Source organism: Leopardus geoffroyi, chromosome A2 (genome assembly GCF_018350155.1).
Source record: "Leopardus geoffroyi isolate Oge1 chromosome A2, O.geoffroyi_Oge1_pat1.0, whole genome shotgun sequence".
In the NCBI taxonomy this organism is placed as follows: domain Eukaryota; kingdom Metazoa; phylum Chordata; class Mammalia; order Carnivora; family Felidae; genus Leopardus; species Leopardus geoffroyi.
The window spans coordinates 80,031,584-81,081,226 of NC_059331.1; the positions used below are offsets into that span (position 1 = coordinate 80,031,584).

At 40.5% G+C, this 1,049,643-nt stretch overlaps 3 protein-coding genes, 4 long non-coding RNA genes and 1 pseudogene across 14 annotated transcripts in view; 4 read left to right on the plus strand and 4 right to left on the minus strand.

The window, feature by feature from the left end:
- Positions 1–34,064: 34,064 nt before the first annotated feature.
- Positions 34,065–35,555, minus strand: LOC123606334. Its single transcript, XR_006716236.1, has 3 exons — positions 35,454–35,555; positions 34,509–34,643; positions 34,065–34,265 (listed from the first exon to the last, which is right to left on the minus strand). It is a non-coding gene; the product is annotated as an uncharacterized LOC123606334 (long non-coding RNA).
- A 36,695-nt stretch (positions 35,556–72,250) lies between these two features.
- LOC123607636 lies at positions 72,251–74,550 on the plus strand. Its single transcript, XR_006716826.1, has 2 exons — positions 72,251–72,299; positions 73,863–74,550. It is a non-coding gene; the product is annotated as an uncharacterized LOC123607636 (long non-coding RNA).
- Positions 74,551–83,401: 8,851 nt separating this feature from the next.
- Positions 83,402–653,550, minus strand: LHFPL3 (LHFPL tetraspan subfamily member 3). Of its 3 annotated transcripts, none has more exons than XM_045494536.1 (4): positions 653,109–653,550; positions 257,037–257,273; positions 138,716–138,743; positions 83,402–84,420 (listed from the first exon to the last, which is right to left on the minus strand). In XM_045494536.1, exons 1-3 carry the CDS (start codon positions 653,548–653,550, stop codon positions 138,727–138,729), a joined length of 696 nt encoding a protein of 231 aa, XP_045350492.1. In that variant the 3' UTR covers positions 83,402–84,420; positions 138,716–138,726. The 3 variants fall into 3 exon arrangements, with proteins under 3 accessions (XP_045350492.1, XP_045350491.1, XP_045350490.1); XM_045494535.1 differs by having other exon boundaries at positions 138,696–138,743; XM_045494534.1 differs by lacking the exon at positions 138,716–138,743.
- Positions 88,057–89,239, plus strand: LOC123606338. Its single transcript, XR_006716237.1, has 2 exons — positions 88,057–88,193; positions 88,688–89,239. It is a non-coding gene; the product is annotated as an uncharacterized LOC123606338 (long non-coding RNA).
- LOC123606339 lies at positions 176,326–219,635 on the minus strand. The gene is made up of 2 exons (XR_006716238.1): positions 217,871–219,635; positions 176,326–176,512 (listed from the first exon to the last, which is right to left on the minus strand). It is a non-coding gene; the product is annotated as an uncharacterized LOC123606339 (long non-coding RNA).
- LOC123606335 lies at positions 203,814–205,778 on the minus strand (annotated as a pseudogene).
- A 100,876-nt stretch (positions 653,551–754,426) lies between the features above and the next one.
- On the plus strand, positions 754,427–925,282 carry ORC5 (origin recognition complex subunit 5). Of its 4 annotated transcripts, XR_006716239.1 has the most exons (15): positions 754,427–754,621; positions 758,015–758,107; positions 759,271–759,471; positions 768,337–768,411; positions 771,797–771,908; positions 777,110–777,240; positions 786,333–786,381; positions 786,470–786,560; positions 790,508–790,560; positions 791,910–792,022; positions 793,149–793,196; positions 799,942–800,052; positions 831,444–831,556; positions 907,034–907,168; positions 925,128–925,282. XR_006716239.1 is itself a non-coding variant. In XM_045494537.1 (14 exons), exons 1-14 carry the CDS (start codon positions 754,550–754,552, stop codon positions 840,699–840,701), a joined length of 1,308 nt encoding a protein of 435 aa, XP_045350493.1. In that variant the 5' UTR covers positions 754,427–754,549; the 3' UTR covers positions 840,702–841,451. The 4 variants fall into 4 exon arrangements, 3 of the variants coding, with proteins under 3 accessions (XP_045350493.1, XP_045350494.1, XP_045350496.1); XM_045494537.1 differs by lacking the exons at positions 907,034–907,168; positions 925,128–925,282 and adding an exon at positions 840,656–841,451; XM_045494538.1 differs by lacking the exons at positions 831,444–831,556; positions 907,034–907,168; positions 925,128–925,282 and adding an exon at positions 840,656–841,451.
- A 38,145-nt stretch (positions 925,283–963,427) lies between these two features.
- Positions 963,428–1,049,643, plus strand: part of RELN (reelin) — a 531,804-nt gene continuing 445,588 nt past the window's right edge. For all 3 annotated transcript variants that reach the window (XM_045494541.1, XM_045494542.1, XM_045494543.1), the window contains exons 1-2: positions 963,428–963,935; positions 1,040,058–1,040,168. In XM_045494541.1, the coding sequence (XP_045350497.1) occupies positions 963,710–963,935; positions 1,040,058–1,040,168 (337 nt within the window). In that variant the 5' untranslated portion in view covers positions 963,428–963,709. The remainder of the gene's footprint in view (positions 963,936–1,040,057; positions 1,040,169–1,049,643) is intronic.

The window sequence follows — 1,049,643 nt, forward strand, 5'->3', positions numbered from 1 at the left end:
AGTAATTTATTTTCCTAGGTATTTTCAAATTGGATCCTACTTTACCTTCATTTTTTATATGAATCTAGTCATTTAATGCTTATGTTAAATAAGTCCTTTCTGGGTTTTTAAAAAAAAAAATTTTTTTTTAAGAGAGATAGAGTGGTGTAGGGGAGGGGCAGAGAGAGAGGGAGACAGAATCCAGATCAGGCTCCAGGCTCTGAGCTGATAGCATAGGCCTGAACTTGGAAACTGAGTTCATGACCTGAGCCAAGGTCGGACACTTAACCAACTGAGGCACCCCCATTTTTGTTTTCAATACTTCTGTATTCTCTGTCTTGATCTCTTGGGTGATCGTTAACATATAGTGAGCACCTTAATTTTGAGTTCCTATTTTTACTGCCCTCTCCATTTTTTCTATCTCTGTACTCTACCGGCTTCCCTCTTAACAACTACACAATTTCAGTAGTTAATGTTAACAGTGTATACTCTTCTGTAAGTACACATGTATCGGTGTTCCAAGTTTGTTATCCTTGCTTCTGGAGGCAAGAATGAATTTTATTTATAATAACACATCAAAGTTTTGTATTATAGAAGTGCTCAGCCTCTATAAAGATGACCAGGAGTTAGCTTACTTAAATTGAGAAGGAAATCAAGACTCATACTTTCCTCATATTAAGCTACAAAGTAAACTGACCTCTTAAGTTGCATGTAGGTAGCAGAGTACTTCCTAATTCATACCTTTAGGCCCAAATAGCTGTCTCAGAAACTAAAAACAAACACTAAAATCATAAGAGTGAGGTTTAGGTCATAAAAATCAAAATTATCATTAGATTTTTTTTTTTTTTAACATTTATTTATTTTTGAGAGAGAGCAGGAACTGGGGAGGAGCAGAGAGAGAGGGAGATACAGAATGAAAAGCAGGCTCCAGGCTCTGAGCTGTCAGCACAGAGCCCAATGCTGGGCTCAAACTCTGGATCCGTGAGATCATGACCTGAGCCGAAGTTGGGATGCTTAACTGACTGAGCCACCCAGGAGCCCCTATCATTAGATCTTAATAGCTATGACTTACAATCGTTTCTGTGTAATCTCTGCCTTTTTTCTATCAGCTAAATGGCAAAACAAATTATGGTCAAGGATTAGGACTAAACTCAAGAGTAGTTTAACTGGAGGACTAGAATAAAGTTATAGTTTTGTTTTTAAGATTGAACTCTTTAAACTCATAGTTAAGTTGTCTGTGCAGCTGATTGGTTTTCTATGCATAAACTTCTTCCCTTACCAAACCTTGCCATCATGCTTTCCCCTGAAAATTAGACAATACTTAGATTATGTTTTCCATTTCTAAAACAGTCAAACAAGTCATATATTCCCTGGAATTAATTTTACATTGGTAAATAAACTGTAAGAGTTTTTCTATGCCATGCATTTTTATGAAATAACTGTAATTTGTAAATTAAAATATAATCATTCTAAGTATGAATTAGCAAAGTAAAATGAAGGAACCAGATTGTAAAAATCAAGTCATGGAACAAGGCTTGGGGAGATGGGAAGAAGACAGTTAAGCATTTGTGCATGGAGTTTGAATTTAATACTCTGGAAAATAATTTGCAGTGGAAAGGATATCTTTGTAACTATTATAAAATTTGGTATTTTAGAACTCAGTAAGTACAGTCAGACCATTGAACTTTTTTTTAAAACTTAGGGCTCTGTTATAATGACCAGATGAAGGTAAATGTGTAGGGTATTGGCTCTCTGGATTGAGAGAGGAGTAGGAAAAGTTTTGACATCACAAACTGTTTAGACTTAAAGCTATGGATTTTTGTACACCTGAAGCTACTATAATGCTGTATGTTAATTACGTATGAACTTAAATAAAAATTTTGAAAAATCTATGAATCTGAAAGTAGTTTCATTATTTAGAGTTTGGTTATTCATGCTCTTTGTAGCCTCTCCTTCTTACTTGGCAGGCCTTATTTTCTTGCTCATTCAGTTGTTACTGTTCATCAAGGAGGCATTGTATACCAGAAGGCTTTGAGCTACTTGAGAAAAAAGTGCTTGTAAGAACAGAGTTATAATTATTAATCATAATAAACAGTCTTTGTCAAGGTGCCTGGGTAACTCCCTTGTGTATTAGAATCTGTCAGTGACTAGATCTAGCTTCTCAACAAGCAGGTTAGATTTGTTCCCTCTAAACCACTAACTTCATAATGTAGGTCTTGTGTTTCACATGAGCTTAGAATGGTTAACATGGAAAAGGTTCACATTCTCTATCCCTTGAATATAGAGCCGCTGTTTGAAAACAGGATAACTTCAAAGATTTAGGACCTATCAAACAATTTGTGTTACCTAGATCTCTAGGATATGAATCAACAAAGCAGTTAGGAAACTCTTGTGTGTGTTTCTTTTGGTAGAATGTATCAATCTCTTTTATAAGACAGACGAAAGAGTTGGCAGGGTTTTCAAGCTAATCAAATCCATTGGTTCCCAGATTTTGGGATTTCTTGAATGAATCAAATAAGGGAAAATGGAAATCAACATGGTTGCCAGTTTTAGTTCTTAAAATAGTGACAGTGTGGTCATAGTTGCCAGTTTTAGTTCTTAAAATAGTGAGTGTGGTCAGCACTTGGTTTTAAAATAGTTATTAACAGCAAATAGGGACATATGATTTTAAAAATTAATTTGTCGTAGGGCACCTGGGTGGCTCACTCGGTTATACCTCTGACTCTGGCTTTGGCTCAGGTCATGATCTCCGGGTTCATGAGTTCAAGCCCCATGCTGGACTCAGCCTGCAGAGCCTGCGTGGGAGCCTGTCTGTCTCCCTCTCTCCGTCCCTCCCCTGCGCACTTGCACACGCACTCTCAAATAAACTTTAAAAAATAAAGTTAATGTCTTTTTGAAAAACTTGTCACATTGTTCTTTTTGTTTTGCTGCGGAATAATGAAAAATTGTTCAGAATTCATTTTGGATTATTTAGGAATCACTCCAGTATCTCAACTCTCATTTTGTGACAAGTCATTCTTAATAGTAAACAAATGTGTAAAAGGCTTACCTAATTAGGGTAAGTCCATAAATAACAGCCATTAAAATTATTTTCAAACAATCATTTTGAAGTATTACATACTACAAAGAAATGGTAACAAAAATAGGGTTATGATTTTGTGGGACTTTTGTACATTGTAAGTATTCTAGAAATAGGTAAAGTAGAATAGTTTCACTGAGTCTTTCTGGGTTGTAGGCTTACGGATGGATTTTCTGCAACAGGCATGTACTACCAGAAGGTGGTATTTTAGATATTCTAGTTTGTAGTATCAGAAAATGCTTGTATATTAACTAAAAAATGAGATACAAACTAAAGCCAGTTATGGTCTTAGCTTGTCAGAAACCTAGGAACCATCCTCAGTCCTTTAACACCATATGCCCATTATGTTCCTAAGTAATGTCTACTTTAGTGTCCACTTTATTTCTTGGTCTGCCTGCCCTGGTCTCCTGTCACCACTGCCACTACTTCAGGCCCGGCATTGAATAGATGGTCACCCTGAATATTTGCCAAAGAAATTAATTATTTTATAACCATGTAGTGGCCTCCCTTGCTTATCCTGGCTATAGTCGTGTCCCTTCAAATTCATCTGTCATCCTACAAAGTGATTTTACTAAAATGTGAATCTGATATTAGTAGAAATGCCTTAATGAAAAAGAAAAAAAAAAAGGAAATGCCTTAATGGAGTACTTGTTCCTTAGGATGGCAAACAAGGCCTCTGTGATCTGGCTCCCTTTTTTCCAAAGATTCAGTTGCTCCTTCTTTTGCTTCCACCCATATTACTACTGCTTTCAGTTCCCCAAACATACTTTATTTTCTCAGACCACCTTTTGTGTGATCATCTCTTCCTGAAGTGCTCCCTCCCTCTCTCCTCCCTCTGAATGCACCCTTCAGTTCAAGTGTTTTTCCTCTAGGAAGCTTTCTCTAGTGTTTTTTCCGAGCAGTCCTTTGTTCTTTCAAATTCCATGTACCTTTTATCCAGCTCTATTATAGCACTTACTGTAGTTTGTTACAATTATTTAGAATCTGCTCACTCTGTTAGAATGTGAGTCCCTGAAGGCACTTTCACTTTCATAGTGCTTGCATTAATACCTAGGGCAAACCTTGCCATCATGCTTTCCCCAAGAATTAAACAATGTTTAGGTTATGTACACTTGGCTTAATTAGGTATCTTCTCTCTGTTATAAGTATAAATCTGCAAAATATCTCTTGACTGTGAAGAGAAGGAAGGAGGATTAGAGATGAATTTTTGTAGTTAAAAGTTAGGAAAAACAAAATTGCAAATGATTTGTGCCCAAGGGCAAAGTCATCCTTATCCTTAAAATTATCTATTCCTCTTGGGTTTCTTCAGGTACAATTAATTATCTCCAGAAATTAATTCTCCCAGGTCAGACATCCTGGTACTTCTATCATTTGCAGATAAAAGCCTCTGAAAAGAGTGTTAAGTTGTATTAGGCATATTGAAAATTCCTGTCTTTCCTCTGGTGTTTGATTATAAATTCTTATTTTTCACATTTAATCTCCCTCTCCAGTGCATAAAAAAGAAAAATAACTGTAAAGGTACTTTAATTAAAGAAGAGAACTTTTCCATCACTAACTTTTTTGGACAGTTCAACAACCCCCTCTTAACAGGATGGAAGTGCCTAGATTCTGGCATCTTTTTTCAAAAGAATGGCTGTGGACCCAGAAATACAGATGGGAGATCCACAAATGCTTACCAGTATGCACAATATCCCACAGTGGCATTGGTGAAAATATATGTTTATCTCTGCTGGAAAGTTATTTAGCCTACATTCTGAATGGTTTACAATCAACAGATTACTGTCATTCCCTTAAAAAAAAAATTATTTGTAGGAGTGCCTGTGTGGTTCAGTCAGCTAAGTACTCTCTACTCACAACCCCATGATCAAGAGTCACTCCACCAACTGAGCCAGCCAGGTGCCCTGTTAGTTCTCATTTTTATAAACTTGAATCATTAACGTGCTAACAAATCTCCTGGAACACAAGCAATTTTATATTCTTTGGGAAGGTGTGGCACTAATTTAAAAATCATTTCTAAGATTTGTAATATTAAGTATGGAATGCTATGTGTTACATACCATCAAATTTATTTTCCAAATTGTTAATTGTAGATACTACATAAAGAACTAATAGAAACATAAAGCAATTCTCAAAGTAAAACTTAATTGGTCGTCCATTTCTAATAATCCATTTTTCATTAAAGGCAAGTTTTTTAAAGTTTATTTTGAGAGCCTGGGAGGGGCAGAGAGCGAGAGACAGAAAGAGAATCCCAAGCAGGTTCCTCGCTCACCACAGGGCTCGAAATCATGACCTGAGCTGATAATCAGTCTGCTTAACCAACCAAGCCACCTAGGCACCCCCTGGTAAAGGCAAATTCTTATGCCCAGGGTTTTAGGTCATGACTACCAAGCCTTTGTAAAAAAATCCACTTTTTAAAGTTAGTTTCCCTAATACTGGAATGTTAAAATGCTACAAGTCAGTGTTCCCAAGCCAGTTTGATCACCATAATTATCTGGGAAGCTTATTAAATTATACATTCCTAAGCTCCACACCCAAACTTCCCCCAGAACAAGATGTTAGGTATCCTCATTCATAATTTTCGTAGGATGTAGCAATTCCTGATGAACCATATGCTGAACTACTGTCCCCCAGGAATCTGCATTTTTGACAAACCTCCAGTACTTTTCATGCAAATGTCTATTTAATAAATATAGATATATGAAAAGTGTTTCACTAAAATGCCTATGTAAAGCTACCGTGCAAAAACAATATTTTTTTCACTTTTTTGGGAAGTGTTGCTGACATTAGATCTCTCCAACCTAAGAAGCTTGGAAGTGCTATCATCATGAACCATTTCTTATATTTCTTCTTCAAGACTTCATCAGTAACAGCAGCAACAATTTGTTTTCAAAGAAATGTAGAATATTCTGATGGACTGAACTTTTTTTCTCTAGTAAGTAAGAGCCAAATATTGTTAGGCTGCAAACCAGTCTGTGTGCTTTTTAGTTTTTTGTTTTTAAGGGTGGTTAGGTTTAGTGCCTTATTTCTCAACTCCCCACCTTTAATATATATGAACATCTTAAAAGGGGAGGAACTTTGGGGAACCTGTCTGGGTCAGTTGCTAGAGCAAGGGACTCTTGATCTTGGGGTTGTAACTGAAAAATAATAAAATAAAAAAAATTTAAGGGGGAGAGGGATGCCTGGGTGGCTCGGTAGGTTAAGCGTCTGACTTTAGGTCAGGTCATGAACTCAAGGTTCCTGAGTTCGAGCTCCATATAGGGCTCTGCGCTGTTACAGAGCCTGCTTTAGATACTCTGTCTCTGGTCTCTTTGCCCTTGCCCCACTCATTCATGTGTGCTCTCTCTCAAAAATAAACATTTTAAAAAGGGGGGGGAGAAGCTATCAACTGTTAAACAGTGACATTTCATCCTACTTTTACAAGGAATCATTCTGAGATGTTTAGACAGTGTGATCTTTTAACTAAGGTTAATGTTTTCCCTTAAAGCTCAAACCAGTAATTTTAAATCCTAGAAGTACAACTCAGAGTAGAAAGAAGCATTGCCTCATTTAATACTAGTAATTTAAGAGTAGTGGATCTTAAGTGTAGAAGTCATGAGCTAGGACTTTTCAGGATGCACTTCAATATAAAAAATTCAGTCCAGGGGCACCTGGGTAGCTTAGTTGGTTAAGCGTCTGACTCGATTTCTGCTCAGGTCAGATCTCAACGTTGTGAGACTGAGCTGGATATATGGAGCCTGCTTAAGATTCTCTCTCTCTCCTTCTTTTGCTGCCTGCCCCCCTCCCCCCTCCCTGCCGCCCTCTCTCTAGCTCAAAAAAAAAAAAAAAAAAAAAAAAATCAGTCTTAATGCCAGTAAATATTCTCATTCTATAGTTCCATATTTGGGTATCCTGTTCACCAAGTAACTTTATGAGTATAATTAGACTTTGTGTAGAGTCATGGAGGTAATATACTGACCAAGAGGTTTAAGTTTCTTTTCTTCATAAACTGATAAATTACTTTTCTTTTTCAAACACACCTGTCTCTTGGTTAGTATGCCTTCAGCCTGAGAGACATCAGTTTGCTTAAGTCTGGTGTCTTGAGCTGTATGTTTGAGGTCCCCACCTTAGATTGGTAAATAAGCATTGTTTTGAACTTAACATTTTTAAAAGTTAATACAAAGAAGTACAAATTGCTTCAGAAAGTCAATAATACAGCCAGAGCATACGGAGATACATATGAAAAAATAGAGTAAATACAAAAATGTCTTTCATCAAGCTGGCAATAAACATTGTGTGAGAGAGATTGTTTCTGAACATGTCCTTTAGTTTGGAGTAACTTCCACCATGGTCACTATATTCAGAAGATTAACCAGGAAGAAAAAATAAAATTTAATTTCCCTTAGATCAAAGTTAAATTCAACCAGGCCTTTCCCTTCTGATTCTGCCAAGCTAGTTCCTTGGTTGCATTTCGCTGAATACTAGGTAGGAATAGTGGGGATCTTGTTCCTCTATTCATAGGCATCATGATGAGGTATTTGGCTACCCTGAGAATTATACTTACTCCCTGATACCCTCCCTCACTTCACTGAATTTCTTCACTTTGACATTCAGAGCACTGGGCAGAAATCACTTACTAATTTGGGGGACTTGGGTATTTTTTTTCAAGTTAAAGCACTGGGTTTCTCCAAATTAGAAAACGTAGTAGTCCACATCACTAGCTATGGGATTTTTTAACGTGAAAATTAAAAGACAACAGAGTTGCATTTAAGAGTAAATGAATAGGGGCACCTGGGTGGATCAGTTGATTTAGCATCCAAGTCAGTTTGGGCTCTGGTCATGATCCCAGGGTCATGGGATTGAGCCCCGCCCAGGTTGGGCTTTGTGCTGAGCTTGGAGCCTGCTTGGGATTCAGTCTCTCTCTTGCACATGCGCTCTCTCTCTCTTTCTCTCTCCCTCCCTGTCCCTCTCCCCCTCCCTCCCCAGCTCATGCCCATGCTCTAAAATAAAAAGTTTTTTAGGGGCGCCTGGGTGGCTCAGTGGGTTAAGTGTCCAACTTCAGCTTAGGTCATGATCTCACAGTTCGTGGGTTCGAGCCCTGCGTTGGGCTGTGTGCTGACAGCTCAGAGCCTGGAGCCTGCTTCGGATTCTGTGTCTCCCTCTCTACTCCTCCCCCATTCATGCTCTCTCTTTCTCTCTCTCAAAAATAAGTGAAAGTTAAAAAGTTTTTTAAAAAGAATACTGACATTTTTTAAAAAAGTAAATGAATAAAATAAGCAATTATGTGGGAAAGAAATTTTTCAATGTTTATTTTTGAGAGCATACGAATGGGGGAGGGGCAGAGAGAGGGAGACAGAATCCGAAGCAGGCTCCACGCTGCCGTCAGTGCAAAGTGCTCAACCAACTGAGCCACCCAGACACCCCATGAAAAAAATATTTTTAACAGGACTGTATTTTAACTTATTCTACCCAATAAATTCATGGCTGAAAGGATAAATGAGGTGTGGAATTTAGTCCTTCCAACATTCCATTGTGTAAATCGTTCTTCCTGTTCGAAGAGGTATTGAGTAATTTGAGTGGCTGCAGTTAAAAATAGTGTGTTATATAAGCACTCAAGGGTGGAGATAAGAATGGAGTTATAGTTGTCAAAGAGAAGAATTTGGCCATCATTCTTTTTTTTTTTAATATTTTATTTATTTTGGGAAGAGACAATGAGGGAGGGTCAAGGTGAGGGGGAGACAAAGGATCCAAAGCAGGCCCTGTCCTGACTGCAGCAAGCCCGATGTAGGGCTTGAACTCAGAAACCGTGAGATCATGACCAGAGCCTAAGCCAGATGCTCAGCCAACTGAGCCATCCAGACACCCCTTGGCCTTCATTCTTTGTTGTCTATCATTTGACGGTCTCTGTTGCCCCTAGAGTGTCATCTAAGGTATCACTATTCCTTGAACCAGAGTTTACAACAAGTGCCAAATATATGAACAAGAGAATGCCTCATTAAAATTCCTTCCGAATATTGCATATCTTTTTTTTTTAAGACTTTATTTTTAAGTAATCTCTACCCCCAACATGGGGCTCAAACTCAACCCCGAGATCAAGAGTCTTACTCTTCACTGATAGCCATCCACCAACTGAACCAGCTAGATGCTCCTTAAGCATATGTGTATTTTGAGGTGCCTAGGTGGCTCGGTCAGTTAAGTATCTGGCTCTTGATCTCAGCTCAGGTCTTTTCTCAGGGTCATGAATTGTTGGGCTCCATGCTGGGCATGAAGCCTACTTTAAACACACACACACACACACACACACACACACACACACACACACAGGTACACATATTGTATATCTTAAAAGAGCCAGGTGTATCTTTGGGCTATCAAAATGGTCAGTCTTGCTCCATTCAGCATAAACTTAACAAATATTAGTGGAGACTGATAGAATTTGGGATTAACATAAAAACCTCTGAGGTATCCAATGTTAGTTACTTCATCTCCCTCATCACGCAAACATTAGTTTGCCTAAAAAGTAATTGATTTCTGTTTAAATAACCACTATGATGTTGGGGCAATTTACTGCACCTTTAGATAGCTCTTTTTTTTTTCTGGACCTGTAGAACTAAATACAATATCCTAAATTGATTCTGTCCCACAAAAACAAAAGTAAAATGAGGAATTGCGTAGGTAAGTGGCACACAGTGGGTTATTAGGATATGTAACTCACTCCACAGGTAAACTAACCACATAAACAAGAAACTGAGAAATTTAACCTTACTGGGGTTTTTTTTTGTTTTGTTTTGTTTTTGTCAGTGTTATTTTCAAATACATGGGAACATTTTCATAAAATAACACTACTTTCCTTACGTTAGCTACTAGAATTACAGTGGCAAGTTTTAGGAGCTATTTGAGATGTAAGATGGAAACATGTAACACTAAAACTATACATTTAAGTATATGATGGTACCATTGTTGCAGTAAACTTAAATCTTTGTTTCGATGATTTCTTACTTTAGTCATGAAGTTTCTCTATCCCCAGGGTATAGTATGCATGTATTTTAATACTTGCTGTTTTATTTGGCCAAGCAGAAGCACTCAGTGACAATGTGAGATGCCATAAAGCATTATGGGAAGACCAAATTGAATTAAATCTCTAGCCAGGAACTTTTTAAGTTACTATGATCATACATGCATGCAATTGAGATGTACCCTTTTTTCCCCCAAAAAGGACTAGGGTAGAAATGGACAAACAACACACAGCAAGCACAGGCTGGGTTTTTATAGCCTGGGAGTTAGAGTTTTATATAAAATTATGAAATGGTTGAGGGGGCCCCCATGTGACTGAAGACTGTGGCCTGAAAAGGCTAGAATATTTTCTGGGTGGCCCCAGACAACAAAGTGGAATCCTGGACTAGAGCAGTTAAAGGAAAGGAAATATTTTGAACATAAAACTTCTAAAACCAAATAATGCTGAAATGGCAACTAGTTTACCAGAGAGCCTGCTGTTGATGGAGGGATCAGGTGGTACATAGAAAAAAGGGAAACCAGCTTAACCAGATCAGAATACAAATAATGTAAGAGCTAGCTAATGAATAGGTAAATAATTATATATATCCTGTCACAGCCAATACATGGAGTAATATGTGATCATTAAAATGAATTTATAAGAACATGTAAAAATTGTTTTGGTATGTTTAAACTATTAGGATAGGGCTTTATACCCAATTATGTTAGAGGCATCTAGGAAGAAAACATAATTATAGAAGATCCATCACCACATATAGCAAATACAGACATACCAACTTTGATTTAATGCATACTTCTCTAGGAGGTTTAATCTCACTCTTAACCTATCGAGAGTTAAGTAGTTGGTTATACAACAGTATTTCTCTCAAGTATCATGTTGGCAGTACCCTATTTTGGAAACTACTAGGCTAATAAGTAAATTGTGAGCCCAGGCCTGTATTGTACTCAGTATTCAAACAGAATAAACTGATAGAAGTGACATTAATTAATGGAAGGAGATTTGCCTCCTTGCTGGAAAAACTTAACCTTCAAAATACGGCACTACTAAGTAAGTTTTTACTACAGTGGAATCACAAATTACTATGCTTTTTTATTATTATTTAACACTACCAGTGAAGTTAATATGACATAATAAACATTGTAAAGATTTTCTTTTAAGATGATGGGACTCTTCAGTGAGATGTAAGCATTTTATAAAGCAATTACCAAGACTGTATTGGACTTAAAAATTGGTCATCCATGCATGAAACACCCTAAATATAGCTGCCCTCCATGGGCAGCCTTTGACTCATGCCAAAATGTAAAACAGGGTTGGTAAACTTAATCACATTTCCCAAAAAGAATTTACTTCATGAGGCATAAATAAGCAATGTTTATTTTACTGATGATTTCACAAGATAGACTGAGTAGGAGTCTAAATTGCAGTATACCCTGGGTTGTCCATAAAATCTCATACTTCTGTTTTGTATTTTTTTAATTGCAGTGAAACACGTGAGCGCTACCCTCTTAGATTTTAAAGTGCACTGTACAGTATTTCTCCAGCTTTTGTTTCTCACAGCTGCCTAGTCTTGCTAAAGTTTCCTCCTTTAAGTCTTACACAGAACCGTTTAGCAGTTGTGGACACTATATAAATCTAGCAAGTATTTTCTTGCTTAGGATGTACCAGATACAGTCAGATTTTATGTTCTGCCATGTAGCGCTGATCCTTAATGCAAGGTCTCACTCAAGAGTCCTGTAGTTGCAGGGCGCCTGAGTGGCTCTGTTGGTTGAGCATCCCACTCTTGATTTCAGCTTAGGTCATGATCTCACGAACCTGAGAATTGACCCCACTTCTGTTGTTAGCACAAAGCCTACTTGGGATTCTCTCTCCCCCTGGCTCTCTGCCCCTCCCCCACCTGTGCTGGCTCTCTCGCACGTGCACTTTCTCTCTCTCAAATTAAAAAAAGAACCCTGTAGTTGCTTGTCAGAGACACCGCTACAGAGAAAGTACAATGTCTAACATCTTTGGGGAATGTCTTACTGGGTTAGGCCAGTGAATTTTGCCAGGTATATGGCATTTTGATTCAAGTCCTGTGCCTCAAAGTCTCAATTTCCTAATTCCAGCACTTTCCCTCAACCTGTAGACCCTTAGCATTAACCAAGGTAATAAAGAATTGTAGGGGCGCCTGGGTGGCGCAGTCAGTTAAGCGTCCGACTTCAGCCAGGTCACGATCTCGCGGTCCGTGAGTTCTAGCCCCGCGTCAGGCTCTGGGCTGATGGCTCGGAGCCTGGAGCCTGTTTCCGATTCTTTGTCTCTCTCTCTCTCTGCCCCTCCCCCGTTCATGCTCTGTCTCTCTCTGTCCCAAAAATAAATTTAAAAAAAAAACGTTGAAAAAAAAGAATTGTAAATTTTAGCCACAAATGGATATAGAATTAGACTAGTTTAATAAATTTGGAATATATAATATCTGAGCCTGAACATCTTGAATAAATAACAAAGCCTTTGTGAAACAGGTTTTTCTATGGGAAGGCCACAGTTTCCATCTAGCACATTTCATTTGGCTGTGTTCCTTTATAATACAGCACAACCTAAAGAATTTCAAAAACTATTTGCATTTTTATAGGTTATTTGGTTTTCTGGCTACCTCTGTAGATATTTTCCATCTGATTCTACAAAATCTACAAGTCGCCAGAATTTGGGGACCAACCACAGAAATAATTCCAAGCAAGCATGGTCTATTTGCCTCTAAGCCAGTGGTTCTTAAAATATAGATCCTGCGTCAACCCTGCATCAGAATTATCTGTGATGCCTGTTTATAGAGTTCAGATTCCTGACAAACCTACCACATCAAAATCAGATCATGTCTGTATTTTGAAAAGGTAACTATCATCAAAAGAAATGCTTCTTTTTTGAGATCCTGAAACTGCAATGCAGAGCTGGTCTCCTCTTTTAAAATAAATGAGGAACAATACCATAATATTAACGGGATGTTTTATGAAACCCAGGTCAATATTTTAACAAGCCTTTAGGAAGGGGAAAAAAATATATAGCATTACATAAACAATTGTAAAGTGGAATGTATTTTGAGCAATCATGGATATTTTTTAGGGAGCTTTGAATTTACAGTGGAATTCTACAGGGAAAAGGGAGAGAAAATGCTATATTGAGCTTCACACAGAAGAATTCCACCATATCCGAGATTTGATAGTCTCTCCCCTCTCTATTCCTGTTAAACAGGAAAACTGTGATTAAAGGTAACTTGATATAAAAATATTTAATTGTAGGAGAAGAAAGAATAATAAAATAACACTCTAACATTGGTTGTCAGGGGAGGGGGTTTGCTTGACCAAATGAATTAAAATAAAGGGATTAACAGTCATCAAGACAATTTTTTTGTAAAAAGAAGTTACCTATTTATATAGTAGGTTCGACATAAATTTATTCTGTAATCCAAAAGGCCATGTGTTGACAGGCTTAAAAAAATGTTTTTAGAAGTTACATTACTACCTTGTGAACCCAACCATAACTCAAAAATAGTCCAGGGTAATCCAGGAACAAAAATCAGGTTCTTTGTACCTTACAGAATAAAGCTTTAGAGGCTATGTGTTAGCCCCTAATGGCTAACATCGTAAGCTTCATTTGTTTGGTTGAAGCTCCCAGAAATGACCTTTACATGAGTTAGTTTTAGTTCAGAGATTGCTTCACTTGCCACGAACTACACAGATTCTTTAGTTCCGTGCCATGGGCCTTTGGCCCCTTAAAACCTGTACATCCTTTCTCAGGTATGTTTTAAATGAGTATTACATACCGCACACACAACTCAACCTACTGACATCTAGTTAGCAATTCTTTGCCCGGTATTAAAATTCTGAGTGTAAACTCAGTTAATGAAGACTGTAACCAGTGTTATTTGAGCACCCTGTTCAGGTTGGGGGTACACTGTCATTCCATGTTTCTGGCTGGAGGATCCCTTCTCTCAACGGAGAAACAAGCACACTTAAAAGTGGTTATGGTGAGAAGTAAGGAATTTTTCTTTAGTAAGAAACACTAAGAAAAAACTTAAGTGCGTTTCAAACATTCTGAACAGTCTAGAGGAGAGAGGGGTTCCGCAACCCAGTTTTGACCTTTTGTGGTAGTAGTCTCTAGTTCTATACACAATAGGTAACTGGCTTACCGCGCGTGACTACGGACACACCTAAGATCCTCTTAAGGGCCCACCACCCTCTTTACACTTGAGAACTCTTGAGACCTCTCTCGCGCTCTCGGTGGGGTGGTTTTTTTTGCTCTCGTGAATTCTACCAAGCCGTCCAGACATTTGCCTCGCGTCTGGAAGAGCGAGTTGTGGGTGGCTGCCAGTAGATGCACACTCGTGGCTTGGCCGCTGGCCCAAGCGAGTCCGGACCCGGCGTTTGTGTCGCGGCAGCGTGCTGGCCCGCACTCTAAAGGGCGTATCCCCGACAGCTTGCTGCGTCACGGGGCGCCGCCCTCCCGGCGAGGGAGGGGCCGGCGCGCCGTGTCTGTCGGCGCCTCACCCTGGGGTCTCCCGGTAAGCCGTTCTTTCTCTCCGGGGCTAGAAGTCCCGAGGGCCCAGCCGGCCTACGGCCTCTAGTACTGCGGGGACCGAGGAGCGAAAAGGGTCGGCGAAGAAGCGCCGCTGCTTTCCTGCCCACGCCATCTCGGAGGAGCGCCAGAAACGCACTTCCGCCGTGGCCGAGCGCCCGGGCGGTGTTAGATTGCCTCTGCCAGGACCGCTTCCGCCCAGCGCTTTCTGCGGCACTTGGGATCCAGGGCTTTAGCTTTTTCGGTATTGGGGACCTTATTTGATTTCCTTTCTCCCTTCTATCCTCTCTGCCCGTCGTTTTCTACAAAAAACGGTATAGTGTCACTTCCGGCTTCCCCTGGCCGGCGGTGACGCACTAGCTCAGGCCGTGAGCCGGGAGCAGCCGCCATCTTCCGGAAATGCTAGTGGCGGCCAGGGCGGCCATTGTCCTGTGTGCTCAGAAGAGGGGACTGTCCGTATTGCTGATGCTCTGCTGCGGGGGTGGGGGGGGGGGGGGAGTAACAGTAGCCCTGCGGTGGGACTGACATGTATTTGAGTTCTCACCTCCCCACACTCCTTAACCTGGTGTGTCCCAAGTTTAAAAGGACTTAATCTCTGAGCCTTTGTTGGTTGATCAAATGAGGTAATGCATACAAAACCCTTAGGGACAGTATCGGGCATAGAGTAGTATCTGGCATAAAACTAAAAATAAGGAAAAGCTATGAGGGTTTATTGAGCACCTGTTTCCTCAAGGCATGTTAGTTGTGTTAGGTATGTAGAGTGCTTTTGATTCTTCATCCCCACAGGAATGGCCTTCCAGCGCCTGAAAGAGAGGATGTTTGATAGCTCCTGAGTTTGCTTGTATCTCCCACGCAGCCCTTCATGCTTCTAGTTCCTAAGAAAGTTTCTGCTTTTACTTGACCTGCCTGTTGTTGCAGCTCTTTGTAGTGGATGAATATTTTGTAGGGATGGTGGACAAGCATTGGTTTGATTGTAGCGTCATGTGGATGAAAAGGTAGACTAGCCTCTTCCAGGTATTTTAGGCCGCTGCCTGACAGCAGGCCATAATGCTTCCCTACACTTGATCCCTTACTATTTGGAACCAAGTATAGAGTGGCCACGGGACGGGATGGGGAAGGTTCAGGTCTTAAAAAAAGAATGAGAGATGCTAGATAATTTTGGTGATAATTTATAAGGGAATAAAAGAATTAAACATACCAAAGATATTATTATCCCTACACAAAATGGAGAGACTTCACAAACTGGTGGCAGACTCATTGGTGATCCACTGAGTCTTGAGAGGTTAAGGAATACTTAGCAACTCAGCCCAGAAGGGAAGAGCTCTAACTTAATTTTCTGGTTAGTGTCTGTTGTCCTTGCAGGACTCAAGTTTTTGCCCCTTCGAACTCTAAGCAGCCCATAACTCAAACTGAGTAATACCTTCCAACACCACAATACCCACTGTGGAGTGAAATTATCTGATCCCAACTCAGTTGAACAGTTGGAAGCTCCTTATACTTTAGAACATTTAATTTGTATGTAAGTTAAACTACAATAACAAAAACCAAAATGGAAGACTACTTAAGGATATGGAAGTTATTTTGTTAACTATGATTTAGATGTCTATTCTGTTAGCTATCGCCTCAATTTTCAAAGAGCATAATGTCAGTTTGATAAGTCAAAAATATAAACATTTAAAAATCTGGAGTTACCTCTAAAAGACGTTGCCTCTCAAGTTTGAGGTTGAAAATGGTGTCTTCTTCCTTTTCATTTTAAGCTCTTGGATATGGATTTTTTTTCTTTTAAAAATATATGCGTGTTTTACTCCACGAAATTTTAAAAGATTAAAAATTACACTGATGTATATTTTAAAATTTATGTTCATCTTGATTAACCTGTTCTTTCCAAGCTTACTCTCTGCTTCACCACCCAGCAGTCAGAGCAAACAAATTAAACAACTAGCTGAAAGGTACTTTGAATAACAGTATCAAGTAGAAACACATTATGAATTGCTTAACATAAAGCATGTGTTTTTTGTTTTTTTGTTTTTTTTTTTTTTTTTTTTTTTGAGGGAATGAAAACACAGCTTATTTATCGTGAAGTACGTCATACTCTTTTTGGGATGGTCTTTTGGCCTGAGTCCACTACTGATTATAGATCTTGAAGCACTGTGGGAACTGCATTACTAAAACAGTTTCAAAGTCAGTTTTTGTGTTTGGCGCCCTCTAGTGCATCATTTTAAGTGACAAAAGCCAGCTTATCCTTGCTGAGCTGTTAGCTGGAAGATAAAATGTGATTTTCCGTTCTCCCTGCGGCACCTGTGGCTGGCTTAGTCAGTAGAGCATGCAGTTCTTGGGCTTGGGGTTGTGGATTTGAGCCCCACGAGGGGCACACAGACTACTTTAAAAATAAGTAGAAATAAAATAAATTGCATTCCAGTGTGATTGATCTTGCTTTTCATGACATCCTAAGAGATTTACACCTCCTTGAACCTACACATTATTTCTTAGCCATGACACTAGCTAGCCTGTGACCTTGCACCAGTTGCTTAATCTCCAGACTTCAATTTCCTCATCTGTAAAGTAAGGATGACAATCACAAGGACTGTATACGGTTTCCCTGAGGACTAAGTGAGCCATTACTTGTCATGTGGATGCCCTATACATAGAAGGACCTCAATAATTGCTAGCTTTTGAAAATATATAAATAGATTCAGCCAATACTAACCATGCTTGGAGAGAGTATTCAATCTTGACTTGTGTTACAATCTACTAATTTGGGAATGTGAAGAATGTTAAAGAGCAGTGTGAAAATAAAGAATAAAAGCCTAGGTATGACTCTAATCTCTGGCCCCATCTTACTGAGTCAGTTCATGCCAGTTCTCCAGTCTGGAAACATTTTTCACATTCTTCATGGTGCCTATAATTACACACCCTTAAAAATATTCGTTGTTTTAATGTTGAAGGTAAATGGTTTTATGGCAAATCTTAGAAAATGTAAGATGAAGAGAGAGAGAGAAATAACAGTCTAAAAATTTGGAGATGTGGATTCAAACTTTAACCTGGAAGCTCCAAATTCCTTTTTCTGGATTAGTTTCTGAACAAGCTGTGGACAGTATTTGTGTGATCTGTGTACAAGTCTGAGAGAATAATTGATGCTAATTAACCCATGTGAATCAGGATTTACAAATCATTGAGAGTAGTAGGTTCCAGAATGCTCATCCATTCTCATTTAATTCCAGCTTTGCTTAGGCTATACTGCTAAAATTTATTTCCTCCAAGGCACCTGGCTGCCTCAGTTCAGACCATGCAATTCCTGATCTCTGGGTCAAGAGTTTGAACCCCACACTGGGTATGGAGATTACCGGAAAAAAAAAATTGAATTAAAAAAAACTTTTCTTCTGACACAGTCTGAGAAATAGTTTCTCTTTCCAGACATTGTAGGAGACTACCTGTATTTCTTTGCCTGCATTGACAGACATGGATTTTGATGCTTAACATCTACCTCCTGAGTTCCCCTAAGAGCCCAGTTACCTGAAGAAAAAGCATTGGGTGCTTCTGACTCCCCTAGTCAAGCCCCTCTGGAACTTTTGTTTGGTCTTGCATATAATAAATGTCACCATGCTGGAGTGCCTGATGGCTAATTGGTTGAGCGTTCCCGTTCGGCTCAGGTCATGATCTCCTGGTTAGTGAGTTTCGAGCCTGGTGTCTGGCTTTGTGCTGACAGCCTGGAGCCTGCTTCGGATTTTGTTCCTCTCTGCCCCTCCCCTGCTCGCACTTTCTCTTTCTCTCAAAAATAAATATTAAAAACAATTTTTTTTTTTAATAAATGTCACGATGCTATTTTTCCTCTGTGTCTACTAGACAAGTCAGTATTGTTTCTCCTTCCCATCCACTGCCTCAGTGCTACACCAGATGAATTTTCTCATGAACTACCTAACCATTATGGAGCCTCTATTATAAGCTTGGACACTTTGAGGAGTACTTGACATACGTTACTTCTAACTCCCACAACCTCAATCCAGTAGAGGGTATTACTCCTATTTTCCAGAGAAGATCACACTAGGTCACCCAGATAAGTGTTAAGAGTCAGACTTCCAACCTGAGTCAGCTTCTAGAGCCCATGGCCTCAACATCACATCGGAAGCACTTTCCAAAAAAGGAGAACTGCGAGTTATGCAACCTTCAAATGTGCAAGGAGAATCTTGCAACTCCCTTCAGGCACTAAGACATCAGTTATGAGACTTCCTCCTTTTCAACAATGCCCACCTATCTAGCCCTGCTGTAATAATTATTAGAACCAGGATGGCTCGCATAGGCTTGGCACCTTGCAGTTTTCCAAGGTTGACCCATGGGGTCTCTCATTGTCTCTTCCAGAAAACCTTTTGCATTCATCATGCAGTAAACCTCCAAGCTGGGGCAGTGAGTTCTTTTCTGGCCAAAGATTGCATCTGCTATTATTTACCCCATCCCCCAGGGAAGATGCTGCAAATCCCAAGCCTTACAGCTGGGAATACGGAAATCTGGCTTTGCAAGCATATAAAAGGAATCTTGACAAAGAGGGGGAGGGGTGTTCACACACTGGCCTTCCTGGTCATAGCGCATTGGGCAAGTTCTTCCCACCAGAGGTTGTGCTGTGGAGGCAAAGACATGGTTTTGGACGCCAAAACCACATTCAGCAGCCCCGCATCAGGCAGGCCTTCCACCACTTGGGCTCATTCACGTGTGCCAAGCATGTGGTCTCCTAATTGCTTTTACTCTCTTTAACTACCCCCCACCCCCAGCCCTTCCCCCACCTCACCCTTGTCCTTAAATGATTTTCCAGGTTCACACCTTAACCTCATTATAGGATCCCAGTGAATGCCAAGGCTTGCGTGGGTGGAAGATTATAAATCAAAGATTATAAATCAAAGACGCAGACACCGGGGAGGGGCGGGGCGGTCCCCAGAGGATTCAAGGGCCACAACTTGGAAACAAATGAGCCTCTTTCATCCCAGTGGAATTTTTGTTGTTTTTCTAAAGCCTGCTGTTCCAGCAGGGCACTTCACCAGAATCTATGGTTTCTGGAACTTTTAGAAAGCAGAAACGCTATCTGTGTCCATGTGTGTGTTCTCTGCAAGAGTTTCAACAAAACTGGGAGCCTAAAGAAGTTTGACTAAACAAGCCTCAGTTTCTCCCACAGAAAAATAGGTTTCCTATTGGAAAGGCAGCTGAAGCATATCATCAACCATCGTTTTCTTGGTAACTCAGAAATTTCACGAAATGACAGAAGGGGTCAGATTCGAAAGATCTGACTGTAATTTAAGAAAAATTAAATCTTGTCAGTTCACCATGATCCATGCTAGGGAAGGGTATCCCTAGACAGAATTCCAATGGGACTTCAATTTACATTTGGTAAATGTACATTTAGCCAGATTTCCAAATGTACATTTGGTTCATTTACATTTGGTTTTACCAGGCATTTTGATAGTTGATATTTTTATATGAGTGTGTCTGCGGTTCTGGAAATTTACAATTGTTTACAGCAAATAACAAAGCTACTCAGTGAAGATGCTGACAGGGCTGGAATACTGTCCAATGACTTTTTCAACCTCTGGACCAACTCTGCTGCTTGAGGGCTGCAAACAAATTGGGTTTTGCCTCAGAGGAAGGCTTAAATCCTGATGCTGCTGTGTGAGTTTTAGATTCCTTTTTTTGAACACCAGGAGAAATGAAATACCAAGTGCCTTGACCACGGATGGCATTAGAGAATAACCTTGGAAGTTGTGAGGGAATTCTCAGACACATCTAGCATTTCATGAGCAGACTGGAGCTGCTAATTAATTTGGGTTTAGGAGAGCTTCATCAACCTTCTAAGTTATGACATTTTCGATATAGATTATTAAGGGGCTCAGCATGACCCAGGAAGGTCATAGACTTGAGTCTGTGGCTGGAATCCAGCCCCTGAGCAACTCCATTCAGAAGGGAAGTCTATTTTGTGCTCCCAGGAGAGGAATTTACCATACTGCTGGAGAGGCTTACGGCAAGATGATTTGTTGAGGCAGCCCCTCCTACAAAAACCTTTGGCACCATGTGCACAAATTCTGAACTGGGTAGGGGGAGAGCCCAAGTATCCGTGGTCTGCTGAAAATGCTAGATGAATTTCCACAGCTTTTTCATCATCCTTATAAGCATGTCTTAACTGGATTAAGGACTCACTCTTGATCACTGAAGTAAAATTGGACACTTACACCCATAAACACAAAAAACTTGACTAACTCAGTTATGTGTTCTTTCCAAACAACACATTTGTTTTCAGGCCAGAAAGTTAGAACACAGATTCCAACAATGTGGATGTTGTATATATCAACTTCTACTTGCAACTTAGGCCATATCAAGCTGCAAGGGAAGCTGGGAAACTGGGGGTGATCATGTATCTGGCTACAAATTGTTATTATGTAAGAAAAGTACAGAGTAGAGAACATCTAGCAGTTTCTACGATTCCCTACCTATGGTTTTCTGCCCCGAACCTACTTGATTAATCATTCCAAGCATTGAGCTAGAAGCCCATTGAATTCCTTATTTGTAAAAGACATTGAAACTAGAGGCAGTTTTACTCTCTTATTTTTAGATCGCATAGGTAACACATGTTTATTCTTGGGGAGGGTGGAATAGAAAATACAAATCAGCAAGAGTTTTAAGAATTAGCATCCTTATGAAGCACTATACTGTACACCTGAAACTAATACTACACTGCATGTTAACTGGAATTTAAATAAAAACTTGATGGATGGGGCACCTGGGTGGCTCAGACAGTTAAGCGTCTGACTTCGGCCCAGGTCATGATCCCACAGTTGGTGAGTTCAGGCCCCGCATCGGGCTCTGTGCTGATGGCTCAGAGCCTGGAGCCTGCTTCGGATTCCGCATCTCGCTCACTCTCTGCCTCTCCGCCACTCATGCTCTGTCTCTCTCTCCTTCAAAAATAAATGTTTAAAAAAAAAAAAAAAAAAAAACGATGGAAAAAAAGAATGAGCATCCTTAGACTCTATCCTCTGGTGATAAGGATGTCCAGATTCTGAGGCCTTTCCTGATAGACTTGTCTGATGCAAATGTAGATGTTGAATCTCAGGGTGGGAACTTACATTACATGATGGTGGGAATGATACATGGTCTATGTTACTGTGTGGGCTGGGGTGGGGAGAAGACTTTAAATCTAACCTGCCCTACAATTGAAAGAGAATAGAAATTGAGAAGCTTGGGTTTTAGTTCTACCTCTTAGTTGACCCCTTTGTGACCCTGAGCAAGTAACAAATTCATAATGTTTCCATTTCCCCATCCGTACAATGGAAATTTAAATATTTTCTCAATCCTCATTACAAGATAGTTCTAAACATCAGGTCTTGCTGCATTCCTTCAAATACTCTTGGGTGCCCTCTGCATAACAGATGTTGAGAATAAGACAGACTTGTTCCCTGACCCCTCCCCTGGAGTGGAATCTAATGGGTGATGCATAGCAAAATCTTTTGAGGACTATGGGCTGGGAAACGTCAAGGATTACTATCCAGGAGTGCCTACTAACCATCATAGTGTTCCTTGGCCCTTCACACCTCTCGCCAAGGCTAAAGTGGAGGAAGAGGTAGGAGATAAAGCTGTCAGATGGGAGGATGTGGTCTGGCCTGGGCAGGCTGTCATTTTCTTCTCTACGTCTCCTCCAAACCAAACCACCAAACCAAATATCCTACTAATCAGCATTTTTTAGTTACACCTACTCTTCTCTGTGCTCCACCTTCTGACAGGGAAGTAGGAAAATAGAGATTTACAGAAGTTGGTAAAAACTAATGTCAGAAGGCAGAGTTCCATTTCTAGATCCAAGAAAAACTTCCTGTTTTGTTAAGACCCGTCTTAGGAGCGGAAACTAGCTCACTCAAATGGAAACCACAATGAATAATTTCACTGATTTGTACCGTATGTTAAGCAAGCCTAAAATCCCAAGAGAAGGTTGTGAATAAGAAGAGAAACTACCAGAAGGGAACTGTCAGATGTCAACCCCCCACTGACTAGAGCTCCTCCTCACTTCCTCTTTCACCAGTCCCTGAAAAACAGTGACCCAACAATGGCGCAGAATGACTTTGGGGAGTACATGACGCAAAGACAGTCTGGCAAAGCCTCAGGGGCTTGTTCAAGAACTGCATAGCTCAGATTGCTCATCCTCTCTCCAGATGGAGTTTCCTTTTCTACAAAAAAGATCTAGAAGAGCAGCTTTATTAGCCTAGCCTGTGCTGCAATTAACAAATTAAGTCCAGAATCTTCGCTTAACACAGTAAAATGCATTCTTGCTTTCAGTACATGATGGATGTGCGTTGGTGGTGGAGACCATGGGATCCTGCTCAAGAACTCTGGCTGATAGACGCTCTGACATTTGGAGCTGTATCACTGGAGTCTTAGGTCTCCAGCATCCTGGCAATAGAAAAAGACAAGGCATGGGGAATTCATACATGCTCTTCTGTGCTTCAGCCTGGAAGTGACCTGTGTCACTCCTTTCTCAGTGGCTGGACAGAACAAGGTCCGGAGGGTCTGGGATTGATGGAAAAATACAAAGATAATGCTGAACAATAAATGCCTCTGCCCTAGCAGCACTTTAAAGCCAAGTGCATGCTACAACATGTAATGGCAGCTCAGAATCCCAGACCATGAAAAAGATCATGTGAGTCCAAATCTGCTGAAATGTCTCATCTAAACATCTTTCTTCTTAATAACTTCCTGAGTGTGTCTAACAGGCAGCTCTCCGGTCAAAAACAACCTGCCCCATTTAAGGTGAGTTCTACATCAGGGTTTTACTTCAACCCACTCAACACCCTCACACTCCCCCCCACCCCACCACCCCCCCCCCCCACACACACACACACACACCACTCCCATTTTTTTATTTACCTAATTAGCTAGCCTCATAGTGTTGTTGGGAAACTGACATAGCTTGGTGTCCCTGGTCAGTCACTGGAATCAAAGCGGAGTTTTTAAAAATCATGGAATTTTAAACTATTCAGATTCCATGAAAATGGCAACATAAAGCTGGAAGACTGTTCTCTGAAAGACTATTGACCAAATTGTTCAAAATGTATTAAGAGTCAAGCCTACTCTTGCTGTTGACTCATGTCTGATTCTTGTCCATTGTTTTTATGCCAAGGGAGGATGCTCTGTATTCACCATCATTATCGATCATATATACTTACAAATCACACACACATGCATGCATGCTCATGAATGAACTTGTATGCCCTTGCCAGGGGGCAAGAAGTTAAGTGACAGCATATCCAGGATTTGAATTTCTTTGCCTTCTCCCCCTTGCTCCTTGCTCTGGGGACATTCTGCAATCCACCAGAAAGGCAGGAAAGAAGCAAGGGAAATACAGCTCAGTTTGGGGGGGGGGGGGGGTGGGTAGACTGACTTCACAGGGTGGTTCTCCACCCATTTGTTTTACTTGGCCTGATTGGGAGCTGTTTTGGGACTTAGGTGGTTCTCCAACCACGAGGCCCTTTCCAGACCTGATTTTGCCTTGGAATGACACATCATTCTCCCTTCAATGTAGCAATTGTAAATTCCTGCCTGGGGAGCAGCAATTGCTTTCAATTACACACTATTTGAATAAAACAGTATGGGATTAACAAGGCCCCATTGTTCTACAATCCTTTACTGAAACTTGCTATGGCAATTTCTGGTGAGGCTGTATTTCCCTGCCTAGCATTGGACTCTGCAAAGGAAACATTTCCCACACTTTAATTGGTCCTTTTTAGTTGTATGTAATAAAAACCTCTGGTTACCATTTTACCAACAACACTGAACAGGAAGAAATAATGCTGCCAGGTTTTCTTGGTTCACTTTTTTCTCTTCCTTTCCTTCTCTTTGGCATCTCTACTAGAATTCCTCAGGTGAGTGAACTTAAATATCGCTTCATGACTGATACGTACACATGAAAATACACACACTGTACACACATGATTTAGGGTTCCCTCCTTTACATTGTGTGTATATGCTATTTTTAAAATAGATCTCAGGAGGGGGACGTGGCTAGCTCAGTCAGCGAAGCACGCAACTCTTGATTTAGGGGTTGTGAATACGTTGGGTGTAGAGATTACTTAAACAAAATCTTTAAAAATACAAAAATAAAGGGACACCTGGGTGGCTTAGTCGGTTAGACGTCCAACTCTCGGTTTCGCCTCAGGTCATAATCTCATGGTTCATAGGATTGGGCTTACCTTGGCTCTGTGCTGACAGCCTGAGAGCATGGAGCCTGCTTGAGATATTTCTCTCGCTCTCTCGCTCTCTCGCTCTCTGCTCCCCTCCCTACCCCCACCCCTGCAGCCTCCCCCCCCCAAAAAAAACATTTTAAAAAATTAAAAATAAATTAGACCTCAGGAACACAGAATGAAAATCAATAATCGTCTCTGGTTTATGACCCAACTCTTAATCATTGGTCTGGAAATGCGATTATAAACATGTTTTTTAACTCAAGGAAAAAATTTACATTTACTCTAGTCCATTAATAAAACCACACACACATTTCTTGCTCATTCACTTCATACTCAATAACCAAGAATAAATCAACCAATATTTACTTTCTAACCAAAATTGTTCGTTAACAGAACCAACCAAAAGGGAATGTTTTTATAATGAAAGGTTGTACTCATAAAAGTGTTGAGCCCACAATATGATTTACCTACAAAATAGGCCTTTATAAAAGCTTCTGACTCAGTGAATGTGAAACCAATAAATCAGAGCTACAACAGAATCTTTTCTAGCTGGTTTTAGGCCAGTTCAATCTAATAAAGCTCATAAACATAGAAAGCCAGTGTAAAGCCAAAATTACTCCTGAGAATGTTTTATATTCTGTTAATAGATAATCAAATTAAATCTGTGCAAATGCTGAGTGAAATTTTTAATTACTTATTTATATAAAACTTTAGACCCACATAACTGTCAGTCCAAAAAAACTATTTTTTATTTTAAGATCTTTTGTTTTAAATAATCTCTTCTCCCAACATGGGGCTCAAACCTAAAACCCCAAGATCAAGAGTCACACACTCCACCAACTGAACCAGCCAAGTGCCCCAACAGCACATTTTTAAAATAGGCTTTGACGAAATTCACTAAGTAATCATCTTTACCCATTTGTTCCCAAACCATCTTCTCTGATCTTGTACCTACACTGAAATTTTGGTGCCAGAAGGGAGTTGGATGCTATTTCAGATATAGTTATAAGAAGTATGATAGGAGTGCCTGGGTGTCTCAGTGGGTTAAATCTCTGACTCTTGATTCGGGCGCAGGTCATGATCTCACGGTCATGAGATCGAGCCCCAAGTGGAGCTCCACACAAGGTGTGGAGCCTGCATAAGATTCTTCCTCTCCCTCTGCCTCTACCCCCCTCTTAAAATTTAATTTGACAAAAGAAATATGATAAATTATTTTCTTAATCACCAGATGACCATGAAGTCAACTTAAAAAAGCCAAGTCTATAATCCACACTGAAAGGAATAATCTATAAATATTTTTAATCCAGAAAATATGAGCCACTTTCTCCAATTTTTCAAACCTCAGACTTTGAAGGCTTTCCTCTTAGAAAGAAATAAAAAGAGGGGCGCTGGATGGCTCGGTTGGTTAAGCGTCCAACTCCTGATTTTGGCCCAGGTCATGATGTCACAGTTTGTAGGATGGAGCTCCATGTCAGGTTCTGCGCTGACCGTGGGGAGAATGCTGGGGATTCTCTCTCCCTCTCTCCCTGCCCCTCCCCATCTCTCTCAAAATAAGTAAACATTTTAAAATCATAAAAAGAAATGGTTGTGGCTACTGTTAATTGCATCAGCAAAGAGAGCTCATTCCTTTAGAGAACTCATTTCAGAGTTAAAGCCTGGATGAAATCCTGTGACACACAACTGAAGTTAAGGAAGCCTTATATGGACACTTGTCCAAAGGCAGCAGAAACAACAAGCTTACTAAGCTCAAAGCAGAGGCCAAAATCACGCAGGGATTTGTACAGGAGCAATAAATATTTGGAACTGTACCATAAAGAGATGTTCAACGAAAATCTTAGGAGCAAGTAGAAAACCAGTTTAGAAAAACTGCCACCTATCCCAGATGTTGATCCCCACCCCCTCCCTGTGAGTAGAGCATGCCTACACACAAGTGAGCAGGAAACAAATGACAGGAAATTTGCAGCGTAAGCTTACAGGCTTCTGGCAACACAGTTTATAACAGGGTTCAAGTATTCAGGGTTGCTTCTAAATTAAAAGAAACAAACAAGTCCCAGTTTGAGCCTGAAACATTTTAAACTTGGTGAATGATTTGGGGAAATTCCACGAAATCTGCAGGCCAAGTAATTTTACTTCTTACATTCAAGCCTTTCCATTTCGTTTTTCTCCACAAGTTGTTAAAAAGTGGTGTAGACCACTGAGAAAGAGGCAGGAGCTCTCTTTTCTAAGAGCATACCAGGTTTGATCAGAGATACATGTTTTTCTTTAGGAAAAGTCTTTTTATTCCAAGCTCAAGCCCTTATCACTGTTGACGAATATTCTTGCTCCTATCTCCCTCAAATGGTTGTGCACTGACAGCTGGTCTCCCTGGCCATCCGATGACCACATTGCTAGAAGCTGTGCTCAGAGTGCTGGAGTCACTGGTGGCCAGGACTGGTTGGGCTGGTAATGAGCTCCTGAGCTACAGCAGGGCTCTGAGAGGCTCACAAGGTCTCCCACATCACAACTTTTTCTCCCCTTCCTTCCTTTACTCCACAGCCACCTTGTGCCTCAGTTTCCCTCATTAGGACTGAAGACCTGCCCCTTAGCTGGGGTGTAATTACCCTGTCTTGCTCTTTGCCAGCTTTTCTTTCCACCCTTCCCCTGGACGGTGGGACTCTGCTGGAGTAAGTCAAATGCTCAAGAGTCATGACTTTGTTCCACCATCTAGATACAATTATTCCCTGCTTCCTTTGCCCCCTGAAGGTACTGAGAATTGCCTGAACCTGATCCTAGCTTGCCTTGTCTAGTGAACCCACCTGATTATCTTTTCCAGAACCAGCCTAGGCAAGCCAGTTCCCCTGCCTCCCTCTTCCCACCAGCTGACACTGTTAAAATGCTGATGATAACAGTAATTAATGTTAGGAGCTTAGTCTATCTCAAACTGTCTTAGGTGCTTAATGTACTTAAATTTATTTAGTACTGACTAGAATACTTGGAAAAATGGATGCTGGGAGAGGTTAAGTGATTCATTCAAGATCACCCATAGAGGAAATAACACAGCTAGAATTTGAACCTAGATCCTTCTGATGCCAGGTATATTTCTGTTCCCAATCCCAATGTATGGGCTTTTCCTCCACACCAAGCAATTGTCAGCCACCAGCTAGATGTCCTACAATCCAACTCAATTCTGACACAGTCTACCTGGAAATAGCATCATATCCCACAGGTTAAGGATTCAGTCCTGCAAGAATGCTCTCCTCCCCTCCCCCTGCCCTGCCACCTTTAGATGACAATCACAAGCAAGTATAGGTTGTCACTTGTGCTTCTGACCAACTATGTATAGATTGGAAGTTCCAACTACCCCCTCCTTGTGTTCCATTAGTTTGCTAGAGTGGCTCACACAACTCAAAAAAACATTTTACTTACCAGATTTTGACTTATTATGTAACTCAGGAACAGCTGGATGGAAGAGACACATAGGGCAAGTAGGGGGAAAAGATGCAGACCATCCATGCCCTCTCCGAGCACCACTCCCCTCAAAACTCCTCCTGCTTAGCTAGAAGCTCTCTGAACCCCTCCTTTTGGGTTTTTATGGAGGCTTCATTACTTAAACATGATTGATTACATCATTAGCCACTGGTGATTGAACTCAATCTCCAGCCCCTGTCCCCACCCCTTAAATCAAGGTGGGTGGGACTGAAAGTTCCAGCTTTCTAATCGCTTGGTTGGTTCTGGCAACCAAACCTCATCCTTAGGTAGGGATCCCAAAGTCACCATGTTAATATAACAAGACACCCTTCTAGATCTTACTGCTTAGGAAATTCCAGGGGGATTTGGAGCGCTGCATCAGGAATGGGGCCAAAGACCAAATATATTTCTTACTGTGAATTGCAATATCCCACCAGCTAGGTACTCTTTTTTTTTTTTTTTTTTTTTTTTTTTTTTTTTCTCAACGTTTATTTATTTTTGGGACAGAGAGAGACAGAGCATGAACGGGGGAGGGGCAGAGAGAGAGGGAGACACAGAATCGGAAACAGGCTCCAGGCTCTGAGCCATCAGCCCAGAGCCCGACGTGGGGCTCGAACTCACGGACCGCGAGATCGTGACCTGGCTGAAGTCGGACGCTTAACCGACTGCGCCACCCAGGCGCCCTCTTTTTTTTTTTTTTTTAATGTAACAATTTTTTTATCTTTTTAATTAGAGAGAGAGAAAGAGTGTGCACGGGTGGGGGAAGGGCACAGAGACAGACACAGAATCTGAACCAGGCTCCAGGCTCTGAGCTGTCAGCACAGAACCCAACATGGGGCTTGAACTCACGAACCCTGAGATCATGATCTAAGCCGAAATTGGATGCTCAACCAACTGAGCCACCCAGGTGCCCCCCACCAGCTAGGTACTCTTAAACATGGGCCAAGTGTTGTCAATATTCACTTTGCCTCCACGTCGTTCCCAGACACTGTATGTTTGGGGTGGGGGGTGTGGGTGAGTGGGGTCTCTGGGGCTGTGCTAAATCTCAACTCTGCTGCCTCCCAGCATAGAATGGAAAGGGCAGATTGTTGCTCTGCCTCTCATATCCATGCTTCCACTACTCCAGCTGGCTCCTGCCAGTAGACAAGGCTTATTGGTGATGACTGAACTTTACACCTGAGTGCGTCACCCATCAGCGCTGAGCCTATGCAGGTTTCCCTGGGATCTAGGAAGCCCCATATCTTAGGGTTCTGGCCCAAGCCTTTAATTTCCCTGTTTATAACGGAAGCTTAGAGAAGTGAAGCAACATATCCCACATCACGCAGCTAGTTAATGGCTGGGCCAGGACTGAGGTGTCATGGCTTGGGTTGGAAACAAGGAAAGAGTCCCATTTCACAGTAGACCTTCTGATGGCAAGGTAGATGGCTTGAATGTGTGACTTTCGCCTCTGTGTCTTAATCTCTGACGTGGAGCAGCAAAGGAGACCTAACTAAAAGGATGATGGGGCACCTGGGGGGCTCAGTCGGTTAACATCTGACTCTTGATTTGGGCTCAGGCCATGATCTCATGGTTCTTGAGTTCGAGCCCCACACCCAGCTCTGTGCTGACAGTGCAGATCCTACTTGGGATTCTCTCTCTCTCTCTCTCTCTCTCTCTCTCTCTGCCCCTCCCCCATTCTCTCTCCTTCTTTCTCTTAGAAATAAGTAAACATTTTTTTAAAAATAAAAAATAAATAAAAGGATGACAAATGTTGCTTACAAGGAGCAAATTGTTGTGCAGGAATTGTTGCTATGACTCATCATTGGCAAGGACCAGGACATTGTGATTCCATTACCACTCTGGAAACCAGAAAGGTATTCATAGAAGTATTCACACATTGTGATCTAATTTATGCCACAAGACCAATAAGAATAGCAAGTTTAATTGAGCATTTACTACACACCAGCGACTGCTCTAAAGTAGGCATTTTATATGTATTAACTAATTCAATCCACCTTATCCACCCTATCAACCCTAACCTTATCAGCCTCGTTTTACAGGTAAGGAGGCTTAGCCACAGAGAGGTCAGGTAACTTGCTCAAGATCACACAGCTAGGAAGAGGCAGAACTAAGATCTGGAGAAATATATATTTGGTCTACTTCTAGTATCTGCACTCCTAACCCCTGCACCAGACTGGCTTTCATGGGATATGGAGAATGGAAGTTTTTGAAAATACTCAGAAAGACACGGAGATCTGAATTTTTTGGTTCAGGACGAAGAGCAGGAACCGGTTATCACAGATATCCATATTCCTAGGTTCAAGGTTTACCTGCCCATGGACAGATCATGTATGAGTATGATAGCCTACAGTTAGCTTTTCAGAGCTCTTCACTTGGCTTAGCTTTTTTCACTGTTAGGAAACTGTTATCTAGCCCCATGTGGCTTCTGGGCCACTCTCAGAGTGCTATAAAGTCCCTTCATTTCCTAGGTGAAGGTTCAGAGCAGATAAGGTGCACAGAAACAGAGAAGGAATCAAATAAAACTACCAATAAAATAAGGGTTTGGCAATTTTCAGGTCTTGTTGCATAACTCTTTGCTTGGGAAGAAATGTTCAAAAATCAACAAAAGGAGGAAAAACAGGATGTTAAAAATCACTTTTATTATGTTTTTAGAAGTTTATTGCCAGACTTTTTCTGCCAAAAAATAACATGCCTCCTCCCTCCAATCTACACAATTTGGGGTTTGCTGGGAATTTTGTGGGATTTTTTTTTTTTTTTTTTTGGAATAAAACCTAAGTTCCCACCAAGTTCATTTTCAAAAAGAATGTCCCAGAAATGAACAAATGTACAGGGAATGAGCCTCTTGGATGGAAAACTGGTCCTGCTGTCCCCACCATGAGTGACACATCCCATAAAGCTCTGGCCCAGAGACTAACACCTACCAGGACCAGTGCTCACACAGTGATTGCAGGTCTCCTGCTAAAGGTCTCTGTCCCCCGGTCTGGGATGCAAAATGATACCAGATCATGAAGATGGGGGAAGGGCCCAGAATCAGAAGCCAAACAAAGCTGGGATCCAGTCCTAGACTCCCCAACTGCCAGTGGTGTGAACTCTCTGAGTCCTCCTGTCCTCGTCTGTGAACTGAGCACTAAAATCCCCTCTGGCGTGATTGCCAGGAGGGCTACAGGAGATGTGTGTATACTGCTCAGCACTGTGTCTGGAAGTAGTAGCTTAGGCCCTTCCACATGGGAGAAGACTGGATAGAGCCAATGACTGTCAGGAGCAGAGAGGAAAGAAGCAAGACCGAGGGCCAAGCAGGGTGGTTAAGAGAGCCTGGAGGGTCCGTGAGGGAGAGGAAGGGAAGAAGGAGGAAAACCAGGGAGAAAGAACTCAACTGTTCTGGAAGCACCAATTTCCCTATATTAATTTCTTTTGTGCTTAAAACCTAGTCTGGATTTTATTTCTTGCACAAAGGATATACTACCCTTCCCAGCCCCAAAGTCTGCCTTTAAATTAAGCACCACCCTTTCAAGCATTAAAAAAGCATAGCCAAGGAGTTATATATTATTATTACTGAATGATGGCAATGTTTTGACTTTGGAAACATTTTTTTCCTCTCCCCAATTTTTCGTTCCCATTGCCCCATCTCCCCGATCTGAAGAGTTCAGCCATTCCTTCCTCGTGCCTTTAGGGATGGGAATTGAAAACAGAAAGTACAGAATGGTGGAGTTTCAAAGCCTGAGCCAGTGGTTCTACCAGTGCAACATCGGAGTCACCCGGGTGTCACCAGGGTCCTTGTTAGAAAGGCAAATTCTTGGGCCCCACCCAGACCCAGCAGTCTGTGTCCTAACAAGCCTTCAGGTGATCTGGGTGCAGGCAACCTTTGAAAACCATCTTGGTCTTGGCCTTTGGTGGACTGAAGTGCACCGACAGGCAGCAGACGTAGGAGATAACATCAAGAGTAAAACCAAAACTCCTCACCTAGATCAGCAAAGTATTCCCCAGACTGAGGGAGATGGAAGGGAGGTAGGTGATGAGAGAGAGGTGGGGTGGGCCATGAGGACAGAACTGAATCTGAATAAGCCCTATACTTTTTGCCATGGAGCTATGACACTTGCCTTCTGGCAGGTGTCTGGTGAGGACTTCCCCTTGACAGCAACCAGTCTTTCTCCATTGCCTGACGGGCATGAGAAATTGTTGGGTTTCTGTCCTCTCAATTCCATATGCATAAGCCCTCCTTGCAACATGCTTGAATGTTCATCAGCCTTTGAGCAGGGGGTGGCACGGGAGGTAGTGGAGAGAGAGTAAGCCTTGCATTTGATCTTGAGGGTGAGGGAACAGAAGGAGCACAAGTTTGCTCCCGAGCCAGGGCAAGCGTAACACCTCAGTGACAATCACCACTTGTGTTGGAAATTCATTGGCGTTGAGTATCCATTCCTACCTCTTCCTGGGGTGCCTTTCTGTGTTTCAGAGGCTGGAAAGTTTAAAACCCCATTTCCCAGACTCCTTTGTATTTGTGGATGTGCAACTTCCTGATTGTGCAAGTCTCAGAAGAGAGAAGTAGGCAGAGGCCATCGGCTATCTTTTGTTGGCTTGCTGGTCAAGTTTCCTGATTCCAACTTCCACACTGCCTGAGTACAGCAACTGCAGTGTATTCATGGGCTCAGTAGTTCCAGCAGCAGCCTCCGGATCCTTCACCCTCCTAATATGGGTAGAGGCCGTAGCTCCTGGGGAAGAGGGGGTGCGAGTCAATTCTTTGGTTTTCAGGTGGGCATTCCAGAAGGCCTCAGGCTAGATGACTGTTCCTTCAGTATTTCCAACTGTTTCATAAGCATCAACTTTCCTGTATTAATTTCCCTTGTGCTTACAACCAATTTTTTTTTTTAAGTTTATTTATTGAGAAAGCAAGGCAGGGGCAGAGAGCAGGACAGAGAATCCCAAACATGCTCCATGCTGTCAGCGCAGACCCCAATGTGGGGCTCAAACCCACAAACCGGGAGATCAAGACCTGAGCCAAAATCAAGAGTTGGCCATTTAACTAATGAAGCTACTCAGGTGCCCCAAGTTAGAACCTGTTCTTTTTTTTTTTTTTAATGTTTATTTTTGAAGGAGAGAGAGACAGTGTGATGTTTTTTTTTTTTTAATGTTTATTTTTGAAGAAGAGAGAGACAGTGTGAGCGGGGGAGGAGCAGAAAGAGAGAGAGAGAGAGAGAGAGAGACAGAATCGGAAGCAGGCTCCAGGCTCTGAGCTGTCAGCACAGAGCCTGATGTGGGGCTCGAACTCACAGACTGCGAGATCATGACCTGAGCCGAAGTTGGACGCTCAACCGACTGAGCCACCCAGTCACCCCTAGAACCTGTTCTTAAACTAAGAACATACCACTCCTAAAAAGAAAGAAAAAGTCTGCCTTTGCATTTAACTGAAGAGTCAGGACCGTTAAACAGAAATGCTTATGATTCCAGAAAACCATGCCATGTGCCAAAGGAGCAGTGTGGACAATGCATGTCTCCAATGCTCAGAGGTGACAGCACTCGCCATCCCAACACTGGTTAGGCTTTCGGGCAAGAGGGAACTTGAAGGAAATGTCTCCAAGACCGAGCCACGTGCTTACTGGCTGATGTTCCTGTTTCACTTGGCCTCCGTCTTTGCCTTGCTCTACGCTGCCCCATTTCCTCCTCCATACCTTCTCTTGTGTAATGTCGTTCACAGGGAGCTCCCACCCCTTTGTCCTAAATATCAAGCCCCTTTCTCCTTTTTTTTTTTCTTTTTTTACCAGCATGAGTCTTGTTTCAGAGTATGCATGTGTCTGTATGTTTCAAAGAAGTGTATAGTTTGTAGGAAGAGTGACCAAGTGGACGTCATTTATTCCAGAGTTGAGAGCCCCTGTTGACTGCTAAAGCATTATCTTGTGTGCATGAGGACTCTCGAGAATTGCTGTTATTTGTTAGGGAAGCTTCAAGGGCCAGCTTCTGCCATCCAAGGTGGTTCCTGAGGCTGAACTTGGACATGTCTGTTGTTGTCTTTGCCCAACAAGAAGTTGATGACCTATGTCCACAAAGAACAGAAATTTGAAGCAACCCTGTCCAAGCCTGAAGAGCCAACCTGGGACTGACCATCCCTAGAAGAAGCACTTTCTATATGAAGACTTGGCAGGCAGGGCTTGCTTTAGGATGTTAGTAAGCCCACGTTTCTCCAAGCTCCATAAGCCATGGGTACATCTACAGACACGGGTCTCCTAATCCCCTCTTCTAGCTGGAGACTCACGTGTTTTTCACATGGGTCTCTCACCGGCTATGCTCTCACTAAATTGCCGCACAGAGGCCTCAGCTCCTACTCAGGAAGCTCCTGTCCCTGGTTGGCGGTGTTTCAGTCTCCTTTTGGTGAGATCAGAGCAATATTTCCTTTTTGTTCCAAGTGTCCCTCCTGAAGCCAGAGAAATATGGGCCTGTATTAGTCAAGGTTCTCCAGAAAACAGAATAGGGTATACATATATATAAAGAAATCTATTTTCAGGAGTATGCTCATGCCATTGTGGCGGCTTGGCAAGTCCAAAATCTGAAGGGGGAAGCTGGCAGGTTGGAGACTCAGGAAACAGTTGCAGTTGGAGTGTAAAGGTTCTGCCAGCAAGCCAGGAAGAGCCAATGTTGCAAATGAAGGCAGTCTCCTGGCAGAATTCCCTCTTACTCAGAGGAGGGTCAGCCTTTTGTTCTATTCAGGCCTTCAACTGCTTGGATGAGGCCCACCCACATTATGGAAGGCAATCTGCTTTATTCACAGCCCACTGATTTAATGTAAATCTCATCCAAAAACACCCTCACAGAAACATCCAGAAAAGACTTAACCAACTCTCTGGGCACTGTGGCCTCTCCAAATTGACACATAAAATATAACCAACAGAAGGCCTTGTTACTAAGTGATGGAGAATTGTCTCATGTTCTCGTGCTCTACAGTCACTTCACTACAGATGTCCCCCCCCCCCCACCAGCATCGCCATCCTCCCAATCTGGTATGGTTTCCCTTGGGGATCAGGGATGGGGCAGTGAAGTGGAAGAAGGGTGCTGGGCTGGAAGTTAGTTAGAGAAATGCTGGGCTCAAAATGAGCTCTTCTCAAGAATCCCCAGTCTGTATGTCCAGGCCAAGCAAGAGAACTCTTTTTTTCCCTCAGGATTCCTTCCATAGTAACATTCCACCTCCAGGTCAGGAGAAGACATTTTTTCCAGCCTGTACCAATACCTTCCTCTGGAGCTCAGGTCCAGCCAACCACTGTCTCTCCAAGGAGCCGAATCTCCAGCTGGTCATCTCCACTAGCCCCCAGCACATCTCCAGAACTTCCTGAATCCATGTTTGTGGTTGAGTTGAGCCATAGTGACATCAGTCACGTTATTGTTGATCAAAAACAAGGGTAAGCTGTAACCAAGGCCTTTGTGGTTTTTGACTTAACTGTTGCTCACTAACTGTAATACAACTATAAAAAGGCCCCAAATAGAAACTGTGTATACAGTAAGGGTAGACAGGATAAGAGCCTAGACTCTTCTCCTTTAGTGACAGAAGGTGGTTTGTCTCCTTCACTGGAACAAATTCAAGTACACACCCAGCTCAGTGTTGCCTGTGCATTTAAAAATAGCCTCTTTATTGAGATAAAATCCACATTGTATACAATTCACACATTTAAAATGTATGACTCAATGGTTTTTAGTATATTCATAGAGTTGTGTAACCATCACCACAAACAATTTTAGAGCATTTGATCACTCCCCAAAGAAACACCATATCCATAAAAAACCACTCTAATTTCCCCACCCCAAACTCCCCAGACCCTAGCCAATCACTAATCTACTTTCTGTCTTCTGTCCACATTTACGTATTCCGGACACTTCATATAAATGGAGTCATAAAACATGTGCTTCTGACTCATTTTTATAAAGGTAAAATAAGCTTAGGTGTTGTCATGACAACAAGATAACCAGACGAAGCACTCACTTCCAAGGGATATTGGTCACACTGCTCAGCTTAGTGAATTCGGTGGAAAAAGCATCTATGCAGTAAGAAAGACAGAAAGCCTGGATTTTAGCAACACCAAGCATGTAGAAATTCTGGATTCTATGTAAATTTGACTTACAATTCAAAGAATTCCCAAGAGGCTTTTAGTGGAGGAGGCACAAGAGCGCATTCAACAGTCTGGAAGGCCAGGAGGCAAATTTCCTGGAGTCCCGCTGCACCTTTAGCTGCACCTTTAAGATGTGTCTCTTGGGAAAGTTCCTCCCTTACCACTCGCAGCTGTCTTCCCAAGGGGAATCAAGTGAGTATCAGACAGGCATTTTTTTTTAAGTGTTTATTTATTTATTTTTGAGAGAGAGAGAGAGAGAGAGAGAGAGAGAGAGAGAGAGAGAATCCCAAGCAGGCTCTGCGCTGTCAGCACACAGCCTGACCCGGGCTTGAACCCACGAACCACGAGATCATGAGCTGAGCCGAAACCAACGAAATTAAGAGTTCGGCATCCAACTGACTGAGCCACCCAGCCACCCCAAACAGGCATTTTATTTTATTTCTATGCCTTGGTTGAATAAGGCAAGACACAGAGGGTACAGCGTCAAACGTGCACTTTGGTGGAGGCGGAGGGTTGGGGGATGGGGGTCAGAGCATCGGAGTCTAAGCCCAGGACCAAGGATCCAGAAGTGCTGTCTTGCAGTGCTGTGCATTTGGCGGGTTATAAGCCAGAAAATGCCAAGAATGAAAGCCAGCACTTTGAAATGGTGTGACAAGCTAGCTTTTTAAAACAAAGAGAAGGGGCTCTTCGGTGGCTCAGTCAGTTAAGTGTCAGACTCTTGGTTTCCACTCAAGTCATGATCTGACCTGTTTGTGAGTTCGAGCCCTGAATCGGGCTCCTGGCTGACAGTTTGGAGCCTGCTTGGGATTCTCTCTCTACACCCCTCCCCTGCTTGCATGCGCTCTCTCTCTCTTTCTCAAAATAAATAAACTTTAAAAAAATAAAAATAAAACAAAGAGAAGATGAATTGGCCAGTTCTCAGACTCTCTCTGGGCCTTGGGGTATGGTTTTGCTTTCTCAGACTTTGGGAATTATTAAATGGTGCTTACAATTTTTTAATGTTTATTTTTGAGAGAGAGACAGACAGACAGACAGACAGACAGACAGAACATGAGCAGAGAAGGGGCAGAGAGAGAGGGAGACACAGAATCTGAAGCAGGCTCCAGGCTCTGAGCTGTCAGCACAGATCCTGACACAGGGCTCAAACTCATGAACCATGAGATCATGACCTGAGCCGACGTCTGATGCTTAACTAACTGAGCCACCCAGGCGCCCCAGGCATTATTAAATGTTGCTTAAAAATAAATGTACATGAGAGCTAAGGATGTTTGGGGCAGTACGTGATGTGTTTCAAGGGCCCACATTAGTGACAAAGCTCACTGAAGACTTTACAGTGTGGAGGTCACTGAAGGCTGGCCCACTGGGGAAAGGTACTCCCAGATGAGTGGACTTGAGCTGGAAGGGAAAGAGTGACCCAGCTGACATAACAGCCATGATCGAGGTGAGAGAGAAGGGGAGGAGGGTGCAGAGTGGCCCTGGCTGTGGCTTTTTCCAAGCACTGCTTGGAAGTCAGATTCCCTCTCAGTAAAGTATTCCAATGACGCCTAAGCTTTGTGCACAAGTTCTGGCGACAGAAGGGCCATGACTGCTCCCTTCTTTTTCTTGCAGGTTCATACATAGCTCAGGTGGTTTCACAGCCCCCCCTGAGAAAGTGCCAGATTGCTTTCTCTGATAGCTCACATGCTTGGTCAGAGAGGGCTGAAGAAAACTAACCACTCAGTCTAGCTAGTCAATGAAACCGGCAGACTAATAAGGGCACAGCTTGGAACACGGTCATTCCTATATATTCTGCTTTATACTGTTTTATAATCTCTTGTGATTGCCTTATCTCCCCATCTGCATTTTAATCCTAAAGGTAGGGAATGTGCTTTTGCCTTTTATGCTGTCATTCAATGTGCCTGGCACACAGAGGACAAGATGCTCATTTTAGGCTGGTGATTTGAAGCAGGGAAGCCACACACAGGCAGGCAATGGCAAGATGAGAGTGAAGGAGCAAAAATTCCAACAAACCTAAAAATCAGCTTGAAACCCATTCCAAGACCTAAAAGTGTTTTAGAAATGAATCCCGGGGCACCTGGGGGGCTCAGTCGGTTAAGCATCTGACTTCGGCTCGGGTCATGATCTCGTGGTCCATGAGTTCAAGCCCCGCATCAGGCTCTGTGCTGACAGCTCAGAGCATGGAGCCTGCTTTGGATTCTGTGTCTCCCTCTCACTCTGCCCCTCCCCGGCTTTGTGCTCGCGCGCGCTCTCTCTCTCTCTCTCAAAAATAAACACACAAAAAAAATAGAAATGAATCCTGTGAAATGCACTGCACATTTCAGTGAACTAAAGCAAGGTCACAGTTTTAGGACAAATTTACATTCTAATAAATCATGTGTGTAATTCCTTGAAACAGTCTAGAAAATTTCCTTTTTCTTGAGTGGGTGCAAAGATGGTAAATAAAGTTGAAAGACCAGGAATTAAAATACTAAAGGCCTCTGTTGACGAAGAGGTTTCTCCTTCTGGAAAGAAAAGAAAAATCCCCAAACTTCATGCTGCCTTCCAAAGTCTTCAGCCAAAGAAAACAACATAAGCCTAAGTTGGATTAACTCAGATGAGTACAAAACAGTGAGCATGTTCAGATGTGGGTGATTATGACACATGGAAAAATTAGTATCTGCCCAGGAGAGAAGGTTGGGTGCTAGGACCCAGCGTCAGGAGGTTTGTTGGTCATCAGTCCTTGAACTATGAAAGCAAAAAAAAATGTAAGACACATCTAAAATCAAAACTAGAAAATAGGGGTGCCTGGGTGACTCAGTTGGTTAAGCATCTGACTCTGAATTTTGGCTCAGGTCATGATCTCAGGGTTTGTGAGTTTGAGCTCTGCACTGGCAATGCAGAGCCTGCTTGGGATCCTCTCTCCCCCTCTCTCTCTGCCCCTCCCCTGCTGTCTCTCGCATTCTCTGTCTCTCTCAAAATAAATACATTAAAAAAAAAAAACCAAAAACTAGAAAATAGAAATTGGGGCATGGAGGTGGGGAAGTTGGGTGAAATAGGTGAAGGGGCTTAAGAGTACATGTATCATGATGAGCACTGACTAATGTATAGAACTGTTGCATCACTGTATTGTACACTTGAAGCTAATAGAACTCTACTAGAATTAACTATACTAGAATTAAAATTTAAAACTTAATGAAGAAAATTTTAATTAAAAATAAAAAGAAATTGGGGCATGGAAATACTTACCTTAGGAAATTTAATGTTTAAGTTGCTCCTTCCCCAGGCATGGGTGCCCCTAATAGCCTGGCCAGTTTTCAGTCAGTGGCTCATCAAGGAGGTCCAAGAAAATGATCAGGAAGCTATTAAAGTAGATGCCAGGGCCCAACTTGGCCCTATTGAATCTGGGGCAAAGTTTTTGATATTGAGTATTTAAAAAAAATTTTTTTTAAGTTTATTTATTTTGAGAGAGAGGGAGCGAGCATGTGCAAGCTGTGGGGGGGGGGGGCAGAGACAGCGAGGGAGAAAGAGAATCTGAGGCAGGCTCCTCACTGCCAGTGCTGAGCCCGATGAGGGGCTCAAACCCACGAACTGTGAGATCATAACCTAAGGTGAAATCAAGAATCGGATGCTTTAGGAATGCAAGCTGGTGCAGCCACTCTGGAAAACAGTATGGAGGTTCCTCAAAAAACTAAAAATAGAACTACCCTACGACTCAGCAATTGCACTATTAGGCATTTATCCAAGGGATACAGGTGTGCTGTTTCGAAGGGACACATGCACCCCCATGTTTATAATAGCACTATCAACAAGAGCCAAAGTATGGAAAGAGCCCCAATGTCCCTCGATGGATGAATGGATAAAGAAGATGTGGTATATATATACAATGGAGTATTACTCAGCAATCAAAAAGAATGAAATCTTGCCATTTGCAACTATGTGGATGGAACTGGAGGGTATTATGCCAAGTGAAATGAGTCAGTCAGAGAGGGACAAAAATCATATGACTTCACTCATATGAGAACTTTAAGAGGCAAAACAGATGAACGTAAGGGAAGGGAAACAAAAATAATATAAAAACAGGGAGGGGGACAAAACAGAAGAGACTCATACATATGGAGAACAAACTGAGGGTTACTGGAGGGGTTGTGGGAGGGGGGTTGGGCTAAATGGGAAAGGGGCATTAAGGAATCTACTCCTGAAATCATTGTTGCACTATATGCTAACCAATTTGGATGTAAATTTAAAAAAATAAAAAATTAAATTAAAAAAGAAAAAAATCATATGGCAATTCAAATGTCATCTGATGTATTTACAAGCATATATAAGTTTTCATTTTTATTTTATTTTTAAAAAATTTTTTTTCAACGTTTTTATTTATTTTTGGGGGGACAGAGAGAGACAGAGCATGAACGGGGGAGGGGCAGAGAGAGAGGGAGACACAGAATCGGAAACAGGCTCCAGGCTCTGAGCCATCAGCCCAGAGCCCGACGCGGGGCTCGAACTCACGGACCGCGAGATCGTGACCTGGCTGAAGTCGGACGCTTAACCGACTGCGCCACCCAGGCGCCCCATGTTTTCATTTTTAAATGTCAGTATTGATAAAATGTTGGAACTTTTGCAACTATTTAAATTTATGATGAGTTTAATCAAAAACGTTTTACGGAATAGTTCATCAAAAATAAAAACGAATGTTCATGATTAAAAAAAAAAAAAAAAATCAGATGCTTACCAACTGAGACACCCAGGTGCCCTGATACTATTTTTAAAAAAGCAGGGGATTCTGATGTCATTGGGTCCGTGGGTCACATCTTGAAGACACACGGAAGCCCTACCCCCAGTGTGATAATATTTGGAGATACCACCTTTAGGAGATTAGGTTCAAGTGAGACCCTGAGGAAGGGGCCTTCATGGTGGGATTAGAGAAAGACACGGGGGCCGCTCTCTCTCCACAAGTGAGAACACAGCTGGTGGCTGCTGTCTGCGAGCAACGAAGAGGGCTGTCATCAGGAACCGAAATGGATGACACCTTGATCTTGGACTTCCCAGCCTCCAGAACTAGAAGCAATAAATGTCTGTTGTTTACACCACCCTGTCTGTGGCATTTTGTTATGACGACGGGAGCTGACTAAGACAACTCTGAAGTAGATACACGAAGCTGACCGCCTCTGTCATGTCAGGAAAGCTGTAGCCACCAGGACACAGAGACTTTTTCAGATAGTTTCAGGTCATATTTTCCACACAAGTTCAAGCCTATATTAGGTCAGGTTCTGGGACACTTGGGTGTAGATGCTGGGTAAAGTTCTCAGTCATTGTTGTGTGGGACTGGATTCCACGAAGATATACTCTTCCCCAAAACTGTCCTAGACAGACAGCTTATTACTTTCTGCGGCTAATAGCAGGCTTTTCTCCTTATACTTCATTTGTGTGCAGTTTTTTTTTCCCCCAATGTTTATTTATTTTTGAGAGAGAGAGAGAGACAGTGTGAGCAGGGGAGGGGCAGAGAGAGGGAGACACAAAATCTGAAGCAGTCTCCAGGCTCTGAGCTGTCAGCACAGAGCCCTATGAGGGGCTTGAACTCACATGCCGTGAGGTCATGACCTGAGCTGAAGTTGGACACTTAACCAACTGAGCCACCCAGGCGCCCCCGTGTACAGATTTTCTTTGCCACTAGACCATGAGATTCAAGGAGGCAGTATCTTGACTGATCCATTTTGGTGGCCTCAGAGTTTAGTTCAGTGCCTGGCATACGTAAGTGCTCAATATATGTTGAATGAAATGCTTATTTGTTTTTTGTTTGTTTAAGTAGGCTCCATGCCCAACATGGGGCTCAAACTCACAACCCCACGATCAAGAGTCACATGCTCTCCTGACTGAACCAGCCAGGCACCCCTGAAATGCTTATCAAGTGAATTAAACCTTCAAATATTTTGAAGAATAAAGTTTGCTGCTCAAAAAAAAAAAAAAAAATCCTTGAGGCACCCAGCTGGCTTAGTCAGTGGAGCATGTGACTCTTGATCTCAGGTCTATGAATTTGAGCCCCATGTTGGGTGTAGAGATTACTTAAAAAATAAAATCTTTAAAGGGCTCCTGGGTGGCTCAGTCGGTTAAGCATCTGACTTTGGCTCAGGTCATGATCCAGAGGTTCGTGGGTTCAAGCCCCACGTCAGGCTCTATGCTGACAGCTTAGAGCCTGGTGCCTGCTACAGATTCTCCTGGCTCACACCCTGTCTCTCTCTGTCTCTCAAAAATGAACAAACGTTAAAAAAATAAAATCTTTAAAAAAAAACACACCTTTTTTATTATGGACATTTTCAAACATACAAAATTAGAGAAAACAGTAAAATAAAGTCTCACGCACTCATCACCCAGCCCAGGACCAATCATATTTCATCTAGATCCCTACACACCCTATCCCCTTGCCCCCCTCTCCCACCCACCCCCATTTTCACTCACCCCCCCCCCAACTCCCACAACACTCATGGCATGATTATTTTGGCAAAACCCCCATACATGACATCATTTCATCCATTTCCTTCAGCATCTATCTCTGAGATAAAGACTTTTAAACTAAACAAAATATAACCACAATAACATCAAACTTAAAAAGATGGGCCATAATTTTAATACCATCAACTATTCAGTTAGTATCCAAATTTTCCCAATTGCATCATAAACAACATTTTTGTTTCAGTTTGTCACTATCCAAACAGCCCACATGTCAAACCACGCCTGGTTGATCTGTCTTTCAAGCATTTTTACCTACAAATTCCCCTTCTCTTTTCCTCCTCTTGCAACTTTTTTTGTTGAAATAGCCAGATCATCGTCCCACAGAGATTTCTACATTCTGGACTTTTCGGACTGTATTTCTGTGGTGTCATGTTCCTCTACATGTTCCTTAATCCTGCAAACTGGTAGGTGGAATTATACCTATAGGCTTGGTAAGATCCAGCACCACCCCCCCACCCCATTTGGAGGTGGGTGGATACAAAATACTTCCGTTCTGGTTAGTATCATGGCATAACAAATTATCCCAGACTCAGCAGCTTAAATTTTTTTTTTTAAATTTTTTTTTTAATGTTTTATTCATTTTTGAGACAGAGAGAGACAGAGCATGAACGGGGGAGGGGCAGAGAGAGAGGGAGACACAGAATCGGAAACAGGCTCCAGGCTCTGAGCCATCAGCCCAGAGCCCGACGCGGGGCTCGAACTCACGGACCGCGAGATCGTGACCTGGCTGAAGTCGGACGCTTAACCGACTGCGCCACCCAGGCGCCCCAGCAGCTTAAATTTTTTAAAAAATTTTGTTCAGGATTTTACAGGTCAGGAATTTGGAAAGGGAAACAGGTATGACTTGTCTCTGCTTCGTGGTATCTGGGGCCTTAGCTAGGGGTAAAACTCAAACGTATAGATGCACAGAGGGAGACCATGCGAAGACGGGGGAGAAGACAGCCATCTCCATGTCAAGGAGAGAGGCCTCAGAAGAAACCAGCCCTTGCCAACTCCTTGATCGTGGACTTGCAGCTTCCACAACTGTGAGACAATAAATTTCCTTTATGGGAGCCACCCAGTCTGTGGCATCATGTTACAGCAGCGCTGGCAAATGGATACACAGTTTTTAGCCTCAGAATGTATCATAGTAGGGATACAGTCAGTTAACTATATATTAAAATTATTAGAAACAATTCCCCTCAGGGTGCCTGGCTGACTCAGTGGCGCATGTGATTCTTGATCCCCGGGTTGGGAGTTCGGGCCTCACATTGGGTGTAGAAATTACTTAAAAATAAAATCTTTGGGGCGCCTGGGTGGCGCAGTCGGTTAAGCGTCCGACTTCAGCCAGGTCACGATCTCGCGGTCCGTGAGTTCGAGCCCCGCGTCAGGCTCTGGGCTGATGGCTCGGAGCCTGGAGCCTGTTTCCGATTCTGTGTCTCCCTCTCTCTCTGCCCCTCCCCCGTTCATGCTCTGTCTCTCTCTGTCCCAAAAATAAATAAATGTTGAAAAAAAAAATTAAAAAAAAATAAAATAAAATCTTTGAGGAAAAAAAAAAAAAAAGAATTCCTCTCTGTGTAGTTAAGTGACTAATTCAATACACAATTCGATTCATTTGTTTCTTTTGCTTTCAATTTTTGGGAATTTTTTTTTTTCTTTTTTAAATGTTTATTTTTTTTTTTAACATTTTATTTATTTTTTTAACGTTTATTTATTTTGGGGACAGAGAGAGACAGAGCATGAATGGGGAAGGGGCAGAGAGAGAGAGGGAGACACAGAATCGGAAACAGGCTCCAGGCTCTGAGCCATCAGCCCAGAGCCCGACGCAGGGCTCGAACTCACGGACCGCGAGATCGTGACCTGGCTGAAGTCGGACGCTTAACCGACTGCGCCACCCAGGCGCCCCAACATTTTATTTATTTTTGAGACAGTGAGAGACAGAGCATGAACAGGGGAGGATCAAAGAGAGGGAGACACAGAATCTGAAACAGGCTCCAGGCTCTGAATTGTCAGCACAGAGCCCCACGCGGGGCTCGAACTCACCGACCGCGAGATCATGACCTGAGTCGAAGTCGGACGCTTAGCCGACTGAGCCACCCAGGCGACCCTAATTGTTTTCTTTTAACATTTATTTATTTATTTATTAAAAAAATTTTTTTTTAATGTTTATTTATTTTTGAGACAGAGAGAGAGCACGAGTGGGGGAGGGGCAGGGAGCTAGGGAGACACAGAATCCGGAGCACGCTCCAGCCTCTGAGCTGTCAGCACAGAGCCTGGCATGGGGCTTGAACTAACAGTGAGATCATGACCTGAGCTGAAGCCCAATGCTTATCCCACTGAGCCACCCAGGCGCCCCCCACATGCCTCTTCAAAATCAATCACGTCTCCGTCTTAATTTTGCATTTCTTTTGCTTTGGACTCCCCAGTTCTTTTTATAACAGCAACTGTCACAAGTCATTGAATACTTACTATGCTCCAGGTGTTGTGCTAAGTTCTTTACACTTAAGTCATGTAGTCTTCCAAGTATTATTTTAGAGGAGGACACAGGCTTAGGGAGATTAATAACATGCCTGAGCTCACACATCTAATAAGGACAGACACACAGAAATCACACTGGTGAAGGTAGAGAGTCTCTGGTATGACTCATAGGTAACAGCCAGAATAATAGTAGTAACACCTAACTTTTATTGAACACTTACTATTATACCAAGTACTAGTGCTTATTTATTAGGGTCAAAACAATTTCCTCCTCGGGGCGCCTGGGTGGCTCAGTCGGTTGAGTGTCTGACTTCGGCTTGGGTCATGAACTCAGGTCTGAGTTCAAGCCCCGCGTGGGGCTCTGTGCTGACAGCTCAGAGCCTGGAGCCTGCTTTGGATTCTGTGTCTCTCTCCCTCTCTCTCTGCCCCTCCCCTGCTCATGCTCTGTCTCTCTCTCTGTCAAAAATAAACATTAAAAAAAATTTAAAACAACAACAACAACAATAACAACAACAACAAACCAATGTCCTCCTCTGCCCTAATGTTCCTTTCCACAGAGGAAGCTCTTCTGGCCTAAGATTTCTGACCTCTCCTCTACTCCTTGAGTCACTCCTCCCTAGGAGTGGGGAACAGCAACTTCTAAGGGGTGAGCATGGGGGAAGGAACCTCAGATGCACCCCTCCCTTCTCCTTGGCAGCTGGCCTCCTTCTGAACAGGCCCTGTGCTTCAGGGTTTACAGGGACAGGTCCCAGTCTGGAGGCCCGCCTGTGTGGGTACCTGCCTAATTCCGCTCACTTCCCTACAAATACAAACCACTGGCTCCAGTATAAAATGTATCAGTGATAACGTTAATATTTTTGATCCCGTAGGTTTGATTTCTTCTTGCCCATCTCTTAATGACTCAGAGCTTTTTAAAGGATCCTCTTTACTTTATTATATCCTCTTGAATCCCCAAACGATTCCCTAAACGTTTAATCCTAACAAGAATTCATGAGAAGACTACCCTTCACCCAGATGAGGAAACTCAAGGATGCGTATTTGCTCTCAGTTCAGCATCGGGTGAAATGAGAGCACGCGAGAGTCGGCAAACAGGCACACGGCCCCGGGGCTGCGGATCCGGCTTCGCCGCCACTCCCTCCGCGGCAGACGGACCCTGAACGAGTGCTTTCCGACCTCCGTCCGCTTACCAGTTCCTTTACCGGTAAAGCGTGGGGTCCGACCGGCTGCTCCCCGCAGCTCCTTCCTGCTCTGAGTTCTGCGGCCGTGAGTCAATGATGACCAGCCACCGACTGTCTCTCCCCTGCCTTCCTCTGCGTCACTGCGGATTTTCGGAGGCTAACTTCTCCCCTGCCTGAGCGAGGCCCAGTCCCGGAGGACACGGGGTGCTTGAAACTCCCCCTTGTTTAATAGGGCCGGGCCCTCTGTGCTCCGCTGCTCCCTGGCCTTTGTTGCCATAGCAACAAAACAGGCGCCCACACTTCCGTTTCCGAGGGAGTGACGCAAGCCGCCGGGAGGGGCTGCGCTGCGGCGGCTCTCCGGGGTCCCGGCTCTGCAGCGCCCCCCAGCGGCCTCGCAGGGGCCCGACTGCAGGGACAGTGTCCTCTCCCACTGCCGCCCCCCGGGCCATTCCTGCGGGGTGGTGCAGGCGGGAGTGAAACCACGCGCGGGTTTTTCCAGAAAAAAACGCACCTGTCCGCCAGGTCAGCCTAAGGAAGAATAACAAAAATCTCACGAAATCCAGGCTCACTCGCATAAAAGCCGGATTCAGAACAGCGAGTTCTCTGCCACTACAAAAGCCTGCCCTTTGGTTTAGTTACCACGGCACGGGGTCGGTGGAGATCTTGTGGCAGGCCTTGACTTCTGATGAGTTTCATCTGATTCCGAAACTCAGCGGTTTAACGCCGGAACAAAGCAAACTAGCAAAGAACAGGAAGTGGAAAAAACATTTTGCCTCCTTGGAAACCACCTTTTGTTCACCTGCATCCCTTCCAAACAGCAGTCAAATTAGCCCAGATACCTGCCTTTCTGGGGTGTATCCCCAGATGGGGCGTCCCCCAAAAGGCCTTTGTCGACGAATTTGATGCTCCTGCTTTTCAGAAGAGGGTTCAGTAGGGGAACTGGAGGTTGTATCTCCCTGCCTGCATAACGAGGTAGCTCACTCTTTTTTTGCGTTTTCTAAAAGAAATTGCTTTGGCAGGGAGGACACAAGGTGTAAGACAAGCACACGTTTTGGAAGTGCAAAAAGGGTGGAGATGTCAGTGTGTACCAGAGGGAAAAGGGCAGGCGGCCAGAATGTGAAAGAGTCCTCTGGCCTTCTGACCCTTGCCCTCACAGGACCTGTCCCCACCGGCAACCAGCAGACACTTCCTCACTTAGGTGGGGGAGGGTGGCTGTGGCCCTCAATGGCATTGTTCCCAGAATGGAAAATGTGGGTGTTGGCAACCATATCAAAGGCCTTGGATTGTTCAGAAAACTTTGCATCTCTGATCAGCAGACTTCAGAGCCCAAGTGCTGTTCAAGGTCTGTGGAAGCTTTGGAACAATAGACTTGGCCCCCTGCCTATCTGTTTGCATGACTTTATGAAAGAGGTAAATGGGTCCCCAGACCAATTACCATCCTACCAACCTGCTTGAAGTGGCTCTCAACAATTAAAGTCAGCGCTAAGGCCAACACCAGTTAGAGACCCCAACTGGACCTTGGGGAGACAGACTTAGGATGAGGTGAGTAAGGTACTCACTCCAGCACAGAATTTAAGAAGGTGCCAAAAAACTCAGTCATCAAAATATAGTTTTTCTTTTTCTTTTTTTTAATGCTTATTTACTTATTTTGAGAGAGAGAGAGACAGCACAAGCAGGGGAGGGCCAGAGTTGGGGGGCGGGGGAGAGAATCCCAAGCAGGCTCTGTGCTGTCAGCCCAGATCCTGACTCGGGACTCAAACTCACAAACAGCGAGATCATGACCTGAGTGGAAATCAAGTGTTGGACGCTCAACTGACTGAGCCATCCAGGTGCCTCCAAAATAAATAATATTTTAATGTAATCCTAATATTAAAATAAATTTTTTAATGTTTATTTTTGAGAGAGCGACTGTGAGTAGGGGAGGGGCAGAGAGAGAGGGGGACAGAGGATCTGAAGCCAGCTCTGCACTGACAGCAGTGAGCCCAATGTGGGACCTGAATTCATGAACCATGAGATCGTGCCCTGAGTCCAAGTCTGACACTCAACCTACTGAGCCACCCAGGTGCCCCTGTAATCCTTAAAATTTTTGACACTTTGTTCACTGTGGATTATTTTGCGTTAATTTCAGTTTTTGAAATTATTACATCTAAATATTGTTTATCTTTAAAAAAAATTTTTTTAACGTTTTATTTATTTTTGAGACAGAGAGAGACAGAGCATGAATGGGGGAGGGGCAGAGAGAGAGGGAGACACAGAACCGGAAGCAGGCTCCAGGCTCTGAGCCATCAGCCCAGAGCCCGATGCAGGGCTCAAACTCATGGACCGCGAGATCGTGACCTGAGCCGAAGTCGGATGCCCAACCGACTGAGCCACCCAGGCGCCCCTAAATATTGTTTATCTTGATAATGGAGTTTTTTGGCACGCCCCGCCCCCCCTTAAATTTTGCACAGAGGTGAGGGCCCCACTGGCCTCACCCTAGTCTAATCCCTGGTCAGAAATGGCGTTGTTCACAAACACTCAGAAACAGGAGACATTGAAAAAGCCCCATGGTGATCAATCAGGAGACGAGGGTCCAGTGTGGCCCAGATTATCCAGGCCTAGATACCGCACTTGGGCAGAGATGTGAGAAAAGTCAGCTTTGTCACAGGCTCCAGACACCTAACAGTTCTGCCAGGGAATGCAGCTGGAAAGCTGCCTCCAAGAGCCCCAGTCCAGCCCACCTGCAGTTTTCCACAGGGAGGCTGGGGCAAGCGTTAGCAGTGGGCGGTTGCCCAGTCTTTCCAGTCTGAGAAAAACTGGAAAGCTCCTTTTCCCTAAGAGTCATGGCAGGCATGCTTTCAGCAGAGTGGTCAATCCTCTGGCTCTTGAAGTTATCTTGGTTCTAAATAGAACCTTCCATTGAAATGCAACCATCTCTGCAGAAACCATTATCAGCAGAGCTCTTAGCAGAGACTAACTTATGTCATTCATTCATTCATTCATTCATTCAACAAACATTTACTGAGTACCACACCAGACGAGAGTAGGATCCATCCTGCCCAGTCTGATGACAGAAATGTCAAGTTCATGTACTAAGGTTAGGCTAGAGGCCAGGGCAGGATGGTGGAAGAGCCCCCCAGTCAGAGCCCCTTCTAGCTGGGATTGCAACTGAGGAAGAGCAGGACTCAGGGGGAGCTCCTGCCTGGGATATAAGACAGGAGCGTAGAATGGGACGAGAAAAATCTCCTGTTGCTCTGATTTGCCTGGGCTATGCAGGGCCAGAGGAGGTAGCCAGCAATTGGCTTTGATTCATGGAGCTCTCACCACACAACTCCAGAGGGCATCATTTTCAGAATACAATGTATGCCTCATGGCACTGGGCAGATTTGGGAGTGTTCTGTCCTGCCCAGTAAAGACAGTCTCTAAGAGGGTAGGTGAGTTTTTCCCTTAAAATATATGTCTGTGCATGTGGGGACCTTGCACAAGGAATCCTGTCCCTTGGGGTGGGGGGAGAGGAGCCCAGATGGACCCCGCCTCTTGGATCTCTGCCCAGCCTTGGCCTGACATTGTGGGAAGTTGCTTGGCATTGTGGCCCTGGCCCAAGTCCTCTGGTGAGCAATGGGCTGTGACCCCAGTGAGGCTGCCTCCCTGGGAGAGATAAGCCATTCCACGTGTGCTGCCTTTGATGTGCCTCCCAGGAAGGTGTCCCAGGAGCTAATCATTGATGTAGAAGCCTGGGAACTGACAAGAGAGGGAAAGCCAGGAAAGTTTCTGGATCCTGCAACCTCTCTTTTTACTTACTAAAAAAAAAAAAAAAATTCCCCTCTTTTTAATTTTTGAGAGAGAGAGCACACAAGCAGGAGAGAGGGGCAGAGGGAGAGAAAGAGAGAATCTTAAGCAGGCTCCAGGCTCAGTGTGGAGCCCGACGCAGGGCTTTGTCCCCAACCCTGGGATCATGACCTCAGCTGAAATCAAGAGTCAGAAGCTCAACCGACTGAGCCACCCAGGCGCCCCTTTCTCTCTATTTAAACAAAATATCGATGCAGCACTTTTATATACATCATCTTATTTCTTTTTTATGACAACTCTGTTAGGAGAGGTTCTGTTTCTCCCATTTTCTAGCTGAGGAAATTGAGCCCTGAGCTGTGATATAACTTCCGGATAGCACAGTCAGTAAATGGAAAAGTTAGGACTTGAGCATTACATCCGTGCCCTTTTCCTGTGTAACTCAGCCCCGTGACCCCAAATGCTCCTGTGCCTCAGGTGCCTGGAGTCATCCTTTCCTCCTCCTCCTCACAGCTTATTCCGAGTATTGTATCTAAGAATAGATCTCAAATCTGCCCATTTTTCTCCATCTCCTCGCCGCCATCCTAGCGTAAGCCCATTCTCACAGCTCACCTCCTGAAGATCTCTCAGCTGCTACTCTTGTGCTTCCTTGCATTTTTTTCTCTTCTTACTACTGTGTGTCCTTAGGCAAGTTTCTTAACCTCTCAGGGCCTGAGTGTTATCTCTGCAAAATGAAAAGAATAGCGCCACCTCACAGGCTCTTGCTAAGGATTTGGCAATCATGCTGTGCTTAGAGCAGCCGGAGAGCAGTGCCTTCCAAGAGAAATACAGTGCTCTACTCACAAGCCATTTAAACCTATCTAGTCACTGATGAGGGAGCGTGGGGCAAGCTGGGGGCAAAGTACAGGCTAACAGCACCCCCTCCCCCCTCCCCCCACCCCAGTGCACTATGTGTGATATTCCTCGGACACTCCTGGCTACCTAAGAACAAAGAAAGACGGTTTAAGTGCCATGGTAATGTGGGAAACCAAGGCAAGCGAAAACAACTTCCCTTACTGCCTACAACCCATTGACAAGTCCTTGAAACAGGCAGTGACCTCCTTCTAGGAGCTCAGCTGCCTCGATGATGACGCTTTGCTTGGGGCAAAAGAGAATCTTCGCTTCACATTATCCTGACAGCCACCCCCCGCCCCCCTCCAGGAACCTGTAAGTCTACTTTAACATATAAAAATTCCTTTAGAAACTTCCTTTATCTCAACTCCCCCAAGATATATATGCTGGCAATCATACTCCAAGCTTATGGCCCCCTCATATACATCTGAAGGGTCTCATGACTGAGGTTTTACTAAACGGTAATAAATGGCATTTCTCTAGCAACAGCTAGTCCCTCAAGGTCCTAGAAACCTCGCTTCCAAAATTCCTTAGAGACTCACACTGTCCCTAACCCCCACTCCCAACCTGAGGGTATATAATGAGTTACCCGTCACAACCCTAGTGCAGCATTTGCTGCCCATCGGTCCTGTCCCCGTGCTTTAATAAAATCACCCTTTTGCACCAAAGATGTCTTCAAGAATTCTTTCCTGGCCGTCGGCTCTGAACCACCCCACCATCACCCCAAAACCTCATCAGTCACCATATTAAAAAGGCAAAAAGAAGTGAAATTCATTTTAGTAGTATAATCGATTTAACACAACACATAAAATAGCATCCATTTAACATGTAAGCAATATTTTGAAAATACTGGTGAGATATTTTATATTCCTTTTTTCATACGAAGTCTTAAAGGCCAGTGTGCATTTTACACTTACTACATGTCTTGGTTTTAAGTGTCTAGTAATCACACGCGGCCAGGGGCTGGGGTACTGGTTCAGAGTGCTCTAGCAAGGCGTGGAGCCTAAGCATTTGCTCTTAGGCTGGTTGTTCAGGGCCAGAACGCCAGGCAGGCGGTTCCTCCTGAATTCATTGTTCATTGCTCATTGTTCGCACCCTCAGGCCTTGCTCTCGCTTTCCCCTGCCTCCTGCCTTCGCTAGGAGAGGTCCCGGGACTGACTCCAGGGGGCAGGAGCTCTGGCTTCTGTAATGTGAGGCCCGCTGAACCTTCGTTTTCCTGTCTGTTAACGGGAAGCACTTACACTTCGCTAACCTAATTATATGGAATCCATCTTAGTATAATTAGCGTGTCTGTTGGGGCTCCCCAGTGGTGGGAGGACATATTTGGGGTTCAGGAAATAGTCCCTTAGAGTCTGGGGGAAAGGCATTTCCACATCCCTGACCCCCTGTTGAGAAGGAGGGAGGCACCGGGAGACAGAGTGGAAGGTGGTAATTAGGGAGGAGTTTCCAGAGCAGAGCCAGGCATCTCTGCAGAATTTAAGACGTCGTCCCTCCTTTTTATTTTTTTATTTTTTATCTTTTTTTCATTTCAAAAGAGTTTGTCTGGAAGCCCTTAGAGCCTGGAAGGAGGATCTGCCCTTAAGTGGGGTTTCCTGCCCCCATCACTACTGCCACCCTTCCCTGTCCAAATACAGAAGCAAAACACTCCTTCAAAGAGCTGTGTCGGGCGGGCCAGCTGCTGGCCTTGCCCTTGGAGGCGGACCACTGCTGCTCAGCTGTGGCATGGGCTAATTACTGCCCAGGAGATCTCACAGACTTGGCTTTGCCCTCCTTGTGTTTCTCAGGAATCCAGCTGCAATAGTTTGCCGGGGCTGCTCTAACCCAGCACCACACACTGGGTGGCTTAGTACAACGTCTCACAGTCTGGGAACTAGAAGTTGGATAGCAAGGTGTCCGTACTGTTGGTTCCTTCTAAGAGCAGTGAGGAAGGATCTATTCCAGGCCTCTTTCCTAGCTTCTGACAGCCTCCGGAGTTCTTTGGCTTGTAAAGGATACTCTTCCTGGATCTTCATGTTAATTTTGCTCTATGCAAGTCAGTCTCTGGGTCCACAAGTCTCCTTTTTGTAAGGACCCCAGTCAACTTGGATTAGGGTCCACCCTAATGATCTCATTTAATTTGATTGCCTTGGTAAAGACTCTATCTCCATATAAGGTCATATTGAGGGTTAGAACTTCAACATATGGATGGGGGTGGTGATGGTACACATCAGCCTAAGCTCCATAACAGTAGCCTAAGCTCCTTTGGCAAGTGTAGGCATCTGCTCCCATGCTTGGGAATCCAGGAGGTGGGTGAGCCTCTGAGCCTTCCAGGATCAGTAGCCATGTCTTCAAGTGTGTGGTGTATCTGACACAGGGTAATTGCCGGTAATTACCAAGCCAGCTCCCAGAAACGCACAATTTCCTGGGGCTGCACGCAATACTGTGACCAACAAAACTCAGCCTCCACCCTTCAGGAAATGTAATCCAATAGGAGAGATAAGACATTAACCATATAATAAAATACAGGGCAGTGAAAGGTACAAAGAATAAAGCAATAGAGGAGGGAGCGCTTTCTTGTGGTTGAGAGATAAGTGAAAGATTCACAGAGATTTGCTTTGAAGGGTCATTCTGATTCCAAAGGTAAAGATGACAAAGGTGAGGCATTCCAGGGGTAGAATTCCAGGGAAAGATGGACATCCCAGGGAAGACCAGATGGCTTGGCATGTTTGGGAGATGGATGGAAGCAGCTAGGGAAGAAAAGGGTGTGAGGGCAGAGCAAAGCCAGTTGCAGTGGGCTCTTCCTCCCAGGCCATGGGGACCCACTGAGAGTTTTCTAGCAGGAGGACAACATAACGTGTAATTAGGGAGTTTAGCCTGGCCGTGAGAATGGGCCAGGAGGAGTTAAATTTTGTTTTTTATTTATTTCATTTTTTATTTACATTTTTTAAATGTTTATTTATTATTGGGGGGGAGAGAGAGAGCACACAGGAGGGGCAGAGACAGAGGGAGACACAGAATCTGAAGCAGGCTCCAGGCTGTCAGCACAGAGACCGAATCGGGGCTCGAACTCACAAACTGCAAGATCATGACCTGAGCCAAGGTCGGAAGCTCAACGGACTGAGCCACCCAGGCACCCCAAATTTTGTTTTTAATGTTTATTTATTTATCTTTGAGAGAGAATGAGAGCAAGAGCGGGGGAGGGGCAGAGATAGAGGGAGAGAGAGAATGGATCCCAAGCAGGCTCCACCACAGAGCTGCACTTGGGGCTTGAACCCATGAACAGTGAGATCATGACTGGAGCCTGAAACCAAGAGTCAGCCGCTTAACCCACGGAGCCACCCAGGCGCCCTTGGGTTAGGAGGAGTTAATGAGGTGGAGCGGGAACAGAGGGGACCAACAGGAGGCTGGGTAGTTGTTCCAACGGAGCGGAAAGGCCTGAGCTAGGGCGGTTGCTATGGAAACGCAAAGGCAGCAATGGGAGCGTAGAAGTGGGAAGAAAGAACCCACAGAAGTCGACAAGAGCGGATGCTTAGGTGTGGGAGAAAAAGGAGGAGAAGACAGGGGGGCTTCAGCTTGTCAAGTCTGGGCGATTTGGAGAGGGTGGGTACCATTAGGAGAAGGAAACTGGGAGGTGAAGGGTGTGGCTGTTCCGCCCCGCTCCGCACTGCCGCCAGAGCGCCTCGCCTCCGGGGAGGGGTGGCCCTCCTTGCCAGTTAAAGCAAAAACAGAAGGGCCTCCCCTGACTCGTACCCTAGCACCACCCTCCCTTTTTTTTTTTAACCTCAGAGGCTGTATCTTAGTCATTTAAAGGCACACGGGTGTCTCGAGGGTGTAAATGTCACAAGGAGGAAATGAGAAGGGAGAGACCCTAAAGCACTATTGTGGAGACTAGAAAAAACGCAGAGATGGCACTGGTGTGACATGTGTATCCGACAACACAATCTCAGCCCTAAGCTGGCTCAGCACCCGAAGGATGTCTCCCACACGGGCATCCCTTCTTTGGGGGCAAGATGGACGCTTGCATTCAGTCTCTAGGTCCTGGCTTTTCTCCCTCTGAAACGCGTAAGATACAACTTTTGTCTCCATATGAAAGCTTCTCATCTCCTATTGCAAAGGGTCTGGAGTGTCCCTTGTGTGAGCACACCTGTGTGCGTGTGCTTATGTGTGCCTATATGTGTGCACTTGTGTGTATGTGTGTGTGCTTATGTGTGTGCGCACCTATATGACTGTGCATGTGCCTGTGTGCACCTCTGTGTCCATGTGCATGTGTGCCTGTATGTATGTGTATTTGTGTGCCTGTGTGTGCACCTGTGCGTGCCTCTCTGTGTACCTGTGTGTGTATGTGTGTGCCAATGTGCGTGCTTGTGTATGTGTGTTATGTGTGCTGTATGTGTGTGTGCTTGTGTTTGTGTGTGCACCTCTGTGTGCATGCCTGCATGTGTATTTGTGCGTGTGTGTGTGTGTGTGTGTGCGTGCGCTCGTGTGCACTCCCTACTTGGCATCTCTTCCTCCCTACCCTGTCTCAGCCCTCTGTCCCTGCAGGAGCATTTTTACCCCTCCCTAGCCAGTTCCAGGGCCCCTTGTCTGATGGGCCAGAAACTTTAATGTGGGCAGACAGATGACAACAGTGTAATCTGGAAGTCACTGCCCACTAATAAAATACAATATTCTGGAAGCAGGATCTAGCTGAAACGCCTTTTTTTTATGACCTATTATCTCCAAGGGTGAAGAGGGGAAAGCCAAAGTGAGAAATGATGCCATGGCCTCTATGACACGTGTTCCTGGACAGGGCTACCCAGGAAAGGATCTGAGGTGGATTGTAAAGGAACACAACGTACAAAATGCAGAGTAGTGAGGTTGCAGTGGGACAGTGAGTGGTGTGGATGACGGGGCCGGAGCTTGAAGAGCCCAGGACATCACCCCCTCTAGTGTCAGTGTCTGCTATTCTACAAAAGAATGTAAATCCCAACCAGTAACGATCCAAATGCACAACAGTAGGGGATTGGCTTAAACCTTTATCCTTTATCCATATAAAGAAATCACACGGTCAGGGGCGCCTGGATGGCTCAGGCGGTGGAGCATGTGACGGAGCATGTGACTCTTGATCTCAGGGATGTGAGTTCAAGCCCCATGTGGGGCTGTAGAGATTACTTAAAAATAAAATCTTGAATAAAAAATAAAAAAGAAACACATAGTGGCCCCCAGAAGGGAAGTGTCAGGAGCAGCTATCCTGACCTGGAAAAATGTTCTCGATCTGCTTCTGAGGATACATAAAGTAGCATCTAGTTTTTCATGTGAAGAGCGTATATGTATTAAATGTTGGAAGTGGCTATGTCCTGGTTGAATTATGGGCGACTTTTCTCTCTTTATTTTTTAATTTCGAAGTCATTTTTCTTCTTTTTTAAACCATTTTCTTCTTCAATGAAAATATACTACTTGTGAAATTTAAAAACGAATAACATTTAGCAAATAACACGTGCCCTCAGGAATATTTCTTTGGTGTTGGAGAGCAGAATTAGACGTCAGTCTTCTCCTGACAGCCAGAGTCAGCCCTGCTCCCCACCCCCACCACTTTCCATCTCAAAGCTACTCGGAGCCCTGCTGGGAACAACCAACCGGGTGGGGGAGGTGTGGGAGGAGGGCTGTGTTAAGCACCACTGCCTTTAGTAGGAGAGGGAGGGCTCTTAGGCAGGTCTAGTGACTCTTGCTCCGAAATCCCCAGTTAATCGGGTCCCGTAGAGGGTTAAGAATTGGCCTTCCTTTCTCTCTCCTTCTGTTTTCCAGCAGCCAGCTGCTCCTCTCATGAATAAGTTTTCTTCTGGTTTCAGTCCCGTGATTCTGCCTTCCAAATGCTATTGTACCCGGGCCAGCTGGTGAGCAGGACTGGTTTTTAGGGGGACAGTCTTCAGGTCACACAGGGGTTAAGTGCCATGAGAAAGGCAAAAGTAAAGTTAGAAGGTCGCCGGGGGCAAAGGGGAAGGACCAGGGCCTCCCCGCATTGCCGGGCGGGAGGAGGGTCCAGGGGGTAGACTGGGTGCGGTTAGGGACTTGAGCAGAGAGGGTCCCAGCAGCAACACTTTCAGGGCCACCAGCAGGTCTGGGCGTTCCTCAGACAGGTGTGCAGACTTTTGCAGCTGCTTTGAAAGGCTAAATGAGTCATCCCCACCTGCTCCTTCCTGCCTTGCCCTCCAAGGGATAGCACAACTGCAGGTGACGGGTTCCTCTGGAGTTCCAGCAGTTTCCCTTGCAAAGGTTTAGAAAGCTATTCGGTTGCAGGACTGCATGCTCTTTGTGAGTTTTTACCATGAGCTACCATCTCTGTGTTTTCTTTTTATTTTTTTTTATTCCTTTAAAGATTTTTAAAAAATGTCTATTTGTTTTTGAGAGAGAAAGACAGAGTGTGAGCCGGGGAGGAGCAGAGAGAGAGGGAGACACAGAATGCGAAGCAGGCTCCAGGCTCCGAGCTGTCAGCACAGAGCCTAATGTGGGGCTTGAACCTACAAACTGTGAGATCATGACCTGAGCCGAAGTCGGACACTTAATGGACTGAGCCACCCAGGCGCCCCTCTTTTTTTGTCTTAATGTTTGTTTATTTATTTATGTATTTCGAGATGGAGAGAGAGAAAGAGAAAGCGTGTGAGCACAAGCAGGAGAGAGGCAGAGAGAGAGAGAGAGGAAGAGAGAATCCCAAGTGGACCTCACACTATCATTGTGGAGCCTGATGCAGGGCCCAAACTCACCAACTGTGAGATCATGACCTGAGCTGAAATCAGGAGTCAGACTTAATGTATTGAGTGAGCCACCCAGGCGCCCCTCTATCAGTATTTTCAGAGGGGGAGATCTTATCTGGAGAAAAGGGGAGCCCAGAGGACACCCAGACTCCCCAGGACCTGGGGCTGCAGCCTCTGAACTCTTCTTGGCTGCTTGCTTTTTCTTGTAAGGATAAAATAATTCTGACATACCAGTTCCAGGACGTACAGTCAGAAAATACGGAGCAGTGCTTTCAAGCTCTGCCTGTGACTTGGGCTAATTGCTTAATTTCTCGGAGCTTCAGATTCTTCACATGCCAAAGGAAATAGGAACAGAAAATACTTGGGAGTTGTTGTGGAATAATGCATCCTAAAGATTTTAGAAGACAGTGCTGGGAGCACACTAAGCGGGGATGAACTTGAAAAGCATGTCACAACTAGCAAGGGCAAAGACAGCGTCCTTCTCGCCAGATTAGAGGGTAAGACTGTTGGAATAGGTTCTGGAGGACCTTTCTGTGCCAGGCATTGACTGGCTAGCTACTGGACTGTGGGGAATTTCCAGAGAGGGACTGGGGTGATGAGAAGGGTAATGCTGTTTATCAGCAAGTGTGAAGTTACATAAATATTTTAACAATCTAATTATGGCAGCTTAGCTCCCGAATATCAATTGTAATTCTAAGTGTTAAATATCAATTATTAATTAGTATAAAGAAATGTTACGGGTGTGCACCTGGGTGGCTCAGTCAGTTAAGCAACTGACTTCGGTTCAGGTCATGATCTCACAGTTTGTGGGTTCGAGCCCCGAGTTGGGCTCTGTGCTGACAGCTCGGAGCCTGGAGCCTGCTTCGAATTCTGAGTCTCCCTCTCTCTCTCTGCCCCTCCCCCGCTCATGCTCTGTCTCTCTCTCATTCTCAAAAATAAATAAACATTAAAATTAAAAAAAAATAGTATAAAGAAATGTTAGCTACAGGGCTTTTAAAGCTATGTCTCCTCTTCTCCAATGCACACACACATGTACACTTCTTAATTTTTAAGACAGAAAGACCAGAAAGCACTTAGGAAAGGGAGGGGAACAACAGGTGTCAGATTTGGGGACTGCAGCTGTTCAGATGTGCAGCTCTGGGACCTGGAGTGTATGTATATACCACTCAGGACAACCGCTTTCTGACGAGCCAGATCTCCGTTTGCCAGGTCGACAGGGCGTCACTGTCATGCTCTGTAGTTACCAGACTGTAGCTTCAGGGGGACAGGGCTGGGTGGGCATATGGGAAAAGACCCTGGGCTTTGGTGACGAATCAAGGAGCTCTGTATTAGTTTGCTGGGGCTGGGTTAAACAACAGAAATGTATTTTCTTCCAGTTCTGGAAGTTTGAGATCAAGGTGTCAGCAGGGAGGGCTGATTCCTTTGGAAGGCCAGAAGGGATGGATCTGTTCCAGCCTCTCTCCTTGGTTTGTCCATGGCTATCTTCTCCCTGTGTCTTCACATCATTCTCTGAATGTGTCTGTGTCCAAAATTCCTCTTCTTGCAAGGATACTAGACACATTAGATTAGGATCCAGCCTACTAATCTCATTTTAGACCCTATCTGCAAATATGGTTACATTCTGAGATACTGGGGCTTCAGACTTCAACATACAAATTTGGGGGGGCAGGCATAAGTCAGTCTTATAACAATTTCATTCCTCCTGGTCTGGTGTGCCCAGAGGAATCTACAGGCTTTCCTCTCTGGTACGTGTAGGGTACATGCACCTCTGAGATCTTCCCCTGAGTCTCCTTTTTCTCACTTCTGATTGTGAAACATTGGTTATCATTTTGTCAGGTATCATTCATTTGTAGGTACCTATTTTTGGAACCATTTCAAAGTTGCTTCTAAATACTTCAGGATACATTTCCAAAAATAAATGAAGGGAAAAAGGGCATTTGTTTACACAGCCACTCTGCCATTATCATACCAAGCAACAGTTCCCTGTTATCACCTAATAAAAGCCCGTATTCAAATTTCTTCACCAACTAAGATGTATGCATTGAAAATGGTTATGTCTCTGGGGCGCATGGGTGGCTCATTTGGTTAAGTGTCCAGCTCTTGATTTGCGCTCATGTCATGATCTCATGGTTTGTGAGATCGATTGAGTTCCGCCCGAGTTGGTCTCCGTGCTGACAGTGTGGAGCCTGCTTGGGATTCTCTCTCTCTCTCCCTCTCTCTCTGCCCCTCCCTCGCTTGTGTGCTCTTCCTCTCTCTCTCTCAAAAACAAGTAAATAAACATTTTAAAAAAGAAAATGGTTATGTTTCTTCAGGGTCTTGTATCTTTTAATCTTGAGCATGTTCCCCACCTTTTATTTTCTTTTTTTAAAAAAAATTTTTTTTTCAACGTTTATTTATTTTTGGGACAGAGAGAGACAGAGCATGAACGGGGGAGGGGCAGAGAGAGAGGGAGACACAGAATTGGAAACAGGCTCCAGGCTCTGAGCCATCAGCCCAGAGCCCGACGCGGGGCTCGAACTCACGGACTGCGAGATCGTGACCTGGCTGAAGTCGGACGCTCAACCGACTGCGCCACCCAGGCGCCCCCCACCTTTTATTTTCATGATCATTGACTTTTCGCAGTCATGAAGCTACATTAGAATGTCCCAAATCCTGGTGTTCACTGATCATCTCCCTTGAGGTGTTTTATTTCAGGTCATTATGATAAGTAGCCACATGAAAACCACTTATTTACTGTAAAACAGTTGAGGACAGGAACTGGCATGACTCCACACTGTCAGTGCAGAGCCTGATGCAGGGTTTGAACCCACCCACTGTGAGATCATGACCTGAGCAGAAATCAAGAGTTGGAAGCTTAACTGACTGAGCCACCCAGGAGCCCCTAAGTTTATTAATTTTTTAAAGTAATCTCTATACCCAATGTGGGGCTTGAACTCACGACTCTGAGATCAAGATTCCAAGGCTTTTCCAACCAAGCCAGTCAGGTGCCCTCAAATTCTTTTTTGTTTCTTTGCTTTAAACATATTGGATATAAATAAATCCAACTGATTTCCTCAAGGCCTTTCCTTTACCTCCAAGCTCAGAGATGAAGACCTCACCCAAAGGTGCTTTCAGGGAACCAAAGGACTGGAGAAAGCCTCAGAGGACCAATCCTCTCCTCTGGCCACAGCGCTCTTCAGTGTTGTAGTGATTTAACACTGACCAGGTCTTCTGACCGTGAACAGGAAATCTGCTCCACTTGTTAATTTCCTACGGTGATCCTGGCTCTCTGAGAGTACCTTCTGGCCCACGTGTACTTGCCAACGTTTAATTGTCCACCAAGCTCTGTGCCAGGAATGGTGAAAACTCGAAGGAAGCAGTTATGGCCTCTGACCTATAGGGTTTAGGATTTATGGATCATTTATATTTCCTTGAGATTACAACAGCTCTTGATTTTCAAGGATTTAAATACACCCATCTAAGGGGGGTTACTAATCTCAGTGGAAATTTGATAGCCAGAAGTTCCATGAAGTCCGATTTTAGTGTCTGCTCATTAAGTGCTTATTATGTGTCAGGAACTTAAGTGTATTATTATTTAATCCTCTGAAGAATTCTGGAATATAAACATTAGTGTCCACATTTTCTGGGCTAGAAATCAGAGGTCCCAAGATGCTAAGCTAAGTTCCAAGAGTACGTGGCAAAGTTAGGATTTGAACCTACGTCTGCCCCTAAACTCATTCTTTTTTTTTTCAATGTTTATTTATTTTGAGAGACAGAGAGTGTGTGAGTGGGGTGGGGGTGGGGAAGCGCAGAGAGAGAGAGAGAGAGAGAGAGGGGGAGGGAGAGGACCCCAAGCAGGCTCCACACTGACAGTGAGGAGTCCCATGCGGTTCGTGACATCATGACATTAGCCGAAATCAAGGGTCCGACGCTTAACCCACTGAACCACCCAGGCACCCCTGAACTCATTCTTTAGTGTTTAAAGTTTTCTGAGTTTTGTTCCTTGCACAGAAGAAAATTAGGAGAAAGACACTGCTGCTAAACTCAGAGTTAGGGGAGAGAAACCATTTATTATGCTTTTGACCTGCCCCAATGCACAGGGGGCTGAACTGTTTGAGGACGGGACTGGAGGTGGGTTCATTCTGGCTTTTTCCCGGTCCTTTGGCTGGAAGTGGTTTCTCCCCACTCCAGCTGCCAATGGCACCTGACAGTGTGTGCAGCAGCAGCAACACCATCTGGTCACACAGGCTCCCTCCAGAAGGCTCGACCCATAGCCAGCCCCCCTCGTACTGGCAGAACAAAGGCAACAACAGTCCCACGCCAGGAGGCCTGCCAAGAACTCAAATGCTCATTCAATAAAATGTATGTGCTTGAAGAGAAAGTTTGTAATTTGAATATGTATGCAGGCAGAGCCACTTCCTGCCCCAGCACGGTTGATGATCTCTCCTAATGAGGACATTGGGACCCGGATGTGACACTCCCCACATAGCCACCACCACCATTCGGGAGGGGCTTGATCTCCTCTGGAAACTGTGAGGTCAAGAGGTGTTAACTCAAGTTTCCTCCCTGGGCTTCAGGGAAATCCCTGAAATTCTGTGCACACTTTATATTTGTGTACATATGCACATCTTTCCAGGAAGGGGGATTTTAAGTGTTAAGATTTTCAGAGGGGTCCCCAACTCCTAAAGGTTAAGAGTCGTCACTTCGGGACAAATTGAGATAATGTTTTGTTGGCTTAATATTAACTTGAGAGCTAATTTAAAATTGCTTTACCTTTCCTAAGAGATTTCTGGTCAGTTGTCTTGGGATTTGGCTAGGTGGTGGGAAAATGTTAAGTAGGGTGAAAAATGTGTCACTGATTAACCAGGGAATGCTGAACCCAGCAGTTAGGAGAGCAAGGTTTGCAGCAAATCGGGGAGGGGGGGGTGGGGGGGGCGCAGGATGGAGGGGTGGGGGTTCAGGCCCAGCTTTGCTGCTCAGTAACTACAAGATCGTGGGCCCACTACTTCAGCTCTGGGCTTCAGTTTCCTCTCTGTAGAATGGGTTGGTAACCATATTGCTACCTCATAGCACTGTTGTGAGGACTAAGAAGGCTAATCAACACAGAGTCTTTAGCACGACGTAAAGTTAGCCATTATGATGATTTGTTCTATTATTCCTTATTAAAGAGTGGAATCATTATTGGTGGCAGTATCTTTGTGGCAGGGAGATGTCAAGACTGTCCTTCCAGTTCCCCCACATGCTCAGAACATGCTGGCTTCTCCTACCTCACCCCCCACCCCCGCTCCCTCCTCCCAGATCATTTATTTTTTAAAGTTTATTTATAGTTTAGTAATCTCTACATCTAACGTGGGGCTCGAACTCACAACCCCCAAGATCAAGAGTTATACACTGCTGTAACTGAGCCAGCCAGGTGCATCTCCTCCCAGATCATTTAAAGCTGGTTTGGTCTTAAGGTCAAATCAAGAACCACTTTCTCTGTAACTCCCAGCACATTCCATATTCCAGCCTGGTTTATTGCTTTGTTCTTAATTCCCTGTAACCCATATGTTAGAAATGGAATAATATTCTTTCTATATCAGGTTTCTGAGAGTCAAGAGCCCAGGAGTGCGTAGATGGGGTTGCAGCCAAGCTGTTCAGTGGGGCTACAGTCCCTGAAAGGCTCGCCTGGGGCTGGAGAAGCTTCCAAACTCGCTCATATGCTTGCTGGTGGGCTACAGTCCCTTGCTGGCTGTTGGCTAGAGGTCTTGGTTCCTTAACGTGTAGGCTTTCCATAGCCTTCCTGAATGTCCACAAAACATCATGCCTGCTTCTTCTATGAGTGATAAGAGAGCTTAAGACAGAAGTCATGGTATTTTATTTAAAAAAAAATGTTTATGTATTTGAGAGAGAGAGAGAGAGAGAAAGAGAGAGAGAATGAGTGGGGGAGAGGCAGAGAAAGAGGAGGACAGAGGATCTGATGTGGGCTCTATGCGGACAGTAGAGAGCCCGATGTGGGGCTCGAACTCATGAGCTGTGAGATCATGCTTGAACCCAAGTTGGACACCTGACCAACTGAGCCACCCAGGTGCCCCAGAAGTCATAGTATTTTAATGTAATTTAATTTTTATTTTGTTTTAATTTAATGTAATTTGATTTATTGTTATTATTTAAAATTTTTAAAAACATTTTTATTTATTTTTGAGAGACAGAGGCAGAGCACGAGTGGGGGAGGGGCAGAGAGAGAGGGAGACACAGATTCCAAAGCAAGCTCCAGGCTCTGAGCTGTCAGCACAGAGCCCGACGCAGGGCTTGAACTCAGAACCATGAGATCATGACCTGAGCTGAAGACGGACACTTAAGCAACTGAGCCACCCAGGCACCCCCGATTTATAATTTTCTAAAGCTTATTTATTTATTTTGAGAGACAGTGTGAGCAGGAGAGGGGCAGAGAGAGAGAGGGAGAGAGAAAATCCCAAGTAGGCTCTTCGCTGTTGGTGCAGAGTCCCCCAGGGGGCTCAATCCACAAACTGTGAGATCATGATCTGAGCCAAAATCAAGAGTCAGACGCTTAGCCGACTGAGCCACCCATGCAACCCAGTCACAGTATTTTAAAACCAAGTATTGGAAGTGACATATCATCACTTTTGCTGTGTGCTGTTGGTCACTTAGACCAACTCTGGTAGAATATGGGAGGGGATTATGCAAGGCTGTGGATACCAGGAGGCAGGGTTCATTGGGGGCCGTCTTACAGGTTGGCTACCAGAAATAATTGGACTAATTTTGGGGGTCAAGTGGACAAGGTCCTAGTGGTGGCAAATTCATATGCCAAGGGCACTGGCTGTTTTGTGGGGATTCTTGGGTTTATTCTTTGAAGGCACAGAAAGCCCTTCATGTCTCCTTTGGGCTACATGTAGCCATATAATATTCCTACCCAGCCTGCCCTGAACCTCCAACCTTGAGCATAGGAGCAGAGAACCTAATATTCCTGTGACAAAAAAAAAAATTGGGGGGAGGTGCCTGGGTGGCTTAGTTGGTTGAGAGTCTGATTTCAGCTCTGTTCATGACCTCATGGTTTGTGAGTTCGAGCCCCACATTGGGCTCACTGTTGTCAGTACAGAGCCCGCTTCAGATGCTCTGTCCACCCCCCCCCCCGTCCCTTCCTTGTTCACACTCTTTCTCAAAAATGAATAAACACTAAAAAACATTTTTTTTTCAAAGAACTTGTACATATTCATACAGAGACCTGAAACTTGAACTTCCAGCATATACTTGTAGATACGGCAATATAACCTCTAGCAGGAAGGGGAAGTTTTGGGGCTAAGGGCTTGGACACCGGGGTCAGGGTCCCTACGCTACCCCTTACTAGGTATCTGACATTAGAAAGTTTCTTCTCTGAGCCTTAGTTTCTTGTACTGTAAAATGGGGCTAATAATATGTACTTGATAGTTTTTTTGTTTTGTTTTTTTTAAATGTGTGTATGGTAGGAGTGGTTAGGATTAACTGAGATAAAGCACAATGTGGCAAGTTGTATTTTCTAAAGATGGTGACTCCAATATGTATGGATACATATAACATCCATAGTGCTGTTTTTTTTTTTTAAATGTTTATTTTTGGGAGAGAGAGAGCAAGTGGGGGAGGGGCAGAGAGAGAGAGAGAGAGAGAGAGAGAGACAGACAGACAGAGGATCTGAAGTGGGCTCTGCATTGACAGCAGAGAGCCCGATGCGGGACTTGAACCCACAAACCTAAGATCATGACCCGAGCCTAAGTTGGATGATTAACTGACTGAGCCACCCAGGCGCCCTTACAGTGCTCTTCTTACGCTGTGCTAGGGGACGTGAGGTCTAGTTCCCACCTCTTGTAAACTGCACCAATCGATGGAATGAGGCCAACGTGAGGCTATGTGATTTCCAGGGCCAGTTCATAACAGGCATGAAGTTTTCACTGTTTTTCTCTCTTGGGTTGCTTGCCCTTTGATCCCCGCCACCACGTTGGGAGGAAGCCCAGGTCACATAAGGAGGCCACATGTGGGTGTTCTGGCTGGCTCTCAGCCAGTAGTCAGCATCCACCGTCAGATATGTGAATGAGCAGCGCTTCAGGTGATCCCAGCCTCCAGCCTACAAGCTTCCAGCTGACGTCCCACGGTCTGGAGCGGAGAGGAGCCATCCCTAAACAGGTGCAGTGCCCTGTTTGAATTCCTGGCCCACAGGAAATGTGACAGATAATATGTAATTATTGTTCTAAGCCACAAAATTTTGGGGTAATTTGTTATTACTCCAATAGGTAATAGACATAATAATCCTCCCAATACAGTGTCTGAAAAATAGGTGATCAATGAATTCTGGGTTATACATTAAAAAAACATGTGTGCCTCATTATAAGATATTTTCAAAATGCTGGGCCAAAATGTTTTTTTGTTTTGTTTTGTTTTTTGTTTTTTCCAAGCAGACTGTGTCTTAATAGGGTTTGGAGGAAGGGACTTTTGGTTTTGTTTTTCCCTGGCTCCTTTCATATACACATTTACTTAACTCAGAGTATGAAGCATATAAGAGCAGGTTTTTAGCTCTCCATCTGCTGAGCTGTCTCATGAACTTCCAGTCCTGTGCTGGGGGTTAGAGCCACAGCTGTTTCTGGATCTGGCTTATCTTTTGGTTCGCTGGTTCATTTAAGCTCTTTCTCGGCATTAATCAATAGGCATTGAGATCGTCCACATTTACTCTTTGCTCTGCCTACAAATGAAAGTTAGAATCATATGCACTTTTTTGGGGATATTTTTGTACTTTTAAAAGCCTAACCTCAATTTACCAGGCCGAGGTAGCCTCAGGGGAAAAGGAGGGCCCAGGTTAAAGAGCCACTGTCCCACAAACCCTGGCAGCTTTCCAGATTCCAGAGTGCTGCCTCTTTGTCCTCCCTCCAAGAGTCAGAAGGTAACACAGAAAAATATCTGCGTGCCTGTGTGCCTCCGTGTGTAAATGCGTGTGTGTGCACGTGTGCGCGTGTGTATGTGTGCACGTGTGCGTGCGTGTGTGTGTGTGTGGAGGTGTAGTCAGTCAGAAGGCTGTGGGGCCTCCTTTGAGGTCCTGGTGCACCCTGTCTTGGATCCCTGTCCCGTGATGGTGTCCCAGGGTGCTGAGCCCAGTGCTTGTATGTAGTAGTAAAGACTGGGGAAGAGGAACTTTGTGTGGCCAGGTTTCTGGCCCTGCCTATTTTGTTTTATTGTGGTAAAATAAAATATACACAACATAAAAGTTCCCATTTTAGGGGCGCCTGGGTGGATCAGTCGGTTAAGCGTCTGACTCTTGGTTCTGGCCTCAGGTCATGATCTCACTGTTTTATGAGTTGGAGACACACGTCAGGATCTGCGCTGGCAGCTTGAAGCCTGCTTGGGATTCTTTCTTGCTCTCTCTGCCCCTCCCCCACGTGCACTGTTTCTGTCTCTCTCAAAATAAATGAAAATTTTAAAAAAAGTTACCATTTTAACCATTTTTTTAAATGTTTGTTTTTGAAAGAGAGATAGAGCGTGAGCAAGGGAGGGGCAGAGAGAGAGGGAGACACAGAATCCGAAGCAGGCTCCAGGCTCTGAGTTGTTGGCACAGAGCCCCATGTGGGGCTCAAACTCGGAACGGCAAGATCATGACCTGAGCCGAAGTCAGAAGCTTAACCGACTGAGCCACCCAGGTGCCCTACCATTTTAACCATTTTTAAGTGTACAATTTCAGTGGGATTAAACACCTTCACACTGTTGTGCAGCTGTCTCCGCTATTTTTTCTACAGAACTTTTTCATCATCCCCAATTAAAACTTCCTTCATTGAATAACAACTCCACATTCGTCTCTTCCTCCAGCCCCTGGTAACCACTATTCTACTTCTTGTGTCCATGAATGGGAATATTCCCCATATTGTGGAATCAGACTTTATTCTTTTGTGTCTGACTTATTTCACTTAGCATAATGTTTCCAAGTTTCATCCACACAGTAGCGTATATCAAAATTTCATTCCTTTTTAAGGCTGAATAATATTCCCTTCTAGGTATAGATCTCATTTTATTTATCCACTCATCTGCTGATGGACATCTGGCGTGTAAGCTATTGTGAATAATATTGTGGTGAGCTTTGGAGTAAAAATACCTGTTTGAGTCTCTGTTTTCAATTCTTTTAGATATTTATCTAGAATTGCTGGATTGTATGATAATTCTAGGGTCCAGAGACCTGATCTTGGGTCCTGTTGTGTCTAAAGATCTATTTGCTAATGGAATACAACAGGGGGCTCTTCTATTATCTTGGCATCCTGAGGGGCTATGCAAATTAGGCTCCCAGTGATCTACTGATGTAATGGCACCTTGTTCCCATTGGTTCCCATTGGGCATTTACTTTGTGCTAGTTTCTGGGCTGAGCATAGTGTCTCTTGTACTACTCTATGAGGTATATTTGATTATTATCACTGTTTGGGGCGCCTGGGTGGCGCAGTCGGTTGAGCGTCTGACTTCAGCCAGGTCACGATCTCGCGGTCCGTGAGTTTGAGCCCCGCGTCAGGCTCTGGGCTGATGGCTCGGAGCCTGGAGCCTGTTTCCGATTCTGTGTCTCCCTCTCTCTCTGCCCCTCCCCCGTTCATGCTCTGTCTCTCTCTGTCCCAAAAATAAATAAACGTTGATTATTATCACTGTTTTACAGATTATGAAACTGAGGCATGGAGATGTTTTATAATTAGTCCAAACGTACACGTGATTGTAAGTTCTGGGCTAGGATTTGAACCCAGGCAGCATCAGCACAGCTGGGTGGCTCAGTCACTGAACTCAGAGTTAAGTATCTAACTCTCAATTAGTGTCTAACTCTTGATAACTAAGGTCATGATCTCACTGTTCTGGGATTGAGCTCAGCATTGGGCTCTGGTCTGACAGTGTGGAGCCTACTTGGGATTCTCTCTCTCCCTCTCTCTCTGCCCCTCCCCCACTTGCTCTCTTTCTCTCAACATCAATAAATAAAGTTAAAAAAAAAAAGAATGAACCCAGATAGTATCATGTGAGATCTCCTGTGTTCAACCTTTACACATTTCTGCCTCTCCAAATAGAGTGGCCATTAAATCAGTCAGCGAGAATTGTATGTATTTATCTAGGAGAAAGCAGCAGCTTATGTGGGATAATCATGGTGAAAATTAAAGATAAGTAAAAAACAAAACTAACATTAGGCGCCTCAGTGGTTTAAGAGGATCTCTGTTGGGCTCTCCCTTCCATATTTACGTTAATTTTTTCTTAGCCTATAAGGTATATGAGGGGACTTGTATATGGCACAGAGGAAGTAGTTCTATTTTTGCAAGCATAAATCCTTGATTTTACGACGTTTTTAAGGTAACCCAGTGGACCTACAAATAATGCACTAAAGGGTGTTGAAATTTGCAATGAAGTATACCACAAGATGGCAGTACAAATCAATTTAAAAAAATCCAACTGCTTTCTAAGTCTGTACAGTAAATTAAGCTCTAGGAAAGCAACTTCATCATTTTTGACATGATCAGGGCAACTGTATTTAATTCCAAATGGTTTTAATCACCTAGAAGAGAATTCACAAGCTTTTTAAAATCAAAATACCTGAAAAGTGTAAAGGCTTTGATAAGGAAAGCTGCTTCTAAAATTTTAGAAATTCCTGCTTTGGAGGAAGCTAAAGTTTGAAGTAAACGTTTTGACTCCAGAAACTGTTGGCAAGATAATGTCACATTCACATACTTCCAGGAACCTTACTGTTCGCCATCATGGCTTGGCCAAAGATTAGCCTTTAGTCCATAACTGCAAACATATTTGCCAAATTGGTCCTTAGGGAAAGTTCCTTTCAGTTAACGCCAGAGGAAAGGACAGTATTTAAGTAATTCTGGAAACTAGGATTGAACCACAGGCTGGTCTGACATCTGAGACCTGGGGCCTGTTGACTTATGGTTGAAATAATGAAACAGATATCACCCAGTAGAAGGGGATTCCCATTCATCCATCCATTCATTCATTCATTCATTCATTCATTTATTGTAGGCTTCACACCCAGCGCAGAGCCTAATGTTGAGCTTGAACTCACGACCCTGAGATCAAGACCTGAGCTGAGATCAAGAGCCGGGCACTTAGCTGACTGAGCCACCAAGGCACCTCCAGCTTTTTAAGAGAGCGAGTGGCAGGAAGTAAGGTAAACCCATTTCTTCATCTCAATTTACCAAGAATTGGCTATCATAGGATCAATTTTAATGATCTAACTGGTATACTACATTGGAGAGAGAATTAATGTTTTATTTCAGAGAAGGCATTACATTTGTGCCTTGATGCTAAATGTTCTCAAAATGAAAAACTGACTTAGAAATGCATTTTCTTTTTTTTTCTTTTTAGCTATCATATGCAAACTATTAGTCTCTTCTAGAAGGATCACAGGGAACTAGCACTGAAGAAATGAAATCCAGCTAATCCTTCCAAGAAACTGAAGTTTCAGGACATGACTTTTGAAAGGCAAATGCAGGCTGACTCCTGCCCACAGACCAAGAGCCAAAGTGTATCTGAAAGCCATTGTCAAAATAAGGAGTGAGGACATCTGTGGTGAAGACCATCCTCTGTGATCTTTTTTTCTTTTAAACATTTATTTAGTTTTTAGAGAGAGAGACCAGAGTGTGAGCAGGGAAGGGGCAGAGAGAGAGGGAGACACAGAATCTGAAGCAGGCTCCTGGCTCTGAGCTGTCAGCACAGAGACCCATGTGGAGCTTGAACCCACGAACCATGAGATCATGACCTGAACCAAAGTTGGATGCTTAACTGACTGAGCCACCCAGGCACCCCTAAATTATTTATTTATTTTAAGTAATCTCTGCACTCAGCATGGGGCTTGAACTCATTACCCTGAAATCAAGAGTCACAGCCTCCTCTGACTGATCCAGCCAGGCTCCCCTATCCTCTGAGGTCTTATGGGCAAATCATTTAGCCTCTCTGAGCCTCACATCCCTCCTTTGTTAAATGGGCATGATAATACCTTAGAGGGGTGTTGTGAAGGCAAATGAGACAATGGACGTGAAAGCACTTGTAAGCTATATGGTGCTATGCAAACATTGGCTATTATTGCTGTTACCACATCAGCCCACCCAACCTCATTGTCACCTCTACCCCCTCAACACCCTTCTAATAATAATTTTGGTTTTCCATCTCTCTAACCTCCTCCTCATCCTCCTCGTCCTCCTTGTCCTCCTCTTATTCCTGTTTCAGGAACCAACTTCCCTTTTCAGTAGCTCTCTTCATCTTCCACATTCAATCCAACAAGTCTTATATCCCCCAAACACCTGTCTGCAGTAGACACTGTGAGATGTCCCCAGGGCCCCCCTCTTCAGAACTAGGCCTTATTCCCACAGCTGCTGGGTGGGTTGCCACCTCACAGCCCTCTGCCCTCTCTGGAAACTGCCCTCAGCTGAAGAGACCCACCACATCCAAGGTTACACCCCCTTCTGGGGGCAAGCACCCACATACAGTGACCGATGCTTGAGGCCCGGACTCCACATAACGCAGGACAACCCTGAAAAGCCATCCCAGCATCTGCACTCCCTGGGGGTCAGCTGGGACCTCCGTGAGCCTACTTGCCTCATCCCAGCCCGCCTTCTCGTGCCCACCTGCTGCTGCCTCCCTTTCACAGGTGCTGATCCTGAGAACCCTGCACAATACACTTCTTTCACCCCGATCTTTCTCGGTTGGCTTCCCAGGAAACCCAATCTACAGCACCATCCTCGATTTATTCACCTCCTTCTGTCTCCACTCTGTTCTGGTTTCAGCCAGCACCTTCCCTCAACAGCCTCCCTCCTATCTCCCTGCCTCTGCTCTCAACTTTTTCTTGTTTTTAATAATCTCTACACCCAACGTGGGGCTTGAACTCACAACCCAGAGATCAAGAGTCCCGTGCTTTATAGACTGAGCTACCCAGGCACCCCTGCTCCTGACCTTCCTGACCCTCCCTTTTCCTCACAATTGTCAGTTATCTTAAAATATTCAATGACTTTTATTTCATTAGATAATATTTGATACAAAAATATGACATATACATAATTTAGGAAACCATGAGGAAAATGAACCTATGAACCCTTCACTCCATTAAGATCTGGATCTGTTGGGGTGCCTGGGTGGCGCAGTCGGTTAAGCGTCTGACTTCAGCCAGGTCACGATCTCGCGGTCTGTGAGTTCGAGCCCCGCATCAGGCTCTGGGCTGATGGCTCAGAGCCTGGAGCCTGTTTCCAATTCTGTGTCTCCCTCTCTCTCTGCCCCTCCCCTGGTCATGCTCTGTCTCTCTCTGTCCCAAAAATAAATAAACGTTGAAAAAAAAAAAATTAAAAAAAAAAAAAAAAAAAGATCTGGATCTGTTAAAGTTGCCTGTCTGCCTTTCCTTGATTATAATCCTTCCCTACTCTCCACGAGTAACCACAATCTTTTTTCTTTTTTTTTAAGTAAGCTCTACACTCAACGTGGGGCTTGAACTCACCACCCCAGATCAAGAGTCGCATGCTCTACCAACTGAACCATCCAGGTGAGCCAAGTAACCACAATACTGTGATTTGTTTTTATTATTCCTATGCTTATACCTTTATAGTTCTACCATATAGGTATTTATTTCTAAATAATATATAGTTTAGTGTTGCTTGTTTTTATATTTATAAAAATGGAGCCACAGTGTGTGTGCTGCAACTTGTTTTTTCCCCTTTCAACATTACGTATCTAATCTAATCTAATCTAATCTAATCTAATCTAATCATTCACATAGATGTTTATGAATTTGGTTTATTCATTTCCCTGTTTATAGTAATAGTAAATTAATTAACTGAAAAATAAATTTTGAATAATTCACTCTTTATCTATTCTCTGTTGATGGATATTTGTGTTTTGCATTTTAGTACCTGTTTGTTTGTTTGCTTGTTTGTTTTTGCTTATGTGCAATATTTTCTCCAGCATATATAGCTAGGAAGAGAATGAATGAGTTTAGTATATACAAATGTCCAGTTTTACAAGAAAACGCCAAGTTGTTTTTCAAAGTGATTATACCAGATTTTACTCTCACCAATAGTATAAGAACTCTCACTGCTGCACAGCCAGGCTAACAGTTCTGTCAGACTTGTGATTTATGCCAATAAAATGAGCATTATCATTTGCAATTAATTTACATTTTTTGACGACTACTGAATATCTTGTCATGCTTGCCATTTGTGTGTGTGTTTTGAGAGAGAGAGAGAAAGACAGAGCATGAGCAGGGGAGGGGTAGAGAGAGAGAGGGAGACACAATCTGAAGCAGGCTCCAGGCTCTGAGCTGTCAGCACAGAGCTCAACGCGGGGCTTGAACTCACAGACTGTGAGATCATGACCTGAGCTGAAGTCGGACGCTCAACTGAGCCACCCAGGCGCCCCTGAAGATTTTATTTTCAAGTAATCTCTACACCCACCATGGGGCTGAAACTCACAACCCTGAGGTTAAGAGTCACGCTCCACCAACTGAGTCATCCAAGACCCCGGTGTTTTATTTTTTGTTAAATTCCTATACATATCTTTTGCTCATTGTTTTTGTTTTGGCTTTTAGGAAATTGATTAAGATTTCTCTAGGCATTCTGTATTGTTAACCTTTACCAGTAATATATTTAACAAACATCTTCTCCCAATTCATGGCTTTTAGTTTTCTTTGTGGAATATTTTGTTGAACAGAAGCCTTTTATTTCAGTCTAGTGGAGTTTATCAATGATTTCCTTTATGTTTTCTTGTGTTTTGTTCAATAAATCCTTCCCATTTCTGAGATCATCCGTATTTTCTCCTAAAAGTTAAAATTTTGCCTTTCACTGTTAAGTCCTTAATTCATCTGGACATTTTTGTGTACAGTGCGAATCAGGTGCGTAATTTCCTTTTTTTTTTCTTTTTTTTTTTTAATGTTTATATATTTTGAGACGGGAAGAGAGAGAATCCCGGGCAGGCTCTACACTGTCAGTGCAGAGTCCGATGTGGGGCTCGATCCCATGAATGGTGAGATCGTGACTCGAGTTGAAATCAAGAGTCAGACGCTTAACTTACTGAGCCACCCAGGCACCCCTAATTTCCTTTTTTTTTTCAGGTGGATAACTGAAGCACTGTGACCGTAACCCTATTTGCAAACTAAGAAGCTGGACTGCCATGGTCTATGGATACCGGCAGAACACATGAGACTCCTGGTCAGAGAAAAAGGACTTCATCACCCACAGCCCCGGCAAGCAGCGTGTGGGCATTGGTTCCCTTTGTCACATTCCCAGAGGGCTATGAGAAGAGGGCTGGATGATACCTGCATTGCAGGAGAGGAACCCTGAGCCTTAGAGAACCTGCATCTTTTATAATTGGGCAATAAATTATAAATTTATTTGTAGTCAGGCAAACCTGATTTTGCCTTACCGGGAGATTCTATCTTTATTAAGGAACAATAAACAAATCTACCTTTTGTTCTGGAGGGAGGCCTTATCTCTGTCTTCCCAGGCTGTTTGCTATACTAAGAATCTTGAAAAGACAGCCTGGAATAAAGGCAGTTAGTGTCTCTGCTTGCAAGACGTGCAGAAACATGAGTCTCAAGTAGAATCATCTCCCAACAACAACCAAATGTTCTAGCACCATTTACTCCCTAATATATACTTTTCCAACCAAGTTATTGTGCTATCTCTTCTGATATTAATTTTCCAAAAAATACATTCATATACTTCTAGGCTTTGTATTTTGCTTCATTGGTGTGTCTATCTTAATTATTAGAGTTTTATAATAAATAAATATCTGATTGAGCAAGGCTTTCCACCTTGTTCTTTTTCAGAAGCATCATGGTTATTTTTGGCATCTGGTATGTCCACAAAAATTTATATCTATATCTATCTGTCTGTATGTATGTATCTATCATTTATCTATCATCTATCTATCTATCTATCTATCTATCTACATATATATGCTTATTTTAAGTAGGCTGCATGTCCAATGTGGGGCTTGAACTCACAACCCTGAGACCAAGAGTTGCATGCTCTACTGGTTGAGTCAGCCACGTACCTCAGGCCTCCACAAAAATTGGGAATCAGCCAAATTCCTCAGCTCTGATGGAATTTTGGTGGGCATTTCTTGGTTGTACAATTTGAGGAGAATCAGATCTTAATGATATTGAATTTTCCTATCAGTGAATATAGTGTATTTCTATATTTTTAAAGATCTTTAAAGTCTTAAAAAATTTTTTTTTTAATGTTTATTTATTTTGACAGAGAGGGAGACAGAGTGCGAGTAGGGGAGGGGCAGAGAGAGAGACACACACAGAATCCGAAACAGGAGCCAGGCTCTGAACTGTCAGCACAAGCCCGACACGGGTCTCAAATTCAAGAGTTGTGAGATGAACCTAGCTTAGGTCGACGCTCAACTGACTGAGCCACCCAGGTGCCCCAATCGTTAAAGGCTTTCAATGAAGTTTTCTCATTTTCTCCCTTTAGATTCTATACACATTTTGCTAGAGGTATTTCTAGGTATCATGATTTTTGTTGCTATTGTTAAAGATATTTTTTGACATTATGTTTTCTAATTGCTTGCTGCTATGCTAGAGAAATGCAACTTTAATACATTGATTTTAAATCTAGCCATCTTGTTACTTTGTTACAGATTCTAATAATTTTTATTTGTAGCTTTGGTTCGTTTGTTTTTTATGAGGGCAATTATATATCACTTCTTGGCCTTTAGCACGATCAAGTGTAGTATCTGTTCTTATCAGTTTAGTATAAGGGTAATTACAATCCTAAAATGGTGACAGTTTTGTTTTTCTCTTCAAATTCTTAATCTTATTTCTTTCTGTTGTTTTACTGTGTTGCCTTCAGTAATGTGGACAGATTTACTGATGGGGGGCTTATTTGTCTTGTCCTTCATTTTAAAGGGACTACTTTTAATATGACACAATTATAAGTAAAAATATATTGTGTGGTAGAAATTGTTTCTTAGGAATATTGTCCTCATTCCTAGTTTGTAAACAGTTCTTGTTATTGTAGATGACTTTAAGTTTTATCAAATGATTTTTTTTTTTGTATTTATCAGGCGATTGTACGGCTTTTATCTTTTAGCCTCTTAATGTGGTGACTTTTGCTTGAGTGTATTTCAGAATGATGTTTGTATCAGGATTCAGTTGGCCTGTACTGTTCCTTTTTCTTTCTTTCTTTCCTTTTTTTAACTTTTTTAAAAGTTTATTTATTTGAGAGAGAGAGAGAGTGAGCACACCCATGTGTGGGGGAGAGCCAGAGAAAGAGAGAGAGAGAGAGAGAGAGAGAGAATCCAGAGCCTGATGTGGGGCTTGAGCTCATGAACCATGAGATCATGCACGACCTGAGCTGAAAACAAGAGTCGGACACTTAACCAACTGAGCCACCCAAGTGCCCCACAACCTTAGAATTTTAATATTTTGTGGGTGAATTGAAGCTTTCATTATCATGTGAGGATTGTTTGGATTGCTGAAAATATTTTTTATTGTTTATATTTGGTCTGCTATTAATATAGCTTTCTTTTGGCTAATATTTGCCTAGGATATATTTTTCTATTCTTTTATTTTCAATTTTTCTGTGTCCTCATGGGTTTTTAAAAATCCGATCTCACAATCTCCTTGACAAATTTAATCTATTTTTATTTATTTTGTTGTCTGATTTGGTTTTATTTCTTCTGTCTTACATTGGGCCTTTTATTTGTTCTCCTTTTCCTACACTTTTCTCTCTCTCTCTCTCTCATTCTCTCTCTTTTTTTTTTTTTTTTAGCTTTGAGGCATTTGATCATAACAAGCTGGCACTCATATACATAAACTAACAAGAACTTAAAATTCATCACACATTTACTTCATTTTTAGCCTGACTTTCTAGTAAATCTTTAGCTTTATTGATTTGGGCTGCTATATAAGGAGATCCTTGTCTGGGTTATTTAAAAGCATAATTTATTGAGGAGCATCTCTGGTTTTTCCTTTATGGCAGTAGGGCTTATGGCTAGTATTAGTGCTGCCTCTCACTTTGTCATTTGGGGTCCAAAGCCCAAACCCCTATAATAGCCACCACCGAAGGCAGATTTTGGAGGACTTTGAAAAATTTGTTTTACTGAGGCTCCATGTTTCATGGGTTGCAAAACATAATAGCCTGCAAATCTTGCAGCAGCAATGGTCAGTCTGTTACCACTGTATTGGCTGTAGCTTTGGCTCAGTTCCCCAGCCTCCATGGAGAACGTGTTTCATCCACCCCAAAGACAGCAGCTGCCAATTCCATGCCTCTACCAGACAGTGGCATGGCCACCACCCCCTGATTTCTTTTTATTTTTAAAATGCTTATTTATTTATTTTGAGAGAGAGAGAGTGCACACGAGCAAGCAGGGGAGGGGCAGAGAGAGAGGGTGAGAGAGAATCCCAAGCAGGCTCCGTGTTGTCGGTGCAGAGACTGACACGGGGCTTGATCCCACAACCCTGAGATCATGACTTGAGCCAAAATCAAGAATTGGATGCTCAACCGACTGAGCCACCCAGGCACCCCACCCCCTTTGTTTTCTTATTCCACTTCCCCTCATTGTTTTAAAACTATATCTTCTATTGTTCACTTTAAAATTTATCATTTATGTTGAACTTTAAAAATTTTATTACTATTATATTTTTAGTATTTTAGAGAGAGAGAGAGAGTAGGGGAGAGGGGCAGAGGGAGAGATCGAGAGAATCTTAAGCAAGTCCATGCTCACCACATAGCCTGACATGGGGCTTGATCCCACAACCTTGGGATCATGACCTGAGCCAGTAAGAGTTGGAATGCTCAACTGACTGAACTATCCAGGCGCCCTTATATTGAACTTTTTTTTTGAACTTAAAAAAAAAAAAAAGTTTACTTATTTATTTTTGAGAGAGAGAGAGAGAGAGAGAGAGAGAGAGAGAGAACACAAGCAGGGGAGGGGCAAAGAGAGAGGGAGACACGGAATCTGAAGCAGGCTCCAGGCTCCAAGCTGTCAGTACAGAACCCGACACAGGGCTCGAACCCATGAACTGTGAGATCATGACCTGAGCCAAAGTTGGACCCTTAACTGACTAGGCCTTCCAGGCGCCCCTATACTGAACTTTTTAAAGCAACAGAGAGGGTAGTAAAATAGATTAATTGTAGAATCATGTTATCTGGGTTTGAACCCAGCTCTTTGCTACTAACTGTATGACCTTGGGTAAATTATTTAAAACCCTCTGTGCCATAGTCTCTTCATCTGTAAACTGAGGATAACAACAGTATCTCACTCATAAGGCTGTTGTGAAGATTAAATGAGTTGTTACATATACCTGGCCCATTATAAATAATCAATTGCTAGTTATTACTATCATTAATCTATATCTTAACTCTGTTCCCAATTAACATAAATTCCTTAAACTCTGGTCATCTCATTGCAATTGACATGGTATTGTTATGCATATCCATAAAATAAGACAACTACTTTATTACTTTTTATTAATTTATTATTAATATATTTTGAGAGGGAGTGAGCACTTGCATAACCAGGGAAGGGCAGAGAGAGGGAGAGACAGAATATTAGCTGTCTTATTTTAATTCCACACATTAGATGTTTGTACAATGTTTGTTTAGCTATACCAACATGTGTACCAAATTCTCTACTCCTTAGTCTTTTTTGCATCTCAAACCTTACTTCTTGGCTCATTTTCAGAAATTCTTTCTGTGTAGGTTTCTTGCTGGTAATCCCGTTAGTTTTGTTCATCTCACAATGACTGTATTTCACTTTTGGTCTTAATAAAGACTTTTGCTGAAACACAATTTTATTCTCTTTTTAGTTTTTAAATTTTTATTTTTTTAAGTAGGCTCTACACCCAGTGCACAGCCCAACGCAGGGCTTGAACTCACAAGACCTGAGCTGAGACCACAAGTTGGATGCTTAACCAACTGAGCCACCCAGGCACCCCTGAAACACAAGTTTAGACTGGTAGTTATTTTACTTTGGCCCTTTGGATACATGTGCTAAGGTCTCTTCTATTTATTATCAGGCTAGAAATCATTCCTTTGTGGGTGGTATGTCATTTCTCTCTAGTTACTTTCATGGTAGGTCCTCTTTCTTTGGTCTACACTTTACTGTCATATTTAAATATACTTTTTATTTGTCTTGCTTGATATCTATTGTGCTTCCTGTATGTGTGGATTTATACCCTTCATTGTTTGTGGAAAAATTTTAGCCAATTTCTATTCAAATACTGTCTTTCCCTTATTCTATTTCTCCTACTGGAACTGTGATTAGACATATATATCTTCTCTATAGCTGAACTTCTTTTCATTTTCCAATCTCTTGGCTTCCCGTATTTCATTCTGGGTAATTTCTTTAGATCTATCTTCTAGTTGACAACCTCTCTGTTTAGTTATACCTAATGTATATTTAAATGACACATATTTTAAATTTCAATGATTTTTTAAAAAATGTTTATTTATTTTGAGAGAGAAAGAGAGAGAGAGAGCAAGCAGGGGAGGGGTATAGAGAGAAGGAGAGACAGAGAATCCCAAGCACTGTCAGCGCAGAGCCTGATGGGGGGCTTGAACTTATGAACCATGAGATCATGACCTGAGCCGAAATCAAGAGTCAGTCACTCAACCAACTGAGCCACCCAGGTGCCAAATTTCAATGATTACCTTTTTCAATTCTAAGAAAAATTTTTTTCTTCAAGTATACCTGGTTGGTTATATCTACTGGCTTCTCCATATTGTTCATGTTTTAGATCCAATCATTATTTCTTTTACATATAAAACATGATTTTATATTCCATATGTAGTAATTGCAATATCTAAAATCTGTGGGGCAATAAATGTATTCTTAATGATTTCTGAGGATTCTCTCTCATCACTTATTTTTATGTTTAGTAATTAAAAGATTGTGAACACATAGTTTGTTGAGCTTAATTGGTGAGATCTACGTTAATAAAGATGCTTTCCTTCAGAAAAGATGTGTATTTGAATCTGCCAGCTACCTGGGCTCTGGCAAGCTCTTTAATTTCTTGGTTTGATGTTTCTTTGACCATACAAAGAGTGTAAGATTGAATTCCAGACTTGGGGGTGGGGGCATATCCATGGCTTAACATTTTCAGAGGGTAATGATGCCTCTTTTTCTTTCTCCCCCTGACATCTCCCACCAACTCCATCTAGATTGAATGTGGAGACAGAATTCTTGACAAGGCTTCTTTTGTTTGCGAGCATGAACATTTTTCCTGGACCACCCTTGTAGAAGGTTGAAGGTTGCAGCCATTTTCAAGCGTCCTGCTTTAGGGTGGGACTCTCAAATTTAACTCATCCACTTTCAGTGGCCCAAGGCTCAGCCTCCTACTCTGTCTTCTGATAAATGCATTTGCCTTCAAGCAATCCCCAGTTTCTGCATTTGCTTACACTTCATGCTCCATTTTCAGTTAATTCTTCTTCTTTAATGCCTTTGGGATTTCTCTTACTTTCTTGCAAGCTAAGCTGTGTATTAAAAATAAGCTTATTGTAATTTATCCAAGACCTGGGAGTATCGTGTAAGTAAGGCGTTTCAGAGTATCTAGTTTATACTGCTAGAAGCAGAAGCCGAGTAATCCTTAAAATAATAAAATAGCTTGCATCAGCCTCCCTGAAGACCCTCAAATGGCTTTTCCTCACACTTAAAAACAGTATCAACCATCCTGGCCCACCTCATCCTTGGCTGAGCTCACGTCACTGGCCTCTGCTGCCTCGCTCCTCCTCAAGCACGGTGACCTTATTCCTGCCCTAGAGCCTTTACACTGTGGCTCCCCCTGTGTGGCATGTGATCTTCCCCCTTCCTTCACATGGCTGTCTGGTTCTTATTCAGATCTCACTTTAAATGCTGCCTTCCTTGATCAGCCTCCCCATTTCTCCCCCACATCACCACATTTTAATACTCTCAAGGGCATCGATTCTTAGCTGTATTTTCCTGCTTATGGTCTCTTTTCTTACTAGAACAGAAGACCTCTTATGAGAGCAGGGACCTTTTTTGTCTGGTTTACCACTATCGCCTCAGGCTTTAGAACAGTTCCTGGCACATAGTAGGGATTCACTACATATTTGGTGAAGGACTAGAACTGAGTATTGGCTGTTTATTCTCTTTAGACGGGACCTGGGTTTTCTAGTGCCCCATTACCTCCTATTATCTCCCTAACCCAGCTTGCTTTGCTTTGTCAGTTTATTTGTCTACCTGGCCCCTGTAGGCATCTGAATTTTCAATCCCTGCTCATAAATGTTACTCTAATTATCTTCAGCATTTTGAAAGAGGCTGTATTTTATGTTTCATTTCATCCTTCGATGTCTTGCATGTGGTAGGAGGGCAAGGAATTAACATTCATTGAATATCTCTTACCTGTCAAGCATAATAACACTATAATTTATGTCCTCACAACACTATGGGGCCAGGTATTATTGGGTCCATTTTTTTAAAAGTTTTTTTTAATGTTTATTTTTGAGAAAGAGAGAGCGTGAGCAGGGGAGAGGCAGAGAGAAAGGGAGACACAGAATCCGAAGCAGGCTCCAGGCTCCGAGCTGACAGCACAGAGCCCAACACGGGGCTCGAACTCATGAATTGTGAGATTGTAACCTGAGCCGAAGTCAGAAACTTAACCGACTGAGCCACCCAGGGGCCCGTGGGTCTTTTTTTTTTTTTAATGCTTATTAAAGAGAGAGAGAGAAAGAGAGAGAGAGGAAGAGAGAGAATCCCAATCAGGCTCCATGCTGTCAGCACGTAGCCTGACTCTGGGCTGGATCCCATGAACTGTGAGATCATGACCTGAGCTGAAATCAAGAGTCAGAGACTCAACCGAGCCACCCAGGCGCCCCATATTTCTGTCCCCATATTTTATAGATAAGGTCACTAAGGCTTAGAGGTGTTCAGAACCATATAGTAAGTGAAAGATCTGGCATTGGAACTCACCTAGACAGCACACACTCAATATGAACAGTTGCAAAACGGTTGCTCATGTCTGAGAAATCAATTTGCAAAGTGGAGACTGAGCAATTAATTGGATATTTCAGGTCACGTTTTACTTGAATAGTCTGGCTATTTACTTACTGATTTCACTCCACTGAGTATATGAAGATTTAGCTTGATCTATGTCCATATTGGCTGGAAGAGGTTTGGAGATGTTAATCATGCCTTCTACACGAGAGGCCTGGATACCTAATAAATGTCTGCTGTTGGTGAATATTATGGAATCTGACAGAAAGGAGATTTCCTGAGGATACCGATTTTGGTCAAATCCTAACTTGCTGCTGGATCACTGGACAAAGACACTGAGTGGACTGAGCGTGTGCCACATCACCAAGCCATCTTCTAAATAACAAAATCTTATTTTTATTTTTATTTTTTACAGAAATTCAGATATTCCAACAAATTTCTTTACATTTCCTGGACCTTAAAAAAATTACACACAACTTTTTGGACGCAATACAACAGAACAGAATGAGAAAGGGAGTCACTTTTTTTTTTTTTTAAAAAAGATAAAAACATACTTCTTATACTTAACACTTAGTGATTTACATGTGTATTACCTATGTACAAATGGTACATCATCAATGACCCATCTTCAGAGCACTGTGGTATGCTAAATTACACTTAGGTTTCATGGAAAAAAATTTTTGAAAAACATTTGTGTGTGGATAGGAAGCACTTTTTCATTTTCATAAACACCACTTCTAGTGATGCAGGACTCCCAATGCAATCTGTAATTTACATGGATTAGAGAAAACCAACACCTTCTAATTTTATTATAGATAGAGAGGTACCTCCCTTTAACTAAAAGATGAATTCTTGAAAAGTTGTGTGTAATTAAATTTAGTAAGTAGGGTGCTTTGAATGCAGTGCGAGAGCTTCTATTTAATGCAACACGTAACTCCCAGAATGACTAACACTTTAGAGATAATAAGTATTCCCTTAATTTGGTTCTTTAGAAAATCCATAGCTTCGTGATTTGGGGGCTCACTCATTTGAGCATACTTGTAATATACTCTTGGCCATTTAGAACATAATCTCCTTCATGGTGTAAAGATAGCTACTACTAGAAACATTTGGCAAGAATGAGAGTGTTGTCTTAATAGAGACAGGGTACGAGACATCGACTCTGATCTGTATCACTTCTTGTCTTACCCTCCATCTGGTATTCCAGTGATGGATGCTAATTTGATCTTAATTTTGAGTCTAAAAATGAAGGCATTCTACACGTCCATGTTTTCTGCTCACGTACAGAACGTGGTTTAGTTCACACCAATTACCCCCTGCATATACATTTTAGCTCGTGTTCATTCTCAAGCAGTTGGCCAGGTCAATATTACATATTTTTCTGTTGTTGCATATTGGCAGGATTTGTGATGAGGGTGATAGTGGGGGAAGCCCGGGAGCAAAAGATTGCTGAAGACAAGTGACCAGTTATAACTATTTCCAAATGTCAACCGACAAAAAGAAATCTGAGTATTCTTGAAAAAAACCAACATTAGTAAACAAATAGGCAACTTACTCCTACCAAGTTTCTTGACCTGTATAAGTATATATTCATTTATTTCTAAGGCTATTAAATTATTATTTGTTAGTACCACTTACTATAATTTAGAAATAGGTTTAATGGAATGATTTTTTTTCAAAACAAAACAAGTACCTATTAGTAAGGGTAAAAAGGATATGGATTTCTGATGACATGTATGGCAAAGAAATAGAAAAAAAAGGAGGGATTTTAGATGCCTTCTTATGAAGTATATTCAATTCCTATGCATATACTAGGGAGAATTAGAAAAAGGTATTTATTTGATAGCAGCCTATATATTACATGTGAGCATCCAAGGTGAAAATGAGCTTTCTATATTTTTCAGAGTTCCTTGATACTGTTTCCTGGAAGATAGGGATATCTATGTTGCTTGGGAACTTACGATGTTAAGATGTACTTCCTGTAATATACATCTCGATGGAGTTATAGTATATGTCAAAAACACTTTCTCATTAATAACTTGTACAGACAGATTAAACTGAACACAGACTCTGTAAAAAGCTTGAAGTGTTACATCTCTTAACTGAGCAGTTGTAACTAATTACACAGTGAAAGAAACACACGGCAGAGATGGGGAACCAAAGATCATGTGAAAACACGCAGAGGCATTTTCTAAGATGCTTCCTCCATGAATGATGCTTGAGAAGCCTCTTGGCTATTGAGATAGGAATAATTTAGGATTGACTGCCTTTTTTCAAATAAGGTTGAAAGATTAAAGCTTTTTGTTTTCCGTTGGATTAAAAAAGGACAGTTTACAAACCTCGGTACATATATATTTTACATGTTAATTCTAGCACATTTATACTCCTCTTCCTTAAAATATTTCCTGAATGTGATTTCTCATGAATGCGGTCTGATCTTATTCGGTGATAGTTTCCAATGAGCTGGTGTTTAATCCATTATCACATCTCCTTCCAGAAAATCACTCCCATCTCTGCCAGTCCAGATTTAGAAAGTGCTTTGACAAGTAGATGGTTCACTCTTGTCCAGATCCGTCTCTGTACTCTGATTTCTCCCAAGAGTCTTCCTTCTTGATGTTGATGTACAAAAGCTCTTATTCGATTTGTTTAGCTGTTACTTGATTTGTTTTGTGCTCATTCTAGAGAATATTGGCTTAGCAGAACTGCAGAAAGGGGCAGGGGGGCAGGGGAGGAGAAAGAAAAAGAGAGAAAGAAGAAAATGCATCATTTTCTGTCGGCAAGATTTTTATGCAGGGTTGTCACAGAAAAACCACACCAGCAAATGGTTCAGATGCACTTTAGGTTTGTTAACAAAGAAGACTGAAAAGTTTGAGGCTCTTGTTCCATAAACAAATAGCATGGTCATCTGGCAAGGGGGCCCCCCATAACCCAGACATATGTACTCCCCACATTTGGGTGAAGATTACAGGCTGCTTCGAAGGAGCAAGGAAGGATGCAAAATGATCCCAAACATCACTGATTTTTCTGCCTGGCACAGAAAATGTCTCACTGGAGCGTTTTCCTTTTCCTTCCAAGTGTTATTTATTTTACAATCAACATTATAACAGCTGCAAAAGAAATGAGACACTGTTTTATTCCCATGTGTCTTTCCATTCTTTATCTAAATGTGCACTTATTTTATACAGTTGGAATCACAGTACAGATGACATTTTTAACATTATATGAAAAACAGCTTTCTACATTTCCACTCTGCAGCATCAGCATCTAATTTCTAATAGCACCAGAATATTCCATTTCATTCTCATTCCTTTCACCCCGTGCTCAGTATCCCATCTTGATTGTTTGACGGTTGTCAGATTGTAGGTAGGTTTCCCATTAAAATTTTTCTTTGAAAATGTTTATTTATTTTTGAGAGAGAGAGAGAGAGAGAGAGAGAGAGAGAGAGAGAGAGAGAGACAGAGCATGAGCAGGGGAGGGGCAGAGAGAGAGGAAGACGCCGAATCGGAAGGAGGCTCCAGACTCTGAGCTGTCAGCACAAAGCCTGATGCAGGGCTTGAACTCATGAGCTGTGAGATCATGACCTGAGCTGAAGCTGGACGCTTACCCAACTGAGCCAGCCAGGTGCCCCATAGGTTTCCCATTTTTTAAAAAATGTTTATTTTTGAGAGGAAGTGTGCACGTGCACACGAGCCAGGTAGGGGCAGAGAGAGAGGGGGGATCAATGGATTCGAAGCAGGCTCTGTGCTGACAGCAGAGAGCCCAACGCAGGGCTCGAACTCACCAACTGAGAGATCATGACCTCATGATCGGACGCTCAACCTAACCGAAGTTGGACGCTCAACCAATTGAACCACGTGGGTGTCCCAAGGTTTCTCAGTTTTTTGTTATCAAGAATAAATGTTTTTGCATATAAAGTTCTATTTGTTCTTTAAAATTCTTGGGGCGCCTGGGTGGCGCAGTCGGTTAAGCGTCCGACTTCAGCCAGGTCACGATCTCACGGTCCGTGAGTTCGAGCCCCGCGTCGGGCTCTGGGCTGATGGCTCGGAGCCTGGAGCCTGTTTCCGATTCTGTGTCTCCCTCTCTCTCTGCCCCTCCCCCGTTCATGCTCTGTCTCTCTCTGTCCCAAAAATAAATAAATGTTGAAAAATAAAATAAAAAAAAAATTCTTTCTTTAGGACAAATTCTCAGGGCATACACTGCTTTTCCTCTTCTCCAGCATGGTATTAGGGACTATGCCTGTACTGATACAACTAGACTACAAATAGTACAACCACCTCCTTTCTTTGGATGATCTCCACAGACTTTGGCACTGTTAACCAGGGTGTAAGAGTCCCTTAGAACCTGTGAAGATGGGCAAATGTACCAACTGGCCAGATTTGGGCTGAAAGGAAACACCCTGCTGGGTTTGCATCACAGAGCACTTGGAAACACAAACAGTAAAACAACTGGTCGATTATTCCGTGATGGTCCTCATTCCACATCACAAGATTATAGTTTCTGAATGAGTGCTAGAGAGACCTCTGGAAGATTCTGTTTTTTCTAAGATAAATGCTTATAGTTTTCCAGTACACTTTAAAATACCTTAAAATATCTAATACACATAACGATTTTAATGAACTTCTCTCCTTGAGAACTCAGTTACTTTAATGAACACAGACGACACAGGGGACAACTGAAATACGATGCCGTCGTAACGATGATTAATCTGTAATGATTCTCTGAGATTGCATCATGCTAGTAGAAGCCCTATGGAAGGGAATGCTTTCTTTTGATCTTATTAAAAGCAGCATAAGCAATCCATGGGTTTTACACACAGCTACAGGTGCTTCTGAACCTTGAGTGGTCTCTGCTTGCTGCCCTGGAGATGGTCTTGTTTGATAGAATTCAAAGTCAGGTGTGTCGGTCCATAATTCCACTTCTCTAGCATTCTTCACTCTGAATATTTTTCTTTTTTTTTTTTTTTTTTAATTTTTTTTTTTTTCAACGTTTATTTATTTTTGGGACAGAGAGAGACAGAGCATGACCGGGGGAGGGGCAGAGAGAGAGGGAGACACAGAATCGGAAACAGGCTCCAGGCTCTGAGCCATCAGCCCAGAGCCCGACGCGGGGCTCGAACTCACGGACCGCAAGATCGTGACCTGGCTGAAGTCGGACGCTTAACCGACTGCGCCACCCAGGCGCCCCCACTCTGAATATTTTTCTATGTAAAATTCACAAAGCTCAATGTCTGGGGTTTCCAGTAAGATCTATGAAAGGTGCTAGCTGGGATGGGGGAGAGGAAGGAGTGGGTGTGAGTCGTAAATACGTGAACGAGAACAGGGTAATGGGTTGTGCAAAGTGGCTATGCATATGGAAGAGAAGGTAGTGATGAGGGAGCATAAGGCAGGCTGAGGACAAAGCACAAGCTAACTCCCCGCCCCCCAACCACAGTGAGATATGTGTGATATTCCTCAGTCACTTCTGACTGTCCAAGAACAAAGGAGAGGAACGAAAACAAATAGTTAACTGATAGAGATCACAGTCATACAGGATGTGAGTCTCCATCAGTTTACAAATGTCTTAGTAAATTACAAGAAAAAGGCCATCTTATCAATCGCCAAATCTCCAGAAACCTGTAGACTCAGTTTCCTGGAATCCCAACATCACTCTCCCCTCATGTGGGGAACAAAAGTAAGAAGGAAATGGTAGGTAAAATCAAATTTCTTTATAATCTGCAAATACTTGAGGCAAATTCGGAGTATAACATTTCTCCAGGAACTCCCTACCATCTTAATGTTAATGCCTTACTAGAGGGAAAACAACCTTAGCCTGACAATAGCAAGGCCTCCAGTATCTTCTGAGCCCTCTTTAGCATATGAAAGTCCCTTTGGAGGCCTCCCTTTTGCCCTTACCTCCCCCAAGTCCAAAGTGTATAATCAGTCACTCTTCACAACCCCAGTGCAGCTCTTTCTGCCCATAGGTCCTATCCCCGTGCTTTAATAAAATTCCCTTTTGCACCACAGGCACCTCAAGAATTCTTTCTTGGCTGTCAGCTCCAGACCCTCTCATCACTCTAAAATCCCATCAGTAGGATATGGAAGTGACAGGGCCATATATGTGTGATGCAGGGGAAGAGGGAGGCAAGAGGGTTGTCCTCATTTTCTTGATGTTTGCAAATAAATATATCCCTGATTTCATGACAGAAAGCCTGCTTTGGTGTGAACTATTTCTTGGCATCCAGGAACCAGTGATTCTTCCTTTCCCTGGCTCTAAGCTGTCTAAATTGGCTTTATGACATCACAGTGGGCTGGGAAGAGAGCAGACCACGGAGGTGGGCTGGGGCTGGGGGTGGGGGTGGGTAAAGGCTTTAATCAGCCCCCAGAGCACCGATACCCAAGCCTGAGGAGGAGAAGGACGCTTCCTGTAGGATAGGCATCTCCCTGGGAAGATCCTGAGCCTTCTTGTAAGAAGGGACATCTGGAGCGAATCTCACAATGTTCCTGTCTACACCTTGCCATTTGGGGTCTCACCTGTCTAGGGGCCGGCCAAGATGAGTCATTCATCACCAACCCTTCTTGGATCTGCTGTGATCTTGGGTCTCCCATATCCTCCATTGTGACCAAATCCCTCATCGGATCCCTCACTAGCCTTACCATTGATTGTTCAACCTTTCCTTCTGAAAGCTCTCTTCTTTGCTGACTATTGTTAGCACTGGAACTACACTCCCCACCAGCAGTGTCAACGCTGGGCAGGGAGCTGAGGAGTGAACGGGAAATGAGAGAAGCCACAGAGTCAGGCTGGACTAGGAGGAGGCCAGTGAGGCTCATAGGGTAGAAGATTTATGACTGAGTGCCTCCTGACATTTTGCACATGAGATGCCTCATTTGCCTTCTCCTCGTGCGGGCTGCTGATCATGAGGCGTCCTGGGAATATGTGCTTGGAGTCTGAGTTACTTGGACATTACTAACGCTGTGTATTTTTTCTTCCTAGTGCACGACACCACCATGCAACAGGAACCCCAGGGCACTTGAGAATTCTGCAGACTGCAAGGCTAAAAATAACCAGCATATTCCTTCTGGTGGTGACCGGAATACAAACACTCCCCACACCATAACAGGAAAACACTTTGCTGGGAGTGGTAAAATTAGAATGTCACCATAATGACTTAACTAGGATGCACAGTGAGGAATCTCCCACCTGAAGGCTGGGAAAGGGTTGGCCCTCCAGACAGATTTGGGGAAACCAGCAGGCGGAAGAGGATAAAAGGCAGGGTTTTTTCCTCTCTGGATGTGGCCATTACTCGTTCAGACCAACGACTATGAGATACCGGGGTAGTCTGCAGAATTCCGTGGAAGCACTAGTGTGGTTACACTGTGATCTTTGCTTTGTAAAACATCGGTTTTTCCCCCTTTTTTCCGGAATTTTGCTAACATTTCCCATGCACCATGGCTATTGCATAGCTCAGGGGAGGCAATTTAAAAGATGTCATATTCTCCTAGGTTCGTACAGAACAGGACTGAATAAATAAGCCATTCAACACTGCTTTGGATCTTTGTTCAGTCGGGTTTGTCCTTGTAACACGTCATGGGCTCTGAGTTGCCCATGTTCCATTTCTAAAGGGCTCTTTGCAAATCCTTTTCGAAGCTGTCATTTGAATCGCTGCTCATGAGAGCGGCATTTATAATGGCCACATTGTCCAGACTATCTAAATGCTGCGTTGTTGAATTTTCTATGTGTTTGCGGGCTTTGAAAGGTCTCCTGTGGTCCGCTTCTGCTGATTGTTCCTATCAACCTATTCAATTAGGGCCCGGAGCCCCCACCGTCAGGAGAGCTGGGGGGCAGCCTGTCTGAATGAGAAAAACGCTTGGTGGGAGCGGTCAGGCTTTAGTAGAACGGCTTGCTGAATCTTTGTTGTGAAAATGAGGAAGGGAGGCATTCCAGGCCATTTTTTCTCATTGGCTATAGAAGCTTTGCCATTTCTTCCCGCTCCATTGTTTCAAACTGCACCCACCTCTAAGAGAGCCTTCCAACATCCTTCCTCTCTGGGAGGCTGAAACAGCCCCCTGGACATAATATGTCACTATCTGTGTCCGCAGGTGCTCTCCACGTGGTGTGCTCCATGGTGGGCACATTAAAGATGGCTGCAGATTCTTTACCTTTCTTCTCATTGAGAGGTGGCCTCTATGTTCCCCTTCCTTTGAATCTGGGCTTTAAGAGTACTGGCGGTTTATTTTTTGTTGTAGTGGCAAAAAAAAACACATCAAATAAAACTCCCCATCTCAATCGCTTTGAAGTATACAGTTCGGGAGTGTGGAATACCCTCACATTGTTGTGAAACAGATCTCCAGAATGTTTCCATCTTGCAAATCTGAAACTTGACACCCATTAGACAACAGCTCTTCTTTTCTCCCTTCCCCTATCCCTCAGTAACTGCCATTTTCTTCTTCTATGAACTGGACCACTTAAAATTTTTTTTTTTTCAACATTTATTTATTTTTGGGACAGAGAGAGACAGAGCATGAACGGGGGAGGGGCAGAGAGAGAGGGAGACACAGAATCGGAAACAGGCTCCAGGCTCTGAGCCATCAGCCCAGAGCCTGACGCGGGGCTCGAACTCCCGGACCGCGAGATCGTGACCTGGCTGAAGTCGGACACTTAACCGACTGCGCCACCCAGGCGCCCCAAGAACTGGACCACTTTAGATAGCTCCTACGAGTGGAATCATACAGCATTTGTCTTGTTGTGACGGGCTTATCTCACTAGCCTAAGGTCCTTAAGGTCCATCCATGTTGTGGCATGTGGCAGGATTTCCTTTGTTTTTAAAGACCGAGTAATATTTCATTGTATGTATATGCTACATTTTTCCTATCTACTCACCTGTTGATGGATATCTGGGTTGTTTCATCTTTTGGCTACTGTGAATTTGTGCTGCTGTAAGCAGAAAGAATTAGGGGTCTCCGGAAAAAGAAAGATGAGACCTAGCTTTTGAAGGGGTTCAAGATAGCCCTCCCTCCCGAATGTGCCATTTTGGCATGGGGATTATTTTGAGCTGAAGACACTTGAGACTCTGTAGGCTCAAGAGAACATTTTGTCCCTTCCTTAACCACTCAAAATCTAAATTGGGGGTCTTTCCCAGAATAAGCGTTTTTTTTGTTTGTTTGTTTTAATTTTTTTTTAACGTTTATTTATTTTTGAGACAGAGAGAGACAAAGCATGAACGGGGGAGGGTCAGAGAGAGAGGGAGACACAGAATCAGAAGCAGCCTCCAGGCTCCGAGCCGTCAGCCCAGAGCCGGATGCGGGGCTCGAACTCACAGACCGCGAGATCGTTACCTGAGCTGAAGTCGGACGCTTAACCGACTGAGCCACCCAGGCGCCCTGGAATAAGCTTTTTTAACATAGATCAATTTTATCTGAGTGACCCATCTGTATGGTCACTTAAGGCAAACATCTAATTACCAAACATCTGCTCCTTCTTATTGCCCTGTATGCATATTCCTCGGATATTCCAGGCCCCTACCCCCTTCTCCTTAGTTCAGAATGACACACACCCCATTATGCCTGACTGTCTTTGGGCTTTCCATGTCTATGTGGATCCCTGAGCATACATCTATGAAATTTGATTTTGTTGATGTGGATTCCCTGCATACGCCTATTAAGTTTGATTTTCTCCTGTTAATTTGTCTCATGTCAACTTGATTTTTGGTCCAGCTAGAATGACCTTTGAGGGGACAGGAATTCTTGCTCCCTGACACTTTCTTGACATAAGAAAAGTCATTTTAGACCCCTAACTATTTTGTGATCTATGCTTGACCAGCACTACCTGCCCAAGCATTCTTGCAGAACTTTCTGGGTTATGTTAAAATTTTAGAAAAATAGACTTTAGTATTTGATGATTTTAAGGGAACAAAAGAATGTAAAAACAAACAGCCACTACCAGGCCAGGAGAGAACCTAAAAAAATTAACCTAACACACATTCTTGAGTTGTTTTTTTGCAGTATTTAAACCCCTTTGAGGACTTGGAACACTGGACTAATTCCAGTCAGAGAATTAATGATGCGGACCCTTGCTGGCCTTGCGATTTCAATCACCTGGGACTTCGACTCTGTTAACCTAGGGTAACTTTTGACCCAATTCCATATGGACCACTCCTTTGCGAAGCCCTTCCATGCACATACCCTTGGCTTAAAACGTCTCCAATTTTGTTGTTCAGGGAGATACTACTTTGGGAAATATCCCTGGTGTTCTTACTTGTTGCAAGTACAACCCTTCCTTTTCTCCTCTTTGGCTTTGGTTGTGTCCTTTGGCTCAACACCTACCAAAAAGCCACACCAGTTTTGGGGTATAGTGCTATAAATATGGATGTACAAATACCTCTTCAAGACCCTGCTCTCAATTCTTTTGAATATATACCCAGAAGTGGGATTTCTGGATCATAGGGTAGTTCTATTTTTAACTCTTTGAGGAACTTCCATACTGTTGAGCTATCTCACAATCCTACCGAGTGCATAAAAGTTTCAATCTCCTCATGTTTCTCTGACACTTATTTTCTATTTTTTTTTTTTTTTTTGGACAGCCGTGTGAAAAATAAAACCACAGGCCCAAAATGGCATCAGTTTTTTTAAAATGTTTATTTATTTTTGAGAGAGAGAGAGCATAGGCGGGGGAGGTATGGAGAGGGGAATGGACAGAGGATCCAGATCAGGCTCTGCACCAACAGCAGAGACCCTGATGTGAGGCTTGAGCTCACGAACCCATGAGATCATGACCTGAGCTGAAGTCCGATGCTCAACTGACTGAGCCACCCAGGTGCCCTGGCATCAGTTAGGTTAAGGCCCCAAGTCAGTAAACCAAGAATTAATACTTCATCTAATTGCAGTTTTTTTTTCATTAAAGATTTTATTTTTGGGGGGGCACCTGGGTGGCTCAGTTGGCTGAGTGTCTGACTCTTGATTTTGTCTCTGGTCATAATCTTATGGTTCATGGGTTCACAAGCCCTGGGATGGGCTGTGTGCTGACAGCATGGAGCCTGCTTGGTATTCTCTCTCCCCCTCTCTCTATCCCTCCCCCAGTTTCTCAAAATAAATAAACATTAAAAAAATGGATTCTATTTTTAAGTAATATCTATACCCAACATGGGGCTTGAACCCACAACCCTGAGATCAAGAGTTGCACACTCCACCAATTGAGCCAGCCAGAAGCCCCAACCTAACTGCAATTTTAACCTTTAATCAGTCAACATGCGAATTGCCTGTCAGCAGAAGGGAATTTACTGACAGACCGCCTCTGTTCCCATTAGGAAGGTGACCTTGCCTAAAACAATGGATTCTTTGCTAATAATTTCCTTTTTCCTGCTCTCTCTCTTTAAAGACATTTTCTTTTCTGTATGCTTTGGAGTTCTCCTCTACTTGCTAGATGAGATGCTGCCCAACTCATGAATTGATAAATAAAGACAATTAGATCTTTAAAATTTACTCAGTTGAATTTTTGTAATTCAACAGTAGCCATCCTAATGGGTGTGAGGTGATATCTCATTATGGTTTTGATTTGCAGTTTTCTGAGCATTAGTGATGTTAAGCATCTTCTGAGTACTGGCAGGTTTTTTTTTGTTTTTTTGTTTTTTAATGTTTATCAAGTGGGGAAGGGGCAGAAAGAGAGGGAGAGAGAGAGAGAATCCCAAGCAGGCTCCGTGCTGTCAGCACAGAGCCCGACAGGGTGGTGGTGGGGGCGGGGCTTGAACCCACCAACCGTGAGATCATGACCCAAGGTGGAGTCGGATACTTAACCGACTGGGCCACCCAGGCGCTCCTTTCCAACGAAACTTTGACAAAGTTTTAAGCCGCTAAGTTTTGGGAGAGTTTGTTAACACAGCAATACATAACTGGAACAGCGGGCAAAGCCCTTTCTCCAGTTGTGGTTTAGATTTGCTGTATTAAGTATGCTGTAAATGACACGTGTGGCTGGACAGCAGGCACAATACTCACAGGTCAGAGAGAGTCCTGCCATCTTTGACTTGTTTTTTCCTTCCTGACACTATTTCTAGAGAAGCAATACCTCAAACCCCAACCTCCAGTTTATTGTTCTATCCATAGTCTCTCTTAGGGCAATCATTAGTTTGTCCCTCAACTGGTCTAACTGCAGGGGGGTTGAATTTGTGCTGAAGGTAAATGCATGCTCACAACATACTCTGGGGCTGAATTCAGAAAAAAATCTAATACTGATTTTGGTTGCAGTGTGATTACCACTAACTTTGTAAGTGATTAGAGGGTTTGAGTTTGTTAGAATTGTTTGCTGTGTAATTGACCAGTGGGTTGGTGAAAACCAGGGTCTAATTCATCTTTACTTGCATGCCACCCTCCCACTCATCAGCCTCTACCAGGACAGTCCCTAACCCCGACTGCAGTGCTGCAGGAACACAGCTGGATAGGAAGCCGCCTGCCAGTTACCAGTCTATCCATGCTCTCTAATGTCTTCTTACTCTAACCGGACAGGCAACACCAGTCCTTCTTTCTGGGTGCTATAATTTACTTTGCATCCAAATTTTTATTTGGGATTGAGCTAGTGCATGTGGCTGTGTCTGCCTGGAGGCGTCTGTAGTTTTAGTGATCGCTGCTGAGGCAGAGGGATGGGGAGCCGGGAGAAAGGAAAGAAGGAAAAGGTACAGGAGTGGCCCCTCATCCGTGGTTTCACTTTCTGTGGCTTCCATTTCTTTGGAAGCAGACGATTGCCCTCTGACATAGGGTCAGGAGGTCAATCATGGCCTAACACTGGGTCACAACGGCTGCGTTTCTCATGTCACTTCATCTCTTCATGTGGGCATTTTACCAGGTTTCATCATCACAAGGAGGATGAGTACAGGACAACACGATACTCTGAGAGAGACCACATTCACATAACTTTTATGATGTGTATTGTTGTAATTATTCTATTTTATTAGTTACTGCTATTAATCCCTTACTGTGCCTTATTTATAAACTTTATCACAGATATATAAAATTAGGAAAAAACACATATATGTATTTGAGGGTTTGATACTATCTGTGGTTCGGTGGTTTCAGGTATCGACTGGGGGTCTTGGAACATAACCTCTGCAGAGAAGGGTGTGGGGGGACTACTAAATTATAATCTTTGGCTCTTTTCAGGTAGGACCACTGACTGTTTACCTTTGTAGAACAGAAAACAAGATACAAAATGGAAATAACTTACTCCTGAGGTTACCACTCTCCCTGTTAGAGTTCATTCTGGTTTCTTTCTGTTATATTGATAGTTTATTTGCTTCACAGAACTGCTCACAATCTATCCACCTATTTTCTTGTTTTCTATTCTTCTCCCCTCCCCCAATATTAGAATGTGAGCCCAGGCTCTCAGGACCTCCTCTGTCTTGCTCACCAGGGTACCCGTAGCTCTTAACTCAGAGCCTGATCTATGACAGGTGATCAGTAAATACTTCTGAGACAATTATGAAGGGAGATTTCAAAATGCAGCCAGCAAGCCTTCAGGAGGCCAAAAGGGAGAAGGAATTTGTGCATCGCAGGAACCATGAATCGCAGGAACCATGAACTTCTTGCCAGCCACAAGCCCTCAGCCTGGACTTAACTCCCTCCTCACCATGAGACCTGAATCCTCAGCATTCTTCCAAAAGGGACCAACTAATCGACTGGTTTCCATCCTTCATTTGCATGTTATCCCAACCAATCCTAGTTAACCTACTTTCAGTCTCTGTTTTGTATAGAAGACCTGAATGAGAACTGGACCTATGACCTTTAGGCTTTACAATTCTGCCCCTTCTGTTGTCTACCTCAGAACAAGAGTCAGGTTTCCACCCGAGTCTGTGTCTCTTGAATTGCAATTCTAATGCCCACATAAATGCCTGTTGGCTTAAATCTTCAGGGAATTCTTTCTCGGTCGACACAATGGAGAAGTTAAGAAATAGAAAAGGACTCCTCTGTCCCTGCTAATAATCCAAGTCAGTGCTTCTCAAACTTCAATATGGCTAAGAATCACCTGGTGATCTTGCTAAAAATGCAGGTTTTGATTCAGTACACCTGGGGTTTATAAAGCCTGAGACTCTGCATGTCCAACTATCTCCCAGGTGATGCCAAGTGACCCCCTGAGTCAGAAACTATGTCCCTTTCATCTCTGTATTCCCAGCTTAATGAGGCGCTCGGTAAACCATAGGTTCTCAAACACTGTTTGTTAAAGAAATGAATAAAACCAGACCAGGCACAGGAATCTATGAAAAACCTGGCCAAACAAATCTTTAGCGACTGGCAGAGGTACTCAGTGACCTGCAACCTCAGTGTGGACTTTTAGAGGCTTTCCATTCCTTCCGGCACCATGAAGGAGCAGAGGTGTGGGAGGGGCCCTCTCCTCCTGGGCCCTGAGCCCACAAGATAGAGATTTTAAAACTCAGCTGTAAATATACATTTACGTGTGTAAAGAGGTATCTGGGAAATCAAAAATGTACAATCTGAGACAGTCCTACCACATTTCCTTCATTTCTTTCCCTAGATTCTTAAAACAAAACACTTTTATATTCTCTGCCTTTCTTGCTATCTCTTTTTTTAATTTCCTACCTCCTTTTCGATACGACATATTGATTTTAACACAGGAAAGATATTTGCTAAAACTGTTCTCCTGGCCAAGATCTTCTTGGCTGAGGAGGGGCAGAAAGTGACATAAGGATCAGGTGCTGATAATTCTGTGCTATTCTTGTAGGCAGCAGACAATTGGACTTTGATATCAGGCACGAGGCTTTCCTGTGTGACCTTTTCTAGGAACTAATTCATGAGAAGGAATTTTGATTGTTAATTCACGAACATTTCTTTTTTTCCTCTTCTTGGCCCCATAAAGAAATACCGTAGATTCTATTACACACCAAGAAAACAGGCACAATTCCTCGGTAGATGTGTTGACGATAGAATGCTTGTGTTGATGTATTAATCCCAATAATATTCACCATACAGTTTTAACATGAAGCCATTCCATATTGTATACAGGCTGAAAGGCTTTTACTAATGAAGCCCCCCAAAAATATGCCTGGCAGAGTAAGAGTGAAGCATCCTGAATTCTCAATGCACTTCACAAGAATACACCTGGTGTCAATCTTTAAAAAATTTTTTAAAAATGTTTTTTAATGTTTACTTACTTTTGAGAGAGAGAGAGAGACAGAGCATGAGCAGGGGTGGGGCAGAGAGAGAGGGAGACAAAGAATCCGAAGCAGGCTCCAGGCTCCGGGCTGTCAGCACAGAGCCCGACGTGGGGCTCAAACCCACAAACCGTGAGATCATGACCTGAGCTGAAGTCGGATGCTTAACCGACTGAGCCACCCAGGCGCCCCATAACCTGGTGTCAATCAATATTAATGTGCCATCCCCAGTTTAGTGACTTCTACGCGATCTTCTGAAATTTTTCATGATTGGTTAGCCTTTCCATTTTATGACCTAGCTCATGACTAACACTTCACTATGTGGTCATGACATCCTTTAAAAATATAAACAAAAGCAGGGTGCCTGGTGGCTCAGTCAGTTGAACATCTGACTCTTGATTTTGGTTCAGGTCATGAGCTCACAGTTTTGTGAGTTTGAGCCCCACATTGGGCTCTGCTCTGACAGTGCGGAGCCTGCTTGGGATTCTCCCTCTCTCTCTGCGCCTCCCCTGCTCACGCTGTCTCTGTCTCTCTCAGAATAAATAAACTTAAAAAGTAAATAAATAAATAAAAGCAAAACCAAATCGAGTATTACCACACATGAAACTGCAAATCACGCAACCCAACTATGTGTTGGCTTCACAAAATAATAAATTTGTCTCTGTTGACGTTGAATATTCAGCCTCACACACTTTCCTCTAAGCTGCTTCTCCTTCCTGTTCAGGGAAAGACTGATAATTTGCATCATTTTCCTGTTCTTTGCTTCTGTCCATACTTCTCTTCCCTGAGGTGTGCTCGCTCTCTCTCTCAAGGTCAAATTCACAGGTGTTCTCTTCTCCAAACACTATCTTGAGAGTCAACTGGCCTTCCTTGATAATATAAATTTCCTCATTTTCTTGGAGGTATATCGTTTATTGATTAAACGTATGTGTTCTGAAGCCATTTTCTCTAGCTTTGAATTCTAATTCCACCATCTCTTGGTTCGGTAATTTTAGAGAAGTTCCTTAATCTTTCTGTACTTCATTTGAAGGCTGTCCTGAAGACTGACCAAGATGATGCTTATAAGGTTTTTATGACTTAATGGGCAAACCGTGCAAACAGAAAGAGCTCAGTAAATGTTGGCAGGTTTTTTTTTTTTTTTAATGCACAATAGTTGGGGCACCTGGGTGGCTCAGTCGGTATAAGTGTCTGACTTTGGCTCAGGTCATGATCTTATGGTTCATGGATTCGAGCCCCACATTGGTCTCTGTTAGCACAGAGTCTGCTTTGGATCCTCTGTCTCCCTCTCTCTCTCTCTCTCTGCCCTTCCCCCTCTCTCAAAAATAAACATTAAAAAAATGCACAATAGTATAAGTAGCACTCTGTCATTCCAGAAATACTACACACACACACACACACACACACACACACACACACTAACCAACAGTAAATCATGTAAGCAGTTACTTTTCCCTGAAACAAGATGGCCCCAGGGTTCAGACTGGGGACGATGGCCACAGACTGTCTGGGTGTGGACTACAACTTCACTACCTATTGGCTCTGTGACCTTGAGCACAGGATCTGGCTTCATTTCCTCATGTGTACAATGAAGGTAGACAAGCCTTGCATACAGAGCTGTTGTGGGCATGAAATAAGTTACCACATGGTGAGTACCATGTTAAGTATTTGCACTGTTAGTTGTTATTGCAATTGTTATTGCTGCGAAGTGGAGTTTTACTGGGTCCCCACCTAGCCCCTCACTCTACTTTTCTTAGAGGATTTTGAAATCTTGCAATTGCAAATTTTCTCTGTGTCTGAAACGTGTGTAAATCTTTTTAGAAACTAAATAAGGCTCTTGACAGCTTTAGGACTCAGGAATGTCTTTCTCAAGGACGGGAGCCATGTCTCTGAAATGTAAACAGCAGGGGCGAGCACTGTCCTGTCTCTGTGTTTCTGTGAGGGTAGGGGGCCTACCTCAGCAGCACCTGCTCTATGTTGCAGAACTACCTCTGTCATAAAGGGGAGCTTGTTTTTCCTGTGTATAAAACCAGTTAATACAGATGGTCACCCTCAACCAGCTCAATCTAGGGTGAACCATCTATAATCAGTGGTCTTGAGGACTAGTTACCATTTATCCTGACACCATGCATGTAATGGGTTGTATCTGCTTGGCTACATAAAAAGGTGAAATTTCACTCTGTCTTCGCAACCTCTTAGCAGGCTACATGTGCTGTGTGTCACATTCCGGTTTAATGCTTATTCAGTAGTAAAACCCTTTTCTTTTTCTACTACTGTTATGGAGAAATTTTCTGGGTTGGGGGAAGATTTTGTTTTTAAATATATTACCTGAATGACATATATTGATATGTCCATATTTGGGCATCAGATTGCTTTATTTAATGCCTGTACTCTTTTAGCACAGAATTTATAAGAGGAAAGGGACTATTTTAAATGTTTTATTTATTTTTGAGAGCGAGAACGTGAGCAGGGGAGGGGCCAGAGAGAAAGGGAGACAGAGGATCCTAAGTGGGCTCTGTGCTGCCAGCAGAGACCCCAATGCAGGGCTCGAACTCACAAACTGTGAGATCATGACCTGAGCCGAAGTCAGAGGAGGGGACTATTTAAAAAAAAATTCTTAGGGGCACCTGGGTGGCCCAGTTGGTTGAATAACTTTAGCTCAGGTCATGATCTCACGGCTGGTGGGTTCAAGCACCACATTGGGCTCTGTGCTGGTGGCTTGGAGCCTGAATCCTGTTTCGGATTCTGTGTCTCTCTCTCTGTCCCTCCTCCGTTCACACACTCTGTCTCTCTCTGAAAATAAATAAATAAAACATTTAAATAAATAAACAAATAAATATTCTTAGTGCTAAAATCAGTGTTATCAGAAGGGATTTGCTAATTATTACCTAATAAAACCCAACTGATGCTCTCTTGTCTTCTTTCATACTAATCTACAGGCTTCTGTGAAATTATGGTAAGGCACCACTCTTCAACACCTCTCGCTTGTTCTTCAGGATATGGACCTATGGGCTTGAGGGAGACTTTAGCAGGCAGAGAGTTCAGGATCACAAGGCTTTACATTGCCATTATTGCCACAAATAATAGCCCTGATCCTAATTATCCATGTGGGTTTTTGCTGTACTGAAGTAAGACATTCAAGTATGATGTAAGCTTCCTCTCTAGACCAAAGGGAAGTAGGCTGTGGAGTCTAGAAGGCAATCAAGGTCTAATCAAACATGTGCACATGCATACACACACACACACACACACACACACACACACACACACACACACACATTCACCGTCCCCTTTAGAGAAGTAGCCAAGAATGAACGCATTTAGTAAATATGTGATCCATCACTGATTGGCTGACATTGGTTAGCCATGAATGACAGAATGGTAAGGGAGAGCCACAGATCAGTTGGACTGCAGAGTTTTAGGGCTTTCTATAATACAGAACTGAATAGGTCGTGCTCTGTTTAAAACTTTTCAGGGGAGACTCTTTGCTAATGGAATGGACCTTGTAGCTCAACATCACCCACGAGGCCTTCCATGGCCTTTCTTCACAGCTCCAACCTCCCCTTACTGGTTCCTCACCTCAGACTGTGCTCCCCTCACTTAATGTGACCTGCAGGTCTCGGAATGGATCCTCCTGGCTTTCATCCCTTCTGCTGGAAATGCCCTCCCTCCATTTTCAAGCTGCTGAACACCCTCTCATGTTTCAAACCTTATTTCAAGTCACTTCCCTGGAAGGCCCACAGGGTGCCCCATTCATCCCTTATCAGAGCCTAGTCCTTCAATACAGTGGGCACTGTGAGTGCAAAGGCCACTGCTGGTGAGCCTGTGTCCCAAACACCCAAGCAGGGTTCAGCATATAATAGATGCTCAGCAAACTTCTGGTGCTTCTTTATCCTTTCCTTCCCTCTTTCATTTCTCTCCTCCCTCTTTCCCTCCCTTCCTCCCTCTCTCCTTCCCTTCCTCTTAGAGAGAGAGAGAGAGAGAGAGAGAGAGAAAGAGAGAGAGAGAGAGAGAGAGAGAGAGAGAGAGAGAGAGAGAGTCTTAAGCAGGTTCCACATTCAATGCAGAGCTTGACAGGGGGCTCGATACCATGACCTTGGGATCATTACCTGAGCTGAAGTCAGAAGATGGACACTCAATCCACTGAGCCACTCAGGCACTCCAAACCTCTGGTGCTTCTAGAAAAGAGCCTTACGCATAGTTATGGAACGAATCATGTCCTCCAAAGTTCACATGGTGAAGCCTTAACTTCCAAACGTGACTATATTTGGAGATAGGGCCTTTAAGCAGGTAATTAGGGTTACATGGGGTCACAAAGATGGGGCTCTGATCCAATAGGAATGGTGTCCTTTTAAGAAAAGAAAGTGACACCAGGGGCATGAACTGCATAGAACAAGGTCATGTAGGGCACCTGGGTGACTCAGTCAGTCGAGCGTCCGACTCTTGGTTTTGACTCAGGTTGTGATCTCATGGTTCGTGAGATCGAGCCCACATTGGGCTCTATGCTGACAGTGCCGAGCCTGCTTGGGATTCTCTCTTTCCCTCTCTCTCTGCCCTCCACTTGTTTGTGCTCTCTCTCTCCAAATAAATACATAAACATAAAAGAAAAAAAAAGAACAAAAGCCATGTGAGGACATAACAAGAAGATGGCCATCTGCGAGCCAAAGAGAGAGGATTCAGGAGAAATTAAACCTGCTTGCACCTTTGATCTTGGGCTTCCAGGCTCCAGGGCTGTGAGAAAATTGCTGTTGTCTAAGCCACCCACTCTGTGGTACTTTGTTATGGCAGCCCAAGTTAAGACAGGTATCCACAAATCCATCCTTTTGTTTTTCTTTGTTGGCAGGTAAGCACTCTGAGGACCAAGGAGATAAAATTTGCCCAAAGTCATCCAGCTAGTTAGCTGAAGACCTGGATTAGAATTCTGGGCTAGGGGCGCTGGGCTGGCTTAGTTAGTGAAGCTGGTTAAGCATCCTATGTGGGCTCAGGTCTTGATCTTGCGGTTCCTGAGTTGGAGCACTGAACCCAGCTTGCTGCTGTCAGTGTGGAGCCTGTTTCAGATCCTCTACCCTACCCCCACCCTGCCCCTTTTCTGCTCATTTGTCTGTCTCTAGAAAGAAAGAAAGAGAGAAAGAAAGACAGAGAGAGAGAAAGAAGAAGGAAAGAAAGAAGGAAAGAAGGAAAGAAAGAAAGAAAAAGAAAGAGAGAAAGAAAGAGAAAATGAATGAATTCTGGGTTACACTAGTGTTCTTTCTCCACTAGGTTTTCTGTTTCTTTTCCAGAGGAAAACTTTTTTCAAGTTACTCTTTTAGGAATTCCAGTTCTAAATATGAAACAGAATTGAGGTCAGCCGCCTCCGCCTAGGGCTCAGAAGCCACCCTTCCCAGGTTTTCCCCTACTCCCCCGCCCTCCTCTGTATTGTACCTCAGCAGCTCTCTAAGGATTCATGGAATTGAGTTTGGAAACTATTGCTGTACCCCCATGCTGCCTCAATTACATATACAAAATCATAAACCTTCCCAATTCACCATGTTCTCTCACACGAACATGAAGCATTAAAAACCTGATGTGAAGTAGCAAAGCTGCCTGGGTCAGTAGGGGACAAGTTCAGATGGCACAGAGAGTGATGATTACGGTTCCAGAGAAGGAAAGACCACTGCAATTGATTTGACTCTAACCTAGGGAGATGATAAAGACAACTGAAACAGAGAATATAGAATCATCCAGAAACCAGGTGTGTCCCAACCATGGTCTAGGATCCATGGTCTAGGTTTCAGTAAAGCTGCTTTGGTGATGATTGGGAGGAAAAAAGTCCTATGGTCTTAGAGAGCCCTGCCTCAGACCTGGACTTCTGTAAATGGTGTATGGCCAAGGGCACTGCTTCTCCAGATGTGGCCTCTGGATCTTCTTGGATCTCAATCACTTGGGTATTTGTGAACATGTAGATTCCAGGATCTTGGCTTGACTTACCCCCCAGGTGATTCTTGTTTACATTCAAGTTTAAGGTTGTTAGTACCTGGGCTTTGGAATCTTCAAAAAGTTGGAATCCTGGGTCAGCCACTTCCTAGACGTAGCCAAGAAATTTTACTTGCCGTAGCTTTGGCTCATTTGTGAAATGGACATTGTACATATTTTATGGTGGTGTTTGAGAAATCAAGGTCAGCATTGAACACTCAACTGAAAAAGATCTTAGTTCTAAGAAGTCCAAATAGTTTCTAAGCGCTTATTTGGAATTAAGCACTTTAAAATAACTCTTGAGGGTTTTATGGGCACTAAGGATGATCTCCAAGTGCTGGAAATACAACTCCATTCTGGGGAAAGTCTTTGGCTTGGGGGAGGAGGGAATGGCCAACAGATTTAACCCCAGGGGAGGACTGCTTACTGTTTAATGGATGTGATCATAATCTGAGTCAAATCATGTCCCCAGTAAGGACATCTTCCTGACAAGCCTAGAAATCAACTGTGATCCTTGTTTTCCTGTAAGAGTATTGGCTGGGATTTTAAGGTTTCTCTACGATGATAACAGTTACTTTACTGAGCACCAACTGTAGGTCAGGCACTGTGCTAAGTACTTTATGCACATTATGGTGTTCAATCTGCACAAGCACCCACAACTGGCAGGTAATCTCATGAATTCCATTTTGCCAATAAGAAAACTAATTCAAGGGTTCTGACTCTGGGTAGTATTGTAAGGATAACAAATAGCAAAGGCAAACAGGATCCTGCTCTGATGTTTTCATGAGCATCCTACTTTGATATTACTTGCCTAGACAAGTCTGAGTCTAGAGATAGCTCCGTTCCTTTCTCTGCCTTATACAGATGAGACAAGGGTCTCAAATAATACCAGGTTGTGAGCTTGAAGTCCAATAAATGGCATTTAATGAGCATCTGGAAAATATGCTCTGAATATACTATGATAAAAATAGGATAAAGTTGTACACATAAAATTATTTATCATACCAAAAAATCGCAAATAACCTTAATGCCACAAATACAAGCTTGGATAAATAAGTTGTGGTACTTTCATAGAGCAAAAAATGAATGTAGGGGTACCTGGCTGGCTCAGTTGGTGGAGCGTGTGGCTCTTGGTCTTGTGGTTATGACTTTGGCCCCGCATTGGGTGTAGAGATTACTTTAAAAATAAAATCTTTATTTTTTATTTTTTTTAATGTTTATTTTTGAGAGAGAAAGAGAGACAGAGTGTGAGTGGGGGAGGGGCAGAGAGAGAGGGAGACCGTAGAATCTGAAGCAGGCTCCAGGCTCTGTGCTATCAGCACAGAGCCTGACTTGGGACTCGAACTCACCAACTGTGAGATCATGATCTGAGCCGACGTTGGACGCTTAACCGACTGAGCCATCCAGGTGCCCCCCAAAATAAAATCTTTTAACAAAATTAAATAAATTGAATGTAGATCTACACTAAATAAGTAACATCCATAACATATTAAATGAAAACAGGTTATAAGTGACATCCATAACATATTAAATGAAAACAGGTTATTAACAGTGTGATCCTATTTTTGAAAATGAAATATGTTTATGTACACATAGAAAAAAACATGCATCTACCCCATGATATGCTAATTAAGTTCTGAATGATAGATTTAGGATGTTTTTCACTTTCTGTATTGTCTGATTTTTCTTTTTTTTTCCCCACAGTGAGCTGAGCATGCGTTATTTTTGTAATTAGGAAAAAAAGCGCTATTATCATTTTGAAAATTAAATGCCTTGGAAAGAAAAGGAAACTAAACATTCTGCCGTCTTCAATGTCTCCATGGATTTGTGTTGTTTCTCGAAGAGGGTGATTAGGAGATGGTCTGAAAAGTGAGTACAAAGAAGGGATAGCCATGCGTGTGTTTGTAAGCATGCCTTTTAGCACCTCCACATATCCTCAATGCATTCCTCAATTTATCGCTTAATACATTCCTGTTAAATGAACATGCATTGAAAAGAAAATCTGTGATCGATACACAAAGTATTGCAAAAAGAAGAACACTCTCAGAAGGACTGGAAGAAGTCCTAACAATGGGAAAGAAAAACTTCCCCTTTCTTTTTCTCAGATTCCTGGTAGCAGGATTAGCTTGTATTGCTAATACGAGTCTAGCAGATGGATGTCAGAATCAAGGCAAAGCAGGGCAGGAATTGAAGTCACTGGGAGAGCTGCACCCCCCTGCCCCCGCCCCACCCTTGGCAGACATTTCCCAACAACCTGTCCACACTATATCTCTTTTCTTCATTATTGTTGCCTTTGGTGGCTGTCAGAGATAGGAGGGCTGAATAATGCTCCCCACAGAATATGCCATTTCTCCTTTGTCCGTTGCTTGTTCACTGTAATAGGACATTATTCTTCCACAGATAGAGAACAGGTTTCTGGCTCTTAGAAAGGCTTCCCAACCTCCAACCAGGCTATGATGATTTTATTTGTGATTCAGGGGAATGGCTCTTGGCCAGGACAACAGAATGCCAATCCAGGGATCGTTCAAAACAGACTCTTAAAAACAAACAAAAGAAAACAAACCCAAAACTCCTCCAGACTCTTACTTTGGCAGTTGGAGGTCTCTGACAGGAGAGGAAAGTTGGGGTACAAGCAGGCACGGCACCCGATCACCAGAAAGGATCGACAGATTTGTCTTTATGGCTGCACCAGGTGCTTTAGCAACCGTGGTAGACACAGACATGATCTACCATGGGACATTAAAAAAAACTTAAATCAACATCCAATGACCACCTACTCTGCTGAGGCACTGAGCTGGTGGTGAGCTTCCTGGCGCCTCATCCTGTCCTCACCAGCCAGAGGCAGGAGAGCAAGAGCAGCACCCCCTACAGGCCTTCCTGGGAACCACGTTCAACCTCGATTTCAGGTAAACAATGGAACAAAGTACAAAGGCACTCATTCCCGCCTCAACCTGGTTGGCTGATGAGGCAGTGTGGGCAGAGTAGGGTTCCGGCTGGTCATTCTGTGGCCTCTGGCTTGAAATCTCTTCCTTCCTGCTAGCAATATATCTCCGCTCTGGGCAGTGAGGTTCTCACCAGGCAAGTGTTCAGAACGCACTGAGCGAGTGGGGAGGCACCGACTGTCAGTTCTAAAGGGACCAACACAGCCAATTTAGGGGTATCGTTTCAGCCCCTATGTGTAAGCCTCAAGCCAGGAGCGGTGGGCCGGGACTACTCTGGAGGCAGCAATTGAACATTTACCCCTGAACTCTAAGGGGGTTGTAACGCAGAGAAGGAAGTGGAGGGGACCCAGATTAAGAAGTAGGTCTAATGGCCCGTGACTACTTAGAGCCTTCCTTAGGGTCCCTGTTCAGCTCTGCAGGGGTAGGGCAAAGGGATGCTTTTGGCACTATTCTGCTGAGCTGTGAAATATTCCTTTTAGATGTTTCCAGAGCCCAAGGACTGAATGAGGAGAGAAGGGAGAAGGCAAGAACACCTTTTGGAAATACAATTAGGACTGCGCCTTCCTAAGAAAAACTGATTGAACTTACCTAGCTTTGAGGTGGGTGCAATAAACCAGGTAGAGTGTAGCAGCTTGAATTTTTAAATTTCTATTTTTTCAAGGCACTATGTGCATCTTGTTAGAAAAAATCAAACCATGTGGATGGTCCTGTGATGAGAAGAACTGCCTCACCTTACCCCTTCTCTACTCTTACCCCCTCAAGGAGACACTCTGTTTTCATAGCTTCCAGTTTTAGCACATAGCTACTTCAAAAGTCGAAATAATATGCTAATATCCCCCTACTTATTAATTTGTCATGTTTAGACAATATCTATCGAGTCTCTTCTAGAAAAGTGAGAATTTGGCTCCATTCCTCCTCACCTCTTTTCTCTCCCAATTTTTAGTGGGCTGCCTTTATGAGTTTAGATAATATGTATACTTTTGCCTGTTTTTCTTGTTCTGTTTCTGACTTTAGTCAGACTCGTCGTCTCCATTTGAGGTGAAGCTATCATGTATTTAAAAAAGAGACAGTCCAAAATGGAGCCACTTGTGCTAAGCCCAAGGCACCAAAGACATGATCCCTAACTTCATTTCAGTTTTGGCCTCTTCTAGGAGTGGAATCTTAAACCTGCCAATCTGGAATTAACTGGTCAGTACTGGTGAGGTAATCTGCCTGACAGACCCTTTTTTGGCCCCTAAAGAATGGTGACCTTGCCACAAACAATCTACTTGTTGCTAGGAACCTCCTTATTCTGCCTCCTTCTCCCTATAAAAGTCTTTCATATTGTATAGCTCTTCAGAGCTCCTTTCTGTCTCCAAGATGGGATGTTGCCTGATTCATGAATCATTGCAGCAAACCAATAATATCTTTCAAAATACTTAATCATGTTTCTTAAAAAATATTTTTTAATGTTTATTTATTTTGGAGAGAGAGAGAGAGAGAGAGAGAGACAGTGTAAGCGGGGGAGGGGCAGAAAGAGCAGGAGACACAGAAGCTGAAGCAGGCTGCAGGCTCTGAGCTGTCAGCAGAGAGCCCGACACAGGGCTCGACACAGGGCTCGAACTCACGAACCATGAGATCATGACCTGAGCTGAAGTCAGGTGTTTACCCCCCAGGGCCTCTGAGATAACATTCTTATAGAATAAGTAAGATGGTCACCTCCCTTCGATTCAGCTATTTCCTACAAAGGAATCATTTTTGCTTTTTGCTTTGCTCTACGGAGCACCTACTGATGTTGCCGCCGGTGGCGGTGATGCCCATCTTTGTGGCCACCATTTATGGGAAATGGCTGCCGGCCTAGCAAGCTTTGCGTGAAAAGAGAAAATACTACAAATTTCTTTAAGACACAGGAAGAAAGCCACAAAGCTGATTCTCCCATCCACAGTTAAATGTTGAGAGTAGTAAGCTGCTTTGTGAGGCTGCCCTCACAAGCAGGGCAGGGGAAGGCTTCCCTTCCCTTGACCCCCCGAGACCCAGGGAGGCCTGAAAGAGTTTTAATGTGATTTCTGGAATGTGCTTAACTTTAAGAGCAGGAGCAGCTGAGACCCTAGGAGAATCCCATTAATGTAATGTCGCAGTAGAAAAGCTTCCTATTGCCTAATCTCATTAACTCTGTTTTATGTACAGTAAGTGGTAAAAGCTGAATTTGTGACTTGGTAATTGTGAATACATAATTTTTGAGTGCTTAGCAGAATAAAGAAGAGCTTTTCATGTGTGCAAAAAGGAGGTCCAGAACTCCAGAAATGACCACTTATTGAAATAGGGAATGAGGGGCGCCTGGGTGGCTCAGGCGGTTAAAAGTCCGATTGGCTCAGGTCATGATCCTGCGGTCCGTGAGTTTGAGCCCCGTGTCGGGCTCTGTGCTGACAGCTCAGAGCCTGAAGCCTGCTTTGGATTCTGTGTTTCCATTTCTCTCTGCCCCCCACCCACTCATGCTCTTTCTCTCTCAAAAATAAACATTAAAATAATAATAATAATAATAATAATAATAATAATAATTAAAAAAAAAAAAAGAAATAGGGAATGAAAGTGGGACATGCCTTATCTTCGAGTAGCCACCATAAAATAACCCAAGGGTGAGAGGAAGAGAGGGGCTAGTAACCCCATTCTTTCCTCCAAACTCTCCGAATAAATAGGACCTTCAATGTAACCTGAAAACCATGTCAGGACCCATCCTTACATCTGTGGTTTTGCTTCATTCATTTAACAAATATTCACTGAACCCAGTTGATGTATCAGACACTGTTCTAGGCACTAGGTGGCGGGCAAAAGAGCCTAAGTCCCAGTCTCATTGAGCTTACATTCAAATGAGGAGATAAACAACAAGCGACTACATATATACTATAATATATCGAGTAGTTTTAAGTGCTACGAAGAAAAAGAAACCGGGGTAAGAAGAGAGTTGCTCTTTGGGGGCAGGTGGTCAGGGAAGGGTTCTCTGTGCGAAGGGAGAGAACAAGATATTTGAGGGATCTCCGCCTTCCAGGTGGAGCTGTCAGCAAAGGCAAGAGCAGGAGGAAAAGAGGGAAGCCAGGGTGGCTAGAGATGCGTCCACAATGTGGATGGGGCAAGTCCTGTAGGACTCTACGACCACGGTAAGGTAGTTTGATTTTATTTTTCATGTGATCCGAAGTCATTGGACGGTTGGGAAAAGGGAGGGTGGTGATGAGAATTATGCTATAAGACGTTCAACTGTGGCTTTGTGTGGCAACCAGACCGTAGGGGTACAAGTGGAGCCTAGGAGGACAGGAAGCAATGAAGTGTTCTGGGGGAAAGGCGATGCTGGCGGACAGGCTGGTATTTAGTTGTGGAGGTGGTGAGAAAGGGGTGGGAATAAAGATGCATTCTTTTCTTTTTTTTTTTAGTTTATTTATTTTGTGGGGGAGGGGCAGAGAGAGAGAGGGAGGGAGAGAGAATCCCAAGCAGGCTCTGTGTTGCCAGCACAGAGCCCCACACGGGGCTAAGATGCATTCTTAAGGTAGAGAAGCAGGATTTGCTGATAGGCTGAAGTGTGAGTGAGTGAGAGAGACAGAGAGAGAGAGAGAGAGAGAGAGAGAGAGAGAGAGGCAGAGAGATATTGATTGATGGATGGATGACTCCAAAGCTTTTGATCCATTTGGGTGAGTGTGGTGCTATTTATAGAAATGGGGAACACTGGGGGAAACATTATTTTGGAGAAAAGTCAGGAGTGTAGTTCTGTACTTGTTCAAAGTGTGAACCACTATGAGACATCTAGGTGGAGATAAGAATCTGCAATGAGAAGGATCTAGAATGCAAGGCAGAGGTGAGGACTGGAGATACCATGCTCTAACCCACTGAGCTAACAGGCCCATCTGGAGATTCATATTTAAAACCATTTAGACTTCACTCAGGAGCTGTGAGAGGGAGGGGGGAAGCCCAAGGGCAGGGGTGGATGCCAGACCCACCTTTAGAGGGAGGAGGAGTGGTCTGGGAGCAGCAAAGAGGAACAATGGCACTACTGCTCTGTTGCAGCTTCATATTAAAAAATTAAACTGAACAGCAAATAAAATTGAAGTCTCAGTCGTGATTGTCTCTGGAACAGAGTGGAAGGGACAGCAGCTGGGGCCTTTTTCCATCAGTGCGTTCTGCCCTTCCATGAGACTGGAGCACTGAATGCTGTGGAGGGGAGATATTTGAGAGGGTTCTTCCTGTTCCCTCTCCCCTTCCCCTGGCCCCACTCCCCTCCCAAACCTTCCTCAATTTCCCATTCTTCTTCCTTTGCCTTCCACTTCTCTTCCTCCTCTTTTCCCTCCTCTCCAGCAGCCAACAAGCCAGGCACTGAACTCCAGGTGGAGGAGGCTCCACCTGGGCAGGAGGAGGGCGCTCCTACGTCACACACCCTTCCTTTCCGTGTGCATGTGAAGGCTTCCCCTGAGGAAGTGGGTCACAGGTAAGGTCGCTTTTTTTTAAAGTTTATTCATTTTGAGAGAGAAACAGAGGGAGAGGCAGGGGGAGAGGGAGAGGGAGAGGGAGAGAGAGGGAGAGAGAGAGAGAATCCTAAGCAGGCTGTGCATTGTCAGTGCAGAGCCTGACGTGGGGCTTGAACTCATGACCGTAAGACTGTGAGACTCTGACCTGAGCCGAAATCAAGAGTCTGATACGTAACCAGCTGAGCCACCCAGGCGCCCCTCAGTTTTCTTTAAACATCCATCCCACGTGGTTCACTAATTGGAAATTCGTTAAGGTTTGCAAAATGTCAGAATGCAAATTCTCCTGAAAGGGGTGTTTATTTGTTCTTCACAGTTCAGTGTGAATTACTTTAATCAGATAATCAGCTAATTTCCCTCCTAACAGCTGGTTGAGATCAATCTGCACTTTTAACTCTATTTTAAAAAAAGCTCACTAAGAATATGGTGCATAAGATTCAGTTAGGAAATACTAAAACGCACAGTCCTAGGTACCATCTGGAGAAACTCCAGCTTTGTAGGTCTGGATGATTCTGGTGCAGGTGGCTTGTAAGCCACACTGGGAAATCCTGGAACACAGAAGAGTGAATGAACTGTGAGGGGCACAGGGTATTTTTGGCAAGCTGCCAGAATGAAGACCTTTGAACTGACAGAATGAAGTAGGTCTTAGGGTGTCCCTGTGGAAGGACAGAGGAAGGGGAAAGAGACCCCAGTAGGAAGGGAATAGAAGGAAGCTGATGTCTTCTCTCCGATGTGAGCACCTGACCCCACTCTATGACTTCCAGGATGTACTGAGGAAGTGAACACTTAAAACGCATCAGGTACAAGATTGAGTTTTGACAACTTTCCAGGGCGCCTGGCTGGCTCAGCTGGAAGAGTGTGTGACTCCTGATCTCAGGGTCCTGAGTTCAAGCCCCACGTTGGGGGTATAGATTACTTAAAACAAAACAAAACAAAAAAAATGAACACTTTCCAGGCACGATCTCATTGAATTCTTACCACTTTCATCTGAGGGAAATACTTTATAATCCCTGTGCACGAGGCCGCAAAAGTTTTAAGTGGGAGAGCCAGCTCTGTCTGGAATCACCTGTGTCCCAGGTGACTCCAGGTCCACGCGCTTGAGCACTGTGTTGCACTGTTGAAGTGTGCAGTCGGGGCATGGAAGCTCAGAGGGAAGGCTGTCATGATCACCTACGGGCTCAGGAGTGAGCAGCAAAGGCTCAGTGACTCGCACGCTCTCCTCTGGCAGCTTTGGCGCCCCCTAGTGGCCCCTAACCTGGTGTGCTGAGAAATTCCAGGGAGAACTTTGACTAAACTGCCTCTGAGCCAAGTCATAACAGAGGGAAACGGGAGGTCTACAGGACAGATACATAAATGATTCTTAAAATACCAGCCTCTCACCTGATCACACACGCCAACCCTCTACTCCCAGCACCTAAGCATTTCCAGGGAGCTTGAGTTAGAGCTATGTTCCCATCCTCTGCCTCAGTGACACATGACACCTTAATTTCCAAATTACAAGCCACAGCCTTTTAACCTGATCACAGATGCACACACCTTCCCTCCAACCATTAGGCTCAGAGAACTGGCTTCATTTTCATTAATCAGTGAGGAAAATCTCCGCAGCTTCTCTACTCTATTAGGTCTCCTTCTATTTTTAACCGAATGTCTGCCAAAGCACTAGTGGGCTAAAAATAGACTTACTTATAATACAATTCATCGTGTACTCAGCTGCCAGGAGGAAGCTTAATTTAAACTTCATCTAAGGTGAAATACCTTTAAGAAACACATTATTTCATGTAACTATTTATTAATATAATTTTTTTAGGAGTCCTTGACATGAACCCTTTGCTATAGATCTTAGAAATGTAGAGAACTTTAGTCAGGTTTGAAAGAGGTTCCCACAAAACTATTTTGCTATAGTGCTGGCCAAGGTTATAAAATGCTTTGGGAGCTCTTTTCCTTAACTTTAAACTCCTTTGGTGCTTCCTCAATTTTATTTTTTAATTTTTAAAAATTTCTTAGAGCAGGGGAGTGGGGAACAGGGAGCGGGGAGAGAGGGAGAGAGAGAGAGAGAGATAATATCTTAAGCGGGCTATGCCTGCTGAGCCACCCAGGCACGCTCCTCAATTTTTTTTTTAATAAAGTATATTTTTGAGAGAGATAGAGACAGTGTGAGCAGGGGAGCAGCAGAGAGAGAGGGAGAGAGAATCCCAAGCAGGCTCTGCACTGTCAGCACAGAGCCCCATGTGGGGCTTGAACTCACGAAACCATGAGATCATGACCTTAGGCGAAACCAAGAGTCAGATGCTTAACTGACTGAACCACCCAGGGGCCGCCCCCCCCCCACTCCTTGATTTTTAATCAATTTTAATTCTAGACCTCTGCTTCAACTTGATCTAGGTGAACTGTATTGTTGCCAGATTTAGCAAATACAGGATTCCTAGTTAAATTTAAGGTAAATACTGAAAGGTTTTTAGTATTTGCGACATACCCCAATATTGCATGGTTTGCCTAAGACTTTCCTGGTTTTAGCCCTGAAAGTTGTCTGTTCGAGAACACCCTCAGTCCCAGGCAGAGAACCCTAAATATGACACAAATCATACTCCCATCTTGAGGATTTATCACCCACTGAGAAGTCCTATGGGAGAAAAAAAACTTTTCTTTTTATAACAGCTTCACTGAGATGCAATTCACATACCATAAATTACCTCTTCAAGGACACAATTCATTGCTTTTTAGTATATTCATAGAATTGTGCAACCAGCACTGCTAATTGTAGAATATTTTCATCACCACAAACACCCCATACCTCCCCATTCTCCCCTCTCTCCAGCCCATGGAAACACTAATCTACTTTCTGTCTCGCTGGATTTGCCTGTTCTGGACATTTCATACAAATGAAGTCATGTAATATGTGGTCCTTTAGGACTGGTTTCTTTTCATTAGCAGGACGTTTTCAAGGTTCATCTATGCTGTAACATGATTCAGTGCCTCATTCTTTTTTTTTTTTTTTTTATTGCCAAAAATTTCCTTTGTATGAATATAGCTCATTTTGCTTATTAATTCTTTAGCTGATAGTTACTTGGGTTGTTTCCACCTTTTGGCTATTATGAATAATGCTCTATTAAATGTTCTAGACATTCGGAGGTGCCTGGGTGGTTCAGTTGGTTGAGCATCTGACTTCAGCTCAGGTCATGATCTCATGGTTTGTGAGTTTTGTCGGACTCTCTGCTGACAGCCCAGAGCCTGGAGCCTGCTTGGGATTCTGTGTCTCCCTCTCTCTGCCCTTCCCCTGCTTGTGCTCTGTCTCTCTCTCTCTCTCTCAAAAATAAACATTAAAAAAAATTTTAGGGGTGCCTGGTTGGCTCAGTTGGTTGAGCATCCAACTTCGGCTCAGGTCATGATCTTGAGGTTCACAAGTTCAAGCCCTGTGTTGGGCTCTGTGCTGACAGCTTGGAGCCTGGAGCTTGCTTGGGATTCTGTGTCTCCCTCTCTCTGCCCCTCCCCCACTAGTGTTCTGTCTCTCTCTCAAAAATAAATTTAAAAAATACTAAAAAAATTTTTAAAGGCTCTAAACATTCTTGTGGGAGTTTTTGTGTGTACCTATGTTTTCGTTTCTCTTGGGTATATACCTAGGAGAATTGCTGGCTTCTACTGCAACTGGTTAACTTTTTGAGGAATTTCCAAACTATTTTCCAAAGTGTCTGCACCAGTTTACATTCCCATCAACAATATAGGAGGGTTTCAATCTCTCCACTTGTTATTGTCTCTCTTTTCGAACACAGCTATCATGGTGGGTTGGAAGTGGTCCTCCTCCGTAGGTTGATCCGTATTACTCTCATGATTAATGATGTTGAGTAGTTTCTCATATGCTTATTTGCCATCTGTATATCTTGTGTCTATCGTTTGGAGAAATGTCTATTGAAATTCTTTGTCCACTTTTTAACCGGGTTGCTTGCCCTTTTATTGTTGAGTTTTAAGAATTCTTTATATATTTTGGTAATTTCTTTTATTATTATTATTATTATTATTATTGTTATCATTATTTTTGAGAGAGAGGGAGAGAGCAAGCAAGGGGGACAGAGGTGAGACAATCTCAAGCAGACCCCACGTTCAGCACAGACGTGGGACGTGGGACTCGATGCCACAGCTGGGGGGATCATGACCTGAGCTGAAATCAAGAGTCAAATGCTCAATTGACTGAACCACCCAGGCACCCCCAGAATTCTTTATATATTTTGGATATAAGTGCCTTCATAGATACATAATTTACAAATGACTTTCCCATTCTGTGAGTTGTCTAAGAAACTTTTTAACCCAGTGTTCCCCAAATGTTATTAGACTGTAGAGTTCTTCATTTCAGTCATCTATTCAGTATTGAGTTTAAACTCTGTGCCAGGCATTGGGGCTCCCAGGATGGAAAGGAACTGCCAGGAGGAGCTCACAGTCTGGTGCAGGAGAGAGAAGCATGCAAACAAATGGTTTTAGGGAGACCGGGGAGGGAAAATTTTCATAAATTTAGAGTGCATCTTCATTTATCTCTAGCCTTTGGTGCTATGTAGGATACACAGTGGGGATCAATAAATATTTGAACTAAAGATTGAATCAGTAGCTTCCTAAAGTGGAAATCCTCCTGCCTCTCTTTATTGTGTGTGTGGAGTTGTGATGTTTTTGTTTGTCACGTAATTTAAAGAATTCTAGGAGTGCCTGGGTGGCTCAGTTGGTTGAGCGTCCGACTTCAGCTCAGGTCATGATCTTGTGGTCCGGGAGTTCGAGCCTCGCACTGAGCTCTGTGCTGGTATCTCAGAGCCTGGAGTCTGCTTTGGATTCTGTCTGCCTCTCTCTCTGCTTCCCCGCCTCTCACAAATGAATAAACGTTAAAATAAATTATATAAAAAAAGGAATTCTAAAAGGCTTGTTAAGGTCTGAAAAATCTCCTCTGTCTGCCCCTAGCAAGTAACATTTCCATCACCATTAAATATACCTAAAGCTTTGAAGATCTTGGTTAAAATATAGCCATATTATCTGGGATTATCTGGGAGCTATTATCAGTCAGGTAACATTTTACTCTGAATTAATTCATCTAGATGGCCTCTAATGACCTGCCAGAACTCAGGACTAGTAAATTTTCCCGACTGTGGAGCTGGCTTACATCTGGTGGGCTGGAGGGAGCATGGCAGGAGGTGTGATTGGGGTGGGTGCAGGGAGGTACTGAGAAGGTCAAAGTAAAGAACATGAGGGGTGCCTGGGTGGCTTAATTGTTGAGTGTCTGACTCTTGATCTTGGCTCAGGTCATGATATTATGGTCATGAGATCAAGCCCTGCATTGGGCTCCCTTTGCCCCCCCCCCCCCACTCATGTGCACACATGTGTGCGTACTCACTCTAAAAAAAAAAGTTAAAGAGAAAGGAACATGAACAGCCCCCAAAACAAATTTTGGGTATACACTTGTGCGAGGGCCTACCTTTTTTTTTTTTTTAAATTTTTTTTTCAATGTTTATTTATTTTGGGGACAGAGAGAGACAGAGCATGAACGGGGGAGGGGCAGAGAGAGAGGGAGACACAGAATCCGAAACAGGCTCCAGGCTCTGAGCCATCAGCCCAGAGCCTGACGCGGGGCTCGAACTCACGGACCGCGAGATCGTGACCTGGCTGAAGTCGGACGCTTAACCGACTGCGCCACCTAGGCGCCCCTTATGCCTCTCTTATGAACAGAGAGAAAAATTCGTATAAAAGTGTTCCCTGCAAGAACCATCAAACTACAGGATTTTGATGTCATGGAATTAGGGGTGATGGATGAGCCCGAATTAACACGTATGTGCTGTGACGCTCAGAGCCTCCTGACACCCAACTCATTTGAACATAAGAAAGAATGACCTTACTGTAAAAAGCCTCCCTTCTAGGCCCCAAAACACTGTCAGCAGAAAGACACTCTTCAGAAATCTCTCCCATCTCTTTTTATAGAAATCAAATATTACTTAAAGCAAATAAATTAGATGGCAATTATGTGCAATTGTGAATTGTAGTATTAAAAGAAAATGCTCTTCAGTACAGTTAATTGGCATCAATTGTGATTTGTCCAAATGAATTCAATATCCAGAGTGAGGTTAATATTTTGAACACTTTAGTGATAGTGAGAGTTAGAGGAATAAGATTCGAGCAGCTGCCAGCTATATCCAGATGACCTGTCTTGGGAGTCCTGTCACATTTCTGGGCTCACCCTGTGGTCCCACCAGCATGCCTCTGTCAGTGAGGGAGGGCCCCACAGGCCAGTTTTCATCAGGGATCTCCAAATGCTTGCTCACCTACTCACCCCCGCCCGCCATGTTCCCATGCAAGCGTTGTCAGACCTTCCCGTGACCTTCTGAGGGCTGCAGGGACCAGCCTTGTAAGTGGCCACAACCGCAAGCCTTGTAGGGCCCTTACGCCATTTAGGGATCTTCCCAGTCTGTGAAGCCAGCTTGCAAAGGCAGTGTGCTGTTAGTACCTCAAGTCCCTCCGGAAATGTGGGATAATAAAGAAGATGTGTGTGTGAGAATGTATGAGCACACTCAAATATTGTTAAAAATCAGAATTTGAAAAATTAACATGCTGGTTTCAGGTGGTTTTTTTTTCCCCCCTCAATAGGATCATCTGCCACTGTTTTTCTTTTAGAAGAATCTTCCTAACATATTTACTTGACACATACTCCTTTCTGGAAGATGAGCTGAAGACCAAATAAACCTGACGGAAATACTCATATAGACACACACGCCTACTTTGTCTTCTTTTGACAAGTTAAAGCAGCCCAGGGCTTTCACCTGCACTGGCTGGAAAGAGGACTAAGGCACCTTGCCAAGTATGTGGGTGGCTTGGGAAATGAGGCCCATTAGCCTGCCCCTCAGTCAGGTGCTGTCACTTGCTCCAGTTCACACTGAACTAGTCCCAGGGACCTCCCGGCACTGGGTACATCTGCACTGTCTATATGGGGCCTCCCCCGCTCTCACTGTGGTGAGGAAAAGAGGTCACAGTGGGACCCTTCCTTCAGGATCTTTTTTTGAGGCTACCGTGCATCTTTCACACTGGTGGATTTGGGGATGGGGGAATCTTCTAGATACCCAGATCCTGCAGTCCAGTTCGGATCTGCCTCAGGGTGAGCTTCTCGGAAGAAGTCAGAGTCCATGGAAAAACCGCCCAGAGCTTCTTTCCTCCATATATAAATGGGGCCTTCAGTCTTTGGTGAAGTTGCTGCTGTCACAGGCCATCGCACTTTAGGGGTGGTAGAGTTTTCCACTTTGGCTTCCCCACCTGGCTGAAAAACTCCATGAAGTCACTTTCTTCTTGGCTTTCTTGTCTGTCTCTCCTTGGAAGGGAGTAGGTGATTGAATACATGTTAGGTAATAAGCTAAATGCAACTCCATCCACCCATTTCTCGACTGGGCAAAAAATCAGTGAAGAGGGAAAAAAAGGAGGTTGAGAGATGATTTTGGAAATGAGAAGGAGAATGATAGAGGCTGAGGGGGCAGATGAGGACGGGGTTGTGGGAAAAAGAACAGTAGGGACAAGACTAAGAATAGCACTAAGTTAAAAAATGGAGATTTGGGGGGCACCTGAGTGTCTCAGTTGGTTGAGTGTCTGACTTTGGTTCAGGTCATGATCTCACAGTTTGTGAGTTCGAGCTCCACATCGGGCTCTGTGCTGACAGCTCAGAGCCTGGAGCCTGCTTCGGATTCTGTGTCTCCCTCTCTCTCTGCCTCTCCCCTGCTCACACTCTGTCTTTCTCTCTCTCTCTCAAAAATAAATGAACATTAAAAAAATTCTTTAAAAAAATATGGAGATCCCCCCCACCCCAACCTTAGAAATACATCTGTCTGCATCAGGATGAGACCTGATCAGCACAATACGAGATACCTCTTCTCCAGGGCTGCTTGCCCATGGTGAATGACTGCTTCCAAGTTTATGGACTTTGGTGCCTGATTCTTCCAGGGGTGAAATGGAGTGGTGAGTATGGCAGAAGGAAGAGAAAATGGACTTTGTGATCAGAGAGAACTGGCTTCAAATCCTGGGCTGGCCAGGGACTCACAGTGTGAGCCTGAGTCAGTTACCTGATGTCTCTTGAGTGTGTGTTGTCACCCATATGATGAGGACAGTAACTCCTGCCCAGTGGGGTTATGTGACAACTAAAGGGTGACAACTGAAGGACAGTGGCTTGTGTGCAGTGGGGATTCAGTAAACGTCAGCTGCCTTTTCAGCTGCACCCTGCCATCTTGACCATGAGCTGCCACCGAGGCAGCCTGGGGTTTTTGCCACGCAGATCCCAGCCGGAGAGGAGCCAGTATAAGAGAAAGGACCCTAAAAACACAGCACTTGTGTTTTGGTGCCTTTGATGTCACTGAAACAAACACCGAGGTTTTAGAAATGCTGCTTGATTTGTGATCGGTCAGTGACCACAAGGTGTTGGCAGGCGCTCGTGAAAAATGCAGGCGAGAGAGTCTATTTTGTTTGGCCAGAATGCAGTTCAGCACACCCGTGGGAATAAATCAGAATGCCTCCAATCAGAAGATCCAGCTCCTCACCCATCATTTTTGCACTGTTCACTTTATAGGATTTTGAGATGAGGGAGATTAAGTCAAATGGAGGTCAGGGAAAACAACGAAAACTATGACCTGGAATCAATAGCACAAAGCCATTGCTATTCTTAATTTCTTTTTGGGGCAGGTCAGGGCTCTCATTAGGAGAATCCAGTATGCCAAGTATGAAGAAGGGCAATTAACAGAGCATGACTCCAGCTCAGTGTGATTGGGCTGTGCCGTCCACATCTGAGATAGCGTAGGGATGCTTAGAGACAGTTTCTCGGCTGCACAACATCTTCCCACACATACTTGCCTAGGACTGGCCAGTCCAAGCAGCTGGACTCTCCTTCCAGCTCTGACATGGGCAGGTAGGGGTGTAGGTGTGTGTGTGTGTGTGTGTGTGTGTGTGTGTGTGTGTGTGGCAGCTTTCCTCTTTGATTCTCCCGTAATGAGTATTATATATCAGGCTTTTCCTACTTCTGGGTTGTTGTAAGGGCCAATAGGAGGTGTGGCTAAAGCTCCCTGAAAAGCTGACCCCACAGGGTGTGGCAGGTCCGTATGTGTGTCTAGCTTTGAGCTTTGCAGGGCGAGGGGCAACTGGGTCTGGGACCCAGTCAGGGCCGGGGACCCAGGCAAGATCTCACAGGCAGCCAGGGAGCCCAGACCTGCCCTTCTCCAAATCACAGAGGCCACGCATCAAGCCTTCTGCTGCCTGGAGTGGACTGGCATTGTGAGCCTGTTTCGGGTCAGAGAAAGCTGGACGGAATGCAGCTCTCTCTGTGTGTGACCCTGGACGACTGCTTATCATCTCAGAACCTCATTTTCTTATCTGAAAAATAAAATGGAGGTCATTCCATCTACCCAAAGGGTAGTAGGTAGGATGACCAGAGGTAATGTTTTAAAGTGTTTGGTGCTTGGAGGTGGTAATATGTGACAGTTCCTACATTAATTCCTTTCCGGTTCACCCCTGAAGTTCATTCTCATCTCCTTTCGCCTGCATTAAAACGCAGGGGATAGAGGACTCTAACTAACCCTGGTCTGTAACTCCCAGCAAAAGCGAGAGGTTGATTCTGCTAGCAGGTACACCGTATGCCATTTCCGGGAAGGTGTATTTGAAGTTTATATTCAAAGGAGGTGAAACACAGAGAGTATTTTTTTTTATCCCTGAGTCAGTTTGTCTCCTTTTCCCTTGAGAGTTGAAAACAAAGTGCTGGAAGATGGGGGAAGGGAGGCACTGAGGCGTCACTGGCCCAAGCCAGTTCTAACCTGCTGCCTGCAGAACATGCCATCTCCAGGAGTGAGAAGTTACAATGCTGTAGACTGTCCTCAGCCCTACCACCTGCTCTGTTCCTCAAAGCCCAGGAGTTCCCTCCATCAGTCCTGTTGGACCCTGGCATTCATTGCAGACCTTGATGGAGAGAACAACTTCCAGATTCTGTGCCAATCAAAAGCCCGCCTGGCAGAAATGCTAAGCCGGAAGGTTGGTCTTGGTAGGAACTCTCTCTCCTCTTCCCTTAGATTCCCTGAGGTCACTGTGGACCACATTAGAACACCAGGAAGCTTTATGCTGGGACATTACCTCAGCTTCTCCTCTTCCAGAATCATCTTCACTGACGTATACTTTAAATGTTACACTCTGGGGGCACCTGGCTGGCTCAGTCAATAGAATAGGCAACTCTTGATCTCGGGGTTCAAGCCCCACATTCGGTGTGGAGATTACTTAAAAATAAAATCTTAAAAAAAACCTCCCAATATATGTATCTTTTGTTGTATGTATATCCTTCCTTATAAGTCAAATGTAGATAGATAAATGCATATATGTTACACACGCCCATCTATACTTTATTTTACACCTTTTTCTGGAGGTACGACTTTCTCCCCAGTGGAAGTAGCTGACTGCCGGTCACGTTTAGGATCCAGTAGTTCACTCAAAGCGTTCATGGTCAAACAACCTCTGTCAGCGTCTGTGTCTCTGCAGCTTCCTGCAAATCTCATGAATCTGGGCTATAGCCTTGGACCTACTGTGGTCTTTGAAAAGACATTAATCTCAAGCTTCAGTATAATACCACCTGCCCCATTTACCTAATAAAGCGCTACGGGGACCAAATAAAAAAAATGAATGCCCTGTGAATGGAGCCTTTTTGAAAAGGTCTAAGAGTGCCTAAAACATCTCCGATTTACAAAGCAGCATCGCTTGATGAGCAAAATGCACCTGGTGGGAGCCAGGAAGGAGACTGAGATCTGTGAAACACTCTGCTTGCCCCTCCAGCACCATTCCCCAACCTCCTCCACGGGGCTCTGTCTAGACTGCAACAGCTGGGCTATTTTGCCTTCAGGCTTCAGCCACAGGAACAAACAGCAGGAGGCGGGGCGGGGTGGGGGGGGGGGGATGGAAGCAGAAAGAGCTCGAGTGCCTTCCTTGCTTGGGGCTGCAAGCTGGGGGTCCCCTCCCACAGCCGGTGCTGAGAGGGCAAGTTACACTTCTCTCCAGCTTTTGGTCACCACTCCCGCAGGTAATGGCTCCCTCTGGCTCCCTAACAGTTGCTTCATTAAACATTCCTAAGTTACCCTCTTGGAAGGTGCCGTGTTTTTCCTGCTGGGGTCTGGTTGTGTCCCCCAACCCCTAAGGCTCAACCCTCACACAACCTCCTTGAGGTAGACATGACTGCTCATTTTACAGAGGAGAAAAGGATATGGTTAAATAAATCTCCCAAAGTCATATAAATTCTAAGCTATAGGTATCAAACTCAGATCTGTCTTATGCCCTTTCTATCTGTCCCACGTTCTCTTAGGTGGGTAAAATGTTTTTGATACTATATTTGCTTACAGCTTAAGCTGTATGTTTAACTGACTGAGCCACCCAGGCACCCAGGTTTTGAATGATTGTTGTTGGTAGACAAGCACACTATTAATTTTTGCATATTGATTATATGTTCAAGAAATGTTGCTGCACCATTTTATTGGTTCTAGTAGTTTGTCAATAGATATTCTTAAATTTTATGTAAAGATAATCATACCTTCTGTGAGTAATGAAATTTTGTTACTTCTTGTGCAATTCTTACATCTCTTATTTATTTTCTTGTCTTATCTCTCTAGCTAGGACCTTCAACATAATGTTTTAATGGCAGTGATGGTGGAGGCATCTTCTCTTGTTCCTGATTTTCAAGGAAGGAGGTCTAATGGTTCACAATTAGGAATGATGTCATGGTAGGCAAGGAAGGCTATAGTTCCAAGGAGAAGGGCCAAGTAAGGTTCAGAGAAGGTTTGAGAAAACAGGTTGTGTGTGTGTGTATGTTTGTGTGTCGAGGGGTGCCTTGGGGGGATAGTGGTGGAACATTAGTCGCAAGATTAAATCCTAGTCCAACTCTGAAGGGGGTCTATTGGTAATGCTTTTTTCCAAGAGAAATGGTAAGTAAATAGGTGTCCGTCACACGATTATTTATAAGTTTTTGAACGTAGGAAGTATTCGCAATAACTTTTTTTTTTTGTCAGAAAGAGTGAATAGGTAGTGTGGAAGTAGAAGCTCCAGGAACAGATTAGTTTTAAAAATGAAATGGTAGCGATGAAAGGGCAAGAGAAAGAGTAAAAGCTCATGATGCAGAAGGTGCAAGTCATGGTCTTGAGCGCACTTAGAGTTGAAGGGAAGATGCCAATGGAGAAAAAAGGGTTTCACTGTGGGGGAAAAAGAAAGTAACTGATAGACTACACTCCAGAGTAGTAAAAGGAGAGGTGATTAAGGACTCAGGAAGAACAATACTTAAAATGTGGAAGCAACTCAAGTGTCTATCAGTGGATGAATGGATAAGCAAAATGTGGCATAGATATGATAAAATATTATTCAGCTTTAAAAAAGGAAATCCTGACACACGCTACAACATGGATGGACCTCAGGGTGCCTGGGTGGCTCGTTGGTTGAGCGTCCGACTTCGGCTCAGGTCATGATCTCACAGTTTGTGGGTTCGAGCCCCATGTTGGGCTCTGTGCTGACAGCTCAAAGCCTGGACCCTGCTTCGATTCTGTGTCTCCCTCTCTCTCTGCCTCTCCCCTGCTCACACTCTCTCTCTCTCAAAAATAAATAAACATTAAAAAAAAACATGGATGGACCTTAAAGTTGCTATGCTAAGAGAAATAAACCAGTCACAAGAAGATAAATACTGTATCCACTTATTTGAGACTCCATCCCACTTATATGAGACACAGTCAAAATCATAGAGACAGAGCCACACAGTTCTACCTCAAGAAGCAAGAAAAAACTCAAACAACCTAACCTTACACCTAAAGGAGCTAGAAAAAAGAATATAAGTCCAAATCTAGGAAAAGAAAGGAAATAATAAAGATTAGAGTGGAAATAAATGGTAAAGAAACTAAAAAACAAACAACAGAACAGATCAATGAAACTGGTTCTTTGAAAAGATCAGCAAAATTGATAAACTGTAGAAAGACTCATTTAAAAAGAGAGAGAGGACACAAGCCAAATTACTAATAAAAAAGGAGAAATAACAACAAACACCAAAGAAATACAAGCAATTTTAACAGAATATTATGAAAACTATATGCCAACAAATTGGACAACTTAGAAGAAATGGATAAATTCCTAGAAACATATAACCTACCAATTTGAGCAGACCAATCACCAACAATGAAATCGAATGACTAATCAAAAAGTTCCCCCCACAAAAAAAGTGCAGGACTAGACGGCTTCACAGTTGAATTCTACCAAACACTCAAAGAAAAGTTAATACTCATTCTTCTTAAACAATTCCAAAAAATACAAGAGAAAGGAAAACTTCCAAATTCATTCTATGAGGCCAGTATCACCTTGGTACCAAAACCAGATAAAGACACCACAAAAAAGAGAACTACAGGCCAATATCTTTCATATATTCATTTGAATATAGATGTAAAAGTCCTCAAAAAAAGATGAACAAACTGATTCCAATAATATATTAAAAAATCACTCACCACTATTAAGTGGGATGTATTCCTCGGATGTAAGGGTGGGCTAACAGTCATAAAACAATCAACATGATATCTCATATCAATACGAGAAAGGATAAAAACTGATATGATCATTTCGATAGATGCAGAAAAAGCATTTCATAAAGTACAATATCCTTTCATGATAAAAACCCTCTGCAAAATAGGTCTAGAGGGAACATATCTCAACATAATAAAGACCTTATATGAAAACCACACAGCAGGGGCACCTGGGTGGCTCAGTCAGTTAAGTGTCCGACATTTGATTTTGGCTCAGGTCATGATCTCATGGTTCGTGGGATTGAGCCCTGCATCAGGCTCTGTGCTGACAGCATGGAGCCTGCTTAGGATTCTCTCTTCCTCTCTGTGCTTTCTCCTTCCCTGCTTATGTTCCCACCCCCCACCCTCTAATACATAAATTAACACTAAAAAAAAAAAAAAAAAAGAAAGAAAGAAAAGAAAACCACACAGCAAACATTATACTTAATGCGGAAAAACTAAGAGCTTTTCCCCTATGGTCAGGAAGGGAACAAGGATGTCCACTCTTACCACTTTTATTCCACATAGTACTGGAAGCTCTACCCACAGCAACCAGACAAAATAAAGAAATAAAAGGCATTCAAATTGGTAAGGAGGAAGTTAAACTCTATTTGCAGATAACATGATACGATATATAGAAAACCATAGACTCCACCAAAAGTTTACTAGAATTGATAAATTTAGTAAAGTTTCAGGATAAAAAAATCAATGCACAGAAACCTATTGCATCCCTGTACACTAATAATGAAGTAGCAGAAAGTGAAATTAAAAACATAATCCCATTTATAATTGTACCAAAAATAATAAGATATCTAGGAATAAACTTAACCAACAAGGTAAGACCTATACTCTGAAAACTGTAAGACACTGATGAAAGAAATTCAAGGTGACACAAAGAAAGGGACATTCCATGTTATGGATTGAAAGAATATTGTGAAAATGTCCATACTCCCCAAAGCAATCTACAGATTTAATGCAATCTCTATCAAAATACCAATAGCACTTTTCATAGAACTAGAACAAACAATCCTAAAATTTGTATGGACTCACAAAAGACCCAGAATAGCCAAAGAAATCTTGAAAAAGAACAACAAAACTGGAGGTATCACAATTCCAGATTTCAAGCTATATTACAAAGCAATAGTAATTAAAACAGTATGGTACTGGCATGAAAAAAAAAACACTTAGATAAATGGAATAGAACAGAAAACCCAGAAATAAACCCACAATTATATGGTCAATTAATCTTTGACAAAGGAGTAGTGAATATACAATGGGGAAAAGATAGTCTATTCAACAAATGGTGTTGGGACAACTGGACATGACGAAGAATGAAACTGGACCACTTTCTTTCACCATATACAAAAATAAACTCAAAATGGATCAATGATCTAAATATGAGACCTGAAACCATAGAAATCCTTGAAGAGAGCACAGGCAGTAATCTCTCTGATATTGGCAATAATAACATTTTTCTGGATATGTCTCTTGAGGCAAGGGAAATAAAAGCAAAAGTTAACTATTGGGACTACATCAAAATAAAGCATTTTTGCACAGCAAGGGAAATAACAAAACTAAAAGGCAACCTATGGAATGGGAGAGGATATTTGCAAATGGCATATCCAGTAAAGGGTTAGTATTTGAAATACATAAAGAACTGATACAACTGATACAATACTCAAAAAACAAACAACCCAATTAAAAGGAAGACATGAACAGATATTTCTCCAAAGAAGACATACAGATGGCCAACACACACACGAAAAGATCACTCATCATCAGGGAAATGCAAATTGAAACTACCATGAGATATCACCTCACACCTGTCAGAATGGGTAAAATAAAAAACACAAGAAACAACAAGTGCTGATAGGACATGGAGAAAAAGGAACCCTCATATGCTGTTGGTGGGAATGCAAATTGGTGCAGCCACTGTGGAAAACAGTATGGAGTTTCCTCAGAACGTTAAAAATAGAACTACCTATCATCCAGGAATCACAGTTTGGATGTTTACCCCCTCTCCTCCAAAAATAAAAACACCAATTTAAAGGGATACATGCAACCCTATGTTTACTGCAGTATTATTTACAATAGGCAAACTATGGAGGCAACCCAAATGTTCATTGAAAGATGAATGGATAAAGAAGATGTATGTGTGTGTGAGTGCGTGCACCCCCACACACTGGAATATTATTTAGCTATAAAAAAGAATGAAATCTTTCTATTTGCAACAACATGGATAGCACTAGAGAGTATAATGCTGAGTGAAATAAGTCAGAGAAAGACAAATACCATATGTTCTCACTCATATGTGGAATTTAAGAATCAAAACAAATGAGCAAAGGAAAAAAGAGAGAGACAAACCAAGAAGCAGATTCTTAACTATAGAGAACTGTTGGTTACCAAAGAGGAGGTGGTGGAGAGGGGATGGAGGAAATGGGGGATGAGGATTAAAGAGTATACTTATCATGATGAAAAACACAACGAAATAAAATTAAATGATTAAAAAAAAATCACAGAGACAGAAAGCAGAATAGTGGTTCCCCGGGCTGAGTAGGAGGATGGAAAGTAGTCTCTGGGACATAAAAAGGAAAGAGACAGAGATGATTGAATAAAAATAGGGTGACGATAAAGAAAAGATTTGGGGTGGACAAGAAAGAATTTGAAGTTGACATTGGATGAGCTTCATCTCCCGGAGGGGCTGGTGGGGTCCACAGAGGGTGGGGGTGTGTTGCAGAGTTGAACAAAGAGGAGGAGGTTTGGAACCACGTGTGGGAGGGAGGCATGAAGGGTGAGCTAGGAATGAATGAAGGAGGCAGCATCTGGCCAGGAATGCTCAGCAGAGGTAAGTCGTATGGACGTGCAGAAGATGCATCACCAGGTGTGGAGTCTTTCTCCAGCAATGCTCGGCTACCTAGGAATGGAGAATCCTGGATCGAAGGTTCTTGAAGTGAGGGGAAGCAGTTTGGGGTGCTGGCAAAATCTAAGCAGGGCAGAGCAAGACACATTCTCTGTCCATATTTATATTTGGGAAGGGGTCTCTGGAGATAGCTTTGCTTTTGAGGACCAAATTGTGAGGGGCTGGGAGGCCCGTGAGTTGTGTTTGCTGTAAGATCTGAGCCCGTAACAGAGCCCCTAAGCAAGTCTCCTGCAGGAGTGGAGCCCCTGTAATGTCCGTAATGTAAAAGGGGCTGAGGAACATTCTTCCAGATTGATTGGTTTGGGTGAAAGATGTCTGCAATGTTAGCTTTCAGAGCAAGTCTGTGGGGTCTTCAAGATATTTTTAGGCAGTTTCAGACTGACAGTAAGATATTCTGGATTGTATTCGGCCTTCACAGCAGGAAGTAGCCTGGGACACAGCTAGAATTTACCAACTTATTTCAACATGACTTTAACTGCCACAGAAGCCGCTACATGGTAATGACTGCAAACCACATGCCCTATTTCTCTCCTGCAGAACCTTCAGCTAGAAACCGCTCTGCTGTTCTAGTGCACAGCTTTGCTCTTTATTATTGGGGATTACACAGAAGGGGCCAGTCTTGGGAGCCCAGGAAATTTTTACCAGCATTCAGAAAGAAGAAAAAGACTGAGTTTAACATGTTGAAAGGTGTTAAAACATGCTAATTCTCCAGATGGCATGACAAAGAGGATTCGGTTCCAAATTTACTGCCCCCCAGGAGTGGTTTCGCTGGAGTAAGACCAGCCAAACTGGCAGAGTTATTCTGACATCACAATAATGCAGTGGGAGGTGGGGCTCCTTTTCCTAGGAGAATTTTAGAAAGGCAGGCCAGGCAGCTAAGTGGCCTTAAGATTGCTCAAGGAAGTTGGGGATTCTCAGTTGTAATTCTAGACTTTCTATCTGACTGAATGACCTGGTAATCGGGCGTCTCTTGAAGCACACATCTATTTGTCTTGTATCCCCAGAGCCTGGCATACACACATGCTTCAGGGATTTAATATAGAAGGAATCACCAGTGGATTTGAAATTAGGTGGCCACGTGGTAGTATAAAATATTCACATCTGATAGTATCACCTCCTGGTTTCCGTCTTCTTAGGGAAAGGTAAACTACTCCGAGGGCTGGAACAGTGTTAAATAAGAGGCTGCGTTCTAGAAGCAGACTGCTGGCAGGGAATCCCTGTTCCGCTGCTTTCTAGTTGAATAGCCTCACTGAGCTATCGTATTGTCGTCTATAAAACGGGGACGATATATTCGTACTTGCTTCACAGATCACTGTGAGGATGAAATGAAACAATATAGGCAAAGCCCCCGGCACACAGCAAAATCACAGTAATGTAAGGGAGCTGGGAATCACTCTGCTGTCAACACTACCTTTAGGCTTAATCTTTTTTTAATGTTTATTTTTGACAGAGAGAGAGAGAGAGTGAGAGTAGGGGAGGGACAGAAAGAGAGGAGGACAGAGGGCCCGAAGTGGGCTCTGTACTGACAGCAGAGAGCTGGTCATGAACTCATGAACTGTGAGATCATGACCTGAGCCAAAGTCAGACACGTAACCAACTGAGTCACCCAGGCGCCATCTTTTTGCCTAATCTTAGGATTCACTTCTCATCCCTCTCTTGCAGCCTGGGGTCTTCCTAAACATACCAAACATGCAGAGTGTTACTGCTCATAGAGAAGCTGTGAGGGTCAGGGAATTTCTAGAACCTAGTGCAGTGCCCATGTCATAGTACCTCCTCAACACATGCTTAGACAAAGAGTGAATGTTGAAAGAAATTTGCTCTTACCCTCTGGGAATTGCAAAACACACAAACTAGTCTTACGAAGCAAGTATTTACAGGTTCCCATGTATGCAATAGAATTGTTGGACCCTTCAGTTTTGGAACCAAATAATTCACTGAAATTAATCAAAGTGTCTGGAGGTCAGTAGCTCTCAAATTTTACATAAGAGTTCCTGGGTTAACTTGAAAATTCTCAGAGTCAGAATCTGAAGATCTGGGAAGAGGGTTGTCTTCAGCATTTTATTTTTATTTTATTTTATTCTATAGTTTTAATTTATTTATTTTGAGAGACAGAGAGAGAGAGAACAAGCTTGGGATGGGCAGAGAGGGAGAGAGAGACAATCTAAGCAGACTCTGCACGGTCAGCACAGAGCCTGAGGCAGGGCCCGAACTCATGAACCCTGAGATCATGACCTGAGCCAAAATCAAGAGTTGGATGCTTAACTGACTGAGCCACTCAGGTGCCTGTTTGGCATTTTATTATTATTTTTAAAAATTATTTTTAAGTTTATTTGCCTATTCTGAGAGAGAGAGAGAATGAGAGCGAGTGAGCATAAGCAGGGTAGGGGCAGAGAGAGGAGAGAGAATCCCAAGTGGTCTCCATGCTGTCAACACAGAGCCCCATGCGGGGCTTGAACCCACGAGCCCTGAGATCATGACCTGAGCCAAAGGCAAACCCTTAGCCGCTTAACCCACTGAGTAGCCCAGGTGCCCCGCCCCTCTGGCATTTTAAGCAGTCTCCCAGGTAGTTCTGATGCAACACTTCAGGGCAGTCTGAAGGCCTCTGTTGAGAAGCTCTTAAAAATGTTGCTTAAAAATGTGACGGCTGCTCATCTAGAAGCTAGAATTTGTGTGGTCTTTTACTTTTATGGTTCCTTCTTTTTTCTCCAATGGGCGAAAGAATACTAGGATTGAAATTACCTTCAGTTCATAGATGGGGCTGGGAGAATATGGTGTTGAGCAAGCATAGACACGCTTAAAGGATTTGGCATACAGATCTAGAGTCCTCTGGACACACTCTATGCCTGGAAATCATCCAGAAGGGTTCTACTTTCAGATTGTTAAGGTAGGAGCCTATCTGTTTCTCAGTCTGACATTTCAGGAGGACTGTATTTTCGCCTTCAGGATTAAGGAAGAAATATGCTGCGCTGCCAATATAAATAATTCAAAATCTAAGAGAGCATAATGTGGACCACAGCATACTCCAAATCCAAGAAGAATGCATCCAGATCAGCATTAAAAGTCTATTACTAGGACATAAATGCTAGGCCCATCACTTGGCAGGGGAGAAGTTTCTGTGCATTTCCATGATTTTTCTAAGGAATTAAACTCCCCCAGAGTCTGGACTTTGCATTTAACCTCCATCTGAGGTCATCAGTCTGTTCCATCGCCACACGGTGCCACCTGGCATCAACTCCCCGCCCCCCCCCCCCCCCCCCTTACTAATCTGTTGTTGTGAATGTTGCCTTGAAAGGGTCTTAAGATTCAATTATTAATCAGAACCAATTTAACAGGCTGTTGATGCCAGGAATGAAATTTTTTCAATTTATAAAGCTGGGATAAGCTGATCAAGGAGAATGGTACGATTTCACAGGAAATACATTAAGCTTCCCACGCCTGCCTAAAGAGCTTACTGAGGTTCACAAGAGTGCAAAGAAAGGTGTGTTTAGGTGGATACGTTACCAGTCAATGGAGAGTAATTATGGGGAATTTATAAGCCATAGCAACCTCAGTTTAGGTAAAGTTTTCTTAACTTGCAAGCAAGGGTCATGTTGCTATACTCTCTCTTTTTAAAATCTCTTAAAATTTTTTTTAATGTTTATTTATTTTTGACAGAGAGAGAGAGACAGGGAGGGGCAGAGAGAGAGAGAGAGAGGGAGACAGAATCTGAAGCAGGCTCTAGGCTCTGAGCTGTCAGCACAGAGCCTGACGCAGGGCTTGAACCCGTAAACGAAAGATCATGATCTGAGCCCAAGTCGGACGCTTAACTGACTGAGCCATCCGGGCACCCTTTTTAAAAAAATTTCATTTAAAAAGTAGCCCCAGAAATTTTACTTAGACAAAAGGTGCTTCAGAAATGATATTTTCTGCACTTAAATCTGCTTTATTCTTCTTTTTCACATTAAAGCTATGAGAAGCCACAAGCTTACCAATTATCTTATGAGGTGCCAGACTTCAGACAGGATGGTGATAAATTACTTAAATAATTTGCAATATTCTGGAAGTGCAGACGATTGTACTGAGTGTGAGAAACCACGCTCTTGAAGAGGGTCACTCATAATGAATGAATTGACCTCACCACGGAACCTCACACTGCCCTGGGTATGGATGGATCACCTAGACAGGTGATGGGTACTCATCCAAACATAAGAATCTTTGTGTTTTTTTTGAACTTTTACATTTCCTCCTTTTTTTTTTTCTCCTGTAGATGAATGGATACTAAGGTGGAAATTACCTTCAGTCACAGATTGGAAACGTTTTCTCCCCACAGGCGTAGAATTTCACCTGTAACGCTGTGTAAGAATCTGATTATCTCCCGGTCAGGGGAGACGGTGAGGTACGGGCAACCAGTTGCACAACTTACAGGCCCAGGGCTAGATGAAAATTGTTCAGAAAGCGAGGAAAAAGTGCCATTAAAGGCATTACAATACAAAGCTTTTTCCTTTTTTCTTGTGGTCTTTCTCTTGCCTTGTCATGGTTTTTGCTTGCGTTTACTTTTTCTTACTGTAAAATGTGTATAACATAAAATTTGCCCTCTTAACCTTTTTTGTATTTATGCATTACAGGTACATTTTGTACATTTTAAAAAAGTTTATTTATTTCTTTTGAGACAGACAGAGGTGTGCCTGGGTGGCTCAGTAATCATCTGACTTCAGCTCAGGTCATGATCTCACAGTTCATGGGTTCTAGCACTACATTGGGTTCTGTGCTGACAGCTCAGAGCCTGGAGCCTGCTTTGGATTCTGTGTCTCCTTTCTCTCTGCCTCTTTCCCACTCACGCTCTATCTCTGTCTCAAACATAAATAAAACATCAAAAAAAAAAAAAAAAAAAAAGAAAAAGAAACAGAGATAATGCAAGTGGGGGAGGGGCAGAGAGAGAGGGAGAAAGAGAATCCCAAGCAGGCTCCACACTGCCAGAGCAGAGCCTGACATGGGACTCGAACTCATGAATCCATGAGTTCCTGACCTGACCTGAAGCCAAGAGTCAGAAGCTTAACCGGCCGAGCCACCCGCGCACCCCACATTTTGTATCGTTCGAGGTATACAGGTTGGTTGTATTAAATACATTCATACTGGTGTGCAACCACTAGTCATGGGGCCTTTTTTTTTGCTATGTAATGTCACTCTAGGTAAATAAAGTTAAAGTTTTTCATTATTAGCATGCATTTTATCATCTATTATTACATTGTGCAGTGCTAGTTGTAAATGTCAATGTCAGAGCATTTAACTTGTTTGTGTGATCACTGAAATCACACAATTTGTATCTTGCTCCAGGAGGATGCCTTGAACTGGCCAGAAAATGCTAACACAGTTTCAGGAAGGTTGGGAAAGAAGAGCTGGTTCCCCTAGGCACAGAATGGGCTCGAGAAAGCCGGCTGGGAGCATCTCACAGGTGCTTAGGGGCCCTTGCCCTGTGTGCCCACTTAGGCCTGATGCCTGCTGGGATTATCCCTCCCACCAGCTGATGTGCCGACACATTGTTCCCTGGCTTGAAGCAGGCCTTGGGGACTCTCCCCTTTTGACAAGTGGTATCCCCAACCAATGGTGGATAGGTTACCCCCCAGGGTATTGCCACCTCTGTGCTAGGTAACAGGATCACGAGTCAGCGATAGGATCGCCCCTTACTGAGTTGTGGCCTCCTGCCCAATATCCACCAGACACGTTGCAACACTGCCACCCTGGGCCAGGTGGCCACTGCTATGTCCTGCCCCAAAGTGCCACAGGACAGGTGCACACCCAACCAGGACCTTCCCCACCCATGCACTGGCCCTTCCTGGGACAGAAGGTGGCAGTGGTCACTGGGAAGGCACAAGGAGGGGAGGCTGGGCAGGGCCCAGGTTCCAGGGGATAGAAAAGTGGGCTGAGAACCCTCCCGCTTCCCTCCCCCACCAGCTGGGGACATGTGATGGGGGCGGGAGAGGTACTGGGGGAAGGCAGCAGGAAACAAGGCACCATAAGCAGTCTCCAAGCCCCCCACCCTCCTTGCATGTTCCAAGGCTCCATTGTCCCATCAGATTTCACTTACAAAACACAGTTTCAAGACTGTGGCTGCACAGCATTAAACCCCAAGCACCGGGCCCTTCAGAGCTTGGGACCCTGTAGGACCACACCGGTCATGCACTCTTGTTGCCGGCAAAAAGCTGGGTGCAGGAGCAAAGAGCAAGCAAGCCAGAGGAGAGTCAGAACCTGTGTCAGCAAGGCCAGCCCATTCCTTGAGCCCAACAGGATCCCCCCTAACCGACGGACAGTTCTGTGAAGAGCGGATTTGTTCCTCAGGCAAAGCCTTCTCTTCTCTTAATAGTGTCCTTATTTCTTCCCTGCCCACTCAGGATTCTAAGTATAGTGCTTTGACCCGACCCCTGCTGCTGGAGGTGTGGGCTGCACTCCTTCTGGACACAAAGTAAGTTTAAAATTCAACATCACTTGTGGCTTCTTTTTGGGTTTTCCTTTGCTGCTCTTCTCTTTCTTGCTTCTTTCTCTCTCTCTCTCTCTCTTCCTCTCTCTGAGTGAGGGGAGATGGGAAATCTGTCTTTTAATTATGCTCTACAGTAAATTAAGGGGGCAGTCCCTGCCAGGCAGAATGCATGTGGCTCCAACAGCCAATGCTGGTATGGCCCTTGAGCTCCTTGGTGGGGTGGGTGCCTGCTTTCCAGGATTAAGGGAGGCCCAGCAAGAAGAAGGGAGAGAAAGGGAGGGGAAAAGCTACAGAAAGTCACAGAAGCGTAGAAAATATGGGAAAGGGAGCATGGAGAATGGATAAGGGGAAGACGATGGAAGGATGGAGGGAAGGAAGGGAATCAGCGCGTGGCCCCAACATATTGGAAATAGAAGCTTGACCTGATTAACCTACTGCCCCCTAGCAGACAATATCTGGAGACAATGACTATGAATCCTGGACGGTGACAAAGAGTGTCTTTTCCAAGTCTCCTGCTCTGCTCAGCATATCCTTGAAAATATGACTCTGCATATTAGTCTTCTCAGAACACATCCCAAAGAATTAGTGCTCCCTGAAAAAGTGTGGGTGCTCTGGAAAGAACTGGGCTGGGGAGTGAAATGGGACAGCAAACAATGGCAAATCCTTTTCTGGAGTTCCCAGTAGGGCTTAGAGTTGTGTTGAGGAGAGCTGAAATCTCCTGATTTCATTCAGGAGAAACTTCACAGAAATTAACTCTATGCTTCCAGGGTGATCAGCGCAGAGGCTGCATGAGCCAAGTGTATTCATAACCTCAAGTTTTGAAAATTCTTTCTTCCTGACAGTAGTATAATGAACTAGCCTCGTAGCACCATTAAATGTCTCACTCAAGAAGTGAGAAGAAAGGCGACTTGCTATCTGATAGGTTCACGGCCTAGAGGTGACGCACAGCTTCTTGGTGGGCCCTGGCATGCCACCCCAGACTCGTAAGCAGCCACAGGCTTCCTGTTCTTATTGTTTGCTCAGTAATTAACATGACGTTCCAGAGACAGATTTCACTTTTGGATTATGATACAGATTGCTCACCATAGGAGCAAAAATTAATTCGTCAAGGGAACAAGACAAAAGACCTGGAGTACGCTGATCTACTTACTGAGATCCCTTTCAGTGAGATGTGAAGACAATATTTATCTCTAGGTCAAAAGAGGAAGTGAATCTGTGCTAGTGAAAGATGGCCTTACTCTTTCTGGAGAATTTCTCAAAATGGTGGTCGGTGGACCATCCACATCAGGATTACATGGAATGATGGTATAAAACCAGAGGTCTGCATCCCCACTGCAGAACGACTAAATAAAACTCCATGGGTAAGGGGTCAGAATCTACATTTTACATAAGCTGAGAGTTTGTAACCACGTATAAATTGACAGTTATGAATCAATGCTTGAAGTGGTGGTTTTCAAATCTGAGGAGGCCTCAGGATCACCCGGAGGCCTTGTAAAACCAGGATGGCTGGGCCCCCTTCACAGAGTTTCTGATTCGGCAGGTCTGGGGCAGGGCCTGAGAAGCTGCACTTCTAAGTTCCGGAGTGACGCTGATGCTGCCGGTCTGGGGACCACACCTCGAGAACACCACTGGGTTAGAACAATTAAAACAATTTAGCCTTGCGTCTGTCAGGGGTAACCTACTTACCGTTCTTGGGAAGCTCTGAGGATCACAGTGTGGGAGGCAGTGGTGGCGGAGGGCTTGTTCCCTGTCCCTCTGGGAGGTGAATGCCTGGGAAGGCCCCCAAGCCAGGCCAGTCTACACTAGGACCTCAGAGAGCAAATGTGGGTTGGTGTGTTTATCAGGCTTCTGGTGGCTGGCTTTTCAGACTCTAGGGAGGTCAGTTTGGTTTCAGGTGAAAATGGAGCTACCAGTCTGTTCTAGGGCAGGACAGGAAGGATCAGCCAAGGCTAGCACTTCCAGTTGGTCCCAGATCTAAGCTGGAATAACCCCTGCACAAAAGAAACCTAAGTCCTCATCACATGGCTAACAGCCCTCTGGACGTGTTCACATGGTGACAGGCCACCAGGCCTCCAGGCTGGTATTTCAGGGGTCTCAGGCCACAGATGCTCCATCTATGGAGCAAGATGCACCATCTTTAACGTGCGTCAGGCTGCGCCCTCCACAGACCACCATGGACATGCATGCAGCCCACAGGCTGTTTGGTCCCTGCTTTTCTTAGATACCGGCAGTTACCAATATGGCCACTAGAGGTCTCGGCAGGACAATGATTATCCTAGGAAGGGGCTAGGAAGGACCTGGAAAAAGCTGGGAAAGGGCCTCCCCCGCAGCCCTCGGTCTTCTCCAGCAAAGGCAAAAGTAATGTGAGGAACTCACGACCTCTGTCTGCCTGTCCAGTATCTTCAATGTGACAACCCAATCTTGCAGGGCTGCTCTGGGGGCCATTTTCCTCTTCAAACTGTGCTAATGGTTGTCACTGGAGAAGGGATGGTGATACTATGACAATGGTGATTGCCTAGAAGGGGCCTGCAGGCCATTACCATAATTTTCAACAGCTTCTCCCTCCAAAGGACATAGTGGATTGACACTCTTCAATCCAGTATGAACTACCACGCAAACATGGCTTTAAGAGTCCTCCGGCACAACTCCTAAAGTCCCCACGCCACCCAAATCCTGGAGCTGAAATTCTATCCCAGTGATGCTTTCTGAGGTCACACATTTCCGCGGCGCTACATTTTTGTCCAGCAGCATTAGAACCTAGCAAGTGCATAGGCAATTATCCATCTCCGTGATTTTCCCCTCCCTGCCATATCCTGACCTGCCCCTTCCCATCAAATCTGAATCAGTGGCATATCCAAGGAAGATGGCTGCAGACTAAATGGGCTGCTTCGAAAAGATGCACTGAAGCTAAACTCGATATATGGAACCAAAATGGGCCAAATTGTTAAACCACGTGAGGATTCTTTGCTTCATAAAAAAGATTCATAAAAATGCCATGGACTTACTATGGAAAAAGAAAGCCCTGTAAAAATGACATTGCATATTTAGTTACTATCTGTATTTCCATAATTTTGTGTAAGCAAGGGGTATATCTCAAAACTTTGCTGGAAGCCGGCATGTGTGGGCCTCTACTCTCGCCTTATTGGCTTTTAAATGATTGTTGGATTGCCTCAGAGACTTCCCTGGCCCTGTTTACTCAGAAAGCAATACATTGAAAAGAGAAAATGTAGGGGCACCTGGGTGGCTCAGTCAGTTAAGCGTCCAACTCTTGACTTTGACTCAGGTTGATCTCACAGTTTGTGAGTTCAAGCCCCACATTGGGCTCTGCGCTAACAGTGCGGAGTCTGCTTGGGATTCTCTGTCTCCTCTGCCCCTCTCCCATTCACGCTCCCTCTCTCTCTCAAAGGTAAATAAACTTAATAAAAAGAGAGAAAATATAACCTTGTTCACATACTGGGTCTGGTGTCTTGCTAGATAGCCCCCAAAATGCAGAAATTGGAGATGACCAAGTCTAGGGTTTGCCATGTCTTCCTCAGTTTCACAGGACAGCGTGAGGAGGGCAGGCTACTCACTTCTCACCTGCACCTTCTCCCTCCTTCCCTTGTCCCCCTTCAGTTCTTAACAGACTCATAGGGCTCTTGCTCCTATTTGCACAGCCCGACTATCACTTTTTTCATCATCCTGTAGTGGGAAATCACTGAGAGGACGCCACATGAAAGCAGCTGGAAATTCGTGAGCAAAGTTAGCATCAGGTAGTTACTCAACTCGGCTGTTCCCACACTCACTTTGCAGGTGAGGAGCCTGAGGTCCAGAGGAGCATAGTAACTTTCCCAAGCTCGCCCAGATATTTAGGGCAGAGCCAGGACAGGGACCCGAGTCTTTCCGTAGGATGTAGTCTCCTTTACTTTCACTCACTTTTAAAAATAAAAGTTCAGGGCACCTGGGTGACTCAGTAGGTTAGGCGTCAGGATCCTGACTTCAGCTCAGGTTACGATCTTTCAATTTGTGAGTTTGAGCCCCACGTCGGGCTCTCTGCTGTCAGTGCAGAGCCTGCTTGAGATCCTCTGTTACCACCCTCCCGCCCTTCCCCCACTTGCACTCTCTCTCTCAAAAATAAACGAACATTAAAAAAAGAAAAGAAAATATCTTCTGGCTGTGTAGGGGGTTCTCTCCCAGAGAAAAATGAGCTGGGACAATACATTGATAAGACACTTGGATGGAAAGAGGAGGACTGGGTTTTCATCCAGCCTCTGCCCCCTCCCAGGCAAGTTACTTTCCCTCTGGGAATTCAGGGGTTTGGAATGAAGGACCCATCTCTAAGGACTCATCAGCTGCAGAATTCTGTGCATGTCTAAATGGTGGGTTGGCCTCTTAACACTGAGGCGACACATCTCATGAAGAGCCCCTCTAATTTTAAGTTCTTATCATTTCTGACAACTTGGAAAGTTTCCTCCTAACTAATTCCCATCGGACACATACTGGAAACTTCGGTGAGCCTGAGCACAAAGGCAGATCCAGCCCTGAAATCACTGGCAGGTGGGGATGGCTGTGCAGTTAAGATAGGATATTTTAAATGCTCCAGATATTCTCTTTGTCAGGCACAAATTCCTCCTCCCCAATTTATTTATTCTGGAAGTCCAGTTTACCACATATATATTTCATATTAAGTAATCCCTATGCCCAATGTGGGGCTCAGACTCACAACCCCAAGATCAAGAGTTGCACGCTCCACAGATTGAGCCAGCCAGGCGCCCCGAGTTTATCACATTAAATTCACTCAAAGTGGAAACATAGTTTATGTAGATTCAAGGAACACCAAAAGCGAGTGTGTGTATGTGTGGACAATGAAGGGCCTATCTATAGAGCCCATTCTTTGGCTTAAAAACCATGATCCCATCTCCTTCGTTATAACAGGCTTCATATACATATGTGTGCCTATCACATACATCTGTACAGAAAGAAATAATAAACGAGAAGATTACCACTTCTCTCCACGGCTCATTTTAGCCCCATCACATGGCACGATGGAATTTATTTTCACATAGCCTCCACACCTACAAGGACTCACAGAGCAGTGATCTGTCTAGGCTGGTGGCCGCGGAAGACCACTGCAGAGCAAAGGTGTGCCGTCGGGGACCACGACCGGCATGGAGAAGCCCACAGACATCTTTCCAGCCTGGGAAGCAGTATGTCACTGCAACAGCGCGGACACATGCCTAGAATCCTAAAAGCTGACAATCTGAGGGCTCATTGTCAGAGAACAATAACCATAGGAGTCTCCAGCTCCTTCGTGGAGAGGTGCCAAGCTCACAGCTGCACGTGCTCTGGCCCTTACCCAGGTGCCGGGGATTGTGGGAGAGAGAAGCACAAATATGAAACCAGGAGCAAGACAGAAGATCTATGGCTTTAAAGTGACGGTTCATGCGGCCCAAGCGCCAAGCGGCGGAAGCGGGAATCGGAGGACAGCAGCGGAGAAAACATGCGGGGACAGTAGGCAGAAGCGCACAAAAACACAGCTGGACCCACAAGGAGCCATGCTCACACTTACATGGTGTGGTCTCACACTACCTTAGTTTGCTTTAAGCATTTCCGTCGTCTGAGAGTTTGGGAGGGAAAAACAGAACGGTTAAATAAATTAAGAGCTTGCACTGTATTTTTAATGGTTAAAAATCACAACATCATTCCTGGCCATCCCAGTCATCGCGTGCAGAAAGACACGCGTGGTGAGTCATAGGGATGAAGGGCACAGTTCTGAGAGCCAGACTGTGGCCTCACATCTCGTTTCTGCCACTTGCCAGCTGCGTGACCCCGGCAAGTGACCTATCTTTCTGTACCTCAGTTTCCTCATCTGTAAAATGGGTCTAACAGGAGCACTTACCTCATAAGATCGTGGTAAGGATGGAACGAATTAATACACGTGAGATAGCAGGAAGAGCCCTATTTACCACAAAGCATTATCTAAGTAGTGGACATCATTGATGTTGTCATCATTTTTACCTTTGGCTCCCTCAGGCGACACCACCCAGACTAGATGATCAAATGTTTACGGAAAGCCAAGGACTCTCAGAGAATTTCAGATGCTCAATAAGAAACAAATCAAAGCATTCAGGATAAACAGACAAAGTTAGAAATGCACGGGGTGGGCAACGGTTTCATGTGTTGTTATAATTCTTTGAGGGCATTTATTTCAAATTCCAAAGCAATTCAGAGTAGCTTTTAAAGAAACATAAATAAAAATCAATCGCATACACACAGATCAATTAGAACCCTGAGGCCTGGTTCATGTTGGACAATTCAAGGCTACGTACACATCATCAGGGATTACTCTTTGGACTGCGGCATCTCATATTTTCTAACTTGTTTCCACCGGTGTCTCATGCAGAGAATTGCTGTAAGTCACCAGGGCAAGGATGAGTAGTACCAAGTGGTTTACTAAGTCATACAGAAGAACAAACTTCTTTCCTCTGCTCCTTCCCAGAACCCTTCGGTCAGTTCTGAGCTCACTTGGCAGGATATACGGTCTAGCAGGAAAGATGGGACTCTGGCACTCTTCTTGCTTCCTTCTGTTGCTTGTTACCTATGTCACTTCTTATTCATCACTGGCCCGAGGAAGTTTCCCAGATGGAAGCTTTTGGTTTCTCCTCTGTCACTCCAAGTTTTCCCATATTCTCAAAGGCGTGGAGAATTGTATGGCCTCTCTTTGCTATGTGAGCGTCTAGATGAAGCGATTTGGTTATTACAGTTGGAAAGGTGGGCGCTAAATTTTTCAAAGGCAAAACTAAAAAGCAACATCGGGAGTCTTCAGCTGGTCGCATACAGAAGGAAAGAACAATCAGGAATATGGTAGCATCCGTTTAGCCTAACTGGCCTTTGCCGGAAAGCGTAAGTCACAGGCTGCCCCCTCAGGCAGCATGCTCACCCCCTGAAGCACAGACACTACAATGGTATTTGGCTTTCAGCTAGGTGCAGGGTGTGTGTGTGTGTTTGTGTGTGTGTGTGTGTGTGTGTGTGTGTGTGTGTGTGTGTGTCTGTGGTGCCCAGCCACAGATGGTTGTGCTCCGAGAAGGCTCCTGTTTTAGGCAGAGTTTTAACCTGGATAATATTCTTATGTGCAAATGTTCTCCAGCGTTGAATTCTCTGGCTGCTAGTTGGGGTGCAGGTTCCTGAAGGCTGGACCTGGGTTTTCTCATTTCAGGCAGCCTTTCACTTTGTCAGGTACACCATGCCTCCTGCCCCAGGAGTGGGTTAGGGTTGCCACTGAGAGCAACTTCGTTTGGCAGGGAACCTGGCTTTTTAAAAACACAGTGTGAGATCTTTCCCAATCACAGGTACTATTTCAAGGACAACAGAGTACAGTGCTTGGGCTTTTGGAATACTGAGAGGCACCTGGTCTGTTCGACACCTTTTCGAAGGGATGCTATGTACGTCATCAGAATGTTGCTCAGGCAAAAGTACAAATGGGAGAAAGGGGCCAAGGATTTTTAGAGAAGCAAAGAGATTTCCAACCAGGAAAAGGAGACCTAATGAATTGATGTTTGCAGAAATGGAGACATTTAAACAGAATTATTAAGCAATTAGCCAAATTATAACTAGGATGGGAAACACGAGATGATCTCAAAGGCGATCATTTCAAACAAGCCATTCTTTTGCACTGGAGGGCTTTCATTCTAAACTGTCTGAAGGTCATTATTTTAGCAGAAGAGAGAGAGGCAGTCATGTTTTTCTGGCTGATGGGACAAGCATGTCGTGTCTCCAGGAGGGTCAAGGAGGCCATCAGGACACAGGCCCACATCTGGAGGGCTGGAGCCTTTGATGCAGTGAAGATGGGCGCAGCAACACCATTCTGCGGTGTGAGCTTCAGTATGATTCAATGGCAGTAGCTTCTAAGCTCTACTCTGTGTCCCAGGGTCTCATCCTCCCCAAGGCCATACAGATATACCCAGGTGTATGTTGTCAGGCCAAGTTTCAGTGGGTAGCCCATGTAGGAAGAAGGCCAAAAGAATCGGTTTTACCACTGCATTAGGGGCTGATGCTGGAGTCATTTTTGGAGTATTCTGATGTTTTCTGCTCTCCTTACCTCAAGGTAGACCTCCTCTGGATCTCTCTGGCCCCTGAGAATTGTCCCCCAGACCATAGGTATCATATTCCAATCAAGGCTGAGGCAGGGGGACATACTTCACGTACATCTTTCTATAGCGTCGGAGAGGGTTCCTCGGAGGAAAGGTCTAGCATTACACCTCCCAAAGGGTGGCTGCGGCTTTGTGGTTCCAAGCACACGTGTGTGTGGCATGCTTTTCTCTGCCACAAACACACCCTGTATCATCATATTCCTACCGGACACCAGTGACTGTTCGGAGGGCTCACTCAAGACATCAGTCACTCTTACAGTGGTAGATCAACTAACAGCCTGAGACTCTGCTCATTAAATAATCTTATCTACAATACCCAAAACACAAAAAACAGACCTGGCTTTTATGTTTCCATTTGATTTACTCACCCTCGAATGAAGAGCTGTCTCATTCATTAGAAACTTTGTAAAAATCCAAAAATGTCCCTCTGAGTAAGTATTGCTTTCATACCTGGGTGATTTGCACTAAGCCCTAGGAGTCTGGGTTCGATGGTTTAATTTCCCACTTCCTAGGTGGTAGCAGATAATAGGTGGAACCCTGAGTGTTGACGGATTTTCCTTCAAATGCACCCCTCCTGGGCCTTTGGTGCTCTGTGGTGGAGGGTAGCAATGAAAAGAACAGGAAATAGAGTCCTAGTGAAAATGGTTTTTAGTTGAGAGGCCTTTCACGGGAGAAATGCAAGATGGCACTCGTTTATTGTTGGAATCAGATACCTACGCTGGACATGACCTTAGTAATTAATGACCCTGTCTGCTGCTTCGTGTTACAGATAAGGAAATGAAGGCTCTGAGAGGGCCAGCGTCCCAGCCTGCTGGAAAGGCAGGGTTAGTGGGAGACCCCCCGCGTCGTGGTCCAGGACTCCCGCACCGTGCTGCTCCCCAATTGCAAGAGAAGAACATAATTTTCTAAGCACTGATGTCCATTAGGGAGTAAAATATGAACACTATGCCCAGACTGCCCTCTGAGTTTAGAAAGGTTTAATCTCTTCATAAGCTAAAGGCTAAATTAGGAAATTGCTTTAATGACCCCAAAAAGATAAAAATCAAATGGTGTGTGTGTGTGGTCTGACTGTAGGTCACACTGATCCCCAAATGTGAATCTACTATAGACCCCTTTAAAGCAAAACAATCCTCTAAGACCTATGATATACTTCCTTAGCCGGCATTTGAGAAACACTTTTTTTTAAACCAATTTTTAAAAAATGCTTATTTTTGAGAGATTCAGAGATTGAGAGCACGAGTCGGGGAGGGGCAGAGAGAGAAATGGGGGCGGGGGACAGAGGATCTGAAATAGGCTCTGTGCTGACAGTAGACCGCCCTATGTGGGGCTCGATCTCATGAACTGTGAGATCATGACCTGAGCCGAAGTCAGATGCTTAACTGACTGAGCCACCCAGGTGCCCTGAGAAACATTTTCTTAAAAAAAAAAAGCTGGGGCACCTGGGTGGCGCAGTCGGTTAAGCGTCCGACTTCAGCCAGGTCACGATCTCGCGGTCCGTGAGCTCGAGCCCCGCGTCGGGCTCTGGGCTGATGGCTCAGAGCCTGGAGCCTGTTTCCGATTCTGTGTCTCCCTCTCTCTCTGCCCCTCCCCCGTTCATGCTCTGTCTCTCTCTGTCCCAAAAGTAAATAAAATGTTGAAAAAAAAAATTAAAAAAAAAAAAAAGCTAAAATCTCATTCTTTGAACACGATTTTCAATTGAGTACTGTCACTGAAAAAAGACAGGTTATATTTGGTAAAATGAAAGCATAAAACTTAAACATCCTTACTAAACCCAATGACGCCCACCTCCTTGCAAGAATATGTCCCTGAAATTCAATTTGAGAAACACTGTCTTGGCTCAAAATTCGTCTCTGCTGTCTTCTCTGGTCCTGTTAATGAACTTTTTTCTTCAGTTTATGTTGCTTTCCACCTTTGCCCCTATGGCAGCTACCTTTTGCACAGAATGGATTTTCCTAGTTCACAATTTTGTAATGGACCCCGTAGGTCCCGTTATCTTGTCACCTGATCTCTCTCTCTCCGAATCCTGGGTCCTTTGTGATTTCCTTAATATTTGCTTTAGATGAAAATCCAGCACAATCCTGTCTTCATGGAATGGTATTTTTATTGAAAATGCTAGTTTTGTAGAAAGAAAGAGATAGAAGTCTCCAGTCGGCCGTCCAGCCGGCATCAGCCACCGTCTGGATTTCAGGAATGAAGTTCCATCAGCTAAAATGCACTTTAAACATCTCAGCTGGCCTTGTACAGTAGTTAAGTTCCGTGTTTTACAATCTTGCCAATTTAACATCGCCATCCTGTCCTCCCTCTGGGGTGACAGGTGGCTAAAAACACATTTAGATTTTCCTCTGAGGGGGAATTACTCTCTCCTTGACAGGCTCTCTCTACTCCATGTCTCACAGAAGACTAGGAATTTGCCAAGGACCTCCCCTTGGGAATGTCTCTTCCTGCCTATCTGCCTTCATGTACTCCTGGGTCAGAATTCTCTTCTTTTTTTTTTAAAAAAATTTTTTTTTTTCAACGTTTGTTTATTTTGGGACAGAGAGAGACAGAGCATGAACAGGGGAGGGGCAGAGAGAGAGGGAGACACAGAATCGGAAACAAGCTCCAGGCTCTGAGCCATCAGCCCAGAGCCTGACGCGGGGCTCGAACTCACGGACCGCGAGATCGTGACCTGGCTGAAGTCGGACGCTTAACCGACTGCGCCACCCAGGCGCCCCAGAATTCTCTTCTTCATTAAGAATTCATTCCCCAGTGGCAATGTAAGCGTGCTGGAATTTCTTCTCACCTTTTACAGTTACTGTTTTTGTTTTGGATTTTATGGAAGGTGGTTTAAAAAAAAATGGAATGGGTCTCGGTTCTGCATTATTTTGGTTAAAAAAAACTGGAAGGATGTTTTTCTATACTTGCACGTTCCAATACAGTAGTCACCAGACATGTGTGACTATTTAAATTTAATTAAAATGAAATTCAGTTAAAAATTTAGTTCCTCAGTCTCATCAACCACATTTCAAGGGCTCAAAAGCCACATGTGTCTAGGGCACTGTATCGGACAGAGCGAAAGAGAACATTTCCGTCCCTGTTCTTTGGCAGAGTGCTGTTCTATAACATTTATTATGCATTAATAAAATTTGAATGCAAGATGTGTACTATGAAACATAAATATGTAAGACAGTTTCAGTCAAAACCCATCTGTAAAGTACGGAGGAGAATTTTTTTTTTTTTCAACATTTTATTTATTTTTTTGGGACAGAGAGAGACAGAGCATGAACGGGGGAGGGGCAGAGAGAGAGGGAGACACAGAATCGGAAACAGGCTCCAGGCTCTGAGCCATCAGCCCAGAGCCCGACGCGGGGCTCGAACTCACGGACCGCGAGATCGTGACCTGGCTGAAGTCGGACGCTTAACCGACTGCGCCACCCAGGCGCCCCGAGGAGAATTTTTTAATAAACAATACAGTTGGAAGTCTGGGTGTCTTTTATGTTCAAGTCAGTCACACGAAGCCTCGTTATTTAATTTAGATTCTAAGACCAGCCTTTATGTAAATGAAAAGACAGAACTGACTTTCCCTAAATGGAGGTGTGTACACAAGGATGGGTAATGGATGGATGTTATGCACTGGGAACTTGTGTCAACCTAGACATTTTCTCCCTGACCCAGATAAGACTAGGAGTTTTTGGGGTGAGGGAAGGTGCTATAGGTGGAACTTCTGGGGTTTGAAAAAGCTCCTCAAGTGGTTCTCGTGTATTCTCTCCATCTCATCCCTCTAGCTGGGAACCGATGCTTCCCCAGATAGCTAAACTGTTGGGGAGATGTGCCTAAATGCAGAACACCAAGGACCATTTATGTAATTTAAGCACATAAATCCTATAGAGCTTATATTAGAGTTCTCCAGAGAAGCAGAGCCAATAGGATATATTGGAAATATATGTATTTTTTCCGGAGAACCAGGAAAGCCATTGGTATAATTTGGTCCAAGTCCAAATGCCTGAGAACCAGGGGTTCTGATGGTGTAAGTTTCAGTCTGAGTCTGAAGGTATGAGAACCAGGAGGGCTAATGGCAAACCTGAGGGAGGTGTGATGTCCCGTCTTAAGTAAGAGAGCAAATTCAACCTCCCTCTGACTTTTTGTTCTATTCAGACACTCAGTAGAACACCCACTTGCCTTGGTGTGGGTGATCTTTTTTACTCAATCTGTTCTATTTTGGAAATACTCTCACAGATACGCCCAGAAACAATGTCTTACTAGTTATCTGGGCATCCCTTAGCCCATTCAACTTGATTCATAAAATTAACCCTCACATTGGTTAGGTTATGACTACAGGGCTGGTCTCATGGGCAATTCTGCACAAAGTCTAAGTAGAGTCGGTAAGCCTTCTGGTTAGCAAGGTTATACTGCTTGTCCAAAGTACATGGGTAAATGCTGAAGGCAAGTTAGCAGAGCATTAAATACTTTTTCATTCAAGAATGACTTATTGAGCATTTAGCAATATCTGCCAAATACCTTGGTACATATTGTAGAGTATGGTAAGACAAGTAATGGCGACAGAGTGTGGCAGTTCAATTGCTGCATGGGCCTTGGAGTCAGCCTGAGTTGAAGTCTGGTATACTCTACGTGTGTCCTTAGGCAAATTAGTTAACTTCTCCAAGATTCCGTTTCCTGCATTAAATTGGGGATAATGCTTACTTCATGGCGTTACTCTGAAGATTGAATGACATAAGGGGAACACCCAGTAGAATCTAGTGACTATGTTATTATCAGAGCATGTAGTTTGGCGAGGAAGATAAACTCACTGAAAATCTGTACTCCTCCTGACTGCACGAATGGCGGGTTCAGCTGACAATGAAATGGTCCTAAAGAAGTCTGAGGTGGGGATGTGATCCCTATAGCATCCGATCAGCTGTAGGGTAGATCAGATGCCCCTGACTTTAGCCCTGCCATCTTGCAAACGTGGGTCACTGAGTAATGACGGTAGTATACAGATGATCAAATGGGAGAGCTAAGAATGATCCAAGATGGAGTCAGTTCAAATTCCTTCCTTCAGAGAGGAGCAGACTAAGTTTCAAAGTACTTTCCCCAAATTTAAACACAACGCTTTGGTGGCAGAACTGAGGTCAGAACCTAGGGTTTCGGATTCCTTGCCAAGTGTTGTATACACAACAATAGCCTCCAAATGGAACAGAAATCTTCATCACCATGAAATACTAGGAAAGATGCTGGTCTTAGTATCACTGGGCTGTGGGGTTATTTTGAAACTGCTTTAACTTCAGGACCCAAAAACCATACTGGGTGTAATTTTCATTTTGCCCTCAGAGATAAATTGATATCCTATGAGACACAGCTCCTAGAAGGAACCCTACTGCAGACTCACAATCTCTAAGAACCAAGAGTTCTTGAGATCTAGTTAGTGGTACATCCCAAAAGTTAACCTAGCATATCACTGCTCAGGCAGGGTAAACCTTCAATTCTTTCTGGAGTATGGGAACGGCTAGGAGAACACAGTGGACTCTTGAAAAACAGGTTGCTGGAAGGTAGGGACCCAACTTTATGCTCACCACAGCCCTGATACTATCTTTCTTGGTTTTCAATTCTCAGGGCATGTGGCCAACTTCTTGCTTAATCTTTGCTTTTATCTTGTCACCTCCTAAAAGCACAAAGGGTGCAAGAAGTGTGGGCTTTTCTGATTAGGACATGGTGGCCTCTTGGTCTTCTGAGCACTTCTTTCTGTGTGGCAGTTGTATAGGATAGCTTATTCCACGGACAATAAATACCTTAGCATACAGGGCCAGCCATGCCCAGGGACAGTAACGAGAGGAGACAGTCAGGAGACACCTTTACAATTTTAAGTCAGATTATATCACTCCCTGTTCACAGCCATCCAATGGTTCCCGTCACAGTTGGAATGAAATCCAAACACCTTTCCCATGGGATCTGGCCCATGCCTACCTTCTAGCTTCATTTCACACCGTCCTCCCTCTCACTACCATCCAGCCAAACTGCTTTTCAATCTCATCTTTGGATCTTTGCACTCGCTCTTCCCACTGCATGAAATTCTTTCTCACTGGCTGTTGTTGCATCAGCCTCCAGATTTTGGCTTCAATGCTGAGGCTCTCCCTGAACAAACAACCTGGGGAGCTACTCGGTCATGGTCTATCATATTACTTGGTTTAAATTCTCTGCATAGCGCTTTCCACTCTGATATTTTCTTGCCTTTTAAATTTATTTATTGCCCATCTCTCCCCATCAGAAAACAAACTCCAGGAGACGTGGGATTTTGTTTCCTTGATTCACTACTTTATCTCCACCTTCTAGAACTGTGCTTAGCACATAGTAGGTGCTCAAAAAGTATTTTGTGAATGAATGAATGGATGAACAAGTGGTGGCCACTGCAGGGTCATATCTCATCTAAGCTTACCTTCTTGCTAGTGCTATTCGTGCCTGCAGGGAATCTCTTAGGCTCTGGATGTTGCCCTACCTAGATGGAAAGGGTGCAGCACCATGGAGAACAAATCTAAAAATCACTCTTACTAGGAAAACACGCAGCAAATGTTGGTTGACTGAACAGTATTTCATGAGTACTTACTCTGTGTCTAATACTAGGGTCGTTATGAGGATTAAATCGATTAATCTCAATAAATCAATCTGGCAGGCTCTATTCTCATTTTCATTAGTTAGGATCAGTAAACTGAGGTCCTAATGGTTAAATGTATCACCCACAACCATACAGATGGTAAACTGAAGGGTCAAGATTTGAACCCAGGGCATCGGACTCTAGTGGCCACACTGCAAACTGTCAGAGAAAATTCACAATGGAACCCATACAAGGGGTCCCTTCCATGCAAGGAACGAATGAATGGCAAAAAGAAAATGCTAGAAGGGTGCTTGGTGGCTTAGTCAGTTGAGCATCTGGCTCTTGGTTTCAGTTCAGTCATGATCCCAGGTTTGTGGGATTGAGCCCTGAGTCAGAGTCCACATTGAGCATGGAGCCTGCTTAAGATTTTCTCTCTCCCTCTCTCTCTCTCTCTCTCCCTCCCTCCCTCTTTCTCTCTCTCTCCCTCCCTCTCTCCCTCCCTCCCTCTTTCTCTCTCTCTCCCCCCCCCCCCCCCCTGGGCTGTGGGGTTATTTTGTCTCCTCTCCCCTACTTGCATGCACTCTGTCTAAAATAAAAAGAAAGAAACTGCTACAGAGTATGAATGTATGTGTTTAATGAATATAAATCTGGCTGACAATTGTGTCCTACCTGCATCAAAATAAAAGGTATTTCTACCTTTCCAAAGCTACAATGGCCTTTGGTGATCTAAGAACATCAATTGCTCATCTCTGTTGAGATAAACAAGCTTTTCAGCCCTATAGAGATCTAACAAAGGAACTCCTTGGGCATCTTTTATCCAAACCATCACAAATCTGAAGCTGCCATCTCTGCCCCCCCCCCCCCCCCGCCAGGACCTGAGCAGACCGCATCGAGTAGACTGTGCACATGCATGTTGATTAGCTAGTCAATGGAACACTGGAAGCGTGTCAGCTGGCTTTTGGCCCTAGCTCTTCCTTCTGTCCACTTCCCACTGTGCAAGTGTTTGTCTGTACTGGACAATGGCAACTGTCGCATCTTATCTGGCATCTGGGCTTGCCATCTTGGTCCCTCTCACCCAGCCAGACCCCACTGATGTCTAATAGGTCTCAACAAGTGATTCCAGGAGGCGAATGATACTACAGAGTATTTAAAGTCAGGAGGCAAAGGCGTTGGCGATATCCAAGTACATCCAGAAGAAACAGAAGAGGGAGACAGAGGTGAAGTTTCGGGAGGAGTCTGACTCCCTAATGGAATCCAGAGATGGGAAAGTCCTCCTGAGGATTTAGTTATTCTAACCATCTGGTCTGACCTTTGCATCAAGTAGAAATACTAAACAGAATGATCCCAAGACAAGGTAGCGAGCCATGACAGGGAAAGAGCTTCTTGAGGTGGATGAAAGAGTACTCTAAATGAGAAATAACAGAGCAAAAGAGATGCTTTAAGACTCAATTTGCTAGGTTAAATATGCTTTACAGAAGTATTACTCTGTGATACATTTAGACAGAATGAACATGGGCTGTGAAGAAAATTCTCTCCTCAGATATATGCACTCAAACCCTTTGAATTAAAGTCCCTGAATGTGCAGCTGGGAGCAAAATTTGGTCCTTCATAGTTACCCTTTATGTGCTTTATGCTCAACGGAGGATGTGATGCTATGGGTATTCATAGTGCCTGATAGAGTGATGGACAATACAACTGACTTTAGATTTTCCACCACAAGGGGCCAGGGAAAATCATCTGGTGCACCTACACCCTCAAATACTCCAAATATTCAAGTCTGTCTTCTGTGCCAAGCTCTTTCAATAAAAGCAGAAAATAACAAAGGGCAATGCTTTGATTTCTAGGAGCTTCCCTCCGTTTCAAAGTTTTCTCACTGCTCCAGCTTGGCTTTCACAAATATATGCTGGAACAGCAAAAGACAGAGAAATGGGAGAAGCAACAGTGATGGAAAAATTTACATTATACACAAGTCATTAGCCCCCAGATACCTGAAGGGCTAATCGGTGAGAGGGACTGAGAGAGTCTACTGTATGACAGGCATTTCCTTATGCTGTCTTAGTCCATCTGCATGACATCCTGGGCAGGTGTTCCCAACCCTCCTTCTACAGATGAGGACAGTGATGCTTTAGTCCCTTATCCAGAGTCGTCTGAGTGGTGAGCAATAGTGCAGGTTTGGTGAGGATTCAAATTCATGTTTAGCTGCTCTGAAGACTATTTAGTATCCCACCTGCATCATGGAGCATTTGGAGCCTCTTTTTCTGATGTATTAAGATGTCCTTTGTGACACTGCTTCATTAATCCTCACCATCTTTTCATGACGCAGGAGAATCCCACTGCCTCTTATTTTTCAAATGAGACAATGGTGCTGCACGGTAGCTCCTGGAGAACCTGGCAGTCTTGTTGGGGTGTCTGGGGGTTTGGAGTAGTTAGGGTCCATGTGGGGACTGTGAGTGGAAGGAGCACGGTGAGGGCACACTGCAGGAAGGGGGGCTGCAGGTTACTTTCTCATCGTGGCAGTGCACTGTCCTAGATTTTCTCTGATACAGGACATGGTTACACATAGGCTGGCATATAACTCCAGGCTCTGAATGTTGCTTCTTGCTTGTTTTTTTTTTTTTTTTTTTTTTTTTTTAATAATTTGTTTTTCCTTCAAAAGAAAACAAACCCAGTTTTTCTTAAAGAAAAAATACTTGTAAGAATAGAAAAGTTGTGGGAGCATGACTAGTTTCCCTTCAAAGCTCTCTTTACCTAAGTTGGAACTGCCTGAACTGAATTTTCTAGCAATCAAGGGATGAAAAACTGTGTAGACTGCACTTTTGTCAAAACTCTCTCTGGTTATTTTAACTATTGTTATACATGTACAGTGTATATGTGTGTGTGTGTGTGTGTGTGTATGTATATACACACACACACACAAATACACACACATATTACACACACACATATATATTGTACATACAGTATGCACAGTATATACATATATGTAACTTTAGAGGAGAGAAAATGAGTGAGAACACACATGCAAATGGGGAGGGGGCAGAGGGAGAGAGAGGGAATCTTAAGCAGGCTCCACACTCAGCACAGAGCCTGATGCAGGGGCTCAATCCCACCACCCTGGGATTATAACCTGAGCCAAAATCAAGAGTTGGGACACTCAAACCGACTTGAGCCACCAAGGCACCCCAATATATATATATTTTTATTTAGAATAAAAATGCAACTTGATTGGGATGCCTGGGTGGCTCGGTTGGTTAAGCATCACGCTTCGGCTCAGGTCATGATCTCACGGTTCACGGGTTCGAGCCCTGCGTCAGGCTCTGTGCTGACAGCTCAGAGTCTGGAGCCTGCTTCGGATTCTGTGTCTCCCTCTCTCTCTCTGCCCCTCCCCTGCTTGAACTCTGTCTCTCTCTCTTTCTCTCAAAATAAATAAACATTAAAAAAATTTTAAAAAAGTGCAACTTGATTAAGCTAACTTAGCTTGGATATGAATAAAATTTTTATTTTTATTTTATTATTTTTTTTTTAAATTCCAGTTAGTTAATATATAGTGTAATATTGGTATCAGGAGTAGAATTCAGCAATTCATCACTTGCATATAGCACCAGTGCTCATCATGACAAGTACACTCCTTAATCTCCATCACCAATTTACCCCATTCCCCCACCCACCTCCCTTCATCAACACTCAGTTTGTTCTCTACAGCTAAGAGTCTCTTATGCTTGGCTTCCCTCTATTTTTTTCCCTTTCCCTATGTTCATCTGTTTTGCTTCTTAAATTCCACATGAGTGAAATCATATGGTATTTGACTTATTTTGCTTAGCATAATACACTCTAGCTCCACCCATGCCGTTGCAAATGGCAAGATTTCATTTTTGATGGCTGAGTAATATTCCACTGCATATATACACTGCATCTTCTTTATCCATTCATCAAAATTCTTAACTTGTAAAGCTGAACATGATCCCATGGTGAAATGGTCAATTTCTAGGTATCCATATATTATGAGTTACAGGGGAAAAGTTACCAACAGAATAATTTTTTTATTCTTTCTAGTGCCTCCCCAAAGTTGAGCCACGTCATTTGTTGTCCAATCAGGTCACTCTTGAGAGTGACACTGAGTGCCCTTAGTAATTATATCAGGTCAGCAGGCATAAACTGGGACTCCTGGGGAAGCCAGGATGGACACTCATGCAACGCAAAGGGAAGCGACTCTTTCTTCTTTCATATATTCCATGAGCAGTCCAGCAATCCATGATTTAAAAGGCACCTGTGACCTCTAACATTCCCCACTGCAGGGATAAGTCCTTTTATTTTTTTCCTACTCTCTTCCTTTATTTTTACCCACTTCTGCTTGCCTTTGATGGTAGACAGGCCAGGCTGTAGACCCTTCGTGACAGTCGAGCCCCCTGGGAGGCCTTCCTGGGGGTGCTGTGTCTCCTCTGGGGAGTGAGGGCTGCGTCTAGGTCCTGAGACCAGTGGGCCAGACTGCAGCCTGGACCTTTATGAGGCTTCGGGCTTTGAGAGTTGGTATGTTTGGGGACAATTTTTTCCTCTCACCTTCTTACTTATTCCATTTGTCTGATCTCTTTAGCTGCTCTAGCCTGGGGAGACTTTACCCAACACCCCTGTGGGATGTCCAGCTGACTGTGTTCTCCAGAACCCTAGTTGCCTCACTCCCTGAGAAGAACTGTCAGGCCAGTATCTCCTGAGCATATGTCTTGCATCCTTGGGACATCACTCCTTTATGGGAAGAAGTCTGAGCATCTAGGTCCATTGGCTTCAGACAAGAGGACAGAGGAGGGGGCCAGATGTGAGTTACTGAGCTGTTTCCTGGGGCAGGGTCTCTCCCCTCCCTATCTTGTGAGGCTATCCCCTTGACCTTTTTCCTGCGAATTCAGTGAGCAGCAGCACCCTCCCGCCTGCCTGTGCTTTGAGGGGGGCTGGGGATAGATACCCAGGGGCCCTGCATCTCTGCTCTGAGGGCACAGAGCCCAGGGAGCTTGGCTATGTTTCTGAGAACATCCCATAGGAAAAGGCCTGGGGCTGTGTCAGAGCCTCTGGCGAATGAGGTCTCCAGGGCTGATTTATGAGTTAGGCATGGCAGGAATGAGCCGCAAGGAGAGAGTCTACAACTAGGGAACTGATGGCCCATTTCTGCTTCCTCTTGGGTTGCCCATACCTGGATCATTAAGTTCTGCCGTGGGAGCCACAGCTGAAGAGAAAGCTAGTTCAGGGAAGAATGTGCAGGATTTCGACAGTACCGTTTGACTAGAAAGGCCTGGGGGTGGACAGTGTGGAGCTGAGATGGCCTGATGGGCACGGGACAGATGCTTTCAAATATGCAAAGGGCTGTGGTCTGGAAGAGGATCTAACTTCCTCTGTGAGGTCCCCAGAGGGTAGTGGAGGCCCCTGAGAGATGGGCCTTCACCCAAAGATGGGAAATGCCTTCTGAGGGAGCCAGTATGGTGAGATGGGCCAAACATTTCCAAAATAGCTTTAAGAATAAATCAAATAAAATAGCTATTATTCATTGAATATCTTCCATTTGCTAGGTGCTTTACATAAGAGGAGAGAGCCTGCTAATTAATTACTTACTATCTACTCTCCCCTTTTGCCGTAATCCCCTATATTGTTGGGGGTGCTAATATTTCCAGCTAAAATCCTAACTTTTCCAATCTCCCTTGAAGATGGGGATGGCCAATGAATTATAAATGAATTATAATTGAATGAATTATAAATGAATTATAAATAGTTGGGTGAATTATAAAACTTGTTGGGGTTAAAAACTCAGCTGGGAGGCAGGCTTTTTTGTCCTTCCCTCTTCTTCCTTCTTCCAGTTTGAAAGGCAAATGCGATGGGTGGAGCAGCAGCACAAGGTAATCTTAAGGATAAAAGCCTTATCTTATGACCACAAGGTAACCTTAAGGATAAAAGCCACATAGTAAAGACAATACAGCACAGAAAAGAAAGAAACGGGACCATTCTTGATGTTATGGAAGCTTCTTGTCTACCTAAACTGCTACCATTAGACTTCATATTATATAAAGAAAAGCCAACCTCTATTGGGTTTAATGCATTTTTATTTGGGTTTTCTGTTCTATGCAGCTGACTTAATCCTAAAACACACATTATTTCATTTAATCCTCACAAGAATTCGAATGATGGGTCTTATCACATCCATTTTATAGGTAGGGAAATGGAGGCTCCTAGAAGTTAAATGACTTGCCCAAGGTCACACAGCTAGACAGTGGCAGAGTTAAGATTTCCTGCATCAATCTGACCCCAAGTCCCTCATATTTCCATACCGCTTCTCTTTTCACAGAGTAGCTAATGTGTGATGGCAAATTCTGTGCCAATACGTTGGATGTGGACTACTCTTGCTGTCGACACGTGCACCAGTCCATCAGGCTGACTGTTGGTACACTTCACCCATGCCAGCTGAGTGGAGAAGTGAAGGGAACGCTTGTATCCTTCTGACCTCAGTCCCAGTTCTATCACTCTCCTACCTTCAAACATACTCTCTTTCTCTTTCTTACACGTGCCTGCTAGAAATGGATAATCAAAGCTAAGTCCTGTTCCATCTTGAATTACTACACCCTCTGCCCTCAGTGTCCACTCTGTGTGTCTAGACATCACCTGAGTCACATGCACATAATTCAAAGAAGGCAAGTCACAACTGGGGCCCTGTGCTTTCCAAGCTCCTAAATCTTGTTTGAATAGTTTATTAGCCACCTCTTTTTTTTCTCCCAGCTTAGTGGCCGTATCAGCAAACGTGGAGGTTGATTTACAGTTTGTCCTTTGTGCACTCTCTGAAGTGGAGCGAAAAATTGAAAGGCTTATGTCGAGCCCATTCATTCACAGACACATTCAAGATCAAATTAATTTTAAAGCTCTTATGGGCTAATTTAATGTTTCTAAGTTTTGCTTTACAAATCTATAGTGATTTTTATGGCATAATATATATTTCAAGCTAAAGCTATTGCACACTTGGAAATACAATTTTTTATATAACACATTCTGGGATGAAATACGTCCTAGGAGGAGAAACGAGGCTCAGAACGGAGAAGCCCAAAACTGCTTAATAAGTACAATCACCGGGAGGCAATTATCCAAAAGGGCTCCAAGTCAGGGAATGTTAGAGCTGGAAGGGACTGAGGAATTACCCAATCCAGCCCTGTCATTTTAGAGTTGGGGAAACTGAGACCTAGAGCAGTTAAGGGGCTGTCAGGGGTCACATTGCTGGTTACGATGGAACCAGGCCTCCAACCTGGGCCTTCCAAACTCTTCATTCAGAGAAAAGATACTCACAGAATATTTGGGCAATAGACTTTTTTTTTGGAATGAACTCATCTTCCTTTTCTGAAATTATTTATCAATCTCAGGAACTATCAGTAATATTCTCCGCATACTGTGCTGCAAGACTGTCTGTATCCAACAGCATATACCATCACGTATCACCATTTTTGTGTCTCATATTGCTACTGTCTGTAATCCTGTTGGACACGTCTCTGCTCACCTCCTCATGCAGATTATAAAGTTCTGCAGGCCTGGGACTCCATGTTACTTTGGTTTTGTATCCCTTGCAGGGCACAGCCCCACGCCAGTCACACTGGAGTAGACATTCCACAAGCACTTCTTGGTTAGAATGAACAATGAAAACAAAGCAGTCTCTGGGTATCAGCCCACTCTCCTTTCGAATTCTATCTTGACTTTTTCCTTCCCACCCACCTCCTTTCTCTCTGTGTTAGCCTTTTGCTGAAGATCACAGCCATTTGAACCTCTGTTTCATCCAGGATTCCCCCAAGCTGAAATGGCTCATTTGGTCTTAGGGGTGGATACAGACTGCTTTGCTAACGGGCCACTGTCAGCCCACAGGATGTCTTTGTGTCAATTAGAAAAAGTAACTCCTTCCTCTAGGCTGGTGGTTCTCAGCGAGGGGAAATTTTGGATCCTAGAGGACATCTGACAATGGCTGGATATATTTTGGATTCTTACAACTGAGGGGTGTTACTGGCATATAGTGGGTAGGGGTCGAGGATGCCACTAAACACCTATACAGGAAGACTCCCCTTCCCCCCAGAGAACCAGCTGGTACAGAATACTAATTGTGGTGACAATGAGAAACTGTGTAGCAGAAGGAAAACTTTCAAAATTAGACAGGATGATTTAGAGACTTCTTTTTTACCTGATAAATGTGTTCAACTAAGCATTTAGCATTTCCTGCATCAAATACCTACTTGGACCACGACTGAATACTTCTGGACATTTGAATTTAGAAACATCGTGACTGCACTAGAGTTGCATTTAGGCTCTATGTTTTCCACCTTTGATAAAGACCCTTCAGATAAAGATCACTTCTGGAACACGGCCTGATCCCTGGGTTACTGAAACCCTAGACCTAGTCTCATGGAAACCTTCTTAAGCGATAAAGCCCCATTTATGGTCATTAGGTATGAATCATTGAAAGACCTTCCCTGACTTTCCTCTCTATGTGAGACTGTCACCAAGCTCTATGTTACAGTCCCTCATGCTTTGCTAAATAAGCTCCTTCTCTCCCCGGTGTTGATGCCCTCTTAATATATGCAGCCTGTTATCATCTCCACCCTACAATTCAGGGGAGCTAAGTACCTCTCTAAAACTCTTGGTAAATTTACCAACCTTTGATTACAGTACTTAATCTGTGTTTGCAAAGTACTTCACCTATATCCTTATTTGTGCAATTTATTGTATCTAAATGAGTTTCACTTGGAGCTGGTTGAACTGGTGATTTTATTCATTTCTGTGGGAACTCCTGTTTTGCAGCTCTAGAAGCTCTGCTACTTTAGCCTTTAAAAAGGGCAAAACGAGGGGGCACCTGGGTGGCTCAGTAGGTTAAGAGTCCGACTTGGGCTCAGGTTGTGATCTTACGGTCCGTGGGTTCAAGCCCCACTTTGGGCTCTGCACTGACAGCTCAGAGCCTGGAGCCTGCTTTGGATTTTGTGTCTCCCTCTCTCTCCCCCCCTCCCCTGCTCATGCTCTTTTTCTCTCAAGAATAAATTAATATTTAAGAAATGGCCAAATGAGGTTACAAAGCAGTGTAGTGAGGTGGTCACGCTGTAGGTTAAATAAGATATCCTGAATTCAGTGTCTCACCTCATTCACATCACATGGAATACACATCACATGGACCTTTAAGAGGTCCAGCCTTTGTCTTCCAGAACCTTTTGGCCCACACAGTTTTATCTCCTGGAACTTCAAGATTTGGTTCTAAGGAACAGGGACAGGTAAATGTATTTAGGGGATAATTCAGTATTCCATTTCAGAATATTCCCCACCTCAGCCCTCACTTCAGAGTGAATCTGCTTTAAACTGCCTCTTGCCCACAGCTGTGAGTGCTTCTGCATCGGAACTCGTACTTCCTTGCCTCTTTTCCACGTGCAGAGGCAGCCCTGCCATGCTGTGGGATGGATGCTGTCAGCAGAAGCCTGCGCTGTTGACGAATGGTCCACAGAACCTTGAAGAAGGAAGTGGGGCAGCCTGCTCAGACTCTGTTTCCACTGTCCTCATGGACACTTGCTAAAACTCACGGAATGGACTTTCTTTGGCAAGCACTCCTGGCACACTTATTAAAACATTCAACACCGCATCATTTCTTTTTTTTAAGGGCAGAAAACAGGCAATAACGATCAGTCTAGGTATTCAGAAGAAGTGATGCCAGCAAGATGGCAGAATCAGACGTTTGTCACTTGTATCCCCTCCTCAACAACAGCTATTTGGAATCTACCACATCCACTAAAAGTGTCTTTGTCGGAGCTTTAGGATCCAGGTAGAAGACTGTGATACTCTGGTGTAGTTCAAGAAGGAGGAAAACTGTTTTAGGAGACAGGACTGCATCCAGGAAGCTGAATCACCAACCATGGTCCCAACCACAGACCCAGAAACAACTCCATACCATCGAGGGGTAGGCTACAGGCCCGTCTGGCTTTGGTTCTATCACCAGCACCGTATGCCAAGGGATCTAAGTGGAGTCTCATTCACCTGTGTATCAAGTAAAGTAATGGGCACACAGACCTTAGTCCTGGCTGTGGACCTTAAAGTGCCCCATGAACCAACTCTAGTCACTCTTGGCCGTGGTCCAGGAACCCTGGAAGAACACTGTCTTAGACCATCACCCAGGGTTGAAAGAGCATTTGTGGAAATCTGGGAGCCCAGAAGAGAAGTTCCAGCACATGGGTGGAGCAAAAAAAAATTTGATATTGGAAACACTGAGGAGAGTAAGAGGAACAGTTGACTTTACCTGCATCACCCTACCCCCAAGGTGGCAAAGTTCAGGGCTCAGGGAGCCCTTCTAGGCCTGTAATTTCGACCCATGGAAGAAAGTGAGAATGTGAGAGCTCAGCTTCTCTAGTTGCATGAGGCACTGCCAAAGACGCTCACTTCTTTCTTGATGAATCATGGGCTGCACAACTATGGGCCAAAACAAATCAAGGTGACATGGATCCTACTAGCCACATCAGGGAGTCTACTGGAAACCATGAGAACAAACAATCTGAATTACTAGAGATCCAGAAGGAGAAGAGAGGGAGAAGAGGACAGAAAGCTTTTTAAAGAAATAATGGCAGAGAGCTTCCCAAATGTAGGGAGAGATTTGGACATCTAAGTTCATAAAGCTATAGGTCCCCAAACTCAACTTAAAGAGGTATTCTCCAAGGCACATTGCAGTAGTTCCCCCTTACCTTCAGGGGACACTTTCTAAGACCCCCAGTGGATGCCTGAAACTATGGATACTACCCAACCCTATGTATAGACCATGTTTTTTGCAATATATGCATACCTATGATAAAGCTTAATTTATAAATTAAGCACAAAGATTAATAACTAATGATAAAACAAGTATAATAATATACTATAATAAAAATTATGGAATGTGGTCTCTCTTGTTCAAAATATTTTATACTCACCCTTCTTATTGTGATGATGTGAGATGATAAAATGCCTATATGATGAGATGAGGTGAGGTGAAGGACACAGATTTGTGACATAGTGTTAGGATGCTACTGACTTTCTGAGGATATGTCAGAAGAAGGATCAGGTACTTCTGGACCACAGTTGACTGTGAATAAGTGAAACCGTGGAAAGCAAAACCATAGGTAAGGGGAGAATACTGTATAATAAAACTGCTAAAGAGAGAATCTTAAAAGTAGGGGAGAAAAGAAACTTGTAACTTATAAGAAAATCCCAATAAAGCCAACAGTGAATTTCTCAGCAGAAACCATATAGTCCAGGAGAGAGTGGGATGATATATTCAAAGTGCTGAAATTTAAAAACTGCCAACAAAGAATACTCTAAACAGCAAAGTTGTTTTTCAGAAATGAAGGAAAGATAAAGAATTTCCCAAACAAAAGCTGAGAAAGTTCATCACCACTAGACATGCCTTAAAAGAAATACTGAAAAGAGTTCTTTAAGTTGAAATAAAAGGACGATAATTAGTAACATGAAAATGTGAAAATATGCACCATGCTGGTCAAGGTATTACATACACACACACACACACACACACACACACACACACACACATATATATATATACACACACACACACATATATATAGTCAAATTCAGAATATTCTAATATGGTAGGGGGTTAACAACTCTATTATAAAGGTTAAAAGGACAAAAATATGAAAAAATAACTATAGCTACAATAACTTTTTAATGAATACATAATATAAAAAGTACTAAGTTGTGACACCAAAAGTATAAAATGGGGGAACTAAAACAGTAAAGTTTTTGTATGTGATTTATGTTAAGTTGTTATCAGTATAAAATAGCCCGTTATATCTTTAAGGTGCTTTATGCAAATTTCTTGGTAACCACAAAGCAAAACCCACACAATAGATAAGGAGAAGGGAATCAAAGCATACTACCACAGAAAATCATCATGTCACAAAGGCAGACATCAAGAGAGGAAGAAAGAAACACGGGAACTACAAAACAGCCTGAAAACAATCACTGTGATGACATTAGTCCTTACCTATCAATACTTATGCTGAAGGTAAATGGATTATATTCTCCAATCAAAAGACAGAGAATGAATGAGTGGATATAAAACAAACCCAGTCACATGATGCCTACAAGAGACACTTCAGCTTCAAGAATACACATAAATTGAGGGGCGCCTGGGTGGCGCAGTCGGTTAAGCGTCCGACTTCAGCCAGGTCACTATCTCGAGGTCCGTGAGTTCGAGCCCCGCGTCGGGCTCTGGGCTGATGGCTCAGAGCCTGGAGCCTGTTTCCGATTCCGTGTCTCCCTCTCTCTCTGCCCCTCCCCCGTTCATGCTCTGTCTCTCTCTGTCCCAAAAATAAATAAAAACGTGGAAAAAAAAATTAAAAAAAAAAAAAAAAGAATACACATAAATTTAAAGTGAAGGAATGGAAAAAAATATTTCATCCAGTGGAACTTCTAAAAAATTGATTTCAACTCAAAATCTGTAACAAGAGATAAAGGAAGCCATTATAAAGATGTGGTATATATGTGTGTGTGTGTGTGTGTGTGTGTGTACATATGTATGTATATACACACATATACATGCAATGGAATATTACTCAGCCATCAAAAAGAATGAAATCTTGCCATTTGCAACAACATGGATAGAACTAGAGTGTATAATACTAAGTGAAATAAGGCAGGGAAAAACAAACACCATATGATTTCACTCATATGTGGAACTTAAGAAACAAATGAACAAAGAAAAAGACAAACAAAAAAACCAGATTCTTAACTATAGAGAACAAGCTCATGGTTACCAGAGGAGAGGTGGGTAGGGGGATGGGTGAAATAGGTAAAGGAGATTAAGAGTACACTTATTGTGATGAGCACTTAGTAATGTATAGAATTGTTGAATTACTATATTGTATACCTGAAACTAACATAACACTGCATGTTAATTATACTGGAATTTAAATAAATAAATGAATAAATAAATAAATATAAGGCCATTATATAATGATAAAGGAATCAATTTATCAAGAGGCTACAATGATTATAATATATATGCACCCAACATCAGAGCACCCAAATATAAGTAAATACTAACAGATTTGAAGAGAAAAACAGACAATACAATAATTGTAGGGGGCTTGACTACCCCACCTTAAAACAATGGAGAGACCATCCAGACAGAAAATCAGTAAGAAAACATTGGACTTGAATTTTTTAGACCGATGGACCTAACAGACATATATAGAACATTTCATCTAAAAGCAGAATACACATTCTTCTCAAGCACACACAGAATATTCATCATAGTAGAACCTATGTTAGGTCACAAAACAAGTCTTAGCAATTTAAGATAGAAATAATACCAGGTATTTTTTCCAAGTATGAATCAATAATAGGAGAAAAACTGGAAAACTCACAAACATGTGAAAATTAAACAATACACTCCTGAACAATCAAAGGGTCAAACAAGAAATCAAAAGGAAAATAAAAAAGGTGTGCCTGGGTGACTCAGTCGGTTGAGTGTCTGACATTGGCTTGGGTCATGATCTCATAGTTCATGAGTTCGAGCTCCTCTGTGTCAGGCTCTCTGTTGTCAGCATAGAGCCCACTTTGGATCCTCTGTCCTCCTCTCTCTCTGCTCCTCCCCGTCTCTCAAAAAGAAATAAACATTAAAAAAAAAAAAAGGAAAATAAAAAGTATCTTCAGACAAATTAAATTGGAAATACAACATACAAAAACTTATGGGACACATCAAAGGCAGGTACCAGAGGGAAATATATAGGGATAAATGCCTACATCAAGAAAAAGACAGATCTCAAACAACCTAACCTTACACCTCAAAGAACTAGAAAAAGAAGAACTAAGCCAATATTAGTAGAAGAAAGGAAAAAGCAAAGATCAGAGTAGAAATAAATGCATTAAAGGCTAGAAGGACAATAGGAAAGATCAATGAAACTAAGAGCTTTTTTTTTAAAAGATGAAATTGACAATACTTTAGCTACACTAAGAAAAAGAGAGAAAAGATTCAAACAGATAAAATCGGAAATGAAAGAGAAGACATTATAGCTGATATCACATAAATACAAAGGATTATAAGACTACTATGAACAACTATACACCAACAAATTGGATAACCTAGAAAAAATTCCTAGAACCATACAACCTTCAAAGACTGAATTGTGAAGAAATAGAACAGATCAATAGTAAGGAGATTGAATTCATAATCAAAAACTTCCCAACAAATAAAAGTCCACTACCAGATGGTTTCCATGGTGAATTCTACCAAGCATTTAAAGAAGTAATGCCAATTCCTCTCAAACTCTTCTAAAAATTGAAGAAAAGGGAACATTTCCAAATTCCTTTTATGAGGCTGGCATTACTCTGATACCAAAACCAGATAAGAAAAGAAAACTATAGGCCAATACCCCTGATAAATATAGATGTAACAATCCTCAAAGAATGTCAGCAAACTGATTCAATAGCATAGTAAAGGGCTCACATGCCATGACCAAGGGGGATTTCTCTTTGGGAAGCAAGGATAGTTTAACGTAAGCAAATTAATTCCACATTAATAAAATGTAAGATAAAAATCATATGATCATCACAGCAGATGCAGAAAAAGCATTTGATAAAATACAACATTATTTCATGATAAAATGTTCAACAAATGAGACACAGAAGGCATGTGTCTCAACATAGTAAAGGCCATATATGACAAATCCACAGCTAACATCATACCCAGTGGTGGCAGTTTGAAAGCTTTTCCTCTAAGATCAGGAACAAGAACTGTTGTTCCTGCTATTCAGTATAGTACTGGAGGTCCTAACCTTAGCAATGAGGCAAGAAAAAGAAATAAAAGGCATCTAAATTAGAAAGGAGGAGGTAAAACCACATCTTTTTGCAAATGATATGATCTTACATACAGAAAATCCTCAAGACTCCATCAAAAAACTGTCAGAGCTAATAAATTAATTCAGTAAAGTTGCAGGATATAAAATCAATATATAGAACTCACTTGCATTTCTATATGCTAACAATGAACTATCAGAAAGAGAAATTAAGAAATGCTGTTTACAACTGCATCAAAAATAACACCTAGGAATAAATCTATCCAAGGAAGTGAAAAATCTATATACTGAAAACCCTGACATTGAGGACAGAAATTGAAGCAGCAGCATATAAACATAAATATATCCTGTGCTCACGGATTAGAAGAATTAATATTTTAAAAATGTTCATACTACCCTAAATGATCAATAGATTCAATGCAATCTCCATCAAAATTCCATTTTTGGTGGCATTTTTCACAGAAACAGAAAATTTTCATGGAATCACAAAAGATCCCAGATCGCCAAAGCAATCCTGAGAAACAGAAACAAAGCTGGAGGCATCACACTCACTGATTTCAAACTATCTTACAAAGCTATAGTAATCAAAGCAATGTGGTACGGGGATAAAAATAGACATAGAGTAATGGAACAGAATCAACAGCCCAGAAATAAACCCTTGCATTTTGGCAACTGATATTTGACAAGGGAGCCAAGAATACTCAATGGGAAAAGGATAGTCTCCTCAACAAATGGTGATGAGAGAACTGGGGAATCACATGCAGAAGAATTAAACTGTAACTCTATGTTACATCACTCACAAAATTAACTCAAAATGAATTAAAGATTTGAGCACAAGACTTGACATTGGGGAACAAGACCCTTGACATTGGTCTTGGCAATGATTTTTTCGGATATAACACCAAAAGCACAAGCAACAAGAACAAAAATCAACAAGTAGAATCACATCCTTCTGTGCAGCAAAAGAAGCAGTCAACAGAATAAAAAGTCAACCTATGGAATAGGAGGAAATACTCGCAAACCATTATCTGATAATATCTTAATGTCCAAAATATGTAAGGAACTCCTATAACTCAATAGCAAAACAAAAGCAAACACACTCTCCCAAACCAAACAGTTTGATAAAAAAATGGGCAGAGAACTTGAACAGACATTTTCTCAAAAAGACATTAAAAAGGCCAATAGGTACATGCAGAGATGGTCAACATTACTAACCATCAAGGAAATGCAAACAAAACCACAAGGACATATCACCTCATACCTGTTTGAATGGCTATCATCAAAATTCAAGAGATTATAAGCATTGGTGAGGATGTAAATGAAAAGGAATCCTTGTGCACTGTTAGTGGTAATGTAAGTTGGTGCAATCCCTATGGAAAACAGTATGGATGTTCCTTAAAAGACTGAAAATGGATCTACCATATGATTCATCAATCCCACCTCTGGGTATATATCCAAAGGAAATGAAATCCGTATCTTGAAGAGATATCTGCAGCCCATGTTCATGGCAGAATTATTCACAATAGCCAAGGTGTGAAAAAAACCTAAGTGTCCATGTGTGGATAAATGGATAATGTGAGATAAATCTCACTTATTATATATGAAATTTTAAAAAGCCAAAAAGCTGAATTCATAGACACAGAGAATAGAATGATTGTTCCAGAGACTGAGTGGTGGGAGAAATGGACAGATGTTCGTCAAACTTCTGTTTTAAGATGAATAAGTCTAGGGGCTCCTGGGTGGCTCAGTCGGTTAAGCGTCTGAGTCTTGATTTCAGCTCAGGTCACGATCTCACAGTTCATGGGTTTGAGCCCACGTTGGGCTCTGTGCTGGCAGTGCTTGGGATTCTCTCTCTCCTTCTCTCTGCCCCTCCCCTGCTCATGTACTCTCTCTCAAAATAAATAAATAAACTAAAAAAAAAAATAAGATGAATAAATTCTGGAGATCCAATGTAAAGCATGGTAACAATAGTTAACAGTCCTGTATTATACACTTGAAAGTTGCTAAGAGAATAGAAAATAAACGTTCTCACCCTCCCCCCACCAAAGATAACTATGTGAAGTGATAGAAGTGTTAACTAAACTTCTGTTGGTAATCATTTTGCAATAGATACGTGTATCAAATCATCACATTGTACACCTTAAACTTTTTTTAAAAAAAAAAAATTTTTTTTCTCAACGTTTTTATTTATTTTTGGGACAGAGAGAGACAGAGCATGAACGGGGGAGGGGCAGAGAGAGAGGGAGACACAGAATTGGAAACAGGCTCCAGGCTCTGAGCCATCAGCCCAGAGCCCGATGCAGGGCTCGAACCCACGGACCGCGAGATCGTGACCTGGCTGAAGTCGGACGCTCAACCGACTGCGCCACCCAGGCGCCCCTGTACACCTTAAACTTATACAGTGTTATATGTCAATTATATCTCAATAAAACAGGGGAAAAATTGGATAAAGATTAATCTTATTGAGGTGATGCTTTGAAGGTTCCATTTTGTAACTCAGCACTACAGAGGCTATTGTTGAGAAGAAAGCACCTGGGAGGTGTTTGCAGGAGAAATGCAGTCAAGATAGAGTGGAGAATCCCTGGGGGTGACCCTCTAGGCTCCTGTTTAAGATCAAATCCTGAGAATGCTTAAAATCAATGTCAGGACAAACTGGTTGAGAAGCTAACTGGGTTGGCAGTGGGCACATTGCAAAGCAATGGGAGGCATTTCCTTTTCCTCCGGAGAGGGTGTAGCTGGGTCTCTGCTCTTTTTGCCTAACAGTGAGTTAAGGTGTTTGCCTAAGTCGGTGCTCAGTGAGGTGATCCAGAGTCAGGTGCACTGGCACACCAGAGGGAGAAATAGGTTCTGGGAGCACACTGTTGCTGCATGGCCTGTGTGGGAGCCTCAGCAAAGATCCCTGGAAACACCAAGTCATCTGCCTCATGATTTTGTCAAGGACCTCGGCCTGGCTTGGAACCCCTGCCAGCGTTCTCTCCCTACTGATGTGCTAGGATGGCTGGCTTATGAAAGTGTATCCTGAGCAGCTCACATTTCTTTGAGTATCTTCCTTTTCCTCATCAAAACCCAGAGAAGCATTTCAGCTTCTCAGATGCTGAGCAGAAGCACTGACACTTTAATCCACAGCCGTGGTACGTTATTAGCACTCTCCTCACCCTTTCATTCATTTGCTTCTCTTGCAGAAAAAGCCGCCTGTACAGTTTTTTCACTGGGAATGATAAATGGGCTCGGCGTTTCCCGCTCTCATTTTTTGCATGGTCTCTGGATGCACTTGCATTTTCCAATTTTCAAGATATAACATGTCCAGATGTGTATGACGGAGAAGGTGCAAATGTCCCAATAAACCCAATTTTCCTGGAGAGAACTCGGCAATGTTATAAATATGGAGCCCAAATTGTTAAGCACACAAGGAAATGGAACAGAGACAGCTTTCTTTCTCTCTAAAAAATGTGACAATCAGCTCATTTTGCACATTGCTTTGATCCTGGTTCTTCTTCTGTCAGAGGCCTGGCGACAGTGGGGACCACTGTGGCCACTGACACTTCCCTACAGTCACGTCTGTCTCGATGTAACTTTTGAAACTGATTGTCCCTTGACAAATTGTCCATGTGCCTTTAAAAATACAGGCTGCGGTAGTGGATTTGTAAAGATGGTGTGGCATCTCTATTAAAGTAGGCTAATATCAACGAGCTCTAGTATAAAAGGACTGGAATCCTGAGTGGTCATGATTACTTTCGAGCAAAGGACCTTCCTGTGAACAGCGTTTAAAGTGATTAATTTGGCTGCTGTGGGGTACTAATACACGGTGTATTAGTGCTGAAGGACATATACTTTATATTACAGAAGTAATATAACCACTGCTTTTTATGAGAGAAGAAGAAAAAGGCACAGGCTTCCTACTGCAAATTTTTTTTTTTTTCCTGCTGGGATATTGAGAAATCATTCAGAAGCAAGGGTCAGAGTTTTTTGTGTGTAATCACATTGGAAGCTCCTATGCAAGGCTGAATAGTTGCGAGAGCAGGGTTGTTTCCCTCCTCACCCCCAGATCCAAATGGATAAGAAGAATATATTCTTTTTTTTTTTTAATTTTTTTTAACGTTTATTTATTTTTGAGACAGAGAGAGACAGAGCATGAACGGGGGAGGGTCAGAGAGAGGGAGACACAGAATCCAAAACAGGCTCCAGGCTCCGAGCTGTCAGCACAGAGTCCGACGCGGGGCTTGAACTCACAGACCGTGAGATCATGACCTGAGCCGAAGTCGGCCGCTCAACCGACTGAGCCACCCAGGCGCCCCAAGAAGAATATATTCTTTTGGAGACAGATAAAGGGCACCAAAGATGTTAGCATAAAACTGAACTGTGGTGAGAGCCACGGTAGAGTCCTAGTGGTGATATGTTAATTGTGATGGTTGTAAACAGGGACCATCTGTTTTAGAATTATTATTAGAAATGCAAGCACATTCCCTATCATTCATGTGATTTACTACTTTCTTAGCAGAATCAAGAAGAAAAAAATTTCAGCTGCATTTACAGGGATCAAATTAAGCTGGTATTAAATCTAGTTAGCAACACTGGGAATGGTTTGGGCTTTGCCTAATGCTTGAAGGCACGTAACATAAACGTTGTGAATACCAACAGGGGGCCATGATCTATTTTCTCATAAAGTCCTACGTAGCTATGAATTGTATAGGAATTTCTTCCATGTAGCAGATATATGATGAGAGAAGAGAATCTCATGGTTGGGGATGGCATTACCAGACTTAAAAAGGTGAAGAAGCCTAAAAATGAGCACTTAGATGAACTCACAAAGATCTTGAGTTTGCATAGAAACGCCTTCTTTTGAAGGAAAAAGAGAGAGAGTACTTGAGAGAGAGAGAGAGGAGGAAAAATTTACTAAGACAACAGATTCCCAAACCCAATCCACGTAAAATAAGCACGTTATAGGAAAAGTGAAATGTCTTCTGCTTTGCTGGCTTTGCTCCAGGTTTCACTCTCTGAGTTCTTGTGAACATCTGAAATTCAAGTTATTGATTATTTTACTCATAAACTTGAATCCATAATGCTATGCTCACCCCAGGGTCAGGTACAAAAGAATCTCAGTAGAGTAAAGCATAAAGCTGCAAGTGCAATGCCTGGGATTTAAAAAAAATCAAGAAGGCAGATATTTAAAGATGCAATGCTACTGGGTTGCCCAGGTCAGCGGCTTTAGGCAGGCAAGGAGTTCCACAAGCAAGGCAAAACATTAGGGAGAACTTCCTGGCCCTGTCGGTTGTGACAGGTTTGACAGATTGCCCAGGGGGTGGTGGAAAGACTCGCCTTGAAATCGACAGAAGATAAAACAGAACGGGAAAATGAACCATCATATTCCTCGGGGAGTTCAGGCACACTCATCCCGAAAAGCTGTGAAATGAGCCAGACGACCCCCTGCTGGCTTAAGACGCCCTCCCTTCTCCTGTCTTCTCCTCAATTCTGCTTCTCTAAGTTTCTTAGAGAACTTTCTGTGATGCTGGAAATGTTCTAGACCTGTGCTGTCCAATACATTGGCCACGATTCATTATTTGAGCTGTAGCTAGTACAACCCAGGAAATGAATTTTGATCACCCTCAATTTACATAGCCAGCATGGTCTAAGTGCTTGGTATTGGAATAGCATTTCAATTAAAGACTTTATGATATAAAGTCAATGATGGGAGGATTTCAAAGGACAGCTGATGGAGGGGCTGTTTGGAGCAGGAGGGAGTAATGGTGTGGATGAGGGGGTTCGTATGGGATGAGGATGAGCTAAGGTGCTGTCCGGAGAGGAAGCTTCTATACCTAAAACTGTCAATCAGCCAATCAGGAAAGGCCTCAGAGTTTCTGTAGGATGTGAAGCCGTTGGGGCTGTGTAATAAAGCATAGGCATAGTTTTGGTCCTCAGTTTTGTTCCCAGTCTAATGGAGAGAGAGGTACAAGAGCCAAGAACTGACCTAAACACCAGCAAATAAGTATCTCAAGAGACTGGGCAAAGGATGGATTCCAGAGACTGTGTTGGAAAGCAGGGTTGTTTAAAAAAAAAAAAAAAGGTAGCGTTTAGTGAGCAAACTTCCTAGGGAGTAGGAAAGCCGTGCTCTTTCTGACTTGGGGTTGAGCTGGGTCAAGACAAAGGTTAGACCTGGTGAATCAGGTGAAGAGGAAAAGGGGAGGCATGTGAAGGTTATGAGGGAAGGCTAAAAAATCAGAGCCTTTACTCAGCACATCAGTATTGAATACACGGCACAGCAGAGTGTCAGTTGTGCACACAAGTTATTGGACAGGGTTCTTCCCTCAGGGAAATTATAAGAAAGACAAGCAATCCAGCCCTAAACAGACAGAGATAAACAGCAGTACAAAGCAATACTATGTGAAGAGCATTGGGAGGCAGAGTGGGGGAGCTCCTAACTTCAGAGCAGGGAGAAGTCCCTGAGGCTTGGGGTAGTCAGGCCACAGTCGGACTGGGTGGAAAGTGGATGAGAGAGGAGAAGAAGAAGTTGGAGGGGAGCCACAGAAAGATTGGGCGAGCTAGCTGCTCAGAAGTTAAGGTGGTCATTGCCCGAGGTGTGTTCTTGACCCAGATAGAGGACTCTGGAAGGCCAGAAGATGGAGAGTTAACGAGGCAGGCTTGGAAAGAGCATTTTATTAAAAAAGTATAGTGGTGTTAAGCAAGCTAAAGACTGGGAGGCTCCAGGTAGAGGTGATAACTGGAACAAGATGGGATGTTTCCACATGGGGCAAAGGCTGTCTAGGCCTGAGCGTTCTGCCATGTTGAGGGTCCTGAAAATGATACACTCAGCTCTGACAGCCTCTGTCTGCCTTTGAAAGCAACATCTGAAGTTCATTTTATAAGTGAGTTGCCACCCAGCCCCGTGCAGAAATTTCAGAGGGGGCTTAAGAGATTAAACCCAACATCCCTTTTATGCAACAGCTCATAGTAATTGAAAGAAGGATTCTGAAACCATGGTTACCACAGAGGACTAAAATTAAGATCAAAGGTGATGATTTCAAATCCAAGGAAATAGAATAGGTTCAAGCTAGAGCTCACATTTATGCTTTGTATAGACTATCTGATTATCTTTGGCAAATGCATCCTTTTATGAAGCAACCTCAGGAGACAGCATAGTGATTCACACAGCTCTGAACCTTCATACAGACCCTGAAATGCTGGGTAGCAGGATGGGATCCTGCTAGGCTGAAAGGAAAGTAGGTTTGTAACAGCTATGAGAATTTTAGACACAATTCTTACCCAAGCTGAGGATTCTTGTGGTCCATGGTGGGCCTAGTTGGGGAAAAGCTTGGCGTATACTAGCAGAGATGGTTTTTGTAAAAACGATTTTTCCAGGAACAGTTAAGAATAAAGATGTTCCTATAGCGCTCAGTTCTTCAAATTGTTCTTTTAGGCAGGGATCTGTCTCCTACTCAAGAAGGGTCAAGACTATTATAGAATGTCCCAGAACAGGTGGGGTGTCTGAGTGGCTCGGTGGGTTAAATGTCTTACTCTGATTTCAGCTCAGGTTATGATCTCACGGTTGTGAGATCGAATCCTGCATCTGGCTTTGTGCTGACAGTACAGAGCCTGCTTGGGATTCTGTCTCTCCCTCACCCCTGCTCACTTCCACACATGCGTGCTCTCTTTCACAAAATAAATAAATAAACATTAAAAAAGAATGGCCCAGAACAGGTAACAGAAAGTACACCATGGGGCTAATTCCCCTCATTGGAAAGGGGGTACTGGCCTATATAGAATATTATGATCAGCTATAAGGAGGGGTTTGGCCTCTCCATTCTGAATGAGCAGAGCAGTTCCATGCATAAATCCATCATTCTTCAAAGAGGGGGATACATTGCCCATACTGTAAGTTTGGCAGGAGGCCATTCTTACTGATGAGCCTCTTTTTCTCAGTAGTGCTATGAGGTAGTGTGGCACTTTTCCTACATCCCCCAATCATCATAACTGCAGTCTGCCAAGAGGTGATCTCTCCTTGTGTCACAAACCAAGAGAGAGTCCAGGGTGTGAGACCCTGTGGGTGGGGCTGGGGGACAGAGTTGAGTGGAACTATGAGAAAGGCCGGTCTGAGATGGGGCGGCATTGGGGAAGCACTCTGAACAGAGGGAGGAAAGGTAGAATTGGAAGAATTCCTGTTCCCTTTGGATACGTTATTATAATTAGCATTTTAAAATGTACAGATTTCGGCCTTCCCGCATCTACTACTCAAGTAGTCTCTTCAGCTTATTTAACATTAGCTCTTAATGTTTTTTTTGGTGAAGTACAGCACACATTCAGACAAGTGCAGAAAATACAAATGCGGTCTAACCATTATAAAATGAACACTCATGTAACCAGCACCGAGGTCAAGAAACAGGACATTGACAGAATCCTGGAAACCCCATGTGTTTCTCCCCAATCACATGCCAACTCCTTTCCCTGGGAGTAACACTATTCTGATATTGGTGATGATCACTTCCTTACTTTTCTTTATTGGGTTATCAGGTGGGTACACATCTCAACAATATTCCGAGTCCAATTTTTTTAATTAAAAAAAATGTTTTTAATGTTTATTTTTGGCAGAGAGAGACAGAGCATGAGTGGGGGAGGCGCAGAGAGAGAGGGAGACACAGAATCTGAAGCAGGCTCCAGTCTCCGAGCTGTCAGCACAGAGACCTATGCGGGGCTCGAACTCATGAACCACAAGATCATGACCTGAGCTGAAGTCAGACGCTTACTGACTGAGCCACCCAGATACCCCCCCCCCCCACCCCAAGGCCAATTTTCAATCCTAGAATAATACTGTATACATTCTTTCATATTTTCCTTCTTTTACTCAACATTGTACATTTTAAGGCTTATTCATGTTGATGTGGGTAGCTGTGGTTTTGAAATTTCCATTGCTGTATAGTATTCCATTGCATGAATATACCAATTTATTCATCCATTATACCAGGGAGGGCCATCTGGGTTATTGCCCTTTCTTTTTTGAGATCACTGCTTTCTCAGAAGCTGCTGGGCTCTCTGTCAGCAGTGGTTATGCCCAAAAAATAAAGTTCTGACAGAGAGTTTCTAGATTGTCATGAAGAAAAGTGTTATCGACCACTTTCCAAGTAAGACAGCAAATATGACAAAAGGGTTCATGGTGGTTCAGACACTGGGAGAAGCCTGAGTCTCCATACTGGCCACTCTTGAATTTTAACTTGCTGCAATTTTGTTATCATTAGAGAAATAATTATTGCATTTAAGTTAACAAATTGTCAAATAATAACCTAAACCTTTATTGTTTGTGGCATATTTTAATTCTGCAGACTTAACCAGCCAAATTCTTCATTGTTGTGTACCTTCTCTAGAATAGTTTTCTCTCTTTTTAAATAAATGTTTATTTATTTATTTTGAGAGAGAGAAAACGCGCGAGTAGGGGAGGGGCAGAGAGAGAGGGAGAGACAGAATCCCAAGCAGGCTCCACACTATCAGCGCAGAGCCCCATGCAGGGCTCAGTCTCACAAACTGTGAGATCATCACCTGAGCCAAAATCAAGAGTCAGACGCTTAACCAACTGAACCACCCAGGCGCCCTAGAAAAGTTTTCTCTTATGATGATACAATCAGTGAGTAGGTGACAGCAATAAATGTCTTCATGTTATTTCAGGGTGAGGCTTCAAAATGAGAATGAACTAAAAGTGGAAAGAACTTTAATATATGCATTCATTTATGCTAGCGTTGACAAAGACTAATGCTTAGCATCAGTGTGGCATCTGTCATAATAATAATGATAATTGCTAATGATTATAACAACCACAGCAACAACATGCTGTCACCCAGATATAAAATGATGCCACGAATCCAAAGTCAGTAGACTATGTTTTTTGAGCTTTTTCCCCCTGAGGTTTGGGGATACACATGTGCTCATCCATTCTTACTCTCTTAACTGACCTCCGCTAAAGTCTAACCTTAGGCAAGGTGCCTCGATCACATTCATCCTGACTCTGACTTCAAGCTGGAGACATTTCCCCTGGGCCTACCTGATATGAGATACACTGGAAGGAAAGGATAGAGCAAGGATCCTTAGCTGCCAGTTTATTTTGGCATGTGCAGTGAAAATAGTCATAAAATGTGTCTTAATTAAGTACCATAAAGCAATTGGAAAAAAACCAACCTCCTAAAATGTGTTTCCCTGTTGGGAAAAGTCTTTGGTCAAGAATTTCACCTCAAGGTTAGACACATATATCTACTGCCTGCTTGATATCTTCACTTGGATATATTATCGCTAACTCCAACCTCAATATGTCCCCAAACTAGAATGACCAAGAGTCTGGTTTGCCAGGTATAGCCTCAGTTTATGTTGTTGTCCCAATAGCACCCTTCACGCCTCCTTCTATTTTCAAATGTATGTCTGTCTGGACGATAAATGATGTGGTCATCCTAGCAAAAACAACTCATGTCCTTCCTTCTCCAACTTCCTCCCATGTCTCCACCTGACTACTCCACTATTCTACTGATGTTCCCTTTCTCAGTTATAGGCACGATCATTCTTCCTGTGGTTCAAAGTGGAGCCCAAGAATGACCCTCTCTCACCAAGTCTTGTGAAACCTCCTCCAAACGAGTACGTCTCCATTTTCCCGCCACTGTACTTGCCCATATGTCATCATCTCTTGCCTGGGCTATTCCATGAAGCTTTCTCACTGGCCCTCCTACCTTTAGTCTTGCTTCTCTACAACTTGATTTCCACCCTTTGAACCATAAGTGGGATCACATCACACTTTGTGTAAATCTCTGCAATGACTTCTCATTGGCCTTGGATGAAGTCCGTGGCTCACAGGGTTCACCATAGCTAACCCCCTGGCTGCTCCTTTTGGCATTCCACATATTATCCTTTACCCTCCAGGCATTCAGGACCTCAGCTCCATGCCCACTGTCCCTCTGGTCCCTGCATATACACTTTTGGTCTGTGATGCTCCTTCTCTTCACCTGGTTGTTGCTTCCTCCAAGAAGCCTTCTCTGGCCCTTCTAAACTAGATTCATTCCAGGTATAGCCTACATCTTTCCTAGTGGAGCACTTACCACAATTTATTCTAATTGCTTTCTTTTAGACTCTGAGGGGCTCTGAGTGGCTCAGAACTATGTTCATCCTGCTCATCATTGCATCCCCAGCGCCTGGCTCAGTGCACACAGCATATTGTTGTGCTCAGAAGAGTCCTCAGTGAAATGACTAACATTCAAATCCAGGGTGTCTGAGCCACAGGAGAATGAACTTCCTCTGTGCTGTTTGGGTCAGACTCTTCTTCTCTTACCTTTCATAGTGAGCTCCTTAAGCTATTGATTTGGTACTATGTATATGCATATGTATACGTATATGTGTGTGTGTGTGTATGTATAAGTGTATGTACATGTGTATAAAATAGGACTTGTATGTTATAGGACATAAGATTATTTATAGAAAATACTATTTATCAGTAATCCAAAATTAAAAGCAATATATTTTAAGAAGAATTGTATCAAGAACTAGAGAACACAGTTGACCTTGGATCAAGGACTTTGGGATATTTCCTAATAGAAAACCTGTCCTTGTGTCTAAGCTCAGCCCCTCAAAGGCAGATGCGGACGGTTTCTCTGGTACCCACGGCAACATTCACTAGTCTGCTCTCCTAAGTGGAAATTGGAAAGAACTCACATTTTGTTCACTCTTTTCAGCACACGTCTTAAGAAAAGAATCTGAAGGCATATGTACCTCTCCTGCCTGTCTATGGAAGCTGACATTTAGGAAAAAGATGTTAAAAGATTTATAAACTTCTGGAGAGCCCTAGGCTGAGGGACCTGCACTTTACTTTTTATTTTTTTAATGCCCCCCACAGCTTTATTGAGACATAACTGACATATAACACCGTGCAAGTTTAAGGTGTACAGTGGGCTGATTTGATATACTTATATATTGCAAAATGATTACCACCTTAGGTTAGTTAACTTCTCTGTCACATCACCTAATTATCATTTCTTTTCTGTGGTGAGAATATTTAAGATCTACTCTCTTGACAAAATTTAAGTATGCAAGTATTTCAAGTATAACACAATATTATTAACTATGACCACCAAGCTGTATGTTGTATCCCCAGAACTTATTTGTCATATAACTGGGAATTTGTACCCTCTGATCAACATCTCCCATTCTCCCACCCCCAGCCTCTGGCAACTGCCATTCTACTCTGTTTCTATGAGTTCACCTTTTTTAGATTCCACATATAAATGATATTTTCATCTTTCTCCAAGATCTACATTTTATTTTTTTTAATTAAATTAAATTAAATTAATTTTTTAATTTACATCCAGGTTAGTTAGCATATAGCGCAACAATGATTTCAGGAGTACATTCCTTAATGCCCCTTACCCATTTAGCCCATCCCCCACTCCCACAACTCCTCCAGCAACCCTCTGTTTGTTCTTCCTATTTAAGAGTCTCTTATGTTTTGTCCCCCTCCCTGTTTTTATACTATTTTTGCTTCCCTTCCCCGTGTTCATCTGTTCAGTGTCATAAAGTCCTCATATGAGTGAAGTCATATGGTAGTTGTCTTTCTCCGATTGACCAACTTTGCTTAGCATAATACCCTCTAGTTCCATCGATATAGTTGCAAATGGCAAGATTTCATTCTTGTGTGTGTGTGTGTGTGTGTGTGTATTCTGCTCACACCCGTTTTTAAGACTTGCTGGCCTTAAGGTATCTAATAAATATTGCCTTCCTGTGTGTGTAATCGCTACAAGTTGGTTAAATCAGCCATTAGTAGAACAAAAAGAGTATTTATCTCTCCATACCCAGACTTCTGTTACCCAGAGCTTTAGCCTTGAATTTCTGTCTTCTCCAGCTCTTCTGCTCCAGTTTTAGAGAATTTTACCATGTTGTGGAAAGAGTACAGGCTTTGGAGTCATTTAGGCCACGAAATACTTATGAGCACCTATTATGCACCAGTCACCATTCCAGGGTCCTAAGCAGAGCAGTCACAGAGACATAGGTTCAAATCTCAGCTCTGCCATTTCCTAGCTGGATGATCTTGGGCCATTCAGACACTTGTGAGGGGGGCGGCACTTTCAAAAATGGGAATAACGTTGCTTCCATGCTGGAAGCAGGGGTTGGTGGGATCAATTGGAATAATGAATACAAAGTAGGCATCTGACCATGTTTTGAATATCTAGCAGTGCTTGATAAATGGTACCATTTACAATAACCTGGGAACTCTGGTTCCTGCAGGAGAAGGGCAGAGTTTGCTGCTTTATGCTCCTTATCTCTGTCCGAGAAAGAATGTGGCTGACGGGGGAGAAGAGTAGTCAGAGAGAGCACTTAAATCACAGACGCAACCCTTGTGTGCACATATCATATCACTTTTTCCCTCTTCTACTTGGATGGAGGCTAGTGCTGGTGAATGAGGCAGAGTTCCAGACTACCTGACCACAAATAAATACATCTGGTGAATGAACAAGGGGACCAGGAACTGGGTGGGATTTCCTCTCAAGGGTATCTATCCATTAGTGATCAAATACCAGTGCCCACCAATGTGTTCAGCGAGAACAGACATTCAGAAGATTCAGTCATGAGTCTCTTTTATACTCTTTGGGTGGGATGGGAGTGGGGGTGGGGGAAGTACAAAGATAGAAAAGATAAACATCTTGCTGAGATTGTTTACAACCTTTTATTTCACAAAGAGGTGCCAGGCTCAGTGGATTCATGCTCTTTTTTCTCCTGCTTTTTCTCCTGCTTCTCCCCCTTCTTCCTCTGCTGCCTCACCAACATCATCATGCTTATCTTCAGCAGCAGCAGTAGTGAGAGGAACACCATTACCTTTCACTGAGAACTTGTTCTGGAATAAGCATTGGGCTAAATAAGTCCTTCACATAAGTTTGAGAAGCCTGTGTCTCCCTTGCCAATTAGGCAGTTTTGTAGAAGGTTTTGAGGTGGAAATAAAAATTTAGGAGTTGAGATCTGTATCTATTTTCTAGGGCTGCCATAACAAAGTAGCACTGACCGAGTGGCTTAAGGTCTCAGAGTTCTGGAGGTTAAAAGTCTAGGATCAAGGTGTTTGGCAGGGCTGTTTCCTTCAGAGGGCCATGAGGAAGGATGTGTCCCAGGATTCTTTCCTCTGGAGGCGTGCTGGCCATCTCTGGTGTTCCTTGGCTTGTAGAAGCATTACCCCAATCTCTGCCGTTGCCTTTATATGGCCTTCTCCCTGTATGTCTGTCATGTGTCCAAATTTCCCTTTTTATAAGGACACAGTCATATTGGATTAGGAGCTAATCTGTGACTGTATTTTAACCTTATTACCTTTGTAAAGACTGTACTTTTGGCCTGGGTGGCTCAGTTGGTTAAGCATCCAACTTCAGCTCAGATCATGATCTCACGGTTTGTGAGTTCGAGCCCCAAATCGGGCTCTGCGCTGACAGCTCGGAGCCTGAAGCCTGCTTTGGATTCTGTGTCTCCCTCTCTCTCTCTCTCGCGCTCTCTCTCTGCCCCTCTACCAGTTGTGCACACTCTCTCTCTCTCTCTCTCTCTCTCTCTCAAAAAAAAAAATAAACATTAAAAAAACAAAAGATGGTACTTTCAAACATGGTCACATTCTAAGGTAGTGGGGGTTTGGACTCCAACATGTCTTTTTTGGGAGGGGGGGGGGGACACAGTTCACCTCACAACGTGGTCACAGAAATAAATGAAGTTATTAGGAAGAACATGTAGAAGGAGGAGAGGACTGAGAAAAGAAGAGAACTTGCAAAGGTAGTGTTTAATGCCTGAGAGGCAATGCGAATAAAATGAGGCCACTGGCTTTGGCAGTTATGAGGGTGAGGGCAGATAGTTGATCTCGGGCATGGCCTGTGGCACGAGTTTGTTGGGGACCCTTTCCTCATTCCAGGGCCCAGCCCTACAGGGGCTTGATAAATATTTCGTTTGCAACTGAATGAAGGCAAAAGGACCCCTTGCAGTAACAAATAATTAATTCTCATTCTAGAAGGTGTCAAGAGAATTTAATCATTTTGGTTTGTTTTTCATGTTGAAAACATTCAGATGATGTTCAGATCAAAGAACACAACAAACATCCAAAAAAGATCCTAAGTGTTCTTTGTTTTAGTACACACTCCAAAGAAAATGTTCACAGTCACGGAGAGAACACGAACCAGTACTGGAAAGAGATTTTTGATACTTTGGTTCCCCGAATCCAGAATGTGTATATTTACCAAAAACAACTTTGGGATCCACGCAATCCCTTTATTGGTTTAGGAAAAACTTCAGAGGTCAAGAGCCATTTGTGGATTCTTGGGATAAACGGTGGCAGAAAAATTCCCCCTAACAGAATGGGTTTTATCTTGAATTAATAATTCAAAAGATGTAACGCATCTCTAAACAGTCTACGAATAGCTCGGTCCTGTACAAACTGAAACTTAAGTATGAGTGAATCATTATGCTTTGTAACATATGGCAGCAGAACTCTAGGAAAAAATGCCGAGTGAAACAAATGCCTAGCATCTTCAAGCGGTTATTAGCCAAATGACCCAAACGTTAATTAGAAAAAAAGTAGTGAGCTTCCCCCGATTCTGTTCTTTGTCTGAAAGCTCGCATGTAGCAACAGCCACGTGACAGGCAGAACAGTTTCTTCACCCAGGATTGCTGTAATTCCTGCACTGTCGGTCTCATGCTTTATAACATAGCCTACGGCAGCTTTAATTACCCGCAAATGCGCCACCTGTTGCCTCTTTAGTGCTTAATCATGAAATGTATTCTGCATGGGTTACTCTGCAAGGAGATTCAAATACTATACGGACTTGCAGAATCAGAGTCCACAGAAGAATAAAGCTCAGCTTTCAGATGAAGCAATGTGCCTAGGGTCAACCTGGTCCCTGAAGGGTAAGGGATCCAGTCTAAAAAGTACGGATTGGGCAGAGAGGAGACGGGTGTGAGCAGAAAGGGGACTTGGGGTCAGTCTCAAAGGCCCCATAGGGAAGAGGAAATATGACTCTCCATGGAAGATTATGGTTCTCTGAAGAACTGAGAGACCCTGGACCCCGACTGAAGGAAAGGCTTTGTGCTTTGGTGGCCGGAAGCTTTTGTGCAGCACTGTGAATCCTCCTTCAGTGCAACTGCGGTCTGGGCTCTGTGAGGCTGCAGCTGTGCATCCTGAAAAGCGTTACAGAGAAGAAGAGGAAGGAACTGAAGACAGAAAGAAGGCTGGGGTGAGGCCACGTAGGTCAACTCTGGCCATTCATGGTGACTCCAGATAGGAGAGGACTTCAAAGACAGTAACAGGTGAGAATTGTTCACATCATCACAGGCAGTCATGACTTGCCATTAGCGAGAATGACATTTTGAGTCATCTCTGTCTCTCAAGGAGGAGTTATTTTGGGGTCCAAAATGCTTCCTGACCCTTCAGCTCTGCACTTATGTGTGGAGCTGACTTCTGTACAGAAGAACTTAAGGGATGCCCAAAGAGACCCAGATATTATCAGTGAAAAATATCACTAAAAGTCCTTTCCTTTGGGTTAAAACCTGAGGAATCTGTGAAAATTGGCTCAGATGCTTTCTCTGAACCTAAAAATGAGGTGAGGGCCCAGTTGAAAGAGGAGAGTGCATGGGAGACTCTTAAATACAGAGAACTGAGGGTTGCTGGAAGCATGTTGGGTGGGAGGTGGGCTAAATGCGTGATGAGCATTAAGGAGGGCACTTGTTGGGATGAGCACTGGGTGTTATAGGCAAGTGATGAATCACTAAATTCTACTCCTGAAATCATTATTTCACTATATGTTAACTAACTTGGATTTAAATAAAATTTAAAAATTAGAAAAAAAAAGAGAGGAGTGAAAGGGAAGCAGAGAACACTAGGCCTTTCCCAGGGTATATAAGCTTCTACTGTTCAAGATTGGCATTGCATTCTGGATGGGAGGAGCAAGCAGATCTGGGAGAGATTCTGAAAGACATGTGGGAAGAAAAAGGAAGGCATTAGTTGTTTATTGCTGCATAACAACAGTACCACAAACGTAGTGGCTTAATATAGGACACATTTATTATCTAATTTCTGTGTCCTCTGTCTCAGTATCTCTCACAAAACTGCAATCAAAGTGTTGGCAAGAGCTGAAGTCTCATCTGAAAGCCTGCCTGGGGAAGGATATACTTCCAAACTCATGTGGTTGTCAGAATACAGTACTTTGAGGGCTATAGGACTGAAGGCTTCAGTTCTTATCCAGAAGCAATCTTCAGTTTTGTCCCATGTGGGCCTCTTCAATATGGCTGCTTGCTTCATCAAAGCATCAAAGCCACAAAGGTCATAGAGAGAGTCTACTAGTAAGATGGAAGTCATAGTCTTACACCTTAATCGTGGTAGTGACATTCCATCACCATTTCCATAGTCTATTGATTAGGAACAAGGCATAGGTCCCATCAACACTTAAGGAGAAGGCATTATAAAAGGGCAGAAAGCCAAAAGTTGGGGATCAGTGGGGGAGGCTACCACAGGGAAGAAAGAGGCGTGGCAGACATCTGTCCCCCCCCCCCCCCCACCCCCTGCCTTTCTATCTATTCGTCTTTCCTCTGGTAATTATATCTAGATTTTCCCTTGAGGGAAAGCCCTTTCCATCATTTCTAAAGTAATTCTGGCACTCTCAGCTCTAGAGGTGGACACATTCAAGTGTGGTCAATCAGAATGTCACATGCTGAGTGATAGTGACTGGCTGAGACTTGGAAATATGATCCAACAAGAGTCAATGAAAAACAACAAAACTTTCTTGGGAATCCTGGAAAGATATGCCCTATTTTTCAGAATGATTTAAAGCTAGAGAGGACCTAGGGCCTGGAGTTGCTACTCCATCTGCTATGACATAAAGCCCAAGACTGAAGGTAACATAGCAGAAGGAGAAGAAGAGATGAGTCCTGACGTTATTGCTGAATGCGCCTTGAGTCAGCTGTGCCTTAAGTGAGTTATTTCTAGTGTGCTAAATCCAGTTTGGGTCAAGTTTTCTGATTTGTAACTGAAAAGGTCCTGACTGACACAGAGGAAGAAACTAACATTCATTTGACACATTTTAGGGTCATTAACATTCCATAGCTTATTTGAAGGGAACTTTTGAATCCTCCACAGTTTTATTTGGAGTTGGCAAATTATTTTACCTATAGTGATAAATACTTCACCTAAAATATGTAGCCCATAGTGAACTGTCTTAATGTGAGGTATATAAGATTAGAGATAAAGGAGGTGGTATCACTTTACTTTCATCTTTGTCTCTGTGGTATTTTTAGCAGCCTAGAGAATCATAAGAGTTCCGAGATGCTTATATATCCTGCATAGGAATTTGTAGTGTCTTCTAGAGCAGATTTATGGCTAATATACCTTATTAAAAAAATCAAAGTATGTTATAGCACAATGTCTTTAGTGACATGCACTGTGGCCTTTGTAGATCTAAAATTCTCTTACTCCCTTCTCTATCCTCACTCCAGAAATGAAGGGATATGTGTTAACATTTCATTTTACCTCAACTTGCACCAGAGTTTTTGGTTGGCTTTGCCTGGACTCTAGGTTAGTTTGGACATTGAATTTGTGACTAGGCTGTGTGGGGTGTGGGGCCACACACCAACTGGTGGGGTGTTAGAGCCATTAGTAAGAGACAAACACACCTATAGTTTGATAAGCCACCGATATCCCATTAATGTTCAGGTTGCTGTTATTTTTATGGTGCAGTTAATTGGTACCTAAAATCCAGTCTCTGAATACAGTTCACTTTTTTTCAGAGACAAGATGGGGATAATGGTTATACTGTACCCATTAAAGGAACTGCAATACAATTTCAAATATTAATGTCAGTTTTATTTAATAAGCATTTACTGAGTACCTGTGCTGAGCACATAACAAAATGTTGGTAAATAATTAATTTTTCAATGATGGTGCAAATATCATAGCACAAGTTTCTGTGGGTAAGCCTGACATTAGTTTATCAATGGCATGCTGAAGAATGTTTGATTATTGGATATAGTGTGATATAGAAACTATATAAATGACAGAAATACAATTCATGTAACATAAAAAGGACAAAGGTAGAGGGGCTATTTTCTAAATAAGTTCATTCATCAACAAAGATTTGTTTTGCTCTTATTACACCTTACATGTAGGGCTATTGCATACAGATGGGTAGTTTGTGCCCTGCACGAAGATATCTAGCCAACAGGGTAAGTGGGAACTGAAACCAATATTCCTTCTATTTGTCAGTCCTTTAAGCTGGTGTGGAAGTCGATCTACTATGGATGAGGGGAGGGAGCAGGAGTTCTGATTTGTGAATAGGTCAGCTGTCCCTCTGTTAAGGTAAGTAGGGTGGAAGGAGTGAGCATGGTAGAAACGTGTGGCTATAAAGATTAATCCACATATGGTTCCTGACCTTTAGGAGTTTAATTCAAGTGTGGGGTTAGATATGCAAACTGAAGATCATGATACAATGCAATAAAGGCTAATAATGATGTTGGCACATATGGCCATGGCCTTGGAACTGTAAGTTTAGGAATGTGATCCACAAACGAAGAAAGGTCACCCTGAGTGGGGGAAATAGCAAGTGCAGAAATTAGTGGAGGGAAAGCACTTGGTCTATTCTAGGAATGGTAAATAGTTGTTGCTTGAACTTGCAATGTGTGAAAGAGGAGGTACTGTAGTAGGGCAGGCTTGCCTAGGACTAGATTAGGAAGGGGCTTCTAGGACAAGATTGAACATGGAGTTTGAACATCACCCATTAGTCATGGGGCACGATCATAGATTTGAAAGCTGGGGAGCCATGTGAATGAGGATGGGTTGGAAAGAGGGGAGACAGAGTTCTGTCACACCATGTAGGTAAGAGATGGCCAAAGTGAATCTCAGCATTGACACTGGGGATGGAAGAATGGAACATCCATGTGAGACGGTTTTGGAGATATAAGCTGATGCTTGAGCAACGTAGGGGTTTAGGGCGCTGACCCCCTGCACAGCTGAAAATCTGTATAAATTTTGACTCCCCTAAAACTTAACTACTAATAGCCTCCTATTGACAAGAAACCTTACTGATAACATAAATACTTGATTAGCATATTTTGTATGTTGTATGTATTATATACTGTATTCTTACAATAAAACTAAAAAAAGTTATTAAGAAAATCGTAAGGAAGAGAAAATACATTTATAGTACTGTATTTTGGGGAAAAAATGCGTGTATAAGTGGACCCACACAGTTCAAACCCATGTTGTTTGAAGGCCAACTGTAGTCTGCACGTTCTAGTCTACTTCTAGATGGTGGCAAAGGGCCGGACTGGGGGTGAGATTAATAGTGATGATTTATTTTTTTTTATTTTTTTTTTCAACGTTTATTTTATTTTTTGGACAGAGAGAGACAGAGCATGAACGGGGGAGGGGCAGAGAGAGAGGGAGACACAGAATCGGAAACAGGCTCCAGGCTCCGAGCCATCAGCCCAGAGCCCGACGCGGGGCTCGAACTCACGGACCGCGAGATCGTGACCTGGCTGTAGTCGGACGCTTAACCGACTGCGCCACGCAGGCGCCCCAATAGTGATGATTTTTGTATAGCAGTGTCAAAAATGTACTACTACAACTCAAATTTCAAAAAAAAAAATCACAGCTTTTTTATTGTCTATAATCAGTTGTTCATTTTTGATAGCTCTCAGCCAATGGTAAGGGAGAAAAAAATACATGTGAAAGAAACACCTTGGTACCAACTAAAGAAATCCCACTAGGGGCGCCTGGGTGGCGCAGTCGGTTAAGCGTCCGACTTCAGCCAGGTCACGATCTCGTGGTCCGTGAGTTCGAGCCCCGCGTCAGGCTCTGGGCTGATGGCTCAGAGCCTGGAGCCTGTTTCCGATTCTGTGTCTCCCTCTTTCTGCCCCTCCCCCATTCATGCTCTGTCTCTCTCTGTCCCAAAAATAAATAAAAACGTTGAAAAAAAAAATTAAAAAAAAAAAAGAAATCCCACTCTTCCATACATCCTGTCAGGCTAACTCTACCTCTTCTGGTTAGACTCAGACTTTCAGGGTCTTTCCTCTGTACCCTGCTCTCTAACCTCTTGTTTTATGAGTCTACAGATTGTCCTTGACTTACAGTGGGGTTACACCCTGATAAATGCATTTTAAGTTGAAAACATGAAAAGTTGAAAGTACATTTAACACACCTAACCTACCGAACATCACAGCTCAGCTTAGCCAAACTGACACATGCTCAGAACACTTACATTAGCCTACAGTTGGGCATAATCATCTAACACAGCCTATTTTATAATAAACTGTTGACTATCCCGTGTAATTTACTGAATATTGCACTGAAAGTGAAAAACAGAAGGGTTATGTAAGTGTACCGGTTATTCATCCTCGTGGTCCCATGGCTGACTGGGAGCTACAGTTCGCTGCCCCACCTAGCAGCAGGAGAGAGGATTGTCCCGCATGTCACAAGCCTTGGGAAAAGATCAAAATTTGAAATACAGTTTCTCCTGAATGAATATCACTCTCGCATCACTGTAAAGCCAAAACACAGTAAGCCACACCATCGTAAGTTGAAACCCTTCTGTAGAGGAAAGGTTCTCATGGTGATGGGAGAGGCCTTACTGGGTCTGGGCTGGTCCCCGTTGTGAGGGCCCTAGCTGGGCTGCACTGGTCCTGGGGCCTGGGTGCTTTGTACTGGTGTTCCTGCAGTGTACCCAGTCATGTTTGGCGACTGGGTCACCAGCTGCTTGCATTCACTATTTCAGCTATATCCTTCCAGTTCCAAGTCCTCACACTCTTGTGGCCTCTTTGTCCAGATCCCAAGGCTCTGCCTGGACGCTGTTTTTTTCAGAACCTCTCTGGTCCCCTCTGGGACTAGCAGGAACTTCCGAGGCCCCTGGAGCAGCTCTTGGGAAACCAGAGACCTTTTTAGGCTCATCTGCCTGGTCACCTCCCTCAGTTTTTTCTAACCTGTGGCTCAGGTGCTGGATTATGTGGATTTCTGTGTGAGGCTGGTAGTCTCATAAAGGGAAGCTAAGCCAGGGTTTTGTCTGCTCTGGGTCCTTCAGAACCTATCTGGAGCTTCTATTACACTCTTGCTTCCTGTCTACTCCCTGGTTTTGGTAACAGAGTTGGGGCTGTGTATAGAAACTCTATCATCTCAACACTTACCCCTTGCCCCAGCTCCTCCTTCCCATGCTGTCTCCCTGGTTAGCAAGGAAAGGAACTTGATCATTGAGGAGTATTCCAAGAGGTGTTTGGGTGGGTAGGCTGATGATAGTGGCGGGGCAAAGGTGTGGGGAGATAAAGGGACAATTTGTTCATTATAGACAGGGTAAATTTGAGGTGTCTGTGTTGTTCTAAGGCATCCTGCATTTGGCAGTTGGAAATAGGGTTTGGAGACAAGAATGGTTGTGGCCAATGCGGGGATCCTTTGTAAGAAAAAGGAGCCCCAGAAAGAAGAATATATTGTATTTACTTATTCACTCAATCATTCAAAAAACAGGAATTGAATGCCTGCTACATGTCAGGGCCTGTTCCTGGGCTCCAGATAAAGCAGTTAAACAACAAAAATCCTTGCCCTCACAGAGCTTACATTCTTCTGTGAACCCAATAATGCCAGGGTTATTACTTTGCAAGTCATAGGCTCGATATCATTCTAACAGAAGAGAATGTATTTCTCAGATGAGAAGAGACCATATTATCATCAGAAAAAAATTATTTCACAATGAAAAATAAAAACAGTAGCTGTGGTCAGTGTTGCCGGTTAAGGGTGGTTAAAAGGGAAGGAGTGGAGGGGCGCCTGGGTGGCTCAGTCGGTTAAGTGTCCCACTTTGACTTCAGGTCATGATTTCCCAGTTCATGAGTTCGAGCCCCGATCCTCTGTCCCCCTTTCTCTCTGCCCCTCTCCCCTCCTCCTCTTCCTTCCTCCTCCCTTCCCCACCATCGCTTGTGCTCTCTCTCTCTCTCAAAAATAAACAAACATTAAAAACAACAGGAATAGATGAAGTTAAGGAAGGCAGAAGAAAGAGAGGGAGGGTAGGAGAGGCTTGAGGATGAGGAGCCTGGAAGGACCCTGGCAAGGAGTGGTTGGATAGGCAGGTGGAGGGAATGAAGCCTGAGCCCATCACACATACAGATCCCAGAGACCTTGAGGCCTCTTGGGAAGCTCACAGAAACTCCCTTCAACAGTCATACTTAAAGTCCATTTTGCCTTTTTGCCTTTCAAATAAAGAGAAGTATATTAGGCAAGCTGAAATGTAAGCTCAATTATCAATGAGGTAGGTTTTCAAAGGGAACAGCAACAAAGGACAAAAGCTAGAGCTGGAGTCTGGCAAGAAGGAAGGTCACCTGAAGAGCAGAACAGGAGACTCCGGCCCCTACTGGCTTTGGGTCAGGAGGAAGAAGGATGCCAACGCGATTGCCAAGAAAGAAGATGGAAAACAACTCCGGAAGATCAAGACAGCGCGTGCATGCCAGGGCAGCAGCTGCGGGGTGAGTCGTGGGAAGGCAAACTTATGAGGGGCGTTAATCAAGGTAAAAGCAAAAGGAGAGCGAGGTGCTTCAGGGCAGAGTGTGTGGGAAGGACAGCGTGAGGGAAATCATTAGGAGAGATGCCCACGTCTCCCTTGCACAGCAGGCTCTTTTGTCAGAGTGTCTGCTTGCAGCTCCTGGGGTGGGGCGGTGGGGTCTAAATGCCCATATCATCAGTGCCAAGGGCAGTCCTAGAAGACCCCGCTCCTCCCCCACTGTGCCATGGAAGAGGGAGGCCAGGGCCTGGGGGCTTTGGCATGTTTTCTTCTCTGCACTGGGTGGGGCATGGGCAGTGCTTGCACTTCACCAGTCCATGGGGAGCAGCCAGACCTGGAAGGGTCATTTATCAGAGGAGAGGGAGTCTCTTCTCCAGGTGAGGCTGGCATGGCTGCCCAAATGTAAATGTGCCGCACACCTTTGCCGTCAGTAAGTGTCTGAGACTCACTCCCATCCAGACTTTGCTGGCTTGACTGTGAGCCAGCCAGGACCCAAGCCCAGAGCCCAGACCTTCTGGTTCCTGGACCAGTGCCCTGGCAAAAGCCAGCACACAACCTGAGAACAATTTCTGTGCCTTTGTGTTTTCATCTCTGAAAGGAGGATAGTAAAAATAGCTCTCACACAGGGAATTATGACTGCATTTTAAAACAGGGGCAAAAAAAAAAATTGAAAAACGAGCATCCTGTCACTAGGCAATTGTACCCTATTTTGAAGATTATGACCTAATCAAAATTACCCGGCATTCTGCTCTGCAAACTCTCGACAACCACACAGGATGTTTTTGAATGCAGTAATAAAAATTATCTACAGGAGAAAAACCCTACTGAATCTTCAATGTTACTCTCAGGGAGAAAAAAAAAACACAACTTCCTCCAAATCATTTTCAGATTATACCAAGGAATTCCCCACAGTGTGTTTTTGTGGAGGTCATGAGAAAATTTTTACCATATACCCAGGTCAGAGCCAATCCCCCCAAAAGCAGTAGCAAACACAGAAGTTGGCTTTTAAAGATTTTTTGAGAAAGAAAATATGGGTGAATATATGGAAGAGGTATTTTAACTATTAATCACTAAAAAAAATGAGACTTTTTCTGTTTCATTTTCATTTGAGAACTGGGCTGTAAAAACTCACAAAATATTCAGAGACTTAGCAGCACTGATCATTCTTGGTTCCAGGATAATTTATATTATCGCTACTTGTTTATACTTTAGAAATGCTGTCATTGTAGAAAAAAGGCAGTTAAGAGTAGAAAGATGGTTAGCAGGGACTGGGTAGATGGGGGAATTGGGGAGACTTTAAGGGTATAACTTTACAACCAGTACGTAGTCCTGGAGATATAAGGCACAGCATGTGATTATAGACAATAATATTATATTGCCAAGAGACTAGATCTCAAATGTTCCTACCACGAAAATGAAATGATAATTATATGGCATGATAGAAATATTCACTAACACTACAGTGGCGGTCATGTTACAATAGAGAAATGTATCAAATCAACACACTGTATACCTTAAATTTACACAATATTATGTCAATCATATCTGAATAAAAAAGCCAATTATAAAATGAAATTGTACTGAACTGTAATGTTTTGGAAGACTACACATCAGAGCAATAAACATTGCCTATGTGTAGTTATAGATACATAGCAATTAGTGGTAACCTTCATATTTCAAATGCATTTCAAAAACTAAAATTTATTTCGATGAGTGTGAGACTTAACATTTTTATTTACTTTGCAGGTTATTTTTTCCATAAATACATTTCAGATCTTAAATAATTGTTTACAAGAATTCAGATTTCCTTGATCTGGGTAACTCTTTTTTCCAAATTATGGACTAATTAATTTAAAAAATTCAGTAGAGGCACCTGGGTGGCTCAGTTGGTTGAGCATCTGACTTCGGCTCAGGTCATGATCTCACAGTTCATCAGTTCAAGCCCCGTATTGGGCTCTCTGCTATCAGCACGGAGCCTGCTTTGGATCCTGTCTCCCTCTCTGCCCCCTCCCCCCTCACGTGCTTTATCTCTCAAAAATAAACATTAAAAAATAAAAAAAATTCAATAGAAAGTAGGTTCCTTTTTATTTGTTATATGCAAGGCATGTATTTTTGCCCTTAACATCATTAGACTCTTTTTTTTTTTTTTTTTTTTAAAGATCATTAGATTCTTTAAAAGGACAAATTAGGAATAATTTTTTTCTTTTCTCTTGAGGACAAGAACCATAGTGGCAGCTCTGTGGATAGGAGGGGATTCTCAGGAAAACTTTTCTTTTTTCTGGCTTGAGTATATACTTGCTCCTTCTGACCAGGCCACCTCTACCTGATATGTGACTGGGGTCCTATGCGAGGTGACTGCGGTCCACCTTACCTGGCCTCCCTACCTAGGACAAGATGTCAAGTGCTAAGATGATAGGAAAAATATAGGATAAAATAGGCAGAGAGAGAAAGGATTAGGACCTGAGGTCCCTGGGTGGGGAAAGACATATTTTGGAATAATGCTGGGAAAGTCTGACGATAGGAAACCCTCTCAAGTGTAAGGTCCCTCTTAAGAATATAACAGATACCACCTACTCCCCCTCAGGTTTCCCTCAGGAATTTGACAAAAGACCTAACTAAAAGTAGGTAGTAGACCATACAACCTCTGATCCACAAAGAATGGTATGGTCATATACCACCCCTCATACAATGGAAGTGAGCCAGTGAGGAATGGACAACCCAGCACCTAGAGCTATCCAGCTAATAAGGGTAGAACCTGAGAAGAAACAAGGAGGGAGGGCAAGGAGGGGGGGCGGCCAGAACCTTATAAAACAAGGACCCTTGCCTATAGCTGCCGGCATTCACTCTCGAATGTCCCTTCTCTCTAAAGAGAGCTTTCCTACTATTCCTCCTTTCTGATCTTATACTCTAATAAACTGTTGCTTGCCGCTCATTTCGTGTCCACCTCTTCATTCTTCAAAGCGGCGAGACAAAGAACTCCAAGTACTGAGGTAAAACATCCTGTAACACTAACCTCAGCTGTTGCTGTGTGTGCCGTTCATGGCATCAAGGATAGACTAAGATACACTGGGGTAAAAAAAAAAAATCTTAGTGGGTTTTACCAACAAAGGTTTACTTCTTGTTCATCTCCATCATGGGTTCTGCTCTGTGGGGCTCTACTTCAGGTCTCCTCGTTTGGGATATATACTGAAGCAACAACGCCATCCTGAGCAATCACGGGTCTCCCAAGCAGAATTAAAGACAGGTCTGAAGGCCTCACATTGGCCATTAAAGTGTCTGGCTGGGCAGTGACACGTGTCACTTCTGCTCACTACCCGCTGACTGAAATGAGTCTCATGGTCTCAGGGAAGTAAGATCCCATCATGTGCCAGGAAGGTGGGAAGCCAGAAATACTTAGTGAGCGGCATGGATGATTATTTGGATGATTATTATAGCTATTCACACAGTGTGCACATCCTTTTTCTCTTTCTCAGGAAGAAGGTGACTTTGATTAGCTATCTATCTCTCCTCCATGATGCCCATTAAGTTAGGCAAATCTGACCCTATTTTCTTGTTCCCAGAATGGACTTTTGCCAATCAAAACAATCTTAACCTGGTTGTAAATGGTTCAGGAAGGGAGACAAGACATAATTCAGGCCAATGAGAGGTTATGAGAGGTTTGCAGGGGCTTTGGGGAAGGTTTCTTCTCATTCTTCAAGGACAGCTTCTAAGACTCACTCCTTCGCTTTCCCTGGATGTGAGGAGGAAAGCATGTAAGCCCAAATGCTACTTACAGCCATTGGGTGACCCACCATGGTTGTCATTTGAGCTGAGAGATGGAAAAAAGCTCAGTCCTTGATAAAATAAATGGCCAGGGCAGGGTGGGGTGGGGGGAGGGTGGTCAGTCAAACCTGAAGCTTCTCCTACCTTTGGACTTCCAGTTATCCTTGCCAAAAAATGTCCTTATTGTTTAAGCTACCTTGAGTTGAAGTTTCTGGTACTCGCTGCCGAAGCACCCAAAGTGATCTATCTGCTTATCTATGTTTCCCGTCATGTCCTTCCTGCTGATTTGTAGTCCCTGACTCCAGCTTGGCCTCCTTATTCTCACTCGACTAGCTGCTTCTCCCTCTTGTCACAATTCATCTGAATATAGAATATAGATTTGCCTCTAACTCCCAATATCATATGAATTCCTCCCTTTGCTTACTGACCTCATGACCTTCCCACGTGGCCTGCTGATCTTTTACTCTCTATCTCCAATGGCTTGGAGTATTCCTGGCCTTCCTTGATGAGCAGTCCCCACACCAATACTAAGAAGGGGGCCAGCTTCTCCAAGACATTTTTGCTCCTTTAAAGCATGTGAGTTGTTTTATTAAATTATATCTTACCTCTACACTGGTTGAAACTACAGCAGCCCGTGTGGTCAAATGCTATAAAATACAAAAGGTCAGTGGAATTGTCCCTCCACTCTGTCAGGGGCACATAGTATCACAGAGCTGTGTGCTTTGCGATTTAATAATGGGCTTGCTTGAGTCCTAAATTGGGGCCGCACTATTGAAGCCTCGGCAAGTGGATTTAAAGCTGTCATTGAAACATGCCATCACATCCCATACATGAACTGAAGGGTGACAGTAGGCCCAGTTCCGCAGCACTTGTCATAGCAAAAAGCAGAAAGCTCAGCACCAATGTGGGCAGGGGTGTGCTTTTTAGATCCAGATTTTAATGGGCATGTTTTAGGTGAATTCTAATAGGCATGAAGTTAATATCTTTTGCATGTCTCTCAGCCTGGCTCATTTACCACCATAAATATAAGTAGTGACGCCACGTTGACTTACCTCAAATAGTTTAGAAGTCAGGGACAAAGCAACGCTGCGAGCAATCTAAGAAACAGGAGTATTTTAGGAGCTGTGTGGGGGTGGGAGGCATGGTGTTACTGATGTGAGTAGACACGCAGGATCTGAATTGGCCCTTTTCTGAATTATTAATACTTTCTAAAACCATACTAAGGAAGACCTGGACCTTTTAAATTTACTGCCCTTGTATTGAACAGGGATGAGTCCAGAGAGATTTCTGGCAGGTTCCAGGAAAATATTCTGAGACTGACAGTTGCTTTGGGGAATAAAGAGACAGCATGTATCTGCTTACCACCCCCGTCCCCCCGCGCCGCCCCCCCCCTCCCCACTGCAACTCCTATTCCTTTTCTTTAACTCATTTTATCAAGTCATGCAAAGCCTTCACGAATACAATTGAGGCTTACAAACTGTTAGAAGAATTGCTGTCTTAATGAACATCATTTAAGGAAGAGAGGAAGAAAGCAAGCAGGGGAGGGTTGGGGAGAGAGAACAGAAGGCTGTTATCTAGCTGGTTTGGCTCCCTCTCATCCAGAAGGCTGACTTTCCGGCAGGGGGAAGGAGGCGGGTCAAATTATGGTAATTAGGATCTTATGTGACAGCTCATGATTTGCATTTCCTTCATTTCATTGGTTCCCTTCATGTTTCCTGGAAGACTAAATAATACACTTCTATGTTTGTACCAAAGGATTATTCTTGGGCTTCAGAAGAGGAATGGCCATCAGAGAGCATGGCCTGGTTTTCCAGAATGGTTTTCAGGGGAATGAAGGCAGGTGGCTTTGTAGAATCAGGTGATCAGTCTCTAATGGACATTAAAGACTTTAGAAAAGGATCATAAGATTTTAGGAATTTCCCCGTGGCTCTATTATCCAGGTGCTGACTACCTAGTTTGATTGTGCAGTGGACTATCAAAGTCATTTATTTTTCCCTTCTCTGTTCTGCTGAATATATTTTGCCTTCTGAGAAACTCAAATTGTAGGAAAAGCCCACAGGAATTTAGGTATAGCTATTTTCTCATCAAATGGAAGTCACAGTAATTTCTCCTATCAGTCCAGCAAATGCCCTCTAGCCTAGGCCCTGGACTTTCCTCGTCTAACATATGATGTGATTGGCAACTTCTCACTGATGACAGAGATGCTGACTCTCCCCAGCTGCCAGTCAACCACTGTACAGATCACCTTTAAATTCACTTTATATTAAATAAGGAAGGAAAGGAATGGCTTGGCACACCGAACTGCAGGATTGGTTGGACGTTCTCGGAGCATATTTTAGCAGAATCATAATTTCCAGCAGCTACTATGGAGAAGAAACTATTACAGAAACATTGGCTCTCGAATTTGATGTGACCACACACATCACTAGCTGTGTGATGAACATCTGCTTTTAAAATAGGGGCCCACACGGACAGCCATCCTAGTTCTACTTCTTTGCTATTGACATGAGTCCTACAGTTCCAATTATTCTACATCATTCCCCACACAGCAAATTTACAGAGCCTTTCAGTTCACTGCCTTTTCTGGGAAGGCCTATGGAAACTTTGCTCATGTTCTGATTATTATTCAAGTCACTAATAGCCAGAATATCAATGCTATGCATTCATCATGTGCCAATGATGACGGCACTGAGAAGCTTCAGGGCTGGGATCATCTGGGCCACCTTCTCATTTTGCAGAAGAAACCAGGGTTCAATTGACCTCCCCCAAGTCCGTTGGCTATTTAGAGTGGATCTGGCGAGAGAATGCAAAGGCTTTTTAAAATAAATGCTTTACTGAAATACGTGTATTCTATTTTTGTAGTATATAGAGAAAAGTATGCATACCACACGTGTGAGTTCAGTGAATTCACAATGTGGGAGCACCTGTGTGGACAACACCCAACTCACAAAACAGAATCGGTCCCTTTATGCTTCCTTCCCAACTGTGCCAGACATCTTAGACCCCACATTAACTTCTAATGCCTTAGGCTAATTTTGATTTTATATTAATGGATCTAAAAGCCTATAAATCAGCACTCTCTCCACCACCAGTTTCTTTGGATTTCACATTCTCCTAAAGGAGATAACATAAAACAGTTTAGGAGAATCAAATGCTTTTATAAGGTCAGATTTCCATCATATTCAAGTTGGTAGCTCTGTAGGGGCACCTGGGTGGCTCATTCGGTTGAGTGTCCGACTGGATTTTTAGCTCACGTTGTGATCCCATGGTCGTGAGATCGAGCCTCATAATGGGCTCTGCCCTGACAGTGTGGAGCCTGTGTGGGATTCTCTCTCTCCCTCTCTCAAAATAAATAAATCAACATTTAAAAAAGAAAAGTTGGCAGCTCTGTCATCTTTCACAGGTAGGGACAAGGCCACTTCGTTGGAGACAATGTGTTAAAAAACCAAAACAAGCCTAACTCCACTCCTGTCCAGTCAGTGAAGATGCAGGGCCACCTAGTTGGTTCTTGGCCACTCTGGTGACAGTTATAATTCTGTAAGTGTGAGTTCCAATCATTATTTTGAAAAATTTATGACCGTTTTTGTGGCTGCTATTGATTTTCATCCTGATATATTACTATCCTTGATAATATTGCTTTTTCAACACCAACTTCTTCGTAGATCTAGAGAAAGAAATATCATCTGAGTGCTTACTAAATTCCTTCACAATGAATAACCGACTTTCTACATCTCCTTTCCTATAACAACATTAGTCTTTTTTAAAAAAAGTTTATTTATTTTGAGAGAGAGTACAAGTATGGGAGGGGCAGAGAGAGAGAGGGAGAGAGAGAGAATCAGCGGGCTCTGTGCCGATGCGGGGCTCAATCTCACAAACCGTGAGATTACGGACCTGAGCTGAAATCAAGTCAGTCGCTTAACCTAGTGAGCCTCCAGGCGCTCCCAACGCTAGTCTTTCTATTTGTTTATTTTCATTTTGGTTGAAATACTTAGTTTTCTATGACAGACATTTCCCTCTCTTTCCTCTGTTTTCTCCCTTTTTTCCGAGCGGTAATGTAAACCTACATGCTTCATTTACTATCCAGTTGTGTAGCTGACTGCGTCTTATAACTGCCAGCAAATAGCAGGATCTGATACAGACGAATGGTCAGCTCACAGGATAGCTGGGAGATCTGCATCTTTTGGTCACACGTCCCTCTTTGCACAGTCAGATACTTTCCAAAGCAGTTTATGTCCTTAAATATAAGTGGCTGCAGAATTGGGCCTACCAGCTGTCCACACTCTTGCAGCGTATCTATGGATCACCTTATTTTTCTGCTCTATAAGTTACGGAATGTGGGAAAAACAGAAGAGATCTTCCTTGTCTAGTAAATGAAGGGGTAAAGTTACAGTAGTAAAAACAAGGTACAGAACAAAGTGCTTGGGTTTGCTCTCCAGAGGGCATTTTATACAGCCACGTGCCTTCCTCCCCAGAGGCAGCAGAATTCTTTTGATATTGGAGTCTAAAAGAACGATAAGAGCCAAAAGTGAAAAAGCTATTTAGTCATGGATAGTACCATGTCAAGTGAACTGAAATAAGTAGCCGTGACGGAGGTGATGAAGTCATCTGAAATAGAGTTTGGACTCAGAGAATTCTAGCAATTTTTGGATTCAGATGAGAGAGCGACATGTTGTGGCTTCCGGGGAAGAAGCTGGTCATAAAGAGGTATCTCAGATTAAAAAAAAAACATTGAAGAATCCCCCCAAAACATAGTTTGCCAGCATGCTAGCTAATGACGAGGCTGGGGGCACACTTTCCAAAGCATTCTATCCATTCTCCTTCCTGGGGTGTCTACCTGTGTATCTCTCTACCCTTTGGATGCCTGGAGGCAGCAAGCCCCTGCCTGTGGAGGGAGGGAAAGAGGGCAGGGATAACACTGAGGGGGAAATGCTCTATCTCTGACTTAATTAAACTCTTTTTTTAATTGTGCCAGAATTAGCCCTGTCAATAAAATGTTGCCTACAGGCTTCGTTCCCAGCGTTTTGAAATTTCCTTTGTACTTCTGTGTTTGTTTTGTGAACAAACAGAAAGTTTCCTGAAACCATGGAAGTCTAAGCCAATGACCCCTCCCCTTCCTCAGATCAGATTATAGTGGTGACAGCTTGGTTACTGGAAAGGAATCAGATCAGAAAGACAGTTCCAATTACACCAACAATAATTATGAAGAAAAAAGGGGGCAGTTGTGGAGGTAATCACGGAATATTAATCACTGAAAAACGATGAGAAAGTCTAAAATTTATGGAATGTCTTCCAGAAAGTTCAAGATGTTCTATTCATGCTTTTCATTTATGTCAATGACATATAGAAAGATCAAACAGCTTGATAATAGAACCACACATCTAAATAGTATTTTTAGATATGAATTGCTTTTGCTTACCCTTTCTCGTTTGAATCTGGCAAGTAGAGAGTTACATAATATATTCATTTTGTATACACAGAAATGAAGCTCCAAAAGGTTATGTGACTGGTTCAAAGTCACAAATGACTAGAAATCTGGTCGTCTAGCAACCGATAAAGTGTGAATTTCAGTGCATTAGAATGTCCTATTTAACATATTTCAGGAGGGTAAGTTATAGAAGATGGGCTGGGCATCCTGACATAATCAGATAATAACTGAGATTACAATAGCCTCTTTTAGGCACCACGGGCTTCAAAAGGAAGAAATGATCTGATTTTGTTCACAGGTGCTTTATAATCTGGTTGGGGAGAGTGGCCCTTATATCAGGACTAAACAGGACACTGATGGTACCAAAAAAAAAAAAAAAGCATCAGCAAATTCCAGAAAGGGGACATGCAATGCCAGGCCAGGCAATGCTGGGAAGGTTTTCAGATAGGAGGCAGGATCGAGATGGACTGAGCATTGTATGGAAGCAGTCTCTGCCTGTGGGGACAGCAGTGGGATGCGTGAATCTGTTCGCAGGGAGCCAAAAGGCTACTCACGAGACATCCTGATTTTATTTACATACAAGAAGATCTGGGAAATTGTGGGGAGAATTGTCTTGGGTGGTGAACAGGCCAGGCTATGAGGACCCACAATTAAAGCTTCAGAAATTGCTTTTGGAAGCGACCAGGCAGTCAGGCTAGAGCACAGAGCCCTGCAAGCACATGGGTCCGTTTGGTTTATGCTACTCAGCAATGTTGTCACCAGCTTTCTTCTTGTCCTGTAAGGCAGTTTTGAATATAGAAAAATAGGATAAATCAGAACATTCAGAAACCCAGAGACAGATTTGGTTGGCTGGCAAATTCTATACTATATAGTATTAGTGTAGTGCCCCCATTATCTAGGAAATCTCTCTTCTAGAAAAACTCCTAGAAAAAGTTAGGGCCTACAACTAATATGAATGTTGACAAAGACTCTTGTTAAAGACTTCACTCCTCCATTAAGATGCCTACGGAGAGGAATTCTCTCAAAAACATCTAGGTTAGCCACAGGGCTGATACTAATGGAGAGAAACAAAGCTTATGGGTGGATGACTACACCAGGTAATTCTTCTGTTTTCCTACTACTCTTTAAGGTGTCCAAACAATTTTTAAAGTACATATGGATTTAGCAGAAAATCCATATGGGGAAAGAATGATTGATGCCTGATAGGAACCAAAGTTTCTTCTGGTAGGTTGGGTAGTGGGACATGCACCTTGAATCTAGGTTGCTCTGTTAATTTTCTTTTCCTCATGGTGGCTTCCTGTGCAGAGTTGAAGGTTGGTTGGAACATGGAAAACCCCAGAAACCCAATGAAGTTAAAAAATTCACCATTAGCATTTCTCTCAACTCCAGGGATCCATTGGACTTTATTGACTTATTCAAGCCTTAAAACTGACTTATTCCCTTACCTCTGTCTTCAGGACTGACCTAGGTTCTCTCTATACATTTACCAAGTACACCATGTACTCATTAGCTGTAGTATGAGAGAGTGAGTGAGTGAGGGAGGGAGAGAGTGTGTATGTAAAAGAGGGAGAGAGAGAGAATTTAAGGAGTGCAGGTTGATTAATGACCTCCATTATAGTTAGGGGAGGCAAGCTGTCAGTGGGCATGTGATAGGGGCTGTGAATTTATCTTCATTTGGACCTTCTCAATTTCCCTGTACTTTCCATTCTGTAAGCATCTTGCCATGTTGTGTGTTCTAGAGTTTAAAGGCATTATTTTTTTAGTTTAATTTTTTAAATGTTTATTTATTTTTGAGACAGAGACAGACAGAGCACAAGTGGGGAAGGGGCAGAGACAGAGAGGGAGACACAGAATCTGAAGCAGGCTCCAGGCTCTGAGCTATCATCACAGCCCGATTCGGGGCTTGAACCCATGAACTGTGAGATCATGACCTGAGTTGAAGTCAGATGCTTAACCGACTGAGCCAGCCAGGCGCCCCAAGTTTATTTATTTTTGAGAGAGGGAGAGAGAGAGTGCAAGCAGGGGAGGGGCAGAGAGGGAGAGAATCCAAGCAGGCTCTGCACTATCAGCATGGGGACAGACTCGGGCCAAACTCATGAATTGTGAGATCATGACCCCAACCAAAATCAAGAGTCAGATGCTTAACCGATTGAACCACCCAAGCGCCCTTCAAGGTATTATTTTTTTAAAGACATAGTCCATAAATGCAAGAATGGTGCTCAACCAAGAATCAACAATTGTTTACCACAATGGTGGAATGAAAAGTTGATATGTTGGACATAGAGAAATGTGGTGCTTTCCTAAAGGGATTTTCAAGGACAATTCTGACTATACATAATTTAAAAAACAAAAATTTTTTTTTTCAACGTTTATTTATTTTTGGGACAGAGAGAGACAGAGCATGAACGGGGGAGGGGCAGAGAGAGAGGGAGACACAGAATCGGAAACAGGCTCCAGGTTCTGAGCCATCAGCCCAGAGCCCGACGCGGGGCTCGAACTCACGGACCGCGAGATCGTGACCTGGCTGAAGTCGGACGCTTAACCGACTGCGCCACCCAGGCGCCCCAATTTTTTTAAAAAATATTTTTTAATGTTTATTTTTGAGAGAGAGAGAGAGAGAGAGACAGACAGAGGATCCCATGAGCTCCATGATGACAGCAGGGAGCCCGATGCGGGGCTCAAACTTAGAAACCGTGAGATCATGACCTGAGCCAAAGTTAGAGGGTTAACCAACTGAGCCCCTCAAGGTGCCCCATGGCTATACCTAATTTTTTCCCTGCCTCTGACTTTAACCACAACTCCTACAATCTTGTGGAAGGATGAGACAGAGAATAAATGAAGGTGAAGAGAAAGACAGTGGTAGCAGCAAGTGTGACTTAAAGGACACTATAACCAACACCTCAGGAACCCATGTCCTTGTCCATGAATGGTCATATGCTGCAAATGTTCCAGTAGCATCTTTCTCTCTGGCTTCAGCAATTCTCAGGGCATTCACAGGAGGAAGGCAGGGAGAAGACAGCCTTGCCCTCTTGTTAAAAAAAAAAACAAGAAAGTCAAGGTATTGACTGGCCTTAGCCAGTGAGAAAGCTTTAGACTTTGAAAACTGGATTCAGTCTGTCTTCTTACATGTATAATTTAGGCACAAAATAGACCACTGCACGCTTTCTCAATAGTGAGAGAGCAAACGTAACAGAAAAAGGTTTTTATAGTCCCATTGGATGAAGCCCTACAATAGATTGAAAGGATAAGATGTGAAATGGTGTGTGAAGAGGATGAGCTAAGTTAACGAGGAATCAGTCTGAAGAGCTGTAGCTCACAGGATTCGGGATGGAGTGTGTCGATGCCTTCTGGAGAACACGGTCTTGAATAGTCTGTTCATATCCCTTGATACATGCTGAGCTCTCTAAAAGTTGGGCTGTAGGTGATTCTGTTCTGCTTATCAGACTATAAATTAGTTGACCCACATCATGTGTCAGAGATTATAAGAACAGAACCAGGAAATCTGCTGGGAACACTCTTCATGGAGGAATTACGTTTTCTTCCACATGTGAACAAAGATATGATTCCTACTCTGCCTGTGGTACTACGCACGATTTATAAAAGCATCACTAGGGATAGGCTGCATGGTGCAGGGTTTAAAAAATTCAATAAGAAAGACCGTAAGGATGATGAGCATCTCCAATCTATTGTTCCTATGCTTTCTATTGTTTCAGAACACGTGGCTACACTGGGAACGAGCTAACATTAATTGGGAGCCTCACAGCTGCTGTGTTTCAACAAGTCGCCCAAATTACACTGAAAGCACTCGCAAGACTTTCCTGTACCTGAAGGGCTGAGGGCATTGTCTGGATAACACGAGGCCTCGGGATGATGCTAGGAGTGTTTCTCAGTGGTTCCCAATGCAGCTGTGAGAACAAGCTCATTTGAGAAGTGGAAGGACTTCTGTCTCACTGTCCGGGGATGAAAACATTTAAAGGACAACAAAACAGGGGCACCTGGGTGGCTCAGTCAGTTAAGCGTCTGACTTCAGCTCACGTCATGATCTCTCGGTTTGTGGGTTCAAGCCCTACATCGGGCTCTGTGCTGACAGCTCAGAGCCCGGAGCTTGCTTCACATTCTGTGTCTCCCCCTCTCTCTGCCCCTCCCCTGCTCATGCTTTGCGTCTCTCTTTCAATAATAAATAAACGTTAAAAAAATTTTTAAGAGACAACCAAACAAAGCATGAAGGTCAGTGGCTTGCAATAGCAGGCTGCAGCAGAATAATTAAAGATTGTAACTGAGCCTAGTCATATACGGGGCACGATAAGAGAATGTTTTCGTTTTTTTAAGTAGGCTTCATGCCCAGCACGGAGTCTACCACGGGGCTTGAACTCATAACCCTGAGATCAAGACCTGAGCTGAGACCAAGAGTTGGACACTCAACTGACTGAGCCACCCAGGTGCCCGGTAAGAGAATTTTCTAGGACTGTCTTATTGATTCTGAACAAAGCTGGGCTTTTGGTAAATATATTACAGTGTCTCTTTAAAAGTTATTTTCTAATAATACAAATGCATTCGTATGATCTGGGTAATTAAACTTAATTGTATAATTAGAACAAATGAGCAGAATTAGATTGCATTAACCATATGTAACAACATTATTAGGTACATAAATCTTTTCTTCAAGGTTTGTATGGAACTCTCCCACTCCCATCCCACCCCATACACAGAGTAGTCTTACCCCCCAAGACCGGGAACTGTCATCTTATGTTGTTCAGGATGGCACCTATTATTTCAATCCCTCTTACTTCCCTGCCTACAAGGAATTATATGGTGGCACTAGAGATATTAATGAGGCATGTTAGGGATAACCCATGCCTCAGTAGCAGATTGAGAAATTTGATTCTATGATAATAATAATAGCTGCATTTATTAAGTATTGCATTATACAAGGTATTAGGGCAATCATTTTATATATCATCTCATCCAAAATTTGATAACAGTATGAGGTAAATGTTATGCTTATTTGACAGGTAAGGAGGCTGAACAGACAGCAACCCAGCTATGGATAATTGCAAAGTTCAGCTCCTAGCCATTATGCTACTTTGACTTTGAAAAAATTGGCTATTTTTATATATTTTTAATGTTTATTTCTGAGAGAGAGAGAGACATACAGACAGACAGACAGACAGAGACAGAACATGAGCAGGGAAGGGCAGAGAGAAAAGGAGACACAGAATCCAAAGAAGGCTCCAGGCTCTGAGCTGTCAGCAGATGGGGCTCAAACCCATGAATGATAAGATCACAATCTGAGCTTAACCAACTGAGCCACCCGGGTGCCCCTAAAATTGACTATTTTCATTCTAAATACTGCCAGTTAAAGAAAGCTTCCACTCCCTGCCCTTATATCTTTCTCTGTGGATAGGTGAATTTTATATAAACATTTTAGTCTATAACCAGTAGCTAAGCTGGATATGGACCATTGAGCTGAGGTGGGAAAATTTTCAAAGTGAAATTGTTTCCACCCAACTATATTGCTCCTTGCTGACTGTTCACTGAACACCTATGGAGCATGAGTTGTTTCCAAGAAGAGAAGGTGAGGGTGGGGAAGGTGAGGAGAGTCTGTCCACAGAGAGGGTCTGGCATGGACACAGACACAGAGTTATAGAGGCCCAGTACGTGAGGGGAAGTGTGTCTGTGAGTGGGGGGATTTGGGGTCAGAGAGGAAAGACTGGCAGAGCAGGTGGGGGCCAGAACACAGAGGCATTGTTGGCCTACCAATGCTTGTGGAATTAAGTCTGTAGGAGATGGGAGTCTATGGACATGCCAGTGGGGTTAAAGCTTAAGCAACATACACTACATAATGAGATTTGTTTTTTAGAAAAAAAGAAAAACAAAAAACTAGCACTAGCATGGAGAACTTCTTGGAGGAGCAAACGCAGACAAGGAGAAAGCTACAACGGTCCAGTTGAAAGAAGATGAGGCCCTGGGGAAGGACAGAAGTGGTCAGATTCTCTAGACATTTCCAGTTTAAGATCAGCAGGATTTTGATATTTAGTAAAAGCAGGCTAGGAGACTTGAGGGGTGTGTGTGTGTGTGTGTGTGTGTGTGTGTGTGTGTGTGTATGCATATATAAATTAAAAAAATATATATTTAATTTTAAGTTTATTTATTTTGAGAGAGCATGAGCATGCACACACATGAGTAGGGAGTACAGACAGGGATAGAGAGAGAATACCAAGCAGGCTCCATGCCATCAGTGGATAGCCTGATGCTGGGCTCGAAGTCACCAACCATGAGGTCATGACTTGAGCCAAAACTAGGAGTTGGACGCTTAACCAACTGAGCCACCAAGGTGCCCCTTGAGGACGATATTAAGCAAGATCACAGGGAGAAAATTCTTTGTTCTCCCTAGAAGAGGTTCAATAAATTAAATGTTGGGTATGTTGAACTTGAAAGAAATGTAGGACAGTTAGCTGGAGGTGTTCAGACAGTAGATGGAGCTGGGTAGGGGCTAGAGATCTAGATATTTGTTTACTTACATGTATTTATTGAATGCCTACTAAGCTCCAGTCCTGTTTCAGAGACTTGGGATAGAGCAGTGAAGAGCCATCAACATGTAAGTGGCTGGTAAAGCTGGAGGAGTGGCTGAAATCCTTGGCAGTGTGAGAACAGGAAGAGAGGACAGCTGAGGACAGAACCCTAAGGAATCTGGACACCTAAAGGGCAGGTAGGGAAGTAGGGGGAGGAGGAAGCAAAGGGGATTGAGACAGAGTGGTGAGAAGGGCAGGAGTACATGGCATTAGTGGGAACAAAGGAAGGGAATAGGGCTCATCATGTTTATTAAAAAATTTTTAAATGTGTTGGGTATCTGGGTGGCTCAGTCAGCTGAGCTTCTGACTTTGGCTCAGGTCATGATCTTGAGGTTCATGAGTTTGAGCCCTGTGTAGGACTCTGTGCTGACAGCTCAGAGCCTGGAGGCTGCTTAGGATTCTGTATCTCCCTCTCTCTCTGCCCCTCCCATGTGCTCTGTCTCTGTCTCTCTCAAAAATAAACATTAAAAATTTTTTTTAAAAATACTTATAAAATGTGGTAAAAACAACCTAAAATTTACAATTCTAATAATTTTTTAAAGTTTCTTGTTTAATGTTTATTTATTTATTTTGAGAGAGAGTGAGGCAGAGAGAAAGAGAGAGAGGGAGAGAGAGAATCCCAAGCAGGCTCCACACTCAGCACAGAGCCTGATGTGGGGCTCGATCTCACAAACCGTGAGATCACGACCTGAGCTGAAATCAAGAGCTGACACTTAACCCACGGAGCCATCCAGGTGTCCACCATCTTAACCATTTTTAAGTATACCATTCAATAGTGTTAAGTATATTCACATTGCTGTGCAACAGATTTTCAGAACATTTTCATCTTGCAAAATTGAAGTTCCATATCTATGAAACAACAACTCCCCATTTCTCCCGCCACCCAGTCCTGGAAGCCAACATTCTACTTTCTGCTTCTATGAATTGGATGACTTCAGCAGTGTCATGTAAATGGGATCGTGAAGTATTTATCTTTTTGTGACTGGCTCATTCTCTTAGTGTAATGTTCTCCAGGTGCACTCACACTGTAGCATGTGACAGGATTCCCTTCCTTTTTATGGGTTAAATTCCATCATATGTATATATCATATCTTATCTATTCATCCATCAATAAACACCCAGGCTGCTTCCACCTCTTTGCTTTTGTGAATAATACTGTTATGACATAAGTGTGCAAATACCTCTTTAAGACCCTGCTTTCCAATGAATCACGGGAATCTACCCCCAACACCAAGTTGATAGCTAACTTGACAATAAATCATAAAAACAAAAACAGTAACAAAAACCTGGAGTCCTACATCCTCGGAGATTCTGATTCAGTAGGTCTGAGGAAAGGCCTGGGAATCATTTGGTTCACAAAGCCCACCACAATGAGGCTTTGGTTTGGGGAACGGTTTTGGGAACCACTGCTCCTGAGCAACTGTTCTGTAGTGCAGGGCTCTTCAACCATTGCAGCTTCATTGAACCACCGAGAAGTTTTTATAAAGATGCTGATGCCTGGATCCCATCTCCAGATATTATGACTTCATTGACTTGGAGTATGGCCTGGGCACTGGATTTTAAAAGCTCCCCAGGTGATTCTGATATGCAGCCGAGATGGAGAACCACTGTTCTGGTATATTCCTATTATTCAGTGCCCTGAATTGTTAATTTCAGCAATAAATAACAGAATCCTAGCTCAAGGGACATGATAGAATCTCTCATTGAGTAAATATTGCCTGACTGCCCCTGTCATCTACTTGCATAGCCCTGTACAGTGGACTTTACGTCGTTATCTCATGGAATCCCTCGCATACACCTGTGAAGCAGTGTGAGTAGATATTATCCCCATTTTATTGATGAGGAAGCTGAGATTCACCATTTTTTAATAGCACACTTGTAGATATAAACACAGATTAGGTATATGTGCTTCCCTGAAAAGACACCATTGTCGGGGGGGGGGGGGGGGGCGGGGCGGGGCATAAGACAGAAACAGGAATTTGGTTGTAATGAGGTGCAGGACAGATCTGAAAATATATGAAAATTCAGAGAAAGAGGTTTAGGAAGAGTAATTTGTGAAGAGGAGGGATTCAGAGAAGGCTCTTCAGAGGAGGTAGCCCTGGCTCCTCTTGGAACTGATGAAAGTTGCAGAATTTCCTTTGAGGGTCTGAATGGAGGGCAAATGACTGTGGCCTTGGCGCCGTGATCCAATTGGTTCCCTTTATTGGATTTTGATAGTTCTGTAACCCAGTCTGTGTAACTCCCTTAGCGCTTTCAGTATATCGCATTTATAATAAACTCCGTTTTTCTTTAAAAAAAACAAAAACAAAAAACCCCTGCTTTCAATTCTACTGGATATACCCCTAGCAGTAGGGTAGTTAGAGTATATGATAGTTTCATTTTTAACTTCTTGAGGAACCACATGCTGTTTTCCACAGTCCACTTGGTTGTTGTGGTTTTATTTTAGAAACGGTTTATTTCCGGTCAATCTCATTTCCATTTTGTTTGCCTTTGTGCAAGAGCGGCTGAAGATGACTCAGTGGTTGCTCCTGCCCGTTCAGTGGCCTGAGCAGTGGGAGCCGCACACCAGTCTTCAGGGGCAGGCTGAGCGCTCAGGTCTTCAGTGGGGGAACTGCTGAATTGGGCCCCGAGGGCCCCGCACACTTGCAGACCAGTCTGAGACTTGGGGTTGAGTAGCCCTGAACTCAGGAGCGGGAGCAGTCCATTCACCCTGAAATTCCTCCTTGGTCACGGCCTTTTCAGCAGCGGCCTGCTCTTCCTTTTCGATGCTTCAGGATCTCTGTAGAAGCAGAGATCGGGCAGGACCTCCCGTGGGTGTTCACGGAAAGGGAGCCGCGCGCGCAGAACTTCCCGGGCCAGCAGCCACGTGGGACCCACCGAGCGAGCTCCCCCGTTGTTGCAATGGCTGGCAGCGCCCACAGAGGGCAGAGGCGAGTCTGTGACACAGAGCGATGGGACGCAGGTGAACGGAAGACGCCTCCGTGAGAGGCTGGCGGTCAGCCCTGGGATCGGTTACCACCAGAAGTCTCGGCTCCCGGAAGGCTGCCTGGATCTGGGTTAGTGAAGAAGGTTCCAGAAGTGAAGTGACCAACAATAGGAGTGGCTCCAGCAGCAGCAGCAGCAGCCGCAGCAGCAAACCTCAGCACAGCTCACTGGCCAGTACTCCTAGATGATGTGGCACTGACATCAGCTGGGGTTTCAATGGCAGCAATGGCACGAGCTGCCAGCAGAAGCTTCTCCCAGGTTCTCTTCAGATTTACCATGTAGCTGCCACCACTTTTCCTCTTGTATATGTACTGTTCCATTTGGAAGTCAAGGTTGATGCCACCTAGGTGGGTTCCTGCTGCGGGGAATTTAAGGACATCCTCCTCCTTGCATTTGTAGGACATCAAGGGCTCCGGACATCATGAAAGTTTCCCTTTAAGTTGTGACAGGAATGCAGAACAATGCTGTATGGACCCCTCTCTGGGTAGCACGGAAAGGCAGTCTACTTGGTTTTTGATATCGCTAATTCTGATGAGATAGAATAGAAATGATAGCTATTTGGCATATTACCTGCCTGTTGAGCAGAAATGTGCATTATCTTATTTAATCCTCAAAACAATATTCTAAAGAGGTATTATTAGCACATTTTGCAGATGAGGTACAGAAATGTTAAATAGGCCAAGGAGCTAGTTAGGATATGGGAATCAAAATCAGGTCTCTCCTGATTTTCAGATGTAGCCATTGTGACGTTTTATTTCTGAAGAAAAGGGCTCATTTTCCCAAGTTCCCTAGCTATCTGTGGCATATTTTTCATGAGTCAGGTAATATTTAATTCTTTAAAGTTTTTTATTTATTTATTTTGAGAGAGAGCAAGAACACGTGCATGTGAGAGAGAGAGGGGAGAGGAGAGGGAGAGAGAGAATCCCAAGCAGGCTTGGTGCTGAGATCAGGGTCAAAATCAAGAGTCAGACACTCAACCAACTGAGCCACCTCGGCGTCCCTCACAAGGTAGGATTTAAAAGGACTGGAATAATTATACTTCCACTCTCATAATTCTGACCCCGAATTCTTAAATAGTCACATCTCTCCATGAACAAGTAGAAGCGGGTCATTCCTACGCACCACCAATAGCTCTCCAGGTCAACACCACACTGAACCTCTCTTCCTCAGCTTGGTGTCTGCATTGTAACCAGTTGCTGTTATTGTTTGGAATTAATGAATAGTTTGCAAACTAGCATCACTTCTGTGAAAGTTGATGGACATATTAATTATACCTTATTCAGATTTCACAGTTGTGCGACCCAGATTCTTCTTTTCTGCCAAATTTCCAAAGATGCAGTGGCATTTTAAAAACTCCAGTGAAACACAGATAGTGTATTAAAATGCAAACAAGGAAGGAACTGGCCATGCAGAAATGGGAAAATGATGAGCTTGGTTTATCTGACTTCAGGACTACAGTCAGATGGTCCATTTTCAGGGTTTTTAGGCTGATTCAACAGTGCACATCTTTCCCTTCTGGGGCTTTACTAAAATCTTTTGTAGGCACTGTTATCTACTCAAGTGTCTCCTCTCTGTTACGTAAGGATCAAAGCATTTACTTGAGGCCTGAAACCAGCTGCTGATTACCAGTATCCTCAATGCATTAGATCTCTTGTGTTTGGTGTTTATAGTCTACATTCATAGAAGAGTGGGATGCATACAGGCTTCACTATTACTTATTGAGCTACTGCCACAGCAGGTGTTATGCAGGTGCTAAGGATACAGTAACACGTAAGATACAGTCCCTGCCCATGTGGACTCAGAGAGGGGGCATTGGAATTAGGCAAGTAAGTAGGCAATTATAGTACCCTGTGACAGGGATGTAATCGGGGGAGGGGGTACTGTGGAAATATACAGGAGCGATTCCTACTCCAGTAGTTGGGTAGAGAGGTCAGGGAAAGCTGCCTGGGGAAAATGTCTAAACTAGTGTCTCTCAGACTTTAGCATGCACCAGAATCAGGTGACTGAATCAGGAGATTGTCAAAATACAGATTTCTGGAATCTCTAGAATTTTTGATTCAGTAGGTCTTGGGCCTGAGAATGTACATTCATTCATTCATTCATTTATTTATTTATTTATTTATTTATTTATTTATTTATTATGTTTATTTTTGAGAGAGAGAGAGAGAGTGTGTGTGGGGGGAAGGAGGAGCAGAGAGAGAAGGAGACACAGAATCCCAGGCAGGCTCCAGGCTCTGAGCTGTCAGCACAGAGCGTGACGTGGGGCTTAAACCCACAAACCGCAAGATCATGACCTAAGCTGAAGTAGGCTGCTCAACTGACTGAGCCACCCAGGCGCCCCGAGAAGGTTTATTTCTAACAAGTTCCCAGTTGATGCTGTTGCTGCTTTCTCTGGGACCACACTGTGAGAATCACTTGTCTAAAGCCAAGATCTGAAGGAGACTGAGAGTGGAAAAATGTGTGTGTGTGTGCGCACGCACGTGCTTGTGCTCACTCATGGGAGGTGGGGCATGGCGAGTGCTGGGTCAAAGGGTATTCCAAAGGGAAAGAATGTATAGAGGCATGAAGATAAAAGAGAGCATGACAGGCTTGGGGACATCGATACTGTAGGGCTGAGAGTGTAAGAAGTGGTGAGAAGTGAAGGTGACAGTGTCACGAGTGACAAATCACAAAGGACCAATTGGCCATGCTATGCTAAGGAGTTTAGTTATGGCAGTGGGAAGCTGCTAAAGTGGTTTGGTCAGGACAGTGATGTGATGTGATATGCATTATGGAAAGGTCTCTCTGGCTTCATTGTGGATGATAGGATGGAAAGGGCAACACAGGAGCAGGGAGACCAGTTAGAAAGGCATTACAGTAAGTCAGAAGAAAGATGATGGCTGTGCAGAGACTGCTTTGTCAAGGAGAGAGCTGCAATGGATTGAAGATGACCCCAGTCTTGGATCTCTCTTCCCATTGAGAGGTGAGGTTTATATGTCCTCCCCTTGAATTTGGATGGGCTTATGACTAGCTGCCCAATAGAACAAGGCAAAAGTAATGCTGTGCCAGATTCTAGGCTCAGGTTCTGAGAAACTGGCAGCTTTCTCTTCCTGTATCTTAGACCACTTGTTATTGGATCGCTGACCTGCCTTGCAAGATGACCAACAGTCTTGCTGGAGAGACCCCCTGGAGAAGTCCAAGACTACCTGGGGACGGAGGGCATGCCAGCTTGCTGGTTATCCCGGCCAAGTGCCAGGCATGTGAGGAACACTCTTAGAACTTCCAGCCCAGCCACTAGCTGACTATCACGGAATGACCCCGGTGGATGCCACACGGAGCAGAAGAATTGCCCTGCAAGGCCCTGCTCAAATTCCTGACCCACAATATTATGAACGTCATAGAATGGTTGCTCTATGCTGCTAAATTTTGGGTAGTTTGTTCTGTAATAATAGATCACTAAAACAGTTTCAGTAATTGAAACACAAAGAACATCAACATTTAAGGGGCAGGCGGGGAAAGAGAGTCCCTCAAAGCAGAATAAATTTTCAGGAAGGAGAAGAAGAAGAATATGGTATCATGGAAGCCAAAAGAAGACAGTGCTTTAGGCAGGAAGGAGTGGTTATTGGTGTCAAGTCCTGCAGAGAAGGAGAAAAGACTACGGACCAAACAATGTTCTTTATATTTAATGGCACAGAGGTCCCTTGGTGGTGACACTGGTGAAAGTGTAATAAGCCAGAAGACAACCCGCAGTTGAGGAGACAGAAGCTGCAAGTAACTGGCCAGAAGCTTCCTGGTGAAGAAAGGGGGTAGACCTGGGGGTTTGTAGGGTTGAGAAAAGGTTTTTATTTTCACATTATCAGACTTGAGCACATTTCAGTGCTGATGGGAAGTGTGCTGGGAGCGGGTGAGGAGAGGTACTGGGGCAAATGGATACTGGAAGGTTCTGTAGCATGCAGGGTGGCTGTGGTCCACATACATGCAGAGGGATTTGCTTAGGATGGAAGGCGGGCCCCACTTCTATGACAGGAGAGACCGGGGAAAATGAGGATGAAGAGGAAGATAAATGTGGAAATGTGTAGCAGCTGTAAGGTGACACTTCATCTGATGGCACCTCTTTCTCCTGTGAGGTAGGAGACAAGGCTGCGGGTTTAGACACGTGGGGGCTTGGGGAGATAAGACTTTTATTCAAATGGGGAAGACTCAGAATAGCCACTGTGGGGGATAGCAGGGGACCAAGCAGAGAAACATGGAAGGATTGCATCTGTGGTAGCGGCACCTCCTTCTACACTTGTGTGATTTTTTTTTCCTTTGGTACTACTGAATGGTCCAGGGGTAGAATCAAGGAAGGCAGGCAGTTGGGTGAACGCAGGGTTGAAAATTTGGTGGACTTGTTTAATGACACATGGCAAAGGATTTCAGGATGCTGGCAAAGAAAGGACTGGAGTGAGGGTGCAGTGGTCAGTAAGCAAGGAATGACAGAGAAAGTCAAGTCTGAGGGATCAAGTTCTTGATCAGCTTGAAGGACAGAATGGATACCTGGTTTGGTTTCCCAGAGGTTCTAGGTAATGGCAGAGTCTAGGGTCTATTGGTGGCTAATAGTGTGCACAGCAATCAAAGTGCAAGAATGTAGAGAAAGTAAAGGAACTGAGAGTTTACATTTATGTAGATGATCACTGATGAGGTCTCGGAAGGTGGCAGGGCTTGAGGGTGAAGGAAGACTGGGGGGCAACTGTCAAAGTGTTCAGAAAGTGTGCAGGCCTGGGAGGTTCAATTATTATCCCCATTCTGCAGAAGAAGAAAGTGAGGCATGGAGATCACACCCAATAGCTATTGGGTGGTGGAACCAGGCCTTTTGACCCAGGTGGTCAGGCTGCAGAGTTTGTGCTCTACAATATGAAGCCATTTGTACTCACATTATATGACAGAATAGCTATAGAAGGCTCATATGTAGGGGGCAAAGGAGGAAAGGGTAGGTTCCCAGAAGACACATGTGGCATTCCAGCTGGATCTTGAAGAATAATAATAGTTCATGTTTATTTGGCCGGGCATTATGGCAAGTAATGTGCATGAAATGGTTCCACTGAATTGAACTCTCCTGACATCCTTCTGTGGTGGGCTGGGCTATTACCACCCCATTTTATTTTATTTTATCTTATTTCATTTCATTTCATTTCATTTCATTTTTATTCGAGATTTTATTTTTAATTTTTTTAAAAATACTAAATTTATTGTCAAATAGGTTTCCATACAATGCCCAGTGCTCATACCAACAGGTGCCCTCAGTACCCATCACCCCCCTCCCCTCCCACCCCCCCGTCCCACCTCCCCGTCAACCCTCAGTTTGTTCTCAGTTTTTAAGGGTCTCTTATGTTTTGGCTTCTCCCTCTCTAACCTTTTTTTTTTTTTTTCCCCCTCCCCCTCGGTCTTCTGTTAAGTTTCTCAGGATCCACATAAGAGTGAAAACATATGGTATCTGTCTTTCTCTGTATGACTTATTTCACTTAGCATAACACTCTCCAGTTCCATCCACGTTGCTACAAAAGGCCATATTTCATTGTTTCTCTTTGCCAAGTAGTATTCCATTGTGTATATAAACCACAATTTCTTTATCCATTCATCAGTTGATGGACATTTAGGCTCTTTCCATAATTTGGCTATTGTTGAAAGTGCTGCTATAAACATTGGGGTACAAGTGCCCCTATGCATCAGCACTCCTGTATCCCTTGGGTAAATTCCTATAAGTGCTATTGGTGAGTCATAGGGTAGATCTATTTTTAATTTTTTGAGGAACCTCCACACTGTTTTCCAGAGCGGCTGCACCAGTTTGCATTCCCACCAACAGTGCAAGAGGGTTCCCGTTTCTCCACATCCTCACCAGCACCTATAGTCTCATGGAGGGAGAGAGAAGGGCCTTAAAAAACAAATACTCTTAAGTTCAGTATGCTGTATGCTGTATGCTGATTTGTTTATTTCAGCCACTCTGACCAGCGTGAGGTGGTATCAGTGTGGTTTTGATTTGTATTTCCCTGATGAGGAGCGACGTTGAGCATCTTTTCATGTGCCTGTTGGCCATCTGGATGTCTTCTTTAGAGAAGTGTCTATCATGTTTTCTGCCCATTTCTTCACTGGATTATTTGTTTTTCGGGTGTGGAGTTTGGTGAGCTCTTTATACATTTTGGATACTAGCCCTTTGTCCGATATGTCATTTGCAAATATCTTTTCCCATTCCGTTGGTTGCCTTTTAGTTTTGTTGATTGTTTCCTTTGCAGTGCAGAAGCTTTTTATCTTCATGAGGTCCCAATAGTTCATTTTTGCTTTTTTTTAAAAAAATTTTTTATTTATTTTTGAGACAGAGAGAGACAGAGCATGAACGGGGGAGGGTCAGAGATAGAGGGAGACACAGAATCAGAAGCAGGCTCCAGGCTCTGAGCCATCAGCCCAGAGCCCACGCGGGGCTCGAACCCACAGACCGCGAGATCGTGACCTGAGCTGAAGTCGGACGCCCAACCGACTGAGCCACCCAGGCGCCCCAGTTCATTTTTGCTTTTAATTCCCTTGCCTTTGGGGATGTGTCAAGTAAGAAATTGCTGCGGCTGAGGTCAGAGAGGTTTTTTCCTGCTTTCTCCTCTAGGGTTTTGATGGTTTCCTGTCTCACATTCAGGTCCTTTATCCATTTGGAGTTTATTTTTGTGAATGGTGTAAGAAAGTGGTCTAGTTTCATTCTTCTGCATGTTGCTTTCCAGTTCTCCCAGCACCATTTGTTAAAGAGACTGTCTTTTTTCCATTGGATGGTCTTTCCTGCTTTGTCAAAGATTAGTTGGCCATACTTTTGTGGGTCTAATTCTGGGGTTTCTATTCTATTCCATTGGTCTGTGTGTCTGTTTTTGTGCCAATACCATGCTGTCTTGATGAGTACAGCTTTGTAGTAGAGGCTAAAGTCTGGGATTGTGATGCCTCCCGCTTTGGTCTTCTTCAAAATTACTTTGGCTATTCGGGGTCTTTTGTGGTTCCATACAATTTTAGGATTGCTTATTCTAGTTTTGAGAAGAATGCTGGTGCAATTTTGATTGGGATTGCATTGAATATATAGATAGCTTTGGGTAGTCTTGACATTTTTAACAATATTTATTCTTCCAATCCATGAGCATGGAATGTTTTTCCATTTCTTTATATCTTCTTCAATTTCCTTCATAAGCTTTTTATAGTTTTCAGCATACAGACTTTTTACATCTTTGGTTAGGTTTATTCCTAGGTATTTTATGCTTCTTGGTGCAATTGTGAATGGAATCAGTTTCTTTTTTTTTTTTTAATTTTTTTTTCAACGTTTATTTATTTTTGGGACAGAGAGAGACAGAGCATGAACGGGGGAGGGGCAGAGAGAGAGGGAGACACAGAATCGGGAACAGGCTCCAGGCTCTGAGCCATCAGCCCAGAGCCCGACGCGGGGCTCGAACTCACGGACCGTGAGATCGTGACCTGGCTGAAGTCGGACGCTTAACCGACTGCGCCACCCAGGCGCCCCTAGGGATCAGTTTCTTTATTTGTCTTTCTGTTGCTTCATTATTGGTGTTTAAGAATGCAACTGATTTCTGTACATTGATTTTGTACAGAAATTTGCGACTTTGCTGAATTCATGTATCAGTTCTAGCAGACGTTTCGTGGAGCCTGTTGGGTTTTCCATGTATAATATCATGTCATCTGCAAAAAGTGAAAGCTTGCCTTCATCTTTGCCAATTTGGATGCCTTTGATTTCCTTTTGTTGTCTGATTGCTGATGCTAGAACTTCCAACACTATGTTAAATGACAGCGGTGAGAGTCGACATCCCTGTCGTGTTCCTGATCTCAGGGAGAAAGCTCTCAGTTTTTCCCCATTGAGGATGTTATTAGCTGTGGGCTTTTCATAAATGGCTTTTTATGATATTTAAGTATGTTCCTTCTATCCTGACTTTCTCAAGGGTTTTTATTAAGAAAGGATGGTGAATTTTGTCAAATGCTTTTTCTGCATTGATTGACAGGATCATATGGTTCTTATCTTTTCTTTTAGTAATGTGATGTATCACATTGATTGATTTGCGAATGTTGAACCAGCCCTGCAGCCCAGGAATGAATCCCACTTGATCATGGTGAATAATTCTTTTTATATGCTGTTGAATTCGATTTGTTACACCACCCCATTTTAGAGAAGAAGGCACTGAAACACAAAGTGGCTCAGCACTAGCTCTCACATGTTGGAGCCTGGATTTTAACTGAGGCAGTCTGGTGCCAGACCAGGGTACTCAACCACAGCCCAGGAGCTCCAGGGGGATGCCGGGAGGGGAAAGGGGGCCTTGGGACAGAGTGGAGTGTGTTGGCCAAGGCAGGAGGAGGTGTGTGTGGGAAATCGGTGGATGTTAGGACTTAGGGAGCTCCTGCAGGAGTGTACGTAATGGCTGGAAAACTGGAGAAACAGAGCAAGGGATTTAATTCCAATGGGGAACCGGGATAAACTTTCCTTCCATGTGAGCATGTAGAGCTCAGGCTGCCTTTTGGGTAAATTTGTGGAGTGGTGAAGTCTGTGGTGATAGGTTCCTGCCTCCCCTCCCCCTGTGCCAGATTCCACACTGCTCAGCAACAGTCAACTGATTCTGGCATAGTGATGCAACAGCTCATCAAGGCACTAGGGCCTAAGGCAGTGTGGTCACCACCTCTACCCGAGGTGGAGGGAGAATGGGCTGATTCACAGTAGGGTTGGGCTTTAGATGAGTCAAGGAGGTGGGGACCATTGAGAGCCCCCAACAATGACAAATCTAAACCACACTCAGTCTTGTGGTTTCAGCAGCATGTGGAGGATATTATGAGAAGTATGTAGGACTGGGGGTATCTCAACCATGGTGCCTGGGGCTCCACCATCTTGATAGGACCTGGGTCTATTCCTTCTCAGTCCTTCTCCTTCCTCTAAAGCAGGGTTCTCGCCCCAAGAAGTTAAGCCCAGGTTGTCATGGAAGGAGCTTGGGGAAGCACTGTTTGGGGAAGGAGAAAAGATTAAGTACATCCCAGATTCTCTCCTAGACATCAAATCCTGCACAGCCCAACAAAGCAGCTGGTGAAGTAAGACTGCCAGAATGATTTACTTAAATTACAAGGGATCCCCGTCTTCCCCTTTCCTTTTACTTGGAGGAATTTCTCAAAAGAACATGATTTCTGCTGTTTCCATTCCAAGTTTGCCTCCAGGTCCGTCACTCAGATTGGGATGGAGAGAAAACAACAGGTTAATCCACAGCAACTGAGCCAAATACCAGCAGCCAGGGGATGGTGAGCTGGGGACGTCCCCAGTTTTGTGTGGTGTAATTAAGTAAGACAAGCCGTTTTCTCTGAAGTGCTGGTGATGAGGTACTGGGGATTTCTGGGAAGGTTGCCTTTGGGAGTTTGGATCAGGCCAAGGGAATAATTAGCTGCAAAGGGAGTGAGAAACTGCAGACATAGCAAATGGAGGATATCCTCGGGAAAAGCCTCATGGCTCCTTATTCCCATCAGACCCTGTGCCTGCAGCAACAGAATCAGGACTTATGGGGGTTTCCGCCAAAGGGGTGCAGAGCTTACGTGAGTACTATTCCCTGGCTCACCTCTTGATCCCTATTTTCCAGGAGCACCAGGAAGGAAAATACCAACTGCTCAGGCCTGAGCGCTCATCTCCAAAAATATCAAAGAATGTACAAAGATCCATTAAAACGGATACGTGGAACACCATCCTTTCATGGCAGAAAAGGAAGACGAGAGGCAGCCTCTTTCTCTCAAGGCCACGCTGTCATCTAAGGGGCTACAGCTGAACTCCCTGGGACTCTTTCCTGTGGCCGAGACAACCTGACACTCCTAGGGGGTCACGACACGCAGAACCACATAGCACTGTGCCCTCTGGAAGACACTGGAACAGAATGGTCCTTCCCAGGAAGATGGTCAGAGCTCCCTAAATTGAGCACTTGTTTATTTCTCAGTGGGGCTTTTCACAGTTGAATCCTGAGTGAGGGGTGCCCAGACTTAAGTAGCTGTGTTTGTTCCCCTTGCTGTAAAAGCCTGTCACTGTTTTGTACAACGTGAAATTAGTTACCCTCCCGTCTAACAGCCCAACCACCCAATGTGATCCTTACAGTCCCTGTGCTGTAAAGTAGGAGACGAGGCACAGGGGAAATAGACAATGAAACAAAAACCCATTTAAATGTCAGTATAAATATCTGGGACATGATAGCAGCACTTTCTTGTTTAAGAGCAGAGAGTCTCCAAGTGTGGTCCTGGAGCCAGCAGATTCCTATCACCCCAGAGCTTGTTAGAAATTCACCTTCTTGGCACCTCCTCTCCTACCCTAGGTATCAGAAATCCTAGGGGTGGGGCCCAGGAGAGGGGGAGGCTTGGAAGGTGATTCTGAAGCACATTGCTTGGCGGGAACCACGGGTTTACGCTGACCTGAGTAAAAGAGGGAGCAGTCAGGGGGGTCTTGTGCCTGGACTAGGACCTCAGGGTATTTCAGACACAGGATGGCTTTGCCAGAGGTTGGGAGGAGGGCCTGAGGAAGAGGATGGAACTGGCAGTGGGGGTGGGGAGACCTGTAGGTACCTTGGTAGCACAGGTTTGGGGCATGGTTTAAGAAATTTGCTCTGTTTGGCATTATAGTCATGGCAATAGGCTAAAGTGCCATATCTCCAAATAATTTCTTATTAGTGTGCGCATGCGTTTCAGTTGTAGCCTAGGTGACTTTGGACTCACAGAGGTGACTTACTTCCTAGTCCTTCGTGTCTATGATGTTCACCACAATGAAGCTTTGATGTTGTTAGGAATACATTTAGATTTATATCCACTGGATCTACATCCCTCTTTGGCTTTGGTCTGGTACCAGCCAGTTCACACCTTAAACCCAAACTAGAAAATACAGACAAAGGCTATTTTTGGAATTCCATTTTCCTTCTCTTCTTCTAAACAATGCATTCTGAGATTCTGATACAAATAGGATGCATTTTGAGGCATATGTGGAAAATCACGACTTAAGAAAAATGTGAGCATTCATTTTTATGTTCTGATAAGCTAAGAAAAAAATATGGAAGAGAAAGTTCATAGAGTCTAGAAATAAGCCTTTTAGCCAAGAAGAAAGATTGTTAGTTGTTGGGTATATTCAGATTTGCATTTTTAAAGTTAATGACTAATATAATAAAAGGTTCCAGTTAAATTATGACAGTGGCTGCTTGCTTCAGGGCAAGCAAAAAAACTTTGAGGTTTTAAGTCACATTCTTCAGTCTTCAGGAGAGGGTATTTTAAATTCTTGCAGACTATTTCTTTAATCTCTGTAACTTTTCTCTACCTGGTCCCTAACACTCATGTACCTAGCAGGAAAATGAAACCAATGTTGGTACTCAGGCACAAATGGGTAATATTAAGAGAACTGAAGCTTCCATGGAAATAGTTTGGTTAGTAACCTATGAAAAATGTATAGCTGTATTTAATTGCCTAAAATGAAGCATACTATGGTTATCCTACTTTTGAGCCTTAGTGTGATTCAACCTTTGGCAGGTGCATTGACAATGACCCTTGAAATCAAACCCGCCCTAGAAAAAGCCAGCAGTTTGTTTTAACTGTGACACCAGTGCTGACGGCTCAGCATTTGCCTTGAGTCAAAGAGGCAGGGCAAGTGGAAATTTCACAGTATGGTTCTGCTGTAATGTAGAAAGATGCCAAGACTCATATATTTTGCCTCCTGACTGAGGCCTTTAATCCAGCATGCTCCTTGTACAGCAAACAGAGATCCTCAGAGCAAAATTCTATAAAAGGAACACGATCAGATAGAACTGAATATACAAAGTACTTGAATAAAACTGACCGTATCTTGATGCCCAGAATAGAAGTAATCAGAACATTCTTTTTCTATAAAGCTTAAGTTCTGGAAAAACACTGGGACACAGTGATGAACATTAAAAAAAAATTTCTTTAACATTTATTTAGAGGCTTTACTGGGGTTTCAGCTTTGGAAAAGCTAAAGGCTTTGCCTGACTGCAGGTTGCAAAGACCCTTTCTCTCTACATGATCTGAAGGTATTGAAGGGGATAGCAAAGCAGTTAGAATTGGGTTCTGGAGACCGGCTGCCTAGAATCAGATTCTGGCTCCATCACTGATTAGCTGCGTGACATCGGACAAGTCATCTAAAAATCCTTGCTTTAGCTTCTTTGTCTGTACAATGGGGATAATAGCAGTATCGGGCTCGTTGTTAGGGTTAGGTAATGTATGTAACATCTTAGAACCATGCCTGGCACCATAGTAAGTGCTCAAGAAATTTAGCTATTACTACCAATATCATGTTAATTTTTTTTAAAAAGTTTATTTTTGAGGGAGAGAGAGAGAGAGTGCCCGTGTGTGCACAAGCAGGAGAGGGTCAGAGAGAAGGAAAGACAGAATCCCAAGCAGGCTCCACACCATCAGCACAGAGCCCGACGCAGGGCTCAAACCCACAAACCGTGAGATCATGACCTGAGCTGAGATCAAGAGTCAGACACTTAACCAACTGAGCCACCCACGTGCCCCCACTTTAATTTCGATGAAAGAGGGCCCTGTAAGAACAGGAAGAGGAGAGGAAGTGCCACTGTTTTCCTGCCTGTTTTCCTTTACCTTTCCTCCCATCTCCCTTCCCATTTCTATGTCTTTGCCACATTCCAAGAGGGATCAGAAGCCGAGGAATGAACGTGGAGCATCTCTGGTGTTGTGTGGTACACATGATGCTTTTCCAAAGGTCAGCAGGGGGAATTCCTTTCCTGGCTTTACCACTAACTAGCTGCGTGACTGCAGGCGAGTTTTCTTCCCTTCTGTATTAGTGCGCTAGGCCTGCTGTAAGGAAGGACCACAATCTAGGTGGTTTAGAATAACAGAAATGTATCGTCTCATGGTTCTGGAGGCCATGAGTCTGAATCAAGGTGTTGGTCTGGTTAGCTCCTTCTGAGGCTGTGAGGGAGAATCTGTTCTGTGTCGCTCACCTAGCTGCTGGTGGTTTGCTGGCCGTCTTTGGTATTCCTTGGCTTGTGGAAGCATCAAACTGCTCTCCGCCATCATGGTCCCATGTTGTTCTCTCAGTGTGGGTGTCTGTGTCCAGATTTCCCCTTTTTGTAAGGATGAGATTAGAGGCCCACCAGACTCCAATGTGACCTCATAGTAACTAATTATATCTGCAATAAGTCTCTTTCCAGATAAGTTCACATTCTGAGGTACTGGGGGTTAGGGCTTTAACATGTGAATACTGGGGGAGGGGGGAACACAATTCAACCCCTAACACCAAGAGACAGTTTTCAGAGTCTTCTGGGTGTTGCTATGTGCCGTGATTCTCCAGGAGAGCCGTGAAGTCTATGTGGTATTTCTCAAACTTATCTAACCGGAGAGCGCTTTTGATATGTGGTGGAGAATCATGACAGCCTGGTGCTAATCGTGACAGCCTTCTGGGCAATGTTGATGGGGCTGTTATTTCTCTGTCATGAATATGGACAGTCAGGGCTGATCGGAACCACGCACAGAAAGTCCTCCCTCCATCTCAGGGCACGGCCTACCCTGACTCTCCTGCAGCAGCACCCTGCCTGTCTGTGGTTAGCTCACCAAGATGATGGGTGCAGCGAAGCCAGCAGCCCCTCATGGCCCCGTCAGTTCCTGGGTGGGTGAGGAACCCCCCCTCCACCCCACCCAAGGGAGCCTCTCTGGATCTGAGACAGCTGCTGTGGATGACAGGGAGACGGGGCAGCCACATTTACATTCAAGCAGCTGTGATCTCACATAAACTAGAAGGGAAAGCCCACAAGGGAGAAAATGACTTACTCATAAAATTTTAACAAACAGGTTAAAAGAAAAACCTGCCTCAGTTTCTTTTTGTGTTGCTTTCAGCAAGCCCATCTCTTGTAGTGAGCTGACATTCGTGTCGACAGGGCTGTTAAGAGCACTCTGAATAAGGTAATTACCCAATAAAGGTAATATTCACCAAATTGCATGGAACTTGAATTAAAAATATATATGATCGCAGGATTGAAGCCCAAGTCATGTGTCATATCCGCTGCACATGTGGTGTGCCTGCCTGGAGAGTAGGAAGCGTCACGGGAAGGAGGCTGCCATTTATATTCTGAAGGTGAACCTACTCTCGGAAGGAGGACCTCCAAAGATGCTTTATTCTCTACTTCAAGGCAGCAAGGGAATGAGGTTTCTGCTTTCTACTTTATCTCTGCATGATGTTTCCGTTCACTTTGCAGGGCAGCGGTGCCGGTTAGCACAGTCTGCCCTTTCCTGTGAAGAGTGAGCTGAGGTGGCATCAGAATGGGAAAGGGAATTGCTTTGTGAGTTTTAGTGTCCTTGTAGGGTTGGCACGAGGAGGCAGTCTGAGCTACTGTCTGAGCTCTTCTGTCAGCACACCCTGGGACTGCATGGCTGCAAGACAGCTCACACAAAGGCCATTAGGTTTGAGCAGAAAGAGTGCAGGACCTGGGGTCAAAAGAATTGAGTTTTAATAGTCTCTGTGTCATTAACTAATTGAATGATTTTTGGCAAGTCAGTTCCCTTCCTTATGCCTCATTTTTCTCATCTGTCAAATGATGGTAAAAAACTCATTCTGTTCCTCTAGGGTGAGAGAATAAAAAGAATGATAGACACAGATGTATCATTAATATAATACCTATCATTAGCCTTAAATGATTGGTCAACAGGGAAGTTGCCATTTTAGGGTGTTAAAAAAAAACAAGAAAAAACAGAAACTGATAGAAATCAAAAATAAAACTAAGGAAACTCCCAACAAACAAAAGTTCAGGATGAGATAGTTTCACTGGTGAATTCTACCAAATGTTCAAAGAAGAATTACCACCAATCCTGCTCAAACTCTCCCAAAGAAGAGAAGAGAAGAGAAGAGAAGAGAAGAGAAGAGAAGAGAAGGGAACCCTTCCAAACTTACTTCACAAAGCCAGCATTACCCTGATACCAAAACCAGACAAGGATGCCACACAAAAAAATTAGAAGCTAATATCTATGATGAGTATAGATGCAAAAATCCTCAACAAAATATAAGCAAACCAAATTCAACAATGCATTAAAAGGATCATACACCATGATCAAGTGGGACTCTTTCCAGGGATGCCAGGGTGCTTCGACAACCACAAATCAATGTGATACACACATTAACAAAATGAAGGATAAGATTGCATGGTCATCTCAATAGATGCAGAAAAAGCATGACAAAATTCAACATCCATTTATGATAAAAACTCTCAACAAAGAGAGTACAGGAGGTAATACATGACAGGCCCCAGGTAACATCATACTCGACAGTGAAAAGCTGAAAGAAAGCTTTTCCTCTAAGATCAGGTAGAAGACAAGGCTGTCCACTATCCTCACCTTTATTCAACATAGTATTAGAAGTCCTAGCCAGAGCAACTAGGCAAGAAAAAGAACTAAAACACATATAAATTGGAAAGGGAGAAGTAAAACTGTCACTATTTGCAGATGACATGACATTATATATAGAAAACCCTAAAGACTGCATCAAAAAACTGTTGGAAGTAATAAATGAATTTGGTAAAGTTGCAGGATAGAAAATCAATGTACACATTCTGTTGCATTTCTATTCATTAATAATGAAGTATCAGAAAGAGAAATTAAGAAAATAATCCCATTTACATTTGCATCAGAAAGAATAAAATACCAAGGGATAAATTTAACCAAGGGGGCGAGAAACTTGTACACTGAAAACTCTAAGACATTAATAAAAGAAATTGAAAAAGACACAAATAAGTGGAATTGGAAGAATATTTTTTAAATGTCCACACTATCCAAAGCAATCTACAGATTCAATCCAATCTCTATCAAAACTTCAATGGCATTTTTCACAGAAATAGAACAAACAACCCTAAAATTTATATGGAACCACAGAAGACACTGGATAGCCAAAGCAATCTTGAGAAAGAAGAACAAAGCTGGAAGCATCATGCTCCCTACTTCAAACCATATTGTAAAGCTACAGTAATCAAAACAATATGGTACCGGCATAAAAACAGACACATAGATCAATGGAACAAAATAGAGTCCAGAAATAAACCCATGCAGATACGGTCAAATCATTTATGACAGTTTAGCTAAGAATATAAAATGGGGAAAGGACAGTCTCTTCAATAAATGGTGCTGGGACAACAGGACAGTGGTCCATGAAATTGGACCGCTATCTTACACCATACACAAAAATTAACTCACAATGAATTAAAGACTTGAATGTAAGACCTGAAACTGTAGAACTCCTGAAAGAAAACATAGGAGGTAAGCTCCTTGACATCAATCTTGGTGATGGTTTTTTTTGGATTTGACATGAAAAGCAAAGGCAAAAAAGTAAAACTAAACAAATGGGACTACATCAAACTAAAAAGCTTCTGCACAGCAAAGGAAACCATCAACAAAATGAGATGGCAACCTACCGAATAGGAGAACATACTTACAAATCACAGATAAGGGCTTAATATCCAAAATACATAAAGAGCTCATACAACTCAATAGCAAAAAAACAATCTGATCAAAAAATGGGCTATGCATAGACATACAGAGGGCCAAGAGACACGAGAAAAGATGCTCAACATCACTAGTCATCAAGAAAATGCAAAAACCAAACCCAAATGAAATACCACCTTACACTGGTTAGAAGGGCTTTTATCAAAGAGACAAGAAATAACAAATGTTGGTGAGATGTGGAGAAAAAGGAACCATTGTGTACGGTTGGTGGGAACATGAATTGGTGCACTATGGAAAAACAGTAGAGAAGTTGCTCAAAAAATTAAAAAAGAGAAATACCATATCATCCAGTAATTCCACTTGTGGGTGTTCATACAAAGAAAATGATAACACTAATTCAAAAAGATAAATGCGGGGCGCCTGGGTGGCGCAGTCGGTTAAGCGTCCGACTTCAGCCAGGTCACGATCTCGCGGTCCGTGAGTTCGAGCCCCGCGTCGGGCTCTGGGCTGATGGCTCAGAGCCTGGAGCCTGTTTCCGATTCTGTGTCTCCCTCTCTCTCTGCCCCTCCCCCGTTCATGCTCTGTCTCTCTCTGTCCCAAAAATAAATAAACATTGAAAAAAAAAATTAAAAAAAAAAAAAGATAAATGCACTCCCATGTCATTGCAGCATCACCTAATAGCCAAGACATGGAAACAAGAGACGTATCTACTGATGGATAAATGGATAAAAAAGATGTGGTCTATGTATACAAGGGAACATTATTTAGCCATAAAAAGAAAGAAATCTTGCCATTTGTGACAATATGAATGGACCTTGAGGGCATTATGCTAAGTGAAACAGGTCAGACAGAGAAAGACAAATACTGTGTGACCTCACTTGCATAGGGAATCTAAAACAAAACAAAAACACAAGCTCATAGATACAGGAAACAGAATGGTAATTGGGAGGGGGTAGGAGGTGAGGGAAATAGTTGCAGGGGCCCCTGAAATACAAATTTCCAGTTATAAAATAAGTCATGGGATTTAATGTATAGCACGATGACTTTAGCTAATAATACCATATGGCATATTTGAAAGTTGTTAAGAGAACAGATCTCAAAAGTTGTCATCATAAGAAAAAAAATTTTTGTACCTATGAATGGTGGTGGATATTAACTAGACTCACTCTGGTGATCATTTTGCAATATGTACAAATATCAAATCATTACACTGTATGCCTGAAACGAATTCAGTGTTATGTGTCAATTACATCTGAATTAATAAATAAAACTAAGGGTAAATTCTGAGCCTGGGGGAGGGGAAAACAAAGTCTCCTCTTTTCTTTAGAGAGTAAGAAAAGGAGTAGAATAAGCAATTTACTCAGGGTTATGAGCAGTACGAATTAGGAACTACAAAACAGAGCTAAAATATCAATATTCATTAGGCTTAAAAATTCATTTTCTTTTTAAAAATCTAGCTAAATGCTCAAAATGTATCCTAACTGCAACTATATAACTGGTATATATTTGCAAAGCTATAGAAATGGAGAGTGTGGATATAGACTCACTCATGCAAATGATACAAAAAATGGCAGCATCCTTGTGGAAACAGCACTGAGCAGACAGGTGCTACCTCTGAGATGAACAAATCATGAGAAAACCACCTCTGTGCCTGTGCTCCCACAGGAGATAATTCCTGTCCTATTCAACTCATAGGGTTGAATAAAATGAAATACGTATCTGAAAATGTGCAAGTACCATATACCTGAGAAGTGCCATTATTTTAATTATTTGGTCAGGTCTCTGTTCTTCTTGTAATTCAATTAAATAACCATTGATTGAGGGGCTACAGGCCAAATGTGGTAAGTTTGGTCAAGAAGTTACTCATCCTGTGTGGTTCTGTGAATCAAGAGGAGAAAGGGGTGGCTTCAGGCTGGAAGGACTGAGAAGGGCTTGTTACAGAGGTCATGTGTGAGCTGCCCCCGAAATGAGTGTGACCAAGCAGAGTCATTCCATCAATATCTTGTGGGGCTCCACCCCTGTACCAAGCACTATCCAAGGGTCTTCAGCATTCATAAACAAACAGAAAGAAGAGGCCAGCACTTTAAGAATTTACATTCTAATGGAAGAAGGTGGGAGCTAGGTGAAGCAGGTTGTCAGGGTGAGGAGTCACCATATGGGAGGAGATAGTGGTGTTAACAAAGACACAGAAGAGGAACACAGGAAGGGAAAAGAAGCTTCATTTCTGGCTCTACTTTGGATTACTTGGTAGTGGCTGCCGGAGTCTGTGTTGAGAAGGACCCCGAGGCTTCCTTCTGGCTCAGGTAGAAACGTCTGGGCAGGATCAGTAAATAGTGTCTGTAATGGTGTGGGAAGGGAGAACTGCCACGTGTGTGCCAGAGATTTGCCATTCCGAGAGTGGTCCCACATGGCTGGATTACACCCTGTGCCATTATGGTCTGCGCCCTTCCACTCTCCTAAGACAGTTACGAAGTTTGATAAGCAAGTATTATTGAGTCTAGCATTTATGTGCACATGGAAAATTACTTGAATATTCCCAGAGAAAGGCTCTTCTACATAAATGGAAGCGTTACTGGTCTACTTCCCCAGTCCTTTCTCTCTTCTACATCAAGACCACAAGTAGTCACGTAACTCAGCTACGTTTCGTAGAACGCGTCTGTTTGTGGTTCCACTTCTTTACTTCCTGGACCCCAACTCAAAGTGAGGTTCAGTCTCTTAGATTCTCAGAATTTTTAGTTCCTTATTAGCTATTTTTATTTTTCGCTATTTGTCTTCTGTTTGGAGTTATCTAATTCATCCTCCTCACAGTATTTTAGAAGGAGAAAGATCTACTTCTTTGTCTCCTGAGGAAACCATACTGTCCCCTGGTGATTCATTTCTCCCCTCATATATCTTACAGTGTGGTGAGGTTCTAGAATGTCTCATACGAGGATGACTCCAGCTTTCTGACTGGGCCTTAAAGGTAGATGGAAGGAAACCCTATTACTTGGCCTTTGATAAATCAAATAAGCAAACTTAGCACATCCTTTCTCTGTTGAGGCTGTGTTGCTTTTATGCTATCTTCTTAGTGCAAAATTTATTTTGTATGTCAAAAGTAAATTGTTAATGTTTCTTCTCTTAGGTTGAACTGTAGGAAATTGTATTTTTGGTCAGACAGTTGACTGTCAGCAATATCCTATGGCTCAATCAAATATTTTTAAACCTTTTTTAACAACCCTAATCTTGAGTATATGGGCTTTAGGGTGTTTTTTTAAAATTTTTATTTTAAAAATATAATTCATTGTCAAGTTGGCTAACATACAGTGTATACAGTGTACTCTTAATTGTGGGGGTAGATTCCCGTGATTCATCGCTTATATATAACACCCAGTGCTCATCCCAACAAGTGCCCTCCTCAATGCCCAGCACCCATTTTCCCCTCTCCTCTGCCCCCCATTCCCATCAACCCTCAGTTTGTCTGTATTTAAGAGTCTCCTATGGTTTGCCTCCCTCTGTTTGAAACTATTTTTTTCCCCTTCCCTTCCCCCATGATCTTCTGTTAAGTTTCTCAAGTTCCACATAGAAGTGAAAACATATGATATCTGCCTTTCTCTAATTTCACTTAGTATAATACCCTCCAGTTTCAACCACGTTGCTGCAAATGGCAGGATTTCATTTGTTCTCATTGCCAAGTAGTATTCCATTGTATATATAAACCACATCCTCTTTATCTATTCGTCAGTTGATGAACATCTGGGTTCTTTCCATGATTTGGCTATTGTTGAAAGTGTTGCTATACACATTGGGGTACATGTGCTCCTATGAATCAGCACTCCTGTATCCTTTGGATAAATTCCCAGTAGTTTTATTGCTGGGTCGTAGGGTAGTTCTATTTTTAATTTTTTGAGAAACCTCCACACTGTTTTCCAGAGCGGCTGCACCAGTTTGCATTCCCACCAACAGTGCAAGAGGGTTCTCGTTTCTCCACATAGGATGTTTTAGTTTTTAATTTTTTTGGGGGGGAGCATGAGCTGGGGAGAGGGGCTGAGGGAAAGAGAGAGAGACTGGGGGGGGGGAAGAGAAAGAGAGAGAGAATCTTAAGTAGGCTCCACGCTAACTGTGAAGCCTGATGCAGGGCTCAATGTCATGAGCCTGGGATCATGACCTGAGCTGAAATCGAGAGTCAGACACTCAACCAACTGAGCCACCAGGCCCCCCACGGGCTTTAAGATGTTTTGTGGAGATTGCCTTATACTTACAAAGGCAAAGGGAAACAAACATTAATATTTTGTTAAAACATGTCTCTCTGTTTTCAAAGCCCATTCTTCCTGTTGCCTCCTTAAAGACAGTAAAAGAAGCTGTGTGAAGGCTTTTCTTTCCAAACTTGAAGAGCTGGATACTCTTCAGCTTGGCTTTTAGACATGACATAAAGCCAGAAGGCAACTTGTCCCCTGTAGTATTCACTGTTTCAATGGAGAAAGGAAGCATTTCACGAGAAACTCTTGGGATGTTTAAAATGATATCCATACTTCTATTTGCTTTTTGAAAGTCTGAGGGCAATCTAGTTTCTCAATTAACTACTGAATAGCATTTGTCTTTAATCTGATGGAAGGTTCTTCCAGGAAGCCAAAGCTGGTGTTCAGAGAAGTTTTGTCTGAGCATCCCTTTCCACTTCACTTGTGCAGTCCTGTGGCTGGCTGTGTGTGCACGCGGGTGTGGTGTGGAAGAGGAGGACCTGAGTGTTTTCACATTTGTAGGAAGGATCGTGGAGTAATGCAAGAGAGTAACAGAATAGCCTAGATGGAGAGAGGACTGTTTCCATTTGATAGAAGGTAGCGCCAAACCCTCTTCTAAAAGGGGGGGATGCTGGGAATACAGTTCTGTTCCTGGAAGTAAAAGTCAAACTCATCTTTTTTTACACCAGGGGCTTTGTTCACCGGGCCTGTTTCTCATTATCTGAAAACTGTCAGTCATAGAAGTAATGCAACCAGTTAGCTAATTAACAGGGACTCTGCTTCTGGGAAGGGGACCATCTAAAGATAACAAAGGCTGGGGCACCTGGGTCGCTCAGTTGGTTCAGCGTCCGACTTCGGCTCAGGTCATGATCTCACGGGTGGTGAGTTTGAGCCCCATGTCAGGTTTTCTGCTATCAGCACGAAGCCTGCTTTGGATCCTCTGTCTCCCTATCTCTGCCCCTCCCATGCTGTCTCACTCTCTCTCTCAAAAATAAATAAACATTAAGAAAATAAAAGGGACACTAAGAGGCCTTAGTTCCCTGCACTGCCATCTCATACCATTTAGTCACACATGTACCTGGTGACTGTGGGTGAAGGAGTAGGCTCAAGCCCAACTCTGCTGATTTCACTAATAAAAATGACAACACCGGGGCACCTGGGTGGCTCAGTCAGTTAAAGTGTCTGGCTCTTGACTTTGGCTCAGGCCATGATTTCACAGTTCGTGGGATTGGTCCCACAATGGGCTACATGTTGGGAATGCAGAGCTTGCTTGGGATTCTCTCTCTCTCTCTCTTTCTCTCTCTCAATAAATCAATAAACTTAAAAACTAAAAAGACAACACTGAGAGTGGTCTTCAGTCCCCAGAGATAGGAGTGTGAAGTCAGTTCACAAGAGGCCAGTGAGATGTTGCCCTGTGGGGCCAACTTTGTCTCACTGAGCCAAGAAAAGTGTTCTTAGCAAATTCTCAGATTCCCTTCACAAACTCACCAGGCTGCTGTACTTAAAAAATATCTAGAACATGAAGATCAAAACTAGAGAACTGAGATATTTCCAGTATGAGGAAGGAAGAAAAAGACAATGTTTCTGTCTTTTTTTTTTTCTTTTCAAGGAAAGAATCACAAGAGTGTTTGGATGTCTTCTTCAGTCTTTCCTGCTTCGCTCGGAGGCTGATGCAGAAGTCGTCAGTAGCTGCTTTTTCTTTCCTGAAAGGGTCCTTATCTCAGAGATTTAGGGATGAGAAAACTGGGGATGCCACGCGGTAGGGATGAGAGGTTAGAGTATTTGCTCTGAGGCAGAGATAAAACCCCCTGTTCTATCTCTCTGCTTTGCTTTACCGTTTCCTTAAAAGTTATGTCATATGCAGATAATATAAATAAAAATTATCTTATAAGTGGGGAAAGACCCCAAATATGGAGAGTATGATTGTCACCAGAGGGAGTCAGAAGTGACTGAACTCTGGGTTTTTATTCTCAAGCCAACCCATGGATTTATAATATACTTTTACTATCCCCATAATATACTTTGGCCAATCCACTTGACTTCCATGATTTTTGTCAACAAACTCACTTCCTGCCTCCTGTGGAAGCTGCAAGGTTGGTTTAATTAAGGTTAGTACTTTGAGGGGCTCAATGGAAGAAGCTTAGAAATGCAACATGGCATAACAAAGTAAGCTAAGGACACCTTAGGAAGGAAAAGTGTACACAGCACCCAACACCCATTTTGGGGGTGCCTAAATGCAAACTTTACAAGAGACTGCGTATACACCAGCTGGAGAGAATCAGATCAGCTTCCACATCCCTCATTGGACCAGAAACTGGGTGATTCTGTTAATCCTGTCCCTCTGGGGATTATCTGAATTTTCAGACCTCTCTCTAGGTCCTCTCCAGGGTGGAAGCCATCTGTCAGAGGCACCTCTGGGTTTACAGCTCCTCCAGCATTCAGACTCCACCTTCCAGAGCTCATTCCCTAACTGCTGGGCCAAATAGCCTGTCTCAGCTCCAACTAACCCCCAGCTGCTCTAGGCCTGACAGTATCCCTCGGATCTCTACGAGTCTCCTTGCTGGGGACACTAAACTAGAAGACTGCAGGGCCTGTACATGATGGTTATGTTGACAAATATCAACCAGCTTATTCCATCTGACTTTAATCTTTTTTTTATTGGTTTGGCATTGGTTCTGATTATAACTTCATCATTCACAATTTGGAGACATTCAGTTTATTTTTATTTTTAACTTTTTAAAAAGTATTTATTTTGAGAGAAAGAGAGACTATGTGAGTGAGTGGGAGGGGAGGGGCAGAGAGAGGAGGAGACAGAGAATCTCAAGCAGGCTCTGAGCTTTGCAGAGCCCCATGCAGGGCCCAACTCATGAACTAGGAGACCATACCCTCAGCTGAAACCAAGAGTCAGACACTTAATTGAATGAGCCATCCAGATGCCCTTGTTTTTAACTTTTAAAAAAGAAAATGCAAGCTTCTTAAGATAAAGACAAGCAATTAAAATGCTTCCCATGATTGTAAGCTCTGCTAAATACAAATAATAATGACAACTAAAAGTATAAACTTGGTATGCAAACCAAGACTAAGCCACTTTGGATTTGGTGCCATTCAGAGATATCGACTAGAAACCCCTGAAGTGGGTTTTCCTTCCCAAAACATGATTCTATGTGTTTTGAGTATGATTTTTCTGGGACATTTGGTATGGCTTTTTGAGCCCACAGTTTGAACTTTGCCATAGATTGGCAGAGTGACAGAGGAGAAAAATTAAGAAGGAAATTAGGAGGAAAAATTCAGAGTGGGAAATTGAAGAATGAAAGAAGGAATGTTTGCTCTCTTTCTCCTTCTCTGATGTCAAACTTCTGACACGCATCTGAGGGGCCCAGAATTACAGGATCATACACAAGTGTGGAAGTATGGTAGTGATTTTCAAATCATGTATCAAGGAATCCCAGAGTTTTTTTTTTTTTTTCAGGGGCTGCCTCACAGATGAGGAAGGAGAGAAAGACTCCGGATCCTTTTCCCCAACTCTTTTGTGGACTTGACAGTTAGATGGAATCCTAAAGGGAAGACCAACTATAGTTTTCTTGGCCCATTTAAGCACTTTAGTTTTTAAAATTAGAGTCATCATAAAATGAGCAAGATGGGGGTGCCTGGGTCACTCAGTTGGTTAAGCGTCCAACTTCGTCTCAGGTCATCTCGCAGTTTGTGAGTTCAACCCCCATGCCGGGCTCTGTGCTGACAGCCCAGAGCAGAGCCTGGAGCCTGCTTCAGAATCTGTGTCTTCCTGTCTCTCTGCCCCTCCCATGCTCACACACTCTCTCTCTCTCAAAAATAAACAGTAAAAAAATAAAAAATAAAAATAAAACGAACAAGATGGAGAAAATCAGCAAAGATCACAAGAGAGCCAAGTGAAAGACTCTCTTCTTGTTATTGGTTCATGCCCCTAACTGTTGAGCTTTCTAAATTCAGGGCCTTGACAAAGGGCACTCTCATATTGGCCTCTGCCAAAGCTTTGGTCCTGTAGCATTCAGACTTCCAAGGAAATACAGCTTAGCTTTGGATCATCCCACTCCTCAGGCTTCAGACTGTCTCCCATATCTCCTAAGTTTCTTTTGTTCTCTAGAAAACCAGGATAACAACAGAGCTCAGCTTTACCAATCACAGAAATTATTTTAGGGTCATTCCAGATAATCGTTATGGATTTCTTTGCCAGTTCAGGAACAAAGAATTTTGTTATCCAACGATGATCTAGCAGAAAAGAGACTGAAGCAGGCCACAGAGCAGGATTTAGAGAACTACGACAGCTGACTACAAAACAGGGAAGAACATGCTGGAGTTTTAAAACAGTTCTTTGGTACTGGTCAGAAGTGAAGTGGGTTGGATTGAGCCTGATGGTGACTGTGAAGGGGCTGCCAGAACGTTTCCAGACGAAGGGCAGGATTTCTGCACAAGAGACTGGAGCCTAGACTTCCATGATGGTGCCACAAAGTAATCAAACATCTGCGTTGCACATAAACAGTAGGAGTGGAAATGCCTGCTGAAACCTCTGTTGAGAGAGAATTACAATAATTGAGCTTTCTATCACAGGGCTCTGCTCTGCAGCCACAAGGTCATCATGGAAGAAATAATGGAGCAGTCTGCAAAAACCTAGAAGTATTTGGTCTTTTGCATGCCCTCCATTGCACTTTGTGCATGACAGCAGCTCAGTAACTATTAAAGATGGTGCGGGAAGTGCCTTTGTAATTTCTCTTGGGAAATGTCTTTCTTTGCAAAAGTTAGGTTAAAAAAAAACCTACTTCTCAAAGTGATGGCAAGAAGCAAGGATGAGTCCTTCATGCTAATCCTGTCCCTTGACAATAGAGATACTTTGCTAGGTGTATTAAAACTGCAAGGTCATCTAGGTATCTCTTTGAAGTACAGCAAGACACTATAGCAAGGTCTTTGGCCAAATACTGAGCTCAACAGCACTCTGGAGTCCATGCTGATCTTTAAGCTGTGAAGAGAATCTGCAAATTCTTTTGAGTTTCATCAACTCCTCAGGAATCAACTAAGGTCATAACGTTTCCTGTTGTGCTGAGGAGGAAGTGGGGGAGACTCTTCCTTTTAGGTAGCTGAGTCCTTCCCTTAACGTTGCCATTTATTTAGGTTTATTGGATTTGGGGACCCACAGAATTTCCACCAGTCACCTCATCAAAAACAGAACAAACAAAAGCCAAAGTGTCATCTTCTGGTTGCTTGTCTTACAACCCGTTATAAGAAATGGCTTTGAAGTATCAGATCTGATATCCTCTGAGACTGAGCCCCATTCCAACATGAATTCCTCTGAGAACCAGAAGATGGAGGGATCAGTCTTGGCACTAACTTTCATGAAATGGATGACAAGTCACCTAATGTCTGTAGCATCAATTTTCTTGTGTATAAAATGGGGATAACAACAATGGGACTGTTGGAAGTATCAGATGAGTTAGGGGATATAACAACACAGTGTAAATTGTTAAATGCTCCAGAGATATAATTATGAACACTAGAGAGGCAGTGATGGTACAGTGGAATGAGCATCAAATTTGAGGTCAGGAGACAGGGGTGTAAATCCTGAGTCTTCTGCTTAACTGTTGTGTGATTTGGGGCAAGACACATAAGTTAAGACCCAGTTGTCTTCATTGTAAATGTGATTTATTGAACTACCAAAAAGCTTCATAGGGTTTTGAAACTGAAACAATAGCCAAATGAACTGGTGGTAGATATCTAAACTATGCCACTCAGTTTTTCTCCCTTGGGAATTTGGGATTAGAATTAAAGGACCGTCCGTTCTTTCTGAACAAGGATGTCAGAGCAGAAGAACTCAACATGCCTTGTGTGAAGGGATGATTAGTAGAGGAAATAGGTGTACTGAGAAGGAAGGATGAAGTAGGTGAGAGAGAGATACACACATAGACAGCAAAAGACTACTCCCTGATTTCTTTACTATTCCATTTCTAGGTGACATCCCCAAATACCCTTATTGTAAATTCCTTCTGGATTAGTCAAGGCTCAGTTGCAGATAAGGGAATCCATTCTAGCGGTTTAAGTAGAGAGGGATTTAATGTGGGAATTGGGCATTTACAACATTGCTAGAAAGGAGACAGGCTTTAGGCTAAGCTTTCAAGACAACTCCCCCAAACAACCTCACAGAAGTGGCCTATGGAGGGAGTTACTACGCTTCCAGAAAGCTGGGAAAGAAGTTGTTCCCATAGCCACTGGCTTTACAACCAAACTGCTAAGATCCACGGCAGGAAGATTCTTGACACCCGTGAAGCCAAGACCTGACCACAGAGATACCTGCTACCACTCTCAGCCTCCACCAACACACATCCCCTCTGTGGGGCACAACTGCAGCTTTGGAGGTAAACTCTGCTTGGTGGAAGCCAGGCGATGTGCAGGATTGTGCTCTAAGGCGTCAGAGCAATGCAGTTTCTTTTTTTTTTTTTTTTTTTTTTTAATTTTTTTTTTCAACGTTTTTATTTATTTTTGGGACAGAGAGAGACAGAGCATGGATGGGGGAGGGGCAGAGAGAGAGGGAGACACAGAATCGGAAACAGGCTCCAGGCTCTGAGCCATCAGCCCAGAGCCTGATGCAGGGCTCGAACTCACGGACCGCGAGATCGTGACCTGGCTGAAGTCGGACGCTTAACCGACTGCGCCACCCAGGCGCCCCGAGCAATGCAGTTTCTACTGTTCCAGCATGTGGAGCAAACCATGCATGGGATAAAACGTGATCCAGTGAATCTGTATATGCCCCCCATATCTACTTTGCTTTCTTTCTTCTCAAAGTAGGTCCAGTCAATTTCTGTTCATTTCAGCTGAAGAGTGCTCATCAACACACTCACGTGACTGACATCTTGAATATGTTGCAGTGGAGCCATAGATTCCTTTCAACGAGATGTTCAGGGATGGCCACTTCAGAGACCAACATAGAGAAATAAGGACAAGGTCTGGCTAAGGTTGGGACACCGGGGCCGTACAGTGTTACTTTTTGTGCTGAATTATTGTTGACAAGCCCTGAGCTTAACATAAGGTACTTCCTATAGGAAATTAGATAACCGCAGAAGTGTTAACAAAGAGACTATTCTTGGCATAATCACATCCGTGGATTGTGGTCTTAGTAAGCAGCACGTCTTCACGATGTTCCCCAGCACCTGGCACCTCACCTTTTCCTCCTTCTTCCATCTTTAGTCAGACCACCCACCACACTGAAGTCCCACTTCCTTCCTTGGATCGGGGCAGACTGCAGGAACGCTAGGTTAGCATCAGGTTACCTCATCAGTGTGTTGGGAGGCCAGCATGAGGTCACAAAGAGCATAGAATGTGAGTTGTCTGGTTAAGCAATTATTAGTAAGGGACCTTAGGCAAAGTATAGAATCCCTTTAAACCTCAGATACTTGTCCAAAATGGAGTATTGATGCCTGCCATAGATATTTGTGAAACTTACAGGAGATAGTACAAAGCCCTTTGCAGCAGTTTCTGGCACACAGACCATGCATATTACATACTAGCTTCTTTAGGAAAGAGTCTTTATACCTGTAGGCTGAACTACGTTTTTGAAGCTATGCTTTTGGTAAATGGATCCTTGTCTTGAGGTCCTTGACTTGACTCTATGTCTCAATTCCCCACCATCTTCTTGATCTTGCTGAGACCTGTATCACCCTCTCCCTCTTCTCCCTCAACCCTTTGTCTCCTCTTCCGTATTTAGTTCTATGGCTGGATATCTGTGACTCAGCTGCCTGCTTGCACAGATATCTGATATTTTTGAGATTTCCTCACTGCATACGTTACCCTTTCGATGATCTTCATATCCTGGACCACCACTGCTTGCCTAGATACCACCACCTGCTGTTTGTCACGTTACTCTCTGGATGACAAGTTCCATCTGCCTTTCTCTGGACACTTGTAGGTGGGCGCTTACTTTCCCCCCTTGTTACCTGTGTTTCTTCTCTTCCCCTCCTGCTCCAGTGAATGATCTACTCTCAGGTCCTGGATATTAACCCTGTTATGCCAGGCAGTGTTTTCATAAATAAAATAGAGCCTTCTAGGTTCTTGCTACTCCAAGTGTGATGCAATGGCATCATCTGAAGTTTCTTCAGAACCAGAATCTGTGTTTTAACAAGATCCCTAGTTGACTCACAGGCACAGGGGAGCTTGAGAAGCACTGAACTATAGCAAGGAAAGATGGCTAGGTTAGAAAATCTTTTGGTGGTGCCTGGCAAAATCTATTAACCTTCTTCCTTGTGATGTTCTAGAAACAAAACGCTGTTCCCTAAAGGAAAGGACTGCAGTACGGAATTCTATGTCTCTTCCTCCCGGGAATGGTTGAAGGATGAAGTCCATGCTTGGGAGAAGATGCAGTTCAATGACAATTCTAGTAGGCTATTTATTTGAGAAAATTCACTCTAAGGCACTTCTACTTGCTTCTGACCCAAATCCAATGAAGGCATCCTGCATTTATGAACTATATGCCAGCCTTTCCCAAATCTACCTTCTTGGCTCCAGTTGTCCTGGAACCAGCACCCAAGCACAGAGCAGAGCCCAGCGGTCATGGGGGAAACGGTGGGGGCGGGGGGGGGAGGAAAGCTTTGAGAAACTGCAGGTATTTTCGGTGACATGACCGAACGAGTGGCCCTTCCTCCTAATGTTTTTGGTCATAGTATGTCTTTGTGATATTGGGGGTATTAGAACGTTTACTCTTTTTCACTTATTCAGATACACCAACACCCCACCCTTTTTTCTCCTTAAAAGCTCCCAGTGCTGGAAGGGTGAACTATGCTAAATTTAAAACTAAAAACCCAGTCACTCTATCTATATTCAGATAAGGAAACAGGCTTAAATTAAAGCATTTGTAAGTAAAGTGGAGAGACCTCATGGCCCCTCCAGCCTACCTGCCCCACGCTGCCTCCCTTTCACCTACATTCCCATCTGATGACAGGAGGAAACACGGCCTGCTGCCCTTTGCTGTTTGGAACGCACAGACGTTACTCAGATTTCAGATGCAGCTTCTAGTGAAGGGAACTCTTCCATTCTCAGCATGGGTATCACTGTGACCTGATCCTGTCCAATCAGCATGCCCGGGACTGCTGTCGTCTTGTGAAAATGATGGACCGCATGATACACAGAAGGCGATATGGCAGGGTTGGGGAGCTGGGGTAGAAGAGAGGGCTTAAAAGTCATTAAAAATAAATGAGAGGTATGGAAAAGGTCCTCTGTTGCAAGAATGGAAAGGGCTAGAGGTCAATGGCTAGAAAGATTGAAAGCACTCCTAAGCCACTTAGCATAGCAAGAGGTTGGGGAAAGAGGTAACTAATTTCTTGCTTTTTGAGCACAGCAGTGGTGGTTAAAATAGAGTTAAGTTAAATTTCAGACGCAGATAGGATTTTCTTTAAGTTTACTTATTTATTTTGAGAGAGAGAAGGAGAGTGCACATGAACAGAGGAGGGGCAGAGATAGGGAGAGAGAGAATTCCAAGCAGGCTCCATGCTGCCAGCACGGAGCCCAATGAGGGGCTTGAGCCCAGGAACCGTGAGAACATGACCTGTGCCGAAATCAAAAGTCGGACACTTAACTGACTGAGCTACCCAGGCGCCCCCTCAGATAGGATTTTTCTAAGCTGTGTGTGGCAAATGCACAGTGATAATCAGTTGCCTTCTAAAAATGCCACTGGGAAAATACTTGATAATGTAACTACATCTTCAATGAAAGATACTGTATGAATTTTTCAAAAGGAAGTAGTGATGACTTAGAAGTGTGTGTACTTTAGGGAAGACTCTACCCAATGTTTACATGGTATCAGACATCCACACGTATAATTTCCTCTTCTCTGCAGGAACTGAGTGAAGAGGTATTTGCTTCCCCACTTGCAACAAAGAACTTATGTTCAATGGTTAATTATAAATGAATAAAAATGTTCAGAATGAGGGGATCTATTCCTGTCTGTAGTATGTGGTAGTGAACTTCAGCTGTCTAAGGGAATAGCAACGTTTGGTTTCTGGTAGGACAGGGAAGCGTCATTATTAGTTTAAGACAGACCTCTGTTAACGGCATCAAATCCAGTCTCCACGACAGAGGTTCTGAAAGTGTCATTTCTAGACCAGCAGCATCAGCATCTTCTAAGAACTTGGAGGCCCCACCCTGACTTGCTGAATCTAAAACTTGGGGGGGTGGGGCCCGGCAACCAATGTTTTAAAAAGACCTCCAGGTGATTTGGAAGCTCACGGGTTCGAAAGGCACCTGCTACCCGGTGATGCCTGGGAGGGAATATGACAGAGTGGTAGGTAGTGCTAGGGCTCAGAGCCAAGGCCAAGTTCCTGCCCCACTCTGCCAGCATTTGCTGTGTGACCTTGGCAAGTCCTTGGCCTCCCTGAATCTCGATGTTCTCTTCTACGAAATGAGGACCATTTTCCTCTCCTCACAGACCTGCTGTGGAGCAAACGAAGTGACCTGACTCCTTATTTGTCCCGTAGCTTAGAAAACAAGGATGCTTTTCCACTTCTCTGCCTGAAGCTGGGTTCCTGCTGGGAAATCTAGCAAGTAAGGTTCATCAATATTTGTGGAAAATTAAGAGGATTTTCAAATGGATGTTCCTCAGGGCAAGTCAGATGTCTTGTATTAAGTGGGCTGTCTGCCGCTGAGGCCTGGGCTGTCCTCTACAGGAGCCACTGGCCATGTGTGGTCACTGAGCACTTGACATGTGGCTCATCTGAGTTGCGATGAGCTGCAGGTATAAAATATACATTAGATTTTTAAGACTTGGTATGAAAAAAACCAAAATATAAAAATGTATAATTTTTTATATTGATTCCATGTTAAATTGAAAGTCCAGATAGATAAATATAGTCATAAAATTGATAAAATTAACTTTACCTTTTAAAAAGTTAAAACGTGGCTACGAATGGCAAAATTTGTAGCCTCGCAAATTTCAAGTAAACAACACAATATTTAAAAAAAAATTTTTTTTTAATGTTTATTTTTGAGAGTGAGTGAGCAAGCAAATGAGCAGGGGAGGGGCAGAGAGAGGGGGAGACACAGAATCCAAAACGGACTCTAGGCTCTGAGCTGTCAGCACAGAGCCGGACGTGGGGCTCGAACCTATGGACTGTGAGATCACGACCCGAGTTGAAGTCAGACACTTAACCAACTGAGCCACCCGGGCGCTCCTCAAGTATGCAACATAGTATTATTGTCACTGGAAAAAAATGCGGCTACAAGAAGATGTAAATATGTGTTTCCCATGACATTTCTGTTGTGCAGCGCTGGTCAAGGCACCCCCAGGGGCCTGCACTGTCCTCACACCAGACCCAGGGAACCAGGGAAGAGCCTTCTGATAAAACCTGCTCGTTAGCTTCTTGGCTACCAAACTTCTGATCTCTGTGAAATTTTTCCTCATTATCATCTGTGCAGCATTTCGTAGCTGTAGAGGATTCCGTAAATTTTTTTTATCAGCTATTCCTTGTGACACAGCCTGGGAGGCAGGTCACTGCGAAATTATGAGACTCTTTATAATGATCATCATTCAAAGGCCAGTGGAGCCTCCCTCCCCCCGCAGACGCACACTCTCCCAAAGTGGGGACAGGAGAAGTACAAAGCAGAGGCTGCCCTACAGTGCAAGTGTAGACAGAGCTAGCTCAAGGAACTTGGGCTTGTTAATAACGCCCACGCCCAAGGTAAATTCACCGAGTGGCCCCGTCCCTTCTAACATCACCCCTCCCCCATCCCACCACATTTTCTTACAGGCAGAATTTGGACACTCGCTTAACCCTTCAGACATTTTTAAAGCGTCAGTTTTCATGAGATGAGAGTTTCTTGAGCATCAGCCCACTCTATCCTCCCTTGCTTAACAAAAGACAACGGAAGGCAATTCCCTCGGATGTCTACTTGTCCTCGGTTCCATTTAAAAATCAGCTCAGGAAACCATCTGTCAATCAAGTATATTACAGAGAGAAACATTCACGGAATTACCTGAGTTGAGATGTTTCAAATGACAATTTCGTATTTGCACCTCTTAAATTATTCAAGACGACATAAGCCTGCTCTAATCTTTGAAAAAGACAGGAGGATTAAGGAAACTTGGCACTCTGGGTTTTACATGTTTAGTCTTATTTTGAGACCCCAACTCTTACAGGATACTGAGAGAACATTCTAATAACAGGAAGAAGCCATCGGTGTGAGTACCTAGGACAGATTATGTGCGCCTGTTTTATAGCTTGTTTGGGTGATATTTCCCCATGAAAAGCAAACAATGACAGGTGCAGCGGGTCAGGCGGTACAGACAAACGAATCTACGCCTGTAAAATTGCACATGTAATTCGTGTAATATCTGATCACTCTTTCATTTCAGATTTTTCATTTTAGTGGGGTGCAGAAAGTTCCTAGTTAAGTTCAAATAAGTATTGAGCACCTGCTGATGCCAGGCACTGAGAGTGCAGAACTGAGAGAAACATGGTCCCATTTGCAGCTTGGACTAAAACAGAAATAAATGATAACCCCTCTACACATCCATGACTATTATTTTATTGATTTTCATGTATTGGGCTCTTCGCTTTCTTTTTTTTCTTGCTTGCAGGGGGCACCAGGCACTTGGCACAACATCCTATTTTTTAAGGCACATTTAAATTTAATTTTGACAGCAGAGAAAGGGATATTCTACACAGAGCAAAAAGCCTTTAGAATCTGTGGTATAAATGCTTCTTTAAAGGTAAAACTATTGTGTTTATAATGTAGTATGAATATACATTTCTGGGACCAAGGGTTTATTTTTCTCTTAAAAGAAACTTGTGGATAATCCTGTTTCATTAGAAACTGATAGTTTTGTATTTAGATTTTATATACACCACTGCATTGGACTTTGTGCTGACAGCTCAGAGCCTGGAGCCTGCTTTGGATTCTGTGTCTCCCTCTCTCTCTGCCCCTCCCCCACTTGCCCTCTGTCTTTCAAAAATAAATAAAATGTTAAAAAAAAATTGAGATTTTATATACACCAGACGGTAGCTGCTGATATTAGTATGAACAATAACATCAGGCTATGATAGTAAGTCTGTCACACAATCAGGGCAATATACCGTTACTTAAAGGTTAGGAACAAACTTTATACAAACTTGCAATTTAACTTCAGTTCTTAAACATCTCTACCATTGCTCTGGATTCAGGGAAGTTTTCCCTTTCTAAAAATATCCCAGGGCACTTGGGTGTCTCCTAGGTTAAACATCCGACTCTTAATTTCGGCTCAGGTCATGATCTCACAATTGTGAGATTGAGCCCTACATCAGGCTTGAGCTGAGCACAGGGCTGCTGAAGATTCTCTCTCTTCCCCTCTCTCTGCCCCTCTCCTGCTAGAGTGCTTGAGCACATGCTCTCAAAAAAAAAAAAAAAAAAAAATCCCCAAATAGCCCTGTTGATCCACTTGTCTGCTTCTTTAAGGACAGATCTCCACCCCCACCCCCACCCCGCACCTCCCACTTCCTGGTCCACAGTAAGACCTATCCATCTTTAGCTACTAACTGACTGTATTAAAATGAATACTACACTGGTCACTAGGGCTTCTGCCAGAATGTGTGTGGTTATTTCCTGGAGTCAGAGTACGCTAGTCACTACTGCTAGAATGTGGATGGGTATCTCCTGGTGACTGAGACAGACATTCTCAGGTCCACTTTTTACACTAGCTGAACAGTTTTCAGTTTTCCTGCTTTCCCAGCTAGGCTGTGTTCTCTCTCTCGTCACTCACAATAACGTGGCTCCCTGTGTGGATTGCATCAGTGGCTCCAATTCTTCACCCTTCTCTGCTCTCTGTCTTATAATTTGGCTGTGTCTTCCTCCTGTGGGTGAGGTATAACTCCACACCCAGGATGACTTACTTTGACCATTGGGATGTCAGCAGATGTGACACAGGAGAGGCTTCAGAAGTCTGTGTGTGGTTGAGCTGGGTTTCTCTGTGTCGCCGTCATCACTACAGGAAGGACATCCTAGCCTATTAGTCCCAGGAAGAGGATGAGAGACATGTGGAGCAGAAACACCCCATACAAATCGAATCCAGATACTCCGACCACCAGGTAACACACAGACTTGTCAGGAATAATACGTGACGGTCTTAAGGCACTGATGGTTTACATACAACAGTAACCAAATGACATGTTCCCACTTTCTCATCACCCCACACCCCAGGTCCTCCTCTTTTCTACTCCTTGGGCTTCTTTCCCACCTAACCTTAATCTGTCCTAGCACCTGGGGGAAAAAGTGGGACCTTCCATGGTTCTGGGAAAGAAGGACAGAAAATCAGGGAGGAAACAGGGCAAAGGAGAGAAGACTAATGCCAACCGTGCGGTTCCCAGGGGGAAAGATGGAAAACTTAAACGTCACCATGCCCATCCTGCTCCTGCCTCAATTCTCCCATCTCCTTTCTCTCCCAAGCCCTATTTCCTGCCCTTAATTTTTTTATGTTCCCACAACCAGTCCTTGCAATAAGGCTGGAGTTCTACTATAATTATTGCTAACATTTATCGAGTACTCACTATATATATTAAGCACTGAGCTAAGTACGTTACTTGGATTACATCTTGTAGACCTGCTGTAAGATAGATAATATGATCTACATCTTACACAGAAGAAGCTTAAGAGAATCAAATGATTTGCCCAAGAGCCACAGCTAGTAAGTGGTGGAGCTGAGATTATCACCCTGGCAGCCCACATTCTCTACCTCTGCACCACTGCCTCTTCTTGGTGAAATCTCCTCATCCCCATTTCCCACTGTCATTCTGCTTCCCCATCCACAGGCAACCATTAATATATATTGTCTTTAAAAAAATTTTTTTTAACGTTTATTGATTTTTGAGAGACAGAGAGAGACAGAGTGCCAGCAGGGAGGGGCAGAGAGGGAGGGGGGGAGGGGGAGGGGGGGAGAGAGAGAGAGAGAGAGAGAGAGAGCCAGTGAGCGAGTGAGAATGAGCGGGGGAGGGGCAGAGAGAGAGGGAGACACAGAATCCAAAGCAGGCTCCAGGCACTGAGCTGTCAGCACAGAGCCCGATGTGGGGCTCAAACCTACCAACCATGAGATCATGACCTGAGCCAAAGTCAGATGCTTAACCAACTGAGCCACCCAGGCACCCAACTTTTTTTTTTTTTTTTTTTTTTTTAAAGTAAGCTCTGCACCCAGTGTGGGGCATGAACTCACAAACTTGAGATCAGGAGTCACATGCTCTACCAACTGAGCCAGCCAGGTGCCATTAACGTATACATTTTTATTCAAATACATTTTTGCACAATGCAGATGGTTGTTTGGTTTGCAATAATTTTAACCTACATTAATGATAATTTATTACCTATCTTATTCTGTTCCCTTGTTTTTCACCAGGCATCCTGTTTTTAAGATCCACCCATGTTGCTATGTGCTCAATCTAATCTGTTGTCTCTGACCTGCCACATAATAGTAAGGTTTTCACTCACCCCAAATTATTTAAAATTTTTCTTTCTTATTTTAGAGAGAGAAAGTGTTCACGCAAGCAGAGGAAGAGGGCAGAAGGAGAGAGAGTGAGAATTCCAAGCAGGCTCCCTGTCCAGTGCAGAGCCCCACATAGGGCTCAACCCCACAAACCGTGAGATCATGGTCTGAGCTGAAATGAAGAGTTGGACACTCAACCGACTGAGCCATCCAGGTGCCCCTGAAATTATTTATTCAGCCTCTATAACGATCACTCAGATTTTCTGCAACTCCCCACCATGAATAATAGTTTAGTAAGCATCCTCATGCACAGTCCCTAAAGCTCTAGTGACAAATTCCTGGATATAAATTCCCGAGCATAACTATTAGGTCACAGGATATGCTTAACAATTGGACTAGATTGCTCTTTAGAACAATTGATTCAGTCTATGCTCCCGCTAGCAATGCACAGAGGCAAATCCCCCCGTTATCTTGTCTAAATTCCGTGAGCCTACAAGGTGTAAGTTGACAACTCATTGCTGTTTTAATTTACATTTTTCTAATTACCAATGATTTGGGACATTCTTCAAATGCTAGTTCTGTTTTTGAGTTTCCTTTTCTACAAGCTGTCTATTCATTATCTTTGCTCATTTTGTAAATGATTTTAATTTTTTTCCTATTAATTTGGAGAACTTCCTTGCTTATTCTAGATACTTGTCTGCTTGAAACATTCCAGACAACTTCTCCCAATCTGTCACTTAGTCTTTGTCCTTGTTGTCCTTCATGAACAGTAGTCCTATTTTGATGTAATTCAATTAATACATATATTTTTTGCCTTATGGTTTGTGGCTTTGAAGTTTTATTTGAAAATCCTACCACCCGTCCAGTTCTCAAAGACTTTTATTTTTATTTTAATTTTTTGAAAGAGAGCACGCTTGAGAAAGAGCTCTTATACATGCATATGGGGGGATGGCAGAGGAGAGAGAATCTTAAGCAGGCTCTACACCCACACAGAGCCCAACGTGGGGCTCAATCCCACGAACTGTGTGATCAAGACCTGGGCTCAAATCAAGAGTCGGACGCTTAACCAACTGAACCACCCAGACACCCCTCAAAGATTTTTAAAAAAATATTAACTTTATGGGTTTACATTTCCCTTGCTTCCTTTTAAAATGTGCAGTCATACCTATGAATGAAATAAGCTTTGAAGGGCAGGTCCAAGAATTTGATTGTTGTGTACATCAATTCTTTCTGTGAAAAAATATGTGATCTGAGTTCCAAAACACCAATCTAGAAGTAAACTTTTGGAATAGAGCCTATTTACACATGGAAGATTGCCAGGATATTTATGAAAAGGGACTCTAAAGCAAGGATGCTGGTCTGGCTATGGTCATTGGCCTCTGTTTCATTGCATTATAATATGTGTTAGTATGATTATAAATGACTTAGAGCAGCATTGCTTAAAGTGTGGTCCTCATATCAACTGCATCATATGTACTTGAATGTATCTATTAAAAGTAAAGATTCCAACCGTCAAAGCCCAGAGAGTGTACAACACAAAGAGTGAACACTAAACTATGGACTTTGGTGTCAATGTTGGTTCATCGATTGTAACAAATGGACCACAATGATGTTGTGGACCACAATGGGATGTTGTTGGCAGGGGAGGGTGTGTGTATGGGGTAGGGTATGTGAGAACTCTGTACTTTCTCTCAATTTTGCTATAAACCTAAAACTGTGGGTTTTTTTAAAAGTTAATTAATAAAAGATTCCAGATACCAGAATTTCATTTCATTTAAAATAAGCATCCCAGGGGCACCTGGGTGGATCAGTTGGTTAAGCATCTGACTTTGACTCAGGTCATGATCTCACAGTTTGTGAGTTTGAGCCCCAGGTCAGGCTCTGGGCAGACAGCTCGGAGCCTGCTTTGGATTCTGTCTTCCTCTCTTTCTGCCCCTCCCTCACTTGCACGCTGTCTCTCTATCTCTCAAAAATAAATAAACATTAAACAAAATTTAAAATAAGCATCCCAGGTAAATATTGTACTCATTGAAGTCTGACAGCTACTATCTGAGAATTATTATTATTTGAATTATAATAACAAAGATAAAGCTTGCTATAGGTGTTACCTAATATGTGTGAATGAGCTGGTGACGGAAGGGGTCACCTCACAGAGGGCAGGAGACACAGCCAGGGAGAAATGGGTTTTTGAATAATGAGGAAAGAGTCCCTCACAATTTATTTTAACTTCAAATAAAAAGTTTATTGCTTATGCTTGTTTTATATGTGGATATTATTTGCCATGTTTATGATGAGGGAAATAAAGATGAGTTCTGACCCAAACACAGGGACCTGCTAACCCAGTGGCACTAAATATTCATAGCTCTGTGAAAGAACTAAAGTGATCACATTCTCCTACATTCAGGGGATCGTCTTTATTGCTTCTTCTGCCAGGGTGGGATCCCTTCCCTCCATCACTTCTGAAAAACACCTCTCACAGACATGTTGAAGGCATTGGGTTTGTCCTTCAACTGTCCAGCAATGTAGCCATGGAATAATTCTTAGCCAGGTTGAAAATAGGTAACATTGTAAGGAGCAAGTGACATTTCCATCAGGGAGCCACGGGCTCTCACTGGTGACTGTCACTGAATTTATACAGCCAGCTCTACAGTGTGAGCTCTCTGGGCAGCAAATATTAGGGAATAAGCTCCCCACCCAACTCATCCCAAGATAGAGGCATATGTAGGAAGGTTACAAACAAAACAAAAGCCCCAACCAACCCACTGATTAACCCGCATCAGTCTTATTAAAAGCATTCACAAAGCTATCAGATGAAAAATTCAAATTTTGGCACATGGAGGAAGCAATCTCTAGATCTTAACAAGGCCTTGATTATGCCAACACCAAGTTGCAGGAACAAAGGGCAGGGAAAGGTGGTTAGGGCACGTGCTTTCACTGCATGAACATGGGATAGAATACGCACTATATATGTTTGTCAAGTAAACTCAAAGCTCTGAAAACCACCACAGTTGACATGTGTCAGAGATTGTGACAGTTTACATGCATTATCTTATTTTCACAAAATCTCTACAAGGCAGTTGCTATTAATGTCTTTACAGTGGGGACACCGAGGCTCAGAGGTTTGCCCAAGTTCACAGAGCTCGTAGGCGGCACAAATCAATTTCTCAGGGCTAGAAGAGGGCTCTATCTCCAAAACAGGCAGCAGTGGAACTAAATCAGATGATGATTTAGCCTATTACAGAATGGGACTGGATTACTGTCTTGGGTTACCTGCTGATTTCTAATGATAATAATTCAAACTTTACCTTCCCTTTCTGGGCCTTGCTTCTTTATCTGTAAAAGCCGGGTGTTGGGTGAACCCATTGGTCCTTGACCTCAGCTGTGTGTTAGAACTTCCTAAGCAGTTTTCACACCTGGACCCACCTCATGCCAAATGAACTAGAATCTCTGGGGTGGGACCCAAGCACTTGTGAATTCTTCAAATCTCACTAGATGATCGTACAGAACCAGATTTCTGGCTCTAAATGTCCTCACTCTGTGATTGTCGTTCAACGTTCCTTTAACTTGATCCCCAACAGATATCTCCAACAGGTCATTATCACCCAACATCTGAAGAGTGATGAAGTCTACCATTAAGCTGACAAAACAAAAATAAAACATCAAAACAGTCGCTTCCGGTCATGGGATGAATGTCACGGGCATAAAAGGCACAGCATTGGGAATATAGGCAATGGTATAGTCAATGGCATATACAGTGACAGTCATTACATTTGTGGTGAGCATAGCATAATGTATGGACATGTCAAATCACTATGCTGTACACCTGAAACTAACATGACATTGTGTGTCAACTGTACTCAAATTAAAAAAAATTCATAAGAGGGGCACCTGGGTGGCTCAGTTGATGAAGCATCTGACTCTTGGTTTCAGCTCAGGTCATCATCTCATGATTCATGAGTTCGAGCCCCACATTGGGCTCTGTGCTGACCATGCAGAGCCTGCTTGAGATTCTCTCCCTCTCTCTCTGCCCTTCCCCTGCTTGTAATAGCCAGAAACAGGAAAAAAAAAAAAACCCAGTTGCTTATGGTTTTAGAAGATTTTCCTAAAAAAGGGGACTTTAAGACAACTTCATCGATCTACACCTGATCTTTGGGGCTCCCCTGCCGAGAGCAGGAAAGGTTTTTTTTTCCTTTTCTTCTGTGTGGGTGAATTAGAAACAAAGCTCCCAGAGAGCTCCCAAACCATTGCATTTCTACTACCTGAACCATCAGAGAACATCTGGTTCATTGTACACACTGGCACCAAATACCCAGCCTCTGGGGAAGAACTATCAGGCCAACAGATGGAGCTGGCTCATGTGACTTCTGGGCTTGTCACCTTCTCTGGGACACGGGAGAGCTCTTTTAGATTCCCTCTGGAGAAGCTGCCCCTTATGAGGGCTCTCCTTCAGGGAGTGTTGCAGACTCACCTACCACCATGATGGGCAGTCTCCAGCTGCCCTTGCCTGTGCTTTTCACCAGCCCGTCAGGTGGCTCTGTCAGAACATGTCGGGGTGGCTAACACTAACACCACCACTGCTTTTCTCCCTGGTTGAATTCTGCCCTCCAGATCTCTTGACAACATTGTCACTCTCATCTTGTGGACTTTGACAGCATATGAACTTGCAGACAGCATTACTGGGGAGCTGCCAGAATTCCCATTTCACCTCCTGATTATTCCAGGTGCATCATCAAAGGTGACATGGTCAAATTGAGTTAGGGAGATGATATCTTCTCGGGCCAAACTGATTTTCTTCCTGTTAAATGCGAGGGCCAGATTACGTGTGCAGCCAAGCAGGAAGAAAACGTCAGTGAAATGCATAAATACAGCACTTTGCCGAGGACCAGCTGGCTGACAGACTGTAAAGACGTAGTTCAAGAGTGATGATGTTAGCCGTTATGAGTGACCTTTCCCCCAAAGCCATTTCTGGAGTTTAGATTTTAAATAGGCTGTTCTAAAATTTATGCTTTAGTGAGAAGAGATCTCTCTCATCTTTCTTGTCCCTGCTTCACCTCGATCACATTTTTCATTTCTTCATAGTTGTTCATTTCTTCATAGTTGTTTTCATTTCTTCAAAGTTGTTCATCTCTTCAAAGTTGTCCTCCTTTGTTTATTTAATACTAATAGCCTCGCTGATGTTTTCCACAGCTGAGTTTTCTAAGCCTCTCCGTGGATGAAGCCTTCTATGTCAAACCGTCCTTGGGAAACGGTTTCTGCTTATTACCGCATCAGCTCTCACTGGTGCTGGAGTGAGTCGGCTGTCAGGCAGGGGCTCGCGCTCATTTCGGCACAGGTGGCACCGACATCGCGAAGCCACGGATATCAGAACGGATTGGGCCTCAGAAACATAACCTCGTACCTAACGCTAAGTGTCCTCCTCAAAGAGACTTAGGGCAAAGCCTCTGCCACTCATTTCTGAGCTCCCAGTGTCCATCACTTGGCTTGACGTGCATGAGGCACGCCATACATGCCATAGTGAGTTGAATGCAGTAGTTTTGGCCATGACTTGGCACACAGTAAATGCACAGGGCGTTTTTGTGGCTGTTGAAATAAGGCTGAAAGAGGTGCAGTAATTTGCCTGAAGCGGCAGTTATGTCATTCTAACATACTGCTACTCCTTGTTTCTTTTAAAATAGGTATCTGTGTATAATGTGTAGACAAATTTATTTCCTTTGCAATCAATGAAGGGACAGATTCCTTCAAGTACAGAAGATATGTGAAGTGGGGACTTTTGAAGTTTATTTATTTATTTTGAAAGAGTGCACGCAAGTGGGGGAGGGCAGAGAGTGAGAATCCCAAGCAGGTTCTGCACCGTCAGCACAGAGGGCAATGCAGGGTTCGAACTCAGGAACTGCGAGATCATGACCTGAGCTGAAGTCGGACACTTAACTGACTGAGCCACCCAGGTGCCCAAGTTGGGGGCATTCTTAAACATTTACACATTTTGTCATCAAACTGAATCAATGAAAATAAGAAGTGCTGAAATTAAGCACTTACTATGTCCCAGGATCTCGGATACCAGAGATAACAGATAAATAAGACATAGCCCTTGTTCTTAAGACTTAGAATTAAAAAAATGAAATTTGTATGGTTTGGGCAGTTATATTTTGTGGAGCATTACAGAGGCAACATCTATTCTGCAAGTAGTCTCAACACGTATTTACCTCAGCAGAGTTTTGCTTGGTGCCGTGTTCTTACTCACTCCACCGGATGTTAAGAACAACTATGTTTCTCCTTTATGAGGACAAGTGACAGGTTACATTTTCACTGTGTTCTTTGACCTTACAATGGCATCACTGAACATGTAGCAAGAATATAAATGTCCACTCTGCTAAAAAATTGTTATGTACCTTAAAAAACAAATCTGAGTAGGGAGGCTGAGGCCCAAGGAAATTCAACTAGAATTATGTCAAGACCACTAACGTTTCACTTGGTACCTGTTCTTCTCCGGTAGGGCATATGGAAAAGAACCAGATGCTTCAGGATGGATAGGAATAGAGGGGTTCAAGGTTGGGAAGCTACAAAAAAACAAAAACAAGAAGAAGATAAACTACTTTTGGTATCTTTATGCTGGAGAAAAAATTTTCAGAAGTATATTTGTGGTTTACAAGTATAGATCAATGGATTCTAAACAACAGATTTGCGGGGAGCCTGGATGGCTCAGTTCAGTGAACAACTCTTGATTTCCGCTCAGTTCATGATTTCACAGTTTGTGAGTTCCAGCCGCACATTGGGCTCTGCACTGATGGTGCAGAGCCTGCTTGGGATTCTCTCCCTCTTCTCCCCTCCCCTGCTCATGCTCTCACTCACTCACTATCAAAATAAATACTCAAAAAAAAAAAAAAAAAAACCACCACAACAGATTTGCCCTGAAATAAAACCAGTTTACTTTAAAAAGTCTGTATTACATGTTAAAATAAAAACAGATTTAGATAATTGATCACTAATTAACTTCAAATGCTGAGGTGCCTATTGAACCTATCCAGAGTATATAGATCTGAAATTAGACCCAGTCTTATAGAAGAAAAAGAAATTTGCCACAGATCTGTAATTTAGAAAAAAAAATACGATCCTTAAACCTGGGCTATGTCTCTGAAGGTCACGATTCTCTGTGTTTTCAACTCTCATAATATTACTGTTAAAAGGGAGGAGGCAAGGGGTGGGAGGGTGAAGCTGATAAGTTTTGACTTAATTATAAGACTTCATTTAACGTTATGCCAGAACATTGAAAATTTATTGGGAAGGTTAAATCTTGGACACCATGGCTCTGTTATATAACAGAGTCATTTTCTATTGTATATTTTTTTCTATTCCTCCCCCTACCACCTTTCTTCTAATATTTACCCAGAGATCCTTTCTCAGGGACTGAAAAGATCATTATAACATTACAATTATTTTGGCTATTCGAGTATAGTGGATAATAATGGAGCATGTGACTGCCATTCAAAGTTAGCATTACCTGTGGCCTCTAATTCATAAACTAATTCTGCTTACAAGTCCACTAATTGGGGAAGGCTGGGAGGAAGATGCTGATTTTGAGGGTATCATCTGAGGTTAGGTACTGATCAAAGAGAGAGCTCCCTCTTCGAGCACACCATGGTACATTTATGACCTCAGTGTGTACTTGTTGAATGGACTAGAGTCAATCTCATAAGCTCAGATGTTCTCCAAGTTACCACCAGGCATGGAGGGTAAACCGAAGGAGACAATCTCCAGCAACATATCCATGAGTGACTCCTGTAGAAGTCTCTTCCTTCCACCACACTTCTGGATGTCTTCTCTCTCTTCTTCCCACCGGGGGTGGCCCTCTGCCCTGGGGCCCTGGGTGAGTAGTGGACAGCAGTGACAACACAGGCATCTCCAGATGCCCAACAAGACATGGGGAACTATGCCCTTTGGCAAATGTGTAACTTTAGCCATTACAGACATGTTAACTCTAAAGAAGTCAGTAGCTTAAAGAATAAGAGGGAATACCAATGGGTAGACATTACAAGGGGATGTATTTCAACCTAACCAAAACCAAAACTCTCTGAGGTTAAGATCTGTGCAACAACGGAATGACCTTCTCATGAAAGAGAAAGATCAGAATAGACTCATTCTTTCATTCAATCATTTACTCATGCAATGCATAATTGAGTGCCCACATATGCCAGGCATTATTCTAGGTACCAGGGTTACAGCTGTGAACGAAAGAGACAAAAAGCTCTGGTGGAACTTTTCTGGAGGAGGACGATTAACAACAACAAAGAAAGAGGTAAACTACTTAGCGGGTTAGCTGAACTACACGGGTATGTGAAACTCTAGAGAGGTTGGCCAGGGAGAAGGTGATATTTGGGTAAAACCTGAAGGAGATGAGGAAGCAAACTATATGGTTTGGAGGAAGAACATCTCAGGCAGACAGGACACCAAACACAAGAGGCCCTGAGATGGGACTGCCCCTGGTGTGTTTGAGAAATAGTAAGGAAGCCAGTGCGTCCAGAGCACAGGAAATGAGGGAAAAAAACAGGGAGGAGGTCAGAGCGCAAAGACGGAGGCAGCTGTGCATTATCTTGTAGGCGGTACTCAAGGACTCTGGCTATCACTCTGAGTCAGGTCATGTAGTCACTGGAGGGTGTGCAGCTGAGGAATGGCATGGTCGGACTTACCCTTTAACAGGATCACATGGGTGCTCTGCTGAGATCAGACCGAAAGGGGGCACAGCTGGAATCAGTGAAACTGTGTAGGGGTGTCTTGCAATGATGGCCTGAACCTGGATGGCAGCCACGAGGAGGCTGAGAAGTCGGTGGACTCTGGCTATATTTTGCAGGTAAAGCAGACATGAGTTTTGGATGGGCTAAACAGCAGTTGTGAGAGAAAGAAAGGGGTCCAGAATGATCGAAGTTTTGGCCTGAGCAGATGGAAGGATAAAGCTGCCATTAACTGAGATGAGGAGGACTGTGCGAGGTGGCAGCTTTGTGGGAAAGAAACGTCAGGAGCTCAGCAGGCCCCACGCTGTCAACGCAGAGCCCAACGTGGGGCTCGATCCCACAACCCTGGGGTCATGACCTGAGCTGAAATCAAGAGTCGGACACTCAACCTACTGAGCCACCCAGGTGCCCCACGAGGATCAGTTTCAAACTTTGTGGCGCTAATTAGATATTGAGAAAGGGTATCAAGTAGGCAACAGGGCATAGGAGACCAGACTTCATTGGAGAGGTGGAGGTATTTAAACTTGGGGTGTCATTAGTGTGCAGAGGTTTCTGAAAGCCATGGTGCCCAAGGAGATAATCTACAAAACAAGTGCAGGTGGAAAGAAGGCAGAGATAGGGAGGCAGCATAGGAGGCTCCACAGAAAGAGCCCAGAGAGGGAGAAGGGAATCTGGGCAAGGGCAGCTCCTGGGAGCCAATGAAGGAGTTCCAGGATGGCTCACTGCAGTCAACTGTGAAAAGGCAATGTAAGAATTGAAAACGGACTGTGAAATTTAGCACCTGGGAGTGACCTTCATAAGACAGTGGCAGGAAAATGCTGGGGGTGAAAACCTGAATGGAGTGAGTTTATGAGAGAGTGGGAGGAAACAGGAGCAGCAAGGACTTAGAACAACTCTGGGAGGGCCTCCGAGGTCTGCACCAACTGTCAGATTAACGAGCCCCTCTGCAAAAGTGCCAGCATACAGGCAGTTTTAGAGACATATTCTGAAATGCTTTAATGACTGTGTTTGTTCAACACTAACCCCACTGGGAAAGAGATCGTTCACTGTGACCTTATTAAAGATTTAATTCAAAGCACTCGGTGCTTTTTGCCACGGCTTCCTGATCTTCCTCTCTGGGTTTTCATAAAGTTACACAATCAAGAGGATCAGTTTTAGAGATATGTACTTTTTTTTTTTTTTTTTGAGAAAGAGAGCACACACAACCTGAGCAATAAACAGGCACAGAGAGGGAGAATCCCAAGCAGGCCTCACGCTGTCAGCACAGAACCTGATGTGGGGCTTGATCCCACAACCTCGGGGTCATGACCTGAGCTGAAATCAAAAGTCGGACATTCAACTGGCTGAGCCACCCAGGTGCCCCAAGAGGATCAGTTTCAAAGACTACTTCTCATTTTTGCAACTAAACAACAGGCTACCCAACAATCAGTGGGTCAAAGAAGAAATCAAAAGAGGAATGAAAAAAATACCTTACAACAATGAAAATGGGAATACAGGAACAGTCTATTCTCAAGTATATTAGATTCTTGATTAAGCGACATCATCTAAAATCTACCAAGTGAAAATAAGACTAAACTCTTTAGTTGTACAGGGCTCATTGGTCAAGTTGAAAGCAACAGAATCGGCATATTTTTAAGAAATTATCCCAACATCTTGTATGGTAGAAAAAACTTGAAAGTTTGAGTAAAACGACTGTGTTTGAGCCCTGGATTCATTCCTTCACAGCCATGAAAATTTAGACAAAATGTTTAACTTTTCTGAGCCGCAGTCTGATGTGTAGAGGTAGAATGATGATAGCTTTCTCACTTAGCATTACTGCAAAGATCAAATATCATATGGGAAAGATGATTAGTTACTAGTAAAGCTTATCTAGATATTGATTATAAATTGCTTTCATACACATGCTTTCATTGGACTCTCTCAACCCTATGCAGGAGGCAGACCTGGGTAGTATCCTTCTCATTTTAGAAAAGGGGAAACTGAGGCTCTGGGATGTTAGGAACTTCCTTAAAGTCATAATGACTCTTCTGTGCTGGAGTTGAGAACAGAAAGTTTTCCTCTCTGATCTGGGGTTCTGTCCACTGTCGAGGTGTCCACATGGATGCCACATAACATGGTAATTAGTGAGGCCAGCAGGCTCCTGTGCCCCGGACCAGAATTTCTAAACCTGACTCCTTCCACTTGGTGGTGTGAATGATGGGGCCATGACAGTGCTATTCAGGGCAGCCTAGAGCTCCTTCCCGTTGACCTCATCTTTCCCTTCTCTTACTCTTCTGTTGCTAACAAGTTCCTAAGAGCCGTTAGTGTATTCACTGCTCTGAGGGCACGAGCTCTTACTGCCCTTAGAGCAACTTCAAGGAACATTTCTGAAAGTGTCTCCAGAATTAGAGCTGGAAGAAACCTCCGGTGCCATTTAGACAAGCCCTCACTGCATAGATGAGAAAGTTTAATTCTGCAACTATCAAGATCTGGGGGCAGGGCGCTCAGGTAATGTGAGAGCCCACACTGGCTCCAGGCAGTGCACGCTCTCCTCACTCCCCCACACTGCCACTCACAGTGGGGCTGTGGCATGGCATGCCATGGCACCTTAAATCAAAATACCGAAGGGCTTCTCAATTAGTTACTTGAGTAAAATGAATTTAACTCCACCTATTATAGCATTAAAAAGAGCTTAAGCCACTTAATAAATGGTAGCTAGAGTCACCTCTTAATGGATAATCATATTTTCTCATTTGCAGTGTAAGTGCTAGAAGACAGAATGACTTTAAAACTGTTCATGAGAGGACTCAATTATCTGATAAGCAATTCCAAAGACCATACACACAAACTCCGAAACATGGCTCTTTATGAACGGCATCTCACAAGGAACGAGGTATTTGTGGCACGGGAGTTCTGGAAAATGTAATTATTTATCCTTTCACAATTAATGAAAGAAATTGGAAATGAAGCTTTCATTTCAAATCCTTTTTATCTGGATGAAACTTTAATTTTACATAATTAAATTGACTTCACAGTTCAGTGTGTTAAAATACGCAATTAGGCGGCATATCAAGGTGAAATGCCTCCTGTTGTTGGCTCATTTAGAAATCATGCTGTCGAGCTCCCAAACAACAACGAACACCTGCCCACCTGCTCTTATCCCCAGAGCCGGGGATGGCATACAGCCTGCGGGGCTGGCTTCTCAAATTCACAGTCGAATTTTCTTGTAAGTGCTAACTCCTGCAGAAGTTAGTTACATATTTAAAATAGTTTTTGCTTCTGTTTTTCAGTGGAGTTTTTTGTTTTTTTGATTTTTTTTTTCCATGAGAAAATATTGTGGGACTTTGATGATGCAACATAGATGATTCACTTTCTCTCTCGGAGAAGCTCCTGCTGAGGTAACCCTTGGATTCTTCAAAGTTGCTGGTTGAAATTCCGTGGAAACTCCCTTATTCCAATCTTGCCATTTTATAATTTGTGGCAAACTTCAGCTGAGACCACTTTCAAATTATTGTTGCATTCCTGGAAAAGGCTTAAGAAATATTTGTAGGTGGTACTGAAGGGTGACATACACTCTAATGGGATTGGGGTGAGTTCCCTGGAAAGTTAATTAATTAGAGAGAGAGCGAGCAGGAGCAGGGGAGAGGAGAAGAGAGAGAATCTTAAGCAGGTTCCACACTTAGTGCAGAGCCTGATGCGGGGCTCAATCCCATGACCCTGGGATCAGGACCTGAGGTGAATTCAAGAGTAGGACACTCAACCGCCTGAGCCACCCAGGCACTCCTGGACATTTATTTTAGGGGGCGGTGGTTTATCGAGGTAGAAAGCTCACCTATGTACCTTCCCCTTGTTTTTCCTTTGAACAGTACTTTGTGATGGTTAATTTATGGCTCAGTAGTGTCCTATATTCCCTTAAGGAATCTGTGAATGGAACACAGTTCAACAATTAGAATGGAGTTCTCTTCCCTTTTTTGATATAGTCTACAATTTACATAACAGTGATTCTTGTTTTATCCATTGGGGAGGTTGTTAGGAAGGATTCATGGATCTAAGCAATATCCTTACTGTAGCAATACATGGAAAACCTGGACCCCTTTTGTGGCTTTTCCAGATAAACACAGAAGCGTGTTGCTACATTCATTATAAAAGCCACAAAAAGAAGATGATCCTATCATGAGACTGGACAGGACAAACTTGTTTAAAATGGGGGCATATGCTCCTCTTGTAGGTTTATCCTCTGTATAGTACTCTTGCTACTTATTATAGGATGTAGGTTGTTAGGATGATCAGCAGACCATGAAACTGGAAGAAGACTGTAAAATGTATTAGTGTGTAGAGTACTATCATGTATATCAGAACATATGAATGCTTTATTCTTTTGAGCCAAGACTTGAGATATGGTATTGTCTGCTTTTAGGATACCACAAGCCATTAGGGAATTAGTAAATTCTTCTAAAATTCCGTGAGCTCCACTGGCCTGTCTCTTTGCATTGCCCTGGAATCCAAAGGAGGACTCAACTACCAAAGGACAGAGGAAGAATAGTGAAAACATAGTTTTAGTAAGTGAAAAGGTATATTAATGTAGCCATGCAAATTGTAAAAGCACTTATTCAAATATAATTTCATATTTACAAATTATTCTCATCAGATCTCTCCTCCATTAAGATTTATAGAAAGTAACACTGGTGGTATTTAGTTTTGCTTATTGCATACACTAGAAAGCAAGTAAACTACTGTTTAGTGAAATTGTTTATATGCACACATACACAATCATCGACTGGTCTCCCCAAGTCTGCAAGTTTCAACACTGAATACGTGTTTAAATAATACCAAACAATAAAAGCTATTTTGCACAGCAACCATAAATCTTTTACCATTTCTAAGAAACATGCAGGTCTGATTACATTTTCTATAATCTGAGTTTGATTTTATACAGATCCTATCGTATGAGAATCTGAAATGTCTACACAGTAGAGCTGTTGATACATTCTCAGGATTCAGATAAAAGAATTCTGATTGTGTGTAAGAATGTGGTACAACTGACACGTTCCTCAGTATGGCCCGATGCTCTCGGCTACTTTACTGGATCGGATTTCATGCAGAGGAACTGCTACTGATCTGGGTCCTTCAGAACCAGATGGAAGGAACTATGGACACAGGTAAATGTGATACAAGCAAATGAAGATAATGCACACAGAACAATCATGCACAGAGACTCCCTAAACCTTATACTGGCCTCTTTTGACTTCCTTCTCCATCAACACTTACCAAGGCGTTGGAGTGGAAAAGATGCCTTTTAAAAATGAAAACCTAGACAGAAGGGATCAGATATCAACATGAAACCAATTCCAGTGAAAGAAAAGACCCACTCTGAAAACTGTTGAGAGTTACCTTCTAATCCTAGCTGTTACCTTCCGAAGCATGAATTCAGAATTGTCACTCATTTGTGTGGATAGAACTGACAGTTCTCCACTGCCAAGTGAAAAATCTTCCTGATTATTATTTTTTTTAAATTTTTCTTGATTTCCTTATTTGGGGTCAACAGATGTCTGAAAAGTTTAAAGGTTCTTGGTATAACTTTAAATATTTATTTATTTATTTATTTTTTTGAGAGAGCACTAGCATGGGACGGGCAGAGAGAGGAGGCAGAGAATCGGAAATGGGCTGTGTTGACGGTAGTGAGCCTGATGCGGGGCTCCAACTCACAAACCATGAAATCATGGCCTGAGCCCAAGTCAGATGCTCAACCAACTGAGTCACCCAGGCGCCCCTCAGTATAACTTCAAATTGTACAGTGAATAAATAGCACTCAGTCCATTATTACGTGGTGGTAGAAATCAAGCATTTGCAGAACAAAATGATGTTTTCTTTAAGTCACCCTTTAGGGAAAGGCAACTTATTCTGACATTGAGCTATCCTTATTATTCGCTTTGAGGTGAAGCTAACTGGACAGAGACCTGTATACATGCACCAAATCACAAAGACAACAACGGACAAGGACTCCAAATCAATAAGCACTTGTGAAAGCACTTTAAATCTGTAACATGCGTTATGAGGTACATCATCATTTAAATCTAGAAAGGACAACCGTGAGAGGGAATAATTGTGTTTTTAGAAAGCACTGCTCCCTTGTGCAAGATTTTTGTGTTTAGAACATTTTTGCTAACACCAAATAAACTAGTGCGTGTTCTGCCCATAAATCAGGGAGATAAAGAACTCAAGGATGACTGCTTCCCCAGACCGCTTGATTTTCTTTCTGTAGAGTTCATAGTTTACAAGCATCACCAGTGATGGTCTAAATATAAAGCTTGCTACACTGTCATTACCTCCTGTAGTATCCTGTAGATACGAATCTATACCTCGATTTGAGGCCCGCTGAAGCACTCAAGAGCCACTACCTGAAACAGTAAGCTACATTTCCTAATTCAAGGATGGATTTAGTTTCCAATCAGAAATGGGAACTACCAACAGCAGCCACCCAATTGAAGGTGCCAATGTAAGTCCAAAGTCTTAAAATTAAAAGTTACCTAGAGATAAAACAGCGAAATAAATCTAAGTCTGCAATGAACAGAGGTAGTAAAATTCTATGCCCCAACAACTGGTTTAAAAATCTGGAAGGAAAATTAATATTCCTCTTGAATAATGACTTGCTACTTTTTATTGGCACTCTATCATTTGAACATTTATGTATCATTCACCAGCCAGTGCTCTATTTTTTTATTCTAGTCTCTTTGTGTTTCAGAAGATATTTTCTTTTTGAAAAGAAATAGAAGAGCTTTTTCACTACCCAGATAACACATTTCAAATTCAGTTAATTAGGTAACTGTTGAAATCTCTAACTGCAACTTGTTAGGGCCAGTATCATGCCTTCTCTCTGAGAGGAGGAGTCTGAATTCAAATACAATGATTGTGAACAGTTTAATAAAGACCTTTGTAGATGATTTTAGGAGATTCCCCAGACATTTATTTCAGCCTGGAAAATAGCTGAATACATGGAAATGATGTACTCTCCATTTAACCAAGTAGACAAAAAAAAAAAAAAAAAAAAAAAATTACCTTAGCCATGAACTTTCAGAGAGAGGGAAAAAGAAACTGGAAAAATGCATTTAAATAATAATGGACTCAGAGTCTTAGAAAGGTAAGTATGAAAATCCTGTATTTCGATTGCATAAACTTCTGGAGTTGAGTCTAGGGGAAAGTCTATGAACTAGACAGCATTAAAAGATGCACGAAATTAGACCCACATGCGAAGCACTGGTATTTGATGTGCTTGAAGTGTCCCGATAAGAGTTCCCCAAAGCAATCTTACCTTTGTTTTCTGCCTTCAGTTCCTCTGCCATCAAGCTGTCTTGTCGGTTACCAAGCACAAATGCCAGAAATGAGAGGATCAGGGCATCCAAAATCCCAATAATGGCCAGGATGTATGCCCAGCGGACTGAACACGCCCCAAGAGTGTACTTGTCTGTCTTTTCTCCACACATCCGTTTGACTTCATCTGAATCCCAGCCATCAGGGAAAATCATACAGCCAAGCACAAGGCAGGCAGCTTGATGAAGAGAGAAAAAGAGAGAGAAAAAAAAGTAGTTAACATAGATGTTATTTTAGCAAATATTGCTACTGGGTGTCAAAACATTGCTTTAAATTCTTGATTTAAAAACTAGCAAATCTTACCACTGTACTACCCTGAATGGTTTTTTTGTGTGTTTTTTTTCCTGGTTTACTTAAAAACAGCCTAGTATTGCAGTGAAAGGTCTGGGAACACTATTTACAGCAAGCCTGAGCATTCTGAGAGAGGTCGAGGTTTGTTGATCTATAAGAAAATACCAAAAAACTTGAATTTTGGTTGCATCTGTGGGAAGGCTTCCATTGCGAATAAGCTGTAAGGAATCAGAACACAGCAGAATGACAATTCAACACTGGCTTTGAAGAGCTAGGACAGCAGCCAGATGAGGGATTAGGATAACATGGAAAATACCAGAGTGTATATTGACTGAGTCACAGTAAAAAAATAATTTTCTATTGCATCCTCCTACACACCCACATGTGCGCGTGCGCGCGCGCGCGCACACACACACACACACACACACACACTCTGAAGTTTCTTGAAACCATGCCTAGTAGATTCAGCACATCATGGTATTTTCTAGCTTCTGTTCTATTTCATTTTTTAAAAGGCTGAAAAATGTTGCAGCATGGTGTGGTACCAGAGATTTTATGGAAATTCAGGAACTTAAGGAGAATACTTATATTTTATTTTCCAAATATCACTGTGGGAATCATATGAATGCTTTTTATAGAGTATGTTACTTTGCAGATTAAAGAAGATTAGTAGCTATTTGTTGCCACTCTTTCTATTTAATTGGATTATTTAGGAATAAGTGAGGATAGTTTTAGATTATACAAAGCTTTCTTAAAAAATTTTTTTAATGTTTATTCATTTTTGACAGGGAACAAGCAGGGAGGTACAGAGAGAGAGGGAGACACAGAATCTGAAACAGGCTCCAGGCTCTGAGTTGTCGGCACAGAGCCTGATACAGGGCTCGAACCCACAAGCTGTGAGATCATGACCTGAGCTGAAGTCGGATACTTAACAGACTGAGACACCCAGGCGCCCCTAGCTTTCCTTTAAAATATATTTTTTTTAATGTTTATTTTTGAGAGGGAGACAGACCACAAGCAGGGGGATGGCAGAGAGAGAGGGAACCACGGAATCCAAAGCAGGCTCCACACTCTGAGTTGTCAGCACAGCCCCCAATGTGGGGCTCAAACTCAAGAACTGTGAGATCACAACCTGAGCTGAAGTCAGATGTTTAACCGACTGAGCCACCAGGCCCCCCTATACAGAGCTTTCTCAACAGGTGTATTCATTCATTACTTCACGAATGTATTCGTTCACTCACTAAATCAAAAAGTACTTATTGATTTTTTATGATGGAGTGCCAGACACAGTTCTTGGTGCTTAGAGATATAGCAATTAGGAAAAGATACATGGCTTATGTTTTATCAGGGAAAGAGGCAAAAAAAAAGAGTAACATGCAAATAAAGTAGTCGGAAATTGTAGTACTAAGTACATAGTCCTAAGTACTGGGTAGGAAAGAAACAAAGGACTCAGATAAAGAATAATGGTACATCTATTGGAGAAGTGGGGATATTTAAGCTGAGACCAAAAACAGACAAGACACTAGACCTGTGCAATTGATGGGAATAATGTTCCAGGCAACAGCATGTGCAAAGGCCTCAGTGTTGGAAAGAGGCCTGGGGTATTTGAGGAGCAAACAGGAGATCAGCCACTGGGATGGAGAACGTGATCATGTTGAGGCTGCAAGGGAGGCAGGATGATGCATCCAGAAAGGTTACTGTTTCTAGGGCATGTCACTTAAAAAGACTGATGGCATTACCAACTTAGAGTTGTGTGATGGTCAAGGCCAAACACTTCGTGCAACTGTCAAAGCTGCTACTTCTTGAACAAACCAGACACCTAATTTCCTATGTTTTTAATAGGAGCATGACTCTACAAGGCAGGTGTGGAGGACACAGAACCCAAAGGGATGACACACAGGGAGAGCACCTGGGAGAACTTTGATTTAGGGTTCCTTTTTCTTTTACAGAACAAGATTTCAAAACTTTGGGTCACACTTGATTCCTCTTTTCTTTGCCCCCCTATCCCAAATGTTGCCTTGCTTCTCTCATCCATGTAGGCACTATCTCTGCATAGGTGTCATCAACACGTCCATACTTTAAGCCTCATATGTCACAGAAGGAAACTAACTTCCTTCCGCTTTCGGTTCACCCTCACTCCAATCCAGATCACATGAGACCGCTGAGCCCATCATGCTCAAAACCTATGGTGGCTTCCCACTGGTACTGAAGAACACTCAGACATCTCAGGTACCCAAAGGCTCCATGATCCAGCCCCCACTTACTTTCCCAGCCCCTCTTCCCTTCATAATCTCCATTTCACTTGGGTTGAATGACAGCCGACTTCCTGTCCATGCACCAAGTTTTTGGACCCTTCTCTTTCTTCTTCTACATGGAATATTTGCTACCACTGTCCTTAAATGTTCCACTCTTCAGTATCTTTCATCGGTCAAGTCAAATGCAATACCTTCCACAAAGCAAGCCATCTCAAATTCTTCTTGACCTATGGTACTGCCCTTCTTGGAATGCCCGAAGCTGTTGACTGTACCTATCAGAGTCCTTGTAGCTTTTTACATTTGTTACTTATTTACAAGTATTATTTCAATTAACAGAGTGTAAGCTTTCTGAGGAAGGAATCTTTGGTTAAGTCACCATATTCATAGCACCTAAAACAGTGCCTTGTAGACCTCTAGCACTAAAATATTTTTGAATGGGAAAGTAAAACGAATGAATAAATCAATTATCACACCTAGACAGTATACTCTAAAATACAGTTTATAGGGGCGCCTGGGTGGCTTAGTCGGTTAAGTGTCTGACTTCGGCTCAGGTCATGATTTCATGGTTAGTGGGTTCGAGCCCTGCATAGGGCTCTCTGCCATCAGCACAGAGCCTGCTTTGGATCCTCTGTCCCCCTCTCTGTCTGCCCCTCCTCCACTTGTGCTCTCTCTCTCTCAAAAATAAATACACATTAGAAAACAGAAAGGTTTAAAAAATATATAGTTTATAGAATTCAATATCATTACCACCCAATGTCACAAATCTAGTTTAAGACTCATCTTTGAAAGGTGACATTCAACAGAGACACTTTTGTTATGATTAGACAACAGATTCCAAGTACTCAGGAGAACAATTTGAAAAAGTTGACTATTTCAAAATTCAAATTCCCACTTCTTCTGGAACTCCTAGCATTCCATTCCAACATGCTCTCTGAGGTATTTCTAGCAATAATGATCTGTGTATTTTTTAAAAAGATGTGGTTTCCATTAGCAAAAATTAACTTTACTTGGGAAGACACACAGTGGTTTGAATCCAAACCACAGTTGAGAAAAATCTCTAAAAATGCTATGTTACATGGAAGATTTTAAAGATATTCTCAATTTTTTTCTTACACATTAAATAATGTTTATGTAGGAGTAAATTACTTTCTTATACAGAAAAAATGAAAACCAAGTATTTTTCCTTTATGAATGGCAATCACTTGGAGAAGGACACTATATTATACTACTTAAAGCTTTAGCAAAACTTAATAGAAATCACCAAGTGACACAAGTTTGGGAAGGTTATTAGATATTATAGGACAAGTTCTCCGCAACGGGGTATTTGTGGAATAGTGACATCAACAAAGACATCTTTTCTCAAAGTCTTTCTACACTTAAAAGTTTCCGTATCTGGAAACTGAGTTACAAATGAGGATAAAAACAATAGAGGCAGAATTAACCAGAAACTAAAACCACATGAGAGTATGAGTGGCAATACATCGCTCCCTGTCTTCAAAGCATAGGATTTCCTTAACCCAATGTTGAGAGAAATCTGAGAAGAGAGAGGATACGCAATTGTGTTTCATCTTATGCAATGGCTATTTTGCTCCAAGTTACAAAAATAGAATTTTTGAAATACAATTCTTATTTTCGATAGTCTAAGGGAGTGACTGTTCAGAGAAATCTTAAGATAAAACCAGGCTAACAGGGTTGGGCTCTGGCCTCCTACAGAAAATGTTTAGGTCCCCCCAGCAAGGTTACTCCAGGTATCCTGCAGGCCACAAGGCATTGGGAGACGTACTGGTTGCCTCAACCACTTCTCACTGGACTCCTCTTAAACTTAAACATTTGATCTTTTTCTAATTGATGTGTTTTTAAAAATCTGAATGGTTGTATAATAGTAAAAATGAGATCAACTGCATTTAAAAGTTTTTAAATCTTTGTAAGTGAAACTTGAGATAAAAAGTAAGTAAAATTTGGATTTTAAAGTTTATTTTGAGAGAAAGGGAGAGAGAGAGAGAGAGAGAGAGTGCACACGCATGCGCATGGCAGGGGCAAAGAGAGAAGGAGACAGAGAGAATCTCAAGCAGGCTCCATGCTGTCAGTGTGGAGCCCAATGCAGGGCTCAATCTCACGAACTGTGAGATCATGACCTGAGCCAAAAATCAAGAGTCAGATGCTCAATCGACTCAGCCACCCCAGGTGCCCCTAAAATCCAAATAAAAAAATTTTTTAATTCTTATTTATTTTTGAGAGAGAGAGACAGAGCATGAGCAGGGGAAGGGAAGAGAGAGAGGGAAACACAGAATCCATAGCAGGCTCCAGGCTCTGAGCCGCCAGCACAGAGCCCAATGCGGGGCTCAAACCCGTGGACTGTGAGATCATGACCCGAGCCGAAGTCAGACACTCAACGGACTGAGCCACCCAGGCGCCCCAAATCCAATTTTTAAGGAAATCCTATCCCTTTGAAAGCTGTGCTTCTAGATGGTCATTACACGATAAAAATTGTACTTTCTGACAATGTATTATCAAAATATACATTTTCTTCTGCCCCTATCCAAATTTCCCCTATTTGGCTATTTTTGAAATGTGAAGTCTCCCCAAAGTTATAGTGTGTTTAGGATTAAATGGAGCCATTAAAATAGTTTAGGCTCTGTTAGTTTCTTTGGAAAGGCATTACTGTGTTTTGCATTAATGAGTGTGTGCTATAATAAATTCTGTTTCCTGGCATCCTATTAATCAGAACCCTATTCACCTGCATGATGTGGATAGCCAGCAGAAACCAACAGCTGTTCCTAATCCAAACTAAGCAGTATCCGTAAGAGCCTAGGCTAATGTCTCAGTCAACGAACGATTAAACACTATTCCTTTTGGTTTTGTAATTATTTCTAATTCTTTACAAATTGATCATCCTATAAGATGAAGCAGCATCACTATACTCAACAGTAGAGAACATAAATCACCAGAACATTTGATTAATTTGGACATGCTATTTCCTGACCACAAGGGATAGTGGAGAATTAGTTCCAATTGGGTTATTATCCCCAAATGGGTTTCTTGGTAGAAAGTCACCTAGGAAATGCCTAGCTGACTTGCAGCTATCTATTCCTTCACTTCAGCAGTGGGTTTTCTGGAAGACTATCAGGGAACATTTTTGAGTGTTAGAAATGAGAGCTCACAAGCTGGAGGTGAGCAGAGAAGGATGCTCTCTGCATGCCAGCATGACACCTTCCAACTTACAACATATAATAAAGGCATCCTTGTGAGGAGAGGCCCGTTGATTTCCATTTTAAGCATGTTCCAAATGGTTAGGAAGCATTCACATTCTAAAAGGCCCCTCGGTCTAGAAACTGATGCCCCACAGTGGGTTCCTCTGAAATAGTACACAAACAGCCAGTGGTTCCCTAGAGCCACTAATTGCTCTGGCAATTTTCTGGCCAAAGAGTTGAATGTAACCTCTGTGAAGGAAACGTCCTTAGAAAAATCTACCAATGTTTTTAATTGGTCTTTCTCCAAAGGAAAACGAAGCAAGATGAAAAAAGCAACGGGGGTGGGTGGGTAAGAGGGAGGTTGTCTATGATTTGGGTCATGTGTACAGGCTGATGCTGCTGGGCCAACTGTCCCGGTCAGGCCAATGAATGCTGCGAACCTGAGAACGGCTTTTTGGACAGTAAGAGGAAGACTAAATTCATTCTCTAAAAAGTCTATGCACTGTTGCACAAAAAGCATGATAAATTGCCTCATGTTGCTGAAGCACTCATGGGGAACGTGGTGAAAAACGAACCTGCATCCACTTAACTCTATCAATTATTCAGGCACGCAGTAAGGGAAGGGATTGACTCCAGAGAGCTGCCGCGCCGCGCTCTGCAAGGGGAGCGTTCACCTGACTGTCACTCTAAACACCTGGTAAAGAAGAGGCACGCATCCCCAGCATCTTCATTAGCACACAGCCCGCAAACCGGAACTACCCTATTTACACATCTGGAAAAGCTGTGATGCCTACACCTCAGTCTACCTCTGGAAAACGGAGTTGCTAGGTAATCCGGGACATGAAATACTGCGGTTGACAGTCTGGTGGAGAACAAATGATCTCCCGATAAATTCTGGTTCTAAATCCAGTGTAATTTTACGAGCATTTCACTTGAGGTCATAGCACGAAAGGTGCAACATCCCCTAGAGAGCGGGGGGGGGGGGGGGGGGGGCAGGTGTAAACAAACTCTGGGCTCTCAGAAGGGTCAGACGGTGATGTGTGAGGATGATAAAAGATCCTGTGCTCTGCCTCGACGCTCAGCCCTAATTGCCTGAGTAAAGAGCCACACATCTCTCGGTACCTTGTGCTGAATCAGCTGTGAGCCCTGAGCATAGCTGAAAGGGGATAATCAGGAGTCTGCCCACACCGGCTCTTAGGAGCAACACAGCAGAGAAACAACTTTCATGGAATATGATACAAGAGGAAACACACTTAAATGGTACAACATCACTTGCTAATTTACCCAAATGTTGAGGCTTAATAACGAAGTATAATACAAATCAGAATTTAGAACTTGTTCTGATCTCTAGAATGTTTGCTAGGCAGTTTTATTTATTTATTTATTTTTTACATTTATTTGAGAGACAGAGGGAGACAGAGCATGAGTGGGAGAGGGGCAGAGAAAGAGAAGGAGACACAGAATCCGAAGAAGGCTCCAGGCTCCGAGCTGTCAGCACAGAGCCCGATGCAGGGCTTGAACTCACAAACAGTGAGATCATGACCTGAGCTGAAGTCGGACGCTTAACTGACTGAGCCATCCAGGTGTCCCTAGAAAGCTTTTGATACAGATCTTGGATCCAAATTTCATAAACTCCTGATAGTGACACAGTTAATAATACTACATCTCATAACAATAGCTAATAATTGACACTCCCCTTGAGTGGGGTACACAGCACATCATTTCATCATTTCAATTCTCAAAGCCAAGAGAAACAGGAGAGCACATATTCCTGGCTTTTCCGGTTTCCACAAAGAGGGATTTTTCTCGAAAAGCCCTTGGCCACTTATCCCACTTCTCATTCCTCTCTGTGGAGATGGAGGGATTTCCCCGAGGGAACCTGGGCATAGTGGCCCAGCCCCTTCCTGACCTTACCTTAGGAGCTGCTGGCCTACACGAGGCCTGTGTTCCACTCCTCTGTGCTGGAGATTTCACACAGGGCGGGCCTGATTCTCCACTGCTGTCTCGGAGTAGGAAGGTAAGAAGGCCTCATTTTGGGGGAGCAACTTAGAAAGTCCTTTTGGTTAAGACACCCAGAGCCATCTCTTCAACCCAATCTTTCTCATAATAAAGGAGATTTTTGGTTTCCTGCTGCCAATTCTCTCTCTCGGGGGTTCAGAGCTTAGGAGGGCCTCCCAGTTCAGAGACTGGAAGCCTTGATTAGAGGACAAACATGGCTGGGTTGTGGTGAGGACACTCGTGTCCTCACAGCGTGGAAAGAAACCTAGCCTGCTCTCTGCCCCTTCTTATACAGGCACTAATTATCCATGAGGGTTCCATGCTCATGACCTAATCACCTCCTTAAAGGCCCCACCTCTTAATACTATCACAGTAGGATTAGGTTTTCAGCCTCTGAATCTTGGGGAAACATAAAAATCCAGTCCAGGGGCACCTGGGTGGTTCAGCTGGTTAAGCAGTGGACTCTTGATGGTGGCTCAGGTCATGATCTCATGGTTTGTGAAACTGAGCCCCATGTTGGGCTCTGTGGACAGCACAGAGCCTGCTTGGGATTCTCTCTCTCCCTCTCTCTGCCCCTCCCCCATGCATGCTCTCTCAAAATAAATAAACGTCAAGAAAAATCCAGTCCATTGCAGAGGGGGGGGGGTGTCAGAGGGCTTTCATGCAATGCTTATCTGTCAACCCCAACATTATTTATTTATTATTTATATATGAGGAAGTGGAGGCACAGAAATTTCAAACAGCTTGCTGAAGGTCATACAAAGCCCATGAGTGGGACAACCAGATTTGAATCAGACAGTCTAGCTTTGGAATTTATGCTTTTAATCCCAACTATACTATTACCTTTTACTTGTCAACAACAGTAATGCACATGAAATCACTTTAGAATATTGGTTTTGGTGCTAAGAATACTTAGAGAATCTTGGCAGTGCTTAACATGGTGTTTATAATTAGACATTTATTCTTTGAGGACAAGAGCCACTACCAAAAGGATGCTTAGAAACTGTGAGCTTTTATATGTATAGATATTTCTGTTGTTTACACTACTTTTTCACCTAATCAGTACTTCATCTGCTTTGTAGTGCCAAGATCATTAGAGTAATTATAAAATCTAAATGCGTGGAATGGGAATGAATGTGGTTTTCCTGCACAAATACACATATATCTGGATTTATACACATTTCACAAGAAAATCTGCCCTTAGTTTTTGGCTTGATATTTTAAGTTGGCTATGTGTCAGCCAAACATTTTTATATGTTCTTTAAATGCTTATATTCCTTTTGAGATTATATATATATATATATATATATATATGTATATATATATATATATATACACATATATGACTATGAATATATATGTACCTTTTTAATTTATACATGGTTACTTATATGTAAGATAATATCTGCTTTGAGAAAAAATAAAGGTATAATTCAATTAGGTTCTTTTTAAGTTTTTGTGTAGCTTCTTTGGATTTCAGTGGACACATTTTTTTTAAAAAAGTTTACTTATTTATTTTGAGAGAGAAAGAGAGAACACAAGCGGGGAAGGGGCAGAGAGAGAGAGAGAGAGAGAGAGAGAGGGAAAGAGAGAGAGAGAATCCCAGGCAGGCTCCACACTGAGCCAACACATGGCTCAATCCCATGACCTGAGCTGAAATCAAGAGTTGGACATTCAACTGACTGAGCCACCCAGGAGCCCCTCGATAGGGGCTGTTTTAAGGAACATTTCAATAAACAAAACTGATAGTGCTGGTAGGTCACAAACAGGTCTGAAATTGTTTTTGTTTCTTTGTTTGCAGGAGAGCCCTTGACTCAGGCAACATTTTCGTGTGCTAAAATCTACACTGCATTTCAGACACAGGGTCTGAAGACAAGATTATCTTTCTCCATGGCCCTATGAACAGAGAGCCCTTTGTGGTACACCTGTCACCAACCTCCCAACAAAATCCGCTTGAGCTAGGATAACACCCCAAACAAGGCAACACAGACTAGTAACTACCCAGCCAGCAGTTTTCCTTGTGGCTCGTTGTGCCATGGCTATTTTATCTATAAAACAAGGAGCCCAGTCTAGATCACTGAACGTTTCCTGCTACTTACCTTATATTATTCATATATAGGACTAAATTTGTACTCATTTGATGCTCCAAACCTATATATATTATGGGAAATAATAGGCTCGTAGAAATGCTTTACCAACTGACCCAACGTCTTCCTGCGTAGCAGGTGGAAGGAAGGGGCACCCTAGCTCTCCACCCTGATTCATCACGGAGCTTACAGAAAGTCACTGTTGGCTAGAATTGGACAAGGTCAGGTGTCTTATGCCAACTGGCTACTGGTATTTCATTTCTCAGTACAAGGGGTAACTTTAGAAGCAACTAAATTCCTTCTCAATGAGGATGAGCTCTCCTAACCCTGCTGGACCTCCTCAAAACCTCCTGGAGTGCCCGTTTCTACACACTTTCCTGTAGGAGAATTTGGCACCAGTCCAGCTTTATGGTGGCAAGCTTTTCTTCTACACAGCTTCCTCACTTTTTTATGTTTATGTTTTTTTCAATTTTAGTACAGTTGGCATATAATATTATATTAGTCTCAGGTGTACAACATAGCGATTTGACATTTATGTATATTATAAAATGCTCACCTTGATAAGTGTAATTACCATCTGTCACCATACACAGATATTCAGTATTACTGACTATATTTCCTATGCTGTACTTTACATTCCCATGACTCACTTATTTTATAACCGAAACTTTGTATATCTTAGTCCCCTTTTCCCATTTCACCCATCCCCCTCACCCACCTCCACTCTGGCAACCGCCAGTTTGTTCTTTGTATTTATGAATTTGCTCACTTTTATTCTCCTGAAGTAACAATTTAATGCTTTAAAAACTTCAAATGGCAAAAATTAATTGTTCAAAGGAAACGTGTGTAAGAACTAAATATTGCATACTAAAAATGTCAGAAGTGGAACCAAGCTCAAGAAAGATGAATGCTACTCCAACCATCCTTCGTATGGAAGGATCTTACTTCCGGGGGGGGGGGGGGGGATAAGATGTACACATTTACACATGTCTAACAGGCTCCCAGCCTATGCTTTTTCATAGTTTAGTTGATCAACTATCCATTATCTATCTATCTGTCTATCTATCTATCTATCTATCTACCTAACATCTACCTACCTTTATCTCTATATATATCCCTCTGCACCAGTACTGGTCCTTACACAGTTAAAGAACAGCTGTATAAAGCTATAGAGTGCTGGGGCGCCTGGGTGGCTCAGTCGGTTAAGCGGCTGACTTCGGCTCAGGTCATGATCTCGCGGTCCGTGAGTTTGAGCCCCGTGTCGGGCTCTGTGCTGACAGCTCAGAGCCTGGAGCCTGTTTCAGATTCTGTGTCTCCCTCTCTCTGACCCTCTCCCGTTCATGCTCTGTCTCTCTCTGTCTCAAAAATAAATAAACGTTAAAAAAAAATTTAAAGCTATAGAGTGCTGTCAATGTCTTTCCAGAAAAAGGACTCATAATATCATTCAGGACAGACATGATCTAGACTAGGAACTGAACTCAACATGCTGAATCAGAAAAATACACAGTCAAGAATTCTTTATCCAACAAGGCCGTCATTTAAAATAGAGGAGAGATAAAGAGTTTCCCAGACAACAACTAAAGGAGGTCGTGACCACTAAACCAGCCCTGCAAGAAATTTTAAGGGGGACTCTTTGAGTGGAGAAAAGACCAAACAAAACTAAAAAGACCAAAAGCAACAAAGACAAGAAAGGACCAGAAGAAAGCACCAGAAACAACAATTCTACAGGCAACACGATGGCACTAAGTTCATATCTTTCAGTACTCACTCTAAATGTCAATGGACTAAACACGCCAATCCAAAGATATACGGTATCAGAATGGATAAGAAAACAAGACCCATATATATATATATACTGCTAAATTTTAGACCTAAAGACACCTGCAGATTGAAAGTAAGGGGATAGAGAACCATCTATCATGCTAATGGTGGTCAAAAGAAAGCTGAAGTAGCCATACTTATATCAGACAAACTACATTTTAAAATAAAGACTATAACAACAGATGAGGGGCATTATATCATAATTAAGGGGTCTATCCACCAAGAAGAGCTAACAATTGTGAATATTTATGCCCCATATAACACCCAAATATATAAATTGGTAAATCACAAACATAAAGAAACTCATTGATAATAATACCATAATAGTAGGGCACTTCAACACCCCACTTACAGCAATGCACAGATAATCTAAGCGGAAAATCAACAAGGTAACAATGGCTTTGAATGATACACTGGACCGGATGGACTTAACATATATATTCAGAACCTTTCATCCTAAAGCGGCAGAATACACCTTCTTGAGTGTACATAGAACATTCTCCAGAATAGATCGTATACTGGGTCACAAATCAGCCCTCAATAAATAGAAAAAGATTGAGACGTACCTTGCATATTTTCAGACCACAATGCTATGAGACTCTAAATCAACCAAAAGGAAAAAATTTGGAAAGACCATGAATACTTGGAGATTAAAGAACATCCTACTAAAGAATGAATGGTTAACCAAGAAATTAAAGAGGAAATAAAAAGTACATGGAAGCCAATGAAAATTAAAACACGACAGCTGAAACACCTCTGCGATGCAGCAAAGATGGTCATAAGAGGGAAGTATATACCAATCCAGGTCTCCCTAAAGAAAGAAGAAAGGTCTCAAATACCCAACCTAACCTAACACCAAAAGAGCTGGAAAAAGAACAGCAAATAAAGCCCAAAACCAGCAGAAGAAGGGAAATAGTAAAGATTACGCAGAAATCAATGATATCAGGGAAAAAAAAAACAAACCAGTAGAACTAATCAATGAAACCAGGAGCTGGTTCTTTGAAAGACTTAACAAAATTGATAAGCCTCTAGCCAGATTAATCAAAAAGAAAAAGGAAAGGACCCAAATAAATAAAATCATGAATGAAAGAGATCACAACCAATAATACAACAGAAATAAAAACAATAATAAGAGAATATTATGAGCAATTATATGCCAATAAAATGGGCAATCTGGAAGAAATGGACAAATTCCTAGAAACGTATGAACTACCAAAACTGAAACAGGAAGAAATAGAAATTTTGAACAGACCCATAACCAGTAAAGAAATTGAATCAGTAATCAAAAATCTCCCAAGAAACAAGAATTCAGGGCCAGATGGCTTTCCAGGGGATTTCTACCAAACATTTAAAGAAGAATTAACACCTATTCTTTTGAAGCTGTTCCAAAAAATAGAGATGGAAGGAAAACTTCCAAACTCATTCTATGGGGTCAGCATTACCTTGAATCCAACACCAAAGACCCCACTAAAAAGAATTACAGACCAATTTCCCTGCTGAACACGGATGCAACATTTCTCAACAAGATACTAGCCAACCAGATCTAACAATACATTAAAAGAATTATTCACCATGATCAAGTGGGATTTATTCCTGGGATGCTAGTTTAATATCTGCAAATCAATCAATGTGATACATCACATTAATAAAAGAGAAGATAAGAACCACATGATCCTCTCAATAGATGCTGAAAAAGTATTTGACAAAATGTAAAAAAAGACAAAATGCAAAAAAAAAGAAGGACAGCATCCTTTCTGGAGAAAAACCCTTAAGAAAGTAGGGATAGAAGTATCATACCTGATGATCATAAAGGCCATATATGAAAGAACCACCGCTAATATCATCCTCAATGGGGAAAAACTGAGAGCTTCCCCCTAAGGTTAGAAACATGACAGGGGTGTCTGCTCTCACCACTGTGTTATTCAACATAGTGCTGAAAGTCCTAGCCTCAACAATCAGACAACACGAATCCAAAAAAAAAAAAAAAAAAAAAAAAAAAAAAAGCCTCCAAGGGGGAAGTCAAACTTTTGCTCTTTGCAGATGACATGATACTACATGAGGAAAACGCAAAAGACTCCACCACAAAACTTCTGGAACTGATCCATGAAGTCAGCAAAGTTGCAGGATATAAAATCAATGTACAGCAATCAGTTGCATTTCTATACACCAAAAGTGAAGCAGCAGAAAGAGAAATCAAGGAATCAATCCCATTTACAATTGCACCAAAACCCATAAAATACTTAGGAATAAACTTCACCAAAGAGATGAAAAATCTATACGCTGAAAGCTATAGAAAGCTTATGAAAGAAATTGAAGAAGACACACAAAAAATGGAAAAACATTCCATGCTCATGGATTGGAAGAACAAATATTGTTAAAATGTTGATACTACTCAAAGTAATCTACATATTTAAAGCAATCCCTATCAAAATAACACTAGTATTCTTCAGAGAGCTAGAACAAACACTCCTAAGATTTGTATGGAACCAGAAAAGACTCCGAATAGCCAAAGCAATTCTGAAAAAGAAAACCAAAGCTGGAGGCATCACAATTCTGGACTTCAAGCTGTATTACAAAGCTGTAATCATAACAGTATATTACTAGTACAGGAACAGACACATAGGTCAATGGAATAGAATAGAGAACCCAGAAATGGACCTGCAAAAATGACCAACTAATCTTTGACAAAGCAGAAAAGAATATCCAATGGAAGAAACACAGTCTCTTCAGCAAATGGTGTTGGGAAAACTGGACAGCGACATACAGAAGAATGAACCTGGACCAGTTTCTTACACCAGACACAAAAATAAACTCAAAATGGATCAAAGACCTAAACATAAGACAGGAAGCCATCAAAATCCTAGAGCAGTAGACAAGCAACAACCTCTCTGACTTTGGCCACAGCAACTTCTTACTTCACATGTCTCTGAAGGCGAGGGAAACAAAAACAAAAATGAACTATTGGGACCTCATCAAAATAAAAGCTCTGCACAGTGAGGCAAACAATCAACCAAACTAAAGACAACCGATGGACTGGGAGGAGAGATTAGCAAACAACATATAGGATAAAGGGTTAGTATCCAAAATCTATAGAGAAGTTACCAAACTCAACATCCAAAAAAAACAAATAATCCAGTGAAGAAGTGAGCAAAAGACATGAATAGACACTTTTCCAAAGAAGACATCCAAATGGCTATTGGACACATGAAAAGATGCTCAACATCACTCATATCAGGGAAATACAAATCAAAACCACAATGAGATACCATCTCACACCTGTCAGAAAGGCTAAAATTAACAACTCAGGCAACAACAGATATTGGCGAAGATGCAAAGAAAGATGAACCCTTTTGCACTGCTGGTGGGAATGCAAACTGGTGCAGCAACTCTAGAAAACATTGTGGAGGTTCCTCAAGAAATTAAAAGTAGAACTACCCTATGATCCAGGAATTGCACGACTAGGTATTTATCCAAAGGATACACGAGTGCTGATTCGAAGGGGCACATGCACCCCAATGTTTACAGCAGCACTATCAACAATAGCCAAAGTATTGAAAGAGCCAAAATGTCCATTCACTGATGAATGGATAAAGAAGATGTGGTATATATACACAATGGAATATTACTGAGCAATAAAAAAAGAATGAAATGTTCCCATTTGTGAAAATGTGGATGGAACTAGAGTGTATTATGCTAAATGAAATAAGTCAGAGAAAGACAAATACCATATAATTTCATTCATATGTGGAATTTAAGATACAAAATAGATGAACATAAGGGAAAGGAAGTAAAATAATATAAAAACAGAGAGGGAGACAAACCGTAAGACTCTTAAATACAGAGAACAAACAGGGTTGCTGGCGGGGTGTTGGGTGGGGGGATGGGCTAAGTGGGTGATGGGCATTAAGGAGGGCACTTGTCAGGATGAGCACTGAGTGTTATGTAAGTGATGAACCACTAAATTCTATTCCTGAAATCATTATTACACTATATGTTAACTTGGATTTAAATTTTAAAAAATAAAGAGAAAAAAAGAGAGATAAAGAAAAATAAGGGCAGAACAGCATGATGGGGCTCTGGATGACAAAATCTTCAAGCTGACTGTTCCTTACATCTATTCTGCTCCTCTTTAGTGTCACTTCTGCCCTCCCACCCCTTAGCCCCTCAGATGCTTAAGATAAAGGTTATGTGGACTCAGAAGGACTGATTTATGACATCTAAAACAAACACACAAAAAATCTAATGAAAAAGACAACTGTGGCAAATTGTTTGAATTCCCTTTTTTTCCCCCTCTTTATTTCGTGCTCCCTTTCCCCATCAGATTTTCCTTCACATCTGTTTTTAGGCTTCCATCCTCTTTGCTACTCCTTCCAGATAATTTATTCAGACTATGGAAAAGAAAGAAACGGAGATATGTTAGGCTTCAACTGATCTATGGCAAGTTCTTCTGGTAATTTATGTATTTATAGAGAATGCTGCTACTTCAGAATGAGAAACTTCCCAGAGAGATGGAATTGGAATTGGCAGTAGGTATCAAAAAAAGTGTAGGACAAAAACCAGGTCAAAAGAGGGGAAAAGAAGTCAGGGTGTTAAATGTTTTGTCAAAAGATTTTCACACATCTTTCAACTTCAAATTCTGAAAGCAGTAGCCAAAAGTTTATAGATAAAACCTTGACCAGTATGACATTTGAACAATGCTTGAATCAGAACAATGACTTCCCTTGACTAAAATGAAATTTAACCCAGTCTTCACCTGTCAGTGAAATGCCCAGAAGGTAGTTTTGCTTTGAACTTGGGTGCTACAGAGTGGCCCCAGGCAGGGCTGAATATAACTTCTAGAACCTGAGCAGGAGTGTGGGCTTTTGGCTTTTGCCCTTGGGGATCTTCCCTCCCTTCAGGGCTCTGTACTTGCACCGTTTATCCACAGGCTCCAGTTTCCTTCTTGGCATAAAAAAAAAAAAAATCTGTGGTTCTGCTGTGATTCATTTGCTACTCTCATAATTGAGGCTCGGGTTTGCCGATGGCATTATAGTATTGTGATGATCTACAACATTTTACGTTCTGGGATGATGGCCATGTGAATTACTGATAGACTCTGCTAGTTAGAAACTTTCAATAGTGATAGGATGGTACACTTGTTCCAGTATGTTTCACTAAAGAGTTTCCTTGTTCTTCTTTTATTTATTTTTTTTACCACTATCTGAATCTAGAATACCAGTTACCTGTTTGCCCAGACAGAGTAGGAGATATTAGTTCTCGTTGGAGACAAGTATGTGACCTTGGGCAGAACTTATAATTTCTTCTTCTTTTTTTTTTTAATGTCTATTTTACCTTTGAGAGAGAGCACAAGCAGGGTGGGGGAGGGCAGTGAGAGAGGGAGACAGGATCTAAAGCAGGCTCCGAGCTGACAGCAGAGATTCTGACGTGGGGATCGGACTCACAAACCGCGAGATCAGATGTGAGGTGAAGTCGGACTCAACCGACTGAGCCACCTAGGCTCCCTAGCTTACAATTTGTGAATGGAAATTGAGAACAGTCTAAAATGGCCATGATCCAGGGTTTGGGTCTGGTCCCTATCTTTATTTGTGCTCAGCCCTAGTGAGTAAAGAGAAGATGAATACACATTCTCCACTCTGCAACATTGCCTGCTTCCCTTCTTCAAGGTATTATTTGTATTCTTCAAAGAGAAGTCGATTTTTATATGTAAAATAAATATCCTTTGGGACAAATTACGGTTTTGTTGATTCTAGAGTCAATCGCAATCTAAACGTTCCCTTATCCATAATGTTTATTTATTTTCTATTTTTACTGCAACAAATCACCACCGCAGACTTAGTGGCTTAAAACAACACAAATGTATTATAATACGGTAGATCAAAATTCTGACATGGTCTGACTGGGCTAAAGTCAAGGTGTTGTAGGGCTGCATTTCATTCTGGAGGCTCTAGGGGACAATTTCCTCTCTTCCAGCTTCAAGAGACTGCCGGCATGCCTTTGTTCATGGCGTCTTTCCATCTTCAAGGTCAGCAATAACAAGTTGAGTCCCTTTCACGTACCATCTCTTTGATCCTCTCGTTTGCTTCTTCTGCTTCCAGTTTTAAGAATTCATGTGGGGGGCACCTGGATGGTTCAGTTGGTTAAGCGTTCGACTTGGGCTCATGTCATGATCTCACGATTCATGAGTTTAAGCCCCATATTGGGCTCTCTGCTGTCAGCACAGAACTTGCTTCAAATCCTCTTTCTCCCTCTCTCTCTGCCCCTCCCCTGCTCCCTCTCCTTCTCTTTCAAAAAAAAAAAAAAAGTGAAAAAAAGAATCCATGTGATTAGATTAGGCCAATCTGGATAGTCTCCCCATCAGAAGGTCAGCTGATCAGCAAACTTAACTGTGTCCATAACCTTAATTCCCCATTTCCATATAACCTAACATATTCACAGGTTCCGGGGGCTAGTGTGTGGACATCTTTGGTAGACACTGTTCTACCTACCTACCTAATGTTATACACAGTCAGTGTGTTATAATCTTGTTTCTGTTTTCTGATCTGTAGTTACTGGGGTCCACATCGAGGCACAGAAAATCCATCGTAGATCTAGTGTATGGGATAAATGCTGAGCACCTGTGCCTCCCAAGCCTGGCCTTCCATGGATCACTGATGGTTTTTCTCAGTGTATGACATGGTTCTGTCTGGTTTCCCGATTAGCTTTATTGTTTCTTGTTGGGACCAACATTTGATCTTTTTTTTTTTTTAAGTTTATTTATTTATTTGAGGGGCACGTGGGTGGCTCAGTCGTCTGACTGAGCCGAGCGTCCGACTTTTGGCTCAGGTCATGATCTCACAGTTCTGGGTTCGAGCCCGCGTTGGGCTCTGTGCTGACAGCTCAGAGCCTGGAGCCTGCTTCGGATTCTGTGTCTCCTTCTCTCTCTGCCCCTTCCCTGCTCATGCTCAGTCTCTCTCTGTCTCAAAAATAAGTAACACATTAAAAAAAATTAAGTTTTTTTATTTATTTGAGAGAGACAGAGACAGCATGAGTGAGGGAGGGGCAGAGAAAAAGAGAGAGAGAGAGAATACTAAGCAAGCTCCATGCTGCCAGCGCAGAGCCTGATGCAGGGCTGGAACCACGTAACTGACAGATCATGGACCTGAGTGGAAACCAAGAGTCAGATGCTTAACAGACTAAGCCACCCAGGTGCCCTAGATCTTATTTTGAGTCTGCTTGTCTGGAGTTCTGATATTTTGCTTGGCTCTGGCTGTGTAAATTGTTTTTCTTGAGCCCTTAAAGCAAGCCTGAGTTATGTCACAAGAAGGTAGATCACCTTGACCAAAGCAAGCAATGTTTAGAAAGGCCTGAACTTGGGGGCTTTCTTGCTGCAGGACCCAACCCACTGCTTGCCCACCGTCTGCCTTGGATATTACCCCCAGCTTGAATCAAGCCTAAGTTTGGAATCCTTTGAGCCACTGGCTATTCCCAGTGGTGGTTCAGTGTAAGATCATTTCTGCTTGTCCCAATTTTCTCCCTTTCAGCACTGGCTTCCTGTTGGGGTTACAGCATGCTCTCTGACTAAACCCATCTAAACTGCAGCCAACAAGGCCATCTCCACAGCTTCAGTCCTGTAGAGGCTGTCATCAAAGACTGCACTGTCTCCATTCTTTCTTAAAATGTGAGTGATCAACCTGCAAAACTCTGATGTCTGCAGACAGAGCTAAATAAAAGTTTCCTGAAACTTTTGCCACATGATACATTAGGAAGTTTGAATAAGAGTGCCTATTCATTCTGTCCCTTTATCTCTAGGTACTAATGCACTCAACTCAGGTGTGGCCCACACACCTCTGAAGTGTGTTCACAAAGACAGGCAACATATTGGAGGCCCAGAGGTAACTGCATGGAGTCAGTTATAGGTCTATGTGCAGGATGAGCTCTGTATCTCATTTCTTACCCATTATTCCCACGTGATCAGTGCTGATCTCTGGACACTAATGATACTATTTTTCTATAAAGCCAGAGTCATCATCTAGGCTTCTGAGAGTTCAGAATCCCCACTGAAATGAGCAGTTTGAGCAATTTTGAAGAAAATAAAAGGATTTGTCAGGGAAATTGGAGCAAAAGCCTGTAGTGCCTTCATTTTCCTAAAGTATTCTGAGAATGTAAAAATAATAGCAAACCATATTGAATACTTGTACCAGGCACTCTCTTATATGAATCAACTCATTTAAACTTCATTACCCCACTATGAAATAGGTACTATTATTACCTCCATTTTATACAAAATGAAACAAGAAGGGAGATCTTAAGTAACTTGAAAAGTGTCACAGGTAGTAAGTGAGGTGCCAGGATTGACACCTTGGAGTCTGACTGCTGTTCCATCTCTTAACCATTATTCAGTTATAGAGTTTCATTTCTTTGATTTTTTTATTTCATTTTTTATGATTTTTTATTATTTTTTTATGATTTCAGGAACATATAGAGCTTTCCTCTGACAGTAAAATTGGAATACTAAAAAGAAGTAGATTCGCCTAAGAACTGGTAAGACTGATGTAGATAATCTGGCAAAGGCTAGTCTGTGGCTTCATTAAATACAGTCAACAAGTAAGGTCAAAACAGGTTGGAAGAAATGCAAAATTTGGACTCGCCAACAAATATGTGTATTGCAGTACATGGCTGGAAGGCTTTTACTGAGAAATTATCTTATGGTAGAACAATATTAGAGTTCCCGTGAGCATTAAGAAATGGACCAACTTACCTCAAAGTACTGGCATTCTGAATTGTCAAAATGACATCCCTGGAAATAACTGGCAGCAAAATCTCGGTCAACTAAATGTAGGAAGTTCATTGATTTTTGTTGTTGTTGAACTTTAGAGCAATGTATTCTCAGCTAAGGGAGTTCTTGTCAGTGGCTGATGAGAGTCTTAAGAGGTGCCATTTTTTGAATGGCCAGACCTAAAGCAATTTTACATATCCTTGGCAAAAAGCCTCTTCAGTCAGGTAACTATTATTTATGTCTCGGGTCTGGGCATACTGGTGATTAAGATAAATCTAATTCCCTTTTGTCAAGGGACTTGTAATTGAAAAAGGGACCCAGTCTAACTGCTGTAATGAGCAACCAAGTGAGGACAAAGGGAGACACAGGCTACCGAGTGTAAATGAACTTATAATTTTGAACCGCCGACTTGTGCTTTGGAATCTCAAAATTATTGAAAAGGAAAATTTAAGATTCTTTTGTTTCAGACCATTATTCTTTCAACCAGATCTAAGATTCAAAAGAGGACTGGGCACAGAGGATTGTGATTTGGAGGAGGAAGTAAAACAGTGTCTATGTGAGGGGGGCATGCCTATTTAATTACAGTATATAAATATTCAAATATAGGTATAAATATAACTGCTAAGAATAGGAAGGTAACTGGTATCAAAATAGAAATATGCAGTAGAACTTACAATTACCAGGGAGACAAAAGAGATTTTTAAAAAGGTAATAACTCTAGAAAAAGAAATGTGAACTTGGTTTAGCCTCAAGCTGAAGGAGGTCTGGGGCTCTCTCTGTTATGTTACAGTAAGATTCAAACTCAAGCTCCCTTTATCATCAGTAGTGTGGTGTGGCATTCCTTTCTTCTACTGAAGTACCGTAGATACCAACATTGGATGTTTCCAGAGTAAAAGTTATGTTTCTTTGGAAGAGTCCAAGGAATCAGGGAAAATGACTTACTATTCCCATATCTTGGATGAGGGCACCTCATATCTTCTTCAGTGGCAGATCCAAGAATGCCACCTAGAAACCTGAAGTGATCTGTGGACTACAAAAGCTGGCGAGAACCTCGCTCTTGGGCTTTTCTGTATTATGATGGGTGTTTGGTTGTTTCTACCAGCACTCCAAGCTGGCCCTTGAAAGTGAGGGGAAAGAGTCGTAGGTACTCACACCCCTGTTGTCCTCTCCCCTTTTATTTCTGACATACCCCACGTTTTTGGCCTTTCTGATGTCCCTCTGGACTTCCCTCTTAGTATTTTCCAGAATTAAGCACCATTTCATGGTTTTAGACTACTCTTGCTTGGTGTAGATTGGCTTGGCTGGTAGTATCATGGCCAAATATATTCCCCTAAACCTCACCTCTTCCCCTTTTAGGCATCCCCTTCCTGCACTGGGTAGGAGATCACATTGGTTCCTTCAATTCTGCACGCAGTTTTTTCAGTCATGCAGAACTCGGCATGTCCTTTAGAAGCCAGAATGGAGCCAGTTAGAAAAATCTAAACAAAAAGAGGTCCTAGAGAAAATGGAAAAGGCACAGCTCTATACTTACAACTCTTCATGTATCTGAGGGAGAGGAGGAACACCCACTTTGTGGTCCAGCAGGACTTCTATCAGGGAAGGTTAATTCCTTAAGTCAACTGAGGTTCCTTGAGGTTCCAGTTGACACGTGGCCATTACAGACTGGTCTTCCTGTGACCTCACTTGCTGCAGTATTACAGCCTACTCTCATCTGGTTGGTGGCTAGTGCATCCTCATGGTTCCCACATGGTTCCAATTATGCACATCAAACGTGACCAGGACATTTGCACACCTGGCAGGGAGGTAGTGTTTATTTTATTCATCTCTGGCTGAGTCAATTCTAAATTTGACAGAATATATTTTTCACCGAGCAGCTGGATAGGAAACTGAAGCCTCTGGCTCTTCCCTGATTGAACCCTACGTACTCTGGGAAGTGGTGTGGTCTAGAGTGAATTAAAGCTAATGGAGCATGAACATAGGTCTCCATCCATCTGTTGTCAGGCACATTCAGATATTGGGTTTGACTGGAGGTGGTGCTTTGGATGTGCTTGAGTGATGATGCAGCCATTCCTCTGGCTCACCCGGGGTACTGAAGGTTTGGTGTCAAACTGAGAATGAAGATCAAAAGCTTCTTTTTGTTTTCTCCTTATCATTCACCAAGAAACTAGGATATATTGCTCAGCATCGTACATCAGTGTAGCTGTGCTTCAGAGCTTCTAGCTGTCATCCCTCATCATCCACCCCTTGGACAATTGCCACTACTCATGTTTACTGGTTTTAATTTTTTTTTTTAAACAGATGTAGCCAAGAATGAGAATCGTGGCTGGGCCACTCAGTCTGGAATAATATTAACATCAATGCTGACCACTGAAATTTTATTGCCAAGACATACATCACCCATACATCTGACCAATGATGACCTTTCTCCTGTTTGAAGGGAGGAGGCCACATAGGGTTCTCAGATACACTCTACTAACCTGAAAACTGACTTCCAGTGAGCAGTTAATACCTACATTTTTACCACCATAACACAGTCAGTTCATATATCCTCAAACAATATGGTAATGGAACACGATCGTTGCTGAATTTAAATTTTAGCTTTGCCTCAACCTGGAGAAAGAGCTACATCATGGATGCATGATATCTTGCATGTGAGACCTTGTTGGTCAGGAAACTGGGTATACTGCCCATCTGGCCTGACCTGTCCAGCTCTGACAACGTACAGAGGTGCTGGTGATTCTCCTATCCAGTGATCTCCTTGGATGCTGAGTCACAGGCCAGGGCTACATACTACATAGCAGGGTTCTTATCAAGGCCTCCTTGTGAGTGATGCCCCTGTCTGGTTCATCTGCTGGTGGTATCGTTGGCTGGCAGCGGTTGATGGCCTAGAATGTTTTAGGTAATGACAAGTACCATGCCGGTCATTGCTTTGGTCTGATCATGTGTAATGGCTACTATAACCTTGAAATAGGGTCAGACTATAGGCCTATAACACAGTCAGTTGCTTTGCCACCAAAAAAATGTACTGGGAGATAGAGGCCTGAGAACGCATCCCTGACTCATTCCTCCTCTGAAAACACAATGAGCAAAATGAGGCTGCCAGCCGAGCCCGGGAGCCCTGTGCCATCCTGAGAGTGAAGGTCTTTGCTCCCTGTGCTGTCGAGGAGGAGTGGACAGAACTGTGGTGTGAAGGCCCTATATTTCCTGCTCCTTCAGAGGGCTGGACAAGCAGAGTTCAGTTTGCACGTGCTGAATATGCTCCTCAAAGAAGCTGCCAGACCTCACAGCCTGGAGGAGAGATGCTCTGGTGGGCAGAGACTGCTGCCTGTTCCCTCTTGCCTCAGTGTAGGGACAGCCAGCTCAAATGCCTATCAATTGACAAAAGCAGAAGTTTTCATGCCCAACATCATGGCCTGGGAAGCCTCAAAGTCCTGAGTGCTGAAGGTCAATGAACCATGAGGAGGCAAAGGAATAACGATTTCTTTAGGAACAGTCAGAGACACAAGGGAAGAAGGCAGAGTTGAATTGGACCTGGGGACTCCTGTTGTCATAGAACTGACAAAAAAAAACCAAACAAACCTGGAAGAGAACACTGCACAGTATTGGGGCTCCTCGAGGAAATGCAGCTAGAATGTACAAGACATCCTCAATTAAAACAAAAAAGCCCAACCAACTAAAGATGGTTGTGGTTGAGAACTGAAATAATGGTTTCAGAGGGCACAAAAGAACAAAATCCCAAGGATATGAGGGAAAAGACAGGAGGTTTGGAGGTCAGAGACTTAACATGTAAATACAGTGGTCCCTGCCTTTTCTCCCTGTATCCACAGGGGATACGTTCCAGACCCTCAGTGGATGCCTGACACTGAAGATAGCACTGAGCCCCACGTACACTGTGTTTTCCTATACTTATGCACCTGTGATAAAGTTTAAAGTATAAATTAGGTGCAGTAAATGATTAACAATAATTAATAATAAATACAGGACAATTATAATAATATACTGTAAGAAAAGTAATGTGAATAGGGTTTCTCTCTCAAAATAATTTCTCATCCTGTATTCACCTTTCTTCTTGTGATGATGTGAGGTGATAAAATGTCTCTGTGGTGAGGTGAATGGCATAGGCATTGTGACACAGCGTTAGCCTATAATTGACCTATTGATGATTCATTGGAAGATCATCTGCTTACAGACTGTGGTTGGCTGTGAGTAGCCGAAGTCACCCAGCAGTGAAACTATGGATAAGGGGGACTGCTGTATGAAGAGCTCCAGGAAAAGAAAAAAAGGACTATATGGAGAAATAAATTTTTAAAAAAGAGGGCAATTCTCTGGAGAAAGACAAGATTTTAGATTCATAATGGTTGCCAAGACTCAGGTGAGACTAATGAAAAAGTAATTATGTACCTAGCTCTATCTTGGTGAACTTTATAAATTCCTCAGATAAAAAAAAAATCTTACAGGTTCCCACACAGAAAGTGACAACAACGACAGATTAATTAAACAGATTAATTAAAGCAATAGTTACTGTGTGTTATGGAGTTTTGAAACAAAACCTATACCGAAAGGGTAGATAATATCCCCGAACTAAGATTTTGAAGCCCAGCAAAACCTACACACTTGAGTGGAAACAGAAATGCAGTCGTGTACTGGGAAATGATTAATGGCTCACTCTATGGAAAAAAGATAAACAAGAACTAAAGCCCTGTTTTGGAGTGCTTGCCAATTTTCATGGTATAAATACTCCCTTTGTGGCCAATTTCAAGCTATCAAGGTGATGTCTCAGAGAAGAGTTGGTAGGAACTGGTTTTAGGACACCACAGTCAAGAGGGGTAATGTCAATAGGAAGAAGTCATAACAGACCCCAAATTCCATCTTTGTGTAATGTGGGGTGGGTAGGCAATGAAAATAGGACACTTTTAATTCTGATCTGTTAATAGAGAAATACAAGCGTGACTACAGCTGTTTGAGGGAGTAGGTAAGCCTTTTGGAAGAATTGAAAACAATTCATTAGTACAGGTGCTTTGAAATTAACAGGGCAGAAAATGCAGTGAAGAAACTGACCAAGTTAAAAAAGTAAGGATAGGGACTTCCAGTTTCCTGTCCATCATGGAAGGAGCTTGGAAGTGACCTCTCTATCTCAAATATAAGTAAAAAGCTAAACAAACTAAAAATCAACAACTTCTCAGATCTGTCGGGGAGGTGAGGTCACGGAGCAAACCTCTGGCCTCCAAATTGGAGAGACAGGCAGACACAACTTACTGGAGCAGAGACCTTGGGAAGCAGTGCTGGGGCAGGAGTAGCTGACCTGTAACTGATGAATTGCTGGAGGCTCTGTGTGGACGAGTCTGAGAGTTAAAAACTCCAGGGGACCCACTAATAGTGTGGCCTCCACTTGGCCATGAGTTTTATCTCCTGGAGCTCTGCCAGGTCCTCAGAGAGATGTGAGAAAAGATGGGAGAAAAATCTCCTCCTGTTTCCAGAAGGGGGAGGGAAAAAGGGACCATTTTGAATATACCAGAGCATTCTGTTCTTCACAAGGCCTTACCTCAAGGGAAACTATTTCACCAGAGGCTAACCTACTGGGATTTTGTGAAAACCTAATGAACCTGGGAGAAGGGAAATGCCCAAATGCAGCCCCTGCTAGCCATCCTGTCCCACCTAAGCAGGGAAAAACTGAGAAGCACTTGTAAAGAAAAGTAAGTGGAGGGGAAAATAAAAAATAAAGTGTGTGAGGGGTGCCTGGGTGGCTCAGTCTGTTGAGTGTCTGAGTCTGGATTCTGGCTCAAGTCATGATCTTAGGGTTGTGGGATCAAGCCCTGCGTTGGGCTCAGCGATGACAGCTTGCTTGGGATTCTCTCTCTCCCTCATTCTCTGCCTCTCCCCCAACTTGTGTGCACGATTTCTCTCTCCCTCTCTCTCTCAAAAATAAATAAATAAACTTAATAAAAAAATATGTTAAATATTAAATGGAATAACACAAAGAATATCAGTTATCAAAATAAAGGTGAAAATTCTTACTTTCCCTATCAGAATACATTATCATATTCACTTAGACAAAATCCAACTGTATGTTAACAAGAATCACAGTTAAAGTGACAACGAAAGATACAAAATAAGGGTATGGACAAAGATAAACCTAGTTAATTCAAACACAGTAAGCAGGAGTAACAGAATGCAAAGTCAAAGGCATTTAATGGGACAAAGAAGTTTATATACCACCAAAAGATGACATCCATGAGAAAAATAAGCTATAACCAAGTTATGCACAAACATAAGAGACAATATATAAGGCAAAATTTGGTAAAAACTTGATGAAAAAATGATAAAATTATAGGGGGGGATTTTAATAAAAACTAATGTAGGGAAAAGAATAAAATTAATAAAACCCTTTCAGAATTTGACAGATAAAATCATCTAAAAATAAACAAACTAAAGGATTTGAATAACAGAATCAGCAAGGTCAAGTTAATTGACATATATAGAATTTTTACCCTACAAACAGAATAGATAATCTGAGTCATCCATAGAATACTTACAAACATCAATTTGGTGATAAAGAGCCTAAAGAAATTCATCAAATTGGGATTTTAAAAGCTACATCTTGATTTGAAAAGACCAGAAATCAACAATAAAGAGATGACCCAAAAAACAACTTGGAAATTAAATAGATACTAGAATTAAAAAAAAAAAAAAAGATCTAGAACAAATGGAAAGAAGTCTTTATATCAAAACCTATAGGACTAAGCTTTTCCTTTCAACACAGCAGAGTGATGACACATGTTTATTTCATTGTTCTGGGACTCTAATTAAATTGACAATACAGGAAAAAAGATAATCCCAAAACAAACAAGAGAGTAGATGAAGGGGAGGGTTGTTACTGGCAGCTGAGACTTTCCAGAATTATACAGAAACATGGAGCAGATGGAGAAGTGAATGATTAAACAAGTTGGAGGCGGCCATAGCTTCGAATATGAGATGAAGGGACCAGAGCTGAAGAAGAGACCCTAGCAGGATGCTAGAAAAGCCAGGTAGAACAAGGATGGGATATGAAGAAGAAAATAGGAGTTAATTTTCTGGAAATGTTGGCCATTCCCTTCCTAGGTGAATAATACCCACCAGGAGTTTATGTCCTGGGCAAAAAAAATTGGAGAATTTTCTCTAAAGAAATTGAACTAATTGGGAAGAACTGAGGCAACTTTAAGAGAAGAGTATCCTGTTTTGGTGTTTTTGTTTCTTTTTTTTTTAAATGTTTATTTAGGGACACATGGGTGGTTCAGTCGGTTAAGTGTCCGACTTTGGCTCAGGTCATGATCTCATGGCTTGTGAGTTCGAGCTCCGCATCAGGCTCTGTGCTGACAGTTCAGAGCCTGGAGCCTGCTTCAGATTCTGTGTCTCCCTCTCTCTCTGTCTGTCCCCCGCCTCAAAAATGAATAAACATTACATTTTAAAAAATGTTTATTTACTTATTTTGAGAGGCAGAGAGAGCATGTCCAAATGGGAGAGGGGCAGAGAGAGAGGGGGAGAGAGAGAATCCCAAGCAGGCTCCTCAATGTCAGCACACAACCTGACACGTGGCTGGAACCCACGAACCGTGAGATCATGACCTGAGCTGAAATCAAAAGAGTCAGATGCTTAACTAACTGAGCCACCCAGGCGTCCCCACACAGAAATTTCTAAATAATATCCTCTAAAGAGTAAGAATGGGATGCTATAGGGACGCCTGGGTGGCTCAGTTGGTTAAGCGTCTAACTTTGGCTCAGGTCATGATCTCACGGTTCTGTGAGTTTGAGCCCCACATCAGGCTCTGTGCTGATGGCTCAGAGCCTGGAGCCTGCTTTGGATTCTGTGTCTCCCTCTCTCTCTGCCCTTCCCCTGCTTAGGCTCTGTCTCATGCTCAAAAATAAATACACATTAAAAAAAAAAAAAGAATGGGATGCTATACAAGGAGCCAAAACAAAAAGGAGTTCTCAGAAATACAGAATTTCCCAAAGCTGAAAATGTGAATTGTTTTTTTCTCTGAAGAGAATCTTTTATTCAAATGTTCTAACCCAAATTTCTTAAATGCAGTGTTTCATAATTTTCTGCCACATAGGTAAATTTAACAAAATTAAATGCTTTAAAATCAAAATCTTATTTAATTTCTATATAGTTGTTCTTTTTTCCAATTCTGCCTTTTATTTATATTAAAAAAAAATTTTGAGGATGTATCATTGGCTATATTCCCTCATGCTGTGCCTTTTATTCCTGTGACTTATTCCTTCCATAGCTGGAAGCCTGTGTCTCCCACTCTCCTTTGCCCATTTTACCCATTCCACAACCCCTTCCCCTCTAGCAATCACTAGTCTGTTCTCTGTACTTATAGGTCTGATTCTGCTTTTTTGGTTGGTTGTTACTCATTCATTTTGTTTTTTAGATGCCAAATATGAGTGAAATCATATGGTATTAGCATATTTAGCACCCCAGGCTTTCTTTTTTTTAATGTTTGTTTATTTATTTTGAGAGAGAGAGAGAGAGAGAGAGAGAGAGAGAGAGAGAGAGAGAATGCACACATGAATGAGCAGGGGAGGGGCAGAGAGAGGGGAATGAGAATCCCAAGCAGACTCCTTGCTGTCAGTGCAGAGCCTGGTGTGGGGCTCAGTCTCACAAACCTTGAGATCTTGACCTGAGCTGAAATCAAGAGCTGGACGCTTAACCGACTGAGCCACCCAGGTGCCCCCTGGATTTGATAGTAGCCATCCCAGTGGGTATGAGGTGACATTATGGCTTTAATTTGCATTTCCCTAATGACTAGTGAGGTTGAGCATATTTTCATGTGCTTATTGGTCACTTGTATATTTTCTTTGGAGATTCAATGCCTTTGCCCATCTTTAAATTGGGTTGTTGGCTTTTTTGTTGTTGTTGCAGGAGTTCATTATATATTCTGGATATCAATTTCTTATCAGATACATGATTTGCAAAGATTTTCTCCCATTTTGTGGATTACCTGTTGATAGTGTCTTTTAATGCATAAAAGTTTTAATTTTCATAAAGTTCAATGTACCAATTTTTTCTGTTGTTACTTATGCTCTTGGTCCTTATTGGGTTTTAAATTTTGAATTGACTGAACCCAAAAGAGTCTAAGTGAACTCCTGCAAAGCTTAATAAACTGAAAGAGGTATGATTAACTTTAATTGGTAACTTTATGACATTTTTGTTGTTGTTTTTATCTTTTGCCACTTAAGTGGGAATAGAAGCAAGATACAGCCAGTTGCAGAAAATGAAAGCTATTCTTTTATTGTTTTTACACATCTGAATTTTAGTGTATACATTTTGGCCCTTACTCAAAAGGGTGGCAGAAAATTCAGAAGCAAAATGTCACAAAAGCCCCATGAAAACTTTCACAGAACACTGTTTTATATCAAGAAGTTGCCTATAATGGGGCCTGGACGGCAATCGCATCAGTTGGTATTTTGAGACTTGCACACAAAGGCCCCATGATATTGGATGAGGATTTACACCTTATTTAGGGTAGTTTGTTTCTCCTTTTCAAGAACACAAAAACCATCACCCAGGGATTAAGAAACCCATAATACAACCATGGTAAAGATGGGAATTTAAATGGAACTTATAAAAGGCAAAACAGGATTTCAGAAGGAATCAATACGCTGTCACATCTGTTGCCTTCCCACAAGATCCTGAGGACACAAATTCATTAATCGAGTATTCTGTCTGTTGCCGATGTTCTGTGGGCTCATGTTAAAGAACTGACAAACTGGCTTTTCCCCCTTCGTATTTAAAAACATAAATATTGCATCAGCACCAGGGTAAAACTCAATTGTGAAGACAAGTTAGATGAAATGCTTAAATAAAAGCTTGGCTCTATAGTTTTGTTATCCTTCTGAAGTCGCACGTGGAGAAACTGTCCCAATCGCCAAAGTACACTACTTATTACTTTTGAAAAGGCCAATGAATTATTATGCTTATATTCTTTGACCTAATATGCAGCGAATCTGATTTCTGTTCTGTTGGTGCTTCTAAGAAAGCTCTAAATCTCCTTTTGGCAGGAAACATTGCTCTGTATTTTATTTACTTTCAAAATATGTGCTATTAATACTCTCAGGCAGTATATTTGCTCAATCTTTCCCTGGGGATTCTCGCAACTTATAAATTACGTGACCCTCCTCGTATATCTGCCAATTTGAAGTAAATTGTCAGTTATCATATAGATTGTCTAAAACACTTGAGCTGTTTGCTAAATAAGCCTTTTGCTCAGAGCTTCTCTCTAATTAAATGGCAATGCTTGCCTTTGTTTTGGGAGGTGATATTTTCCTGACAACGATTTCCTTGTCATCGAAGGTCTCCTTGACTTTCTAGGTAGAGATCCTACCCTGAGTGACTAATTTCTACTCTCTCCTCTGGCCTACTGATAGGAACTGTTTCTCACAAAGGGATAAAATGATGGGTGACTTCATTTTACCTTCACCAGCTGATATGGCTTAGGCCACATTTATCTCTCCTTACGGTTGCTATTCACCCATTCTTAATTAGTGCCTCGTTTGCAAGTTCATTCCTCTGCTGGGAACCCCCTCTCCAATGAGTCTGTCTGCTGCTATGCATTTATTTTTCATAAAGCTGAAACGCCAACTCCACAACAAATTCCTGGTTTAGAACTCTGCACGGACGCCCATGTCATCAGGGCTCAAAAATCCTCAGAGCCATCAACGTCTTTCATCTTTTGTGGCATGACCTTGAATTTTTCCGTTCTTGCTGCAACAGCCTTCTTCTTTAGTGATGGTGGAGCGGGACTTGCACTTGTTTATCCCTTCTCTTCCAAGACTTTTCCTCTCCACTCCCTTAGCCAAGTGAGCCCATACTCTCAACACCCTTTACAAGATGGACTTTGATGAATTTTACAAAGTAAATACACACATGCCCCCCCCCCCCCCCACACACACACTGGGCTTAGTGACATTTTCTCTTTTTCCACTTCATCCTTCTAAACTTTCACCCATCTCTTTATTTAAGCTCCCATTTACCGAGCGTACTTATTAGACACTGCTTCTTTGCAGTGTATGCTCATTTGATCCTCAAAACAATCTTGCAAGTAGGGATTAGTTTTGGTTTACAAATGAGAGGCTTGAAGCTCAGAATCGAAATCCTTTGGTAAAGGCATGCACATGTACAAAGTCGGGGAGCAAGGACGTCGACCCAAATCTGCTTTTTCTTTTTGCTATAGCCTGCTGCCTTTGTACCTGACTTTCTGCACAGCTTCCAGCCTGTCTGCTTATTTGCTTGTTGTCCTTCTGTTTCTAGGCTAGATAGAGGCCGGATCGCTACTGCTCGTGGGTCCCTTGGGAAGGTGGTAAATTTCCTCTGGACACTTGTCATTCCACCTGTCACTTTACTGCACCGGCATGGACCTCACCCAGCAGAGACAATGTGTCAGTCTTCCAGATAAGAAACACCCAGATGCAAAGCCCTTGAATTTCCTCGTCTCGGGAGCTTCTTTGGCCCTGTTTACAAATTGGGATATTTGCTCCTGTTCGCTGGCATTTCTCACCAGCTAGTAGCTCTTACCACAATACTGAGGATTCAAAAAGTTAGGAGACCCAAGATAAGGTTCTACCTTTTTAGGTTAATGTCTGTCTTCTTGCTTCTTTGTTGCTTTGCATCTTTTATTGTAACACTTGTAGTTCTGCTTAAATAGGGATGGCTCATCCAGGGCAGTGATATTGTATCAGCATAGTTAATTCATTCACTCGTTTGATTAAAAACCTGCCAAACAACTTTCTTTTCCTTTCTTGGGAGGGGTGGTGGTGGCAGACATCCACAGAACTCTAAATTTTTAATTCTCCATTGACATCGTGTCCACAAACCATTATTTAGATTTTTATCACCACCACTTCCACTTTCAGAGAAAGAAATAAAAAGAGGGAGGGATTTAGGTTTTTATTGAAGAAGCAAATTAACCACGTTAACTCATTGTAATTGCCATAGTGCCTTTAATAAGTGTTTTTTAGATGTACTTAGGCTGAGACCATTAAATCTGGCTCTTAAGGCTTCCATATTACAGAAGACCAGTGTTTTTCAACCTTTGTTTTTTCATTATTCTCCTCCAAGGAGCATTTTTAGATATTTTTTCCTAATTGGCCTCCTAAAACTTTTTAATATGTTATGTACTGTAGCCTTTGAGAGAGGGACTACAATCCATTTATGACTGTAAGTTGATATTGCCCCCACTGAGCATGCATACATAGACCACCAATGTAAATTCTATGACACTTCAGTTAGATGTTAAAAAATCCTAAAACACTTTTTATGGTCCTTGCTCTTTCAGAACACGGAGAGAGAGGCAAACATTCCTTCCATTAGAATTCCATTAGAGAGAAATACAGGAAGCTGTGTTTCTTACATACCTGAATTTGTGATCTGAGATTCTTAATAGCCACACACATAATTAGGAATTAGTTTATGTTCTACAGAAACTAGCAGGTAGGTAGTTCTGCTCTGTCCTGGGCTACCCTGCTCTTGGTGCCTGGGAATCACACAACTGCTCCCATACCATGGTGTCGCAGTGAGTTTTACTTCTCTACTCCTGCCAGGCACCAGGTCGTATAGGATGGTGTAGGGAACCCTGGAGGCTGTCTGGGGCCTGTCTGCCCAGATACCCAGCTGTTTCTTATGCTGGTTGTGGGCCCTTTGAGATTTTGACACGGTCCTGCCAGAGACGTGGCCCTGGGGGTGGGGGAACAGGACTTCTCTTTAGGGACCACCTTTGCTCCCCTAAACTCTCCTCATACCCTGGGAGCACCTTATTCTCATAACACACGGTTTCCAAATCTTTGGTCTTATGCTAGGAATTAGGCTTTTTTTTTTTTTTTTTTAAGTGTATGTATGTATCCAAGTAAGTAAATAATCTTTACACCCGATGTGGGCCTTGAACTCATGACCGCGAGATCAAGAGTCAAAAGTTCCTCTGCCTAAGCCAGCCAGGTGCCCTAGGAATTAGGCTTTTGAAACTCTAGAGCCAAGAATTTGACTTTCCCAAATATAAAAAGAGGAAGGGTATATAAAATATAAGAGGGGAAAACATAAATAAGCATTCTCAAATAGAATCTCACCAGTCCTTGGGTACTTATTTCTCATGTGCTTCTGTGTAAAGGACTACTTCCTAACTTTTTTTGTTGATACAGTTTCCATGCTTACCAGATTCCTAATCACCGTGACTCTTGTTTCAAGAGGGCAAGCCATGCTCTCCCCACTTAAGAATCAAAGGTAACTTTCAGGGAATCTGGTAAGGCGTACCCATTTGTATCTTAAATGCATAAGCCGCTTGAGAATCTTCTTTCTGAGAACCTGCTGTGTTATGTGGACTCTCAACTTAGAATCAAGGCCCTGGAAGCAGAGACCAAACGAGCCTGGGGCCCAAGATGATGGCAAAAGACTGACTCTGTCCAATCTGTACCTGATGGTTCTTAGAAATAGTTGGAGAGGGCAACCTAGGAAGGAGCAGACCTTTTGTGGACCCAGTTGTCGGGGAGCTTGAAATATCAACGCTGAGGCTAAGAGCATGGTGATGTCCACTCACAGTTACTGCCTGGTGACTTCTGACCACACCAGTTTCACGGAGAAATTTATTCTGAACCTGGCCTTGAAGATTAAACAGAACTTTCCATACACTCTATTGAGTGTATGGAACTTCACTTTACCACTCTTCTCCAAAGAGGGACAAGGCCCTAGCCAGCATGCCGTGCAGGGAGTTCAAGTAAAAATTAATTCTCTTGACCAGAAATTTCAGAAAGTACCCATCTAATAGAAAGTCCTTTCAGAAAGGACCCTTCTAATTTTGAATAAAGACGGGATCCGCTTCTGTTCTCTTCCTTTTCTTTTCCCCTCTGGCTGAAAAGCACACCTGGGGAGTCTGGGTGGCTCAGTCATTTAAGCATCCAGCTTCGGCTCACGTCATGATCTCACGGTTCATGAATTCAAGCCCCACACTGGGCTCTGTGCTGACAGCTCAGAGGCTGATTCTGTGTCTCCCCCTCTCTCTGTCCCTCCCCTGCTCATACTCTGTCTCTCAAAAAACAAACATTAAAAAAAATTTAAAAAAAAAAAGCACACTAGAGGTCTCATTTTCCTCTGCAACACCATGGTTACTTAAATGGTTTTTCTATTTATCAAGCTAAAATGGAATCATCTGGCTGCAGTGTCACCACCAGTCTTGCTTGGATTTGCTATCCATTTTCTCGATTCCTCCTCACCTAAGTGTTCAGAGACATTTCAACAGTGAGCCTCATGGAGAAACTGATCTTCATGGGGGGACATGTGCAACTTCACTGGGCAGGTCTGAGAACTGACCATGCATAACGTGTCTATCATAGGCTCTGGGGTCTCAACACTATGGAACGTCTCTCACTGAATGAACAGAATCTTGGCGGCAGAGGGTGCTACAGTTTTGATGCTTGGTTGATCTCTTGTGGCTACAGGTACCTGGTTACATCTTTTGGAGGCATCCCATGATGAGCACCTATAGGGCTGACTCCTGGGTGCTCTCACCCTCTGACTTAAAAATCTAGTCAGTTGAGGAAGGCAAGGGAAATGCATCACGGAGGAGATGGTGTGGAAGAGAACAAAGAGGGTCTGGGCGTGCTACTGTTTCTGAGTGATTTGTTTTTATGAGTCACTGAATCTTTCTGGGCCAGGCTTTACCTGAAAAAAGGAATAGCTGAACTAGAGTTGCATCCTTCTAAAAAAATTTTTAATTTTAACGCTTATTTTTGAGAGAAAGAGAGCATAAGCAGGGAAGGGGCAGAGGGAGAGGGAGACACAGAATCCAAAGCAGGCTCCAGGCTCCGAGCTGTCAGCACAGAGCCCGACATGGGGCTCGAACTCATGGACAGTGTGATCATGACCTGAGCTGAAGTCGTATACTTAACCGACTGTGCCACCCAGGCGCCCCTCTAAAATCCTGTATCTAATTCTTTACTCAGCAGTCACAATAATAAAGGAGTTTCTCTTTGTGAGGGATAACCTATTTTGCTTGTAAAAGCACCCACAGAGGCAGGATAATTTCAGATGATCAATTCATATTTTGTTTTTACTGCTGTCAAAGAAACGTAATGACTACCATTTCCCCTCTCACCAAAAATGGGCAAATAGGGCCATGAGTGGCATAGATCAGGAATATTCTTAACTCCCGAGTTTTCAAAAAAGGATGCAAATTGTCTAAGGAGTAGGAGCCAGAGAGATCTAAGCTGGGTCAGCTTCCCCCTGCTGGTCCTAGTTTTCCTCTGAACAGATATCAGTGGCATCTAGTGTAGACAGAGGACCAGAGTGGGAGTCAGAAAATCGTATGGCTTGCCACCTATTTGTCTACAGCCTGGGGAGCAAAGAATGGATTTTATATTTACAAATGATTGAAAAGAAATCAAAAGAATAATAGTATCTTATGACTGCAAGATAATAGAAAAAATTCATATTGGTCTCTGCCCCCTGTTCCTGGCACAGACCTCTTAAAACCCTTGTAATTTCCTAAGTAATAAAAGCACTGGGAGTATCTTTTGTTCTAGTTATTTGGTTTTGTTTTTTTTTTTTAATGTTTATTTATTTTTGAGAGAGAGAGTGACATAGAGACAGAGCGTGAGTGGAGGAAGGGCAGAGAAGGGAAACACAGAATCCGAAGCAGGCTCCCCGCTCTGAGCTGTCAGCACAGAGCCCCATGTGGGGCTCGAACCCACGAAGTGTGAGATCATGACCTGAGCTGAAATCAGATGCTCAACCAACTGAGCCACCCAGGCGCCCCATAGTTATTTGGTTTTTGACCCCAGCTCCTGACACGGAGTCCCTGGGTTCCTAAATCCCTTGGAATTTCCCAGGTGATACAAGTGTCTTTTGCTCTAAGGAGGTGACTCTTGGTGGGCTCCCGGATGGGGGCTGGTCACCAGAAAGATCAAACCATGACTGCACGTGTGGAATTTTCAGCCCCCATTCTCTAGGGAGGAGAGAGGCTGGAAATGGATCATGCCTCCAGAAATGAAGCCTCCACAAAAATCCAAAAAGTACAAGGGTTCAGAAGGCTTGCAGGTTGTGGAACACGCGGAGGCATCGGGGGAGTGGCCCACGGAGGGGGCGTGGAAGCTCCAAGCCCCGCCCCAAACTGTGCCCTACCCAGCGGTTCCACCTGGATGTTCATCTGTATCCTTTACCACATCTTTTTATAATAAACTGGTAAAGAGTAAATAAACTGTTTCCCTGAGTCCTGTGAATCACTCTAGCAAGTTACTTGAACCTGAAGAGGGGGTCATGAGAACCTCTGATTTATAGCCAGTCAGAAGCACAGGTGACAACATGACCTGTGATTGGCATCTGAGGTGGGGTGAGGGACAGTGTGATCAGGGACTGAGCCCTTAATCTGTGGAATCTGATGCACAGCCTCAGGTTTGAGTTACACTGTAGGACACCCAGCTGGTGTCACAGAATTGCTTGGTGTGGGGAAACCCCCACACGTCTGGCATCAGAAGTGTTGTGAGTGTGGTAGTCACGTGTAAAGGAGACACACAGGAGGAGGACTAAGGTTTCTCCGACACAGTTACACACGAAAGTCACAGGAAGTTCTAATTTCAGTGTTCATAAGTGAAGTTTTATTGGGGTGCAACTACATTAATTTGTTCATGTGCTTCTCGTCGATGGCTGGTTTCTAAAAGGTCACAGCAGGTGCACACCAGTTTGGCCTGTAAAGCCTAAAATATTTACTATCTGGCCCTTTACAGAAGAAGCTGACCCCTTGATTAGAGAGCCCTTACAGCCACAGTTCTGTACCTTGTAAGAACCTTTGGGACGTTCGTTTACCTCTGGTGAGAGAAACCCAGAACAACGGAGGTAAAATTTCCTACCCGTTGGGGTTCATGGTAGACCACATTAGATTTAGAAAGAGAACATAAATGTGACATTTATTATATCAGTGTTGCACGGTAAGACTTCCACCTGGTATGCAATTGTTTGCAGAAAAGATGAAGAAGTTCTATTGAATTGGGAACTTGGCTTAAAGTGCCTTCTTTGTTAGTATTCTTTTTTTTTTTTTTTTTTTTTCAACGTTTATTTATTTTTGGGACAGAGAGAGACAGAGCATGAACGGGGGAGGGGCAGAGAGAGAGGGAGACACAGAATCGGAAACAGGCTCCAGGCTCTGAGCCATCAGCCCAGAGCCCGACGCGGGGCTCGAACTCACGGACCGCGAGATCGTGACCTGGCTGAAGTCGGACGCTTAACCGACTGCGCCACCCAGGCGACCCTCTTTGTTAGTATTCTTGTATTTAAATGCCATCTCTGGGTGGGGTGGAGCATTATATAATCTCAACCAATCAGGAAAGCTGCAAGCTCTAAAACCAGAAATGTTCCACTCATGTTATACTCTCTAGTTGTAAGGTGGAAGATCTTTGTTAGTATTTGGCTATAAGATAAATTAAAAAGTTCCCCTGAAAATGTGTCTTTGTCAAATCTATCCCTCAGAGGAATATTAAAGATGTTTCAAAGAGCAAGAATCCAATTCTTTTACATGGAAGGACCAGTGACATTCTGTTCTATCCTATCCTATCCTATCCCATCCCATCCCATCCCATCCCATCCCATCCCATCCCATCCCATCCCATCCCATCCCATTCCATTCCCCTCTGTTTATTTTAGCTACACTGTCTTTTGTTCAAAGGAAATCTGAATCAGGTGCATGGTATGAAAAATAATTAAAAAGCTGAGCTGTGTTGAGCTCTGAGCTGAGCTAGTTGATGGGGAGATTGGAGGTTAGGTCAGAGGAAGAGACATCCCAAATCCTACCTCTTCATCTTCACCTGAGAAAGTCCCTTGAGAGAGGGGGTTCTGGGACTCAGCTCTGAAAAACTCTGAATTGTATTAACCTCATTATTTATAGGAGGATTGGGTGATTCAGCTTGAATGTCACTTAAGTAAGAAAAAATTCTTTAACATGAATTAATTTTAGTACTACAACAATATGGGAAATGAAATTGATAGGAAGCAAAACTTAAATCCAGAGCCATGACTTAAGCTGGCAGCTAATGCTATGTTCCAGAAACTAAAGTTTAAAAAATAATCTTGGCATTTTTTTTATTATAGGGCAAACAGGGCTAAATTCTACCCCTAAATGTAGATGTGCATTTTCACAAACATTAGAGAGAGAATTAGTTCTGTCAACAACAGGAGCATATACTAAACAACCAAAAAAATTGATGAAGTATTTAATTTGAATAAATAGAGAGGAATGTCAAGATCCTGGCTAATTGGACTATTGTGTAAATGTCAATTCTTCCCAAATTGAAATAAAGAGCTGTAGAATTTTTGTTTGCTTATAAAGGCTTTTTTTAAAAAGCATTTTTTAAGTTTCAATATAGTTGACACACAATGTTCCCTTAGTTTCAGGTGTACAACTTAGTGATTTGACAACTTTACACATTATGCTATGTTCACCGCGAGTGTGGTTACCATCCGTCCTTTACATCGCTATGACAGTATTATTGCCTATATTCCTTATGCTGTGCCTTTGACTTCCCATGACTTATTCCTTCCATTACTGGAGCCTATATCTCCCTTTTCCCTTCACCCATTTTGCCCAATCCCCTACCGCCCTCCCTTGTGGTAACCACAAATTTGTTCTCTGCATTTACAGGTCTGATTCTGCTTTTTGTTTATTCATTTGTTTTAGATTCCACTTATATATTTTTTTCTCTAACTTATTTCACCTAGCATAATACCCTCTAAACATGGTCCATCCATGTTGTCTCAAATGGCATGACCTCATCCTTTTTATGGGTGTGTAGTATTCTATCATATACATATGATACACACACACATAAACACACACATTTTCCTTATTCATTCTTCTATTGATGGACACTTGGTTTGCTTCCATATCTTGGCCATTGTAAATAATGCTACAATAAACATAGGGGTGCCTGTTTCTTTTTCAATTAGTGTTTTCCTTTTCTTTGAGTAAATAATCAATGGTGGAATTATTGGAGAGTATGGTATTTCCATTTTTAACTTTTTGAGGAATCTCTATAGTGTTTTCTATAGTGGCTATAGCAATTTACATTCTCACTAACAATGCATGAGTGTTCCTTTTTCTCCACATCCTCACCAATACTTGTTATTTCTTGTCTTTTTTATTCAGGCATTCTAACTGGTGGGAGGTGGTGATATCTCATTGTGATTTAGATTTACATTTCCCTGATGATTAGCAACTTAGAGCATCTTTTCATATGTCTGTTTGCCATCTATATGTCTTCTTTGGAAAAATATCTATTCAGTTCTCTGCCCAGGTTTTAGTTGGATTGTTTTATTTGGTGTTGAGTTGTAGAAGTTCTTACATATTTTGGATATTAACCCCTTGCTGAATGTACAGTTTGCAAATATCTTCTCCCATTCAGTAGCTTGTTTTGCTGATAGTTTCATTTGCTGTGCAAAAGCTTTTTATTTTGATAGAGTCCCAATAGTTTCTTTTTGCTTTTGTTTCCCTTGCCTTAGTACACAGATCTAGGAAAATGTTGCTATAGCCGATGTCAGAGAAATTCCTGTCTGTGTCCTCTTCTAGGATTTTTACAGTTTCAGGTCTCATATTTAGGTCATTAATCCCTTTTTTAAAGTTTATTTTGAGAAAGAGAGGAAGAGAGAGAATCCCATGCAGGCTCCACACTGTCAGCACAGAATCCACTGTGGGGCTTGAACTCACAAACTGTGATATCATGACCTGAGCCCAAATCAAGAGTCAGACGCTTAACTGACTGAGCCACCCTGGCACTCCAGATCTTTAATCCACTTTGAGTTTATTTTTGAGTATGGTGTTAGAAAGTGGTCCAGTATCATTGTTTTACATGTTGCTGTCCACTTTTCCCACTTATTTAAGGGACTGTCTTTTCCCCATCGTATATCCTTGCCTCCTTTGTCATAGATTAATTGACCATATAAAGGAGATGTGGAATTTTGATAGTTGTTTTTGTTGTTTGTAACTTGGTGATAATATTGAAGTTAAGGAACAAAGAATACAAATCAAAATAATTACCTATCATTATATTGCCCTCAATTAGCAGAAACTTAAAAACGTGCACTAACTCTAGATTTAGTTGACTTTGTATTTAGATTAGTACTTAAACTGCTTTTGGGACCATGAACTGATATGATATATATCAAAGTAAGGGTATCAAACACCCTTTGACTCAGTAAATTTTAGGTGGGCCCAACAGTAAGAAATCATCAATCATTAACTACAAATAAGATTGTTCATCATAACATAACTTAAATAGTAAACAAAGTTAGAAATTATATATCTTTTCAATTAGAGATGGTTAAATTTTGATACAGTCACAAAATTAAATAATAGAGATCCATCTAATTATCTTCAAATAACATAATGTGGGAAAGTGTTCAGGACAAGTAGAAAAATCAGGTCACAAAATTCATCAGTACAATCCCGCCTTTACTTGACATAAGACTGGTAAGAAACACACACCTGTCTGCAGCAGTGGTTTGTGTTTTCTAACTTAACTACAATAAGCATGTATTACTTTTATACTTAGACGTAAATGAACACCATCAGAAGAAAAAAATCCCCACCTGAATAGGACCTTGAATTCAAACTGCTGTATATTAAAATCAATGTCAAAGCACATGACACAATCAAATCCTAACAATGGCGCAGCAGTTCAGCAGATAAAAATAAACTTGCAAATACATATTTGAGCAGAAGAAGGGGCATACTTATCCCCAAAACGGTTTTTCCAGTTGGCATTCCAGGACCCCGTAAAACCAGACCCTCACCTTGATCCTGTAGTGCCAGAATACTTGGTCTTCCCCGAGGTTTCAAGGTTACTGTTATCATAGGAACTTCAGGCATAAAAAACAAAATTCTACTGAGCACTGTCAGGTACTCTGTTGGGCACGTGAAGTCTCACACTTTACTAGGTGAGGTCACTGAGACCCGGAGCTGGGCTTTCCCAAATTCAATGTATATCTGGAGTCACCTGGGGATCTTAAAATGCATATTCTGGTTCAGTGGGTCTGGGGTGAGGCCCGGACTCTGAATTGGAACAAAATCCCAGGTGAAGACTGTGCTGGGATCTGTGGATGCCACTTTGAGGGTCAAGAGTTTACAGGGGCCCCTGGGTGGCTCAGTCGGTTGGGCGTCCGACTTCGGCTCAGGTCATGTTCTCACGGTTCGTTGTTAGAGCCCTGTGTCAGGCTCTGTGCTGACAGCTCAGATCCTGGAGACTGCTTCCGATTCTGTGTCTCCCTCTCTCTGGCCCTCCCCCACTCATGCTCTGTCTCACTCTCTCTCTCAAAAATAAATAAACATTAAAAAAAATTAAAAATAAAAGAGTTTACAGAGGGGTGTCTCTGGTCTGAAGTCACATAGCTAATACAAAAATGGACAGGACAGTACCTTTCTACTTTGCTGGCTGTCATAAAATGCATGTAAAAAACAGACACATAAAAAACATTAGCCTACTGAATTATTTCCCATAGCTAGTTAAGCTGCTAATAACAATGCTTGGCAATTACGTAGTTCATTATATTTTCACATTTTTGTTTTTGTTTATTTTTGTAACTATTAATTTGCTAATCCACTAATTTATCTTGAAGAGTGGCAACTATTATCATCCTTACCCAGCTAATTGTACACAGTATCTCCAAATCCTTTATGGGATTTCACTTGAATTGGGATTTACCTTGAGGTATTTAAGTATTGTGCACAAGTTATACAGAGGTGTATGAGAATCTAAACCAGGACCATGTATGTGGGATCTGGTCTATATGTGACCAAATATTGTTTTTTTTTTTTTTTAAGGTTAGAAGAATGATAGTTGTTGAATGAATACATGTGGGAATCAAAGCCTTTGTTAGCTATGTGGTTTAACCTCTATAAGCCTCAATATCCTTATTTGTAAAAGAGGGTAAACGAGACCCTGTGGGGATTAAATGTGATTATGTTTCCTCCCTCCCCCCTCCCTTCCTTGCTTCCTTCTTTCCTTCCCTTCTTCCCTCCTTCCTTGTTTTGCTTCCTTCATCATTTTTTCCCCAGCTTTATTAAGATATAATTGACATAGAACATTGTGTAAGTTTAAGGTGTGTAACGAAATGATTTGATACACGTATTGTTAAAAAGAAAACCACAGACCCAAAATGGTGTCACTTAGGTTAAGGCCCCTAGTCTGTAAACTAAGACTTAATACCTAGCCTAACTGCAGTTCCAACACCCCAAAAATGTAACCTTTCACCAGTCACCATGGAAATTTCCTAGTCAGCACTAGGAAATTGACTGACAGACCCATTCTCTTCCCCTTAGGAGGCCGACCTTGCCTAAAACAATGGATTCTTTGCTAATAATTTCCTTTTATCTATTCTCTTTCTACTTTTAAAAACCTTTCCTTTTCTGTAGCCCCCTGGAGCTCTCCTCTACTTGCTAGGTGGGATGCTGTCTGATTCATGAGTAGATTAATAAAACCAATTAGATCTTTACAATTTACTCAGATTTTTGTTATTTAACAGTATATAGTGAGAAATGATTATACAATAATAATAGTTAACACATCCTTTACCTCACATAATTACCACCCTTTTTTTTTAATGTTTACTTTTGAGAGCAAGAGCGAGAGAGACAGAGTGTGAGCAGGGTAGGGGCAGAGATAGAGGGAGACACAGAAACTGAAGCAGGCTCCAGGCTCCGAGCTGTCAGCACAGAGTATGACGCGGGGCTCGAACTCACGAACCATGCAATTATGACTTGAGCTGAAGTTGGACGTTCGACTGAGCCACCCAGGCACCCCAGTAATTACCACTTTTTAAACCACTGTAGCGAGAGCAATAAAATCAACTCTCTTGCCAACTTTAAGTATATAATACGGTATTGTTAACTACAGCCATCATGTTGTCCATTAGTTCCCCAAAACTTACTCATCTTAAACTGGAAGTTTGTACCCTTTAACCTTCTTTTTTCAATAAATAATCTTGGAACACACACTTTGTGCCAAGAACCATTTTAGATATTGTTTAGGGAGAGAGCAGTAAATAAGATGGAAAAAACCGGGGTATACTAGAAAACAGAAACAACAACAAAAACAAAAGAAAAACAGCCAACAAACCAATAAGGTATGTTAAGCATGCAGAACAATGTCTTTCCTTTAACGACTGTTTAATACCTTAAAGAATCATTATTAATACACTGGGAAAGAGGCTATATTGCATTATAAGACAATCTTTTCAAATATATATTTCATTTTCTTTTTTTTCCTAAAGTTTATTTTTTAGAGAGAGAGAGAGAGAGAGAGAGAGAGAGAGAGAGAAGGAGGGGCAGAGACAGGGGGAGAGAGAGAATCCCAAGCAGGCTCCACACTGTCAGTACAGAGCCCGATGTGGGGCTCAATCTCATAAACTGTCAGATCATGACCTGAGCTGAAATCAAGAATCAGGAGCTTAACCAACTGAGCCACCCAGGTGCCCCCTATATATTTATTTTTCTATATGAATTAACAATATTTGAAAGATTTAAGCTTGACTGAGGTTCGATAGAGACTATATGGTTCTATGCATTGAGCCAGTGGCTCATTCAGTCAAGAAACATTTAGAACCAGACTGACTTTTCTTCCGTCAGATGTTTCCCTTCCTGTGTTTTGGCTCTCAAGCAGAATTCATCCTGTCTGGGAACTCCCAAGCTTCCCTTCTTATCTTCTTCCTTCACCTCCATCAAATCAGGTTTATCTGTTTGTGTTTTGTTGTTGTTGTTGTTGTGTTTGGTTTTTCCAAGCAACAGTCTCTCAGTGATGACAGTAAGCATCTCATATGAAGTTGTCCCTGCTAATGTGTAATTTTGTAATGTAAATACTCTTTTCCGTAAAACTATGGACCACAACCGGGGCGCCTGGGTGGCTCAGTCGGTTAAGCGGCCGACTTCGGCTCAGGTCATGATCTCGCAGCCCGGGAGTTCGAGCCCCGCATCGGGCTCTGTGCTGGCAGCTCAGAGCCTGGAGCCTGCTTCAGATTCTGTGTCTCCCTCTCTCTCTGACCCACCCCATTCATGCTCTATCTCTCTGTCTCAAAAATAAAAAATAAAACGTTAAAAAAAACAACAACAAAAAACTATGGACCAAAACCTACAACAGGTCTCTGGTCCAACTTCTCTGGAAGGACTCCAGTAGTGTTAGGTCGTGCAGGGGGAGTTACTTTTAAGGCCCTTGAGGCATGACTGATTCATGGTAGGACTTGATAGAAGGAGGTATGGGGGGTGGGGAGGGTAGAAGGACGTATGTGGGGGATAAAAGGAGGTATTTGGGGGTGTGTAAAAGGACTTCAAGTACCCTCAAACCACACAATCAGAATACCTTGCTCGTGTCACGTACAAACTCCTGGGCATAAATGATGAACAAGCAGTCCCCGGTGCTGGCAAGCATTCCTGCCACCATGAGGGATGACGGGATGATGAACGCTGTCACATAGGAAGTGCTACGACATCCAAATAGGGCAAATCTGTTTTCAGCGTGGAGCCCAATTAGGAACTTACTCTTGCTGCCAAAGGAGTGGGATGTAGCTCCATCGACCCACAGGCAGCGGCACAGCCAACGGCGGACGCGGGCTGACTGAGTAGTCACGGCACCGTAGGAGCAGAAACGGGGCCCGCTGCCAGGGGGAGCACGGTTATCTCAGGCCTCAGGGCGCTGCACGCTTATCTTCCTGCTTTTCTTCTGCCCCGCGACTCTGAAGGAAACATCCTGCTTTGGACGGAGTAGGTTTGAGAAGCCAATTAGTCAAAGCAGCAGAAATGTTGAACAGCTGGATGTACAAGTCTGAAGATCACAGAGAAGTCGGGCTGGCGATAAAACTGTGAACCGTGCCGAACTGCACGAGATCACCAGGGAAAGAATGCAGGGAGGGGAACGCAGAGGGCAAGGAGTTACTGCAAACAGAAAGTCTCCATCTGGGAAACCAAAGCTGCAGAGCACCCACCAAGGTCCTTTTTGGTCCCTCTTCCTTCCGAGTTGAGAGACCACCTGAGTTTTCTTTGAGCTCTTCTTTCACAGTGAGCCTCTTAGAATTCTTAAAAAACAGAGGGTAGCGTGAATTTTTTTTTTTTTTGACTGTTGATCTCACAAAGGTACGTTCTTCGTGGGAAAAATGTGTCAGGCACAAAATTGCAAGTACTGCCTAGCAGAACTCCAAGAAACAAGGGGAGAAAAGTATAGGCAAATCTGACATTTGTATGTGGACCTCCTCGCACTTAAGTTCTATTCGGATTCTAAGTACGGCTTTGCCTTCTCCTGTTTGCATTTCATGGTTGTTTCGATTTAAAGCGAGTACCCACGTTCCTATGGCTTCGTTACTGCCCTCTTGCATATGGGTGGGTCTTAGTGACTCTTCTCGTGAACAGAATAAGGCAGAGGTGCGGCCACGTGACTTCAAGGTTGGGCCATAAAAGACCTTGAGGCTTCGGGCTTTCTCTTTTGGATTACTAACTCTAGAGGAAGTGAACTGCCATGTAAAAAGGACACTCAAGCAGCCCCGTGGCAAGATCCTCGGGTTGAGGCCTCCATTTCTGCCAAAACCCAGTAAGGAACTAAGGCTTCTTGCCAACAGCCATATTGACATGGATCCTCCACTTGGAGGCTCAAGTTAAGGCTTGGGATCGCCGGAGCTCTGGCGGACAGCTTGACTGCCACCTCATGAGACCCCTGCTCCAGAACTACCCAGCTAAGCCTTTCTCGGATTCCTCACCTTCAGAAACTGTGACTCACACATGTTTCAAGTGGCAAAGTTTTGGGTTAACTTGTCACACAGCAATCGATAACTGATATAATCTAAATTAGAATTACGATCATTTGAAGTATATCTTCTTCCACTTTTTGCTTATTTTTTAGAAAACTCGGTTGGATTTTAATTTAATTTTCTAGGAGACCTCTCAGACTAATGTGAAAACAAAACAAAACAAAAAATAATCATATGTTATTTTTTTAAAAGGAAGAAACAAGTGAAACCTATGGCCGCACTAACGTTAAATGCACAGTTAATTGCAATGTGATGAAAGGCTAATTGAAATTTTTATTATGGCTCTATAATTATATCGAAATGCTTCTGCCATAATTTCATTATTTTTAAAACATTATTCTCCCATCAGAGTATAATCGTTACATTACCTTAAGTGCTGTAAAATTTAATAATCCTGGTTAAGAGGAATTAGGAGCTGTGCCTTTTTTCCTAGATAAAAACAGATTGTAAATTTTTTGGAAGCTTTTAAGCACATTAAGTCCAAGAGAATAGCTCTTAAAACATAAGCCACAAAACAAAATATGAGAAAAGAGAGAGTCTTCTCCCTTCGCCTTTTAGGAGGTCATCATAGGATATACTTCTTCATGTGCAACTCTTAAATTGAAATGTCACACATGCAGAGAGTAGTATAAGCCTATTTAAAAAGCAACTTTTGATAAGGAGTGCTGTTTACTGCTCCTAGATATCAGCATAGTGCCTAAAATATTAGGATAGCATTCACTCTGTCCAGAATTCTGTCTTTTCCAGGATCTGGAAGAGTACTTTAATTACAAATTTTGTGACAACCACCAAATATATAAAGTAAGATAAAGCCAACCAAATGTATCAATTAAGAAAAAGCCTACATTATGGAATGAGAATGCTCTATCATTTACCATACAGTTAACTTACACCTAAATTATACACATGTAACTTTATTCACTGGGGTTGGAAATAAGCTTCCAATTTCTCCTAGTAAACTGATGGGCATTCTACTAATTCCAATGGGGGCTGATCATCTCAGATCTGGTCTAATCCAGAGCTCTTCCCACACTGAACCAGGTCTGCTGATCTTTTCTCTGTGCTGTGCCAATCTGCCATAGAATCCCATCGTCCAATACAGTAGCTATTATTTGCATGTGGTTCTGTAAATTTTACTTAATTAAAATGAAAAATCAGTTTCTCAGGTGAACTAACTGCATTTCAAGTACCCAGTAGCCACACGTGGCTATGGCATTCCACAATACAGATAGGGAACATTTCTAGCATCGTAGCAAGTTCTTTTTTTTTTTTTTTTTTTAGTTTGTTTGTTTATTTATTTGAGAGAGAGAGAGAGAGTGCAAGTGGGAAGGGGCAGAGAGAAGGAGAGACAGAATTCCGAGTAGATCCCATGCTTTCAGCATGGAGCCTGATCCAGGGCTGGAACCCAAGACCCATGTGATGATGACCTGAGGCAAGATCAAGAGTCAGATGCTTACTCGACTGAGCCAGCCAGGGGTCCTGCATCGTAGCGAATTCAAATGGATGTGCTGCCCTAGAATGTTGCTTCTGTGTTATTTTTGTGAAAAATTCCTAGCCTTTTCTTCTGTAATTGTGCCATGTGCCAATGTAACTAACATATTTATGGTAGAAAACTTGAAACAGCAAATCTAATAAAATTAAAATCATTTATCTCATACTACTAAGAGATGAACATGACAGTTTAGTGTATTTTCTTTCTGTCTATTTTCTAGGCATACATAAACAGAAATAGGTCGTACAATTTCACTATATTAGAAACATTTTTCTATGTCATTACTTTTATGACATCAGTTTTTAAATTTAAATTCTAGTTAGTTAACATACAGTGCAATATTGGTTTCAGGAGTAGAAATCAGTGATTCATGACTTTTATACAACACCCAGTGCTCCTATGACATCATTTTTAATTGTTCCATAGTATATTGTCATATAGATATTTCTGTATTGTTTATGGTTCCCAAATTTTTGCCACCTCTGTTTTGGATGCTGTGGACCTTCTTGTGGTTAAATCTTTGCCCTTATCAATTATTGTTTCCGTTGTATATTGAAAGAATCAGAACTTCTAAGGCTGGGACTGCTGAGTCAAAGACAATGCCAAGTTTTCAGGCTTTTGATACAAACTAACACCAGAAAATATATGCAGTACCAAAATACACACCCCACAGCTCTACATCAGAAAGACCATTTTTATATCTCCTAGCCAACTCTGGGATTTTTTTCTATTTTGTATTCTTCGCCATTTTGGTAAGGGCAAAGTTATATTTCATTCATATGTATTTATTTATTGCTGAGGCTAAACATCTCCAAGTCTTTACCAAGGGAATTTCTAAGATGGTTTGCTTCATGTAATGTGGCTCTGAGATGATTTTTAAAAATACCAGGTATGCTGGCCTTCTTTGTCATAGAGTAATTAACCATATATGCATTGCCTTATTTCTGGACTCTATCCTGTTCCACTGATTCATGTGTCTGTCTATTTCTGTGCCAGTACCATACTGTTTTGATTACTACAACTTTGTAGTATACCTTGAAATCTGAGATTGTGGTACCTCCAGCTTTGGTCTTATTTATCAAGATTGCTTTGGCTATTTGTGATCGCTTATGATTCCATACAAATTTTAGGATATCTAGTTCTGTGAAAGATGGTGTTGGTATTTTGAGGAGATTGCATTAAATCTGTAGATTTCTTTGGGTAGTATGGACATTTTAACAATATTGGTTCTTCCAATCCATGAGCATGGAAAGTTTTTCCATTTCTTTGTGTGTTCTTCAATTTCTTTCAGCAATGTTTTATAGTTTTTGGAATACAGGCATTTCACTTGGTTAAATTTATTCCTAGGTTGGGGTGCCTGGGTAGCTCAGTTGATTGAGCATCTGACTTTGGCACAGGTCATGATCTCACAGTTCGTGGGTTTGAGTCCCACGTCAGGCTCTGTGCTGACAACTTGGAGCCTGGAGCCTGCTTCAGATTTTGTGTCTCCTCTCTCTGCCCCACCCCTGCTCTCTCTCTCTCTCTCTCTCTCTCTCAAAAATAAACATTAAAAAAATTACAAAAATTTATTCCTAGGTATTTTATTCTTTTTGGTGCAGTTGTAAAAGGGGTTGTTTTCTTAATTTCTCTTTCTGCTACTTTATTATTAGTGTATAGAAATGCAACCGATTTCTGTGTATTAATTTTGTATCCTTTGACTTTTACTGAATTCATTTTTCAGTTCTAGCAGTTTTTTGGTGGAGTCTTTCAGGTTTTCTATATATAGTACCATGTCATCTGCAAATAGTGAAAATTTTACCTCTTCTTTACCAATTTGGATGCCTTTTATTCCTTTTTGTTGTCTGATAGCTGTGGCCAGGACTTCCAGTACTATGTTGAATAAAAGTTATAAGAGTAGACCTTGTCTTGTTCCTGATCTTAGAGGAAAAGCTCTCAGTTTTTTTACCATTGAGTATGATGCTCTCTGTGGGTTTTTCATACATGGCCTTTATTACGTTGAGGTATGTTCACACTAAACCTACTTTGTTGCGAGTTTGATGAGTAGACATTGTACTTTGTCAGATGCTTCTTCTGCATATATTAAGAAGATCATATGGTTTTCATGCTTTCTCTTGTTAATGTATCACATTAAGTGATTTGTGCATATTGAACCACCCTAGTATCCCTGGAATAAATCCCACTTGACTGTGGTGAATGATTTTTTTAAATGTATTTGTTAGATTCACATTGCTAATAATTTGTTGAGAACTGTTGCATCTATGTTCATAAGAGATACTGGCCCCCAAATAAAATGAATATACAGTGGGAAAAAGGCAGTCTCTTCATAACTAGTGCTGGGGAAACTGAACAGCTACATGCAAAAGAATGAAACTGGACCATTTTTTTTACATAATACACAAAAATAAACTCAAAATGGATTAAAGACCTAAATGGGAGACCTGAAACCATAAAAATCTAGAAGAGAGTATAGGCAATAATTTCTTTGATATTGGCCATAGAAATATTTTTCTAGATAGGTCTCCTAGGGCAAGGAAAACAAAAGCAAAATGAAACTATGGAGACTACATTAAAAAAAGGCTTTTGCACAGTGAAGGAAACCAGGAACAAAACAGATAGCCCACTGAATGGGAGACGATATTTGCAAATGGTATATCCATTAACCCAAAAGGCATTAATATCTAAAATATATAAAGAGCTTATACAACTGAGCAACAAAACCCCCCACAAATAATCCAATTAAAAAATGGGCACAGGATCCAAATAAACATTTTTCCAAAGAAGACATAGAGATGACCAGTGGACACATGAAAAGATGCTCAGTATCACTAACCTTGAGGGAAATGTAAATCAACACCACAATGAGATATTGCCTCACTCCAGGTGGAATGACTAGGATAAAAAAGACAAGATATAAAAAGTGTTGATGATGATGTGGAGGAAAAGGAACCCTCACGCATGGTTGGTGGGAATGCAAACTGGTGCAGTCCCTGTGGAAAATAATATAGAGGTTCCTCAAAAAATTAAAAACAGAATTATCATATGATTCAGTAATTCCACGACTGGGTGTTTACCCAAAGAAAATGAAAATGTTAATTTGAAAAGATACATGTGCCCCTATGTTTATTGCAGCATTATGTGCTATAGCTCAGATATGGAAGCAAGCATCCATCCATAGATGAATGGATAAAGAAGATGTGGTATATATACTATGGAATATTACTCAGCCACAAAAAAAAGAATAAAATCTGGCCATTTGCCACAACATAGATGGACCTAGAGGGTATAATACTAAGTGAAATAAGTTAGAGAGATAAGTACCATATGATTTAACTCATATGTGGCATTTAAGAAACAAGCCAAAGAAAAAAGAGACAAAAAACAAAAACAAAAACCCAGATACTTAACTGCAGAGAACTGATGGTTACCAGAGGAAACAGGTGGGGGTTGGGTGAAATAGGTGATGGGGATTAAGCAGTGCACTTGTGATGAGCAACGGGTGATGTTTAGAATTTTTGAATCATTATATTGTACACCTGAAACTAACATAACACTCTATGTTAATTATATTTCAATTTAAAAAGTGAGGGGCCCCTGGGTGGCTCAGTCGGTTAAGTGTGGGACTTTGGCTCAGGTCACGATCATGCAGTTCGAGCATGAGTTCGAGCTCCGCATTGGGCTCTGTGCTAACAGCTCAGAGCCTGGAGCCTGCTTCAGACTCTGTGTCTCCCTCTCTCTCTGCCCCTCCCTACTTGCACTCTGTCTCTCTCTTTCTCAAAAATAAACAAACACTTAAATAAATAAAGGGGAATAAAAAATACCAGATATGCTTGATGAAATATTTTCTACCAAAAAAGAATATGTGCATCATAAACACATGATATGGAAAGTTTCTTGATGAGACTTTGTATTATTGTATCTTTGCATTTAAATTACATTATGTACTTAAAATATTATGTTTTGCACTCCTTTGGAAGCCTAAGATGAAATTTTTTTAAGATGAATTTTTTTAAAGAAAACGATGATAAACATCAAGCTTATGACTTCCTGACTTCACACTTATTCATATGTGTAAATCTTTTCTCCACTGAAGCGTTAGTGTTTCTCTTAGAGACTTTTGAGTTTTATACATACCAGGGTTATTAACCCTTTGTTCAAAGACCTCCCCCAGTCTTGGTTTTTGCTACTAGATTTCATGTGCAATGTCCTCAGAAGTGGAGAACACTTTATAAGCATCAAATGACTCGGTGAGCATAAAAGCAATGGAGGAAACCATGAAGCAAAAATTCGACATAACTGGCTACTCCTCTATGCTTCCCAGGGTTTTTTTTGCTGGCTCCTCCCATCAATTGAGCTCTAAATGTTGCGGTGTCCCAGGCTCAGTCCCAGACAAATTTTCTCCTCTCTACCTCTTCGGCACCTAGCCAAACATCATCCCACCTGGTTTCAGGCTTTAAAAAACATTCTTATGCTGATGACTCCCAGTATCTATCCACGGTGCATCCTTTCTCCTCTGAACTGGAAACTCATGCATCCATCAGCTCTGGAGGGACAACTCAAATGTAGTCTGTCTAAAAGGGAACTCCTGAGTGTTCCTCTCAAACCTGTTGCCCCCACGGATCCCCCCATGCTACAAATCACTTTTATTGCTCAGGTCAAAAAACCCAGTTGTCACTCGAGACTCTTCTCCCTCACACACCACATTGGATCCTTCAGCAACACCTATTGACCCTGCCTTTAAAATAGATCCAAAATATATCCAAAAATGGATTCTCACCACCCCTCCTGCTACCATCCTAGCCCAAATTACCTTCATGTCCTACCTGGATTGTTACAGCAACTCTTAACTTCTTCCTCTGCTTCAGAATTTGTCCTCTCCACACGTTTCCCACGTAGCAAGCAGAGCAATGGTCCCTTAAATCTTAAGCTACATTATGTCACCATTCTGCTCAAAATTTCAAAGGGCTTCACATCTCACTCAGAGCAGAGGCAGGGAGTAGCAGACAAGACCCTGCATGGCCTGCTCCTACCTGCTGCCTTTCTTTTTCTTTTTTTCTTTTTCTTTCTTTTCTTTCTCTTTCTTTCGTTCTTTCTTTCTTTCTTTCTTTCTTTCTTTTTCTCTCTCTCTCTCCCTTCCTTCCTTCCTTCCTTCCTTCCTTCCTTCCTTCCATCCATCCATCCATCTTTTAAAATATTTATTTTTGAGAGAGACAGAGGGCAAGTGGGGAAGGGGCAGAGAAAGAGGGAGGCACAGAATCTGAAGCAGGCTCCCGGCTCTGAGCTGTCAGCACAGAGCCTGACACAGGGCTCGGACTCACAAACCATGAGATCACGACCTGAGCTGAAGTCAGACTCAGCTGGGGTCCAACCCTTAACCAACTAAGCCACGCAGGTGCCCCACCTGCTGCCTTTCTGATCTCATTGCCCATTGCTCTCCTTGCTGCCGACTATGCCCGGTCACATTAGTGGCTCTTATTTTGAAGACATGAAGTACTTTCTGCCCCAGGGCATTTGCATCTGCAATTCTGTTCTAGAAAGCTCTTCTTTTAGATATCTAATTGGGAGTGCCCTCTCTTCCCTCTGCTCAAAACTCACCTCCTTAGAAAGGTATACAAACCTACAACCCCTGGAATCTGTTATTACCCTCCTCTGCTTTTTCTCCAAAGTACTTATCACCATCACACATATATTTACTTACTTTAAAAAGAAATGTTTACCTATTTATTTTGAGAGAGAGAGAGACAGCACACACACACGAGTGGGGAAGGGGCAGAGAGAGAGAGAGAGAGAGAGTGAGAGAGTGAGAGAGAGAATCCCAAGCAGCCTCCACGCTGTCAGCACAGAGCCTGATGTGAGATCCCATGATTCGTGAGATCATGACCTGAGCTGAAATCAAGTTGGACACTTAACCAACTGAGTCATTCAGGTGCCCCTTTACTTACTTACTTACTTTTAAAATTTGCTTATTGATGGTCTTTCCACACCAGAATATTTTTTTTCCTCGAGGGCAGGAACTTGGTCTTTTCTTCGTGCTGTATTACACCACCTAGTATGGAACCTTGCTACACATTTGGTGTTTGTTTAATGAGTATATTTGCATTTCTTCCCTTATGAATTGCTCAGATCTTTGATTCCTTTCTCTTTCAAGTTTTTAGTGTTTCTCTTATTAGTTTCAAAGACTGATTTATATTTTGGATACAATTACCCTTCACTGGAGACATTTTCTCCTAATTTTGATTTGCATTGAAATTTTATTTACAATATCCTCTGAAACATAAAAAATATTTAAATTGTGTGTCGTCATGTGTATCAATATTTTTGTCCCACAGTTTATTCCACTGCTTTTATGCCATACAAAGTCCTTTGCCCATTTCAAATTTAATAATCACACATATTTCCTTGTGGAGTGTTTTTAAAACGTTGAACTTTTCACTCTGTTTCAGATCTCCTTTGCTGAATGTTGTGACTGACAGTAAGACTGAGTATGTGAGAACTGACCAGAGCAGAATGAAGACATCAGAGATTCTAGAGCACATGGTTGGTTCTGAGATTACAACCATGTATTTGGAGGTTTTCCTCATCAGGAAGATGCTTCTGTCTGGGGTACTGAAATTTCTTCCCTCTTAACTGATCCTGGAAAAGCCATGAAGGTCCGGTTGAAAGACTGTGCATGTCCCGCTGGTCTCTTCCCAGCAGGGGTCTGAATGGTCCTGCAGAAATCCTCTTTAGCAATCCACTTTCTTCCCTTTTCAAATGGGTGAAGCAATACTGTTTGATGGAGTGTACAGATGGGCAAGAAGAATCATGTAGATACAGTTCTAACAGAGTGGTTAAAGGTGCTATGCTTTCAATTCCATTCTCAGGTCTAATTGAGGCTCTAGCTTCAAAACAAAGAGATATCTGCCTTTACTGTTGTCATTCAGTTTTGAGCTCCTGCCACTAAATGAGGATGGATACTCTGACTTCAGACCATCAGTTCCACACTTCCTATGGGCAATGTCTGTAAACTCACACGGCACTCAGAATCGCTAGCAGGCAGTCTTGACTCCACCAGATTCTCTCTTCTGTACTGTTGTCTCATTGTTCCATACCTGAATGTTTTATTTCCCCAAAGAGAAACAAAGTGGTTTTTTTTTCCAATCTAATGCACACTTCTTTTGGAAAACATCAAAAAGCATTACATCTAGCTTCATTTGAGCTAAAATTTCATGCAGTGCATGCAGCAAAGGGGCAAAGATGAGTAGTAACTACCAGCCAGAAGGTTCCCTGTGTGTTGCCTTTGATTATAAAGATCTCTGATCGCACATAAGCCATTTTAATCAGAAGATTACATAAAACCAGTGACCCTCCAAAAGTGTTAGGTAAGAACATGTAGCATAGATAAAAAGCAAATAATTTTATACTTAATATCCTATTTTAGAACTTCTTAAGGCAGACCAACAAAATAATGCTAATTTAGTGTTTCTCCAAAACTTTATACTTATGTGGCTAAGTTGCCTTGAATCTATGTATAAACTTTTTATATTTTGCTCAAGTGTTTTAAAAAATTAAATTCTAATTTAGTTTGGATTCCAGGTAATTCCCAGACTTTTCAAAGTATGTATAGAGGGCAAGCTGTGAACTTGCAGGGGGTCTGCTGGATGTCATAATGGATTTGTACGTAAATGAAAATCAATCAGTAAGTGAGCAATAGCTACCAAGGATAAACATTTAAGGTTAAATGAAAGCAGGAGAATTATTTCACCCAGATTAGAAATAAAGAACGGCCTGGAGAGAGTCATGCACAGAAATGACCATATATTTTCCCTTACTGATTGGGGAGAGAAAAAGATGCAGGAATCCTGAGGGTTTGTTTGCTCTAAAGAGGAGGGCAAAATATAAAGCTACTCCAGGAATCAACCAAAATGGCGGAGGAGGAAGAAAGATGAAGAAAAAACCCAGGAACTCTTTGAGGGTTCAGGATGAACTGAAAGGGTGTACTTTTTGTGAAAGCATAAAAGCCAAGACTAGATTAAGTTGTGAATCCAAAATAAGGGTGGAGGGCTGAGACACTGAACAATACTTGGCTGGAGAAGGGAAAGAAACAAACATTTTGAGTTCCTACTAAGTGCTAGCCACATCCATGGTCTTAGGATGGCAACTCCCTCCTCAACTGTGTAAGAGGCGGGGAGAAGAGACACAGCTGGTGCTGCCACTTTCTAGCCATCGACCTTGCAGATTTCATTTGAGTGTTGGTTTCATATCATTTACTTTGTAGTCACTCATCCATTCATCCAAACATGTACCGGTCACATTCACCATGCCAACCACGCAAAGATAAATGAGGACATGGACTCTGACCTCCAGAAGTCCTCAGTCCAGAAGGGGAAACATGAACTTAGCAGACGCGATGGTTAGTGCAAATAGGAGGGAGAGGCTCTGTAAGCCCAGATCATTTATCATGGGACAGTAATAAAAACATTTAGCATCTTGTTAACGTGGGACTGGTGAGTCAGAAGGGATACAGCCAGAGAAAACCAACCCACTGACCCACCAGTTTGGCCATTCCTGTGCCTGCTGGCTGCATGTTTGACCTAGGTGTCCCCCCCACTCAGGAGGTTTGCATCATAACTACTGCTATACTGGCAATAACAACAAAGGATGTACTTGGAAATTTAGAAAGGAAAAAATAAAACACTCTTCCACCGGTTTGTATCGACAGCTCCTTAGTCCCGTCATCATCATCTATAAAAGTAGTAGTCAAAAGGTATAATTCTTTCAGAAGAAACAGGGACGTTGATAGAGAAAAAAGAAACCCTCACATCAATTTCTAACAAATTATAAAATGGATATAAGAAGACACTGCTTGTTGTTATTACTAATAAATTAAATAATAGATGTAAAACAACTACTTCAGTGCTTAGCATGTAGAGGGTCCGAAATAGATGGGGACTATTAATGCCTTTTTAACAGATGAGGAAATGAAGACTGAAAGAAGTTAAATTTAAAAGAATTTGTTCAAGTTCACATAACTGTTAGTGTTGAAGCAAAATTCAGTATCACTATATAACCAGATAGTGGAAAGTTCATAATTTTTCCTTGTATTTAATTACTCCTCTAAGTTGTAAATTGCACATATAATTTGTGTGTTAACCTTAGTTACTACTTACTCTTAGCTATTTTGACAAATTCAATGTTGTACACTAAAGGAATAACTAACATTAGTTATTCTGGTATTTGATCCAATACAAGGCTTCACAGGAAGATTGGCTAAGCTGACCACAAGTTCATCACCCAGATGACATTGATCCTGCTGGGGCAGCTAATTTAAATTACAGGCATAGGCACCCAGGAGGATGAACGCAGGCGCTTGGGTTGTGAGCCTTGAAAAGTCAAATCTATAAAGTGACAGCAATGGCCCATAGCCTGTGATGCTTAATACAGGCTGGGAGCATGAAAGTGATTTGTGATTACAAGGATGTGAGCATAGCCACATAAAACACCTTCATGTGCTCATTTGTACCAGTGCTGTGCAAGCCAGTTAAGGGCTCCCCCCTACACACACACACACACACACACAAATGAACAATTGTAGGAGGGGATATTTGCGTTGGGAATTTTCGTGTTTAAAAAGGTTTCACCAAAAATTACTTAGAAATTGTAATAGAATATTTTACATAGTATTTATAAAGGTAAATCAAGGTATACCTGCAATGAGTTGGCGGTTTGTAGCTTTGTACCCAGAGGGAAAACTTAAAGAGGGGGACAGAACTGATGAGCAGCAGGAGAACTCACTACTCACACTGTCTGAGTTAGTCTTTTCTGATAGTTAGGAGATTATGAAGACACCTGTCAATCTAGGCACTGGAAAAAGTCAAAAACAAAGCAGAGGATCAATTCTTTCCTTATCCACAAGTCCATCAGAGATAGGTCATTCTTTCCTCATGCATCTGAAATAACTCACTTTTGAACAGGGATAAAACATATGTAAAGCTCAGCTGAAAAATATCACATTTTCTTTCAGACAAGTTATGAAAAAGGGATACATGTGAACTGTGGTGTCTATAATTGTGGCTCTTGCTGCCTTGGACACAAGGCAGTCTTGATAGAATATCTTTGTAGCTACACAAAACAGTTTATGGACATACAAGAGTGAAAGTTACCGTGGAAACTACAGTTTAGAAAATCCTGGGGCTCCTGGGTGGCTCAGTGGTTAAGCGTCTGACTTTGGCTCAGGTCATGATCTCACCACTAGTGTGTTGGAGCCCCACGTCAGGCTCTGTGCTGAGGGCTTGGAGCCTGGAGCCTGTTTCAAATTCTGTGAGCCTGTCTCTCTCTCTCTCTCTCTCTCTCTCTCTCTCTCTGCTGCTCCCCTGCTCACACTCTGTCTCTCTCTCCCTCTGTCTCAAAAATAAACATTAAGAAAAAAAAAAAGAAAGAAATTCCTGGAATTTTATCTTAAAATTAAAAAAAAATTTTATGGTTGTATTTTTTTCACTGAATGTACTGCTGGCTTTTTAATCCCTGAACCATTATTTTCCTCACCTTCTGAAGAAAGCACTTCAACTATGGAAACAATTCAATGTCTTCATGGATGGACCCACCTGCTGATTATTCTGATGAAACCAATACAGAAAAGCCAACATGTAATAATAGATACACAAATGACCACTTTCCATTAGATGCTATGTTTGCAGAAAACAGTGTTTCAATAAAAATACAATCTATTATTTCTAATACAGAATGAGTTACCTCTTTTAAAAACTAGTTTTATAAGAGCAGACTGGGCCAAGAAATTCATAACCAGTAAATTAGTGATTACATGCTAAAATTCATTTCTATGAATAGTATTGCTTTTAAGAAATCTGAAATTCAACATGCATTCCTTTTATAGGACCAGCAAAATAGTTGTTGTGTGATATGTGTATGCCTGAATAGTTGTATAATAGTTGCATGTGTGATATGCCTATGCCTGAGATGGCTAAATGTCTGTGAAGGATTCACGTTTCTCTTCCATGATGTAGAGAAAAGTGTCTTCCCAGACAGGAACTACATTTTCCCAGGCACCCTTGCATCTAGATGAAGCCAGGAGACTAGTTCTCACCCATGGAAGTGATGTGTGACACTTCCAGGGCAAGGTGACTCAGTAAAGAGTGTGTGTTATTCACCGTTTCTGAGAAGATTCTGAGACTTAAAGGCAAGGGTCAGCAAAATACAGCCCGTGGATCAAATTTAGCCTGCTACTTGTTTTTATAAATAAAGTTTTATTGGAACACAGTTATGTTTAGTTGTCTATGGCTGCTTTCTCTGCTACAACTACAGAGCTGAGGAACTCCAAGTGACAGCATGGCCCACAAAGCCTAAAATATTTACTATCTGACCCTTTAAAGAAAAAAGTTTACTGACTTTTGCCATAGGGGATATTGGAGACAGATTATGGAAAGAGTCTAGGTTCTTGATGAGGATCCTTCATTGGCTTCTGTGATAAAAAAATATAAGTATAAATTTGTCTTTGTAATATGCCATTGAAGTCCCAGCTCTTTTAGTTTTCTTGGCTGTTCTCTTTCAGCATAAAATATGGAGTTTCCCAAACTTATTCTCCTAACACCTGGGAAATTTTGGCATATGTGCAAACTTTCCTTGGGTAAAGGACTATAGCTCTGCATGTTGTATATGAATTCTCCAGCTAGATGGTGTAGCCATGGTTCCTTCGTAATCAGCAGCCTGGCTCTATGTTCAGTGAAGGATGAATGAACCTTGGCTTCTTCTGCAGATGGGGAGTTTCAGCCAGAACTGATGCATGGTGTTCTTTAGCAAAAGCCCTCCAGATACTAGTTCAAATCTTTCTAGATGGGAATGCTAACACGGGCCACCCAAAGATGTTGAGAAAAAAGGAGAAATCCACACAGATTCTCTTTATGAGATGGTCTTGTAGCATGCAGTTAAAATAATTTGTTTTAAAAATCCAGCCACTGGGCTGCCTCCTTCAGTGGAGCATGTGACTCTTGATCTTGGGGTTATGAGTTGGAGCTCCACGTTGGGTATAGAGAATGCTCAAAAAATAAAATCTTAAAAATACAAATAAAAAAATTAAAATCCATAAAGCATTTCAGATTCACATTCACAAGCACTGTAAACAAGAATGACTATAAACTCAAGAGGTTGAACAAGAAAACCTATAAGTTCTTGGGTTTGTGATCAAGGTTATTATTTTATATTATACACTGAAGTTAACATAGGAAGAATAGGCATTCCAATAAACAGTTTTTCAGAGTCAAACATGGTTGGATTTGAGAAGAGAGGCTACATGAGGAATTGAGACCTAAACCAAGGTGAAAGGGAAAGTCTTCTTATTGTTTTTATTTTTATTTTAAGTAGGCTCCATGTGCAACATGGGGCTCGAACTCATGACCCTGAGATCTAGAGTCATATTGTCCACCAACTGAGCTGGCCAAGCAACCAAAGTATTTTTAAATACTGATGGGCATGACTTATTTGAGATAACTGCGAGAGAATCAGTTTAAAATGTCTAAAGAGTGTTTCTGGTAAATCACACATTTGTATTTAAAATTTAAAACAATTGGGTGCCTAGGTGGCTCAGTCACTAGAGCCAAAGAATCTGACTTTGGCTCAGGTCATGATCTCGGTTTGTGAATTCAAGCCTACACTGGGTGAGCTTGAGCCCTTCTTCAGGTGAGCTCGGGCCCCATTTCAGGTGAGCACAAACTCTGCTTCGAGTGAGCTCCGCTTCTCTCTCTCTCTCTCTCTAAAAAATAAATAAAAATTTAAAAATTGATGACCTAGGGGCGCCTCAGTGGCTCAATCAGTTAAGTGTCCAACTTCAGTGCAGGTCATGATCTCACAGTTCGTGAGTTCGAGCCCTATGTCAGGCTCTGTGCTGACAGCTCAGAGCCTGGAGCCTGCTTCAGATTCTGTGTCTCCCTCTCTCTCTGCCCCTCCCTCACTCATGCTCTGTCTCTCTCTGTCTCTCAAAAATTAATAAATGTTAAAAAAAAAAAGAAAAAAATTTAAAAATTGATGACCTAATGGTAATCATACAGAGTTTTGCTTTTATTAAATTATCTTGATTCAATATTTGGGAAGTTAGATTCCATCAACAGGAAGTACCCCAAATATGCCTTATTTTTCTTTGCAAGCTGGATGAATATTACTCATTTGTTTGTATCATTTATCCAACAAGCATTCATTAAGTTCCTGTAAAGCATCCTCGTTGCTCTGGGAGCTGAGTATTGCCTACCACATCCCATGGGTCACACAGTTAGAGAGAGAGTTGGCTCCAGAGCTAACCTAACTGAATCTGAATTCAGCCACTGCCATTATTAGCTGTGTACCTTGGGCAAGCCATTAAAGGCCACCATGCTCTGTTTTCATCTGCAAAATGGAAATAACAGTACCTACATCACTGGGTCTTTGAGAAGATTAAATGAGATAATTTATGAAAAATTCCTGGAGCAGTGAAGGCAAATGCCAAGTAATAACATACTTCTGCTAGAATACTTATCTATATGATGGCTCAGTTCAAACATATCACCAAAACTAAGCAATAAAATATCTAAAATATCACCAGCTATGTCCTGATGCCTATATATTATGAGCAAAAAAACACAGTTTGGATTTACCAATACTTCTCCTGGTCTCCATCCCAACATAGCATAAAAATATCTTTTTCTCCTTTCACCAAGTAAACTAAAACACGAGTCAGGGCATAGGCATTTTCACTTCCTGATTTACTTGCCGATAGTTCAGAGAAGGGCACTTCAGGTGGCCTGCTTTTTCAAATGGTGGTCTAAAATGGCCCAGCTCAGTTAGTATTATATGTCCATGCATGTTGTAACTATTTGGGGAAAAAAACTCCAGGGAAGAGGGTTCCTGGGTGAAATGGGTAGGACAGCCGCCTTCCCACTCCTCAATCAGCAGAGTGACACTTCAGGAGACCAAGCTTTCTGTTGTGTAGTTTATATCTACATACTCAACTGCCATTGGCATATCATGGGACCCTGAATTTCCTTCAACATCATCTTTTTTTTTTTTTTGAGAGAGAGAGTGAAAACATGAGCAGGGAGGGAGGGGCAGATGAAGAGGGAGAGAGAGACTCTTAAGCAGGCTCCACACCCAAATGCGGGGCTCAATCTCACATCTGACAGATCGTGATATAAGCTGAAATCAAGAGTCAGATGCTCAACTGACTGAGCCACCCAGGTGCCCCAACACCATCATAATTAAGCTCACTATGCTCTGAGTCCAGCAACTTCATGGATCATCTGCACCATTCCTAAGCCTGCCTGATATCAGTGCTCATGTGACCTCAATATGGAAGCATTCATCTCTTGAAGAAAGTTAGTTGTACTACCAATGGAAATGTGATGTCTCCATGACCACACTGCCAGCCAGCAGTAGCACCAGTTTTAAGATTCAAACCCATCTGAGGTTACTTTTATTTTATTTTGTTTTATATTTGAGAGAAAGAGAACGACAGAGAGAGAGAGAGAGAGAGAGAGGAGGAGGGGCAGAGAGGAGAGAAAGAATCTCAAGCAGGCTCCACACTGTCAGCACAGAGCCCGATGAGGGGCTAAAATTTGCATGAGATCATGACCTGAGCTGAAATCAAGAGTCGGATGCTTAACTGACTGAGTCACCCAGACACCCCTATTTTTATTTTAGAGAGAGAGAGTGTGAGTGACAGAGGAGGCAGAGGGAGAGAAAATCTTAAGCAGCCTCCACGCTTGGCAGGGAGCCCAATGCAGGGCTTGATCCCACAACCCTGGAATCATGACCTCAGTGAAATCAAGAGTCTGATGCTCAACCAACTGAGCCACCCAGGCCCCCATGAGTTTACATTTGTAGGTATAATATGAATATATGTGGCATTTAGTTTTAGGGGAAGTTCTCTAGTGTAATGAAAAGACCAGACACAATGATGTACAATGGAGTTTGTGACTTTGGGAAAACCATTTGACTTCTGTGTGTTATGCAAGATGAGATGAATATTGATGCCCAAAGGGCTGTTGTGAGGCCAAATGTGGAAGTTTTTGAAGAAGGAAAGAGCTATGCAAGTATGACTATTAATATAACCTTCAAGGCAAAGATGAAAGTCTTCAAGGATGATTTAATTGACATTGACTAGAGAGTAATCTATTTCTTTCCACCTCCATATGCAACAGAAGGTGACTAGGAAGTTCACGTTGGGTTGTTTATATAGCAACTTTCTTTTTTTTAAAAAAATTTTTTTTTTCAACGTTTATTTATTTTTGGGACAGAGAGAGACAGAGCATGAACGGGGGAGGGGCAGAGAGAGAGGGAGACACAGAATCGGAAACAGGCTCCAGGCTCTGAGCCATCAGCCCAGAACCCGACGCGGGGCTCGAACTCACGAACCGCGAGATCGTGACCTGGCTGAAGTCGGACGCTTAACCGACTGCGCCACCCAGGCGCCCCTATATAGCAACTTTCTAACCCACTGTGACATGCAAATCATGTACCTTCTGCTAAATTTGTACCCAGTTGACAGAAATAGACAACCTGACATAGTACAAATAGGCAGCATGCTATGACTAACATTCTCCCCCACACCGACTGAAAGAAAAAAAATCCATGTTTTGTCCAAGCCACAGTTGATTGGATCTCAGTCTGGGCGGGGCAAGGATGGTTATGTTGACAAAGCAGACGGTACACTGATAATGTGTGTGTAGCAGGTTCAACTAAATAAGAAGTATAGTTGTGAGCAACTTGAGGGCCAGAAAGGAATCAATTTGAAATATCACATAATGATTAGAAAGAGATTATGAGGTCCTTCTCTGGGGTGAGGGAAGTGGGCCAGCACTGCATACCAGGGGATCACTTCTAAGTAACCCTTTCTCTCTAATATTGGTGCTACAGGGCTCAGAAATAGTGTCTGCGGCTAAGCCAGACCAAAGCAAGATAGTCTTCTATGGTAGAGGCCTAGCATCCTCCCCAGGGTTTTGCGTCTGAAGTTTTGAGGTCAGTGTGAAGTCCTCCCAGGAGTCAGTTCAGTTGTTTATTTAGAACATTGCACTAGAGTACCCAGGTTGGTGATTTCAATTTTTGTGTTGAAAGATAGTCCTTTTCATCTATTTCAAGGTCTTACATCATTCCCTTAATCTTACTAAGAATTCCTCTACCACTGTGGATTTAGGTCACAAATAGCGGTCAGAAAAAGCCTGTGGCTATATTGTGTACTATGGAGCACTTCTGGAAGGCATCTAAAAGTTTATGACCTGCTGGAGTAGTCTGGAATTTTCTGGTGAGAAGGAAAGAACACCGAGTGGTTGACAGAAGATGGTGGTCTGGATCTTGGCTCTACAACCTGGGTGTCATGTATGTATGTATGTATGTATGTGTGTGTGTGTGTGTGTGTGTATATATATATATATATATATATATATATATATATATATATATATACATGTATGTATTTTTTTTCTGGGTGTCATATTTCAGAGGCACCTCCCACATTCTAGGAACAGGGAAAGGCATTGGGTGTCCGGGAAGAAGTCTGCGATGGAGGAACTGAGTCTGTGAGGGCACAGACAAGTATAGAGCCAGTCATCTTCCATGTGACAGATAGCAAACCATCAGAGCAAGCCAAGGGCTCTAGAAGCAAGGAGAGGATGATGAGTTCTGCTTACCCAGAGCTGGGCCCTGAAGTACAAGAGGGGATTCATCAAGCAGAGAGGAAGCAAAGGGGGTTCCAGACATGGGAAGGTCACATGTAAAGGCACATGGTGTGTTCAGGGAACCAGATGGAACAGGGAGTGGGACCTCTCTGAACGTCAGATTTTCCATTGGTAAATTCTGATCTCACAGGCCTGTCTTGAGAATCAAATAAGGTAATGTTTGCTATGCTAGCTCCTTTTTCGCTTTTCTCAGAGTAGGGTTTGGGGATCACCTGTATCAGAACCATCTGGGGTACCTGTCAAAAATTCAGATTCCTTGGCCCCAACCCAGACATTGTGGATTTGACTCTGGGGTGCAGATTCAGAGGATTTTTAAGTAAGTACTCCAGGTGCTAAGCCACTGATGCTGTCTATAGGGATTCTGAACAACTCAGAGGTGAACTAATCTGATTTCACAGACTCACTGTGTCGGTCAAGGACTAGGTCAGTGTGTTTTCAAAGCTGGACTGGAGTGAAAGAGGATAGAGAAAGATGTATGTGTACACGTACCGGGAAAACGTATTCCTGAGTCTTTCTTTTTGATCTACCTAGAAACGCACTTCATACTTAAAAGAAGTCAAAATTGAGAACTTGCAAGAATATATATAGACATATTGAATGGTACATAAAATGCTATATGTATATTTGCCCAAGTCAGCACTAAATAACAAGCAATTCTAACTGCAAGGCAGCAAGAAATTTGAAAGCTCTCCAGTTTTACTTGAAATCATGTATTATTTTCTTCTAATGAACACTTTATGATTTAATATTATGGCTGTATTTTTTTCTGCCAAAGGCTTAGCATTGAAAATAACTGAACTAGCATCTATAGGAAAATATTCAATTAAGTGGGCCCACATATCACTGTAATTGTTTTCCACTGGAAAGTTAGTAACCAAATGGAATGGGACATGATTCAACCGTCAAGTCTCCGGATTTACTATCATTAGAGCAGTTCAAATTGAATGCGATTGTGGAAGATTTTAAAACAATGGAGGAGAGATAGTTTAAAGACATGACCTCTCTTGGGGAAGGAGACGTCTATGGGAGTCCAGGAAGGAAGCTCCAGAGAAGGAAGATGGCAAGACAGAAGGGTTGGTGGGAATGAAATGCACACAGAGAGAGATGACTGCATTGGAAAGGGTGTGGGAATTGGAACCAGACCTGTACTCACAGGCACCTTCATGTATCTGGCAAAGTAATTAGCAATGTAGGCGTCCATTTCTTCAGTACAGTGGGGATATTACTGTCTCTGTTGCAGGGCTGAGAGCGAGGTGGATTCAATATCTGCAGCCATTGGACATCATGTAAGTGCTAACTATTAAAATGAGATACTGGTATATCCAACAGACTCTTTAAAAAACCCTAGATCTTATTTTTAATTCTCAGAATGAATTTCAACCAACGATTTGCTGCCTGTAGAGTCACACTTAAACTTTGCTTCTCCAAAGTCATCAGCTACACATGGCTTAGAACAGTTGAAACTATTGATAGGTAGGCTTAGCAGGCAGGGCATGCCTTTGGAAGATAAAATTTTCTTTAGCAGCACTGAGTCTGAATTCTTTAAAGATGGGCGCCTGGGTGGCTCAGTTGGTTAAGCGTCTGATTCTTGGTCATGATTCAAGTCATGATCTCATGGTTCATGGGTTTGAGCCCCACATTGGGCTCTGTACTGAGAGCACAGAGTCTGCTTTGGATTCTTTCTCTCACTTTCTCTCTGCCCCTCCTCTGCTCGTGCTCTCTCTCTCAAAATAAATAAACTGAAAAAAAAAAACTGAATTCTTTAAAGATGAGGTTATACAAACAGCTACTCGTTTTAGAAATACAGAGTTGGAAAACATGTTAGTGCTGGAATATTCTGATGCCTAAGAGCCACCTGGAGAGGGATTCATAACATCAATTAGTATGCACATAAGACTGCTCAGCATGTATTATCCTCTGTTAGATTATGCATGATTGAAAAAGGATAAAATGAAAAGGGGTATGTGGAGAAACTGAATCATCACAATCAGCCAAGCTCTTAATCATAACCTTTAAAAAAAGGTAAATGTGAGGCCAGGGCTTGTTTTTGCCTCAGGTGTGGACTTGTGGACAACCACAAGTTCAGAAAATATAAATAACATGGGTTCCAAAAGAACGTGGTAGACACCCATGACCTTTTTTGAAAAGGGCAGTTGAATGTGAAGGATGCTCCTATGGGGAATTAGAATATCCACAGGGTGTCTTAAAAGAAAAGAAACTGCAAATTTAATTTGCAAATGGTCTTACAATCAGCAGATATTTGGCCTGACAGGTCCATGGTCCCTCAGCTCGTGGAGTTGTGGAGAAGTTTGGGGAGAATGCTGTGTGGAGAGCGGAGTAGCTTTTGTCAGCCCCTTCTCGGGCTGAGCAATGTCCAAAAGGCCACCCATTTCAGGAAGCACAAAGGGGGATGATGCCCATGCATGTCATTGCCAACTCAAGACTGTAGATCAGTCTCTGCCAGGAAACCTGGTCGCTGGGCTCCAGGCAGCAAGGAGGGAAATTGAGAAGCAGGGCTGTGAGTAAGGAGTCAGCAGGGTCTTACCCCTGAAAGCAGCCACAAGGTTTGCTCACAGATGCTGACTTCCCAGCAAGACCCACTCCAGCTCATTTTACCTCCTCTATGGTCTCCACCAGGCCTCATCTGACTAATGGATCCAACTGGGTTAAGCTTATGTGAACTCATTGTTGCATACAACAGTACTTAGTAATCAAGCAAAAAATATGTTTATTTTTTGGAAAGGGCTTTTCACATGCACTCCCTAATGCCCATTTCATCTATTTTCTCCCGGAATCATATAAAACACATTTAGCCAATTCAGAGATGTTGGAGGGACTCAAATAAAAAGCAAAAAGATAGGAGCAGTAATCTTGTTGATTATATTTAGGTGGAGAAACTCAAATTATTTTTTGTACAACCAGATTGATTATATAGAGTTTTAAATCAAATGTCAAAATTCTGAAATCTGTGACAAGAGAAATAAAGCCTCTCCAGTAAAGAAAACCTCCATGAGTCATTTTCTATTCTTTTGTTAGTATAGTAATTTTATCGAAAAAACAAAATGCAATGCTTTTCTGGAGATAAAAGCACAATCACTAGTTCTAACCTTTGTCAATGTAGCATAAAAGCAGAGAGATTTTTGTTTAACACCAGAAACACACAAATGAAAAACTGAAAGTCATTGGTAACCAAGGAAACTAACAATGAATGTTGGGTGTCCCTGGAACTCTTTCAAAGAAAGATAAGAAGGGGCGGGAGGAAGATAATGCAACTGTAGGTTAAATCCCACTGCCAGAAAAGATGCACCATGCTAAAGTATCCTGTAAATAACATCTCTATTTGCATTTTGCTGATTTCCTATAACAAAATTCCCTGCTACAAACAATTCAACAGAAGGCACGCCTAGTTTCGGCCTTAGCTCCCGGCAGCATTGTGTTTTAGAATAAAACCCATTTCATGTTTCATTTTGCCTGCGGCCTTCCAGGTGTCCCCAGTTTTGCCCTCAAGGGCCATGGCCCCAAAGTTCTATTTCCTGCCAAAATATTTGTTTCCTGCTGTGATTGCCAAGTTATCATTCCTGGATATGCTATCACACCTATCCATGAGGCACACCCAGATACCTGCCCACACAATCATCTCTCTCAATTTTTAACCACCAAACACATTCACAGGATGCCAGCCAGGCATTGAGAGGAAAAGATAGAAGAAACAAGACGTAGAACCCCAGGCCAGGGAACAGACAACGTCAGAGACAGAACAAACATATGGAATGAAAAAATAAAAGACATCCAACTGGAAATACAGCCAGAGAAAACATAAAAACTGTACTGTACCAAAGCTGGCTACAAAGCACTGTATGCATGTGTGGGAGAAATGGAGTCAGACGGAGTGAGTGGAAGAAGGATTGTCATCACTCAGGGTTGGCTTCCTGGATTAGCTGGAGGAAGCAGACAAGGAGGCAGAGATGGAAAGAACCAGAGGAAGCTCCTGAGGGAGGGAATGCATCAGGTGTCAATACTCATAGGTAGGACAGAACACTTCATACTTGGTGTAAGGGAGTGTGCCTGTGTGTGTGTGTGTGCATGCAAGGTTTGCTTAGCTTGTACATGGGAGTATAAATGCATGATAAGAAGGGGCTGATGGAAAGACAGCATCAAAAAACCAAAAAGGCAGAGGTGCCTGGGTGGCTCAGTCGGTTAAGTGTCTGACTTCGGCTCAGGTCATGATCTCACGGTTCGTGGGTTCGAGCCCCACGTTGGGCTCTGTGTTGACAGCTCAGAGCCTGGAGCCTGCTTCAGATTCTGTGTCTCCCTCTCTCTCAGACCCTCCCCTGTTCATGCTCTGTCTCTCCCTCTCAAAAATAAACATTAAAAATTTAAAAAAACCAAAAAGGCAACTGAATTGGAAAAGATATTTACAAATGATATACCTGATACAGGGTTAGCATCCAAATAAATAAAGAACTGATACAACTCAACACCAAAAAGCAAATAATCCAATTAAAAAATGGGCAGAAGACCGAATAGACATTTTTCTAAAGAAGGCATACAGACATATGAAAAGATGCCAACAGACATATGAAAAGGTGCTCCACATTGTGAATCATCATGAAAATGCAAATCACAACCACAATGAGATCTCACCTCACACGTAGAATGGCTAGGCTAAAAAAGACAGAAATAAAAAGTACCAGTGAGGATGTGGAGAAAAAGGAACCCTCATGCATGGTTGGCGGCAATATAAATTGGTGCAGCCACTGTGGAAAACAGTATGGAGATTCCTCAAGAAATAAAAAATGGAAATATCCTACAATCCAGTAATTTCACTACTGGCTATTTACCCAAAGAAAATGAAGACACCAACTAAAAAGATATATGCATTCCTGTGTTTACTGCAGCTTTATTTACAGTAGCCACAATATGGAAGCAACCTAAATGTCTATTCATAGATGAATGGATAAATGTTTTTTATACACACACACACACACACACACACACACACACACACACTATAAACACATGCATGCGCACACACACACACACACACACACACACACACACTGGAATATTACTCAGCCATAAAAAGGATAAGATTTTGCCATCTGAGACAACATGGATGGACCAGAGAAGGCATTGTGTTAAGTGAAATAAGTCACACAGAGAAAGACAAATACCATATGATCTTGCTTATACATGGAATCTAAAAACCAAATGAATAAATACACAAACGAAAGGTAGGCTCAGACCTACAAACGCAGAGAACAAACCGATGGTTGCCAGAGAGGAGCGGATGGGAGGGTGGGCAAAATGGGTACAGGGGAGAGGGAGATACAGACTTCCAGCCATGGAATGAGTATGTCTCAGGGCTGAAAGGAGCAGCATAGGGAACATGAGCAAGGGACTGTAATAGCCTTGTCGAATCACTGTATTGTACACCTGAAACTACTTATACTCAGGTGAAAAAAGAAAAAGAGGCTGGTAGGGTAAAGAAACACATGATTAGGAATCTGGAGTTCATGGAACTAGAACAGAAAGAGACTTGGGAAAAAAATGCCACACTGCTCAGCCATGCATCTTCAGGCAGATGAATATCCAAACCACTGGGCATAAATGGCGCCTGGTTTCTTTTTATATTTTCCGAAATGAGACTCTATGACCTCCCTAATATTATTACTACAACCATTTACTGAGTGTTTTCTGGGTGCCGGATGCCTCATTTGGAAGGTTACAAGTATCATGTCTAATCCTCATGATAATCCTGCAAGATAACACACGACTACCCTCATTTCACATATGAGAAGTCTGTGGTTCAGAAAAGTTAGGTAACTTACTCAAGGGGACAGAGGTATTTGAATCTGGGATTCAGCTCCAAGTCTGATTCCCAAATTGGAACACTCCCACGAGAACATGCTGGTTTTCCGAGAGGTGTACTTCAGAGAGCACGAGATTCGGGAAATCATGTATTCGTGGAGGTCCCCTAAACCCTGCAGTCCTAGAAACATGTCAGAATATTTATTTTTACTTATTTATTTTGGGGACAGTACAAGCGGAGGAGGGGCAGAGAGCAGGGGACAGAGGATCAGAAGCAGGCTCTGTGCTAACAGGCTGGAAACAGAGAGCCCTCTGAGGGGCTCGAACTCCCGAAACCGCAAGATGATGAGCCGAAGTCGGACGCTCAACCGGCTGAGCCACCCAGGTGTCCTAACATGTCAGAATGTTTAAAACAAACAAATAACATTCTCAGACATCAGTAGCTGGCAGGAGCAGATTCCTTTGGCCAGCCCTTGGGTTTTCTGCCAGTGACACAGGGCTGAAGTACTAGCACAATGCCGTGGACAGACAGCACATCTGCTTTCCTGTCTCTGTTCTTAGATAATGCAACTAAGAAACCCATTAATTAAATCACATGTGGAGTTGCGATCCAATGGGACCTGGAACTGCCTACTGGTGGTTTCTTTCTGGAAGTAAGTCAGGAATTTCTTGGCACACAATGAATGGGGCAGAGCTTAGGTGCCATCCTAAGATATTTTTAACGTGAGTGTTGTCATGCAGGAAGTTGCTCCCAATCAAGCTTAAGTAGTGGGCAAAAAAAAGTGCTGTCTCCAAGGAGACAATGTCACCTGGCTCTGAATGGAGGCTGCTGGCGTGCGGCTTAATGGAATGAATCCGGCCTGAGGATTTGGGGCAATGCCAAGCAGCAAATTAGTTCTGCATCTAGTAGATGAGGTTGTAATTTATTTTTCTTGGCGGGGAGGAGGGGATGAAATCTTGCAGGTGAACAGTCTGAGAAAGCCCCACCGGCAAGTGGAACATCAAAGTGTTCTGTGTACATACGAGGTGTGGAAAGGGTGACCTCCACACACACGTGGGATCAAACCAGAGCTTGGAAGAGGGGTCAGCAAGTGAGAGCTGGTGAAACCCAGCCTGCAGCCTGATTTGGTATGGCCGGGATGATTTTTGCATTAAAAATTTTTTTTTAAGTTTATGTATTTTGAGAGAGAGAGACAGAGAGCACTGCGTACACGAGCAGGGGAGAGGCAGAGAGAGGGAGAAAGAGAATCCCAAGCAGGCTCTGCCTGTCAGTGCAAAGGCTGCCATGGGGCTTGAACTCACAAAACTGTGAGATCACGACTGGAGGCAAACCAAAGGCAGGACGTTTAACAGGCTGAGCCACCCAGGCACCCCAGATTTTTGCATTTTTAAAGGGTTAAAAAGAGGAGTTTCTACAGGGACCATATATGGCTTGCAAAGCCTAAAGTATTTACTATCTGGCCTTTTAAGAGAGAAAGTTTGGCAGCTCTGGGTTTGAACCTTGCCACTGTGAGACTTAAGGGTCCCTTCATGCCTTCTAGTTCCACCCTGTGTATTTGGTCACTTGTGCCATTTAGCCCAACCTCAATTTCTGGTTCTATCCTTCCTCTCAGCTGGATCCTTCCCCTCAGCTTAAAAATATCTTTCCACTGAGGCACCTGGGTGGCTCAGTCGGTTAAGTGTCTGACTCCTGATTTCGGCTCAGGTCATGATCTCACGGCTCGTGAATTCGAGCCTGAGTCAGGCTCTGCACTGTCAGCGCAGAACCTGGTTGGGATTGTCTCCCCCCACCCACCCCCTTCCCTCTGCCCAATCACGCTCTCTCTCCCTCCCTCCCTCTCAAAATAAATAAACATTAAAAAAAACATATCTTTATGTTTTCATGACCCTGCCTCCTCTGACAAAGACTCTCTCCTTGACCAAACTCAGGCTCCCATCAGCCCACTTCTCAACTAGGTGTTAGCCTTGGTCTATCAGGGGTGCAGACACTTCAGCACACAAGATTCTGTCTACCCTCAATCCCACTAGGAGACTTGAGCAAACTCTAGCGTGTTTCCAAGGCTGTGTCTCTGGGTGGATCCCACCCCTGCTTATGTTCATGCCTGGGAAAATTCAAGGCTGCCAAAAGAATTTACCATTTGTTCCAAGCAACTCTTGAAGATAAGACCTCTATCTCCCAGTTCCTGTGGGATGCTGGGAGCCTAACTCCGACTGGCATCAGTGAGCACACCCAGATGGCCTTATCGCACTGACCTACACCTTTACCCACACTTGGTAATTTTCTGCTTCCCTGACAGACACTGCCAGAGCCCATGATCTCTCTCCCTGCTCACTCCCTTCTTCTGCCCCAGAACTATGGGCACCTTGGCAGTCCTCAGTTTTCATTGGACTCTTTCCTACTGTAGTGCCTATGGAGTCGAATCAGATTTTCCTGCCTTTAACTAGTGTCCAGCTTCCTCTCTTTGAACCACCCCCAACTCTGGTCCTGCCTTAGTGTGACCTTTCACTCACCACCTCCAAGCTGTTTCCTGTCTGCCACTCAGTCCCCAGACATTTCCTTTCTCAGTTAAAAGCAACTCCCGGAACCTAGTTGCCAAGCTTAGGAACTCAGACCTCTCTCTCCAGAAACCTTTCCCAAATCTTATCACCAAACCTCTACATCATATGGCAAACATAGAGAAGGTAACTAGCATTTACTGAACACCTACTATGGGTCAGAAAACCATGTGAGACACCCCATATATGTGATGTCATGTAACCCTCACAACTACCTGTGAGCCTGGAGGTATTATCACCATTTACAAATTGGGAAATGGAGGCTCAGAGAGGTTACCACCTCGTCTAGGTCTCGCTGATAGTGAGAAGCACAGTGATTCTAGAATGCATGCTGACATGTGGGCAAGCCCCAAGTGGTGTTGGACACTGGAGGCACCGAGGGTAGAATCAGAAATGTATCGCTGTACACAGGCTTAGAGACAGAACACCTGTCTCAAGTCGCTTTTGTTTCTTTTGTACGCTCCGATGAAAAAATCACGATGCCGGATCTCTTCTATCTAATTCAGCCCTGTCTGTGTGAAAAACGATGACAGGCGCCCTGCTTTCCTTCTCTTCGCAAGCCGTACTGCTGAGGGCATGTGCCACGGTGAGCATTTGATCCTCTGCCAGGCACAGAGGCACCTTGGAGCAGGTGCCAAGGCCCCGGGGCTCGGAGTTGCACAGACATGCTTCTCCAGAGATCCTCAATCTTTCCTGTACCTTGGGTTCATGCAGATCACGGTGCCTTCCAGCCTCCTAGCCAAGGGTTTAAAATCTTTATTTCAGCACACCGGCAATAAGTATCCTAGACCATCGAGTCTTTGTTCACATTTCTACCAGTGTGGAGCTTGAGGAGGTTTGATTTTTTAGCTCATGGAAGAGAAAGCACATCACCAGGGAGAGTGCATCTCAGTGTGGCCCATTTAAACGGTAGCCTGTTTCTCAGTCATTCAAAGATCTGACCAACTTCCCTGAGTGGCTTGGTTCAAACTCACCCTTGTTCCCTACCCCATGCGGTGTTATGCAGTCTTATTCTTATGGTGGCTGCGTCGTCACCCCGCTGTTACTCAGAGGTGACCCCGTCACATGAAGACAGTTAGTTAGAGTCTTAGAAGTCCTTTGAGATGAAGACAGACTCTCATGGAAACAAGTCACCGTTGAGTCTGATTTTTTTTTTTTTTTAACCAGACTCTTTGGCAACACGGATCATGCATCAGAAGTGCCACTGTAATTGTGATGCTACATAGAAATTTGAGTAGCCTAAGTGATTGTCATCTTTGCTTTTACAAATCGTGTCCCTTTTTCTTGACACTGAATTCTTTTACATCTCTCCAGCATCAAGGACAGCCCTCCCTCTACACTGTGGATTTTCTAGACACCCACAGTGTGTTTGTGTTGACACGAGAAAAGGTAATCAGCAGCTTGTAGCATTAAAATGCTCACTTTCTTCGGGCTGGAAAAGCATTTTGAAGGTTACAAACTCTAGCAGCAGTACTCAAGTGTAATAAAAATAATGCTTTCAGCAAGGAATTCACCAATCTGGATGGAATCATTTAATTTTGCTTACATGTAGCTATGCACTGTTATCATTAGCCTTCTATGAAATGTTTCTCTAATATTCCACATTCATTAACTCAAGACATTTAACAGGCCCTCACTAACTAGCAAGGGGCTGTTTGCTCAGGAGGAAGAGACATTGAGGACAAGGTTTTCCACTGTCATCCTATTCCCGGGGTCTTCTCTGCCAAAGTGGCTCTTCCCTGCTCCACCTTGTGGGTTTCCAGCATCTTCTGAGGCTGCTGGGGATGTGTGCACTGGTGCCAGAGGATGGCTCAGTCGGATCGGGGAGAAGCCGCACAGTCACATTTATGAACAAGTGGCAGCCTCTCCTTACACGTGACTCCTCCAATTCCCTGACCACGGCACGTGGCCCTATCCGGCATGTGAGACTCCCTTCTGCTCTTCCTTGGGCAATGGTTGGTGTTCACGCTTAGTTGCGGTCTTCCCTCTTGTGAAGCCTTCTGCTGGGACTCACTGCTTGGACGGGATTTACAACAGACCCTCCACAGAGTTCTCTCGCTTGCCCCTGCGTACGAGAGCCATGCTGCTAAACGTCAACAGGCAGGTGAGTCATCTGAGCATCTAATTAAAACTGCAGACGGGTCAGCCTCTTTGGCGGGGCTTGCGATTCTGCATTTCCCTCTCTCTCTCTTTAAAGTTTTCGTTCTTGTTTCAAGCAGGCTTCATGCCCAGCGCAGAGCTCAATGACCCCGAGATCAAGACCTGAGCTGAGATCAAGAGTTGGATGCTTAGCTTCTGCATTTCTTTTTTTTACATTTATTTATTTATTTTGAGAGAGAACGAGCGAGTGCTGGAGGGGCAGAGAGAGAGAATCCCAAGCAGGCTCCATGCTGTCAGCACAGAGCCCAACACAGGGCTCAAACCCACAAACCATGAGACCATGACCTGAGTCAAAATCAAGAGTCATATGTTTTACTGACTGAATCACCCAGGTCCCCCTGAGATTTTAACAAGCCCCTAGGTACTGCCCATGTGAACCACTTACCACACAGTGACACTATGACAGTCTCTTAGAGGATCCCCCTCCCTGCCCCCCTCCCAACAAGGCCGACATTCCTATTGGGATGTTACAGGTATTTTCCTCCATCCTGTGTCTCCCCATCACGTCACACTTCTCTGCTAGTCATACCCAAATCCGTCCTTCTCCCTGGACCTCAGGGCCTTTGGCAGTCTTGTGCCCTCTCAACAAGAGTTCGCTTTTAGTTGGTCAAAACCCAAATGCAGCAAACATCATGGTTTGGCCCCTATTTTTCGGGGCTAGTCTCCTGTCCCCATGCCCACCATAATCACTGTGTGAGCACTGGCTGAGGGCTTGCTCCAGGCAAGGTCATGTCCCTGCCACCCTACAGACCATCTAAGCTCTTTGAGTCCTTAGGGCTTTTGCACACACTGCGCCTTTGCCTGTCCCCTCTTCCCTTCTCTGCTGTTGAGTGTGGTAACAGGCCTATGCCACCTCCTCTAGGAAGTGCTCCTGGATTTTCCTAGGCAGGGTGGCTTGTACCGTGTACCCCTACAGCTTCTAGGATAGATCTGTGTGTTCCTTGCCTAGCTCTCTCCCAGAAAGTCATCCTCCAGATACTGCATTCTTTAGGGGCCTGCCAAGTGTCTCGTCATTCCCAGCATGGCTCTCAGTGCCTTTCCCTGCTCTTCAAGTTAATGCGATAATAAAATGAATTCTGCTAGCTGACCTACCCACCCTACTGGAGTACAGGAGTGAAGAAAACTTGAAGGGAAGGCACATAAAAGGACTGACGGCCAGGATGCATCCACAGAGGTCCCTAGGGTTTGGGCTGGAGGGTTGACAAGTCAGGTCAAATGCAGGAGAATTAAACATTTGCACGTGTTCCTCCGCAAGCTGGTACCACATTGTGGTCAAGAGCATGGCACCTAACAGAGAAGCTGGCTGGAATCTAAGCAAGCAACTTTACCGTTAGAATCTGTTTGCCTTATGGGACTCATGCTCACCAGTACCAGTGCTCACTGGGCAGCTGCAGTGAGGACAAAATGGGCTGATCCGTGACCAGCACTTAGCTCAGTGCCTGGCACAAAGTGAGCACTCTGGACACGTCTGTTACTGTATCACACAGCACCGTGTTGTCGGTTTGAGGAGAATATGATAAAACGGTGCAGGGCTCGATCACACAAGCTTGGTCTCCAGCTGGGGGTGAGCACTGGGGCAGTTACCGAAGCCTACCTTACCTTTACGTGCTTTTGTGTCCTCAAATGGGAATAGTACCATAGTTCTTGGATTCTGTGATGCCACCAATGCTACTTCATTGATTTAAGGATAGCTTTCCTCTTGGTAAGGGTCTGGAGAAAGAAACTATCCAAGTTAGCCACCTGGGTGGCTCAGTCACTTAAATGTCTGACTCTTGATCTTGGCGAACGTCATGATCTCGCAGTTCATGAGTTGGAGCTCTGTGTCGGGCTCTGCACTAACAATGCAGAGCCTGCTTGGGATCTCTCTCTTCCTGTCTTTCTGTCCTTCCCCACTCATACTCTCTTTCTCAAAATAAATAAACTTCTTTAAAAAAACAACAACTATCCATGGTAGACATCATCTGAGAGCTTTGTCTTTGAATTGAGGTAATATGACTGATTGGAGGGCCCAGAGAGACCATCCCTGATAGGCTTACTTCTGTGTGAACACAGGGCTTGGCCATGGGTAATCACTCAGTACAGAGTTGTCACTTTCACTCTTATGAATACAAGCAGGCCATGAATTTTAACAGCATGTGCTTCAGGACTCATGTCTCTGCCACTGGCTTCCTATGTAGGAGAGGTTCAGGGAAAATTATTGAGGCTTTAATCCATCAGATGGAAATGACCCAGCCTATTCAGTAAAAAAAGTGGAGGGCACACATCTAAATATCTAACAGAAATAGGACATGTTTCACTGTCCAAACAGTTCGTTAGAAGCCTTCCTCAGAAATCAGATATCACTGGCAATAAAAGTCAATTTGTTTTAATCAGCAGACATGTGAGGCCAATTATCCATTTATTTCAATATCATCCACTGCATCCATGAGAGGGGTGAAGAACAGACTTTTGTGGTTGGCTGACTCATCCCCTTCCCAACTCCCTTATCCTTTCTGGTCCAATAAATTGTCAGTAGAAGCCTGCTGTAGGCTCCCTGAGAAACGTTTGCATCCCTGATACAAATGCTGCCCCTTCCTCTTCTTCCTTCTTCCTAAAGGAACATAGAAAAGATGGCAGGAACTGCAGCAGCCATCCATGATTGTGAGGACAAGGCCAAGAGAATCAAGGAGATTTCTACACTGGCCTTATAGATCTGTTGAAACAAATCCCAGCAATTTTACATGAGAAAACTGAATTCTTTAAGTTACTGTGGTTGAGTGTGCTGTTACCTGAGCTGAAAGCACTTCTAATTTATACAGTACGACACCTTTTACATGAGTATTTCAGCTGGCAAAACCCTACAAACGGGCACTAAGAACCAATTAAACAACAGGAGGACAAACTTGACAGGTTATTCAGGACCCTTCCTAGATGTCTATAGAACTCAAATGCATAATTCTAGCCCTAATTCATTTCATTTCTTTGGAGGCTGAATGAATACTTTCCTTAGGCAGGAATCCCAGCTCAAGCCAAATCTAGCTACCAGAGGTCCAGAGCTACCCTGATAGGCTGGGTATTATCAGGCCACTAGTTCAGGCCATTTTACTTGGGGGGTGCTAGGAAACATGAGCCTTTAGGAACTAAGGAGGAAGTTTTCCAGAGCTGGTCCAGGCAGAGGAATTCTCTCTTCCTGAAAAACTCAGGTTCACAACTCACATATTTCAACAACTATATTACAGATAGTAAAAAATAGAGAGACTCGTGTTTTCATTAGGCTGAATGAAAAGAAGTAAGTAATTAAGGCTTCCCTGAGACTTCCAGACTGTTCTGGGATCTTCACTAGGCATAGGATAGGATCTTTGACTCCAAGATAATGAATGCCTGTTCCTAATGGCACCAAAGTGCTCAGCAGACTGAATGAGATATTCATGCAAACAGCTCCTGGGGGTGATGTTTGGGGGAAGCACTGTGCTTATTCATCTTTGTATTCTAGCACTTAGCACAGAGTCTGGTGCTGAATAGAAGTTGGCTGAATTTTGAATAAATGAAATAGCTTCTATTAACAGTGAGTTGGTAATTCAAATCTCATTGCTATATTCTAAGAGTGTTGCACTTGCAGAAAATCAACTTAGGGACTAATGATTTAGGTTATACAAACATTCAATAGCACAGTGTCCTATAATTATATTTATGTTTGATTAGGACAACTACAATTTGTGCCTGCCCATTTAATTTCTTTTAGTACAATACACATTAGAGGTAGACTTGTAGAGTCTTTCCAGTTGAAACAATTTTCTTATTGAGTTTAGAATCTATTTTCCCAATGGAAACCAGATAATGCAGCCAAAAAGTTTTCAGATCTTTTTTTCTCTCTGTTTGCCAATTTTTATATTCTATTTCACAGAAATAAAACTGTGAATCATAATTCCTCATTGTACACACATATCGCACTATTTTCTTCACTTACAATGATGTTGATGATAATTTAAAAAATGTTAATAGCACACAGAGTGTGCTGCAGAAAATGAAAATTGGTGCGCAACTAGCAACCCAAGTGGAAATGAACAAATTCTTTAAAACCCACATTTGCAAACAGAACTAATTTATTGACCACTTAAAATACACCTGGCACTGGGGTTTTTGCTGTACATAATTTACTTACATCACATCAGCATCAAAGGAGGTCTGGATATGCCATCCCCAAATCTTCCCTTGGATATAAGGATCATTTTAAACTGGAAGGATTAAGAATCAACAGATATAGAAAGAGTTCTCTGCCTTCCCCATATCTGCCTGAAAACAAGGCATATATTTCCCCCCTCTCCCGTACTAGATGAGGAGATCACTGGAGATGGAGAGCCAGCACCAACATGAGTCTGCATAAATGAATCTTACTAAAATACCCCTTATCTTCCATGAATTCCTTCATCTATTTCCTAGTCACTTCTCTACAACTTATCATCCCCTGAAGCCAAAACCTTCCTTCCTTTGCTAAGAAGGGTATATAAGCTCCCGAGGCTAACCACTTCTTTGAGTTTCCCTTCTTTTCTGGGAATTCCCATGCATGTAAAAATATTAATACATTAAATCCCTTTTCTCCTGCTAATCTGTCTTTTGTTTGTTAAATTCATAGGCTCCCACTGACAGAACCTAAAAGGGGGGAGAAAAAGTTTGTACTTCCCAGCAGCATTATTATTCCTTTCTTACGTAACTGTGGAAAAGGAGGATCAGACAGATTTAAGTATCTTATTTGTGGTTACCTAGTTGGGAAGAGGTAGTGCCTAGAGTTAAACCCAGATTTGTCTGAGAGTAGAGCCTTATGTTTCCTGAGGCCACAGCGCCTGGAGAGTGGTGGTGGGGCCTCTCCGTGAGGCATCACTCTGCTTTCTGGGGGTGATCCTGGTCCTGAAGAGCAGCAGTATGGATAGTCTACCCCCGAAGATAAGAAAAGCCTCACATCACATCACAAGAGGACTTAGATATGGTTTCTTCAGAAACATTTTTCTGTATTTAGAATTTCTTTCACAGAATCACCTCACATTCTCTTTTTGTCAGGAACACGATTATTATGAGATATTCTGAGAAAACAATATTCACCAAGGAGTTTCTAAAAATTTCTTTTCACTGGGCAATTATATTCTGGGTGATAATACCAGGTATCATTCAGTCTAATTTCTTACTTCTAAATATGATCACGTAAAGGATGAGTCTGTTTTGAAAGATTCCAAAAAGGACTGAGGTTGAGAAGTGTTTGGACAGCCCATAGGGGTTGAGGCAACTACTAAATTAAAAAAAAAAAAAGACTCCTGCTTTATTTTTAAAACTGAAGCAAATTTTATATTTTATGCCAACATATGTTTATCTTTTAAGATGTAGTTACTGAAAATTTTCACTAGATTATAATACAGCACAGAGCTCAGACATAAAAAGTCTAGACAGGTTAACATGAAATCTCTATGCCCACCTTTCCATTTGCTTTCCCCCTGCTAAAGAGATCACAGCAAGTTTTACTCACTTGTCTAACCTTTCAGAGATATTTAGAGCATAACCAAGTAAATACAAGTGCATGTACACACACACGTATTCTTTAACCCCTTGAAAAATATATATTAGCAGAAAATATACTTTATTCTGCACCTTACTTTTCCCCCCACAGTTGCTTTGCATTCTATTGTATATGTATACCATCATTTACTCAACTGGCCTCCATTTGATGGACATTTCTAATTTTTGGTGCACTGAATAACCCTGTACTTACCTTTTGTATGCTTCCAAGCCTATCTGTAAGATCAATTCTCAGAACTTCAATTTCTGGGTCAAATGATGTGTGCATTTATAATTTATAGATAAGGCCATATCTCATTTTTTGGAATTGAGCCAATTCTCTTCATGAGCTACATATGAAAGTTGATCTCTCCATCATCTCACAAACACAATGGGTCATCAATCTTTTTTTTTTTTTTTTTAATTTTTTTTTTCAACGTTTATTTATTTAGTTTTTGGGACAGAGAGAGACAGAGCATGAACGGGGGAGGGGCAGAGAGAGAGAGAGACACAGAATCGGAAACAGGCTCCAGGCTCTGAGCCATCAACCCAGAGCCCGACGCGGGGCTCGAACTCACGGACCGCGAGATCGTGACCTGGCTGAAGTCGGACGCTTAACCGACTGTGCCACCCAGGCGCCCCGGGTCATCAATCTTTTGAAGTTTCGCTAATTGATAGGTGAAACATAATGTCTCTGTGCAATTTGAATTTCCATTTCTCTTATTATGAGTGGAGCTGAACAACTTTCACTTAAGCCAAGCCACTTGTAATTCTTTTGTGTGTGACTTTTTTCATATCTTTTGCCTGTTTTCCCGTTGTTTCCTTTTTTCTTTCTTTTTAATGAATATAAATTAACTTGATTTTTTTTTCAATATATGAAGTTTATTGTCAAATTGGTTTCCATACAACACCCAGTGCTCATCCCAAAAGGTGCCCTCCTCAATACCCATCACCGACCCTCCCCTCCCTCCCACCCCCCATCAACCCTCAGTTTGTTCTCAGTTTGTAAGAGTCTCTTATGCTTTGGCTCTCTTCCACTCTAACCTCTTTTTGTTTTCCTTTTTTCTTTATTGATTTCCATGAGATCTTTTATGTAAAAAATACATTTAGCTCTTTGTGATGTGAGTTACAAATATTTTCCCCAGTTTGTTTTTCAATTTTTGATGTTGCTTGAGGTGTTTATTTGCCACTGTGTTTTTTGAATTTCATGTATTTGAAAACATCCATTTATTATTTTATTGCTCTTTGATTTTAAGTCATAGTTGGGAAGGCCTTTTTTACTCTGACATTATATAAAAATTCTTTTAGTGTTTTATTGAACTTTCATGGCCTCATTCTTTAATTTCTAATTTATTGCTATGTATGGTGTGATATGTGAGTTAAATTTTGTTTTTGTTTCCCAATTGCACTCAGTTGTTCTAACACCATTTATTGAGTAGACCACCCCCGCTGATATACACTACTACCTTGGTCATATACAAAAATTCTGTCCAGGATTTAAGATATTTACAGAACATTTCATCCAAAAACAACAGAATACACATTCTTTTCAAGTGCACATGGAACACTGCCCAGAATAGATCACGTTAGGCCACAAAAAAGTCTCAATAAATTTAAGTAGATGGAAATCATATCAAGCATATTTTCCAACCACAATGGTATGAAACTAGAAATCAATTACAAGAAAAAAACCTGTAACACTAACACATGGAGACAAAACAAATGCTACTAAACAATCAATGGGTTAAGGAAGAGATCAAAAAGGAAATTAAAAAAAATGGAGACAAATGAAAATGAAAACATAACAGTCCCGAGTCTTTGGGACAAAGTGAAAACAGTTCAAAGGGGGGAAGTTTAGAGCGATACAGGCCTACCTCAAGAAACAAGAAAAAACCTCAAATATAACAATCTAACTTCCCATATAAAGACACTAGAAAAAAGAACAAATGAAGCCCAAAGTTAGTAGATGGAAGGAAATAGCAATGATCAGAGTGGAAATGAATGAAATAGAGATTAAAAAAATATATCAATAAAACCAAGAGCTGGTTCTTCAAAAAGATATAATTGATAAACCTTTAAGCAGACTCATCCAGAAAAAAAAGAGGACACAAATAATTAAAATCAGAATTGAAAGGGGAGGAGTAACAACCAACACTGCAGAAATATAAAGCATTACAAGAGACTACTACAAAAAATTACATGGCAACAAATTGGACCACTTAGAAAAACATGAATACATTCTTAGAAACACACAATCTTTTAAAACTGAATCAGGAAGAAAATCTGAACAGACTGATTATTAGTAACACAATTGAATTGGTAATAAAAAAACTCTCAACAAAGTGGTTTAGAGAAAAGAAACATCAACATAATAAAGTCTATAAATGATAAACCCACAACCAACATCATACTCAATTGTGAAAAACCGAGAGACTTTTCTCTAAGATCACAAACGTGACAAGGATATCCATTCTTGCCCCTTTTATTCAACATAGTACTGGAAGTCCTAGCCATAGCAATCAGACCATAAAAGGAAATAAAAAGCATCCAAAAGAGTAAGAAGGAAGTAAAATTGGCACTATATGCAGATGACATGATACTATACATAAAAAATCCTAAAGAGTTCACCAAAAACTATTAGGAGTAATAAATGAATTCAGTAATGTTGCAGGATACAAAATTAATATACAGAAATCTATCGCATTTCTACACACTAATAACAAAGAAGCAGAAAGAGAAATTAAGAAAACAATCCCATTTACAACTGCACCCAAAAGAGTAAAATACCTCGGAATAAACTTAACCAAGGTGCTAAAGACCTATATTCTGAAAACTATAAAATAATGATGAAATAAATTGAAGGTAACACAAACAAATGGAAAGATATCCCATGCCCATGGTTTGGAAGAATTAACATTGTTAAAATGTCCACACTATCCCCCCAAATCTACAGATTCAATGCAATCCCTACCAAAATACCAATAATATTTTTCACAGAACTGGAACAAATAAGCCTAAAATCCATATGAAACTACAAAAGACCCTGAAGAGCCAAAGCAGTCTTGAGGAAGAACAAGGCTGGAAGTATCACATCCCAGATTTCAAACTGTATCACAAAACTATAGTAATCAAAACAGTATGGTAGTGGCACAAAAACAGAAACATAGATCAATGGAACAGAAGAGAGAGCCCAGACATAAACCCATGGTTATGTGGTCAATCAATCTATGACAAATGAGGCAAGAATACACAATGGGGAAAAGACACCTCTTCAACAAATGGTGCTAAGGAAACTGGACAACTATCTGCAAAAGAATGAAACTGGACCACTTCCTTAAACCATCCACAACAATAAACTCAAAATGGATTAAAGACCTAAACGTGAGACCTGAAAACATACAACTCCTGGAAGAAAACATAGGCAGTACTCTTTTTGACATCAGCCTTAGCAACATTTTTCTAGATATCACCTCAGGCAATGAAAACAAAGGCAAAAAATAAACTATCGGGACTAAAACAAAATAAAATTTTCGCACAGTGAAAGTAATCATCAACAAAACAAAAAGGCAACCTACTGAATGGGAGAAGATACTTGCAAATGATCTAATGAGGGGTTAATATCCAAACTATATAAACAACTTATACAACTCAACACCTAAAGAAACAAAGAATCTGATTAAAAAATGGGCAGAGGACCTGAACAGACATCTTTTCCAAAGATATACAGATTGCCAACAGATAATTGAAAACATGCTCTACATTACATCATCAGGGAAATGCACATCAAAAGTGCAGTAAGATATTACCTCATACAGTGAGAATGGCTAGGATAAAAAAACACAAGAAATAAGCAGTATCAGCAAGGATGTGGAAGAAAGGAACCCTCATGCACTGTTGCATGTGCAACATATTTACATGGTGGTCATGTAAATTGGAACAGCTACTGTGGAAAACAGTATGGAGGTTTCCTAAAAAATTAAAAATGGGAATACCACACAATCCAATAATTCTACTACTGGGATTTATCCAAAGAAAATGAAAACACTAACTCAAAAAGATATATGCACGTCTATGTTTTTTGCAGCATTATTTATAATAGCCAAGATATGGATGCAACCCAAATGTCCATCCACAGATGACTGTATAAAGACCATGTATATAGGGGCACCTGAGTGGCTCAGTTGGTGAAGCATCCGACTTTGGCTCAGGTCATGATTTCATGGTTTGTGGGTTTGAGCCCCATGTCAGGCTCTGGCTTGGAGTCTGCTTCAGATTCTGTGCCTCCCTCTCTCTCTTCCCTTCCCCCACTCTGTCTCTCTCTCTCTCTCTCTCTCTCTCTCAAAAATAAATAAAACATTAAAAAAATTAAGAACATATATATATATATATATATATATATATATATATATACACACACACACAATGAAATGAGAAATTGCATTTGTACCAACATGGATAGATCTAGAGGGTATAATGCTAAGTGAAATACAGAGAAAGACAAATACTATAGGATTCATTTATATGCGGAATCTAAAAAACAAAATAAATGAACGAAAAAGCAGAAACAGACCCATGAATATAGAGAGCTGATGGTTGTCAGAGAGGAGGGGTTAGGAGTATGGGCAAAATGGGTTAAGGGCAGTGGGAGGTGTAGGCTTCTGGTACAGAATGTGTAAGTCATGGGGATGAAAGGTACAGCACAGAAAATATGGTCAACAGTATTGTAATAGCATTGGGTGGTGACAGGTGGTGGCTACCTTGTGGTGAGCACAGAATAATATAAAGTTGTAGAAATACTATGTTGTACACCTGAAATTAATGTAATATTTCACTGAAGTATGGCACACACACACACATCTGTACTGAGGTCCATTTCTGAACTTTCTACTCAGTTACATTGGTCTAATTGATTATTTACGCACCAGTACCACATCATTCTACTTGCTAAGGCTTTATAATGTTACAAAATCTAGTTGAGGCTAGTTCCCAATCACTGATCATTCTCAGAGTTTCCCTAACTATTCTTGTTTGCTGTTTTTCATTTTCAACCTAACAACCTTAACTACTTCAAAAAAGGGAGAGGGGTTCTCAATACCTTTATTGATTATGATTGAGCTAAATTCACATATTGACTTAGGGAGAATTGACATCTTTATTACGTTTGAGAGCTCCCATCTACAACTCGGTCATTTGCACAATTATGTTTATTTTAATAGTACATAAAATTCTTCCCCATCTCCAAACATTTCAAAAAATTTTTTTAATGTTTATTTATTTTGAGAGAGGGAGAGAGACAGAGTGCGAGCAGGGGAGGGGCAGAGAGAGAGAGACACACACACACAGAATCCAAAGCAGGCTCCAGGATCTGAGCTGTCAGCACAGAGCCTGATGTGGGGCTCGAACCCACAAACTGCAAGATCATGACCTGAGCTGAAGTCGGATGCTTAACCTACTGAGCCACCCAGCCCCCACCAATCTAATCATTTAGCAAAACTGTGCTTCCAGGGAGATTTCTATAAGCCACATTTCTGGATCATCCCTGGAGGTATGCAACCTTCTTTGCAGAAATTCAAGTTCTAAGGGGTTGTATGTAAGATGGAAATATTTTCTCCTTATAATATAGTTGGCTCACAACATGAACCATGATCATTTAAACTGCAAATCAGCAGTGTCTTCCCAGTTACTTAAAGATTCTCCTCAACTCTTTCTTTGTAGCTCTCTCCTTGCCCGGGGCCCACACACAATGGTAGGCTCTCAGCAGCCATTTATAAAATACTGCTTTGCCTTGACCTCAGTGACTGGACTGGAAATCTGAAACCTGTATCTAGAAATTCAGGGTTGGAATTGAGAGAGACCAACTTTGTTTCTTTTAGTGGCTGTGGTGGCTGCACCTGCTGGCAGCTAGGTTTTGTCAAATTATCTCTTAAGGAGATAAAGCTGGTCTAGCAAAGAAGGAGGAAGCAGGTGCACAGAGAATTCGATGAAAGCAAAGGCGAGAATCACAGAGCAGTCCCTGGCTCTGGTCCTTTCCAGGTTGCATTCCTATCCTTGAATTCTATTAACATCTTTGTATCCTCGTAATAATTCAGGCTGCTTAAGCAAGCTGGAGTTGGTTTTGTTTTTTGCAACCAAAAATATGTTAATACAGGCAGTCAATTGCTGCTGTATAAAATGATTCATATTCATTCCATAATTATATGGGGAAAAACTTTTTAAAACTTCCAAATTTAAAAATGCTCAATAGCATTTATAAACGATAGCAACAGTAGCAATTAAAAACAAAAAATGCATGCTTACCAAGCTTACTCTCTCATTCAATCCCCACAACAAGCCGATCCTATTTGATCGATGTGGACACAAGCGCACAGGTACGTTCAGTAAATGGCCTGCTCCCAGTTCTGAGAAAGTCATGATTTAAACCCAGTGCCAGAGGGATCCCTTGTGAGCTATGCTGCCTCAAACACAGACTTGGCCTTACAAGAAGCAGTGGGGAAGTTGAAGCCAACCCATCCTCGAAGCTGGCCCAGGCTTTCCTTGGCTGGGGCTGTCACGCTTACCAGGGCGGTTCTCTGATGGAGGAGTTGAGGATGGAAGAGGTGCCCTGGGGGAACTAGCAAGTGCCCAGGAGACGTGGCACCTGTGGGAGGGTCTATTTCTTCCCCTTGGGCAGATGACAAGGCCCCAGATGGAAATGTGCTCTGAACCCTGACACCAGCTAGCACATTCCCCCAGAGAACTGCTTATTAGGAATTGACTGAAATCTTGAGAAGAGGAGCCATATGAAAGAAGAACGGTTTCCAACTACCGAATTTTAATTAAACACAGAAATTATGCCACGGGCACACTGTTTCATATTAGGAGAGCCTTTTGGAGTTTATCCTCCATTCAAATAAACGTCTCATTCTATTTTTCAGGTGTGGACACAACATTTACCTTCAAACAACATGGAATTAATTCACAAAAAATGTTAAAAAATAAATTTTGTAGGGGCGCCTGGGTGGCTCAGTTGGTTGAGCATCTCACTCTTGATTTCGGCTCAGGTCATGATCCCTGGGTTGTGGGATGGAGCCCCATGACGGGTTCTGTGCTGAGTGTGGAGTCCGCCTAAGATCTTTCCCTCTGCCCCTCTCATTTTCACTCTCTCTCTAAAATAAAAAAAAATTAATGAGTTTTTTTAAAACAAGCATTTTGGAAAAGAAGCCTTTTCCTTACCTTCGGGACTTCTACTCTTGGACACTTTGCCTCCGCCAAATACCCAGGGGTCGAGGGATGTTTCTGTGCTGCTGCTCTTGTTCCAAATGTTCACTAAGGCCTGGATTATATGCACATCTTCCACTCTTGTTCCAGTTTTGCTTCTAATTCATTTTTGTGCCCTGCTGTCCTTTTCGAAAAGAATAATGAACAGCCGGCTAACCAAGAGCTTGACTGCTGGGCACAATTCATCATCGCAAATCAAGTTAAAGCACAGTTTTTAAAAAACAAGAGTTGGACAAATGCATCGTGATAGAGAGCTGTTTCTGCTGGCAGCCTCATTAGAAGCGACCCAGCCCCCTCCTCCCCCCAAGTATAAAAGTGTTTGAGGCTTCTTCGCAGGTGTTGGAGAAGCAAAGCATAGGCTGGTCCCACATGGGGAAAGCAATAGGGAGAATCTAGATAATCTAGAGTCAACTGAAAAGCCTGGGTGGTTGCCTCCTTGTTACTGTGGGAGCATTTTTATAGAGAGATCAGGGCAGAGACAAGGTCTGAGAACCGTGGAGAGGTGGTGGGGTGAGATCCAGGTCAGCGGTTTGAAACACTCACTATGTACCAAAACCATGTGGGAGCTTTTAAGAAACACCAATAGCCAGAGGTTTGTTTTTTTTTCCTCCCAATTGGTCTGGCATGCAGCTCGGGACTCTTAGAATTTAGAAGTTGCTCCAGGTGATTGTTAGGTTCAGCCCAGGCTGGAAAACCACTGTGATAGATGATAGACACAAAGAAGGCAGGAAAGGGGGATAAAGAATGTTTCCAGGGGAAGTGGCAGGCACAGGTAGGGGAGGCAAGTCTGCCCCATGGCCTTGCTTACAGCTCCGAGCAGGGCTCTAATGGCTGAGGGCAAAGCCATGACTCCTGCTGGATGTCACACAACACTGCCTGATACCAAGTTGTCTTCCTACCAAGAAAATGCTACTAACCCAGTTTGGTTACCACCAATTGTAGATGTTGCTTTCCCAAGAGCAGGCATGGGTGCTGCTAATTCACCGTCCCCCCCTTTTTTTTTGCATGTGTCAGCTTGCTTATAATCACCCAATACTATTTTTGTGGCTGTGTTACAGGCAGTGTGCAAAAAAGAGGTTTCTGGGGGCTGTTGGGCTCAAGAAAGTCAGTAAAGAATGCTCACGGTGCTGGAAGGTTGCACTCGGGTTGGGTTAGTGCCTGAACAAAGGCCCCGGGTGAGAGGCTGTGGAAGATGCGTGAAATCTGCACCTGCAGCCATGGGACTGATCATTCTTACAGACACAAGGTCTCGAGTCTAATGAAAAGACTCAGAAACTGCAATTGTAATTTATGACTGTGTCAGTGAAATATTTGTCTGGTGATAAAGGAAAAACTTGATAATTAGTATTTTGACTAATCTGTGGATTTAATGACAAATTATTTTGACTACTGTCAAATTAAAAAATGGGAGATGTTGTATCAGTGGCTGCAGTCTCGAGTACAGGTAACACTCAGCAAAGAACTAGAGGTTGATATCCATTAATGATGCTCGGATTCGAACTATGTTAGCTTATACGAGTTCACTAATAGATTTCTCAGTGTCTCTCGTGGGTAAGATCGTGGTTCAATAGCCACCCAAGGAAATTCTGCAATTCTTACCAAAAAAGGTGGAGTTCCTTTGTGAATGGGCTATGTGCTGGCAGTTTTAGAAGCTGTGCACTGAAGATAGAGCCCTGCGCTAGATTTTGCTCAGGGGGCTTGAATCTAAATTTAAACAACAGTCATGTTGAGCCTCGGTTGCCTGCTGAACTCATCTGGGGAGCTTTTAAAATGCCAGGCTGCATCCCAAACCAAATAATTTAATAACTCTGCAGGGAGGGGGAGAGGTTTCCGGGCATCAATAATCTGTAAATCTCTCCAGGTGATTCCAGTATGCAACCAGGTGTAAATGCTACTGACCTATACATCTCCATAGGGCACTTGATTTCTCCTACTGTTCTAGCTTTACCCTGGAGAATGCAAGATAAATGTAAACATTTCTAGAAATCTTTCAAGGAAATCCATAGGAAAGAATCACAATGTGTATGGTGTACAGACTGTATATGATCATACATATAACAGATCCTGCAGTAGTCGTTAAGAGTTAAGAACAATAACCTTTTTAAAACAGTTTTTAAAATGTTTTATTTATTTTTGAGAGAGAGACAGAGATGAGTGGGGGAGAGACAGAGAGAGAGGGAAACACAGAATCCGAAGCAGGCTCCAGGCTCTGAGCTGACTCGGGCGGGACTCGAACCCATGACCTGAGAGATCATGACCTGATCCGAAGTCGGATGCTTAACTGACTGAGCCACCCAGGTGCCCCTCGAACAACAATACCTTATGGATTGTCTCAATTGTAAGAAAAACTATGTGAGTTAGGTACTATTGTTGCCTCCATTTTAAAAACAAGAAATCTGAGACTTACGAAGTCTGCAGGGGTCTTACGGAAAGGCTCCAAAGGCTTTATTTCCCATCTTCCTTTTTAATTTCCTATATGGGGAACTGGGTAGAGAAGGGGTCAGAAGGAAATGAGGCCATGGGAGCTGCCTTTCTGCAGACAGCCAGGCGAAAAAGTCAAGACTCCCCCAACACAAGAGATGCAGGAGAAATGCATCCCCGATGAGCCAATTTTATCCCAAGTTTAGACTTCAGATTCTGACAGGCATTCATGCCCCATTCTGCAGAAATAGAGACTACATTGAATTTATTTGACAAATATCTAAAAAGAAAAGAGATAATATGTAAATAAACTTTAAAAACCATTGGCTTGGGGCGCCTGGGTGGCTCAGTCGGTTAAGCGTCCGACTTCAGCTCAGGTCACGATCAGGTCGAGCCCCGCGTCGGGCTCTGGGTTGATGGCTCAGAGCCTGGAGCCTGCTTCCGATTCTGTCTCCCTCTCTCTCTGCCCCTCCCCCGCTCATGCTCTGTCTCTGTCTCAAAAATAAATAAACGTTAAAAAAAAAAAAAAACAACCCTTGGCTAAATATCCCCGAAGTCAGACTAAAGAGGGAGTCAACTTTGAACTTCATAAAACCAAAGAAAGCTAAGGAGAAAATTCAGTGTATATTAAAAAGATTTTAACAACAACAGCTCCAGAGGCACAGGGTTATAGTCTGATCATCTTCAAACATTCCAAATGCCAGCTGGTGAAGGGCAAACCTTCAGAGCTGATACTTGGACCAGATGTCTTACGATCAGCTCTGGAGCGTGATGGGAGCGTGATGTCCTCCAAGCCTCTCCTCATGCCCTGCGCGCGCCATGGGGCCAGGTTATGGGAAAGAACTTGGGACAGGGATTAAAAGTGGCTTTATTTCCATATGGAAGGGGTAAAAACACCCTCCACCTGTGGCTAGCAAGGAGAAAGAGAGTAACTTTCCAAGTGACAGGCTTCGTTCTGTAAATGTCAGATGTACAAGGCTCTGAAAATTGAAAGGGGAGTCAATGAAAAATGTTCAGTTGGAAACATTCTTACTTATGTTTATTCTCTACCATACTTATTCTAGAACAACCAGATTACTCGAGGGGAGGAATGGTAAATAAACCAATTTGTGAAACTTGCCAGTTATGGGCCCAAAGAAAATCTCAGTTTGAAGCATTTCAACTAGTGCTCCTGAGGAATTTAAGAGCAGTAACCAAAAGATTTATTACTTTTAATATCCATTTTGTTATGTCTGGTTATAAAACTTGGGTTGTTTTGGGGCGCCTGGGTGGCGCAGTCAGTTAAGCGTCTGACTTCAGCCAGGTCACGATCTCGCGGTCCGTGAGTTCGAGCCCCGCGTCGGGCTCTGGGCTGATGGCTCAGAGCCTGGAGCCTGTTTCCGATTCTGTGTCTCCCTCTCTCTCTGCCCCTCCCCCGTTCATGCTCTGTCTCTCTCTGTCCCAAAAATAAATAAACGTTGAAAAAAAAAATTTTAAAAAAAACTTGGGTTGTTTTTCATCATTCATGTATTACTTCAAAAACAATGGATAATATACTGAGGTATAGACAACCGATACCTATCACATTCACAAGGACGTCTTTTTCTATGTAAATAATAAAAGAAAGTTCTGATATACGTAGGGTTATATGCCAAATATATCTCAACAAAAACAGAAGTGCAATATTAAAAACAAAAGGTCTGAAAGAACCAAATCTTCTGAGGATGTGGATGAGTAGTCTTGTAAATATTTTAACATGGAATTTTATAATCTCTCTAATTTATTTGTCTTTTTGTATAAAGCTTTCCTCATTCACTCTAAGAAGGAATTTAGCACTTTCTCTCATACATGGACTGTGAGAAACTTAACAGAAGACCATGGGGGAAAGGAAGGGGGAAAATAGTTATGAACAGAGAGGGAGGCAAACCATAAGAGACTCTTAAATACAAGAACTGAGGGTTGATGGCAGGGCAACGGGGGGAGGAGAAAATGGGTGATGGGCACTGAGGAGGGCACTTGTTGGGATGGGCACTGGAAGTGATGAATCATGCAAACATACTCCCGAAGCCAAGAGCACACTATACATACATATACACTGTATGTTAGCTAACTTGACAATAAATTATATTTAAAAAAATAAATAAAAAGTGAATTTCACCAAAAAAGAAAAAAAGAAGAAGAAATTTGTCACTGAAACCACAGGCAAAAGTCCAGCAGCAAAAAAGAGTGATTAGCCACCAGAGAAACCTTGTCATATTTTACTTTAAGAAAACTGGGAACAATGAGAAGTATCTGCGTGGATACTACCCTCTCCCCAGAAGAGCTCAGTTCTGATTTGCAAGTTTATTTCAAATGAAAATGGAACAAATGAAGGCTGGGAGGTAATTAATCTGTGATAGGCCAGATCCTCTGATGACACAAGTAGCTCATGCAGGTATCCTCTCTACGTAATTTACTGAGTATCTGATAACTCTCCATGCGTGTGGGAGGGAGTAGTATGGTCCTATTCAAGTGACGCTTCTCCTGACTCTGATTTCAGTCCCGGTCTGATGATCTAAAGTCTGATAGTGCCAGCTCTCTGCCTTGGACGCTGCTGGTGATCAGAAGGAATGCCTGGTGTATTTTGACATTCAAACTTTTATTACTTTGGATTCTTCTCAAGTTGCTTGGCATCCCACTGGGAAGTGAGATAGACTGTCTAGGAAATAAAGTGATACCAAAACACAGTCAATATACGCCTCCTTATGTCCTGTGGTGCTTTCAACCTAGCTTGCCTTCTTCTTGCTCCCCGACCCAAGGCATGTGTTCAATTGGGAGAAGCATACCTGTCTTTAATATGAGTCAGCCTACAGAAGCAAGATGTAAGGGGGAAATATGCTTCTAAAACAATGGCATATGGTCGAAAACCAAACATAAATAATTTTCATTCAGTGTTGTAGATGATCTGTGCAACTCCCTCCATTACCAGAATCAATCAAGAGTTAATTATTATGTGCCTCATTGCTCAAAGTTTCCTTATTTGGGGAAAAAGGACATACTTTTCTTCAGAGTTCATGTATACCACTCCTAAAAATGCACATTTTTCAAGACCTTTGGTTCCATAGAAAGCCCTATGTCATGTATGGATGGCAGGTTTTCCAGCTATCCTAGAGAGGGGAGAGGACAGACGCTGTGTAACCAATGCTGGTACTGGATACTCTAAATGAGGTTCATTTGGCCCTCAGTCTATCTGTAATCTAAAATATTTTCCCCAACACCTTAAAACTGCAAAAAGGTCACAGAATAATTAAGGAGTTCTGAAAATTCAAGTACATTTCCAAATGTATAGTTGAGTAATTATTTGATGTCAGTGGATTTATATATCAACCCACATGAATCTGGCATATAGATAAGTAAATATTAATCCCTGATGTGTAAAGCTTTTGGTTTCCTTCCAAGAGCCAAATGATAGTTTTCATTGCATTGCTTTTAAAACCTTCCCTCCTACTTCAAAACACTGCCCTGTATACAAAGTAAGGATTTTTATCCACTTTTCAAAAAAAATAAATAAAATACTACTTTAATAAAATATTACACATACAAATAGTTTAAAAGTCAAACAGTGCTACAAGTCTTATAATAAAAAATATCAGTCTCCGGGAGCCTGGGTAGCTCAGTCAGTTGAGTGTCTCACTTTTGATTTCTGCTTGGGTAATGATCTTGCCGTTCGTGAGATCGGGCCCCATGTCGGGCTCTGCACGGATAGCAAGGAGCCTGTTTGGGATTCCCTCTCTCCCTCTCGCTCTACCCTTTCCCCACTCACACACACACACACACACACACACACACACACACACTCTCTCTCTCTCTCTCTCTCTCAAAATAAACTTAAAAAAATTAAAATATATCAATCTCTTATATCCTATCTTACATTTTCCTCTTCCCTCAGAGGTAACCCCTTTCAACTCTGAGCTGTTTCTTCTGCCATTAACTTCCATATTTCTGAGTAATATACATATACTACTACCTCTTAACATGTCTGCTTTAGATAGTGACTACTGAAAAAGGGCTGAATTTCCTTTATGATAGGTGAATATTCTTCCCCTGTTCCCAGTATAACTATACTTCAGCTTTGGTTAGGTCCATACATATTCAGCGTTTTCATCATAATGATTATGGACAAATAATTCACTGTTGAACCAGAAAGTTAATATGACTTCATTTCCTCTCTTGAATTACATTTTATTGTTCCTAGAGGTAATAATTGTTATTTACTCATTTTGGGGGGGAACATATGGTTGTCTTTTCACAACCTCCAACAGCTTTATAAAGTGTCTCTTAGTAGGATTTTCTACATGGTCAAACTTGCCATTCAATTTATTGTTCTGTTCCTCCCCTGGAGGCATACCTTCTGGAGTCTCCTAGTTTCCCATTTGACTAGCTGTGTTCTGGCCTGGAGCAGAGCTGTCATACTGGGGCTTCCTTTGACTCTCATACTGGAGGTCTCCTTCATCTCTTTCCTTTTGGATCTCCACTTGCCTTCCTCTTTCTTGGTTCACTCCCTTTGGTTTTGTGCACCACATTCTTCAGTAACTTCTTGAGTAATGGTGCAGAGAGAAATTTTCTGTGTGTTTGCATGCCTGAAAATGTCCTTTCTACCTTCCCATTTATGTGATAGTCTGGCTGGATATAGAATTCTCAGTTGTGGATCATTTTCTTTCAGTGTCTTGAAGGCATCGCTCTATTGTCTTCCAGTTTTCAGTGTTTCTGTTGAGTGGTCCAATACCATTTTATTCCTTTACATTTTGTGCATTTGTTCTCTCTGGGAGATTTTGGGCATCCTCTCTTTCTCCCTAGTGTTATGAAATTTCATTATGATGTACCTGAGAGTATATCTCTGTTTCATTCATTGTATGAGTACTTGGTAGCCTTGTCAAACTAGAAATCAATATCATCTTAGGAAATTATGTTCCATTTCTTTCAAAATTTCTTCCTCACTGTCTTTTCTCTCTTTCTTACCTTTTCTCCCTCTCTACTGTCTCTTTTATTCTACATTCTGGGAAATCCTTCCATTAAAAATATATTTTGGCTACTCAATTTTAAATTTCCAAGTGTTTTTCCTTAGTCTTTAATTGTCCTTTTTCCTCCAGAGTATCTCATTCTTGTTTTGTATTTCTTCCCTTAGCTTTCTGAGCATTTTAATTATAGTTTCTTGGACATTTGATTCTGTTCTGTTTGATACTGTCTCTGTTTCCCCTGTGCTCTGTTTTTCTGTGCACTTGTTTTGGTTTCTGTATTTCAGGTTGGAGACTTTATTCAAATGGCACATAGTCTTTTTGTGTCCATTTATATTTAAGAGTGAGGAACCAAAAAAGATTCTTGGGAGTTCTCTGGGTATAGGTAGGGTTGGTATACTAAAGAGATTTACTATAGGGCAATAGGATGGCCAGCAAATGTCCACATTTCAGTATCTGTAGTTATTGGTGTGGTTCAATGTCTTCAGAGAAGGATCCTACAATCTTCTGCTTAGGAGATGCAATTCTGGATGTCAGCATGCTAGAGCTAGGGGCGGGAAAGAAGACTGTTTATGAGTCTCACTGTTCACTATGAGACTGACCTTAATTCCCCCCTTTTAAGTCCCAAATTCTTTTCTCCTTGGTGGCTGATGTCTTCTATCCAGAACTTATCAGATTCTTTTTTTTCAGGGCATAAACCTCTATTTTCTATGGAGGTTGGGGAAGATTTGTATCTTACTCACATGGGATGGAGGTCAAATTCTGAGGTAGTCTATCTGCTCCTTATATAGACTTTTAAATGCCTTCCCCTCTTTTCAGGCACAGCCTTCCTCCTCCTGTGGTGCTCACTGTCTCTCATTTCTAAGACCTTTCAAGACTCCCACAGAAGAGACCCTTGGTTTGTTTGTCATCTTCCTTCCTCCCCTTGTGTGTGGTACAGAGGATCAACTCTACTCTTCTTGGATAACTCATTTACCATTCTTCTATTTGCTTTATCTTTTATATTTTGATCATTCAGGATGGTATTTGTCTGTTTAATTCAAGATGAAGTTTTTACTTCTGCTTTTGTTCTCTCTGTTGCCTTAGTGTGTATGCATGTGTGTGTTTTGAGAGAAGGGTCACAGTCTACAGGATTAAAAAGACAAGGGCACAATTCTTCAAATAACCTGTATCCATGTGTCAAAATAGCTATTCAACTTATTGAATAAAATGTTAATCTAACAAGTTGTTTGCCCCTAATATACAGACAATCCAATATGGTATAACTGGAAAGGATACAAGCTCTGGGGTTGGAAGGAGGTGAGCTTAAATCTGAGCTCAGTTGGTTAAGTGTCCAAACCTTGGTTTCAGTTCAGGTCATGATCTCGCGGTTCGTGGGATCAAGCCCCACACTGAGTTCTGTGCTGACAGCATGGAACCTTCTTAGAATTCTCTCTCTCCCTTTCTCTCTGCCCCTCTCTCCTACCTCTCAATAAATAAATAAACTTTAAATAATATGAGCTCTGAGTTTTCTAGCTTTCTCATCTTGAGAAATTTACTTAACCTCTTAGACCTTAAATTACCTACATTATTACTAAATTTTAAGTCCAAGTAAGGATTAAGTGAATATATGGTAAAGTTTTTAGCATAATGCCTGGCACTCTGCAGCTAATAGTTTAGGTTAGGTTAAGTTAGGAATCCTGAAGATATAATCCTATGGACTGGATTCCCCCCTCCCCAACCTCCTTTGTTGAAGCCCTATCCCCCCAGTGTGACTACATTTGAAGACAGGGCCTATGAGGAGGTGATTAAGGTTAAAGGAGATCATAAGGATAGGGCCCTAATCCAGTAGGGCTGGTACCCCTCTAAGAAGAGAGAAGACACCAGAGCTCTCTGTCTCCAACAGGTGAGGACACAGTGGGAAGAGGCTATCTACAAGCCAGGCAGAATACTCTCACCAGGAGTCAAAGCTGACCACGCGGGGCATCCCGATCTTAGGCTTCCAGCCTCCTGAACTGAGAAAATACATTTCTGTTATCTAGACCATCCAGTTCATGGCATTTGTTATGGCAGCTTGAGGTGACTAACATACATAGTGACCATATATTTTACAAAAAAGTGTAAATCAGCTATTGGACTTTACATTTACTGCAGAAAATGAAGACGATGCCAGCAAGGAAATGAAGATATTTGTTGCATACTTTTATAAGAGTTTAGGATAATGGTGGTACTTAGCCAGTGCTGTATTAGAACCACTGAATTGTGCAGGTGAATAGAGAGAGGTGTTTTGCCAGTGTTTTTTTCCAGCCACTTGAATAGAAACAGACAAACAAAATGCCTGTCACAAGGTAGGTGCTCAGTTATTGGTTGTGGAATGAAGGACTGTTTTTCTCTAGGTGGTTCTATTTGTTGAATATAATCTAGGAACTCAGAATAGAAAACAAATCACTAAATTATGCTTCCAAATTTTTAGCACTCAGATTGATTGATGTTTTCCAGAGAGTAGAGAAATCGAATAACTTACAGACAACCAAAACAGAAAACTTACCCAGGGTTAGGAAGGCTTCAGAAGCCTCTCACAACACTAAAAATTGTCTTTAGACTTCATTATCATCATTGTCATCATTATAATCATTCTTTGTATTTACTGAAAAAAACACCTATTCTGATGTGCTCAAAGCATTCTTGAGACTATATGACTCCTTGCATAATATCCAGGTTCCAATTTTATACCCTTATCATTTAACATCTAACTTGGTGACTTGAATGGGATATAAATTTGACTTAATTTAAAAGGGTTATCTGTATCAAAAACTAGAGAGACTGCATCAAATTTCTTGGAAAACATTTATAAAATAGCTGTTGTTCACCTTTTAAATGCAATCAGGTTATTTCATAATAGTTATATATTAGAAATTGCTTCACATTATGGGGCTGTAATAATTTTTAGGCTAAGAATTCACAGAACACTTTCAAAGGAACCATCAAATCCTTTCCTTTTATTATTATAATAATGTCTACACCCTGAAGAGCACATTCAAATAGTGGTGTTATTAATGGTCCTACACAAGTTAATTATGTGCTGCAATTTAATTATTTTGGTCTTTAGGACTGTAATGATTGCAAGTTTTACTGCCATCTGTATATGAAAAATTCTTTTCATTGTTTTCTTCCTAAAAGAGATGTGACCTCATCAGGCACAAATAACTTGGAGGATAAGTTAAATATGAGGTTTGAGCCCTGTCTCTTTGATGGAAAATTGGGTTAAACAGGGTTACCTTAGCCTGTTCACAGAAGCTCATAAAGGAGAAAGAAGAGAAAGAAGGAAGCCCAAAGAAATGTGTGCCACCTCTATCCAAAGACAGGTGACTCATCACCTCCTAAAGCAGTCCCCAACCTTTCTCAGCACCGCTGATGTGGAGAAAGTCCTTCTTAGATTGGATCTTGGGTTCCTTCCCATAACTTATGCCTGATGGTTCCTTTTCTGTCTGAAATTATCTTCCAATGTTAAAGCACTTATAAAAGTTGCAACCATGTCTTGTCGGTGCTTTATTTTTCTAAGGCTTATATCCCCAGGCCCTGTCACTCTTCTCTGGTTCTTCATCATATTGTTTTGGAAGTGCTGGGATTCTTCAATGTCTTTCTTTAAGATGAGGTCCCTAGAATTGAATGCAATAATGTCATAGCAAAAGCTCTGTAGATTAAAACTAGGCCAATATATCTCTTGCTCTGAACCCATTAGTGCATCCTACGGTTGCATTTGTTTTTTTGTAGGGATCCTATCAAATTATAGGCCCATAATGTACTTACAGCAAACTAACTTCCTCCCCTCAAGGTTTTCCCCCCCAAAACTGATAAGCCCATCTTCCTCTATCCCTTGCATGTAGAGCTGACCAACAGTCCTAGTAAATGTAAGCATGTTAATTTAGGTCATTGATTCTTAATTATGGGTCATGCTCCTTCCAAGGACCAATCAGCATCTTTGGAGGAGGTGGAGTTGGCCCAACCAGTGGGACAGAAGTGGCAAGTTTAAAAAGGATATCCAAAATGGCTGTATCTTTGAAATATGAGAGGACATTTGTAAATTTTCAGAAAATGAGAAGTCAAGGTGTTCCAGTTGTCAATTTATTACCTCTGCTGCAAATTCATTCTTCACTGTCTGCTGAAAAAATTGAGATGGACATTTTAAATACTTTCCTTTGTCAGCTAGTATGAGGTTAAGTGTGGTCAGTAAAGGGTGTTGCAGAGATATCATGGGAGATGAGACACCTCCTAGTGAATAGCTTTTCCTGGCACCCAAGGGCAGATTCCAGCAGGTACTACCATCACTACCCCACAGTGACTTCTCTGACATTTAGTGAGTCACAGTTTTGTCCTCTCCAACAAGGTCTGAATTTTAATCCTGAAGTTGGGAGGTGGGGAGGCTCTTCCTTGGATACTTTGTCTAAGCTCTAAGGGTAATGACTGCTCCTTATAATCTTATCTTCTTTAGAGCTCTCTACTATAGTGAATCTCTTGTTCCAACCTCCTGCCATAAATAATAATTCTTTATATTCAATTGTCCTAGTAGAGTTACTATTTGTTTTTCTCTCTCCTAATAGGACCATGAGTGTTATACAAGGACCTTGAGAAAGAACTAGCTCCAACTTGAAAAGATCAGGTAAGTCAGTATCTCCACAACACCTGGCAAATGCACACAAAGCAATGGCACTGTCCCTTTGCCTTGAATCGTCTGGTGCTGAGTTACTGGATTCAACTCCTGCACATGGTGTTCCAAGCCTCCAACTGATGGTATATCTCTCACTCTACCATCTCAGATATCTTAGTTTTCACTTTTCTCCTGACAGCATTCTTTACTCCAGCCAAATCTGCATGCTGCTCCCCACAAGGTGACCTATATTCTCATAACCATCCATGCCTTTTTCGTGTGTGATTATCTCCTTCTCGAATGCTTATTTTCCTCCTCTAAATCAGTCCTAACACCTTATAAATCTTGATTACTATTCATTTTCTCTAAAAAAAATCTTTCTGGATGAACCTTAACACATATGACTTGCTCATTTGTCCGGCAATTGCCCTTGGCAGTTCTGTGGTCCTGGTTTACTAGTGCAATATAAAGTATGCATTTCAAATATTTGGAATCTTCTTTATAAGTCTGTTGAGACTCTGACAGTAAATCAGAAACTCCTCCAAAGCAAGGACTTTGTCTTTTATTTCTCTTGCATGTCTTCTTGAGGACCTGGTTCTATGCTCACTGGGGGCTTCTTTCTTGGTCAGAGCTAACTGAATGACCAGGGACACTTGGAACCTTCAGTTCTTTGTCAATTCTTTGACACATGATGTCAAAACAACATGATGTGTTGACAATGGCTGCAGGAGAAAAAAATGCACAAAGAAGTATCCATACTCAGGAGGCACTTGTGACATTAAAAAATGTACATGGTCCATTTTATATATTTCCTACTTAAGAGTAATGGTCAGAAGTGACCCCATCCAATATGGCATCAACACTGCATTAAGATGAAGAGTCATCTAATGATTATAGAGGAGGAGCCATGTTTAAGGGCCAATATGGCTGGGATACAGACTGGCTTTGGCTACTGTAAGTAGCTTCTTAAATAGTTTTCTCAACACCTTTTATGCATCAATTGGCAAGTCTAAGTCACGAGTGGTGAGCTGGAACACAGCCACTCCATCAGTACTGAAGCCAAGCTTGGAGTAGAATGAGCCTTGCAGGGTTGGAAATGTACAAGTGACAGATAGCAGAAGGCATGCTAACTAGCTCCTGTGTGGAGATGGGAAGGGCAGATGAAGACTTCTTGAGGAAGACCTAAGGTGCTACTACCTACACTATAAATACTGCTAAAGCAGCAAGGTATTCAACCTGGGTTGTGGCCCTCAGAGCAAAGGAAATAATTTTGAACTGTGGGACCACAACTTCTGGAGAGTAAAGAAGCAGAACTGTGAATAGCGACCAAGCCAGCAGCTAACTTTCCAGAAGATATGCATAGATGCAATGAGTAGGGAGCTGCTGAACCCTTATCATAGTGTCTTTAGCACTATGTGAAGGCACATGAGTATCAGTGAATTCAACAGCATTCTGCTACGAATACAAAGGGCAGTGAGTGAGACAGGTCTAATGTGTCAGAAGAAGTAAGGGAGAACACTGACCCTCTAAAGGGGAGATGGACTTTTCTGGTCAGCTGGTAATACCTATATTTTTAGTTGCTTAAATGGCATTATCACAATTATACTAAAGGAATAAAACCCAAACAAAACTTATTTGACAGAAGGCAAGATGGTATTTTGTTTTGCAATATTCCCAGACACTTAGGCAAAGAATATTGCCAAAATATCTTAAGTCAATGTTGATATGACCAGTGCTGAGGACAGTCATTGATCCTCTGGATTTGAGAAGCTTGCATCATATCTGATATCAAGAAACATTCCTCTTTAAGGTATAGCCTCTCCAAATTATGGCCTAAATGTCCAAAGTCACCTTACTAATCAATGAGAGTAGAATTGGGGTCAATTCTTAATTTCTTTGAAAGTAACTAACCTTTAGTTAAGATTACATAGAAAAATCCTATGAAAATGAAACCTATTATTTTAATTGAAAGAAATATGAATTTAGCTTTAGGACATCTCAGTAATATGAAAATTTCTCTCTCTCTCTCTCCCACCCTCCTTCTCTCCCTCCTGCCCCTCCACCCTCCCTCCACCCCCAATACACATCACACATTGCCACTTTTTTCCAATGATCAAAAAACACTGCTACTCATGGTAATAATTTAGCAATTCTGCACATGCAGTGAGATCATTGGCAATTTTTACCTGATGGGACCACAAGGGAAGATTTATTAACTAAATTTAGTATTCCAACAACACAGTCTCAAAGTAAATATTATTTACGTCATCACTGATATCTCCCCAAGAAATATTTTGTAAATATAAAAGGATTCTTGGTACATCATCAGATAAAAAAAATCATTGAGCATTTGATTTTTGTTGCTTGTCAAATTCTACAGCTTGATTTAATGCCAGTATCTGAGGATTATATATCCCAAGGCAGTGCTGCATTTTGATTTCTGGTGCTTTATCTTAGCTGAATATGGAAGTGATTTATGGAAGGTTTTGTCTAGGGTAGTAGCTGCAGCAATAAAATACCGTTTTATTTAAAGCTTGCTTGGTAATGTACCTAATACAACATCACCTACAATAAGACTCTATTCCCATGCACAATTACCAGCATTGATGGAGAACAGGAGTGCGCCATGTGTATCTGATTTTCAGAGGACAAGAGAACAGCTCTCACTGTCCATACAGCTTTGTGCTTTTCCGCTGCCTGCACTCCAAGCTTTTCCATTCAAGGCATTCAAGAGTTACCCGCCGGCACAGCTTCCCTGACCCAGAGCAGTGTTAGAAACCCTGCCCACTCTGATGATTCAGGATGAAAAGGGTCATACATTTACTACCTCTAATGGATTGTGGACATCTGGTTTGGATAATTCATGTCACACTTATTTCCTTATTTCCTTTATTGCAAGAGTAGCAGACAACTGCAGAATGAGAATGTTTGATTTTTCAGTAGTAACTCTCTGCCTATAATACCACATAATGAGGCAAAAGTGCTTTCTTTGGATTCTGCCTTGGAGGCAGTATAACCTGGAAGTTTGATCATGGATCAAATTTTAGAAATTCAGAGTTATTTTCTTTTTTAATCATATTATCCAATTTAATATCACTATTGGTGGGACTAATTCACAGCATGTGATTCCTAGAATGAAGTACTGAGATATCCTAAACACTTGTATTACTACAAAAGGTACATAATGCAATAATAAAGAAACATGAAACAAATCCTCTTACTTACTTGACTAGTAATAAAATAGAGTACGGTTGATAGCTAATGGTCATTCAGGATATTGTCAGTCCCTCCATGTGGCTTTTCTGATACATATCAACTTGGCACTTTTCAAAGGGTCATAGTCATAGCTTGTGTTAGCTGGATGTCTAGGATATGTGAGTTACAAGTAGACCCAACCATGTAAAAGCTCAGCACAGAATAAGTGTTTTTTTCCTCACAAAAGTCAGCCTGCTAGAGGAGGCAATTTTCTGCACAGTAATTCTTGAGCCCAACTCCTTCCATGTGGTGGTACTCTTCCATCTCCATAATAGACATGGGGGACAGCGGAGAATACAAAGGATTAAAATGTCTTTCATGAGACTTATTTTAACACCTACACCCACATTCTACTACATAGAATTTATTGTAGATTGACTTCTGTTGGAATCTCCCAAATCCATTACCTTCATAAGATTTTTCATCTGGTTGATGTACTTTGAGGTCTCTACCACTCAATGCATTTCTGTTGGCTGAAGTTATCACCCACTTACTACTTTCTAGATTTTCTTCATTTTCTACTTAGTGAGATTCAGTCTTTTGACAAAAAAACTTACACATTATTATTATTTTCTGTGCTTCTCCACAATGGAATTTTACTGAGGGTTGAATTTATACACAGTGTTTCCTATATTCATTACCTTCAGTGATTCCTTCCCTCAGAGAATTCCTGATGTCCAATAAGGTCTACAATTATTCTTAGTGGCTGAAAAGCTGTCTATCTACATTTCAAGAATCTCTTTCCAGTGAAGGAGGACTCTAGACTAAATCGCTCTGGACTGAATGTATATGTTATTCCAAAACTCTTATGTTCAAACCCAGTCCCTAGTCTGTTGGTATCTGGAAGTGGAGGCCTTTGGGAGATGATTGTCAGGAGAGTAGAGCCCTTAGTAGTGTCCTAACAAAAGAGATCCCAAAAAGCTCCTTTGACCCTTACTCCATGTGAGAACAAAACAAGAAGATGGCCATCTATGAATCAGGAAGTGGATCCTCACCAGATAACGAAACCTGCCAGCCTTTGATCTTGGACTTTCTAGTTTCCAGAATTAAGAGTCTTGCTTCTGTCTTCTTAGAGTCTTCCTTGCTGTCTATGAAATCCAGTCTCAGATAGTTTTCTTACAGCAGCCTGAATGGGCTCATGAATAGTGGGGAACATCCTAAGGACCATCCATGTTCATTGGCTTAATAGGTTTTAGCCCCTTCTCGAGTTCTGCTTTCTTTTCGTAGCCTTGACATGGGGCTGACACTTTCCCTACATACATCTTTATACTTTCTCCCCCCTGAGTTCTCTGATGTTCTTAAAGATATGATTTCTCACTGAAAGCATTCTAAGATCCATGACATTTACACATTATCACATTTATAGTATGTCTCACCTTTATGAGTTTTCTGATGCTTTCATAAGGTGAGACTCAAGAAATTCAGAGTTCTAATTTTGAATTCTCAACACAGAGCAGCTAGAGCAGGCAAGGAACTGTCCGGGGTGCTGAAACTCTTCCTAGTTTGTCCCTGAGAGGATTCCGTACAAGTAATGAAAGAGATGGTATCTTCACGAGGGCCTAGCAAAAAGAAGGAAGGTCTTTGCATTGGAAAAACAGCCCAGTAAGCCACCTAATTTTATGGATAAGCCTGCTCACCTCAACTCTGTCCAATAGTGCAATATCTTCTAGGTATTCCTGAAGATGTCCCTTCCACCATCATAACAACACATACCCCATAATTTGGTTATAAAAGCAGCAGGAAGTGTGCTTCATCATTATTTAATGATAGTTTATTTTGGTTTTGGATATTCCCAACAAAGACATACCGGCACTTCATAATATCTAAACTCCTCATGTCCTCATAATGTCCAGCATCCATATGTCAAAAATTCTGAATTATACAGATTCGTGTATTAGACTGGGTACTCTGGGTCACTACAAAGAGGTCCATAAAAGTGAAAGATGGAGGGGGTGGATTAAGTATTCTAAAGTGCTTAAATGAGAGAACCAAGAAAGGATATTATGCAAACCAGAGCAATCCAGCTTATCATAGATTCCTATTTGGGAAACTGAAAAAATAGAACGAAAGTTTGAAACTTTCTGCCTCTGATATTCACACTTGTAACTGTGAACAGCTGGACTCTAGAGGCAGAAAGTGTGATGCTCAGAGCCCTGCCATGAAGTCTTTGGGGTTGATAATGAGTCACACACATCACCCTCTCTGAAAAGCAATCTCATAAGGAGCACACATTCGTGTCTAAAATGTTCAGCTCTGGAGCTAGTACATATTCTGATTAAAGTGAAAAAATTACATGGGCTTGGAGGATGTTTTTCTCATAATATTATTGTCTTATTTATATAAAAAGAATAACTACAGTACATTGTGTTGTTTATTCTTACTGAATATATATGCCAAGCATGAGAGCGGAGCTTATTAAGGCCTGTCAGGCAAACTGCTTCTGGCAGGGCTACAGGAGGAAAGATGACAGCTGGCTGGCTGGCTGGGGTGTTATTTCAGAAACTTTGAAGAAGTTTCATGATGAGAGTGTCATGAGAACATTTTAAACATCACCATCTTCCAACAGACACATGTAAAGATGCTCAACATCTGGTGGATATGCAAACTGGTGTAGTCACTGTGGAAAACAGTATGGAGTTTCCTCAGAAAGTTAAAAATGGAACTACCTTATGATCTAGTAATAATACTACTGGGTATTTACCCAAAGAATACAAAAACACTAATTCAAATGGATACGTGCACCCCTATGCTCATGGGGAACAGAACAGCTCCAGAGGACCCCCAACTGAATTTGTAACAATGGGGCATTTGCAGTCATAAGAGTGGCTGCTAGTGGAGAAAAATATCTGGAAACTGGACACCAGCTGTGCTGATAGCACCTGGGAGACCTGAGAAGTCAAGATTGTATACAGCTTCTCATACTGGGGGTTCTGGAGCCTTCACTCCCAGCTAGCCCTTGCATAGGGGTGCCCTATATAATATTATTCAGCCATAAAAAAAGAATGAAATATTGCCATTTGCAACAACATAGATGGAGCTACAAAGTATAATGCTAAGTGAAATAAGAAGGGAAAGATAAATACCATATGATTTCACCCATATGTGGAATTAAGAAACAAAACAAACAAAGGGAAAAAAAAGATAGACAAACCAAGAGACAGATTCTTAACTACAGAGAACAAACTGATGGGTACCAGAGAGGATGAATGAAATAGGTGATGGGGATTAAAGAGTGCACTTGTCATGATAAGCACTGAATAATGTATGGAATTATTCAATCACAACACACCTGAAACTGTGCACCTGAAACTAATATATCTATGTTAAGTATATTGTAATTAAAATTAAAAACTTAATAATAAAAGATGCTCAACACCGCTAACCATCAGGGAAATGAAATCAAAACCACAATGAGATGTCATCTCACACCTGTCAGAAAGGCTAGACTCAAAAAGACAAGAAATAACAAGTGTTGGTGAGGGTGAGGAGAAAAAGAAATCTTTGCGTACTGTTGGTGGAAATGCAAGCTGGTGCCGCCACTATGGAAAACAGTATAGCAGTTCCTCAAAAAATTAAAAACGGAACTACTATATGATCCAATAAGTCCACTACTGGTATTTATCCAAAGAAAATGAAACAACTAATTTAAAAAGATATATGCACCCCTACGTTTATCACATTGTTTACAGCAGCCAAGATATGGAAGCAACTCAGGTGTCCACTGATAGATGAATGGACAAAGATGTGATATATATAACATATATATAATGGAGTACTACACAGCCATACAAGCATGAGATTTTTGCCATTTGCCACAAATGGATGGACCTAGAGGGTATTACGCTAAGTGAAATAAGTAAGACAGAGAAAGACAAATACCATATGATTTTGCTCATATGTGGAATATAAAAACAGAACAAAACAAACAAAAAGCAGAATGAGACCTATAAATACAGAGAACAAACCAGATGGTTCCTGGGGAGAGGGAGATGGGCAAAATGGCTGAAGTGGGGTGGGAGATACAGGCTTCCAGTTACAGAATGAATAAGTCATGGGAATAAAAGGCACAGCATAGGGAAAATAGTCAATGATATTATAATAACATTGTATGGTGACAAGGTAGATTTGTGGTAAGCATAGAGTAACATATAGAGAAGACAAATCACTATGAAATGAAAATGTAACCTTGTGTGTCAACTATACTCAAATTTAAAAAAACAACCCTGCCATCCTAGTGTGGATAACCTTGATTGTATTTGTTTGGTGAAGTCATATCCAGTGCATCAAAGACCCCAGGGAAGAGTTCACAAATTGGTAAAGTTTTCTCTTGAATGTACAAAGCCATTGATCAGATAGTAACTGAAAATTATAATTTGGAAGCGAAGGACAGCCTATGAGCAAGGGAGCCTGGTGTTGAGATGTTAGTCTCAACAGAAAGATCAATGACAAAAAGGATAACATAATCTTCTCTTTCCTTTATGCATAAGATATAGAGGTACAGCAACAAGGGAGGTGTGGTAGACACTTTGAAGATACAAATTTCTCTGCTGGAATGCTTATTACTACTTCTGGGCTTTTGTTCACGAATGGCAGGATTCTGGTCTCCAATACTATGGAAATGAGATGGACAGCATTTTCCTCATAAAACAAAAAGGCAAAATTGTAAGTTTGCTGTTGAAGTTGGCTGTTTTCTATGATAGGCCCCAAAATGACAAAGGAAATTACAGTCATTGTTTTCAAATGTCATAATTAATTCAGAATGGTCACCTTCTTTTCACACATTTTTCTTGGTGAAGGAGGACTCATATTCAATGTAATTGGTATCTTCTAAATAATTACACAATACTTAACACTATCCAGATGGAGACTTAATGCAAGGACCATCTTGGTGAAGAGTTCATCTGACTATATATGATTTTCTAAGATGTTTTAATAAATTAGAAGTAGGAAAGGCCCCTCTACATGCAATCTTCAGGCAGATGTCATCTAAACCATTGTGGGAAGATAAATACTTAATTCTTCATAATCTTTAAGGAGGTGAAAACACAATGCTTATTGTCTACAAACCATCTCAATGATTAATATCCCACATGATCAGAAAGTTCTTTTTATACCTGAACCCAGATTTATTCTCCACTTGTTATTTAATGAATTCTCTGGAGACAAACATCTCTCATATATGATAAACCAAAGACTCATCCATCCAGCTTTTTCTACCAGAAAAAAAAAGAAGAAAAATACACCCTTCATAAATCTCGACTTGCCACTTTTTGTAACACTCAATTTTTCTGAGTTGAAGGGATACCATTAAATGGTCTCTCAAAGGATATTATTCTTCCTCCTTCCATCCACCCATACATCCACTCATTTATCAACCCATCCATCCCACTCTATCTTTTTAAAACACAATAATAATAATTTGAAATAATGACTCCTTTCTTTATTCCAATATTTAAGTCAGGAATAAACAGAGCTGCTTTGCCTTAAGGGATGGTGGCAATAGGGAGGCCCACCCATGGCCTCGTCCTCCTTTCTCACCACTTCTTCCCTGGGTGGGAAGCACCTCCACACACCCTTTGGGACTCTGGGCAGCTCAGGAGAAAGATAAGTTCCAAGGAGATGAAGTGACTTGTCCCTGAGTGACTATCAGAATAGTTGAAATTCCATAGAAGTTCCTGATTTTTGGTAGGTTCCCCCTTTATCTACAAACCACAACAGCTAATGAGAGGGAGACTCTGATTCTCAATTTGGCTACTTAGGTAGTAGGTGGGTTGCTGAGCATAGCCATAGCTCTACAAACCGCACCCTGATTTCTTTTTGGAGGTGGGTGTTTCACTTTTAGATGTGTGTAAAAGTCTCAGGATATTTGGTTTAAATTTGAAGTGATAGAAAAGTTGAGAGGTCACTACTGCCTAAATGCCTGAAAAACTTCACATCCACAATATTCAAGATTTAGGATTCCAATATTCAAGACTTAGGATCCCAATCTCCAAATTCAAGACTCAAGATCAAAGAACATCACCTCTTCTATAACATGTTTCTTCGGTAAATATAACTTGTTATTTCCGAACCAGACACAACTGGTCACTTTCTCAGTGTTTTAGTTATCCATTTTTAGGAAACAAACAACACTATTTTATTTTCTCATTATTCTGAGTCAGGAATTTGGGCAGGGCTCCTTTGTTTGGTTCTCCTGCTTCATGTTGCATTGACTGGGGCGCTTGAGTATGCAGAAGGCTCCAAATGGCCTCACTCACATGGCTGGTAGTCATTTTGGCTTTGGCCAAGAGCTCACTCAGAGCTGTCAGCCAGGAACCTTGGACCTCCTCCTTTCTACCTGGCTCCTAGTCTCTCTCACAGCATGGAAGCAAGGTTTCAAGAAGTTCTTCAGATTTTGAAGGCATAATCTACAGATCCCATAAGATACAGACTCAGAAGTTACTCAGAGTCACTTCTACCACATTTGCTTGGTCAAGTGGGCCAAAGAGTCAGCCCACCCTGAAAGAGAAATGTCAAAATAACATCACAAAAGAACATGTGGAAGGAGAAGATATTTGCTAATTATATGATCCATATCTAGAATATATAAGGAAACTTATAACTCAGTAATAAAACCCAAATAACCCAATTAAAAAAATGGGCAAAGTACTTAAATAGGCATTTCCCCAAAGAAGACATATAAATGGCCAAAAAACGCATGAAAAGCAGCTCAGCATCATTAACCCTCAAGGAGACACAAATGAAAACCACAGTGAAAGAACATCTCACCCAGTAAGATGGTTACAATGAAAAAGACAGATAATAAAAAGTGTCGGGGAGGATGTGGAGAAACTGAAATCCTCATGCACTGCTGGTGGGAAAGTAAAATAGTGTAGCCACTTTGGAAAGCAGTCTGGTAGTTCCTCCAATAGTTAAATATAAGAGTTACCACATATCCCAGCAATTCTGCTCCTGGATATACAACAAGGAGAAATAAAAACATATGTCCACACAAAAACTTACATATGAACGTTCAGAGTCGCATTATTCCAAACAGCAAAAAGAGTGGAATCAACCCTAATGTCCATTAGCTGATGAGTGGATAAATAAAATATGGTATATCCATTCAGTGTAATATTATTCAGCAATAAAAAGGGATGAAGTATTGATGCATGCCACAATACGGATGACGTTTAAAACATGTTAAGTAAAAAGGTCAGTAGCTAAGAACATGGATTATATGATTCCATGTACATGAACTGTCCAGAATAGGGAAATCTATAGAGACAGAAATTTTGCTCTGTGGATTGCCTATGTAATAGGAAATGTATAAAAATGCTTGAACAGAGCCAACTTTGTGAGCAGGGGATGAGGGCTTTCCTAATGGACGTGGTTATGTAGGACTGTGAAGTATAAGGGTAGAGGGGAAGGGGAGGGTGATTGCTAATGGGTAAGCAGTTTTGAGGGGGGTAATAAAAATGTTCTAAAATCAATTGTGGTTGATGGTTGCATAACTTGTGAATATACTAAGAATTACTGTATTATACACATTAAATGAGTAAATTTTATGGTATGTGAATTAGGTCTCAATAAAGCTGTTGGTGGGATGGGGGATATTGCTCTAGCCAGTTTGGAAACACAACCTACCACCCTCAGAGATTCACAGTGTTTATGCCACAATAATTCGAAATCAAAGGGATTAATCAATTATAAGTACATTCGCTGTATTTTCTGGGGTGGGAAGAATATTTTTTGGTGGCTGGAAGATGATATGTTTTGTGTCAGTACGGGTTGTTAAAAGAACAGAAGAAGACTGGGCAGGCAGGAGAGGCCTATTTTTTTTAAATTCCTTCCTTCCTTCCTTCCTTCCTTCCTTCCTTCCTTCCTTCCTTCCTTCTTCCCTCTCTCCCTCCCTGCCTCCTTCCCTCCCTCTCTCCCTCCCTTCTCTCTCTCTCTCTTTAATTTTTGGGAACTTAGAGCTCAAAGCTGCTATGAACTTAAAGTTTTGTAACCTCTACTTATCAGGGGAGAGGTCCTCTGTACTTGCCCTCTTTCCTTTCAACAATTCTGCAGTCAGACAAGAGAACTGAAGTTGGAGTGTACAAGCCATCTCTGTTCCTAGTTACAGACACAACAAGATATAGCTAAAAAGCCAGTTACAACTCCCCTGTGAGAGAGATAACATGTCCCTAGTATGTCATCTTCACAGATGGCAGTAAGCTTAAGTGATCTTCCAGCTCCGTGGAGGGAAAGGTGTCAATGGCAGCACTTCTGTTTGGAAGTTTGGGGCTCTCCCTCATGCTCAGCTCACTCTCCAATGGTCTTTCTCCTTCATTCCAGCAGCATCTGCTTCTTTCAGTATGAGTCTGCTGGAGTGGGCAGTAATTCAGTTTGCAAATATGTTAACTCTGGGAAATCACATATTGGTATTGTGCTTTTAGGAAAGGCCAACAAAAACATAAGCATGCTTGTTTCTGGAGTGGAAAACTCTTTCAGTGAAACCTCTCTCATAGAACATTAGAGCTTTCCACTAATCCATCAAGAGAGAGAGAAAAAAAGCCAATTTCAGTAAACCTCAAGAGCCACCAAATTAATTTTCAGTTCCGGATTCCATTCGTGTTTTAGATGGGTGGCAGAGGCAACATGGGATTATGGGTGGGTTGAAGACTGAAAATTAGGGGATCTAGGAATGGGTCCACAGATTTGGCAAGTAAAGAAAGTGAAGAATCCAAGCCCTCATTTTGCTCCATGGATTGCCTGTGTAAGAGGAAATATATAAAAATGCCTGAATAGAGTCAACTTGGTGAGAGGGGATAAGGACTTTCCTAAGGGGGATGGAGATTCATACTGTAAAGCATGGAGGAAAAGGCTTTCTCTGTGAGAAATGAAATGAGACAGTTTCCCCAGCCACATGGCATTGAAGACCTGCCTCAGTCATGACCTCTGGACATCTTTATCTGCATTAGCACTCTGGCTACCAAAATTGTAGCTGGGTGCTTCATTTAGCCTTCTTGTTAATCATAAACCCCCAAGTGGGGCGCCTACACACAGCAATTATTGCCATTCCAAGATCCTCAATGATGAGTTAGAGAGCTCTGGGCCATTATGTACTTAGAAATGGAAAATCACTGGGGGAAAAGCACTCAGTACAGATAAAATGTATTTCTACTTGGCCAGAGTTGCTGTGTGTAACAAAGGAACAAGTCGGAGGCTTAGACAGGGGTTAAAACTGATAAGCAGTACCTGTAGAAACGAAATGGATGTTGATTAATGAAAGGATTCGAAGAATCATAGACTTGAAGGAAGAAAGCAAAGACTGTCATACAGTGATAAGTGGTCAAAATGGAAGAGGAAGTTGCACAGTTTGACAATGAAGCAAAAGGTGAGGTAGAAGCAGAAAGTATGTAACACAATCTATATACTCAAAAGGGTATATGCATCACTGTTCCACCTAAAGTTCTTGACCAACACCTTTATAAATCTATAGTAGAGTGATAACTGTTCCTAATAACAAATCTAAAGTATCATTAGGCCCCAGTGTGACCTCTGATTCATTCAAGATGAAATCATATTTAACAGGATTTGCCTGCATCCCTGATTTCCCAAGGCTGGGTTATATGCTTGTCTAAAGGCACCCTAAGTGCTATGTTCTTACCCTGAATCACATGACACTTGCCATATTGTAGGATACCTGTCTAGCACTCCAAGTAGACCATGAAATTGAGGAGCAAAGTTATGACATTATTATTTTCCCAGTAGCTAGAACACTGCTTGATCCACATAATAAATGATTTCTGATTTAAACAATAAATGAATGAGCATTAAGTAGCTAGGTATGCTTAATTTGAGTTTAATAAACTGGTTTAATAAATATTGGTTTAGCATATTGGTTTAATAAATACATGGTATCCTAGTAACTGGAATATGTATTATTCTGTTAACCAGAACCTCTCATCCAAATCATTATGAATTAATAAAAACTCTAATTGAATTATGTAAAGGAAATATGATGAGCACTGGCAAAAAATTCTAAGATAAGAAAAAGGGAGTATAGGGGCACCTGGGCGGCTCATTTGGTTGAGTGTCCAACTTCAGCTCAGGTCACGATCTCACGGATTGGGAGTTCGAGGCCCACACTGGGCTCTCTGCTGTCAGTGAAGAGCCCACTTTGGATTCTCTGTCCCCCGTCCTGCCCCTTTCCTCTTGGTTCTCTATCTCAAAATAAAATAAAATGAACTTTAAAAAAGGGACTATAATTATAAGCTGATATGTAACATTAAAATACCAGTGGCATTATATTAGAAATTTTTTTTAAAAAGTCATGGTAAAACGAACATACAAAAAACCAACAGAAGTACAGAGAAAGGATAACGAAAACAGAATTAATGATAACATATTTTTCACACTGTGGTCTAAAAATAGCATCAGAAATAAACATTATTAGAGACAAAGGAGACTACACGTTGTGACTATATGGAATATATGAAATGGTATTATTCTTACCAAAATCATTTCTATCTAAAAAAATCAATTTTTATAGTCTTAAGCCTGGAGAGTTTCCCACTCTCCAAAACTCCTGGAGAGTTTTCCCACTCCCGGCATGCTGTCTCATTTCTTGAGGAGTCCAGAGGGAGGGTGTGAAGCCAGAGCAGCACTCCTGATACAACTACAACGAATAGTCTTATTTGATCGGTGAATGAAAATTACTAGGTGGAGGGGAAACTGAGAAGCCACTGAGCAACCTGTTTTTTTTCAGCTGTCTTGCATGCCAGGGATCTACCCTGTTAGTTACATGTCATTTTGAATTTAATTAAGATATTCCCAAACTCAGTGAGGTAGCTGGCAAGATATGTGGATATGAGTCCCAGCTCTACCATTAAGGGGCTATGGGACTTTGGCTAAATCATTTGGCCTTTCTGGATCCTACAGTTTCCCGTGTGGACTAAATAATCTGAATCTAGTGATTTTTATATTACTTTTCCCTTTCAGAATCGCAGTATGGAGTTTTTCTCCCTGAAAACAAGAACTGTTGTTGTTGTTGTTGTTTAACTAATATGTTTCCTTAGGTTATTTAGGTCTGTGACCTAGGGGGTCTTTAACGTATGTTAAAGAAAACCCATGTAAGTTTTTCATTGAGAAATGGGATGATATGTAAAGCTAAGATGATCAAACAACATACAATGATTTGGAAGAGGTGGGGTCTTCAAAATGAGGCAAATAGAGGCAACAGAGCGGGGTGTTAAGAACCCTTTGCATCCTGGTCCTGGCACTTGCCGGCCATGAAGCTTGGGGAAAGATGTTTTACCCTCTTCAGCGTCAATCTTTTCATCTGTAAACTGGGAGAGATCCTCTAACACTTTCCTCAGAGAGGTGTGCTGAGGACTATATGAGCAGGTGTTGTAAAGCCTATTGGAAGCCCTGTGTAAGGTGGTTGTGAATCAAGCTCATGTTCATTACAGCGCCGATGATATTCTTTCCTTCATTAGGGAATTTATTTTTACTTTTTTTTCACGGTTATAAAACACACCCTTTAAAGTACAGTGTATCTAAAGTATAGTAATGGGCATATATTACAGTAAGCAGCCAAAGTGAAAGTCTCTAGCTATTAAGAAAAAAAGGAACAGCTGTTTTAAGAAACTAGTGTGGAAAGAAATTATGGGGAAAAAACCCAAGCATAAACATAATCCTTTTTATCAGTCCTACCTGGGAGTCGTACTGTTGTGAAATAAGCATGCATTCAATAAACAAATATATATTAAAATCCTTCTCTGTGCCAGGCACTCTTCTAACTGCTGGATTACAATGGTGACTAAAATAGGCGGCATATACGAAAACAATGACTTTCAGAACTGTTCATGATGTTGGGAAGAGGTGTTGGGAAAATGGAACCTTTCTGAAAACAGCAGTTACCTCCATTGACAAACCACTGAACAGTGGCACAAACTTGCTGCTGTCAGTCTCAGGATACGTTTCTCTTTTCTCTTCTCTTCTCTTTCTTACTTTCTTTCTTTCTTTTTTTTTTTTTTTTTTTTTTTTGAGAGAGAGAATGCATGCATGTGGGGGAGGGGAAGAGGGAGAGGGAGACAGAGAATCCCTAGCAGGCTTCACGCACTGGGCGGAGCCTGAGCTCACAACCATGAAAGCATAACCTAACCTGAAATCAAGAGTTGGATGCTCAAGCAACTGAAGCACTCAGGCACTACTGTGGTTATCCTTTATGTGTCGCTCTTTTCTGCATCAAGTGTTCTGACAGGACAGACCATGATTTTTATCTACACACAGTTCTGGGCATGGTGTTTGCTAAGGGGCTTGTGTTTTCACTACTTCAGTTTTCAAAATATAAAAGTTGCCATTCTCACAGCCCCATTCCTTAAGAGCAGGCAGGTGCTCCAATTAGAAGTCCGTGTCTGCTATTTCACCAAAAAAGGCCTTGTCGAGGGCCCCAGTGTTCTCCATGTTGCTAAATCCAGTGGTCAGTATCCAGACCTCCCCTATTCCCCTGAGGCCGAGCCTGGCCAGCCTCCCTCATCTGAGTCAATGGGGACTCTGTCCTCCTGCCTGGCCTGCCCAAAGTCTCTGCAGTCACCCTGACTCTATCTCTCACACACCACGTCTGATCTTCCATCAGCCCTCTTTGGTGTCTCTTAAAACATATCCAGAATGCCCTCACTCCTCACCCCTCCACTGATACTATGAGTCAAGGGCCTTCATCGTCTCTTACCCAGAATGTGGCAATGGTCTCCTCAGGGTGCTCCTATGTCAGCTTGTGCCCACCCAGAGTCTATTCTAAAAAAATAGAAGTCTGATCACATCACTCTTCTGTTCAAACCCACCGATATCTTCTCACTTCACTCAGACCTACATCCCAAATCTCTGCTCAAGTGACACCTTATCAGTGAGGTCTTCCCTAAATGCCCCACATAATATAGGAACATCCCTCACCCCCAGTAAACACATGTGCACACACTGCCCTCAGAACGAGAAACTCCCTAGCCCTTCACCTTCCTTCTCCCCCTCCATAGCACTTATATCCTTGTCTATTTGGTTTTAGTTTTTATTTCTTTTTTTTAAAAAATCTTTTTCATGTTATTTATTTTTGAGAGAGACAGAGCATGAATGGGAGAGGGGTAGAGAGAGAGAGGGAGACACAGAATCCAAAGCAGGCTCCAGGTTCTGATGCGGGGCTCAAACCCACCAACTGTGAGATTATGACCTGAGCTGAAGTTGGATGCTTAACTGAGCCACCCGGGTGCCCTGGCTTTTGTTTTTATTTCTAAGTATCTCCTGCCTAGACTATACACTTTATGTGGGTAGGGCTTAATCTGTTTTGCTCGCTGCTCTATCCTGAGGGTCTAAAGTAGGCACTTAAACAGCTGCATATGAATAAATGGCTCGCAGAGCTCTAGGGATTTCAGAATCCTGTGGGGGTTACCTGCTCAAAACCTTTCCCTCCCTCCTTCCTTGCTGGCAGTAGCTGACTTCATTTGGGCATCCTATTAGGGGAAATTCTGATTATTCTGTCCTTCGTGATGGTCTCATTCTTCTTGCAAGTGACTGGGTTGGGCCCATGGATATGATAGATTGATACAATGCACCGTGAAAGATAGCTGGGAAATTTCCTTGGCTGATAGAAAGACGTATGTAGAGATAAAAGTGCCCCTTGTTTTCAACACACTCTGGGGCAGTTAAATTTTGGTCCTGAGGACAAGGAAGACACCTGGAACACTGCAGAACAGAGACAATGGGTAGTGATGACACTGTTAACCTGGAGATTCAACTAGTGTGGAACAACCTCACCCATGGGTTCTTTTCAGTAAAGTAATTCGATTCCTTATTGTTGAAGCTTAAGGCCTCAGGTATTTTGAGTTTGTTTTCTGCTGCTTGGCAGCTGCAAACATTGTAATTGATACAACATGCACAGATTGCAAATTTCCTCTAGATACACAGACACTGGCTCCATTTTGTCTTCAACAAACTATGGAATTACTGTTGTCATGAATATGTCAAAGAAAACCCTAAAAATCTAGAGTTTCAGCTTGAAGTCATTATTGAAGGCATAGAGTAGTGAGCTTTGGGGCTACTTGACATTAGAACATTTGGATGAAAGGCATACCTTCCACCTAATTATTTATCGTGCCAAAAGTTCAGAAACAAACAAACAAAAAAGCCCGGAAATAATAGAAGTAAAACCAATGAATCACCAAAGCAGTAATTAGTACCAGTGTATCGTGCATATACCAAAAAGGCAAGTTTGCAAACCAGGAGCACTCAAACCAAGACATGGAATGAAGCTCAGGGGGATACTGTTATAATTAAATATAAATTGTTATAGGAGAGCCTGGGTGGCTCAGTCTGTTGAGCTTCCGACTTCGGCTCAGGTCATGATCTCACAGTTCAGGAGCTCGAGCCCCACGTAGGGCTCTGTGCTGACAGCTCAGAGCCTGAAGCATGCTCCAGGTTCTGTCTCTCTCTCTCTCTCTCTCTCTCTCTCTCTCTCTGCCCCTCCCCCGCTTGCACTCGTCTCTCTCTCAAAAAATGAACATTACAAAATTTTTTTAATTAAAAAAATAAATATAAATTGTTATAAATAAATATAAAGTGAGAACGCAGTGGTTGTTTACTCTTCACAGTTACCGGTTATAATATTAGAATTTTACTGAATAATAAGGGAATTGGTCAGTCAGTGGTTATCTTGTATCAACCTTGGGAAACAGCTCAAGTTTTGCCTATGACTTCCAGAAGCATAAGCAAGAGCTGACTAGGGTCAAGTTAGCCCTGCAAAATAAGCTAATTGAAACTTTGTTTGTATGACTCAACTAATTTTGTCTGCATAGGAAGTTTTCAAGGCTGGTCTCCATTTGGTTTTTATTTTAACAATCAACAAATATGTGTCTCTGTGATTCAGGCATCTGGAAACATTTGGATATTAGATATTATCTAGAACAAACTGGAAGGTTTTTAATTAGAGTCTTCTCTTTGTATCCAGATGTTTTAGCATTACATCAACATGAATTCTATCTAGGAAAAACAAAAAAAATGTTAGATGCCATTATTTAAGCTCTTCCAACTCTAAAACTTTGGAAGGGACCAATTAAATATGCAAGGAAAAAATTAGCTTTTGTTTCCTTAATAGTGCTACCACAGAATGGTCTGGAGGAAACGAAAGCCTTTATTTTGTGTTTTAAGAATGCTATTCCATATTATGCATACAAACCACAAGTGATTCTTGGTGGCTAGAAGTTTTTAAATTTCTAGATTTACTGTCAATAAAGTCTGTTTCATGGGATTTCACATTCAGTTAACCATCATCTTTATTTATTTAAAAGGTGGCTGAATCACTGCATTTAAGGGGACTATCCTTATTGAAAAGCTTGTGTTCCAAGTTCTGTAAATACTTTAATTCCTCTGGTAGAACTTAATCTTCTAGTCCAACGCTAGGCTTGAGTGATGATTTAAAATGTCTATAAAACTACAGTGACTATTTCTGAAAAAGAATGATCAGTGGGTGATTGGAAAGGCTTTTACTTGCCATGGGGAAGTATTTTCAAGAGAAGAAAAATGACATTAGTATAAATGTTTCCAAATAATTTTTAAAGGAACATGTACCACTTATCTTGTTTAAAGCATCTTCGTAAAATTTGAAGAGGTTATGCAACATTTTTTCACATTTATTAGAGCTAATCTCTTTGAGCCAGCTCATATATGCACAAGAATATTTTGTGCATCCTGTGTGTAGACTTTGGGTATGTTGTTTTCACTTGACTTATCAAGGGGAAATCAGGTAAAATACATGCTATTTGGACAGGACAGTGCTGTGGTCATGGTAATAAATATTTATAAATTAATGAATGAATTCCTTCTCCATTTACCCAGTATTCAAACGAATCTTTAACCCTGTGATACCAGAGAAAGAACAGGGAGGAATTCTGAAGAAATTGGGTTCTTACAGAACTCTCTCCTTTTCCCACAAACATTTGATGAGAGTCTACAATGTGCCAGGTTCTCTGTACAAAGGTTGCGGTGTAAACAAAATAGGCACTTTGTCCCTGAACAAATGGACAGACATTAAACAAATCAGTTACAGTCAATACAGGCACCTTTGAGGCTCTCATCAAGAGCTCTTCTTAAGATTGTATATTCACAGTAAACTTTTAGAAACCCTCAAACAAGTAAGTATGGAACTATTAGCAACTATTATGTAAGAGCCATGAAAGCATATAACAGGCAGATCCTGACCAAATTGTCCTGAACGTTCTCCTCAATTTGACTGAACTTTAGACAGGTCGCTTCCTGACTAGAGGTCCCTGATCTCCCTTTTCTTAGAGTATTTATATTAGAAAACTTATACATTCTTTTTCTGCCCCTTTGAGATGTAAGTCTTCTCCTAGCCTCTTGCTGGTTTTACAACCCAAGATGTCTTTCTCAAAGACCTGGGAACCGTCCCTCTGAAGTGTAATCAGTAAGAAAAATAGCACCTCCATCCTTAGTCTGGGGGGTGGAGGCGGCTTGGGAGCCTAAGTTAAGTGCCAATGAGCAAATACAGATGCCCTAATCACATTGACCAACCTCACCTCTAATGTTCTCTAGTACTTTCCCACTAGCTCACCACAGCACTTAAAAACTCTCCCTCCTTTTCTTTCGACATAGTTGAGTTTCAATTTCTCTCCCCTATTGCCATAGTCTTGAATAAGGTCTTTCTTGCATAAAGTCTTGAATAAAGTCTTTCTTGAATAAAGTCTTGAATAAGGTGGAATTTTTCTTTGACATCCCTAATCTAGATTCAGTGACAGAGTGATTGGGGACACTTCATGGAGGAAGTGATAATTAAGCCAAGGTCTGAAAGTTGGAGTCATCTAGGCAAACACTGAATGGGGACAAATGAAGGGTAGGTGGGTTGTTGTTGGGGATAGGGTGGGTATGCAAGGCAAGGAGGGATAATCTGTTCTCTAACACCACGTTTCATCAACAATTGGCCACTTTTAACCTTCCTACTGGTTCTGAAGAGGTAATTTCAAAAACATGATCATTTTCTAATCCTTGGATCTTTTTTTCTTTGATAGCGGCAATGAAAAGGCATTGAGGGTCATTTGCAACTACATAGGAAAGAAATTATAAGATTCAAGGCAATAGAGTTCTTGTTCTTAAAATTCTCCTTAAATAGCTCAGTTGCTTTTAAACTAGATATTCCCTAAGCTGACCTGTTTTCACCTGGGTCTTCAGCTTTTAAAAAGTTCTGGGGTTCTGACATCATTTAGTACTGACTGCCTTTTCTCTCCCTGCCCCCAGGGAGAGAAATTCACAAATAAGAATTGTATATATTTAAGGGGCGCCTGGGTGGCTCAGTTGGTTAAGCCTCCGACTTCAGCTCAGGTCATGATCTCATGGCTTCTGAGTTTGAGCCCCACGTTGGGCTCTGTGCTGACAGCTCAGAGCCTGGAGCCTGCTTCAGATTCTGTGTCTCCATCTCTCTCTCTCTCTCTCTGCCCCTCTCCTGCTCACTCTCTGTCTCTCAAAAATAAATAAAAACATTAAAATTTTAAAAAAAAATAATTGTATATATTTAAGGTGTAGAGCATGATGTTTGGGTATACATATATATTGTGCAATGATGGTCACAATCAAGCTAATTAAGACATGCACCACCTCATACAGTTATTTTGTATGTGTATGTGTGGTGAGAATACTTGCAAATTTTAAGTATTGTGAGAAATAAGCCCATTGACCCAATCAAAGGAGGGGGACTAGGAGCACAGTGAAGCAAGGCTTTAATCAACTTCTTGCCAGAGCATGTATCTGATGGACAGGCACACTCAGGGCAGTTACAGCAGGTAATTTATCTCCTAGTGTGAAGTCGCCCTGGCTCCCTCTCCTGCCCGCTGATTCCTCATTAGTTGAGTGTTACAGAGGCTACCGCCTTACCTGGAAGTCGCCTATGCTCACGTAAGGCAAAAAGTAGTCTGATTGGAACAAATGTACATTCCTTGAGCTGAGGCAGGAACTTCAGTTCTTTGATGCATCCTCATTGCAAAGCTCGTGAAAAGCCCGTGAAAAAATAAGTCCATGAAATGGAGAGAGGAAGAAGAATCAGGAAGTGAAGTGTCTAAGGGGTTGGGACTCCATTGGTGGCTGGGTGAGGGTTGTACATATTTCCAACAGGTTGTAAACCTATTGGTAACTAGACAGCACAGCTTTTATTTGGTATTTCTGAAAATGAATCATCTCATTTACTTCTCACAAGTATATAATACATTATTATTAACTGTAGTCACCATGCTGTACATTAGGTCTCCAGAACTTACTCATCTACTATCTAAAAGTTTGAACCCTCTGACCCACATCTCCCCATTCTCCTCACTCCCCAGTCCCTGGTAACCACCCCACTATTCCCTGTTACAAGTTTGACTTTTTAAGATTCACTCCATATATAAGTGAGGAACTTTCCTTACAAGCGCTGTGATTGTTAAATACATTTCTTTGCATATTTGTTTCCAAATGAATTACTCCAATTCCACCTCTCAATCATAAAAAGAGAGCTGAGTGTAGCATGGGAAAACACTGATATGAAAATTCTGGAACAAGGAAGGTATGATGAATGCTACAGGTTAATTCACAACATATGGATTTTCAAAGATAGCCTATGGAGGAGGAAGAAGAGAATCATTTAGCAAGGCAGTTAGGAAAATGCAACGTCAATCTCTCTAGGCAAAGCAGTGTCACTGTCAACATCCTTCACAGTACTCTACTTCCCTGTACAGACCCACAATTACATGATTAATCAGCTGAGAGGTGTGAAGGTTTAGATCTCCACACAGGTGTCCGTGGAGCTTTCGTCAAGAACTCTTTTTAAGCTTTTTAATTCATAGTCAAATTTTAGAAGCCCAAAGAAATCACTCAGGCCTGCAAGTACTTCTAAAACTATGGATAGCTATTAGGTCCCAAAACTTCTTAGGACTTCTCTTTATGTCACACTTCAAGTGTTCATAAGTCTACTCATTTCTTTTTGAGGCATTCACTGAATTGTTTTGTTTTGCTTCTTGGTCATCCATCCATCCATCCAACCCATCCATTATCACTACGGAGGCATCACGAGAATTCTTGACACATTTTTTTCAATTCTCAACAACCTGGAAGGTAGCTAGAGTCAGCAGCAGCTTACAAACGTGGAAATAAGGCTCAGAGGGATTAAAAACCTGGTTTGATTACAAAGTCTACATTCTGAATCTTTGGTCTTGAATTTCCAAACATTCTTCATTTGTTTTTCTTTTTGCTTGTTTGTTTGTTTGTTTTTGTTTTTGAGAGAGAGCAAGAGTGAGACTGAGAGAGAGAGAATGAATCCCAAGCAGGTTCCACGCTCAGTGGGGAGCTGGACACAGGACTCGATCCCACAACTCTGGGATCATGACCTGAGCTGAAATCAAGAGTTGGATGCTCAACTGACTAAGCCACCCAGGTGCCCCTCCAAACATTCTTAAGTAACTAATTCCCCTAATGATTTATATACCATGTTACTTTAAAAGGAGAAAAAATTAGACTGCTGCCTAATAATGGAAAAGTAGTTGTTGTGATAATCATCCAATTCAGTTTTGGAGAATGACAATATTTTATTGAGTACTTATTGTAGGCAAATTGCTATGGCAGAAGCTGGATGTCAGAAATGGTTGACATACTCCCAAGAGCCTACATGCCAGCATGAAGTGTACAAGGCAGTCCCAGATTGCATTATCTATTATACAAAGCACGTCACCTCTGTGTTATCTTCTTTCTTTCAAATGACCTAAATTAGGATTTAATTCATACCCTTGCAACTAGTCTCATTCTATTATTGGTATCCCTGCATAGAAACCCATCTGAATTTCTTTTCTGTTAATAGTTTCTGCCTTTTATTTAATTTATTTATTTTGAGAAAGAGTGAGCACTCAAGCAGGGGAGGGCAGAGAGAGAGAGAGAGAGAGAGAAAGAGAGAGAGAAAGAGAGAGAGAGGGAAAGAGAGAATCCCAAGCAGGATCTGCACTGTCAGAACACAGTCCGATGTGGGGCTCAATCTCATGAACCACAAGATCATGACCTGAGCTGAAATCGAGAGTCGGCTGCTTAACAGACTGAGCCACTCAGGTGCCCCAATATTTTCTGCCACCCTATTTTTGACACCATGTTTCTTTTTATCTCCTCTAAAATTAATTTCAACCTTGGGAATGGGAAGATTAAGCAAGGATGATTCTGTTTCTCTTTCGCCCTTTCTCTTTTCTTCACTTGCTGCATCAACTATCCTTACTGCCAACTTCTCTGAGTTGAGCTAAACACGAGACTAGCCTTCCTTGTTTGCCTTTTGGTTCAGACACTTTCAAGTGTTCTAACAAACACATCCTTCCTCTAATTAGCTAAAGCAAAACTGTGTAGTGCATGATGTGTGCCTTGGTGTATTTCCTACCAGTACCCCCACCCCCACCCCCAGCAGCCTGCATTGCTTGGTATTCGTATCACCTTCCAGCAATAACACACAGTAGGCTGGAATTCAACTGGGCAAATGACCGATACCCTGTGACTTTGGATCTAACCTTTAGAAGTCTCAGTTTTCTTATTTGTAAACTGGAGACAATAATAGTACATGCCTCATATGATTAAAGGAAGTTAGAGTTATCGTAATACCTGCCTAACTCAATACAATCATTTAATAAACTTTACCTATCATCATCACCACCACCACCATTACCACTACCCAGCACTTAACATCACCATCCTAGGGTCTAACCCAACACCTTTATGAGCCTATGTCCACCTCTCCTGATCCAGACATCTCAGGATTGTTTTCTCATCCTTCTTGTCTCACTGCATTTTAAAATCACTAGTCCAGCAACTCCCTGCTTTATAGGACTCCAGTGATTCATGCTGCTGTTCAACTGAAAAGACAATTAGAAGGTTGTTCCAGACAACCAGGAGCCGGGTATTTAAAATGAGCGTATGTTTAATAAAGACAGCCGCTCTTCTTTTCCACATCCACCATGTGATGGGTAATTTTATGTGTCGAATTGACTGAGTCATGTGGTGTCCAGATATTTGGTTAAACATTCCTTCTGAGTGTGTCTGTAAGGATGTCTCTGGATGACATTAACATCTGGACTGGTAGACAACATAAAGCACATTGTCATCCTCTCCAATGTGAGTGAGTTGCATCTAATCCACTGAAGGCCTATGTAAAATAAAAGATTAAGTTAGAAAGAATTCTTTCTTGAGCTGCCTGTCTTCAACGTGAGACATCAGCCTTTTCCTGCCTTGGAACTCAGACTCACTCAGCTGGAACTTACATCATTAGCTTCCCTGGTTCTCAGGTTTTCAGGTCCTCAGCCTCGGACAGGAATTATATCATGGACTCTTTGGGTCTCCAGCTTGCCAACTACAGATCTTATACTTCTCAGTTCTATAACTGTGTGAGCCAATTCCTTATAATAAATCATATGTGTATATATGCATACACTGTTGGCTCTGTTCTTCTGGAGAACCTGGACTAATGCACATTTGGGGACTGAGAGTGGTTCTAGAGGAACAGAATTGTAAGGATGAGTTTTCTGAATTCATTCTGAGGTTTCTGGAATTGGCTTTCCAATCTGATTAAATTTAAAGATGCTAATGACTATTCCCAGTAATACTGACAGTCCCTGGCATGATCTGACAACAGAGCCATGCAAAATATCTCTGTTGGGTACCCCTGATAAAACCACTTAAAAGAAGTAAGAAGCTAAGTGGCTCTGTATATGATACCTCTGAACATTTTTGGAACTCTAATGAATAAGATGTTGGCTAGTTGCTCCTAATGTCTCTTGACAAAGTGGTGAAAAAAAGGATGAGCTCAGGAATTCAAATTCCCAGCTCAAGTGCCACATAAATGACTGAAATCTTCTGTGTGCCCCAAAGGAGACCCGTACTGCCTGTTGCCCTAGGGCTGAGACTGCTGAACATCAAAGGCAGAATCTCATTCTGCAATTGGCTAAATTACAATGCAAGTTGAACTCCCAGTCTACTGTTAAAGTGAGGGCATTGATTGGGAAAAAATGGGATCCTGTAAGTTGGAAAGGAGATGTGTGGGAAGACCCTGATGAATATGGGGACACTGTGCCCCTAAATTCTGATGTATCTTCTTTGCTAGTTGAAAAGGTCTCTCTACCTCCAGTGGAACAGCCTCCCTACCTCCAGTGGTAGCAGCGTTTCCATGGCTCTCTGAGGGGATTAACCATAAATTTCCTGACGGAACTGTAATACCGCAAGATAATGTTGATTCTCTTTAGGACTCATACCGCTATTCTTTGCTTCTAGACCTATAACTAGACTCAAGTCCCAGCAGGCACCTAAAGGTGGGGTATGAAGTATGACCCACATTGAGGTGTGCTACATTCCAAAAGAACTACTTAAGTTTTCTAATTCATATTGGCAGAAATCCAGAGAACATATGTGGGAACAAATATTGAGGGCATATAGGGTAATGGTGAAAGGAATGTAATTTATTGATTAATACGAGCTCATTAAGCAGAAATTCTGCATTTAATGTTGCAGCTTAGATAGTTAGAAAGGGTTATCACAGAATCAGACATAGAACTACAGAGAAGAAATGAGGGCTGCTGGATGGAAAGGGGGTGGGGGGATGGGGAAAATGAGTGAAGGAACGTGGGAGACATAGGCTTTCAGTTATGGAATAAGTAAGTCACAGGACTAAAAGGCATAGCATAGGGAATGCAGTCAATGATATTGTAATGTTTTGTATGGTGGCAGATGGTAGCTACACTTGTGATGAGCATAGCATAACATATAGAAAAGTTGAATCACTATGTTGTATCCCTGAAACTAATGTAACACTGTGTGCCAACTATGCTCAAATTTAAGAAACTAAAAAATTTTTAAAAAGGAAGCAATGCCATAGTTCAACTGGTTTGCTGAAACATGAACCAGGAGGTGGCCCACAGTGAGCAAACTAGAAACGCTGGCCATGCTTTAATGTAATGTACAGGAAGGGATTCAAAAGCTCAGGGAGATTGGAATGTTAGAGTGCATTTGAAATTTAATACCTACTCACCTACCCTGAGAGGGTCCAGAAGACATCTTATACCACTACTCTGAGAACTAAATCTGAGAGGATTTGTAGAGTTCCTTGTAGAGTTCCGTGATTGCTCTTCTACGCAGACCAGAACTTACAGTAGGGACTGTGGTCACTGAATTCAGTAACCTAAACATAATGGGAGTAATTACATTCCAGGATGGTAGGTGCCAAGTGGCAGGATTCAACTGCCAAGCGGCAAGTGGGTGTGGTTACCATAATGGACAACAAAGTCAAAGCAGCAATCAGAACAATCTGACTCCTGCAAATCTATGGTGTTGGCAAGTTGTTCATGGTGTTCATGGAAGTGAAATAGATAGGAAAGCTACTCAATTCTTGATCTATATAAGCAGAAAAGTTCTAAGTCAAGGATTCAAAAATCCAATCTGAATCATAAAAACAGAATCATGGCACCTCAACCAATTTCCAGATGTTAGCTAGTTTACAGACCAAGAATTCCTTGAATGAAGGGGAGGCGTGGCCGCCTTGACATACTGCCCAAAATTTGTACTATTAATCTTTCTTCCAGCCATCCTCAAAGGGATCAATGGCCTTTAACCAAGGTAAATGTACACTGAGAAAAAGGAAATAATCAGACTTTGGGGACCACTGGACGCTGATTCTGAACTGACACAAATTCTAAAAGATCCAAAATGTCACTGTGGTCCACCAGTCAGAGTAGGGGCTTATGGACGTCAGGTGATCAATGAATTTTTAGCTCAGGTTTGTCTCACAGTGGTCCCAGTGGGTCCCCAAACCCATCTTGTGTTTTTTCCCCAGTTCCAGTATGCATAATTGGATAGATATACTCAGCTGGCAGAATCCCTACATTGATTTCCTGACCTGTGGAATGAGGGATATTATGGTGTAAAAAGCCAAGTGGAAGCCTTTAGCCTTCCTTGCTTCTACCAAGGAAAACAATAAATCAAATTCCTGGAGGAATTGCAGAGATCAGCTCTGCATCAGTGATATGAAGGATGCAGGGGTGGTGATTCCCATCGTATTCCCATTCATCTCACCTATCTGGCCTATGCAGAAGACAGATGGATCTTGGAGAATGACACTGGATTATGAGCTTAACCAGGTGGTGACTCCAATCATAGCTGCTGCACCAGATATGGTTTCATTGCTTGAGTAAATTAACACATCCCCCTGGGACCTGGAATGCAGTTATTGATCTGGCAAATGCTCTTTTCTGAATACCTATTAGTCAAGACCACCAGAAGATATCTAAATTGCCTTTTCCTTCCATAAGATATCATATTGGTCCACTACACTGATGAAATTATGCTGCTTGGACACAGTGAACAAGAAATAGAAACAATTCTAGACTTATTAAGACACTTGTGTGTCAGAGGGTAGGACACCTGACAGGAATACAGTGGGCTTCTAACTTAGTGAAATTTCTAGGGGTACAGTGGTGAGGGGCATGCTGGGATGCTACCTCGCCTTTTAAAGTGAAGGATATTTGTTGCATCTAGTCTCTTCCCCAACCAGGGCAACAAATTCTTCATTTGGCTCTGTTATTCTTGTCCATTTACTGAGTGAACCAAAAAGCTTCGAGTTTTGAGTGGGGCTGAGAACAGATCCAGGCTGCTGTGCAAGCAGCCACTGGGGTCACATGATCTAGCAGATCCAGTGGTGCTTAGAGTGTTAGTGGCAGATAAGGATGCTGTTTGGAGCTTTCAGCAGGCCCCAATAAGTGAATTGCAGAGCGGGCCCTTAGAAATTTAGAGCAAAACAACTATTCTCTTTTTCAGCAATGGCTGCTGGCTGGCTATCACGACTTAGTAGAGGCTGAATCACGGGCCACCAAGTTACCATGTGACTTGAGCTGCCCATCATGAACTTGATGTTACCTGGCCCACCAAGCCATAAAGTTGGGCATGCACAGCAACACTCCATCATGAAATGCAAGCGGAATGTATGTGATCGGGTTCGAGCAGGCCCTGAAAGCACAAATGAGTTACGTGAATAACTGGCCCAAATGCCCATGGTACCCACACCTGCTGCACTGCTATCTCTCTTGCAGCATGCAGTTATGATCTCCTGGGGAGTTCCCTGTGATCAGTTGACTGAGGAAGAGAAGACTGGGGCCTGGTTTAGAGATGGCTTTATATGATATGCAGGCATCATATGCACATGTATATCCAATTGGTTCTTTTTCTCTGGAGAACCCAAACACAGACACCATTGGAATGAGTTGTGATTAGAATTCCAGTGGACCAATAGGGCAAGTGGCAAGTTGATGGGGAAAATATTATTAAGTAGGATCTCTGAGGTGCTTTAAATCATACCACCTAATGTAGAGGGTTGGCCTTGCTTCTGCCAATTAAAAAAAACACACACAACTGACCAATTCAATCAAAAATACACTGATACTTAGTGAGTCTCTTAGAAGATTCAGGTTACAGAGAGGATTTTTTATTTCCATCTCAGAATCTAACATTTACTCCTATGTTGTAATTCATTGTATTGGATCTCTAGTCACAAAAAACAGTTATAGAGCCATGTGAAATCAGTACTAGAATGGGGATCAGCTAACGCAATAATTGGATATAGTTTTGGTTTTGGCAACAACTCTGTGAGGGAATTAAGGCACAATGTTGACATCTATTTAATCTCAGTTGGTAAGAGAAAAGTATCTGATATTATTTTTGCTACTTTTGTTAGTTTGAATAGTTTCATTAAGAAAAACTAAAAAAGTAATTCTGTTTCCCTCACAAGCCCCAAATGTCTCCACTGGCAACGTTGAGAACACAATACTGCGTCTTCCCAGTATCGTTTTTTCCTTTTATCGCCTCAGATTCACATTATTTAATTACTGTACTTTTTAACTAAAATATTTTAAAACTAATTAGACACTGTTTTGTTTTAACTATTTTTTCCAGATGTCTTTCTTGCTTACCAGCCAAATTTAGGAAGTGATGGCAAACAAGTTTGGCAGGAACTGCATGTTTAACTGTTTTACGGGCACTGTGTAATACCAATATTGTCACTTTAAATGTTCTTTACTGTTCTCCTGGGTTTTTACACTCTGCACTATTTCCATTACTGATAATTCTACGCCTCTTCCTGCTCATTTAAGCTGAGACCCCTTATTACATCCAGCCTCTTAAACCAAAGACAGTATTACTCTTGAACAGTATTTACTTCAAAGTAAAAAAAAAAAAAAAAATCTACCTATGTATCTCAAGACATATCTCAATTACTGAAAAAAAGAAGTCTCTACATCCAGGAAATGCGTAGTTGCTTACATTTATATTATAGATGAACAAACAGAGATATAGGAGTTTAAATCCCAATTAAGATAATAAAAAATAAAACTGATTGTAACTAACATTTATTGAGACCTTACTATGCTGCAGGCACTGTTCTCAGTGCTTTATTATCTCATTTAATCCTTTCAACAATCCCTTTGCACAGGCATTATTGCTACCTCCATTTTACAGATGATAAGACCCAGGCACAGAGAGGCTATGTAATGTACCCAAAGTTTAGGTGAATCTAGCAGAACTCACTTTTTTAAATTCTGTACTGGACTGACTTAATCACCACACCTAGATTTGAGCGGGATTGCTGAAAAGGTTAGATTTCTGCCACAGTGGTCCTAACTCTTCCTACAGGACAGACACAAAGTCTGAAACAGGGTATCTTTTACTCCTGATCCCCATTCAAGGAAACGTGGGTGTATTCCTAAACATCAGAGTGGTGCCTTTGGTCTCGGGCTTCGCTGAGACTGACTGACCCTCCCAATGAGCCTTGAAAATCTTCAGTCTTGTTGGATCTAGCCATGGTGATGGTTTATAGAGGGAACATCACACAGGGAGTTTTGCAAAACCTTTGGCAGACAGGCAAGCGACCCTGATCTGAACACATGGCTCTGCATGTAGTTAAGGTTTCACGATTGCTTGATGTGTTTCAGGCAGACAACTCTTCTGAGACCATCAGAACGAAACCATACATTTGTGCGGGGCTCTGTGGTTTTCAAAGACCCTTCTTGTAGAGTATCTCATTTGACCTTCCTCCCATTCTTTTGAGGCAGGCAGGAACTATGTTATCGTTATCTCTACTTTTTACATTTTTACGGAAACCTGAGTTTTCAAAGAAGGTAAGTGATTTGCCCACTCACAAAAGATGGAGCACTTCAAATACAGAGTCAAAGCTATTCCGCCCTAGACACCTGTCAGTCTGTTCAAAACAACAAAGCTGGCTGTCTGTAGACTTGGCCAAAAGATAAATTCGTAACGACAAAAAAGACAAAAGCAATGGTGCCTTCCAGTAGCTCAGTTTTCTATTTGCAAATCTTGTTCACTACTGTCTGGTCAAGAGCCAGGCACAGTGAAGTGACCCAATCAATAAAGGTGGATGATGAGGACAGGGGTGTGGTTGATATCACAGGTTTCCAGTCCCCATAAGCTCCCAAGTTCCATCATCTAAACATGTCTTCTTGGTTTGGCTCTAACCAAACCTTCACATATAATAATGAGAGCTTGTCAAAATCTGTGGTAGCCTTTCAATACTTTTAGAGATGTTTATTTTTTAAAACTGTTCTTTTGATTCTGACTAGCTTCAAAAGGGACTTGAATTTTCGGCACTCTTAATATGACAGGAAGTCTGGTATTTTTTCTGTAGTTGTACAACAGTGGTAAACATTGCTTTATGCAACAGGGATGTTCTTGAAAGTTATCTGTAAACTAAATACCAAGAATGTGATTCCAGCCTCTTAAAGGGAAGATTTTTTCATAAGAAATATCACATACCTATGTTTGTGAGTTTATAACTTTACAGTTGGGTTTATCATAATCAGAATACCCCTTGGAATTTATGTGTATGTGAGAGAGAGAGAGAGAGAGAGAGAGAGAGAGAGAGAGAGAGACAGACAGTGCAATTTGTAAATATATACTGATAAAATATTTCTTACACATCACTCTGTAGCCAGCATTCTTAAGTTATAGATTTGTACAACTGCAGCAGTTATAATGAGTGAGAATGATTTTGAAAGAGACTTCACCAAAGACAGAATAGCCACTAATAAAATGAATAAACATGCCTATCCCTGTAACTGGAAATCACAAGAATTGACCATTTTCCTCACTTGGTTTAATAGGAGAAAATTGTTCATTTTTTTTTATTCCATTAGTAAAAAGGTAATTCTTTGGAAATTCAAATTTTAAAAACTTTTTTATCATTTTTTAAAATAATTTTTTGGGAAAGTTTATTTATTTTTGAGAGAGAGAGAAAGTGTGTGCAAGCAGGGGAGGGGCAGAGAGAGAGGGAGAGAGAAAGAATCCCAAGCAGGCCTGCAATGCCAGTGTGAAGTCCAATGTGGGGCTCCATCCCACAAACTGTGAGATCATGATCTGAGCTGAAAGCAAGAGTCGGTCACTTAATTGACTGAGCCACCCAGGCACCCCTAATTTTTATTTTAATTCCAGTGTAACTAACATGCATTGTTATGTTAGTTTCAGGTGTACAATACAGTGACTCAACAGTTCCATACATTACTCAGGGCTCATCAAGATCAAGTGCACTCTTAATCCCCTTGACCTATTTCACCCATCCCTCCCAACCACCTCCCCTCTATTAAACCATCAGAGTGTTCTGTATAGTTAAGGGTCTGTTTTTGGTTTGTCTCATTTTTCCCCCTTGTTTTGTTTCTTAAATTAGACATATGAGTGAAATTATACCGTAGGTCTTTCTCTGACTTTTTCCATGTAGCAATGTACTCTCTAGCTCCACCCTTGTCATCATAAATGGCAAAGATTCATTCTTTTTTTATTACTGAGTAATATTCCATTATATCCATCTATTCATCAATCAATGGACACTTGGGCTGCTTCCACATATTGGCTATTGTAAATAATGCTGCACATAGGGGTGCATGTATCTATTTGAGTTAGTGTTCTTGTATTCTTTGTGTAAATACCCAATAGTGTGATTACGGGATCGTAGAGTAGTTCTATTTTTAACTGTTTGAGGAATCTCCATACCGTTTTCCACAGTGGCTGTATCAGTTTGCATTCCCACCAACAGTGCACAAGGGATCCTTTTACCTGTCTCTCCTTAGAAAAAAAGAGGGTGGTAAAAGAATGGTCCTTATGAAACAAAGTGAAAGCCACTATTTTGATTGAGAGCTGTCAGAAGTTTAAGAACCTTATTTGACAGTGTAGAATTTTTCTTGCAGATTAGGGGGGAGAAAAGGTCCTTTCTGTGTTTTCACGGCCCAAATCTAGGTTATTTGAGTATTTCGTTATAGATACGTTGTATAGATATTTGAAAATAACAGAATTGTGTTTATTGAAAGATATTTCAGAACCTCGCAGGATGAAGGAAATGGTCGCTAAATCCCAGTAGGAAAATAACTATTTTCCTCCAGTAAGGTACATTTAATTCCGATGGTCCTTTGTGACCATTTTGAAATAATTCTCAGGCTCCCTGGAGACTGATAATCCTGATAGCTTCATCTGGTGGTGAAGCAGTCTTGAAACCAGTTTGGCATGGCCCAGCACCTTCGTCGGCTGAACAATTGAGTGGAAAAATCTATTATTGGAGAAATTTGATCCTCCTGCTATTTGCTTTCCCCAAAGGTTAAAAAAAAAAAAATCATATCATAGTGACAGACACAGTTTATTCTGGAGAAGCTTATTTCAGAGTTTCTGCCGACTGACTTAGATTCAAATGAGATATTTAAGTACTCCAAGTCATAAAAACCTCCAAATTAATCATTAGGACTTGTACAGATTTCAAAAATGGTAACTTTTTTTTAATGTTTATTTTGAGAGAGAGAGCGAGTGGGGGAGGGGCAGAGAGAAAGAGAAAGAGAGCAGGGGAGGGGCAGAGAGAGAAATCCCAAGCAGGCTCCACAGCTGTCAGTGCAGAACCCAACGTGGGGCTCAAACCCACAAACTGTGAGATAATGGCCTGAGTCAAAATGAAGAGTCAGACGCTTAACCCAGGCACCCCAGTAACTGTAATTTTTAGGTGTATATTTAAAAATGTATGAGAGGTAGGCTGATCAGCATAGTATATGCTGATGAATACTTGCTGAAGGAATGGATAAACCAAGTCCTACTTGAGAAGCTCATCTTTAAAAGTTCAGAATTTTGTCCAAATGCATCAATGCAGAAAATTGGGAAATGTCTGAGGGTCTGACTATAACAAGTTTTATTCAGCAAATATTCTGTGTCTATATACAAGACACCGTGGGGTTATGAAGGTGAAAGACATCTGTCTGTTCACACGGAGATGGGAAAGCAAACACAAATTACGGGTTAGTGCAACTCAACACAGAGATGTGATCACAGACACACCAAGTATTGGGAAAGGGTGGGAGTGTGTGAATTCCAACTTGGGGTCATCAACTGTCATCAACTGTGCAAACCCTGATATGGGACAGATAGGCTCTACAAGCTATACTTTAAAGGCAGGCTTTGTGGAAAACATTCTTCCAGTAGGTTCTAGCATTTTTTTTTCAGCTCCAACACAGACCAAGAGTAGCAGAGCTGAGTATAATGACTATTGTTAAGGGGGTCATATCTGCAGTGTCTGTGTCCTATTTTTTTTTATAGAGAGGAATGCTAATTTGAAAATTCTCCCCAGGATCATATGCCTCCTTTACTCCCATCACTGATCTTTCAGGCTAGGGTTTCAAATTTATTTTTCACTTTAATACATAAGCTTGGTTCTCTTTCACTGTAAGTCCTCACCTGCTCTATTTCAGTGACTGCTTTGTATGAAACTTCTACTGATAGAAGACTGAAAACCATTGATTCTATGTCCTTCAGTTTTAATTATAGGGAATTTTACCATTTAGCCTCCCTCTGTAATCAATACAGAATAGAAACCTAGTTGCTCATCACCTTATATGTAAAAGTCACAGGACATGGGATATAAACATGTCAAACAATGAATCATGAGCGAAGCTGCTTTCAGAATCTAGTTCCTACTCCAGTAGTTGCCTTGTTTCCTGCTTGCATGTTAAGTTCCATTCAGAGGACAGGGAAAGAAAAGAATCTGAATCCTTAACAAAGACAACTTGTATATAGCAAAATAAGCCCCTAATGTAAATGTTTTTCAGCTTTGAAAGAACTCATGTTTTGAAAGTCAACCATCATGTAAGTCGGGGGAGGAAGGCTTTCTCTGTGTGCGTCCTCACCCTTGCTGAAGACAGAACGAGTACTCATACGGATCTGGGTGCTGTCAGACAAAGAGCGATTCCAGGTCATGGAAACCAGAGCCAGCTCCAGGCTTCCATGAAAAGAGGGCCTGGCTGGTGCTTTCAGAGGTGAGGCTCGAGCTGGGAGTCTGGTGGGCTTGAGTTCGTGCTTGATGTGCCTTTGTGGGATAAGGGAGAGCAAAGCTGGGACCAGCAGTGGACAAGAAAATAGCCAAGATCTGACTCCAGCTCTCTGAACCACTGGCTGCTTTTCTGCCTTTCAGTCCTGGCCTGAATGTCATGCCTCAGAGAGGACTTCCCTGAAAACTTCATTCAGCAGCCACTCTCCCCTATGCCTACCTCACCGTTCTGTTTAATTTCATTCCAAGAACTCGTCAGTACTGGAATACAGGCTTCATGAGAGTAGGGGCCTCACAGATTTTGTTCACTCCTGTATCTTCAGCACCTAGAACACACTTGGCACACATAAATACTCAAGAAACATTTGTTGAAAGGATAAAATAGAGATAAAGTTGCATCTTAAAAAAAGACTATTCTAAGAATGAAGAAATACAGTTTAGACACTAATAGGGGTGGGGAAGAGTGCCGATTTAAACTACCCTCTCTCCTGAATGCCCCTCTCCTCACCCTCTTCCTGTCCCAGCAGATTCTAATATACCTCCCAGGGGACCAAACCCCTTTTGAGAAATTACTGTGGTAGGAGATTCATCAATGAACATGCACTCTGGTTATCAATGGATTGGAGATGGGAAAAAGGCTGAGAACCTCTAGCTTAATGAAAAGAACATTAGGAAGAAGTTTAAGAATTGACTCCACCGCTGGTTAATGGAGACGTGCATAATTAACTGGTTTACTCTTCCATCAAATACGGGTAACAGTACCTACCTGACAGATTGCCATGAGATTAGAAAAAACACTATATGTGAATCATATACTCAGCACAGTGCCTGTTCCAAAGAAGCCACTTAATGCCTCTTAGCTGGATGTGAACAGGCATGACCTTGGGTAGCTACATGGCCTCTATGCGCCTCAGTTTCCTTACCTATAAAAGAGTGTAACTCCAACTCACAGGACACTATGAAGAATGAACGAGATAACCCAGGACAGCCACTTAATAACTTCAGAGTGTGGTTCAAGCATGAGAGTCTATTCCGGGCATCACCATGAACTAAGCGACTAAATCAGTCTTTGGTGCCTCTATATCTTTATCAGTAAAGAGGATTTTATCTCATTATCTACTTTTTCACTCTGAGGATAAAATGAGATAACAGTTTAGAAAATGTTTTGTGAAAGTGAAAAGCATTATGAAACATGAGCTTTTTGTCATTACTATCATCAACATCTGAATGACAGTTCCAATGGCTCTGGTGACAACTCCATTGAACACTAAAGGTCCTATTAAAACCTACATGACAATAACTTTTCAGTCATAGATCAGCTTGGTGATATAGAATTAATGGTAGTTCCTTATGCTCCGGAGGGTTTCTATTTTCCACAGAACAGAGCTCTGTATGTCAATAAATATTTGTTGAATGGAAAAAAAGAAGGATTAATTCTCCAAATTAATCCCAGTAAGTATTCAATAGTGAAACAATGCTATGATGAGAAAATCTACTTAACTACCTCATATTATGAGTTAAGATACCTTCTCTGTCCCCCACTTCCCAACATTTCCCATGAGTCAGTGGGCCAGGAACACCCCAGGTTACAGGTCCAAGGGTTAAACACAAAAGAGTGGCAAAGAAGGCCAGGTGCATTACCATACACAGACATCAGGGCAAGGGCGAAGAGGCCTAAGTCCTTATCTGAGGCTTCTGGCTACGATGGGAATTCTACAGGTCTGGTTGGGGCTGAAGCCTAAGAGCCAGGGAGGCTATGAGTGGTGTCTAGGTTTAAGAGATGTAGGGCTTTTACAAAGTTTAAAGCTAGTGCAACTCAGGATTGCCTGCCTAGCCAAACCTTGGTTGTCAAATGGCCTCACACTGGCCATTGCTGATGTTTAGCTGGCCGACTGGATGGGAAAATGAGAGAGACCTTCCTCACCACTGCTATTAACAGCAGCCTGGTTTAGGTCCCTCTTTATGCCCCCTTGTGATGTTTCCCTAACACCTGTTGCGGATCTACATCACAGAGCTTCTTCATTGTATTTTAAGAGTTACATTTCTGGGGCACCTGGGTGACTCAGTTGGTTAAGCGTCCAACTTCAGCCCAGGTCATGATCTCACGGTTCCTAAGCTTGAGCCCCGTGTCAGGGGCTGTGCTGACAGCTCAGAGCCTGGAGTCTGCTTTGGATTCTGTGTGTGTGTGTGTGTGTGTGTGTGTGTGTGTGTGTGTGTGTCTGCCCCTCCCCACTTGAACTCTCTCTCTCCAAAATAAATAAACATTTAAAAAAATTTAAAAAAAAGAGTTAAATTTCTGAAGTCTCCCTCAATCGGCAGCAGTAAGTACTTGGTTTATCCTCATATCCCCCATGCTGCACATGATCCCTGGCAGACAAAACGTGCTAGGCTGGTTGAATGGACAAGGAAGGGGATAGATGAAGTGAATGATGTCTTCTTTTGCTCTAAAAGCCTAATGCTGCTCTACCTGAGGGGACAGAGGGTAAGTCGACCAATCAAGGGTCATCTAACATCATTAACGCTGTTCTATTACTTCTACCTCTGTTACACCAGTGCAAGAAACTCAATTATGCTCACCAGAAAAATTTATGTCCAAAATGGAACTTGAGAACAAGTTTAATTCCAATGAAAATGACACTCTTAAATACAGAGAAAAAACTGAGGGTTGATGTGGGGGCAGGGGAGAGGGGAAAATAGGTGATGGGCAGGGAGGAGGGCACTTGTTGGGATGAACACGGGGTGTTGTATGTAAGCAATGAATCATGGGAATCTACCCCCGAAACAAGAGCACACTGTGTATACTCTATGTTAGCTAACTTGACAATAAATTATATTAAAAAAAAAAGAAAATAAATATAAAACACTTCTGTGATAGAAACAATATCATTGGAAATAATAGTTATTTTACATGTATGGACTTAAACAGTACACAAACTAGTAGAAATCTATGGGAATAACTCATTTACTGGATCACTAATTCTCCCTTGTGATCATTCAGATGGAAGCCAGAGTTTCCTATTATCTGTAAAAATAACAGGAGAATATTTACCTACTTAAAAAATTTTTTTTCAGTTTCAATAAATTGTTTAAGAAAAAGCACAGGGCACAATGTCCAACCCAAAGAGAGAGAGAGGGAGGGAGGGAAGGTGAGAGAGAGAGAGAGAAAAGAAAAGCACGGGGGCATCTGAGTGGCTCAGTTGGTTAAGCGGCCAACTTCGGCTCAGGTCATGATCTCGTGGTTTGTGGGTTCGAGCCCCGTGTCTGCTCTGTGCTGATAGCTCAGAGCCTGGAGCCTGCTTGGGATTCTGTGTCTCCCCGTCTCTCGGCGCCTACCCTACTCCCACTCTGTGTCTCTCTGTCTCTCAATAATAAATAAACGTTAAGAAAAAAGAAAAGCACAGCTTTCAGATTCCTCGGAAGCATTCATATACATGCAAAAGGGGTAATCACAATGCTAGCAGAAGCCAGTATCGTCAATATACAAAGTTTTATATATTGATTGAAAGAGGATAATTCTAGGCAGAATTTTGGCAAAGATAATTCTAGTTCCTTAAAAATACAGTCTATTTCAGACTTTAATTACTTAAGATTAGTTTTCCTCTGAATTAATGCAAGTAAGTAACCACATTTTTTTAAAACCACATATCTCAATAGAGACAGGCTCTACTTGTCTATTTATATAGTGGAGTAGACTTGAACAATCTAATGAGAATAATAAGCATTTAATTCCTTCTGGTATGACTGTATTATCAGAAGCCTGCAAACTAGCTTTAATCAAGGGGGATCAATTTAAAGATGCATCTGTGAGTCTTAGCTAAAGTGCTTAATGATTCAGTTGCATGGAAGCTTGAAACGTAAAGAGTGGATACGGAAACTTTTTTTTTTGTAGTTAAGTCTAAAGCCAGCTCTATTGAATATTCACAAAAAGAATGACTCAAATGAATGAAGTAGTATTCAAAAGATAAAAAGAAAGAACAACTGTCCAAAAAGAACTTTCAATGGAGAGAAATGCCTTAGCATGCTATATACACAATTCATAAAAGGATGTTATTCCCATTAGGCAAAGTATTATTGCTGTGACATCGTATACATCCATTTATCATGCTACAGCTATGTGACTTAGAAACAGATACAGCATGAATTTATCTGGAGGGCTGATGATTACAGCTGCTTTCAGTGGGAAAGAACAGAAGAGATAGCGTTCGTGAGCTTCTGTAGTTCAAACAAACATTTATTCAGCACTCAGATATGGGTTAGACATTGGGACTGCTGCTGGGGATAAAATGGATACACAAGGCAGGATCACTAACTCCCTCAGTGAACTCATGGTCACTTGGGGAGGATGGACCCATAAAAAGATATAGATTTGGAGCTCATTAGACACTTTAATAAAGAGTGCAAAGGCCTAGCCACACATTTTCAATCACTTTTTAAATTTTTTTAACATGTATTTATCTTTGAAAAAGAGAGAAAGAGAGAGCACAAGTGCGGTAACGGCAGAGAGAGAGGGAGACACAGAATCTGAAACAGGCTCCAGGTTCTGAGCTGTCAGCACAGAGCCCGATGTGAGGCTTGAACCCATGAACTGTAAGATCATGACCTGAACTGAAGTCAGATGCTTAACCAACTGAGCCACCCAGGCACCCCCTCAATTACTTTTTAAAGTTACCACATCATCTGTTGTTGAGTGCCTTCTAGAAAAGTGTAGGGGGTAGACAACACTAACTCTAAAATACGTAAGATGTCTTACTCGTTGGAAATCTTAAAAGGGTATTCATAGTTAAATTCCTTCAAAAACCCCGTATACTTACAACTTTTAAAAAGGGGGATCTGGGTAAGGTAAGATAATTAAAGTAAAAGGTGTTTTACTTTAAATCATCTCAACTGTTTACTTTGGAATGCTTTGTGCAATTATTATTTTTTTTTAGCAGGAAGGATAATTTATCTCTTCATTTTAAAACTGCAGAGAAATAATCACTATATTGTACACCTGAAACTAATATAACACTGTATGTTAGCTATACTGGAATTAAAATAAAAACTTAAAAAAATACAGAGGAGAAATAAAAGATGTGTGTACAGAGGACATCAAGGAAAAGAAATTCGTGGGTAGAAGGGGTAGATGAATTATAATAGCTGTTTCAGCACCCTAAAAAATGAAAGAGGGGCGCCTGGGTGGCTCAGTCGGTTGAGTGTCCAACTTCGGCTCAGGTCATGATCTCATGGTTCATGGGTTCGAGCCCCACGTCAGGCTCTGTGCTGATAGCTCGGAGCCTGGAGCCTGCTTCGGATTCTGTGTCTCCCTCTCTCTCTGCCTCTCCCCTGTTCATGCTCTATCTCTCTCTGTCTCAAAAATAAAATAAACATTAAAAAAAATTAAAAAAAAGAAAGAAGAAGGCATAAAAAGAAATAATGTTGCTTACCCAACCATCCTTAACTCCTCTTTGTCTTTTGCCATTAGAGCAGTCCAATCCATAAAATTTCCCCAGGTTCAAATTCCAACACACTTTCTTTCATTTCCTCCTTCTGAATGAACATAAATAAATTTTATTTTCATGGTTCACCTTCCCCACAATTTATGCACGTTCTGATATCCTAATTCGGATTTTCATTCTATTCACTTTTCACATTAATTCTCAACTGACTGACCCTCTTCATCTGTAATTATTACCATGAAGGTTTTGAATATCATTAAACTCTTCTCACCGACTGCATTAACTTTAAGGTAATTTGATTAATTTGGCAAGCCACGGGTAGGTGCAGATTTAACACCTCACAGAATTTGTGCATTATCACTATTTTGCAGCAAGTAGATCTAAAAGATAAACGAAATCCTTGGAGACCAGATAAAAACAAGGCTGCTTGTTTCCCTGGGAGATTTTTCAGTAATTTTGTTAAGGCTTCAAAAGTGTGTTCCAAATTGTTTCCCCCAGAATTACAAACAGAGCATTCCTCCGCATTCCCCTGCAGTCTTGGTTTAATAACTTTTCATTTCTGTGGAGCGTGTGTATTTCCAGGGCTCAGCCAAAGGTTCTTCACTTGGGAAAACACAATGACTTGGAGGCAGCAAAAGTTATCAACTGATAAATTGTAGAACAATGTAGCCTGCCCAAACCTTCACCTTAGAAAGGCTTCTACTCTCTTCAATATTCATCAGGGACAAAGCCTTGTGTGTGTGTGTGTGTGTGTGTGTGTGTGTGTGTGTGGGTGTTCCCCAGTGCGTTACTCCACTTCCACCACTGGCTGTATCATATGCAAATGAAGTGGCTGTTATTAAAATGGTGCGGGCGATGATGGGAAATGCTGAAGAGCCCCTTACAGATCTGACAAAAGTAATACTTGTTCACGGTAAATGTCAACATCTTCCTTTAGAGGAAGAGAGTTGGTTACAAGGTTTTCTTGGGTAGAATCCTTTTAGTCTCAGGCATCTCCTCAGGCAAATTGCCTTAGCCACACACCCTCTCCTCAAGGCACAGTAGTAGCCCCTGTAGGAGTCACCAGACACTATAACAAGACACTATAACAAGTCCATGGCACAGGGAAGACAGAGGGCAGATGGTAAAAGAAGGACAGGGAGGACGAGTAGAATACTACACAAAAGTGCTGAAAATAGGGAGAAGGAGAGAGGATGAGAGAGAGGGAAAAGTGCCAATCATGGCAGAGAGCTGTGAGGCTCAGGTGCCTCTGAGGGACTGCAGTGTGCCAGATGGCCATCCTTCATGTATGTGTAAGAGGCTTTGTTTGTAAATGTAAAACGTGAAAACATAAAACCAAAACCAAAACCAAACAAAACAAGAAGTCCTACAGATGCCATCTATACTGGTAAGCCTAAGTCAAATACTTCTTAGTTGATTTAGGTTAGTTGAGTTCACTGAAGTATTGTGCTGACTTGTTTATTCCGCAGACCAATAAGACCAGTGAGGTTTGTTTGTTTCTCTTCAGAACTACTATCTATGAATCTCTCTTATTGTGATGGCTCTGCGTTTTACTATTTCCTTCAAGTGGTGATGTAAGCACACTTCCTTAAAAAAAAAGCATTCTGTCTAAATAATCAGGATTCCTTACTAAGGACTCAGTCTGCCTTTCTTATCTTGGTTAATCTAATCTGATATATAACACCTGAATGCTACTACTGGCTAATGGTTTGACAGCTGGTTTACATTTAGATGGTATTTTAGTTAACTGTCAGGCAACAGAATTAAATCATGTCCAAACTGTATTAATAAAGATGAAGTAGGAGCACCTGGGTGGTTCTGCCCGTTAAGTTCTGACTCTTGATTTCGGCTCAGGTAATGATCTCACGATTTGTGAGATCGAGCCCCACATGGGGCTCTGTGCTGACATCGCAGAGCCTGCTGGGGATTCTCTCTCTCTCTCTTTCCCTACCCCTCCCTGGCTCATGTGCACACATGTGTGCACTCTTTCAAAATAAGTAAAAATAAACATTACAATCAAACAAAAAAGAATGGCTAAGACTAAAAAGACTGACAACAGAAAATGTTGGGATGCAGATGTGGAACAATTGGAGTTCTTATACTTTGCTGATGCAAATGTGTAATGGCTCAGCCACTTTGGAAAATGTTTGTGCCAGTTTCTTATAAAACTAAACATATACCTACCTATGATCCAGCAATTCCATTCTTACCTTCCTACCTTAGCTTCCTTCCTACTTAGGGAAATGAAACATACCCACAAAAAGAGCTATAAAAGAATGATCATTGCAGTTTTATTCATAATATCCATAAATGAAAATAACCTAAATGTCCATCAGCAGGAGAGTGAATAAACAAACTGGGTACATTCATATACTGGAATACCACTCATTGATAAAAAGAGCTAGGATAGATGCAACAGCATGAATGGGTCCCAAAAACATACGCTAAGTGAAAGAAGGCTTTCCTAAGAGTTCATTCAATTTATATGAAGTTTTAGAATAGGGAAAATTACTCTTTGGTAGAATAAACCAGAAGAGTGGTTGCCTCTAAGGGTAGGAGTGGGATTAATTGGGAAAGATGGGAGTGCACTTTCTGGGGTGATGGGAATGTCCTAGATCTTTATAGGCATTTGAGTTATTGGGGTGTATGCGTTTGCCAAAATTCACTGAATGGTACAGCATATTGAACTCCAGTTAACCATACCCGTGCTAAAGTGCTCAGGTATTGGGGCACCTGGGTGGCTCAGTGAGTTAAGTGTCTAAGTCGTGTTTCAGCTCAGGTCATGATCTCAAAGTTCTTGAGATTGAGCCCTGCATCGGGCTCTGTGCTGCCAGCGCAGAACCCTGTTTCAGATTCTTTCTCTCTCTTCCTCTCTCTGCCTCTCTCCCACTCATGCTCTCTCTCTCTCTCTTAAAATAAATACATAAATAAACATTAAAAAAAAATAAAGTGCTTAAGTGTTAAGGTCACTGGGGTCTGCGGCTCACTCTGAAATATATAAAAAGTAAGCTGGATTAATGGAAGGGTGGATGAAAAAGATACATAATAAAGCAAAAACTTGTTAATTCTAGACTCTAGGTGGCAGGTAGATGGGTGATCACTGTACTATTCTTTCACGTTTTCCTATGTTTGAACATTTTCTTCATAACACTTTTGGTAAAAGGAAAAAAATAACATGTACTGCACCTATCATCTGGGACAGACTGTACTGGGCCTTCCCAAATTGTAACCAATAATTTGCATATATCAGCATTTCAGAGGGAACCTGACTGGTCGGCTGAAAAGAGTTTAAGCATAAACACATTCTCAGAACTTATTCCAAGATGAGTGTTTTCATTTCTATACATCTCCTGAGGGTCTTTGCAAGTACATTGCTGGGTATCTCACCTTTTTAGCTTAGGTCTGAACACTCAAAGGTCTTGTATTTATTGCACAGAATCTACCATCAGTAGTTAAGAATTTAAGTAAGTGCCTCATTGCAAAAAGCTGGTTTTTGAGGTGTAAATCTTGCAGTTAACTAGTTAAAGAGACTTAACTTTCAACCCCCGCCAAGAGCTACAATGCATCCTGTAAGCAAGCCCCAGTTCTAGCTTAGCCACATAGTAGCCTCCAGGAGGGTGGAAACTCTGTCTTGCCTCACTACTGTGTCCTCAATGCTAACATATTGGTAGATGCTACATTCAATGGCGGGGTAATTTTACAGGTTGAGGTTCCTCACTAGAGATCTAATCCAGTTTGTGTAGTTTACCTCTGAATGGAGTAATTTAGATATCTACAAAATACAAAGTTAGTGGTCCATACTAATGACAATGACAACGGCCAATGTTGACTCAATGGCTCATTTACCTAGGCCTTTAGAAAATGGGGAAGAGATAAGCATAAGCTAAGATCAGGCAATGTAGTTCAGCCTAGTTGACCTCTTGAATGCTTCCAAAATCCATTATTAAAATCTTCAAACAGTCAAATAATGAGGACCCACCGGGAAACTGGTGGGCAAGAGGCTAACATCAAATTAGGAGACTTCAAATAGAATTCTACTTTAAGCTCAGAAATACCCAAACATGGTCTTCACTGCCCACTCTTGGTTGTATCTCAGTTGACTTTGACTTTATCTGCTAATCTGTCCATCTATTTAGGGCTGCACCTAAATGTAGAGTGAGAAAGATAAGGTAGAGAGTGGTCTGTACTGGTGGATGGGCACTCTCAAGTGGCCCCCATAATGCCCTAGGGTGGGGCACAGGTGGGCAGGCCCCATGAATATACGCTAAGGACTGGACAGGAGAACAACAGAAGCAAGGTTTGTAGTGTAAAACAGGACATTATAATATAGTATGACTTGATATAATATAATGTGATATAATATCAAACATTGTAAAGCTTTGAAATATTCTCAGATATTTTATTTGATCCACAGGACATTATGGTCCGGCTGCCTGAGGCTTAGGAACCACAGGTGAAGGCAGGAGGTGCCCCTGGCTGGAGAGGGAGAGTGTGGATGTACCAGCCAAAGGCAGAATCTGTCTACCATGAAAGGGAACCCAGTGTTCAAACGTCCCAGGAAGTGGGATGGAAAGTGATAAGGACTGTAATCACTGGCAAGCCACGGGGACTTCTTGGCAGGAGGGCTCACCAGAACCTCCCACACCAGGAGGAAGCTTTTCTAGAATAAGTCTATAATGCTGTGAATCTTAAGACAAAAATCACAATGACTCTTTCTGAAACCTCTTTCCTAGAAAAGCAGGCCGTAACTGCTTGACATGTGGGACACACAACCAATATTAAGTGACTTAGAAAAATGCCTTAAATAATTGTCTTCTACTGTATTTCTTTTTTTTTTTTTTTTAGTGTTTATTTATTCTTGAGAGAGAGGGAGCAAGGGAGGGGCCGAGAGAGAGGGAGAGGAGACAGAGGATCTGAAGCAGGCTCTGCACTGACAGCACAGAGCCCGACGTGGGGCTCGAACTCTACATCCTCGAGCTCATGATCTGAGCTGAGTCAGAAGCTTAACCAGTTGAGCCAGCCAGGCGCCCCTCTACTGCATTTCTTTATCTGAGGCACCCTCCCCCCTTATATTCTGTACAGCTTTCGCTTGATAACCTGAAAGTAAAGCATTCCCATGAAAACTTTCATAAGCCGAAATGGCATAAAGCAAAGAAGCAATTACCGTTAATTTATATGGGAAAATTTTTTTGAGTATTCCCAGACCTCAAAATAACCTCTTAGGGCACATCTTACTAATGGATGCACAAAATAAAGAGAGAGAGAGAGCACAGGATGCCCACAGACACAGCTCAAAGCCATGGCGGCTGGATGCTGAGATGCCGAGTGTAGTTTCCTGGAAGGAACTTAACGAAGCCACTCTCACCACTCTGGATGCCTGCGGCTTCTAGAGTCTCACTGAAAAACAAATGCTGAACGTTCTCTTTTCACCTTTTTCTCAGAAAAGCAAAAATACCCTTCGATTTCTTTCAGTAAAGGAAAACTGATACTCATGTAGGTCTTTTGTAAAAGCAAACTTTCAGAAAGCAGGGGATACCTGCATATGCCTCAATAAAAATAATTAACCAATTTTTTGTTTGTTTGTTCTTCCGTAGAGAAACAGACTCAAATGTATTTTTCTCACCTCCCCATGGTTTAGGGGAAAAAAAGAATCTGTATTACATGGGAATGGTTTAAGCATTTCTTAAAGATGTCAGGATGCATTAGGAGCCTTGGGACAGAATGGGCACAGCGATGGTCTTCTAGAAGATACAAGATGATAATGAGACTGACCACTCACAGAAACCACAGTACAATATGCTTCACATTATAGAGAATAAACGCTATCTCCTGATTAGCTGTTAGCATTTAAAGAAGGTGTAGTTCATAAAACCAGAGGAGCATTTCTGGCAACACTGAATATCAGAAGGACATTGGGGGGAACCACCTGTAGGTTTAAAAACCTTTACATGAAATAAGAATTCATTTTGTACAAGGGAAATACACACACACACACACATATACATTTATAAACATACAAACTATAGGGGCATCTGGGTGGCTCAGTCGGTTAAACATCCGGTTATGTTTCAGCTCAGGTCATGATCTCACAGTTTTGTGAGTTTGAGCCCCACATCAGGCTCTGCCCTGACAGCTCAGAGCCTGCTTGGGATTCTCTCTCTCTCTCTCTCTCTCTTTCTCTCTCTCTCTCTCTCCCCCTTTCTCTACTCCTCCCTTGCTCACACTGTCTCTGTCTCTCTCAAAATAAATCAATAACTTTAAAATAAAATAAAAAATAAAAATACAAGCTATATATATGGTTATACTCATATACCTATATATGTATCTATATTTATATTTATATACTGCTCAAACCTAACCCACTTAGCTCATCTTCCCAAGCACGGAACATTCTAGGTTTTAAAATGGAAAGTATAGGGACACCTGGGTGGCTCAGTCCGTTGAGTATCTGACTTCGGCTCAAGTCATGATCTCACAGTTAGTGGGTTCAAGCCCCGCTTCGGGCTCTGTGCTGACAGCTCAGAGCCTGGAGCCTGTTTCAGATTCTGTGTCTCCTTCTCTCTATGCCCCTCCCTCACTCATGCTCTGTCTCTCTCTGTCTCAAAAATAAACATTAAAAAAATTAAAAAAAAATAGAAAGTGTAATTGATTAGATTTGTAAAACTATTCCAATTTAAATAAAATCTTGGGTCTTCTTCAATTTCCTTCATAAGCTTTCTATAGTTTTCAGCATATAGATCTTTTACATCTTTGGTTAGGTTTATTCCTAGGTATTTATGCTTCTTGGTGCAACTGTGAATGGGATCAGTTTCTTTATTTGTCTTTCTGTTGCTTCAGCATTAGTGTATAAGAATGCAACTGATTTCTGTACATTGATTTTGTATCCTGCGACTTTGCTGAATTCATGTATCAGTTCTAGAAGACTTTTTGTGGAGTCTATTGGGTTTGCCATGTGTAACATCATGTCATCTGCAAAAAGTGAAAGCCTGACTTCATCTTTGCCAATTTGGATGCCTTTGGGGGCACCTGGGTGGCGCAGTCGGTTAAGCGTCCGACTTCAGCCAGGTCACGATCTCGCGGTCCGTGGGTTCGAGCCCCGCATCAGGCTCTGGGCTGATGGCTCAGAGCCTGGAGCCTGTTTCCGATTCTGTGTCTCCCTCTCTCTCTGCCCCTCCCCCATTCATGCTCTGTCTCTCTCTGTCCCCCAAAAAATAAATAAAAACGTTGGATGCCTTTGATTTCCTTTTGTTGTCTGATTGCTGATGCTAGCATTTCCAACACTATGTTAAACAACAGCGGTGAGAGTAGACATCCCTGTCATGTTCCTTATCTCAGGGGGAAAGCTCTCAGTTTTTCCCCATTGAGGATGATATTAGCTGTGGGCTTTATATAAATGGCTTTTATGATGTTTAAGTATGTACCTTCCATCCCGACTTTCTCGAGGGTTTTTATTAAGAAAGGATGCTGAATTTTGTCAAATGCTTTTTCTGCATCGATTGACAGGATCACATGGTTCTTATCTTTTCTTTTATTAATGTGATGTATCACATTGATGGATTTGCAAATGTTGAACCAGCCCTGCAGCCCAGGAATGAATCCCATTTGATCATGGTGAATAATTCTTTTTATATGCTGTTTCATTCGATTTGCTAGTATCCTATTGAGAATTTTTGAAGAAGATATAAAGAAATGGAAAAACATTCTGTGCTCAAGGATTGGAAGAATAAATATTGTTAAAATGTTAATACTACCCAAAGCTATCTACACATTCAATGCAATCCCAATCAAACTTGCACCAGCATTCTTCTCAAAGCTAGAACAAGTAATCCTAAAATTTGTATGGAACCACAAAAGACCCCAAATAGCCAAAATAATTTTAAAGAAGAAGAAGAACAAAGCAGGAGGCATCACAGTCCCAGACTTTATTTAGCCTCTACTACAAAGCTGTAATCATCAAGACAGTGTGGTATTGGCACAAAAACAGACACATAGACCCATGGAATAGAATAGAAACCCCAGAACCAGACCCACAAAAGTATGGCCAACTAATCTCTGACAAAGCAGAAAAGAATATCCAATGGAAAAAAGACAGTCTCTTTAACAAATGGTGCTGGGAGAACAGGAAAGCAACATGTAGAAGAATGAAACTAGACCACTTTCTTACACCATTCACAAAAATAAACTCCAAAAGGATAAAAGACCTGAATGTGAGACAGGAAACCATCAAAACCCTAGAGGAGAAAGAAGGAAAAGACCTCTCTGACCTCAGCCGCAGCAATTTCTTACTTGACACATCCCCAAAGGCAAGGGAATTAAAAGCAAAAATGAACTATTGGGACCTCATGAAGATAGAAAGCTTCTGCACTGCAAAGGAAACAACCAACAAAACTAAAAGGCAACCAACGGAATGGGAAAAGATATTTGCAAATGACATATCAGACAAAGGGCTAGTATCGAAAATCTGTAAAAAGCTCACCAAACTCCACACCTGAAAAACAAATAATCCAGTGAAGAAATGGGCAGAAAACATGAATAGACACTTCTCTAAAGAAGACATCCGGATGGCCAACAGGCACATGAAAAGATGCTCAACGTCGCTCCTCATCAGGGAAATACAAATCAAAACCACACTCAGATATCACCTCACACCACAGTGGCCAAAATGAACAAATCAGGAGACTATAGACACTGGAGAGGATGTGGAGAAACAGGAACCCTCTTGCACTGTTGGTGGGAATGCAAACTGGTGCAGCTGCTCTGGAAAACAGTGTGGAGGTTCCTCAAAAAATTAAAAATAGATCTACCCTATGACCCAGCAATAGCACTGCTAGGAATTTACCCAAGGGATACAGGAGTGCTGATGCATAGGGGCACTTGTACCCCAATGTTTATAGCAGCACTCTCAACAATAGCCAAATTATGGAAAGAGCCTAAATGTCCATCAACTGATGAATGGAGAAATAAATTGTGGTTTATATACACAATGGAATACTATGTGGCAATGAGAAAGAATGAAATATGGCCTTTTGTAGCAACGTGGATGGAACGGGAGAGTATTATGCTAAGTGAAATAAGTCATACAGAGATAGACAGATACCATATGTGTTCACTCTTATGTGGATTCTGAGAAATTTAACAGAAGACCATGGGGGAGGGGAAGGAAAAAAAAAGGTTAGAGAGGGAGGGAGCCACTGAGGGTTGATGGGGGGCAGGAGGGAGGGGAGGGTAGGTGATGGGTATCGAGGAGGGCACCTGTTGGGATGAGCACTGGGTGTTGTATGGAAACCGATTAGACAATAAGTTTCATATTAAAAAAAATAAAGTACAGAAATGTTGAGTTTTAATAAATAAATAAATAAATAAATAAATAAATAAATAAATAAAACCAACTTTGGGGCTCCTGTGTCGCTCAGTTGGTTAAGTGTCTGACTTCGGCTGAGGTCATGATCTCCTGGTTCACGAGTTCGAGCTGCATGTCAGGCTCAGTGCTGACAGCTCAGAGCCTGGAGCCTGCTTTGGATTCTGTGTCTCCCTCACTTTTTCCCCTCCCCTGCTTGTGCTCTGTCTCTCCCTCTCTCTCAAAAATAAATAAAAATATTTAAAAATTAAAAAAACTGGTATCCTGCCAATGTTTTTAGAAAATTTGGAATTAAGTTTATCATTCCACTGTGACAGGTAGCTCTAGGCTAGGTTTAAAAAATTTTTTTTAACTTTTTAAATTAAAAAAATTGTTTTTATTGAGTTATAATTGACATCCTAGGTTTTTTTCACTTTTAATTATTTTGCACCTGCTTTTTAAAAATCTTTATTATAATTATCCAAATGTACCTTATTTAATCCAATCTAAGATATAAACCGTTATTCTATGAAGAACTCAGAAAAAAAAAACACTGCCCATTAACATATGAAACAATGCTACAGTCTGCTCATTTTATGATGCATACTGATTCAGAGAGATAGAAATGAGAAAACATGCACATTTTTAGAATGACAACATATGGTATCTGTCTTGTATTGTTTGCTTCTCAAATCCTGTTTGGAGGCAGGTGACATGTTTATAATAAAAACATCGATTAAACGTGAGTATGTTTGGGGCGCCTGCGTGGCTCAGTCAGTTCAGTGTCACACTTCTGCTCAGGTCATGATTTCACGGTTTGCGAGTTCGAGCCCCATGTCAGGCTCTGTGCTGACAGCTCAGAGCCTGGAGACTACTTCAGATTCTCTGTCTCCCTCTCTCTCTGCCCCTCGCCTGCTCTCAGTGTCTGTCTGACTGTCTCTCTCTCTCTTTCAGAAATAAATAAAATATTTTTTAAAATGTGAGGTATGTTTTGATATTATCTAATGAGAGTAAATATGGCACTAAATACAATGCCTGACCCAGAGCAGGTCTTCAGTGAGTATTTGCTGAATAAGTAAACAAAATTAACTAGATCTTTCTAAAGTTATCATGAAATAGAAATTTGAAATGTCGAGTGGTATAGTAGAAATAGACAAAATACCACAGTTAGCGCACTCAGATGATTCTATGGTCTTGATTCTTATACCCCCATACGGTATCACAGTGCCACGTGGGCGATGTTTTGCAAGACTAGCGAAGACAGTAAGGAATTCAGACCACATTCTGGTCTAGGCTGAGAGCCAGATGGCCTTGTGACCTGGGCTGACAGCTACAGCTTAGGATCCTCATCTATAAAAGGAAGGAAACTGAACTAAGTTAGCTTCTAGGCCCCTTCCGCTCCTGACACTGATTTTTTTAAAAACTAACATAAACGACATCACGAGGAGATCCCTCACCAAGTGCCATGCAAGCCTGATCCTTTGGCTCTTCAATGAAACTCCAAGAACAGATCTGCATGTCCTTCAAGCATGCTTTTTCTCATTAACATTCATGGAATAGCCTTTTATTAAATACTCTGCCTATGGTAATAATCATAGCTCCCTTGAAAACGGGTCTACCAAATAAAACATCAACAGTAATGATTTTGAGTGAATACTACATAGCTAATAACAAGGACTGAGTTGAAGCCAGAAGATAATTTAACTGATAGTGTTACATAACCACACCTCAGATCACTAAATCTCTCCCTAATGGGGCCCTTGAGTACTTTGTAGGAAGGAAATCTGTTGTTGCTCAGATATGACAGCCTATTTTTCCACTCTTTTAAGCACTTCATAAGGATACATTCACGTGGAAAATACCTTAATTGCCTATTACTAGTCATAGTCTAGTAAGCGTGGAGAGTAGATTCACACTAATAAGACAATGTAGTTTAGGAATGCAAAAATAAATTTTTCTGACACAGCCAAAAGGGAACAAAACCCTTTAATTTAAATTGTTGATAGTTTATCATCCAATAGGAGCTAAATGACACTCAGAAAGTACTAGCTTATAAAGTAGGAGGGACTAGCTAATTCAAATTGCAGTCACTGAACAGGAAGAAAAACCTTAGAAAAGGTTGAAGTATTTGAGAGCATTGATAGAAAAGAAATTATAGGTGGTCCTATAATGAAACACAGTGACTAAAAGTTTAAGACTCTGGAAACACAAAAGTTACAGTACACAGTAGAAGAATGCGATTTTTTCCCCTTACATACGGCAAGAGAATTCTAAGAATACAGAGCTTTTGGGGTGCCTTGGTGGCTCAGCTGGTTGAGCGTTTGGCTCTTGATTTTGGCTAAGGTCATGATCTCATGGTTTCTGGGATTAAGCTCTATGTTGGGCTCTGTGCTGAGTATGTAACCTGCTTGAGATTCTCTCTCTCTCTTTCTCTCTCTCTCTCTCTGTCCCTCTCCCCCACTCTCCTGCTGTCACACGCTCTCTCTCTCTCTCTAACAAAATTTTTAAAAAGCAAAAAGAAAAGAATACGGAACTTTCAATGTCAAAGGAGGTAAAAAACTTGGCATGAATTCAAAGAATGGCAGCAATAAGTGATTAACACAGGCAACTGAATTATAAGACACGATTAAGGGAATTTCTCATGGATAGGCTGGTCACGTGTAACCCAATGCCACGGAAGAGAAGGGCAGGAGAGGATTTTGTGAGACATGAGAACAGAAGTCCTACTGCTGCTTCAGGTTTACATGATAGAGAAACTGAGGCACATAGGGGGAGATTATAGGATTGATCTGAAAGCTTCAGTCAGTGGTGTGCTGACGATAAGATTTAGCTCTAATTTCCCGTTCTGCAGGTATCCCATCAGGTGACATAGTCAGAGAAAATCTAGCTCATATAAGCAGTTCTCTCATTAAATGGCAAGGGGGTCTTGGAATCTTTCATTTTTCCTCACTTCTTCATTTCTTTACTTTTTCCTTATTTCATTTCATTGGATTTTCCTTAATTTTTCATTACTCTCTTTCCGGACTGCCGACCACATCAGCCAAGTGCTTATGGGTCTTGGCTCTAGACCATTTAAATCCCCAAGCAAGAATGAACTTTCTAAAACAGAAACCTGGCACCGTCATGTCCTGCTGTCATGGCTGTGATATCACAGTGACAATGAGGGAGGCACCTCTTTGTCTCCATGAAGACATGCTGTATGTCTCACATTTGTATCCCTTGCACCCAGAGCAGCCTGGCACATGCTAGGTGTTCCTAAATGTTTCTTGAATGATGGAACCAATACATTTTTCAAACAGGACGTTTCAAGAAGTTGAGCTAATTAACCAAAAGAAATACAGTCTAAATGTGTGCAAATTTTCCAGATCATGAGTCCCAAAGGGGCAACACTCTCCCAAAAACTTGAATGAAATCCCTACTCATTTTTCTTATTCCCAGAAATTTTCAATATGAGCAAAGATGGCTGGTAAAAACATTTTAACTCTGACTTGAGTAAACCTTCTCTACCATGATGGTTACCCCTGATCTTGGATCCCAACTAATACATAATTAACAGGACTGATGATTCCACATTTTTCAAATATTCTCAGAAGGGATAACTGTTTAAGTCAAACAGTCTCAGTGTTCTCTCTGTGATGGAATCTGACCCACTAAGTAGAAGGGTCCCTGATACACTAGCTATTCCGTGGTGAAGGATGGGCCAGTTCACAGATGAGGCAAAAATCCTGTGCCGCTCCAAGTCAGCAGCCATCTGAAGTCGATGCCTGAATTTTAACTGTCAGAGTTCAAACATCTTTTTTGACATCAAATACTTTTCTCTGACATCAGTTAAAATACAGTTGGTGCTAGAACAAAAAAAAGGTTTAAGCTCTTACTTTCCCATTGCTGGGAATTAAGAATCACAGAACAAATTTAGATCCAGGAGAGAGAAGGAGAACAAGAAGGCTACAACATTAAACTGTTGGCTCTTCATGAATACAGACCACACATACACACACACACCCTACTGACCATGGAAAGCAAGTCTCTGAAACATCACGATGCAAATTGGTCTGATTTGCCCACTGTCAGTTTCAACTAAATTATCCTCTCCTGAAACATTAGTACTTTCAGAGAAGAGGGAGAGTGATTCTCATCTCTTTTACATTCCAGCAACAACCCCCACCTCCCTGCCCCCATCATGGCTTTCTGCTACCACCACCTACTGGGATGGGGTTGAAACTAAGACAACCACTCAGGCCCTTTATTTGCTAATTGGGCCCAGCATCAATGCCAGGGCCTCCCAAGTGCCCAGAAATGCCCAGAGAAGTGTCTCCCATCAATCTCTTTATGTCTTCAGTCAGCAGTCTTATACTTTGACCTCCAGTTCCCTCCAAAAACAAGTTGGCTATAATCACATCATTTCTAAGGCTTAAAGAGGAGAGCGATTAGTGCCAAATTTCCAAAAGCCATCAGTCTTGTCTGCCATCATTTCCTGAGGGTCTTTACTGTGTGTAAGTACTAATTTCTCTGACAGTCTCCAATTGGATCCTTGTCCTTCTCCCTTTCCTCTCCAATGGAATCTTAGACTGGTCCCACAAGAGGTTATTGGGTATGACCTCATGCAACTTCCTGTTTCAGGCTCCCCTAATATTCCCCCAAATTTACTTATATCCAGTCCATCTTCAGAAGCATACCCAAACTTCAGAAGGTGACTCCTGCAAGTCCAATACTCTGTCTATGCCCTTGACCACAACTACTCCAGTGAACTCTAGAACCATATGTATTCACCAATCCCCCATCTCATCCCCATATCTTCAATTACTATCATTCTTCTGATGACTTTTTTCCATTGATGATATCCCTGTAGTTACTGACTCAGCTTTCTCTTCCCTTCTCATCCAAACTCCCAAAGATACCCTTACTTCTTCCCACCCATTCATATAAACACCCATTGCAATCCGGCTTTCATTGCCCTCCTCCCCACCCTACTAAAAATTCTCCTGAATTAGTTTGCAAAATTGAATGGGCACTCTTCCATCCTTAAAATAACTCCCTGATGAACCTCAAACCAGTGATGATATTTTCCTTTCTGAAAGTCTCTACTTTCTTGGCTTTCGTGATATCATGGGCTCCTGATTCTCCTCATTTTCTTCTAACCATTTTTTTTGCTGTATCTTTTTTCCTTGATTTTCTTCCTCTGCTTACTCTTGAAATGTGCATTTTTCCAGAGTTCCATTTTTATCTTACTCTTCCTATCATTCTACAGAATCTCCCTGGGTGGCATCTACCTAAATGTTTCTACCTAGTACTTATTGTTGCTATATTGCTAATTGTGTGCTAAACTTCCATATTTGAATGTCTGACGGTCCCCTCAAACCCACATAGTCAAAACCAAATTTGTTATTCCTCCTCTAAATTGGCTTTTCCCCTTTATTGTCTGTCCCACAGACAAATGGAGAGGTCACCATCTATCCAATCCTTAAGCTAGGAGCTGGGCCCTAATTTGTTGCTTTTTTCTCAAGAATAAAATAGTCTTTCTTATTTTGATTCTTATATAGCTCTCACATTTGTCTGCTCCCTGGTCTAGGTTAGGCTCTTATACTTTTTTCTTTGGATTATAGCCATAGTTCCCTCACTTATCTCTCTACTTTTAGCTTTGCACATCTCAATTAGTTCTCTATTCTTTAGTGAGAGCAATCTTTCTAGACTGTAAGTTTGACATTACTCCCATGCTTAAAACTCTCCAGTGACTACCTTGCCACTCACTTCTTCCTGATACTTTATGTTCCTCAATACTGAGCTATTTGAAATTCTCCATATTCCCTGTGCTGATTCTTATTTCCAGGCCTTTGTTCATGCTGTTCTTTCTGCCTGGATACCTTTCTCTCTCTAATCATTATTTCATGCCTACTTATCCTTTAAGATTCAAGTTAAGGGTGACTTCTTCCAGGAAGCTCTCCCTGACATCTGTCTGCTCCCGCCTGCTTCTCTACACACTCCCATAGCTTCTCCTAAAGCACACTGTCTTTGATTATTTATTTAACATGTCTGGCCCTCAATATATGTCCTCTGAGCAAGGGATGAGTGTTTATTTATTTTTTAATGTTTATTTATTTTGAGAGAAGGGGAGGGGACAAGAGAGAGAGAGAGAGAGAGAGAGAGAATCCCAAACAGGCTCCACACTCAGTGCAGAGCCCAAAGTGGGGCTTGATCCCATAATCATGAGATCATAACCTGAGCAGAAACCAAGAGTGAGGTACTCAACTGACTGAGCCACCCAGGCATAAGAGCTGAGTGCTTATATCTTTAGAATTATAGTTTCTGATTCATGTTTGATGTTCAGTAAATGTATACTAAATGAATAAATGGATGAAATGCTGGACCCTTTTCAGGAATATAGGAATGCTATGAATTTAGCTGGTTTTGAGTTGCTTCATGAGGGTAAGAGTCATCAGAAGGTAACCAATTAAACAGAGGATTGAGCTAGAGCCCAGGGCCCAAGGAAGGTAAGAAGAGAACCTTTGGAGAAAGATTCATTGTAGAGAAGGATCCAACAAGAGACTGTCAGAGAAATTAGTACTTACACGCAGTGAAGATCTCAGGAAGTGATGGCAGATGAGACTGATGGCTTTTGGAAATTTGGCACTAATCACTCTCCTGTTTAAGCCTTAGAAATGATGTGATTATAGCCAACTTGTTTCTGGAGGGAACTGGAGGTCAAGGTATAACACTGCTGACTGAAGAGCCCTTGGGGAGAATGGTCCATGAAACACTGTATGTCATGGCAAACTCTCCAACAGAACAGATAATCAGTAGGTCTGCCCTTGGAGGAAGACCTATGTTCACTATGGTAGTGGGGTAGGCAAATCTATCCTTTGTTTAGACAGGAAAGCAGTCTAGTACTTACAGCAATGCTTTGCATTGGAGAGATATTGGGGGCACTTGAGCCTATCTATAATTTCCATCAATTCCCTTCCCCAAACTACTCAAAGCGAACAGACAGCCTAAATATAAATACCATGTTTGCAATCATGGCTACAATACAAATTCCTTAGCCACCCATTCCAAAAAGATTGCCTCTTTTAAGTCCTTTCTATATGTAAGTTCTAGAGACACTGCTTTTAAGATCACTGGTTGAGAGTAGGGGGAAGCAGGTTTCCTCTTCATTTTTAAGGGTAAAGTGAAGAAGCCAACTGCCTATGATGAGGACTTTCTGGCAGATTGCTTGCTTCTGTTTTGCTCTTAAGGGTACTACCTACTGTTTTCTCACCCACTTCCTGCATGTTAAAAATAGGCTTATTTGTCACAGGAAACAATCAGCAAAGCTAAAAGGCAACCGATAGAATGGGAGAAGATATTTGTAAACGACATATCAGATAAAGGGTTAGTATCCAAAATCTATAAAGAACTTATCAAATTCAACACCCAAAAAACAAATACTCTAGTGAAGAAATGGGCAAAAGACATGGACAGACACTTTTCCAAAGAAGACATCTAGATGGTGCACAGACACATGAAAATATGCTGAACATCACTTATCATCAGGGAAATACAAATCAAAACCACAATGAGATACCACCTCGCAACAGTCAGAATGGCTAAAATTAACAACTCAGGCAACAACAGATGTTAGCGAGGATGCAGAGAAAGAGGAACCCTTTTGGACTGATAGTGGGAATGAAAACAGGTGCAGCCATTCCGGAAAACAGTATGGAGGTTCCTCAAAAGACTAAAAATAAAACTACCCTATGACCCAGCAATTGCACTATTAGGTATTTATCCAAGGGATACAGGTATGCTGTTTTGAAGGGGCACATGTACCCCAATGTTTATAGCCGCACTATTGACAATAGTCAAAGTATGGAAAGAGCCAAAAGTCCACTGACAGATGAATGGATAAAGAAGATGTGGTGTGTGTACACACACACACACACACACACACACACACACACACACACACAAGATGGAGTATCACTTAGCAATCAAAAAGGATGAAATCTTGCCATCTGCAACAATGTGGATGGAACCAGAGTGTATTATGCTAAGTGAAATTAGTTAGTCAGAGAAAGACAAATACCATATGACTTCACTCATATGTGGAATTTAAGCTATCAAACAGATGAACATAAGGGAAGGAAGCAAAAATAAAAACAGAGAGGGGGACAGAACATAAGAGACTCTTAAATATAGAGAACAAACTGAGGGTTGTTGGAGGGGTTGAGGGTGGGGAGATGAGCTAAATGGGCAAGGGGCATTAAGGAAGACACTTGTTGGGATGAGCACTGGGTGTTATACATAGGGGATGAATCACTGGATTCTACTCCTGAAATCATTATTGTGCTATATGCTAACTAACTTGGATGTTTATTTGTCAATAATATATTAAAAACACACATAATACTTCCAGTTGGATATATATGTGTATATTTTTTTTCATCAATTTTACAGTCAGTGAATGTCAGTGAATTTTACAGTCAGAACTGTACAGCTAGTCATACTTAATTTCTATTGTTAAAGTCTTTAAATAAACTAACCTCCAAATTTCTTTTCAAGATTGATCCTTTTCTGAGTAATTAGGGGCATATCATAGATTTCATGCAAACCCCTAGAGAGCTTTTTTTTTTAGGAGAGAGAGAGAAAGAATGGAGGGGGCAGGATGGAAGAGAGAGAGGATGAATCTTAAGCAGCTCTGTGCTCACACAGAGCCTGACAAGGGGCTCGATCCCATGACCCTGAAATACTGACCTGAGCCAGAATTAAGAGTCAGACACTCAACTGACTGAGTCACCCAGGCACCCTTTAAAGAGAATTCTTAAAAGCAAAAGAGAAGGATAATGTTGCCCTGGAAAGGAGGGATAGTCTGAGAAGCAGGAGTCTTCATATCTAGCTCTGGTTTGGTGGTCGATTGAGTCAGGTACAGTTTCCCTGGGCTTCAGTTTTCCAATTTGCCAAACTGGGGAAACTGGATTCTCTCTAAGACTACTCCCCATGCTCAATTTTAAAGAATGAGTAAAATGCAAAATAACCTTATCCTCTTTTAAAAAGAAGTCTTCCATTTATGTGTTCCATTTCCTTTCCCTCAGAAAAAAATGTGTAAGTAATTTGTTACTTCCATTAAACATTAATGATGCTTAAAGAGTTAATATTTATTCATCGAAAGCAGTGGCCATCTTCTCCTCGATTATCTTGTGGTTAAAATATACACGGCACCCTTTCTCACCCTTTTCTCAGGACCTACATGCACAAAACGTCATAGTTTCCATCTGTCATCCTACTGCTCCTCCTTCTCAGCTCCCATACTGTCTTCTCTTTTACAAAACAGCAACATATACAAAACATTACTAGTGGCAAAACCCTAAAAGTGGGCAAGACTGGGGAAAAATCCTAAATAAACAAATAAAGTAAGCTTCACAAAATCAGAAAAGATCTGTTATCATCTATCACTCAGATTGGTAGGTAGGTTTCTATTGGTCAAGGAAACTTAAAAATAGGTGGATTTTTGACAATATCTATGTTTACCACCACCAAATTCTTATGGCATTACTAAAATTTTATTTCTAGAAGGCATCTTGCTAGTTACTCCCCCTTAAAAAAAGGCTCCAGTAGAATTGGGGACTCTGTGATCTATTATTTGCTTTGAGCAATCTTTCATAGATTTAGCATTTACCAAAATGTCCTTTAAAAATGTGAAGTCCTTTAAGGGATTTTCTGAATAAAAAGGTGCTAGTTACGTTTTCATTAAAATTCTCTGTTAAGTGTATTTTACTCTAATTCTCTAAGAATTACTAATCCATTAATCATATTGCAGGACTCTTATGTTCCTTATCCAGGACAGATTGTCCCTGTCCCTTAATGGAACTCCATGCATGAGAATGCATGCTGGTGAACCAATGTGGTATGTTTCTTTTCAGCTGAAGCAATGGTGTACTGACTAGACAATTAAACCATCCTGATATGACACTTTGAGAACTTCTACAGTTTCTTAATTTTTTAAATAGTTTTTTAATAGTTTTTTTTAAATAGTTACCTATTTTTGAGTCCACTTGTATTGATTTGGCCAATCATGAGATCGGAATTAATAAATATTTTTAAGCAGGGACACAATAATCTTTTATTACAAATGTCCATCATTCCATTCTCTGCCTCTTCCAATTCAAGTTGTTTTGTGGATGGATGTCATTCTCAGTGACACCAAAATTAAAGTAGAATACTACTCTTTTGTAACCAAGACAAAGGAGAAAGCTTAGATGGGGCACTCTCAGGGCGAGAGGAACATGCGACACACAGCTGTGCAGTGCAAAGTGCAGCGGCTACAACAGTGACAGTATCGAAAGAGAAGGGGAATGTCCTCCAGGAATCACCTTTCTACCAGGAAGGGCCACTGAGATGAGCTTGTTGAAGGAAGACCAAAACAGTTACAGGATTTCCCCACCCTACACCCAGGATTCTCACTGTTAGGAAGCAGGGGTCATTCATTCAGTGACTGGTGTGTGACTGTAACTGAGACCAGGAGAGAGAGGAAAAAAAATCCAAATGGAGCCAACACCTAAATGAGAATATGATCTCATACTATGTTGTATATCATTTACACCTTGGTTTCCTAAATTCATCCATATATGGTTTAATAGCCAAACACCACCTGTACATTATTTATTATTTTTCTTCAAGCAACATATTTTTCTTCCCTAAATGAATTGATTTAAAGGCAACTTCCTATACTAGATTTGAGAGAAAACCAATATCAATCTCCATAAATATAAGGTCATTGTTAATGTAAATAAAGTGAAAATAAAACAATTCTAATTCTAGCTAAATCTTGCGGTCAGCCAAAGGCTGTGCCCACAAAGACCTGCTCTTTCTACTTAAAAGGAAACTGGTTAATGTTAGAAACCAACATGTGATTGTGTTCTTCTTTTAATTAACAAAATTGAAAGATAATTGAAGAAATCCTTTTCTCACTTATGATTCAAGGTATTCACTATGATCCCTAAAATGCCTAAAAATCATCTGCTGTAATACCAGTGAAGAAGTTCCACACTTAGGAAAACACTGACCTACTTTAATCCCTATACAAGATTAACCTAAGAAACAGAGCTCTATTAGGACATATGCGCTATTATGAAGTAGTAAGAAGCTTTTCGCTCTTTTGTAAAATTATCAAGCAGAAATATAACACGGTAGACCACATTTTTCAAAGAGAAAAACCATAATTCTATGGCTGGTTTATATAAAAGTTGTTGGACATTATTATGAATGTTCCCAGTGTTTGGAGAAAAATGAATCTCTGCAAAAGGCTTGAAGTCCATGAAGCTACAAAATTCGTCCTCTTCTCAAGAAGAATATTCTTTCTTTTTTAATTGAAGTATAATTGACACACAGTATCTTATTAGTTTCAGGTGTGCAATATAGTGACTTGATATTGCTTTACATTACAAAATGATCCCCATAAGTCTGGTTACCATCTGTTACCATACAAAGTTATTACAATATTACTGACTAAATTCTCTATGCTGTACTTTATATCCCCAAGAATTATTTATTTTATAACTGGAAGTTAGTACCTCTTAATTATCTTTACCTATTTCACTCCCCCCTGCCCCGCCCGGCCCCATCTTCTTCCCACTCTGGTAATTAATAGTTTGTTTCTTGTATCTATGAGTCTGTTTCTATTTTGTTTTCTTTGTTTTGTTTGTTAGATTCCATGTATATGTCAAATCATATAGTATTTGCCTTTCTCTATGTGACTTATTTCACTTAGCATAATACCCTCTAGGCCCACTATGATTTGCAAATAGCATGATCCTATTCCTTTTTTTTTTTTTTACGGCTGAGTAATATTCCATTGTGTTTACAGCAAACCACATCTTCTGTATCCATTCATCTATCGATAGACACTTAAGTTGCTTCCATACCTTGGCTATTGTAAATAACGCTGCAATAAACATAAGGGTACATATATCTCTTCAAATTGTTGTTTTTGTTTTCTTTGAATAAATACCAGAAGTGGAATTGCTTGACCAAATGGTGTTTCTGTTTTTAATTTTTTGAGGAAACTCCATACTATTTTCCACAGTAGTTGTGCCAATTTATATTCCCACCAACAGTGTATGAGGGCTCCCTTTTCTCCACATTCTAATACTTGCGTTATTTTCAACTTTTTGATAATAGCCAACCTGACCTGTGTGAGGTGACAGCACATTGCAGTTTTGATTTGCATTTCCCTAATGATTAGTGATGTTAAGCAACTTCTCATGTGTCTAATGGCCATCTACATGTCTTTGAAAAAATGTCTATTCGGGAACCTTGGTGGCTCAGTTGGTTGAGCGTAGGACTTCAGCTCACATCATGATCTCATGGTTTGTGACTTTGGGTCACTCATTGGGCTCTGTGCTGACAGCTGGGAGCCTGGAGCCTGCTTCAGATTCTGTGCCTCCCTCTGCCCCCTGCCCCCCGCACTCACACTCTGTTTCTCTCTCTCTCTCAAAAATAAATAAACATTAAAAAAAACCCAAATAATTAAAAAATGTCTACTTAAGTCCTCTGCCAATTTTTTCTCAGATTTTATTTAGTATTAAGTCATGTTCTTTATATGTTTTGGATATTGATCCCTTATCACATGTATGATTTGTATAAACAGATTTAATCATCTGCCAAGTGGAAACCCACATTTCTTTCTTGCTTCCAAAGCCACATCTCTAAAAGGCAAAGATGAGCCAAAATTACAGTTGTATGTTATTTTAAGCGCTTTTTTTTTAACGTTTATTTATTTTTGAGACAGAGACAGAGCATGAACAGGGGAGGAGCAGAGAGAGAGGGAGACACAGAATCTGATACAGGCTCCAGGTTCTGAGTTGTCAGCACAGAGCCCGACGCGGGGCTCGAACTCACGGACCATGAGATCATGACCTGAGCCGAAGTCGGACGCTTAACCGACCGAGCCACCCAGGCGCCCCTTAAGCACTTTTTAAAAATAATAAAATATAGATTCAAATCTGTGAGGAAAATACTTGATTTTTTTGATTCGACGAATTTGTGGTACATCTTATGAAGGGAACAGAATTACTCAGTTAAATCTGTATTATAAGACAGATTGACAGCCAGAGGAATACACAACAAATGGCTCAGAATGGTTACCCCTTGGGGAGGGGAGGAGATGTTAAGATTTTAGGTTTTTATAACCTACCTTGTGCATTGCATAATTTCAGATTTTTTAAAAGAAAAAGTATAATTCTAAAAAAGATTTTTTTTTACCAAAATAGGGTGCATCTAGAGAATCCTCAGGATGATAAATATACTGAACACCAGGCCTCTGAGGGAGGAAGGGAGTGTGAGAAAACCTGGTTATCTGCAAATACCTTCAGGGTTCCCCGGGCGGGGGAGGAATGAAATCTATGCAGGGTTTCTTCTGAAGGCAGGATTTGGATTAATTGGTAGAAATAATAGGGAAGTAGATTTTTCTTTCTATTCAAGGAGCATTTTCCTTATAACCCGAGCCACCCATCATTGGATTTGGCTTCCTTCAAAGGAGTAAGCTCCTTTTCACTAACTGTGCTCAAGAAAAGGCTTGGGAACCACTTGCCAGGAACTTCAGAGACAGGATGGCCACCCTGGAAGGAAGCAAAGGGTAGAGAATGGAGAAACTTCGAGGCTCCTTCCAAGTGAAAGATTCCCTGATTTATGCTGAAACACAGAACTTCTTCATTCTATACCTCATCTTTTGCCATTAACTGAAGACTGAAAGAAAAAACAAAACAAAGGAGAGTCTGATTTAATGGAGAATCATTTATGGTCTTTTGACTGGATGTAATGATAAATTCCTAACTTTTTCATGGGCTTTCCATTAGTCTGAAATGGTCACTTCAGGGCATCAAGTAAAAGTGAGAAGGATGAATTACTGACAAACCATTTAAGGTGAAGTTGCTGAAGGAGTTTAGGTGAGGTTTTTAACACTGAGGCAAGATGAATTTAAACAGAATGTGAAATATAACCAAATTAACATTTTAGTTCAGATGTTACTCTTATTAATATTTGTTGGATTCTTCAAAAGAGCTCTGTTTACAGGTAAGCTCTAGGGGCAGGATGTCTGAATAATGTAAAATTGTCTGATTATTTACAAGATCAGAACAGTCAATCTTCAGGAATGATTATTAGAAGGAAAAGCAGCATTATTTAGATAGGGTGTATATTGACGTATATGAGCCCATCAGAAAGCAGCACACAGTTTGGTAGGAACACCTTTACTGTTTGGAAACATGATAATAGAGACAACATAGTTGTGAGGCATCCATTCTAAGATAAACAGGGACAGACACTGGAAAGAAGTTTCCTTCCGATAGAGCACCTGGCCATTTATCAAGGAGACTGAAGTTCAAGAAAATTGCTCCAAGTCTTGGCTTGTGACATAATAAAAAGTGCAAAGTCATACCATTAGGGCCAAGTTCTGATCTGAATCCTGGTCTACCTAACACACTGGCTGACTAAACAGTGGGGTCACTAAAGGCATAGCCAGCTGAGCTCCTGAAATTCCACTGCAAAAAGCCACTCTTTTGGGTAAAGCATTCTCATAAGTCACCAGGAAAGTGTGATGCATGAGCCCTTCTTAGCTGACACATGGTGCCATCATGAGGGGTATAAACAGTGCTGAGATATGAGAACTGACAAGGGCAGGCAAAAGGTGGAAATGGGAAGGCTTCAATCAATCAGTCAAAATTGATTTGGTATTTGCTCTGTAATGATAAATTCCATCCATCTCACAATTTTCCAATGCCCGGTGGAAAGTAAAGCTTTCATAACACAGAAGCAATGTAATGTAAGTCAGCACTTTAAACATTTAAGAGCAAACATATTTTGGAGAAATTAACATTTTCCTATAAGACTCTGATGCTCCAAAACATAATGAGTCCTGACTTTGCCAGAGCAAATATTTATGGTTCTCATGAGTTTGTCTTAAGATTATCCTCGAATACAATCAGGAAATTGGGCAACAGCAGGGCAGGGAAGGCAGTATAGTACAGTGGTTGAGAAGATAGTTTCTAATGTCAAACAGAGTTGGGTTTATTTTATTTTATTTTATTTTTTCAACGTTTATTTATTTTTGGGACAGAGAGAGACAGAGCATGAACCGGGGAGGGTCAGAGGGAGAGAGAGACACAGAATCGGAAACAGGCTCCAGGCTCTGAGCCATCAGCCCAGAGCCTGACGCGGGGCTCAAACTCACAGACCGCGAGATCGTGACCTGGCTGAAGTCGGACGCTTAACCGACTGCACCACCCAGGCACCCCAGAGTTGGGTTTAAATCTTATTTCCATTATTTACAGATTATGTGACTTGGGGCAAGTTACTCAACTTTTCTAAATCTATTTTGTATCTCGTACACACAGGGGAAACAATAGAATCTACCTTATAGGGCTTGTTGTCAGAATTAGATGACCTAATACTCAGAGCTAAGCATTGTACTCAGCACATAATAAACTCTCAATAAATGTTAGCCATCATTATGAATACTGTATTTATAATTGTTGCTATTAAGAGATCACTGTATGATAGTGTGGATAGTCATGCGCAATTCTCTCCACCTTCACCATGAAAGTAAGAATATTTATCTTTACTTTGCGAGTCAAATGTTATCCATTCATTTAAATGTGTTTATTGAGTATATGCTGGTGATACAAAGACGGACAAGGCATTTCTCTGCCCTTACGTTGCCTGGAATCTAGGGGAGAAAATGATCACAAAAACAAATACTTGTAGTACGATGTCATGGGTGCTACGCTAGAAATAAATAGAAGAGATACAATGGCCCAAGGAAGGAAACTAAGGACACATGAAGACTTCATTCTCAGATTCTCTGTACTTCCATCACTATATTGTCTATAGTTGATCATCTATCCAGGGCTGCAGTATAAAAAATGAGTTGGGGCATGTGGGTGGCTCATTTGGTTGGGCATCTGACTTTGTCTCAGGTCATGCTCTCATGGTTCGTGAGTTTGCTGTCAGTGCAGACCCCACTTCAGATTCTCTGTCTCTCTCTGCCCCTCCCCCACCTGTTCTCCCTCTCCTCTCTCTCTCTCTCAAAAATAAACATTAAAAAAATTTAATGAGTCGAAAAGCCTAATTTAATAAAAATATGGCATTAGAGGCTGTGAATCCTCTAATGAAGACTAATCACCAAATCTACTGATTCTTAGGGAGATCTTTTGTTGTTGTTGTTGTTGTTAAAATACATTTGTTAGCCTTTCACTTTCACATATACTCAGTACATGTGTCAATATTCAGTCAACACAGGTTTTTTTCTGATTAATTGACATAACTCAAAGAGAGCCCACTAGATTTTTGGTAACATTATGCTGCTTTACATCCCAAGGAACAGAATCATGGGAAGTTTAACAGGAATCTGAGGAGCCGATTGTAAAGTTTAGTTATTGATTTATAATGATTTAGGAGACGAATTCTGGTTCCCCTAACCTCTGGGAGGGCACCACCAGTGTGTTTCTTGGGAGATAAGAATCTACACTATGTCATGGGTGATAAGAAGCCAGAGACAACGAGAAGAGAAAAGGAAAGCTGTCAGATGGGCAGTATGGTTTTTAGCACATCATATCAGCTGCAATCAGGGGTTAGGTCCCACCAGAGAGAGGATGTGTAGATATTATAAAGTTAGAGGGTAAAGTTCAGACGAGAGTACTGGAATAATAGAAAGAACAATGAAGTGAGATGATCCATGCAACAAATTCATTATGTCACCTTGGCTAATTCATTTAACATTCGCCAGCCTTGGCTTTCCTAGCTAAAGAACTTCCCACCTCTTCTACAAATATTAGGTACCTACCCTAAGATAGGTAATAAGATTCAAAGAATAGGACCTGATCCCTGTCTTTAAGGAGCTCACAGCTTGAGGCAGATGGGTAAAACACAAGTGCCTTTAGCCCAAGAAAAAGATTGCCGCATAGTATTAGATGCTTAACTAGGGCTACATAGCAGAATCACTTTGGGAGGTCCCTGCATCTAGCAAGTCTGTTGCTGTCAGTGGTCTAAATTTGAAAATTCTCCCCAGGTGAATCTCAGGTATATACATTAAGGATTCTACCAGAATCTCTTTGTCTCCAGGGCTCCTTGAAGGCCAATGGAGTTGGTGGTGGTAGGGGACTAAAAAGGAGGGTAATTTAAGTAAGGGTTTTAGATTCAGGCTCCTTCCATCCTGACATTTTTGAACCTACAGAACAGCAAAGCACAGCTCCTGGGGAAGCCATTGTTGGTACCAAGAGACCTGACTGAGAGGGCAGCAGACACGGATCTGGGACCAGGGCTCAGGGAGATGGGAGGAGAAGCATCTCAGGTCTGGAAGAGGTTGGAGGGTCCACAGGACAGTGCAGCTGGCATGACCATTAGTTCAACAGCAGGGTTTGTCTGTCTGTACTGAAGGTGTATCTATAATAGGAGGCAGAGACCCATGCAGCACATGGAAAGCTGCACTGGGTCCCTTGGGCTATCTTCATTCCCAAAAGTAAAGAAGCCTGCTCACTTTGCCACCAGCTCCACTCACTTTCTTCATCATGGGCCGGTCTCTAACAAAACAGCTTTCTTATACTGTTTAAAAAGAAAATACTAGAACCTACCAACAAAGATGAATAAACAAACATACCTTTGTGCCTGGAGGAAGACTTTTGTCCTAGTTGTCTGGACCCTAAATCTCATGCAGGTTTTCATCTGATGCCACAGATGGACTGACACACCAGCTTTGCGGATGCCAGAACATTCAATGAGAAAAATACAAAATGCCCACGTCTCCTGACATGGTGGGGGTATAACCAAGGCGAATGAGAACTGCACTGGCTCCTGCTGAAGGAGGCTCATCAAATCAGTGGCATTGTCTGAGAATGACTGATTTATTTAGTGGGCCCAAAACGTTGCTCCGATGAAACTCTGCTCCATTGCACATGTGTTCCTTTGGATGTAAGTTTTGAGAAGGCAATTGAACTCACTAGTAAAGGAAATACAATCTTCTAAAACATGCATGTGATCTCAGTCACTAGAAATCACTTTGGAAAATACCGCTTGAATGCAAAGACTGTATCACCTAAAAACTTAGTATGATATAAAGCTGACTCGATTTTATATATAACACATGTAAAATATAAAGCTGTCTAGGAAAAGGCTATGCAAATAAAACCAAGCTTGCCTGAAATGACAACAGTCATTAGGGAATTCTGGCATGAAAGAGTGTGAGGGATAGAAGGAGAATTTTTTGTTTTGTTTGAAAGATTCCAACATTTTCTCCTTAGGACGTACCTTATGCAATGTAGTCACGAAGTGAAGAATTGCATTTAAGAAATAAATAATGCTTTCCTTTGGTGTCTAGGTAAACAAATAAACAGCACAGAGGGGACGTCCTTAAAACTTTTCATGTTAAAAAATACTACTTAATTCTCACCAAACAGGGTGCACAACTGCCATGGTGTCATCACTGGGGAAGAAAGGCAAGAGTTCCAGGGTTGTGGATTGACTAGTGGGTAAGAGATCACATACTCCTTTTAATATTTCTGTTTTAAAAATATGAGCAATTTTGGGATCTTACTCAAAACCCCATCATTTTTCCTCTGTAATATTGAAAAGAAACATTGAAAGTCCTTATATAAATATTTATTATTTACAACTCAGTTTCTACATGTGCATCGAAAGTCTCCTCATGAAAAGTCAGGATATTTTATTCCAGATGTAGAAGCTGAGGGTAGTCAATAAGTGTAGGGAATAGGTGGGTTCGGAGCCACAAAAGTGATTAGAGCTTACCCCCTAATGCCTGTCTCTGTTTGGCTCTTCTAGTTGAAATGCCATTTCCCTTTGATGAATGCATGGTTATGGGCATTAACAGTGTACAATGCTTGCTGGCCATGTCACATAGGGTCACAAACAGTCATCGCTCATCAGTAGTTGCCCCAGAAAGGGATCCCAGACTATCTGTTCACTGATAATATAAAGGCTATAAAAGGGAAGGATTAACAAAAAGTAGTCTGTACCTTCATAGATCCAGTTTTTGTATAGAAGCCACTTATTATCATATTTTCCAATAAATCAGGATATAACCTGAGACATACCCATAACTACACTTGCCCCAGAAATGATCCTTTGGAGAGACACGTCATCTGGCAAGATGATTAGGAATTATAGATAGCCAGGAAGATAAACCACGGTGCCATTAATGCAAGGAAAATAACTGTTATCCAAGCAGATGAAGTGCATGTATTTGCTCAATGACACTCATTAAAGTGCCAAGCAGTAAGTGATCATATTTTATAAACTTTTTAAACGTTTGTATTCATTTTTGAGAGACAGAAAGAGACAGGGAGAGGCAGAGAGAAAGGGAGATACAGAATCTGAAGCAGGCTCCAGGCTCTGAGCTGTCAGCACAGAGCCCGATGTGGGGATTGAACCCATGAACCATGAGATCATGACCTGAGCCAAAATGGGACACTCAACCGACTGAGCCACCCAGGCACCCCAAGTGATCTGTATTTTAAATTACTCTTTTCCCTGGACATAAACATTCAGATGGCCTTCATCTCTCCTCTTCCATTTCCTTTCAATCCTTTCTCTTCTCTCCTTCCTCAACAGAGCTTCTCCCCATATCTACTGAACAAACCTGCTTCAGATAAGCTGGATCAATTTAACCAACAGGCCAGTTTAGTCCCGATTCTTCTTTTTTTTTTAATTAAAAAAATATTTTTTTACATTGATTTATTTTTCAGAGACAGAAAAAGATGGAGCATAAGTGGGGGAGGGGCAGAAAGAGAATGAGACACAGAATCCGAAGCAGGCTCCAGGCTCTGAGCTGTCAGCACAGAGCCCGACACGGGGCTTTAACCCACAAACAGTGAGATCATGACCTGAGACGAAGTGAGACACTTGACTGAGCCACCCACGCGCCCTGAGTCGCAATTCTTAATGCAGCTTTTTAAAGAGTGTTCACAGTAAATAGCAACATTTCATCTTATGCTTTAGCCTATCAAACATATTATTTAAAGCACAGAGCTTTCTGAACAGGAGGCAGACTTAAATTTATAATTTTCTGAAGGGCTTTCGTTTCTTCCAAAATATCTATGAGCCACAACACTGAATAAGGTTATCTCCATAGGACTTCACGGATTTCAGTAAATCTGACTCTTATGTTTGAATGCTTAGGTAATTTCCAAGACTTATTTGTACTTTTCTAAAGACTACTGGTCATCTATAATTTTATCTCTAATTACTAGTATTTTCAATTGATTATAAATTAAGCCATTTGCAAAATGACTTTCCAGATCAATACCGGCCACACATTGTTATTTAATTTCCCAGGTTCACAAGATTCCATCACTGATGTCCATCAGCTTATATTGCATTATCACCAGTGGAGAGTTGTTGTCATGGGAGCAATGAGCAAGAGTAAGTCATGTTCACACAGCCAGATTCTGAACCTTTACACCAGCACTGAAAAAAGGATGGCACTTTCTTCCCCAGTCTTCTATACCCCCTGGGAACCCAGGCACACTTTCCTCCTACACAGAGACAAGATGGGTGTCATGGGGTAGCCCTTTACAGGCTTCAGAACCAGAGAGCCCAGCAATGCATGATTTCAAGGCCAGCCTTCCCAAAGCCTCTGAACTGGACTAGGTGCACACTTGCTGATTGCCTGGGTAAGGCATTCTCGAAAGCCTATAGATGAACATTCAGGAGAAAATGTTTTTTTTATGTCCAATTTTGTCTGTTTTGTTTCTCATGTGAAAACGTAATTTTTATTTTACTTATTTATTTAATTATTTTTCGAGAGAGAGAGAGGGAGAGCGAGTAAGCAGGGGAGGGTTAGAGGGAGAGGGAGACAGAGAATCTGAAGCGAGTTCCATGATTACAGCAGAGAGCCTGATACAGGGCTCATTTTGTTAATATGATGTATCATATTGATTTGCAGATATTGAACAATCCTTGCATCCCTGAAACAGATCCCACTTGATCATGGTGTGTGATGCTTTTAATTTATTGTTGAATCAGTTTGCTAATTTTTGTTGTTGCTGTATCTATGTTTATCAGGGATACTGGCCTGTAATTTTCTTTTCTTGTGATGTCCTTGTCCAGTCTTGGTATCAGAGTAATGCTGGCTTTGTAAAATAAGTTTGTAAAATGTTCCCCCCTCTTCAATTTTTTGGAAGAATTTATAGAAAAATAGGTATTAAATCTTTGAATGTTTGAATTTATCAGAGAAGCCATCTGGTCCTAGGCTTTTCTTTGTTGGGAGGTTTTTGATTACTGATTCAAACTCCTTACTAGTAATTGGTATGTTCAGATTTTTTATTTCTTCATGATTCATTCTTAGATGATTGCATGTCTCTAAGACTTTATCTGTTTCTTCTAGGTTGTCCAATTTGTTGGAGTGTAATTGTTCACAGTAGTCCCCTATGATTCCTTTGTATTTCTGTGGTATCATTTGTAACTTCTCTTTCATTTCAGATTTTATTTGAGTCTTCTCTCTTTTTTACTTGGCCAGTCTAGCTAAAGATTTGTCAATTTTGTTAATCTTTTCAAAGAACCAACTTTCAGTTTCATTGATCTTTTCTATTTTTTTTTAGTGTTGATCTCATTTATTTCTGCTCTGATCTTTATATTTCCTTGATTCTATTATCTTTGGGCTTCATTTGTTCTTTTTTTTCAAGTTCCTTTAGTTATAAAGTTAGATTTTTTATTTGCAATTTTCTTGTTTCTTCAGGAAAGACTCTATCACTATGTACTTCCCTGTTAGAACACCTTTCCTCCATCTCATAGATTTGGAAATGTTGTATTTATATTTTCATTTTTCTCAAGTTATTTTTCAACTATCTCCTTGATTTATTCATTGATACAATAGTTATTCAGTAGCATGTTGTTTAATCTCCACATTTTTGTGATTTTTTTTTCCAGTTTCCTTCTTGTACTTGATTTCTAGTTCCATATCACTATGGTTGGAAAAGATGCTTGATTTGATCTCACTCTTCTTAAATTTATTGAGACTTGTTTTGTGGTTTCATATGTGATCTGTCCTGGAGAGCATTTTAACATTTTATGTGCACTTGAGAAGAATGTGCATTCTACTGCTTTTGGGTGGAGTGTTCTGTGTGTATCTATTAAATCGTTCTGGTCTAATGTATCATTTAATGCTTATGTTTCCTTATTGATTTTCTGTCTGGATGGGGTGTTAAAATCCCCTACTATCATTGTAAACTCCCCTACTATTAGACACACACACACACACACACACACACACACACACACACACACACTAGTCTCTTTTAAGTTGATAGCAACTTGAGTTTGAATGCATTCTAAAATTCTACCTTTTTACTCCCTCCCACCCCCACATTTTATGTTTCTGATGTCTCACTTTACATGTTTTAATCTTGTGTATCTCTGAATGAATTATCATAATTACAGTTAATTTTACTACTTCTGTCTTTTCATATTTATGTTAGCTTTATAAGTAATTAATTCACTACCTTTACTATACATTTACCTTTACCATTGAGATTTCTACTTTTACATGCTTTTTTTGTTACTATTAGTGCCTTTTCTTTTCAGCTTAAAGAAGTCTCTTCAACATTTCTTGTAAGGCTAGTATAGTGGTGATCAACTTTACTTTTGCTTATGTGAAAATCTCTTCCTATCTCCTATTTTGAATGATTACCTGTCAGGTAGAGTACTTTTGGTTGGAAGTTTTTTTCCTTTTAGCACTTTGAATATATAATTTCACTCTCTTCTGGCCTGCAATGTTTCTGCTGAAAATTTTCTGATACCCTTATGAGGGCTGCCTGTATGTAAAAAGTTGTTTTTCTCTTGTTGCTTTTAAGATCTTTCCTTATATTTAACTTTTGACATTTTAATTATAATGTGTCTTGGTATAGATCTATTTGGGTTCATCTTATTTGGAACTCTCTGTGCTTCCTGGACCTGGATGTTTGTTTACTCCCCCAGGTTAGGGAAGTTTTCACCTATTATTACTTCAAATAACTTTCTGCTTCTTTCTTTCTCTTCTCCTTCTAGGACTCCTATAATGTAGATGTTATTCTGCTTGATATTATCCTATAGGTCTTTTAAGGTATCTTCACTTTTTAAAATACTTTCTCTTTGTGCTGCTCTGTATGAATTGGTTCTGTTGCTTTGTCCTCCAGCTCACTGATCCATTTTTCTGCTTCAGCCTGTGGTTGAACCCTTTAGTGTATTTTCCAGTTCAGTTATTGTATTCTTCAGCTTTCTGAAGCTGGTTTTCCATTTGGTTTTCTCTTCTTTTATCTCTTTATTGATGTTATCATTGTATGCATGAATTCTTTTTCTAAGTTCAGTGAGCATCTTCTTTATTAGGTAGTTTACTTATCTTTATTTCATTGAGGTCTTTTCTGTCGTTTTACCTTGTTCTTTCATTGGAACATATTCCTGTTTCCTCATTTTGCTTGACTCTCTGTGTTACTTTTCTCTTTCTTTTCTTTTTTTCTTTTTTTTTTTTTCGAGGGGGAGGAGGGGAAGAGAGGGAGAGAAAGAATACCAAGCAGGCTCCATCCCCAGCACAAGCCCAATGTAGGACTGGATTTCACAACCATGAGATCAAGATCTGAGCTGAAATCAAGAGTCGGATGCCTAACTAACCGAGCCACCCAGGTGCCCCTCTGTGTTTGTTTCTATGTATTAAACAAAACAGCTATCTCTCCCAGTCTTGAAGAAGCTGCCTTGTGTAGGTGATAAACCCTATCCTTCGACCTTGTCCTAACTCCTGGTTGTCTCTTGAACCTTTGAGATTGTATAAGCAGACTGATTTATTCTCGACAGGTCCCAGTTGTTGAAGTTGTGCCAATACTCATCACTGTTCCAAGGTAAAGGATAGCAGCACCTCGTTTTCAGCAGATTTGAAGCCAGACCTTCAGGAAGCAACCTTTAAAGTACGCAAATACATACAGTCCTGTGCGGTCTTAATTATAAACCCTGCTGGCCTCTAGACCAGGAGATCTCAAGGTGTCCCTGGGCAACAGTTGCAAAAATTGGGATGCAGATGGGTGTGTTAGCCCCATCAGCTCCAGATGGGTATATCAGCAAGCTCTAGTGAGGCCAGGAAAGAGTATGAGGATGGTGTCTCCCTGCCTACACCTCTGGGGAGTTCTCCCATAGTATCTAGATGTGTGGCAAACCTGAAGCCTATTCCACTGGCTGAAGCTCCAGGACAAATAAATAGGCCTTTTCATAGGAAGACTGGGAGTGTGCCAATCTACTATCTGTGCAGTGGCCTGAGGGTGGTAGTCTGCCAAGAACTATCTTTCTAATTGTTTCAGTCGTGTGCAGCCCAGGATTGAGTCCCCCTGTCCACCAGGATCAGGTTACAAAGGGTGCCCCCAGTGTGGACTGAGTGCACCCTCTGGCTTTAATGATGCAGCTGGAGAGTGTGGGGGAGGTGCCTTGGCTGTCTACACCTGCCAGCTTCAGTGACACAGCAGGAATGTGCTGGGTCTGTTCATGCCCACCAGCTCCAGCAAGGCAGTGGGAGTATGGTGTAACCACACATGCCCACCAGCCTTAAAAGATAGTGGAAGAATGCAGCATCTATGCATGCCTACCTGAAAGAGCAGGGTATAGGAAGACTGCAAAAATGGTGCTCACCAGTGCCTCTGTATCTGGAGAAAGTCCCAGTTGCTCCCTGTCCCTCCAGCAGAAGCTTTAAGATTAGCAAATAAATCTCCTTCACATACAGTCTGGATACTTTACAAACTGCTGCTTTTATTTTGGGTCTCAGGATGAGTGAGCCTGCAAGTGAGTCCTTTAAAAGGATTGTCGCAGTTCCATACAGTCCTTTGGATTCCTTGGATATAAGCCCTTTTGGTTTTCTAAGCCAGATATTTTGGGGGCACATCTCTCCAGTGCAGGTCCCATGGGTTGGGGTAAAAGCATAAATCACTCACTCTTTTGGTGGAAACCCTGGACCTGTGAGATCCCTCCCTATTGTGTCTCACCAGGCTGGGGTGGAGTTTTTGGTGACCCTGCCCCTGCCTCTCTTATCTGCTCAATGTAGTCCTTTTATCTTTTGTTGTGGAGGAGCAGTTTAATTAGTTTCCAGGTTTTTTCCAGAAGGAGTTGTTCCAGATATAGTTGTAGATTTGGTGTGTTCCTAGGAATAGCTGAGTTCGGGATCTTTCTATGCCGCCATCTTGGACCACCACCCCATCAGAGATTCCTTACTGATGAATTGTCATCAGCCAGAAAGTCACATCATGAAGAATCTTGAGTATCATATGGAAAGGACTGGACAGAGACATGGTGAGCAAATACTTGCAGACAGAATAAATCAGAATGAATCCACAATTCATAATAATTCACATTCACGTAGTCAACAGCTGAGCCTTTAGTCTGGCCAGACACTACTTATTGGGAAAGGAAGATTCCTTCAGGCTTGGACTGATTAAGTTCCAGTGTTTACTTCTCAGCATGAAATGTCAATAACAACTGGGATGTGAATATGGTAACAGAAGGGACTTGCTAATTTGTAGGGTATGAAATGATCTCAATATTCTGTGGTTTTAATTTGTAAATTGCCTTAAGGCTCGAAAGGAGTGTGGTGCAGAGCAGTAAGGCATGGCAAAAGAAAAGTTAAACTGAAAAGAGATCTGGGAAGAAGGTAACTTTAAATCACTTGCATTTTATGGGGCGCCTGGGTGGCGCAGTCGGTTAAGCGTCCGACTTCAGCCAGGTCACGATCTCGCGGTCCGTGAGTTCGAGCCCCGCGTCGGGCTCTGGGCTGATGGCTCAGAGCCTGGAGCCTGTTTCCGATTCTGTGTCTCCCTCTCTCTCTGCCCCTCCCCCGTTCATGCTCTGTCTCTCTCTGTCCCAAAAATAAATAAACGTTGAAAAAAAAATTTAAATCACTTGCATTTTAGATTCATATTCCTAAATTTACTGGGCCTAGAGGCAGTTTCATCGTCAATCAGGACAGTTAGGGTTAAAAATTTCCTGGAATGTTGGGACGACTGGGTGGCTCAGTTGGTTAAGCATCCGCTCAGGTCATGATCTGGCAGTTCATTTGGGCCCCGTGAGGGCTCTGTGCTGACAGCTCAGAGCCTGGAGCCTGCCTCACATTCTGTGTTTCCTTCTCTCTCTGCCCCTCCCTGCTTATGTTCTCTCTCTTTCTCTCTCTCTCTCCCTCTCTCAGAAATAGTAAATAAACATAAAAATTTTTTTTTTTCTGGAACATGCTCAGAGGTAAGGGAAGTGGCAAGTGGTCTCAAATCATCCTTTCCCCCATGTTAGGAACAAGAAAAGGGCCTAAGACTATCTAGGTTGAGGATGCTGGTTCCTTTATAACCTATTATCAAAATAAACAGAAAGGTGGCAAAGCAGCAGAGGAGAGCATATTTTTGTGACTTACAGCACGATTTCTGTGGGCTGTCTTCTGCCCCGAGTTATTAATCTGAAGACCAAACTCTAGCTCCAATTCAAAACGTGTGAACTCTAAGAACATGAAATGTTGTTTCTTTCGGCAAGGATATTGCGAAACATCTATAAAACAAGACCTGGATTCTTATTTTAGACTCAGGATTGAAATCACATGGTAGAAAGCTGCACACTGAGCTGGAGGTATGGAAAGGTATTTGACAATTAGGAAATCTAATATATAAATAGCCACAATCATAACACAGAGTAACATGTAATGAGGCATCAGTCTATGTGGATATTTATGGATATATTTATGGGTATTAACCCACTCAATCATCAAAATAGCACACAAAATATGTACCACTCATATCTTTGTTTAAACAGGGAAAACCAAAAAATAAAAAAGCTAAGTAGCACATGCCAGGGCATGCAGCTAATAAAAGACAGAACCAGGATCTGAACTCATGAACTTAATTCCTACTTCATATTTCCAGATGATAAAAATGTAGACTAATAAAAGAGGAAAATTAGGAGAGAGAAATTTTCTTCATTGAATTCATTAGATTATAATCAGCAAGCTTAAAACCCTGCCACATTTAAAGATATTCCAATTATAAAATCTACATATACATAAACTTCATAACAGATTACAGGTAATATATGCACCTTCTTAGAAATGGCCACAAACTGAATTTGCTCCTTTTAAGGCTCCAACCCTAATTCATGCCTCTGTTGCTTAACTCAAAAGCAACAGTGAGTCCCAAAGATAATTCTTCTAAGGGGAGAAAGATGTCTTCTGATTCCTACTCCACCCCTAGGGAACCTAAAATTCTCCTCACAGAAGACTCCCAGTGGTATCTCTGTTAGGTTAGAAGATCTCAAATAGCCTAACCATGGACAGGGTGACCCTCTGGTCCTCTTTAAAATCCAGTGAGGTCTAATCAGTTAGGAGGGAATTGCTATAGCAGTAAGTGTTCCTTATTGGAAAGGACACTGCCTGGCTTCTGTGGAGCTGTCAGTGGTGCTGATCTCTGAACCTGACTGCCAGGCCATGGTTTTGCCAGGGTTTTTATTCCCCCTTATCTTGATTACCTGGTTCATGTCTTGCTCCTTTGGTTGCTGTCTAAGACCTCTCTCACGTTGCTGTAGACTACTTTAAGCACTGTGGTCTATGTAGGCAGCGTTTTACAGACTAGGAAACAGAGGCACAAGAAGGTTAAGTAACCTGCCTAAAGCATGTAGCTAATAATTAGTGAAGCTGGGATTCAAACCCAGCCAAGCCAGTGCCAGAAACCACCCCCTTAACCTCTACATACAACAACCTCCCTGAATAAAGGTCAATATGGTTTAAAGTAGTACTCCACAGAAGCAGGCTGGAGGTGACAGGCCATGAAACTGAGAGTCCTGGAGAGGAGAAGGTGGCTGATGAACACGGCACACCAGGAAATGAGCAAATGACCAGCTGGTGAAGTTGCCATAGAGAAAAAAAAAAAATCTCCTCTTGGAGACTGATGTGCTTCAGAAACACTCTTCCTGTTCTCACATTCTCCATGGGAGAGCTATCCAGCATTTCCCCTGCTTATTTCATTTTCCTCTATTTTTATTTCTGAGAATACCTTTATTTTAAATAGGATTGCCAAGTTTAGGTTAATTTTTGAGTAGTTGTGTGGACAAAGGGTCAGGAGAGCAAGCTTCGTTTCCCACTTTGTCGTCAACACTATCACTAGTATTATTATCAATACTACAATAATAAATAATATAGTGGAGGCATTTGTGAACACACTTGATTCTGCAGTAAAATATCTGGATACCACGACAGAGGGCTCCCTGAGCAAAATCAATCCATAAGAACAAGGCCAGTAAGGTTTGGGGGAGGGGTGGGGTGCAGCAGAGAGAAGAGGATGGTTATGCTCCCAGGTAAACCACTACCCCCTACAGGTCAGCATTTGCATACAGCAAATACTTTCCTTAAGCTCAAAAAAAAAAAAAAAAAAGCCTATTTAAAACCTATATTGTTAGCAAAATTACAAAACATGTGTCTTCCCCTGGACCAACTTGGTAGTTGCTTTCCAAAATACTCTAAAACATGAATGTGTGCGTGCGTGTGCGTGTGCGTGTGTGTGTGGACAAGGCTGGGGTTGTGGCCACTAACTTCATTCTAGTCTATTAAGAAATGTTCCGATTAGTGCATGGTGTTGTGCAGTCTATTCAAAAGGTCAAGGTCTATAGCTGAGCTAAATATAACCTGGTGAGAGAGAGCTAGGAGAGCTCTGGAAAATTTTGAGAGGCTTTCATACTGTTTGGAAGATAAGAACTCTTTTTTTTTTTTTTAAAGGATTTCATTCTTTTTATGAAGTGTGTGATTGAAAAAAAGAGGTATCAAGGACGAATGTAACTTCTTATACAAATAGCTTTAAAGAGAAATCTAGAATAATTTTTTCACTGTTTAAAAATCATAAAAATAATGCTTTGTTCCTCTAGTCTATCTTTCTCTAAGAAACTTAAATAATTTTCACAGGTTTAAATAGAGCTGGTAATCTTCCTGCTTTTGTGAGAGAAGAGGTCAATGTGACCTTCCTAAGACACACAGCTGGTAGAGATAGTTTGCTGCTTAAAACCCCAATGACTCCTCATGGCCTATGGGAGAAAGTCCAAAAACCTTTTGCCATGCAATCAAGGCTTTGGTTTTCTGGCCAATAACTACACTCCCAGCTGCCTCTTACACTATATTCCTCCCACTCATTCTGGGGTCCTTCAAATGACCCATGATGTAACTGTGTGCCTTTGGATGGAATGTCCTTTCCCTCATTGTCTGCAGGCTCTTCCTCACCACACCACTGCCTGACTGCCCTGTCCCACCCTCTATCCCTCTCCCCCAGGGTAAAAATGATGGTCTCTTCTCTTTGGCCTCCACTGTATTTTTTACAAGCCTATGATACAACACCAGCATGTTTATTATATTTATTAGTTAATATCTCTGTCCACCCCTTGGCTGTAAATTCCAGGAAGGCAGTGCCCACGTAGCACAGTGGCTGGTACATAATAAGCTGAATTACAAATAATCAAGGTCTCCAGAGAGGTACAGAAATACAGAATTCAAGCAAATTTTTCTCCGTTGTATAAAGACATCCTCAGATTATAATTTTTCTTTTCTAATTCATCTCTTACTCCTCATTATCTGCCAATTATAAAAGCAAAACCCTAATAGCAATGTCCTTTGTGATTTCCCACCACCCCCAACACACATTTGGGTAGAGGTAGTGCATACCAAATGTGTGTGGGGGGGGGGGGTGCCAAAAAGAGTGTACCTTGAAAAAGTACTAAGCTACTGACTCCTCTAGCTCTCTTTTAATCAATTTTGATTATCTGTGCCAAGCAATGGTAGTTACCATGTATCTAGCATTAAAGAATGTTAAAAACAATTCTATGTTCATTTTACACGGCAGGAGACAGAGACCTCATTTGAATTTACCAAGACTCTTCAGGTCTCCTGAACCAATTTCTTTCTTCTTCCCTTACACTAAGCTGAGCTCAATGACAGAAAATCACAGGTAATGTTCTTCCAGCACTTCCCTTCAAGAGCACACTAAGGTAGTGATTCAAAGTACTGTCTGGAACTGACTGCCTGGGCTCAAATCCTAACTCCATGACAGGTTGGCTGTGAACCTATGGTGGTTTACTTAACCTCTTAGTGCCTGAATGTCAGTATCTGTTAATTGCAGATTAACAACATCCACTTCATAGGGTTTGCTGGCAAAGGTTAAATTATATATATGTGTAAAATTCTTAATCCAGAATCTTCAGCAGCTCATCTTAATTACTATATCAAGTCTGGACTTTCATGTAACTTTAAAAATCGTCTTTGCTATTCACTTCTTTCTCTACCGATGCACCAGGTTCTCCCATTTCTCCTTGCACAGATCTTATTAGCTCCCATTTCAACTTACAAAGGTTTCTTTTTTCCACAAGTCCAACTATTGGTTCCTTTATAGTTATGTGAAGTCCAGTTCTTCTGAACATTTCCTGACTCTAAAATTCTGCTTTAAGAATCCCTTAAGGACTGTACAACTGTATCAAACACTTAAAATAAATGTACTGAGCTACTGTCTCACTGTTTTGTGAAGGCAACTAGACTGCAGGGTCCTAGAAGGCAAGAACAATGGCGGCTGCCTCAAGTCCTCCGGGGGCTGGCTCACAGTCTGCTGGTAGTTCTCGGGTGCTAACTGGCAGAGAACCAATGGCTGTTTTGTCTCTCTCTCACAGGAAGGCACAGAAAAGGGGTGTGGGCACCTCATTCTTCCTACCACTTCCCTGGGGTGCCTAACCAGTTCCAGCTTGGCCAAGCCATGTCTCTCCTTGGCAGGGATTCCTTCTGGAGCACATAAATAGGGATTTTTCTCCAGCAGTTACAAATAGAAAGCTTAATTTTTAAAAATCACCAGTTTTTTTAAAAGCAGCTTGGGGATGTAGGTAGATTATACATGTTTATATTTACTTGAGCTCTCCATTTCTTTTGAAATTTTTTTACTTATATTGAGAGAGAGAGAGAGAGAGAGAGAGAGAGAGAGAGAGAGAGAGAACATGAGCAGGGGAGGGGCAGAGGAGAGAGGGAGAGAGAAAATCCTAAGCAGGCTCTGCGCTGTCACTGCAGAGCTAGATGCAGGGCTCGATCCCACAAACCAGGAGATCATGACCTGAGCTGAAATCAAGAGTCAAAGGCTTAACCAACTGAGTGATTCAGGTGCTCCTTGAGTGCTCCATTTGCTCTCTTTCTTCCCCTTCCTTCATTTTATTGACCACGGAACTATTTTTGTGTTCACACACACACACACACACACACACACACACAGAGGCAACTGGAAAACAAATGTTTAAGCAAAATAAAACAAGCAATCAAGTCTGAGAGGGAAATGTCATTAATTATTAAAAAAAGAATTTTATAGTTAAAGGAATAGGAGTTTCAAACATTTTGGTTCTTCTTTAACTTAAAACACAGTATAAAAATACTACTTAGATAAAATAACACTCTAAAAAGGTAGTGAGTTTCCCACTGTAAGTAGTATTATTTATTTATATATTGTCATAATTGCCTAGATGTATTTTATATTTCTGAAAAATCATGTTATATTATACTATTTTTTCCCAGACTTGGAATAGCTGGGATTTAACTTGTATTTGTTGATGTTTACTGTAAGAGCAAATGAAAAGATTATTTTCTAAAATTTTGTAAATCCAGCTGGTTGTTACATTAACTTTCATTAGATGCATTTGATATAAATAACAATTGAAAACGAATGGCCCAAATATTCCTTCTGCAAGCTTTCCTGGCCCCCGGAACTTGGAAGGGTGTAAATCCTAACTTCCCTCATGTCCTATGCTATGAGAAAGGCCAGTGAACTGGTAGTCAATGTGCTGTCTGGAAGTTTCCTAAATACCATGCGGATACTGGCCCCCAGGCAGCTGCAGAACCCTGTCTACACTGACTGTCATAAGGAATCGTGACTAACTTATGTAGGATATGTAAGCACACAAACTGTGTTTATATTCAGGGGCAACCTTGAAGGATCACCCCAGATCCACATCACTATGGATTATTCACACCTGTTCTAGTTCTCACACTCCCCGGCCCAGACTCCAACCCTTGGAATACACTATTGGAAACGAACTGCATGAAGGCCAATTGAAGTAACCACCTACACTGACAGGTGAATACATTAGTTCCACCTGGAAGCAGGGGAAATGTACTGACATAAATTATATTTATTTAAAGCCACCATTTGCTGAGCTCTAACATATGTGCCAGAAACCTTACATTTTCTCCTTTAATCCTCTTAACAACACTGTGAGGTAGGTACAGATTATAACCCTCATTTTCCAGAAGAGAATATTGAGACTCAGAGTAATAACCAAGGTTACATAGTTTTCTGAGAGCAGGCTGTGGAGTCAGGACCTGAACTCAGGTCTCCAAATCCAAAGCAAGAGTGTTCATAACTTGGTTGTGCTGCCTCTGGAGGATCCAAGATTTTACTGTAGGTGAGTAGCTCTCTATGTGATCCTCTATAGCTACAGTGAATCTTTATACATATTTTTAAGTTTATTTATTTATTCTGAGAGAGAGAAAGCATAAGTCGGGGAGAAGCGGAGAGACAGAGGGAGAGAGAGAGAATCCCAAGCTGGCTCCACACTGTCAGTGCAGAGCCTGATGTGGGGCTCGAGCCCACGAACCACGAGATCATGATCTGAGCTGAAGTCGGACACGTAACTGACTAAGCCACCCAGGCACCGCTATAGTGAATCTTTAATTCAACATGGTATTAAGAACATTAGCTATAGTAAAAATTTGTACTACAATGAAAGAAATCTACATTGACACATTATTCATTAAGAGAGCAGTCTTTAAGTCAATTACTAGTTTCATTATTTAACTTTTTTGTCTTTTCTTCCCCCGAAACTACATTATCTAGTGCCTCATGAATCTTCACATATACAATGTGTGAATAATAATAGTTGGCAATGAGTCTTGGCTACACATCAAGAGAATTTCAAAGATAAATTAGTTTACTGATCGAAAGGTGCGAAATTAAATATTTTGTTGTGGGTTCATGTATTTCCACTAGAAACATACAATTAAATAGAAACTACAAATGAGGTGTTAAATCAAATTCCATGGTCCTTTCCCTGGGATATTTCTTTCAAAGGCAGGCTGCAAACAGCATGCACCCACTAAAGACCCATTAAGTACATTCTAGTTCAGAAAGTTAGTGAAAACACTTATGTCATAACAAAACATGCCTCAGCAGCTCAGAACCAGCCCTGGAAACAAAAATTTAGTTTGGTAATACCAGGCCAACATTTTCTCCTTTGTAATTTGTGTGTGTGTGTGTGTGTGTGTGTGTGTGTGTGTGTGTGTGTGTGTGAACTATCCTTTGTAAGATTTTTAGCTCACCGTGGGCTCATAAGCAGCCAACAATCCTTTAAATATTAAATGTCTGGAGGTTTTCACACAAGTGGAGAAAGAGCAGAAAATGCCTGCCTGTTCCAGGTGGAACAGAGGTGCTGGGCTGCTGTGCACATTCCAGTTTGCAGTGCTCCATTGGAAATAGGCCTGGTGGAGGCAGGAGGCTGACCCAGAAAGACTGACAGAGTCATTTCCTTGCTCTCAGACTTTCCAAGCTGACAGGAAGGAGCACGGGTGGAAGGATGCCAATGGCTAAACAAAGTCCCCTTGGAACAGGAGCATCTCTTAGGGCCATCCCTACCATTGGAGGGGAGGTGGTGGCTCATATACTATTCTACCAGAGCCAAGCAGATCAAACTCACCCTAAGGAAAGCTTTTAAAAGATCAGAACCTCTCCTCACACTCTACTCAAAATCAGAAGACAAAAATGAGTTGACTGGTGACAGATCTGGAGATTCTCCAGAGGTCAGTACTACAGAAGTACAAGAATCTAGGAGGTGATGGGAATTGGCAAGGGTTAAAAATAGAGAGGAGACCGGGGCAGGCCATTCAGAGGTAAAAAGCCTAGAGCTGTTCTGATGCCATTTGGGGAGATTTGCGTGGTAGTCAATCTTCAGCGACAAATAACAAAGCGACGGAAAGATGAGGATAAATATGGGGAGAAGCATGCATTTTTAAGAGGAATGGTGTAAGTGGGGATGATTTTCTTATTCAGTTGGCCCTAAAAAAAGGAAGAAATTGGACAATTTTCAAAGATAATGATGATTTGAGAGCCTAGTGAGGAGGTGGGGAAGGACACAGAGCCTTGAATTCAAGACGAGACGAGGCAGTGTCCATGTTGGCGTAAACCTCAAAGGACAAACCTTCAGAGTTTATGTAAAGTACCTAATCCAGAAACCCTAAACTTAAGGCTTAACTGATGCTGCCCTCAATTAAGCCAGATACCTTTTTCAAAAGGCCCAAAATACTTCTCTGATTCTCCAGAGGCTGCTTTGTGAAAACAGCTCCACTTTTGGCAAGGGGCAGGAAGAGGACGTGTCATTTCAAAGCATTCCACAATTGCATACTCCTCTCCCCCAAATCATTTCCCACTTAGCACATGAAAACACGCCTCTTTTCTTCAGAAATCATGTTTGCAGATAAGTAGCGATGCAGTATGAAGGGTGGAGTGGAGGGGAAATGATCTGTGGGGTGAGCTATTTTTGTCTTTGTCAAGAGCCCCCCTCTCTGAGGCTGAACTGCTGTCACCCCATTGTTTCTCAGCTAAAACTCCTGCTTGTCCTAGAAAGAGCCGAGAGAGAAATGACTTCAGGGCTTGGGGTTAATGGGAAAAGAAAATGTTATATTTCTGAGGGAGAGGACAACAGATGTCCCATCAAAATGCATCTGACCTATAATGCTCCAAATTTTTGTCTTTGTGAGGGCAAATTATAATCTTGTGGTTGCTTGCCTAATCACCACTAGCTACACAAAGTGACTTGTGTACGTGGTTAGCTTGTACCCTGAGATGACCTTGGAGCCACACAAATTTCCCCTCCAAACCCACAAATGTGAATTTGAGTTTTACTGTTGGAGTTACTTTCTTTTCTCTAAAAATGGAATCATAGAATTCGCTGGAAAGTTATTAGTGATGTTTTATGACCAACAGCATTTTGAATTATAATGTGCTAATTAGTCCCATTTGCTCTGGATGGCACCTAGATTACCTAGAAAAATTAAAATCCAACAATTCTGTTCTTCCTCACCCACTTTTATGGGTTGAATGAAATGAAAACTCCTAATAGTAGGTATTTTTAAGGAGTTCTTGTGCTGAGGAAAGTCGATGAAAAAGGAAGCAGCATCAATGCTCTCTTCAGCCCACCATGAGAGGGGTGGACCCAGCCATTTCCCACCTGGGACAGATGTGCCTGGAAAGGAGGAGAGAGTAATGCCTTATTTGGCTGAGATTCCATTTCAGGGAAGGTAGAGCAACAGAACGGGGTATCAGAGCATGTTCTGTACAGGACGAATTTGGGAAGTCTCAAAGAGCAGCTCAGGTCTGCGACCAGGTCTCAGGTTTTTAATGGCAGTCCATTAAAAAGGGGGCCACTGCTCATGGGCTCAGCCATTACAGTTATCAAATAAGCCATGCAGTGGCTCCGTAGGGCCTCTCACACTAGTGGAGGGCTTTCATCTTCATTAGTTGAACTGTCTTATCTTGTTGGGGAAAACAAAGTCATATAAGGAATGAAAATACTTCTAGACCAGTTCTCCAATGACCACGTTCTGGAAGGGGGCCTCAAAAAACCAAGCTGCTGTCCCCTTTAGCAGTCATCCGTGCTCCACTCAGTGTCTGCTAACACTCCTGGACTTGCACAACCAGGGAGGAAAGCTCTGGAAAATGGCCCCTTCCCGTCTCGCAGGAGCACTGCTCTCAGATGACCACTTCTTTCCTCACTCTCCTGGCTTTCACAGCAAACTCTCACTCTTCTGGTTTCCTGCTACTTTTGGCATCTGCTTTTTCATTCTCTTCCCGGGCTCCTCCTTTAGAGATCTATACTTTTTGGTATTCCCTAGGCTTTGTCTTAGACTCCTTTTCTTCCTTGCTAGGCTTTCCCCCTAGGGGATCCCATTTATTCCTGAGGCTTTAAATACCACCCAGGCTTTATTTAGATGGTTCTCAAATTTAAAGAAGTGAAGTTTCTTTTCTCAACATTTACTGAGAATTTGCAATAGAGGAGCACGCTTCTATGTTATCATTTATGACAACCTTACCATCCCAGTCCTACACACTTGTTCACTTAAGAATCCTTCCGTTTCAGTGATCTCCCTCCAACCTCCCACACTACCCATCTGTCAACAAGTCTTACAGACTTGTTTCCTTGGTGTATTTCACATCTTTCCTTTCCTTCCCCACAGTCAAACCTTATTCAATCTCCTTAATGCCTTGTGTCTAGGGGGAGAAGGTCTTTTAACTGGTCTTCCTCTGTGGAGAATACTGAAGCCAACTCAATATTCATACACAGTGATGACGGAGGTCCTTCATTCAATACCTATTGTTTGGTGTCTACTATGTGCCTAGTGCTGGCAGTATATATTGGAATTACACTGTCCTTGTTCTCAAGTTGTTCACACGTTAGCGGAAGAGACAGACAGGTGCACCACTAACACAAACGGTGGCAAAGGCAATGATGGTATATGCACAGGTACTCTGAGAGCACCTTCCTCAGTCTCGGGGATCAGAGAAGCTCTCCCTCTGAAAGTGAGTCCTGAAGGAACTGGAGCAAGAGCTAGCCAGAGGTGTGTAGGTGTGTGTGTGTGTGTGTGTGTGTGTGTGTGTGTGTGTGTGTTGTGGAGAGGATGTGGATATGAGGGAAAGAAGCCCAAGCATAGCGAGGTAGAGAAATTGCCACTGCCTCCTCACTACAGAGTTTTAAACAAAGTGATAGGATCAGAAGCACTCTTTAGAAAGCTCCCTCTGACTATAGTCAGGAGGAGGGATGAGGAAAGCTGGTTGGGGTTTGCTGCATTCGGTAACCCAGGCAACAGACAATGGTAGCTTTGAACTAAGACAGTGGCAGTGAGGATGGACAGAAGTGGAATAATCAATAACCGACTGGCCTTGGTGAGGGATTAAACTGGACAGGTTCAGGTCAAATCTGATCTTGGTCATTAAACTGACTGCAGGCCGATCACTACACTCCCTAGCTGCAGTTTCCTCATTTGTAAGAGGGAGAGAATAATAACTAACACCCAGGATCACTCTGATGGTAAAACAGGATTTACACAAAGTTGTCAATACATTTTCCTTTCTTTCCTTCCTCAAACATTGTATTGATCCCACTTTGTAATACCCTACCCCAGAATGCACAGCAGTTCCCTGTTGTTTCATCACATTGAAACTAACTTCCTATAGAGCAGTGTTTCTCAGCCTTGGCACTATTGACATCTGGGGACCGATAATTCTTTGTGGGTGGAGTGGAGGGCTGTCCTGTGCATTGTGGCCTCTCCCCACTAGATGCCAGTAGTACCCTAACCCCAGTGATGACGATCAAAAGTGTCTCTTATGATGTTTAAGTATGTTCCTTCTATCCTGACTTTCTTGAGGGCTTTTATTAAGAAAGGACGCTGTGTTTGGTCAAATGCTTTTTCTGCATCTATTGACAGGATCACATGGTTCTTATCTTTTCTTATATTAATGTGATGTATCACATTGATTGATTTGCAAATATTGGACCAGCCCTGCGGCCCAGGAATGAATCCCACTTGATCATGGTAAATAATTCTTTTTATATGCTGTTAAATTTGATTTGCTAGTATCCTGTTGAGAATTTTTGCCTCCATATTCATCAGGGATATTGGCCTGTAGTTCTCTTTTTTTTTGCTGGGTCTCTGTCTGGTTTGGTAAAGATGAAGTCAAACTTTCACTTTTTGCAGATGACACGATACTCTACATGGAAAACCCGACAGACTCCACCAAAAGTCGCTAAAACTGATACATGAATTCAGCAAAGTCGCAGGGTGCAAAATCAATGTACAGAAATCAGTTGCACATTTATACACCAATAATGAAGCAACAGAAAGAGAAATAAAGAAACTGATCCCGGGGCACTGGGTGGCTCAGTTAGTTGAGCGTTCAACTTCAGCTCAGGTCAGGATCTCACGGTCTACGAGTTTGAGTCCCGTGTTGGGCTCTGTACTGACAGCTCAGAGCCTGGAGCCTGCTTTGGATTCTGTGTCTCCCTCTCTCTCTGCCCCTCCCCTGCTCATGGTCTGTCTCTCCCTGTCTCAAAAATAAATAAAAAACATTTTAAAAAATTAAAAAAAAAGAAACTGATCCCATTCACAATTGCACCAAGAACCATAAAATACCTAGAAATAAACTTAACCAAAGATGTAAAAGATCTGTATGCCAAAAACTATAGAAAGCTTATGAAGGAAACTGAAGAAGACACAAAGAAATGGAAAAACATTCCATGCTCATGGATTGGAAGAATAAATATTGTTAAAATGTCTATACTACCCAAAGCAATCTACACATTCAACGCAATCCCAATCAAAATTGAATCAGCGTTGTTCTCGAAGCTAGAACAATCTTAAAATTTGTATGGAACCACAAAAGACCCCGAAGAGCCAAAATAATATTGAATAAGAAAACCAAAGCAGGAGGCATCAAAAGTATCTCCAGACATTGTCAAACATCCCTGTAACCTGGAAGGAAAATCAGAAATGGTTTAGAACCATTGCTTTAGAACTTTCTGATCCCCTGCCAACTATAATTTCAATTCCACCTCCTATCTTCAAAAATACAGCTTTTTGATTGCTTTCTTGCATGGACTACCACTCCAGCCAGGTAAGAAATGTTACAATCTCACTCTCATCTCACACCATGTAATTTTCCTACACCTTAAACAGTGCCTAAAATACTGCATTGACTGTCACTGAATGATATATTCATTAGCTCTCTATTATTAAGAGATTAAAGCCCAAACTCCTAGTATGGCAGTCAACACTACAGAAATACAGCCCCCTCATCTCTACAGCTGAGTCTCATCTCCTTTTATTCACCTCAATCCATCCTTTGCCCTAACAAAGGATGGCTTTCAGACTTCTGTGTTTTGTGGACCAGAGACCCCTCTCCACCCCAACATACCCTCATAAAGAAAACCAACAGTAGGCTTGCCAATTTTTAATTTTTCCAGATAAGAGAATTTCAACAACAATAATAGCAACAACCACCCACCATCCTTTTGTTAAAGGAAATGTTAATACCAAAAAGATAGATAGGAACATAAACTCAGGGTAAAAGAAAGGAACTTAAATGGAACGAATTAAGCTTTATGAAAGAACTCACTACATTTTTTGTTTTCCTCATTTCTGAGAAAACACTGGTGCAGATTTCATCATGGACCAGCATTTGCAATTGACTGGCCAGGTTCTTTCTTGACCTGAACCTCTTGGCCTATGGGCTTGGGTATGCCCCCATCCCAATACACTCTTCCAGCCTGGAAACCTTCTACTCCTGGAAATCTACTCCTTCTTCAAAATTAGCATTCAAACATTAAGCTGTACCCCAAACCAGAGGCAGTCTTTCTCCTTGCTTAGCTTACTTCTTGAGAGGTACTTCCTGTATTCTACCTACTAGAGTTGTCTTTACAGAAGTCACAACCAGCAGCATTTCCTCAATTTTGTGGAAAAGGGCCTTGCAAGTAAATAGTGGGCACCCAATAAGTGCATGCTGTATTAAGTCCATCCCCTCCACCAGGAATACCTATTGTTATGCTGCCAAAACAAATTATCACAAATGCACTGGTTGAAAACAATACAAATTTACAATCTTCCAGTTCTATAGGTCAGAAGTCTGATCCAAGTCTCACCAGGCAGCGTTACATTCCTTTTTGGAGGCTCTAAGGGAGATTCTGTTTCCAGCTTGTCCAGGCCACCTGATTTTCTTGGCTCAAAGCCCATTTCCTCCACCTACAAAGCCAGCAATGTTGCATCTCTCTGACCATACTCCCATTGTCACATTTCTCTCTGACTCTCTCTGACCTGAGTCAGAACAGCTTCTCTGATTTTGAGGCCCACGGGATAAGAATAAGCCCACTTGGATACTCCAAGATAATCTCTCCATCTCCAGGTCCTTATTTTAATCATATGTGCATATACTAACATAATCGCAGATTCTGAGGATTAGGCTATGGATACCTTTGGGGCCATTATACTGCCTAACACACCAACTCTCACTTTACTTTATCAATCCACATTCCTTACTCTTCATTCATGGTCAGAAACTTGCTCAATATCACAAAAATAACAAATGACAGGGGCACCTGGATGGCTCAGTCGGTTGAGCTTCTGACTCTTGGTTTCGGGTCAGGTCATGATCTCATGGTTCGTGAGATTGAGCCCCGTGACAGGATCCGAGCTGACAGCATGGAGGCTGCTGGGGATTCTCTTTCTCCCTCCCTCTCTGCCTCTCCCCCGCTCTCTTGCGCATACATGTTCTCTCTCTCAAAATAGATATACATTTTAAAAAAATGACAAAATCAGGATTTGAACCCCAGTCTATGCTGGATACAAACTCCTTCCAATGCCTTTGTGATATAGAAATCGCAAAACATCTGTCCAATGTAGTAGATGGCTGCCATGTGCAGTGGATGATGAGGCCATGAAAATGTTTTCTTCTGAGACATCTTTAAGATGGCATTTGAAAATGCACTGATGCTTTCCTCCAATACTTAGTATATGTACGGTTTTGTGTTCAAAGACAAACGTTCATGGCCACACAAGACATCTGAAAGATAATCTTCTAAATTGGGCTCCAGCTTTTGTAACTTGGCTCTGTGCGGTCAGGCGACACTCATTCCTAGGTGTCAGGATATTTTTAGCCTTACACAGTTAGGCTTCCTGAGCTTTGATCTAAGAACACATTTCTCTCAAGCTCCCCTTTATCTGTCACATTGTTCAAATTTGCAAGGCCTTTGTAGGGTAGAAAGGACTATTTTTATTTTAAAATTTAGCATTGATTATGCAGTGGTGATTCACAGCTTGGGCACTTCAAGTCTTAATTAATATAATAGTGCATGGTAAGTAAGGTCTTTGTGGCAGAATTCATCACTAATTACCACCGAAATGAAACCCAGAGTTCAGTTTTATTTTCCCTAGGAGGGCTCAGGAGATACTTCCTTGCAGAAGAAACCTTGCCTTGATTTCTATTCACTATGACCTACTATCTGTTGAGGTGCTTTGACAATGCCCAAAACTGCCTCTGGCTTCAGAACAGACTTTGCCTACCCAAGGAAGACCTTGGTGGTAAGGAATTTAAAGAAATCTGCTTATGCACAAGACTGTATATAAGTTACCCTAGATAGCTCTGTTCAACCTCCTGCATCCATTTGCATTAGAGACCAACAGGGAAAGAATGTGCTTTCTTTTTTGTTCAGCTCTACTGAGGTATAATTGACAAATGGAAATTGCATAGATTTAAGGTGTACAGTTTGATGTTGTGATACATGTATACACTGTGAAATGATCAGCACAATTAAACTAGTTAACATATCCATCACATCACATAGCTACCGTTTTCTTTCTGTAGTGTGTGTGTGTGTGTGTGTGTGTGTGTGTGTGTAAGAACTTAAGATCTACCTTCTTAGTGATTTCAAGTACGTAATACGATATTGTTAACTATGTACATTAGATCTCCAGAACTTATTCTTCTTGCATAAATGAAACTTTATACTCTTTGGCCAATACCTCTCCATTCCCCCCCCCCCCCCCCCCCCCCCCGCCTCAGTCCCTGGCAACCACCACTCTCTACTCTCTGCCTCTAGGAGTCTGACTGGTTTAGATTGCATGTATAAGTGAGATCATGCAGCATTTGTCTTCTGTGTTCAGCTTATTTCACTTAGCATAAGGTCCTCCAGGTTCATCCATGTTTTTGTAAACAGTGGGGTGTCCTTTTTTTAAGGCAGAATAATATTCCATTATAAACATATACCACATTTTGAGAGCGCTGTCTGGATTTAGGTTAGCAAAAGGTGTGTCATTTATGACAATCCATCTATATATGGATCTATATATGATGGTTGGTGATGGTTCAGGTGCACATTTAGTGAGATCACCCTGCTTCCTCACACAGGCTTCAGATATGGGCAATGTACCTCGGAAAATCAAACAATCAGGGTTGGAACCCACACCAACTGAGCAGGAGGGGAACAAACAACCAACCAAAACACAAAACCAAGGCTGCCCAACTGAGGATATGTAGCGCAAGAATTTCTTTCTTATATTCTACTGATAACCTCATTTTCTAAAAGTCCTCTGTGGGAAATGGAAGCATTCAGGGAGGAGGAGACGTGAAAAGAAGCTGAGAGCTTTTAGATATAATTACTATTAACTGGAAATGTCACTCTCCCCCACATCCCCAAGTCTCTTTTTAGATTAGCAAGCAGCAGTGACCAGATGGAGGCTGTGTGCTAAAACGCCTTCTGTGATGTGAGCCAAACAATTACAGTAGTCAAGCTCCTCTTGAACAGATGGACCACCAATTTCTTGGGTTAAAGATCAGCCAGGCTCATTAAAGAAGCTGCAAGAGTTCAACAGTTAAAATTCCTTTTTGCCTCACATGTTGAGTGGCATAAGTATCTTTTGCACCCTAAAAAAAAAAAAAAAAAAGCTATCTGGAGTAGGGGGATTAAATAGCCCAAAATACTGATACCAAGGACTACAGGAAAGAATACAGAAGAAAAAGGATGAAATTAATGGTCACTTAAGCCATTAATGCTATTGCTATTGCCCATCATTGACGTTCTTTGGTACTTTTCGATGTGTTCTATTACCCATGTGTTGACTTGAAAGGAGACAGCAGAAGAGCTTTCATGTCAATGCAAGCTTAATCTGTTACCATTCTTAAGTAAATGGTACAAGCTGTATAGGGGAAGTAAATGATAGGGGCATCTCATCAGCAGTGTAAAAGGATTAAATTAAATAGAAAACTTAAGGCTGACACTCAAAGGGAAACATGTGAGAAGCCAGAAGTCAGAAGTGATGTTTCCTGAGCAGAATCAGATCACAGAAGTTTGGATCAATAGCTTCCTCTGACAAAACGACTTTAATTGATATTGAGAAAGGGCCAATTATTTATTCCTACTTTAGGAGAAGACTTGATATAATGGTCTGGGAAATTTTACGTGGGGAAAAAAATTTCAAATTGGCCTGCAGATGAAATCCCAAGTATCCCCAGGCACAAGGGCTGGGTTAACCATGCAATGAGGTGGGAACTGGTCAAAATTTAACTTCCCTGTCCTTTTACATCCCTCTGCCTCTCATCTTCATTTATTGCAGCCTGGGGTTGCAGGTATCTCCTGGCTTCATTAGAGATGTTGTACTTTTCTATTTTGTGTTCCTTGTTTGAGAGTCCATACTAACTATTTTTAAATTAAAAATCTTTAAAAATGTACTCTAGGGGAGCTTGGGTGGTTAAGTCGGTTGAACATCTGGCTCTTGATTTTGGCTCAGATCATGATCTCACAGTTTGTGAGTTCGAGCCCCACGTGGGGCTCTGCACTGACAGATTGGAGCCTGCTTGGGATTCTCTCCCCCTCTCCTTCTCTCTTTCTCTCCCTCCCCCACTCTTGCTTGCTCTCCCTCAAAATAAATAAATAAATAAATAAATAAATAAATAAATAAATACATACATACATAAATAAAACTAAAAAAATGTGCTCTATACATCTATGGCTTTCTAAATAGAGAAAATGAAATGGCCATTTTATCTGGATTTGAGTTTGAGTTCTCTTTATGATTATAAATTATTTACTCTGCACTCCATGCAGCTATGGCTACAGATAAAGGCAAAAATGGTGTGGCTACAGGAAGATGAGGTAGCTTGTTACAATGATCCCATAGACACAGTGATGGCCCCTCCAGATGGCAGAGCTACACTAACTGTGCTAATGAGCACACACAGCTGGCTCTGGGGGTCACTAAGGTAGTGTTGATGCTAGTTTGCTTCCCACTTTCCAATGACATATTCTCTTTCCTGTCTTTCCATGGCTTATATCTCAGCATCTATAACAGGCTTATGATTTCCACAGCTTGTTATCCCTGCTGCTTTTACCATTCTTTAACATGCTCTTCTCTCTGCATTCCTTCTTTCTTGTTTCTTTGGATGCCCATGCTTCACCCATGTTCCTTAGCTCTCAAACTGTAGCCTAGTCTTGATGCACTCCTCCACTGGGACAGGACTTTTTCCTTTACTATATGCCTAACAACTAATCACCGTGTTCTCTTTCTAAAATTTAGGTGTTTGTGGCTTTCACTGTTGCTGGGCTCAAGGGTTACCCCTCTGCTTTTCCATTTACACCTGCCATTAGAACAGAACTGGATGCTTGTGGGGGGATGTCAGTAGGGTGAACGTCTATCAATTAGCAAAACTGTATCGAAGTCTGCCCTGACTTATTTCACTCAGTAACGGAAACTTAATGAATATTTTCCAGCTACTACATGGACATGCACAGAATCAAAGGAAGGGTACAGTGCTGAATGAATGCCTTGGAAATTGCATTTTGGTACATTTCATTGGATTATAGCCAAATACAACTTCTTGTAACACAGATCCAGAATGACAATTTGCACTGCTTGATAGAAGCATCATTTGGATTTTTGGCAAATTCTCATCAAGTTATAAGATGTGATCAATCCTTTTCCAAAGATAAAAATAATGCAAAGTATTCCATTTTCTCCTAGGTTTTCATTCATACCAAAGAATAATCGATCTTGAATAGGCTTATTCGCAGTCCAATCAGAGAAACACTGATGTCTAAAACACCCAACGGTAGGAGTATCTTAACATGACAAAAGATGACTGAAAGGGCAATCAGAACTTACTGTCCCTAAACAGTCATGATAAATCCACCCTTTTGTCTCTTCCCTATATCGTATGTCCAGTTCTGGGTCAAGCATGAGAGATGTCAATGAGGCTGAAGTCATAATTGTAAGTCATAATCGCTATCCTCAAAGGGCTTACACTTTAGTTATTCAAAGGAGAAAAACCACAATTTAAGAACCACATAAGAGAATGGAATAATTCAGGAAAAGTTATCACCTTACAGAGGAATAGATTTCTAAATTAATAGTGTGGAAGCAAAATGCGTATGGCTTAGTGATGACTAAGTGGGGACATAAAAGCAGTCTATAAATACTTTAAAGGTGTAAATACCAACTAGGGTGAGGAATTATTTCGTCTAGTACTCTACAGAAATAGCACTGAGGGTGGAATTAGAAAAGGAATACATTGAATAGAGTGTGAACAATTGCAAAAGAATTCTTTAAACTGTAGCTCCAGGGTCCTTAATGACCTTAAAAAAATAAAAATAAATTAAAAAAAATAGCTCTTGCTCTTTGATAATACTTGCTGGCATCTTGCAGTGGTCCAGGTAATGTCAATGAACATCAAGATTGCAATAGACCCCGGGAGAGAGAAAGGTAAGAGGTACCCACCAGCAATCCCAGAGCAGGAGGCAGGATAGAAATGTGGGTAGAGGCAGGCAATGGCGGCCTTAGCAGGGCCATGCTAAGACGTTGCACGTCAAAGTTACTCAAGGAGCTCTTGCAGCACACTGAGGCCATAGCCCTAGCTCAGATCCCCTGAATTATCCTCTCTGGTGTTGAAGCCAAAATCAATACATTTGAAATGTTTCATGAATTTTTTTCTGATGAGATACCGGGACTGCAAATATTTGCTGATGAGTCTTAAGCAAAGGAATGATCAGTACTGCATTTTAGAACAATCATTCTGGCTGCCATTCGGGGAACAAAACAGGAGACAATGTGGAAGTTGTTTGACTATTCCAGGGAAAAGTGGATGAGGGCTTAAATTAAAGCAGTGTCTGCAGGGTAGAGGAGAGTGCACAACAGGTTCGACGAGGGCTTAGAGGTTAACTCAACGTAAAGAGGTGAAGAAAATCTAGGACTCAAGCAGAGCCTGAAAGCCAGAAGTCTGGCTCATCCTTCATCAGGGGAGGGCAGCTTAGAAAGTTAGCCTAACTGGTTGAGGGAGTTTTCTTCCAAGATTGCATGGGACAAGAGAAGTCCAGCATTAAAGAGACAGAACAGTCCAGTATTGGGGCACCTGGGTGGCTCAGTCCATTAGGCGTCCGACTTTGGCTCAGGTCATGATCTTGTGGTTCGTGAGTTCGGGCTGCCAGCACGGAGCCTGGAGCCTGCTTCAGATTCTGTGTCTCCCTCTCTCTCCGCCCCTAACCTGCTCGCACTCTGTCTCTCTGTCTCTCTGTCTCTCTCTCAAAAATAAACATTAAAATGAATAAATAAAAAAAAGAACAGTCAAGTATTAAAAGGCAAGTTGAAGTCCAAGAAGCCAAAAGGAAGGCTAAAGACGACCAAACTGGCAGGGTCAAGCAGAGTGACATCAAACCTGAAGTCCCAAGTCCAGCTAGATGAGAGTAATAACAAGGAGTCTGGCAATAAATCTGGAGCAGCTGTAACAACCACTCAGCTTAGCTACTGAGTATGTGTGCCTGGGTGGGCTGGTCAAGACTTGGGAGCAGGGAGGAAATTCCAACTGTGGATAATAAGGAGAACCATAAAGAGGATACAGGTTAGTGGGATAGAAGTTGAGGCATTCTGCTTCGGAAATGTTGAGTTTGTGGTGCTGTGGAACATTCAGATGGGGGTGTTCTGGGAAGCTGACCTACTCTTCACTCTCTCCTCATTGACATATTAAACTAAATTCAGTCACACTTCCACCGTGGAAACTGTTGACAACTTCATAAATTACTCAGTACCTAAGATGTGCAGGTCCTTTTGTCTAGGTGTTTTTGTATGTTTCCAGGGCAAAAACGAATCAAACAGGCATCTGCTTTTGAGAATGCATGCATGTGTCGATGCTAGGATAATTTCTTGTAATAGTAATTTATAATTTTCACCATATATTTCTCCATGTTCTTTTCTCTTTCAGGGAAAGAAACACAGACTGCCTATAGAAACCTCCCTTCTTGACTTCTGTTTCCAGAAGCAAAAGCCCATTTGTGGGGGAAAACATGAAAAGAGAGGATTTCCCAGGATAAAAATAGATTCCCCAGGGTCAAAGAAAGAGGAAAGAGAGGCCTCTGTGTATGCTTTTGATGGAAATAGGGAGAAAGGGAAACTTTTCCAAAGCTAAAAACAGATTATCTAGGCTGGAGGGAGGAGAGGGGTGTGTGGTTCCTCAGGCATCAGAATCTACATGTTAGTCCCTGGCACTTCCAAGAGCAAGTAGCAAAACCTAGGAAAAGTCAGGAGCCATGATTCACAGCCTTGACAGTCTCTTGTGTGCCCAGTGTCAAAACAAAGCCACTGGTCAATGTACTGATGACACAGGCTGGAATAATGTAGGGACAGATGCCTGATGACTGGGGGGAATCATGACTCCTAGAACCTTAGCAAAACCACAGTTGGGAGAGCCCCACAGAGAGCTGAGGTTATAGCCCAGCCAAGATATGGTGTGTCCCAAAGTTAGAATGAAATTGTTAACTGAGAAATAAAGAAATACGGTATTTCCTGGACTCTTGAGAGTTTGTGTCCTTCTCATTCATACCCACAACATAAATGATTTCCCATATAGATCTCTTCATTACACACCTGGATATGATCCTTGGGAGGATCCTGTTGTTTGCAGACAACAGGTGGGCCAGGCTGTCTTTGTGAGGGTCTCCGGTTCCAGGGAAAAGTAAAACAACTGACTTGGAGGCATCTCTGCAAGTAAGATTCTCAATTCAAGGCCAGTGACATAATTCTGTAAACACCATGCCCGAAGTTAATTGGGGTTGCGAGGGTGTTAATCGGCGGAAGTATAACCCTCCTACTAGGAAAATAATCCGTTCAGACCCAGTGGCCCTTGACAACTCTTATTTTATCTAGTGGTTAACAGATGTTGTGGTTGTTAGCTTGCGGTAACCGCTATCTTCACTGGAGCCCTACAGCTCTTTGAAGTTCTTAACTGACAAGGTGAGCTGATCTGTCTGGACACCTCTGGGGAGAGGAAAAGGCTGTAGAGGGAAAGAAAAGAGTACTCAATGCTGACAGAAATAAAATCAAGTGAAAAGATGCAATAATTGTCATAAAAATCACACATCAGTGATTTCGCGCATAAAGCAAACGTTAAGTGGGTATCCTTCGGTGCAGTTTAAGCTTTCCAACTCAGACCCATTCCAGGCCCTGCTCCCACTTTCAGAACCTTTATTTAGTTTGTAAATACAGGCAGTGTTTTTGTTTCACACATTAGATAATTGTAAAGCACTTTCCACCGGAGCCAGCCGGCAGCCTTATGCCCCTGCCATAGAGAGAAAGTATAAATGTACATCAATATTGTGTATCATAAATTACTTTTTATTACAAGACGAGTAAATGATTTGCCTCTGCAAGTGGACTTGCTTGCTTGGCGCAGGATTAAAAGAATGTTTATTGTTGCAATCGAAACCTTTAAAACAAACCCCTCCGAGGTAGAAAGATAGATTTTAGTGCTTCTATTACTGCTCCACAGTACGCTGTTCAATCAGTCCCATTTCTTAAAGCAGCTAGTAATTTATTGCCCCAAATATGTTGCAGTTGTCATCTGTGAATTCGGAGTCACACAACTGTTAAATTTAACGAACTATGGTTAAGAAATGAATGAATAGTTATGAGCTTCACAAATCAAACTCTCAAATCTACAACTTGGCTTTTCTTGAATTTTCAATGTGTTTACAAAAGGCAAGGCTCCACCCCTCATTGGCTTGTCATGCTCAGTTTTACAAGGACAAGCAAACAACCAGCCGTAGCTGTGTGCCAATTTCACCTGTGGCTGCACTGAGGCCTGGGTGTGCTGGAAATGTAACTGCCTGGGGGTTGGGGAAAGAAGCACTTTCTGGGCCATATGCTTGCTGTTTGTGGTCATAAAGAGCCACATGGCCTCCAATGAAAACTAATTTGGGCTATATTTGAGTCACCAGAAAATAGAACCACTATCTCATCTTCTGCAAGTCTATGGGAATTAACTTGTTTTCATTCCTGTGGGATGTAAAAATGGCTTAGATCTACAACTAAGGGCCAAGTCTCAAACTCTGAGTTGCAGTCATAAAGATGATTATTCAATTGTATCACCTTTCCTTTCTGTGTATCTGTCTCCCTTCTGAGGTTACACTACTTTTTACATTCCAGCAGAAGCTGTAAGGACCATTTAGACCAAGAGGATGAAAACAAGCACAGGAGCATGTGTGGATGGAAGGCAGTACTGAGCTTCTAGATCAACCATGCATGAAAATAAACCCACCTCTAGACTGCTTATATGAGCTGGTGAATTTCCTTTTCTGCCAGAGCCAATTTGACTTGGTTTTCCTATCCCTTACACCCCTAAAAAAACTTCAGCTGTACATCTCAGATGCCACACCAAAGTATCTGTACTTAATTCTGTAGAACATGAAAGGATAGGGTATGAAGGCATGGAATCTACATTAATTATGACTATCTTCATGAATATGAGAATCATAATTGGCCTTCCATAATCCTGAAAACAGCCTGGTATTCTCAAGCAACAATAAATAACTCTATGGGATTGGAACATTCTTTAACATATTTTGTTGCCATGGTTTAGCCCTTCAATTATACATTACCTTAGATTGTTTATCATTGATTCTTTTTTTTTTAATTTTTTTTTTCAACGTTTATTTTTATTTTGGGGACAGAGAGAGACAGAGCATGAATGGGGGAAGGGCAGAGAGAGAGGGAGACACAGAATCGGAAACAGGCTCCAGGCTCTGAGCCATCAACCCAGAGCCCGACGCGGGGCTCGAACTCACAGACCTCGAGATCGTGACCTGGCTGAAGTCGGACGCTTAACCGACTGCGCCACCCAGGTGCCCCTGTTTATCATTGATTCTTATGTGTTCGTCTATTCACTTTCTCTTCCCTTTCTGATGCCAGGGGCTGTGATTCTATGTGCACCACATAGTTCTGAACATTCAGTAGGTGTTTTTAAATTGCTTATATGCCTGGAGTAAAAAGAATGAGAAAAGGAAGGCAAAATCCTTTTACTGGAGACTGTGAACGTTTCTCACCAAATTTAGCTTCAGTCCCCATATTACAACGTCACTTATTCTCCAAGAGGAAGCTAAATAACTTTATTTACATAGCTGCAAAGTCCTCTTGCTCCTGTGTATGTTTCTACCAATCACAGCAACTCACCCAATTGCTTTGAAATATGTTGATCAATCCCCTGGTGGCTGCCAAATCCCAAAGGAAAACACCAATCCCTTTGAAATTATCAAACCAACAGAGTTCCTGATGTAAAAGCAACTTATTTCGGTTTCCTTTGTGAAAAATGTATCACAAGGTCTAAAGAGCTTTAATTTAATTATCAGCCTTCTACATGAATCCTCTGCTCTCTCGAGAGTTTAATTAATTTGGAACAGACATTTCCAAGAGATGGAGAAGGATAGAGATCAATGTCCCCAAAGATAACCACGTATAAACTTTGATTGGTGATTTACATTTAAATAAACATGGTCACCAGCTTTGAATATTAAAAGCACAGGTTCTACCCTTTTCACAGCTTTTTGAGTTCCAGGCTGTCCTGTGTCAGGTGGAGAGGCACAGGTAAATGGATATTGCCTAAAGAGTTCAGAAATAGAGAAGTGAATTTCCTTCTATAATTAGACCTATAAATGAGAGTGAAGTGAGCTGCATGGCCATAGGGAGGCCAGACTTTCAAAGGAGCCATTGTGGGACCGTTCCCTGACCTTTCTCATCATCCACTCCCACCCTTACTCCTCTGCTGTCCAGCTTCCTCGCCAATACTCTGCCTGCACCTCTCAAAAATCACTGCTAATATCCTTTTATTTTATTATTTTATTTTATTTTATTTTACTTATTTTATTTTTATTTTAAAGAGAGAGAGAGCAAATGAGTGGAGGTGGGGGGGGGCGAGAGGGAGGGAGGGAGGGAGAGAGAGAGAAAGAGACAGAGAGAGACAGAGAGAGAGAATACCAAGAAGGCTCCATGCTCAGTGCAGAGCCCAATGTGGGGCTTGAACCCATGACCCTAGGATCATGATCCGGGCTAAAATCAAAAGTTGGATGTTCAACTGACTGAGCCACCCAGGCACTCCCCTAATATCCTTCTTTCTACTTAAAAATAATAACTGACCTATTGTCCAATTCAAGGCCTTTTCCTTAGCCATCACTCTCCCTATTTGGGGGGCATTCTTAACATTAGTTCCTATCCTCTTCTTACTGAAACTCTCTTCCCCTAGGTCTCCAGTGCATTACCCTTCAAAATATATCCTAAATCCGTGTCTCACACCATCTCCACTGCTACCACTGGAGGACAAGGTTTCATGAACTCCTACCCAATCATTCAGCTTCTACTTTGGCCATTCAATCTATGTCCAATACAGAAATCAAGAAGATCTTATTAAACAAACACTGGATCTGACCACTGCCACCCCCTGAATCCTCCAGTGGATCCCCACCACATTTGGACTATAAGCACAGCTCCTTGACATGGACTACAAGGCCCTACCATATCTGCTCCCTGCCCACCTGTCCAATCTCATTACCCCCCACTAGCTGCTCTAGCTGCACTGGTGCGAACACACCAAGTTTATGCTCACCTCAAGACTTTAGTCTTTGTGCCTTTCCCCTAGATCGACACATGCCTGGTACTCTCACTTCATTTCAATGTCATCTGCCCTGACCCGTCAGCTAAGGTAGTCTCCCTGACCCCCTGCTACACTTTATACCCAGCTTTATTTTTCCTCATCACACTTATCACTATTTGGAATTTTATTACTTAGAGTGTATTTAGTTACTGTCTTCCCAATCGAGTGTAAGCTCCATGAGGATAGGAATTTTGAGTCTTCCTCTTCACTGGAATAGCACCTCTCACTCAAGAGGTATTCAATACAACCACTGAATGAGTGTTTCTTTGTCTTTCCTGATAAGAATTGCATGTTATTAATACTGGGTCCACAGAAGCAGAAGTAATTTCTAAATCCTAAAATTGCTTCCTGGGCTCTGCTGTCATTGCACCAAAAAATCTTAATCGCAATGTCAACAAAAGTCTGAATAACATTTCTCAAGTGGGTCAACAGCCTCACTTATTAGTGTCTTACATTGGGTAGCTTACTTCTTATAATTCTGAGGCTGGGAAGTCCAGATCAAGGGACGAGCACGGTCAGGTGAAGGCCCTCTTTCTGGTTCATGGCTAGTGCCTTTTTGCTGTGTCCTCACATGGTGGCAAAGGGCAAGGTAACTCTATGGTGTCTCTTCTATAAAGGCACTAATCCCATTCATGAGAGCTCCACCCTCATGACCTAAGCACCTCCCAAAAGTATCAGCCCCTAACACCATCAAGTCATACATCAACATATGAATTTGGCTGGGGGGGGGGTGGACACAAAAACATTCAGAACATAGCACATAGTATTTTAAGGAAATGCTTAACTAACATCACTTAAGGGGGCGTGCCACATTTTCAAGTTGACACTGGCCATTATTTACTTATATTAAGTAAGTAGCTATGAACTTGTCATTTGTAACTGGAGGGCTGGACACTGCTCTATTTTCCTACAAAAGGCTAAATCTTTTTTGCCCACCTCTGTGTTTCCATGGCATCACTGTTGTACCCCACAGATGCTTGTGGACACTTTCATGGAATCACAAATCCTAAATGAAGCTCTTTTATGGATGTATGTTTTTATTTGGCTAATGTCCCTTTGCTTTGGAAAAGCACCTCTTCCCCATTTCATGAGGTTTTCCTACCTAGTGAATTGACATTCTGCTGGTTGTATATAGGAACCTGAATATTCAAAAGTTGAGAAACTCTGATCAAAGGGGTAGGAATAGGACTCATGTAGGACCAATCCTCAAACCAAGGAGAGACAAGCAGAGTCAAGAGGAGATAAAGACAGAGATCTGAAGGCAATTCCTCTGAACTCATCCCTAAGACCTGACTCCCTAAGCAATTCTTTCAATCTTGTGAACTACCTGAGCAGCTTTCTCTGCTGCATGAGCCAACATTTTCTCCTTTTGCTTAAATTCACTGACTTGGATTTCTGTCACTTCTCAAAGTATCCTTCTTACCCTAGAGTAAAATAATGCCCATGAAAATCATGCTCTAGAAGGCTCCTTCGATATTTATCATGTATGTTTAAACTAATGTTGTTCGTCTTCAGAGTTCCAATGTTGATGTTGGTATGTTCCATTATGAGTGGAATAAGTACATATAGAAGTGGTGACATGAGCCATTTGAACAGGAGGGGAGTTGCTTCTCTTGGGACGATCTGAATTTGGTGGTTTTGGAGCTAAAACAGGGAGCAGCATATTGAGATTTAAGACGTGTGATGCATACCGAGGAGCTCAACTCTTGAATAGGAAATAAACACACCCACTCCTACTTTAAGGGGAACTGTTACTCCAACAGAAGCTGAAGGAGCTGTTAAATCAGCACCACCTTCTCATATTTCCACTACGATACACATGGCCACAGCACATTCTGCTTCTCTAGGAAGCCAACATTACAGCAGAAAAACTAGGTGTATGTAATTTGTCAGTGGTTGAGGCACTGCAGAAGACAAACCATGTATAAATGAATGAAAACCTTGTGTTTTGTTTTGTTTTTTCAAGCAAACTGCTGAGAGTTAAAACGAACAAACAGATTGAGATGAACAGGGGTTGAAAGAATACTTTATGGGAGGCCCAGATCTTACAAATTTTGGAAGAAGGATTATGGGCCAAATACAACTCGTATTAAAGTGTCCCCATTACCCTCAGTCTTTATTCAAAGGAGCATTATAATTAGTGTTCCAAAATTAAAACATACTTTCTTCCTCGGGGATAAGATTTTATAAGATTCTTGAGCAATCCTGAGGGTCTGAGTCTATCAGGAGTTGTTGACTGAGTTTAATTCAGATCAATAAACTGACAAGCACTGGGCCAGGCCTGAGGATAGAAAGGTGGAAGACAGAGTCATATGCAGATCATCTCATTGATGTTAGGACCAGAGGGCCACTTGCTGGCCTCCCATAAAATCAGTAAGGAAACTGGCTTCCTATGAGGTACAGGGTATAAGCCTCAGGTTCTTGAGATCAAGACCTCCCTTACTCTGGGTCTTTTGCCTGGACTTCCTTAGCCATCCTCCTGTAAACTTGACACCTCATGACTCAGCTCCAAGGTCTATCTGCATAGTAGGTCTCCCTGCCTCTTTCTTTGCCATAAATCCTGCTTCTTGGCTTATGATCCAACCTGCCTTGTCCTCCTCCTCTGGTTTTCCTATCCTCTAGCTCTGTGCTATAATCTGGCTGGACTTGACTACTACGTATACATAACTGTCATTTAACTAAAGACAAACATGATACCACTGGAGTGTAAGGCAAAGGAAAAAAGCAGTCCTGTTAAGTTCATCAGCATTCTGTTATATTCATGGACAGTAATGGTTCCTAAACACTTACCTGTGGCTTGACTGACTGTGATGGAATCATTTGAAAAAAAATAATTTAAGTCATTAATTCTTGAGATGGATCTGGAAGACTCTTCCTTAACAAGTTCTAGATGAGAACCATGAATCTGAATGTTTCAAACTCTCACTGGGAGAGTGGCCAGGGTGGAGGATTACTACTTCAGAGGCTCTGTTACTTTATTGCCAAACCAGAAGGCAGACAGCAAGGTCCTGGAACTCCTTGGACTTGTGTTGTGGTTGCAGTTATTCACTGGAGAACGATTATCTATGTCCAAGCTTGCACGTATGTCAACATGGCTGGTGAAGCATGTGCGTGCATCACATATCTAAGAGGCCAGGTGTATGCTGAATATTCATTAGAAAGGAACTCTATGGGGAAGACAGAAAAGATGCCTGGAGTATGGATGAGGAAGGGGAAGGAATCAGAGGCAACATCTAGGTGTTTCCTGATCAGCTTTGGTTAATGGGTCAGTCGTGAGGGAAGTTGTACTTCACTTCATACATGTCCCACTATTAACACAAACGATGCACATGTAAGGGAAAGCCAAATCACTAACTTTTCCTCTCTAGTCCTAGAAAATGTCTTATTTCATTGTAAAAAGGGTTGGAAAATACTTTTAATTTATTTCCTTTTTTCCACTTTTATTGAGAAATAATTGACACACATCACTGTGTAAATTTAAGGCATACAGCATGATGGTGTGATTTACATACATTGTGAAATGATGACCCCAGTAGGTTTAGCTAATATCTATCTTCTTGTAGAGATACAGTAAAAAGAAAAGGAAAACATTTCTCCTTGTGATGAGAACTATAGGATCTCCTCTCTTAACAACTTTTACATACTGTACAGCAATGAGAACTATAGTCATCATGCTATGTCACACTATATCCCTAGTTCTTACTTATTTTATAACTGGAAGTTTGTACCATTTAACCACCTTCCTCCAGTTCTCCCTCACCCCACCCTCTGCCTCTAGTAACCACAAATCTTATCCCTTTTGCTATGAGTTTGGTAAGTTGGTTTTTTAAAATTAAATTCCATATGCAAGTGAGATCATACAGCATTTGTCTTTGTCTGACTTATTTCATTTATCATAATGTCTTCAAGGTTCATCCAAGTTATCACAAATGGTAGTACCTCATTCTCTTGATGTCTGAGTAACATTCCACTGTGTGTGTGTGTGTGTGTGTGTGTGTGTGTGTGTGTATGTAACAACTTCTTTATCCATTCATCCATCAACAGACACAAGCTGGGGAAAATACTCTTTTTAGATTTTCCAGTGTTTGTGTGTTTCATATAGGCCAGAGACAAATTTCCCACATGAAACTATTCAATTTAGTAATAACATATTTACGCAAAGGGTCCACTGTAGTGTCTGGCACATTCTAGGGGCTCAGAAGTAGTGGATTACTATTACTCAGGAAGGTGCTATCAACAAGGATCAATCTAAGCATATTTTATACAAAGTTGTGAGTGAACAATTAGAAAGTAAGCTCACATATACCTATCTGTATCTACAGTTGGCACTCACTAATTTTTTTTTTCACTGAGCTTAACATTCAGCAAGACCCTGAGAGTTGTAGAAGTCCAAATAAATAGGCATGATGAATCCCACTAGCCCTAAGCGAAGTCCATTTTATAATTTATAATTGTTCATTTGTAAAAATGATGCTCCTGACCATCCCCCAGTACGATAACTACTGTTGGTTTCCCATGGAGGTATTTGTGCACAGCTGGCTTGTGTTCCCCGTATCAATTATTGTCTATGGCTCCTGGGCAACATAAAATAGTCAACACAGTCATCAAACCCATGACCTTGGCCCACTTAGCAGAGTTTTTGTAAAGGAAAAAAAAACCAAAGATGTTTTCTTGACACAGCACTGTATTGGGAGAAAACTGAGTCAATGTAACATAAAAAAAAAAAAAAGAAGAAGAAGAAGCCAAACCCAAGAATGCAAGTCATCAGCTTTTTCAAAATGTTGGAGTGGGAAATGTGAGAAATATCAACACTAAATCATTAAAATACAAAAAGCAATACATATCTAGTGAGTTTAATTTTCTTAGTCATGAGTTTCACCCCTAAATTCTCCTTGAGCCATGAAGTTGTCAACGCCACTGCTCCTGACGATACAGAATTACCTCAAATCAGAGAAGGTCCAGCAAATCCCAAAACACCTATGTGAGTTCTGGGAACCTTTCCCCTTCCCTCATATGCCTTTGTCTCTGGCTGAAAAGTCTTGTTCTAACATTCATCTTTTACAAGATGGATACAGTTGCATTACTGTTTCTAGACAAACTTTGTACAACACACACACCTTTTGAGAAGAAAAAGTGATGAACAAAAGTGAGCATTAGCATGCCCGTTAGAAGGGTTCAGTGAGGGTCCTGAGGGAAAGAGGAGGAGCATTTTGTTGCAAGAGAAGGAAAAGCTCTAAGACAAGGGTCCCCAAAACACTTCTGTTCATATATTTCAGTCCCCACTTAAATTTGGAAAAACTATGTACCGCCTTGGTACATTTTTTGAGTTAACATCTAGAATTCTTTATTGTAAAATTAAGGCATTATGAAGGAAGTATATCAATATTCTAAAGTAAAACTCTTATGTTACTCTTTTAAACATATCTAATGGAATTTAAAACCATGGAGATCAGATACCCATCATCATTCATTTTAAAAAACCAAGAAGGCCTAAGCTCTTCTTAGCAGGAATTTTTATACCATTCTTTGCTCCTTTAATTTGTATTTGCCTTCCACTTTCACTACTAATTATTATTCAACATGATATATTTTCATCCTTGAAAATCTTTCATGGATCATCCTATCCTAGTTATCTGACACAAAGAAGTATATAGAGTTTTTAAAACATGCCCTTTTACCATAGGTTGCAAACAGTTTAACATTTTTCTTTCAGATGAAGCATCCATCATTATTAGTAACATAAATATTAGTGGTGTACAAGTGATCAAAACAATGTATGTAAATTATAAATTTTGATAAGTTATCAAAATATTGTGCCTGGGTGGCTCAGTTGGTTGGGCGTCCAACTCTTGCTTTTGGCTCAGGTCATGATCCTAGGGGTCATGGGATAGAGCCCACGTCAGGCTCGGTGCTGAGCGTGAAGCTTGCTTGGGATTCTCTCTCTCTCTCTCTCTCTCTCTCTGTCCCTCCCCCTGCTCACACTTGTGCTCTCTCTCTGTCTCAAATTTAAAAAAAAAGTAAAATGTTACTGAAAATGAAGCTCTTAATGGTTTGCTGTTATTGTTAATCTAGTTCATCTATTCCTAGATTAATTATTTATTGGGATGAAACAGGGCTCATAATCAATTTGATTCCTATTTTCCATTTTTAATAATAATGCCGACAAATGACTTAAATAAATTTTGAGTTATGTGCCAAAAATGGCAGGGTAATCTATTACAAAAATTAGAAAATAATTTAATAAATAACATTTAACTTCACTTACAGTTATTTTGTCAAAGTTTTATTACAGTTAATATAATTATGGAAGTTAAGTTTAATGTTTAGATCTTTTAAATCATTTTTTAAAACTGAGGTATAATTGACATATATTGACATATATGTGTCAGGTGTAGAACACAGTAATTCCATATTGCAAAATAATCACCACAGTAAGCCTAGTTAACATCCATCACCATACAGTTATAAAATTTTTTTTTCTTGTGATGAGAACTTGTAAGATCTACTCTCTGAGGAACTTTCAAATATGTAATACAGTATTATTTACCATAACTGTCATGCTGTACATTATAGCGTCATGATTTATTTATTTTATAGCTGGAAGTTTGTACCTTTTGACGCCCTTCACCCATTTTGCCCACCTCCCAACCCCCCACCTCTGGCAACTTTTAATTCATTTTGGAAAATACAAACCTGTCTAGCAAAAGCATTTGATACTTATTCATTAGAGTCATTAACTTTATCAGGTCTGGGAAGTGTACCAAAAAGATTTCATGAACATTTTCCAAATGACTATCCATTATAACAGTTTTTCTTTCACTTAAAGCATCTTACTTAATTCCATGTACTCAGAAATAGTTGGAGAAATAAAAATATTGTTAATTTCAATACTCATTTGCCAAAACAAACTTTTTTATAACATGACAAATTTTTGCCAAAGCTTTGGAGCTTATAGATCTAGCTCGTTCAATCTACGGAAGATCTCTTTGATGAAATGTAATTGGCAAAGCAAATCCTTCTTGTCAAACGATTGGCTTGACAACCTCACATTTCATGAGAAAGAGTTTGGCCTCCTGTTTGCCTTCTAACCAATGTGTTAATACGCATCTTCAGGACAGCTACCTTACTTTGGAGTTTTAATTCTCAAATAGAAAAGTAGATAGGGCATGAAGTTCTGCCAAGAGTTTGTTGCAAGGATCAGATAAACTGCTGTCATCTTCAATATTTCTTTTTATGGTCTGTTTGCTTCGCTCTCAAAAAACTCTCCCTCAGGAGTGACGCATTCTTTGATAAATAGTTGGGGAATGGGAAAAATGAGGTCGTTAAAGAAAAATTGCCGTCGCTATGAGACTTGGGAACATCTCAATAAGGACCAGCCTACTTGCTCTCTAGGACCATGTTTGGCCTGTAACAGAAATGTATCTAAGACAGGGAAGATGCATGGCTTGCCTAAGTGTTTTGATTAAGGGCTGCTTACCAAACTTCAGTATCTCCAGTTGTCCCTCTGTTTGACATTCTGGAGGTTACTGTAGTAAGACTGTGGAAGGGTGAAAGAGACCTTTTGAAAAGCAAGAAGAGGGTGAGCATGAACAGGAGGTGGGAAGGAGCTGAATCCCAACATCTTGACTGCAAGTACCATCTGTAGCACATCAGTTTTAGGAAAGAGTCCATATGCACAGAGGATCTAGAAATGGATTCCCATTCTACTCTCGGTGCGTGCCTCCCAAGACACTCTCTGTGAGTCCGGGAGCACTTGAACCCCACTGCACAGTTCTCTGGCCTTCAAGAACCAAGGGGAGGGTGGGAGGCAGAGCTACCTTCAGTGTCTAAGTCTCCGGGTGGAGAGATTACGAAGGCAACTGGCTACCCTCTGGCCAACTGTGCAAGTTCTCCTAAGGAGGTCAGACTTCCTAATTTTTAGGTTAAGAGAACCAAATCTTTTATTTGTCTACAGCAATGTATACACCCGATGTAACAGGAAGTTAATTTTTCGCTGCTACATAGTTTAATCGCTAAATTTAGGCAAATATAAAAAGTAGAAAAACCTTATTTTAAATAGCCTCTAGTCTGCCCTGTCTGTGACACTTCTGACTCCTGGGACCTCATTTCTATGCTCAGATATCAGGAGGTCTCAGATTGCTTCTAACCACACAAAATCCCCTGCCCCGGGACCCCAGTCAAACCTTCTTTCCTTATGCTCTGAAGTTAACCTCATTCATCTCCTGAGGATGAAAGTGACCTGATTTTCTAATTTATATAATTCATACTAAGGTGTGACTGGTCAAAAGACTTAATTCTTCCTCAGATTGCCTCCACTCTAAAAGAGGAGTTACTGGATTACAGCCAGAGCCATTTTGTTTGAGGGGTGGATGTAAAGAAAGGGGAGTTTCTTTTACTCTCCTGTCCCCAGTACAGAAAAATACAAAGTCAGCCATTTCGTTTGCCTCCCCCAACTCCTCAGATAAAAGGTCTTTCTATGCCCAACCCACTGCAAGTCCATTTAGGCCTCTTTCTTTTAGTGGTACGTTATGTACTCAGGGGGGCACCATATATGTAACTGAACCACTAAAGAATGGGCCCAAGTAGCACCTCTCTGGTTTCCCAAAGTGAACAGCCTTCCCAGGCACACTCGCCTGAGTATCAGAGTGACTCAGGCCGAGAAGGAGGTATATTTGTCTACACTGCTCAAGGATGAAGAGGGCATTTCTTCCAGATTGTCACCCAAGGTCTTAAACAGTCCTGGTGTTTTCCACACATGGCTCTCACATATCCTGTGGATGGACCACCACAGAAGTGCACCACATCTCAAGGGTTGGGAAGAGATGTAAATAATTCTTCCTCTCCATATCGCTTTTCTTACACCAATGAATTTTTCTAATTAGAACACAATCATACTACTTCAAAGCACGATGTCTTTCGACTTCCAGTCATTCTACTAAGCAGCTAAGGTTTATGTCACGACTCCAGTAAACAACAGCAAAAAAAAAAAAAAAAAAAAAAAAACCTGGAGAAAGCTGGAGGATGCAACCCTGGCTGTTTATTTCTGGAGCAGCCTCTCGGACGCCTGGGTAACAAGCTCTCTCCCTATTTGCATTTTGTGATCCCAGTTCTTTGAACAAGGGCACTGCTCTGTTATGGATAAAAGTCATGGAACCCGATGAGTCCTTTTAGATCTTAGAGTCAATTACAGCTAAAGAGTGACAACAAATGAAATTTGGCATCAGACTTTATTTTTAGTGACAAATATTAAAAACCAAACCAGGAGACTGTTAAGGAGTGAAACATCTCAGGGAATTAATCTTCAATGCAGATTAATCCCTCTGGGCATTTAGATGGAAAGACATGTTTTTAAACTGCTATTTTGAAAATCAGAAAGTTAACAATCAAAGGAGCAAATTTTCATTTGCTCTGTTTTTATGTCAATAATTAATTCCCAATTTCCTTGTACCTCATACAGCACCACTCCACAATCTCACTTCATAGGGTGCCAGCAGGTCAAGTCTATGGAAATCAACACCATGATTGAAAATAAAAGAAGCAAGAAAAAAATTAAGGTGGTAGGTAACAGACACCTTTCACTTTTGTCTGTCCCTGAGTTTGGGCTTGGTTTACTTCAATGCAGATTATCTCAACAGAAAAGGAAGGTCATTTTGAAAGGAGGTGAGTTGTTTTATGTGACCTTAAAAATTTTTAATTGTGTCAGATTTTAGACATCATTAAGCCCAGCTAGTGGTTCTCAACTTTGACTACATATTCCATCACTCTGGAGCCTTTATAAATGTCCAATAACTGGGCTCTACCTCAAACCAGTGAAACAAGAACATCTGTGTTGAGTCCCAGACATTGGTATTTTAAGTTTACCCAATGGTTTTAACAAGTGCAGCTAAGTTCGAGAACCATCCCTATTTCACAAATACGTACACTGAGCCCCAGGGAGAATTAGTCACCTGTTCAAGGTCATGTTAACTAGTTTTCAGCTGAACCATTACTAGCTAACTGCTTTTAAGACATCCTTATCTCTGGTGAATACTTCCAGGTTTCTAAATAGAGACTGGTTGGTTCACTCAGGCAACAAATTATTTATAGAACATCTATGCTGTATCAGGCACTAGGCTGGTGGCTGGGGAGAAAATAGTGAGCTTTCTGAAGGTGAGATTTCTGCCCTCAAAGAGGTTCCAGTCTACTGGGAGAGACAGACATTAATGGAATAATTATAAAATAATTGAAAATTGTAACTGTGATGAGTGCTGGGAAGGAGAGGTTCATGGTAGCATATGAGGCTGACTTCTCTGTGGACGTAAAAAGTGAGCGAGAACTGGGGCATCTGGCAAGCTCAGTTAGAAGGGCATGTGACCCCTGATCTCAGGATTGTAAGTTCGAGCCCCATATTGGGTGTACAGATGACTAAAAAAATAAATAAACCTAAAAAAAAAAAAAAAAAAAAGGAAATGGGAGCTGAAGGAGATTAATTAGGCAAAGGAAGGAAAGAAGAATGGGATTATATAAGAGAGAGAAAGAGGAAGCAAATTCTTGATCTGGGTAGGACAACTGTATTTTTGAATACCGGTAGCAAAAGAAAATATGGAATGTCCTAGGAGCTGAAAGAGGGCCAGTGAGGCACGCAGTGAAGTCGTGGGGGAGCTAATAGCCCTGTTAATTTATATCGTTTATAAATATAACCTCTACCTTAAAATATGTACTTAACCTTGTCACTACAGGCACAATGAAACAATTTACACACATCACAACCCTGAACCTTCACGTTCAATTTAAAACAAACACATGGAGGGGCGCCTGGGTGGCGCAGTCGGTTAAGCGTCCGACTTCAGCCAGGTCACGATCTCGCGGTCCGGGAGTTCGAGCCCCGCGTCGGGCTTTGGGCTGATGGCTCAGAGCCTGGAGCCTGTTTCCGATTCTGTGTCTCCCTCTCTCTCTGCCCCTCCCCCGTTCATGCTCTGTCTCACTCTGTCCCAAAAATAAATAAACGTTGAAAAAAAAAAAATTTTAAAACAAACACATGGAGGTACCTGGCTGGTTCAGTCAGAAGAACATGTGACTCTTGATCTTGGGTCGTGAGCTCGAGCCCCATGTGAGGTGTGGAGATTAAGTAAATAAAACATCAAAAAATAAAACAAACACATAATGTGTACCTAGAAGATTCAAACAGGCTATGGACTTCCACTTGGCCAGTGGTTCTCAACCCTGGCTACACTTTGCAATCGTTTTGAGACCTTTAAAAATGCTAATGCTCAAGAGATACTTTAGATAATTTAATCAGAATATCTGGGGTGGTGGTGGGTGGAGGGAATCCAGGCATTGGAATTTTTTTTAAAGCTCCCTTGATGACCTCACTATGCAGCCAAGACTAAGAACCACTGCTCTAGATTGAAGATGTGATCGGGGAGACTACAAGGAGGAAAGAGATAAATTGTGTTTGTATTTGCCACTCTCCATCTTTAGTTATTGCCTCCACTCAACACATTAGGACTCACCATGTAATGGAGATCTCCTCTGTGTTATAACTTCTTAATAAACAGCTGGATTGGAATTAAAACTACAGGAACACCAGGGAGAGCTCCTAAATGAAAAGTAAAACTCCCCCTTCCCATTTCTTCTTCACGTTCTCTCTTCTCATCTTTAATCTTTTCTTTTCTACTGGTTATGTGCATATTGTTTAAAAAAATTTTGACATCATTGTAGATTTCCATGCAGTTGTAAGAAATATATACTGTTTACGCAAATTCCCCCAAAGGTACCATCTTGCAAAACTACAGTATGATATTACAACCAGGATATTGACATTGATACATTCAAGTGACAGAACATGACTTATCACGACAAGGTTCCCTCATGCTGTCCTTTAAAGTGACAGCCCCTCCCACACCCTCACGTACTTTTTTACCCTGGCAACCATTAATCTGTTCTTTATTTCTACAATTTTGTCATTTAAAGAAGGTTATGTAGGGGTGCCTGGGTGGCTCAGTCCGTTAAGCATCTGACTCGTGATTTCAGCTCAGGTCATGATTTCATGGTTCGTGAAATCGAGCCCTGAGTTGGGCTCTGCACCAACAGCATGAAGCCTGCTCGGGATTCTCTCTCTCCCTCTCTCTCTCTCTGCCCCTTCCCCCCATTCTATCTCTCTCAAAATAAATAAACATTAAAAAAAAAGAATGTTATGTAAATAAAACCATACTTAAATGTTACGTAAATGTTATGTAAATAAGACTATACCAGAAAGTATATAACTTTCCGGCGTTGGCATTTTTCACTCAGCATAATTTCCCAGAGATTCAACCAGGTTGATTCATGTGTCAATAGTTTGTTCCTCTTAACTGCTGAGCAGTATTCCCTGGTATGAATGTACCACTATTTGTTTGAACCATCCATTGTTTTTTAAGTTTATTTATTTATTTTTGAGAGAGACAGAGACAGCGAGAGTGGGGGAGGGGCAGAGAGAGAGGGAGAGAGAATCCCAAGCAGGCTCCACGCTGCCAGCACAGAGCCCGACATGGGGCTCAAACGCACAAAACCATGAGATCATGGCCTGAGCATAAAACCAAGAGTCAGACACTTAACTGACTGACCCACCCAGGTGCCCCTAAACCATTCATCTATTAAAGGACACCTGAGTTGTTTACAATTATTGGCTGTTACAAATGAAGCTGCTATGAATACTTGGGTACAGCTTTCTTGTGAACGCTGGTCTTCATTTCTCTGGGATAAATGTCCAGGAGCATGAGTGTTGGGTCTTATGGTAGTTACACAGTTAGTTTTCTTAGAAATTGCCCAACTCTATTCAGAGTGGTTGCACCAGGTTATGTTCCCACCAACAATGTATGAGTGACCCATTTTGTCCACATCCTTGTCAGAATTTGGTGGTGTCACTATTTTTTTACTGCACCATTCCTCGTTAATGGCTAATGATGTAGACTATCTTCTCAGGTGTTTATTGGCCATTTGTATACCCTCTTCAATGGAATGTCTTTTCATGTCTTTTATCTGTTTTCTAATCAGACTGCTGTATTTTTCCTGCTGAATCTTGCAAGTTCTTCACATGCTCTATATACTAGTCAAATACGTGGTTTGCAAAATGTGTTTTCCCATTCTATAGCTTATGCTTTCACTTTCTTTACATTTTAACAAAATCCAATTTGTCAATTTTTCCTTTTGTGGGTTGCATTTTGATGTCAAGCATCCTTAGCCTTAGCTCACAAACATTTTCTATGGTTTTTCTCTAAAGGTTTTATAGTTTGACATTTAAACCCATAAACTGTTTTGAAATAATTTCTGTATAAGGTGTGAGACTTAGGTCAAGATTCATTTTTACACCTATGGATGGCCAATTGCTCCAGCACCATTTGTTGAAAAGGCTGTCTTTCCATCATTGAAATGTTTTTGCACCTTTGCCCATTTGGCAGTTCCTAACTTTGTTCCGCTGATCTATGTGTCCCTGCTAATACCACTCTGCCAGTCTGTCTTTTATTTGCTGTGTTTAGACCATTTATATTAAAAATTTGTTTAATGTTTTGTTGTTGTTGTTGTTTTTTTTGTTTTTTGTTTTTTTTTTTTTTTTTTTGAGAGAGAGACAGAGTGGGAGCGAGGAAGGGACAGAGAGAAAGGGAGACACAGAATCTGAAGCAGGCTCCAGGCTCTGAGCTGTCAGCACAGAGCCCGACGTGGGGCTCGAACTCACGGACTGCCAGATCAGGACCTGAGCTGAAGTCAGATGCTTAACTGACTGAGCCACCCAGGCGCCCCTAGACCATTTACATTTAAAGTAATTATTAATATGTTAGAGCTTAAGTCTGTCATTTTAATTTTTTGTTTCATTTGTTCTTTTGTTTTTGTTTCTCTGTTTTCTTTATCCTGCCATCCATGGTTACTTGAACATCTCTTTATAATTCCATTTCGATTTATCTGTTGTGTTTTATAGTGTATCTTTTAGTATAGACTTTTTTGGTGGCTGCTCCAGGTAGTCTATTATTTATACGTAACTTACAAACAGTCTATCAGGGTCATGACTTAACCAATTTAACTATCGAGACTTTTCCTCCTTCTTCATCCCTTTTCTCTCCCTTATTTATAGGGAAAGAATATTAAATATTTAATGTTTGACTTAAATATTAAATATTTGATTTAATTTAAATATTAAATATTTACATAATAATATTAAATATAATTCCTCTGTATTTATTTAGAATGAATTCCATGCGGTAATTTTTGCTTCAACAGTCAAACATAATTTAGAAAACTCAAGAGAAGAAAGAAAGCTTATTGTATTTACCCATATTTTTCCTGATTACCTTCCTTCTCCTTTTTTTTTTAACAATTTTTTTTTTGAGACAGAGAGAGAGAGAGCATGAGTGAGTGAGGGACAGAGAGAGAGACAAAAAGAGTGAAAGGGAGAGAGAAGCAGGGCTCTAGCTCACCTGATGAGGGGCTCAAGCTCATAAACAGTGAGATCATGACCTGAGCCGAAGTTGGATCATTAACCTACTGTGCCACCCAGGCACCTTCTTTCTTCCTTCTTAATATTCCAATGTTTCTTTTCTCATTGTTTCCTTTCTGTTCTGAGAATTTCTTTCCATCATTCTTTCAGAATAAGACTAATGGTAACAAATTCCTTAGTTTCCCATTACCTGAGGCCTTGATTTCTTTCTCATTCCTGAAAAAATTTTTTGCAGGGTATAGAATTTGGAGTGGACAGTCTTTTATTGCAGCACTTGAAAACTAGTGTCCCACTTCCTCTTTTCCTCCATGGCTTCTCATGCGAAATCCAACATCATGTGAATTTTTTTTCCTGTAGAGGTAAGTTGCCATTTTATTCTGGTTCCTTTAGAGATTTTTTTTTTTTTTTGGGCGGGGGGGTCTGTTTTCAGAAGTTTAATTATGAAAAGTCTTGGTGTGGATATCATTGGGTTTGCCCTGTTTATTCTGCTCAGCTTCCTGGAGCAGTAGATTTAGGTCTCTTTCCAGATTCGAGAAGGTTTTAGCCAATATTTTTTCAAGTACTTTTTCAGCCCCATCCTCTTTCTCCTCTTCTTCTGAGGCTGTGATAACACGAATGCTAGATCTTTTGTTTTAGTTCCATAGGTTCCTGAGGTTCTATTCACTTTTTTTCTGCCTCTTTCTATTTCTTAGATTCAGTAATTTCTATTGTTCTCTCTCAGCTCACTGATTCCCCTAACTTCTACATTTGCTATTGACCCCATCCACTGAGTTTTTAATTTCAGTGTCTTTTTCAGTTCTAAATTTCCATGTGTTTTTTTCTCTATATTCTCTACTGATTTGCTGGGACTTTGTATGTCTTTCCTGAAGCTATTTTATTTCATTTGTTTCAAGCTTATTCGTGCTTACTCACTGAAGTATTTTATCATAGTTGCTTTAAAACCCTTGTCAGATAATTCTAACATCTGTTTCATCTTGGTATTGGCATCTATTGACTATCTTTTTTTCTTTGGCTTGAGATCTTCCTGGTTCTTGGTACACCAAGTGATTTTTGACTGAAACCTAAACATTTTCATGGTATGTTATGAGACTCCGAGTATTATTTTAAAACTTCCTGTTTTAGCTGGTTTTCTCTGACATCACTCTGGTAGAGGAAGGGGGAGGTAGACTGTGTTATTACTTCTAGGTGCAGGTAGAACTCCATGTTCCGTACGTGGGATCTGTTGACACCCAAGGGTGTGGGCTTTTTGTTACTCCTGGGTGGGGAATGTAAGTTCTGGCCCCTGTGTAGCCTCCAGTGACACTGTAGTAGGGGTGGTCTCATTGCTACTGGATGACGAAGGAAGTCCTGACTCTACACTACACCTCTTCTGACACTAACCCAGTGGGAAAGGGAGGAGCATCTGGTTACTTCCAGGTGAAAATGGAAGTCTGGGCTTCCCATGTGGTTGCCACTGACTCAAAGCAGGTGGAGGGGAGGAACTCATTACAGCATGGAGAGAGTGGCAGAAAGTGGAGGTCTAAGCTCATTTGGCGGTTGTTGGCATGAATGTTGGTGGGGCCACGTTTTCATCTATAATATTTGGTTGGAGTAGACTGGTTATAATCTAAGGGTTTACTACTTTGTTAGGCTGCCCCTTTCCTGGCGATTTGGCTAGAAAAAGCAGGCTCTTCTTAGGACTTCTTTTTCGTCAGTGCCCACTGGCATATATGTGTCCCTGGTTTCTTCAGTTCCAAGTCTAGGAAAATGCAGGGAACTCACTTCCATATTCTTTGAGGCCTGAGGGTCCCCAGCCCATCTGCTTTCTTCTCTGCACTGTTCAGCGTCTCCTTATGTTTGTCTTGTCCATAATGTCCAAAGATTTTAGTTGTACCTAGCAGGAAGAATAGAGGAAAGTTCATCTACTCCATTTTCCCAGAGCTGGAACTTGGCTCCATGCTTTAAATGTGCATCAGGTCTCTCCTTCTGAAAAAGAGTTTTCTTAATACACCGTCTGAGTGACTGCCACGTTTTGGTGGACTTCAATGAAAAACTCTGTGAATTAGCCAGCTATTTCTATTACTTCCCTTTTATTACGGCTTGTTTTCTCTCAATTCCCTGGATTTGTGCTTCCATTCTTTGGGCTTCTGCTGAGACTGCTCTCAAAGATTACGTTACCCCACACTATTGAAATCCAAAGGTCTGCTGCATCTAACTGTTGGGGCACTCCTGTTAGGAACCTATCTTCCTAGGTTTCTATGGCCAAATGTTTGAATCCCAGCTCTTTCACTAACTGTCTGTATAAGCTTGTACAAATCACAGAAGCTCTTAGAGTCATTTTCTTCATTGTGAAATGGGGATTATACTCCTGACTTCTACCTTTTAGGGCCAAGTTGAGGCCCAAATGATACTGTATGTATTTAATGAGTACCAATTCATGTCAGACATTATGGTAGGATATATATACAGTGAGTATAATACAGCCCCATGGATTTGACACATAGGAGATAGAGAAGTAGGGGCGCCTGGGTGGCTCAGTCGGTTGAATGTCCGACTCCAGCTCAGGTCATGATCTCTCTCACAGTTTGTGAGTTGGAGCCCCACGTTGGGCTCTGTGCTGACAGCTCAGAGCCTGGAGCCTGTTTCGGATTCTGTGTCTCCCTCTCTCTCTGCCCCTCCCCTGCTCACACTCTGTCTCTGTCTCTCTCTCAAAAATAAACATTAAAAAATTTTAAAAAAAGAGAGAGATAGGGAAGTGAACGTGCATAGGGGAAGTGGGAAGGAACATGATATGCACAGCAACTGCCATGGGAATGATTTAGGAGCCTTGAGGGTTCAGGCAAGGCTTCCCAGAGGAGATACATCTAGGCTGAGTCCTGAGGTATGAATAGGAGTTCACTACCGGCGGAAGGTATGAGATGCGCTCTGCATGAGGTATTAAGAGAAAAAAGCCTATTTTCTGTATAAAAATATTTTCAATCTTCACGCTTTTCCAGTGAATTGAAAGTGAAGCTCAATTTCAAGAAAATATGTACATATTATATGCAATCAAGTCCATTTTCAGTTGGAGAAAGAGACCTGTACAAGATGTCTTTTCACTATGTAACTTCTGGTCTAGAACTGTGATCTTTGAAAATGGAGAAGAGTAGCTTTTTGAAGACTTGTCATTAATCTACTTGAGAGAGATGAGCTTTTATATTACAATGACATGCTCTGATAATTGTAACGGTGACTAATTCCATTAATTGCATTTATTCATATTTGAATACTTGATTGGATTCTTCTCCTAGAGTCATACATTCATCACCTTGTGCTTATCTCTTTTTTTGATAGGTAAATATATTTTATATATATGATAATTAACCAATTGCCATATTCCCAAAGAGTTTAAGTTTTTTCCTCTCCAACAAAATAACTCAGTCATCCATGCTTAGCAGTTTTCCCCTTGACATCCATCAAGATCAACTTTGTTCTGCTTTTTTCATCTGGAACTCACTGACAGTTCACCATTCTCCACCTTTACCAGCTCCAACTTTGTACCCTCTGCTTTCTCATTACCTTTAGGCATATCCAGGAGAACACAAGGTTGTGCTTTGTAATTATCATCATTTGCTTCTAATTCGCTCTTCAACATCAGCGGTGTGAAAGCTTTTCATTTCCATATCTCATTTCAACATGATGGCTTTAAAAATAAATGCAACCCAGGTAAAATGTTTTCTCCTATTCACGACTGAATGTAATCATGGAGTTAGAAGACAAAAAAAATCCCATTGGTCGTATGATTTATGTCCCACAGGACAGAAAAGTAATATATATTTTCTTTAATGCTCATCTTTCTGAATATTGATTTTGGGAGCCAGTGCCACTCTGATACAGCTGCAAATGTTGAGATTTGCTTTGATGCACTACCTCCTACATATAAGCAGTGTGACTTTGCAATCCTTGAAGACTAGGAACATTTCATCAGACTAACTCTTCCATTGCTAATGATCAGCCGCCAAAAACTGTCACAGTCACTCTATGGAGAACAAAGCATGCTGAATGAGTCGTTATTTCTTTTTATGATATTGCCACACAGCAGAAACAAAGGGATAGGGACTCAAGCAGCTTATCTCGAAATACGGCAAAGGCTTTAACACCATTGTACACCATGTCTCATCAACATGGCAGGAAGTAATATGGGTAGATATTACTTCCCACATGGGAAGTTGTTGCAACATGGGTAGATGGTTGGATCAAGGATGCAACCTGGAGGAAAAGGTGATGTGGCGTGTATTGGAATCAGCCCTGAGGCCACTGTATTTGTATTCAATATTCATGGCCCAGAATCAGGAATGCATTTATCAGATCTGTGGAGAATCCTCAATCAGAAGGGTTGTTATTGCTCTTAACACCACTGACAGCATTCAAAATGACCTTGACATTTTTGAGATATTTCAGTATCAAAAGAATGCAACTTAATGCCTTAGGGTAAACATATAAATGAGAAGGCACTTAAGCCAGCAGAAATTAAAAACTGAAATAAAGTACACTAAGATAAAAATATAGCAAAAAAATTTTTTTAAAAACCTTGGGAAATATTAACCATTAATGAGTGTAAAGTGAATACCCAATTAACTATGACTATGCAGAAAAAAACCCATATCCTGTTCTTGAATAGCGAAGGGTTAAGAACAACCCCTTCCAGTCTAGTCTGCCTTAGCTACATTTTTCTGTGATTGTCTCCAGTTTGGTTACTGCATTTTAAATTCTACATGAGCAAAGTAGAGAAGGTTCAGAGATGAACAACAGATAAAGATTAAAGGAATAGAAAATTCGTTCATGAAGGAAAGTGAAAGGAACAGAGACTCTGCAGGCCTGGGGAGAGAGATGAGTAGCAGGTGACTTGATTGCTATCTTCAAGTACAGGACGGGTCGTCAAGTATGCGGAACCGTTATTCTCCATTTATCAGTCAACTCAAAACAAAACAAAGCCTGGAAAACAACAGCCTAAGGAATGCTAGGGAAAGGTTGGCTGGACTTAGGAAAAAAAGGCCTTAAATATGGACACTATCACACTATTAAGTAGAATACTTGAAAGCAACTTGGAAATCATTGCTTTGAGCACATAAAAATGATTTTATTGTTCCTAATAAGACAAACACTCATTATAAAAATCTAGGAACTAATGCGTGAGCAAAGAGAAGAATATGCAAAGCACCTATGACTCCACAAGCCAGAAAGAGCTAAGTTCTTCTGGTCTTTTCTTCACACAGATGTGTGCGTGCATATATGTGTTTATTTTACCAAAATGGGATAGCTTTGTTCATTCTATTTTTTAACCTGATCTTTCCACTTAAAATTACATGTGATCATGTTGTCATAACTTCATGGTATTCTACTGTCCTATAAAGCTTAATTTATTTAACCAATTCCTTATCTGGGGTATTTAAACTGTTTCTAGTTTTTCTTCTTACAAACATGTGATGCACATTTATTTCATTAAACTTAAAAATTATATTTTTACTATAAATTTCTAGAAGCAAATCATTGGATCAAGGGCTTGCAGAATTCTAAACTATCAGTAACTGTTTCTTAATTATGTTCGAGAAAACTTGAAACGATTTATACTATCACTGGCAGTGCAAGAGAATGCCCTTTTCTAAGGACTCAGATATAATCGAGTATAACCATTTTAAAACATAATGAACACAAGACAGCTAGACCTGACAAGAACCATCCCATAACTCAGCTAGACCTGACAAGAACCATCCCATAACTCAGTTAGAAGGTAACAGAGTTGAATAAACAATAAATACTATTTATGGCCCAACAATACTGACATTGGAAAAACAAATGTTATTAGAAACCCTTTGGGCTGTAAGGGCTGGAAAAGCACTTTGGGCAAGTCACACTACATGAGTGCATTTCACCTTCTTTACAAATAGGATGCCCAAATTCCTCAGGAGGTGATGTGTCTAATGGGGCAGGCAGAACATAGTATCCTAGATCTACCCCGGACAACAGGTATAATCTTCTGTAATCTAATGTGGAGCAGTACTAATTCATGCTGCCAGAGTCAAGAGCTCTGTAGGTACCTACTGGCTAGATAACTAAGCTAGATGGCTTAGTCAACAGGTGGATACTCTTTTTTGTGGTCTTTTCCTGCATATATTTTTGACTCTAAATAAGAAGAGTATGAAATTTTGGGGTGCCTGGGTGGCTCAGCCAGTTAAGTGTTCGACTTTGGCTCAGGTCATGATCTCACAGCTTGTGAGTTCGAGCCCCGTGTCGGGCTCCGTGCTGACAGCTCAGAGCCTGGAGCCTGCTTCAGATTCTGTGTCTCCCTCTCCCCTGCTCATGCTCTGTCTCTCTCTGTCTCAAAAATAAATACATTTAAAAAAAATTTTTTTAAAGAAGAGTATAAAACTATTTTTTTCTGAATTTGGTGATAAGCATTATTATATCTTTTAAGAACTGAAGCACTAAATAGTGACTTCTTTCATACTCTTAAGGTAAAAGTGGAATGTATTTTCAAATTCCAAACCATGAGACAAAGACAACAAATTTTAACTAGGTCAAATGTTAGCAAATAAATTGTGTTTTGCGCTATTATGTTTCATGTATAGCACAGAAAGCGACGTGCTATACAGTTAGGATACCAGGTCTACAATCCTTGTGGACATGGACCATTCTGAATTAACTGTTTCAATATCCATAAAATTTCAATAACAACACATGAAGGTTTGATAATTCATGTCCATTTGCACTGAATCATTTTCCTTATAGGTATCTTTAGGAATCTAATTTCTGCTCCTTTGATCAAATGCATTTACAATAAGTACACCACAATCTGATTATTTTGAAATTCCATTCAGTTAATCTGATTCCTAGCACAGTACAATTGATCTAATTTACTGTTCAGAAATCCAGTTATTAGAGCCAGAAAAAGAAAAAGAAAAGAAAAAGGACAATAACCATCAAATCAACTATGCTGCAGCTAATTCAATAGCAAGTCTAGACATAGCTGCAGAGTATATTTGGTTTTCTTTGAGATTTTTCTTGAGTTACAACATTCTCTTTTTCTCGTATTTCAAATGGAAACTTATTTCTAGAACTCCCTTTCATTTCTCTTAAAATACCTGAGCCTTAGGCATCATCAGGTCAACTGGTCCAGAACCTCTGAACTCAGGGTATTTTACGTTGGACACCAAAGAAGAGCAGGGCCTGGGAAATGGTCCCATAGTCCCCAAGTCCCAGAAGAGAAGGGTAAGTGCCTTGTCGATATGACTCACCATTACATTTAGGGGACAGGAGTAATCTTGAGGTCTACAGTTCACAAGAAAACCACATGCAAAATATTCTATTTAGATGGAGTCCAAATTTCATAAACATCTTATTTGCTCTTACTTCAAATCTAAAAATGTTTGCCTTCTGTTTAAATCACATTAGCAACTGTACGGAGCACTAACCGATCCCAACTGACTGGAGCTGTTTAGTTGACTGGTTTTGAAGGCTTCATCTTGCATAATAGCTTGTAAATTAATGGAATGAATATTGTTGAAAGAAAAGCAGCATTAAACTGGTAAACAGTATTGGCTTATTATGTCATAAAGAGCCTGAAAATATACTTCCGATTAAGCAAGGAATGGTATTTGGAATTCGAAAGTTGTTTATTCCTTCCTTTTTCATTCTTTTCCTCCTTTAATCAATAACCATTTATTGACTACTTCCGCCAGACACTGTGATAAACCTTGGGGATGTGTTAATGAGAAAGATGAGGAGGCAAGAGGTAAACACAGAGTTGCAATACAAAACGATGAGGGTACATACCAAGATAACTACACACCAGGTAAGCTAATGGGTAAAGCTGCCTGGAAGCATAGGAAAGATGGGGCAGGTCTGAGAAGGCATCTTGGGGACCTATGACACTTGAAGGACGACAGCGCATTTAAAAGTCAGTAGGGGTATTCCTGGGAGAGGAGGCTGGAAGACATGAAGGAACATGGAGCATTCAAGGAACCCCACACAGTCACAAAGGAACAGAAGAGACATTTTGTTCTATGGGCAGGGATTTGCACAGGAATTTCAGGCTGGTGAATAATCTGATTTGTGTTTAGAAAATTCACAGTCTTGGGGTGCCTGGGTGGCTCAGTTGGTTAAGTATCCGACTTTGGCTCAGGTCATAATCTCATAGTTGGTGGGTTCGAGCCCCGCATTGGGCTCTGTGCTAACAGCTCAGAGCCTGGAGCCTGCTTTGGATTGTGTGTCTCCCTCCCTCTCTGCCCCTCCCCACATGTGTATATGTGTGTGTGTGTGTGTGTGTGTGTGTGTGTGTGTGTGTGTATATATATATATATATATATATATATATATATATATATATGTAAAGAAGGTTCACAATCTTCTGTGAGGAGAAAAGAGTGTGGAAGAAGGAAAGATTCATGGCAGGAGGACCAAAGGGGCTCATTTACAATGGTCCAGGAGAGACAGGATGAGTCTCAAGAGGCCCGAAAGTAATGAGGAAAGAGACACAGAGGGTGGATTTAGGAGACAGCACAAAAACCACAGAGACCTTATCCTTTGTCAACACACAAAATGCTCAATAATGAAATTTTGGAGATTATATATATTTTATCTTCATAAAGTTGAAACGTTAACATATTTTCAACCTTGCAAAGCAAAATTCAGTAAGCAATACTTTGTGAAATCACAGACTAGGCTATAGCAATTTCTATTTTGTTTTTCAAAATATTTACCATGGACCCCCAGTTGATTAGGAGGGTCACAAAGATACTGATAAAACCAGCAGGCTGCTGAAATAGATTTCTAGAAGCTGTCTAGCCCCTTCACCCAACTCTGAGAAGAACAAATCTCAAAAGAACTATATCACCATTAAAACTAGAGGTATATGATTACCTGTAGAAGCTCTGAGACACCAATATTCACCTATATTCCCCACCTCTTGGACTAAAAATCAGTCCTGGAAACATCCACCCAATCAGGGATGATGCATAACCAATATAAATATTTACCCAGCCAAGTACCATACTCATCTTTATGATTCAATCCTCTGTTAAAAGGACTAATAATCTGTTTAAATGTATTATTCTGTTTAAGAATTCTTTAAGAGAATAACACATTTACTGCATTTGGAAAAATAAGTTGTAAAACATCCTTCTAATCTGTTGGTTCATTTTGTTATTTTATTTCTGGCAACATTTTTGCTTCTACTGTTAAGAAAGCATTATTAAAAATATAATGGAAACTTTTAAAGCAATTTACCAAATTCAGTACACTTTCGGGGTTAAATGTAATTATAACTGCATGTGTTTTATTATCTTGCTTCAAGATACGGATGAGATCATTAGTTTAATGATTTAAACCTCCCAATAAAAAGAAATTAACGTAACAGATTGAGCAAATTTATCTTATTACTAGTCACCAGGACTCTTTGGGGAGGGAAAACCCTCTGTAGTTAATGATATAATACTGGTGCACCGAAAGCTGACACAAAGAATTCCCTCAATTTCATGAAGGCCTTTCTCCAAAGGCATGGGAGCCAACCAGACTGGCTGGGGGTGTAACTTTCCAATAGGGCCTGTACAACGTAATACTAAGGTAGTCACTTACAGGATGAGAACGGAGTCGTGCTTCATTGTAACCTTTACAGTTTTCTTCCCTTCAGAGCAAATACTAACAAAAATGTAAGCAATGCAAGTTTGGGCTAGCACTAAAAAAAAGTTTTTTTCAAAGCCCATTGACACCAATCACTTCCTCTTATAGTAAGAACTCTGCTAAGATGAGGAGAGGAGGTGCGATTCATTTTGCAAAAGAGAAAACAGGCACACAAAGGGTTAAATGGTTTTGCTAAGATCACCCATCATGTTGATGGCAAAGTGGAGACTGGGTGCCATGGCTCCTGATTCTTATCCCCGTGTTCTCCTTTTCCTCACAAAGTAGTTAAAATGACACTACTTCCCTCTGGAGTAAAGGGAGTAAAAAGCCTTACTAAAACCATGTCCTCTGCCATCGCTTTTGGAGTAAAAATTGCTTTCAATCATGCTTCACTCAATTTAAGCTTCCATGAGTTACTGTGGCCGGAAATGTCCATGTCCAAACCTTAGACCCCCTGTCATCATGGAAGGAAATTCACTGAACATTTTTGGAATTGTTGCTCAAAGGAGAAACAGATGAATGCATCTTTCCATTTAAAAATTTACTTAAATGTCCTATTTTTAGCATAGAATTGATTGTGGACCCATTTTCATCCTAACAGCTGGCATATTCTTATTGCCAAGGGATTGCAAATGTTCTTATTGCCAAGGGAAAAGAAAATTTTATTAAAAATGTTTTCCATGTACGGACAGTTGAAGCACAGGGAATGCAACAAATGAAGATGAAAATTCATTTCAGATGAAAAGCTCTTGGCCCAACTGTCTTCTCGTGCAAAGGGAAGACATCTAGAGAAAAGGGCAGGAGTGAGTGACAAGGGAAACCTCAGGCTTTTCCATCAAAGCCTCAGATGGTTTGACAGAATGCACAGGGATTTTTTTTTTTTTTTCCAGTCATGGTGGTCATGGTTGATGGTGTCATCATAGTAATAACCATGACCACAATGTTTAAATACGGCATTTTCCAGCGCTATGAGTTCAAAAAATACATCTGCTGAGGTTAGCTCATTTAATCTTCACAATAATCTTCACAGTAACTTGTTTTTGTCCTGATGTTAGAGATTATTAGGAAAGGGAGGATCAAAGATAAATCCGACTTAACAACAACAACAATAAAAATCATTCAGGCCTCAGGCATCTGTGCCTTGGCCACGCCCATGCCTAGTTTTTCTGACTTCTGTAACCCCCAGGTCTTTGGATTCTGGCTTCTCTCATGTCATCTGTGCCAGGCTATGACAGGTTAGGACTCTGTGACTTAAGTGTCCAGCTTCTATTATCCACGCAGGGCTCTGGCTCAGCCCCGCCACCCCTTGAGATGTCCACTGCCAACATTGGGACATCTGTGCCAAGGGATCTCTGATCAGGCTCCAGGAAGGTTCCCAAGCAGAGGGTTCTTCTGGAGGGAGGAATGGCCAGCTCTTTCCACGCCCCCAGCATATCCTGTATCCAGTTTTGCATAGTTAAGGAAGGATGTCAATATTGAGATATATGTTTGTGCCCCCTTTTCCTCCCTTTTTTATTGGCCTGCGCAGGGATTCTGTAGGATGGTAACCATAGTAACAGAGTAAGAGAAATGAGATTTCACCCCAAAAATGCATATCCTAGGCTATTTACTGAATGTAGTATATCTGCCAGCTCTTACAGATGAAGACAAAGGCTTCTAATGTGACTTCCAGTTGGCTTTAATATCATTCCACCTTTAATATATGTATCTTCACATTATTTATGTGTACGTGTTTTTTTAATAATGTTCAAAAGGAAATTTTACTTTCTGAGGTTAAAAATTAAGAATCTTTTTTATCAGGTAAATGAGCAAAGCTTTTTAAATATAGACACCCTCATATTATGTGTGTATATTTTTTTTAATTAATAATATTCAAAAAGAAATTTTACTGTTGGGGTTTGAAACCAAAGAACATTCTTTATCTAGTCAATTAGCAATGCTTTGTTCTGACACATAAATAAACACTGTAAATGCATAAAACATGCTCTGGGAAAAATGCTTTTGTCATTGGCTTTGTCAATCATACTTGACCATAATAGTGGTAATCAGATAACCTAGTCTCTTCCACTCTCTCTCCTGGCACCTCAGCTCCCCAGTAAATCACCTCTAACAACCAGGGTCTCTAACCACAAAATAGGCTGAGGGATGATTTCATCTGGTTCTAGGGAGACCAGGAGATGTTTAGGGCAGGAATGATAGATTGGGCAAAAGAGACCTTGTTCTTCATGTAAGCCTTGAATTTTATATTATAAAGAGGTAGAAATGACATCTGGGAAATGATTTGGAAAAGCTCGTAAGAACTGACAAGTTTATAAGAACTTATGCTACAATCTTTCTAAGTTTCCCCTCCATCCCTTTTCAGGAATGTTTTGTACTCACATCTTACCTGCACCGTGCTACGCAGGGCACAGAGGATGAGGGCACAGAGAATGAGCACTGCTCTGCCCTCGGTGGGCTTAGCATCTAGCAGTGATGACGAGATACATATTCAAGGGTATGGATTCAATTACATTTAAGCTGAAGTAATACAGGTTAATGGCCAAATAGAGACTTTGGAACCGGTGAGACTTTGTTAAAAATCCTGGTTCCTCTGTTTACTAGCCATGCAATTTCAGACCATTCCCTTACTGTCTCAGAGTGAAGTAATAGATGAGGATTAAAAGAGATAATGTACACAGAGTGTCTGGCGTGTACTGATGACACAGTGAAATGAAACACGGCTCAAATAAAGGTGCCGTGAAAATCCAAAGAAGGTAGTGCCTGTCTGGCTGGTGACGAAGGGGTTGAGCCTTCCCTGAGAAGATGTGTGAACCACAGAAATGCCTTAGGATTAGCTAAAAGTATACAGGAAACAGGGTGACACATTGGGGGACTAACTGTAATACTGGCTTCCACCTCTTACTATGGATTTTAGAAGAGAAAGGGGGAGGCGCCTGGGTGGCTCAGTCGGTTAAGCGTCCGACTTCGGCTCAGGTCATGATCTCGCAGCCCGGTGAGTTCAAGCCCCGCGTCGGGCTCTGGGCTGATGGCTCAGAGCCTGGAGCCTGCTTCCTATTCTGTGTCTCCCTCTCTCTCTGCCCCTCCCCCATTCATGCTCTGTCTCTGTCTCAAAAATAAATAAACGTTAAAAAAATTATAAAAAAATAAAAAAATAAAAGAGAAAGGGGATCAAGCAAGTGTGATCTTTGTCAGGATTATGGAGCAACTTGTACATACTCCAGAGAGTGTGAAAGGAGGTGGTGGACGTGGTGGGGAATATTCTTCTGGCAGAGAAGATTGTATTACTGATAGCAAAGGAAGTGAGGATACAGACATGTGAAAATGAGAAGAAAGTTCTAAGGCAGAGGAAACATTATAAGCAAAGAGGGCTAGGAATGCAAGGGACACGGATGGGAAGCGTTTGGCAGACAAGGTGCTGACTGACCAGGGAGGGTGCAAACAAAGAATAGTGGGGCTAATGCATATCTGTTGCATGAGTGGATGAATGAGTGAATGAATAAATGAATGAATGGGAAGTATAGTTTGGGACCAGATGGTTCAGGGCATGCAGTGGTTGAACTAAAAGATTGGGATTAGATACCAAAGGAGACATGGGGCACCTGGGTGGCTCAGTTGGTTGAGCATCTGACTCTTGGCTTCGACTCAGTTCATGATCTCACAGTTTGTGGGTTTGAGCCCCGTGTTGGAATCTGTGCTAACAGTGCAGAGCCTGCCTGGGATTCTCTCTCTCTCTCTCTCTCTCTCTCTCTCTCTCTCTCTGCCCCTCCCTGCTCACATACTCTCTCTCTGTCTCTCAAAATAAATAAGCAAATTTAAAATTTTTTTGAGATGCTAAAGTAGACACTTATGTGAAAGCATTTTGTCAAATAATATGTTCCTCCTACTACCAATATCATTTCATGGTAATGAGAACCTGCTAGAAGTTGTTGAGGGGAAAAAACAACACTAACTTTGCTATGTGCTATGGTGATGCTACCTAATAGATTTAAAGCCATACAGGAAATTTAGTATTTTCTAGTCACCCACCAAAAAAAGAAATTAATTTTAAGATATTAATATATTTATAATTACTAATTACTATATATATATATATATATATATATATAATTACTAATTACTATAAATATATTACCATTTCAACACATAATCAATAAAAATTATTAAGGAGAGAGTTCACACTATTCTTTCAGGATTAGATACTCAATATCAGGTATGGGTTTCACACCTCCTGAATATCTCATTTGGGACTCCCCACATTTCAAGGGCTCAACAGCACTTGTGACCAGTGGTTCGCTATTGGTAGCATACGCCTCTCGGATGGTGTAGAGAAGTAAGAGACCAGGAGAGGAGAGTGGTCAGGAGGGGACTGTAGGAGCTCAGGAGTAATGAGGGCCTGGATTTGCACAACAGTGGGGAGAATGAGACGAGCCGACAATGGAAAGGGCAGCTGCAAGAATTGGCTGCCGAAATAAAAGAGCACCTGCAAATCACCTTGACGATGTGGTCAAGGGAAAGGGAGGAGCCAACGTTGATCCTAGTGACTCCAAGCCTGGGATGGTTGGGGCATCAGCAGGACCAGGAACCCAACAGGTCCGCTGGCTTGCAAGGGGAGTCAGTTGGCGGGTTCCCTTTTGAATGTGTCTGGAGGACAGGTCAGTGAAAAAGTTCAGCAGGCTCTCGAGATACAAGGGGTCTAGAGAGAGGCTGGGCACTGAAAGTTGGATCAGGAGGTCATCACACAAAGGAGACCCTGAAACTCTGATTCTGGGTGACCTCTCAGAGGTGGGGAGCATCAGGGGAGGGAGAAAGGACCCAAAGACTAAAAATCCCACCTACGTGTGAAGGGGGAGCAGAGGGAGAGGAAGAGGAGGTGGAGAAGGAGTAATCAAAAATGTCACAGGAGAACTGGGAAAACTCTATATATAAGGTGACGGGCACTTCGAGAAAGGAAGGGGTCAGGTTCTGCACAGACGGTGAGGAAGATGAGCACCTCAGAGGAGTTTTAATGATATGACTGTTGCAAACCTTCCAGATTGCGGGGCATAGTGGGAACAGTAGCTAATTACATGGAGCTAAAGAACATGTAGAAAATGGGGCGCCTGGGTGGCTCAGTCGGTTGGGCGTCCGACTTCGGCTCAGGTCATGATCTCGCGGTCCATGAGTTCGAGCCCTGCGTCGGGCTCTGTGCTGACAGCTCAGAGCCTGGAGCCTGTTTCAGATTCTGTGTCTCCCTCTCTCTCTGACCTTCCCCCATTCATGCTCTGTCTCTCTCTCTGTCTCAAAAATGAATAAATGTTAAAAAATTTTTTAAAAAAGAACATGTAGAAAATGAAGGGGAACAGTGCAAATATTTTTATTTAATAAATTTGTTCTGGCCCTGCATCGGGCTCTGTGCTGACAGCTGGGAGCCTGGAGCCTGCTTCAGATTCTGTGTCCACCTCTCTCTCTCTGCCCCTCCCCTGCTCATGCTCTGTCTCTCTCTGTCTCTCTCTGTCTCTCTCTCAAAAATAACAATAAAACATTAAACAAACAAACAAACAAACTTGAAGGATAAATAAATGAGAAATAAAGGAGAACTGCTTGAAGGAGAAAGTGAAGTTTTTGATGTGTTGTCTTCCGGATCAGTGAGACTTGTCCCTGTTGACAGACTCGGGAGAAGGGGCTGGTGGGAAAGAGGGCTGAAAGTAGGGAGTGATGATAGATGGATGAAGCCCCCTCCCAAGGAGGCAGGAGGGAACAAGGTGAGCACCCACATCCTCCCCTAAGCCAGAAAGGAAAGGACAGAGGGTGAAGTAAAGTACACATTTTAAATTGGAAAGCGAGGAATTTGAGACTCTCATAAGTCAAGTATCTTTCAAATTAGTGGACATAGTAGTTATAAATGAATGTGAGCAGAATAGATTTTCATACAATTTACATAAGAATCAGCAACATATGTCTTGAATATTTATAAATATACAATATTTATTAAGCTCTTCTGGGCTTACTGTTCATGGTTCCAAAACACAGCCAACAAAACAGAATGTACCAGGCAAAGCCTGAATACAGAGCTATTGCCCAATGTGTCTCTCCAGGTAGCCTTCTTTGGTGAATTCAGTACGACCTAGGGTCTGACCCTAGTGTCAGACATGCTCTAAATGGATCCATCTCAGAGACACCCAGTTTGAAACATTCTTCCTAATATGAGCAATTTGGAACAAATCAATCTCTTCTCTGCCTGGAAGAGCAAGTGTTTCAAAAGCATTACTATCCTGTTTCAATTACAGAAATTTTAATTCGGTTTCCTGTTGACTACTTGTAAATAAGAAAAGGGGAATAATCATTTAATGAAACATAAAGTGCAAAACCAACATTTAAAATAAAATCCAATTCATAATAGCATCGTTATTCAAACAATCCTGTAGTTTTTTTTTTTAAGATGTTTATTTTTGAGAGAGACAGAGTGCAAGGGTGGGAGGGACAGAAACAGAGGGAGACACAGGATCCAAACCAGACTCCAGGTTCTGAGCTGTCAGCACAAAGCCCAACGTGGGGCTTGAATCGGTGAACCACGAGATCATGACCTGGGCTAGAGTCAGACGCGTAACTGACTAAGCCATCCAGGCACCCCAAACAATTCTGTAGTTTTTAATCTACTGGTTGAGAATGTATGGTAGAACAGAAAAATATCTTTAACAATTTTAAAATAAGTTAACTCCTGGTGAGTCAGCACATACTAAAACAAAGAAACATTCAAACCCAATTAACATTTTCCCCACAAATACTCCAACAATAGTACACACACACATACATGTTTCCTTAGAACATAGACCTATGTGTGATTTTTGAATGAGAATATGTCTATTAAAAATGTGAGCGGAGGGGCGCCTGGGTGGCGCAGTCGGTTAAGCGTCCGACTTCAGCCAGGTCACGATCTCGCGGTCCGTGAGTTCGAGCCCCGCGTCAGGCTCTGGGCTGATGGCTCAGAGCCTGGAGCCTGTTTCTGATTCTGTGTCTCCCTCTCTCTCTGCCCCTCCCCCGTTCATGCTCTGTCTCTCTCTGTCCCAAAAATAAATAAACGTTGAAAAAAAAAAAAATTAATAAAAAAAAAAAAAATAAAAAAAAATAAAAATGTGAGCGGAGGGGCCCCTAGGTGGCTGTCAGTTAAGTGCCTGACTTCAGCTCAGGTCATGATCTCAAGATTCATGAGTTCAAGCCAACATCAAGCTCTCTGCTGTCAGCATAGAGCCCACGTCGGATCCTCTGTCTCCCTCTTCTGCCCCCTGTCTGTCTGTCTGTCTGTCTCTCTCTCTGAAAAATAAATAAACATTTAAAAAATGTGAGGGGAATGAAATTGAGGATTGTAAATTAGTAAGTATAAAGAAGTTTCTGATTAGAACATTTGTACTTTGTGTAATCTATTGGTCATTTTAATTTGGACGGGAAAACTTTACTTTGTGATACATGATAATATTTACTTTGGATGATTTAAACACCCACTACAGTAGAAATCATTTTTTTAATGTTTGTTTATTTTTAAGAGAGAGAGAAACAGAGTGGGAGCAAGAGAGGGGCAGAGAGAGAGAATAAGACAGAATCTGAAGCAGGCTCCAGGCTCTGAGCTGTGGGCTCCCGTTCTATGGGATCTGCTCTTCTGGATGTGAACATTTCTAAGGGTAAATCCTGGGCTTCCGGAATCTAGTGATCAATCCTTATACAAACTTTCACTGAGTTTCAATTGAACTTAATATGTAAATGAACCCTTATGTAAGTGCCACAGAGACCCTGGAGGGGTCACCAACACCTAGTCCTATGACAAGGCAGGAAGAAAACTAAGTGTGGGGGGCTGTGGCTATTTTAAATGCAGCTCCATAAAAAGGTCCTAAAAAATAGGAGGTGGCACCCGAAAAGAAAGCATGGGAGGAGAAAGGAGTGAATTCCAGAAAGTACTATTTAGATAGAGGAGGCTCAGTTTTTATATTATACACTGTTCTATCTGGAAAAAGAATTAGAGTGAGAGTTTTGGCAAAACAAATCCATCTTTTTCTGCTCATTTTTCTGGTCCTTATTATTATGTCTTAAACATATGGGGATTTAAGGGTCTTATTTTTTTTAGTAGGCTTAGACCTTTAGAGCCTTTTGTGGTTTTCTGTGTACCCAGTGGAGAGTGGAGAGCTCAATGTGTATGTATATGGGTGTGTGTGTGTGTGTGTGTGTGTGTGTGTGTGTGTGTGCTTTCCTTACGGCTGCCTAATGTGACCAGCTCTTGGATCTAAGTGCCCAGAGGTTGGCTTTCAGATATTATCCCACAGGTCAAGAAGAATTAATGTCCCATGTGTTTGCTACACCCTCTGATTTCTCTGGAAAGGGAACATTATCCATGTGTACATCTCCTATGAATGAGGAAGAGATATCACTCTACCAGGGAGTGGTATGGGCTGCTTCTATGTAAAAGTCACTTGGTAGTATAGGAACAAGAGGGAAGGACGTAGAAGGATGAGGGAATGCTGGTCACTCATCTGTGGATTCTTTTTATCTCACTTAGTAAGGTAATCAGGTAAAGAGGGTTAAATCCAGAAAGTCTAGTTTCTAAAGAAAAAATGTGAACTCTAGGAAGGTTAAAAGCGGGACTGATGATAAAACCATACAAACTGTCTGAAAATTAGCCACAAAATGGCTTGATGATGAGGTAGACACACAGCTCCTGGTGCAAGCCCCTCTTCAGTCCCTACACCTGCCTGCGGGGTAGCTGGCATGTATAAAGGACTCTCCTGATAAGCACATAGTAAGCCTGCAGTGGACCACAGTGGGACGGGTGGGAGGAACCCAAAAAGCCTAGGGTGACAGCACTAAGGAGGTTGCACAGTGCACAGCTGTTTGCACCCAGCCACAAAGTATATAACAGTGAACTGACCCTCCACAAAAATTCTTGTCTCTAAATTATTCCAGTGAACTGCAAGGTCATACCTACTTGAATGTTGAGGTGGGAGGGGCCCAGTCATGGTACTATGGTACCACATACACACTACTACACTACATCACCCACCTAGAGTCTTCAATGGCCCAGCTCCCAATCTGCACACTTCCTGATGCTTGGAGTTGAAATAACCTGTGCTTTTATTCCCACCTTAGGTTCTGAGTTCCATCTTATTCCTGACAAAGGGGAACTAAAAGACCTCAAGGTCAATTATTTGGACCTTGGGCTCCCCATTTGGTGACGATTACACTAATTAAATATTTACAGAGGCACACTAGATGACAAGTCACAGGACCCAAGGGTAAGAGAGGATAATATTTGAGTGTTTGAGCTGAAATGTAAAGAATAAACAGGAATTCCCTGGGCTCTATCCTGACTTACACAGAACACCCGCTATAGAATTGGCATAAAATCCTTAGGTCCTTGTTCAAATAGCATTAAGAATTTCAGGACAGGGGCAGTAGAGCAGTAAGTCACACAGGGGTCCCTTCTGAGCAGGTAACACTGTGTGACTGCATCAGTTGCATGCTCACGAAGCCAGTCATGGTTACATAACCTTGATTTCTTTGCCTAAAACTCCAGACTCCCAAGAACTTGGAACCTGCCATTTACCACTTTCCACTCATTCTCAGTGGTGGATCCTACGAAGTGCTGACAGACTTTGCTGACTGCCTAGACTGTGGACTCTCAGCACGTTGTGTCATTGCAGCCAGGGTTTGTGACATCACATCTCTACCTGAAATATGCCTGCAGTCCATTGCCATATGTCTAGGTGCCCTATGTTGACTGATCAACTGGACCTCCATTTACAGTCAGCTGGACTTCCTCTTACCCCTCGACCATCTGACATCCCCCTCAGGGGCTGAAAGTTTAGGTGAAATTCAGATCCTGGACCTTCCAAATTCTTAGTTAGTCTGGCTCTGGAAGTATGAGAGAGAGATTGTGAAGTCATAAGCCTATGGTGAGAAGAAATGTCCCAGGATCCCAAACTCAGTGGACCAGATGAAAAGCAGTGTGACTGCTTTCCTGGCCCTTTTATATCAAAGATCTTACCACTCTCCAAGGAAGAATGAGCCAGAGGGAAGAGCTTTGCTCCCTAAAGACCAACAAGGGGAGCACCTGGGTAGCTCAGTCAGTTAAGTGTCTGACTTCAGCTCAGGTCATGATCTCGTGGTTCATGAGTTCAAGCGTCATGTTGGGCTCTGTGCTGACAGCTCAGAGCCTGGAGCCTGCTTCAGGTTCTATGTCTCCCTCACTCTCTGCATAAACATGCTCTGTCTCTTTCTCAAAAATAAACATTTAAAAAATTTTTCTTTAAGAAGATCAACAAGGAATTTTGGTAGTGCATAGCTGCATAATTCAGCATTCTCTCTTTCTCCTCTTGAAAATCATCCAAAACCACACTCAACTTTTGGCAAAACTAGAAGAAACTCTAAAGTATTTGTTAAGGGTTGCCAAAAGCAATCAAGTTCACTCAGGAGCTGCATGGAGAATGCTGGAGAGGAGCCAACAGAGATTTCTATGGCAAGAACAGCTGTGGGAGGTCTCAGACAGTAATGGCAATAATACGCTCTCTGAAGTCAAGAGATCCATTCCAAGGGGGCCTTGCCTGCAACAGTGGGGATGGAAGTGGGGGTCTGATGACCTGGTTCGGTCCAGAGAAGCAAAGGAGAATGAATTACATGACGAATCACAAAGACAAGCCATATTTGCAGGAAGCAGCCTGTCTTGATGGCAGCCAAAAAGAAGTGAGTCTCAGGTTTGGGAATCCCAGCTGCATGCAACATTACCCCTGCCCCTTCCTGCCTTCAATTAAAGACAAAAAGTGATAGAAAATCTAAAGCGTCTAATTTCCAGAAACAAAATACAGGAAATACAAGGGACCCCCCCAAATCCTAAAAAGCATTACTTCCACAGGGAAATTTCATCAAGTCTTTAAAAAGGAATATCATTGTGTTGTTATTTAAACTGTTCCAGGGATAAAAACAATGAAAAGAAACATGTACAAATTCTTTTTATGTAATCATAATATTAATACAAAGAGATGGTATAGAGTGCACACACACACACAAAATCCCAAACTACAGGTCAATATCACTCATGGGTATCAATGTAAAAATCCTAAAAAAATACTAATAAGTGGAATCCGACACTACATTAAGGAATAATGACCAAAGGGATGGTCCAATATTTAGAATCATATTAATATAATACACTACCAGTAGTTCTAAGAAAATAAAAACATATGATCATCACCATTAAAAAAATTTTTTTGAAGAATACACCATAAAATGAGAATTAAGAGATACTGCCTTTTTTTAAGTTTATTTTTTGAGAGAGAGAGAGAGAGAGAGAGCGAGAGAAAGAGAGAGGGAATGACTGGGGGAGGGGCAGAAGGAGAGGGAGAGAGAGAATCCCAAGCAGGCTCCACACTATCAGCGGAGAGCCCAATGCAGGGCTCAAACTCATAAACTGTGAGATCATGACCTGAGCCTTTGAAATCAAGAGTCAGACGTTTAAATGACTGAGACACCCAACTGCCTTTGCATGCTAAAATATATTTTCCTTAGTGCAAACATCAACATCATGCCTAGGAACTGAGACAATGAGAACCAAATATGGAAGAAAGACTTTTCACTGTGTATTTCTTATGTATTTCATGATGTGCAAATCACATGAATAAATATCCTATTAAAAACTATGAATAATACATTAGAAAGGAAAGACCTCATCAGGCCTTCATTCCTTAGCCCATCACCTCATTTTCATCTGTGGAGAACCCCTCCTACTATGTGCAAGGTACCTTAAATCCTTTGCCTCCCCTGCCTCCAGAGTGGGGAGAGACTTCAAAAAGGTTAGTTAAAAAAAAAAAATCAAGAAGCCAATGAGATCAACAGGACTCCCTCCCTTTGGGCCTTAGAGTTTTTAGTCTTCCTCCCTGCCCCTCTCCCCATGACACTTCATCCCCAGCACATTGGTCAAGGAATTTCCATGCTCTGAGAGATACAGTGAAGGAGGGAAGGAGATGGAAGGTGTTTCTATGTGAAGGCAGAGTAAGTAAGGTAGGGAGTGTGCTTTGAGGCTTCCTGTGGGCTGGGGTGTGCCTGTCCACTCAGTACGTGTCCACTCAGTCCCACTTCCTTCAGTCTTTCAGAGTCAGAGGTACCATTGAAATCTGCTGAGGAAGAAGCAGAACACAGCCACAGCACGGCCAGATGAGTTATCTTCTTAGAGAAGGTACAGAAGAGCTTAAAGAGCCCCAAAGCGGTGAAGAAAAGGAAGGGAAAGGTATTAAAAATTCTAATCTCTAGGACTATTCTGATTATTAAGAATTGAAAACCTCAAGGATACTATAAAAACCTATCAGTTGTGACATAAGCCAACACTGCTCATTTACTTAAATCAATATCTTATATAAGATGACTCCACATCTAAAATACAAGTTTAAGAATTTTTATTAAGTTACTTGGAAGAATTACAAGTATTTCAAAATGTGGCAAGAGTCTCTCACCCACGTTTACTTTCACTTCTCCTTTGCATAATATACCTTTTTTTTCTTGAGACAAACAGTAAAATTACTGTGTAATTTTAAAAGTCTCTGGACTATCAATTTTAAAACCTTGATCTTTGGTTAAAGCAAAGAAAGGAAATCACAACTCAACATGAAATTTATAAAATGGTAAATTACAGTGGTAGGCATAGTGATTTATATCTTCCCTGTTCAATCTCAGCACCCAAAACCAGTTTATCAAGACCTAATTAAGCATCACCACTACCTGGAGATTGTTTTCTATCCTACTTTAGGACAAGAAGGGCACCTATGGGAATAGAATCAATCTTGCAAAACAAATCAGGAGTAAGAGTGAGAACAAAATGACTTGTTCCTGTCCTTTGATCTGTTAGTAGAGTAGTCCCAAACTTTTGTTGTGATCACAGTGGGCATATTTTTCCAGAATTTAATGACTTCCACCTATTTTGGAGTCTATACCTCAATTCTGCAATCACTCCCAACTCTCTACAAAACCAAGGTTGAGGGCATCCATGTGGTTCCATATGTGTCCATATCATCAGGGCACAAAGTACATCCAACATGCTCCTGTAATCCCGCGTTCATTTCCATATGGGTAGACACGAAACACCATCCAAAGAACTAAAATCCAGATGGAGACTTGGCTTTTAAAGAATTATGCTGAGTGTATTTTCCCAGATATCCTCTTCAGACTGGACCACAGCCAGCCTCTGAGCTGCCAGTCAAGAGGGAGAACACCTGGACTGCCATGTGCCTACTGGGTTTATGATCTGTTGAATGTTCATGGGATGCAAGCAATTGCTGTTTTAGGGTTCAAGGAGGTGGCAGGGAAAAGGGACAAAAAGAAAAGCAAATCTCAGAAAGGCAGTATCTTCTTTTAGGCCCATATACGTCAAATGACTGACTCACTATGCCTACTACACACAGTAAAGCAGGAAGAGAGTCACAGGTGTGTAAACACATGAGAATCTAAATGCACAGACCCAACTTAATAAAGAGTTTTGCTAACTATCCCAATGATGGGACATCTATGCAGGGAGAGAAGAGTGGCTTGAAAAAGGCTCCATCTGGGCAAATACACGATTTGCAGCAACCCTCAGGAACCCCTTAATCAGGACAATCTGGCTCCATGATAGGACTCTAGACCACCAATGTAGCTTAGACTAGATCCCTGGAAGCAGAGTCCGAGCCAAGTAATCTTGAAAATGATTTATGAGGCAGTGCTCTCAAGAGACAAACATGTCAGGAAGTGAGGGAAGAGGGAGATGCCAGGGGAAGGATAAAGCAAGGATATGCTTCTCTTGAAATCCAACCTCAGTGTGATCCCCTGGAGGGCTCTAGAGTGAAAACAGCATGCACAACAGAATTCATTCACCTTGAGGAAAAGAAGCAGGGCTTTTGTACTCCAGGTACAACTCATCGGTTGCAGGCCATCTCTGGAGGGAGGGAAGTGTGTAACTTCAGACAGGACAATGACCCTCCAATAAGGGTGGTGGTCCAGTGAAAGGTACATGTGTAAGCCCGCAGCAGCCCATGTTCATGGAGTGGGAGGGGTAGGTGGGTGCACCGTGGCATCTGTGGACAGGGCATAATGGCTGCTATGACACAGTGGTGTAGCCTAGACTACAAGATGCAACCACTTAGTGCTTAAGCCTATTTCCTTTCTAAAAGAGCTACATATATATTCATAAGCAATGGCTCTTATTATACTAAACAAATGCCTGAAGTTGGGTGTCATATTTCTTGTATTTAGGAAACATTTAAAAATTTCAACTTCCCAGGGCGCCTGGTTGGCTCAGTAGGTTGAGCATCAGACTCTTGATTTCTGCTAAAGTCGTGATCCCAGGGTCATGGGATTGAGCCCCGTGACAGGCTCCACACTGAGTATGGAGTCTGCTTGGGATTCTCTCTCTCTCTCTCTCTCTCTCTCTCTCTCACACACACACACACACACACACACACACACACACAAATAAATAAACATTAAAAAATTTTTAAAAAGACTTCTCAGGTCCTGTCTCCACTTGCTCCAGACTGACGGCATCTATGCTTTACAAAAGAAAGCACAAGTGACCAGAGTTCAGAACTTTTCCCGCAGAGAACAAGGAATCTCCTTTCTATACCAGTGATCTCTACAAAATTAACTGAATTTTGTTTCAGGATTCCAAATTGCCATTTTTATGGATCCAGGTGTGTTGGGGCCCTGCAGGTAATTTTGTGTGGCCAGAGCCTACGTGAGGGAAAGTAGGAGGTGAGGCAGGAATGAAAAGTAGAGAGCCTGATCATGGATAGCCTTGTACGTCCTTATTCAAGGCCTTATTCGTGGACACGCAGAATGTTTGTGCTAGCATAAACCAGCATTTAAGAGATGAGAATCATGTTACCCAGTAAGACTAAGTGACGTGACTGACCAGTGGCAGAAATGAGATTAGAAGATGGTTTCCCTGCTTCATCCAGCATTCTCCAACAAGTGGTTCCTTAAAAGGCCAGACGCGGTGCTGTATTAAGTCTCACACTTCTCTAAATAAAAAAGAATTCTGACCACCCGACCCTCAGCCACTCTACTTTAAATGACAGCATGAATACCTCCCTATATAAATTCCTGATTTTGTCCACAGGTTATTCAAGATTTCATTCCTGTTGGCTTATCTGCATACCTAATACTTGCTTCATGCATGGCCTTGTTCTGGCCATAATTTCAGCTCTGGGATGCTCTACGTGCAGAACAACAGTAGGATATGTTCCATAATTTTTTTTTCAGACACTTAACTTTCTAATGAAGTGTTTAAAAACAGCTTACTATGGAAAGCTATACAAAGAGGCAACTCTCAACGTGGCAAGTGAGCATAAATAACTAATGTCCAAGCCTTAAAATCACACATCCTTGAAATATTCTGAGAGCAGTCCTCTCCAACTGTCCAAGCAAATTTCTTTCTTTTCCTTTCTATTCCAAATATATTTTCCATGTCATGGAATGGCATTTTCTTTGTGATTTTTTTCATCTGCAGCTGGCAGGCCTGTCTCACCAGTAGGCTACTCACAGTAAGGTGTTAATCTGAGTAAGGTTCCACTGTGTGCCTTTTGGTAATCAGGAGGCGGGGGGGGGGGTGACATTTGTTGAGCACCTGCTATGCGTCAGGTACTGAACTAGATGGCTTGCATGTGTGACTTCATTTAAATCTTCACAACAATTCTGTGAGGTGGAATCATTATTCCCATTTTATAGTTATGGAGAGAGGCTCAGAGAGGTTAAATGATCCGCCCCACAACTTACATTGGGGGCTGTCCTCTTCAAGGACCTTGATGCACCTAAAAGGCAATGCTTTCTTCTCTCCATACTTGTATCCATGACGGAATGTTTCAAGATGTTGTTTGGTGTAAAACTGTGATAACTGAATACAAGTAAACAATAAACTTCATCCTAAAGTGTCCATTTTCTGTTCTGCATGTGAAGACTATGAAACCTATTTCCCCAACCTTACAGATTAACCATGAGGAACAAATGAGATGATCAACAAGAAAGTTCTAGAAAATAATAAACTGCTACAAAAACAGAAAGTATTATTATATGTGTGGTGTATAACAGGCACAACTGTGGGGTTTGGGGTAGAAAACAGATGCTGGGGCAGAGAGCTCAAAAATCTTGCAGGTTTGGAAGACACAGCAGTCTGGGAACTGAACACATTTCCTTCTTGGGGCTGTTTAATGTTGGTATAAGTGGAAGAAGTGCCCTGTGTGTCCCCTCAACATCTCCTGGTAGTTCTAGGGTGCTGGAGAACTAGTAGACCTAAGAATCCCTACAGGATTCTCAGAGTGGCCATTAGAGAGAGTTAAGTGCCTGAGGAAAATAATAATTCCTTAATGAAAACTGTTAGTGCTTATACGTTAGTGCTTACTGTGAAGGACACACAGTGACTAGACTTAGGTAAAGAAAGCCCACTAGGGGAGCCTGGGTGGCTCAGTCAGTTAAGCGTCCGACTTCAGCTTAGGTCATGATCTTGCAGTTTATGGGTTTTGAGCCCCGTGTCAGGCTTTGTGCTGACAGCTCAGAGCTTGGAGCCTGCTTCGGATTTTGTGTATGTATCCTTCTCTCTCTCTGCCCTTCTCCTGCATATCTCTCTGCCCCTGCTCCATCTCTCTCTCTCTCTCTCTCTCTCTCTCTCTCTCTCTCTCTCTCTCCCCCTCCCTCCCTCCCTGCCTCCCTCCTAAATAAACACTAAATTTTTTTTTTTAATAAAAAAATAAAAAATAAACCTCACTCTTTTCTCCACTTTCATATAAGGATCCTATGGGTTTGGGATTTCTTCCAGCATGAAGTCCTATCACCTTGTGAGCTGGACCCAACAGCCAACCCCAGCCTCACCAACCCCAGCACACTGCAGACTCCAGGCCAGGCAGCTTTCCTTGGGAGTGGTTCTCCTTCACAGTGAAGGGAATTTCCCATTATGGCACTAGCGTGTGGCTTCACCAGTTGTTCTGCACAGCTCTCAATAGGCTATCTTAGCCAGATTATTGCCTCCTAACTTGGTTCTGGAACAGTGATGTTCTGTTACTACCTGCCTTCAGTTAGCACTCACTATCTCCACAGGACATTCTTACTGCACCCAGGGGGCACTTTATTTGTGCATTAGAGGTAAAACTGATAGGTGAGAACTGACTGCAGCAACACACCAAGGGGTGCCTGAAACTTGGTAAGGCTCTTTTATTAGTAGCCTTTAAGTATTTATCCGAGTTTTCTTAAGAGAGAGATTTAAGATGCAGAGACAGAACTCATGGACAGACACACTTGTCAATAGTAAACAGAAGACACCATATATCCCTGTTGCATGGGAGTCTCACACCAGGGACATGCATGATACAAGAACAAGGAAATGGGGGGGCGGTGCTTGGGTGGCTTAGTCGGGTTAGCATCCAACTCTGGATTTCTGTTCAGGTCGTGATTTCATGTTCATGAGATTGAGCTCTGAGTTGGGCTCTGTGCTCACAGCACAGAACCGGCTTGGGATTCTCTCTCTCCCTCTCTCGCTCTCTCTCTCTCAAATAAATATTTTAAAAACTATTTAATTTAAAAAAAAAAAAAACAAGGGAAAAGGTAAACCACTGGCCAGCGATGGATCAAGATGAGCAGAAGTGCCTTGACTGTTCCCCACCTCCACCCTGCTGCTATTTTCCCTCTGGAGGACTCCATGCCTCATTAAGACCCTCTGGGTCCAAGGGAGTGGATCAGTGGAGAAAGGAGGAGAAAGGACCAAAAAAGCAAACACCAAAAGAACAGGGAGGCTAAGGAGTCACATCAGGCTTTCAGGAGAAGTCATATTCCCATTTACTCCAACATTTAGGTCTTATAATACCTGGTAGATGACAAAAATTGGGAATGGTATCAACAGTCGACATCATCTGAAATCTAGTTTCCCAATCCTTTCACCTGGACAGATCTGTCACATTATGTTGCTATTTTTACATCTCTTGTGTGATATCTGAAAGTTGGAAAATCTTTGAAGGGATTGTGCATTTGTTTAATTTTTCTATGATAATCATTGACAAAGAGGCTCCCTTAGGCATACCCATTTTAGATGAAAGCAGCTAGACATTTGTTAATAAAAATGCTTGGAAGACCATGTAGTAAGTGTTTTTAATAAACATGTGTTAAAAAAAATAAACATGTGTTATCACTCCAATTTCTCTAAACTCAGTTAGCATAGGTTCCGGACATGCTACACTCAGGCAAAAAGAAGAATTACTTCCGAAATACACTAACATGAGTGACAGTACCTGTTAAAGGTTTTTGTCAAAAACAAGAGGCTAAAAATTTATACCAAAAAACCATTGTTTTATGAATTTCATGTTATTCCATTAAGAAGTAGAAGACAGGGATGCCTGGGTGGCTTGGTCGGTTAAGTGTCTGACTTCGGCTCAGGTCATGATCTCACGGTCCGTGAGTTTGAGCCCCGCGTCGGGCTCTGTGCTGACTGCTCAGAGCCTGGAGCCTGTTTCAGATTCTGTGTCTCCCTCTCTCTCTGCCCCTCCCCTGTTCATGCTCTGTCTCTCTCTGTCTCAAAAATAAATAAACATTAAAAAAAATTTTTTTAAATAAAAAAAGAAGTAGAAGACAAATTATCCACCATTTTCTAGTCACATAGTCTAGACAAGCATTTCCAAAGATTGTTCTGAGAAAAACTAGTCTGTGGTACTATGTTTAGAAATTTACCTCTAAACAAAATTAAATGGGTTCCTTTACTGCAAGACTTCTCAGAGTTTTTGTGAACAGTTAAGTCACCAAAATGAAATAATAAGTATGCATGTTTCAAAAGCATATCTGACCAGAGTCCTTTCTGTAAATTTTTTTAATTAAAAAATTTTAATTGGGTTAAAAACATACAGCATAAGATTTACCATCTTAAACATTTTGAAGTGTGTAGTTCAAAAGCATTGGACAAAATTTTTCATCCATTCATGATAAGAACTTCTAACAAAGTGGGTATAGAGGAAGCATATCTCAACATAATAAAGGCCATATATGACAAACTGCCAGTTAATATCATACTCAATAGTAAAAAGCTGAAAACTTTCCCTCTAAGATCAGGAATAAGACAAGGATGCCCACACTCTCCACTTTTATTCAATATAGTACTAGAAGTCCTAGCCATAGTAATCAGACAAGAAAGAGAATTAAAGGCATCCAAATTGGTTAAGAAAAAAGTATAACTCACTACTTTTAGATGACATGATACTATATATATGGAAAAACCCTAAAGACTCCACCAAAAAACTATTACAACTAGTAAATAAATTCAGTAAATTTGCAGGAAACAAAATCTATATGCAAAAATCCATTGTGTTAATATACAAAGGTAACAAACTAACAGAAAGAGAAATTCAGAAAACAATCCTATTTCCAATCACAGTGCATCAAAAAGAATAAAACACCTAAGTATAAATTTAACCAAAGAGGTAAAAGACCTGTATTCTGAAATCTGTAAGACATTGATAAAAGAAATAGAAGTTGACACAAATATATTGGAAGATATGCCATGCTTATGGACTGGAAGAACTGATATTGTGAAATTTTCCATGTCATCCAAAGCAATCTACAGATTTAATGTAATCCCTATCAAAATACCAACAGCATTTTGCACAGAACTAAAACAAATAACCATAAAATGTGTATGGAATCACTAAAGACCCTGAAATAATCTTGAAAAAGAAGAACAAAACTGGAGGTATTACAATCCCAGATTTCAAACTCTATTACAAAGCTATAGTCATTAAAACAGTATGACACTGGCACAAAAACAGACACACAGATCAATGGAACAGAATAGAGAGCCCAGAAATAAACCAATGCTTATATGGTCAATTAATCTATGACAAAGGAGGCAAGAATATACAATGGGGAAAAGAGGGTCTCTCCAATAAATAGTATTGGGAAAACAGCTACATACAAAAGAATGGAATTGGATCACTTTTTTCAAAAAAAAAAAAAAAAATCAAAATGGATTAAAGAGCTAACTGTAAGACCTGAAACCATAAAACTCCCGGTAGAAAATATGGGCAGTAAACTCTTGGACATTGTTCTCAGCAATATTTTTTTGGATCTGTCTCCTCAGGCAAGAGAAACAAAAGCAAAAATCAATAACTGGGACTACATCAAACTAAAAAGCTTTTGCACAGTGAAGGAGACCATAAAAAAAAGCAAAAAGGGAATGGGAGAAAATGTTTACAAAGAATATATCCAATAAGGGGTTAATGTACAAAATACATAATATATAGTTATTAAAATATACAAAATCCAAAATATATGGAATATGTAAAGTGCTATCAAACAGCATCGCATGCTACAGAGACATCTTTTGTGAAAAGAAGAGCCAATCAATATGGCAAATGTCACTGTTATCTTATTTTAAGTAATTGCCACAACCACTCTGACCTTCAACAGCCCTGATGAGTCAGCAGCCATCAACATTGAGGCAAGACCCTCCACCAGCAAAAAGATGAAACCTTGATGAAACTCGATGAAACCTCAGATGATAGCACTTTTTAGTATTATCTTTTAATTAAGGCATATACATGATTTTAGACATAATGCTATTGCACATTTAATAGGTCACAGTACAGTGTCAATACAACTTTTATATACACTGGAAACCAAAAACTTCACTTGACTCACTTTATTGTGATATTTCTCTATTGTAGGGGTCTTGAACCGAACCTGCAACATCTCTGAGGTAGGTATGCCTGAATAGTTAAGTTGATAATATCATGACACTTCTCATCTTCACCTATGGTGGCTCTCATGGTCTAAAACAAAAAGTTTGGGTTTCTTTGAAAGGATACTGTACCCTTTGTGATTTGGTCCCAGTTTATATTTCTAGTCTTTTTCTCAATACCCAGTGCTACAGATATACCATTATCACCCCCCCCCAACACACACACACTGTATGCTATTTTTAAACTCCTGTGCCTTTATCTCCTTTATAATTTTATCTTGGAATGTGCTTCCTCCATGCTTTCCACTAAGAACCCACCTTCTCTCTCTGCACCAGAAAATAAAACCTAAATGGGGGATGGGCATTATGTCTTTTCAGCATATATGTCTGCTATCTGCATCCCTATTCTACACCCCAGGATCTTTGAGGTCAAGGATACTTTCTTAATTTATTTCATCCACCTTAGACCTAGCAAGGTGTCTTTTCATAATAAACATTCAACTGAATTGAACTGAATCTCAAAACAGACTGTCAAAAAAAAGGCCTTTAGAAGCAGACCAAATTCTAATTGTTTAAGGAAGACTTATATCTGCACCTTCCAGAAGGCAGGGGATAAGCTAAACTGGCCTGGAATGATTTTCTTGTACTGTGGTGAATTTGGAAAGAAGTGAAAGGTCTTTGGATTTGTTTTACCTGACTCTCTGCTAAGTAATTCACATGTGCCTCCTGGCTTGGGTCGTTTTCCTGTTCCCTGATAGTGGTAGGTTTGAGGGCAGAATGGTGAGCTGTGGGCAAAAAGGACACGTACGTGTGTGTGTGTGTGTGTGTGTGTGTGTGTGTGTGTGTGTGTGTGTGTAAGTGGGATAAGGAGAATATATGCATCATCCAGCTTATATAAATACTTTTCCCAAAAATAAATGTTTTACTTTTCTGTTTTCTCTTAGTCAAGGGTGAACATCAAGGAACGTTTTTCAGTGCAATGCTTTCAGATGCTATCGGTCAAACTCAATTTTTAAAACAAATTTAGTCTAAGATTTATTTAGTGCTTACTATGTGCTAGGCACTATTCTACATGGTTGACATGGGTATCTCACCTAATCCCCACAACAACCCCATGAGATACAGAATATTTTATTCTAATTTTACAATCAGGAAAAATTAGGTACAAAGTGGTTATGTAATTTGCCCAAGGTTATCCTGTAGAGAACGGATTTAGAAACAGGATGTTCTGACTCCAAAACTCAATTTCGCCACCACAGTACGTGGATAGATAGCATTCAATAAAGTCAGCATTCAAATAAAGAGCTGTTTTCTTGGCAAATGGCGGAAGCAACTGATGATATAGGAAGATTATAAGAACTAAATATAAGTGTATTAAAGCCTTGATGATGTTAGTTGACTTTCCTGCCATTTACTATTCATTGTGTAGTGGAGAGAAGTGAAAAAAAAAAGTAGGGTATACAGGTATTCCCCAGAGAAGTCCAACTGGGAAGAATCTACATAAAGAAAATCTTTATTGTCATTAAGAGAAAACTTTAGAAAGGCCAATCACAAAATGCTCAGGGAAACATTTTACCAGGTGGTAAAACTGAGGTCTGACAGAAGCATCTATTCCCTACAGAGTTCTGGCAGTTGTTCTCACCATAGACAATATGTTAGTAGGATTTATATTCGCCAATTTTATAGTATATATTTCATTCATATAAATATGTGAATATAATTCGGAATCATTTGTTTGAAAATAGTTTTCCATTTCATTGCCTCTAGTTCCACAAAGAATAAAATCTTAATTTCATTAAAATTATAGCTGTTTGAAATTAGGAATATCTTTTATTAATATCATTAATATTTGTTATCAGTCTTCCAGAGGGCCTAACAAAAGAAGTTCCTGTAATGCTTCATCAAAATTTTATTTTGATCAGTTTGAAATCCTCAATCAAGGATTGGATTGTGACATTTTAAAATGAAATTGCATTTTTTAACAAGCCAGTGTCATAAAAAAGGGACTGTGTTAAATTAAAATAGACTTAAGGGATAATAACCAAATATAATTGATACTGGTTTGAAAAAACCAAATGTACAGAAAAGTCCTGGGTCATTTGGGGAAATACGAATATGAACTTGATTCAGATGACATGAAATTTTACCTAAATGGAAAGGAAATCGTTGGTTGAAAAAAAACAGATTACATGATAGTGGGTATAACAGTATAACATTTTGATTAATTAGAAATGCATATTCACAAATATGCGTATCCATATATGCACACAAGGCCTATGGAAAGATATCCACAGAATGCTACAGTCATGATCTCTTGAGTAGTAAGAACGTAATGACTTATTTTATTCTTATAACTTACTATTTTGCTTGCCTGTATTTTCTAATACTCTATAAAGCACAAGTAGTATTTAAAGATTATTAATAAAAATGCTGATTCAAAGGGGCACATGCACCCTGATGTTTACAACAGCACTATCAACAATAGCCAAATTATGAAAAGGGCCCAAATGTCCATTGACTGACGAATGGATAAAGAAATACGGAATATCATTCAGCGATCAAAAAGAATGAAATCTTGCCATTTGCAACAATGTGGATGGAACTAGAGGGTATTTTGCTGAGTGAAATAAGTCAGCCAGAGAAAGACAAATATATGATTTCACTCATATGTGGGATTTAAGAAACAAAATAGATGAACATAGGAGAAGGGAAGGAAAAATGAGAAAAAAACAGAGAGGGAGGCAAACCATAAGAGACTCTTAAATACAGAGAACAAACTGAGGGTTGCTGGCAGGGTGTTGGGTGGGGGGATGGGCTAAATGGGGGATGGGCATTAAGGAGGGCACTTGTTGGGATGAGCACTGGGTGTTACATGTAAGTGATCAATCACTGGGCTCTACTCCTGAAATCAATACTACGCTGTATGTTAACTACCTTAAATGTAAATTTTAAAAATAGAAGAACTTTTGATGGCAGGACTTCATATGACCCATCTGATGGAAAGTGAGGCCACCTTCTTAAAAATGCAGCTTATTCTCTCCACTTCCTATCTTTCCTTCCTAAAAGCATATAAAATTCATCAGTGTTCATGAGCGTTTTGCTCAATTATAGTGACTAACTTAGAGCATACATTCACTAACCTTGAGTAATGAAAATTTTACATGGAGTAAAACATTTGATCCAGGCATAAATGATCCAACTTCAGTGTAAGATTTCAGTTTCAAGGGATGAATCCAAATGGAAAGTACTGAGTGTGAAATTGCATTAGGCAGCTTTCTGAATCCACTACTTAAAATAAAGTGTATCCAGGAAAAATGGGGCACAGAGTGATTATGTAATTTCCCCCAAGTCACACAGTAGAGAACCTTGTATCTGAGGCTCATCAAGGCTTCCATAAGCTATGAACAGTAGTTATCAAGACCACAGATTTTGCAGTCATCGTCTTGGTTTTCATTCCTGGCATTGCCATTTATGAATTAGACCACGTTACCTAAATCTGTTTCCTCAAGTGCAACCTAAGAGTAAGGATATCCACCTTGTACTGGTGATAAGGCTTAGATGAAGTAAGTGTATCAGAACTGTGGCTGGCACACTGTAAGCACATGATCACAATGATGGAGGAGGGGGAGGAAGAGAAGACACCAAAGAGGCCGCCTCCCTTGGTTGCAACAGTGACATCAAAACATCACCTTCCCATGTGGCAACCAAGTATTGCCATTGTCAATAATTATTACCACTGCCATCAAATATATTAAGAACACTCCATGGGATGCTTTGAACTGAATTACAAGTACCATTCCTGACTTCTAGAGCCTCAGAGACCTTAATACAAACACACAGAAAATCTACCAAAAGCAAATAAACACACCTTATGGAAAATATTTAATTGCCTACTGTATACAGCATAACGATCATGCATCAGGAATATGATGAACGAGAAAATGATGGGAATTCCATGTTTATAAAGAGAAATTGTCTTCTTATTGCTCAGGGATGTCTTTGGAGAAAAGCTGAGTTCTCTTGGACTCACTGGGATCTAAGGAAGTGTCAGCAAGGCAAAGGGTAGAAATACCCACATTGTGAGCTGCGCTGGGAACTGCTGGGAAGGCAGTGGCCTGGATGGAACATGTAAGCTGCACAGAAAAGATCCCACCAGAAACAAGATGATGGAAATGACAGTTGGAGAGAGAGGGAAGAGGTGGGAAAGGCCAGAGGAGTTGCTGTGAAGAGAAAGCCTCCAAGTACAAGCGTTTGTACGTGTGATTGTGTCACAGAGGCAGGCTGGTTCAGAACACAGGCTCTGGGGCCAGTGGACCTGGGTGCAGCTTTCGCTAGCTCACTAGCGACTCACTAGCTACGTGACCTTGGCCAGTTCCCTTATCCTCTCTGGCCCTCATTTTCCTCACCTGTACAGCAGGAAACAATAGGGTTGTCATGAGAGTTCAGAGAGTTCATATTTGTAGAGCCGTCCGTGGTTACACAGAGCAACCACAGAAAGTGCTGGATACGTATAGACCCCCTGGTCCTTTTCCTGGGCAGGTGTGAAGGTGCCCACAAAGATGAACTGCTCTATCTGAGCCAAGGTTAGTTTCAGCTGAGACATTACAAAGGCCTTAAAATCCCGCCTCATACATAGTATGTTACCTGTATGGGACCGTGTGGGGAAACAGAGGTTCACAAAGATGAGTAGTTATTTAAAAATATGAGAATGACTACGGATTAACCCCGTTTGTGAAATAGTTCATTGCCTCAAATTCAGAATTACCCCACAAGGGAGAAGTGAAATGGAACTATCAATAAAAGACAATTCTGGCTAAAGCCGCCGAAATCATTATTTTTCCTTTTCTTGCTTTTGAAAATATGGGGCCAGGTACTATGAACAGAGGGGGAAAATTCCGAACAATATTCATTTTCTTCTCCCAAAACCACCCAGCTGGTTCATTCTTCAACCTCTCATTACTGCTCTTTCCTATGAGAAGGAAGCACAAGGTAATGCATGTTCTAATCTAACATCTGAACACCACACGGCACCCACACCTGGGATCCGGGCATTCTCAGAATGTGGCATTTTATTTATTTATTTTTTTTTTATTTTTTTTTATTTTTTTAATTTTTTTTTTCAACGTTTATTTATTTTTGGGACAGAGAGAGACAGAGCATGAACGGGGGAGGGGCAGAGAGAGAGGGAGACACAGAACCGGAAACAGGCTCCAGGCTCTGAGCCATCAGCCCAGAGCCCGACGCGGGGCTCGAACTCCCGGACCGCGAGATCGTGACCTGGCTGAAGTCGGACGCTTAACCGACTGCGCCACCCAGGCGCCCTGAATGTGGCATTTTAAATACAGCCACCTACTTCCCTACACTTTTCTACAATTATGCTATAATTATGCTCAGAGGGAATGGTGGACTAGGGATAGATATTAATGCATAATTTGTCTCACATTTAGAATGGTAACTATTTCATTCATGCTGTGAAAGTTAAGAAATGTCACCTTGTCTAACCAACAACAACAAAATGCTACTTTGATTCAAGTTGATTAAAGTTTCTCTGATAATAACCATTTTTCATAGACTGCTAGGAAACAAGAAACAACACTTAATGTTTACTTTTAAGGAACAGAGTTCTACCATTGTTAAAGGTAATTTAGAAGGGGGAACCATCGTGTAATCCTGGAGATCTCCAAGAGCCAAGTTCAATTAGGGTAGGCAGGAAGACTGATGGGATGCAAATTTTCATTTATTAGCTATCTCAGTCATAGGGCCATTCTTTGGAGAAGATTTATGCCAAGTTTTAGGAGTTATCTAAACCTGGTAAATAATATAAAGGATAATTAATAGGCTATTTATTTGAGAAGGAAACTTTCACTAAGGAAAAACAGACACAAACCAAATCCAGTCTGGCACCACTCCCAATTAATGCTTCCCAGGAAGTATTCACGAAATGAGTACCACTGCACAGGTCTCCACCATCAGATATGCTGATCACTGGGTCCTGCCACAAAAGGTTGGCAGGGGTTTAAAAAGACCCTGCCCTTTTCCTACTGCCATGAAACACACCGCTGATGAGCTGGGAAAAGAATGGACGTCTGCTTTTAACCCTGCATGACAATGCTTCTCTTTCTAGACCAGGCTTGTAATGATCCACACAGACATTTCAGAAGTAAATCCATCAGCTCAAAAACTGTTGGCACTCACTTTATTTATTCCAGTGACCAGAGACTGGATCAAACTATCCATATGTCCACAGGGCAAAGGTTTGATGTGAGCTTGTTAAATTGGAGTCCCCACAGAATGAATCACACGAGAGGTGAGTGAATCAAAGTTCTCTTCCCTGGGAAGCACCTCGATGGTTAAAGGTAGGAGAGGTTATCTCAAGTCCTTCCTACTTTGGGGAATTTGTCATTCTCTGTAGAAACTGTTCCATGCTGAAACATGCATATATGACGTAGTCTGATGGCAGATCCTCATGTCTTTGCTCTTACACAGGGGCAAACGATACATCCATTTTATTGGTTTTCTATAACTCAAAGCCATTATTTGTTTCTGAAAGTTTTGTCCCTGAAAACTTTAGGATGACCTGGAGATGTAAGCCAGTCAGTTTCTCAAGCTGAAGCTATTGGCAGTAGTTTTCATTCTCACCCCGTTCTTGTAGAACTCAAAAACTTCATTTCTAGATTCCACAGCAGCTGGGGTTCTGGATGTAATACACATTCTGCCAATGAGATGTCCTCATGTGAGTTTTGGCTGGCAAGATAGGTAGTTATGACCTCAATAGCTGGATTCCATATTCCAGTGTCCAGTCACCAACTGCAAAGGTACAAGCCAATTAAGGTCAAGGTCGGCGGGGGCAGGGGGGAAGGGAGAGCACTAGCAGCTTCTTGACCCATGGGTTGCCGTTATGGTAGTTTAACCTTGACATCAATAGTCCAGATGATTTCTGCTCCTCCAGCCCTTTCAATAATTTCGGGAACATCTAATTCTATCAAATCTTTCGGTTTAAAATACCTTGAGTGCACTGAAAGCTGGCAGATCCATCTCTCCAGGGTGAGAATTAGAGAAAGACCTGCCCCTACTGCTAATGTTATGGGAAGGAAAAACACTGAGCAGTAAGGAAAATCAGCCTTTAGGTAAAAGACATAGTAAACAATATGGAGAAGAGAGGTGGGGGAGGGGAGGGAGAGCGAGAGAAGGAGAGAGGGAGAAAGAGAGAAAAAAGGAGGAAAAGAAGGCAGAGCAGAATGAGGGGGAGGAATAAAGAAAAAAACCTAATGACTTGATGTTCAAATTGATAATTTGCTCAAAGCAAATTCATATTTTCAATCTTTCCCTTCTCAAATATGGTCCTATCCAAACGTATCTAATTTCTTGATTGGGTGAGGAGAAACCAACCCAAGAAATGTTATTAAATTGGCTATGCATCTACACACAGTTTGCCAAATCACAGAAGACAGCCTGTTTGTCATGCAGCACTATCTAATGCAGGGATAATGAAACAGATTAATCCCCCATAGTCAATTTGCCACTTTCTTCTTAAACAGAGATAAGCCTGTATAACCTACACTCTTGCACTTTATAGTGTACAAGCTATATTTACAAATTGTATCTCATTTGCCCCTGACACGCTTTCATAAAATGGGCAGGTAGGAATTATTATTAGTCCTGTTTTACAGTGTAAAAAGACTGATACCCAAGAAGACCCTATGTGACTGAATTGCAGAGATGTGAGTTAAGCTGCAGTTTTCTGCCCCTCCCCCAGTCCTAGGTCCTTCTTGTTACCCACACTCCCCCACATACACACCCTATGACTCTTGTCTGACTGCCATACCAGCCACATGACAGAGTAGGGCAAAGAACACCTCGTCTCCCACTTCTGCCATGAATCGTAGGACATCATCAAAGAATAATAAGCTCAAGTCATGGCCCTTGCCTTAACTTTAGGCACTACTGGACTTCACAGACACAAAGACAAAAATAAAAATCATTTGTTCTAGAGAGAATTCGGGGGGAAAAGAGCACCAAGGTGAAGCCAGAGAGGAAACTGATATTAACAAAGTAGCTGACACTAGAAAATCATTAGGATGAGTTTATTCCTAGTAGTGATGAACACTTTAGAGGGAGGGAGAAAGAATTAAAGGAAAGCATCAGAAATAATGGTTCTCGAGAAAGGAAACAATGAAAGCAAGAACCGGGGGTGCCTGGGTGGCTCAGTCAGTTAAGTGTCTGACTCTTCATCTCGGCTCAGGTCATGATCTTGTGGTTGGAGAATTCGAGCCCCACGTAGGGCTGTTGGCACAGAGCCTGCTTGGGATTCTCTCTCTCCCTTTCTCTCTGTCCCTCCCCTGCTCACACACTCTCTCTGTCTCTGTCTCTCTCAAAATGAATAAAGTTAAAAAAAAAAAAAAAAGGAAACAGGAATCAAACTCAGTTGCTGATTCCAGGCATAGGCTGTGCTGTTAAAACATGTGGGGGTCCAACAACATGGTATCGTCTGTCACCAGATTTTAATTCCAGTTAAAATCCCTTTTAATCCATTGACAGGGATTACAGCTAGGTCAACCACACAGTTCCACTTTTCCATAAAGTCTTGGCCCAGCAAAAAACAATGGACTTACAGCTAGTTTGCTTCAGCCAGGGAGAACTGATAAAAAATACCAGCAGAGTCCTGTGTGAAGGACTGACAACAACATGAGGACTTCACCAGATATGATGAAATTAAGGAGGAAAAAAAGGTCACATTTTAGCAGTGGAAAAGCAGATTATTCCCAAATTCCCTAGATATTTTTAGTAGTAGCATCAGTATAATGCTATAGGATAACTGGTATGTGGAGACACTCACCCCCAACGTGATGTATTAGGAGGCGGGGCTTTGGGGAGGTGATTGGATTCTGAAGGCTAACCTCTCATGAATGGGATTAGCGCTCTTATAAAAAAGCCACCATAGAGCTCCCCCAAACCTTCTGCCATATGAAGATGAGAAGATGTTATCTGTGAACCAGGAAGCCAGTCCTCTCCAAACTCAAACTCTACCAGTGCCTTGGTCTTGTCTTCCTGGCGATAGAAGATAGAACTCTGAGAAGGGATTCCTGTTCTTTACAAACCACCCAGTCTAGGGTGTGTTGTGATGAAAGCCTGAACGGACTCCAATATACACAGCTGTCTGAAGCAAAGTAACACAGTCTACTTATCTCTCTTGTTTCCAATGTTGGCATTTTTCTGCTCCACTGGGGAGGGGCGAAGATGTGAAGTATGGTCTTAAAACCACATGTATGTAGTCAGCTTCCCCCGCTCATCCTATCAACTCAAATATTTCCCCAACCTCTAGCAGGTCTTCAAAAATGACATTTTTTAGGGGTGTCTTGGTGGCTCAGTCGATTAAGCATCTGACTCTTGATTTCTGGCTCAGGTCATGATCCCAAGGTCGTGGGACTGACCCCCGCCATCGGGCTCTGTGCTGAGCGTGGAGACTGCTTAAGTTTCTCCCTCTCTCTATCTCTCTCTCTTTCTCCCTCTGCCCCTTCCCCACTCACACACACACACTCATCCTAAAATAAACAAATATTTTAAAACACAAACTTTTGGAAGACTGCAATCAGAAACACACCTACATGTTTCAACAATATTAGGGTTTTATCTGTTTTTTGCACACTCTTAATAGCAATAAAGAGATGTAAATTTTCAGATATGTAAACTGTTGCTGAGTAAAGGTGTTGGTGATGGTCTTTTTCCTGTGAATCTGTGTAAGCGATAAAGATGGATTTTTTAAATTGAGGTTAACATTCTCCTGGAAAATCGTATGGAAAAAGGGAGATACCTTGCTCAAATGTTAGATCTCACTATCAATCCTGGAACAAAAGGCAAGTATATAGCCCCTTACCTACTTATTTCCTCTCCAGCACCAGTCACAAATGAGACCCTTCTCCTTCTGCCGGTTTTCAAGGCTATAGGTTGGAGCAGGTGTGATGCAGCTATGAACAAAATGGGTATAGAGACAGCTGTAAAAGTACTTGGGTCCCTATAACTTCCTGCCTTCCACATTCTCCATAGGAAAACATTAAATAACGTATTCTTTGGGGTGGTCAGTGCTGGCAGTTTGCACCATGAACTTTGATCTCCTCAGACCAATATTCCTGTCCACCCCCTCTTGTTATATTGGCTTCTTTGAAGAATACTCAGATTGCAGCCCGATCATTTCCATTTAAATCTGTTACTTCGGGTAGGACTCAGAGTGCATTATAGCACTAGGATTTGGACACACTAACAAGTAACAAGTGGTACTTAAAGGTAGGATTGAACACAGTGCCTTAGGAACTGAATGGAAAACAGGAACCATTCTAGATACCCCAAAAAGGAGAAATTTAATAGAGGAATTGGTTACACAGGTGTCGGAAGCATTTAAGAAGCCAAAGATAACAAGGTCAAGTTACTCAAAGATTAATAACTGTAGGAAACCACTGTGACTGGAGGCTGGAGGAAGAGAAACGTGAGGCCGTGGCTGTCTGTCGCTGCCCGGTGTGTGCACCTGCTTGTGAACTTTCTGCTGCCCACACACCGCCCCTCCCGCCCCACCCCCACCCCACCCCTAAAACCAGGGCCAGGGCCAACAATGCTGTCACCCCTGTTGTACTGCTGGAAATGCTCCACAACCAGGATGCTCTCATCTCCTGACCCGCCCCTCCTCCAACCAGTGACTTTCATCTGCAGACTCGGGTGACAAGACCACTGACAAGAGAATGTGAGAAATACAGTCTAAGGGCATGGGGATCCAGAGGAGCACAGGACCGCTGAGGGCAAACAGGCAACAGCAGGGCAAAGGGCTTGAAAAAGAAAATAGAAGAGAGACCCTTTCAAAACTGAGTTAGAGACATAAGCTGGTAACAGTTTTACACTATTCAAAGCCATAGTGTGAAACCGCTGTACATTTCTTACACTGGCAACATCTTCTAACTTAGTTTTTACATACTGGGATTTTTTTTTTTTTGAAGTTACAGTCTGAATACACTTATGTAATGTCTCTTCATTGTTTCAATTTCTTAAATATCATTTTTTTAAAGGTGTCCAACATTAGTCTTCTACCTATGCATTTCCCCCGTCCACCTGTCAATCCTTCAGGTAAATCAAAGCTCTTCTGAGAGCTTCTTAATAGCTCCATCTTGAGTTAAGTATTTCATCATAATTTTTGAGCTTCAAAAACATAAAGCATCAGACTGTATAAATAAAACTTTAGAAGTGAAATGTATATGCATAGGTATATGTATTATTCTTTTCTTATTCATGGAATACATAAAACTGCAAAAGACACTTTACATCTATAAATGCACAATTCTAGTAGCCAACTCATTGAAAATCGACTCCATGATCAGATTAATAAGTACAGATAACAAGAGTCTTCCTGGCACTTAGGCGCTCCATGCTGTGTTAGACAACAGGAAAAAAACAAACAACAAAAACTTCATAATCAACTAACTAAATTGGCTTAGAATATAAAATAATTACCACTGGATAATCACATGCAATGATTTACAGAACTGGAGATTGCTCTGACTTTTTGAATATCTTTCTTATAAAATATTGGTACAATCTTATAAGGAATATACTTTTGTCTTAAGCAGTTTGAGAAGTAACTGTTAAACATATAGAATTCAAAGTCTAAGCCTCTCTTTTTTTTTTATGATTTAAGTTTTCAATTCTGTCTTCTGAAGTGTTTGCCACGCATTGTCCAAATTTTAAGATCAGATATTTTTCAATTAGCTGTGAATCAGCTAATTTGCACATTCCAGACCTGGGATAAGCTTTTTGTGACTAGATAAATTTGCCTCATCACCAAAAACTCATTACATGCAAAATGCTAATTCATGTGCATTTTAAAATCACAAGATCCATTTTTGGCAAATCGGGCTGCTTCTAAGTCCATGTTGATATTGGTGATGAAGTGAAAAGTTGCAATCCACACCTAGTTCGCACATCAAGATTGAACGAAACTACAAAGGAAAAACACTAAGGAGGCTCTGAGGTAAAATGACAGACACAGGATGAGGACATCAGCTAACTGGTCACAGCTAATGAGACAACACGGAAGAAGCAGGTGACAGCTCGTTTGTGTCCCACTCAGCATTCCTACGCTATAGACTGGACCAAGAAATCAAAGGATAGGCTTTCCAGGTGGTTTATAAGGTTATAGATGGGCAACACAGGAATTAAAGAAGCGGACAGTGAGGCAATTATGTTCTTCGTGTCTTTTAATCAAAATGGGAGTGGCATTTACAGGTTGGGGAGGCCATACGGTAGAAAAGGAAACAAAAATGAACTGAGCTCCTTCTATGGGAAAGGCGTGGGCCAGGTATTCTGCATACGTGATCTCAATATACTATCCCAATGACCTTGAAGAGAGTTATTATCCTCATCTTACAGGGAAGGACACCGAGCCTCACAGAGGCTAAATTTCTTGCTACAGGGTACTGGTAAATAATAGAGCTGCGATTAGAACTCAAGCCTGGATGTCCAAAGGCTCTGCTCTTGCTCTTCCTTAGGCTATGGACATGACCTCAAGATACCCTTTACAACTATCATCTGTGGCAGACGGGGATGCAGTAACTTCAAGTAGGAAACAGCAGAATCCCAGATCAGCAGAATCCCAGATCTGAGTGCCCAGTAATCACTCCCATTTCTCACAGGTGAGGACCAATCTTACAACACGCATTTTGACTGCCTGTTTAAGTTACCACAACTTGACCTTGAGGGAGGATTTCAGACAGAAATCACTTATGGTGATTATAAGTGACTTATAAGAAGTCACTTATGGTCTGATTGGTGCCCCCACCACTTCCTTTTACTTTTTGCACATACAGGACATGAATTCCAGTCCTAGCTTCTGCCTGAGAAATACTTCAACCAGTACATGGAAAAGTCGGACCTCTTCATCCCTCTCCCACCTCTTCTTTTGATTACCTTCCCTATTCCTGAGAAGGATATTCCCATTCCCCAGTGAGCAAGACAGTGTTAACATTCCCCTCAGTTTGACCGAACAATAGACAGATTTCTTTCTGACCAAACGCCCTTAAACCGCCCTCTTCTTAGAACATTTACTTTAGAAAACTTGTAAATTCTTTCTCTGCCCATTTGAGATGTAAGTCTTCTGTGATTCTGTTGCTGTCTTTCTCAAGGACTTGGGAGCCATCCCTTTGAAATGTAATCATTTCAAAGTAGCACCCCTATCTCCCATTCTCTGTGGGAGGGTAGGAGCCTAACTTCAATAATTACTGATTAGCAAACACAGATAGCCTAAATTGCATTGACTAAGCTCCCCCAGGCTACAAGTCCTCCAGTACTTTTCCACTAGCTCATTCTAGCGCTTAAAAACACGACCTTCTGTTTTAGTGAATTCAGTCTCTGCCCTATTGCAACAGTCTTGAATAAAGGCTTCCTTGCCTCTCTAACCAATCCAGTGGCATTTTTCTGGTACACAAGCAAGTCTCAGATCAAGAACCAGCCAATTCTAAAGGCATTATCACGTAAGGTTTTAAGACAGATTGCAAACTGAAAAAGTATTTGAAATACATACACAGGATTAATATCTACTATATAAAGATCTTTTACAAACCAAAGGCAATTCACAAAAAAGATACAAATAAAAGGATAAACTAAACATCAATAAAATATAAAAAAAGAAAAACATGCAAATGGATAATAGATGAAAATGTTAAGTCCATCTAGTAAACAAAGAAATGTAACCTGAAACTATAGAATACCAGTTTGTCATTAGCTATGAAATGTCTTTAATTTTTTTTTAATGTTTATTTCCGAGAGAGAAAGAGAGCATAAGCTGGGGAGGGGCAGAGAGAGAAGGAGACAGAGGGTCTGAAGCAGGCTCCACGCTGTCAGCACAGAGCCTGATATGGGACTTGAACTCATGAGCCATGAAATCATGACCTGAACCAAAGTCAGACGCTTGACCGACTGAGCCACCCAGGTGCCCCAGCTACAAAATGTCTTCAAAATAGGCATACCCTTTGACCTAGAAACTGCACTTCTAGGAATTCACCCTAAGGAAATAATTTGAACAAGTGAACAAAAGTTCAGCCTATAAGGATGTCACTGTACCAGTGTGTGAAATTGATGTCTGATTTGAAAAGCAGCCATGCCATATTTTGAATAAATAAGCAGATGCCCTTCATATAAAAGTCACATAAATCCATGTACACTTAGGCATGCACAGAGACATGACTCTAAGGAAAGAACACCAAAATGTTGGCAGTGGCTATTTCTAGGTGATAATTTGGAGGGAGATTTTTTTTCCTACTTGACTGTATTATTTGAAAATATTAAACAATGAACATGAGTCATTTTTACCAAAACAATAAAAATAGTTTAAACATAAAATACACACTCTAAAACCAATTTTATCATATACATTTAGGCCCAGGAAGATGTTGTGACCAAAATGTTGACAGCTAATTACCTACATGTACAATTTTTACTTTTTGCATAATTTTTCTGTATTGTTTTCATATATATTACTTTTAAAATCAGAAAAAGCTACTGCACCAGAAAACAAACAGCAAAAAAAAAAAAAAAAAAAAAACCCTGCATCATCAGCATCATGGCATTCTTCCTTCCTTAATACCCCACTAGTTTTCAGCTTACATTCACTTAATCAATTTATAATTGATTGGTTTGCCTTACTGATTCCAATTCCTTCAGTTGTCTTAACTTTGAGCATGGCAGCCAAGTTCACTTTCTAGCCTTGCCATCTTATCACCAGGAAGACATTTTAAGAGAAACAATCTGCATGAGGGGTGTCCCCTTTTCTGTCAACACTCTCCATGAAAAAACAAATTAGCCATTACGTGCATATGATATCCAGAAAAGCAAAATCTTGGTCATCATTCCAATTCCAATTTCAGTTCCCTCTGGCCCTAGTCCCACTGGATTTGTGGAAAGAGCTATGAGCTCCTTGCTCATCAGGGCTCTGGTCCATCTCTCAGCCTCTCACCTCTGAGGAGCCCCCTGGATGGAACAGTAGAGGGAAGAATTAGAGAAGGGTTTATAGGTGCCTTATCCATTCATTTCCACTCCGCTTTTTCTCTTCAGTGAAGGCTTTTTGGAGAGAGAGAGAAAGAGAGAGAGAGAGAGAGATACAGGTCACTGGAAGAATAGGAAAAGGACATTCAAAGGTCAAGTCATGATGGCAGGCACAGAGCACAGACCACCATTCTTTATCTTTTTTGTCCCTATTTAGAAGGGTAACTTCATCTCCCAACACTACTTTTTAAATGGCACTATTTAAAATTCAGAAGTAAGGAGAGAAGGGTCTTTTAATGTAAAGGATGGCACTTTGGAAGCAGAGCTCCATAGAGAAGTTTTTCTTTTCTTTTTTCTCCCCACCCCCTTCCTTCCTCACTAGACCTCTCTGATAGGTTCAGGAGATTTTTCTTCCTGAAGAGTCCTCAGGAAAACTCACAGACCACAGATGTTTCAGCCGGTGGGGGGGGGGGGGGGGGGGGGGGGAGGACCCAGAAAGCAAATTGCCATATAGTAACCATCATAAAGGGGTTTTCTTTTAACCCTTTTCCCTGAATCTATCCATTCAAAGGAGGGATGAAAATGTAAAAACAAAACCAGAAAGTTGTATGAGCTGAGGGAAGCAGGTGGAGTGTGAAGGAACAGTCCTCCTCATGTGTCACCAACCAAGCGAACACAGGAAGAAACTTCTGATTATCAAACAAGTGGTCATACAAGATGGAAATCGTTACTACCATTTCACCGTTCTTAGGAAAGACAGCCTAGTGTTGCTAGCTGGAGAGAGAAGGTATACCCCGCAGGGGATGATGGGAGAGCACCAGGGAGAAGTGCCTTTTGTCCTCAAACTCAGTTTTCTGCCCAGATTAAATCATGCATGGATTAGCAAAATGGACTGAAAGACTTTTCCCAGGAACGTAAATGGATTAAGGCAAACTCTTGAACCGAGGCCTAAAAGGACACATTGAAATACAAACCATTGCTAATTCATATGTGAGGAGGAATCAAAATTTTATTCTTTGCCCTGTCCTCATAGAATTATTGAATGCAGCAAAGCCTGATGTGGTTTGTGGGATTCCAATTCGAAATCTTTATGTGATTCCATTCTAATTTCCCACTTCTGTGCCCCGCAGACATTTGCTAAATATACTTAGATTGTCACACCTGTACTCAATATATGTATCATGCCATCAGGGAAAGAAGAAACAGCATGACATTTTCCATCAAGGCCCAGCAGCACCATGTGGCAAAGCAGCTATTTTTGTCTTTCAGGAAAAAAAAATCATTACAGTGGGTAGGAACTCTGTCTACATCCTAATGTATTGCTTTGTTAGAAACCCTTGAATGATGCAACACTACAGAAACAAATGAGCACAGGTTCGCCACCACGGAATTCCGTCTTAGAGGTCTGAAGTCTACTTGTTGGTGTTTGTCCCTCAGGAAGATATACCAAAAATCCCACACCATCATTTTATCCTGAAGGAAAGAAATCCTTTCAAAAGATACGTAAAGACATCATCTTAATTTTAATCTGAAAGGCATCTTTGTTAAACTGACTCTATTAGCATTAATAGCCTCACCAGTGCCCACCTTCTGAGACAGCAACAATAGCCGCTTCAGCATACTTTCCTAAATGGGTTTGATCATTCTGTCACCAAATTACTCCAGATTTAAATGATCAGGTAAAAATTCTGCCAGGGCCCCAACACTATAACATCATTTCTTTTCATTATTTAAAAGCAATCAAGCCATTTTCTTTTCTACCAGAGCAATTCACGTTAATAGCCTGGGCGCTGTGTCCTGCTATCTCTAACACGGAGAGACTGTTCATAATAGAAATATCTATAAAATCAATCACACTAAGTGATTTCCACATTGAAATAGAGCATTGTACAGTTTTCATATAGTACAGTAATGGTTGCACGAAGAGGTTCCAAATATTCATAAAGGGTGATAGGGAATTAGCTGAATGCTGTGGATTGACAGGCTATCAACAAAATAACACACATTTTTCGTGAAAATGGCTAAATCACTATTTACTTGATGAACTGCAATGTGATGGCTCTGAAGGAGCCATTTTGCTGTATTGGCTAAATAATGTGTGTTTACCAAAACTGGGTAATTACAGAGTCATCATATAAGCACCGTCTGAGCCTGCCAAGGAACGAGATGAACCTGCTACGGGGTGAGACCTCGAAATTTGGCTATGGTTATTTCTAACCCTGGCACTGCAGACAAGAATGAATAAACTACACAGTGAAGACAAGCAAAGGAAGGGAAAGGCCTCCCTGTCTCTTTCACCATTCAATACTACTCAGGAGAAGACCAAAAAAAAAAAAAAAAAAAAAGTCTACTAGTTAAATCTGTGAGTCCAATAAATTATTTTATTGAGAAAGAACTCAAGGATGCCATTTTTCTTTGCACTATTTGTACCATATTAATGATAGTTGAAGTTACCCACATGACTTGAGGAGGAAAATACAACATCAAAATAAATCAATTTAGTTGAAAATGAGAATTTTTTTCATTAAAATATATTGGAAAGCCTAAAGGTAAATCGTATCTCAATTTATAAAGCAGAAGATGGATTTCCTACATAGTAGAGAAAGCAAATAAAATAGAAGAGGAAAAGAGGAAATGGAAAATACTTGACCATTTTTGACCTACGAAATTAGTAATTTCATATGGTCCAACTTAATATTATACATGAGTCCTGAACATTTACTTTCAGATAAGTGGATCTTTTCATTCATTTAAACGGATAGGTAAAAAATATATATAAGTAATATTCTAAAAACATTTTTATAAAAACGAATGTTTCAGAGAGAAGAGAAAATGCCTACGATCTGAACCTTGATGAAATCTCTATTTAGGGCACACAGAAGTCAAAAGGTAAGCAGAGTACCAGCCTAGGGTTCCCAGAATGAGGGGCAGGCATTGGCGCTAAATGCTACTGGAGCTACAGAAAATAGCACTAAGAAAATGTCAGGGGACATCAACATTTAGAGACCATTAGTGGCCTTGATTTACAAGGAACCTGACTGACTTTTTGACTTGGACCACCAGTAGATGAGAAATTTATTGAAGGCAAGAAACTTGCAATTTGTTGAATCACTCATAGTTTGAAAGTTTGCATCCATTAAGTGCTTTGATTGCCCAATTAGAGACAGTATTGTTTTTTTTTAATTCTGGATTTAGAAAGTGAATCCCAAAAACCGCCAGGGAGGGAAATTTGCAAGCTTTCTTTTGCTGCAGATGAAAGTTATCATTGGAGGTTTTAGGGAAAGAAACCACCTTCTTCCTAGTGTGCCCCCAGCAATATGGGCAAGTCCCACACTCTGCAGTCTGAGACCCCAGTTCAATGCAATTTGATACTCAACAGTAGATATGATATGCTAGAAAAAGAGTTGCAATAAGGACAAAATACATTAGAAAACTGCAGTCAAGACCTAAATGCAAAACTACAGATTCCAATACTGCCCCTAGTATGACAGGGTTTTCCTATCTGTGTTTCTGAAAGTGAAAATTTTCCTAAATTAAGAATTTACTTATCAGGGCACCTGGGTGGCTCAGTCAGTTGAGCAGCAGACTTTTGACTTTGGCTCAGGTCATAATCCCGGGGTTGTGGGATCAAGCCTAGTGTCAGAAGCCTGCTTGAGATTCTCTCTCTCTCTCTCTCTCTCTCTCTCTCTCTGCCCCTCTCCTCCACTCTCACTTGCTCTCTCTCTAAAATAAAAAAAGATTAAATAAACAAGAATTTACTTATCTATTAGCATGAGTTAATCAGAGCAAGCATTATTTGGTAACTAATAATTAAAAGAAAAAACAGGTGATAAAGTCTGAAACAAAAATTTTTTGAGACAGAGAGAGAGAAAGAGAGAGAGAGAGAGAGAGAGAGAGAGAGAGAGAGAGAGAGAATCTTGAGCAGGCTCCATGTGCAGGGTGAAGCCTGGTGCAGAATTCAATCCCATGACCCTGGGATCAAGCCCTGAGACAAAATCAAGCGTTGGATGCTTATCCGACTGAGCCACCTAGGCTCCCCTGAAAAAAATTTTTTAAAGACTCTAAAATTGCTAAGATCTAGATGGGATAAGAGTGGTAAATAAAACTGTTTCCTATAAATAGCTCTGATGAAGAAACATCCTACCCAAAAGGTTATAGACACAGAAAAAAACATATACAGTTCGGCCTCGTCTTCTGTTGGCCACATCTTCAGTGATTGTTTTTATCGCTGTTTTTCCACCTCTCCTTCTCTCTTGTAACTCAGAAGGCCATTCCAAATGATCATAGAGCAGAAAACACAAACAGAACTGAATTTCCCTTAAGTCAATTTCTACTGAAAATTATCTCTTAAGTCCAAAGATTTTTTTTATTCATTTTTGGGACAATTCCCAGGACTCTTGAGGAAAAATCATAGAAACTGGACTATGAGGCATTTTATCAAATAAATATCCAGCTTTGTCCAATTATGCCGTGTCCCTCTGTGAAGATACTGTCTAATAAGCCTTCCTGGTGATGAGAACAGTGTCTTATAACACTTGACTTTCATTAGTAGCTCCTGTAGAAGATGAAAGATACTGCTTTATGGATGAGGGTCAAGGCTCTGATTAAATCAGAGGACAGAAAATTGGTCTTGGTTCTCTCCTTGCTTTGCTACTATTAACCTGCAGGAGTGATATTAAGAGAGGTGGGATCCAAAAATTGGTGGACTCTTAAAATGAGCAAAATCCTCTCTTAAACTATGTACAAAAGAATGAAATTAACTTTTTCTAAGTCTTATATCTCCTTATGTCTTCTCCTGGATACAAGTCTAATTGTTATAGATGAAAAAGAAGTATATATATATAAAATAGGAGCACTGGGCTAGAAGTCTGGCCATTTTGTGTCACTTCCTTAAAATAAATGCAGTGAGCAGGCAAGGAAGAATTAACTCTAGGGGCAGGCGCCGTTTCTCAAGACCGTGAGAAGGTTAACAGATGAGATGATAAAACTACTGAACATTTACTCTGTGCCAGGCCCTGTGTTAAGTGGATTGCTTCATTTAATCTTACAACAACCCTATAAGGTATGTATTCAACAGCCACATTTAACAATGAGGAAACCAAAGATTACAAAGATTAAGTAGCTTGCCCACAGACACACCTGGTAAGAAGAAAAACAGGAGCTAAACACAAGAACTCTGATTCAAGAACCAATGCTCTTAACCATTATGTTACACTATTTCCCTATACAGTAAAGCTTGTGAAATTGATTTTTCAGTTCCATAAAACATCAATCTGTGTTTTAATAACGTAAGGTGTTTAAGACTTGCTAAGAACAGATACACAAAACCACCACATCTTGGCCAGATGACCAATATAGTATAAAAACAAAAACAACAGCTACCATAAACAAACAAAACAAAAACTTCCCAGGCAACACAAAACTTCAGAGCAACTATAGAGCATGTTCAAGTTAACAAATAGAGTCAGGGGTGCCTGGGTGGCTTGGTGGGTTAAGTGTCTGACTCTTAAGTTTCGGCTCATGTCATGATCTCATGGTTCGTAAGTTTGAGCCCCACATCAGGCTCTGTGCTGACAGTACTGAGCCTGCTTGGGCTTCTCTCTCTACCTCTCTGTCTCTGCCCCTCCCCTGCTTGTGTTCTCTCTCTCTCTCAAAATAAATAAACTTAAAAAAAAACAAATTAAGAACCAGAAAGTTTCCCACATCTGTAACATTCCTTTAAGGAAGGAAGGAAGGAAGGAAGGAAGGAAGGAAGGAAGGAAGGAAGAAAGGAAGAAAGGAAGAAAGAAAGAAAGAACGAATGAACCGGTTGCCTGGGTGGCACAGTTGGTTAAATGCCCAGCTCTTGATTTCAGCTCAGGTCATCATCTTGTGGTTTGTGAGGTCGAGCCCTGCATCAGGCTCTTTGCTGTAGACATGTGGAGCCTGTTTCAGATCCTCTGGCTTCCTCTCTCTCTGCCCCTCCCCCACTCGCATTCTCTCTCTCTCTCTCTCTCTCTCTCTCTCTCTCTAAAATATAATAATAAACATTTGAAAATACATAAATACAAATAAAAAAAAATGACCAAGCTACCCAAATCAGGATCCTTGCAGTTAGATCCTGCCAATCTATGTTTATGATTCAATGAACATGGTGATTGCAACTTAGAAATCATGGTTAAGAATTGTTGGGAGAAGGACCAATAATTAACATTAAATTAATTTTAAAAAATCAATCATCCATATTAGGCTAACAGAAGGTATTCCATAACCAACAGAGTAGAGGTGTCCAGAGCCTTCAATGGAGTTTGAACATTCCTTTAAACATAATCCATATACAACCAATCTCTAAAAATAGTGAGAGGAGTGGCTTCTAACACATGCACAAAGTAGGTGTCAATTAAACTAACACTCAGTTCAAGGGATTTCAGAGCAATCACAACCTAGCACTGAGCTGACACACATATTTGTTCACACACACACACACACACACACACACACACACAGACACACACAGCTCTTTATTGCTTGCTTTCTATAGGGATATGCACCCGGCCAGAGTCACCATGCATGGATTTCCTTTCCTGAAGCCCTGCTGGTCACAAGAGGCCCTGGATGGTCTCTGTCTCTCTATTTCTATACTGAGCCAGGCCTGAGAAGGGAAATTCACCAAAGGATTCCAGTTTCACAGTAAGTATTTAGCTACATGTGGAATTTCAGTTTTCCTATCCTCTATAAAATAATGCCCAAAGGTTGTGTTAATTTGCCAACAACTCATATTATGTAGTAACGATGAGTTGGCTTTTGAGGGATGAATACTGCATGAATCTATATTTTAGTTCAATAAATCCATCAAGATGCCAGACTTTGATAAATCATCTTTTTATGACTATAATTTCTCTTGTGCTTTCTGTCTGCTCCTCAATTACTCTCTTTCCACTGCCCAAAGAAACACACCTATTCTACTTTTCCTGACCACTGAAGAACATCTCTGTAATTACTTTCACGTAGGCCACCAATATCAGCAGAATACTGTTAAGGCAACCTTCGTCTGAAATGGGGATGGGGTTCCAGATTCCTCACTTAAACCACTTACCAGGGGATCAGGAGTCAGAGCTGCTCTGGGATTAAGGAATTCTATAATTATATGCTTTTATTGGTTAAACAGCCACAGCCGGGGTCAGCCTCCATTCCTTTTGTCTTGAATCTTCCTGAATCTTCTCTTGGCTGATATAAAGTGTCTCTTGAAATTTTAGACATTTCTGAGCCACATGCCTGATCTATGAGTGGTGGTCCTGGTGAGTAGAGGGGTTCATGCCAAGATACCTAAAAGCGCTTGCATCCTTCAGTGCTAACGACCAGTCACAAAATGATCAGAACTCCTAGGAGAACACAGCTGTACAGGCTGATAATGGTCATGGACTCCTCCTGTCTCCTCTGATAATCCATTCACCCCAAACTGTGCCATCCAGTGTGGGTGTTGTACTAGTATGTGCATGGGATTGGAGGACGCTAGTACTGTGTGATACTGTGCTGTTCACTTTGGGGACAGGCTTAGGGCTACATTTACCTGTCTTCCATCCTCAGTGGCCACAAAGGACCACACTATCAAATCTTTCAAGCTTCTACCAGCCACACTGATCTTTGTCTTCTTAGGTTACCCCAACCACACTTTTTTTAAAAGGTTTTATTTTACCTTTATTCCTTTTTTTATTTATGTTATTTTTTTTAATATGAAAATTATTGTCAAACTGGTTTCCATACAACACCCAGTGCTCACCCCAACAGGTGCCCTACTCAATGCGCATCACCCACTTTCCCCTCCCTCCCACCCCCCATCAACCCTCAGTTTATTCTCAGTTTTTAAGAGTCTCTTATGGTTTGGCTCCCTCCCTCTGTAATTTTTTTTCTTCCCCTCCCCCACGGTCTTCTGTTAAGTTTATCAGGATCCACATAAGAGTGAAAACATATGGTATTGGTCTTTCTCTGTGTGAGTTATTTCACTTAGCATCACACTCTCCAGTTCCATCCACGTTGCTACAAAAGGCCATATTTCATTCTTTCTCATTGCCAAGTAGTATTCCATTGTGTATATAAACCATAATTTCTTTAAAATAAAGAAACCACACTTTTTGAAAATGGGGTCCTGACATGATTACCAACTATCAGGCATCAACTATTGGTACTCTACAAGATAACTCAAATCAATGAGGGGGATTCAGGGTTCAATCACCAATCACCAGATCATCTAAATAGTCACTCCTAAGGACAACTCCGAATATTGGAAAAATTAAGGCTTAAAAATCAAAGGCAACGATTGCAGGAATACAGTGAAGTCCCAAGGCAAGGAAGCCGTGTTCTTTGGCATTCTAGAGCATAGAAGAGCAAGTAGTGATCTCTGGCAGCCCCAGTGATATATGTAAAAAAAACAATCACCACCCCAAACTCAGCAGTTTGCCAAGGAGACACTAAAAAGGTACAATATGTTGCCAGAAAGGGCAAGCTGTAATAAACACACAATTAAATAATCTGACTAAACACTGCCTGGTCAGATGGCACCCAGCCTGCAGAACCATCTGGCTAAAGAAATATTCAGAGAATCATCAACCTAAAAACCCAGATTCTACCTGGTAGGTCACAAATCCAGGTTCCTAGATATAAGTTGCTTCATGAAAAGATATTACAAAAGGCTTAGCAACCTGCTCGTTTAGATATTTTCTTCTAGATTTTGTATGCTTTATTTCTTTAGCCTCCATAAGCTTCTCATTTACTTCAATTCGGTATATAATGGGTCATTCCTTTTATCTTTTAAAAAGCAAGAATCCCTGTATCAAAGACTCATATCAATGTCCACATACATAGGCTGGGAAATGGAGGAGAATTATAGTAAGGATAGGATTTTGTAAAAAGAAATGAAGCAGATAAGGGGTTAATATCCAAACATTTAAGGGACTCCAACAACTCCATAGCAAAAAGTACAAATAACCTTATTGAAAAATGGGCTAAGGGCTTGAGGAGACATTTCTCCAAAGAAGACAAACAAATGACCAGTAGGTGTATAAAAAGATTTTCAACATCACTAATCAGAAAAATGCAAATCATAACTTCAGTGATGTATTTTCTCACACCTGTTAGCATAGCTATTATAAAAAAAAAAAAAAAACCTAAGTGTTGCTGAGAATGTGGAGGGGCGCCTGGGTGGCTCAGTCAGTTAAGCGTCTGACTCTTGATTTCAGCTCAGATCACGATCTCATGATTCATGAGTTTGAGCCCTGCATTGGGCTCCGTGCTGACAGTGAGGAGCCTGCTTTTGCAGTCTCTCTCTGCCCCTCCCCTGCTCATGCTCTCTCTCTCTCAAAAATAAATAAACTTTAAAAAATTAACAAAAAAAAAACAAGAATGGGGAGAAATTGTAACCCTCGAGCACTGCTAGTGGGAATGCTAACTGGTGCAGCTAATGTGGAAAACAGTATGGAGGTTCCTCAAAAAATTAAAAATAGAAATACCATATGATCCACCAATTCTAATTCTGGGTATATATTCAAAAAAACTGAAACTAAGATCTCAAAGAGATGTCGGTACTCCCATGTTCACTGCAGTGTTACTCACATAAGCCAAGATATGGAAACAGCCTCAATGTCCATCATAGGACAAGTGGATAAAGAAAATGTGGTATACATATATATTGGAATATTACTTAGCCTTCAACACAAGGAAATCCTGCCATATGTGATTACCTAGATGAACCTGGAGGACACTGTGCCAAGTGAAATAAGCCAGTCAATGAAGGACAAATATTGCACGATTCCACTTATATGAGGTCTCTAATATCAAATGCATAGAACCAAAGAATGGAATGGTGGTTCCCAAGGGTTGGAGGAGGGGGAAATGGAGGGGTGTTGTTCAATGGATATAAGGTTTCAGTTATGCAAGATGAATAACTTGCACAGATCTGATGTACAACACAGTACCTGTAGTTAGCACTGGATTGTGCACTTAAAAATTTTGTTAAGAGGGTGTATCTCACACTGATTGTTCTTGTCACACAAAGAGAGGACAGAAAGGAAAGAGAGAGAGAGGAAAGAGAGAGAGAGAACGAGAAGAGAAGGAAAGAAGGAGGGAAGGAGGAAGGAAGGAAGGAAAGGAGAAGGAAGGAGAGGCATAAAGCAACTTTTGTAGGTGATGGATACGTCTTACCCTGATTGCATATATATATATATAGTGTATATATATGTACTATGTACATATATATGTATTGTGTACATACAAACTCATCTAAGTATGTGCAGTTTTTTGTATATCAATGAAAACTCAATAAAGCTGTGTAAAAAATTTTAAAAAAATTGAAACAAACCACTCACCTGACTGAGGTCACAAATCAGATATTAGTGTATATGTAGATATCCTACAAGTAGATCTAGAGTCTTCCTTAAGATTGATGGTTAATCTATGCAAGCACACAATTCCTTAGAAAGAGAGTCCCATAGTCCATATGTCTTAAAGTAACCAGAAGGTGTCTGGATTGATGATCTCTCCTGACCTCTGTACATAGCATTCTAATCCAGTCAAAATGCAATCACAGTTCATGCAACTAAAAAGGCTTATCTTCTTTTCTTTTTTCCTGTCCCTACTTGCTTGCTCGCTCTCTCTCTCAAAATAAAATAAATCTTTAAAAAAAGAACAGAAAGATTTAAAAGATAAACATATGGATATGTTTAAACATATGGAATTTTAAAGATAAACATATGGAAATGTTTCCATTTCATTCTTCAAAAAAATTGGCTCTAAAAAAGTCTCCCATCATTTTAAGCCTGCTTAAAATCTTTCAAACGAAGAGTTTTAGCAGGAGCCATGTGATAATATAAAAATGCAACATCATGCAATTAGTTTGCAAGAACTTAATGACATGCAGCAAAATAGAAATCTACTAGCTGAATTTCAATAAAAGCCTTTGAATAAATAATGAGTAGATAAAAAGACTGATTATCATGATTTAATACATGCAGTCAATGAGGCCTTTCCTTATATGACACACATATTGTTGTAGGGTATGTATTTCAGCCATCAGATCATTAAATGCATGCATTTAAAAAAATGAATGGGACCTTCAAATTGCTTTGTCACAAAGAAACCAACATTTTAAAAAATAAAGAAGCATATTCAATTGCATTGCTGCCACTGGTGGAAAAAAAGAACTGACAGGTATGCTATCAGAAAGGCTAGAGACTACTGGGTAAGAACATAAACTGCGTTTGAGTACTGGCTTTACCATGAATCACCTTGGGATAGCTATTTAATCTCTCTGATTATCAGGGGTTTTTTTTGTTGTTTTTTTTTTAATATTTTTTTTAAAGTTTATTTATTTTTGAGACAGAGAGAGACAGAGCATGAACAGGGGAGGGGAAGAGAGAGAGGGAGACACAGAATCCAAAACGGGCTCCAGGCTCTGAGCTGTCAGCACAGAGCCCGACGCGGGGCTCGAACTCATGGACCGTGAGATCATGACCTGAGCTGAAGTCGGACACTCAACCGACTGAGCCACCCAGGCTCCCCTCTGATTATCAGTTTTTATAAAATAGGAGAATAGTAAAGAAACATGACTCATAAGATTGTTGCAAGGATTAAATGAAATTAAAATGCATACAAAGTGCCTACCCCCGTGCTAGCCGCTTATGTAATATTATATAATAATACTGTGCCAATGAGGGGCACCTGGGTGGCTCAGTCGTTTTAAGCATCGGATTTTGGCTCAGGTCACGATCTCATGGTTTGTGGGTGCGAGCCTAGCATCAGGCTCTGTTCTGACAGCTCAGAGCCTGGAGCCTGCTTCAGATTCTGTTCTCCCTCTCTCTCTGTCCCTCCCCTGCTCGCACTCTGTCTGTGTCTCTCTCAAAAATAAATAAACATTAAAAAATTAAAAAAAAATAATATTGTGCAATGATATTGCATTATATTATTACATTATAGTTATGACAATTGATATTATATAACTCTATATAATAAATAATATAATGCAAACCACTTATGCAACTTTTTTTAAGTGATTTAAACTGGGAAGCAAAGAGGTAAGATGGACAAATTAAGCAGTGGTTCCCAAAGTGTGGTCCAAAATGCTCTGGGCGGGGGTGGGGAACTCCCCAAACCTTCAGGAGGTGCATGAGGTCGTAAACATTTTCATAATAATAGTAAGGCATTGTTTGCCTTTTTCACTCTCACTCTCTGAAGAGTGTCTCCAGAGGCTACATATTGAGAAATGACACAATTGTTCTGATGCCTTTTAGAATAGGCGTTGGTGTTTTTCTTATATTTTAAATTCTGTTTTAATTTCCTCTATTTTATTTTTGAGAGAGAGTGAGTGAGCGCACACACAAGCAGGGGCGGGAAAGAGAGATAGAGGGAGGGAGGGAGAGAATCCCAAGCAGGCTCCTCATTGTCAGTGCAGTGGGGCTCGATCTCATGAACCATGAGATCATGACCTGAGCCAAAACCAAAAGTCAGACACTTAATCAACTGGACCACCCAGGTGCCCCTGCTTTAATTTCTAATAAATGTACGTATCTACAATGTCTAGATCTATAAATATATCTATGTCTGTGTTTGTGTATCTATGTATAACACATACACGAAGCTGCTTGGTCCTCAATAAATTTTAAGAATGCAAAGGTTGTCGATGGGTGTCTGGGTAGCTCAGTTAGTTAAACATTTGACTTCGGCTCAGGTCATAATCTCATGGTTCGTGAGTTCAAACCCTGCATCGGGCTCTCTGCTGTCAGCACAGAGCCTGCTTCAGATCCTCTGTCCCATCTCTCTCTATCCCTCCCCTGTCTCACACAGGCTCTCTTTCTCTCTCTCAAAAATAAATTAAAAAAAAAAAAAAAAAAAAAAGAATGCAAAGGTTGCCAGAGACCAAAAAATTTGAGAACCATTGAATTAAAGGTTTCACTTCAATGGTGCTACATGGAGCAGGGAGGGAGAGAGGGCAATGCTGGAACAGTGAAGAGAGTCATTTTTGTTACAGGTGAATGATGATGGTGGCCTGGTTTAAAGCTTAACGTAAAAGTAAAGGGAATGAGTCTAAGATATGTGAGAAGGTAGAGTCAACAGAATTTGGTACTGTTTTAGATTTGAGGTATAAGGGAAAGGTCAAGAAGGACACTCAGATTCTGGCTTTGAAAGTTAACTAGAGGCCTCACAGAGACAGGGAACCCAGGAAGAGCTGTGCGGAGTAGAACGAGTTTAGTTGTGGAGGTGTTCTGTATCTACTTGGTCATGATGAATGGTGAGCTGGTTGCATGAGACCACAGCACAGCAGAATCTAAAGCTGGAAACAGACATTTAGGTATCTTCAGAATGCAGGTGGCAATTGAGGTCTTTAAAGGAAATGAGATCATCTCCAGAGAATGTGGAGTGTGACAAGAAAACAGGATTTGGAAGAGAACAGGCATGGGCAGAAGACAAGGAATCTTAGGAGAACAAAAAAGAAGTACCCCATAAATGCACTCTCAGGAAGGTAAGGCAATAGTAGTTTAGGAAAAGCCATGAGTCAACTACGTAAAAACACTGAGGGGGGTGGTCTTCCAGTTCCTGACAAGATGGCAAACCAAACCTGGATGCTGACTTCCTTCCCCAGAATCTATCCTGGAGAAACAACAGAAGAGAGACAGAAAGTACCAGCAACATAAAAACTGAGAAAATCCTGGGTAAAGCCCAAGGCTGTTGTGAATCAGCAAGGTCAAATACAGCCTGGTGCAAAGGGAGAAAAAGACTGAGGGGGAGCTTGGAAATTCTGCTCTGGTCTCCACAACACACAGCCATGAAAGATGCCAGAAACCAGCAGCAGTATCCTTTCCTACAGTGCAGATCAGGCAGCCCAAAGCCCAGTGGGGCAAGGGGCCAGAATATAGCCGTGAGGCTGACTGACCCCCGGGACATTTATTCCCTCACCTCTCCTCCCCTCCAAACTTCCAGGACCAAAAGACCACAAGCCAAGGAGACCAGTAGGAGAGCGAAACGTGAGACAAGAGAAAACTCTAAAAACCTTGGCGAAAAGAGCTTATGATCTCCAAAGGGATGCAAGTTTGAAGGAAATCCTATATCTCAATACAAAACTTGGATGCCAAAATGTAATAAATTAGTATTTTAAAATGCTGAAGAAAAAAAATCTTTGAACCTACAACTTTATGTCCAACAAATTATTATATACATGTGATAGTAAAATAAATACACTCTCAGACTTATAAGGTCTTAGAAAGTTTGCCACACAAAAACCCACTTTGGAAACATTCTTAGAAGAAATGCTTAAAAAAAATACAAAAATTAGGGGCACCTGAATGGTTCAGTTGGTTAAGCGTCTGATTTTTTATCTCAGCTCAGGTCATGATCTCATGGGTTCATGAGTTTGAGCCCCACATCATAGGGCTATGCAGTCAGTGCAGAGCCTGCTTGGGACTCTCTGTCCCTCCCCTGTTCATGCTCTCTCCATCCCAGAATGAATAAAGTTAAAAACAAATTTTTTTTAATACAAGACATAAATTCAGGAGAATCCAGCCAGAGATACAGGAAATAAGAATGATCAAATAAATTAGGTGAATGTACTATCCTCTAAAAAGGCAAGGACTGAAGAAAAAATAGGGCCCCCACAAATTGGTTGCAAATAAATAGGAATGAGCAAGATGGTGTGGGGATAAAAGGATGGGGGGATATCATTGGGGAAACATGTAGATGATGCTAAATTAAGAATCTGATAACAATGGATAAAATAACGATGGCACAGTTATGGCAGAGAGACCAAGAGAAGCCCTAAGAAGTGTCTACCGAAGGGGCTCATTCTTAACGATCACAACAATCAATTTTATAAAATTTTTTTTAACGTTTATTTATTTTTGGGACAGAGAGAGACAGAGCATGAACTGGGGAGGGGCAGAGAGAGAGGGAGACACAGAATCGGAAGCAGGCTCCAGGCTCTGAGCCATCAGCCCAGAGCCTGACTCGGGGCTCGAACTCACGGACCGTGAGATCGTGACCTGAGCTGAAGTCGGACGCTTAACCGACTGAGCCACCTAGGCGCCCCAACAATCAATTTTAAAAAGGCAGTGGGGACTAAAGCCAGACGGCTGTGGATTTAGAAGTGAGAGGTAAAGAAACAGAAACAGCAACTATAGAAAAATCCTTCTAAATGGTCTCTAAAGGAAAAGAGGAGAAACCCCAGACAGGTGAAATATCAGGTTGTGGGAGAGTTTCTCAGATAAGAAGGAATTTAGCATTTGTATTCATTTTATTTATCATCATAAAATAAATCTGAGGTGGTTTTGAAATACATCCAAAGCAGATGAGCAAGTTAGGATAAAGGGGAAGTGAACACGGGGAAAATCAAGCCACCAATGCACCAAACGCACACCTTATACATTTGCAAAGATGGGGCAGAGGCGGGTGCTGGGCTTCCTAGAAGCCAACTCAAAGACAGAGAACACTTGGCTTAAAAATCAAATTTTAACTAGAACAGCGATCTGCATTCACGTAGGATGCTGCCACAGGCTCTGGAGAGCTGGCTAAATCCTTGCCTTGGTCCATCATCTTTCTACTCTAATGTCCTCATTATCTTCCACAGAAAACAGATGTCTCCTGGATAAAGGATCAATTACTCCAACTTGAAAGCAGACAGGACAGAGATTGAATGGATGTTTTCTGCAAACCAGATTTTTTTAAAGAATGCTTTTTTCATCGTTTCCATTGTCTCATTTATTCCTTCGTTTTTTCTAAATGACTCTCACTGCCACATTCGGTTGATCCTGAAGCCCTGCCAGGAGTAAAGGCCAGAGCGGCCTGGGGAGCCACTGAGCCATTTCTCTTGGCTTTTGAAAGAACCGTTGAACAAGTTCAAGAACTTGTCTTGAAAGAACAGTTCAGGGCGCCTGGGTGGCTCAGTCGGTTGAGCGTCCGACTTCAGCTCGGGGCACGATCTCAAAGTTTGTGAGTTTGAGCCCCAGAACAGGCTCACTGCTCTCACTGTGGAGCCTGCTTGGGATCCTCTGTCCAATGCCACCCACCCGCCCACCCGTCCCCCACACGCGCTTTCTCTCAAAAGCAAATAAATAAATAAAACATTAAAGAAAGAAAGAACAGTTCAAACAGCAACAGACACCTTGCTTTTCATAAACCACTTGTCCACTTCAGTCGCTCTTTTTCTTTCTTTTCCTGGATTGGTAGACTTCAAAGTCTACCCGCACTGCTCTTTGTTGATGTGCCTCAGTCAGGTTTCAAATTCATGTAAATACATAATTTCAGTTAGGCTTCCAAACAACCGTGTTATGTATTACTACCCTACCTTTATAGATAAGGAAAATAAAGTCAAAGTAACTTGTCTGAATTGCACAGCTTGTAGCCCAAGTGGTGGTGCTGAGATTCCAACCTTTTCTTATGAAAGAAATAATTTAAGGGGGGCCTGAGTGGCTCAGTCAGTTCAGTATCCGACTTCGGCTCAGGTCATGAACTCAACAGTTCGTGGGTTCGAGCCCCACATTGGGCTCTGTGCTGAGAGCTCAGAGCCTGGAGCCTGCTTCAGATTCTGTCTCCCTCTTTCTCTGTTCCTCCCCCACTCACAGTCTCTCTGTCTCTCTCCCAAATATAAAGATTTAAAAAAAATAATAAAAAAAGAATCTAAAAATGTCACAGACAGACCCATAAATGTGTGTCCCTTGATCCTTCCCTAAATCTTTGTGTTTTTTTTAATGTTTATTTATTTATTTTGAAGACAGAGAAAGTGAGTGCACTGGAGCAGGGGCAGAGAGAGAGAATTCCAAGCAGGTTCTGTACTGTTAGCACAGAGCCCTACATGGGGTTTGAACCTACGAACCGGGAGAACCTGACCTGAGCTGAAACCAAGAGTTGGACGCTTAACCAACTGAGCCACCCAGGTGCCTCTCTTCCCTGAATCTTTATTTTTTATTTATTTTTAATTTTTTTGTTTACATTTATTTATTTTTGAGAGACAGAGACAGAGCGTGAGTAAGGGAGAGGCAGAGACAGAGAGAGACAGAATCAGAAGCAGGCTCCAGGCTCTGAGCTGTCAGCACAGAGCCCGACGCGGGGCTCAAACCCACGAACCGTGAGATCATGACCTGAGCCAAAGTCAGACGCTTAACCGACTGAGCCACCCAGGCGCCCCATCCCTGAATCTTTAAATGGCTGTTGCTCTGCTCTGGTATTTTCTATGCTAGTTTGTTTGTCTAGGTTTGTTTTTTGTTTTGTTTTTTGGTTTAGGTAACATCAGAAGTGATTTACATATAAACTTCAAGCTAGAAGTGTACATCTATTTCAGAGTGCCTAGCAAGGATATGCAGGGAAAACTTCCATCCTTTGGCTGTTTCAGAGGGGACTTGTTTCCTTCAGAAAGCTGAGGGAAGACTCCAGGAGCACATAAACAGATGCTGACAACTATTTCTATAGGAGAAAGTAAAACATTGTCCCACTCTTGTGGAAGATGGAACATGAAGTATTTTAATACATACCCCTGTATAAAACAAAATCAAGGCTGCTGTTCTTAAATAGAGCAATGAATGACCCCAGTTATCTTTTGGGGGGTTAATTTTTAAATGCCTTGTACATCAGCAATTTCATCATCAAAAACATACATCTCTGCATAAAATGAGATATACTTATGACTGAGAAAAACAACAGATAATGTCACTGGCAATTAGTGATTTTATTATGAATCTGTTTTTATGTTGTTGTTTTGTTTTGTGTTTTTAAGTTTCTCAGAGGGATTTTTCTTTTCGTGCAAGCATTTGGAAGTCGGCGTGATTTTGTTTATTTTTGGTCACATTCTGAACCCAGCCCTGACACTAGTATGTAATTCTGAGAGGCCAGTATATGTACACAGGAAAGCTTCCAAAGATGCCTTCTTAACAACTGAGTTGTTTAAAATTAAAATCTATTAGTCTCCCAGACAACCATATTGATATCATATTAAAGCTAGTCTTTTGGATGGGGAAAACGTATTTTGGCATTCATTTCTAAACAATGAAAAAAACAGAAGTATGAAAAGAATTACAAAATGAAAGTTTCTAGACTTGCAAAATTATTTTATAAATCCTAAGTGGTTGATTCCAATAGTTCCACAAAGACAGGTCATAGGTGACAAACCGAAAGCCAGGGCTTGGGCTTGAGGTAAACATTTTAGTACTACTGAAGCTCTGGGAAGATTTGATTAAGTAAAAATTCTAGATTCAACATTAACCAGACAATATAATCAGGATAGCAATGGTTATTGTGGACTACACAGAGGCAGATCTTAGAAAATGTACTAAATTGTCCAACCTGAAAAGAAAATGCCTTCTTTTGTTACCTCCTAAGTCACCAAAAAGATTCAACTGTTCTCATCTCTGAAAAGCAGGATATTAACTGCAAGAGAAGTTATTTAGACAAGATTATGCATGCTTGAATATGGTAAAGCAATTAATTACTATCGTAGGATCCTGTTTACATACATGAATTGTTTTATAATTTCTTCCTAAGTGGGGAAAACTTGGAATTATGGGACCACACTAACACATTATATATGTAGATTTTAACATAACTGTAGACAGACATCTATAAAATGGCTGTCACTTAGGATGCTATTAGGCAAAGACAGTATAATATGACTGTAGTGTCTAAGTGGCTAAATGACCATCTTTGATTTTTTTTTTTTCAACGTTTATTTATTTTTGGGACAGAGAGAGACAGAGCATGAACGGGGGAGGGGCAGAGAGAGAGGGAGACACAGAATCGGAAACAGGCTCCAGGCTCTGAGCCATCAGCCCAGAGCCCGACGCGGGGCTCGAACTCGTGGACCACGAGATCGTGACCTGGCTGAAGTCCTACGCTTAACCGACTGCGCCACCCAGGCGCCCCTCTTTGATTTTTTTAATTTTAGTCCAGTTAAGATACAGCATTATATTAGTTTCAGATATACAATACAGTGATTCAATGCTTTCATACATCACCCAGTGCTCATCACAAGTGGACTCCTCAATCTCCATCACCTATCTAACCCATCCCCCCACCCATCTCTCCTCCAGTAACCATCAAGTTTGTTCTTTATAACTAAGAGTCTGTTTCTTGGTTTGTCTTTCTCTCTCTTTTCTTCCCCCTTTGCTTGTTTGTTTCTTAAATTCCACATGAGTGAGATCATATGGTATTTGTCTTTCTCTGACTGACTGATTTCACTTAGCATAATACTCTCTAGCTCCATATATATACATATATGTATATATATTTACATATATATGTATACACATATGTATATGTGTGTATGTGTGTATATATATGCACATATATATATACACACACACCACATCTACTTTATCTATTCATCTATCAATGGACACATGGGCTGCTTCAATATCTTTGCTATAGTAAAAAATGCTACTAGGGGCGCCCGGGTGGCTCAGTCGGTTAAGCGTCCGACTTCAGCTCAGGTCACGATCTCGCGGTCCGTGAGTTCGAGCCCCGCGTCAGGCTCTGGGCTGATGGCTCAGAGCCTGGAGCCTGCTTCCGATTCTGTGCCTCCCTCTCTCTCTGCCCCTCCCCCATTCATAGTCTGTCTCTCTCTGTCTCAAAAATAAATAAACGTTAAAAAAAATGCTACTATAAACATAGGGATACATATATCCCTTTGAATTTACGTTCTTGTATTCTTTTGGTAAATACCCAGTAGTGACTTTGCTGGATCATAAGGTATTTCTATTTTTAAACTTTTGAGGAACCTCCATACTGTTTTCCATAGTGGCTGCACCAGTTTGCATTCCCACCAACAGCATAAAAGTGTTCCTTTTTCTCCACATCCACACCAATACCTGTTATTTCTTTTTTTTTAATTTTTTAATGTTTATTTATTTTTGAGAGAGAGAGAGAGCACGCAAGTAGGGGAGGGGCAGAGAGAGAGGGAGACACAGAATCCAAAACAGGCTCCAGGCTCTGAGCTGTCAGCACACAGTCCGACGCTGGGCTGGAACTCACTGACCGCGAGATTGTGACCTGAGCCGAAGTCGGATGCTTAAGTGACTGAGCCACCCAGGCGCCCCACCTGTTGTCTCTTATGTTGTTGATTTTAGCCATTCTGACGTGATATCTCATCGTAGTTTTGATTTGCATTTCCTTGATGATAAGTGATGATGAGCATCTTTTCATGTGTCTGTTGGCCATCTGGATGTCTTCTTTGGAGAAATGTCTGTTCATTAAATGACCATTTAAAAACTACCTGAGCAAGGTGAAATGTTACCATCACCTACCTGATGCACTGTGACACTGATGTATTATCTGCTTTATTGGTATAGCAGTTTCCATCTATTTTAATTAGACAAGTTCTATCCTGGTGTGTGCTATATAATCTCTCCTTTCATATTTGAAGCAGTTACGACTGCTGGTGATAGTTCTCATTCATGATGCTCATCACAGCAAAAACTGATGCATGAGGTGTTTCGAGTTGTGATTGCTTGAATTGAACAATCCAAGCTACTTTGTTCATGACCCTGAGTATAAGAATGTCAAGTACCTGAAGAACTAAATGATTTGAATTTAAAATAGGGTTCAGAACTTCTGATTCCACATAAACCACTGGTCTGCTTATAACCCCAGATAGAGAGAGCTCAAATCATTTCAACTTACAGCAAAGAAAGCCCTAATGTGGATCGAATCAGCCAGGCAACAACCCAGGTGGTGTCAGTACGAAGCATGAATGTAGAATATTTTTTCAGATATGTGGTTTACTTCTTTCAAATTTACACAGTAATTCCAACTACAGATTGACAAAATATTTTCAAGTAATGACCCTGCCAAGCCTGCGTTAAAGAATGATCTGACACTAGCACCATCTGTTTTTATACAATTAACAGATTAAAAACACTAATTTGCTTCTTGTAGGAAGTAGAAGAGAAACTCTACATTGCTTCACCTGTTAATTTCTTAATTAATTAATCAACATGATTAATTAATTGATTTCGGTGATTAATTAATTCTTAAGCAGACCCTCTACTTAGGTAGTTTAGTGTAGGCTGGAATTGATTTAGGAATAAAGATATTTCACTCATCCACAGACCCAGCTTTCCAAGTTTACAGAAGTTTCAACTGAGAACTAAACTGGTCTCCTTGAAGATATCAAGGGCACTGTATGTTTTTCCCCCTTGTCTTCTCTTCTTCCACATTGCCTTCCATCTCTCCATAAACATCACTGACTATTGACAATGAACAACAGTTTGGATTTGACTAGATAGATTCTGAACATCTTAAGATATAATATCTTTGAAACCACAGAATTTAGCAAATTACTTGGAACACAGTAGTTACTCTATAAATGTTTACTAATTATTCATCATTAATTCAATTCTATTCAACAAACATTTTTTTAATGTTTATTTATTTTTGAGAGAAAGAGAGAGAGAGACAGAGCATGAGTGGGGGAGGGGCAGAGACAGAGAGGGAGACCCAGAATCCGAAGCAGGCTGCAGGCTCTGAACTGTCAGCACAGAGCCCGATGCAGGGCTCGAACTCACGGACTGTGAGATCATGACCTAGCCAAAATTGGACGTTTAACCGACTGAGCCACCCAGGCACCCCTCAATAAACATGTTTTAATGCTTATTACGTGTCATGCATTGGGCTAGGGGTAGCTGGACAACAGTGAGAATAACGAATAATACATAATTTCTCCTCTCCGAAGGAACCACAATTAGTAAAGAGAAAAGACCATAGCAGATAATTATAAACATTGAGGAAGTTCAATGCTAAGACATTCATCAAAAAGTATTTTTTAACCACTAATGTAAATGAAATGATGAGGTTGGTACAAAGAATAAAGGATGTCTCGGGGAAATAAAATTATTCACAAAATATATATCAGGCAAAAACTGTAAGTACAGTTTAAAAATAGGTGTACCTATTTTTAAATTCTTTGATCTGGTCTTAATTTGGTTCATTTCATAAACACCGACTTAATTTTTATAAGACCTTCACTATGTTTTGAAACATAGTATAGAACACAGGAATAAAAATATCATGAATAAGTCACTGTAAAAAATTCCAATCCTTAACAAGCAAAATAAATAAATAAAATAAAATAAAATTTAAATCCCAACATACACTCAAATAAATTGCTTACATGGACAGTGCAGAAAATGCCATGTCAATAAACTAGAAGATATTCTAATATCACACTGCATCATCTGGGGAATAGTAACATTTTACACTATGATATGGATATTCAGCTACAATTTTGCCATTGTGAACAGAAGTAATAGGCATTGTTGACAGAACAACATTCAAAGGACACAGAAGCTTCCCTGAAATTTATCTTCTATGTATAATAAATACTTTTAGAGTATTTAGCCCAATATAAAGGAGAGCCAGAAAAAGATAAGAGTCTATCTATTTTGTAGGTTAAAAAGTTAAAAATGAGAAGATGAAAGAAATACTTAATTTGGTCTTCTACATAAAAAACTTCCCAAAAAACCTTGTAGAAAATAATTTCACCAAATAATTTTCTCCTAGAGTTAAGACAATCCCTCAGGCACTCCCAACTGTGAAAATATAAATACAATTTCATCACAAAAAATATAAATTAGTAATATAATTAATCACCTACAGATGTAACATTAGAGCTAAGAGGGAAGCTGAATCTTTAAGAAAAGCATTTCAGCTAAACTCTTTTCCTTTTTCTTTCATTTCTTGTGCCTCCTTTTCCCCTCAAATGACATAACCATCATCATAATAGTGATAACATTCATGGTGCACCTAATATGTGCACTATATTAAGAGCTTACATAGGAAGCGATTCAAGATGGCGTCTTAGGAGGATCCTTGAACTTACACCCTCCCACAGACACAACGAATCTACAAATACATGTGGAATAATATCCTCTGAAAAAGTCCTGAAAATGAGATGTGTAGTGGCCTCCACAACAAAGGATAAAAGGGCCGCACTGGGTAAGAGAAGCAGAGAAGTGCTGTTGCCAAAACCCTTGCCTGAGGCATGACAACCCACAGTCAGAGGGATCTCAAAAGTATGGAATTTTTCCCTGAAGAGTCAGGGGTTTGACCTCCATATCATGTACTCCAATGCTTGAGTCCTGCACTGCAGAGACAAGCCCCCAAAATATTTGGCTTTGAAAACTAATGGGGAGCACATCCAGGAGAACCACAAAACTATAGGGAATAGAGAATCTACCTTTAAAGGCCTTGTGTGCAGACTCACTTATGCACCCTGGGGCCAACACAAGAGCAGCAATTTGAAAAGCACCTACACCATATGTGAAGGATATGAACTTATTTTTTTTTAATTTTTTAAAATTTTACTTTAGAGAGAGCATGCAAAAGGAGAAGAGAGAGAGAGAGAGAGAGAGAGAGAGAATCTTAAGCAGGCTCCATGCTCAGCACGTTTGATCCCACAACCTAGTATCATGACCTGAGCTTTAATCAATCAAGAATAGGATGCTCAACCAACTGAGCCACCCAGGCACCCCAAGAAGATGCACTTATTAAAATTAAAGTTGCTGTGGGACAGGCAGGTACTCGATGGGATGCTCTCGAGGACAGAAGCACAGGCAGGCACGGTTTCTGTGATCTCATTCTAACCTGCTAATGCTAGTGGGGTTGGGCGCCATCTTGGCAATCTCCTTCTAACCTGCATACCCCACACTGATCCTCCAGCCACACCATAGCCAGTCAAGCAAGCGCCTCCATCCCCATGCCAGAGTTGTGTCAGAGTCAACAGGGTTAGCACCTGGCCACACCCCTCCCACCCCACCCTGTGCTGCACCTGCACCATAGCCGCTGGATGAATGCTCCATACCTCCCTGAGACACAGCTGGCAGGTGAGCAAATGCACCCCACAGAAGGGATGCCCCCTGAGCACCTGGCTGTACTTCTGGGCCTCATGAATCATCTCCTATACAAAGCTACTGCGTTAAGACTGGAAGAAATAGCTGTTTCACCTCACACATAAAATCAAACACAGAGAGTCAGGCAAAATGAGAAGAGTGAGAAATACGTTCCAAACAAAAGAATGAGACAAAACCTCAGGAAAGACATTAATAAAATAGATATAAGTAATCTATGTGATAAAGAATTCAAAGTAACAGTCGCAAACTCAGGAGAAGAATGGATGAACATGGTGAGAACTTGAACAAAGAGATAGAAAATATAAGAAAGTACCAGATAGAAGTCACAGAACTGAAGAATACAGTATTTGAACTGAAAAAAATACACTAGAGGGTTTCAATAGCAAACTGGATAAAGAGAAATAATGGATCAGAGACCTGGAAGACAAAGCAATGGAACTCATAAAGAAAAAGAAAGCAGCAATAGGAAAAAACTTTTTTTGAAAGTGAAGATACATGAAGAGGCCTATGGGATATGAAGTGAAATAATATCTGTATTACAGGGAGAGGAGGAGGAGAGGAAGAAGAAAAGGAAGAGGAAGAGGAAGAGGAAGAGGAAGAGGAAGAAGAAGAAGAAGAAGAAGAAGAAGAAGAAGAAGAAGAAGAAAGAGAAGAAAGAGAAAGAAGTAGAAAAGGTTTTAGGAGAAATAATGGCTGAAAATTTCCCTAACCTGAGAAAGGAAACACTTCCAGGTCCTAGAAGCACAGAGAGTTCCAAATAAAATGAATTCAAAGAGATCCATATCAAAACACGTAATTAAAATGTCAAAAAGTTAAAGAGAGAATGTCAAGAGCTGCAAGAGAAAAACAACTTGTTATGTACAAGAAGACCTCATAAAGCCATTAGCAAATTTTTCAACAGAAACTTTGCAACTCAGAAGGGAGGGGCAAGAGATATTCAAAGTGCTGAAAAGAAAAACTTCCAACCAAGAATACCCTACCCAGCAAGGTTATCACTTAGAACAGAGGAGAAATAAAAAGTTTTCAAGATAAGCAAAAGCTAAAGAAGTTAATCACCACTAAACTGGCCTTACAAGAAAACTTAAAGGGACTTCATTAAGCTGAAAAGAAATGGCACTCATTAATAACCAGAGAACATATGAAAATAAAAATCTCACTGGAAAAGGTAAATATATAGTAAAAGTAGTGGATTAACCACTTATAAAGCTAGTATGAAGGTCAAAAATACAAAAGTAATAAAATTACAAAAATTACAATCTGTCAATGGAAATATAAAATAAAAAGATGTAAAAACACAAAATGTGCTGGAAGTTAGGTAAAAACGTAGAGATTTGGAATATGTTCAAATTTAAGTTGCCAAGTTACTTAAAATAGACTGTTACATACATAGGATAATATATGTGAACCCCACAGTAATGACAAGCAAAAAGTTATAGGGAATACACCAAAGGAAATGAGAAAAGAATCTAAATATAACACTAAAGAAATTCATCAAACCAGAAGAGAGAAAGAGAAGACAACAGGATGAGAGAACTTACAAAACAGCCAGAAAACAACTAAAAAAAAATGGCAATCGCCACAATAATTACTTTGAGTGTAACTCCAGAAGTTCACTCCAGAAGTAAGGATATACACAGACTGAAGGTAAAGGGATAGAAAAAAATAATCTATGCAAATGGTAATGAAAAAAAGCTGATGTGGTTATACTCATATCAGACAAGAAAACACTTTAAAACAAAGAGCAATAAAAGACAAAGAAAGGCATTTCCTAATGATAAACAGTTATTATAAATATATATGCACTCAAAATAGAAGCACCAAAATATGTAAAGCCATAATAACAGACCTGGAGGGAGAAATTCACAGCACAGTACCCTAATAGTAGGGGACTTTAACACCCCACTTACACCCCACTTACATCCAAACAGAAAGTCAATAAAGACATATCGGCTTTAAACAACACATAGACCAAATGGGCTTAATAGATATCTAACAGAACATCTCACCCAAAAGCTTCAGAGTACATATTCTTCTCAAGTGCATATGGAACATTCTCCAGGACAGATGATATGTCAGGCCACAAAACGAGTCTGAATAAATCCAACAAGACTGAAATCAGATCAAGGATCTTTTCTGCCCACGATAGTATCAAACTAGAAATCACTTACAAAAATAAAACTTTAAAAACATTTTTTAAATGTGGAGATTAAACACATGCTACTCAACAACCAGTAAGTTGTCAAAGAAATCAAAGGAGAAATCAAAAAATAGGTAGAGACAAATGAAAACAGAAATATGACATGCCAAACTCTATGGCATACAGCAAAAGCAGTTATAAGAGAGAAATCCACTGCAAAATACACTTACCTCAATAAAGAAGAAAAATATAAACTAAATCTAACTCTACTCCCAAAGGAACTGTAAAAAGAAGAGCAAATGAAACCCAAAGTTAGTAGAAGGAAGGAAAAAATAAAGACGAGCGCAGAAATAAATAAATACAATGGAAAATTAAGACCAATGAAATTAAGAACAGTTCTTTGAGAAGATAAAATTGACAAAACTTTAGCTAGAAAGCAACAAAAAAAAGAAAAAACAAAGAGGAAAGGGAAGGGCCTCTGGGTGGCTCAGTTGGCTAGGCAGCCAATTCTTGATTTCGACTCAGGTCATGATCCCAGGGTTGTGGGATCAAGCCCTGAGTTGGACTCTGCACTGAGTATGGAGCCTGCTTAAGATTCTTTCTCTCCCCCTCTGTCCCTCTCCCCTGCTCATGTGCTCTCTCTCTCTCTCTCTCTCTCTCGCTTTCACTCTCATTCTCTCAAATAACTTAAAAAATAAGAAAAGAAGAAGAAGAAGAAAGGGAGAGGGCCCAAATAAATAAAATCAGAAATGAAAGAGAAGTTATAACTCATAACACAGAAATATAAAGGATATAAGACAATGATGAACAATTATATACCAAACAAATTACACAACCTAGAAGAAATAAATTCTAAGAAACATACAATCTTCCATGATTATTCATGAACAGAAAATCTGAATAGACCAATACTAGTAAGAAGATTTAATCAGTAATCAAAAGCCTCCCAACAAACAAAAGTGCAAGACCAGATGCCTTCACTGGTGAATTCTACCAAATATTCTAAGATTTAATACCTATCCTTCTCAAAATCTTCCCAAAAGTTGAAAAAAGGGAACACTTCTAAAGTCATTTTATAAGGCTAGCATTACCCTAATACTAAAGCCAGACAGAATACCGCGAAAGAAAGAAAGAAAAAAGAAAGAAAGAAAGAAAGAAAGAAAGAAAGAAAGAAAGAAAGAAAGAAAGAAAAAATTAAAGAAAAGAAAAGAAAAAAGAAAATTAAATTATAGGCCAATATCTATGATGAATATAGATGCAAAAATCCTCAACAAAATATTACCAAGTCAAATTCAACAAAATGTTAAAAAGGCCATACAACCATGATCAAGTAAGATTTATTCCAGGGATGCAAGGATGGCTTAACATCAGCAAATCAATCAATGTGATACAACACGTTAACAAAATGAAGGATAAAAATCATATGATCATCTCAACAGATGAAGAAAAAGCATCAAATAAAATTCAACATTTGTTCATGATAAAAAAAACTCTCAATAAGTGCATACAGAGGGACATAATAAAGGTGATATATGAAAACTTCACAGCTAATATATTCAGTGGTAAAAAGCTGAAAGCTTTTCCTCTAAGAACAGGCACAGGACAATGATGCCTACTCTTGGCACTTTATTCAACATAGTATTGGAAATCCTAGGCAGGGCAATTAGGCAAGAGAAAAAAATAAAAGGCATACAAATTGGAAAGGAAGAAGTGAAACTACCATGATTTACAGAAGACATGATCCTTTATATGGAAAATCCTAAAAACCCCATGAAAAAAACTGTTGGAACTAATAATGAATTCCATAAAGTAGCAGGATACAAAATTAATATACAAAAATTCACTGCATTTCTATACACTAATAACTATCAGAGAAACCAAGAAAACAATTTCATTTACATGCATCATAAAGAATAAAATATCTAGGAATAAATTTAACCAAGAAGGTGAAAGAACCACACACCAAGAACTGTATGACATTGATGAAAGAAATCGAAGATGGTACATATAAATGGAAATATATTCCATGCTTCTGAATTAGAAGAATGAATATTTCTAAAATGTTCATAGTATCCAAAAAAAAATCTACACATTCAATGTAATCTCTACCACAATTCCAATACCATTTTTCACAGGTCTAGAACAAATAATCACAAAACGTATATGTAACCACAAAAGACCCTAAAGAACCAAAACGATCTTGAGGAAGAAGAACAAAGCCAGAGGTTTCACATTCCCTGATTTCAAAGTATATTACAAAGCTATAGTAATCAAAACAGTATGGTACTGACATAAAAACAAGTATATAAACCAACGGAATAGAATAGAGAGCCTAGAAATAAACTCACACATATAAGGTCAATTAACTTATGACAAAGGAGGCAAGAGTATACAATGGGGAAAGGGCAGTCTCCAATAAATGGTGTTGGGACAGCTGGACAGCTACATGCAAAAGAATGAAACTGGACCACTATCTTTTACCATATACAGAAATTAATGCAAAATGATTTACAGATTTGAATGTAAGACCTGAAACCATAAAACTCCTAGAAGAAAATACAGACAGTAAGCTCCTTGACATAGGTCTTAGCTAAGTTTTTGAATCTGACTGCAAAGGCAAGGGCAACAAAAGATACCCATTCAAACTAAAAAAGCTTCTGCTCAGTTAAGGAAACCATCAACAAAGGAAAATCAACCTACGTAATGGGAAAAGATATTTGCAAATCATATATCTGATAAGGGGTTAATATTCAAAATATATAAAGAACTTATATAACTTAATAACAACAAGAAAACCCCACCAGTTCAAGTATAAAATAGGCAGATGAACTGAATAGACATTTTTCCAGAGAAGACATACAGATGGACAATGAAAATATGCTCAACAACAATAATCATTAGGGAAATGCAAATCAAAACCACAATGAGATATCCCCTCATATGTGTCAGAATGGCTATTATCTAAAAGACAAGAAATAACAAGTGTTGGAGAGGATGTAGAGAAAAGGGAACTTCTATACACTGTTAGTGGGAATGTATATTGGTACAACCAATATGGAAAACATTATGGAGGTTTCTCAAAAACCATATATGACCCAGCAATTCCAGTTCTGAGTATCTATCCAAAGAAAATGAAACACTAATTTGAAAACATACATGCACCACTATATGTAGCATTATTTACAACAGCCAAGATATGGAAACAACCTAAGAGTCCATCAATAGATGAATGGATAAAGAAGATGTGAGGTATCTATATCCATATAGAATACTATGCAGTCATAAAAAAAAAAAAAAGATATTTTTTTGCCTCTTGCAATAACATCGAGTCCAGAGGGTATAATGCTAAGTGAAATAAGCCAGACAGAGAAAGGCAAATACTACATGATTTCACTTATAAGAAGAATCCAACAAAATTCAGACTCACAGATACAGAGAACCAAATGGTGGTTGCCAGAGGGGAAGGGGCTTGGGGGACATGAAATGGGCAAGGGGGATCAGGAAGTGCAAACTTCCAGTTATACAATAAGTAAGTAATGGGGAAGTAATGTACAGCACAGGTAATACAGTCAATAATATTGTACTAGCTTTGTATGGTGACAGATGGTAACTAGAATTACTGTAATTATCAGTTTGCAATGTATACAAAGGTGGAATCACTATGCTGTACGCATGAAACTAACAGTATATTGTCTATCAATTATACTTCAATTAAAAGAAATGTAGCATGGTAACTTAATCCTATGTTTAAAAATAAAGTGAATTGCTAATGTATGGTACCACACAATACATGTATTCTTTATCAAAGAATGTTATGTCTCATGCAACAAGCAATTTAATTGCAAGCAATAAACACCATACTGTCCCTGCTGCACAAAAAAATATAGGTGGTAAAACAAAAGAAACCCAGCTTGTACAACTCATGTTTGGCAGAAACAGTTAATGCTGGTGAGCAGGCCAGTTTGAAAGGGTTGTCTCCTTGACGCATTTATGGCCATCATCTCTTGTACTTAATAAACCCAACTGGATCTAAGAAGTGTGTATGAGTGCCTGGGAGATCCACAGTGCTCCAGCATTCTTAACGTGTCAACGAGTAGAAACCTCTGAGTCAGAATGCATCAGTGCCTCTAAAAGATTGCCATGCTTTTCCTTTCTTTGTGCTCTGTCAGAGTCACTTTAAACACCTGGTACTTAGCACCTAGACCCAAAATAAAAAAGCTTATATATACTATCTCACTCAATATTTCTAGGAGGCAAAAGAAGAAAATGTCCAGTTTTTGCAGATAAGAAAACAGGCTCAGAGAAGTTAACAAAGATCAGAAAGTTTACTACATGTCGGAATCACTGCTCAAGTTCATGTCTTATGTATATGTGACATATAAACATCCTTTGTCGGTATCAGTAACTGGAACACCACTGTCCGTAATCCATTTGAAGCACTGCCACTCTCCATCCCCATATCTGCTTCCCATCTCATCTTCTCCACTACCCCAATTCCAGTACACCTCTCCCCTTACTGGACCCTACAACCTAGTGACTGTCCCACTTTCCACTGCCCTTTGTGTACTCCACGTCTTGGTCACCTCTTTCCCAGCTTAAATTCCAAGGTTACTCCACCTTGGTAGTACTGACATTGGAGGCTGGGACAATTCTTTGTGATAGGGAGCTGCCCTGTGCATTGCAGGAAGTCCAGCAGCATCCCTGACCTCTGCCCACCAGGGTTAGCCTCTACCTACCAAATGTCAGCACCTTCTCCCCTGGCCAGTTGTGACAACCAAAACTGTCTCTAGACCTGGCTGACTGACCTTTCAGATTAAGCAATACTTGGGTTTGCTGGTTGGGGGGTGGCTACAATGTATTTATTCAGCTAGTCTAGCCTTTTATTATGTATCTTTCTTTGGCCTTACATAACCTCTGTAAGTGACAACTGGGAGCATTCTGAAGTGAATTCAAAGGCTGTCTAGTCCTGGGGCAGATCCTGTAAGAGCTCTTCTGTGCCTCAGTGGAAGGCCTTTCTTCTTTCAGTGCCTTCATTCGGCAGCGTGTCTGTGAATTACAACAGACAGTTCTCAGATTCCCCAGCAAAAGTACCTCAAGCCAAGTGGGGCCCTGCCACCTCTTGTACAGCAAGTGCCTATCAAGGAGAGCTAAATCACAAAACCAATTTCTCTATAATAATACCAGTAAATCACACACTTGGTAAGGTAGTCATAGTTTTAAGAAACTTAGTGTGAAAAACACTACAAACTATAGCCACCCGACACCCCCCCCCCCCTTTTTTCTAAGGGAGAGAAGCATTTACAGGATCATTTCTTGTCTAAAGTACTAGTTGAGTGATTTTTTTTTTTTTTTACCATGTTCTGTTTTCGGAAAGCACATTAGGGAGCATCATATTACCTCCTTTAATAACAAAACTAAAGCCCTCCCAGGCCATTGCCTCTTCACAGGCCAGTTCTCTGCTGACTTTTCTTTTTTTCACCCCCAGATTTATTGAGATGTAATTGATACACAACACCATGTCAGTTCCAAGTGTACAAACAAGTGATTTTATATATGTATGTATTGCAAAATGATCGTTACAATCAGTTTTGTTAACACATCCATCACCTCACAGATTTACAATGTGTGTGTGTGCGTGTGCATATGTGTGTAGGTTGAGAACTTTTAAAATCTACTCTTAGCAACTTTCAAACATATAACACGAAATCATTAACTACCGTCACCATGCTGTATGTTAGATCCCCAGAACTTATTCGTCTTCTAACTAGAAATCTGTACCCTTGGACCAATCTTTTCCCACCCATCTCCACCTCTGACAACCAACAATCTACTCTCTTTTTGTATGAGTTTGCTTTTTTCAGGTCCCACATATAAGTGAGATATCTTTTTTTAATCTTTATTTATTTTGAGAGAGAGAACGCATGCAAAAAGTGGAGGAGAGACAGACGGAGAGGGAGAGAGAAAATCCGAAGCAGACTCTTCACTCTTAGGGCAGAGCCTGATGCAGGGCTAGATCTCACAAACTGAGCCAAAATCAAGAGTTGAATGCTCAAAAGACTGAGACACCCCCAGGAGCCCCATAAGTGAGATCATATGGTATTTGTCTTTCTCTGACTTCCCTCACTTAGCATAATTCCCTCACTTAGCATAATGTCTTCAAGGTCCAAACACAATGCTGCAAATGACAGAGGATTTCTTCTTTTTATGGCTGAATAATACTCTGTTGCATGTATACACTACATTCTCTTCATCCATGCATCTGTCTACATACATGTAGGTTTTTCCATGTCTTGGCTAATACAACAAAGCCGCAATGAACATTGGGGTGTGGATATCTCTCTGAGATAGTGACTTCATTCCTTTTGGTACACAGCCAGAAGTGGAATTGATGGGTCAAGATAAGGGAGCATAACGCAAGCAGACAGGCCAGCCGCAAACCCCTCCCCCACCCCCAGGTGGGATATGTGTGACATCCCTGGGCACTCCTGGCTGCCCAAGAACAAAGGAAAGGTTTGGGAAAACAAAGGGTTAACTGACAGAGCTCATAGTCCTGCAGGACAAGAGTCTCCATCTACTGACAAATATCTTAGTAAATCACAAGAAAAAGGCAATCTTATCAGTAGCCTTATCTCCAGAAACCTACAGACCGTTTCCTGGAGCCCCAACATCACCCCTCCATAGTGAGGTGGGAAACAAAGGCAGAAGGAAATGGCAGCTGGAATTCAATTTCCTTATAACCTGCAGCCCACTGACAACTACTTGAGGCAGGCAGAGTAAAACGTTTCAGGAACTCCCCACTGCCTTAATGCTAATGATTTGCTAGAGGGAAAAACAGCCTTAGCTTGACAATAGCTAGGCCTCCAGGATCCTGTGAGTCTAATTTAGCATATGAAAATCTCACTGGAAACTTCCCCCGGACTTTACCTCCCCCAACTCCACAGTATATAACTAGTATCTCCTCATGGTCCCCAGGCAGCTCTTCCGGCCACGGGTCCTGTCCCCTCACTTTAATGAAATCACCTTTTTGCACCAAAGGCATCTTCAAGAATTCTTTCCTGGTTGTTGGCTCCAGACCCCATGAACCCTACTGTCACCCCAAAAACCTCATCAGATCATACGGTATCTCTTTTTTAATACATGTCATACATGGTTCTTTTAGCCTTTCTGATTGCCACTGGCCCTTTCTAGTTCACACATCCCCTAGATGGGAAGCCTTTCATTTCTCTCCTGTCCAGGGCAAGCTGGATGGCCCACCTCTGTACCTCCATAAGCACTAACCCATTTGATGACTTCATTATAAATGTACATCACAACCCCCTGCACCGCACCATTTCATTGGCAATCCCACCACTGCTCCCCATACTGATTACCATTACCATTGGCTTCCATTGCCATTCCATTTCCACTATAATTAATACATATCACCTCCTAATACACTGCACTTATTTGCTCTACTGTTTATTTCTTGTCTCCCCTCACTAGAACCCAAATTCCATGACGGCAGGGAACCTTGGTAGGTTTCATTCACCAACATATCCCCAGCACCTGGAACATTCTAAGGGGCTCAATAACTCTTTGCTCAATGAATCAGTTAATTTTCTTAGAATCGCTGGGTCACTCAGAGCTTTGAAGATATTTCTCAATAGCCTGTGAGTCGTGGAGGACAGGGGCTGTTTTATTCATCTCTGAATTCCCAGAGTAGTTTATATCACCATTACTACCACCATCATCATGGTAATAGGGAATATTAACAAGTGTGCACTAGCTGCCAGTTCTGTGACCCTTTTTTGGTGTCACACCATATTTAATCTTCCCCATGAGGTAGCTTTTATATTATGATCTCTTTTGTATAGGTGAGGAAACAGACTTAGAGAGAGAGCAACTTGCCCAAGTGGTATAGACAGTACAACATGGAGGTGGGATCCAAGCTCAGGCAGTTCAACTCTAGAACTCTTGCTTAACCATTTTGCAATAAAAGTCAGTTGAAGAGAAGCCACATAACCCAACCTAATTTATTTTGGGGGTAGCTGGAAATTAGAGAGACCATCATTAGGAAGACTATGGCAATTTTACGTTCCACATCTGAACAATTTCCAAATCCATTTCTTCCTCCTCTGTGCCTTGGCAACTTAGGTTTATTTTCCTGCAGAGCTTTTTTTCTCTTCTAGTGCTTTAACTTCTCTCCAGTGTTGACAGCTATCATCTTCTCTCTGGCTTCCCTGACCAAGCCTCTTAACTCTCAGTGAAGACTTCATTTCCTCTAGTTCAAGATGCCCAGGAAAAAAAAAGAAAAAAAAAACCATCTTTATAGCCTCTCCCCAAGAAGACTTTTATGTGACTTTCCCCCATCAAATGCAAAGTTCCTCTACTGCAGCTGACAGGTTCAGCCCATTTCCACCTCCCCACTGTGCTCCTTTAGGTCTTTTCCATAACAATCAGCTGCTAACAGGTGCACATTTGCACCTTGTCCCCTTTTCTCCTGCCACAAGGTCTGGACTCACTTCCATGCATTCTCTCCTCTACCTTCACCCTCATTCTGCCTACGTCTTGTCCTTCTAACCTAAATCTATAGGAGCAAGGTGGCCCTTGCTCACCAGTCCTTACAGGCTACACTTGAATTTAAAAATCCAGGGGCACCTGGGTGGCTCAGTCGGTTGGGCGTCCGACTTCGGCTCAGGTCATGATCTCGAGGTCCGTGAGTTCAGGCCCCGCGTCAGGCTCTGTGCTGACAGCTCGGAGCCTGGAGCCTGTTTCGGATTCTGTGTCTCCCTCTCTCTCTGACCTTCCCCCATTCATGATCTGTCTCTCTCTGTCTCAAAAATGAATAAAGGTTAAAAAAATTTTTTTAAATCCAAGCACTTTACTTTTCTGAAATATCTCAACATTAAGCCCTTTTCTAATTCTACCTTTTCTCGGGTCCTCCAGGATCTTATGTCATTAAGTATGCACTTCTCTTTTGCATAACCTTACTCTACTCTGTGTTTCTTCTCACTACCAGCCTCCCTTGCCTTTTAAACAATATACAATAATAACTACAAAGTCTCCGCCTGGCTATGCCCTGGGGTCATAAGCTCATCTCCTTCCTTTCAACTCAAATTACCCCAAAGTGTAGTTCACATTGATTCTTTTCCTTGCCTCCCACCTGCCTATTCTTCAATTCTGTGCATTTGACTTAAATCTACTAGTCTACTACATCCACCCTTTGGAAGTCCCCCAGTAAGCATCTAAAACTTAAATGTAACCTTTCTTCAACGTTCAAGGTCCTCCATCGTTACGTGGAATTTGACACCACCTCTGCATCTCTCAGCTCCTCTATTCTTGGTTACCCACCTGTCTACCTGTCTGGTCCCTTTGTTAAATATAAGGCAGAGTGTAGTCTTAGCTGTTCTAACCCAGAGCTGCCACAGACACATGGTCAACCACAGTGCCAGTGGGATGGCTACTAGTGTGGTCCTCTGGTTTTCTCCCTTCTGTGTAGCAAAAGCAGTGAGAAGGCCTGGCTGTAACTCCTGGAAGAAAGCCGGGAAAAGCGCTTTCCGTCCTGCTTTGCCTCAGGGCTCCTAAGGCTTATCCGGCCTAGGCAGATGGGGTCCTCCGCATGGCCGAGTCTGGGCCCCTGGTATTCTTCCTGGGGTTGGAGCCAAAGCCCTCTGCGAGCAAGAGCTCCTCTGCCTTTGCCTTTTCCGAGCTTGTTTTTTTCCACTTGGAGTCTGAAGATGAGAGTAAACTTGTCAAGGGTATGACTGGGGTATTTTTAGGTATTCTTCCCTGTGTGCCTCCCCGCCCTGTTTTCTTCCTCCCTCCCATTCAGTATATTTCCCAGCTTTCAGCCTCTATCTCATCCCCTTCTGATTCACCTTCAGCCAATGCTTATGTCCACTGCTGTCAACTAATATTTCTACTCAGAGGACCCCCAAATCTGCAGCGTTGGCTTCGTCCTTCCCCAAAGTTCTAGTTGTGAATTCTTGAACTTTTTCATAAAGATATCTACCTCAAAATCAATATGTCTAAAGTCAAGTTTATACTCTTCCCCCTAAAATCCACTCTCCCTCTAACATCTATATATGTGTTTTTAGTGGTATCATAATCCTCCAGTGACCCAGATATGAAACACAGATACATCTCTGACTTCTTTTTATTTCCTTTTCCCCATTTTCCATGGGTCACTAAATGCTGTTCACTCACTTTAGGAATGTCTTTCAAATTCACAGTTGTCCTACATTAATCTCTTGACTATATCCAAGCTCTTGTTCCCTTACTAATCAAGGATTATTTATTTTTCAATGATCTCCTTAACTCCAGTTACTTCTCTTTCCAATAAATCCTATACAATGTCACCAGACTATCCTTCCAGAACAACACTTCGAGTCTCTCATTGTGCTGCTCAGGAAACCAGGGGCACTTTAGTCACTACTAAATGAAGTTCACAACTCTTCACCAGACCCTTAAGCACCCTCCATAGTTTTTTGTCAATATACCTCTCTCCTTCTGGTCTGCCTCCCATCATTTCCAGCTTGCATTCTGAACTGCAACTAGATTGGATCTGCTAGTTTTACTGTGTGAGACAATTTCCTCAGATAAGTCCCTCAAACAGCTTGGGCTCTAGAGTCGGAAAAACAGAGGATTCAAGATATAAACGCAGCCACTTCTGCCTGTGTGACCTTGGGTAAATTCCATAACCTGTCTGAGACACAGTTTTCTCATCAATAAAACCAAAACAACAACGGTATTTGTCTTAGAAACATTTTTTATTTTTATTTATTTTTGAGACAGAGAGAGACAGAGCACAAGCGGGGGAGAAGCAGAGACAGAGGGAGACACAGAATCCGAAGCAGGCTCCAGGCTCCGGGCTGTCAACCCACGTGCTCGAACCCACGGACCATGAGATCATGACCTGAGCCAAAGTCGGACGCCCAGCCGACTGAGCCACCCAGGTGCGCCAGTATTTGTCTTACAGAATTGAAACAGGTAATGCATGTGCCGTGCAGAGTTAGCGCACGGTCTGCTATGCATAAGGGCAAAGTGTAAACTGTATGTGGAAAAATATTTATTGTTTCTAAAGATCAACTAAATGTAAATGAAGTCAACATTAAAGTACCACTTTATACCTATTTGACCAATTACATACAAAGAAACTAAAAATTACTTAATACTGAAATTATGGTGAAACAGGCACACTGCATACTATCTATGAAGTTGTAGACTGAGAAAATGCTTTTGAAAAGAAATCTATGAATATGTAGTTGCAGTCAAGGAGGCTATAATATTCCACTCAAGACAGGGCTCCATAGAAGCAAAAAACTTACAGATACACAAATGTCACCATGTAAAAAAAACAGCAATCTGAAAGTTACTCTAACTTCCCAATTAACATGGAAAAAGCTTTTTAGTAATGGCATCAACATAATGGAATATTACGTGGCCCCTTAAAATTCATAACTATAAAGTCAATTACATTGGACATTTGTCACTCTTTCTGGTTGCCTGGCATCCGAGTCCCTTCTGTGCTGAAGGAATTTCATACCTTATGAGTTTCAGTGAAATGCTGAAGAAGCAGAAAATGCCAGGTCCTCATTTAGACTTCCCCATAACTAGGGCATGGGTGTATGCCCTGGGATTCACTGCTCAGATGCTCCTGCCGTACTATAGAGGGGAGGTGAGCATCTAGGAAGAGGGACAATAGAAGGTTTCTCTCTGGAGCTTGCAGGGGTTGAGGGGAGTAAAAGGGGTGGGCAGTGAGTAGGTGATATGGTGCTGGGTAATTTAGTAGATTGCTAGGGCTGCTATAACAAAGTATCACAAACGAGGTGGCTTAAAACAACAGAAATGTATTAACCTGTGGTTCTGGAGGCTAGAAGTCCAAAATCAAAGTGTCAGCAGAGCCACGCTCCCTCTGAAATCTTCAGGGGAGGATCATTCCTTGACTCTTCTAGCTTCTGATGTTTGCTGGCAGTGGTTGGCATTCCTTCGCTTGGAGCCGTATCACATGGCTAGCTCCTCCTTGTGTGTCTTTCCCCTCTTAGAAGGATACTGGTCATGTTGGATTAAGGACCTGCACTACTCCAGTGTGACTTCATCTTAACCAGTTAAATCCGCAACTATGTCCAAATGAGGTCACACTCTGAAGTACTGGAGGTTATGGGGTGCCCGGGTGGCTCTGTCAGTTAAGAGTCCGACTTCAACTCAGGTCATGATCTCATGGTTCGTGAGTTCGAGTCCCATGTCGGGCTCTGTGCTGACAGCTCAGAACCTGACGCCTGCTTCAGATTGTGTCTCCCTCTCTCTCTGCCCCTCTGCCACTTGCGTTCCGTCTCTCTCTCTCTCAAAAACAAACAAAACATTAAAAAATTTGAAGTATTGGAGGTTAGGACGTCAACCTGTCTTCTTAGGGGGACACAATGCAACTCCAGGGGGTATCTACTGACCCACGCCAGTGTGTGTCCAGTGCAAACTGTAATGTCTAGTGCTTAGTGACAGTAGTGGGCATCCTTACTCCTAATGGTCATGACCTGACTAGAACATTGTTTTGGAATCTCTAGCCAAATTATAGCCATCCTGGAAATTCTAGAAGCTATCTAGTGCCCTTTATAAACCTTTTTCTACTTGAATTGGCTAAATTTCTGTGGCTTTCAACAAAAGAATGTTATACAACTATTCATAAGTATAAAAGTACTTAGGTACCTTTGGGTTTTGACAACCGTATGATGATATGTATCTATTCTTACAGTACCATAAAGAGCGATTTCACTTCCTTAAAAATCCCTGTGTTCCACTTATTCATCTTTCCTTCCCCACTAACCCCTGGTAACCACTGACCTTTTATACCGTCTCCATAGTTTTGCCTTTGTCAGAATGTCATACAGTTGAAATCATACACACTATGTAGCCTTTTCAGACCGACTTCTTTCACTTAGCGATATGCCTTTAAGGTTCTTCCACGTCTTTTCTCAGCTTGATAGCTCATTTCTTTTCATCATTGAATATCACTCTCTTATCAGGATGTACCACAGTTTACTCATTTATTGAAGGACAAACGTACACCACAAAGAGTGAGCCCCAATGTGTACTGTAAACTTTAGTTAATACCAACGTGTCCATATTGACTCATCAATCCTAACAAGCATGTCACGCCAATGCAGTATATTATTAGAGGAAACCGTACGCAGGGGTTGGGGAGTAACGCGGGAATTCCTTGTATTTTCTGTCCAGTTCTTCGGTAAACCTAAAACCGTTCCCCCCCAATCCACTATTTAAAAATGTATTTATGATTCACATTAAATGAAAAAGACAGACTAGGTTGTAGGCATGTGAAAATAGGTACTTAGGTAGCCAAGAACAGGAAAGTAACATTAGAAAAATATCATATTGCATTGGGTTGGGGGGTGGGAATAGCTGTGGTTTATTAATTTTTCACAACTGTCTTTCATATTATTATATGATTCTCTTAATTTTCAAAAATTCCAGAAGTGGTAGTAAGGGAAGAACAAATGACCCAAAGCCAACCTTCAACTGATATTATAATTTATCATTTTCTTGGTAGGAATTTCATAGTTGTGTTTGGGGATAGGGAACACCAAACCTTTAGTACTGAGAAACAAAATATCAAACATCATTCATAGAATAGTTCAGAGTGACAGCCACTCAACCATGCTCTCAAGTCAAAGATTATATTTTAACTATTTGGTTGTTAGCACCTAGTACAGACATCACAAACAGGACCATGCTCAACAAACATTTGTTGCTAAATGGTTCAATTATTGACAATGCATGAGTAAACAAGCATCCTTGATGTAGGATTAAGAATTTATTCTCCTACGTCTCTGTTCCTATTTGCATTTTCTTGGCTCAGCTCACACTGATTCTAAATGATAATTTTAAAAAGCTATGCTCTTAAGTCAATTTTTTAATTTATTGTTTTTCAGCATGGCCTCAATTAAATGTTAGTCAGAGTTAACATTTACTGGTAGTCTAACTATATGGGGCAATTTGTTTTCTTCTCAGGATGACCCATGAATGAATGCTATCATTAAATCCAAATACATCCTAAGTGATGCCATTATTAAATACTGGCGACACACCCATTTGAAATGGTGGATACAATTTTTAGAATTGACAAATTTTCTGCATTTGTCAAAGTTCTTTTTAAATCAGTAAGAGAATTCAACCCCCAATGGTGAAAAGTTAAGACTGATGGTTGGTAGCATGAAATTGAATGCGATGAGCCTGTTCTGGATCACTGCTTAGCTGCTAAGGTCAATAAGACCTTGTTTGTGCCATCTACAGGTTATGCATAAATCTAACAGCATAAACAGATACTCTAGCCAATTTACAGTCTTAACAGCAACTCTGCATTTACAAATTGTTTCTGTCTTCTGAAAAGGAGAAAAGAACAATTTAATTGATTGCATATAGTGTCTCCCTTACAATTTTCTTAAAAATATCAGGACAGCTGTGTTTCATTTTTCAGAGTTCCCTGTCCTCAGATCTGGGCACAATCACATGTTGCTCAGACTACAGAGGCTCCCAAGAACTCTATGAAATGCCTAACAATGTTCTCCTTCTGCAGGACTCTTTTAAAAATCAACACAGAAACTCCTCTGCCAGGGATCCTGAAAAACTCATCAGCAGCAATTTCCTCTCCTTATTCCTGAAGCTCTTGTATTTTTCTTAAAAAGCAAAAGGGAAAATTCTAATTAAGCACATATTTTTTACGTGGATAAAATATAAAAGCCGCTGTGACTGATGGTTAATCATTTTCGGTATAACTTTCATTCTCCATCTACTATTCATACTAAATGCCAATGAGCAGGTTCTAAAGAAAATATAAACGTTTGTGTGATACAGTTCTTTTTCACTGCAATAATGAAATATAGTACCACATTTAGAAGAGATGAAAGAATTCACTTAAGTATTCATTTATACTGTAATAGTATACTTTTAAAAGCCTGCCTTTTCTAATGAATGAGAGAGTCTTATATTTTAAATCACTTTTCTGCAGAAAAGAAATGAATCTCCCCAGGGGATCAAATGGAAAGTAAAGACCGTGCTCCTAAAAAAAAAAAAAATAGGTGATCGCATATACTGGAAGCTTTGCCTGGTGTTTGACTGTGATGGGAATAGAAGAGGGGCTATAAACAATGACCTTGGGGTACTAAAAACAATGTGAGATGCTATTTCTATGAGTACACGCTGAAGTCTGCCATCCAGAACACAGTATTGTTTGGAGCATCCCAGAAAGGTTTCATTGGAGCTCTGGGACATGGGACAGAGTTCTCTTAGTGGTCAAGAGAACTGGACAAGAAGCATGGACTCTGGAACCAAATCATCTGGGTTCCCACTCCTACTCTACTTCTGGCAGGCTATGTGACCTTCAGCAAGTTATTTGGCTGCTTGTACCTCAGTTTCCTCAACTACAAAACGGACATGATAGAGTGCATCTGACGATTAAATGAGCTAATATAAAAAGACCTTGGAAGAGTACCTGATAAATAAGTAACTTTCTAAGTCTTTTTTTTTTTTTTGGAAGGAGAAAGAGCATGAGCAGGGGAGGTGCAGAGAGAGACAGACAGAGGATCTCAAGTGGGCTCTGTGAGGACAGCAGAGAGCCTGATGTGGGGCTAGAACTTACGAACTGTGAGATCATCGACCTGAGCCGAATCAGACGCTTAACTGACTGAGGCACCCAGGTGCCCTGTAACATTCTAAGTCTTAATCAGTATAAGTGTTTGTAGATGGTGATGTTTCAGAGAAACAGAAACGTCAGTGGGTGAGGGCCCACTGGGGAACAGGTACAAACTGGGCAGAGACAAACAAGGTGGGAAGGTGATACCTATATATCATAACATTTATGTCAATGTTGGTTTAACAATATTGACTTCATTTGAGGGAAGAAGGAGGTCAATACCACCTGGGGTCTCGCTCTTTTGGCTGATGTCGGCTACCAAGCTGACTGGTCTGATGGGGAAGGAATCTGCTGGTAGAAATAAACCAGGCCCTCTTTCCTTCCCTTTGCCTGGCATGTTTCTTTTCTTCTTTTTTTTTTTTTTAACGTTTATTTATTTTTTTGAGACAGAGAGAGAGCATGAGCAGGGGAGGAGCAGAGAGAGAGGGAGACACAGAATCCGAAACAGGCTCCAGTCTCTGAGCTGTCAGCACAGAGCCCGACGTGGGGCTTGAACTCACGGACTGTGAGATCATGACCTGAGCCGAAGTCGGATGCTTAACCGACCAAGTCACCCAGGCGCCCCAACCTGGCATGTTTCTAAGCCAGTTGATTTTGAAAAGAGACCAGCAACTACCTGCAATCTATAGATTTATGGGACATGGAACCGAAAATACCACACAAGCTATGGAACTCTCTAGTATAAAATGGAGGTCCTTCTCCTGTGTAAGTGATGTGAACTTCACATATCACATATACACCTCTTGTGTTGATCCTGGCCCAGCATATGTCCTGGTGTAGCAAGAAATGACCTGGGGCACCACATTGGAAGTCCTACATCACTCCCCACTCTGCCTGTTCCCTGCAATTATGTATCCTTGAAATTACTAGTGAAGCTTGTCACTGGATAAGATCTTCAAAATGTGTGAGTATGGGGCACCTGGCTGGCTCAGTCAGTAGAGCATGAGACTCTTGATCTTGGGGTCATGAGTTCAAGCCCCACTTTAGGCACAAAGATTACTTGAAACAAACTTTTTAAAAATATTTATTTATATTTGAGAGAGAGAGTGAGCACAAGTGGGGGAGGAGCAGAGAGACAGAGAGGGAGACACAGAATCCAAAGTAGGCTCCAGGTTCTGAGTTGTCAGCGCAGAGCCCGATGCGGGGCCTGAACCCAGGAACCATGAGATGGTGACCTGAGCTGAAGTCAGGCGCTTAACCAACTGAGCCACCCAAATGCTCCCCAAACATTTTTAACTAAGAAAAAAAAAAAAATAAGGGCACCTGGGTGGCTCAGCTGGTTGGGTGTTCAACTTTTGATTTCAGCTCAGGTCATAATCTCAAGATTCATGAGATCTCTCTCCCTCTCTCTCCACCCTTCTCTTTCTCTCTCTCTCTCTCTCAAAATAAATAAACATTAAATAGGCAAACAAATAAATAAATAAAATGTGTATGATCTCACTAACTGATGCTTTGCATTATCTATGCTTATTCTGAATGAATAATAAGCAATTCTAGTGTCATTTGCCCTCTCTCTGTGACACTCTTTGCACAGGAGGCAGGGGAGTGGAGAGGACTGGTAAAGAGCGGGGACTTGGGTGTGACACCATCACTTACTGTTTGCAAAGCTGTGGGCAAGTTATTTAACCTGCCTTCACTTGAGGTTTCTCATTTATCAAATGGGGAGAAGCATGCCCCCTCAGGAATTGCTGTGCGGATTAAATGAACAATAAGTACACTGAAAGAGTTTAATACAGTGCTTAAAACCACAGTGAACACTGGCTAAATCACATCTCTTTTTGAAATTATGGGGAGATCTTACTGGATGTTAGATCAGTGCCTTTTGCTGGCAGGTAAGAGAGGGAGAGAGGCAGTAAAATGACAGAGATCTTGTTTCCTTTGTCTTAAGTTTTTGCCAATGTTCTCCTTATTCTGATCTGAACAAGCTGAAAGAGATTTGCACATAGAACTTCAGCCACATCTTCTGCAATACATTTTAAGAAAACAGTTGAAAATAGTGCTTCTTGCTTTGTGTGTGTTTTTTGGAGTTAGTAAATCCAGTTCTACTGACTACCACCAGTTTAAATAAATGGTTTTGGTTTTTTACTTTTTAACAGCTGAAGTGCTGTCTTGCAGTATTACTTTGAAAAGGCAAATATTCCTTTGGTTTATTTTCAATACTGCCCTTGTCTGAACTTCTTTTCATGTGTGTGCTATTTGGTCTACTGATTTCTGATAGCCTCAAATGACATTAGAACAGACCCACAACCATTAAAGGAGCCGGAAAGAGCAAACTGTGTTGTCTGAGTACTTCTGGGTAGCTTATTTCCGCTTTTCTGAAACTGTTATTCCAAGTCCCAATTAGATCTGTGATGGGTGATTTTAGGAGGAAAGTAGGGAAGGTCCTCGAAGGACATACATGTTCCCTGCATGTCTCAAAGAAGGAAGACTACCGAACTCCAAAAATATGCACAAACTATAGAAGCTATCTTTCCCCTCCTACCATCTCTAGTCAAAATAGTATACTTTCTGCTTGGTCTACTGCAAGAAACATATCAGGGCAACCATACCGAGCAATGACTTCAAGGTGTTCCTAAAGCAGCCATTGGCACCACAGCTATCTGCCATCTTGTTAATCCTCTCACATATAAAGGTAAGTAATTAACACTATTATCAATTAAAAAAGAGAAAACTACTGGCACCTGGAACTGAACCTGTAGGTTGTAAGCCAAAAGGTTAACACATTCAAAACGAACTGATCGCCAGCAAGCATGAGAACACAGTTATAACATGTTCCACATAACTAAGCCCATATTACCTTTTAATTAAAATACCCTCACTGAAATTAATCCACTTAGAAAGAATCTACTTTTACGAGGGCATGCTCAATATGCCTCTCTCTTCCGCAGTGTTTAAATCACAGGAGGAGGTATTTCCCATTAAAATAATTCCTGCTTGGGTCCTATTTTGCCTGCATGGTTGAAAAAATGAATCCCATTTCTGAAAAATCATTCAGAATCATATTGAGACACTCAAGCTTTATCGGCATTAGACATTTTGCTTTGCCAATCCATATTTCAAGTGTTTTAATTTACATGTTTACTAATATTCTTCTTAGCTGCTTCCTTATTGAGTTATTAAGATCATTTGGTGATTATCTTCGTATGATCCATATTAATCAACATATCTTAATATTTTCCTCACTGTAAAATAATGCACGATTTATGTCCTTTGCATGACCTTGTTTGAATCTTTAACAAGACCGGTTATAACCCATGAATGACTTAGTGGGTCAGTTTAATGGTAAAATATTTCAATTTGTGGATTATTACTCCCTTTTGTCACCAACAGACCTATATTTACGTTAACTTTTAACTTGCTTTCACTTTCATTATTTTACGGCATCCAATTGATTTTCATAGCAACCCTGTGGATAAGTAAGATAGGTTTTTCAATGAATAATACAGACACAGAGAGAGGCTACATAATTTGTTCAAGGCATGCAGCTGGTTAGTGAAGCAAGCTAGACCAGGTCTCCTGGTTTGGGTCCAAATGCTCTTCCTAAAAATTAGGACATAGCACCTCACATCTGTTAGAATGGCTATTATCAAAAAGACAAGAGATAACAAGTACTGGTGAGGTGGGCATAAAAGGGAACCCTCGTGTACTGTTGGTGAAAATGTAAATTGGTGAAGCCACTATGGAAAACAGTCCAGAGGTCCCTCGAAAAATTAAGAATAGAGCTCCCATATCATCCAACAATCCCACTTGTAGATTTATAAATCCAAATGAAATAAAATCACTATGTCAAAGAGATATCTGCATCCTATTATTTATTCATTATGCAGCATTATTCATAATAGTCAAGACGTGGTAACAATCTAAGTGCTCATTGACAGATAAACAGGTAAAGAAGCATCTGGGTGGCTCCATCAGTTAAGTTTGATTTTGACTCTTGATTTTGGCTCAGGTCATGAACTCACGATTCGTGAGATTGAGCCCCATGTTGGGCTCTGTGCTGATAATGTGGAGACTGCTTGGGATTCTCGCTTTCTCCCTCTCTCTGCCCCTCCCCTGCTCACTCGCTGGTTCTCTGTCAAAATAAAAAAATAAACTTAAAAAAAACTGTAGTATATAGACACAATGGAATATTAATCAGCCATAAAAAAAAAAAGAGAAGGAAATCCTGCCATTTGGGAGAACATGAATGGACCTTGAATGCATAATGCTAAATGAAATAAGTCAGAGAAAAGCAAATATTACACCATCCCACTCATGTGAAATCCAAAAAGCCAAACTCAAAAAAAAAAGGAATAGGGTCGCCTGGGTGGCTCAGTCAGTTAAGCACCTGACTTCAGCCTGGGTGGTGATCTCATGGTTTGTGGGTTTGAGCCCCACGATGGGCTCTCTGCTGACAGCTCAGAGCCTGGAGCCTGCTTCAGATTCTGTGTCTTCCTCTCTCTCTCTGCCCCTCTCCCACTCATGCTCTGTTTCTCAAAAATAAATAAGCGTTAATATAAAAAAAATTTTTTTTAAAGGAGTAGAATGGCAGTTGTCAGGGGATGAGAGGTGGAGGAAGTGGAGACAGGTTGGCCGAAGAGTACAAGCTTCCAGTTACAAAATGAGTCAACTCTGGGGATCTAATGTACAGTATGGTTACTGTAGTTAACAATACTTCATCATAGGGGCGCCTGGGTGGCGCAGTCGGTTAAGCGTCCGACTTCAGCCAGGTCACGATCTCGCGGTCCGTGAGTTCGAGCCCCGCGTCAGGCTCTGGGCTGATGGCTCAGGGCCTGGAGCCTGCTTCCGATTCTGTGTCTCCCTCTCTCTCTGCCCCTCCCCCGTTCATGCTCTGTCTCTCTCTGTCTCAAAAATAAACAAACGTTAAAAAAAAAATTAAAAAAAAATACTTCATCATATATATATTACTTGACATTTGCTAAGAGAGTAGCTCTTAGGTGTTATCACCACAAAAAGAAACGGTAATTATGTGATGTTATGGAAGAGTTAACTGACCTTACTATGGTAATCAGTTCAAAATATATAAATGTATCATCATGTGTACACCTTAAACTTACACTATGTTATTTGCCAATCATATCTCAGTAAAGCTGGGTATGGGGGTGGGAATCAAACTTAATGAATAGTCACTAAAGAAAATGGAAAAAAAAGAGGTACCTCCACATGGAACAATGTTCCCCCTCAACACTGTAAAAAAGGAAGGAGGGAGGGAGGGAAGGAAGGAAGGAAGGAAGGCAGGCAGGCAGGCAGACACCAATATTTTGTTCAAAACAGCATATAGGGCACCTAGGTGACTCACTTGAGCATCTATCTGACTTTTGATTTCAGTTCAGGTCATGATCCCAGGGCTGTGGGTTCGAGACACAAGTGGGGCTCCGTGCTGAATATGGATAGAGCCTGATTAAGATTCTCTCCCTCTGCCCCCTCTCCTGCTTGCACTGTCTCTCTCTCTCTAAAAAAATAAGTAAAATAAGGGGCACCTGGGTAGCTCAATCAGTTAGGAGTCAGACTTTGGCTCTAGTCATGATCTCGTGGTCCATGGATGGGTTCAAGCACCATGTCGGGCTCTATGCGGACAGCTCAGAGCCTGGAGCCTGCTTCTTCTGATTCTGTCTCCCTCTCTCTCTGCCCCTCCCCTGCTCGTGCTCTGACTCTGTCTCAAAAATAAACGTTAAAAAAAATTTTTTTTTAAATAAGTAAAATAAGAAACAACATCTGGTTATCAATCCCTGACTGAGCCTCTTTCTGCATTCCTCTAACATATCTACACACACACACACACACACACACAGATGGAAAGGGAGAGAGAGAGAGAGAGAGAGAGAGAGAGAGAGAGAGAGGTAGAGGGGGGGGAGAGGGAGAGGAAGACAGAGGCAGGCACCCCACAGGACCACTGGAATTGAAGTCAGAATCTGAAATGGAGCCTATCATATACCTCCACTGAAATAATACCAACAACTTTGAGAAGACAAGAAAGATGTCTCTGCCACTCACCTCCTGCCCCTATTACCCTTGGCACCTGGCTTCAATAATCCAGCACATGCACCACTCCAAACTTTCTGCACTGTCTCTCTGCCATGTACTTGCTGTGTATGGTCACCAAGTGTTGGCTCCATCTTCTCTTTGGGTACCTCCCTCTATATTCATTCTGGAATTCTTATACCCAGAAAGGTATAGGAACCAGGAAAGGGGGGGATGGGCAAGAGAAAGGCAGTGCATTGCTTTCTGAGAGTGTAAGTCCTAAAGAACTTGGCAAGAGAGCAAATTGATACAACCTTTCTAAAAATAAATCGGTTGATTTGTAATAAGAGCCTGTTCATTTATAATACCCACTAATTCCATTTCTAGGAGTCAAAGAAAATTGTCAGGCATACCAGCAACGATTTATGTTTAAAGATATTTGTTGCATTATTTGCAACAGCAAATAATTGAAAATCACCTAGACATCCAAAAAGAAGGTGATAGTTAAATGTTTTAACTAATTAAATATAGTGAAATTGTATGCATTCATTTTATTTTCAAGACTACTGAACAGCAGGGGGAAAAAGAAAATGTTCACAGTCTGCTCGCAGGATAACATGTGCCAACAGTGCTTATCCCTGGGTAGTGAAATTATGAACGATTTTTAATTTTTCTTGACTTTCCAGCATTTTCCATTTAAAAAAAAAACGTATTCTTCAACAGAAACATATCCTCTGAGAATCAGATCAATGCCAAAGTCTCACCCAATATTCTTTCATTTGTGTAAGACAGGAACTTTCAGACACACACACACACATAGGTTCCAAACTTTTTGATAGATTTTACGAAAGCAAAATGCAGGAAGGCCACTTTTCTGGTTTTCCAAACAAACAGTAGCGTTTGGGAGGTATTTTCCTCCCTTTCAACAGGGCTAGAGGATTACCCAACCAGAGATGCCACTCATTCTCTGTTCCTCCCTCCCCACCCTCACAGCATGAAAGGCAGATATCACCAGTCTGTCTCATCACTCATTCATTGAAACGTTTCACTCATCTCAATCATCACTCATTCACAGGAATGTTTCACTCATCCCAATCATCACTCATTCATTGGACATGTTTCAGACCTTCTGCCTCAAGCATGCAGAGAGCTCCTACCCAGTTGATCAGAACTGGCATTTGTATTGCAACCTTTTTGCTACTTCTGAGACAGACTCGACTCTATTGATCAACAATATTAACTTGAGGTGATAAAATTAATTTTGCCAGATAGCAGCCTCTTTGGTTTAAGAGCTTATCTCCAAAGATACTGCTCATAGAAGTAATCTGCTGAATTCACACGACACCACGGTGGAACTCCAGGCTTGTATCATATTGCCCAACACTGATCAATAGTTTAGAGATGCAGAAGACTACATCAAATTTATTCCAGATAATTTAAGATCTGGTGAGCAAATTACCAGCTGGTATGTATAAATACTACAAATTCACAGGTGAAAGTTAAATCCAATCTGGCGGAAACTGTTCCACAAGAACCAGGGAGCTCAAAAATTAACCCTTGTTATTGGTTAAAATTGAGTAACAAAGGGAGGAGTCTAAAATAACAGAAACGATGGGGCGCCTGGGTAGCTAGGTCAGGTGAACGTCTGACTTCAGCTCAGGTCATGATCTCACAATTCGTGAGTTTGAGGCCAGCGTCAGGCTCTGTGCTTACAGCTTGGAGCCTGGAACCTGCTTCACGTTCTGTGCCTCCCTCTCTCAACAATAAATAAAAAACATTTTAAAATAAATAAAGTAAATAAATACATAAAATGACAGAAACGAGAAACCATATATTTCAAACACACTGCTCTTATATAGATTAGAAATGTCATTACAGCCAGAAAAGAAGGTTCAAATATCAAAATAATGGTCTGAATCATTGCAAACCACTGGATAACAAAATTGGGTAAGAAAAGGCTCACAAATAGGTCTCTGGGTTAGTTAAGCCAAGCAGATGGTCCAATCATGTAAAGCAAGGAATTTCTGGTTTTCCTAGACCATCCTGTACAAGGAGAGGGCTCAAAAGAACAAGCCAGCTTGCTGGCTCAGTCGGTACAGCATGCAACCCTGGATCTCAAGGTTGTGAGTTCGAGCCCCACGCTGGGGGTAGAGTTTACTTAAAAAAAAAAAAAGTTGCCATAAAGATAATGATTGGGAGGCAATATAGCAAAGTGGTTAAAATCACAGACTTCTAATTCAAACAGTCTAAATGTGAATACTGAATCCAGAGTTCCTTTAAACAACTTACCTTCTCTTTGCCCCAGTTTATAAAATGAGGATAATCATAGCACCTACTTCATTCAACTATTGACGGGATGAAGAGAGAAATGCTCACGAATAGCACTTAGAGGATGCCAGGCACATAACAATGCCCCAGTAAATGTCAGCTATCATTATCTGGGAACGTCTGAATTTTATTTTATTTTGCTGGTCATCTGATAAATTAAGTATTAATTGTACTGCTGAAGTCAGTGATAAAAAACATTTTATCCCCAGCCAATTCTACATTATTAATAAGTAAAAGTACAGGGAGACAGAGAGGAGAAATAATAGTTTTTATACCATAAAATATTAATTATGAGAAAATAGTATCTCAAATGTCAGTTCTTCCTTCAGTCTATATTTCTGTCAGACTGAAACTGTCTTTCTAGGCTCAAACATCTAATCATTAGAAAAACAGACTGACAAATCCCATCATGATTTTCAAAATAGTATTGATTCTATTTGTGAGTAAAAAGCAATATCTCACAAATAGAATCAATACTATTTTGAAAACTACCCATTTGAATTTATTAGAAGCAAATCATGTAGACACATGCATGTATACACATGTGCACACACACACACACACACACACACTCATACACCTCTTCCTGAAAAAAATAAATAACTAAAGTAGATGGAACACCTTGTTGAGGAGGTTGTATGGACCTGATCAGTTAATTGCCAACTATCAGCAACATACCAGGATGACACAATAAATTTGAGAGCACCTTAACTTGCTTGTCCTTTATCTAGGTAGTTCCACAGACGTTTCGTTGATTATTTTTGTTTAAACTACCTGGATAACAAGCTCTGAAATCAAGGCATGTATAGTCCCTACAAGGTAGCATAGGATGAAAATACAAAAAGGTTCAGTAAATATTTAACTAGGGTTCCTAGGTAGCTTGTTACTGGCAAGAAAGGTACCACCTACTCACTGGAGTTTTTCAGGTCAGAACCATGGAGCTCAGCTACTTTGCCTCTTAAAAAGGCTCCTCTCAGACACAGGCAGAGGCGGATCATCAAGGAGACAGAACTGCTAGTTTGAACTAGTACAGTTTGTCTTGCACTTTTATGGCTCAATTCGGATTCTTTTTATGACAGGAGAAGTGACTACTGTGATTTATTGCTACTAACCAGAGTCAAAAGTCAGTAACCTTGATTCTCAAGCCAGACTTTGTCTCTCAAAACACTGCCTCCAAAGTATAGCAGGCATTTCCCAAACAGTTTTATGTCAGTAAAAAATGGACCTATGATCAAATCATTATTGATCTTTAATGAATCACATACGCATTTTTTTTTAAAGTAGGTGGTTCAGGCAGTTAAGTGTCCCACTTCAGCTCAGGTTATGATCTCACGGTTCATGAGTTTGAGCCCCTCATCAGGCTCTCTGCTGTCAGCACGGAGCCTGCTTGGGATCCCCTGTCTGTCTGTCTGTCTCTCTCTCTCTCTCTCTCTCTCTCCCCCTTTCTCACTTCCTCTCTCTCTCTCTCTCAAAAATAAACTAAACATTTAATTAATAACTAAATAAAATCTTTGCTTCACTTGGCTAAGAGTAAAAATTAAAGAGATTCTTATTTTAATTAAAAGAATTTTTTAATGTTTATTCATTTTTTGAGGGAGAGAGAGAGAGACAGAGAGGCAGAGAGACAGGGAGACACAGAATCTGAGGCAGGCTCCAGGCTCTGAGATGTCAACACAGAGCCTGATGTGGGGGTCAAACCTACAGACCATGAGATCATGACCTGAGTCAAAGTCAGACGCATAACGGACTGAGCCACCAAGTCAGTCTCTCTCTCTCTCTCTCTCAAAAATAAATAAGCGTTAAATTTTTTTTTTCATATGAAAATCATTCTTAGATAATAAGCCATATAAAACCAGGTGGCAGGCCCAACCCCTGCTCTAGCCAATCCCTGCTCTAGCCAATGCCTGTTCTAGCCAATCCCAGGTCTAGTCAATCCTTGCTCTAGCCAATTCTTGCTCTAGCCAATCCCTGCTGTAGCACAGGAATAGCATCTCCACTCTAGAAGGTCTGTCACAGAAAGAGAGAAAGCCTCACTGAGGACATGCTTTGACCCCAGTGGCACCAAAACCACAAATTCTAGCAAAATCCTGGAGGGTCACCTTATACTCTCCCCCCACCCCTTCCAAAGCTATCTTTAACCACATTTTAAAAAATGGTATAGGGGCACCTGGGTAGCTCAGTCTGTTAAGCATGGGACTATTGATTTCTGCTAGGGTCATGATCTCACTGTTCATGAGATTGAGCCCTGGGTCATGAGATCAAGCCCTGTGTCAGGCTCTATGCTGACAGCGTGGATCCTGCTTAGGATTCTCTCTCTCTCTCCCTCCCTCTCTCTCTCTCTCTCTCTGCCGTGCTTGTGCACATGCTCCCTCTCTCTCTCTCTCTAATAAATAAACTTTAGAAAAATAAAATAAAATAAAATAAGCAATGGGATGAAGAATCTGATAATCAAAATTTATCCAAAGACCAAAGCAATGCATTCAAAAAGAGAAGAACAGAATAGCACTATCATTAATTGTATCTTTTTCTCATTTATTCATTCATTTGTGTAAGAGACTTTTATAGAGTGCCTGCTCTGTGCACAGTGCCTTGAGAAGTGCTGGGGCTGCAGAGATAAATAAGACCCAATCCTTGCCCTACCAGAGCCCAGAGTCTAGCAGGAGAGACAGAAGTTGGAATTTCATCACACCGCGCTGTCCTAGAGTACAGGCATCCTCATTCCGCCTTGGGAGGACCCAGCTCAAATGCCTAACCCTTGCCTGGTGGCAAAGTTTTCTCCAGAATATCTGTACTGAGTCTGAAAGAGTAGAGTGTGATGGCTAAGGTGAGCTAGAACAGCACGCGTGAAGACCACTGGCAAAAGCCCTTGGCTAAGTAAGCATAACACCGTTTCCTAATTTAAACTTTTGTTTCTATAAATTGACTTTAATTAGGTTGCAGGATCCGCCTCCCTGGAATTTGGATCTGGAATGTTCGTGGAGTAAGTGAGGAGACTAATAAGTAATAATAAAGAGGTCTTTTATGTTTTATTTGCTCAGAAAGCCCGGCGTTTAAAACCAGCACTATTTCCAGCAGGAGTAAATATTTAGCCGCCCCAAGTATTCACTGGTTGGAAGCCTTTTGATAACCTTTTGGAGTTTATCCTGTTATTTTTTATTATACTCATGTGGCATCATGCTATATAATTCCTCTTTCTTCTTGGTGTTCTACCCCTTTTAAACGTTTGTAGAATGCAATTATCACTCCCCTGAGTCACTTGTAAACAAAGCTAGACATTCTTTGCTACTTTAATCTTTCCTCGTAAATTAATTCCATTGTTCCCTTAATAATTTGTATTGTTTGTTTTCTCCTCACCGGATTCTGTTTTTAATTTTCTAAATCTTTCTCCGAATGAAAGGTCCACAGCTGAGCCACTTATACTAATAACAAAAACAGAGAATGTGTAAGTTTAATTATGGCTGTTTTTATAAATCTAGTTTGCCTGGACTTACATTTTCTAAATATTCTCTTTCCCAAATGGAATTTCTAAAAAATATCTGGTAGTGAGTATCTTCTTTTTCCTTAAATAACATTCGTTTGAGTTTAGACTTTCTGCTGCTTTTTTTTTTTTAATTCTAAGTCATCCAAAAGGCTACACTTTTTTTTTTTTTCCTTCTCCATTGGTCTCTGTCCTTTTCTGTTTGGTAAATACAAATTATTTTCTGGTCTTCTGAGCACTGCTGAAATTGATTTGGCTGTTTCTATTTAATTAAAATGTTAGCTTAAATGTTATGCCAAACACATTTTTTAAAAATTTCATCCTACAGCCTTTGAAAAAAGGCACAAAAACATTTACTTATGCTCACAAAAATAGTCTTCTTTTCCTCCAAGAATCTCAAGGACTTTTATAAACCAACTGGAGAGCCTGGGTGTCTCAGTCGGTTAAGTGTGAGATTCTTGATTTCTGCTCAGGTCATGATCTCACGATTCCTGAAATAGAGGGCCCCCCCCCGACTGATGCCCCCTCCCCCACCCCACCACATTGGGCACAGAGCCTGCTTAGGATTCTCTCTCTCTCTCTCTCTCTCTCTCTCTCTGCCCCTCCTCCACTTGCATGTGCATGCTATAAACAAACAAGCAAACAAACTTTAAGGAGAAAAAAAACCAATTTGGGGTAAATACTAGGAATGGGCCTAGAATAGCCATATTCTATTGTGTTTAGAGTCTATGGCTGAGAATACTGATTTTCTCCACACATAATTCATTAGTTGTGCTACTTCAGATTACCATGTAGGGAGTGAGAACCCTTGCTACTGACAGGGGAGAGGTGAAGTGACCCAACTGCCAAGCCCAGGACTAGACTAGACCAGCCCAGACTCGAACTGGTTCTGGAGCTTCCTCTCTATCTAACAAGAAAATGTACTTCTGTAGGAGTCCCGTGTAGATGTCAATATATAAAAGTCATAGCTCTAAATTCCAACAAGGTAATAAGGCACAGTGAGAGCTCAATAAATCTTTACAGATGGCGGCTGTCCCCACCACTGGGGAGTATTTACAAAATAACTCCAGATGATGTATAATGGAAGAATCAGAAACAGTTGTTGTGAAAGGTTTGGAGAAGCAGGTTGAAAATTTTTAGATGACAATATTGAGAAATGTTTTTAAATGCCTGCGTTTTCCACAGGACGTACAGAGGCTGGACGATTTAGATAGTGTTAAAGGGTATTTAAGTTTGTTAGTTTGGCTGAGTGAAAAGGGTATGGTCTTCAGGGTCAGATCTCTAGAGTTTTTAATTTATTACTTATGCAATGTGGTAAAAATCAGATGACAGATAATAGAAGACTGACATTGCTGGACAAGCATTACTCATAAACTGAAGAACCTTAGAAGGATCTATGTAGAGTATGTCATTTTCTTTTTCTTTTTTTTTTTTTTAATTTTTTTTAACGTTTATTTTTGAGACACAGAGAGAGCATGAATGGGGGAGGGTCAGAGAGAGGGAGACACAGAATCTGAAACAGGCTCCAGGCTCTGAGCTGTCAGCACAGAGCCCGACGCGGGGCTCGAACTCACGGACCGTGAGATCATGACCTGAGCCCAAGTTGGATGCTCAACCGACTGAGCCACCCAGGCGCCCCGAGTATGTCATTTTCTTTATTAAAATGGCAATCAAATGGCTTACCGCGAGTAACTTTAAGAATAGGCCCCTAGGTAGCTGAGAGAATGGACCTACCAGATAGGGTAAATTACATTCTCCCATTAAACATTGGACAAAATCTCCCAAATACAACTTTAGTTGCAGTTTAATTCATGCCAAACCATTCTTTCTAACAAGTTAATTGGCAGGTTCAGACACTTCTTGTGTCTCATCATCACAGCTGAAAACGCATGTCTTCTTTGAACTTCAATAACTAACTCAACCCTGTGAAAGGCTGCTCAAAGATATTAATCTGAAAAAACACATGGCAGGTCAAGTTCCAACTCTCTCATAGAGTCTTTATACAGCCCTCAATACATTCCCTAGGATACCTGGGGTACCCCAAACCACTCTCCAGGGTAACATAATTGCCTTAAGAACAGAAGAACATAATGGGATTCTCAAACAATTGACTCTGATTTCACCAAGTTATAGAACAGATGTGAAAAAACCATCAGAGCAATAATAAATGAAAAATAATCATCTTAAATTACTCAGCAAAAGTAAAATTGCACAAAATACCAGCATTTGCTCTAATTTCAACCAATTTGAGTGCCTACATATTCACTGAGTCACTGAGGACTCCGGATATCCAAGGAAGGGAGAGGATTTGGGGGCAGCAGCACTGGACCAGCTCACAGAAACCGTCCCTCAGAAAACCCCACAGGAAACGACACCTATGCTTCCAACCTTGCCACCTTTCAGCTGCACACAGAAGCACCTGGAAACCAGTGTTTTTGCTCCAACCATGGCTGTTATCCCAGGCGACAGGAAAGGAATTGACCACTTTTTAAGTATCTACTATATGTCAGACCGTGTGGTAGGTCAGGAGTATCAAAACCAGTATGACTTATTCCCTGCTCTCAAGATGCTAAGGCCAACAGGGGGAGAAAACCTGGCAAACAAATCATAGTAAGACAGTGTGATAGGAGCTGTGATATAGGGACACGCAGCTTCTATGACAGCACACAGGGGATGCTCTTTTTGTCAGAGAAAGTTTCCTGAAGGAGGGAAAACAGAAGCTTGCCAGTGAGGAACAGAAGAGTAACAGTGAAAAATGGCACACGACAGCTGCCCACTAGACTATAATAAGGTGTGAAAGGCAGGAAGACTGGGCTTGAACTCCTTGCTAAGGGCTGGAAGACACTAAGAAGTTGCCTTATGAGAATTAAATGAGGTAATACTTTGTAAGCTGCAAATTTACAGAAATGCTTCGTAAACCAAAAAGCACCAAAAATGTTAGTTACTGCTTTCACTGGGACAGTTTTTCACTGCCTCCTCACTTTGTCCTAACTTTGCCACAAAACAGGAAAAAAGACATGTGAAAATAAAATGAAAAAATGATCCAGGTGGAACAGCAATAGATTGCTAACTATGACCAAAATTACCTTTGCATGTGCGATATCTGTGTTTCCTCTGTTGAGGAAATATTCCAACACAGAGAGTGATCCCCAAAGCTTTGTCTTTCCTCATGCTTTTCACATTAGAGATGATACACAGTCACTTCCAATGGGAATGGAATGAACTCTGAACAAGTGGAAAGAGTATTGTGAACTTCTTACAAACTGGCGGCGACTCATTCATGTGGTTCATCCTGGAACCAGTGACTGATAAGACCTTCACAGGAGGATCTTGTGTAGTTGTGATATTTATGTTTAAAAAAAAAAAAAAAGCTGAAGAGACCTACCAAAACCCAAAACCAAAACAAAACAAAAACCAGTTCAATGAATAGAAAATAGTACCCATGCTAAAAATTAAAAGGGGTTGGTTTCTCATCCTGAAAGAGATAAATTTAAAATAAACGTTTGTCCTTTCTATTACGAGGAACCGTATGTTGAAGTGGTTCTGGTGTTTGCTATCTCCATGGAGCTCAAGATAAATTGTTTACCCACAGAAGCCTTTACTTGTGCTGTTTGCTAAACACAGAACGCCTTTTCTCTGCTCACTGTCATATGCCCACCTCCCTTTGAAGCCCAAATCTATCTCCTTTTTAAAAAAATTTCTTAGGGGCGCCTGGGTGGCTCAGTCGGTTAAGCGTCTGACTTCGGCTCAGGTCATAATCTCACGGTCCGTGAGTTCAAGCCCCGCGTCGGGCTCTGCGCTGACAGCTCAGAGCCTGGTGCCCATTTCAGATTCTGTGTGTCTCTCTCTCTCTGCTCCTCCCCCGTTCATGCTCTGTCTCTCTCTGTCTCAAAAATAAATTAAAAAACATGAAGAGCAAAATTTTTAATGTTTGTTTATTTTTGAGAGAGAGAGGTAGTGGGGGAGGGGCAGAGAGAGAGGGAGACACAGAATCCAAAGCAGGCTCCAGCTCTGAGCTGTCAGCGCAGAGCCCAACGTGGGGCTCAAAGTGATGAACCGTGAGATCATGACCTGAGCCAAAGTCGGACACTTAACCAACAGAGCCGCCCAGGTACCCCAATAGTCATCTCCTTTTTGAACCACACACTCTGGTTTATTCTCCTGCACACCACCTCTTTTCTGCTTGTTCACACCCTCCATCTGCTTTTCAAGTAGTAGATGCTTCAGCAAGTGCTTGCTGAACAAGTGGGTTATTGGAGGGTAACAAACGTGCCTTCTGACCTTAGGATGTGTGTGCAGAAGGACAGACTGCTCCCAGAGAAGGGGTAAAGGAAGGTGCTATCACTTGGGGAAAATGAGGAGGTGTGAGAAAGTAGGTGAAGACTTTCTTGACCAATAGTTTCATTTTTGTCCCATGCTGCCACTGCAAACATGGTCACCACCTCCCCAGAATTCCGAGGAATGTCTCAAGGGTCTTGGGTTTTCTTAGGTGGTGGGCAGAGAAGGTCAAAAATCAGGTACAACTTAATCTCAATTCATATCAATTTTCAATAACTATGAAAGTCAAAATCAACCTGCTGAAGTGGTCTGTTGAGTGATGAAACTGAAAAAACAAGAAGATTCTCCACTCTTGGTGTTGCAGCTACAGAGTATTTCTTAGAATGTTAAATGATGTAAAATTATAGCCCCTAATTTTACTTTAAAGGAATTTGTATAACTTTATTGGAAAACTCACTTGTTACTAATCACTTTAAATTAAGTGCATCCTGAACGCTATAAAAATGTTATTTATGCTCTAATATTGTTATCACGTTTGATTTTATCTTCAGTCTTCTCTGATTTCAGCTTTTTATTAGGACTCTTCTAATATATTAATCTGATGCTTTTCAACCCAGCCAAGCAAATAAAAACTACAGCTAAAGAGTGAAGAAAATCTCTGCACATTTTTTGCCTGTTTTTACCTTTCTTAATTCTTCATATTTATGTTGTTATACCATATTTCATAGTAAAAACACAGGAGATCTAATGAAAAGTATGGGTTGGAGACAAAAGGATGCCCTGATGTCCCTAGATTGAGTATTACAGCCCTGTCACTCCTGTTGAGGAACTCAGAGTAAAGCACCATGACTCGACCATTGCTGGCTGCACAGTCTGTCAATCTCTTATCAACTTTCCCTGGTACCCTAGCACATCCATTCCTTGGGAGTCCTTCATTCCTGGGCTGTTATTTCTCTTAGGCCAATGCTATTTCATGTCATTTTGTGCCATCTCCACTTCCCTGCATTTGATCTCCTCCATGGCCCCCTATAGCAGTGGGCTTGGTGACGCCATTTTGTACAAACCTAACATAAGGTGGGCAACTGAAAACAAATGGCCCAATTCCTTTTCCTAAGATTCTGCAATAGGTCCAAGAGAAAGTTGGTCCCTCTTGGTGTGGCTGAACATGTAGGCTTATGAACACAAATTCAGAGGTGATGGAGTGGCCAAGTTTTCTACCATGTAGATCCAAGGGTGGGGAAAGGTGCTGACAAAGAAGAATGAGGAAGAGGAGTCTTGGTGGTCTTCCAAAAGTCCCTCCTACAGGCCCACCTGCCTTCTTGGTCTTGAAGCCAGTAAGACAACCTGGGCTTTTGATTCACTTGCCTATTTCTGGCACTTTCAGCCAGAAAGAGCCTTTGTTAGTAAACACAGATCCATAAAAATCAAGGTTTTATTTTTGAGGGTATTATAAAAATCCTAAGCTAGATGAAGACCATAAACATTAGGAAATAAAGAGTAAATTGTCACCATGGTTTATTCCAATATGTGAAATAACCAGGCATCCTAGAAAACTTCAGGCCAAGAAAATCTACTCTCATCAAGTATTGAAATCTATTCTCATAAAGTATGCTTGGGACCCAGCAGAAATTAAGACAGAAAAATGCGGAAGAAAGTCAGTATCTCCATGGCAGGCAATTTGTTTCTTCCACCTGTTACACAATTACTCCCACCTCTCCTGACCACTGCTTCTCCCGCCAGTCAGTGGGCCCTTCCGATCATGAATTAAAACTATGGAGAGTGTCTCTGGGGTAAGAGTAGAAGAGAAAGTCTGAGAGTAGGTGGCAAAGAAATTGGCCTCCCGTTCCAGAACAGATTATTCTCTGTAATGATACAAGTGACACAAGGGGCAGACTGGCTGGAGCACGCAGGTAAGTCACAGAACGTCCAGAAGGATGTACGCACGGCAACAGGCAGGAGGGTTCAACTACTGCAGCAGTGACTGAACTGCTCTGAAGTGACAAACCATAGGTCAGCTTTTTTTTAAAGGACTATGGATGCACGCATTCAAGACAAATTAGATTTAATCTAAAAACTTCCAGGTTTGTTAATCATGTTAAAATAAGCCTTGTTATTTAATATGTTATCCAGTAGTTAATACAATAAGTTTCTCATAAATCAAATCCTTAGAATCCCTTCCTCCTTGGTGTCTTTCACAGAAGTGAGGCATACAGTAGATGTTGGGTAACTGCAACAGATTTTAACTAATTTTTTAGTTCCCTGGGCAAGAACCATTGCATATGGCAATGATGATCCTTAGCAAATAATGGCAGTAATTATAACTAACTCAATTGCCTTACTAAAGCTAACTAGAATGTTTAAGAAGGAAGTATATGAAATCAATAATAATATGAATGTATTTAGATTTTCATCTGTAATTGCTTTACAAAATTAAGTCTCCTAACAGAAATGTAGGATAGAAAACTAACTCTAAACTAAAAAAAATACAACCTACAACAAATATAACATGCTTGTAAAGGATTTCTTTTCCTTTGTTAGAAATGGCTATTACTTCTTTCTGATTTTTTTAAGTAAGCTCTCCGCCCAACATGGGGCTTGAACTCATGACCACAAGATTGAGTTGCAAGCTCTCCTGACTGAGCCAGCCAGGCGCCCCTCTGATTTTTCTTTTTAAAGACTTTATTTTGGGGAGCACCTGGTTGGCTCATTCGGTTAAGCATCCAACTTCAGCTCAGGTCATGACCTCATGGTTCGTGAATTATAGCCCCCATCTGCTCGCACCAACAGTAGAGAGCCTGCGTGGTATTCTCTCTCTCCACCTCTCTATGCCCCTCTCCCACTCATGTTTTCTCTCTTCTTCTCAAAATAAATAAACATTAAAAAAAAGAAAACTAAAATGACTGAAACTATATCACCATGCCCATTAACTGATAATATCTCAGAAGTTTTCCTTCCAGACTTTTTTTTTCTTTTTGCAAATCTTTTAGTTTGAGGACCAGAAGTATCTATGCTACCTGGGAACTCATTAGAAATGTTGACTCTGCAGGCACCTGTGTGGCTCAGTTGGTTAAGCACCCAACTCTTGATTTCAGCTCAGGTCATGATGTCACATTTTCATGAGTTCAAGCCCCACATGAGACTGCATTGACCACAGGGAGCCTGCTTAGGATTCTCCCTCTCTCTCTCTGCCCCCCCCCCCCCCGCCACTCGTGCTCTGTCTCTCTCAAAATAAATAAATAAACTTTTAAAAAAATGTTGATTATCAGGCCCCACCTCAGCTCTACTGAATCAGAATATGCATTTTTTTTAACTTCTTTACATTTATTTATTTTTTGAGAGACATAGAGAGACAGAGCACAAGTGGAGGAGGGGCAGAGAGAGAGGGAGACACAGAATCTGAAGCAGGCTCCAGGCTCTGAGCTGTCAGCACAGAGCCTGATGTGGGGCTCAAACTCACAAACCGTGAGATCATGACCCAAGCCAAAGTCAGACACTTAATGGACTGAGCCACCCGGGTGCCCCCAGAATATGCATTTTAATAAGACCCTCCAGGTTATCTGATAGACACTCTAGTTGAGAACCACTTGAGTTGAGGTAGACTTTTACTTTGCTTTGCCAAAATGTTGAGCCAGATTTTTTGGTAACAGTTTTATTGAGATATATAATTCACATACTCTACAATTCACTCATTTAAAGTACACAAATCAGTTTTTAGTATATTAAGAGAGTGGCATAATCATCACTACTATCTGGTTCTAGAACACTGTCATCATCCTCCCAAACAGCGTAACGATTGAGAGCCACTGCTCACTCCTGATTCCCTCAAGTCCCCAGAAACCATTAATCTATTTCCTGTCTCTAGGATTTGCCTATTTTAGAAATTTTATATAAATGGAATCATCTCAAATGGGGTCTTTTGTGGCTGGCTTCTTTCACTTAGCATAATGTTTTCAATATTCATCATGCTGCAGCATATCTCAGATCAGTACTTCATTTCCTCTTATGGCTAAATAATATTCCATTGTATGCATATACAACATTTTGTGTATCCATTCATCAGTTGATGAACTTTATTTTTTCACTTTTGGCTATTATGACATCCATGTACATGTTTTTTGTTGTTTGGTTTTTTGGGTTTTTTTTTTTTTTGCAACTGCAAAGATTGATTGATTGATTGATTTTGACATCCATGTACATGTTTTTGTGTGGACATGTATTTTCATTTCTCTTTGGTACATAGCTAGGAATGGAACTGCTGGGTCATATGATAACTTTATGTTTAATTGTTTGAAGGCCTGCCAGACTTTTTTTCCAAGTGGTGCCATCATCTTACATTCCCACCAGCAGCATATGAGAGTTTTCATTTCTTCATTTCCTCTACAACACTTGTTATTATCGGACTCTTTGATTCTAGTCATCCTACTGGATGTGAAGTGGTATCTCATTGTGGATTTGATTCGCTGTCACTGATGGCTAATGATGCTGAGTATCTTTTCATTTGTTCATTGGCCATTTGTATATATTTCTTAGAGAAATGTCTCTTCTGATTCTTCACCTATTCTTAAATTGGGTTGCCTTTTTTTGCTGTTCTTTATATATGCTGCATACTAGACCATTAACAGATACGTTTTTCGCTCATTCTGCAGGTTGTATTTTCACTCTTATTGATGTCCTTTGAAGCCCATTTAATTCTTCTTTCATTTTTTTGAAGAAAATCTTTTTTTTTTTAATGTTTATTTATTTGAGAGAGAGTGTGCACATAAACGGGAGGGGCAGAGAGAGAGGAAGACAGAGGATACGAAGCGGGCTCCACACTGACAGCAGAGAGCCCGATGTGGGGCTCGAACTCACAAACTGTGAGATTATGACCTGAACTGAAGTCAGATGCTTAACTGACTGAGCCACCCAGCCATCCCCCAAAAGGTTTTTACTTTGCTGAAATCTAATTTATCTATATTTTTTCTTTTGTTGTTTGTGTTTTTGGTGCCATAACTAAGAAATCATTACCCAAGTCAGGAAGATTTACAGCACCATTTTCTTCTAAGAACTTTATGGTTTTAATTCTAACATTTAGGTCTATATCTATTGTGAGTTATTGTATATAGTGTGAGATAGGGGGCCCAATTTCATTCTTTTGCATGTAGATATCCAATTATTCCTTTACTATTTGTTGAAAAGACGATTATTTCCCCCATTGAATGGTCTTAACATCTTTGTTAAAAAATCAGTGGACCATATGCAACTATATGGATGAAATGCAAAGTGAAATAAGTCAGAGAAAGTGAAATAAGTCAGAGAAAGACAAATACCATGATTACACTCACATGTGGAATTTAAATAACAAAAATGAGCGAAGAAAAAAAGAGAGACAAACAAAAAAACACAGACTCTTAACTACGGAGAACAAACAGAAGGTTACCAGATGGGGGAGGGGGGGGAGGGGGAGGGGTGAAACAGGTGAAGGGGATTAAGAGTACAAATACCATGATGAGCATGGAGTAATGTATAGAATTGTTGAGTTACTATATTGTACATTTGAAACTAATATAACATTGGATGTTAACTATACTGGAATTAAAATTTTAAAAATAAGATAATAAAATAAAAGGCAGTTAACAAAAAAAATTAAAGATAATTAATTTAAAAATGTGTATTTGTGGATTCTCAACCCTATTTGCTGGTCTATCAATTCTTATCCCACTCTCCCATTGTTTTAAATAATACAGCTTTGCAGTTAAATTTTGTAACTGGTAAATGTGAGTCCTCCAACTCTGTTCTTAATTTTCAAGACTTTTTGGTTATTCTGGGTCCCTTACACGTCCACAGGCATTTTAGGCAATGTGTTAATTTCTGCAAAGAAGTAAACTGAGATTTTAATAGGGGTTGCACTGAGTCTGTAGATTAATTTGGGGACTATCGCCATCTTAATAATATTCTGCCTTCTACTCCATGAATTATAGGATGTCTTTCCTTTTATTTAGCTTTTTAACTTTTTTCCACAATGTGTTGTAGTTTTCAGCATACAAGACTTACATTTCTTTTGTTAAATTTATTCCTAAAGTATTGTTTCTTTTTGATACAATTATAAGTGTATTTGATTTCTTAATTTTCATATTATTCATTGGTAATGTACAGAAACACAAATAATATACAACTAATTGTATATTAGCTTTTTATCCTGCAACCTTGATCAACTCATTTATTAGCTCTAATCCTTTTTGTTGTTGTTGCATTCCTTAGGATTTTCTATATACAAGATTATGTCATCTGCAAACAGATAGTTTTACCTCTTCTTTTCTGATCCTGATGCCTTTTATTTCTTTTTCTTGCCTAATTACCCTGGCTAGAAATTCCAGTAGGATGCTGAATAGCAGTTGTGGGAGTGGACGTTCTTCTCTTGTTCTTGATCTTAATGTTCAGCCAAGGATTGGACAGAGATTTTAATTGCCTTGAACCAACAGTCTCCCTGCCTTTGCCGAGGGGCTCTAGGTGTATACTGGGGCACACTTATAATGCTCTGAAAGTTTATAACTCTGCCTTAGTGCCTTCGCTTCCTGCTTGTACAGAGCCTCAGGGTCAGCGGGATGTTAGATATTAGGAGATTCTCTGGTCTTTCTTGACATGACAACTAGATCCCATTGACTATGGCAGAACTTTTCCAAAAAAGCCTCTTGCTTCTCACATCTTCCTCTTTTTTAATTTTTTTTAAAGTTTATTTTTGAGACAGGAGAGAGGCAGAGAGAAAGAGTGGGGGTGGGGAGAGAGAAAGAGTTGGGGAAGGGCAGAGACAGAGGGAGAGACCGAACAGAATCCCAAGCAGGTTCCATGCTCTCTGCGCACAGCCCAATGTGGGGCTGGAACTCATGAACTGTGAGATCATGACCTGAGCAGAGATCAAAAGTCAGATGCTCAACCAAGTGAGCCACCCAGGCGCCCCTCACAACTTCCCTTTAAATTTTTGGCCAGGCTCTTATTTACCCCAGTTAGGATTGCAGCCTCAGGAAGCTGTGATTTTTCAAAAAAATTTTTTTTACTATTTATTTTTTTTATTTTTTTTAACGTTTATTTATTTTTTTGAGACAGAGAGAGACAGAGCATGAACGGGGGAGGGTCAGAGAGAGAGGGAGACACAGAATCTGAAGCAGGCTCCAGGTTCTGAGCTGTCAGCACAGAGCCCGACACGGGGCTAGAACCCAAGAACCTGAGATTATGACCTGAGCCGAAGTCACTTAACCAATTGAGCCACCCAGGCACCCCAGGAAGCTGTGACATTAAACAACTGCCAGTGATTATTTCTTACCTGCAGGATGAGCTCCAAATCAGGTCAAATAATGACAATGCCCTATGAATAAAGCTTTTCTAGGGAACCTTAAGACCGATCAGATAATGACAATGCTCTGGAGATGCGAGTTTTTGAAGAGTTGGAAACCTATCATGCCCACTACAATGACTGCTAGGCTGCTGATTTTCACAACTATCGTGTTTGTGACGCTGCTAGTATTCAAGGCCATGATGAGCTGGGGACAGGATGATGGGTATAGGACAAGTAAAAATGCAATAAAGCTCACTGTTTTTACTGAGATTCAACTTTTTTTTTTTTGAATAGATGCTTCTCAGATTTTTGCAAGCCTTTGGTTAATTTCCAGAGTGCTGAAAAAGTTGATTTTGATTACTTTTATCAGTGCTCTCATTGCTTTTATGGAAGTGCAATTTTCAGAGGTCCATTCCAGAAGTGCTTCCTCCTCTCAAACTTTTAAAAATAAGTATTTCCAACTTACTTCTACACTAAAAGAACAAAAGAACAGAATGTGACATTGCATGCATTAATCTTCACCTTAGAAGCACTGCTAGTTCATGGTATTATAACGTAGGTAAGGAAGTAGCTCATCCTGGCAGTAAAGTAAAACTCACTCGATGTTCTTGAATGAATAAGTGAATTGGTACATGAGTGGCTGAATGAATGAGGGACTGAACACATGCGTAAATGATGAATGTCCATCCTCCCAGGGACCTCAAGTGTCATCAGGAGAGGCAGGCTGGCTGCCTACCAAAATGCCTTCTAGAGAGACAATCATTATCTTGGTGATTTTACTCTGGTGCCAAGTCTGGCCTTCAGCTTTGCAGACTCAGCTGAAAGCCAGTCTGTCAGCACATAAGTGGGGCCACATCTCCCGGACAGCTTCTCATTAACCCAGCTCAGTGAGATTGGAATGCTAACGTATTAATTTACAGTAAGAACTCTAAATACCATGGGGACCACAATATCAATTGGTCTAGTGCCTTTTCCCCCTGTACGTGGATCTATATGGGAACACAGATCCTTTTGAGTAGCCTGTCAGGCTAGCACAATGAGAAAAGGACAATGAGAAATGTTATAAAATTCAATGTGTAATGATAATTGGGCTACTGAGGCCTAAGAATCTATTAAAATCTTAACTTCTGCCTTGTTTCTGTTGCTTTAGGAGACTGGAAATAATGAAAAGAGCATTTCACCATGGAGGATCTAAGGCTCCTCTTACCTAGAGAAGGAAAGGGTGGGAATAAATGCCTTCTTGATGCTTCTTGGGGCCACCCTCCGCCTTTCTGTGATAGGTTCAGTCCTGCGAGGAGAAGTCAAGCTCGGAAGAAGGGGAAAATGTTCTTTTGAGAGCTGAATGGCTATTGCTACAGGTCAGACAACAGATGATGTGCTTAAAAATAATTCTACAAAGCCCAAAGAAACAAGCCTTACTGATACTAAAGATTCAAAACTAGCCTTTAATGCAGAGCCATTAGACCTCCTCAACTCCCGCTGATAACAAGACAAAGAAAGTGCCACCACCTTCTCTTGCATGTTCAAAGCTTTCTTTTTAAGCAAAACGAGCAATTCCTATAATCTTACCTTCAGCCTTTAAATACTGTCAAAAAGAGCAGCAAACTCACAACAAGGTCCAGGCTTACCCAGAGCAACATCTTTCCATCCAGAAATCAAATGAAGTTAAAATGTAGCTCCTTAGGAGAAAAGAAACAGTTCCTTTATAGCAACACTTTGAAAGAGAAGCCAGGTGCTGTGTATTCAATCAGCAAATGCTAATGAAATGCTAAGATCTGAGGGCAAAAACTGTTAAACAGAAGATCTTAAAATGCTGGTTCATCTGTATATCTGGTTAAAGGAAGAACACTCACAGGGGCCAATTAGCATGTACATTAAAAACATTAACTTTAATGATGATTGACAAGGCCAGCCTCTGTCTAAACAGATTAGGAAGCCTCTACTTTGTGACAGGCGCTGACATGACAGTCCTGTTCCCGAGACCCCACCTACAATTTGTCTTGGCACCAGAAACCCCGACATCGTTGTCACTGTGTTAGACAGGAGCCTCCGTAAGAACTAACACCAAATCATGCACTATTCACAGGAGGAAAGGAAGGAGAGGAAAAGCACAGATATTTCAGTCCTATTAGGGCTCCCCACATCTGTTACTACATATGATCCTCACAAAAACCTCAAGAGGTCTAATTGTCACAGTCATGACCATGGAGGCTTAAGGCATGGCACTATGGAGCATCGGGTGTAGAATGAAACTCACTAACTTGAAGCCTGACTCTGTTATGTACTAGTGCCTTACTGTGCCTCAGTTTTTTCATCTGTGAAAGGGAGCAAATGGTGTACTTATCTCAAAGATCTGGTGTGAATAGTAGATTACTGCAGATAGGGCTGCCTTTCAGAGTGGCTGGCATGTGGTAAGGATATAACAGGTATTTTGATTAGTGGTTTTCAGATGAGAAAACGGAGCCATAAGGAAATGAGGTAACCTGCTGACAGTCATAGCAAGTAAGTGCCAGCGCCCTCAACAGTAATCAGGGCCATCTGTCTCAATGCCCAGACATGCACTTTGCATACCGTCTCACCACAGTAAGATCTTAATGAAACTGGCTATTTTGTTTTTCAGATTTCGTTGTGGAAGTGGGACATAAGATACACAAACTGTGACCAGAAATGGGATAGAAAGAGAATGACAGTCTATAAAGATCAAGGCCAACAGTACTCAACCTTGTCTGTACAAGTTCGAAGCTCTGGATGCTCAGACCACATCCAAGAACAATTAAATCCAACATCTTTGGAGGTGGGACTCAATCACCAGTAGTTAGCAAAACTGCCCAAGTGATTTCAACGTGCAGCCAGCTTGAAGCCCGCCAGATCAGACCCACCTGGAGAATTTGTTAAATACAAATTTCTGGAGGCTCAATCGGTTAAGTGTCGGATTCTTGGTTTCAGCTCAGGTCAGGATCTCAGGGTTAGTGAGTTCAAGCCCTGCATTGGGCTCTGCACTGACAGTGCGGAGCCTACTTGGGATTCTCTTTTTCTCTCTCTCTGCCCCACCCCATCCCCCCCTCCCCAAAATAGCTAAACTTAAAAATTTTTTTTTTCAAATCCAAACTTCTGAGCCCCACCTCCCAGGGTTTCTGATTCAGTAGGGATAGGAGAAGGCTTGAGAATTTGAATTTTTAACAAAATTCCCCCGTGATGCTCATGTTGCTGGTCCAGGGAAAACCCTTGAAGATCCACTGCCCTAGACAATGAAGAATTCCTTCTGCATCCAGGCACCTGGATGAGTCTGAGGAGCCAAAATGTTTTAGGAAGGGAAGTATATGAAGAGATAAGGAAAGCAAAGTATCCTAGAATGGAGACCAGGAACACGCAATGGGGAACAAAACATACTTCTGTGTACCTCACAATTTCTTTCCAAAGGCTAGCTCAGATGATAAACAAGAGTTTGCATTTTTATGCCTAGCTTTGGCTTTTTTTTTCTTTTTTAATTTGAAAGAGCAATGGAGCACGAGAGTGAGCTGGGGAGAGGGGCAGAGGAAGAGAAAGAGAATCTTGATCAGTCTCCAAGGTCAGCACAGAGCCGGACGCAGGGCTTGACCCACAACCCTGGGATCATCACCTGGGCTGAAAGGAAGAGTCAGACGCTGAGCCCACTGAGCCACCCAGGCGCCCGTCTGGCATTTTTAATCAAATTAACATCTTTCATCATTCCACTGTGTTCCAGTGGAAGCAATGAGATTTAGATTTTTAAGTCAAAATCCATTTACCATTATTCATTTTTTATATTTTATGGTAAATGGAGGAGCACAGCTTCAACAGGCCAATAATGGAAACAGGAGTCACAATCCTAATTTGTCAGTAGGTTTTAAGTTCCATGAGAGCAGGGACCATAGCTGTTTTACTTGCAACTTTAGAAGAATAAGTGCAGTGCCTGATACCTAGTAAACATTCAATAACTGCATGTTGAACAAAGGAAGGGATGAAGAAAGGTGAAGAGGGAAGGAAGCGAAGAGGGAGAAAGACATCATCCGTAACACAATACAAGGCAAAGGGGGTTAAGCGGGTAAGGTCGACAATAAAGAGATAATAGTCATCAATCTTTATGTATTGAATGGCATCACATGGAAACATGGAAAAGATAAGCTTTTGTATAAGGCAGAAATCCTACAAGCTCAATAGTAGTAGAGCTTTTGGAATCACCCAATTTAACATCTGCTCATGCATACGACATTCTATGGAACTCTCTTCTTAATGGACTTGATCTGTAAATCTTGGTTAATGCGTAGAGGAGGAGCACCCACTTTAACTTACAGTCATAACTTAATGTAGTCATCAGTGATCACTATGTTTTAACCTTGTCATGTTTGTGTTGTTTTTTTTTGTTTTTGTTTTTGTTTTTGTTTGCATAGTACCTTGTTCCTTCCTTTGGAGTCTATCATTTACAACATGGATTATATTTTATTTTTTCATACCTTTTTAAATGTTTTTATTTATTTTTGAGAGAGAGATAGAGTGCAAGTGGGGGAAGGGCAGTGAGAGAGGGAGACACAGAATCCAAAGCAGGCTCCAGGCTCCGAGCTGTCGGCACAGCAGACACGGGGCTCAAACTCACAGACCGTAGATCATGACCTGAGCTGAAGTCGGACGCTTAACCGACTAAGCCACCCAGGCGCCCCTATTTTTCCATACTTTTTCAGAACACTTGCTATTTTAAAAAATAATTTAAGATTTTCTAACCAAGTTTATAAATTCTAAGCTAGTATTTATTTTCTCTCATAATAATTATTTGTTACATTCTACTCAATAAACAAATCTGCAATAATTACGAATTAAATCTACACAACTGATTTCAATGTTCACAATGATGCCTTTCATGACATGAATTTCTCAAGTTTCTGGCTTTCTTTGTTTTTATTCATTCTTTCTTGGCTAGAGAATGCCTATAAGTAAAATTTTCAGGGTTGTATATAAATGACATATTTTCTAAGCCCTTCCAAATCTGAGAATGTCTTTCTGATTCCTTCAGGCATATATGGTTTAGAATTCCTCAGTCACAAATGTTTCTCCTAAAATTCTGTTGACACATGGTCTTCATCTTAGGGAGATGTCTAAGATTAACTTGACTTTTTATTCCATTGTAGGAAACCTTTGTCCCTTACTGAATGCTTGTCAGAATTTTTCTTTACTCTTGAAATTCAAAAATACCACACAGATTTTGTTTCAATTACAGCTATTTTCGTTAATTTTTCCTGAAACATGGTAAACCCAATCTGCAGATTCAGGTCTTCCTTGAGCCCTGGAATGTTTTCTTCTACTTATACTATAAATTCTGTTTATGTTCCATTTCTTCTTGAAACTTCTGTTAGAAACATCCATTACCATGTGCTAGATTATTGTTTCTGATCTCAACATCTAACATCTCTTAATTTTCATCTCTCAATGTATATACATATATATCCCTACAAGTATGTTATTTTAAATAAAATCATAGTTAATATTTATTAAGGACTCACCATGCGCCCAGCACATGGATTACCTGAATGAAACTTCATGAGAAAATTCTATACGATGGATTCTTTATATCCCCATTTTGCAGGCTCAGAGAAGATACAATTATGTATTCAAGGTCACACAGCTGTTAAGCGACAGAATTGTGACAGTAAGACGATCATTCTGACGTTCGATGCTATGCTCTTAACCACCAGGCTTACTAATAAGAATATGCTATGTGTCATAATGAAACAGATAAGACTTTATAATACCAACAAATAGGAAGTTTATTTTTCTCATTTAATCTATACCATGGACAGAATTCAAATTGTCCGCTCTAGTTAGAGAATTTTCATATAACCAGTCCAGTAAATACTCAAATATGGCATTTCCCAACAAGGCAAGCCTAAGATTTCGTAAAATCTGGGACAGCGCTAGGACTGAGAACCCCAGACTATGGCTCCACCCACATCCATTTCTTCCACTACAAAGCAGAGCAGCAACCATGCTAAGAAGCCCTGTTCCCCCATTTCTATTTCCCCTGAAGTTCCAAATGGATCTACACATTTACATGAAACTTTGTGACTTCCTCCCAGAGAGTTCGGTAGCTTTTGCTCTATTAGATCATGTCCTAGAAGCATTAACTGGTGCACCTACAGAAAAGTCTATTCGTTTAATGTGTTTGTTATACCACCCTCTTCCTCAGATGTCCTGCTTCCTTAGTGCCAGCTTGGACAATTAAAATAGTTGACTTATCCAAGATTTGAAAAAACAAGCACTTTATTATTTTATATATGGTACTTCTCTCAGATGCTTCCTGATCCTTAAAAAACCCCATTACTAGCCTCTTGGAATAAGAAAGGAACTCCACTCTCATGTTCAAGAAAGCATCAATAATGGACAGGCACGCTAACAAACTTACCAGGGTAATTCCCCAATGTCGGCAGTTAGTTTCGTCTGATTCAAGCTGGTCTGCACTGAGGAATGCCCAGGAAGTATGGACTATTCCTTTAAATTACTTCAAATTCCCTGAGAGACCAATTTGGAGACCTGGCTCAGTCCTGGAGCGGCATCAGGGATCTGCCAATCATTCTAGATTTCCAAGTTCGCCCTCAAAGTGGACCCGGATGGACTGAAGGAAAACAGGCAAGAAACAGCAAGGTCTGTATCTCCAGGCCATCTGGTACCATTTCTTTCAAAACTTCTGTGCAAAGTTTATAAAATAAAAGTCAGTACTCTCCCCTGATATGATTGGTTCCTGGTTTCAGATTTAGGAGCAATACAATGGATGATGTATTGGGAGACTTAAAAATATAAGTTCCCACATTCCCATGGTAATAACTAGAAATCAGAGCCAGTTTTAAGTTCAGGGGATCAATGATAACTCAAACCAGTGGACGAGCTTTTGCTAAGCCATCAAGACAAGCCCTTGATTCTGAAAATCAGCCAACCAAGAAAAGATTCACTTCAATAAACACCACTGAGTGCCAACAAATCAGTAACAGTCTCACACACATTATCACTTCTCTAGATGATGTCAACACACTTATAAGTCTGAAAGTTCGCCAATCCCTGAACTCACCACCGTCTCAAAATCCAATACAAGATTAATAGTCGGATCTGCTCAAAGCCTGTGCCTCAACAGCACAGTAATGTCTCTAGAAAACAATGAATTCAGCTTTGTCTTTTCATTTCAAAGAAAATTAAAAGAAAAGAACCCAAAGGATAAAGAAAACTATTGACAAACTGAACACTTTGAAAGATTCTATTAAAAAAAAATGAAAAGGGGGTGGGCACCTGGGTAGCTCAGTCGGTTAAGCATCCAACTCTTGATCCTCAGCTCAGGTCTTGATCTCAGTATTGTGAGTTCAAGCCCCATGTTGGGCTGCACAGCTGGGCATGGAGCCTACTTTTAAAAAAAGGCACAAGGAAACTGAAAAGGCAACTCACAGACTGGGGGAAATATTCAAGATCTACATATATATCAAAGGACCAGTATCAGGGATATATGAAGAACTCTCACACCAAAATCTTACAAAAGATTTGAAACGACCCTTCACTGAAGAAGATATGCTAGCAGCGAATAAGCACATGAGAAGATGCTTAACATCATCACTAGTCATCAGAGAAATGCAAATTAAGACAATGAGATACCATTACATCCACTGAATAACTACAATCAGAAGACAGGCAATAGTGATGTGAACAAAAACATGGAGAAAGTGGAACTCTGGTACATTGCTGGTAAGAATGTAAAATGATACAGCCAGTGTGGAAAATAGTTCAGCAATTTCTTAGAAGTTAAACATGAACTTACCCTATGTCCAAGGAATTCCATTCCTACATATTTACCCAAGAAAACATGTGTCAACATGAAGACTTATACCTGAATGGTGAATGTAATAGAAGCTTCATTCGTAACAGCTAAAGCCTGGAAACACATAAATTCTCGTCGACAGGGGAACAAATACAACACATCCATATAACAGAATACTATTCAGCAATGAAAAGAAATGAACTAATGATAAATAACAATTTTGATGAAGCTGAAAAAACATGCTCTGCAAAAGAAGCATACAACCCCACATTGCATACTCCAACTCTGAAAAGAAAATGCCAACTAATCGATAATGGCAAAAAAGTACATCAGTGGTTGCCTGGGTCAAGGGTGAAGGGAATGACAGCAAAGGGGCAGGAGGAACGTTCTGGGTTCTACCTCCTAATAGTGTTATTTAGGTGTATAGTTGGTCAAAACTCCCAACTGTACACGTGCAGTGAGTATACTTCATTATATGAAAATTATACTCCCCAAAGAGTTGGTATTTTTAAAAAGATTAGGCTGAAGATAAATTTTATTTGGGAAAGTTCAAGATTCTGGTGCAATGCTGCATCCGTTGTATTTTCACCAGATGGAATTTTTACAAGATTTGAAGAAGCCACAGGCAAGTAAACTCTAGGTCTTTAAGTTTAAGACAAATAAAAATATATCTATTATTATTGAGAAGACACAGGGATACGTTGGAAGCATTATTAGCTTTTTTAATACGCAGATTTGTCCTTCCCAGAGGTTATGGAGTGATGAGAAGACACTGCAATGATTTGGGGGTGGGGATGGGGGTGAAATGTGGAGCAGTCACTGTTTTACCCACTGTCACTGAAAACAGTGAAAGAGTCAACTTATGTTAATTGACCCAGTTCCTCACAGGTGCAAGTTGATTCTTCAGAGAAGTCAATAGATGGTTTTAAGTGTTCGAAGCAATCAGGCTTCTGTCATTTCTTTAAAAACTGAATCTAAAGAGCAAGAAGAGGGGCGCCTGGGTGGCTCAGTCGGTTAAGTGCCTGACTTCAGCTCAAGTCATGACCTCACAGTTTGTGGGTTCGAGCCCGGGTTCCGGCTCTGCACTGACAACTCAGAGCCTGGATCCTGCTTCAGATTCTGTGTCTCCCCCCTCTCTCTCTCTCTGCCCCTCCCCCACTCGCACTCTGTCTCTCTCTCTCTCTCTCTCTCTCTCTGTCTTAAAAAATAAACATAAGAAAATATTATGATGAAAAGATTCTTTTCCAGGCAACAAGTTTGAAGTGCCCCATTTCCTTAAACCCTTCTTTTTTCTACCTCTGTGTGCCTTTTTGAGACATCAAAACCTGATTTTCCACCTTTTCCTGAGTCTGGCTGGCTCAGTCAGTTAAGCGTCTTGACTTCAGCCTAGGTCATGAGCTCCTTGATGATTTCGAGCCTGACATCAGGCTCTCTGCTGTCAGCACAGAGCCTGCTTCGGATCCTCTGTCTCCCTCTCTCACTCTGCCCCTCTCCTGCTTGCTCCCTCTCTGAGAAATAAATATACATTAAAAAGAAAGAAAGGAATGGAATTATGTCTCCTTCCAAGTAACAAATAAGCAGGGAAATAAAAGTTGTGTTTTGCAAGAGGTTCTCCAGCAAACCCTCTCCCAGTCACCTTTCACAGGGGTGGTTTACATCATGCACCTGTGAAGATGACAGGTGAGTCAGCAAATTCTTTCCTCCCATCCTGTGATTTCACAAGGCATGGAACTTTACAAGGTGTCACAATGCATCCAGTCCCCTGCCACCCACAACTGGGCTATTTTTGACCTTCCTGCAGTCCTAATAGAGTTAGTGGGGAACTGGAAAACATCCAGATATTTGGGAAAATGTAGCCAATGTGTGATGTTTCCTTTTTGTCCTTACCAAGCAAAATCACCAACATGAAAATTAAACTTTACACCGCATCAAATATCAAAATTTTAAAGGCATAACCCAGGTATAGTACGTACCAGTAACAGGGCTCAGTGGCTTTGCAGGACTCCTAGAACTTTGAAGGAAAAACAGTATCTTCTGAATCGTAGATGTATAAACATCACGGGTAAAATGACGAAAATGACACAATTTACCAATATATTCTAGCAACGAGGAGGAGGAGTCTGGCACACAGCTTCCTTGCCAGCCCAGAGCAGATGCTTCACCAACCTTATTACCTTCTTGATACTGAGGAGTATATGTTGACAAAAGATTTTACAGGGCAGAAATTCTTTCTGAGGATGTGACTTTTCACAACCCCCTGCCAGTTCAGTCCCATGTAATCACCATGACAGTCTACCTTCCAAGCAAAGTAGCAGAGATATTAGGAGGAGAAAGGAAAAGAGAAAACTTCCAGTGTTACCCTGGCCCCTATCGGGGAGATAAATGACATCAGGGATCCCACCCACCATCTCCCTCGCTAGGGGCTCCTGGCACCTGAGGAGACACTGAAAAGTTCTATATGAAAACTTCCTTACACATTCACTGCAATAAAAACTACCTGAAAATACATACTTTTTACTTGTGTACAGTCTTTCGCATCAAAATGTAATTTTTTTAATGTTTATTTATTTTTGAGAGAGACAGAGAGTGAATGGGGGGGGGGGCAGAGAGAGAGTGAGACACAGACTTCGAAGCAGGTTCCAGGTTCTGAGCTGTCAGCACAGAGCCTGATGCGGGGCTCCAACTCACGAACCGTGAGATCATGACCTGAGCCGGAGTCAGACGCTCAACCAACTGAGCCACCCAGACACCCCTAAAATGTAAATTTAGTGACAGCATGTTCTTGATCTTACAGAATACCTTCCACACCCCTGGAACCTAGGACAGAACCTGCCACATAAAAGTGTCCACAACTGTGTGCTGAATGATTGAATGAGTAAATCAATGAATGGATGACTCTGTGTTGTCCTCACATCTTGTCGCCTCCCATGGTGCTGCCACTGTCCTTTCCCACGTCCAATATCATGAATCCCACATATTTACCAGCAGTTCCCAAACTTTAATGTGCACAAGGATCACCCAATATGCTGTAAAGAAGCAGAGTCCTAGGGCACCTGGGTGGCTTAGTCGGTTGAGCATCCGACTTCAGCTCAGGTCATGATTTCGCAGTTCATGGGTTTGAGTCCTGCGTCAGACTCTGTGCTGACAGCTCAGAGCCTGGAGCCTGCTTCGGATTCTGTGTCTCCCTCTCTCTCAGCCCCTCCCCTGCCCGTGCTCTGTCTCTCTGTCTCCCTCAAAAATAAATAAACATTAAGAAGAAGAAGAAGAGGAGGAGGAGGAGGAGGAGGAGGAGGAGGAGTCCTAAGCCAAAGTCTATAGGTTCGATTTAGTAGTTTAGGGGAAGCAGCCAACAATCTGGATTTTCAGCAGGTTTTCCAAGTGATGCTGAAGCACCCGGAGGAACAGAGCTAGGGAAAAGGTGATGGCAAATGGTTTAATAAAGAAAATGAAGGTGGCAGCTACGATAATGGTAAGTTAATGCAGGATGCTAGAGAACTGCTATATTGCAATTTCTGGAACAGAAGGCGAGAGAAATACCAGCCTTTGCAGGTTTGCCTCCAGAAACCCATTAAGAAGTGAAGGGTCCAGGGTAGTGTCTGTGAGATTTACTTTACCCCCATTGTTTCTACCAAATTTAATTATTTTCCTTGGGTCAAATCTTGCAAATCTAAATGTTGTCATATGAACTCTTAGCCAATAATAAATTTAACCATGTATAATTTTGAGTCTTGTTCATTTCATATTACTTTCATTACTTTTGATCAAGTCCAATTTTTCCCAGGTCAATTTTTACAGATTCTATTTTACCTAAACATATTTGGTTTTAAAACCAGTCTTCCAAACCTACAATTTATTACAATACACAGTGTTTATCATCTGCATTCTTACTTTGCATTATCATTTCTACAGATAAAATTTATTATGAATTACACTTAAAATACACTAATAGTTTGTATTTATCGCTGAATCCAAATAACAGTAGCAAGGCAAAGAAATATGACCCGAGTGACACATGGGATCAAAACATTCTGCTTCCAATTCTACTAGTTCACTGAAGATTCAAAAAAATAATTTCATGTTTACCATGTGCATAGGACCTAAGAACACAAAAACACATAAAGTCCACCAGTACTCGGTGTTACTTCCAAGTAAAATTCAATTTGCAATAACATTTGCAATATGTTTGCAATTATTTGCAATAACATTAGTGCCTGTGATGCAGTTCACAGGAGTTTGTTACCAAAACCATCCCATTAGGTGAAGACAGGGCTCTGTGTGTTTCTAACATCCCAGGCAACTCCCACATAGTACTTCTCATGCTGTGTCTTAATGTCCATTTTTAATACATGTCTTTCACTCCCCCAACCCTAGTCTGCAAAGAAACTTTAATATCCATTCCCAGATAAGAGAATTACCCTCCAACCCAACAAATATTCAAGACATGTTTCTTCCAGCATGGGGAGTAAAGGGATGGCAGGTTATAACATACCATCAATAGCTACAAAGCAAAAAGATCTTCACGAATATTAAACACTTATATAATACTTCTGAACCAACTGTTTCCTAGATTTATCCAATCAAAAGTCCATTTCATTTATTTCACAATTTTTCCTGAAATGGGGCTGCTACTGCACAAACAGGTACAGAAAGACTTTTTCACTTGGTGTTACTTGCAGGTAAAATTCAAGCACCTCCTTGTCTTGAAACATTTACTTAAAGCAGTATATACCAAATGGATACACTGTTCCATTAGATGTTACATGGAAAAGAAGACCTAATAGTCACGTAAGCAGAACATGATGGATTAACGAAGTTCAACAGCATTATTTATTGTGGGACTTCTCAGAATCTTTAACATGTTTTTTTTTTTTTTTTTTTAATTTTTTTTTTTCAACGTTTATTTATTTTTGGGACAGAGAGAGACAGAGCATGAACAGGGGAGGGGCAGAGAGAGAGGGAGACACAGAATCGGAAACAGGCTCCAGGCTCTGAGCCATCAGCCCAGAGCCCGACGCGGGGCTCGAACTCACGGACCGCGAGATCGTGACCTGGCTGAAGTCGGCCGCTTAACCGACTGCGCCACCCAGGCGCCCCAGAATCTTTAACATGTTAATATGCTTTATGACTAGGGCGTGCAGCAGTTCACAAACTTATTTGACCATGGAACTGTTTTTTTTTTTTTTTTTAAAGCATCTCTTGGGAAATCTTTGGGAAATTCATGTTTAAATCATAGACATTTTTCTTTACTCAGAAGTATATCAATGACAGGCACGGAGTGTTTTATTTTGATTAATTCATTATTCGACCACTCACTGGATAATGTATAATAGAATTACAAACAGCTGATCTTCGAAATAACAATGTAAACAGCATCCTGGAAACATTGAAGTCACAGATGAATCAAGAACTATACTAATACTTAAATGCAAGTATCAGATTTACTGTTCCTATTGGTCCCACAGCAACATCATACATTTAGAACTGCGACCTTGAATTTCCATTTCACAGGCCCCGGGATCAGAAAAGAATAAGAGCCTAAAAGACAAAGTATATGTGAGAAATTAGCCTCCCTACAACCTCCCAGACCATTAGAGGCTGGATTTTTATGTTGTGGGTGGACCCATGAGTGCCTCCAGCCACAATACTCAAGTCGCGCATAAGTCCTGACCACTCTGGATGAATTCACACTGTTTTTAGTGGCTGTTTGAAACAATCCACCCACAAAAATGTGTTATCTTCTCTGATGTTCTCAATGTGCACTTAGATAATTGTGGTCCAGACTTCTGGTCTAGATACATCTGTAAGGGAAAATATGTATTTCCTACATGGATATCCTTAAAATGGGAAAACACTCATATGTTATGTGCGTTTCCCAGGCAGCTTACTCTACTTTGTTGCAACATTATTTATCTAATGAAAATTATGTGCCTATACTCGTATACAAGTATCTGAAACATCACTTTCAAATTCTAAGCAAAGGAGTACCACACAGCCTATGGAACTGATTATACATGTGTAACATCCATACTGTGACTCATTTGGAAAAAAAGAAAACGTGCTTAATTTCTCAGTTGGGGGAAATCACGGTAGTATCACTATTCCAGAATTTGCAAGCTAATCAATGAAAGCATCAAGTTCATGTCCAAAGTTAAAACAGTGAACTATATTCTGAAACTCAGAGAACTAGAAAACAACTAAAAAATAGGAGAGAAATGTATAATCAACTGGAGAAAGGCAGAGTCAAATGAATTGGACTCTTAAGAGAGAACCGTACCCTAAATGATTATCCTCTAAAGCCAATTATTCCCACTCCCCATAGGTAACACTAGGGAGAAAAACCATGTGCCCTTGTTAATAAACCATTTAAATATTGTAGAAAGTGAAGAACTGAAAGTGGGAGACTGAGGTGTCTGGGTGGCTCAGACTTCGGTGAGCATCCAACTTTGGCTCAGGTCATGATCTCGTGGTTCGTGAGCTCGAGGCCCGCATTGGACTCTGTGCTGACAGCTCAGAGCCTGGATCCTGCTTCGAACTCTGTCTCTCTCTCTTTCCTCCCCTGCTTGTACTCTGTCTGTCTCTCTCTCAAAAATAAAGAATAAAAAATATTTTTTAATAAAAAGAAAGTGGGAGACTGTGTTATGAAGAGAGAAGTGTCATAAACCATGTAGAGGCTCACTGTCTGGGGTCTAAGTAGGGTCTAGAACTCTCTAACTCTCCTACATTTCCAAGAATCCAGAAGAACTATGGCTTTTCTCAACTAATAAGACCACAGAAAATCCAAGAATTCACAACAGGCAGGTGCACTGTTTGCTAACCATTTTTTTTTATTACAACCTATGGCTGGATCAGAAAGGCAGACTAAGTAGCAGACAAGACAAGGAGCTCTGGAGCCAGACACATGAGTTCAGATCCCAGCTATTATTTATCAGCTTGAATATGTTGGGAAAGTTATACAATTTCTTTCTTCCTCAGTGTTCTCACGTGTAAAATAGGAATAATGGCAGCACCTACCCATCTCAGTCAGTAAACTACAATCTATCAACTTCAATCCCACCCTTCTGTACTCTATGCCCCGATGCTGGATCTGCAAGCCACATTTCTGCTTTTGCCACCTTGTTCCTTGTTAGGATGTGCCAGTTGGGGGTGCTGGATGGAGACAGGGAGGCTGGAAGAGGGAAAAGGGACTTCTTGGGGCAACTGGGTGGCTCAATTGGTTGGCCATCGGACTTCAGCTCAAGTCACGATATCACAGTTCATGAGTTCGAGCCCCGAACGGGGCTCTGTGCTGACAGCTCAGAGCCTAGAGCCTGCTTCAGATTCTGTGTCACCATCTCTCTCTGCCCCTACCCCACTTGCACTCACACGCTCACTCTCTCTCTTTCTCAAAAAATAAATAAACATTTAAAAAAGGGGCTTCCTGGGGGGCCTGGGTGGCGCAGTCGGTTAAGCGTCCGACTTCAGCCAGGTCACGATCTCACGGTCCGTGAGTTCGAGCCCCGCATCAGGCTCTGGGCGGATGGCTCAGAGCCTGGAGCCTGTTTCCGATTCTGTGTCTCCCTCTCTCTCTGCCCCTCCCCCGTTCATGCTCTGTCTCTCTCTGTCCCAAAAATAAATAAACGTTGAAAAAAAAAAATTAAAAAAAAGGGGCTTCCTGACCTTCCAGACAGTTGCTCCCTGTTCTTCCCATCAGTGGCAGTTAGTTCCAGGGGCATCTGTTGACTTTGGTCTGCAGTTTCCCCAGCACCCCGAGAGCCAGCTCATCGTACCCCTCAAAGACACCAGCACCAACCCGGCCAGCATCCTCTCCTCAAAGGATTAAGTTTCAGCTCCTTCTCCATGCTCCCAAGTCCCGTCATTCCAACCTCTTCCCTGTATTCCTCCCATCCTTAGAGGTGTTAGCTGCCTCTTGCAGTGCTTGCCTCCATGAAACTTTGTGTTTCCCTTTGCCTCTTCAGTTCTTCAGTACATGGTTGACATGTATGTTCACATGGTTAATAATTCTTCACACGCAATTCTCTCTACCAAAACAATTGGTGTATGGGGGGAAAAACAGCTACAGGTAGGGAGAAAACATTTGAAAGCTACATATGTGATAACAAATTTGTATCCAGAATATTAGAGAGAGACAGAGCAGTCTTACAACTTGAAAATAAGACAAACAATGGACAATTTACCAAGTAAGACATATGAATGGCTAACAGGCACATGAAAACAGTGCTCAAAATCATTATTCATTTAGGAAATGCAAATTAAAACCACAATGAAATACCATTGGACATCTATTCATATGGCTATCATCCAAAGGACAGACAATACCAAGAGTGAGCAAGGATGTGGAGAAACTGGAACTCTCATGCACTGCTCATGAGAATGTGAAAGGTCACATCCACTCTGGAAAAACAGCTTGCTAGTTTCTTAAAAACTTGTACATAAACTTATCATACGGGGATGCCTGGGTGGTACAGTAGGTTAAGCCTCCGACTCTTGGTTTTGGCTCAGATCATGATCTCACAGTTTGTGGGTTCAAGCCCCGCATTGGGCTCTGCGCTGACAGCATGGAGCTGGCATGGTATTCTCTCTCTTCTTCTCCCTCTGTCCCTCCCCTGCTCTGTCTCTGTCTCAAAATAAATAAATAAACTTTTAAACTTATCATACAACCAAGTAATTCTAGTCCTAGGAATCTATCCAAAAGAAAAGAAAGCATATGCCCAAACATTTTTTCATAACAGTCAGAACTGGAAGAAATGTAAATGTCCATCAATTGGGGATTCATAAACAAAATATGGTGTATCCATACAATAAAATCCTGCTTAGTTATGAAAAGGAACAAACGTCTGATACCCACAACAAGTATAATGTTCAAAAGCGTTACGCAAGTGAAAGAGCCCAGACACAAAATACTATATACTGTACGATCCATTTGTATGAAATGTCCAGGAAAGGTAAATCCATAGAGATCTAAAACAAGCCAGTGGTTGCATGAAGCTGGGAATGGGGCAGGTACTGACTGCAAACAGGCTCAAGGGATTTCCAGAGAGTGATGGAAAGGCTCTAAAACTGGCTTATGGTAATGATTTCACAACCTACAGATTTACTAAAACTCATTGATGTGCACACTTACCATGGGTAAATTTTATGGTATACAAATTATACACAATAAACCTATTTTAAAAATGGTGTGGGTTCTGTCTCCTGGAGACAATCTGACTACTATAACTCTCATGGGATTGCTGTGACTATAAAACAAGTAAATACGCAGAAGGAGTGTACAAAAGTGTCTGGCACATAGTGTTACATCTTAACTCTTACACTATTATTACTTTGTCCATCACAAATTAATATTCTATGTAGGTAGCATTTAGCACAATGCTTGGAACACACTAGGTGCTTAATTAATATTAGTATCAGTGCAGAACAAACTGGCCATGCCCTTCCAGGAGGCCAGTACAGAGGTATCCAAAAGGAGATATCCCTTTGGAAATGATAGAACTGTTGGTCTGTGGGAATGCTATGTGAAGAAAAACAAAACAAAGCAAAACAACACACACGAACACACACGCGCGTGTGCGCACACACACACACACACACACACACACACACACACACACACCATGTTTGGAAACAGGACAAAGATGCTGCAGCTGAGAATCAGGAACAGAAAAGGAAAGCCTCAGGCAGAGGTAGGAACAAAGAAATAAATAAAAGTCAGGAAGTGCTCGTGGGCATAAAGGAACAGATGATAATAAGCCAGACATGTGGGTCCCCACCTCCTCCACCCCATTCAGGTAGTTGGGGTGTCTATAAGCATCTTGTCTTGGCCAGCGTCCTGAAGCTTCGTGCTAAGCTAAAATTAGTCTTAAAAGTCCCAAACTTGAATCATTCAGGTACCTTCCATCCTTTCTCCCTCATGCTTCCTTTCAAAAGATTCTGGATAGGGGTTTTCACCACAAGGAAAATGTTATTCAAACCCAAATTGTCCTGCTGGGGAAAATAAAGTGCAGGACCCACAGCAAAGGTTGCCTGGAAAGGCCTCCTAATTCAGCCCTCCTGAATTCCAACTACACCTTAATCCACGCCCCACTACTAATGAGCTGACAGCCTTGCTCAGTACTGCTCTCAGTGGATAGACAACCCAGCAAGAGCACTGAATACCCAACAGAGGAAAGCTGGGCTCATAGGCAAGACATGATAGCCAAAGAATTACAATGACAAATTTCTAAGTGCTTCTGAGCTGAAGGCTCAAAGTTCAGAAGTATGAGAGGAAAGAAAGCCTTGGTGACACAGCTTCTTACAGTAAATGGACCGTTACAGAGAAAGAATCTTTCTCGTGTCTTTGGATGAAATTAAAAAAATACGTTTACTGTGGGATAGTCCCCGACCCCAAGTCCTAGAACTCTCCCAGCAGCACCTACTTTCATCTGCAAGTCACGACAATGCCATTTTATTTGTCTGGGCAGCCAAAACCAAAAATAAACAAATAAACCAAATACACACACATTTTTTTTTTCCAATACGATGTGAACAGCTCTACAATTTCTAAGTTGGGATACACACATCCATTATGCTGATATTGCCAAATCCACTACTTTGGGCTACTGTCATCAATAAAGCAGCAGTCTCCTTCCTCTGCCTACCTACAATCTGACAGTCTATATCCCAAAGCCATTAGCAGCCCACTGTACTTGGCCCAACATCAATACTAGGTAGGGGTAAAAGTTGAATCCCATCTTCAGACACAGAAGCTTGACTATAACAACATATCAGTTCTCTAATCTGGAAATAGGAGAATAAGAAAGATGTTCACTCAGATTACGAGTTAAACACAGGGCATTTCCTTGCCAAGCAAGTAATAAAAGGGTTGCCTGTACATTTATAGCCCATAAGGCCCTCAGAACTCAACACTGAAACAGTTCTCTCTGATGATTAAATGTATTATGCCTGTGCGGTAAAGGTAGAAACTTCATAGAACTTCTCAAAAATTGAGAATGTCTCTCTGGTATTTTAGTTTGATCAGATCCCATCTAACCCCACCCCAATATAATTAATCCACAAAGGCAACAGAAAACTTAACCCACTTCCAAGATCAAATTTAATAGCAGAATAATGGAGCAAGAGGGCCGATGCAGTCCAGACTTTATCACGTTTAGAAAACATGCTTCAGGGACATGTGGGTGGCTCACTCAGTTAAGCACCCGACTTTTGATTTCGGCTCAGGCCATGATGTCACGATCATGAGATGGAGCCTGCTTAAAATGCTCTCTCTCCCTCTCCCTGTGCTCCCTCCCCTGCTGTGCACATGTGCTCATACTCTCTCTCCCTCAAAATAAAACAATTTAAAAAAGGAAAAAGAAAACATGCTTCAGGACATTCACAGCCAAGCTATGAAATCTTATCATAAATATGTAATTAACAGCCATCCACACTTAGCAAAATAAATGGAAAAAAAAAAAGCCCTACATTCGGCAGTGCTGTTTGGTTTATTTGTTTGCTCTTTCTTGGCTATTTTTCAAAAATCAGCAATCCACAAATGGACTCACCCATCTCTAACACAAATTTGCTCGGGTCGGGGGGAGGAACCAAGATGGTGGAACAGCATGGAAGTTTTTTGTCTCTCATGTGTCCATGAAATACAGCCAGAACAACACTAAACCATCCTGCACACCTAGAAAACTCATCTGAGGATTAACACAACAATCTGCACAACCTGAACCACAGAACTCAGCAGGTACATGGTGTGGAGAGGTGAACTTGGGGACAGAGAAGCCAAGGAGGGCAAGGAGCCGCTCTTGTGTGCTGAGAGAGGATGGAGATGGGGGGGGAGGGGGAATTAGGGGAAAAGCACCCCTCCCCAAAAGCAGCCTGAGAGAAAGTGGAAAACTGGAAACAGCCATAGGGAATGAACTAAAAAGGGAGAAAGGAGAAAGGAGAAAGGACGGGTTTAAATTCCATTCAGACTGTAAACAGGGGGAGTGCAGAGTCTGCAACTCCGCAGCTCGATACCTGGCTGCTCTCTGGTGGGAACGGCGAATTCCCAGGAGCAGAGTGGGATCCGGGAGGTTCTCGGGCCACACAGGGAAAAGAGGTTCCAATGTTAGAAGGATATTTGGTAGAGGCTGTGAGGCCACGTGGACTCAGAAGACCCCAGAGAACGGCTACATTCGCTGGTGCTGGAACAAGGTCATTAAGGGTGAAGCCTGGTGCCACATGTGTGTTGTCATTTTCCATAATGCCTGAAATGCTACACTATCTCGTGAACTTTTTCTGGTGCAGGCTAGCACCTGGCCGCAGTCTCTGGGCATCAGCAGCAGGGCAGTCCCACAAACATCCCTGGGTTCAGCCATGGCTCGGTGAGACCCTATGCAGAGGGGCAGAACGGGTCAAACCCACAGTCCCTCAGAAGTAAGGGGCTGGGGAAAACACCGAATCTGAGACAAAACTCGGGAGGGAGGTTCGGCCTGGGGCTTGGTCACGAGCAGTGTAAAAGCGGGGAGTGGACAGAAGCCAAAGACAAATGATAGGTACACAATTGCTGATCAGGGAGAACAGAATTCCAATTCTAGAGACTGGGTAGCTGGGTGGCGCCATTATCACCACCCCAGGGCATGTGCATATGCACCAAAGAGCGCCACAACAATCCACCCCAGTGGGCTAGCAGCGCCACCTAGTGGAGAACAGAGCCGTCAACCTAAGCCCTGCCCAACTGGGCTAACCTCACTCTTCAAGAACACAAGTCTCACCACCTGTTAGTTTAATGGACTCTAGAGTGCTTCATACTTCTAGGGGAAAACAAAGTAATTTCAGTCGTATTTCAGTCTGTTAGCTGCCACATCTATTCAATTTTCTTTCTTTTTTTTCTCTTTTCACTTTTTCGTTTCTTTTCTTTTTCTTGAATACAGAAAGAGAAAAAAATCATTTTTATTTTCAACTTTTATTAAAAATAGTTTTCTTTCATTTTTTCTACATTTTTTCTTTTGTGTAAATTTTTTCAAATTCTATTTTACTTCCATCATTTCATTTTAGTCTACTTCAGTGTATTCATTTTTTCAAACGATTTCCTTTTTTTTTTCGTTTTTTTTCCTTCCCCTTTTTTCTCTAACCTATCAAGCCACTTTCAACACCTGGACCAAAACACACCTAAGATCTAGCATCATTTAATTGATTTTGTGTGTGTATGTTTTTCATTTTTTAATTTTAACATTTTTTAATTTAAATTTTTTACCTTATTAATCCCTTTTTCCCATTCAAAATGATGAAACGAAGGAATTCAACCCAAAAGAAAGAGCAGGAAGAAACAATAGCCATGGACCTAACCAAGAGAGATACAAGCAGGATGACTGAAACAGAATATAAAATCATGATCCTAAGAATACTAGCTGGAGTCGGAAAAGGATTAGAATCCCTTTCTGTGGAGATACAAGAAGTAAAAGCTAGTCAGGATGAAATAAAAAATACTATACCTGAGCTGCAATCTCGAACAGATGCTGCAGCAGCAAGGATGGATGAGGCAGAACAGAGAATCAGTGATATAGAGGAAAAACTTATGGAGAATAATGAAGCATAAAAAAAGAGGGAGATTAAGGCAAAAGAGCACGATTTAAGAATTAGAGAAATCAGTAACTCATTAAAAAGGAACAACATCAGACTCATAGGGGTCCCAGAAGAGGAAGAGAGAGAAATAGGGGCAGAAGGGTTATGTGAGCAAATCATAGCAAAAAACTTTCTTAAACTGGGGAAAGACACAGACATCAAAATCCAGGAAGCACAGAGGACTCACCTTAGATTCAACAAAAACTGACCATCAACTAGGCATATCATAGTCAAATTCACAAAATAGTCAGGCAAGGAGAGAATCATGAAAGCAGCAAAGGGAAAAAAGTTCTTAACCTAAAAGGGAAAACAAATCATGTTTGCAGCAGATCAATCTACAGAAACTTGGCAGGCCAGAAAGGAGTGGAAGGGTATATTCAATGTGCTGAATCAGAAAAATATGCAGCCAAGAATTCTTTATCCTGCAAAGCTGTCATTCAAAATAGAAGGATAGATAAAAAGTTTTCCAGATAAACAAAAATTAAAGGAGTTTGTGACCACCAAACCAGCCCTGCAAGAAATTTTAAGGGGAATTCTCTGAGGGGAGAGAAGATGAAAATATAAATAAATAAATAAATAAATAAATGCACACATACATACATACATACATACCAAAAGCAACGAAGATTAGAAAGGACCAGAGAACACCACCAGAAACTTCAACGCTACAAGCAACATAATGGCAATAAATTCGTATCTTTCAGTAGTCACTCTAAACATTAATGGACTAAATGCTCCAATCAAAAGACACAGGGTAACAGAATGGATAAGAAAACAAGATCCATCTATATGCTGTTTCAAGAGACCCATTTTAGACTTAAAGACACCTTCAGATCGAAAGTAAGGGGATGGAGAACCATCTATCATGCTAATGGTCAGCAAAAGACAGCCGGAATACCACACTTATATCTGACAATCCAGACATTAAAATAAAGACTGTATCAAGAGACGCAGAAGGGCATTATATCATAATCAAGGGGTCTATCCACCAAGAAGACCTAACAATTGTAAACATTTATGGCGCCAAATGTGAGGGCACCCAAATATATAAATCAATTAATCACGAACATAAAGAAACTCATTGATAGTAATACCATAATACTAGGAGACTTCAACATCCCACTCACAGCAATGGACAGATCATCTAATCAAAAAATCAACAAGGAAACAATGGCTTTGAATGACACACTGGACCAGATGGACTTAACAGATAGATACATTCAGAACATTTCATCCTAAAGCAGCGGAATATACATTCTCCTCCACTGCACATGGAATGTTCTACAGAATAGACCACATACTGGGACACAAATCAGCCCTCACCAAGTACAAAAAGATCGAGATCATACTGTGCATATTTTGAGACCAGAATGCTATGAAACTCGAAATCAACCACAAGAAAAAATTTGGAAAGGTAACAAATACTTGGAAACTAAAGAAAATCCTACTAAAAAATGAATGGGCTAACCAAGAAGTTACAGAGGAGATTAAAAAGTATATGGAAGCCAGTGAAAATGATAACATCACAACGCAAAACCTCTGGGACGCGGCAAAGGCAGTCATAAGAGGAAAGTATATAGCAATCCAGGCATTCCTAAAGAAGGAAGAAAGATCTCAGATACACAACCAAACCTTACACCTTACGGAGCTGGAAAAAGAACAGGAAATAAAACCCAAAACCAGCAGAAGACAGGAAATAATAAAGATTAGAGCAGAAATTAATGCTATTGAAAAAAAAAAAAAAAACAGAACAGATCAATGAAACCAGAAGCTGGTTCTTTGAAAGATTTAACAAAATTGATAAACCACTAGCCTGTTTGATCAAAAACAAAAAGGAAAGGACCCAAATAAATAAAATCAAGAATGAAAGAGGAGAGATCACAACCAACACAGCTGAAATAAAAACAATAATAAGAGAATATTATGAGCAATTATATGACAATAAAATGGGCAATATGGAAGAAATGGACAAATTCCTAGAAACATATACACTACAAAAACTGAAACAGGAAGAAATAGAAAATTTGAACAGAGCCATAACCAGTAAGGAAATCGAATTAGTAATCAAAAATCTCCCAAAAAACAAGAGTCCAGGGCCAGATGGCTTCCCAGGGGAATTCTACCAAACATTTAAGGAAGAGTTAACACCTATTCTTTTGAAACTGTCCCAAAAAATAGAAATGGCAGGAAAACTTCCAAACTCTTTCTATGAGGCCAGCATTACCTTGATTCCAAAACCATACAGAGACCCCACTAAAAAGGAGAACTACAGACCAGTTTCCCTGATGAACATGGATGCAAAAATCCTCAACAAGATATTAGCCAACCGGATCCAACAATACATTAAAAAATTATTCACCACAAGTAAGTGGGATTATACCTGGAATGCAGGGCTGGTTCAATATTGACAAAACAATTCATGTGATTCATCACATCAATAAAAGAAAGGACAAGAACCATACAATCCTCTCAATAGATGCAGAGAAAATACAGCATCCTTTCTTGATAAAAACCCTCAAGAAAGTAGGGATAGAAGGATCGTACCTCAAGATCATAAAAGCCATATATGAACGACCCAACGCTAATATCATCCTCAATGGGGAAAAACTGAGAGCTTTCCCCCTAAGGTCAGGAACAAGACAGGGACCTCCACTCTCACCACTGTTATTCAACATAGTATTGGAAGTCTTAGCCTCTACAATCAGACAACGCAAAGACAAAAGGCATCCAAATCAGCCAGGAGGAGGTCAAACTTTCACTCTTCATAGATGACATGATACTCTATATGGAAAAGCCAAGAGATTCCTCAAAAAACTGCTAGAACTTATCCATGAATTCAGCAAAGTTGCAGGATATAAAATCAATGCGCAAAAATCGGTTGCATTCCTATTCACCAACAATGAACCAACAAAAAGAGAAATCAAGGAATCGATCCCATTTACAATTGCACCAAAAACCATAAGATACCTAGGAATAAATCTAACCAAAGAGGTGAAAAATCTATACATTGAAATCTACAGAAAGCTTATGAAAGAAATTTAAGAAGAAAAAAAATGGAAAAATATTCCATGCTCCTGGATAGGAAGAACAAATATTGTTAAAATGTCGATACTACCCAAAGAAATCTACATATTCAATGCAATCCCTATCAAAATAATACCAGCATTCTTCGCAGAGCTAGAACACATAATCCTAAAATTTGTATGGAACCAGGAAAGACCCCAAATAGCCAAAGCAATTTTGCAAAAGAAAACCAAAGCAGGAGGCATCACAATCCCGGACTTCAAGCTATACTACAGAGTTGTAATCATCAAGACAGTATGGTACTGGCACAAGAACAGACACTCAGATCAATGGAACAGAACAGAGAACCCAGAAATGGGCCCACAAACGTATGGCCAACTAATCTTTGACAAGCAGGAAAGAATATCCAATGGAATGAAGATAGTCTCTTCAGCAAATGGTGCTGGGAAAACTGGACAGCAACATGCAGAAGAATGAACCTGGACCACTTTCTTACACCAGACACAAAAATAAACTCAAAATGGATAAAAGACCTCAATGTAAGACAGGAAGCCATCAAAATCCTCAGGGGAGAAAGCAGGCAAAAACCTCTTTGATCTTGGCTGTAGCAACTTCTTACTCAACACGTCTCCGGACACAAGGGAAACAAAAAGCAAAAAAAAACTACTGGGACCTCATCAAAATAAAAAGCTTCTGCGTAGCGAAGGAAACAATCAGCAAAACTAAAAGGCAACCGACAGAAAGGGAGAAGATATTTGCAAACGGCATATCAGATAAAGGGTTAGTATCCAAAATCTATAAAGAAGTTATCAAACTTATCAAAGAACTTATCAAAGAACAAATAATCCAGTTAAGAAATGGGCAAAAGACATTAATGGACACTTCTCCAAAGAAGACATCCACATGGCTAACATGCACATGAAAAAATGTTCAACATTACTGATAATCAGGGAAACACAAATCAAAACCACAATGAGATACCACCTCACACCAGTCAGAATGACTAAAATTAACAACTCAGACAACAACAGATGTTGGCGAGGATGTGAAAAAAGGGGAACTCTTTTGCACTGCTGGTGGGAATGCAAACTGGTGCAGCCACTCTGGAAAACAGTATGGAGGTTCCTCAAAAAAACTAAAAATAGAAGTACCCTATGACCCAGCAATTGCACTACTAGGTATTTACCCAAGGGATACGGGTGTGCTGTTTCGAAGGGACACATGCACCCCAATGTTTATAGCTGCACTATCAACAATAGCCAAAGTATGCAAAGAGCCCAAATGTCTATTGATGGATAAAGATGTGGTGTATATATATACAATAAGGTATTACTTGGCAATCAAAAAGAATGAAATCTTGCCATTTGCAACTACGTGGATGGAACTGGAGGGTATTATGCTAAGTGAAAACAGTCAGAGAAAGACAAATATCATATGACCTCACTCATATGAGGACTTTAAGAGACAAAACAGATGAACATGAGGGAAGGGAAACAAAAATGATATAAAAACAGGGAGGGGGACAAAACAGAAGAGATTCATAAATATGGAGAACAAAATGAAGGTTACTGGAAGGGTTGTGAGAGGGGGGATGGGCTAAATGGGTAAGGGGCACTAAGAAATCTACTCCTGAAATCATTGTTGCAGTCTATGCTAACTAATATGGATGTAATTTTTTTAAAAATAAATGAAATTAAAATAAAAGCAAAAAATAAAAAATAAAAGAAATGATATCGTAGGGGCACCTGGATGGCTCACTTGGCTAAGCATTGAACTTCAGCTCAGGTCATGATCTCACAGTTTGTGAGTTTGAGCCTCATGTCAGCCTCTGTGCTGACAGCTCAGAGCCTGGAGTCTGCTTCAAATTCCATGTCCCCCTCTCTGCCCACCCCCTCTTGTGCTCTTCTCTCCCTCTCTCTCAAAAAAAATGAATATAACATTTAAAAAAAGACATGGTACCATATCTTCAAAGCAGCGGTCAAAAGCATCTCACGACAGTTGTTTATTAACCAAGAATAGTGTCATCCCTGTTAGGTGAGGCTCCCCTGTCAACCAGACCTCTCTCCCCGTCTTTTTGAAGAAGAAAGCATTCCTTGCTTCCAGGCTTGGCTTCCACGTCCTCCCCTTAAAATCTTACCCATTCTTCAGTGCCCAGGCCACATGCTGCTGCCTCCCCCATGTGCTGTCCCTACACACTGAACGGTCTCTAGTTTGTCCAGCTGGATGAATCGCCTCCCCACTCCTCTGCCCTGTGCACCTCTATCCCCACACTTACCCCAGACAGGTGGAAGGAGGCCTCCCCTGAGCATCTGAGTCAATGTTGAACCCTCCCTTCTCCCAAACCCCTCAGCACTTTCGTCGGTCAGGACATGACATGGTGTGTGCATCCTGGTCCTGTCCCCCTTGCTACATGGACCTCTGAGCAGGCAAGGCTGGGGTCTCCCTCCTTGTGTATCCCCTGCTCAGCACCAAGCCCAGGTGGGTGTGTGATGAACATCTGTGCATAAGAATCTAGCTCCTTTTCTCCCTTAAAGAAGGTGAGAGTCCTTGTGTAAGACGCATAATAACCCTCCAAAGATGTCCACATCCTGTTTACCAAAACCTGTGTATATGCTGCCTTACATGGCCGATGCGCCTTTGCAGATATCGTTACGAAACTTGAGATGGGGAAACTGTCCTGGATTATCTGGGTGAGCCCAACATGATCACAAAGGTTCTCCTGAGGGATCGGGCAGGCAGGAGAAGGAGGAGATGACCAAAGAGGAGGTCAGAGTCAGGGAGGGATTTGAAGATGCCATGCCACCAGCTCTGAAGACAAAGGAAGGCGGCAAAGTAAGGAATGAATGCAGGTGGCTTCTAGAACTTGTAAAAGACAAGGAAACAGATTCTCTCCAAGACTTTCCAGGAAGATCTCATGCTGGCAAACACATAAACTGGAGCCCAGTGAGACCCGTTTTGGACTTCTTACCTCCAGAACTGTAGATCTGTGCTGTTTTAAGCTCCTACATTTGTGGTGATTTGTTAGAGCCGCAATGGGAAACTCATACATCCTGTCTGCTCTTCAGCTGTCAGGGGCCTCTTCCTCCAGGGCAGGTGAGCACCTGGGCAGCCTTAAGGAATACTCCTTTGACTAGTATCCAAAATCTATAAAGAGCTCACCAAACTCCACACCCGAAAAACAAATAACCCAGTGAAGAAATGGGCAGAACACGTGAATAGACACTTCTCTAAAGAAGACACCGGGATGGCCAACAGGCACATGAAAAGATGCTCAACGTCGCTCATCAGGGAAATACAAATCAAAACCACACTCAGATATCACCTCACACCAGTCAGAGTGGCCAAAATGAACAAATCAGGAGACTATAGACGCTGGAGAGGGTGTGGAGAAACAGGAACCCTCTTGCACTGTTGGTGGGAATGCAAACTGGTGCAGCCACTCTGGAAAACAGTGTGGAGGTTCCTCAAAAAATTAAAAATAGACCTACCCTATGACCCAGCAATAGCACTGCTAGGAATTTACCCAAGGGATACAGGAGTACTGATGCATAGGGGCACTTGTACCCCAATGTTTATAGCAGCACTCTCAACAATAGCCAAATTATGGAAAGAGCCTAAATGTCCATCAACTGATGAATGGAGAAAGAAATTGTGGTTTATATACACAATGGAGTACTACGTGGCAATGAGAAAGAATGAAATATGGCCCTTTGTAGCAACGTGGATGGAACTGGAGAGTGTGATGCTAAGTGAAATAAGCCATACAAAGAAAAACAGATACCATATGTTTTCACTCTTATGTGGATCCTGAGAAACTTAACAGGAACCCATGGGAGAGGGGAAGGGAAAAAAAAAAGAGGTTAGAGTGGGAGAGAGCCAAAGCATAAGAGACTCTTAAAAACTGATAACAAACTGAGGGTTGATGGGGGGTGTGAGGGGGGTGGGTAGGTGATGGGTATTGAAGAGGGCATCATCTTTTGGGATGAGCACTGGGCATTGTACGGAAACCAATTTGACAATAAATTTCATATATTAAAAAAAAAAAAAAAAGGAATACTCCTTTGAAATCCCTCAATGCCCTTTCAGCAACAAGGTGTCTGTTAACATAATCTTCCAGGTCCTTTCAAATGTCTCCACAGAGTCGGAGGCCACGTCCCACCCTACCACCACTGAGGTCAGGGTTTGGCCCAAAGGGAGGAAGACATTGTTTAAGGAAAGTCTACACTTGAGGAGGAAAGTTTGTATTTAATACAGTGACAAACCAAGAATTATTTCCCTATTGCGTGGGCAGAGGCAGTGGTGCTAGGGAGCGGGCTGCTTCCCAAAGAGGGGCTGGGACCCCCCCGCCTCGGCACTGCCTGCAGGCTCTCACAGACTTCATGTGCGGTCAACAAGTCCCAGGCCATCCCCGGTCAGTTCACCAGTATTGCCCATCCAGCAGCCCGCCTTCCTGCTGCCATGTGAGCCTCGTCTGAGTCTGAGTCTGTCTTATTTGCTGCTGCTTCTCCAGACCCAGCACGGTGCCTGACCCACATGCTCTGTACCCCTGTGTGGAGTGAGGGAAGCCACCACCAGGCGTGTTGCCTAGGAGAAAAGAGCCATCAGAAGCAGCGTTCATGGGTGTCTCAGGAAGGCACATTAATGGGGTCCTTTGTCTGGGATGTACCCTGCAAGTCACCGTCATCTGCCCTTCACCGTTTTTCAATCTTTACAGAGTTTATACTTCTTCTGGGTGACATTCTCACTGGCATCCATGACCCAAATTTCTCTGGTGTCTACCTTGGTCTTCCTTTCTTTTCACCGTTCCTCTCTGCAGGATTTCATCCATGGTCAGAACTTCAGCTGCCCTCCATAAACTGATGAAAAATCTACCCCAAATCTATTCTAGCTCAGAATTTCTCCAGAGACACTCAGAATCTTAAAGAAGCCTGACTGTTGTAGGGACAAGCCTAACAATAGACAGAATAATCTTGAACAATACAAAGTAATAGATGACAAGGCCCTGGGGCGCCTGGGTGGCTCAGTCGGTTAGGGGTCCCACTTCGGCTCAGGTCATGATTTCGCGATCTGTGAGTTCGAGCCCCGCCTTGGGCTCTGTGCTGACAGCTCAGAGCCTGGAGCCTGTTTCGGATTCTGTGTCTCCCTCTCTCTCTGCTCCTTCCCCGCTCATGCTCTGTCTCTCTGTGTCTCAAAAATACATAAAAACATTAACAAAAATAAAAATTAAAAATAGATGACAAGGCCCTAAATCATTTGTTAGACTCAAATGGTTTTCTGGCCTTGTCACCCAACAAAGAGTCACATATCACCTTGATTTGTCAAACCAGTCCTCACTTGATACTGGCTGCTTTAATTCTGTATCTCATTTAGGCTTCTGTGGATATGAACTCCAAATGTAAGCAACCATCCTCACTTCAAAATTCCTTCATCAGAGGTGCCTGGGTGGCTGAGTCAGTTAAGCATCTGACTCTTGGTTTTGGCTCAGGTCATGATCTCATGTCGGGCTCCACATTATCAGTGCAGGGGGATTCTCTCTCTCTCTGTCTCTCTCTGTCTCTCTCTCTGCCCCACCCTCCCCCCACTCTCTCAAAATAAATTAGTAAACTTAAAAAAATCCTCCATCTCGTGATATATATATGCAATGGAGTATTGCTTGGCAATCAAAAAGAATGAAATCTTGCCATTTGCAACTACATGGATGCAACTAGAGGGTATTATGCTAAGCGAAATTAGTCAGAGAAAGAAAAATAACATGTGACTTCACTCATATGAGGACTTTAAGACACAGAACAGATGAACATAAGGGAAGGGAACCAAAAATAATATAAAAACAGGGAGGGGGACAAAACATAAGAGAGATTTAAATATGGAGAACAAACAGTTACTGGAGGGATTGTGGGAAGGGGGATGGGCTAAGTGGGTAAGGGCATTAAGGAATCTACTCCTGAAATCATTGTTGTACCATCTGCTAACTAACTTGGATATAAATTTAAAAAAAAAATTAGCTAGGTTCTCATTTTTGTTTCATCTTCCCTGTAGTATATTTATGGAACCTCCACAAATAAAGAATATCATCAAAGCCATGACCATAAAATGTACTCATCCAGGCAAACAGGAGGATATAATTTTGTGTTCACAGGAATATGGCATGGTTAAAGAAGAACTGACTGTGGGTCAATTACAATTGTTAAGGAAAACCCTCGATGGAGTGCTTGACAAGAGAAACTAGGTCACCTCCTCTGAAAGAGACGAAACCCACACATGCCAACCTTGTCTACAGCCCTGTCATTGCAGAACTTTCTCCCTGACTGCATCTTTTGCCATCACCCTAGATAACATTTAGCTTAATTTACTTCTGCAAAGATTAACTGAGCATCCACCATGCGCCTGATGATATGCTAAGGGCTGGGATGCCTAAATAAAGGTTTCTTTGGCCCTGGCCTTGTTAGGCTCAAAGCCTCACAGCCCCCCACTTCCTCAACCTTCTCAAAACGAGAATGTAATTCCCACTCCATTACCATCACTTACAGGTCTTAATACCTGTTTGCGGAGTATTATTTTGCCTCCAGTGTCGCCTGTACGTTCTTTCCTTCCATCTTGCCCACACTCTTGTGCCTACTGAGCCTTCTCTACTCCCTCAGACAGACCACAGTAAACTCCAGACTCTTGTTTTCCTCCCAAGTCAAGTTGCCAAGGGCACTCATTCCAAGGCGTCCCTGTCTTGACTCCCTCACCCCTTGTCCTGGTGGGTGAAATTATGAAAAATAAGGCAACCGGGTCCACCACAATTCCTAGTTGAGACTTTGCTGTGTTCCCCAGTATTTCTATTCCCCTCTTAGTAACTGTCTCAGTCACTCTCTACACAGTTGCTCCAAACTTTTTCTTTACTCCTTAATATGTCCCTCTCTCCTCCCTCCCAACACATTCTAGGCAGATGACTAGGCTGGCATGAGGCTTCTTATCTCACTGCTGCTACCTGGTCTTCTTCACCACCTGTATCCCCACTCACTGTGTCCTCACTCCAGCCTCTTAGAAGAAGGAGCATCCCCACCATTCAGGAATCTTCCATGCCGGTCTCCTGATGCAACCCTCTCTCCCGCCTCCTTCAACCTCACTACAGAAGAAATTTTCCTTCCCTGCACTTTCAGAAACTCTCTCAACCAACACCTTCACTCAGCCTTTCTACAAACTTACTAAAATCTCCTCTAACCTAAGAAAGAAATTTCTAGGGGCACCTCAGTGGCTGTTGCTTGAGCATCTGACTTCAACTCAGGTCATGAACTCTCAGTTTGTGAGTTCGAGCCACACATCGGGCTCCAAGCTGACAGTGCAGAGCCTGCTTGGGATTTTCTCCCTCTCCCTCTCTCTCTGCCCCCCCCCGTTCATGCTCTCTCTCTCTCTCTCAAAATAAATAAATAAACAAAAAAATAATAATAATAAAGAAATTTATCAGTCCTGCCATCCTTCTAAACTGACAACCTCTTCCTTTATTTTTATCACCAAATTCAGAGCTACAGTCTTCTCCTCCAGTTTCACTGCAAGTGAAGAAAGGAAAGTTGGATGGCTCACCCACGGTTACACAAGTGTGCATGCAAGAGTGGACAAAAATGCAAGGGTGCAAAACTTTTTCACCATGGTATGATTCCCTTCCTCCTAACACCCTGCCCTCTCCCTCAACAACTAAGTTATTTTTTTAATTGAAGTATAGTTGACATGTTATATTAGTTTCAGGTGTACAATATAATGATTCAACAATTGTATACATTACACCATGTTCACCATGATAAGTGTAGTCACCATCTGCCATCATACAATGTTACTGCAATATTATTGACTGTATTCCCTGCGCTTTACTTTTCTTCCCCATGACTTATTTATTTTATAACTGGGAGTTTGTACCTCTTAATCCCCTTCACTTATTTTGCCCACCTCCAAACCCCCTTTCCTCTGGCAATCACTAGTTTATTATCTGTATTTATAACTCTGTTTCTGCGGGGGTTTTGTTCATTTGTTTTGTTTTTGGGATTCCACATATAAGTGATATCATATGGTATTTGTCTTTTTCTGACTCATTTTACTTACCCTAACACCCTCTAGGTCCATCCATGTTGTCACAAACGGCAAGATTTCATTCTTTTTTAGCTAGGGAATATTCCATTGTATGTGTATACATATACATATACATATACATATACATATACATATACATATACATATGTGCATTTAACATATACACACATATACATAAATAAAACACATATTCTTTATCCATTCATCTATCAATGGGCACTTGGGTTGCTTCTGTATCTTGACTATTGTAAACAATGCTGCTATTAACATAGAGGTACATATATCTTTTCGTATTAGTGTTTTCATTTTCTTTGGGCAAATACCCAGTAGTAGAATTACTGAATCATATGATAGTTCCATTTTTAATTTCTTGAGGAGACTCCATACTGTTTTCCACAATGGCCGCACCAGCTTGCATTCCCACCAACAGTGCACAAAGGTTCCTTTTTCTCCAAATATTTGCCAAAACTTGTTACTCCTTGTCTTTTTAAATGTTTATTGATTTTTGAGAGAGACAGAGCAAGGGCTGGGAAGGGCAGAGAGAGAGGAAGACACAGAATCTGAAGCAGACTTCAGGCTCCAAGCTGTCAGCACAGAGCCTGACGCGGAGCTGGAACTCATGAGCTGTGAGATCACAACCTGAGCATAAGCCGGACGCTTAACCAACTAAGCAAACCAAATACCCCTTTTCGTGTCTTTTTGATACCAGTCATACCTGACTGGTGTAAGGTGATATCTCATTGTGATTTTGATTTGTATTTCTCTCCTGATTAGTGATGTTGAGCATCTTTTCGTATGTCTGTTGGCCATTTGTATGTCTTTTTTGAAAAAATGTCTATTCGGGTCCTCTGCCCATTTTTAATCAGATTATTTGGGTTATGGCCACCACCTAAATTCTAATCCTGACTGAACCACACCATTTTCTACCACCAGAATTTGCCCCCAAGAAAAGAGTAGAATTTGGTAGAAGATCTGGACTTTTGAATAGAGATGAGCAGACATAAAAATCTAATACCTATTATCGGCTTTACTATTATTTCTTCAAAGCCATTTTTATTCTTGCAATACCTCTTTTTTTATCAATGGTTTTATTTTTTTATTTTTTAAATTTTTTTATATCATTTATTGTCAAATTGGTTCCATACAACACCCAGTGCTCAGCCCAACAGGTGCCCTCCTCAATGCCCATCACCCACTTTCCCCTCTTCCCCACCCCCCATCAACCCTCAGTTTGTTCTCAGTATTTAGGAGTCTCTTATGGTTTGCCTCCTTCCTTCTCTGTAACTTTTCCCCCCTCCCCTCCACCCCGCTCTTCTGTTAAGTTTCTCAGGATCCACATATGAGTGAAAACATATGGTATCTGTCTTTCTCTGCCTAACTTATTTCACTTAGCATAACACTCTCCAGTTCCATCCACATTGCTACAAATGGCCATTCTTTCTCATTGCAATACCTCTTTGAAATGCCTGTGTGTGTGTGTGTGTGTGTGTGTGTGTGTGTGTGTGTGTTTAATGTTCCTTCTACATTTACACTGGCTGTGTGTCCAGCTCACAGAGAAAATGCAGCTCACAACAAAAGAAGTTGTTGGACCACATGCTGAAAAGGACAACTTCTTAATGAGCCCCCACCTCCATCACACAGCTGTATTACCAAACTACTGCTACTGCCAAAGGCTGTTATTACACGTTCAAGACAAAAATCTTTGAGGGGCGCCTGGGTGGCTCAGTCGGTTAAGCACCTGACTTCGGCTCAGGTCATGATCTTGAAGTTCGTGAATTCAAGCCCCACGTCGGGCCCTGTGCTGACAGCTCAGAGCCCGGAGCCTGCTTCGGATTCTGTGTCTCCCTCTCTCTCTCTGCCCCTCCCGGACTCATGTTCTGTCTCTCTCTCTGTCAAAAATAAATAAACAAAAAAAAATTTTTTTTAAAAGACAAAATCTTTGCATAATAATTGCCTGTCTGTCTCCTCTACCTCCTAGGCCTCTAGGAAATGGCTAAATCCCAAAATAAGCTTTCGATTGCTATTTTGGAAGTAGGAACTTTTACAGCATCCTCCTTGTTACTCTATTTCCAATACTCAAATACAAAAAGTCTCAGCTCCAGACTTGGTACTCTGAATTTTCATGAGACTACATAGGAAACTCAACATTTGAATTAAATATGTTCTGAGTCATGATGATCTGCTTAATATCTTAAACCTGTTAACCTATTAGCAAGAAAAGGAGAAGGCTTATAAAAATGAATAAAATGAAACCTACTCAGGGGGACTCTATTATTGTTCACCAATATCCAGTGTCCTTCCTGCTTTTTCAATGAAATGGGAACAGAAACAGCATGTCACCCTAGGTGAAAGTTTTAGGAGGCTACATGTGTTTCACCAGGCCCTCTTCCCTCCACCACATGGACTGGACTAGGGTAAAGGAAGCAAGGCGCGCATGGTGCAAACTTTAGGAGGCACTCTTTCCCAAGGTCTTGTGAATGCAGCATGAATTGCATGACCCTGAGCATGAATGCAGGGGGTGCCTCTCCTGTCCCACCCTAGGGCCATCACCTCCAGACAGTGGCCATCCCATCAGTCTGGATCCTCAACTGAAGATGTTATCCACATTTAGCCACCCTGCCACACACATGGACATATAGTAGGAGAAATAAGTCGTGGTTAAATCACTGAGATTTGGGAGTTATCTGTTACTGCAGCATAACCCCCCAACATACACCCATCCTTCCAACATTACAAATTAGAAACAACATAAATTCTAGTAGGAGGCAATTACATTCTTACATAATGTAGAGGAAAGAGCAAGAGCAGGGCAGTTAGGCATACCTGGGTCTGTATCCCAGCTCTGACACTACCTAGCTAAGTGACTTTATGTAATTTATACTAACTCCTCAGGTTCTCATTGTGAAAGGTGACTAAAGATGCCTTTCCAGATTTTTTTCCAGAATTAAAACGACTTAGACAAAGCTCTTGGCACAATGTATGACCTCAAAACCTGGCAATGGTCATTTTTCTTATATAATAAGTTGACTAGTCCCAGCCTCTTTAGAAAGGACAGTTGCACAGTGGCTCAGAGTGTCCTCATCGATGGAGCCTTAGTTTGCCCATAAGTTAACCATCCAATGAATACACCCTCTACTGGCTTTTCCTCTTCCTTCTCCTCTCTCCCTCCACCCTTAATTTTATTTCTCAGGAGCACATCCCCAAAATTGCCTTTTTAAAAACTGGGACTGGGGTGCCTGGGTGGCTCAGTCAGTTAAGCATCTGACTTCAGCTCAGGTCATGATCTCATGGTTTGTGAGTTCGAGCCCTGAATCGGGCTCTGTGCTGACAGCTCAGAGCCTGAAGCCTGTTTCGGATTCTGTCTCCCTCTTTCTGACCCTCCCCCACTCCTCCTCCTCCTCCTCCTTCTCTCTCTCTCTCTCTCTCTCTCTCTTTCTCAGAAATAAACATTTTAAAAACTCAGGACAGATTTATACATCTTGCAATCACAATGGCCTCTCTCACTGCTCCAAGATGCCCTTGCTACTTCGCCCCATTACAAACTTGCGCTTAATTATCAAATCCAAACTGTTAGTAGAAATCTATTATTCTGTAAGCAGAGATGAAGATCATTACCTCCATGTCCTCTGTGTGTTATTAATAATAATGTCCTACGTAGCGCCTCTCCTCAGGAAGCGCAAAATGCTGCCTATACATTATCTCATTAATCCTCACGGCAGCCGTGAGGGGGCGCGGGGCCAGGAGCTGCCACTTTCATCCCACCCTTCCCCTTCAGCGCCCACTCTCAGATGGAAAGGTTCAAAAGCAATTTAAAAATTAAAACTTCTTCACCAAAATCAATCATGAGAGATTTTCCAGATGCAATTTAGAACGTACCTTCACCACGGCACAACAATTATTCCAGGCCCTTCGTGCCAGCACAGATTAAAGTAACACCAAAAATCGATAGAAATCTATAAATAAAATCAATTGGCTCCTCTGGAAGGCTCTGGAAACAATGGAAACAATGTTATTCTGTTTTCCCACCGGCCTTCAACGCAGAGGACACTACTACGGCTTACAGCAGATGTTGGCAAACTTCTTCTGCAAAGAAGCAGACAGTAAATATTTTAGGCTTTTTGTGGGCCATATGGTCTCTGTTGCAAGTACTCAGCTCTGCTGTTGTAGCACACAAGCAGCCATAAATAATACACAAATGAATGGGTGTCACTGGGTTCCAATAAAACTTGACTAACGAACACGGACGTTTGAATTTCAGGTAATTTTCGCACATCACAAAATAGTCTTCTTTTGATTTTTTTCAACCACTAAAAATATAAAAAATCATTCTGAGTTTGGTTTCTGTAGGACTATAAAAACAGACAGCAAGAGGGACTTGGTCTAGAGGTTAGAGTTTCCCAACCCTTAGCTTGGAGGCCAAAATGGGGTTTTGTGTCTTCACAACAGTTGATCTCTCCATTTCCACTCTCCCTCGAATCCTTCTCCGCATTCTTTCTTTGTTTTCATCTTGGTCAAGAATGCATGTGAATGCATGAGCGCGCGCGCGCACACACACACACACACACACAAAGAGAAAGCACTTACTTAAAAAAAATCTGCTGTGGAAATCAACCTCTCTGAAGCTGAAAATACAAGGAATAGAACTCCTGACTTTATCACCATGTCTGTTGCCGTATTTATTTCAGGTGTCAGGTGATCCATTCTCAGGCAAACATAGTCAAGGGTAGCTCGTCATCAAGTCCAATTAGCTCATCCTTGGTCTCCCACTTCACCTGTCCAGTCTCCCTCTGGTTGTCCCATTCACTGAGATGTGCCTGGATGCCTTTACCTGATTAATTCAATCAGCACTGATTAAGATGTCACTGCATACCAGGTTCTGTGCCAGGCACAATACAGTATGACAAGTGTGAGCACAGACATACAGGCAGGTGTACAGCAAGCAGAGAAGAGAAGGTTAACTATGGAACATGATATGTGGGAACAAAGGCTCTGATGGGGGGTTATGCTTCAGCTGTGTTTTCTAAGAGACCAGAGGCTCTTTAAGTGAATTACTTGCCATTGCCCAGATCTTATCAGGAAACTACCCTGGATTGCCCTCTCTCCTTTAAAACTGTAGTTGCCCGGGGCGCCTGGGTGGCTCAGTCGGTTAAGCAGCCGACTTCAGCTCAGGTCATGATCTCACGGTCTGTGAGTTCGAGCCCCGAGTCGGGCTCTGTGCTGACAGCTCAGAGCCTGGAACCTGTTTCAGATTCTGTGTCTCCCTCTCTCTGACCCTCCCCCGTTCATGCTCTGTCTCTCTCTGTCTCAAAAATAAATAAATGTTAAAAAAAAATTTTTTTAATAAAAATTAAAAAAAAAAAACCTGTAGGTGCCCTATATGCTGTATCCTGGTGACTAGCTGCTATGGTCTGAACATTTTCACCCCCCTAAAATTCATATGTTGAAATCCTAATCCACAAAGGTGATGATATTAGGAGGTGGGGCCTTTGCAAGGTACTTCAGTCATAAGGAACCCTCATATATAGGATTAGTGTCTTTGTAAAAGAGGCCCCAGAGAGCTTGCTTGCCCATTCTGCCATGTGACGAAACAAGGAGAAGTCTGTGACCCCAAAGAGAGCTCCCACCCAAACATGCTGGCATCCTGATTTCAGACTTCCAGAGTCCAGAACTGTAAGTAAGAAATTTCAGCTGGTTATAAGCAACTCAGTCTGTGGTATTTTGTTATAGTAGCCAGAACGAGCCCCAGCATCAGCTCTGTGGCTAAAAGTTCTGAAAATCCTTGTTAGTTTAGCATGGTTCAACGAAAAGTGACAGGGTTGAGGATCATACTGTTGTCATTTACTGTCTATGTGGAGCTGAGCAAGTTACCTTTCTTAGTTTTATGATATAACATATACTGTACAAAACTATTAGAAAAAAATCATGTCACGCATATGCAGAGTGCCTAGCACATCTTTGCCATCTAACGTACTTACATCACACTCATAAATAATTGTCTTTCAGTAGGTATCTCCTAGAGCTAGGCCAGCCCGAAGTGAGTACCCTAACAGTGGCCATTGGTAGATACATTTGGGCAGAATTCTTCCTCCCATAAACACAAAGATGCTCATAGATCCCCTAATGCAGTAATAAGTCAGAAGACACGTGAGATATATAAGTTGGCTGATTCAGTTTTGTGAAAAGGACCATATCAAATTATACTTAGTTTTTCATACATTAACTGAGTCATTAAGGATGCGAAAATTTACATCTTAAAAAATTCATTTTGTCTAAAATCTGTGTTTTAAAGGCTGAAATCAGCCACATCTGAAATCAGCATATATGATGGCTAATAGTAATTTTTAAATTTCATTCTTAGCTTGTGAAAATGGACACAAAGTCCAACACAGATCCTTTGAGTTGTTTGAAGTCCCTTTCATGCCACTAAATAAAATCTCCTTTAGTGACTTCAAATACTTAATGTTGCTTCTAAAAGAGCTGAATGGGGGAGCCTGGGTGGCTCCATTAGCTGAGCATCCGACTTCGGCTCAGGTCATGATTTGGTGGTTTGTGGGTTTGAGCCCCACGTGAGGCTCTGTGCTGACAGCTCAGAGCCTGGAACTGCTTCAGATTCTGTGTCTCCCTCTCTCCCTGCCCCTCCCCCATTCATGTCCTGTCTATCTCTTTCTTTCCCAAAAATAAACATTAAAAATTTTTTTTGAATAAATAAAATAAAGTAAGAGCTGAACATATTCCCTAGGAGAAAGCTCTGTATTGAGGGCATTAAACATACAGCATGTTGTTTCCAGTTGAGAAGGAAGAAGTGTGGACATAAACAGAACATGAATGTTCTGAGCTGGTCCCCTCTGTGCTGCTGTGCACATCAACTGTGAACATATGCCCCATACAGCCTCTTCCGAGGAAGGGCCATTTCACCCCCTGGCTCCAGGGCACTGTCACAGCCCATTGTCTTGGTGATCCATAACTCTAGTTAGGAATTCATCTATGTCTGTCAGTAGCAACAAATTTGAAAAACATCTCTCTGAACTGTCACCACTGCAAAAGGATCATTATGCTGACATCCTCCATACACCAAGCTAGAGTGTATGCTATACACAGAGAAGACCCACACATCACAGCTCCGGATAAAGAGCAAGTCTGAAGAGCATTTACTGAGAAGAAAAGAGCCATGGCAGTAAAATATTCCCAGGAACCCAAGTACAACAGCCAAGCTAAATCTCGGCGTTCTTTCTGACAGGCCCGAGATTCATGACCATCTTCCCGGTCAGCACACTCTAAACAAAAGCTCCCCCTATCTGAAGATCTCTGTCACCAGCTCTGTGCAAGCCACCCAATCCTGTGTCATCTTTATTACTCAATTCACTATCCAGCTGTCTAAGCAAAGCCTGCCTGTGCCCTCCAAGCTGGGGATTCAGAACAATAGGCTTGAACAACGTCCATCTCACGTGTACAAAGGAACCGAGGCTGCCACTTGTCAAAGACCTGAATCCCTTGCTAAAACAAAGGCCAACACACGAAATTGACATTTTTAAATCACACGCGGAAAACCCTCAAGGAGAGACGTGTTCCAATTCCGGGGCCACTGCAGTCAGCTGTACAGAGCACTGTTTAACAACAGTTACATTTGGTTATTTTTCTATTATGGTAAAAATACACATAACATAAAGTTTACCGTTTTAAAGTATACAATTCAATGGCATTAAGTACATTCACAACGTCATGCAGCCATCACCACTATCCAGTCCCAGAACTTTTACACCATCTCTAAATGGAAACCCCACCTGCAATTAAGCAGTCCCTCCCCTTTCCCCCTGCCCTAAGCCATAAATCTGCTTTCTGTCTCTGTGGATTAGTCTGTTCTGGACAGTCCTATACATAGGTTCATATATTATGTGGTGTTTTATATCTCTGATGGATTCCCCTCTGTTGTTGCCGTAATCTGCCTGACGCAGTTGTTAATAATGCCTGCCCTCACCTTGACATCAGGGCTGTTCTGAGGGAGGTATGATGATCCATTTTACATGTCTATTTGGCGAGGCTATTAGGCCCCAGTTACTCATCAAACACTAATCTAGGTGATACCGTGCAAGTATTTTGTAGATGTGAGGAAGTCTATACTCAGTTAGAAGGCATTAAGAGCAGAGCTGAGGATGAAGAACTTCCACCCACAGACAGAAGCTTCAGCTCATGCCAAGAGCACCAGCCTGCCCTTCCCGATAGCCCGCCCTACAGGTTTCAGACTTGCCCAGCCAGTCCTCACAACTGTGTAAGCTGATTTCCTGGAATACATCTCTTATTATAGATCTCCTGCTGGTTTTGTCTCCCTGTTTGAGCCCTGACTAATACAGGAAGAAAGAGAGACTTAAATACATAGTATTCCTATTTGTCTAGCCCACTGAAGTTGGCTTCCTAAAAGTTAGTCCTTAGAGAGCACTAAGATAGATGCTCTATCTTAAATGGTTGTTTTAGATAGCCATTTGCCCCAATATCCAGTCAATACCTACCAATAACCATTAAGAGGAGGAAAAAGCTGGGGTTGGGTGCCTGGGTGGCTCAGTCGGTTAAGCGTCCAGCTCTCAATTTCAGCTCAGGTCATGATCTCACAGTTCACGGGATCGAGCCCCACATCGGGCACGACACTGACAGCATGGAGCCTGCTTGGGATTCTCTCTCCCTCTCTCTCTCTCTCTGCCCCTCCCTCACTCATGCATGTGTGTGTATGTGTGCACTCTCTCACTCTCTCTCAAAATAAATCAATAAACTTTAAATAAAAAGAGGAGGAAAAGGGCCTTACTCTATTCACATCCTGGGTTCTGACTCATACTTGCTGACCAGGTATCTGGCCAATACTGCACATGACTTGTCAAAGAAGCAAGGAAGCCCTGGTCTCACAGCTCTGAGACTACTCTGGGTTACCTTCACAATGCTAGGACACCTGTAGAACATGACCGTGGATGCCTTTACTTACTTAGACTTTAAACTCTAAGGATATAGGTGTGGAACTCTGCCTGCACAATACCTCCTGGGACTCCCCTCTGAAGAAATAGCCTAGCAGACTTTTTCCAGCTCCTCTTTGTCTATGGAAATCCTTTAAAGTCTATCCCAAGGATAGTTTATCCCAAGTCCCCAAATTAAATTAAGTGCGAAGGTTTCCTCCCTTTGAACTCCTATAACCTACAGTGTCTCTCTTAGACCACTGAGCACACTTTGCCTTTCATTTTCATTGTCTCTATGTTGGTGCCATTACTTCCCCATCAGACTGTGTGACAATGTACTCACTAGCCCTTTCTCCGGATATATGGTCAGGGGGAGTCTGTGGTCAACACTAAGGAGTAGAGAAAACAAGGAAAAAGATTCTTTTATCTGCTATACTGTTGCTTTGAATCTGGACTCCTTCCTTTCTCTCCAACCCCCTCGACTGAGCAGCGACCAAAGCTGAACGTGTAACTGTACATTTCAAGCAACCACATTTTTCATTCCTTTGTTATAGCATGTTTCATTCTGTTATGAAAGCTATATCCTAACATGATCATTTTACTGATACTACATTTGTCCTACAATCTTTCACATTCTCTTTATTATGATGCCTACCATATTGCATATCATTATCTTTTAATTTGGTACATCTGTGTAATGAACTATATCAATGACATCAAGATGAAAATTTATCATACTATATCATATTTTTCTTATTAAAATGAGGTGGTGTGTTGACTTTGCTTTTGCAGTAAAATATACTAACTAATCCTTAGGTCAGATTTAACAACACATTCAAAGGTTGTTCTACTCATTCATTCTGAATGGATGCTACTGGGGGAAGAGGCTTTACACCAATTTCGGGTGCAAAACATTTCTCCAGTACTTACTTAAGATAGAGCTACAGTTATTTCTGAGGACGGGTCTTTAGAAGGCTTTTGGCAGGGAGTTAGAGTGGAAAGGGACTATGCTATTGACAGAAATTTTATTTCTATAAGCTTGATTCTCTTTGCTTAGAAATTATTGCAAGTAGAATGTCATATCTGATCTGTGCTTTTATAGGTATATTAAACATACATTGGATACTTGAAGAACATGAACAGATGAATTACCAGACAAGAAGCAATTGTTAACCAAGTCCCAATGTGACTGCAAAAAGCTAACTTAGTTTCAAGTTACTCTGGTGGTGACAGAGTGTCTAGGTCAGGGGAAGCTAAAATTCATCTGGACACTGCCCTATATATAGACTACCTAACAAAACATGCTGCTTCCAGTGTTGCATCTTTGGACAACAATCTGTGATGCAATCAGCCCAAGAGCCCGGTGTCCTTAAGTGAAGGAACTATGTCATGTGAGGTATAACTGTGGGTTGGGGAATGTTGGGAACCAAGCAGAGAAGATATTGTCAGGAAAGAGAAACTCAAGAGCTGTAATCCAAGGCTTATCAGGATGTCCTTTCAAAGACAGGTTAAATGTTTTGTGTGTGGCCATGGAAAGCAACATAATGATGAATGAGTAAAAATTAGAGGGAAGTGGGCTTTCTAACAATCAGGAACATCCAACGTTTTATAAACAACGTATTTATTTCTCTGTTAAACAAAACTTTACTTGTAAAAGTGGCAATTTGCTTCCACCACTGAAAAGTTAGCAACTGAACTGAGATGTGCTTTCATTATTAAATATGTATAAGAATTTGAAGATTTCGTTTGGAAAAAAATATATAAAAGATATTAATACTTGTTTAATCAATTGCATATGGAAATACCAACTTATATTTACCGAGTTAAATAACATATGTCATTAAAATTAATTTCACCTCTTTTTATCTTTTTTAACGTAGCTACTAGAAAACTTGAAATTACATATGTGGTTTGTTACTATATTTTGAATCAACAGTGCTGGTCTAGGGAGATGGGCAGAGCCCTGACTGTGACCTTCATCCGAACACAATGTAGCAACTGAAAAAGTGCAGCTCACAAGCATATGAAGAGATGATTTCTTAAAATACTTATTTTTCAGAGACAGAGTGTGTGCACATGTGTGCGCATGAGCAGGGGAGGGGGAGGAGCAGAGAAGGGAGCAGAGGATCTGAAGCAGGCTCTGTGCTAACAAGGGAGAGCCCCATGCAGGGCTCCAGCCCACCAACTATGAGATCATGACCTGAGCCAAAGTCCAACACTTAACCGATTGAGCCACCCAGGCACCCCAAGATGATTTTTTCAAAAACATTAAAATTTGAGAGAAGTGCAAGCTATTAACAATGAGATACACTTGACACATACAGACTGACCCGAGGTGGAGAATTAGAAAAACCAGACAAGTGGGAAGTAGCTAGTGGGGACGAGAGGCTACAGGGTGCTCCTGCACAACGGATGGTCACGTGGACTGGAGCAGCCAGACTGGGCAGCAGCCCGGCCCAACGCGGTCAGAGTCAGGGTATGTGTTTTCCCTATGGTCCAGCGAATCCCAGACAATCCCTGCACGGGTTCATGGAGGGATGTGGACAGAGTGTTCACTGTGGGGTTATTACTCTGGAGCCCTGTGCAGCCAGCAGCAAAAATGGACCCAAAGTACATACCTCCACACAGATGGATCTTCAAAACCTAGCACTACACAAAAAAAATGTTTTATATAAATAAACGGATAACAAAAAGAGAAAGAAGTCCGTAGCAGAGTACCATTGCCTACAACTAAAAATATAGGAAAACAAAAGAGAAAGCTATTTTCATTTTTACAAAAATCCGCACAAACAGAAGGATACACATCAGACTCATTATAATGGTTTGTCGGTGGGAAGGCAATGGAAGTGGGAAATGAGGAAAAAAGGGATAACAAGAAAAAAAAAAAATACACAAGAGAAGAGAGAGACACAGAACCAAGCCTTGTTTTTCCATTTGGTGACCCTGGACAAGTCACATAACCTCTCTGAGCTTCAGTCACATCATCAGCAAATTACAAAATCGCCACTGAAGCGTGTTAAGAAAAGTAAATGTGCTGCGTGTAAAGCACCCAGCCCAGAGCTGGCATATCCCAGGGTTCCTCAAACGAAAACAGCTATTATCACTTGGAGTTCACGCATGTTTTGTTCACCCTTTGAAGCACACCCTTCGTCCTCTACTAGGCACTGATGCTCACAGCTTATTTAATTTCTGGCTAACTGGGCATCGATGGAACAAATGCGGTGCCATCATCCAGATTTTAGGTAGTTATGAAGGATTATCTTTAACCTTACAGGAATTATTTTCACTTTGCAAACACTTCTTGCATCCAGAATGTGCTCTTTATTTATATACAGATGAATAATTTATCACTGTATCCATCAGGAACACAGACCTAAATTAAGGCCTGAGGAAACAAAAATAAAAAGAACTAGCATGATTCAATGACAGAATATTAAGAAGTTCTGAGAAAACTGTGATCCCTCCCATGCATTACATAACTCATGCCCTCTCATGCAGCATCACACTACGGCAGCACAGTGAATCCTAACTTACTCCTCCTCGGTGCAGTTGCTTTAAGCTCAGGCAGGGTTTTTTTGTTTTGTTTTGTTTGCTTTTTTTTTTTTTTTTTTTTCAGGTTTATTTTGAGAGAGAGAGCAAGAGAGCAAGAGCAGGGGAGGGGCAGAGAGAGAGAGGGAGAAAGAGAGAATCCCAAGCAGGCTCTGTGCTGTCAGCACCAAGCCCAACACAGGGCTCAATCACACAAACTGTGAGATCGTGACCTGAGCCGAAACCAAGAGTTGGACGCTTAACCGACTGAGCCACCCAGGCGCCCCAGCTCATGTATTTTAAAATGTGAATTCCAAAATATAAAAATAAATAAATAAATAAATAAATAAATAAATAAATAAATAAAATAAAATGTGAATTCCAGGGGCGCCTGGGTGGCTCAGTCAGTTAAGCGTCCGACTTCGGCTCAGGTCGTGACCTCGCAGTCCGCGAGTTCAAGCCCCGCGTCGGGCTCTGTGCTGACAGCTCAGAGCCTGGAGCCTGTTTCAGATTCTGTGTCTCCCTCTCTCTGACCCTCCCCCATTCATGCTCTGTCTCTCTCTGTCTCAAAAATAAATAAACGTTAAAAAATAAAAAAATTTTAAAAATGTGAATTCCTCCAACATTGGCAACTGCTAAATATCTTATACTTGGCCCATAGCATGCAATATCTTTTTCTCTCTCTGTCTCTTTCTTTTTGTGTTACATAAAATGGACAAAAAGCCTGGCTTCGAGAACATGTCAGAGCCTTTAGTGCTTCCTCACAAGCACATCACCAACAGAAATCAGTACATTTCAACCTATTCAGAGCTTTTGTGAGGCATCCAGAAATGCAGAGGGAAAACAGCCTTTCTATGTAGCCCCCACGGGCTCCTCACTGAAACCAGGTACCCACCCAGTACAGTTAAAGACTCACTCCTGCTCAGCTGACAACCTTCATGTTTTTCTGGGCTGTTTTTTGTTTTGTTTTGTTTTTCTTTAACATTTATCTATTTTTGAGAGACAGAGAGAGACAGTGCACAAGCCAGGGAAGGGCAGAGAGAGAGGGAGACACAGAATCTGAAGCAGATTCCAGGCTCTGAGCTGTCAGCACAGAGCCCAACACGGGGCTTGAACACATGAACCCTGAGATCATGACCTGAGCCAAAGTTGGATGCTTAACCGACTGAGCCACCTAGGCGCCCCTGGGCTGTTTTTAAACAGGGTGGGAGCCCCAGCTGTCACTGGAAGATTAGTGAGGCGCATGTGACTGGTTCTACCTAGACCACTCCCACACCCTCCACAACCTCCAAAGTCTGGACCTAGACTCTTGGCTGGAGACTTGGTGGTGCACGCACAAGACCCACCCTACGTTAGAGAGAAGGAGGAAGAAAGCTCTGACCCTGGAGTAATAGGCTTATATTGTCTTCTGCCTTGAGCCCCTCTTCCCCCTTTTAGAATACAAAGTGCTTGAGAACAAGTGAAATCTCAACAGTGCCCAGCACAGGATTTTTTTAAAGTTGTCATGAGCTCCCCTTTGCAGGATAGATTAGAAGAATGAGGAAAGGAAGCAGTGCTCACCAAAGGAGACAGGCACTGTGTGTGGCCTGCCAGGGATACAGGGGCGGGACTGGAAGACACAGGCAGGCTGCAGCAAAAAAGGGTAGGATGCATCGAGGCACAACGGGCTTAACTAACAAGAGGAGAGTACTGGGAATAACAATGATAGCAGCTAACATTTATGGGGCTGTCACCATGGACTTGGTGCTATTCTAAGAATTTTACACGTAAAAGTACTTTATGGGTAAAATGCCAAGGATACAAATATGAAATTAATATTTTATATTCTTTAATTATTTCATTTGTCCTCACGATTAATAAAAGAAAGGAGGGGCGCCTGGGTGGCGCAGTCGGTTAAGCGTCCGACTTCAGCCAGGTCACGATCTCGCGGTGCGTGAGTTCGAGCCCCGCGTCGGGCTCTGGGCTGATGGCTCAGAGCCTGGAGCCTGCTTCCGATTCTGTGTCTCCCTCTCTCTCTGCCCCTCCCCCGTTCATGCTCTGTCTCTCTCTGTCTCAAAAAAAAAAAAAAAAAAAAAAAAAAAAAACATTAAAAAAAAAAAAGAAAAAAAATAAATAAAAATAAAAGAAAGGAGTAGTGATTTCATTGTACTAGACCTCTGCAGGACGTGCACTCACAGGACACACAGACGAGGGAGGGACAGTGACACAGTCAGGGAGGAGGGTACAGGCAAGTTTCTAGGTATTGTCTTATGTAGCAAAGCTTTCCTCACATTTGGCAAATGAGAGGTTCAATGTATCCTTACAGGCTTCCAAATCTGGAAAGATTTCAATTTACTCAAAGACTTGGGGTTCATTTCCATATTTGGTCAAACTCTTAACAATGAAAAATTAGATTCATAAGCCTGTTCTTTGCATCTAGAAGTAAAATTTTAGACCATGGTTTAGTTTCTTTACATCTTAATTTTCTTCTAAAAATAATGTTATCATCCTGGCTTTACATACAGTAACTTCTGATCTGATAGGGTCGTCTCTGTTTATACAGTGAAGGGGGCCATGGAAAGCGGAAGGATATTTCCAACAAATGTGATCCCGTTAAGACAAGGTTAATCATACAAGGGTGCTACGATTTGCTTTATGTTCCAAAGTCTGCAACCTCCAAAACTGACAGTATTTGCAAGAGAAATGCAATGGGCTTTGATAGCTGAAAGGAAGATAGATGGAAACTTGGCAAGAATGGTGATATCACACCAAGGGTAAGGGAGGTTGAAAAGAAGGAATTTCTGTGGATGCCCACCATTATCTGTGGCACTCAACAAATCAAAGGAACTCACTGTCCTCTGCTTCAGGGCCTCAGCGTGCTGCTGCCACTGCCTGGCTTGCTCCTCTCTCACTTCCATGTCTTCCTTCTTGCAGGTCCCTTCTTAAATGGTGTCTTATCAGAACACCTTTCACCAGCACCTGCTATCATCATCATCATCCCGCTTGCTTTCCCCACAGCACTTCTCACCACCTAATATATTATGTATTTCATTGTTTGTACCTGTCTGCCCCCAGCAGAAAGTAAGCTCTGTGAGGTCAGAGAATCAATCTGCTCTTTGGTTCACTGCTGCGGCAATGACCTCTAGAATAGTGTCTATCTTTCCGCAGGGGCTCTATAAATATCTGTGTAATGAATGAATCTCGCATTCAGTCTTTAGTCATTAGTCTTGCTCTGTATCCTTCATTTTATTGTTAATAGAAGAAAATTAAAAAGTGCAGTGTAGGGGCGCCTGGGTGGCGCAGTCAGTTAAGCGTCCGACTTCAGCCAGGTCGTGATCTCGCGGTGCGTGAGTTCGAGCCCCACGTCAGGCTCTGGGCTGATGGCTCAGAGCCTGGAGCCTGTTTGCGATTCTGTGTCTCCCTCTCTCTCTGCCCCTCCCCCGTTCATGCTCTGTCTCTCTCTGTCCCAAAAATAAATAAACGTTGAAAAAAAAAATTTTTTTTTAAATAAATAAATTTAAAAAAGTGCAGTGTAGTAGTTATGAGTAGGGACCCTGGAATGACACCACCTGGTCTCAAGCCTGGTCCTCAAAAGCACCATCCAATAGCACTTTCTGCAATGATAGAAAGATTCTGTTCTACACTGTCCAACATGGTAGCAACCACCCACATGGAGCCACTTGAAGTGTGGCTAGTGTAACTGAGCAACTGAATTTTTAGTTTCACTTTAAATTTAATTTAAGTAGGGGCATGTGGCTAGAGGTTACCGTTTTGGAAAGCACAGTTGCACCTGTATGATCTTTGGCAACATTTCCTAATCTCTCTATGCCTCCAATCCTTCCATTTCCATCAGTGAAATGGTGGTCGTCATAATAATAATAACAGCAGGAGCAGGGACACCCCATAGGATTTAGTGAGGATTAGATCGGGCAATACACGCAGAACCAGAACAGCACCTGGTACACAGTGAGCTCCCCAATCACTAATGGTACTACTGTGGGCAAAAGATGCAGGCTTTGCAATAACACCGTATCCTTACTCAGACATAACAGTATTAATCTACCATATAAACATAAACATAGGGAAATAGAGGCGTTTCCAAAAGTAAGATTATATCAAATATGTGATAAGTCAGAAAACTGGTAAATGTAAGGGACATCTAGAATAGCACGCCAACCAGTTGACAATTTTCGTTGACTATAAACGTTACTCTTTAATAAAAGAGCGGTTACCATAGCAGCCAGACATCACAAAGTCATTTCAAAATCAGAGACAAGGAGCATCTTCTTAAAAGAATCATGGTGAACAATGTAACTGAGCAATGTAAGGAAAGGGCTCCCTTGTCTGCCTCAGGTTTATCATAGAGAATAATTCATTCCTAGCACTTTTCTCCAGCTTTCAATATCTGCTTTACTACCCCCAAGATTCTACACATTCTTCTCATTTCTGAAGATCTATTTATGTGTTTAAAAAAAGGCACCACAGTGAAAAAGGTAAAACAATTATTTTTTAAGAAAAATTGATTATGAGGTATATCTTATGACACCACTTGATTATTACTCTGGGAAGCAGCAAATTGATGTCATTGTATTTTGAAGCAGACTTAAATTAATTTTTTATTATTTTGTATTGTCTTTGTCTTAGCCTCCAAATAAAATGTTCTCTCCCTACCTACACAGATTTTTTTCTTTTATAAACGTTCATACGTTTAGTCCTTCTCAGACAATTTGAATGTCAAGATTACTGCTACTTCTGTCACGTGCCAGTCCCCTCTGTTTGCGCCTTGACCTGCATTGCTCTGTGTCTTTTTGCCTTTTTCGTCTGTTTTCTCAATCTTTCCACCTTGCTCGACTTTCAGATTTTATGGTAGTCCCATTGAAGGTAGAGAACTAAAAGAACTCATTTTGGAAAATAACGTCTAAAAACAAGGTTTATATTCAAATGTCTCAGTGTTTCTTCGGTTCTATAATATTTTTTATTCTTTGTGTTAGGGTGGGAAATTATAAACCATAGGACCCACTTATCTGGTTTTAACAAAACATCTGCTTTTCAAAGCCAGATTTCTTTAGTCAAGGTGAGCCGTCTAGAATGTATCATTCCATATTCATATACATAAGATATTAAAGGATAATCAAGTTTGGTTCGTGGTTCAGGATTTTGAAATTTGAAATAAAAATAGGACTGTTTTCTTTTGGGGGGTGGGCACCTGGGTGGCTCAGTCAGTTAAGTGTCTGATTTCAGCTCAGGTCATGATCTCATGGCTCATGAGTTTGAGCCCTGCATTGGGTTCTGTGCTGACAGCTCAGAGCCTGGAGCCTGCTTCGGATTCTGTGTCTCCCTCTCTCTGTTCCCCTCCCCTGTTCACACTCTGTCTCTCTCTCCTTCAAAAATAAATAAACATTTAAAATATGGGACTGTTTTCTTTTTTTTTTTTAATGTTTACTTATTTTAAGAGAGAGAGAGAGCACAAGCTGGGGAAGGAGGGGCAGCAACAAAGTGAGAGAGAGGATCCCAAGTAGGTTCTGTGTTGGCAGGCTCTGTCAGTGCAGTTTGAACCCATGTACCCCAAGATCATGACCTGAGCAGAAACCAAGAGTCAGACGCTAACCAACTGACCCACCCAGGTGCCCCAGGACCTGTTTTCTTAAGTAGAGCTCAAATCGTACAGAAATGATCAAATCTCATTCTGTCGGTTAGAATGGGAGAAGACATTTGCAAATGGCATCAGATAAAGGGTTAGTATCCAAAATCTGTAAAGAACTTATCAAACTCAACACCCAAAAAACAAATAATCCAGTGAATAAATGGGCAGAAGACATGAATAGACATTTTTCCAAACAAGACATCCAGATGGCTAACAGACACATGAAAAGATGCTCAACATCACTCATCATCAGAGAAATACAAATCAAAATCACAATGAGATACCACCTCACCTGTCAGAATGGCTAAGATTAACAACTCAGGAAACAACAGATGTTGGCAAGGATGCAGAGAAAGAGGAACCCTTTTACATTGTTGGTGGGAATGCAAACTGGTGCCGCCACTCTCAAAACCATATGAAGGTTCCTCAAAAAATTAAAAATAGAACTCCCTACAACCCAGCAATTGCACTACTAGGTATTTATCCAAAGGATACAAAAATTCTGATTCAAAGGGGCACATGCACCTCCATGTTTGTAGCAGTGCTATCAACAACAGCCAAATTATGGAAAAAGCCCAAATGTCCATTGACTGATGAATGGAAAAAGAAGATGGAATATTATTCAGCAATCAAAAAAACGAAATCTTGCCATTTGCAACAACAAAGATGGAACTAGAGTATATCATGCTAAATGAAATCAGTCAGAGAAAAACAAATATCATAGGATTTCACTCATGTGTTATTTAAGAAACACAATAGATGAATACAGGGGAAGAAAAGGAAAGGAAAATTAAGATAAAAACAGAGAGGAAAGAGAACCATAGGAGACTCTTAAATACAGAGAACAAACTGAGGGTTGCTGGAGGGGTTGGGGGTGGGGGATGGGCTAAATGGGCGATGGGCATTAAGGAGGGCACTTGTTGGGATGAGCACTGGGTGTTATATGTCAGTGATGAATCACTGGGTTCTACTCCTGAAACCAATACTACACTGCATGTTAACTAACTTGAATTTAAATAAATTTTTAAAAAAAGAAATGATAAGATCTCCAGTTGTTCTGACCCTGTGGGAAAATCACTGTTAACTCCTTCTCAAAAAGACTCGAGAAATTGTCTTTATATCAGTTCCTAGGATAGAGCTTTGAGTTGTGGTATCACTTTAAGGCATTGGAAGATTAGGCAAATTGCAAAAGCATCCAAAGCAATAAACATACAATGGTAAATAAACTGCCATGATCTCTGCCCTCAGGAAGCTTCCAGCAGGCAGGGCAAAAGGACCAGCAATCACTAACTACTACACTTCTTTGAGCTCTAGTGATTATCTTTCTTCAGATCCCTAATCTCCAACCTAAAAGAAGGGCTGAAAGGGCATCCACCTCAGCAAAGATCTATAGCCTTCCTTTGTTCTCTCACTGTTGTAAAATCCCCATGAAGGCCTAGAATGTTAAGGGCTAACCTCACCCAACAAAATGGAATTGCAATGAATTTACACCTTCAAAATGTACATGATTTATTTTCTAGATTAAAAGAGAAATAATCTGAGGGGTGAGAAATAATCTGGGTGGTTCACTTGGTTGAGTGTCTGACTTCACCTCAGTTCACGTTCATGGGTTTGAGCCCCGTGTCAGGCTCTGTGCTGATACCTCAGAACATGAAGCCTACTTCTGATTTTGTGTGTGTGTGTGTCTCTCTCTCTCTCTCTCTCTCTCTCACTCTCTCAGTCTCCCCCTCCCTCATTTGCCCTCTGTCTCTCAAAAAATAAAAATAAACATTAAAAAAATTTTAAAAAGAGAAATAATTTGAGGTCATTTTTTTTTTTTTTTTGTAGAATAGCAATGTACTTTATACTTCTTTTTGTTCCTTCCAGCACTGTCTTTCTAGCAATGATGATGATGGTGATGATACTCATTCCTCACATTTATGAGTGTCTTCTGTGTTCCAGACATGAGATAGGTTCTACATTTATCCTCACCTTACAGATGAGGAAACTGAGGCATACATAGGCTAAGGAACTGGTCCAAGGTCACACAATGACCTTGGAAATGAAGCAGGCACCACAGAAACCCAGGTGTTTTGGTTTCAGAGTTTATGCACTTCTCTGGTATGTTATAGCTGCCTCCAAATTTTTCTTCTTAGGAATTCAAAATTCTTTCAAAACTTAAGAAGAAAACTAATCATGAAGAGATCTTTAATATTAGAAGTGTTTTAGGCTTGATACTTTCTCTAATACACATAATAGGCATGCAATAGGAAAAGGTAAATGAGTGAATGAAAGAATAAAAGGACTGAGAACCCAATGGCAATATTTTTGTCATTTAATTTGGTATTTTTATATTAAAACTAAGGGGAATCTACATTAAATGCATATGTCATTGGAAGTGGCAACCTTTGCTCTTTTGCTCCTAATACGTAGTTCATCTTGGAAAAATATGACACTAACTCCCTATGGGACATTCAAGAGCTTTGACTAACAGATTCAGAAAGTATAATTAGTTTCTACGCATCAATCCACACTCCCCCATCCTGTCCCCTTTTCAGCAATGGCATAAATTGGTACTTTTAAGTTTAGAGTCCATGTAGCCATAGAACTAAGCAAAGCCAAATGCATATTATCCATAGGATCTACCTTTTGGGCAACATGGCAACTTAGATGACCCAAACAACACTCCCCAACAGAATACCTAAAAATGCTGGATAAAAATTCAAAACTTTTTTTAACATGCATGGCTGAGCAACAGTACAGTAAGACAAATCCTTAGGAATAAGAAAAAAGACAAAGCAGAAATCCAGAGGAAAAACTGAATAGTAAAGCTGATAATGACCATGGAGTGCCTGGGGGGCTCTGTCAGTTGGTTGAGTGTCCGACCTCGGCTTCGGTCACGATCTCATGGTTCGTGGGTTCCAGTCCTGCATCAGGCTCTGTGCTGACAGCTCAGAGCCTGGAGCCTGCTTTGGATTCTGTGTTTCCTTCACTCTCTGCCCTCCCCCACTCGTGTGCTATCTCACTCTGTCTCTTAAAAATAAATTAATGTAAAAAAAATAATTTTAAGCCGATAATGATCTTGGTGGCATCAACTAATCATTATAGATCTTGATTTTTTCTCATCTTTTCTTTTTTTGTTTGTTTTAATTTTTTTTAATGTTTATTTATTTTTCACAGAGAGAGACAGAGCATGCGTGGGGGACGGGCAGAGAGGGAGGGAGACACAGAACCCAAAGCAGGCTCCAGGCTGAGCTGTCAGCACAGAGCCCCACGCAAGGCTGGAACTTACAGACTGTGAGATCATGACCTGAGCCGAAGTCGGACGCTCAACCGACTGACCCACCCAGGTGCCCCCTCATCTTTTTCATCTCATGATACACATGGAAAATGATATTACAATAGCAATTGCTAGAATAAATGGAAGCATCTATATGTGATTTTGCAGAAACACTCATGTTTATTTCATATAAGACAGAAACTAAAGTAGTAAATATCAAATATATTGAATATATATCCAATATTAAATATAATTACATAATTTGAGTTTTCTTTCATGAAGAACATATATATTTTTCATTTTGTGTCATACCTAAGATGGCTACATGCAATTCCTGATCAAAATGTGTTTGTTTTTGTGTTTTTAATTTTTAATATTTATTTAATTTTGAGAGAGAGAGACAGAGCAAGCAGGGGAGGGGGAGAGAGAGAGGGAGACACAGAATCTGAAGCAGTCTCCAGGCTCTGAGCTGTCAGCACAGAGCCTGATGCAGGGGCTCAAGCCCACTAATGGGGAGATCATGACCTGAGCAGAGGTTGGCCGCTTAATCGACTGAGCCACCCAGACGCCCCTCCTAATCAAAATGTTTAATGATGGTCTCTTCAAACGTCTCACCATAGGGGCGCCTGGGTGGTTCAGTTGGTTAAGCGTCCAACTTCAGCTCAGGTCATGATCTCGCAGTCCATGAGTTCAAGCCCCGCTTTGGGCCCTGTGCTGACAGCTCGGAGCCTGAAGCCTGCTTCAGGTTCTGTGTCTCCCTCTCTCTCTGCCTCTCCCCAACTCATGCTCTGTCTCTCTCACTCTCAAAAATGAATAAATGTTAAAAAAAATTTTTTTTTAAGTCTCACTATAGATAAGCAGTTTTTTCCATAAGTTTGTAGCAGATAAAAATTAATGATGGGGCGCCTGGGTGGCTCAGTCGGTTAAGCGGCCGGCTTTGGCTCAGGTCATGATCTCGCAGTCCGTGAGTTCAAGCCCCGCGTCGGGCTCTGTGCTGACAGCTCAGAGCCTGGAGCCTGCTTCGGATTCTGTATCTCCCTCTCTCTGACCCTCCCTCGTTCATGCTCTGTCTCTCTCTGTCTCAAAAATAAACATAAGGGGCGCCTGGGTGGCGCAGTCGGTTAAGCGTCCGACTTCAGCCAGGTCACGATCTCGCAGTCCGTGAGTTCGAGCCCCGCATCAGGCTCTGGGCTGATGGCTCAGAGCCTGGAGCCTGTTTCCGATTCTGTATCTCCCTCTCTCTCTGCCCCTCCCCCGTTCATGCTCTGTCTCTCTCTGTCCCAAAAATAAACGTTGAAAAAAAAAAAAATTAAAAAAAAAAATAAACATAAAAAAAAATTAAAACAAAAAATTAAAAAAAAATTAATGAGCTTGGTAATCAATCAAGAAGTTAGAAAAAGAACAAGAAAATAAACCCAACGAAAATAGGAAGGAAGGGGCGCCAGAGTGCCTCAGTCGGTTAAGTAGCCGACTTTGGCTCAGGTCATGATCTTGCAGTCCATGAGTTCGAGCCCCGCGTCGGGCTCTGTGCTGACAGCTCAGAGCCTGGAGCCTGTTTCAGATTCTGTGTCTCCCTCTCTCTGACCCTCCCCTATTCATGCTCTGTCTCTGTCTCAAAAATAAATAAGCATTAAAAAAAAAAAATAGGAGGGGAAAAAAAGTAAAAAATAAAAGCAAAAATTATTGCTATTGAACAGAAAAATGCAATGCAAAAGAACAACAAAGATAAACTGGTTCTTTTTTTAAAAAACTAATAAATTGAACAAACTTTTGGCAAAATCAATCTAAAGAAAACAGAAACACAAACAAATAGCTCTTATACAATTATAATAGTATCAACAGCTTTATGTCAATATATTTGACAATGTAGATGAAACTCTTAGGAAATACATCTTTATAAACTGACTGAAGATAAAATAAAAACCTGACTGATTCTAACACAAAGAAATATAATCAATAGTTTCAAACTTTCCTACAGAGAAATACCAGGCCCAGACAGTTTTATAAGATAATTCTATTAAACATTCGAGGACCAGATAATTCCAATTGTACACAAATTCTTTCAAAGAATAGAAAAAGAGACTTCTCAACTACTTTTATAGATCTTACAAAACCCTGATACCTAAACTAGATAAAGACATATGACAATGCAAAAAAATAAATAAATAAAGACCAAACTTACTCATGAAATTATTTTAAAAAGTAATAAATAAAATATTAGAGACTGAGTCTCACAATATGTATAAAAGTTGGCTTTGTTTTTAAAATGTGTCAACAGTAGAAAATCCAGTTTTATAACTCACTTCATCAATATAGATTAATGCAGTAAAGTCATTTGATCATTTCAGTAGATGCAGAAAATGCATTTGATAAAATTCAACATGGGGCACCTAGGTGGCTCAGCTGGTTAGGCATCCAACCCTTGATTTCAGCTCAGGTCTTGATCTCATGGGCTCCAGGCTGACAGCTCAGAGCCTGCTTGGTATTCTCTCCCTCCCCCTCTCTTTCTGCTTCTCCCCTACATGCATGCATGCACTCTCTCTCTCAAAATAAATAAACTTTAAAGAAAAAAAAAGTGGCATCCTTAAAACCAAGATGCTTTTAAAAACAAATAAATCAAAAGAAAAAAAAATAAAATTCAACATACATTCAAAATCTAAAAACTTCTTACCAATATAGGAACATAAGTGAACTTTCTTAACCTAATAAATAGTACTTGCATCTACAGCATGTCATACTAAACAGTAAAATATTGAAAACATCTCCTTTAAAAACAGAAACAGTAAAAAAAACTAATGTGTTACTCGAGAATATGTACATTAGTGATAAAACCATAAGAAATATAGGGTAATAACACAAAACTCAAGGAAGTGGCTACCTCTGGGCAGATATTATCAGCAAAGTGGCTACATAAGTGGTCATTTTATTATTATTTTTTAAACTGTACACACAAACACACACAGGCACTGCACACACAAATGTAAAATACATTATTCATAGTGTGTTCACAGACGAACTGAAACCATGATTCATTCTGCAAACGTTAAGCAAAGCCAGCATGATGGCGAGGCTAAGTAACATCGTAACTACAACAGAAATTTAAATCACCTTCTCTTTCATTGGACAAGTTCAAGCTTGCCTTCATATAAGCCATATTTCTATACTAAACTCAGATAGTGCTTTAACACATTTGGAAATAAATTCCAAATAAATTGTTCGTGTCCCCAGGAGACTTAATGTGGAAGAGCTGTATGCTGGACTCATACTATGTCCTAAATAAATCTATAACAATTAAAACTTTAGTGTTTAGGGACCACCTCTCACAATCATTAGGTTGGGTTTTTTTAGAAACCTTTTGTAAAAAAAAAAAAAAATCAATTCTTTAATAGTACACAGTGGAGGGGAACAGCCCTCGTCAAATGAACTCCTATTGATTGCAGAACTTTTCCTCTTTGCTCTACGCACATCAAACTCAGCCCCCCAATTCTAACGAAGTCCCACAGCAATGCCAGTGTGCTCTACTGAACTGGGGTACCAGTACCGTTCCAGATTTTCTGCTTGGCCTGTTCAGGCAGAAACCTTAGTGGACACGGGGGCCAGCCAGAGGGGAAGCATAGGGGCTAATGAGGGAGAATACCAAAGAGAACTTTTAAAAATTCTTTTTTTAAAATTGTTTTTTGTTTAGTTTTGTTTTAATGTTTATTCATTTTTGAGAGAGGGAGAGAAAGCAAGCATGAGTGAGGGAGGGGCAGAGCTCCAGGGGAACAGAGGATCTGAAGCAGACTCCATGATGATGACATAAGACAGCCTGACGCAGGACTTGAACTCAGAACCGTGAGATCATGACCTGAGCCAACATCGGACACTTAACAGACTGAATCACCCAGGCACCCCTAAAAAATTCTTTTTGAGTATGAAATGGGGGTAAAAAAAAAAGGCTTGATGTTGAAGGGGAGTGTGGTTTTTGAATTTTCCTCTAAAGAACTTTCTGCACTTCAGGTTCCCAAAGAGATAAAATAGAAACGAGATAAAATAAAATAGATTGAGTTCAGGTCCCACTTAGGAAAAAATAAAAAGTAAAAGAAAAGAAGAAAGGAACTTGTGTGTTCTGTGAGTGGCTTCCAGGGGAGAAAACTATGTGTGAGTCTAGCAGGCATTCATTCCTTCTCTTTTATCTTGTATTTAAGGAAATAGAGACTAGGATATGTAGGTGGAGCTAGTTACGAAATCAGGTGTCCAGTTTTTCATTCTGAACATAGAAGCATTATTGGCCTATGGCTGGGGTCCATGTTCTGAGTTACTGTAAACATTATTTTTAAATTCTGGAAAGCTCCTAAAGTTTCCCAAGGAAGGTAATTTCCAATTCTACTTTTTTTCATTGCTCAGGCTGCTGCAGAGATGCAACCATAATGCATAGTTCATGACCACCAAGATCAAAGAGCCATTTCAAATTCCGCAGTGCTGAATTCCTCTACTTCTTTTGAATTCTCTAGTAACTACTATACCAGGTCTCCAGGGACCTGCTGATTCGCCAGTGATGTCCAAGTTATTCCAAAGTGTGCCTCTGCAGGCTAAGAAAAAAACAGCCAAAATGTTCCGATGGGGAAAGACCATCCCAATGAGTCCTCTACAGAAGTAGGCCACTGGAGCATCACAGTCTGCTTCTTAAAAGGTCATATAAGTTATAAAGAGTCATTTCAAAGAATTTATATAAAGACAAAGGACTTCAGAGAAGTCCAGGAGGAGTTGGCTTTTTCCTTGTAGATAAAGGAGGTTTCCCCTCTACTGCACATATTCTGAACAAATCCCTTTTCTTATTCTTTTTCACCCTTCATATTTTACCCTTCACTCTCTACCCTCTAACGTGTTATCTTGCAAGTAGTGTCAGGGGGAAAAGGACTGTGGACCTGACCTTACAAAAGGGAAAGTCCTGACAAACACAAGATGACAGGGCTGGAGCTCCCTCTAGAGCCCATCCTGCACTCGATGGAGGGGTCTCAGTAAAGTGAAGTGGGGCTAGGGAGATCCTGGCCCATTTCCCCATCTGAGTTCATCTTGCTGGGGAGCCCTTTCCAGCAGACTGAGAGGTCAGGAAGAGCAGAGCTAACCACTCTGACCTCCAGGACACAGCTGGGACACTGCCTGGCAGTGCTCACCAAGCATCTCTTTACCAGCGTGTCTAAAAGCGGAGTCTGACCGAGCACCCCTATTTAGCAAGTTCTCCAGTCCACCTCAACTCTGGATATTTACTCCAAAAGGGATGTAGGCAGAGAATGTTCATGTGTTCATTAATCAGTTCAGTGGTTTGGGTCATAGTCATAGACGTAGCCTTAACAAACTGATATTCTCCTTTTACAATAAGCTAATGACTTTACATCTGAAATGAAAATATTAATGAGGCCATGTTGAGTTTGTTTTTCTTACCTTCTTCAGGAAAGCTAAAGAAATACAAGGTGACTGGGGCACCAGGGTGGCTCAGTTGGTTGAGCATCCAGCTCAATTTTGGCTCAGGTTATGATCTCGTGGTTCCTGAGTTCAAGCCCCACATCGGGTTCTGCACTGATAGTGTGGAGTCTGCCTGGGATTCTCTCTCTGATCCTCCTCAACTCACTTGCACACACAAGTGTGTGTGTGTGTGTGTGTGTGTGTGTGTCTCTCTCTCTCTCTCAAAATAAATAAATAAATGTTAAAAAAGATTCTTAAAAAAAAAAGAGTTTAAGTTCGTGTTAACAGGGTGTAGCTCTTCCATTTTATTTGTCTAGAGTGATGACTCAAAGTAACAAAAATGTATTTTGGAGATAATTTTGAACTGTTCAATCACTTACAAACTTATAAAAAAAGAAAAAAGAAGAAGAAGAAGCTATGTTTTGAAGGCAATGTGGACCAGACAACCTTTGGATTATGTCAGGACCAAAGTACTTAGGCATTCTTATTAAGTTCTTCTCAGATGATAGGGAAATATTATCAGACATTACTCAAATTATTTTCTCTTCACAGTTATCAAAAGCAACATCGAATATTCTTGATCTTTAGTAACATCATATAACAGAAACATTTTAGAGGTAGCATTTGCCTTTGGCCTATAGGAATTCAGTCTAAGAATAGTAGCAATGAGATCAGAGGTACAACCGGCAAAGGACCACCCCAGCTCTAGGTTAGGGAAACAAAAAGGACGGAATGAGGAATACCTCCCACTCCTAAGCAGGCTTGAAGGGAGAAGTCTGGTAAACATTTGGCAATGATTTTCCTTGTAAATACCAGCTTCTTCCCTTGATACAGCATGGCGAAAATGCACACTGAAGCAAATGCACATCAAGTTGGGAGGCGGCAAGAGAAAGTAGAAACAGAACTGCCCTGGGAATCATATGTGTTACTCTCAATTCCACCACCGTGTAATTTGGGGAAGACTCTTAATTTCTCTCAGACTCAGAGGCAACATTCTTCAGGGAAGGGGGAAAGTCTGATTTTTGGCTCAAACCACTTACTGGCATGAGACCTCGAACAACTTTTTAAGCCTCAATTTCTTCATCCGCAAAATGGGTATAATACCACTAACCTTGTAGAATTGCTGTGAACTATACACTAAAGATTTTTGACAATGGTAGCTGCTCAATAGTTTAGTGTTTTCCATTACTGTTTCTTTACCTAGAAAATGAAGAGACTGCTAAATAGTTATTAATATCCTTCCAACTGTTAAAAGCCTTTGAGTCTATATCCATTTGGCCCTGGGTTAAGTACATTTGTTTAAATGTTTGCTTAGAGAGATTGTTGCTCAGATGTGGACCATGTCATTTTGCATCGCATGAATGAAATCAAATCACAGCTGGAAAAAGAATTCTTATTTTCAATCCACCCACAAGTTAATAAGGAGACATTAGCAATCAAAGTCATTAATGGAAGAAAGAAAGAAAAAAAAAGTCTCAAATATACTTAGGTTAAGTATGTTTTATCAAATCTACATCTACCCTGTAATACAAAATTACCTATGAATTGGCACAAAACTTTCACAATTTTCCAAAGAAGAGGTAATTCTTTTTTCTAAATTCACACTTTCATCTTCTCTCTAGAATAGTGACAGTAAGCAATACGTTATATGTTGTAATCTAGTCCACATATACATATATAAATATTTTAAGAAATAAAGGTTTCATGAAACCCTTACTATCTGCATTATATTCATATTTCCTGTGGTTTTAATCCAAGCTTTAATGCTGATCATGATCTGCTCAATTGATGTCATGACCCATCAAAGGGTCACCAACCATAGTTTGTAAAACACTACAGTACAGCCTTTCTCTATGAAGGTTTCTAAGAAATGCCAACTATTCAGTGCTACATCTTTTCCAGGTAACTGGTTAAAAGGTAGATATTCAGTTAACTAATATTTGGCATTATAGATCTACAATATTGATGGTTTTTAATCATCTGTATCTTAAATTTAATTAATCTAGCATGCACTAACTACCCATTCCTAATGTGTTCTGTAAATATATTTATCCTAAATACTCCATGGTTAGGATAGGTTCCCTTTCCCTATGAAAGGCATTATAGAGGGGCACCTGGGTGGCTCAGTCAGTTAAGCTTCTGACTCTTGATCTCAGCTCAGTCTTGATCTCAGGGACATGAGTTCAAGCCCCACACTGGCTCCATGCTGGGTGTGGAGCGTACTTTAAAAATTTTTTAAATAAGTCGGGGCGCCTGGGTGGCTCAGTCGGTTAAGTGTCCGACTTCGGCTAGGTGATCATCTCATGGTCCACGGGTTCGAGCCCCGTGTCAGGCTTTGTGCTGTCAGTTCAGAGCCTGGAGACTGCTTCAGATTCTCTGTCTCCCTTTCTCTCTCACCCTCCCCACTCACACTGTCTCTATCAAAAAATGATTAAACGTTAAAAAAAATTAAAAATTAAAAAAAACATTATAGAAATCAATTTAGCTTCACAATCTGTAACTAGATTTTCAAAGAGAAACTACAGGAATTCTATTTATCAAATTTCACAATGACTTTTTCTTTCTTTGGTTGGCTTATTTTAATCCTCTATATTTTCATCTGCCATACAGGAAGTTTGATCATCTCTCTTTTTGAATAGATTGATATTAGAATCTATCATAACCCCTGAGTAGTAGGGGGGTGTACAACAGAGCCTTAATCTTTCCTTCTTGGGAACTGAGATTGGCATACAGCTTTGCAAGGTAATGCATATTCCAGCCTTCTGCTCGTCCTATGCCAATATATTTTTAAGCATTGATGATATCAACTCCAACAGGCTTTTGATGTTCTGAAATTCCACAGGCTTTGCAACCTTGAATTTCTTCTCGTCTTTTCTATTCATATTTCAATTATCAGTGTCACTCTTCAATGTCCCTGTCATTCTCCACAGCTGGATCTATTTGCCTATTTTTTAAAATACTGAGCCTTCTGTCAAGGATAATACTTCTCATTTTGATTTTTTGCAACCTCACTCTTGTTCTTCATTAAAACCAAAAAATGGGGGCAGACATGGCTCAGACATGTAAGCATCCAGTTCTTGATTTCAGTTCCAGTCATGATCTCACAGTTTGGGGGACTGAACCCCATGGCAGGCTCTGCACCAACCACGCAGAAACTGCTTGGAGTTCTCTCTCCTGTCTCTCTGCCCCTCCCCTACTTGCATGTGTGCACCCACACACGCATGCATTCTCCTTCTGTCTCAAAATAAATAAACATTAAAAATGGAGGGGAGGTGTAGAGCACCCTGCCCCCGAGACTATTTCCACAAGGTGTCTCCAGACACTTAAGGAAATGGGTCTATGATGCATGCCATACCAAAGCTAGGGCTGAGTTCCCTTCACACTCCTGTGTGCCATTGTTTTCTAATCGGACAAAGAATGAGGAGAACTCTCTCGATTAGTTAAGTTCTGTCTGTCCATTTCTTTTTTTTTTTTTTTTTTAATTTCTTTTTTTTTCAACGTTTATTTATTTTTGGGACAGAGAGAGAGACAGAGCATGAACGGGGGAGGGTCAGAGAGAGAGAGGGAGACACAGAATCGGAAACAGGCTCCAGGCTCTGAGCCATCAGCCCAGAGTCCGACGCGGGGCTCGAACTCACGGACCGCGAGATCGTGACCTGGCTGAAGTCGGACGCTTAACCGACTGCGCCACCCAGGCGCCCCCTGTCTGTCCATTTCTGAGCTAAGGCCTCTTTTCTGATCTGCAATCACTTACCACTCCTTTCACTAACTTTCACTACTCTGCCACTAGCCCTTCCATTGATGAGTCATAATCTCAAAATTTCATGCAGTTAGACTAATTTCACTCAGCCTATCACTTAGGATCCTTTCACCTATTCAGCAGACAACAGCCCCTGCCGCACTGCACATCTGGTTGCATGAGTGTTGGAAAGATGTCAGAATCCCGGTATGTGAGACCCATTATGGCGATCTCGTGTCAGCAACACTATTTCAGAAAGGGTTACTTTCTTCGTTCATTCTGTCCAGTAGTAGTTAGGTAGGCTTCACGTCTATGGTGGTCAAAAAATGATCTTTCTCTTGCAAACCACTCATTTGTCTGTTTCATTTTCGCAGAGGACATGAGAAATGTGTTCAAGATTACAGTTAGGACAGGGTAAACTAAGAAATGACACTCTGACCCTGTGCAATAAGCACATCATAGAATCATAACCATCATTTGAGAGATGCATAATATCAATTATGTGGACATTAAGAATGCTGGCAGAGGTCATATTATTTCTTTTTTGAAATGCCCCAATGACTTTTCATAACAGTTTTACGTTTAAGCCATCAAATAACTTACCTACTACTGGCTATATGAACCAGCCTCTTACTTTCTGTCATTATTAATATCTTCTTGTTATTATTAAGAATAAAGGTCAGCTCCTTGGTCTTTCCTCATATCAAATAAAAATTCCAGTTGACTCATTATAAGAAAAAATCACATTAATTAAAGCTGGTGCTGACCCCCAAAGTTCAACTACATTATGGAAATTACACTTTAAAACTCTCCCAGTTGTCATGTCATTAAGCCCCCCAAATTAGAATTCTCTCAGGGAGTCTGCTCTTTGCTTCTCGCCAGTGTGACCTGAGGTTCTGTCTCCTCCTCACCCTATAGCCTCACACCATACACAGAGGTGCACTGAGCCACACACTCCACCTACAGTTATGTGTTCTGCTTGCTTCTTTTCTTAATTCTTTTAATGTTTATTTATTTTTGAGAGAGAAAGAGAGACACAGAGTGTGAGCGAGGGAGGGGCAGAGAGAGAGGGAGACACAGAATCCGAAGCAGGCTCCAGGCTCCGAGCTGTCACCAGAGCCCGAAGTGGGACTCGAACTCATGAACAGTGAGATCATGACCTGAGCCGAACTTGGATGGTTAACCGACTGAATGATCCAGGCGCTCCTCTGCTTTTCCTCATTTAAAATTTTATTCACTTTGAAAGATTCCTAAGGTATGTACATAAAATGCAATATACCGGCCTGGCCATCTGGATTCTCTTATCACAATATCATACCAAACATAAGCACTTATCACTAAATAATTGTTTTCATGGGTAAGCATCTGATACCACATTCTGGTTAAGTATATATTTATTTATCTATTGCTGAATAGAAGTATATAAGCACCTTGTTAGCATTTTTACAATGGAAAAAAAAAAAGCTGTTAAATGCGCAGCCTTGCACCAAGACAAAAAACACCTAACAATATACTGCATGGGCTATATGGGGTCTGTTATTTTTCACAGATGTTCACTTAAAATCCCACTGTTATAAAAATCATTTGTTTTGACATTCACATTAATATATTTTTCAACATCTCTTCAACTGTCATATCCCTTGTCATGCTGCATAAAAGCAAAAAAAAAAAAAAAAAAAAAGAAAGAAAGAAAGAAAACAGTTTCTGAATTCTCATTTTAAATCACTTTCTTGTAAGTGTGACTTGGCAAATAGAAAATTCTTATAGGTGGAGCATAGTGTTAGAAAATGAAAACTGCCGTCACCAGTTGTACACTCCCTTCCCTCTGCATCTGGGCAAGTGTGTGGAATGCCCTGGAAGAAGAAAAACCCCTCTTTAAGGTCATTCCGTAACTCTGAACTTAGGATGGATTAATAGCTCTTTGAGGCAGGACGTCACTTCCTCATAGGCCCAGCACCAGCCCAAGGGTAAGAATTGGTGAAGGTCCTGAGGGCCTGTAAGTCCTAGCCTTGTCTCCTCTTCCGAGACCTGCATCACAGCTCTGCCACCCGTCTGAGCAGATCTGGCAGGATCCCTGGCAGGTCCAAGAACACATCAGCAATGACGCCCAGACAGATAAAGGGAAAGTCTGCAAAGACACATCCTCTCCTGTCTGGATTGCTCCTGAAGGTATGGAAGCAAATTCAATATAGAACAGGGTCCTGCTCCTATGAAAGCCTGATCTTGTGATTCTTCCATAGAACCTCCTTTTGAATGATTTTTTTCATGAGAAATCAAATGAGGAAAAGGAAAAACTCGCTGAACCCTAAGATATAATTGATGATGTCCTATGGTTGTAATAAAGATCATGACCCCTGCATCAGAAAAGACCCCCATTTGGGAGTAAGTTCATCATGAATTAGGCTGCAAGTCACAATCACTGCTGTCAAAGAATGGCGGAAGAGATCCTTTAGTGCAATTACTGCTACAAACCAATGAGAAAGATGAGCATCGTGGCTTCGAAGAATATACGACATTCGCTTCTCAACAGGGCATGTGGGAAATTTTAAATCTCCCCTTTTCATTCTTTACCCCATTAATCATTCATTTTCCTATTCACGAACAATTTATTGAATATCTACTATTCAGCACATGACATGCACATACTACTGTGTGTCAAGGCACAGCAGTAAGAACACAAGAACAGTAACCATACCTAACACTCATAGAGCACTTGCATCCTGTGCACCAGGCACTGTTCCCAGGGTACACATTAGCTCTTTAATCCTTGCACCAATCGCCTGAGGTAAGCACAAGTACATGCCCACTTTGCAGATGAGCAACTGAAATACAGAGAAATTCATTCCCTCGGTACAGTCAGTGAGTGTCAGAGCCAGGTTTGAAACCCACATCTTTTCACTCCAGTGTCCAGATCTTGACCTTTATGCAATATGAAGAAAAACAGACGAGGCTTTATGGAAATTTCCATGTACTGGAGAAGACAGACGTTAAACAAATGCACAAACACCTCTATCATCTCAAATGTTGATAAGATAGATAAGAGCAAGGTGCCCTGAGACAGTATCATACAATATTGCAAAAGCTCTTCTCACAGGCTAAGAAATGCAGTGATTACCTCTGATGATTCTCTTCTCACCTAAACAACAAAGTTATAAAATTTAAGAAAGGAAGTTGGCTAAAAAGAGCTGAGAAAAACTAAGGCAGGGAAGTAGGGGAAAGTGACTAAGCAATTCAGCCCATAACCCTTGCCATACAGCCTCACCATCTTGGTGGCACTTCTTATTGGTACACTCCAAACGACAAGAGGTGAGGATGTGGCAAATGCGATCCCTTCTCCCAAACTGATCTCTCCTGAATAAAGAAATCCAACCTGGAGCTGGGGCCCTACTTCATAGATGAAAGCAATTCCCTTCATCTGCTGCTTGTCCCCAAGAAGTCCATGGTGGATGTCTAAAAAACCATAAATTTTACTTTAATGCTTTAGCATATTTTTTTAAGTTTATTCATTTGTTTTGAATGAGAGAGAAAAAGCACAAGCCGGGAAGGGGCAGAGAGAAGGAGGAGAGGGAGAGAATCCCAAGCAGGCTCCACATTGTCAGCAGAGCCTGATGTGGGGCTTAAACTCACAAACTGTGAGATCATGACCTGAGCCAAAGTCTGACCCTCAACCAGCTGAACCACCCAGGCACCCCTAGCTTATTTTTTATTTTTAACTAATTTCTACATCCAATGTGGGACTTGAACTTACAACCTCAAGATCAAGAGGCATGTGCTCAACTGACTAAGCCAGCCAGGCACTCCTTAATGCTTTAGCTTATTAGAAAAAGAAAAGATTTCTTTGGCCTATAACAGTTAACACTTGGGCTTCTGGAAACAATTCCAGACATGGCTTACAGTCAATAAAACAAATAAACAAAACAACACCCTTATGAGACTTGGCTATTAATAGACTTGGAAACAGACAGACACACTGATTTTAAAGAGCAAGAACATGGAAGCAGAGAATCAAGTTCCCAGAGCAACAAAATTCTCTTTCCATCCTGATTAAAAAAAAAAAAAAATCTGGGACTTTATTACCTAATTGACCAGTTAGTGTGAGAGAAATCATACAGAAAGAATAAAAGTCTCTTTTCTTCCCAAGAAGTTGTCTCTCTGTAAATTAGGAAAACGTTGCATCTCTGATTGCTGTTACTTATTCTATGTATTATTTTTATGTCTTCAGTCTTTATATTAGACATGGTCCATAAGTATAGGATTACACCCAGAAGTAGTGTGACATAACTAGCTCCTAATTCGGCAACTTCACTCTACTGAGGTTAATAATGATTTACAGGGGAGAGCAAGAGGGACAGAGCAAGGAGTTCATAATAGCACCATTAATTATATGTGCTTCGCATATCTAGATAGAAGACCAACATCATTTTCAGGTCCAATAAATTAAGTACTTTTTCTAGCTCCTTGCTCAGAATCATAATAAGGATAACTCTTGATGTTGTACTGCCCCCAAGAAAGTCTCCTGCTTCCTCATCTTCTTATCATTTCATATGGGATTTTATGTTCTACTTGGCTCTGATTTATGGTGTTACTACGTGAAAATGCTTAGATACCTGAAAACACAAGTTAGTCGCTTGACTTCCAATGAGGGTTAAACAGTCTCTAATAAGCAAATAGCACATTAAGTCTCATCTGTCATAGCTTGCAAATTACACTTGAGATTAGCCTAGGTACAGTTAAATTATAAGCATGAGAAGGTGGAACATGAGAGGGGAATGGTCTAAAGGTTAGAACCTAAACTTTGAGAATAACTTACGTTATGCTAAATTTCTTGTTAGTGTCGTGAGACTTCAAAAAAGAAAACCACTACATGTGACATCTTTTTTAAAATGCTTCTTTAATTAATTATTAAGTAGGCTCTACGCCCAACGTAGGGCTCGAACTCACACCCCAGAGGTCAAGAGCTGCATGCTCTACCGACTGAGCCAGTCAGGGGCTCCTAAATGTGACATTCTTCAAAAGTATCTTCTATATCCCACTCCTTAAAAATCTGTGAACATAATTGACTTTTATTCTTAACTACCCCATCGTCATAATCCATTCTCCCTTAATTAATATATTTCATTAATAAACAAAATTATGGGGCGCCTGGGTGGCGCAGTCGGTTAAGCGTCCGACTTCAGCCAGGTCACGATCTCGCGGTCCGTGAGTTCGAGCCCCGCGTCAGGCTCTGGGCTGATGGCTCAGAGCCTGGAGCCTGTTTCCGATTCTGTGTCTCCCTCTCTCTCTGCCCCTCCCCCGTTCATGCTCTGTCTCTCTCTGTCCCAAAAATAAATAAACGTTGAAAAATAAAATAAAATAAAATAAAATAAAATAAACAAAATTATGTCTTTCTGTGGTTTATCTAGGAATAAAATACCAAATAAATTGTGAAGAAAGGTTTTAAAAAGTATGCCTACAAGCTAAAGTCCCGGACTCCTTCAAAAATGAAGTAAATGCCCAAATATCTTCATTAGCACAAAGGCCATCATCACATTTTATGGTGACATATTGGAAACAGGATCGTGTATTTATGTCAAATTTCTGAAAACATGACATCATATTTTACTACCCCAGAATGATTCCTCTCTGCTCTATTCCAGGAAAAGGAAAGAAAAAAAACACCATAATAGTCGCAGTCGTATTAACTTCAAAGCTGGCAATTCTTTCCCAAAGATGTTTTCTTTCCTTTTTAAAATAAGACAAAAACAGAACAGCTTGGGTTCAGAGTATGGAAACTCATAAAAATAAAATATTTAAGAATACGTTGCTGAGAAATCACCCGCAAATTACTTTGAGACCTTCGAAAAACAATCTACTTTGAATCACCAGTCTAAATAGGTCATTTAACTTAGAAAAATTAAAATTAGCTGTGCAGGGTCAATTCCTTTTCTAAAAAACAGCTGCATCCTCAGTGTCCTCTTGTCGTCAAAGTCAAACCAGAACCAAATGTCAAGAACAACTATAATACATGACTTTATTCCAAATCTCAAAGTTAGTCTGCTCTTGAAATGGCCACAAAAGTTCACATTATATATAAAAACAGAGAGCGTCTGTGGGGTGCTTGGAGCATTTCAGGAGGATAATGGTTTGGGGGCAGTGGTTCTCTCCCAAGGCTCTTTTCTTGCCTTTCACCTGCACATGTTCCCATAACATGGCAAATCAAAATCAGCTGAGACACGCACTTCATACATAGCAAATACTCCCATAACACACGTTTAGGCTCCCACAAGTTTCTCTTATGCCAACCAGCAATATAAGGTCATGAACCTTCATGTTCTTGTCCAGCACCTCTAAGGGCTTCATCATCCTGGTAAACTCGGGATCAAGTCCCTACTCCCCAAAAAACCTCCCCAAACGTAAAAGTAAGTACAAAATCCTAAAGGTAACATAAGCCTTAAAGAATGAAAACAATAAGACCAAACACAAATGAAACCATTTGACTGCCTGAAATATCCTATATGCTTGCACAACCAGATCACCCATAAAATTAAAAGGACCCAACCATGTTGGAACAGGAGGGTGTCAAGTGTTGGAGGCTGCCTTTATAAGGCAGGGCATCCAAGGTGGCTACCACAGTGGGAATCCGCATTACAGGAAGGAGAGAAAGGAGTCAGTTTTGTTTCACGATTCTCCAAAGCCACCGGGAAACGCACCCCTATCCTTTCTGGGTTAAAAGTAACTTTAATGCTCAGAAAAAGTACTTCCATGTCCTCTAGCTAGAAACATTCTATCAACCACAGGCAAAAGCGATCAGAAATACTAATGGAACAGGTTTTCCTCTCAGCCCATCTCCCTAAAGCCACTTCCCCAAAATGAGATCTCGAGAAATCTTGATTCCCTCAAGATCTCTGCTTAAGGATTTAACGTAAGGACCTTTGCCAACAAGGAAGCAAACGGAAGACTTGACATTAACATTTGGGGAATTGCTAAAAGGAGCATGCTAAGCTACATTTTTCTTAAAAGGCTGAAAACCACAACAGGATTAGCATCTACTCATTTCCAGATGGATGATAAAATTTTTGTAACTGCCCGGGACAGAGTGAAACAGTTTCACTCCAGCACCACCCCCTCCTGAAGCAATGACAGAAACAGTCCCACAGAGGGACAGGGCAGGCTGACTCTCCTTCCACTACAACCTCTTCAAATCCGCTTTTCGCCAGGCTGGGTCAGTCCCCTCCTTAGTCCCTCAGCTCGCGCCCTAAGCGGCCGGCCCCTTCTCCCCACCTCCATTTACGAGCGGACTCGGCCCAGCAACCGCCCTTCCTCCGGCGCGTCCCCCTGGGCGGCGTCCCCCGCGCTGGGGAGGTTCTGGAAAGCCCGGGACAACGCGCGGGTGCCGGGCTGGGGAACCCCGGGGGTTCCGGCCGCCCAGGGCTCCCGCCCCCACCCCACCCCCCACGCCCGGGCGGATTAAGTTGCTCGGCACCCCGCGGCGCGCACGGCCCCCGCCCCTCCTACTCCCGCCCCTCCGGGCTCGGGAGCCCCGCGGTCCCCCCCGCCTCCGCGGAGGTGAGCGCGCACTCACCGGAGGTGAGCTGCATCCAGGCACAGATCTTGTACACCGTAGCCGTGTTGCAGAAGAAGAAGAGGGTGAAGCAAACGATGCAGGCGATGATGAGCATCATGGAGAGGCCGATGAAGAAGGAGGCGGCTTTGAAGGCGCCCGAGGGCAGCGTGGAGAAGTCCGTGAAGCTGCCCCTGCAGGTCAGCTCCCGGGAGAAGCCGTTGCCGATGCAGTAGTGGAAGAGCCCGAAATAGCCGGCTTGCGGGGTGTCCACGCCGTCGCCAATCCAGTAGGGCTGGATGAAGCACACCACGTTGACGATGGCAAAGCAGATGGTGAAGATGGCCCACAGCACGCCGATGGCCCGCGAGTTCCGCACATAGTTGGTGTGGTACAGCTTGGCAGCCTCCTGAGCCGGGAGCATCGCGGCGGCGGCGGCGGCAGCGACGGCGGCTCCGGGCATTCTCCCCCTCCTCCTCCTCCTCCTCGTCCTCCGCCTCCCCCCGCCTCTCCGCGCTCAGGAGACACACTCACCGAGCCGCGCGCGCTGCAACTCCCCTGCCTCTGCCTCAGCCCAGCAGCGCCAGTTTCAGAGTCTGCATCCTCGCTCCCGGAAGGAGGGCGGGGGAGCGCTGAGCACCCCTCCGGCTCGCCTGGCACAGCCTCCCGGCCCCCCTCCCTCCCTCCCTCCTGGCCCGGGCTCCAGCCCTCCTCGCCGCCCTCCACCCCTCTACCCGCCGCCGCCGCTGCAGCTGCTGCAGCTGAAGGCGGCAAATCCCGCGCGGGGCAGTGTGGCGCGCGAGCTCGGGCGCCCCCCGCTCCGCTTCCCGCCTTCCGCCCCATGCCCCCTCCCCCCGCCGGCCGCCCCGGGGCGCGGAGGACCGCTACCACTCTAGGACGCCCCTCGAGTGGTGGGCGTGTGCCAGAGAAGCGGGACTGGAGTTGGGGGGCGTGGGGTGAGAATCTAAGGAGCCAGCGGGAGCACCCATAGGGATCCTAGAGGCGATCCCAGGATCCCGGTTGGTGTTAGGGAGCGGGCGTGGGAGGCTGATTCTGGGAGCATTTCTGCACCGCACAGCAACGTGCTTCGACCTCTGCATCTTTGCGGAGGCGCGAGGGGCCGCGCGGCAGGTGCAGGCAAGAGACGCCAGGAAGAGGAGACGTGCTGCCCCCCAGAGCCTCTCTGTTACAACCACAGAACTGCCCCCTGGCTAACTCCTCCGTTGCCAGGTGTTCCACGAGGTGGAGACAGAAGTTGGACAGGAGCCTCGCAGACAATCATGTAAAAGGCACAATTCAGGGGTGGTCTCATAGCTGCTCTACTGAGCTTGTTTCCTCTTCGCGTTACCCCCCAGCATACAGCCAACCGAACTGTAGCCAGTGGATGCCCTGTACTTTCCTTTAAGTCAGGTCATTTTCCCCACAAATCCTGCCATCGATGGAGCCTGCGGGGCATGGAAGTGACTGGGTCACAGAAACGTGTAGATTGTCTGAAAACACTGGGTTCTTTGGCTAGTGTTGTATTTCTTAGGCAAATATTCGTTGGCAACTATTCTGTGTCTAGGCACTGCGCTGAGTGCTAAGGATACAGTGAAGACAGCGGACGATTGTTTTCATTGTCCAGGTATCTCTCACAACCCAAAGCTCCAGCTAGCCAGAGAGTTGTTTTCAGAGTAATTTTCCTGTGAACTATCCACAGTGTAATTCCTTACATTTTCATGTAGCATTGCTGTTTTACACCTGTACTTTGTACTGTTTCCTTAGTTTAATTTTTTCCCTTTACAGTCGTTCCGTTGCTCTTTCAACAGTCCCTGCCTTTCAATCTCCATTTCCTTCTTTTCCATTGGCCACTCTTGGTTTCTGCTGATTCTGATGTAAAGAAACATGTAAACACCACCACCACCCCGCCCCCCTCAAAGCAACGAAACCAGAATGCTCAATAGCAGCTGACAATATTGGTAATAAACCATTTTGGCCCATGTGACCATTGAATTCTCTGAGCAGAAAGAAGAGAATTCTGTTAGAATTTGACCCTTAAGTCTACACTCACTTCCACACTTTACCATGATGAAAAACATAGAGGCTCCTTGATAGTATCTTGCCATTATGCTCAAAATGCCCACCTTACAAGAACATGAGAAACAGGGGGTACCAGGTGGAATACGAAACTACCAGGAATGTATAGGAAAGCTTAGAATGGTTCACTGGGGCCAGAGGGTATTGGGGAGGAAGGAAGAAAAGCTCCAAAAGGCATTCTGCCACATAAATACCTATGACTTGGAAGAGGATTCACGTCAGACCCTAAGTGATGAAGACCAACCATTCCCATCATCTGATAACCCGAAGATTGGAAATTGTGTGGAGAGAGAGAGGGAGAGAGTAGAAATAGGAATACAAGATCCATAAGATGATGAAGGGGCTATTGTTGAAACTGGGAAAGAATCTAAAGGGTTAGTGTTGGAATGTTACATTCAGTTTGTCCTATAAGCATGAAATTCCAGTGTTACAGTTCCAGGTCCTTTAGACAGGTCTTTGGAAATCAAGAGGTCAGAATTAAAACAGGAGTATAAGGCAAGTAGGTTTAGGTGACCAAGAATTTTTTGCAAGGATGATTGTAGATTCTCAGAAGGTCTTTAAGAAATCAGAGGCATTTGGGGGAGGTGGGGACGATGACCTAAATATGAGCCAGCTCAATATAACACTTGCAAGCCTCTAAAAATATAATTCATGATGATGCATCATCAGTGCATTGGTGGCAGTGGAGGGTCAGAACTTCTGTTAGGTTTCATTTGTCTTAACGCCCCTGAAGTTGCTGGTAAATCAGAAAATCAGAAGAGTTTTAGCATGGAAGAAGAAGAGGGAAGGTGAGGGTAATCAGATTTATGGGGCCATCTGGCAGGCCATGTGTCCCAGGGGCAGAGATAGCTTTACAGCATGAACTGACAGTAATTTCTAGTGATTCTCCCAAGCCCTCAAATCCCCCTAAACCTGCTTGTATGAAGTGGTCTTTCTTTAAAATCAATGCCTAAAAGAGATCTTACTGCTCCCATGGGGTAGTTGAGATGGAAGGTTGCTGAGAGGGAAAAGTCTGAGAATCAAAAAGCCTGGTTTAGACCTGTGTTTAAATTGCCTTTATAGGACAGAGAAAAGACTGGCGAGTGACTCAGATTCAAATGTTGTGATTCAAAGAGCTTTTCTATTTGAGTCATACCCAAGGAGAGCCCTATTCTTATTCCAGGTTTGGAATTGCCTCTAGGTTCGTGCTCAGAATCACTACACCAAAAAAGCACACTCAAGGTGTCCACCTTGTCAACAGCAACTAGGAAGAGATGGGTGTTGGTGTATTGCAGAATTAAAGTGCTCCCATGGATTCCCCTGAGAACCTGACTTGTTGCTCCTTGAGGTGAGGGGTCAGTCAGGGATGAACCGAATACTGCCAATGGCCCTTCCCGTACCTTTATCCTGCCCTGCACCAGAGCAGATTACCAGGATGAGCAGGGTCTCCCAAGACTCTCAGAACTAGGGATGAACTAGAACTGCTATAAACACCTTAGCTGCCATCAGTGAATTCAGATTATTCTTCTACATCTTCCTAAATCCTTCCATTGCTCATCCCAACCTGGCTCTTGCCCTTTGCAACCAGAAACCCCAGATGTAAGATTGTCCCGAAGCTGAATCTAAACTTTTGTCTGACACCATGCAGACTTTAGGAGTTCAGACAGCTAAGCACCTGGGCAGCTCATTACATTCATCAAATAGGATGTGACCAGGAAAGCTGTTTGGGGGAAGAGGAAATAATAAAACTAGCCTGATTCATGCTAAGAAGTTACTATTGATAGAAGACTATTTTGAAACTATAACATGATTCATTTGTGCTAAATAACTAGTAGAAGTCAGTGTCACTGACAGCTTCAAATTAGACATACTGAACATTCAAATCTCAAACTTCATTGTTAAAAATGTTTTTCTCTTACTGCCACAAAGAGTCAGTAGTGAGACCCACTCTTTTCCCAAATTGTGTCTTAATGAATGTTAGGACCAGAAAAGAGAAAACAACAAAAGAAGAATAGTTGGACTGTGTAACACAACTAAAAGGATCCTGGGTAAGTTAAAGGATGAACTGTTTTGATCCCAAATTTATCTGTGATGACTTGAGAAAGTGTAAACGCCTTGGGGGGCGAAAGACAGGTTCCAGAGGTGGTACCACCTCTGCCTACCTGGGAGAGCTTGAGGCTTTTGGGGCCTCATTTTCTCATCTCTAAAATTATGATGAGGGAGGGAGGATATAAGATGAATTCCAAAGTCCCTTTCTACAGTAGAATTCTATTCTGTTCTACAAAGACTATTCTAGGATGACTTTGCAAAAAAAGATAAAACCTAGTACTTGCAGAAAAAAATGAGGCAAGACCTAGTAAGAGATATCAGATTCATGATGGTGATATTTTATTTGAAATTGAAAATCCCTTCTGAAATCCAACTGTTATAATTTTTTCAGGTAATCGGTACTTAGTGTTTTCAGGTAAGTCATTGCTACGACCTTGGAAAATGGAGAAAGCGATGATTTCTAAAATCTGTTATTTAATCACTTTCTAGGGCTATTACCAAGGTCAGTATCAGATCCCACTCCAGAATATAAAGATTCTAATAATGAGTCTCTTTTCAATGACCAAGGATTTCCCTCTGCCCCTGCCCCCCTTAGTTCTCTTTTAGGGCTTTTCAAACATCAGGAAACACCTCTTAGTCACTAGGTCTGCCATGACAATCAAATGCATTGAGTGTTTCAATGCCCCCTGCAAATCAAGATCACATTGATCACAAGGCTCTGATTTCGTCGCACCTTAGTCCACACACTTGTAAAAAGATGTGAGCTCCACATAAGGAAAGCAATGGGAAACAGGAACATCAGTCATTCTCCTACTTTCCCTTTTTCCTTTTTCCCACCCCAACCCCACCCCCTTTTTCTGCTACTTTGAATTGGATTCTGTGTAAGAATCACTCCTTTTATAAATTCTTTTCACTTTGCCAGAACCCAGCTTAGAATATAAGTTGTTTTCTCATAGGCTGTGCTCTACACCCTGTGCTAGAAGAACCATCTCTCTGTGAACCTTTGTAAACCCTTGATGTTTTCAGAACAATTCTTTCTGAGGGTAAGTAGTGACCTACATTGAATAAAATACCATAGAAGCATAATCGTCATTTGAGGTATGATTTTTTTTAAGTTTGTAATGGAGAAATTATTATATTAAAGTTTTTGGTTCAGTATATATGTTCTATTCTCTTTCAATGTAGCACTCATTGGATCTTCCTAATTTTTTTTTTTAAAAAAATAAGTCTATCTACTGGTAATTCTGAAACTGCTTCATGGAGTTTCCCACCCAACGTGCACCTTGTTTGAAAATCGATACCTCCATTTGGAATACCTACCCTTGTACTTTCAATATAGGGCTCATATTTGGAACCACTGCTTGGATTCTCTGCTGAACACATCTTTATTCACAAAGCTTGTCTCTCCCATTTGGCAATCACTTGCGTCTCTCAAACCTCAGTTTAGGTCTTTCTGAGAATCTCCCCAACCCACACAGCATATATTTAAAGTCTATAGCCCCAAATACCCCTCTAACTGTAAAGGCAACCCATCCAGATGCTTCCTTTTACTGCTACAGTAATACAAAAATATTACTTTTGATAATTCAGTGCTTTTGTTGAAAAGACACTTTTTTATGCCTACATTAGTCAGCTTTTGCTGCAGAAGCAATCCAGACTCACAGGCTTGTAACCACAAATATTTACTTCTAACCCAGACCACATGATGGTTACTGGTTGGCTAAGGTTCTGCTCCAGGCAGTGGACATAAACTGCAGGTCTGCTTGTATTCTCATTCTGAGATCCAAGTTGAAGGAGCAGCCCTTATCTGGGATATGTTGTTGGCATAAGGACAGAAGTATAAAAGGATACATCAAATTGTAAAACTGTATCTAAAACTTCTGCTCAACTATAGCATATAGCATGTCACCACATATTCCATTGGCCAAAGCATATCATATGCAGAAACCAAAAGTCAATATGCTAGGGATATAAAATGCTCTTGCAGGAAACAAATGAGTGAAAAGGCATTTAATCAAATGTACCACATTCAACCTCTGATAGGACTTTAATCCAACTTACTTTTCAAATGTTTCCTGGAAAGACTACATGCGCATATGATTTTTGCTTGAAAGTTATAGAGTATTTCATTTTAGATAAACACTTCATCCCATTAACTCTTTTTTTTTTTTTTCAAGAATCCTCCACTACTTTTTATTTCATGGAAACTTAATAAACTGAAAAAAATCTCATGAGAAGTTAAATTCATAATGAATTTCTTCACTTTACAATATTCAGATACAATATGTGATTCTGCCTGTTGAGGTGTGTTTGCTCAGAAATGGCATTTAGTTTCAAAGTGGGGAAAAAAAAAAAAACATGTGCATTGTGAATTCTCACAAGTCTACAGTGTTCTCCAAACTGTATAAATCCTTTAAAAAATTAAAACAACAACACCAATAAAAAAAAAAAGGTACACCCCCAGGAATGACTTATAATTATTATAATAATGTTACTTAAATGTACAGAGTTAATATTAAAAGCATAAACCTTAATTAACTTTCAATCATAGCAGCATGAAGAAGGCAGTGCATCCTCTCCCCAAAAGCAAATATAAAACGGAATGAAAGTGTCAAAACAGCCATTTTAAGGCTCTGAAGGTTGACCAAACGCAAAAGCAAACTGAGAAGTGTTTATTCATGATGAATTTTAGTAAGAAAATTTAGTAAGAAATTTATTTTTTTAAGATTAAAAAAAATTTTTTTTAATGTTTTTATTTATTTTTGAGACAGAGAGAGACAGAACACAAGCAGGGCAGGGGCAGAGAGAGAGGGAGACACAGAATCTGAAACCGGCTCCAGGCTCTGAGCTGTCAGCACAGAGCCTGACACGGGGCTTGAACTCACGGACTGTGAGATCATGACCTGAGCCGAAGTCGGATGCTCAACCAACTGAGCCACCCAGCTGCCCCTAGTAAGAAATTTAGTAAGAAAATTGTGAGTCTGTGGTCTTTTTGCCTGAGGTAGCTTTCTTCCTACTTACCCCCTGATTCAATCAACATATTATTTTAGCAGTACAGGGCTGGCAATGAACACCATCATCTTCTGCCAGAAGGAGAAGACTTCATTTGGAGAGGAGGACAAAAGTCCATGCCAGACAACATTATTACTAAATTTAGCAAGCTCAGTAGGCAATGAGTGTGGAAAACTCATGGCTCTACTAGCCTGAGGTCCCTCTTGGGGCAAGCAGTCAGAAACAATGCGGACAGTCTGGAAATAAGAGAGCCATAGACAAACTACATAAGCTTTCCACATATTCCTGGACAACTGAAGAATGGCATACACATTCAGGGGAGACAAAAGACAATTTGGTGAAAGTAAAAGCTTGAGGAAGACTTGGGGCATGCCTGGCTGGCTCAGTCAGTAGAGCATGTGACTCAATCTCAGGGTAGTGAGTTCAAACCCCCTGTTGGGCCTGGAGCCTACTTAAAAAGGTGGTGGGAGCTGTGTAGCTCAGTCAGTTAAGTGTCCAAGTTCAGCTCAGGTCATGCTTTCTCAGTTTGTGAGTTCGAGCCCCACATTGGGCTCGCTGCTGTCAGCACAGAGCCCACTTTGGATCCTCTGTCTCCCTCTCTCTGCCCACCCCAGCTCATGCGTGTTCGCTCACTCTCTCTCTCAAAAATAAAAAATAAACATTAAAATAAACATTAAAAAAAATTTTAAATTCTTTTAAAAAAATGCCGAGGAAGACTTGAGAAATAAATGCCTGAATCAGTTGTTAGATGATAGAAGTTTTACAGGTTTGATGAATTTGAGCATAACCTCTACTGAAATCATCGCCTGCCCACTAAGCTATGAAGACTCAGGGGAAACCTCTAGGAAATCAGACTAAAAACTAAATACAGATATTTTTTTTAACCTGAGCGGAGATATCAGCAGTTGCAGACTATAAGGGAGATAGATCCTATAAGTTAAGTTCATGCAAGTTCCTGAAAAAAATTCCTCAGGAGGGAAAAATCAGAATCTAAAGTTGCTGTTACTTATTATCTAAAATGTTCGTTTTCAAAGCAAAATAATTGAGACATGTAAAGAAATAGGAAAGTCTAATCCTTACACAGGAAAAAAATTAGTCAGTGGAAACCAACATTGAGTGGCCCCCAATGTTGGTTTTGGCAGACAAAAAAACTTCAAAGCAGCTATTTAAAATAATGTTTAAAATGAGAGGCGGGGTGCCCAGGTGGCTCACTCAGTTGAGTGACTCTTGATTTCAGCTCGGGTCATGAATCCAGGGTTGTGGGATGAGTCCCGAGTTGGGCTCCTCACTAAGTGTGGAGTCTGCTTGAGATCCTCTCTCTCTCTCTCTCTCTCTCTCTCCCTCTGCCCCTCTCCCACTTGCACTCTCTCTTTCAATAAAAGTAAATAAATACATAAAAATGAGAATAAAAGGAAACCATGTTTAAACATTCATGTTTAAAGTTTATTTATTTTAAGAGAGAGAGCAAGAGAGAGAAAGTGAGCATAAGCGGGGCAGGGTCAGAGAGAGAGGGAGAGAGAGAGAATCCTAAGAATCTGAGCTGTCAGCTCAGAGCCTAATGCAGGGCTTTAACCCATGACCTAAATGGAAACCAAGAGTCAGACACTTAGCCAACTAGGCCACCCAGGCATCTCTGACACACTGTACATTTTTAAATGATAGTAACATAGTCACAAAATAAGAAATTAACTTTACTTCCATAAAGAGAGTTCACCAGCAATTTTCTGGACTTCTCCCAGGTAATGGCAATGGCAACCCTTTGGGAAAGAAGACTACCTTGAGAAGACTCCCAATTTCCCCCCACAGAATGTCAGCTCTGACACCTTTGTATCTGGGGTCTTACACACATAGAATTCATGTCCTCCATTCCTTGATATAAGCAAATACTAACTAGTGTCTACTGTAGTGCACTAGTACTGTAGTGCACTGTACTAGGTGCTGGGGTTACAGATGTGAACAAGGCATAGTCCTTGCATGAGGGAGCTCACACAATCAGGTGAAAGAGATAAATTGAGTATCTTGATGCAGTGTGGTTAGTTCTAATATGTGATAGAGATGCCTTCTGAAGGACAGTGGAGAAACATCAGACTAGCTCAAGATCCAAGAATGCTCCCTTGATGAAGAATGGGTTGACCAGGGGATGGAGAGAAATGAGAATGAGAGGGCAGATGTTGCAAGAAGAGAGCAATCTGAGTAAAAGTACGATGGCAAGAGAGAACTTGGGAGCTTGGAATTCCATCCATCCACCCATCCATCCATCCATCCACCCATCCATCCATCCATCCATCCATCCATCCAACAAATGCTCATTAATTATATCTCACATTCCAGAGGCTGGACTAAGTGGTATAGATTCAAACATTATTAAGATTTAGCCCCTATTGCTCTAGAGAACCAGAATCCAGTGGTTGAGGAGAGATCCAAATAAATGCAGGACCTCCTATCCATTTCTCAAATCTCTTCAATTTTCATCATCTCCACCAACAGGCTAGTCTACATTATTAATCACCTCTTGCCTGAACTATGACGACAATAGCCACATCAATGTTCTCCTTGCTTTTACCCTCTCCTATCTATCCTTCACACTGAGGACAGTGTACTTTTTGAAATGCAAATCTGATTATGCCATTGCCTCTGCTTCAAACACTTTAATAGCTTCTCACTGCTTTGAGACTAAAGGCAAAATGCCTTAGCATGTCCCCGCCTGGCCTGGACTCTTCTACCAGCCTCTCCAGCCTCAACTTCTTCTATTTTTTCTCCACTCCCTTATCCAGCCACACAGGCCTTATTTGTGTCCTTGTTCTCACTGTGTTCTTCCCTTCTGGTGTATGGCCTTTCCCATGCTATTCCATGCATGGTGTTCCCTGCTCATGAAATGTAGTTTGAGAAATTCACTCTTCCTCAGCCTTAAAATCTCAGTTCAACTCACATTTCTTTTTCTGTAAAGAAGCCTTTACTGATGTCTTTGATGTCCTCACACTCCCTCATTATCTCTTTGTACCACTTATCACCATTATATATTCATATATCTATCTATTTATGTGACTGTTTGAATAAGGCCTATTTCTCTCACCACAGAGTAAGTGCATATTTTTCCTTACTACTGAAAACAGCTCCTAATTCAGTGCTCAATAAATATTTATTGGATGAATGAATGAATGAATGAATGAACGAACACATATGGTGTGACAGGTTGTGCTTTCCAAAAATGGCCACAGTATCTGCCATCCCACAAGCTTTCTAATGTGTGGTGGCTTCAGGCACATCCTGCTGAGAGGGGGAACTATGTTCCCTCTTCTTGAGTCTAGGCAGGCTGTGATTATAGCAGAAGTGATGCTTTATGACTTCTGACATTGGGCCATTAAAGGCAATACCTTGTGCCCAGTTCTTCTGAGACTTTTGTTCTTGGAACTCAGCTACCAACCCGTGAGAAAGTGCAAACAGTCTCTGGAGAAAGCCCACAAGATGAAGAACTGAGCCCCCCATTCCTCAGCCCTGGTTGAACTCTCAGCTGACAGCCAGCACCATCTTGCAGCAATGTGTGTAAGCCATCTTGAAAATGGATCCTCCAGCCCCCGGTTGAGCTGCCCCACTAGCACAATGTAGAGCAGTGGTAAACCACCTCTGCAAAGCCCTGTCCACAGATTATTGCTACTGTTTTAAGCCACGAAGTTGAGATGGTTTGTCACACAGCAAGAGATAACTGGAACATATAGAAAAAGATATGTATGTAATTGGCAAAATACCCAGATTAGGTTGTCAAGATCACGAAATAAATCTTGGATATTTGGTCACTCTCAAAATGCTATGCAATCAACCATTTTAATAATTGAATAGAACAGAAGCAACCATCAAAACAACATATCAAAGAGTCACAAAGGAATCACATTAATATAAAAGGTTTATGCCTTTCACCCAGTCTAGATCCCAACCATACACTTTGTTTCTGTCTACTCCATTATTATTCTTTAGTCTCTCATTTCCTATCTTCATTTCTTATTTTTACACCATTCAAAACTACTAAATCACCCTATTCTCATCTTTGTGATACAGGGTTCAAGCAGATGATAATTTGGGGATTGATAAAAAAGCAGTGTAAAAGGCTATTATAAGAATAATGGAAATACTCTATCAAAGGAATTTTCATTGATATCTCTTCTGAACAAGAGTGTCTGGAATGGTTTAGGTTCTTCATTTTACTTTTGTATTTTTTGTGGCATGTGTCTTACTGGATATGTACAAATTGGATCTTGTGGGTCCACTGCAAGATTGTTGCTGATTAAGCTGGTAAGGTTATCATGGTTGTGATGGGGGATGTATAACTAATCTCTCTCTGGAGTACACCTTGAGAAGTGCTGCTCCGGTCTTCCCCAAAAAGTTAAGTGTCTACTCACAGGATGCAAAAAAAGCATGGTGTAACTGTGAGTAAAGAATGCCAGATCTTGAATCTAGCTGCCTGGGTTTGACTCCTGGCTTATCATTTGTTAATTGTTAACTATGTTACTTATTCTTTCCAAGGCTCAGTTTCTTTAGCTGTACAATGGATAAAAAATGGTACCCCTTCTGTAGGATTGCCAAGAGGGTTTAAAAGAAATAATCAGCATGAAGCACTGAGGAGATGCCTGGCCATAGAAAGTGCTCAGGAAATATCAACTCTTACATTGTATCTATCATGACTCATTGCTTCCAGTTTCATTCTAGCCGGCCAGTCTCTACGTGACCTTTAGAAAGGAGTCAGTTTACAATTTTTAAGACTACCTCCCATCATATCAAATCATTATCTTCACATTTGTTGCAAATGTATTTCAACTTCACTAGACAAAGAGCAACCCTGGTTCTCAGTTTGCTCTAGTAACTTGGGGAACCAAAATATCATTTATAAAATTAAGACCACAGTACCCTGAATGATACTATAGTGTTTTCAACAAATTCCCAGAAATGCCTACATTACTTCCAGGGAATTGTTTAATAAAGTTCCAAGTAAATCTAGATGAATAAGTGTTTAAATGTTATCATAAGAATGTTTTCCCAGTGAGGTTAAAGGAAGGATAATGCAGTATGTTTCTTTTTTCAAAGGCTTTATCTACATAGTGCTGTGGAATTTCACTATATTAAAGCATAACTCATATGCGAAAATATAAAAACAGATTAAGACAACTAAAGGCTCAAAATCAACTATGCTGGCAAATCAAATAGACTCTAGACAAGGAGGAAATTCTCTTTAACTCCACTGCCTGATCCAGACTTGCAATACAATATAAGTGTCAGAAAATTATATATATATACATATATACATATGTATATGTATATATGTATATGTATATATATGTATATATATATATATGTTTATATGTGTGTGTGCATATATATGTGTGTGTATTAAAGTTAACATGAACAAATTAATTATGTTTACCCATGATGTGAACTTATTAAAATTGTGGTTCTGCTGTACTATGTGTATATTTTAACATGGGAACAAACTAATGAGTATTACATTGATAATGAGTAGGGTATAATAAAGTCTGCATACATAGTACTATTCTAGATGCTTCACACAAATGGTCCTGTTAAATCTTCATGGAACTACCTTGTGGGAGATGAGATTACTCTTCCCATTTTATAGATGAGAAAACTCAAGCTTAGAGAAGTGAAATGATTTGCAAAAGTAGGATTTTAATATATATATCTCCAACTTCGGAGCTTTTCTTAACCACTATGTGTTGGATAAGCTGGAATGCATTAAATTCAAGAATTTCTATCCTTCAAAAGGCATTTGTAAGAAAGTAAAAAGAAAAATAAACTTTTGAGAGAAATGATTTGCAATATTTATACCTGACTAAGGAATCATATCCAGAATAATTTGTGTGTGTTTGTGTGTGTGTGTGTGTGTGTGTGTGTGTAATTCTTACCAACCAATAAGAAAGAGCTAATACAATTGAAAAATGTGCAACTGGCTGTTGTATGTAAGTGATAAATCACTAAGTTCTATGAAACTAATATTACACTACATGTTAACTAACTGGAATTTAAATAAAAACTTGAAAATAAATAAATAAATAAAAATTAAAATACGCAAAAGCTTTGGCGAAGGCACTTCATAAGAGAGGGTAACCAGTCAGTAGACATATGAAAATATGCTCAACCTTAGTATTCCTGAAGAAAATGAGAATCCAAACCATAGTAAGATACCTCTTCATACCCACCAGTAAGGCAAAAGTTAAAAAGACAGACATACTGGGGTGCCTGAGTGGCTCAGTCAGTTAAGCCTCTGACTTCAGTTCAGCTCAGGGCATGATCTCACAGTTCATGAGTCTGAGCCCTGCATTGTGCTCTGAGCTGACAGCCTAGAGGCTGCTTCAGATCCTCTGTCTCCCTCTCTCTCTGCCCCTACTCCCCTCCAAAATAAATAAACATTAAAAAAAAAACAGACATACCAAGTGTCAGTGAAAATGAGAAGCATCTGGAAGTTTCCTATACTGCTGGTAAGAGTCCACTTTGGCAAAACCACTTTGGTGGAGGGACAAACCAGGATCTAGTAGAGCTAAACATTTGCCTACTCTATGATCCAGCATTTTCACTCTTGTCCCTAAAGAAGTGCAGGGGATTCTGTATAAATGTATACCAAAGGACAGGTACGAGAAAGTTTATTGTACCACCATTTGTAAAACTCCCAAAATGTAAACAATCCAAATATCCATCAACAGTAAGTGGATTTTTAAAATTCTGTCATATTTATACAATGGAATACTATCTAGTGATGAGAATAAACAAACCACAACCCCGTTCAACATGTGTGAGCATCTAAAGGCTCTGGTTACTGAGGTGGGAAATGTTGGGGTTCAGAGCCAATGGCCAAGAAAGAATTCTCCAGAAGTCTTAGGTGCAAAAAGGTGGTTATATTGAAGTGTGGGGACAGGCAGGACCCCCGGGCAGAAAGAGCTGCCCTGGGATTGTGAAGAGTAATTGGGGGAGGTAAAGACAGGGGAAGTTTCCGAAAGGACTTTCATATGCTAAAGAACACTCATAGGATCCTGCAGGCCTACCTAATGTCAAGCTAAGGTTGTTTTTCCCTCTAGCAAGGCATTAACATTAAAACGGTTGGGATTTCCTGGAGAAATGTTATACAGGAAAACCTTGGTTTGTGAGCATAATTCGTTCTGGAAACATGCTTGTAATCCAAAGCAATTGTATATCAAAGCGAATTTCCCCATAAGAAGTAATGGAAACTCAGGTGATTTGTTCACAACCTAAAAATATTCATATAAAAATGATTACAATACTGTAATATAATACAGAATAATAAGGAAAATACAAAATATAAAGAAAAATAAATAAAGTAACCTGCACTTACCTTTGAAAACCTCCGTGGCTGGTGTGAGGGAAATAAGAGAGAGGAGGGTTACTGTGTAGGATGATTTTCACTATCACTAATGGAATCACTGCTATCTGTTGCTCCATGGAATCTTTTTCTGCATGGGGGCATTGTATACACTTGTACGGATGTTGACTACAGTACGGTATTAATAAACTCTTGTCATATACTCTATTTAATGTAACTGGCAATAAGGCAGCAGAGGACAGGGTCTGTATCTGCAGGCAGCCTGACCTAGAATGAAGCAAAGCATTCCTAAGCTTACTCCTGTACGGAAAAGCAAAGGACTGTCCATAGGTGCTTTGAAGTGACAAAAAATACACTAGTACCAATTGTGGGCACCTCCCAATGTTCTGAAAAATCGTTGATTTCTGCCAAACACCATGACCTGAGGCCGAGCATTGGAGCATGGAGATGATCACCCATAATCCCACAGTGACAGAAACAGAGAAAGAGAGAAGGAGAACCATTGGCTTAGTTGTGATCATGTGACATTGGGCATCATGTATGACTCATATTGCAAGATACCGCTCATTTATCAAATTAAAATGTATTAGAAATGTTTGCTCGTCTTGCAGAACACTTGCAGAACGAGTTACAATCAAGACTTTACTGTATGCTGCTTGCCTCAAGTATTTGTCAATGGGCTGCAGGTTGCAGATAGACTGCATTTGTCAATGGGCTGCAGGTTGGTAGATAAAATGGTATTTAATTTTATCTACCATTTCCTTCTGTCTTTGCTTCCCACATCAATTACTAATACCAATGTGTGTGTGTGTGTGTGTGTGTGTGTGTGTGTGTGTGTGTGCGCGTGCGTGCATGCGCGTGTCTATGTGTGTGGGCAAGAAGGTGCGGGGATGGGGGCAAGGATTGTGTTTCTCATACTAATAAATTCTTCAACATCAGCTGGGTATCCTATAATTTCATTCAATTCTGACACTATCTATCCTGAGACAGTGTCAACTCCCACAGGTTATGAGTTCAGTCCTACAGGACTGCCAGTTGCAAATCCAGATTGTCACCTGCACTCTGACTGAGCAGGTAAAGATTGGAAGTTCCAACAACCCCCTCCTTGGGTTCAATTAATTTGCAAAAGCAGCTTACAGAAATCAGAGAAACATTTTACTTACTAGATCACCAGTGTATTATAAATGGGCATGATATGATGTGTCAGGAAAGAATTCTTGAGATGTTTTCAGTGTAAAAAGGTGTTTTTATTAAAGCACATGGACAGGGCCCATGGGCAGGAAGAGTTGCACTAGGACTGTGAGGAGCAATTGAGTATATACTTCCAAGTTGGGGTGGGGGGGGAGGGTAGAGATAAAGGAAGTTTCAAAAGGATTTTCATATGTTAAAGAAAGGATTTACAGGATCCTGGAGGTCTGGCTACTGTCAAGCTAAGGTTGCTTTTTTCCTCTAGCAAAGCATTAGCATTAAGGCAGTTGTGAACTCCTAGAGGAATGTCATACTCTGCCAGTATCAGGTATTTATCAATGGGCTGCAAATAGTAAGGAAATTTAATTTTATCTACATTTCTTTTGCCTTTGTTCTCCTCATCAGATATAGCTCAGGAACAGCCAGGTAGAAGAAATGTGGATGGAAAGAAGTTCCATGCCTTCTCCAGGTGCAACACTGTCCCTGAATCTTCACATGATCTCCAATAGAAAGTTCTCTGAACCCTGTCCTTTTCGGGGTTTTTTTGGAAGCTTCATTACAGCCACAGTTGATTAAAGCATTGGTCTTTGGTGATTGATTTAACCTCCAGCCCCTCTTACTTCTTCCCTAGGTTGGGGGGATGGGATCGAAAGTTCTGACCCTGTAATCAAGTGATTGGGTCCCCAACAACCAGCCTCCATTGTTAGGTTACCTAAAGTCTCTCCAAAAGTCGCCTCCTTAACATAACAAGAGACACATTTACCACTCTGATCACAGGAAATTCCAAGGGTTTTAGGAGTTCTGTCCCAGGAATGGCATCAAAGACCAAATACATATTTCTTATTAGAAATCACAGAATCAGCCTCACAAGAATATTGTTAATGAAAGGAAACCAAACACAGGAGTATATATTGTATGATTCTATATACAGAATTAAAATATAGGCAAAACTAATTGACAGTGATAGAAAACTGGCTATCCTGGAAGGCAGTAATGACTGGGAAGGGGCCAAGGAAGGCTTCTATTGTGCTGATAATGTTCTATTTCTTTATCTGGGTAATGGGCACACGAGTGTAGAAATTCATCAAGCTGTACACAAAATATTTATACTTCTGTATGTATGTTATACATCAATGGGAAAAAAAGGGCAAGGAGTCTGGCTCAAGTCTTGATTCATACTTCATTCATACTTGATTCATATGCTCTTGATTCATAGCTGTTAGCTGATGGTAAATAAAATAGATTTACAAGTCGTCCAAACTCCCATTTTTTTATACTCGTAGGCATGACATATTTATACTCTATCTCACTTATCAAACTATAGTCAAAATAGGAATTAAACTGAGGCTTGTCTTTTAGAATTTGTCACTCTTTTTAATATCCTCTTATTTATGTATGTGTGTGTGTATGTGTATGTTTATTTATTTTGAGAGAGAGAGTGTGCACACAAACAGGGAAAGGGCAGATTGAGAGAGAGAGAGGGAGGAGAGAATATTAAGAATCTCAAGCAGGCTCTGCACTGTCACGGTGGAGCCTGACATGGGGCTCAAACTAGCAACTGTGAGATCATGACCTGAGCTGAAATCAAGAGGCTGTCTGAGGCTTAACCAACTCAGCTACCCAGATGCCCCTATGTATTTATTTTTAAGTAAACTCTATGCCCAACTCACAACCCCAAGATCAAAAGTTGCATGTTCTACCCATGGAACCAGCCAAGAGCTCCCCAGAAGGTACCACACCCAGTTCCCCCCTTTTTTTAGAGAATGCCATCATGAGTAGGGGAGGGACAGAGGGAGAGAGACAATCTCAAGCAGGCTCCACATTCAGCTCAGAGCCTGCTGCAGGGCTCGATCTCATGATCTTGGGATCGTGACCTGAGCCAAAATCAAGAGTCAGAGACTCAAGTGACTGAGCCTAGAACTTGCCACTCTTAATTGTGATTGAGACTGGGAATCAAACAGAAACATAACAAGGCAATGAAAGATATAGGGAAAGGCTGGCAGAGTGATTTCTGAATAGTGCTTCCAAGCATTAACTGAGAAAAAAACACCCAAATCGGGGATGGAAACAGAAGTAGAATAAAGTGGCTGAGAATTACAATTTCTATGACTTTCAAATATTGCTTGAAGTATATATTAAGTATAGGCCATGGATAATATTTTATGTATAATTATAGTAAATTAATATTTGGAAAATTTAGTATGTGCCTGGTGCTGTGCTAAGTGCTTTATATATGATCTCTTTTAACATTCATAGCCATCCTAATTATACTTATTTGCATTTTACAGATTAGGAATTTGAAATTTGGAAATATTAAGTAATTCACCCAAGATTGCCCGGCAAATACATGGCAGTGTTTGAATTTGAACTTAGGTCTCTCTGGTCTCAAACCTCCCTATCTTTGTGTGTGTGTGTGTGTGTGTGTGTGTGTGTGTGTGTGTGTGAGAGAGAGAGAGAGAGAGAGAGAGAGAGAGAGAGGTTTAAAATACCGTTTATTGGGGTGCCTGGGTGGCTCAGTCAGTTAAGCATCTGACTTCAGCTCGGTCCTAAGCTCACAGTTGGTGGGTTCGAACCCTGTGTTGGGTTCTGCACTGACAGCTCAGAGCCTGGAGCCTGCTTCAGACTATGTCTCCCTCTCTCTCTCTGTCCCTCCCGTGCTTGTGCTCTCTCTCTCTCTCTCTCTCTCTCTCAAAAATAAAATAAAAATAAATATTTAAAATACCATTTATTTTTAACCATGTCCCTCCAAACTTCACTATCTTAATCACTATACCCTACTACCTATTTATTGTACAATAGATAAGCATATACTGATTGGAGATCAGGGATAAGAGCCTAGATGTGAGGGCTGAAATGAGTGTGTTATAGTAAAGTTTTGTAAAGATGGAGCAAAATTCAAACTACACATGATGCTAATCAGGTTTGATATGGACAGACCATCAGTAAACCCCACCATATGCCATATTATTTTATTTTATAGGACCTAGATGCATTGTACATTCATCAAAGATGTCTCAACTCTCTTAACATTCATCAGCATGTTATTTGTTTAGAAACTCAAGGTTGTTGTATGAGTTAACTGAGACTAATTTATAAACATTATGGGTTTTACACATCATCTGGGACCATTCTTTACTATTTAGTGTTAGTACTAGGAAAGAGAGAAAAAGGAGACTCAGAGGCATGAGGCTTACTTTCCCTGTATTACTGTTGCCATGACAACTTCTAGGCTCCTCTCTGATGAGCTGTTGTTATCATTCAAAAAAAATACTAAGTTTTGCATTTTTATTTTGTATCATTGACTTCTTCAGTATGTTTTATTTCTTATTTCTTATGACCCATGACCAGACAGACTATAAACCATGGATAATCATCTTAGTTGCTTGGGGATCACGTTCATCAGTTTGTGTAATTCAAAAATTCTAAAAAAAAAAAAACATAAAATAATTATTGTGCTTTCAATTTAAATTTAAGATGTGTTATGGTTGAAGTAAACATAATGTTGGTTTGGTTGGTTCTGAAAGATTATGGCATAATCAATAGACCATTGCATAAATGACAGAACCAGTCTTTACAGTCTAGTGAGCTGGACTGTAGAGAGGGAGGTTGTCTATGTGAGTAGCAGAGTAAACTGTGGGGTATGTAATGTGCCCGAAAGGACTGTGGGTTGGCCCACCTTACCCAAAAACATCTTTCCTGTTACTTGTCAGACATGGTGCCTGAAATGCCACCATTGGAGCTTTATTTCTGTGAGTCTCAAAAGGATTGCTTAAAAAAGATTTTTTGGGGGGCACCTGGGTGGTTTAGTCGGTTGAGTGTCTGACTCTTAATTTTGGCTCAGGTCATGATCCCAGGATCGTGGGTCAAGCCTCAAGCAGAGCTCTGCGCTGAGGGTGGAGCCTGCTTAAGATTCTCTCTCTCTCCCTCTGCCCTTATCCCTCACTCACAAACTCTCTCTCTCTCTAATTAAAAAAAAAGATTTTTTTGGTGTGAAAGATAAGATACATATTTAGAAGTGCATAAACCATAAATGAAGTTTAATGATTACAGTAATTATTAAATGAACACACCTGAGTAACCACCACTTACATCAAAGTATAAAATATTGACAGCACTCCCATAAGCCCTCCATGCATCCCATTAATTCATAGCCCTTTGTTCTTTCCTAGAGGTAATGCTTTTCTTATATTTACAGGAATAATTTCTTTTCTTTATACTCTTACCTTTTATGTATGCATTCCTAAAGAGTGTAATTACATTTTGCCTATTTCTAAAAACTATATAACTGGAATTATGCTATATGTATTCTTTAATGTCTGGTTTCTTTTGATAAGATCATATATAAGATTCATTGGGTTGTGGCATTTAGCTACAGTTAACTCACAACCATTGTTCCCAGGGCCTTTGGGCTCTGTAAGCAACAGAAATTGACAAAAGGCCAAACTGGAGTTTCAGGCAGGGCTTTATTGGGGTTTATGTTCAAGCATAAGAAAGACAGCACAAAAGAAAGAATCCTCAGGCTGACTTTGCAAGGAGAGGTCAGGGAGAGTTTCTTAAAAAACTTAGGTGGGAAAAGGATAACATCTAAGCATGTAGAGGTAGGGATTTATTAGCATCTCTGCATGTAAAAGTCACGCTTCTTCATGCATTGAGTGTCTAATTAACATGTTCAGTCTCTATCCCTGGACATGATTGTTAGTACTTTAATGAGGGAGAAAGCCGGTGAAAGTTCAACACTGGGGTCCATCTTGGTGCAGAATGGTTTGGTCTGATCCTTGCCAGTCTTTATAGTTGAGTCCCTCCTTTCAGTAATCATCTTGCCTCCATTCCTGCAAGATATGCTACCCAAGGGCATGGAGTTTTAGCTATCAAGGAATGTTGAACTTGGTGGTTAGGATTGAGGGGACCAAAGTCCAGTCCCTGCTCTGTCTCATCACAGGTGTATAGTGTTCCATTGTACACTATTGGTGACAAACATTTGGGCTATATTTTCTTCATCTTTTGAGTTGATCCTATGATCTTTCTAGTTCAATCTTTTATTGTGATGAATTAATTGATCGATTTTTAACATTAATCCAATCTCACATTCTTGTTGAGTCTCACATTCACCATTCATATGTTGAAATTAGCTTATGTTTCTTTTTGCATACTATTCTTATTAAAGTTTTGGAATACAGGATACGCTAACCTCAAAAAAAAAAAAAAAGGAGTTGGGAAATGTTCCTTCTTTCTCTTCCCTGTAAGAATTTATACCAGATCGATTTCATCACTGAGATACTTCATTGTTGAATATTTGGTAGAATTTGTTGGTAAAGGACTTGATTTCTGTCTTCCTACCCATGAGGTTGATAAATGCAAGATTAGGTTTCCTGGTGTGTTTCCTACCATTGGCAGATGCTCTCAGTCAGCATTGGGGCTCAATGACTTCCTTTGCCTCTTTGGGATTAGACAAATTAGAATTTGTCTGACAGTTCCCCATGATTGTGTCAGTTCTTCAATGTTTAAAGGTACACTTTTAATATTCTTAATTTGTGTTTTATTTGTTTTCAGGTCTGCATTTTTATTTGTTTTCAAGTCTGAGGAAGGTATCTGAATAAATGTTTAATTCCATAAAGAGTCCTCTTTAAATGCAAATGTGCTTGGGAGGAGGGGTAGACTCTTTGAATACCTGATCAATTCATTTGAGTTCATTGTGTCCCTGCTATGTTCCAGAACTGAGCTAGATAGGACGGATTGGACAAAGGTGAAGAAAGATATAAAGCTGTGGCTCTAGTAAGGAAGTCAGACCATGGAAATGACTCTTAGTCACATGCTGCACCAGCTCCAACTTCTATGGGCAGAAGCAGTAGGTGTTGCTGCTCTCCCATGACCTACATACATCATGTCAGTTTCAACTGCAACATACCTTTAGTCTCTGATACCACCTGCCGACCCTACTTCTGGTTCCATGTCTTCTTTGGTCCCAGCGCTGCCAACCAGCAGCACACCTTCCATCTCTAGTGCAGCATGGTTCATTAGCCTCTGGAAACCAGGAGGGCACCCAGCCTTTGAACCTAAGACAATTCACTACAAAAGAAGTAGGTGCTTGAAGGGATTCAGGCAATACTACTTGAAGAGTCATCACCTGGTGCCATGGGTATAGTAGACCATCCTGGTAACCACTATGTATTTTGAAGGAAAGCACAGGCTATCTGGGTCAGATTAATTTCTTGCATTATTGAGGCCCCCTCCTCCCTCAGAAATTTCCTTAGAGCCCCATCACCACTTCCTTTTGAATGTATTTTAGTCTGAAAGTGAGGAACATGACCATTAGTCTCAAACCCTTTCTGGAGGTCCTTCTCATGAGCCTTTGAGGAGAATGGTAATGTAGAGCAAAGAGGGATATAAGATGATAACAGTAACTTTTTGTGGGGAATATATTTAAACCTGAGAGCCAACTCTTTTGCACATAGACCACAACTATGCTGGGAGCAAAGACAAACTTTCCTTCTTCATAATCTATCATAAGCCAAAGCTGCCATGGCAAACTTCTGGTATTTACCATCTTGCTGAAATATATGAGCTATCTCCTTGTCCTTATTGCTGAGGACTTATTGGAATCTGGGCCACTGCCTGAAATAACACCACAATTAAGAATCTCTATGCATTTACATTATATTGCCTTTCCTTTTCTGTTACTCTCTAGTGTAATTAGACATATCTTTTGAAAAATCTGTATTTTGAGACATCCTGATGAGTGAAAAACTTACCAGTCTGGTTGTCCTCAGACCCAAGCTCTAGTCCTGGTGCTGTTACTTAGCAGGTATAAAACCTTAGGTGAGTAGCATTTAGTACCTATGGACTTCAGGATTCTTATTTCTTGGATGATGGGATTCAACTGAATGGTATTAAGAATGTCTTGGTTCTCAATGCATTTGGGATGACAAACCTACTTATAAATTCAAGAAGTGAATGGATGGACATTTGTCATTTGTGGTGGGCATTTTAGTTTGGAGATATGAATCCCCCTAGGGCAAAGATGTCCTCCCTCCTCATTCAGTTGTCTACCTGAGTTCCCAGCTGTCCACCAGATATATCTGAGCTCCCAGATATCAGGGAAGCTTGGAGGGTAAGACATGGTAGGTTGCTTTAGCTGCTGAAGAGACCCCCAAAAGTCTGCTTTATAGCACTTACTTTTCAATGCTATTTCATTTACTGCCTGGATAAGCTCAGATATCTCTTAAAGACTTTTTAGCCTATCACTGTAGCAGCTCTGCTTCCATTTTAGTCAACTTTTTTGGCCCTCCAGTCTACTGCAGAATTGTCATGGACATGCATGCATAGCGGAGCTTTGTGTGATGTATTTCTGATAACTAACAGGGCAATATGACATGAATTTGTATAATGCATGGAAATTGGGCCACAAACCAGGTATTCAAGAAATATCACTCTTCCATTTCTCTCTCTTTCATATTTCATTTTTAAATTTATTTATTTTGAGGAAGAGAGAGAGAGCATGAGCAGAGGAGGAGCAGAGAGAGGAGAGAGAGAGCCCCAAGCAGGCTCTGCACTGTCAGTGCAGAGCCTGTCACAGGGCTCATTCTCACAAAATGTGAGGTTATAACCTGAGCCAAAATCAAGAGTTGGACACTTAACCAACTGAGCCACCCAGGTGCCCCTCTTTAATATTTCATTTTTAACTCTAAGCCCCCATTCCACTAGGGCAGCAGGAAATTCCACCTTAGTTACTTGGGAGCTTTCCTCTCAGTTCCCCATCCTTTGCTCTCATCTTCAAGTTATGCCAAGACCTTGAACACTTTCACAGTGAACAGCACTAGATGTGAGAAGTGGAGGGGAGTGGGGAGGATACTCTGATCATCAGCCATTGCTTTATGCAGGTTATAGTCTCCAGATATCTCCTCTGAGTTTTCCAGTGTTTCCTCCAGGTTTGCAAGCTCCCAGTAGCTGTCATGTAACTCATGGATGAGGCTGAGAACCTCAAATTTTATGGATGTCCTAGACCAATGGTTCCCAACAGGGGCAATTTTGTCCCTAGGAACATTTGGCAATATCTGGAAACATTTTTGATTGTCACAACTTGGAGTGGTTGGGTGCTACTGGAATCTAGTGAGTAAAGGCCAGAGATGCTACTAAATATCCTACAATGCAAGGATAGCACAACCTCCTCAGCCACCAAAGAATTATCCACCAAAAATATTAATAGTAATGAGAGTGAGAAATTCTGCCCTAGACCAGTGAATCTGACTACTCATATAAATCACCTGGAGAACTTCTCAAAAGTCCCTATTCCTGGGCCCAAACCAGAATGTTTAAATCAGAATCTTTGGAGATTAAGTTGGATATTGTTATTAAAAAAACAAAAAACAAACAAGAAAAAAAAACCAAAAAGAAAGAAATAAAAAAACAAACATTCTTTCCATAAGACCTGATGTGCAACTATGGTTGAACTGTCTCAGGATCCAGTAGAACTCTTGGTTCTTCTTCATCCCAAGAAGGTATTTTTTAAGCTGAGGAAAACTTTCTCTCCTTTCTACTTTGTTCAGTCCACCGTGGCATGCTAAAGCCTTTTCCAATGGATTTATACTTTTAGAGACGCTAGGTCCTATAGACTACTTTTGGAATTTCTGCATTCCCCTTACTCTCCCTTAGTCAATAAAGCATAGAGTCTACTACTGAATTAATGGAAGACAATGAATGGAAAAGGCTGGGGAAGTGTGCAGAATATGAATTAATGTTTCCAAATATTACCCAGGCATATACTTCATAAACATTCTACAATTTCTTAAAACCCACCATCATCCTCCACAGAAGCACCTGAATGAATTCTAATTGGTCTCTTTTAAAGGGTTCCTTTAGGGCAACTGGCTGGCTCAGTCGGTACAGCCTATGACACTTGATCTCAGTGTTGTGGGTTCGAGCCCTATGTTGAGTGTAGAGATCACTAAAAATAAAATCTTAAAAAAAGTTATATATAAAAGGGTTCCTTATAGGTTTATATTTTACAGTTTTGCCAAATGTTTATCCAAGTCTATAATTTCACTTTTAAAATTGTTAAGGGACAATTTCTACAGGCTATTCTGCCATCAATTCACACTCCACATTTCCAAAGAAAATTCATCATCCTTCATTTTCAATGTCCTCCTTTTCTTCTCCACCTCCTCCTTCATTTCTGAATTATCTTAAAGAAAATAGCCATCTGCCATCACTCTAGGGTGAAAAGGTAGAATCACTTTTGATAAATATCAGTCCTTCATCTGCCGATTCTATTGCATTATCCAGATCTATTTTTTTTTTAAGTTTATTTATTTATTTTGAGAGAGAGAGAGACAGCATGAGTAAGGGAGGGGCAGAGAGAAAGGGAGAGAGAAAATCCAAAGCAGGATCCATGCCACCAGTGCAGAGCCCAATGCGGGGCTTGAACTTACAAACGGTAAGGTCATGACCTGAGCCAGATGCTTACCTGACCGAGCCACCCACATGCCCCAAGACTCCTTGTTCTTTAAGATGTGCCTTATTCCTACCCCATTTTTTCAATTCGTATAGCTACCACCTTAGTTCATGACCCTATCACCTCGTGCCTACATCACTCTAATATTTTCTATCATACTTGGCTGAGTTGATTGCCATGTTCCATCTATTCTTTGGCCAGGATATTAAAATCATTAAGCCCTACTTTTGCCAGCTCATTGTTCTGCTTAAGAAATTCCCCGCTGTGAGTTGGATCAATTCCAAACTCCTCTGTGTTGCCTCCAAGTCTTCCATAAGTTGGCTCTTTCACGTCTCTATGCTCTCTAAAGCCATAAATCTGCTATCAGCCAAGCTGTGACCTAACCATTACCAATACCTACCATGGCCATTTCTGGAGGTGATGATGCAGATGGTTTGTTATTGATCTGGGACTGCAACTCCTGACACTGCAGCAGGGTGCCTGCTTCTCTGAGACAGAGATTTGTCAGTCAGTCTTCCACACAGAGACCAGGGGTGAGTATTCCAGGGGTGCAAGTATTAAATACTGTAGCACTGTGCTGTCAAGAGTCCCCCTATTCAAGATGAGAGAATAAATAAAAAACACTATCCCCTCCCAGAGGGAATGGCAAAGATTACTCCCACCTTGAAATACCTAAAGGATGCAGGGCTGGTGGTTCCTACCATATTTTTATGCCATTTAGCAGTTCGGGACCTACAAAATCAGATGGATGGATATGGACCACTGCAAACTCAACCAAGGAAGAGCTGCAGGTCAAATGTGGTGTCTTTCCCAGAGCAAATTAATGCAGCCTAAGGATGTGGTATGCAGTCCTTGATCTGGCAAGTGCATTTATTTTTCTTCATCACTATCAGGAGTAGCTTACACTAATGTGGCATGGACCATGGTACACATTTATGTCCAGGGCTATATTAACTCTCTTATTCTCTGTTATAGTCTGAAGGACACAGAGCATCTGGACATTCTGCAGAATATCACATTGGTCCACTATAGCAGTGAGATCATGTTAGACTGGATGAGCAAGAAATGGTAAGTATACTGGAGGCCTTGTAAGCTGTACACACTCCAAAACAAACAAATAAAACAAAAAAAAACCATAAACACTCCAGAGAGTAAGAGTTTGATGATAAAGTACAAAGTTTTGGCTCCCTTCCATTAAACTGGGGATGACTCTGAAGAAACAGCTCAACTCCACTGCTACCTGTGGAGTGAGCTGAGGCCTCTCTTGCAGGTTCATCTCTGATCAATTTCTCCTCAGTCTAACCCTTCTTCCTTCACTTCCTCACAAGTGTTGTTTCATAGTGCACTTTGCAATAAACCTCCTGCGTGCAAACATTCCAGAGTCTGTTTCATGGGGACCCACACCTAAGATAAAGCCTAAGGTAAAATCCTCAAATAAGGAGGGAGAGTCAGTAGGTAATAGCACCAGAGAGGTTCAGGGCAGCAGATACTGACAACTCAAAGTTCTGAGCTGATGTTTTGTGGGAGGGAGGAAAGAGAAAGAATTGTCTACAAGGGGCAATGGGAAGCAAGAACCACCTGAAAGCCTAGCTGTGCAGATTGTGGGCGAGAAAGCAGCTTCATTGGAAAGCACCAAAGTAGAAGCAGAGTCCCAAAGGGAGCACCACTTTTTGGTGAGAGAAATGTTCAGAGGAGATTGAGATTTCCCCATGATGGTGCATGAGTTTCAGAGAACCAGTGGAAAGAGGAGTGAGATGAAATCTGAAAGGAGGATATGCCGAATTGCTTAGGGAGCAGTTGGGAGAGAAGACCACCTGACATCCTGGACTTCTCCTGTAACTAAAGTAAGCAGAGGTAAAGAACAGAATGAAATTAGCCCTGGGGTTGTCAGAGCAGAGCAGGTCTGAGAGCGTATGCCTGTGGGTGGGGAGGAAAGGTGAGGGCGTGGGCAGGAATACAGAGCATTGGGGTCCCATTTCCTCCCACCTGATCTGAAGGCTGGGATGGAGTGGCTTCTATTGAGCATTAGACACTTGGAAGCTCTTTCTTCAATTCTGCACAGGGAGAAGCAGTGTTTGCTTAAATTAAAGCTTGCAGCACATTTATGAGATCAGGTGAATGATTTTATTCTTTCTCATAACTACAACAATCAGTAACTGAGACATTTACTCCTCATCACAAAAACTATTACTTTTCTAATTGCTGATATAGCATCAAATTAAAGATGTTTGGTTATAAGAAGAAATTTCAAAAATTGAAGTTGCCAAGCAAAAATATCCATGTTAATCGGGGCGCCTGGGTGGCGCAGTCGGTTAAGCGTCCGACTTCAGCCAGGTCACGATCTCGCGGTCCGTGAGTTCGAGCCCCGCGTCGGGCTCTGGGCTGATGGCTCAGAGCCTGGAGCCTGTTTCCGATTCTGTGTCTCCCTCTCTCTCTGCCCCTCCCCCGTTTATGCTCTGTCTCTCTCTGTCCCAAAAATAAATAAACGTTGAAAAAAAAAAATATCCATGTTAATCTCAGCTCCATTAAACATACATGCACAAATGAAAAAATGGTTATCTGCCAAGTGCAAATAATAAAATCATTAAGAAACGAAAATATGTTCCTATTTATAAGAAGCTGAGGTGAGGAAAAGACCTAGGAAAAAATAAGGAGTAAATTCAAAATATAATCCTGGAGGTTTCTCCCATAAAAGTGTTTACATTTGTTATTTGGAAAAACATTTCTTCTGACAACTTCAGTGACTGTTGAACAAAGCCTTTCCTTTCTGTCCAAAGAACTGATCAAATACCTATGGAGGAAAGACCTTAATTCTAAGCCAATCTGTGCCCTGAATAACCTGGGGGAAAAATCACTGATGTATTGATTCATTCACAAAACAAATATTTGTTTTGCACCTACTATGCTCCAGCCACTGAACTTAGTCTTGAACATAAAACTATGGAGGAGATGGACACGCTCTGTCCCTTCATAAAGCTGGGGGTATGTAGCCAGATACAAACAAAGAGGTAACTATAATTCAGTGTGATGAGTGCTAACGGAGAAAGCACCAGAGTTCTCCGTAAGCATACAGGAGGGGTCCTACCTTAAGGTAAATAGGAATTGGATGGTAAGATGAGTAGAAGAGGGTATGAGGCAGGAGCAACGCCTCCTGAGAATGTAGGGGGTATCTCAGCAAAACAGAATTAAATACGGTGAAACCGTGGATTGTGAGTAACTTGTTCTGCAAGTGTTCCACAGGACGAGCAAACATTTTAGTAAATTTTAACTTGTTAAAAGAGCGAGGTCTTACAATAAGAGTAGTACATGAGGCCAAATGTCACATGATCACAGCTGAGCCAATGGTTCTTGAAATTTGCTTTGATATACAAGTGCTTTGGAATACAAGCATGTTTCCAGAAGGAATTATGCTCCCAAACCAAGGTTTTGCTGTATTTGATACGTGATGGGGGAGGAAGCAGCTAGAGTATTAGTACCAGGTGAAATGGTTTGGTCTTTGTGTTGAGGATGGTGAGTCATTGATTGCATCTGCTTTTTATGTTTATTTTTATTTATTTTTATTAAAATTTTATTTATTTATTTTTTTAATATATGAAATTTATTGTCACATTGGTTTCCATACAACACCCAGTGCTCATCCCAAAAGATGCCCTCTTCAATACCCATCACCTCCCCTCCCCTCCCCTCCCTCCCACCCCCCATTAACCTGCATCTGCTTTTTAGAGAGATCACTCTGACTACTGTGTGAAAAAAATGATTGGAGAGAGGGGACAGGGCTTGAAGGGGAGAAGCAGTCTCTGCTTAATTTAAAACCGGGTGATTTTTTAGGGGGACAAAACATAAGACACTCTTAAATATAGAGAACAAACAGAGGGTTACTGGAGGGATTGCGGGAGGAGGGATGGGCTAAAAGGGTAAGGGGCATTAAGGAATCTACTCCTGAAATCATTGCTGCACTATATGCTAACTAACTTGGATGTAAATTTAAAAATTAATTAACTAATTAATTAAATAAAACCAGGTGATTTTTAAGATTTTCCTTTCTACCACAAACATTCCATGATTTGATGAAATAAATCATACAGATGTTCTGTAAGTAATCACTATATCATTCAGAGTAGCCACAGATCATCATAAGGGCTAACATTTATTACAAGCCTACTGCAGATCAGGACTTCTTCTAGGTACTTTATGTATGTATGTATGTATGTATGTATTTTTAAGTAGGCTTCATGCCCAGTGCAGAGCCTGACTTGGGGCTTGAACTCACAACCCTGCGATCAAGACCTGAGCTGAGGTCAAGAGTTGGATGCTTAACTGAGCCACCCAGGTACCCTCTAGGTACTTTATATTAATCAATGAGTTTAAAACCCATCATGATCCTATGACACATGTTCTATTATTATTACTATTGTTGCCCCCACTTTACAGAGAAGGGAACAGATGCAATGAAGATAATCAGCAAGTAGCACATCTGGATTTGCTGCCAGGCAGTCAGGTTCCAGTGCCCTAGCTTTACACCTTGGCATGGAAATATGCTGACTACTTTCCTCCTTATTATTCAGAAATTTTATGTCCTGTAGGAAGTGTTTCCCAGGTGAAATGAAAAGGACCCTCCTTTGTGACTAGGAGTGGCAAACCTGTAATCTCTACCCCAAGTTGGAATGTACCCCACTAGGAAAGTACGAAAATAACCAAACTGATTTCCTTCGATGTCTGTGCTCAGAGATCGACTTTGTTTTGTCATAAATAATACATGTTTCTAGCTTTCATTCAATGTCATTCCCAATTCCACCACCACCAAATTTAAATTGGTTAACTAATGCTTTCTCTTTTTGAGTAATAAAATCAGAGAAAGAAAAGTGTAAGAAGCAACATTAGCCTGTGATCATGTCCTTTATAAATCATGAGAGTTATTCTTTTATCTTTAAATAAGTGATTCCCGATTTTCCGTTCAATTGAATTGAAGGTGGCTTGCACTAAGTAAATAAATGCACGGCAAACCGGAAGTCACTTTGCCATTCCAGGTTGGGTAGCAGAACGGAATGTGTCACAGTTCTTGTCTACAATTGCTATTAGTGGCAGTTTAAGAAAACCAGTAGTTTTTAGGCAGCCTGGTGGTTAAAGTGAATAAGCTTCCCATATTTGTGATTTTCAGAAAAGAAGTGGTCCCTGAAAATTGGGAGCTATTAATATACTAAGAAATCAACTCAAAAAACCACCTGTATTTTAACCTAGCGGTAATGCTTCTAACATACTTAGTAGTTTAAATTCCTAACATGTGGGTTCAGTTTGGAGAAATTTATCTAAATGGTCTACATTGGAAATGTTTCTTATTTTATTAATTTCTTTGGTAAAACATTATTCAAGATTCCAAGAGTCTATTTTTCCCTTTCCTTCTTGGCTTGTGGTGTTCTTTCTTTCTCATTCTCCATCTCGGGTCATTTTATCCCACCATAGGGAACAAAGTGTTAGGAGTTTACACTTACAAAAACACACACATCACACCGTATAGTGTTAGGACACTTCATATTTCCCTTTTAATAGAGGAATCAGGATGTAAGAGGCAGAGAGAAAGTAAGGACATATCAGTTAGGAAGCTTACCAGTAGGTTGGTCAGAATGGAGGACAGGACCGCTGTGCAAAGGATAAAGATATCTGTGCTGCAGATAAAGGTGGAGAGTTATAATAAGGTGGAGAGGCTTTGCCTGCCATGCAAAGGATGTAAACTTTGTTCTCTTGGCGATGGAGAGCCAGTGAAGACTTTCAAGTAGAGAACATGCCTTACATGGGAGTTATGGAGGGTGAAGAGATGGGAGTGGTAGTGGGAATGACCAGAGGGAGACCAACTAAGACTACTCCAACAGTCCAGGTAAAGGATGAAGATACCCCAAAGTGAGACATGAGTTGAAGTAGGAAAATGACAGGATAATGGATAGTTAGAGGTTTAAAGGCAATGGAATTCTGTGAGAATGAGGTAGAGGAAAAGATCTAAGGTGACTTATAGGCCCTGATTTGATGTTATTCCTTCACTGTGAGAGGGTAAGGTCTAAACTAGAGAAATCAGTTAAGGCATTATTAACACAGAGATGGTCAGTGAAGGAGAACAAACATTTTTTAAAATTTAATTTAATTTTTTTCTTTTATTTTAATTTTTTAAATAATTTGCATCCAAATTAGTTAGCAGATAGTGCAACAACGATTTCAGGAGTAGATTCCTTAGTGCCCCTCACCCATTTAGCCCATCCCCCCTCCCACAAGCCCTCCAATAACCCTCAGTTTGTTCTCCATATTTATGAGTCTCTTATGTTTTGTCCCCCTCCCTGTTTTTATATTATTTTTGCTTCCCTTCCCTTATGTTCATCTGTTTTGTCTTTTAAAGTCCTCACACAAGTGAAGTCGTATGATATTTGTCTTTCTCTGACTGTTTTCACTTAGCATAATACCCTCCAGTTCCATCCACGTAGTTGCAAATGGCAAGATTTCATTCTTTTTGATTGCCGAGTAATACTCCATTGTGTGTGTGTGTGTGTATGTGTGTGTGTGTGTATAGCATATATATTGTCTACATATATTGTATATATATTATATATATAGTATATTGTATATTGCATTGTGTGTGTGTATACACACACACACACACACACACACACACACACACACACACCACATCTTCTTTATCCATTCATCCATTGATGGACATACTCCATTGTATATAAATATATATATTGTATATATATTGTATATATATAGTATATTGTATATTGCAGTGTGTGTGTGTGTGTGTGTGTGTGTGTGTGTGTGTGTATATCCCCCCACATCTTCTTTATCCATTCACCCATCGATAGACATTTGGGCTCTTTCCATACTTTGGCTATTGCTGATAGTGCTGATATAAACATTGGGGTGTGTATGTCCCTTCAAAACAGCACACCTGTATCCCTTGGATAAATACCTAGTAGTGCAATTGCTGGGTCATGGGGTAGTTCTATTTTTAGTTTTTTGAGGAACCTACATACTGTTTTCCAGAGTGGCTGCACCAGCTTGCATTCCCAGAGAACGAACATTTAATGAGCACATACCATGTGGCAGACCCAAGATCATCTCTGTGACCCTTATAGTTTCATGTTTATTTCTTACAGGGACCTGGTGACTTATGCACAATTAGCCCCATCTTACTGAGAACAAGGAAACAGGTTCATAAGGGTCAATAATTTGCTCAAAATCACATAGCCAACAAGTAGAAGAATCAACATTCCAACCAACATTTTTAAGAACCCGTGTTACTTCCACTCTCCATGGTGCTCTGGAAGATTGACAAAGGGAGAGGACCAAGAATTGAAGAGGTGACTGAGGCAAGAGGAGTCTGAATGAGTAGTCTGATGGGGAGGAGGGATTGGAAGGGGTGGTATCATAAAGGCAACAGTAAGGGAGAGATTCAATATGGAAAAACTCTCAGCATGATCATTACTGCTCTAAGATGAACAGAAGCAAAGTGGTTGCTAGTGATCGCAGGAGAGCAATCTCCATAGTGTGGTGTCCCATTGCTGGTGCCTAGGGTGAGATTTAGATAAATTAGCAGGGGCCATAATTGCAGATAACTCCTCCTTTCCTGAGTCTGGCTGTAGATGGAAGGAGAAAAACCAAGAGACATGTAGAGGGTACTCAGGGTTTAGGTAAGATTTTGCTTGTTTATATAATTGGTTTAGACGTAAGGGAGTTTATCAAATTCTTTTTTTTAAGTTTATTTCTTTATTTTGAGAGACACAGAGACAGCAAAGTGGAGAAGAGGCATTGAGAGAGAGAACCCCAAAGCCTGCTGCGGGGCATGAACTCATGATAACTGTGAGATCATGACCTGAGCCAAAACCAAGAGTAGGATGCTTAACTGAATGAGCCACTCAGGTGTCCCAGGAGTTTATCAAATTCTGCTCTGAGAGGTACAGTGGTCAGAGAGAGGTGTGGCAGATCCAGGAAAGGAAAATTACTGATGGGATAACATTTTTCAGATGACAGGAGAAATCTCAATCTGGAAAGAAATGACAACCTCCACCTTGGTCTCCAAATTTAGTCTCCTCTCTGTGTGACCAGGAGTGATTCTTCCTCTGCTCTCTTGAAGGTGACCTGCTTGGTTCCATTACCTTTTATGTATGCTCTTGAAAACCATTTGAAATCTCTAAGGCCTAATTCAAAATTCTGCTTCTGAAGGGCAGCCCCAGAGTACAAAAAAAAAAAAAAAAAAAAAAAGTTCTAATAAGATTTTTGGCTCTACCACAAACGTTCTGTGTGGTCCTTGTTTCTTAGTTTTTGTTCCTTATCTCCTTAGATCCCTGAAATATTGTAAGGATTCAAGAGATCGTTGTGTTCATCTTTATATCTGCCTAGCACTCAGCACAACTTTATACACACAGTGTATGTGTGATATATATGTTTATTTGCATCTGCCTTGATCCTGAGAGAATTAAGGCTGTATGAACCTCTTAAGGAAGACTTCCATTTTTCTTGCATGAGAGGAAAATATCTACCTCGGTATTTAATCCTTGCAATTCATAAGCTAGAGGTGAGGTCATATCATACTGTCTAAGCAGCCTTTGTCGTATCTCTTATTAGGTAAAACTGTCGTGACAACATCTATATTGACTGTGATTTAGTAGTAAATAGTGCCTCTAACAGAAACTGCTGGCCTCCCTCTCCTTCACACTGTGGAGATGTCCTTTCCTCAGCATGCAGGGACAGAATAATTGTTAATTCTATATGTATCAGTAAGTTGTTTGCAAGTGGCCATTACCAAAATGAGTTAATTAAATAATAGCATTACGACGGTGAGTTGATGTAGAAATTTGACCCAGAGACAAATCCATTAACATGTTTCTGCTTGCTTCTAATTTCAGAATTCTATCAGATGAAAGCAAAACTGAGTCAAATTATCATTCAGTTCAACATAAACTGAAGACAAGAGGCTGTTCTCTTTCTATCTGGAAGCCCATTCTATCCAGCATTTAAGTTAAATATACCATAATGGGCATATGGTTGATAAGTACAGGATGATCAAGCTAGCTTATAGGTGTAGAAGAGCTCACATCCAGAAGAAGGGGACACACATCCAGTTCTCCATCTAGGTATTTTTCATATAGTGGTTGATTTTTAAAATTCTGTGTAAGGTTGCTCTGATATTGTGCAGTGACTTTCTTCAAATCGTATCTCTACATGGAGACGAAACCCCAACGTACCTCAGTATCCCTTAGTCTTCAGCAGCAGTGAACGTGGAAGTCACAGAATGAAATTGTCAGAACGTTTTCCACTCTATCCAGACCCAGGACCGAGCTGAATACCAGTAACATCCCTACTGCACTGGGCAAAAAGAGACACTGTGGCTGTCTCACTTTGTATTCTACTTGTGTCCCTCAGTAGACAGTCTGGTGGTCAGCCTCGTTTTCAGCCCAGGGGTAGAAGAATGAGGAGAAGGGCCGGCCTTTCTGAGGTGCTGATCAGCAATCCTGATTCTGCCATAAATTTTCATTGCTGGAGTGCTTGGAGGCCGTGTGCCTGAGGGGCTGTCCATCCGCAGAGACATAAAGCAGTGTTCTTGGCTGCGTGTGATCAATAAATATCCCTTGGCCCTTCTGTGAATAGCAGAGATGGTGACCTCAGTGTCACGGAAAATTTCTAATTTGGATAATTACATTCTGCTTCTCTCTGTTGCTCCCGTAGCTTAAATAGAAAATGGAATTCTTCATTTTTGTTCGTCAACTGCTGTTTAAGTGGCACCGCTGTGAGGTGTCACTGTGAGCTGTTGAACATCTGCTGTGCCCCACTTCGGAGGTGGTTGCATTTTAATTGAATTTTACTTTAATTGACTTGAACATACTACATAGGTAATAAATCTGTTGGCAAAATGCTTTTGAGTCTATTTAAGTGGAAAGATTCACATAAATATTAAAACACAATGATTAGCTTTATAAAAGATATTTTGGGGGTACAATTTCCTTAAAAATATATTTTGTGAAACAAAGTCCGTTATTGAGTGTTTTCCATAAATGTACAATAAAATGCGTATCATTTTTCTTTACAAAGCTAAGAGTTTTCAAGTAGCAAATCAGTGAATCAGTGAGCATGTTCCCCACACCTGCCTAGCACAGAGCTGGGCTTTGACTCTTGTAAAGAGGTGCTGAACAGATCTAAGAATAAGTTTTTTCTTCTAGAGGTCTGGCCTATCCCACTAAGCCAAGCATTGGGGAATACACAAATACTGTGGGTGGAGAGAGTACTGGATTTTCTGCCTGCCTCAAATCACCCCTCCCTCCATTCTCTCACAAATATCAAAAATCCCACTATTGGAGTGCCTGGGTTGCTTAGTCGGTTAAGCATCTGACTCTTGATTTCGGCTCAGATCATGATCTCATGGTTTGTGGGATTAAGCCCTGAGTCGGACTCTGCCCTGAGAATGGAGCCTGCTTGGGATTCTCCTTCTCCTTCTCCTTCTCTCTCTCTCTCTCTCCCTGCCCCTCCCCTGCTCACCCACACTCTGTCTTGCAAAAATAAATAAATAAACCTAAAAAAAATCCTACTGTTACAGTTCTGTGTAAGATCCCTTGAAATGCAAATTTATGTCTTGAAAGGACTACAAAACTGTGGGACAGTCTTGCAAGTTTTTCTTTCAACATATACTGAGAGCCTTCTAGGTACTAGAAAACTTGCCTATGGTATCATCCATATCGGGCAGGTGAGGAAATGTCCTGAAGTTCAGTAAATTGAACAGGGTTGCATGGTTAATAAATACTAGAAAGGGGATTCAACTCTTGGCAAGCTGTTGCTGTTTCCACCTCCCCATCTGGCTTTCTTGCTGATGAATTAGATGTGGCCTTTGTCCCACATGCTGAGGGGAATACAGACACGTAACTAACTACAATACAATGTGACAAGAACTACCACAGAGAGGTGTGCACTGTGGCACCAGCACTGGAGGGAGGGAGTAATTAATTCTGCCTTGGTAGTCAGAAAAAGTTTTATGGAGGACGTGACATGTTAGACTGGGTCTTGAAGGACAAAGAAAGGATGAGTTTCAGAGCACAGTCTGATTTTCTGAAAAGTACCTGAGCCTTAGAATCAAGAAGACTAAAGTTGGAATCCTAGCTTTAGTCCTTTCATTCTGTGAATTTGAGTAAGGTTTTTAAATTTTTCTAAGCATGATTTTTCCCCCTCCTTTTCAAAATGGTACAAAGAACTAACTTCTAGAAGTATTGGTGGAGGAATGGGTAGCACAATGGCCTGGTATGTAGTAGACATTCAGTGATAACCGGTCACCCTCTCCTTTCTCAGGCAGAGAGAGTAACATTTGCAAAGGTTGATTAATGTGAGAGACAGAAATTTGGTTTGGTTCTGATAGAAAAAGGGTAGAAAGAATACAGTTAGAGACAAGGTTTATACAGATTCTGAAAGGGGTTAAGTGTTCTGCAAGGAGTTTGTGTTTTATCCTATAGGAAGTCAGGAGCCATCAGCCATTTGTAAGCAGAAGAACACCACGAACAGATTTCTGTCTCAAAATAACTGGTGTCAGTGGGAAAATTGGATATAAGAGTGACAAGGAGGTCGGTTAGGAAAATGTTGCAATAGGACAGTTGACAAGTTTCAAGACCCAAAACCTAGACAGTGAAAGTAGAGATGGAAAAGGGACACTCATTAATGAAATTCAGTAGAAATTTTTGACTTATATAAATTAAAGGTGACTTGAGATTTTTAATTAATGGGTATATATGTAAATGGCGCTGCTGCTAATCACTTTAAGAAAGTAAAAATGTTTGAGAGGCAAGGATTATTAATCTTACTTTACATAATAGAATTTAATTAGCTTGTGGGACATAAGAGTAACCATTTCCAGTAGATGAGTGGAAGTTTGACCTAATGCTCAGGGTAGAGGTATTAACACGAGTGTTAATGTTATGTAGGTGGAAGTTGAAGTCACAAGATCGGGCGAAATTACTCTGGGAGAGCAGATAAAGTGCTAAGAGAGGAGGCCCTTCGGAGGAACCATGGGAGAGCATAAATACTTAAAGAATGAGCAGAGAGTGTGAAGCTGAAAAAGTCTGAGGAACTGTCATCAAACTTGGAGGAGACTTACACAGGAAGCCAAGAGAACACAAAAATTTCCCCCACCGCTAAGAATTAGGTTCTGGGAGGGCAGAGATTTTTGTTGTTGCCATATTTCACTGATATTTGTCTCAGCTTCTGGGACAGTGCCTGGCACACTGGTAGGTGCTCAATAAACTCACTGAGTAAATAAATGGTAATTAACATAATAGAGAACAAGGAGGTTTGAAGAAAGATTAGTCAACAGCATCAAATGCTCTAAGAGGCCACCAGGTAGAATGAGAACTGAAAAGGTCAGTAATTGAAAAGTCACTTGAGACCTTTCAGAATACAGGGTTCATATTTCAGTGGGTTATATTCTAAATGGAAAACAGTATGAAAGAACTTAAAAAAAACAACTAAAAACAAAACTACCCTATAATCCAGAAATCCATGATTCACAGAAGTCAAGATACGGAAACGACCAAAGTATCCAATGACAGATAAGTGGATAAATTGTGGCACACAGAATGGAATATTGTTCGGCCTTAAAAGAGGAGATCCTGCCATTTGCAATACCATGGATGAAACTGAGGGACATTATGCTAAGTGAAATAAACCATAGACAGAAAGAAAAAATATGTGGAATCAAAAATAATCAAATTTATAGAAGCAAAGAGTACACCAGTGGTTGCCAAGGGTGGTTGGTGGGGGAAATGGGAGATATTTATCAAAGGGTACAAAGTTGCAGTTATGCAGGATGAATAAGTCTAGGAATCTGATGTATAACATAATGACTATTGTTAATAATACTATATTGAATACTGGGAATTTATTAAGAGAGTAGATTTCAAGTGCTCTCATAAAAAAGGTAACTGTATGAGGAAATTGTATGTTAATCAGCTCAACTGTAGTAATCCTTTCATTATGTATTTGTATATCAAATAGTCATGTTGTACACCTTAAATATATACAATTTTTATTTAAAATTAAACATAGATAAATCTAGGAGGAATTGATGGAGAAGAAAGCATATAATGTAGAATGCCAAGAAATTTGGAAGTGGAGTAAGAGGGTAGTTGCAGAAGAGTTTCCTGGGAGAGTCACTATGAGTATGTATGCAGAGAGAGAAGGACATGATTAGAGAGGAAGAGTGTGAACATGCAGAAGAGAATGGGAGCAGGAGGCTGAGTGCAGGTAGAGGGCTCAGCCTTTAGGGGGTAGAGAGGCAGAAGGAGCCAGAAATTCCTTGGCTATTTCATTGTTTTGAGGTGAAAGATAGGGACCTTGCCGCAGTAGGATGAAAGGTAGTCTGATGAATTTAGGGTAATTGGAGGTTGAATTAGAGGTAGGTAAAGAGAGTGAAGAAGATAGCTAAGGGGAATCAACAAAGCAAGAAAACTAAGGTGATTTTAGCATAGATTAGTGTATCGCATTAGGTAGTGAGGCCTTTTTTTTTCTCTAATGTGTACCTTTTTAAAAAATTTTATTTTAATTTTAATTTATTTATTTTTATTTAAATTCCAGTTAGTTAACATACAGTGTAGTTTTGGCTTCAGCAGTAGAACCCAGTGATTTATCTCTTATATAGAACCCCCAGTGCTCATCCCAACAAGTGCCCTCCTCAATGCCCATCACCTGTTTAGCCCATCCCCCCAACCTCCTCCCTTCTCCATCAGCCTTCACTTTGTTCTTTGTATTTAAGAGCGTCTTATGGTTTGCCTCCCTCTCTGTTTTTATCTTATTTTTCCTTTCCTTCCCCTATGCTATCTGTTGTGTTTCTCAAATTCCACATATGAGTGAAATCATACAATATCTATCTTTCTCTCACTGACTTATTTCAATTAGCATAATACACTCTAGTTCTATCCAATTTGTTGCAAATAGCAAGATTTCATTCCTTGTCATCACAGAGTAGTATTCCATTGTATGTATGTATCTCTCTCTCTCTCTATCTCTATCTCTATCTCTATCTCTATCTCTATCTCTGTCTCTATCTCTATCCCTATCTCTATTTATCTTATGTCACATCATCTTCATCCATTCATCAGTTGATGGACATTTGGGCTCTTTCCATACTTTGGCTATTGTTGATAGTGCTGCTATAAACATTGGGGTGTGGATGGGCCCCTTCGAATCAGCATTTTTATATCCTTTGAATAAATACCTAGTAGTGCAATTGCTGGGTCACAGGGTAGTTCTATTTTTAATTTTTTGAGGAACCTCCATACTGTTTTCCAGAGCAGCTGCACCAGTGTGTGTTCAGTAGTGGAACCTTTGTAAGCAGAGATCAATGTTCAGGGGGAAATTGACTTAGAACAATTTTCTTGGGGAAGAGGAAAAGCCAGAGAACAGTAGGTGGGACATTGGCCAAAGAAAGAAACCTCAATAGAAACACCAAAGGGCCCTTAGGAAGGTGGAGAGGGTGATAGGTAGGGATTTCAAAAAGGAAATGGTACAGATGTTTTTAGAATGATGGAATGTTGAATTGAACAAGAATTTAGAGGCCATCAAGTCAAAACTCTCATTCAGAGAAGCATGGTGACACTTACAGAGAGCTTGGTACTGCATGAATCATTTATACGTACAGTCTAAAAATAGTTCTTAAGTGAGTGTGTTTTTCTCTTTTGCTTTCCTGGGAACTCCACTGAGCAAGAGTGAAAGAGTAGTCTCTCTTAGGAATTAAGAACTTTACAGAGGAGATGCAGAGTGAAAACAAGGTAACATTGCGAGATACAGCTTCTGACATGCAAAATGGGATCAGGCAACAAGACAATAATTTTGCTAAGCAGATTTTCATCTTAAAAGGGGATTTCCTAATCCCCTCCTTCCCCACTTTGGCAAATGTACTACTGAGCTTGGAGGACAAAGTTGGTAGTGTCACACTACCTTGTAAGTGACATACTACATCTTCCAAGTAGTTCAGAAGGCAAAGTAGAGGATGTTCAGAGCCACTGCCCTTTTTTTTTTTTTTTTTTAATTTGTTTTTGATAGAGAGAGACAGAGCACAAGTGGGGGAGGGGCAGAGAGAGAGGGAGACACAGAATCCGAAGCAGGCTCCTGGCTCCAAGCTGTCAGCACAGAGCCCGATGTGGGGCTCAAACTCACAAACTGTGAGATCCTGACCTGAGCCAAAGTCAAACGCTCAACCGACTGAACCACCCAGGTGCCCTGAGCCACTGCCTTTCTTAAAGGGTGGAAAAGGAGACTGTATGAATCAGGCATCCCAGTCGGGTGCTAAAGCAGTCCAAAGAGTCCAGACTATGAATTACATATCACATTGACAAAAATTTGTTCAAAAAATGTTTAAGTTTCTGAGTGAGGTACTCCAATATTTTCTACTCAGTTCTCTGTTCTATTGCAATCTTATTTTTAAAAAGTCTTGGACACAATCTGCTAAATTGACTTCACAATCTACAAATGAGTTTTGATCCATAGTTTGAAGAACATTGCTTTAGGATTTGTAATGAGAACTTCTACATTCTGTTTTTTCAATATGATGGAGAAGTCTTACTTTGTTCTACTACTATTGGAGAACCTATTAGAATGTCAGAGGCTGATGAGAAAGACAGAGAAGAAGAAGTGTACTTAGAAATTAATGAAAAACAAGGGGCGCCTGGGTGGCTCAGTTGGTTAAGCATCCAACTTCAGCTCAGGTCATGATCTCACAGTCCATGAGTTCGAGCCCCGGGTCAGGCTCTGTGCTGACATCTCGGAGCCTGGAGCCTGCTTCAGATTCTGTGTCTCCCTCTCTCTGACCCTCCCCTGTTCATGCTCTGTCTCTCTCTGTCTCAAAAATAAATAAACATTAAAAAATTTAAAAAAAGAAATTAATGAAAAATAATGTGTCTGTATAAAGAGCCTTATATCAGCCCTCTGTACTTCATACTAGAAGTCTAGATGTTAAGGAAAGTGAATATGGAATTGGAGCTGGAAGGCTCTGAAGGACAAGAAATTACAGGAGAAAAAGTGGGAAAAAAGAAAGTTCTGAGGGGACACAGTTGGCTCTCACCAAGGTGGTTTCCAGGAAATCCCTGAAGGGAAATCTCCCACCTAAGCCTGCCTGGTATACAATTTTACTAGAGAGAAATGAACAAGAGGTATTCCTGACAAGAGTAGGATGTGCAGAGTTCTCTGGCAGTGTGCCAGGAACTTATTTGAATTGCTGATGATTGATGAACATCTTTATTTGAATTGCTGATGAAGTAGGAGCCAGTTTTGGTAGATCAGGGGTTCAGATGTATAAGGAAGTACCTCCAATCTTAGGGAAAAAAAGACATCTTACATCCAAAACACTAAATATTTGTTACTAAAATCCTTATTCATTTCTTTTCCTATCCTTACTATATTCTCTTGAAGAATCTCAACATAGCAGTCCTCAGGACACTCACCAAGAATCAATTAGGGATTTTGAGGAGAGAGGAGTGAATGCAGAAGATTGGCCTTGGGGACAGGTATTCCAGACAGAGAGGTTTTACAGGCTGAGAGGCATAACTCAGTGGTTAAGATTCTATGCAAGCAAGAGAAAAAATAGCTAATTTAAGCAAACAAACAAAAAAGAGGCAGAAAGAAAGAGTGTCATTGAAGTTACTTACAAGCTCAAACCAGCAAGTGTGCAGTAAGGACAATGTCCAGAGCAGCCTGGAACATCGATAACAAAAACCAGTGGACAATCTTATGTCATAGTGCCATTATTGGAATGGGCCAGCTCCTTGTATCAGACTCAGTTCAAGACACAGGGCAGCTCAGTTGGTTGAGCATCCAACTATTATTTCACCTCAGGTTATGATCTCACCTCAGGTTATGATCAAACCCCACATTCAGGCTTTGTGCAGACAGCACAGAGCCTGCTTGGGATTTTCTTTTCCCCTCTCTCTCTGTCTCTCCCCTGCTCACACTCTCTTTCTTTCAAAATAAGTAAATATTAAAAATAAAAAGAGTCAAATTCCCAGAAGAAATCCTCTACTTGAACTACCTTGGGCCATATTCTTATTCCCTGACCAGAGGATGGTAGGACATTTTGATGGTTACACCCATCAAGTCTATATCCAGTGAAGGAGGAAGGGCTAATTCTCCCAAGAAAACCTGGGACACAATGACAAAATAGGGATCAGACACTGCTCAGGGGAAAATTCACAGTGTCCAGCATCCATGTCTTCAGGGTACTGTGTTGATAAAGAAGGCAGCCCCAGGAGACCTTACTGGGCCCAGAGGGAACAGAGTAGCCGGCATGGATTCTGAGAGGCCTGGGATCCTCACATGGCTCATGTCCAAAGCAAATGCACTTGACTGCTTGCATTCCTTTCCAGGACTGAATTTGGAATTCAAATCAAACATTATTTGGATGGAAGAGATATCACTTTGCTGGGCTGTTTCAAAGAGCACATCAAAGCAACTCTTTGTAAATAAATCATACTGTTATAAGTGTTACATAAATCTTGAAGGACTGTAACTGCTCTTCAATATGCAACTGGGTTATGTTACAATTAATGGCAAATGCCAGGACATTACTGAATATATTTTTTTTCCTTTTCCTTTTATCCTTTTAAGAGGTGAAAATGTTGATTTCCTTTGGGAATTATGGATCAACTCAGTCTATTCTTTTGCTCATTCACCTTCTGTGCGATTCCATATTTTAACTCTCCCAATGCAAATTTGGCTTTTTCTCATCCAAACACAGGTCTTTACTGAGAATGCCAGATTATTTTTAAATCAGAGGAGAACACAGATTATTGAGAGATAAAATACTCCTGTAATGTCACTTTCTTAAATGAACAAACTTCACACACAACTGGAGACGTATCCCTCCAGCAAGTTTCAGTAACATACTACCACCATCCAAATCTACACCTTCATACTACTGCTGCCCCTTCTGCTTCTGCTGTTGCTACTTCCAGAGTGCAAGGCTGGAATGTTTATTTGTGATCAGCCTTTTTCTTTGTGTTTTTTTTTTTTAATTTTATTTTAAAGTAATCCCTATATCCAAGTGGGGCTCAAACTTACAACCCTGAGATTTAGAGTTGCACACACCTCCGACTGAGCCAGCCAGGTGCCCCCAGCAGTATCTGATCTTGGTGCTGTTCTGGAGATGCCAAACATGAAGCCACTTACCCAGAAGTTCTCATGAGGTTTAGGAGTAAAGAACTTCCAGAGTCCAACTCCTAGACCACTTGCTTTTGTTGGTAGAGAGTTCTTCAATGTTGCATAGGACACTTGTGACTCTCTACTTGGCTACACCTATTCACCCTTATGAGAATAGATAAACCATTCCTGAAGCTGGATTGATTTCTGACTGGTTTCTATGAGCCATGTTAAAAAAAAAAAGAGAGAGAGAGAGAAAGTGCAAAAGCTCATTGTAGAGCAACAGAAACTGTTTAAGGCCACCATCTTTTTAAATCGAAGGATGTTAATCATAGTCAGGAAGGAGGAAGGTGACAGGAATAGTGAGGGATCAGAGATGACTGTCTGCTTTGTGTAAGTGGAATTAGATATACCATCAAGTCATTCATTTACTCACATTTGGTCAGTAGACAATTTCTGACCTTCTGAAATAATACCAATTTCACTGAAACTGGGCTCATGTATTTACGTAATGGATTTCATACCTTTGTCTGGTTGCATTTTCCTTGAATATATGCCAATATAAATGAATGAAGATAAATATATCTATGTATGCAGTTCCTCCGTACCATTCTGGGGAAGGCTTTTTCCAAAAATATTTGCTCAGAATGTCTAAGCAGAAAAATTTGGGGCGTTTCACAGAAATTTCAGCAATCTAGGTTTTATTTCATTTTCCAAAAATGAATCAACCAAACAAATATAAAGTTCCAAGTTATTTCTGTATCATGAGAGTGTAGTGTATTTCAAGTTGCTAGCCTTCCTCGTACATTATATGTAATAACTGTGGATCCTCACTGTGCCTGTAGAAATCTATACTAATACTTTATACTTTATTAGTATAGATTTAAATATAAAGTGTTTATATCTGAGCAACCAACTAATTCTGCTTCCACTAATGTCAGCCTTACTGATGTACCACTTCTTCAAAATGTCGAATATTAGAAGTTCAAATTTGGTTTTTCCAGATGAAATACTGCCTCTTTCATGACTTGAGTCAACTTGAGGAGCCGACTAATTTTTTTTTTTTATGAAAGAAAGATTACTTTCATATTTCCTGGGCTTTCTCTTTTCTCAATAAGATCGGTCATTTATGGGGAATCACCAATGGTTTGTCATTTTGTAGACTGCTAAATTAGTAGAACCTAATTTTTGGTTGGAAAAGCCATCTTTTGTTCTCCAACATGGTACTTGTCAGAGGTTCTCAGAACCATGACTTAATCACTTTTATCAGAAATTACAGTTGATCTCATGTGGGACTTGTTCTTTCACCAGACACATGAAATCAACTTTAGTCAAGAGCTTCTCACTATGCTATTCAACAACTCATTATAGCCCATGGGGTTTGGGAAACAAAAATACAATTCAACTGCAGTTCTTGAATTCTTAAAAGACTTAATTACAGGCCTGAAAATTATGAACGAGTTTTCTATTGTTTGATTCCCTTTTGGTTATTCTAGAGGTTAAATGGTAACCTTAGTTTTTACTCTGCCCTAGAGATCTTTTATGATTCCTTGTGTTGGACATCTCTCTGTATTAGGGTAACTATCGATTTAAGAATTACATACTTAGTCAAATTAATGGCTACATATGACCAAATTTGGGGAGGAGGGATAATATGTTTCTTTTTCTTCCCCAAACTTTTGCCCTATAGTTTTCTTGAAACAGTTGTCTTAGTGGACTGGTCCAGACTATTCACTGCCCATTCTGACCAAGTTTCCCTTTATCTCAGGCACCTTAAGTAAACAACTAAGGGAGCTTTCCTTTCAGAGCCAGCCTTATGTATATCTCGTTCAGGAGCAAGAAGAAAATAACTCCCCCACTGAAAGCAGAACTTTCTTCTACCTGCTGACTGTGGCCTGAAATTCTTTTCACAGGAATCAAAGTGTCTCATTTCACAGCTACAAATCAAGGGCAAACACCTGGAAGAATTAAGCTTCAGTGTAGATGAGATTCCATCTAACTGCAAATGCTGCTTATGGGGGTTGATTGTAGAGGCTTGAAAAGATAAAAGATGGACCAATAACTGAGAGGATTGGGGGTTGTCAGTGATGGGAAAGAGACAGTAAAAGACAGGTTCCAGGGGGAAATGTGGCCTGGCAATAGGTGCTCAGGAGGCTGACAGAGCTACAGTTATTATGTCCTATTGGGCACCTCTCTAATGATAAATGGACAAATAGATCAGTGGAAGTCTAGAAGAGGCAAAATGGAAAGGTGGTGGCATTTATACTTGGGTATGTGCTTGGCCAAGATGTTTCTGGAAAGTTGTGAAAATGGGAAGAAAGGATCCTAAACCGTAATTTTTGAGACAATATTTTGGAATGTGCAAGAATCTTGAGTCTAAGAATTTATACTCCAATCAAAGTGTTTGGAATGTTTGGAATGTTTGTAACAGAGTGTGAAATGAATCCATGATATGAACAATCAGAGTTTCCTGAATTATACTTATGTTCTAAAATACTGAAGAAAAAGCCCACTTTGAATCTCCTGACATATGGGGGAGTCTCTGACTTTCAAGGATGGAACCCTGACTCCCATAAGGGACAATAAAAGCATTGTTTTTATATTTTTGGGGACTCGGGTGTGACACAATGGGAAGACTTACTCAAAAGGGGGAATTCATATTATTTAGGCTATAGAGTTTCTCATCACTGTAACAAACCATACTGCAGAAATGTGTCAGCAAAACGTCCTAGAACAGGGAAGCAATTCTAAACAAAGAGTTCTCTGTGGCCAGTACGTGGACTAAATATCTTGCCTTGAGAAAGGCAAATAAGAAAGGAAAGATAAAGGAAAACTATAATTTGTCTGAAAACTGAAATAAAAATCAAGATAAATTGAAAAGTTTTGGACATGTGATAAAACAGAGTCATTAATGGAAAGTGTAGTACTCCATTGCCTCCAAAAGTGCATTCAGTAAGAACAGCATATTAAACTAATCTTTTCCTTTTGGGGTAAGACTTAGGGTTTGGTGGAACAGGGGAACATCACAGACATTTTATACATTCTGATATTTAATAACTATTTGATGAAGACTTCCATGACAGCCTTATGGATAGGTTGTTGACATGACATTATCATTAGTGAGTTGATACTAATGAATGATATTGTGTGGGTCAGCCAACTTCCAGAGCAAATCCTGGGTAAAGTGCACAGCACCGTCAGTGAAACGGTGTCTTCAAACAAGTGTTACAAAAAAAAGGTGGGGGGGGGGGTGTCTGGGTGTCTCGGTTGAGCGTCCGACTTCAGCTCAGGTCATGATCTCAAACTCCGTGAGTTCAAGCCTCGTGTCGGGCTCTGTGCTGACAGCTCAGAGCCTGGAGACCGCTTCAGATTCTGTGTCTTCCCTCTCTCTGTCCCTCCCCTGCTCATGCTCTGTCTCTCTCTGTCTCAAAAATAAATAAAAACATTAAAAAAAATTTAAAAAAAGTGTTACAGGCTCTTCCTTGATTGCATCCTGTTTAATAATATCTGTAACTTGGATAAAATCCCAGAAAACAAGATTACCCAAATTTCAGAAGATAAAATTAAGAATAATGATTTATTCAGTAGAATGAAACTATACAATAGATTACATGATTAGAATTTATTATTTCTATGAGCTAGAATACTGGATTAAAAATCTGGAGAGTGAGGGGCACCTGGGTGGCTCAGTCGGTTAAGCGTCTGACTTCAGCTCGCGTCATGATCTCACCATCCGTGAGTTTGAGCCCCATGTCAGGCTCTGTGCTGACAGCTCAGAGCCTGGAGCCTACTTCACATTCTGTGTTTCCCCATCTCTCGGCTCCTCCCCTGCTCATGCTCTGTCTCTCTCTGTCTCTCAATAATAAATAAACATTAAAAAAATTTTTTTTGAATCTGGAGAGTGAAATTTAATAAAAATAAACTATAACTCATGTGTTTTTCAGTTCAAAAAAACCCAAATGTGCTTTGGAAGTGTGGATTGGGAACATAATATCATTTTATCTTAAAAAAAATAGAGTTCACATCTTGAAACTAATAATTCCTTCACTTTTGGAGTATTGTATGTGATTTTCTTCATGGCACATTTTAAGAAAAACATTGAGAAATAGTGAAGTATCCAAAGGTGATTGGATCAGCCTCGAGACCATACCTACTGAGGAGAAATAGAAGGTAACAAGCTACTTAAAGAAAGTCAATAATAAATATTTTAAAATATAAACTTTAAGAGCTTTGCTACAGAAGAGAGGGGATAAATTTGTTTTATATTGCCACAAAGGGAAAAAACCATAGTCAGTGAGGAGGCAGATTCCATCTGAGAAAATACTTATTTAATTTTTTTTAATGTTTATTCATTTTTTGAGAGACAGAGAGAAATGGAGCATGAGTAGGAGAGGGGCAGAGAGAGAAGGAGACACAGAATCTGAAGCAGGCTCCAGGCTCTGAGCTGTCAGCACAGAGCCCAACACGGGGGTCAAACTCATGGAGGTGAGATCATGACCTGAGCTGAAGTGGGAGACTTAACTGACTGAGCCACAAAGGCACCCCCGAGAAAATACTTATTTAAATAACTAGGACAGAGAAACAGATTGCCTGGTGTGGCAGGAAGGTCCCTTTGCATCGTGGACAGAGAGGTCCATGGGACATCTACCACAGCACAGAGGACAGGTAGACATGGGAGTAAGGAGGAGGAAAGGATATAGATTACAAAGAGAAGGGCACCAAGGATGGAACCCTGATACTGGGGCCTCCAAGGAAGGCAAGGCAAAAGATATTGAGAATGAGAAACACCAGAGCCAGGAGGAGGCAGAAAACAGTATCATTTCTTGGAAGGCAGAGGAGGAAGCCACAAATAAACAAAATGGCCAACAGCATTGGACAATCAAGGAAGAGAGATCAAGTTAGTCAAGAACTGAAAAGCAGTCTTTGAACTTCACAAACAAAAGGTTGCTGGTTATCTGAGTGATGCCAGTCATGTCATGAGGAGAGAAGCCAAACTGGGGAAAGTTGTAGAAAAAGGAGAGGTGAGGTAGAGGAGCAGGGAGCGAGACTTACACTTTCCCAAATGTCATCTGAGAAGCTCCTGAGGAAGGAAAATGGGGTGAAAGTTATGGATTGCCTGTTGGTGTTCCTCTCCGTCAGATTCACACGTTGAAGCCCTAACTGATAATGTGATAATATTTGGAGATGGGGAGATGGAGGTAATTGGGCTTAGATAAGATCATGACAGGCCTGTCATGCTGGGATTAGTGTCCTCATAAGAGGAGGAAGAGAGAGAGACGCCTCTCTCTGCCATGTGAAGACACATCTGCAAGCCAGGAAAAGAGCTCTCACCAGAACATGATTGTGCGGGCACCCTGATCTTAGACTTCCAGCCTCCTAACTGGGAGAAAATTAATTTCTATTGTTTAAGCTGCTTAAGCCATGGTATTTTGTCATGGTAGCCTGAGCTGACTAATATAGACAATAATCAAAATAAAGTTCTGGATCAAGGGAATGGCTTTTAATGTTTTTAGGATGGACAAAATTGAGCACATTTCTGGGCTAAGAGGAAGAAGTCAATGAAAAAGGAAAAATTGGGGAGACAATAGACAGGATGGACAATCAGTGGAACAAAACTACAAAGGAAGCAGTAGGAAATGGGACCAAGAGTACGACCTGGGGATTGATCTAAAATAGGAAGAACATGTGCTGGGTGCATATGAAGCAGAGTTTCCAGAATCATTACTCATAATTGGTTATTGAAGTGTTTAATATTCTGCATTCACAAAGTGTTGGAAGAAAATAAAGTGTCAGGGTGGAAAAGAGTGGATTCCACAAAATGCTTAATTAATCAGGAGCTATGCTGGTTGACTACTGGCTTTCCAGAAATTATTTTCCTCCAATTACAGGAACAACCACCTGTTTCCAGGGATAATGAAAAAAACAATTATTTTCTTTGTAGCCATATGGTAAAAAGACACAGTGACACGCATTGCCCCCTACCCACCCATCACAAAGCAAAGCTTAAATAACTACTTCTAGGTGAAGTTGGTGAAGCTGGACATACAGGTCTATAATAGCCAGTGAAAATAAATAACCTATTTCTAATGCTGCACAATACTCAGCCAAAAGCATTTTCTAAAGATTTCCAATGCAAATCTGAGTGTCAGAATATTTTTCAATGGAGAAAATAATTTCACCTCTCCTGGGTTACTAAATGCCCATTATATAAAATGCAAACCCCTATTTCAGTAATGGTTCTTTTAAAAACACATTTAATGTTGTCTGGGCTCTATTAGTCTCTGCTGATGACCATCATTAGCACAATTTAACCCTGACTTTTCCTGCTCCCAGGGCTCAGGAAATCCATGTACTCCCCAAGTAATACCTGGAACCTCTCAAGTACACAGATAACGTGTTTTTTCGTTTTGTTTTGTTTTTAAGGTTATTTATTTTGAGAAAAACCTTTGTTTTAAGGTTATTTATTTGAGTGTGTGTGTGTGAAAGTGGGAGAAGCAGAGAGAGAGAGAGAGAGAGAGAGAGAGAAAGAATCCTAAGCAGGTTCCTCACTGCCAGTGCGGAGCCCAATGTGGGCCTTGAACTCACGTACTGTGAGATCATGACCTAAACGGAAGCCAAGAGCCTGACGCTTAACCAACTGAGTCACCCAGGTGCCCCATAATGTTTGTTAATTCAAGTTTTATTGCTGTTTAGCATTTGTCCAGGAGGTAATAAATGTGAGAATCAAACCATGATTGTTTTGTATGGACTCATCTATATAAAATATAAATAGTCTGATTAAAGATAATCATCCAATCGTCCTGATTGCAAATGGAGGAAGTTTTAAAACACTGCCATCTACTGCAATAGCCACAAATTGCATAGGCATTTTATGAACTGAGACATAAGAAAATATTTTACCATGTCATACCCAGCTATATCACTAAACTATTGAAGATGATTTGAAATAATAATTGTTACTTTTTTTTTAAATGTTTATTTAGTGTTGAAAGAGAGACAGAGCATGAGTCGGGGCGGGGCAGAGAGAGAGAGAGAGGAGACACAGAATCTGTCAGCATAGACCCTGAGCTGTCAGCACAGAGCCCAATGCAAGGCTCGAACTCATGAACTGTGAGTTCATGACCTGAACCGAAGTCTGACGCTCAACTGAGCCACCCAGGCGCCTCTGGTCATCATTCTTCTTAAGTGTTATACTGTGAATGGTAAGTTTTTTTATGCACTGCTATGACACTTTTGAGAACAGTCAGGCTTGTTCAGAGACGGTATTGGAGAGCACTTGTGGGTTCCGACAAGGGAAGCCCGATGTGAAACAAGTGTGTTCAACGTACCACTTCTGTTAGTGGCCAAGAATCCTGCTGTGAGTCACTAAGTAATCATCAGTTTGAACTTTGAATCCAAACGTGGTTTAAAGGGGGAGACTTATATAGACTTCAGTGAGACTCAATAGCTTTTTGTCTGGCTCTCAGAGTCCTTGACCTTCTCAGTTCAAGGGAGGTCAAATAATTATATCATAATGCATAAAGTTAATTCATCTTTTTATGCAGATTTTATTATTTAAAAAGTTGCTTTCAACAGAAAAATTCACTGATTCTTTTCATATCTCTCATTTGAGTGTATATATTTGGCAGAGAAATTCTTATGAGAATATTATCTGTAGGGCCTCTATCACCCTAACATCATGAAAAAGTAACCTTGACTGAATTAAATAAAAAGAATATGCTTTCAATGTTAAGTCTCCATTTGTCTAGGGGAAAAATGTTCTCTAAATCTCAATCATTTTTATCTGTTTGCCTCTCCTTCACTGGAGTGGATGATCTAGCTTGTGATTTTGCTGTTACTGTCTATAATGCACATTAAGGAGACATATCTTAGGATTTCCACTGGCAAGACAAACATAAGCAAGATCAATAGCTTGATGACCCCATGGATCAGAACTTTGGAGTCTTAATGTTTACCCATTATCTTTCACAGGTTTCTATTTAGAGATGTGCCATGAATACCAAGTTTGCTTGCATGGACTCTGAATAAAGCATATTGACTGAGAAAAAAGAATTGAGAGAAAGCACGATAGACCGGTGCCCTCCTATTCTAACCATTAATCATCAGAACAAGCAATTTTAAAAAGTGAGTGGTAGGGAAATCTGTAGCATTTAAATTCAACATTTTATTTTTTTCTCTTAAAAAATTTTTTTGAATGGTTATTTGTTTTTGAGAGAGAGAGACAGAGACGGAGACAGACCGTGAACAGGGGAGAGGCAGAGAGAGAGAGAGAGAGAGAGAGAGAGAGAGAGAGGGAGAGAATCCCGAGCAGGCTCTGAGCTGTTTCATTTTTTCTCCCTTAACTTTCTTACAAGAGAATAGGCTTGGCTGTGAATTCAACTGATATGATGAAACAACCCAGAGAGTTAAATTTTGAGTTTGATTTTCTGTTATGTTTTCCTGCAACCACTTTTTGTAAAAGGTTCTTATATCTTAATCATAGACATTGCATGGTTTTCTGTGAGGTGAGAATTTAATAGGTTGAGACTTTTATTCTCTCTTTTTAAGTTTATTTATTTATTTTGAGACGGACAGAGACAGCACAAGTGGGGGAGGGGCTGAGAGAGAGGGAAAGAGAGAATCCCAAGCAGGCTCTGTTCTGCCAGCATGGAGCCTGATACGAGACTTGAACCCACGAAACTGTGAGATCATGACCTGAGCAGAAACCAAGAGTTAGACGCTTACCTGAGTCACGCAGACGCCCTTATTCTCTTTCTTTAAGCTATCCATTTCAAGTAGAAGTGACCACTTTATCCTATAGCCCTTAAGTTCCTCCCAACTTCCCTGTTTTTTATGGCAAAAACAGGAAGCAGCCACTTGGTCACTCAAAGTCTTGCCTTCAATGGGCACTTCATTCCATGAGGCTGTAGGTGTTATCTGTATTACCTGACTTCATCACCTCTTTTGCCATGGTGCGTGTCATGCAATGCTATGGTCTCTTATCATTAGCTGGATATTAGGAGCCACCAGGCCCAATGAGGCCAGATCACCCATTCCAGATTTTCTCCATTTCTCTGAGGTTCTACTGCCTGTAGCCACTTTTGGAATTGATTCCTGTAGTGTGAGTTCTTAATTGTAAGGAAAAAAAGTCACTTTGGCTGATTAAGCATAAACTTAGAATATTAAGAAGCTCATGGAATTGCAGAGATAGCTAGAGAATGAGGTTTGAGGCTAATCTTGAAGGGAAAGTTGCCTCAAAACATCCTTTAGAACTGCACTGTTAAGGAAACATCCATCATACCCCTCATCAAGGACGGACATCAGGACTTTATTCTGCAACCATTGTTACTTCAGTGCCAGGAACTCAACCATGCAGCCACTGCCTTCCCTCCAAGCTAAAAGCCCTTTTTGTTACTCCAGGTCCTCCTAGAGACAGACAGCAAAACAGAATTAAACATGCAAGGGTTTTATTAGGGGAAATACCTATGTGAGAGAAAATGGAAGGGTTTTAGAATAGAAGGGGAGAGCTATCACATCTCCAACCAAGTCTGAACCTGAGTGAAGGGAAAAGGGAGGGAAGGTGACTACAGAGGTGTGTGCCAGACTGCTGCAGTCTACAGAGGTTTCTAGAAGGTCCTTCAGGGAGTCCTCCAACTGAAGTTGGTCATCAGAAGACCTGTTTCTGTGTTCCTCACTGAGCAGCCATGTGGAAAGAGTGATCTCAATGCAAATGTTGTAATGGCTTTCAGAGGGCAGCAGCTGGGGCCCATGATCAATGATGCCCCCTATAGTTGGAGGTGGAATCTAACTAAGTTACATGCCTGTGCTTTAGCTGCAAAGAAGCCTGGCAAGGGAGGCACTGAATTCATAAGCTGCTAACTCCTCAAATGCAACAAGGGCGTTAAAAGATATCTTAGGCATGAGCACCTGAGGGGCTCAGTCAGTCGAGCATCAGACTTCAGCCCAGGTCATGATCTCACGGTTCGTGACTTTGAGCCCCATATCAGTTCACTGCTGTCAGTGTAGAGCCTGCTTCAAATCCTCTGTCCCCCTCTCTCTCAAAAATGAATAAACATTTATAAAAATATATATATCTTGGGCAGTCAGAACACACGACAGACCCATCACAAAAATGAAAACAAAATAACATTAATGAAAAGACCTGACACTGTGTATACTTGGCCATTTTATGAACATTAGGTGAATGGTTAAAAAGAGCAAGTTTTGCATCTTTCAGAAATAGAAGGGGAAAGACACAGGAGAACAATGACTAGGGGAAAGAAAAGGAGGAAACCCAGAGGGAAGAAATGGAAGAGAGAAGTAGGAAGGAGAGGGAAGAAGTTAAGAACATGTTGGGGAAAGAAGCTGGAAAGATAGTAGGAGATCGTGAGGAAGGGAGAAATGGGGGAGGAGGAAATGGTGAAGATTCAAATTCAGAAGCCAGCGTCCAGCGCCCACACTTTTCTACATTATAATCCAAGATTTCACAACTGGTAAGTGGCAACTGAACCAGTTCTCTTAATTTTTTTTTTTTTTTTTTTGAGTTTTGGTTTCATCAATTGCCTCCCTAGACAATTTGGGCATAGAGAAAGAACTTCTTGCAAACTTTTTCTTCATTGATTTGGTGCATACAAAACTATAAAGCCATGTACAAATAAGGGCAGGAACTTGAAGTATACTCTATTCATTGAACTCAAACGTAGTAATTAATTAGCTCCTTTGATTCTACATTTTGCTTTGCCTTTGAGACTTTGCTCCTACATGGACAGTAGGAGTCCTCCATCCCAGACAGTAGCCTATAGGTTTGTTTCCTGTTAACTAGATATTCCAGCAGTAGATAACCTTTGCATTTTCTATGATACCCTGTAGATGGCACCTTGGTTAGTGCTTTCATTTTCTACTAAGTTTGTACAATTCTAATAGGACTATGTGATGTACAATTTAGATATGAGGCATTTGAGTTAAGTCAAATACAAAATGTAAGTAAATGGATTAATTTTTTTCGGGTGCAAACTCTCATTTTATTTAGGCCAGCATGATTACAGTTTTATAACATGATTTCAGACTATAATGACATTACTGTGCTAATCCTGAGAAAGTCAATTGGATTTTATATACTAGCTATAACAATCAGTAATATTTTATAGCTATATGATGGCTGTTATGAATATTAATTGCCACTATCAACTGTTCCTGGACTGCTACCATTTATTTTCTATTCCTTTGGCTTTACAGTGAAGGCTCTATAATGAAATCTACTTATTATTATCTGTGCAAAGCAATATTTTAAAATGTCTTTTAAAAATCTTTTGGATTACTCTAATTCTATCTTTCTGTTTTTGAATGAATATTGTAGAAGCAGATTATTTTGGAGTTGGTAGTCTGATTTTACCCTCCTACTACTCATACAATTTCAGCTAGTCCTTATCTGTACCCATAAAACAGATTATTTTCTAGTTGTTCTAAAGGAAGAAAAATTTTAAGAAACAACTTGAGTGGGTAAAATAAATTAATCAGAAAAAGTCTGGAAAATAAAGTAACTTTCAGAATAAAATAAAATCAATGGCTATGTACTATCTCCTTGAATAAGACCTAGTCAATAATATTTAGGGAAAACTCTTTACAGTATTGCTGTATATAAAAATAATATATCCCAACTATTACTATATTCTTTTTGTCCAACTACCAAATGATTTCACTCATATGTGGAATTCAAGAAACAAATGAGCATAGGGAAAAAAAGAGAGAGTAAGGGAGGCAAACCAAGAAATAGACTCTTAACAATAGAGAAAAAAACTGGTGGCTACCAGAGGGGAGGTGGGTGGCAGGATGGGTTAAATGGGGGATGGGAATTAAGGAGGGCACTTGTGATGAGCACCAGGTTGTATGGAAGTGTTGAATCACTAAATTGTACACCTAAAATTAACATTACACTGTATGTTAACTAACTGGAATTTAAATAAAAACTTAAAAAATTCAAGCCAAAAAGTTTTAAGAACTCTTAAAACTCAACAATAAGAAAACCAACAACCCAAGAAAAAATTGGGCAAAAGATGTGAACAGACACTTTGCCTAAGAGTATATACAGATGGCACATAATTATATGAAAAAACGCTCAACACCATTTGTCATTAGGGAATTGCAAATTAAAACAATAATGAGATACCACTACACCTCTACTACAATGGCTAAAATACAAAAAACAAAAACTAAAACAAAAATATATAAATGATATTAAACAACAGACACTAACCTGGCCAAGATGTGAGGCAACAGAATATTCATTCATTGTCGGTAGGAATGCAAAACGGTCTAACAGTTCTGGAAGACAGTTTGGCAGTTTCTTACAAAGATAAACACAGACCTAGCATATGATTCAGCAATTGTGCTCCTAGGTAATTTACCCAATTAAGTTGAAAATATGTCTATACAAAGACCTGCTCAAGAATGTTTATAGCAGCTTTATTCATAATTGCCAAAGCCTGGAAGCAATTCATATGTCTTTCAATAGGCAATGAATAAGCAAACTGTGGTATATCCATACAATATAATATTATTCAACAATAAAAATGAATGGGCTATCAAGTCATAGAAAGATATGGAGGAACTTTAAATGCATATTGCCAAGTGAAAGAAGTCAATCTGGAAACAGTGTATGATTCCAAATATATGATATTCTGGAATTATATTCTAATTACATAGTATACTGGAAAAGGTAAAAGTATAGAGACAACAAAAAAAATTCATGGTTGGGAGCACCTGGGTGACTCAGTTGGTTAATCATCTGACTCTTGATTGTGGCTCAAGTCATGATCTCACAGTTGTGAGATCATACCCTGCATAGACTCCACACTGAGCATGGAGCCTGCTTAAGATTCTCTGTCTCTCCCTCTGCTCCTCTCCCTTGCTCATGTACTCTCTCTCTCTCTCTCTCTCAAAAAAAAAAAAAAAAAAAAAAAAAAAAAAGATCAGTAGTTGCCAGAGGTCATGGGAGAGCAAAAGGAACAAATAGGTGAAACTATTCTGTATAGTCCTGTAATGGTAGATACATGACATTATACATTACTCAAAACCCATAGAATTCTACAACACAAAGAGTGACTTGGTGTAAACATATTTAAAAAAATCATTTAGGAGATTTGTAGATCCCAGGAAAAATGCAATCTGTGAAAAGAGAATCTAATTGTATTACACATGTATGAAACAACCTCACTGAAGGCTGTAGGGAAAAGGCAATGACCTAAGTAACTCTGGAAATGAATGTTACATGAAAGGCAAAAGGAATGGAACATAAATAATGTACTCTATTCTATAAAGTTGTTTGTCACAGGAGTGTGGTTAGCAATTCAGAGGTTGCTCTATATGTTAAATAGATGGTTGATGGTGGGAGCCAGATATCTTACTGTTGGAGTGGAAATTGACAGATCAGCAAGGAGAGAAAGCTAGAAGGATCTTTGTGGTAAAGTATTAGAGTTGGAAAAATCAGTAAGAACTCATGTTTAACTTCATATAGATAAGACGTTTACATATAGAAATATTTACAGATATGTGCGTACACATAGGTTAGAAGACACGTACGTATTTCTTTGCTCTGTCAGAGCAAAAGCTGACAGAGCCTTTACAAAATGACACTCCAATAGCAATGAACATGCACACCTAGCATCTAGTATAGGTTTCTAGAACCATTTTCCAATAAAAAAGAACAGGGATCTTAGAAGAAATGGCTGATTCTAGGACTGGGGAAGGAAATATATCAAAGGAGGCTGGAGCATCTCATAGTGCCAGAAAGGAAGGAAACACTCAAAGCAAAACAAAACAACCCACATCAATGGGGTTATGTCAAAGGGACATGGGATCCAACTAAAAGAGCTCCCAATGACCAAGGCAGGATCAATCTAAGCAGCAAAATAAAATAGTATTGGATTATAACCCCAAATTTAAATAGGTATCCATGCGTCCCCACCGATATAGACAAATGATTGAATAAATTAACAAATTGGTGAGAAAAGACAAATCTCCGAATCAGAATAAGTCCAAATCAGTTTTGTAGATACTTCACGGTAAAGGAGGGGGAGCATAATTCCCCTCTTTAAGTGTGGGCTCACGTAGTGACATTCCTTCTAAAAGCTAAAGTATGGAAAGTGGAAGGAAAGGGTAACTGCAATGGAGAAACCTGACAAACACTACTTCAGTCAGACAGTCAGGGTCAATATTAATAGTCACAAATCATGAGAGTATGTACCCTTCATATGGTATGATGAAAATGGAATTTTACCTCTGTGATCTTCCTCTTAAAACTCATAACTCTGGCTTAGGGGTGCCTGGGTGGTTCAGTTGGTTGGGTGTCCAACTTCATCTCAGGTCATAATCTCATGATTCATGGGTTTAAGCCGCACTGGGCTCTCTGCTGTCAGCATGGAGACTGCTTCAGATTCTCTGTCTCCTTCTCTTTGTTCCTCCCCTGCATATGCTCTCTCTCTCTCTCTTAAAAATAAATAATAAAAAAATTAAGAAAAAAAACCCATAACTCTTGTTTAATCATGAGAAAAATATTAGACCAAATCCAATAGCAGGGTATCCTATAATATACCTAGCTAGAACTCCTCAAAATTCAGTGTTTTTACAAAGACATCTTAGAAACTGTCAGAGCTGGGGCACCTGGGTGGCTCAGTTGGTTAACCATCTGACTCTTGGTTTTGGCTCAGGTCATGATCCCACAGTTCATGGGGTTGAGCCCTGTGTTGAACTCTTGAGATGTTGGTGCAGAACCTGCTTGGGATTCTCTTTCATCATCTCTCTCCCCCTCTCTCTGCCTTTCCCCTGCTCTCTGTCTCTCAAAATAAATAAATAAATAAACATTTTAAAAAAAGAAAGGAGAAACTGTCATAGCTGACAGAAGCCTAAGGAGACATGATAACTAGATGTAATTTTGCATTCTGGGTTGGACCCTGGAATAGAAAATGCAAGAGATACACTACTAGTAAGTAAAAGCAGGGATTAATATATCTTAGTTTGGTTGCAAAGCCCATCGTCTTTTCACTAGATCAGCATTTCTCAAAATATGTTCAGTGGAACTCTAAGCCCATTAAAATCTCTTGGGGAAAAAAAGACTTTTTAATAAATTACTTACTTGTTAAATACACGTGGGAAATTTGTTGTAGACTCCTGGGATCTTTTACAAATTTGTAATGGACATTAGCAAATAAAGGATTCTGACAAAACTTACAATAAGGAAATCTGTCTACCTTTGTAACACAGATTTTCCCAAACTTATTTTACACAATACCCACTTTTCATGTAAGTTTTACTCCTTTGGCCTTACTCTGTTAGGCTGCCATTCTGAGGCAGTAGGAGATGTGGTAGTAGATGTTGTCCTCAGGAACTCTGTGTTCAAGTCCGGGTGGGTTGGCAATCTGTGACAGATACTGCCGCTTGCCTCCAAATATCCACTCACCCTTTCTTCTTACTAATAAGATCAATTTTTTGTTTGACACATTGTCAGCTTGCTGAAAGACTACATTTCCCAGCCTCCCTTGACACGTTTTGAGACTTAGTTCTGGCAATGAGACCTAAGCTGAATTATCTACAGAACTTTACCAAGTATCCTTAAAAGATAGGGGGATCTTTCTTTCTGTCTCCCTTCTCTCTTCCTGTTCGTTGAAGTGCATTTATAATAGCTGGAACTTCGACAGCTATCCCGGACTGTGAAGTAGCACACTAAGTGTAATACAGTGGCAAAACAGAAAAAGCCAAGATGGCTGACAACCCAGAAGCTACCATACCAACCCTGGTCTTACCTTCAGACTTCCTTTATGAGAGAAGGAAGTACAAAGATAAATACTCCTAACTTGTTTAAACTACTTTTATGGATTTTTAAAAATTAGATATGTTGCTGATTTGGTTTAATTGTTATATACAGCTGAAGTGACTCCTAAGTGATACACATTCTGATTTAAAAAAAAGTCAGAAGAAAATAATACATAAACAAAAAGAAATTCATTAAAATGTTGATTACTGGTGTTTGGGGAGAGGAAATGTCTTTCTTTGCTAACAATTGACACATAGTTTCAATAAATCAAGTCCTTGAGAAGTCACTGATGGCAACCTCTTCTTTTTTTTCTTTTTAAAAATTTTTCTTTTTTTTTTTAGAGAGAGAGAGAGAATGAGTGAAGGGGCAGAGGGAGAGAGAGAGAGAGAGAGAGAGAGAGAATCTTAAGCAGGTTCCACACTCAGCACAGAGCCTGACACGAGGTTCAATCTCACAATCCTGGGGTCATGACCTGAGCCAAAATTAAGAGTTGGATGCCCAACTGACCGAGCCACCCAAGTGCCCCAGCAACCTCTTTATTCAAGTATTAGCACAGAACATCACCTTGTATCAAAATTTACATCATTTCCCAGCCAGACTAAGATGCTGCTATTCTATTGTATTGAGATACTTCCAATAAAAAATGATAAACTGTGATAATTGTCTTCCAGTTACATTTTTACTACCTGAAGAGAAAAATTTAGACCCTTTCCTCTTATCCTCCATACCACAGGCCAGGAAAGTTGTTGAAGCTCAAGACATACTTGTTGGATAAGTGAATGAATGAATGAATGAATGAATGAATAAAGAAAATTGGTTAAGCATTCCAAATGATACACAGTAAATACAGTAAATATGTTCCTTTTGCCAATTCTCCTGCATCAGCAAGACAACAGGATTATTGTTCCACGTGGTCTTCCTTCTAGCTTTTGGTCCTTCCACTTGAAGTCGTTTTTCCTGTGGACGTTTCTCCTTTTGCATTTTACCCAATGTAGAGTGACTACTTCTTTGTCCCTCGTAAAGCCATGGCAGGACCCTCTCTTTTATCTCAAGTCTGATGCACAGGCTAGTATTTCAGAAGGGTGAATTTGAAGGCTATTTTGACAGGGTAGAAAAATCATGGCTCTTTGTGATTGGGCACAGCTTACCAGGTGACATGGGTCCGTGAGAAATATGGCTCAGGTTTGGCCATATGAAGATGAACAACTTCATGCTCCCAGTCTTCTCGCCTCTCTGAGCACAGACTTTTGAAATTTGGTTGGATGGTGGGGACTGAGAGGAGAGGTAGCATGTCCCAGAGGCCTGAATTCTAACTGAAGACTCTTCCGTTAGTTTAAGTTCTCAGGTAGAACATTTTTATGACCTTTGTCAGAGGCAGAATTCTGGACATGTTTATGACCGAGAGTCCAAGAAAACACCTAATTTCAGTTCACCGTTATATACGTTCTTTTACCTTCCAGTATAAAAGAAGCTTAAATGTCGAAAATGAGATAGGGAGGTTATATTTTTTATCTGAAAGGGAAAGTGACAATCCAGAGTTTTGAAGTGCAGGCAGTACGCTTTGCTACAGACCCTTATAGTAACCTAGAACTTCATATTTTGTGTTATCTGCCTAACACTGCAGGCATTTGAGATCTTTGCAAATAAAAATTTATTTTCAGAAAGCTTCGTATTTAAAAAAAATTTTTTTTAACGTTTATTTATTCTTGAGACAGAGAGAGACAGAGCATGAACGGGGGAGGGGCAGAGAGAGAGGGAGACACAGAATCGGAAGCAGGCTCCAGGCTCTGAGACATCAGCCCAGAGACCGACGCAGGGCTCGAACTCACAGACCACGAGATCATGACCCGGGCTGAAGTCGGACGCTCAACCAACTGAGCCACCCAGGCGCCCCAGAAAGCTTCGTATTTTAAACTCTACCAGGGGTTCCCCGATTTTTAAGCACCCATTTAAAAATGATCCATCCAATTGGGAAAAGAAAGAATTATTTAATAAATGGTGTTGAGACTGTTGGTTAAGAATTTAAACCACAATTTAGACTCTTAATTTTTAGCTATCCATCCAAATAATTTGGAAGTAGATGTAGAGTTACATATACAAAGTTCAAACCACTAAAAAAGTCTTAAAGAACTTGGAATGGGATATTCCTGGAAAGAAGAAGAGGAATAGTAAATTAAAAAATGGATGACAATAAATCGATTATTTGATTACATGAAAAAAGATTATTGTGACCAGGAAAAAATCTACTCCACTAGACTTAAAAGGCAAGTAAGAAGTAGGGGCAAAATATTAACTAAACCAAAAAGAGGTTTAATTCTTATAATGTAAATATGGTAAACAAAACTATGACTGAGTACCAACTATTAGCCAATGCAGTTTTGTATCTATGAGGTGTGATTATATTGTTATTTTCTTTGGTTAATTTTTCAAAATGATGAATCCCCCAAAAAATGGAAATTCATGTAGAAGCTGATAAGGAAAACATTTTACAAAAGAGCAATTTACAAAAGAATAACTATAGGTGATCAACAAATACATAGGAAAAATTCTCTCTTACCAATAATAGTAAGTGGCAGTTATAAATTAAAATAACCACAAGATATCATTTCTTCCTATCAAATTAACAGAAATTTCTTCCTTCTTTCTTTCCATCTGTCCTCCCTCCCTCCCTTCCTTTCTGAGAGGGAGAGAGAGCAGGATCTGTCAGCACAGAGCCTGACATGGGGCTAGGTCTCATGACTGGGAGATCACAACTTAAGCTGAAATCAAGATTTGGACGCTTAACTGACTGAGGCACTCTCAGAAATCACTTTTAATGGCAGTACTCCCTGCTGATGAGATACTGTGAAGTAGGACCTTTTACACATTGTAGGCAGTGGCAAACTGGTATAACAGTTTTAAAAACTAACTTGGTGATACATATAAAATTATTAAAATATGAATATACTTTGACATAAAAATATGTTGTAAAATACTTTAAAAAGTGGAGTTCTTTGACCAGTACTTTTCACTTCTGGGATAACACACTAAAAATATACACCTAAATGCCAAACTATATAGCTGTTCCCCCAGCCCCCTAAAAAAGGACAAAAAGGTGTTTCCAAACCTACTTGCCCACTATGGGGAAATATGTAAGTGTCTTCACTCAATGGAGTACTACACTGCTATATTTATGAAGAGTTATAATAACCTATTATAATGATCCTAATAACCACAATAATAATACCTATATGTCAGGCATTTTACAAGTATATCTCTAACCCCCACAACCCCACAATAGCTGGAATGTAGTTACCATTATTCCAATTTTATAGACCGAGAAACTGAGGCATAAGAATAAAAGAATAGCTAACATTTATTGAGTGCCAACCATATGCCAGAAACTATATTTAATCTGAAAACAATCACCATACAATGTAGGTACTATGTAAGGTGACAGATGTGGTAATTAACTTGATTGTGGTAATCACTTCATGAGGCACACGTATACAAAATAATGTTGTACACCTTAAATATACACAATTTTCATTTGTCAATTATACCTCAATAAACCTGGAAAAAATACACTTTAATTCTGATTATGATATCAAATCTCCATTACTCCATGTTTTACTAATCTGCTGTTTTTATGAGTTCAATAAATAAAGGTTTTATGAGTTCTGGAAAGAAATTAAATAAAAGTTAAAAATAATTCAAGGGCACCTGGGTGGCTCAGTCGGTTAAGTGTCCACCTTCAGTTCAGGTCATTATCTCACGGCTCGTGAGTTCGAGCCCTACATCAGGCTCTGTGCTGACAGCTCAAAGCTTGGACCCTGCTTTGGATTCTGCAGTTTCCCTCTCTCTCTGCCCCTCTACTCCCTCTTGTGCTTTGTCTCTCTCTCTCTCTCTCTCTCTCAAAAATAAATAAAAACATTTTTAAAAATTTTAAAAAATAATTCAAAAAGTGAAGAGACTAAGGAACAACAATCATGCAGCCACTAACTTGGCATCATGCTTAGAACATAAGTCCCTCTTTCTATTTTTCTTTAATTTCTAAATTGCCTTCAGTGAGAATTCATTTTAATAAAGAAAAATTGTTTTAAAAAATTCCTATAGAGAAAACAACCAGTGCTATTCATACCCTGTCTGCCTTCCCCATCCTCTCAGCTACTAGAGTACTCAGGTGCCTGTAGGAAGACAATCAGAACTTAAGTGTTCAGAGTACCTATGGGTAACTCTAGTATTTAGGAGTTCAGATGAAGGGTGCCTGCATGGCTCAATTGGTTAAGTATCTAACTTCGGCTAAGGTCATGCTCTCACAGTTTGTGAGTTTGAGCCACACGCATCGGGCTCTGCTATCAGCACAGCGAAGAATGCTTCGGAATCTTTGTCACCCTCTTTCTCTGCCCCTTCCCCTCTCATGCTTTTTCTATCAAAAATAAATAAACGTTAAGAAAAAAAAGGTATGGAAGAGAAAGAAGCTGTGAAATCAAGTACAGCTTAGAGCAGAGATTCTTAACCACTCTGGAGTCTTGGGGTACCAATTTTAGAATCTGATGAAAGCTGAAGGCCTTCTCCCCAGAAAAATGCACCTGTTAACTCATGTACAACTTCAGGGCATTTCCAGGCCTCTTCATCCACAGAAACCCAGTCTTAGAAATACCAACTCCATGGGGCGCCTGGGTGGCGCAGTCGATTAAGCGTCTGACTTCAGCCAGGTCACGATCTCATGGTCCGTGAGTTCGAGCCCCGCGTCAGGCTCTGGGCTGATGGCTCAGAGCCTGGAGCCTGTTTCCGATTCTGTGTCTCCCTCTCTCTCTGCCCCTCCCCCGTTCATGCTGTGTCTCTCTCTGTCCCAAAAATAAATAAATAAACGTTGAAAAAAAAATTAAAAAAAAAAAAAAGAAATACCAACTCCAGCAAGGGCCTCCCAGACAGGACCACCTCACTCCCAGGGTGAAGAGAGGGGAGATCTTTTCAAGAGGGGAAATGGGATGGCACTTCCTCTGCCTGCATTTCAGTTGGAGTGCTAGTGATGCATTTGGGTGATTTTGTAGTTCTTTTTGAAAATATCAACAATGTTTGGTGAGCCATTAACACTGTAGTGTAAGCTAATTCAATCACACTGCCTGGGCATTAGAAAACACCTGGGCAAAATCAGCTGAATGAGAGGAACAAGATTTTTAGTTATTCTGAGGCTCAGAATATTCTCGGAAATGAGATGGATCTGGAAAAAGATGTAGATCACCGATTTCCACAGAGCGAAGGTGCCAGAGATTCAGAAAGGAAGGCGAGGCTTCAAATGTAAGCTTCACCACTTCCTAGGAAAGGGGAAGCTACATTTTAAGAATATCTAATATGTGCCACGAATTATGAAAGTCAACTCATGTATCTGATCACACTTAATTCTCCCAACAAATCTTGTGTTACTGCCCATCACTTTGCAGATTAAAAACAAAATAAAACCTCAAAACAAAAACAAACGCCAGATACTTGGCAAGGAAGAATAATTTGCCCAAGTCAGCTGATAATGACATAGCCAGGATTGAATGAATCCAAATTTGTTTTCCTCTAAACAGAGCTCTCCTTGCCACAGTGGTATTTTTGGACTAGAACCTTGCCATTCCCTATAAGATTGTTTCTGTGCGGAAATGCATGTCAAAGTCTTGGCTTATAAACGAAATTCTGAAATGCAACCTGTGTTTTAGCATATGTGCTGCCAAAGCGAGCACGCAACCTGTGTTTTAAATGGAGGCTGCCTATGTTCATTTTGAGCGTAATGCTATTATTTGCTTTGGGGTGGAAAGGGGTTCTTCATAATATACAGAATTGGCCTAATGGGTTCCGTATAACAGTACTTGTTTTTTAGATTTCCCTGCAAACATGTTGGCATTTTCCAAACAAACATATGCCTGGGTGTTATTTAATTAACCGTGGAGTTATGAACATTGTGAAATTTAAGTTTACATATGTTTTCAAACAACATTTTTTTGAGAGAGACAGAGAGAGAGTGCATGTGCATACACGCAAGTGGGGGAGGGGAAGAGGGAGAGGGAGGGGGAGAATCTTAAACAGGCTCCATGCTTGCCCAGAGCTCTATTCAGGGCTCAATCCCACCACCCTGGGATCATGACCTGAGCCAAAATCAAGAGTTGGACCCTCAACCAACTAAGCCACCCAGGCTCCCCTCAAACACCATATTTGAAATAAAATAATTTGCAACCAGATGAGGAGGCTCATTTATTTATCATTCATTCAACTAATATCTATAGAGCATCTCCTCTGTGCCGAGCACTGCAGTAGTAGGAAGCCACAGCAGTGAACCAGAGGATCTCTTTCCTCAAAGAGGCTGTGTCTTCTGGAAACCTCTTCAACAAAGTTTGAGATGTTTTTATTATGGTGCCCCTGTGGAGTAAAACTTTAAAAATTCAATGTATTGAGAAGAAAAGGCATGGAAATAGCCTTGCCACCACATGAAATATAAATCACTTCTAAATTTTCCTGCTCATCTGGTCCACTTAAAAATGTTCCTTGGATGAATGCCTGTCATTCAATCAGAAATTCTACTTTTCCATTGTATGGAGTATAAGACAAGTCACAACAAGGGGAATATGGCATGTGCTTAAGCAGACCGCAGTCTAAAGGAGGAGACCAAACAGGCTAAAATAAGAAAAGTTTAGATCAGGTGTTGGCAAACATTCTGTAGACGGCTAGATACTGAATTTCAATTTTCGGTTTTGTGGGCCATATGGTCTCTATCGCAACTACTCAACTCAGCCATTGGAGCATGAAAGCAAGCATAAACAATATGTAAATGCAGGAGTGTGGTTGTGCTCAGTAAAGCCTCATTTACAAAAACAGGTGGCAGGCTGGATTTGACCAACAGGCCCTACTTTGCTGACCCCCTGCTTCAGGTGAAGGCAATTTTGCTGTAACTGCCCTCCTGTGGATGGTCAATGTGGTGGTATATATGGGAATCCTCTTATTTCACATACACCATAGAGTGCGTGCCCTTCCCAAAGTGACAAGGCCATCTACCCAGAGAGATTTAAGCCATGTTTAGGACTGTGACTTTATGAGTCGATGCATTCCTATGCTAGCACAACCAAAACACACACATATGCCCATATTTCAAAATCAAAATTAAAGTTACAAATGGCTGGTGAAGAAATGAGGGGAGACCACTGTAAATGGGGACTAGACTAGGCCCAGACTTGGGAGAGGGAGACCATGAGGGCAAAAGGAATGACCTGCTGGGGCAAAGGGCGTGCCTTGGCCTGAATGAACACGGCAAGAGGTTTCCGTGGGAAGATAAGGATGAGTCCTTGGAGCTGGAATTTTACTTTGATTTGAAAAATAAGTGGGAGCCATGTAAGGCAGAGAGACAAACCCAATGTAATAAGAGTGGAGGCAGAAAGAAGTTGGAATCTGGAAACCAAAAGATGTCTAGACCAATAGTCCAGGCTGTGGTGTGGAATGCTTGAGGTTTACTCTCTGGTCCAGGCTGTGGCTTACTACTGAGGGAGAGCAAAGGCTTTGGGGGATCTGCAGGTGTGAAATTAGAGAAAGGAGAAAGATAGAAGGCTAATAAACCATGACCTGGCCATCTGTACTTACAGGACTGGGTGACGTACTCTTGATTCGGGCACTTTGCATACAGAAGACGTGAGCTGAGCACCATAATCTTTAGACAGGCATCTTATTTAAGCACCAGAGGCAGCTGATGTCATAATCCTAAATTGGGCATCTGCACATATGCAGCAGACCACCTCCAGCCAGCCCCAGCCGTGTCTGTCCAACAAGCCCAGATATTGCCTGCCAATCCGCAGCATTCAGAAGTGTTGCTTTCCTAATATAGGACAGACACGGTTCTCACTGTTTTGTCTTTCAGAGACCTACCATTTCTCCTTCCCCGAGCCTCATCCCCTGGAGTCAAAACTGTCCTGAATGCGTCCCCATGTCCACCTGGTGCTCAATATTTGTTGTTTTAGTATTTTTCTTTTCTCTACAGGTATTTCCACATTTTTCATACTTCCGTAATTTCTTTTTTGCATTTCCACATCTTGCTTCACCTTAACATCTACCCTATTATAATGACCCACTTTCCTCACCATCTGGTTCAGTTAGGCCCCAAAAGTATTTTTTTAATTGTTATGTATTTTTGAGAGAGAATGCCTGCAGGAGAGGGACAGAAAGAGAGAGAGGGTGAGAGAGGATCCAAAGCGGGCTGTGCTGACAGCAGCTAGCCTGATGAAGGGCTTGATCTCATGATCCATGAGATTCTGACCTGAGCTGAAGTCAGACGCTTAACCTACTGAGCCACCAAGTGTCCCTTCAAAAAGTATTTACTGAGCATTTGTAAAGCCCCGACACCATCTTAGACTTTGGAGATATAATAATGAATAAGATATTTTATTTCTCCTCAGTGAGTTCACAGTCAAATGGGATGCATTTATAGTTGATATAGAAAGAGATTTATTGGGGCACCTGGGTGGCTCAGTCGGTTAAGCATCTGACTCTTGATTTCAGCTCAGGTCATCTCACGGTTTGTGAGATGGAGCCCTACATTGGGCTCTGTGCTGACAGCTCAGAGCCTGCTTGGGAGTCTCTGTCTCCCTCTTTCTGTACCACCCCCCTCCCCAGCTCACATTCTCTCTCTCTCTCTCTCTCACTCTCTCTCTCTCCCCCAAAATAAATAACCATTAAAAAAGAGAAAGAGATTTATCTGTAATTTATTAGACATTGTCAAGGATGCACACACCATTATAATAGTAATCGTTTCTTTTAAATCATTGATAATAATAAGATCTTAGATTTGCATGAGCAGAATTACAAGCTCAAAAGGCTTCAGGGCCAGGCAGTTTATAATAAATTATGGAAACAAAGCCTACCAGGTATTAAATCTGTTGGGAACTGTCATTCATTTGAAGGCATCCAAATTTACAAGCATTAAAATATTGTTCTGTCACAACCAAACATATCTATGGGCTATGTGATTGAGATCATTGGTTTAGTGCTTCAGTTTTTATGAAATGAACTCATGTTTTCATTTGACTAGCACAATAAACTGTGAGGCAGAAAGGAGAGGCATTATTGTGCTTATTTTACAAACAAGGAAACTGATGTTATAGCTCCCTCTTACCTGCCTGGGTGAAGTTATACCTATTATTCTAATAAAATAAGATGTTTATCAGGATAGCAACTAGCCTCCCTGTGGAGCCTTTCAGAATAGTATGTGTGCAACAGTGTGCAATGCTGAATGTGACTTTGCTTGTCTAAAGCCGGGATTCTGAGCCCTGACCTCTTTAATTGCTGTGCTTAAATATAGGTCAATGGAAATAGACTCTTAGGGCCACTCAGCTATAAGAATTACTTGGCATACGGGATAGGATTCAGTGATTAGTACTGGTCTATGAACACCCTGGATGAAATAATCGTTCTCATCTACCATGCAATGAAGATAAGGCAGGAGGCCATCAACTGTGGTGTTTAGTCTGTTAATGGACTCAGGCTTGAAACACTTCGGTGAAAGAAACTGCTGGATGTCTGATCCTGTGGTTAGGGAGGACAGAAAGGCATGCAAGCTGGGATGAGTTCAGTCACTGTTTCTGAATGTTGCTTTTGAAGCTCACAGCAATAGCTGCACTCCAAAGGAAAGGAAGCATGTAGTGTGTAAAAACCCAAAATGTTCTGCTGCTCCTGGGTTAGTCTTCAAAGGAGAAAAGTGCTAGTCCAGCACATTTTTGTAAGCTCTTTGGGAAAAGACTTAATTCATCTCTGTAAACTCCCAGATGGTAGTTTGGTACTTCTGCTGCAGTAGCTGTTCAATAAACACTAGTTAAATTGGACTTCCTTTTCTGGGTGATCTCCTGAATGAGATGTAGCCCCTAGTCAAAATAGTAGGGTATCCCAAGGCTCCACATCCTAATAGCAGTCATGCCAGAGAAAATGTGGATGACTGAAATTGGCTGAGAGAAGATGCCAGGCCAGGTGGGCTTCCACCCAGAAGAGGACCCCATGAGCAAAAGACACTATCAGCTGAAACCAAGGACTTTCAATTCTAAGGAGGAATGATTCCAGGTCTGAAGAAATTATGAACAGTGGTGTGAAGAGAAGCCTCATCCAGGACTAATGATGTGATTAGTCAGTAGGGAAGTGTCACAGATTGGGTTCCCTGGGGAGCAGAATCTAAATTCAGAATCCCAGCAGAAGCATGCAGATGTTTGCCAAACAGAGTCCTTGAGATCAATACCTATAGAAGGTAGAGGAAGGTAGAAGAATGGGAAGGAGAGAGAAGTAAGCGGCAACGTAGCCCAGTGACAGCCTTGGCTGACTGCAAGAACTCAAGCTGGAATGGACCTTCAAAGTTAGCCCAAGTTGTACCAGGATAGCCAGGCTTTTATATTTCCATGCTAATCAATGATCATATGTGGGCTGCCCTAGGAAGGGGCATGACCTTGGGCAAAGCCACTCTCTGCAGCTGAGGCAATCCTTGAAAGGGCTGACAGCTCAAGGCTGTCTGCAGCTAGCACTCCCAGCAACTAGGGCAACCAATTCTTCACTGAAGAGGGATCTGGGCAGTGCATCACAGCCTCTACCACAGTGCCACTCAGATCCATCACTTTATGTATGTTCTGGAAGCAGCTCTTCCTGGAGGAACTTTGCAGAGAAGGGTAGTGGCGTGAGTTATGCCCCTGCCATTCCAGCAGGGCTCAAATCTATAATTGATACTCATCCCCCCAACAAGTGTCCATTCTAGATTCTCTTCACCCTGAGCTAGTACCTCTGCTGGTCTCAATGTCACATCACAAGGTCAGACCCTGGTCACCATGATTTTCTCAGGATGACATTGCTGCACTTTCCTAACCACCATAAAAAGTGGGCATGGAAATACCAAGTGATGCCCCAGTGGGTCATCTAAGTGTCACACATATTCCTCCCTGTTCTTATTATGTAGCACTGCCTCTTCTTGATGCGTAGGGTCAATTGCCATTGCCAGGATGGCAACTCTCCTTCTTATCTGATAGTCTCTTGGCTCAAGGATCTATGGCAGTCATAGTTTATGATTCAATGGGATTTTTACTTTATTCCCTGTTGGAACTATTTCCCCATTAGAAATTAGAACTTCTAAACCTGCAGAGGTCAGAGTTGCATGAGCAGGAAACATCAATGCCTCACATGGAAAGCAATGGAAGTTACTTGGGAGTAATGGCAAGCAGAGCTACTCTTGCTCTCACCTCTTTGTTCCTGGACCCATCTAGTCTTCCTACTGTAGACACAACACTTCATGAAGTTCTTTGATTCAGAGAGTATATTGCATCCTTCCATTCTTGTAAAGTATTATCTCCCAGATTCCATGTCAGCTATGCCTTTAACAGGATGTTCCAATGCTCTGTCAGGCCCTTAGCTTCTGGGTGATGTAGGATGGTAGGAACAGTGGATCCCATATTTTTCTATATTCCACTCCTCCTCATCTATAAAGTGAGTCCCCTCATCTGAAATGATATTATGTGGGATCCTACACCAATGGATCAAACATTCTTTAAGTCCTTGAGTAGCAGTGCCAGCTGAGACCTCGCAGGAAGGAAAAGCAAACCCATGCCTGAATATGTGTCCATTCCTGTCAACATGAATTGCTGGCTTTTCCTGAGTGGAGGAGGTCCAGTGTAGTCAGTTTGCCACCAAGTGGCAGGTGGACTCTTCAAGAGATAATAACATAATGGGAGCTTAGCATTGGTTTCTATTGATAGCAGGTTGGATATTTGGCAGTGGCAATAACTAGAATAGTCTTACAAACTGAAAACCCATGCTGCTGTACCCATTCATATCGTTCATCTCTGCCACCATGGCCATTTCACTCATGGCCCTCCTCTCCAAAACATCTTCTTATTTAACTTCTAAGATACAAGGATCCCCTGGTTTTTCTTCCACCTCCCTTTAAGTTTATTCTTCTCAGTAACTTTCTCTGATTCATTTTCCTCTGCTTAACTCTTAAATATTGTTCTGTCCTCTATTATCTTTTCTTCTCTAATCACATGTAATCCCTGAGTGAACTCATCCATTGTCAAGGCTTCATTAATTGATCCTGCGCTAGTGGGTCTCAGCTTCAGAGTGACCATGATTCTTAACTCCAGACTTATATTTACATTTTAGAAAGAGAACTGTTGGGGCATTATGGAAGATGGGTTCAGTCAACCATACATTCATTTACTTGATGAATATTCATTGAGTTCCTATTATCCAATTACAAAGGGGAGAGATTGGAAGCAGAGAGAACAGCATTCAGGCAGGTGGTGGTTGAAGCCATGAGAATGAATGGGATCGCGCAGAATGTGTGCAAGGGTAAGGCAAGTTAAGCAAAAATCAAATCGCAGGATTCATTAACATATAACGGACAAGCAGAACATACTCTACGGAACATGGATGAATTGAAGAAGCCTCAAAATCAGCAGGTCCGACCCCACCCAGACCCCCATATGTCTTTGTTTCTTCCTCTTTTTTTTTTTTAAGATTTTATTTTTAAGTAATTTCTACACCCAACTCACAAACCCAAGATCAAGAGTCACATACTCCACTGACTGAGCCAGCCAGGCACCCCTCAACTTCCCCTTATATCCTCTTGTTAAGCATCCTATTCTCTGAGCTGGAAACATGAAAGGTATCCATGTCACACCCTCATTCTCATCCTCTGCATCCATCCAACTTGTGGTGAGCGCCCCCCCCCTTTTTTAAGTAGGCTCTATATCCAATGTGGGGCTTGAACTCACAACCCTGAGATCAAGAGTCACATGCTCTGCTGACTCAGCCAGTCAGTTGCCCCTGGTGGCGAAGGCCCTTTAATCCTTCTTGTGACAATCTGTATTCCTCAAACCCCTATCTCTGTTTAGTCTTGTGTCACCTCTCACCTAGAGGTGACATTGGCCTCCTTACTGTCTGGGGCCAGCTCATAGAACTAGAGAAAATCTGGTTTGAGCAGCCTCTGAGAAACACACCTTGATGTGGGAGGTCTTGAGGCTGTGCCTTTATAAATTTCCTTATAAAAGGGGATTTATAATCAATTACTTCTCTGTGAGATGTCCTACAAAATGAGAGATCTTAACTAGAGTCCACTCAAAGGGCATGAGCCAAGAAGAAAGTCAATTCGTATGGCAGTTGAGAGAAGCTAGGCTGAAAACCAGAGATACACACATACCACTTGCATCCTGATGTTCTGCTTAAGTGTGTTTCAATTACCTCTGGGAGTCGGAGCCAGATTTTATAGAAACCGAGCTGAGAGAGATGTTAATGCATCTCTTTGCCTCCAGTCTGTCCTTCAAACCTGGCACATGAGAGGTGATCAAGTAACACTCTGCACACTGCTGCAAGAGTAGTTTTTCTTTTTTCTATTTTATTTATTTTTAGAGAAAGAGAGAGGGGGAGAGAGAGAGAACATGGGAGGGGCAGAGAGAGAGAGAGGGAGAGAGAGAGAGAATCCCAAGAAGGCTCCATGCTGTCGGCATAGAGCTTGACGCAGGGATTGATCTCATGAACCATGAGATCATGATCTGAGCCAAAACTGAGTTGGACGTTTACCTGACTGAGCCCCGAGGCACCCTAGTAAGAGTAGTTTTTCTAAACCAAGAATTTTATTGTATTATCCTCTGGCTTAAACTATTTGAGTGTTCCCCACTACCTTCAGTAGGGGTTCATAACCTGAAGACTTTGGTAGAGGATGGGAAATGGGGAAAGAAAATCAATGAATCATGCTGGAACTTTTTTTCAGGTTGGTTATGTGTCCACTTCCTCAGGGTAAGAATCACTGACCATTTGGATAAAATGCAAACTCCATATGACCTCTATCTTTGTCTCCCTATCTTCAGTTACCTTCAAGTTTTCAATCTCTGTTCCAGCCAAACTAAACAAATTGCTGCTCTCCAACATTTATATATCACTCCATACTTTTGCACAGATGCTTCTGGAACTCTCTTGTTGGCCTGTGAGGCTTCTAATTATTCCTCATGATTCAACTAAAACATCAAATACTCTCTGAAACTTTCTCTTGACTTTCCCTGGCAGAGTTAGACTCTCCTAAGCATTTAGACTTGTTTCCATGTCTGGACCTAACACATACGTATTTGTAAATGTCTTTCTTCTTGGCTAAACTTAGGGCTTCTTGATGGTAGAAATCAAGTCTCTTTGTTTTTCTTTTTCCTTTCCTTTCCTTTCCTTTCCTTTCCTTTCCTTTCCTTTCCTTCCTTTCTTTTCTGTTTGAAATCATGTCTCTTCATTTTCTCAGAATCTCTACCCTGATGTCTTAATGAATATTTGAAGAATCAAAGAGTAATTCCAACACGTTTGTGGGTGGAGGAGTCTTGCAATTATATTGAGCTATCTATAAAGATAATACCCAGGGACATAAACTCAGAAGAGCATGTGGCTCTTGATCTTGGGGTCTATACAACGGGTATAGAGATTACTAAAAATAAATAAATAAACTTAAAAAAAAGTTAATGCTCAGCTTCTGGATGTCAATTCAACAGAAATGGAACTACTCAGGGGTACTTTTTCCATAAGCCTCTCAGACATAAGATTGGAATTACAAAATTCCAATTTCCATATTTCATTCATATATTTAGGAGTAATTAATATTTGTATTTGAGCCAGAAATGTTAGTTTTTTAATCAACTTGTTAGTCCATAACAGTTCAAACTCTAGCTGCTTCTTTTATTTATTTTTATTTTTTTAAGTTAATTTATTTTTTTTAGTAATCTCTACACCCAGAGTGGGGCTTGAACTCATGACCCCGAGATCAAGAGTCACATGTTCTTCTCACTGAGCCACGCAGGCACCCCAAAAGCTTCTTCTTAAAAACCATAACCCTAACTATCATTTTACCATCAATAATGTTCAATTCCTTCCTCTGAACGCACTGACAGGTAACACTATTCCTGTGTAGAATTGAGTACTGGTTATGATGTGACTGGCTCAAGTGCGGGATGAAAACTGGACTCTGTTAAACAGAATGTGAAATGAGAAGGAAAAAAGTTCCATATGTGGGCAAATACCTTCACTCTAGTATAATCATTTCAAATCTTCATACTTTGCATTTCCTTTTTAAACTCGACTTTTACGATTATTCTTCCATCCAGACTAAGATATGGTGTTAGTATTTAAAGATCACATCTATTTGTGGCTGATGAATAAAGTGTTCTGAAACAAAATAAATAAAGCTTTCCATTTTAGCCTAATTTTCACATAGTTCTCACATTTTGCTTAGAGAGATTTCATATCCTAAATATAAATTGCAAAGGAAAGGAGACAGGAGAAAATAAGGGGAGAAGGAGGAAGGAATACTCTATCACCTGGCCTTATAGGAAACAAACGTCCTTGAACACTCTGAAAATCATTTTAGGCACGTGATTACATGACAAGCTAACGATACATTTTTTTCTTAAGCTCCTTTTACTGGTGTGGTAAGAATAAGAGAGACATTCTGAATTTAAAAAAACAAACAAAAACCACACATAAGAAGATTATGTGTACAATCAGTTATTCTCACCATGTGCCTTTATTAGAATTCAGGATGTCTATTTGGGCACCCATAAATCTGGAGCAGATGCCCAAAGGTGGCTGCACCTAGCAGCTTCTCTTGTTTACGAAACACATGGCGAAAATGATTTCTCCTCAACCTTAATTCATACATATTTTCTTCTTACATGTTTTCATGGTAAAAGTGCCTTGTTTTTTTCCCCCAAATTGTAAGACAATTAACATTTCGACTTAGTGTTTATTAAAACACTGATTGCTTAGGCAGTGAGCTACCTCTCTTAAACCACTTCATTAGATTTGCACATGAGCAGAAATGTATTGAAATGGTATCATGAGTCTAAGAAAAGAATCTTGCTCCTCCTCCCAAGGTTTTTTTTTTTATTCCATTAATTTAAGAAAGGAAATAGAATTTTTAAAAAATCTAACTGGTTGGAGCGCTTGGGTGGCTCAGTCAATTAAGACTCTGACTTGGTTTTGGCTCAGGTCAGTCATGATCTCATGGTTCATGAGTTCGAGCTCTGCACTGGCAGTGTGAAACCTGCTTGGGATTCTCTCCCCTCCCCTCTCTCCGACCCTCCTGGGCTTGCTCTCTCTCTCTCTCTCTCTCTCGAAATAAATAAAATAAACTTAATAAAAAAGAGAAAAAAATCTGACAGGTTGATGCACAGACATTTAGTAGGCTTTGCCTCTGTGCCCTTCCTTCCATTTTACTGCAGATTCCAGGAGCCATCTCTTCTTCCAGACTGCTCTGTCCAGATTTGCTATAAAGCAAAGTCCGTGCTTTAAGGATGACGGAACGTCCGCCCCTGTCATGGACATTGCTGTAGTCTTCAGCTTTTGGCACCATCGTCTGACCGTTCTGACTTTATTAACCTTTTCTAACTGATGGCTGTCCCCATGGCTCTATTTGAGGTACCTCTAAATGAGACATATTTTGTGTTTCTCTAATTACAGAACTATCTTGACAATGACAGTCACTGCCTATAATTACTCACCCCGGTTTCCTCTGAATCTTAAAAAAAATTGTCAAGGCTGACAGGCTACTCTAACATTTCAAAAATAGTTATTTCCTTAGGTGCAAAATTGTCTCCTATCTTGCCTCCTCCATCTGCCTGTTTGGTGTCTCCATGCCTCCTCCTCTTCCCTCTGGAAGGTCTTCATCAAGAAGAGGGTGCACAGGGGAGCCTGGGTGGCGCAGTCGGTTAAGCGTCCGACTTCAGCCAGGTCACGATCTCGCGGTCCGTGAGTTCGAGCCCCGCGTCAGGCTCTGGGCTGATGGCTCAGAGCCTGGAGCCTGTTTCCGATTCTGTGTTTCCCTCTCTCTCTGCTCCTCCCCCGTTCAGGCTCTGTCTCTCTCTGTCCCAAAAATAAATAAACGTTGAAAAAAAAAATTAAAAAAAAAAAAAAAAAAAAAGAAGAGGGTGCACATATTTCTCCCCTCTGTGGCCACTAGCCCAGAGCCCCCAGAACGCTGAACTGAACCTGTGTATTTGAGTGCCTTGAGCACATCTCTGCAGCCATCCCATAACTCACTACCTTTTCCACCAAAGACTGGGAGTGAGAGGAACATAATGAAAATTTACCAAGACATCAGTCTCCCAGACAAAGAATTTCAAGTCTGCTCATCTTGTTAGTGTTCCTGTGAAAAACAATGAACAGACTAATGAATTATCTTGAAGCATACTAAAGAGAAAAACAGACACAAATATGTAGGGGTAATGAGACTTATCTCTGTAAGTTTATTTTTAATTAATGAGAGAAATATGTATTTTCTATACAGAATGAAGTTTTTAGGCAACAAACAACTCAGGAAAGATCACTGATAATAATCACATGTATTATTACATGGCTAACAACTGTAATTTACATGTGTGCTCTGACACAGGAAAGAACTGAAATGTGACACTTCTGGTCCTAGAAATATTTGTAATGACACAAAGCAAATTTAATATCTGACTTGCACTTTTTATGATTATACTTTTTATTTCCACACTCCTCCCCTTAAGCCTCTACTTCTCAGGGGGAAAAAAAGAGAGAGAGAGAGAGAGCTTATTATGATAGCAGACCGTGGGTGTCTGTGCTAAGAAAATGTGATTGATGGATTGGTGGGTGTTACTTCTCTGTAAGGCTAATTAGGAATAGCGATAGCACATCTCTATTAGTCATTATTACCATTCACATGACATCATTTATTTCAGGCTAGTCAACAAAAATAGCATGAATCCAGAGTCTGCATTCGTCACTACGTCAACTGCAGAAAATTTGATCAGACTGTGTCATCTCTGAAGAATCACAGGGCACTGAGTATTAGGGTAGAAAATACCTTAGAGATGATGTGACTTACCCATGATGGCTGCTCATCAGAATCATGGGAAGTCATTTTAAAGTGACAAATGCCTGCCTCTGCCACACTCCTATGGATTTTGATTCTGAAAGCCTAAACCTGGCATGGAGCTCAGGCATCTGTATTTTTTTAAAGCTCCACAGGGAAAGCTGTGATGGCCAGTAAGGATTGTGAGTTACCACCTGAATTCACTTCTATTTTTTCAGAGGAAGAGAGAACTGAGACCTATCTTTTGAGACTCTCCAAGAGTCATACATCTAGTGTGTGATACTATTAGGCCTAAATCCAGCTTTCCCCACTCCTCCATCCCTGCTCTTTCATAGTAGCTGAGGTCAATGTATTATCACGTGGCTAAAATTAGCTGGGATTCTTCTGGCTGCAAAAGGCAAAAATCCAATTTAAGCTAAGGAAATGCACCGGCTCATGTTATGGGAAAGTCCAGGAGTAACACTAAGACCAGGGGCAGTGTTTCCCTCTCCAAGTCTCTCCACTACATCCATGGGTGGCCTTAAAATCATAGTGTACCAATTTAAAAATTCCAGGGGAAAGAGTTTCTGATAGGTCTAGGGAAACAAAAAACCTCAAAGAAAACTCTGATTAGACTAGCTTGTGCCACTTGCTTCTTCCTCAGCCAGTCACTATGACTAGGGGATGGAGTTCTCTAATGACAAGGCTGGATGGGTGGGGTAAACGCTGACCTGGAAGCAAGGCCTGGAAGTGGTTCTGTTGCCAGAAACACGGCCAGACATGTTAGAGCAACATAAATAGCAAATATCTGGTTCATCTAACCCACTCTGCATTTTTTAACTATGACCTACAGTGATGAAAAATAATTTAATCCTAAAATACCTAACCTTTGTGAAACACAAGTGTTACAAAACAATACTCTGTTTAGTTATGTACTTTGATATTTTTCATGCTATCACATTCTACTTCATTAAGAAAAAAAAAACAAAAACAAAAAACCTACTCCTGACTCACCAAAGTGTTTTCGTGCCCACAATTGATTGTGAGTAGTTTGAAAACTAGTTTGACTGATGTTCAATTCAACAAATATTCAATGAGTGTCCAGTAATATAGATAGGTGTTATGCCAAATTTAGAGGACATATAAGGCCATCTCCAGTCTCTGAATGTGTAAATAATCAAGGAGAAGCTTGTTAAGAGTGTGACATAGAAGAAGGAGGCTAATCAGAGGGAAAAGTGATGCAGCATCTTTCAGGAAGAGCCTGAGTGAATGGAGTATACTGAATCTAGCCAGAGATAATGCTGGATGAGAGTCAGGCAAGTAAGCAACACGAATGACAGTCTAAAGCCAGGAAGCAAAACACAAACCAAGGGTGAACAAAAGGTAATCTCAGGAGGTAGCTCCCCAAAAGTGAGAAACAGAAGCTGAAAGATAATTAGCAAGAATGCTGGAGGTAGTGTCAGATGAGGACCAGCACCTCCTGAAAATAGGTCAATGGCCCTTTCTGTGGCTTATGCCAGTGGACCCCAGTGACACAGAGGGGTAGACCACCCTGCCACATCACAACCTAGACAAGAGAATTGGACCTTGCTTAAATCTTACTTGACCTCCTGAGGAAATCAGACTATGAGTATTACACCCCCTTCTCAACCTCTTCATGAGAATGTTTTTTATGGACCAAACATTAGAATGTGTGGTTAACAAGGATGCCTACAGGAAAGCCCGATTGCCAAGTCTCAGATGCCAATGAAAGATTTTTTTGAGTAGTCTTTGTGCCCAGTGTGGAGCCCAATGTGGGGCGTAAACTCACGGCCCTGAGATCAAGACCTGAGCTGAGATCAAGAGTCAGATGCTTAACCAACTGAGCTACCCAGGTGCCCCTAAGCCAGTCAAATCCTGTGGTAAGTTTATTTTCTTTTTTGTTTATTTTTTTTAACTTTATTTAAGAGGAGAGAATGCATGTGTGGGGGAGGGGCCGAGAGAGGGAGAGAGAGAATCCCAAGCAGGCTCTGCACTGTCAGTGGAGAGCCTGATGTAGGGCTAGAACTCACAAGCCATGAGATCATGATCTGATCTGAAATCAAGAGTTGGATGCTTAACCAACTGAGCCACCCAGGCTCCTCCTTTGGTGAGTTTCTTAAAGCTCACAGTAATGGTGTGATATAAGAAACACAGTGAATATCTCTAAGATAAGCATGTTTCATATATGTTGTGCTAGATGACTTTAAATGATACTTGTTTATTTATTTACACCTCTTTCATTCATCAAAGCATTTGAACCCACCCATATTTATTACGGTTTCTTACACCATGAAGTCTTCACATTATGAATGCTTCCTCAAACTGTGAAAATAATCCCCAGTCTTTTCACACTGTGAAATAGCTGCTAGGTGATTCATGTGTTAGTACCTTTCCTTTCGATTTTTTTGGGGCTCTTGTCTGCATCTTTACCTCTTGAAAAGAATTTCCTCTTTGTGTATTAGCTCTCGTCTTCTCATGTAAAGAAACAAACCATTTTCTATTGAAGTGCCTGCCATTTCATTTACTTTACTGCTTTCTTCTGCCCACTTACATCTTTTCATAGAAAGCTGAGATCTAATAAGCTTGTGGTCTCTACCCAGCAAAACCTCTTGGTAAGGTTGCAGGACCTGGATTTATGTTCCCCAATAGATCTCTTTCTGCTAATAAGCTTCATGATTGTAATAGTGACTACCCATTCCCCTCTCCTCCTACCCTTCACCTCCATCTCAAAGCCATAAAACATAGCCCCAGCCTCTTCTTTCATTCCTAATGTTTGAATAAAGTCCAGCCAGCAGGGAGGGAGTTACTACTATCCTGGGTGTATTGCTTCTTTGGCCAGGGGACTTACACACCACAAAGAGAGCCAGGGAGCCCTGGCCACGTGCTACCTCTCCTCATTCAATGTTCTCTGTCTGCCCTCAGGAGAGACCAGACCTTCAAGTTCATCAACCCTGAAAGTGATTACCCTGCACATCTGTTCTGGTGTTGTATTTCCCCGTGGTTGGAAATGAGTGATTTGAAGAGTCTATCTTGGAATGTTGTGGGCATGAGTCAGTAAGATCAAAGTATACAAGTTCCATAATCATTTTTTCTGCAACACTTATGGTTTAATCTTTTGGAATTCAGATCTTTTTTCCAATTTTATGAAGAAACTATGGTGCATGGGCCATATATTACTTAATATCCCCAACAAATTTGAGACCGCATCCTTTTATCAAACACAGTAATATCTCTTTAGCAAAATACATGACTACTCACATGAAACAAGGAAACTAAAGGCTATAAACTGTTTCAAGACAGACCAGGCCAGGTATTGCCTCCAACTGGTTACCAAAAGGCTTTTATTTTCCTGAGCTTTCTAGATTTCAGACATGTTTTATAGACACTAGCTAATAATGGATTGGGTGCCAATTGCAGTGTGTGGTTATTTATCCAGAATTGGCCAATCACCTGCTGAGGCTGTTGCACTGTGAGCTAACACTGTGAATCAGAGATCTTCAATCAGACATCGTCACTCATAACTGCTCTATTCTTGAGTCTCAGAAGTACAAGCACTTATTCTTGTGTAACATATTTACTGCCTAATCAAGGTGCTGAGCCTGGCTGAGATTATACAAGATTTCTTTGACTTTACTTTTTTTGAGCAGGGGGCAGAAGGAGGGAATCTTTTTTTTTTTTTAATTTTTGTAAATGTTTATTTATTTTTGAGAGACAGAGACAGGGCACAGTGGGGGAGGAGCAGAGAGAGAGGGAGACACAGAATCCAAAGCAGGCTCCAGACTCTGAGCTGTCAGCACAGAGCCCGATGTGGGGCTCGAACTCATGAGCTGTGAGATCATGACCTGAGCCGAAGTCAGATGCTCGGCCGACTGAACCGCCCAGGCGCCCCAGGGAGGGAGAGAATCTTAAGCAGGCTCCATGCTCAGGACAGAGTTCAATGCAGGGCTCGATTTCACAACCATGAGATCATGACTTGAACTGAAATGAAGAGTTGGATGCATAGCCAACTGAGCCACCAAAGTGTACCAAGATTTCTTCAACTTTAATGGGAAAGGATAATTTGTTGAGATAGTAATTTTGGGTCTTTTTTTTCTCAGCTTTTCCCACAATCCCCCATTTCTAAAAGGTAGCCAGGTCCTCTATGTTCCTTTGCCTTTGGGTAGGCAACCTCCCTCTCTATCATTTGCTTCTCAAAAAACTGAAATCTTTGAGGGAATTACATTAGGAAGAAATAGAAGTCAATGATTTTGAGGAGTGACAGAAGAGAAAGTGGATTTTTCTAGAACTAGGATGGGGTTGGCGGTCAACAGCTTCCACAGGAGTGAGGACTTGAGGCTGCATTGGAAACAGTGGCAGGACTTCACTGGGAGATTGGCTGCATGGTCACTGTTATGGACTGAACATTTGTGTCCCCACTTCAAATCTGTATGTTGAAACCCTAACCCCCAATGTGATGGTATTTGGAAGTAGAGACTTTGGGATAAAATTAGGTTTAGATGAGGTCATGAGGGTAAAGCCCCATTATGAGATTAGTGTCCTTAGAAGAAGAGAAACCAGAGTTCTGTCTCTCTCTTCCCTCCTTCCTCCTTCTCTCTCTCTCTCTCTCTCTCTGCAGTGTGAGGACTCTGCAAGCAAGGAGGAGGGTACTTATCAGGAACCAAATTTTCCAAGCCTGATCTTGGTCTTTCCAGCCTCCAGAACTGTGAGGAAAAAGAAATTTGTTCTTAAAGCCACCTTGCCTATGCTATTTTGTTATAGTAGCCTGAGCTTAGACAGTAACTAGCACTGACAAAATTTCACATGCCCAAAGAATTAAAAGAGCCCCACAAAGGTCTAGCAAGGAATAATGGGAATATTAGTGGTAATCAGGGGGGACTGAGGATAGGAGGTGCAGCCCACAATATTTTGTAAATTCCCTAGAGCAATTCATAGGATTGGGTGAGGGCAGAAGTTTCCAACATGTTTGAGATTAAACTTTCTGTCAGTCTGGTCATGGAAACTGGGACCAAGGTCCTATTAAATCAGATTTAAAAAAATAATGTGAGGTAATGATTTTGCACGCACTGAGTGTGTAGATTCATATTTGCCACCATTAATTTTCCAATATCTTTCTTTCTCTCTCTCACCTTTCTTATCTCTTGGCTGCTTTTTTAGATATATTGCCATCCCACTCCTGATATCTACAGTTTGATTTATATTTTTTATTCTTTATATGTTATGCTTTTTCACATCTTCACATTTCTTTCTTAGCCTTCTATTTTACTTTCTTTTCTTAATGAGGAAGAATCTCTTCTCAGAACATTTTGGGATGACCTGGTAGGACAAGAATAGAGGGAGGGCATTCAAGAGCCTGAGTGTGACTTCATATAAAACAAAACAAACAAATAGTTAAATTACATTTGTTTATACCTGAGGCTCTTGATCTATCTGTGACCTCTGGCTTGGGCTAGGATGTGGGGGCAGGGACTAAGTGTGGGAATGGGAAGGCTTTGAGAACTGAGTAGATCTGTGCTCCTTGCTGCTGGGCTGACTGCAAACAGCAGCAGAGGCATGTGTCAAGTGCCCCGAACAATCTTCCTTAAGTGCAGCAATACTCCACAACTGACACCACTCAGGTAGAGTTATATCTTTGAGAACAACAACAAAAAAATGTGAAGGATTAACCTCAGTAATTGTGCTCACCTCTATACCACCGATGCACACTAACCTCAGTAATTGTGTATCAGTATCTAGGAAGGGCTTCCTAGGCACTAGAAAGGGTTTCCCAAGACGTCTTAGTATGTTCCTTAGAGAGAAGCCACCAGTAGACTCCAGATATCATTCCACATCTTGCATGGGCCATAGGTATCTGGCTGGGAAGTACTGTGGAAGAGGAGCAATACATATGGAGGGCTTCCTGACTGGACGAACATCCAGCTTCACATTAGGCCTTCTCAGCATCTTGCCTCTCCACAGGATCTTCCTGAAAGTTTTCCCATGTTGCCCTGGCGTGAGTGCAGGTGGGACCAGATAGCTTAAAGTTGTCGTACAGGTATATATTTTTAGAGTGAAAAGCTCATGGTTTCTTAAGAGTCTTGATTTTTTTTTTCTAGATTTACTGCTAAAAGCTTATTTTATTGCTATTGTTGTCTTTGCAGATAATTTTAAATTACATTTTTATACTGTTTATTACTGGTGTGCAAAATGTTTTTGACTTTCATTCTTTGTGCTTTCAATGTTGTGAAATAAACATACAGATAGATATAGATATATATAGAGAGAGACAAGCACAGGCAGGGGAGGGGCAGAGGGAGAAGGAGGGGGGTGAGAGAGAGAGAGAGAGAGAGAGAGAGAGAGAGAGAATCTCAAGCAGGCTCCATGCCCAGTGCTGGGTGGTGGGCTTGATCTCACTGCTTGAGATCATGACCTGAGGAGAAATCAAGAGTCAGATGCTCAACCAACTGAACCACCCAGGCACCCCATTGTTGTGAAATATTTCTGAGTGTTCCTTTAAGGTAAAGATTTTTGTTGGTGTCACTTCCTTTTCATTCTTTTCATTATAACTACTATTCTTGTTTATGTCAATAAGTTCACCTTCACAAAGTTGTTCTGGCTGTATGTCTAGGGTTTCTTGAATGGTGGTACTGACAACATACCCACAGTTAGCTATAACTTCTATAATTCCATTCAGGAGTGATTCAAATTTCTCTTCCAGTGCTATCACTTTCCATTTCTTTGCTGCACTTTTATCTTTGGTGGCCAATTCCCTATTTTGAGCATTCATTTTTGTAAAATGTCATATGAGTTTATCACCAGGAGGCAAGGAGGCAGCAAAAGTACCTGCTTTGCATTCTGTGTTTGAAATTAACAACAAATCCATGGTAACCAGTCATGGACAGACTTTGAAACAAGTGATGTGATTGGTCACTGATCGTGATGCTCATCTGTTCTTTCAGCACTGATTTGTGGACTGGGTTCTTTATGCAATTACTCATAGCCAATATACCCTGGTAACTGAGATTTGAATCATGTCGTTGGGGGACTGGTGTTATATAACCAAATCATGGTAACTACAATTTGTGCATATCAGAACTGTGCAAAGTGAGGACTATATTGAATTGACAGAAAATACTTAAACCTATAAGATCCAGAGCAACAACCAGAATATATGTTTTAATCTGATTAGAAATTGGTAAGAGAAATATGAGGAAAAATATTATTCACAATAACTAATCTCAAATAGTAATTCTTTTTAAAAATTTTTTTTCAACGTTTATTTATTTTTGGGACAGAGAGAGACAGAGCATGAATGGGGGAGGGGCAGAGAGAGAGGGAGACACAGAATCGGAAACAGGCTCCAGGCTCTGAGCCATCAGCCCAGAGCCCGACGCGGGGCTCGAACTCATGGACCGCAAGATCGTGACCTGGCTGAAGTCGGACGCTTAACCGACTGTGCCACCCAGGCGCCCCTCAAATAGTAATTCTTATGAGTAAGGTCAGAAGGAATGAACAAGCTTATATTTAAAAACTATAAAGCTCTTATAAAGCCTTATAAAGCTCTTATAAAGCTCTTATAAAGGCTCTTATAAAGGCTTACTAAAAGACATAAGGGAAGATATGGGGAAATAGAGAAATAGATGTTCCCGGATCATAAGGTATCAATTAAAGTTATCAATTCTCTCCCAAGTTGATCTATAAATTTAATGTAGTTCCAAAAAAGAAGTACTAGGAGATTCTTAAGTGTTTTTATAATTGTGGAATTGGGGAGGCCTTTTATTTGTGAATTCAAACCTAAGAATCAGATTATAAAGCAAAACAATCTACGATAAAATATGGACAGAACTCTTAAGAACTTCTTTTTATTATATGTAACAAAGGACTCATGTTTAGAATACACAAAGAGCTCTTATGAGCACCACCATGGGTGAATCTCAGAATAACTATGCTAAATGAAAAAAGCCAGACAAAAATAGACAGTACATACTGCCTGATCCCACTTGGATAAAATTCTACAGACTGCAAACTAATCGATAGTGATAGAAAGCAGATCTATGGTTGCCTGGGGCTGGTGTGGGGTGCAAGTGCAGGAGGATGGAATTATAAAGAAATATGAAGAAACTTTTTGGGGTGATGGAAATATTCATTGCTTGGTTGTGTTGATGTTTTCACAAGTACATACTATGTCAAAATTTCTCAAATTATACATTTAAATCACTTTAAATATGTAGTTTATGCTATACTTATTATACCCCCCCATAAAAACTTAAAAAATCAACTTGAATAAGGCTAAAAGCCAATAAAAACAAGGAAATGCATAGCCAATTCACAAAAGTAAACAGCCAATAAAAGAAGATACCTTAATTATTTATTTTCTTAAGTAGGCTCCATGCCCAGTGTGGAGCCGAACATGGAGCTTAAACTCAGGACGCTGAGATGAAGACCTAAGCTGAGATCAAGAGTCGGATGCTCGACTGACTGAGCCATTCATGCACCCCAAGAAGATACCTTTATTAACAATCGAGGTAATGCAATTTATTTATTTTTAAAATATAATTTATTGTCAAGTTGGCTAACATACAGTGTGACAGTGTGCTCTTGGCTTTGGGGGTACATTCCTGTGATTCATCACTTAAGGTAATACAATTTAAAACAATAAATTAAAAAAATGTTTTTTTAATGTTTATTTTTGAGAGAGAGAGAGAGAGAGAGAGAGACAGAGTAAAAGTGGGGGAGGGGCAGAGAGAGAGGGAGACACAGGATCCAAAGCAGGCTCCAGTCTCTGAGCTGTCAGCACAGAGCCTGATGCAGGGCTCGAACTCAAGAACCATGAGAACATTACCTGAGCAGAAATCAGATGCTTAGACAACAGCCACCCAGGTGCCCCTAAAACAATAAATTTTAAAACTCATTTTTGTTTACCAAAAATTTATAATTTCCGGTGTTGAGGAAGATGCAGGGAAACAGACATTCTCATACATTGTTGGGCTGTGGATTGGAGAGTAATTTTATTTTGTTTGTCACAATTAAAGTTACATGTAGCCTTTGATCTGTTTCTAGGAATCTACCCTATAGAAATAATCACATAAATTGTCAGAAATATGTGTAAGAATATCTATTGAGACACTGAAATAATAGTGGTAACAACAAAGTCACCAAACTATAAATCAACGGAATTTGAAAAATTATAGTACCTACAGGCGGGTGGCTATGTGACCTACAGCCGGGGTGGTTCAGTCAGCTAAGCATCCAACTTTGGTTCAGGTCATGATTTCACGGTTCGTGAGTTTGAGCCCCCGCATTGGGCTCTGTGCTGACAGCTCAGAGCCTGGAGCGTGCTCTGGATTCTGTGTCTCCCTCTCTCTCTGCCCCTCCCCAGCTCACACTTGGTCTCTCAAAAATCAGTAAATGTTCAAAAAAAATGTTTAAAAATCATAGTACTTACAAATAATAAAATATTATGCATCAATTAAACAGAATGAGGCATATGTGTATGTGATAACACTGAATTGCAACGCTATCCATGCTTATTTCTAAGTGAAAAAGCAAGTTGAAGAGTAAACTTTTTGTTTAAAACATTGATTATACTTGTGTACATGCGTGTGCATGTGAGTGTGCAAAAAGTCCATCTGGGGAGTATAAATGACAGAATTAAGGGAAGATTTTTACTTTATACACTCCAAAGTTTTCGGATGTACATTTTGTTTTTCCCTTTTGAAAGAAGTTAAGACATGATTTATACAATTTATCTATGTAAAGGAAAATGTATGTCAAAGTCTAAAGATAGTGTCTTAAAGACCTTTGAAAAAGGTCTTTGGAATATTTAGACTCCAATCAACTCCCTACCACCTTGCATGCCATTCTTACCCCATGTTTTTAGTTCTGTCCTTTTTCAATACCTCAAATTAGACATTATCACTTTCATCATCATCACCATTTATTTGCAATGTTTTAGATTCATCTACATTTACCACTTTCTTTTCTTAATATTGACTCTTGCATTTTCTGACCTTCCTTTTGATATAATTTTCTGTCTTTTTGAAGTACAACTTTTACATGTAACTTAACTATAGACAAACTAAGTTTCTATTTATCATAATAGATTAATTTATTTGGCTGCCATTCTTGATAGGAGGTTATCTGGGCACCCAATTTGAGATAGATATTTTCTCTCAGCTCTTTATATATGTTCTTCCTCTTCTGGTCTTTGTTACTGAGTAGGAATCTACAATCAGTAGATTCCAATAGGTGGTTTCTTGCTACGTATCTGACTTTTCTCTTGGGCTGTTTTTATGATGTTTGTTTTCACTTTTCTGCAGTGTGGTGAGGTAGATAAAGGTGAAATCTGCAATATCACATGGCATGGTAAGGAATATGCCTTATTGGGGGACACTCACAAGCCAAGGGCACCAAGCAAGGACCTGAGTGTCCTAATTCTTCCTCCACCCCATAGAAATCTATGCCACTGTGGGCCACACAACCAAATTGCAGCAAAGAGACATCTGCCTCCTGCCTACACCCTTTTTAATAGGCAAGCATGAGAATTAATTTCCCAATGGGGCAACTGCAGATTCCTTGGTTTCCAGGAAATGCTGATTCAGATGTCGGCTGTTTACAAGGAGCTTTCTGAGAACCCTGCTGCCCAGCACCTGGGACATCTTGGGGCCAAGAAGACAATACAGATGTTGGGAGGGGTGAAGTAGCTACCAGCCCAAACTAGTTCATTGCCCAGGCAACAGAGAGTAGGTGTCTTTTTCAGGTAATTCAATTGTTGTACCATAATTCAAGCCCCTAATCTCCCTGTCTCCCCACATATCTGACATAGGAAAAGAGAAAGCAATGATTTGCCCCTACTTCCACCTCCACGATCCTTCAGTTTTGGGGTCGGATGTGTCTAAGTTCTACCAACTAGGGTTTGTCATCCAGCCTGAGGCACAAGGTAGATTCGGAGTTCTTTTCTCTGAGCGGTGTGCTCTCAGGGAGCCACGATTTGTCATTTTGACTCTAAGGGCGACATCTAGAGGTAGAGAGGAGTAGCTGCAGAGGAGCGGGAGCCCATCTGTAACTGAATCGTCCTTCAGCGGTGTGCTGAGTCCTCTTTACCCCGTGACAAGGGCTTCTACCAGAGTAAAGTGGCCGAAGACCTAGACTGCTCCCTTAATGTCTGACCCCCTCTCGCTTATTTCGGACCACATTCCAGTTAGACTTGGTCTTCTATTCTAAAAGCTATCAGCAGGGAGATGAGCTTTCATGGTTTAGCCAAAAGACCCAAAACTAAGCCTGGTAAATGGGATTCTCCCTTCTGTGAACATCAACAACTCAGGGGTCCACGTGGGAGGGTATGGGTGTCCAAGCTCTGCACTGTCCTCCTCCAGTTCCAACAGACCCAACCAGAGCAGCAATCCTCTGGTTCCCCAAAGGCCACGTTTTCAGGACTACACCAGACCTGGATGGGTGGGGAGAAGCGTGGGTGGGTCACCCTCACCTTCAGGGACTTTGAAGCTGTGGGTTTGGAAAGCAAGGGCAAAGGCCCTGATCTCTAAAGGGAGTCGAATTTCCCCATCCCCAGGGCCTCCTCGCCCATTATCTTCCTCATGGCTTTCTTCCCTCCTCCTTGACCTTCCAAGAAGTTTTCTTTCTCTAAAAACTGCTGTAGCTTTTCTCTTTCCCATTTACCCAGCCCCTGGGGAAGTTTTGTGGATCTGGCCAGGGTTTTTCTATCAGTCCTCTGGCTTCTCTTTCTCTACCCTACAGCTGCAACTGCCTACAAAACCCAGAGAATTCGGCCCAGAGCCAGAAACACATCACTCTGCTTGACAATCCTTCTCAATTGAGGGATTTTCCTAATTTGGCATGCTCTCTCCAGATGGTGCAGCCTCAGGCTCAGAGAATGCTCCTCTGTTTCTGCCCATACTGTAAAGAATGTAGAGGGTATGACTGCCTCCTTCTCTTTGGTCAGCCCAGCAACTTATCCTGCAATAGCAGTAGGATTGGTAGATCTCATTCTATGGAGACCCTGCTAATAGATGCTTTTCTCTTAGAAAGCATCTATTTCCTTTTGCCCAGAATCAAAAGGAAAGTCCATTTCCTTTCACCCAGAATCAGGTGGCATTACTGGCTTTTGACCACCTCTGCTTTCTTTCCATCCCCCTGGTTTAATACAGAAGTCAAGATTTAGCTAAATGGAGCAAAGTAGTAGAAGGAAGTTTGGTAAATTACAGCAAAAATTTTCAAAATCTAGACATTTTGACCCAGTAATTCTAATTTTAGGATATCAACCTAAGGAAATATTTGAATCCATGTCATAGACTATATACAAAGATATTCATAGGAATTTTTATAAAAGCAAAAATTAGAAATAATTTTGTGGTTATTTATTAAATAAATGTAATGCACCCATATAATTGAATTGTATGTTGCAACTACATTGTAGCTATTTAAAATTATAATGCAGATCTTTAGTTACTGATGTGAAAAAATATTTGCAATATCCTATGAGGAAAAAGACAATCTATAGAACAGCATATTTGATATGATCCCAATATATATTTCATTTGTCCTCTGCAGTATTTGACACTGCTGATCATTCCCTTTCTTGAAACTTTCTTAAGGTTCATGACACCTCTTTACTCACTCCTAATTTTCTTGCACTCTCTCTGGCTGTCTTCTCAATCTGTTAATCTATGTATTTTGTCACTTCTGAAAGTTGGCTTTTTTCAGATTTCCATATTCCTCTTCTTTTATCTTTTCATTCTGTCCACTCTCCTTGAGTGATTTCACTTTTTATATGAATTTAACAACCATTTAAATGTTAGGAAATTTCAGAACTGAATGTTTAGCTTCAATGGTTTCCCCAAACTCTAGAACCATTTAGCCAATTGGGCATCACTATTTGATTGTCTTCCAGGATCCTCAAAGTCTGCCTGCCCAAAACGGAACTCATCTTCCCTCTCCTCCTAAGATTGCTCTGCCCAGTATTCTTAATCTTAAGTCATGGCCACCACCTCCATTCAACATCCTAGCAGGCATTCTTGTTTTCTCACTCTTTAACCAAACAAGTCTGTCAATTCTATCATCTGAATAGCTCTCAAACCTGTTTATTTATCTTCACTCCTCTTCCTGATGTTGGATTATCTAATGGCTTCATTGCATGATTAGGGCACTAGCAAAATATGGGGTCCCAGGAAACCCTCAGAAACTCCCACCTTGCTGGCCACAACTCTTGGCTATTTGTCATATAAGAATTCTACACTCATCTGAGAAAAAGATGAACTTGATAAATGGGCACTGGAAGACTAATATCTGCCCTGTCCTGTTCCCAAGAAATAATTGATATGTTATAAAAGAGGAAGACAAGAAAGCATCAGATGTTCTTCAGAATCTTATCTTGCTTGGTCACGAAAATTTTTACATACATGTGACTTTGTAATATTTTTAATAGACAATAGAGGAAGCCCACCTCTGAGTGTAAGAAAGAAAAAATTGTACTTATACATTTTAACTGTCAATCATCTCAGATATAAAAAAAAGAGAGGCACTTAATTTGCATTCCACCCTCCCCCCCAGGGGAGGCAGTGATAAAATCATGTCCACCATGTTTAACTGTAAATAGACATCTTTGTATCAGCTATCCCTGTGATAGGTGAGGCATTCATTATTAGAATGGGACAGTTCCAAGAAAGAAATGTCACCAATAGACAACTGAGAAACTAGTATCTAGATAATATCTGATTATGTAATAAAAATGTCAAAGAGAAATGAAAAAACACTTAAAAAAACCCTTTGACTGATTTTTGCTATTTAATGTTCTGAGTCTTTCAAACCATGTAATTAATTCATACCATAACAAGCAGGAGGCAGTCTCCCCTGATATTTGTTAAATGATTTCTGTAAAACCCCGGGAATCAAAAACAAACAAAAAACCAAGACAAAAACTGGAAGGAATTTAATGTTTGATGTATCAAAAAAAAAGATTATATTCAACTTGATTCAGAACTGAATTTCCTTACAAATATTTTTATGGTTTAATACCATTTTTATTTGACATATACGTGGGGGAGGCTTGAAAATGTCATAATCTTTGCAAGATTTGAGTCCTTAATTTGACCCTGTTTTTGCCATATCTTGTTTGAATTCCTTAAAAATTCTAAGCCAGTTTACTATATCAGAGATTTAAAAGGTGTCCATGTTTTATGGTTCATGAGTTCGAGCCCTGCATCTGGCTCTGTGCTGACGGCTCAGAACCTGGAGCCTGCTTCAGATTCTGTCTCCATCTCTCTCTGCCCCTCCCCTGCTCACACTCTCTCTCTCTATCTCTCTCAAAAATAAATAAACATTAAACAAATTTTAAAAAATGGGGATCTCTGTTTTCTCATTCCTGCCTGTTTCAATGTTCTCAATACTGCTGCCACTGTCATCTTTCTAAGGTGCAAATGTCCATGCTTAAAATCCTTCAGTGGCTCCCCATAATTTTCAAGATCATGTCTAAGTCTCATGTTATGGCATACATGGCCTTTAGTGCCCAGGATGCTCTAACTTCTCTAAAGTTTTTTTTACTTTCTCCCCTAGTCTTCTTCCATTTCCTTCCCTCCACCTTGTACCCAACACTCTGGCTCTGGCTGAAGCATCTGCAACTTTTCTAATGTTTTCATCTCTTTTGAACATTGAACTTTTAAAAAAAATTTTGTTAATGTTTATTTATTTTTGAGAGAGAGCGAGACAAAGAGAGAGACAGAGTGTGAGCAGGGGAGGGGCAGAGAGAGAGAAGGAAACACAGAATCCTAAGCAGGCTCCAGGCTCTGAGCTGTGAGCACAGAGCCTGACACAGGACTCAAACTCACAGACCACAAGATCATGACCTGAGCTGAAATCGGACACTTAACTGACTGAGCTACCCAGGTGCCCCTAATTTGCACATTGAACTTTTACATTGTTCTTATTCATTGTTCTCATTCATTGTTCTTATTCACCTGGCTAACTCCGACTTATATTTCAGTATTCACATCAGATATCATTTTCTCTTGAAAGACTTCTGTGACATGCACTTTTAATTCTATGCCCCAGTATCAGCATTTTTGTGTGAATTACCCAAGCTCCAATTCCCAAAAGGCAACACAGCAAAGACCAGACAACTATGCATGCAGTGGGTTTTGTTACATAGGAAGGAACCCTGAGCTTGGGGAACCTGAGTCTTTTATAATGGGCAGTAAACATGCCTGCTCTTTGCTCCTGAGGGAGATATTATCTTTATTATACTGGGCAGAAAGCTTGCCTGTCCTTTTGCTCCAGAGAAAGACACAATCTTTCTTTTCCAAAGCTGTTTGTTAGACATACTTCTTAGAAGGAATAGTCTTTAGAAAAGAACAGGCAGTGTCTTGCTCACAAGATAAGCAGAAATGTGAGAGACCCATGGAGTTTCACAACAATATTTTGAAGACAGAGCCAAGATTTATGATGGATTTATGAGGTATTAAGAAAAAGGGAAATAAATATGATTTTCAAATGGTTGGCCTAGGCAACTGGAAAAATGTAGTGCCAACATACTGAGTTAGAATGACTATGGGAGCAGCAGGGCAAGAATTAGAAGTTTGGAGGGGGGGGATGGTAGCAATCCTATGTCCATCCTCAAAAAAAAAAAAAAAAAAAGAAAAAGAAGTTTGGTTTTGATCAGGCTAATTAATCAATGAAAAAATTATAATCACAATAATATTTATTGGGTAGTTGTCAAGTTCTGGGCACTGTAATAAACACATCATATATATTTACTTGACCCATATGTTTTTTAAATGTTTTTAATGTTTATTTTTGAGAGACAGAAACACAGAGTGTGAGCAGGGGAGGGGCAGAGAGAGAAGGAGACTCAGAATCTGAAGCAGGCTCCAGCCTACGAGCTGTCAGCACAGAGACTGATGTGGGGCTCCAACTCACAAACTGTGAGATCATGACCTGAGCCGAAGTCAGGCACTTAACTGAGACACTCCAGTGACCCCTTTTACTTGACCCATATTAACAGAGCACCCTAAAGGTGCTAGTCACTGTCCCAGGATCCGTAGATACAGTATTGAACAAAACCAGAAAAATTCTTGCCTTCCATTGTGGTGCCTGCATTCTAATGTAGGGCAGTCAGGCTGCTGAGGAAGTTCAACATGGATGGGAATCATCTCTTTCTGGAGATAGAGATGTCAATCTTGTGAGACAGGGTTTTTTATTTGTCCCCACTTTATGGAGGAGGAAACAAGGATAAGAAAATTAATATGCCTAAAGTCACATTTAGTAAGTGTTGGAACAAAGATTCTAACTCATCTGTTTAACACTAGAGCCTATTTATCTTTTGAATAAGAATGTATCATGAATATTCACTAGTTAAAGTGAATATAATGTCATTTAAGAAGTGTTAAATTAGCCTGTCCAATGAACTGTCCTTAGAATTGCAACATTGAAAATTTAAAAAGAAGTAATGTAAAAATAATGGATCTGGCTATTGCAGTGGAAAAGTTAACTGAATTGCTTTTTCTACTTAATATTGATTTAATTTCACTCTGATATTGGATTTTCTTATATGTCACTACATAAATTACTTTGAATATAATTTCATTATATATTTTTATTACTTTCTTTTGTGGTATAACTTTAAACATTATCCCTTTGAAATAAATTTGAGTTGAGGTGAATTAATAAAAATTAATAAAATATTAAAAAAATTAATAAAAATATTTGTCCAATTCAATGGAATATTAAAAAAGACTTCTAATATATATTAGTAGCTCTTACAGAGTAAGAAGCACTTAAAACTGAGTAATCAACACTTAGGAAGAGCTACTTTTTAATCACTTTTTAATCACAAGAAGTTTCGTGAAAAATATTTCCTGGGGCTATATTCAGTGAAATTCTCAAATAATGTGATTGGGACCATAAGAAGCTTTACATTTTAGGCTAAATGTAATATAAAAAAGAGATGGGGCACCTGGGTGGCTTACTTGGTTAAGTGTTCAATTCTTGATCCCAGCCCAGGTCTTTGATCTCAGAGTTTTCAGTTCAAGTCCTGTGTTGGGCTCTGTGCTGAGTGTGAAGCCTACTTAAAAGAAAAAAAAAAATTAGAGGCGCCTGGGTGGCGCAGTCGGTTAAGCGTCCGACTTCAGCCAGGTCACGATCTCGCGGTCTGTGAGTTCGAGCCCCGCGTCAGGCTCTGGGCTGATGGCTCAGAACCTGGAGCCTGTTTCCGATTCTGTGTCTCCCTCGCTCTCTGCCCCTCCCCCGTTCATGCTCTGTCTCTCTCTGTCCCAAAAATAAATAAACGTTGAAAAAAAAATTATTAAAAAAAAAAGAAAAAAAATTAGAGTTGTTTGTTTTTTTTTTAAAGAAGAAAGGGAAAAACTGTGCAGATTATTAGTCACACATTTATTCACTCACTCATTCTATAAGGATTATATTATTTACTGAGACTTGATGGCATTTGTAGGATGTAAGCTTCTAATTACATCTTCATCATCTTTCCCACTAGATTGTAAATTTCACAAGTGTGACAATGTCTCTCTTGGTCACACTGTATCCCTAGCACTCCAGCATGGCACTCCACTCAAATGCTAGATTAATGAAGGAAGGAATAAATGAATTGGTATTTCAATCCATTTGGTGCCCCCAAAACCATAAGAACAAACATCCATAATACAAGTTGAAAGTTTCAGAGGCTATACAAGTATAAAGTAATAAATCCTATGAGACTTGAGAGGTTGGAAAGTTTTTGTTGAGAAAATTGGGCAAGTTTCATAGCACTGGAGCTTGGACTTAAAATAGGCAGATGTCTTAGGTTTGGTTTCCTAGAAAATACAGCCTGAGCCAATGATGAAAATGTTTTCAGATGGAAGGTTCAAATCAAAGGCAGAAAAAGTAAAAAGGGAAATGAGAACATATAGGAACTTGGATTTAAAAAATAACTAGTTGAATTCCACTATAATCTTGATTGTAAAAATCTGGAAAGAGTATTACTCCAGAAAAGCTGGATAAACTAAATAATAATTTTTCTTTAATCCATTTGAGTCACAGGGAAGTCAAGTAGCCTGAAATCTAAGGAAACATGGGCTCCTCCAACGAGAGATGGATGTAAGCATTGACTCACCTGTACCAAAATAGGGGGTAGGGGAGAAGGTAGGTGCCATACAAGCAGGTAAAAATATTCAGCTAAAAGTTTTAATGATTTGGTGAAGGTCAACTGTGGCTAAGATAGAGCCACAGACACACAGACAGCTTAACACTCACAGGCTCATCTCCATGGCCCTCCACTGGATGCTCTCAAAAAAAGACGGAGGACAGAGCTGGAGAAAGCTTCCCTTGGAGGTACAAGCATAGAGGAAAAGGAGTGGTCACTTGTCCTCTGGGAAATGAACTCTGAGAAATTTTGGAAATTGGGAAATGAACAAAACCCTGCTTGGACTCGTTCTGTAGAAAACAGAAGCCTTAAGCCTAACAGGCAACTAACCCTGTTAACTACAGAGTACATGTGAAAAGGTAAAACCACAGGTGGGAGAAGAGTAAATGGAAAACACCCTGTGCTCCTAGGAGTGGAGCAGCAAATGCCCTCCCAAATAAGATCCCCCAGAGACACATTGCAGAGTTTAGCTGCAGAGAGAAGGACAGGTTTGCTGAGGAAAAACCCACTCCTAAGTTCCAGGGCCAGCCTAAGACTGAAACAGGACAGGACAACAGAGAATACTCCTCCTACTCTCTGATCAGACAGGCAAGCAGCAAGTAACAAAAAAGCAGCATTCTGTCTCTGGAGGAGAGGCTAGAATGTGGAGGGAGACCACCTCTGAATTTTAAGTCCAGAGGAAAGACCAAGATTTGAGGGTGGAATAAAAATATTGAAAAAAACGAAAACCAAAACAGCAGTATTAGTCAATTCAGACTGCTGTAATCAGATATCACTGACTGGGGGACATATTAACCACAGAGATTTATTTTTAAAGGCTGGGAAATCCAAGAGCAAAGTGCCAGCCAGCATGGTCATATCAGGTGAGAGCTCTCTTCCTGGTTCGACCTTTTTGTACTATATCCTCACAGGTTAGGATTTCTCTGGGATCTCTTTTAATAAAAGCACTAATCCCATCTGGAGAGGTCCACTCTCATGACCTAATCACCCCCAGAAGGCCCCACTTTCTAGTACTGTCACATTAAGTATTAGGATTTCAGCATAAGAACTGTGTGTGTGTGTTGGGGGGTGAGGTACACAAACATTCAGACCATCGGACTAAGGTTTCAAATTTAGTAGCATCAAGTTTTCCAACAGGATTCTCCTTCGGTAGTATTTTCTATAGTTTTCTCTGTAATTTTAGCTGTATATTTATGTAGAATTTTCCACTCACACTATTATTAATTTTTGTCTTTGTGGACTATTTTGTTACTTTTTTTTCAAAACCAAACTTTTGGCTTTACTGTTTCTTCCTAACTGATATTTGTTGTGTATACCATAAGTTTTCATTTTTATCTTTATTTCTCTTCCCTTCTACATTTTTGGGTTTCTTCTTTTTTTAAAAAAAACATTCTTTATTTAAAAAAATTTTTTTTTACATTTATTTATTTTTGAGAGACAGAGACAGAGCACAAGTGGGAGATGGGCAGAGAAACAAGGAGACACAGAATCCAAAGCAGGCTCCAGGCTCCGAGCTGTCAACACAGAGCCTGACGTGGGTCTTGAACTGACCAACTGTGAGATCATGACCTAAGCCAAAGTCAGCCGCTTAACTGAATGAGCCACCCAGGCGCCCCAATTTTCTTTATTTTTTATTTTATTTTTTTAAATTTTATTTATTTGTTTTGAGAGAGAGAGAGAGCATGAGCAGGGGAGGAGCAGAGAGAGGGAGAGAGAGAATCCCAAGCAGGCTCCATGTTGTCGGCGCAGAGCCTGACACAGAGCCCATGAACCATGAAATCATGACCTAAGCTCCAATCAAGAGTTGGATGCTTAACCAGCTGAGCCACCAGGAACCCCTTTTGAGTTTATTCTTAAGTCTTACTACTTAAAATGGACTGCTAGCATTAATTTCCAGTTTTTAAGTTTCCATTTCCCTCTTAGTATTGCTTTCACTGCATTCCTCAAGTTTTGCTATGAATTATTTTTGTTATCACTCAGTATGCAAAAATTTTTAAGCCTGGTATTTCTTTGAGTGAAAAGTATGTTTTTATAGTCTCAAACTTATGGATATTTTTTATCTTTTAATTATTAACATCTATTTTTATTGAATCGCAATGAGACCTTTATAATTCCAATGCTTTAAAATTTGTTTAGATTTGCCATGCCCTGGAACATGGCAGTCAACTTAAGTAAATGTGCTGTGTGTGCTTAGAAAGGTGAATTCTTTATTTTGTTGCATAGTTTTACGTATGTCTGGTAAATCAAGGTTGTTAATTATGTTTTTCAAACCTCCTATGTCCTTATTATTTTTGTCTTCTTAATCTAATAGTAGTTTAGAGAGGTTCAGTTGGAATCTCCTGCGATAGATTTGTTAACTATTCCTTGAATTTCTACCATTTTTGCATTTGACGTTTGATGTCATTTTAAGAGTTGTTTCATAATTTTGATGCATTAAAAAAGTTATAATACTTCAGGGTATCTCATTATCCTCACTCTTAAAGTCTGTGAGTAGAGACAAGGTATCTTTCTAACCACTTTAACACCCCTGAATTATTTCCAAACATGATTACTATGAAGACTAACCAAGATGAGTACTAATGAGTAGAGTGTTTATAAATTTTAATGCAGCAGAAGACCAGAATGAACTCTAATGTAATATAACAGGTGGTACATTAGTTTTCTACTGCTGCTGTAACAAATTACCTCCCAAATTACTTTTCTGATAGTTCTGGAAGTGAGAAGTCTGAAATGGGTCTCACTGGGCTAACATCAAGGTTTCAGCAAGGCTGCATTCCTTTCTGGAGGCTCTCAGGAAGAATTCATTTTCTTTCCCTTTGCTGTTTCTATTTTTTTTATAAGTTATTTTTAGTTTTTATTTTTGAGGGAGAGAGAGAGCAGGGGAAGGGCAGAGAGAGAGGGGGACAGAGGATCTCTGTGAGGACAGCAGAGGGCCCTATGTGGGGCTTGAACTCCCGAACCCTGAGATCATGACCTGAGCCAAAGTTGGATGCTTAACTGACTGAGCCACCCAGGCGCCCCGCCCTTTGCCGTTTCTAAAGGCTGCTGCATTCTTTGACTCATGCCCCCATCCCTCTCATTTCCAAGCCAGCAACATCAGTCCAAGTGTTTCTCACATTGCCACATCTCTCATTCTCCTTCTGCTTACCTCTTCTCCTGACTCTTGTAATTAGATTGGGTCCATCTGCATAATGCAGTCTAATTGCCCCCATGTCAAGGTCAGCTGATAACCTTCATTCCTCCTGCAACCTTAATTCTCCTTTGCCATGTAATCAATGTAACATACTCACAGGTTCTGGAGTTAGTTCAAGGCTATCTTCGGGAGACCATTACTCTGCCTATCACAGCTGGTAAATGGAAGGTGCAGCGGAGGTGGACATCATGCTTAGACTGAACTAGAGAGATTTATAATAAGTTAAGGTTAGAGAAGGTACATAAAATAGAGCAATCTGCCTTAGTATGACATTGCTTTAAAATCTCCTTCATATTATGTTTTCTCCTAATATAAATGTGAACATAGATAATTATTAATCAGTATTTATGTTACTAAAATATATTTATTTTGGAAAAAAATTCAATATTTGGTTTACTTTCAGATAATACCCTAAGCAATGTCCTTACCCACCTGGAGGGACTTTACAAAAGTGTAATGTGGTACTGAGGATATAATACCTAATTTCTTTCTTTTAATTATCTCTATACCCAACATGGAGCTCAAACTCACAACTCTGAGATCAAGAGTCACAGACTCTTCCAACTGAGCCAGTCAAGCACTCATACACCATCCAATCTCTAAAGACCATGCTGGTCCTTCACATTCAAACTTCCTTACCAGTAAATGGCCAAAGGACCTATCAGTAGCTTAATTTCAGAGTAAACTGTCTAGATTTTAACCCAATTTTATTTATTTATATGCTTATTTTTTGGACAACCATTTATACTTTGAGTCTTCAAAGGGGCAAAAACTATGATACTCAGACTGCTGAGTAAAGATGGGATGCCATATTTTAAGGCACAGAAAGCATTTTTGGAACTAAGACATTTGGGGCTTTTTATGATGTTTTACTTTAGCAAGAATTTTTCAATAGTTAATTTCGTTAAACAAATGTGGCTAAACATCGACTCTGTACTAGAACTCATGCTAGCCATTTGGAATAAGTCGTTAATTAATTTAATACTTATTTATTGAGTTTCTACTCTGTACAAGGAACTTTTTTAGGTCCAGTTCCTCAGTGACCTTACATTTTAGTGAGAGATGGACAATAAACAAGTAAAATAGATATTTAATGAGTACCGTGAATAAAAAAAAAAAAGGAAAAAAAAGGGGGGGGGGAGTGGGCACAGCAGAGACTTAAGTGGTCAAGGAAAGCCCCTTAAGGTAACATGTGAGCAGAGACCCAAGTTGAGAAGTGAGCCACAGGAATAAGGTTGAGCAAATTGTCTAGGCACAAGAACTTGGAGCATGCCCAGAGAAAGCACGGGTGCATATGGCTGAAGGGAAGCAAGCTTCCCTTGGAAGAAGAAAAGCAGATAGGGGTACCTGGGTGGCTCAGTCGTTTAAGCATCTGACTTTGGCTCAGGTCATGACCTCATGGCTCATGAGTTCAATCCCCATGTCTGGCTCTGTGCTGACAGCTCAGAGCCTGCAGCCTGCTTCAGATTCTGTGTCTCCCTCTCTGGACCCGCCCTTCCTATGCTCATCCTTTTTTTCTCTCTCTCTTTTTTTCAAAAATAAACATCAAAGGAGAGAAGCAGATGAGGTGAGCAAAGCAGTGGTAGGAAGGAGAGCAGGTTCTACAGGGGCTTGCACAGGGTGAAGATCTAGTGAAAGGGAAAATGACAAGGATCAGAAAAGGAGGATGACATTTTTCACAAAATTAGATTATTGCTCTAACAAAATATTGCGGTTTTCCATCTACATTAGGGCTTACTTCTAGTTTATCTGATGCCATGGCTAAATTCCACAACCATTATATGAGATTTTCTTTCTGCCTGATTACTTTTTAAACAATTAATATATATTTTACTAGCCTGGGATGCCAGTATATTACAATACATATTAGACTTCAGAATGGGATTGAAAAACAATAACCTGAAAGCACATTTTATCAGCCAATATTTTGGGACTAAAGCATCTATGTTTGGTAAACAAATCATTTAGTTAAAAACTAGAGAATAACTAAAGATCCTTTTTGCCACCACAAGATTCTGACCATGATGTCCACAATTAATTCTATATACCAGACACGAAGTATATAACCTTTAAAAAAAAAAAGAAACACTAGTATTTTTGAGAGAGAGCATAGGAGCAGCGGACGGGCGGGCAGAGAATCTGAAGCGGTTTCCGCCTTGACAGCAGAAAGCCCTATGCCAGCCCCAACTCATGAACCACCCCCTCCCCATCATGACCTAAGCCTACACCAAGAGTCAGAGGCTTAACCAACTGAGCCACCCAGGTACCCCTAAGTACATAATCTTTTACTCCTAGCAATACCCCAGCTATTATTATCCCCATTTTATGAAAAGAAAGTTGAAGTTCAAAATCAATGGTTCAACTTTTCCAAGGTCTCTCTCTGTTCTTAAGAAGAGTCAGTGGCCCCAACCTAGGGGTTTTAGGACCCTAAGTTCTCTTCTTCCACATTTGTTTACCTCTGTCTTTCATTTACAGAATCATCCTGTATTTGGTTTCCAGTAGGTGTTCCTGGAATAAATACAGGTGAAAGCCTTATGCTAAAGGTAGCATTACTGTTCCTGGTGTCCTCACCAACACACCTTGGAACTTCCTCCCTTCAGGAGGGAAAGGCATTGCCAGGTATGGTTTCAGGCTTGCACGAAGACTAGTAATTCCAAGTTGGATGTTCAACCCCATTTCACCCTTTCTTTGCACTGGAGGCCTCTAATTTTGACACCCTCATAGGGGAAAAATGGCCATCTTTAGACTAGCGATTATCTCAGTCCGCCTTCCTCATGCTCCTATAAGAGAGGGGCCTCAGCTCCATGCCTGCCTTCTTTCCCTCGATGGCGCCTAAGGAACGAGAGCTCCTGGGACTCAAGGTTTTTGCAGGCAAAAAAATCAAAGCTACGGGGTCGCGGGTGCTTAGGAACCCGCAGTGCCCGTAGCTCCTTCCAGGCGTTTTTCGGTTCATCCATCCCCAGGTGCTCTCCTGGCCTTTGGATGGCGAACACCTGCATAGGAGATGCCCAAACACCAACAGTGCGCAATCAAAACCTCACAGCGAAGAGGAAAAAGAAAGCCCCGCCGCTCGGACCTTGGAAGATGAGGGCGGGGTGACGTTTCGCGTGCGCGCTGTCGTCATGTCGACGCACGGGCACGCCGGCCCCGCCCACAACCTCGCAAGTCTGGTTTCCGGCGGGAGCCGGGACTGTGGGCGGAGGTGAGGCTGCGGCTTGGGTGGTGGAGCAGGAGCTGGAGCTGGAGCTGGCTGGGTGCTGCGCTGCCCTGTGGTACTCGCCGGAATGCCTCACTTGGAAAACACGGTGCTTTGTCGCGAGTCCCAAGTGTCCACCTTGCAGTCCCTGTTTGGAGAGGTATTGTGTGAAACTATTTTTTCTCTTCCAAATCCCGGAGGCAAACGTTTCCGTGGCCTTGCGACATGTTCTAATTGTTTTTTAGTTTCGTGTTTGGATTGTGGGGCAATACTCCATATTTTTGCATTGAGAACGGGTTGTTGTAGGTCTACCCCACTCCTACACCCAAAGTAACTTATTAGTACCTTTACAAGAAAACGGCACAGGCAGCACCACACACAGGACGTTGGCCCAGGACGTGTTCGTTTACACACGCCACGCTTTTGAGATGGTTATCCCAAAGTAGCTACTGGAAGTTGCTTAGTATCTTACCCCAGCTGAACAAGACTTTATACAACAGGTGTGTTTGCAGTATTTTTTTTTTTTTTTTCCGAATGTAAGTTGGCCCGTTTCATTGAGGTAAATGAAGCCTGGATATAGGTGGTGGTTTGCAAGACTCGTGAGGGTCAAGGCAGTCTTCAGGTTTAAGACTTTAGTAGCTTTTCCAGAATTGCAAAAGCCTTGAGATCTCTGTCTAGAATTTTTGACCAGCAGTTCAGGTGATGCTTGTGAGAGGAGGGTAAGTAAGTGCCATCTTTAGGAGGTAATGTTCACCAGTTCACAATTTCATCTATTTGTTTTCTGGTGGCTTTTGGTGAGCCTTTTGCTTCAGTTTCATTAATTAGGCATGGAGTTAAGTTAATCAGACTTGGGTCTTATCTGCGAGGGGAGGAAATGAGAGTTCAGGCTTAGACTCATTATCCCTCCCTCTCAGCCATCTTCTGGTTTGCCTTCTTAAGTACTTGTATCCAACTAAGAATGTTGGGTGACAGTCTGAGTCTGTGAAGTATGGAAAAGTTCTTCTAAAGGTGCACAGTAGTTAGGGAAGTAAGAGGTCAATGACTGCATCCTCAGTTAGTATTCTGGTTATCATGCTTTCAGTTAGAGTTATCCATATCGTCACTGAAATACTTTCTTGGTTATGCTTTATGCATTCCTTCCTTGGAAGTGGTAAGCCCAGATCACCACAACTAGAAGCAGTCCTCTACAAAGAGAATATTGGCCAACAGAAATGACTGGTATGGGTTTGGTGTTGGTCACAGAAAGGGTTTTGACCTTTGCGCTTACTACAAATCACATTTAACAATATTAACATGGCTTTTTTTCAAGGTGCTGTGCATGTGCGAGATGCAAAAAACTGTAAAAAAACAAAACTAAAAAACCCTGGTTCATATTTCTAAGCAGATTTTTTTTATTTGCCCAGCAAATAAGTATTTACTGAGCCTCTTCTCTATATGAGGCACTGTGCAAGATCCTGGCCTATTACAGTTGGTTAAGAAGATTTAAGCATGACCATGAAAGGTTAAGTAACAGTGCAAGAGTTCAGTATAATTCTAGGTAACAATTGAAAGATGTTTAAAGGTGGAATATTACTAAGCCTCAAATAGTGGCTGCAGACCAATGTGGTAGGATTCTAGAAAAGGAGTGTTTTAGTGTAGTTTGGAAAAATTTTCCTGAAGGATGTCTTGACCTTCTCTTTATAGGTATTTGGATAGTAGAGATGCTCAGCAAGCATGCATTTAATTCTTGGGATAGCATTTTTGAGCCAGTTAATTCACAAGATTGTTAGGTATAAACTTAAAGCGTTTGTATACTAAAACATCCATCTTAATTCTATTTTGGGGCTGCTTTTACCATGGAGATATGCAGTTAGAAAGTTTTTTCTGGGAAGGATGCCTGGGTAGCTCAGTTAAGCTTCTGACTTGAGTTCGGCTCAGGTCATGATCTCGCAGTTCGTGAGATCAAGCCCTGCGTCCGGCTCTGTGCTGACAGTGTGGAGCCTGCTTGGGGGGGATTCTCTCTCTCTCTGTCCCTTCCCTGCTTGTTCTCTCTCTCTTTCTCTCTCAAAATAAATACTAAAACTTTTTTAAAAAGTTTAAAAAAAACGAAAAAAAGGGGTGCCTGCGTAACTCAGTCCCTTAAGCTTCTGACTTCGGCTCAGGTCATGATCTCACGGTCTGTAAGTTCATGCCCCGCATTGGGCTCTGTGTTAACAGCTCAGAGCCTGGAGTCTGCTTCGGATACTGTGTCTCTCTCTCCCTCTCTGCTCTCCCCTGCTCACGTTCTGCCTCTTTCTCTCTCAAAAATAAATAAACATTAAAATAAAAAATAAAAAGAATAAAAACAAAAAAAAAGTTTTTTCCTGTGTAAATCTGAGTCCCTGATTTGTCTTGCAAAAGGAAATGTGTAACTTAGTGGCTAGTGTGTAATAAATGTGACTGTTAATGCAGTGATGATGATGATCATAGAGACTCTACTTTCTTGTGGAAATTGCATCATCTAATTTTTTTGTGATTATTTTTTAAAATGATTGTGTCCCACTGGACTATGAACTCTTCCAAAGCAGATTGTCTTTTAACAGGTATTTGTACTCTTCAATGCATTATTATAGTTTTCAGCATTTGATAGGTGTCTAATAAATGAATGAAACATATTTGTAGTATTAATGAGACCAGTAGAAGGACATTTGACAATCTTTACTTTTCACTAGGCACCTGACTCTTAACAAATTGCAGGAAGATCTTGGGAATATGTATTTTGAAATATATGCTATGTAGATTTCATCATTGTTTTATTTGATGAAATTTAGGCCAGGCTAAATGTAGTATGTATAATTTAAAAGTATCCTGTAAATTTTCCTAGGAACAGGAGATTCTTGAAATTCCTTCCAACTTTGTGATCATATATACTTAGCTTCGAAACTGTAAAATGTATAGTGAAGTTGCAGACTGTGGGAGTATATTCTTTAAAGAGTTAAGATAAAAATGGAGTATGGTAAAGTTATCATGGAAATATCTCTGAAATCTGCTGTAAATTTGAAAATATAAGAGTTCTAATATATGAACCTGCACAGTAATAAAAAGTATAAATACATATATACTGCATATATAGCATGTAGATATGTAGTATATACTAAATATGCCAAGTATAGTTTTTCAGAAATTTTAATTTTTTTTTTTTTTTTTTTTTTTTTTCCCTGAGAGAGAACATGAGCAGGGGAGGAACAGAGGGGGAGAGAGATTCCCAAGCAGGCTCCATGCCCAGCATGGAGCTTGATGCAGGGCTTGATCTCATGACCATGATATCATGAACACAACTGAAATCAAGAGTCAGACACTTAACCGACTGAGGCACCCCAGAAATTTTAATCTTAATAAAGTGCTTAATAGAGAATGTGCTTAGGATTGAACTCAAGTAAGTTCACAGTGTGAACATAGATCCAGTGTATGGTCATTGTTGAAATAATTTGGATCGAATATTTTACTTTACCATGAAAACCTTTCTCATGAGTAGATAATTGTTTATTTTCTGTTTTTTTAATGTATGGACTGATACTTGTCTTTTCTCTCTTAGAGACATCATTTCAGCTTTCCATCAATTTTTATTTATGGGCATACTGCCAGTGGAAAGACCTATGTAACACAAACTTTGTTGAAAACTTTAGAGGTAAGAATAACCCTGGGATCATGACCTGAGCCAAAATCAAGAGTTGGGTGCTCAACTGACTGAACCACCCGGGCATTTCAGACTAAATTTTGTTTGGGATATTTTGGACTCTAGTTTGCAAGGGAATAGGGTAAAAGAGGCCTTATAAGAAGTATAAAGTAGCCTTAGTTACATTGTTACCCTGAAAGAGAAAGAAAGGCTTCCTTCTTGGTTGAAATTTGTGGAATGTCACTAAAAATAGTTATAGGTCCCATTATTTGTGCCAGATGCCAAAAGTTATCTTCCTCAGAATGATCAGTACTGCTTTTGTGATTTCATTTTGAGAACAGACTATATTTGTAAGCAAGTCTTTGTTTCCTTGTTACTTCTCGAATTACCTCCATTTTGATCTTTAAATGAAGAGCTAGCTTAATCCTTATAGGGGGATTACTATGGTTTCAAATTCTTAAGAGTGGTTTCAAACTCTTAAAATTCTTTTTGATCCAGGTTTGTTCATCATTAGAATATTACCTTAAAATTAGTGTGAAATTCCTACTAAGAGTTTTAACACATACTTGGGGTTTTTTTGGTAAGAATTCTTTAGAGGGAAGTACAAGTTTGCTCTGAATCCTCGTAGGAAACAAATGGCAAACTCAAATAATTGAAGTGAGTTTAATGAAGATACTGTTGTACAAAGGCTGAAGAAATGTTAAGGGAATCAATAAGGGGTGGTAAAGCACGGAGAGCTTTAGCCTTCCCTGGACCTGAACGGACCATAGGAGGGTGCTGTTACCAGCTCACAGCAAGAGCTGTCGCTTTAGATGAGGGGCTGCCAGGCTGAAGCTGTGGCCTTTGGTAGAAGAATGTAACCATGGTGGCTGTGCGCCACTGAGAACTGTGGGCCACTGAGAGACAGGGTGTGAGGTAAGGGAATATTCATTTTTCTATTACCGCTTCCTTCAGGCCCCTGGTTCTTCTCGTTGGCTGAATCCAACTGGAGCCAGAAAATATGAGAGAGGGAATGATATCGTCTGTAGTGGCTAGCCTCCTGGGACACAGAGCAGGTTGGGGAATGGTGGCGGGCGGGGAGATGTAGATCAGAAGGACAAGTGGAGAACATCCAGCAGAGCCATTACTGGATATGTGTGTTTTCTGTTCTGTTTACATTTTGTTGTTGTTTTCAGCTCCCACATGTCTTTGTGAATTGTGTTGAATGCTTTACCTTGAGGCTGCTCTTAGAACAAATTTTAAACAAATTGAATCATCTTAGTTCTTCAGAGAATCGATGTCCTACCCACATAACCTGTGAAACATTTAATGATTTTGTTCGCTTATTTAAACAAGTAACCAAAGCTGAAAGTCTCAAGGATCAGACTGTATATATCGTAAGTAATTTAATTTCATTATATCATCTATTTGAAAACTGATTTGTTTATTGGGTCAATTTCTGTATATTTGTTTTGAGTCTCATTATGTATAGCACACTGTGCAAGGGGCTTTTGGGATACAGAAATGTTTTAGATGTATTTTTTATCCAAAGGGAACTTCAGTGTAATGGAGGAGTTGTGCCATATACTACATCTGATCATGTGTGAGTGTGGCAAGTGATAACCATGAGACGCAGAGTACTGATGAAGGCATATGTGGTCCAGCTTCATGAGGTGGTAGCATTTGAGATAGACCTGAAAGGATAATTAGAGGATTATAGGAAGAAACTGAAGGAGGGGAATTGCAGAGGTTAGGAATTATGTAAGGAAAGACATGCAAATGCAGTGGAAGCCAGGGAATGAAAGTAGTCTGGTTTTGGTGGGTAATAATGTATGAAGGGAGAAAAAAGCTAGGAAGGTAAGGGAGGCAGAAAATAGAGTGTCTTGAAAACTACTAAAGTGCTCTATTTCATGTACTAGTCAGTGAGGAGGTAGTGGAGATTTTAGAGCAGCAAATATGTTTAACATGCAAGTCATATTAAATAGATGGGAGGCGGTGAGCAATGACAGACTCAAGTCTAAAGGAATGATTTTTAGGCTTTTATAGCTGTTTAAATTAAAGGAAATTTGGGCCCAGACTAGACTTGGGGCAGAAGATGCAGAAAGGAATAAATGGAAGACACAGCAACGGCACATTCTTCCACTGTGTACAGAGTAGGTTTGTGGGGAAAGATGAATCAATTGATTTTTGGTTGGCTAAGTTTGAATCATAGTTGTTATATCAGTGTGAAAATGATTAGCAGACAACTGAAAATGTGTACTGTTTTAGTGGATTTTTATAATACTTTAATCCTTTTTAAAAAAATGATTACCTCTGGAATTGGAATTAAATTTTAATATAATGCCTTATCAAAACTGCCAAGTTGTAAACTCCCTGAAGGGACCAAATCTTACAGATTCTTGCATCTCGCATCTCCTGAAATGTATAAAATAGTTCCTTCCATGTTTTCATTTCGCTCATTTATTTATTCAGCAAATAATTACTGAGCATTTCCTATGTGCCAGGCACTGTTTTAGGTACTGGAGATAGAACACAGAACAAATTAGAGTCCCTTGCCTTCCTGCAGTTTATAGTATAGTCGAGGAAGATACATGAAAAGCAGGTTAATAGTAGTGTGTCAGATATAATAAGCTAATAGAGTAAAGGAGAATCAATTGGGTGAGGGAGAGTAGTTATTTTTCTAAATAGAGAAGACAGAGAAGATCTCACTGAGATGATGGTAACTGAGCTGAAACCTGAAGGAAGTGAGGAGTAAGCCATGAAGATACATGAAAAAAGAGTATTCCAGGCAAAGAGATGAACGTATGAGTACAAAGCCTGGAACATGCTTTGTGTATTCAGAGAATATCGAGGAGGCCATTGTGGTTAGGCTAGTTTAAGTAAGGGGGAGAGTGGTAATGTTGAGATCAAACGAAGAGTACAAGGATAGAAGCATGCAGACCAGTATTATGGGTTGAATTCTTTCCCCCAAAAATTCATATGGTGAAGTTCTCACCCCTGGTACCTCAGAATGCGACCTTTTGGAAATAGGGTCATTGCAGTTCTAATTAAGATGAAGTTAAGTAGTTTGGGCCCCTAATTTAGTATGACTGGTGTCTTTATAAAAAGAGGAAATTTGGAGATAAGACATGCACATAGGGAGGATGCCACATAAAGATAGGAGCTATGCTGCCGCAAGCCAAGGGACTACCAGAAACCAGGAGAGAGATCAGGAACAGTTCCTCCAGTAGTACCTTTGGAGGAAGCATGGTCATGCCAACACCTTGATCTTGGACTTCTAGCTTCTGGAACTATGAGATAATAAATTTCTGTTGTTTAAGTCACCCTGTTGGTGGTGCTTTCTTATGGCAACCATAGGAAACTAATACAGCTGGTTCTGAGGCATTTATGATAATCTAGGCCAAACATCATGTTGGGTTAGACCAGACTGGTAGCAGTAGATGTGGTGAGAAGTGGTCTGGATATATTTTGACAGAATTTTCTGATAGATTGAATACAGAGGAGGAGAGAAAGAACAAAGTTAAGGATGACTCAGAAGTTTTTGTGCACTTGAAAGGATGGAGTTGTCATTATCTTAGTGGGATCTTGTTGGCAGGGAAGGAGTGATCAGGAGTTTGGTTTTGGGCATGTTAAATCAAGTACAGATGTTCAGTTGGCACTTGGACACTGGAGTCTTGGGTCAAGAGAGGTCCATTTTGGAACTACAATTTTGGAGTTATGAGAATAGAGGTAGTAGTCCTTTTATTTTTTTTTAATAAAAAAATTTTTTTTAAATTTTTTGAGAGAAAGAGCAGGGGAGGGTCAGAGAGAGAGAGAGAGAGAGAGAGAGAGAAAATCCCAAGCAGGCTCTGCAGTTTCAGCACACAGCCCAATGTGGGGCTGAAACCCATGAACCACGAGAACATGACCTGAGCCAAATTAAGAGTTGGATGCTTAACTGACTGAGATCACTGAGACGCCCTTAGAGGTAGTAGTGTTCAGAGCTGAGGGGCTATTAGCTCACCAAGAGGGTGAGTGAGTAGAAAAGAGGCGAGTCAAGTGCCTGAGTCTTGGGGCAACCCATTGGTTATGTGATGGGGAGATAAGGAAAAACAAATGAGGACAGAGAAGAAATCAGTGATGTATAAAGAAAACTTGAGGAAGTTGCAGTGTTCTGGAAGTCTTGCTAGCCTCTCTCTTTCCTGGTCCTTTGACTAGGGAAACCAGGATTTTGGTGGGGCTTTTTTGGCATATTTTCATTAGCCTTTCTGTGTTGCTGGCTTCTTCAGCTCTCCATATGGGCTATGTGTGGCAAAAAGACAGCTCAGGCAATATACTCTCTAAGGTGAGTTGTCATTCCTCCGTCCTAGCTGGCCTGCCTTCTCTCTGCCTTTCATAACCCTGTTCGTTTTATGTACAGTATTCAAGATTCTTAGTTTTACTTAGGAGAAATAGGAAAAAGTATATACTTCATCTCCTCAGAGGCGGAAATATAATTTCTTTTAAAATGCAAGTGAATAAGTGAAGGATACAGCTACTACTAGTATAGTTTCACACCATTAAGTTGATTGATGCTAAAGCAACTCTAGTTTAACCCACCATTACTTGCACCATCAGTGCAAATATCTACATGGTGAAAAAGGCAAATAATATTTTAGTACTATTATGAAAATAGTTTTGACGTTGCCAACCTTTTGAAAGTGTATCAGGGACCACCCTTCCCACCCCCAGGGGGCCACAGGTCATACATACCTCAGAAACCAATGTTCTAAGAAATAAGTTGGTCTTTCAGTAAGATAATGTAGGAGACAAGATCATTGGTGGAGAGGAATTTAAGGAATTAAGAGTCCATATCAGAAGGGGGTCATTAATGTGGGTTTTGAAATATCCAAAAAGTATAGGAGTTATATTAGAGAAGTGTTAGTAAGAAACTGTAATATTTAAAGAATGAAAGGGAATGACCTCAGTATATGTGGATGACAACAAAGAGAGTTGCAAAGCTGAATGTCTTTAGGTAGGAGGTTAGGTAGGAGGAAAAAATCAATACTGCAGAAACAGGGGCAGCTGGCTGGCTTAGTTGGAAGATCATTCAGACTGTTAATCTCAGGATTGTGAGTTCAAGCCCCATGTTGGGTGTAGGGATTACTTAAATAAAACAACAACAAAAAAAAAATTCTAGGAACAGCCTTGATGAATAAGTAGGGCCCCACTCATTTTTTCAGATGCAGTGGATAAAAGTAGGTATTCAGTAAGTACTTGTTAATTGACTAAACATGAAGTGTGAAAAAGTTTACAGGTGTTTAGTGTGGAACTTTTTTTTTTAATGTTTATTTATTTTTGAGAGAGACAGAGACAGAATGTGAGTGGGTTAGGGGCAGAGAGAGAGGGAGACACAGAATCCGAAGCAGGCTCCAGGCTCTGAGCGGTCAACACAGAGCCCGACACGGGGCTTGAACTCACAAGCTGTGAGACCATGACTTGAGCCAAAGTTGGACACTCAATCCACTGAGCCACCCAGGCGTCCCTAGTGTGGAAAATTTTTAGGAGTACATCTGTAGACTGTTCAGCCTTCTAATATATGAATTGGTACGTTTCAATACTTACAATAAAGAAAGGTGGGAGAATATTTTCTAGTCAGTAAACCAACTTGCAAATCAAGCGTCTATTAGAATGCTTTTGTGTAAATTATTAAGATAAATGTTTGGATCTGAATTAAAATTTTTTATCTCTCTGAATATTAGTTATCTGTTAACTGCTTTTGAAGAAGGATCGTTTATTAGAATATCATAAAATCATTATAGTGGGTTAACTAAATTAGAAGAATGAACTATTAATTTACTGCTTCAGCTTTGTGTTTTGCATTAAAATGGGCATAAAAACAGACCAGTTATTTGTATTAATCTGTGTCCTGGATTAGAGAGTTATTTAAATGGAGATTGATGGGGAAATTGCATAATTGCATAGTAGAGAAACTAATTTATAGCTTTTTAGCAGTAAATAATTTTAGCTTTATTTTGTCTAATTAGAAATGAAATATCTTAAGTTGATTACTCACATAGATTGTTTCAAGCTGTCTGTTAATTAATAAAACAGTTACAAAACAATTTGGACTACTTAGGGAAATAATATTATATTCTTTGCATTTTAATTTTATTCCTATTTTAAATTATCATAATTTCTAGTAGGATTTGTTAATAAAGTGTAAATGTTTTTTTAAAAAAGACGCCAGCTTTCTTCAGTTCTGAGAAGAAAACGCACGAGATAAACCTACAACATTTTGCCATAATAGGAAGCTAGGTAACTATCATTATAACTAGGGTCATTTCAAAAAGACACAGAAGGTCTCTTGGCAAGAGAGCCAAGAATGCTCAGTGAGGAAAAGCTAGTGTCTTCAATAAATGGCAATAGGAAAACTGGGTAGCCACATGCAGAAGAGTGAAGTTAGACCCCTGTCTTACACCATTCACAAAAGTTAACTTGAAATGAATTAGAGACTTAAGTGTAAAAACTGAAACCATAAAACTCCTAGGGGGGGAAAAAAACAAAAAACCTAGAGGAAATGTTCTTTGGCAGTGGTCTTGGCAACAGCTTTTAAAATATGATACCAAGAGAGCAAGCAACAAAAGTGAGAATAAGTAGGACTACACTGAACTAAAAAAGCTTATGCATAGCAAAAGAAATAATCACTAAAATGAAAAGGCATTCTACAGAATAGGAGAAAATGCTTGCAATCATCTACTGAACAAGGGATTAATATCCAAAATATATAAAGAACTCGTACACTCCATAGCAAAAACAAACAAAACAAATCTGGTTAGAAAATGGGCAGAGGACCTGAATAGACATTTTTCCAAAGAAGACATACAGATGGTCAACAAGTACATGAAAAGGTGCTCAACATCACTAATCATCAAGGAAGTACAAATCAAAACCATGAGATATCACCTCACACCTATTGGATGCCTATTATCCAAAAGACAAGAGATAAGTATTGGTGAGGATGTGGAGAAAAGGGAATCCTTGTGCACTGTTCTTAGGGGAAGGTTAATTGGTACAGCTACTATGGAGAAAACAGTGTGGAGGTTCCTTAAAACATTAAGAATAGAACTGCCATATGATTCCACAATCCAGCTTCTGAGTGTATATATGAAGGAGATGAAATCAGGGTGTCAAAGAGGTATCTGCACTCCCATGTTGATTGCAGTTTTATTCACAATAGCCAAATCATAGAAACAACCTAAGTGTCCATCAGTGGATGAATGAATAAAGAAGATTGTGTGTGTGTGTGTGTGTATACATGCATATATATATGTATATGTATATGCATACATACACATACATATATACACACACACACACACATATACATATACATACATACAATGGAATATTGTTCAGCCATGAGAAAGAAGGAAATCCTGCCGTTTGTGACAACATGGATGGACCTTGAGGGCATTATGCTAAGTGAACTAAGTCTGGCAGAGACAATTCTATGTGGAATCTAAAAAGCCAAACTCAGGAACAAAGTAAAATGGTTGGTTACTAGGGACTGTGGGATAAGGGAAATGGAGAGATGTTGGTCAAAGAGTACATGCTTCTAGTTATAAGGTGAGTAAGTTATAGGGAATCTAATGTACAACATGGTGATTATAGTTAATGCTATACTGTGTTATATATACTTGAATGTTGCTAAGAGAGTAGAGTGGACCTTAAATGTTCTTGCCATGGAAAAGAAATGATAATTATGTGAGGTGATAGAGGTGTCAGCCAAAGTTATGGTGGGAATCATTTTGCAGTATTAAGTGTATCATATCAACACGTTGTGTACCTTAAACTTATGCAGTGTTATATGTCAGTTATATTTCAAAGCTGGGGGGGACAAAAAGGATCTAGAAACTAGTTTGAAGAGGCTTCCACTGGCCAAACATGGTATGGTTTGGCCATCAAAAAGAACAGTCAATTCAGTAGATGGAAGCACAATAGATGTGTTAAAATCCATGAATTCATAATGATACGAAACAAGTATATAAAAATCACAAAACCTCAGCTCATTGGTTACTATGAGAATTTCATTTACTAGGGCACTGCAGTAGGCTAAATAATGGCCGCTGAGGATATCAGGTCCTAATCCCTGGAACCTATAAATGGCCCCTTGGAAAAAAGGCCTTTGGAAATGTGATTAACTTAAGGATCTAGAGATGGGGAGATTTACCAGGTTTATCTGGGCGAGCCCAAAATGCAATCACAAATGTTTGTGTAGGAGAGAGGCAAAGAGAGGTTTGACTAAACCACACATAAAAGAGGCGGCCAGGTAATGGAAGCAGAGGCAAACAGAATAAGTGAGAAACTGGAAGGTGTTGGCCTTGGATTATGTAGTGATGCAGCCACAAGCCAAAGAATACTGGCAGCCACCAGAAGCTGAGGGGGCAAAGAATGTATTCTACCTTAGAGCTGTTGAAGGGAGTGTAGCCCTGCAGACACCTTGATTTTGGCCCCACGAAACTGATTTCAGACATGGCTTCCAGAACTGTGAGAGAATAAATTTTTAGTCTGTTTCAAGCCACCACATTTGTGTGATGATGTGTTACAGCAACCACAGAGGCACAAACTTATTTTGAAAGTTGGTAGATTAAAGGAGAGAATCAAGCATTTATCCCTTATGTCCTGTGTGAACTTTATTTCTGAGTAACAGATGAGGAGAAGTTCTTTCTAGAAAAATGTCCTCCAATAAATGAAGAAAGAATCCTAGAAAATTAGAGTGTTGCAGTCCCTAACAAAGTTCTAGATATGGGCAGTGATCATCAATTGAAATCATTTGGTGAAAGGCTGCTAGGGAACTTTATAATGGATGGATCAGGCTGACAATACCTGAAACTGTCAATCAATCTTAACATCACAAGAGAGATAGTCACGTGTTGTGTACCTGCTGATGTGATTCAATAAGAAATATAGAGCACTATTTGTGAAGTATTCTTGCCCGAAAGTTGAACCTGAATCTTATCAGACCCCTAGATTTATTGACTATTGTACAGGAAATATAGGGGATATAGGAACGTGTTAAATGACACTATAGAGATGCAGTCAGCCAATTCAGAATATGGAAAATTCTACCCAACAGATGATCTGTTTACTTCAATGAATATATAACAGCAAAAAAAGGAAGGGTCAGGGGAAATGTTATAATTTAAAATTGACCAGAAGACAAACCAAATATGAGAATATTCAATATATGAACCTTTTTGGATCCTGAATCAAATAAGTGAACTCTAAGGAGGCATTTGTGGGACAAATCGGGAAATTTGAATACTGGTTATTACATGACATTACAGAATATTGTTAATTTTTTAGGCATGATAATGATACTGAGGTTATGTTTTTTTTAAAAAAGTCTTCACCTCTTAGATCTACATATGACATATTTACGGATGGAATAGTATGTCTGAGGTTTGCTTTAACATAATCCAGCAAGGTGGTAGAAGAGAAAAGTGGAGGTAGATAGAAAAAACAAAAAGTAAAACATAACAAAAAGTAAAAACAAAGGTTAGATTAAATAGATTAAATATTTTAGACAATGCTTTGAAGACCTTGATTTTTTTTTATGGACTAATGGATGACTTCTTGAAGTAAGTTTTTTTTTTTTTTTAACATGTTTTATCAAAATTTCAAACATATATAGAGAATAGTATAATATATTCTAGTGAACCCATCACCCAGCTTCAGTTATTATTAACATGTGGTCACACTTGTGTCTTTATCCCATCATTGTTTCCTGCATCATATTATGTTATCCATAAATGAATATAAACATTCTATCTCTATATATCATATATCACCCATAAATATGTGCTAGAGCTACATGTAATATGTATACTGTGTGTCTCTGGAAGATAAGTACCTTTTAAAATAATATAATCCCAATAGTATTATCATAACTGAACAAAAATTTAACTTTTATCAAATGGAATAAAAAATGCTTCCAGTTCTATGTCTTGTACACCTAGTGAGATATCCTTAGAGCATTGGTAATATACCTATAAAAGAAACTTTTAATGTGGCTGTGATTCATTTTCTATTTAGAAACTTGGGTTAAAATACGATGTAAGCAGTCTTGTAATTTGCTAATTTGAAATGTCTTCTACAAATGTAAATACCAGTTGAAAATTAATTCATAGGTTATAATTTTTCTTTTTAACATAGAAAATTGTGAATTGTGCAGTATATTATATAAATGTTTTATAGAGGGCTTTGTAAATCGATTTTGACACTGCATTTTTTTTTATAAGGTTCTAGACAAAGCAGAATATCTAAGAGATATGGAAGCAAATCTTTTGCCTGGGTTTCTTAGGTTACAAGAATTGGTAAGTAATGCATGGGTCTTTCGCCCTATGACCTAATCAATTAATTGTCTTGTCAAATATTTTCCTTTTGCCAATCTGACAGGTGAGAAATGAATCTTAACATAATATTAACTTGTGTTTCTTTACTGTGAGTGTTGTTGAACATTTTTCCAAAGTAAAAGCACTTTTTGACTTGGTAACATTTATTCTTTATTTTAGCTTTTCATTTCTAATTGTGAAGTGACTAATCCTACTCTTTTATAAGGTTTTAGGTGTTTGCTGGAGTAGATGTTGGGAGCCTATACTTTAAACTTTCTGTAAGAATTTTAAAATTTTCAGTAATCTAGAGAATCAGTAATCTAGAGGTAGGTCTGTTTTGGGTCATCTGGAGTTCTCTCTCTTGGCCAGTGTCAGAACCAGCTTTGTGTTTGAATTTATAATTGTGTTGGTACTGAATAGTATTAATACTACTCTAATTGTTATGAGCTAACAAGAAAAGAATAGGGATGGGCTTAATATGCATATGTGTCAGGTCAAAACATAATAATAATATGGTAAAACCAGGATTTTACAGTAGTTTGAATAAAGAAAATTGGAGAGAGAATTCATTGTTCACCAACATCAGTTGGTATAGGAATACTAAACTCAACTGTGGCTGTTTCCCCTTTGTACCAGAATTATGAGGGTAAGATTTAGTTTGATCAAAATACTATTATTAATCATATTCAATCACTGTTAATTTAAATTTTATTGATTTTGTAGTTTTGTATTTAACTTACAAATTTATTTTTGTTTTATGATCCTGTAAGTGCTTTGAGCATAGTTTATACCTCCCAGTTTTATGTCTGTATTTAAGTATTAAGTAACAGTATAATGAAAGTTAATATTTGGAGAGACCATGTTTACACCATTTCCAACTTTGAAAAGTTGAGCATTTACTGAACACATTACTGAAATTTGAGAAACTGTCAGAAGTTCAGAGAGGCTTTCCAAGTGCCATTGAAATCATTGTGTGCCTAAGGTCGATTCCTAAAATTCACTTTTATTTTTATTTATTTTTTTGTAGTGTTTATACTTGAGAGAGAGAGAGAGAGAGTGTAAGCAGGGGAGAGGCAGAATAGGGAGGCAGAGGATCCCAAGCGGGCTCTGTGCTGACAACAGAGAGCCTGATGTGGGGCTTGAATTCACAAACCATGAGATCATGACCTGAGTTGAAGTTGGTTGCTTAACCGACTGAGCCACCCAGGCACCCCTAAAATTCACTTTTAGTAATAGTAATAGCAGGGGTGAGATGTTAGAGGACAGGAGGAGAGTTAAGTGTAGCTCTTGGTAACCTATCCTGGAAATTTCTTGCCACAGTCTAGCTTTTGCTAGTTTGATTAACTCTTGGCATTTTACTACTGAGACCAGTAACTCATCTTCTTTGAGTAGATGCCTCCTCCTTCACTTCTTTTTATTGTTTTGTTGTGTTGCTTGTGGATTATTTGTATGACCTCATCCACTGTCCTTGTTGTCCTGGGGTTCCCTGTCTGGTTTCCAACTACATTCTTGCTGTCCTCTTGCTCTTAAACCGTAGCTTATCTCAGTTTCCCCCTCATGCCCAGTCATGGTCATGGTGCGTCCCTTCATCGGAGTTAGGCCTTCCCCCCACCTCCCCTGCCTTTTTTTAGTTGTAATTATGGAAACTGAAGAAAATTAAAAGATTCAAGTAATCTCAACTCTACCATAAAACAGAAGTATTATTTTGACATTTCTGGAAACATGGTTGATTTGAAAAAATGTATTTCATTTAGGAGAAATATAGTAAAGGCATTTCATGTTTTCTATTAATATGTATGAGTACAGTTAAGTTATGATATGAAGGTACTTTAACATTTGAGAACATTACCAGCTTAAAATCCTTTCAGATGGATAAATATCTTCTCTTTTTTAGGCCTTTCTATTATTGAACTGATTTTATCAAATGCTTTTATTTTTACTTATTTATTTAAAAAATTTTTTTTAATGTTTATTTATTTTTGAGAGAGAGAGACAGAGCACGAGCAGGGGAGGGGCAGAGAGAGAGGGAGACACAGCATCTGAAGCAGGCTCCAGGCTCTGAGCTGTCAGCACAGAGCCCGACGTGGGGCTCAAACCCACAAGCTGTGAGATCATGACCTGAGCTAAAGTCGGATGCCCAACCGACTGAGCCACCCAGGCGCCCCTCAGATGCTTTTAGATAATCATTTTTTATTATTTGATTTGATTTGATAATCATTTTTGAAAGCACAACAACTTAATGCCTTGTATTCAAGATTGTATTTAGAGCATCCCTTTTTATCCCTATAGAAATAAATTCAAGGATTCTTAAAAATTAAAGAGTTTATAAGACAACATTTGAAAGTAGAAATCTTTTTCTCTTTTTCATAAAGATGCTAGATTTTTGTAGAATTATGAATTTATTGAACTCAGCTTTCTTCGTTAGCCAAAAGAATGTTTTTCTAAGTAATGGAAATTGGAATGTAAGATTACATGTAAGTTAGGAATCAATAAATAGTAAATCACCATCAGAGTATAGTATAATTTATGTGATTGGATCCTAAGAATAGTTACAGAACAAAACAGCTATCATGCCTGCTCTGTCACCTTGGAAAATGTCAAAAAGAATAAGGAAAAAAATTAAAATTTGTGCTGAAATGCAGAAGTCTGCAGATTAATTCTAACTAGCATCCATAGGGCATTTGTGGCCACTCTGGAGGACAGCATACATGTTGCGCTTGTATTCTTAGTGCTTGTTTTTGTATACTGGTAATACATTCTAAATACACTTCAAAAGATTACTGTTTACCTAACATCAGTGTTTTATGTGTGTACTTAATGTTCTTAATGTCTATTCATGTTTTGCTCAATAATTTTTTATGAAAATAACCTTTAAAAATACTTAAAAATTTCCTAATATTATGGTTATATGGGATTGCATATCTGTTTTTCTTCAACTCTTATTTTCTCTCTGGGTTGCTGTAGCTATTTTAATGATGAGAGATATTAAGTTGTACATTTTTTTTGTTTATTGATTGAAACTAATGATTTCTTTGAAAATTCACATAAAAAGATCTTAATTATTAAGGAAATGTGTTTCTTCATTTCTATGAAATAAACCCTTGTGTGACTGTCCCTAGCATTCATGAGTAACCGAAATGTCCGTTAACCTAAAAGTTTTATGGAAATTCTAAGTGATTATGTTTGAAAATTTGCAAGCGGATGAACTCCTTGATTAGGTTTTTGAAATAACACCTATTAATATGCAAATAATTTGTCATATATTGTAACTTTGCTGGATTTATTTGAAAGAAAAATTCAAATGGAATTGCTTCTCTGATTAAGATTTTTAAATGCAAAGTTACTTTTATTTTTCTTTCTTTTACAGACTGACAGAAATGTGACTGTTCTCTTTCTCAGTGAAATTGTTTGGGAAAAGTTTCGTCCAAATACTGGGTGTTTTGAGCCATTTGTCTTGTATTTCCCTGATTATAGCATAGGTAAATTTTAAAACTTTGTTTTGACAAATGATATTCACTAAAATACTTTTTGTTGTTTGAAAGATTAAGCTAGCATATTCAAATGGGAATACTTTGATGTCTTAATCTGTTCGGATTTGCTGCCAATCTCAAAAATGTAACTGTACTTACAGAGGTTTTAGTTTGAAATTGTGAAGGGTTATTCTTGTATAGTTGTTGAAATGTTTTGAATGAGTATTTCTCACATATTTGTGTTAATGGTGTATTTTCACATTTTTTAGTCAGTATAGTAAGATGTATATATTGAGATTGTAACTTCCATGCAAGTAAGTATCAGACTAGGTTGGCAAAGCACATTTAAATTGTATGAAATCTTTATTTACCATGTACTTGGGTTAAGTAGTATGTGGAGTGTATCTTTTGCCTTGGTAAATCTCATTTTTCATTACTGTTTCTCTTACAGTACCAACTACTAGGCCTTGTGTTTATTTCTTTGTGGCTTGTATTTAATCTTAAATTTCATAGATCTTGATTATTTTTGTCTTTGGAAGAACACGGTGGCTTTTTGTATTGCTGAATAGTTCTGTAGATTAGTATTGTGTTGTCACTATACAAACAGGATACTTCTGACTCAAAGTTTACAAATGTGAAGCATAAAGTGATTAGCAGGCTATGAAAAAATAGCATTTCTTGACCTTGGCCTCATTAACACTAACCTCTGAACTAATCAGCTGTAAACATTCATTGTTAAGATAAACACATTTTTGCCTGTTTTCACAAGAACAGCAATCAAATAACACCTTCCCTTAGCTAATTAACTGAGATAGAAAAAAGGAACCCAAAATAAATGGAGCCCTTATTTTCAGTAGTTTCTCTTCCATGAAAATTGCAAAATAGGGAGAAGAGAAAAGGGTAGGAAGAAAAGGAATAAATCAAAGGATTTCAATAAAAAAATTCTTTGTACCTGTGTCATCACTGTTCAAAGTTAAATTTTTTCATGACCCATGTTAGGTTTAAGTACTGAAAAATTACTTACAGATTAAAAAAAATTTTTTTTAACATTTATTCATTTTTTGAGAGAGACAGTGAGTGGGGTAGGGGCAGAGAGGGAGACACAGAATCTGAAGTAGGCTCCAGGCTGAGCTGTCAGCACAGAGCCCGATGTGGGGCTCAAACTCACAGGACTGCAAGATCATGACCTGAGCTGAAGTCGGATGCTTAACCGATTGAGCCACCCAGGCACCCTGTACTGAAAAATTATTTAGAATTTAAGAAAAGTAATTTTTAAAAAAGCTGGTTTTCTACATCTTAGTGAAGTGTTAAAGTATGGTATAATGAATTGTAGAATTTTATTTAAAATTTTAGAAAGTAAAGATATGAAACCTCATTGATGAAGAGAATTTGAGGATGTACTTAATTAAAGTGATTGTGCCAATTTCAGAGAGCATAGGCTAATAGGTTTTTGAAAAGTATATAATAATGGGGCCATGTATAATCTGATTATTTAATTGAGAGCCTTCTACATACCAAGATTTTTTTAAAAAGCAAAACCCCATAATCACACAAAAAGTCATTCAAAAAGGAAACATTAATTGATAAGCCAAATTATAGTTTGAGTAAGCATGGAGCAGGAACAAAGGAATAATCTTAGTGGCTAATGTCATCCAATCATAACTTGATACACATGCCATCTGTAAGAATGGTGTTTGAAGTTCAAGATGCCCTCTCCTCTCAGCAATGATGATTAGGGGCCCAGTTTGGAATTCTTGTTTTCTGATCTCTACCACATACAGACTACTCATCTTTTGGTAGAGCATTTTTTTTCCCCTTCTGGTGGATTATAATTCACTTTCATCAGATGTTTGGTTTGGTTACTGTATCATTCATTCAGGATAAGTTATGCTCCAATAAACAATCTGACAATCTCAGTGATTTATAGTTTCCCATTCTTAACAACCTTTATGCAGTTGTTGTCTTATGTTTTACTTATACATTTATTATAAACCTCATATTAAATTATTATTTGGACTTGAAAGAAATAAAAAATCTTTTATTGTTTATCCTGCTTGAGATGTGTTGAGCTTCATGGATATATGAGTGTATAGTTTCATCACCTTTGGAAAAATTTCAGCCCTTATTTCTTCAAATATTTTATCTTTGTTCCCCCCACCCACTTTCCTTGCCTTTTCCTGAGACCGCATTACATCTGTATTAGACCCCTTGATATTGTCTCACCGAGTCCTTTTACTTATTTAAATTTTAAATCTATCTTCTTTGTGTTTTATCTGGGATTTTTTTTCTCTGTGTCTTTAAGTTCACTAACTTTTTTTCTACAAGTGTCTAATCTGCGGTTAATCCCATCCAGTGGAATTTTTCATTTCAGATCTCATGCTTTTGTTTTCCTTTGTATTTTTGAGATGATGAGCATGTTTATAATAGTTGTTTTATATCCTTGTTCACTGATTCCATAACCTCTTTTATTTTAGGTTTCTATTGACTAATTTTTACCTATTCTAGGTATTAATTGTATATATAGTAATTTTTGATTGAATAATATTGGATTTTTGTTTTTGTATGTTGGGTACTTTTCTAGGAAGCACTTAAGTTTCTTGAAGATATATCTGACTCTTTTAAGGTTATTTTTAAGCTTTTTTGAAGGGATGCTCTAGAGTAACCTTTATTCCAATGGTAATTTTAGCTCTACTTCTATGACATAGCCCTACTGGGATTTTTACTGAAAACCACATGTATTTAGCATAGTTTCTTCATTCTGACTGGTGACAGTATGGATGATTTATAGTTCTCTGTGAGCTCTGTTAATTGACTGACGCCTCTCCACTAATTGTTTTACCTCAGAAGTTGTTTTTGCTTGGCCTATGGGGTTTTACTCTGTACATGTACAGATTGGTATTCAGACAGGAGTGAAAGGGAGCCACTGTGGAGATTTCTGGAGCTCTTTCTCTCCATAACTCTTTCTCGTACTCTCCTTGGCAAATTCTAGCTACCTTAGGTCCCTCTACTCTGATCTTTGATTTCTCAATTCATTGGGATTAATGGCTCCTTTTGGAACTTTTCTGTATCATAGTTCTACAGTTACCTCTTGTTGGAAAGCCTGGCCTGGTGATGGCTCATTTGTTTCCTTTTTCTCAGGTATCACAGCCTTTTTTGCGTATTGTTTGATGTCTGAAAATAGTGTTTTTCTATATTTTGTCCAGTTTTTAGTTCTTTATTACAGGAGAGTATTTCTGGACTCTTTTTCATGACTAGAAGCTGGAGTCCCTCTTCAAGTTAGACATGGTTGTTCTTTGTGTGTTAAATTATACTTTCATGGTGAAATTTTAAGACAACAGAAGACCAATCAAGTGGTTTCTGCTTCCCTTTATTTACTACCTGTTTGTGCCCTGTTTTCAGCTTTCCATTAGTGATGGGATTTTTCCATAAGTTTAAATATTCCCAGGCAATTAGAGCTTCCATAACATAGACTTGTACTGTGCAATTTTGCCTGTAGTCTAAGCAGCTGGTCTGCTTTTATAGCAACACAGTGAGATCTCTCATTCTTATTAAGACTTTTGTCAGGATTGGGCCAGTGGTAACATCTAATCAACTTTCATGTGAGGTATTCAGGGTCACCGATAAGGAGGATCTGGATAGAGATGGTCCGGAGGAGCTTAGGAATGCAGTCTGAGCTGGAGACCTGTTTTCTAGATTTCCTCATCTATGCATCTGTAGACCATCGTTTTATATTAGACCTGTGTATATTCATCTGTCTTACCATCCATCCCTTTTCTCTTTCCCTCTCTTCTCCTTTTTTCTATCTATCCAGTTATTTGGCATCTTATATAGATATAGATAATTTTAGCTCCGAGTCTTAAGGCACCTTTTAGAGATTTTCCTTGTATCATCAAATATTTTCCCATGCATAGTTTTAAAAAGCTTAGTAACATTAAATTTAAAAAGTCCTATTAGAATGTAAAAATACATAGACTCCAAAGTCAAGCTTTGGACTTTGTGTATTTTTCAGTGGTTGTGATATAAAAATGCATGTAGTAACACTCTCTTGTACAGAATCCTTTCAGGGTAGTATTCCAAGTATGTAACTGGGCTTTCAAATGTGCCGCTGTGTTTTTTTCTTGTTTTTGTTTTTGTTTTTTTGTCAGCCTTATCTAAAAAGGACCCCCTTAATATAGCTATATCTATGTTTCCCTTTACTTGTAAGTATTGCAAAAATCCTGAACCTGTGGAACTAGGTTTAAAGTACTAGTCACAAAGAACTCCTAACTGAGGAGTCTAAAGAGACCATTGCACCAGGGAGTCAGAGAGAACTGCAATAGGAATGAATGACTAATTGATTCCCAGGTACTTATACTTGGGAAATTTTGAATAGTGGGTGGTTGTTTCTCTTTAATTAAAAAAATTTTTTTTAATGTTTATTTATTTTTGAGAGATAGAGCGTGAGCAGGGAAGGGGCAGAGAGAGAGGGAGACACAGAATCTGAAGCAGGCTCCAGGCTCCGAGCTGTCAGCACAGAGCCCGACGCCGCGCTCGAACTCATGAACCACGAGATCATGACCTGAGCCAAAGTTAGATGCTCAACCGACTGAGCCACCCAAGCGCCCCTGTTTCTCTTTAATTTTAATTGTGCTTCTACAATATGGTATTTCCAGCAGGATAAAATAAAGTTTAGGACTCTAAACGTGTGATATTGTATAAAGCGTTTAAGATATAAGAGAAGAAAAATAGAGATACCAAAGTTTTAGGAAGAAAACATGATTTATAAAAGGAGGAATGACATAATTTTCATAAAAATACAGGAATTCTTTTTATTTTTTAAAAAATGAAGAGCATTTTCCAGTTTGGTGGTCATTTATGCAGTACCCGTTGTTTTTTCTAGTTGATTTACTTAATAGGCAGAAAAATAGAATATGTATTATTTTTCACCTTTGATATTGATTTTGCTTGCAAAGGTTCTTGAGATTTTCTTGGATGTCATTGTTTAATATTTGTTTTAAGCAACATTTCGTAATTTTTAAAGAACAGTAGATTCTTAATTCTTTTACTTCAGTTTGAAAAGTTGTGTTACTTTCCTAATCTCATAAGTTTTCTTACTCCTTAATAATTGCCTGGCCTGTATATTTATTGTTTTATACCTTTGTAATAAAATTCTAGAAGATACAGCTGGAGTTCTGGGTTAATCCTTAAGTTCATTTGTGTCTTTTGAACAGGGAACCTTCAAAAGATCTTGTCGCATGATCATCCTCCAGAGTATTCAGCTGATTTCTATGCTGCCTACATTAATATTCTTCTTGGAGTTTTCTATACCGTCTGCCGAGATTTGAAGGAGCTCAGACATCTGGTGAGTGAACATTTTACTTAAAAAAAAAAAGACTATCTTTTAATAATTTTTCCATGTAGAAGTGGTGTGTGGTAGGCTAGAAGCTGAAAATTTATTCTGGAAATTTGGATTTGGCCTTTTGAGGCTCACGTAAGTAGGTGGAAGCCTGTGCCTTAGTACAAATTGCAATGTGATCAGAAAACCTTCATTCATCTTTAGTTATGTCTTCTTATTCTTCCTTAGGAGTATTTTTTGTTTCCTTCCTTCTCTTTTTCTAATTACAGAAAATGTAGAACTTCATTAAAATCAAAATGAGAAATAGAAAGGAGGTATAAAAGCTGAATAAGAAATTTTAATATCTTTTACTTTTTTTGTAACACATTTCTTTTAGTTTTGTGTATGTAGCGATAGTGGTCTGGCATCTAGATCAGCTTGAGAATAGAAGCCTTAATTATAGGTCTTTCATGAGGCACTGACCTTGAGTTAGTAATATTTATATAAAAGGTTACTTTTAATATTTACATAAAAGAGTACTTAAGACACTTAAAAGAGTAGAAAAACTGTTTATATTTTACAGGCAATTTGGAAAGTGATCATATGTACTTTAATTTTTCTTTTATCTTTCTACTTTTTAATTGTCTGGATGTGTCTGGAAGGGGAAGAGGCAAGAATATCCGGTTTCTCTTTTAGAAACCTTCCATTAATACTAAGATTTTGTCTACATTTAGAGAAAGTAGTATTATATCTAAGGCTGAAACACAGTTACTTTGAAAGGAACAGATTCTGTAAGTTTTAGCATATTTTCTTTTTCTCTTTGCTCTGAAAAGAATCACTTAGAAGGATTAAGTATATGTTTGAATGTGTGTTCAAGACAATGTAGAAGAAGGTAACTGTGTAAGATTGTGTTCACATATAGTATGTTTTTCTGGGTTTTAGATTTTAGGCTTCTGATTTAGATGTAGATTTCAAGCGTCTTCTGAGTAGGGAAAAAACAAAAGGCAAACTTTCCTAGGTTCAAGCTCATCACTGACATCTCTCCAGCAATTGAATGTCTTGCATCCCTGGTGCCCAAAAGGAAATGACAACAGAGGGGCTTACAGAAAGGAGGGAGGGTCAGTACAAGGTCCTTGCATGACATGTAGTTAGGAAGAAATACTCCTCTGCCTGCCATCTTGCCTGGTAACCTGTGGTCACCACAACCTAGATGTCCTTGAATCCTGTGCGAATCTGTGCCAGCAGCCATTTAAAGTAAATCATGAAGTGTAAGAAGAAGGATTAGTTAAGGAACTATTTCTGCAAAAATAAAATGTAAGAAAATATATATATTTGAATATGGTATTTTATATTGTCCTTAGGTTTCACTAAGAAATATTTAGGGGTGAGATTATAAGGTTGTTTTTGTTGTTGTTGTTGTTACTCTTCTATCATGTTCGTAAGCTTGAAGTATGGTTTAAGCTTTTACTACTACTAGTAATACTAGTAAATATAAGAAATAATCCGTAAGCACTGGAGAAAAAAATACCAGTGTTCTTATTTTCCTCCTTATGTAGAACATAGCATAATAAAGATACATTTTCCGTCAGGTGGATACACTTATTTGTTTCAAACTTTGTAAATGGCATATTTATTGAAAGTTTAATAAATCACCTGCAAAAATTCTTTTCAGGCATCTTTTCTATGTATATGCTTTTGAATTTGCCTTAGAAATTATTTCTTTAAGTATTATTTTTCTGGAGGCTAGGTCTGGAGGTAGCACAAGAATATTCATTTAGGTTTGTCTTCTCTGACAATCCTTAATGATATTCCTAAAAATAGTAATTAAAATTTTTAAAAGCATCAATTGAGGAAGTTATTTTTATACTTACATATAAATGCCAAACACAGAATGGTTCATTTTCTAAAATTTTCTTCCATGATCTTTTTTTTTTTTTTTTTAATTTTTTTTTTCAACGTTTATTTATTTTTGGGACAGAGAGAGACAGAGCATGAACGGGGGAGGGGCAGAGAGAGAGGGAGACACAGAATCGGAAACAGGCTCCAGGCTCTGAGCCATCAGCCCAGAGCCCGACGCGGGGCTCGAACTCACGGACCGCGAGATCGTGACCTGGCTGAAGTCGGACGCTTAACCGACTGCGCCACCCAGGCGCCCCTTGCATGATCTTTTTAAAACAAATCTGTCACACATCAAGTTTATTGTATTTTAAACTTTTTTCTTCCTAAATATCAGTATTCTTAGAGATGACTCAGAAAAATTAATTGCTTAGGTAGAGCTTAGTAATCTTTTAGAGTGCAATTCCAAGTTTCTGATGCTGTTTTTGTTGTTGTTTTGTGTTGTTTGGCCCTGTGGCTTATGGTGTTGATTAGTGACAGTGGCTAAGAAGAGATGCCAGATAACTGAAGTATACTTGATGGAATGAGCAGAGGAGTTATATTGAAATACCTTAGCTCTGCTGCTTACCAGTATGTTATGTATGTAATTTTATGTATTTCAGTTTCCTCATTTCTAAAGTTGGTGGGGGTGGGGGTGAGGGGCAGGGAACAGACCAAGAATACACGCCTCAGATGAGTTTTGTGAGTATGAAATGAAATACTTCCTATCAAAATGTTTATAAAAATGTTAAATGATATTATTGGTAACACTAAGCCATTTGAACAAATATTCTTCTTTTAAAATACAAATAGGGGGGCTCCCAGGTGGCTCTTTTGGTTGATCGTCTGACTCTTCATTTCAGCTCAGGTCATAATCTCAAGGTTTGTGGTTTCGAGCCCCGCGTTGGGCTCTATGCTGGCAGTGCAGGGCCTGCTTGAGATTTTATCTTCTTCTCTCTCTGTCCCTCCCCAACTCATTCTCTCTCTCAAAATAAATAAACTATAAAAATAAAATACAAATAATTCCTGGGAGGATCATTTACCTTTTGTGAATTATTTTAGTGAAATTTTAACACAGCTGGTTTTCATGTAGCCAGGGCTCAGCAATTCCTAGGGAATAGATGGTTTGATCTTAGTTTTGAGCAGGGGTCCCATGGATATTTGGAGAGCGGGAAGAGGTGGGTACTGGGCAGCAGGCCAGTGGAGGGAGCTGGTGTGGAGACCCTGCTCCGAGTACAGGCAGTCTTCTGCCTTGCACATAACTCCGCTGTCTCACATGCAGCTGACCAGCCCAATGTAACTTCTGCTTCAGTCACGACTCTCTCGAATCTCAAATTCTTTCATGTATTTTTCAAACACTTTTTTTTTTAAAATTTTTCTTTTTTTCAACGTTTATCCATTTTTGGGACAGAGAGAGACAGAGCATGAACGGGGGAGGGGCAGAGAGAGAGGGAGACACAGAATCGGAAACAGGCTCCAGGCTCCGAGCCATCAGCCCAGAGCCCGACGCGGGGCTCGAACCCACGGACCGCGAGATCGTGACCTGGCTGAAGTCGGACGCCCAACCGACTGCGCCACCCAGGCGCCCCAAACACTTTTTTTTTTAATGAGGAAGACATTGTCACAATTCTGAAATGGTTGCAGATCTGTCCCCTTGCCCTCAGTTGACTCATACACAGTACACACGAATGTGTTTTTCCTATATATTAGTTATTTTCGCTTATTTACAATATGATTGTATGCTAGGGAAAAATGATCCCTGAGATCTAAAATGAATTAGATTATAAAATTTTGCAAATAAAGAATCATGGGGTCTGGCTCCAGAGTATATGCTCATAATCACTATATTACAACTACCTCTTAGATAATAGCCAATTTTATTGAGTAGTTATTGTGTGCTGGGTACTGTTCTAAGCCTTTTTCCAATGTTGACTCAATTCTCAACAGCAACCCTGTGAAGTAAGGCATTATCATGAATCCTCATTTTACAGATGAAGAGACACAAGTTTGTCATTTACCAGCTGTATATTCTTGGGCAAGTTACTTAACCTTTTTGACCTTGAGTTTTTTCTTCTGTTCAGTAGGTGCAATACCTGCCTCAAAGGAATTTTGTGAGGTAAAAAAAAAAAAGGGGGTGGGAAGCACATGTACAATGCCTGATAGCTGAAGGGGGAGTAATTAAATTTAGTTCTCTTCCTTCCTCTGATGAGCAAAGACTCATGGACTTAAAAATATGCTGTGATCTTGGGGCGCCTGGGTGGCTCAGTCGGTTGAGCGTCCGACTTCGGCTCAGGTCATGATCTCGCGGTCCGTGAGTTCGAGCCCCGTGTCAGGCTCTGTGCTGACCGCTCAGAGCCTGGAGCCTGTTTGGGGTTCTGTGTCTCCCTCTCTCTCTGACCCTCCCCCGTTCATGCTCTGTCTCTCTCTGTCTCAAAAATAAATAAAAAAACGTTAAAAAAAAAATTAAAAAATATGCTGTGATCTTAACTATGTCCAAGAACATATATCATAGCTTGGGAATGGAGACTGCTAAAACTGCTGTAGGTTTGTGTCGTATGTTAAAGTCATATATTGAAGAAATAGGAAGTTTGAGGGATGATCTGGCAGAACAGCTATCATTCCACTGATGGCAAGATTTGGTTTGACAAATGGCAGGGGGAGTGGGTGCCCTTCACCATTTTTTTATATTTTTATACTGATTGATTTATGAATGAGGATGTCTTCGACATAGAGAAGAGCTATTCTTTGGTTAAAAGTACTGAAGGGGGAGGCAGAGACTTTAATTAGGAGAAATAACGTAGTTAGGTTTGTTTTTTTGTATTTTCTCAACTTTTTGATGAAAGTGTAACATAGGTATAGAAAAGAACAGAAACCATACCTATGTATTTCAGTGAATTATCACAAAATGAAAACACATGTGTAAATAAAACCAAGTCAAAAAGTAGAAAACTACCAACATCCAAGGAGCCCACTTCATGCTTCCTCCCAATCTCACCTCTTCTTCCCTCCCCAGAGATAATCACTATCTTTGCTTCTAACATTAAAGGTTAGTTTTGCCTGTTGTGGAACTTCATCTAAATGGAAACATACAGTATGCATTCTTTTTTAATCTGTCTACGTTTGCTCAACATTTTGAGATATTCATCCATGTTAAATGAAACTAGAATATTTTGAGTAGTCCCGTAATCGTCTCTAGACTGCAAGAAGTGGTATTTAGCTGGTTTTCCCAGTTGGACCTTTATAGGGTACCTTTATTTTTGGCCTTGAATAATTGAGAATTATTTTTGTATCAAAACCATATTCAGTGGCACTGGCATGTTAATAGCTTGCTCTCATTATTTTATTAGACTATTTACAAGATGATGAAAATATTGGATAGTTTCAAAATTTATTTAAGAGCGATATCTGATTTACAGAAAAATTACAAGTACAGTAAAAAGAACTTTTCCTCCTTTTTCCCAATCATCTGAGATTAAGTTTGTGACCTGATGCCCATCGCCTCAAATACTTTAGTGTGCATATCCTAGAAAGACATTCTTCCACGTAAGTACAGTACAACTATCAAAATGAGAAAATGGACTCCTTGCTACAACCCAATCCTTAGACACTAGTCAGGATTTGACAGTTGTCACAATAATGTGCTTCAGAGCAAAAGAATCCAGTTCAGAATCCTATATTGCATTTAATTGTTAAATTTCTTGAACATTCATCTGGAACAGTTCTTTAGTCTTTGACTTTCATGGCCTTGAGACCTTTGAAGATTATAGAACAGTTTTGTAGAATCACCTTCAGTTTGGATTTGTCTAATGTTTGCTTATGATCAGATTCAGGTTATGCATCTGACAGGAATATCACAGAAATGATGTTTCGTTCACATTACATGCTATGAGGTGTTACAGGATTTCGTGTTATTTCATCACTGATAATGTTCACTTTGATGATTTGATTAAGAGGTTTTTTTTTCTTTGTAATATGTGTTTTGTGGGAGGTACTATAAGACCTTGTAAATATCTTGTTTCTCATCAGAATTTCAACTTAATCATTTTTTCATATCTGTCTGGCTTCAGATTATCATATTTTAAGATAGTGTGATTACCAAGGTAGGTATCACCTAATCACATGAGCCCTTTAAAGCAGAGAGTTTTCCATGGTTGATCAAAGAAGGGGTAATCAGAGATTGGAAGCATACTTTAACTTCTCTGTAAGATGGGGATGATAAAGATAATGTCTACCTCATAGGATCATTCAGAGGATTAAGTGAATGATCGTATAGAGAATGTAGAGCACTTAAAATAGTAAAACCTGACACACCTTAAGACCTCGTTGCCTGATTGAATTAATGTTAATACAAATTTTCTCAGTTCTGATTTTCATTCCTTTTAATGTTTCATAGGTAAAAAGTGGGTATTTATAAAAAAGGCAAAAGAGTTCAGACATTATTTCTACTTGCCCTTGGAATATTAGAATATTTTTTACATTTATACTTCAACATGTGTATTAGTGTTCTATTGCTGCATAACTAATTATTGCAAATTTAGTGGCTTAAAGCAGTAGACATTTATTAGCTCATAGTTCTGTAGGTCAGGAATCCGGGCATTATTGCTGGCTTCTCTGATCAGGATATCACAGATGAAATTAAAGTTTTGGCTAACTGTATCCTTAGCTTGAGGTTTTGGGGAAAATAGCTTCCAAGCTCATTCAGACTTGACAGAATTCACTTCTTTTGGCTTCTAAGAATGAGGTCCAGAACTGTCCTGCTATCTGTCAGCCAAGTCTCAGACTTCCTAGAGAGCGCCTGTATTCTTTACCACATGCCTTTCCATCCACCAGCTCGCAAGGGTGTGTTGACTCTTAGACACCCAATCTCTGACTTCTGTGACTGGCTAGAGAACACTTTCTGTTTTTGAAGAGCTTGTGTGATTAGGTCAGACTCATCTGATTATCTCTTTATTTTAACTCTCCCATAAATAGTATAGTCTTTGGGACTTTAATTGCATCTACAAAATTCTTTCACAGCAGTACCTAAAATAGCATTTGATTGAATAACTGAAAGAAGGTGTGTGTGTATGTGTGTGTGTCTATGAGGGGCTGGCAGTCTTGAGGGGCTGTCTTAGAATTTTTTTTTACTACAATATACATGTATCAGATCATTTTCTAACAAGTAGTTTCAAATGCAGTAATGGAATTTTGCTGAAAATCTCACTGAGGGAGAGTTTGAAGTTTTCTAAATTGCCTATCTCTGTCTTATGGCAACCTAGTCATTATGCATAATAGATTATTTTACCTCTTAAAGTAATGCAAGTTTTTTTCTGCAATATAAGGGAAATAGTCTCTCGGTTTCACCTGAATCAGGCTTTGATAACATTGTGCCTTTATTGGTTTAGAAGTAAGTTCCCAGAACATCTCACAAATCCATGATCATAAATTCAGGCAGTGGAGTCTGTGTGTGCCTGTAGGCAGATTATATTTTGCTTTCTGGGTTGACAAGTGGGTATTATAAATGTGCAGTTGTCAGGAGTAAGTGAGATAACAGGTGGCCATAACTCTTGATAATTTTGTTTCTCCTGTCACAATTATGAGCATAAATATTTGCTGAGCACACTGTCATTTCTTAATAAAGTTATCCCCCACCCTTTTCATTAATGCAACCAGTTAAGAGTAAAATATATGCTTAAAAGTTAAGGAATAATGGGGAGATAAAAATGGGAATGTTCAGTGGGAGTAAAAATTTATTAAATCAAAAAATCATCTAAAAATTATTTCTGCTTGGGCTTTGGAATAATTTCTGTGATTTTATTAGCAGCCTTTTTCCGTTCTCTGGGTGGTTGGGAGGGCAGTTTAAAATACCAGTGGACCTGAAGGTAGATATTGATCTAAATAATACTGAGACATGTAATTACTTATATTTGAGGATTAATATAGGAGAAATGGGTATAACATTGGAGAGCACATTTGAATGTTAATAGCGAAAGTTGTAAAAAGTATTTTGTATTTGAACAGATGATTTTGTTTGTGAAACTCCATGTTAGTGTTGACTAGGATTTGTAGACTCACTTAAATATAGAGATTGTATTTGGACAGTTAAATTGTACCATTATAATCATATAGTTTTATATATTCAATAAGTTCTTATGGAATGACATGGGGAAAGTACTGACTTACTAATGTGAAACTGGAAAATAGTCTCCTAAAATTATCTTTATTACCTTTTTACCACCATTTGTAAATGATTAAGTCTATATTTTAATGTTTTGGCCAAGAAAAAAAAGCAGCCAAATTTTTTACCAGTTACTACTAACATTATGACCTATCAGTGTTATTAAGCAGTGTTTAGATCTGAAAACCTGGAACTAAGTTAAGTGAGTTGGCCTCTCTATTGGCTTCATATTAACAGAATTTGGAAGATTTTTCTGCACTAAACATTTGCACTTTGTGGAGTAAAATAGGAAACACTGTTTCAAGGATCAGTTCTTAGCTCTCTATTATCTTCTGAATTTGAGGTTGTATAGTTAATGCATTTATGTATATCTTTCTCCAGGCTTCATTACTGAATCATTTTAATATGAAATATTTGTGATCAAATTAATATTAATAAATGGCAACAGCATGTTTTTTTTATCAGTTTGCTTGAACTACCGCTCAGTAGAATTCCAGTGTTGATTCATGGAAAACTGTTAAGTAATAATGATTAATTAGTGCTTTCCAGACTTCGGAATACATAGCATTCCTGGAGTGATTGTTAAAACATGGATTCCTGGGTGTCATTCTTAGCGATTGTGATCTAGTATGCCTGGCATGGTGCCAAGAATTTGAATTTATAATAGTCTCAGGTAGTGTTGCCAATCACATAATTTTGAATTGTACTGAACGAGATGATGTTTGATGTGTGAGAATGTTCAAACCTTGGAAAATAACAGGTTAATTCTTTGGGCTAGTGGTATTTTATTGGGTCCTTTGTGGCATAATTAATGTGCTAAAATTACAAATTATGCTTTGCTATATTACTTTATATCGTGAGGTTAATACATTAGGCAGTATTTAGCCAATTAAGGAACATTTTACATGTTGTTTTACTATCATTTTTGATATTTGCTGTTTTATTATTATAATAAGCTTTAAAACATTTTACTTGAGTGCTTATATTGAAGTAAAATTGACTAAATTCTAATAAAAATTATACTTGGAAAACAATTCCTATTTGTGGTGGATAAGTGCCTTTTTTCTTTTTTCCCCTTTATTTACAGGCAGTACTTAATTTTCCTAAATATTGTGAGCCTGTGGTTAAAGGAGAAGGTAACTATGTAATTTTACTTATTAATACTTGTTTTGAAAGAATTTCTGTAAGATATGAATGTTTGTAATTTTCTCCCATTTGGGGTAGCAAATGAACGTGATACTCGCAAACTCTGGAGAAATATTGAACCTCATTTGAAGAAAGCCATGCAGACTGTTTATCTCCGGGAAATATCAAGGTAATTTTCTATTTAATGTGTATATAATATTTCTATATCTTTAGTTCGGATATTTTGTCTACTACAGTGTTTTCCTTTACCTGCTTCACAATTAGGAAAAAATTCATGAGTTTTGAATCATTTCTTCTTATTTTGGGGAAAAAAATTTTTAACCAGTATGTTACACAATTTGAAACAAGGCATATGTCTCACAATTAGTAATTTTTTTAAGTCTGGAAAGCTACAAGAAAATCAACTTCAGCTTTGTTTTTTATATTTGTGTTAGATATTTGAATAGTATAATGAAAATTTGATTATTAAAGCAATGTGTAAATTAAGTCACATGTCTATATTTGTTATTAGACTTTCATAGTAATGAAACAGGAGATGTGGTGGCATTTAGTGCAGGTAGAAGAACAGGGTTTTGATTTCCATCTCAGCCATTTTCTGCCTTGTGTGGTCTTAGTCTCCTAAAAACCATCTAGGCCTCAGTTTCCTCCTCTAACAATCCTTACAAGATTTAAATTATGTGTGTGAAAATGACTTGTGAATAATAAAGTGCCTTATTAGGTGATAGGTTAAGCCTCAGTTGCAAAGCAATATAGTAATATAAAAACATCAACAGCACTGTGTGCTTTTCTCACTTTCTGGTCAGTAGTGTTATCATTTTTCTGTCATAAATATCTTGGTCTGTAACTCCTTTTCTTTACTAACTTTGCTCATTAGCTGGTTAAACTGTAATTCAGGTAGAAATGTAATAGTTTCTGACTAAATAGAAAAATTACAAACATACTGTTATTCCTCTTTTCAGTAAGTCATTTGAGGGGCACCTGGTGGCTCAGTTAAGCATCTGACTTTGGAGTTTGAGCCCTGTGTTGGGCTCTCCACTGAACAGCTTGGGACCTGGAGCCTTCTTCAGATTCTGTGTCTCCCTCTCTCTCTGCCCCTCCCCTGCTAATGCTCTCTCAAATAAAACATTAAAAAAATGACATTTGATGAGGATTTTCACAAGTCCCAGAATAGAAAAGCTTGTGATGTGCTCTTTTAAAGGTAGAAAAATTTGGATGCTTGTTGGAATGATTTTTATGTAATACTGGAAGGACTTAGAGTTTCCCATAGGACAGTGATGGCCACATAAATCCGGTTTTCTTCACAAGATCAATAAGAAGAGCAAATAAAGTTTTTGCTGGTGGAGGGAGGGTCTTGAGGTTGATGGCTGCTGATTGGTGGTTGCTGTGGGATGGGTGTGGCAGTTTCTTAAGACAGCAGTGAAGTTTGCTGCATTTTGTTGACAGTGTTGTTTGGTATCATTTTACCCACAGTAGAACTTTCAGAATTGGAGCCAGTCCTCTTAAACCCTATTGTTGCCTTACCAACTAAGTTTATGTAAAATTCTAAATGCTTTGTTGTCATTTCAAAAGTCTTCCTAGCGTCTTCACCAGAAGTAGATTCCATCTCAAGAAACCACTTTCTCTGCTCATGTATCAGAAGCAACTCCTCATCTGTTAAAGTTACATCATGAGATTGCAGCCATGCAGCCCCGCCTTCAGGCTCCACTTAACATCCTAGTTCTCGTGTCATTTCCACCCCGTCTGCAGTTATTTCTTCCACTGAAGTATTGAACCCCTCAAAGTCGCCCATGAGGGTTGGAATCAACTTCTTCCAAACTCCTGTTCATGTTGATATTTTGTCAGTGAGCAGTGAGTCACATGTTGAAAGGAATCTTTTCTGAGGAGATGTCAACAGTAGGCTTAAAATACTCAGTAAACCATGCTGTAAATAAATGTGCTGTTATCCAGGCTTTGTTATTCCATTGACAGAGCATAGGCAGAGTTGATTGAGCATGATTTTTAAGGGCCTTAGGATTTTTGGAATAGCCAGTGAGCATTGGCTTCAATTTAAAGTCACCAGCTACATTAGCCCCTAACCAGAGAGTCAGCTCTCTCTCTAGCTATGAAAGTCCCAGATGGCATCTTCTTCCAGGGGAAGGCTGCTTCACCTGCACTGGAAATCTGTTGTTTAGTGTAGCCACCTTCATTAATGATCTCAGCTAGATCTTCCGGAGAGTTACTCCAGTTTCTACATCAGCACCTTTTGCTTCACCCTGCACTTTTATGTTATGGAGACGGCTTCTTTCCTTAAACCTCTTGAACCGCTTCAAGAGCTTCAAACTTTTCTTCTGTAGCTTCCTCGCCTCTCTCAGCCTTCATAGAATTGAAGAGAGTTGGGCCTTGCTCTGGATTAGGCTTTGGCTGAAGGGAGTGTTGTGGCTGATTTGATCTTCTGCCCAGACCGCTAACATGTTCTCTATAACAGCAATAAGGCTATTTTCCTTTCTTATCATTCATGTGTTCACTGGAGTACCAGTTTCAGTTTCCTTTAAGAACTTTTCCTTTGTGTTCAAAACATGGCTGTTTGGTGCAAGAGGCCTGGCTTTTTTCAGCCTACCTTGGCTTTTGACAAGACTTCCTTACTGAGCTTAATCATTTCTGGCTTTTGATTTAAAGTGAGAGATGTGACTTTTCCTTTCACTTGACCACTCAGAGGCCATTGTAGGGTTATTAATTGGCCTAATTTCAGTATTATTGTGCCTTAGGGAATAGGAAGGCCCAAGGAGAGGGAGAGATGAGGGAATGGCCAGTCAGTGGAGCGTTTAAGTTTCCCATCTTATATGGGCACAGTTTGTGAACCCCCAAAACAGTTACAGCAGTAGCATCAAAGATTATAACAAATAGTGACGAACAAATTTGAAATAGTATGAGGACTATCAAAATATGACACAGAGACATGGAGTGAGCGGTTGCTGTTAGAAAATTGGTGCTGATAGACTTGCTTGATGCAGAGTTGCCACAAGCTTTCAACTTGTAAAAAAACGCACTATCTGCAAAACACAGTAAAGTGAAGCATGATAAAATGAAGTATGCCTGTATCTCTGTAATTTTCAGCTCTGCTTGCAGATTTGGGATATTCAGTTCTGATCTGGCATTTATTTTTATATTAGCATTTTAAAAGCTGAGTTAGAGAGTTTGAGAGGGTCCTTACAGATCATTGCATCTAACTGCCTTATATTTTGGTGAGAAGTATAATAATTTATTCAAGGTCATACAGCTAAAACTTCTGTCTCTCAGGGCAGTCTTTTTACTGCACCATAGTGTGTTTCCTAATGAATTTGATTTGTCATATTCTCACTTCATATTCTTAACAATATTTGAGACTGTTTAATAGTTTTAATTGCAAGTAAGGTCAGAGGGGGCAGTGGAGATGGCATGAACTTTGCACGCGTTCTACAAGGAATCAGGTCTTAGCTCCATTACTGACTGGCTGGGTGTACTTGGGCAACTTAACCTGTGGGCCTCAATTTTCTGCTGTAATGGTACTTATTTTAAGAGATTGTTATGGAGTTAGAAATAGTGTATAACAGTTGCATCTAATATTCTAACTGAAACGTGGGGAGTTTTACTGAAGGATAGGTGATGTTATTTATTTTTTGGTGCTTTCTGATAGCTTTAAAATTATGATCAGGAAAAGAGATGAAAAATTAACATCTGAGTATTGGGGCACCTGGGTGGCTCAGTTGGTTAAGCATCTGACTCTTGATTTCAGCTCGGGTCATGATCTCACAGTTTGTGAGTTCGAGCCCTGCGTTCGGTTCTGTGCTGACAGAGTGGAGCCTGCTTGGGATTCTCTCTCCCTCTCTCTGCTCCTGCCCTCCCCCTCCCCCCGCAAATAAATAAATAAATTTTAAAAAATAAAAAAAAAATTAAAACTAACATCTGGGTGTTGTTATGTAAGGTTATATTCTAATATACACTCGATTTTGTTGAGACAGGTATATATTGCATATATATGTTATTTGTAAGGAAATTGATTATTAAACCAAATTTTTAGTTTTTTCTAGGACTGTCTTAAGTCCAGTATATTGATTTCATATATTTTCAAACCATTATTGCTCTTCTGTCTTCTTTCAGTTCACAGTGGGAAAAGCTACAGAAAGATGACACAGATCCAGCACAACTGAAAGGTATCCAAGGAAGTGTTGAGACAATTACCAGAGACGTTTCTTTAATTGATTACTAGTAACTAAGATACTGATGTTAATACTAAATTTAGCATCAGTCAGTAAACAGTGTGACAGAAAAGACTTTACAAACTACAGTGATATTTTAATGAATGATTTTTTCTTAACTGAAGCTCCAATTAATGAGAGGAAATAATTCAAATACCAGTTTCTTTTTTCTAAATGTTGGATTACATCCTCTAAAAATCAAGCAGTTTAGTTTCTTTAAATGCTTTTGTTCAGTTGTATGACACAGTTTTATCTCAGTATATATGTACTTCATGAATTTTATGTTGACCCAGTTTGGAGGACGCAGTTCTGTTTAAAAAGCTTTCTTTTATTTAAAGAAACTATCAATTTGGAATTTTCTCCATAGAACAACTTTTACTTAAAAAAAATTAAGCGAGTATCAAAAATAATTCTTATTAAAAAAAATAGATCACTGGCTAAAGGTTGGAGAAGCGGTGTAAAATTAAGTGGTGTTGCAATTCTGTTTTATCTGTTTTGGTTTCTAAATGCTCTAGATGCCATACAAGTGATTTCCAGTCGTGTGTTCTGATGGAAAGAAATAGATGCTGGCATTAGAAAACCTGTAGTGATTGGTCTGCACTATTCCCTGACTCTATGACCTTGAGTCCACCTCAGTGTCCTCATCCAAAGAATGTCTAGCTTTAAGTAACTGCAAAGATTCAGAGACACCTAAGTAAGGCACCTAGCACAGTGTCTGACACATACTAGATATTCAGTAAATAGCAGATTCCTTCTTTTTCTGTACAAATCAATGCCATTTGACTGGCTCCTTTGTTTTATTTGTCAGTTCATTTAGTTTTTTTTCCTTTGGGCAGGATACTTTAAGGATACCACAAAAACAGATATAGTTCCTTCAGCAAAGAGTATAGCTTGGTAAGAGATATAATTTATGTATAATTAACTATTAATACAAGGTATAAAGTTACATGGGCCATGAGTTAAATACTCAAAGTAGGAATTCATAGTAGGGACAGATTTTCTACTTTTGGTGTGATAAGAGAGCTTCAGGAAAGGCTTAATGGAAAATGTGGCTTTGAAGGGCTGCATGGATAGGATTTAGAGTTCAGAATAGGAGGAGCTAAGCAAAAATAATGAAATGAGCAAGCATATGACTAATAGTGATATTCACTACCACTGCTGCCATCATCATTATATTGATGCAGGGAGTAGGTCATTTTTATAAGAGAATACCATATATGGAAGTCAAAAGGTAAGTGAGAAAAGATAAGAGAAACTTAATGGTAGCCTCTTCAATGCCTTCATCAAAGTTTTTCGTTGTGTAGGTCTCTCAGCATATACTCATGTGGAACTTCCATATTACTCCAAGTTTATTCTCATTGCTGCATACCTCGCTTCGTACAATCCAGCAAGAACTGACAAGAGGTTCTTCCTTAAGGTAATAATTATTTCTTTGTTTCTGAAGATTTTAGGAATGTTTTGAAATTTCTCAACACCTGTAAATTTCTCAGGGGTAGAGATTAGAATAAGAGATTGCTAAATATGTGGGGCGCCTTGGTGGCATAGTCAGTTGAGCATCCACGTCTTGATTCTGGCTTAGGTCATGATCCCAGGGTCATGGGATCGAGCCCCACATTGGACACTGGGCTAAGTGTGGAGCCTGCTTGAGATTCTCTCTCTCCCTCCTCTCCCTTTGCCTCTCTTCCCCACTCGTGCTCTCTTTCTCTCTCTCTCTCTCTCCCTCTCTCAAGAGAGAAAAAAAAAAGAGATTGCTAAATATATATTTAGGACATATTCTTTAAAGGCTTTAAATTAAGGTCATAATCTGAATGGGAAAAATAGGTAGTTTCACAGAAGAGTTCACGTATACCTTAGGTAATAACTCTAGGTTTAAAAAAATATATATAAATAAAGTTTTGTTTAAAGTATGAGAGATGGGAATAGTTTTAAGGGTGCCATCTACTCTGTACATTGATATACAGAACATTCAGAAGCCCCTTCTGCATGTACATTAGTTGGAGAAATTCCATTTTGGAATTGTTTTCTTTTTGAAAACATGTATGCAATTTGATTTATTATTAAATGTATTTGTAATAAGTTTTTATTTGTTGTTTTGTTTATCTCCCTACTAGTTTTTAGTTTCATGAAAGCAAAGAACACATCTTTTTTTCCCACTGCTAAATCCCAAGTGCCTGACTAAATGTTCTCAATCAGTGTTTCTTATGCGAATTAGTAGCCTGCCTTAAGGGATGAATAAAAACCCATTTATCTTTGGAAGTTTTTTTTTTTTTTATAGAAACAAATAATGCTGTACTAAGTCAAAATATTAAGTAGTTTTAGGAAGTATCACTATTTTATTTTAACACCTTATTTCTTTACATGCATAAGTAATCTCATATACAATCTAAACCTAAGTCAGAGCAGCCTAAAATATGTTATTTTAGGTGGTAATAAATAAGAAAGTCTAAGATAACGAAATTAGTACCATGTTTTCCATTACGTTTTCTGTTTTTATGGAGTATTACCTTTTTTTCTATCTTAACAGTTATTTTCCTTAATTGCAGCATCATGGGAAAATCAAGAAAACCAACTTCCTAAAGAAACATGAAAAGGTATTTACATTTTAACGTCTCTGTTAGAAAGAACTCATGAATTCAGGATATGATAGGAAGTGAATGTGTGCTTTTAGTAGTCATTTGGATGTAAGAAGTTATTTATTGATAAGGTTCCATATTTTGTTATATTGAATATAGTGACAAAGGCATATTCCAGTGAGCTGATACTAGAGATAAAAGTGTGTTGACAACTTCTTTTAGAGAATTCATAGATGAGAAGATTATCCTGGAATTTTCAACTAAACACAGTTGGTTTTTCTCTTTTCTCCTTTGACACACCCACAAGAACAACATTAAAGAAATACAGAAGGCGAATGAACAGATAAAGAGTTAAATGTGAGACCTGCACAGTTTGGAACTGTGTTACAGGTACACGCACAGGTGACTATGCCTCCAGACAAGGCTGCCACCTAAGCCCAAAGCAAGCAGATTTGACCAAGGAGTCTGGAACAGTTTAGGAATTAGAGGCTCTGAGCACCTTGAAGGGAGGGGTGTAGGACCAGATCGAAGTTGGCGGAAGGAGCACTGGCCCTGCTCAGATCACTTGTTCCACTCTCTGTACATTTAAACCACTGCTGCTTTTCTTGGCAAAAGATGAAGTTCGACCTGTAAACTTTGTACCACAGAAGCTGTGAGTTTTGTTTCTCACTCCCATTCTCAAAAGCAGTTTTCCTCAGCCTCCTAAATTGATAGTGTTTTCTCAGGACTTTGAGGACATCATTTTGCTGTCTTCTGGCCTTATTGTTGCTGCTGAAAAATACACTGTTAGTCTGTTATTCCTTTGTTGATATCTGTGTTTTTCCCTAGCTGCTTATAAGTCTCTTCTTTAACTGTAGAGTTTTTTGGTTTTTTGCTTTTGTTTTTTTTTCTGTTTCACTGTGGACAATCTGGGATTCAAGTTTTTACTTGGGATTTGTTTTCTTTCCTGAATTTGAATAATGATACCTTTATTCAGTTCTGATGAATTAACTCTTCAAATAGGGCCTTGTTCTCTTTCTCTCTAACATGTCTTCCTGAGGCACTGATTAGATGTAGGTTAGACCTTCCCACTGTGTCCTCTTTGTTTCTTCAGTCGTTCTCATTGTTCATTACCTTTGGTCTCTGTGTGCTGTGTTCTGGGTGATCTCTTCAGTTCTGTGTTCTGACTCTCTCTTTGGCTTTGTCTATTTTGTTTACATCATCTTTGTGACTCCAGTAATTTTATTTATAATTCTTAGATGTTTCATTGGTTTATTTCAAGTCTGATGACTTTTATATTTTTCCTAGTCGTATTTTTCTTTAACATAAATATATTTTATGTTCTCCTTATATTCCAGTATTAGAAGACCTTATTGGTCTACTAATTTTCCATTTTCTATTTTTGCTGACAAAATGCCTTGTTCCTGAATATTTTATTATTTTTAATTGTTGACCAAACTTGGTCATTTGGAATTTTTGAAGCCTGAAGTGTGCTCTTTAGAAAGGTGTTACATTTACTTCTGTGCAGGCATTTAAGAGCACCAGTAACCTGTGATCATTTGAAATTCAGTTCTTAGCCTTGTGGGTGGGATTTCAGACTGCAGAGATACTGTGAATTATACTCCCACTCCCCCCATCAGCATTAAGCCCTACTTTCTAGTTGAAATCTCAGAGAAGACTTTTTTCCTCTCTTCAGACAGAGTCAGAGTTTGACAGGGAAATTTCCTTACCGAATACATTTGCTTGGCACGGAAAAATTCTTCTGGTATTGCCTCTTCACTGAGACATCTCTGATTGGGTTTTCCACTATAGGCATATTGTTGATTTTGTACCCTCTTTCTTATGTGTGTGGTTACTTTGGGTCATAAAGGATTGATAGGAGAGAGTACTTACAGCTGGGGTGGTCAGGGAAGGATTTGTGGTAGGCCTTACATATGAATGGGTGCTCAAGAATGGTGAGGATTGGATGTGCAAAGATGGGAGAGGAGGCCATGCCACTTGAGGAAATGATTGGAGCGAAGAAGCAAAGATAAAAAATGTAGGGTATAAAAGAAATAATGAAATGTAATTGGCTGAAGTGTCCGGTGAATTTCAGACAAGTCATTTGAGGCCAGATTATGGAGGAATTTTGTCAGTCACCAGTTCCTTAAGCTTAAGGGAAGGAATCTTATCTCTTCATTTCTGTATCTCAGGACTTGGTGGTTATTTGCTGGGTGTTTACAAATGAAGAAAATTGAAGAATGAATACAAGACTGAGAGTTTTAAGCCTATTCTTTAGACTTAGAAAACCATTTAAAAATTTTGAGGTGGAAGATGTATGCGTGCTGGTCATCAGTGAGGACTGTGAAGAGCTAGCGCTCAGACCACCCCTGTGGAATGAGTGGATTTGTGCAAGTCCGTGAGAAGGACAGTCTTGACGGAGGGAACTGTATGAGCAGAGACCTCCTGAAAATGTCTCTAGTTGTAAAGGAATTCTAGTTCTAGCAGTAGTAGTAGTTGTTGTTGTTGTTGTTTTCCTCTTCCTGTTCCTCTTCCTCTTCCACCTCCTCCTCCTCCTCCATTTATTTCTTCTGAGAGAGGGTGAGCAAGTGAGCACGAGTGGGGGAGGGGCAGAGAGAGGGGGGAGAGAGAGAGAATCCCAAGCAGGCTCCATACCATCAGCACAGAGCCCAACATAGGGCCTGAACCCACGAACCATGAGATCATGACCTGAGCCGAAATCAAGAATCAGATGCTCAACTGACTGAGCCCCTTAGGCACCCCTGAACTCTAGTTCTTCTTACTGACTTGAATTTTATAATAGCCTCTTTTGTCTTTGGTTCATGTTGTTTTAAAATCTGAGCTTAACTGAAACTGTACAGTTTTTAGTTTATATTTTTGTTCCCTCTCCTCCTGAAATCTTGATTGAATGCTTATTTTATGCCGAGCACTCTGCTGGATGCTATGGATATTGCGGAGAGCAGAACAGCCATTGTCTGTGCCCTTCTGAAGCTCTCAATCTAATCAGGGCATCAAACCTTAAAAAGCAAACCACATGAATAATTATTGTAACAGTTGTTTTGAAAATATTACAGATCTTCAATTGTGTAATTCTTTTTCTCTGTGTATACTCAGTTGACACTGGTTTTTTAAGATTTTAGTTTTTAATTCAACTAATGCATATGCGTGATATCAGATTACTTGCCAGTTGGTTTACATAGAAAAGCAACGGTTTTTCCACTCTCCTCATCCATAGTCCCATTCCTCTTCTTTGAATTGTTTCTAGTTTTAATTTTTCTGGTATAGATATCCATAACCCTAAGTTTCTGTCTCTTCTTTATGTAACTTGACACCAAATTTGATGCCATTTAACGCCTCAAAAATTGATTTGAATTCCTTTTTTGATTTTTCTGTTCTTACAGGCCTTCCTTCTTGAGCTCTATAGTGAATTTATAGGCATTTCTCAGACTTTGTCTTCCCCTCTAGATAGGAAGCCACCTTGCATTTATAGCACACAAAACCAGTTCAGTGAGGAAGATAAATTATATGGCTTGCATGCCACTAGAATACTTTAATTTTAAATTGGATATATGTTTTCTAATCAGAAAATTTAAAAAGTGAAAATCAGAGAAGTAGGTTTTCATAATGCGATTCTTAGGCCGAATTGCCTCCCACGTGATTCTAACACTTCGGGAATTTAGGAACTAACCTCAAGTCATTTCTAAGTGTTAATGAGGACAGGGACACCAATTCCATTTAGATATCTCAGCATTTACCTTAATTTTTTTCTTTCTTTCCTTGAACATCATTTCATTTATTTATTCATTGTCCATTTTTATCTGTTCATTTATTTAATGATCCCAAGTGCTAGGGATAAAAAGGTAAATAAAACATTTCCTGTTTTCAGGGCAGTTATCTAGAAAAGAAAAAGAACACAGAAACAAGTATATCTATATCATGATGATTATATTAAAAGCTGTTGAGCATTTATAAGCCAAATACTGTGAAGCTCTGCGTTTGATCTTATTTTAGTTCTCAGAGTGACCTGTTGCATGTGGTTACTGTGATTGTCTTCATTTTCTAGGTGAGGAAACTGAGTAACTATTAAAGAAAAATTAATTCAATAACTGGCACAAAGTTATGTAGTTAAGTGGTAGAACTAGCATGCGCTTCCAGGACTTTCTGACTCCAAAGCCTACCATGTTAACCACTGTCATACAACTGACAAGTGATTAGTATCTAGATTTTTTTAAAGACTTACTATACAAACCCGTAAGAAAAAGGCAAAAATCCAATTGATAAGTGGGTAAATGATACAAAAAGGAACTTGAATGTCTAACAAACCTGACATGATTATCAGTCTCATTCACTAGTGAGAGAGATGAGACTTTAAACCACAGCTGATGTTTCATGTTCTCGGATTGGCAAAACTAAAAAAAAAACAAAACAAAAAAAGTGATGCTTTCAAATGTTGCTGGTAATGTAGAAGAATCTGAGCCTGCATATTCTGTAGGTTGGCGATAATTAAAGTTAATACGTGAATGTACTTTATATTTGTCAGGATAGACCAGGGTATGCTGTTGTACAAAAGCAAATCTCCAAACCCTCAGTTGACTTCACATAACAAAGGTTTAAATGTTGTTCATGACACAACTGAGTATGAGTTGGGTGGCCCTCTTTTATAGTGACGCCAAGTGAAACATGGAGATTTCCAAAGTTGCCACTGAAGGGTAAGAAGATTAAAGGATTAAAAGAAGATTAAAGGTTTGAAAGGCCAGATTTGGAACTAGGTTACATCACAGTCACATGTATTCATCCAACTGCAGGAGATACTGAGAAATGTAGTCTTCCCATGTGCCCAAGAACAAAGTGTGGGTGAGCACACAGCATTGTCTGTGCCCTTTCCTTTAACTTAGCAATCCCATTTAGAGAAACTCACACATGTACACAAGGGGAAATGTACAGGATTGTCCATCACAGTATCATTTGTGATGAATGATAGTGATGAATTTTTAGAAGTAGATACTGATGGCATTCTGTAGGGCAGTTTGTAAATGGGATTAAAGTAGGGCGCCTGGGTGGCTCAGTTGGTTGAGCATCTGACTTTGGCTCAGGTCATGATCTCCCAGTTCATGAGTTCGAGCCCTGCGTTGGGCTCTGCTAATAGCTCAGAGCCTAGAGCCTGCTTCATATTCTGTGTCTCCCTCTCTCTTGGCCCCTTGACTGCTCGTGCTCTCTCTCTCTCTTTCTCAAAAATAAATAAACATTAAAACAATTTTTTTATGGGATTAGAAATGCATGTATCAATATGGATAAATCTCAAAAACATGTTGAAGGAAAAAAGCAACTTGGCAGAGTGATAGTCCAAAATAGTATCATTTATATGAGATTAGATGTTGCAGATAATGCTATATATTATTATTTATGAATACATATGCAGTACTGGCATAAAACCTGTAATGAAAGTGGTAAAAACAAATTCTGGATAGTGGCTCCTCCTAGGGAGAAAATGAGATGTGAGAGGGGTCTAAGGGAGCTTCAATTTATCTATAATGTGATCTGATGTTTTATTTCTTTGCACATACTGCATAACGTTAGGGTTTGATAAAATTGGGTACTGGGTACATTGTTATTTGTTATATCAGCCTCTGTATTTTTTTTAAGGGTTTGAAGTGTTTGATGAGAAAGGATATAAAGTTTAAGACCTTGAAAATGATTTCTGAACTATTTTTTAGATATAAATAGCTGAGGTAAACGTTTTGTAATTCTGTGTAGGCATTTTTCTTTAGACATTCTTATTTATTCTTCTTTAAAGAAATAGTTATTCTCTTGCATGTAAGTGAAGATTTCCATTTATTTGCCATTGCTTAATATAGAGTACTTAAATTCTAACAGTGCTACTAAAATTATCTTACCGACTGGACCTTGAGTACTTCGGTTGTCTTTTTTTTTCATGTTTATTTGAGAGAGAGAGAGGGAGGAAGGGAGGGAAAGAGAGAGGGAGAGAGAGAGAGAATATGAGCGGGGGAGGGGCAGAGAGAGAGAGGGAGACACAGAATCCGAAGTAGGCTCCAGGCTCTGAGCTTTTAGCACAGAACCCTATGTGGAGCTTGAACTTGTGAACCAGGAGATCATGACCTTGAGCCAAAGTCAGACTCTCAACCAACTGAGCCACCCAGGTGCCCTGAGGACTTCAGTTTTCTAATAACAAGTAATTGTATCATGTGACTTTTGTACACAAGTATGAACGTTTTATAATTTTTCAGTTTTTAAATTTTGTGTTTCAGGCTGACAGCGTATTCACAAATTACAAAATATTTTATAAGTTTTCTAAGTTAGTATTTACTATAACTGATCTTTTTAGAATTACTAATGTGGAACAAATGTATTTTCCTGGTGATGGAACACAGAGGAGTGAATAGTGAGCAGTAAGGAGTAAGTTCTATCTAGGAGTTAGGACCTAGACCCTGGTTTTGGATATGCACTGTTTTGACAAATGACTTGGCTAACTCACTGAACATCTAATTACAGCAGCAAAGTAGGTGTGATATTCAGGATGTTCAGGACTGAGATGGATGAGTTGTCAGTTGTTTTCTTTAATATCTGTTTATGCTAAGTCAGAAAAACTTGAAGGAAATGTTGAAAGAGAATTCATGATCGTATCAGCTAAGGTTTTAAGGTAGAGACTGGAAGTTAGAATTGTTAGGGTCTTTGGGGAACAATATACATGTTTTGTTACAAGAAATTTGTAGTACAGAAAGTGTACTGCTGTAAAAATAAAATCCGTGTTCTTTTGTTGTTACAGACAAGCAATCATCTTCTCGGTCCAAAACCATTTCCACTTGACAGGTTATTAGCAATATTGTATAGTATCGTGGATAGCAGGGTTGCTCCAACAGCAAACATCTTTTCCCAGGTAAGCTTACTGATAGGTTATTATCTGTCATCTTTATTTTTATGGGATTCTTCTGGTAGTATAGTTGGTATAGTTCCAAGCGTTCAGATTTTTAGTCAGGGTATGTTACCGTTTTAACTGTGGAATGAACTTTGTTCTTGGTAGTACTTGAAAATTCCAAATACAGCATCTTTGAGGGTATCCCTGAATTTGCTTCTGTTTATAGGTATAACTTGATGACAAAAACAACTTGATTTTTGGATGTTTTCTTTTTTCAATAAAGGAATTATTTTAGTGTTTATTTTTTAGTAAATAGCGAGCGGGGGAGGGGCAGAGAGATTGGGAAAAAAGAATCTCAAGCAGGCTCTGTGCTAACAGCCCTGATGTGGGGCTCAAACTCACGAACCGGGAGACCATAACCTGAGCCGAAATCAAGAATTGGATGCTTAACTGACTGAGCCACCCAGACTCCCCTCAGTAAAGGAATTTTTAAATTAAATGATTATAATTATCTTGCTGATTAAATAAATAAGTGGCTTCATGATTAAATTGAAGAATTATGTAGAAATATAATCTAATGAAGACAAAATGTTTAAAAACTTATTTGTAAGAAAGTAATCTATGATATCCTTATTCCTCATATATGTATCTTATAAATTGACAGAATGATTTAAAAAAAAATGTTTATTTTGAGAGAGAACGAGTGCGAGCATGAGCAAGGGTGGGCAGAGAGAGGAGAGAGAGAATCCCAGGAGGCTTGGTGTTTCAGCACAGATCATGGTGTGGGGGCTCGATCTCATGAACCATGAGATTGTGACCTGAGCTGAGCCACCCAGGTGCTCCCACAGTATGATTTAAAAAAAAATAATTCGGGGCGCTTGGGTGGCTCAGTCGGTTGAGCGGCCGACTTCAGCTCAGGTCATGATCTCGCAGTCTGTGAGTTCGAGTCCCGCGTCAGGCTCTGTGCTGGCAGCTCAGAGCCTGGAGCCTGTTTCAGATTCTGTGTCTCCCTCTCTCCGATCCTCTCCCATTCATGCTCTGTCTCTCTCTGTCTCAAAAATAAATAAACGTTAAAAAAAAAAAAAAATTAAAAAAAAACAAAAACAAAAACTTTCCAGAATGGTTAAGTTCTCAGAATTTTCACTAGATGGCAGCAGTAGCATAAAAGTATGAAATATGACTTTTTTTTTTTAAACAAAACAGTCATTAAGGTTTTTATTTTAGTTGACATTTAAAGAAAAACCTATTAAAAATATGGTCACAATAGATTTCTTAATTGGCACATAAAAACAATTCTCACCACATGGTATGAATGACTAGAAGATAAATGAATGATGTGACTAATATTAATGAAAAGCACTCACCTCAGATTTTGCAATGAGCATTTTGTTTTATGTGTATTTAGGTTGAAAAATATGTAACATAATAACATTTATGTTACAGATGGTGGTAACTTTTAAGTTTTCATTTATTTTTTTTTTATTATTATTTTTATTTTTTATTTTCTTTCTTTTTTATTTATTTTTTATTTTTTTATTTTATTTTTTTTTTTTATAATACATGAAATTTATTGTCAAATTGGTTTCCATAAAACACCCAGTGCTCATCCCAAAAGGTGCCCTCCTCAATACCCATCACCCACCCTCTCCTCCCTCCCACCCCCCATCAACCCTCAGTTTGTTCTCAGTTTTTAACAGTCTCTTATGCTTTGGCTCTCTCCCACTCTAACCTCTTTTTTTTTTTTTTTTTTTTTTTTTTTTCTTTTTTCCTCCCCCTCCCCCATGGGTTCCTGTTACGTTTCTCAGGATCCACATAAGAGTGAAACCATATGGTATCTGTCTTTCTCTGTATGGCTTATTTCACTTAGCATCACACTCTCCAGTTCCATCCACGTTGCTACAAAAGGCCATATTTCATTTTTTCTCATTGCCACGTAGTATTCCATTGTGTATATAAACCACAATTTCTTTATCCATTCATCCGTTGATGGACATTTAGGCTCTTTCCATAATTTGGCTATTGTTGAGAGTGCTGCTATGAACATTGGGGTACAAGTGCCCCTATGCATCAGTACTCCTGTATCCCTTGGATAAATTCCTAGCAGTGCTATTGCTGGGTCATAGGGTAGGTCTATTTTTAATTTTCTGAGGAACCTCCACACTGCTTTCCAGAGCGGCTGCACCAATTTGCATTCCCACCAACAGTGCAAGAGGGTTCCCATTTCTCCACATCCTCGCCAGCATCTATAGTCTCCTGATTTGTTCATTTTGGCCATTCTGACTGGCGTGAGGTGATACCTGAGTGTGGTTTTGATTTGTATTTCCCTGATAAGGAGCGACATTGAGCATCTTTTCATGTGCCTGTTGGCCATCCGGATGTCTTCTTTAGAGAAGTGTCTATTCATGTTTTCTGCCCATTTCTTCACTGGGTTATTTGTTTTTCGGGTGTGGAGTTTGGTGAGCTCTTTATAGATTCTGGATACTAGCCCTTTGTCCGATATGTCATTTGCAAATATCTTTTCCCATTCCGTTGGTTGCCTTTTAGTTTTGTTGGTTGTTTCCTTTGCTGTGCAGAAGCTTTTTATCTTCATAAGGTCCCAGTAATTCACTTTTGCTTTTAATTCCCTTGCCTTTGGGGATGTGTCGAGTAAGAGATTGCTACGGCTGAGGTCAGAGAGGTCTTTTCCTGCTTTCTCCTCTAAGGTTTTGATGGTTTCCTGTCTCACATTCAGGTCCTTTATCCATTTTGAGTTTATTTTTGTGAATGGTGTGAGAAAGTGGTCTAGTTTCAACCTTCTGCATGTTGCTGTCCAGTTCTCCCAGCACCATTTGTTAAAGAGGCTGTCTTTTTTCCATTGGATGTTCTTTCCTGCTTTGTCAAAGATGAGTTGACCATACATTTGTGGGTCTAGTTCTGGGCTTTCTATTCTATTCCATTGGTCTATGTGTCTGTTTTTGTGCCAATACCATGCTGTCTTGATGATGACAGCTTTGTAGTAGAGGCTAAAGTCTGGGATTGTGATGCCTCCTGCTTTGGTCTTCTTCTTCAAAATTCCTTTGGCTATTCGGGGCCTTTTGTGGTTCCATATGAATTTTAGGATTGCTTGTTCTAGTTTCGAGAAGAATGCTGGTGCAGTTTTGATTGGGATTGCATTGAATGTGTAGATAGCTTTGGGTAGTATTGACATTTTGACAATATTTATTTTTCCAATCCATGAGCAGGGAATGTCTTTCCATTTCTTTAAATCTTCTTCAATTTCCTTCGTAAGCTTTCTATAGTTTTCAGCATACAGATCCTTTACATCTTTGGTTAGATTTATTCCTAGGTATTTTATGCTTCTTGGTGCAATTGTGAATGGGATCAGTTTCTTTATTTGTCTTTCTGTTGCTTCACTGTTAGTGTATAAGAATGCAACTGATTTCTGTACATTGATTTTGTATCCTGCGACTTTGCTGAATTCATGTATCAATTCTAGCAGACTTTTGGTGGAGTCTATTGGATTTTCCATGTATAATATCATGTCATCTGCAAAAAGCGAAAGCTTGACTTCATCTTTGCCAATTTTGATGCCTTTGATTTCCTTTTGTTGTCTGATTGCTGATGCTAGAACTTCCAGCACTATGTTAAACAACAGCGGTGAGAGTGGGCATCCCTGTCGTGTTCCTGATCTCAGGGAAAAAGCTCTCAGTTTTTCCCCGTTGAGGATGATGTTAGCTGTGGGCTTTTCATAAATGGCTTTTATGATCTTTAAGTATGTTCCTTCTATCCCGACTTTCTCAAGGGTTTTTATTAAGAAAGGGTGCTGGATTTTGTCAAAGGCCTTTTCTGCATCGATTGACAGGATCATATGGTTCTTCTCTTTTTTTTTTGTTAATGTGATGTATCACGTTGATTGATTTGCGAATGTTGAACCAGCCCTGCATCCCAGGAATGAATCCCACTTGATCATGGTGGATAATTCTTTTTATATGCCGTTGAATTCGATTTGCTAGTATCTTATTGAGAATTTTTGCATCCATATTCATCAGGGATATTGGCCGGTAGTTCTCTTTTTTTACTGGGTCTCTGTCTGGTTTAGGAATCAAAGTAATACTGGCTTCATAGAATGAGTCTGGAAGTTTTCCTTCCCTTTCTATTTCTTGGAATAGCTTGAGAAGGATAGGTATTATCTCTGCTTTAAACGTCTGGTAGAACTCCCCTGGGAAGCCATCTGGTCCTGGACTCTTATTTGTTGGGAGATTTTTGATGACTGATTCAATTTCTTCGCTGGTTATGGGTCTGTTCAAGCTTTCTATTTCCTCCTGATTGAGTTTTGGAAGAGTGTGGGTGTTCAGGAATTTGTCCATTTCTTCCAGGTTGTCCAATTTGTTGGCATATAATTTTTCATAGTATTCCCTGATAATTGTTTGTATCTCTGATGGATTGGTTGTAATAATTCCATTTTCATTCATGATTTTATCTATTTGGGTCATCTCCCTTTTCTTTTTGAGAAGCCTGGCTAGAGGTTTGTCAATTTTGTTTATTTTTTCAAAAAACCAACTCTTGGTTTCATTGATCTGCTCTACAGTTTTTTTAGACTCTATATTGTTTATTTCTGCTCTGATCTTTATTATTTCTCTTCTTCTGCTGGGTTTAGGCTGCCTTTGCTGTTCTGCTTCTATTTCCTTTAGGTGTGCTGTTAGATTTTGTATTTGGGATTTTTCTTGTTTCTTGAGATAGGCCTGGATTGCAATGTATTTTCCTCTCAGGACTGCCTTCGCTGCGTCCCAAAGCGTTTGGATTGTTGTATTTTCATTTTCGTTTGTTTCCATATATTTTTTAATTTCTTCTCTAATTGCCTGGTTGACCCACTCATTCGTTAGTAGGGTGTTCTTTAACCTCCATGCTTTTGGAGGTTTTCCAGACTTTTTTCTGTGGTTGATTTCAAGCTTCATAGCATTGTGGTCTGAAAGTATGCATGGTATAATTTCAATTCTGGTAAACTTATGAAGGGCTGTTTTGCGACCCAGTATATGATCTATCTTGGAGAATGTTCCATGTGCACTCGAGAAGAAAGTATATTCTGTTGCTTTGGGATGCAGAGTTCTAAATATATCTGTCAAGTCCATCTGATCCAATGTCTCATTCAGATCCCTTGTTTCTTTATTGATCGTGTGTCTAGATGATCTATCCATTTCTGTAAGTGGGGTGTTAAAGTCCCCTGCAATTACCACATTCTTATCAATAAGGTTGCTTATGTTTATGAGTAGTTGTTTTATATATTTGGGGGCTCCGGTATTCGGCGCATAGACATTTATAATTGTCAGCTCTTCCTGATGGATAGACCCTGTAACTATTATATAATGTCCTTTTTCATCTCTTGTTACAGCCTTTAATTTAAAGTCTAGTTTGTCTGATATAAGTATGGCTACTCCAGCTTTCTTTTGGCTTCCAGTAGCATGGTAAATAGTTCTCCATCCCCTCACTCTCAATCTAAAGGTGTCCTCAGGTCTAAAATGAGTCTCTTGTAGACAGCAAATAGATGGGTCTTGTTTTTTTATCCATTCTGATACCCTGTGTCTTTTGGTTGGCGCATTTAATCCATTTACATTCAGTGTTATTATAGAAAGATACGGGTTTAGAGTCATTGTGATGTCTGTATGTTTTATGCTTGTAGTGATGTCTCTGGTATTTTGTCTCACAGGGTCCCCCTTAGGATCTCTTGTAGGGCTGGTTTAGTGGTGACAAATTCCTCCAGTTTTTGTTTGTTTGGGAAGACCTTTATCTCTCCTTCTATTCTAAATGACAGACTTGCTGGATAAAGGATTCTCGGCTGCATATGTTTTCTGTCTAGCACACTGAAAATCTCGTGCCAATTCTTTCTGGCCTGCCAAGTTTCAAAAGAGAGATCAGTCACGAGTCTTATAGGTCTCCCTTTATATGTGAGGGCACGTATACCCCTTGCTGCTTTCAGAATTTTCTCTTTATCCTTGTATTTTGCCAGTTTCACTATGATATGTCATGCAGAAGATCGATTCAAGTTCCGTCTGAAGGGAGTTCTCTGTGCCTCTTGGATTTCAATGCCTTTTTCCTTCCCTAGTTCAGGGAAGTTCTCAGCTATTATTTCTTCAAGTACCCCTTCAGCACCTTTCCCTCTCGCTTCCTCCTCTGGGATACCAATTATGCGTATATTATTTCTTTTTAGTGTATCACTTAGTTCTCTAATTTTCCCCTCATACTCCTGGATTTTTTTATCTCTCTTTCTCTCAGCTTCCTCTTTTTCCATAACTTTATCTTCTAGTTCACCTATTCTCTCCTCTGCCTCTTCAATCCGAGCTGTGGTGGTTTCCATTTTGTTTTGCATTTCATTTAAAGCGTTTTTCAGCTCCTCGTGACTGTTCCTTAGTCCCTTGATCTCTGTAGCAAGGGATTCTCTGCTGTCCTGTATACTGTTTTCAAGCCCGGCGATTAATTTTATGACTATTATTCTAAATTCACTTTCTGTTATATTATTTAAATCCTTTTTGATCAGCTCATTAGCTGTTGTTATTTCCTGGAGATTCTTCTGAGGGGAATTCTTCCGCTTGGTCATTTTGGATAGTCCCTGGCGTGGTGAGGACCTGCAGGGCACTTCCCCTGTGCTGTGGTGTATAACTGGAGTTGGTGGGCGGGGCCGCAGTCCGACCTGATGTCTGCCCCCAGCCCACCGCTGGGGCCACAGTCAAACTGGTGTGTGCCTTCTCTTCCCCTCTCCTAGGGGCGGGATTCACTGTGGGGTGGCGTGGCCCGTCTGGGCTACTTGCACACTGCCAGGCTTGTGATGCTGGGGATCTGGCGTATTAGCTGGGGTGGGTAGGCAAGGTGCACAGGAGCAGGAGGGGCAGGCTTAGCTCGCTTCTCCTTAGGTGATCCACTTCAGGAGGGGCCCTGTGGCAGCGGGAGGGAGTCAGATCCGCTGCCGCCGGAGGTTTGGCTCCGCAGAAGCACAGAGTTGGGTGTTTGCGCGGAGCGAGCAAGTTCCCTGGCAGGAACTGGTTCTCTTTGGGATTTTGGCTGAGGGATGGGCGGGGGAGATGGCGCTGGCGAGCGCCTTTGTTCCCCACCAAACTGAGCTCTGTCGTCCGGGGGGCTCAGCAGCTCTCCCTCCCTTTGTCCTCCAGCCTTCCCGCTTTCCGAGCAGAGCTGTTAACTTATGACCTCCCAGACGCTAAGTCGCGCTTGCTGTCGGAACACAGTCTGTCAGGCCCCTCTGCTTTTGCAAGCCAGACTCTGGAGCTCTGCTTGGCCGGCGAGCCGCCCCTCCGCCCCGGCTCCCTCCCGCCAGTCCGTGGAGCATGCACCGCCTCGCCGCCCTTCCTACCCTCTTCCGTGGGCCTCTCGTCTGCGCTTGGCTCCGGCGACTCCGTTCTGCTAATCCTCTGGCGGTTTTCTGGGTTATTTAGGCAGGTGTAGGTGGAATCTAATTGATCAGCAGGACGCGCGGTGAGCCCAGCGTCCTCCTACGCCGCCATCTTCCTCTAACTCTTAAGTTTTCATTTAAAGAAGACTTTGAGAACCAAAAACAGATATGTTCTCGACATTCTGCACCCTGAAGTTAGATAATTTTTGTATGTCAGAATTTATAGAAAATTCTTATCTACATTTATTGTGTCCTTGAAGAAAGGTATTCTAGTTGGTTATTAGGCTATGTAAATAATAGCTTAGATTGGTAGCCTTAATGCTGTTAATTTTAAAAATCTAATTCAGCTTTAATCTGTATTACAGGGATTTTTTTTCATATATATTTTTAAAAAACTTTGCCTGAAATTACTTAAAAAAAATTTTTTTAATACTTATTTATTCTTTTTTTTTTTTTTTTTTTTTTTTTAATTTTTTTTTTCAACGTTTATTTATTTTTGGGACAGAGAGAGACAGAGCATGAACGGGGGAGGGGCAGAGAGAGAGGGAGACACAGAATCGGAAACAGGCTCCAGGCTCTGAGCCATCAGCCCAGAGCCTGACGCGGGGCTCGAACTCCCGGACCGTGAGATCGTGACCTGGCTGAAGTCGGACGCTTAACCGACTGCGCCACCCAGGCGCCCCAATACTTATTTATTCTTGAGAGAGACAGAGCACAAGCAGTGGAGAAGGAGACAGGGAGACACAGAATTTGAAGCAGGCCCAAGGCTCTGAGCTGTCAGCACAGAGCCTGATGTGGGGCTCGAACTCACGAAACATGAGATCATGACCTGAGCCGAAGTCGGACACCTAACCGACTGAGCCACCCAGGCACCCCTGAAATTACTTTTTAATCAGACTTTGCATTTTGTTAATAGCTTTCTACATACACTACATGACATTTTTGTTTTGTTTCTGCTCTTGCAGTAACTGTGAAACAGAAAACAGGTATTATGAACTTTATTATAAGGAATTGAGCCTTAGAGAGGTTAAATGATATTCTCAATATGACACAGTGAGTAAATCTTTGAGAACCAAAGCCTAGAGAAGTGAGGCAGACAGTTCTAAACAGAAAAGGAAGGCATTTGCATCACATGTGATTGTACTTCACAGATGCCCCAAAACTACCTTGTTGGGGAATGGAAAGAACGATAATAAGTGGGTTTTTTTTTCCCTTCAGAGAGCTTGTAATTTATTCTAGGAGGGAAAAAGCATGTACATAACAATAATGCTATAAGGCTGTTAAATGGATGCTAGATGGTGCTGCTGAGAATTTTAGAGCAAAGAGATCACTTTTGGATAGGGCAGGATGAGAGAAAGATCGCTTCACAGAAAAGGCACAAAATGGAGCTGGGCTGTGCGCGATGAGTAGGGTTGTTTTTTCTGTAAGGATTTCTAGTTTACATAAGTGATACATGTGTATTGTACAAAAATGAGAAAATGGATAAATAAAAAGTAAGAGAGAAAGCGGACATCTTACTTCCAGTGAGTAGCATTCAGTTAGACTAGAGATTTAAGGTGGGGGATGATAGGAGCAAAGGTGTGGGACTAAGAAAAAGCAAGACACGTTTATGAAGTGTGGCATCGGTTTCATTGAAAGTGGATAGTGCTGCATAGTAGCAGTGGTAGTAGTCACTGCAGTCGGGAGCCAGTAGTCTAGTTCTGCCACCACCGCACATCGTGCCTTGCTGTTGCTGCCTTATGTATCGTACCTTACGTTGGTAGAGCAGTCTTGCGCATGCTAAGTTAATTGTTATAAAGGAGAAGGAACTGAAGCTCAGAATGCCTAAAAGATCTGCCCAAGATCACACAGCAAGTCACTGGCAGCATCCAGATTTAGATGAAGCTTGTCCCCAGAAGTATGTCTAGGTTTATAGGGATAGACAGTCCAAAGCACCAGGAGGTTGCTGATGTAGAGATTTACTACTCTGAAGCTTTGATCGTAGATGATCAGTGTCACCAGTTTTTATGCTTTCAACAGTGTCTAATGTAATTAAGGCCTAAATGTATCTTTCTGTTTTTAAGGAAGTTAATTTATCTTCAACCTTAAACACCTAAACAAATTCTTGTTCTTTATTTTTTCTCACTAGCAGTAATCAAACTGGTAATTTTGTATGTTTAAAACATGGTTTTAAATGAATATGTGTTCATTTGATGACAGCTCATTTAGGACTTGATCTCAGTGATTCCCATTTGGGGTACAAAGGGTGAGGGAACACAGATGGATAGATGTAACTAACCCTATTTGCTTGGTCAATGAAGTAGCCAAGAAAGTCAAGTAACATACAAACCCTGTTTAAGACACAAAATGTGGCTGAAATCACATTCAGAAAAAGGGTATTTCTCCCACATGCTTATTTTTTTCCTTCCCATGGATTCCCAGATCCTTTTGTATTTTCTCCTTTTCATTCATCAACTATGCTCTTGCCCATAGGAATCACAGTTTACCTATGCACGTTTAATTTTCTAAATGAAAAAAGTAGGACATTTGTATTGGCATTGCTTACTTGATATGGACACTAGATGGCAATATTGCTGCATTTTAGCTTTAAGATGCACTAGGAAAACTGCTTTGACTCCTTTATATAGTCTTTCATGTTTAGAGAAAGCGGTTAATTTCAAAAATTGGTTTATTTGAACAAAAATACAATTGCCTGAAGATGGATAATGAAATATGTGTGTGTGTGTGTGTGTGTGTGTGTGTGTGCACATATGTGTACACGTTCATGAAAATGTAAAGATTGGTAAAGAATTGTGTTGCATAAGTATTTTCCACTTAGAAGAAAGTTATTTTCTTTTGGCTGTAATGTGTCTATATGAGATGATAATGTATTATTTTTCTACTCCCTTATTCTGTATCCTTTAAGGATTTATTTTATAGTAATGTGCTGTTACGTGTTACATAATTATTTAATAACTTTTTACATGTGATAAATTGATCAAGGGGCACCTGAGTGGCTCAGTTGGTCTAAGTTCGGCTCAGGTCATGATCTCACAGTTGGTGAGTTTGAGCCCCACATCAGGCTCTGTGCTGTCAGCACAGATCCTGCCTTGGATTCTTTGTTTCCCTCTCTCTGCCCCTCCCATTCTTGTTCTCTCTGTCTCTCTGTCAAAAAAATAAATACAAATTAATTTAAAAAAAGAAGGAGAGGCTTGATTCTACTCCTGTTAAAAAAAAATCAAATGTGGCATATATGTTCATAATTTCTTGACATGAAATTTTATTTCCATTGCAAGATTTCAAGTCCAGTTAAATCTAATCTGTAAAAAAGCTATAAAAACAGTAGGTTAAGGAATCTTTAAAGTTGTTAAAATTCCAGTTAAGAATGATAATCAAATTCATAATGGGATTAGTAATAATAGTATTGTAATTGTTATTCTTCTGAATATGTTCTTTATCAAATTTTAGACAAAATTCTATTCATTAATCTTTTAGTCTCATAACTAGGTAAAAGAATATTACCACATTCAACATTTTACAATAGATTAATGCTCAGATTGATCAAATCGAAACATGGTTTTTAAATTTTTCTGAGACTTTCAAATAAGTTTAGGCTTATGCAATTTAATATAATCTTGTAGTCAGGGACGTGGATCATTTTAAAAATTTTCACTTACCTAAAACAAATATATCTCTTATATATGTATCTGAGCTTTGTGAATGGCAAAGCATTAATTCTGATGTTTTCATTCTTTGTCAGTGTGGCTAGAATGGATAAACTATGCCATTTATATACAGGAAGTGGTCAAGGTTATAGGTATTACTTTCAGATTTTAATTTGATTAGATATGTTATTGAAGACCACTTATCTTTAGAATAGATACTACTGAATTGTCTTTTTTTCAGAAGCATATGAAAACCAGTTATGCTTCTTCATCTTCTTTTTCTTTGATGAAGAATGGTAATTTGGAAATTTTTTGCACCGTCTTGTTCAAACTTTTGATATTTCTGTGTCTTCTCTTACTCATCCTTGCCCACCTCCTCCATAGTCTTGTAGTTAGGTGAAGATAGTGGGAATACAGTTCTTTAAGATTGTGGCCATGTGTATCACTTATTTTAAAATATTAAGCCATATTGCCTTCTCTTTTCCCAGAGGATAAATTTGCTGAAGAGTGTATTTCTGAAATTATTGGTATAGGTTTTTAAAGTGACTTTTAAAAAGGAAACTTGTATTTAAAAATTTAAGGACATTCAATTATACATATATTACATATTATCATTGATCTTATTTGATCAGTTAGCATTTTGAAAAATTATTTTTAAAGATAGTTCACTGTAATTCCACAATTCAGGAGTTTTAAAATAATATAATTATTATATTGCTATATTATAAGAAACAGTGCACTCTAAATTAATGTCAAGAAATAGCCGAAAGATATGAAAAGTAACATACATTGTTTCTTTAAAAAATAGTTCTAGGGGCACCTGGGTGGCTCAGTCGGTTAAGTGTCTGACTTCTATTCAGGTCATGATCTCCTGGTTCGTGGGTTCAAGCCCTGCATTAGGTTTTGTGCTGACAGCTCAGAGCCTGGAGCCTGCTCCCGATTCTATGTCTCCCTTTCTCTTTGCCCTTCCCCTACTCATGCTCTGTGTCTCAAAAATGAATAAACGTTAAAAAAAATTAAAAATTAAAAAATAATAGTTCTATGTGCCATACTGACAAGTTGATTTTTTTTGGTAATTAATATGTAATATCTGAATGGCTTCCTATTTAGGTGTGCATAATTTGATAAGGAAAAAATTAAACTAAAATGTCCTTATAAATTGGGGCACCTGGGTGGCTCAGTCGGTTGGGCGCCTGACTTCGGCTCAGGTCAGGATCTCACAGCCTGTGAGTTCGAGCCCCGCGTCGGGCTCTGTGCTGACAGCTCAGAGCCTGGAGCCTGCTTCAGATTCTATGTCTCCCTCTCTCTCTGCCCCTCCCCTGCTCATGCTCTGTCTCTCTCTGTCTCAAAAATAAATAAAAAAAAATTTTTTTAATGTCCTTATAAATTTATTATAATTTTTAAGAGTATAAAAAAGAAAAATTTTGAGCAAAGTATAACATACAGGTATATTTTTTAAAAAATACACATTTCCATTTCTACTTTCTCTGCTTTTTGAACTCATGTCATGATGCCTTATACATATTGGAATATATTTGGACTATATTTCTACATCAGTTTAATTTTTTGGTCATGAATCAACTTGATCTTTCCCCACAAAGGTTGCATTAATTGCAGTAGCATTTAGATAACTTCATGCTTTCTATTCATTTAGTTGTTGGTTTATAAGCTCTACGGGATATATTTAAACTAATAATTTTGATAATTTCCAGATAATTATCAGTCAGAATGCAGAATGATAATTTAGTTATTTTACCTGTGCGAGTTTTCTGAAGCAGAGGCTTCACCTCTAATTTATCATAGCTGGAAGATGTTTTTGCTGTACTTGTTAGGACTGCTAACCTTTATTCAACCAAAACAAGATTTTTGGCATTTTTCCTCAAATATAGGTAGATGTACAGTAAATTTGTATAATTTCCTGCTTTTTTAAAGTATAGAAGGGATTTTGTTAATATTATTTATTTCAAAAACATTTAAAAATAAAAATTTTAGGGGCGTCTGGGTGGCTCAGTTGGTTCAGCGTCTGACTTTGGCTCAGGTCATGATCTCACTGCTTGTGAGTTCAAGCCCAGCTTCCGGCTCTGTGCTGACAGTTGAGCCTGGAGCCTGCTTTAGATTCTCTGTCTCCCCTTCTTTCTACTCCTCCCCTGCTTGTTCATTCCCTCTCTCTCTCTCTCTTTCAAAACTAAACATTAAAAAAAAAATTAACAAACGTGTTTGTTGAATCTTTCCTTTTGACATGCCTTGAACTTAGTGTTGTGGAACATGCTTGCTTTATACCTGGTCATAATTAAATTTTGCTAATATCAAATTAAATTTAGTTGTAAGTAAATTAGACTCAATTAGTTGTGTTTATTGGTATCAAACAATCCCAATTAAGACTTGAAACTTGTTATGGACAAATAAGCAGTGTATTATATTTGGCTTATTATAAACTAGGTGGCTCTTAAAAAGTCAAATGGGTATATATCAAATGCTTGGTGATTATAGATTATACTATTACATCTCTCTTTTATATACAATATTTCAAACTATTTTTGTAAACTTTTAACAAAAACTACTTTAACCAAATAAACTGATTTTATAGATTTTACTTATAATTATAAAACTTCTTTACCTTAAAAAATTAGTTTGCAGGGGCGCCTGGGTGGCTCAGTCGGTTGAGCGTCCGACTTCGGCTCAGGTCATGATCTCATGGTCTGTGGGTTCGAGCCCCGTGTCGGGCTCTGTGCTGACAGCTCGGAGCCTGGAGCCTGCTTCAGATTCTGTCTCCCTCTCTCTCTGACCCTCCCCCATTCATGCTCTGTCTCTCTCTGTCTCAAAAATAAATAATAAAACACTAAAAAAATTAAAAAAAAATTAGTTTGCATATTTTATAATAATATAGTTGTTTGATATATATTTTTACAGGAAAAGTAATAGCATTTATTAAATGCTAGCTAGTCTCCTAGCATCAGAAATCATAGTTGATGAAATACTATCCCATAGATATACTGATTAGATAAGAATTTGAACCTCATAAACATAAAGAGTAATGTCCTAAAATCTAGCTATAATATATTATGAAGCGAGTTTAAGTGTGATTATTTTCTATTTCTGTATATTAAAGGTAGTGAAGAAAACAGACAGTTTTCCTGAAAATAGATTCTCTGCATAGTAGAGTATTAGAAAGTATGAAAAGCTATTTTTTGGTGATTTGTCTGTGCTTCATTTGGCTTGTAATCACATTCCAGTGTCTCTGTTATATCCAACTTAAATACTTGATGCTATTAAGGTAAATTATATAAATCGCAGAAAATATCTTGAATGCTAACATTTTCTAATAATCTTACTATGTTTTTTTAAACCACAACTGAGATTGTGGGACATTTCATTGCAAACACGGTTAGGAGGCTTACTTAATGTCTGCTTCACTGATGAATATAGGTCAGCAGGGGTGCTGTTTGACTGAGGCAGGCCCTTCTCTAGCCTTGAAGAGCCTGACTGCCATGATGCTTAGTCTCCACTGGTGCAGTAAACTAGATTCTCGAATCCACTACTACCCCTAATGTGGATGTATTACTATTCTGCCATCAGGCCTCTCTGTAGTAGGTGCTTATTTCTGCAGATTTTTAAAAAACTAGGGATGTTTCATATTTCAAAAGAGTCAAGTTACTTTTGTGGTAAAGAATACTAATATAATCATTACCAAAGATTAAAAAAAAAAGGGGCACAGTATATTTTACTCTATTGCCCAGGTTGAATTTCTTGTCATCTGTAAAAGAACAGTGTTTACCCCTACACTACTCTTCTCGTGTCTTCCCTAACTCTGGTGTTAAATTTCTTCAGTGTAACTCCTTTGCCTTTGTGAATATATCAGCCCAGCAGTAGGCATTTTTATTGAACTCTAGAAAAATGGAACCATTGCTTAAGGGTGACATGTAAAATACTGCCTAAGGGATAAAAAAAATGCATAAATTATGCTTTCACCTTTTGAGTAAAATAATATATTGGTACCTTATTTTTGTAGGCAATATTTTATAACTACCTTTCTCAAAGCTTAGTAGTGCCTGTAATAAGTATACCAAATGTATACCCTTTGTTCACATTTTGGGGGCAAATGCATTCAACACCAATAAATTTTATTTGGCTTGGCAGAATTTTTTGCTGAAAACACAAAGGAATGTATGGAAATGTGCCTTCGCATGCCTATTTAAAAGAACCTGTATTGTTAATATAGTGACTATTATAAGCAAATGCATACCTTAATTAGAGCTTTATGACTAGTTTGTCTTAATGAGGAAAGGAGTTTCAATAAGAATAGGTTAGGAGTTAAATGATTTGGAAAAATCTACATCATGGAAATGTGTGCTACATATTAAAATACTTTTACAAAAAGATGATTAGAAGAAGCGTTGATGCTTAAGGGGTTTTCCAATGAGAAATTGTCTTGATTCCTTGTCAGCTCACAACTAATTAGAGTCTTTGGGAGGATGTTGGCCTCACCTGCCCATACAAAGACATATTTCAGTAGCTGATGCTGCAGAAAAGTCCTCATCCTTTCCCCTAGGTGAGAAATTGGGGTTCTCAGTGCTAAGTCATCCATAGAATCTAATTGTTCCCTCAACTTGGACTCTCTGAATGTGACAGAGTTGAATTCTTAGAATTGAGAGTAGTCATGCCCTATTGATAGTTAGGAATCAGGAAGGGTAATAAACTTACCCTGAACTGTCTTGTCTCCTCCCTTAACTTCAAATGCTGTGTGTCTGCTGACATCTTTTCAGTTCTGTATTTCTAGCCCTTATCCTAGCTCTGGACCCTAATTGCCAACTGAACAGTCATACCTCAATGTGCTGTGGTCATCACACACTGAATGTATCCAAAACAAAAATTATTCCCTAAACCTCTTTCTGTTTTTTCAGTGTTACCTAGATTTCAGAACTACTTATTTATTTATTCAGCCTTTAACAAAGCACATACTTTGTGGTATGCACAATGTTAGGTGCTAGAAACACAAAGATAATATAGGTATTTTTTAGTTCAATGGAGAAATCATCTCTGAATGCTTTTGTCTCCATTTACTTGGTCACCAAGTCCAATCTATTTTTCCTTCTAAAGACAGATGGTTCTTGGATATATTCCTTTCTTTCCCCATTGCCATGACCTTAAATCTTTATTTTCTTTGTCTCCTAGACTATTGCACCATTGTCCTAACTGGTCTCCCTGTCACCAAGTACTTTTGAATTTATCTTCCATACAGTCGTCAGCATAAATCTTAAGTAAATTTGATCTTGTTTTTCTGCTTACATTAAAAAAAAATTTTTTTTAATGTTTTTATTTATTTATTTTGGGAGAGACAGAGCACAAGTGGGAGAGGGCAGAGAGAGAGAGAGAGAGAAAGAGAGAGGGAGAGGGAGACACAGAATCCAAAGCAACCTCCAGGCTCCAGGCTCCAAGCTGTCAGCACAGAGCCCAATGCTGGGCTCAAACTCATGAGCTGTGAGATCATGACCTGAGCTGAAGTCACACGCTTAACTGACTGAGCCACCCAGGCGCCCCTCTGCTTGTACTGTTTTAAATGAGTTACATTATCTGTAAAATCATTTCTCCATTCCATAGCATTTCCTGTAAGTTTCTTCACAAACTGGCCCCATTTTCTGCCACTTCCTTTATGGCCCTCTACACCATTCACAGTAAGCTGTTTCCTCTCTGAAAGCACAACCAGTTTTTCCTTTATATTGTTATATGTGCTTTTCCCCTACCACTGTTGAGCTCTCTTTTATGCTTTGTGATCCACACCCCCAAATGCCATTTCTCAATTAATCCACATTTTGCCTCCCTCCCTATTATTCATTCTCTTCTCTATAATCAGATAGTTGTGTTTGTACTTAACCACTCGCATCCCTCTCATAATAGTGTTATTACCATTTTATTATGTGTTTATCTTCTCTGATATCATGAACTCTTTGAGGTTGCAAAGACCTTGTCTTTTCATTTTTGTGTCTCTCACATAGTGCCTTGAATGTGAGATTCACTCATTGAATGAATGGTTTCCCATTCTCTTAAGCTTACAGTTATGGTCTTCTTAGAGACTAAAGATTTGCAGTCATTTGTGTGCTGATTAAGTTCTAGGGATTATAGGCATTATCTTTAGTTTCTCTATGTAAAAACATACATGCCAGTTTTTGTTTATCTGAGCATAATTGGAGACTAATAGTCCACTCCCACTTTTTTTTTTTAACTAAAAATTCCAAAGATGAATTTCCAGAGATGATGATTTTAAGTTGAGCAGCTTTGACAGCATTTACCTATCGCTTCTATTGCCGCACTCATCATCTCCACCTCATGTGTGGAGAACTGTCAGTTGAACTCTCTTGATGTATGCCACATGCTCATGAACTATCACGTCACCTGAAATCAGATCAAATGTGCTTGTTGGGTTGTGTGAACCTCATGCATTAACATATCATATGTTAAGTTCTTTTATTTAAATAATTTAATATGTTTCAAGTTATAAAGCTCCTCCAGGACAAACAGGACAGGGTATTTCACAAATCAATTGACATAGATATCAACCTATGAAAGTATAAAAATAATGAGCATGTTAAAAATTAATTACAGTTGTAAATTGATTTCCTTTCGTTGGCAGAAAGAACATAGTTTATTAGCCCAGGAGCAGGTTCACACTGTTTTAACATCAAGCACTTCCAGCTGAAGCTTGTTAGTGACTGCCTCTCAGATTAAGGAAAAAAAACCTCACTGTGGTACATGAACTCCTCTTGTTAAGACATAAATAATCAGCTCATCCCCTACATGGATGAGAACAAAGAACATAATAGTATACAGAGCAAAGATTAATTAAGTAAATATTGCACGACCCCATTTAAGATGTTAATTAAAAAATATCCAAGTGTAAGGAGGTGTTCACTTTTAATTTTTCTTTGTGAATGCCTCTGTCATGACATAGGTGCTATTCACAGGAGAAAAATACATACTTTGGCACTTGAATTAGGCAGATTGATTATTTTAAGCTAAAGTAAAATAAAATTCTTTGTGGTTAGTATGTTGCTAATGCATGAAAGCTAGGGAAATAATTCTTTTTTGATAGTAAGATGCTTCAGAATTTTAGGGGTTTTGTTCATTAAAAAAATATTTTTTAAGTGTTTATTTTGAGAGAGAGAGAGAGAGCATGAGCAGGGGAAGAGCAAAGAGAGAGAGAGACAGAATCTGAAGGAGGCTCCAGGCTCTGAGCTGTCAGCACAGAGCCTGATGCGGGGCTTGAACTCACAAACTGCTAGATCGTGACCTGAGCCGAAGTCTTATGCTTAACTGACTGAGCCACCCAGATGCCCTTTGTTCATTTTTAAACCAAGGGCTAAAAACTAGAAATTTTATTTTGAGGAAAAACATCGGTGGCAACATATGACTAAAACTTAACACTAATATTAACTAGTTCCCAAAGCTCTTTTTTCCCCTTTTCTCAAGTTATGTCCATATCTTCAGCTAGATCCTGACTTATAGTATAGTCCCCTCCACCTTTTTTTTTTTTTTTTTTAACTTTATTCTGTAATTCCTGGCACAAAATCCAAATCCTGACTTGGAAAAACCGACTCCCTAGGCTACTTTCATGTTCATTTGAATTTCATTCATCTAGATTTGAGCTTGACACAATAGACAAGCATCTGTGGAAGACAGTACATAGTCTCCTAAAATCTGGAAATTATTGGCAAAAGAATATGCTTTAATAGGTAATAGAAACCAAAAAGTGGGGGTAAATGATTTCCATACAAAAATTTAAACTTACTTAAATAATTAAAATGACACTTCTTGAGAATGATTTCAATGTTTCAGGAAAGACCTTTCCATTACCTTTGCTTTTTAAAAGTTTAATGTTTAATGTTTCACTTAATTTTTTCAACTGTTGCATGTTTTGTATGATTTAGTGTCATAAATTTTTCTGTAAATGATCTTTAATCCACAAATGTATAAGAAATTTTGCATTGGGATACCGTTTTTAACATTACCTAATTTTAGATTTTAAGAAATCATGCAATTTCCCCACCTTAAATTATCTTTTAAAAATTAAACCTTAAGGGGCTCCTGGGTGGCTTAGTTCGTTGAGCGTCCGACTTTGGCCCAGGCCCTGATCCTGCGCTTCATGGGTTCCAGCCCTGCGTTGGGCTCTGTGCCGATGGCTCAAAGCCTGGAGCCTGTTTCAGATTCTGTGTCTCCCTTTCTCTCTCTCTGCCCCTCCCCCACTCTGTCTCCCAAAACAAATTAAAAAATAAATAAAAATTAAAATTAAACCTTAAAAGCAATGATTTTATATCTAATGTAATGTGCAGTCTGATTTATGGAAAGTTAACATTTCATTAGGTTAATAAAGTCCACTTAATATTTTACTTTGGTGAATCACACCCCTCACATCTGATCATTTGTTCACATGATTGTTGAATAGTAATTCTCAAGGCTGTTACCTGTATCCCTAGGGCAGGACATTTGCCTCTGTGGACATATTTCTTTATCCTTTCTGCTACAGTTTCATTAAGGTCTTTGTTTTGTCTGTAGTGGTTTTCCCGCTGGGTTTCTAACTTCTGGCATATTCACAGGACCTCCTTCCAGGGTGTAATGCTTCTAGAGTTATCATTTTACTCCCCTCTTCCATAAAGCCTGCTTGAGTCTATCCCAACAAAGTGACCTCTTCCCTGTGTACTGTAGCTCCCTTTTGGGGGTAGTGTAAGAAATATGGGCTTTAGATTCAGATGGTATTCAAATTCAGTGGTGCTCTTATAACTGTTAGCTCAGTGACCTTGAACATTTACCTCTTTGAAGTTGTTTCCTCATCTGGAAAAAGAGGTTTATGTATAGTACCCAACTCATGGTGGGATTGTTGTGAGGACTGAAGAAATTAAAGTGCCTACCACAGTGTCTGTATTTATAATCTATCAGTGCTGTATCTGATCTATAGAGCTGGGACTCAGTAGTAGGTTCCAGTCCCCATATCACTAATTACCCATGGTATCTAATATTAACCAGTCCCATGGCTCTCCCCCACCCACCCTCAAGTTTTGTCCATATTCCCTGCTAGATCCTGAAGGAAGAAAGGAATGCCAGGTTACATATGTGTCGTTCTCAGGAATTTGGAAGGACTCTAGAAGAAAAGATAAAAGTATTGGCCGGGGTCTTTAGTACAGCAGTTAATACTCTTGGCAGACCACCTTGTAATATTCATCAGCACCCAAAGTGAGGCATTATTTTGGCTAAACATTTTTAATATGTTAAAGATTCTTAAGACTTAATATGTTAAAATTCTTAATATGTTAAAGATGCTTAATTTAAAATTTATTTTTGGAACTCTGAAATGTTTTTTTGTAAATCTCCAGCATGGTATAGGTGTTGTATTCTTTTTCACTGGGACTTTTAGAGTAAATAATTTCGAAACATCTGCTAAAGTGCTTCAACATATTTGTTTGGGGTGACTGACCAGGGACTGATAATGTCATTCGTCCTTTTATGATGTCTGTTTTCTCATCCATAAAATGAGGCATTGATCTCCAAAGTTTTCAGTACTGATGGATTAGCTCAGAATTTTATTTTATAGTCATTTTTATATTGAAACATTTTAGTTTTTAATAAGTTTGAAACATTTGGTTTTTATAGCCCCCACATAACTGAAAAACCTTCACAGTTTTAAGAAATAGAAATAAAAAGTAAAATTTAGGAAAATGTAAATCCCAACCTGGGATTTGCATAATAATAATTTTGCTGTTATAATTTTATGTTCTAGAGAAATAAGTTGTACAAGTCACAGGTTTATAGCAACTTTGTGAGGCCTTTATGGGTCCAGAGCATGAAACCGGCAGCTTTAAATCCTTTGTTGCTGAACCACAAGTCGTAACTAATCATCTGGCTTTCAATAAGAAAATCTGTAATCTATATGCTTTTTAAAATCAACACAGGCTCACCACAGCACCGTATCAATGTTGAAATAATTAACATCTCTTATTTGCCCATTTTAAGCAATATTTTATCAAGTTGGTTTAAATCCCTGTAAATATGAGTCAAAAACTGTTTTTATTTCTCTAAGTAGATACCTAGCTTCATAGGTACTTAAACATTTTGAGAACAGATTTATTCAGGTAATTTACAAAGTCTTTCTCAAAGCTCTCTATATATTGTGTATTTTATCAGTGTATTTATGTATGTATATGTGTTTTTATTGAGGTATAATTGACTACAACATTATCTTAGTCTCAGGTGTGGAACACAATGAATTGAGATTTGCATATATTGTGAAATCACTACAGTAAGTCTAGTTAACATTTTTCACCATACATAGTCATAATTTTTTTCTTGTGTATTTATTTTATTGAATCTTCTATATGTATTTTTTTGGAGGTAATTGGGTTATTGTAGATTCGCATGTAATTGTGAGAAATAAAATGGAATCTCTTCTCCTGTGTGCCCTTTATTCAGTTTCCCCCCCAAGGTAACATCTTACAGAATTATAGTACCACAACCAGGAGATTGACATTGATACAATCCACTGATCTTATTCAAATGTCCCACTTTTACAAATATTTATTTTTGTGTATATCTGTGCATACTTGCTGATGTGAAATTTTATCCCATGTGTAGGTTTGTATACCCACCACCACAGTCAAGATACAGACCAGTGACATCACTCCAAAGACCCCTATTTTATAACCACACCTTCCTCCTTCCTACCCTCTCTACCAATCCCTGGCAACCACTAATCTCCATCTCTAAAGTTCTATGAATTCAAGAATTTTTAGAAACAGAATTATATAGTATACTATTTTGAGATTGGCTTTTTTCACTCAGCATAATTAACTCTTTTGAGATTCATCCAAGTTTTTGCATGTATCATAGTTCACTTTTTTTCTTCGTGCTGAGAGGTAGTCCATGATAGGGATGTACCACACTTTAACCATTCACTCATTGAGGGACATGTGGGCTCTTTTCCATTCTTTGTTTTGTTTTGTATAGTTTTGTTTTTGGCTATTACAAATAAAGCTACTGTGAACATTCATGTACAGGTTTTTGTATGAACATGCAATTCTCTGGGATAAATGCCCAATGGTGCAATTGCTGATAATCTAATAAATGCATGTTTAGTTTTATAAGTGATATCAGTGTTTTACCACTTCCAGTGAAGCATGGTAACCTTACTTCCAGTTAGACCCCTTTTCTTTCTCCCTTTTAAAATATTACTGTCTTGAGTATCAGGTTGGTGGAATAATTTTTAATCAGAGATGATATAGAACACTCACAAGGAGATGGTCTATTTGATTTATCGTATTTCTGCTCTTTCCATTGTTTTGTCTTATTTCTTGATGCCCAAGGTTCCTTCTTTTATCATTTCCTTTTTTTGTTTAAAGAACTTACTTTAACCATGATTTAAAGGCAGGTCTGCTAGTGACAGATTCTTTAGTTGTCCCTCATATGAGAAGCTCTTTATTTCCACTTTATTCATGAAGGATAGTTTTTTGAGACATAGAACTCATAATTGCTAGTTTTGTGGTGGTAGGATTCCTGTTCCAGTCAGGGAAGAATAGGCCTGCCTGGGTAGCTTTCTGTTCTGGATTGGGAATTACAGGATGCTAGGCCTGGGTTACTTTGTGCTTTTGGGTGGGTAGTCATAGGACTCCCTGCTTTTATATTGTTCCTCTAGTCCTGGGCCCATAAGCAGTCTGCGTTCCCCTTTCCACCTTTCAGAATCCTCCTTTGCTTGCTTCTTAGATTGTTTCCAGGGTGGATAGTTGTCCAGGGAAAGATAGTAAATATGAATCAATGCCATCTTGTCTGGACCAGAAGTTCTCCTGTATTTTTATTTTTTTATCTTTTCTTTCCAGCCCTACTTTCTAGGCTCTTTGTTAGTATTTGTTTATAAAGTATATTCAATGGTAGGGGCACCTGTATGGCTCAGTCAGTTAAGCATCTGACTCTTGTTTCGACTCAGGTCATGATCTCTTGGTTCATGGGTTCAAACCCCTTGTTAGTCTCTGCACTGACAGCATGGGACCTGCTTGGGATTCTCCCCTTCTCTGCCCCTCCCCTGCTTGTGCCAACTCACTCTCTCTCTCAAAATAAATAAGCTTTAAAATATATATATATATATTCAAAGGTAATTGCAAAGTTGAGTTGCATGAGAAGTCTACTGTAAATTAGTGCTAAGTTTTTTTTCCAGTATCTTCAAGTATATTTTACCATTATTATTTAGAAAGTTTATCTCCAATAAAGATTAAATTCTTCTGGGCCGCCTGGGTGGCTCAGTCGGTTGAGCGTCCGACTTCGGCTCAGGTCGTGATCTCATGGTCCGTGAGTTCGAGCCCCGCGTCGGGCTCTGTGCTGACAGCTCAGAGCCTGGAGCCTGTTTCAGGTCTGTGTCTCTCTCTCTCTGACCCTCCCCCGTTCATGCTCTGTCTCTCTGTCTCAAAAATAAATAAACAAACAAAAAAAGATTAAGTTATTCTAAGACATTAATTTTATTGACCGCAGTATATTTCAGTTTATTCTTCTTTGCTGGAAAAGAGCCTTACTCAGAATCACTTCCTGCATTTGGGGCCTTAACAATGGGAATGATTCTAACAGGATTGGTTGCTGCAGCAGATAGGAAAGACTCTGGTCCCATCTCTACTTTATGCATGCACGTGCATACACACAAAACTGAGACACTATAATGCATCTGGTCCTGAGTGCCTTCGCTGTCTAGACTTCTGCCATATTCCCACCAGCCATATCAAACCACAGGTATTAATGCCAACCTGGAGGTACGATTTCACTACGTTGTCACGAACATTTAAACTTGTGCAAGGGGGCGCCTGGGTGGCGCAGTCGGTTAAGTGTCCGACTTCAGCCAGGTCACGATCTCGTGGTCCGTGAGTTCGAGCCCCGCATCAGGCTCTGGGCTGATGGCTCGGAGCCTGGAGCCTGTTTCCGATTCTGTGTCTCCCTCTCTCTCTGCCCCTCCCCCATTCATGCTCTGTCTCTCTCTGTCCCAAAAAAAATAAATAAACGTTGAAAAAAAAATTAAAAAAAAAAAAATAAACTTGTGCAAGGAAGTAAATCAGTTTTTTCTGTGGTCCTGTTTATCTTTGAATGCTCAGTACCTAGAGCAAGTCCTCAAGAGTTTTGTGAATATACAATTAGAAACAAATATTAGATAATTTTTAAGAATTGGCTAGTGGAGAGGAAGGTGGATATTCTTGAACTTTATGTATAGAAATAATTTTCCAAAGTTTCATGTGTTTTTTCCTACAAGTTTTCATTTAGGTATAAGTTCATATGTTTGAGATTCAAAATGTTCACCCCACAAGTTAATCTTTGTACATGATTTTTGTCAGTTTTACTCTAGTAATATTTTAATAAACTGGCAGAGTACTTTTAAATTGTTGGTACATTTGTACACTGCTTTATGTAATGTTCTCTTAAACTCTGTGTGTCTGTTCTTTTTGTTCATATGATAAGGTTACAGAATAAAAAAATCTCTGAAATTAGTAATTTTTAATTTAAAAAAATCACATCCTAATTTAATTGCTTCATTTTGGTTTTGGATTTTTTTGTGTACTGGTTTTTCCTGAATCCTACCTTCCCCTCCTCCCAAAGTTGAGCAGCCATCTTATTAACAGTTTGGAAATACCTTCTGACTGCTACATCTTAAAGTGATACTGTTTCCTTTGCACAATTTACATGATTACCCATGGAATTCTGGTAATGATTTTCAGGGGCTCTCTGGTTCAATTTACTGCCTTTGGAAATTTGTTGTAACTAATGTGATAAAAGTAATAAAAGCATAGGCTATCTGAAAATATTCTTGAAATTCTAACTTAGATAGATTAAAGACAGATTTTTGTGTTTCTTTTGAAAAAATGCATAAGAGTAATTTAGCATACAATTTGAGTTCAAAGATTAAGTATATGAGGGTATTTGAATCATAAGAAAGTAGAAGTTATAAGAAATATAAGGAGATGCCACTGGAAGAAAAAGGTAAGTAATGTTTTTTTCTGTTTTAAAAATACTAAAAAAAACCTGTGTTTAATAATAAGGAAGATTAATGTGTGAGTTTCAAATGGCTATTACTAACCTACTTTAGCAAATGAATCCCTTACAGAAAAATAGAAAAGATTGAAGTTAATGAATGTATTTTGCCACAAGAAACTATGTTAACTCTTCTATATATCCATAAAATTTCAGGCCTACTTTCTCATCATGATTCCTATCTGCTTCCAAAATAGGAAGGATAACAAGTTTGTCTTGATGTTCAGTAATACTTACCCCATCCCTTCATAGTAAAGATCTCAAGTAACTCATCTCGTAAGAGATACGAGCACGCAGGGCCTGCATGTTCTCATTATTAAGTGAACCTTTCTTTAAACTGCTTTTAAAATCAGGTTTTATTTGTGTTGATATACCTTCGTGTTTCTTTTTAGTGTTTGATGTATCTCATTCTGTCCTTTGACTTTTCACTTTTCCATATTCTTCTGTTTTAGAGGTATCTCTCCCAAACAGTAGATAGTTGGATTTATTTTTTTCAATCAGTCAGTCTTTGTTTTTTATTTGCAGCAGTTAGCTTACTTATGATTACTAATGTAATTTTGTTTATATCTATGATTTTATACTTTCTATTTCACCTACCTATTTTTGTTTCTTATTTTCTTCTGGATTATTTTTATAATTCAGTTTTTCCTCTTTACTAATGTAGAAGTACATACTGTTGTTTTTATTCTCTTAGTTGTTATTGTAAAAATTATAACATTCATACTTATTGAAGTCAAAATTTAGTAAGTACTTTTACTTTTCTCAGATACCATGGGACCTTAGAACATTTTAACTTCATTTTCGATACTCCCAATTTACATATTACTGGTATTGTGCACTTTACTCTTATTTTTGTTAATTAATTAATTACTTCTCATGTTTATATGTTTTGAGAGAGAGCATGAGCAGGGAAGGGGCAGAGAGAGAGGGAGGGAGAGAATCCCACACGGGTTCCACACTGTCAGCACAGAGCCCAGCTCAGGTCCTGATCCCATGAACTGCAAGTTCGTGACCTGAGCCAAAATCAAGAAGTGGACACTCAACTGACTGAGCCACCCAGAAGCCCTGATCTTATTTTTCTCCCCACAATGCATTATCATTTCTGCAGGTAAATTCATTTAGATTTACCATCATATTTTCTATTCTCTTTATTCTTCATTCCCTCTTGCATTTCAGACCTTTTGATGGGATCACTTCCCTTCACCTGGAGGTATGTTTTAGGAATTTCCTTAAGTAGGGATCTTTTGGTAGTAAATGTTTGGTTCTGTTTGGAACTGTGTTTAATTCATCTTCAATATTAAGAGATTTTTTTTTTTTCTGGGTGTACAGTTCTGAGTTATTTTCCACCATGTATTGAAGATACCTTTTCACTGTTGTATGGTTTTCATCGTTCTTAAGAAATCTGTAGGTCCAACTGCCACTTGTTGGAAGATACTGTGTTTTCTTCTCTAGCTTTTTTTTTTAAGTTTGTTTTATTTCTTTTGAGAGAGAGAAAGAAAGCAAGAGAGAGGCAGAGAGAGAGAGAGAGAGAATCCCAAGCGTGAGGGGCTCAGTCTCATAAACTGTGAGATCACGACCTGAGCCAAAATCAAGAGTCAGATGCTCAACTTACTGAGCCACCCAGGCGCCCCTTCTTTTCTAGTTACTTTTTTTTTTTTTTTCAACGTTTATTTATTTTTGGGACAAAGAGAGACAGAGCATGACCGGGGGAGGGGCAGAGAGAGAGGGAGACACAGAATCGGAAACAGGCTCCAGGCTCTGAGCCATCAGCCCAGAGCCTGACGCGGGGCTCGAACTCACGGACCGCGAGATCGTGACCTGGCTGAAGTCGGACGCTTAACCGACTCCGCCACCCAGGCGCCCCTCTAGTTACTTTTAAGAACTCTTATCTTCTGTGTGCTACACTTTCAGATGATGTATCTAGGTGTGGATTTGTTTTGATTTCTCCTTCTTTGGATTTATTTAACTCTTTAATTCTGTGCTTTAGTGTTTTTTCATCTCCTCAAATGAATTTCCATCCATTATCTCTTCAGATACTATTTGTGCCCCATTTTGTCCAACTCTGTTTTCCTTCTAGATCTTTGATTAGGGGTATGGCCTTTGTCTTCTCTATTTTTTAACCTTTTTCATATTTTCCCTCTTTGTATCTCTTTAGTCTGCATTTTGGGTAGTTTCTTCAGAACTGTTCTCACATTCCTTAATTTTCTCTACATCTGGCCATATAATTTTTAATTGGTTATGTTTTTAATCTGCAGGTAATTTTAAATTTTATGTTTTCTAAACAAGTTAAGCATGGTATATTTTTCAGTAAGCTATAGGAAATTCAGTGTTTTTAATAAATAGTGTGTTTTAACTAAATGAATGGGCTGTTAGAAAATAAACTCATTTAATTTGAAGTTGAAAAATAATGCTGATAGGTAGTAACAATATAAATAATACCTCATATTACCGAATACTGTGTCCCAGGCCCTGTGCTAAGTGCTTTACACATGGCCTCATTTGATCGGCACATCACTATTTCACACATTTTTAACAACCAATTTAATTTTAATCATTTTTGTTTCAATGAACTTAATTCCTAAACTAGGTAAGTGGACACTCTTATCTTTTGTAAAAATGTTGAATGACATGATTTGTTTTTTTACCTTTCATTAACCTTATTCATATGCATATAAAATATTACTAAGAAAATCATAACTGAACTGTGATCACAGCTAAGAGAGCTAACGTCTAATGAGTTGTATTAGACTGTTACCTCATCCAGTGAAGATATAAGGAAAAGTAAAACTGATTCAAGGCAGAAAGCACTTACATGCTTTTCAGAGGTTTTGGAGTTGTAGTTAGGAAACCTAAATCCTAGCCATTTAAGTTTCTGGTACCATCCAGTCATTATCACTTTGGGCAAGTCAGTGAGCATCTCTATTTCCACATTGGTTAAATCAGTCATCTGAACCTAACAGTTTTCTGATGCAGGGTTTGGCAGACGTTTTCAGTAAAGAGCCACATTGTAAATATTTTAGGTTTTGCAGGCAAGGAGGCAAAATGGAGGCTATATCATGTAGGTACTTATGCATGAGAGAAGACTTTTATCTCATTCCATCTTGTTTGCCTGGCGTGAGGTCAGTACATTTTGTGGGCATGTTTTGTGCTCGCTTGCCATCGACTGGAGACATTTTGAGGACAAAGAGAGAAGAGGCCTGGCAGCCTGGACAGGCAGGGTGACAACTGTGGTCAGTTCCATTCTTTGTCACAGTGACATTCAGGTCCCCGTGCACTCTTCTTTCCTCCTGGAGAACCCAGTTGTCTCAACAAATATCAAGGGATTGCTTAGTATACAGACCATATCCTGTGATTTCCAGAACCTCCCCCCCCCCCCAAAAAAAAAACCCCAAATTTAAAAATACTGGAAAAACTTCATGAGCTGGAAATTAAAGAAGAATTCTGGGGTGCCTGTGTGGCTCATTTGGTTAAGCGTATGACTCTTGGTTTTGGCTCAGGTCATGATCTCACAAATGCTGGCAGTGCCGAGCCTGCTTGGGATTCTTCTCTCCAACTCCCCCTCTCTGTCTTTCTCTCAATAAAATAAAATAAGCATTAAAAAAAAAAAAAAGAATTCTAAAATAGCTTTGGAGCTAAAGAAGAAATCAAAACAAATTATAATTGGAGTATATAACTACTTTCAAGATAGTAGAACAAACAATAGAATGGAAGAGTATTATAATTTAGTGCAATAAAAGACAAGAAAGACACAGAAGAACAAATAGAAGGGTAGACATAGGGTGCCTGGATGGCTCTGTCGGTTAAGCGTGACTTCGGCTCAGGTCATGATCTCATGGTTTGTGAATTCAAGCCCCGCATTTCGCTTGCTGCTCTCAGCACAGATCCTGCTTTGGATCTTCTGTCCCCATCTCTCCCTCCCCCGCTTGTGCTCGCTCTCTTAAAAATAAATAAAACATTTAAAAAGTTAAAAAAAATTTTTGAAAAGAAAAAAGAAAGGTTGACATACAGTGGTAGAAAAATTTTAGAACATCGTTACAATAAAGGCAAATGGGGGGCGCCTGGGTGGCACAGTCGGTTAAGCGTCCGACTTCAGCCAGGTCACGATCTCACGGTCCGGGAGTTCGAGCCCCGCGTCAGGCTCTGGGCTGATGGCTCAGAGCCTGGAGCCTGTTTCCGATTCTGTGTCTCCCTCTCTCTCTGCCCCTCCCCCGTTCATGCTCTGTCTCTCTCTGTCCCAAAAATAAATAAACGTTGAAAAAAAAAATTAAAAAAAAAAAAAAAACAAAGGCAAATGGAGCAAGGTAAAGATTGTCAGACTGGCTATAAAAAAAATTGCACTACATGTTGTTTACATGAGAACTATCTAAAACTAAGAAAATTAAAAAATTGCAGGGCGCCTGGGTGGCTCAGTTGGTTAAGTATACAGTTTTTGATTTCAGCTTAGGTCATGATCTCATGGTTTGTGAGTTTGAGCCCTGCATCCAGCTCTGCACTGTCAGAAGGATTCTCCTTCTCTCCCTTTCTGTCTGCCCCTCCTCTGCTCACGTTCTGTCTCTCAAAATAAATAAACTTTAAAGAAAAAGAAAATAACAAATTTGAAAGGAAGATGGTGTAAAAGGAAAACATTATCACCTAAAAGAATGTTGATATAGGTATATTAATATTAGAAAAAAATACACTGTAGGTCAAAGACGTTACTGAAGAAAGCGACCATTAGATAATAATGAAAAGGTTTAATTTGCCAACAAAACAGTGATTTTTAAGTGTATGCATTTAGTAACAGGTTCAAAAACATAGAGCAAAAATTAACAACTACAAAAAGGACAAACTCCTCAAAATGGGAGAATTTTAATTCCTTTTGTAAATTTTGATAGATGAAATAGATAAAAAATGGAGTATGTAAGATTTCAGCCATGTAAATAAGCTTGATCTAATAGACTTGTAAAACAGTGTGTAACAGCTGCAGAATGCAGAACTCTTTCAACACAGAGAACATTGATAAAAAAGATTTCAAGACTTAACCTAATTTGTGATACTGAATTAGAAATTAAAGGCTTAACTTTTTGAGTGCAGAGCTTCATATTTGGATATATTAACACAAAGTGTTTTTCTAATTAGCAAAAATTTTTCGTATTTGCTAAATATAGAATTTTCTGTATATAAAATACTGTGGTATCTACCATCTGTTCATTTTTTAATTTGCTAATAAAGCAATGACAGCTGACTGAACACTGCCTAACACTTTTCTCCTAAAAATTGTAATGGGAGGAGACTCCAGTCTGTATGGTATAGTAGGATGAGCAGGGACTCTAGATTTGAATTCTTGCTAAGCTGCCCACCAGCTCTAGGATCTGGGGCAAGTTACTTACCACCTCCAAGGCTTATCACTAAGTGAGTGTAACAGTGTCCACCTTCTAAGGTTATGAGGAATAAATGAGATACTGTGTATAGAATACTTGGTACCAAGCAAATCATTACTGCTATTACTGTTTTTAATCACTCATGGAATGTTTACCAAGCATCTGTAAAGTTTTAGTCTCAAATTAAGTATTTTTAATTCCTAAGACTTGTCACTAGGTATTACAGGTTTTAAAAAACTCTTATCCCTTCAATTGCCATGAAGCAAGTCTCCAAATCTTTTCTTGTTGCCATTGCTGATCTCTTCCCCTATTGTCCAGGAGATGAGGAGAAGAAATAGGGAGAAGAGAATGGGCTGCTCAAAGAATTTCACCTCTTGAATCAGCTTTCTTTCTTGGATTTTATCATACTTAATACTTTTGTTGGCCTTACAAATGTGACATTATCTTATATTTTGATTTGACCTGTCAGAACGCATTTTTGTTTCCACCAGCACTAATCCTTCTGGTATTTTTCTGACTACCCAATTGGTGATCAGTTTTAAAGTAAGACTAAGCCTAGGCCTGAAGGATGTATTTATCTCTCATTTAACCAGCTACCACACTCTAAAAAAGGCCCACATCCATATCGTAACTGCTCAATTCTCAAGGCAGTACAGATTTGATATTCTGAGATATTAAGATAGAACCCCCATAAAATTCTGAGTAGAGAAAGAATGTGCTTTATTAGTATATTTTAAAGGTTAGCAATTGTGTGAGTCATTAATGAAACAAAGCTGTCTCTAATGGAATCCTTAAAGCTTATTGTTAGTTTAACCAGGACTTTAAGTATATGTACAAATATCTGTATACAAATTCAAAGTTATATTCTTTGCAGATTTTCTTATGAATTCAGTTATATATCTTTACCACAGGAGCTGTAAAATGTTTTAGAAATGAGGTCATCATGTAATCCCATTAAAACATCTCATAAAAATGTTTTCTTATTTTTAGATTACCTCTCTAGTGACCCTTCAGCTATTAACCCTGGTTGGTCACGACGATCAGCTTGATGGACCAAAATACAAATGTACTGTATCTCTAGATTTCATCAGAGCTATTGCTAGGTAAGCATAGAATCATCATTAATGTAAAATGTCTTGAATTATGTAAATGATACACTAAATATAAAAATTAATGTTCTTCCTAATGTAATGTCATTAGTCATTTAAGCAAGAGAAGATCATTTAAGTGCCAAGAATGAAAAAGTTTCACTGTACGATGAACCCTCTTATCAAATTTACAAATGACACAAAATTGGGAAAATTAGCTAATATATTAGATGGCAAAAAGGAAGATTCTGAGAGACCTTACCAGACTGGAATAATGGTCCCATAGCAGCAATGTAGGATTTAATGGACAATTGACTCCAAAAAAACCTCAAATGTACTAAAACAGGGTGGGAGAGACCTGGCTTAAGTCCTGAGCATTTTAGCTGGTGTCTCATTCAAGGGAGGTAATAGGTCTCCTGTGCATTGCCATAGGCAGAACAAATCTGTTGTGCTGTCCTGTGCTTGGCGTTTTAAGAGGGGCTTTGACAAGTGGGAGGTGCCGGTGTTGCGGGGAGAGGGCAGGAGGAGAGTGGTGGAGTGAGACACCATGTCTCATCCCTAAGGGATGAGAGAAAAGCCTTAGGAAAGATTTGGTAACCGTCTCAAGTATTTCGCGGCCTTTCATGTACAAATGGATGAAACTAATTATGAGTACTTCTAGAATTTTAGAAGTTCTAGGGAAGAAAGTATGTCTGTCAAAACGAGAGCTTCTCAGTGGCATCTAACGCTGTGGACCACTCTCTTTTTTAAAACTCTGTTTTCTTAGAGCCCATGATTCCAGTCTTCTGGTTTTCCTCTTTATTCTTTGGTTGTGTTTTCTAAGGCTTTTTTTGCCAGTTTATCCTTTCCAGCTGACCTTTAAATCTAGCTGGTCCTTGAGGCTAGGTTCTTTTCTCTTTTCATATTGTACTTCTTCCTTAAGCAAATTTAGCTATACCCATGACTTAACCATCTCTATATTAATAACTCCCCAGTTTTTAAAGGCCAGACCTTTTTTTCTGATATTCTTGACCTTTATTGGATGTTTCTCAGCTCTATCAATATATTTCCAAAACTGAACTCAGGAATTCTAACCTCTACTTCTGCCTACCAACAAAAAGGAATGTTCCAGCTTACCTCCAGGATTCCCTATTTCAGTGGTTAGCACTGTAGTCTGCCACATGGTGCTGGCCTGAGACCTGGGAGTCATTCTTGACTTTTCTCTCTCCCACACTCCCAGCATCCAAGCATTAGTCCTATTGATTACCAAGTCCCTCCTATATATCTCAGATTCATTCACATATACTATTTGTTACCTCTCTAGACCAAGCCACCATCATCTTTTCTCTAGTAGCCTCCTAATTGGTCTTCTCTCTACTCTTATCCCCTTAGAATTTGTTGTCCACACTATAGCCAGAATGATCTTATAAAAATATAATGTCATCCTCCTACTTAAAAGTCTTCAATGTATCTTTTTGAATTAGTGTTTTTGTTTTCTTTGGGTAAATACTGCATAGTGCAATTAGTGGATCATATAGTATTTCTATTTTTAATTTTTTGAGGAACCCCTGTACTGTTTTCCATAGTGGCCGCACCAATTTACCTTCCTACCAACAATGTTTGAGGATTCCCTTTTCTCCAAATCCTTGCCAACACTTGTTACTTCTTGTATTTTTGATACTAGCCGTTCTGACCAGTGTGAGGTGATACCTCATTGTGGTTTTAATTCGGGTTTCTCTGATGATTAGTTGAGCATCTTTTCACGTGTCTGTTGGCCATCTACATGTCTTCTTTGGAAGAGTGTTCAGATCCTCTGCTCATTTTTAAATCTCTTTTAATCTTTCTAGAAAAATCCATCTTTTAATCCTCTGCCTACTTTTTAATTGGATTGGATATTTTTTTGGTGTTGAATGATGTAAGTTCTTTATATATTTTGGATATTAATTCCTTATGAAAAAATCTAATTAGAAAAGATATATGCACCACTATGCTTATTACAGCATTATTTTCAATAGCCAGGGTATGGAGGCAGCCCAAGTGTCCATCAATAGATGAATGGATAAAGATGTGGTACGTATATGCAATGTGATATTACTCAGTCATAAAAAAAGACGAGTTCTTGCCATTTGCAATAACATGGATGGATCTAGAGAGTATAATGCTAAGTGAAATAAGTTAGGCAGAGAAAGACAAATACCATATAATTTTACTTATGTGTGGAATCTAAAAAAGAAACACTTTAAACAAGTTTTTTTAATGTTTATTTTTGAGAGAGAGAGAGACAGATTGCAGATGGGGGAAGGGCAGAGAGAGAGGGAGATACAGAATCCAAAGCAGGCTCCAGGCTCCAAGCTATTAGTACAGAACCCGATGTGGGGCTCGAACCCACAAACTGCAAGATCAAGACCTGAGCCCAAGTCAGACGCTTAACCAACTGAGCCACCCAGGCATCCCTAAAAAACGAACTCTTAAATACAGACAACAAATAGGTGGTGGCCAGAGGGGAAGTGGGAAGGGGATGAAGGAGTAAAAGCTTCTAGTTACAAAGTAAATAATTCATGGAGATGAAAAATAACAGGAAATATAGTCAATAAGATGGCAGTAATGTTTGGTGACGGATGGTGACCTCACTTGTGTGAGCACTGAGTCACGTATAGAATTGTTGAATCAATATGTCTCGTACTCCTGAAACTAATATAACATTGTACATCAATTATACTTAAAAAAAAAAAAAAAAAAGGCTTCAATAATTTCCCATGACTCTTAGGATAAAAAAAAACCAGGAATCTTTAAAGTAGCTTACAAGACCCCAAGTGATCTGGCCCCTGCCACATCACTTTGGTGCCCAGGCCACATCTAGTACAAACACTGCTCTTCTTGGTATTTGCACTTTAACCCAGCTGGCTTTTTTTTAATTCTTCATAATCACCATTCTGCTTCCCATCTTTGCAAATGCAGCACTTTCCAACTCCTCCACTCCTTTATCTAGCTAACTGCAGCTTAACCTTTAATGTCATTTTAAATGAAAAGTGTTCTTAAACCACCGTCATCCCCACCAATCACACTATACAGGTAAACTGGTCTCATTCTTTTCTTCTGTTACTTATCATATTTTTAATTAAGTAATTTATTCAATAATTAGATTTTATCTTTCTTTCTACCATATAAGTCCACAAAGCTCAAAGCAGAGACTGTATGTCAATCGCTGCCTTACCTCAAACTTAAACACGATGCTTTAAAGTTAGTATGTGTGAAATATATAAATAGTACATATTTTCCTATAATGATTAGCAGTAAAACTTCTGATGAAAAGGAACCATTGTGGGCTTGTGTTTGGGGGAAGCGACAAGAAGGGGGCTAAAGAGACCGTTTCATTCCAAACTGAGGTATGGTGGAGATAAGAGATCGCAAGGATAGTTACCAAAGAAGAGGTAGGTATGTCTGTTGCTGACACCTGTGGTAGAGAATGAATTATTAGATCAGAAGACACAACCTAAATGTTCAAAACAAGAGAATGGATTGCTAATTTATTGTATGTTCTTATTTTTGAAAAGTACTGTGCAGTTATTAAAAATCATACTTTTGAAGTTTGGTAAAAACATAAAAGTACTCTTGATACAGGCTTTTAGTGAATAAACCCATTATATATGGAGTTATATACACAAGAAAAGTAGGAAAACCTAAGGGAAGAGAGTAATGGTCAAAATTGGCAATTGCTGCCAGGAAATCAGACATCTGTTTTAATGATAAAACAGTCATTTGTAACTTTATTGGGAACACTTACAGGACTACAGTGGATTAGAAGTCAGAGATTATAGTATTTAGAAGAAAATTGATGCAGCAAATAGAATGCTTTTAATTCATTTGTTCATTTAACATTTATTATGTTGCCCATTATAATCACTGTGCTAGGCTTTGGGGGATATAGCAACAAGTATAACAGATATAACCTATCCTCATTAGCCTGTATTCCAGTTTATTTTTGTTTGTTTTTTGTTTTTTCATTAGAGAGGATTTTTATCTACTAAAGGGGTTGTGAAGTTGTGAGAGGGGTATTATTTAAATATTTGAATATATTTAAATGCTTATGGGAAAGGGGTGATAGAGGAGAATCAGTGATATGAGAGACAGAGATTAAAGCCTCAAGTCCTTGAAATGGTTTATCAACATGGCATTTAGAAACGAGTTGAAAGAAATAGCTCTGGATGAGCTGGATGAGGGAACTCTTCTTGCATTATAACATGAAGAAAAAGTGGATTCAGATGGAGCTGAGTTTGGAATTTGGTGGCAAGAAGTTGAGGGTATTCTTGTGTCGTCTTTTTTGCCTGTAAAGAAGGAGGCAAATTTGAGACCAAGGACAGAAGTAATAGCAGTCTGAGAGGAACATGGGTATTTGAAATAACTGCTGTGGGGAATGGAAGAAAGTGCTACCAGGAAAAGCAACTTGCTGGTAGTATTGAGGGCCTATTTAAGGCTCCTGACCTTGAATTTACAGTGGTACCAGTCTGTGAAACTTGTGATCCTCTCCAGTAGCATTCCATATGTCCCTGGTACTGGGACAGCAAAGGGACATTATTGAAATCACAGAGGATTGGGGTTTTGCCAGGTGAATTTGGTGGATGCTAGCAAGTGAGTACTTAAAGTAAAATAACCATGGAGTCTGAGCTAGGAAGGGAAGGAAGGAAGTGAAGCCAGTAGAGGGCCAGTAGTTCAGTGCCTAGAATGTAAGACTCATGAAGTATTTGTAGATCAGGAGAAAGTGAAGGGGCTTGTGACCTGTTTCAAGGTGTTCCAGATAGCTTAAAGAAAGAGCTTGGGGATCAGAGGATAGAATGCCTGAATTTATGTTTTTAGAGGTGGAATATTTCTGAGTGTGATCATAAGAGTAGAAAAGAATGTCATTGGGGTGCCTGGGTGGCTCAGTCGGTTCAGTGTCCAACTTCGGCTCAGGTCATGATCTCACAGTTCCTGAGTTCAAACCCTGCATTGGACTCTGTGCTGACCACTCAGGGCCTGGACCTTGCTTTGGATTCTGTGTCTCCCTCTCTCTCTGCCCCTCCCCAGATCGCATTCTGTCTCTCTCAAAAATAAACAGGTATTAAAAAATGTTTTTTTTTTTTTAAAAAGAAAATGCCATTGAAGGTAAGTAAGACAGGTGTGCAGTGAAGTCACTAAGGCTGATACAGATCTTGGGAGGGAGAGGAGGACTGAACTGGGTGCTATAGTTTTCAGTGACTAAGAGATAGTGGCAGGGTGATACAAGGTGGTGAGTGGAATGATCTGAGTCTCAGAGGAGCAGAGCTTTTGGTACCAGGACACCAACCCCACCGAACAGGACATTGGAAAGAACTGAAGAAGAAGCAAGGTCCTTCAGGGGGAGCCAGATTTAAACCCAGAAGAGAAAAAACATACATGGGAGAGACAGAAGACATACAGAACTTTATTGACCAAGGAACAGTGAGAAAGTTTGGACAGAGAAGCAGTTGGAGGCTTTAAAGAAGTACAAAATATGGAGGTAGTATATGGGCAAAGACAGCTGATGAGAAGCTGATTAATTATTGTCCTTAGGATGTTCTTAATGTGAATGGTAGTTTTAAGTTTCTTTCTTACATAGTCCTTGGGAAGACAATACAAGATAACAAGATTGAAACTTAAAGTTGTCTGGTTGCAAGTTATCAGAAGAACCAAACTAAAAAATCAAACTGCCCACAAAAGTAAAAGGAAATAAAATAGCATCCCATGAGAAAAAAAACATATTTCAGGGTAGTAAAAGAATCAACAAAGTGAAATAAAAGGATAAAGGGAAAACTAAATCTTTAGACATATGCCATGTAACTAACTTGTATTAGAATATTCTGAATTCTGATTTAAGAATTAATACTCATAGAAAAAAAAGAGGACAACTAAGAAACAGGCTCTTAACCATAGAAAACAAACTATAGATAGAAAACAAAAGGGGAGAAGGCGGAAGGGATGGGAGAAATAGTGATGGGGATTAAGGAGGGCACTTGTGTTGAGCACTGAGTGTTGTGTATAAGTCTTGAATCACCGAAAACTAATATTATACTCTATGTTAACTAACTGGAATTTAAATAAAAACTTGGAAAAAAAGGAATTGATTACCCCTAGGCAAATTGTCACTAACATATTGTCATAAACATATTATTTATGTTTATCCTGGTTTTTTTTTTGTATGCTTACTTTAGAAAATAATTCATTTCTGGGGTGCCTGGGTGGCTCAGTTGGTTGAGCGTCTGACTTCAGTTCAGGTCATGATCTCACAGTTGGTGAGTTTGAGCCCCGCGTCGGGCTCACTACTGTCAGCGTGTCATCCTCTCTTTGCCCCTCCCCTGTTTACTCTCTCTCTCTCTCTCTCTCAAAAAATAAATAAAAAACACTTAAAAAATAAAAAGAGCAAGTATCTCTTGTACCTGTACAAAAACTATCCAAAATCTTAAAATGATATTTATATGAATTTGATTTATATAAATTTCATGGCATGTGAAGCCATGAAAAGCCAGAGAAAGTATGTATAAAGTACATAACACTCTTTGTAAGTTAAAGCATTCTTTACAGCAAATTGTGTCTCCAAGTCCTGTAATCTTTGGAATGTGTGACATAAGTTTTGATGTCCTTGTAGTTATTCTTTCAAATTCTGCCACTAGAATACGGTATGTGGGGTCAGTAACCAAGTCACCTGTTTACATTGGAGGATGGAGAGATGATGGAGAAAGACATTTATGCATCTTGGGCGTTAAGTGTTTCTTTTTCCTTCTAAGACTAAACATTTTTTTAAATGTTTATTTTGAGAGAGCGTGAGCAAGGGAGGGGCAGGGAGAGAGGAGACAGAGAATCCCAAGCAGGCTCACACTGTCAGTGCAGAGCCCGATGTGGGACACGATCTCATCAACTGTGTGATCATGACCTGAGTCGAAATCAAGAGTCAAATCGAAATCAAGTGAATTAACTGACTGAGCCACCAGGCTCAGTAAATGTGTCTTAAAGGAATGATCTTATATATTCAATTCCTGAGTGATTTACTGCCTTGAAAAAGTCCAAAAATCTTAAGGGTGTCATTCGGTTTGCTTGAGTACTTCCCAGTGACAAAGGAAAGAAATGGGCTATAGTGAAGCTTTTATAAATGGATACAGTCAGGTAGTGTAGTGTTTTTGTCAGTCCATTCGTTCTAGCAAAGAAAACTTTTGCACAAATTATGCTAAAGTTATACAACTAGATTGAGTAAAATAAAGGAGTCCTGCCACTAACGAATCACTGTATTTCATTTGTTTGCATTTTCTTCTGGTCCTAGTCCATTATACAGATGCTTGTCCTGAGCGGTCAGTTCTGAGTTGCAATTCTGTCCTCCTTTTCCCTCTTAGTGTTTGTCGGTATGTCTTCATATTGGTTGTTTTGTATGACAGTCCCATATTTTATCACATAATACCCTCTAATCCTGTAGTTTTAAATTTTAAATGTTTTAATCTTGGCTTCTTCTAAATTTCGTTTCCCACTCAATGTCAAAAAACCCAAAAGCCCAAAACAATAAAACTTAACATTAAATCCACTTTACCTTGTCACTTTAGGTTTGTAACATTAAGACTCAAAGTTACTGTGGGGATAGATGCCTGGAGAAATGAACAATTCCCCTTCCCTTTTTGCCTATGGTTTGAAATAGCCTTTTATATCTGTTTCCTTCTAAGATCCTCTAAAAAGGATCTGATTTTTGACCAGCTTGATTTATATATATTTTTTGACAGTTTTGTCCAACTGGAAGTTTGTACTTTTTGTCATTTGGGGGGGAAAAAAGGTTAGCGTTACGCTGTTGCCAGTAAATTTGGGAAGTCCTGGAATTGAGCAGAAGAAAAACATAAAAATAATATAGAGTATGATATAATATCCATACAATTTGTGTCTTTATGCCTGAGATTTTTTTTTTTTAATTTTAGTAACTACTTTTAGTTGTTTAATTACTGCTAATGATAACAGGAATGTCCTGGCATTGTTTTTATACCATTTGGAAAGGTTTAGTATTCTTCAGAGGAACTATTGTAATGAAACAATTAAGGTATTCTTTGGTCCTATATTAGGTGCCACAATAGCCATAGCGTCTCATTTGAGCTATTTTTAAATGTGTTTTCATAAGCAGCATTCGCAGTTCTCCATTCCAAATTTCCAACAACATTTGATATGTCAGTCATTTGCTTAGAAACTTTTTTAGAAAGTGTATTACAAAATGATAGACAAAAACATTAATTGATGATGGTTTAATAAATAAGAGCATGTAATTACTGAATCTTTAAAAGGCTGTTCTCACATGGATGATTATTTTTGCAGAATTGAATACTTTAAAGCTTTAATTTTATACTTATTGCTAGATCATTATATCTAATTATTTTGACCATTTATTCAAATAATAAACCTCCAAGTCTGAATATTTATGGTGAAGAATGAGTTTGGAGAAAGGAAAATAATTATATGTCTCTGTCCCTCTGCTATTTTATTCTGCCTGCCATCAGAGTACAAAAATATACATTCACATCGTCTGTTTGTTGTACCATATTCTTGGATCATACAGATTTAGTTACAATATGCACGCAGGTCACCCAGTGTTGAAAGACTGAAAAGAATGAAAACTACAAATGAGGACAGATCAGCTATGCATTATGTAATGATAAAACAGGTGTTTTGGAAGATAAACAGTGTTCAGAAGCACAGAAGATTTAAATACTTTTGCATCTCTAATTACTTTATTCTGGTTTTTAGACAAAAAGAAGATAGCTTTCAAATGAAATCTAAACTTTCTGTAGGATAATTGAAATAAAGAATGTTGGATAGTTCTAACTTTGTTTCCTTTTTTTTTTTTTTTTTTCCAGAAAAGCAAACTTTATGCATGGGTCGGGGTGGTGGGGGGGGGGGGGTTGGGGTGCAGAAAGGAAAGTTTTTAAAGAAACCTCGTTCCTAGTGACGTTTTATAAAATGAATACCATTCCTATCGTGGTGCTTTTCATAGCACTATAGGATTGGTTAGCGTTAGTTGTGAATAATTTTGCATGTGCTTCCCAGAATCGTACATAACAAAGCTGAGCAGTCTAGGGGGTGAGGATACTAACATATATTATCTATTTTTGTTTATAGGACGGTGAACTTTGACATAATAAAATACTTGTATGATTTCTTGTGAAAACAAGCTTCAAAGCCATATGGACACTGTGACAATGACTAAGCCAAGCTGTGTTCATCCAACTACTTAGCTGGCCAGGGAGAGGAGTTCTTTGGCTCTATTGGATTTGTCCAGACAGGTGCTGGCCCAGCATGGAATCTGATGAAAATACTCTGATTGGTCTGGGTGGATGTGAGCAGAAGACTATTTACCAGGGACCCTGGAGTATTTGGAAGCAACGTGTTAATTATAAACAGCAGGGTTTGAGCACAATCTGTTCTACTCTTAATGATGTTATCTTAACACTGAAATTGCCTGAAACCCATTTACTTAGGACTACATTTTGCTCTGTGAACTATCCCCTGCGCTTTGAACGTGCCAGCAGCCCTTGTATATAAGCCCAGTCTTTTCACTTCCTCTCCACAGGAGCCTCTGCAGTTGCTTGCCAAAGCAGATTTTCCTAAGGCCACCGTTTTAAAAGATCATAGTTGCAAAATATAATAAATAGAAGGTTTTTTTTTTTTTTTTTTAAATCCAAGCTTGTATATGCTTAGCCTTCACCCTGATTTTCTTAAAAGGCCCAAGGTAGTTTGATCAGATATAGGCCAATTTTCCATCTCCAAGCCTGCATGATAACTGCAGTCTGCTCATGTGGGGTTTTTCTGGTCACTCTTGCAATTAACCACCCAACCTAGCTTTTTAATCCGTGTTTTCTTTCTTAAATCACTGGACTTTAAGAGTTCCACAATAAAAGTTTTTCCTGTTATATCAGTTATGAACCTTGGGTCTGATTTTATTGTCGGTTCATATTTTGAAGAAGCTTTCTGTTAGCAGTTGAATACTTGAAAATTGTTCTGAGCAGATTTAAAGTGCTTGATTACAGAGCCCAGTTTACATTTCAAGGGCATTTTATTCTTTCCTTCCTTTTTTGAAGAAAAATTCTCAAAATAGTCACTGCCAGATAGGAAACCTCTTCATGTGGTTACTGCCTGCCACTTTCTGGATCAAAGAAAGCAAGCAGTTCTGTTCTTGCATTTGTTTGGAGGTAATAAGAGGGAGAGAAGGAATGGACTTCCTGTTTGCCTCCCAAAGGATAACATCCACCTTACCTGAGATGTCCCACAGAAGGTGGTGAAATTTTGTGTTGCAGAAGATGTTTGGAGAAACCAGGACCAGGGGAGAGCCATGTGCGTTGCAACTTCAGGCGTAGGTTTCCTGCACAAAGAAATCCATGTATCATTGAAGTAGAAATCAGCTTGGGTAGCTGATTCAAGGAGGAGCAGTGGTGGGAGTTTTCAGCCCCTCATAGTTTACTGTAAAGTGGCAGGCCTGCAATACAGTCTTCTTGGATAGGCTGGGCCCAATCTGCATTTCGAGGCAAGAATTCTGGAATTTCAGAGGGAGAGGAAATTATCAAATAGGGAACTGCCGTGAAGGACGGAAAGGAGGCAGAATACACTTAGAGGAATGTAAGTGACTCTGCCTCCTCCTCACTGCTGGCCACCTGTCCCCCAGCACCTTGCCTCTCCTGTACCTGCCCCACACAGTGCTACCAGCCCCACAGGAGGCTTCCCTGAAGAAGACCTTGTAACCAGAGTTTCCCTGCTCCTGACTGGACCATAAGACCTTCTCTGTTTATAATTCAGTTTCTAATGGCTTGCTAAATGACTCACTAACTAATTTGATTAATTTATTTAAATGAAGGCTAACAGAGCTTAATATGGACATTAGCATTTTAACAAGGGTCATCCGCAAATGAATTGTGTAATTGGATGATAGGAATCTCCAATTACAGGAAGGAGTCTAATGATGAGAATTAGGCTGGCTGGTGGGCCAGATATTTCCATGAAGAAAGGAGGTGCTTCGAGAATGGGAATCGGTGCAGCCACTGTGGAAAACAATGTGGAGATTCCTCAACAAATTAAAAATAGAACCAGCATATGATCCAGCAATTCTACTTCTGAGTACTAATCTGAAGAAAATGAAAAATAATTTGAAAAGATCTATGCACCCCAATGTTCACTGCAGCTTTGTTTAAAATAGCCAGGATATGGAACAACATAAGTGTCTATCGACGGATGAATGGATAAAGAAGATGTGGTACATACATGTGATGGAATACTACTTTGTCATAAAAAGGATGAAATCTTGTTATTGCAGCTATGTAGATGGACCTTGAGGGTGTTATGCTAAGTGAAAAAAGAGCAAGACAAATACTCTATGATTTTTTTATATGTGAAATGAAAACACTAAAATGAAACGAACTCCTAGATACAGAGAGCAGACTGGCGGCCAGATGGGAAGGGCATTGGTGGGGGCGGGGGGTTGTGAAATGGGTGAAGGGAGTCAAGAAGTACAAACTTCCAGTTGTTAAATAAATAAGTCATGGAGATAAAATGTACAGTATGGCAACTGCAGTCAATAACCTTGTGTTGCATATTTGAAACTTGCTAAGAGAGTAAATCGTAAAAGTTCTCATCACAAAAAATACAACTTTTTTCAACCCTAATTTTAATATACACTATAAACATCTTAATTTCTAACACCAAATATAAAACATACAAAATATACTGTTGAAATTTATCAGGAAATCACTTTGTTATGTAACTAAAATAATGTTCTGTTGCATTATTTGTAGAAAGAGGAGGTATTTAAATTATGCTCAGCATTTATTCTGCCTAGATCTAACAATGATTAGGTGGTAGAAGGAGAAAGTTACCACGCTGTAGATTTTTAGAGTTTTAATACATGGATGACCATACATTTGAAAAGTGTTTTCTTTGAATGGCTGTGACCCAGGTATACCTTGTTAGGTGGAGATCTTAGGCCCTCTTCCCTCTTGCTTTCAAGTTAGTTTTCAGTCCATGAACCAGTCTTCATTGCAGAAGCAAATTGCTTTTCAATAGCTCTGGAAGGGATTCTGATCCAACAAGCTTATTCTCATTAAGCCCTAAGGTTAGAAGGGGGTTGGCTCTAGGATAGCAGTTAAGAGTTGGGGCTCTGGAGTCTGACCACTTTGGATCAAATACCAGCTGTGTTTCTACAAGCTGTGTGACCTTAGGCAAGTTGTTGAATTTGCCTGTGCCTCTGTTTTCTTACCTGTACAGTGGAGGGCAGAATTTACCTCCTGGGAGAGTTTGGAGGATTAAATAAGTTGATATAGCTGAGCCAGTAATTCTCAACTGAGAACAGTTTTTCCCCACCATGGAATATTTAGTAATTTCTGGAAATATTTTTAGTTGTTATACTCTGGAATGCATGGAGGGAAGAGGGATGGAGTGCTGCTAAACATCTTACATGCATGTCCCGCACAGAATTACCTGGCTCATGATGTCAGTAGTGCTGAGGTTGGGAAACTCTGATCTAAGTAAGGTACCTGGCATAGTAAGTGCTCAGTAAATGTTGGCTATTGCTATCATAAAATATTTGTGGCCTAGAAAAGAAGTAAATGAAGGAATATAGAAACAGTCCAACTAAAAAGGAAAGAGGTACTCTTCCCTAACCATACCTAAGGAAAATAACTCTTGTTGGAAATTTTGGAATTATTCAAATGGACACAATATCTTGGATTTTTATTTTTTTAATTGGAGGATTTATAAGCTGGGCTCTAGTTCACACACAGATTTCATTACTTATTTTTCAGGATTTTATTGAATAGTGGAAAGCATGAGCTCAGTGATCGAATCAGAGAGCAAGTGACATACACTTTTCCTTCAAGGTGTGATGGTTGAGCAATTAGTCGTGTACCTCCAATGGATTTAGTTAACTGACAACCGTTTAGTGTAATTAAGGTCTGGAGCTTGGAAAGCTCCAGTGTAAGAAGCAACCTCTTTAGTCTCTCCAAGGCGTGCACTCCTGCGTATACTGTGCAAAGAAAAGTAATGCATCAAGTCCAGGAATAGTGCATCCCTTATCTCATCAAGTACTAAGTCTCTAAAATAGTTGAAATGCAGCAGCTGCCCCCAGGTGTGCAGTTAGGGCTGTCATGGTGTCCTCTAGTGTTAGCTGAACACTCACACTGTTGTGTATCATAATTGGTTGCATTTTATGCCTTCAGCCATGAACAGAGACTTGGAAGTAATTAGCCCAGAGGTTGATGTTATTCGGCTTCCTCCCCTACGTTTTGAAAGCTTCATCTGCTACAAAGTGGGACTGTCTATCATATGTAAATCGTTTTGATAATTTTGTATGTAATTTCAGTCTGCTGACACATTTGGCTTTCAAAAATGCTTAGTAGAGCTCAAAGAAATCTTTCCTATCAAGATACCAACATTTCACTCAAATTTGCTATTAAATGGCCTGAATACACAGTTAGTGTTCATTTTCCAGCAGTGACACATTCATGAAGCACAGTATGAGAAGTAGAAATTTGGTAGAGCAGAGAAAATTATAATCAATTCATTCATTTAACTGCATGTTGATGCACAATAATGATGGGAATTTTAGAAGGCATTCAACTGTTTGAGTAAATAGTGGTAGCTTTGGCATGAGCAGAGTCTGGATTTTAGAGATAGTGAAGGTTTGCCTGGGTTTTGGATGAACCACAAACTATTTCACTGGTCTTTGAAGAGGCTGAGAGTCTAATGACATTTCCCATATGAATATTCAATATTCATCCAAAAAATATCAAGTACCGGCTGTGTGCCAGGCACTGTGTTGGGTGTACAAGGTACCGCAGTGGTCAAAGGAGTCAGATGTCTGGCCTGGACAACGTACGATGTCTCAGCATTGGTACAGCCATTCCATGAGAGAGGAAATCTTGGGAGAAGGACTAGATCTGTGGGATGAGGAAGATCATGAGTTCAATTTTGAACATGTTGCCACTGGAGTGCTTAGGTGGAAGTGTGAAGTAGGTGGTTGTGTCAAAGTTAGGGATCTGAGTACAGCCAAGTATAAATGTAGACTTTGTCAGAATAGGGCTATACAGTGAGTTAGAGGTCTTAGTTCTTAAAGTCGTGTCCCTGACATGGCGAGGAAGAAACCATCTGGAAATGAGTTAAAAGAAAATATGTAGAAGGTGGCCATAACTATTGCTCTTCAATTTGCCACAGAGCTGCAGTTAATTTTATTTTATTTTTCAAATGAGAATTCTTCACTGTTAATATACACCTCATTCCTTCCAGTATATGAAGCAGCAGCGAGAGAAATGGGCTAAGTTCCATTTAGTATCTGGTCCCAAAAGGAAAAATCAGACACCCTTAGAGTCTTACTTCTGTGGAGAACGTTAGTTCAAAACACATGATTTCATCACTTTTGGCCGACTTTCATAGTAATAGGGGCACTGCTGTGGCTCAGGTGTGCCCTGGAATTTCAGAGCCCTTTTAGGTTCACTTCCTCTGGGTTGGAGCGTTCAGCCATCCTAGCTCCTGGGACTCATCCAGCTGGAAATGAAGAGTGCCTCGGAGGAACTGAGATGTACCAACCCCATAGACATCTAGGAGGAAGGAAGCTGAAAGAGAAACCCCTGCTACTTTCTACCTCAGTCTTTTGTTAGTTGAACAACATTGACTAACTGAAGCCTGTCATTGAGTGGATGAAAAGACATGAGAAAGAGCCACGTGTCTCAAGAGATAAAACAGGCAGCTGCTACAAATACCTCTGAATGTAAAAACAATAAGCCAAAGTGACCTACAGAGAAAGGAATAAGTAGATATGAGTAATTGCGTTGGTTTTTATTGTGATATTTTAACGAAAAGTTATATGGGAGAAGTGAAATGTATCAATAAAAAAGAAATTGTATGATACCACTAGAATAGGAGGGACATGAAAGGAGCCCCAGCTTAGTTACAAATAAAACTTTGGAACCGTTGAATGGAAGTCAGTACTGTCCACAGCTCCATGCAGCATGGGCTGGTTGCCATAATTCCTTTCATTATCAAAGGTATGGGTTAAACAAGAAAGAAATTAAGAAGGAGAGGATGTGAAAAGACCTCCACCCCAAAGAGAAAATGCTCTAGAACATGTGTTTCATAATGCTACTTTATATTATTAAAGAATCAGTCTTTATTATAAAAGTAACACAAGTTTACTGCACAAATTGGAGGCAGTCACGAAGAAGTAAAAATCGCCAGTTAGCAACGTTCAGAGATGGTCTCTGTAAGTAAATGTGTGGCATTTTTACTTCTGGTTGCTATATTCTTATAATTTAAAGAAAACCCCTCAATGTGTCTTTTAGCCTAGGAAAGAAAGGACAGGTCAGGTGGAGACCAGTGGTGCATACAACAGCCTGTGAAATATGGTTGGTAGGAGTTAAGATTGGAGCTTCTCCAAAAATGTTTAGAATGACAACATTATATATATTTAATACACACAGAGTAGTTGAAATTGAAACCGCATCAACATCATGAAAAGTGGTATCTCAAAGACATTGCATCAAAAACCAGTTCTTAAATGTGTGTGGCCAGTGTGTCTCTTTTGATAGACTTCCTTATTTAAAAATGCTTATCATGATAATAAAATGGGAGAAAGAATAAAAGAAACTAAAGAGAAGGAAGACAAAAGGAATTGAAGGATGGGAGGAGGAGGGCAGCGAAATAGATACCAACTTGTAGAAATATGAACCACAAATGGCACAGAAATGGGATGTTCCAGTTAACCTACGGCTGGATAACAAACCACCCCAGACTTCGTGGCCTAAAAACATCAGTCATTTGTTTTGCTCATGGATCTGCGGTTTGGGCAGGGCTCGGCTCCACACTGTGTCTCCTGGGGCAACTTGAGCGGAGTCGCAATCGCCTGAAGGCTGGCTCACTGATGTCTGGAGATGATGCTGGCTGGTGGCTTTCACCTGGAACACCCACACGTGGTCCCTCTGTGCACTCTCTCCACTTCCTGACGGCATCGCTTTTGCAGCATTGTGATTAAGGCCTGCTTATATTTATTTATTATTATTTTTTCAATATATGAAATCTATTGTCAAAATGGTTTCCATACAACACCCAGTGCTCATCCCAAAAGGTGCCCTCCTCAATACCCATCACCTACCCTCCCCTCCCTCCCACCCCCCATCAACCCTCAGTTTGTTCTCAGTTTTTAAGAGTCTCTTATGCTTTAGCTCTCTCCCACTCTAACCTCTTTTTTTTTTTCCTTCCCCTCCCCCATGGGTTTCTGTTAGGTTTCTCAGGATCCACGTAAGAGTGAAACCATACGGTATCTGTCTTTCTCTGTATGGCTTATTTCACTTAGCATCACACTCTCCAGTTCCATCCATGTTGCTACAAAGGGCCATATTTCGTTCTTTCTCATTGCCCTGTAGTACTCCATTGTGTATATAAACCACAATTTCTATATCCATTCATCAGTTGATGGACATTTAGGCTCTTTTCATAATTTGGCTATTGTTGAGAGTGCTGCTATAAACATTGGGGTACAAGTGCCCCTATGCATCAGTACTCCTGTATCCCTTGGGTAAATTCCTAGGAGTGCTATTGCTGGGTCATAGGGTAGGTCTATTTTTAATTTTCTGAGGGACCTCCACACTGTTTTCCAGAGTGGCTGCACAAACTTAGGCCTGCTTATATTTAAAGGGAAGGGAACTAAAAATAGAACTACCCTATGGCCCAGCAATTGCACTACTAAGCATTTATCCACGGGATACAGATGTGCTGTTTCAAAGGGACGCATGCACCCCCATGTTTATAGCAGCACTATCAACAATAGCCAAAGTATGGAAAGAGCCCAAATGTCCCTCGATGGATGAATGGATAAAGAAGATGTGGTATATATATACAGTGGAGTATTACTCGGCAATCAAAAAGAATGAAATCTTGCCATTTGCAACTATGTGGATGGAAGTGGAGGGTATTATGCTAAGTGAAATGAGTCAGTCAGAGAAAGACAAATATCCTATGACTTCACTCATGTGAAGACTTTAAGAGACAAAACAGATGAACATGAAGGAAGGGAAACAAAAATAATATAAAAACAGGAAGGGGGACAAAACAGAAGAGACTCATAAATATGGAGAACAAACTGAAGGTTACTGGAGGGGTTGTGGCAGGGGGGGATGGGCTAAATGGGTAATGGGCACTAAGGAATCTACTCCTGAAATCATTGTTGCACTATATGCTAACTAATTTGGATGTAAATTTAAAAAAAGAAATAAAATTAAAAAATAAATAAAATGGAAAAAAATTTTTTAAAAATAAGGGGAAGGGAATTAGGCCCACCTCTCTTGATAGAAAGGGTAGCAAAGAATATGCAAACATGCTTTAAATCCCTACACAGAACATAATAGGCTGAAAATAATAATATTATGGAGTGCAGCTGGAATATATCTTATGTCATCTCAAAATCTGAATTGGTGTAGCAGACTGTTGGTGTTCTCTTGCTCCTACTAAGTATCTCCTCTCCCCCCCACCCCCCCACCTTCTTCCAAAGCACAGGAGCCTCGGCTGCAAAGGAGGCCAAAGTCCTTAGAGCACAGGGAGCAAAGGTAACTGTGGTGGGAGGTAGGATCAGAGAGGAGATGGCCACATCATGTGTGGCCTTGCAGGGCACTGAAGGACCTGGTTCTTACTCTGTGTGAGGTGGAAGAGTTTTGAGCAGGGAGTCCCATGATCTGGCTTAGATTTTGAAAAGGATCACTGGATAATACATTGTTAATAGACCATAGAGGAGAGGAGGATGGAAGCAGAAAGAACAGTTAGAAGGCTGTCAAATGATCCAAGTGAGAGATAATGGTGGCTCACATAAGAATATTAATAGTGGAGGTGGTGAGAAGTTGTCAGATTCAGGATATATACAGGACTTGCTAATTAATTAGGTATCGATTATAAAAGAGTCAAAGATAACTCCAGGGTTTTTGACATGAACATCTGGAAGAGTGGAAGGGAGAAAAGATCAAGGGTTCAGATGTGGTAAATTGGAAATTTCTGTTAGGTATCTTAAGAGGAGAGGTCATGGAGGCAGTTAGGTAGACAAGTGTGGAGTTCAGGCCAGAGACAGAAACCATAGGGGTTGTCAGTATCCAAATGAAAGCATATAAGGGAAATGTGCATATAAAGGAAATATGGTTGCCTCTTCTGGGTTAGAAAACTTCCTATTCACTCACCTGAGCTCCTGTGCAGGAGCATTCAGACCCCTCAAGAAGGTAACTCCACTCCTTGGGGAGTTGCTAGTAAACTGTAAGGAAATTTTGGTCAATCTTTTCTATGGGAAGATAGGATTCATGATTCAATTACAATTTATTTTATTTAAATACTGAAATTTTGTAAAATTTCAAACGGTCATTGCAAAATTAAAAAGAAAACTGACAGGCAAGGCATGGGTGGGTCAAAGATTTAATTATAACAATGTATGCCATGCCAGCCTGGGCAAAATGGCCTCTAAAATACTGAGTTCACAGATTAAATATGCTAATTAAATTCCAAAAGCCCATTGTTGTAAAGCTGTTCCTATTACTACACATTTGCTTTCTCTCCATTATAGAAATAAGATTGTATGCAGAATTTCTCCATCATATATAAAGTTCCTTTTAAATGGATCTAAGTATGGAATACTTGGTTATTAGTACCTATTTTTTTTTCTGGAAATATCCATCCATCTTTTGTTATATACTTTTTTATTGTAATCTTGATAAATCTATCACTGAATCCCACTCTGAGGAGGACATGCTTGGTGGTGTGGCTCAGGCTGTTGGATTGGTTTGCCTTGGCTTCCTCTTACTTGCAATTATGACCAATGGCGCTCATTAGCAAGACAGTCATAAGGCTATAAATATGGTTCCATCATCATCACACAATAACTAAGAGCTACCTGAATAAAGAAGATGAAGACAAAAGTTACAGGGATTACTAGACACATAGTGCCCTTTGAGATAGAAATTGATTTTTCTTTTCCTCTTTTACTTTTCACTGTTAAAACTTTGTGGTAATAACTATCAACTGAACATTTATGTGCCTGACACTGTAATAGATAATTCACATACATCATCTCTAATGCTTATGTATTTGGGTGAAAAAAATATGTATTCACTGAAAAGCTGGAATACATACACTGGAATGCCTCTTAGGGAAGAAAATATGTTGGTGAGCAACTCGGAGCAGAAGATGGGAAAGAAGAAGCAGAAAGGGTAGAGGATGAGACCCTGATAGTTCCTTGGAGGAAGTAAGGCAGCAGGAACATGACTCAACTCTTCTGCATAAAAAAATAATTTATTTTTGCTCTTGAGGATCAGAGCAAGAACATACACAAGAAGAATCTTTTTTTTTTTTTTTGAGAGAGAGAGAAAGTATGCATGCATGCATGCATGTGAGCAGGAGGGTGGGGCAGAAGTGGGGAGAGAGACAAAATCTTAAGCAGGTGCTATGCTCACATGGAACCCATGCAGGGCTCAATCCCATGACCCTGGGATCATGACCTGAGTTGAAATCAAGAAATCGGATGCTCAACCAACTGAGCCACCCAGGCGCCCCACAAAAGGAGTCTTTAAGCTGGGCCACTGTGCGAGTGATATAGCCAAAGAGAAATTTTAAGTTATTGCCTTACAATTCAAGATGTGACCATTTTTGGAAACTCATAAATTTCCTGTAATACTCTGCTACATGCAGCAGCCATTTTTTGGAGAAGATCATCAAAAAGAGGCAGTTTCTTACTAATGGATTGACATTAGAGTAAATTTCTTTTAAAGGATACCAAGTGGAAACTACAAAGTTAGCTGAAGTTAGAAGTTGTTTAGAAGTGAAGATTCAAACCCTTCCCTCCAGACAAGGAATTCACACGCATCTTGAGTGTGACAATCCCAAGCAAAGAGCATCAGACGCTTGCCCTTCCTTCCTTCCTTCCTTCCTTCCTTCCTTCCTTCCTTCCTTCCTTCCTTCCTTCCTTCCTTCTTTAAATCCTGCCTTCCTGCCTTCCTTCCTTTTTCCCTCCTTTCTTCCCTCCCTTTCACTCTTTTTCTCTCTTTCCCTCCCTCCCTATCTACTTAACTTTTGAGACTTCACTTCTGTTGGTGGTAGAAACTAACTGGCAAGTTCAGGATTAACTTAGCACCTTCTAGTTTAAACTCAACTTCCTAGGATTCCTTTCCTTTCCCTCTACCCATATTTGTTAGGCCCTTGCATAGCCTGAATCTCTGATACTCCTGAACCCATTGTGCAGCACTGGAATAGCTAAGTACAAAAGCTGGCTGGTGTCTTCTGACACCATTCTTTCCACATGGTGATTTAGTGCATCCTCTGTATCTGGATGCAGAAGATCCTCACAGTCTGTGCCCACTCTCGTATGTCCCTCTACCTGCTTTTTCCATGGACTTCCTTGTTCCTGATTCTTCAGTCTTGTTCCTTGTGGGTTTCTGACCCACCAGCCAAGCCATTCACCATTGCCCCTGAGTCTGACTGTAACCTTACCTGGGGCTACTTCTCTCTCCCCATGAAGTGTGCTACCACTCAAAACTGTCCACTGGGAGGATTTCAACTCACTAGTGTCTTTCAGTTCCACTGAGTGGGGTTCTAGTGCAACAACAGTCCATTTCCAACTTGGCACTTCCATACAGAGTTCACCCATCCATGAAGCAAAGCCAGCTTTTTCCTTCTCCATCAGTTGATTGTGGGGGAAACACCCCATGAAGCCATAGGTATGAACTGAGGAAGAGGCATTGGTGCCACAGTGGATCTGGACCACCTGTTCCTGCAGATGTTCTCTGGACCTATTTGAGATTGATCCCCAATGTGTCACTTCAGTTTTAAAATGGATAGCTGCAGGTGAATTGGTAGGTCTGAGAATACACACTTCATCATAATGGGTAATTTTGGTCATGTGACACATGATGTCTCATGGTGAGATGCTCAGCTTCTACCAGGGCACTGTAGCATGCCAAGAGTTGTTTGCCTGAGCTCTGAAGGGCACTCTGCTATTGGAGCTTGCCAGAGGCTCCACCCAACACCCTTCTCTTTCATCCAGAGGCTCCACACAGCATCCACACAGATCTGTGTAATCATGGGATGCTGGGTTGTATGGCCCAGTAGGCAGGGTTGCTTGTACTGCTTGCCTAGATCCTCTAAAATCCTCTTTCTTGCTCTGCTCCCCATTCAAAAATAGCAACCCTCCATATAGTGTATGTTACCACCAGAACCTGAAGAAGCCTGTAAAGTATTGTGTTTCTTTTGTTCACAATAGAAGATGCAAGTGTGATAGCTTTACCTTTACTCTGGAAAGGATGGTCCATCATATTTCAGACCACCAGACCCCTGATACTTCACTGATGTGGAAGCCTTCTGAGTCTTCGTGAGGCTTTCCCAGCCACCACACAGAGGACATGTGTTGTCATACTAAGGCATCCAGATTCCTTGCAGGTTCTTGCTCAGTTGGCTCAATTAATACTATATCATCAATACATCAACATTTATTGTGATACCTAGATGGTTCAGAGCCCTTTGGCTGTATTGCAACAGAAAGCAGGAGAATTGGCATAATTCTGGAGTAAGACTATGAATATATGTAGTTGTCCCTTATATGTGAATGAGAAGTGCACGTGATGCTTCTCCCTGATGAGTATTAAAAAAATCTGTTAGACCAAAAGCTGTGTATTGGGACTTTTAGCTTCTGTTTAGAATGTAGAAAGTCAGAAAGCTTTCCCAACCTTGCAACAGGAAAACATCTGCAAAATCATGACTTCTCTTGAGCCCATCAAATAGTTGAGATAGCAGAGCAACCAACTAGCTTGAAATTTAAAGAAAGATAGGTGACTTGAAATCAAAGAAAAACAGGACACAAGCATGTACTTACCTGGGCCAGATGCTGGGTGTCATATAGAATTCAGCTAAAACTTCTAACAAATTACTAAAGACTGAATGTGGGCTGGTATGAGAATATAGAATTCCTGGGAGATGCAGACACAAGGACAATTTACATGCATTCACAGTCTCTTCTCAAGTGTTCACGAGAAAGATTGGGAGAGACTGAAGAAATCCTTCATTGTGCAAGCCTGGGGTGGGGAGAAGCAGCTGCTGTGGAAAGGCATGAAGCCTCCGTCATATGTCGCTCTCCTTTCTCTGTATGAAAAAAAAGGCATAAACCACTGGCAGAAAGCATCAAATCCGGTAATCTTTAGGGGCACTCTGTGGCTGGGGGAGAGAAACAGAAAGAATCTGTCTACCATTGGGGGGGGGGGGAGATCAGCATAATTGATAAACCTCTAGTCAAGCTAACCAAGAAAAAAGAGAAGACACAAATTACTGTAAGAGAAGAGATAACCACTGATTCCACAAACATTAAAAGGATAAAAGAGAATATTATAAACAATTCTTTGCCCATAAATTTGATTATTTAAATGAAATGGACCAATTCCTTATAAAACATAGACAACCACAACTTAAGAAGAAATAGATAACCTGAATAGCCAGGTCCTTCACTAATAACTGTAATGATTATTTAAGGGAGAAATAGTACACAATTTCTATTCTGTGCAAATTCTTTCAGAAAACAGAAGACATAATAAGAATACTTTTCAACTCATTTTAGAAGGCCAGCATAACTGATACTAAAGCCAAAGACATAACAAGAATTTACCGGACTAATATCCCTTATTGAGAAACACAAAAATTCTTAGCAAAATATTCATGAATCAAAACCAGTAAATATATAAAAATAATTATACATCATGACCAAGTGGAGTTTTCCAAGGAATACAAAACTGATATAACCCTCAAAAATCAATCAATATAATTCATCATGTTAGTAGATTCAAGAAAATCACATGATTATTTTCATAGTTGCACAAAATTATTTGACAAAATCCAACTTCCATTAATGATTAAAAAAACTCTCCATGTAAATGAGAAATTAAAGACAAATTTCTCTACTTGTAAAGGGGACTTGTGAAAAACCTACAGCTAATATCATACTTAATGTTTAAAGATCTAATGCTTTCTCTGTAACATCACAAATAAGGAAAAGATGTCTACCTTCACTACTGCTATAAAATATACTATCATCATTTCTATTAAATATAAGCCTGATAAATAAATACACTGTATTTATTAAATATAAGCCTGACAAATAAATAAATACACTGTATGTTCTAGCCCATGCAATAACAGTGGAAAAGGAAATAAAAATCATGCAGATTAAAAAAGAAGAAATAAAACTGTCAGTATTTGCAGAGATCTTTTATGCAGGAAATCCCAAAGCATCTACAAAAAATCTTCTAGAACTCGTAAGTGAATTTAAGAGTCAAAAATTCATGTATAACTTTTGACTCCTAAAAACTTAACTACTAAATAGCTTACTGTTGACTCAAAGCCTTACCAATAACATAAACAGTTGAATAACATAATAATTTGTATGTTAAAAAATTATATGCTATATTCTTACAATAAATAAGCTAGGGAAAATGTTATTAAGAAAATCATAAGGAAGAGACAATACATTTACAGAACTGTGCTGTATTTATTGAAAAAAAATCAACATATAAGTGCAAACACTTCAAACCTGTGCTGTTCAAGGGCCAACTGTATACTGTGTTCATAAACTGAAAGACTCAACTTTGGTAAGATGTCACTTCTCCCCAAATTAATATATAAATTCAATCCAATAACATTTAAAATCCCGGCAGGATTTTTTTGTTGTTGTAAAAATTGACAAAGCTGATTATAAAATTTATATGGAAATACAAAGGAAGTAGAATTTTTATTTTAAAAAATTATTTTAATATTTATTTTTTGAGAGAGAGGGAGACAGAGTGCAAGTGGCGGAGGGTAGAAAGACAGGGAGACATAGAATCTGGAGATGGCTCCAGGCTCTGAGTTGTCAGCACAGATCCCAACATGGGGCTCAGACCCACAAATTGTGAGATCATGACCTGAGCCAAAGTCGGATGCTCAACCAACTGAGCCACCCAGGTATCCCAACAATTTTTCAAAAAGGAGAAAAAATTGGAGACTTTACATGAACAAATATCAAAACTAAATATAAAGATACAGAGTTTTATTTTTATTTTTATTCATTTTTTCAAGGTCATTTATTTTGAGAGAGAGAGAGAGAGAGAGAGAGAGCGAGCAGGGGAAGGGCAGAGAAAGGGAGACAGAGATTCCTAAATAGGCTCTGCACTGTCAGTACAGAGCCTGATGTGAAGCTTTGAACTCATGAACCATGACATCATGACCTGAGCTGAAATCAAGAGTAGGACATTTAGCCAACTGAGCCACCCAGGCGCCCCTAAAGCTATAGCGATTTAAAAGATAGTGGGGTATGGTTGGGGCACCTGGCTGGCTCAGTTGGTGGAGTGTACAACTCTTGATCTTGGGGTTGTGAGTACCAGGCCCATGTTGAGTGGAGAGATTACTTATAAATAAAACCTTTAAAATGTATGAATGAATGAATGATAGTGGAATATCACTGAAAGTATGTATACATAGGTCAATGAAACATAATTGAAACTCCAGAAATACACATTGTGTATACTATAAGTATATTATAGATTGACTTTAGGTAGGTAATAGGTAGTAAATAGATATTAACTGAGGTTTGACAGAGGAGCCAAGATAATTCAGTGAAGAAAGGATAGTCTTTTCAATTAATGATATGGGCACAATTGGACATTGATACACACATACGAAAGAACCTTGACACATAGCTTGAATAGTATGTAAAAATTAACTTAAAATGTATTGTAAATCTAAATTTAAAACCTAAACTTTTTCCCCAAGGAAACATATGAATAAGTGTTTGCAGTCTTGGGTTAGGCAAAGACTTATTAGGATACAAAAATCACAAAACATACAAGGAAAAATAATAAGCCATTCTTCATCAAAATTAAAATTTTGCTTCTTCAAAGAAGAAATGTGTTCTTTGAATGTCTTATGTCTTCTATTTTCTGTTAAGAAATTAAAAAGACAAGCAGCAGACTAGCAGATCGTATTGGCAAAACACACAAGGCTGGTTCTCCAGAATATGTAAAGAACTCACACAACTCAAGAAAATAAACAATCCATTAAAAATTTGACAAAAGATTTCAATAGACACCTTGTCAAAAAAATAAAGAGGGTAGAAAACACATGAAAGATACGTAACATTATTAAACAGTAGAAAAATACATGTTAAAACAATGGTGAGTCTGGGTGGCTCAGTCAGTCCGACTTTGGCTCAGGTCATGATCTCATGGTTTGTGAGTTTGAGCCCTGAGTCGGGCTCAAACATGTTTGTGGCGAGGACCCGGTCCGTTCCTCATTAGAAGCTTTGCCGTTGAGTAGTTCAGAGTGGAAATACAATCCAGAAGTTCTTACATGGAGAAGAGGTGGGGGTTGCTGACTGGCTCAAGCCACACCTGTCTCCTTCCCACTGGAAATGCTCTTGGGTCATGGTGAGGGGCTGCTGCTGGAGTGTCTCCCCCTGCAATCGATCTCAGCTGGGTTTTCAGTCTTCTTGCAAGTCATGAGCAGTCAGTGGGGCTCAGTTGTCATGGGAATCTGTTTTAAATGCTGACAGGGAGAGGAAGAAAATGCATTGAGCATGATGTGCTACTTTAAAAATCTATGATTTGTGACGCTGAGACAACATGATGGACTTATTAAGAACACAGCAAGGGTTTGAAAATTATGTCCTGAACATTCTAGCCTGGTATCTGTAAATTCACAAACTTATTGAACGAGAAGAATCATTGTATGTCTTTATCAAAATAGTCATCTGAAAAAAAGCCTTGCGCAAACTGGTTTTTATAAACTGATACATCTAAAAGTGCACTGATTAAAATATTAAGCTCGTAAAAGGACAATTCAATAGCAGCATCCTGACAGGTGAGGATTGCTCACTGGAGGCTGGGGCTTAGGTTAGGGCTCCTGTTTGTAAATGTGCTCTATGGGGTAAATGGAGCATTTGTGGCATTTGATAATTACTCTGGTTGCAAATCAGTGTCAGCAGCAGTGAAATTAAATTATCAATGGAGAGGAGAGAAAAATATATATAGGTGGAAAATAATTGATATTAGCAGGTAATAGCCCAAATGAGCATTAAAAAAAAAGAAGACAGGTGGGTTAAAGAGGGCTTCTTAATCTGACACAGTCACTTATTTTAGGGATCATCCAGCCATGTTCTTGATAAATTCAGGATGTTGCTTATAGACAATATCTTTATAATCAAGTCTACTGAATATTTACTGCTGAGTGCAAGAAGTCCAAAGAAACTAAAATGCCAAAATGCATGCTGGATGATGAGGAACGATAATTATCCTTACCATCTTACAGTGGCACAGTACTGGTCCAAAATGTTATGCTTGGGGCAGAGGTAGGGCTTGGTATGGAGGACATGTAATTAGTCCAGGTGATTCTATTCCTTTAGAATTTTCCTCTACCTGTTCTCATAGCAGGTGAAGAGGAGACTACATTTCTGGCTCATTGTTTGATGAAGGATTTATTTTTATTTATTTTTTATTTATTTTATTTTTAATTAATTTATTTTAATTTACATCCAAGTTAGTTAGCATATAGTGCAACAATGAATTCAGGAGTAGATTCCTTAATGCCCCTTACCTGTTTAGCCCATCCCCCTCCCACAACCCCTCCAGCAACCTTCTGTTCTCTATATTTAAGAGTCTCTTATGTTTTGTCCCCCTCTCTGTTTTTATATTATTTTTGCTTCCCTTCCATTTTGTTCATCTGTTTTGTATCTTATAGTCCTCATATGAGTGAAGTCACATATTTTCTTTCTCTGACTAATTTCTCTTAGCATAATGCCCTCCAGTTCCATTCATGTAGTTGCAAATGGCAAGATTTCATTCTTTTTGATTGCCAAGCAATATTCCATTACATATATATACCACATGATGAAGGATTTTTTTAAGTTTATTTATTTATTTTGAGAAAGTGGGGGGAGGGTGGGGCAGAGAGAGAGAGAGTGGGGCAGAGAGAGAGAGAATCCCCCTGCACTGATAATCCCCCTGCCCAACATGAGATCATGACCTGAGCCAAAACCAAGAGTCAGATGCTTAACTGACTCAGCCACCCAGGCACCTCTGATGAAGGAATTTTGAAGTGAGGATGGTTGCTTACATTTGGAGTTCATATCCACAGAAGCCTAAATGAGATACAGAATTAAAGCAGCCAGTATCAAGTGAGGACTGGTTTGACAAATCAAGGTGATATGTGACTCTTTGTTGGGTGACAAGGCCAGAAAACCATTTGACTCTAACAAATGATTTAGGGCCTTGTCATCTATTTTTAATTTTTATTTTTGTTAATGTTTTTATGTATTTTTGAGACACAGAGAGACAGAGCATGAGCGGGGAAGGAGCAGAGAGGGAGACACAGAATCCAAAACAGGCTCCAGGCTCTGAGCTGTCAGCCCAGAGCCCAAGGCGGGGCTCGAACTCACAGATCGCGAAATCATGACCTGAGCCGAAGTGGGACCCCTAACCGACTGAGCCACCCAGGCGCCCCAGGGCCTTGTCATCTATTACTTTGTATTGTTCAAGATTATTCTGTCTATTGTTAGGCTTGTCCCTACAACAGTCAGGCTTCTTTAAGATTCTGAGTGTCTCTGGAGAAATTCTGAGCTAGAATAGATTTGGGGTAGATTTTTCATCAGTTTATGGAGGGCAGCTGAAGTTCTGACCATGGATGAAATCCTGCAGAGAGGAACGGTGAAAAGAAAGGAAGACCAAGGTAGACACCAGAGAAATTTGGGTCATGGATGCCAGTGAGAATGTCACCCAGAAGAAGTATAAACTCTGTAAAGATTGAAAAGCGGTGAAGGGCAGATGACGGTGACTTGCAGGGTACATCCCAGACAAAGGACCCCATTGATGTGCCTTCCTGAGACACCCATGGATGCTGCTTCTGATGGCTCTTTCCTCCTAGGCAACACGCCTGGTGGTGGCTTCCCTCACTCCACACAGGGTTACAGAGCATGTGGGTTAGGCACCGTGCTGGGTCTGGAGAAGCAGCAGCAAATAAGACAGACTCAGACTCAGACTCAGACGAGGCTCACATGGCAGCAGGAAGGCGGGCTGCTGGATGGGCAATACTGGTGAACTGACCGGGGATGGCCTGGGACTTGTTGATCGCACATGAAGTCTGTGAGAGCCTGCAGGCAGTGCCAAGGGGGGGGGGTCCCAGCCCCTCTTTGGGAAGCAGCCCGCTCCCTAGCACCACTGCCTCTGCCCACGCAATAGGGAAATAATTCTGGGTTTGTCACTGTATTAAATACAAACTTTCCTCCTCAAGTGTAGACTTTCCTTAAACAATGTCTTCCTCCCTTTGGGCCAAACCCTGACCTCAGTGGTGGTAGGGTGGGATGTGGCCTCCGACGCTGTGGAGACATTTGAAAGGACCTGGAAGATTATGTTAGCAGACACCTTGTTGCTGAAAGGGCATTAAGGGATTTCAAAGGAGTATTCCTTTTTTTTTTAAATATATGAAATTTATTGTCAAATTGGTTTCCATACAACGCCCAGTGGTCATCCCAAAAGATGCCCTCTTCTATACCCATCACCCACCCCCCCTCCCTCCCCCATCAACCCTCAGTTTGTTCTCAGTTTTTTTTTTTTTTTTTAAATTTTTATTTATTTTTGGGACAGAGAGAGACAGAGCATGAACGGGGGAGGGGCAGAGAGAGAGGGAGACACAGATTCGGAAACAGGCTCCAGGCTCTGAGCCATCAGCCCAGAGCCCGACGCGGGGCTCGAACTCACGGACCGCGAGATCGTGACCTGGCTGAAGTCGGACGCTTAACCGACTGCGCCACCCAGGCGCCCCTGTTCTCAGTTTTTAAGAGTCTCTTATGCTTTGGCTCTCTTCCACTCTAACCTCTTTTTTTTCCCTCCCCTCCCCCATGGGTTCCTGTTAAGTTTCTCAGGATCCACATAAGAGTGAAAACATATGGTATCTGCCTTTCTCTGTATGGCTTATTTCACTTAGCATCACACTCTCCAGTTCCATCCACGTTGCTACAAAGGGCCATATTTCATTCTTTCTCATTGCCACGTAGTACTCCATTGTGTATATAAACCACAATTTCTTTCTCCATTCATCAGTTGATGGACATTTAGGCTCTTTCCATAATTTGGCTATTGTTGAGAGTGCTGCTATGAACATTGGGGTACAAGTGCCCCTATGCATCAGTACTCCTGTATCCCTTGGGTAAATTCCTAGCAGTGCTACTGCTGGGTCATAGGGTAGGTCTGTTTTAATTTTTTGAGGAACCTCCACACTGTTTTCCAGAGTGGCTGCACCAGTTTGCACTCCCACCAACAGTGCAAGAGGGTTCCCATTTCTCCACATCCTCTCCAGCATCTATAGTCTCCTGATTTGTTCATTTTGGCCACTCTGACTGGCGTGAGGTGATATCTGAGTGTGGTTTTGATTTGTATTTCCCTGATAAGGAGCGACGTTGAGCATCTTTTCATGTGCCTGTTGGCCATCTGGATGTCTTCTTTAGAGAAGTGTCTATTCATGTTTTCTGCCCATTTCTTCACTGGATTATTTGTTTTTCGGGTGTGGAGTTTGGTGAGCTCTTTATAGATTTTGGATACTAGTCAAAGGAGTATTCCTTAAGGCTGCCCAGGTGCTCACCTGCCCTGGAGGGAGAGGCCCCTGACAGCTGAAGAGCAGACAGGATGTATGAGTTTCCCATTGCGGCTCTAACAAATCACCACAACTGTGGGGGCTTAAAACAGCACAGATCTACAGTTCTGGAGGTAAGAAGTCCAAAATGGGTCTCACTGGGCTCCAGTTTATGTGTTGGCCAGCATGAGATCCTCCTGGAAAGTCTTGGAGCGAATCTGTTTCCTTGTCTTTTACAGGTTCTAGAAGCCACCTGCATTCATTCCTTACTTTGCCGCCTTCCTTTGTCTTCAGAGCTGGTGGCATGGCATCTTCAAATCCCTCTCTGACTCTGACCTCCTCTTTGGTCATCTCCTTCTCCTTCTCCTGCCTGCCCGATCCCTCAGGAGAACCTTTGTGATCATGTTGGGCTCACCCAGATAATCCAGGACAGTTTCCCCATCTCAAGTTTCGTAATGATATCTGCAAAGGCGCATCGGCCATGTAAGGCAGCATATACACAGGTTTTGGTAAACAGGATGTGGACATCTTTGGAGGGTTATTATGCGTCTTACACAAGGACTCTCACCTTCTTTAAGGGAGAAAAGGAGCTAGATTCCTATGCACAGATGTTCATCACACACCCACCTGGGCTTGGTGCTGAGCAGGGGATACACAAGGAGGGAGACCCCAGCCTTGCCTGCTCAGAGATCCATGTAGCAAGGGGGACAGGACCAGGATGCACACACCATGTCATGTCCTGACTGACGAAAGTGCTGAGGGGTTTGGGAGAAGGGAGGGTTCAACATTGACTCAGAGGCTTAGGGGAGGCCTCCTTCCACCTGTCTGGGGTAAGTGTGGGGATAGAGGTGCACAGGGCAGAGGAGTGGGGAGGCGATTGATCCAGCTGGACAAACTAGAGACCGTTCAGTGTGTAGGGACAGCACATGGGGGAGGCACCAGCATGTGGCCTGGGCACTGAAGAATGGGTAAGATTTTAAGGGGAGGACGTGGAAGCCAAGCCTGGAAGCAAGGAATGCTTTCTTCTTCAAAAAGATGGGGAGAGAGGTCTGGTTGACAGGGGAGCCTCACCTAACAGGGATGACACTATTCTTGGTTAATAAACAACTGTCATGAGATGCTTTTGACCGCTGCTTTGAAGATATGGTACCATGTCTTTTTTTAAATGTTATATTCATTTTTTTTGAGAGAGAGGGAGAGAAGAGCACAAGAGGGGGTGGGCAGAGAGGGGGACACAGAATTTGAAGCAGACTCCAGGCTCTGAGCTGTCAGCACAGAGGCTGACATGGGGCTCAAACTCACAAACTGTGAGATCATGACCTGAGCTGAAGTTCAATGCTTAGCCAAGTGAGCCATCCAGGTGCCCCTACGATATCATTTCTTTTATTTTTTATTTTTTGCTTTTATTTTAATTTCATTTATTTTTAAAAAAATTACATCCATATTAGTTAGCATATACTGCAACAATGATTTCAGGAGTAGATTTCTTAGTGCCCCTTACCCATTTAGCCCATCCCCCCTCTCACAACCCTTCCAGTAACCTTCATTTTGTTCTCCATATTTATGAATCTCTTCTGTTTTGTCCCCCTCCCTGTTTTTATATCATTTTTGTTTGCCCTCCCTCATGTTCATCTGTTTTGTCTCTTAAAGTCCTCATATGAGTGAGGTCGTATGATATTTGTCTTTCTCTGACTGTTTTCACTTAGCATAATACCCTCCAGTTCCATCCACGTAGTTGCAAATGGCAAGATTTCATTCTTTTTGATTGCCAAGTAATACCTTATTGTATATATATACACCACATCTTTATCCATCAATAGACGTTTGGGCTCTTTGCATATTTTGGCTATTGTTGATAGTGCAGCTATAAACATTGGGGTGCATGTGTCCCTTCGAAACAGCACACCCATATCCCTTGGGTAAATACCTAGTAGTGCAATTGCTGGGTCATAGGGTACTTCTATTTTTAGTTTTTTTGAGGAACCTCCATACTGTTTTCCAGAGTGGCTGCACCAGTTTGCATTCCCACCAGCAGTGCAAAAGAGTTCCCCTTTTTTCACATCCTCGCCAACATCTGTTGTTGCCTGAGTTGTTAATTTTAGTCATTCTGACTGGTGTGAGGTGGTATCTCATTGTGGTTTTGATTTGTGTTTCCCTGATTATCAGTAATGTTGAACATTTTTTCATGTGCATGTTAGCCATGTGGATGTCTTCTTTGGAGAAGTGTCCATTAATGTCTTTTGCCCATTTCTTAACTGGATTATTTGTTCTTTGATAAGTTCTTTGATAAGTTTGATACCTTCTTTATAGATTTTGGATACTAACCCTTTATCTGATATGTCGTTTGCAAATATCTTCTCCCTTTCTGTCGGTTGCCTTTTAGTTTTGCTGATTGTTTCCTTCGCTGCGCAGAAGCTTTTTATTTTGATGAGGTCCCAGTAGTTTATTTTTGCTTTTTGTTTCCCTTGTGTCCAGAGATGTGTTGAGGAAGAAGTTGCTGCAGCCAAGATCAAAGAGGTTTTTGCCTGCTTTCTCCCCTGAGGATTTTGATGGCTTCCTGTCTTACATTGAGGTCTTTCATCCATTTTGAGTTTTTTTTTTGTGTATGGTATAAGAAAGTGGTCCAGATTCATTCTTCTGCATGTTGCTGTCCAGTTTTCCCAGCACCACTTGCTGAAGAGACTGTCTTCATTCCATTGGATATTCTTTCCTGCTTGTCAAAGATTAGTTGGCCATACGTTTGTGGTTCCATTTCTGGGTTCTCTGTTCTGTTCCATTGATCTGAGTGTCTGTGTTTGTGCCAGTACCATACTGTCTTGATGATTACAACTCTGTAGTATAGCTTGAAGTCCGGGATTGTGATGCCTCCTGCTTTGGTTTTCTTTTGCAAAATTGCTTTGGCTATTTGGGGTCTTTTCTGGTTCCATACAAATTTTAGGATTATGTGTTCTAGCTCTGCGAAGAATGCTGGCATTATTTTGATAGGGATTGCATTGAATATGTAGATTTCTTTGGGTAGTATTGACATTTTAACAATATTTGTTCTTCGTATCCAGGAACATGGAATCTTTTTCCATTTTTTTGTGTCTTCTTCAATTTCTTTCATAAGCTTTCTATAGTTTTCAGTGTATAGATTTTTCACCTCTTTGGTTAGATTTATTCCTAGGTATTTTATGTTTTTTTTGTGCAACTGTCAATGGGATCTATTCCTTGATTTCTCTTTCTGTCGCTTCATTGTTGGTGTATAGGAATGCAACCGATTTCTGTGCATTGATTTTTTATATCCTGCAACTTTGCTGAATTCATGAATCAGTTCTAGCAGTTTTTGGTGGAATCTTTTAGGTTTTCCATATAGAGTGTCATGTCATCTATGAAGAGTGAAAGTTTGACCTCCTCCTGGCTGATTTGGATGCCTTTTGTCTTTGCGTTGTCTGATTGCAGAGGCTAAGACTTCCAATACTATGTTGAATAACAGTGGCGAGAGTGGACATCCCTGTCATGTTCCTGATCTTAGGGGGAAAGCTCTCAGTTTCCCCATTGAGGGTGATATTGGCATTGGGTTGTTCATATATGGCTTTTATGATCTCGAGGTATGATCCTTCTATCCCTACTTTCTTGAGGGTTTTTATCAAGAAAGGATGCTGTATTTTGTCAAATGCTTTCTCTGCATCTATTGAGAGGATTATATGGTTCTTGTCCTTTCTTTTTTTCATGTGATGAATCACATTAATTGTTTTGTGGATATTGAACCAGCCCTGCATCCCAGGTATAAATCCCACTTGGTCGTGGTGAATAATTCTTTTAATGTATTGTTGGATCCGGTTGGCTAATATCTTGTTGAGGATTTTTGCATCCATGTTCATCAGGGAAATTGGTCTGTAGTTCTCCTTTTTAGTGGGGTCTCTGGTTTTGGAATCAAGGTAATGCTGGCTTCATAGAAAAAGTTTGGAAGTTTTCTTTCCATTTCCATTTTTTGGAACAGCTTCAAGAGAAGAGGTGTTCACTCTTCCTTAAATGTTTGGTAGAATTCCCCTGGGAAGCCATCTGGCCCTGGACTCTTGTTTTTTGGGAGATTTTTGATACTAGTTCAATTTCCTTACTGGTTATGGGTCTGTTCAAATTTTCTATTTATTCCTGTTTCAGTTTTGGTAGTGTATATGTTTCTAGAAATTTGTCCATTTCTTCCAGATTGCCCATTTTATTGTTATATAATTGCTCATAATGTTCTCTTATTATTGTTTTTATTTCAATAAAACAATTGAAATAAAATTGTTGGTTGTGGTGTTGGTTGTGATCTCTCCTCTTTCATTCTTGATTTTATTTATTTGGGTACTTTCCTTTTTCTTTTTGATCAAACAGGCTAGTGGTTTATCAATTTTGTTAATTCTTTCAAAGAACCAGCTTCTGGTTTCATTGATCTGTTCTACTGTTTTGTTTTTTTCATTTTGATAGCATTAATTTCTGTTCTAATATTCTGCTGGTTTTGGGTTTTATTTGCTGTTCTTTTTCCAGCTCTTTAAGGCGTAAGGTTAGGTTGTGTACCTGAGATCTTTCTTTTTAAGGAATGCCTGGATTGCTATATACTTTCCCCTTATGACCACCTTTGCTGCGTCCCAGAAGTTTTGGGTTGTGGTGTTATCATTTTCATTGGCTTCCATATACTTTTTAATTTCCTCTGTAACTTCTTGGTTAGCCCATTCATTCTTTAGTAGGATGTTCTTCAGTCTCCAAGTATTTGTTACCTTTCCAAATTTTTTCTTGTGGTTGATTTTGAGTTCCATAGCATTGTGGTCTGAAAATATGCATGGTATGATCTTGATCTTTTTGTTTGCTGAGGGATGATTTTTGTCTCAGTATTTGGTCTATTCTGGAGAACATTCCATGTGTACTGGAGAAGAATGTATATTCTGCTGCTTTAGGATGAAATGTTCTGAATATATCTATCTGTTAAGTTCATCTGGTCCAGTGTGTCATTCATAGCCATTGTTTCCTTGTTGATTTTTTGATTAGATGATCTGTCCATTGCTGTGAGTGGGGTGTTGAAGTCTCCTACTATTATGGTATTACTATCAATGAGTTTCTTTATCTTTGTGATTAATTGATTTATATATTTGGGTGCTTCCACATTTGGCACATAAATGTTTAGGTCTTCTTGGTGGATAGACCCCTTGATCATGATATAATGCCCTTCTTCATCTCTTGATACAGTATTTTAAAGTCTAGATTGTCTCATATAAGTGTGGCTACTCCGACATTTTTTGTTGACAATTAGAATGATAGATGGTTCACCATCCCCTTACTTTCAATCTGAAGGTGTCTTTACGTCTAAAGTGGGTCTCTTGTAATCAGCATATAGATGGATCTTGTTTTCTTATCCATTCTGTTATCCAGTGTCTTTTGATTGGAGCATTGAGTCCATTGACATTTATTTATTTTTTTTTTTTTAATTTTTTTTTTCCAACGTTTATTTATTTTTGGGACAGAGACAGAGCATGAACGGGGGAGGGGCAGAGAGAGAGGGAGACACAGAATCGGAAACAGGCTCGAGGCTCTGAGCCATCAGCCCAGAGCCTGACGCGGGGCTCGAACTCACGGACTGCGAGATCGTGACCTGGCTGAAGTCGGACGCTTAACCGACTGCGCCACCCAGGCGCCCCTCCATTGACATTTAGAATGAGTACTGAAAGATATGAATTTATTGCCATTATGATGCTTGTAGACTTGGAGTTTCTGGTCGTGTTCTGTGGTCCTTTCTAATCTTTGTTGCTTTTGGTATTAATTAATTAATTAATTTATATTTTCATCTTTTCTCCCCTCAGAGAGTCCTCCTTAAAATTTCTTGCAAGGCTGGTTTAGTGGTCACAAACTCCTTTAATTTTTGTTTGTCTGGGAAACTTTTTATCTCTCCTATTTTGAATGACAGCTTTCTGGATAAAGAACTCTTGGCTGCATATTTTTCTGATTCAACACATTGAATATATACTGGCCTGCCAAGTTTCTGTGGATAGGTCCACTGCAAATCTGATCTGACTACCCTTGTAGGTTAGGGACTACTTTCCCTTGCTGCTTTCATGATTCTTTCCTTGCCTGAGTGTTTTGTGAATTTGACTATGATATGCCTTCTTGGTTGGTTTTTGTTGAGTCTAATGGGGGTCCACTGTGCTTCCTGGATTTTGATATCTGTGTCTTTCCCCAGGTTAGGAAAGTTTTCTGCTATGATTTGCTCACATAACCCTTCTACCCCTATTTCTCTCTCTTCCTCTTCTGGGACCCCTATGAGTCTGATGTTTTTCCTTTTTAATGAGTCACTGATTTCTCTAATTCTTAAATCATGCTGTTTTGCCTTAATCTCCCTCTTTTTTTCTGCTTCATTATTCTCCATAAGTTTGTCCTTTATATCACTGATTTTCTGTTCTGCCTCATCCATCCTTGCTGCCACGGCATCCACCCATGATTGCAGCTCAGTTATAACATTTTTTATTTCATCCTGGCTAGTTTTTACTTCTTTTATCTCCACAGAGAGGGATTCTAATGTATTTTCGAGTCCAGCAAGTATTCTTACTATCATGATTCTAAATTCTGGTTCAGACATCTTGCTTGTATCTGTGTTGGTTAAATCCCTGGCTGGTCGTTTCTTCCTGCTCTTTCTTTTGTGGTGAATTCCTTTGTTTTGTCATTTTGAAGGGAGAAAAGAAATTACTGAAGTAGAAAAATTAAAATTAAAAAAGTATTAAAATTAAAAAATTAAAAACACACAGACAAAATTGAATAAATGATGCTAGATCCTAGGTGTGTTTTGGTCTGGGTGTTGAAATTTGCTTGATAGATTAGAGAAATAAAGGGAGAAAGAAAAAAGAAAAAGAAAAAAAGAGAATAGTTTAAAAATGTGAAAAAATGAATACACTGAAGTAGACTAAAGTGAAATGATGGAAATAAAACAGAATTTGAAAAAATGAACACCAAAGTAAAGAATATACTAGAAAATAATTGAAGAAAAATATTTTTAATAAAAATTAAAAATATAAATGAATTTTTTCTCTTCCTGTACTCAAGAAAAAGAAAAGAAATGAAAAAGAAAAAATAGACAGAAAAAGAAAAAAAAGGAAATCGTTTGAAAATTTGAAAAAGTTAATACACTGTAGTAGACTAAATTAAAATGATGGAAGTAAAATAGAATTTGAAAAAATTTACACAAAAGTAAAAAATATAGTACAAAATTTAAAGAAAAATATTTTTAATAAAAATTGAAAATAAAAATGAATTTTTTCTCTTTCTGTATTCAAGAAAAAGAAAGAAGTGAAAAAGAAAAAAAAGAAAGAAAATTGAATAGATTTTAACATTGAAATACAACTGAAATTACTTTGTTTTCCCCTAGAAGTCAAACTATGAAGCTTAAACTATAGTCCTTAAACTAAGCAGGTGGTGAGACTTCTGTTCTTGAAGAGCGAGGTTGGCCCATTTGGGCGGGGCTTAGTGTAAGGTCTCCGTTCTCCACCAGGTGGCGCTGGTAGCCTACTGGGGTGGATTGTTGTGGCACTCGTAGGTGTATGCGCATGTGTGGGAGTGGTGAAAATGGTGTCACCCAGCTACCCAGTCTCTAGTATTGGAACTCTGTTCTCCCCAATCAGCAATCGCACACCTGTCTTCATCTTTCGTCACCCCCTGCTTTTACGCTGTCCGTGACCAAGCACCAGGTAGTAGTACCTTTCTCCTTAGTTTTGTCTCACATGTGGCTTTTTTCCCCGGCCCCTTACTTCTGGGGGACTGTGGCTTTGACCCGTTCTGCCCCTCTGCAGAGGGTCTCACCAAGCAATGGCTGGGTGCCAGCTGCACCCAGGAATGCTTGCTGGACCCTGCTGCTACTGTGCCCCGAGACTGCAGCCAGGTGCCAGCCTGCACCAGAAAAGGTTTTCAAAATAGTGTAGCAGCAGCATTTCAGGGATTATGGAAAATCACAACACACATCTGGCACCAGGTTTCACCTTTAACAGCCTTGTTCCAGCACCAACCAATGTGGCAGTTCTCTGGGATCTGCTGGGACCAAATGGCCTCAACATTCTCTACCAAATGTCCTTCCAGCAGTGGAACTGCTTCTCCCTTTGTGGCCCAAGGACCTCCCAGACCCCACTCTGCTCCTGGGGATTTGCCCTTCCGGCCAGAGCACCGCCAGGTATCAAGCTGTGGAGTTTCAGACTCTGTATTCCCCTTGTTTACAGTCTTAATGAGTTTAAACCCTCTCCTTTCTCCTTTCTCCCTTGTTAGTTTAGTCCTTGTGGCTATTTCCAATTTTCCACTTTCTCTCCAGCTGCTTTTGGGGAGGGGTGCTTTTCCCGTATTCTCTCCCTGTCTCCGTCTTCTCTCTGCCCGCAAAAGTGGCTCCCTGCCTGCCCCTGGCTTCTCTCTCCCCAAGTTTACCTCTCTGCTCTGAGTACCTGCTGAATTCTGTGGTTCAGTTTGTGCAGATTGTTGTGTTAATCCTCCAATCACTTTTCTAGGTGTGCGGGATGGTTTAGTGTTGGCCTGGCTGTATTTCATGGACTCGAGACACACAAAACTTCCATGCTGTTATGCCATTTTGGTTCCCCCCACCACACACACGGTACCATTTCTTAAGGGCGTGGCCCACTCCTCCCCTTGGCCTGCTTTGGATTTTGTGTCTCCCTCTCTCTCTGCCCCCTCCCCTGCTCGTGCTCTGTCTCTCTGTCTCTCCCTCAAAAACAAAAACAAAACAAAAACATTTGTATGTACAAGGGACTTTGGTTTGATAGAATGGAGAATCCTCAGGGATGGGCCCCTTGCCAACACTCACTCACCTCTACCCACTTTCTCCCTCTTCCCTCTGCTCCCACCACCCTCCTCTTATACTCTCTCCAGGCCAGCAAAGAGGCTCTTGCTTCAGATCTTTGCCCTCTCTCTCCACCTGGCCTGGAACATTCTTTCCATGGGTCTCCATCACTCCCTTCACTTAGGTGTCAGCTCAGACGTCAGAGCAACCTTCCCTGACACCCCCATCTGTAGTGACACCCTGCTTCACCCTCACCCACCCATCCTGTGTCTCATGGTTTGCTTACTGTCTGTCCCCACTGTCTCCTGATTTCATCTCATTCGCCACTGAACCCGACACCATGTTGAGGCTCCATGAATCACCCCTGAAGGAAGGAAAGAAACTTAAATTCCTCAGAGAACTCAGGGCACCAAGAACTTATCTAGCTTGGATAGGTATGAGGATTATTTTCTCAAAGGTGGGAAAACCATTTTCTAGAAATCTGAAATGCATTAAAAATTAGGACTTTTATCATTATCAACTTCTCTTCTTTGTTAGACTAAACTACCCAATTTTTGGAGTTGCTAACTCTCCTTGGGATTTATCTCCAGTGATGCTGCAAAGAGAGCTTCAGGTTTTGATATGTTGAACCCCAGGAGCAGTTTGACAGTTTCCTTACTGCTTACAACCCACAGTTCCCTACAGAGGCTCCCTCTTCACCACAGCTTGTGCCAGCTGGTTGTCACAGCATTCTTTAAACTGCAGGAATAAAGGCATTGCATGCCATTTTCTATATTGGATGCCTTCATGCTATGGACACATCTCCATGGAGAAATCCTGTACATAAAGTGAAAACCAATGCCTGATAACTTTACAAAAGCTCAATCGGGGTATTATTAAGAGGAGAAATTGCAGCACACTGAATGTGAACTCTGTTGCTTGTGTCATATTTTATAAATGCCTAGAGAAGTATGAGTGTACTACTGTCTTTATTTTTCTAAATTATATTTCTACTTCCTGGACCCCCAAAACATAGTTGGTGATTAAAAAATGGTCACATCAGGGATGCCAAGTGGCTCAATCCATTAAGCATCTGACTTCGGCTCAGGTCATGAATGAGTTCAAGCCCTGCCTTGGGCTCTGTGCTGACAGCTCAGAGCCTGGAACCTGCTAGGGATTCTGTGTCTCCCTCTCTCTGCCCCTCCCCTGTTTGCTCTCTCTCTCTCTCTTTCTCAAAAATGAATAAACATTTTTAAAAAATGGCCACATCCTTTTATGGATACCATCCTGATTATTACTGTATTCAGGCAATAGACTCTTAATTGCTGCAAAATAAGAGAAATGTGTTGGCCACTACATCCATACATATGGATAAAACTTTAGATGTATTTTAGATGTTCCCAGATATCAGGCATACAAACTGTATTAGGCAAGCTTCATTTTAAGAAATATGTTTTTAGTAACAGCAAGTATAACGGAATATAAAATAAAATTAAAAACCAGTGGTCTTGCTGTTCCCCAGCAGAAGAACAAAAGACTTTGGAAAGATAAGTCTTTATCCCCACATTCCAAAGGTCAACTCACTGGGCTTCTGTTAAACTAGAATTGGCAAGAATTCCACAGAAAGCCTCCGGAAGCTTTTTCCAGAAAGAAATTGTGGACAAAGTTAGCAGAACACATAGGCCACCCCTCATTAACCTAAAGGCACAAGGGCAGGCTGAGAGCCTATAGGGCGAGAGAGGAGTGAACCCTGAAGTGGAGTCTAGAGTGGCGCTCCTCAAAGCGTGTCTCTCCCAACTGTCATTGCACATCCACCATGACGTAAGTGTAGGAATTAAGTGCTCAGAATTTGTATAGCAGTTTTACAAAGTAATTATGTTTCCATTGAACCCAATAATAGTATATTTTATTATTTACTCAATTCTTTTTTTAAAAAAATTTTAATGTTTATTTATTTTTGAGAGGGATACAGAGCATGAGTGGGGGAGGGGCAGACAGAGAGGGAGACACAGAATTCGAAGCAGGCTCTGGGCTCTGAGCTGTCAGCTCAGAGCCTGACACGAGCCGCAAGATCATAACCTGAGCTGAAGTCGGATGCTCAACTGACTGAGCCACCCAGGCGCCCCTCAATTATTATTCTTATGTGACTATTTTTTTTGTTTTTTTTTAACTTTTATTTTTTATTTTTTAAGATTTACATCCAAATTAGTTAGCATATAGTGAAACAATGATTTCAGGAGTAGATTCCTTAATGCCCCTTACCCATTTAGCCCATCCCCCCTCCCACAACCCCTCCAGTAACGCTCTGTTTGCTCTCTGTATTTATGAGTCTCTTCTGTTTTGTCCTCCTCCCTGTTTTTATATTGTTTTTGTTTCCCTTCCCTTATGTAACTATTTTAAAATTTTATTTTTCTAGTAATTAATTTTTATTATAATGTTTAAAAGTATTGGTCCACTGCAGATTGTAGTTAAAAAAAAAAAAAAAAGAAAGAAACCTTCACGGTAGATAATTTTAGAAGCACTGGTCAAAATCAAGTTGAACTATGTAACTAAATCCATCGCCAGAGAGTCAACTCTTAGCAGAACTGAAGTTAGAGCATAGATGTACAGGTTGTTCTCAGTTTGTGTATTAAATGCTTCCTGGAGAGTTTGAGGTAGCACGTGGGAGGTCAGGTTCTTGATAAGGTGTCTAACTACCTTCGTTATGTGAGTATTTCATAAATGTTCCGGATGCTTAGAATACACTAGTGAATAAAATAGCAAAAAAAAAATGGAGTTTACATTCTAGTGGAAGGAGATGAAGAGTGAACAATGAACATAAGAAGCAAGTGAATTACCCAAATGTAGAGCAGTAAATCAATGAAAGAAAGGCAAAAGTGGGGTGTACCAGAGCACCAGAGTAGGGGTGTGTGTGTCTCTTTGTGTGTAATGATGATTTAAAATACTGTGGTAAGGGTAAGCCTCAATGAGAAGGTGGCATTTGAATAGAAGTTTGAATATCATGAGGGATTAGTCCTGTGGCTTTAGGAGGAAGAATGGTCCAGGCTGAGGGAAGGGCTAGTGCAAAAAGCCAGGGTTAGGGTAGCTGGGAGGATGGGTCAGGGAAGAGGAAGAAGCCCAGTATGGTAGAGGAGAGAGGTCAAGGGAAGGGGATAAGAGATGATGTCAGAGAGGTAATGGGAACCCAGACTTCTTAGGGCCACTGGGAGTACTTTGGCTTTTGCTGAGTGAAATAGAAAGCCATGGCGTAGAGGGCCTTGAGTTCAGGGACGATCACTCAAGCTGCCGTGTTTGGAATAGAATAGGATGGAAGACCAGTTTGGAGGCTAGTCTAAGTGAGAGATGATGATGGTTCAGTCTATGGTGGTAGTGGGAGATGTGATGAGAGGTAGGTAGATTCTAGTTATATTTTTGTGGTAGAGCTAACAGGATTTCCTGACCTACGAGGAAGTGGCATCCAAGCGAAAAGAGAAATCAATTGTTTTGATCTCACTTGTTTTTTTTTTTCCTTCCATTATAACTTTAGAGCCATATTAGTTATGATTTCTGACTTTTATTGGAATTCTCAGTTTGAAGAAACAAAAGGATGTTCTTTTTTAGAAGCACCCCTCTGTCAGTTAGAGTCTGGATCTTGGTGATGGCTCAATGAGCACAGAAGGTTCTCACACGCACACTGTCTATTGTAGAGGTGATGGGGCAAGTAGGCCTTTGGCTTTCCAAAAGATCTGTTCATCAGACATGCAACCAGAAGCTACATTTTTTTCAGTTTCAACCATACCCTTTCTGAAATGTAAACTCCAATTGGACTTGAAATCTGACCCCTTCAAAAATCTGCCTTTTATCGAGAGGGCCCTGACATCAGCAAGCTTCTGTTTTTAGCACCAGAGCATCCTGGGGTTTTAAAACAATACTATACAATGAGGAAAGTACAGTCTCCTCGATAAATGGTGCTGGGAAAATTGGACAGCCACATACAAAAGAATGAAACCGGACCACTGTCTTATACCATATGCAAAAAAGTAACTCAAGATGGAATAAGTCTTGAATGTAAGCGCTGAAACCATAGAAATCCTGGAAGAAAACATAGGTGGTAAGTTCCCTGACATTGGTCTTGGTGATGATTTTTTGGATTTGACACCAAAGGCAAAAGTAAAAAAAGTGGGACTACCTCAAACTAAAAAGCTTCTGGACAGCAAAGGAAACAATCAACAAGATGAAAAGGCAACCTACTGAATGGGAGAAAATATTTGCAAATTATATATCTGATAAGGAATTAATATCCAAAAAAAAAAAATAGAACTTATACAACTCAATAGCAAAAAAACAGTCTGAATAAAATAGGCAGAGGACCTGAATAGACATTTTTCCAAAGAAGACATACAGATGGCCAACAGGTACATGAAAAGAGTCTCAACATCACTAATTATCAGGGAAATGCAAATTAAAACCATAATTAAATATCACCTCACACCTGTTAGAATGGCTGTTCTCAAAAAGACAAGAGATTAAAAATGTTGGCGAGGATGTGGAGAAAAGAGAACCCTTGTGTCCTGGTGGTGGGAATGTAAACTGATGAAGCCATTATGAAGAACAGTATGGAGGTTCCTCCAAAAATTAAAGCTACCATAGGATCTTACAATCCCACTTCTGGGTATTTATCCGAAAACAACAAAAACACTAACTCGAAAAGATATATTCACCTCTGTGTTCATTGTAGCATTATTTACAAGAGCCAAGATATGGAAACAACTTAAGTGGCTATTAATGGAGGAATGGATAAAGAAAATGTGATATATATGTATGTATTTATATATAATACACGCACATATACACACTGGAGTATTATTTGGCCATGAAAAAGAATGGAATCTTGCTATTTCCAACAACACAGATGGACCTTGAGGACATTATGCTAAGTGAAATAAGTCCAACAGAGAAAGACAAATACCATATGATCTCACTTACATGTGGAATCTAAAAAATCCAAAATCTCATTGATACAGAGAACAGATGGTGGTATGTATAGCCTAGCAACTATAGTTAATCCTACTGTATTGCATATTTGAAAGTTACTAAGAGTAGATCTTAAAAGTTCTCCTCACAAGAAAAAAAGTTCTGTAACTGTGTGGTGATGCATGTTAACTAGAAGTATGGTGATCATTTTGCAACATACACATGTATCAAATCATTATGTTGTACACCTGAAACTAATATCATGTAAGTCAATTATAACTTGATATTTAAAAATAAAAAATGTAAAAAATTAAAAACAGAATCCCATTCAGAAGAGATATAGACATAACTTCCCTGAGGAGCTGTCCCAGGCCTGTCCCAGGCTTGTCTCCAGCCTACAAGGCCTGCGTTACCATCCCAAGTGACACACTGGAGAACAAGCTTTGGTGTAAGCAACCTGCCTACAGTCACCCAACTCATTGATGCAGCCAGGATTTAAACCCAGATGGTTTCATCCGAAGTCCTTTGATGTTCACCATCTCAGTACTCTGCCTCTTAACATAACCTAACACTTGCCAAATGACAGTCACATTCTGTCCTCTGGAACAGCAACTTTCCCCTGTGGAAAACCCCATGTAAGACAGACCAGGACTATGTCTTCCAATTTCTATAGTTTTCCAACCCAGGGCATTCATCTTGCCTGGATTGAACTTCAGCCAGTTCATTTTCAGCCAAGTCTCCAATTTAAGCAGCCAGTGGGTAAAATACAAAACCCAACCCTGTTGGAATCAGATGAAAAAGAAAATACAGGCTGGGAATTCTTGGCATAATGGTGAAGCAGGAGGTCCAGGTCCCTTGCTGGTGTTTTAAATGGTCTCCTATTGACACCGAACAGGGAGCATCACTCTGGCAGGAGACACAGGGGCAACATCCTCTCAGTGGATGAGCAATCACCACAAACCACCTTTTGGGTTTTTGGAGAGAAGAATATATTTGCTGGAGCCAAAACCAAACAGAGCTCTATCCACTCCACCTCAATACCCGAAATTGAATAGTGCTTGGCGGTGGTACAAGGAGCACAATAAATATTAAGTCAGCCAAACTCAATTCGATTGACCATAGTGCTTGAGTGGGAAACCATAAAGAATTGATTGAAATGGTTCTGCTCATCCCTTGTGTCTGTCCTGCACCCACATCGAACCTTCTCTTTATCGATCCTTTCCACCTGCTCAGTCACAGCCACCAGGAGTGCTGCAAGCCCACTAAGCTTAAGGAAGCCCACACAGGACGGTGTGTGGACAGAACATGGGGACAGAGAGCACAGACTTTAGTCCTTTGTCTCCTCTCACCCTGGAAGCAAGGGTCAGTCAGGAGGGAAGGATCCAGAACAGGTGTCCCCTGGGGGATGATGGAGGGGGAGAGCCTGCAGATTCTGAAGGGGGGTGACCAAGGAAGAGGGGAGAGTTTAGAGAAAGGGAGAATAGAGGGAGGTAGGGGTAGAAAAACTAAAAAAGAAGCGAGGATGGAATAAGCCGAATGGAAAGGACGCCAGCAGAAACCCAGGAAGCCCCTCCAGCATTTGTCCAAACGATGCTATTCTGCCTTCCTACTCTTTCTTCAAGACCTTAGAGAATGTATAACAGGTATGAAGACAGATGCCTGGAGAGTCTTTTTAACCTATCTACTGAACCCCGGTGGGACTGAACCCTATTTACTTGAAGCCCCACTGCCTTCCTTCACGGAACGGCTAACAGGCACCTGCCACCACCTGCTCAGGTGTGTGCCCCTCCCCCCCACAATCTGAAAGACTGTCAAGGGCAGGGATTGTTTCTAATAGGTCTTTAAGCCCTTGCCCTTAATAGGATTCCTGCCTCATGGCTGTTACTTAATAAATAATAAATGGAAAACCAAAATCCCATAAAAGCCAGATCATTGGGCAGACACAGAATACACCCTGTATTATTGCATGTATAGAAAGTTCCAAAATGGACAAAACTAATTGGAGGACAGTAGAATGTGGTATAAGGGGCTTCTAAAGAATGATGATGTTCTATAGCTTGATCTGGGTGGTACCTGTCTTGTGTTTCCTTTGAGAAAATTATTGTACACTTATGATTTGCGCACTTTTCTGTATGTCTGTCATGTGTGCTTCAATACAAAGTTTACTAAAAGAAAAATCAAATGATTAGCTACTCCAGAGAGACCCTATCAAAAGAAATTGATGTGGATGAGAGATTCAAATCATACAACGAGCTTTCTTTTGTTGAGTATGAATTGAAATAGCTTGCAAATTAGGACATGCCTCACCAGCACCTCCTAAACACAATTACTCAGTAGCCTATCTTATTGCACTGCTGATCGATCATTGATCCTTAACAGGTCAACAAAAAGAAATGCATCCATACGTACGTACAAATTACAATCTAATTAAGGACCTCTACAGTATCACGTTTTATATTATTGATTCCCCAAAATGTTGTTACACTGGAGGCGAACAAAAAGACTTCTCTGTATCAGTAGGCTTACAGGATGTCAGACACTGAAAAGTGAATTGTGCCTCTGATTAATTGATTTTAATAATAATAATTTTATTTATATGGAGACCTTGCCAAGGTATTCAGGGAGCTGTAAAGCAACCCATAATCCATGATTAAAGCATTATACAAGCAATATATAACAAGACTTCCTCCTAAAGTAAAACAAAGGGAAGAGATGGATGGGACTGAGATATGAAGTTGCAGGAGAGGGAACAGGCCGTAGATTCAGTGTGGAAAGGGTGATAAATGCTTCATTAGGGAAAGAGGGGAGTTTCCTGGGTTCGGCGAAGGGGTGTAATTTAACAGAGTTGGATTGAAATAGTGGCCTGTGGGGAGTGAGTCCTAGCCCTGCAGAGATGTGTGTGTTTCCTCCTCCGTGAGCCTGATGGAGGGAGTGCAGATACTAATCACATCTTTCCTGCCAACTGCATTCTACCTATGAGTGGGATTTTTCATAATGACCCAAATAACAGAAGTTAAGAAAATATGAATAAATTATTCCTCACTTCTTGACATCGGCAAAAGCTCTAGGTCATGTTCTTTTTATCAGAAAGTCCTAAACTAAGTCCTGGAAAATACAAACGTATGTGAAAGGGACTGTGACGGTGCCTGAGTGTCAAAGTTCTGAGAGAACCACAGCAGGAGCTGGGAATTAGGAATGACTATTGGGACTTCATTCCTCCACAGCCCCTTCCCCATCCCCACCCTCAGTTCTTTCCCTGCCCCCAGGCCAGCACAGCTCTGCCCACGGCCACCCCCACCCCACACCTGACCTCTCCCCACCCTTGTTTGTTTCTGGCTTTCTTTTACTGTGACTTCAACCATGGATGGACATTTAAAAAGTAGTGGAGGGGCGCCTGGGTGGCTCCGTCGGTTAAGCGTCCGACTTCGGCTCAGGTCATGATCTCACAGTCTGTGAGTTCGAGCCCCGTGTCGGGCTCTGTGCTGACAGCTCAGAGCCTGGAGCCTGCTTCAGATTCTCTGTCTCCCTCTCTCTGACCCTCCCCCGTTGATGCTCTGTCTCTCTCTCTGTCTCAAAAATAAACAAAAACATTTTAAAAAAAATTTTAAAGTAGTAGAAAGCAGAGAAAGATATTAAGAAGTAGAAAAAATTTTTCTCTAGTCCAACCATCAAAAGCAGCAGCTGTTTTTGAGGTTTTCTGACTGTGTTCAAGTGTGTGTGTGGGTGTGGGTGTGTGTGACATGTACATGAGAAAAATGGCTCTGTGGCTATGTAAATTGTCAGTCATTATTTCTAGGTTGTGGAATGGCAGTTGATTTTCTCTTTTACTTCTATGTGTTTTTAATTTTTTTTGTTTATGTATTTATTTTTTGAGAGAGAGAGAGAGAGAAAGCCGGGGAGGGGCAGAAAGAGAGAGAGAGGGAGACAGAAATCTGAAGCAGGCTCTGCACTGTCAGCACAGAGCTTGATGTGGGGCTGGAACTCATGAATGGTGAGATGATGACCTGAGCTGAAACCAAGAGTGGGACGCACAACCAACTGAGCCACCCAGGCGTCCCTTATTTCTATATTTTTATATCATATTAGGAGAAATTATATGCAGCCATCTTTTAATTAAAATCAGGGAAAAAATAATAAAGTGAAACAGGTGAAGTGGGTGACTTCTCTGTTGAGTTTTGCCACCTGATATGAAATGTTACACAGTCCATCTTTTTTAGATGTATTGACATAATAAAATATGACATCCAGAAAGATGATATGGCTGATGCTGAGACAACATTTTTGAACACAAGCTGATGGTCTAGTTCTGCTCCATTCTGGGTTATGAGTCTACTTCGCGGTTAGTTTGGCCATGTGAGTAACAGGAAAGGAAAGAGTCATTGTAGGAAAAGGAAAAGTAATTAACGAAAACCGCAAGTGATGAGGTGAAGACTGGGAGTGAGGTAGCCTCACCAGCAAGGTAGGGTGTGCAGTTAAACAGAAAGACTGAGATCACCAAAGGGAATTTTCCCACAGCCAGAGCCGGGGCAGAAAATTCCCTGTGGCTCGATTAATTTCACCTAATCCCTGGGCAACTAAAATAAAGCCTTTATCTTATACTGGGTAGATACAGTGACTAATATGTACCCAATAGACTATGATGTTGTCTGTAATGAAATAAAAAAAAAATTAAATCCGTCTTTTGTTTCATGTTATTCTTATCTTGGTTGGCTATGTAATCATGTGCCTTTGTTGGATGAAAGCTAGAAAGATGTTCTGGCCAGGGAGGAAGGGGAGCCAGAGTTTACTGGGAATCCTTGGGCAATGAGTGATTGATTAGCGGGTGAGGAGTCAAGTGAGAGCTAGTGCCCTGGATTGAATAAAAGAGCTTCCATTATTCAGTGAGCGCTAGGGAAGGATGGGGAGAGACTGCATGGAAGGCTGCCATGAGTCTAAGAGAAAAGCAACTTTCTGGGAAAAAAGCAGACATTAGGGCAAAGAAGGCAACCGTATTCTACCCACGGAGCAAAAATTTGACATTACAGAGGACAGAGGGTAAGAAATGAGTCTAGAGAGAGACAGATTGGAGAATGTTAACACCATACATATTTTGCTCTTGTGGGTCTATGTCTCCTTCAGTATTTGCCCTTCTCTTGATTGCTGATTACATAATCACCAATTTTATAGATTGTTATGTTGGAGATGAGGGATTTTTTTGAAAGCCTGGGTCTGACGCTACAGGATTGCTCAGTGTTATCTCTTTGCATGTTTGTATTTACCTGCAGTACATGGCATGTGAGACTGTTACGGAAGAAAGACAACAGGAAAGAATATAAGCCTTCTCTGTCACTCACAGTGGGGTAGCAGCCGAGTCAAAGCTGGGGTTATCAGGCCACAAACTGAAGTCCGATTCTTGGATTACTCTGGTGTGATAGGACTGTCTTTCTCTGAACAGTGTTTATCAAACCGCAAGTTGGGAACCATCATTCAGTTGTGAAATCAGTTGGGTGGATTACTCAGCATTTTTACAAAATTAAAGAAATAGAATAGAAAGCCTCAGAATGCATAGCATGTAGTAAGGGTCAGTGCCTTTTCATTAAAAACTGTCATTTCACACACACACATACACACTTGCAATATAAAATATGTATTTTATGTGGGTCAGAGTAAAAAATAAAGCTTCAAATCTACTATCATAGAGTTTAAAAGTTTGGAAGCATGAAAATCCCAATTCCTTAGAAAGTGTACTTTATTATAATAATTTTCCACCAGGATTTTGTAGCGAGGAAAGCCCAGGCTTGAGTTGTTTCAAGCTAGACTAAACCAGGATGTTCTCAGAAACTGTACCTAACTGGCCAGTTAAACCTTTCAGTAAAGCGAGTAAGGGTGAATGTATCTGTGTGTGATTGGTTATTTGACTTAACATACGTTTCCTTTTGAAGTCCAAACACGTTAAATCCACATATGTTCAACTTGTGGTGATTTAGGATAATACATGGGAGGCTGGTGGATCAGAGAATTTAAAATACTAGATAAGAAAAATATCACTTGTATTTGTTTTGGAATATGCCACTTGAGTTTTCTTACTAGATTTACTTCACTAAGGCCATTTCCTATGTAGTCGTAATAAAATGAGTTTCCTCCTCTGAACATAGACTCTGACAGTGGAGGTAAGTAGGTGACTCAGAAACAAACCGAGTAATTGAAAGTTGCTACACTGAGGTTAAACTTTGTCTCATATAATCCATGAAGTAGCTATTTTATAAGAGATTTTGCAGTTGGCACAATTCACATTGATGAAATATATATATATGCATATATATACATACATACATACATAACTATATACCTATATACATATATATACATATATACATATATACGTATATATATGTGTATATATATATTTGAATATTATTTCTTCTATTGCATAGTATTCGCTGTAGAGAAACACTTACTTTGTCTAAGCAAGTTTGAGTCCTATTGAAGATGAATTTGTCTTAGAAATACGAAACAATTTTTTATTATTAGGAAATTGTACCCCTAAGTGTGTCTTGTTGTACAGTGAGTAGAGGGTGGAGAGCATCGTATCTCAGTATTCATGCACATATGCACCCAAATTGATCTGTACACGCCTCCAACTCTTGCCACTTTCTCAGGACATAACCCAGGGATTTTGATGTAGAATGAGTTCATAGTGACTTCAGTGTAAGAAAATCAATTACTTAAGTAATCATGTATTTTATGTTTATTTTAAGATACTTTAAAAAATCTGTACTTGAAATTCCCTGAAGAAAAAAAAGTAAAAGGAAGCAGTCAGTGAGTATGAGATGGGAGTAAGTGATGAAGAGGCATTGAGGAGGAGAAAGGGGCGGGGGGATTCAGTTGCAAGGATTTGGCACCAAACTCATAAGGAAGCATTTTTAAATCTTTTTCTTTGACGGTATTGCTAACTGAAATCCCAGGCAATCAGGCTCCTATAAAGTCGCATTTTAAGAGCTTACACCAACAGATTGAAGTGAGGTTGTTGCACTTTGAATTTTCATTCGCTGAAAACTCATCTTTCAGTCTATTTCTCACTTAGCTGTTGGAGCTATGTAGTACTCTCTTTAATAATTGGCAATCAGATTTCTTCAAAAGGAAAAAGAAATCCCATGCAAAATTATCTTTTTTTTTTTTTAAATAAAAAAGTTGCTGATTAAAGAGCACTAGTTCTTGGTAAGAGTGCTGTAGATCACTTGGCTGCACACATCTTTATTCATGAACACCCTTTGAAATTCAATTTTGCATATATTTAATGTATTTTTCTTCAAAATGAATGAAATTATTTAAAAAATGAGAATAAATACCCCACATTAATCTCTGAAACAATTAAAATAGTTAAAAGTGATTGTCCTTGAAAAACCTCTTTGCTTAGGAAAAGCTTATTGGCTATCACCTAAAAGTCACTCTTTGTAAGTTCTAAACATAGGAAACACAGTCTCCATCAACAACCCTAGCAATTGACAAGCTGATATTAAAATTCATTTGGAAATGCAAGGGATCCAGACGAGCCAAAACAATCTTAAAAAAGAAAAGCAAAGTTGGAGGACACAGGACACAATCTTAACAATTTTAGAACTTACTGCAAAGCTACAATAATGAAGACTAGCATAAAATTAGCATATGTTTAGACACAGAGATCAATGAATAGAAGTGAGAGTCGAGAAACAAGCTCACACATTAATGGTCAACTGCTTTTTGACACGGGTGCCAAGAGAATTCACTGGGGAAAGAACAGTCTTTTCAACAATAATGCTGGGACAACTGGATATCCACGTGCAAAAAAATGAAGTCTGACCTGTACTCCACACTGTATACAAAAATTGTTCCAAAATTTATCCTAGACCTAAACACATGAGCAAAAACTATGAAGCCCTTAAAAGAAAGCATAGAGGCAAATGTTTGTGACCTTGAATTAGGCCGTCATTTCTTTTTTTTTTTTTTTTTTTTTTTCAATGTTTATTTATTTTTGGGACAGAGAGAGACAGAGCATGAACGGGGGAGGGGCAGAGAGAGAGGGAGACACAGAATCAGAAACATAGGCCGTCATTTCTTAAGGACATATAACAAAAAAAAAATTAGTTTATTGAACGTCATCAAAATTGAAAATTTTGTGCTTCAGAGGATAGAATACAGAAAGTGAAACTGCAGCTCACAAAATAGGAGAAAATATTTGCAGATCACGAATCTGATAAGGGTTTGAAGTCCAGAATATATAAAGACTGCTCACAACTCAACAATAAAAGAAAATAGCCTAATTTTAGAACAAGCAAAGAATTTGAAGAGACAGTTCTCCAAAGAAGATATATAAATGGTCAATACGCACAGGAAAAGATTTTCAGCATCATCGTCATTAGGTAAATGCACATCAGAACCACAGTGAGTTACCACCTTACATGTGTTAGGATGGCTACGATCAAAAGGATGGACAATCATAAATACTGGTGAAGATGTGGAGAAACTGGAACGCTCACATATCTCTGGTAGGAATGTAAAATGGTTCGGCTGCTTTAGAAAACAGTTTGGAAGTTCCTCAGAATATAAACAAGAGTTACCATATGTCCCAGTAATTATACTCCTAGGTCTAGACTCAAGGGAGGTGAAAATATATATCCACAGAAAAATTTGTAAATTTGTGTTCATAGCAACATTATTCATGAAAGGCAGAAACCAGAATCAACCCAAATGTCCATTCCATGGCTAAACAAACAGTATATCTATACAATGGCATATCATTCAGCTATGAAAAGAAATGGAGTGCTGGTACATTCTACCACATGAATCAACCTTGAAAGAAGCCAGCTATAAAGGCCACCTGTTGTATGATTCTATTTACATGGAACGTCCAGAATAGGCACATCCACAGAGACAGAAGGTAGATTAGTACGTGGCAGGGGTTGGGGGTAGGAGAGAATGGAGAGTGACTGCTAATGAATAAGGGGTTTCCTTGAGGGGGCAAAAATATTCTGGAATTAGATCCTCATGACGATATATACTAATATCACTAAAATGTTTGCTATGAACAATGATGAATTTTATGGAATGGGAATTATAATCAGTAAAAAACAAAAGCAAAAAAAGACCTTTAAGGGGACACTTGTGGAAATTTAGACACAGTCTAAATATTAGACAATGGTGGGGAATGATTTCTAATTTTCTCAGGGTGAGAATGATATTATGGCTGTAAAAGAAAAATGTCATTATTTTTAACCAATGAATCCGGAAATATTTAGGGATAAAATTTGTGATGTTTGCAACTTATTTTCATATATATATATATATACACACATTTTAATGTTTACTTGTTTTTGAGAGACAGAGAGAGAGAGGAGAGACAGAGTGGGAGCGAGGGAGGGACAGAGAGAGAGGGAGACACAGAATCCGAAGCAGGCTCCCAGCTCTGAGGTGTCAGCATAGAGCCCCTACAGGGAGCTCATACCCACAAACCATGAGATCACGGCCTGAGCCAAAGTCAGACGCTTAACCGACTGAGCCACCCAGGCGCCTCTACAACTTATTTTCAAATGGCTCAGCAAAAGAGAAATATTTTTATGCATGTAGAAATAAAGCAAAGTTAGCAAAACATTAACAATGGTACAATCTAGGTGGTTTGCCCTGTACTCTTCTTTCGACTTTATTCAAAAACTTTTATAAAATAAAGTTGAAGAAAAAGAGAAAAAACATAAGCTCCCCCAAATTTCATCAACTGTCAGTTATATCATCAGTACAAGTCCTGTCTCCTTTATGGCTTGGTTGTGAGATTATCAAGAGCTAGTCTGTAAAATGCTACACAGATTTTAATGGTTTCTGTTTTAAAAGTCTGCATTTTGAGAGATTGGAGTGTCCACCACCAATGAATTGTAACAAATGCAAAAAACCATTATTTTCTGATAAGCCAATTTTCTACCCTCATTCTTGTATTTTATAAACTTAAGACATGCTTTACTTTTCTATTCAAATTCTTCTTAGAAATATTTCAGGGCCACTTAGGGTTAGATGATGAATAGTTGGCACTAATTACTTTGATGGCTAACTTTATTTTTCAAGCTGCTGGGAAAAAAATTCATCAGGGCAGTCCTCAGAGAGTGAAAACAGAAACATTAGATTCAGCTGGAAACTCATATGAAATTCTTGAGAGGAACAGCACATAAGTGAATATTAGACATCTTGTAAGTAGGATCGACCAGCCAACTGAGTCAGGAACTAGTAAGGATAGAACTTACTGTGCCTTTGTGTTAGTAACTTGTGTGAACAGACATGTTGCTTTGAATTGCTGTTGCTTGGGGGAGCCTGGGTGGCTCAGTCGGTTAAGCGTCTGACTTTGGCTCAGGTCATGATCTCATGATTTGTGATTTTGAGCCCCACATGGGGCTCTGTGCTGACAGCTCGGAGCCTGGAGCCTGCTTTGGATTCTGTCTGAGGGATTCTGTGTCTCCCTCTCTCTGCCCCTCCCCTGCTCACACTCTGTCTGTCTGTCTGTCTGTCTCTCTGTCTCTCAAAAATAAATAAACATTAAAAAAATGAATTGCTGTTACTTGCTTTGTGTGCCTATACAATTGTTCTCACTGGATTTTCAAAGGACAGGGGCAACTCATTCTTCCATTTCTACTGCATTTCATTCTTCCTTCACCACCTTGAAGTTGGAGCTTTGCCGAAAGCAGGTAGTCCACTATGGTTGATCAAATGTGAGGGCTTATGACAATGCAGTGTCACTGTGGCCTCCCTCCCTGCTCTCTTGACTAGAGGTCTGCTGTGATTTCCTCTTTCTGAAAGAATTCTGTCCAATTCCTCCTGTGGGGTGGCCAGGCCTCTCAGATTTCCTCTTGGTTCAGTGACTAAGTGACCCTGTGAGACACTGAGCAGTCAGAGTTGACTCTGCAAGGCAGGACTTGGGCAACATTGGGTTCTTTCTAAGCTCCTGTCCCTCATCTCTCCTTCTTGGGGTGTGTTCTTATTCTTTCTTTCCACTCGACAGGATCTGAAACTCATGCAAATAAGATACAAACAACTGATGAGATTTAAAATGTCTCCTTTCCTTACATTAATTGCAACTCAACCTAGCAAAGTCTTAAAGTAAGGAGTGAAACTCAAACCATGGAATTTCTGATATTATCCTGCAAGAGGAGAAAGCATTTTCTGGCCAGCTTAGTTTCTTCACTGATCTCAGCACACTTCTTAACTTACATCTAAAGCCAGCGTGCTCCCAGGAGGCCACCAGTTCATATCTGAAGTTGGCATTTATTGTTGCCTGCTTGGTGACAACTTGATGTTTATCTGAAATGAAGTGGTAATTTCATTTCCTGTTCCTTGTACAAAGCTGCCCAATGCACAAACTTCATCTAACAGGTTTCTCCCAATAATTAGCACTCTGTAGGATATCAGACACAGGGGACTGAATAGCCTGGAGGAAAGAGCCTCTCTCCCTTGAGTGCTTCCTTTAACAAAAAGTTGACACCTTCTTCGGCAGGGAAGGCTGAAGGGAAGGAGAGAAAAAGCTTAACATGCAACTTTCCAACCTGGGCTGGGGATAAGTTGGGTAAGCCTTGGAATTCACCAGAATCTGAGTTTCTAATCACCTCGAGAAAGCAGCTTATAATTTTAACATGAATTTAGAGATGCTCTTGCAAGGAGAACCTGGCTGCACAAGTGTTGTCTTTTTTTTTTTTTTCAATATATGAAATTTATTGTCAAATTGGTTTCCATACAACACCCAGTGCTCATCCCAAAAGGTGCCCTCTTCAATACCCATCACCCACCCTCCCCTCCCTCCCACCCCCCATCAACCCTCAGTTTGTTTTCAGTTTTTAACAATCTCTTATGCTTTGGCTCTCTCCCACTCTAACCTCTTATTTTTTTTTTTCCTTCCCCTCCCCCATGGGTTTCTGTTAAGTTTCTCAGGATCCACATAAGTGTTGTCTTTTTGATTTACAGCTGCAATAGCAGACCCTGCATGTATTTTAGATGATGTGATCATATCCTATCCAATTCTCCAGCTCTTGCGTGAACTCTGTGTAGATCATTTATAGACTCTCCTGATAATAAAAACATCAGCATATGGACATTTCTTTTCTGGGGGGAGCATAACAGAGACAGACACTGTATCTAGCTGTAAAGCTGAAATACTGCTGTCAATCATTCAAAATAGCTTGGACCACTATAGAAGTTAATCTGGATCCAGGTAATAGAAGTATTTAAAGCCAGAGAATTGAAGTCATCAGTTGGAAGTACCAAATATCACCAATGGTTCCTGAAAGTTTCTGTGTCTGAAAGATACTGCTTTTTAAAAGAAAACCACATCTCTGAATGGTTATTAAATCACAATAATATGGAAACTTCCCAGGCTAATTTCTTCCAAATAATAGTAATGCTTTACATACATACAGTGTTTTACTCTGTGTAAGGCAACATAGTGCAGTGATTAAGAATACTGACATTGGTAATTACTACCTATGTGACCTTGGATAAATTTCTTAGCCTTTCTGCACCTTGGTTTTTTCATCTCTAAAATGGGAATATGAGTAAGATCTACCTCCTAAGATTGTTGTGTTTGATAAGTGTGTTCAACAGTTAAATGCTTATAATGGTGTCTGACACAGAGTAAGCTTTTCATAACTGTTAGCTTTTAATACTATTTTCTTTTTCATACCTTACATTCATTTGTCATTCACAACAAGCTTTGCAGCATTAAAGTATATTGGTGTGGTAGCCAGTGATAGAACTAGTTTAGTAAGAGAGACAATTTATTGATTTATGGAACCCAAGGAGATTGGACACCCTGAACTGTGGGGAGATCCCAGATGTCATGTTCAGGACCTCTGGAATCAGGCCCTGAATGCCCCCAGACATGTTCTTGTTTTTTATTCCTGCCCCTCTCTGGGATAAACTTAATATACTTCTCATTGCAGACTGGCTTTCTTCCCGTGGGATGTAAGAGCTTCCAATTTCAAGTTAGGCTTACCTCTAACAGCCTCCAACACTGATGAAGAGTTGACTGCTTCTTTACCTCTTCCCAAGTTTCAAATCATGGAGAAGGATCCTGATTCCTGGAGGTTTATAAGGACCAGTAGATGGAAGCCAGGAAATAGTGTTTCATAAAATACGATGATCTTATTAGATAGTTCCATTTTGATGGGGTCAGGGGATGGGAGGTGGAGAGAGGCAACTTTAAGCCCACCAGAGTCAAGGAGAGTGAGAAGTTGATATGCACTATACCAAGAAAGATTTTTCAAATTTTGTTGTCATTATAATTCATATATCATCAATTCACCCTCTTAAGGTGTACAATTTGGTGGTTTTTAGTATATTCACAGAGTTGTGTAGCCATCACTGCTGTCCAATTCCAGAACATGCTTCTCACCTCCCAAAAAAATCCCCTCACCCATGAGCAGTTGCTCCTCGTTCTCCTCTCTCCCTAGCCCCTACCAATCACTAATCCATTTTCTGTCTCTCTGAATGTGCTATTCTGGACATTCATATAAATTCTTAGAAATTACCATACAATGTATAGCCTTTTGTGTCAGGCTTCTTTCACTCAGCATAATGTTTTTAAGGTTCATCCATGTTGTAGCATGGATCAGTACTTTATTCCTTTTAGTAGTCTATCCATTGAATGGATATACCACATTTTTTTTAATCCATTTGTCAGCTGATGGACATTAGGGTTGATTCCACTTTTAGGCTATTATAAATAATGTTGTTATGAACATTCATGTACAAATTTTTGTGTGGACATACGTTTTCAACCCTCTTCATTCTATACCTAGGAACTTAATACTGGGACGTATGAGAATTCTATGTTTAATATTTTGAAGAACTGCCAAACCATTTCCCAAAGCACTGAATCATTTTTTACATTCTCACCAGCAATATATGGGGTTCCAGTTTCTCCACATCTTCAACACTTTTGATTGTCCATCTTTTTTTATTATAGCCATTCTAACGTGTAAAGTAGTATCTCATGGTAATGATGTTGACCATCTTTTCATGTGCTTACTGGCCATTTGTGTATACTGTTTGGAGGACTATCTATTTAAATCTTGGTCTCATTTTTTAAATTGGGTTGTCTTTTTATTGTTGAGTTATTTTTTATATACTCTGAATACTAGGCCTTTATTAAATATATGATTTGCATATATTTTCTCCCATTCTGTGGGCTGTTTTTTCCCTTCCGTGATAGTGCCCTTTGAAGTATAAGTTTTTAATTTTGAGGACATTCCTTTTTGTTTGTTTGTTTGTTTGTTTAGTGCTGTATCTAAGAAACAATTGTGTAGTCCGAGGTCACACAGATTTACCCCTCTGTTTTTTTTTTTAAGAGTTTTGTAGTTTAAACTTTTACATTTAGGTAAAATTTTGAGTTCATTCTTGTATATGGTATGAGGTAGGGGGTCGAACTTCATTCTTTATATGTGAATACCCAGTTATCTCAGCACTGTTTGTTAAATACCCAGTTGTCTCAGCACTGTTTGCTAAAAAAACTATTCTTTCCTACATTGAACTGTCTTGGCACCCTTGTCAAAACCTGTAAATGTATGGATTTATTTCTAGATTATCAATTCTATTCCATTGACCTATATGTCTATACTTATGCCAGTACCACAGTCTTCATTACTATAGTTTTGTAGTAATGTTTAAAATGGGAAGTATGCATCTTCTAACTTTGCTCTTCTTTTTCCAAATTGTTTTGGAAGACAGCTAAGACTTTAATAAGGATTGCATTGAATCTGTAGGAGAATTGCCATCTTAACAATATTAAGTGTTACATTGCATGGACATGGGATGCCTTTCTCTTTACTTAGATCTTCTTCAATTTATGTCAACAATATTTTGTAGCTTCTAGTGTACATGTCTTGCCCCTTCTTGGTTAAATTTATTCCTAAGTATTTTATTCTAATTCTATCACAGTGGACGTATTTTCTTAATGTACTTTTTCAGATTGTTGATTTTTGGTGTACAGTAATACAACTGATTTTTGTATATTGATCTTGTATCCTTCAACCTTTCTGAGCTCATTTACTAGCTCTAACAGTTTATTTTATGTGTATGGATTCCTTAGGATTTTCTATATACAAGATCGTGTCATATGTATAATCCAAGAGAGAGAGATAGTTTTACTCTTTCCTTTCCAATCTGGATGCTTTTTATATCTTTTTCTTAACTGTTTTCCATGGTAGGATAGATTTTGAACCATATTTTATATATGGGAAAATTGAGATCCAAGGGAGTTACATAGCTTCTTAAGGTTTCTGTGTACTTAGATAGCTTGGGTTTTAATCCTGATTCTGATAATAACTTGCTGTATGTCCTGGACCTCAGTTTACCATCTATAAACTTTAGGTATTGAAAAAAAAAACAAGTCAGTAAACATACAAGTACAAATAGAAGTGATAAGTGTGCTATGAAGGATATGAAGAGGGTGCTATGATAGGAGAATACCAGTGTGTGTACAGGGACAGGGGCCATTTTTGAAAGAGTTGCTAGACCAAGCCTCTAGCATTTCAGCTACAACCTAAAGTTTCAGAAGGATACTTTCATTTGAAGTTTCTTGTAGGCCAAAGAAACAGTATTTGTGAAGGCTCAAAGACAGGAAGGAGTCTTACTATCTCTGCTTCTAGACTGAACCTTGGGGAAGGGAAGAGACCAATCTGTTTTGATTCATCAGTTAGTCACCAGAACCTGACACTGTAACCGGAACATTGTATAGGTTCAGGAAATACTTGTTGAGTGAATAGATGATTGAATGGGTTTATAAAGCAGCTAATATGGAATGTTCTTTTGAGCTCAGATATTCTACCTTTTTTAGTGATTAGACCTAAGTTTAAGACTTCAAATTTAGTGTGGCTAGACATTTCATTCCAGTTCATTTTTTCCCCACACAACAGGGTGTTGATTTAGCCTCTCTGTGTTATTTCTGAGTTCTGGTTACTGCCAGCCTGTATTGTCATTCAAAGACCTCCCCTTGCAGGTTTTTGGGATACCCAATACTTGGGATAGAGTTGGTGAGAACTGAGAGAGTGGGTGGCATGGTGTTTTGGGATAGGAGGACTGAACAAAGCATGGGGAAGATGCCTACAATCCTGGTGTCCAGGTCAAATTGCTCTGGTCAAGCTGCTTTTTTTCCCCCTTCCTTGTCTCTCATCAGCCAGAGTTCTTAACCTTAAAATACAGTCCTAACCAGTCTTGGAGACTGACCCCTGGCTCACTGACATTTACCAATGTCCCTCCATGTTTGTGAATGAAGAAATCAGTGCTCCCAGAGTCTCCTTCCAGTGATTACCTTGTCCCTGACCCAGGAGCATCTCCTGTCTACCACCTATAGAGGACTCCTTCTGGCCGAGGCTGTAGCTCTGGTTACCTGTATTATAAATGAAGTTGATTGACAACCTGACATGCCACCTCCTTTGTGCCTCATTGTAACTCACTCAAACTGAGTTGATTATATTCTTTAATCCTTGCACTCCAGCATCATCAGTCTGTGCAAGGCCATCTTTGTTTTCTTTTATTTGATCGTTTTTCTACTTCATTCCTTTCTCTTCCCTTTAAACACCCTTACTGTGTGTGTGTGTGTGCACCTGAGTGTGTGTGTGTGTGTGTTTGTGTGTGTGTGTGTGTGTGTGTGTTTAGCTTTGCTGCATGTGTTTTTAAAAGCAATGTGAGGGGCGCCTGGGTGGCGCAGTCGGTTAAGCATCCGACTTCAGCCAGGTCACGATCTCGCGGTCTGTGAGTTCGAGCCCCGCGTCGGGCTCTGGGCTGATGGCTCAGAGCCTGGAGCCTATTTCCGATTCTGTGTCTCCCTCTCTCTCTGCCCCTCCCCCGTTCATGCTCTGTCTCTCTCTGTCCCAAAAATAAAATAAAAATAAACGTTGAAAAAAAAAATAAAAAAAAAATAAAAGCAATGTATTCTGTAATTGGTCTGTTAGGACTGCCATAATAAAATACCATGGTCAGGGTGGCTTAAACAACACAAATGTATTTTGTCACAGTGTGGAGGCTAGAAGTAAAAGATCAAGGTATTGGGGCTCCTGGGTGACTCAGTCGGTTGAGCGTCCGACTTCAGCTCAGGTCATGGTCTCGCAGCCTGTGAGTTCGAGCCCCACGATGGGCTCTGTGCTGACAGTTCAGAGCCTGGAGCCTGCTTCAGATTCTGTGTCTCCCTCTCTCTCGGCCCCTCCCCCACTCATGCTCTGTCTCTCTCTGTCAAAAATAAATAAAACATTAAAACAAACTAAAAAAAAAAAGATCAAGGTATCAACAGGTTTGTTTTTTCCTGAGGCCTCTCTCCTTGGCTTGCAGATGGCTGCCTTCTTGCTGTAGTCTTCACATGGCCTTTCCTCTGTGCAGGTATATGCCTATGTCTCTTTGAATATCCCAATCTCCTCTTAAAAGGACCCCAGTTGAACTGGATTAGTGTCCCATCCTAATGGCCTTGTTTTAACTTAATCACCTCTTAAAGACCTTAGTTATCTCCAAATACAGTTATATTCTGAGGAACTGGAAATTGAGACTTCAGCATATGAATTCAAGCAGGACAGAATTCAGTCCATAACATACTATGTATCTCATTATTTCTTCTTTCTCTCTCAACATGCTGTTTCTGAGATCTCTCTATGTTATTATATGCAATCTAGTTTGTGATTTATGACAGATAGTTCCATTATATGGAATATGCCATATTTTATTTATCCATTCCCAAAAGATGGACCCCCTAATTTTCCCCAAACCTTTTGCTATCACAAACAATGATGCAAAGAACATGCTTGTATATAGCTCCTTGTGGGCCTATGAAAGAAATTATTTGGATTATATAGCAGAGTGCACACATGTTAAGTATCAACAGCTACCTCCAGATTGCTTTCCAGAATCATTGGACCAGCTGTGGATGAGGATTCCTCTTTCCCAACATCATCAGCAGCACTTAATGCCACTTTTAATATTTCCCATTTTAATGTGCAAAAAATTATGTCATTGTTATTTTTAGCATATTTTGACCACTACTAAAGTTCAGGATCTTCCCATGTATTCAATAGCCATTCAGGTTCCCCACCCGTGAATGTGTATATACATACTTTGTTTATTGTCTTATTTTTTCTTGATAACTTGAAAAGTTCTTTGTATATTCTAGCCATTAATCCTTGTTAGTTTCTTGCAAAGATCTTCTTTCAGTCTGTCACCTCCTCCATGGGAAACTTGACTGATAGTGCCCTCATTAAGGAGGTATCTTTACTTTTGCTGTAGTATAATCCACCCATTTTCCTCTTATGGTTTGTTTTTTTGATGTTTAGTTTCTGAAATTCACCTTCTTCCCACTGCCCCAGTATCACAAAGATATCCTTCTCTATTTTATCATCTTATTATATGATTTAATTGACTATATCGCTCATATTTATATCTTTAACCAACTTGGAGCTTACTTTTTTTGCAGTCAATATTGAATAGTTATTTCCCAATACTCATTCTCCTCTTGTTCTTTAGGCATATAGCCTCAGATTTTAGATGGGCATGTTGCTACCCATAATAAAAACTACATTTTCAAGACTTCTTTACATTTAAGTGAGGCCATATGACTTAGTTCTCAGCAATTAGAATTAACCAAGAGTATGTGAGATAGTCCTGGGAAGACTCTTTAGGATGGAGGAGACAAGTTCCTCTTTTTCTTCCTTTGAATCTTTCTGTCACCAGTCTAGACTCCTGAAATGATGCTGGAGTATCAGCAACCGTATTGAGCCATGAAGGGATCTTGAGGATGGATACCATATGCTGAGGATGGCAGAGCAGAAAGCTAGAAAGACTTTGATGGTGTCACAGAATTCCCATATCAGCCCTGCCTCCTCCCTCTGGACTCTCTTACAGGAGAGAGAAATAAGCTTATACCTTATTTAACCACTGTTATTTTTGTGGGGAGGAGTTGTATATATATTACAACTAGGTTTGGTGCTCACTAGTGCTCACTAGTATCGTATAGAGGGCCAATCTTATTTTTTCTCCATATAGTGAAGCTGTTTTTCCAACCCCATCTACCAAATGATTTATTTTTTTCCCACTAGTTGTGATATTACCTCTATCGTGTATTAAGTTCTTATATATTCATGAATCTATCTGTTGCTAGGATCTCAATTTATTAAATCTTGTTTATGCTTGTTTTTTCTCCATCAGTATCTTAAAAAAAATTTTTTTTGATGTGTATTTATTTATTTTGAGAGAGAGACAGAGCATGAGCAGGGAAGGGCAGAGCGAGAGGGAGAAACAGAATCCAAAGCAGGGTCCAGGCTCAGAGCCGTCAGCACAGAGCCCAATGTGGGGCTCAAACTCAATGACTGTGAGATCATGACCTGAGCCAAAGTCGGACACTTAACTAACTGAACCACCCAGGCACCCCCTACATCATCTAAAGATTGTCAGAAATGATTGGTTCCTCCTTCTCCCCTCCCCCAACACACACACAACCTCCTTCCCGATCCTATGGGTATCAGCTAAAATTTTAGTTCTGGATTATTATGGATATACTTTTTGTTGTTTGTTTTGGCTAAGGCTTAACTAAACAAAAGTAAATCTTATTTACTTATTCTTTATTCATCCTTTCTTTCTTATCTTGTTTCTTCCTCCTATATTAATTTCTCTTCTTGCTGGAGTACAGATTCTAAGACGTCTTTCAGAGTGTCGGTGTAGTAAACTTTCTGAGACATATATGTATACCTGAGACTATGATTATTCCATTATTACATTGATTTTTATTTTTTAAAGCTTTTTAAAAATGTTTATTTATTTATGGGAGAGAGGGGGGGGGCGGGGAGAGCATGAGCAGGAAAGAGGCAGAGAGAGAGAAGGCGACAGAGAATCTGAAGCAGGCTCTGCGCCATCAGCACAAAGCCCAGCGCAGACTCAAATCCACGAACTGAGAAATCATGACTTCAGCCAAAGTCAGCCATTTAACCAAGTGAACCACCCAGGAGCACCCCACTATTACATTTAAATGATAGATTAATTGATTATAAAATTCAAGACTAAAAGTTGTTTTCCTTTGGTACTTTAAAGAGATTGTTTATCTATCTTCCATACAGTTTGGCTGTTGAGAAATCTGGTTTTGTTGTTTCTTTTTCTCCCATGTTTTAAAATTTCACTAAACTGTGTTTAGAATAGGCTTTTTTTCTTCTGAGCCTTAATTCAGCATTAAAAATCCTGTCATTCTGGAGTCTTCGATGTTTTTTTAATTCTGTGAGACTCTTGAACATTATTTCTTGGTTTTCATTTAGCCCCTATCTGCATCTGGGACTCGCACCAGATGGAAACTGTCCTGTCTCTCATGTCTTTTAACCTCTCTTTCATCTCCTCATCTTTTAAAAACAAATTTTTTTTAATGTTTACTCATTTTTGAGAGAGAGAGAGAGAGAGACAGAGTGAGCAGGGATGCGGCAGAGAGAGAGGGAGACACAGAATCCGAAGCAGGCTCCAGGCTTTGAGCTGTCAGCACAGAGCCTGACATGGGGCTCAGTCTCACAAACTTCGAGATCATGACCTGAGCCAAAGTCTGACACTTAATTGACTGAGCCACCCAGGTGCCCCTATCTCCTCATCTATTTATCCCATCCTAATACCTTCTGGATGAGTTCCTTGACCTGATCTTCCATGTCACTAATTTCCTCTTGGACTATAATCATTCTGCTATTAAACCCGTGTGTTGTATTATTCTCCATCACAATATGTTCTGTTGCCTATTTTTCATAATTGCTTTTCTCTACTTCCTGTTTCCAATATTCTTCCTTATATCACTGAATATTATTTACTTATTTATTTAAAAAATTTTTGATACATTGATTCTATTTTTTTGAGTGCAAGTTTTTCATTATGTCCTTCCATTTTATAGCGTTTGTGTTTACAAGATATCTCATTATTTGTCCCTTGAAGTTATCAGCTAACTCGGTATTTTGCAGGTCTTCTGTTTGCCCTTCTAGACCCACTTTCTGCCTTCCCCACTCGGCTCAGTGTCCCAGAGGCTGACGTGTGAAAACGACATCAACAAGCTCCCATGTCCTCTGGTTTCCCATTGAGTTCAGCCACTGGGGAGGCCCAGCAGGAGAATGTTGGGAGAGAAGAATGTGCCACCCATAATATGTATTCTCTCACTTCTCTCCCTATGGTGTTGTCTGTGTCCTTGACTGATGATCAGAATTCCTGTCAGGACAGACCTTGCAAATTAATTTTTCCCTATGAATCCCATACCTCCTACCTCCTCTCCCCTTCCCAGGCCTGTTCCTAGCACTTGAGTACTCTGATATTCTGCCTGCAAAACTCTAAATAGTCTTATTACTCAAATGATCAGTGTGAGCATGCCACCATTTCCTGCTGGGACCCTGACTAGCATATTCACCTAGGGTTATTTACCTGGAGAGAGGAGCAAAGGCTTATCTGGCCCTGGCTAGTGTTTCTCCAAATGAATTAGATAGTGAGCATTATACCAAGTGACTTGGGGGAGCACCCCATGGTAGAGAGGCCCTTGTGTTGAAATTCAGGATTAAACCACCTCTGCATTATTCTTTCTACCCCGGGAGTTCAGCCACTCTTCCCAGGCACTGCGTTTATCTAGGGATATTGCAATTGCTCAAACGGTGTGGTGGTTTGAAGAGGAACAGGTTAGGTTGCTCAGGTGGTAGCCAACTCATCTGCGCTTATGCCGTCTACAGCTTAAGCTATCCCTCTACAGCTTCAGAGCTTCCAAGATATTCTCTTACTGGCCCTGTGCTTTAGTAGAAAAGGCAGTGATCTGCTCAGGGCAATGCTGGGAGAGAAAAGATTTAAACTAAGAAATTCTCTGCCAGCCTATCCCCACTTGGATCTTTAGAGCAGGCATCATCATCTGCCCACCTCAGACCCCACCACCTTCTACTTCTCAAAGAGTTTCTCATTGTTTTTGTTTTGTTTTGTTTTGAAGTTTTGGAGCCAGCTGAGCTCTTCAGCTTCTCTTGGGTTCGGTTTGGAGACAGGAATCCTTAGTGGAATTCCTTGGATCTGTAATTAAATGTGGTTGCTCAAACAGATACCTATGTTTTCTTAGTTGGTGTTCTGATTCACAAGGGCAACAATTGTTTGCCCAGGGAAGCCTCTCAACTGCCATTGACTCACAGGCTGATAATAGACAAGGCCAGCCTTCAGAGGTCATCCAATCTATCCCCCTAGGAATATCTGCACGAAACTGCATCACAAAGAGGCAGCTAGGAAATCTCTGCCCGAGTGTGGGGAGGTCTGGTTCTATCTTCTGTAGATATTACACCTACTACCGTCTTGACTATTAAAGTGGATGTTCCGAGGTATCATGTTTCTCCAGATGAGTTAGATAGCGAGCATTATACCAAGCGACTTTGGGGGAGCACCAAGGTAGAGAGGCCCTTGTGGTGAGATTCAGGATTAAGCCACCTCTGCATTATGGAATGCAGGGCTTATTACCCCAGCTGTTGGGAGTGCTGCCAGCAAATTGTCTTTAGCTGTCAGCCCTTTTGGGGGCTTGCCTTAGTTGAAGTGATATGATGATGATGATGATGATGAGGAGGAGGAGGAGGAGGAGGAGAATGATGCTAAGTGTAAGGGATGAATCAAAGAACTATTAAACAAAGCCCCTACCTTTGATAGCTCACAGTCTTGTTAGGAAGATGATTCATAAATAAAAAGAAGTATGATTGAGAATAAAAGACAATATGTGATAAACCATAGGAGTAAGCCAGGCAACAGTTATAGTAACTTGGGAATTTGAAGGAATAGGCATAGTGCCCCTTTGGTCAAGGCTAGTCAGGGTAGATTCTGTATGTAGGAGGGATTTGTAAAAGATCTTAAGGCTTGATGAAATTAGCTAGGATATATTGCAAATGTGATTGATTTATAGATTTCTGAACTCTATCAGATATTGTCTGTCTTATTTCAAATAAGATGGATATGTACTTGGGAGAGTTTATCCCTGTGGGGACCATGGGAGAAGTCAAATAAAGCTGAATTTTATAAAATAAAAAAAAAAATGCCTACTCACCCTCACAAAACCCTGTGAGATAGGTACTATTATTATTCTCACCTTCCAGATAAGGAAGTGAGGCACATGACAGTTGAGTGACTTGCCCAGATAACACAGGTAGCAGGTGGTTGTCTTGGGATCCAAATCCAGGCAGTCTGAGCCAGAGGTGTATGTTTTCCTAACCTATTTCCAAGGCAGGTAACTGCTTTCCTCGGAGACACCCAAAGATGAGAATTGGATCGACTGTTTAGGAAGTGATAGTTACGGATAAGCTACTATGCCTCTGGGAAGAGGAGCTTGTTTATCATTTCTCAGCTTTTCTGCAAAAGCAATTTTTGCAGCAGCTCAAGTTATGTCCCAAGCAAATGAAACAGGTGCTCATTAGGCCTCCGGGCTGGTGTAACTCTCACTTTGCAATTGCTGTAAGAGGTGGAGAAGATGAACAACCTTAAATGTTCACTATGGAAACCTGGACGTCATTTCTATTCATGTGGAGTTCATTAACCTGAGTTTCTTTAAACTGAGATTTATAAAACAAGCAAGTGTTTCTGGGTGTGGAAGGGCAAAGGAGAGGAAGGTAGTATATTTAAAAAAAAAAAAAACAAAAACAGAAGCAATGGAAAAACATCCCCTTCTGTTTCCTTTTATGGTAGTCTCTGAAGCACACATACACAAACTGCCTTAATGTTTTTACTGAAAATTAGTAAGACATTTATTTTGGAGATGTGACAATTCCTAACCTGATGGCCAAACTATCTTGAGTTCAGCCTTTGTGATGTTAGTGAGCAGAGAATGTATGATATTGTGAGATGTCTGAACAGAACTCATCCAGTCTGCACAGAGACAAATGGACTTTTACAAACATGGACAAAACTACGGATTGATCCAAGCGATTCCTGAAGTCACTGATTTGTTTTAATGACTCTTATTTGGTAAAATGTCTGCTGCCATTCCCCTGATGGTAAACATGGGATCAAAGTTCTGATTCCTCCAAGATTAATCATTTTCTTCTTTATCTGCATCAAAGTCCTTTGATATGGCAAAACTTCCTTTTTCAGTTGATCTTACTGTATGTTTAGATTGCAATCAATAATAGTAAATATTGACTTGAGGGGTCACTGCTTACTAGAGGGAAAGGGGTTATCATTAGAAATTTACCATTTGCAATTTTTTTTTACCCTACTTCTTTCCATAAAAGAGGTTTATTTTAAAATCTTATTAGTCTGAGAAAAGAGAGTTTGGCCAAAATTCTTTGGCTGTTTCATCTTCTTATTTCAAAACACTTGAGGGAATTTTTCTGATTCTACATGGATCTGGCAGCTTAATTATAAGCACAAGTATGGAGTCACAAACACCTTCTCATTGCCTAACATTGGACCAGATAACAGTCTCTATAAAAGGAGATAATGACAAGACCTACATTTTATAGTGGTTTTGAGTTTCAAAAGATATAATAATTATAAAGAATTTAGTTCAGTACCTGGCACGTAAGTGCTCAGTAAATATTAGCTATTAATGCTATTATATTATTTAAAAATTAACATGTATACAAATTATAGTATGTGCATTTGCATAGTCTAAAAACTACTATAGATTACAGAATCTGGATGTGAGTGGGCTCAGAAATTTCCTTTAAATTTTTTTTTAACTTTTATTTATTTTTGAGACAGAGAGAGACAGAGCATGAACGGGGTGGGTCAGAGAGAGAGGGAGACACAGAATCTGAAACAGGCTCCAGGCTCTGAGCTGTCAGCCCAGAGCCCCACGCGGGGCTCGAACTCACTGGCTGAGAGATGGTGACCTGAGCTGAAGTGGGACGCCCAGCCCACTGAACCACCCAGGCGCCCCAGCAATTTCCTTTTAAGATGAATAAGTCTTAAAAATCCTTGAACAGAGGTGTCATTTGCATAGGACTATCCAACATGATTTTTTCAAGTTTATTCATTTATTCTGACACAGAGAGTGCGCACGCACAAGTGAGGGAAAGGCAGAAAGAGAGGGAGAGAGAGAGAATGCCACACAGGCTCCGCAAGCCCGATGTGGGGCTCAAACCCAGGTACTGTGTAATCATGACCTGAGCCAAAGTCAGGCTCAACCGACTAAGCCACCCGCGCGCCCCCAACATGGTTTTTAAAAATGAGGCATCCAGGGGCGCCTGGGTGGCTCAGGTGATGATCTCGTGGTTTGTGGGTTCCAGCCCCGCGTCTGGCGCTGTGCTGACAGCCTGGAACCTGGTTCGGATTTTGTGTCTCCCTCTCTCTCTGCCCCTTCCCTGATCATGCTCTCTCTTTCTCAAAAATATATAAACAATAAATAAATAAATAAATAAATTAATTAATTAATTAATTAATTAAATAAAATAAAAATTAGGCATGCACATTAAGCCAGCTTGACTTTGTACTTTAAAATGATGAGTATATTTTCAGTTTACAATTCAAATTTGTAGATTCACAATGTCCAGTATAGTTAAAATAACTTGCATATAAATACATACTAATTGAAGTGATTATATGCTAACTGCATATGCACACTGTATGTGTATGTGTGTGTGTTTCAATGTAAATGTGACCATCAGTATTTCAAATAGGGAACCGTAGGCCTGTCAATTAATGGCAGTGGCCTCCTTTTTATTATAGACAACTGGGGAACTGATATATAGAATCACTTTCACATATTTTTCAAAAGGCAGATCCCTGGGTCTCACTCTGGACTTAGTGAATCAGAATATTCAGGAGTAGGATACAAATACTTGCAGTTTTAATATGTTAGTACTGCCTAGTTAGAAAACTAGGGAAAGAGTATGAAAGTATGGTTTTTAGACATTGGATAACAGACTGTGCAAGGCTGTGATTCATGGAAGAAAGCAAACAAATGAGGTGAGCCCTTCAACTGCTCCAGGATCTTTCCTGGAGGCTCTTTCCAGACCTGAACTCGGCAAGAGGGAACCCAAACAGAGTCTGAGGGTCTTGCTGTGGGGTTATGGGAGGCTAAGGTGGCTAGAATTTGTGGAACAGAGTATCAAAGAGGAGGAGGAAGTTGCAGAGAGAAGACTCTAGAGATTAGCAAAGGGTTTCCCACGTCTCTGAGCCTGGGGAGGGACCCACCGTCCAATCTCTCCTAACTAAGTCCTTCCCAGAGATAACCACTCAAGATGATTTCTGCCTTTTTTTGAACTTTATGTCGATGGAATCACATACTACATATATTGCCGGGGCTGGGGGAGTTGACCTATTACGCTTGACATTTTGTTTGTGAGGTTGATCCATGCTGTGTGGCAGTAGCATCTGCCTTGTTGTTGCTATATGCTTTTTTTTTTTACAGAGAGGAGGGTGGAGGGAGAGAGAGAGACAAGCTCAAGTAGGCCCCACGCTCAGCACAGAGCCCAAGGTGGAGCTCCATTCCATACTTCTGGGGTCATGACCTGGAGGAAACCAAGAGTTGGATGCTCAACTGACTGAGCACCTTATGCTCTTTTATTACATGATTGTTTATCATTTGACAGTTAGTGGAACTTCGGTTTTTATCATTTTTTATTTTTAGCTATTACAAATAATGGTGCTATGTGTTTTGGCTCATATACATAGGTATTTGTCTTGAATATAAATCTAAGAGAGGACTAGCTGGGTCATGAGATAGATGTAACATACATGTAACATACATTTTTCCAGAATGGTCGCACCAATTTCACTCCCACCACCAGTGTATGAAAGTTCTAGTTGTTACATATTCCCACCAATACTTGATATTGCCAATATTTTACATTTTGGCCATTTTGGTTAGGAAGTAGTAGTATCACATTGTGGTTTTAGTTTGCATATTTCCCTGATTCATAATAATATTGAGCATGTTTTCAGATGTTGATTGGCCATTTGAATATCTTTCTATAGGATTTATATATTTTTCTCATGGATTTGCAGAAATTATTTTTACATGGTCTGGTGACAGCCTTTTGTTATATGTTTTCAAAATTTCAAGTATCTAAAAACTCTGTGGTTTGCCTTTCACTCTCTTATTGGTGTCTTTTCCTTTAGGAACTGGAGTTCCTACACTTAATTTATTCCAATATATTCATCTTTTCCTTAATGGTTAGTGCTTTATGTGTTCCATTTAAGAAATCTTTACTAACCTCACTTTATAAAGATTTTCTCCTGTTTTTTTTTTTTTCTTCTAGAATTTTCTCCTCCCATGACCATGGGAATAGTCTAATAGCAGCTGAATCTTTTTAGTTTTTTCTTTTGTGGATCTCTAGTGGACCCAGCATCATTTGTGGCCAGACTCTCTTCTCCCCTCTTCTCTGCTGTACCACCTTTCACATAAACCAGGTGGGTCTTTTGCTGGATTCTGTTCCATTCCATGTCTCTGTTAGTCTATCCCTGCTCCAATCCTATAGTTTCAGTTGTAGTAGCTTTATAGCAAACCCTGATGTTCACTCATCTGGCTCCTCCAACTCTGTTCTTTTTCTTCGAGATTATCTCAGCTATTATTCTATTTCCATATAAAATTTAGAACCCATGGATCAATTTCTACCTTTTGGTGTCAGTGGTAGTGTGTTCTGGGAATTTTTCCATTTTACCTAAACTTTCTATTGTCTCATCATAATCCTAATATCCTCATATTATCTTTTTCATTATCAGAAAGGCCACTGGTGATATTTCTTTTTCATCTGTATTATTGGCTGTTCATGCCTTCCCTCTTTTTCTCATTGATCAGTCATGTCAAGTATCAGTTTTCACAGTCTTTCCAAAGAATACTTTTCTGTGGCTTTGTTAATCTTCTTTCTTTTATGTTTTTCTTTTTAAATAATTTCTGCTCTTCTAGTTATAATTTTCCTGCTTGTACTTACTTTGGTTTCATTTGTTTTTATTTTTACAACTTCTTGAGATGGATACTTAAATCATTGATTTGAAGCCCTTTTGCCTTACTTTTCTTTTCTTTTTCTTATTTTTTGAGAGAGAGAAAGAGAATGTGAGTGGGGGGGAAAGGGAAAGAGAGAGAGAGACAGAGAGAGAGAGAGAGAGAGAGAGAGAGAGAGAGAGAATCTCCCCAATGTGGGGCTCGACCCCACAACCCTGAGATCATGACCTAAGCTAAAATCAAGAGTCAGATACTCAACCAAGTGAGCCATCCAGGCACCCCAGTTTTCTAATATATATAATGACATCTACTTACTTACCTCCAAGCACTCTTTTGGTTTTATTACATAAACTTTTTATGTCCAATTTTCATTATTATTATTCAGTTCAAGTATTTTCTGATTTCCATTACAACTTCTGGATCACATGAATTATTAAGAAGTATTTTAAGTTCCAAACATATGGAAATTTTCTAGTCTTTTGTGTGGTAGTGTTATTGATATCTGACTTATTTTCACTATGGTCAAGGAATATACTCTCTAATTTTAATCTTATAAAATTTATTAGAGAAGCTGATGAACTAGCATGTGTTCAGTTTTGATAAATGATTCTACACCTGTTGGGTGTGCTGTTCTACATATGACAGGTCAAGTGTGTTAATCACTGAGTTCTTAGTATCAGTTATTACTAATACTAGGATTTACCAGCAAGAGTCCCTATGTCATACTTCTTTATTATTTCTCTGCTGAAATTCTCTATTTTGTTTTTTCAGTTCCTTGAACCTATGATTTTAAAGTTCATGGCTGGTAACTCCATCAGACAAAATAATAAACATCTCTCATATGTTTTATTATCTGGGCTTTCAATTAAGTCCCATCTTCTAAACTACTAAAACGTTTTTGATTTGGTAACAGACACTATATATTTTTAAAAATGGAGAAGAAATTGAAGCTCTGCATAATGTTATTTTCCTTCAAAGAGAATTATCTTCTACTTCTGGAAGTGGACCTTGAGCTAGGGCCTCCAGATCACCTTACAATCAGAAATTACAATGATTTGAAGTTGGATGTCGGTATCTGGGAGGGCTGATCGATTTCTGGTTTACTCTTAGTCCTTGTATATAACCCTCTGGGGTCTCTTTAGAAATAGATTCCTTTTCTTTGACAAGCCTTGAACTTCAGTTTTTGCCCCATAGACCTGTGTCTGTTAAAAGTTCTGCTCAGCTTCTCATTTACTGCTTGTAACAATGCCATCTCCCTTGAAAGGATACTGGCACCGAATGCCAGACTCACCACTTTGGGTTTCCTTCCTCTACCTAAGATATTTTCCCTACACCACATTTTTTTTTAATTAAAAAAATTTTTTTTGAGAGAGAGAAAGAGACAGAGCATGAGCAGGGGAGGGGCAGAGAGAGGGAGACACAGAATCAGAAGCAGACTCCAGGCTCCAAGCTGTCTGCACAGAGCCCAATACAGGGCTCGAACTCACAGATCGTGAGATCATGACCTGAGCCGAAGTCAGATGCTTAAGTGACTGAGCCACCCCAGGGTCCCTTCCCTACACCACATCTTAACTGTTTTGGGGCGTGTGTGTGTGTGTGTGTGTGTGTGTGTGTGTGTGTTGCCGCTTTTTTAGTTCTCAGTACGGAGTCTGTCCAAACAACTAATTTTCAATGGCAAAATAAGTAGAAGTCCTAGACCAGAGAATTTTAAGCTAACGGAGCAACCTCATCTCATCTTATGTGTCAATTGGGTCAGTAAACACAGACTATGTCTGGAATTCTCCTGGTGGGTTCACGAGCTAAAAAATGATCGTTGCTTTAAGTCACTAAGTTTTAGAGTAAGTTGCCATATCACTGTGGATAGCTGATGTGGATTTTGGTATTTGTGACTGATTTGGGTACTGCTGCCACAAGAAAAACTCAAGACATGTCATTGGCTTTGGCACCACATGGTTGGTGGAAGCTGGAAGGGTCACAAGGAGAATGTTAGTGAAAACCTAAAGGACCTCGAGAAGAGTGTTAGTAGAAGTCTAAAAGGCCTCAAGGAATTTGTCAGTAAGGGCCTAAAGGAAAGACAGGAAAATATTACTGGAAGCTAGAAAAACAGTGCCCTTGGTACATAGTAGCAGAATGTGAAAAATAGCAAATATAATATAGTAATAAACTTGATGATCTAGCCAAAGAGGTTTCCATGAAGAGCACTGATGGTTCTGCTTAGGGTTTTTTAGCTGCCTATAATAAAACAGGAGAAGAAAAATAAACCAAAAAAGGATCTGTGGCCCCCAGAATTCTCAGATGGCCCCTAGGGTCTCTACCCCTGGTGCTGCACCCATGGTTAGGATGGGAGAGTAGAAGGAATGATATGGCAGAAGGAATGTCACAGATGTAATTAAAGTCCCCAAGTAGGTGGGCTTGACCTAATCAAAGGAGCCCTTAAAAGGGACTGGTCCTTTTTGTGAAGAGACTTGAAATGTGAGGGGCCATGGAAGGGCCACATGGCAAGGACCTGACGGTGTCCTCTAAGAGAAGCAAGAAATGGGGCTTCAGTTACACGACCCGAGGAAATCAATTCTGCCATCAATGGAGGGAGCTTTCTCCAGTTGAGGCTCCAGATGAGAATAGCTGGCTGACACCTTGACTTCAGCCTTGTGAGACCAGGAGCAGGGCATTCAGTTAAAATATGCTGGATTCCTGGGGCGCCTGGGTGGCTCAGGTGGTTGGGCTTCCGACTCTTGGTTTTGGCTCAGGTCATGATCTCACAGTTCGTGAGTTTGAGCCCCATGTTGGGCTCTATGCTGACAGCTCAGAGCCTGGAGACTGCTTCGGATTCTATGTGTGTCTCTCTCTCTGCCCCTTCCCTGCTCACGTTCTGTCTCTCCCTCTCTCAAAAATAAATAAAAACATTAAAAAAAATGCTGAATTCCTGATCCACCGAAAGTGAGATAATAAATTTGTGTTGCTTTAAGCTACTAAGTTTGTGATAATTTGTTACACAGAAATAAAAAATGAATATAGCAACTATTCAGTTTCAAGCCAAATTTGAAGAAATGTAAAGGAGCCACGACTCTTTAGATTTGAAAATAAAATTATGTTTTTTTCTCAGTCTCTTAAGATGGCAAACTATTCTCAAATTAAGAAATGACTTCTAGGCAAAGATCGAGTCTAGCATGGACTTCTAAGATCCTTTTTTGAAACTTCAGAATAATCTAAGATGCCACCTCAGGGGCGCCTGGGTGGCGCAGTCGGTTAAGCGTCCGACTTCAGCCAGGTCACGATCTCGCGGTCCGTGAGTTCGAGCCCCGCGTCAGGCTCTGGGCTGATGGCTCAGAGCCTGGAGCCTGTTTCCGATTCTGTGTTTCCCTCTCTCTCTGCCCCTCCCCCATTCATGCTCTGTCTCTCTCTGTCCCAAAAATAAATAAACGTTGGAAAAAAAAAAATTTTTAAGATGCCACCTCATAGATTCTTTCTTTTTTTTTTAAGTTTGTTTATTTATTTTGGAAGAGAGAGAGAACAAGCTGGGGAGGGGCAGAGAGAGGGGGACAGAGGATCTGAAGCCAGCTCTGTGCTGACAGCAGAGAGCCCGATGTGGGACTCGAACTCATGAACCGTGAGATCATGACCTGAGCCGAAGTCGGATGCTTAATTGCCTGAGCCACCCAGGCGTCCTTCATACACTCTTTCAAATAGACAACAGTTCTTCTAAAGATCTTAAGATGTGCTTCACAGACTCTGTTAAACAGTGGGGCTTCCTAATCTTACGGGATTATCACACAGCAACCTTATAAGGACTGCAGGTAGAAGAGAGCTTATCTTTTTTTTAACTTGTTTTTTTAATGTTTATTTTTGAGAGAGAGAGAGAGAGAGAGAGAGAACAAGCAGGAGAAGGGCAGAGAGAGAGGGAGACACAGAATCTGAAGCAGGCTGTCAGCCCAGAGCCCGATGCGGAGCTTGAATTCACCAGCTGGGAGATCATTACCTGAGCCGAAGTCAGATGTTTAACTGACTGAGCCACCCACGCACCTACCTAGAAGAGAGCTTATCTTAAAGAGATTTGAGTTGTGACCGTCTTGGAACGACTGAAACTAAATATGATGCATGTAGACCCCCCAAAAAACAGGAGAATTTTGGTGGTGGAAGCACTGTCACCTTGAACTAAGAATTATGAACCAAGGGGCAGTATTGGGCTTTCATCAAAAAATGAACAACATGCCTGACTGTTTCCAGAATTACCACTGACCAGTGATGGCTGCCCTGCTGTGCTTCCCCCCCTTTTTAGCTTCAACCTTTGGAACAACTTCCTGACTTCCAGTCCTCTCTTCCCTGCATGATGGCCAGTGACAGAACTAAGTCAAAGCAGCTTATGTCGTGCATTGAAGCCCATGGTCCCTGAGGAGTGTATTCTGCTGTGAAGGTAAGAAACTTTTGACACAAACTTTTGTACTTTAGATCAGTGTTCCACCTCAGGTACCCTTGGGCTGCCACAGACCTCTCCAAATGAAAGGAGAGCAAGGTTGCGGGGAAGGAACCCGACCGGCTGGCTCCTCCTTTTTTGGCTTCACTATTCCCCATCCTTCCCATTATTAAGTATATACGCATGAAATATATGTGCAAACACATGTGCATGACTGTGTATATGTTTATGGGGGAGTGTTTTTCCAAGAGGACCTTCAAGCAACTCTCCCCTAACCTCTCCTCCCCAAACTGATATATACCCTTCTCTCCAATAAAACCACTTCCTTTGCCCCTTTGTCACCAAACAAATGTGGCCACTGAACTCCCAGGATGTCCTCATTAACAAAGGCCCAGCCTCCCTACAGATGTAGAGAAAAAGCTGCTCAGACACATTCCTCTCAGAGACACTTGATAGGAGAGAATGTGGACAGATCAAATCGCATAATTCCCTTCCGACCACCGCACCAGCAAGTGCATTCTTTCTTAAAACGAAAGAGCCGAAGAAGAGAGTTGTCTACCGTGTGCCGCACGTGTTTTTTCCTTTCCTGAGGGAAAACCTGTCCGACTTTGGCTTTCACCGCTCATAAATTATCAAGTTATTTCTCACTTATGGCGCAGATATCAGTCTGGTTGGTATATGCACCCACACATCAGCTGAGACTCAAGAGAGCTAAATTTACAAAACATTAAATCAATAAGCATGTGTGAATGGGCAAAACAGCGTGACATCCTTAACTTAATAAGGCCACAGCATTGCTGTTAATCATCTGTTTTGCAACTTCTGAAGTTTCTTTCCTTCTAATTTTATAGTGTTGCTAGAAGCCTGGATGAGTGAAGGCCCTTCTGTCAGGAAAAGAGAACAATGTACCTCAAACTAGGAAATGAGAGCTTTTCCCAGGGAGATGGAGCCATGATAATATCCAGAGAGCTGCAAACAGTGCATGATGCTGTATTTTTTTTAAGTTTTTTTAATGTTTATTTTTATTTCTGAGAGAAAGAGAGAGAGAGAGAGAGAGTGCAAGGAGGGGAGGGACAGAGGGGGAGACACAGAATCTGAAGCAGGCTCCAGGCTCTGAGCTGTCAGCACAGAGCCTGATGTAAGGCTACAACTCATGGACCATGAGGTCATGACCTGAGCTGAAGTGGGACACTTAACTGACTGAGCCCCCCAGGCACCCCTCAGGATGCTGTACTTATAGGGAAGAAATAACAACAACAGTGCCTTTTCTGTGTTGTTTAAACTACTGAGGAACCCAAGAACAGACAGGACTGCCAGATGTCTCTCAGGAAAATACCAGTCTTCCAGATGGGACATGGGGGGAAATATAGGAACAGATGAATAAAAATAGCTTTCCTCTCCTGCCTCTGTTCTGGGGCTCCCCCCCGCCCCAAATGTGTCTCCAAATCCACAAGAACAGACTGACAATCTCTTCACATTAAAAAATACCTTCCGTAGAGAAACACCCACCCCCGCACTGTGGGCTATCCTTTTACGTTACTAAACACATTTCATAACAGGCGAGTCTGGAGTGCTTACGCTGCGTTATGTCCTAGTGCCCAGAACTTTTTCCAAGCACCATGTACTGGAGGGAACCACCAGCAGGTGGGAGATTTCATCTGGTGATGATACTAATGACCACTACAAGTTGGTGGAAGCTGTGTGTAAATGCAAAGAGAGACAATCCTATGGAGAGAGCTGAACGGCCAAGCAAAACCTAGAGAGACTCTGGGCTAGGTGTTGGCAGGGGTGGAATGTGGGAGGGAGGAGGAAGATGGAAAACAGACATTAATTAGAACTCTGTGTTCTAGAGAGTTAGAAACACATAGAAAGAACTGCCTGACAGAAGACTGCTGGGCAGATTCTGGCCCCTCTGTTCATTCATCTGACCAGCACATAGACCAGCTCTCAACTACTTATTTTATTTTATTTTTTAAAATTTATTTATTTTGTTTTTTAAATGTTTATTTATTTTGAGAGAAAGAGAGTACGAGTGGAGGAGGGGCAGAGAGGGAGGAGAGAGAGAGAATCCCAAGCAGGGATTCCTGACATGGGGCTCAATCCCCATAAACCGGGATATCATGACCTGAGCCAAAATCAAGAGCCAGACGCTTAACTGAGCCACCCAGGCTACCTCTCAACCACTTATTTTAAAATGAGCCCTTTGTATTGGCTCCTGCCACCCTCTCTCTATCACCATTGCCACACATAAACATAGCTCCCAGGAAGCTTTTCACCTCAGGGTGAGAATGATCAAGACAATATGCTAACATTTGCAAGAGGAGAAAATCCATATTTGCTACACAGAAAGAGTAATCTGATCCATGTTTATATGTGACTGGACAACAAGTCATGTGAAGAAAACCGTAATCATGAAATCGGGGTCTAAGATAAAGAGAATATCTGATCCCCCATAAATATGAGATAATTTAGGAAAGAGAAGAGAATAAAAAAAGAAAAGCAAAACTGAACTTACATTTTCAGAGAGATTCAATAATGTGTTTTGTAGTGTATGTATATTTTTAAAGTTCATGAAATATCTCTGAGGGATTCATAAGAAATTAATAACTAGGTCATCTCTAGGGCTGGGAGCCAGATGAGAGAGAGCTTAGTTGTCACTGTACACTTTTTTAAACTATGGAGTTTTGTCCCAGGAGCATGTATTACTTTTTAAATTAATAAATTAATAAAATATAGCATACCCATAAATTAAGAACATAGTACTTATGTGGAAAAGGAACAGAGAACAAGAAGGAGCTCTGGGAAAGTGAAAATATTGTTGATGAGATAACAGAAGAGTTCACATAGCAGAGCAAATCTGCAAAGAGACAGCAAATCTCACTACTATGGACTTCATGAAAAGAAAATAAGGGAAACAAGAAGATATTGTTAAGAAATAATAGAAGAAAATTTGTCAGAGCTAAATAGACATGAACTTTTGGATTGAAATTGCATTTTTTAAAAAGTTTATTTATTTATTTTGCAAGGGGGGAGGGAACAAGTGGAGGAGGGGCAGAGAGAGAGAGAGGGAGAGAGAGAGAATCCTAAGCAGGATTCCGAGCTTTCAGCACAGAGCCTGATGCAGGGCTCGAACCCATGAACCATGAGGTCATGACCTGAGTCAAAATCAAGAGTCAGGCGCTGAACTGATTAAGTCATCCAGACACCCCAGAAATTGCCTGTCTTATAATTCTTCTCTCCTACTGTTTTAAAAGATAACTGCATAAAACTATAATTAATAATAATGTTAGTTTATAATTAATGAAACTATACTGATGGGCTTATAACACCTAAAGGACCACACATCTCACTGGTGCCCTCAGCACAGACTACCAGTGCTATAATACCTAAATTGCAGTCTCTATCTCCCATCCACCTGCTTTACACTATCTTCCTTAAACCTCATATAGCTGTTTTCCATTCCTAACAGTTTATTTGATAAGCTACATTATTGATTTATTGATACAATAGACACAATATTCTGTGTGATTTTTCTCCTCATGGTTACAATTGATTGGATCATTGTGGACACCGTCTCTCTGTCTCTGTCTCTGCCTCTCTTTCTCTCTCTCTCTCTCTCTCTCTCTCTCTCTCACACACACACACACACACACACACACACACACACACACCCCTGTGTGGTCTAGAGAAGCAGAGAAAGAAGAATGGAACAAGTACACAGGGATGTCAAGACAAGAGGTGGAAAGATCCCATTTGGGCTCTCATTTCTTGGTTCCAGTTCCTGCCTGAGGTCCAACAGCTTTTTTTGCCCTGAGTTCAATGAAACGGTACTGTATCTTCATGTGAAACTCTATCCCTCTCCCCTCCCCCTCCCCAGCTTGAGTTGGGTTCAGTTGACTAATACCAAGAATCAAAATTGTTTAGGGCCTGTTTGGGACTTTTCAAACTGCCTTCTGCACATATTCCTCCAGTTTGGGATGTGGATTTCTGGCCTGGGGTGGCACACCTCTTCCCCCATACAAGTTCTGAACCAGAGGATAAAGGAGTCAGGCAAAAGAAGATACAAGTATAGGTTTATTGGTGATTAATGTTGCATTGAAGGATATAACTTAGGTGTGTGACAAGAGAGAATTTCCTAATGCCGAATCTCAGAATTTGAGCAATTTATCTACCTGTCACAGGTAGCACAAGAAAACTGTAACCTCCTCCTGCAGGGACAGAAACTTTACCACTAAGTTTACCTTTTGGCACATCTTCTCTACAACCAGACAAATCCCAAAGAGAAAAAAGGGGAAGGAGGGACTAAGTTACACAGTCATAGTTTCTGCTCCTAAAGTTACTCAGCATATAAGAAATTCATCCTTTACTGGGGGAAGAAGAAGAAGTGAGAGAGTCCAGGAGTATTATGCAATGGATATCTACAAGGACAGAAACCTATGGAGGGGGAAATGCTTAGTTCCATGTAGTTCCCCTTGAGCTTGGTAAAATTGCTGATTCCCCATTCATTGTTGTATCCTCCATACTGAGGCAGGATCCCTTTTTGTATACCCTAATGCATCAGTAAAGCTGCCATTATGGAAAAAAGAAGACACACAAAAACTCAGGGGATAATGGGAAAACATTTTGAGACATCTTTGAAGGTGGAGATTTCTCCATCTAGAGTAGATATAGGAAGTTGACATATATTCCTGATCAAAACTCCTTAATTACATCCCAAGGAAGATGATTTCCTGTGATGAGTTATAGGCAGTATTTTTACATATACCATAGTCTTTTACAACCCTGACAATACCGTAATCATTTCTGGGTCACCAAACATAGCTTATGGCCAAGGCCTTCTTGCAAACAATTGCTTCATTGTGTTTCACCTATTGTGGCTAAGATAATGTAACAGATGCCTTCTGAAATAACAATGAGATTTCTCCATAAAATTTATTCTTTATGGGGAGATAGCTCCTGGTGGCAGCTTGTTAAAAGCTTAGGTTCCTCTGCCCTTCTCTCCTGGCCACCCGATCCTTATTGCATTTGAGTCCAGGCAATTAATATGATATGCCCAGCCACAAAAGATGGATCAAGGAAGTATTTGACATTAAAGCTCTTGCAAAGTAGGTAGCTTACCATGGTTTGGAGGTAGCTCAGGGTACTTGAATTAGATGTTATTCTTCCAACCTAATAAGACTGAAATAACAATAACTGGACAGAGATCTATTTTGCATATCTCTCAACATATTTAAGGTAAAAACCGATCTTTAGAAACAAAGTACCCAAAGACCCTTGTGATCAGCGTAGTTTTAAACGGCAATACATAGAATAGCTATAAAACTTTAACTTCTTCGATAAGACAAAAACTTCTTTCCTGACTTATTCCGTTTGGTAGTGAAAATAAGATTTGTTCTTAGTGGTGAAAAATCTCAATGCCACCTGATATTTGTGGCTGTATTATTCAGAGCAATTAATTGAAACAGATAACTTTGAATCTCAGGGGGTTAACACAATAAAAGTTTATTTCTCGCTCTCATCACAGCCCAGTGTTGGCCAGGCTGGCCTCCATATTCTATGACATCTGTGTATGCTCTCCAAGGGTGACTCCTCTGGGAAAGGGAGTGATGAAGGCATACCAGCTCCTACATGCCTCAGTCTGGAAGGGATACAGTCAGAGTCCATTGGTCAACTTAATCATATGGTCCTAACCTGACTACAAGAGGAATGGGAAAATACATAATTAAGATGTCAGCCAATCTTTAGAAAAACATACCCTAAGAATGTTATGCCAAATAATTTTTAAAGTTGCTACCATAGAAAGAGCACATGAGTATTTGGTAAGCATGGTCTCTGTCACTGTAGCTAAGCACGGCTCTCATGCCATCTTTTAAATCAGTAATGGTTTATTTTAGCAAGGCAGACTTACTGCATCAAAATTTACATGTTATATCCTTAAATCTATAACCAGAGTAGATATTGGCATGTCTAATTTAGTCTTCAGATGTCTAATTTAGTCTTCAGATACTGTGGAGTGCACTTTCTTTTTCCCTTTGCTAAACCTGTTAGGAAAAGCTTATTTTTATGGATAGGATATTTATTTGTAGTAAAGTCCTTTAATTTCTGAGACTCATTGGTCAGCACACCCATATCAATTTTGCTTTAGTCAAAAGGGGTTGGAGGGCCATTGACAATGCCTCTTAAAAGATGATCCTGCAACATTATCTAAGAAATCTTTAAGATTCCTGGGTGGAGACAGATGGTGCAGCTCAGCAGTAAAATAATCAGTGTGCACCAGACTGTTGATCTTATATGTGGATCATAAATCTCCAGACAATGACTGATGGTGCTTGCAAACATTCTCCCACAAGCTCATCAGATGTATTTGTCATAGTGCAGCCAGAGAACCGAGTGCCCTTATTATGTTAATTGTGAATTACACAGGCAGTGCAAGCACAATACACTTGACCAAAACATAGTGTTTGTTTTGCTTTAAGATAGAAGTGAGCCTCTCAGTGTAAGAATACCAAGAAGTGGCCTGACAACAGATTATTCCACTTGATTCAGTCCTCATGTTTGAGGTTGTATTTATTTGTTTACTAGTAGTATGTGAAGGTGAATTTGTACTGAGTATTGCTTTCTAATATTTTAAGGAAAGAATGTCTTCTGTGTTGTTATAAGACTTTGAGTTTGTTATAAGTAATGACCAACAATAGATGAGCAAGCCTTCAGCAAGACCATTCTTAATTGTTCTAGAAACAGTCTAGCCACCCCCATAATACTCCTTTGTTTCTTAAGAAACTCAGAGGGACCAGAAATATGGTGAACCACTTAAAATAGGTATATGTAATTCAGAAGTACATAGATTGAGTGACTTTTACCCCATTTTACACAGGTTGTAGATAATTAAATACAGTATTTTGAATCTTTTAATTATATGTTTTAGTGGAGAAAAGCTGATGATGTCATACTGTGGTAGTAGTTGAGGAGAGTTGGGGTGCCATTACATTCACATGGATTATCTGTGGGAATAGGAATTGCTGATGTGCTTCAGCTTTGACCATTACCTTCAGGGTTATTCTGGATCCACCAATGGCTCTAGCATAATGTGTCTTCTCAGGAGGTCTATGAAAATGCTGCTTCTGAGGATGGGCACAAAAATAAAGATGTTTAGACAGAAGTGGCTTAGAAAGAAGACAGCTGTTTTGACTTATTCTGACTTTCCCTTCCTCATGAGTTGTCTTAATTGACCAATTCATAGCTTGGTGGACACAAACTGAATTTTTAAAATAAATTACATTTGCAAATTTCTTAATTAGTGTAACTTGAGGAAGTGAGGTTAGCCACATTTAACTGCCAAAGTAAGGGCTTTTTACATATATAATCTATATTTTCCTGCCTCCCTAATAAGTAACAGATTATATATGTAAAAAGCCCTTACATATCGTCTTGAGATAAAATTTTCTGGGTTCCAATTCCACCTCAGCCATCTATTAGCTCTGTGACTATGTCTCAGAGCTTTAGTTTCTTCATCTGTAAATACAGGAAAATGACATTATCTACCTTAAAGTGTTATTGTGGATAATGAGATTGTGTTAATAAATAATTTAGTAATTAAAAGTTAATATTTTTTCTTGTGCTAACATGAGAACTTAGCCAGGTGCTGTCCAAGGTGCTGAGGTGAGCTCTGACTCATAGACCATTATGACATAATGCAAATGGCTTGCCCAGAGCTGCACAGTATGTACAGTCTATCAGGTTGACAGCCTTCTGTTCAGTCAGGCTATATCCATTTCATTTTGACTAAACTGAAGTGGGACCACTGATAAACTACTTCATATAAACCGTATAATGGGATTAAGTGCCACCACAAACAGCTAGCCATTTAAGATAGCTGTTTTGACTTGACTAGTCCCTCATCTCAAGGAATTGTCTTAATTGACCAGTTAGTATCTTTGTGGGCATACTTTAATTTAAAAAGTAAAATACATATGCAAATTTATTCATTGTGTGAGTTTGATGTATGAAAGGAAATACATTATGAGAATGTGTTTAACCTGATAGACATCCTACCATCATGTTATACTCATTTATTAACTTAATACAATTGGAATATAATATCTAACAGGTATAGATAGCTATAATATATTGAAATGTACTCAATAATCAAAAATCCTTTTGGCATTATGTATTATATAACTTATTTTTTTACTTTTTGTCCACTTCTCTGATGAGGGAATGTGTGCTCCATAAGGGCAAAGAATTGTGTCTTGCTCACCCCTTATCCCTAGAACCTGAAACTATGCATGACATATAGAAGACATGCCAACAAATTAGATAACATAAATGAAATGGACAAATTCCTAGAAAGACAGGAACTATTGAAATTGACTCAAGAAGGAACAGAGAATCTGAAGAAACATATAACAAGTAAAAGATTGAATTAGTAATTTTAAAGTTTCCTACCTGGAAAATCCCAGGCCAGATGGCTTCAGTGGTCAGTCTTACTAAATGTTTAAAGAAGAGTTAACACCAGTCCTTCACAAAATTCAAATAATTAAAGATGGGGCATACTCCGTAACTTGTTCTTTGAGGCCACTAGTATCTTGATGGCCAAACCAGACAAGAATCACAAGAAAACTATACACCAATATCTTTTATGAATATATATGTAAGAAATCCTTAACAAAATACTACCAAACTGAATCCACATAAAAATAATATAAACATGACCAAGTGGTATTTATCGTGGGAATGCAAACTGGTTCAATATACAAAAATCAATTAACATAATTAATATAATATGCCATATTATAAAACGAAGGACCAAAAAACCCCCATGATCATCTTAACAGATGCAGAAAAAAACATTTGACAAATTCCAATACACTTTCATGATGGACACATATATACACACATGCACACACGCAGGCATGTACACACAAACTAAGAACAGAAGGGAATTTTCTCTCCTGATAAAGGGCATCCACAAAAACCACACATCTAATGTCATACTTAATGGTGAAAAACTGGAAGCTTCCCACAAACTACAGAATGGGAAAAAGTGTTTGCAAATCATGTGTCTGAAAAGGGACTTGTATCCAGAATATATAAAGACAAATAACCCATTTAATTATGGGCAAAGGTTATTAATAGACATTTATCTTAAGAAAATACACAAATGGCCAACAACCACGTGAAATGATGCTATTAGTAGACATTAGGGAAATGCACATCAAAACGCCCCTTCAAAATGATTAGGATGTCTATAGTATAAGTGATGTACGATAACAAGTTTTAGCAAAGATGTGGTAAAATTGGTACTCTCACATATTGGTGATGATAATGTAAAATAGTGCAGCAGTTTGGAAGTTTCTCAAAATGTTAAACATAGAGTTAAAATATGACCTAGCATTTCTACTCCTAGGTATATACCAAAGAGAATTGAAACCATATGTCCTGTACATGAATGTTCACACCAGCAGTATTTGTAATAGCCCCAGAGTAGAAGCAAATGCCCATTAATGGTTGATAAACAAAGTGTGGTATATCCACACAATGAAATATGATTTAGTCATATAAAGGAATGGAGTACTGATCTATGCTACAACACGGATGATCCTTGAAATTCTTATGCTCAGGGAGATTATTATGTTACTAGATTGTCACAAAAAGCCAAATATTATAATATTCCATTACATAATATGACTGAATAGACAAATACATAGAAATAAATAGTATATTATGGTTGCAAGGGCTGGGAAGGGGGTAATGGGGAGTTACTGTGAGTATGGTGTTTCCTTTCGGGTAATGAAAATATTCTGAAATTAAATAATGGTGATGTTGCAGAACTCTGTCAATATCCTAAGAACCATTGAATTGTATGATTTAAAATGGCAAAATGCATGACTCATGAATGACATTTCAGCAAAGCTGGTTTTTAAAAATATGAATAAAGGCACACTTAATAGCCAAAAATAGTTGGTATGGAATTCTATTCCTTATGATTGCCTCTTACAAAGAAAACTGAAAGGAATTCACATATATAGTTCTCTATCCAAGGCCCTATCTCTTTATCTGCACTGCCACCTTTTTCTTTGAACTTTGCAAAAAATGTTCTGAGTTTCTCTTACTATTTCACTTCTCTCTAAGTCCTTCATTGTGTAAATAAACTTAGCCTTTGTTTTTTTTTTTAAGTTTCTTTATTTATTTTGAGAGAGAGAGAGAGAGAGAGAGAGAGAGACTCCTAAGCAGGCTTCACGCTGTCAGTGAGGAGCCCAGTGAGGGGCTCTAACCCACAAAATGTGAGATCATGACCTGAGCCAAAATGAAGAGTCAGATGCTTAACTGACTGAACCACCCAGGTGCCCCTAAACTTAGCATTTCTTATAGTGAGAAAGAACTCATCCACTTCACAAGGCTGAAAAAGACAGGGTATCACCTGGAAGTTTCAGGATATTTTTAGTAGGTGGGGGCAAGAAGGAAATCTGTGTGTACTGCCACACAAACACTTCTATTCTGTCCCATTTGCTTTTGTATATGTAGAAATATGATATAACATATATTTAATGCTATAATAAAGCAACTTATTTTGTAGTCAGTGATGCATGTGAAGGTAGGGATTCCCAAGGTGATATAATATTCTGGGAATGATTATCTCTTCCCAATCTCCATCCCCCCATCTGTCAACTCATGGAACTGGGTCCTTTTCAATGCTTGGAGAGGGAATAGGAGGGAATAGAAAGGAGCTGTTTCTAACATAACTGAGGGACAGGAGACAGACACTGATGTGTCACACTGGATGTTCTAAGGCAATAAACCTTTGCATTATGAAGTGTCTGAATGATTGCTAGATGTTTCCACTCTTAGACCTGGTCTCTTTGACAGCCTCTTCTTTCTATCCATTCATGGGATTTGAAGCTCCCCCTTCTCCTGCAATGTGTTAGAGGAACTGGATGGTACCTATTGACTACAACCATTAGCAGAAGCAGGACACAAGACAAGGTCTGCCTCTTGGTGGTGGGTTATGGCAGGTGAAAAATGGTTATGGAGCCTGACATACTTCTGAAGGAGACAAGAGAAGATACAGGGAGAGGGCTCAAGGGAGATGCTCTCTCATAAGTGAGGTCATGGAGGCTACCTGAGAGTTTAGGAGTAAGGCCTTATATCTAAAAGTGGAAATCAGAGACAACCCAAATTAATGAAGGAAGTTAGTTGAAAATCTTTGCCTCCCTGAGGGCCCTAAGTGGATTGGAATACTATTATTACTTAACTTTGGTATAACAATAGATAACATTTGATGGGATTTTGTGCCTGTTTTTGATTAGCTATGGGAGTGGGTAGGTCACCCTTACCATCCCTCCCAGCAAGCTCTTTGGTTCTTTTGGTCTGGGGGTGAGGAAGGTGAAGAGAGCCATAAGTGGGACCAACCAACATTCTCTCCCCTGATAAAGGGCCTAGCTTCTTGGTTTCAATAATATAAATTAATGAAAGTTAAAATTTCCCTTTTTGCTTTTATATTATCCAGATCATTGTTGCCTACAATTTTCACATGTTGGAGGATCAGCTGTACAGGTTGCTTTATGAGGTGATCTTTGATTACATTAGTAGAGAAATACATTTAGGAGGACAAGAGTGATTTCAGATTAGGGGAAAAGAAAGCAATTGAATTCACAATTAATATCTTTTTTTATTAAAATTTTTTTGAGAGAGAGAGAGACAGAGCATGAGCAGGGGAGGGGCAGAGGGAGAGGGAAACACAGAATCCGAAGCAGGCTCCAGGCTCTGAGCTGTCAGCACACAGCCTGATGCGGGGCTTGAACTCATGAACTGCGAGATCATGACCTGAGCCAAAGTCAGACATTTAACCGACTGAGCCACTCAGCCACCCCCCATAATACCTTAACTGATTAAAAAAAAAAGGAAAAATATTCAATAATTGTATGAAAATGACTAAATGCTAACTTTACTTGGTAAACATCTCAGGAAAACCTACAAAAGCTAGGGGCTCATGAATTTGGCATGGTCTTCTCTTCCTTTTTTATTTTTTTACAGTCCACTCTTCCTAATAGAATAAATCTCTAGAGATTTATTGCAGCCACCTAGTGGGAAATGTGTGCTAATAAGACCCACAATTAAAAAGGTCTAAATTACTGTCCAAGCAAACAAAGAAAACCAGTGTCCTCACACCTGAGAATTTGCAACATTTTTCATTTTTGAACTATTCAGACACTCCAAAGATTCAAATGTGTCTAAGAACCAAACACACCTATTTTTATGAGGTGAGGCAAAATGGCTCTTGTGCTAAAATAATTCAGCATTGGCAGGGGCTGGGGTTCTTTCAGTGTTATTGTTTTAATGCCCAGCAAAATGCTTTGTTTGAAGCATATTGCAGGACAAATACATCTTTCGAGTGTCAGATTTCATATGCCTGCATCTTTTCTTAGTCCCTTACCTGTCATTATATGAAACTTTTATGACTACTTGCAGACAAAGGCCAGAGACACAAAGGGAAGGAAAAAAGAATAGTTTAGTAAATAACAGATCAGCAATTTAAGCTCGGCTGAGGAGTTCAGCTCCTTGGCCTCAGACTGCTGAAGCGGCTGGATTCAGGTGTACTTAATTCCAGGGAGTCAGAGCGAGAAGCATTAAGAGCTCTCATGTCCTACTGTTAGTGGTGCTAACCCTGCTTCAACTAACCAAATCACAGAATCTCACAGCAATTGCTTAATCTGTTTGCCTGTTTTTTTCACCTGCAATCTACTAACATTGTACTCTCCTTTGATACACACTATTGCCACCAAGTATTGCTAAAGGAAAATAATTAGAAAAGCAGGTGACGGCTATAAATCAAATAAATATAAATTGAATAAGTTAAATAAAGATGGCACACTGCAGGCACAAAACAGAGAACTTTGGTTTCTCCATAACAGTAACAGCCTATATTTATGGAGGGTTTACTATGTGCCAGGAATTATTCCAAACATTTTACTTATCTAACCACTTACTTAATCCTTTCGGAAGCCCCATGAGTTCAGTATTTCATCTATACCATGCAGAGAATAATAATTCTACATCACAAAATCGTTGGAACACTTCCAGGTGTAGAGGAAGCACTCTAAATATTAACTGTTATTATGCAGTTCACAATCTACTCTTTTTTGCTCCTTGAAAATTCAGGCAATTGCTTTTCCTCAGTTTTCTGGTGCTTTTTACCTTTATGACATTGTGAAAGTCATATACACAGTTTCTTTCCATGTTTTAGGATACAATTTTTAGAGCTTAAAAGGTTGGATGCATTTAAAGCAACAAAAAACATGCTTTCTTGGTATCTCCTCTCCTATCTTCCCATTCCCCTTTTGCTGAAGTTTATGCCATGCTTATCTTGATAATTGTCCTGGTATTTTAACAGTACATTCAAATTTACAAAGTAAGTTTAAGTGCATTCGCCATATAGCAGAGTGGTCTATAGGCTTATGTCTTGGCTCAGCATTTCCTGGGTGTGTAATTTGAAGTGATTCACCGACCTCAGCCTAAGTTTTCTCACATGTAACATGAAAGTAATAAAATTACATATCTTCTGGATTTATTTTCCAATGATATAATACCTGTAGAGGGTTTACATAGTTTCTAGCACAATAGAAGTATCCATAGTAAATGCTTGTGAAGGTTGTATCACTAGTGATACTAGTGATTATCTTTCCAATATCTATTCCACCCCAAGGGTTAGTTTCAGCTAGTCATTATTGTACACTTACCCTTACTGTGCCTGATTGTATCTTTACCAGTAGAAAAAGGAAAAAAATATTCAATAATTTTATTAAAGTGCCTAAATGTCAACTCCACTTGGTAAACATCCCGAGGAAACATAGAAAGCTAGGGGTCCCCGAATCTGGCATGGTCCACTCCTCTTAATTGAATAAATCCCTAGAGATTTGCTGAAGCCATCCAGTGGGAACCATGTCAGTGAAAGACTGGCATGTCACCCAATTCTAGACAATAAGACAAGAGTGGAGGTCTGCTGGGGGTTTTCTGGGAAAGATTTTCTTGGTGCTAAAAAAGAGCTACAAGAAAGAACTGGTCCCTCTTCTTCCTTTGGACATTGTCATGCTTGGCTGTGATAATGGGAACAGCTGGAGCCATCTTGCTGCCAGCCTGTGGATGAAGCCAATACAGAAAGGAGGGCAGGGGGAGCTGGAAACCTGAGGTGCTGGGCTTGGAGCTGCCCCTGCCCTACCTCTGAGCTCCTACTTACATTCCTCACTGCATATGTTGTTCTGGGTGGGGTTTTCTCTCACTTGCAGCCAAAAGCATTGTCTGACATGAAATGTTGATAATAATAATCAGCCACAGCAACATACAAGAAAGATGATGAGGTTTTACATTTCTCTGTAACAAACTTTCAAAGAGGTTCTGTAAGTAAATGATTTAAACCCAAGTACTCACAAAGGAGACAATGCAGTTCTGACAACCCATTTAAAGGTGTCCTATCCTAGATGTATGTGTGGCAAATTGGTTTCAGAATTTCTTGGGCTTTATATTTGAGTTTTATGTGCTGGAGGATGAGGTGAGGAAATATGATCCATGAGGTGTGACTTATGTCTACTCTCCCATCTTCTTATGATAAATCTGGGGTTGTCTAGTTCTAGAACTCTACAGAGCAATGATCAACTCATGGTTTCCAATCACCTCCTTGGTCTTTTTTAATTATTATCACTTCCTAATGTTTATATAAACATTGGCTTTGATGATAGATGATCAAATAACCAATATATTTTCAGGAAAGTAATGTCTGTTCTGAGAATATTTTATCAACATGATTCTGTGTTTATCTCATATTTAAATTGATTTTTTTCTGATAACCTGATAGCCAACATTCCTTAGATCAGACAACCCTTCTTTTACTCTTTGCAACCGGTACCGAGTCTCTGCCTATCTGTTATGGTCATTCTTTTTCAAATTCAGTGTTTCTCCTCAAACTTTAGGGTGGTACAGAATCTCCTGGGGGGGCTTATTAAAACAGATTGCTGGCAAACTTTAAGTCTGGAGTGGGGGCTAAGACCTTATATTTCTTTTTCCAGGTGATACTCAATTTCCTTGTCCAGGGACCACTGTTATAACATAACCTTCAAAACACTCTAGTTTATGGGCACTTGGGTGGCTCAGTCAGCTGAACATCCAACTCTTGATTTCAGCTCAGGTCATGATCCCAGGCTTGGGGATAGAGCCCTGTGTCAGGCTCCATGCTAAGTGTGGAGCCTGCTTGAAATTCTCTCTCTTTCCCTCTGCCCCTCTCCCTCTCTCATGCATTTTCTCTATATAATAAAAAATTTTAAAAACTTCTAGTTTAATTTTTAATGCACTGAATATTTAGAAGTAAGTATAGCCCACCATAGGTCAGAAATATCCCAGATTTTAGGTCTCAGGTCTCAGTATGGAACTTATACTAACTGTGTAGTGATTCATTGATTGTTTTTAGTCTACATCTAAGAAAACAATGCTTGGGCTTTTTTTTTTTTTTTTAATTTAAGATTTTATTTGTAAGGAATCTTTGCACACAACATGGGACTCAAACTTACAGCCTCAAGATCAGGAGTCGCAAGCTCTACCGACTGAACCAGCCAGGCACCCCACTGTTTGGGCTTTTAAATGTGGTTCTTCTTTGGCCCTTTTCTTCTCTTACCTGGTAATGTCTCCAGTGTTCACTGTTTCAAATATGGCTTCTGCATAGCTGTCTCTGATCTTCCTCTCTGTGTCCCTCACCTCCCTCCCAACCTTCAGGGACCTTTTTCCATAAGCAAACACTACAGGAAGCTTCAAACTTAGGATGTCAAAATACAACTTGCATATACCTATTGTTGTTGCCTGCTTTTTATTCCAAATTCCTCTCTACCTTCATACTTCCTGGCCTTCATTCAATATACTCTTTCTGCCCCGCGAGCCCCTGGTGAGAGACTGCTTACTTTGGAGGCTCAAACCAAATCCCTCCTCCAGGAAACCTTCCCAGTTCTCCCTGAAGGAAGGCATTTTCGTCCTTTCCATTTCTCTCTCTTTTCATGGGCTCACGGATAAGATAAAGCCCACACAAAATAATATCACTTTTCATTCATTTAAAGTCAACTGATTAGGACCTTCAATTACATCTGCAAACCCCTTCACTTTTGCCTTGTAACATAGCTCAATTATGGGAGCAAAATCCTATCACATACTTAGTCTCACCCAACTGAAAGGTTGGTTGATGATTTTGCAGAGTGTGCACATAGGGAGTGGGAATCTTCTGGAACTCCAACCCAGATCTCCTGAATCTGAAACTCTGGAAGTAGGGACTAGTGACCTGTGGTTTAACAGTCCTCCAGGTGACCCTAACGCAGGTGAACATTTGAGAACTACTGCTTTAGACTATTAAATGATATAGGAGTGCAAACACCAGAGACCTAATCTTCATACTGTGCAGTCATGAGAAATTCAATAACCTCTCTGGGCCTCAGTGTACTTATCTGTAAGTTGTGGAGTTGGGATTCATCCTTTTGTTTTTATGGCTTGGCTATAACTGTGGCTGTTTGCTTATTGATTGTTTTGGCGTCCATCCTGGCTCCTAGTTCCCATTAACATTGGGAGCCAGGGAGCTTACGGGCTTGTGCCAGAGTCTGCTCTTACTGGCTTGGAAGAACTGAATGCTAAATATTCAGGACTTTTGAAAGTTGGTTGTAAATCTTTGTAGCTTGAAATTGGCCATGATGGGAGTATTTACTCCACAAAATTGGCAAATGTTACAAATCTGGGCTCTCCTCGCCCCTTCTCAGTATATCACTGCCCTGGCGCATTGAGTAGTGCCTACCCTCTCCCTCAGCCATGCTAAGAAAATACTCTGTACTGATAAAGAAAATGCTTGTCCTTCCTATGTTCTTCCAAAATTTTAAGGGGGCCCCACACAAACTTTTTAGTTGTGAGCTAAAGGAGAATAAGAATGTCTTAGAAAATGCTTTTGGGACTGTGAGGCATGGAGAACTCAGCTCTGGTCTTGGAGCAGAATATTGGGAATAAACATTCTCGCCATATGGTGAATGAACAATGGCCAAAGTTATGATCACTTGGTTGCTCTCCCTCTCTCACTCTGAACCATGTGTCGGCTGCCACCTTCTTTCAGTGTTTGCTTCCTTTCCTGCTTTGAGACCTCTAGATTGGGGGACTGAAATGCATAGGCTATAGGTTCAGTTACTTCCCTGCTGAGTTTAGGGAGGACACTGGCACAGTGGGTGAGAGCGTAGCCTTTGGTGCTAATAGTCTATGTGCAAGTGCTGGTTTTGCCTCTTTTTAACGTTTAATCTTCCATAATTTGTCTTTCTGCTCTTTTCATTACTCATCCATAAGCTGGAGATACAGTCAATTCTGCTGTCATGCCTGTCAAGAAAACATGAATTTGGGCACCTGGGTGGCTCAGTTGGTTAAGCATCCAATTTAGGCTCAGGTCATGATCTCAGCACAGAACCTTCTTCAGATCCTCTGTCTCCCTCTCTCTCTGCCGCTCCCCGACTCGTGCATGCTTGTGTGAGTGTGCTGTGTGTGTGTGTGTGTGTGTGTGTGTGTCTCAAAAATAAATAAACATTAAAAAAAATCAAGAAAACATGAATTTATTCAAAGAAGTTGAGCACAGTGCCCTGCCTGGTAGCAGGAAATGCTGGATGTGTGCAGGAAAATGCATCCAGCTGAGCAGAGCCCCAGCAGAACACACAAACGCTCACAGCTGGCCAGGACAGGGAGCTGCATTGGTGCAGCTGCTGCTTGGATTGCTGATACCCCTTCCTCACACTCCACAGATGCGCAGGCCCCACTGTTGTCCATCCAGTCGGACACCTTCTCTCTCGTTCATTTTCCCTCTTCCTTCTCAGCCTATTTTGTATTTTTCCTCTCTATTCTCTGTCATGTTTCTCTCTTTATCTTTTCTCTGATGCTCTTCCTGTATTTCTTTTGTTATCTGCAGGCAGGGTGGCGAGCTGGGAGCAGGTGGGCAGTGGCTGGAGTGCAGGCACCCACCCCCACAAGCAAGCTTCACGTCTTTTTCAAGGTAAAGTGCCATATTTATTGTAGTGATTATGTAGCTCTTAACTATCTCACATCTATAAAACTGTGATACCACTTTTAATGTTTATTTTCTTTTTGAGAGAGAGAGAGAGACAGAGCAGGAGCAGGGGAGGGGCAGAGAGAGAGGGGACACAGAATCTGAAGCAGGCTCCAAGCTCTGAGCTGGCAGCACAGAGCCTGATGTGGGGCTCGAACCCACGAACTGTGAGATCATGACCTGAGCCAAAGTTGGATGCTTAACCCATTGAGGTGAGGACGCTTAACTGACTGAGGCACTGAGGTGCCCCTGTGATACCACTTTCATTGGGTTTTTATCTTTTTAAAAATGTGACACTGAAAAGTTTTTTGCCTATTGTACCCTAACCCCACTTTGCCATAAGACCCGTGTTTTGTTGCATGATTTTGCCTAGAGTGATGATTTTTAGGAACGCATATATCACATTGTAGCATAACTGACTGTAATATCAATAACCATCTCTTTCATGAGTTAATATGTACAAAACACTTAGGTATCAGTTGGCTGTAGTAAGTGGTAAATTAGCAATGGCTATGTTTGCTCTTACAAAAAGGGGATTGAAGTAGATAATATTGTCCAAAGACTTAACAACTCCAGGATTTTGTGCATTCAAGAGTCTATTCCCCCTAATTATATCTATGAGATGGAAGACTTGGGGCCCGGCCTGTTCAAGGACATACAACAAGTTAATGAGAACGTGAGAAAACACCAGCGTCCAGGGCTCTTACCTTTTCTCCTAACCGGTGACCCATGGACTGAAGGCAATATCTGAAAACTCATTGCAAAGTCATTAAACATCTCTTAATTTCTAAAATACATATTAAAGTTTCCTGGTTATGGGGCGCCTGGCTGGCTCAGTCAGTAGAACACGCAACTCTTGATCTCAGAGTTGTAAGTTTGAGCCCCATGTTGAGTGTAGAGATTACTTAAAATTAAAATCTTAAAAAAAAATAAGTTTCCCATTTATGAGAAGTTGTGTCAGATGGAAGGGACTCAACGACTCTCAGGAGTTGGGGCTGTCTCGAACAGCTAGAAGGCAGATGTCTAGCCTATTCAAATTGTACTCTGAGTTTGAAGTACCTTTCTGTCCTTGTGCCTTAAGGGAGAAAGCCATACAAGGTAACATCCAGTCACTGGCAGATGAAGGCCTAAGGGGCAAAGAGAAATTGATTTTTATCTCCCCCTTCACATTATTATCTTTTCAATAGCAGTTCTCTCAACCCCCAAAATTCAGAATACTTATGCCCATGGGTGAAGGCTTTGCTCTGTATTGCTTATGGTACACACTGATGCCTAGCCAAGGAATATATTTTCCTTTGTGAGGGAATAGCCTCAAGAGCTACGGTGACCTAAACTCGCCCCCCCCCCAACCAAACTCTTTTTAATCCCTCACTTAGTATTTTTAAATATTTTTTTCAATGTTGATTTATTTTTGAGAGAGAGAGAGAGAGAGAGAGAGACATGGCATGAGTGGGGGAAGGGCAGAGAGCGAGGAAGACACAGAATCCAAAGCAGGCTCCAGGCTCTGAGCTGTCAGCACAGATCCTGGCCCGGGGCTCGAACTCACAAACCTTGAGATCATGACCTGAGCTGAAGTCTGAAGCTTTACCAACTGAGCCACCCAGGCGCCCCATCCCTCCCTTAGTATTGAGCCAAGAGTAAAACAGTAGTGTGTGGACCCTCCATACATTGTAACAATCATTTGACACTTGGGTTATCATCCATTCTATAAATGGTGATGCATTTGTCTCCCATAATTCCCAACTTGCCAGCCCTACAAGAACACATGGTGGTTTATAGTTAACTTAATGGGAACCATGGGGTAATTAATTGTATTCATGTGTTACCTCTCTGGGGGAAGATGAGCCTGTAAAAATGAGTACAACCTGCTGAATTTGTGTTTTTATTTCCCAGGCTGGATTACATTAGAATAATGGCAAAGCATTTTTTTTTAGAGCAGTGTTTCTCAAAGTGTGGTCCATAGGCCCTTGGAGTCCTGGAGACTTTTTCACAAGGTCTGCAAGGTCAAAACTAGTTTCATAAAAACACTAAGACATTATTGCCTTTTGGGGGGGGGCAGTGTTGACATTTGCCTTGAGAGTGCAAAAACAAGCTGCTGACACCTTAACCCAAATCAAGGCAATGGTACCAAATTGTACTAGTCGTCATTCTTCACTGTTTTGCTCTTACAGTTAAACAAGCTGTAGTTTCAATTAAGAATGTCCATGATAAAACAATCAAAATTATTAATTTTGTGGGGTGCCTGGGTGGCTTAGTCAGTTGAACTTCTGACTTTTGATTTCAGATCAGGTCATGATCTGAGAGGCATGGGACTGAGCCCTGTGTTGGGCTCTGTGCTAAGTGTGGAGCCTGCTTACGATTCTCCCTCTCTCCCTCTGCCCTGCTCCCCTGTTCATGTGTGCTCTCTCTCTAAAAAAAAAAAAAAAAAATGAATAAGTAAAAATAAATTATTCATTTTATGAAATCATGTTTTTTAAATCTCTGTGACAAAATGGGAAGTGCTCATAGAAGACCAACATCTAAAGTAAAGCAATAGTGCAGTTGTTTGACTTCTGAGCTGAACTGGTCACTTTTTTTTTTTTTTTTTTATGGATCACTATTTTAATTTGAGGAACAACTGACATATAAAATACGGCTTTTTAGACTTTGCAAAAATGAACCAAGCAAGCCTTGGTTCTAACTTTTTTTGAATGGTTATTTATTTATTTTTGAGAGAGAGAAAGAGAGAGAATCCCAAGCAGGCTCCACGCTATCAGCGTAGAGCCTGACGTGGGGCTCAGTCTCACAAACCATGAGATCATGACCTGAGCCCAAAACAAGAGTCAGATGCTTAACTGAGTCACCCAGGCGTCCCTGTTCTAAGTTTAGATATTTGTTTCCAGTGGTAAATTTGAGCTTTCAGGTGAAAATTAGGACTTTCAAATGATCATATCTGCCACCATGAGCTTAACAATGTCTCAAAATTAATGATTTTCCTAACAATATTTGTGGTGATATTAACAATTATGACTTTTTAAAAATATTGCATAGTGAAATATGTCAGAATTTGGAAGATCTGTGTAACTGAGTGAAACAATATTTTCTAAATGACTAACACATGATGTTAAATCAGGAATGGGTAAAAGAATAGTCAAAATACAAGCGAGACCAATAGATTTTAATGTGACAGAATATAAAACATTCATTAATATGGTTTCAGATTCCACACTGTAGTGTAGTGTTTGCTGTAGTATCAAAGAATATTCCTAAGTATATAAAAAGGTTATTAAAATAGTCTCTCTTTTTCCAACTAAGTATCTGTATCGGGCCCAATTTTATTCATATACTTCAACCCAAAGCAACATTTGCAACAGTGAATGCAGAAGCAGATATAGGAATCCAGCTGTCTTCTATGAAGCCCATCATTAAAGACATTTGCAAAAACATAAAACTATGCCACTCTTCCCACCAAATTCCTTTTGTTTAGAAAATACTGTTATTTTTCAAAACCAGTATGTTAACAGGTAATAGATTTATTATTTTTAAATGAATTTATAAATAAATATTTTAAAAACATCTTCATTCACACTTCTAATACAATACGTACAAATATTTGGGGGATTTTAAATATTTTAAACGTTTTCAAAAATGCTTGAGACTCACTGTCTCAGAGCTCTGAACTGGATTTAAAGTATAGTTTTCAAGGGGCGCCTGGGTGGCTCAGTCCGTTAAGCATCCAACTTTGGCACAGGTCATGATGTCGTGGTTTGTGAGTTTCAGCCCTGCATTGGGCTCTGTGCTGACAGCTCAGAGCCTGGAGCCTGCTTCAGATACAGTGTCTCCCTCTCTCTCTCAAAAATAAATAAACATTAAAAAATTTTTTTAATAAAAAAAATACATGGTTTTTGAAGTATTGTCCATGGACCACCAGCCTCAGGATTATTAAAAATAGTATTAATAGTATTATTAAAAATAAGTATAAAAGTGAATATTCCTGGGCTCTTTCCCATATTCCTGAAGTGGATTCTTGCAGTGTGGGAAGGGAAAAACTCCATGTCTGAAGAGCTTTTCAGTCATTCTGATGCACATAAAGGAACCTGCATTGGTCAAGGATCCTGGACTCCATGTTTGGTTTGGCTACAATTTATTAAGTGATCTTGGGTAATTCTGTTACTTTCTTGGAACCTCCATCTTCAACATGGTAAGTTGGACCTGTGGGCTCACTACAATAAAAACTTATTCAGAGAGGCTCTGATAAAAGGCTTTTAAAACATCCCACATGTTGCCATTTCTTAAATTACATGTGTTAAAATAAATTACTAAAGTACATGTTGCAAAGCTGTATCCTTGACTTTTAAAAATAGTTGTTAAAGTAGTCTTTTAAAAGACTTTAAATAAAAAAGTAGTAGTCTGCTGATTTATTACCCATCAATTTCAAAAACTCACAGTGGACATTCTTGTCCTTAGTGCTTATTAGCCGGGTTCTAACCTGAAGTGCATTCCCCCAAATAAACAATACCCCAAAAGAGAGCACAAAAGGAAAGCATAGAAAAGATAAATGTAGGCTACCAAAATAAATAAATAAATAAATAAATAACAGCTATAAAATTCAGATATAAAATGAATCTGAGATACCAAGGGGCCGTGAAAAATGAAAGCTTTTTAAAATGAGAGATGATCCTCTCAGCCTGGGGGCTGCATAAGGAAAGAGATGTACAATCCCTTTAATGTTCTGCTAAACCCCAAAGTCCAACGCTCCATTCCCTCAAACCCCTGAAGGCAAGGGCTGGCCCTGAGTTCGTAAAGCTCACTTGCAAGCAGTCCTTCAAGAGATTTAAAAGTTGGAAGTGAAACTTTAAAACAATCTATTGCTTACACAAATATCCATGCAAGGAAGTGCAGTTCTGGGCAGACTGCGTCCTCGCTGCCCTTCTTGGGACATGATGGGGCTGTCCCTTCCCATGTTCCTTTCCAATAACAGACCTACACCATCCAGTAACTCCTGGTGGGGGCTCACCATATGTCTTTGTGCCCCACATGCCGGTGCACCTTTCAAGGTGAGCCTATTTTCCTAAGCTATCAGTCCCTCGATTTACTACTCCGCATTTATTGGAATCTACGTGTCAGGTACCAAGCTCAGCGACACTCCTGATAATTCTGTAAGTCAGGTACTGTTGTTCTGTCTACGTACACATGAGGAAACTGAAGCATGGAGAAGTGGGGTCACTTCCTGAAACCACCCAGCTAGTAAGCAGTTGCATCAGATTCAATCCTACAATAGTGTGACTACAGATCGTGAGCTCTGAAAAACTACACTGTTATTTTCCTTACCCAGATAACTGGGAGGCAGAATAAATACCCTTGAGGTGGGGATGGAGAAGGGAGGGATCCCCTTTAGTAAAGCCTTTAATGTCCAATAATAAGTCTTCAGAGAACCATTCTAATAGTCAATAAAGTCTCTAGATTTTTATTAAAACTATTTATTAAAAATATCACCTGCATTAAATTTGCTTATTTTAATGACTTGTTTGTCACCCGTTTCATTTGTAAATGGTGGAAAAGCTGTCAATTTCAGTCATGACTATGACAGCCAAAGGTTTTAAGTTCTTCCTCCTCCCTTTTTTCTTTTTTGCTGTGTCAATCGGTAAGGATTCAGGGTAAGGTTACAGGCAGTGATTTTGTTGTATGGCCTAGACCTATATGCAAACAACGTTGACCTTTGAGTTAATTCTATATCTATTCTTTGTTCCTGTGCACCATAGTAGCTCTCATAGACAATGTCTAAAAAATACATCTTTTTAGCACCACACCTGAAAGGAATGGAGGTTTGAAGAAGCATCTGTGTCTGAGGGGAGCACATTTTTAGAATTCATTACAGGGACTGTTGCTGGATGCTCTAGAGTTATGGCCTTTCTGATTTTTCCTGTTCCTTCCTACTCTCCTATCCTCCAAGCAGAGACTAAAACCATAGTTTTTAGCTATCCCCATCATTCTCTTTCTTTGTGTCCTCCAGTCTTCCCCCAGTGGAGTCCTTTTTTATTTCTCATACTCTTAGCACTGACATTTGTTTTTAGTCCAAAACTTACTCAAGTCATTTGGGAGTTATGTGATCATTGACTTGAAATGTACAGAGTAGACATATTGCAAAAATCTAAAGAAATAGTCAGCTTCTTTGCTCAAGGGAATGTCAACAGATAAGGAAAAGTGGGAAAAAAACAACTCTGATATTCTAGAAGCATGTATTAGTTTCTCGGGTCTTTTTTTTTCATTTTTTATTATTATTAAACTTCATTTCAGTAGAAACAAGGAATCTTTTGAGGGTTGCCAGTCTGAATTTATAAGACAGTTGGAGTATGGAATACGTTAGGGGAGAAGGTCTCTTACTTGCTATCAAATCCTCAGAGTAAATTATTAAGGTTTGCCTTGTTGACATGGCTAAGGTGCTCAACAGCATGCTGTCTAAAATATTTGCACAGTTGTAACTTAATTTATTTAATAAAATAAATTATATGTTTTTTTTTTTTTGCTTACATTGCCGTGTTTGCACAGAATGCTATTCAGTAGACATCACTGATAATGTTCAGAATGTTAAAGAGCTTGTTTGAAGTCACACAGCAAAGAAGCCAAGAAACTAGCTCTTTCCTTTCCAACAGTACTAATATAAAATGTTAAATTTGCATTTAACAAACATGCTATCAGTCAACAAGCATTTACCATGTACCTCTTAAACTAAATCACTAAAGAAGTTTTCTTAAAAGGTGATCTCTGACCTGACATTTCCTATTGAGGAAAACAGGTCTGTGAACCAACCTCACTTGTAACATATGCAATCAAAAGAAGATAGGACTTTAGACTATGAGCTGAATATGTATTTAAAATTGGCAGGGAGAACTTGCTATTTCATGGAGTCCTACCATGAATTATATTCTAATGTGAATATTCACTCTTTACCTTGTTTTCTTTGTCAATTAACCTTAAGCAATACTCAGTTTGTTTAGACCTAAATTTTAGACTAAGATAATTTACATTTTAAAATATCTTTTTTAAATCATTAATCTATAAAAGAAAAAGGGAAATTTAACTCAATCCTTTTCCAAATTAAAACAAATTCTGGGGCAGCTGGGTGGCTCAGTCGGTTAAGTGTCTGACTTCAGCTCAGGTCATGATCTCACAGTTTGTGAGCTTGAGCCCACATTGGGCTCTGTGCTGACAGCTCAGAGCCTGGAGCCTGCTTCAGATTCTGTGTCTCCCTCTCTCTCTGCCCCTCCCCTGCTTGCACTCTGTCTCTCTCTCTCAAAAATAAATAAATATTGAAACAAATTCTGACTGGATTGGGTACTAAGTACATTTTAAGAAAATTTGAAAATTAGTTCTGTTCCAAGTGAGAGGAATCTCTGTGGAATATTACCCAGAAGATATAAAAATATCTTCCAAATGTTACTTGGATCAGTCACTATTCTTTTTTTTTTTTTTTTTTTTTAATGTTTACTTATTTTTAAGAGATTGAGTGCAAGCCAGGGAGGGGCAGAGAGAGAGGGAGACACAGAATCTGAAGCAGGCTCCAGGCTCTGAGCTGTCAGCACAGAGCCCGATACGGGACTTGAACCCACAAGCTGTGAGATCAGGACCTGAGCCGAAGTCAGATGCTTAACTGACTGAGCCACCCAGGCACCCCAGCCCAGTCACTATTCTTGATGGCAGTGACAATCAACTCCTGACATTTTGTCTTTTATATTTTGGTTGGAGCAGAATCATTTGACCAATGAGCCAAGAATAGTGCCTGGAGTTACCTTAGAATCCTTTGCTTCACATATTTAACTCGTGGGAGTAACCTGTACATTATCTCTTCTAGATCTCCATAATCAAACATTTCATGCAGGCTCTGTCCACTAGCCACCACCCCTTTTCTTTTAGATTATTGGAATACCCTCTCTCAGGTCTTCTTCCAACAGCCTGCAATCAATTCTGAATGCTAAGATTCTTGTTATATCATTCTCTCCTCCAACAGGAGACATTAGACCATGGGGAAAAGCTCAGGCTTTGGTGTAAACATATTTGGTTTAAAATTCTGCCAATCACTAGCCGTGATCTTGGGCAATTTACTGAATTTATTTGATTCTCAGTTTTCTCATCCATAGAAAGAGGATGATAATGATAAAACTCACTTTGCTAGATTCTTGAGAAGATTGAATAAAATAAATATATTAAGCATCTAACACATTTGAGACAACCAGCAAATGGTAGTTTCCTTCATATCTCCTTGGAAAGGTTTCTCATTACCCAGTAATTCAGAATCCAACCTGAGTTAACAGTGAACTAGTCCCATGGTCCTTTCTTCTGTCCTCCTATTCACTACTGTCTTTCCCAATTGTTACCGCCTACTTAAGACTTCTTTCTTTGTCCACTGGAGCCTGTTTATCTGAAATATCTTCCCTCTCTATCTTCCTTTTCAGTTACCTCCAGCTCAGAGTCTAACTCATCTAAGAGGTTTTCCTGATTAAATCAGAACTTGGCATGTTTATTAGCTTGTTTCACGAACCTTTGTAACATTTGAGTTTATTGTTAACCATGTTGCTTTGTATAGAATAAATACATAGAAGTATCTTTTGCTTGTTCACCCATTCTATAGCACATAGTAGGTAAACGGTTGGTAGGGGAAATATGTTAATCAAATGCATAAACCATTCTTGCTAACTCAAATCATGCTGCATGTTTAGTCAAAAGTATAGAAAGGCCCTATAATGAGATACTGATAAAACGAACCAGTCAATATGTCAATGCCTTCGACTCTAAGCAGCTGTGATTTTCATTCATGAAAATATCAGTTATTTCTAGTATGATTTAGTAACAGCAAATGATATTTGACCCTTAAAGAAAAATATCTCTGCAGAGTAGTGTCCTTCACTACATGGCAGAAATTCACTGAGTACTGAGCCACTACTGCCCCCTATAGCCCATCCAAGGTACACCAAGGCATAATACAAAATGTTTTCCCCGGACATTTTCAGGAGAAGGTTTTGTTGCTAGAGGATCTGTTAATTACCTATCCAGCATCCCATCCCCACTTACCTCTTCACAGTAGAACCTTGGTTTTATACAGGTGTCCACAAAATGCAGCCCATTTGACTTAGGGAAAGGTGACCCCACCACCAACTTCTGGATAGGCTTTAACCAGTTGAAGGCTGATTGCTTTCACCATGACTTGGTGATCTCATGTCTCTTACCTAGGTTGGTTATGAAACCTGACTTAAGCAATCAGCTCATGCATTCTCTTGGTAATGGGTCCTACATTGGGCTGTAAGGTCAGGAATCTGTAAGGAAGGAATCTTATTGCATAATTGGGGGAAAACCCCTTATTTGCTCTCTGATGATATAAATGAATTCTATACCCTTATTACGACTGACAACCATGCTTTGATAACTGGAAAAACCTGTTGTAGGAAGCAGTGCACACTGTGGAAGGCAAAGCAGTGAGATGGAGTGAAATGACTAAACATGGGGACTGGACTTCTTTGAGCTGCTAAATCAGCTAACTCTGAAGCCCTGCCTCCACTAGACTTTTATTATATGACGTAGCATATTTTATTGTTTAAGTCAGTTTGAAAGCAAACTAACTGTTCAGAGTACGGAAATGGAAACAAGTGAAATAATAATGCATCCTTAAAGTTTTGCTGGGTTTCTAAGCTTAAGGACATTTTCTAAATATACATTCTTGGATGGTATACTTCTAAAGAATGTTCTCAGTCCATCTGTGAATAGAAATGGAATGTGTCCTTTCAGGTTCAGTTTCTTACTGGGCTCTTTTGCTTTCTGTACAAGAGCTTCTTGATGTAAAAGAAGTCCATGGATCCATATTCAACCAACAACACATGATTGCTGCATCCATGTATTTGACATCTCTAAGCTCATTGCCACAAATGTCTTTCCCTAAAGCTTGACCTCCCTCTACTTAAAAATATGCCCCCAAATCAAACCAGATCATCACAGTTATTCTTACTGAGTTGCCCGCTGGTGTGACGTCATCACTATGTTTTCAAGATCCTTGTCTTTTTTGGTAGCAGTGCCCAAACCATTATTGATTTAATTCCACACTGTGCTTTTTATATTGCTCCCCCTCCCATGAGAAATAAGTGCCTTCTAGGATGAAGATTAGTAATACTTGAAGCAATTAATTTTTTAAATTAAGAATATTATCAAGTATGTTTCTCCAAAACAAGTGTTTCCCAAGAGAAAGGACTTGAGAATTATTCTCAAGAATGCTTAAATTTTGTGTTTTCATTTAAGCAACATTTTAGAAAAACAAATGAATATAAGCATATTTTGGATCCTTTTTTCTCTTATAATTGAACACTGCTCCACAGTTTCACTGCCCGAGTTCCTGTTTGTGCCTCCAAAAGAGTTGATGCCAAGTGGTATTTGTTAGAATTGCTGTCAGCTCATGAGAAAAAACAACAACAGTGGTGTGCTTGATAGGTTGAGAATGTCTTCTCACCAAAGGAAGGCCAAACAGTGTCACAACAGGCCCTATGAACGAAGTTTCTCAGGAGTCTAACTAGAGAAAAATGGAGGGAAAATTGAGTCCTCAGGTTGTAGCAGTCCACACTTAAATGAACTTTCATCATTACACTCAATTCCATGGTAATGTTGCAAGCAGAATTTAGTTCCAATAAAGTCCAGGAGACTTTATTATATAAAACTGACGTTATCTGGCTTATTTTCGTAGCTTTGTTTATATTTAGTCAAAGTTGTGTCCTATAGGTGAGTATATAAAAGCCATTAGCACAGGAAGTTGATACCTTGTTTATCTAAGTACACATTTAGTGGCGTCTCACTTTATCCCTTCCTAGGCGCAGGATCCCAGCCAAGATACATAACCTCTTTGTTCCTTGGTTTCCGGATCTATAAAAAAGGAGTAATAGTATTATCTACTTCGTTAGATTTGGGGAGGATTAAATGATTTGATAGATGTAATGTATTCAGAGGATTACCTGAAATTATAGTAAGCGTTCTATGAGTTAGATCTACCCTTGCTATATTTTTACTGTTACTGTATACAGATAAACTAAGCCAATGCTGCAGCTGCATTAGGATTTTTTTTTTCCCCTTTGTGAGGGTAGACTCCAGTTTGATGTCTTCCTGTTCTCAGCCACTGCTGGAGAGCTTCGCACCAAATCTGTGGCCAGAGTGAGCTTATTGTAATATGTCTTCTTTGGCCATATTTTTGGCTCCATTATGCTCGCAGCCATGTTTTCCTTTTTTCTTTTCTTGTACTTTTTTTTTTTTTTTTTTAATGTCTATTTCTGAGAGAGACGGAGTGTGAGTGGGGAGGGGCAGAGAGAGAGGGAGACACGGAATCTCAAACAGGCTCCAGGCTCTGAGCTGTCAGCACAGAGCCCGATGCGAGGCTTCAACTCAGAATGGCGAGATCATGACCTAGGCTGAAGTCGGATGCTTAACCAACTGAACCACCCAGGCGCCCCATCTTTGCTCATACTTTTAACTTATGAGGTCTTGTTGCACTTTATATGTCCTTTTAAGCTATTTTAAAAGTCTGTTTTGGAACAGAAGGTGTGGTACATGAAAATCAATAAAAATGTATATCTACTCTTGGACTGTGTGAGAGTAGGACATTTAATAGACAATAAGGCTCACCAGGACATATTACCACATTCAGGAAGGATCTCAGAACTCATTTCCTGGACTGTGAGATCTTTTCTCAGGAGTAGGAGTATAATATAACTGACCACAATTATCTTCTGTCCGTTTTGTGAATGTTGCAAGTGTTTACTCCATTTCAGTAAAAAAAACCCTTATGGGGTATATTTTTTCCATTTCTTTTAACTCTCACAATGAGTTCATTCAGGAGACTTAGGGTTTGTCTATATTTTATTTAGATTTCTAAATTTTTAATTATTTCTTTATTTTTTGCCTGAGAAGGAAATATAGGCGTTGATGATGAAAATGGTATGGTTCAGGTCCAGCAGAATAGAGTATCACTTATGATGACAGTTATATAATTTCCTTTTCCTCATCTTTCTGCTCCATTTTCTGGGCCGGATTTCAACCTCAAACATTTTGTACTGAGATAAACGAATACCCTGTAAGAGACTTTTAGCTGCCTATTAGAATTTGTTAAGTGAGATGAGAAATAACATGATTCATCAGGTGTTGAAATTTGCTACTTATAGTCCTTGGGAAAAAAGTACCTATCAGTGTATCTAGAACTATGATGTTTTAAAGCAATTATCACTTTGTGTTAGGAGCTGAGATGGAAGAAAGGAAGTGATAAATTTACTTTAAAAAGTGTCATCTATATCGATCTATATCCATTATTCTACAATTAAAATTTCCTACTCAACCTGACATTCATCATCAGTTCATTTATTTTTTCCCCTTCAACAGTATTTATTTGATGTGTGATTTATTAAGACAATAAAAAGAGAAAAATTGAACTTGAGGACTTCCAAATAATGACTTTTAAGTGTTTTTTTGTGCTTCCCCATATCCAACCAATTCAGATATTACATCATCTTTTCTGTAAGTAATTGACTTCTTTTTTATTGATTATTGTAATCTCTGCCCACTGGATTTACCCAGGAATAATAGCAGAATACTTACTTTCTCAGTATCACCATCTGTTCTTTGTGTGATCAATGTTTACCTTCTGCTGATAGCATAAAGTTAGATAGCTACAAATGGCTTTTCCCAGTGTCCTCGTGAAATAAAATCACCAACCTCAGGTTTCCTTGAGACATATAAACAAAAAACAATTTTGACACGCAGAGGTTTCCAGTTCTTTCTTACGTGTGAATCAGCCTGATACCAAAATGACATGTGGTGGGGTGGTATTAATAGTGTTAATAGATGTGTATGCTGTATTTACCAACCTCTTCCCTCCACATTTCATACATTATTATTACCCCAAGGCTAACTATGCCCCTCCAAGCTTCCTTGAAATCCTGACAGTTCAAAGCTTTTAAATTCAAGAACTTACATGTGAGACAGGAAAGATTCTTAAAGGATTGTGATTAGGTAGACCATGTCAAAGGGTCCATATGGCATGATGTGGGGAGTCTCTCTCTTACTGGCCCTGATACTCTATTTGAAATAGACTTCTTCTTCCCAGATAAAACGTTCTGAATAACCTATTAAAATTTAAATATCCCTTGGAGAGTAACATTAAGCTACTTCCAATCATTGGAATTAGTTTATCAGATTTTTAAAAATAATTACATGTTCCTTGCTCAAAAACAGATTCAAACTGTACAAAAGGGCATAAAGAGAAAAAGTTTCTTCTGTTACCATATTCAAATTCCACTCCACTCTTGGGTATCTTCCAGAATTTTTCTCTGCAATTTCAGGTACAGTATTTAGTTTTTTTGTTTTTTATTTTCTGTTTTTGTTTTAAAGTGATTTCTACTACCAATGTGGGTCTCTAACTCATGACACCAAGATCGAGAGTCATAGGCTCCGCCATCTGAGCCAGCCAGGCACCCCTGCTGTATTAAATTTCAGCTTAAATTTTTTTTTAAATGGGACAATTTACTTATTTAAAAGACAATAGTCTTTACCCTTATGGCTGCCTCCTTTATTTTACTCCCAGGGGAAATTGATATTAACAGCATATCTCAATGCAGGTATCATAATGTCTGATTTTTAAGAATAAGAGGATACTCTATACAGTATTTGGCAATTGTTTTCTCACCTAACAATACGTGGACATCCCTAAAGACTAACAGATAGAAAATCTTATTTTTTTCTTTCTAACAACTACATATATTGCTTAGAGCGGATATATCATAATTAATTGCAACTACAGCAATGTTGTACTAAATATCCTTATGCAGTAGTCTTATATTCTCGTGTTTTTATTTTGATAAGATAGATTCCCCAAAGTGAAACTTGTGGATAGAAGTATATGTGTATATTACATTTTCAGTGATATGGCCAGATTTCAAAATTATGGCAATTCGTCTTCAAAGTCCCACCAGGAACATCTGAGTGTGACTGTTTTCCAACATCCTTGACTGCACTTGATTTTTATCATTCTTTGTAATTTGCCTTCGGCTTTTACCTGTATTTGGTAGGTTGAGCTTTTTTTATGATTATTGTCCAGTTAAATTTATTGTTTTGTGAATTAACTATTCATATCCTTTGGCAATATTTCTATTGAGTTGCTTATCTATTATTATTATGATTAATTTTTAGAATTCATTATATATTGGTTGTATAATTGTTGATGATGTATGTTGAAAATATATTTTCCTAGGGGCGCCTGTGTGGCTCAGTCGGTTGAGCGGCCGACTTCGGCTCAGGTCATGATCTCACGGTCCGTGAGTTCAAGCCCCGCGTCGGGCTCTGTGCTGACAGCTTGGAGCCTGGAGCCTGTTTCAGATTCTGTGTCTCCCTCTCTCTGACCCTCCCCAGTTCATGCTCTGTCTCTGTCTCAAAAATAAATAAACGTTAAAAAAAAAATTAAAAAAAAAAAAAAAGAAAATATATTTTCCTAGTCAGTAATGCAAGAAGCAATTTAGTATAGTGCCCAGTTTCTGGAGCTAGATACTCTGAGTTCAGATTGTAGTTTTATTATTTATTCGTTGTGTGATCTGGGGCTACAGATTCATCATATTAAATATGGGGAAGATAATAGTACTTAATTCATAGGATGGGATAAGGATTGAATGAGTTAATAAATATAAAACATGTTGAAGGGCAGCTGGTGTACAGTATGCTAGTTTTTTATACTATTAATTTATAAACTAGTTTTTTTTTAGTTTCTATCATCACATCCTATAGAAAAAGAATAATTTTGTCTTTTATTTTCCAATATTTATCTGAAATTTTTTCTTGTTCAGTGTATTAGCTCTGAAACGATGTTGAATAATGTTGATGTGGGTATTCTGCATTGTTCCTGATTTTAATAGAAATGGTTCTAGTTTTACTGCTTAATTTGATGTTGGCTCTTGGATTGTGGCAAACAGTCTCTATCATATTTTTCTTTCACTTCTATTTTATTTGGAGGATTTTAAAATTAGGAATGTATGGTAAATTTTGATAAATATTATTTTAGTATACTATCGTTACAATTATAGCAATCTTCATTTTCATACTCAATTTGTTACTATAATGAATGATCTTGAAAGATGGTTTATACTGAAGTATCCTTGCATATCTAGAATAAATTCAAATAGTTTCTCTTTTTATTTACTGCTGCATTAGGTTGATAATATTTTACTTAGAATTTTGCATCTATGTTCATAAACAAAATTGATTTATAAGTTTCTTACCTGTACTATCTACTGGGTTTTGTTAATAAGGTGTTGGCTAGCTGGATAAAATAGAGATTTATACATGTTTCTATGAGCTAGAGTATGTTAAATGACGTGAATTGTCAGTTTTTTAAGACTAAGTGGGTGATGGGCATTGAGGAGGACACCTGTTGGGATGAGCACTGCGTGTTGTATGGAAACCAGTTTGACAATAAATTTCATATTAGAAAAAAAGACTAACTATACCTGTAAAGCCACCTGTGTCTGTAGATTTTTAAAGGTACATCTTTAGTTATCTTTTATGATTATTGGTCTATATATTTTTTCATTCTTTTCTTAGGCTAATTTTGGTAATTTATTTATTGCTGAAAAATTACTCCATCAGTAAAATTAGATTTTCAATTTTATTGCCTGAGTTGCAGAGATTTTTTCCCCACAGGTTCCATAGTCTCTTCCATATCTGTGGTTAAATCTCTCTTTTTTTAATGTTTATTTATTTTTGAGGGAGACAGAGACAGAGTGCTAGGCAGGGAAAGGCAGAGAGAGAGGGAGACAGAATCTGAAGCAGGATCCAGGCTCTGAGTTGTTAGCAAAGAGCCCAACACATGGTTCGAACCCACGAACTGTGAGATCATGACCTGAGCCAAAGTCGGAAACTCAACTGACTGAACCACCCGGGAGCCCCTAAATCTCTTTTTAAAAAAAAATCCATATATAATTTGCTTTCCTTTTTTTTTTTTTCTCTTTTTCTTAATTGGGCTTTTTTTTTTTTTTTTCTCTTTTCCTTAACTCACTTTTTTAAAGATTGCTTTTCAAATAAGAGTTAGATGAAGTAGAAAAAAGTGAGACATAGGCAGAAGAGAGAAAGTCCAGAGAAAGGCCCTGAGGTGGGAAGGGGACATCTGGCTCACAGCTCCACCTCACCATAGTATTTCATTAGTATAATTAGTATTTCAGAGGCTGGACAAAGCCATCATGTTCTAGCCATCAGATTGTCAGAGGGAGCTTGCCACAATGCTGGGACGGCAAAGAGATTTCAACTGACGTGGCAGCTCAAATAGACTGGAACCTGCCCTCCTTCTCCCTGTTGAGGAAAATACTGCAACCATGTTTCTGACAATAGGTGTACTTAGTAGATTTTGGCCCAAGTTTCTTTACTAGCTGTGCCTGGAGCACTGTAGGCACTCAACCAATAATTGTTGGATTGTATGAATCTCCACTGAATAGTCTTAAACTCACCGAGCCTCGCCCTCTGCATCTATAAAATAGAGGGATGATACCGACCTCATGGGTTTATTCTGAGGATACAATACGATTCCTTGTGCATGCAAGTGTTTTCTCAATTATATAACATTATGAAAATGTGAAATCTGTGGCTTGAAACATACCAACCTTAGACTACTAGACTGCTGAGTCATCTACCGAACACTGATTGTGTTTATTTCTCTGACCCCTGTTTAAGAGTTTATCATTCAGTAAGAAGCAATTTACAAAATAAATAAATTTCAGCAGCAATGGACAGCTCATTGCAATTTGGGGCAGCAGGTGGGGTCTGCCTGGCATATGGGAAGATGTGACCTCAGTTCCTAGACTTCATCTTGTATACATTTTTTAAATTTACTAATTAGGTCAAACAATATATTTGACCAAAATATTTGACCATAAAACCACACATTGACCTAATTTGACATATTCTGCTCTCATGTGAGGTTGTAAAATTTCATCTGGCAGGATAATTAGGAAAATTATTCTGATTATTGAATCTTTGAAATGTGATTTTCTTCTTCCTTAAGTTCAGATTTCCTTGTTTATATCTAATTTGGCCAAGGGGGATAAAAATCTCCATGTCATTTTGGCTTCAAGCTCTTAAAGGACACTGGCAATTGGTTGCCTAAAATGACTGTTGTAAAATAAATACCTGCAAGACAACACAATCATATCCAGTTTCATCAATGGTACGTATTGGGTGATGCAGTCACCAAACCAGGGCTTTCAAAATCTTTGTATATTTACATATGATTTTCTCCCTTGGAGAACCAGTCACACATGTTCACTTTAAAGCTCAGTGAACCAGTTGCTTTATATAGAGATCAGGACAATAGATGTCCCAATCAAGGTTAGCCATTTATACTAAATATTAGCAAAGCTCAAAATATGGTGGATAAAAGGAGCTGTACCCTACTTTTAGATGCTATAGCTTAGTCTAGGCTCGGTTATCCATAAGCAGGGAACGCTGTTGTACCGAAGGTCATTTTGAGGTCAACATTATTTTTCAACACTAACACTTGTCACAGGCCTCTCTTAAGTTGGCAGTTGTCATTTTCCCCTTTTTAACTTTTCCTTTGACCTGGAAATCCTAGGGCAGGCTATTGATGGCAGACCCTTATCAGGCTGCCCTAGAGTTAAAGCCATGACTCATTCTTAAATTCAGAATAAGAGAGCTCAATGATTAACAGAGGCAGCAAGAAGAACTGTGGTAGAAACCCTTTCCCGAGGGCCCAGAAAGTGCTGCTTGTTGACATACAAAGTTAGGCTTTAGTATCAGCAAGCAAAGCTGCTTGTTCTCAATAACTCATTGGCCTCTGTCCCCCTGTGTGTGGATCAGCTTTTCCATTGAGGTCAGAGAGCATGAGTCCCTTACACAGAGGAGTGTGTTGTCCTCCCTGTGGGGTGCCTGGTCCCTGGGCCTTCTGCCTGGAAAGCATTTCTGACCTACCTCATGTGGAGCCTCTGAACTGCCCATTTTTGGAGAAAACCTTCTCTTGAGTACTTTATATGACTCTTAGAAGAACCGTGGCTTACCCACTGGAGAGGCTTCTCCAAAATGAAGCAGAATGCTAGACTTTATTTTCATGAAAGTAGAGTTGGAAAATCCTTATACTCAGGGTGCCTGGGTGGCTCAGCCAGTTGAGCGTCCAACTTTGGCTCAGGTCATGATCTCACGGTTCATGAATTCAAGCCCTGTGTCGGGCTCTGTATGGACAACTCAGAGCCTGGAGCCTGCTTCAGATTCTGTGTCTCCCTTTCTCTCTCTGCCCCTCCCCCACTCATACTCTGTCTCTGTCTCTGTCTCTGTCTCTCTCTCTCTCTCTCTCAAAAAACATTAAAAAAATGTAAGAAAATCCTTATACTCAATCCTCATACTATGTATGACGCATTTGATGGCCAGCCTCAAATGTATGGATATTTTAACTCTGAAAGTATTTCAGTGCAATATCTGAGAGCTATGCATTATAAAATCATAAAAATGTAGTCTTTTTTTTTGCCAGCTTTCTCAACCTATGATGCCCTAAAAATTAATCCTGCTGAACAGAGAAAACATAAATTGCTTAATACCTTTCACGTGAATTCTACCTTTACTGAAAAGGGAAGCCGCTAGTGGTTTATGTTGGGGGTACCTTAAATGAAGTAGAAACAGGTATAAAATGGAAGATTTGGGGGATCATCAATATTTCAAACACTTCAGAATAATTGTAAGAATTTTAAAAGCTGCAAGCCCATCTTGCAGGCAGTAGTTTGGAGAACTAAAGTAGGAGTTTTACCATCAAGGAGGAACAATGTCATAAATAATTTTGTGAGTCTTATTAAAAAGAACTTATTAAGAGGAAAGCGATTAACAAAATCTAATAACTGGGAAATCTAACTTTAAGAGTTATGAAACTTATCACTATGAAGATGTGGTTGCCCACATTGGCCTCTCATGTGTAGCATGCTAGTGAAAAATAATCATGATGATGGATGATTTTAAAGGCTTCAGTTTGGCCAAACTCTCATATATGTAATTCATAAAGTAATAAAATAATATTTTAAAAATAATCATGATTTCTTAAAAATGACCATATTATCTTATAGTTAGTAGACTTATTAAATTGAGTCAGAACCATATTATTGGATTCTTAGGTTTATGGGTTCTTATAAGACAAAAGTCACAAACCTTCTGGAGTAATCAGGACCATATAGGGCTAGCAAAAGGATTGGGGGTTTGGTTAGTTACTTACAATCTGAAACTTTAATTCTATAGTCACCATTTGTAACACTTGATTACTTGACATAACCAGTTGGACCTGAGCACTAAAAGTCACTGGTCCAAAATTCATTTACATATATTCATATTACATAAATTTATTACATAAATTTATTATGTATTTATTACATAATTTATTACATATTATATATTTATTTCATAATTTATTACATATTATGTATTTATTACATTTATTACATAAATTCATATTACAATATTGAAGCTGTAGCATTGGTCTTGTTATAAACATCTGCCTCACATTTTAATGTAAAATGTGTGATATTTAGCACTTCCTGTATGGATTATATAAATGATAGAGAATTTGGCTAAGTTAAAGCTTTAAAATGATTACTACTTTTTGCATTAACACCTGCAGCTTCAGTAACAACTTTGTGAAACCAGGTCTTGAGAGTGACCAATTTTAGAAAGAAAGAGAGGGAGGCAAACCAAGAAACAGACTCTTAACTATAGAGAACAAACTGATGGTTGCCAGAGGTGACATGACAGGGGGGTATGGGTTAAATAGGTGATGGGGGTTAAGGACTGCACTTGCCATGATGAGCACGTGGTGATGTATGGAAATGGTGAATCACTATACTGTATGCCTGAACCAATATTACACTGCATGTTAACTAAATGGTATTTAAATAAAAACTTAAAAAAACCCAGTGACCAGTTTCCTAACTCTTAAAATGTTAAATTTTCAATTACAAGGCAAATTTTGTCAACGGCCTTTCTTTGACTAAATCTTCTAATACCAATGAACAGTGAAATGTCCATTAGACTATTAGGAAATAAGATATACTGGATTGTGTAATGCTGAGAAGTTTCTGTCTTCAACGAAATTGTTAGACCTGTCCCTGACTTCCAGGATTATCCACATTATAGTCATTAACTGAAAACTAAAGACAGAAATATGCCATTGTGCCCACTATGTGCAAAATAAAATCTCGTAATATCATAGGCATGGAAGTGGCTTATCATTTCACATTTAGTGCTTTGTTTGAAGCTGACCCATGACCCATTTGAGATCAAAGTTCATGCAATTGGCAAGTAATGATGGCATTATTGTGTGTCTGTGACATGTGAAGTACACAAAAAAGGAATTCATAGACATAAATTGTTTGGCATGAACCAAGTCCCCTCTGAGCCTTAAGGATTTTCTCAAATGCAAAAGAGGATAAAGAATGAGAGAAATAAATTATTAAAGGTAGCCAGTTTCATTCTTTTTCTCCCTAAGCTTGGGATTCCTAGTTCTTAAATATTTTTATGCCTTTCAGAGTGCGTTTCATGGTCCACGACCCACACTTTTACTAAACATGACAGAACTTTCAGTAGTGGAATAGTGCTATATTTCATCTATGTAGCATGTTAAATAGGCTTTATGTTTAGGCTTAAACTCTAACTCTGATTTATTATATTTGGGGGAGGCTGTGAGGGGAGGGAAATCAATTCAGAATCAGAATGCAGTGTTCCCTGTAACTTGCACAGAGTCAAAATCACTTCCATGTGCACTTAAGTGCCATGCACAGGCCAGGCTGATAAAAAGGAAAAGAGGGGGGCGCCTGGGTGGCGCAGTCGGTTAAGCGTCCGACTTCAGCCAGGTCACGATCTCGCGGTCCGTGAGTTCGAGCCCCGCGTCGGGCTCTGGGCTGATGGCTCAGAGCCTGGAGCCTGTTTCTGATTCTGTGTCTCCCTCTCTCTCTGCCCCTCCCCCGTTCATGCTCTGTCTCTGTCCCAAAAATAAATAAACGTTGAAAAAAAAAAATTTAAAAAAAAAAAAAAGGAAAAGAGGTCTGAAAACTTGAAAGGGAGGCTTGCTCTGGGACGCAAGAAGCCACCTATTTGCACAGGATTTGTAGTTCCTGCCTCCCCGGGGCAGGGGATGAATCAGGGAGAGATGAGCAGGGTTTCCCTTCTTTCTTCAGCACCATTTTCCAAATACACCAAGGTCTTACACAGCCTCTGGCAGGTGGCAGTTTAAGAGAAAAATGAGAGGGAAGGGCTTTCTGTCCAGGCAAATATTAAAAGTTTAAGGTTTTTGTTGGGGTTAGCATGGCTAGGAAGGGTCACTGTTTGGGGGATCCAAAGCCTTTGGCTTAATTCACAGCTCTTTTACTTAATTGGAACCTTGAAGAAGTGCCTGTTTGTGTGAATCAAGTTCTGCTGGGACACAGCTGCATCCATTTGCTCATGTGTTGCCTATGGCTGCTTTCTTGATACAACTGTGGAGAAGAGTAGTTGCAGCAGAAACTGTCTGGTTTGAAAAGTGAAAAAAATATGTACCATCTGGTACTTTACAAAAAAAAATTGTTGATCCCTGATCTAGACCAAATGTGGGAGCAGGAAACTTTTTTAAATAATTGACGCTAAAATGTGGATGACTACTTCTCCCCAAACCACCCCCTAGAATGCTAACCTACTAAAATGCTTTGAGGACAAAATTAATTACAATTACATGAATAAAATCTCAGTGGGTACTCAGCAGATATTTTAGTAGGTACTCTTCTCAAGGCTTACCAAGAAGTGCCTACCTCCTCAGTTACATACCTCCTTTACTGTTGCCTATTTTTGGTTAGCCAAGCCCGCTATATTTGCTCATTTCTTGACTCTGCTTGAGTTGCCCTTTCCATTTCCCGCTCCACCCTTTTCGTACAGGGATGGTTCTTATTTGTCCTTAATACTTAGCCTAAGCCACCTCCAAGACATTCATTCCCCATTAAAGCCTTCCCAGCACCTCTGCCATCCCATTTAATTCTTTTTCTTGCTCACCTTCCTTCTACATATCACAATGCATATTATTCATTTCATCAAAGTATTGATCATTCATTATTATAATTACTTGTCTGTATGTTTCCTCCATTAAACTATAAACTCCTCTCTTCACTCTTACATCCTCAGGGCTTAGCATGAATGTTTGGCATACAGTGGGTAAATAATATTTAATGAATCACTATTTATTAATCTCCCTCAGTTTGGTCTATTATGAGCAAAATTCTGGCTACCTATTTCAATAGGAAGGATGTTCATAAATAGAGCATCCTTCAGGAAATTAACTTGAATATTGTGTGAAGAAAGTGGATAAATATTATCTGCAATTGTATCCTTGTCTGTTAGAGAAAACTTTTTGAGAACTGTTAGTAGCTCTTGAATTCCAAGATAAATTTTTTTTGTGTGGTAAAAAGTTGCCAACAAGCTCATGTGCTCAGGAAGTATGGATTATGGTTTTTTATAAGCCCAGGTATGTTGAGGCATTGATAACGTGGGCAGTATTTTCTCAAGAATGAAATGTTCCTGAATAATTTTCCCATTACATCAGTACACAGCATTGAATCCAACAGTATTAAACAAATCCTTCTTTTTTATTTAACCTTACTGGAAAGATTTACAGAATTATATGGTATTCATATAGGACTTTATCACAGAAGTAGCAAACTGAAGATCCAAATAGGAAACACTATTAATATTATTAAATTTTTATGGAACATGGGAGTCCTTGCCTCTATTTTATAATGGTCCAGACTTTCCTTGATCAAGTTAAAATTTCTCTTACCATGAATGCTAATTCTGAAAACCAGCCCTGATCAGCACTCCTCATTAAGCAGAAGAATCCATTCAGGCTTGTCAGATATCCTGCAGTTACTAGAAAACTACATGACACCAGAATGAAGCCCCAGTGTTGGACAATGGGAGGACATTTCAATCCTCAGATGATGTTGTGGACATTTGTTGTTTGTTCCATGTAGCTTGTACTTTCCCTTCTTTTGGTACATTTTCTTTCAGGAACTTACTCCTTGCTCCCTCATAGTCCGTGTGGTTTTGGTGGGCCTACACTCAGTCACTCTAGGTTCTAAAAAACATTCCCTTGACTGAGCCAATCAGCATTTCCATCACAGTGACTGTTCAGGGATTGGCACACAACTCTAAGCCAATGCAACGGGACTCAGTCCTGTAATGATAAAGTATGCCCAGACTTGCCAAGGGCTACCATGTTGAGAGGCCTGCCTGAGAGTGATACCACTGAAGGAAAAAACAGAACTGGGAGATGGAGAGAGTGCGTGGAGTTCTGGCAGTGTTATTTAAGCTGTGCATGAAGCTAGAACTTCCTTAAACATTTGGGTTATCTCAACCAATAAATAGGTTTTTTGGATTAAACTAATTTGACTTGGGGTCTCCATTGCCTACAACCAAAAGGTGCTATCACCCCCAATCTACAAATAAGAGTGAAATGAAATTTAAAAGTTATCTGGAAAAGATGTCTGGGGAAAGTCCAGAAAGTTCAAACAATTGAAAAGTAGAAGAAAATATGAAGAGAATGAATATTAAACATCTCTAAAATTTCCAAGCTAGTTTCAAAAATTGGATGAATTCTCAACTGGTAATGGTAGGTGAGAAAAGACATTATATTTTCACTTCCCATTACTTTCACAATTTTGAGTATAAGCATTTTAAGTATTTTAGTCATATTTTGGGCATTAATATTTTAATATTATAGCTGTTATTTAAGTAGAAGCTATACTGTTTCTTTAATTATGTGTTTTCAAAATGGTCTATTCATTTCAAAAGGGTTAAAATGTATTATGAAATATTTCATACATAATGGAAATACATTAGAAACATAAAATATAAATATATAATATAACATATAGAATGATGTGACCAATACCTGTGTACCTGTTGGTCTAAGAAATGTATTACTACAAATAAAGTTGAAGTTCCTTTACCCTCTTCTTGGACAAATTCCTCTTCCCACCTCCTAGAGGTAATTACCATTCCAAATTTGTTGTCTATCATTCTCATGCATTGCTTCATACTTTACCATATATGTATGAATGCCTAAACAACAAATGGCATTATTTAGGAGGTAAGTAAGCTTTCTATTAGTGCTATAATAGTGTATGTTTTCTCCTACAACTTGTTTTTTATGTTAAACCTTATGTTTGTGAAATTCATTCACGTTGAAATGAGTAGCTTTCCTTCATTCATTTTCACTATAGTTATAATATTATATTTCAAGTTCTTAATAGATTGAGAACACAGCCAGGGGGTGGGGGAAATCTATGAAACAGAACTTATACAAACTTTAACTGAAATTAAGCATTTCCTTTAATTATAAAGGATGCAACTGAATATAGTAATATGTGACTTAACACCAATAGAAATCATAGATATTTCCATATCACATTATGGTTAATCCAGAGACAGATCTTAAAGTACAGACTAAGCTCATTAGTTATTTTGACATTATTAGCAGCTTATCTTGCTACCTTATCTATTTAATGAGTTAATGAAAATACATACATTATAACATTTATAGTATGCTGATAATAACCATATTTCAATACAGTTTTTCTTTGTAATCCTATATATTTTATTTAAAGACATTAAACAAATTTTTAAACATTATCCTTGAGAAGAGTTGCAGAGGTCTCATCAGACTGCTAAAGAAGTCCTTGGCACAAACAAGGTGAGAACCTTTGCTCTCAAGCATTTCCACACCTAGGCATCTACCTAAAAGAAATGAAAATGCACATCCATACAGACTTATATGAGAATGTTCACAGCAGCATTATTGATAATAGCCACGAAAGTGAATGGGTCTATCCATACATTACAATAATACTTTAGCAATTAAAAAGAACTCACTATTGATACATGCTACAACATGGGTGAATTTCAAAACCCTTATACTAAATGGAAGAGTCCAGATACATAAGACTAAATTTTAAAATTTTGTTTATATAAAAGACAAGTATAAATATAGATGCATAGTAAATTAGTGGTAGCTTGGGGCTGGGGCTAATGGGATTAACTGCAATGGGCATGAGGGATCTTTCTTAGGGTAATGGAAATGTTCTAAAATTGATGGTGATGATGTTACACAACTCTATGGATTTACTAAAAATCATTAATAAATAATAAAATGATAAAACGGGTGACATTTATGGTATTGAAATTAAACCTCAATGAAGCTGTTTAAACAGTGAGAAACTTTGCTCCATTGTATGACCAGATCATTTATTTATTTTTCTGTTAAAGGTGGTTTTCATTTTTGTATTTGCTGTTAATAGCAATATCGCCATGAGCATTCTTGTCCATATCTCCTTCTGTACCCACTGGGTATGTCTCTATGGTGTATAGCTAGAGGCAAAATTGCTATATTGCTTCAACCTTGCTAGATATTGAAATATTGCTTTCCAGATGGTTGCAACAATTTATATTCCAGCAGCAATATGTAAGAGTTCTTGTAATTTATAGCCTCACCAAGACTTGCTATTGTCAGACTTTTAACTTCAGCAATCTAGTAAGTATGAAATGGTATCTTGTTTTAATTTTCACTGCGACATTTTCATCTGGTTTGAAACACTGGTGTTTCCCCTTCTGTGGCCCAAGGCAAGACAGTGTACTGGTTCGATGCTAAGGGACTTTCTATCTAGGTTTGAATTATGGTTCTACAACTTCCTAGAGATTGTAACTTGGGAAAATTATTTTATAATTTTATCCATATATAACTTCACATTTCACTTTAACTTTTTCCTACAGAACTTATTTTGTTCATGTGTTGTTGTGTTTCCCTGAGTAATATCATTGTATATTTTTCCCTGGTTTCCATGGAGGTTGTCAAATCATTTGTGGAATATACAAACTATTAGAATGAATAGGTAAATTACAAAAGTCAGATTTTTGTGCAGAAGAAGTATCATAGTTAAATTCAAGAACACCAAAGATAAAGCAAAAGTCTTAAAAGAGAAAGAATAAAAAATAGATTACTTTTAAATAAGTAGCAGTTAAGGTCACAGTAGTTTTCTCAGTGGTAACAATGAAAGCCAAGGGACAATGTAATATCTTCAATATGCTGAAAGAAATTAACTGCCAACCAAGAATTCAGTTTGATCATTTCCAATCCTTATATATTCATTTCCTTTTTTCCTGGTCTTTTTTCACTGACTAAGACCTTTAATACTGTGTTAAAAATGGTAGTGGAAGGCATCTGTCTCATTCTTGATCTTAAATGGAGTGCTTTTAATGTTTCACCAAAATGATAATGTTTTGTAGAATTTTTGGCAACTGCCCTTCATCAGATTAACATAGTTCCTTTTAATTTTCATTTTGTTCATCATAAATAGATGTTGAAATGCCTAGAGCTTTTGAAAAGATTCTTTAATTTTTCTTCTTTAACTGTTCATATAGCGAAGAACTTTTCTAATGTCAAATTATTCTTTCGGTCATAGAGTGAACCCAACTTTATCATCCTGTATTATCTTTTGTATATTTTGTTTAATTTTTATTTACTAGTAGTTTGGTTGGAATGTATGGGTCTTTGTGATTTGTGCGTGAGTGATTAAGACTGGTCCATGATGTTCCATTCTCCTATTGTCTTGTGTGGGTGTGGCAAGTGTTGCACAGGCTAATTTCATTTTCCACCTCTGCCGTCACTCTTCTGCACCGTGAGCCCCACGCACCCGCATGTTTTGAACATGATGTAGTTAGTATGTTCCTCCTGAACACTCTACAGTCTCAAATTATACATATGAATTTCATAACTTAACTTTAAAATTTCTGATATGTTCATTTATTCATTATTATTATTGTTCATTTGTATTACCATTCTGCTCACAATTTAAAAAAAACCACCTTATTAATGTATTAATGACATACAAAAACCTGTACATATTTAACATACACGGCTTGAGGCGTTTGGAGATGAGTATATACCCATGAAATCATCACCACAATCAATGCCATAAACATGTTTAGTATCTCTACAAGTTTCCCCATGCTCTCACTATTTATTTTTTTGATATGCTCTGTTTATTATTATTTTCTTGCGATAAGAACACTTACTATAAGATCCACATTTATTTATTTATTTTTTTTAATTTTTTTTCAACGTTTATTTATTTTTGGGACAGAGAGAGACAGAGCATGAACGGGGGAGGGGCAGAGAGAGAGGGAGACGCAGAATCGGAAACAGGCTCCAGGCTCTGAGCCATCAGCCCAGAGCCTGACGCGGGGCTCGAACTCATGGACCGCGAGATCGTGACCTGGCTGAAGTCGGACGCTTAACCGACTGCGCCACCCAGGCGCCCCAAGATCCACCTTTAAAAAAAAGTTTATTTATTTATTTTGAGAAAGAGAGAGAGAGAGAGAGAGAGAGAGAAAGCACACACACAAGCAGGGGAGGGGCAGAGAGAGGCGGAGAGAGAGAATCCCAAGCAGGCTCCACACTATCAGAGCAGAGCCCTACTAGGGGCCCGGTCCCATAAACCCTGAGATCATGACCTGAACCAAAATCAAGATTCAGACACTTAGCCAGTTGGACCCCTTAAGATCTACCTTTTTAGCAAAATTCAAAGTATGTGATAAAGTACTGTTTCTTGTATTTCAGACTTTCCTTCAATGTACATCAAATTTTACATTACAGACACAAAAAGAAAACCCAATGGGCATGACATTGGCAGCTTAAACACACAAGTGGAAAGACATAATCAATGTGTTGGAAGACACATCTGGAAGGTGCATTTGAAATTCTCTCAGGGGCGCCTGGGTGGCTCAGTGGATTAAGAGTCCAACTTCGGCTCAGGTCGTGATCTTGGGTTTTGCGAGTTTGAGCCCAGCTGCATGCTCTGTGCTGACAGCTCAGAGCCTGGAGTGGGCTGCAGATTCTGTGTCTTCCTCTCTCTCTGCCCCTCCCCCGCTCATACTCTGTCTCTGAAAAATAAATAAACATTAAAAAAAACTTTTAAAAAATTCTCTCAAAAGCAGCACAGAGAGACAAATGAACAGAAAATATAACAGAGAGGTACTGAAAAGTGAGTGAGAAAATATAGTTTATATCTGAACTGAGTTCTAGAGGGCAAGACCAGAGAGAATGTAGAGAGGCAAATTTCAAAGAATAATGCCTCACTAACCTCACCTTAATCCCAGCCTTGTAAAGGCTCTTACCTCATTTTCTCTTGCCTTTGATCTGCTTCCCAGTCTATTAGCCAAACTTACCCAGAAACAGAGGTCGCAGGCACCTTGTGGACACCATCTGCATAGGTCAGCATCTTGAGCTAGTTCACAGTGGACAAAAAGTGGGCAATAGATCTGGTGAAGGGCAAATGAAACAAATCCAGCATGGTATTTTCTTCCGAAGCGTTTGAAGTTTGACTTTCCACATTTAACACTTCATTTTAGTAATTAATTTGTCTGTAGTTTGTAATAGGGCTTAATTTTCAAAATATGTAAAAACTTCAACAAAATGAAAAGGCCAACCTACCAAATGGGAGAAATTGTCGCAAATCATTTATCTGATAAAGAGTGAATATCCAAAATATATCCTACAACTCAATAGCAAAAAATTAAAAAAAAACACCAATCTATTTAAAAATGGACCGAGGATCTGAACAGACATTTTCCCAAACAAGACAAACAGGAGGTCAACAGGTACATGAAAAGAGGCTCAACTATCACTGATCATCAGGGGGATGCAAATCAAAACCACAATGAGATACCACTTCACACCTGTCAGAGTGGCTGTTATCAAAAAGACAAGAAATATCAAGTGTTGGTGAGGATGTGGACAAAAAGGAACACTTACACACTATTGACGAGAGTGTAAGCTGGCGCAGCAACTATGGAAAACAGTGTAGAGTGTCCTAAAAAAGTTAAAAATAGAACTACCGAATTTATCAAATTGAAGCTGCCTCAGACCTTCACGTATTCATACAAATTGTATTTTTGTATTAATATATTCATCTTCCTTCTCATCTTCATTTCCTGTTCAGGCGGGTACAGATTCTCCTAGTTTTCTTCATCTCTTTTGTTGTCATTTTTATCACCTGTATTTTCTTGGCAATCTCAATTCTTTTGTCTTCATCACACTGATGTCAGAATTTGGAGTTCCCATTGCTATGTTGGGTTCCATAGTTTTTGACATTTCAAAACTTAACCCATTTTCTTTATTTAGTTTTATGTTTTTGACATTCCTTAAAATACTTTCTCCTCATCCTAATTGAATTTTGGTATAGTCAACAATTATGAATACATAAAACATAAAATTAATCTGAATTTAAGGCACACCAAAAGCAATCAAGTGTATCACCACATTCACTCATACTAATACTACATACCTAGTTCTACTGAAGAATATGTTTAAGAGATTTGTCACTGGAACACTTGTTCCTTCAGGTCGCTTCACTGTACCAGTGACAATTGTGTGTGCTTTTTGTTTGGAACCACCAGACTGCCAGAACAAGCTACATCAGACACACTAAATATGTGATTTGATAGATGGGGAATCATGAAATACAAGACTTCACTATAGATGTATTTGTTTATTGTAGTGGTACCACAGATTTGTGCCCTTCAAATATAGGTATTCTGGTTAAGTTAAATTACATTTCAAGCGTTCCTATCAAAGAAATAGTTCTAATTGTAAATACTGCATTAACTCATGCATTTCTGACATTTTGAAACATCTTGTGATTCGAAAGAATTTTCCAGATACTAACTTACACATTTCACACCATGTTACCCTTCCACTATTCACATATTTCTTGTGCCAGGGGCCATAGGACAGTCTATAATATAACTTCTAAACTGTACCTACATGTCATGACTCCAATTAGGTCCACATGGTAGATAGTAAAAAGTATTTCTAGCAGTCATTCTTTGCTGGGACAGCAGCTAGCAATAACTTAAGTGAACACAGAGTGACTGCAGATTACATAAAAATACCCAACTAAACTTAACTGCATTGCGTCTCCAAATTGACTTCCCTTTAGCCAAATCCCCCAAAATGCTCACAGCCACTGCAATGACAATCTACACGAGAAATATGGAGAGGTAGTCAGAATAAAAAGGAATGGAGATCGTAACCATCTGGTCACAGTATCTTTTCAAACTTTACAAAAACATGTGACCAGGTGAACCCATTTCTAGTTCCCCCACAGGGCCTGGGAAGAGGCTTATACAAGTGAAAGGCCCTATACTTGTGGCTGTGGCCCTAGGTGAGGAGTGGAGTTTCAATGTTATTATTTTCACACAGATAACCAATGGTCTCAGCACATTTATTGAAAAGTCCATTTTTTTCCCTCTTTTGATCTGTGGTGCCAACTGCTGTATATTGAGTTTTATATAATCAGGAACCCATATTCATTTGTGCTGACTGCATATGGTTCCTGTTTCCCCTCAGGGTTAGTTCCTTTTTTTAAATTTCATGGTCTCTTAGTGATTTCTTTTATTTCCTATAAGTCCAATAACACAAGAAAATTATGTTTTATGCTGGATCTGGCTGTTTTACAGGAAAAGGGCCTCCCAGAATGTCTAATATTCCATATAGTCAGAAGCATATGTGTCTGTCCTTGGGGTTTTAAATTTAGGTATCAGGTTTTCCACTTTGACAATGCCTGGTCAATCTTGATGGTCCCTTATCCTTAGCTATATTTTTGAAACATTTTATTTTTCTACATTTATTAAATATATACATCTTGTATTCTATAGCTGATAATTCCAATATCTGAAGTCTCTATGAGTCTGATTCTGGTTATCTACTGTTTCTGTTGACTCACTGGGTTCTGCTTTCTCACAGTATTAGTGACTTATGATTATAAACACATGTTGAATGTGCCTTTATCTGTTGTAATTCTTTGAAGCCTGACTTAAAGGAGGTTTATTTTTTCCTTCAGGAGAACATTTATTTGAATTTGTTTCTTCTAGGTGCCTGGGAGCACTTTTAATGCAGGACCACTTGTTGGCTTGAAGTTTTTCAAATCAAACGGAAGTATGAATTTGGACCACATATTCTTGAGAGCCAGACTATGGTTCCAAATTTTGGTGAGAGAATTCCCCTGCCATCATTACTCTAGGCTAAGATTGAAACAAATGAGAAAATAATTTTTTTCTAGTTCACCTTTCTGTTGAGGGTCTAGCTATTTGAGGATCAGTCATAGCTTTATGCATGAGTTTCCTTTCACAGTGCTTTAGAAACTATCTGTGATACATCACAGACAGATATTTTTTATAAAATACGATCAAAATTAGTTACTAGAAAAATTGATGGGGCGCCTGGGTGGCGCAGTCGGTTAAGCGTCCGACTTCAGCCAGGTCACGATCTCGCGGTCCGGGAGTTCGAGCCCCGCGTCAGGCTCTGGGCTGATGGCTCAGAGCCTGGAGCCTGTTTCTGATTCTGTGTCTCCCTCTCTCTCTGCCCCTCCCCCGTTCATGCTCTGTCTCTCTCTGTCCCAAAAATAAATAAACGTTGAAAAAAAAAATGAAAAAAAAATGGAATGCTGCTTAGATGTTACTGCACTGTACATTTACTATAAAAGTTTCTAAATACTCTTAATTTCTGTACGTATCTCAACATGGATTGGCAACAGGTAATTTGTGGACCCATCTGCAAACTCCACTTCGAGTAGTACTATCCTATCATCTTTCCCACCTTGGGCAGAGCCTAAGCTTTATCTCCTATTTCAACATCCCACAGAGCCATCGAAATGGAAGTTTAAGGTCTGTTGAAATGGGAGATGTCAGAGTCCTGGGTGGGTTGGGCACTTAGTGGCTTAACTCTGGATTCCTGCTTTGACTTCATTTTGTACACCTATAGACTTGTGTTTATATCTCACTAGTTTGGCAATGTATTAAAAGAGGTTCCTCCGTGATCCAGTGCTCCCTCTCCTCACTGAATGTATGTGTATGTTCACCAAAACACATGCACAAGAGTAATTTTAACCACATTTTCGTAGTTGTCCCAAAATGAAAATAGCCAAAGTTTCCATTAACAATAATAGATAAATAAATTGTGATCCCAACGATATACTATATAGTAGTAAGAATGAACAAACTATTGCTACATGCAACGACATGGATGATTCTTACAAACATGATGTTGGGCCAAAGAAGCCAGATATAAAATCATGTATGTTGCATAGCTATGTTTACATGAACTTTAAAAGCAGGCAAAATTAACCATCTTGAAGACACATTATGTCCCTGTTTAAAATCTCTTCCATGTCTTGGGGAAGAGTGATGATTCCCAGGGGTCACAGGCACTTCGGCCTAATGTTCTCTGAATGCTGCTCACAAAGGGGTCTTCTGTTTGTGAAAATGCATTGAGCATGATTTTTTCACTGTTTTGTGCATATTTATACTTCATTAAAAAGTTTACTTAATAGAAGGTATTTTATTTATTAAAAAAATTTTTTTAATGTTTATTTATGTTTTGAGAGAGAGGGTGAGACAGAGTGTGAACAGGGGAGGAGCAGAGAGATAGGGAGACAGAACCAGAAGCAGGCTCCAGGCTCTGAGCTGCCAGCACAGCTCAAACTGTGGAGCTCGAACTCACAGGCTGGGAGATCATGGCCTGAGCCGAAGTCAGACGCCCAACAAACTGAGCCACCCAGGCATCCCAATAAAAGGTATTTTAAAAATAGTTTATCAAACCACAACAGTCACCAAGCTTCAAAAGCCTGAAAACTGGGCATCACCTTCTCTCTCCCCTTAGCTCTGGGTCCAGTGATTCAGTTTATCACCCAGGGCTGTGGGTCTTTTAAATATTCTCAGTTCCACCCCCCTTCTGCCTTCTCCTCCTAGACCATCATCTTTCACCTGAACTACTTGTACCACATCTGAATCCTCTTCCTGCATCTACCTTCCTGCTCCCCAATCTACTGTAACCAACATGACCCTCCAAATCTATGACCATGACCTCAGTATAGGTCCCTGCTTATAATCCCTCCCATGCCTCAGCATTACATTCAGGAAGGAGACCACAGTCCTTGCTGTAGCTGACAAGGCCCTGCCCGGTCTGTCCACTGCTGTGCTCACAGCTCATCAGGGCCAGTCTCCCTTGATGTTCTTTACTCCACCAGCACTGACATTCTTTCAGGCCTTCAATCTACCACTTTTGTTTGTTTGTTTAAATTCAAATTAGTTAACATACAGGGTAGTCTTGGCTTCAGGAGTAGAATCCAGTGATTCCTCACTTCCATATAACACCCTGGGCTCATCCCAACAAGTGCCCTCCTTAATGCCCATCACCCATTTAGCCCATCTGCCCCACCCCCTCCCCTCCAGCAACCCTCAGTTTGTTCTCTGTATTCAAGAGTCTCTTATGGTTTGCCTCCTTCTCTGTTTTTCTCTTATTTTTGCTTCCCTTCCCTTCTGTTCATCTGTTTGGTTTCTTAAATTCCACATATGAATGAAATCATGTGATATCTGTCTTTCTCTGATTGACTTATTTCTCTTAGCATAATACCCTCCAGTTCCATCCACATTGTTGCAAATGGCAAGATTTCATTCTTTTTGATTGCCAAGTCGTATTCCATTGTGTGTGTGTGTGTGTGTGTGTGTGTGTGTATCCATTCATAGGTCATTGGACATTTGGGCTCTTTTCCATAATTTGGCTATTGTTGATAGCACTGCTGCCAACATGGGGTGCACATGCTCCTTCAAATAAGCATTTTTGTGTCCTTTGGATAAATTCCTAGTAGTGCAATTTCTGGATCATAGGGTAGTTCTATTTACCACTTTGCTTCCCAATAGGCTACTTCTTACACGTAGGTGTTTTGGCCCCAAATATTTTTTTTCTCCTTCTCTCAGCATTTAAAAAAATGTTTACTTATTTTTGAGAGAGAGAGAGAGAGAGAGAGAGTGTGTGTGTGTGTGTGTGTGTGTGTGTGAGCAGGTGTGGGGCAGAGACAGAGGGAGACAGAGGATCCAAAGCTGGCTCTGTGCTGAGAGCAGAGGGCCCAATGTGGGTCTCGAACTCACAAACCAAAGTTTCATTCCCTAAAGACTTAGCTAACCCTTTTTTTTTTTGCTTAAGAGTCTGAACTTCTTCAGATTGTATCATGTCTTACAAGTAATAGGTTTTTATAAGTTTACTTCTATGTAGGGAAGGGTTTCCTTTTATTTGGTCCTTTATTACTAATTTGGAGCCTAAAGAGTTGGCTGATTCCTGTTTGTTCTCTTTCTCCCTCCCTCTCCCCCTCCTTTTCCCTCTCCCCCTCCCTCTCTCTCTATATATATATATATGTGTGTGTATATATATATATTATATATATATATTTGTATAATTTTGTATATTGTCTGCTTGACTTTTACATGGTAAATAAGAGTAGAGATTTACTTTCTCATACATATCAAAATGTTTGCTACTTGGACTCAAAAGATCAGTGAAAGGCAGACAGTGAGTGAACTCTTGCAACTTTTAAATGTAATTCAATGTCTGTTTTGTATTTTATCTAGATTCATCTTCTCCCAATGATTTGAAAGTTGTGGATCTGATTTATTACATGTACATAAATATAGAATCTATGTATTTCCCATTGTGTTCTGATTATTCAAATTCAGTCCTGGGCAATAATTTCTACTTATTAGCAAGAAAGAATTTATAGGCTAAGAATGCTTAAGTAATTTTTTTGGTAGAGTAATTGCCACTTCAGAGCAGTTTTAATTAAAAAGGAATCTTACCCCATTTTAAATTCCCTTATCCACAAATTTACTCATTTTCACCCCTGACACTTTTATTTTTTGCAGATTTTTTTATGTAAGCCAATTTTTCTTGAAAAGCATTTCAAGAAAATTGAAGGGTTGTAGATTTTGTGGACCAAATATTCTTGAAGATGTTTATTATGACTCAGTAAATAGAAATAAGATCTAAGACTTAGCACAGGAGCTTGGAAACTGGAAATTTCGAATTGTAACCTACTTTTCCTCCAATAGATTGTGAGACTTAAACTGCTCAACTAGGAAGATACTAATTTCTTTTTAATTATATATATATATATATATATATACACATATATATATACATATACATATACATATATATATTTTAGAGAAAGTGAGAATGCATGAGGGGGCAAGAGGGGCAGAGTGAGAGAGAGAATCTTAAGCAGGCTCATGCTCCGCACAGAGCCTGATGCATGGCTCCATCCCACTACCCTGGGATCATGACCTGAGCCAAAATCAAGAGTCTGACGCTCAACTGACTGAGCCACCCAGGTGTCCCCAAAGATGCTAATTCCTAATGTTCATGGTGATTCTATATAGGCCCTTTGCATTTTCCTGATTTATTTATAAGATTATTAAAATGTATTAATAATAGCTAGTTGAACTGGGTTTGACCATGAAAATATCAGAAATGTGTGAACTTGGACCTCTATTACTTTAAGGGCACAAGTACTCATGCTTGTGCAAAGGACTGCTAAGTGGGGTGTACCAGCATCTACCTTTCTCTTAAGCAACTCAACACCACTCATTATTTAAACAGTCTCTATGCCTGTTAATGAACAACCATGGGCCTGAAGTCAGAGATTTGAGCCTGAGTAGTTAAAAGAGTATGAAAGTCACCAAAATGCACATAGCAAGGTAAAAAAAACTTTTTTTTTGTTGTAAAAAGTTAAGAAAGCACAAACAAAGGGAAAGATTGGAAAATAAACTTAGTCATATAAATTGAGTGTTAAGAAAGTTATGGTAAAAGATGCACAAGAGAGTACTTCCTATAGAATAGAAAAAGGGGGACCTCTGGGAATTGGCGACCTTCTGGGAATGAAGTGCTGGTTATGTCCCGGACCAATTATCAGTGCTTTTACTAAAGACAATTTATTTAAAGCGGCGGCCTTGGGAACAAGCATGGCCAGATTCATCCCAGGCTCCTTTTCTGAGTGCCCCTGAAAAATCACTAACCTTCTATGAATCTCAACTTTCTTTTCTAAAAAGTGAGAATAATTGTACCTACTTCACACGCTAATGTAAGGATTAAATGAGGTAATCTGACATTAGTAAAGAATAGTTCTTTTTCTCATCCCTCTAACAATACCAACATGCATTCCTTAGAAGTGGTTTACAGTGGTTAAGTGCTGGGACTCTAGAATCAGACTGTTCAAGTCATAGCTCTCTCACTTATCAGCTGTGTGACCTTGGACACACAGCTTGACCTCTCTGTGCTCCATTTTCACAGTATGTAAAATGAGGCTATCAATAGTGCTTTACACATAAAGTTGTTATGAGGATTAAGAGTTTAGTCTTTGAAGTATTTAGGACAGCACTTGGGCACATGGTAAACATGTTTAAAGTTAGCTAAAAATGTGCAATAGTTTTGGATTCGTTCTAGAAGTGATTCATTTTGTGATAGGTTATATTCACCTAACTGGACAGGAAGACATGGTAACAGTCATGCTGGCTGTGGGGTGAGTGTCTTGTAATTCTATTCAGGGCAACATTGCCTGCTGTGAACAGGTGGTGGTGGTAGTCTTCCTTCTAGCTAAGGTTGTATGTAGATGGTTGCAGGACAGCTCTGGGTGAGAGCCTTTAGAGCCAGCAGCCAGGTTGTCCCACATCCAGCCTTTGTTACTGATATTGGGCAAATTAACATTTCTGACTGTTTCTTCCCTTGTGAAATGGAGATAATTTTTTGCCTCTGGGGGTGGTGTGAGTATTAAATGCAGTAATTTACCTACAGCCCATATAGTCTCCACCCAGCACAGAGCTGCAGTGCTAAGGATGATTACATCAAATATATAGAGCAGTCAGGCCCTCGGGGACCAAAAGAAGGAAAACGAGAAGGTAGCCAGAAGTGGGCTTTTTCTGCCAGTCTGAACTCGGTTTGGATACAAGGAAGAAAAACAATCTCCTCCTTTTGCAACCAAAGGACTATTGAAGTCTCCCCTTTGGACCCTGCCTTTCACGCCGCCCCCTTCCCAATAGGCAAAGACACCATTCTTTCCAATTTTATAATCTACTCATTTCTGTACGTGCGGGTTTATCTGGGCTTGGTGGTAAGCCAAGGGAGGGTGGGGAGAGGCATTAAAACCTGGCAACCCAGCTCCCCCATCTCTGGATGCCGCAGGGCTCCTGCCAGCCGTCCTCGGTTAAAAACCGTGCTTTTTATTTCACTTCCCCACAGTCTCATGTGCAGCAGCTCATTACCACCCGCTTCAATCACCACTGCCAGCATCTCCCCAGAACGTTTTCCCCTTCCCCTATTTCAGGGACATTGGTCTTAGCTGACATTTAAAGGAAATAAACACTGATTTAAAAAATTACAACCTTCTCCGCCTGAAGAACCCAGCAGCAATGAATAACAGAACAGTCCAGCGAAGAGCGCCTGTCGGGGCTCAGCTCCGCCAGCCCTTCCTGCCACACAATTCCCCACACCCGAGCAGCACAAATCACCATTTCCAGGCACCACTCGAGGCTGCCAATTCCACTTTCCCTTAATCTCATTTAAAATCCGGCTACAGATGAGGCTCAGTCGCTGCGACGAGGAGCCGGGCGGGGGGCAGCGGGAGGGACGCGAGGCCTGCCTGGGAAGGGAGCGCAGGGGCCCCTCTCGGTTCGGGGCCGCGGGCGGATCCCCAGAACAAGTGCAGGCCGCCCGGACTCCGAGGCGGGCGAGCCCCGAGGGGCGCGGGGCGCAGGCGGCTCAGACAAAGAAGCCGGCGCTAGCGCCGGCCCCACCACCTCTCTCTTTACCCCGCGCCTCCTCTCAGGAAAAAGAGGGAAATCTGAGGGCCAAAGGGGATGGTCGTCTCCTTGTGCTCCTCCAGACAGCTGGCGGGAGGTTCTCTCTCTCCGAGGTTTCTCCGTCCCTTACCGCAGATTGGCGGGCCCCGAGGCCCCCGACAGCACCCCCCCTGCCCAACCCCCTCCTCCGGCCCGCGCCCCCCCCGCCGCCCTTCCGGGTGGGAACTGGGCTGAGGCGCGGGGGTCCCGGGAGGCGTACGCCCCGCGCCGCTCGAGGTGCCGGCGAGCGAGGCCGAGAGGGCGGGGGCCGGGCGGGCGCGCGCGGCGCGGCGCGCGGGGGCGGGGGAGCGGCCGGGACACGTGTGGCGGCGGCGGGGGGGACTCGGCGCCCGGGGCTTTAAGAAGGTGTGGAGGGGGGCGGGCGCTTTCCCAGGCCTGGCCGAGGGGCGTCGCGCAGAGGCGGCGGCGGCAGCACACGGAGGCGGCGGCCGACGCGCTCTCGGCGTCCGCAGCCCGGGGCCCGCTCTCCGCCGGCCCAAAGAAACTTTGCGAGCCGTGGTCTCCCGCCGAACTTCCCGGCGGAGCTCCGCTCTCGAGTCCTCTCTGCTCCCGTCCGCCGCCTTCTCGCCGTCCCTGCGCGTGGTTCCTCCGTCCCGGCGCCTCCCAAACTGAATGAGCGAGCGGCGCTCGCGGCGCGCGGCGGCGGCGGCGGCGGCATGGAGCGCAGTTGCTGGGCCCCGCGGACTTTCCTCCTGGCGCTGTTGCTGGGGGCGACGCTGAGGGCGCGTGCGGCGGTGGGCTATTACCCCCGCTTCTCGCCCTTCTTTTTCCTGTGCACCCACCACGGGGAGCTGGAAGGGGATGGGGAGCAGGGCGAGGTGCTCATTTCTCTGCACATTGCGGGCAACCCCACCTACTACGTACCGGGACAAGAATACCATGGTAGGTACCACAGCGGCTCCGCGCTCGCCGCCCGGCCCGGTGCGCCCGCGAGCGCAGCTTTTTATCTCTTTCCTTCTTCCAAGGGGCCATTTAAACGAGAGCCAAGAGAACCCTTCCCTCAACCTAGAGCTCTGTGAAGGGACAGAGAACAAAGTTAGTGAGGATCGAGCAGCGAGTTGGGATTTATTCGCCACACACCACACTCCCTTCACGCATCTGCTCGTAATGAGCCGGTTCTTGTGGGAAACGCCTGAGAATTGGGGGCTGGCGTCGTTCCCCCTCACTCCTTGTCCTTGCAGCCGGCACGTTTAGTGGCTGCGCGCGTCTTGTTTCCCTAACCCCGTGCTTGGATTCCAGACCTTTGTCCTGCTCCCGGTTCCCCCTGAAGGGTGGCGTTGGGGCTGGCGCGGGGCTTGGCGGACGGGCTGGTGACAGATTGACGCGCCCCGGTCCCCGGCTGCCCCGCGCCGTCGCCTGCCCGCTGCAAAGTTCCCGCTGCTCGCCAGCCAGGGGTCCCTCATTTCATCCAGTGTCAGACAGCCCTCCTGAAATGGAGCGGCTTTCTTCCAGCTCTTTATTCTTCATAAGGTGTCCTTTAAAATGTCCGTAAGATGGGTTTAAAAAAAATTTTCCTTTTACTTTTTAACGTGCTGGTTTTTTTTTTTTTCCAAGTGGTCTCTGTTGTGTATTGATGACTTTGTCTTTTATCTGCACAGCTTTAATTTCCAGGTAAGGGCTGTGGAAGCCCCTTATAATTTAAAGATACCTTTTAAAAGAGGATCATTATTATGGAGTCCTTCATCAAAATTAAACATTACTGAGGAAGTAAAATTTAGCTACAAGAAATATAATTTTGTATGGTGCATGTATTTTGACTGTTTTAAGCTAGTTAGTCGTGTATGTGGGGAAAAAAGATACTGTCCATTTTCTGTTATTTCCTCTGGCACTTCTGAGCATTTCACTTCCATGGAACTTCTAAGCCACGACAGGCATTTATTTGATTAGAATTTCAAGGCAAAAATACTTATACTCAATCAAATAGAAACTATTGCCTAGTAATCTCATATTATAGTTTCGATGTCTTGTAGGCTAACAGTTATTGACATAGCAGGAGATAATCCACCCAGCAGCTGGCATTTCAGATAAACATGCGTGTAAGAATGATGAGAGTCCTTAAGTTTTCTCTTTTTTAAAAAACACCTTCCTATCTGCTTTAAAATGTTTTGCGTAAATAAATGCTTTCTGGAGATTTAATATAGTGCTTTTTACAACTTTCTTGTGGCATGGTGGCAGCCTTGTCTGTAAAGCCAGGAGTCTAATTCGTTGGAATTTTAGACTTTGTAAAATTAATTTTCTGTAACTAGTCCCTTCTTTAATAAAGTGTTTAGCTCATTCTCTTCCCAATAACGTTCTGGTGTTTTTTTCTGAGGTGGTGAGAATCTTTTAAGTGGAAAGACCAGCCAGTATGATGGCAACCCAGTCCTAACCTGCAGACTGATTGATTGAGCCTGTCACTTGGTGTGACCCTTAGCAAAGGGGCTTGTCTGTTATTAGTTCTAAGTGAGAGTGGTAGGTAAGTGAGCCAGAGCTGGGCTAAAAGGTATAATTGCCAGGTTGCAGTGGAAGGCCATGTGATAACAAAGCCTTGTTACTGTTTTTTTTTTTTTTTTTTCTTTCTGTTTTCTTCATCCTTTGTAAGGTGCCATCGTAGAAAACTTAAAAATATTAAAATATGACATAGCATTTGCTTTTGCTAGATAGCTGGCAAATATAAGTCAGCCAAAGACTGACCATAATCACATCCCTAAGTCTGAAAAGATAGAGTAAGAATAAAGTGTAATTCTTCAAGTTGGACATCGTGGGGGAAGCCTCAATTTCTACCTCTTTTCCGCACCGTCAGTAAAGATAGAGAAATTTTATTCTTGAGTAACTTCAAGAATATCAAATTATTATAAACTTTGAGAATTGTTCATGTCATATTTTAAATTCCTGTTACCTGTTTTATCAAATATTTAGATTTTGAAGCTGGCTGTAGCTACAGGCCTTCAGTAAGAGTTTTTCCCTGTAAAATGTTCTACAGGTAGAAGAATGGTTTAAAAATGAAATGAGGCTTACATGTGTCTCTTTTTCTTTTAGACTTAAAAAAAATAATGTTAAAGTTAATTATATGGTGTCTTTAAGAACTGAACTGATCATAGGAAAACTTAACCTATTGTACATTTCCAGCTGGCTCATTTTATAGGAGACCAAAATAGAAGGTCATTCAGCCAACATTTTTTAAAGCTCAGAAATCTGTAAAACCTTAGCTTGAGATTTCTCAGTCTTTAAAGGTAGCGATTATGTCTGGAAAAATCAGTCTTCTGTATGATTTACATTGGACTCCTCATTTGGAGGAATGGTGTTTGCATACAGCTGATGGTTGTCACTTTTTACCTAAAAGAATGCATTGCGATAGAAGTCATATGTACAAGGGCACCTAACACAGAACATTACTGTAGATCAGACTATGATGTCAGCTGCCCTCTGAGACTTGTGCTGTGTGACAGAGCTCAGAATGTGAAGTGGAAAGGCAAATGTCAGTCTAGTGTAAAAGTGGTTTGGGGCGCCTGGGTGGCGCAGTCGGTTAAGCGTCCGACTTCAGCCAGGTCACGATCTCGCGGTCCGTGAGTTCGAGCCCCGCGTCGGGCTCTGGGCTGATGGTTCAGAGCCTGGAGCCTGTTTCTGATTCTGTGTCTCCCTCTCTCTCTGCCCCTCCCCCGTTCATGCTCTGTCTCTCTCTGTCCCAAAAATAAATAAACATTGAAAAAAAAAAAAAAAGTGGTTCAAAATTACGAGTCTGTGTATGTGTCATCGTTCTTTAAAGATTTTTTGAAAATCTTTTGAAAAACAAAAATATAATACTAAAGAATTTGAAATTGGCATGTCTAACAGTTGTCATCTCTTTCCAACATTAAATAGTTTATCCATGTATTTGCAGTTTTGACAACTCTGTAAAGAGTGCTTGGTTATTTCTACTAGTTTTCATCTCTTTATTAAAGGGTGTCACTTGGTACTTCTGTTTTCATCTTCTTGTATCTTTTAAATTCTGTTGTCTACGACTCTCTTGAGACGGCATCGTTAGTCACAATGAACTATGGTGTCCTTGCATGAGTATACCACACTCCAGAAGCTCAGCAAAAAGAGGTCTCACATCCATCATGTTGAATTAGAAAGGTCTCAGGATCAGAAACTTTATTTCCCCTAGAATTTGCTGTTTTTGCGTAAGTCCCAAAGTATGGTCAGTTTCTACAACACAGTTTCCAGGATCAAACCTGATTTTTTTTTTTTTTTTTTGGTAGAAAGTTGTGAATAATGGGAAGATAGGAAATGGAAACCTAGATGGTCTAGTCAGAAGCCATTTCTCTTTCCCAGCCACACCTGGCGATTCCCTGTTCCCCTCCTGTGGACCAGGGCAGTATTGTGAAACATGCAAAGGTTGAGTTGATGTCTGCACCTTCCCTTTCCTACTATAATCCCTCTTCTTCCTTCTCACCCTCAGGTATCTACCTATGCTTTTTTGTTTATAACTCCTCCCCCAACTGATTTGTAATAAGGATGACTCATCAATATTGAATCCTCCCACAGTCTTAATTATAATGGTAGAAAGATGTTTTCCTTTTTTTATTTTGTTTTGAAGAATTTTAGCATCACTAACCAGGCAGTTACTATATTTTGGGATAGAAAGACTTTTAGAAATCATTGAAGTCGTGTAAATAAGAACCTACCTACTCATAAGATTGGCTTACTCAGTTACCCTCAGAGAAGAGAGGTGAGATATTAGAAAAAGCAACTATGAAAGCCAAACATAAGTAAATGAGTCTGTGGAAGTTGCCTGAGCTTGAGTAAGACATTTTATCTGTATCCTGAAATAGACTAGAATCCCTGTTCTTTAAGGATGCATAAGGTGGGGCAAATCTTCCCTCAACAGTGAAAAAATGTTCTAAATTATTGATTGAGGGGAAAAAAATTGTCTTAAGCAGAACTGAATTAACAGTGTGGTATAATGCTTTAGAAGGGGGATTTTATTGTATTTTGTAAATCCAGTATCACTGTTGGTGGTTCTTTCATGCTACATTTCCATTCCATTATTTATTTAATCATATTGTGGGGTGATTGGGAAAGTCATTTCCTGCTAAAACTGAGCATTTACCTAAGAAAAGATATAATTGGAGAAAGACCACTTTGTCATAACAATAGCCAGTATTACTATTATAAATATATGTGTTCTGGAATCAACTGGTTGCTATTTAAAAATCACTGTTCAATGGCAGTGCAGTATAATGACCTTTCAAATATAGGAATGATATATATGTCAGAGGTAGTTTTTGGTAATATACTCCAGATTAAATTCCTTTCAAGGGAATGATTTTATCATTTGAATTAAAGTAATGTGATATTGGTAAGGTAACTGTGTTGTCGATCAGGTTTGTGGTTATTTGTCCTTTACTTGTCTCAGATTTCAGAATCAGCATACTTAAACTGTTAGGATCATTTGTTAAGTGCAATTTAAAAGTGAACTGCAGCTGTGTCCTATTTGTATGTGACTGTGAAAATTGACCATTTTAAAGCATTTTGCTTTACTTGTTATATATTTCATCTCACTGTACAATTCATTTCAAACATTTTTTAGTGAGGTGGTTCAGATTGTTTCATAAATCACATAAATCTTGCTTTAGTGTGTTTCCCCATGAGAGGTTAAAAAATCAAGACTTAAATCAAGTTGTAGGCTCATAATTGAAAACATCTCATTTAGGCAGATATTCTTTCTTCATTACCAGAAATTATTTAATTAGAGTACTTCCCTCCAATTTTTGTGCTTCTTTAAACTATTATTTTATTTTCATTAAAAACACTAAAGAATAAAATAAAGTTGTATCATTATAATCATATGTTTTTTATAGAACTGTCTTATTCCCATAATTTTTTCTTTTCACCTTTAAAAAGTAGATGATATGTGATTGTAACAAGACTTTAAAGTTCCATACTATTGACTTTCAAATTTTTTCATGAATTAGTTTCATTCAAAAGAATACATTTAAGAGCCATTTTTGATTTATTTTTTCCCTCTCTGGAATTGATCAACTTTATAGAACAACCTGGGAACCTTATATGATCAATTTATTTAGAATGTGTTGCAATAATCAGAATTGTTCTTCTGATTATTTCAAATGGCACTTACTATGGCTTTAATGTTCACAAATAGTTGCTGATGCATTGAACCCTTAGTATTTCAAATAGCCTTTACATTTGAAAAGCATATATAAATTGAGTAATCAGTACTTTTTGAACATTGGCATTTAAAAAAATTGTACGTATTTTCACACAAAATATAAAGTTCTTAAAGAAATTTTAAGTTCTTTATGTAATATAGAAATAGCAAAAATGGATGGCCCTACCCTCTGTCAGGAAGAGAAGGAAGGTGGAATGCATTTTGTTAGAATGGCAGGTTCACTATGAACAAAGAGAAATGGCTTAGGCTTCGTCTGAGTAAAGACACAGCACATGTAAAAAGAGAAATTCATTTATCTAAATATTTTGGTTTCAGGAAACATTTGGATGATTAACCCACCTCATCAACTTTAGAATCATTTATTAAATAACCAAACTGTGTAATATCATTCTTATCAAGTTTAAGCAAAAAAAAGTATTAAAAACACATTTTCAGAAATTGGCATTGAAATCTCAAATATGAAGATTTCATAATGACTGTCCAAACACAGGAATGGTATATTTAAAAGTATATATGTTCTTGGCTGTCAGGTAATTCCTGAGGCGATCTCTCTTTGGTTTTAATTGTGTAGCTCAGAGAGTAATTTTCGCCATGGTACCTGCTATGCCCCATCTCACTGAAGGCAGAGCTTCTAAAGGGTTGAATGCTGTGCCTATGGGTTAACCAATTATTTCTAAAGTGTATGCTTTGCTAAAACTATACATGTTTTTCTCCTTCTTTATTCAACCCCATGTAGGAACCAATATAGCAACGAGATGTGGGTGTGTGCCGAAGGATCAGTACAAATATACAGGTGTTGCTTTGTGGCTTAAGGCAGCTCTAATCACTCAAAAAACCAAAGCGAAGGTAATTAGATAGTTTTGAATGCCATGAAGAGAGTTATAGGAACTCTAATGTTTCAGAGTAAACACTGAAAACCATGGTTATCTTTTGATACTAAATTATCTTTCCTGAGAAAAAGAAAACTTTATTTGGAAAACAGAATAAATTAAACGTTATTGATTAAAGGATTCTTTGCAACTATAAAACCCGAGATTGTTTGCCACTGATGTATGCTGGTGCCCACATACTAAGTGACATGGAGGTGTGATCATAGTTAACCAATCAGTGATGAGTGTACATCTCAGAATCCACTTTCTCTGCCCTTCCTGCTCTGTCCACTCTCCTTCCATCTATATCTCACCTGCTCTCTTCCTTGGTCCCTTTCTTCCTCCTCCTATAGTTTCTCATTGTCTTTCCTCTCATTCTTCCTTCTACCACATCACAGGTACTTGCCTTCTCTCCCCTCTTCCTTCCCTTTTTCCATTTCTCTTCTGTTCTTTCTATTTTTTCTCTTTTTCCTTCTCCCCTTCAGATTTTTTGTCACCATCTCTATTTTTTCTCTCCTTTGACTGTAACATGAAAAACATCAGTACATTTATATCCATTATTTTTCTCATTGGATATTTGCAAGCATAGAAGTGGACGAGTAGGCTTTTTATATTATTCTTTTAAAAATTTAATGTTATTTTTTCTGTGACATGCACTTGCCCTTTTAAAAAGTTATGGGTTAATTATTCCTAAAAGAAAAGTGGACCCTTCCTCCTACACTGTAAAATCTCTCAGAAGAACTTTCAAACCTGTAGCTATTTATTTTTTATTGTTTTCTTTTATTATTATTATTTTTTTAATTAAAAAAAATTTTTTTTAACATTTATTTATTTTTGAGACAGAGAAGAGAGCATGAACGGGGGAGGGTCAGAGAGAGAGGGAGACACAGAATCCGAAACAGGCTCCAGGCTCTGAGTGGTCAGCACAGAGCCCGACGCGGGGCTCGAACTCACGGACCGTGAGATCATGACCTAAGCTGAAGTCCGATGCCCAACCGACTGAGCCACCCGGACGCCCCTCATTTTATTATTTTAAAATTATTTTAAAGTAGTCTTCGCAGCCAGCTTGGAGCCCAGCGCAGAGCTTGAACTTAAAACCTTGAGGTCAAGACCCAGGCTGAGATTAAGAGCTGGATGCTTAACTGACTGAGCCACCCAGGCACCCCCAGGCCTGTAGCTGTTTAATTCTGAGTTGGCTGCTTTCTTCACCGTGACTTACTTGGTCAAACTGCAGATTCGAAAGTTTGCGCACAGAAACATATATGTACACACAAGGGGTAGTTATAGAAATTAGAAAATGGCATACTGAATTAGCCTGAATCTAAAAGATAGCTCAATTTGGAGACGTCTGAATGCTTGAGTGCATAGAATCTCTTCTAGTAAACTGATGAAGGACTTTATCATCACCTCGGTCACCTCCAGTCATCTCATTTACTTGCTGGTCTCTCTGCCAAGGCTCTTAACTGCAGTTGTGTGGATATGAAATAATGATGCCATCTTACTGGTTTCTGGCTCTCAAAAAACAGGTCAAAAAGGGGATGGGGGCCTTGGTTTAAGGCAAACACTAGACTGGGAATTAAGAAGGGAGATGTGTTGCTCTGGGGTAAGTACCATAATCTTTCTTGAACAAGATCTATTTTACTGTTTTGTGCCATTGTCTATTTCAGCTCAAAACTTCAAAGATTTCTTGGCTCAGTTCAGTGTTATTCACACTAAAAAGAGCAGTCCAGGGAGCACAGTCATGTATGTATGAGAAAGAGTTCAAGCTTTGGCAGCAGAGAGAGCCGGGTGTATATCCTTTCTCTGCCACTTATTTGTCATGTGCCTTCGGCAATTCTCTATCATCCCCAAGCCTCAGTTTCCTCATTCTGATGTATGAAATAATAATATTCATTTTCAGGGTTGCTGTCATCAAATAAGGTTATGCATATAAAGTACCTGCCACACAGTAGGTGCTTATCATATAGTAGCTATTATCATCTGGTATAATCACCCAACATTAGATAAGACTATTTGAAGCATTGTATATATAGATAGCCATTTACCCATGCATGTTCATTTTGTGCTGTGTCAATATATGGTACATTTCAAGAGAAGTTTTAAATTGAGTTATTAAGGAGAGTCACAAAAATAAAAAAAAAAAAATCAACTCATCACCAAATATGTATGATCAGAAAGTGCTTCCCAGCCAGAATAAATATATGACTTGCATAGAATTAAGGGTTAATTAGTAAGGTTCTAGTCCACCCAAAACTTTTATTAATTTATCCAATTCCTAATTCAAACCTTCCTGTTCCTAAGTTGATTATTTTCCTTACTTGAGGATCATAACAACCAAATTTTGTATATTTAAGTGTAGTCTGGGAAAGATGCCAAGATAAGTAAAATTGACATCAGTTTAATATATTTTGTCAAATCCTATGATACATATGTCTACAACCCCCTGTTTTGAAATACAAAACTATTTCAGCCAAACTAGAACTGAGAAAGATTAGTTTTGATAGTGAATCCAGAGTTCACCAGGTCCTCAGGGACTGATTGAGGAAACTGAGATCCACAAGTGGTTAGGTGGTAAAGTGGAAGGTCAGTTCATTTATAATACAAAATATACTTGTCAGGGTAAAGGCTTTGCCTGTCCAGTGCATTCTGTCTGTCCATAGGAGCAAGGTTTTTATGGTTGGCAAATGACTATTAGCAGGTTGTTGGGGAGCTTAGAGTTAGATGATCACAATGGCAGATTCCAGCCTCTAGGAAAGCTTCTCTAAACCAACTCATGTCAGCTGGGCAGGTTGACATCTTCTTCCCTAGACAGTATTGGAGGAAGATTGTCCTGCCCCTAGATTGCATAATGCATCATTGTGTTACATACACTGCCTGTTGTCTACCTATTCATTACTGAAACTCCCTTTCTTACTAACTGGTTTTGTTGAGAACAACTATGTGTCCAGTTAAAAATACCTTCAAGGCTCTTGCTGTAAAGTTTAGTGAGATGAAGTGGAAGTCTACTGGGTGGTATCTTTAGAAAGATTATTGATAAAATTGATAAAGATGATTTTTTAAAAGATTCAGCAAATACTTGCTTTTTGCTCTACTCTTACCCATTTCTTCTAGCCAGGGTGTGGTACAGCCATCTTGTGACCTTGAGGATGGGAGTTTAGAGGGAGCCTTGGTCTTTATTTGTACCTTTGAGCAGCTGTTCCAGCCCTGGAATACCTCTTCTGAATTTCTTGTACCTTAAGAAAACTTAATCAGTTTCCTGTTATGTGCAGGTGAATGTAGTCCTAATTATTTCTTCTGAATGCCCAGATGACCCAGCTTACATTCTCTTTAAGGTCAGTCACAATTCTTATATCAAGCTCTGAATTGCTCTCATCCTCCTGTAGAATTGTTTTTGGCCACTGTGTTGGAAGTAGGGTGTTTCCTAAGACACTTCTGATAATACATTTAAAAAATATCCCTTAAGGTGTGCTATTTTGGCAAGTAGCAAAAATAGTGCATTTCATGTTGACTTTTTAGTAATGCTTTGAGAAAGTCATCTGTCCCTGACCTCCAATTTCTGAAGTTTCTTATAACTGACAGTTTATGCTAGTTTCCTTCACCAAACTTTGTTTCCTGATGATCCTTTCTGTCTAAAATGCAGCATCACCATATGTAAATCCTGTTGATGTTTCAAATACTTAGATGTGTGACATGGTCGTGAATGTGAGCTCTGCCCCAGCCTTAACCTTGTTTGTTATGTCTGGCTCAGCCTCTAGGACCAAATCCAACATTGTCATTTCTCTTGCTTGCTACATATTGACAGAGGAAACAGGCATCTCAGTCTTACCTTCGGGAACATGTAATCTTTTTGTTTAGGCCACCTTTGTTATGAATGTTGAAATATCCTATGATCATAGTTCCAGTTCTTTTCATATTTCCTTTTCTCAGATAAACACTTCCTGCATTCTCATACTGCAAAAAAATATTATATGTCCAGTGTTTGTGATGGAAGAATATACAGAAATTAATGGGTTTTAGTCTCTTTTAGAAAAATTAGGTTCACATTTCCATTCCAAGCACTGATACTATCAAAAAATAAGAAAAGGTAACTCTCAAGGGCTTAGAAATAAATTAATAGCAACAATACTAATAGCAAACCCTAAAGTAGCACTTAGTGTATGCTAGGCATGTAATATGTAATTTTCACTTCAACTTTATGAGTTTGGTACTGTTATCCTCTTTTTCTGGACATAGAAACTGAGTCACAGAGAGGTAAGTGTTTTGCTCAAGATTTGAAAGCTATTAGGCAAAGTCTTGTTCCAGAATCCATGCTTCTAACCGGTATGCATTTATTTATAGAAATGATACTTATTTTAGGAAAGGGATGATAATATGAGATAATAAGAGACATTTTAAGAAAGAAAAAACAAAGAAAAGTAAAAGCCAGTTTTGTTATTTAAAATAAAGATTGATGGGCACCTGGGTGGCTCAGTCACTTAAGCTCAGGTTGGCTCTTGATTTCGGCTTAGGTCATGATCTCATGGTTTGTGAGATCAAGCCTCGAGTCAGGCTCTCTGCTGACAGCGTGGAGCCTGCTTGGGATTCTCTTTCCCTCTGTCGTTCTGCCCCTCCCCTGCTTGCACTTTCTCTCTCTCTGTCTCTCAAAAATAAATAAATAAGCTTAAAAAAAGACTGAAAACCTGAAGCAGAAAGATGATATCTATGCCAAACAAGGTCAGAATTTAAGTCCTAAATATTCATTGTCTAAGACATTATCTTCCAGATAAAGCAGAAAGTAAAGATAATCACTTAGTATACTGTTGACATGAAAGAGTTAACATGCCTTCAAAGTATGATGACAAAAATATATAAATATGATTTGTAAATTCTGTTCAAATTTATTTTTAACATTTTGATGAGTGTAATTTTTATTAAGTTTTTTAAGTAAATAGGAAGTTTATTCTCTGACTCACTAATAAAACCTAAGTAGAACTGGAATACAAGAGGAGAATTCTTGGAAGAGAGCCATTTCAAAAAATTTTGATTGAAGTTCATGTATTTGTAATATATTTCTTTCTTCAGGAAATTCCTTTATGTGTTATTAGTCTGCAGGGACCGCCTGGAAAATTGAGTGATGTGGCACATATTGAGTCCTTGTGACAACCCAGAGCTCCTTTCAGTGTCTAACCTGCTCACTAGTCGCAGGTCTGCATACATGGTGATAATGACACCAATGGCATCATGTTTATTTTGCACTTGGCTTTGGAGGATTGTTTTTTATTCATGGATCCAGTCTGTAAAAACCACTTTCTGTTGTGCTTGTTCGAACAAGAAAAAAAGGGCAACCGCCAAGGGTCATCTCTGCGCTTGCCCTCAAATAATTCACCTCCTTTCACAGAGGGCAGAGGTCAGCCTTAGGCTTTGTGGCAACCAGGCAAGTGTGACACATGAGGGATTGCAAGACCATCAGTGTCGAATGCCTAGAAGCTGCCCTTGCTTCGTACTTACATTAGTAATACAAATATGTCTTAATTTGTTACCATCATCATAGTTTATCCCGAAGTTTGCCTTCAGATCTAAACTGAGATCCACTGACGCCTCATGGAAACTAAATCAGAGGGAACCCATTGAGATTCTCAGAGGGCCTGAAGGGAGGCCCATGCTTTCACTAAGAGAGAAACATTTGCCTCATCGGACTTGAACAAAAGGACGGTAGCCGTTATAAAGATATTATCAGAAATGTAGAGAAGGTCCACATATAAACATTTCCTTTTCTCAGGTAGGACAGACCAGACCGTTTCTCCCATTAGTCTTCCCTGGTGAGCTGTGTCAAGTTGTAGGTCTAGCGGGCGAATCTGTGAGCCTAAAGTGTAGGGTAGGAAGCCATAAGACTGCTTCCCCTGGTGATCTGCCCTGATGTGGGTATTAAACCTTTGAGAATATTTCTCTCAAACAAATGGTTTATGTCAGCTTTTTAACAGAAACTGTGAGGCAGACACTTCAATTCCAAATAAATTGTGAAATATTTTAAACATACAGAAAACTATAGTCAATGAAAATTCAAAATTGGTATCACTAATGAGTACCCAAGGGACACCTATCTATATTCGCTGAAGTAAAATGTAAACGCTCTAGAGATCAAGCTCTTCACAATTATTAAAATAATACTCACTAATGTGACCTGAATGGCTGAATGACGACTTGTCTAAACAAGTTTGTCCTGTCACTTCTATACCAGTTGTTCCCAAGCATTTCCACAAAATAACGAAAGCCATGGAAGCCCCGCAGAATAGAAAAAGAATAGGAAATCTTGAATGAGGCACATGCTTGGTTGCTGTCCTGATGAAACAGCCATTAAAAAAATCCACTACTTTGATTAAAGACAAATGTTTCCAATGAATAAAAAGAATGGCGCTCCTTAGAAACGTCAGTGAAAGAAACATTTACAATCAGAATATCAGAATGGTTATTAGAATATTATGCCAATATAATAATGGCCTCTAAACCTTCATTTTTATGAGCCCAAATGTCCATCAACTGATGAATGGATAAAGAAGATGTGGTATGTATATACAATGGAATATTACTTGGTGATCAAAAAGAATGAAATCTTGCCATTTGCAACAATGCGGATGGAATTAGAGTCTATTATGCTAAGTGAAATAGAGAAAGACAAATATATGATTTCAATCATTTGTGGAATTTAAGAAACAAAACATAAACATAGGGGAAGGGAAACAATCAAATAAAAACAGAGGGAAACAAACCATGAGAGACTCTTGAATTCAGAGAACAAATTGAGGGTTGCTGGTGGGTATTGGGTGGGGGAAATCTAAACAGATGATGCGCATTAAGGAGGACACTTGTTGGGATGAGCACTGGTGTTACATGTAAGTGATGAATCACTAAATTCTATTCCTGAAATCATTATTACACTATATGTTAACTAACTTGGATGCAAATAAAAAAGAAAAACCTTCATTTTTACTTATGTTGGAAAATGGACCTGACTTGAAAATTTATGAGTTTTATTGGCTAGCACAGAATTTGGAAAGTGGTGGGTATACCAGCGTATTCTGGTTGCCAGATGTAGAAACTGGCTCTGGCTGACCTGGGCTAAAGGAATTTATTAATGGAAGGTGGGTTAAGTTGCATAACGGAAGGAAAACCCAGATGTTAGACATGATGATAGTATGTCAGGTGGTCAGTTGCTAAAGGAATCAAGGTGGTAAAGGGACCATGATTTTCTGGCTTTTTTCTTTTTTCTTTTTTTTTTTTTTTTTCTGATTTCGAGGCTCTTTTGGCCCCACAATTAGGATGAATCCTCTTCAACCGCTCTCCTTTCTTGTATCACTGAATTCTAGTTCTGGGACCACGAGTCTCATTGGCTTCCCTGGGGTCTGGCCATCACACTTGGATGGCTGTTGGGTGGGAGGGATAAATTTCCAGAGGAAAATTGAGGTGCTGTTACCCCAAAGAAGAGGGAGAGGGCAATAGGACAGGCAAAATAACAGATAGCTGCAACAGTATTCAGTGTATACATTTAAGAATAAAAGATGTGAAATGACCTCTGGGTTAGTGAATGTGATGTTTATAACACAGGCCATGTGGAGAAGCAGTGTTCTTCTCCTTCATCTGAAGAAGTTCATCTATTTCATCAGATGTGAAGAGTGTAGTGATTTTTTTGGAGGGGGGAGGAGGGGCAGATCTAGTCTAAAAGTGACTTATCATGCTGTTGTAGCTTTGTGGACATGTCTAGTTCTCTTCCAGAAGCTACACAGTATGGTACAGACTACCTACTTTTGTACAAGAAGCCTGGCTTCTCTGGGATGTGTATTCCCCTCTTCACTTCATACCCCTCGGGGTCTTAAATTCAGTGACCTGCAAGGGAGTATTAGAGGTAAATTAATGAGTGCATACCTCTCCTTTCATGCATCACTACAGACACACCATCCCTGTATTTACTGGGAACATGTCAAAATGCATCTCTCAGTTCTCAGCTTGCTAGGACCAAAGCATCATTTATCACAGTTGATCACCCCCTTCTCCTTGACACACTTTTGTCATTTGGCCACTGGGATTTCACCCTCTCCTAGTTTCTCCTTACTTCCCTGGCTGCCCCTTCTCATCCTTTGTTGTGTCTTCCTCTCCTCCCTGAGACTCTGTTTTACGAGGGCTTCAGGGCTCTGTCCTTTACCGTTTTCTCTTTTTCATCTTCCCTGTCTCCCTAAGGATGCCATCCATTCTGGTGCTTTAAGGGCCATCTACATGCTGGTGACTCCCACACGACTCTGAACTGTGTCTTACTCCCCATTCACCGTCTCCACTTGGATGTCTGTTGGCATCTCCAACTTCATGTGCTCCTCATGCTGCCACCCACAGGATAGCTCCTCCTTGAGTCTCCTCAACTTCATTATTGCCGGCTGAGGTCTTACAGTCATTCAGTCCCCAAACCTTCTTTCTCTACATCCCACCTCTAATCCATCCCTGGGTCCTGCTGGCTTTACATTAGAACACACCCAGAAGCTGCCATGGCCACCACCTCTCACCTGGGTTATGGCAGCTCCTAATCTTCATGCTCATCTTAAAACAGCAGCCAAAGTGATCCAGCTCAAACCAAGATCATGTCGGTCCTCTGCTCCATAACCACGGCAACTGGTTCATTCCACCAGGTTGCCTGAACAGCTGTGGTCTGCCTGTGTTGTCCCAGTGTCCCACCAGCTTAGCATTTTCACCAGCAAAGATACCTACATTTGAATGATAAATCCTATCATAATTCTATCCTTCTGTTTTGTTGCTCCCTATGCCTCTCCAAGAGAAAGAAAGTCCCTGGCCTGGCCTGTAAGGCCCTAGAGCACCTGGCTCCTCTGTTACTTCTCTGGCTTCGTATCTTTCTTTTCCACTGAAACCATTAAAGCCTCTTTTCTGTTCTTCAAACACATATGGACTCAGTCTCCTCTCAGAACCTTTGTACTTGCTGTTCCCCTATCTAGCATGCTGTTCCCCAGCTACCTCCATGCTTCCTCCCTTCCTGATTCAGGTCCCTGTTCAAATGTTACCTTCTCAGTAAGGACTTCCCCACCACGCTTTTTACCACTGTGGCCCCTCCTCTCCCTGGTACTCCATATCCCCCGAACTGCTTCGTTTTTCTTCATAGCTGCTATAATCATCTAACATTTTGTTTTTTACCTTGTTTGCTTTCTGTGTACCATCAGCATATTGCCTTTAAGCTCCAGCAAGACAGGGATTTTTGCTGGCTTAGTTTGCTGCTTTATTTCCAGTGCCTAGAATGGTGCCTGGCACATAGCAGGCACTTTAAACATTTTGATTTAATGAATCAGTGAGCAAAAATAGCACTTGGGAACCCTGTCTAATCTCAGTTATAGTTAAAACTGCCTTAGAAAAGTGGTAATTCTAAAATAATTAAGGCACTCGGGAGGATTAGTTATGAAGAATTTGTGAGTACAGTTTCTAAATTTTGGCCTTTTGAGTCCATGATAACAACGTTTAAAAAATCTGAAAACCGTGTCTCTACTTTCCCACCCTCCAAACTTAAAAAATTCTCATGACTTTTGTGAGACCACACAATGCTATTTATAGGAGTCTGTTGGACTGGCTTTGCTTTAACTATATGTTAGCATATCCAAAAAAGTTCTCATAGCAATTAGTGACTACAATTATTAATAGAAACTATAATAGACTTTAAGCTCTTATTCCCAGAAGCTCTTCTTTGCTGAACCATAAATAAATTTGAAGCAATTTTGATGAATGGGTAGCTAGTTTGTATTTAAATTTTCATTTGAATGAGAATAAATAATGGGAAGAACAGAGACCAAAATAGCTTGGATCCATACTCAAAAGATATGCAATAGCCTTATAGAAAAAACATACAAAAACCCTCAAACTTCTCAAAAGATTTACTCTTTTAAGAGAAATCTATTTGGGCAATGATGAATATACGAAGGGAACAGCAGCTAAGAATTCTGGATCTTCATTCATTTTCACTTATTGATATCCTGTAAGTTGAACGGATCAGAGGTTCCAAGCTTGTAGATATCAAGTGAATGTTCTCAGGTTTGATAGTGAGAATTGCTCAAGTATTATGGGAAAGATTAAAAAAAATTCCCACTCTATTTCTAACATATTTGGATACCTTAATTTATGAGCCTTTAAAATCAGAGGAGACTTACATCTTAGGGAGTTGTGGTGATCGATAGCATATAAGCTCAGGAGACTGGCTGGGTTCTTTGATGGACTTTGCATTTTCAAACTATATGGCCCTGAGCATATGACCTCACCTCTCTGTGTCTGTTTTCTCTTTTGAAAAATAGCAGTGATGATGGTACCTGTCTCATGGGTTTGTTATGAAACTTCGGTGACATAGTACATTTAAAGAGCAACACAGGGGCACCTGGGTGGCTCAGTCGGTTGAGTGTCCGGCTCTTGATTTCGGCTCAGGTCGTGCTCTTATGGTTTGTGAGGTTGAGCCCCATGTCAGGCTGACAGCGCAGAACCTGTTTGGGATTCCCTCTCTCTCCCTCTGTGCCTCCCCAGCTCTCTCTCTCAAAGTAATTAAACATTAAAAAAAAAATACAGAGCAACACAATGTCTGGCACAGACAATAGTAAGTATTACTATTATTGTGATATACTTTCAGATTTTTTTTCCTGTGAGTAAATAGATCTATATTTATAATAATAGGATTTATAATTTTTTTCTCTTATTCTCTTAACATTATGTGATCATTATATTGGCATTTTTCCAAAACGTAATTTTAATAGCTGCATAATATTCTTGTATGCTTGTAGGAAAATTTATAAATTTGTAGGTTTGACATTTTTGTCATAGAAAACATATTTGTTTTCAGTGATATAAACACTATGATGCGTATCTTGCACATATTTCAAATTTTTGCAAAATGATTTCCCCCAAGTTGTGGTTTTGTTTTTATTTTTTTCATGAATTTTTATATGCAGATTATATCAATAAATTATTAAAATAGATACATTTTTCTTTTGTTTTCTCATACTACTTTTGTGCTTAAGGAGTCTTTTCCTACTTAGAGACAAGGTAAATATTGACATAATTTTCCCTATTTTATTATATTTTAAGTAGTGGATTATAATAAGTTGCATGCATTATTAAGTGTGTTCATCTCATTTGTTTATGTTTCTTTTCATGTGGAACAAATGACTCCCCTTGATCCACAGAGGCATTCTCTGTTACTACAATAACTTTCTGCCATTACCTGTTTTGTCTTAGCTTCTGTCAGAAATGCTGTTGAGAAAGCTACCCTGTGTGCCATATGGATTGATTTATTGCTGCCGATTACAGTGTTTAAGTGCAAATGCCTGGTGCCTTTACTAAAGCCTTCAGGGGACCTTTGCTTCTTTCGGCAGAGCCTATTTCACTGTCCTGCACAGAATTCTTGTTGGGATTCTGATGTTCTCAAATGTGAAACACCAGGGGATCAGAGAAACTGCTGATATCACGAATGTATTATCTTGCTGATGGTACCTTTTCTCGGGTGCCAATCTCCAAGCATTTCTGTCTAATCTTGTACCATATGTATGTTATCTTATGCTTACAGACATTAGCAATGTGTGAAGCATCTACCTCTTTATCAAAGAAAAGCCAGAAAGTGAACATAAAAGAAACGCAAACTGTGCAGGTTTCTCGTTCTTTCCTATTTAGCCTCAAACCACCCCTGTTTGTTCTCAACTCTCATCTTCTCGTTTCTTGTAAGTCTCTGACAGTGATGCTGTATCTCATCATGGCCTCTTTTCCCAAATCTAGTGGTATCAAACTTCAGGAATTCTGAACAGATGACCGCACCGTCTATTTGAAACAGATAGTCAGGTGACTGATGCCAGTACTTGTGACACAGCCCCTGCCCAGGCCTCACCCGCCTTTCAGCTTCATCACTGCTTCTCAGTGGCACAGCACTGTACCTCTTTGTCCTATAATTGCAAGAAATACTCAGTGGGAAAAATTTTAAAGTTGAGTTATGAGACCCAATGAAATCTTCTTTAATATTGTCCTCAGAACTGAGCCCTTCAACTAATCTCTAAATCTGATCTCTTATAAGCAGGCTGTTTTTATCCATATGTATACAAGCACACACAAATGGGATCAAACTATATCCGCCACAGTATATGTGTTCGGTATCTTTCCACACCAGTAAATGCAGAACTTCATCTTTGTTTAGTGGCTGCACACTATTACATTGTATCAATACATATAAATATACTTACTTCCCCTACTATTCAGATTTGGGATAATATATATACAACATCGCAAGAATTTTTTTCATTTATGTTCATTACCCATTCACTGATGCCTAAATACTTTCACAGTGTAAATAACCAGAGCTGAAATTTCAGGTTCAGAATTTATTAATAGCATTAACATATTGATACATACCACCAGATTTTCGTAAAAAATATTACATCATCGGCCTCTGTGCACATTCATACTAATGCTGGGTGATATAATTCTTTTTAGTCTTTGCCAAATGTATAGATAGGTTTGAAAAACAGCATTTTATAATTATTTTTATTTCTTTGATTACTAGGGAGATCAAATACTTTTCTTATATCTCATTACTAATTTGTGTGTGTATGTGTGTGGGTATGTGTATGAATTATCTGTCTGATCCTTTGCTCAGTTTTATCTATTTTAGAGTTCCTCTTCTTCATTTGATTTGAAGAAATCTTTATTAAAGTCAGTAAATCCTTTGTAATATATTTTACCCATATTTTTTACCCAGTTTGTCCTTTATCTCTCGACTTGTGTAGTCAAACCTATCAGTTGTTTCCTTTGTACAGGATGAGGATGACACAGTGTTTGGTAGTATGGTCTCTGGGATCAGATGTGCCTGGATTTTAATCCTGGCACTGTAATTTTTTTTAACAGCTGATTCTAGTTATTTGTGATATTCTACAAAGTCTTTGCAAACACTGATCAAACACCAAACCTTTGTTCCTAGAGGAAATATAGAGTTAGATTTCTATGAGCCTCTGGTCACATTTTCACCAACTGATTCATATACAACCTTGTTTTTGTGTGTTTTTATTTAAAGATACTTATTTAATATATATTGTTGATTCATTAACATTAAGCTCATGGCCTACAGCAATATAACTTAGGCATGAATGTATTGTCTTCAAAATGCACATCATAGCATTCTTACACTTAGGAACACTAGGTTGTACTTCAGTACTGTGGTTTGGGGCCATTTTAAACTGTGAAATCACCAGCAAAAAGCAGAAAAATGTGAAAAATGGGGCAGCAAATAGATCTTGAAAAGGATACTTGTTTAAAATATAAGAGCTGAAATAGGAAGGCAGAGTGTTGACCTCAGCTGGGAATGTGTGTGTTGGGTGAATCAAAATTGTCATTTTGTACATGTCCATGAATGACTGTGAAGGCACCTTGAGTCTTGATTTGGGTTTGAGGGTTACAGATACATTTTGGCAAGTAGGTGAATTAATACATGAGGAGTTGTGAGTAAGGATTGACTGTAAACACTGCTGTGACAGTTACTTAATCTCTCTAAGGCCCCCTTTTTTCTGTGTAAAAGGAAAACTGACATTAAAATGATATGACAATAAATAAGATAATGTATGTTTGGTATATAGCAAGCTGGTCAATGTCAGCTGCTATTGCTATATGGTTTCTGCCTTCAGTATTATGCATATAAAAAATTTCATTAACCCTTAGATTATAAAAACATCCTTATATAGGGGCACCTGGGTGGCGTAGTTGGTTGAATGTCTGACTCTTCATTTTGGCTCAGGGCCCAGGATCATGGGATCAAGCCTCACATTGGGCTACACACTCAGCTTGGAGCCTGCTTGGGATTCTCCCTCTCCTTCCCTCTCTGCCCCTCCCCCCCTGCTCATGCATGCTCTCTCTCTCTCTCTCAAATAAAATGAAAAAAAAAATTAAAAAAAATTCTTACATCATTTCTCCTAGAGCTTGAAAAATGTTTAGTTTTTGCATTTAACTCTCAAATTCATTTGGAATTCATTCATGTCTAAGAAGAATGGTACTGATCTGATTTTTTCCTGTATGTTCTACCAGTTTTCCGAATACCATTTATTGAATAGAACATTTTTCTCCCACTGATTCTTTTTTTTAAAAAAAATTTTTTTTTCAACGTTTATTTATTTTTGGGACAGAGAGAGACAGAGCATGACCGGGGGAGGGGCAGAGAGAGAGGGAGACACAGAATCGGAAACAGGCTCCAGGCTCTGAGCCATCAGCCCAGAGCCCGACGCGGGGCTCGAACTCACGGACCGCGAGATCGTGACCTGGCTGAAGTCGGACGCTTAACCGACTGCGCCACCCAGGCACCCCTCTCCCACTGATTCTTAAGTATTCTCTAGTGTGAGTGATCTTTTAAATTACATCTTCTAATTGGCCATTTTTTAGTACATAAGAATGATACTGATTTTTGCATATTTTATATATAAGCATCTTATTGAAATCTGAATATTTTTACAAATATTTTGGGGGGGTTGATTTTCTCCTATTTTTAGGAAGCATTTTTAAGGCATTTAATTGATTGACTCATTTAAATTTTGGGAGAGAGAGACAGAGCATGAGCAGGGGAGGGACAGAGAGAGAGAGGGAGACACAGAATCTGAAGCAGGCTCCAGGCTCTGAGCTGTCAGCACAGAGCCCAGCATGGGGCTGGCACTTGAGCCGAGCAGTTTTGAGCTCTGAGATCATGACCTGAGGTGAAGTCAGATGCTTAACCCGCTGAGCCACTCAGCCGCCCCATTTAAGGCATTTGAAATGAATAGGGCAGAATGGAGGAAGATGGCACATTGTATACAAACCAGAAAGGGGTCAAAACGACTTAATTTTACATCTTGCTGAATAAATTTATTTCTGATAGGTCAGTATGGCAAAAATAGTACACTGAAATTTTAGAATACTTGAACAGGGGTGGGTGTTCAGAGCCCTAGCTGCTGCTTCTTTTTTTAAATGTTTACTTATTTATTTATTTTTATATTAAATGTAATTTATTGTCACATTGGTTTCCATACAACACCCAGTGCTCATCTCAACAGATGATCATCATCTTTGGCCTCAGTGACCGTCACCCACTTTCCCATCTCCCCCAACCCCCATCAACCCTCAGTTTGGTCTCAGTATTTAAGAGTCTCTTATGATTTGCCTCCCTCCCTCTCTGTAACTTTTTTCCCTGCACCCCCTCCCCCATGGTCTTCTGTTAAGTTTCTCAGGATCCACATGTGAGTGAAAACATATGGTATCTGTCTTTCTCTGACTTATTTCTCTGTCTTTGCCTGACTTATTTCACTTAGCATAACACCCTCCAGTTCCATCAAATGGCCAGTTGCTACAAATGGCCAGATTTCATTCTTTCTCATTGCCAAGTAGTATTCCATTGTATATATAAACCACATCTTCTTTATCCATTTGTCAGTTGATGGACATTTAGGCTCTTTCCACAATTTGGCTATTATTGAGAGTGCTGCTGTAAACATTGGGGTACAAGTGCCCCTGTGCATCAGCACTCCTATATATCTTGGGTAAATTCCTAGCAGTGCTATTGCTGGGTCATAGGGTAGATCTATTTTTAATTTTTTGAGGAACCACCACACTGTTTTCCAGAGTGGCTGCACCAGTTTGCATTCCTGCCAACAGTGCAAGAGGGTTCCCGTTTCTCCACATCCTCTCCAGCATCTATAGTCTCCTGATTTGTTCATTTTAGCCACTCTGACTGGCATGACAATCAACAAAACTAAAAGGCAGCCGATGGAATGGGAAAAGATATTTGCAAATGGCATATTGGATAAAAGGCTAGTATCCAAAATCTATAAAGAACTCACCAAACTCCACACCTGAAAAACAAATAAGCCAGTGAAGAAATGAGCAGAAGACATGAATAGACACTTTTCTAAAGACATCCAGATGGCCAACAGACACATGAAAAGATGCCCAACGTCATTGCTCATCAGGAAATACAAATCAAAAGTACACTGAGATACCACCTAGCTTATTATTCTTATAGGCTTCTCTTTTGTGAGTGCAAATGCTTCCATTTTATGGGTGGAAAATCCAGGATGGTAGGAATACTCACAACAGGTAAAACAGCAAAAATGCCAGCATTAACTGAGCTCTCATGACTATGTGTATTACTATGAACCCTTTGTGGAATTAACTTATTTATTCTTATGAGAACTTCATGGGGTAGGTACTGGTATTCCCATTTTACAGTTGGGGTAATGGAGGTACAGAGAGATATTGAAACCTACAAAATGTCAAACTAAATCAGTTATCTTCTTTCCCATTATTCTGAAATTTCAATTGAATTTGGTATGGCTGGCTTTTTATATTTTAATAAAACCATGACAATTCATATCAAATTCTTTTACGTGTTATGAGATTTTGCACTTAATTCTTTGCCCCACTGTTGGGGAGCAGGTCCCGCCGTCCACACTTGGCGGCAGCAGGGTGCAGGCTGTTTTGTTTTGTTTTTAGGCAGAATGTAAAAATTCAACATCATTTAGCATTTTGGGTTGATCATTTCCATCTGTTTTTCCCCCCATCTTTTCTAACTGGCTCTTAGTAGTCTAGTGCCTCTTATCTCTATTTGCAAATGAATTACAGAGATAGTTTAGTGAAAAGAATTACTAGATGATTAAATTTGAACAAGGAAGCAATAATATCCTTTGCCTTGTTGGATCTGATTTAATTTCATCTTCTTTACCTTTACTTACCTTTGTAAATTTATTTCACGTTTTAATTTCCTTTTTTTCTCTCTCCTCTCTTCACTATATATCTAATTTTTATATATAAATGTTTATTATTATTATTATTATTTTTTTTTTTTTGAGAGAGAGAGAGAGACAAAGTGCCAGCAGGGGAGGGGCAGAGAGAGAGGGAGACAGAATCTGAAGCAGGCTCCAGGCTCTGAGCTGTCAGCACAGAGTCCGACGTGGGGCTTGAACTCACGGACTGTGAGATCATGACCTGAGCTGAAGTTGGATGCCCAACCGACTGAGCCACCCAGGTGCCCCTAAATATTTAATTTTTAAAACAATTCCCCAACTTTTCCTTGTTTTCTGCCTTATTAGAATCTGCAGTTTGGAATTGACCACATTGGGAATGAAAACGCTATGGCTGCAGACACTTTATGCACCTTGTCTTGGGGGTAATGATCCCATCTGATCATGGGGGAATAGGATGAAGTATGCAGGGAAAAGGTTTTTGGTGACTTTGGCCACATTAGTTTTCAACTAGGACATCTGAGAGTATGGCTAGCCACTCACTGCTGTCACACGGCAGGTTCCTTTGTTTCTCGTGGGGCACCAGCCAGTCCTCAGTAGTGACCTCTGGTGCCTGCAGACCTGGATGTCAAACCAGTCGATAAAAGAACACTTACTGTTCCAGGCACCAATCTGTGATCCAATGTACTTCTGTACTTCTTTCATTCTGAATTTACAGTAAGTAGAGTGTTAGGATGTTCCCCTGGCCTTCAGCCGTGTATAATGACTTATTTGCTGGAAGATTATGTAGAAAGCACTTTAAAGTGATATTTAACATCCCTTTTTTTCTTATTTGAGGGAAGATAAGAATAAAATCAATAACCATTTGTCGGCAGCCTGCTTTGTAAAAAGTATTCTGTGTGGCCAATGAACTAAAAGTGTTTGTAAGGAGTTTGGAATTTGTAAACTACTTCAATATATGTATACTTGAGGATAAAACCAAATGGCAAGTGCAAATATGAAACAGTAAATGCTATGACCAGAAAGTGGCACCAGCCACATGAGCTATCAAACTTTAGACACAAGAGAAGCCCTTCTGATTCAGAGTAATCAGACATGGTTCAGAATAGACCTTGAAGCTTAGAATTCTGGTGGAAGGGAAGGAGGGGTGAATGGTACTTTAGTCCTGAGGAGGGACACAAGCAAAATAGTGCTGCTGACTATTCCTGTAGGAAAGGTTTAGTGAACAATAAGCAGTGCTGCTGGAGGTGAGGAGTTACTTAAAAGAAAGGCAAGATGTAGGGCTGATTTTGGCAAGTTTGGCTTGAGACTTGAGCCTTACACATCAGACTGAGGCACTCCTTTTGCCTGTGGGCAGCCAGTAGCCACTGAAAGTTTATTACCTGGGTAGACGTACGTTGAAAAACTGGTTTTCTGGGAGTCTCCTGGACCTTGAGTGAAAAAAAGGCCTGTTTCATCTGAGGGCAGCTGGTGGATGTGCAGCTTTGGGGTTGCCCAGGGAAGTGCAAACAGCTGGTTATTGGTGAGGTACAGGGTAACAGAGGCCCTTCACATCCATGGCAAGGGTTTTAGTTTCTCGTGGGGCTGTGTAAAGTGACTTGAGTGGTGGCAGCCTGAGGAAGGGAGACCAGATGCTAGGCGACTAGCAGTAATAACAGGGGAGGCATCTAGAAGAGTGAATGAGAGCATGAGCTTAGTTGTTGGTCTGGGTGTGTTAGAATACTCCATCTCCCACTATGAAGCTTCAGTATCTTCATCTGCAAAACAACAGCACTCATCTTTTAGTAAGTGCGTGTAAAGGGCCTAGCCCATTATCTGGCATATAGTAAGCACTTAATATACGTTAGTTATTACCAGAGTGTTGGCAGTGAGGGGGTCAGGAAAGGTTACAGGGAATTACAAAGGAAAGATAAGGACGCTTGATTAATTGGATGTAGAGACAAAACAGAAGATCAAGTCAGCAATTACCCCAACATCTGAGTTGATGAAGAAATGGTGGAAGGAGTGGCGTTTGGAAGGAGAAATGTGCAAATTCTTAGGTTGCAGATTCATTTTGCGTATTATTTTTGTGCGTGTGTTACTTTAGGACAACCTAGAGTACTGTGTGAGTTACTCTAGGACAACCAGATTTTCCAAAATGGGCAGCTTGTTATTTATTCAATACCTATGTTAGGAAAATAAAGGAAGTTCTATAGCTTGACTTCTGGTATGTTTATCTCTAATCTAAGGCATTCATCTATACATTATAAAAAGAATCACAATGGATGTTTAAAAAATTTTATGGCCTTATTGTCATATGCTATGAGCAAGATAAATGATTTACTTTTTCTTAATAAATTCTAAGTCTGTGATTTTGATGTGGTTAAATATAGACACAGGTAGGATTAATTCCAATGTTGGGAATAGAAAAAGAGCAAAAAATAATTGATTTAGATCAGATAAGTTCTTAGGTTAGTTCATGAAATTAAATAATTGCTTAAATAATTTAAAATTTTAATTTTTCATATAAAATAAATTTTTTCCCCAATATTGAATATTGTTCACAAAAGTACTCTAGACTCTGTAGCTTTGTGTGAAACAAAGGCCTCTGCTGTGCTGGCAAGAAAGAAAAAAGGTCTGGGAATTGGATTGATCCAGCCAGGTGAGTAGAGAAATATGTGAATAAAATGTGTTATTGTTGCCATTAATGTCAAGATTAGTTTTCTATGCCCAAATGGATTATTTAGAATGGAGCTCTGGCCTCTAAGATACCAAGAGACCAAGAATCAAAATATGGGACAGAGCCCTTAAATTACATAAAAATGATGGTTTCATTATATTGTTTCTACAAAGGCATGATTTTATGAGCGTAACACTATAATATTCAGTTTTATTTATTTACTTTGTCATTAAAAAAGGCTATAATGTATTTTCTACCAAGTATAGATGAAAGTGCTCAGGGCAACAATTTTATTCATGTGGATCAGGGCAATTCATTGATTTTAAATTCTGGGTTCTTTTCAGTGTTTCTTTGGATATATTAATTTTTTACATTAATGCACTTTGTGTTCAGTAGCCTATGAATATATCTATAAGCACCATTTTCTTTTCTTTTAAGTTTACTTACTTATTTATTTATTTATTTATTTATTTATTTATTTATTTTGAGAGAGACAGAGACAGTGCAAGTGGGGAAGGGGCAGAGAGAGAGGGAGAAGGAGAATCCCAAGCAGGGACCTCACTGTCAGTGCAGAGCCTGATGTGGGACTCAAACTCACGAAACTGCAAGATCATGTCCTGAGCCAAAAACCAAAAGTTGGACACTTAACTGACTGAGCCACCCAGGTACCCCCTATAAGCACCATTTAAAAAGTTCCTATAATTTTTATTAAAAAACAGATGTCATAAGACAATTTGAAAATTTTGGCCCTGAAGTCCATAAAAGAAATAAGGGTTCTCTGGCCATTAGTTTTCAAAAGTATAGTGCATTTACATGAAAATGTATTTTTAATAACATTTCTATATATATAATAATACTTTACTTTTTTTATAACACTTTGGAGTTTTTATTGTGGCTTCATACAAATTATTTGTTCCTTGCAATGAATCTGTGAGGTAGCAGTATTATCCTTATTTTAGAGATGACAGAACTGAAGTACAGAGTGGGTAACTTCTCTAAAGTCTCACGACATATATGTAGCTGGTGGAGCTGGTGTGCGTGCCCAGGTCTCTGGCTTCAAGTCCTTGGCTGTGTCCCCTATCAGAGTGGTCTTACTCAGCATTATTCTTCCCATTGTCCTATTCTACATAGGACTAAACGAATTAAAGTATTTGAGAATGTCTTGGAGACTGTAAAACAGTAATGGCAGAAGATAAATGTCTTTGTCCATGGTTTTATTTAAAATTTTTTTCTTAATGTTTATTTTCTTTTTTAAGGTTTATTTTGAGAGAGACAGAGTGTGAGCAGGGGAGGGGCAGAGAAAAAGGGAGACACAGAGTCTGAAGCAGGCTCCAGGCTCTGAGCTGTCAGCACAGAGACCGACGTGGGATTCAAACCCACAAATCCTGAGATCATGACCTGAGCTAAAGTTGGCGCTTAACTACCTGAGCGACTCAGGCAACCCTACTTTTTATTATTAAATTTTGGATTATAAAAAGAGAGCAAATTGAAAGTTTCTAAACCTATACACAGACCCCACTTTAGGTGTCACTGATTAAAATAATTTATTTAGTAGACTTAGGAGTGACTATTATGATATGTAGATTTTGCCTTAAGTCATCTGGGTAGATGAGATATTATTGCTTTAGGTGACATCACATGGTGGTAGTTGGTGCTAGGTAGGAGAGCCTCCTAAGAGCCTCTGCCTGCAAGCTCTGATCTAGAAGAGAGACATAGCTTGATCCCCAAATTGGACGTAACTTATATTGTCTAGTCCTCTTCATCCCACTATTTGGGAGATTAATTGTTTATACTTTTCAGATTGCTACTGATCACAGAGGTAAAGGTATACTCCATCCTCATTTGTTTCTATCACAGTATCCAGGACTCAGGACTTAGTATCTAGATCTTTTTTAGTTATTAATAGATGAAGAGTGTGAGTCCTGTATCTACAACTTACCGTATTAGTGCAACTTTGAATGAATGGCAAGTCTCTTAACTGGTCTGTACTTCCATTTCCTCATCTGAAAGAAGAGAGAGATCAACACACACTTGACAAGGTTCCCTTTTCTTTCCTTTGTATTTATTGTGAAATATTTCACACATAGAGAAAATAAAAAGAATCATTTAATACCTGTGCACTGTCACCCAGATATATGTAACAGATGTAATATTTGCCACATTTGCTCAGATTCTTAAAAGAAATGAAACAATGAAGATACAAGAACTCCTTTTATCCCCAACCCACTGCTACTCCCACCACAATCCATGTGACCTGCCTGAGCATAGCAATGTGCTGAAGTGAGGTTGTGCCCACAAGGTTATTTTTATACTTTATTCTTTCTAGTTAGGTTATCATTTCAAAAGGTATTCTGTGGCTTTCTGAATAATTTTTAGTTGTCCTGCTCTGTTTTGGTAATGACAAACTCATGAATTCACTAGTATACCTACCTAATATATTAAATATATTATATTATATTCACATATACATACATACACACATGCACACACACACACAGACACACACACACTTATAATGATTTCCAAATAGAATACCTAAAGAAATCTACTTTGAAATGCCTTTCGGGAAGTGCCCTCTGTTCTCCTTTGTGTTTATGAGCATCTGTGTTCTTAGAGCTGACATCTCCTATTGGTGAGGTACCTCAGGTCTGTGGCTTTGTGTCAGTAGAGGCACATCACACTTGCTGGTGATGGAAGGGCAAGAAAGGAGCCTAAGGAGCACTACGCAGCAATGAGAAAGAATGAAATCTTGTCATTTGCAACAACATGGATGGAACTAGAGGGTATTATGCTAAGTGAAATAAGTTAGGCAGAGAAAGACAAATAGCATATTATTTCACCTATGTGGAATTTAAGAAAAGAAACATAATAGATGAACATAGGGTGAAGGAAAAATAAGATAAAAACAGAGAGGAGATGGGGCGCTTGGGTGGCTCAATCCAATCGATTAAGCATCTGACTTCAGCTAAGGTCATGATCTCACAGTTTGTGAGTTCGAGCCCTGCATTGGGCTCTGTGCTGACAGTTCAGAGTCTGGAGCCTGCTTCAGATTCTGTGTCTCCCTCTCTCTGTGCCTCTCTTGCCCACACTCTATGTGTCTCTCTCTCAAAAATAAATAAACATTAAAAAAAATAATAATAAAAAACAGGAGACAAAGCATAAGAGACTTTTAAATACAGAGAACAAATTGAGGGTTGCTGGAGGGGAGGGGAGGCAGGGGTGGGCTAAATGGGTGTTGGGCATTAAGGAGGGCACTTGTTGGGATGAGCACCAGGTGTTATATGTAAGTGATGAATCACTGGGTTCTGCTCCTGAAACCAATACTACCCTGTATGTTAACTAACTTGAATTTAAAGAAGGAAAGAAAAGAAAGAAAGAGAAAGAAAAAGAAAAAGGAGCATAAGGAACAAAGACAGGGAAGGTGGTGGGGGGGGGGGTTGGGGAAGGCAATGTGACAAGAGAAAGGGGAGAGTGGCGAGTTGTAAAGGTGTGTGTGTGTGTGTGTGTGTGTGTGTGTGTGTGTGTGTGTGTTAAGAGTAATATGTGGGAGGAGCTTCAGAGGATGAGCCTGATTATGAGGAGTGGAAGGAGCCAGTGTGTAGTTGAGTTCAGGTGAAGGATGGCAGTGAGCAGGGAGGAGGGTGAAGGTACAGTAAGGGAAGTGGGAAGTATGTTTGATTGCAGATGTTTGTTTGTTAAAGGATGTTGCTTTCCATAACCAACTGTAGGTAGTTGAATGTATTAGGGATTAAATAAAATAATTCAGAAATGAAAAGGAAAAGAAGGAGGGAGTGCCTAGGTGACTCATTTGGGTAACGTCCAACTCTTGGTTTTGTCTCAGGTCATGATCTCATGGTTCGTGAGTTCAAGCCCCACATCAGGCTCTGGGCTGACAGCATGGAGCCTGCTTGGGATTCTTTCTCCTTCTCTCTACCCTCCCCCATACTCAAGCTAGTGCTCTCCCTCTCTAAATAAATAAATACACTTTATTTATTTTAAATAAATTTTAAAATAAAAAAAATTTAAAATAAAAGAAGGAAGATAGTTTTTCAGAAAGAAGAAAGACAACTTTGGGAAAAGTCTCCCCACCTAAAATGTTTTAAAATAACTAATTTTTATTCTGTGGTGGTGAGGAGAGGGACAGAAAGACATCTTCCAATGGTGTTTGGGGGACTGAGAATTTAAATACTACCATTACTAAAAAGTAGCTTATATTTACTTCATGCTTCTTAGAGATACTTTGCTAAGAATTTAATATACATTTTCTCATTTAATTTTCACATCAGCCTATGAAGTGATATTTATGCACATCTTACACATGGAGAGACTGAGGCATGAAGAGAATTGACTTTCTAAGGTCATAGAGTTAATAAATGACTGAGCAGAATTCAGGTCCAGGGAAATGATTCTAGAGCTTGGGACTCACACTCCAGAATTATATTTGATGTATTTGTCTCACAGAAAAAACAATACAAAAAAAAAACAAAAAACAAAAAACCAAAAACAAAACACCCCCCACCCCAAACCACAAAAAACAACTCAGTTCAGCAGTACATAATGCTTATATTTGCCTTGCTCTTGAGCTTATAATACTACACCATTTTCCATTATGCATGAGGAAATTACCTAGCTCCTGGTCAGTGCATTACTCAGTCATTTAGCATCTACTTCTTTTTTTGGTCTTGCCCATTTCATTGTTTATGAGCTGCCATAGGAATATAAATTATTGCAAACAGGGTGGGCAGGGACCTAAATTCATTAGTTTGTGATTTCTAAGCCCCAGTTTAGTTGCTCTATGGGTAAAGGAAAGAATAGATAAAAATATTTCTCAGATAGCTATTGCCAACTATAAAATTTGAAGATGATTTTTGGATTTCTTAAAATCTGAAGTGTAGTCAAATTATACAGTTTGAGAAAAAGTGGATTAATTCTCCATCAGGACCTGGGACAGTTGTAGAGTATCATCTTAATTCTGCCTTCTCTCAAAATCGTCATCCATTTACCTTAGCCAGGAACACAGGGGTCCGTAACAGACATGTTTTCTATTCTTGTGTTTCTTGCACAAACAACATTTTAAATTCCCCTGTTCATTAGCACTTTGCTGATCAAACACGTAGTCCACACTTGTGTTTAAAGAAACTCATCGGCCCTAACAATTTACATATCCCTCTTGTGCACACTTCACCTCCAAAACACCAGCTATCCATAAGAGTTCAGACAAGCTTGTTAGTGATTTCTAAAGTGTAAAATTAGCTTGTATACAAATAAAGCACCTTAAAGCAGTGTTTTTTATTAGTTACATTGACTCCGCCATTTCTAATTCTTTGGGAAATAGTTTACAACACTTTTTTTCTATATATAAAGAAGGATTTGGGGGACCAGAGCAGAGTGTTAACTTTGCTTACTCACAGTACTCTTTACAGCAAATACATACATGTACCTATGCAGGCATGCACAGATAGAAATAAAGATATGTAGGGGCACCTGGGTGGCTCAGTCAGTTGAGTGTCTGGCTTTGGCTCGGGTCATGATCTCACGGTTAGTGGGTTCGAGCCCTGCCTCGGGCTCTGCGCTGACAGCTCAGAGCTGGAACCTGCTTCGGATTCTGAATCTCCCTCTCTCTCTATCCCTCCCCCACTCACACTCTGTCTGTCTGTCTGTCTCTCTCTGTCTCTCAGGTAAGTAAAACATTTTTTAAAAGTTGAGAAAAAAAAGAAAGATATGTAGGCACATTTAGTATAAGCTTTATTTTTTTCTAAACATTTCATCACTCTAATCCTGCTTTGGGAACCAGTTTTATTTGGCAGACATTCTGCTATTTTATTCATTGATTTAATCATTCACTCATCAAATATGTCAGGAACTTTCTGCCCTAATGGAGGTTATAGCCAAGATGGGGGAGTCAGAAAATAATAATTAAAAGCATAGAATGTTAGATGGGAAAAATAAAGCTAAGGAGAGAAAAAGGCAGGGAAGAATGATAGGGCATGTCGGAAGGTGGGGCGTGAGGAAGAAGGCTTCACCCTGAGAAGATGACTTTTGAGTAAAGACTTGAAGGAGATGAGGGAGTGAGCTCTGTAGCTTATCTGGAGGAGGAACTTTCCAGGCACAAACAAAAGTAAGTGCATAGGAGCCTACCTCGGTATTTGAGTCACATAGGTGTGAAGAGTGTGTCTATGTGGGACAGCAGAGGGAGGTAAGGAAAATGGAGGAAAGACAGAGGCAATAATATAGAGTTTCAAGGGCCTTTGTAAGGACTTGAGTGAAAAGGGAACCTTTTGCAGGGTTTTGAGCAAAGGAGCAACTCCACGAAATTTATTCCTTTAGAAAGGATCATTCTGGGGGGCATCTGGGTGGCTTAGTCGGTTAAGGCTCCAACTCTTGATTTCAGCTCAGGTCATGATCTCATGGTTGTGGGATGGAGCCCCACACTGGGGGGTCTATGCTGACCCCGTGGAGCCTGCTTGGGATTCTTTCTTCCTCTCCTTCTGCCCCTCCCCAACTCCCATGCTTTCTCTCTCTCAAAATAAATAAACGTTTAAAAAAAAGGAATCATTCTGGGTTGCTAAATTGAGAATGAACTGTAGGAGAGGAGGAACGGAACCAAAGAGGAGATAGGAGGCCGTTGTAACAATATGGTTGGCAAATGATGACGAATTGGACCAGGGTGGCATCAGATTTTAATGTTTTGAAGATAATGTGGGGTGGGGGGCAGGGAGAAGTCAGGATGACTTTAAGAATTCTGTTTTGAACGACTTGGGGAATGGAGTTGTCATTTATTGAGATGGGGAAGACTGCAGGAAGAGGAGGTTTGGGCAGAGTAAAGGAGCTCAGTTTAATGTTAAAATTTCAGGGGAACTGTTGGACACGTGTAGAGATTTCTAGTAGATAGTTGGATGTAAAAGTCTGGAATTTGGGGAAGAGGTCTGGGCTGGGAATATAAATATGGATATCTGTATGTAAACGGTATCATAAAGAGGGAGTATGGTTAGAAGTTCATGGAGTTTCTTTTTGGAGTTTATGTTTATTTTTGAGAGAGAGACACAGAGTATGAGTGGGGGAAGTGCAGAGAGAGAGGGAGACACAGAATCTGAAGCAGGCTCCAGGCTCTAAGCTGTTAGCACAGAGCCCGATGTGGGGCTCGAACCCACAAACTGCGAGATCATGACCTGTGCTGAAGTCAGATGCTCAACCGACTGAGCCACCCAAGGCACCCTTCAGTAATACTATTTCTGAGAGCTATTGTATAATGAGTCATTTGTGTATGGCTACCACAGATACTGTTTCTGACGCTGGTCTTTACTTTGTCCAAACATAAGATCAAATCAAAAGTACACACACATGCTCATGCACACAGACACACATTCTGATAATAATCCCTTTTTATCAGTTCAACTTTTTTGTGCCCTCTCTCTCTCTCTCTCACACACACACACACACACACACACACACGTACACACATAGTCACTATAATCAGAAACATGTTTGAGACCTTCACAATAGTGAAGATTTTCCTACTCTTTGCTGCTGGGAGAAGATGGTTGGGTGGCTGAGAAAACAGTGAATGGTCGAAAACTACCTGTCAGGCTGTTTCATTCACGTTGGACAGAAGCATTCTGCTGTACATGTGCATTTTCTTTAAATTTGCAAGAAAGTAGTCACAAATCAGACTTTAACTCTTATTTCAGGAATCTCGGCCCATGAATCTTACTATCTTTCCTTGAATTAACGGAAGCTAAATTTTTAAAGTTTCAGGAGCAGTGACTGGCACAGGGTCCTGTTCATGACAGAGGAGGACAAGTGCACACCCTAAATTGCCAGTGAAAAGTGACTGACTTTTTGGAGAGGGGAATAATCATCGGTGCTTAATCCATGTAGGCACTGCTTGGTGCTTCAGACACATTGTCTTCATTTAGTTAATCCTTATACAAACATGGTGAGGTAGATACTATGTTGTCCATTGCGTAGATGAAGACCTGAGGCACAAATAGCTTAAATTCCTTGCCCTGGGTCATGCCAGCAGGGCTGGTAAATTTAGGAATTAGTGCTCAGGGGCCTCAGAACTCGTTTATCCCATGACACACATTGTAATTCGTAGGGCATACAGGTCAGGAGAGCCAGATTAGGAGAGGTGGGGTCTGCCTAGGGGAGTCTGGAATGGTCCAAGTCTTTGCTGGCAGTTTACCAGTATGTGCTGTTCTAGTGTTTTCCTGTGCTCAGGGGACAACTGGCTGTATGTTATTATCCTCCAGACGATTACTAATGCTTTTTCAAATCAACTTTAATGTATATATTTGCCTTTATGAGGATTTTCTGCAGCTTTAATGTATTTCCTCTCTGTCACGCAAATATGTGAGCATTACTTGGCCAACAATCCAGGAGCAACTGTGACATCTTAAAAGCCGCATCTGGAAATATTTAAACACTTATAAACTCCTACAAATGCATTTGGGGGTGGGAGGGGCTGTAGGGGATGCAGAGGGCCTGAGATAAAGGTGAGATGAGCAGGCATCACAGGAAGGCCCTGCTGGTGAGCACGTGGTGTGTGTGTGTGTGTGTGTGTGTGTGTGTGTGTGTGTGTGTACACGTGCAACCAGGGTAAGTAATTTAACTTTTCTGGGCCTTGATTCACAAACAGACAAAACAGATCAGGCAATTTCCAGTTTCTCTATATTACAAGATTAATCCAAGGTTTAGATTAGACGTGGTAGTGTTTTATGACATGTTACACACATGTAAAGAACTACTGTTATGGTGGAATCAACCCTCCTAGGATTAGGTACCTTTTTATTATAGTTAAAAACCAGCAGACTCATTGTTCTGGTTTCAATCCCTGAGCTAATTATAGTAACTCCTCTTATTTTTGTTCGGCAAACTAAATATAAAAAGAATACTTTGTTTTTCTTCATATATTAATTTTCTTCTGGAGTGCTGAGAAAAGTTTGAAAAAATATTTTTTCACTTGAGACAGATTTCAGCATAGCACTTTTTTTTTTTTTTTTTTTTTTTTTTTTTTTTTTTACACAGGGGAACTGAATTCCAGAGATATTTCCAATGAGAATGGCTCGATGAAGCCAAGGCAAACAACCCAGTGCCCCTCCAATTATACCTCTGCAACATGAGTCATTTATCCTTTTCTGCACACTGCCAGTTTTCTTTCCTGCTTTATGGCAAATTTCTTAGTATCCTGTTACCTGTGTTTATACTTCCTGTTCCAATTTGAAGTATTAATCTCTCTAAGAGAATCCCAAGACACCAGAAACATCCCATTCATCCCCCTCCTCCCTGTTTTTCTTTTCATGTTCCTCTTTGACTGTCATTTCTAAGAACAAGTTGTAAAGGTGCCAGGACAGTTCTCTGTTAACACTCCAGTGATTTTATTCTTCTTTACTCTGGCCCAGAACAAGAGCACATGCCATCTACAGCTTTATCCTTAGTGTCTACCTCGTTTGCAAGTTTAGGTTGAAGTTTAATACTTCTAAGCCTTCTTAAATCATTGCTAATAATCCCTTTTGGGAGAAGATGTAAACATGGTTTTAGTCTAACACACTTTTATATCTTTCTCTCGTTAACCAAGCTTCTATCCAAAGATTATGGAATATCAGTATGATTCCTAATTAAAAAGTTTTCAAAACTAGCCCAAAGCAGAGATTTTCTCATAAGATTATTTTTTGTTATACCCAGAAATCATTCTGTAAGGGGATACTTTTTACGTTGTGCTGATTAAAACTCACATTTGTTTGTCATGTTTCTTAAATTCTGTTTGGCTTTATCCTGGCCTTTTCTTTTCTTTGTAGTAGATTGATTCAGCAATATTGTTACTTGTTTTCCCTATTGAACACTTAGTTCTGATATTAAAATCAGTTTTACCGTGGTCTTAGGTCTTTCAGGGAATCTGTTCATTTCAGGTAGTTGCTCTTCTAGATAAATGGGTGACTGTGGTGACTAACAGCATAAACTGCAGTGACATTGCAACCGAATTTTCTAATGTGCCCGAGGATCCATCAGATGTGCCTAAGGGATGGTAGCATTTTATTGTATATATGGATTGCAGATAGAGCAATAGGTAGAGGGTGAAGTAACTTGGAAAAACCCTAATGCCGTTCCAGATGTATTAAATGCCGGATAAAATGTGACAGAAAAAAAAAATTCTAAAGTATATAGTTGAGCTCAAAAGCAAACTAGGGGAAATCTTCAGCAACAAGAAAAAGACCCAAAGACATAGTGGTTAGAAAGAATAGAAGCTACAGTGACCCACAGAGCTATCTGGCCCTAATCTGTGCCCTAGTAACTGAGATTTTTAAGTCTGAATTAAGGAATCAGATCTCTAAACACAAAAGAGAGACAGATCTGAGCTCGCAGCATAAAGTCCAAAGCTAGGATGGAGTTTTCTTGTTCCTACATGAGTGTCTGAAAATCTCTGCCCATCAGAGTTGACATGTGACGTGGAAGTAAGCTTGTCTTGGTTCTTGGGTGAAAAAAAGATTACTTGAGAGAAATAGTAGCTAAACCTGCTGTACACATAGGCAGAGGCGTGAATTTGTACTGAGCATAGTCAGAAACCTAAGCAAGCATGTAGCAACAACACTATCCTATCTGATAGGGGTTTGAGAAGGAGACAATGCAGCAAATAAGGCAGGTGCAATATTCAAGGGGATATTGACAGAGAATTTCCTAGAATTGGAGAAAGTTTTGGGTCCTTACGTTAAAAATGCACACTGAATATAACTGAGTCGTATTAATTTGTATGGTGTAGAATCACAAGGAATTACCCAGGTGTATCCATTCTACTGTTGATGGTGAAAATAACCATAAGTCCTAACAGACATTTTATTATTTTTACTCACTTTTAATTTCTAGAGAAAGGAATTCGATAACTGTTTGTGGTAATATTTGAAAACACCTCATAAGAACACTGTAGGGTCATAAGAGATTTGGGACTGGAAAACATTTTGTTTGCTTTTGGATCTACTTAATGTTATACAGATTATTAAACTGATGTCTGGAAAAATTTTTTGGATTACTCAAGGTCTCATGGCTATGGAAAGATAGGACTGAAACCTGATTAATATTGAATTAATTGAAAAATATAAGTACTGGATACCTTTAAGGGCTGAACACCAGGCCACAGCTGCTGGCTGGTATCCTTTTCTGTGTTTGATGAGCAGACCGGTCTGCTATTAGCAGAAATCTCTTTTATAAAGGATAGCCCTTGGCTTTTTCTTCAGCTAAAAAAGTTTAAAAAAAAATTATTCTCAGTCTGGCTAATTGTTTTCTGAGCCTCTTGAAATTACTATCCTTAAAAAAATCAGCATAACATGTATGTGGAAAAATTTACTTCTGTCTGTGTGCTTTTGAAATACTGAAGATTTAGCTTATATCCAGATTTATAACTCATTATTTCTGTTTTATTTTACCAGAACACCACAAAAATTGATTCTTGCTTACCTAGATTTAAGCACTTTGATAATCTAATTATAAAGTCTGTGATATGTTAATTTTATATCTAATTACTCATTTTTATATTCCATGTCAGACCTTGTTCTCAAGAGTATTTGGGAATTCTAGTATTTCATGGGTATTTTGTTCTGTACCAGTTGAGACCTTAATTCAGATCATCTACAGTTGGGAAATGATGGTCACTGGGTTGCCAGAAAGGATATATAAACAATATTCTTTTTTCTCAATAAAGAAAAATAGAAGTAAATCACACACACACACAAACACACACTCACATCATTCCCTTCCAAAGTGTTTGTTTAATTAGGTGCCTATCACCATTGCATATTTGGCAAACTTAACAACTGAAAGAGGTGAAAGTAAGATTTGAATTAAATAAGGCCTGAAGGTTTTCAGTATTTATTTTTACCAAAACAAATCCACTATAGCTGCTAGTTAAGATTACATTCCCATTTGGTATTTAGATGGTACATTTAATATTCTTTATATAAAATTCTGTGTTTTGTGTGTGTATTTCCCTCAACCAGTGTCTTAAAAATAGGAGTACTGCCAAAACATGATTTGTCAAGAGCACATTCAAAGCGCGTTTAGTGAAGTGATGGAGAAAACTGAACATTGATAGTGATTGAGTCATATTGTCTTAGTTGTCCTGAGTCCTCCTGATGCTGTGTGGCAAAGAGTGCAGTAAGCTATGCATGGATTCAGAACCAAACCAACACTGATAACCCTCCAAGTCATTATTGTAAGCTTTAGGTAGGGCAATATTTTCAATTTTTCAATGAACTATGTGTAGTAACTATGAGTTTAGGGTACTTGGAAGAGTTTGTCTTCCAGGGTGCCTGCGTGGCTTAGTCGGTTAAGTGTCTGACTTCACTTCAGGTCATGATCCCATGGTTTGTGAGTTAAAGCCCTGGATGGGGCTCTGTGCTGACAGCATGGAGCCTGCTTGGGATTCTTTCTCTCTCTCTTTCTCTCTGCCTCTCCACCACTTTCTCTCTCAAAATAAACAAACAACAGCAAAAAGAGAGTTTGTTTTCCTTTGGAAGGCTTTTACTTGCCTGATTTCCCTGCTCTGGGTGCTGATCTTAGAGAACATCTCCCTTTGAAGTCAGCAGGAATCTTGGGACTTGGATCAACACACAAGGATCAGAAAGAGAAAGGGAGGAAACAGGCCTTGGTGATTGGTCCTCACCAAAGGCCCACTGGGAGCTGGATGTAGTGATGGCTGTGACATCATTGAAGAGTGTGATTTCCTTTTACAAGGGGTATTTGGACACCTTTTAATGAGGGTGTTGGACACCTTTTAATGAGGCCAGAGCCCATTTCCATGTTGAAATACCATTCTTCAGTAAGATGGAATTTAAAGATGGATTTTCTTTCAAAGCAAAAAGATTTTTTATCAGAATATTTCTTTCATCCTATGAAAATATCCAAGACACTGGTATTGCTCTGCATTCTTACTGTTTAAACAATATAATGATTTAAAATTTTTTTCCTGAACTTTTGAATGTAAATAGCTGCTGTGTATGCCTTATTAGTGTACATCTCCCTAATGCTTTATATGGAGAGACACTGGGTTTTCGTGTCTCTGTTTGCTTCATATGGTTTTATATATTTTGGGTCATTTCTGGTGACATATTTTAAGACTTCAGAGACTTTCTTATAGTTCCATTTTGCATCAGGAAAGAAAAAGAAAGAGACAGAGTGGGTTTAAAAAAAGGTTTATAGAAGTATTCATTTTAGTTGGAAATTGGAAAAGGTTGAGAGCAAGTTGTCAACTCATGATTGCTTAAATACCAAAGGGTGAAATTTTATTTTTTTATTTTTATTTTTTTAAAATTTATTTATTGTTTAATTTACATCCAAGTTAGTTAGCAGATGTGCAACAATGATTTCAGGAGTAAATTTCTTAATGCCCCTTACCCATTTAGACTCTCCCCCCTCCCACAATCCCTCCAGCAACCCTCTGTTTGTTCTTTATATTTAAGAGTCTTCTATGTTTTGTCCCCCTCCCTGTTTTTATATTATTTTTGCTTGCCTTCCCTATGTTCATCTGTTTTGTATCTTAAAGTCCTCATATGAGTGAAGCCATATGAAATTTGTCTTTCTCTGACTAAATTTTCTTAGCATAATATTCTCCAGTTCCATCCACGTGGTTTGCAGATGGCAAGATTTCATTCTTTTTGATTGCCGAGTAATACTCCATTGTATATATGTGTATACACACACACACACACACACACACACCACATCTTCTTTATCCATTCATCCGTCGATGGACATTTGGGCTCTTTCCATACTTTGGCTATTGTTGATAGTGCTGTTATAAATATTGGGGTTCATGTGTCCCTTTGAAACAGCATACCTGTATCCCTTGGATAAATACCAAAGGGTGAAAGTTTAAATAAATTTATTTTAAAATGACTATTGTGCAGTATGTTAGCAAAGTCAAGAATCATAGGGAGTTGTGCATAACTTAAATACTTTAGAAAAATAAGTTTCTTACATTTCCTAACTTTGCAAGTAGACTATAGGATGCTATGAAAAATCAGACTTAAGGTTCTCACTGATTCTTCTGTTCAACCCTTTGCTGCTTTAAACTTCATCAAGTAATTATCAAACAAAATCAAAACAAAATGGAACAACAACACAACCACTGATTTTAAACAAACCCTAGAAAGCAATAAATAGCAATAGCACCAAATCTAAATTCTTTTCTTTAGGATTTACTTAACAGTTGTTAATAACAAAGAGATGTTTGACTACCCAAATAGGAAGTGGTGTCCAAACATGTGAGTATAAGTCCATTAGACTTAAAAAAATTTTTTTTCTTACTGTCTTTTAAAATTTATTTTTGAGAGAGAAAGAGGGCAGGGGGAGAGAGGAAGCGTGAGTCAGAGAGGAGCAGAGAGGGAGACACAGAATCTGAAGCAGACTCCAGGCTCTGAGCTGTCAGCAGACAGCCCAACACAGGGCTCAAACTCATGAACTATGAGATCATGACCTGAGCCAAAGTTGGGCACTTAACCAACCGAGCCACCCAGGCACTCCAGAGTCCATTAGACTTTTAAATTTAAGGGCTCCAAAGTCAAAGAAGGCCTAGAACACAGATGCTCATGAGAGCTAAGTCATGTGAACACAGACAAGGGACATAATGAAAGTGGTTTCATGATGAGTGTTGGAAGATTTGATAAGAAAAGTTCAGGTGCATCTATGACTCTTGATTTCTGCTCAGGTTATGATCCCAGGGTGGTGAGATGGAGCCTTACATTGGGCTCTCTGCTGAGTGTGGAGCCGGCTTATTCTCTCTCTCTGTCTCTCTCTGCCCCTCTCTCTTGCTTGCATGTGCTCTCTCTCTCTAACATAAAAGAAAATAAATAAGGAAAAATTCAGGCTAATTGCTGAGGTGAAAAGAATATCTCCTTAGAGCAGACTGTTATAGCAAAAATTGAGATGAACATAACACCCATCCTCCCAAGTGTGATTTATTAGGACTATGATTTGGTGATATGTAAAGTATATAAAGTAGTAATTATATAATAAACAATGCTAAGATTTAAATTAAAGAACATAGTATTTTATTTCCCCTCAAAAATGCATGTTTACCTTCTAGAATATGATTCTTCCCTTGCGATTTCATTTAGATATAACCCAAAGACAGTTTATTGACATAGGTGTTATTTGCTTACAGTTAAAGGCACTTGACAGTTAACAGCTGGTAAGATGATTGGGGCACCTGGGTGGCTCAGTCTGTTAAGCATCCAACTTTGGCTGAGGTCATGATCTCACAGTTTGTGAGAGCCCCACGTGGAGCTCTCAGCTAAGAGCCTGCTTCAGACCCTCTGTCCCCCTCTCTCTCTGCCCCTCCTCTGCTCGTGCTCTCCTTCTCTCTCTCTCTCTCAGAAATAAATAAACATTAAAAAAAGTTAAAAAAAACAGCTGTTAAATTGATAAATGAGTTGGTGCAAGTGGCGTAAGATTTCTAAGAGATCTGATTGCTGGAAGACTTGGGAAAGGACTGGGGTTAAACTGGGGTTTAACCTGTTGGTTAAAAAAAGTCCATACTACCCAAAGCAATCTACACATTCAGTGCAATCCCTGTCAAAATTCCAATATTATTTCTCACAGAACTAGAACAAATAATCCTAAAATTTGTATGGAGCCACAGAAGACTCTGAATAGCTAAAACAATCTGGAGAAAGAATAACAAAGTTGGAGAAATTATGCTTCCTGATTTCAAACTGTACAACAAAGATATGTAATCAAAACGGTATGGCACTGGCACTAAAATAGACACATAGGCACTAAAATAGACAATAGGTCATTGGAGCAGAATGGAGAGCCCCCAAAAAATCCTAACTTATACAGTTAGTTAATATCTGACAAAAGAGGCAAGAATATACAATGGGTAAAAGACAGTCTCTTCAACAAATGGTTCTGGGGAAACTGGACAGCTACATGCAAAAGGGTGAAACTGGACCACTTTCTTACACCATGTTTAAAAAAACTTCTAAATGGATTGAAGACTTAAATGTGAGACCTGAAACCATAAAAATCCTAGAAGAAAACATATGTGTTGGCCTTAGCAGTATTTTTCTGGATCTGTCACTTTGGACAAGGGAAGCAAAGGCAAAAATAAGCTATTGGGGCTACCTCAAACTAAAAAGCTTTTGCACAGCAAAGGAAACCATCAACAAAACGAAAAGGCAACCTACTGAATGGGAGAAGATATTTGCAAATGACATATTCAATAAAGGGTTAATGTCCAAAATATGTAACTCCTAGACCTCAACACCAAAAAAACAAATAAAAAATCTGATAAAAAATGAAGAGATCTGAATAGACTTCCAAAGAAGACATAGCCAACAGACACATGAAACATGCTCAACATCACTCATCACAAGGAAAACGTGGATCAGAATCACAATGAGATATCATCTCACACCTATTGGAATGGGTAGTATCAAAAAGACAAGAAATAACAAGTGTTGGCAAGGATGTGAAGGAAGGGAACCTTCATTCACTGTTAGTGGGATAGTTGGTGTGGCCACTCTGAAAAACAGTATGGAGGATTCTCAAAAAATTAAAAATAGAAATACCAGATGATTCAGTAATTCCATTATGTGTATTTACCCAAAGAAAACAGAAACGCTAATTCAAATATATGCACCTGTATGTTTATTGCAGCAATGTTTGCACTAGCCAATGTATTGAAGCAACCTAAGCATTCATTGGTAGATGAATGGATAAAAAAGATGTGGTACATAAATTCTATGGAACATTACTCAGCCATAAAAAAAAGAATGAAATCTCATCATATGTGACAGCATGGATGGACCTGCTAAGTGAAAAAAGTCAGATAGAGAAAGACAAATACCGTATGATTTCACTTACATTTGGAATCTAAAAATCAAATGAATAGGGGGTGCTTGGGTGACTCAGTTGGTTAAGCGTCTGCCTCTTGATTTTGGATTGGGTAATGATCCCAGGATCGTGGAATCCAGCCCCGCTTTGGGCTCCGTGCTGAGCATGGAGCCTGCTTAAGATTGTCTCTTTCTCTCCTCTTCCCCTCTCCCTTGGCTTGTACTCATTCTCTCTCTAAAACAAAACAAAACAAAACAAAACAAAACAAAAACAAAAAACAAATGAACAAACAATAAAAGGCAGAAATAGACTCATGAATACAGAGAATAAGCTGGTGGTTGCCAGAGGAGAGGGAGATGGGGGCATAGGTGAAATAGGTGAAGAAGATTAAGAGGTACAAGTTTACACTTATAAATAAGTCACATGGATGAAAAGTACAGCATAGGAAATGTAGTCAATGATAATGTAATTTTGTATGGTGACAGTAACTACATTTAATCATGGTAAGCATTTCATAATGTATATAAATGTTGAATCACTATGTTGTATACCTGAAACTAATTTCATATTGTATGATGACTATATGTCAATTAAAAAATAATTGATATGTTTGCACGAATATGGAAAAACTCTCAGGAGTCACTTTAAGAAAACATATCTAGATTTAGCATTTTATGTGCCTTCTTTTGGATAACTAAATTATACTGCTAGATTTTTCCATATCTCAGTTTATCATGAATTAATGTATCAGTAGTTTTACTTTTCCATACATTTCTTGAAATTTTATTTTATGATCTTTTTTTTCAAAGTAAATTCTATGCCACACATGTTGCTTGAACTTGAAACCCTGAGGTCAAGAGTCGCATGCTCTACTGACTGAGCCAGCCAGGCATCTCAAAATTTTATTTTAGAATATGGTTTATTTTATTGAATCTTAGTTCAATTGAATTTTATACTATTATTTTACATTTGGCTATGTCTTGAGAACATGATTTCCTGTAACACATATGTGCTAGGGGCACCTGGGGAGCTCAGTTGGTTAAGCATCCAACTCTTGATCTCAGCTCAGGTCTTGATCTCAGGTTTGTGCGTTCAAGCCCATGTAGGGCTCTGTGCTGGGCGTGAAGCCTACTTAAAAAAAAATAAAGAAAAATATATGTGCTAAAATCTTACCATAAATTGAATTATTTAGCACTTTGATACAGCAGTATAAATGCAGCCCACTGAAGTGCAATAACCATCCATCTTGTAGCTAAATGTAGAGTATGTGAGAGGTGCAAAGTAGGAAGGCAAATGTTATTTTCAAGTTTATATTCTTAAAACATCATACTAATTTTTCCGATAATAATGAAAGGAAGTGTTATAATCTAGAATATCATTGTCTGTTTTCCATCACATGTGAACAACCTAGTCCTACATTAGGCATTTAAATTGTGATCTTGGGGTGGGGCGCCTGGGTGGCTCAGTCGGTTGAGCATCCAACTTCCGCTCAGGTCATGATCTTGCAGCTCGTAAGTTCGAGCCCCACGTCATGCTCTGTGCTGACAGCTCAGAGCCTGGAGCCTGCTTCAGATTCTGTGTCCCCTCTCTCTCCGCTCCACCCCTGCTTGTTCTCTGTCTCTCTATGTCTTTCAAAAATGAATAAACATAAAAAACAAATCGTGATCTTGGGAAAATTACTTTTCACCCAGTGGAAATTTCAGATTGTAAATAATATTGTCCATTTTTGATTTTTCACACGTAGGCATTTTGAGAATTAAAACTTATTAAACTAACTAAAAAAGTGAATATACACTCTAGTTTATGCAAACTTGAGATGAGCCCAAATTATTAAAAAAAATCATTTGAGGTAGGATGGTGGACACACACCTGTAGATACACTGATTATGTAAACAAGGAAGTGTGTGTGTGTGTGTGTGTGTGTGTGTGTATTCACCAAATATTTCTTTACCTGGAAGACTCTTTAGGGCACCTAGAATGTAACTCCATTCACAAAAATGTAGTTCTAGTATCCAAACACAATACATGTAAGTATTAAGTGTTTAATAATGTTTCACATGGTTTATTGGATATTCTTAATGCATTAATAATCATGGTCTTGGCATCAACAGTGCAAAGCAATTAATATGCATATAGATACACTTTATGCATTTGTGTATCTGTTCTAAATTTGCTTTACTTAATTAAAAGTTGTGTTATTCATCTGATAAAAATGAAGCATTCTTTGCTGGAGTTAGTTTTGCTATAACTAGATAGACAGAAATGATTTAGTTTGAAAAGGACAAAGGCAATGTCATGCTAAAAATCTACATCAGTGTGGAAAAAGAAATTTCAGAGGAACAAGTGCCATAGCAATTATAACCCTCCTAAGTAACATTGACACTGTAAGAAGTCACGATTAATAATATATGATATATAATAATTTTTCACGTTAATGTATGCACTAGAGTCAAATTGCAGCTTCACTGGGAAGTTTAATTCTTACATATGTTATGAATGGAATATTTCTGTTATAATGTATAGTATTTTACTTATGTCACTGTATTTGTGTTTTCTGTGGCAACTATAACAAAGTGCCACAAACTAGGTAGCTTAAAACAACAGAAATGTATTGTCTCACAGTTCTGGAGGCCAGAAGTCTGAAATCCCTAGGACAGGGTTGATTCTTTTGAAGAGCTATGAGGGAAGGATCTGTTCCAGGGCTCTCTCCTTGGCTTGTGGATGGCTGACTCTATGTTGTTGCTTCACGTTATCTTCCCTGTGTGCATGTCTGTGTGTGTGTGTGTGTGTGTGTGTGTGCACGCAAATTTCCCCTTTTTATAAGGACACCAGTCATATTGGTTTAGAGCCCACAGTAATGACCTCACTTTAACTTGACTACCTCTGTGAAGACCCTGTCTCCTAGTAAGGTCACATTCTGAGGTACCTGGGGGTTAGGATTACAAAATATGAATTTTAGGGGTGGTATACAGTTCAACCCGTAACAACTGCTATTGTTTTGTATTCAGTGCACAGAGGTGCTTCCCTAATAGAGTTAAAGGAATTGAATATGTTGTAAGATACAATGAGGCACAGTTAATTTCCTGGAGATTTCTAGTGATAGAGTATATGTAAGAATAAAACATTGTGGCTATTATTGAATTTTTAAATGCCAGGTGCCTGAGAGGACTTCGAATAAATTAATTCATTTGGAAGGATATTCTATTTCCACAGCTAGTGTTTAGAAGATTTACTAGACTGACAGGCAAGCTGGAATACTTTGTATTATCTAAAATGCCTTTAGCATACCACTTACATTTGTCTAGGGGAGTTCATGAAAGCCAGATTTTCAGTAAGCTTCTACAAATAATTCATCATGAATGAAAGGCAATCACATCCCCAAAGCACTTACTTTTGCTTATCATGAGTGTTTTTGTTGTTGTTATATTATCTTTTTTGCATCTGAGATAAATGTGTCGGGAATTTCATCAAAAGCTTAATACACTACAATCATGTTTTCCTCTAATGTACAGATCACTATGGAACCAGAAATCTCAGATATTATATATCAACTTTATTGTTATTCAGTTGTAAGGGACATGGTAAAGTATAATAATTTCAAGAAACTGTAGAAGCACTAGCATTAAATATTAAACATTTAAATGAGGAAGCACTGATTAATTCATAATATTCTGAGCAGCTCATGAATGTTTAATACCCATATCTTGCCTTGATTGGATATTATTTGACTGGAACCATGGTCGCCGTTAAGACTACTTAGTTACCATTTTTATTTGCAGGCCAGGTTTATGAAATGATTCATTCTATTTTAGGTAAATATTATTTTGAACTTCTCACCATTTTTTGTTCAGTTTTATAAGAACAGAATGAAAAATTAAAGGTTAATATTTGGTAAACATTTGACATTATAATTATTTTTATTTTTATTTATTTTTTTTTTTAATTTTTTTTTTCAACGTTTATTTATTTTTGGGACAGAGAGAGACACAGCATGAACGGGGGAGGGGCAGAGAGAGAGGGAGACACAGAATCGGAAACAGGCTCCAGGCTCTGAGCCATCAGCCCAGAGCCTGACGCGGGGCTCGAACTCACGGACCGCGAGATCGTGACCTGGCTGAAGTCGGATGCCCAACCGACTGCGCCACCCAGGCGCCCCTATAATTATTTTTAAAAGTAATAGCTGAGGGGCTCCTGGGTGGTTCAGTCAGTTGAGCGTCCGACTTTGGCTCAGGTCTTGATCTCACAGCTCATGAGTTCGAGCCCGGCGCCAGGCTCTGTGCTGACAGCTCAGTCAGGACCTGGAGCCTGCTTCAGATTCTGTGTCTCCCTCTCTCTGTTCCCCTGCCCTGCTCTCTCTCTCTCTCTCTCTCTCTCTCAAAAATAAATAAACATTAAAAAAAGTAATAGTTGAGCTTAGGTTTGTGTAATCTTAATAAAGTGAAAGTAACTTAGTAATAACTTTAGCTTGATTTTAATTTTTTAGGTGTTTTTAAAATTCATCCGGTAGATACTGCTTACCATCTATTATGTGCTCAGCATTGGGTAGCAGTCAGCAGTGAATAAGACACAGTCACAGCTTCATGAAGCTTATGGTCTATGAAAAATTTGGAGATTGAACAAATAATTACTAAAGTAATTACTGAATTACAATATGGTAAGTGCTAAGTAGGAGGAGTGTGAGATTTTGTGGAAATATTTAATGGAGCTTATTACAGCCTGGTCAGAGGGATTAGGGAAACTTCACTGAAGGAAGACAATTAAGATATGACTTTCAGGCAGAGTAACCTCTGGTGAAGGGAAGAACAGGAAGGGCAGGGGAGACTGCACATAAAGACCTTGAGGGCCTTGAGTCTTGGGGAGGGGAGTAACCTGAATCAAATTTGAAGTCCAAAGTAATAATACAGACGAGACTGACTTTCCCTGTAGATTAGGATTAGCTGTTGGAAACTGTCTGAGAAGGCTACAGAATCATAGTGTAATCTCAGTTTGTAATAATGGAGGGTGAGTATCATGATCAAAACTGGTCCTAAGAAAAGGAATTTCTTTGGCAGGGTTGGAGATGGGGGAAGAACTTTCTCACCTCAGTCAATTTTGTCCTGCTGTACTTTCCCCCTGGTCCCACCACACTGGGAGCTCTTAATATTTGACAGTGCAGTTCAGAGATTTTTGCAACTTGCAGCTTGTCTTCTTTTTCTGTGACTGTGTTTAACTCTTACCATAATTCTTGTAATTCTGTTTTGGGGGCAAAAACTAGAGGCACTGCCAGGTAGAGGTACGAGGGGATTGACAAGATTTTTAAAAAAATCTGGGGGCTGGGAGTTTTGACTTCTCAGGGGAAAAGCATGGAGGACTGTCCCTCCAGTGGCTTTAGTAAAGAGGTTATAGGGTCCTATTATCCCAAACTGAAACAGGCACGGGGCTGTTTCCAACACCCAAAGCTCAGACAGTGTTGAGGTCTTCAGTGTTTATTTGTTCACACTGGAGCCTGCAAACCTGAGGGGTGAGGCTCTGTATGGCCCATCTTGCCACACTGGAAGCCAAGTCAGACCATTATCCCAGAACCTGCAAATCTGCACCTATGAGAGTTTTGCCAGGGATTCAACTTCAAGAGACAGAGGAATAGCTGTATCACATCTGGCTTCCTAGAGTCAGATCCTTGCAAGATGGGCACCAAAAGTGCCATTTTCCTTCTCAGCCCTGATTCGCACCACCACCAGTGAGAATTCAGAGGGCTCCTTGATGGTCACGATGTAACAAGTTCCTAGCTTAAATCACTCTCACTTGAACTGGACTAGGTCTTATTCTGCCACTCCTTGGCTGCTGACCAACTGCGTGTTTATCTCTGGGAGAGAACACGATGTCAGTGTTCTTTTCTCAGCACTTCCGTGCTCCATGAAGTGATAGATTTGGCCCAAGAATCCTAGTCACTGTCTACCCAACGTCCACCACACTTCTGTAATTCTCAGCAGAAAGATCGGAGTTATTACTAAGGATTATTAATTTACTAATAAGAATTTCTACCATTATCAGTACTAAAACTGCAGGATCACTGCTTTAACCTACCATGGTTCCATGATTTTGTCTCCAGTCTCCTAAAGTAAGCGTTTCTCAGGTTTCTGGAGGCAGTTGGGTCCATCCCAAGAATTCCAGTGCCTGCTTGATCACAACCTGCACAGCAGCCATCAAATCCCAGGGGTCTGGTTTTGGTTAGGGTGCAGCATTGAAGCCTTAAAATAGTCTAACCAGGTCCAACATGATTGTGCCATCCAGAAAGGATTCTAAATTTGAAGGAAACTGTTGTCTATTGAAATGGCAGCAAAAAAAAAAAAAAAAAAAAAAAGAGGCAAGTAAACTAGTAATCCTAATTTATCACTTCTGAGAGGAATTTTTAAAGACTTTAAAAAAATTTTTAATTTTTTTTTAAGAGAGAGAGAGAGAGAGAGCAAGAGTCAGCATGAGCAGGGAAGGGGCAGAAAGAGAGGGAGACACAGAATGCAAAGCAGGCTCCAGGCTCTAAGCTGTCAGCAGAGAGCCTGATGCAGGGCTCAAACTCAACGAGCTGTGAGATCATGACCTGAGTTGAAGTTGGGCGCTTAACCAACTGAGCCACCTAGGTGCCCCAAGACTTTTTCAATTTTTGTGAACTCACATAGCACCTAGTTCTCTGGCTGGTATAGTTAATCTTCTGGCATAATTTTGTGTATGCTCCCAGAATTTACACATTTGAGTGTAACCTCAAGAAGATTTCATTAAATTTCCACTGGTATGCCACTCAGTATCATGGCTTCCCCTTCATTAAATCTCATACACACATCTTTGCATGGTTGTTCTAACAGGCTGGCAGTGAGGATGAAAATATGTTTTTGGATTAGGGTCGCTTTCACAACTTTAATCAAAGTTGTGCTCTGTACCTCATCTTGTCTCCAACTTGGTACCTCCCCCTCTAACTTCCATCATGACCAAGGTTAAACCCTGCCTTCTCTCTTGCAGGAGGCAAGCCTTTCTCTTCTGAAAGGGGAAAGTTAGTATTGAAGTGATATGGTTCTTTTTATTTCTTCTCATATTATTGATTTTATTCAATTTAGGAGAAAGTCATTCTCATAAATAAATCATATTAGGTGTGCAGTTATTACTGGTCAGATCTGTACAGTGACACTAAAAAATGTAAATCTGGTTTTTGGAGTGTTTTCTTTTTAAGTTTATTTATTTATTTTTGAGAGAGAGAAAGGTCGAGGGGGAGGGGCAGAGAGACAGGGAGACAGAGAATCCCAAGCAGGCTCCATGCTGTCAATGTGGAGCCCGATGTGAGGCTCGACCTCATGAACCATGAGATCGTGACCTGAGCTGAAATCAAGATTCAGATGCTTAACCAACTGAGCCACCCAGGCAGCCTTTAATCTGGTTTTTGGAGTTTTGATTCTAAAAACAATCGCAGTTGCCATTTCTATTAATTAAGAAACAAAGCAGTGGCTCTCTAATTTTAGGACTTTAAGAATTACTTGGGATGAGGTGCCTGGGTGGCTCAGTTGGTTGAGCGTCGGACTTTGGCTCAGGTCATGATCTCACAGTTTGTGGGTTTGAGCCCCTGCTTCGGGCTCTGTGCTGACAGCTCAGAGCCTGGAGCCTGCTTCAGATTCTGTATGTGTCTCTTTCTCTCTGCCCCTCCCCTGCTCATGCCCTGTCTCTTTCTGTCTCTCAAAAATAAATAAATGTTAAAAAAAAAAAGTTAAAAAAAAAGAATTACTTGGAATACTATTAAACATGCAGATTCCCCAGGTCTTCCTCTCTGCCACTCCTACTTTAGCCCTTAGAAGTTCTGTTTTCTTAGATCTTTGGTAAGAGTTAAACATCTACATTACCACCAAGTTCCCTAAATGATTCCTATACAGGTTTCTGTAGGCCACATTTTGAGAATAACTGGGTTGAGAAATATATCCCTTCACAAGTATTATAGATAAAAATGTAGTTTTTGTTTTTTAGAATAGATCTATACTTAGAATGTGTATTGATTACTATAATTCAAATTGTATTTTAAGTCTTAGCTATGATATTTAAGCCAGATCCTATGCATATTTATATATTTAACATATATATATATATATTTTAAATTGTGAAGTGCGCAGATCAGCTTTACTTAACGAGCTACTCTTGCCTGCCAAGTTCTCTCTCGTTGTACCAGTGACCTAGTGTTCTGTAGATCTTTGACACAATCTGGTAGTGTTACCACTGGACTCATAGCTTCATTTTTACCTTTTTAGCTTTAGAAAGTTATGAGCTCTTTGTTTGTAGTTGATGTTGTCATAATTGCCACCATTATTGTTTTATTTATTTTAGTTTTTAAATTTATTTAAATCCAAGTTAGTTAACATATAGTGTAATAGTGGTCTCAGGAGTAGAATTTAGTGATTCGTCACTTACATATAACACCCAGTGCTCATCCCAAGTCTCCTCCTTAATGCTCATCCCCCATTGAGCCCATCACCCACCCACCTCCCTTCCAGACACTGTGTTTGTTTGCCTTATTTAAGAGTCTTTTATGGGTTGTCACCTTCTCTCTTTTTAAGTTTTTATCCCATTGATTATCAGAGAAGTAATGGACACATGTCCTTTAGTTAAATGTTATAATTTTAAATGTATGCCTGGAACAAAATATTGACAGTAGTGATTTCTAGATGATGGTATTTCAAGCTATTTTTTAGACATTAAACATTTTTTTTCAAAATTTTGGAAGGAGTAGGCTTTCCATTTATAATCAGAAAAATTTAGTTTTGATAAGTGAAAAATAATTTTCCTCTGGTTAGGTATGGCTGGAGATAGAGACTAAAAAATCACTAATATGATAAAATAAAAACAAAACAGGCAATCCAGACAAGAGAAGAAATCAGTTAGCTCTAGATGGAGGTTTTACTTATGAATTTGATTAAAGGAGGAAAAAACCAATCTCCTTTAAAAGGGAAGAAAGAGCTTGAATTCTTCCGTGCCCTTTGGACAATCTTGACAATGTGTATTTGTCTCAGTAAGTTCCAATTTGTCTAAAAATGTTTGAGCCACCATTTAGAGGAAACACAGGAGGTCTGGGATTTATGGGGTCTGAGTAAATGTAGTAGAAGTTTCAGTATGTCTTTCTCTTTTTCAGCTATATGAAAACTCTCCCACGGTGACAGTTATGGAAGTCTGATCCTTTAGGAGGGGATAGTTTGACCTGATGGTAGGGGGGCAGGAAGGGAAGGAGAGATGACCAAGGGAGTGATATTATCCAGAGACGAAGATTTGGGCTTTGAATGTTTATTGAGTAAAACTAACCTCCATCATACTTAACCTTTGGAAAAAGAGGTTATTACTAATTTAGCAATGAAGTTTCTAGGGTAAGATTGAATCCAAAGTGTCCATCAAAGCTTACATAACTTAAAAAAAAAAAACAAAAAATAAAAAACAAAACAAAAACTTAACAAAGGAAGGAAATGTTACCCACAGTTGATATTCTGTGAGATTACTTTATTAACAGAGTCAGCTATGGAAATTTTTGGTTTTAGATGATCTCTTCTCTAAATGCTTTATCTATCACCCAGCCACTTACCACCAAATTAAGCGATTTCACTGCATCTGGAGACAAATTAAAACAATTTGCTTATCCTTAAGGTTTAAGATTTGGCTGTATTCTCAGGCATCAAATGAGAGATTATGCCTCAAGGTGCTCCCAGGCTAGCCCTAGAACTTTGTGGGGTGCTGTAAGGAATGAGGGGTCAGAGGGTCCACATCAAGAGGTAAGTGTGGAGAGATGATAGCCATGGCTGGTAAGCAGTGATAATCATGGGATAGGAGGTTGGTACTGTAGCATAGTATTCTCTCCAAATCTGTGTTTTTAGTGATTGCTTTCGGTAAGTAACCTCATTCTCAGTAAGAATCCAAGACCTGTTCAATGGTAGTTTTAAAGGATTAGTAATGAATCTAATGGTTTTGAACATACAACATGTACAAGGCAGCATTCTGAAAAGTTCATGTAAATTATCTCATTTAATTCCTCTAGCTCCTTTTTGCTTTCTAGAGATTGCTTTTTGCTTTCTAGATAGGCCTTCCTTCAACCCCAATAAATTACCAAGGCCAATACTAGATCTTAAATCTTTTTTTTTTCTTTTCTGTGTTTCCTTCCATTTTTTTGATTGGGTATTTGTATAAAACATAAAAAATCAGCCTTTAACAAATTTTATTGATGTGTATCATGCATACAGAAAGATACGAATAACACAGATATACAGCTTATTGGATTTCCACAAACTGAACACACTTGTGAACCCTCACCCAGATCAACAAGCAGGGCCTTTATAAATATGGATCCTAATGTTACCTGGAGTTTGGCATCTTGCTTTTTCCACTTAAAATTTTATTGCTGAATATTTCCCACATTACCACATATTCCTCAAGAAGCAAGGTTTTTAATGGGCACACAACAGATCTTCAAGAGGGTGTACAAAAGTTTATGTAACTATTCTTTGAATCTTAGACTTCAGGGTGTTTTAGTTTTTCATTATTATAGTATTGTAGATTGTAATATTGAACATAAATCTCTGGCTGCATTTTTTATTATTTTTTTAGAATACATTTTTAGAGGTATAATTACTAGATCAAAGAGCATGAATGTCTTAAAGCTCTTGATACATATTGACAAATTACCCCATAGAGTGATTATACCAATCCACCAGAGTTTATAAATGGCCATATTCCAGTATTGGGTTTTCTGTTCGTGTGTGTGTGTGTGTGTGTGTGTGTGTGTGTGTGTGTGTGTGTGTAACTTTGCCTTTTTGATAACTAGAAAGTGATATCTGACCATTGCTTGGGTTTTCTTGTATTATTGTTAGTGAGATTAATGGTTTCATATGTTTATTGGGCACTTTATTTAGGAATTAAAATATAACTATAAAATTACACCTAGTTTTTAAAAAATTTCTTTGGGATATAAAAACTTATTAAACTTAAAGGAAATTTTTTTAGCTCATTAAAAATAGGGAAAGTGAAGAAATAAGTTTGCCCTTTATGATCACTTTTGAAAGCATTCAAGCAACTGCTTTAGAGAAAAATATGTGTTCATTCCTGAAATTTAAGAGAGATTGTAAATAAAATTGGAATTAAAATTATACATATCAAAGCCTTTATAGTTATTCAGTATATGGAAAAGTTATAATATTAAGGTTTTTTTTCAGGCTTTAAAAATATATTTGATTTTTTGTTACCATATAATAACATTTGGGGAGACATAAAATACAGAAATCTTTAATAATTTCAGGAACTGATGTTTTCTAAAGTAGCTTTTGCATGGAGGCAGTAGAATTTTAATGAAGCAAGATAGAATTCATTCACAAAAGTGAGGGTCAGTGGGGATGAGGTGGGTGGTCTGTTTCTTGTTGCCAAATGTACCTCCATTTGCCTCTAATTCTATCGTGAGCCTGGTTACTGAGCAGAGACTGCCAGGACTGGCAGATTGTACTGTGTTTTATGAAATATGGACAAATAAGCTACACTTCTGAGCCTGTTAAGATGAGGCCATTTTAACATGTGTGTCTTAATCCCTATGTTAAAATTCTGATCTCCAGATGTTATAGGCATTAAGCTATTCTTTCCTCTTTTGGAAATAAATTTGCCAGGATATTCTCCAAGTACCTGAGTGTTAACTTTGAGTTTTACCTGTTGTTTATTCTTTGCTCTACATTTTTTTTCAGATTTATTTATTTTGAGATAGAGGTGTGCAAGTAGGAGAGAGAGAGGAGAGGGAGAGGGAGAGAGAGAGAGAGAGAGAGAGAGAGAGAGAGAGAGAGAGAGAATGAGAATCCAAAGCAGGCTCCATACTGTCAGCACAGAGCCTGATGCAGGGCTCGATCTCATGAACTGTGAGATTGTGACTTGAGCTAAAGTCAGACGCTTAACCAACTAAGCCACCCAGGTTTCCCCTTTCTCTACATTTTGATGTCAACCAAATCCAGGTTCCCCCTTTTTTTCATAAGTATCTACATCATATACAATAAGAGAATAGATGATTTCTTTTCTTTTTAATTTTTTTAAGGTTTATATTTGGGAGAGAGAGAGAGAGAGAGAGAGAGAGAGAGAGAGAGAATGAGAGGCGGAGGGGCAGAGAGAGAAGGAGACACAGAATCCGAAGCAGGCTCCAGGCTCTGAGCTGTCAGCACAGAGCCCGACGTGGGGCTTGAACTCACAGAGTGCAAGATCATGACCTGAGCCGAAGTCAGAGGCTTAACTGACTGAGCTACCCAGGCGCCCCAAGAATAGATGATTTCTACAATTGGAAGGGACCTTAGAGATTATATAGGCCTTTATATTCTTAAACCGAAATGCCTTCCAGGGCCAGCAGAACCAATATGAAATTATCATGGGCAAGACAGTAGGAAGTAATGGTGACAATGCAGACTAGAGACTTTGGCCCCACTGGAGAGCATCAAGTGCAAGTTTATTCAAACCCTGTGTTGTCCTGTGAAACATATCCATATTCAAAGTTGGCTTGCAGGTGTCTCTCTAATCATCTCTCTAATCATCTTCTTTTCTTTTTTTAATTTGAGAGAGAGAGAGGGAGAGAGAGAACGCATGGGAGGGGCAGAGGGAAAGAAGAGAGAATCTTAAGCAGGCTCCGGGCTCGGCGGAGAGCCTGATGCAGTGCTCTGTTCCACGACCCTGGGATCAAGACCTGAACTGAAATCAAGAGTTGGATGCTCAACCAGCTGAGACACCCAGGCACCCTGACTGATCTTCATATTTTAAAAACAAATTGATCTTACTAGTAACGTTAGTATGAGCAGGGGTTAGAGACTAGGTGTTAAGAGACTTCCAATTTTTAATTATCTATTCAGTGCCCATTTCTACCAGACATTTTCATATATTTATTTAATTTGTTATATACATGTCATCTACTTCAAAAAACAGATTTGAGACTAAGGACAATAATTAAAAACCCAGGAATTATGAAAACTGGAATGGGGGCGCTTGGGTGACTCAGTTGGTTAAGCATCCCACTCTTGATTTTGGCTCAGGTCATGATCTCACAGGTTGGTGAGTTTGAGCCCTGTGTCAGGCTCCACGCTCACAGTACAGAGCCTGCTTGGGACTCTTCCTGTCTCTCTGCCCCTACCCCTCCTCTCAAAATAAATAAATAAACTTAAAAAAAAGAAAGACTTTAGCATAGATACTTAGGATGCAGAGAAATTTCATTCACTTATAGCCAAACATTTACCAGTCACTCTTTTGTGCTGGAGAAATAAGTCATGCTGATGGCTTTTCTCTTCTTGTAAAGACACTGTGATTGGAGATGTGTGTAGCTCTTCATTTCAGCCAATACTTGTTATATGTTAAAGGGTTAGGTAAGAATGTAGGTTAAAATGCTATTCTGTTTGGGATCTCTCCCAGTACAGTTGCTTCCTCAAAGACCGTGATTCTTTGCTGGAGCAGAGGAGGCAAGCATTTTTATCATTGCTGTCCTAAAATCCCTTTATGTTTGTAGATTATTAGGAGTCCCAAGTTAGTACCTCTCCTGCTGTTACCAGCCATTCTGATCCCAGAGCCAGTGCATAACTGCTGCCACCACCACCAGGTGGGATAACAGGAGCACACGTGTGCTGCTGGCCAGCATAGTTGCCTAGCAACAGAGGAGATGCTGATGTCTGTCTATGTGTGGACACAGTATATTCTAGTTTTGGTGCTTGATGGACACAGCGATTACATGGAACTTCCATGTCACCCTTGGAATTTGTGGTTCTGAAGCTGGGAAGCTGGACTATCTTTGGAAGAGAAAGGGGAGTATAGGATATGATCATCTGGCTATATAGATAAGTATTGAAAAACATGATTTGGGTTTCTGCCTATGGCTTAAGCTATGAGAATAATGGGTTACTGGCAAAGGATAAACTATATTTTATGAAGACAAGAAAGAATGTGTCTAGCAGGCATGTGGTTCTCACTGAATATGAGAAAGTGAAAAACAAATGCCTACATAAATCTGAAAAACAAAAAAAACCCATAAGATAGATTTCATAGAGGATACCAGGTGTGAAGTAGAAAGAACCACAGAGAAAAAGATACACAGAATGAATTTTACAATGAAATTTTAATACAAGGTAATTTATTTGCTAGCTATTATTGAGATTTGGAGGGATCCTGCAAGGTGGGTTGCTAACTGTCCTGAGAAAGTTTGGGACAGATTTCTCCATGTCATGGTGTGGATTAATAAATAGGCGTTGTTGGGGTGCCTGAGTGACTCAGTCAGTTAAGTGTCCGACTGAATTTCAGCTCAGGCCATGGTCTCACGGTTCATGAGATCGAGCCCCACCTGGGGCACTACGCTGACAGCATGGAGCCTCCTTGAGATTCCCTTTCTCACCCTTTCTCTCTGCCCCTCCCCTGCTCTCTCTCTCTCTCTCTCTCTCTCTCTCTCTCAAAATACATAGAAACTTTGAAAAAAAAGTAAGTAGACATTGTTGGGAAAACTTAAAAGACAAGCAGCTCTCATTATGCCAAAGTGAGGCAGACAGAGACCTGCATGCTGTGGAGCCCTTGCTATAGGTCTGTGTTTCAGTGGAGGCCCATGGTTCTCTATTTTTATAGAACAAGTGAACAAAAGCAGTCTTGTAAATAGGGGAATAATTAGTCTGCTTTGGGCAAGGCAGTCAGAATTTAGAGTTGTCTGGAAAGTCACCTGCCCAACCTTTGGAAACCTTGAGGCCCACGGAATATTGTGGCTCCCAGTGGGAAGGAAGGTCCCTCTCATTCTGTGGAAAGCCGAGCTTGGGTGTACCTTCTCCTCCTAGCTGGAGGTACCATTTCCACCTTGCCCCCAGGCCACTTGGACTTTTAGACAATTCTGCTCATTGCCCCACAGATAGAATAAGATGCATGGTTAGAATATAGTATAGGAAGATCAAAACTCATCACTTCCTAAGTGTCATACTACATCTTACTATTATTTGTGTTTCTTTTATCTCTATGGGAAAAAATATCCTATGGTGGAATAATCGTGTGTTGTGATTCTCTTCCCAATTCAGAGTTCAGTGAGCTAGCTGCTGGTGCCTTGAAATCAGCCATGATGGGAGTTTGTAGTATTATAAAATACCAGGGTCTTTTGCCCCAGGAAGGCAGTTGTTACACAGCCGCACACCAGTGCCCATAACCTTGAGGCTTGACCTTTCATTGTGCTCCATCATGCTTCTAACCACCACGTCTGCCTCTCTGAGCCAGAGGGCTTTTTCTGGAAGATCACTCTGCTCCTGTCCCTGGGCATTCCAAGCAGGAATAAACTCCCACTGGAGCATCTCTCACTAGTGTATTCTGGGAATCAGTGTATCAATACCCCAACTCCTTTCATCCTCAAGGGAAATAATGTTGAGGCAAGTGCTTTACACTATTTCCTAACATTTTACCACAGGATTAAGTTTCAGTTGCCCAATAGGATAGCCTGTTTCATATTGTACTTTCTGTTGGCCAACCTCCCTTCCCTCTATCACTTCTTTGACTTCTGTGCTGATGTTTCCTCTACCCTGCCTCTGAGAGAGGTGTGAAAGGGAGGCGAGTAGTGCCGTATAGGAGAACTTTTGGATCAGGGAAGAGGCAGAAGTATGATATCCTATGAGAATCAACAACAAACCAGCCAGCCAGATGGCAGATAGGGAAGATGATTTTCTCATTGCTGGCAGAAAAGCAAGATAGAGTAGTCATGAGGGACTTTAACTGTATTCATCTAATTCTAATTCAAATTCTACAAAAAGCAGAGCATATCCACTTACAGAACACTTGCTATTAATCTATTAAGTACTAGCCTCGTTGGTGTGGGGATATGATGAATAAGGCATTGCCCCTAGTTCTAAGAAGCTTATAATCTACCAAGGGATGATGTCATATGCACACACACAAATATTTCAAGATAGGAGGTGGTAAGCTTCATGTAGTTGAGAGTGATTACATCTCTTGGGAGGGAGAATGAAGGCGTGAATGGGCAGGGAGTGTGATATACTGTGAGTTATAATAAGAAGTATATAGTTAGTCTTCATCCCTTTTTCTGGCACAGAGCTCCTGAAACCTTTGGAATTTCCTAAGCGATGAGAGTGATAAAGGGGTCTTTTGTTAACTTAATGAGGTGACTTTTAGAAGGCTCCTAAGAGATGGGGCTGGTTGCCAGTGGAGCAACCATAACTTTAGAGGGTTGAAACTTACAGTCCCATCCCCCAAACCTCTGGGAAGAGGTATGGGGCTGGAGATTGAGTTCATTTACCAATGGCTGATGATTTAATCAGCCATACTTGAATAATGAAGCTGCTGTTCAAATCCCAAAAGCATGGGGTTCTGAGAGTTTCCACATTGGTGAACACATGGAGATTTGGAGTGAATGGTGTGCCTAGAAAGCATGGCACTTCTACACCCCTTCCCACATAACTCACCATATGTATCTCTTCCATCTGACTATTTATTTGTATTTTTTAGCCTCCTTTGTAATAAGCCTGTAATCTAGTTAATAAAATGTTTCCCTGAGTTCTGTGAGCCACTCTAGCAAATTAATTGAACTCAGAGATGAGGTTGTGGGAACCTTGGATGTATAGGGCTTGGATATGTGCTCTGGTCAGAAGCACAGCAACAACCTGGATTTGTGACTGCATCTGAAGTGAGGGCAGTCTTGTAGGACTGAGCCCTTAACTTGTGGGATCTGATACAGTCTCCAGATGGATGGTGTCAGAATTGAGTTGAATTGCAGGACACCTGGTTGGTGTGGTGTCGGAGAATTGCTTGGTGGTGTGGGAAAAAAATCCCCATACACTGGAATTGGTGATCAGAATAATGGGGAGCATCTTGAAGGAGGTAACCTTTAGATGAGGCCTGGAGGAATTGGGAGAGCTTTCAACAGGGAGAAATAGAGAAGAAAGAAATTCTGGGTAGAGAGAATGATGAGAACAGAAGCCTGAAACTGGGAAAACAATCTTTGTATTCATGTTCTTGGAAATAAAAAAAATATACAAGAGCATGGAATCATAGGTAAGCTCAGAAGGCAGGTTACAGGTGGGTTTCAGAGGCCTGGATAGAATTCTGAGAAATTCCTGGCATGCCTCTTTATATAATAAGTGCTCAAGATGCAGAGAAACTATATAAGGGATCTGATCCTCTGGGCAGGGGCTCCAAAGGGAATTTTATAAGACCCAGGAGAGACAAAGGTCTCAAAACTGTCAATTCTGATTATAAATTATAACTCATTGTAATGAGGAGTAAAGCAAAGACAGTTCTTGGCAGCTTGGATTTCAAGAAGCACTGAAAAAAGGCATAAAGAGAGATATACACAACCAAGAAGCATGCTATGAAGAAGTCCAATGAGTAGAAGTCTACATGAGTAGAAAGGCATTGATGGTGTTATGGGCTGAATTGTGTCCCTACCCCTCCAAATTCATATGTTGGAAGGCCTGACTCCCAATACCTCAGAATGAGACTGACTTTGGACATAAGGTCTTTAAAGAGTTAATTAACTTAAAATGAGATCTTTTGATGGGCCCTAATCCAATGTGACTGATGTCATTATAAGAAGAGGAAATTTGGACACAGGCATGTCTGTGCACAGAGGACACGGTAAGACGGTGGCCATCTATAAGCCAAGGAGTAGGGGCCCCAGAAGAAACCAAACCTGTCAACAGCTTGATCTTGGACTTCCAGCCTGCAGAACTATGAGGAAATACATTTCTGTTGTTGAACCCTCCCAGGCTGTGGTACTTTGTATGGCAGCCCTAGAAAACGAATACCATGGGCCTTTGGCTTTTGGTACAGATGATACAATCAGTCCTCATTTTTCACAGGCTCTATATTTGTGTCCCATCTACTGACTGAAAATTATTTTTAACCCCTCAGATCAATAATTGTGGTTCTTTTGCAGTCATTTACAGACATTCACAGAGGTGAAAAACTTGAGTTGTCATATGTGCATTTTCCGGCTGGGGTTGCATTCTCTGTCATCTTGTTTCAGCCCTCACAACTAAACAAGTGTCCTTTTCACCATCTATTTAGTGCCACATCTTTTACATTCCATTTTTGTGCTTTCTATTGATAATTTTGCTACTTATTTTTATTTTTATTTGAGTATGGTTGACATACAATGCTATATTAGCTTCAGGTATACAACATAGTGATTAGACAAATGTATACATTATGCTATGTTTGATAATTTTGCTGTTTAAAATGGTCCCCAGAGTGGTAGTTCTGAGGTCCTGAAAGCTGTGATGAGCCTTTTAGAGAAAATGTATGTGTTAGATAAGCTTTGTACAGGCATGAGTTATAGTGCTGTTGGCCTTAAAATGTTAACGAATCAATAGTATACATTAAATAAGGCTGTTTTTCAACAGAAACATACATAAAACAAGTTGATGTAATGATGAGCTGATGGAAATGTTGTGACTAGAGGCTGGAGGGAACCTAACCCTGTATGTCCCCTAGGTGCAGTGGTTCAGTATTTGCTAATTCAGTATTTGTGGTGGCTTTATAGAGCATGGCTACCACAATAAAATGGGAATCTGTGGTATGATGTTGGAAGGGGGTGGAAAAGTCTAGCCATCCAGATCTTGTTTTCATCTTCTCTACCAAGAAGCTTATTCCAAATGAAAAATGTAGAACACAAGTACCTGAGGGAAGAGTTGAAGCTTGAGGTAGAGAAAGGTAGTGAGGTCCTGGACATTGGGAGTGGGTTCACCTCTCCAGCACTGATATGAAAAATGTACACACATGGTCACTGAACCACTTTTTCTGTTTCGTAGGTAACAGAAGTATTCCAACTACTTCTGATGATAAAGATTCCAGTAACCACAGCCCATTGATTTTTATGTTGCTTTGATCGTCATTTCTAGAAATTCTAATGACCTCTACTAGCAATCAGAAAAGAGAGAGGTGTTCTAGAGCATCCAGAAAGGTTTCCCTACAACAAGATATGCTATGCTAATTTGACCTTAACCTCCTCATCTCCATTTTTTTTTGTTTTTGTTTTTTTGGTATTGAATTCAGAACCTATGCAACTTTGGTTAAATGTTCTTTAAAGGCCTATCTGCAAAATTCAGGAACTAGTTAGCTTCTTTTCTTTGTCGTTAATTCACAGTTGGGACATATAGTGATCTTTGTTTGCCAAAAATGTCACCACAGGCTTGACATCGCTCTTCAGTGTGCTCCCCAAATCCACTGCAACCTTGGCTGTTCATCCTCATTCTGGATTTGTTTCTGTCCTCATCAGTGACAGGAAATTTGCTGGCACACATGAGGTCTCCTAAGAACAGGTGTCCCATTATATCCTCATCTTGTTAAACATCATTTGCACTAGGAGGAAACTGCAGTATAATAAAAGGCAAAGTGGCTTTTTACTGTAGTGGAATTCTTAATGTAGTTTCAACTCAGTTCAATTATAATTTTTAGTCCCATGGATGGCCTTCATTGGAAATTCTATTTCCCATGGGGTATCAATCTGGAACATTTCATATCACTGTAATTGGTCTATCTCAGACCATCTACACAAAATTTACCTGGGATGAATGCTGTTAAACATGCTATTCCTGATCTTTATCCCAGTCCTACAGAATCACAATCCCCAGGGGAGCAGAGGGGGAAGGAGGAGACCTAGGGATCTGAATTTTAATAATCTCAGGTGACTGAAAGCTCTAGTTGAAAAAGTAAATAATCTTTGGGAGAAATTAGTTTGGCTAATAGTTCTACCAAATATTATTTGATTTAAAGTAATAATTTTAGGGGTGCCTAGGTGGTTCAGTTGGTTAAGCATCTGGCTCTTGATTTTGGCTGAGGTCATGATGTCATAGTCATGAGACAGAGCCCCACATCAGGCTCCACTCTGGGTGTAGAGTTTGCTTGGGGTTCTCTCTCTCTGTCTCTTTCTCTCTCCCCCCTCCACCTTGAGCTTACATTTGCTCTCTCTTTCTCAGAAATAAAAAAATGATAATAATAAAGTAATAATTTTATTTATTATGATTAGCACTTGTAGAGTATGAGTCCCTCTGTGTTGAATAAATACTGTAACTGATATTTTATGTTCTATTTGGAATTCTTTTTTTAATATATATATTATGTATAATTATATACATTAATAATGTATATTAATATATATATTATGTGTATATATATATATACACACACACACATATATATGTATATATATACAACCATTTATTCATTTTTGAGAGACAAAGAGAACGTGAATGGGGGAAGGGCAGAGAGAGAGAGGGAGGCACAGAATCCGAAGCACGCTCCAGACTCTGAGCTGTCAGCACAGAGCCTGATGCAGGGCTCAAACCCATGAACTGAGATCATGACCTGAGCTGAAGTTAGATGCTTAACTGACTGAGCACCCAGGAGCCCCATGGAATTCTTAAATAGGCATTTCTGTATAGAGATACTTGGCAAACAAAATGTTCAAGTTTATAAACATGTATCTGTATGCAAGTTTGCCTTTCATCCAACTCTAGTTTTCTATGGTAAGTCTTCAACTTTAGAATTTAGATGAATTTTCTAAAAAATAAAAAACCAACAAATCAAAAATAAGGATGTGCTAAGGCTAGATTAAAATTTACTTAGAAATCCTGTACTAGAAAATAAGGAATAGCACAGGTGCAAAGCATCACCAGTCCTTTGCAAACTCCTTTCATTTAAAAAATTGTTACCTAATCAGTTAGACTTTTCCTATAATTCTAAGTCTCAAGACATTTCCTGATAAATATTCATATCTGTAGTTTTTCTTTATCTGTGTCCTTGGAAGTTGAATTGAAAATGCAAATTTATACTAAACTACAAGATATTTTGTTATTTTAAGAAGGATTTTTAGACTCATCATACTAAATGCCATGTTGTAAAATATAAAGTTATAACATTTTCTATTTTACATATGGGAGAAATAAATGTAATTACAATTTGATGTTATACAAATTAGCAGTGCAGTCACTTCTTTTTAATAATTTATCAAATAACTATCAGATGCCATCTATCAATGTAAATGTCATTTAAGTTATATTCTTATTCATTTATTCTTATCTAAAGATTGTGGAAGAGCATTTAGTTGTAGCTTATTAGAAGAGCAATTAGCTGTGCCAGTACCTGAAAATTTCTGTCACATCACTTATTAAACACTATTTTGTGAATTTCAGTGTTAGCCATTTTGGATTTTATGAATTAGGTTTTGGAATATGGAACAAAGATCCTTCTGAAAGGGGACAGGAATACTTATTCAAATGTTATTTTTGTAAACATGCAGATGATTCACATCATATCACAAGTATCAAGTAGTAGCACTTTCTATTGGCTTAGCGAATGAATGAGTTGAACAAGATACACACACTATCATTAGATCTGACCATAAAGTGAGAATTTTATATTTGTCTTCTATTAGTTAATTATAAAATTTTATAGTTTAATTGTAAGTATGCCATATGTACAATTTACTCAGTATGTATTTAAATGAATTCTTTGATTTTAGCATAGTTGCTTATAATTAGTTAAGTGTATTTAAATGAACATACAGAGATGCCAAATGAGAATACTATGGAAAAAGGCTTTTAAAAAAATTGTAATATTTTACAGTTACATTCAATATAACTATGTCTATCAGGATTTCTACCAATTATTAATAAGGTTGATTTACTCAGTTTACAGACACAGAAGATATATAATATATATGTAATAGGTATAATATATATCTTTATTATAATGCATATAATAATATATAACATAGAAATACATGACATACACATGAGTACCAGCAGTGTCACCTTTGGACATGTTCTTGAACAGTTATACAGTTGTTGCAAATATGAAAATATTTTGAAAGTTTGTAATGATATATTATCAAACCAAACAAAGTTACAAACAAAGCATATATTTCTGTTTTGAACAACTATTAGGAGTCATCCTGAGGTTTGTTACATGAGTTCAAATTTTCTTTGGTTACCTGCAGTCAAAACCACGTTTTGTAGGAAATGGGGGGCACTTCATGGTAAAAAGAAAAAAAATTCAAGGGGGTAAAAAACAAAACTATTATAGGCCTTTTTGATGGTGGAAAGTCTTTAAACACCTGATTATATTGAAAAAAAATGACACGTGTTTTTTCTGTAGGCAGCTGTGTATTTTATTGTAACATGTTTACCTGAATATGTGCTTTTGAGAACCTACTAGGTGTGATTTTCTCATTCTAGAAGAGCTGAATTAACATCCTTGTGTCAAAGAAAAAATTCTTAGGATTCCTTTGAGAAGGTTAGGAGTAATAAATCTCCTAAAATGCTTTCTTTTAAAGCTAATCTTTGCTTAAATTGCAAAAAGTTGTGATGTTATAGACAAGGTAGTCTTTTCTTTAAAAAAGAAAGAACAAAGGGATAAAAATTGCTGAAAACCTGAACACCACATTCATTCACAATACTTTAATAATTTATCAAGTGCAGGGCCAACAATATGAAATTTTCATGTATGAGTATCATCCAGCCTCATATGAAGGTAACATGAAAAATAAGGTCAGAAATAAGTCACAACTACCAGTAACTCTTGGCTACAGTTCTCTAAATTACAATAAAGTGTAATTTATAAAGAAAAAGAAAAAGAAATGTTTTTGGTTCTAGGAACTAAACAATTTTATCATTATTTGTAGGAATTTTTCAAAAATTCAGAATTATGAAAGTCAAAAGGGGATGATCAAAACGTCATTACTGTAACTCCAATTGGTACTAGAGGTAGAGTGGAATCTTGTAAAATTATATTTTTCTTTATATTTAAGATGACTAGTTAAGGAATTTTATGTTTAGCATAAGTTGGACAATCTTAAGGAGGTTTCAAAAACTTTCAGGATCTCATCTCAGGTGCTAATTCTGACATTAAGTCTCCAAGGCTCAGGACAGGATTTCACCTGAATAAGATATATAAGATTTTACCCCAAAGGCTAGTGCATTCAGAAATGCTGAGTGTGTGCATGTGTGCATCTGTGTGTGCATGTGTGTATGTGCCAGAGAAAGAGAGAGAGAGAGAGAGACAGACAGACCTAGGGAATAAAGAAGAGAAAGGCAGTATGGAGGGATGGAGAAACAAGATTTACTCTACATTCACCAAACGCTGTCATTTAACCTTACTTCCAAGGGGCTTGGTTTTAAAATGATAAATTCACAAACACATTTGCCTGCACCCATTTTACCTCCTAAGATGAATTTAAAGGAGGGGAAAACCTCAGTTGCTCTCCTTTTTTAACTGTGTCTGCCAGAAGAGAAGACTTCAGGGCTATGTATGGCTCATCTAAATCTCTGAATAAATGTATCATAACAGGCTTCCACAGAGTTGCTGGATCCCTCTTCCAGCCAGGAAAGACCAGTCTTACAGACCCTAGAAAATGCTTTAGTACATCATTAAATTTTGCATATAATCAGTCTCCTGTAGCTGTCACAATTCCCAGATCAGGCACTGGTTTTTCTCTCCTTTCAGGTGGAGACAAAGGTGGGAGAGTGTTTGCCAGGCCGTTCTCCCCCTGCTTTCAGAGGTGGGCTGATCCAGGGCTCTTTGACCTTATTATTTTGATCATCAGCCTTCTCCTCCATCACACTGCATTTAGTCCTCCCTGGAGGCCATTCTTTCTGCCTCCTTTGTCCCCCAAGGAACAGTACAAATCCATATAAAATGAAAAAGGGGAGTAATAATACCAATAATAAAGGGCTGTGATAATGACCAGTGCAGCAAACATCATGTTAAAGTGCACTCTGCAGAGCCGCCTGCCAGGCGTGCTCCCAGGAAACCATACCCATGTCCCCGGGACTTGCCTTCCAAGAGGAAAGCAAGCCCCTGCCATCCTCTCAGGACCTCCCGGAGATGGAGTCCAATCCATCCAGCTTGAGGAATATGGCTTCCCTTTCTTAGAGCCACCTTTCACATGCCACTTAAGGCACAGTGTTGTGGGTAGTTGTTACAATAAATAGGGCAAGTGTGACTTCTCTCTACCCTTCACAAAAGGCTGACCGAAGTCCATTTGTTTCTGGTCTGATTTTTTAAGATCTTTGGATTTAGTTCACTACTGTTCATTCGTGTCTTTCCCTCACAGAATCTTGACCTCCAGTCATTTCTTTTAAATATTTACTGGGATAAAAATTTTTTCTCAGCTGTTGTTGGTTTGGGGGTTGTTATTTTTGAAATGCCTGGCTGAATATTTGAAAGGTACATAAAATCATGTCATAATGGAATTAATGTGTGTAATGAGAAGTAGTTCAGGGATCGTGTTCTTATAGAGGTTTTGAATTAAATTATAATGTATTTTTAGATGGTCTCTATTTGGTACCCGGAGCTAAGGGCACTTTAACTAAAGAAGAACCAGTAGTTGAACACTCTATGTTGATGAAATTTTGCAGCAAATAAACTCAGTTTATTTCATTTTTAGAGTAATACGTTTGTTCCGCAGGCTATTTAATCTGTTCTGTATTCAAAAGGCAAGCAAGGCAATTTTTTAAAATATTCACAATATTAGTTCTGCTGGTGTTTTTCATTTTCAAAATATATAAAGATAAGAAATAGAAAGTCTGTACTCGGTGCACTATCACTAATACTTAATTTCAACATTTTTGCAATTTGCTGTCTTATGTTTGTCATCTTGAAAAAGATGGTAACATCATTTTGTATATTATATAATATGTTTCTTTTCTGCACATATTAAAGGTCTTTTATATAAAGTAGTAATGGAATATGCTGTAAGTGATCAAAATTTAATGACCCATAGAGCATTTGTAGGCCAGAAGCTTTAGGATGAAATGCAACAGCATTAAATGTCGAAATTTATTTTCTTCCAGACTTTCATCTTACAGTGATTTTCTGCAAGAATGGTATTAGGGTCTTGTTGGGAACAGTTAATAGAAGCTCTAATAGATAATAACTGACTCTGTAATTAGTCATTTCAAGACAGAGTTACTCTCTGAGCCACTGATAAGAATTGAATTGTGTCGCTACATCATGTTTTCATTTTGCTGTCACAGCCCAGCAATCCATATTCATAGACTCCTGGAGCTGAGCTCATTGCCAATTTAACACAGATGTGGGAGCGATATGTACAACCTCCTCAGCCCTTTGATCCCTTCTTATTTCTTATTTGAGGAAATTGCAGAGTAACTTCAGAGTGAGGATAAGGCATAAGGTGTCTTAGTGACAAAATTATTGGAAGATTAATTTGGTATGTACATAAAATATGTGTGTGTATGCGTATTCACACACGAAGTACATGTGTGCAAAAGAAAGAAACCCTATTATGGCTAAATGTAAAACCCAGCCAAATTTCCCCAAACATATCTGATTTTTGAGTATTGTAATAAAATGCTGCATTGATTTTGAGTTTTTGTGTCCTTTCAGGAGAAACCTTCACTCTTCATTTATGTCTGTTAATAACACTGGCTCTTTTTTCTCTGTAGAAAAGACGTTAGATACCACAATTTTAATAACATCAGCTATGCTATATTCTCCGTTATGTTTTCTTTTTTTTTTTATGTTATTTTACGTCATAACAAGTGTTTTTGTAGGGTTGAACTCAGTAAATGTTGATTGAGTTCCTCCTCCGAGCTGAGCTCCACGGAAGGTGGAGAGTAATCAGGTGCTCACAGTCTCTGAGAGCCACGGGGTCACTGAGAGGGGAGAGGTGGCTTCCCCAGGATATCAGAAGAGACTTCATGAGAGAGATGGCATTTGGGCCCGTGTCTGAAGATGGGGAAGATTTTAACCAAAAGAAACAGGGGAAGTCATTCTAGGTGAGGACTCCCCATAAAGAAAGGCCAGGAGACGGGAAAGTAATGAACATGTTGTAGTTTAACTGGATCAAGGGGCGTTTTCAGCTGAAATAGGGAAATTCGACTGGATAGAAAGGTTATGGCCAAACCTGAAGGTCTTTGAAACCACACTGAAGACAGGATTTTAATCTATGAATGTTACAAAGCCAAACATGTTTGTTGAACAAGGGAATGATGTGTCTTACCAGACACATTTGCTTTCTGATTATCGGTAATCATATACATGCTTTATTTCTCCTCTAAAATGCACTGGGAAGTTCAGAATTCTACTTGCAATCCATAATATCGATGTTGTTTTTTTCCTCGATTATTAAAGTAGCTAGTTCTCTGTACATCTTAATGCAAAAATAGAAAATTTGACTGTAAGGAAATAAAGTCTCCTGGGGAGAGATTTTATAAATTTATCATAAAAATTTGCAAAACCATGAAAAGAAGTAGATAATATGGCAGACTGACATGTTTAAGTAAGTGCTTACCTATTTAAAAGTCATTAAATTATTGTTTGAAGATTTTATATAAACCTTTGGTGTGTAAAATGGATCACTGGTGGGTCCTGTCTCATGGTGGCATTATGTTTTAATTTTTATAAACTAACTAGAATTGATAGGATGTCAGATAGAGTTTATAAACATTTTACTAATAAGGACCTAGTTCTAAATATCTTTTTTTGCTTTCCTAGTTAATAAAATCCAAATTATAGTTCTAACAGTTCTTGACTCATAGAAGGTTTATATATATAAAGTATACACACACACACACATATATAGCAATATACACATATTTTCATATATATTGTTTAGTTCTTAAAGTCTGAATGTATTATGTACTTTTTAGTTCATTTTATTGTTCCAGTTAGTTTGCTCATCTTAAGTACATTTGTAATAAGTGTATTTATAATAAACTTCTTCCTTTCCCTCAACTTTTTAATATGATTTTTTTCTGAAACAAATTAAAAAAATTTTTTTAATGTTTTATTTATTTTTGAGAGAGACAGAGCACGAGCAGGGAAGGGGCAGAGAGAAGGAGACACAGAATCCAAAGCAGCCTGTGGGGTCTGAGATGTCATCACAGAGCCTGATGTGGGGCTCAAACCCACGAGCTGTGAGACCATGACCTGAGCTGAAGTCAGACGCTCAACCAATCGAGCCACCCAGGCACCCCTGAAACAAAATTTAATAGACTAGCACAGTGCACACCTGTATATCGGCCACCTAGGTTCAGTAATTTTTCATATTATAAATTTAAAGTGAATTGATATTTGCTAAATATTTGTTTCCTACCTTACTATTAGTTAAAGCATATGGCTCATAATCTTGGAAAGAGAGTGAAGGATTTTTTTATTAACTGGGCTAGTTAGATATCAGTTAGATATAGGTAGTCGTAAGAGTTGTTTATCTTAAAGGTAGTTCAAATCTAAAAACTTTGTGCAATTCTCCCCTATCCTAGTGTGGCCAAATTTATATATTTTAACTAAAAATTCTACTTATGCAAAAGTAGCTTCATAAAATATTTTTATAGGAAACATTTTTAGGGGCACCTGGGTGTCTCAGTCAGGTCATCTCATGATCTCACGGTTAATGAGTTGGAGCCCCATGTCATGTCTGTCTCTGTGTTGACAGTATTGAGCCTGCTTGGTATTCTGTCTCTCCCTCTCTCTGCCTCTTCCCCGCTTGAACTCACTCTCTCTCTCTCTCTCTCTCAAAATAAATAAATTTAAAAATAAATAAAATGTTAAACATTAAAATTTTTTTAAGTTTATTTACTTTGAGAAAGAGACCAAGAGTGAGCAGGGGAGGGGCAGAGAGAAAGGGAGAGAGAGAATCCCAAGCAGGCTCTGCACTGTTAGCTCAAAGCCTGATGTGGGGCTTGAACTCACAAACCGTTAGATCATGACCTGAGCTAAAACCAAGTGTCAGACGCTTAACCAACTGAACCACCCAGGCGCCCCTGGAGGAAACATTTTTAAATGACAGTAGCTTTGCAACATTTTAAATTATGCAGTTTGGGATAAAACATCCTGAATCAGAGTGTTAGAAACTTACAAAAATATGACAGCTGTAAATTTTCATTCTAGTTCATAAACATATTAACATAATTTTACATTCAGAAATGTGTTTCAGTTTTTTCTATTGTGAGCCGTATTTGTACTGTGTACTGTGTTTACTATCGTAAACTTAAAAAAAATTTATCATAGGGGTACGTGGGTGGCTCAGTCGGTTAAGCGTCCAACTTCAGCTCAGGTCATGATCTCATAGTTCGTGAGTTCCAGCCCTGTGTCAGGCTCTGTGCTGACAGCTCAGAGCCTGGAGCCTGCTTCAGATTCTGTGCCTCCCTCTCTCTCTCTGCCTCTCCCCCTGCTCATGCTCTGTCTGTCTGTCTGTCTCTCTCTCTCAAAAATAAATAAACATTAAAAAGATTTTATCATAGATCACTCTTCTGCTTTCAGAAAGATTATTTCAGTTGCCTAGATGGCAGCAGTTTGTGGACATAACTGATGAGCTAAGACTTGAGAAGGTCAGATAGTGCTTGAAGGGTGAGTCCCAGTGGAATTAGAGAAATGAAATCAAGTCTGGGCACTAGGACAGGTAAGAACTAGTGCACATTGTTGGTCAGATAAAGCTTGATAGGAAGGAATCAGAAAGATACCAGAGGGTAAGGTGCGGGAAGAGGCCCCAGATGAAGACAAACTGTCAGTGACTGATGATGCGAAATTACCCAGGTAAGGACAGCTGGCCAGAGCAGCCTCGATGCCTGGAACAATTATTTGTTTCTGTAAGGTTTTCGTTTGTTTGGGAAACTCTGACAGACTCACCAGAGGCTGCAAGTAGAGATAAGTGGAAGCATTTGATGAAAAGGAAAGGGAAGGACAGAGAGATGTGTATTCCTGCCAAAGTTTCCAAGTTGGAGTGCCTTGGTATAAAGTTTTCAGCGTCTCTCTCAGATTGTTCATATGTTTACTGATGGTGCTCTAATCGGTAAAAACATGCAGGCTGCAGACATCCTGAAGTTTCCTGCAAGCTATCTGAGATTCCAAACTGTGTCACATTTTCTTTTAAATGCAGAAATTGGGCCCATTGTCTTCTTGAGTAAAAGGGAACCTAGTGATCAGAACTGTGTCTTATAGGCTGTATGAGTCTGGGCAACATTTCCTTTTTCTTAAAAAAAGAGACTGATTACCAGTTTACATATGGATCATGCATTACACATGTTTAAAGAAGGAGAAGGAATGCTTGTCCAGACAGTAGCAGCTTTCCAAATGCAAATATCATTTTTTTCCCTTCAAAATAACTTTAAACTCCCAACTCTAGCAAATAGAGAAATAGATCAGTTAGTTAAAAAAAATTTTTTTTAACATTTATTTATTTTTGAGACAGAGACAGAGCATGAACGGGGGAGGGCCAGAGAGAGAGGGAGACACAGAATCTGAAACAGGCTCCAGGCTCCGAGCTGTCAGCACAGAGCCCGACGTGGGGCTCGAACTCACAAGCTGGGAGATCATGACCTGAGCTGAAGTCGGATGTCTAACCGACTGAGCCACCCAGGCACCCCTATATTCAGTTAGTTTTTAATAGGGAGCTTTTTCTTTAGATGATTTGTGTAAACATATAGCCTTTCAGAATGTATGTGTACTTAAGTTGACCTGCCTTTTTTAAAAAAACAAATGTCTTCGATTGGTCTGTTGGTCCCTGCATTGATCATTTTGCACTCTGGAAGGTATTTTCAATATATAAATAGTCAAATTTTCTTTTTTTTCCCATATGACTTTTCCAAGTGGGATTCATTTGACATATAAAGTCTAGGATTCACAACATACTTTTCCTTTGGGAATAAGTTGGAGATAAGACAACTTTGCACCACTTTTGTATGAATGAGTTATTCATTAATACATATAATATTATTATCATATATAATAAATATTCCAACAAATATGACACCTTAACGTGTCAGAAATTATTCCAGATGCTTGAGATGTACTACTGAACAAAACACTTGAGGTATCTGCCCTGATGGAATTCACATTCTGCAGGATGAGACCTACAATAAACATAATAAACAAAGACAATTGTGAGTCAGTGTATCAGTAGAATGTGCCAGAAGGTGATAAGTACCTGATACTCTGAAGGAAGAGAGTCCTAGGCAGAGGAAGGCAGTGGTACAAAGGCTTGACGTGTCTGAGCAACAACAAGGAGGCTGGTGTACCTGGAATGGGGTGAGCTAGGAGGAAAGCAGAAGGAGGTGAGGACAGAGAAGGAATAGGGGCAGGTCACATAGGATTTTGTAGGCCGCTGTGAAGACTTTGACATTGACTTAGCTAGAAAGTTGTAAGCAGAGGAATGACATGAATCCACTGTATGATGGACTGATGTAGAGGATGGGAGATGGTGATTCCAAAGTTGGCTCAGCAGGAAGGATGATGCTGCCATCAACTGAGTTCATGAAGGCTATAGGAGAAGCAGGTTTGAGGGATGGGGTGGGCATTCAGTTTTGGTTAAGTTGAGGTTGAGACCTCTCTTGAACATCCAAGTGGGGATGTTGAGCAGTAAGTTTATATATACCTGGAGTATATATGAAGAGGTATGTAGAGATCTGGACAGGAGATAGAAATTTGGGAGTGGTCAGTTTATGGATGGTATTTAAAGCCAAGAGACTCTGAGAGTAAGAAGTGTTTTTCTCAGTAACTCCACTTTGATTTCTAAGATGCTCTGTGTTTAGAAATGATAGGTCCATCAAGCCATGAGGTTCCAAGCAGTAGGTATTCATGTCACTACTACTAGGAATAGAACCAAGCAGAGAGAAAAGCTTGCCTCATCTGACATAGAAAATTATTATTGGTAATTAAATATCAATCCTTTTATTCCTGGGATGTTTTCACTAGACCTTGCTGTGTCAGCACCAGGAATCTATGTAAAGAAGAGAATTGATCTGAAGCAGGTATTATGGTGTGTGGAGGAGTTAAGATCAGAATTTGCATCATCCTCTAGGGCTGGGGAGGCACTTGGTGGCAGATGAGAGCTGAGACCTGGCAAGGGATTAGCAGCCTACGTGGACATCTAAGGGGCACAGCAGACCTTGGTTGTGCTCAGTACCCAAATGTGTCACAGGCCGTGCAGGCAGCTTCCTAAGTGCACATGTCTAATATATTGAATCATCACTAGATACGTGTAGGCTATCAACAAGTTGAATTTATCAATTGTCATAATAGACATAGCAGGGCTTTTGTTTTGCTGGGGGGTATGTAGTTTGAGACCAGAACTGAGTAGCTGGGGGTAGTAGAGGAAAGACCCAAGAGCTGTCACACATGGTTCTCTTCTTTTTCAGCCCTTTCTCCAAGTGTTTAGCCTCTGTTTTAAATTAAAACTCAGCAGAATATCTTTTAGAAGATAGGGCAAATTAATAATAAGCTGGGGATGCCACTTATCTTGGGTCCACTGAGCTCACAGCTGAGACTCAGTATGGACCGTGGTTGGAAATGAAATAATGCATGGAGAGGTAGGTGGAGAATCGTAGCAGGCAGGAGGACTCAGATGTGGGCAGTCCAGTGGTTGGCTGTGTCCTCAGCAGACGTGAGGAGGTCTGTATGGGACTCCAGTTCTCTGGAAGGGAAGAACAAGGCAGGGCTTCAGGATGTGAAAGAGGACAGGGAAAATGGAGCTAACTTTTACTGGTGAGCTACTGTGTGCATGGTTGTTTGTTAAAGAGATAGGTACACTGAGAGATTGAAGATACATTTCTTTTCATTCTTATAGTGAATTGGGTAGTATTATTCCTTTTGTAAATGAGGCATCCGAGGCTCATTGCAAGGTCACACACTGATCAGAGGTAAAGAGAGAGAGAGAGAGAGGTGAGGTTTGAATTCGAGGTGGCCTCACTCCCTAACCCATAAAACTCTTAGATTTTTTAGAATCTTAGAAGTAAGAACCAGAGTAGAAGCATAAAAGAATGAACAGGAGTCCACAGGGGCTGTATTTGTGCATTAACATGATTGCTGCTGTCTTACTGAACAAAAGGGGAATGGATTGAGAGGAAGTGGATAGAAGCAGGATCCCACAGGTCCACAGTGAGATACTGCAGTTTGGGTCTGATTTGCTGGGAAGGACAGCCTGGGACACTGCATTGAGTCCATTGGTCAGCATAGTCAATTTAATAACAAGCAGCTTAATTCTAAACCCTACTGGATAAGGGTGCAGAAGCAGTTTAAGCACTTTTTACCTTAGTCAAGATAACTCACTGAACCAAAGGTAGAGGCACTGGTAGAATCAACTATGGGAATCTGGAATAGGCAAAACAGGAGGCTGATGATTGAGGTGTGATTCTATAAATGAGGAAATTGAGATTCCAAGAGAGGAAGTCGTTTTGTTCAAGAACAGGTGGTAACAGATGAGTACCCAGCACCCAAATCCCATCCCTTACCTAGCCTAGGGCTCCATCCATTATACCATAGAGGTCACCTCCTGGCCCTCCTTGGCCCTCTTTCTCTCTAATAACAGTGATATTGAGTCCCACAGCGTTTACTTTTTTTCAAATACTCCTCATGCATGTGAATAATCTGGGGAATAAGTTATTAAACAAGGGTTCAGCCATGTCATTTTGCTTCTGTGGGATCTGGGGAGGGGGAGATGTACAGGATAGAGAGAAAACAAGAGGGATGCCAGGTAAACAACATCAGACATTTTTAGATGATATCAGATGGTCCTGAACAAGGTTCTTAATTGTTCTGTGCCACAAATTCCTCATGTGTATCCTGGGAATAATAACAGTACCCTTTTTATAGAAATTTTTTGATGATGAAATGAGATAATACACGTTAACTGTTTAACTCAATGCCCAGCTGAATGGTTTACATGCCAGCAGTCAAAATATTGACTATTATTAAAGGATGTGAAGGTGATTTACTCCAATATCCAATGCCATTTTGGGGGTAGCATGATGTCAGGCTGTTCTGTTGATCTATGAGTCTTGTTTTATGCTTTATAATGTGGTTGTTTCAGACCATTCAGCTCTATTCACTGGATTTCCTGGAGTTTAATTTAAACATTCTCATCAAAGTTAATGTGATTCTGGCCATTCTCCTTACTGCCACCAACATGATGATAGCCTTGTACTGTGCACGCCAAAATAATATCACCTTTTCCTGGATGCTTCCTACAAATGGCATCATCTTAATCTTGTAAAACCAATGCAGGAGAAAATATTATGTCAAGGAGGAAATTATGATCATTTTTTAGGGTGGTAATAAGCAAGATAAAATTTTAAGAAGCCAAACCTGAGTAGCATCAGGATGCATTTAATTTGACCCTCTTCTTCCCAGGAACATCCTGATTTTCTGGTTATGAAACCATTCAGATTCCTCTTGTAGTCTTTGTTCTAAAACTTAAAATGTGCAGTGGTCTCCCTTTTTTGTTCTCAAAAGGAAAAAAGCTAACTGTCTTCATGCAAATTAGTCTGCTTTTGTTGAAAAACTTCAGGGGATTCATCTATGATATGTAGATGCACAATAAGAAAAACAGTGCATCTTACTGTTCTTTCAGCCAATCTAAGATTGTTTCCCACAGTATGGAATAGTTAAAAAAAAATGTTTAATCACAATGCCAAAACTCCAGCAATGCCTTTGACTGCCTTCAGGGGTGGTGGTGGAGGTGGGGGAGACTAGCTATTCAATATATTCTACATTATTTTCAGATGATTTTGCATATAGCTGGGGAATGTGTAAATGAATGCAGAAAGATAGAACTAATGTACTAAATTTAGGACCAGCAATTATAGACATTGGCATTCTGAGCTGCTTTTTGCTCCTCTCTAATTCCTAATACAAAGAAAATACTGACTACCAGTAGTATAAAAATGATTTTTTAATAATGAGTAAAAGTTGTTTTGACAATGTTTAACACTTCAGAAATGTTATCTCATTCTCCTGATTGTATTAATTGAGGTTTCTTTTTTTTCTCTCCCTGTATTTCAGTGACAATTTCAACAAGCACCTTCTTTGATGGCTTGCTGGTGACAGGACTATACACATCTACAAGTGTTCAGGCTTCACAGAGCATTGGAGGTTCCAATGCTTTTGGATTTGGTAAGTGATCCCAACATAAGAAACCAATCATTGTCCATGATTAAACAGTTATAGGTCTTATTTTTTGAAATGCCTTTTTAAAAAGTATTAGACATTTATTATTTCAGAGAAAATAATCTGAAGTGATTTTTGTGTTGTTTGCTTGTAGTTAGGTGAATTGAAATAAGTCCTGTAAATGTACAGCCGACCATAAGCTTGGTGTGACAATCATTCTGTCCCTCTCCCGTCTGTTGCAACTATTATACTTCGTCTTGGGGGCTCATGTAAATTTCTGTGTTCTGTGTTCTGTGTTCTGTCATGTAAATTTCTGTGTTGCTGGAATTGGAATCCACTCTGATGTTCATGCATTCAATAACGTGGCTTTTAAAAAAAGTTTTATTATTTATTTTAAAATAAACTCTATCCCCAATGTGGGGCTTGAACTCCCAACTCTATGATCAAGAGTTGCATGCTCTACTGACTGGGCCAGCTAGGTGCCTCTCCATCACCTGTTTTTATAAACAGTTCTTAAAATCCTGGATTAGGTGAAAACTGTCGTGTTAAATTTGGCAAGTAAGCATTGTACAAAGATAGTAATGACTGTTGAAATGATTGAATTCTATGAGTATTCATGAAGGAGTGTGTTTTAATATTTAAAATACTTAGATGGAGTCCTTGTCCTTGAGCCCGAGACCTGGTAGGTTACTTACATGAGGAGGCAGAAGGCTACATGAGCATTACTGATCCCAGAGGATTCTCAATTTGGAAATCCCTAGTTTACCCATTATACAAGTTGTATGTGCCAAGCTGGAATTAAGTAGGCCCTTTTCAGCATCAAAAATGCAAATTTAATATGTCCATTTATGTAAGACATGAAATCACTGATCTTACTCTGAAATTGGAAAATGGCACAAGACTGCCTACATTGATATGAAAAAGATAGAATTGTGTTATCAGAGGCAGCCATGTGTTCAGCGTTTTATCTTTTCTGGGGTATTTATTAAATAGATAATTTTTACCTACTTTTGATATATGAAAGGACACCTCCTCTGAGCCAAGTCTTAGCAGCAGCTCTGCCCAGGTGATTCATTGATTGATGTCGCAGCAGTGATGTGGATGCCCCATTGTCACCCTGCTGGCCTCATATGAGACTCACAGCCTCAGGGCTTAAAGGAAACTGGAAGTCACTTAATCATCATGTTAAATTATTTGACATTGAGGATTTGCCCTATTCTTAAAAGATCTCCAGATAAGCTTTTACAATGTGTGGGTAACTACTTCTATGTTCTGATCCTCTAGAAAAAAATTCTTGGGTCTAAAAATTCTGCTCATTTGGCCCCATGATATGGGTACATAATATATATGTACATAAAATAAATGATACACTACCTGTTATGTTACAACAGGACTTACAAGTAAGGGTGTCAGATTTAACAAATAAAAATTTACAGGACATTTGGTTAAACTTGAGTTTTAGATAAGTAATTTTTGAGTAAAAGAATACAATATTTGGGATAAGGCATTCGGGGTTCCATCTTAGCCCAATTAAATCAAAACCTCTGGGGGCAGAGTATGGGCATTGATTGTTTTTAAAGGTCCCCAGGAGATTCTGATGTTCATCCAGGGCTGAGAACTGCTGGTACTGAGTCAGTCCAGGGTCTGGTAGCAGCAACAGAGTTCCAGGCCTTTCTTTAGACTCAGTGAGTCAGATATTCTGGGCTTGGGACCCAGTGATCACTTTCTAAGAAGCACTCCCAGTGATTTTGATACACTAAAGTTTGAGAACCATTGATCTTACATTAATTAAATGGGAGAGACAGACATTAATTAAATGACCACATAAATATGTAATAGCAAATCTTGCTAGGGGCAAGCTTGGAAAAGTGCTGAGTGCTGAGCAAGGGTATGCCAGAGAAACTAGATCCAGTCTGGAGTAAAATGGGATGTAGTTGGGAGAGGCTTTCCTGAGGAAGTCGTGTTAAGCTGAGAGGTAAGCTTAACTTCCTCATCTGTGAAATGGGGTTGGTACGGCACCTGCTTCATATGATGTTGAGTAGCCCTGAAAATTGAGATTATTTATGTGAAGCCCTTAGCACAGAGGAAACACTCAGTAAAACTAGGTGTTCCAAAATTATAAATCTTGGTAACTGAAGTGGCTGCTTTCCCCAGTCTAGGACGTGTATATACTTCCTTTCGGGGGCAAAAAAACCAGTTCTCAAGAGGAATTAATCTGGGGTTTGTAGATCCAGATGATTTGAGAAGAGAGGATTTGGCTGAATGAAATAACTATCACTTGCCAAGGTAGACACATAAAATCCATGTGTCCTATTGCCTCTGATTTTAGTAAAGCAAACAATAAACTAGCAATGCAATTGTTAGGAGTTATTTGAGGCACCTGGGCTTCAAGACATTTTATTTTATTCAATTTTATTTTATTTTATTTTTTTATTTATTTAAAGGGCAGGGGGAGAGGGGGAGAGAGCACATGCGAGCGGGGAAGGGGTGCAGAGAGAGAGGGAGATAGAATCCCAAGCAGGCTGCACACTGTCAATACAGAGTCCGATGCAGGGCTCGAACTCATAACATTGAGATCATGAGCTGAGCTGAAATCAAGAGTCAGATGCTTAACGGACTGAGCAATCTAGGCGCCCCAAGACATTTTCTATGATGACTTTGAAAGCTGTAAAAACGCAGTTTCTCTTGAATTAGAATGTTTTTGATTAGATTAAATTATGCTTAGTCTTCCCATTACCATTAACCCAGTATCATTAGGTTAATGGTCTGAAGAGGCTTCTAGACACAAAGCCCATGGATGGTAGTTTAACTTCCATAACCAAAGCTCAGGTCTCCCATTAGTCAATTGGCATTTTTATAGGACATGATTTTTATATGGATGGATAGATAAGTTAGATCTTTTTTAAGTTTCTAGTAATATCAAAATAATTTTATCTGGGTATATATGACAATAGCAAATTACCTTAAAAAGAAAATTTGATTATATAACTCCATATTGTTAAACAGAGTTAATCTTTATAAGCAATGTTTTGAATAGAGAGCAGGAGATAAAACGTCTGCTTAGGTAAATGGTCACTTTCAAAAGCAAAAGAACATTTTTTTTTTTTTTGGTATTTAAGTTTAACACATTCTTTACAATTTAAGAAAATGAAAAAGATTGAATTTGAGTAGAGTGCAGGTGAGAAAGGAGAGGAAACTCTTACAGAAGGTAAAATGTAAGAGTTGCTGCTTTTTGGTAGGTTAGTAGTTGCGGTAGGATCAGGCTGAAAAAAATGTGGCATTCTTTGATCTAGAACAAAAGAGTTATTGAATACATAATCTATCATTAGGCTCTGACTTGACTGATGGAATGTTAAGCAAACTTGATTTGTTTGGCAAATGCCCAACATAGTAGGATCCGTGTGTGGTATGTTTAAGTAGCTGTGTTGAACAAGACAAAGTAGAACATATAGTTGAATCTAAAAAGGTACTTCTGAAAGTTTTTTCCACTTATAGTTAATTTCAATTGTACTAATTACATGAAAGTTATAGCTGCTCTACTTTAAATATAAAATATGTGTGTGACTAGCCAAAATAAGGCTATAATTATTCTTAAGATACTGTTGTATAAATGTAATTCCACTAACATAACTACAGGCCTTTATGCAAAACCAGAATTCTTTAAAATGCATGCCTCACTGACCAAAAATAGACAAATGCCTAATAGCCAGAAATACATTAAAACAATAGCTATGCAAAAGATGACTGTATGCCAGCAATGCATGGTTTGAAATACCTCATTTTGCTTGTCAATATAAGAAAACATGCTGCCCTAGGGAAGAGTGATGTTTAATTATGGGTATCTCTTTGTGCATCCCAGAACAAAAATGCTTCCTCTTGTCTTTGGCATTGAATTCCAGCTCAATCATGTAAATCTTCAAGGCTCTTTGTGGCCGCTCAATGAAGGGCTATTTGAATATCCTTTCATACAAAATTATTCCTTTTCCAGAGGCTGCAATGCTTTTTACTCAATATTTAGTATTCTGGCTTTAAAGCGTTTCACTCAATTTTTGATATTCTGGCTCTAAAACCGGAGAACTGGGTTTGCAGGTCTGCTGGCCCCAGTTCAAATTGTTAGATATTGCATAAATTCAACTTTTGTGCTACATCATTTTTCTCAGCTAATATGTGAGCCATTTTAGCAGTTTTTCATGTAAACTGTTGTAATTTTCTATGTGTTCCTTTTTCTATAAGGAAATGAGCCATTCTAGATACAATTCTAGATATAATCACTGTTAGGTTACAAAATTCTTAAAATGGCAAGATTTGATGAAATCCAAGTTTGGGCAGAAAATATGGTGAACAGATCCATGATTTTTTCGATTTTTGCTCTTAAGCATTCAATCTTGTCATGCTTTTAATAGAGATTAAGCAACTAACATAAAAATTTAATATTTTCAATATTATTTTTAAACATGGTGTCAGAATTTTTTAACTTAATGATCTGATTTTTTCTAACTGTGATTTGACACTCTAACTTTAGATGAATAGGGATGTATTTACAAAACAAATTATTTAAATGTTTTAAGAAAGATTTACAATTTTTGTAAACCTTATGTTGGTCACTAGTTAACAAAAGTGGGTATGTTACCAGTAGATTTTGATTGTATGTTAATGTTTCATTGTCATGATGCATGTTTTTGTTACTACTTTGCGTTATTGTCATTAAAAATAAAAATATAGACTTTAAGCTAATTTTTGGTTATCTTTCACATTAAAACTAAGTAGAACCTTTTACAACTTTACTAATTGTCACCAGGACTCCTACATCCCTGGACATCAGCTACAGTTCAGTCTTAGGTGTCCTGTCCTTGTGACTTTGAGACACACACATGTTATGAATACTACATACACATATTTAGGTCTTGATATTTGTAAAGAAGGGACAACCACTAGCAACTTCATTACATAGGGTCCTGTCTAGTAAAGCTATTTATTTGCTAGCCTAAATTAAGCTAAATTATTCCTTATTCTTCTTACGTTTATTTTGTCTGTCTCTTTATGAAGAAATGCTTTTGTAACATGCTTGAGGAATTTTAAACATATGTAGGGATTTCAAAGGGATGACCTTTTATTAGACCTGGTAAATGATCTATAATTAACAAGAAGACTTTAGGTTAATTAAACAAATTGCTCTAGTCAATGGTACCAGGAAAATAGCTGAGAAGAGCTGAAGTTGTCATTAATTTTTCTTATTTACTGGGTATTAACCTAAGTTTGGTCTTAATTCATTAATTTGGTCTCAATTCCACTTGCATATGCCAGCATTACCTTCATTAAGAAATAGCATAATATAGGGGCACTTGGGTGGCTCCGACAGTTAAGTTTCAACTTCAGCTCAGGTCATGATCTCAGGGTTTGGGAATTGGAGCCCAGTGACAGGATCTCTGCTATCAGCACAGAGCCTGCTTCAGGTCCTCTGTCCCTGTCTCTCTCCCCCTCCTCCCCTCACCTCTTTCTCAAAAATAAACATTAAAAAAAAAAAAGAAATAGTATAATGTAGTTTGTATTTGACATATGACAATAATCAGGGATTATTTCCCAATAACTAAAAAGAATCACTTACTAGAATAGTGAACATGATGGATATAAAGCTGTTAAATTAGTCACTTGGCAAATTGCTAAAGTAAATGTTGAGGGGCATGAGATTTGGGCCAAATGGAGGAGTTAGTGGAGAAAGGCAGCTCAGTGCAGGGGTTCATCACATGACCTCCAGAGCTAGGCTGCTCAGGTTGTACGTCCCCCTGGCACGGCTTCTCACTAACTTGGGCCACATTGTTTCTTTCCCTAAGCCTCCGTGTCTGCATTTGTAAAATGGTAACAAAAGTGTCTAGTTCACAAAATTGTTGGGTAGATGAAGTGAATTATCTATTCAAGTGCCTAGTATGTGTGCTTAAAAATAGGTATTATTTAAAACCTCAGAAAGAAGTGAGAATTCTTTCTTTAAAATAGCAAACAGAATGAGAAGATAATTCCAGTGGCAGAATATTTGGAAGAGAAAGGCTGACTTTAGTTTGGATGGCAAACAATGCACCCAGTTTCTTACCCATAGAATTTAAAGCTGACACGGACCTTTGGTAGAGCCTGGCTCAGCCCTTGCCCCAATGTTTAGGTAAGGAATCAAGGCTTAGGAAGGGCAAGTAGTGGCTATTACATGAGATGGTATAAGTGTGACGCGTAAAACCAGTTGTTCTGACACCATATCCAGGTCTCAGATACTTTTTTTTTGAAATATAATTCACATACCATAAACGTTACCATTTTAAGGTATACATTTCAGTGATTTCCAATATGTTCACAAGGTCGAACAACCAACGCCACTATGTAATTTTAGAATGTTTCATTACCTTTGGAAAAAACATCCCTGTTTAGTGGTCACTCACTATTCCTTCCCCCACACTGTCCCTGACAACCATTAATCTGCTTTCTGTCTCTATGCATTTGCCTATTATTTCATGTAAATAGAATCATACAGTATGTGGTCTTTTGTTTCTGGCTTCTTTTACTCAGAATCGTGTTTTCAATATTCATCCATGTTGTAGCAGGTGTCGGGGACTTCATTCCTTTTTATGGTTATGTAATATTCCATTGTATGGCTACACCACATTTTGCTTGGTGGTTGGAATTTTGTCAGTTCCCCGATTCTTAAAAGGAGTTAGGGTGGTGCAAATTGGGATAGGAAAAGTTTAAGGGGGATGTGAAGCGATTATAACAACCAGTGTCCTATGGTACTTAACAGCAGCTCTGACCTCTGAAGATCAGATTGTTTAGTCTGTTCTCTGGCTTAGACCTGAAAATGATTAAATCTAAGAATCAAGAGGAATTACTCCTCTGTCCTCCTTCCTGCCTTTCAAGGGAAATAGGCCAGTGTGGCATGATTTTGGCCCCACAAAGGGTTAAGCCACAAGTGAGATACACAAGCCAAGCTGAGTCGATCGAATTTATCAGTACAGGAATTTGGAATCAAGACACATCAATCCCAGTCCAACTCTTCATGAGCTAGATCAAGGCATGTGTAAACATTTGGGAACTCTGGGCACCCATCGTCCACAATGGCTCAGGGGAATATTGTGTAGGCAGAGGAGAAGGAGATACAGACAGAATGCTGCCTGATGTGCTGGAGCTTTCCAGGTTCTTATTTTAGGCTTTCTCCCCATCAGGCTCAGATATTCTTGGGTTCTAAGAAACACTAATAAAAATAGCTAACATTTATCAAACACCTGCTATGTGCCAGGTATGTTGCAGGTGTTAACTTTTTTGATCCTAACAAAAAGCCTACTAATTATTCTCATTTTGTAGATAAAGAACCTGAGGCACAGAGAAAGGTAGGTAACTTGACCAAGGTCGTGCATAGGGAGTTGCAAAGCCATAAGTAAAACTCAGCTTTGGGGCACCTGGGTGGCTCAGTTGGTTGAGCGTCTGACTTCGGCTCAGGTCATGATCTCCTGGTTTACAGGTTCGAGCCCGGCATCAGGCTCTGTGCTGACAGCTCAGAGCCTGGGGCCTGCTTTGGATTCTGTGTCTCCCTCTCTCTCTCTCCCCCTCCTCTGCTCACACTCTGTCTCTCTCTCTCTCTAAAAATAAATAAATAAACATTGGAAAAAAACCCCAAAAAACGAAACTCAGCTTTATAGCCTCTTCTTAAGCTTCCCTTAAAGCCGAAGCCCACTTGAGCTGGTTTCTATTATAACCAAAAGAATCCTGAATAAAAGAAGGCCCTCTGTGTTGTAACTCTGCCTATAACAATCCCAACAATTCCTGCCATTTCTTTACAGTCACATACATTCTCACTGCACACACACACACACACACACACACACACACACACACACACGGTGCACCACTCATAAAAACCCACATTTCCAGTACATTCCCACCACACAGACACACACACACACACACACACACACACACACACTACACCAATCATAACCCACACACAGTTCCAAAATCCCAGCTGCTTTAAACTTCATGCCTTTGTTCATAGTGCTTATAATTCCTCTGGTTCTCTCTGCTGGGTGGACATCCTGCCATCTTTTAGGGCATTTGTCCTGCCTCACCTCCCCTGTTTAGCCTTTGTGACCCTACTCCCTGACACTCACCTCCATGGAACTCTCTATTCTGCCCTCTGTACTTCGGTTTCTTCCCTGACCTCCACCAGAATCTCTAATAATCTGTTGAATTTACTTGTTTAAAACCTTTATACCTCTTTGAGGATAAGAGATGGTCTGGTCATCTTCACTCTCCTGGCATATAACCAGTGCTCAATAAATATTTATTGAATGAATAACCCAGTATAAATTTTGAGGATTCATAGGGTATTTTACTACCAGAGCTAACATCAGTAAAGGCATGTATGTGCACAAGTGTCCTGTATGGACAAGAGAGCGGATATTACTGTCTTAAACTTCGAGGATATTTCTGAATCTGTACACGTGCATATAAACCTACACTTCTATACATATATGTAAAACTATGCAAACATACATACATTTTATCATCATAGGTTCTGGGGACATTTATTATCCTGCCTGCCATTTTGTCCGTTTTTTTCTCTGGAGGTGGCAGGCACTAGTGCCTTTAGATAGGAGAGTGATTGACTAAGTGTCTTCTTTAGAATTAAGAGATGGAAGGAAGTTCAAGAGAGTGTCCCGTCCACGCTCATGTCTTAGGGCAGGTCAATGTCCTAATAATACATGATAGTTAAGTTCTTATTTTCTCTCTTAGATCTTCCATGAAGTGATGACTCTATAATTTCTTGGGAACGTATTCACTTGATTACATCAAGTGAGATGATTAAGGAAGGTTGTCTGGTATATATGTGCAACCCTTGCTTCAACTTCAGTGCTTTTCTCATAGAATTTCTTCTGTAATTACAAAAGGTAAATGTGTGTTAAAAAGCCATTAAGTAATTTGTTTTCTTTCCTTTAGGCTGAAAAAAAAAACAAAAAAAAACAAAAACAAAAAAAAAAAAAAAAACCACTCCCTGTAAAGTTCATCCATGTCATAGCTCCTAAAGCAGCTTGCCAGTTTTTTCTGGCCATTCCACAGATTCAGCATTCAGGAACTTAGCCCTGATAAGATATGTGCCCTGAAACCCTTGTAGGTACTTTAAAGATGTATCCCTAAGGAAGAGGAGTTCTTCTAATTCCTTTCTCCTCCTTATTCCTGCTCAAATCCATGTATTCAGAATCAAAGTAAAATGGTATGTCATAAATAAGACGGTCAGGAAAGTCACATTTTTAGAGCAGATTCTAATGAAAGTTGCCACTGTGCTATGGAAGTTAGGGTTTTTGAGATTATTTTGTTATAATTTTGTCTGTCAGTGTTGAAAGATTGTGAAGAGACTTTTCTGTCTGGCAAATGGAACCTTATTAAAGAAGATACTTGCCCCCAAAACAGCACTGAACAAACAAGGACAGAGCAGTAGGTTTTTATGTGG

Excerpts from the sequence above, each read along its gene's own strand:
- ORC5 (XM_045494537.1), top strand. The coding sequence starts at position 754,550 with ATGCCTCACTTGGAAAACACGGTGCTTTGTCGCGAGTCCCAAGTGTCC. Across the intron at positions 800,053-831,443 it reads CAGCAAACATCTTTTCCCAG|ATTACCTCTCTAGTGACCCT; the intron begins GTAAGCTTACTG and ends TCTTATTTTTAG. Across the intron at positions 831,557-840,655 it reads TTCATCAGAGCTATTGCTAG|GACGGTGAACTTTGACATAA; the intron begins GTAAGCATAGAA and ends TTTTGTTTATAG.
- LHFPL3 (XM_045494534.1), bottom strand. The coding sequence starts at position 653,550 with ATGCCCGGAGCCGCCGTCGCTGCCGCCGCCGCCGCCGCGATGCTCCCG. Across the intron at positions 257,274-653,108 it reads CTGGATGCAGCTCACCTCCG|CTGCCTGCCTTGTGCTTGGC; the intron begins GTGAGTGCGCGC and ends CTCTTCATCAAG. Across the intron at positions 84,421-257,036 it reads ACTGAAGGCAGAAAACAAAG|TTCTGCTAAGCCAATATTCT; the intron begins GTAAGATTGCTT and ends CCCTTTCTGCAG.